The 967,500-nt window shown below is 47.3% G+C and overlaps 20 protein-coding genes, 1 long non-coding RNA gene and 1 other non-coding gene across 34 annotated transcripts in view; 11 read left to right on the forward strand and 11 right to left on the reverse strand.

The window, feature by feature from the left end:
• The first annotated feature begins 31,151 nt into the window (after window positions 1-31,151).
• On the forward strand, window positions 31,152-96,904 carry LOC135902904 (uncharacterized). The gene is made up of 3 exons (XR_010564641.2): window positions 31,152-31,206; window positions 52,724-52,788; window positions 96,764-96,904. It is a non-coding gene; the product is annotated as an uncharacterized lncRNA (long non-coding RNA).
• A 101,082-nt stretch (window positions 96,905-197,986) lies between these two features.
• GatB (glutamyl-tRNA(Gln) amidotransferase subunit B, mitochondrial) lies at window positions 197,987-212,289 on the forward strand. Its single transcript, XM_065433183.2, has 12 exons — window positions 197,987-198,252; window positions 198,331-198,484; window positions 198,545-198,658; window positions 203,248-203,443; window positions 203,810-203,932; window positions 204,789-204,902; window positions 204,972-205,056; window positions 205,982-206,201; window positions 207,536-207,669; window positions 210,355-210,478; window positions 210,794-210,883; window positions 212,133-212,289. The coding sequence occupies exons 1-12, from the start codon at window positions 198,164-198,166 to the stop codon at window positions 212,265-212,267; spliced, it is 1,578 nt and encodes a 525-aa protein (XP_065289255.2). The 5' UTR covers window positions 197,987-198,163; the 3' UTR covers window positions 212,268-212,289.
• Window positions 212,290-213,210: 921 nt separating this feature from the next.
• Window positions 213,211-223,733, forward strand: LOC135902892 (polyprenol dehydrogenase-like). Of its 3 annotated transcripts, none has more exons than XM_070535359.1 (7): window positions 213,211-213,655; window positions 213,733-213,841; window positions 216,496-216,560; window positions 217,085-217,186; window positions 217,284-217,488; window positions 217,597-217,789; window positions 220,098-223,733. In XM_070535359.1, the coding sequence occupies exons 1-7, from the start codon at window positions 213,517-213,519 to the stop codon at window positions 220,320-220,322; spliced, it is 1,038 nt and encodes a 345-aa protein (XP_070391460.1). In that variant the 5' UTR covers window positions 213,211-213,516; the 3' UTR covers window positions 220,323-223,733. The 3 variants fall into 3 exon arrangements, with proteins under 3 accessions (XP_070391460.1, XP_070391459.1, XP_070391461.1); XM_070535358.1 differs by having other exon boundaries at window positions 213,214-213,655; window positions 217,281-217,488; XM_070535360.1 differs by lacking the exons at window positions 213,211-213,655; window positions 213,733-213,841 and adding an exon at window positions 214,978-215,104 and having other exon boundaries at window positions 216,492-216,560; window positions 217,281-217,488.
• A 4,859-nt stretch (window positions 223,734-228,592) lies between these two features.
• LOC135902880 (E3 ubiquitin-protein ligase trul-1-like) lies at window positions 228,593-244,470 on the reverse strand. The gene is made up of 4 exons (XM_065433169.2): window positions 243,740-244,470; window positions 230,900-231,130; window positions 229,511-229,595; window positions 228,593-228,844 (listed from the first exon to the last, which is right to left on the reverse strand). Exons 1-4 carry the CDS (start codon window positions 244,270-244,272, stop codon window positions 228,644-228,646), a joined length of 1,050 nt encoding a protein of 349 aa, XP_065289241.2. The 5' UTR covers window positions 244,273-244,470; the 3' UTR covers window positions 228,593-228,643.
• Window positions 244,471-252,754: 8,284 nt separating this feature from the next.
• On the reverse strand, window positions 252,755-260,017 carry LOC135902042 (E3 ubiquitin-protein ligase TRAIP-like). The gene is made up of 5 exons (XM_065431929.2): window positions 259,395-260,017; window positions 259,176-259,289; window positions 255,917-256,147; window positions 253,855-253,939; window positions 252,755-253,199 (listed from the first exon to the last, which is right to left on the reverse strand). Exons 1-5 carry the CDS (start codon window positions 259,880-259,882, stop codon window positions 252,999-253,001), a joined length of 1,119 nt encoding a protein of 372 aa, XP_065288001.2. The 5' UTR covers window positions 259,883-260,017; the 3' UTR covers window positions 252,755-252,998.
• Window positions 260,018-260,522: 505 nt separating this feature from the next.
• Window positions 260,523-262,717, forward strand: COX7B (Cytochrome c oxidase subunit 7B). The gene is made up of 3 exons (XM_065431917.2): window positions 260,523-260,723; window positions 261,013-261,188; window positions 262,600-262,717. Exons 1-3 carry the CDS (start codon window positions 260,678-260,680, stop codon window positions 262,651-262,653), a joined length of 276 nt encoding a protein of 91 aa, XP_065287989.2. The 5' UTR covers window positions 260,523-260,677; the 3' UTR covers window positions 262,654-262,717.
• Window positions 262,718-268,780: 6,063 nt separating this feature from the next.
• AsnRS-m (asparagine--tRNA ligase, mitochondrial) lies at window positions 268,781-286,820 on the reverse strand. 2 transcript variants are annotated; one of them, XM_065433156.2, is made up of 12 exons: window positions 286,742-286,820; window positions 286,401-286,507; window positions 285,564-285,687; window positions 283,200-283,340; window positions 282,573-282,653; window positions 281,621-281,736; window positions 279,784-279,916; window positions 278,191-278,327; window positions 275,827-275,899; window positions 272,067-272,204; window positions 270,460-270,584; window positions 268,781-268,968 (listed from the first exon to the last, which is right to left on the reverse strand). In XM_065433156.2, exons 1-12 carry the CDS (start codon window positions 286,751-286,753, stop codon window positions 268,824-268,826), a joined length of 1,332 nt encoding a protein of 443 aa, XP_065289228.2. In that variant the 5' UTR covers window positions 286,754-286,820; the 3' UTR covers window positions 268,781-268,823. The 2 variants fall into 2 exon arrangements, with proteins under 2 accessions (XP_065289228.2, XP_065289219.2); XM_065433147.2 differs by having other exon boundaries at window positions 286,588-286,819.
• A 175-nt stretch (window positions 286,821-286,995) lies between these two features.
• Lamtor1 (Late endosomal/lysosomal adaptor, MAPK and MTOR activator 1) lies at window positions 286,996-312,506 on the forward strand. The gene is made up of 5 exons (XM_065431912.2): window positions 286,996-287,134; window positions 287,533-287,600; window positions 288,091-288,183; window positions 292,601-292,793; window positions 312,309-312,506. Exons 1-5 carry the CDS (start codon window positions 287,093-287,095, stop codon window positions 312,402-312,404), a joined length of 492 nt encoding a protein of 163 aa, XP_065287984.1. The 5' UTR covers window positions 286,996-287,092; the 3' UTR covers window positions 312,405-312,506.
• A 1,874-nt stretch (window positions 312,507-314,380) lies between these two features.
• Window positions 314,381-595,356, reverse strand: Eip74EF (Ecdysone-induced protein E74). Of its 4 annotated transcripts, XM_065433127.2 has the most exons (12): window positions 595,080-595,356; window positions 547,967-548,122; window positions 501,144-501,238; window positions 496,514-496,648; window positions 493,457-493,771; window positions 469,901-470,036; window positions 326,870-327,049; window positions 326,189-326,293; window positions 325,618-325,737; window positions 318,722-319,036; window positions 317,877-318,174; window positions 314,381-317,091 (listed from the first exon to the last, which is right to left on the reverse strand). In XM_065433127.2, the coding sequence occupies exons 4-12, from the start codon at window positions 496,583-496,585 to the stop codon at window positions 316,983-316,985; spliced, it is 1,650 nt and encodes a 549-aa protein (XP_065289199.1). In that variant the 5' UTR covers window positions 496,586-496,648; window positions 501,144-501,238; window positions 547,967-548,122; window positions 595,080-595,356; the 3' UTR covers window positions 314,381-316,982. The 4 variants fall into 4 exon arrangements, with proteins under 4 accessions (XP_065289199.1, XP_065289192.1, XP_065289200.1 ...); XM_065433120.2 differs by lacking the exons at window positions 547,967-548,122; window positions 595,080-595,356 and adding an exon at window positions 517,548-517,831; XM_065433128.2 differs by lacking the exons at window positions 547,967-548,122; window positions 595,080-595,356 and adding an exon at window positions 517,290-517,441.
• Window positions 462,051-462,972, forward strand: Ak6 (adenylate kinase isoenzyme 6). The gene has a single exon (XM_065433109.2). The coding sequence runs from the start codon at window positions 462,052-462,054 to the stop codon at window positions 462,751-462,753; it is 702 nt and encodes a 233-aa protein (XP_065289181.2). The 5' UTR covers window position 462,051; the 3' UTR covers window positions 462,754-462,972.
• Window positions 482,058-484,701, reverse strand: LOC139057349 (uncharacterized). Its single transcript, XM_070535361.1, has one exon. The coding sequence runs from the start codon at window positions 484,138-484,140 to the stop codon at window positions 482,086-482,088; it is 2,055 nt and encodes a 684-aa protein (XP_070391462.1). The 5' UTR covers window positions 484,141-484,701; the 3' UTR covers window positions 482,058-482,085.
• Window positions 521,554-533,134, forward strand: LOC135902822 (U7 snRNA-associated Sm-like protein LSm11). The gene is made up of 6 exons (XM_065433092.2): window positions 521,554-521,783; window positions 525,610-525,759; window positions 527,053-527,244; window positions 527,879-528,030; window positions 529,736-529,848; window positions 530,834-533,134. Exons 1-6 carry the CDS (start codon window positions 521,565-521,567, stop codon window positions 531,043-531,045), a joined length of 1,038 nt encoding a protein of 345 aa, XP_065289164.2. The 5' UTR covers window positions 521,554-521,564; the 3' UTR covers window positions 531,046-533,134.
• Window positions 595,357-595,642: 286 nt separating the features above from the next.
• TRNAQ-CUG (transfer RNA glutamine (anticodon CUG)) lies at window positions 595,643-595,714 on the forward strand. The gene has a single exon. It is a non-coding gene; the product is annotated as a tRNA-Gln (tRNA).
• Window positions 595,715-606,654: 10,940 nt separating this feature from the next.
• Fkbp14 (peptidyl-prolyl cis-trans isomerase Fkb14) lies at window positions 606,655-615,430 on the forward strand. Its single transcript, XM_065433069.2, has 3 exons — window positions 606,655-606,960; window positions 611,967-612,243; window positions 613,621-615,430. Exons 1-3 carry the CDS (start codon window positions 606,776-606,778, stop codon window positions 613,786-613,788), a joined length of 630 nt encoding a protein of 209 aa, XP_065289141.2. The 5' UTR covers window positions 606,655-606,775; the 3' UTR covers window positions 613,789-615,430.
• Window positions 615,431-625,746: 10,316 nt separating this feature from the next.
• Window positions 625,747-669,128, reverse strand: LOC135902788 (prolyl endopeptidase). Its single transcript, XM_065433035.2, has 19 exons — window positions 668,875-669,128; window positions 667,318-667,445; window positions 665,630-665,725; window positions 663,528-663,696; window positions 661,157-661,258; window positions 659,661-659,803; window positions 657,725-657,837; window positions 651,899-652,044; window positions 645,227-645,331; window positions 641,671-641,775; window positions 640,913-640,993; window positions 639,584-639,697; window positions 638,544-638,686; window positions 636,088-636,204; window positions 634,589-634,684; window positions 633,653-633,754; window positions 632,448-632,607; window positions 628,904-628,972; window positions 625,747-625,938 (listed from the first exon to the last, which is right to left on the reverse strand). Exons 1-19 carry the CDS (start codon window positions 668,938-668,940, stop codon window positions 625,873-625,875), a joined length of 2,121 nt encoding a protein of 706 aa, XP_065289107.2. The 5' UTR covers window positions 668,941-669,128; the 3' UTR covers window positions 625,747-625,872.
• Window positions 669,129-672,844: 3,716 nt separating this feature from the next.
• LOC135902792 (E3 ubiquitin-protein ligase RNF14-like) lies at window positions 672,845-705,011 on the reverse strand. Of its 2 annotated transcripts, none has more exons than XM_065433060.2 (9): window positions 704,870-705,011; window positions 704,175-704,360; window positions 699,166-699,293; window positions 695,246-695,417; window positions 693,104-693,211; window positions 690,716-690,942; window positions 684,819-685,047; window positions 679,837-680,009; window positions 672,845-673,627 (listed from the first exon to the last, which is right to left on the reverse strand). In XM_065433060.2, exons 2-9 carry the CDS (start codon window positions 704,344-704,346, stop codon window positions 673,430-673,432), a joined length of 1,407 nt encoding a protein of 468 aa, XP_065289132.2. In that variant the 5' UTR covers window positions 704,347-704,360; window positions 704,870-705,011; the 3' UTR covers window positions 672,845-673,429. The 2 variants fall into 2 exon arrangements, with proteins under 2 accessions (XP_065289132.2, XP_065289121.2); XM_065433049.2 differs by lacking the exon at window positions 704,870-705,011 and adding an exon at window positions 704,524-704,859.
• An 8,660-nt stretch (window positions 705,012-713,671) lies between these two features.
• Window positions 713,672-717,445, reverse strand: mRpL30 (mitochondrial ribosomal protein L30). 2 transcript variants are annotated; one of them, XM_065433006.2, is made up of 3 exons: window positions 717,232-717,445; window positions 715,279-715,575; window positions 713,672-714,125 (listed from the first exon to the last, which is right to left on the reverse strand). In XM_065433006.2, exons 1-3 carry the CDS (start codon window positions 717,274-717,276, stop codon window positions 713,844-713,846), a joined length of 624 nt encoding a protein of 207 aa, XP_065289078.2. In that variant the 5' UTR covers window positions 717,277-717,445; the 3' UTR covers window positions 713,672-713,843. The 2 variants fall into 2 exon arrangements, with proteins under 2 accessions (XP_065289078.2, XP_065289083.2); XM_065433011.2 differs by lacking the exon at window positions 717,232-717,445 and adding an exon at window positions 716,248-716,440.
• An 860-nt stretch (window positions 717,446-718,305) lies between these two features.
• LOC135902781 (UPF0547 protein C16orf87 homolog) lies at window positions 718,306-735,554 on the forward strand. Its single transcript, XM_065433024.2, has 3 exons — window positions 718,306-718,530; window positions 730,654-730,966; window positions 731,659-735,554. The coding sequence occupies exons 1-3, from the start codon at window positions 718,480-718,482 to the stop codon at window positions 731,793-731,795; spliced, it is 501 nt and encodes a 166-aa protein (XP_065289096.1). The 5' UTR covers window positions 718,306-718,479; the 3' UTR covers window positions 731,796-735,554.
• A 36,536-nt stretch (window positions 735,555-772,090) lies between these two features.
• Window positions 772,091-800,409, reverse strand: LOC135902758 (protein sprouty-like). Of its 3 annotated transcripts, none has more exons than XR_011512696.1 (2): window positions 799,879-800,409; window positions 772,091-772,251 (listed from the first exon to the last, which is right to left on the reverse strand). XR_011512696.1 is itself a non-coding variant. In XM_065432997.2 (2 exons), exon 1 carries the CDS (start codon window positions 783,163-783,165, stop codon window positions 782,554-782,556), a length of 612 nt encoding a protein of 203 aa, XP_065289069.1. In that variant the 5' UTR covers window positions 783,166-783,395; the 3' UTR covers window positions 772,091-772,247; window positions 782,458-782,553. The 3 variants fall into 3 exon arrangements, 2 of the variants coding, with proteins under 2 accessions (XP_065289069.1, XP_065289058.1); XM_065432997.2 differs by lacking the exon at window positions 799,879-800,409 and adding an exon at window positions 782,458-783,395 and having other exon boundaries at window positions 772,091-772,247; XM_065432986.2 differs by lacking the exon at window positions 799,879-800,409 and adding an exon at window positions 782,458-783,394.
• Window positions 800,410-802,979: 2,570 nt separating this feature from the next.
• Window positions 802,980-824,355, reverse strand: LOC135902745 (uncharacterized). Of its 2 annotated transcripts, none has more exons than XM_065432968.2 (10): window positions 821,609-821,745; window positions 815,890-815,981; window positions 814,993-815,074; window positions 814,009-814,188; window positions 812,094-812,234; window positions 811,719-811,818; window positions 809,487-809,606; window positions 807,371-807,553; window positions 806,415-806,532; window positions 802,980-804,888 (listed from the first exon to the last, which is right to left on the reverse strand). In XM_065432968.2, the coding sequence occupies exons 1-10, from the start codon at window positions 821,623-821,625 to the stop codon at window positions 804,746-804,748; spliced, it is 1,176 nt and encodes a 391-aa protein (XP_065289040.2). In that variant the 5' UTR covers window positions 821,626-821,745; the 3' UTR covers window positions 802,980-804,745. The 2 variants fall into 2 exon arrangements, with proteins under 2 accessions (XP_065289040.2, XP_065289045.2); XM_065432973.2 differs by lacking the exon at window positions 821,609-821,745 and adding an exon at window positions 823,880-824,355 and having other exon boundaries at window positions 802,981-804,888.
• A 13,549-nt stretch (window positions 824,356-837,904) lies between these two features.
• Window positions 837,905-870,593, reverse strand: Ctns (lysosomal cystine transporter cystinosin). Its single transcript, XM_065432938.2, has 10 exons — window positions 870,143-870,593; window positions 855,296-855,385; window positions 852,635-852,728; window positions 851,151-851,333; window positions 848,791-848,931; window positions 846,206-846,305; window positions 845,115-845,234; window positions 843,979-844,161; window positions 843,015-843,132; window positions 837,905-838,754 (listed from the first exon to the last, which is right to left on the reverse strand). The coding sequence occupies exons 2-10, from the start codon at window positions 855,366-855,368 to the stop codon at window positions 838,606-838,608; spliced, it is 1,161 nt and encodes a 386-aa protein (XP_065289010.2). The 5' UTR covers window positions 855,369-855,385; window positions 870,143-870,593; the 3' UTR covers window positions 837,905-838,605.
• A 20,913-nt stretch (window positions 870,594-891,506) lies between these two features.
• LOC135902729 (uncharacterized) overlaps window positions 891,507-967,500 on the forward strand; it is a 198,957-nt gene continuing 122,963 nt past the window's right edge. For both annotated transcript variants that reach the window (XM_065432951.2, XM_065432958.2), the window contains exon 1: window positions 891,507-891,644. In XM_065432951.2, coding sequence (XP_065289023.2) covers window positions 891,608-891,644 — 37 coding nt within the window. In that variant the 5' untranslated portion in view covers window positions 891,507-891,607. The remainder of the gene's footprint in view (window positions 891,645-967,500) is intronic.

The following is a 967,500-nucleotide window of genomic DNA, read 5'->3' on the forward strand; positions in this document are numbered from 1 at the left end:
GTGCAGACCGACTCACCACGTTAACCGGCAGCCATGAAACAGCCGTTATTGGGTCACTATAGTCATAAAAAGAGACGCTCCTTATGACTTAACAACACCCGCGACTTGCTGGCGAAATATGATTTTAGCTTTGATATCTCGCCAAGTTCAACTATTTCCCTCGCGTTCATGTTAGGGCTTAAAGAAAATTGCGTCAGCATGCCGTTGGTGCTGTTCATTGATAAGGAGCGAGTCTTTTTAGGCACAGTGACACACAATAACGGTTGTTTCAAGGCTGCCGGTTCACGTGGTGACTCGGTCTACAGAGTACGTTCGTAGTGCAATCTTGCTTTTTTTTTTGTACGTGACGTGGCTTTTATTCGCACGAGATTTTTCACCGCTGCGAGAAGTCGCTTTCACGTATCGTCTTGGCTTTTCTGCACGCGCGTATATGCGTCGAATTGCATATATACAAGCACTTCGCGTGGTAATAAATTGATTGCAGTCGGCGCTTTGCGGTGTCTTTGTTCTACCAGCCCCTGTCGACTTAATACGCGCTGCGATCAAATAGACATGCATAACCAACTAGCCCACCAGTTCGTCCCGGGCAAGCTCGCACTTCAAGCTGCGGCATAAGACACGCAGGGACGCAAGAAAGCAAAACGTAAAAGCGCACGGCATAGGCGAAAGGAACCGGGCGTTTAATTGAATTACAAAAGCGCAATTCTCTTCTCATATTTCGTTGCCCTAAAATTGTGCACGGTATTATGCTCGAGTTCCCGTTGTACGCGAGATTTTGCGGCACTCCGTGGTTAGCGCAGTAAAAGCTTACCCCGTGTGGGCCAGTGGGCTGTTTACATTGGCCCCAACTGCTGCTCTTATTTCCTTCCACAGCGGTCGTTCAATCCCTTCGGCGGTTTCGCCTCGGCGAGATATTTGCGGTCCAGGCCGAAGGCACTTATCTCTGCAGTGCGGCCGGAGCGATTTCTTTGCTCGCCCTCTCGGTTCGCTTCCAAATTGAACTAGAAGCGAGGATTCTGATTCTCCGTTTCTTTTTTGAAGTTTTCTATGAATTTATAATCTAGAAAAGTTCATCGTAAACTCACTCGTGCGAAAAAGCGTTGCAACGAGGCGTCACCCAACAAACCAAGAAGTGACGAAATGCACAAAGAACAAAAAAAAAGCTAGACACACACACGCGCGCGCGCACGCACGTACGATGATGTCCATTTTATTACGGAACTTCTTGTGTGCTCAGGTATTGCAAAACACCCTTAGCCAGAGCCCTTCCCGAGTTTACGGTGTATCCTGTGAACTGGAATTAAACATTGAGTAAATAAACCTTACTTGTTTAATATCGTATAAGTTAATGCGGTTGCGCGACGCCGATGTGGATAAATATTGCGCAAATGTGCTAATATGCAGCACGCCTTTACTTGGGTGTCTCATACATAATTAAACAATGAAGGAAATACAATAACGGACCAAAGGACTGTTGTAAAAGGTGACGGGGTCATATGTTCTCACGCAGTAATTTTGTTTAATGAGAGACATTTCCGAGGCATTAAACCGTAATTAAACGGGCACCCACGTAAAAGATATAAAAGCAGATTGTATCAGCACATTACAATTCTTTATAAGAAGTAGGCCCAACACAGGGCAGCAAGCACCATAAAAGTAAAAGGGGAAGTGGTGACGTCTTCTACCATTTTTTCGTTTCTTCTTCTAGGAATGCTTGAGACATTACAATGCGTGCAAACGGCAGATTGTGTCTAAGCAATTGTGGGTAGTTAAAAAGAAAGATTGCGGCTTGTTCGATGAAACAACCCTTAAAACCGTCTTTGTGTTTTTCCTTTACAACCCTTTTCCCTTTTCTCCCTCTTTCTCTCTCTCTCTCTCCTAAAGTAGACGTATTTGACTTTTTAAAGGAAAATTGTTTAAATATAATGAACAGTGACCATGATAATGGGTGTTTGCGAACACCATATATTATATATATATATATATATATATATATATATATATATATATATATATATATATATATATATATATATATATATGTATATATATATATATATATATATATATATATATATATATATATATATATATATATATATATATATATATATATATATATATATCTGTAGATTGCTATGAGGCATTGCCTAACGCCATTTTGCCAGCGTAAACCTAACGGAACAACGCCAGAGAGCACTAGAAATAGCGCAACCAAGCGTCTTTGCGTGCCCAAAGCTCTGCTTGCGTTCTTTTGTAAAACTCTACGCGCGTTCTCTTGCGCAACCGACAATTTGCGTCACCTAACTTTGTATGAGCAAAACCAGAAGCACCAAACTGTCACGATATGTTCAAGTTTCGGTTCTTCGTCTAAAGATTGTAAGGCTAGCTTTCTCGTGAGGCAGTTTGCCTGCCCAGCTAATGGCTATACTCTATTTTTCGGTCCGCGCACATACTACAACAGTTTGCTTGTCTAATGAGGTGGAAAATGTAGGCGCGGCTGCTAGGATGAAACCATGCGCAAGAGGCAAGCCTCAGCTGGTGCAGCTAGCAGTTTGTATTAATTTTTTCCATGATCGGAGCCGCCATTAGTTGGGCGAGCAGGCAATGCACTTGCAAATTGGGAAAATTGTCTATTTCAGCTTTCTGGCTATGAATTTGTCTTTTTCAGACGGGGAAGGGCATGAAGGAACACTGTACAAAGTTTTTTTTTCGTTCATACAGATCCTCTACGCACCCTCCACACCTCTCTAACCAATCCAGACGCCGTAACATACGGGCTGTCGTTCAATAACAACGTTATTGTAGCAGTTTCCTCGACTTCCGCGCGTTGCTATAATTGAAGCTTTTGCGAATAACTGTACTTTGTCAGGAGTGCGAAAGTTGACACAGCTTCAAGAGAGTAGCTAGAGTGGCTAGTCTATCAATCTAGCCAGAACCAGTCAGCCTGTATTTACTTATTTATTTATTTTAGACACTGCGACCTTTTACAAGATTTTAGCAGGGTGGTAACACACAAGCACACTCATACGAACACGCATTACAAGCAATCTTGCCGATGATTGAATTCAACATGGCAAAAAGGACAGGATACAAGCAAAAGGGAGCAAATAAATTTTGTGCGATAGAGTCAAGAATGCAGCTGTGCCTGAAAACGGGATAGATAATTTAGAGTAAGTACTTCATGAGGAAATTTATTATAATAAACTATTGTTCTTGTAGAATAAGAGTATTTAAAACAGTTCTTACGCATTGGTAACTGGGTTCCTGCTAGGGAGTGTTCATGACGAGTATAGCATAGCCTGGAAAGTCGTTGAGGAACTTAGAATCACATTCTCTTCTTCTTGTGTTCTGCCATAATCATGCTCCAATAAACACTTGTAACGCTGGCGATATTCCGATACATTAATTTACCGGCCCGCGAGTCTAGTTTGATACCAGTCCCCCAGAACAGCTTGCAAGAACAACGAAGCCATTTTTTTTTTCTTTCATGTTATACTGTTTTGCCGACAACACGGCCAGCGAAACTGTCACCACATCCGCACGACACTGCGTCTTTACTAAGCACAATCGAGCTGTCTTTTATGCGAAGCATACTAGCCGCACAACCACGCTCTTCCTTGCTGCGCCGCGCGCGGCCGCGTAGCCACCATATGACGTCATAACAGCTGCAAAAGCGGAGGCTCAACTCGTGCGCTCGCTTGCGGCCGCGTAGCTACATAGCCGGGTCTCATCTCGTGCGATCGCCTGCATGAGTTGTTTCTTCGTTATGCAAAATATAAGTGAGGCGTGCAGACAGGACACAAGAGTAGAGAAGGGGACAACACGAACGCCGTCGTTCGTGTTGTCCACTTCTCTACTCTTGTGTCCTGTCTGCACGCCTCACTTATATTTTGCATAATGAATCCTTACCAACTAGCTCAGCTTTCTGTCGTTCTTGTTTCTTCGTCTAGCCGAACCAAATATAGCCAAGCAACAGCAGTTCACCAGGCTAAACAGTGGTTCAACAACTAAAATAAAGGCTAGTATGCTTCGCATCCTAGGCTTAACCTTAGCTAAGCCACAGCCATGTTTATTCTCTGTCTCTCGCTTAAGCGAAGAATTAACGAAAGGCGCTGCATACTAGCTGCAGTGCTTCGAAGGCGTGCGCAGTTACCGGAGGCTGTTCTTTGTCGCTTCCACGGGAGGATCAGCCAGAGCCGCGTCCTTTTACCGCGAGGAGCAATCGGCCAGCTCCGAGCAACCGTGCTTGCAACCCACGGCCGCCGCATTACCGAGAGCCAACTTCGCGGAAACGGACTTTCGGGCCCAGCGTCCGCAGCACGGCCGCCTCCTCCCAGCAGCTGCTGCCGTGCCGGGGCTCGATTAAACAAGCCGGTCGCGAGTCACGTCTCCGCTGGGCCCGGCCGCCGCGCGTCTGTCGAGCCGCCGCTGCCGAAGGAGCGGCACGTGGCCCAGCCAGGGGCCGCAGCGCCGAGCACGTCGTCCTAAACGAACCCGCCGCGAGGCGGCCCGGTCACGCCACGTAACCGCTGGCTCACCCCGTTCCCTTTCCCATCGCCGTGCTCTTACCCTCCCACTCACCCATCTCACTCACTTGCTCACTACGAGTCGCCCTTTCCTCCTCCCCACCACCTCTTTCTTAGTTGTCTCTCTCTCTCCCCTCCCCCCAGCGTGACCCCATCGCTCGACAGATACAAACACCGGCCCGCACGCTGGCAGCGGGGACAGCGCGCTGATGGTCCGACGCCCGATTTCTTGAACTCTGGGACGTGCCCAGGCAGCGGGCGGGCTGCGCTATACAGAGCGAGATGGGTAGGGGTGGCATGTGGCCAGCCGAAAACGACCGCGAGCGCGGTCATGTCGTAGCGCACTTGCCGTGAATCCTGTTTTTAGAAACGCGCGTCGACTTCGTATTGATTGTTCCCAACGAGGCCGTTGTTCGGCGTGCTAACTTTGCTACTGCGCGGTACCGTGTGAACCTGTGTGGCTAATCGTCTCAGTCCACCGAGTAGATGAAAGGACTGTTTTTGCGCGTCAAAGCTATGTGCGGCAATGCGCCTGACGAACGCGTGGGAAGACGTGCATGGGTGTCTTGTGTCTCCCGCTTCACGCGTGGTAAGGAAGCGGCGTGCGTTTCCCATGAAGACGGAAAGCCGTATAGGCATTTACAGCGAAAGGAAGGTCAGCAGACTAGGGCCCTATACAGCTCCGGCTTTGAACTTTGTTTACTGCGACAGCAGCGGGTTCCCACGATGGACACCGCCATCTTCTCAAAAAAAAAAAAAAGTAGTTATTGCGGTGCACGCGACGTAGTCCTCGTTCGGACAAAATTGTTTTTCTTTGCTTCTTTCTGTGACGAGAGAGAGGATGAAGAGATGGCCCACCGATAAAGGACGACGTCGGCGTAGAGCTAAGGACGAATGGCAACAGCAAATCTAGTTGCGTGCTCTGCAAGAGCACGTCTGCAATTGCAGCAAGAAAACAAAAAAAGGAGCGATAGAGAGAGAGAAAGGACTGTAGCATCTCTTGAAAGAGACACCAGGTAATTCATTCATCATTACTACGCGTACCAGTAGACAGCGCGTGGTGGAGCGGTTGAATACAGAAGCACGGAAGATAAGAATCAACGGGCGCTTTTTCGTATCTAGGCACGCACCGTTTTGTACAAAGCAAACACTACGCATACAACTAGGCTGCATTCCCCTGCGTAGGCTAGTACACCAGCATTACTCCTCCGATTAACTATCCCAGCTTCCACCTGGCTTTGATCTCTCTCTCTCTCTCTCTCTCTCCCCCACACACGCACAAATGTAATTCGGTCAGTTGCAAGAATCAAGGGTCCGTATTCTTGGCTAATAACAACTGCGGACTGAAGACGAGTACGAAGGCGTAGACGATCAAGCAACCAAGCACTGTGTCCCGCGTGGGTATTTTTTGCTCATCCCGGAAACGTACGCTTTTGTGCAACGTCTCATTGGAGCGACGGGCACCTAGACACTTATTCGAGTACTGAAAGGAATATCCCAGGAGGCGATCGGTAGCAAACACGGCTTCAGCTTAAGCTAGACCACGTGTTGTTGCTCAATCTATGTAGCACACCGTGCTAATACATGAAGCGCGACAGGTATGGTTATTCCAGTAGATGCTCGATACGAGGGTCCAAAACTTCAGGGTAACCTGTGCTTCAAGATATCAAAAATAAAGTTTTTGAGCTTTAACGTCCAAATGCAAAGCCCTGCATATGTTATGACAAATGCGCCATGATGAAGGGCTCTGGAAGAATTTTGAATATTTGGAGTTATTTAATGCGCACCTAAATATACTACACACGAGTGCTTTTTTTCTTTCTTCAGTCCTCCTTGGAATGCGGCCGCAGCTGTTGCCGGGAATCAAAACCGCGACCTCGCACTCAGCAGGCGAACGCCATAGTGGTTGAGGGCAGGCCCGTGTGCCTCAAGATGAACAGTAAGTTTGCTGTCGCGAAGCCACTGCATGGTGCTATACCGAAACTTGCTTCCTATGGTACCGCCGTCAGAACGAGAAGTTTTCGCTGCTGGTTGCCCAGCGAGATGTCCGGGTGGGGCTTATTCAGGAAGAAACCCTCTTTCATGCAAGACCCGCCCCCGCATCTTTAACGTTATCACGGCCGCCGTCAATAGGAACCGGAGAAAGAAAAAAGAAAGAAGGCGAAACGGGTGGACGCGAACGAAATCACAGGTCAGCCGCCTAGGCGTCAGGAATACGTCCGTATACTCCGGTTGGGTACAGAGCGGCGAGGGCAGAGGCACTCGGCGGATGCGCGCTCAATGCCCCCCTCCCTCCCCCCCCCGCCTATAATGAACCCCCGCTATATACGTACCTCGAGGGACCGATTCCGGTGCGACGTAATCGCGCGAGCGCGCGCGCGTGGCCTTGTGTGTGCGTAGTGTACGCACGAACTGAGAGGCGTCCTCGCCGAGCGAAGCCCTGCAACCCCCCCCCCTCTCACTTCCACGAAGCTTCACTCGATGTTTCGCGAAATGCATCATTAACGACCCATCAATATTCAAACGACGTTTTCGACCCCGCTCAAACATTACCAACCAGCCAGAACGCGCAGCCCCGTCTCGTGGCGGCAAAAGGATCATGCACGTATTGACCCGCTCCTTCGACGTGCAACCCCTCACCTCTATCTCCCTCTCTCTCCCTGTCTCTCTCTCTCTTTATTTTGTTTCATTACTGTAGCTTCTACATTCATAAAGTCGACGACCGCGACGTGTACTTTCCTGATAAGAACACACACGGCATTGAAGACACAAAATATATACTCGGGAAGCTCCGTTTGATGAGCATGGATATCTTTTTTTCTTTATGTAATGGAATGGTTCAGCCATGAAATTGCCTCCTTATCTGTTCCTTGTAGCTTTTTCTTCGCCTTTTTTATTTTTATTTTTTATTTCCTAAAGGGATCTGGGCTCGAGCTTCTCCAGTCCGCTGGCGCGGCTATAGCTTTGATCGCTGCTCCTTAGTTGCATCAGCCAAGTCTCCAGCGAGATGAGAACGCTACCTTGAAGGCACAAGTGCGATAAAGTGTAACCTATAAGGGCCTAAGAACGGCTGTCATCCTTCCAGTTTCGAGCAGCTTGCATGTAATAACGGCCACCCAAGTAGCGAAAGGAGCTTTTTTTTTTTCTGTCAAACAGTATTATTAGGATACTTAAAGAAAGAAAAGTACCTCCACCTTTTCTTGCCGAGAATTCTCAACGTTGAAGTCTTTTTTTCTCTTGCTCTTCATTTCATGTAACACTGGCTTTTTCATTTAATAATTATGTTTATACATTCTTTTTTTCACTGTTCCTGTTTTTACCTTTATTTCGCATGAGGTTCTTTTTTTCACCAGCGGATTCATAGAAAAGAAGAAGGAAACGAAAAATTTGAGCTATTTTGCGAGCCCAGGAAGCCGCACGGGAGCAGCAGCTCCCAGTGGCCATCTAGGCGGCCCCAGGCCCGGGCCTCCCAATCGCCGGATTCCAAATAAAGTTATCACATCATCACATTTACGCTCGTTACTGATTGTGAATCACGCACACCCTGATTCGCCCTTTCTATGTCCCGGCTGTATTGCGCTGTCCAAAATCGTGAAAGCGATGCTGGGTAGATCACCCATAGTTTGTGGCCAATCACTGAAGTGGATGCGTATCGCCATATGCGAGCGTTATGAGCAACAAGCAGCAACATTTGTCGAAGCGAGTGCTACAGACACATGGGACCAGCTGTTCTCAAATTCAATAAAGTGTACTAAACAAGTAACAAGGCACGGCCAGCTTAATCACAGGTATTATTCGGGCCTCTGATCGGAAGACCGCTGTACGCAATCGGCATGCCTTAAAGACCGAAGAGCATGGATATCGTATATATGGCCATCCTCCGTGTTCTGGGCTTGCCAGCCATGGCTCCCGGCTCCGTCTGACTAATACCGTGCATTGTTGCGCAAGCCAGACTGGGCGTGAGGTCCTACAAGGAATGCTGTTCTGGGCCCGTGTTCACAAAAATCACTTAAGCTAGAACTTTTCCTAAGAGCAAACCCCGGTCAATCCGGGTGCTAAGCATATTATCATAAAAACTGCACGCGACTTGGCAGCGTGCAGCCGACAACGTCTACGAGTTGCCGGTCTCGTTAAAGCTAATTTTAATTAAACGCACTTGCACTTTCTTTCCGTTCGTATTTCGTTCATTCTCACGAAATTACAGGGATAAGCATACGTAATTACACGTGCTTGGACTTGTCTGACGCGGTTTGCGCGCACACTGCCATATTGGGATAATGTGCGCAAACGTTTTGTGCGCGCTCAGTTTGCGCAAACTGCAGGTAACAAAGAAGGTAGGACGGAAAGGTAAGGCGTGAAAAGAGAGGTGCCCCAAAGTAAGCGTCACGAAGAGACCTGCAGCACGAACGCTTCCACATCATGTCACGTGCGATCAAAAAAAAAAAAAACGTACTCGCGAAACGGCTACCCTCCTTTATCGAAGTAGCTCCGCCTACACTGACTGGATGATGCAGTTCCTCGTTCTGTGCCATATTTGGTGATATGGACTATGTGGTGCACTTCCTCCTGTTGTGCCCCTATGCTCAACGTGGGATTAAATGCATTGTTTCACAGACTAAAGAAGGAGGATCTTCCGCACGCAAGCTTTCAAGACGTATAGCGTTACCCAAAGGGCCCTGAGTAATCAGAAAAGGAGCACTACGCCTGTTGGTTGCCTTCCTTCGAGGCACTGAATTGATCAATGTTGATTAAACGCCCGTGCAACCAACGCAAGAAATGCTCAGGCAGAATAATTACCGGCCCAGCAGTCCAGGCTAACCGCGGCTGTGTGCAACACCCACCCCATAACTATAGCACCATGACAGGCGCCCATTGATATGGCGGGAGTGCTACTGTGCTGTCTCTTTTTTTTTCTTTTTTTTGCGTGCGTCCAGCTAGTGCTAAAGGCTAAAGTGTGCAAGAGAGAGACACACACAGGGAAATTTATTATAAGAAAGAGCCTGAGAGATCGACCTGACCTACCATGATATATAGCCTGCTGGTCAGCGCGTTGAGGTAGAGGGGAAGATGAATAAAGTGAAGAAGAATACGATGATGATGATGATGATGATGATGCTAAAGGAAATCGCATAAAAAAAAGAAGTTATCCGGAAACAACCCACAATTGTCTTCATGGCCCGACACAACCATTATCTTTTCCACGGTCCTAAACGAAGGCTTTCGGGAAGTGGCCGGTTATCCATACATGCCAAAGATCGCTTCATTGATCGGCTTTATGTACGCAGTACATCCAACCAGAAAGAACACTCGAGCGTCGCATTATAGACCGGCCACGCGTTGTCTCGCGGAAGCGTGACAATAGATTGCTGCCCTTACTTTTTTGTTACTAGACAAACACACCAACTGAAGGAAGCAGGGCGCCATATATCGCGCCGGCAAGCGAAATCACGCACGGAGCGCATGCGAAATTCGCAGGTTCCCCTGAGTGCAAAAGGCTGTCCGATGGATGGGGGCCGCGCAAAGTTTGTTGAAGCGCTTGCGCGCATTCGGGGCTGTCCCGTCCGACTGTCCGTCGTCCCAGTCTCGAATGTGGGTCAGCGGAGCTCCACTCTCGGCGCGTCGCCGCCGCCACCATCGCGTTCGCAACGCGACGAGTATATAGTGGGAAACGGGCGGGGGGGGGGGGGGGGGGAGAAGGGTTGGGGGAGGCTTCGAGTACGCCACCACCCCAGTGGCAAAGCGTGGGCGACCGCGACGGCCCGTAGCGCGTGACCGGCTTGCCAGCTATGCTCGCGGCTGCATCCGATTAATACCGTGCAATGTTGCGGAAGCCAGACTGGGCGTGAGTCCTACAGGGAATGCTGTTCTGGGCCCGTGTTCACAAAAAACACTTACACTGGAGCTTTTCCTAAGAGCGAATTCCGGCTAATCCGGGTGCTAAGCATATTATTAGCGAAGGCTGTCAGCCAATGGCAAAGAACGCTTAAGAACGAAGAGCTTTTGGGAATCCGCCCCTTGACACCATCAAACTATACCACATTCCGCAATTCGCCATTTGGTCTGCTCTGATTGGCTCGCAGGGATTCTACGGCCTCTCCGATTGGCTCGAAGTGCCAGCGTGGTGGAAGTCGACGATGCAGAATTTGACAAGTCTCTGGAATAACACCCCGCCGATCGACGACGAAGTCGCGTCCTCAGACCATCCTCAGTCGCGTCCAACACTCTTGAACTGCCGCGGCAAGCGGCAGCAGTTGAGATAGTTCCAAACAGGTGGCAGCAGTTCTCAACGCGAAATCATCATCAATATATGCGCTGCAGCGCTTTCCTCGATCAACCGGTCTCTATAAACACGTAAAAGAGAAATTGTGCTCACAAGAACGCAACAGCTGATCGAGTAATGGATTACCTGATTATGATCACTTGAATAATGGCTCTCATTAAGTTGATCGTAAACGAGGTGACAGATAATCGTGTTGCAGGACATATTAGCGAAGAAGGCTGGTCAATAAAAAACCGCACTTACGAACAAAAATATTCGTCAATACCGCCGGCTCCGTATTCACAAAGCTTTCGTTGTACAATTGTCCCCTGGGCTTTTTGACATCACTTAGGCGATCATGTCATTGTCCGTCCGTAAGCACTCCTGCAAGAGCAGTTTTGTGAGTACCAGTTGATCCCGATTCTTTTTTATTTTGTTTTCTCCAGTGCGTGTTATGTCTGCCTCATACTATAAAAGGGTGTCTCTCATCTTACTCCTATCTTCATTTTGCCATTTGCAGTTCCTTCTTTCGCCCCCCCCCCCTCCCCTATATCATAGTTATAGAGAGTAACGGCGACTGGCCATGTCACGCTGAATACACTACTCCTTCTCAGATAACTTAGGCTATAGGTGGCATTGGGTTCGTTCATTGGTTGGAAGGGAGACCATTTTCGACCGTAGAACACTGCTAACTCGAATGCTTCATCGAAACAGCTGAGTATGCGCTTTTGGCAACGCAGTTAGGATGTGTACGGAAGTAAATACCCATTCTAATCCACTTTCTATTTAGCAAACATTACTTCATATCCAATTATTATTTAGATCACACACCGTTTACTACTTCAAGAGAAGGAATATTCCACTGGATACTCATATCTGCTTGACTTCCGTTGTCTTGCCACTCATACTATATTATTATTTGTCCAGTAACTTTCTGTGAATTTATGCATGCCCCTCTCGGCCATGCATCGCGCGAAACGACTTGTGAAATTGTGACTCCCGATTGGCGGACTCCTCCGACTTTCTTCCACGGCACTGGACGGGATACATACAGTATATCAATGCGATATCCATCGGTAACGATCACCTTGTAAATCGAGCACTGTTCTTGCCTCCCGCATCCACGCCTTTTCGTGGATGCAAACGTTTCTCTCGCCTTTCCCCACTCCCGTATATTATACAAGCTCGCCCAACAACGCGCGTTCGCCAGTGCTGCATGGTTTTAATGGCCCGCGGTACACGCGTGGCGACGCCGCGCTGCTGAGGTCAAAAGTGTCGACCTTTCCCTTCCCCCTCCCCCCTCCGTCGTCGTCGTCATTTCCCTCAGGCTTGTAATCAAGCAAATGAGAGAGGCAACCCCCCCCCCCCCCGCCTCCTCCTCCCCTTCCTCCTTCGGGCGAACGTGACCGGCCCGACTAATGGGACCACACACCGGCACCCGCGGGGAACGGATTCATAATCAAAGTCGCGCGCTGGGCCGCCCCAAGGCATTCCGATTGCGGCTCACCGGTTGTCGCGTCCGAGGGCGCCATGGGGCGCGGCCGCGCGTCTCCATCGCACCCGCGTCACGGCCACTTAGGACAACAGGGCCCACCGCGGCGGCAGCGACAGAAAGCGCGCTGCCGCGGGAAAGTCCCGCACGTGCCGACGGGTTGGTCGCGTGGCCAACGGAGAGAACGAGTACGTACGCCTGCGAAGCAACAGGAACACTCTATGCGAATGAGTACAGTGCGAGCGAGGCTTCCATAATCGAACTCCTACACAGCAAGGGACTTGAATCGCGGCTTTGAAAGCCCATCTAAAACGCTACTCCTGCCTTTTTCGTCCCCATAGCCACCATCATGACTTCTTTCTCTAATCGCGGCACGGAGTAGCAGGCTACAGGAGTCAAGCTCAGGCTGAACTCTCTGTCATTTCTTTGATAAACTTCTCTCTCTCTCTCACTCTCTCTCCTTTTGCCCTTCTCTTTATCTCTCTTACTGTAGTCGGATACAACTTTATAAAAAACGGGAGGCCCCGCCCAGATGACCAAAGCGCGACAGCCGATCGCCTCCGCGACTAAAATAGTCCCGCTCAAAAAATCGTTTGTTTAGAATACGTAATTCTCGCTATAAATGAAGACGTTTGTATTTTGATTACTGGTTTGGTAGTGCTGTCGTGATTGGAATGCTACAGCACATGCCGGATAGCGGGAGAAAAATGACCCCGTGCCTTCTACAATGCTGCGCGTCGTCTGTTTTTAGCTTCATTGCAAGGGACAAAAGAAGGAGAGCAGCTCTGCATGGCTTTTGCGCAGGTTTACGTGTACACGGCACATTTACTATTCGTTTTTCGAGCTTAAACGATAGACCGCCACAAACAGTTTGGCAATTCACTCTGACGAGGAGAAGAGGCGAGCGACTGGCACGATTCGGCCCAGTTCGACGCGCGGGCGGCCATCTTCTCCATCGGCGGGGTCTAACCGGCCGTCCGGCTCGTGACGTCAGTCTAGAGTGCGCGCCCATTGGTGGAAGCTCGTGTGCATCCGCCCTGTAGGAATAAACGCCCCTTTTTTGTAAAGTTTTACCCGACTATTTACAGATGGGACAGTGGCATGGCGATCGTTCGACCACCATGTGTACGATAGGCAGCGAATGTATACGTCAAATGTTTGGGCTGGAGCTTTCAGAAAGGCCTGTGGCGCTACCTATTAAATTTTGCCTTACTAAATTTCGAACAGCCCATAGCCCGTATTGGGGCAGACGTTTTCGTTCGTTAGTGCTCCTTGCGGTCGGCCAGCAGCCTTCGCTGTAATATTCACAGCTTCAATATTGGCTGCAAGGTACTCTTACGAAGAGTTATAGCGTACAGAGGTCTCCTTGTGAACACGGGTCCATACTTTTCTATCCAAACGCATGAAAGCAATAATTTTCTACGCATACGCGTAGCGCGACGTTCTGCATTTACGACGCAACAATTTGTTGCGGGTAATCGATTCGCGATATCGCGATGCAGTTTGAAGCCAGAAGGACAAAGATTGCCCAAATACATGCACCCGCTATCGTTCCCATGCCGACCGAACCGAGTTTCCGTATGGACGCCAGCGCTCCAGTCCCCGCAAGCGATATATTTGTAGGGGGGAAAAATCCATGCGAGTCTGTGTCGTCATTACAGCGCAAAGGCAGGTGAAATGAGAATGACGCGACGAAAGCTTGATAAAACAAAGCTTGTTCTTTTTTTTTTTCGAATCCCCCTGAACTTTCGTGCCCATATATCTGCTGGCTGAGTCGGCGCTACTGTTGCAGCTTTGTAGTATACCTCGCACTTTAATAAAGCGAACATTTCTAACCTTTCCATGTCAGCTTTTCTAACCCCTAGGCTACAAGTACATGTACATCCATTGGGATATCTCCTTGGGATTATCGCCGCGTGGTGATGACGGCAGCATTTGATGATGATTATGAGAGATGATGAGCATTTCATTAACCGCTTCGTGAAAGCTTCGCTTCACACTGATTCCAAAATATGCGCTGGATCTACCCAAGTCTTCTTTTATCTTTCTAATTGTAGGTAAATGTTACGTTTGGTTAGGTTAGGTTAGGTTAGCGATGTCGTCTTAAGCAGTGATTTTCGACACTGATGAGCGACGATGTAAGCGATCTTCATCAGAAAATGAGGGCCGCGCAGCGGCGATACCCGTAATTCTTCACGCCGTTGACGTGTAAGCGTGGTGGTGCTGAGACCTCAAAGTTATTGACGGCTAGGTGTGGAGGACAACGTATCGAAGCGTGAGCACGAACTATGCAATGATACTGGGTTAGCCTACACTTGTGTAGATCATGGCCCCGTATTTTTCATCATTTAACAGACACAGCCCCACGCCTGTCGCTTGATTACTTAGGCAAGCTTCTCCAATGCGTATTGCCCGATCCCTCAGCCACCTCCCCCCTTCCCCCTACCCCATTTAAATAAAGTTTAGCACAACCACCACCAATGCGTATTAAAATATCTATCACATTTCTCTCAGGAACCATGTTGAAGCGCAAGGTGTTTTCCTTTCCTCACATTGGTTGTCTATCTTCACCGTCATGTGCCCTGCTGCTCAAACATTGCCTTAACAGGGAGCAAAATCGCTGCTACGCGCTCAAAAAACTGCTGCACTCGAACAACTTAGATTAATGATTCTTGCGCGTGGCAGTTAAAAGATTCCTTTCCGCTGCGCCACTAAAGAGCAGTGAACAGTATTCGCGTGGTCGTTGTCATGCATGCGTTACATTTGTACTCGGCGCCTCTTTGGGTGGACGCTTTTAATCTTCAGTTCGGTGCTTCTACAAGGGCTCCCCGTTTGCCGATTCTTTGGAGCCGCGAAGGCGGGACCATTATTCACGCAGCGGCGCACCGCGGTGCTCAATGTAGCCAGCGATGCAACAAAAGCGGCCGTTTTAACATAACTCTCGGCCTAATCTGCTGCAATGGCCACACTGCTTGTTCGCTTCGTTCATTTTTCGGCCGAGACTGATTGCACGACGGAGCCGGGCCACACCACGGTGTTTATGGAGAAATGCAATTTGTGTTCGTTCTTTTTTTGTTTTTTGTTTTTGTTTTTGTTTTTTGACCAATGACTGCAGACCTGCGGGGCGAATAAGCAGGACTGCGTTACTGCCGCTGCCGTTTACACGCACACACACAGCGTCGGAGCTCGTCTTTCGCGAGCGCGCAGCATTGATCGCTCCCGAATGACGAGAGAGCAGTGCGCGAGAGCATTGTTGCGGCTCAACGCGACCCTTTTATTTAGTCTGCAAACGATGGCGACAAGCCGTTTTCCGTCGCGTTGCTTCATTTGTCTACGGCTTCCTTTGTAGACGTGTCATGTCAAGGCGTAGAGTTCTCTTTGCTGATATGAGGCTAGATGAGCGTGCAGACACACAAGCTGCATGGTTCCTCTCTCTCTCTCTCTCTCTCTCTCTCTCTCTCTCTCTCTCTCTCTCTCTCTCTCTCTCTCTCTCTCTCTACCTTTTTTTTCTGTGATCGAAGTTGTATCTCGAGTTTGTTGTGCAGACTGCTTCTTGCACTCGGTTAACTTTGTCGCCTCCATGTCTGTCGGCTGTTTGTCGGCCGTCTTTGGTAATAATATGCCCCATAGCATGATTGACTTACATCTTCTTTTATGAACCCTTCTAAAGAGAAAAAAGTTTTGTGAAATAATACGAGCCCTCATAGCCCTTTACACTGTGGAGCTCTAATGTGGTTTCTCGAATATGCTCACCAGCGTGCAGTGAATATAGAGTAGAAAGCTCAGTCTTAAAAGCTGTGGCAAAGAAAGAGCTTAGACTGCGCCGAAAGACTGAAAAAAAAAAATGTTTTGAGCACAGATTCCGCGGCAAGGTTTGGTGTGTTTTCCGCGTTGTTTCACGCAATAGCATATAGAGTGACGATTCGTGATTAATTCATTAGTCGGGAACCTTTCATTTAGTTAAACACAAGAGAGAGAGAGAGAGAGAGAGAGAAGAATACAGGAAGGCAGGGATGTTAACCAGTCAATAGTCTGGTTGGCTACTCTACACTGGGGGATGGGAGAAGGGGAAACGAAAGAAGGGAGAGAGAAGGTGTAGGTACGTCTACAGACAGCACTACAGTTAAAGTCGCTCGAGCAAACCAGAAGTTCTGAGAAAACACAAAAGTGCCTTCACTGAGGTCTGAGCTAATGATTGGTCGGAAAAGTGCTCTAATGTTGTCTGTTCACGTTAAACACAAGAGGCGCTCACATTGCCTTCGCCCAAACACACACACACGCACACGCATACGCACGCACGCACACACACACACGCACGCACGCACACACAAACACACACACACACACGCACACACACACACACAAATTCAGCTCCAATTTTTGTAAGTGTGAGAGAGCTTGTTACAGTATATTTTACTAAACGCCTTTCCTGCGAATACTCCCGCTAACACGAATGTTTGCAGTTTTCCTTTTGAGCTTATGATTAAGAACAGCGAGGGTACCTTCCTCGATGAAGCTGCGCACAGGCCATTGTCAAATGAAAGCGCAGCGAGTTGTGTAGTTCTCCTTTGCCGTAATAAGGAGCGTTCGTAAAGCTAGCTTCATTCTATAATGAAGTTAGGTTAGGCTAGACCAGCGCTGAGCGAAGCACGCCAGCGGGCACAGTGGTTGTACGCGTAAACTTTGTGCGGCTGGCAAATTTTCCATTTTCTCAGTGCAGAAATTAGGCGCAAGACATGCATTAACTGCGCCTGTAATTGAGACCTCACAACAGAGGACACAACAAAAGAAAGGTGGTGCCTAATAAAGAACATAAATGTTTGCGGCTAAACCACTATCTTTTAAAACACATTACCTATCCAATCAAAGGTTTTCGTAGTGTAGGCGCGGCCATTATTGACTTAGCACGAATAATTGAGCGACAAAAAGTTCGTACAAGTATAACCGAACCTTAAATGAGTTACCGCTGCACGAACCGAAAAAATCAAAACTAACTAGGCCAATTACAATGCTAACATCAAGATGCCGTGATAATAGCACGGGACTTACGTCATGTAACGATAGATGACAGTGCGCACGACTATATAGTGCATGGAAGTGATCGCCGGTAGACCAACAACGGTTGAAAATTGCAGTAATACAGCAAGTTGGGCGAGATGGGTTCCATTAATAATCAAATTAAAGAGCGCAATGAAAGTGAAGCATAACCAAAGTAAAGAGTGTTGTCCTCGTTATGGTTTAGCGCTCTTTACTTTCATTACGAATGGTTGCGTAACACCACATTGCTACTGGAAATGCAAGTGACATTCAAGTTAGGATAGAAATTTGCATAAATAAGTTTACCAGCTCCTAGATGCCCAGCTCCAGAGGAAAGAAATCGCGCCAATTTTCGCAATGCATGCATAACGAGCTACATAACTTCCTACTGCAACCGCGGTTCGTTGTTACCGCCAGAACTGCGTTTCTGTGTATTGTCATAATTAGTCTGTAATTCTTTAGTGTCAGATGTGAGCTGTGCTTTAGGAAATACCCCAATGTTTTAAGCTTTCGAGGTATACCCGCCCTAGGGAGGTATTCCTAAGGTAACGCTACACGGTATGACCAGCCACATGTACAAAATACCGTTTCTACACTGGCTCTAGAACCGCTTCAAGAAAAACATCACTACTCGCATGCTGACAGCTGACAATACGTCGCAAATCATTTTATACTTCAACAAACGAGCTGCGCGAGGTGGTTGCGCATTGTCAGTGCCTGCGTAACGTCTTATCTTATCCGGACAAAACACAGAAAGCCCTCCTTTGCCAATAGACTATCAGTTTCCCAGCGCACTCCACATTTTCCTCGTAATGCTGCAGTGCTTCGTGCTAGCGCCATTTTTGTTTATTTTGCACATAAATGACATTACGAATCAGGTGCATGTATAGATACGTCTGGTTGCGGTCGTCTGCGTGCTATGTAAAAAAAAAATTCTCAGCAAATGCAAGTACGTCTAAATGCACCTTTGAGTAACGTCATACAAGGGCTTAATACCTGGCAAACGGGGATCAATCTAGAAAAAAAGAAGGGTAGCGAGGTCAGTCAGAAATAAGAAATCAAAGCTGAGCTTCTCCTATGGCTTTGGCAATGACATTCTTACAACAGTAACCAAAAAAGAAATACATTGGTGACATTATTTCTGTTGATCTAAGCTAAAAAAAATCCAAGTGCAAAACACAACCAAAAAAAGCAGTGAACACCTTATCATTTCCTGAGCGCGCCTTCCGCTTTGCAACATCAGATACCGAGTTACTCGCATGTAAGGTCCTCAGCCGCCCAATCTTAGAATACGCAAACATCGTCTGGCTTCCCTATCTATGTGCACATGCTCGAATCGACGCAACGAAAAGCGGTTCGCTTTATCTCCAACAGGTACTGGCGCACTGATTCCACTACGTTGCTGCCTTCCTGAATAGGCAGACGCATTATCAAGTCGCGTAACACTTCAGAGAGCGAAGTTCTTATATCAATTAATACGTAACGGATTCAACGTAGATCCTCCTACTTACATTAGTTTTAACCGCTCTAGGGAAACGTGTAACAAGCATGAATTTACGATGAATGAATACTCTTCTATGAACAACATACAGGGTGTTTCAGCGAACACCTTCAAGAACTCTTAAAGTTTGTCTGTGGCAGGTCGCCCAATTCTTGTTCGTGAGGTGGTCTACTCGAAGTGGCGTACACTACTTGCACACAAAAAATTAAATGCATAGTCGACTAATTAAGAAAAATTCACGAATTTAGTTTTAACTAATTACCTTATGGCCCATATTGCAATAAACGAATTCTAGCCGTGGTGTTCGCAAGGCGGATACATTTGGAACGAATTCTCAGAAAAACATCAGTTTCGTGATATTAATTCCCTAACTATGCGGACAAATGCATTGGCGTTCCAGTTACTTTTGTGCTGGAATGCACAAAACTGCGTTTTGTTAAGAAAGCAACTGGAACACCAATGCGTTTCTCCGCAAAGTTCGGGAATTAATATCGCGAAACTGCCTTCATCCTGAAAATTCATTCCAAGTGGATCCGCCTTGCGAACTCCACGGCTAGAATTTGTAAATTGCAAGATGGCCCATAAAGTCATTAGTTAAAAACTTAATAAGTGAATTTTTGTTAAGTAGTCGATTATGCATATCATGGTTTTTTTTTGCAAGTGATGTCCGCCTCTTCGAGTAGATCAACTCACGAACTAGAATTCAGCTATCTATGTTCAAGACTGGATATGCCCACTTATTAATGCTTTGATTTGTTGTCTTTCTATAACAGATTGCTATCTATCGTATTTTAGTATTGATTCTTTTTGTATTTCCTTGTACATAAATCCACTCCTGTAACAGTCCCAAGTGGGACTCACAGTATATTCAAATGGGTGCATAAATTAAATCACGCTAAAGCATTTTAACTATGTATGACTAAGCTTTACCATTATCTCTTCTTTCTTAGAGAAGGGGGTGACGGAGATTGCGTACAGTGCTGTCTCTCGTGGGGAATAAACCAAAAATCCATGCGCGGGTCAGATTTTCTTTGCTGTAAAGCATGTTCTTCGGGGTCGGGTAACTCTCCTAACATCTCCCGGTGTACGTGATTTCGATATCTTTTATATGTGATTATAATCCCTGCTAGTCACCAGCAAATCCTTTCTCAAAGTTGAACCGTAGCCTGCGACACCTTACTGGCGCAGCAAAGGTTCGCGCCACTGCAATATCGGAAACGATGGTTCGACATTCGAACTTCATTCCAAAGGGTTCTCCTAAGACCTTGGACAGACACTTGTCATATGCGAGATGTTCTTGAGGGGGTTAACCAATCCCTGCAGGAGACTTCTGGTCTCGATTTCGGGCTTCAGACTCGACTGTTCATATTCGTTCGAGCTATCACTTCGTCCGTGTTGCTCGTCAGGACTTTTCTCTCTTTCTTCTTTTACCCATTTTCTCCTTTCCCAATGTTGAGTAGCTGGTCAGAACCTTTATTCAGGCGAACTTGTGATCTTTTATGTCACTACAAATGTATATCGGTTTCTCTCTCTCTCTTTCCAGGAGTGTGCGTGTGGGAAAGAAAGTTTCTAAGCCTCCTATGTTGGCCCGGGCGCCAGGACCTTGTTGCCCTGGCCTGGGGTCACAAATTATCGAGCTTTTACTTTGACCACTCGTGACCAGCTCCTCGCCGAAGACGTAGTCTCGACTGGCTGGCCCGTGACCTATACTTGGTCACTGGCAGCGGGTCAACGGGGCTTAGCGTCCCAAAACAACAACAAGTTGTATAGAAAGGCGCTGCAGTGCTTAATTTTGACTTGAGAGAGAGAGAGAGAGAGAGAGAGAGAGACGATAAATGAAAGGCAGGTAGGTTCACCATGACTTAGCCCGGTTGGCTACTCTACACTGGGGACAGGGAAAAGGGGAAGGATAGCTGTGCGTTTGTAACGTACACTCAAAGGTCGGTACACGCGAGCGTTTTGTAAATTTGTGTGGACAGGGCTAGATTACCTTTTCGTCGAGACCATTATACAACTTACTCGCAACGTTTGCTCCACACATCCCGCGTTTGCAGTGTACAGAAGTATACCTATGAGCAGTAGTTAACCACTGCGCGTAATATCGCGCTAAACGCAGCTACGCCACCATGCACTCAGTGTCACCGTTCGTACGCTGCCTATCAGAGTAGGCCCTCCCTTGTAGGATCATAGTTCACCTCCAAGGTTCACAGTTCATAGATCTAAGATCATAGTTCATGCGCGGCTCGTGTTAGCACCCAGCCTTTTAATGTCTCGCCACAAGCTTCAGCGGAACAACAAGCGGGCGACATCGAGCTTTACGCGAGACCTCGTCCGAGCCACACCGCAGAGGTACGGGCGACTTAAGAATTAACTCGAGAAACACAAATTCTCCGGCTACCAGCCGCGAAACGATTTTTTTTCTCTTTCAAGGTGGCCAAGCTTGACAAGCTAAGTGTTAGCACTACCAACCATATTCTTCTTTCAAAAAGGTGAGGGTAAAAAAAAAAGAAAGATGCATCGTTGAAGAAACCAAAGTGCGCGTAATAGCGGCGGCAAACACATTTGCGGTGGGAAGCCATAAAAGAAAAGAAAACTGTTGCTTTTAGAGGACGCGGCCGAGCGGGCCCCAGCGCGTTGGCCGGCGCGTCCACGTCAACGCTCTCCCGCTTCCGGACAAAAACATAATCGCGTTGCCGCCAGCGACGAGGAACTGTTGACCCCCGCCTTATATACGTCTCACCGACTCGAAAGGATAACAACGCAATTTCCGCTCGACCGCGCGCTAAGGCTGCGACGCCGGGCGGAGGACGTAAAGAAAGTATACGGTGGAAGAGGAAAAAAAGAAGAGGGAGGAAGTGCGCGGGGAGGAAGGCTTCCGGTTTTGTTTTCAGTGTCGCCTTACCGATTCCTAACCCCCCCTTCCCCCTCCATCACGCCCTTTGCTCGCGATTCGCTCTCCCGGTATTTTGTTCTCGCGACGAAATAGGTGAAAAGGCGCTGCGCGATCACAAAGGAAGAAGCAGAAGAAAAGGGAACGCGATGGAACGAAGTCAAGTCGAAGCCAAAGCGCGAGCCCATTCGCGTCCAGCGCACCGAACCCCCCCCCCCCCCTCCTCCTTCCCTATTCCCCGTCTAGCCTCGTCCATCAGGCTAGCCGATGCTCGAAACAAAGCTACGAATAAACACCCTTGTGAGGAAACATAAACTTGGGACCTTTTCTGCGTGGTGTCAAAGGCGAATAGAAGAACGAGGCTGGTAAATGGAAGGTATGTGTGTGCCGGAGTGGTACGATGGGGTACGAAGGCTTGGCGAGGAGGGGTGTCAACCAAGTTCCCAAACTGCAGGAAAAACAGCGCGTGTCTCTGTAGCTGCGTGGCGCAGGTTGGCACCTCAGATTTTGCTGCGGCGAGAAAGTAAAAAAAAATGAAACATAGAAAAGCGTAAATCCGTAGTATACGCATGCACTTGCCAGAATGTGGCGGCTGCGTCGAGCTGCATGATGGAGGGCACTTTTAAAAGCTCCTACGCCCAAGACAAGCAGCGGGGCGTGTGAAAGGCCAACAAGGGAATGTCAAGACGGCGTGTGGGGATCTGCGGCTGTTATACGTTGCGAGAACACAAAAAATTACAATAATAGAAAACAGTCACGTCAATTGATGGAGCACTTATGGGAGAATTACTCGCCCGCTTTTTGATTACGACGCTATCTTTTTCTTTAGTATTCTTTTCTCTTTTCTTTTTCAGTTCCTTGCTCTTACTTCTGCTACTCCGCAATGCCCCGTGTGCTGCATGCGGGCCTGTATTTACAACAACGTGCTTGCGCTGAATCTCTTCCTAAAATAAGAAGTCTGCCAGTCGTCATGTTGGCCATATTATCACTCGAACGCAAAGCCTGTGCCAAGAAAGTGTTCGAGTTAAAAAGGGTGTTTTTAATTCGACCTAAACACAGCGAAGCTCTGTCGACAAAACTGTTAAGAAGAAAGTTTAGCTCGGCGACTCCTACCAGATTACACGGGGAAGAAGAAATCATTTTTTTTTTACCGGCAACCACTGCAGCAAAATTGATTAGTTTTGTTGCATAAAAACGAGAAGGTTAAAATCTAGTGACTGCTCGTAGCGAATTTTTTAATTAGGCTGTAAGGGCTGTAGTAAAGATTGTTGAAAATCAGAAAACGAAACTATCATGTTTATAGCACTGTAAGTCAGAAATTAGAAACGATAACGCATTTTCGTGAATTGCATCTAAGAGTACATCTGAAGTGGTCAGACTTGATCTGTTATACATGGCTCTCGAATAAACCACTAATATGTGACTGGGACTTTTACAAAACTCTTGTAAACAACAAAAATTCCCCGTAAAGTAAAAATTGATATATCACATTTTTCCGTTTTGGATACTCTAACGGATGCAGTTTACAGAAATGCGACATCTCTCCTTGAGGCAGAGCTACCAATCGGTACACATCGTGTACCAATTTGTTTTTTTTTTCAGGCTTACCAAATTTTGAAAGTAGCTTTTAAAACATCTCTACTTCAAATCAAGATTTCAAAATCAGAATTCTACTTCCAAGTGTCACTACAATTTAGCTTTCTCAATTGAATGCAACAAACTTTATTATGATCAGCCCGGTGGTTACCTCAAAGATGAGTTTTTGCGTTTTACTTGTATTTGAATTGGCGGCATCGGTGTTGGGCCTGAGCTAAAGCTTTGTCTTAAAGGGGCCCTGAACCAACCCTCGGGCTTCGTGAAAAAACGTAGTCTGCGAACAGCATACGCTTCTCCCGACACCTCCGCCAAGTTTCGCACTCGTGTGCGGAGCGTGGAGCTCGCAAGCGTAGCGCAAAGCCACCTTTCTCTCAAACGCGCTCTTCTCAACAGCAGCCTGCTCCTCGCTCATTTCTGGTCGCTTTATTTCGTAATACAGCAGATTCCGATACGCGGCTGCTATTGGCCAACAGCTGACATCAATCAAGAAGGGTGTTTGGATCAATGTGCTTCTTCCTGCTGTTACTGTGTACATTTATTGACAAAGTTTGGTAAACAGGCTGAAGCAAACGAAAACCTGCCTTCGAATTTTGATAATGCTCACGTGTTTCCGGAAGAAGCCGGCTGTCGTCTGCTCACGCGCAGCCGCAGCCGCGTGCGTAGGCCACCCCGCTTATCGGTATCGTAGCCGTTGGGTTTCGCAAATTTGGACAAGTTTCGTACGCTCAACTAGCCTCGTACCACGCGAAACTTAAGGTCATGACAACACGAACGCTTGCCTGCGTGCGCCCCCTCCTGGCCGCTCCTGATTAGTAGCCTTGGCAGACTTATTGATAGCACTTTAAAAAAAAGAACGCGCAAGGTTGATGTGGTTACAAGCCGTCGGTCAAGCTGACGAAGGAGAGAGCGGTCCGCACCCCGTGGCATGGTCATGCTGGCGCGTATGAGCGCGAGCACGCACTCAAGCCTTGTCGTGCGCAAAACAAACGCTGGGCATACCCTGTACCACTGCCCTGTACAGTTAGTTGCGTGTAGCTGCGGTCTGCTAGGAAACGTGAATACCGCGGTCGCCGCGGGGTGCCGCCATGAGTCCGCTGGCTAAGCGCACCGCGGATCACCGAGGACTACCACATTCACCTTACGTTTGGTGTCGTAGGACCAAAATCGGAAGTAGCGGCCTCTACGCTAACATCCGAAATCGAATTTGAACTGCTCACCGCGAGGTGACTTTCCGTAGGGTGAGCTTTGTGGGCACGCCCGCTCCGACGTAGCCTTCGCAGTGCAAGGCATTGAAGAAGGAGGCGGAAGCACCGCGAAGGCCGTGTTTCGGTGCCATAACTCCGCTTCCGTGTAACACACTGAAGTACTTTTTGCGTCAGTATGTGAATTCGCCCCATGGGGCCGAGTTCACGTACAGCAGGGTATGGAAAAAGCACTAACATAACTTTTTGTTCGTGCTTTTTTGCCGTTGGCCAGCCGCCTTCGCTAATAACCCGACATCGGGATTGGCTGGAACTAGCTCTTACGAACTATGCCAGCATAACTGATTTGTTATGCATACGAGCCCAAAGGTCGAAATCACGCAATTTCTCGTTCGTAAGTGCTCTCTGCCAATGGCCAGAGTGGCCTTTCCTCATCATATTTGTAGCACCAAGATTGCCTGTAACTCGCCGTTACGAGCCATTACAGGGTAACAGCTCTATCTGAATGCGAGCCCAGAACTTACGTCTTATCAGCTGGCAGTCAGCATAATCGCCACACTAGTCGCGCGGATATATTTTTCACTTTCTTATGCCAGGTATACACGTAGTGCCAATCCCATGTCGTCCTTACGCTAATCTTCTGCAAGTACAAAAGTTTACGTGGAAGTGTTATTAACTGGCGTTTTCGAACGTGTGTTTGCATGCATAATTTTTATGTTAGATCAACATTACCCTCGTTTCCACGAACAATAGGAGCCGCTTCAAAGGAGAAAAGGAGAAAAATGAAAATAAAATGGGGGAAAGCTTCACCACTGCGTTTCAGGCATTTCGGCTGCTTTTTTCGCCAGTCCCCTAGGCAACTGTCTCTTTGTTTTTAGGGCTGCCTGAGTAAACAGAGCAACAAAAGAAAATAAACGACAGCACATTTCCATAGTTATATTAGATTACCGGTTCGAAGTTAGATAAAATGACATTTTTGTGCATTCGCTTACTTATTCAGTTCTGATATTTGATGCCTGCGATGCCTTTATTTTTTATTGTAGTAAACAAACTTCTTTTTTTATTTTTTTGCCAACTTCTGAAAGCATTGCTACCTTCGAGCATGCTGCCGGTGGGCCACAGGCGACATAGCAGCAAATCACAAAGGCAAGAGCGCCAGCGGTGCAAGCAACAGAGCGTGTGATGAAAGACCTTTAGGCGGAAGTGCACCGAAAAAAGGACAAATGCAAACAATGAACACCAAACCTGCGCCATGTATACTGATGGATCGCCTCGAGCCATTTTTGCTCTTGCTATTAGCTTAATTCTTCCGCAATCATGTGCTGGTCCACCGGTGCTTGGCAAGCAAACACAGAAAAATGTATTTGAGAATTGCGCCGCAGGAAACAACGACGTGACCCCTTTTTGCATCGTTTCGCTTTCGTTTCTTTTGTTATCTTTCTTTGTTTGTTTCACAGCCAAACACTAGGGATGGCTCCCAACATTTACAATGGCCTTCCATTTACAAAGAGTCCTTCGGCGCTTTCGGGATTTTCATTTTGTTTGTCATGCGACGAGGAGCAGTTGGAGCTCCCTAAAGGTACCAGTCTCTTCTATAATATCATGTTATTAAAAAAAATAAGAAATAAGTGTGCTGCAGCGTCATCTTTGTCCATTCGTACGAGAGATAAAGAGAGAGAAGAGAAGGAAGGGCAAGGATGGTTGACCAGACATACATTCGGTTTGCTACCCTACGCAGCGGAAAAAGGTTCGGTAGGGGATGAAACGGAAGAACTAAAGGAGAGAAAGCACTGATGGTGTTGCTTGGTGCTAAGGTGCACGTCGAAACTGCAGTCACTCGATCAGGTCATGTCGTTTTCAGGAACTGCATCAATGCACGTATCGCTGTCTGGGCTTGCGAGGCATGTGGCCGCGGGTCCGAGTACTTTTGTCCCCGGCAACGACCTTGGATCCGGGAGATCTAACGCGGCGCCGAGTGGAAGACGCTAGCCGCCATAGTGGAAAGAGACACTGATGATATGTTTGATAGACACCCATCGCTGTCGCAGAAAGGTGTGTCAGCTTCCTGCGACAGCTTCAGAGCTATGCGTTCGTGATCATCACGAGGAACGCATAGCTATTTTGATCTACGAGAAACACTGCAGACCCCTTTTGAAGCTAGCCAAAAACGAGCACTCACGAAGAAAAAAAATTTGCTACATTACAACGGTTCGCAAGAACAGATGTCAGCCACTGGTAATGTTAAACATAATATGAAGTTTTATGTTTTATGCAGCCAAAGATAGGGAACCCAAAGAGCTGGCTGTAGAAAAGAAAACAAAAAAAGATACACAAGTGAACGCAAAAGCAGTACAAAAGAACGCAAGCTGTGCGTGAGGCTTGGTATAAGCAAGGACAGTTGAATGTGCTATTTTTCACAACTGCCTATTACTAGCGAAAGTAGTCCAATGGCCACTAAATGTTCCTTATTCGCAATGAAGAGGAGTGTAGGAGGCACGAATAACGCATGCAAAGCTCATAGTTGGTAGTCTACACTTAATGTGTGTCTTACACATACATGCATAAATATTTGGGCCCTTTCTGGCTCATCTTAACTGTAAGCAAATGGACCCATAGTTGCACTGAAATGCTTGTTTCTTTCGAATTTAGGGGAGTGCTCGTGTTACTTTAACCATTGTTACGGAAGGTCGTCTGCCGATGTCATACAGCTCTTACGAGCGAAAAGTTTGCCTACTTCGGCAAAGCGGTGTGGGTGAGCAGTAAAATCGCAATTGGCCGCAATCTAATGCGTGCATTTATTCGCATTTCTTATTTCGAGCACGAGATAGGCTCTTGGGAGGCAAACCGAAACTTTACAGCAAAGTTAGGCGCATAGTTTCGCAAGTGACGAGCCCACCACGTGTTGTGGCGTGTTAAACGACCGTCACAATGTCGTTGGGCCATAAGAATCGCGCGAGAGAAGAAAAAGAAAAGAGAAAAGGGGGTTAAGCACGAGGTCGCGGGATAAAACCCCGGCCACGGCGACCGTATTTCGATGGGGGCGAAATGCAAAAGCACCCGTGTACTTAGGTTTATGGGCACGTTAAAGAATGCCAGGTGGTCCGAATTTCCGGAGTCCCCCACTACGGCGTCTCTCATAATCAGATCGGGGTTTTGGCACGTAAAACGCCGATAATTTAATTTTGATTAATTAAGAAAAAGAAAATGAAGGAAGAGAGACGTTATGCCTGCTGCGCTCAACGACGCCACGTCCAACGTCAAAAATAACGTACAGCACGAAGTACAGCACTTCCAACAATATTGTTGGAAGTCAGCGCTGTGTATGTCGTCTATCGCTGTCCTTGTCCTTCGCGCTGTACGTTATTTTTGATCATGAATTACCAACTAGCCCAAGCAACCACCCTAGTTCACGTCCAACGTGTCAGGCATCTACTATTAATTATCAGCGTGGTGCTTCTGCCTTTCCCATATTCTCCTTTCCTGCCTCCCTTTGGCGTCCCCGTTTCCTTCTTTTCACCAAACAAAAACGAAAAAAAAAGTAGACGGAAAACTACGCAGTACCTTCCAACAAAAACAAAGTCATTTCCCATGATTATCTTTCCTTTGGTACTCAATATTCACCCTGGCTGCGATGTTTACGTACGAGATGACTGGTCTACGTCAACTCTGCGAGCATGCGACGCAAACGGGGAACAGCCTCTAGTCGAGCAGCTGCCTGCACCAAACAAAAAATGTCCACGTTTCCCGGAAACGAAGAGCCGGAATAATCAGCAGCAAAACGTTGGGCCCCCTACAGCGACTCCCTCTCCTAAATTCTTTTTGATCTGCACAGCTCGTCGAGAAGCTTTTCCCGAAAGTCTTTTTTCTTTTACCTTTTTTTTTCTTTTTCTCGCTCCCTCTCGGAAGCTTCCGGTTATTCCTAGCGATGTTTTCCAAGTGAGTGGACGCTTGCAGGGAGACCCGGTTTCGCCTAAGAAACTGCTCTCGGTTCGTGCTCGTGGGAAGACCCGGCGCTAATTAACAAAACGCCGAGCTACAAATGTCCCTGCTTAATTGGATTGCGACGTGCTCTCCCGTGTAACTGCTCCGCAGAACGTAACTCTTCCCAAGCTCAGCGCGCGAGTTCCGCAGAGAACCTTGCCCACTCGCTTCCCTTCTGCGCCGTTTTCGTTTCCTTGCTTCTCGCCAAGCTTGTCCTCCCAACAAATAAAACTCCCCTCGCTGCGAGAAGGTCGAGCAATTAAATGATAATCTGAGCACCAATTACTCCGACTTGCTTATTACCGCGTCAGTGCGAGTGGATGCTGATGTGAATATGATCGTCTTTTGCCTTTCTGTTTTCTTTCCTTTTCAAAAATTTATTCAGGAGCTTCATGTTTTGCCTTCGTTCCTGGAGGAAGCGTGTAGCGCAGTCAATTTCGTAGTCTATACTTTCAACCTGAATCACGGCGACGGCACGTGATCGCATTTTTATGCGAGAGAGAGGGGTATATAAGGAAGGCAGGGATGTTAACCAGCCAAGAGTCTGGTTGGCGACCCTACGCTGGGGAAAGCGAGAGGGGAGAAGGAGAGAGATACCAGTTAATAAAGCGACAGCCGCGGAAAGGTGTTGCTCGAATTAGAACCCCGGACCAGAACGAGTTCTGCGAAGTGCGAAGCTGTCTTGATGAGGAAGCCGTATTGGTTTCCCCTAGCAGCTTCGTGCTATTGTATGGGTGGATGATATCACAGCGAAGCTGCTATCCTCTAGTTGGTCGGAATTTTTCGTGGCGTGCTCACTCAAAAAAAAAGCGGTGGCTGGAAAAGGGGTTTGTGTTTGAGTTTCCGCGTAACAGAATTATGTTTTCTCGTATATTCGAATTACAATCCGATGCTATCATATCTCTAGGTTGTTTGTAAGTCGTACTTTTCGAATTTTGTGACAAAGCTTACTCTGAGCAAGTCAATTAGTTCAATAACGCACTTGCGCCAGGCGGAGGGCTTACAAGGAAGAGGATCCAGGCTACACTTCCGCAAACGTGCGTGCGCGTGTGACAAACGTTTGCGCATGTGTCAGTGGACTCGGGCTCTACATTGAAAACCTGCCATGTGTACGATGCTTCATTTTTTTTTATATGTTATCGACCCGGTTGAACTGTGCTGTGATTGTGACTCAGGTGTTCGTATCGTCTCTTACTGACATAAGCTTTTTTCTGAACACATCTGTCCTTGATGCGTGGGTGCTCCTCCCATTGCATCTGTCGCACACCGTGTGCCGGGACCGTAATCGACATTATGGCGAACACTGGCCAACAACATACCGCCACGCCCTCTAGACATATGGTTCGTGTTTGAGTTTCCGTGCGGCAGAATTTTCTTTTTCTCGTATATTCGAATTACAATCCGATGTTACTATAATAATAAATTGTGGGGTTTTACGTGCCAGAACTACGGTCCGATTATGAGGCACGCCGTAGTTGGGGACTCCGGTATAATTTGGACCAACTGGGGTTTTTTTAACACAAATCTAAGTACATGGGTGTTTCCGCATTTCGCCCCCATCGACCGCAGTGGCCAGGATCCAAACCCGTGTGCTTGGGCTTAGCAGCCCAGCATCATAGCCATTAAGCAACCACGCCGGGTGATGTTATCATGTCTGTAGGTTGCGTGTAAGTCACATTCTATGAACTTTGTGACACAGTTTACGTTGCGAAATTGAATTAGATCAATAACGCGTTTGCGTAAGGCAGAGTACCTACAATGAGGATGTACCTCAAACGGCATCTCGAAAAGGGCTTCGTCTTTTAAGTTTCCGCGTAACAGAATTATGTTTTCTCGTATATTCGTATTACAATCCGAAGCTATCACCTCTGTAGCTTGTGCGTGAGTCGAGCTTTCCGCATTTGCTTACACAATTTACTTTTACACCTTAATTTAGTTCAGTAAGACGCTTGGGCTTGGCGGACGGCCTAGCAGAATGAGCACGTATGCTGCACCAACGCCTTACACGTGCGCGCGAGCGTGACGCACATCGCTTGTGGTGGAAGTGCGTGACTACTTTGAAAACGTGGCGTGTTTAGAACGCTTCGTTTTGTGTATATGTTATCGTCCTGGTGGAATTGCGCCGTGATTGTCACTCAGTGTTCGTGTCGTCTCTTGTTGAAATACATTTCTTTCTAAACACACGGTGCGTAGGTTGGGTGGCGGCGCTTGTCTAACGTCCGCGCTAGCTTCGCTGTACATCCACTTTCACGGGGTAGAGTGCAGCTCCCAGGCGCCCGTTCCTGGGTTCAGCGTCGGCGTCCCTCGGCGTAACCGCGCGAACGCGCTCGTGCCACTGCTCGCGCGTTCGTCGTCGTCGTCTTCCACAATTGGCTCCGTTGCCGCTCATCGTTCCAGCGTTCCCATATTGCCCCACCATTTGCGAAGGCGTTGACGTCACTGGCCCACTGCCGGTCGGTGCGGTGATTTCGGCCGCAAATGCTTTGCCTCAACACATCGCGAAATGCAAACGCGTGTCGGGCTGCGCTCAATTTCGCATTACTAACCCCCGTATTCAGAAATGGATTATAACTTGAAGCCCGCGCTTGACTAAACTTAAATGACGCCTGTCGTGAACGCGCCAAAGGGAACGCGCATGAGCGTCTTCGGCGCGTTCACACCACCATTTGTATCAAGTCAAGCATGGGCTTCAAGTTAAGATGCATTTCTGCATACCGAGGTAAGTACTGTAATCGTCGATTACTTTTTTCCCCTTTAATAAACATTCCCCCACCTTGCCGCACTTTCCGCAGAACTGAACTGACACGTGTTCGGTAGCATATTCATAACTACCAGAAAAAATACATTTCAAAGATAAAACATAATGGCAAAAAGAAAACGTTTCGTACTTTGATGGTGATACGGTGTTTTGTTACGCAAAGGCCACCTATGGCTAAACAGTTCGTATTTTAGACTAAACCACAAAAAATAGTGTACTTCGTTTATATAGGTCGTCGATTATCTCCCAGTTCAAGTCCGATGACAGTGAGCCTGACTAGGCACTTAAGTTCGCTGCGCCTGTATTTGCTTGTCAACTTCATACAAAAAGAAAATGATATTAAAGAAAACTAGCCAGGAATTTGTGAAATTAATCATTGCTGCAGAATTGTAATAAAAGTGCGCGTAGCTGGCGAAGATAAGCGAGGTACATCAATAAGCTATAATGATAGTGCTCATTCATGACGATACGCATACCATGCTATATTAATTGTACCAACTAGTTAATAGCCAAGTGCAACGGTGAGAAAATATAGGACGAACTTTCAGGAAACCTACCAAGTTAAGGAGTCTCCATATTAACTACGACAGAGCTTAATAGTGAAGACCAGATCACGCACAACTTCTGGTTTACACAAATACCAGAACTCCTCACTATGTACCCTGACATATTAAACTTAATAAATTCTAGAATATCTCCAACGCAATTCAAGAAGCGAGTTAAAGCCCTATTTCTATTAAAGCAGGTGTGAGATTTTAACCCCTGAACTAATTCTCGGTATTGTTCTTGTGTATTACATTGTAATCTTCTTTTTTTCATTGTGTGTTATGTGAATTTCTTTCATTATGTGTATGCACTGTGTATTAGGTTTGATGTTCAGTGATTTTCATTCCGTGAAAAGAACTGCACATTTCACTGTATTTCACTGTATTTGCATTGCTGTATTGTATCTGTGCCATTATATTACGTGTAATCATCCGTAAATAAGATTTGCTGCCTACGCTGTCAGGGTGGCATAGCCTAGTTAGGCTCTATCCGGGCCTGTTGCTGCGCCTCCTGAGCCAATTTGTAAGAAATTGTCTCAAAAAGAAAGAAAGAAAGAAAGAAAGAAAGAAAGAAAGAAAGAAAGAAAGAAAGAAAGAAAGAAAGAAAGAAAGAAGAAAGAAAGAAAGAAAGAAAGAAAGAAAGAAAGAAAGAAAGAAAGAAAGAAAGAAGGAAAGAAAGAAAGAAAGAAAGAAAGAAAGAAGGAAAGAAATACCAAACGACACGAAATACGACAGCTCCGTGGCATAAAAAGATACTCTGTTTCACAGTGTCACACCGAATGATGCATCTGGAATGCGTCAGGAAATATATTGTTACTTTTTCTTACTTTTGATATCGTTTCCTGCTTGTCTTTCACGTGCCGTCTACACTGCCATCATCATTATCATAAATCTACTGCAGAAGGAAGGCTCATCTACGAGCAATCTCCGGTTGCTACTGACCAGCGTCTGCAGACTTAATGACTATACCTGCAAGTTTTCTGATCCTATCGACTCGTATAAACTGGGCCGCCTCCATTGCACTTCCCTTCCAGTGTCACTGATTTACGTTATTCAAGTACACCGGCTCCTATTTACTGTCGGTCATTACATTGCCTCCCACACTTCATTTATTCCTGTTAATATTGACTAGAATGCCCATTAGTCGTGTTTGCCGTCGAATCCATAACGCCGTCTTCCCATCTACTAAAATGAGCCGGAAAATATTCATGTAAACATAATCGTATATAAGCACAACAGAAAGAGAAAGAGAGAGAGAGAATCGGGCTAGATTTTTTTTAAATTTTTTTATGGAAGAGACACGATGCCTACCAATCGGAAGGGGAGAGAAAAAGAAATGCGATTAGGAAGTAGAAAAAAAAATAAAGAGAATAGGGAAGTACACCACACCATAACACACAGAGCATGATCACTACAGACGAGAGTCGAGACCCGTGGTTTACATCAATTCCAGCACAGTATTGTGAGCCTCGTATCGAGTTGCACGGCCGCTCAATGGAACGCACTTGGTTTCCATTGAGCGGCCGTGCGAGTTGAATCACAACCAAACGAAAATGACTGCAGACTTGTGCGATCTCGCAGAATCGCCAACTCAAGACGCAGCCATACAAACTCCTAGCTGACCTCCGCCGTGAAACCGGTATACCGCGACGTGAGAAACAAAAAATACGGCTTACTGATGGAAAAAGTCCGCGCATACAACTTAGTCTCTATTCGAATAGGATGTACGCGAGGTAACCTTTATCTAGTAATCATTGATCGCTATATTCCAACGAAGCTTACGTTGCACTTACGTTCTATATCGACCACGCCACCGCACGCCGACTTTTGTGATGAACGGTGTCTTGGTAAGCCCGAACAGGCAGAAAAGACAAAGCCGAGTACGCCGACGCCAGCTTGAAGTTCTTTCACTGGCCCTTCGTGACGTCAAGTACATTGGCAGCACTCTAGAGTATGCTCTCGACTGCTTCGTAGTTCACCGACCTACAAAATTGCAGTGCATTCTGTAGGAACTTTTCCTGCACAAACCGAGCCCGAATTCGCGAACATGCTTTCGAAAATCCATGACATCGCCTTCACGTAGCGGCGCTGCAGCATGGGCGCCAAACAGAAAGAACGGAGAGTTCGGGCTTTCATTTTTTTCGACAACGAGCAAATTTTTTACCCGTCAAACAAATGAAAATTGCTTGAACTATCTGAGAGCAACAACTCTCAGACCTTTGTTTGCCTTTTCTTTTAATTTATTGTTTGTTTGTTTATTTATTTGTTTGTTTGTTTGTTTGTTTGTTTGTTTCTTTGTTTGTTTCTTTGTTTTTTTGTTTCTTTGTTTCTTTGTTTGTTTGTTTGTTTGTTTGTTTGTTTGTTCCTTCCAAGGTTCCATATGGATAAACAAGCGACAATGAGCAGCCACCTGAATCATCCATGATGCCAAGCTCTCCTACGCACACATATAAGAACAATGAAGAAAATTCTAACTTCACCTAAACCAAACTCGAACCTCGATATAACACCGAGCCAGATTAAACTAATTTAACGTTTCTGTATAGTGCTCCGTTGAAACGTTACGCCTATCGTATTTCTCTTTTTTTTCATTCATTTATGTATTCTGTGCCTTTAGTGAGAATCTTTCCGACGACCATCGAAAGGTCTCTCTCTCTCTCTCTCTCTCTCTCTCTCTCTCTTCCCTAATAAGGCCGTTATCGCCGGCGCATTCAAACACCGACGCGCCGCCCTGAGCCGCGAGGGCGAGCTGCAGAATTCCGGCGTGGCGAATAAATGCGAGCGCAGAGCACCTGTGCCGAGCACTCAGCTTTGTCCCTGGAGGCGCCAAACGAGCGAGGAAATTCTGTTTCGGATGTACGATGCTGCGGCGGAGCTGAACATAAAATCGTCTCAGAAAGAAATCAGAACCAGTCGGTGGGGGAGCAGGGGTGGGAGGGAAGCTATTGCTAAAAGAATGTATTCTCACTGGAATAGAATCGCTACGACCATATAATACGCTTATTAAATGCTCTAGGAGGAGTGGTGGAGGCAGTTAGTGCTGGTTAATAGGCTATCTCGTTTTTTTTAGTTTTCTTTTAATAGTTGCGAGCCTCACAGTTACTGACAGCCGTGTCGGTTGCTAAACAGCCGAGCACGTTTACATCCAGGCAAACGTATAATCGTCCCGGTGCCGATTACGGCGCGATCATTAAAGCCTTCCCGCAATTAAGGCTCTTCCGTCGGTCGACGAGCAGGCGACACCGCCCGTCGCCTGATGTCGTCGCTCTGCTTTTACGACGTTTCCCCGGCAGCTCTTGCAAAAGGTAGTCGCTTGAGAAACGCCCCTTTTGTCCCGGTGCCTATACGCGTTGACAGTGAAAGCGCCCCAACGCAAGGTTGTAGCACAGAATCAACCTCGACGAGCGCAGGTGGTTGCACAGATGCTATATTTCAAATAAGGCACTGCGTCGCCTTTCATTATGTAAAGCCAAAAGGGTGCGTCAAGTTTGGACGAATTTCTCGTGGCAGCCCGTTCTCTCTGTGTGCCAGTCCACAGTGAGCAGGCCGAACAGCTTACGCCACAGTTAGGCAGTTCCACGGCATCGCGGTGAAATTCTAGCGATCGCTGAACGACTGGACGTAGATTATTCGGCTTCAGCCATTGGCGTCCCGAAATTCACACCCAAGTTTGTTTACCATGCAGGCATTCTCAAAACTTCTTTTACGTAAGAACTTATCCTCAATGGCCAACATTATGGTGTTCGGGGTGTTATCCTGGATACTATCAAATTCGACATCTTGTCAGTTCTCATTGGCTCATCGGGCTGTTACGGCTTCTCCGATTGGTTCACAAAAGCCAACATGGCGTAATATGAGTGTGTCCAGAAAAGCAACCCACCGGTCATGATGGCGCTAATCCCAGTGATGGCCAATCCCGGGTGGTACTTGCCTAACTGTTTATTAAATTGTGGGCTTTAACATCCCAAAACATGCACGATAGGTTTTGAGGGAGTACTTAGCGGAGGGCTCCCGGTTATTTTCGACCACTTAGGTTTCCTTAGCGGGCAGCCAAAGCACGGAAAAAGAAGGTATTTGCGTTCGGCCCCCATCGAAACGCGGATGCCCTGGCTGATAACCTAAGAACTTATCTTCGTAAATATGCGCCCTGGTTTTCCACGTAGTTTACGCCGCTAATCTGCAGGTATTGCGAAGTCTGAATCTGATACGGCCGTTTGCGCCTACCCTCTTACCATGCCCCCCCCCCCCCCCCCCCCCCCCCCCCCAGCTACGTCCTGGTCCCCTGCCGCCTTCTTTACAGTACATTTGTGGTCGCATTAGTAGCACAGAACCTGAAAGCTGGGAGCTGAGGCGTCGCGCTGTTAGGGACTCACATCCGCCACCCTCCTTCGGGTGAAATAGCCCCAGGGACGCTTATTGCTTTCATGCTCACGTCGCTGCGTGCTTTGCAATTCAAGCACAGTGCGAACGTCCTGACGTCATGGCTGTAAACTTCCGGGTGCTTTCCCTTTTCTTATCTAGGAAGTGACGCTGCAGGCATCTTGCGCCTCTTCATGCAATATTCAAATTTACCGGACGAGTCTTCCGCGCCTGCCTTTGAATGCTTTTCCTGCCGAAAGAAACCGGGAAGTTGGTTATAGGCGAGGAATGGCTGCTGTGCGCGCTAATGTATTTAAATTTATGGAATCTTCGCAGACGACGTAGTGCTTGCCGCATCAGGGTGACCGACCTTTATATGGTACGGCCCTTCTAACGTTTTTAACACATACACACAAACATACCATGGGGGCACCTGTACCTTTTCAAACACGTTTGTTTGAACAATACAATACCAAGTGGTAGTGCTATATACACTGCAAAGGTGAAGCGGGGCCTTTTCGATGTTTGCCATGCGAAAGCAAAGCCTTAAGTTCTCATAGCTTGATATTTTTTTGTTTTTGTTTTTGCCTGGAGAAGAAAGATGTTTGAATTGTTGTTCAAAATACTTTTAGGTGAAGGTAGAAAACGCAAAATTAGACTCGCAGAATTTCCTTCCTCTGGGTTAAATTTGTGGACTTGTTACGAAAAGTGAAAACGGGCGTTGGACCCGAAGGAGTTTTTCTCTATGTGCCCGCACGTTTTCGCACTGTGCAAGCGTTTACTTGCCAGGCGTACCGTCCCGCATGACATGTAAAAAACGCATAACAAAACAGTAAGAACGACAGAACGTACAGAAAGCTGAGCTAGCTGGTAAGGATTCATTATGCAAAGAAGAGGTGAGGCATGCAGACAGGACACAAGAGTAGAGAAGTTGACAACACGAGCGCCGACTACTTCCAATTTCGTCCACCTCTTCTTTGCATAACAAAACACTAAGTACTGTAAACTAATCAGTCTTGCAGAGGGGGTGAATGTGATTTCTTCAGCGGAATGGAAACAGCCCAGCGAGTGGCTAGGAATGTTCCCATGACCTCGTTGGAAGCTCTGTTTGCAGAGCATCATTTTTTCATTCGAAGATGACAGCACACCGACATTGCTTATATTTATAGGAGCACTACACATGATGCCAGTGTCAGGTGTACATATCGCTTAACCATCCCATTCGTATTTAACCACTCACATTTGCCATGTCGTTGGACTATGATTTGGGCAAGTGTGTTCATAGTCAACTGGTGAGAACGAAGTGCATAATTGACAAGGACAAGAACACGCAATAGACGGTACGAGCTCTTGCTTACAACTAAAATGCTACTGCATCAACAATGTCTTTACAAGCGCAAAGTGAGCAATATCACAATACCACTCACAATCTACCTCGCTGGAACCTTCGAAAACCATACCCACCCTAAGAGACAACAATTCCAAGCAGACTCTAACAATAACGGTATACTGTGTGTTCATTGTCCCTGTCACTTTCGGGAAGAGGCTTTACTGATACGTCCCGAAATCGCGAAAACAGGCTCGACGAACAGCGCGCGAAAGTTCATAGGTACGCAAGATGTGGAGTTTTGGTTACGTTAGTAAGCACGCTTGCATGCACTTAGCAGTTAGGCCGACTCACAACGTTCGCTCAGCTTCTTGCGACGCCCTGAAAGGCAGCGAGAGTGCAACATCCCAAGTTTCGCACCTTTTCCACTTCACGTCGAGCCCGCTGCATCATTTACTGGCCCTGTGCTTGCTTTCGACGGGCTCACCGTGATCACAAACGCAAAGAATGCAAACTATTTCGGCAGCGCTGTAGGCGTCTTTCCAACAATGGAGCGCAGAAAAAAAAGTTTTGTGAAAGTGGTATCCTAAATAAGAACGCAAGCTAGTCCAGAGCGACTAGAATGCACCTCCGCCTTCCTTGAATCACTTCAATTTGTAGGAACGCGTCAAGCAGGATTTGAAAATGTGCATTTGTCACTAAATCATGCTTGGAAACCGGCTGCGAAGCGATTGCACGTAGGACTCCCATGTAATTACGTGTACCAGGGACTGAATCCACAAATATTTCCATTCGTAAGTGCTCTTTTGTCTCCCCAGCCACCATCGCCAATAATACGTCTAACATCAGGATTTCCTGTAATTTTCTCTTGCGAAAAATTCTAGCGTAACAACCTTCTGTGACTACGGGCGCACATTTTTTTTTCTTTTCTGCTAGCTTCCGTGATCAATCAAACTAATTTTCCCATGTTGTTTATTTGTATGTCTTTTTATAGTGCCAAAATAATGAAGCAACTGCCCGGGTGAACCTTCTACATATATCGATGCAATGCCAACATTCTGCGCGCTACTTTTACTAAGCAGCGTATCCCAGCCGGTAAAAAAAAAAGAAAAAAAATAGAGTATGCCGGGAGAGAGTGGGGAGAGGGGAGGTGATGGGTACGCGAACATTGTACGGGCTTGGTCTCGCGGCTTCTCGTAAAAATCGCGCCTTCGATCGAGGCCCCGCCTCAGCACTCGGCGACATCAGCAACGAATAGAAAAGAAAAAAGACTGCTCTCTCTCCGAAGTCATCGCAGGGTAGAGTTAACGCCTTATTAAATTTCTACCTAAGCCAACGTCGCTTCTCCTATAGCCAACACCCACCTACCTCCTGATCTAATTTCGCTACACGCGTTCGCTTCCCCCCAATGCCTGCACTGCGAGCAGCGTAACGCGCGACACGAAGTGAGAACATGATTGGACACCGCCATCTATAGGCCGAACACGCTTCACCACACCCTACCATTCTCGTTAGCTGCGCTTCTCTTTCTCTCTGTCCAATTCCCCCCACCCCCTGCCCCACGTCTAATAAAGGTAAGCCAACATGCACAACGGTATGGAGACGTGCCGGACGTTGGCAACGAAGAGCCCGGAGCAGAAACAGCTGAGTACGCCGGAGCGCCCGTAGTGGAGGCAACGTCAGACGCGATAGTTTCGTATGTGCAGCTGATTATGTGACTCTAGTAACGGCGGGTGGCCGAAGCGCTTCGTGATTTTTAATCTCGGAGGCGTATCGGTAAACACGGCAATTGAGTGTGCTCCTCACCCTCCGCAGTACACAGGCACTATCGAGATTTAGGCACGCTGTCAGGCTGCGAAAAGTAAAAGAAGAAAGCGGAGGGCGCGCTTTTATCTGGTATGCTGTTCCGGCCGCGGTAGTCGGTGGCCGTGTGGGCAAGAACACGCGCCGCTCGTAAAATTCCGGCCGGCTGAGTCATTTTCTGTTAGATTACTCGTACTTTTCCAGAGCGGAGTGGTGCTTTGCCTTTTTTTCTCTGCATGGGTGCATTGCAATGAACGAAAAAGAAAGGGTAAACCAGACGAAAAAAAGGCCGTAATTTATATATAGTTATTTAACATTTATCTTATGATATAGTTTGAGTTAGTCGAACTGCTCAATTACGCACAATTTCTTCTTGACATTATTTCTTTCTCAAGAACTCTCCTTAGAGTATGTCTTTCTCTTACATTTCGGCCTCGCCACCCGATTCTTGACCTATACACATACCATTCTTACTATACCACATACCATATGGGGATTACCCCCCCACCCCCACCACCACCCCCACCTTCATCATCATCGTCGTCGTCGTCGTCATCATCATCGTTGTTGTTGCTATTGTCACCATTATCATTAACGTCATTGTCATGGTCTGGTTTCTGTGCAGATGTCAGGTTCGTTTTTTGTTGATATCGAAAAAGGTCCAGGTATGGTAATAATATTGAGGACTATGACTCCGGTTTCCTATGTAGCTTTGTGTTATTTTCGGGTGGGCGACAATACTTTTTTTTTGCCTTTCATGAATGATCTTCCTCCACCTTGCGTGCTTCCGCAGGGCTGAGACGGGCTATTGTAAACGTACGGCCACATTAGCGGTTAACTGATCGTGGAAAGCCGCTCGCGGCAGAATGTGCCAGGGCCGGTATTTTGTAGCGGTGCCTTTTCCGATTCTACGCTTTTTCACGCTTTTCGCGCTTGGCCAGTAGTCAGAGCGACGGTCTGCCCACATTATCAACGGGATCGGACGGCCGTGTGTGGTGGATGATAAGAATAGCATAGAATAAGGCATAAGGCATCGCTACAAAATAGCGGCCCAGGGCTCCCTTTGCAATATACAGTAGCAGGCGTCTCCGCCACAACGGAACTCACGTGACAGCCTCGCCCTCCTCTTGAATCATTGTTAGGCTGGCTGTTGCTGCATTACTGAAGCCGAGACCACTGATAATTCCTAGCGGAGCCAAAAGAGGGCGGAGCTCCCTCACGGGGCTTGCCCACGTGAATTAATCAGGCGCTTCTCATTGGTTTACCCAGCTGACGCCTCGCAGTACGCCGCAAGTGTACCGCCGGGAACCACCTCTTCGCGGCACGAGAATGCTGCCGCGCATCGCGCCGCTTGCGTTCTTACCCTCGTGTGGCCGTGACTTAGCGATTTTATTCTAATGCTGTTCCATGTCGTGATTCGTCAGCAACTCGTGATTCGTCACCAACTGGACCGGCCGTCTATGAACGGCGGACAATATTAAAAGAATAGAACGAAGTGAAAGGAATCGCTACATTATACCAACCCTGATTTGCCGTCGAGTTCCTGGTGTTCAATAGCATTTCACGGGAAAATTTCATCCTGTTTTCTGAGTGTACGTTCTGATTTGAATATGTCGTTTCAATAGGGCATCCTTAGATGTCCTGCAAACCCGAGCCCCAAACGAACCATTGCGCAGGTAAACCAGCACCGCTACGCAAGTGCTTCCTATCCAAACTCCTCGGCGCTAACGTAAACGACATTCTTCGTCATTTCCCTCTCCACGCCTCGGCTGTGAGAGAGGCCACCACACGTAGGTCTACTCGGCGAGACACCGACGCAAAGCCCTGAGAAAAGGCATAGAAATTAGGGCCACATGCTATACAGTTGAGTGACTGCATTGCGATAGTCATTATCAGGTTCGGCCCTTGCATGCCTTTGATTTCACAGCCTCCGGGATCGACTCGCGTTACAAATCACATTAAAAACCCTTGAGACATCGAATATCGCCCGCTGACGTCAGGATCGGCCCACCTTTGATTACACCTTTGATTACACCATTACTGCATGTTTGTGTTCTCTTTATTGTGCACAGTGCCCGTTTTGTATGGGGTACAGACCCCGTCAAGCCGAATTCATTTGGCTTTTTGTCTGTACTCCTGTCATCTGTACATGTATGGATGCAAATAAACTTGAAAAAAATACGCATCTCTGATAACCAGTTTTTATTACATAGCCTCCTGGACCAGCCCAGTTTCGATTACGTCATCTCTGGGATCGGCCGAGCACTGTTACACTGCCTCCGCGATCGGCCCAATTTACTCGGCGATACAGCCAGATGAAGGCACGCCAAACCCCGATGAGCTAGACAACGCACCTCGTACACAGACGCAAAGGAAGAACGAGACTCATGCACATCGCTGATGTGTGCGTGTGTGTGCGTGCGCCTGGTCCATCTAACATAGTTGCGCTACGCCGAAAAATCCTTCACAGTCACGTTCCGACGACCCCAAATCTCAACACTGATCGAGTTAGGCAGGGAAGGGAAGCTTCGCTTCGAAACAAAACACTGCGATAAAATCGTCACGTTATCGCCGACCCTGATCACCTTCGCATTGTTTCAGACCGATATACACCTCCGTTTCGGGGGAGGCGATAATAACACCGAGCGCACTCGGGACACTCGAAATGGCTCGCGCTGATCCAAAGCAAGGCGGCGGCCACTGCAATAACTCGCCGACGACCGCCATGCCACGGGGCATGCATGCCGTGCCAGCCGCGCGTGAAAGGGGGGGAGGGCCTCGCTTGGGAGGCGCGAGCACCCGAAGGCGCAGGTATCAACGCGTTTCGCGGGACGCCCCGCGGCTGGGCCGTTTCTGCGCTTTTTACGGCCTGCCGGGCCGCTTCGTCGGCGGCCCGCATCGTATATGGGCGCATTCGGCTTTGGAAACGCGTGTGCGCGCCGAACGGAGGAGGCTTCGGGCCGGCCGCTCCGACGGCTATGCGGCCGCGATTCGCGCTGCTCGTAAAAACGGGTCTCCCGGATGGAGCGCTGGCTGAGCTGCCCCGCGCGACCGCGGCTACGAGCCTCGGCACCAGCCTGTCATCGAAAGCGCGCGGCGTTTGTTTCTGTAATTTATTTTTTTGCTCGTTATTTTGCTTTCCCCGTGGTTAAGTGCTCCGACGTAACGTTTCTGCGTGCGACCGTCACGCTTTGCATCGCGACTCCGCGCTGTGTTCAGCTTTTTTTTTTTTTTTTTACCTTTCCGGCTCTGAACGCGTCTGCTCACGGTTTATTTGGACCTACCTTTACTCTTATTACTTACTTCTTTGTTTTTAGCGCTGCAGCTAGAAAGTTAATCAGTCTAACTCGTACGCTAAACTATCCTCTCGTCGGGCATGCTGCTGTCGCACTTAAAGGTGCGAAATTTCTCGTCACAGCAATATCGCACTAAATTCTGCGCCATGCTGGTATACTAAATTAATAACTGCAGTCGAACGCCTTTATAACGAAGTGCTTCAGACCTCCGAAAGTATTCGTTATGCAGGTCGCATGGTTGTAAAGGTCGCGCACCGCACCGCTCCCAGTAGAACCGGGACAGACTTAGTCCTTCGTTATACAAGTCATTTCCTTGTATAAATATATATAGTCCGTGTGTTTGGGTCTATTGAATGGTGACTAGACTGAGCTTATTGTAAGCGTTTACAAATAAAAACTGAGGAGGAGAGAAAGAAAGCAAGAACTAGAAGGACATGGATATCTTTAGGACGAACCTGTGGCTTGACTACGCTACACAAGGGAAAGAGAACAAATTGCAAACGAAATCACGGCCGCACATAGAGTTACGAACTTTAAGCATCCGGTGCACTCTACAGCCATCGCCATGCGCACCATCCATACACGCAATACGCGTATATTGTTCATGACGATAAACTATGCAGTACGTGTTTCTGTCTCTAATGACGCAGCTTGATATTTATCGCACGCTAGCCTCTGTTAACTAACATATTCTCAGGCTAAATGCCTTAGATGGCAGTCTCGTGGTGCGAATCGGTGTGCAACGCGAATTGTGCTGAATGAAATCGGTGCATAAAGCTCACGAAAGAGAACATGCTATAGCATGAAATAGGCATATAAATAACATCCAACTGTTTGAATGCATTCTAGAGCGTCACACAACGGTTTACGCACATCAGCAACAGCATAAGGCATTGCTGTGCATCATAATTAGGCAACGAAAATCAGCGCGGTCAACCGGGTATTGCACTGACTCCTGATTGACCCACGTATCTTGCAGTGGCGTCCTAGACAGATGCTGTTGCAGGCGGAAGCTTCGCGACACCGGGTGTAGGGGGCGTTGGGTGCCTTCACCTCGAAGCTGCTTTCGCGCGCGTAGAGGACGTGAAAGAGGTCGCGGATGAGAATAAAAGCAGGGCGTTGAACTGCTTCCCCATGCCAACTCCTCGTGTAGTGTATGGCGTCTTTGCGTGTTGTTCTTTACATGACAATGTACGTATAGTTTTGTATATGCCTGCATAACCTCCTAAATAGCTGCATAGCGTTGTATGTCATTGCACGGTGCTGTATATAGTCGCAGAGCTACCACTGGCGTCAAGAAGTAACGTGAGGACAGGGGCAGTTTCTTTTTCTTTCCTCTGCCTCGCAACCTTAACTCACTCTAACACCCGTCACGCAGGACTTCTCAGAGTGAACGATGTTCAATAGGAAAGAATGCTGTAGAACTTAACTTGGGCCTCATCAAAAGCGTGACATTGGCGTGGAACCGAAAGAGGGAGTTTTCGTTCTGATATTTTTAAACGTTTTTTCTTCTAAACATATTCAGAGACTTATATCTAGTAGTTTGGGCTATGTTGCTGATTGTCTTGCGTGTTCGTCCCAGGGGCCGAATTCGCAAAACTTCGTTCGTTAGTGTTATTTTGCAATTAGGTGGTCGCCTTCGCTGATAAGATGTCCACTTTCAGATTCGGCTGGAATTTTTTCTCACGAAGAATTCTACCATACGCGCATTTATTAATGCGGATCATGTTGCCGATTCAGACTTTTATCCAGCCCATGTAAAGGCTAAATGTCGCACGGTAATGCATGTGAACGCTGATAAGATAGCGTTCTTGCTCAAGATCATCAATATTCATTGCTGCAAGCAACGTGCATGTATACACTGTAACAGTGTAACCTCCAAGATTCTGATGCGTAATTTATACTTGATAGTGCGTTAGAGCGGCTATCTGAATGCAAACACTTCGATTCTATGTTGTTGGCTTGTTATCCAAACAAAGAGGCGCCTGTAAAGCGGGCATTTTTGCAATAATGATCGCACTGCAAAAAAAGCATCCGCTACGTTGAAAGAATGTAAGGAGCATAAAATGTTGGCCGCGGCAATCAATGCAGATCTCTTTCTAATGACGCCGGCCAATCACGCGAGTGTCGCAATGAATTGACCCACATAAGTTACCGTTGATCCATCAGGAACATTGATCAGCTGTTGCTCAAGTGGGGAGTGCGTACCTCGTACTATCAAGGTTCTTGGAACAAACAAAAAAGGGGTAGTTTTGTAAGAAAGCGACTGCTAAGGAAGCAACCGCTCATGCATTCAAGAAATCACCGGGGCTCAAGCTGCTAGCGTGTGCAAGCAAACAAAGCGTTGCGTATCTGACGGCAGTCTGTCACGCATATTCTGCAACAAAAGGACCCACAACAAATGTATCTGCTCGATCGTACAAATCGATGAGCTGTTACGTATGACGAGAGCCTTCAAAGTCTTAATGATCTCAATGCTGTACGCATTTTAAATGCCCGTACGAACTCATTAAAGTGTGGGTTCCTGTCCTTGACCCTTTCCATAAGTTGTCCTTTCGTGACCTCTGCAGCATTGACGCAAATGACTGTACTGGGGGTCAACTTTCAGTGGCTGAGCACACAATGCTGTAGAACCGAACCACAGGTGTAACAATTCTGCTGAATATAGTTCTTAAAAGAAAAAAATTTACTCGCCATCCTGGCCCTGCGAAAGTGGATGTTCAGTGAAGCTGTTGAAAACCATCACTACAACTGGTGAGGGGGGATACTCAATGCTTTATTGCGTTGTAGTACTAATTTTAGTGGCAGTAATGAGAGTAATTGTGATTTTAATGGCCTGCTGCTGCCCACAGCGGTGCTGCAACAACATCGAAATTAGTTGCTAGGCTGGTTCTTCTATATACGAAAGGCTAGTGACGTCACTCCCCACGTCGCAAGCTGCCGTCGGCGAGGAAGCTTGCGCAGTAGTAATCTTTACTGGGAAACGTATGCGGGGAGCGCTACGCGCTTCGAACTGTTATCAGGAACGCCTTGTTATCAATTATGTGGTACGGATGTCTGTTTTGCGCTCGTTCTTTATTGAAGCCTATGCTGTTCTGTATGTTGCATGCGCGATTCCTAAGTACGTATGCGCTGTTCGCTTCATTTTGCTGAATGATTGAAGTCTCTGCCTTACGGGGGTACGAGCCGCTCCTCCTGGCCCTGCACAGTCACCGCGACTGGTCCACATTTTTGCTGACATGTTGCGGTCCACATTTTTTCGTCTCCGCCTCGGACACAAAAAAATGCTGACCAACTAGAGGCTGACAGCTTCGCTGTAACGAAACTACAAGTTGCAACCTTTTATGATTTGTTTTAGTGTTTCAGAAACACTATACGCTAGTGTATGCGCTTCTTTCTGACGGGAACCGGCAAAAATGTTGAAACAACCTGCACACACAAAAAACGAATGTCTTTGCGAATACATGACCGCACCCATACACATCTCACTTTTAACCACGAATTCGTTGTCGTCCTTGGGTCTTGCATTAAGTTTACAATAAATAACTGACGCCACGGGTCTTCAGTCTCCCTTATCTAGCGTCGACTCCATCTTGTCTCACTATTCCTGCAGCGTACAGTCGGTGTCAAACGTTTATACATGGCGACGGGGACCGATAAAAGTTTCATATTTCAATACTGAGCCCGGAAACCAACATTTAAATTTTCAGATGCACTATCACAATGCAGCGTCCAAAATACTGCGGCTTATTTTCATACCTCAAAGCGCATTAGAACTGCCAGTTCAATAGAAGCTATACGGTTGAACGCAGTCGAGTTCTCCAAGCACGAGAGGTTTCTGTAAAGCAAGCATTTTTGCAATAACGGTCGTATTGCAGAGAAGCCATCGCTAGCCGTGAGGACTGCGGGAGTTGAGAAACGGAATTGTGCAGGAACCATCGACGATGACTGCCACTACAAACGAATGGCGGAGCGCTTCTATAACTATTCTCTATAAGAAATAGACGATGTGCCTGGATGCATATATTTGTTGTAGTGAGAATATTTAAGTAGCGTTCGTTCATTCGTAGCGCAATTTCGCCTAGAACGGGACCGGCATTCACAAAACGCTCTCCCGAGAGAACTGTTCGTTAAAGAATATTTCAACCCATCCTGAATCTGGGCACGTCATAAGCGAAGATCGCCGGAAGATTGGCAAGGAGGAGGAGGAAACAAAGGGGAGGAAAAATAGGGAGGTAAGCACCGGCTGGCTACCCTGTGCTGGGGAAAGGGGTTAAGGGAATAAATGGAGAATGGATAAGAATCGTAAAAAGTGTGGAAACCAGAAAGATCACACAGTAACGCGATACTACGCGTTACAACATTCAAAGGCGATCGCACAATTCGCATGTCCTTAAAGACTTCAGCAAAGTCCTTAAGGCCTTGAGCGCCGAAACCCGTCTGGACCAGTGTCCTAGAGCTTTTTCCTCTGTAAGAACACTTAGAAACGAAAAGCCTTATGAAATTCGGCCACAGAGTCGTTGACAGCGGTATAGTGTAGCGGTAGTGTAGGGGGCTATAGGTATGAGCCGATGCGCAAAATGTGTGTTGCCTCCAACAGCGTGAGCGCCGGTGGAGGGGGGGGGGAGCGACTACCACCCCCTCTCCTGCCACGAGAGCCCTCTCCCACAGCCGCCAACGGAGGAGAGGGCTCCGGGAAAACAATATCGGCTGTCCTTTCTGAGGGCTGCACCACAGAATCTGAACCTTCACACGCCACAAAGCTCTCGCGCAACAGCACATACATCTAAAGAAATACTTTAATAGTTGGTGTTCAGCGGCAACTTAGTTGCACGAGACCACACACCTATCACTGAACACGAATACGGGTGAAATAACCAAATAAAGCTATTCTCTTTAGAACGCTTAATATTTCTACAAACTGAGCAGGCATTCCGATATTCGGATTTTTATTGAGTACTAACATATGCGAAAAGGATGTCTTTGCACGGTTTTGCTGGCAGCAGTTAGCAAACTGCTCATTAATTCAACATTTTTCTCAAGTGCACGGTCCGTAAACACTTCAGCGGCGGCTGTGACTAGCCGGGTCACTTACCCGCTGCCAGTGTTTCTGTCCTGATGTAGTCGATTTCAGTGTGTTGTAACTTTCAGTCAGAATGTCAGAACGAAATGTTTTTCGTTCTGGTTTTAGTTTCTTTCCACTGAAGGAAGTGTTGTTCCGGTTTTGCTCCAGACAAACCAAAAAAAAAAAGAAAGATCCGTAACTGTTCATAACGGCTTTGGTTCGCATGCAAAAATTTTCGAAGCAAAGCAACAATAAAAACATACTATTCCGTTTTCTCAATAAGGGAATTATGAATTCTGAGATCATTCTCAGCACCTAGGCACTGAGGATGATCTCAGAAGCAGGAAGTCATCGACTGTACGCGCCGAAATGCGGGGCCGCTGTTCCGATAAAGTGAACTTAAACGAACATAAACGAACTCTAAAATTTCAGTAACAAAGCTTCATACACCTCGGAAAACGAAACGATCAGCTCTTCAGCGCGCAAGCCTTGGGTTTCGCTACGATGCCGATCTGCTAGTGAGTGTACCTAGCGGCACACTTAGATTAGTGGAGTGCTCGACGGGCTATCGCTAGCACTATCCATGCTTGAAATACGTGCTTATGCAGACCCCTTAGATACGCGTTGATTCTGACGTTGCCCTAACGTCGGTCGTTTCGGATTGCCGACTTCCCCCTTGAAGCGAAAACCGATCAAAAATATTTGGGTTTCACTCCGAAACAAAAAGAATAAATACTGTTTTGGTTACGTTTTTGTTCCGGTCAAAAGTATTGTTTCTTTTTTTTTAGCCCGTGTTCATTTTGTTCCATTCCTATACACTGCTTTTGGTACCCGCCGTGGTTGCTCAGTGGCTATGGTGTTGGGCTGCTGAGCACGAGGTCGCGGGATCGAATCCCGGCCACGCCGGCCGCATTTCGATGGGGACGAAATGCGAAAACACCCGTGTGCTTAGATTTAGGTGCACGTTAAAGAACCCCAGGTGGTCAAAATTTCCGGAGTCCTCCACTACGGCGTGCCTCATAATCAGAAAGTGGTTTTGGCACGTAAAACCCCAAATATTAATACACTGCTTTTGGTATATTTTTATTGCTTATCTTCGAATAGAGCTGTGGAACTATTGATCATTACAGAAAAGTGGAGGGATAGTCGCATCGGTAAAAAAAAAAACTTCTGCGCGGGAACTTGACAACACTAGCAGTGGGTGTTAAAAAACTGGTGCGCCGCTTCGGGCAGCGGCTGCCCGTCTGAAAGCCTAGACGTCGTCCGTTATCGAAGAGACGGCGTCGTGGTGGCTCGCTGCCACAAACACGTGCACGAGACGATGATAAAGCGACGTACGACACCGGATGCGTGGCTCGGCCCGCGCCGGCGTTCGTACGTCGCACTTCGGGGCTCGGTTCGACCGCAGCGAGGCTCCCGCCGATTGTGAGAAATATCTTTCGGAGAACGGCGCGTGTCATCTTCCAGAACGTCTGCGAGCACGCGCATGCCTGGGTGCGGCGTTCGCGTTTTCCGCCGCTGTCACCGTTTAACCGGGACGTTTTTCTTTTTTTTTATTAACGGTGTGTTTGAATAAACGCGAGCGTCCTTTCTCGCAGCGTTTTCCGTGCTTCAGAGACATTTGTGAGCCGACATTATATGATACTGTTTTATGTAGAAATTTAGTTATTTATTTATTTTTGTTACGCAGAACAAGCTGTGGAAAAGAAACGATGCCGAGCGACTAGCCACGCTGCACATTTCTTGTGTATCGTGAGCTTTCTTTCGGGCTTGGAAAGAAAGAGAGAGAGAGAGAGAGAGAAAGAAAGGCAAAGGAAAGACAGGAAGGTTAACCAGAGATTATCTCCGGTTGGCTACCCTGTACTGAGGGAGGGGCAGGTGGATGCAATAGGTGAGAAAGAAAGAAGGATAAAAGAAGCTTCTATGTACCACGTATTGGGTGACGGAAAGCTGGATCGGGGAATTTGTCAGGGTGGTGTACCATTTTCTCATCGACAGTTTAGCTCCGAATATAATATTTGAGCTGTTTATTGTCTCTAATAACCAATTATGCAACAAAGCGACGTAAACAATTGTCTGACTTGCCCCAAACCGCGGCAGACAACGTTACTTTTGTTCTGTCCAGCTACGTGGCACATGCATTTAATATTGTCACGTGGTAGTGACGGTGACGAAAGAAGCAGTACGGTGGAATACAAAACTAGCTAGCGGCGAAACGTGGTTGCGCGATAAAGATAAGTACACGTGTCATTATTGGCACAATTTACGTGGTACATGTGGTACAAGCCCGTTCGCAAGTGCCTGCGATGGTTACCAAGGTAACAACGAAGGTAACGAAGGTTACAAGTGCGTGCAAGCGTTCGCTGGCATGCGCATGTCTAACATCCGTATAGATTACCCACAAACACATCCGCCGAGATACTGACCAATCCAGCAGCCAGCAGCCATGCCAAAACGCGGGAGGATAATCAGAGAAAGCTTGGCCTTTAAAAAGCCACCGAGTCCTGGGCTTCGACTACATGACTCGTATGTGGCCGAATAAAAGCGTTACGACTGCAACTGATGTAAGTTTAGTAAAACTGACCCTCACTTAACCAGCGCGAACCGATTAAACCACGCCGCAATAACGTCTCCCAGTCACTCGTTTTCCGACCTCGCGAACAACCTAAAACGTGCCATAACAAAGCCTACACCGGGGGGCATGCGCGGTTTGTTATTGCTCAATTATTCATCGGAGAGTGAACCGCGCTGGTGGTGCCCGGCATCGAGAAAAAACTCGGAATCTGCGGTCATTCCTGCTTTGAATGCAGCCGTATATCGAGCCCGTATACGTTCCACGCAACCGCGTTGCCAGACACGTCCGTCTGGTCGCGTGGCTGTTTCTTCTCAGTTTCGGATATTGGAAACGGGCTGGTTCATGGTTTTACTCAGAAAGCGGGTGTATACACGCGGAACCCCACAGGAAATCCTGCGCGGCCGACATTTACGTCTCGATCGTTTGCCTCCGCTATTCGTCCGTTTGTACATTCCCATTTCTTGCTCCCCCCCTTTCTCGCGCGTCATTAATGTCTTCCCCTGAAATTGAAGTAAATACATAAAATGTAAAATAAGAGGGTTGTTTGTTTGTGCTGTCACCTTGTGTTTGACGTAGTAGTTCTGCGCAAACCTGCAAGGTGGAGAGAAGTAATGAACAAAGGAAAAAATCAGACATCCACCTGTTCGTAGCAATTGCTACAAAGGAAACCCATACGGGTTCCTCGAAACAAAAGCCTCATAGTTGAAGAAAAATTCCTCCTGGTCCGGACTTGCCTTTGCTTCGTGTTGTCGACAAATTCGACTTCGCCCTGCCATCTGCTAGCCGCCTGGTTAGCTCAGATGGTAGAGTGGCTGCCCCGGAAAGGCGGTGGTCCCGGGTTCGAGTCCCGGACCAGGACGAATTTTTCTTCAACTATGAGGCTTCTCTTTCGAAGGAACCCGTATGAGTTTCCTTTGTAGCAATTGCTACGAACAGGTGGATGTCTGATTTTCCTTTTGTTCATTGTCACCTTGTATTCGCCTTGTTGATTGTCGTTTTACGTTCACATTGTTGTTTCGAGAGGTTCTTTCTTTCGCGGGCGCTTGAGTTTTTCGTGCGCTCAGTCAACGGTTAGACGACGCTTCAAACTAAAGGTCACCCGTTTTCCTAGACCGCGACATTTCTGGTGGAGGTGTGGAGAGACCTCGACGTATGCAACAGACGCGTCCTGGAAGCGAGAACATCGGCGCCATACCCGGAGCTTTTACACCGGTGCCCCGTGGCAGCCGCATAATTCAGCAACTATCCCCTGAGATATATATACCTTTTTTTTCGACCCTTCGCTTTCGCTGAACCAAAATAGGAAAGAGGTAAACAAATCACTATTGACGTTCTTTTCTGCGACCTGAGTATCAATATGCCCGACATATATTTGGTGGAGGTTCACCGACGGTCAGCCTACAATGCAAAGGCCTCGACTCTGCGATCTCGTCTCAGTCAATAATGCGCCCTCTCCTCTCGTCTTCAGAAGACAATTACCGCTCTGTCTGCCTCGAAATAAAGTTTTGATGCGAGGTCGTGCGTGTTTTTTTTTCTGTAATTTGCGCGCGAACTCTTATTGCGTTTGCCTCCCAACCATACTTGCACTACACCCCGCCCTCAGCGAGAGAATATTCGCGTAAAATCAGAAAAAAAATGAATGGAAGACAACAAGACGCAGTTCGAGACCCGTATTCACAAAATACTTTTTTAAGGTGCTATGTAAACTGCCGACCAATTGGGTTAGCGAACGTAATATTTATTAATGTAACCAACCAATGAGAAAATTTCTTACGAAATGAAAAAATAAATGTCAATTCGACCCCCGATAGCGCATGATAGCCTTCCTTGATATTATTTTCTTTTAATTTCTGCATATCATATGTGCATGTTCATTTGACAGTCGAATGTTGCCAGAAAGCCACCGAATAATGTCGCCAAGATTTTGAATAACCATCACCTATATAAATCGATTAAGTGGGCTCCCATTTTTCTGGCTCGAAGAGTGAAACAAAAGATCCGCGAAATTTCCGAGTGGCCAATTTTCGCTCTGAACACTGATTAGCCCCATTGTTCTGTAGAAAAAAAAGAAAAAAAATGTTCTACTTGTACAGTAATTGATCTTGCAGTGCACAGCGAAATAGTGAAATGACTCAACATAGCTTTCCTTTTCTTTTTCTTGTTTAACCTTTTGCACCCTAACGACTTCTTGAAAAAGCTGGAATGCCTTTTCTGATAACATTAATTGCATAAGTTTATTTTCACTGCCATAAATGTACACAGTCGTGTTCTTGTTGTGTTTACCCGTATTTGCAAGGTTACGCAGAACCTCTCGGTTGCTTACGTCTCTTCAATCATGTCTGCAACCCCGTTGCTAATGCCAAGAAATCGGGTGGCTGTATGCATCGATAAGTACATAATAAAGAGCTAAAAGTTGTTATTTCACAAACTTCGCACATGAACTGTAATATCAGAATAACTCAGAAATGCCTTAATTTCTTCTTGTTTCTTTTTTTTTCATATGGTTAGTTTCCTCACCAAGGCCACCTTCACAAAAGTGCTTTTCATGACAGTGCTATCGTCGTCCTTTATCTGTAAGTAGTCTTTTTTATTAGAATTCACTCACAAAGCTCTGTGATATTATTTCTTACGGCTTAAACATTTTTGCTTAACAGATAGGGTTCTAAAACGGTAGATATTGGACAAAAGAGTACCACTCTGCTTGGTATTACAAAAAGGGTAAAAAAACGTTTTATATTATTTTTCAATTCTTTTTCCACACTTGCCTATTAAACTTCATCACACTAATGCAATGAAACGCGCATTCATAACGGGACATGCTATCTCGTCTCTCCAGGGACGTCTGCAATATGACTTTCCTCGCGTTTCCATCATGGCCACTTTTCAATAACTAAACTCACACAAACGTCTTCCTGTTTACTTCCCGCGAGTCGCACAATATATCTGGACGGTAATCACGTCGTCTGAAGACGCCACGGCCGAAACCGATCGATAGAGGCGATTGCGTGGCAAACGTAACGATTCGTTATGGAACACATCTCTGCCGAGTTTCAAGCGACAACACGATGAAAGGATGCGCCCGCTCCGTTTCTGTATAGTCCCATTTTCCTAAACTCTAACCCTAAACTTACGAACCTTCGAGTCTCAATACTGACGTATTTCGGTATAACTCCTGAAAAGTAGGAAAGCCTGTAACGTCTGTCGCCGTTACTATACTTTGGTTGTGTTTAAAGCGCCAAGGCTGACAGCGATTAGACGACCATTCAGGCTCTGTAAATAATAAAAAAAAATATCCAATTGCAAAGGTTTGCACCATTCATTACTCAAACAAAAGCCAAGCCCTACCAATAATTCATCTCGTGGTCAAAAAAGAAACAGGTTTGGAAAATTGAAGCTGCACATTTTTATTTCAATAGAACTGAAAATGAAAATGCGAAATCGTCACTATGATGCCTACATCGAAGTGCACCGCTTCACACGGTTTTCATAGCACACATAGTATACCCGACAGTTATTTCGCAAGGCGAGAGTGGGGTCAGCCATTCCGGTTCGCGTTCAAAGGATTTGCAACCGAGCCATCGTATTGTGTGCGCTACATGAACCAGAGGCAACCGCACGCCCATATTTGAACTGAAGAATGAGTTCCGAATCCCGTGAACGTCGCCTTGAAAGCTCGTCAGGGTAGTTCGTTTAGTGAAGGTTGGACGCGAATAAATGGACCTACGGTCACCCTTTCGGTCAGTCACCCTCACCAGCTGAATATCGAAGTGCGCAAAAGACCAGTCGTGTTCTACGTTCAGTAGTAGTCAAGAGCAAAGCGCTCAATGCCAGAATGTGTGCTGTGATGGTCGTAGCACAAACCTGTATGAGCGTCGCTTATTAAGAAAATATGTAAATTATGTTGCTTTTTAACGTTTGTGCGTGGGTAATTAGTTATAATAAATCCACGTGCCTTTTTCTTTACTTTTCATTGTGCAGTCATTGTATAACAGGACGCTGTGATTTTATTTACCAATTTGCTGACACGTAGTAGAACTTATTGTTATTATTGTGATTCTATTGGCGTTTTTCACATACGCAGTTATACCGTTAGTATTGTAGTGCACGTACCAATTCGCTGGAGCTATTTCTAAGCACCTTAAGAATTTTGCAGTATAATGATACGCAAAGAAGTGTTGCATCTGTGTCTGTCAAGGTCAACTGGACACAAATGGTTACTCCGAAAGAAAATTATTCCGAAAAGTCAAAGCCGGCCTGCTTGCAATTCATGGCTGATTTTCTACAGTGCAGACGACCAGCAGACTTGCAAGAAAGCAGAAAACACCGCACCACTCACGTCGTCTGTTTCTCTGCTCGTCCGTACGTCGTCTGCACGGTAGACAATCCCCTTAGAAGAGTAAGCGCGTATACTACCGAAAAGCCGATTCACCTTTTATTTCTATTCCCTTTCTCCGTCGAATGCGCAAAGAAAGAAACAGCGAGTCGAGCGATGTTTTGCAACCGGTGAAAAGAGCGCACCCGCAAGAATGACCCCGTCGGCGAGAAGTCGGCCCGGTGCTCTGCGCCTCCTTCTTTGCTCCCTTGCGACGGCCTGGCGCTCTCGTCAAACAAGCGCATCCGTCTCCATCAGGCGACGACACCGCGAAATCGGCGCGCATATTCCCGGACTCGCCCTCGTGCAGCCGGCGGGATCCAGGGCGAGTCCCCCCCCCCCCCCCCCCCCCCTCGCACGCAGGGCTGCAAATGCTTTGTGGCGAGTCGAGCGACGATTACGCCGCAGACTCAGCGGGCGTCGTCCCGCACGCTTAACCTGGGCAGCCACGCCGTGAGGCCTACATTTCGGCGCTCGCCGGTGTGCTCATTAACTGGTCCGGCCGATTGGTCCCTAAAGGAGCATTCTAATGAGCCGCCCTATCAGCTAGTTTGCGGGGCCTTCGGCCGTAATCATCATTTATCACGGTTTCCCCTGTAAAGCTGTCTCTGCCACGCTGTTTCACTCGCGTTGGAGCCGCGCCGCGCGTGCGGACGCTGTCGGCGCGCTTCCGTGGAAGGTGCGGAGTGTCTGCGTTTCACCGGCGTTAATTCTGAAATTCAGGAAGTTGGGCCAGAGTAGGGGCGGGCTACCTCAACATACTGGTCAATAAAAACTGCAACTATAAAGAGCACTCTCTGATTTGGTTGCAGTCTTTAAAAAAAAAACAAGGCGAAGTGTTTTCGCACTTAGCATATATATATATATATATATATATATATATATATATATATATATATATATATATATATATATATATATATATATATATATATGTATATATATATATATATATATATATATATATATATATATATGTATATATATATATATATATATATATATATATATATATATATATATATATATATATATTTGCACAGTATATTTGACTGACGTTTCGGCTGGTAGACTAGCCTTTGTCAAAGTCAACCATACTGTGCTTATTGAACGTACGTCGTACTCTTCTTCTTCATCATATATATATATATATATATATATATATATATATATATATATATATATATATATATATATATATATATATATATAAATTTTCTTCAATATATCGCAAACAACGAATGACGGAAATTAAAATGCTTCTCGCCGTGTCTTATTCCGGCATTCAGCTTCTGCCATCACAACCGTTGACTATGAGCTACCAAGACGACAACGCCGGTCTGTATTTCATTTCTTTTTTAACGCAAGTCGCCGAAGTCAGTTTGAGTCTTCTCAGCTGATGAGTTACCGAAATGAAAACAGTAGTCCCATTTCGTTTTTTCTGTACTTCATCTTTCGCGCTTCTACACGCGTCTGCACGGGTTCAGTGGCCGCCTAGTACAGGACACACTCTCCCTCGTAGCACCGCACCACATGTCAAATCCAAGCCTGTGTCGTGGCGCACAGAGCTCTAAAAAAAAAAAACTTACCTGCAGGAGCCGATCCGGGAGACTGTGCACCCGGCGGCATAGCTCGCCGCAGTTTCGAAAAGAGTTGTCCGCCCGTGTCTATCCGCAAATCAAACGTTCGCGGCGACTTCGCAGATGGTGGTTTGTCACCCACAACCGCGCGACGCCGCGCAGACGACGTCAAAAGCTTCGGAGCGTACGCAGTGGCGCAGCAGTTCACCAACCACGCGTCCGTGCACGACACCGGCCCGACAGGCTCTGCTGCTGGGCCGAAAGAGCGCGCCCGTGGAACGAACCGCGTGCTCCCCGCGCGCGCTCTCGCGGCGTCCACGAGAATGAGCGCGCGGGCGAGGTGCTTTCCTTTTTGTCTTCTTCTTTTTTTTTTCGCCCGTCATCCTTCCTCCGTGCATTGGGGGAGGCTGTGCGCACACACAGCCTCGTATGGTTTCGTGTTTGAGATTTCATTTCATACTCGGGGAGTTTCGTTGGATTGGACCGAATTCGAAGGACGACTGAGGTTGTTGTTTAACAAATTTGCCAAGCAAAGTTCACCCTCTGAAACGGTGGTAGCCAATGGCACGCAGCGACTACAAGTGCAAAGGCAAATGTGTAGACTAGAAGCTTTCTCCGTACTTTACAATACGAAACTGTCCCAGATCTATCACTATGTTTATTTTACCTTTAGCTAGCAGGCCCGACTCACGCGTCCAAGAAAACGGACAGCCGACCGACTGACCCCAACCACTCTATTTATTTATTTATTTATTTATTTATTTATTTATTTATTTATTTATTTATTTATTTATTTATTTTAATGCCCCAAAGCAACTCTGGGGTGCTATGATGGACGCCGTGGCCGAGGACTCCAGAATAATTTTGGCCCCCTGGGTTGTGAAATGTGCGCATAAACATAACTACACGAGGGTATTGTTGAGTATAACTGCTTTATTTTCCCCTGTATTGCCCACCCTGTTTGCACCTCAACTCCACTGTTTTCTTTTTTTTTACTTCTTTAGGGATTTCGCGGGGTGGTGTTAGGAAAGGTTCAATTTTGTTGAGCATTGGCCTCGTAGGGTTTCTTTAAAGCATCCAAGTGTTTTACGTTCGCAACTAACTTGCAATTTCTAAAGCATACATAAGTCCCGGATATAGCCTACTAACGGCGCGTTCTCTACGTGTCGTCGAATTTTTGTTAGTGTTTACACGTAATTACGAAACTGCAGTACTTCCACAGTCCGCCACACAAGTTTACAGGGTTTCAGATTTGCGAGAACATTCAAACCGGATATGCGTCTGGTTAACCTCCCTGCCTTTCCTTTCTTCCTCTCTCTCTCTCTTTCTCTCTCTCTCTCTTTCTCTCTCTCTCTCTCTCTTTCAGTTCTCGCGACGCATATAGGCACATAGCGTTGAATTCCAAGTCGCAGTCTGTGCTAGTTTTTGCGACATACACGGTCATCCGTTAAATTAGAAGCTCCATGCCATCGAAGAGCCGAAATTCCCATTCTCTTGTAGAATTTATGTCCCGTAAATGTCTGTGGTGAACTGCGCTATCTTTGTGTACATTCCTGTACTGTTTTCTGTGTCTTCCCAGACTTGTGAGCGCAACTTTACATGATTTCACAAGAGAGAGAGAGAGAGAGAGAAATGCAGAGGAAGGCAGGGAGGTTAACCAGAGGTAGTTCCGGTTCGCTACCCTGCAAGGGGGAAGGGTTAAGGGGTATAAAAAGAGAAACAGAGTGGAAGGGGGAGATGAAGAGAAAGAGAGACGAGCACGAACAAAGCGCATACAATACAAAGTGGTAGGGGGCGGCCTTCTTAATGTCTACCGTGAAGCCCCGTAGACCGCAGGAACCTTAATAACGCGAGTAAGGCCTTCAACGCGTATGTTCTTTCGGAGCACTGGCCTAAAGCTTTGAGTTCTGATAGTGGACGATTGTCCAACTGGTCCAGTACTCTGCACATCACTTGTCTCTGAACACTATATCGTGGGCAGACACAAATAATAAGTGCGAGCGTCTCATCCATGTTGCATGTGTCGCACGTGGGGCTATTGGCTATTCCAATGAGGAAAGCATATGAGTTCATAAAGGCAACGCCTAGCCACAAACGGTATAGCATGGTCTGTATTGTTAAACTGTTAGAACACAGAGGGAACAACCTAGTGCCTTTTCTGTAATCTCGCAAATAGCTCGTTAAAAAATTCGCAGAACACATATCCCTGACGTCTGTCCATGTAAGCGAGGCTTTCTTAGTATTGGAAAACGGTGCGTCGAAACACAAATCATGGCATGCACATTGTGCAGATCTTTTTATTTACAAATAACGGTGCGTTCGTGGTTGGGGATTCGTCATTTGTTTTCGTCTTGCTCCGCAGCTGCCTGGGTTTTCCGACAGAGCGCCATTCACAGATCAGAGAAAGGGTTTTCTGCAGTCGATTTTATATACGCCTGATGATGTCAACTACATCTTTCGGATTGGTTAATAGTTCAGAGAATCTTTTTCTAGCTCTTTGCGAAACATAACTGCATTTGTTACTGCATGACACCCCTTGCTATTCACCGTTTTATCTTCTCCACGAACGCGAACTTCCTCTGCTCGTCGACATTTTACTTCCCGCTGCTCTAAGCTCATCCACTACATACATTCGCGATGCCATAGCGCAAGCCGACATAGATCGTCATATCACTCACGAACGACGTCCAAGGCTTCCCGAAAAGCTCTTCATGATTGGGGCCACAGGGACGCTTGTTACTCCTCAGGTTCCCTGGTGCAGCTCCAGCCTCCGTCCCTCCGTATCGGTATCTCCGAAAACGTCTCGCCTCGCCACGATGGTCCCGACAGACTGTTACGCTAAGTTACCCACGCTGCTTGCCAAGTTGAACCAGTCGGCGATCCAGGGCGGCCCACGCGACCGCCGTCAACTATCGTGCACGTCGTGATGTCTTAAGACGAACGTCACGACCACCTCTGTTCCGTCCTGACAAGCTCCAGGTCAGTGCTCTTGCCCCAGGGGGGCAGCGTGGCGAGACAGTCGAGCGAATGGTACTGTCGGTCGGACGACGACGACAGCGACGAAGAGACCAGAGACACGGCCATAGAGCCTTGCATTGGTCGCGGCTACCTGTGGTTCTTGCAACCTTACAGATAACTGTAAAAATGCGCAATCACCGTGACAGCGTTAACGCGACACTTCCAGCGAATGAACGGATCACGACACGTCTGAGTATGTTTGATGCTATACCTGGATGACATTTGCACCGCGGCATTCCCAGTGGGTCACTTTGGTTCTCCATTCATATATGATTCCCCCTCCATTTTTTTTAAATTTTTGTAACCTTTTCGAAACAGTCAAATTGTAGCAGTTCGAGATCGTTGAACGAATTGGAAATGACAACTGCATTTAAGGTAGTTTTATAAGAAGCGACAAGCTCGTTCGAAGCGACGAAGGTTAGTAGAAGTGCAGGTGCTGCCCTTCATTACCACGGTGCCTTAACAGTCATAGTGGCTGTGCACGTCGACAGTATAGCTACGCTAGTATAGCCGCAGATTTGATTTTCGAACTGTAGGCTAAGTTCTCATCGAGCGAAGTGATTGATTCAACGATGTCATTTGACACTGACGCAATCGCCTGTACCCGCATCCTCCTCTCCTATGCCGTCGTCCTCATCACCCAGTGCTCTATTTGCTTCTTTCTCATCTAATTTCACCCCCCTTCCCCCTCTTCCTACATTTGCACAATTAGGTAGGATTACGATCCTTTTAAGGAATCATTTGCACACTAGTTCACCCCCCTCGCCTCATTGCTTCTTATCACTCTTTCTCCTGGCGATTTTCACTGAGCGTTCTTGAATGATCAGTATAATACTGTCGCATTAAGAAGTAGGGAAGATATTTTAGGCAAATCTCTTGCGCAATAAGAATAACGTTATCATTCACCGTGTGGACATTGTCGTAATCACGCGCCTATAATATTCATTTCTTTTCTTCGTCATTTTCCTGTCACCAATTATAGTTGCGTATTTCTTCTTTATTCTTTTTACCATTTTTTTGTTAGCAGATATTAAACCGTCTAGGGTCAATTTTCTCAATAGGATTTTTAACCTGCCCTCTGAAAGTTCAGTGCCTTGTATCTGATTGTTGGTGTCGTTTTCAAGTTAGCTTGCAAAAAGGGCTAACCGTCGCCAACATGCAGATACCCAAATTTCAAAGTTTATTTCCACTTCAATAAGTGAGACAGTTCTCATTTTCTCTTGGATAATTATTGTCGTGATGTATTGACGGTGAAAAACGACGCAGTGTGAGTACTGTGGGTTACAAATTTACCTCTTTATTGGACCAACTTGCGCCCAGCAAAACAAGTAACACAATCGCAACAATAGGGACGAGCCAAATCGGCCATCGTGGAAAATTTGATCTGCGGGTCAAGCGCGTCGGCTTTTATAGATGACTCGTCGAACGTTCCACCGTGATCGCTGGTGCCTGCGTGCCATCCAGAAAGTTTTACACAATTCTTTCCGCGCACACAATCTGATTACACAAGGTTCGGCGAGAACATACGCAACATACAGAATCTGCGAAAACGTTCGAGTAAGCTCCACTCATGCAGGCGCGACTTGAGCAGAGCGATAGCTTTACCTGGTTAGCAGGTGAAATCCAGTCCCTAAGGAAAGGAGAAATAAGTACATGTGTCAAGGTCCCCCTCTTAATACACAGCATCCCAATGCTGAAAAACGAAAGCAAGATACAAAATCACATGAAGTAAAAAAAGATAACAAAGAAACAAAGTCCGAGAGTTAGTTAGCGCGGGTACAAGTGCTTAAGGTGCAAAACGTAGACTATTTCAGGCCTTTAGCGGCGCCGCCGTGATTGCGAAATGCCGTCTGGCACGACCTCATAGTCCAGCGTGCCAATACGTTGGATGATCTTGTAGGGTACGAAATAGCGTCGAAAAAACTTCTCGCTAAGCCCTCGTCGGCGTATTGAGGTCCATACCCAAACACGGTCGCCGGGCTGGTATTCCGCGTAGGGTCGTCGAAGATTGGAGTGCCAGTTGTCGGTCCTCTGCTTGTTCGTGATGCACAGAAGGGCGAGCTGTCGGGCTCCTTCGGCACGCTGGATATAGGCGGCGACGCCTGTATTCTCTTCGTTGGTGACGTGCGGCAGCATGGCGTCGAGGGTCCTTGTCGGTTTGCTTCCGTAGATCAGCTTGAACGGCGTCATCTGCGTTGGCCCATATAGGATGAATCCAACAAGTAAGTTTCTCAGAGAAGTTTGTCCACCGAGCAACTTCTTCCAGTGCGCTGTTCGACGCTAGCTTGCCCATCTTCATCTAAGGATCTATGCTTCATTGTCGGTCGGGACGGTCGATACATCCCCTTACGAGGAAATGAGATGCCTCAGATAAACGTTAATAAGTAAGCGCACATGCATAGACCTCTTCGGTAACTTGTTTCCTTTTCTGTTTTTTTTTTAATCCAAAATGGCCTTAGTTCCAAATGTAGGTTATCAGTTCGACTTATGCGTCGAAATTAGTAACATTACTTTCTTCAAAAAACTTCCCTTAAAGAAAAGAAAAACCGGAGATTCTGTGCTAGTGTCATAGTGAAACTAATTAAAGTATTGCTATTAACGTCTACGACAACGAAACTAAAGTAAATGGTTTTCGGTTTAAGCACACTCGTTAGGTATGGAATTCCACCTCTAAAAAGAAGAAAGCCGGTAAGTTAGGTTCCTCTCGACATAGTTTGTTCTTAAGAGGCTTTTTAGTGAGTGGTTCAGACGTGCGAGCATCAGACATAAGGTACGTCCTCACTTTGGGAAATAAGCGCGCGCAAGGCGACGCGCTTATTTCGGCAGCGCTTGTGGTGCCGTCCTCTCGCATCATGTCCCTCCTACGTTTTGCGCTGTTAACAACAGGAGGGAAAGCCAACAAGCCCAAGCTGCTATTCTAGAGGATTCTTGCCGCGAAAGCGCCTTTCGCGGAGCGAGTTCTTAAGCTCGCCGCCTTGCGCGCGCTTATTTCCGCAAGTGAGGACGTACTTATAAGCGTTGTCGCCTGTAAATTGAAAAGAATATGTAAAGCACGCTTCTCCACGGAAACAGTTTTAATGCGAGTAAGCCAACTTCAAAAAGATCCTTTTTTTTTTCTTTTTCTAGAGCCTTAAAGGGCAACTGAGGCACTTTCTTCTTTTAAGTGAGCTTTCAGTGAATCATTAAAGTTTTTCACCCCCTGAATACGAAAATCATAGTTTAAGACGCCAGAACTCACCGCTACTCGCTTTATTTAACAAAAACAAAGACGCGCCAAGCACTTTGTCATAAAGGCCCAACCCCACGCAGCACGGGAAATGCGTCTCGCTACGCGAACACGTAAGCGTACGCGTCTCCTTAAACCACATCCTCTGGGGCTGCCCGGAAGACCCCCCGCCCGCCGACCTCGTCTCGCCACCCCCCACCGACGAACAATGGGAGGCTCTTCTCTCCAGCACCGACCGAGACATCCAAACACGGGTCCTGGCACGAGCTGAAGACTCCATCGTGAAGCACAACCTGGAAGCCTACGTAGCTTAGCCTCCCTTATCCCTTACCCCTTCTAATAATAAAGTTGACACTCACTCACTCACTCCGAGTGCGTACGTGGGTGACGAAGGAAAGAGCGGCCAGCCACACGACACGCGCACCCGTGAGCCATTCACTGCGCGTAGCACAGGGCTGACAGACCAGCGGACCAGCGATGGCGGAAACGTTCGTCTTTGGGTTTGAGAAAAGTTTTCCCTTAATTTCATTATGCCTAGCCTTTTCTGAACGCCGATGAGCGGTCCTTCGAGTTATGAACTTCTCGCCGGCAAGCGAGCGCGTTGAAACGCTCGGCGAGTTTTTATTTGGCCTTACCGAGGTGCAGTTTAGGCGAGAGCTTGCGAATGCAAGGAACGGTCAGAAAAACACATTTCACCGAAGGGATTATAACGCTTTCGCATTCCGACACGTATGCGCCCTTGGGTTGGGTTGTCTAATAATGTCTTTCCACTTAATGTGCCTTAGTTCTTTGTACCAAACTTCCTCTTCACAATCTCTCTCTCTCTCTCTCTCTCCCAAACTTCGCAGACAGACTTATGAGTGCTTACGTGTCGGAATGCGAAAGCGTTATAATCCCTTTGGTGAAATGTGTTTTCCTGACCGTTCCTTGCATTCGCAAGCTCTCGCCTAAACTGCGCCTCGGTAAGGCCAAATCAAAACGGGCCTAGCGTTTCAACGCGCTCGCTTGCCCGCGAGAAGTTCATAACTGGAAGGACCGCTCATAGCAGTGCAGGAGCCGCCGCGCTTGTTTCCGTGCTCACCCGCAACAGCAACGACAGTAGAGGGAGGAGGTGGAGAGAATGTTAGCGAGGGAATAGAGAAAGAAAAGAGGCAGTTTTGTGAGCTACAGCGCTGCAGCCCAGAATAGCGCCGAATCGTGCACTTAGTGCCGAGAAACGAATGCTGTGTCGTAGACGCCGTGCGTCGGTTGACGACATGGAGGAAAGAAACAAAATAGGAGAGGCCCTGAGGAGAGGCCCTGGGGGTGCGTTCTACTACGGGCTGCCCGGACGACCACACGCACCCTGCCAGGCCGCTGTATCTCGAAAGCCATCTGCGACGGGTACAGAGTTCGCGCTGCACTGTGTTTTCGCGGTTTAGTTCGCGTTAATGGGAGCGGCAGCACGATGGTCAATTAGCTCACTGTTGCTGCCGCGTTTCCTCGCTGCAGCGGTTTGATACCAAGTTTACGCAGTCATCGAGTTACATTTGTTCATGTTTGCTTGTGCGCGCGTGGTACCGTGCTTGTTAATTTAGTTAGCATGTCTGCGTTCACAGGTTTATACGGCGCACAAAACTGCTATCCTTACTTCGTATAACAGTCCACTAATTCGCTATCGCAATCGATGCTTTGCTTTTCACGAGAAACTGACTTTTTTCATATTCATGCGAGAACAGTTACTAGCAGTTCGAAATTAGGTTTGCCTTGTCTGTCCTTCCTGTCACAGTGACGAGGTGGCTACAATCGTGACGGCCATGATCAAAATATTATCGACAAAACGAAAAAATGGTAGCTCCTTCCCCTCTCCCCCCTCCGCAAAAAGAAGAGCGCTTAGAACAATACCTTGTCCACTAGTGCCACCAAGTACCAAACTTGGGTGCTACGGCTATCACGGAAGTCGGATGCTGTAACCACTCAGCTATCGTGCAACATTCACGCTTGATAAAAGTTTCTCCCTTCTCTCAGCAGGCCCTTGCGCTTCTGTATCTTCCATCCAAAGCTTCATGCCCCTTCAACATACATTCTTCTTTTCATTGCACACAGAATCCTTCATACACTTCACGAAGTTGTCTACTTTGCAAAAATCGTTCACTCACGAGTAACGCAGCATCAATCAGACAACATTTGAAGTGATGTAGAGCAAGAAGAAAAGCTCGTGAATATATATATATATATATATATATATATATATACATATATATATATATATATATATATATATATATATATATATATATATATATATATATATATATATATATATATATATATATATATATGCACGCACGCCATAATCTTTGTCGGCTACACTGTTGCATCGGTTTACTCAATTCCACTCTCTCGCGGCGGGTTCTACGTCAGCCAGGCGGAAAGGCGTTCAAATGATTGATTGCGCCAGCTCCGCATAGCAGCCGGACCGTCGGCAGGTGGTCATTTCTCTAAACATTACCATTGTTTTTCATGCACCACAGCGCACAATCGCTCACACGGCGATGCAGACATTCATGAGAGGAGGGGGGAGGGGGGTGCATTGAAAATGTGGAGCTGAGCATGCTGCGTCATACGGAGGGTGTCCTAAAAAGAAATCAGCCACTCTTGCACGGACTATGGAGCAAATCCAAGGAAAAGTACGGAAACGACGAGAACCCCCACCGAATCCGGATGTGATGTATACATCTACAAACCAAAAGCACCACGACACGGTGCAGCGCAGCGACACGACTTTGAAAAAGTCCTACGCCTCAGTCGTGAAAGAAAACCAGCAAAGGCCTTCAACTGCAACGAATCCATCAATGCCCTCAAGTGATATAACCTCAACCCCACGACAGCAACAAGTGTCCTCAAGGTCGCAGCAGAAGAACAGGAAGAACCAAGAAAGGTCGTTAGATGGTAGCACTGCAAATGAGATATCAAGTGTGCTGGTTCCCATGATGTTCGCCGCACTCAAGGCTATTCTCCGTGCCAGCCCATCGTTTAAGAGCATCCCTGAAGTAGAGGCCATCCTGGCTTTGGAACCGCTAGTGTCGTCTTCTTTCACGGCGCAAAGCCGTGATTCTTCGCAGTAGCAACGATGGCTTCGCCAACAATCGTCTCACAAGCGGTGTCCACCAACAAACACTTCCGCACATGTACTATATTCCAGTGGAACGCTCGCGGATTGCGCTCGAAGTTAGCAGACTTTAAGCATCTTACGCGAGTGTACCGATTCCCTTTTTTAGTCATTTCCGAGTCTCGCGTCGACGAGCACTTTAGGATAAAGGGGTATTATTTTCATCATTCAAGGCGACAAAATGGAATTAGCCGACTGCTCGTTGGATTTCGCAACGACATACCTGCCTCTGCGATTGACGTAACACCACATGACAAGAACGAATATATTTGCGCAACCACAGTGATTGCATCCAAAGTGTTTACCCTAATCGACGTCTACTTGGAACCAGGATCACCTTTCGACGTGACCAGATTGGAAAACTTGTTGACAAACACTCAGTCGCCACATATTATTTGTGGCGATTTCAACGCACATAACGAGATCTGGGGCAGTTCACATACATGTGGTCGGGGTGCCAAGCTGGCGAAACTTTTTGCAAAATACAATATAGAGCCCTTGAACGATGGCAGCATAACGTACCTGAAAAATCCGACGACTGTTAGCTGCATTGACATCACATTCGTATCAAGTCAAGTGGCCCCGATGTTCGGATGGTGTACAGATTTCGAGACTCGAGGTAGTGATCACTACCCGATCCTAATCTCTGCCCTTCATTTTCGGACGTCGCCCAGAAAAGTGAAACTGAAGTCGGTAGACTGGGAAGCTTACACAGCAGCCGTAGACAAAGGAATCACAGCCTCGACTACAAATACAGAAATAATACCGACAATAGCTCATTGCCTCAAACAAAGTACCCGCTCTGCCACTAAGCATTGTAATGTACCAACAAACGACGAGGAATTTGAAAGGTTATGTGCCATTCGAAGGCGTGCCGAAAGGAAGGCTCTACGTACTAAGAATATCGAAGACCTCAGAACTTGTCGACGGGCACAAAGGCATATACGACGCTACCTCACCAAACTGGACCGAAAAAGGTGGAGGGACTTTTGTGGGACACTGGACATACGACAACCGCTGAGCAAAATCTGGCGAGTCGTCAGAGGCATTCGCAAAGAGCCGCAACAGCTTTATCCTTTTATCGCCCTCTCATTACATGAGCGCGCATCCCTGAAAGAGGTGGCAGAGCAGTACTGCAGGCTCCTTTCCAACGGGGCACAACCTTTGCGGCAAATTGCAAGTCGTCAGCCTAGTCCACCTCGAGCTACCCTTCCTGACTTAGAATTACCATTCACCATCGAAGAGCTCACGGCAGCAATCAGCGACGTAAACAAGCGATCATCACCTGGCCATGACGGCGTGAGTTATGAAGCGCTCGCAAAACTATGCCACACATCTCGCCTACGCCTTCTGGAGTACTACAACGCCTCATGGATAACTGGGGAGGTTCCTACGGAATGGAAGCTTGCGAAAGTCATTCCTATATTGAAACCATCAAAGCAGCCAACGAATTACGCCTCCTTCAGACCCATATCTCTGCTTAGCTGCGTAGGGAAGCTATTCGAAAAAATGATCTACAAACGACTAAATTGGTTCCTGGAAGCTGCAAAAGTTTACCCGGAGGAAATGAATGGCTTCCGGCATCCCTATACAGAGTAGCATGCCAGCGGTTATATACGCGCCGGCAAAATTCTCTGTTTTTCTAATAAAGAGCCCTCTCTCTCTCTCTCTCTCTCTCTTTTGTAATAAAATAATCTTGGCCAAGTATCGTTTCAGCGCTTAAGCCTTAGCAGCAGACGTTAAAAGGCATCTTAGAAAGTAGAAAAACTTACTCTGAGACTTCACACCACACAGACTACATTCAAACTGAACCTGTGTTCTCGGCGCAATCCTCCTGCCTATACATTACAATTTGTGTCTCCATGAACTAATTCTTCTTCTTCTTCTTCTTCTTCTTCTTCTTCTTCTTCTTCTTCTTCTTCTTCTTCTTCTTCTTCTTCTTTCTTGTCCCATTCGACTGTATAAATCGAAGACTGTCCATAGCTGGCTCCAATTAATCCTGTCTTACGTCAGTGCACTCTATACTAAGCCTGCCAATCACATAGCATCAGCTACTCCTGTGCCGTACTCGGCTGCTTTACCCTTCTTTAGGCACCATTCTGATGTTCAATTCCCCAGCACAGCACGCATAGACAACGACACGCAGTAAACGCAATAATAACAGTAATACGAGCGCTGCCTAACTGATTGTTTATTCGGGGAACATTTAACACTATACGCACAACCATGCGCTAAACGCATACACCACGTAAAATCCGAGCATCTCATCTTGCAGACCCATCACTCGTGTAATAAAGGGGAATTTTCAGTATGTGGTAGTGTTAAGGAAGCTTGGCGTACGCATCTGTTACAATGCTGCTTCATCAAATACACTTCCATAATCTCTCGGTATACAATATATCTGTGTCTCAACAAAACTACAGCCACATGAAGCTATGTCCCAAGAGATTATGGAAGCATACTTTATAAATCATAGTGGCAATAAATGCGTGACCCAAGCTTCAAATAGCCAACGCACCACGTGAAAGCCTACTGGTCGATGGTATACGGAAAGATGATAAATGGTCGATCGTAACGTCTACTTAATACTTGGCGTTTGCTTTTTTTTTTTTTCAACCGACACAAATATTCAGTGTCCGTGCTGATGACGTACTTCAAGGAGAGGCATGCGCTATATAATAAAGGTGTCTTCTAGCGCATCACCAATGCCAACAATAAATCTGACAGCGAACTACTACACTGTGCGCATGACAAGGGAGAGTACCGACGCTTTCGACTAATGTTTTGTGAGCTACAAATTTCCTCATTTTCACTTATTTGCTTCCTCTAAACCTCATTCTCGAATGCGCGCCTCATACTGCAAATCATCGTTTGACCTCGAGGGAGCGCTGCTTCTGCTATGAGTGAAAGACAGACGCTTTCTATGTTCTTGTATGACACAGGCTTGTGGAGCTTCGTTCAGTCACATGACCGTGTTTGTACTGCGAGCATTATTTGTAATGGGTTTGTGTGTTTTCGAGTGTCTTACGTTTTTATTGTGCTCGTTTTCATGAACTTTCCTTTTCTTCTTTACATTTTGCGTCCGAGTAATGAGGGCGCAAGATCTATCTATCTATCTATCATCTATCTATCTATCTATCTATCTATCTATCTATCTATCTATCTATCTATCTATCTATCTATCTATCTATCTATCTATCTATCTATCTATCTATCTATCTATCTATCTATCTATGAGAGGGGGAGACAAAGAGAAGGAAAGACAGGTAGGTTAGCCAGTGTAAGTACCGGCTGGCTACCCTGTGCTGGGGAAAGGGTTAACGGGAATAAAAGGAGAAAGAAGAAGAAGAGGAAATAAAATTAAATCGGAAAATTCACGCAGTAAGGCGATACTACGCGCTACAACACTCAAAGGCGGTCGCACAATTCGCATGTCCTTAAAAGCTTCAGCAAAGCCCTTAAAGCTTTGAGTGCCGAAGCCCGTCTGGACCAGTGTCCTAGAGCTTTTTCCTTTGTAAAGCGGCGATTATGCAGTATCTATCTATGATGTTATTACAATAACATCATATCTATATGTGATGTTATTGTAAGCATGTAATGGCTATAAACAGGGCTAGCGGTCTTTCGGTCAAACTGTCGCAAGGAGTTTTACCCTCCTGCAGAAAACCCTTCTGCATCATGCCTGCGTCTAAACTACAGTTCAACTGCAGGATATTAAGCGCACCATTCTGAACTCTCAACGTTGCACCCGCGTCTTATAGTGTCTTTCCCGACAGTAAAGCGTCGGCTGAAGACTAGCGGTGCATCCTGAGTGGTTATATCTCTCATTTGTTGTTATCTGCGGCTCAACTATTCCCAATCATAAACCATCGATCTTCGCAATAGCGCTGATTTAGCTAGTTTAGGGCTTTGTGTACGCACACAGACCAAGACGGTTGTCTCGTACGCGCTCGTGATGGCCAAAGCAGCTGCCAGAGCATGAGTCGATTAGCAGGGTGAGATAAGAGGAGGTACCTGCATGGTATCGCACATGCTCACATGCAGCCGGTTTCGCACAAGGTGTCATCTCTATCGTTGCGCCAGCGCAGTTAAGAGCACGTGGCTCGGGTGCTCTAGACAATCCTCTGCCTCAACGTGCCTGGCACGCAGGCTCATAAACTGTGGGCGCTCACTGAGTGCTATATTGGCACTGTCTGCATCTACTCCGTCTGCTATAGCTTCAGAGCGAAGCGATTTGAAAGAACAGAAGTCCCTCTGGATCGCATCGGCGCCTCGCTCTCCCCGGCGCATATGGAAGGAGCCGTCCCGGACGCGGTGATCTCCGTTTAGTTTCTTTTATTTTGGCACCCGATCCCAATTTCCGCTCCCAATCGGAAGGGGCCACATCGCGCAAAGTGCCTCGCGCCCCATATCGACGCGCTCGGCAATTTACGCGCTGATAGATCTGCGCTTGACTGCGTTCCGAGGCAGGCCACGCGCGCAGTGCGCCCGCCTTTCGACTGGTTACTCTAACGCGCGCGCGCGAAAGCACGCCCAACCTACGCCACGCAAACAAACAAACAATAAAAGTGTACAGAAACGCAAGTAAAACTGCTTTGAACAACGAGAGAAAAACCACGCGCTGAATCGAATCACTCTGACCTCGCCTTCTTCCCATCCACCCCTCTTCATTTCCGCCCGCTCGCTGAGTAGGAGGTGCACTGAACGATGGGCTGAAAATGCGTCCGCGCACCCTCCCGCTCCCGTTCAGCCCACTACCCTTTTGGGCCGATGCGGCGGGCGAGCAACTGAGTGCGCCAACATTTGGCCGAGTGCCTGTGCCAGGCGTTCAGCGGCCGACGAGCGGATAGCGCGCATGCCAGCGTCGCAAAACAGATGCCCCACCGCTCCTAGAAGAGAAGCTGCAGGTGATGGAGAAAGAGGAAGGAGGGAGGGGGGGGGGGGAGAAGAGAACGGTGGCAGCGCAGAGACGTCCGGCAGACAGCCAGCCCGTCGTCGAAACGCGCAGTTCCTCCACCCGCTGCTGCGATGGCGACGCGAGCTCCCGCAAGGTGAGCGCGCGGAGCACAGAGGGAAACGAAGAGGAGGAGGGGATAAGGATGGGTCAGTATCCCAAAAATGCAAGCGCCACACGCCAGCCGCGACGCGGGCCGTTGCAAACGGCGCGCGTCGGCCGGAGCTATACCGTCCCGGATTCCCGACGTTCCTGAGTTTCGCGACAGTTCGGCGTCACCGTCTCTCTCTCTCTCTCGCTTTACGTATAGTTTCTTTTTCGGGGCCCTCGCCGTCCCGCGCGGTGCCTGCGTGCGTTATAGCGCGCGTCAGTCGCCGGCCCAATGGCGCCGTGAATCGCAACGTCCGCGGCCCGCGATGGCAGAACCCAGCGCCGAGCACTGCCGAAGGCGCGAGCCCGAGCAGCCGCTCGGCAGGGTCCTTCCGCGTCGGCTATCGTTTCGGCCGGCACTCCCAAGCACCTTCTCCTCCTCCTTCTACCGCTCCGATAGGAGCCGGCCGGCCAGGCCAGGGCCGTGCCGCGCTGCCGCCGTTGTTGCCTGTCCGTGGAGGATATGGCTCCCTTGCAGTCACTCGTATACGACTGCTGCGGTACATTTCGGCTCTGATATAGCGGCCGTAATCCTTTTTTATGCTGCCGCCGCTTGCACGCCGCCTCTTCTTCTCTCTCTCTCTCTCTCTCGCGTCACTCCTTCTTACAAGGCCGTGTTTTTCGGGGGGGATATCGCGGTGTTTCCATCGCTTTTAGTTTCTTCTCGCTCTCCGTAAAGGAAAAAAAATAAGGGATAAACATAGCCGGTGAGTCGCCGTGTATAGCGATCTGGGAATGTCCTTCTTTTTTTTTTTCATCCGTCGGTGTTGTATCGAGCTGGAAAAAAAGGCTCTTATGGCTGTCGGAGGCATGTAAGCGAATTGACGTAATCGCGGCGCATTTCTTGAGCGCCGAAAACTTGGAAATATTTTCGAATGAAGCGGAAGAAAAGAAAGCCAAGCACTCCTACCAATTCGCGAAAATAACGTCGCCGTATATGTGAACTGTCCTGCTCTGAAGTCATGTTCTGGTTCGGCGTCTTCGTCTGCTATTGCAGTCAACTAAATGTGTGGGCAATAATTCTTTTGTGTGAAGGCGCTCTTCCAAACGGCGTTGTCGAAAGCGCGAAGTGAGGCATGCTAGCACGATTTGTTTGTTTTATCGGACAAAGAGGATGATAGCATTGGGAATTGGCTGACCACTTTTTATTCTGTTATATCCCGTCTGCGGGCCTTCATATCTTAAATAATCCGCACTGAAATGCTAAGTACAATTTCTATGCACGTTTTGGCCGTATTCTGTATTGTTATCGTTCTTGTTAATCAAGGGACGCGCATCCACTCGCAGATAGCTTGCATATTTGTTGGTATGATTAAACTTGTCATATTATATTACCCTTACATTTTCGTTAGCTTATGTGCGTAGTCCATCCGACCACGCTTCAATAGAGAGTTGGAAGCCAAAGGCATGTTTGTCATGTGAACAAAGTCCCGTTGTCGCATTACTGTGTCACACGCTTGCTGAGTACGTACACCAGGCGGCCCCAGTAAGGCATTTAGTACTGTAGGGGTTGGAGGACGGGACTTCGCGGATGAAAACCAAAAACTTGGGAGTATTTATTCTACATTAAGTACAGGGAGGTGAGCGACAAGTAACATTCGTACAGTCATTACGGGCCGGCAGCAACTCGGACGCTGCGGCCCGCGGCAAGAAGTTCGAGAGAGGTGAATCAGGGAATCAGGGACTATCCCAGAATGCTCAGGTCTCTCTGGAAGGCTTCTTGTAAACCCTTCGAGCACTGTAAGTCACGTCATGTTTCACCAATGGGAGAGTCCGCTCCGATGACGCCACTTTCAGCCAATGGTAGGCGCCCGTGTCGCGGTGTCGCACCTGGCGGCTCTCTGCGGTCTTGCCTCGCAGACTGGCAATCCACTTCTTCTAGGCTGGAGAAGGAGGGGGGGCGCTCATGCTTCATTGCACAAGGGCCCACCTGCACCCGGTGGCTCGGCTCCGCAGCGGTAGCAGATGCCTTCTTCAAAGCCGAAGGGGGACGATTGAGCTCCATTGTACGAGGCCCCCTTCTAATCCCGGCGACGCACGAACTTGTTGGCACGTGAACTTGTTGCCTTAAACTTGTTTGCTCTTTCTGCTTTCCTGCATGCACTTGCATGCAGGAAAGCAGAAATGCACTTTCCTGCTTCTGCATTCCTCAATTAGCTGTGCTGCAATCCGGTGTGGTCTGGGGAACTCGAAGTAATCGCAGGAAACAGCTCCATATCTAACAGCTCGTCCCCGCCCCGGTTGTTCTGAATGGCCGGTGAACTCAATTCGCTGGCCATGAGGAACGCTGAAAGAAGCTGCAGGGTACTGGGGTCGAGCCTCGTTTGACAACCCTCGGGATCCTGGGCCCTGGAGAACATACGTCAAACAAACCAAACAACACAGCGCTGCACCACGCGTAAGCGCAGGCTCTTCACCCCTGACTCGCCAGGCTATTACTGAGTCAAAATCAACCCTGATCTTTTAGTTCCCCAATTTTGACAAAACAGTTCCAACCACCCCTCCAAACAGCTATCCATTTCTCCTCGATTGCCCACAAGACCAGACTATTATTGTTGTTGCAAAACAAAAGGGTCGTTGACGATGCAAACAACAAATGAAAACAGCCGACCATAACTTAAGTGGCCTAACAACACGAACAGCATGTTTCCAATCTATCGCAGTGGCGTACTTATCGCACGTATTGGTGCCACTGAACAATCTGGTCAACCTCACAAGTACGTAATCACAAGTGCACCAGCCTTGTGGTCACTAAACAGAACGCGTACTTGCGTCGTAGGCAAACTTTTCATTTACGCTTACTCACGTTTCTTCCCTGAAAGTCCTACAGGACACGTGACGTAAACGAACAATTAAACTTGCGGGACTTACACACTCCGCAGAACCCTTAAAATAATGCGTCTTTTAATAACTCGTTCCACGCGTACTTATCAGAGAAGTCAGAATACGGCTGCCCTCCTCACACACTAGCAACCCAGTCATAAATCTGCTTCCTTCCGTCCACACAGGACACGCGCTAATGGAACTAAAAACGCTTCTCAGTGCAAGTCATGCACTCACTGAAAATCTACGCGCTTAACCTTAGAAAATTCAACACTTAAAAAGAAAGAAGGTTAAATAACACACGCGCTTTACCATAGGCCTCTCAACAATAACCTTGACCCTCAGGTTACTCACACATAAAAAAAGCCTATCTACTTATTAATGAGCATCTCGCGAGACTACAGGTTTACCTAAAACGCATCTTTCAAATCTCGAGCTTCTCGAACGAAAACATAAACAAAGCTCAAAATAAAAAAAACAAGACACTCCATTTCTACGGAAGGGCTCTTCGCCTCTTTTTCCAAACGCTTATGTCTGACTCATACTCTGAGCCGTCCTCGCGGTGGTCGCGGCTTGAAAGCTACTCTGGCTGCCGAGAGACAACAAAAGGGCTGACTAACTATCAGCTCCCCCAAGACGTTACGGTCTCCTGCCAATTTGCGTCCTCGCGCCCCGCCTTCAACACAAACTCGATTGACCGCGTCGCTACTCCCCACCTGGTCTCGTCCTGCCACCTTGCGTTTCTTCGAACTGCACGCTGAGCTATGAAAAGAACTACGGAACGACGAGGAGTTTAACAGCCTCGTGCCCTCTGTCCGCGTCCGTGCAGAACATTCTTCGCGGTCCCCCTTTGACCGGTGGCTCGACCATTTTGGATGCGTCAACATCGTCCTAGACGACCGCACCTTCTTCCTCGCGCCCTGCCCTTTTGGGTTTCTCGCCATCTTTGGCGGCGCTACATTAATTACCGACTTTCGGTTTTTACCGCGCTTCTTTTTAAGGCGCTTCCTCTTTGCACTCGCTTTCATGTCGCCTTCTCGTGCCTCGTGCTGGCCGGTACACATTTCGTCGGCCCGGATCGGTCTCTTACCCGCACAGTCTGAGTGATTCTCACTTAAATCAACACTCGCTCTGCCTCGACTGGCGGACAGCTCAACCGACTCTGGAACAATGCAGCAGGCTTTACTCGAGTTAGACAACTCGCACTCTTGCGACCTGCCCTCTGCTACATTGCCCAGCGCACGCTGTGCATCGGCACACAGCCCGTCGGTATCGATCGCTGTCTCACGCGCACAGTCCGAATGATTATTAACTGAACCATCCCTCTTTAGGCTATCTAGACTGGCGGAGAGCCGCACCGATCCCTGAACAATGCAGTTGTTCTCTCGTGAGCTACGGAGCTCGCCACCCCGAGAACTATTCTCAACTGCATCGTCCAGCTCGCACTTCACTTCTGCACGCACCTCTGGCCTGACATGGGTGCTCGCTTCTGTCGGGTCAGAAGTACCCTTTTCTTCGCTAGCAACCTCGCTAACCTTACCTGCGACGCACACACGCGGTAACTGTGCCAATTTGTTCGCAGCTGGCCTAGCTGTCTCCACAGTCATCTGTTGGCACAGCACCTCGTCGCTCTCACTCTGGCCTTTAACGGCCTCTATTGGCACTAAGGCATCGTTAGCAGCTAGCCTTTTCCCTTTACTTATGAATCTGCAGCTAATCTCACAGGCACTACTCTTCTCGTCGGCTTCTGGCGAAAATCCGCTCGATGCTTCCGCATCCTTTCGCTCTGTACTACCTACAGAATTCTCAGACAGCCGTTGTCTCTGTGCCAATAACTGATCACAATACTGTATCTCTTTGATCAGTGCTGCCTTCTCTCTCTCATACTTTTCCTCTCGCTCAAGCTTACGTTGATTCTCACGTTCGCGTGCCTTCTCACGTTCGTGACGCTGACACCTAAGAGTAAGTTCTTGAAGCTCATGCTTCCGTTCCTTCTCGCGTTGTTCACGCTTACTCTCACTCCTAAGCTCACGACGCTCTCGCAAACGTACACGACGCACACGCTCCCGTGGCTCCTGTATCACTTCCCAAGCAAGCTCAATGCTTTTGTCATCGTTGCCACTATCTTCAATCACCTTTATGATAGCTGGCGTTTCCATCCGTTCGTCCGCCTCAACTCCCAAATCGTCGCACACCAACAACAAGTCTAACCTCGTCAACCTTCTAAGATCCATGGCAGCTGCCCCGACAGGTGGTTAAAACTGTTTTCCTTAATTAATTTGTGCAAACACACAATGCAACAAATTCCCGATTCCCAGAACTATCAAAATTGAACACACAACCTTTGAGTCTGGCGAATCATAAGGAAAAAAACCACGCGCTCACTTACGGTTGCAGCACCCTGCCATCCGGTTCATTTGTCCGCTGTTCCCGGTTCCTTCCGGACTCCCTGGGTCGAAGGCTCGCTCCTTCTTCGATACTCCCAGTCTCTTCGGACCTCTTTCGACGAAGGCTCTCTCTTCTTCGCTCTTCCCGGTTCCTTAGGATCTCTCTCGACGAAGGTTGATCCGTAGCGCTGCCACCAGCTGATGCATTCGGAGGCGATCCTACCGCTGCCAACCAGATGTAGGGGTTGGAGGACGGGACTTCGGGATGAAGACCCAAAACTTGGGAGGGTTTATTTACATATTATGTACAGGGAGGTGAGCGACAAGTAACATTCGTACAGTCATTACGGGCCGGCAGCAACTCGGACGCTGCGGCCCGCGGCAAGAAGTTCGAGAGAGGTGAATCAGGGAATCAGGGACTATCCCAGAATGCTCAGGTCTCTCTGGAAGGCTTCTTGTAAACCCTTCGAGCACTGTAAGTCACGTCATGTTTCACCAATGGGAGAGTCCGCTCCGATGACGCCACTTTCAGCCAATGGTAGGCGCCCGTGTCGCGGTGTCGCACCTGGCGGCTCTCTGCGGTCTTGCCTCGCAGACTGGCAATCCACTTCTTCTAGGCTGGAGAAGGAGGGGGGGCGCTCATGCTTCATTGCACAAGGGCCCACCTGCACCCGGTGGCTCGGCTCCGCAGCGGTAGCAGATGCCTTCTTCAAAGCCGAAGGGGGACGATTGAGCTCCATTGTACGAGGCCCCCTTCTAATCCCGGCGACGCACGAACTTGTTGGCACGTGAACTTGTTGCCTTAAACTTGTTTGCTCGGCCGCTTCTCTGGAATGCACTTTCCTGCTTCTGCATTCCTCAATTAGCTGTGCTGCAATCCGGTGTGGTCTGGGGAACTCGAAGTAATCGCAGGAAACAGCTCCATATCTAACAGTACATAACCTTCACATAAAAGGCTGCCCTGTGCTCTCAATAAACATAGAAAAGCTGTTATTTCTTTAAGATAACTTCAATTTTGCGCGGTGATCGGTCATACTAATTGTAGTATGTCTGTTTTTTTCGCAGTTATTATCTTGAATGTTCTTTTACTGACAAATAAATTGCGCGAGTTGTCCCTCTCGTAACGTTGCTTTCGATTATATGGGCGTTCTTTTTCTTTTTATTGTTCGTATACTTCTTCCAGAGCCCTCAGCCTTCCGCTGCTGGCATGAGTGTCTTGCGCACAAACACTAAGCGTTCCTGCTTGAGAAGTTGCGTACTACCACACACCGTGGGCCATGCAGTGGTCTGAGCGGAAACGGACAGTAAACTTGCAGCTACGAAACGCCGATGGCTTTCTTTCGCTCTCGATCATCTCGTGCACCATGAAGGTGTGATGCTCTGAAACGGCGCCTGCAGGGCGCCTCACTGTGCGTGCCTGCATTTTGAGACGCCTGGTAACTGCCAGGGCGCTGTTTCTGCTGCACAGCAGCGGTTGCCGCGCGTGCTTTGCCATACCAGTGTATCTCTCCCGCATATTGATAGAACACCGGTCGAGGTACTTCGCCGCAACGCTATATAAACATTGCTATCACTTTCACGTGCTTTCACTTGCTATCCCTTTCAGATGTGGCAAATCATTGCCACATTTCTATCTATCTATCTATCTATCTATCTATCTATCTATCTATCTATCTATCTATCTATCTATCTATCTATCTATCTATCTATCTATCTATCTATCTATCTATCTATCTATCTATCTATCTATCTATCTATCTATCTATCTATCTCTTTCTCTCTCTTCTTTTCCTTTCTTCTTCCTTTGTTTTGCTATCTTCAGCAGCAAAGGCGTACAGTGTGTAATCTTACTTATCAAGTGATATGCCGATCGTTTTCTATTCCTCATTTTGTTATCTTTCGTGACCTTTTCTCCGACTGCCTCCCAACAGCTAATTCTACGGCAAGTGTAGCGGTTCAAGACTTCCCCGAACATCGAATTGACAATTTTATAGGCATCCTCGCCCAAAATGAGGCCAGTCAAAGCGGATTTATCGAACTGAAGGATTAATCGAACTCAGTGCATTCCAAAACTAAGTACAAGTACGTACCGTGTGTCCCAGCTAATGTTAGACGAGCTGTTCAATGAAAAATAAAATACTAAAAAGACACGTTACAAGATACAATTACAGGACCTATGGTTTCAGGTCATCGTACCTGTGGCAACCGAACACCGTAGGTCTTAAAATCGAGCCTCGCACCGTGTTTTCCTAATCTTTCTTTAAATAATTAACTTCGCTAACATTAGCCTGTGGTACCCTACATACCTTTATTACTACATAGATGCCTTGGCCCTAAGAATATTGAACACCTCTAATCTAGAGCACCCCCTTCCTTTTTTTTTCTTTTCTTTCTTGCCCATATTACATCATAACAGACCACACTGATCGCTGTTGCAAGCGTATTTTAACGCCCAACGAGTGCCGAAGTAGTTCTCGTTAACCATATTGCGAACTTTTTGAAAACAACATGCGCCATACTTAATTATTCACTCCCCAATTTCAATTCACCCATATGTGACTGCGACATCCGCTACGCGACATTCGTGACTCACCCATTTCTTTTTTTCTTTGTCTATAGGTGTTAGCCCATCTTTTTTTTTTTTTTCTTTTTCAATGTATCGAGTGTGCAAATATTTCCCAAAGCGCGCTTGAGATCAAAAAACAGCTGCTGTGTTAAAGTTGAGAAGGTAGTAGAGGAAAGCAAACATCCGCCAGAGGGAATGAAGTGCCGAAAAAATATGCGCTGGGTTCCTGGCCTGCGCGGCGGTTCTTCAAAGCGCCGAGCCGAACCGAGCCGATCCAAGTCGACACCGGTTGTGTGCGCAGTTCTGTTTGCCTCTCCCTAATCTAAATAAGTGCGCCTTCCTTGGAACTGTTTTAGTGCACAAGCATAAACATCGACACAGTGAGACATACATGCACGTGCTGAAATTTCTCTGCAGTCGTTCCACTCTTAAAACGATGAGGGTATATTTAACTAGACCGCCATAATGTGGCTTTACCAGCACGAGCCATTACGTTACGGGTTTGAAATGAGACTGTTTGCAGCTTTACGGGCTCGACTTTCGTTTCAGGTTTGCGCTACTTCGACTTTGAACTTCGTGTAAAGTTTGTTGCAAAGTGGCGCACACAACGTAAACTGCAGATTTGTGAGATTCACATATGCGCGAGTGTAGTATTCGTGTGCCCCTAGAGATAGCCCTTTTGCTAGAGCAAGCAAACCGGTGACGTGCTTAGGGAACTGAGTTCGGCCGCGGGTTAGCGTGAACTCTTTCGATACCACGCCTATAAAAATCGACCTATTATCGGCAGTCATTCTACGCATTGTTAAACACTTCCGTGGGAACCTTCATGCGAGCAACATCATGCACCCTCTAAAATGACGATTGAACTTTAACTGTTTGTCAGATTTGATAATTTTTATGCCGCTTAGGGAGGTCTGGAAAAGTATAACTTCAACTGGAGGTATCGTCGAAACTTGCAATTCCTCAATAAAAAGACGTAAAATTTCCGCTTTGGTAAGCGCGGCAACATAACTTTTTTTTTTTTAATGAAAGCTGCAGGGAAAACACAGAAGCTCTGTGTTCTAGTTGTCAATTTTCCAACCCGACGAATATGTTATTAAACAATGTCTCAAACTACGGTAGTTGTACGTTAGTGCATCTTATTTTGTTTGTTTGTTTTTCATTTATTTCGTCTGTGAACGCCCCGGTCGCCCGAGGGCATTGCAGAGGGGAGTAGAAGAATTAAACAAAATTAATTCCTGGTTATACAATATCAACAAATTATTCGCGACTAACTCCCTCTATTTCCTCCTCCTCTTCCTCCTCCTCTTCCTCCTCCTCCTCAAGTGGCACAGTTAGTTCCGAGCAGCAGCCACCACGTGGCGGTAGTGACCTTCGCAGCATTCTCTGCATTTGCAGGTTTTCGTGTAGAAACGCAAAGCGTAATCGTGTATGTTACAACAAACCCTGTCGGGAGGACTTCAGCATTCGCACTTCGTACTAAGAAGAGACCTTCGCAACTACTGTTCATGTTCTCCAGTCTAAAATGTATGCAGAGATGATAGGACCACGAAAAACTTCCAGTAAGGCGGTATTTGGAATATAGAAATCTTGTTATAACGCTTGTTGACGGTATATTATTCTCTCTCTCAGTTTGTACCCTTGGAGCGTCTTTTACGGGTATTACTCAACGAGCAGTTGTAGGTGCCACCTGAAGACGACGGTATGCCCCCCATTTTCATGTAATCTATTTTATTTTCTTTAATTACGAGTACTGTCACAGGTAACAAACAATTTCTTGCTAATCCCATCTTTTAGTGTCGAGGTGGATTGTCAGATGAGAAGTTTCGGCCCCTTCGTCTATGAGAACCTTACGGTTTCGCGGACTCTCTACAGAACCATTTGGGCGGAAAGGACCAGCCAACGCCTGACTTCATCCCTTGATCGCTCTTTTCTTCGCCGTCTACAGGCGATAGCTTAGCTTTCCAATAAATGTTGCCGTCCGCGAATTAAAGAAGCTAAAAAAAAGCGGCTAGCAATTATGAGGCCCCTGCGTTCATTACGAAATCTGCGGCCGCCATCCGATTAGCTCACGCCTCCCAAGACCATGAGAGGGGGATATTCCTTGTTCGTTTCCCTTTTACGTTCTTTTTTTGTTTTTTTTTTGTAGTTTTTCTTTTTCGGTCCCACTTTGAGGATGCAGGGTGATAACTGCCATCGCGGCAGCATCCTCCCAAAGTCTACAAGGCGGCTTTATGCAGGTACGACGAACAACGTTGGCCTCTCGGTTGCGTCACAACACGCCCTCTGCCTAATGCGAGCGCTTCGACGTTAGACGGGACGCTGTCAACTTGTCAGGCTCAGGCGGCAGCTGACCTCCCGCCCCCCCTTCCCCGCTACTCCTCGGCGGTCGCAAAGGACGGCTGAGGTGCATGCGTCGCTTGGGAGGGAAGCGACAAGCTGCGGATGGAACCACTGGCTTGGATCGGATATATACGGCACAGTGAGGGGAAGGGAATGTGGAAAGAGGTTGAGACTAGGAGCCGGGCGGCAACGTGACGGGGAAACCGGGGATGGAGGGGCTGATGGAAGGAGGGGAAGGGAAGTACAGTGTGCGGCGCCGCACCGAGATTCGTTCACAGCTAACCCAATCAGGGCCCGCTCTCATTAAGGCGCTTTCCTAATGAGCTTCATTACGGGCCATGCGCTGGATGAAACGTCTTTCCTTTTTCGGCCGCCATCGCCCCTAAACCTCGCCCGCCAGCGCCGGGCAACCTTGGGCTGGCAAACAAGGTCCCATCGGTTCCGGCCGGTCTTCACCCCCACCCAGAGTTTTCGTACGCGGGCGCCAATCGAAGCGGCAATCAGCGGCGACGATGTAACCCTCAGCGCCATCGCTTGCTTCAAAAGAATCGAAGAAGAAGCGATGGTTCAAAAAAGAACCATCGCTTCTTTCTGCTCCAGCGCCTCCTCCATCTTGTCCCCCCCCCCCCACCCTCTTATATGTACTTCTTGCCGATTTGCTTGCTGACCACATCGGGAGAAAAAAAGGTAACCAAGGACGCATTGAAAACACTAGCGCGGTTTTGTAACTGTCACGCTACCAAGAACCTCCTAACAACATGGCGCCGGTAAACCTGAAATTGCTCCTTTGTAGAAGGCTACGAACAATGCTGCAGCCTCGCTCATAAAGTAAGACCTTGTCCAAACATCCTCAAAAACAGCATTTAAGCAGTATTGCGCATTTGAAAGAGCCCGGCAAGTTAGCATGAAGATTAAACACGTTCGCACTTACAGTACTCTTGAGGGTGATTTCGCCAAAATATTATTCCTCAAAACCGTGCGCCCTACACAGCGCTTCAGACAAAGTAGAAGAACGTGTGAATCTCATGCGAAGTGCGGAGGCAAACGTAGTGCGTCCCAAAGTGTGGAGCTCAACATCGTACGATGCACTGAAGCGAACGCAATTCGGCCGAAAATGGGAAGATGAATATCGCGTGAACTTAAACACAGTGAGTTGGAACACCGTACGAAGAAGCGCTAAGGCTAACGCAAGTATGCCTAAAGCACGAAGCTTGAATGTGGTGCGAAGTGATAGACAACATGTAGGGTTTCCAAAGTGTGAAACTGAGTCTAGTAAGAAGTGCTAAAACCAAACGCTGTTCTGCCCAAGGTGCGAAGCTGAAATTCCAACTTCCTAACCCTGTGACGATATTCTCGGAGATAAAGTTCCGAATACTTTCGCATACTCTCGTCTACAAACCATTATACATTGTTCCCAAAGAAAAAAAAAAGCTCTGAGTGCTTAAATAGGCGTGTGTTACGCACATTCATTCCATCACTTAAAAGAATTTGTGACGTCGATATAACCACAGGTCGAGGAAGTGACAGCCGAACCATCGCGCTCGATAGCCGCGGTCGTTTCGCTTATTTGTTTTGTCTTTGGGTTCCAATTAGTTCAAAACTCTGAGCACCTGATTTGAATATTGAACTCCGCTGCTCGATGTCTGTTGTCGTTGCGCATTATTAATGCACGAGCTGATGGCAAGTAGGCTCTGAAAGCTTGTCAACAGTAGAGCTATTTGACAATATCTTTTGCTTAGTAAGGTTGACTGTCTACGCTGCGACAGATATGGATAATTTGGTGTGAACGCGGCCAAAGCTAATTACCGCACGAGCCAAACAATTTCTGGCACACGATAGGCAACATGTAGGTTTGTTACAGAAATTCTCCTTTGATTGAGAGAGACGAAGTTCTGTGTGCTGCTGTGGCCATGAATTAAAAAAAGAAACGTTGATGACGTCGTTACTGGGGGCCAAAAGTATTCTGCGGAAAGAAGAACATTAGAGAATAAATCAGGAGCTCTGCAACAGCGCCCACTTTGCTATTAACAAAATACTTCGACCATTACCAGCAAGTCCCCTTCAGAAAAAGGTAAAATGCATTCTTAAAATGCATTTTTAGTGGACACAGAGTTATATCAGCGTTTGTGATAAGTGGGCTGTGTAACGATGCACTAAGTGGTACCTTTTATGTTCAGTATTGTTGGCTGAACTCGATATTATCTGTCGGTTTGGGACTTCCACTCATGCAAACCCACAAAGGACCCTTAGCTAAATACTAATTACTGTAAAGGATATCCCACATTTGTGTAGCGTCATGGACAGTGGTTAGACGTTGTTTGAACGCTCCGTCGTAGTAGCGTTATGTTATGTTCATCAGCGTATATATTCAGCTCTTGCATTAATTATCGACAAAACAAGAATGTGCAACTGACTCGTCCTTTCTTTATTTTTTTTTTATTTTTTTTCTTTTTATTTACTTTTTCGTGTGCGTGGAACACACATATATGCAGTATATGACGCACGTATTTCCTACCTCAATTCATCCCCAGCAACTCATTTCTAACAGAACAGAGAACGGAGCACGTCTGTAAAATCGCGACTAAAAAAATCCGTACGCATGTTTCTCCGCACAACGCGGATGACGCCACCAATTAGATATAAACTAGGAAACGTTGTGCGCACGCTTGTCGAACTTCACACTAATGGCGCATTCCACTGACAGAACAGAAGCGGATGCAAAGAGCAGGGCGGAGCAAAGCGGAGCAGAGCAGTAGCGCAGAGAGGATGCCACTGCTCTTCCCTCTTTGAAACGTTGCAGGTGAGGACGTTGCTTCAGTTGCTTACGTCTTTATGACAAGGAAGAACCACGAAGACTAAGAAGATCTGTTCAGGTCACTACGTGACCAGTGCGACCACTACATGACCAGGACTGACTTTGTATGCACATGTTGTTATGTGCGACTTTGGAAGGGCGACCATGCATGCTGTCAAGGCTGTCTTTGGGGAAGACGTCACGATACCGGCGTGCTTCTTCCATCTGTGCCAAAGCACCTGCGAAACATTGAAGAGAGCTCGGGTTGATCAACCTTTACAGGCAAGATCAAGAGTTTCGAACTTTCATGGGGATGTTGCACGCCCTCGCTTTCCTGCCGCTTGACGACGTGCAAGATGGAATGACCGCATTGAAAGGTTTAATGCCAGAAGTTGGCCGAGAAATACTAGAGTGTTTTGACGCAACATATGTTTCGGGTGCCTACAGGTGGGTAAACAGACCTGACAACATGGTTGGTCTGCGGCAATCAACTCACACTTATCCCCGTGCGATCGGGAAGGTCTACTAGGCCACTCTTGATGGAGGACACAGGACGAACAATTATGTGAAGGCCTGGAGCAGAAGGCTGGGAAGCATGGTGGGCCACAGCCGCCCAACAGTGTGGAAGGCCATTGACACCTTACGCTCGGAAGAAGCTACCGTGACAATGAAGATGGCCCAGTCTCGAGTCGGTACACCTCCAAAGAAAGGAACAAGTCATGTGAATCATGACGATATATATTGTAAATAGTATTTCGTGTTTAATCTTTGGTTCACGTAACGTTTTGGTGAAAGTCGATGTTCCCCGTCCTCGCCCCAGAACTCCGCTGCAGCCGCACCGTCACCGTCCAGCTTTCCCCCATGACTCCCGGTGACGACAACTCGTCTGCATCTATGCCTGCGGCTCTAACTACAACGTACGTCACGGTTACCAATCCCCTCGGTCCTGGCATATTCTCTGGCCAAGATAATGTTTACGTCGAGGACTCGCTCAAAATATATGCACGTGTTAGCCAGAGCAACCACTGCGACCCTACCACAATGCTAGAAAATGTGATACACTACTTGGGCTGAAGACCGCGTGTCTGGTTCTGCACGCACGAGTACGAACTACCTAGCTGGAATGCCTTCGAGAAGAAGCTCCGCGACATCTTTGAAAATCCGACCGGTTGCCAACTGAATGCAAGAAAAGACCGGGCTACTCGAGTGCAGCCTTAAACTTACTCGTATGTCTCGTACACACAAGAGTTGGCCGCTCTTTGCCGGAAAGTCGACGAGAAAATAGCCGAGGTTGACGAAGTAGGCCACGTCCTCAAAGGGATCGCGGACGACGCGTTCAACTTGTTTATATGCAACAACGTTTTCACCGTCGACGTCATTGTCAAGGAATGCCGCCGCTTCGAGGTAGCCAAAAGCTGCCGCGTCATTCCACGGTTCTCCCGTCTCCCTAATACGGCTGCTGCGACGACGTCTTGCGTCGGCCTTACCACTACACCGCCATTCAATCAGAACGTGACGCGCATGGTTCGCAGCGAGCTTGAGGCTTGCAAGTCCATGAATAAATGAAAAATTGCCGCGCGACTGGCCGCTCGAGGCACTTTGCGTGTATTCGCGGGCTTCGCTCACGCTTGGAAAAACACCTTTATGTAGGGGCTATTGAGGAAAGAGCTGTATCGGGAGTTTATTGAAGTTGCTCTAAAAATTTCTCATTGACACTTTTCATATAGATATAATATTTGAGAAGTTGATTAATTGGTTTATGCTAATCATGTAGCTAGGTGGAACGTAAAAGGTCCGAGTTTCTCCAAGTGACGGCAAACGGCATTACTTTGCTTCTGTCCAGTTAGGTGGCATTTGCATATATATAAAGTTTGTCGAATTATGTGGGACGTCCGGTGCGCACTTTATGCTATAGTGGCACCATGTGCCGCGACGATTCAAACTAGAGGAGTGCTTGGTTTCTTGTTTGTTTGTTCTTTGTGTGTGTTTTTACCACTCTGCCCTCGCCGCAAAGTACATGCATGTGTGATCCCGACGGTATACACATATATTACTAGGGCACAAAGCCACCTCTATAAACAGATAATGCATGAGCCGACATTCTCCGAAGAGCTCTGAGTTTGCGAACAATCTGCTTAGTTGTCCCTAACACCTCCTTCGTGCTTTTAATAAGGTACGCTTTATAATGTGCAGAGCAATGGACAAGAAACTTTCTGTTGTTGCGAATACCAGGATGTCAAACTTGCGTGACGTATTTCGTTAGAAGGCTGGGTGCATCATTCGCGAACTTTTCGAAGAATACTCGCTTCTGTTCTATTCGTATTCGATTCGCTTCTGGCACTATTCGATTCGTGTTTGAGTTGGTCTCGAAAGCTCCTATTCGCACACTCCTAACGTTTGGTGCGTACGTATCGATAAAATGAGCCCGGATTTTTTGAAAGCTATGCATGCAGTGGTACACGAAGTGTGCCATTCGTTCTTGCTTCTGATGCGAAAGCATCAAATGGCCCGTTGATCGAAAACGCCGGCGGCGTCCGTAGCAACGAGACGGCACCTGAAATCACTTTGGCTGCGACGCCCCGTCAGGAGCGCGCCTCGACCAAGCAGAGATGGCGACAATACAATACAATACAATACAATACAATACAATACAATACAATACAATACAATACAATACAATACAATACAATACAGTACAGTACAATACAATACAATACAATCTTTATTGTGCATAAAGGAAAACAAAGTACATATAGACAAGAACGGCACCGAGAGCGGCGCTGCTGCGCCGGCGTTGAGAGCGCCGCATGCGGAGCAAAATTCTATTAGCGGTGGTACCCCTCTCCCATCTCTCGTTCGCGCCGCCTTGATTGCCTCCTGCACTGCGCGTGTTTGGGCACGTTTCGCGCCGCGCGCGGTGTGTGCGCGTGGACATTTCCTTCGGAGGGCGGCGTACAGTCTCTCTCACATTTAGGGGAAAACTCGAAGCGCAGCAGCTCGCGCAGATGCTCGAGGGGCGGGATCTTGAACGGCGTCGTCTGCTACGGCGGCTCACGCTGGCCGCATTGTCGAGAAACGTTCTACTGTCAGGTGCAGGGCGCTGATCACATCGTTACTGCGTGAAAGGAGCCGGTATTCTTTGCTAAGCGTTGCGCGACGCCCACTGATACGCCTCGAATGTAAGTTCATCGCTGCATGGCAGTCATAGACCACGTACTGATTCCATACATTCTTGACGGCCCGTTTCTGGAAGGCGACTATATATTCTAACGCGATAGGACGCCGATCTACACTGCTCGTGCTGTGCAAGAACTGCTAGAAGAGCGCGCAGTCACTCTCTTGGAGCGGCCGCCTCAATCCCCGGGCGCCAACATCATTTAAAATGTCTGGGGCTCGTTGAAAGTATCGCTGGCGCAACATCCCCTCTATCAGTCGCCCGAGGATAGGCTTCGATCCACCATCGTCAGTGACTGAGACGTGCAGCGAATGAACACATCCCTGATCAAGTCATTCTACACTTCACTGCCTTCCAGGATGAGCGCTGTCATCGCTGCCGCTGGGGACATGACGAGATACTAACTGAAGTTCCGAGCGTGACGTGTCCAATTCCCCACCGGCGGGCAGGGTCTGTCTGGTGTAGCGAATGATTATCGAGAAAAATCACTTCCAGCTCATTGTCTGAACCTAAAACGTTCATTTAATCGTGTCGTTTGTTTCACCGTGTTCGACTCCCATTGTTGAGTGCTTTGTTTTCCTTTCGAGTCAAACAAAGACTGAGCACGTTGCGCGCACATCTTGGTGCGTTTTGTCGCTGCTCATTACGGTAGCACACACAGTGAAGAAATATACGTGCACACGCTCAGTACTCCGGCCTTTCGAAAGAACAAATGAACCATGTTGTCAAAAGAAGTTTGTGGAACTCCATTAGCGCCAATGAAGGATCAGAGTGTGGCGACGCACAACGTTTAGTAAAGAATATCAGCTCAGTTCCCGCAGTACCGATGAAATCGGTGCACTGCCCCTGACAGTACCACGCTTCCCGAAAATGCGGCCAGCGCGCGCCGCCGTAGCAGACGACGCAGATCACGACACCGCCCCTCAAGCGTGTGCGCCTGCTCGAGCTGCTGCCGCCGCACGACTCCATTGCTTGCCGCATCGCGATGCAATACGTTCCGAGTTTTCCCCTTAGTGCGAAACAAACTGCACACGCTATATTTGCCTTTAAGAAGATCGGTACGCTTGACGATTATTTTTATGGCTGCAATGCGGCGAAAGGGCAGCGTCTGCTTAACCATGTAAGGGACGCTGAGCAGGTAATTGGAAACGACATCGTATGTGCCGCCGGAAAAATCGTCAGCACATACGATGCGGCACATACATACGGCACCTATGAGCTAAAGTCATTTTTGCAGTTTCTCACATTATGTTTGCTACAAATCCGTGTTGTCTCTGATGGCGACAGCGGACTTCTATCGACACTGTGCGGAAATAAACAAGATATATCGCTGCATAGCACAAGTACGACATGCGCACACAACTTTAACTAGTACGTCCCCTACAATATGGAATAGAGGCAGCAATGTAGACAGCTTGGTCATTTTTTAACAGTACTCAAGAGACGGAAGTTGAAAGTATTATTAATCATTCCTGCTTCAGCAATGCCGGTGCGACCAAGACGCGGGTGTGTATCGTCCAGTAACCCGATTGATCGGTGCGGTGGTGAAGCGGGAATGAACTCCGGTCATGTTCAATGCATCATGCACATATTCAATTTCTCGGCACGCGTGAACTTCGGCCACTGCTAGCGCATACAACAGACGTGGTTTCCATTCTTAGACAGCGCACACACAAACGAAACACGAGAAAGAAGACAGGACAAGCACTCGTTGAACTTAAAGTTTTTGTATGAATAAAAGGATTATGTACCGAGTAATTAATTTCACGTGGGTTAGATATAGAAACCGTCATACACTCAGGAGTGATCAATAAACGATCTCGCTTCGTTTGCCAGATGTTTACTTCGCTCGGCGCACCGCAGTAATCCATGTCTGTCGTCTGCTTCTTTCGTACCATTTTCTTGTGAATCGGTATAATTTCACTGGTGGCATCAACCTTTTCATGTTTACATTGCTGTCGTGACAGTTAACAACACAATAATAATTTCCGGTCATCCGAAGAGGCGCCGTCGCAAACAAGAGACGTTTCGCGCGCAGCGCGAACTGAACGCGGGCGCGACCGCGAAGGGAAGCGGCGACGGAAACCTACACCTTCTCGCGTGCAGCGCGCGCGAGAAAGCCTTCTCGCGTGCAGCGCGCGCTCTGCCTGGCCTCCTCTGGCTCAGCGCGAGCGAAGGGAACCGGCGGAAGCAAACCCCCGGGGGATTGGAAACCGTGCCGCCAGGGGAGAAACGAGCGCTGGCGTCTCGGGCGAAACTTGGCGTGCGCTCGTCTATAGCAGGCCTACCAAAGCCTCAGAGGGCTTGATTGACGTGACACAGAACGTCTTCGACATGCAGCAAAGTATGACTCATAACGCGAGCGTTCTTTGCCTCGGGATACGCGAAGCGGGTGGCGTCGAACGGCGGCGGTGAGCCCCGAGGAACGTAGTGAACATTTAGCACAGAAGCGTGAAGTGTAGAAGCGTCGATCCGATGCAATGAGACGGGAGCGGACCTGCAAAACTCGGTAAAATACCCCTCAGCAAAACCCGAAAACATTGCTCCCAGCGCAAAACTCGGAAGGACGTACCGCTCAGTGGCGTTCAACTGGACATTAATGCTTTCGCACTCCCAACTCGTAAGCAGTGCTTAGATGCCCCCGGATGTTTTTTTTTTTTTTAGAGCGCAGCTCTTTGGCGTCCGTTCCTGGGTTTCGCGTCGTCGTCGGCGTTGTCGTCGTCGGCGTCGGCCTCGTAACCAGCTCGCCGACGAATCTGCTGCTCCGCCGCCGCGCATGCGCGCTGTCGGCTCTCCGGGCGAGGGAGGATGATGGAAGGGAGGAGGAGAGACTGTGGAGGATGGCTGGCTACACAAATGGCTCTTTGGCGTCCGTTCCTGGGTTTCGCGTCGTCGTCGGCGTCGGCGTCGGCGTTGTCGTCGGCCTCGTAACCAGCTCGCCGACGAATCTGCTCCGCCACCGCGCATGCGCGCTGTCGGCTCTCCGGGCGAGGGAGGATGATGGAAGGGAGGAGGAGAGACTGTGGAGGAGGGCTGGCTACACAAATGGCTCTTTGGCGTCCGTTCCTGGGTTTCGCGTCGTCGTCGGCGTTATCGTCGGCCTCGTAACCAGCTCCGCCCCCCTTTCATCCCCCCAGCGCTAGCAGCGACCGACTGATACCGCTTTCGTGAGTCCGCTACCGCACTCACGAAAGACGTCGTGCACTTCCTGCAACTCGCATTAACCGTCCATCGATCCACACCGATGTTAGTAGTGGGGGACTTTAATGTTGACATAAAGACAAACAGCAATTTCCTAACACTTATGCGGGAGAACATCCCGTTCCTCTCGCTCGTAACGCGTCCCACGGCTGTGACAACCTCGCGAGGCACTTGTATAGATCTCGTCTTTGAGAATCAAGCATTGGTGTACCAAGTCGAACATATATCAGTCTATTTCTCCGACCACAAAGCTTCCTTCATGACTGTCAAGAACTGTTAGTGGAGTCTTTGTTAAAGGAATACGTGTGAAAAATAAAAAAAAAATTCTGTGATAGCGCATACATGTGTTGCTCGATTTCTTTACCTCAATCTATCGAAAAGGTGAAACAGCTTATTTGCTGCGCTCAAATTTCGCATTAGGAAGTAACGTAATCGTCGGTAATTTTTTTTCAGAAGACTAGTCAACGGACAAGTATCATTTACGCAGCTGACCTTATTTGTAAGGTGATCATGAATTGCAAGGGAAATCGCGATGCAGGTTTGATTATCTGGCTAAAAGCATTGGTCATCTTTGCCGTTGTATTCAACTTGAACATCCAGGAACGGAGAGGTAGAGCGGGAATAATAGGCAGGTCAAAGAGAACAAGGTCACGTTGGCAGCCCATTATCGGAAATGGGATAAAGGAAGGAAAAATTCGAAGAGTGAAACGTAAAGAAAATAAACGCACCGACAACTATGGCAGTGTCACGCTTCTCATTCTTAACGTGGCAGCATGAGACACTGCCCGAAGATACTATACCCCGAAAGAACTCTACTACTGCTAGAACAACTCGCGAGAGCAGTTCACATGCCCGCGAAAAGTGTTTGAACGCCCTCAAAGATCTAACTACCACGCTCACAAAGTTCTGGGCCAGCGTTCCAGAATTATTTCCCTAAAACGAGAGGCGATTCAGGGGACAAGATCTGCGCATCGGAGATGGAAGCTAACTCCCATCTCTTGGCGATTCTCCTTCCCTGACACTTGTTTTGTCGTTGTCGTAGCCCATACGTGCTGGGGAATATAATTCGTTGTCCGAGGCCCACTTCCAATAAGCTTCATTTCGGAAACAGGCTCTCCATGTCCCGCCGAAGGCGTGTTGAAGCAAATTTGCATGCAAATTCACGCGAACCGGGGGCACAGCTGTAACGAGGCCCTCCGCATAGCTTAGAGCTCATCGGTGGGGCGGCTGCAAGTAAACGAAGCAGAATAAACGCGGGGGTAGCCCCTGATGCGCTAACGCGACGGCGGCCCCCAAGGTATGCAGGCACTTGGAAGTTCGGGACCTCTTGAACAATTCTTGAACTTTGGGACCACTCGCTGTATTAATAATACTGTTCTCTGTCTGTAATAGGCAATTTAAGAACTTCAACGCGAACTGGTTGTGGGTGTGGACAGAGAGAGAAACTCATTTTTAATTTTGAAGGGACGCGTGAGATCAGCCTTATGTGTTAAGTTGCAATATATATTCGCGTATATATATATAATCAGTGTTTAAGTAAGTTTATACTTAAAAACACACAAAAGAAAGACTTATTTCCACGTTTCGCCTGGGACAATCCATCCTCAAGAGTGACAAGTAAGACACGTCGCAGCTATATTATACCCTTCAGGCACACTTGCTCAACGAGAGAGAAAAAAAAAACAGGAGATTAAATGGAAAGAAGTTCAACTCATTAACGTCCCGGTCGACTGCTCTGCACTGCAGCACGGGAAAAGGGTGGAAATTATGAGAATGAAAGACTTGTACACACCTGAAATACTTCGCGCAAAAGAAATCAGTGGTGGTTTAGCGGTGAATGCGAGAGAAATGCTTTAGCATTACGTCGCACCTTTTTGAGTTCCCGGGTGTACGATTCAAGCCACGTCCACCACATTGCAAAGTGTTCTTCAGGAGCTCAGTCGACACACGTCCTATGAATGTTTTTTTTTTTTTAATAAAGAAAGAAAAGCTGCACCAAATTGCTAAAGATTGCCTGCAGCAGATGGCACAATTCCAACCATAGATTAAATTACTTGATGAAGCAGTCATTACTTCTACAAAAAATCAGAATGAGTAATTGAATAAATAGCATAATTACGCTAATTAACATCTAGCATTAATTACCTTACGGTACATATTTTCATCTACGAAATGTAGCCGGGGAGTTCGGAAGGCGTATCCACTTGGAACGAATTCTCAAGACTTCACCAGTTTCGGAATACTAATTTTTAGAGCTTCCGTCGAAATGCATTGGCGTTCCAGTTACTTTTTATTGGGAAACCTTTGTTTTATGTGTTGAAGCATAAAAGTAACTGGAACACCAATGCATTTCGTCGGACACGTTGAAAATTTTTATCTTGACACAGGTGCAGTCCAGAGAATTTGTTCCAAGTGGATAGACGAGACAACCTAAGGTTTGCCCGCGCGACACCAGCGCCGAATGCTCCCCTAGCGGACCGATGGAAGTTTCGAAGATCGTCGCTGCGCTAGCGCACGCCCGTGTTCTGTACGGCGGGAGCGCTCGTGCGCGCGGTTTCTGCGATGTCGAGTGCGACCTCATCAGCTAGGAAAGGTGGCACGCAATACTGCTGCGTTGTTGATTGCCACAGCAGCCTCGAAAACACGAAAGGCCGTACGCCGCCCGTGAAGTTCTACAGATTTCCGTGGAAGTGGTACTAGAAGGACAGACGACAAGCATGGATAACTGCAGTGTGCCGAGTCTCGTAAGTCTCATACTTTCGCATTCGCGTGCAATATCACGGCCGCTCGATGAAAGCGGAATAGCGATTTGCCTGTTTTTAGCGCACGGCCGTTTGTTTAGTCGTGTCGCGCAGTTGAATTGTGGTGACATGTGCCGTTTGTCAGCGGTAAATGCATGCGTGTTGCCCCGCTAAGGTCGACGATGCCAGCTCGATTCCCGGCCACGGCAGCCGCATTTCGATAGGGTCGAAATGCAAGAACACCCTTGTTACCATGTGCTTTGATTTTTGTGCAGGTCAAAGAACCCTCGGAGGTTAAAATTATTCACGAGACTCCCCATTACGGCGTGCCTCATAATGATGTCGTGGTTTTGGCATTGTTTTGGCACTTAGACCCCCCTAATGTATTTGCTTGCACTGTGCCTTCCCTCGCGATCGGCATGGATGAGCTCAAGAGAACTATTTCCATTTTCCAAACGCTGCAACTTAACTTACTAGTTGTGCAAGTAACGAAAGGGGCCGCGCGCTGCTCTTGTGTGATAGCAGACCGTATTTAATGCAAGCCGTGGTCGTCGCGTGCGTCAGTAAGCTGCAGATAGGAAAGCAGCCGCTCTAGACGTGCGCGTTATGTTTGTTGTTTGACCATGCTTTCTAAGTGCACAATATCCAAGCATGCTTTAAGGTAATTACCACCTTGCACATTCTTCCTGATTCACTCTTCCTGCCAAAAATCTTCGTTTCCTGTAGTAGCCGGCCATAGGCGCGAGCTTACTTTAGCTGCTCGCCCGACGAGGAACTTGATTTGCTTTGGTGAGGCATGCATCGCTAATGCGTGCCCTCGTGCTGCTGGTCCCAAGTTAATCCCTGGTTAACGTGGGACCGTATAACGTAAAAGTATTCCAATATGTTTTTATTCCAATCTCTTGACGTCAAATTTGCGCAACCGCCGACGCAAGCATCGGTGGTCACCCGCAGGGCTGTCTGAACAAAGCAATCAAATGCTTCCCTTCTTCAAAGGAGGTCACTTTTGTTTGCTTGAAAAACGACTAAAGTTGCCTGCACTGAGCGCCTTGTCTTATCTAATTGGCTCACAAGAGGCGAGGGCTATGCTCAAGTGAAGAGGGATTCGATGGGGCCGAGCCACTGCACTGAATATCGATAACCAGATGAAGAGGCTGGTGCTGGCGCCTGCGATTGGTCCGCTTTCTTTTACTTAGGCTGCGGTCTCGTCAACAATCGCGGCGGCATGCAACGGAAGCTTAAGAATGACGCTAAAACGGATCCGCAGCAAAGAAGAGTTGGCAGAACGATGTCGTAAACGTGCCAAAAGTTCTCGAAAACGTTACGTGGCCACGCAAGAAGTTTTGTTACACCCAAATAAACCCATGCTCTCTGGCAGGGGCGAGTAGCTAGTGCCGTAGCGATCGTCGGCAACCATCTTTTATTCCTTTCGGAACGGGGCAGCCAGCGGCTATTAAGAAAAAAATTCAGTTTTTTTCGGCATATTAATGCATCTTTAACGTATACGCGTCACTTTGACGCGGTAAGTTTTCGCTATTTTGTAATGTCGCGTGGGAGGCAGGTGAAATGGCTGCAGCCCGAAAACTTTTGACCAATAGCCCAGGGCTAATGGCGAAAAGGCGTCGAATGAGAAATAAATATTTTGTTTTGTTCGGTAAAATTATACATAATCAGTGTATACACGTCATATCAGATGGGGAGCTATCGCGGTTTTCGTGACGTCGCTTGACAGACAGGCGAAGTGGGGGTGGTCCAAAAAGTTTTGAGCAATCGCGGTGTGCTGATAGCAGAATTGGAATAGAAAAGTTTGGAATAGTTTTACGTTATAGCGCCCGTGGTCTCGGTTCATTTCGCGGAGCAGTCTGTAGGAGCCAATTCTCATGAGCAGTGAAAAGATACCTTGCTGACTAATGCAATTAGTTGCAATGACTCCAACATCTGCATTGAATAAGGCGTGATATACATTAAGTATTTATTGCAGCATGATATAAGGCAATATGCCCCTATGTAGTGCTTAAAATGTTGATGTGTGTTTTGGCTGTTGCGCTCTCGGATTTTGTGTACTCTGGGAAGGAAACTGCTTTAGTGTTCTGGTGAAGCAGCGCACTGACCAGGACAAGGCGGACAGACACAAGAATACATGACACTCGCTGTGCTTCTAACACTCGCTTTGTACTGGTGAGTGCACCGCTTCACCAACACGGTATGATTATTGATCTCCATTTCGCTCAACTTTTCACATTACTGCGTTAGCTTTATAATAATGCAGTTCCCTTCGTGCCATGCAGTGATGTTATGTGACAAGAAATAGGCAGTACAAGCTTCAGGCATCTCCGAATCACTATATATTAAAGGCGTGTACAGTTTGCCAAAAAGCATCTTAATTTGTGATTTGCTGAACCTAAGGCTTAGAGGGTATAAGGAGCTATAAGCTATGTCACGTTGCTGAAGATCTGAAGAGGGTCTTTCCCGTTAGTATAGTGCCATGATTATTGGTGCCTAATGCATGTGTTCTTTCTGGGGTCGCAGTGCTGATGGCACTCCCTGGGAGCCATCAAAAATCCCGCGAAATTGCAGCACCCATTTCGTTGGCAACTGCAAGAGGGATCTAAGTCAGCATCCATCATACATCCCTACCATCTACCCACCTGTATACAGAAAGAAAGCACCAGATCGAGAGAGGGCGAAAAGGCGTAACTGGCAGTGTTCAAGTACCATAACTTGTAGCGGTACTACAAGTTATATATAATATATGCACACAATCACAGGAACGTTACCCTTGCAAACATATTATTGGGAGTGATTAATTCCCACAACAAATAGGCACATATGCTGTCTCATTTCTGTGCGATGCAAATGGGAGGCGTCTAACAGACCGATGGCAACCGCAGTCTTCTCAGCAGTCAGCACCACCAGGACATGTGCTTTCGTACTGCAGAGGCACAGCTCTTGAGCAGCACTAAGACACATGTGAAACAGACTCCAGAACATGCCTTTCTGAGTGACGGAACCGTCAGCAGGCAGCCCAATGGATTTTCAATCATCGAGTAGTATGACGACAGAAGTTCCTACTGCCAGAGTGACTTATGTTGTAATTGAAATAAAAGTGGCTAAATTTCTTAGCTTTGTGCGTACCTCTAGCTCGACGTCGTATACGATCTTGTCTGACACCTGTGACACGCACTTGGCTTTCACTATCACATCATCGTCCACAATTTGTTCAACGCCGTATATACACGTGCGGGAGCAGACGCTCCCCTTTCGTGAGGTTACCGCCACGCAAAAAGCTATCGGCGTCGGCAACCTTCTTGAAACTGCACTGCAATCTGCATCGCTGTTGCGTAAGCAGGCGATCTGCCGCCGTCGAAAAGGGAGCACCGTGAGCACAAGCAGCGAAGAACAGCGCGGACGAAACAATGTAAACAAAGCGGAGACTGCGCCACGGTGCGACCGCGCTGCTTGACGTTTCCACATTGGGGGCGCTGTCAAGAGGCGCAGAAGCGCCGCCTGGCCATGGTTTTCTCGCGTATACGCCTTGCGAACTCATCGGCTATAATTCGTAGATTGAAATGTGCGCCGTAGAGAAATAAGCAAGAACCTGATTATCGTAATTATGTTAACTAGTCAATTAAGAATATTGGCACTTCACACACGCACACACACACTTTTTCCCCTTTGACATTCTTAATGCTCACGCATTAATATAATGCGCTAGCTAGAGGATACGATAAAGCTCTTTACTGGGGTGCTACTGCAGAGACGCAAGCGCCCTGCATTTTGCCGCAAAGTCCTCGTCCCCCCCCCCTCCCCCGTCCCGTCCACCCCTCCGTGACCGCAACAGCAATCGCTCTAAAACAACATCTTCTACGTGATGGCGTGCTCGCGTGCAGCATTTAGTCGGTCAAGCGCGCAAGTCAGGTGCGAGGGCGCGTGCCAAGGCGCTAACAACATGGCTCTCGCAAGGTACGCGGGCGAGTGCATGCGATGAGGGGGGGTTGGGGGGGAGGAGGTCTTCCCAGTGGAAGAGCCCTGCCTTTCTTTTCTTTTTTTCTTTCTTTTTTCTCCAGCCCCACGACTGGCGCAAGTGCAGCGGAAACGGGCGGCACCTTGAGACGGCAAAGACGGGCACTGTCGGAACCAGCGCTTCACAGCTCGCGGAGCAGAAGTGCGCCGTTTATTCTCGCGATGGGAGTGCGTGCTGAAAGAAGAAGAAAGAGAAATGAAAAAGGTGGGTCAAGGCACTGCCCGTCAGCTTGTGAAAGGAGGTCCATGTTTTTTATTGTCGTTTTTTTTTCTCTCTCTCCTCTTGCAAAAGTGGGGCCGCGGAGGCGACCACAATCACATTTATTCTACCAGTGCTCCCAAGGAACGTGTTCTTCTTTTCTTTTTCTTCATAGTAGGAGTGTAAAACTAGACGAGTTGGTAAGCGTTGAACATAGTGCAAATAGCGACACGAGTAACAGAAGACGAAACAAGGAACAGAATGAACTCTTAACTAACCACTGAAAGTTTATTCGAAAAAGAAAAATGGAATATGGAGGCAATGACGCACGCATTCGCCCGTGCAAACAAGGCCTAAGCAGACAGCTGTGGCGTAGAGTTACCTAAAAAAGAATTTACCACAGGCAACTGCGGTGCTACCGTCTACGCGAGCTGCAAGCATGACGGTTCAGTTAGCGCGGTAACGACTTGTAGTACAATGATTTGCCTAAACTTCGTCCTTGTGGCTTCAAACGGCTTTGTAAATTTGCAAGCTGGTAATTTTCGACAAAATGTTGCGTTACAAATGTCACAATCCTCAGCGACTATGCGCGTTTGCAGACTCGTACTGCCTTCTGCGTTTAAACAGGTGTTGCTTTGAAATTTAGGCCAATAAAGGCAGATAAAGCATAGTGTGTTTTAAAGCAGTGATGCATGCTTAGAAGAAGTGTTCAAGTCATTAGACCAGGAAGGCCTTATGAGCGAGTGTCAATGGCTAATATCTCAACAACCTTCGCTTTGCAGATGACGTTGTCCTGTTCAACCACGCTGAGGATGAGTTGCAACAAATGATTGAGCGCCTTAACCGAGGAAGTGCAAGAGTAGAGTTGAAGACTAACATGCAGAAGAGAAAGATAATGTTCAATAGCCTGGCAAGAGCACCGTAATTCACGGTCGCCAGTCAGCCTCTAGTATCTTTGCAGGAGTACGTTTATCTAGGTCAATTACTCACAGGAGACCCTGATAACGAGAAGGAAATTTAGAGAAGAACAAAAATGGGCCGTATTACATATACGGCAGGCAATACCGAATCCTCACGGGGTGCTTACCACCGTCGCTGAAAAGAAAATTGTAGAATCATTACATTGTACCGGTGCTAACTTATGGGGCAGAAACTTGGAGTCTAACAAAGAACCCCGAGAGCAACTTAAGGGCCGCACAAAGAGCGACGGAACGAAAAGTATCAGGCGAAACGTGAAGAGACGGCAAGAGAGCGGTGTGGACCAGAGAGAAAACGGGGATAGCCGATATTCTAGTTGACATTAAGAGAGAAAAAAAGAAACTGGGGCCGGTCAGGCGATGCGATGCGTAGGGTGGATAAGCGGTGGACCGTTAGAGTCACAGAATGGGTGCCAAACTGCAGGAAAGTGCAGTCGGGAACGGCAGGAAATTAGGTGGCGCGATGAAATTACGAAATTTGCAGGCACTAGTTGGAATCAGCTAGCGTGTAATTGGAGATCGCCCAGAGAGGCCTTCGTTATGGGCATAAGCATATGCGTCGGCGGCTGCTTCTGCTCCCAACACCACTTCGAGGGGAAATGTCCTGTAATCAGTGGTGATCACATAGGCTCGTAAATATGTTTTTTTAATGCGATAGCAACCCGAGAGTATTGCACCCCGCTGAACGGCGATGTGTGTTCTAGGATGTTGTCTGTAGACAAATAGGCTGTTCGCCCTATTGTGTTAATGCGTAGGAGTTAAATGCAAGAAGTACGCTAAAGATCAAAATTGAACCAATTTAAATGAGCCAAGTGGCCTTTCATCATCCTTCTTGCATTTATTTAGCCGAAATCGGTTAATGGACGCATTTTATTTATTTATTTATTTATTTATTTATTTATTTATTTATTTATTTATTTATTTATTTATTTATTTATTTATTTATTTATTTATTTATTTATTTATTTCTGCAGGCCCTGAACGGGCCCAAGCAGGGTAGGCAAGGAAAATAATTACGGCTATGAAGCAGCACAGGCAATACAAAGAACACATGCGCAATATTTCAAGCAGACTACTCAATGTGGACATTTGGTACATCTCTTAGTCTGTTCCACTCGGTTATAGTTCTAGGAAAAAACGAGTCATTAAACGTATTGGTTATTGCGAAGTATACGTTGTTAGGAAAGGCGGCTTGACATGCCGTGTTACTCTAGTTGTTAGTGGTGACATGTATCCGTTAGGGTCTACAGCAAGCTTTTCCGACACTACGAGGGATATAAATTTAATTTGCTTAGATTTTCTGCGTAATTAGAGGGTAGCGTTATCTTTCCTTAGTTCGGAAAGGGAATCATGCCGAGAGTAACTTGAATAAATGAATCTGCCGGCTCTTCTCTGCATTCGTTCAATTTTGTTGATACTGTCGTCAGTATACGGGTCCCAAACAACACATGCGTATTCAAGCGCGAGGCAGATCATAGCAGTGTAACTGATTAGTTAAGTGCATGAAGGGGCGCTTCGTAGCTTGTGTCTCAGTAAACATACTTTCAAAGACCCACGTGCATATTTTATCAATAAACATGCTCCAAGATATGGTATTTGTGATAGTAACTCCCAGGTATTTGTGGCCTGAAACTTCCTTTAAGAGGAAATAACCGAGACGGGAAGTGTTAAGATCTGGTAGTCTTTTTAGGACATTTTTTTTCCTGATTACTGGCCATTTCCCATGTTTTGCACCAACCGAGTATATTGTTAAGGCAAGTGTTAAGGACCAGCGTTGTCCTGTCTGTTTCTACTTCTTGTACTCGCGTCCGTACTTGCTGGAAACCATTATACGTTAAGTCCAACTTCATCATCGCTAGCACAGATCTCGCGGTATGTTTCTTTTCGTAGGTAATATTTACCACAAAAACACCCTTGCCGGTCAGGTGAACGTGAATCATTTCTACGTAACTAAAAGAGTTGGTCTTCAGTTTCCCTGAAGAAGCAAACATTAATGACACAAAGATTAGTTCCGTCGGCGCATCTGATTTCCCCGAGTTCAGAAAATTCCAAAACGACTTTGTTTTAGCTCTAATGCTGGTGCTATAAGCAGCCTACAAGTAGGTTTCATCGAGCTTTTAAAAAAAGAAGATGTCCCAAAAGTTTCTGCTGTGCTCATCAATTAGTGCTGGCGACATCTCCACACTCCTTTTTCTCCTCGATTCTGAACGCGGTAAATTCGAGCATAAAAAGCAACAAAATCACCCTCGGAAATTGAGGCGCTTGTTATTTAGGGTAACCATAGATCCTTGTTACATTTCATCGAACATAACCTACTATCCACGTATATTTATCATTTGAGCGCACCAAACGCTTTATGCCGCAGGGTAAACTTTAAAAAAAAGAAGAAAGTGTATTCTCAGCAATAAATACGCACTGAGTATATAATATTGGCGATATTTAGGCTTGCATCGACACCCAAGGCACGAAGTGTACGTCGCTTTGTATAAGCTCCAGCGATCAAAGGATAGGTTTCTTTTTTGCCCCCAACATTTGATGTACGCATTTCCAAGGTGAAGGCGGAAATATTTCCCAAACGCGTCGTAGTGTACGAAATAGCCGTCGCCGGGGCGCCACAACATCATTCCGCTTTCTACACGCAACAGCGGCTTGAATAGCGGACGCTTTCGGGAGATGAGAGACTTGCGTCCTCATTTTCCGGGAAGGGGGGCTTTCTCGCACGGCGCGTTGGGCTCGCACGTCATGCATATCACGTCGCCGAAGCCCTATGTGCTGCCACAGCAGCTCCGTAAAAAAAAAATAATGAACGAAAGAAAGAAAGAAAGAAAGAAAGAAAGAAAGAAAGAAAGAAAGAAAGCATCGTGGCGCCTGGCTGTCCGAAGCTCGGCGAGATTCGTGTATGACGTTAAAAGCGTACCAGGCAGACCGACGTATATTGCATATAGGGTCCGCATCACTCCGCTTATATAGAGCGCCATGATTTTACGAGCTTGGTGCTTGTGCGAGATGCGTGACTGAATTGTTTTAGTCCGTACCTGCCGACTTTGCCGACTTTTTTGTAATGATTTTGCGAATTTCGGCTCATTCTACAATTTCATGAAACCTTTACGAAAAATAAGATCTCGAAAGAAGGGTAGGGGAGCGAGGGTGGGCACGGCGTTGGGGAGGCGAATATTAGAAAAAAAAATGCAATACACAAGAAAAGACTCACTGTGACCCCTGTGTCGAACAGCGTTTGATATATTTTTTATTTCTTCTTTAATACCCACGTCAACGTTTACTGGCCGGAAGGTATGGTTATATACCGACCACACGCTCTTGTGTCTTCCTTAACCGATCTCTGCCCTGTGATCTACGTCCTTTCTCTCATGGTCAGCGAAAGTTTGTTCGACGGACATTTTGGGACGAGCGCCGGCGCAAGGCAGTGACGTCGTTCGAAGACTGGACCCGTTCACAGGCTCGAAAACGCACTTCAGTAACTCTGGAACTTAATACAGGTGCAAACTTCCATATTGTGCTGTACTCGGCCGCATTTTCCATCAGCTCACAAGATTCCCCAGGCAGGTCCCGAGCCATCGCTCGATTTATTCAGTACTGATCTGGTCTGTTCTAGACCAGGGCCAAAACTCACTAAAAGCTCTTTCGCTAACAGCGTTCGTAAGAACCAATTCCAGCCAGTACTGATGCTAGACGTATTATTAACGAAGGTCTCCGGTCAATGGCCAAGAGCACTTACGAGCAAAAAGCTTAGTTAGTTCACCCACAGATCAGTTCGCACTTGCAGCTACGAAGAAAATCGTGTTGACGGCAACTCGAGAAGACGGGACTCGAGCTACTTGGTAGGAAGCGGACAAAGTGTATAAGGCCGGTTTTGGGGCCGCAGCTCGAAGCGTCTGCCAAGGCCTGCGCACGAGAAGGCGGTGTTCAAGCTGCGCCGAGGAACTTTCAGCTCCCTCGTAAGATGCGATCCCATTGCACGTGGAAGTAGAACCGTGGAAAAACGAATATAATGGCTGCTGTGAGCCGTGCATTGGCCTTCTCATCGCAGTGCAACGTGTAAGGAAGCGATACGCGCAGGCACACCGCCTCTCCCAAGCGCACTTTTACACCTTCGTAAAACTCCGTCGGAGTACCGCAACGACTGCGGTTTAACATGGTCTTCGACAAAGCACCCCGTTGTTGTCCGCGTCGTCTGCACAGCGTGGGACGCAGCGCCATCTCGAAGGCCACAGTACCATCGTCGTCTGCACTTATCAGAGAAGCTGAGTGTATTGTTGAAGAGTTTAAATACATAAAGGAAGTGTCTGAACCAGCTGGGTCAGTAAATTTTACAGTCATGGCGGACAGCACAAACGGGATGCGAAGAGGGGGAAAGAAAAAGGTAAGATATATTCATATCCAATACACATGTTAGAATTGATGTAAAGCGAGGAGGAGGAGGAAGTAAACTTTATTGCTCTAGATAGAGTAATTCAGCGGTCGGTCCGGATGTCTTCATCTTCTATTGGTTGATGACGATCTCCGGCCTGCATGATTGGCGCCCCTATTCCAGGGCACCACTGAGCGTGGCTGCTCGTCGGGCATGATCCACCAGCCTCCGTTGGAGGCTAGGGTCGCCGCTGGAGAGCACACTCTCCCGCTGCTCCGCACTCGGATTTTCTATTTCGTGGAATGCCTTATTCGTATTGCACTCCCATGTGTTGTGATAAAGTGTGGGTATTGCACCACACCACGGGCATGTGTCCCTGTATTGACTTGGGAACATTTTGCATAGTATATGTAAATTTGGGAAAGTTCCTGTCTGCAGCTTTCGCCAGTAAACTGCCTTTTGTTGAGCGAGTGTATTGTGGAGCGGGAGATATATGATCCTCGTCCCTCTATGGTAATTTAGTATGTCAGAGTACGTTGGGATCACTGTCATGAAATCCTCAGGATCTCTGTTTAGGTCCGCTCGGTTTGTATGCTCGCGAGCGATCCTATCAACCCTTTGGTTGCCCTCAATCTCAGTGTGCCCCGGTACCCAAAAGATGGCGTGTCTAATGCGTTTATTCTGTTGGCCAGCGCGGAGGACGTTTTGGAGCGCTTTTTGACCGATTCTGCCGTTGATGTAGTTTCGGCATGTTTCCTTGGAATCTGTTAGAATTATAAGGGATCTATTTGTGCGGTAGCCCTCCACAGCTGCTAGAGCAACAGCCATTTCCTCTCCCTCGGTTACCGTACAATCCCGTGCAGATGCACAAGCGATTTCCCTATAGTCTGAGTCAATTCCTGCCGCGACGACTCTTTGTTCTGTTTCCCTTCGTTCTCCAGGATCTACTGCGGCGTCCGTGTATACCGTGTTCGCCTTGGTTGCTAGATATTTTTCTACATACTTCGCCCTAGCATTCCGCCCGGCTGTGTGTAAATTCGGGTCCATGTTCTTGGCAGGGACCCTACCTTGATGGTGCTGCGATACTCATCGGGTAGGTTTGCCGTTCTTTGTTCTTCTCTTTCAATTTCTTTGTGCCCCAGTTTTTTTAGGAGCTTTCTGCCCGTGGTAGTCTGCTGGAGTCTAAGTAGCTGCGACCTTAATTGTGCTTCTTTGAGCTCCTCGAACGTGTTGTGGAGTCCGAGGGCCAGCAGCTTCTCTGTCGAGGTGTTGGCCGGCAGGTGAAGCGCTGTTTTGAATGCTTTCCTTATGATGGCGTCGGCCTTGTCCCGTTCGCCTTTGCTTGTGTTGTAATATGGGAGGGCGTACGTAATCCGGCTGATTATGAGGCTCTTAAACAACTTGACTGTATCTTCCTCCTTCATGCCCTTCTTTTTTGCGAGACGCGGGTGATCATACGTGCCACCTGTGCCATCGCTTGCTTGAGTAGGTCTATGGTGCGTGTGCAGCGTTGATTGCTCTGCACCCACATTCCCAGAATCCTGACGGCTTCTTTTTCTGGTATCTTTTGTCCTTCTAGGGTGACGCTCATTTGTTCTTCCGAGCGTTTTCCTCTTCTGACTCTCAGGAGCTCTGACTTCTCCGTCGAGCAGGCGAGGCCTCTTTCCCTAACACATTTTTGCATGTTGCTGCGGCTTGTAGTGGTTCTTCTTTTTGGCTGAGCGAGCCTTGGTTAGTCCAGACGGTAATATCATCGGCATAAATGGCGTGATGTATGCCGTAGATCTCTTCCAGCTTCCGGGCTATCCCAATCATTGCAATGTTGAAAAGGATCGGTGAGATCAGGGATCCCTGCGGGGTTCCTTTGTTAGGCGTGTGGAACTTGTCTGTCCGCAGGTCTCCTAACCCCACGGTGGCTGTTCTGTTTGATAGGAACGCTGTCACGTAGCCGTGGATTCTTCGTCCGCTGTTGAGATCGTCCAGTCCCTTGAGGATGGTCGCGTGGCTGACGTTGTCGAACGCTCCTTTGACATCGAGTGCCATTATTATGTTTTCTCTGTTGTAGGGAATGTTGCTTAGAACCCCCTTTTTAATTTGTAGTAGAACGTCTTGGGTTGATAACTTGGTGCGAAAGCCGAACATACTGTGGGGATACAGATCTTCGTCTTCCATGTATTGTCGTAGCCTCCTTGTCACGATTCGCTCGTACAGCTTGCCAAGGCACGAAGTGAGTGATATCGGCCGTAGGTTTTCTACTAGTAGCTTTTTCCCTGGCTTGGGGACCATAACTACTTCCGCATGTTTCCATTCCTCTGGCAGTGCCCCCGCTTCCCAATGTGTGTTGAGGAAGTTCCTCAGCTGTGTGACCGCCTCATCACTTAGGTTGCGGATTAGTGCGTTCCTTCCTAATCGTGTCCGCGCCTGCTGCTGTGTTCCGGGTCAATGCCTTAACTGCTGCGAAAGCTTCCTCCCTGGTGACGGGTCTGTCTAGGTCGGGGTTTTCTTCGCCTCAGTATCTCTCCGTGTAAGCTTCGGGTTTTTCTTGCCCGTAGCACTTTACACGGACTTTTTCCAGTAGCTCTTCTGTCTCTTCAAATTGGTGTACTAGTCTTTGGATGACCTTGTTACTTTCTGACTTGGTCTTGGTTGGGTCCATTAGAGCCTTTAGGATACGCCAGGTCTTTGCGGTGCTGAGGGTTCTATTCAGCGAGTCGCTGAACTTTTGCCAACTTTGTCGTGTGAGTTGGGCTGCGTATTCCTCTGCCTCCTTGGTAACCTCTGCTATCTTCTTCTTTAGCTTCTTATTTAGTCGTTGTTTCTTCCACCTTTTGGTTAGTCCACGCCTTGCCGCCCATAGCCTGAGGAGTCGCGACTCCACCTCCGGTGTTTGCTCTGACCTTTCGACCTCCTGAGTGTATTGTTGTTGTATTTCCTTAAGTTGTTTGCACCATTCCTCTATGGAGGTTATCTGCCCCCCCCCCCCCCCCCCCACCGCTCGATGTGCTTGCATTCTTTTCGAAAAGCGTTCCAGTACGTTATTTTGGCTGTTCCTATCTTGCGCTTGATGTTCTCTGCTGACACTTGCGTTCTTATAATGTAATGTTCTCTGCTGACACTTGCGCTATTATAATGTAATGGTCGCTACCCAGGTTTTCCAGCAGATTCTCCCACGTGGCTTGCCTAGCTCCCCTGACGTATGTCAGGTCTGGGCATGTGTCGGGACTAAGGCTGTTGCCTAGGCGCGTTGGTTGGTTTGCGTCCGTTAAGAGGGTGCAGCTTGTGATTTCTGCTGCGTCGCTAACTTGCGTTCCCTTCTTAGTGTCTTTTTGATATCCCTAGCTCTGCCCCTCGGCATTAAAGTCGCCTAATATAAGCAGGGTGTTGGATTTCGCTAGCTTGCTAGCTCCTATGAAAAGTTTCTGAAAATCCCCGTCATTTTGTCGCGGTGGACTGCATGAGTTTATGATAAAAATGCTTTTTTGTTTTCTCTTTTTCTTTGGAATTATCTCGATGTGTCATGATGTGTCACAGTCACGATGTGTTCTATCCGCGTGTCCAGAATTTCATCGCGTGCTATGGCGACTAGTTTTTTACTAATTAAGGTGGCCGTGCGATCTTTTTCTTGGCACGTGTATTCCTTGAGCGTCGGCACGATGTTTGTCTCCTGCAGCGCGATTATGTCAGGAGGACTTAACTGTGAATTTATGAATTGCTGCAGCGGGCCTTGCTTTTTACAGTAGCCTCTGCAGTTCCACTGCCATATATCTAATGTGTTGTGTCTAGCCATGTTGGTTTATCGTTGGTTGTTGTTATACTTTGGTTTTTCGGTGCCAAATCTTTTTTCGTGATAGAGTCTATCTCTAGCCTAATTTGTTATCTTTTGCGTATGTTAATTTTTTATGTAGTTGCGAAAACTTTGATCTTGCATTGCGATCTTTTTTTGCATTAAATTCATTTGCTCCTGCATTTTTTGGATAAAGGATTGCATTTGCATTTCTACGGTTCCCTTTTCCGGCTGCTGTGGCTGTTGCTCCATAGCTAGAGGTGGAGTTTGCTGTCGCGGCAGGCTACCCATCCTTTGCTCTCGCAGTTCCCTGATTAGTTCTTTGATTCCCTCCTCTAGTTGTTCTGTTTTCTCCCTGCTCTGCTCTAGTTCTCAAGAGCCTTATCCTCTTCCCTTAGTTGTTTAAGTTCGTTGTCATTATTGTTATTGTTATTATCTGAGTGCGGAAACAGTGATTTGGGATGGCCTGCCCCCCAGCTTACCTTAACTCCGCCCTTCTTTTGTTGTTGTTGTTGTTGTTGTTGTTGTTGTTGTTGTTGTTGTTGTTGTTGTTGTTGTTGTTGTTGTTGTTGTTGCAGGCCATAGCCATCGCTGTATAGCAGCACGCGCGCGTATATACTTATGCCCATCACAGCTACGGCTTCATTACAACCACCTCCATTCAGCGCAATGTGATGTAGTGCGCGCGCCGCACACTCGCGCCGCCACCGCCGCTCATTCTGCCGTCACGTGCCTCCCAACGTCACACCACTCTGCTACTACCCCCCGCTTCATCGCAGCTCTCATCCTGTCAGCTGCTCCGCCGCGCACATACCTTTTTACATAGCCAAAGATCAAGTTATAACCTGCATAATTAAAAGCCTCGCGAGAGCTAGTATCAGACCCTGGTATCAGGATCGGTTCGATCCCGCCTTTCAATGCGCTACTACCTCCGAGATCGGCGCTCATCCACGTTACAAGACCCGGTACAAATTCAATAGCCCATTTTTAATGCCCATAACCTTACTGTACAAAAAGAGTGCTGTAATGACACGGTTCATAGCTACCGTTATGAATAGCAAAGTAGAGGCAGACCTCTTTAAATGAGATTTTATTGCGTCTGTGCTCTTGCGTCTTTCCCGCGCCGTCAAGCAATTCGAGCGTGACAGCCAAGCCTACAGAAGCCTAGTGTAACCTGGCAAGTGCACACGAGTTTCACGCCACTGCGTGTCTGTCTCGGTACGCGCCATCGCAGCGAACCGCGCGGCCAACCAGCAAGTGCGACAGCGGCGACGACCCGCGCTAATGACGTCTGGGGAGTAATTCGCTTTCGCGACGTGCTCCTTTTTCTTTCTTATTGCTATTTTTTTGGCGACGCGGTGTCGCACAGCGTCGGGCGGGACGCGTCGTTCGTCTGCGGCGCCCGCGTCTTGTCTCTGCTCCGGCGAGTTAGCGCGCGTGCAGGCGCGCGCGCGCGTACGCCACCATAGCGGGGGGCTTTCTTTCTGTGTGTGTGGCCATTCAGCGGTCACAATGGGAAACACACTGATCGATCGCACGGGCCCTCCGCCGGCTTGTCCCGCGCTTTCTTTTTTGCAGAGCGCCGCAAACTCTTCTCGCGTGCCTGGTTGCCGCGTGTGTTTGCGTGTCTGCCAGTCCTTTTCGGCCGCGCACTCGCAATACCGCGGGGCGAAGCTTCCGCAGCTTTCAGTTTTATAGTCGCCTTCTCTCGAACCCCTGCTCTCTCTCTCTCTCCTCGCGCACACACACAGACAGAGCCACAGACACGCAACTCCTGCGTCGTGCCAGCGTCCCCGCTTTCTTATACGCCGTCTCGTTGCGACGGCGCCTTCCCTTCGCGCACCTCCTCTCGTCGCTCCGTTTTGTTTCCATTCCTTCCGGCGCGCGCTGTTATCAACGCCAGGTGAAGTGCAAAAGACTCCTTAATGCCGCGCGGGCTCTTTTGTTCCCAGCTTGGCGGTCGAGACGCAGTCGGTCTTCCTTATTATTCTTATTCTCAACCTTGCCCTTTCGTTCTCTCTTTCGCTCACACTCTCTCTCTCTCTCTCTATCTCCCCCCCTGTCTTTTATTCTCTTTCGAGCGCACCTCCTTATGGCGACCCCGTACCTTCCAGCATGGCAACTCCGGATGTCTCTTCCCGCGGTTCTTTTTCTTCGTTAGCGCTTCCCGGGATTCAGCGTCTCGCGGGCAGGGCTACCTTCCTAGTAATTATGGCGCACCGGTTTTGCGGCGGCTAGTGCTGGCGTTGATGCGCCTTTTTGCTTGCTCCGCTCTCTTCTCGGTCGCGTTTGTTACGCGCTCGCTTCTGTTTGTGGCGCGCTTCGTAAAGCGGCCCGTGCTGTCTCAACGCAATCGATTAAGACGCACGGCGAGAAGCAAGCCAGCCCGAGCCTTGCTGGCTTTTGTGCGCGGCGGGCGCGCCTCTGAATGCTGCCACCCTCTCGTTCTTATGACTTGCGTGACCTGCAGCCTCGCTCTCTCTGATTGCGACATTGTGAATCGTTCGGCTTTTGTTTTATGTGTTTTTTTTTCAGCTTTCATCTTTCTGTGCTTTGTATCACTTTGTTAAGGGATGGCTCTCGTACACGGATGTAATCTAATTTAAATAGCGAATCCATTGTTAGCTGTCCCAGAGTCAAGGGCGAAAGAACACAATGGCAAAGGGGCATTCCTTGCTCGCGGCGAAAATGCTAGCTTTATGCGTCTTTTGTTGTTATGCTGCCCTCATCCGCCCCGCGTCTTCCTTTCCTATTATGACTTTCGGCACCTGAGGCTACCGCGAAATGAGCGGACCTATAACTTGTTCGACGACACGAATTTAGTTTCACTACCTCCTATTTCTTCATTTATTAGTTCTTTATTTGTGCTTGACATCGACAGCCGGTTTTCATGTTCACTAGATTCCGCAAGTTCCGCAATGGTATTGCAACAATTGCCTTCTTTTTTTGCTATCAGTTTCGTCTCACATTTCTGATCCCTGCGCATTCTCTGTACTTCCTTTGAAATGGTTAGGTTTGAATGTGCGTCTGTCTCGAACTTGTTTAATTATTCGATAACATTAAGCACTCATAATTTAAATTTACTGCATTAAAACGTTTTCGTGTTTGAATTTTCCTTAAAGGTTTCATAAAGCTTCTCGGGTCGTCTAAATATAGTTTTATGCTGCTTTCTGGCTTAACGCGGAAGCCGTTTAGAGGTTTAGCCCAAAATATATACAGCTAAAGGCGTCCACCGCAGAAAAAAAAGAAAGAAAATGAAGAGAGAGAATAACTTTATAAATGACACCTACATTTACTACATGCATTTTGCCTCGGAAATCGCCTTGCTTAGCATCTTCAGGAACCTAGTAGGACAATCGGTATTACGGTTGTTCATATGAGCAGTTTTTTCAGACGTCTCAGACAAGTCCATGAAAGAGAAGGCTGACAACGTGACTGTAGAGCAATAAGATACACAGGAAACTTACTGACTAGAGACCAGTCGACGCAGTGCACCGCAGTTTCTCTCTCTCTCTTTCTCAAGTAAGCGTTCATCAATCGGCCAAGCTATCTACGTCGCTACAAAAAAAAAAAGGAAACATGCGGGTTCTTGAGAAAGAAAGCTTCGCAGTTGAAGATTTAGTCCAAAAAAAAATTCGATTGCCCCGCTTTGAACAGGTTCGTGTGACCCCCCATTCAGCTACACGTCTACCAATTTCCATTGAACTTTATTTCATGAAGGAGAGACGACGTCGAAGTGTCTTTTGATACAGCGCTGTTCTTTCTAGCTCCGGTTTATTTCTGTGAAAAGCTAAGTTCATCCGCTGGCCCTCGCTCCCTGCTCGGCCGTGATGGAAGTGGACGACCCCGCACGTCTGCCGGCGACGGCGGCGTCAGCGGCGGCCGCCTGCAGGAAGCGGATCGGTCAGCAGAGCGACAGCAAGGACACCCATGTTTTCTTTCTCAGCAGTGAGGACACTTCCGATGACGACTTACGGCTTGTGCACAGTCGCAGAGCGAAGAGAAGGAATACCAGGACATCCTCATCGTCAAGCACACAAACAGTAAGACAGACGCAGAGGCCGAACACCAATACCATCATATTTGCGCCCCTACTTCCCACCGTCAGCATGAAGCTACTTAACAGGCAATCTGTGTCGATCTCACTGGAAGCCCTGGTGCCAAATGAAATATCGGACATTCGAGTGATCACCCGAAAAAATCTACTGGCGGTTGATGTCCAGCATACGGCTGCTATGACCACTCTACGCAGCGTAACGGACCTCGATGGCATTCAGGTGCGCTCTTGCACCCCTCTGGGATCTGACGTAGTCACCAGCGTTATCTACGACGTAGACGTTGCCATCTTTAATAACGACTTGCCGATTCTTATCAAGCCAGCCAATGATGAGGTCATTGTTAATGTTAAGCGGCTAGGCAGTTCACGCTGCGTGAAGATAGCATGCAAGGGTAAATATATACCCTCGCACGTTAAGCTGGGACACTTCAGACATGCAGTGCGGCCTTTCATTGCAAAACCTCTGCAGTGCCTCAAATGCATGAAACTGGGACACGTGAGCAGCGTCTGCGAAAATCAAGCAGCATGCCCCCGCTGCGGCGAGCCCCACGCTGCAGATAAATGTGGCGCGATTGTAATGAAGTGTTCAAACTGCGGAGGGTCACATGAAGCTTCACCGAAGAAATGCCCACAGATTAAGAAGGGAATGGCCATCTTGAAAGAGATGGCGAGAGATCATTCATCTCATCGAGAAGCCACCGATCAAATCAGTAAGCGACGTTCACGTCGCCGGCGCTCCTTAAGGAAGGCTGTTGCCTCTGCGACGCGCATGCCACTTCCTACAACACCACCTTCTCCTGTACCGCCCAGGCCAGACACTGTGGAAAGGACCACGAAGAGCAAGTCCACTGAGAAGACCACATCTGCCGAATCTTGGCCGGCTCTACCGAAACGACAGCATTCACCAACAGAATCACAGCAAACTTTTTCTGGACAACCCCCGACGTTTACTTTCGGCGATTTGTGCGACTAAGACAGGCAGATGGCTGATATGCTGCAATCGCTAATTAATACAACGCTCTTTATACCGAACAAGCTGAAAACACCAGCAGCTCGAAGTACTCTGCAAATACTGGACGCACTAAATCCAGTGCTTGCTAGCATCGTTTAAGCATCATGGCTCCACCAATAGTCCCCTTCCGCACTGAAGTTAAAAGTGCGTCGATCTTTCAGCGGAGTGCCAGCGGTCTAAGGACCCGTATAGCATACTTTGGCCAATTGCTTATTCGCCAGGTGATTATTCTTACAGACCGAAGACGGCCCAACTTCAGACCACTACATCTGCCGTGGTGTGCTGCAGGGTGGAGTGTTGAGCCCTATTTTGTTCAGCCTCGTCCTGGTAGGACTAGCGGATTACCTACCGCAGACAGTTCATGTCTCAATATACGCCGACGACATTTGCATCTGGGCCTCTGCTGTGACTCGCCCTCAGGTACGAGCCAGGCTTCAGCGGGCGGCAACCGTGACGGCGTCTTATCTCCGAGAAAAAGGCCTCATTGTGTCTACTGAAAAGTGTGCATTGGTCGGTTTTACGCGGAAACAAATGTTATTGTATCCTGTTTCAATCAATGGTCGAGCTGTATCCTATGTTAAAACGCATCGCTTTCTGGGCGTCATTTTTTTTTTTTGATATGATATAAGGAGATGTTGGCGCACAATTTAAGGCGCCGGCTACTCCTCATCTCTTGAGTGGTTCCGTCACACATCGTACAAGGTTCAAGGTTACATATCAAATAGTCTTTTCACACAAGCACCATGACTTATCACGCAGCGTTTCCACAGGAACACTATGACGTAAGGAACACATGGTACATACAAAATACAATGTATATGTCTCCACACTTATGTAGATGAAAGTCTCAAAAGTACAAAAGATATTTCCGCCTAATAACACATTGTCTAGTCAGCGGGTGGTACATACATTATGTAAATGCAATATCACATACAGTCACAACAGAACAGTCAACATAACATAATTCACAAACAGATGGATATACACATTGACAATGAAATGAAGAGAACAATGAAAGCGCTAATAACTTCCAGCAATGCCGCTGTCTTCAAGAAAACTCTTTAGTGCTTTTAAAGCACTCTTCTGCAAGGCCGTTGTTGGCCAAGGGCCCAAAATTTTCCTTAAACTGAAAGGTCTGCGGTCTAATTTAATTAGCGCTGATTTAAGTCGGCTTCTTGGTGTGTCGTGATGTGGGCAATCTAGAAGGAGGTGATATATATCTTCGTCTACAAATCCACAATCACATTCGGGGGTTTCCGCACGGCCAATTCTGTGTAATAAATGCTTTGTGTAGGCAGTGCCTAGCCTTAATCGATGAATAAGGGTTTCCATAGTTCTATCTAATGACAATGAAAATTTGAATTCAATAAATGGATCAATATGGTATAAGTCCGAGCTCTTAGAATTCTGGTCAAACCAAGTGTTTCTAGACATTTTGAGAGACGTTGTCCTTATAATGCAGCGCAATTCATCCTTTGATATTGGGAGCGGAGATGTATCATCTATGAGGTGTGCTTGTCGTGCTGCTTCATCGGCTGCTGTGTTGCCAGGAATGTCGCAATGCCCTGGTATCCACTGGAATGCTATTGCATGTTTCGCTTCGCTTGCCTTTGTGAGGTTTTTAAGTGTTTCATATATTATACTGTCACTGAATGTTTTCCCCTTTGTGTTGCAGAGTGATGTTAGAGCCGCCTGTGAATCACTGAAAATTACCCATTTTTGCGCATCTCTTACTGACAATATAAATTTTATCGCACCTAGGATTGCGAACAGTTCAGCCGTTGTAGACGAAGTCGCACGAGTTAACTTAAATGATTCTTGTTTGTTGAGGTGTGGTATAATGAATGATGAAGTTGAAGAGGTTGCTGTACTGGAGCCATCTGTATAGACGTGTGTGTATCCTGAATACCGCATATATATCTGGTACAGCGCTAGTTGTTGAGCAGCTCGAATGAACATGTCTCTTTTGCTGAATATCCCATCTACTGACAATTCGATTTTTGGAACTGTAAGCAGCCATGGAGGATATTCGATGTCTGAGTTCCAAAATTCATGTCTTGGCAATATGTGAAGATTTTCTTGAATTTCTATATGAGCATAACTTCTATCTCGTTTCATTATGTCTAGAGCCAATGGGTGGTTTTTATGCTGGGTTTGAAGACGGAAATAATGCCGGCATGTTTCTGTAGTTCGCATAACTGGAAATGGTGATTGGCGAGCCTCAGCTATTACAAGAGAACTAGAAGTCGCTCGTGGAACTCCTAGACATAGGCGTAGTCCTCTAGCTAAAAGTCTTTGAAGTCGCTCTTCTGAAGTGTGGGAAAGTCCGTGTAAGATGGGCGCGGAATACGCAATTTTTTGCCGTATTAATGCATTGTAAACAGTCAGCATGGACGATACTGATCCGCCCCATGATGTGCCTGCAAGTCTGCGAAGTACAGTCACTACGGCATTGACCTCGTTTTCGAGTTTCTTTATATGGGGTGCCCAGGATAGCTGCCTATCAAGTATTATGCCTAGAAATCGATGCTGTTTGACAATCATTAGAGGGTGTCCGTCCAGATTAAGAGTGAAATTTTTTAACTGCCTTCGAGTGAAGGGCAATACAGCTGTCTTTGCGTGTGATAGTACCATTCCTCTCTCTCTCAAAAATTTGTTGATTATATTTATGCCGTCTTGCAATGCCATTTGAAGTAGTTGAGCATTAGACCCAGATGTCCAAATACACACATCATCTGCATACAGTGAAAATTTTAATTGTGATGGCAGCCTTCTTGGTAAATCAGCCATGACGCAGTTAAAAAGGAAGGGGCTGAGTACGCTTCCCTGTGGTACTCCCTGTTTGACAACATGTTCAGCACTGTTTCCTTCACCCGTCTGAACAAAGATTTTGCGACCTGATAGAAATTCAGAAATCCATCGCAAGGACCTGCCAGACAGTCCAAGTTCCAACATGCTTCGCAAAACATGAACGTGACTAACAGTGTCAAAGGCCCTCTTTATGTCTAGGAATACCGCTATAGTCATGTTCCCACGTGCACGCTCGTGCTCCACACAGGTTACTATATCTAATATTGCATCCATTGTGCATCTATGTTTTCTAAAACCTACTAAGTAGTTGGACAGCACATTCGTTTCATTACACCACCATTGAAGTCGCGCGTCAATCATTTTCTCCATTACTTTGCATAAACAACTTGTCAAACTAACAGGGCGGAAGGATTCAAGGCACAAGGGCGTCTTACCAGGTTTTAAAATTGGTATGATTCGAGCGACTTTCCAAGAGTCAGGTACAGTTTCCTCTATCCATAAGTTATTATAGATGTCTAAGAGAGCATTTGTACCTGTCGGTCCGAGGTTTCTTAGCATATTGTACGTCATTGACCGCAACCTCTCGTGGAGCCCTCACTGCGTCTATCTGAAGAAGTTAGTTGGCATTGCTCAGGTTTTCACATTTCTATGCGGGAAGAACTGGGGTACACCAGTCCATTCTATGATGCAGCTGTACTGGGTACTGTTTCTCGGACTCTTACGTTACAGCCTACCAGTGTTGTCAAATGCATGCAAGACGAACTTTCGCGCTTTGGAGAGCATACAATGTCAAGCTCTACGCACGTGTTTAGGGCTGCCTCGGTGCACCTCAACAGTAGCAACAACTGCCATCGTGGGAGACCATATATTCTAGACACATGTAGCTATCGACTCTCTCAGAGCGCACATTCGCCATCTATCAAAGATCCCCGAACATCACTTGGCCTCCCTACCAGCCGAGAGACCTCAAGCGACCTTTTCACGAGTGATTAGCGCTCATCAAGAGTGCATACCGACATCTATTACACCGGCCGCGAAGCCTTTATCTCCCCTATGGTGCATGCAACAGCCTCAAGTGAGTTTCGCTATTCCTGGAATTACAAAAAAAAATGTAATCATCTATCGCCGGCTCTAAGGCAACTTACGCTACTATTACTGCACCAGACGTATCATGACCACATTCACATATATACCGGTGGTTCCACCTTACCTACCAGCTCAACTGCCGCATTCGTCGTTCCAGCTAGGCAGGTTACAGTTAGATTCAAGTTGTCACACATGACTACATCTACGTCGGCAGAACTTGAAGCTCTCCATGCCGCTATGACGTGCATCAGCGAAGAACCAACAGAGAAGTGGGTCGTATTTTGTGATTCTAAGGCAGCTCTTCACAGTATCAAGTCTGCATTACATCACAGAACTTACGAGCAGATGATATCAGACAACAGGGAAGTGCACCACCATGCTCTGGAAGGAGGGCACCACATTATATTTCAATGGATTCCTGCTCACTGTGGCATAGTCGGCAACAACCTAGCTGACAAGGCTGCCCGGTCTGCCCACGAAGATACCCAGACGCGTCCAACACCTTTGGCGAGGTAGGACGTTGCCAGGGAACTTCGCCTACTCGCACGCAAGAAGTCACACGATCTCTGGAGTTCAAGTGCCTTCAATTGCCGATTACATAAACTGGAACCCACGCTACGGCTACAACTGCCATCTAGCCTTTTCCGCGCTGAAACAACCTTGCTGTGCCACTTGTGGCTGGGAGTGGCGTTCACGAACGCATACTCCTATCGTTTTGGAATGGCTGAGAGCCCGATGTGCGACTCCGGTGGGTGCGAGGAAACCATCGTGCACCTATTGTGCACCTGCCCTCGCTACTATGTCCAACGCCTCTCTCTGTCGTCAATTGTTTCTACACATTTCTCTTCTTTTAGTTCGTTGTTGTTAGCTACAACGCAACTCTATGTTGGAGACACACACACCAAATTATCGCCAATCGAAGTTCTGCTGTTAAATTATTCTCTTATCGACAAGTAATATGCTCGACATCTTCGTGACAAGCATCTTCAAAAAAAGTGAATGAATTGGGGACGCAATGCGAGCCCACGAAGAGAAGTACTTTAGCAGCGCCATCGTTTACCACGTCCAGATGGTCTGAATATTAACCATCCTCGATGGCAGCTCATTATGCCTTCTGTGACGTTGAACATCCCAATACTCGAAAATAAATCGGCAGTACACTGCGCTAGAGGCACTGTTCCTCACACTCCACCAAACGAACCGGTTCCGAAGAGCGTTCGACATTCTTCTTCGCGGATGGGTTTGCACCGAATGCAGGCTAAAATATGGCTTTCAATTCAAAGGTACCGCATAGCAATTAGACAGAAGATGCCGACTATCCGGTACACGACACCATTTGCAGTGACAGAGCCGCTTGGGATATCACAAGCCGCGAGATTTATTGCCGACAGTGACCGCAATGGACACCAGATGGTATATGTCAACCCTAAATGAATCCTAAAGTGATAAATGAATTCTATTTTCATGTGGGGGACTCCAAGACTTACGAAACCACGAAAGGATTACCATTACTTCTCTCGATAGATATGAGGTCGATTTTCAGTGGCTACCGAGACACGTGGCAAAGAGCTTAGGCATCGCAACGTTGTCGATGTAGTCATCTCCTCCTCCTCCTTTTTTCCGCGTAAATCGTAGTAAACCGACCTCGTAGTGGTCGTCCGACGGGTACCTGACGCGCGTTGCATCTTGCTGGTCGTCGTCGTCGTCCATGGGCTTCGGCGACGGCGTCTGCAGGCCCCCGACAGCGCGAAAGGCAGGGCGAGCGGTTTCAGTACAATCAGAGTCGCAGCTCGCCGTGCTTGCTCCGCAGCCGCTCGCTCTGCCATCTGGTGACCCGCCCGCCAGGCGCAGGCTCGAAGATATTCATCACTGTCAACAGGGGCGCAATGCAACGGTGGCGCAGGGGTTAGCGAGATCGGCTGTGGGGTGGTGGCCGTGGGGCGGGGGATCGAATCCTCATCGGGCCCCTTTTCTCTTTAGCTGGATGTAGATGACGTAATTTGTGTGCCGTTTTTCTGCCACGACTTTTTCGATGACGGCGGTGTCGCACAATGAGCCCTGTAATGCTCTCGCACTGAAAAAATCCGAGGACACCTAAGCGTTTCTTGTGAGTTGTGAATGCGAAAGCATTAATGTCCAATTAAACGCTGAGCACTGAGCAGTCCTTCGGGTTAGGAACTCCTCGGCTTCTGTGCGTGTGGTCGTAGGTTTGAAACTCACTACCGCTAGTGTTTTTCCTTTCTAACTTATTCTATTTCTTTATTATGCATTAATTTCTTCGTAGCGATTACCGAGGCGAAATTAGAACGCAGGCCAGCGCTTGTGCGGTTAAGGAACGCGCGTATAACGCAGGATTCCGAGAGCGAGGCTGACGTGGCGTCGCGGCGATGCCCTCTCCCCTCACGCAACACCTGGTGCGCTACTGCGACAGCAGGTGTGTGCCCTTCTGCCCGCTCTGCTCCGTTGAGGAGCTCACGGGACCTGGCGTCGCAGCCAATGGGAATTTAGGCGCCGTTTCGCTGCTACAGACGCCGGCTTTCTCGCTCAATGGGCCATTTGATGCTTTCGCGCCAAAATTAATAAATAGATCGGCGCTCTTCGGGAGTTCTAGTGCGGCAAAAATAAAGGCATAATTCTCCGGTTTAACGTACCTCGCTGTTTGTGCGTCGGTTTCAAACTCTGCCCCCTTCGTGCGCGCTTTGTGACCTTGGGTAGCCAGTATGTGGGAGTTGGCCCTTTCGCAAGCGTAACTTTTCTTTTTGTTTTATTTTTGTGTTTATCGTATTAAGTTGCGGGGTGCGCACGGCATCCACGGGCACCTAATGGGGTTTGAAAGCACCGTGCATTCAAACCTCCATTAAGTATCGTAAAAACACCGTGGCCACTCGGCGCATTTCATGAGAGGAGAAACAAAACGCACGCTTATACTGTAATTGAAACCGCGATTACTTAAATCGACTTGCTCTGACGCAATACGCAGCAAGCACATTCGAGTGTACATTTGCGTTTCGAAAATGTAATGTAATTATAAGAGTAAGTGTCAGCAGCACGCTGCAGAAGAAGACTTACGAGAGTCACGAATGAGCTGGGCACGGCGTAAATGAACTATTAAGCAACGATACATTGTCCCATTAAGTATGAGCAAAAGGGTTGAAAATTGAGCCTTGAAATGGCGCTTGGCGTAAGACGCCGTCACCAAGTTTAATCAACAAAGAGCACAATTGTCTAACCAGATTGTTTGTCTGATCGAGTGGCAGGACTGTGCGCTCAAGATCTTCTATGCGTTGACCATTTGGCGTCGCAGTAAACGAATTTGTAGTAATCGAGCTTCTTATTTTAGTACATATGTTCTTTCAATTAAAAAGTCGTTGTTAGTCTGCGCTCCTTTGTAACCTTTCCCGGCCCGTCGTTTAGCGCTCCGCCAAATTAGTTTCAAAGAGCACGATGACATCGTGCGGTTACAATCTGTTACAACAGACTGGAAACACTGCCTGATACTGCAGGATTGTGTACGTGCTTTACGTGGCAACCTGTTCTTCTCTTTGCTCTTTCTCTTTGTCTACCTTCCAGACCTTGCACTTCCCTAGTGATCCCTGGATAATCTGCGTATCGCAGCATAGCACATATTGCCTCTGATTTGGCGCTTAGAAATCATGGTCATATGTAACTGAAAGCGTGATGTGCTTTACTACGGTTCGCACGACTCGATGATTATTTTTAAACCGAAATAAAGTTAGACTTCGTTGACAATCTTTCGCTCATTACGCTGCTGCTAAGTGCTGGCTCGCGTCGCATCGTGAACAGCAGTTTTAAGGAGAATAGGTGATACAGAGCGCAGACGCAGAAAGTTCCGGTGTTAGAACCCTTAAACTTTCCCTAAGTGAGCTAGACTTACTAAACTCTTCGCAGCCAAGCCCATCGTGGTAAGGGCTATTGCTTGCTCTCTATCAAATCTCTAACACGAAACAGGTTAAGCACTTACATGTGTGTGAAAGCAGTTAAGTTTGAAGCGATAACCGTTTCGGTAGCACTCACTTCTTCTTAAACACCGCAACGCCCTGTGACTTGTTACATCAGCTATAGAAACTAACGCACCCAGAATGAACTAGAACATCTTAGATCAAGTTGACCATTTGCTCGAAACGAGTGTTTTCAAGCGGCTTTGTTGGTGCGGCGGGCGAAAGAGCCAATCAAGGCGGTAATGTTATGGCGGGGGTGATACTTTTCAAGGGCGAAATGGTTACGGGCGGCTGCAACGAAGTTTCAGAAGGAGCTCTCGAAAAATATCGACCAAACCTGCCCTTTGAAAAACAGGTAAGAGAAAACTGGCAAAAAAAAGTCCGAACAAAGCCTGCCACCGAACGTAGATCGAACATGCAGCGCCGCTGTGTTCCCGCATGCACGGGCGCTTTTTAGTTTAGATTGGAGAAACTATAACTTGACTTACGAGAACGGCGCGGTGCAGCGGAAATTAGCGCTAGCGCCGTGCTATCTGGAGATCCCCCGATAATCATGCTTCTTGAAAGTGCCGTAGAACTTCGTACTGGTTCGCTGTGCATTAATCTAGCTAATGGCGCAATAACACGAAACAAAAAAGGAACACTGAGAAACGCCACAAAAACATTATACAGCCTTGTACGCATAGTCCAGTTCACTTGTCCATTTTGTTTCGCGCTATTAACTTGAGTTTGCTGTTAACCGACTCAGGTAAGTAAAATGCCAGTCTACCATTAACCAGCTCGGTAGAAAGAAAAAAAAACGCCATTCACCAGCGTCGTCGCTCCCGCATATCGTATTGTTTGCTAAATTAAAGCTCAGCCTTTGCAAGAGTCTGTGGAATCGAACCACGGACAAGTCGATGCCGATACTAACAGTAAACTTACATGGCCACGTGCTTCCTGTCGAGCGTGCTTTTTTTATATCGCTGAGATAACGCTCACCAGGGGGAGGGAGGGGTGGGGGAGCAACAACGTCCGGGAGGACAAAAGCACTCGTTGCTGGCTTACGTGAGCCTTTCGCTAGATATAGTGCAACCAACAAAGTTCCAAGAATGTACGCAGCAATAGTATATGCAAAGTACTCCCCTTGAAAGCTCCGTACAGAAGGTAAAGAAGACAGATAGCTACGCCACGCTTGCATGCGTCCTTTCAGATCGCGCTATAAGACTGCGCGAAACGCCTTAGGCACTATCGGGTAAAAAAGGACAGTGGAGAAAGTATGCTTTATATAACAGCAATTATGCTTACATGGACCGCGAAGCTTCCGTTACTGAGTGAAATAAAGTTGTCTCGTAAATACTCGATGAAGCGCAGTATAATTTACTTCTTAGACAATTCCCTTTTTTTTTACGTTCTTGTTCTTACTTCTTCAACTATTCGCATTTCAATCGCAACCCCTTTGTTGATATCGCTTACGATAGCCGACGTCTTGTGGTGTCGACATCAACCCTCTTGTTGATACCGCTTTTTCGTTTCAAGCTTCGGGACCGACGGGGAAGGACCTTGAAATACTTGCAAAATATTTACGCAAGAGACTTCTTGAAAGCGTGAGAGAATGCGATTATATTAAAGGAGTGTTTCTCAAACTTTTCTAGCAAGTCACCCCATTCAGCAGCGCCAAACATAATGTGAGCCCTCCCCTCCACCTTCCCCTTTATCAGCGTTTTGAAAATTTCCTTTTTTTTAATGACGGAGATACATTTACATGTTATATTTATTTTAAAAACATTAGCCAAAGCAGATAAAGCTAACAAAAAATTTTGTTCATGTGTTTTTAACCAGGATTGATTTAATCACGTATTTTAGTGAGAAGAATGTATTTGCTTTCTTGATACAGGCAACATCATTACGAATCAAAGGGATCGATTTGCTTCTGTGGCCAGCATTTCGCGAGCTTACAATCAAGGAAGAAGTTATGGGGGTTGGGAGAAAAAACGTCCGGGCAACCGCGTCGACATTTATTCCCGACTATATCTGCTGAACCCCGATACTACAGTTTCGATGAGATCAAATAGGCTGTGGTGGGCAGCCGTGTTCAGTGAAGTTGTTTCTTTTCTCTTTTTTTTCTTTTTTATGTTTTTTTTTATGTGGCGACCGAAGGTTTAGATCACCATTTGTCTTGTTTCGCTGTTCATCCTGTGGCTAAAGCTATTACTACAGCCTGCATAATAAATATTGTTCCAGGTTTTACACGCATATATAGTCTTATGTTACTCTTGAAGAAAGTAGCGTTGGCACAGCATGTTCACCGAGATTTAAAAAATCATCTCTCTTCGGGTGAGCACAATGTCCATATAGTTGAACCCTCCATGAACCTCCAAGAATGGGTCATGACCCATTTTTGATTCGTGACCCATAGTTGCAGGAACACTGTATTGAGGTATTCTGCTCACCCTAACCATAGAACTGATTCGCTGTCCATCTCTGTCTGCAACTGCATGTTCATCGTATTTTATCTGTTTAATTGATTCTCACAGTACGCGACATTTCATGATTGTCATGGCGCGGTAGCTAGGTGCAACGAAATACGCCTCACGTGTCTCCTAGCACCGTGGTAACACAGAGCACAGTCATGAGTACAGCCAAAGTGAGCGAGAGAGGTCACAAGGAAAAGGCAGACAGATTAACCAAACATTTCACATGGTCGATGGTAAGCCGTATTCGGCGCATAATAAAACGCCAAACAGCATAATCTAAAGTGCTGTTAACAAAACTGACTTTTCGAAATTATAAAAGAATGTACCAGTGAACTACTTCATATATACAAAATAGAGAGCAAAGAATGACATGTAATGTTACAAACAACCCATAAAACACAATCTTGATTGCGCCGTGAGTGTCCCCAGAGATGAAGTTTGTACTGTGCGGTCAATTAACGAATAATGAATGCTTAGCAAGTTAAGAACCTGCCATTTAATAGCCTGCATGCCTTAATGTGTTCTTGTCCGTACTTTAACGAAACGTCTGCTTCCCCAGGATATGTAGTTACACCGTTGCATGCCGAAAACAACATTCTCCCGATCCACTTCAAGCTTTAAGAAGGGGCTTTCTGAGAACCTTTGTTTATACAAAATATTGGTGTTTAATATACACCCGTGCTTAAAGTACGAAAGAGGGTGCCCACATAGTGATAACTTCACACATTCACAGATTGTTGAAGCGAATAATCTTTGTTTGTTTGTTTGTTTGTTTGTTTGTTTGTTTGTTTGTTTGTTTGTTTGTTTGTTTGTTTGTTTGTTTGTTTGTTTGTTTGTTCGTTCGTTCGCGTGTGTGTTTGTTTGTTTGTTTCTTTTTGCGCAGCTTATTACAAGCTCGCATCGCTGCATCAGCATGGAACCCAAAACCAAAGAGTGACCGCGTTTGTGAGAGAATCACGCTGTATGCTAAGCATTACATCGCCGCTTGTATTTACGGCCCAGTTCCCTTTCGTAGCGACACTCGTGTAAGTGCGTGCATGCGTGCGTGCGTGCGTGCGTGCGTGCGTGCGTGCGTGCGTGCGTGCGTGCGTGCGTGCGTGCGTGCGTGCGTGCGTGCGTGCGTGCGTCGACCCCACTTGCCACGGCAACACGTTCATTGGCACCATTTGCGATAATGCAATCATACTTTGCATTCTCAATACAGCCGACTGCAGCGCTGTTGTGTCGTGCCACCTCCGAGTATACGGTCCTGCTAGCCAGTTCGCCGCGCACTCAGCGCCAACGCCATTAAGTGAGCCAACAGATGTGTTCATACCGTATATGTATAATGGCTAATCTAGGGCTAATGCCAGTATAGTTATGAACTTATTGTCTGCAGAATATGGTTGATGGTCCTGTAAAAGCCATCGTACCCTTGCTAAGTAGAGTGTTCAGCAAACAACGGAAGAAAAAAGATCGTCTTCTTGGCTCATTTATTTCCGAAATAAAGAAGAAAAAGAAAGAGCCGCTAGCTCATCCAGCAGATGAAACTAGTCAAGCACATTAGCACTTTGACATACAACGTTAAGTGGTTTTATGCAGCGCTCCAAACATTTCTTCGCGATGTCGCTTTCTTTTGCTGTAAAACTGGCTTTTCTGCATAAAGGGTCTTACTGCTGAGAAGCGAGATACTGGCAAAGTGGAATGAGTGAGTCTGTAAACATTTTCATTCAGGTTGCATCCAAGTCATGAAGAACTGAAGTTTCAAAGTTTCAAAGCTTATTACTTCAAAATTTAATGCAAACTTTAAGCACCGAATAATATAAAACAGGGGCAGGTACACTAATACACAAACAAGAAAAGAACGTTACATCGCAATTAAAGAAAATTTGCTCGCGCTGCGGCAGGTTTGGAAACTACAAAATCACCACGGAAACGCTCCTTAAATGCCACGGCTAAAAGTAAAAGTTCGCCTTCTGTCATTCACCTGCTCTGTATTAACTGTCCAGCTGTCATAATAAATCCTGATCAAACCTGACTTCGTCTATATAGCTCATGCGCTTGGCCACGGCTACCGGTACCCCTACGTATGCAACCTCCGAGCTTCACAGACAGTATGTGTACTGGGAAGCCGTTATACATACCGTGTTATAAAGGTCGTGTCGTCCTTTCTGCAGTCACGAGCCCCCAGGACACAGGCAGAGCCCTCTGGCTGGCGGCGGGCTTATTTCCGTTGATCATGTGTTTAACCGGCGCACTCCCCAGCTGCGCTCGCACGTCGTCATCTATCGTCAGTATCTGCACGGCATCTGTAAATCTCAGGTCATGAAGTCTTATGAGCGTTCGCGTTGACTTTCGGAGTTTCACTGCAGTGTCCGCAAAAATAGCGCTCTAGCCATCTAGGTGCTCGATAAATGTCGTCTGCTTCACAAGGCATCGGAAAGCAAGCATTTCTGACGTGAAAATTGAGAAACCGGAGACGCGAAAGGGTAATTCCTGAGTGGTTAGCCGTGGCCTGTTTCCAACCACCATGGTCCCAAGTACCTGGCGCCACATTCGCAAAGCTGTTCTTGTTTGTAACAAATGTTTGTCATCCTCCAGCCATCTTCGTCAATGACGTTTGTATCTGAATTGTCCCTGGTCCTGTTAGTTAGTTAGCCTACAGAACCTTCACGTTTCACCACACAGCTCGACAAGTTGGACATTTGGCACGGCAGCTTGCTCTGCATGGCGAAACTCCGACCACTCTTCCTGATATACTTTCTTGTGCGGTTCACCAGAACTATTCGCCCTGATCAGCAATGAATGTATACCCTCTGACGAAATCAGACGCATCACTTTTCTGCAGGTGATTCTAAATTGTCAAATTGATACAGCTTTTTTACATATCTACGCAAAGCTTTACGCAACTACACATCTTAGACAGTCACTGGTCTCCTTCACACATTCCCTCTTCCGTACCTCGGCTTGCTCCCAATTCCTTACTTTTTCTAGAATTTCTAAATGTTCCTAAATTTCTCAAACTTACGGCGACTACGTCGGCATGAGTTCCTGTCTACTCGTCCGTCTGATAATATATGTAGCAACTAAGCGAGTATGACGCGCAGGTCCTAAACACAGACATCAGCCTCAGAAATCTCTGGCGTGGCGCAACGCGCTGCGCCGGAGATTTTGGAGGCGCTATATGCAAGTTGTGGGATAAGGTTCGAGATATACTGCAATGTAGTCGTCTCCTACGCAGCAAACTTCAGCCCTAACTTGCTGCCTCAATGATAAATTTCACATTGTGCGGCTGGCATCATGGGCTTAGCTACATTATACTACGGTTAAAAAAACAGACAGGGTAATGATGCGTGAACAGTTATCATTTTAGAACTAAAAAAGCTCTTAACGGACTACCTGCACAATACAGAGGTTACTCCGTATTGTGCAGGTAGTCCGCTAAAGAAATTGGTTTTATTTGTTTTGTTTTCTTCTATTATGCTGTAAAGCAGGCGTCCTAGAAATTAAAAGGAAAAGGAGAAAAGCTATTAAACATATTTACTTCGCAGGACTACAAGACTGGGAAAAAAGGCTAATGTGAAGGAGGGCAGATCAATCTCCGTTTCTCGGCTTCTTTCAAAAGCAGACTGATAGCTTAGCACAACCACTCTTTCTCTCTCTCTCACTCTCTCTCACGCTCTTTTTCTTTTTTTGAGCATGTGCAATTCAGCCGTATTGTGACTAGATATAGATATAAAAAAAGATACGCTACATGTGAAGAGCTATTAAGTTAACGCATGTTTCATTTCTAACAAGATAGAAAAAAAAGCCCACCCTCATCGGCTACTTAGCGTCGAAAATGTTGACATACGCCAAATATCGCCGCCGCAGTCGTAGTTAAACAAATATTCCGCCGATTTCCGCGCGCAAACACAATCTCCTGGCAACTATGTCTCTTAGAGAAAAACATTGCACAAGGTATACGAGGCTGAATTATGTCAATAGCGACGCTGAAGGACCAGCCGAAGCAGAATAACCTGTCTATAAAGAGAATGCAGCCTTATGCGTATTTGCTTTGCAATTTCGAGACAAAATGGAGCCCGCGAGCGGGGGGAGACCTGCTGCAGCGATCTTTAATGACAAGGAGGGGCTGCCAACGCATAGTGAAAAGTGGTTTTCGCGAAAGACCCTTCCTTCATATCCTAAATTGCACATGTTCGTGTGCTTCAAATTACACGTTTCTGTGCCTGGAATCACTGGCTGTCTTCGTTTTCTCCTTGTACTTTAGCGTGTACGCTAGTGTGTTAAGTTAAGGTAAATGTGCGCAATACAATTTGGCTTTCTTAAGCGACGTTACAATGATATTGGGAGATATTAAAAATCTGAGTTCTCTGAGGTTGTTCTCTTTCTAAACATACGACAAACCGCCGATCGCCAGATCGAGAGTGAGTTTGGAAAATTTGTATTCTCTACACACACACACAATAAAGACAGCAATTTAGCAAACTTTTCGATCTCTTTTACTTCCTGCTGCGCGTTAGTTTTCAGATTCACGAACGGCCTTTGAATTATCCTTGCATAAATTTGATGCAACGGTCAGGTCGCCACAAGGTTTACCCCATTAAATGTCGTTTCTTTTTTTTTATCGAAATGTCGGATTTTTACCTATTGTGTCGTTTTTTTCTTCTTCCTATACTGTAAAACGAACACGATGGTTTATTTCCAGTTATTCAGGAGGGACGAAATCAAACCGATAACGGGAAAGGTACTCCTAGTACGATCTTCTCTACAGAACGCAAGCGTACGTCGGTGGCATGGTGGGATAGAACCGCGAAAACGTACAGGTACGTCACTGACACTGAAAGGGCTAAATTGCTCGTACAGTGAAAGCTGGACAACGTGAACCAAATCGGTGACGTGCTTAACATGTCGCGAGAACCACAGAATGGTGACCAGGCCCGTTCGAGCCTCAATATAGATTACTCACTGTCCTCTCGTTCTTTCGAATACGCATCTCCAGGAAGAATCCTTGTTGTGTGCTATAAATTGGAATTAAATTGCATTCTGGGGTTTTGCAGGCCAAAAACCCTGATCTGATTATGAAGCACGTCATAGCGCAAGACTCCTGACTACATGCTTTTTTTAACGTGCACTTAAATGTAATAACACGAACGTTGTTTGTTTGTTTGTTTGTTTGTTTGTTTGTTTGTTTGTTTGTTTGTTTGTTTGTTTGTTTGTTTGTTTGTTTGTTTGTTTTTGTCCCTCATTGAAATGCTGCCGCCGCGGCGGGTGCCACACCCGCGACCTCGAATTTCGTGCTATTCGTTTCTCTCACAAGATTTCGAAAACGAGTGTAGCAGGAAATAGCGATTCTTGGCGCCAAAGTCGCCGGTGCAGGCCATGAGACCTCAACAAATAAATAACGAATAAACAAAACGGAAGGAAGTCCTTCGTTGCCCATTGAGCCGAAAAAAACTGATGATGCGCTATGGTACCACGGACTATCTTTTACCGACATCCACGATTACGTAAACGTCCGAAAGAGATGTAAAGCAATCGTCTCTGTTTTGTATATAAGGAGCAGCGGAAAAACAATTGTGCAGATCCAGCGCACACGTTGGAATCCATGTGACGCGGGCTCTGGGAAAGAGGTCAATTAATTGCTATACAGCTAAATGCGGTGCGTACAATTGCGTTTATTTTTCATTCTATGCGCAGCGTAATCTCACGCAATCTTTATCTACGAGCGCCGAGCAGGCCACAACCTTATTTACATGCGTCGTTCATTGCTTGTATTCATTGCTTGCTTGTATTCGTTGCATTGCTTGTATTCATTGCTTGTTCATTGCGTTCACGAGCTGTGCCGACAGGCAAGCACCAAATCAGGCGGATACGACGCTGCGATTTCCAGAGGATTAAGAGAGCGTGTGATGCCCGTCGAAGGAAGAATGGTGGTGAGAGGTTGCATGGCTGAAGCAGGAAAGTGCGACTCCTATCTAAATGCATTTAAGGACTGCACCTTTGCTGATAGGCTTACCCGTGGGCGCGTAACTCTTCGTACACAAGGACCGCATTGGAACCGAACTGACTTAGGATGCTCTTGCGAAATTGCGTGCCTAATACTAAGAAGAGTACGCGCACGCGACATACAAAGAAAACACCATATACGCCAAACATACAGCGAAACGTCGACAAAACCACAAGTGTTTTGCACGGCATGCGTCGCTGGCGTCAGCCCGACCTATGGGTCCCTATTGCCAGCATCACTTAAGAGCCCGCCGCTCAGACCCTCGTATGAGGTCGTTACAAGACTGCACGACACCCAACAAAGTCGCATGTGCGAAAAAAAAAGGCGTAACTCATTTTGTGAGAGTTTTCGCGTTTGGCTGGAAAGGACAACCGGATGTGAAGTGCGTGTGGTGGGCAGGGTGCTTTGGTGTGCGCGTGCGTGCGTGCGTGTGTTCCTTTCCTTAGTCCATCCGTCAAACTAATGTCAGCGTCATCCTTCTGTCTAATAAAGGGAATCGATCGAATACCCATTGCGTCACAGCGGCGCATGCCTCTTCTGAAGGATTGGCCAAGAGTGGGCGCATGCACATATCCACTGGCGCAGGCATGGCGCAGCCCAAACGTAAGAAATTCAACAAAGAAAAAAAAAGAAGCCGCTGAATCTAATGCGCTTTTTCGTTATATGTTATTGCGAGAGGCGATGTAGAGAGATTGCCGCCATAGCCGCGGAACACCACTGTGCTACTGCCCATCTTATGAAAATAAAAGGCAAGACCTCTGCACAGCTCTCAATCAGCTAGATGGAAAGCCGTTCACCTTGAACAAGATCTTGGGATCATGGCCTCGCATATCACAGCTACAAAAGGCCACAAAAGCGCTGCTGCGACATTTGAAAGCGACCGGATTGAGTCAGCGTCTGTGATCCGGACTGAGTGACCGACTGATATCGCCAGTGGACTTTCTCTTCTTTTAATCTTTCCGTCCCCCTTTCCCTTTCCCCAGTGTAGGGTAGCCAACCAGGCTCAGTCCTGGTTAACCTCCCTACCTTTCATTTATCATTCTCTCTCTCTCTCTCTCTCTCTCTCTCTCTCTCTCTCTCTCTCTCTCGGGAGCGGCCGACACCGCGGCCGCTCAGGTCGAGCACCTCAGCGTGTTCCTTGCTCGCGCTACGTGCACGTGAGCCGCCTTCCTCGCCGACTCCTGAGGTGATAGTCGCGGCGCTACAGTTATGCTTGCTGCCAATTATGACAGCAGTTCAAAGTACGACGAATGCTAGTCGCTAGCTCTGCGGCATACATGAAGTGTCGAGTTCAGTTTCACGTTATGCAGACATTGTATCGCGGCCCCTACGCTTTGTGAAGCACATTTCAGGTGCCCACCCCCCAGCCAAGTGCCAGAAATAAAGTTCTCCCATAATGGTCTGGCGTTGATGGTTGCCAGACGTTGCAGTGCTCTTTAATACAGTGCCCGCTTTGACCACGCGCACGTTCCTCTCCGCAGTCGCCGAGCGCGCTGGAGAACAATTGCCGTGCAGAAACCGTTAATACTGCGGCGCTTTCGACCGCATCGCCGCAGGCCATCTCCGCATGCGATATTAGCGGCGTCTGGCGTTCACTGACCTTGCGCCACGGCGGATCGTGCGCGCTAAAGGCTGGACCGCAAAACCAGACCGATCGGCTCATCTCGAATGCAGCGATCGAATTTGCGTGCCGTCGCATCGAACAGCTTTCGTTTCCTTTTCCTGCCAGCATCGATGAACGAGGAAGCCGAGCCGCTTGCCAAGTGGCGTGCTTTCGTTTCACCGACGCAGCCTGTACGGGCATTGCGCTTTCCGAGTCTGCGACCCTCAATTTGCCTGCTGAAAGAAAATGTGCTGTTTGCGGCGCCATGCACACCGTACCCAAAGAAAGGAAAAGAATACGACAGAAACAGTGGGCAGAAGTAATCGATGACGATAACCATTATAAGCGAATAGCTCGAACGAACGAGCGAACGATTGAACTGAGCGAGTGAACGTTCTTAATTTATGGGGTTTTACGTGCCAAAACCACTTTCTGATTATGAGGCACGCCGTAGTGGAGGATTCCGGAAATTTCCACTACCTGGAGTTCTTTAACGTGCACCTAAATCTAAGTACACGGGTGTTTTCGCATTTCGCCCCCATCGAAATGCGGCCGCCGTGGCCGGGATTCGATCCCGCGACCTCGTGCTCAGCAGCCCAACACCATAGCCACTGAGCAACCACGGCGGGTGAGTGAACGTTCTTCTTGCTGAGTCCGACCATCGACCAACCACGAAAGCTGCCGATAGAGCCAAAGAAAGCTCTTGGCTTCGTTAGGCGTCATTCCGTACTCCGCTACGCTAACGCATAGTAGCGCGAACCCTGAGTCACACGACTGCTTCAACCCAGCGCAATTACACGACCGCATACACTCGCTGCCGGACTTCAGTCGTAAAGCAGGAGTCCTCGCAAATACAGTTTTACCCGTTTTCTTTTTTTTAACTCTTCCCCTTTTTCTTTACGTTCGTAGGTTATCGCGTCATCGCAATTCATGATAACAAGGTTTTAGTGCCGTTCCCGGTCAGTGTTATAGGCTCATCCAACGTCTCAAATGGTGTTGCTCCTTTACAGGAACACTAACGAGAAAAAGTAAGTTCAGCTATATTTGTAAATTAAACTTTTACAATACAAAAACACTTATATGACAACTGGCCGATAAGACGACTCTATCGTTACGCCGAGTTTCATTTACTTTTCTTAATTTGGTAGTTCGCAGTGAAGTTGTAAAAGTTGTTGCATTCCCGTCTGCTGTCTATACATGCGCTCTACGGCAGGGAAGCGGACAGCTCCATGTTTCTCTGCTAGGATAATACTTCCAAGTTTATTTTTTTACGTAATTCCTTTCTTAGTAGGCCACCGCAGAGGGTAAATAGTGACGATTTTGCCATTTCACAGGCGTAACTTACTAGTGCAGCAAATCCTCGTTGTAAGGAAACTGCTTTATCCGAAAGATCACTCTCTTCAAAGGTGTTGTGTTTTTGTTTTCTCTTTCCTTTTTGTTTGGTTTTTGTCTTGTCCCGCCATACTTCGGCTCTCTTACAGCTCATCAGCTTTTAACAAAATGCTGCTTATAACGAGGTCAGCTTCCTGTCCCGGTGACTTCTTTGCAACTAGGGTTTGCTGTATACAGATTAATCTCATCCTTTAGTCTCCCTCTAGACTCAGCACAGGGTCGGTCGTTCACGTCGGCGCCCGCACTTTCGCATCCAGTCCGAGTGACGTACAGGCACGCGCACATACGATCGGCCTGCTTCACACGCAGCATGTACAACGCCCCGAACCTTTGTCCCGGCCCCGCTGTTTCCGCGCTGTCAGTCTAGGCTGGTCGCGGAAGCGCCTCTTCAAAACGCGGGCGAAAAAAAAATACAGAGAGAGAGAGAGAGAGGTACGTGAAGCGAGAAGTATAGAAAAAAAAACAGAGAGAGACAGAGAGAGAGAGAGGGGGGGGGGTACGTGAAGCGAGAAGTATAGCAATGGTAGTCGCCAGCACCGCACTGCATGCCACAACGGCGGGCTCTTGCTAATGACGGAGCCGTTAATGGACGCAGCCAATCGCCGGCACTTGTGGAGGAGCGCTACAAGCCATCACAAAGCGCTTTCCGCCGGAAGCACGAAACTGTAGGGGCGGCACAAACACAGCGCGGCCTACCAACAGCCATATAACTTCGCACGCCACTAGGCTTCCTTTCTCATCTTCTCCCTCTCTCTCCTCTTCTCTTGCCACTCATCTTTTTTTTCTTTTTCCACTTCTTTGTCTCTCTCTGTGCTCGCGACTCTTTCCGTGCACTTACAGGAGCACAGTGTATAGCAGAGCTTTGTCCGTTGTAATTTGAAGACGCTGACGTGGTTAGCTTGTCACGCGCGCACCGTACATATAACGACCGAATCACAGCACTGTGACTGCTCCTCTCCTTGTTTTCTTCGCCTGCTGCGAGAGGACGGGAAACTGATGTCCTCGGACGGCGTAGACGGTGGGGTAGTTCTTCGAGCGTGTATACGTCGGCAAAATATGTTCCTCTTAACGTGACTGATCGCGTGTTCAGTGCGCACGTCGGTGCTCACGAAATTGCTTTGCTCGTATTTATAGCCTTCAAGCCCGCTCTCGAGCGAGAAATGCTTCGAGTTGACGAAAAATCTTCAACTAACGAATGTCTATCGCTAAGGCCTTTTTTCTTCTTGCTTTTATTTTTCCAGCAAATGAGCTTGCGCGCTCTCGCGAAAAACGTTTTTGCGCTTTCTCGTTTTTTGTAGGCTTGCTGTAATGGGCTTTTCTGTTCAGTTGATCAAAGCCACTCTCATGACAGTTCAACATAGGGAGTACAATGCGCACGATTGACATTTGTTGTGGCTTCAAAACGTGCTGAATAAAACTACCAGTATTAATTTTGAACGGCATGCATGCACGGGTTCTAACTATACGGATTGATGGCACTGGAAAGGGTCTGTATTTACAAAGCTCCTCTAGCACAATAGCATTGTTTCAGTGGCCTGCATTCGGGCGCAGCCAGCCTGTCCTGCACTGCCCTGCCCTGCCCTGCCAGTCTGCCAGTCAGTCCGTCAGTCAGTCTGTCCAGCTAGAGATAAATAAATCAGTCAGACAGGTCACTCCGGCTTCAGTCAAGCAGTCAGTCAGACTAGCCTGTTTGTCAGACCAGTTAATCCAGGAAGCCCGTTAATCAGTCAGTCAGTGAAACGAACCATAAATAAAAAATAAAAAAAATAAACCAATACATCGAGCCAGCCAGCCAGCCAGCCAGCTGGCCAGTTGGCCCGGGAAGGGGCCACCCGCTAGTGGGTCAGACCAGCAGACATCCATTCTAGTTAAACCAGCATGTACAGCCAACCAGTGAAACAGTCAGTCATGTAAAATGACGCCTGGCGTCGTAGCTACGTAGAACAAATAGCTATTGTAAACTTTTACACTGATAGGATGTTATCCTTCAAACCGGACGAAAAAATAACCGTAGCCTCGACAACACCACGCGGCTGCCACCATCACTTAAGGTAAAAGCGCGGCTTCAACCTTTCAACGTAAGAACGCACACTTTCGTAAAGGTTGCTGCGACAAGAGAGCGTGGAACCTGCCTCAATTGCCATTTCCACCGCACTACAGCCTCCGCACTTATTTCTCCCGCGTCGTTATGCAGTAATGCGGTGGCCATCACCTTACGGGGGGGCACTCGTTCCCCAAAAGTTCGCAACGACCTCGCCAGGTCGCGAGTGGGTGTTCGTCGCGGGAAAACAACCAGGGCGTGTCGCGCAGCTGCTTTCGCGGGCAGTGCGGCTCGCGCGAGTGACGGGACACCGCGCCGCAGAGACCGCGCGCTCTGTGTCCCGAGCCGGGCCGGGCCCGAGCGGCAGCGGGCCGGGAACCGACATGTGTGCTCACTGGCCGGGGCACTATTTGCGCACGTGAGGCGAATCAATGGCGCAACCGGGCAGGCAGCGCGCGTTCGAGTCGGCTGCTTCTGTTTGCCGTGGAAAGCGGCGACCGAAGAGAGCGAAGCGCGCTTTTGTGTCGCAACGCGCTTCGAATGCTGGATAAGCGGGGGCAGCGGCGCGGTGCGAATAGAACGGCCCGCGTGATACGCTAACCACGCCTCCGCTTGCCCTGCTCACTCTGCCGCGGCTACCGGTTGCGATGCGTTTATGATTGAACTGCGCGGGGAGGTGAGGAAAGAGAGGAAGGCGTCCGTTTAATGAGAGCGCCGGAGTATACGAATGAAGGGCGCAATCAGAGAGCCTTTCGATGCGGCCATCGCGCGCTTGCTTCCTTTTCTCACACGCAAACCGAGCACGCGCCTGTGGATGGCGGTGGCGTGTGTATTTAGTTTGCAACGCCCGTGTATCTTCGTCTCGTATAACGAGCAAGACGCAAGAATCGCGAAAGTCGGCATACTTGAAGGTGGAAACGGCTTAATCGCATGGCCTGCTGACAGCGTGGTAACGCTGACGGCCCGACCGACGAGCTCTTGTTCGGCACCTCTGAGCACAAGGCGTTGCATAAATCAGCGCACCACAAAGCGCTGAACTTATTCGAGCATTTATTCGAAGAATGGTAGCGCACTCGACACCAGCTAATACACTTGCTGTAATACTGCGTGATGCGCATTGCGTGCGTTCGGTTAGCAACGTGTTGTGTTTTTTATAACTTCCCAACCGCACAAAGCACAAGTACTTTGCCAATCAACAAATATTTGAAAAATAGTCGCAGTTTCGCCTGAAAGCGAAGCATCGACTGCAATAGCAAATTATTGGATAGCTATACGAAGTAAGAATAGTAGTTTTATCGGCCGTATTAACTTGGAAACATTGGCATACTAACTAAATTATCAAGCATGGTGTCACGCGCGCACAAGCCAACACTGTCATCGAGTGAGATGTATTCATACATCTCACTCGATGACAGCGAAAACTCGCTGTCAAAACGCTGCAGTGAAGAAACACGGCAGCGGCAGCGAGCGAATTTACCTTCGTGCAGCCGCTCGCATCAACGCGAACTATGCCGCGAAAATCCAGCGCAGCGCGGACTCTATTCCCGTCGCAGATGGCTTTCAATATACAGCGGCCTGGCGGGGTGCGCGTGGTCTCGTGGCGCGTGCCCGGGGTAGAACGCACCGCCCCCCCCCCTCTTTACCCTCCCCCTCGAAGCCCTGTGCGCGACGGAAGACGGCGTGCTTCCTCCCCGCCTTCCTGCGTTACGTGGGCGAGATTGAGCCGCAAGCGCCGGCTCACCCTCGTACGCTTTCACTCGCACGTACATACGGCGCGCGGCCACTATTTCATCGTCCCTCACAACAGAACAGAACAGAACCTCACAACAACGCCGACGGCAGAAGTGCGCCTGGAGTGTCCATATAAGTGCTATAGCAATAAAAACGTGTTCACATTTATCTCTGGACATGAGGTATACGCTCGTACACAGAAAACAACTATGAAATATTACGTCAGTGAGGCTAATTAGTGCAATAATTATTCAGTTAGTAATTAGTTTGCTAAACTTACCATAACTGAAACTTGCTCTTACGTATCCGAAACGCTACTCTAGGTTTTGTGGGGATGATCACGATTTTTATTGCGCCAAGCATTTATGAGCTATAGGTATTTCGACACTCCTGAAACATCACGCTAGAAGCGGCGCACGCAGAAAGGAAGTTTTAAAAGAAGCTCAATAATTTACGCATTTTCGAACCAAGGCCCCCACTGCTCTGAAGCGGGTGCTCTGCGACTACGCCACTACCGCATTTTTTAACGCGATGCTTTGTTTGATTTGGCGGGGCGTTTCTATACATTTGTCTTGATGGCGTAATATACAGGGGCTTTAGGCGTATCACATGTGCTACGCCGTCAAACGAAGAGTGCATGAATGTATTAGCCGACTCCATTTCTTTCGAGATGCACGAAACGGCGCTGTAGGTTGCTCCCGCGCCCCCCTATACTCTCAAACAAATGTACTCTCTTTGGTCGTATCTTGCCACACAACGATAATCGCCATCTGCCCTACTTGCGTTTCATTTCTTGAAAACGCTGTGCTAGTTACTTTCCTGCCCAGAATGCTCTGTACGCGTATCTCGCGTGCCTCCTGAAGCCTACACACGCCGAAGGTTTTCATTCAAACCGAAGTCGCCTCACAAAAGATCCGCGGCCGTCACGGTCCTTCCTGCACGTTCCGTTACCAAGGTGTGCTATCGCGTTTAATATGAGCTGAAACTCGCGAGCCGTGGCTGTAGCGACGCTCTCGAAAGAAAAGTAGAGCGGGTGCGCCATCTGAGCAATTCGCATACCCGCTCCTTTCCGTCATCTGCTTTCTTTGCGAAGCGATAATACACTTGTCCGCCGAGCGGCTATCGCTCCAACGCGGATTTTAAAAAAACACGACCCATGTTCCACGAAGGGACCCCGTATCTCACGTAAGTGTACTTTTTCTCATTTCTGCCTTCATTGTTTATCTCATTGTTCTCTTATTGTTTGTCTGACTGTTTATCTTATTGTTTGTCTAATTATTTCTCTTATTTTCTAGCCCACTTTAAAACTGCACAATTACAAGACAGGGCCTTATTAAAGGACTTTTTTTTCCCATTTCATTCACTAGGATCCGCTGCTGCTGTTGCTTCTTCGTCTACTTTATCTTCCGACCGACACGCCTCCACCTCCTCCTCCTCCTCTTCCGATCCGTATCCTTCATCTGTCGACACATCATCTCGCGTGATCACGATAAGGACCCGCTCTGTTCATACTACTTCACAGCGAAGAAACACCGACTGGTCTTTCCACGCGCCGATACAGGGGTGGTATTCCGTAAGAGTCTACCTAGTGGACTGTCCATTTCGGCCGCTGCTGATTGGATGCAGTTGTACAAGAGAGCAGGGGACGATCGGCCCTCGCCAATCAGCAGCGGCCGAAATGGACAGTCAACTGCCCATTTCGGCCGCTCCTGATTGGCTCCTGATTAGAGTGCGAGGGTAAATGCCTCAGGGCATGCAGGGGTATGGGATGGGAGTGAATAAGGATGATTAAATGAATGAAAAAAGATTTGCTGACCTAATGAAGTCCAAGAGGGTTCGATAATGCGGTCCCTGCGTCCAAGCAGTGTAATCGCTCGGATTATGCGGCGAGAGTCCCGCTGCTAGCGAGGTGCCGGAGCTTCGTCGGTTTCAGTGCAAGGCAAACCCACAGCAGGTGGTGGATGTCGGCTTCAGCATTTCGCGACTGGCAGAGTGGGCACTCAGGACGAGGATATAACGGGCGAAAGTGCGGCCGCTTACGAGTCACGGCAGGAGTGAGGGAAACCCCGACCCGGATCCTCCGAAGCGCAACCTCCTCTGCAAGGGTAAGACCGCGGGGGAGGTTTACCGCACACGGAGGTATGAGAGCACGTGTGCGGCGCCGGAGGTGCTCCTTTCTTGTTAAAAGGAGGGTGGCACCATCTAGGTGAAGGAGCTGAGCCAGTGACTATGGAAAGGTCGCTAGACGGGTCTGTATCCCCTTTTACGTGTGTGATATGCGCAATGCAGCCATTCTCTTCTAGGCATCGGCATTCCGGACCATGCTTGCACTACCCGTCTCTAATTTCAGTTTTTTTTTTCTTTTGTATGCTCGCTTAACTTAATATTTTCGTTCCATGATCTCCAGATTCGCAGGTGAAACGCAGCAGCCGTTATGACTTGTGAGGTGACTACAGAGTCTCCTTTTGTTTTAATTACAATATAAAAATGCATCGCCCCATACGTGCTTACCGACAATTACCCGTTACGATTACCAATGCTCACTCACGGTGCAGCTCAAGTCTGCCAAGATGTCCATCAAGAAAGCAGCCAGAGCGTTCTTCAGGGACGCATACAACGCCAACGTCAGCTGTTTTTCCGCGAGGTTTGGCAACCGTGTGCCGACACCTTGCCTCACGCTGGGCCATACTGATACGTCGTCTCGTGCAACCACGAGTTTCACGAGGAGCGATAGTGCACAATAGCACACACGCCATGCAAATGATGTCTTGGAAGAACAACAGCCACGTATTTATCGCGTCACACTTCGAGCACGCCATAAGGAAGAAGCTACTACTTCCACCGCACTTTGAAAGGCATCGAATTATTGATTCCTATGCGTTGTGCTGGTGCCATGTACTCCTTTTGGTTTTCAACAGAGAAAGCTTTTGAATGCAGAGTGGACGAGACAGAAATAAAATCTGATCAAACGCCGCTCAAGGGAGCTATGACGAAGGCAATAGTGCGTGACTTTTCCACAAAGTTTCACCGATACGTCAAAAGCTAAAGCGACCATCGCGATGTTATCGAGGCCCTCAGTTGTGGTGCGGAGGTTCAGTTCGTTGGAAAGCGGGGCCTGGAGGGTGCATTGTTTGTTGCTTCAAATCTCCACTCCCGTGAGCCTTTTGTCACGTCTGGACCTAGTAATAGAGTCACGCAAAATATATTTGCTAGAGAAAATCAAAGCACCTTTTTCCTTTGTTTTTTTTTTTGTCCGTACGCACGCCCCAACAAGGTATCACAATTGTATGTCTATGCGGATATGAGCCACAAATGGCTTCACAGAGAGAGAACATAAGATAAAATATTGTACTGTGCGTCAGAGATATAATTCTACTGACAAAGAAAATCAGCCCAAGTTGCCACCTAAGAAATAGAGAAAGATGGGCTAGTTGGTGGTCGATATTTGAATGCATAATGTAACCGCCTAAACGTCAACGGACGAAGGAGGAAACACGCTGGACAAGCGCGAAAATTCAACTCAGATTTACTCCAGGAAAGCCACACATTTATACGTGTATCACAATCACACTTGATAATCATCGGACAACCATCACTCCACATTGGCATGCGGGTGTGAGTGACACAAATTTTCGCACTTGTCCAGTGTGTTTGCTTCTTCTTCCGTTGTCGTTTGCGCGGTTACGTAATTCATTCAAAAACTGCAAGCTCAGAACAGGTGCGATATCTGGAAAAGCGAGTTATTTTATATCCGTAAGCGAGACACCCTTCCACCATTTGTGTATAGGCATTTGAATTGTAGCTTACGCATTTTACTTGACGCTTTATTTATTTATTTATTCAAAATACTCAGAGGCTCCAAATAGGAGTATTGTGTGAGGGGGGCATATACAGAAAATGAAAGAGACAAAAAAGCAGCTCATGCATCGTTATACAATGGGTAACAGTTTCACAGGACGCAAAGAAATGAGAAGTATAAAGTTACAAATATAAGGCCAGAAAAATATTGCACAGTATACGAAATCTATGATGGAACATTGAAATGGCGGCTAAAAGGGTGACTAACGAAGTACAAGGCAGTGCATAAAACAGTTAAGAAAACCAGAGCAGTGCTTGGTCTTTGAAGGCTGCAGAGTCATGAAATGCAATGATGCGATCAGGAAGATCATTCCAGTAGCTTATGGCACGTGGAAGCGCTGATGAATTAAAAGCCGTAGTTCGGCCAAATATGCGCCTAAAGCTGTGGCTATTACAAAGACGACGGGATGTACGATGTGGTTGACACCATTTTGAATGTATGCATGCCTTCAATATGTGCAGGGGAGGTGGTCATTCTTTTTTCTTCGCACGTGCTCGAACACGAACAGGGTGGCGTGCTTCTCAGTCGAACACGGTGAGACAGCGGCCATGGAGAGGCGTTCGTTGTCTGCTTTCTCGCGTGTTCGCTTTAATGTATCACGTTAGGCGCACAGCAGTGCGAGTGTGGACCGATGCAAAAACGTGTCGAAGAAACGCACAGGTTTCAGCAATGCGTATAAGGACAACCAGGTCACGCACAAACTTGCCCTCAATTTTACAGCGCCACGCCCGCGCTAACACAACACTGTATTGACAAAGTTCAGAGTTAAATTGAACGTCACTTGACTTGTGGCCTACCGTTTAGTAACTATGCTCGGGTAACATGAAGACCTAAACTCGCAAATTGACCCAATGCACATGGAGTGTTTGTGCAGCAAATTCCTTTCCCTGACTTCGTTTATAGTGCAGTTACCTAAACCACATTAAAAAATAAGACTTAATTTACTCCATAACCATAATCGTATTTATCTATTTATTTATTTATTTATTTATTTATTTATTTATTTATTTATTTATTTATTTATTTATTATTCAGACAACTCAGTTGTTCAAGCAGGAAGTTTTGCACAAGGGGATAAAAAGTATATATCTAAAGCATCACATGCCTTTATCTGAGAAACATGGAGCTTCTTATATACGGTACCATGCGAAGATATCGGGTCCTCCTGGATAAGGGGCCTATGTGTTATCTTACTAACAGATAATTAATTAAATAAATGTGATTAGTTATTTCGCATAGATGCGCCTAACAGCGGCTTACTGAAACTAGTGAGGAGCTCAAACGCAGTTCGAGTACGCCTACGTAAAAGTGCACTACACCAAAAGGTCTGCTCGCGTTGAGCTGTAACGTGACGCCGGCAGGCCGACAGCCCGCGTATTTCAACGGACGTGGCGGGTCGATGCCCAGCGCGAGTATACGCTTACCTAAAGCGCGGTTTTCGATCAGGGCGTTTCCACGAACCCAACAAAAACCACTCGAGTCTGCTTGTAGGGCTGAGATTTGATTGTCGTACTAGTGTAAACACTAGATGGCCGTTCTCATGTAAACGGGCTGAGCGAGAGCCGAGTCGGACATGGTGAGCCAGACTGCACGGGGAAGGTTGAGCCAACCCGACAAATTCGAAGCGCACATGTAGACGCGGGCGGGTCGGGTAGGCGGCTCGCAGGCAACAGCGATTAACCGAACCCGTTTTTGAAGAGTCTTGTGGTACAATGCCTCTCCCTGCAGGAAACTTTGCACCGACTAGACTTACGACCTTTCACCGAGTCAAAGATACTCGGACCATGGCCACACCCGTCACTGGCACGAAAAGCGAATCGTGCATTACTGCAATACTTGAGGTACACCGGTTTAAGAGACCGTTTATAGTGTCCCTGTGCATAGTGTCCCGCCCACACGTACTCAGTGCTCACTCTCTCCCTTTCTCCTTTTTCTATTCCCCTTTCCCCCACCCCCAGTGTAGGGTAGCAGACCGGATACTCTTATGGTTGACTTCCCTGCCTTTCCTGTCCTTGCTCTCTCTCTCTCTCTCTCTCTCTCTCTCTTGTGGTTTTAGTTTGTCTTGGCTCTTGCACAGCAAGCATACTGGTCTGAACGAACCTCTCCCAAGCAGCGCACCCCTCGAAAGCCGGACACCTGGCCATGCGGATGGCTGCATTCGTCTCTTAAGTCGGTGGGCGTCCGGTGGTGGGGTTCTAGCCAATGCACCTTCCGCAGCCGATCCGGGCATCTTACTGGACAACAGCTGCGGTAGAGATCTGTGGTTATATCTCTGGCCCTTGACGCAGGCTTTCGCAACAAATCGACCCGTCAGTTTGGAGTTCATGTAAAGGCTGTCGGGTGGGACAGTCTGAGCCCGACTTCTGACTCGACCAGCTCCTCTCTGGTTCGCGTAAACGTAGACAATGAGAGCGCTGGTCTTCCTACAGATGACGTCACCGTCGGCGCGCAGCGCCTTCTGTTACCTAGGGAAAGGTGCTGGCTGTACAGCGACGCCGAAAAGCACGCTATCGCCAAGACGTGACTGGTCCTGCAACAGCATGCAAGTATGAGCTGTCTGCCGGTGTGTACCGACTCCGTTTTCACTGTTGCTTCGACAACGAACGACCAATCGATAGTGCCCAGCGCGGTCCCTGTTCTTCGCCTCCCGCATGTAAACGCAATCTCGCGGCACGCAATGAAAACACCACGCGCACTGCACAAACTTGTCCGCCCAGTTGTCCGCAGTCACGCAATTCGCGAGCCAGCAGCAGAACCTGGAGTGAGGACATAGCTTAGCCAAATAACTACACCGATTTCCCGTGCCGCTACTCCATGTTTTCCCTACAGGATAGGTTGCTCTCTATCCCTGCTCAGCTCATGGCAAACTTACCGTCTCGTTCACGTATATACGCTGCCAAAGGAAGCGAAAAAAAATGTTCTCGCGTTTGGCTACGTGGACACCGACGTAGCGCTCGCGTTGTATACACAGCCCCTGTGTATAGGACCTCCGGCGGTATATGAATACATGATTGCGTGCTGGTACGGGCATAACAGCGCACTGAAATGGAAATCCCGTTCTTTAATTAGGAGCTAGTTACCCTGCGTGAAAAATAATCCCGTTTTATTTCATATACACGACTCATGCTGGCGGAATGATAACGGATATTCGTACGGAACATCATCTCACTTTTTAGGAGCAACCATGTCAATTAATAAAGGCTCCTCTATGACGTAATGGCAGAGAGAGACAGAGAGAACAACCTTATAGTGTGCGCAGGATGTGGTCAAGGGAAGGGGAAGAGGTAGGAGATCCTCTTCTGTTTTCTTCCCCCTTTAGGCAGCAGCCAGGAGACCTTGAGCCCCGGCGGCGTCTTCAGCCATCCAGACGAGTCGGACTTGCACTTCCGGATCGGAGCTGAGCAGTGTGGTCTCCTACTGCTTCGCAGACCTGATTTCTAGAGGAGAGTGTTCTTTCTGTTGGACGTTACTACGTTTGAGGGGACACGACCAAACATGTGCTGAAGGTCTGCCCTGCCTTTGCAAATTTTGCATTCGGCTGTATGCAGTTCTGGGTAACAGCGGCTGTAGGCTACAGGGTCAGGGAAGGTGCTGGTCTAAAGCAAACGCCATGCCACCGATTGCCACTTAGCTAAAGTTCTGCGTGCTACAGGATACTTGGCCCTCACCCGTCTATAATGATCAAGGATGTCCTGACAGGACACCAGCCTGTCCCGCCCCGACCGGCGAAACGAGTGAGCATCAGCGGTGGAAAGGTCGGCGCCGACTCGGCTGGTTAGACCTCGAGCCGCGTTGTGCGCGTTCTCGTTCCCCAGGAGGCCGGAGTGGGCCGGCGCCTAGACGATTTGGACTCCCTTGACTCGGTTGCCACGAAAACCGGGCAGCAGGATGTTGAGTGCTCCGGACGACACACGCACCCTTGCGAAATTTAGGATGGCCGACTTGGAGTCGCTCACTATGAATTTGTATTTGGAGGATGCCGTCATTGCCAGGGCAATGCCCATCTCCTGCCCAACTAGTGGCGACGTTGTGAGGATCGTGCCGGAAGCGATTGAATCGCCCTGTCGATTTACTATTGCCATGGCCATGCCGTCGCGATCGTCATAGTCAGCGGCGTACACGTAGACCATGCCCTCAGACCTCTCGAATCTCTTCTGCGTTGTCTGTGCTCCCGCACACAACGCAGAAGGGCTACGACCGAGACGATCAGTTCTGGGCCGTCCAGCAGGTCCTCGAGGTGCGCGAAAGGCACGGACCCAGTGAGCCGGCAACGGTGAGCGGACACCCGCGCCGAGTAACGGCGACTTCGAGGATGATGTAGGCCTTCGTCGGGGCGCGTGAGCGCCCAACTGCAGGCATAAATAACGTTGCCTCCAATCCAATCCAATTGCCCGTCTCCATTCCGCGTTATATGCCGGGCGCGTGTGTTTGGGTAGTGGCGGAACGTGGATGTTGTCCTGGGGAGGTATTCCGTAAGAGTCCACCTAGTGGACTTGTCCATTTCATCTGTTTCATTTCGTCCACTTCAGCTGAAGTGCTGATTGGCTGTGGCGCCTCGCTGCTGCGCATGCGCAGCCAATAAGAACTTGAACAGCAGACGAAATGGACATGTCCACTAGGTGGACTCTTACGGAATACCTGCCCTTATCTCCGCTGGGATGTCCAATTTGGCTCCGCATCGGGATTCGTGATTAATGTTAAGGGATTGTAAAATGTGCCGCAATGTCCGGCTCTTGGAGAGCCTTTCCAGTTGAGTGGTCCTCTGAGCTTCGATCAGCTCGTCTAGGGTATTGTGCAGCCCAAGTGCTTCGAACCGTTCATTCAAGGCTGTGACGGGTATGCCTAGTGCCCGTTTGAAGGCCTTCCTGATCATGGCGTCTATGTTGTTCTTTTCGTCGATTCTGAGATGAAATGGCAGAGAAACTTGGGATAGTTGTTGAACGTTCTCGTACATGGCAAAACGCCGGTAAAAATAGACCAGGACAAACAAAGGGACGTACACGCACGCGTGCGCTAACTCACATTTACAAATGTAATAGTACTGAAAATTGACCGGGTTGGTAGCTATTCGTTATGATACTTCAGCGCGCACAAACGAGGACACACGGCACAGGTAACACACATGTGTGTGTTAAGGTAACACACATGGTAAACACACAGGTAACAGAGAGAGAGAAAGAGAGAGAAAAGAAAAAAAGGAAAGGTAGGTTAACCAAAAGATATCTCTGGTTGTCTAACCTTTATTGGGCAAGGATTGCTGAACGACTGAGTTACTTCCTCTTCGTTACGGTGGCACTTGTAAGGAAAAATTTTTCTTGAAGCACAGAGGTACGAAGGGCAGGCGCAAGAATTTGCCATCATCTCTTGCTTGGAAAACGAGTCTCTAATTGACTTCAACGACGGGGTTGCATGACCCAAACTGTGCATTGGGCTACGAGTCATGGCGTAGCTAGCGGAAGGCTCCTAATTAGTTTTGGCCACCTGGGGTTCTTTAACGCACACCCGAAGCACCGGGTACACGAGGGATGTGCTTTGCATTTCGCCCATATCGAACTGCAGCCGCCGTGGTCGGGAATCGAACCTCCTACCCCGTGCTCAGCAAAAATGACTCTACACAGGGAATTTCCGATGAGGTTGAACATTCTAAGAAACCTGCGCGGCAGCATTAAAGTGCACCAGTTGTGAATTTAACATCTCTGTAACGCCAGTTGTTTTGCAAGCTACCAGAACATGCGAGATGGTGCGCTTTTGAAGCGCCTAAAAACGAAAGAAGATGACGACGGGAAGTCGGGGGGGGGGGTCTTCAATTCCTTTCACTCGACACCTGATGCAGGGAATCACGCAAAGATAGCTCGGGGCTTTCTCGGAACGCTAATATATTCATCCGCAAATCAATTAGTTTTCCTTTTCCGACAAACAAAATAATAATTTGAACCATATACACCAGCGCGTCATTTGCAGGTTTTCCGATTCTCCTTAAGTTAGCACATTATATATAAGATACATCGCAAGCACTCTGTCGGGCGTTGATACAGATACCAGACAACTGAGTTGTCACAAGTGCTTTAATTTTTAATTCATCGCCGTATCGTGAGACCTGAACGGTACATCCTCTTGCTTTCTTTTTCTTTCTTTTTTGTCTGTGTTTTCTCCTATAAGTCCAAAAGCATCCTCTGCTTCCCTCCGACATTTCTTCTTGGCGATCACCCACTGTTGGCGCTTATCGTGCCAAATGATGGCACGATAAGCCATCACTTGGGCCAATCACTTTCTAGGCTACCACTCACTTTCCGATCACTTTCTGGGCTACCACTTTGGGCCAATCAGCGATGCGGACGCACAATGTTCATTCTCCTGCCCCCCCCCCCCCTCCCACACTCTATGGCTACGTGATCGATGAATGTACCAAATTTTATACCAGGCCTTCTGATAAATTTCAGTCATGCAAACCTTGTATTCGGCGTATCGCCACTTTATTTTGTTTGCATTTTTGTTCACAATACTTTACACCGAAAACACGATCCCTCACCATTTGCCCCCATTACATGCTCTCTTCTTTCTTTTTTTTCCTCGGCATAAGGTGGCGGCTGCAGTTTGCTCTACACCTGCGGTATCTTTTACTGCGGTCCCAAATTTTGTTGCACTCGGCCGTTAAGAAACTCTCCAACCCTCGCATGAGTCCGAGTAAACAATATATTAAACTATATAGTATACTAGTTACCTCATCTGCGAAACTTTCTTTTTTGATTAACGCGTACGGGTTTCCAATGTAGGTTTGAACTGCATTTGGGTAGTTGAGAATTTCACCTTTCATGAAGCTTCCTCCACCTTGCGGGATCACGCAGACCTGATTACCCATATATAGTATATACACTCACAAGCAGTGGTCGAACCACGAATGTCGCCGGAGCCAACGTTCTTCCGACAAGAGGTACTTGACTTCGTCAAGGCTCTTACTGCCCTGGCTAAAGACACGTCTCCTAGTCGAAACGTAGCACCCTCCTCGGGAACCCTTTCATATTACCATAAAGAAATCATCACTAGCAGGCAGGTTTTGGAGGACCAGCGCCTAACCAGACGGAAGTGGGCTCCTCCCCATCCCACCTTAAGCAGCCAACAAGCCAGGGACTGGCACCGACTTCAAACAAACACATAACCGCTCATATCGACACTGCACGCGATGTTTCCAGAGGTATACACAAGCACGATATGTACCTGGTGTAATGACCACCCAGCCACACTGACACACAGTACTTACCAGTGTACGGAGCGCCCAGCCCAGGCCGTATCCAGGCTGGTGAGCTCATCACAAACACTCACGACCTGGTCTTGGGAGGCACGGCTTTCCGAGCTGGCACTGGGAAGCCAACTGGCGACCCTGGACCAGGCCCGGGGAGCCGCTGCGGCCAGTGGGGCTCTACAAGAGGGCTCCACCCGAGATTAACCACGCGGAGTTCCTTCGTACAATAAAGTTTATTCTTCTCTTGGCCCCGGCGACATTTCGTCGTCCGACCACGGCTCATCGCGTCAAGCCTTCACCTTCCTGCGAACTTCTGTCTGTTGTCTGAGTTTAGTGCACTAAGCGACATGGTGACTTTCTTCGCATGCAGCGAGCGTTTGTAATTGGTTTCTCCGGTCGTCGCCCAGCCGCTTTATCGGACTTTCGACGCACGCTGCCACGTACTACGCTGCCCCGCTCGATTCACGACCGCGGCCCTCGTGGAAAGGCAACAGCGTGAAACCGCGCGAAACACTCGCACCGCGTGCGAGCATGTGTGCGTGTGCGACGTGCTTGCGCTGCGCGATGAGCTCGTATTTCTCATTCGCCGAGTGGGACGGCCGGACGACGCGTGGCCGGGATTCGTGAGAGAACGTTTTGTGAGAACGGAGGGGAGGGTGCAACAATCGTTGTATGCGAACGAGATTTAAGCGAAGGCGCCGCCGAATATGCGACGCGCAGTTCCTGGGAGGGAAACGAAAATAAAGGGACTGCGAATCCTGCAGGCATCAGACTGAGTGATATTCTCTCTGCTTCTCTTTCTCTCCTCGCGAGACGACTGGCAGGCCATCCACACGAGCGAAAGCTCCCTACGGGTTGCGCAAGAGAGCGCGTCGGCGCTGACCAGCCTGCAGCGTATACGCATTTCGGCGCGCTGCACGTGTGCCTGAGACACCCAGTATATATTGAAAGACAGAAACGGGTGTCCTCCCTGGCGGAAGCTGCAACCGGTGCCAATAACGCCCCGGTCCGAGCCGTTCATATCAGGACCGTGTTTCCTGGCGTTTCCTCATCTTCTTCGCGCGTTCGTCCCCTTTGCTGCGTGACCCGCTCTATACCGCGCACCCCATCCCCTCTACACCCTTCAGTCACACACCCACACGCACGCACGCGCGCTTCCTTCACTATCCTCGGCGCGCTGATGTGAGCCGTCGGATATCGACGAACGTGCGTGAACCCAAATGCAATAGCAGCCGGGCCCCGATCGACTTGGCCCAGTTCGGCCTTATCGGATCAGCGGTGGCGGCCCCCCCACCCCCCCACCCATCTGCCCTTGCCGTAGTCTCACGACGCCTTCGCCCGTGCTTGCCAGGGTGGGACACGCTTTCCACCGGCCGGTACGTATGACTCTGAGCAGTGAGCGATGCCCCGTGCTCGCGTTTGCCGATGCGGATTCGCGCCGTGGGAGGCGGGTGGAAGCGCGATCGTGACCTATCGCGAATTCTCCTTGGACACCGGGCGAGGTCCCAAAAACCCACCGGCGCGTATGCAAAGAGACGAGAGTCAAAGGTTCGGCTCGGCGTTTCCTTTTTTTCGCGCAGTCCGTGCGAACGGAGGAGGAGCGAGCTTACGCGTATACTAGAGACGAGGGCACGTATTTAATAAGTGCGTCAGCGGGGAGTCCCAGTGGCTCATAACGCGCGCACATTGTTTAAGCGCGCCGCTGGAACGCTGCAGGAGAAGATAAAAACCAACGTCGCTTTCTCCTTTTGTCGCCTTTATTTTCTCGCTTTCTCACATCTCGGTTCTCGCTTTTTTGATCGTCGCTCTGCGTCTTGTCGGAAAGTAAGTGAGCGAAGAGAGGAGGAAGAAGCCGAGTGACGATGACACAAAGAATGAATGCAACCGAAGTGAAAAAGAAAGGAACCGCAAACGCACAAACACAAATATTTCACTGTCGGAAAATTAAATATGGCGAAATGAGCCGCCGAGTCGCACGGAAGTTCACTATCCGGAAATCGGCCAGATTTTTTTTTTTCCGCCGTCTCTCTCTCCCTCTCGCCTTTTTCGGTGAACAGTCTCGGAATTCAATTTCCGAGCTATCAGTGCCTTCAAGGAACCCCCCTAAGAGCGAAAATAAGCACTTGTCCCGTTTTCTTGCTCATGTTGACTCTGTGAAGAGTTCTTTTTAAATAATAATAACGAAAAGGTAAGCGTGCGCTTTGCAAACATGACAGCGCCGTTCATCTCCGGTGTAAGGTATGTGTGCGTGTGTGTGTGTGCGCTATACTCTCTAAATCCCCCGTCCTTGACGGAAAAATAAATAAACTTATGACCCAGGAACGAAGATAGTGGATTCTTTTAATCTTATTCACTTCAGTAATCCGCGAAATAAAAAGAAAGTGGAGAAAAAGCTCAGACACTGGAGCAAAAGCTCGCGCTGCCCTTTATGTGATACCCCCAGTGTCATCACCGGCAGCGACTGTCCGTTATCTCGCGTCGCTGAAATAGCCTGAACATGTGTGTGTGTGTGTGTCTGTGTGCGTGCGTGTGTGTGTGTACGCGTGTGTGTGTGCATGTGTGTGTGTGTGTGCGTGTGTGTGTGTGTATGTGTGTGTGTGTGTGTGTGTGTGTGTGCCCACGCACACACAAGGAACGACTCAACCGGAATGCCAAAAAGAGAAAGAAAACTCATGCTTGATGCGTCTTGATGACAGCGTTAGACCTCCTTTACAAAAATTATAATAAAGGACGCAACGGACGTCCTCTCTTTATTGCGCTCTTGTTTTCTATTTTATATTTATTGTTTCTGTGAGAAACGTTTCCGGTGGCAGCTTTTTCCACCCTGCCCGCCTTCCTTATAATGACCGCCCCTAGAAGTCTGGGGCGCATAGTTTCTGAAAATTGTGCCTTCTTGGGAGATTACCTGGTTTTTTTATTATTTTTGTCTTTCTATCTCTCTTTCTTCTTCCTTCCTTCCTTCCTTCCTTCCTTTCTTCCTTCCTTTCTTTCTTTCTTTCTTTCTTTCTTTATTTTTTTGCCTGTGTTCCATTTGCGGATATTTTCAAATTTCCTTTGTTCCTTCCTTTTACTGTGCCCTCCAGCCGTTTTTGTTCACAGATATTCTGGAAATTCTGCTCGCGTACCTTTCTTTCTCGCACTTCTGCTTTGCCAGTGTTTCGTGCAGTGTTGTCACCGTCCTTTAAAAAAAAACTGAACACGTAGCAAAAATTAGGCGGCCGGCCACCAACGACAATACGCCAGTCCAGCATCCGTTTCTTATTTTTCCTCGTTTCCTCGTTCGTGTTGCTTCCTGGTTCGCTTTGAAGCTGCAGCTATCAGCTAGGGGCATCATATTTTCCAAAGTGCTTGTTCCTTTTGCCTTTCTAGAGTTCCCAACGCGGAAGTAAATGCCTCGCAGATAATCCGTGGTTTGGGTTGGCTGGTTGTGATTTGCTTTTGAGACACGCGAAAACGTTGTCAAAAAGCACCGAACAATGAAAGCCTCACTGACTCGACACAAGCGCTGAGCACAACTCGGAACTTGTTTCGAGCGCACTTTGTCTTTCATTTTTCGCACTGTCCTTTTCTTTGTGCCTCACGTGACCTCAAAGTATAATTTGCTGTCCTTGTAGTGTTTGTAAGACTCGTTCTGAAAAATGAACGTGGGCGTATCCTGCAAGCTGATTGTGTATATGTAAGTACGCGAGGTGTTCTCTCAGATGTTCTTAGAATAATCGGACGCTGCACACGGGACGCTGCACAATAACATTTGCTAAACTATTCCCTATACGCTTAATATCCGTCTATGAACTGCACTACGCTAGAAAATGTGCGCGATATCTATGCAATCAACTGCATCCATGTGAAAGTGAGATATGTCATGGACGGACGGGCCCCGCCGCGGTGGCTTAGCGGCTATGGTGTAGTGCTGCTAAGCACGAGGTCGCGGGATCGAAACCCGGCCGCGGCGGCCGCATTTCGAATGAGTGCGAAATGCAAAAACACCCGTGCATAGGGGGCATGCTAAAGATCCCGTGGTGGTCGAAATTAATTTGGAATCCCCGACTACGGCGTGCCTCACAGCCAAATCGCAAAACCCCAGCATTCATTCATTCATTCATTCATTCACGGACAGACAGACAGACAGACGGACAGACGGACAGACAGACGGATAGATAGATAACTGTCTTGATACAAAATTTGATTGGCCTTCGCCCGCACCTTCCGTTTGGCCCGTCCCCGGCACTGCTTCCCCTGTTTAGCCATAATATGTATAACATTCAGCTCATACAGTACATGAAGGCGACTGACTTGAGTACCCACCTGCACCGTATGTCGTAGCTTACGTAAACCAAGCTTTTAAACATTAAAGAAGGTATAAAAGGTCACGATGCAAGAGGCTATTATAAGACCTACAGTATTCGGTCGTCAGACCTCTGGCGCCCGAACAGCGAAGGTCTTATAATCGTATCTTGCACCCCGTTGCTTATATCGTTCTTTCTTTTAACACCTTGGCTTACGTTAGCTGGGACACCCTATAGATTACCCGGCACCTTGATTAAGTGCCTGAATGCAGCTAGACTGGTGTTTTGTTTTTGTTTTCCTCTTCCTTTTCGCTGCCCCATCACCCGTACCACGCACGCGTAAGGTAGCAAATTGGACAAAGTTTAGTTCACCTACCTGCACCTCTCTCTCTCTCTCTCTCTCTCTCTCTCTCTCTCTCTCTCTCTCTTTCTCTCTCGAATTAGTAATCTTGTGGAGCCACAAAAGTCTACATCTAACGCCAACCATCCTAAATGAATATTCTTCCGCTCTTCTCTCAGTTTGAAGAGCTCTATTCGTTGTTGGTGTGTTCGTTCGTTCGTTCGTTCGTTCGTTCGTTCGTTCGTTCGTTCGTTCGTTCGTTCGTTCGTTCGTTCGTTCGTTCGTTCGTTCGTTCGTTCGTTCGTTCGTTCGTTCGTTCGTTCGTTCGTTCGTTCGTTCGTTCGTTCGTTCGTTCGTTCGTTCGTTCGTTCGTTCGTTCGTTCGTTCGTTCGTTCGTTCGTTCGTTCGTTCGTTCGTTCGTTCGTTCGTTCGTTCGTTCGTTCGTTCGTTCGTTCGTTCGTTCGTTCGTTCGTTCGTTCGTTCGTTCGTTCGTTCGTTCGTTCGTTCGTTCGTTCGTTCGTTCGTTCGTTCGTTCGTTCGTTCGTTCGTTCGTTCGTTCGTTCGTTCGTTCGTTCGTTCGTTCGTTCGTTCGTTCGTTCGTTCGTTCGTTCGTTCGTTCGTTCGTTCGTTCGTTCGTTCGTTCGTTCGTTCGTTCGTTCGTTCGTTCGTTCGTTCGTTCGTTCGTTCGTTCGTTCGTTCGTTCGTTCGTTCGTTCGTTCGTTCGTTCGTTCGTTCGTTCGTTCGTTCGTTCGTTCGTTCGTTCGTTCGTTCGTTCGTTCGTTCGTTCGTTCGTTCGTTCGTTCGTTCGTTCGTTCGTTCGTTCGTTCGTTCGTTCGTTCGTTCGTTCGTTCGTTCGTTCGTTCGTTCGTTCGTTCGTTCGTTCGTTCGTTCGTTCGTTCGTTCGTTCGTTCGTTCGTTCGTTCGTTCGTTCGTTCGTTCGTTCGTTCGTTCGTTCGTTCTGTACTGAAGGCACTGGGCAGTGGGCATGGTGCTGGTGTGCAGGTGCGAAAAGAAGAAGACGACGAGAAGTGCTTGTTTCCGTGTTACGATACAGCGCCAACCTGTTTTAAGCCTAGCGCTACAATATATAACTAGTGACCCTTCTGCTCGGTGAACACCCCCGTTGCATTTGGTGGAGGTGCTGGGTTTCTCTTCTACATCCTGGAACTCCGCAGCCGAACGCTCCCACCAGCTGTTGCAATGGATGAACCAGGACCGTCCCAGGCTGCTGCTCCCGTGCCCCCCACCATCGTCTGTTCTGGCGTGATCCGGCAACGCGATCCGGCTATATTTAGCGGCACAGACGACCACGACGTGGAAGACTGGCTCGCCGAATATGACCGTGTAAGCGCGTATAATAAGTGGGACGACCGCGCCAAGCTCACGAATGTCATCTTTTACTTGACTGACGTGGCCAACCGACATCTCTGCTTTATTGCCATAAAACAGTTTATCCGTCAGGAAGTTGCCCGCCAACTCTCTCTGGCGAACAGCACACCCGAGCCGTCGACAACCTTGGCTCCTTCACTTCGCCACGTCATACAGACCCAAGTTGCCGCGGCGCTGCCATCTGCCCCTCCTCCGCAGCCTGCAGCTGGGCCGCTCACGTACGCTGACGTCGTCGCCCGGCCTTACGCTCCTCCGGCTTCTGATGCCTACCGGGCCACTGGCACCTTCCATGTGCCGCCGCCGCCACCTTCACGCCCGCTGGTCGTCCCTTACTCGGCCGCTGGAGCCCCTGTCGTCAACCCGTGGCGTACATCCGACAACCGGCCAATATGCTATTTCTGCCATTTTCCGGGCCACGTAGCACGATTTTGCCGCCGTCGCAGCCCCCGTTTACCTGACAGTGGCGGCGCCTCAAGCTACCGGCCTGCTCGACTTCCGCGTCAGGACCCATCTAGCCTTCCTCCGGACTCATCTTACAGTCGCCTCCCTTTCGATGCCCGTCGGTCACCTTCCCCACGTCGCCGATCCATTTCCCCGATGGTTCGCCGACCCAGCCCAGCCCGAGAGGAAAACTAACAGTCGCAGTTCCAGAGGCAAGAACTGCGTTTACGTCGAACATTTCAAGGCCTCATTCTAACCCGGCGAACGAAATTGAACTGTCCGTAGACGGCGTCACCGTACACGCGCTTATCGACACCGGAGCCGCCGTTTCTATTATTAGTGAGAAGCTTTGCCGCAATTTGAACAAAGTGACCATTCCCCTTACCTCTCTTTCTCTGCGTACGGCAACCTCGCATCGCATTCAGCCTTCAGCGTCGTGCACAGCACGGGTTGTCATTCGAAACGTTATGTATGTTATAGAATTTGTCATCCTATCTCGTTCGTCACACGACGTTATTCTTGGATGGAACTTCCTATCTGTCAATCAAGCACTTATCGACTGCGCTCGTGCCGAACTTACATTATCAGTGCCGTGCTTCGACCCTGACGACCATTCTTCTCCTAAAGTTGTTGCCGCCTCCGACATCGATATCGCACCTTTCTCCGCCGCTCTGGTTCCTGTGTCATGTAACTCTGCTGCAAACTCATCTGTTCTCTTTACACCGTCGGCCACTTGTGCGCGCCGCCGGAACTTTCTGCTTCCGTTTGCTGTCGTCACTTTTTGCGACGGTTCAGCTGCCCTTTACGTGTGCAATCCGTCCGCCTGCCCATCATCCCTACTCCGCGGCGAGTGCCTGGGTACCGCTGAAGCTTTCGACAGCGTTCTCCCGGCCACCACGTTTGGTGATTCAGCATCACTTCCGATTTGTTCCGTCACTCCTCCGGCCGCGACTGATGCCCCTGTAGACGTCTTCGCTCGTGCCGTCGACGCGGAACTCACACCTGCGCAGCACACAGAAATTATCAAGCTCCTCCAACGCTTTCGTTCCTCATTCGACATTGACCAACCATCCTTGGGCCGAGCGTCCGCAGTCGTTCACCGTATCGACACCGGTCCACAAACACCATTGCGCCAGCGTCCGTATCGTGTGTCGGCTGCTGAACGCCGTATCATCGACCAGCACGTTGAAGACATGCTGGAGCGTGGCATCATCCAGCCCTCTAACAGTCCCTGGGCATCTCCGGTTGTCCTCGTTAAAAAAAAAGATGGCTCCATTCGGTTCTGCGTCGACTATCGCCGCCTTAACAGAATAACGCGCAAAGATGTCTATCCTCTGCCGCGCATCGACGATGCCTTGGACTGTCTGCAGGGCGCGGAATTCTTTTCCTCGCTAGATTTGCGCTCCGGGTACTGGCAAGTGCCAATGGCAGAGGCCGATCGTCAAAAGACGGCCTTCGTAACGCCTGATGGGCTATATGAATTTACTGTCATGCCGTTCGGTCTCTGCAACGCGCCTGCCACTTTCGAGCGAATGATGGACACCATTCTTCGAGGGCTGAAGTGGAAAACGTGCCTCTGCTACTTGGATGACATTGCGGTTTTTTCCACCGACTTTGCGTCGCACCTCAACCGCCTCGAGCAAGTACTTGCGTGCCTCTCCACTGCAGGACTGCAACTAAATTTGAAGAAATGCCACTTCGGCGCTCGTACGCTTACTATTCTCGGCCATGTAGTGTCAAAAGACGGTATCCTTCCGGACCCCACAAAACTTAGCGCCGTATCCGAGTTCCCTCAACCAACCACCATGAAAGAGCTTCGCAGCTTCATTGGCCTGTGCTCATATTTCCGGCGCTTCATCCGTAACTTCGCCTCTATCATTGCCCCCTTGACGCAGCTTCTTACCGGCAGTTCTGACCTATCAGCCTGGTCCTCGGCATGCGACGACGCATTCCAAGAACTGCGACGCGTTCTCACCTCGCCTCCAGTACTGCGACACTTTGATCCCTCTGCTCCAACCGAGATCCATACGGACGCTAGTGGTGTCGGGCTCGGCGCTGTTCTTGCACAACGCAAGGATGGCTTCGAAGAGTACGTCGTCGCGTATGCCAGCCGCACCCTTACCAAAGCCGAGGCGAACTACTCGGTTACTGAAAAAGAATGTCTGGCCATCATTTGGGCTATCGGCAAATTCCGTCCTTATGTGTACGGGCGTCCATTTGACATCGTGACCGACCATCATGCCCTATGCTGGTTATCTTCTCTAAAAGATCCAACTGGTCGGCTTGCCCGTTGGGCATTGCGCCTACAAGAATACGACATCCGCGTTGTTTATCGCTCAGGCCGAAAGCATTCAGACGCAGACGCTCTATCCCGGTCACCCCTGCCCTCTGGTCCTGTCCGCACGCCTATTTATACCTGCGGTGCCTTCGCCCTCAACATTTCCGACATGCCATCAGAGCAGCGCAAAGACCCATGGATCTCTTCGCTTATCGACTTCCTGTCCAGCCACTCGCCAGCACCGACCTCTCGGACGCTTCGTCGCCAAGCCACGCACTTCATCATTCGAGATAACCTGCTGTACCGCCGCAACTACAATTCCAGCGGTCGTAAGTGGTTGCTTGTGATACCCCGACACCTCCGCTCCGACATCTGCGCCACGTTCCACGACGACCCACAATGCGGCCACGCTGGTGTATTAAAGACATACTCTCGCCTCCAGCTTCGGTACTACTGGCGCGGTATGTACCGTTTCGTTCGCCAGTATGTCCGGTCATGCCACCTATGCCAACGACGCAAGACGCCACCTCAACATGCCACCGGCCCCTTGCAACCTTTACCATGCCCCGCACGCGCGTTCGACCGCGTCGGCATTGACTTATACGGTCCGCTTCCCAACACTCCAAGCGGCAACCGCTGGGTTATTGTTGCTATCGACCACCTCACGCGGTATGCTGAAACTTCAGCCCTAGCATCTGCCACAGCAAAAGACGTCGCCAGTTTTATCCTTCAAAACCTGATTTTACGCCATGGAGCACCTCGCGAATTACTGAGCGACCGCGGTCGCGTTTTCCTCTCAGACGTCATTGCAGCATTGCTAAAGGAGTGTCGCATCATTCACCGCACTACCACAGCATATCATCCACAAACTAACGGGATGACAGAACGTTTCAACCGCACCCTTGGTGACATGATGGCCATGTATGCTTCATCTGACCACTCGAATTGGGATCGCATTCTCCCTTTCGTCACCTACGCTTACAACACCGCCACGCAAAGCACCACTGGGTTCTCCCCTTTCTTTCTCCTTTACGGACACGAACCTTCATGCACTATGGACACGATTCTACCTTACCGGCCAGATGCTTCGGAGTGGACGACTGTTTCTAGAGCGGCTGCTTACGCCGAAGAATGTCGCCAGCTCGCTCGTTCGTTCACATCCCAGGACCAGTGGCGCCAAAAGCTTCGCCACGATTCATCCACTCCGGCTACGTGCTTTGCGCCTGGCTCGCTGGTCTGGTTGTGGGTGCCCTCTACTCCTCCAGGCCTTTCCTCCAAGCTGCTCTCCAAGTACCACGGTCCTTATCGGGTACTGAAACAAACATCCGCGGTCAACTACCTCATCGAGCCAACGGAAGCGCCTTCCGACCAGCGTCGTCGGGGCCAGGAAATTGTCCACGTCTCCCGGCTCAAGCAGTGCCATGACCCCCCTGTGTTCCCCTGTCCTTAGGTCGCCAGGATGGCTACTCTTTCGGTGGCGAGTGATTGTACTGAAGGCACTGGGCAGTGGGCATGGTGCTGGTGTGCAGGTGCGAAAAGAAGAAGACGACGAGAAGTGCTTGTTTCCGTGTTACGATACAGCGCCAACCTGTTTTAAGCCTAGCGCTACAATATATAACTAGTGACCCTTCTGCTCGGTGAACACCCCCGTTGCAGTTCGTTCGTTCGTTCGTTCGTTCGTTCGTTCGTTCGTTCGTTCGTTCGTTCGTTCGTTCGTTCGTTCGTTCGTTCGTTCGTTCGTTCGTTCGTTCGTTCGTTCGTTCGTTCGTTCGTTCGTTCGTTCGTTCGTTCGTTCGTTCGTTCGTTCGTTCGTTCGTTCGTTCGTTCGTTCGTTCGTTCGTTCGTTCGTTCGTTCGTTCGTTCGTTCGTTCGTTCGTTCGTTCGTTCGTTCGTTCGTTCGTTCGTTCGTTCGTTCGTTCGTTCGTTCGTTCGTTCGTTCGTTCGTTCGTTCGTTCGTTCGTTCGTTCGTTCGTTCGTTCGTTCGTTCGTTCGTTCGTTCGTTCGTTCGTTCGTTCGTTCGTTCGTTCGTTCGTTCGTTCGTTCGTTCGTTCGTTCGTTCGTTCGTTCGTTCGTTCGTTCGTTCGTTCGTTCGTTCGTTCGTTCGTTCGTTCGTTCGTTCGTTCGTTCGTTCGTTCGTTCGTTCGTTCGTTCGTTCGTTCGTTCGTTCGTTCGTTCGTTCGTTCGTTCGTTCGTTCGTTCGTTCGTTCGTTCGTTCGTTCGTTCGTTCGTTCGTTCGTTCGTTCGTTCGTTCGTTCGTTCGTTCGTTCGTTCGTTCGTTCGTTCGTTCGTTCGTTCGTTCGTTCGTTCGTTCGTTCGTTCGTTCGTTCGTTCGTTCGTTCGTTCGTTCGTTCGTTCGTTCGTTCGTTCGTTCGTTCGTTCGTTCGTTCGTTCGTTCGTTCGTTCGTTCGTTCGTTCGTTCGTTCGTTCGTTCGTTCGTTCGTTCGTTCGTTCGTTCGTTCGTTCGTTCGTTCGTTCGTTCGTTCGTTCGTTCGTTCGTTCGTTCGTTCGTTCGTTCGTTCGTTCGTTCGTTCGTTCGTTCGTTCGTTCGTTCGTTCGTTCGTTCGTTCGTTCGTTCGTTCGTTCGTTCGTTCGTTCGTTCGTTCGTTCGTTCGTTCGTTCGTTCGTTCGTTCGTTCGTTCGTTCGTTCGTTCGTTCGTTCGTTCGTTCGTTCGTTCGTTCGTTCGTTCGTTCGTTCGTCCGTCCGTCCGTCCGTCCGTCCGTCCGTCCGTCCGTCCGTCCGTCCGTCCGTCCGTCCGTCCGTCCGTCCGTCCGTCCGTCCGTCCGTCTGTCTGTCTGTCTGTCTGTCTGTCTGTTTGTTTGTTTGTTTGTTTGTTTGTTTGTTTGTTTGTTTGTTTACTGTGTACTGCCTTTATTTCACTGTTTTCTGCCATCAATTCTTCAGCTTTGGCAACCCGCTACAGCTCCGTGGGGACAACCTGATAAGATTTAGCGTTTCTTTGAGTTGAGTGAAAGCGCAACTTCTTCCAACAGGTTTTGGACGTGTTGCGATCTCTTCTCGCCACCATTTGCACATTTTCTATCCAAGGCCGGACCATCATCAATCACACTGACGACCACCCAGAGACACTCGAGTATCGTGAACATCTGATGCTAGAAGATTTGCGACGCTGAACCCATCTCGAAGGAGAGACTCTGATGGAGACATCGACCAGGAGGCGTGATGAATGTGACGAAAAAAACAACTTAAAGAAAAAAATGCGATAGAACATGCCCTGGACGTCCTGAGAAGAAATGGCGCTCTCTAGAAAAACAAACAAACAAAGGATTGTATTAGACAGTTCTACAGAATGTTCCTGTTTACAAGCATGCAGATCTAGCTACATTCGCGAAACTTCTTACATGCGTATGGCACACTCCTCCTTTCTTCTTAGTTAGAAGGGTTTTTTTTTTTTTCGAGAAGCAAAAGCAAGTAGGGTGCAAAAACACTAGGTATACGGAAGCGCTATTGGGTTTTATTAGACATCGCCAGTGGCCACCTATGAATTGAGTGGAAAATGCACCGCTGTCAAAAGCTAACAGAATTTGTACAAATGCGTCAACCAATAACGTTCAGTCATTTACATGACGTCACGGTGGAGGCGAAATTCTTTCGGTATCGGTGTTATTGGGGGACTGTGTCTTGGAGGGCACTGGTGCACAGGGCAGGTGCAGTGCAGTTTTGTAGGCGAAGCTTGCACAAAATTCTATAGAAAGTCCTTGAGCGTGTTAGTAATAACCTCCAGAACACGTTCCTCCATGCTCTTTATTTTTGTGAATCACACACAAGGGAGTGCCGGCAACACCCTTTGCGAGTGTAGGTGTTCGCTCCACGTTTAGCTTGTTGTACGGGGAGTACTCAAACGACACACAACTAGGAAAACCAAGCACCCGCGCACCGAAAATTACCTCTGCTTGGGCACCAACACCGCGAACGCACTCCACCTATTCCAACTCAACAACTCCGTGCAGTGCAGTGAAACCTACACAGGTCGCGTCAATCAACCGGAAAGGAGCACCAAACGGAATCCTCCCTTGTCTGCCCTTAACTGCCGCTTGCTCGACGCCGTCACGGAAGAACTAGTAGGGCGCAATGGGCTTCTCCTCATCCTGCCTCCTCAGAAACAGACAGACGACTCTCGTTTACTGATTGGCTGACACGAGCCCCAACCTCCGCTGCACACAACTAGTGAGACGTTTTGTATAAGAGAACGAGAACCCTCACAAGTGAGGCCAAATATGATGCAAACAATCGTTCCCGCCTGAAGGAGGCCTCGGCCCCATCCTTTGTTCGTAGAGCGAGGTCACGCCATAACCTTCCCCTTGACATTCACGCACCGACCGCGGCCCAGAGCGATACGCCTCGTTAGCCTCCGGCGCTTATTTTTCGCAGTCATCGTTCACGTCGCCTTTCCGCTTCGTCCCAGCGCACCTCGCTGTTTCGCGTCACACTTCCACTTCCGCGACACTTGGGACCGGGCGGAAATAAACGCCAAGGAGAAGCTTCCATTAAACTGCTGCGAAGCGAAGGCAGGCGGCACGGGAGCGGATCCGGCTGGCTTCGGGCGTTGCAGTGCGAGTCGCAGCCGGTGGCCACGGGTCCGTCTCATTAACTACGCGCGCGCGCGCGCGCAATCCGGCCGTCCCTGCCGGGAGGGGGCGCCAGCGGCCGGAGGAGACGGGCTCCCCTTCCTTTGAGTGTCTGTGTCCCTCCCGCTCTGCTCGGCGCCTGACAAACATCCGCGCGCAAATCGAAGCCTCGAGCGCTGGGACAACAGCAGCGGTGACGATGCCGACGAAGAAGCAAGCGAGCGCACACAGACACCACCAGCCCACACTTCCAGCACGGACTTCGACTGATTTATAAATGATTCGTCGCACTAATTACCCTTATTAATGCCTCCGCCAGAGTGAACCGGTCGCCTCGGCTTAGCGCGCGCGCGCTTGTCTGCCTGGTGGGAGAGTATTTTTCTCCCCTTTCTTTCCTCTTCCTTCTTTATTATTCCTTTCTTTCTGGTCGAGAAGCATCTCTTTGTGTGTGGCCCCTTTCCTTTTTTTTTTTTGCTTCGCATTCACTTACCGTCACCAACGTTTTCTGATTTTTTTTTTTTTTTGCCCCTGTTTCGTATTTCAGCATAGCAACTCGGGCTCGGTTCTCGGCCCATCTCCAGCAACAAAGGCCATCTCTTTCTTTTCATTTCTCACGTATTTTTCAACTGAGGCACCTACCCTTGCACGCGAACTCCTAGCAGTATGCTCGCGCCTATCTCTGCATTTCCTCCCCCGTGATTCCTGCGAGAAGCAAGAGCCATAATCGGCAGTCATGCTCGACTATCTCCGCTCTTCAGTCGGCGGCGGCGTGCGCGCGCGACGCCCTCTAGGATGCCCGGCAAACCGGGCTGCCGTCGTTAAGGGCACGAACCGACCCCGCTGCATTAAGGATCCAAGTTTTGTTCCTCTCGCACGAACGCCCCTACACTGCATACGCGGTGCCGCGTACGGCGCAAACGATTTTACAGAAAGCAAAAAACGTTCCCCTATATTTGACCGTGCTACGCCGGTTTGTAGCGTCACTGCACCATAATCGATAGAGCGTTTGATAGTGCCCGTATAATGGATGTATTTAGCAAGTCGGTGTCTGCAAGCCAACGTGACGTAAACGTGAACTGATGATGATGATGATGGTGATGGTGGTGGTGGTGGTGGTGGTGGTGGTGGTGGTGGTGGTGGTGGTGGTGGTGGTGGTGGTGGTGGTGATAATGATGATGATGATGATTTATTTGAATCCCGTTTGAAACGGGGCAGTGACAAATTGTCACCTAGCCTATTTCATTTAATCAGATACGCTATACATGAGCGGACGGAATGGTAGCGCGACCTGGCGGTACAGAGCTCAGCCTGGGCCACCAGGTTCAGCTCTCAGACTCAACCCAACCGGGTAACCAAGTGTATTGTGCTCCACTGCTGGTGTAAATTTTCGGCAGCGACGTAACTGTGAATGCGTTCCCTTTGAAATGTTCTTTTTTTTTTCTTCGACAAAAACACTCACGGAGCACAAGAACGTCTCTATATGGCACAGTGGTTGGATTAAGCGTCACAAGCTGTCGATGCTTGCGTCCCAGTATTCTTTCAAAACTCCATGTGTGTTTATTTTACTGAGGAGGTTGACTACGAGCGCAGAAAATGAAGGCAGATCATCACTTTCTCGAATTTCGCACGCACGCCAATAGAACGTCATGGATTTCTAAATATATTCTTGTACTTGGGCCGTCTTTCGAAAAAAAAGTTTCGGGCTTTTCACGGTTGAGCATTTGGTAGAGACATCATGGAATGAAGCCTTTCTCTATTGGTACACATTTATCCGAACCTGAGCAAGGTGGTATGAAATTCTATGATTTCACCGGTAGTGGGAGCTTAAAAATAGTGACGACACCGGTCTTCTGTACTTACGCCATCAGTGGCTTTTTCAAGCCTCCGTTGTCGGTAATACTAACCATACCGGTATTCAAAAAGCGCAAATACCTTACTTCCATGCGTACAGTCTACAGCAAGAATTCAAAAAAATATGACCGTGAAGTCGGGATACGAGTTATACTATACGTTATGTAATAAGAAGCCAACAAACACTGACACCAAGTAAAACATAGGGGAAATTACTTGTGCTTAATAAAATTGAATAAAGAAACGATCAATTAATGAAAATGAAAGTGGATGAAAAAAACAACTTCCCGATGGTGGGGAACGATCCCACAACCTTCGCATTTCGTGTGCGATGCTCCACCAATTGAGCTAGCGTGGCGCCGTTTCCCCATCCACTTTCTTGGGAATTTATGTTTCCTAGTAGAACTCTGGGAGTGTTAGCCAGCGCCACCACTCACAGACCTTGGCGGCGGATAACATTTTTTCTGCCGCAGGCGTCACGAGAGCGTGATCTTTTTAGGTGAAGGCAACCGGTCAATAACCCACTCATGCTACCTGAAGGCATCAATGTTGCCGGATTCGAGACCCTCGTTATGTAATAAACGAAGGTTGTGGTATCGTTCCCCACCTGCGGCAAGTTGTTTTTTCATCCACCTTCATTTCCATTAATTTATCATTTCTTTATTCCATTTTATTAAGCACAAGTAATGTCGCTATGTTGTCCTTGGTGTCAGTGTTTGTTGGCTTCTTATTATATGACTAATATAAAGGGCACCCTCGATTAACCCCCTTTCTTCTCGTTTACTATATGTTATGCTAATTTCGCCATGAGGTGGTTACTTCACGGCAGTCGCGATTTCGCCTTGAGATGTAACTTTACCGCAGCGTGGTTCATGCTGCAGTGAAGCCACAGTTAAAGAGGCGAAACATTAAGTCATTTAATGTTTTATCTTCTTTCACTCCATAAATATTTTACCTCTATCTCTCTCCCCTATAGAACCCTACCCTCTTTACACCTCAATGTCTCTCTTCTCTGTTCGTGCCAACGCCAACTAGCGCTTTGACATGATCGCCGCGTGTCGTAGATTAGGATTTCCATATAATGGCACACACGCACAACGGGGGAATCGGCCAAGAAGCGTGTTCTACGTTTAAATGATGATGATGATGATGATGATAAAGATGGTGGTGGTGGTGGTGGTGGTGGTAATCTGCATACAATGGCACATACCGGTAACAGGGGAGCTGACAAAGAAGCGAGCGGTACAAACGCCCAAACTCACAAAAGGGGAATAGTCAAGAGGAGGGTGGTACAGGCGCCAACAAAAGTGGTATACTCCACGCAGCGGGAGCCGGAGCAACGGCAAACTGCATCGCAACGCCATCTACAGGCAGCATCTGGGATCGAGACAGCCAATGGGTGCCCTTTATTATCTGCAGGCATGTCGCTTGACTCGTGTCAATATAGATGGCGTCGCGATGCACTGTGCCGCTGCTCCGGCTCCCGCTGCGTGGAGTATACCACTATTGTCGGCGCCTGTACATGTCGGGGCAGCGCCAACTATTTTTTATACCTCTTTCAGAGGATCGCCGCGTGTTGATCACGATTATGATTTTCGTACTACGGCACACATCCACAACGTGGAATCGGCTAAAATCGGCTAAGAAGAGGTCGGTACGTTTAAAATAAATAATAGATGTAACGGTGAGAAGCACACAACAGGCCCGACTCTCCGAACGCCTTCTTTGTCGGCCTCTTGTGTGCTTCTCAGCATTACGATGACGCAGTCGGTGAGCAGCCAGGTTTGAGGTGGCCCAGGCTTAACCACAGCGATTCGGAAGCGTCTTCTTACTCTACCACCAGGACTTCAGGGACCGCAATGTAATTCCAGAAGGAAGTAGTTCCGATTGCCCTGGCCATGGACTCCCTGAAGTATGCTACTGCCCGGCTTGCGGACGTTGTCCGTGGCTCCTAGGCCGCATTTGCAAGTGTACGAATGCTGCGCTACTCGCACCCACCATCGCAGAAACTCGCCACAGTGCCAGGGGATGGCATCCAGGCCTCAACGGTGGCTTTCTGTTTGGGCAACGCTGGGGACGTTACCCAAGTGATCTCTGAGCAGACACAGCAGCTGCAAGATGTGGCCGGCTGTTTTACTGCAACCGTAGTCACCCAACTATCACAACCCCTGCAAATACAACTGTTACCGAATTCCACGGATTCCAGGACAACCCAGCTTTGTGGATATGGATTCCTTATATAGGCGAGCGTTATGCTTGGACGTCAAAATATTGGTTGCCGAACGGATACTCCGGGATGCCACCAAAGCCTGGCTTGTACGAGGGTAACGCCCAGTGTTCATGGGCAGAATGGAGTACAGCTCTCTCAAGCGTATACGGCGGCTTTCCTTCCAACTATGACGGTCACTTCACACGCATGCGATCTAGACATCAAGTCCCACAGGAGGACGTGACTACCTAGGTTTACGACAAACTGAGACTCCTTGACGAATGCAACCTAACATGACCCTCTCCAGCTGCTAGGCCACACGTTGTCGATGGATTGCTGGAGTCTGCTCTCGCTGTCATCTTGGCTTCACATCCTGTAGAAGCAAAATCAGACGCCTTTGTCACCTAATTACTCAATTAGTCCTAATTAGTTCATCAGCTTCTCAAATATTACAATTAGATGAAGAGCGTCAATGAGAAAAACGTAGAACAGGAAAAACTCCCGATACAGCTTTTCGTTGCTAAATACATGCTACATATAGGCGTTTTTCCGAGCATGAGAGAAGCCCGCGAATACCCACAAAACGTAAAAAAAACTTTCATTATAAGGTTTTACGTGCCAAAACCACTTTCTGATCATGAGGCAGGTCGTAGTGGGGGACTCCGAAAATTTGGACCACCTGGGGTTGTTTAACGTGCACCTAAATCTAAGTACACGGGTGTCTCTTTCATTTCGCCCCATCAATAACGCGGCCGCCGTGGCCAGGATTCGATCCCGCGACCTCGTACTTAGCAGCCCAACACCATAGCCACTAAGCAACCACGTCAGGTTCCACAAAACGTCTCGAGTGGCTACCGCGCGGCAATTTTTCCGTGAGTCCTTTCCACAAATTCGGGACCAAAACTCTGCTATCACGCACCACTGAGTGCCGGGTAAAGGCCGTAAATGAGCGCGTTACCAGACGGAAGTACTCTTTCGGAGTTGCTATATCTGCAATTTGTCGAGACTCGCCCGATCTTTCGACATATGATTTTTTTTTTGTAAATTCTGCCCATTGAGTTGCACTGGTGTAACGCAGTGAAGTTCACAAAGATTTACTGAAGGGGCAACGTCCAAAATTTCTGGTCATGTTAACGCATCTCCTCGCAAAAAAAAAAAAAAAGAACGGGCTGTGATTCTGTAGGTGGCACAAGTCTGCCGAGTTTTCTTGACGCAACTCTGAGGCCGTTCGCATGTAATAAGCGCAATCGTGCTAAATAGGCGATGACTAAGTGCACGGAGGGCGGAAGGGGGGGGGGGGAGGAAAAGATCACGAGACCTTTGCGTCTCGACAACCCTATCCAGCCTGCCTCGTGCGGCAGCGAGCGAGCGGCTCGTTCCCGTTGCTGCAGACATCAGATATCGCGCTCCTTCTCGTAAAATTGTGCAAAATATGTACGTACAGTAGTAAGCAGTGAGCCATTTTTAAGCGAGGCACGCTTCATTAAACGCGCAAAGCGCGCGGACGGACTCCGTTTATCGGCGGAGGGATACGGGAGAGAGAGAAAAAAGGGGGCCCGCTGCAGCAGCTTTGCGCGAGCGAGCGAGCGCGTGCGCGCGTGCGTGAATACGGTGGATCCCCCGGTGCCCGTGCGGGCCGGACCCGCCGCAGCGTTTGCTCGCGAAATCGCCCGAGCCGGGAGGTTGAGAGGGCGACGCCGATCGGACGCCGTCCTCGTCTCGTCTCGCGTGAACGCGTCATTTGCTTGCCGATATGCCGGGAACAAATAGGAGACGAGAGGCTTCGCGCGCTGTAAATTTTTTGGGGTAGCTCGATCGCCCCGCGCGCGGCGGGCCCGCTTCGGGTAATAAAGTAGGTCGGCTTTGCACTCGCGACGTTTGAACTAATAGGAGAAAGGAAGGCAACGCTGGGCTATATACTTCAAGGCCGTCGCGCGGACGGCGCAGCGAAGATCGAGTTCGAGAAATTCTTCTGAAAAGGTAACTTCGTAGTTGCGCAACGTTGGAAAATTGTGCACCTTGAACCGCCATTAGGTCAGTGTTATAACGTGACCTGCAGAGGCTTGGTTAGGTATAAAAGCCACGAATGTGGAACTGCAGCACAACTGATAGTTGGCCGAGTTGGTACGAATTCATAGCAAAATATTTAGCGCGCGCAATTGACAATCTTTCCGAAAATAATATAGTTGTGAGTAAGCGCTCGTGTGTCCCCCTTCACTGTGTCCTTGTCAATTGTGCGCGCTAAATATTTCACTATGAACACGAACGTGGAAGACTGGTGGCAAGGTCACATTAAAAATGAAAAGTGATTGCCACCTGAACCTGGCCTCCTCTTGCCTCTCTTCATGGGCATTTCTCGAAATGTCCAAATAAAAACGAAATAAAACTTAATATTACCTGATCTGTCACGGTGCATTATAGTGGCTAAAGGATCCAACTGCTCAGAAGGAGATGGCAGGTTCGAATCCTGATGACGGTGGTCATCCCATCAGGAGCGGAAATTTCGGAACGAAGAGCCATGACCTTTACTTTCTTTCGTCGATAACGAATCTTCCTACGCCGATGAAGTACGAATACCTTTTGATGAGATTATCCTAAACTAATATTTAAGTTCAACCAAGGCATGTAACAGCATTATCAGATCCTCACGACAGTTACGTCCCATATATTATAGTAAGTCAGACTCTGGCACGTTTAATAGTTGTATTTTAATTGGAACTGATTTCATACAATCAGGTAGTGCCTTTTAAATGCAGCTTTGTCTAGTCAGCGAAGTTTCAGTGCAGACTTCCTTCCTTCCTTCCTTCCTTCCTTCCTTCCTTCCTTCCTTCCTTCTTTCCTTCTTTCCTTCCTTCCTTCCTTCCTTCCTTCCTTCCTTCGTTCGTTCGTTCGTTCGTCCGTTCGTTCGTCCGTCCGTCCGTCCGTCCGTCCGTCCGTCCGTCGGTCGGTCGGTCGGTCGGTCGGTCGGTCGGTGGCGAGTTTGGCTAGTTGGATGACGTTCATATTTGAGTTTGCATTAAAGCGCATGGAAGACGCGGGCACAGAACGGAAGTAGACAGGACAGCGCTTGACTCTCAACTGTTTTTTTATTAGACAGCAAAAAACAATTATAAAGAAGACACAGTCTTCGCGCATGCATAGTAAGCAAGGTGTGACATCCATGATAGGAGCGCCAAAGCTTAAATCCCTCAGAAGCCTATCGCAATTGTTGTCTGTCTAGATACGCATATTCCCTATCATGCAGCGTAATCTTTGTTTGACTTACGCAATCGCTACCCCTTTTTCTAATATGGTACGCCTCGACTACTTCACGAGTTACCTGATCACTTCGTCGAAGAATAATCTGCGTGTCACTAAACTGTGGTTTACACCCAATATTCCCGCAGTTGCTGCAGTGCACGGCTAAATGAGTATAGCTTGTAGATGTTAACGCTTTACTGCACAATTTTTTGTTTCCTCAAAATATTATTCATGGAGTTGTAGGGAAGCATAATATTACCTGTACTCCTATGGAAACTTACTTCAGCGAATGTCTGTGGTTTCAATTTGCAGAATAAGGGTATGTTGCATATCTGCAACAATGTGCAAATAAAGAAGAAGTTGAAAGTAAATAATAGATTTAGCGCGATTCATACTCAGATGCTTATTTGGACGAGACAATCATTGGTGTACCTACGATTTAGTGTGGAACAAAAAGAAGCACTTGTACATGCTTGTGCAGCACAGGTGGTTCCCACACTTCGTGCAGTACGTCATGCAGATTCCCGTCCAGCCAGGAAACAATGCAGTGTTTTCGGGTTATTGTCAAAATGTAGAACATCGAAGCGCAGACGTAAAGCTGTGCCCGTGACGACGTGACACGGCAACGTGCGGAGGCATAGCGTACTTTTGAAAAGAAAAAAGGAAATTTTACCAGAGAACATCTTGTCCACATATTGAATCGAAACGCACTTACACTCGTGGCTGTCGTGACTAATTGAATAGTCACTGCCTTCACTATAAGGAGGAATTGCTGGGCCATACCAGCGTTTCGGAGCCATTTCACTATTACGAAGAAAATAAACCATGTACACGTTGTTGCATTTGTGCAACATAGCAACGCTCTGTCGCCAGGAACAAACTATTCCGAAATTACAATGTCTTTTTAAACCTACAGAGTTAGAAGGATGTGGAGCATAGCGTAACAATATTTTTTTGCGCTTTGTCTTACGGAGAAATACATTTACAATTTGTAAAACTTACCTACATCACTGCTCGTGGGCGCGCGCAGCCTCCGCCACGTTTGTTTTGGTAGAAGATGCGAAGAATTAGCACAGATTGCAGCACAAGGCGCCGCGTTTTACAGACCAATGTCGCGGATATGCAACAACGTGTACAGGAAGCTCCAAACTGACTTTGCTTCGGTTTTTATCGCCGTTCATCAGAATGTTGCGTAAATGCAACAAGGTGCAGTAAAGGGTTAACGATGCGCTGTGTTCCCTAAGGCGATCGTTTATGCATCTGCCGGATTGCCTCACACATACTTTGCCACTGGGGATTTGCCCCTAGGTATTGTTCTGTCAACCATCAAAACGAGTTTGTTTGTTTAAATGCAAACTGGGGCTAGTTTACCTTATCCCCTTCCCTTGCGGCAATGTGGGGCAATCCTGCAGATGCGTTAACTATCGACTTAGAGAACACAACGCATCGTTAAAAATATACCAGCTATACTCGTCTAGCCATGAACTGCAGACACTGCAGAAAAGGTGTGTGTAAATCACAATCTAGCGACACGCAGATTATTTTTCGACACGAAGATCGAGCAACTCGTGAAGTAGTTGAGGCGTACCATAATAAAAAAAGGGGAGCGATTGCGTCAGTCAAACATTGCGCTGCATGATAGGGGATACGCGCATCTAGACAAGTGCGACATACTTTTGAAGGGTTTAAGTCTTGGCGCTAGAATTATGGATGTCGCATCTTGCTTTGCTGTGCGTGCGCGAGGAAGAGTGTAGCTTTTTTTTACGAATGCTTTTTCTGTCCAAAAAAAAAAAGCAGTCGAGAGCCAAGCGCTGACCTGTCTGCTTCCTTTCTGTGTCCGCGTCTTCGATGCGCTTTAATTCTAACTCAAATATGAACTCAAACGAGAAAAGTACGTAGGAAAGTGAGTCATAAATAAAGCATTCGCGGTACAAAAGTTTCAAGCTTATAAAACTCAAGAAGCGTGTGGAAGGGTAGAACAGGTATAAGAAACAAAAGCAATCCAAACGCGAAAATTGCTAAACTTTCTGTATCATCCAGTAAATAACAAAAATACAGGACTACAGGGACTCAAGAACGAGAGAGCGTGATATCCTATTTCCCCCTAAATTGTAGCAACGAAACACTTGTGATGTTGTGTACTATGTAGAATTAGTTTCCTTTTTATCTATAACAGAATTTTTAAAAATGACCTGCGGCATGCAGCATACTTCTATTTCTTGAGCTAGATTACTCCAAAAAGCGGCACCATTTGCACAAGAAGTCTGAATGTATAATCAGCTGTCTACTATTTTTTAACGTTGATCTTTAAGTTAATTGCTCTAAGGCACATATTTTAATCTTGGAATTGTAGCCGGTTAGTTTGCAAGTCATATTCAGTTGGAACAAACTATGAGGATTACACTAGTTTCGAGATATCTGTTCCCATACTTCGCAACAAAATGCACTGGTGTCCTAGTTATTCTTTAGCTTCAATGGATAGAAAAGGCATTTCGTAAAAAAATAAGCGCAATCAACAGACCAATCTTACCGCGTTTGGCGATGCTTATCTTAAAACCAAGCCTAGCTTTAAGATATTCGTTCCAAATAAGTGAATCTTTATTGAAAACTTTCAACTCGTCAATTTCAATATCTGGTCTAAAGCAATTAATTAATTAGTTTATTAGTAAAATTATGTTTATGAGCCAATTGCGTATTTTGTGCAAGGAATGTCCGCCACTTCTAATAATCCAACTCATTAAGTAGATTTCTGCTATCACCGCAGGCATTTATTTTAATATGGCGGATCTCAATATTTGTGTGAATCAATGATAAACGAAACTTTCTTGATGTTTACTGTTGTTGTTGTTGTTGTTGTTGTTGTTGTTGTTGTTGTTGTTGTTGTTGTTGTTGTTGTTGTTGTTGTTGTTTCTTTTCTGCACTCGGCGTTTGTTGCCGGATTCACTGCCTGCCACTTTACTCTTGTCTTGCTTGTCTATTGGGACACCTACACCGTAGCACCTGCGTAGTCGCACATAACCAATGGCTTAAGTTGTCTATTAGAAAAAGTACGTAGTACCACATGCCCAGATGCATATACCTAGTGACCCAAACTGTCTAGTCAATACCCAGTGGCAAAAACTCAGTGACCCAAGTTCTTGTATAATCGGCACGACAGCATTTAGCAGCCAGCCCCTGCAAAGTGGGGTGAAGAGTAAAAAAAATGCTTCGCTTCAAATTTTTTTAGCGTCGCAAAAGAAGACACCCGTTATATTTTTTTTTATATCGGTCTTCCAAGGTGACCTGTCGGGTTGGTTGGCCCATAGCTCTGCGTGAAGAGCGCCTAAGAGCTGCAAGGTTTCTGCGCGTCTAACAATAACAAAACACCAATTTGGAAGGCGCCTTCGTCTGACTGCGGTTCATGTCCGTTTTTCGCCCTGCTCACTGAGATCTCTTGATCTAAAACGAACAGCGTTGCCAAACAGTGCCTCGGATACCGCGGTGAGCGAAGAAGGAAAGCAAACTGTCAAGGCAGTACATACTGAAGACAAACGGTCAAGAGAATGGAACGCGACGTGAGGCATAATAAATTTAAAGTTGTGCTTCTCCCTGCGGGTGAAGTCTAAACCAGCCGATTCAAGGTGATAAGTTATTCAATTGAAAGTGTCTAGACAGCGTACTGCTGTCGCAATTCTGAAAAGCAATACCCCTTTGCAGGCAATGACCTCAAAACGAGGTAACATTCGATAACGTCGTAACGTGGCTTGAAGTGCTAAAACGATAAATTTTTAGTTCCGTTCATCTCAATCTTTGTTCTTTTTTTTTATTGTTGTCATCAAAGGTGCAATGTTGCTGGAAGACAACGACCACAACATCGCTTTTGCGTAGTGGACTTCTGCACATAGACACGATGAAAACTTTGCTCAATCACAGGACCATTTGACATCCGAATCAAGAGAAATTACGACCTATATGTTTTGGAAAAGAGGCTCGATGATATCAATGCCTTACCTGAGCATTGCTGCTTCGTCGTTAAGAAATTCTTTGACAAGACAGTCCCCTCTACCCATGAAGGCCGCCAGACACTTCCAATTCCTTTTTGTGAAGACGAACGTTGCAAGACAACTTCGTTTACTTACTCGAACAGCTTTCTGGAGTTCTCCGAGGATCTCTAGGACTCGTACATGTGCCTTGGGGAGCTGTATTTGTGGTCTTTTCACGTTACAGCTTACCGGTCACTCAACGGTGGCCGCACGGCAGATGACGCTGGCGTTGTTAAACGAGGTGGATAGCAGGAGAAAGCACATTTACACTGACGGGATCGGTCTCGTCCACCAGCTCTGTTACGAGTTATACTGTCATCACGGCCTTACTAGTCACAATCAAGTTCAAGCTGTCCCATATGACGACGTCTACAGCAACAGAACTTGCTGCTCAACGTGCGCTCAATTAATTACATCGTAGAAGCACAACCACGAAAGTGGGTAGTACTCTGCGACTCTAAGGCAACCCCTTCAGAGTTTGCAGTCAGCATGACGACGAATGGACATGATGTCTTCTTCCGATGCTGCCGGTCACTGCGGCATCGTCAGTGACGACCTTGTTGATGATGTAGCCCGGTCGGTTCATAAAGAAAGCCAGAAACCCTTGTCGAGAACAGACACCGCGAGGGGTTTTTGTTTGCTTACTCGTACCAAGACGCAAACTTCTTAAAACATTGCAGGTATTTCTAACTGCCGCCTGCAAAGACTGAATCGGTCACTGAAGCTGCAAGTGCCATCGCACCATTCCCACAGTGATGCAACTTCACGGTGCTGCCTCTTTAAGGGTGGCTTAAAAGCCTGCTCATTTGTTATAGCATGGGTAGACTGTCCCATGTGTGACTCGTGCAAATACGAAAATACTATAGAACACGTATTGTGTTTTCGTCTTCGTTATAACATTGAAGGTGAGTCTTTGGGCAGTGTTCAATTGGGCGAGATCATAGACCACATTCCGAGGCAAGGGTTCTTGGACCATGGCCCCTTGGTTCGCGGGCTTCACTGGCCTCAGTGACCCACTGTAGACATGATGGGCAGCTCTATGTGTTCTCAGTGCAACTGTTTCCTTCTCTATCCTTCCTTCTCTCTCCGTTCTTTATTTTCATTCCTTAACCCCCTTCTCCCTTGCTAAGGTATCAAGCCGGACGCGCGTCTGCTTATTGACTTCCCTACGTTTTCTCTCTCCCCTTTTGCTCCAACAAGGCTGTCCCGCTCCGGCAAAGCCTAACTGCACCCTCTCGAGCAATATGAAAGGAAACAAAGCAAATGCTTTCAAAATGCTGTAGTGGCTAAACATACGTTTCCAGCACAAAAGTGCTCACTGCCACTAAACGTTAGAGGGAGCGCTACCTGGTGCATGTAAAATTATTACATTTGAATTCGCACATCACGAGTAATTGTGTCTTGAAAGAAAATTCGCTGTGTCCGCTCATATTCTCATGGCTGTACCTTTTACCTCTGGTAATGGCGTTTACAAACGCTTATTCTGTCCGTATTGTAATGACCGCCAGGTCATCGTGCAACGCCTGCGTATGCCAGAAAACCACTGAGCGTATGTTAACATATGTCCTCAGTGTGACTTCAAGTGCCTTCTCCATTTTCTGTCAATCTGGCTGGACTTCATTCTCAGAGTCGAATACTTTGTGCACCGTAACTACATCCCATTATCATCATCATTATCATCATCATCATCACCACCACCACCACTACCACCACCACCACTACCACGACTACCACCACCACCACCACCACCAGCAGCAGTCTATTTTATGTCCACTGCAGGACGAAGGCCTCTCCCTGCGATCTCCAATTACTCCTGTCCTGCGCCAACCGATTCCAACTAGCCCCGCAAATTTCCGAATTTCGTAGCACCACCTAGTCTTCTGCCGTCCTCTACTGCGCTTCCCTTCTCTTGGTACCCATTCTGTAACCCTAATGGTCCAACTTATCTAATCTGCGCATGACATGACCTCCCGAGCGCCATTTCTTTCTCCTAATGTAAATTAGAATATCGTATATACCCGTTTGCTCTGATCCAAACCGCTCTATTTCTGTCTCTTAAAGTTATGCCTAGCATTCTTTGTTCCATTGCTCTTTGCGCGGCCCTTAACTTGTTCTCAAGCTTCTTTGTCAGGCTCCAAGTCTCTGCCCCATATGTCAGCACCGGTAAAATTCACTGATTGTATACCTTCCTTTTCAATGATAACGGCAAGCTTCCTGTCAGACGCTGACAATGTCTGCCGTATGCGATCCAACCCATTTTTATTATTCGATTAGTTTCCTTCTCAGGATAAGGGTTCCCCGTGATTAATTGACCTAGGTAACCGTACTCCTTCACAGACTCTAAAGGCTGACTTGCGATCCTTAGACCTGGTTCCGTTGCCCGCGGCTAATCATCATTATCTTTGTCTTCTGCATATTAATCTTCAACCTCACTCTTACACTCTCTCTGTTAAGGTCCTCAATCATTTGTTGTAACTCATCGGCAGTGTTGCTGAATAGAACAATGTCATCGGCAAACCGAACTCTGCAGAGGTATACCCCGTCCATCCTTACTCCTAAGCCTTCCCAGTTTAATAGCTTGAATACTTCTTTTAAGAACGCAGTGAATAGCATTGGATAGATTGTGTCTCCTTGTCTGACCCTTTTCTTTATAGGTATCTTCCTATACTTTTCTAGTGTAGAATTAAGGTGGCCGTGGAATCTTTGTACATTTTTCCCAAGGCATTTACGTAAGCGGTCTGTACTCCTTGATTACGCAATGACTCTATGACTGCTGGTATCTCTGCTGAATGAAGTGCATTTTTTCGTAATCTATGAAAGCCATACAAAGAGGCTCATTGTACTCTGCGGATTTCTCCATTACCTGATTGATGATATGGATGTGATCCATTCTAGAGTTTTCCTTCCTGAAACATGCTTGTTCCCATGGTTGACCAAAGTCCAGTGTTGCCCTTATTCTATTGGGTATTATCTTGGTGAATATTTTATATAATGCTGGGATTAAGCTAATGGGCCTATAATTTTTCAATTATTTAACGTCTCCCTTTTTGTGGATTAGTATGATGTTTGCATTCTTCCAGTTTTCTGGGACCCTTGCAGTCGATAGACATTTTGTATAGAGAGCCACCAGTTTTCCAAGCAGTATGTCTCCTCCGACTGTTATTCCATCTTCTCCTGCCGCTTTTCCCCTTTTCATGTCTCGCAAGGCCCTTCTGACCATCATCGCTAGTTGTAGCAGCAGTTTCTGAATCCTGTTCATTACTGTTTTTTGTGGAGGTATCCTGACTCCTCTGAGTACTGTACAGATCAGTATAGAATTCTTCCGCTGCGTTTACTATACTTTCGAGATTGCTGATGATATTACCCTGCTCATCTTCCAGTGCATAAATCTTGGTTTGTCCTATGCCAAGTTTCTTTCTCACTGTTTTCAGGCTCCGTCCATTTTTTACGGCTTCTTCAGTCTTTCTCACATTACAGTTTCGAATGTCACTTATTTTCGCCTGGTTGATCAGTTTTGACAGTCCTGCAAATTTTATCTTATCTCTTGAGTTGGACACTTTCAGGGTGTCGTTTCTTTATTAGGCCTTTTGTTACTTGAAAGCGCTAGCCTGCTGGTTGTCTTGGTGCCTTGCCTCCCACTTCAATTGCTGCCTCTGAAGCCAGCCAAGTTACGGTTTTATTCATTACCTCTATGTCATCTCCGTTCTAAGGCTGGATATTTGCTTGAAAGTACCAGCCTGAATTCGTCTGCTTTTACCCTTACTGCCTCTAGGTTGCCCTGTTTCTTCTTGACCAATTTTACTCTTTCTCTATTCAAATAGAGATGAATCCTAGCGCTCACTAACCGATTATCACTGCACTTTACGCTAAAAGCTCTTCTTGTTGGACTAGTTGGTGGCTGTTCATATATAAAATATAAAGACGCCAAATAAATGGACACACATAAGAGAAGAAGAAGGCGCCTTGTCCCGTTCTCTTCTCTTGTGCGTGTCCGTTCATTTGGCGTCTTTATATTTTATAATGAACTTGACGCTACTTATTACTTCTACATCCTGCACTATGCTGGGATCGGCAGAAAGTATGAAATCAATTTCATGTGTTGTTTCACCATTTGGGCTTTTCCAGGTCCACTTTCTGTTGCTGCGCTTCCTGAATAAGGTGTTCATTATTCTCACATTATTCCTTTCTACGAATTATACCAGCATCTCTCCCCTAGCGTTTCTAGAATCGACGCCGTAGTCGCCAATTGCTTGTTCACCCGCCTTTTTTTTCCCCATTTTTGCATTGAAGTCACCCATTACTACATTATGCTGATTTTGCACTTTTTTTACCGCTTTTACCGCTAATTCAGCATCTTCATAAAACTGATCTACTTCCTCATCATCGTGACTGGATGTTGGAGCGTAGGCTTAAGTGTACTACCTCTAACCTATACCTCTTATTAAGTTTGATTACGATTACTGCTACCCTCTCATTAATGCTGTAGAATTCGTCAATGTTGCCCGCTATGTCATTATGGATTAGAAATCCTACCCCGTATCACTAATTATCTGGGAGACCTCTATAGCAGATGACGTGGCCGTTACTAAGCAATCTATAAGCCTCACTAGTTCTAATCTCACGAAGGCCGATAATATCCCAAACAATGTCTGATAGTTCCTTAAAGAGTCCTGCTAAGCTAGCCTCACTCGACAGAGTTCGGCTGTTAAAGGTTGACAGGGTCAGTTCCCATTGGTGGCCTGTCCAGACCCAGAAATTTTAGCACCCTCTGCTGCGTTACAGGTCTGACCACCACCTTGGTCAGATGCTCCGCAGCTGCTGGGGACTGAGGGCCGTAGGTTAGTTCTAGGAATCATCAGGGAGGTAGTGGCCGAGTACTGCACCAGGGAGGCCAATTCCTGTTCTGGTGAGGGAGTGTCTTTGTTCAAGCTTAGCGGGCTTTCCTAATTTGGTTGTACCTCGCTGGTGCAATCCCATGACTGGTGGTGCAAAATGTAGTTCGCTAGTTACTGCAGCTCTTGAAGTGCAGATGCTTGAGCGGCCGCCTATAGTCATCTCGCCTGCTCACAAGTTCGCACTCTCTCCCTTTGTTCTTACACTTTCTATCATTAGGCACTCCTGCAGGGCAGCGAGCCGAACGTTCGTCCGATTCATTTCCATAACTTTCCTCTCCATGCCCGAGCGCCTATTTTCCTCTCTTCTCCGTTAAAGAAACACCATGCGGCGTAGAAGAAATCATAAAACACTTCCTGTGCGACTGTCCAACATACGAAGATGAGAGGCTCGCCCTTCGGACAGATTTGGGCCACTGGAGATGACAGGCCTTTCGAAGAAGAGAAGATTTCGGGACCCGCCATGGTTGCTCAGTGGCTATGGTGTTGGGCTGCTGAGCACGAGGTCGCGGGATCGAATTCCGGCCACGGCGGCCGCATTTCGATGGGGGCGAAATGCGAAAACACCCGTGTACTTAGATTTAGGTGCAGGTTAAAGAACCCCAGGTGGTCGAAATTTCCGGAGTCCTCCACTACGGCGTGCCTCATAATCAGAAAGTGGTTTTGGCACGTAAAACCCGATAATTTAATTTTTAAGATTTCGGGACCGTGGCCTCGTGCGTCTCCGATGTGCAAAGCCACAAAAGCACAGCGGCGCTTGTTGAGGTGCACCAGCATGTGTGACCGCTTGTGATGAAATGAACAATGAACGCCTCATTCTGTGTGAGTCCTTGCTAAGTGGGAACTTGTCTCCTTCTCATCTTTCAGTCCCAGTTGCCCCTTTCCCAGTGCAGGACAGCCAACCAGTCTTAGCCTGCTTAACCTTCCAAACGTTTCTTTAATAATTCTTTTTTGCTTTTTCATCAACTTTCTTTTTTCTCACTTGCGTCATCTTTCCTTCTTTCTTCTAGTCTTTTCACTCTTTATATCTCCTTCTATTTTGGCTGATCTCACTAGCGTTTTCTCGCTCTCTGTCTTTCTTTGTCTCAACAACAGGTGCTGCTAACGAAAAATGAAAGCAAGAGTAGTTGATGAAATATAACTATTAAAAGAGGGGTGCTAATTAACACACACCTTCCTTTTTTAGTTAAGCTGTTCCCAACCAGGTAGATCTCTATCGAATGTTTACCTTTGACAGAGGAATTAGACAGGACGACTGCCTCCTCCTCCAGAGTGGCACCCATCCTGTCTACTTCGTATGTGTATGCGTTAATTTGCACACCTCTTTTAATAGCTAAAGAAAAAAGCGCGCGATACATGCCACATGCATCCGAGTTCGTCTTCAGTGGCTTGTGCTACACGTGCAAAGTGCCAGCTCTGCGTCAATAGAACTAAAGCTTCAGTTTCATTTACAACGGTAAGAAAGAAAGAAAAAAGGAAAGAAAGAAAGACAGAGAAAGAATGAATGAATGAATGAATAACACCAAGAGAACGACGTGCCAGGTTTGCTTTCTGTACTGAGAAGACAAAGCACCCGCCAGCTCAATGTACCGGTTCGCATTTATAGTAGAAACGAGAGAGGTCGCACAAAATGCTCGGGACAGAAGTCGACAGTACCATCGATCGCGCTGACAGTGGCGTTTCTTTTCCCTCCCCTGTAAAGAACAAACGAAGCGGTGAGGGTATTCAGTGGCGTGGTTGTCGCGTATATTACAAGCACTTGCAGTAGGCATTGCTCCTATACCACCCCGACCCCTTGACGGTGTTACGCGTTTAGATCGAGCGAGGCAGGACAGCGTTTTTCTTTTACGCCCCTAGCAGCGGCCGTCTTTTTTTTTTTTAACATTGTAATGTAGGCTTTTTTTCTTCTTTTTCGTAATACATGTCCCTTCCTGTGTGTTAGTGTCCTTATATACTGCCGAGGAATGTGTTAGTGACACAATCCTCGGCAGTATATCATACAGCTAATGTCGACCAGCGCCAGTACTGGCCTGGTGGGATCACCGCGAGTATTGCCTAAGTTACCAGAAATATGAATGAACTCAAATTGATTATTATTAGGAGTGTTCAAATAGCGAATTTTTTTAGCGAATCGCATACTAATCTTCGAGAAAGACTATCTCCGAATACCGAATGAAAATACCGAATATCTTCTCATTCGTAACCGATGGGAAATTGGTCCGTTTGGTAAAAACAAGTTTAGAAAAGTCCATTTGGTAAAAACAAGGAACTTATCTACGTTATTTGGTATACGTCCGTGAAATTCTCTTCACCCTGCACATCCGGTCAATAGAGGTTGGACATGATTCACTGCTTGCAGTTATGTAGCATTCACTACGACAACGTGAGCGACCAAACAAGGGATCTGTGCGTCATGGGGGTCGTCGTCGTCGTCGTTGTTGTTGTTGTTGTTGTTGTTGTTGTTGTTGTTGTTGTTGTCGTCGTCGTCGTCGTCGTCGTCGTCGTCGTCGTCGTCATAATCACACAACTTTTTTCAGCAACGTATAAGTTCTGTTCGAGTGGAATAAATTCAGCAGAACAAAGTCTGTTGTTTTTTCTCTTTCCTTATCGTTGTTCGCACTTAGCCCGAAAGTAGAATGTTTAGTAGCGGCGCTCTAAAGAACCCTGATTTCCTTGAATGCTCGAAGATAGATAAGGTCGGTTAGTGCTAATCAATAAAGTCATTCGTTATAAACCTGAAAAAGCCCTAATGCGCGGTTCACGTGCGAGAGTGGCTGGAAGTTGAACCCTGACTTTATTAAACCTCGCTGGTATGTTGCTGCTTCTTCTTTTACGTACAATGTGCAATTTTGCCGAATATATTCGATCGGGCTCAATGCTTTAGGGATGAAAAGCTCATTATAGATCGTTAATGGCGTTTCAGATTAACCTTTCTCCGAATCTTGTCGGTTTCCCCGATCTCCCCAAGTCTAGTCTATAGCACAGCTCGTCAACAAAGCGCAGTAGATAAGCAGGAAAAAATTTGCCGACGATGTTTTGAGCGAAGACACATAAAGCGAAAGTAAGCAGCCGCTAAAGTAGCGCTACATATATACATATAGCATGCCGCTTAGGCAACGGTCCTACTTTACGCAGTTAAGAGTGTCACAGTGGCAAGAACAAACACTTTACAAAGATAGGATAGCGCTCTGGGCGAAATTTAGTTGATCATATTCATGCTAAAGATGGAGAAGCAGTTGCATAAAAATGCATTACTGAATAAACTACTGCTTTGGCTTCGTTACTTAAGGCATACTTGTATAGAAATTATTGGCTGAAAAAAAAAAGAACCGAGTACAAAGAAACACACATATACTGCCGCCGTGTGTGTTTCTTAGTCGTCGTTTTCTTTATTTATTTTTGCACCATAATTCTTTTTTTAATGTGTTATTATAACTAGCTCAAGCGAGATCATTGTTTCTTTAAAAGTTCGTTGAAGCCCATCTAAAAACAAAGCGATCTCTCTGCAGCTTGTTAAACAACGTTCACCGATTTCGGGCACATCGCATGAGGAGCAATCATCGCACAAGGCCTCTGTTTCGCAAGAATGCGGCGTCTGGTGTGGAAGCTACATACTACTCTACGAAGCGTGCTCCTTGCGTTCTACAGTGATCTCCACGCATGCGTCCCACACTGAGCAGACGATGCTCTGACGCGCATGAAAAAGCGGCGTCGGAGCGCATGCAGCCGCGTTATCCCGCTGCTGATTGATGCTGGCACCAGCTGGCATCTTCCACATCACCGAATTACTGTGAAAGAGTCTCTCTGATCCCATCAGATATATCAGCATTCTTTCTGACGATGTACTTCTACTCACGCAATGCACCTCGCATTTCTGGGGAAGCAGTCCCGTCCAAAACAAAACGAAGGAGGGATGCGAGGCGACGGGTCATTTGTCATCGAACACGCGGGGTGAAGACAAAGACGGTGACAATCTGCGCACTTTCTACATACCGCAGCATACAGCGACGACATAAGGTTACACAAAGTCAAGGCTTTCAATGCCAACAAGACATTGCGAAACTTGCTGCTGCAATTAGTTTTATACACTCTAGTGGCATGTGTACGTTAACGTATCGAAGTGCGTGGAACACCGGATACGCTGATAGGACACATAAGCGATGATGACGATGGTGGTAGTGGTGGTTGTGGTGGTGGTGGTTTCTAATGGCGTCCTCTTTGAAACGGGCGGCGGCAAATAGTCGCCTGGCCTGCTCGAGCTAATCACGTTTCACTACACGCATACTGCTGCCTGGAATTCTTTTTTTTCTATGCCTTCCCGACATTCTTTGTCTTCATTAAAGCCTCTATCTCATATACACCTAGTATAATGTTATGTATACCTGCTCGTGACCCCGTCTCTGTCTGTTCCCTGCTTTTTCTCCTCGTATACTGTAAACAGCTGTTATCACAACGCTCCCATCAGCTTTACACCCCGTTCATTCTGGAAGATGGACTTTTCCTACACGGTCCTGGAGTGGCGAATATCTCGGCATTGCATCGCAATGCACCGAGTCACGGCCGAGTCACATCGGCATTTTTGCTTCAGCCGACGCATGTCTCACCTTGCTACGAATATTCGTTCCGTTTTGAATTCCGCCGTACGTTCGGTCCGATCGTCTGAACGAGTGTACGGCAGCAGCCAAACCTATTGCAACGACGTTCACGGCATGTTCCGCGGGAAAACACGGGAGTGACGCAAGGTATGTGTAGCTGCACATCGTCAAATTCTGCTATCGCCTCCCCTGCCCCGAAAATTCTTGGTCCGTTTGCCGGCTCTCCATCACTGTTAAGGCCAAGATATAGTCCGGCGTTCTCGGCGCGCCAGGCCGCGGCAGGCGAAGTCGGATACGCTGCGCTAGCCACGCCAGGGGTGCAAGAAATTTGCTTCCTCTAGAGTTCGGCGTGCGCGCGCAGCTCGAGGCTGGCGCCATCTGTGCGTCCGGGAGCGCAACTTCGCCGCGGCGAACAGCTGTTTACACGGCGCATGCGCGTCGTTCGGGTAGCGCGCGCGCTTCTCGTTCCGCGCGCTGTTTGTGCGCTAAAATGAAAACTTTTGCGGGATGGCGTTAACTTGTCCTGACAGCCAGAAAAAAAAAAACATAAGGTTTTACGTGCGAAAACCACTTTCGTTCTGACCTGGGCTTCTTTAACGTGTACCTAAATCTAAGCACACGGGTGTTTTTCGCATTTCGCCCCCATCGTAATGCGGCCGCCGTGCCTGACAGCCAGAACATCGCACTCATATTGCTAGTACTTCGGCTACGTCAAAAACGGAAGCGGACCATGTACGTACATGCGAAAGCTACTCGACAAGCGCCCTCAACTCGGCGACTACCACCAGCTAGTACAGGAGCTGCGAAATGCAGCTTACCTGTGGCGAGACCACACTGCTTTCGTATAGCTTCCCACGCGTTGTTCTTGCGCTCTGTGTCGCGGTGGTCCATGCGTTTCACATCGTATACACATGGAAGGTTGCAAATCGCTTCAAGCAGGCGTCCTCACTCGCGCTGTCATCCCACACGAATGTTCAAAAAACCACAGCCGCACTGTCAGTACGCGCACCGCAGGCCGCCATTCTGCCTTCTGCTCGCTGCCGCTGCAGCGCGCAGTGCATTCTGGTCTAGCGGCAGCCGCGTGAAATAGAACACGCTCTATCTCCGCGCCGGCGGCGTGTAGCTCGCCAAGCGCACCGGCGCACGCCGGCCACGCCGTGACGCCGGACTGTAGAGTGCGCGTTTTTCACCGACGTCGCTTAACCGCGACGCGCGTGGCCGCGCGCGCGCGTTACGCCGGACTATATAGGGCAAGATATAGTCCGGCGTTCTCGGCGCGCCAGGCCGCGGCAGGCGAAGTCGGATACGCTGGGCTAGCGACGCTAGGGGTGCAAGAAATTTGCTTCCTCTAGAGTTCGGCGCGCGCGCGCAGCTCGAGGCTGGCGCCATCTGTGCGTCCGGGAGCGCAACTTCGCCGCGGCGAACAGCTGTTTACATGGCGCATGCGCGTCTTGCATATACCCTCGCCGTTCGGGTAGCGCGCGCTTCTCGTTCCGCGCGCTGTTTGTGCGCTAAAATGAAAACTTCTGCGGGATGGCGTTAACTTGTCCTGACAGCCAGAAAAAAAACAACAAGGTTTTCCGTGCGAAAACCACTTTCTTTCTGACCTGGGCTTCTTTAACGTGTACCTAAATCTAAGCACACGGGTGTTTTTCGCATTTCGCCCCCATCGAAATGCGGCCGCCGTGCCTGACAGCCAGAACATCGCACTCATATTGCTAGTACTTCGGCTACGTCAAAAACGGAAGCGGACCATGTATGTACATGCGAAAGCTATTCGACAAGCGCCCTCAACTCGGCGACTACCACCAGCTAGTACAGGAGCTGCGAAATGCAGCTTACCTGTGGCGAGACCACACTGCTTTCGTATAGCTTCCTACGCGTGGTTCTTCCGCTCTGTGTCGCGGTGGTCCATGCGTTTCACATCGTATACACATGGATGGTTGCTAATTGCTTCAAGCAGGCGTCCTCACTCGCGCTGTCATCACACACAGATGTTGAAAAAACCACAGGCGCACTGTCAGGACGCGCATCGCAGGCCGCCATTCTGCCTTCTGCTCGCTGCCGCTACAGCGCGCAGTGCATTCTGGTCTAGCGTCAGCCGCGTGAAATAGAACACGCTCTATCTCCGCGCCGGCGGCGTTGTGCTCGCCAAGCGCGCCAGGCACGCCGGCTACGCCGTGACGCCGGACTGTAGAGTGCGCGTTTTTCACCGACGTCGCTTAACCGCGACGCGCGTGGCCGCGCGCGCGCGTTACGCCGGACTATATCTTGCCCTTATCTTGCCCTTTACGCGCCATCCGTCGACATTCGCGTTCTCTCCACACGTGAGTAGGCGGCTTTGATGACGTCACCGGTCGCAAGTTACGACACCATCGTCACGTCGTGATCGTCTGTGACGTATTCGTTGGCCGTCGCGCCCGCTGCTGTGTTACAAGCAGCGTACACGATTTCAGCGTTGCGTGAAGCACTGCAGCGGGACTATATAACGCTCGCTCACATTGGAACGTTCGTCAAGTGCGTAGCAGAGCATGGCTCGGTGGCGTGTACGGAGGGTAGTGGCGGCAGCTCTACATAGCCTTCGTTGTAATGCAACACATGAGCCGTCGGGGACGCCTAAATTCCTTCGTTGTAAAGCAACAAATGAGCCGTCGGGGACGCCTTAATTCCTTCGTTGTAAAGGCAAGTTGGTTGTAGTGATTTTCGTTGTGCAGGCGCTCACAATACTTGTGGAAGGAATTCTGCCGGGACATAACCAATATTTCATTATACTGATTACTTCGTTGTAGAGGAGTTCGTTGTAGAGGCGTTCCCCTATTTGATTCAAAAACCGAATCGAGCCGGACGCTATTCGATTCGTTATTTGAGTGTTTCGGATATTCGCGCACCCCTATTCTTAACCATATATAGTCGGAGTCTCCGACGAATTGTTGAGCTGTCAAATCCCTTGCTCTCCACGGAATCAAGCGGGACACTAGACGTCTTCAACATTGTGAAACGTTTCGAGGATTTTCGTGAGGTAGCCAGGGACGCGGCCGAACACGCCTGCGAAACAGCGAAAGCAAGCATACGGGCAGGTTGCAGCCAAGGTATGCATGGGCGGTAGTTATATGGTCTTTCGCGCTAAACGAGCTCTTTGTCTCAACGAAGTCACTTTCAGCAGCCGTCCACGGCGTTGAGGGCTTCGCACGAGGGCTTCGCTCCATCAGCTTCTATGTATCTCACTAGAGAGGTGCAGGGTCGCTCCGCTTATACTCTTTATTGCAGGAAGCCTGTCGTTCCCTGACAGGGCCTCATTCCGCCTTACCCTTTAACAAGCTCTTCCAATACCGTGCGCTTAGCTCCTGAACGGCTCCGTTTTAGGAGCGAAAAATGTCGCTGTCCAGCCTGACAAGGTCCGTCACGCTTCCCCGGAAGGAAAGAAAGAATAAGAAGAAGAAAGTAGTCGCCCTAAAGCGAGGGCGTCAGGGACAGATGTGGCAAGCTTCGACCGTCGCAGCATGTACGTACGTTCTCAGAGTCGCGCGAATGAGCGAGATCCGCCGATCACGTGGGTGGAAAACAAACAAATAGAAAGCATCGAACCAGCTATCTAGCGTGTTGTCAAAATGCTGCGAGGCACAATCTGTCTTTTGAGTGTCATGCGCGTGGCGGACGCACGTTTGAAAAGCGAGGCGTAAAAAAAATTTTAAAAAGCACGTCCGCTCCGCTAGCTGCGTCACAGAGTAAAGAATACAACGCTCTTTGGCCAGTTGTTTGCGAGTGTGTATATAGAGGATACTTTAGCGAAAAGCGTACAAGGCAGGCGTTACAACCATGCCCTTGGACTGATCTATTTGTTAGTTTTGTATTTTTGAAGATAGTATACGAAAGGGGTCGAACTAAGGGAGAGCGAATACCCTTCAAACCGATCTCTCTCTCTCTCTCTCTCTCTCTCCCTCTTTGTGTTTGCGTGCGCTACAGGAACATTTTCCTTCTTTCCTTCTTTCCCCTTTTTCTTTCTTTTTTCGTTCCTTCCGCAGAGCAGATGTCCGGCTGCCGGATTGTCTGTTCGTGTTATCGAATCGATGGCTCTGCGCTGGAAAATAAAGTTAGCTGTCGGACAGCCTTGATGTTTGCGCCAGGAATTCAATTTTCCCTCCAACGCGCAAACGCCCGGCGCAGGAGGCTGGACTCCGAAAGTGCCGCCAAGCGTGGCACACGCACCCCGGCAGAAGCATGGATCGACGCAGTGAGAAGGAGAAAAGAAAGAACGAAAAGAGAAGCAGGAAAGAAAGAAGCAAGGAAAGAAGAGGTCAGAACGTATGACGAAACTAATAAGATTGACAAATAATAAAAGCCTCAGGTCCCAGAGCTTCCTCTATACATAGATCTACCTTAAAACTTTTCTTATATATATTTTTTTCATTTTCCTCGAGTATGGCTCCTGCGTATACAGAGACAACAGCTCGCGACTGGTGGCCAATGCAAGAGTGCCTCCTGATGGATGCCGTATGCTCCGTTCTTTTTCATTCCTTTTTTTTTCTCTCTAACCCTTTCTTCATTCGAAAGAGAACCGTTTTTGCTCACCGCTCCAAAAAAAAAAAAAAAATGGAGGGATTGAGAGAAGATGCTCCTCCGCAACACTTCTGCATCGAAGCAGGCCACCTTACTTCTTTACCCTTGCACTCCTTTCTTTCCTGCATACGTTTTTTTGTTTGTTTGTTTTTTTACTGTTGTTCCTTCTCGGTGATGGGTTGCGTCCGAATGCATCGGGCACACGTGGTAAACACGCTTTTCGTCGCTCCATCGCTTTTTCAACCAAAGTGGACCGCGCTCCTCTTCTTCCCTGTAGCGTCGTACGCAGTTGTGTATTTTTCGCACCTTCGAATTGGATAAACAGCCCACCGTAATCGCGTCAGCTGTAGAAATGGGAAAGGTCCCTTTTGTTCTTTATTTTTATTTTTGTTTTCTCCTGCGACCTCTACACCCTTGCTTTCTCGGGCTCGTTTCGCCGAAAGGATCTCGGCCACGCCTGTCGGAGAACGTTGCGCGCAATACCGTGAGACGAGATTTTTAAGCGGCGCAAGCAAATCTCTTTTCCTTCTTTTTTTCCTTTTTGGTCTTTGAGATGTCATGTTCCCAGGCTCCGGACTTGTGCCGCGCATCGTCCATCGTGATTACGTATCTGCGTTCCATTCTCTGGAGCATTCTCTTTGAATAACTTTACGGTCACATGACGTAACGAGGTCATCATTAACTATAGTATTGGTAATATTCTTCATCTTCAAATACTTGCCTCGGTTTATGACCTTTGTTTAGATTCATTTCTTTCGTGTTTGGGGCTTTCGTTTTCGATAATACAGGCTCATTGGGCCGCACCTGTTACGCATTCACGTACGTTTGTGCTCATTTTCACTGTGATTGATTGATTGATTGATTGATTGATTGATTGATTGATTGATTGATTGATTGATTGATTGATTGATTGATTGATTGATTGATTGATTGATTGATTGATTGATTGATTGATTTAATGATACGCTAAGACTTTGATAGTCGCCTAGACGGCAGTGCTAACGTGCATTTAAATTAAGTACTTGAGCATCCTTTCCAACATAACGTAATCCTTCGGCGTGGCTTGGAGGCTCAGTATTAAAGTAAATGTAGAATATGTGGAAGGCATGGGCTTCATCTCCAGTTCATTGTCCTTTTCTCTTTTTGCGGGGCCTGGGTGGCATAAGCTCGTTCATAATGGTAACAGTTACTGCGCTGTACATCACCCTAAACTCATCTCCGCAAACAAGAAACTCTTCATTGATGGCATGAACGCCTTATTTATAGCGAAGACAATTGGGGTCTGGGGTCTGTACTGTGGTGACTTTTAAGAGGAGGACAGGAGCGCTGTTTAGAATACGGTATGCAATGCTGGCGATGTGTCCTTGGAGGCAACTTCGACAGGCCGTTTGCGAATAGAAGGTAATGACGGTGCTCTCTTGAACCGTTCTTGCAGCAATGGCTAAAGCGATTGGCCGATTCCTATGGTTTCGTGGTGGTTCGGATCTTTAGAAGTGCCGAGATGACCGCCCGGAAGGTGAGATCTCTACGTCTCTGGCTGCGTAGGCTTGATTGTGCGGGAGCATGACCGCATTCTCGTAAGTGGTGTACAGATAGTCTCCGTAATCTTGTTGTAGTGCTTTTACACGGGTCTTGTTGCAGTGCTTTTGCATGGGCGTATAGGAAATTATGACGCAGATAAGGCAGCTCGCACGTCGAACCAAGGAGACCCCTGCCTCCCCATTTCTCTCTAAAGGACAGACGCTGCAAGACAGCTTTGGGTTCTTGCACGCACACTCTCGTTAGCTGAGTGGAACACCGCACATACAAGGTGCACCAGACTGCACAGACTCAACCCTTCGCTGCAACTCATGCCTCCGGCCGGCCTGCACCGGCGCGAAGCGTCTCTTCTGTGTCGGCTGTCGCTGGGAGATGCCTTCACGAAAGTTTATTCCGCACTCGTTGGAATGGCTGACAGTCCTGCATGGGATGTCTGCGGCTGCGAGTAGAGCACCGACCACCTATTGTGCCACTGTCCTCAGTTTGAAGCACAAAGACAATCTACGACCAACGCATTCAGGAAACTGGATGATCATGAACTGAGTGAACAGATAATACCAGAATGCCGTCCCCACCAAACATCGCCTCAGAAGGCACTAAAGGCACTTCTGTGCTTTCTGAGAACGACTGGCCTGTGCGAGCGCCTTTGACTCTGTAGTGTCGTTCGTGGACGTCCCTCTACCCCCGTCTCTTTCTTTCTCTCCCTTCTTTCTATTTCCCTACTCCCTTCCTCTAGCACAGGGTAGCCAACCGGTCTCTTGGCTGGTTGACATCCCTGCCTTGCTGTTATCTCTCTCTCTCTCTCTCTCTCTCTCTCTCTCGGTGGAGGACGTGATGTTCAGTAAGAATTTGTTTCGGATTGCAGGGGCAAACCGAAGGCCTTTTCTAATACGAGAGCATACTCTGGGGAAAGTATCTAGGGGGTTCACGACAGGGCGTTTAAGACCTACTGAACCGGTGGGTAGAGGTCTAGGTGCTCGCACTGATGAATCAGGTGAGCCTAAACGATTTTCCTTGTAGTATAGTAAACTCCCAGCATCTGTGTGCGTGCGTGTGTGTGTGTGTGTGTGTGTGTGTGTGTGTGTGTGTGTGTGTGTGTGTGTGTGTGTGTGTGTGTGTGTGTGTGTGTGTGTGTGTGTGTGTGTGTGAGAGAGAGAGAGAGAGAAAACAGCTCGCGGACTCACGCTTTATTTATGGAAATCCGGACTAGTCGCCCTACCGTTCGAGCTAACCAGCAGGCAACAGTAGATGGCAGTGATAGGCCGAATAGAATAAACTCGTACATCATCAACTTCAATTTAGCGTAACTCCAATTTTCTACTACATGTTGTTCATTCTAAATATGAAAAATTGGCATCGTCATTCACGGCTTTATAATTCTGGAATGGTTTATCCAACACCACTGAATTTTCATTATCCTTTCGCCAGCCGCGGTGGTGTAGCGGCTATGGTGTTGGGCTGCTGCGCACGAGGTCGCGGGATGAAATCCCCGGCCGCGGCGGCCGCATTTCGATGAAAGCGAAAAGCAAAAGCACCCATGTCCCGTGCATTGGCGGAACGTTAAAGATTCCCTGGGGGTCCAAATTAATCTGGAGTCCCTCACTACACGGGCTTCATAATCAAATCGTGGCTTTGGCATGTAAAACTCCCGAATTCAATTCATCATCCTTTCATGTTTTTAAACATGCCCTTAAGGTTTTCGATATGTATATCTAAGTTTACAGCGTTCGTTATATTACTTTTGCAATTTGTATGTATTGACAGTATCTTTATGTACCAGGATTATATACTGACCATTGTTCTTCATTTGTTTGATTTTTCTTTGTTGTATTTTAAGTGATTGTGTTTGTATTACCTGCCTTATTGATCTTTCATACGTCTCTACATGTTATTATTAACCGTGGGTCCCTTTGCAGACTTTGACTTTGGGACCCTCGTCTGCATATTATCTCTCATTGTATTTAAAAAATAATAAACTAAATCTGAATCTGAAAAATAAGTTCTTCCATGTTCCGCAGAACTGATTCCTGCCCTTCGAGTTTATTTATTAACGGCGAGATGGCGTCTATCCGCTCGCGACATTAATTATGTAGTACATTGCATTATGAGGAGTTACTTAAGTAGCTACTAATCCTGGTTAAGTGTCTTCTAATCCGCTCTTTGACTGTGACTGAGCGGGCGCTCCTGTTTTTGTCCCCGTATCATTGAAGGTACTCTCGCCGCTGATCTCTCTCTCTCTCTCTCTCTCTCTCTCTCTATATATATATATATATATATATATATATATATATATATATATATATATATATATATATATATATATATATATATATATATATATATTGCGTATTAATTAAGTGAAAGACCATGGAAATGCGTCGGTCAGTCATTTCTGATATTTAACAAACATTTACGTATTTTTCCATCACACATGATGAACCATGGGAACCCGAAATTCATTTGAATTTGCATTTATTTCTTTAAACTATATAAAACCTTATGATGACGCCCGGACTAAAGGCAATGAGCACCAGAAAGAGGTCCCTGATGGGGCCCGATAGCAGCTGTACAGCGCACATCAAAGTGTACAGTTGCTACAAACAGTTTTAATAATCGAACAAAGAATTGTACTTGGTGTATAAGTCTACAGCACAGATGTACCGCTAGCTAAGGTAATAGGATTGCCGAGGTTGTAAACAGCAAAGTACGATCAGCATTGATGACTCGCGCTATTCAAAAGAAGAAAGAAAGACAGCGGTGTGCGACCTTGAAGAAATACAAACCAATTGCTGGCGAGGCTGGTTTCATTTGAGCAGTTGTAATAATAGTTTCAGTTCCCTATAATCATATCGCAGAGTTTAAAAATTTGCCCAGACATGACTATTCCCCGTTTGAAACATTGTCCGCATGTAGTATTTTGGAACACTTCTTGTTGGGAAATCTTAAAGAGCCATTAATTCAAGAACGCTCGTGTTACTTCGTCAGAACATTTACCATGGTGTCCTCCTTGCCTCCCCACCCAATTTTAGGAAGATTTTATATCGACTGGGTTCCCACTTCTTCCAGGGCAGCGAGGTCAATTCTAATTTGTTTTAAGACACATTCATTTGAGACACAAAGCTCCATTTCGCTAGCATGCGTAATTACCTGCAAATTTCATAGTTAGTACCTTGACTTTAAAGCTTACCTACATATTCCCCATAGCATGCCCTTTATTTTCGTCAAATATAAACAAGGTATCTTGTTTAGTTCACCGAGGATATCGCTGAAACCAACTATAAACATCTTATGACGCACGAAAATAGTTAAAAAGAACGACGGCTCAGTTATCATTTGCAACGCTTCTAACAGGATCGGAACGTAAAACGTTTCTCGTGCATTGCAATTTCCACCTTTCCACGAAATATAAACCTGCTGCAATCTACATCTACGTCGCGACACTGGGAAGCATAGCTGATAGCGACCACAGCACGCGCTCGAAAACTTGAATAATATCTTTTGCTGCGAAGGCTATGTTTGATCCAACCGCATTTAACTTCCCTCGAAGAGTTTGCATGGCGCACCACCAACATTCGGTAATATTGATCTTGGTGGCACTTTGCAGTTCTGCCAAGGCAGCGTGCTCTATTCTGCCCCACTCGTTAGGCACGCTCAAAACGCTCTAGAGCGCTTGCATACACGATTTATTGCGAAACCCACAATTACCCATCTATTGTGCAATTTATCTGCACATCAACCATTACCTGGTCTTTAGAGTCACTAAACATAAACAAGCTGCCTCCATTAGTTCAGTGAGGACACTAGGCTAACCTAATATATCACGCGTGCGAAAGTAACATGAAAAAGAAAGACGGTTCACTAATTAAGCGAGAAACATTAAAACTCCGTGACACATTGCACTTAGAATGCTGCCCATTCCTTCAAACTATAAAATCTCCGAAACGCAGATTTCTATTGGGACATTGGGAAACTCAGCCAATAACAATAGCGCGAATATTTCGAATACTCGCTTCCGATCTTTTTCAAGCTGTATTTGACCAACACACATTTGCCATCGCACATAAATTTGGCGTATCCTTCCCCCTATCTTCGCAAAATTTGAGCTAAGTGTAGGTGTAATTATATGACGGCGCAGCAGTAAGTTTTGCACCACTCGTAAATCACGTTGATAACGAACCACTTGCATACGTATTGTACTGGAAAAGGCCCATTTAACCGCAGATTTGGAACATTGCCTACACATTACCCATATACCAGGCCCCTAATTTTCCCCAAATATAATCAAGATGCCTTGTTTAGCTCACCGAGGACACCGGAGAAACAAACTACTAATCTCGTATGATGCACGAAAACACGTGGAAAAACGGGGGTTTAGTAATTATCTGCAACACTTGCATTTAAAGCAGGACAGTGAAAGTTTCGCAACGCATTACGTTTAAAATTACCTCTATTTTCACGGAATATCAACCGTATCTTGTGCTGTTGTTTTAGGAGTCTGGGAAACATTTAGATTAGCAGAAGTATGACACTCTGGAATGCTTTAATGAGTTACAGTCTACAAAGGTTGTAATGAACCTACACAAAATAAAAATATATCGCTCGACGCTCAGAACATTGCTTCGTGTTTCGAAATAATAAACACCGTGCCTCGCATATTTTACCGAGTATAACCGGGAAAAACAACTAAATGCCGTGTATAAACGCGCAATAATTGGGAGAAAGCGACTATTCAGTAACTTTTTTCAGAGCACGTAAGCAACCTACACTGTGCGAAGTTTCGGTACACGTTACCAAAAAGTGGCTCTCATTTTTTCGAAATATGAAATATATACATACTGTGTTTGCTCCTGCCGGGAAACAAGTAATAGTGCAGCTCTTATTTACAAACAGCCTGAAAATAATATTGTCAATGTCAGAAGTGACACATGCCTTTAGAAAAAAATTCAAGTCAGTGTTCTATTGGTATTGAAATGGCTCTGCACGTTCGACCAAGGTCGTTTTCACGAACATATCTACGATAAGTCGTGCTTACACGCTGAAATTTGACATTTACACCTATAAGACGTTTGATTACATTGTCTATGGTGATAAGATAGTGCGACTGCAGCGCTACGTTCGCAATTTCTAAACATAGATTAAATAGTTCAAGCATTTGATGATCCAACGATTTCATGCCGCAAGGCACACCAATCGTTGGGCGCGGCTGATTGTAGTCGTTTATCCGGAACTCCTCCTCGCCCGTAGTTTAAATGCACCAAGCTGGTTGTGTTTTAAAATACGGAAATAGCGGTCCCAAAAATCGGGAGTGATGCAAGTTGCGCAATCTGACAGTTGTTAGGGCAGGAACTGCCAAAACGTCAGGCGTTCTCCACAACGCGAATGCGTATGCCCGCTACACGGCGTCCCTAGAAGGACACAAAAGATAATCCTCGCTCTCCAAGCAGGGCATGCGTAGCGAAGAAAAACATTGCTTATGTGGCCACTCTATTAAGAAAAAAAATTTGCTTCAGCTGTAGATTTGTTAGGCTTTTCAGCGTGCAGTCGAAAGTACCCGCTTTCAGTATATAGGAGGGGGGGGGGGGGTCATACTTTGCCCCCTTGCCTCTGCAACCCCCCCCCCGCCCCCCCGGTATATACGCCTACGTACATAACCAACCGCGCGTCGATTTGTGTTTTGTGGACACAGCTCGTATTGAAGACGAGGTGCGTAGAACATTTAAAAAAAGAAAGTATATTTCTTGCCTTCGGATTACACTATACATGCCGAGAAAGATCGGTGATTGATCTGGCTGTACGGCGCGTGTCACCGCCAAACGTCATTTGCTTCCGTAGAAAACAAATGAACTACAGTAACTCAATTTATTCACTCTGGAAAGTAGCTTGCGCAGGCTTTGCGTCAGCTTTCATGCCTGTTCGCCGTGTGTAAACGCGTGCCCCCCCCCCCTCCCAAAAAAAGAAGTAATCAAAGACCTATACGCTCGAGTTTTACATAAATGGCGTGTTTGGATGATGGATAGCGCTGCTTAACACGAGTATAGCGGTGAAGTAACTGTAGAAGTGCAGAGCATATTTGTCTAAAAGTGTAACAGTGACAAAGTATGCTTCACGTACCCTCGCCTCCCCCCCCCCCTCCTTTTTCTTTTCTTTTTTGATCGGCTCTTTGCAGCGAACTGACAAACGTACGAAGCAGGCATGTCTCTGTCGGCGTGTAAGCGTACATTTACACGCGTGCACGGCATAAAACGAAACCATACAGCGCTCGATACTTCTGCGAGATTCACACCCAGAAGCCCCCGCGGTGGGGTTTAACGAATCTCTGTAGGTAATTGAGACGGCGGTCGCGCGCCTATGCCTCCTCCAGCCCTCTGCACCCGATTCCCCCATATTCCCCTGTATATGGCGTGCATATTAAACGACAGTTGGAGAAAGAGACTTCTTTTTTAATTACAATACATATACGCAACTTTTACACAGAAAAGCATTACGCGCCGCCTCAGCGCTCGTGGTACTCGTTATCTTCGAGCCGTTCCCACGGGATACAACACGGTACGACGATGAGAAAAAAAAAGAAAGAAAAAAGAGAGTGTGTGTGTGAGATCATAAAAATGGAAAGAGAGAAGCCAGAAAAAAAACATAAAAGGCAGAACAAACGGCTTCTTCGTCCCGACACAATCGCTAAAGTAAGGCACGAGAGAAGCGGCAGAAAGACAAAACTTTCGCGCTGCGACGGAACCGATTGAAATTAATAAGGGAAGCCTGTCTCGGCGTAAGCGGCGAGCGAGCGGAAGCAGCAGAAATTATTTTTTTGTCTTTATAAGTGTATAACACCCATTCGCGCCATTTCGCGGGCGAAATAATGTCTTAAATGGTCAGGAAAGATGTATAACTTGACGAAAAGAACAAAAGAAAAGAAAGAAAGACGCGCTCTCGGTGGTATAGGTGGCGGCGGTGCCGGTATTATAGGTACCCGCGGGAAGGCAAGCTAGGATACGGGGTGTCGGTGAGAAGCGAACGCGCTCGCGGAGAGGGTGGTTTGGTGGGGGGAGGGGGGGTTGAAAGAGGGGGGGGAACCGTCGCTTCCCTCGGCGCCTCGCGCGTCGCCTCAAATTATTGCGGCGCGACGCGGCACTGCAGGGCGGGATCTTAATCATCATTAACGGTCCCCTTATTGGACGGCATTTCCGGCGCTCGCGCAGTTTCGGCCGGAGGATAACGCGCGCTGTCTCGGTGGCGGCGGTGGCTCTCGCTCTGACCCCTGAGCTGGTCGTTCCTTTCTTTCTTGCTTTATTTATTTATTTATTTGTTTATTCCTTTCCTCATTTATTCTTGTTCGATTTATTTTTTCGAATCGCCATTGATATTGGGAAAGGGGAAAGGTATATAAGACACGGTCGAAAAGGTTCAAGAGCAGTGCCGACTTGTAGAGAATATATATATATATATATATATATATATATATATATATATATATATATATATATATATATATATATATATATATATCACAGAACGAATGTTTAGAGCAGTGTTCGGCAAGCAGAGTCGCTCTTGACGCAGTTGTAGACTTGTCGCGGCAAGTCATACATAAGTCATACATGTGTGTGTGTGTGTGTGTGTGTGTGTGTGTGTGTGTGTGTGTGTGTGTGTGTGTGTGTGTGAGTGAGAGAGAGATAGTATATGTAAAGACGAAAAAAAACAGAAAAAGGGAGGGTTCTAACTTTAAACGCAAGGAAGATCTGGATATGCCACAGCGCTTCATGCATACATGCAACATGCCCGCGGCGTATAGACAGAACGGGGCTGCTGTTTTGACGCAGAAAGAAAACAAAATGATAGCTCGCGCGAGTAGTCTCTCCCCCCCCCCCCTCCCCTTCCTTCTCGGTCTGCCTGCTCTTGCTTCGCGTACCTTCGCCCGCGCTTTGAGCCGCTTTCCGCGCAGCCCCGCGATTTTCTTTTTTCTTCTTTTCCTTTTTTGCTTGCGTATGATCGATGATGAAAAAAATTTATCCTGGAATACGAAATGCGCTCCTGACACTTATAAAGATGGACAATACGGAGCGTGTCCCTGCGCGTTAAGGGCTACCTACGTACAGGAGCCACGACGCCCGTTGAGTTGAGCCAAAAGAAAGTCATCTCTCCCGCCTCCGATCCGCGTCGCGCGGTTTCAAAATCGTGCGCGCGTGAATCCCAAGACGGCGGGGGAAAATAAAAAGAAAGGAAAGGCACACTACACCTTGTGCTTGCGCCGAACTTTAAATGTAGCGGGGGAAGAAAAAAAAAGGAAATTATACTGAGACCACTCCTGTGCGCAGGAATTCGAACGTATACACGACGAAGACGATCACCCGGAACTCCTTTTGGCGTGAGAGTATGTGAAAAGAAACAGATGTGATTAGCATTTACATGGGTTTGACGTCTACGTTGCTTTACCGTTTGTTCTCACTGTGTCATGCAGTCGTCGTATATCACACTTTTTTCTTTACGACGTGAAAAAGCATACTTCGTACTGGCCGGAAATGTGCGTTGTACTGTCGTTCGATTTACATAACTTTCCTTCGCGACACCTTCTTTCCATCTGTCTGTCATTTGTAAGCGCCCTCTTAGCTCTTCTCGGCCATTCGGTCTCGGAAAAGCTTGCATTACCCGCGCGAGAACATATGTGAAGCAGAGACACCCGGGGTGCTATCCCGGGTACGTTTAAAATTCCGCTATATTTAGAACGATAGAAAGCTGGACAAGTTGGTAGGAATTCATTGTACGAAAAGGCAGGCGTAGAAAACACGGACATAAGCGGGAAGAAACAGACTTCAAGGACATATACAGCGGCGCCCGGGAATGACTGGATAGACTACCTACGCATGCTTAATACTGCTGCATACTGATATATGACCTCGCGCTGCTGAGCTTGAGTTCGTGGATTTATCCCGGGCGCGGCAGCCGCATTCGATGGGGGCGAAATGCGAACACGCTCCTGTACTACGATTTCTGTTGCGCGCTAAACAACCGCAGGCGATCAAAATTATGTCGGTGTCCCCCGCATACCGCGTTCTTCATAATCAGGTCGGGGATTTGGCACGAAAAGACGCCAGAATCAAATTCAGTTTTCAAGAAAGCGACGAAACTCATCTGACGATGACCGCCGAGCGGCCATCAGGCGCCGCTGCCGCGAAGCCTCTACGTGGCCTCCGAAATGCCCGGCGCGTCGTTGCGTGCGAGCTATGGGAAACGCGTCATGCGGCAACAACCGGGCTCCTCTCGCGCGCCTGTATGGATGGATGGATGGATGGATGGATGTTATGAGCGTCCCCTTTGGAACGGGGCGGTGGGTTGCGCCGCCAAGCTCTTGCTATTATACTTCCTAATGTCCTACCTAGGTTAAAATGACGCGCGGCGCCATCAGGCGTCGCGGCCATGAAGCCTGTACGTGGCCTCCGAGACGAGGAGTGCGTCTCACCAGTGCCTGCGAACGCTGAGAATTGTTCCCTCGCTTGCCGCACACTCAGTGGCAAATACTCCGCGACCCGAGCTGGAGATCGAATGGTTCACAGAAAAGCGGCGCATATATCCAGTGCATTTGTGGCGAAGCCTGCTGATTCGTCATATACATATATATGCGTCATATATATAATGCGTAATATATATATATATATATATATATATATATATATATATATATATATATATATATATATATATATATATATATATATATATATATATCCTAATCTAGCAAGCATGTTAACAAATACAGTGTATAATATGAGAAAAATGTAATGCGCAAAATTCATTACAATGACATAGCAAGAGACACGTACCGGCGCTAACTTTCAACTAATTTTATTCCTCGTCGCTCGTCAATATATGCGCTTGATCGCACATGTGCGAAACCATGTGATCACATTGCCACAACCACACATAATAACAAGCCGCGCCAAAAACCCTCGCTATCCATGAGAGGAGAAATTGATGGGTCAGTTACGCATTCTTTCCCTCTCAGAGATATATAGAATGCTTCCATCAGCTTCTGGACAGTGGTATTTTAGTTTTTACCCAGAATCTTGATTTCTCGGAAATCTAGAACGCACATGCAAGCTTGACAGTGCGCAGGCAAATGCGCATTCCCTTTATTTCTGATTGAAAGCTCACGTTCCATTGCAGGATGGTTTACACACCGTCCAGTTTGCCCGACATATGACTTTCCACAAGGTATACATACATAGCGCAATCTCGGAAACAACTCCAACGGCGCATTTCACATATCCCCGAACCTGCTTTCTTTTCTTCGCAGCCTCCAGGTTCTTTCTTCTTTTCAGAAGCGATTCTGGGACAAAGCCCAGCCAACGTGCGCAGGGCGGAAAAAACGATTGGCACATTGTGCCTGCTCGCTTTTCTTTTTCTTTTTTTTTTCAGGTTGTGGGATAAGCGATGCATATACGGCAGCACTTCTGAGGTCACCAAACACCTTTGAAATCTTTGGTTCGGTAGCTTACCACAATCGAGAATATACGATTGGCATGCGGAAATCCGAGTCTATTGGCAATCGGACAAAATGAAGTTAACGAAACTTTTTTTTTCTTGTCGCAGTGATTACCGGTCCGCGAATTCACCACGCTGCCATTCTCGACGTGCACTGATGGGGCCTATATATGTACCAACAGTACCAGCTGGGTCAAGCTGGTGTAATATGTGTCACTGGTAACCGGCGGATTGGCCGATTCTCTCTGTTTTGTTTACAAATATCGGAAAGTCGTCATGTTTTCGCCTGTTTTAAACCAAGCCTGAAACGAATTTGTTTCGACCATACTGATAATTTCGTCACGTCAGGTAAGCATATAGATGTATGTTCGATTTATTCGGAAGTATCACCAAACAATTTTTTTCTTGATTCGGAGCGCAATCACTGCGCATTCTCCACCAAAAGTAGTGTTGCGTGTGTGTTCAAGAACTATGTAGAGCCTAAAAAAATAATGACATGATCAAGTACAAGCTTCTTTGCCCGGCTAGGGGCAAGGCATGGGCAAGAAAAAATGCCAGACAGATATTTTTTTCTTTCTCTCGAAATTATTGGGACTCTTGTGGCCTGCATCTCCTTCTGCAAGCCGGCCTCCACTACAATGCCACGTCTAGATATGATTGCTGGCTGCAAGGCAACAGGCACCACAGAACATTCCTTGATACTCTACATAGACCTCCCAGCTTCACATTTATGAGAGGTATTGCACGGCTTCACCTAAATTAAAGAGAGAAAAAATATCATTGAAATTTTTTAAAAATCAGTGGCTATTTAGCGATAAACGCGAGAAAAAAAAATGCTTCAGCATTATGCCGCACCTCTTTGAGGTCCCGGATCCATGATTTAAAGGGATGCTAAAGTGAAAAAATAAATAAGTTTGGACTAATAAAGCATTGTTTGAGAACCCTGCAGGCAGTCATTTCAACATAATAGTTTGATTATTAGACGAAACAATGAAGGTTGAAGTATCAGCATTTGAATTTCGCGGCGAAACCCTGACGTCGGTACGTCAGTGTGACGTCAGGGATTCCAAAATATGTTCGTTCGCATTTGGGCCGCGTTGGCGAAATAAAGGTTCCCGAAACTTGCCATGTTTAATATTTGCTTCGTTTAAAACACAATGTAGTCAATCTGTGCCGCTATATAGTTAAGTATGCGCTAGAAGATGCCATCAAAATCCAAGACGTCACAGTGACTAGGCGCTGGAATTTCAAGGCGGCGGCGTCGCCACCCGTCTTTCGTTCTTGAGCTTTTTCTGGCTTACCAAGCGTCTTATTGTGGTAAGAGGGGTGTTTTTGGTCTTTTAGAAAGGTAATTTACTGATGCAGAACCAATCGTTATTCTCTTTATTGCCCCCTTTAAACTGCGTTCATCACATTGCAAAGTGTTGTTCACGAACTCACTCGACACACATCCTGCCTCTTCGAAGAGCGAAATACAACTGAAAGTGGTCCGGAGCAGACCACTGTTAATTGCATTATATTGAATTATTTGGACCATAAAATTCGATCTTCTTGCAATATTTGAGCAAGAACAGAGCAGCGGTAAGTGCGAAATTTTTTTTCTACAGATTTAAGAGAAAAACGCACCTTTCTGTGCAGACTGAACTGCTATGCAAGCACTGGAAACGCGGTAATTTCATAGCGGGAACACCTACGGGGCGTAGTTGTTGTGTACGACATCAGGAGACAATCAGCAGCACCAGCAGCCGGCGCTCCGTTGCTCGACGCACAACAAACCGAAACCGAAAGCTCACTTATACATGTCAACAAAGAAGTCATAAACCTTTTCTTTTTTTTTTTGAACGTTCGCAGTGTCGAAATTATTGTTGAGAACTGCGACGCCAACACTACTTCTTATTTAAGTTACTGACACATAAAAAGCTTAATTATTATTATTTAATGTACTTTGTTTGTGGCCTCGATGGCTTGTGGTAACGTTTAGGAACAAAAGACAAGCACGGTTGGTGGTACGTTATAGTTCGTATCATGCGGTGCGCGCAGTGCGAGCTCTTCAGCACCCGATAAACTAAACCAACTAATTAAACGAGAGTTTGTTAACCGTTTACGTCTTACCATTTGCTTGATTACGCGACCGTACATGTACTTTGGAGGACACCGTTTTAGGACATGTGTGCGCCATGTCGGTGTTGCGGCGACCGCTTTTTGGCATGGTGCAAAGCTACCGGCGCTTCAGTTTGAGTACTTGCGCTGGTAATAAGCCCAATAGGTACGTTAATGGGGTTGCCTATAAACCATCGAATAGCAGCAGTAAACATTCATGGCTTTTCTTTTTTTCTTTCTCTAGCAAATTAAAGGAATGGGAAGCTGTCATTGGCATCGAAGTCCACGTTCAAATAGAATCTAATTCAAAGTTATTTTCTAATTCACCATACAAGTTCGGAGAGCCTCAAAACTCTCAAGTTTCACCTTTTGACGCGTCCATACCTGGAACATTACCGGTAAGGTGCATGCTTAAATCAAGGTGGGTGCTTAGATCAAATGCCTTGCGTCTGTTTCAGGTCCTGAATCGGAGATGCGTCGAGGCAGCTGTCCTGACTGCGCTTGCGCTAAACTGCAATATCAACACTGTGTCCCACTTTGACCGGAAGCATTACTTCTACGCAGATATGCCAGTAAGAGGAACAGTAATCTTGGTGATTTGTTTGACAATATTTAAGTCGAGGAACAGTAAACCTTGGTGATTCGCTACATGTTTTATGTCGGAGCCTTGTCATTGATGGCTAGCACGTTGGGCTTGGTAGCAGGATATGTCATACACAGCATTGTCGTAGCCAGAAGGCGCAGGTCTAAACGCTACCCCCCCCCCCCCCCCTCCTCGCCAAATTTTAGTAGGCGGGCTCAGAAAAAGCGACATGGATGAAAAGGAGTGTTGAATGTGAAAGCAAGTCGCGCCAAGAACAAATAGGCGAAAGGTTCAGGTTCAGCTTACTACGCGCCCGCGTCAGCTCGCGTCTGATTGCGGAAAAGGTATCCGACTTTGCCTTGGAGTCCCTCAACCAGCATCAAACAAGAAAGTGCTCTACGAAGCTGAGTCACGCCCTCTACGACTTCAGGCTTCTCAGGCTCTCATGATCCAGCTACTACGATTGAGTGAGTCTACGCCCAGTAGAGCCCTCTTACGACGTATAGGTAACAGGCCGCGCTCCCATTTTTATGCAGCATTGAACACGCTTCGCGTATTAGGATTGCACTGCTCGAGACAGAGGGACAGGATAGAACCACCCTAGACATTTGAGGACATCACATGCAACTTAAGTGTACCACGATTGCAATCAAAGAGCTGCATTCCATCTGCAGAAGCCAAGTCATTAGTCCTGGAACACCTGAACATGACTTACCCGAATCACCTACAAGTATACACAGATGGCTCTGTCAAGGCAGACGAAGACCGCTGCGCAGCTGCATTCTATATTCCCTCTCTAAGATATACGTGGTCTGGCCGTCTGAACTGTATAGCCTCATATACAGTTGTGGAAGGCGTAGCAATAGCTTCTGCTCTGCGCAAACTAAAGACTTTGCCTCCGCAGAATGTGGTTTTCCTTACGGACTCAAAGGCCGCATTACAACAAGTATACCATGGTTTGCCATCCCTCAAGTTCCCACGCATTTCCGAACCTCAATTCTCCGAACTGTACGGCATGCAACGAAACAGGAGATATTGAGCACTTTTTGTGGTCCTGCCAGCAATTCCAAGATGAAAGAGACACTCTCTTGAAGAATCTGCAACACAAGGACCTTCCGCATGCGCGCCTGCAACACCTTATATTTCCCGAGGGATCAGTTATAGCCCGCAAAGAAACTTCACGTCTCCTCATCGAATTCTTAAGAGAGACTGGTTTGATGGACATATGGTGAAACCCTTCAGCGGTATTGTGCGAGACGCTCGGGCGGAGCAATTGCCGGCCCTGATCGCCAGGCTAAACCCGCCTGTTGCTACAATTCACCACCACCACCACCACATGCGGAAAAAACGGCTGCATTTGTGCTTGTTAAAAGGAAGCAAAAGAATTTCGCTGGCTGCACTGTCAATTTCTGACACCTGAACATTGGCCAGAAAAAGGGATGGTGGAGTGAAGAGGGAACAGAGAATTGGAGAAAGCACAGAGTGGGGAGCAGAAAGTACAGAGCGCCTTTACTGAAATTAGGGCAATTTACTGAAACATTTTGCCTCCCGTGCAGGGGACACACCGGCTGGTGGGCATGAATAGTGCCAGCAGACAAAAGGGCCCATTTCAAGAAGCGCAAGTTGAGGGGCTATTGTAGCTAGTAAGATTCCAAAAATTTTCGGGGGCATAAGCTTCATCCATGGCCGGTGTCGGGGCGTTTTCGAAGTGTACACCCAAGTTCATTCACGTCCCTACTCCCCTTGGTGCGCATGCTTATGATAGGCGCATAGTGGTTGCAAAAAGCTGTCTGAAGCAACCATACATTTTTTTTTTTTGAAAAAATTATGACTTTATCATTTTCTGGAGAATGACCAGCCCTTGCTTTGTGCCTGTCACCGTTTGTACACACAAAGTGCACCACCGATGAGATTCTCCATGGACCTTGCTGCTTGCAGAAACATGTGCTGCTTGCAAGCATGTTTGTGCTGTGGACAGAGAGGCGACGTAATTTTTTTTTTTCTCAGCTGTAGCCCCCCCCCCCTCCCCTGAGCCCAATATTTAAGATCGCTATGTTTAGGGCCACACTCCTTGCATCAAATGGGCTCAAGGACTGCACCACTTTCGAAGAGAGAAGTAAGAGACAGATGTTGCCCAGTGCCTGTAGCAGGAAGAACATTGCAGCCAGCCCACCTACGGCGCACCTCTACCTGGACACACAAGAAAGACTTCAAGAACAAAGGTGGCAAAGAAATTATGGAGGAAGGAAGAGAGTCTTGTCACTGCCTGATCCCTCGACACCACACAGCTGAGGCCAGTCGCCTAGCTGAAACTCACGTACCCCATCGTAACACGTGCTGCTTGCTGCAGAGAGTCCATCCTAACAAAACATTTCTGCAGTCTTCAGAACACTCAGTTGTCAGGAGGCACAACACTTTAAAATCTCTTGGAGCTACTAGCCCTTATTTTATGCCGTAATTTTGACAAAGGCAAAGAAAGCAGCCTTACTTCAAACTGTCTGCCTCATTGATTCCTGAGGATGATCAAATGATATGGTTCGCACACATCACTTCAAACAAGTCAGACAGCAGGTCACAGAAAGTGAATGAAACTAGAGTTCTAGTTTCTAGTTCTAGTTTGAAGTTCTAAAACAAAGGTTCATTCTCGTATTTTAAATGTAGAAGAATGTAGCATGCCCACAGTTTCGGAACTGCCATTGCATAATAGGCAACTTGCAAAATAGTGCGCACCCTCTTCTATATGTAGCTGTGGCCTAACCACTCACTAGACAATCTGGTTGGAAAACAACACTTATCTCCGCTGTCACCTGAGCTGCAACAAGTCTCTTTTTGCGCTTTGCCTTTCTTTCAGGCGCCTCTCTTTCTTCTTTTTCTGCATCAAGTAATAACGATTAAAGGAAATGCCAATCCTTTTTCCATTCACGAAAAACAAATAGATGACATATTTTTATAGGCCATTTGCAAGAATCTAAGTTTACTGCTTTGCCCGGCTGTATGGCATTTTATTTATTTTATTAATTTCATACATACTGCCAATCCCAATGTTGATTTTAGTTCTTCTCTACAGACTCTATTCCCCCCTCTATTCCTCCCAGGGGAGGGGCACGAGCACAAAGGCTTTAGAATTTCCGGAAAAATTTGTTGTCTTCATGGTTCCCGACCCCGCACCTAGCTGCCGAGGAAATGCATTGATATGATTCAAGTGCTTTTTCTGTCCCCGAAGCCTAGAAGATTTGTGGGGTTTGGAGTGGTAAAGTCGAAGCTGTTCAATTATAAGAATACATTGTTCTGCTAGTCTGGGGACAAGAATATTAAAAAAAATACAATTATGGGGTTTTACGTGGCAAAACCACGATCTGATAATGAGGCATGCTGTAGTGGGAGACTCTGAATTAATATTGACCCCCTAGGTTTCTTTAAACATGTACCTAAATTTAAGTACATGGGTGTTTTTGCATTTCTCCTCCATCGAAATGCGGCCACTGTGGCAGGGATCTCATCCCGCGACCTCGTGCTTGGCAGCGCAACACCAAAATCACTAAGCAACTACAGCGGGTGACGAGAATATTGTGGTTGGAAAATACATCTCTCATGCATGCGCAGAATATATCTGCAGAGGGTGGACCACAAAGGGCTACATTGTTCACTATTTGTTTGTAGACATTGCTGCTTATTTAAATGTATGAAAAACAAACGCTGCTAAAATGTGTACTGATCAAGAAGGCACAAAACAGTCTTGTTTTTGTTTGGTCCCGCTCCTAGCCTTGTCCATTTTTCTCAGTCATGTACAAACTAGGCCCTCACATACGTTATATAAATGCATCAATTTGTAAACGACATGATATAGTCATTTTTTTAATATCATAATTTATAAAAATAGCATAAGGATGTTGGCATGATTTGATGTGAAGTGGCTGCACATCTTGGCAATGCAAAACTTTTGTCAGAAGTTAAGCAAAGGGTTGTTTAGGCAACATAAAAATGTGTGTCTTCGTTAAAGCATGCCTTTTTAGGGAATGCTATACATATATATAGAGAGAGAGAGGGAGGGAGGAATGGTAGTGCTTTTTTGCCGATGCCACATCAGAAAAGAGTCACTAATGCACCTGTAGAGTTATGATGAGCTCACACTGCAATCTGCAGCTGTTCTATATAAAACAGCACAGCTGAAAGATTTTAAGTTAAACTAGCAGTAAGGAGCAAAAGGCAGAATATAAAGAAAGGAAGACGCTATGTCACTCCACTTCTCCCTCACCAGGGAGTGCTACCTCCACAAACGAAGATGGCATAAACTAGTCAACATCAAAAAAATAAGTTTTCATTTTCTCAGGAACAGATTGCTCGTGCACTTCTCATAATGTTTAGTTCATCAATACCAAATGAAACAGTGCAGAACTTGCTGCACATAATATTGTGCCAGCTATTATGCCAGTGCTTCACGTTATGGGTGAAACTGCAGTCCCTTGGGGAAAGAAGTTGCAGTTTATATGCATGCAAAATATGTGGTGTTTGAACTTGCATGAGCAGGAAGTAAAATGATATCCTATAATTTGGCAAATGTTTCTTTTCATTCAATAGGCAGGGTACCAGATTACTCAACAAAGGTCACCTTTGGCCACCGGTGGCTACCTAGACTTTGTTGCGTTTGCACCTGGCTCTCAAGAGACATACTCCAAGCGAGCAACACTAATTCAACTTCAGCTTGAGCAAGACAGTGGCAAAAGCCTGCATGATGTCATACATGGTAGAAGCCTCATTGATCTTAACCGTGCAGGTAAGTCCTCACTTTCCTCTTCCTGACAGCTGCTTCCCATTTCTGCTGCCAAAAAAGCCGTTGCAACTTAGGTGTGTGTGCGTGCATGCGTGTGCATATACATGCACCATTAGAGTTACAGAATGGGTGCCGAGGGAAGGAAGGCTCAGGTCGAGGATAGCAGAAAACTAGGTGAAGTGATGAAATTACTGAATTTGCAGGTGTAAGGTTGGAATCAGCTAGCGCAAGACAGGGGTAATTGAAAATCATAGGGAGAGGCCTTCGTCCTATAGTGTACTTTAAAAAGTAGGTTTAATTATGATGCTGATGATAGATTAGCTGGTCTGCTAGGTACACTGTAATATTATTCATCGGTTATTTCGACAGGAGTTGGTCTCATGGAGTTGGTCTTTGACGCATGTCTTAAGGATGGTGAAGAGGCAGCTAGCCTTGTCAAAGAATTGCTCATCACGTTACGCACTCTTAATGTGTGTAGCGGCAAGATGGAAGGTGGGTTGCATTTCTGATAATATGCATGAGTAACGTGCCACGGGTATACCTTTTTGCAAGTGCCACAACTGCAAAGGCTACGTCTGTATAGTTGATTGATCAAGTTTACAGCGAACACAGATAAAAATATCTTAAGTAGTACTAGTAAGTCACCCTTCTCACTCTCACCGTGGGAAGAGGCTAAGCCAGGAAGGACACAAAAAGGAAAGATGGGAGGCAATGCCACAGTGAAGTTTTCACACCAATTTGCCATGATATCATGGATTTTTATGGTGTCCGCTCAGGCCTACTTGATTTGCTATCAGTTTAAATGGACTGCATTCTATTCTAAAAGATCCAGGGGCTGAACTTATAAAGTTTCGAGCGCTTTCGCTGAGCCACGCTGGCCTAATTATGAAAAAATACCTTTAAGATCTAACACATCACACTTGAGTACCAGCAATGTTTAAAAAGTAGTGTGTTGACTTTTATTTTCTCTTCCGATAAGCAACAGAGTGAAATAATGAAACTAGACTTTTCAAATGATGCTTCATCTGTCTAAACTGATCTAGGATTTCTAGCTAGTGTCTCCAAGATATCAAGACATGTTAGACGTACTACCTTAGGGCTTCAGATTAGTTCTATCTACATAGGGGGCTCTTTTGTGCACTGAAAGCACGGGGCATGTGCATTTTTCGTTATACACTCATGATAATGCAGATGGGAATCGAATCGGCAGTCTCATGCTCAGCAACAGACTGTCATAGCCACTGAGCCATTGTAACAAGTCGGCACATATTTATACTTTTGTGAGCATCTTATAACACAATTAACGTTCATCCCCCCTCCCCCCCATTTCGTCACATTACATTTGCAGAAGGCACTCTGCGTGTGGATGCAAATGTATCCGTGAATCGTCCAGGTGAACCATGGGGCACGCGAACTGAAGTGAAGAACTTGAACAGTGTGCGTGCTGTTGCCAATGCTGTAGGTAAGAGCACAAATTGCAAACGCCTTGTGCTTGCTACACATGAGCATTGTGTTTCTCTTTAATTTGCAGAATTTGAAATTGCAAGACAGATTGAAGTTCTTTCATCTGGTGGGAAAATTATCAACACAACTATGTCGTTTGACAGCTTGAAGAGGTAACATCTATTGCACAGATTGTGCGTATACTTCATTTGTTGTCTTTACTGCTGTAATGTAAGATAAATCTTTTAAGTTGAGATCATAATAATGAAAGGACATTCACTTCAATAACCATAAGACTAGATCAGATGCATGAGAAACTCTTAATACTGTTTGTACCAATCCAACCATGAATCTGTGGTTGTGATATTGCCTCATTTAATTTTAGCGAATATTAGCTAATGTTTTTCATTATTTGTTCAGTGTTATTTATTAAATTGTGAAATTTCTGTGCAGTAGTATGTACAATGTCAAAAAGAAGCGATTAATGGGGACAATTGTGGAAACTCGCCATCAGCAACACCTAATCTGCACATCATGTTCCTGATTGCATTGTTTGATGGAGACATTTATGCTGGGCGTCATAGGTAATGGTGAACTAGGCTATCAGGGTGCCCTGCAATAATTTTTAACAATGTTGCAAAACGAATTGGTGCAGACAGTGCTGAATAAGGTAAATAAGTGCAGTACTGCCGTTATACATGGTGCAAATGGATTAATCTCTTGGCTAACATGGTGGCCAGACTGCCTCCAAATTAATATTATTTTGCCTTTTTTGAGCGTGTCCACCATATTTGTGTTGGTGAGTTGCTCTGCGTGACATAGCAAACTGAATTAACACGGCGCAATTCCATTTGCAGGTTATTCATTGCTCTTGCAAAGTGTTGCCGAAATGTATGATCATCCTTCAGTCCGTGAAGGCCATCTCAGCATGCACTTTGCCATTATGAAAAAGCACAGACGACATACCAAAAGAAAGAAATGAGATGATGCAGTCAATTGTCTTTTCATTTGCACTATTTCAAGGCATCAGCTTTGAATTGACAGCCCAGCTTTGAAGGTTAATGGACCTTGCTTCACTTTGACAAAACTCTTCTTTAGGTGCACTGTTCCAATGAGAGACAAAGAAGTTGTCCAAGATTACAGGTTTATGCCGGAACCCAACTTGCCTCCTTTAGTGATTTCTGCACACGAGACTGATGACCTGGCCACAATCAGCATTGAGAAGCTACACAAAGAAATGCCCACTCTTCCATGGCAACACAAAGAACAACTTGTGGAAGATCACGACTTGACACCACATCAAGCTCAGACTATAATGGTAAGCTGCGCATTCATCTGAAACTCTGAGAATGCTGTGGTTCTAATATGGCATAAAATGTTCCTGTAGGATCTGCCTAAATCAAACAGAAATGACACTGAAAATTTTCTCTGCTGAAAAGAAGAATGCACTTATTGCTGAAGCTTTTTTTGTTTTTGCAAAAAGAATATGGCACAGTTGAGAAGAAGAGATAGGAGCACTTCTCATATGAAATCTCATTCTGAACTAAGTATGTGCTCACCTGGTAAGCTGGCAGAGAAGCACAGTCAATGCCAGCTATCACTGATTGGCAGACTTCAACTGTGTTGCAGACCTTGACTGTCTTTTATTGTGTCTGATGACTGATTTGAATATTTGATTTGGTTTTTCCACAATCAAGTGAAATGCTGTCGTAGCAACAATAGATCAAAGAAAAAATTTTTGTCATCAGCAGAACCTTATGAAAAATTTGTTGCATTGGCAGAGTGTTGCATAAACGATATGCAACCATCCAATTTTGCATGCACAGTTCTGTTTACCAGAAAGTTTTGCTTACCCGGAGACGGTTTACATGGAGTGAAGTGTATCCCGCCTGAATGATAATGTTCCTGTCCGAAACTGATGCCTTGGGAGTGGATGGCACAGTTATACACGTTGAAATTTCTAAAGCTAATAAGCTATTTTCTCCTTTTAATAGTATGTCGAGACTTTTCGCACTCAAGAAAAAAGTACAGTGTAATGCTTTTATAAGAATATGCACAAAAATTTGAAGGCACTTAGCACCAATGAGAGGACCACAGTGATAGGCTGTGTAGCGTGCACTCAGTGGATCATTGTGCATCACACTAGTTAGACCGTTATGCACACACTCAAGGATACAGCTGAACATGACACAGGAGAGACCACTGAGCATATCATGTACAGATGAAATGCAAATGCAAAAGTATAAAGTAGAACATCCCTTCGAAGTAACGATGTGAGAACACAACCTCACATTGCTACGTATCCAGCTGCTAAAGATAGTACAGGCCCCAAACAAAGCATACAAGTGGAAAAAGCAGTATCAAAAGAACACATTCTACTTAGCCTCTTCTCATTCACATTTCTTTTTTTTTTTTTTTTGTCCTTTAGTGTTAATGCACCAAACGAATATACGAGTCACCCCACTCCACGATTCACGAAGCGGTACCCCTCAATACTAGACACATTCTGCACCTTTCATGAAAGATTTTGCAAAGCTCATTAGGACTGAATCTTTTGTTGCAAAAACCCCCAAATTCTTCAAGTTGAAGTTCAGTCACATTAAAATTCAGCATGCTTCTAGCATGTGTCTCTCTCTCTCTGTTTCTTCGCAGAATGAAGATGGCTTCCTGGAACTCTTTCTTAAACTGGCCAGCTTTAACGATTGTGAAGTCAAGCACATTGTCAACTGGATGCTTCTTCACTTGCTCGCCCAGCTAAACAAAGCGGACATCACATTACCATCCAGGTACATCTTCATCATCATCATCGCCATTTTGTTACTCTTTACAGACCGCTAAGTATCTGCCCTATGCATTATATAGCCTTCCCAACTCCACTTCTTCCTTTTAATCTCCACTAGAATATCAATGCTACACCTGTTCGCTCTCTTATTCATACTGCTGCCTTCCTAGCTTTAACCTTATGCCTATCATTTTTTGTCCCATCACCCATCGTGCAGTTGCGGCACATGTGACACTTGAAAATAAAAACTGCAGAACTCTGCTACTGTTGCACTCGAAACAGTGCTGCTCTGTGGTGGAAGAACATCAGCATTTGTGCTGGGCTTGTAAATAAGCATCAGAATGGTTCTTCACCATCACTTCATAGTGAGAGAAGGATCAAACACTGCTAAAGGTGTGAATCAAGAATCTAGCCCTTTATTGGGTAAAATTATGACCAGGATGACAAGGAACACTTGAATCACAATAATAGTGGGTAGCACATTCGTCAGTCATAGACTCTGAACTTTCAGGTCAAATTTGTCTGCTATTTATACACGTACGTATCGCCGTATATTTCAGAGTAATGGCTGGCTGGTGCTCCTGTACATTCGATAATCATTAATGTTGTGTGCCCAAACTGATTAAACAAATCTCTTATGCTGTATAGCAGGCAGCAATGCTTGGGAAATTTTGGATATAGTAGGCACAAAACATTAACTTCATAATAATCTATTGAAAAATGGTCTTCAGAAAAAGAAAGTAAAGCTAAAACAACCTACTCATGACAATATGTCATGCAGTGATGATATCAGGTCACCCAATCTAGTGCTGTCTTATTCCTGCGTATTCACATCACTGAAAAAGATGGTGAGAGGAATTAAGTCCCATGACTGATAAAATTTCCCCAGTAGCACATGAATGGATTTGCACTGATAAGAAAAAAAAAAACACCCTTCTCCTTGTTTACTACAAGTGCCTAAGTTTGAATCCTGGTCACAGCACCATGTTTCAAGTGAGGACAATGTTAAATTATAACAATTAAATTTGTTTATTACAGTTATGAAAATGGCTGCCAGCAATGGCTCATCACATTCTTTGCTTATTTGGAACTACTCATTTTTTTCTGATTTCGACACTTGCCAAGCACAAATGTAAGAGATCAGTTGGCAGGCATGTATGGGACTCTACATGTCACGCAGAGCAAAACACATAAACAGTTGTGAGCAGTATTTTGCTAGTATTTTTTTCTTCTTTCATACTTTTAACCCTTTGTTGTTTGCTCTCATGCAGCTGCACTGCTTTTGCACAATGGATAACTATATATGAGTATAATTGATCAGTTAAACTAAAGTTCTGGGGTTTATGTGCTAGAACCATGATTTTATAATTAAAAGCAGCATAAGTGGTGGACTCCAGATTAATTTAGACCACGTGTGGATCTTTAACGTGCACCCAATGCATGGCACACATGTGTTCTTTCATTTCGCCCCCATTGAAATGTGGCCACCGTGGTCATGATTTGGTCCCACGACCTTGTGCTTAGTAACACAATGCCATAGCTGCTCAGCCACCATGACAGGAGAAAATAATAGTTGCAAAATACAGTGATAGGTGTGATGGCGTTAAGTCATGTGATATGCTGCTGTGCTCAGCTACAAAGCTACAAAAGTTATCACATTAATGTCACTGCTACTTTTGAACTATTTTCGTTCCTTGCACTTGCTCAAACATATTGCAGCATGATTCCACAAAGTACTCCCACCAATTGAAATTCTAATGTAACCTGGTAACTTAAGAGGCTGCAGATGTAAGAAAAAATGTGACCTCCTGTCTGCTACAGGTTTCCAAACTTTACAGAAGCACTTTGTAGAAAACAGATAGCTTAACTTGTAGGGAAAGTTTCTTAATATGTGTAACTCCTGCCAGACTAATGTAGATAAGAAAAAAAATAGCATTGGAACTGTCATCTTGCATAAGAGCAACTCTAAATATGGGTTCCTTTTACAGCGAAGCTGTTGATGCTTGGGCTTTTGTGCATTTTTGTTCTGTGTCAAAACAGATTATCATCATCAACAATATATCATAACTCCTAGGCAAGCAAAAAATACAATGGCTAATCCCTCTCATAATGCAGAGAATATATATATATATATATATATATATATATATATATATATATATATATATATATATATATATATATATATATATATATATATATATATATATATATATATATATATACACACATACACGGTTATGTGGATGGCTGCCAACAGTTGCTCGTCACTTTTGTTTCTTTCTTTTAGTATTCCTATTTTTTCTGATTTCAACACTTCCCCTTCTTCTCTTGTTTATATGTATTTATATGAGTATACAGTCGTCCATGCAAATGTATAGAAATAGATGTGTTCGTACCTTTCTTCAAAATTCTGTGTCGCCTCTGTGCCGTGTACTAAACAGCTTCGCTGGTCATCTACCTTCGCCGATTGGAATGGCTCATGATTTTTATAACAAAATCCTAGATTTTCTTTTCTTAGGTTTTCAGTTTTTTTATTCTCTTCTGGTTTGACACGCTGGTTCTCGTTAACATGTTGGCGTTTGGTGTAAATTAACTGCAATGACAAATTAAAACTTTCCCATTAAACTCGCCTTCAACTAATAAACTGCATATATTCACATACCTGTCCTCCTGTCTTTTTATTCAGTTCGTTAGATGCAGATAGGTTCCACGAGCTACTTGTTCTTATACAGAAGCAGCAGGTTAGCAACACAATCGCACAAGACGTTTTGGAGCTCTTGCTGAATGGCGATCCAAGGACACCGACAAAGGTGAAGTACTTCGGCACCAAGAAATATCCTTAGACAATAACTAGTTCTTTCATTTGGACTATTTGAACTGATGTTGCTAACAAAAGAAAGAGACTATTTTTTCACTGCACAAAAGAATATACTTCTTTTTCTTATCTTATGACTTAAAATTTTGTTGTCAAAGCAATGTTTTGTATAAAATATATATACTTGTAGATGTCATGAGCAAGCTGCATATTCATTAATTTTTCTGAACACAGTTACTAATTAGGCTAGCTAACTATATCAACAACAATAACAGATGTTTGCCCCCTGAACACGATTTGTTGTTTCCAGATTATTGAAGAGAATGACTGGTGGCAGATAACAGATGTTGAGCAGCTGAAGCAATTATGTCAGACTGTTATAGATGAGAATCCAAAAGATGTAAGTGTGAACTAATTTGTTTGCTTGTATTACTATACTTGCCTGCAGCTATTTGGAAATTGAGGCAAGCATGAGAGCTTAGTAATAGGAAAGATCTAAACTAGCAGTGGTTTGTACCTTTCAAACATTGTGCAACATAGCATATGTTGAAACATGTCTTGTTGTTTGCGTTAGGGTGCTGAAGAAGCCATGAAAGAATACTTGTAGGTAACCTCTATTTTGCTGCTGCATTACAAAAAGAAAACTAGGTGACCTCTTGAACGCTTCTTAATTAAAGGAGTGCATAAGCAGTGTTGTACAAACTACACCAGACTTCTGTTAATGTAATGTAGCTTGATTCAGCATGTCAGTGAGTTTGATGGCATTGAATAGTCAAGACAGGTACGAGTGCTATACTACTCCTCTATGGAATAAAAAGTTCATTATTTTGAGCTTAGTACATTGACTTAGACTATTCAGGCTAGTGGAAAATGCCAACAGGTGTATTACGAGTGCCACTGGTCGTGTTAAATGTGGCACTTGGGGGACCTCTACATCATGTTGTCAACACTGATGCTACAAGCATGCCTAGTGCCTCATGCATCCAGTGTTAAGGAGCATGTTCGAGGAGAACTGCACAAGCTTCAGCAGGGCCCGTTATCTTAGTCAAACACTTTTGGAGATACTTTCACTTTTGTGTGTTGTCTGGCATGACACCTCACAGGAGCAAGAGGTGTTCTGCCTGACAGAATGACAAGAACAGTGATAAACTCTAGCTACACACGACAGACAGCAAGCTACCCATATGTGTGGCCTCCCACAGGTAGTGCACCAGGTTAATCTCAACGGCTGTTATCTTCGTTATTTGAGTGTGGAGAACCTGTAAATTGTATAAAGGACACTCAGCAATCACACTTTGTAAAAAAAAATTTAATATTCCAAACTGGGTAGAGCCAGTATAATGTAGCAATTCCTTTCACTCGATTCTGTTCCTTTCTTACCATCCACCATTCACGACTGCTTAATGCTAGTGATGATCTGAGAAAAGTGCCGCTCGGAGTACTGATGTAGCCCGAAAAGAATTGGAATAGGATTGTTAAATTATCCTGACCAAGGCTTTTGTGCTCAGCTGCTTTACATAACGGCAGATGACGAGGTGTGACTGTAGCATGACTGCTCCATTGTGTATTTAGCTAATTGTTTTAATTACATCAGTGTTTACTTGTTATCTTACTTTCTCTTTTACTTCTTGCATAATGTGTTATTGCAGGCGAAGAAGACAGCCAAAGGAAAAGAGCGATTCCTCAACTCGATGATGACAAAAGTGAATGCATTGTCAAACAGCCGAGCCCAAATGAAACTTGCCAAGCAAATTATGTTAGAGCTTCTTGACAAAATGAAATAAAAGAGAATGTTTGTGCAGTGAAGCTGTTCGTGGAACTAGGGCACTTAAAAGCATTATATAGATGTTCTCTCTGTGTCCAGCTGGGAGAATGAAACGTCACACTGAGTTTCCAATTAGAGGAAACAGTCGGAGGGCATTTATGGGCAGTGTGGGCTCAAAGTTTAAAGTGATGTGCAATGAATATGACCTAGCTTTGGAAAAAATACTTAGAGGGGCACTCAAAAGTATTATAAAAGTGTTCTATCATGTTTTCCTTGTGTCCCATGAAAACCAAATGTTCCAACAAATTTATATTTAAGGTTATTGGCGGGCATATATATGCCATGTGTGATGTTCAGACGAAAGTGTCAAGTTGTGTAGGCTATTAGTTGTGAGCTTTGGAAAGAATTACTAATACGAGTTCCCAGAAATGGTGTGTGTGTGTGTGTGTGTGTGTGTGTGTGTGTGTGTGTGTATGCGTGCGTGCGTGCGTGTGTGTGCGTGTGTTGAGGGGCAGCAAGAGGTGGAAGTTAGAATGCCGTGTTTTTCATATGAAAGTTGCCAAAGGCATTGTCCAAGGATTTTCTTTGGTGCGCACAGTGAAAGAAAGGCCTATTTATCTGTGCATGATTTGATGCAACAGAGATCGCCACTTCATTTTTCTCCATCTTTCGATAAACTGGGCAGACTCGTAAACCTTGTGTCTCATTAGTCTCCTTTGGCACTTGAGGAAGTCTGTCACATTATTCACATTTGCCTCCGCCGCCCATTTCCTGCTGTAGCGCGGTCGTGCAGGAATATTTTGTCCGAGCCCTCGATCATGCGGTCATCTTTTGACATCTGGCACCCGATGTGCATAGGTAACGTCTCCGACCAATCGGAACGGTCGAAAACGTGCGGGCTTCGGACAAAATTTGTGCAACGAGCGCTCAGGGCGCCATGCGGTGGCGAAAGCCTGGCATGCGTGCATATGCTAGTCGGCTAGCCGGGAGTTGGTTTGCTACGTAGTTTCCTGGCTAGCGTTACGCTGGCCACTTAGCTGCTTTTATGCGGTCTGTAGTAGCTGCTGCGAAATGAAAGGAGTGTTGCACCAATGGATGTACCCACGTGGATTTGTTTCGCGCAGGTCTGCACGCGGCAAGCTGGCGACGCGCTGCCGATTTGGCATGCTGATTTATGGTGAAGGGCGCGCGCATTTGCTTCGTCGCTCTACACGGAAGTACTCGTGTCGGCAACAGCTGAGCTGAGGCGACTGGGAATAGCGGCAACGATGATTCTCCACTGGCTGGAGTGTGCGGCATTTCATATTGAAACTTGGTTCAAAATTCACCTCATTGCTGCGGAGTACTTCTTCAAAGAATGCGCGCAACGGTTCAAAAGTGTATATTCTCTGCCGGCACCAAAAACATGTGAGTACAGCTACTTAGCAAAATGTTTTAATCTAAAGCAGTTTAATTGATTGCTGCGCTCACGCGATTGCTTTCAGATTGCTCTGTGGACAAGAAAACTGCTGTCGTTACTGGCGGAACGCAGGGTTTGGGGTTGGAAACAGTCAGAGCCTTGCTAGCTCTAAACGCTCGAGTCATTGTCGGCAAGTTTCGCACTTTCACTTATATGAAGTAGCTCGCAGAACTCAAGACAACTGCCTCTGGGATAAATGTTGCCGCATTTGAGCTCGGGGAAACACTGACGCTTTCGAATTTCCTGCTATCTGTACGTGGCACTTGAATCACGTTTACTTGGAGTTACTTGATTGAGCATGACTGTCGGTCAAATAGCAAGTCGGTCTCTTTGTGCATGCACCCTTTTTGCATCAAATCTGTTTATAGGACCGTGTTTAAATAGTAAACTTAAAATTGCGATCACGCGTTGTACGGTGACTGCAATAGTCATCGTAATTTACATGGAAAGATTTCAGTACCGGAACGTGTGTGTGTGTCATCCCTACTCTCTTATCCTCAAGCACAATGGGCCACCCTTCTAATTTAGCGCTTATAACCAGGATTCCCAGGTCTTCGGGAGAAAAAGTAGCCGAAAAATTACTCAAAGTAACCAAAAAAGTCGCCAACTGTGGCAAAAGTTTTAATTGGCAGCCAAGAAAGTAGCCACGGCACGACAAACCAACAATTGTCCATTTTCGATGCTAAAGTCAAGAAAAAGGCGAAAAATACATGCAGTTTTCTGCTGCACTGATGGCAAACAAGAATAACAAAACACTCGTTATCACATATTACTGTATTCTTTATTTTCACCATACACTTGCGTGCTTTCATATAGCCAGAGTGGTGTCACCAGTTTCAGCACAATAAGCTCGCTGCATGCCATCGTTGCACCACTATGACTTCTCTTCAAACATTCCCATGCAAACTGTATAGTGTCGCACACATTCTACTCTCCCTGGTATGCGCCTTTAAAGAATGTACATAGACACTGCCACTTGTAGTGACATGGCTGCCATGATGCATTTGTGATTGTTGCAGTCACTTCTGGTGCCGAGGAGCAAGGTCTTCGAGATTCGCTATAGCGCTAACCATTGCTGGGATTAGGACACCACTTATTGCTTTCGTCTAACAAATTACACAAAATCGTAGCCTTTAAGACTCATTAATTCCTATTACTCAGAGAGAGGTGCTGTACGCCACCTGTAGAGAAACTTCAATGGGCCTCTTCGCTTGTCCGTCTCTGACAGTCCTGGACTGCCTGAGGCATTAATTTCAACCAATGAGCATTGCGTATGAAGCATCTTGGGCTATCCTGGACAGCCCGGGACTACAAGTCGAGGAGGCCTACTGGCCATATGTCGTCTACAACATGCTTTCAGCTCCTGGATTTGCTTCCGGAGCTTGCAAGAGACAAAGGTTTGACCTTCAGTATCTGGTGTTTGGGGCTGTTGCTTCGAGGGAGCGAGGGAGGGAATGCGATTTGGACACTACCAAAACCAATGACCACCGCCAAAAGTAGCCAGACAGTAGCCAAGTTGCCAGCCACAAATTTCAGTCACCAGGAGGCTCTAAAGTAGCCAATTTGGCGAGAAGTCGCTAAACCTGGCAACCCTGCTTATAAATTTGCTATGGCATTTGTAATAAGATATGCAAATTTCTGGGCTACTTTGTGCAGTGTAGGGAATTTTTGTTGAGTTGTGATTGGCAGTGGCACTGACTTCAACAACTGACAATGCTACAGTAAGATATAAATATATTTACAAATATATAATAGATATGGTTCACTGATTATTTGATCACTGCTGTGTTGTGTCAGTTGTGTCTGCTTGCTTATTACTTCTCTTTCCTCTTTTGTGGAATAGGAGCATCTATATACAGGGTCCTGCATATTTTGCTTAATGTGTTCTAAAAGATATTTTACATTTACCACTGCATTCTTCTTGACGAAATATTGCAAAAGGATCACATTTAGGAGTCCGCGCCATTCAGTAGTAACACTTGCCACATTTAATGGGCTAGCTTTTAAGAAAAAAGTGCAAATTTGCCTTCACTGATGAGGATGCGGTTGCTCTTGCAAAGGCGTGAGCATCAACTTGTGTCGCCGCTTCCTGGCAGCTACAGAAACCAGCGTTCCAGAAGTGGGCAACAAGTGGCAACCTTCCCTGACCGGCAGGCGATGACACAAATTAATGGTTGCGCCATTGCAGCAGCAGCTTGCATCCCCATAAGCAAAGGCAAATTTGCACTTTTCTTAAAAACCAGGCAATTAGCCACAAATGTTACACTGATCGACGTAGACCCCAAAGTGCATTCCTCCTGGAAAATTTCAGCAAGAACAGTGCAGCGGTAACTGCAAAATCTCTTTTGTACATTTTAAGTAAAACGTGCGGGACCCTGTGTATGTATATAAAGGCTGCAAGGGGTGGCACTGGTTCACATTGCCAAGGTTGGTTCTCACAGATAAACATAAGTACCCCAGAAAGTGGATAAGAAAACATTGCTGCGGTAGCCCGATTGGTGGGAGCATTGCACGCATAATGCGAAGACATGGGTTTGTACCCCACCTGTGGCTAGTTGTTTTTTCATCTGCTTTGAATGCCATTTATTTATCATTTCTACAATTCAATTAAAAACAGCAGGTAATTTCCCCTGTGTTGTCCTTGGTGTCACTGTTTGTTCACTTATGATATTTCTAATAAAAATTGGGGCCTTCACTTTCCTTACTTCTTGTTCATATATATATAAGCTTACTTTCACTTATGTGTATACACATATATTTTGCATGAATGCAAAACATTTTCAGGAAGTTCTTCACCAGTGCGATCTCTAAGCACCAAGAAATGCTTGGAAGAAGACATCCCTGGATGTGAAGGTGCGTTTTGCATGATTGTGCAACGCCAGATGATAAACACCGATGTGCAACATGAAAGAAAACTATGAATTTGCTTTTAGGTAACAATTGCTCTCTGTGCAAGTTCAAGTCATCATGTAGATGACGTTCACCGTAGATGTATCATATATCGAAATGTTAAGATATTGACATTTTATAGCCACAAGACCCATCTTGCTATGAGAGCCACTGCATGGGGGGGGGCTGCAGAATAATTGTGACTGGGTAGGCTTTATTGAAGCAAACACAAAGTTTTTCAAGCTTTGTGCTGCACGTGAGCTCGTTTGCATTTTGCCTTACATAAAAGAAGCCACATCGAATAGAAATAAAACCCACGTATCACACCATACTCAGCAGCAGAATGACATAGCCACTTAGCCCAAAGGCAAACAAGAGCTATTGTGGTAGAATACAAATTTGGACATTTTCTTTTGTGTTTCTCACAAGTGTTCATTGAAGGCTTTTAGTTTTTGCATGACCTTAAGGTGTCGCTTCATACTTTGCAGTGGAAATACTGCCACTTGACCTCAGGTCGATGTCGTCTGTTGACAATTTTGCACAGGAAATTCTCCGGCGCAATGTCGTCGTAGATATACTCATCTGTGGTGGTGAGTTTTTGCTTCACTTTACCTATGCATGCAACTCTAGTGTAATGTTCTAGTGAAGTGAGGACTTTGGAATATGTGTGTGCACATTTTACAGCAGGGGTCATGTTCAATCCATACCAAGAGACTGAAGATGGGTTCGAATCGCATATGAGTATCAACTACCTTGGCCACTGCCTTTTGACGGCTTTACTTCTTCCACGATTAATATCTGCCGGAACACCGAAGAGGATGGCTAGGATAGTTAATGTTTCCTCCTGTGTGCACAAAGTTGGCCGCATAAACTTCGATGACATGCACAGCAGGTACGTTGCCTAGTGTATTATCTATAGTGCAGTGGTTCATAACCAGCTGCCTTGCGCACTTATAATTATTTCTGCCATAATGCTGCATTTTGTTTTCTTTCCCCACAGAAAGCTCTATTCAAGTTACTTCGGCTATGCACAGTCTAAGCTAGCCCAAGTGATGTTCACTCAGTCACTAGCGCGTTACTGTCGTGTGGAACACATTCCTGTGACAGCAAACTGCCTGCATCCTGGAATTGTGGATACAAACCTGTACAAACGAGTCTTCTGGGCTCCTTTAGTTTCTGGAATTTTCTTCAAGGTATGCTTTCTTTTTAAATTTTATTTGTGTGTGTGTGTCCTCCTTCATGAGTGCTTTTGCACTAGAGCATTTAAAATAGTGGCTCAAGCAACATGTAAGTTGGTTGGTCAGCTGTCTGCATGGTAAAAAAGAAAGGACAAATGGCAACAGAAATGCATTGTGACATGGCAAAATGTTGTTTAGCATTTATAATTGTTTTTGGCCATCTACAGGGTGATCATATTAAATTTCCCGGAACCTTTAAAAACCACCTGTGGTGGATAGCATAGTTATTGTCTTTGAGCTGAATTATTCAAAGAGGCGGACATTACTATCATGAGAAATCAAAGCGCATATTAAACTAATGAAAAATATTTCCTAATTAACTTCTTAATTACTTTATGACCCATTGAAATTTACCACTTGTGGCTGGAGAGTTTGCTAGAGTATCCACTCGTGAATAAATGAATCCACTCGGAAATGAATCTCAAGGACGGCACCAGTTTTGAGATATTTCCTGAATGGATGAAAAACATGGGCGTTTCGATTCCATGCTTCAATGCATAAAAGCACATTTTATTATTAAAGTAAGTGGAACAATAGTGAATATTTATGCCAAGTTTCATGGTGCATATCTCCAAACTAATGTCATTCTGGAAGTTCATTCCAAGTGGATACCCTTGCAAACTGACTGGCTACAATTCGTAACTGCAATACACACCCAAAGGAGTACATTAAGAAGTTAATTTGTGATTTCTTTTAAAATTGGTTGAATATGTGTTTCGATTTCTCTTGAACTTAATGTATTCCTCATTGAATAATCCAGCTCAAGGAATAACATTATGTAATCTGCTACAGGCAGCCTTTAAAATTTACAGAAAACTTAAAAATTATCACCCCGCATCATGAGTGATGCACAACCTAACATATTTTGCAGATGGCTCATGGCCTGTAACGCAAGAAATTTGTGCCTGTTTTACGATACCATTCTCTCTGCTTCATACATTCTCCAGCCTTTCTGAGAGTGTATGGGCAGGTGCATCTCTGCACTGAAATTAAGTGCTTCTGTCCGAGCATGATACTGTGTCCGTACATTTAAGGGGACTCTAGAAGGTCAGAAAGATGTCAGTAAACTTAAAAGCCACAACATCGATAGGCTAAAGTTTAGGGCTTATACATTGAAACATAATTTTTACGCTTGACCGAGCCATTAATGAAACTTTGCAATTGCCATTGTGAATAAAATGCTCTACGGTAGAAGCTACTAGAATGCCTGATTTGTGCTGTTTCTGCAGTAAATTTGATCTTGTGCTGAGGATTGTGCTTTCATTATCAAAACTGCTGCCTCAGAACGAACTGTTTCTTCTTTCTCCCTCCTCTCCCATGTTATGGAACAATAAGCAACAGTGAAAGAGCAGTTTACTAGTATAGACAGGATGACGTTGCAGTATCTATTGCTGTGCTGACACTAAGGGACCTCTTTCTGTATACCTTTCTCCGTATGTAACCTCCCCCCCCCCCCATGTGACATTCAGTAAACTCAAACATGCTAGAGGCAACAAAGTGTACATATTGCTGAGCTTCGAACACTAGTGATAAGTTTCATACAGCACTCTTGAAGAAGCATTCAGTTTTCATTGCCTGCTCAAGTGTATGTGTACAACACTCCAAAACACGTCTTATTTTGGGTTCAGCTACTTTCTGGCATCACTGGAAATTATAGATAAAAATAAAAATTAAATTCTGGGGTTTTAGGTGCCAAAACCACAATATGATTATGAGGCACGCTGTAGTGGGGAACTTTAAATAGCTTTGACCACTCTTGTTTATTTACCGTGCAGCTAATAAGTAAACGAGTGTTTTTTCATTCCCCCCCATCGAAGTGCGGTCGGCCATTAAACCTGCAACTTCATGCTTAGCAGCGCAACTCCATAGCCGCTAAATCACCACAGTGGGTTGGAAATGATACATTAATATACGCGCTTTGTCTCTGGGAAACAAGGTAGGCATAAACTGGCAACTGTCATTACTGGCATTGTTAGCTCAACCTTTGATGAGAAGTATAGCTTTGGGGAGATAACTAAAAAGTGAATATTAGCACAACACTTTTTAGACTAGTCTAGACCCTTCACTGTTCTCATTATTCTGCCTTCACTGCACAACCAAGTAAGTTTACATCTTCTGTTGCCTTAGCCTTGCTAAACAGCCTAACCTGTTTTGCTGGTATTGTACTAGTCATTCTGTGCATTATTGCCAGTGGCACGCTTCAAACATAAAAGTTCAACTGTAATAAGATGCCGGCTTTTTCTTTCTCTGCTTCTTTCCACAGACACCCAACGAAGGTGCACAAACAAGCCTGTATGCTGCCTTGTCTTCAGACATGGAGGGTGTCAGTGGTGCCTACCTGGAGGAATGCACTGTTTCTGAGCCAGCACCGCTGTCAAAAGACCGTGCCTTGCAAGATAGGTTGTGGAAAGAAACATGGGCCTGCTTGCAGCCTTGGCTTCCTTCTGCAGCGTCGCCACTTGCTACTCAACCATTCCTTCGTGCCTAGGTCTCAAAATGCAGTCATAGATTGGGGGTCCAAGTAGGCTTCAGTACCTTAAACACCTCGCAAACGTAGTCGAGGCTATGGAAATTGGCAACATGAAATGCACACTTCTGGTACATTTGACTAGTAGCTTTCAACTATTTTCAGTATGGCGCTTTGCATTTGATAAACCCTGCCCAAGCCAAAAGTTCATCTGCATCCAGAGCGATTGGAGGATTGTGATGGATTAAAGGCGTGGCCAGATTCTGTTGGATCTCAGTTGCCCTCTCTGCTTAAGGGACACCAAAGGCAAATATTAAGTCAATAGGAACTGTTAAAATACCATTCCAGAAACGTTGCAGTGCTTTTTCCGTGTTCAGAAAAGACTTAGTTTAAGACAAAATTGTGCCTGAAGGGTCGGCATACCTTTAGAGCAGAGTAATTCAAATCAACCGCTCCCCGAGCAGGGAGTGGTGTCACGTTGCATATGCCATCAGTGCCCTTTACTGCCATCGCTGCGTAAACCGGCGCCAGATAGATGGTGCTATGGTTTATTGCATAAAACACGAACATACAGCCATGGAGAAACCAAGCCAAGACAGAGCGTTAGATTCGCTGCTATAGCTGTTCTTGGGTCAAGTGACATGGACCATTTGGGCATCCCGCGACATCACATGGACATGGAATTCTGTGCTACTTGCAGTTTTTGCGAGTTTCACGAGCCAGCAAAACCAGGGCAGCACTACATGATAACGAAACTACTGAAAAACGAAAGTATGAACAGTGCAGAGTCGAGCAAGAACGAAACCTTCTGACCGGCTGCATCGTTGTTAAGGGTAATGTCAAAAAGTAATTTTTTTTTTTTTGTTACTCAACTAGAAGCGGATTATTGCATGCAATGCAGTGATCTTTTTATTATAAGTGGTCGAGTACTAGTGACAATTGTAATGAGGAGTGCCTACGTCATCAAGCTAGTACTTGAATGTCACAGGGGAGTCTCAAATCGTGTTCTGCATTGACCTAAATTTCTTGATTACTAAAGCTCTGTTCACTGTAATGACACCATAGAAGTTCTCGAGCATTAATCCATTGCTTTAGCTTGACTTAATATGTGCCTTTAGTGTCTCTATAACGGTAAAAACACCTACAAGTTCTTTCTGCTGTAGCACAACACTCTGAATGAATCGGACTGATGGCTCCAATCTCTAGAGGACTGTGCATTGCAGCAAGCTGAATCAGGGCGCAGTTGAAAACATTTGAATGTAACATTAGTTGTTATATGAAGGGCAGAATGATCAAACATGCAAGGTACTACGAATTGCGTTGAAGTACGTTCCATATCCACATGGAAACATTTTGATGGTGTTTATGGCACAGACAATTTTGGCTGAAAGAAGTTACGTATGGTTACTGCTTAAACATTTCACTATTACCCCATCCAGCTTGTTCACCTACAATGCATGTCTAACTAAAGAATGTCTGGTTGCATCACTGTCATAATGTGAACCATGTTGTGCGTGTTATATCTGCATTACAATTGCATGGTGCCTCATTTTCATCTGTAAACTCGTTCACCAAGGATCCGTGTGCATGCCATATGTAGCAGCTCAAGCTGTATGCCGGCTATTGTGGCATTATGGCAGTAAAGAATTTCTATATTGAAACTGCACCTAGTCAAAACTACGTCTAGAAAACTTAATTCTGATGGCAGTCTAAACTTCTTCCTATAACTCTTCCTTTGTTTTCTCAGTCTGCTGCTGCTCATGCAGCCAAATGCCACGTAGGCCCAAATAATCTGGCTGCTGTTGTTTTTTGTTAGCATTGCTTGTACCGACAGTATTGGTAAAGAATTGGATGGGTAGTCAAAATCACAATAAGCTAGAGTTGCAAAATTGTAGAACTAATGAAAGTGCCATTAGAAAGCCTAAATTGTATGTTAATTTTAAGATCAACAAAAAGAGATCCATTCAGGGAGCATCAATTGAAAACTACAAAAAAAGAAAACAAAAAACACATGGAAACCGTTCAGCAAACTACTCAAGTGCTAATTTCACCTGTGAAAGAGCAAGACATTGTGGACAAGCTGCAAACCATTGCATGGTCCTTCTGTTGAAGCTTGTTGCTTTAGCATGTTGCTCTTTCTTTCAATGAAATATTCAGACTGTTAAGCAAGCATTAGAACACCTTCAAAGGATCTTATCTAAATAAGAATAGTCGTCTATCTTGCTTGCATTTCCGTACTGAAAACTCTACCCTTGCTACTTTCCTGTCAGGAATGCTGTGTCATGCTGATGTGCATGCTATTCGTGACCTTGAAGTACTGGGTATGCAGCATGAACAGAAAGGCATGAAAGATGGATTACAATTATTGTTTGAGGGCAAGACAAGCCCCAAGAGTGCAAACTTTTCTTATAATATAATCCTAGTAAAGTTTGAAATGTTCACTCCTATGAGTAAACATCAGCATATGTGATCGATTGGCCCAAAATGTTGTGAAATGCTTGGAGAACAAAATAGCCTCTATGCTGTCATTTATGCCACGCTTGCCATCTGTTACCGGAATCAGATGCTGCTAGAAGTTCAACTACTATATTATAGGGTCTTGGAACTTTTTGGCATGCTGAACTGGGCCTCACGCCAGAATAAATGTGCTGTGAGGCCTTATTTACATACTTCATTATTATTAATGCCATGTGTTTCTAAATAATAAAGCCATGCCAACGCCCTACACAATGTACTTCATTTTTCTCGTGAGAATCATCCAACGGGCGTCTGTAGCTAAACATTTCTGTGAATACACTGCAGACTTTGCGGATAGTTCATTTCTGCAAGAATTATATTTGCTTTCTTAAGTCAGCACCTGCTGTGGTCCTCCTGGATCCAGTACACATTGTCGACTGCAATTGAAGGAGACAAATCACAAATATGTTGAATCTCGTCAGCATGATGGACGACACATTTTTAATGTTCTGGTCTTGATAGCACCTGTAGGCTATATTACATTCTTTGTTAACCAGCCTGCAGTAAGGCCTATAACAGTGAGTGAGGTGACACATTAAAATTGCATTATTGTTCTCCAATACCGTTAGCTGGGTACATGGAACTAATATTTTAGCCAGGATGTGTTTGCCTATAAATACTGTATGTGACAGACACCAACTGTTCATTGTATGTAAAGCCCGGTTTGCATAGGCACCATTTCTTATACATCCTTGTTTAAAAAGTTTCCACATGCTGTCCTGTTGGTCCATGCATGTACAATATTCTCGTGAAGTCTTGGCAGTGTATGGTTGCGCAAGGTATTTGAGGACATAATAACGATTCCAGGAATATCAACAATATTTTAGACAAGGTTCAGTATGTTCGTTCCAAATATTTTACAGTTTCTTTTTCCACTTCTATAAGACTGAGGAATAAAACCATTTGCAGCCTCAATTAATCACTTAATTCAGCTTCGATAACGGCTACATACTTGGATTAACTAGTGCGTGTTGATGTTGGGCAGTGCTTCCACAAAAGTTGCTTTTAGTGAGTTTTTATCATTGTGTAGCTGTTTGTTAGTCTCCCTCCCAGTGATGCCCACCATACGTATTGGCGTACAGGTTTAGAAATTCGGAACTAGGACACTACTTTGGCCACAGCAGTTCACCACCAGATATTCCTGCGTTGTGCAGGTGCTGTGGGAGCAAGGAAATGCATTACTTAGGAGCGAAATTGTATACAAAAAGCTTGACTGTTGACTCTGCTGCCTGAAGTTGCTCAGCAATGACCGTAATCTACTTTTCAGCATTTTTACCCATCATGGCCTCCATCTGCTCGAGAAAGTCAACTGCTGGAATGGCATCTGACCAGTGTCGGTGCTTATTTATTTTTGTAACAGATGATAATTGGCCCTGAAACTTTGTCTCACCTCAAGAACAAGCGATCTCGTGACATTCAAGAAATGCCGATCTCCAAACCGATATGGTCAACGCGTAGGGTGACTTTGGGAATGTACAGCATCACCTCCAGTGTCAGGCCGAAAGCTAATAGCTTGAAATAAATGTAACTGATTGATTGGTGTGGACAAAGGTAAGCACCTAGACAGCTAGAACAAGAATTTTAATGTCCACGACGATTTCAAGTGATGTCTTTGAATACCTTGCACACACAGTAATTCAACCGAACCTTTTGTACAGCTATTAGTGTATGCTCCTATCCAAGCTTTCCTGTGCCCTAGTAGGTATGACAATAGACATTGTAGCTACAGTCAAACCTCATTATAACAAAGTCACATGAGCCAGGAAAATACCGTCATTATATCCAATATTTGTTATAAGCATACGCAGATATCGGCAAGAAAATCACTACCAAGTCTATGCAAAAGAAGTGCAAGCGGGGTGCCTCCGACAGGCCAGAGAGGGTCTGCAGATTTCTATGATCCGTCAACATCCTGCCATGCCAATGACGAGCCACGGGAGCTACAATAAATTACATACATGCACTCTCCACTGCCATGAATACACAACTGTGCAATCGGTGTTATCGCGCGAAATCGGCCCATTGGCTTGCCGACTCCACTCCAACCAAATTCACGTGCTGGCCAAAACACACTTGTCGCCGTCAGACTTTTTGTACACAGAGGGGACCACACATGAATCCATATTCCGCCACTACAGCCATTCCGCTCGTTCATATGCGTCACGCTCCATTGCCAGTAAGGTCTGCGAGTGTGAACATAGAAAGAAAGGGTCAGCCGAGTTTCAACGCTAGAGATCGTCATACATGGCAGTTCAAACGATTTTATGGTGAAATGCTATGGTTATGCTACGTTATGGTTATGTGTATCTTGTTTATAGCCTATTTCACGCTCAATTATGTCAATCTTGTCTTTAGCGACGATACTTGAGTGACCCCCCCCCCTTCTTTTTTTTTCCCCCCCATGAGGCCACGTGGGCCTATCGCGAAGGTTGTGCAGTTTCTGGTGGAATGTGAATAATTTTCCACTATACTCTGTTTCAGTAGTTTCATGCAGCACTCTGGAAGCTACAGGCTTCTTCTACCAATTAGGGGGCGAACACATCCTAAGGAACCCTTCCACGCCCTGTTATCTGCTAATGGTGAGCACTGCAGCACAGACGGCAGCAGCATCTACTAAGACTGCAAGTGCGCAGTGAGATCAGCTGTTGTGATAGCAGTGGTAGAAAATTCGTTCCATACTCGTTGTGATACCAACAAGGCGTGTTTCTTTAAAATTTGTGAACCCCTCTAAACCAGACAACATGATCTAATATTGCAATAACCAAGTGCATTTACTTGCTGCTGGAGTGAATTTTCGACAGAGGCGTAATCGCATTGCTGCCAAAAATTTACGCCAGCAGCGAAGTAGAATACACTTGAATACTGCAGTAGTTGAGTTCTCTGCCACCAAGTGGCTGCACTGTGCAGGCTGTTCACGTTCGTGCCTCCGCTCATCCGATAGCACACCCGGTCTGTTTGCATTTAGCAGAATGCCAGACACACTAAATCTATTGGTGCCCTTGTGAAGCCAGCTAAGAATACTTTAACTTCAAAAATGCGCACTCCGATGACAGACTTTTCGGACACGTAGGGGCAGCATGTGGATCCGTACTCCGCTACTATGGCCATCGGTCTAGCCCGTATGTCTAATCCTGTTCGATTGTCGACAAGGTCTACGAGTGCGAACATATTGGTTGCCGCACTTCCCGCGACACTTTGTCACCTGCACTCATTCCACCCTGCACTCATTCCACTGGTTAGGTCTAGCTGCCTAAGGCCGCAGCCTTAGGCAGCTAGACCTAACCAGTGCCTCTTCATCGGAAGCTGGCAACTAAAGTTGCTGTTCCATGCCAGTCAACATAACAGCAACCATGTTCATAGTCGCCATGTTTGCAACGTCACATGCGGGGTTCATGTGTGAAACACTGTGCGGCATCTGAAATTTTGGTTATTGCAGTTATACATAGGCGCTATGGATAGATGGTGGTGCTGCAGGAATCGTGCAGATATGGAGGATCTGTGTGCAACTGTACCTGCCTTTTTTGCTACCAGAATATATATTCTGAGGCATGTGTAAAAAATTTGCTTCGCTATAATTGACGCTGTGTTGGAGCCTGCATTTCAAATTTTGTTACAGCAGAGCTCTCGTAACAAAATCTGAAATGCAGGACCCCGATAATTTAGTGCAAGTGCTACCCACAAAACCGCATCTCTTCTGCCCTCTGTGGCTCCACACTCCGAAGCTTATGTTGAATTCCAATGGCGGAGTCGGAGCAGCCGACGGACTCCGCGAGCGAGCACTCGACTCTGGCGCAGAGCAACGCCTCCAGATCAGCGAGTGGAACACAACCTGCGCCGCCGGAGCCAGGCGGAAGCAGAAGTTCTAACACAGTTACCCAGGATACCTTGCGTATTGTCATTTCCTTCCGCTGTTTGCTCCCAGCACCGCCGCACCGGTCACTTGTCTCTTCAGCGCCATTTGCCTGTTGTGTTTTTTAAGTGCGGAATTGATATCTCGCCAAGTGTGCAGCAGCTTTTGCTTCCTCGCGAGTCGTGACCGGTGGCGCCTCCCAGCAGACAAACGTGGTGAAGGAAATACATCACGCAGAGTTCCGGTCCACTCCGCCGATTTTGGCGGAGCACCTTTTTTTTGCTCCACGGAGTAACTACCGCTCTGAATCCCCTCCGACTCTCTCCTTGGAACACCTTACTCCCGCCCTCACTCTGCCATTGGAACAAACTTGCTCCGAAACGAGCAGAAAAACTCGCTGTGACTCCGCCATTGGAATTCAACATTAGTCAAGTATAGTTCCAGAGGGATGCATCCTCTGTGATGTCACAGAAATCAGCATCCCTAATGGGCTGGTGTATCAAATTGTCAGAGTTGGGCAGCGCAGATTTTTACAGATTATGCTGGTATTCTGCTGATACAGTTACCCACAGTCTCCACGGTTAACCGATCTTAAGGAGCACACATATGCGCCAGCTCGGCATGAGGCAGCCTCTTCCTCGGTTCCGTGCAGCCATTACACACTCCGCTCAGCAGGGTCAGTTTCCATTGGCAGCCTGTACAGAGCCAGTCTTAGCACCCTCTGCTGCGTTACAGGTCTGACCACCGTCTTGGTCAGGTGCTCCGTAGTTGCTGGGGGTTGAGGGCGATGGGTTAATTGTAGAAATCATCCGAAAGGTGGCAGCCGAATACTGCACCAGGGGGGCGAATTCCTATTCTGGTGAGGGAGTGTGTTTAAGCTAAGTGGGCCTTTCCAATTTGGTTGTACTTAGATTAGCATAGCCCCACTCGCTCTGGGCATCTTTTGCCAGTGTCACTCCAAGCCTGCAGATGGTACAACTCAAAACCAGCTGGGATATTATTCATCAGGGAACCTGCATAGCTGGAAAAGTTTCCTGTGATTCTACCTGTATACCAGAAATAATAGGACGACTGGGGTTGTTTTTCTTTTGCAATTTCGGTAAAAGCGCAACTGTCAGTAGGACTTAGTGGAATGAAAGGATGGATCACATTGTGCAATAAGAAAATGCATCACATTGTCAGAATTTCTTTATTGAAGTATAGCAGGACTTTTAGGGAGACTTGTTCAGTGAAGTCTTAATGAAGGCATTCATAAAATGTTGGCGATACTGCGGGCCTCTGCGGTAAAACCAGACCTGTTCATTATGACAATGGTGCCGCTTTTATCAGCAGCATGGAGGAAAGAAATGTGATCAGCAAGCTCAATGGCTACACACATGCACACACATGGAAAGAAAAGGTGCTTTATGGAGATGTCTAAGGGTCGGCTAACCTCGGATGGGAAGTTATAACCTCCAAATCCTCGCATCCCACCGTGTCAGTGCCCAACTTCATCCTATAGTTCTTTATTTGCAACTCTCAATAGGTGTTTCAGGTGCTCTAAGGAGGTTAGCGACTTGCATGGAAGGGTGGTTGTTGATTCCTTTCGCTCACATCACAGAAACGTAATAATGGCAGTGGCCTGAATATGTGCATACTGAAACATCACAATCAAACATGGCAGGAAATTATTTGGGCTTCTTAAACAACTTTGTACCAAAATAAGAATGCCATATGTGCCACATTAAAACAACATACAAGCTAGAAATATACTTGCACAACACTTTTCACAGTGCAACAGTATTATTTGTGTGTGTGCGAAATAAGAGGTGTAAGTGGTCAGCAAAATTAAAGTACAAAAATGTGAAATTTGAGTGCATTTATGTTCTGGTATCCATAAAAGGGATGGTACGTTTGCTAGGATAAAGAAAATACTTACATGAAATGAAAGCAGCTAACAATGGCATATGCTAGCATCAATATATTAGAAAGCACCCTAGAATTTTTTCATATATGGATTCGATCCAACAACGTTATTGAAATGACCGCCTAGACCATTGTAGCCAGCCCTGGTGACTGAATTGAATGACTCTGTAGCAGCAGGTGGACGGGAAAAGCTTGTGTTCCATGGCGGCAGTGGTTCCCTCGTTGGTGTCACACCATCTGGAGCCATCGAGTGCCAAGCAGAGGTCACAGTCTGAAACAAAATTGGTGCAACAAGGATCACTAGAGATAAAAATGCAGGTCATATAAGAAAAAAGACTAGCACAATGACGAGCTGTCGTCATCAGAGTAAATTTAAGTACACTGTAGGGCAAAGACTTCTACCAGCTATCTCCAGCTACCTCTGTCTTATGTCAGCCGACTCCATACTACGGCTGCATATTTACTCATTTCATCACTCCATATCTAATCCAATGCCATTTTTGAGTCTGCTTCTGTTCCCTTGGTACCCGGACTGTGGTACTGTGGACTGTGGTACCCGGACAAAGCAACAGTTTTAGTTTAAAAGATATTCTGACTTGAATATCAGCTGCCTGCATTTTCCAGATTCATACTGCCATCTTCCTATCTCTTAAGGTGATGCCTTTCATTGTTGCATCCAACACTCGTTAAATGGTGCTTATCTTCCTTTCAAGTCTATCTGTTATCCTCCAAGTTTCCACCCCATAGTTAGAATGCATTGATAACATGAGTATGTATCCATAGGTTCTGTGTCAACATTTTTTTGACAGACTTTATGCACTTTCATAACAAAAAAGTGGCTTCCAAGATCATTACTATTGTAATGCTAAAGTGAGGCATGTGCAAATTACGACCACTTAAGTAAAACCCTACACCAATATGTGGTTCCCAAGCTTACGTGAAGAGCTGGAGAGGCAACACTTGGAGAAGGTGTTTCATCAGGGTTTGTCATACGTGGACGCTTCATTCGCTGAGGCGCTGGGCTGCATCAAAAACGAAAAATAAAAATTAAGGAATTGCTATGTCTAAGGCAGGCAACAGATATTATACATCCTTACTTACTGTGCTCAATGAGCGTGGGTGCTAAAATGACATTGCTGGCAAGCGTTCTGCATGCCATCATGTAATGACTGACATTTGTGCATCAAATTTCAGCTGTATCTTCTTTCTGGCGGCCCATTTCTCAGGTTTTCGTTATAGGTACAACAAACTTTGCCCTGCAGTAGTATATAGCGAGATAGTTCCGTATTTGCATGGCGAAGTAACAATTTTTTATTTCAGTGTTTCTAGCCTGAGAAAATACCTCTGGTTAAACAAAGAACCATGCTCCAAGTGTAACACATATTTTGCTGCCAAATTCACACCTGTATATAGAAAAATGTGGCCCCTACTCCGTCTTACCAACTTTGTGCAGCACAGTGAAAGGTACAGGCCACATCACTTGATGCCAACTGAATGGAAGCTTGTCGAAAAGCATTTTCAATGTACAGTGCGCCAGTCCTCCTCCCTTCTCAGAACACCCAATCGGCTCTCATTGCCGATTGGCTGACGAACCCTAGCCTTTGCTGTACTGCACAAAGTTGTCGAGCTGGAATTTAGGCACGGAGACTTTGTAAGAAAGCCAGCCTCCAGGCAGTTAGAGTTATGGGCCAGCAAGTGCACAAAGAAGGAAAACAAACTTTACTGGGGACTTTGTCAAGTGATCAGCAAGGATCTTATGTGTGCTCCAATGTGGGACATAGCAGTTAAGCATACTGATAATGTCAGGCATAAACCTGGCATCTAATTGCTCTCTGCCAATGACAAACTGAAGTTTTCGTAGTATGCCACGAAGCATTTTTTCAGTTCGGTCAACACCATGTGGCAGCCGTATAGTAGCAGATAAAGGCACATTATTGCAACCAGTTTGTTATTAGTATAAGAAATGAGTTCGACAGTATGCAAAGAGAAAGTAGGCAAGAGTAGAATGTTTCCTTTGCCAAAACAGCCCACATATAAAAAAAGGAACTGTGAAATTCATGATGTCACACTGGCAAAACTGGCTTTGTTGTTTTCTGTGTGAAATTAAGAAAAAAAGGTGAACTTTGGTATTTATTTTCACCCTGAAATCATCTTTCATGCCATATGAAAGAAACTGAGTTATGAAAGCACTCTTCATCTGTTTAAACTGATTTAGAGTTGAACTTTACTGTTTCTTTAATATTTCCCTTAGGTGTCTCTTTGTACTCGAAGTTGGTGCTGCAGATGAAAGAGCAATCTGTCGTATGAAATCAATACTGTTTCTCACCTTTCTGCAAATGGGCTATCATCGGCATTTGAGCTCGCAGAAGTGCTGCCTTTCCTCGCTTTGAGTTCAGCCCTGTGGAGCCTGTCCTTGAGGCGACTAACATCCCCTTCCAGCGCACGTATGCGGGCCATTCTCTCTCTCGTCAGAACTTCCAATTGGGCCACTGTTCTCCTTAAGTCGAGCGCCTCCTTGTTCAGCTGTGACCGGCTGTCCGTTATTGTCTGCAGTTGGCTGTTACATGAAAAGCAAGTAGCAGCATGACAAAAGCTTACAAGGATGTTTGAGGCTCTGGTGAGTGGGTGAAAATCAGTCAAGTGTATCTATGCACTGCTGTAACACCAGGGGAAAGACAAAGAAATTAATGTCATGCATGATGTTATGTCAACGTTCAGAAAAGCACGCACGAAAGTGCTGCAGTACAATCTGGTTTTAAAAGACTCGCCCCTCAAAATTACTCGACCTGTCAAAATATGATCTTCCTGCAGACATTTGTGAGCGCAAATTTTTTTAGCCTTCGAAGAACTATGGGGGCAAAATGTGAAAACACCAGTGTGCTTAGATTTAGGTGCATATTAAGGAAAGCCAGGCAATCCAAATTTCTGGAGTCCCCCACTGCGGCATGCCTCAAGATCAGATCATGGTTTTGGCACATAACACCCCATGATTTAGATTTGGCCTTCAAAGAACTGAATGAGGCTATCATTGTACCTTATTTAGCCAAATTTATGTGAAGAAACGGAGGTAAAGCTGAATAATTTAGAATTCCTTAAAATTGCATGATGACATTGCATGATGCATGATGCATGATGACATTGCATGATGTTCTCTTGAAACTAAATTACAATGGAATCGTCATGCAAAGAGCTTTAACATAGCATGATGTTCTCTTGAAACTAAATTACAATGGAATCGTCATGCAAAGAGCTTTAACTATGAAATTGTATGCATTGTCATTAGTGATACCAAGACTTCTGAGCTCGCTGAACTGACATCAAACCATGCGGCCAGTCAAAGGTGCAATAAATGTTTTTCAGGCTGCGATAAGTGTGTCAACACCATAAATCCATAAAGGCAAAAATATATGCAGATCCCACGCACTATAGGAACCTATGTAAGTGAAGCTTTTCGTGCTGGGTGCTTTCATTGACAATAATTAGCGGCAATGGCGAAGGCTAAAGCCTAATTTCTTAAACGTTCAGGCTAACACGAGAGTGGCGAGTTGATGTTAACCGTTACCTTGCGGATACCACTGCCGATTGTCTGCGTAGTACTTAGAACACACAGGGAGAGGCATTGTTGTGAGCCATATTTTATAACCTCCAAGAGCGCTGAGCATTGTCATTGCCTCACATGGCACATCGCATTGAAGCAGAAGTATTAAACTTGAATTAGATGGGGCTGCGAGTGCCAAAACCACATTTGGATTATGAGGCTTGCTGTGGAGGCAGACTCCGGATTAATTTTGACCTCGTGATGTTCTTTAACATGCCCCAAAATCTAAGTACACATGCGTTTTCTATTTCGCCACCATCGAAATGCGGCTGCCGCACTTGGGATCAAATCCGCGACCTCTAGCAATTCTTCACAAGTGGTTAGCAAGCAACAGCAGCGAAAGCGCGCGAACGGCTGGTTTGTCGAAAGCGCTGCAAGCGGCGCAAGCTCTCGGGGCGTTCGTGGAAGCGCGAGGCTCCGCGAGCGGCGGCGCGAGCGGCTAGGCCAGGCTGCTTGCTTTCTGCCGCTCCCCGCTTTCCCGCTTGGCCGGTGTGAATGCGCCCTCCCCCGCTAATCGGGAGATCGCGAGAGGCAGCGCATGGCAGACGCGTGTGCGCGATTCACAGCAGCCGCTGCACACGGACCTCCGTTCACGCAGCGCTTTGGTGGATAGACGACGCGTGGAGTGCTCAGCAGCTGCCGCTACGTTAGCAATAGGTCCCCGATTTCGCGCCGCTACATCTGACAAGAACAAATCTGAGAGGTCATACAAGCCAGCCGCCATTGTTCGCTGAAACGTCGGTAGTCCTAGCGCCAACGCATACCAGAAGACTCGCCGTGTTGCCAAATTCGATCCACGTTGGTAGCGCCAAATGCGGCTAGGGCTGAAGGCGAGCTCTGGATCTAGCCCCACACAGCATCCGTTCTCCCCAACCCGTAGCGCGGGAATCGCTGCCACGTCGGGTTCGAACGAACAAGGCAACCAGCGACGTCGACTGTAACTACGCTTATTGCTAGCAGCAAAAAAGAACACTGGCAGAGGAAAGCCCTCTCTGTAATAAGTAATAATAGGCTGGCCTCGTTGCCCGGGATAGTCAGGCGAGCCGAGGTCACTCACGGGTTCCGGCAAGTACTCCAGTGCAGCAGGTTAGGGGTCCCGCGCCCGAGAGAGTATCCCCCGGTGGCGCTGTTTTGTACCTTTTTATCCTTGCGAGTGGAATGTCCTCCTCGCCCGTCAGATACCTTCTCGCAAGTCGGGGAGGAAGGGTGCGCGAGAACGAGGGGGAAGCGGGAGAGGGCGTAGTGCGCCTCTCCCCAACTTAAGGCCTTCTGGCTGTGCTTTCTCCCTTTGAGTTACGTCACGTAAAAGAGGCCCACATAAAAGTTCCGTGCAGCGTGCAACGAAGGTACGAGCGGCGCACCTGTGTTGAAAATGAGACTCGGAAGGCCGAGTAGGCGACAACGGCGATAACCATTCGATCAGTTCCGGGAACCCTGCCGCTCGTTGGATAGTTTCGGGGTTAGAAAAGTCCTGGCATGCTGCGACATGTTTCCGAACGCAATTTTTTTTCTGGACATGAACCGTGCATGTAGTCCCTGTGCTTGTGCTGTCATTGCGGTTGTGTGTCCGGCAAGCCTTCATTGCCGCGGAATGTGGATTACGTTCATGCCAGGATATGCCTAATAAGTGCTGCGTGCCCGATTGCTGGAGCAGTTACAAATCGGGGCCGAAAAATCATGCGTTCATGTTTCCGCAGCATCAATGACAATATTGGGTGCCAATGCTAAGGCGAAGAAGAGAAAAGCTGGAATTCTGCGGAATAAGGCAGCTGTTTCTTTGTAAATAGTTGCACGAATGTTTCGTATCTCCATTGTTAAACTCATTTGCAGTGTTGTAAATATGTGGACTGCGGTACTGTATGTAATAATACCTCAAAAGCGAAATAATTCGTTTAGAGCCCACTCTATACTGGAATAAATACATGTGCCCCGAATGTGAAGAAGGGGACACCAGTGAAGTTGTCATGAGATATGTGTTATTGTGCAGTGTTAACATTTTGTTGAACTTTTGTGGATGCATGAACGGCAAACTCTTCGACGCCGACGATAAATCAAGGCAAAGAAGCTACTCTGAAGAAGATGGCAGCACTGTCACTTTTCAATATAAGCCATGCTCCCTGTCATCATTTACCCGAAATTCGTTCTCAATCCTAAGGTAGAACCATTTCATTTTTTATGTACGGGCTTTTTAATAATGCAGCGCGTAAATATTTTTGCATAAATAATCTTGGAACACCCTCTGTTCTCTGCGGGGCATCTGCTCAACTATGCCTAAAACAATAACTGCGCTCTGGTTAACGTTGCCCATAAGGTCGCGATCCCTTCAGTCAACCCGTATCCCCGAGCACGCCGCCGGCCTCTGTGACGTCACGCGCCGAGCACTCGGGCCTTCTCTTGTCTTAGTGGTCTAAGTGGCGTTGCTCTCCCGGGTCATTTCTCGACATTTTCTGGGCGAGGACTTACGGAGTCGCCATCTGTCGGAAGCGCCTCCGTTACGTAGTATGGGGGATAACGCGGCGCGATCCTCATAAGTTTGGTTTACGGCGCTCAATAAAAACACCACGCGGCAGCCCTCCTGGACATTTCTGTAAGTACTCTCAAAACGAGGGAAGTTTTTTACTGTCAAAATAATAATCGTGAGCAAACTGAAAGCATATAATCGTTTACAGACGCTATCTCTTTACCAAATATGTACTGTGAGCACCACTGCGCGCGGTCGCCGCGATGGAGTCTCCCGAACCGGCTTCTTGGGGGAAACGTCGGCAATCGCTGATCGCAAACTATGTGAAATACGTTCTTTAGTGGGCGGTCTGTATAACCGAATGGAGCATATCAGAATGAAGCCTCAACGCAGCAATTGCACGGGTTCGCAGCGACCGACTGCGCGTCTGCATGCATGTCCGCGCACAATGTTTTAAAGCGATAGCTTTACTGGCCGCGAACTGGCGATTTCGCCATGGCCATGCTCCGAGGAGGCACATGACGTCACACCGCGTTCCTCTTCGTTGCGCTCCCCTCCGCTTGCTTCGCCAGCTGTGTCGCATGCCTGATAACATGTCGGAGGACTGAAAAGGAGAGCTCGCGTGCGCCGCAACCACAGTTGAAGCGGCAGTACGGACGGCGACAATTCTGATAAGCAGGAGGAGGCCTGGAATCGACATCGGAACGAGATAAAGAGGAAACGAATCGCCCAGGAAACAGACGAACAGCGCGCCGAACGACTGGCTAAATGCCCTAACATAGCTAGACAGCCAGACTAACCTGGACTTGCAATCAAGATTAACCAAAGCTACTGCTATGCCTTAGCTTTCGCTACGTATATCCTAGCTGGCATAGCCGAGCTAAGCCACTGCCAATTTTTGCTTTCGCTGCGGGCGCGTTTTCGTGCCGTGCCGTGAACATAGGCCGCAGAATATGAGCATTTGACAGTACACAATCAACCATTGTTGCGTGGACGCTATCAGAGCTGTTCAAAAATAATTTCGTTGCAGAGACTTCGACGCCTACGGTGACTGTGATGTGCCGTCGCGACGATTCAATCTTTTTTTTTCTTGTAAATTCTTGGACGTTTCAGTATTCTCAAGTTGCGCCGCACTGCATGTTTATCGGTCTTCTCAGCGTGCGATTTCCCGCTGCTGCTTTTTCGTAATCCCGTACATTAATTCATAACATGACCATGTGTCATGCCTTTTTCTGATGTGCTTCTTACCGCTCCCTTTCCATTCCAGTGAACTTGGCAGAATCAAGCATCAGCAAGTTCGTAGAGCAAATAAAGCGTCATGACAGCCGGGCAGCGGGTGCGGACGAGCGTCTCAGTGCGCGTTTTCTGCCCTTACCTAGAACATCGCAGTCCCGACGCCGTAGCAGCAATCTTCCGCGCGTCTGTGCTTGCGGCATGCCCGAGTTCTAGCCGATGGCTGTTTGCGGTTCTAAGTTTCGCGAGCCAAGCTTCACGCAGCTTCTTGTCCTGCGGCTATGTGTGAATAAGGCTGACACCTGGCTCCGTTGGGTACGCCCGGCACTGAGCAGTTAGCCTACCATGCTGCACGCCTCAAAAAGCAGCCACTACCTATTATAGTTCTTTTAAATGCTGTCAAGCAGATACCCGAGGCGGGAAAACCTCACCACTTAATCAGAACCACAGCGCAGCTGGGACTTTAAACTTTCGTTTTCAGTTCGCTTCGGCGCTTCCGAAGAAGCCGACGCGGCCGGTGTGTCCACGTGATCCTTCATGCCACGTCACGCCGACGGTGGCGTCAGCTTTTCCCGTGGTGGAGCTCGCCCCAATTAAGTAGATGGGCGCGTGTGCTCCCCATAACCCAGTGATAAAACACCGGGGCCGCACGTTTCAGCTTCGCTGGTTAACCATCTGTACGGGTGGCTTGGGCGGTGATTTTTTTCTTTATTTTTATCACTTCGTTCTGGCTAACCCAGAAGGAGCCCGTTCAAGGGCGCTGCTTTGTGATGCGGGTGGGAGCGCAATCACGTGGTATTCGTCATATTTCGCAGGGCTTATTTATCAGTCGGAAAAAATTAGTACGTTGCTGAAAACACCGCAGTATGTCCGTTGGCTGTGCCTACAAATGCTTCATTGACACTTTGATAATTATGATAGTACATCTCGAGTTAGGTAATTACAATTCATTAAATCTCAGTAACGAAAAAAATTACGGGCAGCTGCTTACTAGAAACAATATGCACTAGGTCTGCTTTGAGTAACGCATATTTTTTTTTTTTAATCTTGGTGCATGATAGTTAATTGGGACACCCTGTATAAGTTTATGACCTCTGCATGCAAGCCATGTTTCCATCCTTAATTAATGTTGTAAATTATTAGAAGCTTTTTTTTTAATGAGTCCTTACATTTGCTTAGTGTAAAGAGAAGCGATACTGAGACACGTATCATTTACGTGCATTTCACACCCCGTTGATAAAAGACTGTGCCGAATAATATTTGGGGTTTTACGTGCCAAAACCACTTTCTGATTATGAGGCACGCCGTAGTGGAGGACTCCGGAAATTTTGACCACCTGGGGTTCTTTAACGTGCACCTAAATCTAAGTACACGGGTGTTTTCGCATTTCGCCGCCATCGAAATGCGGCCGCCGTGGCCGGGATTCGATCCCGCGACCTCGTGCGCAGCAGCCCAACACCATAGCCACTGAGCAACCACGGCGGGTAAAGACTGTGCCGAAGGGATCACTAAAGCCTAAAGGTCTTTTTTTTTTCAGGGCCAGAAAAGCACGCAAAGCATTTTGAAACGAGGTGAACATACAGCAACATATTCATTCTCTAGGAATTAGCTGTCTATTCCTTGTCAGGATTGGGGGCTCAATCCCTTCGTCCGTGGTCCTTTGCCAAGATTGGAGTACGGCATGAATTCGAAGGTAGCTGGCCCATGCCGTCGTCCAACTTATTTACGCTGAGATCGTTGATGAAGTGAAGAACTGCTTCTCATCGAGAACGAGGAAAAAGGGGTTTATTTACAGAAAATTAACTCAGTCTAACATGACTGTTTGAGAAAAATAGTATTAGTCCAACAGGACTGCATGAGAGAAGTGAACCAGTCTAACATGACTGCTCAAGAGAAGTGCGTCCAACAATCGCACAACCACAGTTTTTATACACTCGATCCGCTGGTCCTACGACGCGGCGGCTGTTCGTTTACACACCACCAACTCGCAGCTGCTCTCAAGACCAGTTTTCAGACACAAAGGCACACACATTCCGAAGCCCAAGCGACGGCGTTGAAGGTGGTGCCGTTCCGGAAAATCGACGCCGCTCGAGGGACGCTCGTTGTTTTGCAACATGCTGAACCGTGAGAGCGCAAAAATAAGACGTTCCCGCGGTAGCTTCTTCAGGCGTGTCAGATCAGCGCCGCGTTGAGGAACTCTGGAATCATTGTCCACACACCAAACTCGTCTTGTCACAATGTCGAAGCGGGCTGGAGGAAGGCGGCGGATTCCAGCGCAAAGGTCGCTTCTTTGAACGCCTCGCAGCTGCAGCGGCGGAGAGCGGGAGGTGCGCGTCTTGCACCCCTTGTCGTAATCGGGTGGCAAGGTGACAATCTTGTTGTGCAACCCGCCGTTCTTTACAGCGCCTCCATGGCCCCAAAAGTCTCGACTGTCTAGCGCTGACAACCGCTAGGCAGGAAGAGAACGGCTGCTGGTCAGGGGGGGATTGATGTCTTGGCTCGCAGCGACCACTTGTGCATTGATGTCACCGCCCCAAAACATCCAACAAGGACAGGCAACTGCAAAATGAACCCCACAACACGGCTCTGCGCCGAGATGACGTGCATTGGCTCTCACTTTAGACTCGCTAGGCTTCAAAAAAAACAACAACAACATAAGTGCAGAAACAAAAAAAAATGCTGCATTTCACTATGCCAATTTCTGAAGCGAATTCCTGCTGACAAATTCAGCAATCATGGAGGGAATCCTGCTAAATGAGAGGGGATCTTCTTCGCTTAATAAATTTAACACTAGTAACCCTAAAATTTAGGCGGGACCCTCAAACGCAGAATTCAAATTAGCCTGCTCAAACCATCCGCATTGCTATGCAACTTTCCCTTCTTATATCTAACGGAGAAGTTGTACTCTTGGAGAGTGAGGCTCCATCGGAGCAAGCGGCCGTTTTTGTGTGACATTTGATTGAGCCACGTCAGAGGACAGTGGTCGGTCTCGAAGATGAACTTCGCTCCGTACAAATAACACGACAACTTCTGGGCGGCCCAAACCAAACAAGCGCATTCCTTCTCTGAAGCGCTGTAGGCTTCCTCTCTTACATTTAGTTTACGGCTGGCGTAGAGGATAGGATGCTCCTCGTTATCGTCGCCGACTTGACTAAGTACCACGCCCATACCTCTGTCGCTTGCGTCGCATTGAACTATGAATTCCTTTGTGTAGTCTGGCGCGCGAAGCACAGGGCGAGAAACCAATAGCGTTTTCAAACTTTGGAAAGCGTTCTCTTTGTCCTTATCCCAGTGTACGTTACTCGGTGCTCCCTTTCGGAGGGCGTCTGTTAATGGACTTGCCAATTGCGAGTAATTCGGAATGTACCGTTGATAGTACCCCACAAGTCCCAAAAATGAACGAAGGTCTGTTTTCGGGCGGGGCTGAGAAAATTCTCCAATCGTAGCTATATTCAGCTCAGCCGGCCGTCTCATGTCCTGACCGACAACATGGCCCAGATAAGTAACCTGTGAACAACCGAACCTACACTTTTCCGCTTTCATCGTTAAGCCGGCTTCAAACGTACGAAGCCTCGCATTCTTGTCGTAATAGACTTTGGCATTCTTTTGAGCTATTGCCATGTTCTTTCCGACTAGTTCTTGGTTTGCGCTTAGCCGTTCCAGTAAATTTAGCACGTATTCAACCACGGTTGGACTCTCCCCTCTTTCCTCCCACATCTCTCTTAACATTCTCAGTGGAGAACGGAGTGTCCTCTCATACACTAGTTCTGTTGGTGAGAACCCTGTCGCCTCATGTGGAACCGTTCGCAAAGCAAACAACGTTGCCGGCAGACAGTTCTCCCAGTCCTCCTTGTGCTCGTAACAGAGCGCACGCAAAACTCGCTTAAGCACCGAATGCCACCTCTCTACACTGTTTGACTGAGGGTGATAGACAGAACTGTGTATTAACTTTACCCCGCACTTTTGCAAGAATGTGGAAGTCAGTGCGCTCGTGAATACTGACCCTTGATCTGCCTGAATTTCGGCTGGAAACCCAACTCGTGCAAACACTGTCAAAAGCGCGTCTACTACTTCGGTGGAGCTGAGCTCTTTCAAAGGGATTGCTTCTGGAAACTTGGTGGCCGGACACAGCATGGTAAACAAGTACCTGTAGCCTGATTTTGTTTTTGGAAGAGGCCCTACCGTGTCTATTACAAGTCGTCTGAAAGGCTCTGTTATTAAGGGCACTACCTTCAGTGGGGCTTTCCAAGTCTCTCCTGGTTTACCAGAACGCTGGCAGGCGTCGCATGATCTTACAAAGTTTTCTACATCTTTGAAACAGGCAGGCCAGTAGTATTCCATAAGCAATCTTTCCTTTGATTTGTTTATGCCTAGGTGGCCGGACCACCCATTTCCATGACAAAGACTCAAAAGGTCCTCCCTATACTTAGTAGGTATGACTAACTGATCTAAAATCCTACCCTTTCGATCTCTGTAATGCCGATACAACAATCCTCCTCTCTCATGTATCGTTACGTTGCGCCTAGCAATGCCTTCTTTAGCTGTGTCACGTAATTTAGCTAAACTCTCATCATTCTTTTGCTCAGCTGCCAGTGACTCTCTATCCACGCGTAAGAGTTGATCAAAGTTCTTTGAGGCCGGTGATAATAACGACCCTGTCTCGCTTGGGAGCGCGTCTGCATGCTCTTCCTGCAGGCTAGAACTCTGACACTCTAGGGCTACGCTCTCATTGAGCTGGTCAACTGGCAGGCTCTCCTCAACTGTTCTTTTGTCCGTCGGGCCTAGCTCGGATTCGGGTATTGAAGCTATCCCCTTTTCTGCTTCAGCTGGAGGAGCTTGAGCATTTTCAGCCGAAAGCGCCGCGATCTTACGAGCTTGGCCTCTGGTCAATGCCTGTACTATGCCCTCTCCCAGTTTGAGCCCTCTGTCACGCAGTAACTGATTCGAGCGATTCGAAAAGATGTAGGGATACTGCAGTGACAAAAATTTGGAAACTGCAGCCTCAGTCTCTAGCTCCCCGAATGGTCCACTGATTTTGACTTTGGCCATGGGCAGACACACGCTGTGTTCTTCTACAACCTGTTTTATCCATGCTACTTCTCCGGTGAAGTCCTCTACCATCACGTAAGACGGATGGACAATGTCCAGCGTGGCGGCACTGTCTCTTAGCACTCGGCATGGTTTTCCATTAACTTGCAGGTCGTGGAGATATGGACTTAAAAGTTCCATATTCTCATCCTTTTCCTCCACGTAGGAAAAAACTACGCTTGGCTTCTCGCAGTTTACAGCTATATGTCCCAGTTTGTGGCATTTGTAACAGCGAATTGGTCTGACAGATTCGAATTTTCTTTTCTGTTCTTTTTGTGCGGTTTCTCCGTTAACTTTCTCCTCGCTCTTTTCTGCGGGCTTTTCCGCCATGTCTACAGGCTCGGATCGTCTAGCTTGCGCACCCTTTTTGAACGGAAATGGCTTCCGCGGTCCATTTCGACCGTCCCAGTTTCCCTCCTCGGCGTTCAACTTTCTACGGGTTGCGTACTCTTCGGCTAATTCAGCCGCCCTTTCCACAGTGTTTACATTACCTCTATCTTGCACCCACAGTTTCACAGCTTGGGGAATGGTTTTGTAAAACTGCTCTAGACACATGCATTCAATGATCATGTCTCTGCTGTCGTACGCTTCCGCGCTTTTAAGCCACTCGACTAGGTTGGCCTTTAAGCTATATGCAAACTCCGGATAGCCCTCGCTATCTTTCTTGCCTGTGCTCCTAAACCTTTGCCGAAAAGCTTCGGCTGAAAGGCGGTATTTCTTCAGGAGACTAGCCTTAACTTTTGCATAATCATATGCATCCTGCACACTCAGTCTGGCGATTACTTCCGCCGCCTCACACGGCAACATAGACAGCAACCGCTGTGGCCATGTACTCGGGCCGAAGTTCATCTTCTCGCAAGTCCTTTCAAAATTGCTTAGGAACAAGCCTATGTCGGTCCCGACCTCAAATGGCTTTAATAGCCTGTCCATGCGGTACGATTCTGCCTCACTTGATCGACCCAGAGCTCCTTCACTTCCTTGAGACAACTCCAAACGTCTGTTTTCAAGTTCAAGTTGCATTTTTGTTATCTCGCGATCTTTATCGCGTTCCTCTCTCTCTCGTTTTTCTCTGTCTCGTTCTTCTCTTTCTTTTTCCCGTTTCTCTCTCTTTTTGAGAAGTTCCAATCCCATTTCAATATCTTGCTCACTGGCCTGATTGGAAATTAGCTCCAATAATTCCGATTTGAGCATTTCCTTGCGTACATCTAGGCCCAGTTCCTCACCAACAATCAACAACTCGTCTCTCAGCAGTGTCCTTAACTCCATGACTGCTGCTTTACTGCCTTGATTCTGCTCTCTAAATCTAGCTAGGAAAACACAACCTAGCTAACACACAACAATCTAGCTTCCCTACTGTTCTAAACAGAACAACCACAAAATGAAGCCTAGAGAGTCAAAGCAAAAACCAAGCACTCACCACAGATACAGCACCATGTCGCAAAGTCCATCTCACCGCTGTCAGCCAGTTGTCAGGATTGGGGGCTCAATCCCTTCGTCCGTGGTCCTTTGCCAAGATTGGAGTACGGCATGAATTCGAAGGTAGCTGGCCCATGCCGTCGTCCAACTTATTTACGCTGAGATCGTTGATGAAGTGAAGAACTGCTTCTCATCGAGAACGAGGAAAAAGGGGTTTATTTACAGAAAATTAACTCAGTCTAACATGACTGTTTGAGAAAAATAGTATTAGTCCAACAGGACTGCATGAGAGAAGTGAACCAGTCTAACATGACTGCTCAAGAGAAGTGCGTCCAACAATCGCACAACCACAGTTTTTATACACTCGATCCGCTGGTCCTACGACGCGGCGGCTGTTCGTTTACACACCACCAACTCGCAGCTGCTCTCAAGACCAGTTTTCAGACACAAAGGCACACACATTCCGAAGCCCAAGCGACGGCGTTGAAGGTGGTGCCGTTCCGGAAAATCGACGCCGCTCGAGGGACGCTCGTTGTTTTGCAACATGCTGAACCGTGAGAGCGCAAAAATAAGACGTTCCCGCGGTAGCTTCTTCAGGCGTGTCAGATCAGCGCCGCGTTGAGGAACTCTGGAATCATTGTCCACACACCAAACTCGTCTTGTCACAATGTCGAAGCGGGCTGGAGGAAGGCGGCGGATTCCAGCGCAAAGGTCGCTTCTTTGAACGCCTCGCAGCTGCAGCGGCGGAGAGCGGGAGGTGCGCGTCTTGCACCCCTTGTCGTAATCGGGTGGCAAGGTGACAATCTTGTTGTGCAACCCGCCGTTCTTTACATCCTTTAGAAATAATTGTTAATAGGCCCCCGCCTTCTCTTTAAAGATATAATAAATATTATTATATATAATATAATAATAAATATAATAAAAATTTAAATATATAATCCTGTGTATATAGTTAAATATATTGTGTATGTGCATGGTGTTTACAGTGGAAATTTAAAACGTGGTGTTGAAGGGAGAAAATACGGATGACGCAGCCGCCGCTGGTACTTCTAATGCGCTTGTTCTCCTATTGTCAGGATTTGTAGAAATAAAGCAATTAATTAAAATCCGCGCACGTCCCCGACAGCAATTATGCAGTAAGCTATTAGTCACAATAACATTTTTAAGTGAAAGGGTCGAGGCAAGCCAAAAGAAACGTCAAATGATGTGGGTGACAAAACTCTGGTGATGACAAGTTGGGTGAGGAGGGGGGGGGAGAGGAGTAGGCTTTTGGATCGCTTTTGGATCGACTCGAGCCCCGGAGCCCCCCCGTAGTCGGCGCCTATGCTGCCAGGTGTATAACAATGTCTATATATACATATATTGCGTACCGTTCTTTGGCGTGTAGGCGAGCCTGAAGCGCTATGTTCTCCCTGCGGAGGTGCCTCTTGTCCCTGACCTCTTCTCTCAGGCCCCTCAGCTGCGTCCTCAGGTGGCAGTTCTCGCGCAGCGAGTTGACGTACTTGGCGTTGTACGTTCGCGCGACGCCTTCGATCTGGCGCATGCTGCTGCGTAGCGCGACGGTCGCCTCCTGCTGCCTCCTCTCGGCGACAGCGGCCGCTTCCAGCTGTGACCTGGCCTCGCCTAGTTCACGCTGGAGCAGCTGCAGTGGACCGCCGTCGTTGCCAATGCAACCCCCGGGCAGCACGTCCGCTGCGTCCAGGAAGAGCTTCACAATCCCATGCGCACGGAGCGGCTTGCGACAGGTTGGGCAGCTCCTGGACGCTGCCAGCCAGCGCTGCAAGCAAGCCTCGTGGAAGACATGGCCGCACTCGGTCGCGCTCACGCTGTTACTGCCGCTACTCGAGTCGCTGCTGCTGCCGGCCTGAATGGTGTCCATGCAGATGCAGCAGGTCGTCCGCATAGCTGACCAGCGCGACACGCCTGGCGACGATCAGGTCGGCAGATCAGGTCGGTAGACCCGGCAGACCCACCGGGTCGGCAGACCCTCCAGTGCGGTCAGCAACGGCCGACTGGACGGTTGAGCGCCGAGCCTAGTGGGTCAGTTTGAAAGAAAGCGCGTTGTCACGTGCCCGATGTGCCGCACTCTCGTGCCTTCGTCGTCGTCCTCGCAAAGCTCGTGTGATGCGCTGCTCGATCGCGAGCTCGTAGTTCTGAGCTACGCCCCGACAGGCAGTTTGCAAGAGTAACAGTGAAAACTATAGGTGACAGTTGTCGTGCCCGTCGCATGGACAGGAAAAAGAGTTATTGACAATCGTCTTGATCACCAAGCATAATATACGCTGGAAATGTCGGTTCATCTGAAGGGTACACTTTGTGCTATCTGTCGATGTTTTGACCAAACATAGAATAAGCCGTTAGTTCTTGATGGAATTGACTTTCTGGACATCTGTGCCACAGTTCAGTGCAGAAGCGATGCAGGTAGCTCCGTCCTTGGTTTGGGTGAAAAAAATCTGAGTGCGATCGAGAGGTCAATGACCGAAGGTGGCGCCACCGGCGTTGTGATGAAAAACGCCACGTGGTCACGCAAGTTTATGGGTTTCACCGCAACTGCAAAGGTGTTGCGCAGAAAGATGTTTCTGAAATCGAATCGTATTTCGCTCGTGACGTCAAAGAAATCCCGCAAAACACAAGAAAGTGCCGCGCGACTAGTCACGTGGCATCTTTCGCTTGCGTTTGTGGGCTTCTTTCATGCTTGGAGTGAGTGAGTGAGTGAAAACTTTTATTGAGTCTTTTAAGAGTTTCGCGGTTACGAGGTCTCCGTCGACTTCATCTTCTTGGCGCTGGCGACTTGAGACTTCTCTTCAGCAAGGGTGGGCTCCTATTCTAAGGCTCCACTGAGTCGTGCTGCATCGCTCGCGTGCTGCACTAGGGCCCTTTGGGCCGTGTACTCGCTGCTGGTGAGCCGACTCTCCCATTGCTCCGCACTCGGGTGTTCGTGTTTGTGCTTGGAAAAAGTTTTTTCTGTAACGCGTCTATACAGCTACAGAAAGGTAGGTCGGGAATTTTTCATGATGGCCTACAATTTTCTGATTGACAATTTTGATCTGATTATATGAGAGAAGTTGATCAGCTAATAGTAAATAATTCTGTAATCGGGCGAATTACAAAGATAGCCTGACTTGCCCCAAGCAACGTGACAATCTCATATTTTTAAATTTTAGAACAAATTACGTGCAACATCCCTTATATGTGTGTGTGTGTAGTTCATTTTTACTGGGGTACAGGGGGCCCTCCATGGCGCTAGAGTGGTAAAGGGAGGGGGGAGGGGGGGATGCGGATGCAGTAGAAATTGCTGGGGGTCGGTCGTCCCCCTTTTAGCCACCCCTGGTGGCTTAGGTTGTACTGACATTTGCGTCTTCACATTAAGAATGAGGGCTACATTCCGTTTGAAATGTGTCAATGTGACATTAAACAGCATAGCTCACAAAATTTCAATCAACAGGTGTGTCTGCTAGTAAGTTGTACGAAGCTACATGGTGATCAGTGGTAACCAGTATTAAAATGGTATCAGCATCACACAATTACAAATGTTAATCACGTTTCCAACTCATGTAAAAAGATTTGCAATTCTTATTTCTGCTGAAACAAGTGCACACACTAATTGTTTCACGCAACATTGTACTTAATGTCATGGAAATTGGTGTAGACCCTCCAATTTTCTTATCATGTTCTCAGTGTCATGGGCTGTTGTTTTTTGCAGTAGCTTGCATGTGATAAACTCCACTTTTCTCCCAAATCTTGTGAATAATACAAGCAACTTAATCTTCAGAACTGTGCCACTAAATTTGTATTCACATATATACAAGCAGATTGTCACTAAATGTTTAGTGTCTGACTAAATGAAATTTCGCAGTTGCCACAATATTGCTATCCTACCATTATGCATTTTCAACACTCTTCACAAAACCATGCACTGCTTCACGTGCAGTTCACCATTGAGGTCACCAGTGCAGGCTCGCCATGCAGCACACCAAATAAATGAGCTTAGTTATAACAAGCCTACATGCCCCTGCTATCGTTTTATTATCATTTTCTTTGTTGAGTGGCCTTTATGCACTGCTGCCGTCATTTGTCCATAGGAGGTCAAGTGGGGATTCAGGTGTCCTCACTGCAGTGAATGACCACCAAGCCCTTGCAGCCTTTGACCTTGATGCGCAGTCCACACTAATACCCGTACTACAGTTAAATTTCGATATAAAGAAGTCGGTAAAACCTGCAATTTGCTTCGTTATATCGAAAAGGCGTTATAATATATTGAAATTCCATATTTTATGCCAATAAGTAAAGCCACCGATGAATTTTTCGTACACGCGCAAGGGGCCGCAAAATTTCCCGAGCTATCGGGCAATCGGAAAAAGCAAACTTTAATTAGAAAAGTTCACCGGCGATTACGATACTCCTTAAGCGAAATTTGAGCACAGCTCCGTGCGTGTTTTCATTTCGCGATATATTGGCTCGCGCGGACAATCTGGCTCATGCGGCACGTTTCAAATGGAGCGGAGTGTGGTGCAACCGTCTCGCTAACCGGGAGATCGCGAGAGGCAGCGCGTGGGTGACGCGTGGGCGCGATCCACAGCAACCGCCGCAGACAGACATCTGCTCATGCAGCACTTTGTTTCCATAGAGACGACACGCTACTCCGTCGTCGCAGAGCCCCGTCTTGCGCGGCACTGCGCTTTTCTGCTCACGCTTTCGCCATACCCTCCTCCTCCGGTTTCCTCCTCACGCGATCTCTTTGCTATCGCAGTCTTTCATGCCCCGCTGCGCTCCGCGTTCGCTCTTTAATCCTTCGCTGTGCTCGTTCCCTCGGTTACGAGGGCGCCGACGCTCGCCGCAGGATCAGATACCTGAGCTGCACTCTACAAAAAAAGTATTTTGTTGAGTTTGAGAGTTGGCGACGAGATACGGTTTCATGCCATGTCGACGATATCCACATCGGCGGTACGAAGCGAAGCCGGCAACGCTTTCGCAGGTGTACGCTCGGCGGCAGGTTTTGGCGTTTGTTTTTGCGGTCGTGCGGTCTGTTTAGTATGACGTGCGTCTTCGACGAGGTAAACAATTCTGTCAGACGTGCTGAAGTGGTTTAAGGCCTCATGGCCGGAATTTCTCCTGGCGTACAGGTGGATGGAACACGCAGCGCCATGTGTGCGCGCATATTTGAGCCTATAATCAGCCTCGGAGATCAATTGTGTATTTCTGAATGTTCCAATCACTAATGTGACCGTATTGCAGCATTATCCTCTATTCCTAAGTTGCGGTTTAGGAGCCATGAAACATACGCTACGATCGTAACAGCGTGGGTACCGTTCTGCTACGAGTTGTGCTGTTATACTTTGACAAGCGCTCAAACTGTTCGCTGCAGGTTACATTGCGTGACTACTTGGTTGGATGGATGGATGAGGTTTCCACCCCTGAATAAAATAGTTTTGACAAGCAATCGTAGCATACCCTACAGTCTGAATTAAGCTTGTCCAGCAAAGGCACTTTTTACGACCGTGCAGGCATCCTAAGCAGCGGTAGGTGCTGGATTACAGATATCTTTGTTCTGTATACCGCATGGTCCAATCATACGGCATCAGCGGTTATATATTTATAAACGTTGTGCGGCGTGACTATATGCGAGATCGTATTGCGGCGTTGGCCCGTTTTCTCTTGCTTTTTCGAGAAAGAGGATGATAAGAGAATTTTTTTTTCGGTTGTGTTCGTTCCGTTCTCTACGACGCAATCACACTTATTACGAAAATTCTGTCCTCAGAAATAGGTATCGCATTCTTTTTTATGTGATCCCTCTCATATATTACGGCTGTATACAGGCCAAAAAAGGCAGTGCCGAAGCGCACAGCTTAGATATGTATCGTGCTGGTTCACCAACCGCAGTGATCAGTTTGTTGAGCAGCGTCATCGGCTTCATGCAGGAAGGCTAGCGTAGACATGGTAATTTGAAATCTACTAGACTTGAAATGCGCGAGAACGATGCCGGTGTATCACAAATATTTGATAGCACCAGCCGCTTAGATGTATCGTGGTTGGCTTAGGTTGGCCGTGCACGAGCATGCGCTCTTATGCTTTATGTTTTACTCCCTACGCCAAGCGATCAAATAGTGAGCAGATTTACCATTTCATGCTGCTAATCGAGACACCGGTTTTCTTTGCTGAATTAAAACCGACATAAGCAAAATAGTTCACAACACATACACACACCACGACTGATAATGTGCGTACACCGCGGCTGATAAAGCGCGTCACATTTTTGCGCCCCCAAGAGATATTTCCGCCTACTGTAGTTACCTATGCACCGAAAAGCGTAAATTTCTCAAAGCACCATCTAAAACATCTCGAAATTGTTCCGTAGCACGCGACAGCAATACTTTCAAGCAGTGCCGCGCTGGATCGCCCAAGCCAGAGAGGAGGAAAGGCTCTCCGCGCGCCCTGTCCTCCTCGTCCGATGAAAAGGACACTTCATTTTGAGGTTCAATATGCGTGCTCTATAGGCAAAAATTATAAAGTGTTATGCCATCTCTTATCTCGAGTTTTCGTTTTCAAATTGGTTATATCAAGGTTTATCTGCGCAGCACAGTGTAACCACAATATAACGAACTTTAACATAACGAAATTCTCGATATAACAAAATATTTAACTTTTCATAACCTCTTGTCCATAGGACACCATGTATTTAGAACCACAATATAGCGAAGTGTGTTTGTATGCGATTTCAATAAATCGAAATTTCGCTTCCGCTGCAATGGAACGCCGAGACAATAAATTCCACGGACACAGATGGTCAAATGATTTAATTACACGCGGCTACTTGCAAACACACCTCTTAAATCGCACGCAGCGCAATAAGAGCGACTGCCGAAGTGCTGCATCATGTTCGGTATAATGTTCAAGTACGACAATATCATATCCCAGCCCGCGCACTTAATTTGTGCTTTGGGTGTGAGCGAAAATGTGCGAGGTTGAGACAAGATAGTGGCTTCACGAGTGCCGCCTTCACGCACGAGCAAAGGGAAAGAGGGGGAGGGGGTAAGTTGACGCGCGTCGTAAAGCCCCTTAAACTTCGTAAAGTAGTGCCACGCTTTGAAGAATGCCGCCTCCTCCTCGCGCTCTCTGGCCGAGGCCGCCGCGGCGTCGCTATTGGCCTAATAGCATCACGTGGGCCCTCGCGCCTTGCTTCAGCGCCATTTTTGCTCGAGAAGCCTCTACGGAGTGGCGAGGAGCGCATGTAGGCGCCGTTGCTGCGCTCGAGCAGTGTAGGTGGCGCCACGGTGGAGGAGGGAGCCTGAAATAGAGGAGAAACGAGGAGGACTGAAGGCGGAGGAGGAGAGTGTCACTACTTTACGAAGTTTAAGGGGTTTTAGCGCGTCGCGATTTCTGGCGCGCGTATCGGCCGTGGCTGCGCATGGCTGTAAGCGCGGCTGAACTCATATAGCCACGAGGGCTGCGCGCCCTGCTTCATAGGTAATCTGCCGCGTGTCTAAAGAGTGGGCGTGTCGAAACGCCGTGGCATCATGTAAGCTGTCTTCTCGCCCATTTAGTATTGTAGGCAGGGTGTCTGCCAAGTTGACATTTCCAAATGTCCCGAGTTTGCCAGGTTTTCCCTGATTGAATTTGCGATACTCCTTGAGTGATACAGAACTTTGTTTTACGTCAAGACGGGTTCCCTACATCAGGTCGCCCAATGGTGTCACTCTTTAGTAAGCATGTTAAAAAATTAAAAAGACAACTTAGTCCAGTTTTAATAGTAAGGGGTAGTGTTTATTTCATTAAAAAAGAAAACAGAAGGGAGGGGTTAGTAAAATGCACAGCGAATAAAATATCTTCGAAAGAAATAGTAAAACCCATTGCAAATCGAGTCGAACATTCTCGAATACGAATAAGATGCACGCAGAATATTTTCGAATATTAGCTATTTCTAGCAACTGATAGCAAGTTCATCGGTATGATGCCTGAACTTTGTCACGAGTGAGATTATCTCGCAACAGCTGGTAAGTCAACCTCAACTGTGCTGACACACTCTCAGCCCGCGCACAACACCTCAGTGTTCTGTTCCACTGTTTTAAAAGAGTTTTTTTTTTTTTGCTTGAATGAGGGACACCTGCATCTCGGCATCAGCCAACACTTTGCTTTTAATGTGCAAGCTCCTTCAAAAAAGTGGTCGCATCCTTCCTTCCTGCTCATTTCTGAATGCGTAGGTCCTTGTCTTTTTGTTGTCCTTCGGCTGCGCGTTCGCCACACGGACTATTTGAAACATCCTCTTGGACAACTCTAGTCAGCGTCCGATTTTTCGGACTCCCTAGGGGCCGCGAAAACGTCCGAAATAATGAATGCATGTCTTTTACAGCTGTTAAGGGTTCAAATCGCCACAGCCACGTCCGAAAAAGGTCTGAAGGCCGGCGAGTACACTTATTAGGCATATCGGTACTTGTACTGTGACAGGAGATGGCGGGTGCACGCGTGTATAATTATGGGATACATACTTTGTCCCGTGACAGTTGCCTGTTCCCACGCTTATGCTTCACAGCGCAACATTACTGTAACGAGGCGAAGCTGACTTTCGGGAACCTCATTAACCGGGAACCGGCTTCCGAACTTAGAAGCCATTCGCGATGACCACAACGGCAGTATCGATGCCATTGCTGGCAGCGGCGAATTCTTTCAATGAAAAACACTGCATAGAACGGCAATAAGCTTAATACCGAACCTCAAAGCAGCTAGGCTTAGCATTGCCGCGGTGGTGGCTACAGCTGCATGCAGGTGGATCTGCGTGCGAGTGCGCCGAGTCGAGGCGGCAAGGTTATCAATATGACGGCGGTGGTGGTTTTGATTAAAGCCGTTTCGGACCTGCGGTTACGGCAAAGAGTCCGGAAAATCGGACGGCGAAGCGTTCTTGTGTCCGAAATTTCAGACGTTCTTAACATTGACCCTATGGGGTACGTAGTTGTGCCGCGAAGCCGTCCGAAATATCTGGCGTCCGGAAAGTCAATCGTTGATTGTACTCTGGCAACTCCTCCAGCCGACGCGGCGTCAAAGACAATTAGTTACGATTCCTCCCTACTGCTCGAGCCAGCATTACCGCGACTTTCGTTCCCTTTCAATAAAACTACAGTTAATTTTCCCTGATAGAAGCATAAATTCCCTGAGTTTTTCCAGACTACTCAAAATCCCTGAGAATTCCCGGTTTTTCCGGTTGGTAGACACCCTGGTCCGAGGTTGCGTAATATTGAGTTTCGGTGACTGGTTGGAGCGACAGGCAGACGAAGCATTCGCTCTCCGCTGCCGGCGCTTTTAATAGAGAGCTTTAGTTTAGGGGGCACAAGCGGCTTGCGTCCCCTAAACTAAAAGTCTCTAATGGCAGCGTCGTCCCATTGCGGGCAACGCTATTAGCCGCACACGAAAGCGTGGCTGGCTTTGCTTAATTCGTACCGCCGATGCGAAGATATCGTCTGCGTAGCATGAAACCCCATCATTCGTCGCCAACTCTCAATTTCATCAAAATGAATTGTTTTCTCATTCAAATTTGCTTTTTTCGATTGCCAGATTATTTGGAAAATTCTGCGGCCCCTTTCCTTCTAAAAATCAATTGGTGACTACTATTTGCATAAAAGTTCGAATTTCAATACAACGAAGCAAATTGCTGACTTTATCTACTTCGTCATATGGAGGTTCAACTGTATATCATTCTCACGAAATGGGATTCTGCCACAGCAGCCATCCTCCTGGCTCGATTGCAATGTTTAAGCACAGCACAAGATGCTGTCTGGCCAAAAAATGTATCTCCTTTATTGCATCTATACATCAGACAGAACTTTTGTCAGAGGGCGCGGCAAAAATTTGGCAAATGATTTTCAAGTGCATGTATGCACACACACACCACAGCAGCCGCATCTGTATGGGGGTGCAATGTGAAAACACTTGTGTACTTAGATTTCGGTGCATGTTAAAGAACCCCACGTGGTCGAAATTTCCAGTCTCCCAATACAGCATGCCCCTTAGTTAGATTGTGGTTTTGGCACATAAAACTCCATAATTAATTTTTTTTAACACACACACAGAAAGAGCCTTTTGGAGAAGTCTGAGGACTGGCTGACCTCTGGTGGGAAGTTACAACCTCCAAATCTTTACCGCCACTCCCATCGGTGTGCAACTGCTTCCTGTAGTTCTTTATAGGTGTTTGAGCTCTCTCTGAGGAGGTTTGTGACTTGCAAAGAAGGGTGATTGTTGGTTCTTTTGGGTCACATCACAGAAACATACTAATGGCAGTGGCCTGAATATGTGCACACTTAAACATGCCAGAAAATTATTTATTTGCGCTTTTCAGTTAACTTTGCTTCAAAAGGAAAATGCTATATGTGCCACCTTAAAAATTAGAACATGCAGGCTAGAAATATGTAACACTTTTATTTTCACAGTGCTTCATTAATATATATATATTTGTGTGTGTATGTGTGAAATAAGAGGTCTGTGTGGTCAACGAAATTAAGGTAAAAAATGTGAACTTTGAATGCATTTATGTACTGGTATCCATACAAGGGGCAGTATGTTTGCTAGAATAAATAAAATATTTACACAAAACGAAAGCAGCTAGCAACGGCATATGCAAGCATCAACGTATAAGACAGGATCCTAGAATTTTTTAAGAGATGGCTTTGACCCAACAACATGCTTTGAATGACCACCTAGACCATTGTAGCCAGTCCTGATGACCGACTTGAATGAATCTGTAGCAGCAGCTGGACGGAAAAAGCTTGTTTTCCGTGGCAGCAGTGGTTCCCTCGTCGGTGTCGCAACATCTGGAGCTTTTGAGTGCCAAGCAGAGGTCACAATCTGAAACAAAATTGGTTTTATAACAACATACATGCACTGAGTGTGCCAAATGAGCAGTTAGAATCACTAGAGATAAAAATGCAGGTCCTGTAAGAAGACAGGCTAGCGCAATAACAAGAGCTGTTGTCATCATCAGAGTAAACTTAGATACACTGTAGGGCATAGACCATTATCAGCTATCTCCAGCTACCTCTGTCTTATGCCAGCTGACTCCATACTACGGCTGCATATTTACTAATTTCATCGCTCCATATCTAATCCAATGCCACCTTTGACTCTGCTTCTGTTCCTTTAGTACCCAGACTGGTGACAAAGCAACAGCTTTAGTTTTAAGGATATCTCATCTTGAATATCAGTTGCCTGCATTTTCCCGATTCATACTGCCATCTTCCTATCTCTTAAGGTTATGCGTATCATTTTTATATCCAACACTCGTTACATGGTGCTTATGTTCCTTTCAAGTCTATCCGTTAGAATGCGTTGATAATGTACGTATCCATAGGTGCTGCGACATATTTTTTTCAAGACATTATGCACTTTCTTTACAAAAGATGGCTACCAAGATCATTACTTTTGTAATGCTAAGGTGAGGCGTGCACAAATTGCGACCACTTAAGTGAAACCCTACACCAATTAAAGTGGTTCCCAAGCTTACACGAAGAGCTGGAGAGGCAACATTTGGAGAAGGTGTTTCTTCAGGGTTTGTCAAGCGCGGGCGTTTCATTCGTTCAGGTGCTGGGCTGCATGAAAAATGAAAAAGAAAAATATTAAGAAATTGCTGTCTTTGAAAATAACAGAAATTGTACTACATGTTTGCTGTGCTCAATGAGGACAGGTGCTAAAATGATATTGCTGGCAAATGTTCCACACACTCGCATGTAATGGCTGTGACATCTTGCACAGCACATTTGAGCTCCATGGTCTTTCTAGTGGTTCACGTCTCAGGTTTTTGATAAAGGCACAAAAAAAGAACCTTGCCCTGCGGTAGCGTTAGCGAGAGAGTTCCACTATTTGCACAGAATTAATGTTTTTTCCTTTCAATGTTGCTAGCCTGAGAAGGCACTTCTGGGTAAACACATAACCATGATCCAAGTATAACAGATATTGGTGCAATGTAGTGAATCCGGAACAAAAGGGCGGGGAATGTCTGCTGAGGCATCACAAGGGCTCAGGCGAGCCTGAATGGGGGCACAAGCTGTAATCGGAGAGAACAGTGGTTCCCCAAAAAGCAGCGAGCCCTTTATCATTCTGCTGTGCAGAGAGAATGCGTACTTTGCTGTACTGCACGAAATTGACAAGCTGGAATTTAGGCAAACAAGCTTTGCAAGAAAGCCAGCCTAAAGACAGTAAAAGGATGGGTCAGCAACTGCTCAAAGAAGGAAAACAGTCAATGACACAAAGGTGTTCAGCAGCAGCAGGAAAGCTTATCTAAGGACTTTATTAGGTTAAATGATCACCAAGGCTCTTACGTGTGCTCCGATGTGGAAGACATATCAGTGAAGCACACTGGTAATTTCAGGCACAAACCCGACATCTAAGCTTACTGCCAGCGACAAACAGAAGGTTGCATAGTCTGCCGCAAAGCATTTTTTCCAGTTCGGTAAACAGCATGTGGCAGCCGTATAGTAGCAGATAAAGGCAAACTGAAGTTCAGTGTTTGATGGAAGCCCGTCTGGTCGGAATGAAACATGGTGAAAAGGTAGACAAAAACCCGGGGCACTACGCCGACCAAGGTAAAATTTTAAAAGAAAAGAAAAGAAGACATTTCGGCTCCCACACGGGAGCCTTGTTCACAGGTAAAATAAACAAAGGTGTACGAACAACTCGTTCAAATAGTCTTGAACATGTGACGCAGGCAAGGCGCATACACTGACAGCAGATTGCCCCATCGCTCCTGTTCAGAATGTGTGGTGTAGTCTGAATCATAAGCGACTCAAGATAAAGGTGTCGAAAAAGCCCTTTTTCCCTGGCAAGGACACATGCCTTCCCCCAGTCGATTGCGTGGCCGCTTGAAGCGGCATGCTCGGCCAAAGCACTAGATTTCACTATTTCTTTTCTGACGCCATAATTGTGCTGTTTAAGACGCCTTTCAAAGTCACCAGTTTCGTCAATAGAAATGAGTTCAACAGCATGCAAAGAGAAAGTAGGCAACAGTAGAACATTTCCCTTACCCACTGCGGTAGCTCAGTGTCTATGGCATTGAGTTACTGAGCACGAGGTTGCGAAATCAAATCCCGGCCATGGCGGCCACATTTCGATGGGGGCGAAATGTGAAAACATCCGTGTACTTATATTTAGGTGCACGTTAAAGAACCCAAGGTAGTCTAAATTTCCGGAGTCCTCCATTACGACGTGCCTCATAATCAGAAAGTGGTTTTGGCACGCAAAACCTCATAATTTAGAACATTTCCCTTGCCAAAAGAGCCCAAATATGAACAAAAACATTGTGAAATTCATGATGTTGCACTGGCATAACTGTCACTGTCGTTTTTAATGCGAAATTAATTTTAAAAAGTGAACTTTCGTCTTTATTTTGCCCTATAATCATCTTTCCTGCCATATGAAAGAAACTGGAGTTGTGAAATAATTCACCAGTTTGAACTGATTTAGAGTTGAACTTTGCTGTTCCATTAATATTTCCTTTAGGTGTCTCTCCTCGAAGGTGGTGCTGTAGATGAAAGAGCAATCTATGGGATAAAATTAATACTGCTGCTCACCTTTCTGCAATCAGACCATCATCAGCATTTGTGCTCACAGAAGTGTTGTCCTTCTCCGCTTTGAGTTCCGCCCTGTGGAGCATGTCCTTGAGGTGACTAACATCCCCTTCCAATGCACGTATGCGGGCCACTCTCTCTTTCGCCAGAACTTCCAAGTAGGCCACCTTTTTTCTTAAGTCGAGCGCCTCCTTGTTCAGCTGTGACCGGCTCTCCGTTACTGTCTGCAGTTGGCTGTTACATGAAAAGCAAGTACCAGCATGACTGCAGCATACAAGGCTGTTTGAGGCTTTGGTGAGTGGGTGAAAATCAGTCAATCAAGTGTATCTGTGCACTGCTGTAACGCCAGGGGAAAAGACAAAGAAACCAAAATACCATGATGCTACGTCAACCTTGATAGAAGCATGCACGAAAGTGCTGCAGTACAAACTGGTTTTACAAAACTCACCCTTGCAAACTATCAGACTAGCGAAATATTATGCTTTTCCTGCAGACAGTTGCAAGCACAAGTGCCTTTTCTAGCCTTCAAAGAACTAAATGAAGCTACCTTTGTACTTTATTTAGCCAAATTTAGGCAAAGAAATAGAGGTAAAGCTGAATAACTTTGAGTATAGTAAAATTTACTGTCAGCTTCCGTGTCCAAACACGTATTGGAGTATATTGCATTATGTTCTCTTGAAACTACACAATGGAATTGGCATGCAGAGAGCTTTAACAATGAAATCATTGTATACAGTGTTAATATTAATGGTATCAAGACTTCTGAGCACACTGAGCTGACATCAAACCATATGGCAGTTGCTAATGGCTTCTGCAATTTAACTGTGTCTATAACATAGTCCAAGATGCACTAACTAATTTTGCAGGCTGCGATAATTGTGTCAACACTATGCAATCCATAAAGACAAAAATGACAGCCTTCTGGGTACGCCATAATTTTCTTCATTTGCGTCAGTCCTCGGCTCTAAAGTGTTTCTATTACTGACTTCATTAAAATGGCATCTAGCTCAATCTCTGCAGTATAACCAGTATGTTCTAGAGTACATCGGGGACATAAGGCAGCGTAGACCAAGGAAAAATACCTAAAATGTCCTGTAAACAGTGAGGCATTAGAGAAAAGAACATACATGGTAAATAGATATAGTATCAGTTCACTACAAAAGTAATGGAAAACACGAGCTATCAGGATCGTTTGGCAAGTCATAATGGAAAGTTATGGCTGACAAGGCATGTAACCATGTATTATTGAAATAATTCTACAGCTGCATACTTCAGTCATACTGCATTTCGAGCTACCACCTTTGTACATGCTTATCTAAATAAGTTGCAGGTGTTTGTATTCCATGGTCCTTTTTTGCACATGGTAATGCAGCTACAATGAGAGCAAATATACATGTGCAATATATGATAACATGTCTGTCATACCATAATTTAAATTCTTAAGTTCTATTTTAATAGCAGTCTGTTTATACAGTTAAACCTAGTTGTAACGGAATGGGATATAATAAAATAATGAATATAACAGTGTGAAATTCCCCTTGAAATCTCCATAGAGATTTCACAGTGCAGTACATGCCATAGTGAACATAACAAGGTATTTAATATAGCAAAGTGATTCTGGCTCCCCCTCCAGCTTCGTTATAGTGAGATTTTACTGTATGTGTACACAAACTGTTAAGCAACAATATTATTTTGATAGAGTGCTTCCTTAATTTCTTACAACCTAAGCACCAACAACACTTAATTAAGCAATGACACATTGCCGCTTTTTCTTGCCATGGCCATTGAAGGTAGGTCACAAGTGACCCATGAGCACCAAGCACCATTTTAAGGCTTGCAGCGCACGATTGAAATTGCTGCGCCATCCAAGAATCATTCTAAGGAGAAGGCTTTCAATGCCTGAGTAGTATTTTTTTCTTGTGTGGAAGCTACTTATAGCAGTGGTGTTCACCGAAAGATCGCAAAGATGGAAGGCACTGTGGTAGCCGGGCCCTTCTGGGAATGAGTCTCATGCTTATGCTGTGTATTCAGATGATTGTTTTGATATTACTTGTTGCAATAAGACAGAGGATGATGTCAATTCATGAGAGTTTAATTCAGATGATAGAGACCTGCAAATCAGCCCTGATTATTGTCAACTGTTCGGCAGTGAGTTTAATTTTCTGACTATTGACAATTGAATGATTTCTTGAGCTGACTGAGATGTCGTTCGTATGCTGCCAATAGTACAGATGTTGTATACAGTGACTCTACAGCCCATGGCAGAGATTTGCTGCTATGAGAGTGATGTTTTGCCCAATATTCTACCAGAAAGAGGCAGTTTATGTTTGGCAGAAAACATTTTTTTTTATTGCGATAGCAATTGTAGCAACACACAAGGTGCATTAGCGCTGCCACCATGCTGTCACAGTGAACTGTGTGCGGAGGGTTAGAAGGCCGCACATTTTGTTGCAAAAATGACAGAGCAAAGTGAATGCACCGCCACATTCTGTTCAATAGGCTCTGCTGGAGCCAGGGCAGTGTTCTGGCTTCCACTGAGTCGTGCGCATACACATTAGCATTCCTGAGCAGCTTGTTCGTACCACACCATGGAGCATGCACTGGCCTGAGCAGAATGGGCAGTAAAAGTCAAGCTAAATCTATCAAATCCTTTCATTTGGCACTGACAAATGCTATTTTCCAGCATTCTCAACTCATGCACTATCAATGTGCGACGCCTGTAACACTGCTTCTGGCATCCCTCATTGAGCCAGTCTTGAGAAGTGCCTCGTCCCTGCAAGAGCACTGTTCCTGCTGCACAACAGCAGTTGTTTCGCATGCTGTGTCATGTCATGTCACCTCCGCATACTGTTGGGAGTCAAGACACCGTGCAAGACACTCGAGTGCAACACTAGACTTTGCTATCGCTTCCAAGGCTTAGCCTTTGGGCAAAACCCATATTTGTTTCTGATATCTAGAACACTGAAATTTTCATGTGCTGAGGCAACTGAAATGTTTCTTTCTATATGTTATTAGTGTAACAATATAAACATTTCCTGTATCTTTCAGTAACGCCAGTATTTTACAAATTATATTAAATAGCACACTCAGATACGTTTCTTAGAAATGCAAATCTTTGTAAAGCACACCTAAAGCTTTCTTTTGCTATAAAGCATGTTATTGTAGTTATCATATTTTTTTTTTAATTCTAAAGCCTTCAAAATAGTCATTTGTTTTCCATGAAAAGGGTTAAAGTGGTAGGAAAAACGCCATCACATCTTACCGTTTCACAAGAACACAGTACGTCGCCAAATTCTTTAGCGTGCCAGGTCCGTCTGCATAAGACTTCAGAAGCTCATCTGCTTCCTTTGCGTTACCGTCTATAAGCTTTTTGAGACTAGAAGAAAGGGAAAAAATAAAGTCGGTTATATAATAATCTGTGCACCTGTTGCGTACATTCTCAAACAAGTTGCGGCTGCAGCAGCTCCAAGGGTGAGCCTACCTTTCATAGTGCGTTATACGAGACCGCAAAGTAATATTTTCGTCGTATAACTGCCGTTTTTCCGATACTTCCTTTCTCATAGACTGTATCTTAGCTTGCAACTGGGCCTTTTCGCCGAGCGCATCCATGTACTTGTCCTTGAATTTCTGAACTTCTTCCTCCCGTTGAATAAGGAAAGCCTTGAGCATGTCGGCTGCTTCTTGCTGTTTGATCTTTTCCACATTTGCTGCCCTTAGCTGTGCCTTCGCGTCGTCTAGCTTGTTCTGGAGGTCTCCGACATCGACTTCTTTCGTTTCAGACACGTTAAAATAGAGCTTGAACACTTGTTTCGGACGCAACGGCTTCCTGCAAGCCGGGCAAGTCTTGGACATTTCCGTCCAGTGGAGTAGGCACATTTCGTGAAAAACATGGCCGCAACCAGTGGCAGTTATGTTATCGATATTTTCGCTGCTGAAATTGTCCATGCATATGCTACAAGTAAACTTCATTTTAACAGAAAAACTGAAAAGAACTTGCTAACGTAAAAGGCGCGCAATGCTCGCGCTACATTGTACTTTCGTATTTCCCTGAGTACAATGTTACCAACCGAAACTGTTCCTCGCACCATATTCAGCACGAGGTTTTTGAGGCCACACCGGCTACACAATGCGGCGTGCGCTGCATCTATCAGGCCACACCAAAAACAATCAAAAAATGAATTTAATATATTTTGCTTATATGATTACTCATGTATCTTACTTATGTATCTTACTTACTCATTTATTACCCTAAAGATTCGCTTTGTTTTGCCTGATTACAGCTATAATTATTCAAGAATGACTGCTGAAGAACCTTCATTTCTGGTTTTATTGATAAGCTGAATATTTGCGTCGAACATAACAAACATTCTAACCAATCTAACTCGCGAAATATGCCTCATTGGTTACGGTTTCCGTCGCCACACACAGAATTTTTCTTTTCTTTTTATTTTTGCTAAGGCTGCTGAACTCTGAAGGATAGTTCTTTGCACAAGATTAATAAGGTTTATTTCTACTGGTTTTGCCTTTCTAAATAAAATCACCCTTTTCTGCCTAAATTCTATAAGAGTTGCAAATTCGTTACTGGCGGCTTGCTAGCGGGTTGCTCTAAAATCGATCTAGCAACTAAGGTGACCTTTTCGGCCGCTCGTCGAGTCGTGGTGGAGTTTCGTGATCGCCGCAATCCCTCGTTGCTGACTGCAGCGTGCCTGCTGAAGCAGCGTCTGCGCCAAGTTTTGAAATTCTACTGCATAAAACACAGTCAAGATGATCGCGCGACTCGCCTCCCAAAGGGCGCTGCAGTGTGTTTCGAGTAAGCTTGCTTTGCCTTTTCTATTCGAATGTACCCTTGTGTATACCACAACGCGTTAAATCGTTCCCTTTCGTCTTAAAAGTCGAATACTGAATCTGACCACACTTAAAGCCTTTGTAAATGCTGTATCACGTTTTCGGATATAACGATGCGGGGTCTCAACTTTCGTGTTGCTCCTAGTTTAACCAGCGACGCTAGTGTGTCCTGTCGAAAAGTTTTTCTTCGGTGCAGGCAGTGTGCATTGCAAAAAGCTTGTAAAGAGTGCGTGTGTTTGATCCTTTCTCTCTAGGGCAGTCCCGCAGCGGCGTGCGGTCGTACCACCCCCCTTCCCAGTACAAACAAGTTACCATGGCTGACATGCCCACCTTCATCGGGCCGTGGGAGGAGCACTTTAGCAAGAGGCAGGCCAAGTTCAACATTCATCTGGCCGTGGGCGTTGGTTTCTTCCTCCTGAGCCTCGTCACTGTAAGCATATCTTCTCCACTACTCGCGTATCATCCTCCACTGAGTGCGACGAGTAGTTGATTATTCGGTCCGACAGTTCGTTGCGAAAAAACAAAAAAAAAAGCTGCAGGGAGTGGAGGAGTTATATGGACACACTTCTGTTGTAGAGCACCAGGTTATGTTTAGCTTGTTCTAGCCACGGAGCTGAATAACCAGAGAGCAGTGCAAGCCCAGTGTGTGTTGTGGACGAGACCTCTTGCAAATGACATTGCTTTGCAGCACAGTGTGCTTTGCATGCATGTTATTTGTTCAAGTGTCACAAAAGAACAGCAGTCTGGTTTGCCTTCTACTCGAACGAGTTAATGTGCAGGCACTGCTCCTGGAATGTTAAAGAAATGACACGCTTCCACTCAGCGCGATATGCAACACACTAGGCATGTTAGCGCCCACCTAAAGGGGGATAAGCATGGCAAAACGCGTCTTATTCAAGAGAGAGTCACATAGCAGCTCTGGCCATGCCTATAATGCATAGCTTAACATGCAGAGCTTCTGCATAACTTCCCGCAGAACCTAAAACAAAGGTTATATAAGGGATGCAAAGTATGCCTGTGACACGTTTAGGAGATAAATGTGATATGATAAGCTAAGCAGATTAATGCGGTACTTCAGCGCCACACATTATTTCAAGGGATGGTGAAATTGGCCAAATATTAACTTGCTTTGCCTAAATCAAGACAACACTTTCATGTATGAGCTGCCTAAAAGTGAAGTATCCTTATTGAATGATTTAAAATATTGAGCAGAAGTTATCCGCCCCGTGCATTTGCTCGGAAACTCGTGCCTCTGGGCAACAACAGCAGCTCTCTTGCAACAGACTCTCCTCTCAGTTGCATGAGTCTGTGCTTTGATATTCCAAATAAACGAATATTCTACAGATTCATATAATGTAGTGTCATTGCGTATCAAATAGCAGGGACAACTCTATTTGAAATCTCAGATATTCGCACACCCCTAGTTATTGCTAAATGACATCTTTATATGGCAAATCAGTTCAGGCAAAGCCCGCAAAGTGGAGGAAAATGCATGAAAAGGAAAAATTGTCATCCACCCAAATTATAGCGCAAAGCTATAGAGGAAACCCATACGGGTTTCTTTGAAAGAAAGCCTCGACAGTTGAAGAAAAATTCATCCTGGTCTGGGATTTGAAACTGGGTCCAACGCCTTTCCAGAGCAGTCCCTTTACCATTCGAGCTGACCAGATGATTCAAGCTAGCAGACCACAAAGCGAGAACAAATTAATCGACAATATTTCCCTTTCATAAAATCCACCTGGTATAGAACTGCTTCATGTTTCCGTAGTACTTCTAGATTGTCAGAATAATCTTTGGCAAATGTTGCGTTGTTGTGACTTCTACTGATCTATTTTTTCCAGGCGAAGTCCCTGGGTACTTTGGACTATGTTGATGCCCCGCCTATGAAGAACTAGATGGCCTACACAAATGTAACTTCTTGCGGGTTCAAGTAATAAAGTTTGAATTGTAATTATAGAACATGATAATTTTTTTTTGCCCTCCTTTATTGTGAGCAGTCAAGTAAGCATGAAGAGTTTATAGAGGATCACACAAAATGCACATGCTTGAGTGTATAAATATGCCCTTGACCTTTGTCAAGTTTGCATAGCTGCCAACCTGTGAACATAGAATTTGCAAATATCATGCAGACACGATGGAAAAAAAAGTAGGTTGAGGGAGGGGGCATACTAGTTTTGCTCTGAGCACACATTTTCTGTTGAATACGTGCACACCTTATTAACAATTTGCCTTTAGACGCAGCACACAAACAGCAGAAGACTTAGAACAGCACCGATCGACAACATTGATTCCAGATCCATGACTTTATCAGTGACTCTGGTGCTGCCAATTTCGACTTCAGGAACTTGTTTTAGTACACTTACCCAAAGCATGTGCCCTCTTGTGTATGGCGTTTTGCACTTGCAAGAGAGCAGTGCAGTACCATTGAAACTTCTTTCATATGTGCACTTTGTTGCAATTATGCACCGCGCCATTTTTCAACAGCTTTAAATCATACTGTCAAACAGATTATATTTTTATTGAACTTGATGCAACTTTCGTAAAATCTTGGAACGAGCCAGAATTTGTAACACAATGAAAAATTTTGGGAGAGTTGGCAGGTACGGCCGTGGAAGCTAAAATTCTAGTATTCTTGGTATCTGTGATAGTTGACTAGAGTAACTGTTACAAATTTGTGTGGAATCAGCAGGAACATGACCATAATTGGGAAAAATCTTATCAGAACACCTGTTACACTTAATTACATGGGAATGTACCTATGTGCAACTGCTTCGCAGCTGATTTCTCAGCATGCTGTTGTACCAAGTCTACAAGAGGCATTATCAAAGTATCGAGGTGATCAAAAAGGAAGGTGTTCTGTCTTTTATACCATTATGTTTTCTAAAAATACTTGCCACAAGTTTCTCTGCACTTTTGCTTTCTTTTTCACTTTTTCTATTCACTTCCTCTTGCTGCAAGTTTGCTCTCCTGGGTGTGGATGGCTTCTTCAGGCCTTGAAAACATCTAACCACAGATGCCATGTATCACTGTAGTGAACAGGAAACAATGACAAAGGGTCATGTCAGTACTGTAAGGGAGCTAAGTTGTGTTTAACGTTCGTCTGCATTAGGAAACGAGTGATGTTGGGTGTGCACACAGGTGCCATGGTATGGTGATGCGAGATATCCTCTCAGTTCTGTCTTTGGCTGTTGTATTTGCAACTTGCTGAAAACTGGGTAGCATACCGTAGCGTAGCACTTGGCATTAATTGTTTTGTTCCGCATGAAAGAAAACAACCTTATACACCTGGTAACCACCTATGCCCTGAGCAGGATTACCTGTCACACCATACCTTAGCCTCAGTGCAACTGACAAGCTCAAACTCAATACCATGATCAAGAGGGCCTATAAAAAAGCCCTACATCTTCCCATTTCCACCTCTAACGAGAAACTGGATGCCCTTGGCATTCACAACACCGTAGACGCGCTTATTGAAGCTCAGCATTTTAGCCAATAGGAACGACTCGCCAATTTCACCACGGGCAGGCACATTCTAGGCATAACCTACACCACCCAATTCGGACCAAAAGTACCCGTCCCTCCGAACATTTGCACTCAGCTAGTTATCCCACCCATACCTCACAATACGCACCCTAAACACAATCAGGAGCGACGTGCAGACGGAGCTAAAGGACTACAAAAGTGCTACGACCAAGCCACTGACGTAGCCTACGTGAACACAGCGGAATACCCCAACCAGAACGCCATAGCAGTCATAGTAGTCATGGGCTCGCAGTACCACCTTGCTGCGAACGCATCAATAATCACTACTCAACCCGAAGAAGGAGAAGAAACTGCCATCGCTTTGGCCTACGCCTCTACCACTGCACACTGCACCATCAGCGATTCAAAAATGGCCATTTTCAACTACACAAGAGGACTGATAGTGCCCCAAGTGCAGAAGATACTCTCCGGCACTCCTTCCTCAAGGCAACGCCGCATCCAAATCATCTGTGCCCCTGGTTGCTCTGGTCTGGCTGGAAACGAAGCCGCCCACAATGCCGCCCGAGCTCACGCCCACTGGGTGCATCATCCTTCTCCTGTGTCTTCCAATCCTGACCAGCCCTCCATTCTGCATCGCGGTCACATTTAGAGAAATCCTCTTTCACTACTGCAGAAAGCGGTTACGCTACCCCCCAGCACACAAAACACTGAACCAATCTCAATCCGCGACTTCACGACTACTTGACCGTGCTAAACCCCGTGCTATACAACTGCATTTACCCCGATGCATACTCCCCAATCTGCAAAGTGTACGACACCTGCGCTGACCTCGATCACATTATCTGGCAGTGCACCAAAGCCTCACCCACTAACACCCACCGCACTAACACTACACGAATCTTAACTATGGCCGAGCAGTGGGAGACTTTGCTGCTCAGCTTGGACCCGGAAGAGCAGCTCTGGGCCATCCAGATGGCCGAAGACACCGCCAGAAAGCAAGGACTGGCCGCCGTGTGAGGAAGGGAGGAGACTGGGGGTTAGTCACCCAACCCCCGCCACCCCTGGACCCCATCAAGGACACAATAAAGTTTTGTCTCTCAATAAGAACATTTATGACATGGTCGCTTTTTCCTAAGAAAGTTGCCACCACTCTGCTGCTGATACTTTTGTGCCACTTCACTTTTGTTGGTGGATTTTCATTGCGAAATAGTGATCCTGTTGGCTGACAGCATCAAGTTTGCTATGTGATGCGAGCATCATCTGCTCGCATTGCCATATTGAACAGCCGTCGACGTATTTGATGTGCTACTCCTTGCACTGCTGATTGGTTTAGCAGCTTGACGACAGAGCTATTAAATTCAGCGTCAAGCAACCCAGAATGTCTGCTTTTCAACCATTTGCGACCAACTTGGTTGTGCGATCTCCGCAACTAATTGGTGTGGATCCACCTTTAGTCCTATTGCAATTGCATGTTTCTTAACGGCATGTGTCTCACATACGTTTTTCATGACTCCTACAAAGTGTAGCCATCACTATTTGTATAATGGATCAGTGTGCACGAGAACGCACCAGCAGGGAGCGGTTTGAAGCCCAGATCAGACAAATTTGAGGCAAATTTATTTTTGCTTTTCTCTTCAGCAGGAGTGACAGACAAGCTTTTGGCAAAAACTGGGGATCTGAAACCTATATTATGAACCACAGTGTGTAAACATAAGCTCTGCCTCTGCTGCCAAACACATTTCCCATATTCTTCGTAAGAACTGGCATCATGGTAAAATCTACTATAATCTAAACTATGGCATTGGAAACGGGCATTAATGTAAACATAGCAATAGATCAAATAGCAACAGAAAGTCTGTATTCGCTATCAAGTGATGGCGTGAGCAAGTGACTGCCGAGCAGTGTGTTAAAGGGGTACTGCAACACTTTTTGAACATAAGAAAACATTCCTAATCCGTCACCAATTTTGACGTGAACTTGAAAGTCAAATAATATCCCACTGCATGCAGTAGGGGATCTACAATCTTGCACAAGACATTGCTTGCTCTCTCTCCAGTGGCTTTAGAGGCCCCCCACTTTTTTTCAGCCTTACGCGCAATGTCAACTGATGTTACAGCTGGTGTGCAAGGGCTTGCATACACATCCATCCAGAAATATAAGTCAATTGAGAAGTATCAGTTGTTAAAAGCGAACTGCGATAAATTTTTGAACCATGTAGAAAGCCTAGTTTCAGATAGTGCAAGTATGGAGCAGCCTTTGTGCAATATTTTACGTTTGAAGTAGGAGTAGATGCATCTGGAAAGTCTTGCAAGGGTAGACACTTTTTATACTGAAAATTTAAAAAAGTGCTGCCATCACCACTTGCTGGAAGTGACCCATGACACAGTGCATGATCTCTGGCGTGACCTTTCAGAGCAGGCAACACACGCAGCACAATGAAGAATCTTGGAAGTGATATGCTGGAAGTGCTGCCAACCAGGTATATGTGTCGTCTTAGGAGTTATTTACATGGTTACTGACATGATATTGATGAAGGTCCTAGAGTTCTAAATCCTAGAAACAATAATGACAAGCCTCACAGCACTGTAAATAATTTAATATAACAGCTTTTCTACAGCCAGTTTCGGTTTCATGTCTCGAAAGGGTACTGTGTTGCGACATGACACGGCATGTGGTCACGTGGGAGCAGGCCATTGCGATACCTTAACACTCACTTTGGCACGCTTGGTCGCCTCATATGCTACTACTCGTTGCAAGAGCTGATGTAGCAGCATAGCGGATGACCGAGCGAGTGTCAAAATGTCGCAATGTCCTGCTGCCACACATTAGGTCATGACATCACGACACAGTATCCTCCTGGAAATGAAACTGAAAATGGCTGTAGAAAGTCTGTTAAATTATTAACAGAATTCCGAGGCTTATTACTATTTTTTCTACGGTTTAGAGGTTTAGGCTTTTCATTTAATACAAGAAATGAATAGTCAAAAATATCATGTCAGTAGCCATTCAGAGGCTGCTAATAACAAAATTTGACAATTACCAGCCCTGGAGCTCTTGCCCAGATTGCTTCAGCAGTGCGCACTACTCATTTATAACCAATTTAGCCTAAGTTAAATTTCATTTCCCCTTTGTCATTCACCAGCTTCAAAAAATTACCATTACTGCACCACAGAAAGAAAGGTACGATAGGCAGGGCGTTCCTATCGGCACCACCCCAGCTGAGAGAAACTGATGAGTTGAAGGGGGGAATGGAGAAGGTAAACATTCCATTCTTTGCACAGTCATTAATATTAGGCCCTCTTCAGAAATTTCTTCCACCTGCCATAGTACCTTAGTGGCTATGGCATTGTGCTGCCGAGCTTGAGGTCGCGAGTTCAATCACAGCTGTGGCAGCTGCACTTCAATAAGGGCGAAATGCAAGAATGCCAATGTACGCAGATTTAGGTGCACGTTAAATAACCTGTCAAAATCAACCCGAAGTTCCCTACTTTAGTGTGCCTCATAATCGGATTGTGGTTCTGACACATAAAACAGCAGATTATTATTAATTTCTACTTTCTTCTGGGACATATTTCGTGAAAGGCATTGTATTCATTCCAGCATGTTGCTTAGGTTTTAAGAAAAGGTGTTTCGGGGTCTCTTTAGCGCAAGCAGAAATTTACTGAGCTGATAACACTGAGCTGCCATCACCACTTGCATCACCACTCATCACACAGTGCATGACCTCTGGCATGACCACACCACCATGGTGAATGATGTGTTATGTACACTCTATCTTTTCTCCTCATCTTTCATCCCCCCCATCCCGCTCCCATGTGTAGGGTGACAAACCGGTTAGGCTAAACTGGTTAACCTCCCTGCCGACCTCCACTTTTTCCTTCCTTCCTTCCTTACTGAGCTGATGCTATTGCCTGCCACATTCGGCATAGCTTTGAGGTTTGTTTAATTGTTAGTTTCTACATAGGAGTACTGTATGTTCCTAGCAGTAATATGATCAGCATGAAAAGAAAAGGTGAGTATTTATATTTGGTAAGCTGTGGTAATTTACCCCAGGTACAACACTTTTGCTAACTCAATGAGGCGCACACGTTCACCTTAGAGCAGAGTAAGATCAAATTCTAAATCATGCCATGTCTGCCTTATCACTTATACCTGTGTCTCATGTTTTATAAAATGGTACGTAAATGCACTCGGGTGCCAGGTTTGTAGGTGCAGTTGCAATATTGCAGGGAATTTTACACGGATTTGGCTAGCATGGTACTTAGTAGTAAACAAGAAATATGCTTATTCTTAATCTTGCAGAGCGTTAAACAAAAAACAGAGACTTGGCAGGTTTCTCGAACAGTCCATGAAAATGATGAATTTTTCCAATAAAATTAAGGCCACATAATCTTTGGCCACACACTGATGTTGATAGGTGGTTTCTTCCTAACAACCAAATGCAACCAGGCGTCAATCAGTGCTCTGCAGAACAGTATGAAAATCTGAAATAAAGCTAAAACAGGCAAAGTTATAGATTCATATGAAATAAGAAGAATCTCTGAAAAAAAATGTTTATTTAACAATGCAGTGCTCGCACTGTCTACATAGAACAGTGGTTTGACCATCTTGGGAAGGTCACCACATCCCTAATATTTTTGACAGCGAAAAAATACTGCAGCATTCGATCAAAGCCCAGCCCGAACCCTCCATGGGGTGCAGATCCATACTTCCGAAGGTCCAAGTACCTGATGAAAGAACAAAACAGCTTGGTATAAGCATTGTACAAATGGCATGCGCCCACAAAGCCTATCCCTTGCAGACATTGAAAGCTATCGAAAGGAAGCGAAAAATCTGAAGTGTAACCTTATTGATGCCCCCACCCCTTATTTATTTTTTCAAAGGACAAATTTCTTTGCGGTGAGAGACCACATTGTTGTCCATTACTGTAATGCAATCAGTAACAACTGAAATGCAAATAAGAATTCTAACTAGAACATAAGAAAAAAGGTTTTCATTCATAGGTGCAAAGTAAGAACACCAGTTTTCCTCAGCACAGGTTGGCATACATTATGCTGAGCAAAATTTTGCAATTTTTTTTCTGTTCCGAATTGAATTTTCCCGCTCTGCTTGCATTTGCTGCTAGCTGGAGAATAAGAAACAATTATGAAAACGGACAATATTACATGTATAGAAGTTCACATAGCACTATTATCAAGCTAAAGTGACGATGGATGTATAGGCAGAGAGAGGAGGAAACCAGTGTGTGATAAAGGGAAGTTGCAGTTAATCCTTTGGCTGCCGACTTTTTTTTTTTTTTTGACGGCCCCTCAGTCCCTGTCATTTAATCAAAGATTATTCAAAGAATAAAAACATCAAATGATTTGATCAAATCAATTCGAAATAATGGAAGAAAAAAGCAACAAGATGCAGTATCAGGTATCATTTCTTTGATGATACACATATATGCACATAAATGGATGTTGAGTCAGCATTAAAGCACCATAGCATTAAAGGGCTTCTGAACTACCTCTGATGATTCAAAAAAACAATTGTGCGCTCCTTTCTAGGTGTTCCCAGTCCCTTCTTCACCCATCGTGCTGGCAGCAGGATCATACACGTGACATCATCATGGTAAAAGCTGTCGATTGATTTATGTGCTAGGGATATCATTTTCAATATGTCTATTATTAGCATGCTTTTGCCATACAGTCACACAACAGCTGTTCCTCATCTCACTTGCCTGTCGTGTGCATTCAAATTATTTCATTTGTTGCAGTGTGTTTCGCAATATGCGTGCGCCTGCAACAGCGGGTAGCCAGAAAGCACAGAGTGCTGATAAGTGGGAGTGTTTTCATACAAGAAGAAAAGCCTCAATGTGGTGTTTCGTACTGACCTACTGTGCATATGTCTTCTACAGAAATTCATGCCGAGGAGTAGAGAATGCTTGTGGGGAGAGTAGTAAAGGCAAGAGAGGCCACTTGCTCGCCTACAAGCTCAGAGTGGTTTGGGGCCCTTTAACATTGGTTGCACGCTAGCCAAATGTAAGTAGGAAGACGACAGAAAAGTGACTGCAACGCTACAAACATGCAAAGATGCAAAGCAGGGGGATTATGTAAGGCAGCATCTATGTGTGCGACTTCTGCGGGACATCTAGGCACAAAAAATATGGATTGCCATATGCTTGAGTCAGCACTCTTGTTCATGTCTTGTTCTGTGCTATATGTGCTCTGGCCTACCAGAGGAAAGCCTCGGCGATTCCCAGATTATGCAGACGTTCTTCGAGCACTGTGAGGTTGTCCTCCCTGAGACTCCCGCCACAGAGCTCGCCTCCAAAGGGTGCCAGCAGGTCAAAGCCTTCCACCTGCGGGAACAAAGGCAGTGGAAACCAGTATGAAAAGGAACACCTGATTTGCATTCAGTACTCTCAGTTGTCCTTGTCTCTGCAACCCATGTGCAAAGACACTGAAACCAATTATCACAGAGTTATTGTATATGATAGTTATTGTATATGCTCCCAATCTAGAAGACCATACCACAAATATCTCATGAAAGATAGTTCAGTTAATTTAAATTGAAAATGGTCAAATAAGACTTAAACTAGTGCTTATCCTTGCTAATGTACCCCTCATAACCCGTCACAGAGAAATCTGTGAATTATGTATAACATGAGACACACAACCAAGTAAGAATTGTGTGCAGCATCCTGTACTTCAGTCACTCCACTTGTACATGCTGGCCGATGAAAGTAACTGTCTTGTGCAAGAATCAGCTGATATAATTACTGCCTTTTATTTTATTTCCAAATATTGCGAGTCAATGATTTGGCCGAAGCAGGTGGGGCTACTATAGCAAATAATAAAGCAAATGACAGAAGAACAAAATATATATGCTTATATGTATATAATTGCTTATAAGCCATGCAATCACCCACAAACCATATATGTACAATACTTTAGGAAAGAAACCAAATTTAAATTTGTTTGTCTTTGCAAATATGGGAGTGAAGTGAGTGTTCATGGCTGTGATGTGTCCTTTGTGTGATGAAAAGGTGGACACAATTAGGCAGGTAAAGTTAAAATATTTCCTGACAAGAAGTTAAAAACATCAGCCAACAAATTTTCCTTCATGTTTTTAATTTTTGTGTACCATTTGCTTTCATCAGAATGTATGGCGAATCCTCCTTTTTATAATTGCCGAATACAAATTTCACTGTGTTTTGGGTAACAAGCTCTAGTTGCATGATGTCCTTTTTGACAGTATGGGGATGCCAGACAACTGCAGCATGTTCCTGCTTACATCTTAACAGGCGGTGTAAGCCATCAATTTAGCATACAGCAGCACCTGTGTAAGTTTTCTGTTAAGAAATCAGTTTCGGTAAAACCGATGCACGAATGTTAGATATGTAAAATGACCAATTAAGTTTACTGGTGAAAACGAAACCAAGATACTTGTATTCTTCCACCTCCATAACTGTAGTGCTGCCAAGTCAATAGGAGAAAATACTACAGGTTATCTTTTCTCTCTTTCTTTCTTTTTGTTTTTGTTACATGCATAAGTACAGCTTTTCTTTTTCTGCATTTCATTTCCTGCCCTATAGGTCACACCAAGCAAGAAAAAATAGCTGAAGTTGTGTCTTGTATATCTTTCAGGCACTCGAGTGACGAAATTTGCTTATAAGCCATGCAGTCATCCACAAACAACTTTATTGTCATTCCAGCTGGAATTGCACTTGCCAAGTCATTTGCATATAAAAGAAATAAAACAGGTCAGAGAACGTTCCCCTGCGAGAAGTGCCTTTGCAAACAGTGACCAACTTGTAATCCACATATACAAAACCACTCACTGTGTTAGGCTGAAGAGTAGAGTGCTTCATGTAGAAAGGCTTAAGAGCTGATGGAAAGTGCGTCACAAACAGTGGTCCACCATTGCCACAGTGCTTTACCAAATATTCCTCGTGCTCTGCTTTCAAGTCCTGGCCCCACTGCAAGAATGACCATCTCTACTATGAATGGAATTCTCGTCATGCAAAGGAGGCAAAGCAATGCCAGCACAACAAGACATTTCCCTTGATGGAATGTTTTACTTTGCTGATGCACTTAGAGAAGACAAAGAGTTTCATTGTATTATTTGCTGTAATTTTGTGTGCTCACAAAAGGTATCAGTTCAACATGCTCTTTGTAGTATTAAGCTCAAAGAGAAAAGTTCAGCAACCACAAGCCAATATAAAAGTGACATGACCAGAAATCTCTCAAGAGAGAACATGTAAGGATGAACAGTTTTAATTTTAATGTACTGGTAGCACTTGATAAAATAAAATGATTTTATTCACACAATAGAACCCACTAACAGCAAGACCAGTTTGAACCATATATCAGATATAACAACAAGCAGCCAATGCACAGTTGAATTTTGTATGAGTTCTATGGTTAGATAAGCCACTTACTACAGTGCTCTCATGCCGCATTATCAGTTATAACAATTAAATCTCACTACTGGGTGTGCGCGCCAAAAGAAGAAAGCAAAATCCTCAACACAAAATAAATGCGAGCCACTTTGCCATACCTCCCCACCTTGGTGCTGCACACCCCACGCATGCCTTCGTCACATTGCCTAAAAAAAAAAAAGAACCATGGCTTTGGCACACTGGCTTTGCCTTTGTGATGGGCACCCCATACGGCACGCCTTCATCGCATTGCATCACTGGCCTCGCACGCCCCTCACCCATCTACCTTCAACCCTCTCACCAGTGTTGCAGGAAAGAAAGGAGGTGGGCGACAACGCATGTGCCCTGCAGAGTGCACGACACAAAGGTGGGCGAGTGAAGCGGCCCCATTTTTTTCTTCTTCTTCTTCTTTTCTGGGATTTCACGTTCCTATTTCCTTTCACCGTAGCACCCAGCAGCCAGATTTAATTATTTATAGCCAATATCGCAGCATGAGAACATTGTATTAAGCGAGTTATTTTACCTTAAAACTAGGGTTGCGCACATATTTCAAAATTTCAATATTATCATATGTTATATTTTTAATATTCATATTCGATTTGAAAACTAGGTATTCAAATTTTTTTGAATATTCGATTGGACACGAATACTCAGATAAATCAAATATATAGTTGATGGCTGTGCGGGAGCAAACGTAGTTCTTAGCATTTACTTCTGTATAACCAAATCGTCATCATCATCTTCAAAAACATTTATTGGTCTCTGCAAGATCTTTTGTTGTAGCCCGTCAAGGTCTTCTTGGATGCTCTTGATTGGGTTTAAGCATGGGTGGGGGCCTTTGTCCAGAGCTCCAATGGCCTCAGGTGCCCTGCGTGCTCGCTGCATAAGACCAATTTGGTCCTCGCAGTGGTCACTGGCCAGCAGTGCCTTCCATTGTTCTGCACTTGGATTTATGATTTTGGGGACTGCTGTTATAAGTTGGCATTCCCATGTGGTGTGATACAAGGTGGGATTTTGACTGCACCTCGGGCATTTAGCTGCATATCTGGTGGGATATATTTTACTCAGTAGGTTTACGTTGGGGAAAGTTCCTGTCTGGAGCTGTCTCTAATCAGCGGCCTCTGCCTTCGTGAGTGATTTATGTGGGGGAGGATATTGTATCCTGGTTTCCCTGTAGTGTGCCAATAAAGCCCGAGTATTCATTTGGAACAGACAGTAGACTTTAGAGGGTGGATTTTTTGGGTGCTCGGATCGTAAACCCTCGAGGTACTCTGTCTGCCTCTTAATTACCCGCTATTCCTGCACATCCCGGCACCCACAGTAGCTTGTGTTGGATCGGCTGTGGTTGTGTGAGACGCCGCCTGTCGTCTCAAGGAATTTTGGTGTGTGCGGTAGCTTATTCTGCCATTCAGGAAATGCCGGCAGGTGTCTTGAAGATCAGTTAGAATTAGAGATTTGCCGGTTCTGAAGCCCTCCGCCACTGCTAAAGCGACGGCTAGCTCCTCAGCTTCAGTCACGGTGCTTTGGCTTACTGAGCTGCTTGTTGTTTCACGATGGTTTGTGTTGATGACCGGGGCTGCTCTGTGTCTTCATTTAGGATCTTGGGTGGCTGCGTCTACGCACACTATGTCTTTTTTGGTGGAGTACGTGTGCTGTATGTAATATGCACATGCTGCCCGCCTGCCTTTGTGCAAGTTCGGTTCGGTTTGTGCAAGTTCAGTATAGAGTTCACTCTGAGCTGCCTGCAGATTTCATCTGGTGTGTTAGCTGTTATTTCCATTCTCTTAATTTGTTCGGTATAGCCAAGGCGTTTGAGGAGTGCTCGGTCCTAGAAAGCATGTCTGATTTGGTGCCGTATTTTGCGATAAATTCGTGACGCTGGCGAAATTGCCCATGTAAAACACTCTTACCCACTGGACGTCTAAGCTTTACAGAAAAGCCAACCTCTTAGTAGCAAGGGGCACTTTTTTGCAGGTTTCATCACCCAATCCTGAGCTTATTGCTTCACAGTAAATACAATGAGTGACGACTGGTAGAGTCAAATGCCTCAGAGTTTACAGGAAATTTATGCGGTATAGTAAGGCACAGGATGGCGAGAACAAACTAGCAGAAATTATTCAATTTTCTAAAGCTAACATGGGCCAAATACACAATCCTTTAGCATAACGGCTTACTAGTTTAATTTTCTTTTTACTAATAACAGTGTTATTGCAATGTTCCAACATGTTAAAGTAAATTAACTTTCTAATAAATGCATGTGCACATCATTATTCGATTCGATCTTCAATGCTAAGCATTCGTCTTCGAAAATTTTGATATTCGCATACCCTTACTTAAAACACACAAAAGTTCTCAGTGTAGCAGATGCTCATTGCTACATGCAAGTATTGTCAAAACCAGTAATGCTATAAGTGGGTTCAACTGTAGATTTTTCTGCCTAATTAAATTGTTTGAATGTTTGTCCCCTCTGCTTTTTTTTTTGTGCAACCTGGTTATAACAATTATCAGTTATAACAATGGTACTTTTTTTCTTGGCACTTGATTATTGCTATAAGCGGGTTTGACTGTATTACCATTATCTGTCGTGGTCCACACCAGAGTTTATATGCTTTAGACTGGTTTATTCTAACAGTTTGCACACTCATGTCTATTCTGCATATCTCATTTCTAAACAATACACTTAACTTTAAAGAAGTCTAGTCTCTGCAACACTCACGGTTCACATGTTACATAGTGTGGCCATATACAGTCATCTAAGGGCTTCAATTTTTTTTTTTATTATCTTGATGAGTGGTGTGGCCCTTCAATGGGGGCATGCCATTGGCATGCCCCCATCATGGCATGCCCCCCATTGGCATGGCATGCCATCACACACTGCTGTCTTTCCACCACAATGACACACATAATGGGACACAGCAAAACTATCTCAACATAAATTTTTTTCTTCTTTGGGCTTGTGCACTGCGGCACGACAATGATTTCTGGTTCTCACTGCGGCACGACAATAGATCAGCTGGTTCTCAGCGCAGCCAATAGGGGGCGAGCATTTAGTTGGAGTCGTGAATAGGCAGCACACCTATGGATACAGTTGCTGAGCATGCAGCTCTTACACGAGTGCAGCCCCTGCTCAAGTGTGTACAGTAACTAAGCAACAATGTACCTCAATGTTCCGCAGGAAAGGTTTTCCATCTCTGGCAGACTGAAGAACACTGACGCACTCACTGTATGTCATCCTGCAAAAGATTTAGGTGGACCAATATTTTCAGAATGGTACAGAGTTTCAGGGCAACGGGCAACATGCAGGTGCCACACCAATACTAATTTTAACAGCCTAAACTTTGCCAGTAAGAATTTTGTTTAATTGAAACATAACTGCTACATAGCTTCAGCACAGAAAAATGCTCGTAGCTTCAGGATAAATTATTCCGAGTCAGCAAATGCTTTTAACACAGCTGGTTTCTCAGTATCGCACTTCAGACTTGCAGGCTATATGTGGGCTAGCCAGAGCATATTTATCAGTTTCTGGTCCTTAAAACAGGTTGAGCAACTATGGAGGACGTATATTCATCTTTTTTTTTTCATATTTGTTCTAGTGTTGTCGCAGCAACAATAAATCAGCCCTTCATGCATATGAGTCTTCCAGCAAATGAAACGTCCAACAGTGGCTCTTGGGCTCTGTTGTGACTGCTTTATTCAGATTTATTGCATAAGAATTTCGATAACAACATCTGAATTTCAACAACTTCCAAATGGAAAAAGCACAAACATTATAGCCAAAATAACAAGTTAGGAATGTACTGGCATGTAGTGCTCAGCAATTCAAACACGATAAGCAGACCACTTGGTGGCCCGCACTTCCTGCTCCACCATTGTGCTCCAGCACTGTGGCGGGCCAAACGCAGTCAGAATACATCACAAAGGCTCTCATTTTCATTGTATACCACAACACAGTGCAGTGTTCTCAACGCCCACTGGTGGCGCAAGAAACTACCGACAGCCATGCACATAGAGTATCGCATTTCAACCGCTGATCATTGTACATACATAGCTTAGTTTGGAGATATTTTGTTTCATTCAGAGATAGTGTTTCAAAACAGCAGAATGAAATTAAAGTACAGCCATAAAAAAAATCACACAAAATGAGAGCTTCACTGTGAACTTTCAGTGCATGCGGACCAGCAAAATTTATTTTGTCACTTCATATGAAATAAGCATGGAAAAGTTTCACTTCCTGATTTTCGGCCTTGTTAATGCTTCCATGAAAACTGCCAGCTAGCGTTTTTTTTTTTTTTCCGGTATTCAGTAAAACCTTGTTAATACTTCGTTGGCAGGGAACGTGGATCAGGTACGCATTAACAATGTACTAATTAACTAATAATGGCAGATGAGTGGCTATAGACTTACCAGCTAATAAAATATGTGTTAATTCTCACTCAAACACACACACAGACACGTTTTATTTGTGAGCAGGCAGCAAACTCTACATTCACTTGCTGCCATGGCGGCCTTGCAGCAATGACAGCATCCTGAAACTCAGAAAAGCCACGAGCCAGTTTTTCCATCAGGGTCCACTTATCTGCGAATGCCCCAATGACAGTCAATGCACTAGCTGCATTGGATATGGAAGGGCTATCATCCACATCGTCATCCATGAAAATGATGTGGACGTGCTAAAAGCTATATGTCATGGCTAATGCTAGAAACATGTCATGGCTAACATGCTTTGACGTCACTATTGGTGGCAACTGCAGTCCGGAAAAGGTCCGTGTGCCGCAATTTCAGTATGTATGGTTTGCGCGCACAACATTTCGCCGATGCCAAGCTTGTATGCACCAAGAAATGAAATAAATACTATGCACTAACCATTTGGCATGCATTAAGCGATTATGGTATAAGCGATCAGCCAATACATGAGGTTCAATGGTGACAGGGTGGGGGATTCATTGCGACTGTATTTAAACCATAATTACTTATTAAGCGGCTGCATATTAATGAGGTTTTTCTGTATAATGTAATGTCTGGCATGCTAAGTGACCAACTCCTTTGAAAAAGAAAAAAAAAAGCCACTCCATATTCCTCATGGCTAAATAACAGGAGTGTTTGACATATCAGACGATTATTCAGTAGTGTTGCCAAATTTTGCTACAAATAACCATACTTAACATCCTGATACCCCACTACTACCCCCAATAAATCAGCACACATATATGAAATTTGAGGCGTAAATAAATGAAAAAAAAAGTGCACACTGCTACAACAACTTTTGCAAGAACTGAAGTAATAAAGTGTAATGATTAGCACCATTGAATCTGATAGTCTAGTTTGGCGTCTTAAACCATGCCAAACAAGTCCATCAGATAGTCACGCAGCCACAGGTAGTTGACTGCAGACTTATTTTATACACCTCCAACATATGAAACACAGTGGACATTTTATGCCTTCCAAATGCTATCAGCAGCAGCATCAATTTGCCTCTGCAGTGGTTCACGAGACAAAGATTGTGGCACAATGTCGTCAGACCCACCTGACAAAAGGTTTGTCCAGTGCGGCTTTCACCATCTCAAGGTGACCAGAAGGGGCATCTCTCATAAGTACAGCTAGGTCTTGATTAGATGAACTGACCAGCCTAGTGAACACATTCTTCACAACATCTTCGGTCCTCTGTGTGGTTCAACAGAAGGCACTTGCTTAAACACATCAAACTGTACAACTCAGTTGTGACTATTTTCAACAAGCCAGAAACTTTGCTACCTACAGCCATACATCACCGTACACAGAATAATTTTATACATCTCTGATATGGAATGCACTGATCCAAATTCATCACTATAGCTAGCTATTGTTACAGGGATAACTCTAAGAATCCAGGAGCCAGTAGCTTCACCAGCAGCTTCTGCAAAAAGTTCCTGGCACAGACAGAAGATTATATTATTGTGATTATAACAGTATTACCAAAAATGAGAGGTACAGACAAAATATTCAGAGACACACAGGCTAGTGCCCCCAGAAGCGCCACAATACTCACTCACCTCAAATGAGAGAGAATGAGAAAAGCACAGGCAAGAAAATAGAGGAATTACAAAAATATAAAAATACTTCGCCTTAAGTAACACAGTGCAAACAAGACACACAGACTAGAATGAAAGGTGCAATGTGACATGTGCTGGACAAGCAATGGAACACCAGCGCCTGTCTTATTGCTTTTTTCATTCTAGTCAGTGTCTCCTGTTGCAATGTGTTGCTTAATCCTCTACAGACCAGACATATAAATACCCAGAAAAAAAAAATTTATCTAAGTGTGCAAAGCACATGAGGAATAGGCATAATCAACAAAAAGAAAAAAAAATATTTTGTGGAAATTTATTTAGCAATTGGGGGGAAATCTCCAGACAGGAAACTGAAAGTGGGCTTCACCCCAAGCCACCGAAGGCTTCGTTTCCAATTTGTATACACAGCTCTCATCAAGTGTGAACCATAAGTGCACATTTAATTTGCTTTACGTCACATGTGTGACACGACTGCTGCTGGATATCTTGCATGGGCCTGTCTCCTCTGATCCTGCTTTCAAAAGACAGTGAGTTGCATGCCAAACTTATTCCTTGTCCATGCAGTATTCCTGCTCTAAACCAACAAATGATGCTTGCTGCCAGTCATTCAGCGTTGGCCAAAGGCATTTAGCCAGAAACTTCGTACTCAATACAGAGACTCGGCAAGAAAAAAAAATGTTTCTGGTATGTTATCTGTAGGCGAGACTCGTAAACGAAGATTTAAGATAAAGCTACATCAACTCGCCCAAATGTCAGTTTTGTTAAGAAAAAGCAGTCAAGTTTTGAAAAAAAAAAAACAGGAAAGAAATTAAGAAAAAACGGTGCTCTAGAGGTTAATGCAGGAGAAATGCATTAGCATGACATTGCACTTCTTTGAGGTCCTGGATTTATGATTTAAACCTTGTTCACCACATTGCAAAGTGTTTTGTTCAGGAGACCGAATGTACTACCTATATGAGGAATGAAGTGCAATCGACGGTGGTCTGGAGCAGACCACCGGTTTCCCACACTTAATGTACACTTTTTTCGTTTTTTACACTCCTAATGCTAACGCATTAAAAAAAGCTCACCTGCAGCAAGGTAACCAAAGATGTGACAAAGGCCTCCTCAGCCTCCACCATGCAGAATTCACAGACGTGTCGCCGTGTGTTGCAGTTTTCAGCACGAAATGTGGGACCCACTGTGTAAACCCTCGACAGAGACCTGCAGAAGAAACCAGTGCTTATGCTGCTTTTTTGTGTGTTTCAAGTTCATCCTGAACAATGCCAAGCAGTGTAAACCTATGAGCTTTGGAGGGCAACATAACAACAGGGCTTGCATTTGTCTATGTATTTTTATTGCGTGACCCACCGTGGTAGCTTAGTGACTATGGCGTTGCTCTGCTAAGCTTGAGGTTGCGGGTTCAATCCCAACCACAGCGGCCACACATAAACGAGGGCAGAATACAACAACGCTCTTATACTGAGATTTAAGTGCACATTAAAGAACCCCAGTTGGTCAAAATTAATCCGAAATCCTCAGCTGCGGCCTGCCTCATAATCATGTTCTGGTTTACGCCTGTCAAACCCCAGAATTTACATATATTTCATTGTGTCCTTTTTGTTTAACCACTTACCCATAGAGGGGCTTTTTATTGATATTGAAGCATTATACCAAACCACAAGTTCCTGCGCTGCCATTATTGCAATATCAACCACTTGCATAAACAGTTCATGAGAATGAAATAGAACTGAAGTGAAAGAACAGGTCTGTCATCCTTATTTGCCCCCATATTTTGATAATTGAACATCATAGAGTAATTGATCACTTGTGATGCAGTTCACATGCTGTAGAGCAAGATCGTGCAGGAACGGTGCACAGAGGCCAAAATGGCGCAGCAGTTTCGCTCCAGTGGCAGTAATTCCCAGTTGACAATTCCATCATTTCTCAGGACAGAATACTTCTAGAATGATAAAATATATATATATATATATATATATATATATATATACATACATACACCTAGCTGTAACAATTTTAAACCACCAGATTCAGCACAGGTTGTAAGGTACCTTCTCGTCACTGAAGCAGGAATATGTTCTCCACTGCTTGCACATGTGGAGGGCAGAAAAGACATGAACTCACAAGTAGTTTCACCTATTTGAATTTAATATTGTATGGTACAGATTTAAGCAAATGTGCCCTTCATTATTTTGCACCCACTGAGCAAGACATATTCGACCCTTCTCCATTTTTCTCGCTAATATATCAGATGCACGTTAAATTTCTACTTTGTTAATGAACTTTAATGTCATTTCGGCATAGTTTTCTACTTTGGACACATATAAAGTGGGTGCGCTAGAAGTGGGAAAATACTGCCAAATGGCGTTCTGTGACTTGTACAATTCAACCCACCAGATAATTCAATCTATTTCATTGGTCGTGTCAGGGTTGAATTAACAGAAGTCGACTGGATGTGTATCAGCCATAAGGTTGCATCCACCAGGTGCAGGTGATTAGGAAAGCCTCAGCCCTAAGGGACCTTAGAACTTGTCAACGAAAAAAATTCTTAATCTTTTATTTCATTACTTTTAATTATTTTTTATTCATTTCAAATAATTTTAAGTTCATTAAACTAAACATTCCAAAATCATGATGTTCTTACGAGGCTCGCTGTAGTGGTAGATACTGGCCATGTGGGATTCTTTAATGTGCACATAAATCTAAGTACATGAGCATTTTTGCATTTCGCCCCCAATGAAATGCAGCTGCTGTGGCCACCTGCAACTTGTCAACAAAGACAAGCCCCTTGCTGAAACATTGGCTCTGGGATGAGGCTTCTCTTATTCACCCACTATTGATCAATTAAGGTCTCCCTATACCTGTGACCCCTTTGCCTTGCAAGGTTTTTCTCACAGTGATACTCACATGGCAATAGCCTCCAAGTGAAGCTGCGCTGATACGGTCAAGAAGACAGGCCTGCCAAAAAAGAGCTCCTTGGAGCCTTTACCAGATTCTTTCTCTGCTGCTTGTTGCTTCATGGGCTGTGCTTAAAGAAGAGCATGTAGAATGTTTTTACTGCATGTGTAAAGACAAGTGCAAGACATTACGCTTATTTTGACATGTATCATGAAGAACATGAGGCAATTTTCTATCTCAAGCTTGGCAATTTCCCCTAAATGTTACTGTTACTGTCTTTCTTATGGTAAAAAGTGGAAATGCATAATGTGCAACATATGTACAGAATGGGATGTGAATGTAGCGTCGTCAATTACACACGAAACTGTTACTAAACAAATGGCCACATATGACTATGTGCTCACGATACACGTGAAGTTATTAAACACTCTCAGCACTACTTCTTATTTTTTCTACTATCACTAACTGCATCTCCTGAGGGAGACACCACTGGGCCCTGTTTTTTTACATTGTGAAACTGGCGTATGTTGGTAACAGAGTGGTCACTACAACCACAGTTTAATATTGTCAATTTAACCATAGCTTTCTTACCAAATATGCATCTCCACCTACTAACTTTACCATTTGCAGAACATTACAATTGCTCAGACTGTCACGCTGCCACCGCACGCGGAAGTTATGTGCCGTTTCTTTACCAGTCTTCAAGCCACCAATTTATGATAGCCAGAACCTACCTGAAAGCATAACATCTATATATTTGCCTGTGCACAACAAAAATGCACAACATTTAAGAGAAAGGGTATGTGACTGATTTTAATGCTCAACACAGCATGCCTTATACTGAAAGCGTACAGAGGAAAGGCTAACGTTTGATACAAGCACAAGTCAAACTTTAAGATGTTACAGTGTTTCATTATAACTGTATGCTGCATGCACGAACAATAGTTGAGGAGAGGGGTACCTTGACAGTGAAAACATTGCCACCACCCTCGCAGTCATTGGATGTCAGGATGGGTGTGTGAACATGAAAGAAGCCCTCAGACTGTAAGTAAAACAGGACAAAATGTATCTTAATCATAACCATTACAATGGTGTTGCGAAGAATTAACAACTTTCAAAAGCTACACATAAACACTTGGTCAAAAATGTTCTACAGCTACACATCACATACAGCAAACAACTGCGATTATTACTTAAATTCTTTCACCACACTGGTGACTTACAACTGCCTTGTGCATTTCAGCACAGCATGACAACGGCTGTACCACACCTGGGGCTGTCTTCACAAAAGCTCTCGCGCTACAATTGTTCGCAAGAGCAAAATTCAGCCAATCCTGATGCTGGACATACTATTGGCGAAGGCAGCCGGCAAATGGTGAAGAACACTTACTAATGAAAAGCTTTGTGAATTTGGTCTCTGTGTTTTACTTTCAACAAGAAGGACGAGCACAGCAACTTGCAAGGAAATGGGCTTTGAGGCACAGAGAGGAAATGCGACAGAATCATCACTGTGTGGCAAAGGCAGCTGTGTGCTGAAAAAACAGTCACATGAAGAATGCTGGCTGTAAATAATGGAGCTGCCACATGCCTGGAATGCAGCATGCACTGCCATTAAAGCAGCACTATGAAGCCGCAGCATGGCGGCTTCTTTAGCCTGCCGTGGTCGAACATGAAGGAAGTTCCGTATGTACTCTGGGGCGTAAGTCTTCCGTGGTTGAAATGGATACGCCTGCACAGTGAGATCACTATTAGATTCACTTATCCACCATCTTTAGATTTGCAAGTGACATGTCAGTTAAACTTCAAGGCCTGTCATCCAACAAATGCACTGCAATAAATGTTTTATATTTATGCTTACTTTTGTGTAACACACACACACACACGCACACACACACAATATATATATATATATATATATATATATATATATATATATATATATATATATATATATATATATATATATATATATATATATATATACATATATATATATATATACATATATATATATATATATATATATATATATATTAGCATAAATACACACTAACACAATATTTTTTCAACAACTACACGTTTGGGCAATCATTTTTTCCACTTAAAATATGCTAATGGAATCGGTTAAATCCAGTTGTCATGGCCACCAAAACATTGTCTTCTTTCACCGAAAAGTTAGAAATTACACCTAACCTGTAGTACCATTGTCATTGCCACACACTCTACCTCATTTGAATGCTAGTTTTATTTTCTTAGGTTCTTGCATTTATAGCACAGATGTATTTCCTTATCCTAATAATTGTTGGTAGTGAACGTTCAATGGGCACCAGTTTTCTTGGTGAAAGAGATTGCTTATGCTACGGCACATCGCTTTGTTCTTGTGTAATCACTTGTTAGTTTCCTTGTTCCATTTTAATATTTGTACCTTATTGCAATATTGTGCATGGTTACTTTCAGTATTATTTTCTGGTGTTTGCGCATTGCACATGATACAGTGTTGGTTCTCTTTACTCGGCAAACTGGTTATAATCCTTCCTTGGTTGATGTGCTTTATTTCGTGTGCACAGAGCGCATGTTTATAAATTTTAATTTCTTTTTTTGTGATCTCTGCTTCAAATGCTCTGTCTAGAAGTTTCCTTTCTTTCCTTTTCCTCGAATTTTTTTTTTCTTGTGTTGTTTTCTGGTGTGTGTATCACGTGAATGATTGTACTCTGTTAAACTTTATTAATGGTGTTGATTTTCTTGATTACCTGATTGTTGTTGCTCACCACACATCTGGGATTACCTCACCGTATGTGCTTTGCTTTTCTTGTGCGTGTGTACCGTGCCGATGTTTTCAAATATTTTCTTTTTTCGTTAAAGCATGAGTATCTCTTTGTAATGCCCGCCTGCTATGCTCTCAACTGAAAGTGGCAGCATTTCAAATAAATAAAGGTAGTTCGTTCCAGCAGACATTTAGCAGCACAAGTAACAAGGACAAATGACTATATTTGCTTGATATTAGTGCACTTTCACTTTGCACCACCCTGTACTAGCAGTCAAAAATAATACAAAAGAAGAAAGACTGCACAGTACTCAAGTGGCCTCGGTCTGGTATGCTATTAACATTTCTAAGTAACCTGCTGCTTCAAAAGTTGTGCCCAAGATGCAGGCACAGGCAGGGTGCAGTGAATATAACTCATGCTTACAGCACAGTGTGCTGAGGGTACTGTGTACATTCAGCGACAACTGCAAATACAGTGGCAGCTTTCTTTCCATCAGCTATCTACATTTTAAGTGACCATTATTTGACAAATGTACTTCAATGTGCCAGCCACAGAACTACAAACAATCTTGCATCAGATTTTTCGCTGCAGTCTTTTTGCCATGGAGCACATCTCTGATTTTTAGTTTCTGCTTCAACAGTTGCTTGCTCTATTCTTCTTGTGGGCTACTGCTCATTACCAATACTGATGCATCCACTTTGACCACCAACCTTGGCGTCAATGTGGACTTTTGCTTCTGAATTTCTTGTTCGCCATGCAACTTGATTATGTTGCTCTGCAAGTCAGCAATTGGGCCATCACGTATTCTAGCATAAAATAAAGACATGCCCTACAACCTTTTCTTTCCAACATACTAGCAAGTGACCGACATTTACAACCCATAACTTTCATGTGAGATATACATTATGCCATAGTGTTGGTACAGTGGCTGTAGTGTAGGTTCGTGTAAGAACCCCAGCGGTCAAAAATTAATCCAGAGCCATCCGCTAACATGCCTCTAGTAGCCCTAGTGCCATTTCGGAACAAACTCCATGTGTCAATCAATCAATCAATCAAAGATATTGTCATCCCACCCTTACTTGAATGCAGCCAGAAACAAAATCTTCATTTTTCACTAGACCTAGACACACGATTGAAACACGCCACACATCACCACATCTAGGTTACAAACTGTCTGCAGGCCTTGCCTCCACATCACAAGGTCCCAACACTGTGATGTCTTCAGCGTGCACTTCAAAGTCCTGCCCCTTGTGCGAGCTGGCTACCAGTCTTCCAAGAACCTGGACAGCTGCCCCATATGAAAGGCCTGGCCTAAAATTGATACAAAAACAACGGCAAATCAAAGGGCGTGTATGAAAAGTAACCAGAGTGCCACATGCCACAGACTTTCTGCGTCCTCGGAACAAACGGGAAACAATATTAGGTGCAAAAAAAGGTTCCTGCATGTAACGCATAAATGTATTAGTGATTTCCCAATGCAGCAACAGGAAATTTTTTACTGCATTTATGAAATGTTTAGCTTAAAACTAACAATACAGTATTTACTTTTGAACAGTGGATGATTGCATACAAAGGACTACTAAAGGGAAAGCACACCTGCCAAGAAGATATACAATTAACTGTATTTATTTCATCTACGCACTCCAGAAAGGCAGGGCAAAGACGCATTACGATAGAGTTGAAGTCAAAACCTAAAGAGACACAATTTTTCTTTCACTTCATATTTTTTATCTTTCTTCAGATGCTTACAAGTACTACACGCGTCGGCAATTTGAGGAAACCTGTTTTGATAACTTTGAAAAAGAGTTTGCAATGCCAGTAAGGTTCACGCTATGCGGAAGAGAAACGCACACAAGACGCAATTACTTTCTTGAAAGTTGCCGTTTGCAGTCGTGTTTGTGTACACATTTATTTAACCAATGTAGCACCTAGCAAATGTGATTACAACAGGAATGTCTGGCTTTCATATGCAAGAAAATATATTTAAAAGCACGACAAATTGAGCATCATGAGAAACGGCGCACCTCGTGCAGTTTGCAGGAATGACGACCTGAACTTTAGATGCGGCTGACCCATCTGAAAGGTCCACGAACACCACGTCCTTGTGTTTTCGTAATGCTCTGACCCATCCCTGCATGAACAGTGAAGCGTTAATTGTAACAAGTTGCCTCGCTAACCGATTGTCATACCACCAACCGAGTCGCAACGTACCTTAATTTCAACTGCTTTGTTAACCTCTTTAAAGGCTAATATTTGTTTTACCGATTGACAACAACGCAAGCTTGACGTGCTCAATGCTCTCTGAAATAATTTTAGAGAAGCAACAGGTCGACAGGCTGCTAACCGCATGATCTAGCACACCCACCAATTTCACCATGCGACATTAACGAAGGTAGATAGGTCTACCGGTCTACCTCATGGAGAAGGGCCGAAGGGCATGGAGAAGGAGAAAAAAAGAGAGAGAGGATTTTGAGTGTTGCAAGGCTCGCAGCAAACTATTAAAGCTAGAAACAAAAATATAAATAAATACAATAGGTTAAGTTAGTCAAGTATACTATGCAAAAATTTATTTTGTGTTTTCTATTTTATTACGTTTATTTTATTGCTCAAGTGCGACCCTATTGTCATATGACTGTGCGTGGGGTCAAAGATGCTTGGTGTGGTGTAAAGTTTGTTTACTGTGTGTTGTGCGCTATTTTGATCCTACTTTTCACCAATGGGCTGCTGCTTCAGCTGCAACGAAGACAAGCGCTCACAGGTAGAGGTTACTTGTTGCTGGACAAAGCGATTGTGCTGTCGACCGTGCCAATTACATTCGTCCTGTCACGAGAGGTGACATAGGCTGCCGCTGATCGCTCACCGCTCCGCAACACCGGCACGCTCCACTAACGTTTTCGATATTGAAAATTTGTACCGGAGCAACTGCGGAAAAGGCCGCGGTTAGCTTCACTGATTTTCAGTGGTGCCCACTGTCATGTGCCTTGTATGCGCAGTGTGTTGATGTGAAGGTAACGCCCACTATCGTGACACGAACTCCGATCGCGCTAATTGGTCATTTCGCTTTCTTCTCTTTTTTTTTCCCCCTACGAGTTCGCTAAGCATCCTGCGTGCTGGTTGAAGTGTGTCCTTACATTTGATTTCTGTTTGCTGTCACAGGATGAACCCAGCGAGAATTCTCGACTGCTAGCAAACCCGGTAGGCAATGCATCACAGCACTCTTTCCAGTAAGTGTCGTGACGTTTGGAAACATGACGCGCTGCCTGCCCTATCTCCCTGAGCCCCCTGCCCTTTCTCCCTGCGGTTTTCTCGTGTAATCGTCAAGTAGATAAACTACAAACGAAAAGCGTGATATACCTATCTTGGACAGCTATTCATTCGTCAGAAGATAAACCGCTGGGGGACAAGAGGCAAGAAATAAAACACACAGTCACGTTGTTTTTTGTTGGTATAGCGTTTGCATTATTTGTGGCATGTATTTCTTATAATTTAAATCGTTAACATAGGTTAACAAATGTCTCATCAGAGAGCCATACAATGACGTCAAGCTATATGTTCCGAAGTCTTCTAGCCTTTTGCGCGGCATCGTTATTATGGTCAGTGCCTACGTTTGTTTCATAGAAAGTTAGTGATGTAGCCTTGTAAGATTTACTAAAACTTGTACAATTGTTCCATGTAGTCCGGCTAATTGTAGGATGAATTGCAACTCTTGTGCAGTGACAGTTACGGTGGCACGCAAAGTGGTTCGGCACAACTTGCCAAAGGGGATGACCAGAATGCTCTCAACAGGATCATTCATCAGACGGCGGCGTGAGTAGATTCAACCGTTATAGTTCTTGCTCTTTTTGTCCCAGGGTGCATACACAACACGGTAAATAATTCATGGCGCACACGCACACACACGCACGCACACACACACTCAATATTCAGGTGCTATGGTGATTTTTGTTAATGTCATATCAGGGCACATGACACATGTCTTGTTGCCTTGTTGGCATAAGTGACAGGGCAGCCATCCATTTTGTTACCGAAGTGAGCAAGGAATGTTCTTTGCAAATACCACTCTCTTTTGGATTCATAGGCTCAACTTGGAAAGCAGGCCACCATGTTACAAGGCAGAAACTGAATTGAAGAGTGGTGACTTGATATTTTAGGCCTTGAATACAGTTCACATGTTTCTTGAAGAACTACTGATACAAAATTTATGTTGCTGTCTTTTCTTAATGCATAGATGTTGATCCAGTTTCTCTGGCTCTATTATCTCTCTGGCTCTATTTTTATTGATCCAGATTCTTCGGCTCTATTAGAATACAATGTAGTCCTTCTTTAGCAATAAAACAAATTAAACAGGCCCGAGTAGAAGTTGTGTAGAGAGAGAGACAGAGGAAAGGGGTAAGGCAGGGAGGTTAACCAGAGGGGAAGATCCGGTTTGCTACCCTACGCTGGGGAGAGAGGGGAGGGTGAGGTAAAGTGGTAACAAAGTAGAGAAGTTGTGTAAATCCTAGACATCATGGAGAGCTGGTGCGGGAGCTTAAGGTGGGACACAGTCGCCCATCTCTCGTTTTTGTGTCTTTTGGGGCTTTCCAAGTGTGTTCTTGTAGTAAGAGTTGCTTTCTTGGTATTCTAGAAGAGTAATGTACTGGTACAGCTCAAGTAATTTGTTTAATTAGTGTCCCTTTACACAATGAATTTTATATTTGAATAAGCGCAGCAAGCTTCACAAAATGGTTTGAGGCGACACTGCAGTGGACAGTATTATTATCACTGCACACGTGCTCCTGCACATCAGCTGACCTTGCATCAACGTACAGTCCATTCTATAAGTCATTTTCAATTATCAAAAAGCAATTGTTTTTTGCTATCATTGATTCCTTTGCATGCGCCTTTTGTCATCTGATTATGTGTGCCAGAAAGTGACGTTGCCTTTGGTTAGGCGAGCAGTAAAGCACATTAACTCTCTGCCCTTTGGTACGCGCTACCAATGCCTAGTGTTCGCTGCTGAAGACTTAAGCCAGCACGTTTCCTCTATGCTCCCTTCCCTTTCTCCCTTTCATGTACCACAACGATTATTCTATCCACACACTTGTCTTACCCATACTTTTGAAACTCTTGTCGGTATAGTGCCTCTCACCTGCTGCTAAAATGTGATAACAAAAAAATTCGTCAGAAATGAAAAACGTGTACTGATTCAACAAAATGAAAGTTAAAAGGAAAACCTTTGTGGTTCACTTCTAGGGCATAGCAGTGGTAGCGATAATAAGGTATAGCATTTCACTCTAGCTCCTTGTGCAGTGTTCTAATGATATGAGGGGGGAAACACACGAGGCATACACAAAGACAATCTGCTGCTTTACAGCAGAAACAGCACCTGTCGTGATGAAGAGTGCCACCAGCACCATTTGTCTATCCACAATGAGAATATATCATAAGAAGCCAACAAATACTGACACCGAAGACAACATAGGGGAAATTACTTGTGCTTAATAGATGAAATAAAGAAACACTAAATTAATGGAGATGAAAGTGGATGAAAAAACAACTTGCCGCAGGTGGGGAAGGATCCCACAACCTTCGCATTTCGCGTGCGACGCTACCGCGGCGCCATTTCCCCATCCACTTTCTTGTGTATTTACGTTTCCTAGTAGAACCCAGGGAGTGTTAGCCAGCGCCACCACTCACAGATCTTGGCGGCGGACACGGAACATCCTCTCTGCCGCAGGCGTCGCAAGAATGCGATCTTTTTGGGTGAAGGCAACCGGTCAATAAACCCAATGAAAATGTGTTATATAGCTTTAGCTTGGTGTTTACTGTCCGTTATGCTCAGGCCAGTGTATGCACACAGCTGCTCAGCATAAATGTTAGTGCCATGCGCACAATGCTCATGCCAGCAGCAGAAGGCAGAATGCTGCACTGGCTCTCCTGTTGAGCCAATTGAGCAAAGCGTGACCGTGCACCCTCTTGGCTTCATTTTTACAGCAACATGCTCTGCAAGTCCCTCAGATCTCTGAAGACCTTTTAACCCTCTGCTTGCAGGCCATGTATGCACTGTCAAATAGCGGGACAGCATGGTGGTAATGTGAGTGAACGTGCCTTGAATGTTCATATGTCTGTTATCGCAATAAAACCTCAATGCATTACCACAGAAGTCATTGCAGCAGCCTTTCTCATGTTATTTTTCGTTGCTAAAGCCACAGCCGTGTCATTTAACAATAATTGCATTTTATGCTGATAACCACATTCATTTACAGCGGCCACAATTTTTGCAGTGTGTTCTGTCTCTGGATCTTGGGAGCTTCACACTTTCCACAAAAACTTCACACTTTCCACAGTGGTTGCTGCAGGACTCTTGTCACTTTTGATAAGATTCTTCATTTTATTTATTTATTTATTCACAATACTTTAAAGGCCCATTAAAGGACATTGAATAAGGAGGGCAACAGTAAATATTACATGACAGAAAGATAACAAAGTGCAACCTCGTTATACAATATTAACATGCAACGAATTCTGGTAATCGCGAAGTATTTCACGATTAGAGGTGGATGCAGTGTGATTCAGGAGATTGTTCCAATGTGCAGTAGCTCTAGGCAGTGGTGAGGAGTTAAATACCTGCGTTTGACCATGAATGCGCATGAACTAAGTGCATTGTGAATGCATCAAGATGTGCGCACAAGAGCATGAAGTGGCAAACAGTGAAAGTTGCTACGTAAATGTACCTGTGAAACAGACAAAAGAGCAATGACATGGCGATCTTCAAATGACAGAAATGCAAGGTCTTGTTTTATTCAGGTAATGTTCAAATGATACGAAACATGGTTCGTAATAGGGCTTTGTGATAAATGTGGATTGTGGAGGGAAAAGTGGTGCGAGTTGAGTGAGGTTGGCTGTTTTATTGGTGATTTCAGAATGAAGAAGCATACATAAAAACAAAATGAGAAAAGTAGACATAGTGCACACCTACTGTTTTCCTAATTTACCCACTTATTATTGTGATAGCAAGTATATGCGCAATCAACATGTGTTTGGGTTGTCTCGGTATTCGTGCTGTCTCAAGTGCGATGGTGCTTGCACAGCCCACACTACAAGCATATGAGTGTGACAGCAACGGCAAGCATTAAAATCAAGGAAGCTTGTACCTGGATGCACGCTGCCTTCATGTGTTTCCATCGTTTAAGACATGACCTGCAGGATTTGGAGGCATGGCCCAGTAATGTTGTAAAAGCAACGGCAACACAGGGTATTTGCTTTGGGACATGCACGCTGTCTGCACTGCCAGTGCTCGTCACACCAGCGTTGTGACCGAGAGCACTTGCAGTCATTAGGTGAACTGTGTTCATGTGTCTGTCTTTGGATGTGTGACATTGCACATGTTTATTTCACGAGTGTTGTTTACTGTAATTTATGCTGCCTATAGAACTGTGAGCCTCACTTTGTGTATTATTCTAACACTTTGCTGTTGTCATCAGTACTTTGCCCTTTCAGTGAAACTGCAACTTGTTTGTTTCCTTCATTTTAAGGTGTGTGTGAGGTGTTGTAGAACTAGCGTGGAAGACCACACAGTGGCTTAGATGTCTACTTTATCTTTTTGGTGATGACATCTTGACCTTCACATTTATTGTGTCAAAAGAGTACTAGGGGTAAAGTTCCAAAACAAGAGAGGTTCACAGGAAGATGGAGGCTTCAAGTGACTAACTATGGTAGTACAAGGAATGTCACTAAAACCAAAGTTTCAACAAGAGCATTTGCTTTCGTCTGGGTGCTTATTTGTGCCGTTACAAATTTTATGACTTGCCTTGGTGATTATTCTTGCATTTACGAGGCATCTTATTGTACCATAGTTTCCATTAGGAAGTAGCAAAACTTGTTGGAGCAAATTTGAGACACATAATCGCTATTATTTTTGTTTCATGCTACAAAGCAGATTTTCTTACCCATTGTGTGCATAACGAAATGTCTGTACATTCATTTGACATTTGCGCACTTTCTGTAGCACTGCACTTATGTGTAAGTAAGCCTGTGAAGTGAAAAGCTAACATTGAAACTGCTACCACATTCCTAATCTTTAGTCTGCCTTTAATGCTTTCTTTTACATGTCCAAGTTACATTCCCATCTCGCAGTGCTAGTGCTATTGAAAACTATGTACTGGAACGATGTTCATTACACACCAGAGCAGAATCACTGTCTCTGTGGTAGCTGCATATCTCATTTTGCTTTGTCCTCTTGCAGGAACGTGATCGACGTCTCTGCCCTAGACTCTCAGCTGGAGCAGCATGAGTATCTCAATCGGGGCCGGCAGTACGCACAACGAGTCTCCGTGCTCGCACTGCCTGCGGTCGGGCTTCCGTGCTTGCTTGGAGGAAGCAGTGCTCCACAGGAGGTTCTCTGTCGTCCTCCTGTGGCACCGCTCCAGTTGCAGAAGGTACGCCCTCTTCAGAGCAGAGCAGTGACGTTTTTTTTTCATTTCTTTCTTTCCACAGTCGAATCTCGTTATAGCCATCGCATCATTGCATCTGACACAAGGACACTTTCACTATACATCCAGTGGATGTATAATGGATGAGACTCCTGAACCAATTATGTTATTTTGATAAAAGCGCAGTTTCCAGTGCCCAAATATACACAGAAAGTTGACCGAAATTGCACCACGCTGTGCCAGAACAGCTTCAGCATGTGTACTCCAGCAGTGTCCACAAACAGCGAGCAGATTCGTTCTCCGAAAAAGAGTGCAGCTGTTCACATTCCGCACACCGTGCAACAACACCTCTCCTGCAGTTTCTCGTAGTTTTCGTGCTTATAACACTGGACTTTTCCACGCATCCAGCAAGTGGCCAGTGTGCATGTGGCCACTCTCTGCTGTTGTCACTGCTGTCTGAACAGGCAGGCCGGCCGTCTTGAGAGTGTACTAGAATGCAGTTGAGTGGGCCGAGTGCTGCAGCGATCCCTAGCTCAGGTGCAAAACAATGAAAAGTAGGCTGAGGGTGCTGCGAGCAACTAGATATTAAAAAGGCGTGCACTGCAACGGGTTCAGCAGGCGGGCACCTTTGTCTTCTAGGCCGGCATTATGTAAAACTATTCCAATCTGCTTTTATGCCCATATGGGTGAGGCCTGAGCTACTTTGACCTATCACGAAGGGCTGGTGGCGGATTTGCAATAAAATGTTGCAGTTTCACCTGAAAAGCAAAGCATCGATTGTGATAGCAAATTACTAAGCAGCTATACGAAGTAAGGATAGTAGTTTCATCAGCCATATAAACTTGTCAACATTCGCTTACTAATTAGTGGGTATGGTGTGACGCGTGCATAAGCAAACATGAACAAAACTCGTTCGGTGACCACGGAAGCTCGCTGTTAAAATACTAAAGTGAGGTAGCGCAGCTGCAGCAGCGAGTGAATTTACCTTTGTACTGCCTCGCTTCAACACGAACGAAGCGCTGAAAACACTGCACACATGAAGCTGTCAGCACTCACATTCTATCCCCATCACAGATCGGTTTCAAGATAGACCACACCATACGCAGCTACTCGCCGGAGTAGAACCCCTCCCTACCCTCCCCTGCTGTCTTGTGCGCGACAAAAGACGGCGCGCTTCCCCCCTCGCATGCGTGAGATTAAGCCGCTATCTGCGACTCACCCTCGCACGCTTTCGTTCTCACATAGAGCATATGGCGCACGGTGACTATGTTATCACCCTTGGACTTTATACAGAACATCGCGGCGACAAGGGCAGCAGAAACGCGTCTGGAGTGACCATATAATCACTATTGCAATACAGACAGATTACATTAGTTGTATGTTATACCAGCCCAGCATGAATTGCAGCTCTCTAGGTCTGTGGTGACATACAGTCACCCAGAAATTATGTTAGTGTTGATTGGAGCACTTAATTTCATGGCATTTTCCACTATCGTCTTGAGCATCAGCACGAGAATATATAGTTCAATCGTAGTTTCACCAATTTTTCCTGCTTTATAGGAAAGCATGCCCCGTGCTGCCGCTTGACCCACTCTTCTTTATTCTAGCGCACTATAACTACAAAGCATGCTTATACTTGCGCTTTGTGTTGGTTTATTCTGTGTTTTGTCATGATTTCGAAGTGCACTGTCATATTTTCTTATTCCACCAAAATTCAGATCGGCCTGCTCCAAATTTCTCCGAAATGAAATTTAGTCTACTTCAATGTGCAATTTTGTCACCTACAAACTGCTCCAAAATGCAATTTTATTTGCACCAAAAATTGCTCCAGAATGACTTTGGGCAGTCCCTCCCCTGTACATCTGGTATTCGTTATAAGCGTGCATGCTAATTTCAGTGGAAAGAAATCTTGGTTGGGTTTATGCAGAAAATACGCAAACGTGATTCTTCTAACGGGCCAGCAAAGGAGCTCCTGACAATTTTGAATGACTGCTAGCTGCTTGCTGTGTGAATACATGGCATGTAAATAATGCTAAATCACATATGCATTACACAATTGTTGATGTGCCCCATGCAATCGGTGTGCTCACACTGGATGAGCAGGTCAGCTTGCCAGCTGTGAGCCGATCAAGCCATTTCGCTAGGCAATGTTCAAGTTTATTGTTTCATTACAGGTACATATGTACAGAAGGTGTTATACAGAAAGAGGTCCCACACTTATAAAGTGCAGCAGGACCTCTTGTTCTTAGTTACATAATGATGTATAGCTAAAAAGGCGTCAGTTGCGGTTATGATCGAACAAATAATGGATTACACAATTTCTACAGTTTCTACACAATTTCTAGCCAAAGCATGCGTATTCATCTAGAATGTGGTGTTTCCGATTGCTCTCGCCTAATCTATGGCATTTTTGCTACCACAATAGTACATTCTTGAAGCTTCAAGCAAAAAAAAATTTTTTTGCTTTTACCATTATTGTCTCGTGTGTTGCATTTTTTGGTTTTATTGTAGCAGTAGAACACTCATTAAAATGAAGTGCAGCCAACCAAATTTTTATTTACTTGGGATTCGATAATTTTGTTATATCAAGACTTGACTACACTGGCTGAACCTTAGAGGCTTCTTTAAAGTAGTAATTTCACATTTTCACAGTAATTTCACAGACAAACAGCTCTGCTCACAAGTTGTCTGATGGTTTCTCTGGAAACTATGTGACATCAACAAAATGATACTACTGGCATTCTTCTTGCGTCTAGATGAAATACGAATATAAGTTCATTGTAGACGTGAAAGTTTGTCACTGCATCACTTGCACAGCCTGAATAGCGGCAAGGTTGTGCAATAGCAAGATAGAATTGGTTCACAATGCAAAGTCAAACAACATGACATTGCCATTCAATGCCAGGGAGACTGTGTGACTTGAACTTATTTCTGTAAAGACAAATGTTAATGTAACGGGGCCATTATCTGAGCTTGTTTGTGAATTTGTGTGAAAAGCAGTACAAGAAATGCACCATAGGCTATGCTTAAAGGGACCCTGAAACAATTTTGACGGTTTTGTACAAAGGTATTGAGTCCTTAGGGTTGGCCTGTCGGGTCATTAAGAAATGCATTGAAGCACTTTGCATAAAACGTGTACTTTATTATAAGGTTTTAAAAAGATACATCGCTGCCGATCGCAGCACGCCACTCGGCTCAGGTTTCAGCTGCCACTGACCAAGTGACGCGAGGTGACCATATGATGCCGGTAGGGCGAGTTATCCGATGGCTGCCCAGGGTGCGTCAATAATTTTTCCAACTTTATGGCCAACAAACATTGTTCGTAATAATTGGAATTTTAGTTGATTTGTTCCTCTAAACATAAAGTAGCAGTACAAGAATCCACAACGACAATTTATAACTACTCTCAAGCACTTCCAGCAAACAGCAAGTGTCATCTGCTTGTGTTACAATGTGCTCTGTGTCGATGCAAGATGCACAGTCTGTGCTGGCCTTGATCGGTCTTTTCGCAAGCACCATGGTTCACTTTTGCGTTGTGGGCTGCAAATGTAGCGATTGGTGACATGTCAAGCTGAGACATTGTGTCCAGTGGCGTAGCTAGGTCGTCTGGCACCCGGGGCCCATAGGTCTTCTGTCACCCCCCTCCCCGGGTGTAGCCTGCGGAAAGAGGGGTGTCTTAAGACGTATATGACACCCCCCCCCCCCCTCACTGGCCCCTTGCACCCGGGGCCCCCGGCCCCCCCTGTTGCTACGCCACTGATTGTGTCCCTCTGCAAGGCAAACATGCAAGCGGAGGGGTTGCGCCGCTGGTTGTCGGTATCCGATCAGCACCAGCATCTACGCGTTTGCGGCCGTCACTTCACGTCGGGGGATTACTGTATACCACAATTGTGTATCGTTGCTCCATCATTCGGGTAAACACAAGCACAAGTGGACTGGGCCTGGGCGTTTTACGGGATGAGTGGAAGTGCAAATGTGAACGGCCTGCGTGGTGCTGCTGTCTGGTGGCACAGAGTTCAACCAAACACAGAAATAGTATAGCTGTAACTTAATGTAGAGTACTTTGCTGCTGGTGTAAATTTTTGGCAGGAGAGTAACCGTGAACATGTCTTTCGAAATGTTTAAAATGTTTTACACTTAGTTACAGCAATATTAGCTCTTTGGCTGCTTAAGCTCTGCACAACCAGGTGGCTGGACCGTGCAGACCAGTCAGGCCGCTCAAGTATGTCTACGCTAAAGCTTCTTCAACACAGCAATAGAAGTATGGAGGGTCTTCACTTTACGCCTCGACCCATTTGTCAAAATCAGCAGCTCAACTGTGGTTAGCGGAATACCGGACACGCTCGACCCTGCGACAGAATGCTTGCAACATGCTGCTTCGATAGCTCTTGCTTGGGATCGACTGCCAGGTGGTTGGTGGAGAGGTTCGAGAGGCTTCGCATGCTGGCTCCAAGCTAACCGGGGAGTAGACGACACAATGTCCTATCATGACCCTTCGAAAACTGTTATTTGCAGCAACTGTCGAGAAAAATGCTACAAATTAAGACTCAAATGTTTTCTACGTAGTACAGAAGCTACAGGCTTGGGTTCAGGCTAGTGGTACTTTTGTTACCTGCGAACTGAACCGGCCAAGCTAAGCTGCAACTTCTTTCTGTCACACAAGCAGCAGCCTGCATACTACACACCTTGTCTGGAACTGATAATCATTTGCCGCACCTTAACTTCCTGCTCCCAGTACAGAACACACAGACAAGAATTCTTTAGCTTGTTCTGCGCATACTGAATACCATTCCGCCCTGCGCTATTGCTTTGGAACAAACACTTAGTTCCACTTAAAAGTAGTACCTACAAGGACACCTACAAGCAATTTTCTTTGTGAAGCGTAGCCAGCATAATGAATCAACAATATCTTACTGTGTTAGTACCGAAGCCAGCTTCCGCAGTGATTCAACACAGGATGTCAATTATCAATTGTTAAATATTGAAAGTTCTGTAAGGTATTGTTGATTCAACCCTTTCTACTCTTTCTTTTCTATGCCTATTTCCTTCTTCCAGCAATGAGGTTGAGGTGTCCACCAATGTGCGAAACAATCACCGCAGTTTTTCATCTGTATAGCCACTTCCTCCTCTCTCTCAGCCCTAATTAACCTTAAATATTGCATAATGCGGTCTCATAATCTAGCCCAGTGAGACATTTTTTCTATTTAGTGTAATCAAACACTTCTTATTTTGGGGGTATTTGGCCACATAGCAGTTAATTCAGACAAGCCCTGGTGCCCAGCTTGCAGAAATGCTGCATATGTGCGATACAAAAGCAGTTCTAGGATCCAACCATAATGCATTAGTGGTGTACACATCATTATAGCCATCACTCTGAAAGGATTGGTGGGAGCCATGCAAACCATGCAAAGGCACTTTGCACTTTATGTTGTCCTGTATTCATGTTTTGCACCTTGCATGATACTATGGCAGGCCAACTGCAATATTTGTTTCTATTTGGCTACATTTGTTATAAATAAATAGTACATATAGCACTATTGAAGCAATCTTGGCAAAGTTTCAGAGCTGGTAATTGTCAAATTTTCTTATTAACAGCCTTTGAACAGTACCTAAGCAGATGACACATGTACCTATCAGCCAGCTGATGAGATGTAAATCCCAGTAGGTCGCTTCCGAGACTTCCAGCGTGTTGCAAGAACCCTCTGAGCTCGAGGGCCACATGGAGAAACCATACTGGTTGCCAACATTATAGGTCCCACGTCATTTTCGCCAATCAATAGCAGAAAGGTGTAATAGTAACAGAAAGTATTGGTGTTGTATTGAGAAATTACGATTTGTAGTGTTTTCTGAGACACATCCGCTCGTATTTCAAACACAGTTTGGCGCTGAAGCTTCTGTGTATATGCATTATCTGAAACTGGGCTTTTTATGTGGTCCAAAATTTTATTGCCGTTGGCCTTTAAGAGGAAGCTATAGCTCTGGTACTGCTGTCTAAATACATGTATAAAAGGAGAATTCGTTTTTCTAGGCAACCACCGTACCAAACTTGATGAGGTTTGTTGCATTTAAAAGAAAAACTTAAAATCTAGTGACCGTTGGTTTCGAAATGTTGGTTTAGTCGTCAGTTTTCGCTAAAAAGTGGCTAATATTGCATATTTTCAGAAAATGAAACTATCACGTTTACAACTATAACTCATCAATGAAAAATGATATCACAATTCTGTGAGTACATCTAAAGTGGTCAAAATTAGTATGTTACACATGAATCTAGAAAATTTAGTAATATGGAAATACAGCTTTTGCAGAACCCTTGTACACACCGGAACAAATTTGCGTAATATATAAATTGATATGTTGAATTTGTCCGCTTTGAATTATCTAAGGGATGCCATTTACAGAACCACGCTATCTGTTCTTGATGGAGTGCTATATATTTATTTTTGAATTTTTAATTATTCTTTCAACAAAATTCAGGCCCTAAATCGAAAGTCCACTTCAATCACTAAAATTTAACTCTCTTTCTCTCTCTCTCACTCTCTCTCATATGCAAAAAATTTTATTAAAATCAGTCCAGTGGTTGTTTTAGAAAAGCATTTTTGTGTTTTACATGTATTTGAATAGGCTGTGTTGGGGTTGGACCCGATCTAAAGCTTCCTCTTAAAGTAAGAATGACAGTTGCCTGGATTTGTGCGCAGGAATTGCAAAAAAGAAATGCTGGAATTTTGAGATTTAGTAGGTGCTATCGCTACCATTGCAGCGGTCAAAGGTGAATTTTTGAGATAATGTGAAATAAAAATAATAGTGAGAGCTGTGATGGTTATTGAGCTTGTTCAAAGTGTTGCTTAGTGCTAATATGATGAAATACTAGGAAAGTGTCAAGACACAAGCAGTGATTTGTTCCACTGAGCACACAATGAGCTGGATTTGCTAGACATTGAGATAAGCTCTTGGCTTATCTTAGGCTTATCTTAAGATTAGGAGTGAAGTCGAGGTTTTTACGAAAGCCCGTCTGGTTGGGAGGCATCATGAAGAAGGGTAAAAAGGACGCCAACCGCTGAAAAAGTACAAAAGATGTTTCGTCTCCCCTGACGGGAGCCTTGTTCACAATCATGAAGAAAGGTAAAAAGAAGGACACCGACCACTGAAAGAATCTTCACAGCCGAAACGTCTTTTCTTGTATTCTTTCAGTGGTCGGTGTCCTTCTTTTTGCCCTTCTTCAAGATTAGGAGTATTCCTTAAGTCAAGTTGCAAGGTCCAGTGACAAGGGCAAGCCATTGGATCTTCAAATGGCAAAAGCCAGTAGAGGGTATGACTGCCACAATGGTGAAAGGTCTGCCATAGAGATAGGCAGTGAATTTATCAACTGCTGATAGGAAACGACGACAGTTGCGCTTGGTGAAAGATAAGTTGTTCTCAGGGGTTGAAAGAAGGCAGATGGCATACACACTCGCACAGTTCTGGCCTCACTTGAGTTGCTTCAAAACATCTGCTACGCTGTGGCTACTGATGTCAACGTAGATTGTCACAAGGGTAGAAACATGCATATAGTATGTGCTGAAATTGATATCAGAATTAGGTGTTTAATAAGTAAAGATAAGGCATAAACTTGTTGTAGATAGAGCATAAACCAAAGGCATTGTAAGAGTTGCAGACATCAATGCAGATAACTGGTGAAGGTAAGCAAACAATGTAATTGAAGCAGTACAAGCATGTGGACCATTTGGAACTGCTAAAAAAAAGTCCTGCACATTTTGAGTTTTCCCAGTGCATTGCAGGCTACGTGACATTATCGTAAATGGTTGGGGGGTAAAGCATTGCCCTGTGTTATCCTTTTTAGTAATGACCCTAACAAGCACCCAGTACCTAGTTAGTGCTTTTGTGTTTGGCTGCCAGCACTCCACCTGGATTGTGAGGTATTTAAGAATATTGCTTCCAATCAACATGTACATTAATGGGGCCCCGGAACACTTTTTGAACATAGTAAGAAAATGTTGCTCATCTGTTATCAAGGCTGCTGTGAACATGCGAGCCAAATATGCATGCAGCAGGGAATTTACAATCTCGTGTCAAAAGCAGTGAAAAATTGCTTGCCCTCGCCTCCACAATGTTCTCATGCAGTGTCATCTCAAGCAGTTAGACCCACATCTACTGGCTGATTTTGTTATTGTGAGAAGATTCTCAGTAGTACAGTTATTGCTTATTTGAGTTAAATCAAGAACATAAATGTCTGCGACCTCAAAAAGGCAAAATTCATTTCATCTTTGCTACTGCTGGTCTACACACGGAAGTTACGTGTGGCTGCTGCACATGGTCTCTGAGATTAAAAGCATAGTGTAGATATCGCAGCTGCCACGTGGTGCCACCACGAGTCATCTTGCCACCGAGACATTTGATCTTTAGCCTGGGCCATTGGGGCATTGCTTTCTTGTGCTCCCTTGCCATTTCCCCTATGTAGCATTCAGCATGCTAGTGGAAGTAAAATGAAAGAGAAAGCAGCACACCGGTCCTATAACTATGCTTGTGCTCTTTTTCAGCGGGAGATTCGTGAGACAGACCTAATAGTGGCGTCATTCTATGATTACCCAAATAGGTGCTTCAGGGCCCCTTTAATATTCTGTCTTTGTCTTCTTTAGCCCCTCTGTTCCAAAGTAGCAGCGTCGATTTTGGCACAGAAGATGAAAACATATGTAGTCTTAGTCAAATGCTGGCCACAGCAACATTGAGAGCGCCACTTTCCTGATTGCGACCAGGTTCTTTCTCTTCGTGATCAAACAGAAGCTTATGGCTTTCAGTAGGGAAGCATTATCATTGGCATAGAGAAAGTAGTACTGCCAGTGGTCAGGTACCATCTGGACAATGAGTTTGACCAGCTTGTGTATGCCATTGTAACCCTTGCAAGCCTTTAATGGCCATTGATAAGCAGCTCCAGGTGTCAAGGCTGAGGCTTCTTTGCATAATGAAAATAAGTACCAGTTCTCCCTGATGGATTTGCTTCCTGACACACAAATAGCTAGAGTTTCTACTACTACTTTACCTTTTCTGGGGCCATGGGATCAAATACTTGTCGCAGATGCCAAATTTCAATGAAAGAGAAATGCAAAAACACCAGTGTACCATGTATTAGGTGCACATTTAAAAGACCCAGGTGGTTAAAATTAATCTGGAGTCAACCACTATGGTGTGCCTCTTAATTGGAGCCTTGTTTTAGTACGTAAAACCCCATTTGGACCCTCAGTGTAATCTCTTAGCTGTCAACTATGTATGCCAGGAGCATCGCTAAGGAAGACAGTGTTGTTGGGGTGTCACTGAGGGATAGACAAGAGACTAACAAAAAGCCATACAATATTAAAAACACACTGAACGCTGCTGTTATGAAAGCAGTGGCAAACATGAATGTGTGATATCTGATCTGTGCATGCAACCCTTTTTGAATCCACTATGCAGTTTCGAAACTCAAAACAGTATAATTAAATTTTGACATTTTTGAAAACCCTTCTGAAGTAATGCTAATTGTAACTTATTGAAGCTCAGGGTAGTATTATAGAAAACAGCAGTAAAGGAAACAATATGTCATTTAGAGCAATTAGTATTGTAGCAGCGCGACTATTGTCTCCAGAGCTGGTGAAGAAAAACAGCTCACGTTGTTAGATATGGAGCTGGTTCCTGCGATTACTTCGAGTTCCCCAGACCACATCGGATTGCAGCACAGCTAATTGAGGAATGCAGAAGCAGGAAAGCGCATTCCAGAGAAGCGGCCGAGCAGACAAGTTTAAGGCAACGAGTTTACATGCCAACAAGTTCGTGCGCCGCCGGGATTAGCAGGTGGGCATCCGACAATGAAGCAGGTGCAGCCCTCCCCTTCTCTTTGTTCGAAGTGCATTGCCAGTCTGCGAAGCAAGACCGCAGCAAGCCGCCAGGTGTGACACCACGACACGGGCGCCTACCATTGGCTGAAAGTGGCGTCATCGGAGTGGACTCTCCTATTGGTCAAAAATGACGTGACTTACAGTGCTCGAAGGGTTTATAAGAAGCCTTCCAGAGAGACCTGAGCATTCTGGGACATTCCCTGATTCCCTGAATGACCTCTCTCGAACTTCTTGCCGCGGGCCGCAGCGTCCGAGTTGCTGCCGGCCCGTAATGACTGTACGAATGTTAATTGACGCTCACCTCCCTGTATAGAATGTAGAATAAATCACCCGCAAGTTTGTGGTTTTCATCCCCGAAGTCCCGTCCTCCAACCCCTACAACGTGCATGTAGCGCGAGAATAGAGAGTTTTAGAATAGGGGCCCCAAAGAAATAGCGTCGAAGCCACTGCGCATGCGCGAGACGCAAACTGCGTTTGGGTTTTGCGTTGGGAACGCTATTTCACCGATTTAGCGGGAGCCCAAATAGTGGTCCCAAAAGCTTTGCGTCAACAAACATGGCGGCACCCGTCGAAGCGATGGCTCTAACCTAGCACCAAACTGGGTTTGATTTGCGGTAACGCGTGAAGTACGCAAGCTAGGAGAAGTGACTGCAATTATCGCTTTCTCTCAACTAGCGTGTGTTATGAAGATTGATTCATTAGACGCCGCTGATTCTGAATTTGATTGTGGATTTTACGGCTCATAGGCCTAACACGGCTAAGCTTGGCTGGTGAAGGCACGTAAAGTTGGGTTTGTTGCTGAAAACTAAGCGCAACTAATTGTTTGCTGCTTGAAGAATAACCTCTAAATTGTAATTAAACGTGAATACATGCAAGTCAAAATTACTATTCCTATCATAAATGTTATATTTTATTTAATTATTTCTAATAGCCTTTCTTAGACGCTGTAGTGGCGCTGTCAGCGCAAGACGCTATCCGCAAACGCAAAGCCCTATTTTAATACTCTTCACTCCTGCGTGCCCCAACACCAACACCCGCAAAGCTCTTTGGGGCCCCAAAATATTGGGGCCCCTATTCTAAGACTCTAATCTATAACATGCTAGTGCGCTCAACCTGAGTGGCCGTGGTATTGGCCGCTCTAGAGATCCCACGGCACCATAGCTAATCCGCCTAAATAAACTGTGGCTACAGTAGCTACTTCTTTTTGCTGCCTCCCACAAATTGGCGACATTGGACGAACGATCCCAGAAATCGGTGACTCCGCACGACCGAGCCCAGCCATGCCAGCATGAACGCACAGACTCTACCAAGGCGAGAGTGACGTGGCCTCACACGAGGACCAGCAGACGTCCCACGGCTGTAGGGTGTCTGAGAATTCTACATCGACGTGCCTGACATCTGGTTCATCCAGCTGTATAACCACTTCCCGTATTAACAAGGTTCCAAGCACTGGCTGCGTTCCAGATTCTGGCTGCGTACCAGGCTCCAGCTGCCACCCCCAGCCCCAACTTCTACGAGGACTTGCGGGTAGTTGTGCTTGCTAACTATGCCACCTCGAGTGCTCAGTCACAACAGCTCCCGCCATTTGGACTGTTGCATCATTCCGTGTCTTGTAGTTGCACATCGCCTGAGCCCACCCGTGTCAATTGTCGGCACACACTGGTCCCAGCATCAAACCTCTACTTGGTCCGTGAGTCTCCTCCCCACTTCAAAGGCAACTGCACGACAACTGTTTCCAAGAAATTCACTGGGCTAAACGTAAGCACTTTCATCTACATGACTGCTGCTTGGACGCTCCGCAAGGTTTTTGTTCTGGGGCACCTCACACATCACCAATTCAGAGGCTCTCCCACTGGCTCTACTAGGTGCAAATTTCACTCTGGCAGGCACATCCACGCAGCAAGCACAACCTTGGCGATGCCTTCAGCAATCACTGCAACCCTGATGCTGCAACCCTGATGCTGCAACCCTGATGCTGCAACCCTGATGCTATCGGCATTTGGGATATCACTGCGAGTAGCAGCAGGCAAACCTTCCAATGTTCTGTGCTCATACCTTCCGCAGATGCATGGCCTGCTGAAGTTTTGCAGGAACAGCTCTGCCATCTGGCTTCTTCAGCTCGAGAATCACTTCTACATCGACAATGCGAGTGACCAACACTTATGCTATCTCCACACAAGTAGCGAGCTACCAGGTGGTCTTTTTTCGAAGCTCCGACTTTTACCAGGCCCGGGCATCTATGAGAACCTGCGGCAGGTTGTGATTTCGCAATACGGCATCGCTGTGGCTGCACCTTGCTCACAACCTATGCCAAGACAACGTGCCCTATGTCCAGACACTCAGCCACGGCCACCAGAGAACTATTTATGCGCTTCGCCGCAGCACAGACTTCAACTACTCTGGACTGACGCTACAGATTGCCACTCATGTATATAGGCTCGCAGTCTTTCTTCTTTCTATACATGCACCTTTTGCACATGTTCCAATAGTGCTTTACATTAGGAGGGAGACCCTGTAGTGGCGTAGCTATTGACACCAGATCCGGTGAAGAAGACGGCTCACATGTATGCGGCGCGAGAATATAACGTGCTAGCGCGCTCGACCTGAGTGGGTGCGGTATTGGCCCCTCCTGAGATCCTGCTGCACCATGACTGGCCAGCCTAAATAAACCAGGGTTACGGCAGCTGCCTTTTTGTGCCTCCTTCCACAACATATATTGCTTGTTTTTCTTAAGTCATAATTGCGTTTTCAAGTATTTCATGCACCCAGTATGTCTGTTAGTGAATCAAACTGGCATTGCAAGTGTCAATCTGATAGGTAATGATGGCTGTTTATCCTCATGGGCAGGCTTCAAATCAAGTACAAGGAAAAGGAGTGCTCAAAATACATAACTGTAGAGGTCATATCATGAGATGCCAAAAAACAGACACCAAGGAAAACATAGGGGAAACTACTTGTACTTACTAATTGAACTAAAGAAATGATAAATTGATGGCAATGAAAGTGGATAAAAAAAGCAACTTGCGCATCAACTTGCCGATCCCACGTCATTGCATTACGTGTGCGATCCTCTAACCAATCGAGCTACTGCGGCGCAGTTTCCCCTTTGACTTGGGTATTTATGTTGCTACTAGAACTGACCTTAGGAGTTTTAGCCAGTGCGAACCTTGGTGGCAGATGTGGAACATCCTTTCTGCCTCAGGCGTCACGAGTACGTGATCTTTTTGGGTGAAGGTAGCTGGTCAACGAACCCGCACATGCTACCTGAAGGCATCAATGTTGCCGGATTCGAGACCCTCGTTATGTAAGAACCAGAAGAAATGGCGTTAACCGAGAGGCCCAATTTTTATTGACCATATCATGAGAAGCCAACAAACAAAGAGACCAAGGAAAACATAGGGGAAATCACTTATACTTACTAATTGAAGTAAAGAAATAAATTAATGGCAATGATAGTGGATAAAGAAGCAACTGTGGAGGGCCATTCAAACGAGGGAGCATCCAGTACTACCCAAAATGACAGTAGCTCTTGTAGCACATCGCAGATCAATAATAGAGGTTTTAACCTTGAGTGTGAACTTGAGTGAATAGTACTTTAACCCATATCCTCAACTTTCCTCTGCTCATCACTAAAAACCTACTGTGGTAGTTTAGTCACTATAGCTTTGCGCTGCTGAGTTTGAGGTTGCAGGTGTGAACCCAGCTGCATTTCGATGGGAGTGAAATACAAAAACACTTGTGTTCTTAGATTGAGGTGCATGTTAATCTGGAGGCTCCCCCTACAGTGTGCCTCATAATCATATTGTGGTTTTGGCATGTAAAACCAAAGATTATTTTCATTTTTTTTTTTGTTATGTCACTTTAAGGCAGCATAGTAGCAACACCCTTCAGCTGAAATTGTCACTGCTCGTCTGTGACATTCCAAGGCGATTCCTGATTGAAAATTTTGTAATTGTGTGCTGTGTCAGTGTAAGCTGAAATGTAATGGAGTGAAGGGGTGTTTCTCAAGCAACTTCTCATTGCAGGAATCGCCAAGGAGCATTTTTTTTTTTTTTTTTAGTGTGATTAGTTGAGGCATAGCAGTGTCATACCTGCCAGCTTGTACAATTTTCTTGTGAAGTGCCTGATTACTTAGAGCTTGTTGACATTTGTCGTATTGCTGTTTTTTATTTGTACTGTTTTTTACTGTTATTTGTACTGTCTTACTGTTTTTTATTTATGTCGAGGTGAAGGCAGAGCTGATATTAAGAGAACATGTATATAGCCACTGACCAATTTTTCATACACATATGTCATTTGGACCTATTTGCAGCAGCAACACCAACCTATAGACGCTGAAATTTGTGACTGTTGCTGATGCTCTCTGCGGGCTGATGTGAACTGGGGCTGTATTTTTTCTTGTTTTCATTGCATGCTGTATTTTGGAGTGTTCCTGTTGAATCTGCAACTATCGGCAACACCCTTAGTGTGGCTTCACATTCCGCTAGTCAGGGTTGACCCAGAAATAAGGTTCCCATCAATTTTAGAAATAGACAAGATTGTTTATTCTCCCAGAAATTTACATCATTGGAAAGATGAAACTTTGCTCTATTTTTCTACATAATCGCCATCTTTTTCTGCGCATTTTTGTAGGCGGTGCTCCAATTTCTGTATCCCAATGTCGGAGAACTCTGCCGCCAACCCGTTGAGGAAGTGTTCCACCTCTTCTTTGACTTCATCGTTGCTCCAGAAGCATTGGCCACTCAAATGTTCCTATAACTTGGGGAACAAGTGATGATCACTAGGCGCGAGTTCTGCGCTGTACGGTGGGTGGGGCATGACAGCGCACCCAAAGTTTGTCAAAAGTTCGTGGGTTTGAAGGGAGACGTGAGGTCGGGCATTGTCATGAAGCAGCATTACATCGGCTGCCAGTTGTCCTTGCTGGCGGTTCTGGATAGCTCGCCTGAGTTTTCTTAGTGTTGCACAATAACCGTGCGAGTTGATTGTTGTCCCACGTTCCATGAAATCGATCAGCAGTGTCCCCTTACGATTCCAAAAAACACTGGCCATGACTTTGCCAACAGAAGAAGTTTGTTCGAACTTCTTTATGACTGGTGACTCTGGGTGATGCCACTGTTTGGGTTTTTGTTTCGTTTCCAGGGTGAAATGAACCACCCACATTCTGTCTCCCATAACAATGGAGTCCAGCAATCGTTCCTTATCTTCTTGACACTTTTGAAGAAACTGGCAAGCACAGTCGAAGCGTTTCTCCTTGTGGTCTGGTGTCAATAGCCGCGGTACCCACCGAGCACAACCCTTGTGATACCTCAATTTTTTAGTCAAAGCTCTTTCCACTGTACTGTAAGAACTCTCAGTAATCTGAGCTACAAGTTCACAAACAGTGACCCTCCTGTTTCGAAGCACTTCGCGTTGGACCATGTCAATAACCGTCTCCAAAACTGACGGTCTTCCACCCCGTTCTTCATCGTGGGCTTCCGTCCGACTGGCACCAAACTCACTGCACCACTTTCGGACGTGTTGAATGGACATGCACTTGTTGCCAAACACCTCTGTCAACTGATGTTCTGGCATTAATAATCAGTTCATGTGATTATTGTCACGAAGTCCATAAATTGAGGTCATTGCATGCACAAAATTGCTTATGATTTTAAACTGGCACTTTTTATATTTTTGCACTAAATAAGTGGCAGCTGTTCTTATTGTGGTCCTTACAAAGCACTGAAGTTATGATGGAAAATGTAAACTTCGTCTTGCAGTATGTGCATCCATGGAGACCATTTACCACAAGGAATAGTGAGCAAGTGTAAGCCTGTCGATCACAAATACGATAGGGCATGTTGCTCTGCATTGAAAAATCTGAAGGTACATACAAAGAAAGGACCGTGCATATAACCTTCCATGAAGTGTCTTTCTGTGTTTCCTCTTATTTATTTCAATGCCCTAACGCCACGAAGGGCATTACATTGGGAGAGTGGGTGATATGGAAAAAAAGAAGTCGTGCAACACTACAAAGAAATAAAGAGGGAAGTTCATGTCAGTAACTGGTAAGAAAGAAAGAAAAGCAAAAAATTTGTAGTTTCCCGTGCACTTTCCTTGTGTCTGTGGCTGTATGTGTTACAATCCATTTAATTTCCAAATTTTTCCGTTGCACCAAGTGTACCATACAGCTTGTATGAGTGAGAGTAAGCATTTTGTACTCATGTTCGATGAAACAGCGGACTGCACAACCGTGGAGCAGCTGGTTATCCACAGCAGGTACATTTTCAATGGGGAATTAAGTGTAAAATTCCTGCCCATGATTGATGTACTGGGCAGCCTCGAGCCACATCTTAGTGATGAAAGAGCATTAGCTCTCAATGGCACCAACATTGCTTGTGCTGTAGAGGATTTTATGACCAAGAAGGGTCTGCTCTTTGATGCCCTTCGTGGAATTGGAACTGAAGGTGTCCCTGTTTTGACTGGAAAGGAGGGTGAAGCTCGGAAGTTGTTGATTGAGAAGCAAAAAGCTCTAACACCATTAGAGCTGTTAAGGGAGCTGTTAGAGCTTAGGGGTTCATTGTGTTAGGTTGTAGGGATTCATTGTGCAGAACACAAGCTGAACCTAGCAGCATGCCAGACAGCCAGAGCAGTTCCGTACGTCAGTAAATTTCAAGAACTGTTGCAGCAGCTGTACAACTTTTATGCATCCACCTTGTTCGGCCTGGTGCGGAGGGAAGGTCACCAAGCCTTCTGCCACATGGTGGCAGGCTGTTGGTGGTTCATGCCCAGCCATCCGCAGTAATCTCTCGGCCATCATGGTCAGCCTGCCAGGAGAGGCAGAAGAACGCAGCGACATCGAGGAAGCAGGGCTGTTCAAGTTTGTAATGAATGTGAAGTTTGTGGGGACCCTGTTGGTGTGTGAGCTACTCCTGTTAGTTGATAGGCTTTTGAGAACATTTCAAACATCACTGCATGTGGACCTTGTGCAGGGACTCGTCAAATCATGCATAAGGACCTTGGAAACACATGGCACCATTGAGACAAAGGCTAGTGGTTTTTGTGTCAGTCATGCTGTACAGATGACAGTCGCAGAAGAACCTGAGGAATGGCGCCACAGCACCAAAAGGGCATTCAACAAGCTGGTAGAATATGTCAAGGATAGGTTTCAAGACCACACCCTATATTGGCCAGTTATTCTGTTGTGTTTGCCCGAGGCAGCTACAATGACGTGGTGCATTTCAATGGAATAGAAATTGCCAATACGCTGGAAAGGCTGTGCCCTACTCTTGGCAAGCCATATACTCGAGACATGCTTGCAAAAGCTGACAGCAGCAGACTTTTTGCTTCTTGTGGCACACAGTGTGAAAGAGCCGTTTCCCCTTATGGTGCACATAGCTGGATCATGCCTTGTGCACCTGCCGCACACGGTAGACTGAGAAAGACTTCTCAGCTATGAAAATTATCAAGACACAACTGAGAAATTGCCTCAAGGAGGAGTTATTGGACAGCCTCATTTGTATTGTGTGTGAAGGGCCTGACGTTGACAGCTGCCTTGGGTGATAGGGTAGTGGAAAAGTGGGCCAAGCTGAATAATCCTGAATGTGAAGTATGTAGTCTTTTGTATTGTTGATTGTGCATGAACGTCTATTGTAGTGTCATTATTCACCCCTCCCTCTAGTCCTCAAATGTCCACCTCTCAAAATTTTCTAGGGAGAACTCTGCATACAGGCTATAACCACAGGGTCTCAATGTGAAAGGTCACACCGAGTAGTAAAATAATTGGTATGTGAAGTGTACTGTTTCCACAACAGCCAACCAAATGGTTGGCTGTTGTCTCCATTTTTGGTTTGTAAATACATCTCACAGGTACAGCAAGCTCACTGCAGTTACTAAATAATGTCAACAAGTCATTGTTGGGTACCTGCAAGATATATGAAGCAACACATTGCATTCATAACCAGGCACTGCCACGCTTGTCATGGAAAAGCAGTATGCTTATATGTGGACTGAGCCATCTAAAAAAGTTGTCATTTACTTTATCATATGCTAAAGAGGATGAAGGCAAAAGCCTGTGCGTCCACGAGACATTAAATTACTTGACATTCTCATTCAAATGCATTGTTACTTCCTATTACTTGTTTTTCCCGCCTAAGGTCATGGATTCGAACGTCTTAACTCTATCTAAATTAACTTTAGCTTAACACCAAAGGTCACGAGTTTGGTCACCAGTGGTGGCATCATTAATTTTGATGCCATTGAATTTTGATCCCACCAAACTTCGAGCGTTCAACTCCCACCAAAGTTTGCGAGTTCAAGTGTCTTAAATAACTTTGCCTTAACACCAAAGGTCGTGGGTTCGAGTGCCTTAACTCTATCTTAATTATATCTTAATTAACTGTGCCTTAATTAACGTGAGTGTTCATGAGCTTGACTGCCATCAATCTTGGTGCCATAACACCGGACAGTGAATTTTTCGATAACGCAGAACAGCGAATTTTTCGACTCATGAGCCACTTAACGCCTTTGCTTTAATAATGGTTGCATCAGAAGTATGAGCACTTTCATGGAGTGCGTTTCCTTTGTGGACGCTGTCACCCAGAAATAATTTACTTTCAAGCAAAACGAACTCAAAATCGTAGGTTTGCGAGTGGTGGCGCTGGCTAATACTCCCAATGTTAGTTCTAACCATAAAGCATAAATACCCCAGAAAGTGGATGGGAAAATGGTGCCACGGTAGCTCAATTGGTAAGAGTATTGCATACTTAATGCGAAGACGTGGAACAGTTCCCCACCTGCAGCAAGTAGTTTTTTTTTCATCCAATTTCATTTTTCGGTAATTTATCATTTCTTCAATTAGTATGTACATGTAGTTTCTCTTATGTTGTTTTTGGTGCCTGTTTGTTGGCTTTTGTATGATATGATTAATAAACATTGGGTCCCTCAGTTCCCTCACACAGGCTAAGTGACTGTCGCCAGCCCAATTCAGAGAGGATGCCATTTGTGCTCATCATCATGATTAGTCTTTCTGTGGTTAGGTCTCTTTCTTTTTCCTCTCCAGAAGTTGCCTTCTCGACACACCGTAATCCATGTGGTTGAGAAAAGCTTGAATTAAGGGAAACTGCCCTTTAAACTGTGTGTCACAAAAGCACAGGGCTAAAGTGTTTATTCCTTCTTTTAAGTAAACGTGCCCGTCATCTGAATTTGAATTATTGCGAGCCAGTTATGCCTTATGTTAAACCAGTACGTATTAATTCGGACAGAGCACTTGAGACAGACTTAGAAGTCAGCTGCATCTTCCTGTCAGTTAATAACATGCTGGCTTACCATAGTGCTGAACCAACCCGGCCAAAGCTACACTTTACTATACCAGCTGTGCTGTTATCTTCTGTGATCACCTGCTTCGTGCACCCGCCATGGTTGCTCAGTGGCTATGGTGTTGGGCTGCTGAGCACGAGGTCGCAGGATTGAATCCCGGCCGCGGCGGCCGCATTTCGATGGGAGCGAAATGCGAAAACACCCGTGTACTTAGATTTAGGTGCACGTTAAAAAACCCCAGGTGGTCGAAATTTCCGGAGTCCTCCACTACGGCGTGCCTCATAATGAGAAAGTGGTTTTGGCACGTAAAACCCCAGAATTCTTTTTTGACCTGCTTCATGCATTTTGCTCCTTGTTGCAGATGGATGCCCTGATGGAGAAAGTCCAACAGGTACTAGCCGATGTCCAAGTTGAGCACAAGGAGGACTTGGTAGTCCAACTCTGCAGTCCGCCGTAGCAGTCCACCGTAGCCATGTCCAGCGCGGGGCACCTCCTCTGGCCTGCTTGAACTGTATTCTTGTACATATGCTGCCATAAAATGCCTTCACATACGTGGTCATTGTTGTCCTCTGTCATCCCAGTGTGACCCAGCCCTTGGAAGACAGATTTGATCCCTGGTTTGGCCAGTTACATTCGTACGAGGAGAGAATGTATCGAGACCTCTGTGATCACGTGCGAAGTTTGTATTGCAGCATGGGTGGTGACATTTCGAAGGGGGTCGACTTCCAAAACGCTGCAGGTGCATGGCAATGAAAGGCAAATGGTCAAAATTAATCTGGAGCCTTTCACTGTAGCATTGCACTTGCTGTGGAATATTGAATCCCATTAATCCCATTATTGCCCCAAATGCTAACTTTATGGGCAGAGAAAGAACGATTTCGTACCTCCTAACATACATGCCTAAAGTTCCCGTTTGGAAAATATACATGTGGTTTACCTTCTGTACTTATCTAAAACATCTAAGCAGGATATATGCTTCAACTAAAGGGGTATGCCACAACACACTATTCAAACAATCGTATTAAATCACTTGGGACTGGTATCCTTTCAGATATTTATTTTCATTCACAGGATGACGGTGGCCATGAAAGTTAGAATCTGCTAAAGAATCTGCAACAACTCGCTTGTTTGAACAACTAGCCCTGAAAAGAAAAACTTCCTGTGCTTGAATTTTGCACCATGACCCGATTGCTGGCCGAGCCTTTGTTTTAATATGCAATGCAAACCTCTCTTTCCGATAAAACAGTAAACTACAGCCACGTAGGCTCTCCTTTGTTTTGGTTCCAAGTCCTTTCTGGCTTGCAGGGTCTCTTGGTTAGAGTGCACATATTGATTGCTATTTCACAAGCTTAATTTGCTAATACGGCGTAACTTATTCCTGCATAGTGTCCCTTTAATATTTCACTTTACCTGCAAGTGCATAATAAATGAAAAGAATGTGAATCTTCAAGGAGGATGTGCTCCTATTCTATGCAGATTTGTGTGCTTGATCCTACTGCTCAACTTTCTTTTTCTTTTTTTTCCAGCTCTACACATTGGTGCTGTACACCCTTGTCTGCCATGCAAAAACGTTTTCTTGTTTTTTTTATGATACTGGTTGCCTTGTCAGTTATTTTATTTTCACATTTTCTCTAAAATGCCACATCTTACTCTGATAGACATTTAATGAAATTCCCTTTGTCAGCTTGCCCCCAAAGCTACCATTTCATTCAAAAAGCTCCTCCAAGAAGAGGCTAAACCTATTTTCAATCTAATAAACCTCTAAAATCTTATTGTCCACATCAAAATGCAACTAGTATATGCTTATCATGAATATTTTATGCAATTTTCATATTTTATATATATGTATATATATAGTCCTGCCAGATGTGACTAAGTTACATTGAGGTTCAATTCCATCATCTCTTAGCATTAAACAAACGTTTTGAGGTTCTTGACTGCCTGGCATTCTGGGTTGGGTTTGGCATCTCAGTTTTCACACCAGGATGTTGCCACACAACTAGAGACAGTACTGCACAGACTGTGTACTCTGTAGCCATTTTTTATTTAAGACTTTTTTTCATTCATTTCCCTTCATCTCAAGTCCATACTGTGCCGTTTTCTATTTCAGTCTCGTGCTACTGTCTCGGACAGAGCTGCATTCATTTCCCTGATCTAGTACAGCACATTGCATACAAGCATGGGCGGTTATTCTTAGGCGATCACTTTCAGAGATACTATCACTTATGCGAGATTGTGTGAGTTGACACTGGACGCATCGGAGTACATGGTGGAAAGCATCACTGACGCCTTCCAAAGATAATGAACGACGCATTTGGTACCGAGTCAAGCAAATTTTCGGGAAAATGTCATCTCCGAATGTGATGGCCTGGCAAAACTGCCGCTGGGTTAGTTTTCAGCGTCGTTCAATGCGTGACAAAAACAATAGCCATCTTTGTTCCCAAAGTAGTACATTAAATTTATTAGGACATAGGTATGTACAAAGCACAACACATGAAAATATATTTTAAAAGCATGGAATCTCACAAGTGTACTTCCATGTCTCTGCCCACTTGGGGGAGAGGTGACGTATGCCAAACTGATGTCGCATGTTTATACAATGCAAGGAGCAAAAGAAAAAACAAGGGGGGGGGGGGAGCCGAGAGAAACAGGACATAGATGAAGCAATGTTACCAAAACAGGAAAGACCCCCAAGATGTACAGGCATTTTATTTTTTGTGAAGATGAAGCTAAAAGAAAAACACATCCTTGTGAAGCACACACATATCTTAAGTGTCCCTCCCACTGCTTCTTTGTAGGACGACGTCTTTCATTTAAGTAAACCACAATGAAAATGCTTTTTTTTTTGTGACTTGAGATACATAGTGCACACAACTGTATAGTACAGCATTGGTTCACATTTTCTTATGTTCTGATGTCATTGGCTAATATGTACAATAATGTAAACTGGAAGGATCACTGTGTGTGTTCTGGCCACCCCTCAGCCGCCAAGAGGGTCCCAAATGCTTGAAGAGGACTCTGGCTTTTCTTAGAGGTCTACAGGTGAACTAACCAAGAATTTTTAGATTTGCAAGCTTCATTTCAATTGCATGCTGTCACGCAAGTTCAGAAATAATTGGAGCTTGCAACCGCAAAGACGAGGCAGAAATCCACTGAAAGCCGCTCGGAGAACACAGACACATGGAACTATGGTCTTCCCATAGCAATAAAGAATTTCCAGGAAAAAAATAAAAGCTCCTTTTTCAGCTCCAATAACGCCAGAGTCCTCTGCCATGTTGGGCCCAATACCGCCCTGTGCACTCATAAAAGAGGCATGTGCAAATAATTCTTCTGAGCTTATGTACAATGTGGTTTGTGTAAAGTGGTTGCTACTAGAATTTATTTGCTTTATGCATTCTTTATATAAACTCTGCAACAGACTCGTCCTCAAACTCAACAACATTCTCACACGGAGACTTTCACTTCAAAAAAAAAGTCTCAAGCACTTTCCTGTCGGCACTTCACTTCAAAGCACTTTCCACCTTTTCTTCCGAAGGCTGTGGATTGTATCCAGCAATCGGGGGACGGCATGTGATGGCATTTCCAAAACACTTGGGTCTGTACGCGGCACCTTCAACAAACATGCATGTCACAGCTATGCTACATGTTGCTCTTTGCCTAAATTAGACGATTCTGCCTTTTTTTTCTTACCCCTCCACTGCGTTCCTGAGTGAAGAGACACAGTGAAGTGGATACGTGGAGCTGATAATTGCGATTTTGATTCCCTTGAAACAACACCATACTGGTCAGCAAGTAGTGGCCAGGCACCTAGCACGACAACAAAGTGGAGCAGGAAACAAACAAAGGACACATCCAGAAACATCGGCACAAAGAGGGGATCACGAGACACAAATCTGTTCCAAGAGCAGACAGACGTGGTGAGCTCAGGCCTTCTGAGGAACAATAGCAACAAACATGCGACGATTCCTCTGGTGCCAAGTGCTTTTGTTCTGCCCAATGAATGCTAAGAGTGCTCCCATCAGCAGTGCCATCTGCTCTGATGTGCAAATGTGAGCCTCAAAACAATGCCATGGCTAGGGGTCGCTTCTGCTGCACTTGTAAAAACTGCAGGCACACTGTTCTTGCACTACTAGCATTGGAGCTGCCTCGTTTGGTCAGTGACACTATGAGCATACAGTATGAGCAGAATGTTGCTGGGTTTCCAATTGTGTCCTTTCATTCAAACTCAAACAAAGTAAAGGATTTCTAACTAGTCTGTGTTACATTTTGATTGTGTAGCGATTCAAATGTAATGCTGTGATAACACGTTTGTTGACTTCCTCTTGTCCAAGCAATGGACAATACCCGACTAAACTGACAGCTCCAATGACAAGGCAACCATGGCCCATCTGTATCTAAACCCTGGTAAAAGAAGCTCTTGCTGAGGTCTGCACCCACAAGGAAAACACCATTCTGTGTCCACATAAACTGTGATAGGTAGTATATCTCTTATATAGTATCTCTCTGTACCTCTCTCTGTCAATAATAGCTTTGTGATATCTCTGAAACATGGATTCCTGTCCACCAGTAGGCCACTACAGGCAGTGGATGTTGCATCCAAGAAGAAAAAAAGGAAAAAAAAAAGCACAGGTACTCCTTCCTCCGCAGGCAAAGCCAGCAGCCCCGACCAAGACCGCATATAGTGACTGCCAAGGCCAGCACAAAGTTCCAAGCAGCAGCTATCAGAAGGGCTTGCAGCACCATTTGGGACTTGTGGTCGTTGGGGCGGGTCCTGTAGGCCCGCAGTGCCGCGGAACCACTCTCACTAGTCACAATGTTATGTCCATTGTCTCTGTCATCGTGGAGTGGCCTCCGCATCTACACAGATGTCTTCTATTTTTGCACCGGAATCCCGCTCCAGCAGGTTTGGGCCAGGAAGGGAGGGGGAGGGATTGTTATCTTGTGGAGAGAGGGTTGCCGGCAGAGACTCTCCTCATCACAGACACATAGCATGGGGTCCCAGATTCTGCACTTGCAGGGTGTTGGCGCCACCCAGTCACGCCCCAGAGCAGTCGATCTCCACTATGTCTTTGGGTACATCGACAAACTGGTAGACCAAACGCTGTCCATCCACCTTGGCCAGGATGCCACGTTGGTAGTAGTACCTGTAGAAGAGCGGAAACGATATGGTCAGGACTATGCAGCATAACAATGCTGTGCAAGCACGTACAGCAGCTGAAATTCCTTGCATGACTGACGGCTCCCAAGTCTTCAGATAATGGAGTCGTGCAGAACTAGCACAAATGCACTGAATTGTGACATACTCAACTTTAGCAAAGCTTGTGATAATGTTGGTTGACAGCGCTCAAAACTAAACAACCTGATTACCACACTGATGAACCTACAAGACTACCAAGACCACAACAAAAAAATATAATGTACAGTGTCTCTGGCAACTTTACGCATGAAACTCCATCGTGTCTGGCACTGAAGCCAAGGGGAGCACCAGAACTACGAGTCCCGCTTGGAGAATTTGGTCACTACGTGGTACTTTCTTTAGCCATATGGTGAGTTAAAGGTCTTTCATGGCAACTATGATGTGATCACTTTTATACAGAATGTGTATAAACGCGAATTGTAGCCCACTGATACCATTTGTGGATGTAACACTCTACATTTGTGGATGTAGTACTTGCATATCAACCTTATTCTCACTTAAATGACAACAGTACATTTAAGCCAAAATCACTTTTCTGACAACACAAAAGATTTCAGTGATGTGATGTTCTAGACTTCAGATTCGGGTTGCAGATATAAGTCTGCACAATCTCCTTAGAATGGAGCTGCAAATCAGCACCTGCCTCCATGTTTCATGTTAGTGTTTCTGACTGGTGCGACAATTCAAAAGGTGAATGTCTGCCTCCCTAGCTACACTGCAGAAGCTACTGACCTGAGCGCCCGTCCCATGGTCTCGTAGTTCATGTCGGGCTTGTTCTTGTGCAGGCCCCAGAGGCGGGAGACAGCCTTGGAGTCGACCAGCTTGAAGACACCCTTCTCACGGTGGGTCCACTTGATGTAGCGGGGGCAGTATTCACGATCCTGCAGCAGCTTCAGCAGGAATTCCCACAGGTACGTGGTCGATCCCTCGCGGCTCTTGCGCTGCTGCTTCAGAGAAGATGAGGACGAGGAGGAAGCCAAGCCACTCAGGGGGCCCCCTGCATCGTGCAGCATTGCTTTTGGTTTCCTTCCTGCACCAAGGAAGCGCGAACTTGTCTCAGTCACTTCCGCCACAGACAAACCACGATTGAGCGTGCACCTAAGTACAGTTTGTTGAACACATACATGCTTAAACCTAGCAAGTTGAAACAGTCAGATCATTTGTAAGTTTTTGAGTAAAAGGTATTCGATTAATGTACAACACTGAAAGTGCATCTATAAAGTGCAAACAGTGTACATTAAGTCTTCAGCTGTCTCCATGAGTTTATTCATTGGTGACTGAGCCAAAAGAGTTGGAAGCGCAGGACTCCTGTCACTTTGCTCCTCAGTTACCTCTCGCTAAGTGTTTGGTAAGAAAAGTGCTTCTAAAAAAAAAAAAAAGCTCACTTCAACTGTGTGACCAAACATAGGAGCCATATTATCAATCTTCTTGCTGTCAGAATCACTGAGAATCAATTTGCCGAACCAGAAGAAGTAAATCTGGTTAAGCTGAATATATGCTCCCGCAATAGTAATCTAATCAGCATTCAGTAGAAAATGGGGAACAGGGGAGAGAGAAGGCTGCAAAAGTTCTATTACCTTTCTTTTTGGTGGGTGGCTGGAAAGAGAGGTCCTCAACAAAGTATCCCATGTCCTCGTTGGGTGTGTGGGCGGTGATAACTGAGGTGGGGATGCCTGACGGGTGGAGCAAGCCTGCACGCTGGGTCAGGGCCAAGGGCAGACCAGGGTGCTGAGCTACAGGTGTGGGGTACGCGAGGGTGTGGCTTGGGCTCTTGAGTGCTGCTGCCTCAAGGTAGCTGGCCTGGGTACTGCCCCCATGAGGCACTACTGAGCCGAGAGAACCTCCCGGCCGGTAGTGCGCTTGCGGGGGGTACAGGTGCTGCAGTTCGGCATCTGCAGGCACACACGAGAACAAACTTAATTTTTCTGATGAAACTGCACAGTAAGTATGAGGTTTGTACGTGAGCAGCGGTACAGAATAAGCAGCCATAATGTGTCTAGTGCCATCTACACAATTAGTCACAAAAGTCCTCATGTCTGTGATTTGCTACAGCCTATATGTACCATTTGGTGCAAATTGTGTGTCTCTTTCCATCATATGTTGGTGGTGCAGTGGCCATACTGTTGATGCTGAGTTCTTTAGTAGCTCTGTTTCACTTCCAATATATTTCTGGGTTTTGCGAGTCTCACATGCAGACAATTTTATTGTTGACTCGTTCAATGGTAGAAATATTCTAGCATGACAACTTTAGAACAGAGCATAAACAGAGAACAAAATAGAACGCAGTTGCGAAGCGTGTTAACTGTTGATCGGAACGACAGGCGCAAATTCGTCTGCTTTCGTTGCTGTGGCAGGACTTCGGAACATCTGGCTTTGTCATGATGCTGCTGCCTCTAGCGGATCAATTCGAGAACATAAATGTTAACTACCGAGAAACTCGGAGTACTTCTAGTGGCAGACACACTCCCCAGATCAAATCCTGGAGCTCGCGCATGAGCTAACCGCCGTCCAAAGAGGACCCCGGCGACACCGTCGCGGCAAGCAACTCCAAACACCGCCCCCGTTCTGGGGAGGAGGCGGGGGAAAAAAGGAAATAAAAAAGCGTAAGTAAAGCGACATGCGGCGGCCGCTTCCGGCGGAGTTGTCCCCGGGCTGCGTGGCTCTGTTGCCATAGTAACCCCGTTACGAATCGAGCGCGCAGGGTTCAAAGGCCCGGGTTGCCATGCAACGCTTTGGGCAACCAGACAGCCGGCCCAGAGAGGAAAGGAGGGAGACTGGGCTTCCTCCGCGAAAGCGTTGCCGGTCCCAAGAGCAGAATTCCGGCACGTCTTCAAAAGGAAATCAAAGAGTTTCCTGTGCACACACGCGGAGAACGTGCGAGACGGTTGAAAGCGAGAGCAAGAGCGAACGGGAGTTCACAAAAAAGGAAGGGGCGAGATGGGGGTGGGGGGATAAAAATGAAGAAAAGGAACGAATGAAACGGTGACTAACGTCATGGCAGCGACAGGAGCTCTGGAAACTAATATGAACTGGACTTCAGCCTCGTAGACTATGCTATCACTATGGACAGCTCACAACCGACTTCTACGCCGGAGATAATTTCGCACATCGCAAGAACGGTCAGTTTTCGCGGCAACGGGCTATACTGGACAGGATCTCGCGTTGAAAAGAGGTGAAATAGGAATTCGGGAACTTCAAATACCACACACGAGCGCTGCCCTGATTACCACGCTAGCCTCCACTTCGCGACACGAAACGTAGCAGACGACAGAAGACCGCCGACGGCAACTGCGTTTTCAAGCGGCTCCGCACGGCGGCGCTGTACGTCTGAAGCGCAGCAGCTCCGGTTAACCTTGAAAGGTGTGTTGACTCCGGCAGTGCAGGTGTAGAGGGGGAGAACGCCGATGACGTCAGCCCGCCGGAAGAGCTCGCACAATGGCAGACAGACACCCGGAGTGCCTTTCTCTCTCCCTCTCTTCTTTTCTTTTTGAAGCAGGCTCTGCCGCTAGCTGCTTCTCGGCCTACGCGGCTTCTGTCGTTGGCTCTCTTTCAAGAGTACCTCCTCCATAGCGTAGCGATTTGCCCTGTTTTCGAAACATGGCAGTGTTGCTACTGCCGTTCACGTGTTCCGGCTTCAGCTCCCTCGCCTCGAGAAAAGCAATACGCAATCACTTTGACAAACTGCTTTGGGACGAGGCGCTTCGCACATTAAACGCGTTGTCGAGGCTGAACGCTCAAGGCAGCTTCGTGACTTCCTTCTTTTTCGTAAATACTAAATACAGGCGGCAGTATCGCAAGAAACAATCACGCAGCGACTACGTGGCCGTATTCCTCAATTGGTTTCTTCAAACCACCAGGAAAAGATGCGCTCTAAGTCTGTTGAGAGCCGCTTCGCAAATCGAAAGGCTTGTTCTTATTTGCTTTTTATTTCTGCCTTAGGCACTTAGGCCATATAGTCAACTTCATGTTAATACATGCTGTGTTCATGAATTCATTTTCGGAACTGCCTGCCAGTGAGGAGCCGCACGTAATAATAATCGTAGCAGCGGACAACGTATGAGATCCTCTAAGTTATTGCGCGCCTGAATAACTTGAATACAGTCGATCATGATATCTTGCCCATTCTCATCGCGCGGCGTGCGTCACGGCCACAGCCACGACGACACCCCCACACACCGGGCGGAAGTGATGACCAGTTGCGAAGCAGACTCGTTACGCAACCCGTGCGTAGACAGGGGAACGGGTCACACAACAAGAAAAAAAAAATTTCTCCTTGCTCGAAGACTACTCCCTCCACTACGCTCCCTCCCCCCTCCCGAAGGCAGGAGATGCCGGCAGAAAGATCCTCTCCTTTCCCCGAAAGAGCGGCGATCGACGGAGGAACATGAAGCGTAGCGGACCCAGAGAAGGCGCCCCTTGTGTGCCTGCTGGCAAGGGGGGAAGGGAGGTGCGGAGGGGTAGGTGCGCTTTCCCCGTCTTCGCTTTTTCCTCCCTGGTGCCACTGACCCGCTAACCTTGAAGCCTGAGAAACGCCAGGCAGGGGGGCGAAAAATACCGCCGCCTCGCCAGTGCGCCTTTCAGAAAGAGGAAGCTGGCTGAGCTGGTCCTCCCGCTCGAGGGGACGGATCGCGGAGCTGGGGGGGAGCCGACACACCACTTCAATTTCCGCCCAGGCGGCTCCGGGAAGGCCCGATGTGACATGACTGCTTGGCTCGCCGAGAGGAGGATCGCGACCGGCAGCTCCAGCTAATGTTCAGCCATCTAGTAACAACGCCGTGCGCTGGCGCATGCGCGTAAGATATACATACCGGGGAAAAGGAAACGACTTCCTGCTTTCGCATCACTGACAATCGGCATCTTGTCGGGGCATAAAGAGCAGTTTATGAAACGTAGGGTAGAGATTCTGCTGATGGATTTCCGCAACCCGACGGCGTCGAAAGCGAGCACGCGGGACCGTGGCGCCATTGCGCAAAAAAAAAAAAAAGCCCACGCAGGGTACGTTAGCCAATGTGCTAGCGAAGCGGTGCAGTCAGCCGCAGAGAACGGGAGCACTTTCGCCCGCTCTTTTGCAGCGAAGCTCCGCTCTCGCGGCGGCGGCGGCTCAGGCGCGCGCACGTCGTCGTCGTAGTCGCCGGCGAGCGAGCGAGGCGACGGTGGAGGAGGAAAGGGGAGCCCAAAAAAAGGAAACGCGCCGCCGGTTCAACGACTCCGGCTCGCGCCAAGGTCAGCCCAAGAGCGCCACGCCCGACGAGCCATCTTCACCTGCGCGCTCGCGGCGCCCGTTGGTGGGCGACCGTTTCCGTCACGTGCTCTTCTGCCAATCGAGATGATCGCCGCTGCTGCGCCATGTAACAACGTCCGCTCTCGCCGCCTTGTCGCCGCCGGCAGGCACCCTTTCTCGCCGCCACCATCAGTTCTTTTCTCCATCCCCGCGTGGTGTCATCGCGACACTCTCCGCTCCGCGCCGTCATGGCTGACAGACAGATAGTGGGCGGCTCGAATGCGGTTGCTTTCGGACACCGCGAAGAGGGGGGCAAGCAAAAACAACAAAGAAAGCCAGTCAGAAACACACAACTCCATTCCAAGCGAAGCGAGCGCGAGTAGCGACGCCGGATACAGCCACAGTGGACTTCGCGCCCTGGGAGGAAGCCGGAAGGCAAACAGACGTTCGCCGCTATCAGCCACAATCTGCGACGCCCCGGACTGGCGACCCTTCTCGCGCTGTAGGCCCTCGAAAGCTAGCACAGCTAACACGCTCAGTTTACAGGAGACAATCGCGGAAGTAGCGAGCTTCCTGTTGACGAACGCAAGAACTTTGTAGGGCTCAAACCCAACGGCGCTCGAGAGAGCGCTGGTCGCTAGTGCTCGGGTTATAGTCTTTCGCGAAGCGGCCAGCAAAATCGTTCCAGAAAGGGCTTCACGTTTGTGCGCGTTCCTGGCGCAAACAGCTGTCAGAAGCAGCGCGCTCCCTCCCTGTGCTAGCACGTATAAACCGGCGAGCCGGACGTAGGCAGGTAGCTACGCATCCACAATCCGCTGGCTTCTTTGGCCAACGCGCAGGACGAAGACCGGTGTCTAAACATAGGCTAGTCGATCGGAACCGGCTATGTTCAATCGTTTCATAAGACAGGTGCCGGGCAAGCGACCCCACAAAGACGTCTGTTACGCAACAGCTAGCGCCCGCTCTAGTGAGCGAGTTTGCGCCAGTGGGTCACTTGGGGACGAGCGAGGCCGTTTTTCTTTGCCTGCTCTCACCGCCGGCGGTTGGCTTCCCATGAGCTAACAAAGGCTCGGTCGCATCGAAAAGGAAAGCTCGGAGAAATCCATCCTTCCTTCCCCTTTACGCAACGCTCTCAGTTCACAACTAACGACTCCCCTCTACCTCTCATTGTCGCGCACGAATTTTTTTTCTTGCGCACGGAGCGGCGGAAACGGCGGCCGCTCTCGGCCCAGTGGCAGAACCAATTACACAATGGCAGCGGCCCTCGTACCGCGTTTTTCATTTTTACCTTGCCTCCTCTTACGTATGCACACGTAATACAAGTTCCGTTCTCTTCAATGCATAGGCTTGCCGAAGACCGAGCGCGAGAGAAAGAGAGAGGAAGAAAAAAACATATACGAAAAGGGACGAAGAAGCAGTCAGTCAGAGTGCCGGTTCCCTGGACAGCTTTGGCTCTTTTCGTTTCTTTAAACCGCCGAGAAACCCCGACTGGGAAGAAGTGGGGAACGGTGGCAACCCGGATACACACACACTGGTTAGGCCTACTTTTCTTTCGCTCGCTCAGTAGGACGGGGTCCCTCTTCCTGCATAGCTTCTTGGGAGGGGCCCCCGCGGAGATCGGCTCCCCGAACCCTCCTGTGCACCCCCGTGCCCTCCAAATCGTAGCCCCGCTAGGGTGGAAACCGAGTTCCGCTTCCTCCCAGGCGCAACAGCTGAGCTTGACCTTGAAATGCGCCGGGGCCAAACAAGGGCGCGGGCAGGGACCGCAACCGCGTGGTTCCATGCCTTTTCCCGGTCGGGGGTCACCACAAAGCAGCGTCGACGTCCACGCCGAGAGGAACGGAACAGTGGCTTCGCGATTGTACGCTCTCTTTTCCCGTGCATTCTCCGTGAGCGGCACCATTTTTGCGCGTCTAGAAACGGTGCTTTCTTTCTCTCTCTCTCTCTCTTCCTCTTTTATTTAGATTGTGATACCGTCTGCGCACGGAACCAGAGAGAACGTTTCGGGACTTCTCCGGATTTAAAAGAAAACGACATGTTTCCACAGGGTTCTGTTCATTTCCAATAACAGTTTGTACGAAGTACTAAAGGTACAAGAGCAGGGAATGCATATTATCCGACGTACTGTAGGCTTTTCGCAGCCTGTGCTCGCCGCTACGCATTATGGCACTGTTATTTCCGTTGTAATGAATCGATATGCGGTTACCGACTGAAGCTGCAAGCCCCGTTTCACGAATTTCCGCCCTAAATATAGCTAGCTTTTAGCACGGTGTGCAAAATACACGCCGCAAATACGTCCAGCGTCGCTTCACGTGGCAACGTAAAGGTTCTCTTTTCTCTCTCTCTCTCTTTTCTCTCTCTCTCTCTCTCTCTCCCGGAGCGGCTATGTGGCGCCCGATCGTCCAAGGTTGTTTTAACAATCGAGTGCCACCATCGTTCCTTCGCCGATCGGCTTCCATTGAGGCCACGCCGTCTCTCTTAACTGACTGACAAGAGAAAACTTTGTGGAACTCGACATGTCCACAACAGCAACCCCAGGTGCTTAAAACCGGCGTTTACAAGGCGAATGCAACGTGACAACGTGCGAAGATTGGTGATATATACTATATAGGCGACAGCCAACGCAGTGCAGCTGTGCGTCGATGGCTCATGACGCCACGTTGCGAGCTGAAAGAAGCGCTCCAAGCAGTTTGGCCTTAGCATAACCAAGGCCGCCGCCGTTGCGGCTTCGTTTTCGGCTCGCCGGGGCTAGAAGATGCGGCCGCTCGAAAAAGGAAACCACGCCGTGACCCACTTGAATCGTCGGGTCGCCCCGTGACACACTTTCGAGAGTAGCAGTCCGCCGTACACGCCGGCTCTTACGCCCTGTTTCGTAACGGGAAACGCTCTCGGCACGGCTGGCGCGTCTTCCCTGTCTGGGCGCCTTCTAATTGGGTCAGCAGCAGCGTACGCCCCCGCTACATACTGACCGCCCGGCGACCACATGTAATATCCGAAACTGTCACATGCATCACACCTGCTTCTAGCGGACGAACAACTAGCGTACGGAGGGGATGCTTGCAGCATACGAAAAGCAGACGAGCAACTACGTCGAATGAGTGCTTGCAGCAGACGAGCAGGGACTGCTTCGAGCAGACAACACGTCGAATTCATTAAGCAGCTTATCTATACCGAAGGAGTGCTCCGAGAGGCGCTATATACGTTTGCTTTGAGGTGTTGTTTTGAAAATTCGGCAAGGCCAAGGTGACTTACATGTTGGAGGCCGGTTGCTGTAGTGCTGAGATGCGTGAGGTGTAACGCCGGTCTGGCAGTATGGGGGGATATAGCCCAGTCCGCTCGGGCTTGGAGATTCAGGAGTCAGCGGGGGTGGAACTGCAGATACAAAGCAAGCCGATCGCGGCCACTCAAATCTAGCTCCGCCCGCCGTACAATGACACCTGCCCAATTAAATAGAAGAAGCGCTACCAGCTAAGCATAGCCCTCGACCAGTCTACAGTGGCTCGACGCGAAATCAACTATCATGACGGCATAACCGCACGTTTTAGCACTACTCACTCAGACGTGAGACGGACATTACACTTTGATTGCGGCGAATGAATCCAGGGAATTGACTAGTAGATCTGGTCGTGTGATGGTCCCTTCATTCCTTACAAAGTCAGCTTAATAAAGGGAAAAATCAGACATCCACCCGTTCGTAGCTACGAACGGGTGGATGTCTGATTTTCCCCTTTATTAGGTACTTCTCTCTACCTTGCGGGTTTCCGCACAACTAACAAGTCAGCTACTGCGTCAAATACCCGATAACTAGGAGACGCCAACTCACCAGGGGTGCTTTGTAACCGCGCCTTGGACTCGTCATTGCTGAGCGTACCGCTGCTGCTGTCCACGTCCGACACTCCGCTGTCGGCAGGACTTGGGGGAAGGGAGCCTGTAAAGAGAGAAGAGGCGTACGTCAGCGATGAGCTCCGGGGTCTGTGTAAGGGCTCGTTGTTGCCTTCTCTCGGCGTTCGCATGACACGTCTACGATTTCGCACCATGCCTAACATGCGTTCACTGTCACTCAAGTACAACTTTCAGTTCGACTAACTAACTGAGCTAAGTGATTCAAAATCATACAGAGAAATGTATACGCGTTCAACACTTGAGAAATATCTTTGTCAAGGCGACTTCGAAAGCAATTCAAGTGCTCACAGAAGCTTAAACTTGAAACTAAGACCTGTAGGTTTTTCAATCTTCAATTGACAGATATCTCCGTTAGGCCTCAAATCTGACCAATATGTTTCCCCATACAGCAGTGGTGTAGAAGTTAAGTTGTGTTGAATACTATAACGAAACACACAGCTTTTGTCGCACCCTTTCATTTCTTTTGAGGAAAATCTCTGCATTTCGGATGAAAAAGACTTTACAGCATGAATGACCATGTTCAGCTAGCAATTCCCGATATAAACTGCCTCTCTCTCTCTCTCGATGCAAACGAAATTCAGCTGTACAGAAAGAAGCCCACCTGAGCTGCTGCATGAGACAGCCGGATTGCAAAGGGTGGACAGCGCCGAGTAAGTGGGCTGCTGATGCTGGAGAATGTTTTGCAGCAGCGTCTTGGAATCTCTTCCCGGGCTACACCGCTGGAGGGTACGTTCGCAGCGAGACAGCAGGCTTGGCCGAACATCCTGGGGGCTAGTGTCCACTGCGCACCACAAAGGAAGGGAGACTTCGCTCAGCGACAGATCTCTCACCTAGTACACCAGTGTGTGAGCAACAACAACAGTATGTTCACGAGTTTCTGCCATGACAAATCAGACTAAGTGTTTCAACAAGTATGCACCGCCAGTAAAGCGCTGTCAAAGAAAAAAAAAGGAGAGAGAAAGAAAAATCGTACACGCATAATCAAGCGAGTCTCAGCCGCATGCGGGCGCATGTGAGATTACCGAAACAATGAAACGAGGTTATATTAAACACGTGGTCTTACACTCGAGGCGAACGAGGAATGCAGAAAGAAGGAAAACACGCGATGAGGACTAAGGTAGGACTACAGCATTCGACCAGCCCGGGACGAAGTGTTTGCCGCTAACCCACCCAAGCAAACCCCGCCATGCTGAGGTGGATTGATGTTTAAGCATACCTCTGCAAGCATACATATGCACGCGCATATTAAGTGCCACATACGCGAGGCACGCACGTGCACGTGATCATGCCGGTACGACGGGTACGTGCGTGTGATATCCTTAGCTCTCGCTACGCCCCGCACCAGCGATTTCAGATCACAGAGCCGTGACCTTTACACGGGTCCACGTGGCGCGAGTGAAGCCCGCTTACTACTACTACTACTTCCGGCACGCGTTTTGCTAACCTGAAATTTGCATACAACTCAGCGCGGACCGGTTTTTCGTTCCAAACTGCGACCTCTAACAATGCGATCTTTGTTATAATTTTTTTTACACCCAGCGCTTTCTTTGCTTCTCCTCCAAAGTTAAGCGTTCGTCGTCGTTCCCTCGCATGGATTCCCCAGAATGGATGTGCCATTGTGACGTAGGCAGACATCGCCTTCGTCATCGTGACGCACACAGCTACAAGCGATGAGGCTGTGCACGTGTCTTCAGCAACTGCTGCTAGCTAACTAAAACAAGCTTCTCATCATTTAGATTGCAACGGCGCGTTGGATGAGCGTGTGCTTTTTGTTTTTCTTTCTCCCCCCCTTCCCGCCATTCCTTTTTTTTTGTGTGTGTGTGTATATATGTTCTATCTCGAGGTGTAGTAGGGCGCCGTGGCAGCATGCCGGGCCTCACGGAGCAACTGGACTATGTCTTCAATGGTTACATAACAGATGGCTCATTCAAAGTCCTGTCGAATGGGCCGCTTCCAATTAGGATTTCGATGGCTAGGGTGAAAAGTATGAACATTTCTTTGCAACTAGGATTGTGACTGGAGTGTGCTAGTCAAGATAATACGCTGAATTGTTTTATTCATTCACCGTCGGCAATTCTTTGCAATCAACGTAATAGGATAAATCGTGAATCAAAACCGCTCTTATCAATAAATCAGCCTTCGATACTTAGCTTCGCGACAAGGAAAAAGCACGCTCTCGGGCGGCCGTAAATATCCGACGTACTCTGGGAGGACAGCGGGACTTGTCACAGACGTGCCTTCCTACACTGCAGCCCTATCTCCCGGAAAAGCGAATAAAGAGAAGAAAAAAAAAGAATGAAAAGAATAGTGTCGACGTAGCGCTTAACTGCGCTTCGAACGCGCCGAAACACACGCGCAGCAGCAGGCAAGCCTTAGATGAGGCGTCGTAAATCAACGAGTTAGGCGTCTGCTCGCACGCCACTACGCAACTCGCATAAATCGATGGCAAACGACTCGCGCCAGTAAAAGGACTCATTATCTTGTCATCGTCACATTCCGGCTCGGTTAAAACTGCGGCTGTCTGGAAAGAAAGCGAGGCGGGGGTGGAGGTCGTCCCGTTTTTGCCGTTTGCCGCTCCGCGAGTCCAATATCTCGGACAAGGATCGGTACGTCGGCGCGATACGTAAGGGAAGCGTATGACGTTCGGCGATATCGCAGAACGCGGATGTTTGTTGTGTACGCGCCAGGGCGTACAGAGAAAGAGAGGGAGAGTTGTCGACGGCGAGTGAAATCATCGCGAACTGCCACGTCCATTCTGGCCGCTCATCAATAGAGTCGGCAAGAGGGCGCGCGCTCAATGACGGCTTCTTCCAAACGGGATTATTCCAGGTTTTGAAAACACACACTCTCGGGACAAACGGGGCGGACGGATGGGCGGTCGGTCTCTACTTGCGCAAGCAGTCGCCGGAGAAAGCAGCAGCTCTGCGCCCCAGCGCGCGTGCTCTGTGGCAGAGCGCGAGGGGAGGGGGAGAGAGAGCAGTGGGAGAGAGAGCAGTGGGAGAAGGGAGCGGGGAGGCGGCGACGTTAAGAGAAAGGAAAAGCGCGGATAAAGCGGTCGCCAAGTGGGGAGGGTGGAAGCGGCGCACTTCCGTGACGCAGAATCAAGGACAGCCGGGGTATTCTGGGCGCCGGGGTCTTCGAACTCGGCCAGCGAGACCTTGAAAAGCGCCGCCCCGCGGACGGCGCGCGAATCGAAGCCGCGCTCCGCTCCATCCCGGACGGGCGGCGGCGGCTGCTGCTGCTGCGCGAGCGGCGGCGCAGACTTCCGCCAGCAGCGCGCGCAACTCCGATAGCGGCGGCGACACCTGCTGACCCAGTGACGGGCCGCCGTTGCTGACGCTGCGACTTGCCGCAGGCGTTTGCAAACACCTCCGTAACCGCAGTCCCTCTAAATCGCAGCAGTTCCGAAAAAAATTAAACGCCGGTTTCTCGACATCCCGTTTGTTACGAATTTCTGGCAGCTAGCAGGAAGGAGTACGCGTCATCGCCCCGGAGCACGAAGCATGCCGGCAGTTGAAGTGTACATGAATCATTCGGTGGTCTTTATTTCACTTGCTCTACATAGCTGCCTGGCAGATCGCAGATAAATAATTAAAGCGAGGGTTAGTCGCGTGTATTTCGGGTGCAATCAAAGGAACACGATGCGCAGCAAAGCTGCCGCCAAATTGCTTGAGCACCGGACTAATGCTGCTGCTGCTACGTGTGCTGCAACGCAACTTTATCGCTCAGTAGCTCCCTCGCTGCTGTGTTGCATAAGCAGCACTGTCGACGCACTTGTGAAAGCAGCTGCAACAAAGCACGCGCTCCGCCCCGAAGTCTGTCTATTCATAAATTCGAAGCGGCGCAGCGCGTGATCCCAGGGAGACGGAGACCGCGCGGCTTCCGCGTTTCCTCGATTGCGCCTGCTACTGCGTGTAACGTACGTACACCGTCTGCGCGAAGCAGACTATCGCAAAGGCGCGATGTTGAAGGTACGTATGAATTCCGGAAGCACTTTCCTCGGAGAAACTCTACAGACCCTTTGCTTGGAGCAGTTTGCTCTATAGGAACCAGATGGCGCGCCGCACGTTGCCTCGGCGAAAGCGCACGAATACGACACCATTACCGCGTCTGCCCTGCTACCAGCTGCTACTGTGCGATCAGCAATCGGAAATGCAGCTGGGTGTTCGCTGGCGCACTGCCCTCCATTCATGCTGCAAAACTTGGAACGGCAGAGGGAAAACGTGTGCAGTAAGTAGTCGGCTGCAAAAATAGTGCCTGGTGTATGAAAGAACGGAATGAATCTGTGTGACCAAGTTCGTGGACTGCTATACATAAGGATGGTCTGTGTTTCCGGCTCTTCGTAATGCAAGGCTTTTTCCGAGGACGAAACATTTCACTCATTCGCCAGCGTTGAATCGCTAACCTCCAAAGAAAAGGCTTCAACCCCAGAACGTCAGCAGGACTGAGTACCGCTCGTTACACAGTGACACTAGGAGTAGCGCCGCTTTTTGGCATAGCAAGTTTATCGCTCGTTATATAAACACATCCACTCCAAGTGACACGGAAATTTACGCCCACTCTTATCTCCAATGTATCAATAATGAGCGGGCTCGCTGTTGAATCAATGCGCCGACGCACGGGAGACGGCGACTGCACCAACACACGAATGTTCGGAGCTGAATGTGACGGTTCCGCAGAGTAAGCGAGTGACCAGCGATAATACGTATTTGCTACAAGATTTTACAAAGTACAGAACATCTAAGTTCCGAACCCTTGTACGCAGCGAGAACGAAGACATCCCAACTGAGCACACGCGCGAGCGATTAAGCGAAGAATAAACAGATAGTAACCGCGTCATGGGACTTATCTGAGTCAGAATCATGACAAGATGCCCAGCTTCAAAGTGTTAGCCAAATAAGGAACGAAGAGAAAAACAACACTGGTCCTAATTTAATTTACACGCCGAATGTTTCGACAGCTTGGAATACATTTCCAGTCCCGTTTTTAGTACAAGCACCGTATACTACACCTCACCGTATACTGCTTGCGCCGCTTGGGTGAGGCGTAATTACCTCCGAAAGCGCTTACATGTATGTCCTCTTAAGCTGTGGCCAAAACTTCATGTCGTCCACCCAGTCACCGTCTACTGTTCGCGCCGAAACAGAGGTTTACTGAGCCGCACAAGCATCATGCACATCCATAGTAAACACGGAGGCAAGCAACGGACGCGTCATCACGTGATCAAACATGGCGGCGCCCACGGTATTGCCGCCAAAACCACCTATTGGCACTTACGCACTCGCATGTAACCCAGAGCGAATAAATCCACAGCTGCCGCTGAATGCGCAAGTAAGAGAATTCCTGTGCGAAGGATCAATCATTACAGGTGTGACAAGATGGCGCCAACCTTCTGCATCCATTAACTGCACGATACCTCCCTGCGCAAGAACGCCGACTCTGCTTGTCCAACACTAAAGCGGGTCGCGCGGTGCCAATGCAGGCAGCTAATACTACTACTACTACTACTACTACTACTAATAATAATAATAATAATAATAATAATAATAATAATAATAATAATAATAACAGCACGTTGTTGAGCGTGTTCTAAACGACCTGGTATAAACAGCAACAGCACCTTTAGCGGCAACGCCGTTTCGAGGTGTTTTTTTCGCAACACTCCGCTTCCGGTAGGATGCAAATGATTCACGACTCGTCGGTGTGCCAACCGTTTCGCGGGTGCGCGTACGTATACGCGTTACTCTCCGTTTCTATTACATGCCGTTACGGCGCGAAGTAAGGCAAAGCGTTATTCTCCGCATGGCTGGAAAGCGGCTTACGCTTCGCACGATACGCGACCAGCCTATTTCCTTACGCAATCCTAGCGCGTGCACAGGGAACATGTTTTGGTCGGGACGTGCAACGAAGTCAGGTGCTCAAAGGAAATGGCGCTAATGCTTGTCGCGTAAGCAACGAAACCGTCAACGTAGCGTGGCGCTCGGCTAAGCCGCGGTGCGGACGCTACCGTGCCGCGCGGCTCAGCAAGAACGAGGCCGTCGGCAGAGCGCGGAAGGAGAAACAAAAATGTGGCGCAACACGCGCGCTGCAGGAAAGACGAACGCGAAGATGCCTGGCCCGCCGCCGCCGCCGCCGAACTTGGCCCCAATTTCGAGCCGGAAACAAAAAAGGAGGCGGACGTTGGAGAGACAAGCAAGAGGGGGGGGGGGGGGGGCCTACTTTCGGGAAGCCGAACGAGGACCGCCGCCACCGCCGAGTTTGCGGCAGCGCCAACGAGCCATGACCTAGATGCGCTGCCGCCGAGGAGGCCTCCACCCCACCTTCCCACCCGGAGGCGACCGGGGGGGGGATGCAGGGGGGTCGCGGAGGGCGACAGGGAAAGTAGCCTGCGCCCCCTCTCTCATCTCCGTAGCCAGGCCTCCCTCGAGGCGCGCCACCTTCTCTGCCGTCGTTTCCACGGCCGCGCCGTAACGCTGAGGTAACGGCGGTCCCATTCCGACTGGACAATGCGCAAGGGCCTGACAGCCTCACTTTGCTCTTTTGCCGATAAGCCCAACTTCGAAATTCGACAGCAAATACGGGAAATCTGCTGTCACGCGACGATGATGGATTTAAGTGTGCCGATGGATTTGAGTGTGCGTACGTGTTGCACCAGTGGTCCAACATCTTGAAAGCAATAATGCAAGAAAGTTGGTCTCCTTCCGTCTACGGGCACTCTATGCCGCTATGCCCGCAGCTTCGGGCCACATATTTTCCAACTAAATTTTGTAACCGAACCAGCATTCGCCCTTGCTCGGTGTTAGTCGCTACCGCCCGACTGACAGTGGAAAATAAATCGCCCGTTCGGTGCGTGTTGCGAACATCGCGAACTAATAAGACAGGAGGAGCAGCGTGGCTCATAACTGGACGCGACAGAGCAGTTCTGACGGCGGCCGTCCCACATTTCTCTGTCGACGTGGGTGCTAAATACGAACAAAAAGCCCTGGGACTCTTCCGCGCCGGCGAGAGCAGACCCAGTTCCGCCGACAGGCGTGACCCAGATGCCTGGTCTAAGTGCCGCCGCCGTGGGCCGGCGGCGTATGCACCGCACAGAGCAGGGCGGTAGAAGTTGCCGCGCGCGGCACACTCCGTCGTCCGGCCTCGTTCCGAAAAAGACCGCTGCGGCGATGGAGTTAGTCGCCCGCGGCAACGGACACTGCGCGCAGCTCGAGGCGCGGCCGCATCACACATCAGTTACCGGGATATGAGGTGCGCGCGAGAAGAAACCATTTCCGGCGACGTGAGGCGGGCAGCGCATCAAACATTCCTCGACGAGTTGGCTACGTGACGAAACAAAAGCCCCCGTGTCACAGTGGCCGATGGAGAAAGGAAACCTACCGCGGAGGAAGGAGAGGAGGCAAGCCGCTGGCTGGGAAGAGAGAACGGTGCGCAACGCCGTTGGGAGGCGCGCAAGTGAGAGAGAGAGAATAAAAAAAAAAGCGCTGAGGCAGGGAGGCGTGCGGCTCTCCGGGCGCAAATCGAGGTCAAGGCGTGCGTCACGTGACCGGGTGAACGCTCGCGCCCAAGGTCCGCTCTTCCGCGCGGCGGAGGCAACCCCTGCGATGGCGCGCGCGCCTGCAGCGCTCTTCCGGCTCGCGGAGGGCCGCAACGATTTTTCCTGCGCCGATTTCGAACAGGAATGTTGGTTCTGCTCGCTGCCGCGCGCGCTACTTGCTGCTCGCTCTGTCTAGTTTCTGGCGAGTCATTCTTCAGTTAACTATAGCCACAAATTGTTCAAGTGAATTTACGTGCGCCTTACTGACTGCACCAAGCGTTGACACCAGCAGGCGCAATAGTTCGCCGCCTTCCCACTGTTCGGAATAAATGCAAACTTCAAACGGAACAAGGAACTGTAAACAACTTTAGAAGAAAGCGAGACGTAGAATTACTAACGCCACATATGCGTTCTTTCCGCAGTTTACTTATCATTCACTACGAACACAAATAATAAAATAACCAGGACTCGCCACGAGCGTCGAGTCTGTGAAACAACTTGTTTGTCCGCGCGAGCACAGCATACCACGGTGGAAACGCGACGGCAGCCTCAGGAAGAACGGGCGATTACACTGAATACCGGCAGATACCAGTAGAAGAAAGCGACACTGCGTGCAGGAGAGTATGGGACGAATGCAACGTCCCAAAGCGACGCGAGAAGCGAGCTCGCTTGCAAGCAAGCCAGCAAGCAAGCGAGACCCTGCGTAACGAGAAATGCGATGCGGTTTCCGCATGCGATAGCTCTCGCGAGTGCGGTGGCACTTGGCGGCGACAGACGTAGTATGTAGTATACGCCGCGTCCACTGTTCGCCCGGCGTCGACGCGTGTTTGCCCCCGCGTCGCGTCTAAATTTGGGCTTTTCCTATTTCCCGCTTACGCGCCGCGCGCGTGCGCTTTGCTTGGCGGAAAAACCTTGGGGTGTCCGGCGGGGCCACTCGAGGGCTGAGCGGCAGGCAGGACGCCGCCGCGGGTTCCGCGAAACGCGGGCGGCGACACGGTTCCTGTTTACGACAAAGCGCGCGCGCGCCCTTATCGTCGCCACCCGATTTCCAGTCGCCTCCTCGTCGGCGCTCAGCGTACCAACACTTGGGGAGGGGAGAGTGGGCGGAACGTTCTTGCGGCGTAGCGTCGCAACGACGGATTACGGGCACCTCGAAGCGAACCGGGGCACGCAATTCGGCACCCGCGGCCGACGCCCGTTTCTGCCGCCAGTTATCCGCTTGGCTGGCGAAAGCGATCGCGCTCAAACCTGCCGGAAGACGCAGCGCGAGATAGTGTTGTTATAGGATGAATACGCGGTCCTTGTGCTGCGTCTTTCGAGCGGTTCCGCGACGCCGTACACCAAAACTCGCCCGGGTGACTACAGTGAACACGTTGAAACATCGAAAGGCCTGTCTCCAGAGCCCGCACAGGGTAACGCGCAGACACAGCAGTAGTACCAGCCAGTCAAGCTTGTGGCCAAATTATTTTGATTACATTATGTTGACAGAATCACGGACAGCCTGCGGCTTGGCACCGTGCGCATGATAGGCGTCGTTGCTTTCCCGCACGGCAACTGTTGACACTCGACTACAGAAACGCCGCAGGGAGCAGAAGGGAAAGAGGGAGATGAATGTCAGGTTCGTGGATCGAGGGTGCACGCGTTCACCGTTTACCAAGTGTAATATAAAGCCGTTTCTTGGCCTTCCACATGCTCAAATCGGACAGCTAGAGCCGCGCCGCCGAGGCAGGAAATCTCGTGTTCTTGGGATCTGGTGGCACCATCAGGGCCCAATCCCGGACGGCGGCAGCAGCCCTGGCTCAGAGCCGCGGTCATCAGGGAAGCGCACGCTGCTGCCGCTGGCCTTGGAACACGCACGCTTCCCGGTGCGCCGACAACGAAAACAGCCGCTCAAAACTTCCTGTTTCGCCTGCCCCGATGAGTCGCGCGCCGCTGACGCAGCCGCCGCCGCGCGCACCTACGCTACGCCGCAGAGAGCGACTCTTTCCGCCGCTCCTCGGGTGCCGCCCTCCTCGCACGCGTGCCTTCGGGTTCCCTCTCCCCCACGCGAGAAGGCGGGCCAACGCGGCACGCCAAGTGGCAATGGTGCGAGAAACAGAAGCGTGCGCTCGGTGCCATTGCAGGTGCACGCAACTGAAGACGATCCTCTCATGCTCGGCAGCTTGCGCGCTATGAATCCCCCTTGCACGCGCTGCACCAAACAAGGCGCCAGTCGAGGCGAAGTCGAAACCAAGATGGGCGCCAGGCAGCCATTGCGAGTACCACGTCCCCAGTTTCAACCATTGGCCGAATGTCGGTACTGCTGCGCACAAGGCATTGATGTCTCTTCCGTTGCTTTGACATGTCAGCAAGGTTGCTGGACGCCCCGGAAGCCTAGTTCTCGCTATTCGTGAGCGAAGCGGCCAGCTGGCCTCAATACGGCCAGCACGACGCCGGAGAGGTTTTAAAACGCTATCGCGCTGCCCAACAGGAGTCCGCACAAACAGCGTGCCTGTCAAGCAAGCCTCGTCGCCTCGAGCGCTAAACGACCCGGAAAAGTATGCGTGGCCACAGACGCATCGTGGGGCCAGTACTAGAACAGCTTTGTTTCAGGTTTCCTTCGATGACGCATATTTGGCTGCAGTCAGTCAATCCGAAAGCAGCGTGGTTGTCGAGCAAATCGTGGAGATTTTTCGCTGTTCGCCGTATTGGACAATGAGCGGCGGACGAAACGGGCAGGGAGTGCAGGCTGCCCCTGGAAACAGCCAGCGTCGGTGGCAACGGGAAAGCCCTGGCAACCGGGGAACTCCCCCGATCGATATATGGGCATTGACACTTGGCCAGGGCGGCTGCGCGCATGCCCCGTCTACAGATTCCACGAATTCGCCCGCTCTTCCCTCCCTCCACGGCCGCTTGGGGAAGCGCCGCGCCCTTTTACCGCGGAAGAGCACCAGCGTCACCGGAAAAGCCTCCACGACCCAAGGCCAACGTTCAAGCGGCGCGCCGAATCCGACAATTTCGGGAGCATCTCGTCAACGTAGAGGGGCAAGAAGACGCGAACTCTTCGACACAAGCAAAAACGGACACGTCGGGGAAGGAAGGCCCCGCCAGATTTCTCGAGCACAAAGCCGGAAATGGAAGTCTCCAATCTCCGAAGGGGCGCATGGTTCCACGCAAGATAGCGGGTGACCGCCCCATGCCGGCCGTGCCGCGAGACGAAACGGCTTCCATTGCCCAGTTTCCGCCCAACTGAGATAGACACTGGCTTGCCGCTGGAAGGTAAAACAGTGGGTGGGCGAGCGGGAGCAGCACACTCTCCACGTGAATTATTTCTTGCTCCCGGCATTAAGCTCTCTCTCTCTCTCCAGAGAGGACTCGAGACCCGTCACAGCGGGCCCGCTGCACAGCCCGGAGCCGGCAACACTCGCGCGGTGGCAGCAGTGCGTGACACCGGAACCTGTACGCCGAGATCGGCGCGCGGTATATAAGCGTGGCTACGGCGTTCTCCGAAGCAGGAAATGGCGCTCCCCTTCCGGCGACGGCATTGCGGACTTCCGGCCAGTCGTCCGTCATGCGTGACCCGCCAGTCACGTCACTTAGACCAAAATAAGAACAACGGAATGAAACAATGTCGTTCGCTATCCTGCCGGTGCAACGGCACATCCTGAAACCGCCGAGTTGAATTGCCACAGCGCTGCGTTACCACTTCGCCATCGCTGCGATCGACATCGCGACAGACGCCGCTAGGAACCCAATCCACCGAGTTCCACAAGCGCTGTACGTGGCGCACATTCGACACTAAGAAAAAAAAAGAAAAGAACGAAAAGAAGATCACCATGTCCTGGAAAGCCCGTATGTATAGAAGGCCGTGCCTGTTCGTGAACAAGGGGCTGTTTACAAGGGCATCCCTCCGGTTCCACTTCGCGACCCGGGACGGAGAGGAGAAGGCTTAAACCTCGGCCTTGCCCGATTTTCGCCGTCGAAAAAAGAAGGAAGAAGGGAGGGGGCAGAGGCCTGCCTCTCTTCATTCAAGGTCCGACCTCTTTTACTTCGGCGAAGGTCGGGCGACGGAGAAAAGGATTGACCCAGAAAAAGGCGGCGGTCGGTTCTCTCCACCACCGCCGCGAGTGGCAGCGAATTTCCGACAACACGCGAAGGGCAAAAGGGGGAAGGGGGGGGAAGTGCTTCTTCCTTTCCGAGGTAGCGGCGCAGAAGCTTGGGAAAATGTGGCTCGACCTTGACAAAGCGCCGGGATCCCGAAAGGAGCAGAGGGGTGCCCGGGCGATGAAGGGGCACGACGCCGCCCGTTATGTCACGTTGATCAGAGCACCCCCCCCCCTCTCCCCCATCCCCGTCTCTCCGACAGACCTGCGGAAGCACGATCGGTGCACGCCGGCAGGATAAACGCCACGCACTCCGGTACTCCGAAGAACGCGTCACCTAATGGAACGCTCCCGAGCAAGCGGCACGGTTTTCCGGAACGGACGCGACTGCGTGGGCTTCCAGGCATGTCGCAAATAAAGACGGGCAGCCCTTTTCTACGCAACAGGCCCGGTTTCCGAGTGTATACGGCCAGAGACAAAAGTTTCGCAAGCGGTAGATAGCTGTTACGGGTTCTCCAGGAACTTTTCGATGTGTCCTTCCTTACGCCGTGCTAGAAGATTATCACAACCGTGGAGCCATGGTTATACGGCCGAAATATTGACTGTCTAGCTTCAGGGAGAGCTTTTCCCGCGAATGTCGTATTTGGGCCGGCTAGCGACCCTCTGGTTGGGGCTTGGAAAGATCCCGCTGGGTGGTCCTTTGTGTTCCAACAAGACTGGCAGTTTGGGCGGGGATACAAAACAAAGCAAATAAGCAAGGGCAATAGCGTAACGTGCTCTTGCGTCTTCTATCTTGTTTGACGGTGCTCCTTCCGATGTGTATAAGTTTAGTTTTCCTTCTGTTCTTGTTACTAGGGCAACCATGCTTGTCTCGACTCGTAGGACGGATGAGAAAGATGCTGCGCCTCCGGCCCGAAACAAGGCCACCAAACTGTAGTGACCTGCCGCTTACGTCACGTTCTTCTATAAATAGCCAGACATACGCAAGAACACAGGTTCCAAGAGTGCAGTGATATTCAAATGTGCACGTCATGTGGTAACATGCGACGCCGCTGAGCCAGTCGCGGAGCGTCCTGGCCTACCTTCGAGGCGGAAATCTGTACCAAGCGGGGTAGACACAGCGGCACTACTGCACCCCTCGCACAGCGAGCGGCCAGACGCGCCCCTTGGCTGCTCTAGCGAGGCAGGCATGGCCGACCCGGTTTCTTCGCTGGCTCGGCGACAAAGAGGCCCAAGTGGGTCAGTGAGGCCTCTTCCGATGGGAGGCCCAGCCAGCTCTCTCTCCGTCGTGGGGGCCGCCAAAGGGGCAGCGAGATCCGTACGCCGGGCTCCGAGAAAGCTGCAGCCATCCTCTTTTCAGGAGAGCTTCGCTGGCTTCCCGTAGCACAAGACGCGTATTCAGCCGGTGCGCGTTGTTTTTCGTCCTCGTTTCAGTGAGCAGGTATACCGGGCTTTTCTTTGTTGGCGCTTCGTGACGAGACGGCCTCGGTCGCGCGAATGACGGTAGACGAGCACATATATGCCTTTCTGCTTTTGTAAGGGACTTGAGAAAACAAGTGGGGCACACCTCAGTGAATACTTCTCGTCATGTTAAACAGTAGAACCTTGTCCCTTTGTTGCGGTGCTGAAAGTGACGCCGTTTAACAAGATGTCCCAACCAGCCCGAAAGAGTGGGAGAAAAACACTTTTTTGTAAAATTGATTTATCTCGACCACCGCTGACTTTGTTTCGTCTTCCCTTGGAACATGTTCCGTGACTCTAATAAACCGCTTTCTGCACGCACCTTCGTGAGCTGCCGAACTTCACGTCTTCCTCTTGACCTCGACTAGAGTATCGTCTGTCCGCGTTCTCGCACCTTTTCGTAGTACCCGTCTTATTCCCACAACATTAATCGCTCCCCGTTACATCGCTCGTTGAGTCGTCTCTAGCTTCCTCTAAATGTATTTCTTGTCTTCCATGTTTTGACCACGCAGACTAGTACTCGTAGATCATATAGTTTTTTTAAGGATCTCGCGAAGTCCGTTTGACCGGCCTTCGTCGCCGTGGTTCCCCAACCGTCACAAGGAGCACCTATACGTTTCCCTAGTTGTCCCCCACGTGGGGACTTTCTTGTCTTCCATGTTTCGACCACGTAGGCTAGTACTCATAGATTATATACTTTTTTTTAAGGATCTCGCGAAGTCCGTTTGACCGGCCTTCGTCGCCGTGGTTCCCCAACCGTCACAAGGAGCACCTATACGTTTCCCTAGTTGTCCCCCACGTGGGGACTTTCTTGTCTTCCATGTTTCGACCACGTAGGCTAGTACTCATAGATTATATACTTTTTTTAAGGATCTCGCGAAGTCCGTTTGACCGGCCTTCGTCGCCGTGGTTCCCCAACCGTCACAAGGAGCACCTATACGTTTCCCTAGTTGTCCCCCACGTGGGGACTTTCTTGTCTTCCATGTTTCGACCACGTAGGCTAGTACTCATAGATTATATACTTTTTTTAAGGATCTCGCGAAGTCCGTTTGACCGGCCTTCGTCGCCGTGGTTCCCCAACCGTCACAAGGAGCACCTATACGTTTCCCTAGTTGTCCCCCACGTGGGGACTTTCTTGTCTTCCATGTTTCGACCACGTAGGCTAGTACTCATAGATTATATACTTTTTTAAGGATCTCGCGAAGTCCGTTTGACCGGCCTTCGTCGCCGTGGTTCCCCAACCGTCACAAGGAGCACCTATACGTTTCCCTAGTTGTCCCCCACGTGGGGACTTGGAACTGTTTGCTGGCCTGGAGTCCAAAAGAGCTGACGCGGGATTTTTAAGGTCAGTTCGCGAGCTTTTTGGGATGCGGTGCGTGATGTGCTCGTTCCGGGCGTACACTGCGGAGGCGTTCTCGAGCGTGTTTTCCCCGCGCCGCGAGGCCACTGGAACCCGAGCCGACGACTCGCATGCCGCCACTGCAGCAGCGGAGACACGTCGGCGCACAGGCGCGGAGCCAAGACACGGGCGCGCGTGCTTGTGTGTTTCCGGCCAGTGGCCGCCGTGCCACTACGTTGTTGTCGTCGTCAGCCGAGCCAAGACCCAAAATAGTGTGCGCAGAGAAAAGGTTCCGTCAGATGAAAACAGCCCCGCCGAACAAACCGGCCGCCGGGCGGGGCGGGCCACATTCGAGGCAGCATCGCCTGCGTGCCAGCAGCTGCCGCTAGCGGAGAGTCTCCCGGCGAGGGAGTCGCAAAGATAGGAGCGCCCGGCGCATCCGCCCGCCGATACCCTCGCGCGCGCGGCTATCATTGCAGCCATTGTGCGCGCACGACAGGCGGTAAACAAGGAAGTGAAAGGCCCCGAGGCGGGGAATGGTATTATGGGCACGCCAAGTCCGCCCGCGTCGCATTTCCTCGTTCTCGTGCGTGTGGTGCCCCCCGCGGCGACGCTCCTCGAACGCGTGCTTTCCTCCCGAGAGTGGACGTCAGAGAGCGTCGTTAAGCGCTTCTCTACCAAGCTATTTGCGCCTTCTTTCGGCGCCAACTCTTTCTGTATTTCGAGCGCAGTCCTCCGTAATGCGCAGATTCGCTTGTGTAACTTAAAAGCCTTGTTCTCTGTGACCCCATAATGAGATGCGCGCTGAAAACAGGGAAGTAGTTTAGCGGCCGAGAGAAACGAAACAATACGACAGGTGCACGCACAGCTCGTTTCATGCGAACAGCAATGGCAGGTGTGTGGGGAAATTCAAAGGAGGGGCACGGGCGCGTGGCTGAAACAGCGACACGGGAGAAACCAAAACCACAAATGGTCTTGGAAGCCGGAACAGTGCCCAGGCCGAGCGGCGTCAGCAGCAGCAGCAGCGTTTCAGGGTAGCGGGGAGAAAGCGCGTCATAGGCGAGGGCGAAGCGCGCAAAAAGACACGCGATGATGCGAGAGGAGGGGAGGCGGTTGCGTAAGCGCAGCGCGCGCGCGAGCGGAAGCTCCAACGGGGGCGAGGGGGTGGCGCGCGCGACGGGGAACGGCGCGCGCGGGCGCATGCGCAGCGCGGCCTGTCCTTGAGCGCCGGAGCCGTGCCATTGACCTAGAGTAGGAGCAACATGGCGGCGGCCTTCAAACAAGCCCAACGCGCTCCTTCCTTGCGCGAATCCCGTTCGCCCGCCGCCGTTGGGTTGTGTGAGCCGATCAATGCTGCTCCGCGCGCGAGTTGAGCCCCCCGCCGCTACTCGGAACAGTGCGGGCTCCTCTCCGGGAAGTCTCGGTGCGCTGCTGCTGCTCCTGGTGCTAAGCTGCGCCGCTCTTTTATGGCTTTCCTGCGGTCGCGTTTTCGCCGCCCGCACAATATACAGCTGAATATGTAACCGAAGTCGTTAACGCGTATCTCTTTTTCCCCTTTAATAATCGACCATTTCGGTCTAATCGTTCGACAGAACCACAGAGAAATCAACTTAGTAAAAAAAAAAAAAGATCACCAGCACAGATACTGTTAGTTCAAATGTTAGAGGGTTCACGTCAAGATCGACCGCTGCCTTGAATCAAGAACGCGTTTTTTTTTTTTTCTAAGAATGCTGAAGTGGGCGGGGAGGGAAAAGCGGGAATTGCGAAAGGGGGAACCCGGTTCTACGCCTTATCGGGGTGCACCGCGGCTTCCCCCTTCTCCCCGCGTGAGGGGAGCACCTGTAGCTGTGCGAGGGCTCCGGTTTGGCAGTAGCCGCCTCGTGACCGCCTCCGCCGTTGCTGCGGATGAGCGTGCCGTGGTGCCAAATGGGCTCGTGTGCTGGTTGGTGGCGATCGGCCAGTTTCCTCGTCGTCGGCGCGAGAGGGAGGTGCCCTTCACACCAGCACGCACGGCTGCGGTCAAGACGGAGCGCGCACCAAAGCAACGCGGCAGCCGCCTGAGCGCGTGCAGAGCTCCCTTTCCTCCTCTCCCGTGGCCTTGCTAGGGCTACGACCCTTCAAGGCTAGCCTCCCGGTGCCAGCGGCGCTAGTGTCTCCTCCTCTCCGCTGTCCGCGCTTCCGTCAGCGGCCGGCGGAAACTTGCACGCTACCAAAGCAACAGCCGCCCCGCTGCTGGGACGTCGAGGAATTAAGTTAAAAGGGTACAACCACGGTCCGATAAACGAGGTGGGGGGAGCTTAACGTGCACAGAAGACACACACCTAAGCGGGACTATCCCGGATATGTCGAAATCGACTGCACCCGTCGGGTAAAAATAGAGAGGGACTCCCGCCCACACGACCGAATTCGCGGCAGTGCAATTTCTGGCACCAAACACATCGACAGAGGCGAAATTAGCTTATTATACGTGCACAAAATAAAACTCGACACTCGGAAGCAGCGGGTAATAGCATGCGTAGGCTCCCGAAAAGACGAGAATTGTGCAGAAAACGACCGAAGAGCACAGGATGCGTGCAGTATGCTACAAGAACGCTCTCGTATAACAAATATGAAGATTATATTTTTTTTTCCGTTGATGCACACGCGGTGCGAGAAACGGAACCCAGTTGTATAATGGCCAGCGGAAATCGGCTACAGCGCAACAGCGGGAGCGCGATGCGCACGACACAGAAAGCATAAAATAAAAGGTCGAACGACAGGTAACGACGCCTGCGATGAAACAGCTCGCTCTGGTTATAAGGTGTGCAGGCTTCAGGAAGCACGCGCTCCGAGAGCAGCCGCCACAACACACACGCGGCAGGTAGGCAGCCGCCGGTCCGAAGTAGGCCAGCGGTCCGCCGGGTGGCCTACATCGCTATCAGGACGCGGCTCGGAAGAAGGCTCACTTCCTCCAGCGGGGAGGAAGCATTGTTCGAAACGCGGCCAATGTCAGGCAGCCGCGGCCGCGCTAATTATGTAAGCCGGCCGGAGTCGCGTCACCGAAGCGGCGTGCCTCCGGGGAAGCACCACCGTGTTTGCACGAGTTGTGGTCGCCGAAAGGAGCACGTGCCCCGCTGGAAGACGAAGAAGGGGATGTGTTCAATCGCACTAGCCGCAACCGTGCATTATAGGTGTGCTTTACTTAAAAGTCTATTTTACTATCAACGCTGATTACGTTTAGTCTATTTCAGTATCCATTGTCATCTGATTACGTGGGAAGGAACAGCGCTCCACATTGCACAACAGCACAGCGAGATGGGAAGGTTACGCGCTCCTTGCTAAAGGAAGCTGTGTGCGTGGATGAGATTAAGAAATGTTAAGTAATCGCGGAGGGTATCGGATATGTGTGCGTGCGGTTTGTCCCTAACGGACAGTCGGGCCGTTCGCTGCAGGCAATGTGACACTCCCTGAAACAAAGTCGATGAAAAAACAACGAAGAAATCTCAGCAACGAAACTGGTCAACACTCACGGTATCGCTTCATGAGCGACTTCTTGAAGGTTGGGTACTTGGCTCCCCTCTCGTCATCCCGGCCTCCGGCACTCATATCCAACAGTTCGTCCCGCATCTCGAGGGTCCGGGACGCAACGCGCACAGCTCCCATACACCGGGCCGAAACCCGGCCTGCCACGGGCGACCGTCCGCGCGAACCACACCAGAGCAAGAGAAAAGTTTCCGAACGTCTCGCGCGAAACACCCGAAACCAAGAACGAGAGCCGCGCACACTGGTCAAGCGAGGGGACAAACAACGGCGGGTGAGACTCCGTTCCTCGGAAGCCACTGGGAGATGGTGACGCCGCGCGAAACAAGCCACAGCACGCTAGAAGATGCGCTGTGCGCTTTCCGCCGGGAGAGACGGCAGCGCCGTGCTTCCTCGGGCAAAGAGCGAGACGCGACTGCAACGGCGTGCGCTCGCCGCTCCTGCCTGCGCCAGCCGCACGCTCTTCGCTCCTCCTCTCCGACGCGCTTCCCTCCTCCTCACTGCGCGCGGGTTCCCTCCTCCTCCTCCTCCCTAGAGCGCGCGCGCGGGGCGTCAGGTCTAGCTGCTCCCGCGACCACTTTCTCCCTGGCCCAGTTGCCCGCTGCCCTTGACAACAGAGGGGCCGCCATTTTTGGGTCTAGGGAGAGGGAGAGTCCGATGACCGACGACTAATCCGCCGCATTTCCACCACACTAGTGGGTGCTCGCTGTACTGTTGCGGCTACCGCTTTGCTGGAGCCGCGCGGTCCGTACTTTTTTGTCCGTGCCGCCGGAGACAGGGACAAGCCCCGTCCTGTCACTTCCTCTCTCTCTCTCTCTCTCTCTCTCTCTTCTCTTTCTACTTGAGCGCCCGGTTCCGCTCCTGTCGTTAAAGCGGGGAAGTAACGATCAGTTCGCAGCGAGTGTCCGTCCATGTAGTGGTAACGGACATTCACACTTATTTGTTTTTATTTTCACAGGATTTCTTTGTGTCTTCTTATGGGTTACTGATGGGAAATGGGATATCCGCTGTCTTTCTTCGCGCAGTTCCGCACCGAGGAGCAAAAACAGCAGCTCGAAATCTTCAGCGCGCTGAGTCGTGAAATCAGTCGCTCGGGACAGGCACAACCCCAAATATTCCCTTTTTTCATATACGGCTTTCTTCTTGTTGCCTTATGGGCCACACATATTTGATCGAATGAAAGTTTATCCTTGGTAAGCTCTACCATCTTATATTCAGTTGAGGCACTGCTGGACCAGCTTCTGGTGAGATCATCGGTCGATTCGATTTAAAGTGGTGGAATTTAACGTCCCGAAACACGTAGACAGAAACGGCGAAGAGGAGTTTCTCTGGAAAATAAATTTTGACGACGTGAGGTTCTTTAACTTGCACCCAAAACTCGGTAGCATTCAGCCCCTTTCGAAATACAGGCGTCGCCGCCGAGAATACAGCCGACTACCTCATGCTGAGCGATAGAACACCACAGTCACCTTGGCGAGTACAGCGTTAATACGGTAAATACAGCATAGTTAAAAAAGATGACGTTCGTGACAAAAAGTGATTTAGGATTCAGGTCACAACAAAAGACCGTATAGTATATACATCCGTATGGCACAGTTATAGCAGGTTTATAAAACCGGCAATATAATTTTTATAGGTAATAAAGGTACGGATGTACTGCACGAGACGACTAGACTGGGCCGCTAATGACGGCTTCGAACAGCTGTGTTTTTTTTTTGTTTTTTTTTTTCAGCGAGACTCGCCCAGTAACCGAAATGCTAACATACCACACGTTAGCTCCAGGACACGATCGAACGCTTCTTCTGATTTGCAAGGGTTTCCATGAAATAATAATAAGGCACACAGGAGTGAGATGAACTAGCGATTATACTCCAGTTCTTATCCTTCTCGTGTTTCGTCAGTGGTCTGAGCCCCAACCACCAGGACTGACCGGTCGTGAGCAATGAATGATCGTAAAAGAATAGAATCTAACGAAAGGAATGCTTAAATGCACTGACATCATAGAGGCTGTCATATTTATGTGAACAGGACGAAAAAAATGTCGTTACGTGACGTCACGTAACACTCTGAAACGGGCGCTGCTGCGGCATTTCCGGCAGCGTGTCCCGCGTATTTCCATCAGGACGACGAACGTACCGGATTATTAAAGGTGTAGGATTCGAAAAGAATAGTAATTTGGCTGACCAATAGTTATATGTACGCAGCAGCGACGGACATAAGAGCTCTCGCGATGATTGCCAACACGATTATTGATTAACGAAGCTTCACAATAAATCGGCGTTTAAAATAATAAATTTTGGGTAAATTGCAGAATTTGAGACAGCCAGCACACGAAGGATGAACATTTCCTAGAAACTCTCTCACTTGCACAACCTTCGAGAACAAAGTAATCAAAACTTGTAGATAGGTGCATTGACGTTCCAGCCATCATGTTTCTGCGCTGTAGACAGCTGTAGTGCGGCAATATATTAACGGGAACAGCAATGGACTTCGCGGCACATTTTGAGCACGGCTTTGTCCAAAGTGATGCAAGGCAGACAGTTTCTAGTAAAATTGAATTCCTGGCTGACTTCAATTCTGCATTTCTCTTGAAGTCGTCAACTTAAAAAAAAAGAAAAGGAAGAATGTGTGGGTCCCACGCACTGTGGGAACCAATGTAAGCGCAGCTTTCTGTGCTATTTGCATTGACTGACGATAATTAGCGGTGGTGCAGACGGCGAATTTTTAATGTCTTCAACCTCTAGTCCAACGTGAGAGTGCCGAGTCAAAGTTAAACGTTACCTTGCGTGTACCACTGCTGTTTGTCTGCGTAGCGCACAGAACACACGGAGAGAGCTGTTTGATTCAGGCGTTGTTGTGCGCCGTATTTCATAAACTCGGAGAGGGTTGAACATTGTCATTGCCTCATATGGCACGTCGCATCCTGGCAGAAGTATTACACTTTAATTGAATTTACGGGGCTAGAAGTGACGAAACCACAAGTGGATTATGAGGCACGCCGTAGTGACGGACTCGAGATTAATTTTGACACCGTCGTGTTCTTTAACGTGTCCCAAAATCTAAGTGCAGGAGTGTTTTTTTTTTTTTTTTTATTATTTCGCCCCCGTCGGAATGCGGCTGCCGCGGTCGGAATCGAACCCACGTCCTCGAGCAGTGCCATAGCCGCAAAGCTACCGCGGAGGGCACAGAAGTGTTGATTTGACGTGCGACCGCTTTCCGTAGTGTCGCCTAGACTCTGCGGTGCGCTTTAATTAATGCGGCTCTGCTTCTGCACGCCCCGCGTAAGTTGTCCGCTCGACACATTTGCGTGGTGCTTATTTTTGAGAAACAGCAGAAACGTACCGTGCCACATCTTGAACTTAAATTTATCCACTTTCCCCGCAACCGCTGTCGCGTCTATAATAGTAGCGTTTCCTTGCCTGCGCACGTCACCTTTCCCCTACACCCCCCTCACCTGCATGGGAAAAGCGAGTGGGGCAAGGCTGCTGCTATTCACTGGTCTCGACTGCGTTGGTTCTGCCCGTTTTCTGCCCCCTCTCCCATTCTGTCCAGCTTCCTTCTGGACTTGGACGTTCGTAGAAAGCTAAGCACTGCAATTTCTGCAATGCTTTTGCAAGAGTCACGGATAATTACAGCTGTCAAGAGGCTAATGTGGCGAGGACCAGGAAGCTCCAGAGGGCATTGTGCAAATTCGACGCGGTGGAAAGGTCCAAATTACAGTTTCTCGCGTCTCCTTTCATCTCTGCCACGCTCCATCCATGTTCTTAACCATCCCCGACGCGGCGTGCAAAACAGCAGCAACAGCAGCGGGAAAGTAGAACGAATAGGCAAAGAAAGCTCCGCTTTAAAAGATAATGAACAATATAAACTAGTCAAATTCGAAGGTGAAATTAGTGCACTAATTTGTCAAGTTGAGGCACCAAGGTTGGCTGTAAATCTTCTGGAGGAGCAGAGCAGCTCTCTTGACAGTGAGGTGGGGGCATGACAGAGACAAAGGGGAGGGGGGAGGGGAATACATGAGTGTGAGAAACGCAAGAGATGCGACTTGTAGCGCAGGTTTCTGTGCAGTATAGGCATGCCTGTTGCTGCTGAGCTTTTTTTGTGTGTGCGTGCGTGCGTGATGGCATTTTTTTTCCTGCCAGAAGGAATCGTTCTATAACAGCGCTGACGGAAATGCCATTAATTCGTCGCATGTCGCTGTCTCATGGCCGCGTCCACTTCCGTCGGCTCAGCAACGAGGTGCGGCCACATCAAGCGGCATACCACACGCGATCCCATTCCTTGCAACCTCCGGCTCCCAGCTGTCTAACAAAGCGAAGCTGTTGCAGTTCCAAGTTCTGCGCCTGGGTAATATATTTCCACTGTTCGTCCTTGCCTAGAACAATGGCAATGGCGGCCTGTCGTCGCAAAGATTTTCGTTCGTAAGTATCTTTGCCATGGGCCAGTCACCTTGGCTAATAATACAATGTGTATATAGTTCGTTGCATTTTGCATCATCTCCGTCCATGTACCTTTCTATCTATCTATCTATCTATCTATCTATCTATCTATCTATCTATCTATCTATCTATCTATCTATCTATCTATCTATCTATCTATCTATCTATCTATCTATCTATCTATCTATGTTTATGGATCTAATATTACAGTATATCCTCTTTCGTGAATACGAGCCCTCCTTCGTGAGAAGCCGTCTGCTCTTGGCCATAAGCGCAAGGCGTTGGAACGCCGGCCCATGGCTAAATGTTCTTACGCAATAGAAGTTTTGTGAGCAAAGGTTTTTCTATGGTAAAGTGATGCGTGGTTTCGAGCCGGCTGCGTTCGCTAACGATATGTCTAGCACCATGATTGCCTTGCATCTATCCTTACAAACTTTTTCAGCGGTGGAATCGTTTTCTTTTCGTCTTTCTTCTTCGAAGGGGGGGGGGGGGGGGGGGCTCAGAACTTGAGAAAGGACCAGACAGCGCGACGAACCAAAAGAACGGAACGAAATAAAGTTGAAACTGAATTAGGTAGAAAGACAGGGTACGGTTCGGGCGCACAATCCGGCGTACACGGCTAGCCAGTTTCCCTAGCTTTACCGCAGCAAGCACATACTTCTTTTTCCTTCTTATATCTCGCTTTATAAGGGCGTGTTCTAAAGCATCCTGATCTCGCTTCGAAAACTAATGAGCTTCCCCTTGAGTTATATATTATTTTCTTTCCTGACTTCCTTTCTCTCCTCTTAAGTTCGAGACAGTTACTTAAGTTACTTAAGTTACTCACAGCAGGTTTCTTTTCCATTGCCACCACCCATGAGATTGTCTCAGCCTATCTGACTTTCCGCTTGACACCTAACCTTGGGAGTGTTAGCCAGCGCCACCACTTACAAGCCTTGGCGACGGATGTGGAACATCCTTTCTGTCGCAGGCGTCACGAGTACGTGATCCATTTGGGTGACGGTGACACACACATGCGCGCGCACACATAGAGTCGTGCGCATTTAACTGGTGCTGGAGCTGGAGCCTTCACGTGTTTTCTACCGTACTTGTACTAAAATACTGTGCAGTAATCCACAGTGTTTCGCAGTACTTTACAGTACGGAAGAAAGCCGTATAATCAGGCGGTGCTCAACAAGTAAGAGATTAGACAGCTAGATTAGACTGCTTCTGCTGAAGGTCAGTCTCAAATCGACTGCCTGCTCTTGCGCGAGTGAAAGCTCCACACTACAGGAAGGATTGCTCATAATAATTTACACATACACTGTCGAAACTCTTATACATGAAAGCAACCCACGTAGGATACAAAAAAAGTTGCACATAACATTAGTCGAACACAAGCATCAAAACAGCACGCACTACTGAGCATGTGAGAGATCGTTAAAGCAGCGCAGACATGGGATTAAAAAATTAGACAACCCGACAGAATATTTTTTTGTCTTCACTAGTGATGCCATTTAAAACATTGCCGAGTCGACCGAAGCGCATACCTAACGTTGCTTGACTGCGGAAGTGTTAAGAGCACTATCGACTAGTTCTGACGATGCCGAAGTTCTCATGATGACTAGTTCTCATGCCGAAGATTTCTTTTGTCATACTCCTCAATGTGGCGAAAACTGTCAAATTTGACCAATTATTAAACTGCAGTCGTCATTTCACTCGATGGATGGCGCTGTTTGAAGAATAATTCCATTGGTAATATTTAAAAACGTGACGAAAATCTGTCGATCAAATTGATCGATTTCTTTGGGTCCGGTAAGGAAACATTTAAACACACTGGCACCAGTGGTGTCGCTGTTCTGCGCAGACACGTTCGTGTTCTACGATAAACCACACGCTAAAGGAGACAAGCTTGCCATCCCCGTCCTACCCACCTTGCCTACACTAACGTGCTCACGGTGTTCGTATATACCGTACGAAAAATACACATGCGCTGCTCTATATACTTATACTCGGTGCGAATCTTAAGAATCCAGCGCAGGTTTAGCCCACAGAACTGCACTGCATCTGTCCTCTGTGTCGTAGTTCCCCGAGAGACGCCAGTATTGCAAGTTCGCATCGGCCGTGACGTCACCGAAACGAGCGAACGCATTCGGCCGGCGTAACCGTACACAAATTATCTCAATTCCGTGAATAATTACACGCGCGTCAAAACCACCCGTCGTGTTAGAAAGGCGCGGCCGGAAAGATGGCGGTTCCGACTGTTGGAACTTGTTGGCAGTCTGCTGGAAGATTCGTTGGATGCGATTCGCCGGTACTTAGCACTGAGGTGCGAGGGCGCGACGCGCCTCAACTTCCAGCGGCGTACGTACTACGGCAATGCACCGGCGCCGGAGCGCCGAGCTTTTTCTTTGTTTCCCCGATCGGCCCGAACAATGGCGGTGCTGTCGGAGGGGGTTCCACTGCGAGGAAAGTGGAAATGGAGAGTGGAGGGGTTCTGCGGCGCAAAGTTGAACGGCCCGCTGACGTAACGGCAAGACCAGCCAGCTCCGTTGCGGCGGGCCGGCGAAGAAGAACGCGTGAACGGCGGAAGCACGCCACTGCCCTCCTGCAGGCAGAAACAGCGAGCCCCTCCCCTCCCCCCCCCCCCCATTCTCCGCTCTCGTTTTTCGCGCTCCCAACCCGTTGAGCTTTCGGTGTAAAGCGCAAACTATATCAGCAGGGCTGTCGCGCATCGCATTAGGATCGGTTACTCAACGACACACTTTCCATTAAGGGCCTGTGAAAGGTGAAACGCACCTTCGTTGATTCCTGCGTCAAGTTGAAGGAGAACGTTGGTAGCTACCAGCAAAGCACGCGCGCGTTCGCGTCGCTTGTGTAAGCGCGCGCGCCTCTGTGCGTTTGTGGAGAGCCAGAGCAAGCGACCCGCATTTCCATATGTTCCCGTACGAGCTGTTGCTGTAATTAAAAGGATCGGCGTCAGCTTGATTTCAGTAACGATTGCTCATTTATATATCCCTACGACACCAGAACGCGCGCTGTTAAGCGCGACACGTGGCAATTCAACCGAAGAATGGGCGCAGCGTTCGGTTCTCTGTACAAGAAAGAAAAAAAAAACGCGAAGTAAAAATGTCGAGCCCGGCGCGAGGAAGACGCGGGGTACATGTCGCGACGAGGAAGTCACTGCTGCTCCAACTTTTTTTTTATATATATACATACGCTCCGGCGTTGCAGATAAAGGAACGAACGGCACGCCGGAAGCAAGTAATCTCCTCTGCTACACGCTCCATTGCTACAGTGTTATCTTCGAAAGTTGCGAAGCTTCCACGAACTGGGTGCGAAAGCTCAGGTTCCGGATTAATGCGCGTGGCCTGGCCTATGGGGCGCTCGAAGAGAGAGAGGTTCTTCGTGAGGCGGGGGGGGTGGGGTGGAGGAGGGTGAAAAGTGGGGCTAAGTGAAGCGCGGTAATTGTCTCTCAATAGAGGACACCTCAACCGCACTGCACATGGGGGAAGGGAGAAAAAGGTGGAGTGGCAGCGTAGCTGTGCACGTGTGAGAGCTTCCACAGCGAGTGCTACCTGGCGATCACCGTAACGCGTCTTGCGTGCACGTTCTCGAAAGCGCTAACGCGTCGCTCCACCCGTGCCCTTCAGTACAAACTTGTGATGCCCGCCTGAAGAAGTGATAAAAATTTAACGAGCTGGCATTCGCTCATCCCCTAGAGCAGCGCAACACAGCGGAACAAACAGGATCCGTGGTGGCAGATCACAGCGCCGTTCCGTCTGTCACCTTTATGTTTTCCAGGTCTCCACATTTTCATTCTTGCGAAATATCCTAATGACAAATGCAGAAGGCCGCTGGAAGGAAAAACAATAAATGCAACCAAAAACAGCGACGCCTTGCACGACGATGACGACGACGAAGAAGACAGCGACACACGACCGGCGCGTACGTGGCGGACCCGGGGTCCTAGCGGGCACTCTTCTGGCCAGTTTTCTTCAATTTCATAGTTTGCCCTGCGCCACGAAGCAGGCGGTGCATTTCTTATATAGTTCGCAATAGGGGGTCAGAAAATTTGGTTGTGAAAGTTCATAGCGTTTTTTTTTATTATTATTGTTTAACCTAGGTAGGACATTAGGCAGTACAATAGGAAGAACTTGGTGGCGCAACCCACCGCCCCGTTTCAAAGGGTACGCTCATAACATCCATCCATCCATCCATCCAGATAGCTGGTTTTGTTCGGTAAGGTGCAGCACGAATCCCGTGATGGCAGTTTAGTGTGCAGCACAGATGTATAGTCCCACTTAGGTCAGATGGTGAAGACCTCAAGGAAACGTGATGGTGGTGGTGGTGGTGGTGATGATGATGATGATGATGATGATGATGATGATGATGATGATGCCTGGGCTAGGCTCCACGATGGCAGCATAAGCTTAAGAGTCGCCACAGGGCAATCGGCCGGATCGCGAGACAAACCCGGTAAGCTAAAGTCAACAAAGATAGCATGCTTCGAACTCTCTTGTTTTGAAGCGATGGAGACGGCAGAAGCGTTCGCTGGAGCGTTTCTGGAGCCTCGACGCCACCCGTCCGACTGCACTGCCGATGTCGCGGGTTACTGCGGGCCCGATAACACCTTCAGAACAATCCTTGAACACTGCTGCTTCCTCTTTGCCGATAAAGTGCCGCGCCTACATGTGCCGCGATAATCTGCGCAAAAAAAACGAATAATTGAAAACAAAATAGATGTATCATTAGTACCATACCACCACTGGTTGTATTGTGAAGAAAGGGGGCAAATGGGGAGGTGTCCCGCTGGTAATGCTGCGACGGGGGGTATAGTTGGTAGGACATCAGCCATGATGAACCGCTTATCTCGAAGGCTACGCTTTTGCGCCCTGCTCGCGCCTGAAGTGATAGCGGTTTTACACACACACACACACACACACACACACACACACACACACACACACACACACACACACACACACACACACACACACACACACACACACACACACACTAGAATAATGAAAATAAACAAAGCTTTTACGCTAAAAGTGTTCGTAAGAGCAAGTGACAGTCAATCACGATTTGCGAATGTGTCATCTTTAACAACACATTGCGTTATAAATGCGACCACTCGCAGTGATTACGCACGCGTGATCAAATTGTTATGGCCTACATGCGTTTAGGAAAATACGCCGGCTTGAAAATTTAGTCCAGTGACGGCAGGCATATATATATATTCAGACTACTTGCGAGCGTTCCAGCGCACTTTGGTATACGCGCCGTGTTGAGAATATCAATTCGCAGCGGAGATTCCGGCGAGACTCCCCCTTTCGAACAGAGCCCTTGGTCGTAACCTGACAGTGATGTAAGTGTGACAAGGTTCGCCACACTTCGTCGTCGCCCGCCTCGTTACATCAGCCACGCCACCGAGAGTGGCGGAGAGGCGCTCCGGCGGTGCATCTTCCGGTGGGCCCGAGGCGCATGCCGGATGTTCGGCGCCGCAGAGCGGCGGCGGTTACGCGCTCGCGGTGCGTCCTGTCCCGTTTTCTTTCTTTCTTTTTTCTCTCTCTCTCTCTCTCTCTCCCTTAGGGATACGTGCGCGAATGCCGCGAATACTCCTGCCGCAGGCGCGTTTCGATGCAGTCACTGGTGCGGTATCGGTGCGGTCCACGACCATCTTACTGAATGACGACGCGCGAACTAAGGTGGAACTGTTTATACTACGGTCGCAAGCTGCGTGTGCGCGTATACAATAGCCTCGATCCTTGCTATCCGCTATACACGCCCTCTGTCTTGTCCCCCTTTACTGTCCTGTTCCTCCTCGCCCTCTGATTATCGCCGTTCAGATGGCAACAGCAATGAAGGACAGTTGCAGTGCAGCCAGCACATATATATATTTTTTTTCATTTCCGCTTTCCTTCGATAATATAACAAAACAACCAATCACAAGCACTGCATACACCACTTTCCGGCTATATCGTTTCCAGACGCGGCTAAGGCTGCGGAAACAGGAACACGTTTCCTTATGGTAACCGGTGTGCCGCGCTGAAACGTATCGTAAAGGGAGTACCACACTTACGCGATAGCAAGTTCGTTTCACGCAAGGGAGCGATCGAACAGATTTTGTGGACTGGAAGGCTTGAGTTGCACTATGTACAGAGGGCCGATTTCAGGTGCTGTGTTAAACCCGGCGTGCGACAGACACGACCGACATAGCACAAAGATAGCAGGGCAGGAAAAAAAAAAAAATCGGGGCCCAGTCTACCTGCTCACATCTATCTATCTATCTATCTATCTATCTATCTATCTATCTATCTATCTATCTATCTATCTATCTATCTATCTATCTATCTATCTATCTATCTGTCTGTCTGTCTGTCTGTCTGTCTGTCTGTCTGTCTATCTATCTATCTATCTATCTATCTATCTATCTATCTATCTATCTATCTATCTATCTATCTATCTATCTATCTATCTATCGCGGACCGATTCTTGGCCGATCCCCCACTGCAGGTATCTGGCACAGTTTCTGACATTATCGCTATCGAGTTACAGCTAAACATAGTGCTGACGTCTGACTGTATGGGACAGCAGCGGTATAGTGGTCCGCCCGAAGCGGTAATTAGCAATAATGATGCACAGCGCACTAGCGAACGAAGCGCTGACGATAGAGACAGGACAGAAACTTTGTAGCGATACGCTGAAGCTGATCTGTGGATGTCCCTACGTACGTGTGCGAACAAGCCCCGATAAACGGGCTCCTTCCGCCACACAGCCCCTGCACTGAGTAGCAAGTTTCCTCTGACACAACGGCAGGTTATCGCGCGGGCTCTCTTCATCTGGGTGCACACGCGCACTTAGAACTAGGGTGCTGCGCTGTGATACTGATCTCTCTTCTCTTTCTTTGATTCGCGTTTTCCCTTCTCTCAAGGAAAATTACTTCTTTCTTTCTTTTCTTTCACGCGCCAGCGTCTTGTGGCAAGGTCTCTCAACGAACTTCGCACCGATATATACCGTATATCCTCGAAATTATCTCCAGGTGTCTTCAAACCGTTTGTCGTCACGAAGCATATACGATCATTGCAAAGACGAGATACGCGTATACAGAACTGCACAGACGCGTTCATCGTAGTCCACAGCCTGACGTTCACAGCTTACGGACGCCGGCAGGAACATGGCCGACAGCCTTCGTCTGTTTCGCGATTGCGCGCATAAATCGATATTTACCAAGCCTCTATCGTGGTTGCGAAGAAGTGCAAATAAGTACACTAACACATGATATCAGGATAACATATTGGAATGATGGTTCGAGCCCCCTCAGTATTCGAGGAAGTGTGCGAAGGCAAGGAAGACAGGGTTAAGCACGGCTCATTTCGGAAGCCTCACATGCGATGCTCCACAATGAGTTACGTGTCATTCTTTATTGTTAGCCGGACGCTGTGCTCGAGGGACGTCACCGCCTCGGGTCAGTTATTCGTCCCGAAATGTCCTCGACATTGCGCATAACTACACGACGAGTGCGCAGCGTTCCGATGCTGCGCAGCGGGCCACGAGGGACGACGCAGTAGTGAGGGAGACTTCGGGTTAGGTTCGACCACCTGAGGCTCTTCAGTTACACGTACAGCTAAATCAAGGCGCACAAGCGTATTTAGATTCCGCCCCCGCCAGAATGCGACTGCCGCAACCGTGAGTCGAACGCGCGACCTCGTGCTCAGCGGCACAACGCCAAGCTACTGCGCGTGCGCGCAACGTCTCACTCGCAGCAATGACAGAAAATAATTTCAACTCCTTCTTCTTTCTTTCAGTAATGCTATATGGCCTTTCCGGTGGACTTGTGAAGCCGGGCGTACATTCGGGGATCTATGAAAGTTCCGCGGGCAGCGAGAGAGAGAAGGGGAGGGGGGGGCGCGCGGAGAGAGTCTCCTCGATGCAGCGGCATCGCAGCGAGCAGCGGAGGCGGAATATAACGGAGGGAGAAGCGGCGGGCCGGTCGGCAGCGGCGCGCGCGCTTCCCCGCAGGTTCAAGGGCGCTCCGGTCGCCGGCAAACACTGGGGCAACGGCCGAGGGTCCTTGGAGCTACGGCGCACGCGCGCCGCCACCGCCCGCCCGCCTTCGCTCTCGCCGCTCTCGTCCACGCGGGGCTCGAGCCGCGGCCCGTTGCGCAACGGCCGCCGGGAAAAGGAGGCGATAGGAACCGGCCGTCTCCTTTTTGCCGCTTCGCGAGGAATGCCCGAACGAGCTGAGACGGTCGAGCAGGGAGGACGGGACTCGGAGATCACGCGGCCCCTCCTCCTGCGCGCTCGCTGCATCGAGAGGTAGCCGCTTGAAGTACCGTCCGCAGGAAAAATAGATAAATAAATGATGACAAGACAAAGAAGGAAGAAGAAACGCACGTACAATTACCTCTACTGAAAAGACTTGGATGGGAGGAGTTTGATGGCGTCGTAACACACTCGACCTGACTACATGGCGCACGTTTCCGATAGAGAAATTTTTAAAAAAAGATAAAGAAAGAAGAAAGAACGTTATTGCAAACGCGGGAAACAGGGTAAATTTTGGTAATTCCACGCCTAGAATTATTCTCCTTTCGTCAGGTACGCAACAGGTTTTTGTAAATGGTGTCGGTCTCATAAGCCAGCAGCTCGCTTCTTCCTCGACTTCATGGCGTTGACAATGCGCCTTCCTCGATGTCGCCTTCTGACATCCTCGTAAGCCAAACTCGTTTCCACTTGACACCGGAGGCAGTCGTCACTGCTTTCCTGCCAGCATCGCTCTCCCCGATATCGCTTTCCCATTATCGTCGCGTGTCCATTTCGTGGCCTCTTGGAACACTCGAAACTTTGACTGTTTCCAGGGTGTTGTCGCTCCTAACTCAATTGTTCTTTGTCTTAGCGATGTATCTTTGTACATCCACAAAAAACAGAAAGGAACCCTTAAAACATGTGCGAAGCAGTAAAGAAGCCGAACTCACTCCGAGGCTAATTCTGCCTTGTGCACCGGTTTGCATGCACGTAAAACGGACGAGACAAGGCACTAGGCGGCGTCCCATACGATGTGAGGCGATTCCGAAAGACATGGCCGCTTCTCTCTCATGGAAACCTGTTGGGACCTTGTCGGATGCGGTTCTTCGTACTTTCAGCAGTGCGTGGGGTCGCGCACGCTTATATAACGCAATATAATGCACGCTTGAGTGTGCTGCTGTTAGCTTGATGGACGATGGCGGCTATTATTTCCATATATAAGGATGAAAATTATTCGCATCGTTCTCATGCACGTAATAAATAAAGAAAGCATCATTCGTGGTAAAATGCTACGTTCTTACGGCTACCGCGGAAAAAAAGAAAAGAACGCGCGTGAAGTCACATGGCGATCCTGTTACTTCTCTGTCAATCGTTGTGGCGTGATTTGTTTCAGTAAGCTTAGTAACCGTCTCGTATTCGACAGAAAATTGAAAAAAGAAGTAGAATGTAGTTATGCATGCGTACAAGCAAGCGGTGAAGTGGAGTCACAAGAACTAGCTAGTTTAAATTCATTGTACAGTAACACAGGCATCCTTATGACCACTGCGAAACTAGCAGGAAGTTGAGTTGTGCAACAGAAGCGCCAACAGAATGGGCGGAAGGCACGTCGAACACGAACAAAAAGTACCATGGATGGGTATACCTGAATAGAAACTTCGTTTCACGCTTCGTTCACGTATAGTAGGCACGTTCAGCGCGTTTCGTGCAAGAATGTGGTATCGGAGGGCAATGCGTTATCACTTCGCTGCTGTCAATGCGTTTTATTATCAAACAATCGGCCCAAATCGCCCAGAGCGAAACGCGCGCTGACCGCCCATCTACACTAACGCGCCGACGGTGCTGCCACGTATAGCTCGATCTCAATACCCAGTGGCGTAGCAACGGGAGGGGGAGTGACGGTAGAGTTATCGCCCCGTGTGCCAGACGACCTGGCTACGCCACTGCCAATACCGCAGGTTACTGGTTCGAGTCAGAAATCAGAAACAATTCTACTGAACGTGAGTGAGATGGGCTGGGTAATAATTTAACGACTACATTCAAATTCCTTTTCCGTTCCCCGCTTCGTCAAAGGTACAAGCGCGGGAGCTTGTACAGAAAGGAATCAATGAAGGAATGAAATCAGCGAAAGGAATCGTCACGCGCTAGTGCTTCACGCCATGCGATTGGCTTTTCACGGTTGGCTCTTATCAACGACTCCTCCCTGTGGCGCAGGCGCTGCAGCCTCGGCATTCGCCATACCGCAAAACGATAACGTGTTATGCCACTTCGTGCGGCCGGTTGCTCGCTGAGCCGTCTGCCCTCGCAGCACACAGGACAACGTGATTATAGCAGTGAACAGCCAATCTGAATCAGTAAACGCTTCCTCAGAAGCAACACCGTATACCGACCCAGCGGCCTAACGGCAGGTAGCGCAAGCGCATACTGCGGCGGTGAACTTGACAAATGTGGCGGGGGCGGGCACACGCAGCAACGTGGCTGTATGCAAGGTCCACGCATCCAGCCGCGGCTTTCTCGCAGCTCCAGCGCCAGCGAGTCGGCTTATCATTCCTACGGCCGAGTGGCGGCGAACACATGCAACGCGAGGGGGGCGCGATTTCGTGAGAGCCAATGGCGATGAAGAATGCGAAACCAAGGGAACGGTCACAAAACACGGTCCCTGGTATTCATCACAACCACCCGGAGGAGATAACTCGTACGGCGCCCCTGGACTCGCGCCTAACGCGTGTGACGTATGTTTACGCGCACTACGTGTGGGCGTCGCCGTTGCAATGCGGCGGTGCAGCGGAGACGTCGACGCGGCGACGGGCACGTGGGACACGCACTTCCGGCAAAGGCCCATTTCCGGTTCGTCTGCCCGGAACAGCCGCCGCCCCCTTCCCGCGACACTGTGCGCGCAAGGGGCCATGAGTGGGCCCACGATAAGCGGCCCTGACGCAAACCCGGCACACTTCCGCGTCGAGACGCCGCCTACTGCACCCCGCCACCGCCGGAAACAGAGGCAGCGCGGAAAAACAAAACGCGGATATCGTCGCGTTACTCAGACGCCTTATGTCGTTGGTTCGCAACGCTGCCGTAGGCGCGACGGTTCTTCGTGACGCACTGCGTATCCACAGTGACGCCGGGAATGAGCGCGTTCTACACGGAACGCGCCCCGATGTTTCCGATACACTGAAGGGTGTTGTCCTGGACACTAAGAATGCTAAGAACCACACAGATTCAGAACCGCCATCTTGTCTGCCCCGATTCGTTCATCGGGCGGCTACGGCCTTTCCTGATTGGCTCAGAAAAGCAAGCACGATGGAATTTGTCAGTGTAGGGAACAGCAGCTCAGGTTTATAGTCGACAGAAATGCGGAACCGAACACCAGTTACATTCAATGAGCAATTAGTTGCACCAGCAGCGCTCGTTCTTTCTTTCTTTCCTTCAGTTGCATTCGTTTTTCGTGCACAATGCCTTAGTAACATCGTAAGTCGCAACTTAGGCTTGAAGAAACGCGGTGGACAATACGTTCGGTCTCTTTCGGTAATACAACGACGCCACGTGTTGGGCGAGTGATCAGAAACGCATGCACAAGGTACAATGAGCACACAGGATACTCTCAAGTGTCCGAAACCATCCCATAAGTCTACCTTCTCTAGTATTTTAGAGCGATGACAACTTTTTAGATGAATATTCCTAATAAAGTATATGGTCTCGATTGGCGGTCTTCCTATACGGCGGGCGGGGGTGGCTCAACTGTCAACTTTTTTTTTCACAACAAGGAACGGAAGGAAATAAACGAAGAGTGCAGCATGGACTATATGCGTGCGAGTTAGGCGTGGTGCGGGATAGCGTGATGGCAACAGCCTACCTGCCCGCGCGACTTAAGGAAGGAAAAAGTGGAGAAGGAAGGCAGGGAGGTTAACTAGTTTGGCCTAACCGGTTTGCTACCCTACACATGGGAGCGGGATGGGGGGATGAAAGATGGGAGGAGAGAGAGAGAGAGCACATAACACAGCAAACACATCGTCAGTTACAGTCCGTCACTCTTGCGCGGTACGCGACATCACTGTCACAGCCGCTTGCCCAAGCCCGTCTCCTTCATAAACCGAAGTAGTCCCTTCCTCGCCCTCAGCTGCGATGTCTTCTGGCGGCGATATGTGAAAATGGTTGCAACTGACAATGGTCTATTGTCCAGGTGCGCTAGAACGGACGCCATGGACTGTCTCTGAACATTATATTCAGGACAGTCGCACAGAATGTGTTCCAGCGTCTCCTCGCAAAGACAGGCATTGCAAAGAGCGTTGTCGACCGTTCCAATGCGAAACGAGTAGGATTTCCGCACGACACGAGATCCCGACTTAGCCCTCAATGCCGCCGTCGCACATGCACTGCATTTCATGCTTGTGGTGCAACGCTACGGAAGGTAGGGCGACATCCCGCACAGCTCACGTCCGCAAGCGAAAAGGAGTCCGTCACGTATCCGAAGGAAATCAAAACATTAGATTACTTGAGTTGTACGTTAGAGCAGTTTTGCACCTAACGAATTATATAACTGGTGCCTAATTGTGCTGCATTAATTGTTTTGTTTGCGCTTGCTTTCCTGCCGCGATGTTCCTTCCCATATCGCTTCGCTACAGATTTCAATAGCGCCGGAGCTGGACGTCTCGGCAAGCGTTCCTCTTGCCTTCGCAGCTGGCGTCTGCAGCATCAGCATATAAAAGAATATCTATTCTACTCGACCTGTTCTACAAGGTACGTTCACTTAAATTGTCCATATATATGTACCGATAGAAGCTAGTTACAGTGTCGAACAAACGCCCTTTTTTACTTTTGAGTTGAATGTCCAAACCACTTGGCCACGGAACGCGCGGCGCGACACATTTCGATCGCCGAACGTCTCTCACTGCTTCCACACCATCGCACATTCAGTACTAATGAGTCAGTTTGAATAAATGCTGAGGTGTTATGTGCCAGAGGCACCATATGATTATGACGCACACTGTAGGGGGTGTACTCGTCGGAGTAATTTTGACCACTTAAGGTTCTTTAATTAAGGTGCACCAAGTATATAAGTACACGAGCGTTCTTGCATTTCGCCCCCCCCCATCGTAATGCAGCGGCCACGATCGCGAGCTGAGCCGCACGACGCCATAGCCACGAGCACCTTTGGTATTAAACAAACAAACAAACAAACAAACAAACAAACAAACAAACGTGGGGTTTAATGTAGAAATTGCACAGTGGATTATGAGGGACGCCGTAGTGAGTGGATTCGGATTAATTTCGATCGACTGGGCTTCCTTCCTTTCTGTAAGCGCACCCAAACCTGATCGAAATGCGGCCGCAGCGGCCAGCAGTCAATCCCGCGCCCTCTCGGTGAGGAGCAAAGCGTGAAACGAACTATGCCACTTCCTCTCTGGATTATTGCGCGTGGATGCAAAAGCACTGCAGCTTCGGTACGTGAGCACAAAGCTGCACACACGTGTACCCTTCAGCTATACTGCAGTGTTATTGGGTGGGCGCACGCAACGTGTTCACGAAAGCCCAGAGGACATTGTGGCGACCCCCAGGGTGGTCTCGCTGGAAAGGTCTGCATAGTGCGAATGCGGTGTTCACGCGCACGGCTTGGTGTCACAGCGCCGCGAGCAGTGCAGGCGCGGCGCCTGTTTTGCGTCCCAGGTTTTGGGGGGGGGGGGGTGCACTGCCGTCCCAGGTCTTAAGAGGGAGAGGCCTTTTATTTTTACGCCGCCATAAATAATGGCCGCGAGGTGAGCTCCGTAGGCACCACGCGATAAGAGGGAGGCGGAAGTAGGTCGCGCGCCCCGGAGGCGGACCCGAAGGACAGCGAGCGGCGCGCGCGACCGCTCGTCGCACTGGGCGAAGGGCACGTCGCCAGCACGTGGCAGTTCCTGGTGCGCGCCTCTCTCTCTCTGTTTGTGTGTGTGCGTGTGTGTGTGTGCGCGTGTGTGTGTGTGTGTGTGTGTGTGCGCGTGTGTTTGTGTGTGTGAGTGTGTGAGAGCGAGAGAGAGAACGCGGGCATTGACTCCGCATTGAAAGAAAGAAAAATTTTTTACGCTAGTACTGTTCGTAGACGCAGGTGTCACGAAATCGTGGCGAGCACGGCTTACCAACGGCAAACAACGCTTACGAACAGAAAGATTCGTAAATTTCGGCTTTTGGTTAGCACGCGAAGCCACCCGCAGAAAGATTCAAGCCATTTAGGTGACAGAAGAACCGAGCGATCACCCAAACCACGAAGAAGAAGAAGACAAGGAGCGTGACACTGTGATGGCGCTTCACCGCCTACAAAGCAAACAAAGAAACGAACAAAAAATAAACGGCGCCGCGCCACCGGTAGCAGCAATCGAAACCAAGGATAGATAGACTTTCTCCGAAACATATCAGCAAAAATAAGAGAAGGAAAAAAAGTTAATCAGTCTTGCCGCCCTCTAGCCCCTTCTCCTCTGGGGCAGAGTCGCTGGGCGCGCATCTTGAAGGCAGTGATACATCCATCGCGCAGTGGCGCGAACCGGAGAATCGCTAACAGCTTTTGGCGTAAAACGTGTGCCGATCTTCGCGCAGCTTTACTCGCTGCGAACGCAAGAAAGTTGAGAACACTACGTGAAGAAACGAAAAGAAGGGGAAAAAGAAGAGAAATAAAGAAAGAAAGCGTGGTACGCAGTCGCGACTGCGGTGATGCGTTGCGTAATACCTTTCGTCGCATTTGTGGAGGAATCGTTCGTTGTTACAATGAAACACCAACCAAATAATACATAGCCGCTTGGTTAAACCTTCTAGAAGCAGAACGGCAGGCTTGTCTGCACCGTGCCCGCCGCCTTGGAAAGTTGGACGGAAAGATGATATAGAAATGGTGCAAGAAAGAAAGAAAGAAAGAAAGAAAGAAAGAAAGAAAGAAAGAAAGAAAGAAAGAAAGAAAGAAAGAAAGGACAAACGGCGCATGTGCAAGTCGCAAACAGTTTAATCAGAAGCGGCGCTTGTGGCGGAGTACCAATGAAAAAGTAACCCAGAAAGCGTATAATTGAGCATGTATAAGTAAGATCCTACCGTGCGCTTTCCAGGTAAAACGTTTACAATGCTTCATTTGTGACTCAGCATATGCGTCTTACCGATTTAGGCGAGAGAAAACTATGGCTTTCATTTGTTTTCCAGCCAGTAACAATCAACCGCTTTCCTGCAAATGATTTCGTTGAAAGGTTTTTCAAAGGACATTTTCCCAGGCTAAAGTGATTTAGTGTCGCCCTTAAGTGCCCCTTATAACGACAATAATACTTTTTTTTTAAATACATATTTCACTTCTCGAAGCGGCAAAGCCTGTTGTCTGTCTGTCCCTCGTGTCAGCGGCTACTTTGAATCACCGGATAAAGCTCGACAACAGATCGTTTTCGTCTCGCTCTCCTCTGTTGTGAAGCTTCATTTAGAACTACGCTTGTCCTACAGACCGATATATACTAGGCGTTCTTTATAGCGCTGTTGGAAGTGTTACGACTTTGTGTCAGCGGCAGAGTGAGGGGGGGAAAGATCAAACTGGGACATCGCCTGAGCAAGGCACGCAGCAAGCGCAGCGCACGGCGTTGTGTGTTACCGCTCTTAATTGGCCATCGCGCCACAGCTTCGCCATAGACGAGGCCAGCTGAGGATGCGTAGCACAGCCGCGGCAGTAATAAGGGCCGATTTACGCTCGAGCCGCCCATCGCTGCAAGCCGCACCGCACGCTTGCGGTCGCGCGAAAAATTGCACGTATCCAGCACTTGTGCACAAATTACCATTTACACTGTGCGCGCAATGTATACCTTACACATTGTAAACCGAAATTTGTGCACAAGTGTTTGATACGTGCAATCTTTAGCGCGACCGCACGCGTGCGGTGCGGCTTGCGGCGATGGGCTGCTCGAGCGTAAATCGGCCCTTGGACGCAAGCCCCGTCAAGCCCCTCAAATAAGTGCAGTCATCAAAAGACGTCGTGCCGTCAGGATTCGTGACCGATGCGCGGGCTGCCGATGGATCTTCTGTGGTAGTCTCGGCAATAGAATACCTATAAACTTTCGTTGGACCGCCGAAATAAAATTACGTGAAAAAAATAAAGAAGACCACGGCACGAAGCGTGGATAATGGGTCGGTACAGGAAAAAGGTGGCCGTATGAAATTTGTTTTTTTATTCTGTTTCTTTTGTTTGCTCGCTCATTTGCTTACTGTTACAGTAGCAATTCTGTAATTCTTGTGTATATCGCACGTAAGGTAATATCAAATCGTGCCAGTATCATACAGAATGCCAAATACGTTCTTTACGAACGTATTTGGCAAATACGAACTTTAGCCAAGATATGTATTTAAAAGAGAGAGAGAGAGATGTAAAAGATACGGTGCAAGATGCGATTTTAAGACCTACGCTGTTCGGTCGTCAGAGGCCTAACGAACGAACGCCGTAAGTTTTATCATTCCAGCTTGCACTGTGCTTCCTTTTTCCTTTTTTTTTCGTTCAACAGCTTGAATAACGTTAGAGTTGCGACACAAGGTGTACGAACCACATTTCCGGCGTGCTATAGAGGCGTACCTTATGAAAAGTTGAAGCCCTCCTCTGCATGCGCACCCTTAGAACACCACGTGCTCAAAGCGGCAGTGCGAATCATTGAGAGATATGTTACTTGCCGTTGTCGCTCATTGCACATCCTAGAGTCCGTCTTCTCTTTTGTCAAAGAAAGTGTCAAATACCACGGACAGGCCAGTACCGCGGACGGACGGACGATTTCGACGTCCACTCATAAAGACCATCCTCAATATCGGACATCGGAAAACCTTGCTGATAATGCTCTTCCTGCCGCAATGCTGAAGCTACAGTGTGCTAAAGTGGAAGCACTTTAAAACACGGAATGCGGAGTGTAAAAGCATGTGTTCCCAGCTAAAGGGATTAGCGTATCTTAGAAAAGCATATCTTTTTTTGTCCCTATTATTTCGGACTAGTGAAGCCACGAATGTGGCACGTACGTGGCACGTACAAACGTAAGAATTCCCGGCAAAACTTCGCTGGCAGAATACGTTGTTTTGCCTGGCGTCTGCAGGGCCAAGCAGCTTTTATGGGATTGAGATGAAATATATCCGGAAGCGTATCCATGGCGCCAGACAACATTGACATATTTCTTTTTCTCTCACCTTTCCGATAATACAGCGCTTTTGTCATGACGTATCGTCGCAGATATTTCCGTCCGGCAATGTCGGGCAAATGCAGCGTATTACAGCCTTAGATGGTAAACACACGTGGGCAAAAGAAAAAGAAAAAGAGAGAAAGGAAACGATGGCAGTTCGGACTGTAGGAAACTTGTTGAACATTAAGCGTTGTGTCTTGTGTGCTTTTCGTTCTTGTCTTTCCCCTCTTCAGCGCCAGAAAGCTTTCGATAATAGTTCGTGTACCGAATAACCCAAGGTCTGCTTGGGTTTTGCTGGGAACCAACATGCTGTTTGTGTACGCAAATGGATCAAAGCCTATTGCGACTCCCAATCTAAAGTAAAAAAAAAAAAATCTGTGCCTCTACCCTGGAATACGCAATAACTAACCCAACGTACTTGATGTTCGAACCTGATGGAAGGTTCCTAGAACTTTCCAAGCCTCGTTGGGTGATCTCGTTGGCAAAGCTTTGACGCTCGTGTAAGTTTAGCGTTTTGACTGGTAAACACGCGCAAGTCAGGAACATCGGGAACCGAATACACAAGGATACTATACTCGTAATGACTGTTTTCCCATTGGCCGGCTTCCTTCGCTAATAATACGTGCACAAAATAACGATTGGCTGATATGTGCTTTTACGAGCAGTTATAGTCCGTCGGACGACGCGAGTGAAAGATCACCGCATACAATATACACAAAGAGTCACCGCATATACACTAACTCTAGGAAAGATGTCTTCTGGAACTATCGGAGCCTACCGAAGCCTGTTGGAAAGCTGATCGAAACGTGAAGGGCATTTGTTAGATGCCACGTTAGCATGTACAGCGGGTCGCGTGGCTTTGAAGCACACAGATTTCGTGTTTTACCCGTGCGGCAAAACGACAACGCGGGGACGGCCAAAACTCACAGCTCAAACGCAACTTACGTCAACGTGATTGCACATCGCTGAACGGAACAGACAGAATTCAAACAAAGTGCATCTAGAAATATAAATTTTATCCACCTGGTATCAGAGCCAGAAGCTAGAAAAAGACTCCAAACTGGTTTGTGCGTTCTCTGCTGCATGCCTTGCTCTAAAGCGCTTGGGTGACATTAGAGAGTTTTAGAATAGGGGCCCCAAACGTATTGGGGCCCCAAAGAAATAGCGTCGAAGCCACTGCGCATGCGCGAGACGCAAACTGCTTTTGGGTTTTGCGTTGGGAACGCTATTTCACCGATTTAGAGGGAGCCCAAATAGCGGCCCCAAAAGCTTTGCGTCAGCTAACATGGCGGCACCCATGGAAGCGACGCTCTAACCTAGCACAAAACGGTTCGATTCGTGGTAACTAGTGAAGTTCGCAAGCTATAGGAGAAGTGACTGCGATTATCGCTTTCTCTCAACTAGCGTGTGTTATGAAGACTGATTCATTGGACGCCGCTGATTCTGAATTCGATTGTGGATTTTATGGCTCGTAGGCCTAACACGGCTAAGCTTGGCTGGTGAATGCACGTAAAGTTGGTGTGCTCAAAACTAAGTGCAACTAATTGTTTGTTGCTTACAGGATAACCTCTAAATTGTAATTAAACACGAATACACGCAAGTCAAAATTTCAATTCCTATCATAAAATGGTATATTTTATTTAATTATTTCTAATAGTTTTTCTTTGACGCCGCAGTGGCGCTGTCAGCGCAAGACGCTATCCGCAAACGCAAATCCCTATTCTAAGACTCTCCACTCCTGCGTGCCCCAACGCTCACACCCGCAAAGCTCTTTGGGCCCACAGTTCTTTGGGCAAAGCTCTTTGGGCGACACAGCTTTGGGCACACAGCTTAAAGAACTGCGTCGCTTCTCACACACCATATTCTAGAACTCTCTATTTCCTTCTTTACCCGAGACCACCGCGGTCGAAGGGGAAAAAAAAAAAAGAACAGTCCGCCTGGCACGGACAACCTGGCGCCACCACCCCTCCCTTCCTCGGCCGTCAAAATCCGACCAGCGCCTTCATTCTCAGCAGGGTGTTATAATTCCTCCGGCCTTCGCGGCTTGTGAGATTAGGCAAAAGTTTTGCCACCTCGCACACCTCCATCCACTTTGTCTGCAGAGTTTCTGCAGACATGCCTCTTTCATGCTTCCAGGTACAGCACGTGCTCTGCCATTTCCCTTTCTTTGACGACGGAGGCTACGCTAACTGTTCTTGGAAGAAACGATCAAGTTCATCGAAGCCCCGACACAGCACCACCGAAAAGGAGGGCTGGGCTCCGTCAACGGATGCCAGTGGACATTCTTCGTGCGTCTGTGTGAGGAAGGCTCGGTTTCGGCAACGAGTCCCAGTGTACATTCGTGCGTCTGTGTGCCGAACGTCATGGTACGCTTCCTTGCTGCCTTCATGTCGCCTCTTTTCCCGACTTCTCGAGTGCCATTCTTCGTCTTTGTCCCCACGCTTCTTGTTCCCCTTCTTCAAGTCATCCGGCGTGACCGTAGTTAACCTTAAGTCGCCTTGTTCAAGTTAACTTCATGCCTCCACTCTCCTGGGCGAACAGTTCAACAAGAAGCGCAAAGCAGGCGTGTCGGCGAAGAGCTTAGCTTAAGACCTACGTCGCTTCTCACACACGCACGAGCACGCGTGCACGTACGCACGTACGCACGTGTACACAAAGGCACTTCCAGGAGGACGCGGCAGTGAAGGCATCCACCGGTATGCCCAGGCTGTGTGGTGCGTTTTCCGCGTGCGTGTTCCACTATCCAAACTTATTCGAAGCGCTTCAACGAAAACTGGTACCCGTTCCGCCGGCACATGGTCTTGCTCGAATGGAACAGCGCACAAGCAGCGGCTTTGTTGCATAGAGGGATCAGTGAACGGTTCACGCATATTTTGCATACTTGAGGGAACCAACCTTCCGCACGAGTGCGGTGCCGACGACTTTGACGGCGCCGCACTCGCAATGGAGTTCTTCGCCAATATAAAAGACATCTCGCACGTTCACTTGAACGGACGATGTATGCACCAAACTAGCTTTTAAAGCCACAGTGCCAAATCCCGAATTGCGGCGCCTGAAGTTAATTTGTTGTTTCTCCGTAGACAGCAGAACTGACCGTGCGACGCGAACATTTAGGCCCGTTGGTCACCCATGAATTGAACACAACAACACACAAGCCGACGATGAAGAAGGCTATCTTTAACGCTTATGTCCGCCACACCGTCCGCCACACCTTTTTGCGTTTTCATTTATGTGCGCACGCTTCAAAACTGCCAAAGACGCAAGTATTGCGGACGCGGCTTCGAGGTCATACCTCGCCGCCCCCCTTCCAATCTAAATATTATCTTCTACTTTCTGTTGCATTAGTCTTCTTATTAAAGTAAAGACGTTAAAACACTCAAGTAGAAACTACTCGGTACTCACTCCGTATCATGTATAGTCTGCCGACAAATTAGGCCCACTGAGGGAGGAGCCACGAGTTGAGGCCAAAAGAACGACAAGGTTGTTTTGGCCTTGTTGGCCTTGGGTCAGGTTGTTTTGGTCAAACAACTACTAGATATTTCCGATTACCGTACGTGTTGCGTGAACCGGGAAATTCACCGATAACCCAAATATTCCCTAAACTTCCCCGCCCAATCTCATGCTCTGCCGACGTTCGACTGCTTAACAATTCACATGGAAGCCATTCTGCCTTGTTACTAGTTCGCAAAGAACAACAAAGAAGAGAACAGAGAATCTGATGGCTCTCGTTTAAGCACGGTTGTCTCAGTGGCTACGACGTTGCTCTGCTGAGCACGAGGTCTCGGGTTCAATTCCCGATGGCGGAGCCCGCATTCCGATGGAGGCAGAACACTTGCAAAAAACGCTCGTGTACCATGCTTTGGCCACGCGTTAAAGAACCCCAGGTGGTCGATGTTAATCCTCATAAACCGCTGTGCATTTTCGCGACGTTTCACCCCACAATTAGCTGGTTAATTAATTGAATAAGCGTGTTTGCTAAGAGTAATTTATTGCCAAAACATCTTTATATAACCTCACGTAATCATAATTTGATCGCTGAACTACTTGATGTTTACGGAGATGCCGGCCGATTCGATAGCAGCCTCGATCCTGCGTCGAATCCAAACTAAATCGTTCCCCAGCCCACATTGGCTAGCCATAATTACCAACGGGCAATGGAACCCAATATGTCAAAATTGCACAAATCAAACATTGGCTACCCAAAATCACATTCTTTGGGGGTGCGAGGGCTTACCCCCTCCCAGGTCACTCCTGCCAGCTCCCTCACAACAGACGTGGGAAGAGCTGCTCAGAACGCCGGATGAAAAAGTACAAAAAGCCCTCGTTGCCTGGGCCGAAAGGGTCGCTCCTCGTGATGGGCCATCCTAGGACTCGGGCCTGCCAGAACATAACTGAGCAGAATCTCAATAAAGTTGTTACCACCACCACCTGTCCATATCTCCCATTTCACCCAAACAAATTCGTGCATCAAGAAAGCGCAAAAGCAGCAACAAGCGGAAGCGCCGCGTTATCGTCAAGGCGAGACCTCGCCGCGGAAGCACTCGGCTATACTGCACAGTCAGCAGTTCCGCGACCGAATTTCTCTCCCTGGCGTTCTTTCTTTAGGCCGGTATCGGACTGGGCGCAACAACGCAGGCTCTCGAAACCGGCCCGGGACGAGCGCGTGGACCGCTCGCTGCAGCGAGCCGGTCGATGCGCGGGGGGCGCCGAGGCCGAGAAAAAGCGGGTCGCGACCCAGAAACCAGGTGGCCCGAGCCCGGGTCGCCGCCGCCACCGCCGAGCCCAAGGTCGGGCCGTCACGGAAGAAGCCGGCCCTGGCCGCCGCCGGACGGGACGACGACGCCCGAATTAACCTGCTTGGCCCGCGGCCGCGCGCGAAAACAACACACACCGCGTGCAACAAGAGCGCGCGCGTCGCACGCGGATCGCGGAACAATCGATCGACCCCGCTACCACGCGGGCGCAACTCTTCTTTGCGCTCCCGCGAATCTGCCGGCGCGGAAAAAGGACAGAGGTCGCATTGTCCCGCGGGTTTCCGAGTAAAGACACCCTCGCGCGGCGAACATCTTTCGCGTGCTCCAAAACCGCGCTGGTTTGTGCATTCAGTAAAGTACACGGATTCCGGCAAGTCAAGAGTCGAGCCGATCGGCCGGAGCGAAGACTCTCGAAACGTTTTCAGGAGAACGTTCTCGGCATAGCCTAAAATGGCTGCCGCAACACCGTCACTTGGCATTCCTTGACGACTCGGTTATCTCCACGCTGCTGTCACGTTGTAGCGACGGTGAAGAACCAGTGAGCGCCGTAACTGCGGTTCGCGAATCAAAGAACTCTTTATTGGGCCGAACTTATGCCATAAAAATAAAATAATGATAAATAAAAAAGAGACCAGTAACACTCAAAGCACGCACAATCGTCGACGTCGCTCCGTCGAAATCTAGGGCAGAATAAAAAAAAAAACGTTCTTACGCTAAAGCTATTCGCAAAAGCAGGTGTTAGTCGGACGCGTTCTTAGCGAAAAGCAAAGGCGGCTGGCTAATGGCAAAACAGCACTTGCGAATGAAAAGCTTTGTGAATTATGTCCCTCATTTGTAAGCGCTCTTCGCCATTTGGCCAGCCACATTCTATAATAATATGTCGAGCATTTGAATTGGCTTGAATTTGCTCTTACGAACAACTATAGCCTATAAGATGATTTTTTTTTTCTTGAATACGGGCCTTGATCCACGGGTCAATTCCAAATGCCTCAAGCGAAACGGCAACCAGGAATCCTACATCAGAAATGCGAAACAACAAGACATTTGCACCATTCAGCGCTCCTAACGTCACCAGCGCGCACGGCTGTGCTGGAAATGCTGCCTTTTACAATCAACTGTGAATACTATGGAGGAGACAAGACTCAATGCGAGGCAAATCGGCGCCTCATTTAGCGGGCTTGGTTCGCAGAAAAGAAAAAAAAAGGAGGAAGATAAGGCCATTCTTTATAGCCTGCCCACAGGGTCTGCTTTCTCTTCGTCGCTGCTTCACGGGACAGGTCGTGCACCTGCTCACCGCTGTGCTCCAAGGTTGTTGGAGACATTGATCACATTCTGTTGACCCACCCGGTGTGTATGCTCAAAGCATATGACGATCCGATAGGTCACTTCAAGAGCCATCGTATAAACGTGTAACGATATGGAAGACCCGCTTTTCCTCCAGCGAATCGTCGAAAGCAAACGAAAAAAAAAAAAACCGTTTCGCCGATTACTACGTTTCCTTCAGTCACGGCCGCTCCGCCAAGCGGCAGTGCCTCAGCACGCGAACCTAAAATGGTGCGTCGGTACTGAGGTAACGTTGAATAGTTTTGTCAAATTAACGACAGCTCGTGATTGGTACGGTCAGTCGCTTGAAGCTGCAGTGTCAAGTCGTCACAAGAGACTCGGATCATGAGAAGGAAACTTCCTGACGAATAAATATGGGCCAGAGCGCACATGGTGAGCATCCCCTAGACGCGAACAACACTTTAATATTTCAGCGGTAGACAATCGGTGCATTACTAACGAGTGCCAGTACTATATATAACCCATGAATAGGAAACTCGAGGAGAAGCGACGGAGCGCGCATCGAACAGCGGAAAGAATTACGATGGGCGCAACATTATGAGACAGGGAGACAGAGTTATATAGTTGAGAGCAAATCGGCACAGCTATAGTTGATATTAAGATGAAGGGCTGGTCGAGTTGGGCAGTGGTGCAGTGAAATAACAGAAGGGCTGCCAAGGGAAAGAAAACGCAGCCGACGACAGCAGAGAATTTGGTGGTGTCATGAGATTGCGGAATTTGCAGGGGTTGGACGGGGGGTTGGCTGACGCCTTTGACCTGCGGAGGACGCCATGATGATCATGAGTACGATGATGATGATAGCAGCATCGTTGTGTGAGTGCATAGAAACACAGTTTGCGGGTCTTGCTTGCCACTGTACACAATGTTTACGTCTCAACACGGCCAAAGGCGTTAATTAGACGTTTGCCTCGAGGCAACCCCACCCATCCATCAGCGCCTACCAGGAAGTCAACGCAGCGTTGACACCGACTGCTGACGGGTCCACTAAACGGTATTGAAAGCGGACACTTTTCGTGCAGTGGTACCGACGTGTCCTGATGTGAATTTGGACGTTTAACATGCTCCTAGGAGCACGGAGTGGGCTCCCGTAACCGGAGCCGTGTAACTAACGCCAAATAAACCCTTCTTTCCTTCATTCCTACTACTAGACGTATTCGTCGATGCGCTTGGTGGATTCCTTGCCCTAATCCCACCTCGAGCCGCAACAACACATCTCCATCTTCATTCCCGGTTGTAAAAAAGACCGCAGACAGGCGGCGGTGGGTAGCGCGGTGAGGCTCTTTTCGCGTTCCGAAAGCTCTAAAGCGGCATCCGTACGAAACCGTGTCTTCCGGTGAATTTTTGGCACGGCGATATAGCACCATGCGAAGCATGCTGTGAAATGCAAGAAAGTTTACTTGTCTAAACATAAGCCACAGAGGTACATTACGTCTCCCACGGTAGTATAGCAACGGATGAAGACTGGTTATGCAAACATTACCGAGCAAAAGAAGGAACGAACGACAGAAACAAAACACAGGAAAGCTCGATTTTATGGCGAAATCATGTACAGCTGAAAGGAAGCATGCCGTACACAGAAACACCAGCAGGCAGCCCGAGCCGCAGTGCAGTTTTCGAAAGAGTCGTATATAGCTCAACGTCCCGCAGCTTTACGCGGCCATGAGACAGTTTTACGACCGACTTTCAAAAGACAGGCAATGGAACAGTTCCCGAGTTTAACGGGGTGAGCGTCGCCATTTAGGCGACATATAACAACACCTGCGCGCTCCACTCGCTGTTTGTGTCCCGTAGCGAAAACGAAATTCCTGTTTTTCAATTCGGACGGCGCGGAATCCCAGAAAGCTGCTGACTGGGTGACAAGCAGGATTTAAAAAAAAAAAAAAACCCGAAGCGGAAGCGCGCTACGTTCAGGCAGAGCGGAACATGGAAGGACTCCGGTTCGGAGCTGATTCGTGCACCGGAAAGATGGCGCGCGCGCTCCGTGTCTTACACCGGTGTCACACGAATATTTTTGATCGCGATCAAGCCCGATCCGGATCGTAATTATCGACTGCGATTGGCTCCCGCGCGTAGCTTGCGCAAAGGAGCCATACACAACCGGGGAATTCGATCCGGATCGGGTCTGATCGCGATCAAAAATGCGCCGTGTGTCGCCCGTATTATTTGTCAACACGCAATCCGCACTTGCGCGCTCATTATCGCCTAGATGACGGAACGGCTGCTACCAATACATTATCTACGTATGTTTTCATCTGTCAGGTCATCAGATACGAAATGACAGAAGGCCTTTTAGCAGTGACTTGCTTAAATTTCAGTTTTTTTTAGCATTATTTGTCACTCAATGGTATGTCAAAATACAGTGACCCAGTATTCATACACAATGACAGCGGTTACACACACACACACACACACACACACACACACACACACACACACACACACACACACACACACACACACACACACACACAAGAAAAATCAGAAATAGAATGAAACAGTAAAAAAGATGCAAGGAAAATAATCAAAGGCGGCTGAAGCAGCAACTTATCGGCATTCCTGACTCTGGCGGAATAACGGTAAGGACCGACTGAAAGCAGAAGTAAAAAAAAATGTCTATAAGACATTTTTTCATAAAACTCTTTTCAGAACCGAGGATTCCCCCGTTGCAGCCATTGACGTTGGGACCCTCGTCTGCATACTATTTTTTATCTACTCATTGTTTTTTGAATGAAGAATGAACTGAAACTGAAGAGAATGTCTAAATAGGTATCATCTCGCCCTTCTTATGTGACGGCACTACTGATCCCGATAGCAACGTGCACGCGCTATTCCCATTTATCTGCTCCCGGCCTTTTCGCTTGGGGGAAAGGACTTAAAAACGACAATCACGCAGTCGGGAAGAATTGTTGGACAGACCTTCTCATGCATCCTCTTGGTGAAGCGCTGCACGGCGCGTGAAACGTGGGCGGCAACGGACAACGTATCAGGAGAGAAAATGATAAATAAATAAATAAATAAATAAATAAATAAACAAATAAATAAATAAATAAATAAATAGTGACGATAGAAAGAAATACACGAAAGACTGCTGTCCGGTCAACCAGCGCAGTGGCTGCAACACATGGGGCTGAATTCATTAAACTTTTCGTTCGTGAGCGCATTTTGCGATTGGCGGACAGCCGTCTTCGCTTATATTATGTCCAACACAAAGACTAGTTGACACCTACTCTTAGAGCCTTAGCGTCAAAACTTTTTCGAATACAGGCCCAGAAGCACTCGTTATCCGGAATGAACGATCTGCAGGCTCTCGTCTCTCCCAATTTTCCATTTCTTCTCACATATACTCTCATCTTTCATACTTAGGTAGTCAGACTCATATATCTGCCTTCCTATAATTAAAGTCTGTTTAGCCCTCTATCTATCCTTCTTTGTCTAAAACTGGTGGACACACTAGGAAGTGAAGTATTTTCTTACAATACTTTTCTTTCAATTCTGTTCTCTTCTTTTCTTCCGTGTGGCAAATCCAAGCTAAAACGGTTGGCGGCGACATACAGGGTAGAAAGGCGAAAGAAGACGGAGGAGGGCAATGAAAGAAGGAAGGAAGGAATTCAGGAAGGAAGGAATCGGGACAAGGATGATCAATCGTAGAATATGGCACCGGATCCGGGTCTTTATTTCATCAAGAAGCAGACGGCAATAATGCTCCCGACACGTGCTCGATCTTCTGCTGGACTACGGCCAACTCCCCACAAATGAGCATACGCGATAGTCAGGAGGGAAACAACCAATCAACAACCAAGTGTCGTTACCAGGGGGCTGCACACCGGGCACGCGCTTCCACCCCCTTTTTCTCCGAAATTTCTGTGTTAGTATGCGGCCTGGTAAGTGCTCCCTCTCCCCCGGAAGAAGCTTCAGGCTACGCCACTGCAACCAACGAGAACTTCTGCGTTTTCTTCGCTGTGGCGAATCCGAAACTATGCGAATTCTTGCTGCGACATAAACTTTTGACCATACTCGCGAACAACTTTTTTGCGGCAACGAAGAGATAGCTACGGAGGCAGAGCACCCACAAGCCAGACCGCTTCTGAAGAAAGTCCCACGCTTACATTTGCGCTAGTTTCAGCTAAGGAACAGAAAAAAAAATGGCAGTGGCTTAGCTCTGCTATGCCAGGATATTCCAGGATAAGTCCAGGTTAGTCTGGTTGTCTAGTTATGTTGCGGCGTTTAGCCAGCCGTTCGGCGCGCTGTTCGTCTGTTTCCTGGGCGATTCGTTTCCTCTTCATCTCGATCTGATGTCGTTTCCAGGCCTCCTCCTTCTTATCAGAATTGTACCCGTCCATACTGCCGCTTCAACTGCGGTTGCGGCGCACGCGAGCTCTCCTTTTCAATCTTCCGACATGTTATCAGGCATGGGACGCAGCTTGCCGCGCGAGCGGAGGCGAGCGCAACGACGAGAAACGCGTGTGACGTCATACCAAACGGCGGCTGCGGAAAGGTGCGGCGCTGCGCAGCGGCGGAACACCTATGGCTCGGTGCTACTAGTGGCGCATGCGCAGTAGTGACTAAGGAGCGAGAGAGAGAGAAATATCCGCGGCGAGGCGCGCGTTCTGACGTCATGTGCTTCCTCGGAGCACCGCCACCGCGAAATCGCAAGTTCGCGGCCAGCAAAGCTTTCGCATTAACATCCTAGTGCCTCGCCGGAAAGCTATTGATTTCGCGTCTCTTCCTCACAATGTCACGTGGCAATCCGCACTCGCAAACTTCTTCGGCGTACTGGCGGAACAGGTTAACATCAACTCGTCAACAGCACAAACCCTTGGCCAGCGGTATATATTTGTCACTTCATTCCTAGGTTGTCGGTAACTACAGGACATCTTAAGCGCAGCATTACTGTTCTGCGGTTACCTCTTTCTCCAAAATTCGCATACTCATACCACAGAACGCACGCGCGATCGGCGGCAAGCAGTATCTATGACGGCGGAGGTAACGTTATGCTAAAAAAAAAGTAATTTGCTGCCAAAAATTACTTCAGGGACCGCCCAACGCTTCTCAAATGACAAACGAGCCTGCGAACTCGAAACCATGATGTCACGCCAAAAGGAAAACTGCTTTATTTATTTTTTTTCCCTCCTGGGTAGCGCGCAACGGCGAACGCGTATACGCCCGGTGAGGATCGCTGCTCGCTCGCAAAAACGTCGTCCCCCTTTGAACGCACGCGCGCTGTCGGTCTGTTATTGATACTAGCGCGTGACGCCACGGCTTTCGAACTTCGAAGGCATTATCAAATTGTGCCGTCTAAAGAAAGGGCATTGCGAAGGCCCGCGTCTCGGCTATCTCCGCAGCAGCCGTTCGGTGACACGCAACGCGGTGACATGCTCAGTTCTTCCGGGAAGCCAGGACAAGGCGCGCACGGAGAGCTGCTACGCGCAGCTGCACACGCACGGCTGCATGCGAGTTAAGAACAAAGGGCTGGCAGTTCCTCTGGGTGGCAGTAATTCATCGTCCCATATTTAATTAGCTCCCTTTTGGAGGGTTCTCGACGCCCGCTCGCCTTTTAAATGGAGTATACGTACGTTCACTCTGGTGATCGGGCAAACGCTATATACAAGACCTATCACGAACGCTAGCTCCCTATAGCAGACGCGCAGAGTCGAAGTACTCTCGAAATGAGGGACGAGCACTATCTGAAGTGGAGTTAAATTTGGGGAAAAGCGTGTTACTCCCGCCTTTGGAAGAATGCCGACATTTTCTATACTAGTCATGTTCTGGGCTATACATGAAGGCCGAAACCCCCTGAAATCTATGAGAAAAAAAAATGGCGGATTCCACGCATATGTGGGAAGCTGTGATGAGCGAATATTTCGTTTCCGTTTACTGAATAATTTTCACTTCTCCGTTTTCTATTTTATGTAACTCAACGCTTGTCGCCCAATGAGCACGCTGGTTTCATTTTTGTTCCTCCTTACACTGGTCAATCTTCACATTCGGCTGTTTAAGCTGCCACCTTCTTGACTGCTCCGCAGATCATTGGTCAATGCACATCATCATCATCATCATCATCATCATCATCATCATCTCATCATCTCTTTAAGTCCACTGCAGGACGACAGCCTTCCCCAGCGACCTCCAGTTACCCCTGTCTTGAGCTAGCGGATTCCAAGTGGCACCTGCAAATTTACTAATTTCATCATCCCACCTAATATGCCGTCCTCGACTGGCGCTTCTCTTCCCTTGCCGCCCATTGTGTAGCTCCAATGGTCCAACGGTTATCAATGCATTACATGGCCTGTCCCGCTCCATGTATATTTTCATCTTAATGTCAACCAGAATATCAGCTATCCCCGTGTAGTCACTGATCCACACCGATCTCTTCCTGTCTCTTCACGGTACGGCTAACATTTTTCGTTCCACCGCTCATTGTGCGGTCCTTAACTTATTGTCGAGCTTCTTTGTCAACACCCAAATTTCTGCCCTATATTATATATTTCTGCCTATATATATATCTTTTCCCCTGTTCCTTCAATTCTTGTTCTGCTAGTCTACTCGGGCACCTACACAGTGGCACCTACCGGTTCTGGAACATCGGCAAAGGGTGTTTGCACGAGCAGTGCGACATTCCAAGTTGCATACATACACTGTGACTCAAGTTGGCTATTCGGAAACATGCCCAGCGGCACGTATCCATGTGGTACAAGTTGTTGTATAAGCGGCCAGACAGCAGCAGCCAGCAGCAGCAAAGGCGTAGCCAGGGGTGGCACACCAAGCGCCTGCTTACCCCCCCCCCCCCCAAGATACCCTCCCAACCAGCCGCCCACTCCCTCACCCGCTTCGCCCTCACCGTTCCCGGTCAAGTGCGAGAATTAAAATATCTCGTAAGTGTTTCTTCAATCCTCACGCTTGCGACCGAAGCAGCCTGCGGTAGCGTTCTGCAACTCGAAAAATATATTTCACTCGTTTCCAGTATTGCGAATCTTGCCTTCTCTGAAAATTCGCGCCAGTAGTATTAGCAATTTTGTTTCTTTCTTTTTTCTCTCTCCGTCTCTTTTTGTTTTCCTTTACGATGTGACGGCAGCACAGCCGCACCTCCCACGACGTCACGCTTTGGGACTCGTCCAGCGCGTGACTTATCCTAGCAACGAAGATTGTCTGAAAAAAAAAAAAACCCTTAACCACTCGGGTACAATTCATTATACAACCCTACAATGCTGCCTGCCGCAGCCACGGCTGCTATGTTAAAAACGTCCAAAGGACATTACTTCCATTCTCTGCACGCGCTCGAACGCGGAGAGGGAGTTAAGCACCTGCGAAGCGAGACTCGGGGCTACAATCCCGCGGAGACACTTCTAGTTGACATTGAATCTAGGCGGCCGACAGCGGCAACGAAATAAAGCGCTCGGTTTTGCGAAGAAGAAGAAGACCGATGATGAGGAGGCACAGAACGGATGAAGAAAAATATACGTTATGCAAAAAACAAAGAGTGCGGGAAGCGAAAGAGACAGACAAGGACATTGTTGCAGAACTACGCGGAAACCCTTCCGACGGCACAAAAGAACGGCAGACGTAAGCTGGCTCGCGCAAGGTACGTTTTTTACGCGAAACCGACAACGTCGGGTCGTGTCGGCCTGGCAGGTCGAAATCCGGTCGTCGGATTTACGTTAGCGCTAGTGGGTCGGGCCCAAACAAGCGTCGAGGAGAGTTACCCACGTTATACCACATCACGTGGGAATGCAAGCGTAATTTCGCATTCCATAAAGTAAATAACCCAAGTGCGGAAAAATGGGAGGGTCTGCTCACCAGCAGCGAGCTCGCAGCCCAACGGGCAATTGTGCAGCACGCCTGCGAGGCAGCAAGACTCAGCGGTGCCCTGGAATAGGGGCGCCGACCTTGTGAAGCGGCCAGGACTCAAAACATGAAGACACTGGCCCACCGCCAATCTCTCTGAGATATAGAGAAATAAAGTTTTTCCATTCCATTCCATGGGTCGGAGGAGTCGCCCGACCCGCTCGGCAAGACACACGCAAACGCAGACGAGCAAAGAAAAAAAAAAGGGTAATAATAAAGTTCACATTTATTAACACTTAGTGGTGTATTCTTGGTCGCATTTTAATACACGTCCTGTAGTGAGTATAAGACGTCTATATGAATAAACGGAAAATGAGAGATCCACCCAATCGTAGCAATCGCTACAAAGGAAACCCATACGGGTTCCCCGAAAGAAAAGCCTCGCCGTTGAAGAAAAATTCGTCCTTGCACGGGACCCGAACCAGGGACCACCGCCTTTCCGGGACAGCCGCTCTATCTGAGCTAACCAGGCGGCTTGCAGATGGAAGGACAAAGTCGAATTTATCGACAACTCGAAGCGAGAGTTTGGCGTAATAGAGATCGAACTATCACGTCAAAGACGTCTACATGTTGCAGAGCGCTGTGACGCATGCGCTTCGCCTCCGCGGCTTTCCCTTCGTTGCTACGGAAAGCTGACAGCGAGGACACACATTGTGTACGGGCTATGACACTATTCGGACAGAGATCGAACGTGGGCGCGGTAACAGACGTCCCCGCACGTAGCACGCGCGACAAACGCTATAGGCTCAAAGCACCTTCGCGTCGTCGCTCGGTTGGTCAGGTCAAAGCCAAGCAGCACCTGCCATGTGATGCACACAAGGCTTGTTGCGCGTTCGCAACTGTGGATCCGTGCAAGCACTGAAATAATAGGAGCGCGCAGTTGAAGCTGAGCTCGGTCATCCTTCATAGGGCATGGACCTTCGAGGGGAGTGTCGGCCTCGACTGTAAGCGACGTCACAATCGTAGCTCCCTGATGACACTGCGCAGGCTTTATATCATGCAGTTGCGCTCAAGGCGGAACTAAAAGTGCAATATAAAAGTGGAGAGAATGGAAATAAGGCGCGCGATCGAGTCGTTACGATAAAAGAAGAAGGAAAAAAAAAAGATCCACCGCGCTTGATTGGCATTAATGTTTAGCTAAGGTTTCGCAAAACAGCGTCTCAGCGCAAATATACTCTTGATGCGTGCAATTATACTTTCTGCCCAAGTACGGGCAAGAAACTGTTCGCGTTCACATGGTGCCTATGACGCGGTTCCGACCCCGCAATAGCTTCCGGCACATAAAATCAGCAAAAGCGTAGCAATTCAGATTGGTCCCAGTAACCCAGAGAGAGCCGTCGGATTTATATTAAAATCCGGGGCTCTACGTGCCAAAACTACAATATGCTCATGAAGCACGCCGTAGTGGGAGACCTCGGATTAATTTTGATCACCTGAGGTTCTTTAACGTGCGCCCAATGCACGGTACACGGGAGCCTTTTACACTTCGCCTCCGTAGAAATGCGGCCACCGCGGACCGGATTTGATCCGTTGCGCCCTCGGGCTTAGCATCGCAACGCCAAAGCCATTACACCACCGCGGCGGGTCGGGGCGTGGATATATATATACATATATATATATATATATATATATATATATATATATATATATATATATATATATATATATATATATATATATATATATATATATTTGTTGCAGCAAGGATATTCAATAATACTTTTGTTGATGTAGAGAAGAAAGCCTTTCACCTGTACAGATGGCTATGAACTATTCGGCAAGACGACGGCGGCAGCCACGGCCAGAAAAGTCCGGGCGAGTCTTTCTATGCGAAGGTAAAGTTAAATGCCATTCTCAGGCGAGCCCGCAAAAGGCAGAATAATGAGTAGACAAGCCTGGCGCAGGAGTGAACCAGCGCGGCGATTGGAACAGCCGGAGAACTAACTACACGGCCCACTCGCCCTGCGTGACCACGCTGGCCGTTCCATGCCGGTATATAGTGTACGACGATATACAGTTTTAGTTACACGTACGTAGAGGCTTTGCGTACGTAGAGGTTCTACGTGTGAGCAGTGCGCATGCGTAGAACGTAGCGGGCGCGCGCGCGTCTCACGGACGTACGTGAGATTGAATTCTTTGCTTGCGTTTCTTGCGTACGTAGACAGCTTCGCGCGGGAGTTCCCCAAGATCACGAACAAGCGATAGCGGGCTGCGCGCGCGCAGACGGCTCGCATCGAAACACGGCGACAGGATTGAAGTGGCTACCGCCGTGTTCACATTTCACGATAGATGGGGCTACGGGGTCCCTATTGGCTTGCGTCGCGTACGTGTAGCTAAAAGCGTTTCAGATGGCGTGCACGTAAGGTACGTAGGCTTTAAACGTTTGCGTACGTGAAGCCTCTACGTACGTGTAACTAAAACTGACTGATGAGAGGATGCGGTTGTCGGCGCGGCCGGAACCGCTTCGACGTATAGGGTTCCCGAAGGGCGGCAACGATTCCGCAATCGTCATCTAGAGTTCCGTCTTTGCCCAGATGACGCGCGCGATCGAACGTCAACGCGAACGAACAGCAGCGGCACTGTTTTGTCGGAGGAAGAGAGCAGCGTGCCAACCTGCGCGCGCAGTTGACAACTACGTGGGCGAAATGTCGAGCCAGGCTGGAGCGATGGGCGACACGCGGAAACGCGAATCGACGAGTGACTGACCTAGTGTCAGCATGACCTGACTGATTAACTTACCTGCCACCACCCGACCAACGTATTTATGATAGATAGATAGATAGATAGATAGATAGATAGATAGATAGATAGATAGATAGATAGATAGATAGATAGATAGATAGATAGATAGATAGATAGATAGTAAGTACCGAGCCTGTTCGAAAGCTCATCTGCAACCAGCTCTTATGTAAGTAGGCGGAAACTAAACACCAAATGAGAGTGCCCATGGGCCAATGAAGAGGAAGCGGATACGACGACTAAACAACAAAGACTCGTGGACGTGGAGGGATACATTTCCCTTTGTACTTACCCTTACACCCCCCCCCCCCCCCCACACACACACACACATTTCCGTGTCTTTTATAGGTACGCTACCCGAACGTTACTTTTTATCGATCGGTTGAATGAATGGTAAGCTAGACTGCGAATAACTACCAAACACATCGGAGGAAGCAGCAGGACCTTAAGGAGAGCAGTTGCTGCCAACAACTACAGGCTCCAGTGGCCCTCATGCGAAAGAGCGAAACAGTTTCGTTCGGCTGCAATGACACATCTGGGGATAAATTGCGAAATAAGGAAAAAAAATGGCGAACACGTGATAATGCAGACACAAGGAGCTGGATTCGTTGGTCGGTTTTCGCGTCCCATGTCTGCGCAGCTGGGCTATGAAGGACAGGGACGCCGAAAGGCACCCTGCGCTCAAGCTTTCCCCGGCTGACACTGAACGGCGAGCTTTCGGAAGCGAAATGGGAAGGACGTAATACACACTCGTCGTGACACCTCCGATCGCGAGACAAGAGTGTCTAGAGATCTGAAGGTGCCCCGAGGTAGCATGGTCCGCATACTCGGTATCCCTGCCGTGGAGATTAGGCGCGTGGACACTCACCGAGTTTCGGCTCGGCAAAGCTCGGTGCACAACATTCAGGCAAACAAACGATGAAGGGTTGCCTCTTATTGTCTTTAATATCGTCTAATTTCCTTCGCATCCCCAGTGGCCGGTCTCGGCAACGCTGGTGCTACAAGGGAAAGCGCTGTAGCGTCTTCCTCCGGCCAGTGCAAGGTGCCTACAGTGACAGACTACCGGCAAGCTTGGACTGCCCGGGCCACGCGAATATTATATCAGTATATTAGCGTGTTTTTCAAGCAGGAGCGCAGCCGCGGAAACAATACTCGCTACCTCGTGATCGGCAGAACAAAGCAGCCGCTGAGCCGTCCGGAGCGGATGCAAATCGTTACAGCCTTGCAGTAGTACGCGAACGCCGACTAGTTAATGACGCCATGAGCACGAAGAGCCACAACACTATCTATCTATCTATCTATCTATCTATCTATCTATCTATCTATCTATCTATCTATCTATCTATCTATCTATCTATCTATCTATCTATCTATCTATCTATCTATCTATCCTCTGTCATTCTATCCACCTATTTGATCGCCTATCTAGCTCTCCGTCAGTGTTTCTACATTTATATTAATCCGTCCATTTATCAACCTAACGATCCAGATAGATAGATAGATAGATAGATAGATAGATAGATAGATAGATAGATAGATAGATAGATAGATAGATAGATAGATAGATAGATAGCGCTAGCAATCGCAGCTGCGGTCGGTGCTTCGATCGCGGCCATCCGAGTGGCCCGACGGTGATGCCGCCTGCGGGCTGGGCGGCGGCCCCTGGCGGCCGCGGCTCGCGACAAGCGGCTGACCCTGAGCGCGAACGTTGACAGCGGCCAGGCTGACCCCCCCCCCCCCCCCTCCACTCCAGGGACACGGAGCAGCCAGCTCGTCGTCGTGCACCCGGACAGCTAGCAGACCGGGAAAAGAACGTGGCGCGCTTTTCCTCGCCACGGGAAAAAGCAGAGAGACGCTCACAGGCGGGCGGACGCCCACCCCCCACGCACAGCCGCTCACAACAATTCCAGGTAGGTGCTCGCTGCTGCTGACCGAGGAAATAATAACGCAGCGAGCATACTAAATGCAAAACAAGAGAAAGAAATAAGCACCGCTTGCGCCACTAATTGACATCGCCTGCCAGCGCAGAGGAAAGTGAAGCTCACCTATCTGGAGGATCGAGAGAGAGACGTCCTGTACCTGTCTTGGGACGGCAAGACATTTGTCTGTGGCGGGTGCACCCATCAGCAACGGCAAGACATCGCAATGTCACTGCTTGCCTCGCCTAAAATACTGACCGGTCTCGTTCACGAAGGGAAAGAAACAGAAGTAGGTCGAGGGGTATCTCATCAGTGCGGCTTGATTTTGTCACCTGCAAATCTTGATCTACGTGGTTTATTTATGAAAAGAAATAAATGAAGAGGACATCTTCGAGACCAATTTTGAAGTCGTGTGGCGTCGTCTAGGAAAAGGGGATCTCTCTCGTAAGCAACGATTTTAATAATGATAATCACCGTAATATTAATACGAGTGCGATGACGGTCACCATCATTCTCGCACTGAAATGCACGGACCCTCGGCCTTCCCGTGTGACATCAGTGCTCAAAGCGAGCAGGCCTTTTGTTATCCACGAACCGGTGTTCAGTCAATACCGTTTTTGTTCGCCTCCCTTATAGATATTGATTTCCGTGGCTTATTAGGAAAACAAACAAACAAAAAAGAAGTGTGCGTGCGTGCGTGTGTGTGCTCGCACATATATGACGAGTGATACCACAAACGGTCGCCCCGCCCGGCGAACAGACAGACGGCAGCAAAAGCGGAGTAGTCGGCTAGCAGAAGCTAGTTCGCTATCGAGAAGCGAGGCATAACACAAACGTTGTTGCGTTGCGTAGAACAACGTACGCACCCGCTCGCTCTGGAGGAGAGACAATGGGTGCTGGTGCAGGTCTTACGGTCGCGCTGCGACGCCTGGTGGATGAGGATGGGGGTGTTCTGAATCTTCCTTATATTTTCATTTTTTATTTTTATTTTTATTTTATTTTTTGCAGGAGTCTGAAGGAGAGGCAGACAGGTTTGTGCATCAAGAGCTTGCTGGCTACGTTCGGCGACTGCTCCGCAGGTCGGGCATGGTAAAGGTTAAGGATTTGCGCATGGCATGCAAAATCAAGAGATGGCAATTTCGAAACGCAAATAATAATAATAATAATAATAATAATAATAATAATAATAATAATAATAATAATAATAATACAGTAGAAAGGAACTAGCAGTCGGCTTCGCTTCTTCTCGAACCTAGTGGCGTCTCACAGTCTCCCCCGTCTGTCGCAGCAATGAATCGAGAAAACCTGCAGACACCGTCGTGCCTACGCTCGGGAACGCGCAAGACCAGAGAGAGAGAAAGAGAGAGAGGGAGGGACAACAGGTGTCCCCGTTTGAAAAGGCGCGCTCGCCGCACTGTCTGCTTTTATTTCGAGCTCCTCGAAGCCTTTGGCCTTTCTTTTGCACGGCTGTCCTCCCATTCTAACGTATACCGTAGACGAGCATACAAAAAAAAAAAAGCAATAGACTAAATATTGCCGACGTGTCACACAGTGGGGACCTTATGAGAAAGCAATTTGTCGTGAAGAGTCGACGCTATCGAAACACGAGGCTAAAACGAACAAGGGCTATTATGCCATTATGAAACAAGAGTTCTGTAGGTTAGCGGTTCTTTAACGCGCACCTACGTCACGGAGCACACGTACGCTGGCGCTATCTGCGTTGCACCTCCGCTACAATGCGCGGCGCCGCCGCCGAGGCCGGAAATCTAACCCTCGACCTTGTCCTTCGCAGTGGAACTCCACAGCCGCTAAGCTGCCGCTGCGCGTCCATAAGAGAGAGAGAGAGAGAGAGAGACGGATACCTTTTAGAAAGCATAGCGTTTTTACGATGACAACCACTCCCTTGGTTTTCAAACCGACAAAAAAAAGAAAGAAACATACCACGGCAGCTCGACTCTTGCCCAGTGAGACTGCGGGCATTAGCAATGCGTCGGCGTGCATCTCCGATGGCATGGAAAGGCGCCCACTGAAAGCACAATCGCGCCACTAGGCTCTCTACAGGGAATAGGCCGTGATCAGCAGTCGGGGAAGACGCCTGTGCAGCAGCAGCAGGCCGCCGTACAATGCTTATCGCACTGATGCAATGCTCGCGGATAGCGGCCCAAGTACGCCGCGACCATCGCCGCACAAAGGAGGAAGGCGTCACTCTATTTCTTTTTTTTTATTTTGTTATATGTAGCGCCGCGCTTAGTAGGCGGCGCTGCGCGGTGTGTACCACAACACGCGGAACGACCGACAGCGGTCGAGCGGCGCTGGCGAGACGTCCGAGCTCATTAGCGCCGTATCGCGCGACAATCTTTAAAGAAGTTCGCACGATTATCCGCGATCTCTCGGTTTCGCAGCTTATCACCGCGGGGCCGCCGCCAGAAAGTAAACGAAAGCCTTCGAATGACGTCATCAACGATGAGACAGTTATGCCATGCTCTGCCGGAGCTGCTGCTGTTTGTGGCCGTTAGTGGGGCTATGTTCCCTGTGGATCACTTCGGATGATAGACATCAGATTCCGAGGGACACCGAATAAATGTTATTTTAATCTTTCGAACGCCTCTCCGGCGTTCCTGCGGTTGATTATTATCGGTGAAAATGAAGGTAAAACTCCCCTCCCTTTTTATTCTTTTAATTTCGCGCGCAAACCGCACAGCCGGTGGCGACATATGCGACGTTGCGGATTTCACTATTTATTTATATCGCGTCTGGGCACCGTTTTTACGTCTGGAAAAAGCTTTCGAAAGTTGTCAGGTTCAGTCTCTGTTCTCTTTCTTCATAGACGATCGCTCACGTACAGCCCCAAGGAAGTTAGCGCTGTCGAAATCCGTGACGTCAAACGGATCAGTAAGATGCGCAAATCTTCTGAGACAGCCGTGTATCCACCTGTCTTCCGCATTCGCGTCTTTGCTCACTCACCGAGGGTCTACTGATAGAGTCTGACGTATTAGGCGTTCCAGGAATCTCGTATACGGACCTACTTTGACCTGGTAACCATCGCCCTCTCTCTCTCTCCCTAGTAATATTTTCAGTGTGCGCTGTCCGACCAAGCCATTCACACGATGTTCTTCGCGCCAGTGAGGCGTGGCGCTGCACATCGTGCCTATGCCACGCACAGGCATCCCAAAATGTGGTCGGCCAGAACTATGCACGTAGTTTGTTCCCAGAAGGTTCGTATAGGGATCAACAGCGACAGATGTTGTTGTCGTTATTCTTGCCCTTTAAATATGGCAAGGTTCACCGTGGAAACCGTTAAAGCACAAACACACTCGATTTCCTCTGCTTGCGGTGAGCAACCGACATCGTCACTTTCGCGATCTGCCCAGCTAGATATGTCATTGCTGGAGCGCATGGGACCAAAGGCATCACCATCATAGATAGCACTAAATATAAAAAAAAGGTAAAAGGATGACCGCAGCAATGAAAAAACATAACCCACATAGAAACAAAGAATACCACGGAGGTAAGGAACGAAACACCAGTACGTTGCAGGGGAGGAGGTGCGCACTGAGGCACCCTAGGACGCGCTAACCCCTGGGCAGCTCGCTCGAAAGTGTTTTAGTTGAGCGTCTTTGCGGTACGCTCCATCTTGGGGAACGCCACGTGTTAGCCAGCGCGCTTGCTTTCTGCATCCAATCCAATCCGTTCTGACGCCAACGCTAGCCAAAGTGCTGCGCGGCACGCTCCGCTCAGGCCGCTTCTAAGCGGACCGTGTTCCTCGCTCCGCTATCCCGCTTACGGCTAAGCGGACGGCGCATGCGCATTGGCGCTTCCGCTCCGCTTAACTGTTTAGCGGAGCGTAAACACGCTCAACTAAAACACTCTATTGTGCGCCCAGCAGACTTGTCAGCGGTGGCTAGCGTCTGCGACAAATCTATTTTGAAGGCCACGACAGGCAATAAATACTGTAACGTACGAAGACGACGCTTCGCGAGGAAGCTGTTTTTGAGATGATGGCGGTGCCCACTGCACACGTGACATCCCGCTGCTGTCGAAGCAAACGAGTTCAAGGCCGGAAGAACCACTGCGGTTCGCTCACTTCCCCACTCCCCTTTCTGCACGACGATATTAAATAGTACTGGAATTTTGTCGAAACGACAACATGCGTAATTCTGGTTCACTCGTTCAGCGAGAGTTCACGAACCGCGCACTTTCCTTCCTTCGCGTCGGCGCGCTCGCGACGAGACATTGCTCAATGAGCGGGTGTCGTGTGACATTTTCCGCGTGTCACTCACTCGGCGGCGGAACAATGGCGGGCGCTTTGCGCGTAGCCGACGCGCATGTGTTCTGGCCGGAGACGTCGAGCACATGCGGTTCCTGATCCGGCGAGACCAGGAGAGCCAGCGTGGCTGCTCCTCGCTGCCCCGTACGGAACCACGTGCGTGCGTCATAGATACAAGGGCGATTCCAGCAAAGGGATGGGAACGAGCCGGCCAGCGTCCGGTATGCTGCCCAACAACACTTTGTGCAAAGGGCAGTGGCCAAGCCAGAATCCTCGCCTTTGTTTTCTTGAGGGGGGGGGGGGGGGGGAGGAGTGACTGACACTTGACCGGGAAAGGTAGGGGTGCTAGGCAGGTCACATACTAACGTAGAAATTCCGAAGGGGAACGGAGGGGGGTGAGGCCCCACGTGCCCGGTTTGCCACTCCCTGGCAACTCCACTGGCGAACGAGGAATATAACCGGTGTTTGTCCAAAGGACACCCGTTTTCTGCACGTTTTCTGCGAACAACAGAAACGCATATCGAAAACTGTGCTTTTGCAAGCGTCAATACACTGGAAGTGATTGCAGAGACGTAGTAGTTCTGCGGAAACCCGCAAGGTGGAGAGAAGTAATTAATAAAGGGAATCGATTGCAGAGACGAACACGCGTCATGGCCGCCATGTTTTAGACACCATGTCTAAAATGTATTTCTGCGTGCGCACTGAGAACGCAGAATTTTGCGGCGACGCCAGCTCTGGCTCAGGATAATACATAGAGTCCGACCAGTTTACGCTGTTAAACGCGTCACTTTACAGTAAATATTTCTATCTGGCCTAAGCGCAACAAGTGCAAGACAAGGGATTACCGATTTATGGCAGCGTGGACACGGAAACGCTGCAGCAAAACTATGTTTAGCGCTGTACATTTGGGATAACCGCCCAAGCATCCACTTCAGCAGTATTTATTTCCGTATACCAACTACTATAATACAGCAGTCCTCTGTCTTGCGCTCGCTCCCTTTTACTACATGGGAAAACTTATCCCAAGGCAAGGTGCCTATTCGCACGGTAGGACGGCACAGCTAATGCTCTCCACAGCCTCGCCGTACGGCAAGTCTACGCTAATCATCTGCCTAGTACGCGCTGCGCTACTTCCGTTTTGTTCCCTGACGGAAAGATACGGTCAGACACTTCTCCGTACGCTAACACACGGCATGGTTACAACTCCCCTGAATAGGGAGAGGCTGGGGCTCTCTTATTTGCCCAGGTTTTACGGTAACGTGGTATCCGCAATACGAGCGCATCTCGCTAACGCTATCTGATATTGCAGCGCCCAGCTGCGCGCCTTTAGCGATACGCGCGTGGACTGTCGCGGCGTCGACATCGACAGAGCTGCGTGTTCGGCACACGTGCTTGCACACCGAGCTGCAAGGTCGAGAGCTAGGCCAGTTCTGTCGTCTTCTCGCTCGTGTACGTTGTGTTTCTCGCTGGTTCTCACCTCCAGTCTTGCGCTGAGCTGTTGTAGTGGTCTAGCGTGTAAGGCTGCCGAGCCAGTCGGCCCCAAAGGAGGCCTTCGGAACTCAGTCGGGGCAAGTGTGTACGCGAAGCCACCGTGCATAGCCCTGTATACTTTGCGTTTCATTATGATATCCCTGTTCGTCCCCCTTACTAAATGCCCTCTGGGCCCTGTAAGGTACTTTAAAGAAAGAAACAAACAAACAGCATTGTGTGTTTCGTGCGCTGTACCGGCAAGCCAGGAATGCAGCGAGAGATCGCTGCAGCGAAACTGGTACAGCGAAGTAACAGGATGACGAAATCGACGCGATCGACATAACAATAAAATTATGGGGATTTACCGTCTCGAATCTGCACTGTGGGTTATCACGGGGGGCGCCGTAGTGGGGGAATCTGGATTAATGTTGACCACGTGTTTGCCGACGTGTACCAGAACCAGAAACAACGGTACATGAGCGTTATTGCATCAGAATGCGGCCGTCGCAGCCGGCATTCGAACCCGCAACCTCGTGCTCAGCTGCAGCGCACAGTGCCATAGCCACTGATCCACCGCAGTTCCCTTTAAGGAAATCGTACGGGCGTGAATACGTGTAGCGATACGACACGAGCGATAGAAAAAAAAGAAGTCGACGTTCGAACGTTATTACACGGTTCAATTTTGTGGGAGAAGAGGTATGCGCGTACCTTAAGGTTTCACAAATGCACGTGCTCAGTCCACTCACGGCACGTGCTACGCACGTGGCGCGTGACGTACACTCGTGGCATGTACTTTGAGTTTCCCGTATAGCAGACTCGAACAATGCGCCCACCTTACGGCACATACAGTGCCCGTTCCTGTGAGAACTACGGTCGACGGTCACCTTGGTTTTGACAAGCATTTCACTCTTTAATTTCTTTTTCCCCCAATGCACGTTCAGGAAGCCTACTCTAAGCTAACAACTCACTAAATCAAATCAAACTGCAGCACCTGTTTCGTTTCATAACTTCCGGACGCAGCAGAGAAAAGTAGTTGGAGGACGTTGTGTCTTTTTTTTTCTTTTTTTTTTTTCGCGCAAATGACGAAACACATTGCGACACGCGTGTAGCAGGTCGAACGCGTGTGCGTCAATTACGCCATCCGTTCTTATTTTGCTTTTCGTTTTCTTTCTTTTTTTATGTCGTAGCCAAGCGGTGAGTTAATCGCCGCCATACTAGCAAGAACGATGACAATGAGCGTTCCGCGACAATTGATAGCAGAGTCCGCAAAATACTTGCCAAGCATCATCAGCCTCACAAAGTAATCACTCGCGGTACTCGCTAGCACACATTTTCGGTGCTTCGTGTTTGACAAGAATAGCCACTGACTAAAATGATGTGCCTACTGATGGATGATGATGACGACGACGATAATAATAATAATAATAATAATAATAATAATAATAATAATAATAATAATAATAATAATAATTTATGTCCAGCGCAAGACGAAGGCCCAATCTCCCAGTAATCTACAATGACTATCTATCGATCTTGCGTCAGCTGAGTCAACGGTACGACTGCAAGTTTCCCAATTCACCACCTAATCCCAGGTGTTTTGAGAGCGCTGGTGGTACTGGCAGTCTTTAGAAAGCGGCGTGCGAAGCGTTTAATCACGTATTGCTGTTATTGCTTTCGTTGTTCGGCTCGAGAGCTAGAAGACCAAACTGCGGTAACTGCACATAGTTTCCCACACAATGGCTAGAGGAGCCTCCAATGTCTACGGGGGTCAGCATGGTAACGATGGGTATAGTACATGGGCTTGCCTAAGCTTCATCCTTATGGCTTCGACCGGCTTGGTGACTGTGCGAAATTGATCATTTTTTTCAACAAAATATGCCGTTACAAATGCGACAATTCGCAATGATGAAGCGAAAACGTCTTCTCATTTCGATTTGTTTTATCGTCTACGTCCAACTTTCAAACTACTAAAGTAGGAGTATAATGCGTAATAATAATAATAATAATAATAATAATAATAATAATAATAATAACTCCAAACAGGCGGCTGAAGCCACAGCTACGAAGATTTCGCAAACCATCATTCTAATAGTATATCAACAATCGCGGCGCCAGATGTGGTTCTAAGATTTTTTTTTCTTTAAGGAAACGCTATGGGTGATAATTTTTAAAAATTCAAAAAAATATATAAATCAGAGCAGGAGGCGTTGCTTTCGCGTTGTTGTTGTCATCGTGTTTCTGTGTGTCTCCCCCTGTGGGAGCTAGAAAGTTCTCTCAGCTGGGCGGGCGGGGTGGCGAAAAATGCCTCCACCACGGAGCCCACAGTACGTGGGCGCCCCATCGGCAGGCAAGGCAGCGGACGCGCCCTGCTGCAGGCGAGGCGCGCTCTTGGGAGCAGCGAGTGTGTGTCTGTACAGCGCTCGTGTCGCAAGGCCAAGAGCGGGGACGACGACTGGCAGCGGCCGCGTCCCTGGGCGCGTTCGTTCACACGCCAGACGAGGTAGCGGTAGAGCATCGCCGCCCGCCCGCACGCCTGACGACGGGCGCTTCTCGTATGCTGCTACAGCAGCAGCAGCTAGCTGGCTCGGGGCTCCCTGGGCCTGGCCGAGCGGAGGCCGCGCGCGGCGGCTGCGCGTAGCGGCCGCAGCGCCTCCCCGCGACCACCTGAGGCACTTCCGCCGGCGGCAGTGGTAGGGGTGTGTGGGAAATTCCCCCACCGCCCCCTCCCTCCCTCCCTCCCCCCACAACACACACACACACACACACACATCCCGCCGCCGTCTGCTCTGTCGCTGCTAGGTTTACTTCTCTCCCCCCCCCCTCCATATTTTTTAAATTCTGTCCGCTTATTTATACACCAGCATTTTTCACTTCGACGTGCGCTCGGCGAAGGCGCCCAGAAAAAGCTTCACGTACCGCTGGCAGGAAAGAAACAAAACACAATAGCGTTCCGCATTAAACCAGAGGCCTTGAACTTCGATCCGTACCTGTTCTAACGATGCGTATCGGCGCTCACGAATTTTGCGACGACAGAAGCTAAAAGACTGCCGTCTGCGAGTACACACACACATATAACGGAACAGACGTCATTTAAACGGGAGTAAGTAGAGGATGCAGCGAGGACGACGCTTTTCTTTTGTGCCACCATAAGATGTGCGAACATAACCTGGTGGCGGCAGGAGAGGCGATTGGCGGGGCAAGCGTGGCTGCAGCAATACCGCTGGGCGAATTTGAACTGGCTCGGCTTGCCGCTGCAAAATAAACAAAGTTTAAGAAAAGAGAAGTGAGAACCGCACGGTCTACTGTTGCTTTTTGATCTCTCGTGGACCTAATTTCACGACATTTCTATAGGAGACGCGAATGAAGTTCTGTCATTCTGTCTATCGTTCTTCATGGAAAATGTGTTGGAGAACGCCGAGAGGCTTCGCCAAAGCATCAGACAAACAGGTCCCGAGTCGCCGCTTACAGTTGAAGAGCAGTACTACACTGTCTGCATCACAGCTCCCGCCTTATTAAAATAAGGCGGGAGCGTTTTGTTCCTTTTGTTCTAGCTCTTCTGAAACGTGATTGTGATTCCGTTCAATCATCCCGCACGTTTGGAATCTCCCAAGGTGATCTCCCACATTCAGCATAGCAACAGTGCCTAGGATATTGCATAACCGTTCATATTACTGTACAATGGCGTCCGTACAAAATAAAGCGGAATGTCTCGGCGTCCGTCCACGCCACGATCGTGCTAGGAATTAACGCGCCTTTCTGTCAGTCCAATCGCCAGTTCGTAACCTACACGACACATGCGCAAACTTCACCAGTAACCCCTCCCCCCCTCATTCCCATTCTGTTATGATCTTAAATAGTTGTCTATATAGTGCAATGCGAGACAACAGCAAGAGGCAGCCATGACAACTATACACACCAGAGCGTGCGCCTCTTAGCCTATCCTGATTTTTATGCCATTGTGCCTCCTGATTTATTCCGTCGAACTATACGGCGCCGGCTCGCCGAACCTTCGCTTCGTTCTCATTTTTGTAGCACCGACGTGATAGAAAGAACGCAAACAACGGCTGCAGGAGACGTTGGCGAGATGCGGGCGAACAACGCCACGGTGGCTCTGAGAATCGACCCTCTGTTAAAAAAAAAAAAAAAAAAAGAAAGGCGGGCGGGCGGGCGGGGGGGGGGGGGCACTCATTAATATGGCCGCCGCGTTGTGGAAAGCATGCGTGACCGCGGGCCGCACCCACTTCGTAGCGCTGCGAGCGCGTTTATGCCAACTTTGGCTGCAGCAACTTTGTTTCTGTATGCCCCGACGGCGACGATAGCCAGCAGCCCTTTCCGTAGCTATTGTTGTTGTCGCTGTTGTTGCTGTCGCCCTGATAGCGCATTGCGCAATGTCACATTGGCCTATGCGGAGGGGGCTTGGCGCAGAAGTGGTTTTTCACGAAGGAGACAGATAATAAAACTTTAATGAATATTGATCATAAAAAATAAAACCAAAGACCGAGCAGACGGCGACTTCCGCTGCGAGAGCCTCCTGTTATCGCCCATAATGAGTTCGGCACCAGAAGTATCGCTGATGTCTGTTGATTTTTTTTTTTTGTCCTGTTAACTTGGGCTGGTTGGCTATGTGTGATCCACGCCACGGCATGTACAGCGCGAGATCTGAGGTCACGTGTCTAGGCGAGTCGTCTATCGATTCCGTGCGCGCGTCTGGGGCGAAATACAGGAGCGCCCGTGCACTAGGGGCACTTGGTGCACGTTAATGAAACCCCAGGTGGCCAAAATGAATCCAAAGATCCCCACCCCACTACGCCATGCCTCGCCTCGCGTGGTTTTTGGCCCGTAAAACGCCAGAAATTAATGTAATTAATCCTGTACGAAACACCTTCCAAGGGATTTCAATGACAAAGAATGTTCCAAGCAAGATGGCTGACTGGGCAAGTTGGTGATTCATGATCGTAAGTGCACAGCGCGAAGGTTAAACGTGGATGAGACAAGTGACAAGGACTAGCACGGACTACCAACTGAATTTTTATCATCAAGGCGCCGAATTTCGACAAGGAAGTGAAAGATTCCAAGGATTATAGGGCAAGACTACGTTTGGCAGGTTGAAAACAAAAAGTTGCCGTCTACAATAAAAAAAAAATATTTTCTAAAAAAGAAAGAACAAGATTATTGCGCATGATAGAAAGGGCATGTAAGAAAGAGGCCGCCTTCTTGACTGCTTATCCACCATGCGCAAACATACCGCAAACCTGGCAATTCCGCCATGTTGGCGTTGTGAGTTAACCGAAGAGGCCGTAGGCCAGCCAATGCATAGTAGCTTTGTGAGCCAATCAGAGATGACAGCATGACGAATCTGACAGCGTCCGGGGGCGCGATCTTACAACGGCTCGGAAAGTGAACAGTTCCTTTTCCTAAAGGGTGATTGGTCAGAATGACACTTTCGCCAGCAAACTAAGCGCGATTCCGACCAACCACGTGAGGGCAAGCAACGGTTTGCTTTCCCAATCACGGAGGACGCAAATAATTGCATTGGACAACAGGACCCAAACCGAAACCTGTCAACCGAACACGTGATCGTCACGTCAGAGCGCACGGTTTTGTTACTCCCTCCCTGTAGGCAGAGCTATCAGCAGGGCGGCCGAACAAGTGCGCACTGATTAACAGGTACCGCGAATCATGCATTCCAGGACAACACGCCGAGTCTCAGAGGACACGTGTTGGTCCGAAATTACCAGGGACTGGCTTCACGGAGAGAGTTCACTTGCCAAGGCTGGCGGCATGATGACGTAATGCTCCCTCCTACAGTTTACTTCCTAACTCCATGTTCCAAACCGTTATAGGATCGCGTCCCAGAAAGCACCTCGGTTCATAGGACTGCACTGGCTTGACTTTTGGATCGCACTGGCTTTGTGGTCAGGCGTCCAAGTTAAATCCGCTAGGCTTAGCCAAACTTGAAAGTGAATGCATGGAGCGTATAAACGGTGGTCTGATAGAGTGACAAAATGAGAGCCAAACGCACTGGAGGACGGCGCAGGATTAGGCGGCGCAATGAGATGAGGAAATTCGCAGGTAGGCATCGTGGAGTTCAAGGTAAGCTTTCGCATCAAGTACGTTGTGGCGCAGTGAATGATCTTGAAACTTCCTAAGTTCAGTCCCTGGCTCTTTCATGACAGAATGTAGTCCATCTTAACCGATGAATAATTAACAAGGCCAGAGAAGGTACCTTCAAAACAGATGACGTCACGGGAAGATTGTTTTTCTCTCTCTTTCTTGTGTCTGTGTCTTTTATTGCGCTAATTTACTAGTTCAGTCACGGGGAGAGGGTGCAGGAACTTGAAGGCGGCGTCGCCACCCGTCTTTCGGGTTTAACCATGCATATAGCTTCACGGAAAGTGTGAACCTTTTTCCTTTTCTATTAGTTTTTGAAGAGAGAGAGAGAGAGATTATGTAGCAGAGACAAGGAGGCATACCTTGCACTGGGGAAGGGGGAAACGGGACTGAAAGAAAAAAGATGAGGAAGAAGGGAGAAGTTCACACTTTGCACAGGTATACGCACGCAACGAAGCGTTTATCGTTCCGCTCATCATCAGCGGTTATACGGGTTGGTGCTCCTCAAGGAGCGCAGCAGCTCTTTTGCGCGACGCCATGGTCCGTCATCTACAGGTGCTCTGAAGCTGTCCGAAGGACATCTTCGTATGTTGGGCTGCAGTCACAGGCTGCACAAAGGTAATTTACTAATGCAGTTCCAAGTAACTTTTGTCTTTACTGTCCGTTTGCGTATGCGCATGCGTGCACGCACCACCAGAGAGGGACGACAGTGAACATCCGATACGCCGTGAACCGATGGCTCGGTTCGATACGCCGTGAACCGATTACAAGGGCGCTACAGCCGCCAAAACGGCGTCGATCTGCGCGTTATTCCGGGGGGAGGGACGCGGACCCACGGCGTACCGTACACACAGCGCATGACGCACTCCGTCGACCGAGCAAGCGAGGATCGGTCTCGTCGCAGGTGCGGGCGCCCACTGGGGGACGACGTATACGCATGCGACCGAGAAAACAACGCGGCGGCGCGCGGGTTGACGTCAGCCGGATCGCTTGCAAACAAGGAAGGGCACGCCGTCTCTCAATGACAAGGCAACGCGTAGATAGAGAAATAAAGCACGTGCTCGGGCAAGATGGAGGGGCATAAAACATATTTTGTTTATGTGCGCGTACAACTGATCAAAAACCGCGAAGTCCATATTTTCGGAAGGCGAAGGACACACTGGCGTAGAGAGCAAGGTACGTGACGACGCCAAACGCTCTCGTATAAAATTGAGCATTCAATCTCGGAAGAGAACGTACGAATGTGCAGTCGACCACAAGATGTTTACGGGACACGGGTTTCACGAAAAAAATGTGAATTTCTGCGTAGGCCGCCAAAACTACTACTTACCGAAACTTTGAATTGCGTGGCAGAAAATTCTACTTTCTTTGCCAAATCACGTGCCCTGTAAACTTTAGCGGCCGGCTGTGCAATCAACCAAATAAAACTCTGGTGTGCGCGCATCTGTGTTATCCGTGTGACTCGACATTCACCAACCGGGTACGCATGGATCAGGGAGAGCATCTCCAACAGCGATACGGCTCATGATTTGGCTTACACGCTGTCGTTCCCGGCGGCCGTTCAGAGGGGGGGGGGGGGGGGGGGGGAGAGGGGAGGGTGATGCCACCCCTTCGACATGCAGTCACACTTCACACTACGATTCTTCACACCTGTAAGCAGCCCAAAATTGGCCTGTCCACGCCGGAGTGAAGGTCCGTGCAAGGCTACGGTTCTTGTCACCTGCCAGCCGCACAAACTGGCATGACCACGCCGGGGATCGGAGTCGGCGTGCGTTTCCCCTTTTCCCTGTTTGTGCCCAGTGATGTGCGTGCGTTTTCGATCAGGCTTACCGAAAGGGGCACCAGCTCACCGATACCATCGGCACACCGAAAGGGGCAACCAGCTCACTGACGTTGGGATTGGTCTCCTGATGCCGGAATGGTGGAAACCATGAACAATGACGACGCAGGCATAAAAAGCGGATCCAAAAGTCATAAAAAGTGGATCCGGAGGAGGAGAAGGACGCTCGGAAACAGTGTGACTCGGACATGCTAAGACGCTACCATAGTGTGCTCCGATAGTTGGAGCCGTTTTGTAAACCTCGACAATGTACCTCTTTGAACATATTCCTTTTTCTTCATTCTCTTAAACGTCGCTCGGAACCTTTTCTCCCGGCACCTTGCACGGCACCGTCGATGGAAACTTCATTGGCCGCACGGACCCCCGACTTCACAACAGTGGTAGGCAGCGGTGAGATTGACCTCACGGAACTTGGAACGTGCGGATTTCACAACGACGCATATACCATCGCGCGAGTAACGAAGGGGAAAGCGAAGCGAGACCACGGAGTCCTTGTTTCGGCATCAACAGCAATTGTGGCTGCATAATAACTCCAGCGCGTACATGTCGGCGAATAAACACCTTCACAATAAAACAGGCACATGCAACATCCCGCGCGAGCCGGTCATGTAATGACCGTAAATCACTTTGTTGCCGCAAATTCCGCGTTGCAGTCGCAGCCGCGGTAATGGCCGGAAAAATTTGATGTATAGATATAGCATCTTTCAAAGAACTCGTGTGCTCTCTGAGCCGATCATGAAGACAACAGCCCATACGCCTGGTATATCGGCGGCCATAGTTTATCTTGTAGAAGCCGTATTGAAAAGAAGAAGAAGAAACCCATTACAAGGAAAACACAAGTCCCATAACGTCAACCAAATTTACCCAAATGATTGATCATACGGAGCCACACGGCATCTTATGCGAGAATTTACGAGTGCGCATATAATATTCCGTGTGTACCTTATCGCTTTATAGCAACGAGGCTAGGCGCTTACTTCAGCTTTGGCGCTAATCCGATACAGCTTCAAGTGAGGGATGTCTAACTGGGATTTATTTTAAGCGAAGGAACGCATCTGTGCGAGGGTCGTCGTGTAACCTGGAAATTAAGGTTCGGGACTGCACAGGAAGCTCTCTCAGACCAGCGCAAACGTTCAGAAATATGTTACATTACACACACAGCGAGCAGCCTCTTGCGTCGAATTCCAACGGCAGAGTCGGAGTGGGCGACCGACTCCGTGACCGAGCACGCCACTAAAGCGTAGAGCGACGCCTCTAGATGTTGGAACAGAAGCCCTGCCGCCAGAGCAAGGATAAGCTCGTGCACACCGTGGCAACCAAGCATACCGCTAACCAGTTCGTGCAACCGGGCATACGTGCCAGTTCGTATTCTTCTTCCGTATGGTCCCTATAGAATAGTCTCCGCTCGCCAGCGGCGGCGGCTTCTCCGTAATGCACGAACAGGCGGGAGCACAAGCACTGACCAGCATCGAAATACTTGTTTCCTAAAGATGGGCAGGAGAAAACGTACAAACAAAAATATACAGAGAAAAAAAAATATTTTTAGAACTGCCGACGTCCTCGTCGCGTCTTTGCACATACGGCTGTCGGCGTCTGCGAAGATAAAGAGACATTCTGAAAGAGAACACCTAGATGTACGATCGAAGCTCTATACGACTCGCACAAAGCCTAATGAAATGCACAAGGGTACGGGGCAAGCGCGGACATGCCCACGGAGTAGAACGGGAGACGAAGCTAATGGGACGCACATGACGGGGGCGGCACCGGCGTGCACAGTGACGAGTACCACGATTCTGGAAAGCTGCAGGGCACTGTTCGGACTCGAACGTCGTTACGACGCGAAACCGGCCTCTCTAGTGCAGAAAGCATGGCCGGCAAAGCGCGGACACGGCTTAGCAGATGAAGCGCGCGGAGAGAGAAGGCTTACTCCGTAGTCGGAGCTAAGCCCTCCGCCTGCTTCCGTTTTGCCGACGGCGCCGACAAGAGAGACATGTGCCGCGTTTTCCTGACACACGTGCGCAGAAGAGACGCGCGAGAGAAATAAAACAAATGTAGGAACTGCGGGGGCCTAGGTATACCGCGGACACGCTTTCCCCCGTTTATCCCTAGCCGAGATGCACCCGGCGACCCGCGGATGACAAGTACTCCGAATTAAGCTTTCTCTCCGTTCGGCTACATGTTACTGTGATAAATACCACGAAAGAAAAAGAGAAAGGCTTTCGCGGTCTAGCAATCACAGCGCCGCGCTCGTGATGGGGTGGTCAGTCGTTCGAACGCGCCATAAGATGTCGAAGCATTCTTTGCCTCTTCTCCCGAACTTCCCGGCACTGCTGCTGCTGTGCTGCTGCTGCTGTGGTCTTGCCGCGCCTGCATGCCGCTAGGTTTCTCGCAACACCACCAGATAGCGCTCGCCTTTTCGCATGCCTGCCGGCGCTACCGCGCCAACGTTTCACGGTTCGCGCGCGTATTGCACGTGCTGTGCTTGATTTCCTATGCGACAAAAAATGTAGGCGCTGGGCAGTCGAGGTCGGGTTCTGCGCTATGACAGCGTGAACATTACGATCGTCCATAGCCTGAAGAGAGCGCTTTGAGCTGGCGTCGCAACAGCGTGCTGCAGCCACGTATGCAGAAGGAGAACGTAAACACGCGCCAGCGAAATGGCTACTAATGTATGTATACAATGTATGCATGCAATTATAATAATTATTCGAATTACGCACAGCCCCATAATTGGGTTAAAGTTTAACACTTCTTCCACGATGCGGTGTGCCATGTGAGACAAAGATAACGCTCAACCCCCTCACAGATTATAAGCAATGACGCACAACAACGTCTCAATAAACGCGTCTCCCTGTGTGTTCTGTGGACTACGCAGACAAACGGAAGTGGTGCTCGCAAGGTAACGTTTAACATCAACTCGCCACTCTCGTGTTGGACTAAGCGCTGAAGAAGTTAAACATTCGCCGCCATGACCACCGCTAATTATCGTCAATTAAAGCAAACAGCATACAAAGCATCACCTACATCAACTTCCACAATGCTTTCAAATTAGATTCACTACCGTTCACTACTGGAGTAGTAGTTTTTTGCCTGACATGGAGGGTTCCTGCCAAGGGGAACGAAAAGCGGGGGTGGGGACTCAGGTAGATGCCGCTCTAGCGGCCGCAGACAAATGCATATAATGACACGTTGTTATTGCGTATTTCTTGTTTTGAATGCTTCAGAAAAAGGATATTCTAGAACAGACCATATCTATGTCATCAGTCAAGTAATTGAGAAATCTGCGGAGTACAATCAACCTCTCTATATATGGATTTCATAGACTATGAAAAGGTATTTGATTCAGTAGAGATAGCACCAGTCATATAGGCGTTGCATAATCAAAGAGTACAGGAGACAAACGTGAATATCTTGGGAAGTGTCTATAAAAATTCCACAGCTACCTTGGTTCTCACGGCAAGGAAAGTAGAAAATTACCTATCGAGAAAGGAGGCAGGCAAGGAGACACAATATCTCCAATGCTATACTGCATGCTTTGAAGTATTCAAGCTATTAGACAGGGAAGGCCTGGGAATGACGATCAACGGCTAATATCTCATCAACCTTCGGTTTGCAGATGACATTGTCATGTTCAGCAAAACTGGGAACGAATTACAACAAATAATTGAAGACCTTAACCAAGAAAGTGTAAGAATATGGTTGAAGATTAATATGTAAAAGACAAAGGTAATGTTCAAAAGCCTGGCAAGGATACAAGAATTCAGGATCGCCAGCCAATCTCTGGCGATCCTTAGCGTTTTCTGCTTAGCGTTTAGTCAGTTACTCGGAGGGGACGCAAGAAGGAAATATACAGAATAAACATGTGTTGGAGTGCATACGGCAGGCATTACCAAATTCTCACTGGGAGCTTACCCCTGTCGTTGAAAATAAAAGTGTAGAATCATTGCATTATACCGGTGCTAACAATGGGGAGGAACTTGAAGGTTAACAAAGAAGCTCGAGTACAAGTTAAGGACCCTGCAAAGCGCGATGGAACGAAATATGTTAGGCGTAACGTTAAGAGACAGGAAGAGTGCGGTGTGGATCAGAGAGCAAACGGGGATAGCCGATATTTTAGTTGACATTAGCAGAAAAAAAAAATATTGAGCTGGGCATGACATGTAATGCGTAGGGTAGGTAACTGGTGGACCATTCGAGTTACAGAATGGGTGCCAAGAGAATGGAAGTGCAGTCGAGGACGGCAGAAAATTAAGTGGGGTGATGAAATCAGGAAAACTGTAGGCGCAAGTTGGAATCAGCTATAGCGCAAGACAGGGCTAATTGGAGATTGCAGGGAGAGGCCTTCGTACTGGGCAGTGGACATAAACATCGGCTGCTGCTGCTGATGATGGTGATGTTTCTCAGTTTCTGACTCTGTATTGGCCGTTGTGATCCCGTTCGAACGGAAGTTAAGCGCCGGTTCTCGCGTAATGCGCATTGACATCGGCTAGGGACGAACGGAGCAAAGCAGGTGCTCCTCCGTAGAAAGCAGTCCCCAAATCGCATCGACGACAGCGAGTTGCGGTTCGAGCGCTTTTCGCCTAGGTTACCTCACGTGCAGCCTCGTGCACCGCCTATAGAGGCGCCACTGAAAGCCACCTAGCGGACGCCTCCAACAGTACAAGCGGGAGCAGTGGCAGACGACAACCCTTTGCAGCAAGGATGGCTGAAGTTCGCGGCTGCGATTTCTCCTTTGTTCGGGTTCCAAGCTGCTTCTTCTGCGGTGAAAGCTGTAGAGAAGATGCTGACCTCTGTGCGAGCGGGTATGAACACGATGTTACCGGGGTTTGGGACAACATGGTCCACATACGTGCAGGGTGCGTCCCGCAGACGAACGCCATGAACCCCATTTACATGACGTGGAGCTCATGTTCACTAGCCGATAAATTTTGTTGAGTGATGCGATCTCTCGATGGTATTTTTTATTCTACCCTTGCCGCAATGCTGCTTCTGTACCTGAATAATAAGCACCCGTCGTTAGTGCAGACTTATATCAAACAAATCCGCACGGTCTAATCTGCATATGCCGTTGTGATTTTTCTGCCGATGAATACATGTAACATCGCCGAATAAGTGCAGTCGAAGTCGCCTAGGAAGAGTAATTGGCAATTTATTGATGGAAACGCGTACACTAGCCAACAAAGTCACTAAACACACGGGTTAATAAAAGCGCGTGTTAGTGTTGTACCGCAGATGCAATTCTGCAGCATCCGCCGACAAACTACCGTTTCCGCTGCAGTTTGTGCAATTTTAAATTCCCCAAGGGAGCTGCTTGGAAACGTACAAAGATAAAGACTGACCAACTTATCAGTACTTCTTTATATTACTAGAGAGAGGTGCCACATGGTATATTTAAAGGCAGAGCAGCGCCAGTCAAAGTAGATGAGAGCTGGTGGCAAGGCCCGGTTTAGTCGTCTGCAGCGTAAGTATAAGAAACAATTCAGTTGAGTACAAAACTCGCATGCAAGAAGGGACTACTTTGTGAAACAAACAAATCACCCGGCGTGTTAAGTTTGCTCAGGCAGCATCGAGGTGTGTTGACTTCCCAGACGGGACGCGAACTTTTCAGCGAGAAATGGAACAAAAATACCATATGCAGCAGCTATTAGGCATTCTCGCCCTGAACTACCTAATTTCTAAACACATTTCCAAAAATGCAAACAATTTCTAAGATGCCCTCGGGCGAAAAGAATAAAGCTGTTAAAGAAGCACTTCCTTGGTATCATTCCGATAAGACACAGCGTAATTTATACCCTTTACAAACAAGGCAGGGTGAAAACTTCGCGGCTCAAAAGAATCGACAAGAGTTATGCATGGGGCAACTAGCAACAGTTAAACATGTGCAAAGCTACGCATAATATAGGTGTAAAAACACGAAGTGCGCGACAGCTGGTGCGAGAATTTACCGCGCCACAAGAAACCAACAATTTCAGTTCTTGCAAACTTCAGTAGCTTTAACATACAACGCAATGCGCTCGTGCACTCGTTCAGCCTAGCTAGCGCAACGCGGTAACGAAGCGGAAAACAATATAAGCGGCAAACAGCATTCCGAACTTTAGCGAAATGCCTTTAAACCTCATGATGCACTGAGACGAACTTCGTTGCTCACGCGTCTATGATCGAGTGGAAAAAAACACCGACGAGACAAAGGAAAGGATGAGAACAAGAAATTTCCCTTCGAAGCGACGATCCATTGTTGCTACCGTTGCTCCTGCTGATGAGGCTTTGCCGGGAATGATTAGAACCGTATCGCCGGCACGTTTTCGCCGGTATTTGAGCCCCCCACCGTGCAACAATTCTTCTTCGACATTCCCTGAAGCTTTGGCCACCCCACACGTGCGAATGGTGTTGCCTATCTTACTCTGAAAACATGAATAAGACAGAGAAGCACGATCAACGACACAACAAACTACGGCGCACGCCAGGCTCCTCTCCCGCGTGTTCTGCGCAAGGCCGCCACCAGTGGCGCGTCCGTCGGCGTGCACGGCGCCTGTACTGGTGACGTCTAGACAGCGCGGCTCCACGCGTAAGCTCAGGCGCGGGCCTTCGAGATCTGAGCAACCCGCCACACCGGGTATTTCGGAGGCCATATTGCAGTTTGCTGCACTAATTTATGTGGTTTTATGAGCCACGCGATTAATTCCACAACAGAGTCACATATATAGTCTCCAACACTCTGGGCTCTGCATGCTCGTGCTCTAGCCAGGATTTTCTTCAACGCACGGCTCTCCTTAAATCACTCGCCTTACGACGATGGTTTCCGCACAACACACACACACACACACACACACACACACACACACACACACAAACAGGGGCGCGCGCGCGCGCAATAGAAAAAAGGAAAAGAGTTGAACTGCGAAGTTGTTGGTAGGTCCTTTTTGGTGTCTTTTGCGCGCGAACCAACCCAGTAAAACGAATGACGCCCTACCAACTATAACCAGTTCTGATGAGTGAACAGTGATGAGTGAACAGTGTCGTAGGCTACAAAAGCAGGGCAAGAACGTTGATAACTATGACGCAAGTGGCGTGTGGATACGGGCAGCGCGATTGCATTGTCATCGATAAAGAAAGAAAACACCACAGGCGAAATACAATTAGGCGGGAATTGGTAGCGATATGAACGGAAACACTGCGTAAGAAAAAGAAAAGAAAGGCGAAATAAAAATGTCCAAGACAAGAAAAATCAGCGGGAAGTGTGAGTGCCGCGTATCTCACTCGTTATTGTTCTTCACCACCACATGCATTAATCCCATCACAGCGCCCTTGATGCCGCGTCCTCGGCTCGAAAGTCTATTCTTGCCCTCGCTAAGCTCCAGATGTAAGCGAATGTTCAGCGGACGCCTATAGATGTTTCTCTCAGCTGTATTTCAGATGCAGCCGGAGCACCCGTGTGCATCTATCTATAGAGTTTGTTACTCATTCGGCGTCGGTGAATATCAAGCCCCTGCAGCTTCTAGGCCTTTACTTCGAACTCGACAACACTTGGAATGAAACATAAGGGTCAGTCTCACGTTGTAAGGAACACTAAAGTTAAGATGGATTAGTAAGTTAGGCTTCTGCAACCGGAAAATGGCCTTTAAGCTCTCTTATTGTGAACAAATGCCTTGTAAGCCAGGCCAAAGAAAGAAAAGGAAAGGTCACCCACGATTACGATACTCCCTAACGCGAATTTTGAGAGTAGCTATTTAGGTGTTGCGAATTCGCGATAAATAGTGTGGCAAAGAATTTGATTCTGAACGACCGGGCCCTCTCGGCCGCGGTGCTGAGCCTCTCCTCGAGCAGCTCGTTTAGCAGCAGCGGCAGACGAAGCATTCCCACCGGTTGCGTCACTCATTGTTCAGAAAGAAAGCGTGAACAAGGGGACGCGTGGCTCGCGCGGAGCGCATTCTCCACCGCTGGTGGTGCAGGAGAAATAGCGCATGTTCAGTGGACCCGAAGCCCACGCCACCACTTTGTTGCCATATGTAGTATCGGTGGACGCGTCCGCCGCCGTTGAGCAGGTCTCATGCGTAAAGCCCTTTGAGCTTCGTAAAGTAGCGCCACGCTTTGAAGAATGCCGCTTCCTCCTCGCGCGCTCTGACCGAGGCCGACGCCGCGTCGCTATTGGCCTAATAGCATCACGTGGGCCCTCGCGCCGTGCTTCAGCGCCATTTTCGCTCGCAGAGCGTCTGCGGAGTGGCGAGGAGCGCATGTTGGCGCCGTTGCTACGCTCGAACGGTGTAGGCGGCGCAACGGTCGAGGAGGGAGCGTGAAAGAGAGGAGAAACGAGGAGGAGTGAAAACAGTGGAGAGTGTTGCTACTTTACCAAGTTCAAGGGGCTTTACTCGTGCGGCCCTCCGCTTTCCTCCTCACGCTTCCGCCGCACCCTCTTATCCTCGCGCTCTCTTCACTATCGCCGTCTTTCACCCCCCGCTGCGCTCCGCGTTCGCTCTTTCATACCTCACTGTGCTCGTTCGCTCGGTTACGCCGAGAGACGCCGACGCTTAACGCAGCAACATGCACCTAAGAGCTCCGCTCTAATGAAAAAGAAATAAATAAAAATAAAATATCAAGTTGGGCGGGAGGGGGCGGGGCGTTAAGGGTTCCTGCATCAGCTCGTCACATGGCGCGGTGGAATTCTAGCCACCATAGTTAAGGGATATACAGTGGACTTTCTTTAAACGGAACCTCAAGGGACCAGGGAAATTGGTTCCATTTATCAGGAGATAATGCTTTTTAGCATTGCGTGATTAGAAAACCAGCCATCCAAGAGGTTGGTGTTCCGTCTAAGCGATATCTGTTTATCGAGATTCTACTGTGTGTGTGTGTGTGTGTGTGTGTGTGTGTGTGTGTGCGTGTGTCTGTGTGTGTTTGATCAGAACAGAACTGCCTGTGGCCCCGGCAATAAAATCCTCGTTCCCGCACGGGCAACGCAAAATAGTGGTTTCGATTTGCATCTCAGGCACATTTCCTGCAGTTACGTTTGTCACTATAGTTAAAAGCCTTGAAAGCCACACCGCGTGCGGGCTTTAGCAAAAGATACATTTTCATCCGCTGTTACAAAACAAACCGACCGCAGATGCTCACGACGCAGTATTCGTGCGCCCGCAGGCAGCATGGCGCGCAGGTATACAGACACATCCATCTGCTGCGCCTTGACCTCGAGCAGTGAAGCCTCGTTTATCATCCTGCACTCGAAAAAAGGCGCCGGGCCGAGACAAGCGCTCCAAGTATAAACCCGAGTTTGCAAAACATGATCCGAGGGCACGAAATAAATAGCGTGTGGCATTGTTGTCCCGACCTTGAGTCAAATTCTGCCGTTTCCGAGTTTGGAAAATACTGGGACTATTGGCGGCGAGGAGTTACGGAGTCGCCCTCTATCGGAAGCGCCTCGCTGGCGTAGTATGAGGGATCACGTGGCGCGCTCCTCATAGGTTTTGCTGTCAGCGCTCACTGAAAACACCACGCGCGAGCTTTCCCGGACATTTCTGTAAGTACTTTCGAAACGAGAGAAGTTTCTTACTGTCTAAATAATAATCTTGGGCCAACTGAAAGCACACAATCGTTTACAGTCGCTATCTCTTTACCGAATACGTACAGTGAACGCCACTGCGCGCGGTCGCCGCGATGGAGTCTGCCGAACCGGCTACTTAATTGCTTGAAAGGTAGGTAAACGCTGAGAGCAAACTATGTGAAATATGTTCTTATAGTGTTTGTATAACTAAATGGAGCGTAATAGAATGAAGCCTCAATGCAGCGATCGCGTAGACTCGCAGCGACCGACTGCGCGTCTGCATGCTTGTCCGCGCACTGTTTCGCTTTCTCCGCGCGCGCGTTTTCGCACCGTGTCATGAGCTTTAGGCCGCAGAATATGAGCATTTGACAGTATACAAGCAACCATTGTTGCGTGGGCGCTATCAGAGCTGTTCAAAAATAATTTCATTGTGGGGACTTCGACACCTACGGGGACTGTGATGTGCCGTCGCGACGATTCAATCTTTTTTTTCTTCAAAATTCTTTGAGCTTTCGATACTATTTCTCGAGTTGCGTCGCACTGTATGTTTATCGGCGTTCTCAGCGCGCAATTTCCCGCTGCTCCTTTTTTGTAATCCAGTGCATTAATTCATAACACAAACATGACCATATGACATGCTTTCTTTAAATGTGCTTCTTACCGCTGCCTTTCCACTCCACTGAACTTGCCAGTATCTATAGTATCGACAAGTTCATAGACCAAACCGTCATGACATTAGTCGGGCAGCGGACTCGGGCGTGCGTCTCAGTGCGCGTTTTCAGAACATCGCAGACCGGGCGCCATAGCAGAAATCTTCCTCGCCTCTGTGCTTGCTGCATACCCGAGTTGTAGCCGATGACTGTTTGCCGGTTTTATGTTTCGCGAGCCAAGCTTCACACAGCTTCTTGTCCTGCGGCTATGTGTGAATAAGGCTGACACCGGCCTCCGTTACGTGCGTCCGGCCCTGCGGCACCGAGCAGTAGCCTACCATGTCGCGCGCCTTCAAAGGCAGCCACTACATATTGTAGTGCTTTCAAGCGTTGTAAAGGAGACACTCGAAGCGGGAAAATTTCGCCACTAAATGAAAACCGCAGCGTACGAGGGAATTTAAACTCGTTTTCAGCTCGCTTCGGCGCGCCCGAAGCAGCCGACGCGGCCGCTATGTCCACGTGATCCCTCCTAGCACGTCACGCCGACGGTGGCGCCAGCTTTTCCAGTGGTGGAGCTCGAGGCCAATATTCGAGCGGGTTCACCGTATATACGGCTAGGACTGCCCCCGATCACAAATCGCGTAGAATGTCAAAGAAAGTACAAAGTGTGCGCAGCAAGTGTTGGCCACAATGCAGAAAGGAAGTAGTAGTAATGGAGACGTTCTTATAGAATGTTCTTCGTAGAATATAGGACGCTGAAGTCCAAGACTACCAGTTGACTTTTAGTGCGAGAGCAGTGTGAATTGAACTGAAATTGTATTTGCAGTCTCCGTACATCCTCACAGTTGAAATTAGGCAACTTAAACAATCAACAACCAAGAAGATTGATAAGAATTAGCCCAACGCTTCGGGAGTAATTCCGACTCCTTCATCAGGGATGGCTTCCACAAGTCGCAGCGGCGTTTTATCGCTGTTGTTTCCTCAGTAGGCAATGAGGTGACTGTCCCGGCAGCAGCCCGAACGAGTCACAACTTAAGGTTGTTGCTGCTATGTATGGCTGCTGTTACAACAGGCACCATTGCATGCTTCCACTTGCTTCGCGTTACGAGAATGACGAGCGTTTTCTTTGAAATCGAAACAATGCGCCGCACCTAAAAAAACAGCGCCATTTGTCAATATTTTAAACATACTCAAATACCAGTTTCCGCCCCTTCCCCCTTTCCCTCCCTCATCTACAAGCTTCCAATTATTCCCTCCGGTCGCTACATAGAATCTCCTGTTCTATGCAATGTACCAATCCTGTTCAAAATTCCATTCGTAATCTTTCGAACTCCTTCTTTTTTTTTTAATGCTGTACAAACCTTTTTAAGACTCCTTGAAATCCATTACATTTACCTCCATGCAATGCTTACAGTTCCGGGCAGCCTCGATCCTTCACCCCAATCCTGCTCAATATAGAGAACTTCTCTCCACCGGCTTCTTTCTGCGCATGCAGCTTATAGATTCGCGATCGGGCAACCTTTCTACGTGCCTTATGCATAGCTGCTTCCGTTAAACGTGTGACAGGCCTTATGCAGCTCGAGCTAAATCATAAGCAAGACGCTCATCCGCTGATGCCCTTCAACCTACATTTGCATGCCAGAAAACCAAGAGGTCTAGACTCTGCGCGCTTGTCTCCCGGGTCGGGCCCTTGGTTAGGGAGGCACCGACAGCGCGAAACCGGGGCTCTGCAACGCGTGGAAGGGACGGCACATCTTGGGACCGTGAGTTTCGCTTCTCGGCCGCTCGATCGGCACCCGTTCGAATGCGTCGCAGTCGTTTCGACTGCGCACGCCGATGAGACTAACGTCAGTAGCAAGACGTGCGCCGATCTTTCCCAAACGGGCAACTGATACTGTTTTAGAAAGAACTTAAGCACTACGATCAGACAGAATCAATCAATCAATCCGCTGCTTCCCATTTGCACTACAGCCACTTACCGCGCGCGCACTCAGCAGGCCTGGCTTCATGCGCTCACCAGAGGAAAGGGAACAGAAAGTCAAGGTTGTTCCTCTATAGCGTATTTTTAACCCAGTTTGCGAACAATAAAAGAAACAACCCGAACCAGCAACACCAGGCGACACGAAGTGTGAGCTCGTCCCTCTCGACGTGAAACCGGCAAAATAACGACGCCCCACGCGCGCCATAGGAATAAAATCTGGACCACAGCGGTATTCGGTACCTAATAGGTTCCCTCTCTAAACTGGGGCACAACCCCGACTGTTCGAGTGTGTGCCATCGCCGCCGGCATCTTTCTTCGCATCTTTTGCTTCCGTCGCCCCCTTTCCGCCGAAAAAAATGTCGCACTTTTCAGCAGCGGCAGATGCTTCGGAAAGCGCTCACACATAACAGTTCTCGGCCGACACATCTTGACGGAAAAAGAGGGAGGACCACGCGCCGGGATTCCGCGAGGCGCGTGCACGCCGCGTGCACTGCCGGACGCGAAAGTTTGCGAGAGAAAGCCCCGCTACACACACACACACACACACTCGCACCGGCGGCCCGGCAAAGCACAAAGCGCACGGCGACCTAGGTCGGCTACAAACTACACAGCGCTTACGGGCCGCGCAAGTGAAAGAGGACGGAGAGAGAGATAAAAGAAAAAGTAATCCGCCGTCAACGCGCGCCATCGCACCCGTAGGACTCGATCAAGGGTGGCCCCTTGTTTGTGCCGGAAGAATGGCACGCGACTCCCGACCGCGGCTAAACAACGACTCGTCGCGCGACCGGCGCGAGCCGGCACTGGGGCAGGCAGGGTGAAAATCTAGGTCCCGTCCCACAAACAGCGCCAGGTGAAAACGGCGCGAGTCCTGATGGACGCGCTTCAGCTGCGTCCGTAACGGAACGCGGCTTGCTTCTTCCTGGGCGCCCCGCGCGGAATGCCCGAATGTGCGCGCGCGGCGAAACATCTGACATCATCCCGCGCACCTTGACCCCGATTCTTTGGGGCGCCGCCACGAAAGGAGGGAAGGAACGAGCCGCGCACGCAATCTCTCTTTCGCCGCCCGATCCCGTTTGGCGTAACCAACTTTTTCTCGCGCTCCCCCCCCCCCACCCTCCTTGCCGCCTCCACAATAAAAAAAGCGGTGCGCGCTCTTCTTCCCTGCCCGAAAACGGGGTCAAGGGTCCGCCGCAATGTAGAGCACACCTGCGGCGCGCCGCCGTCGATGGCGCTCCCTTCGCCCCCCTCCGTTCCCCTTTCCTAGCCGGCCTCGCGCGTTCATCCTGCAATCCCGAAACTGGAAAGGGAGGGGGGGAGGCTGTCAAGGGGGAATGAGGCACGTGCCGAAACCATTGCATGCACGTCGCGCGCGCGCTACTCACTTTACCCACCCGGCGGCGGCGCCCTGCGGCGAACCCGAGGGAGACGCAACACAACGCCGCGTCATACAGGGGGACGCTCACGTAACCACAAGCGGCGACGCGAGAAGCGCACGAGCCGGAATGTCGCGCGTGTGAAGACGGATCGCGCGTGGCGCAGCGCGCGCAGCTGAACCGTCGTGGGGGCGGGAAAAAGAGATACGACGCGTTCGTTCTCTAAAACCGTGCGTCATAGTTTCTACGCAGAGCTGGCACGATTATATAGTGGCGGATGCCCATAGACTCACCCTCCCTGCTCCTTACGTTCTCGGCACGTGCACAAATGTTGCGCGCAGTTGCGTGTGAATAATGCCGGCATTAAAAGGTGCACTTCGCGTTTCCGCTGTTCGTTCTCTCGTGTTGTTTCTGTTTCTGTTTGTTTGTTTTTCTTTTTATGCGCACGACACACAGTGCAACCGGACGAACGAACCATCGGCTTACACTCTGTCAACGAGGCACGTGCGTGCCGTCGCGGGCTGCCTTTATTATTGTTCCAATTACCTTAACAAAAAAAATACAACAAACAAACAAGCAAAGCGTACGCAGAAAGCAAGGACTTCGTCGACGTTGTCCGTCTCCCTCTTGCGGCTACGTAGGGTGCGCGTAGTCTCCATTCGCGTAGTCCCAGCCCACAGGTAGTGCGGACTTGGCCTCGAAAGCTCGGCACCAAAGAGGGAGCGACGGTGGTGAAAATGTATTTATTTACGCGGACGACCTCGAGGCATATAAGCGGATGGGGCAATGCACGGCACGTCTCATACGCACGGAGCCTAAGTTGACTTCCTGTATGCATAGCGAGGAGCGTGCGATATGATGGACCATTCAGCCACTTTTTGCAGACCATTTTCGTCGCGAGTGCTGATACCGGCTTAGGCGGCTTGTCGACGGAGGGACAAGCAACACGTCGCGAGGAAAGCCGTGCGCATAACAGCCGCAAGGACGAGCTGAGAAGCCGCCGCAATCGTCACGCGACAATAAAGGGAACCTTATCAAAGCCGGAAAAACAAAAGGGTGCGTGCAGACAGCAAGAAACGGGGACAAGTTACACCAACAAAACAATAGCAGACTGCTCCAGCTTAATGCTTGCGGAGGCCTTGCCCGCGTGCATCTGTTTATATAGGGTAGGAACTGCGCAGGCTCAAAACACGAGTGCCAGTTCTGAATCTTACGAACGTAGTGAGGTTCTTAAGGCTTGCCCTGAATGCTCTATGCCATGGCGTGCTCCGCAGGGGCAATTTCACGCGTCACTCTTGCCGAATCTGATCTCGCACGGTCGCGGTTTACACTACTACTGTCATTTCGCGCTCCGCGACACCGAGTATATACGCTCTTTCAAAATCATTCGGCACTATACCGGGAGCTTTGGAAGCTATACAGTGTGTTAGTCAATCAGGAGCACGCGACCGTACAAGCATGCGCGTGGCGCTATACACCACGTGTTCCTCTGCATGTGAACATCGTCGACAGAACCTTGAGCGCCAGAACCTATCTTGTCGCATTTCTGCTACAGTGTCGAATAACAAGGGCTAACTCTGCGCTGTTCGATTCGGGCCCGCAGTGGGCTATATTACGGGTCAAAACTCTGAAAACACCGGGGCAGATTCGGGCGGCCGGGCCAGCGATTCGCGCTTCATATAGGGCTCGTGCCGGGCCCAAGCCGGACAAAAAAGGCTGGTGCAGTGCTCTGCAGCGAAGATATCTCAAATCCGCGGCTCGCTCAGCTCCTGTATACGTGGCCCGCGAAGCTCTCCTGGCTCATCATTCTCGACGAGACCCAGCAAGGCCAACACCATGCCTTGCGGTAGACAATAACCTCAACATCAATTAACTCTTGATTGTCCACTATCACCTCCACAAGGTTGCCTAAATCTTAGAGATGTTCTTCCTCAGCAATCCCAAATTCAAGCTTCCCTTCCCTCTGGATTGGAAGAAAGATGAAATAGAAAAGAATAAAATAACATCACTTTATTTATTTCAGTGTATGCAGTCTAGAAATGGATGCCAGGGCAGAAAGCTGGTTTAAGCAGCATGATTAGGCACTAGCGTCCGGCCTCAGTAAAGTAAAGCAGAGTGATGAGCGCACACGTACCTACAAATCCTCAACATGAAAAATAAATAAATAAATAAATAAAGAAAGAAAGAAAGAAAGAAAGAAAGAAAGAAAGAAAGAAAGACTAAATTGCAGGGTTTGATACACCAACCCTGCACAGCGAGTTATGAGAGGCGCCACATAGTGGAAGGCTCCGGATTAATTTGGACCACCCAGGGTTCTTTAACGCGCAGCACCTAACCTAAGCTTACGAACGTTTTTTTTTTTTTGCATTTTTCCTTTATCGAAATGCGGCCGCCGCGGCCCCAGATAACAACTAAACAAATATGGATAGAGGCTTCCGAAGGGTCCTATACCTACCGCAACGACCCGTCGACGAGATCTGCGTACTGTGCGTAACGCAAAATGCCTGACGTGGGATCGAGACCTCCTGCTCTAAGAACGCGACTGGGAGCGGAAGGGGTATTGGCAAGAGCTTGGGCGCCGGTTCGTCTTAGCCGCTCCACGCACGTGGCGGGCACCGCGGGGAAGCGAGAGGTCACATTATGCGGTTTGACAAACGTCACACACACACACAAACACACACAAACACACACACACACACACACACACACAAACACGCGCTACGTTCGTTCGTTCGTTCGTTCGTTCGTTCGTTCGTTCGTCCGTCCGTCCGTTCGTTCGTTCGTTCGTTCGTTCGTGTTCGTTCGTTCGTTCGTTCGTTCGTTCGTCCGTCCGTTCGTTCGTTCGTTCGTTCGTTCGTGTTCGTTCGTTCGTTCGTTCGTTCGTTCGTTCGTTCGTTCGTTCGTTCGTTCGTTCGTTCGTCCGTCCGTTCGTTCGTTCGTTCGTTCGTTCGTGTTCGTTCGTTCGTTCGTTCGTTCGTTCGTCCGTCCGTTCGTTCGTTCGTTCGTTCGTTCGTGTTCGTTCGTTCGTTCGTTCGTTCGTTCGTTCGTTCGTTCGTTCGTTCGTTCGTTCGTTCGCTCGCTCGTTCGCTCACTCGCTCGCTCGTTCGTTCGTTCGTTCGTTCGCTCACTCGTTCGTTCGTTCGTTCGTTCGTTCGTTCGTTCGTCCGTCCGTTCGTTCGTTCGTTCGTTCGTGTTCGTTCGTTCGTTCGTTCGTTCGTTCGTTCGTTCGTTCGTCCGTTCGTTCGTTCGTTCGTGTTCGTTCGTTCGTTCGTTCGTTCGTTCGTTCGTCCGTCCGTTCGTTCGTTCGTTCGTTCGTTCGTGTTCGTTCGTTCGTTCGTTCGTTCGTTCGTTCGTTCGTTCGTTCGTTCGCTCGCTCGTTCGCTCACTCGCTCGCTCGTTCGTTCGTTCGTTCGTTCGCTCACTCGTTCGTTCGTTCGTTCGTTCGCTCGCTCACTCACTCGCTCGCTCGCTCGTTCGTTCGTTCGTTCGCTCTTTCGTTCGTTCGCTCACTCGTTCGTTCGTTCGCTCGCTCGCTCGCTCGTTCGTTCGTTCGTTCGCTCACTCGTTCGTTCGTTCGTTCGTTCGTTCGTTCGTTCGTTCGTTCGTTCGTTCGTTCGTTCGTTCGTTCGTTCGTTCGTTCGTTCTACAGTGCTCTGTGGGCTATGCAGGTTCCACGGTGCTGCACACATTTCGTGAGACGAGAGCGTTCAAAAGCTGCCGAGTTCCTCGTCGTCACGCTGATGAGTGACAGCGCTGAGGCCAGCGGGGTCCTTCCGCAATCTCTTGCAAGAGGCGACAAAAGCGGCGACGAGCCGGCGCACGCGCTGAGGGAGCCCCGTGAGGGCTCTCCGTTTCGGCACCCGTTGAGGAGGGCGCGGCCTCAAGGTGGCCTACACTCTAAGTGCTGGGTTCGTCTCAGGGAAACAAGCGCTACGGGAGAGGGTGCGAAAAACGGAACGGCACCACGCGAGCGCCTACTAAATAGCTGACACCCGCCGTGGTTGGTCAGTGGCTATGGTGTTGGGCTGCTGAGCACGAGGTCGCGGGATCGAATCCCGGCCGCGGCGGCCGCATTTCGATGGGGGCGAAATGCGAAAGCACCCGTGTACTTGGATTTAGGTGCACGTTAAAGAAACCCAGGTGGTCGAAATTTCCGGAGTCCTCCACTACGGCGTGCCTCATAATCAGCAAGTGGTTTTGTCACGCAAAACCCCATAATTTAAACAGCCGACGTTTTTTGTTTCGCCCAGGGGCTCCGTGCCCAGGGGCTCCGTGCCCAGGGGGATCGCGTATCGCGGAAACGTTGAAAAATTAAAATGGCAGAACGATATCGGAGTTACTGAACACCGCTTCGCGATAATTCGAAACTGCCATGATGTAACCGATGGACGAGGTGAGAGAATTTGCACCCTTTTCTGGTTTGCTTTGCGCATGCGCGCCCCTACAATAATCGTCATGTATCTCGCATGTGTTTCCTTCTGCGCTGCGCTCCCGGTGCTTGCAGGTCGCGAGCGGCACACGCGCACACATCGTGAAGAAGCGTTCCCGACAACAAAGTAACGCGCGCAGAGTGGTAAATAAAGAAAGTGCAAAAGAGACTGATGACCACTGTTGTTGGAGGGCAAGCCCCAAAGGACAAAAGAAAGATTCGTTACAAAAATGAATTGGCACACTCTTCTGTCTGCGTACTCTGTATTCGAGCGAGCAGCCCTCGGTTTCTATGTAAGTCACGTGTAAGTATCAATTTCACAGACAGATGCCTGTCACATAAAGCACTAAAACGGGCTGCCCCACTGGTCTTGGAGACAACCCTAACGCAAAACTTAACCAAGAAGATTTTTTTAAAATCCGACCTTTCTATCCTACGCAGACGATGCAGTCAACAGATAGCTACCTAGATAACAACTTCGCAACAGTGCCGGTACCTGAACGTTTTTACAATTATCTCGCTGGCGGAGGTGAAACCGATAGGGCATGCAGTGTCACGGGGAGAAATAAACGCAGACTCAGAATGGAAACTCGGGAGGGAAGCGTCGCGTAGAAAACAGAAGAGAGGATAGTGATATCAACGCCGTATAGCGGGGCCTGTGACTACACTCTTAAAACGGTTGCACCCTTTGGGGTGTATATTTGTCCCACAACAATAATCGTCATCTGCCTTGCTTGCGTTTCCTTTCCTGAAAACTCGGCGCTCGCTACTTTCCTGTCGAGAATGCTGCGTCACACTGATAAGGCGCATGCCGTTCGTGACTGGAAAGTACCGGGCTCGCAGCGTTAAAGAAAGGAAACGCGGGCAGCACGGATGACGATTATTGTTGTGGGACAAGATACGCTCCAAAGGGTGTAAATTTTTCTAAGAGTGTACAATCGGGAATCACTAACTGACCCGTCGAAATGGCGCGATGTCGATGATCTTGCGCTGCTGAGTACGAGGTCAGGGGTTCGATTGCCGGCTGCGACGACCGCGTTCCGATGGCGGCGGAGCGTAAAAATCGCCCGCGTTCCGAGCTTTAAGCGCACGTTAAAAAAAAAGCCTGGCGTTCAAAACTACTAAAGTAAATTCACGCTTAAAAAAAAATCAAGAGCAAGGGAGAAAAAAAACTATGCAAGCCCTTCCGCAGCCTTTCAATGTGCTCGCTCGCGCGCTAATTCGCCCCAGCAATTTTGCATAACTCGCACAGCAGTTGGTCCTCGGTCAACGTTAAACGGGGAACCCATTACAGCTTCTCTCAAAGCCGTAATGTAACAGTGGAGCTTAAACCTTCGCAATTTGATTGACGCCGCGACTCGAATGCTGCAAGGCTCCCGCCAGAAGCCTTGGGAAGGTGGCTCGAACCGCGCGCGCCATGGCGCCTTATCGGGCGCCGCCCCATGCATGTGCCCTACCCTCCTCCATGTCTCTCCCAACCCCTCCCCTTCTCAAAAATAAAAAAAAGGAAAGAAAATTCATTCATTCATGTGCCGCGCTAGCCGTCGTCCAGTGTACGTGGTTCTGACGTGTCGCCCTCAACGCACTACGGCGTAAGTTGGCCTTACGGCACAGTGCGCAGAACCGCACGCACTATTATGGACCAGAACACGCTAGTCTCGCGCCCAGACTAACCGAACGCATACTCTCGCACCCGGGTTGCCCGGTCGACCGGCGCCGTTTTGTACTGGGCTGCCAAAGTGTGTTCGCCGGCGACCAGTAGACATGGCAAGCGCCAGCTCTAGGGTTCCAAAGTGCGGAAATGTGCCCGTTCACACGGATCCAAAGTAGAAGAAGTCATCTGGGCATCATTGCGTCGTGTTTGGATGCCAAAACAACCAGCGGAAAAGGAGCAGGTCGCTTAGCGCTGTTTGCGAAGAGCACAACACACGTAGGGAATCGTGCCGGTGCGGTGTTTTCAGCCTGCGCCGATTTCCATCCGCAACGAAGAATGCCAAGCTGCGCCACCGGTGGATAGCTGCAGTGAATAGGAAGAACTACCAACCCAGTGAAAATGCACGAGTGAGTATTCGATCTGTGTATATTTTGGTGCCACGTTCAACTTTGCGCCCTACGAACGTAATACGTGTAACACGCAGGTTTGCTCCGAGCACTTTCTGGGCAACAAGCCTACAGAGCAGAATCCCGCGCCGGTGCTTCGCCTTGGCTATAACAAAAAGGCAAGCCTTTTCGTGTTTTCATTCAGGCAGAGCTCCCGACGGTTAAGCGGAACAGTTGAGTTTGCGGTTAGCGATACCTGCAGCTGGTGCACGGAATGACCATTAAGCGTGAACGACAAGTTGTAGGCCTTGCTGGTGAGCGTTATTGCTAGTGAAAGTAAACCGAAGTCTGCTCGTCACATAGCATGCGTCCACAAAAACGTAAACGACGACTACTCGTCGCCGAAGGTGTTCTTGCAGCGCACCTACCTTTACGAGCTGGTGTTGCAGGTGTCATTCGTAACGAATTCATTTGAGCCTCCTGAGCTCTAAACTGCGTGCGGGCTGTTATGCGGGGCAAAGCGCAAAATATTTCCGTTCATATGGCGAGGAAAATAAAGTGCTTAATTATTCTTGTATTTTGTAACAAAATTTTGATCGTTCTCACTAGTTTTTTTTACTGTTTTCTTTTCTAAGGGAGCGCCAACAATCCGATGGCCTCGCACAAGCGAAACAGGTCTGGTACCAGGTAGCTGCAGTTGGTGGGGCTAATTTCTTGGAATGCAGGTGCGGTTGTTGTCTTGTACCAAAGGGGTCCTGATGATGCAGCTTTAAGTAGGCATGGTAATTTTACGTGCCCTGTCATGGTTTGTGCAACTGTACAACACCTGCATCTGTCATGCTCGCCCTGTTATACGGGCTTTTAATGCACATGTAGTTGAACATTATAACTACTGTAGTACCTCATTTTCCAATGAGTGCAGGTTCAGCTTCATATGCTGCTTGTTCGGGTGCTGTAGGCTTTTATTATGAATGTTGTACTCTTAAGTGGTTGCAGGATACAATTGGCCTGGTGTATTTTCTATTTCATTTTGAGAGGACTTTATATCTTCGCAACAGTGATGGCATGGGAAAGAACTACAGCCCTTCTTACTATAACATCTATTTTGTTTTCAATGTGCAGGTGGTGAAGGGCAGGCGTCTGCTAACCAAGCAGTCAAACGACCTCGCCAGTTGGTTGCCAAGCGCGGCCAACCCAGTAGAGACCATTACAAACAAGACCAAACTGAAAGTGCAGATGACAGTGTTCTGCGTGCTTTAATAATATATGGCACCAACACAGTGCTGTAAATTCCTTCACAGGTTACGTGCCAAAAAGCTCACAGGTGTTCTAGCATATAGCGCGCGGTTTGTACAAACGTAATAGCGTACCTACCCGATGTATTCGCTTCTGCAGTCTGCACAGCACTCAGTGTGTCCATTGTGGACTTGCACGAGGTCTTGAAGTTTGATTGAATCCAGACAGCGAAAATGACAGGTTAGAAAAAACGTGAAACACGCCTTCCGCCCAGCTAAAAAGCCCAAGTTTCGCTTTCGCGCCGGGTCGTATCTCCCGGCGTGGCAGCCCAGGCCTGCTACTTCGCGGCGCTTGGGATAGATGGCGCGACCGGCGCTCATCAATATGGCGGCGCCCTTTGAATTCACGGTGTTCTGGTGTATACCACGCGTTCACACGGCATCAATAATGCTTACGGGCGGGCGCAACGCGCCACCTGTTGGCGATGCCGGAATCCGCCGCGCTATACATATACCGTACTATGTACGTATACGCTTCGCAATCGACGTCGCGATGAACGTGACTCATGCCCGGCGCCAGGCGCGCGTCCGTATACAGCGGCAGAGAAGAGCAGAGGTGATTCAACTCGGCGCTTTTGCTGCCGCGACGGAAACGCTGCTGTGGCGCAGCTATGGTAGCGCAGCTGTCGCACCTCTGCGACACGCTAGCCCACATTCGCCTATCGGCGCTGCCTCAGAGACAGCTTCGCGTTTTGTCATTTTTGTTTGCCCCTTTCTGTATTTACATTAAACTGTTTTTTTTTAAGCTCTAGTGCGTTTAAAAGGTAGAGGAAAGGAAGAAGACATGGCGCGCGTCGGCTGGATATAGGGCTTCGCGCCCCCGTCGCGTACGACGGGATTAACTACGACGCGTCCGGCCAACAGAAAAGAAGAAAGTGCGCGTAACGCCGCACGGCGAGAAATCGATGTAAGGGGAGTTTCGGTAAAAGCGGGTGGCGAGCGACAGAAGGAGGGGGACAAACGAAACGCGAAAGAACGGAAGGGAGCATTCGGTTCAGTGCTACGCTCTTAAATGTACACCCTTTGGGGTGTATATTTGCCACACAACGATAATCGTCATCTGCCTTTTGGTTGCGTTTCCTTCCTTGAGGACTCGGCGCTCGCTACTTTCCTGTCGAGAATGCTGTGTCGCGCTGATAACGCGCAAGCCGTCCGTGACTCGCAGGCAATGCGGGCAAGACAGATTACTCTTGTGGGACAAGATAAGCCCCAAAGAGTGTAATTGTTTTAAGAGCGAACACTCTTAAAGAAAATTACACCCTTTGGGTCGTATCTTGCCACACAACAACAATCGTCATCTGTCTTGCCCGCATTTCCTTTCTTTAATGCTGCGAGCCCGGTACTTCCAAGTCACGAACGCCATGCGAGTTATCAGCATGACACAGCATTCTCGACAGGAAAGTACCGAGCGCAGCGTTTTCAGGAAAGGAAACGCAAGCAAGACAGATAACGATTATAAGTTGTGCGGCAAATATACAACCCAAAAGGTGTACACCTTTTTCAGAGTGCAGTATTCATGTGTTGGTCACATACGCCATATTGATTTCCCATTCATAGCTTCCACTGTGCTGCATGGAGATAGGCGAATTGAGACAGCGCGTAGCCTTTCACCGTGCAGGCTCGACAACAGTACGGCAGCCTCGATGACGTCAGTGCATATCCTGTACGTCCTATAATGTAATAAATAAAGATGCAAAGAGAAAGAGCTGAGAAAAGGCGAGCACTAAAAACATCTGCATCGCCTGCATCGTCTCCATTCCTGAACCTGGAGCTTTCAAATCAGCGCTTCTCCCCCTTTTCTTTTATTGATATGCATGTATATTTACCACTCCTATCTGAAACGCCTCAAGGGCGCTGATAGTAACCTAATAAATAAATAAATAAATAAATAAATAAATAAATAAATAAATAAATAAATAAATAAATAAATAACAAGGCGTAGTCGAACTTGCGTTTTGAGAGGCGATTATTGCCTCTGCTCCGTTTCACGAGCTCCTACATATGCTCCGCGAACAGGGGGTCCCGAGCTCCATTAAAACCACCTCCACCGCCGGAAGTGTCTATCTGGCTCTGTCGTGACCTACGGGTAGCAGGATGATCCACTGTCGGGGTCCACCAGAAGGCGTCATCTAGCAAAGCGATCTCGAAACATCAGGCATCAGCAATGGCGGCAACTGAGGCGGGAAAACGCGCTTCCGTTGGACACTGGTTCTTGGCACGAATGGCTAGTTATACCAGGAGGGGGGTATTCTGTGTGTGTCTCTTTCGTCTGCTGCTGAAGTGCTGACGGGCTGAGTTGATGTTCGCCTCGATGTCAGTGAGGGAAACTTGAAGATATTATGGATGTCGCGAAGTCACGTTACAGTAGGCAAGCCAGTGACGCTGATTGCAATGGGGTTAACTGTTTATTAAGATAGAATATGCAAGCGATAGAAAGGAAAGTATTTACACGGACATCACTACGAGTAACATGTTAGAATTTTGGTCTTCTTTCTCAGCCGAATCTCCACCGAATCCCCACCAACGGCCCCGCACGCACCTAAAAGCATTCCCAGCAACCCCCTCGCCCCATCGTTCGTCCAATCACACTGCGGTGCGCGCAGTGTGCACACAACGGGGCTCCAAGGTGACACTATCGGGAGTTCCAATACGTCCAGGTCGTTGCCACAAATCCCTTGCAGTGCAACGAGTCCCCTTTTGTCTCACAACCTCGCAAAAAAACACACTTCCCGAAGAAAGCACTTCCGCGTTCTGTTCGGGCATCTGGACAGCTTGCGAATGTCTCGGCACAGTGCGGTTAAGCGACGAGGGGCTGACTTCAAGGCCAGGGCATTGCTTCCGCGAACCGGGTGGCGGAAGCCCGACACACAGTCACCCCTCCTACGCGCTCTTCGTAGCCCGAGGGTCCCCCACCCACGATGCTATAAGTCGCCGCCGTCTTGGTGTCGAACCACTCGTCTCCTTTGACCACCCCGCGCGACAATTGCATGCAGCTGTCCGCACAAACGACGCCGACTTCACTGGCTGGAACGCCTGTCTCGATCTCATGCGTCAGCCAATCAGAACTACAGCAGCAGACGTAATGAATATGTCCACTAGCTGGGCACTTACTGAACCCCCAGTATTTTATTTATTTCTTATTCTTATTTGTGCGTGTGTGTTTGGAATACTTAAAAAAAATATGTCATTCATATCTAAGCCCCTGTCGTTAGTGCTTATGTATGCTACGGTTCATTTTGCTATAGGCTTAGTTTTTATTTCTTTCAATGATTTATGTTATTTGTTTTCTTGCAACTTGAAAAGACGAAGTGCACAGCCAAGAAAAATCATTGAGAAGTTGAGCAAGTCATCTGTCAGACCTTCAGTAGATCACGCCTACACCACTTTTCCTATTTCGTTTTGCGCGAACAGGAGATTGTTGAACAGGTTTTCAACAGCTCCTCGAAGAAACCCGATTCACCAGAGTACTTAATTAATTGACCAGAACAATCTATCACCAATCCATCAGTATTCATTAACTGACGTAGTCACAACGTTTTATACAACATGGTCATCCTCGTGATTTTTTTTGTCTTATTCCTACCCCTTATGAAATGCGCCAAGTATGGGACCCTTAAGGAAGTAAAGTGATAGGTGAAGCGAAAGTTGGCATGTGCGATCTGATTTTGACAAGCTGAAGCCGCAATTGCTTATGGACATTTCATCAAAGACTCTACCTCCACCCCCACCCCCCACTTTCCTTCCCACCCTTCTTCATTTTCCCAACGAATTTCGACCACGATGAGAGAGGGGCGCAGACACATGTCTGAATTGTTGCGTCACTGGCCACTTGGCATCGGACCGGTTGCGCCAAGTGATGAGCGCCGCATCTCAAGGCGTCGTCTCGTTCTGCCTGCAGCGTCACAGTATAGTGGCGGCCAAGGCGGGATCCTGTTCACGGACAGGATGCGCGCACTGGCAGTGGAAAGATGCGCTAAACTCGTCCCTACCCCGGGCGCGCGCGTCCACTGACCTACTCTCCTCGCTTCATCGGTATTCTCGGGGCGCCCAAAGCGGCTCAACGAGCGCGCGCCGGGGAAGCCGCGGTCTTCGCCTAATGCCGCACGCCAGAAGCGGTGACGCCGGCGCCGGCGCGTCAACCGGGAGGCGACAGAGAACGCGGCACCTGCAACCCCCCCCCCCCCCCTTTCTTGTCTGCTAGCGCAGCACAGCAGCTAGGCTCGCCGATCCTGCGCCAGAGAAGGGCAAAACGGGGCCACGACGGCGGCAGAGCCTGACCGCACTGCAGCACAGCCTCCGGGAGGAGGAGGGCAGCCCGGGGCGAGCGGGCGGACCCGGGGTTGATGGCCCCGGGATTGCGGCACGAGGCCTAACTTAGTCGAAGGTTGTCCGGCCATGCACCCGCGCCTCTCCTGCCCACGCATAGCAACACTGTTGCAAGACGCCCCCGCGAGCGCACCTCTCGGGACGACGGCAGGAGAAGGGGCTGCTCCGACGCTCGCTCACTTGCCCCCCCCCCCCCCCGTCCGCACCCTTCTTCGCCTTCCCATTTTTTTCCTTCCCGTTGCCGTCCATTCGCGCTCCGATGTCTCCCCCTCCTCCTCCTTCCTATCTCCACCATGCCACCGCAAGCGTGACGTCACACGCATGCGCAAGTGCCTCGGGAAGTCGGACGCCCCCAGAATGGACGTTTCCCCAGATACCCTTCGCTCCTGCGACGTGACGCAACCCGTGACGTCACTTGCCCCGGAATGGAGGAGGGCAAACGATGGCGAGGGCAGCGGCTACCAAAGTGGAACCGGCTTCTTCCTCGGGCCCAGGGTGTTCCCGATTGCACCGGTTTGCCAGTACCCTTTCCCCAGCCCCCTCCCCTGCTCTCAGTACGGCGAGAGCTCTTCCCTCACGCGGTGCGCATGCGCGGAGTGGACCAGAAAAAGTCCGAGTCGGACTAGTAAGAAAGAAACTGAGCGATGACTCCCTCCCCCCCCCCTCCCTTGCCACCACCAAGAACCGCTAGACACGGGTAGCGGGTCAACGTTCGTCCTTGCAGAGTTCTCACGCAGGGCGAGGGACCTGAATCCCAGGCCCGGGTTCCTCGGGAAGGGGTGGGCGGCAGGGCGAAGCGGAGGGACGCCGCCGAGATCCACTGCGCTGCGAAATTGGGCCGGCGCGATCGAAGCGGCCACATGGCGAAATCCCAGGCCCTTGACCCCCTGTCTGGCCGACCTTGTCTCGACACCGCGGAGACCCGATTGCGTTGCTAGGTGCGCCAACGTTAGGTCGCTAGTGCCCGAGTCGGCCTGCGAAAGCGCTTCTCGGCTACCACCGAGTGTTGTAGATGCCGCGCTTTGCGCGAACAATGCAGTCTGAAACGAACAGCCGCCTTTGCATTTTTCTTCGCTTGCTAACGTCCGAAGCTGTTGAGGAAGCACATGACACGCTGGCCGAGATATTTTCTTGGGGCACTATTGCAACATCGAAGGAAAAGCGAAATGCGTTCAGAGAAACCAAATACGTCTACGACGTGCGCCGAGTCTCTGATGATGCAACCGGTGTCTTTGCTCCGAACATCCGCACAATAATTCTCCTTTATTTTCTGTTTCTCAATTCCATGAAAACGACAGACCCGTCGGTACTGTGCCGCCATATGTTTTGCGTATTATCATTAAGAAAAAGACGCTGTCCTGTGTACCCTTTCCTTTCACCTACATCTTCTGAACATCTTTTCCTACATGTGCTAAATACGCAATATTCGCAGTAGGGCATGCAACCTGACGCTACTGTCTCCATCGCAAATAGATGCGCGGCTAGAGGAGTTGTTTCTTCCCTCGGTTAAAGAAACGTTAGTTCTCGCACTGTTCCAGACATCACGCTTGTTTATACCTCCGCGATAATCTCGCCGGTTCTCAGTAGCCACAAAACAAAACCAACGTCCGCATTCACTGACAAGCGCCTTTCCCGCAAGCACAGAAACTCGGCGGGAAGGCCCACCACTCAGGGGCGCTGCCCTCCGCTACTCCGGCCGCCACACCGAGACGCTGGGCATCTCTGCCTCTAACTTTCCTACGAATAAGCGTTCTCCATCCTGTGTATTATAGCTATATTCTCAGATTCAGCGTGAATTTTGCTGAAGCCAGACTTAGCCGTGCTCTGATTTGAATAGTGATTATCCAGCTGCTTCCTCACAGACGCGTTGGCAGCACGCCACTAACGGAATCGCGGCCGCTTTGACGTCAGAAAGCCCACGCACCTTTGCAAGCTGCTCTTTTTCGCGGCACTCTGACGCAGCTCAGCGGTGTGCATTCCACCGCAGGTTACTTTGCAAAGCGAACGACACGGACTTTGAGTATATTTTTTATAAGTTTAATGTCAACGAACATACGTACACCATAGGTTCCGAAGAAAGTTCAGCGCCACGAGAATCGTGGATCGCGTGCCGTGCTCATCAAAAAGCGACTGCGACCGCGACCCGAGGTGTTGAACTCGGGATCTCGCTCTGGGCAGCACGATGGCTACTGCGCCCTCCAAGGCCAGCGCTGAGAGCAACGGCTCAGACCTCGACATACAGGAATGGGAAATAAAACATGTCTAACAAATCGTGAGGCACGTCAGTCGGCGGAGCACATTAGAATCGGAGACGACGGTGAGGATCGTTCCCCGTTTGCTGACTTCCTCGGAATTTGCGTTGAAGACGCACAAGGATATAATTTTTTTTTTTCTTTTCTTTAAAGGCGGTCACGTCGACGATCCCGAATCGAGACTGAACTTCGTTCCCAGACTTGACGCTCAGCCGAGTGAGTTGAGGTTCGCGTTACTCGGAGTCCCAGCTAGTGACCCGAAGTTGCGGCGGTGCGGGCGGGGCGCCAAAGAAAGACGGCGTCACCGACCGGCCGAACTTTTCGGCACTCGGTCACGCCGTCTTTTCTCGGCCTTGGCTTGTCGCGTGCGTAACAAATGCGCTCTCTATACCCGACCCGCGGCCACGTAAGGATCGCGTTCCTAACCGACAACTTTCGGCGGCGGTCTGGCGTGAGGACGAACGGTGCCTGTACGTATCGCGCAAGGAAGAGCCTCCTTGCAGCTACAGAAACTGTGCCGACGCTCCAGAGCTGCACAGTCCAGCACAGACCGCGCAACGTGGACATTTGTCTGACCTTCCCCTAATGCTACACGTTTGATGGTCTCCCACCAACGATTGAATTACGTCTTGAAGGCGACTGGCTAATATCTATGCAGATATTTCATAATCCACGTTGCAAAGTGATATGTGGCGATATCTCTCGACTTTCAGCAATTTAGTGGCATCACTGTTTTTTGGGGTAAGGTACTGTGTGCCCTTGGTAGAGGGTGATGGGTATACGTGTCCATTCCGGTAAGCTTCTTCATACAATTTTAAGTCTCTTTTAAATGGCATCACTGTATGTTATGTTAATGGCACAACAAGGCTAATAGTTAATGGTTGTCCCTTGTCCCCTCGGTTATTCGCTTTGTGCTTAGAACCGCTTTGCGCACGAATTCTGAAGGATCATACCTTTCACGGGTTCAAACTGTCATCCTATGAGATCCATGTACTTGCCTATGCAGATGCCATAGCCTTCTTCTGTGCCCACAAGAAAAGTGTAGAGAATACGCTTGACACTACGCAACAGTTTTGCTCAGCTTCTAGTGCAGCAGTAAATTTGAGAATAGTTCAGGGTTTTGGTTCGATCTATGGTGCACGATGCCAATACACTTCGCAAGTATTCAGTGGAGCACTCTCTCAATATCGCTATAGTAATACGAACTGGTCAGCGGAAATTTCAGAAGTACAACGTAAGGTTAACGATTGGCAGGGACGGCAGTTGTCCATATTTAGCCGATCTGAAGCTTGCAATGTGTCCCTAGCAGCTCGACTTATGCATGTCCTACAGCTATTACACTGCTCACGGCTTAGGCTGCAAGCTTTCCATAGTATGTTTGCTACCTATATATGGAGCTCACGTGTTGAGGCCATGCGACGTGATAACCTCTTTTTTTTTTTTCCTCTTGAGAGTGGGGGTCTTGGCCTAGTTCACCTTTTTGTTAGGCAGGTTGTGCCCCGGATATTCTTATTTCGAGATGTAAACAGTCCGTTTCTCATAGAGATGTTACAACTTCGATTAATCAATTACCTTCCAGAAATAGATGTGTCGTCGTCTGTCAGAGGTGCACCACGTGATCCTTGGGGCTTTTTGAAGGAGGCTGTCGAAGGCCTTCACTTCTTAAGGCTCGCTTTAGTACGGATTATATTTTCACTGCCTCCCGCAAAGACATTTCTGCTGTACTCATAGACAGACTGTTTCCTGTTCCCCCTTATCGAGAGCCTTATTTGGAATGTCATTGCTTAGATGTACTTAAGCGCGTCCGTCGAATGATCATTCCTCCAGGGTTCAAAACATCTTTTTTTTTTCGTTAAGTTAAATTCGGCAGCCCTTTTTGTCAAAATGTGGTTAGAAAAAAGAGGCAGTTTTTGCCGTGGTTGACAAACTGCCGCTTGTGCCCACATGCTAAAACGATTGATCACTGTTTTGTAGATTGTAGGGATGCCGTGTTCTTGTGGGACATCTCCAAAGAACACTTAAAAAGGATTTAGATGTCACGCCATACACAGTTCGTTTCCTACCTTTTAAAGATCCCTACCATTTGACATGTACATGGTACTTGGTCTACACAGCCTTTGGCGCAGTAGAACGTGTGACAGGCACGCTGAACTACCACGAAGCAATCGGTCGTTTTTTTTTTTTTTCAGGAATCTGTTACCTACGTTCGTAGTGTGTACGCTGCACAAGGAACAGAGCCGGACTGGATGCCTTTATTGGACGCTTGCACGTGCTTGCCTGACTTTTGAATGTGTTTTTAATCACCGTAAATTTCTGCAGCGCTTTGCTTTTATTTTTATTTTGCTGAAGATTCAGCTGCCATATAATAAAGAAGAAAAAAATGCATCGTAGCCTAATGGTTAGAACACCCGGCTGTACTGTGCTCGACGGCAGAGGCTCGATTCACACATCGGGCGCACACTGTTTTTCGTAAAACGAGGCGAGACCGGAGCCTACCCACCTACCTACCTACAGCAATGCACCACGAATGAGGCAAAGAATACTTCGCGTTAAAAAGCTAACGCGAGCCCTCTAATAAACCAGTTTTACGATAATTAAGCCGCCGTCGGTTACAAGGAGCCGCACGCTGCGCCTAAGACTAAAGTCGCATCGAATCAGCGCCCCAACGGGTGTAATCGTACGTACGCGTGCGCGTACACTTCACGCAGTGCAAGCACACACGACGGAATGCACGGCGCCGCCCAGTTCCGGAAGTTTAGCGTACACGCTCAACCGCGACCGGTTTCACGAACGTCCGCGGTAGCGCGCGCAGCGTCTACGCTGCAGGATGCCTCGCGCTGCACTGAGCACGGGTTCACGGACACCACCAGCGTACGAGGCGCGCATCAGCGGCCGGCACGACACGTGTCTCAAAGTCGTTTATTACGCGGGCCACTGCGCAGTTAAACGAGCGGGTCTTCTCGTCCGTCTGGCTCCGATCGACGTGGACGGCGCACCGTTGCCAGCTTCCCCGTATAGCGGCGACTAAGAAGCTACTGGAAGATATACGCGTGCCGATTGCGTTATCCGGTGACTACAAAGGCTGGCTCAACGCGTACTTCCTCGCACGTTCACTCCGCTCCCTCACGGGCATGTCAAGGCTGAATATTCTGTGCTCTCTACTAAGGTTGTAATCTTAAGTCCACAACTATTTAAGCGTGATGGTTGCCTCGGAGAGAAGCGATACGGCAAATTAATGCCTGACAACGGGCCTTAAAAATCAATGCCTGACGATAATACCCTTACCCCTAACGCCTTCACCTAACGGAACCTAATGTTTTAATTCAGTACAGGTTGACGACTTTCCTGCTCGTTCTGCCTTTTGGCGATTGACTGACTCACTGAGTGACTGACTGAAAGATAAGATTAGATAGATAGATAGATAGATAGATAGATAGATAGATAGATAGATAGATAGATAGATAGATAGATAGATAGATAGATAGATAGATAGATAGATAGATAGATAGATAGATAGATAGATAGATAGATAGATAGATAGATTTGGCAGAGTAACATTAGCAGCTTTTAACAACTGAAGTGACACGATTATTCCGCGTCCACTTTCGTCCTCAAGGAACCATTTCCAGAATCTACCAAACTATTCCGATTGCATTCGAGGATGAAACGAGCACACGGGCGCAGGGACTTCGACCGCAGATTCACCGTCTCGTCACTCGGGCACGTTTAATTTTAGTTTAGCCATCTCTCTGGGAGAGTAAAGGTCGGTACTCAAACTCACCCTGCATCCCTCCCCTAACCTTTCCTTTCATTTGGCCAGGAGAGAGCAACGCACTATCTCAAAAGGTCGCGAGCGAAGCGGTCGGAAAACAACTAAACGAGAGAGAGAGAGAGAGAGAGAAAGTCGGTAAGGTTCCATCGACCCCCCAGAAGTCGCCTAGAACTTTCCCGCTAATTCCCGTACGGCATGACGAGGCGTGAAGACACACAGGCGCGCGTGCGGGCGCCGCACCACACCACAGAAATACATATACACACACAGACGCTTTGGCCTGCACATCAAAATGCATTTCAAGAGTGCGCCAATACGACAAACGGCTCCGGGACCGCTGCTGCCGTGTAAAGGAAGGAAGGAAATGAAACAAGGAAAACACACACGCACTCGTACAACACCCCCCTCCGTACCCCTCCATCCACATCACCGACGAAGAAGCGTATAGAGACATGGCCAGGGGGAGGGCGGGGGGGGCGGCGATGTCCCGCTCGCCAACGGTCTCCGGCCAGGCGACAAAGGAATGGGACCGGATGCGAGCACGCGTCTTGCGCCCCCCCAGCCCGAAGCGGGTCATCGGCTCTACCGCCGCCGGCTGACACCGGGCGCGTGGCGCGCGCGACCGGGTTCCGTTTCCCGTGGGCCGCAGCCGTGACACGACCCCGTCCCGCCGTGACCCCGAGAACCAAGGGGCTGAACCCGGGAGCTCTCCGGCCTGGCCTCCGCCTCATCTCATACCCCTCCCCTCCCCCCCCCTCTACACTTTTCACGACATCATCCCACCCCGGACTCCCCCGAACGCAACACGGCCGATGTAAGAGCGCGTGCAGCGAGGAATAAAAGCAAGGACTCTGTAAAGTATGTATCTACAAAGCCGCCACAGACGGCCGGAGAAAGTTCGGCAATCCCAGCCGCTAGATGATACGGGCATGAAAAGCGCATTCCAAGCTAGCAAAGCACACACACACACACACACACACACACACACACACACACACACACACACACACACACACACACACACACACACACACACGCTAGGCGACCAAGTAATCTAGCTTGGAGTCATAGCGACAGCAATGAACAGGTCAAATATTTCGGACATGCAAATGATCGTAACTGAGATGCATGCGTTGGGGGGGAAGATATTTTTAAAAAGAAAGTATGAGTACATTCGAGTGCTGGTCAGCGTTGCGGACATGACAGTGAAGGTTCACGAAGGAACACCGGTGTAGTTTTACCACCCAGCGGCTGCAGGAACGAGAACTATATCAGCAAGCTGACGATGATGACTGACTGCGGTAGCAGCAAGCAGTGGCGTAGCCAGGGTTCCCCTCCTCGGGTTCCCCTCCTCGAACCCGATCAAGCGGTGACCCCCCTCCCCCCCCCCCTCCTCCCCGCGAAAAAAAAAATTCCGACTGCACCACTGGCTGAAGGCACGCACTAAAGGTGGGTATACGCAATATTGAAAATGGTTCTGACACGGAGAAACCGGGGAGGAAGTAGAAGACTGACAGGGAGAAATGCGGGGAGCACACTTGAAACCGCCGGCTTCTTGGCCAATCCCCCGCAGTGGGTATGCGCCAGTATTTGGAGACAAGACAAGACAAGAACTGATCAGAGCTGACGCCAAAGCGTGTCTGCCAAGAGGAAGCGAGATCAGCTGTACGAAAGGCATGCAAGTTGCGGATAACTATACCGACGAACAGGAATGCGACTCATCCAGGCGTTTCTCTAACTGCTCGCAGTGTTGGCAAGCCGTTCCACACAGCGTCCAAGAAAAGAACACACACACACAAAAAGGAACATTCGAAAAGGAGCTATTGTTATGCGTGCTGGACTTGGCACACTCAAGACACAGGGAACAGTTGTCTAAAAGGAGAACATCAGCCACATAAAGCCAGCCACTTTGCTTCGCACGCTCAAAATCGGCGAGCTTAAATTAAATCACGTGGTTTAACGTCCCGCAACTGTACAGTGCGTTTCTTTTTCTGGTTTTTATGAGAGGGCTCCGTGTTAATTAGACCCACTGGGGTTCTTTATAGCGTGCACACAAAGTACAACACACGAGCGTTTTTCGCATGTATGCCATCGGAGTGCATCCGCCGCAGTCGAGATTCAAACCTGCGACCTCGTGCTCGGCAGTAGGACGCCATAGCCACCGCGGCGGGTGACCCGCGAGTTTGTGGATGGTGTCAAGCAAAGCCGGCTTGTCCGGTGCTTCCAGGTTTGTCAAGGTCGGACGGTTTATTTATTTTTTATTTTATTTTTCTAAGTTAGACAGCTGCTCGACAAACAAATACGCTTCGCTCCGCTCATTTCGTCTCGCTGTGCGTGCTCACAAATGTGCCGTTAACAGGAAGGCCTCGGTGTAACGGTGAGCTTATAGCACTGCGGCTCTGGGACCACGTATTGGTCGCGTGACGTTCTTACCATCTCGTAGTAAGCCTGGCCACCGGTTCAAAAGTCGGCGGCAGAAACGGACCTGCAGAGGAGACTGTGTGCCCCGCAGGGGACGTCATCAATCGGCGGACGGTCGAGGACGAGGTTGCCGGTATATCTTGGACAAGTGCGTTGCATTCGTAAACTTCGTAAACTTCGTTTGTTAGCCTGTTTCTGTTCTTGCTGTGTATATCACTTTATGTAAAAAAAAAAAAGAAAGAGCGTTTCGTTATAAGCGACAACGGCTCCGCCACTGCCTACTGCTGGTGAAAGCTGCTCGTGGATCCTGCCACCAAGCCAAGACGCTCCAATCTTCGTGAATGGCGCACAAGACAGAGCTCAAGGCGAAGGGCTCTTACTATACTATAAGCCTTCGGTATAACACTTTGCTCACGAAATTCGTAGTTGCATTTTGCCGGCTATCTCGTTCGTTACAGATCCCGACGCGGCACGGCGCCACTGCATATAAGCCTACGGAGGATGCCGAATACCATGGACCGGGGCCAATGCCATCACCACCTACCTACGCAACACCAGGCTTTCGTGCTCCCTACCCCTCCTCGCTATCGCTCTAGGTCGGGACGTAACACAAGTGAGCCGACATTCCGTACGCAGTCAAATCAGGACGTCGGGACAGTTACAGTAGAGGAGCTTATCGAACTCCTGGTTCCATTACGTCATGCCTTCCTGCGGAAACGACGCTTCGTTTGCGCGATGTTCCGGCTCTCAGCCTGTGGCTTTGGCGCCAAAGAATTTAGCAGAATTAGCTTCACGCGGCTGGAAACCAACCAATCAATCGTGATGATCAACGAGACGACAGCGACGGTATTGGCCATTGGCCGTTTTCGGCAAGTAAAAAGCTTTGTGAATACAGCACCACATTCCTATCTCCTATTACCACTCTCTAGCCATTAAAACACCTTGAGGCATACCGAACTCCCGCGGTTGAGTGACTGTTTGTCTAAAGTGAAAATATCACGTCGAGAAGCGAGGTTAATGTTGGAATTGTGTTGCACCGAAACACACATTTATTGAATTGAATTGAATGGAAATTTAGCCCGAAGAAAAAACATGTTGCGAGGACAGTCCTGACCTCCCAGCATACAGAGAGATAGAGAAGGATGCATGGAAAGGCAGGGAGGTTAACCAGAGGCAGTTCCGGTTGGCTACCCTACACGGGGGGAAAGGTGAAGGGGGATAAAAAGAGAAAGAGAGCGGAAGGGGGAGATAGAAGGAAATAGAGACGAGCACGACCAAACCGCGTACGCTACAGAGCGGTAGGGGGCGGGGTTCTTACAGTCTATCGTAGAAAAAAGGTATATTATTAGACAAACATGGTACGCAATCGCATTGATGAAATTGTGGATATGTCGTTATTTGTTTCCATAAAAATGTGATTTGGAACCGTCGGCAATGAATATTTTAACATTTGTTTCCCCTAGTTTGTTCGTCATTTGGTGACGCACCAGGGTTCCAAATAACGTACGTTATAGGTGGTGGTGTTTTTCTGCACTAGGGCTAGGTTAGTTAACACATCTTTATTTTTTAACATTCCTAGTTTATAAAGTTTATATAACCTCTGTTAAAAGGTTTGAAGCCACTGTGCGCGTGACCGGACGTGCCCCTAGCATATGTTAAAACGCGAGCAAAAATAAAGAAAGAAAGAAACTGACCAAAACGTATGTTAAGTGCACAATTTCTGACCATAGGGTAGTCCCGATTGTGTACTTAAAAGCCTGAATTAGGTGTCTCTTGCTAATGCAGGCGAAGTGGGAAACGCCAGGACGCATTACAGACACTTTCGAATTGTTCGCGTTTGAATTCACGCTCATATACATACACGTCGTCGGGCCTCCTCTGTAGAACTTTCCTCGCTACAAAAGGGGTCTAAAAAGATCGGCAGGGAACATGCTGTTCACTGTTCCGAGCATCTCGCATCTCCAGTCGTCCCGCAGGAGCCCCGACAAAGGGCCCGACCGGAGGTCTTGTCTATACCGCCGAGCGGCTCCCAAAACTATTAACAAAGAGACTGCGCGCGAACTCGGAATGGAACGGTGCATACGCACACACACTAAAGCGGGTCGTTGGCTTGTCCCTCATCGGCGGCCGACACCGGTCGCGTGCCCGACCGGGTTCCGTTTCCTGCCGGCGTGTCGCGACCCCGAACCGCGGTGCCGAACCCCGGCGACGGTGCCGGCGTCGTCGACCGCCGGCACCGCCCCGCCATTCAGACGCGCGCGCGCAATGCCGCCTCGCGTCAAGGAGGCAGCTGGCTGTCGGGGACGGCAAACTCTCGCTTTCCGCTGAAGGGCAACGCCGCTTCTTACGCTTTGCTGAACGGGCGCAGAAACGTACATCGGTAATTACAAAGGATGAGAAGAAGGGCCCGCGATCACGAAATGTACTTGCACTAGAACTGTTTGCAAGGGTAGGTGCGAGCAGTCTATCGTGACGTTGGTGTCAATGGAAAATAGCTATAACAAACGAAAAACCTTTGTGAATTCAACCTCGGTTACTGTTGCTGTAGTTGTTGTCGTAGTAGTAGTAGTAGTAGTAGTAGTAGTAGTAGTAGTAGTAGTAGTAGTAGTAGTAGTAGTAGTAGTAGTAGTTGTTGTTGTTGTTGTTGTAGTTGTTGTTGCTGTTAGTGGTGGTGGTGGTGGTGGTGGTGGTGGTGGTGAGCCTTCTTAGGGAGACTGCTGGATCGTACTGTCAATGGAAAATAACTATAACAAACGAAAAACCTTTGTGAATTCAACCTCGGTTATTGTTGCTGTAGTTGTTGTCTTCGTCGTCGTCATCGTCGTCGTCGTCGTCGTCGTCGTAGTAGTAGTAGTAGTAGTAGTAGTAGTAGTAGTAGTAGTAGTAGTAGTAGTTGTTGTTGTTGTTGTTGTTGTTGCTATTAGGAGTGGTGGTGGTGGTAGTGGTGTGCCTTCAGAGGGAGACTGCTGGATCGTACTCACTATGGGGAATGCGCCAAGAATCGGGTGGTTGTACGAGAAGTTGATGAATTCGCATTGCATGTCTTCTACTTCTTTTTCTGTCATCAGTCAAACCTCATTTCGTTAGACAAGACCGCTGATTTCGACGGAGCTTCATCCAGCAGAAGAGTTACACATCATTCTAAGTGCACTTGGGTTTGTTATCTCTGCCTGGCGGCTAATCAGATTTTTGAACAATGCAAGTCATATATAACGCCTCGTTTCCGAAGCGATATCCTTTTGTCCAGTCGAATTCATCTGTGCTCTCTGTATTAACATTAAAAAAAAAACGTTATTACGCTATAGAACAGTTCGTAACAGCATGGTGTAAGCCAATCGTGATGTTGTACATATAAGCGAAGGCGGCCGGCCAATGGCAAATATCACGAACGAACAAAAAGCTTTGTGTATTCGGTGCCCATGTCACCATTTAGTCGTTCATCCCTTCCTAATGCTCTTGCGGTGCTGGCAACTCTTTTTCGACATTGTCTAATCACCTAGCATCTTAATTTCAGGCACTGCTTGCTATAAAATGTCGGACTTCGCCGAAATCCTTTGGAATCCAAGTAACACTGCTGGTCGTATAACAGTGTTTCGCAAGCCCGTTATATGATTTGACGTCATGTCAACATCAACTAGTAGCGCCTTCTACGTTAGACCATAGAGTTGTGAACTCATTCTTCGCTGAAATGCTTGCCGATGACCTGCGTTTGTAATACTATAGGCAAACTTCGAGCTTCAGTCAGATATGTGCCACTTGTGTGTGACGGGACTGTTTTATATGATTTTTCTGGTCCAGCTTAGTCACCGACTATGTAGTTCCAAGCTTCTTCCTTGACACTTCCTTCCCGCCCCACTTAGGCCTAACACGCGTCCTCTTGGCACCAGAGTCGATCGGGATTGCCTCCGTCTCCAAACCACCTGGGCCTTCCGTCTTAAACCTGTACGAGGAACGCGTGGCTCTTCCTCGAATGCATAATTGTGCGGAACAACTCTGTCTCTCCTTGTCACTTCACACATCCTTCTAAGAATATCTTAATGCGTTTAAGCGTTTGCACCTGCAGAAAGTAAAGAGCTTATCTTTGACAAAACAGCACTTCAGCAGCTCGGAAGCGGGCGTCATGCTCCCTAGTATGCGAGTTCGTACGTTCGACGCCCTCGCGTCGTAGGCCCACATCGATGGTGATTCGTCTCACCATCGTGTGACAAAACGCCTTTGTGAAGAGATTGAGCAGTGCGTAAAGAAAAAAAAGACATGGTGTGTGCGCGCACACACACGCACAAACACAAATCAGTGAAAACTGGTCAGGAGACCGGCGCAACGCTGACCCTCAGTCCAGATGTATACAGCTCTCGTGCAGAAAAAGAAATACAACATAGACGTAATGCCGTCCCTTATCTATAATATCATGTTCACTTTCATTCAGGGTAAACTGTGCCCACGGCTGTCGACCATCGCCAACTTCACTCGGAAAGAAGCCAACCTATAAAAAGCAGGCTTCAGTCCAGGTTTCGTAATATGACCGCGACATGCGAAATCCCACTATTTACTCGCTACAGGCCAAGTGCAGCTGAAAGTCTACCGAAAGCTTTCTTTGTCGTGATCCTGAACATGTAGACACACTACCTATACATAACTGAATTGCTTGACATATTACAGTTTTCTCTCGTATACGAAAAAAAAACTGTGAGGAAATTGAGACAAAGCGTAACGCCTTGGCTCACAAGCCAATACGTTATGTTTCCACACGTGTCGTTCGTTATACCCATGACGTGCGGTGCATGTACACTGAATTACCATCAACCCGTTCATCTTAGCATCTACCTTCGCCTTGCCGTTACATAGTACTGCGGCGCTTACCCGCCGTGGTTGCTCAGTCGCTATGGTGTTGGGCTGCAGAGCACGAGGTCGCGGGATCGAATCCCGGCCACGGCGGCCGCATTTCGATGGGGACGAAAACACCCGTGTACTTAGATTTAGGTGCACGTTAAACAACCCCAGGTGGTCGAAATTTCCGGAGTCCTCCAGTACGGCGTGCCTCATAATCAAGAAGTGGTTCTGGCGCGTAAAACCCCATAATTTAATTTTTGTACTCTGGCGCTTCAAATCTAAGCAATAACCCGTAAATAGGATTCGTCGTGTACTTGCATGACAAGGTAGCATATTTGTTTCGATGCATGGAATCGCGCTTCCTTGCTTGCTGTACCTGCGGATTTTCTAGCACGCAAAAGAGTGCCACCCTGCTCACCAGTTTGCGGCCTCTCAATTAACGCCGCGTTTGAGAAGCCCCTAAAAGTCAAGAACGAACCGTACTTATAACAACGTATTTAACAGGGATAAGCGGGCTAGTTGGTGGTCGTTATTGGAATGCATCATGTAACCGCACAAAAACAAGGGACAAAGAAGGAACACACAAGACAGGCGCGGACAAGACAGGCGCCTGTCTTGTGTGTTCCTTCTTTGTCCCTTGTTTTTGTGCGATTACATGATGCATTCTTATAACAACGTGCTAGATGTCCTTTGTTGTGATGCACAGAAATATTTCAGAACAAAACGCTTGCGAATCATCCGACAAGGTGAACTGAATACGTGAACCGAACAGGTTCCCAGGCCCCGTACGCTCTTTCTTCCTTTGCTTTTCTTCTTTCATCCCCCCCTCTTCTTTTATGGCTGCTCTACATACCGCGACATCTTTCCGTACAATCCCGCTCCTACAATTCAGCGAGAAGAAACATCAGAAATTTTCTTTCTGTGACCATACGCGCAAGCAGAGCAAGTGGGACTGGCGATTCTGTTGCAATAAGGAAACGACGGAAATACGGCCAAATCGTAAAACGTCGCCAGGTGCGCGGTTACATTTCCAGCGAACTTGCGTCCGCGCACTTTTTCAGGCGCTAGCGGCACAGAGGAATGAATGGCTCTCCCGGACTGCCCCCCACCAGAAGGAAAGAGTTAACCGCCATAATTTAGGCGCCTTGGATAGACTGGTTGGAAACGAAAGGGGGAGGGGGGGGGGAAGGGTTGGAGGCGTCGCGCGGCAAGGTGTTTTCATCAAACAATGCAAACGGACAGCGGGGGAGGCGCCTCAGAGTTGGGGGGGGGGGCGAAAACGTTAAGGACAAGAATGAGTAATCGGCTTCCCAGAATGACGCGGTCTGCGGCATGGCGGTGCATCGTCCGGCAGGCAGGCGAAGCGCACCGCCGTCGCCTTCGCCGCACAGCAGCGGCGGCGGCGGCCGCCGCCGGAGCGGGAGAGCGCGCGCGCGCCGTCGCTTCCGAGAAAAGCGCTCCCGAAAGGAAGCCAAGAGGTTGACCATGGAGCCGTGCAAAGCCTCCGAGCCGAGTTGAAGGTCGGCCACGCCGGCCGCCCCAGCAGTCGATACGCGGAGACGCGCGCACGCGCACGCCAGCCAGCCAGGCGCAGCGCATCTCGCGCAGTCGTGCAGCGCACGCTGCCGCCACCTGCCGGCCAGCGAGACAAGCGCAGCGCGCCTACTAGCGCGGCAGGTGCCTCCTATCCTCCTACCCCGCCCCACTTCCTCCCCCTCCCCCCCAGATACCCGCATCAAGTCCAACCTCAACTCGGCGCGGCGGAACGAACCGCTTTTTTACCTGCCCGCTTCTGCTCTGCGGCTCTAGCTGCACCTGACACCCGTTGTCCCCGTCAACGTTCATCCCCGCGCAGCAGAGACAGCTGCGCAACACGAATGTGCCGAGTGCGCGCCTTTCATCAGCTCGTCTTGCCGCAACCGAAAGATGCGGAAGTTGGCGTCAGCAGAGGTTGACAAGTGGGTCACTCGGCCCAAGGGGGGGATGCCTCCGCGTAGCCTCCTGCGGTGTAGCCGAGTGTGCGCAGCCTCCCTGTATCGTGCAGGTTACCCATCGCAATTACACATCGCTGTTAGAGCTGTTGGCAATCGAAAGGTCCGTGTAATGCAGCTTCCCAAGAACGTCTGCACTCTTAAACAAATGCACACCCTTTGGGGCTTATCTTGCCACACAGCGATAATCGTCACCTGTCTTGTCCGCATTTCCTTTCTTTAAAAACGCTGCGAGTCCGGTACTTCCAAGTCACGAACGGCATGCGCGTTATCAGCACGGCAGAGCATTCCCGACAGGAAAGTAGCCTGCGCAGCGTTTTCAAGGAAGGAAACGCAAGCAAGACAGACGACGATTATCGTTGTGTGGCAAGAAGCCCCGAAGGGTGTGAACTTGTTTAAGAGCGTAGATAATAATGACGAGAACACATCAGCGCTGCAACGAAGCGGAGCTGTCGCCAGTGAACCGAACAATTTCGGTGAAGTTTCCCATATGCGCACTAACGCCGCCCAGAGTGAGGTCAGATGCGTAGGCTGCCAACTCTTATATGAATTTGAAAGGAGGAACACACGGAATACGTACAATGCGATCGTCTTTACTCCAAAGCATGGTTTGTGGGGGCGTCAGCCTCACAGTCAATGTCACAGTCAGAGCACGTATAGCCTTCCGTTATCAGGTGGCACTGCGCTCACCCCCCGTGACGACGACGATGCGGCGAAAGAAATTAAGCAGGCGGGCATCGAGGGCGCCCACCCACTTGTTGCTATTATAACTATTTCGTCGCGTTCGCTGTAAAAGATCCAGCCAATCGGCGCGCAGAGAAAGTATTTTTTGTCATTGCAAAACGAGAGCTGCTGGCGCGCTTGGCACGGCGCGGAGTCGCGAATCAGGCACCCGCGGCATTCACAAACGCTGCCAACGGGCTCTGCCACGTCAGGGTATAGCGTTCGCTGGCAGTCACACGCTGTTGCACACTTCACCAGCGCATTCCCCTATCATTCACACCCACCGTTCATCTGTCAACGCCAGCAAGTTGGCTAATTCCACTGAGCAAAACAGGAACAGTTCTGATGGCACACTTCAGTGCGCCAGCAGGATCCCATATGTTTAAAGCAGTTTCTGGTCGCTGCTGTCCGCCCACTGTCATTCATTCATTCATTCATTCATTCATTCATTCATTCATTCATTCATTCATTCATTCATTTAATTCATACCTCAAATACCCCATTTGGGGTTTTATATGAGTGGTGAGCATATCTTGGTCATATCGTTAATGGATGCCTTGAACGATGAATAACTGGAGTGGTGCATCGCTTCAGCAGGTCCGCGATTCCTGCCTTTCGCTGTTTGTTTAGGGGGATGGTAAGAAAATGCTCACGGGAAGTTTCGCATCGGCCTCGTTGGGAGACACGTCCAAGTTCATTGCCCCTACCCCAAATGATCCACTCATTGGAGGCGTGGGAGTAGTGGCGTAGCTAGGTCATCTGGCACCCGGAGACCTTAGGTCTTCTGTCACCCCTCCCCTCCCTCCGTGTGTAGTCAGGAAGGCGAGGATATCGAAAACTTCCGGGGAGTGTGTGTGTGTGTGTGTGTGGGGGGGGGGGTGATGTTTCAGCACCAGCACAGCCGCCCTGGACCCCCCTTCGCTTTCTTTCCCAGAGATCGCTAATGCAGCAGGTGTACAGGCCGTTTTATTTTCTGCACCAAATAACACAAGGTGCTGCACTGATAACTTGTGATAGGCGCATTTGCACATCTGCTGTCAGGCTGTAAGGCTTGGCAGCCAATACAGATGAAGTTTTAATTAGCGATTTTAGAGGCAATATCGCATTTGCAAAATTGAAGCCCGACAGTCATATGTTGCCCAACAACAACTACGGCGTACGGTATTACGGTACGGTATTACGGCGTGCGGTATTTAGGCTGTCGCTAGCCCTGAACACAAGCGAAAATTAAATACCTTGCCAGTGACGCTGATCTCCTCATCCCATTAGAAAATACCACCTGCTTCCTTGCTGCGCGGGCGCTAATGCTATGACAATTAAGAGTTCTCTTTATTCTGATTCATAAATCCATTTTTTATCTGCTGCTATTGGCAAACGTTATCATCCGAGCTGCGCTACCGCCACAAGATTGCAAACGGAATAGGACACGCTCCGCGTCGATTCCTGGCGTCGCCCTGCAAAAAACGAGAAGGCCGCGACGAAGCCCGTGCCAGCGAAAGCATGCGCTGTTGGTCTGCAAACGCACTGGAGGGGCTAGAGAGATCGACGTCACTGGTTCACTATTTCATATTTCTTTCAGTCTGCCATACTGGGCCGCCCGCAGTGTCAAAGTAGTGCAGGCTCTAGCACCCGAGAAGATCTTGTTTAGAGAAGTTTTTGTTGAGTTAATGACTTTGGGTCCTCAATTCCCGAATTGCAATGTTTCGTCTATAATTACTAATTGCTAAATACTGACGACACACAAACCATGGTGGGCCACGAGCGCACCGCACATGAAACCTTCTGCTAAGGCGAGTAGTTTAGCGACCACTTGGCGAATTGAACTTGTTAGCCCGCACATTCGTGCAATTATTACGTAGGATGTTGATAAAGCTGCAGCCGACAATTCTGCGGCACTATACACCTGGTACATGAGCTCGTGCTGCTGGTTACCGGATCATTCTTTGCCATTTACGGCCAGTCAAGCCGGCGGAAAGGGGGGGGGGGGGAGGTGAGGTCTTCAGACGACATATATGTCATCAACGCTCGCCCCTCTCGATCTCGGATTTCATGTCTTAACTCACAAATGTGCACCGTAGGCTACGAAGGACGTCGTAGTGGAAGCTTCTTTATGAATGTTGTACGCTATAGGGAACTCCCTTTAACGCGCATTTAAGTGTTTTGACCATGAGTGCTATCTCATCACGGTTCAGAAAGCGAACTCTTTGCATGCCCTCGCGTGATCGGCAAGATTCGTGCTTTCGTCATCAAAAGCGCCATTCTGACCAATGACGCGAGGCTAAGCGAACGGTTCCCATTCCGAACCGTTATAAGACGCCATGCACCCCAGGGCTGCTTACATTTAGGATACGCACCTCACTTATATTGAGTCTGATATGACCTTTTCATTCCTTCTACGTCATGCGAGGAAAAAAAAAGCTCCGTATGACGCTGACGCAGGTTAGCGAAATACCGATCAGTGAAAGATGTAGCCTGTGGCACTCCAATCTAAACAAAAGCTGATATGAGCTCTTGAATAGCAACGAAGTGTTCTCTAACGACACAAGGACGAACCTATACAAGATCGTTCTTGCATCCCCACTTCCACGCCTCGCACTGAAAGCGGCCACCTTAGCCGAGATTCGAACCTGCGACCAGGTTCGTGTTCCGCAGCAGAACGTCGGCCACTTCTGAAAAATCTTTCAAGACTGCATTGAGCTCACTACCGTTTCGTTGGAAGGTAAACGTATGTGAATTTAGTCCACAAGCAGCTGTATGACTTCGATTCGTGCTATTTTAGAATGCCTCTTCATTGATAAATTGGAATATGTATTCCAATTACGTAAATCGACTTGATAGAGCGTTTAAAGCGGTAATGATTACTGAAGCCCATTTTCAACGTAAATTTGGTGGCTTGAAACGTCTTGAAATTAAAAAAAAAATATTCATAGTTGGCTTCTCATAATACGACTAATAAAAATTGGGCCTCTCGGTTTCCTTTCTTCTCGTTCAAAGAAAATTATGTAAGACGACGACGACGACGACGGCCTAAATAAATAAAAAAAAACATCCAGCTTACATCAGCCGATAGCTTCTGACGCTTTCCACTGAAATCCGTTCATCAGTTGCCTATAAAAAACCATTCCTGCATTTCACATAGAGTTTAGCATGCATGGATATCGCAATTCAGGCCGACGAATCCGGACAGTGAACAGACGTCTAAGCTTTCCGGAAATCGAATGCCTTTATATAAGAGGCGCTTTTGTAGAAGTCTTTATGTAAGAGGTACCGCTTTTTCGCGTCCTACAATCGGGCGAGCCGTTGCCACATATTTTTGCGAAGTACACAGTATAAAGGGCCGAAATCGCTAATATTTACGTTGGTAATAGCCGTTTGCCCACTGGCCGGCCGCATTCACTAGTGATATGTCGTACTCTTCAAAGAGCCTACAGATCAAACACACCCTGACACATCCCCTTGTACTGCCTCCCAGACTATACGCCTCCTATAGCCCGCAAAAACTGCCTCCATCTTTAGACATGTGCTCCAATTGCTCCGTGCCCTGTGTCCATTCCTCGTGGCTTGGCCAGGAAAGATGAGGTGATCCTACGCAGGCTTCATCCATAAGTGTCCCACTAAACGTCACTGAAAAGTGGAAGCGAAACAGCAGGGCCGGTGAACCCAATAAATCGGCAATTAGCTACCTCCTCTGCCGTTGGTGAGTCCGTGGACACGTCACACCTGCTGTGGACTTGCCTATAGCTATAGTGCAAGTGTCAGCCGTCGTCATGCCGTCCAAGAAGCCTCCGTTAGCGTGGGAGACGAAAACAACCTACAGACATGGCTGAACTTACAATTCACGCGCTCCTCTCTTACACCTGCCACGAGAGGACGTTTTGGACTCCCTGCTGGGAATAAATGAGCTTGACGATATCTTGATCCCGCACCGTCACGTGCCCCGAGTCTCTTCCCTCAGTAAATACGTTTTTACTACCGCTACATATGTGGAACGTCACGAATATGGTCGGGACCTGCCCTTACTAACAGTTCGGCGTAAGAACTTTCTCGTGAATATACGCACCCAGATGTACAGCCGATCGTTCATCTAGCCGTTGTCTTCTGCAGTAATTCATCGAGAAACATCTTCACCATCCCTTCCTCTTTTACAAACGGTACGTTACACGAGGCTTCGACTACACCTTCGTTAACTTCCTTAAGTCGGGACAAGACGGCGGCAACGTGCACTGCGCCAAGCGAGAATAGCAGGCCACGAAGGCCGTATGATGAGAAGCTTCTCCGGCGGCTGCACCGGCGCCCGCCCGCTCTGTAACGATCCATCGTAACATTGGTAATTCATTCATTCATCATCGTAATCACCACCAGCATATATTAATGTCCAATGCAAAACGAAGGCCTCTCCCAGTAATTGCAAGAGTCAAGACGGAGGCAGTGGCCAAATACTGCACCGGGGAGGCCGATTCCTGTTCTGGCGAGAGACTGCCTTGGCGAACCTCAGAGGAACTTCCCATTGTTTCCTACAATAATTGCTGGAGGGAACTCTGGCATTGGGATCGTTCAGCCACTATGGGAAGGACGGTTAAATCGTGAATTTGTCTTGTCTTCGTACTAGTGGATTTGTTTATTACGCTTTACCTGCCTTCATTGGCCCAAATTTCAAAGCCACCTATACTTTCTTTATTATTATTTTTTTAATGCAGAAGGCAATAAGACTTGCGAACAAGCCCAATCGTTGCTAATTTCAATGGTTCAGCTTGATTATGCCTCCGTGGAGTATGGGGCTTCTGTGCAGGTCCTGCGCTCCAAACCTGCCGTCAAACAATTTTAATAACGTATAATTATTTATTCATAATGCAGTACTCTTGTGAGAATGATAAGTTTGCGAAGGTCGTTTAAAGCCAGAAGGACGAAGCTTAAGCAAATCCATAATCATGCTGGTTGAGCTACTGTCCTTGCAGCACCCGTAGACACCAGCGCCACAGTTCCCTCCGGTAACTGCATGAAACTCTATGAGCCTTTCTAATTTGTTTGCACCTGGACTGGTATAGCCCTACTGGCTCTCCGCAGCCTTTTTAAGGCGCCACTCGAAGCTTGACAATGCAGTGGCCTGGACGAGGATTCAAACTTCGGACCTTGAGCATAGAAACCCTATACCTCTACTCCACGCCATCAGCTGTTAATTAACTACGAGAGTTTAAAATTTTGCCACACACAATTTAGGGATCTCACCAGTATCTACACAAAGGCTAATCGGTTCCAGCAAAGTTCCGGCGCGGTGCATTTTCTCATCTGACAGCAGCGGTTGTTTGGAGACAGTCCACAACCCACGGAATAAGTACTGGCAGACCCACGGAAGGTGGAGCGCAGGCACGAACGTGCATGAGTCACAGTGCGTACAGGCCACGGTGGCAAGAAACACACGAGCTCAGCAAACCCGAGGTCTGAAGCCTTTTGTCGCCAACCGGGGTCGACAACTCGGGACCGGGATGCTGCGGCGCGCACCATGCATGCATGACAATCTGGGCGACAATCGTCGGCGGGTCCACTTTCCCCGGGCGCAACTCGTCCGTGTCCCGGAAAAAAGGGGGGCGACGACGCTCGAGGCCGACGACCGCCGGACGCTCGGGTTCGACACCTGGAGACGAGTCCGCGCGCCCAACAATTAAGCGGGCCCGGGACAGATGCGAGCTCGGGGAAAGAAGGCGGCGCCGGGCAAGACGGACGGACGCGTGGCGGGAGCGTGCCGGCCGCCGACCCGCAAACGCGGGGTCGCGCGCGGCGCACGGATCCGCGCAGATCTCAAAAGAGTCAATCAGCGCGCGACGGAAGAGCAGGCAAACACAGATACGCGCGCAGAAGCTGCTGGAAGGAAGGAAGAGTACTCCCCCGTCCCCCCTCCGCGCGCTTCTATGTTGAACATCGCCAAACGGGCGGCGACGGTCAGAGAAGGATCAACCGCTAGCGAAAGCGGCTTTCACAAAAGTTGAGCGAGCAGCGAAAGCAAACGGCCGGCAAGCGGCGGCGGCGACCGGCGCGTCGCGTAGAAGAAAAGGGAAACAGACGCGTACGGTTCTGGGACCCTGGTTCCCGTTAGAATGGAAACGCGATCAAACGAGGGGGAAAGCTACCTCTCAAGGTCACGGACCCCCGCCACCCCTCGGCCCCGTGCGCTGCAGCCGGCGGCGGGGAGGTCACTGGCACAGCCGGCCACCAGAGTACGGCCGGGCCGCACGGGGGAGGGAGCATTCCTCCCCGAAACGGGACGGACGCTCCCCCCCCCCCCCCCCCCGCCGCCTCCCCACCGCAACTTTCGCGGGACCCCCTAACGGGACGGGGGACCGCCCGGGGCAGCTGAACTGGCTGAGTGGAGCAGCCGGCACGACGTCCTCCCTGCGGTCCGCGAGGCTGTGTCCAGGGTTCGACGTACCCCCCTCCTCGTCCTCCTGTCTATGCGCCACCTCCAACAACGACACCACCGGCGACGATGGACCCCTCAGGACGCGGGCCGCACCGTGACGACGAAAACGGTGACTGAGTGATTCCGTTGCTGTTGTGGGACGGGGCCAAGGACCCCGAAGCCGACTCTCTTTGCGACAGTGCAGCTTTCAGTGCAGCGATCACTGTGGACGCCAGCAGAGCGGACGTCGACAAATACGCAACTGGTACGCCTATCGTTACAGCTGTGTGCTTCTATGCGCGTCTTGGTCGCGCTTCGTGAGTAATAAAAACAGTGGCGAGTAATCACACATAAGATGACTGAAATGTAACGAGCAATAGCACGGAGCTAAGTTCATTAGGGACGCAGTTGCGAAAAAATAAAATAAAAATAATGATAGAAAGAATGAAACAACGAGCACAGGAGAGTTGAAAAAAGAAACAGTGGCTCCGTGAATTATATGTACAGTGCATCACGTCGTATCAGCTGCTTCTTCATTTACTCCAGAGAAAAACAAAAATTATTTTGTCGCCGAGAAAATTTTCAAATTGAAAACACGAGGCAAAATCTTTCTGGTTAAAACACGCCTGCAAGAGTTTTCTGGGACCATTTAAGTGACCAAAACAGGATTACATGAATGCATTATATGCATAAAGAATGATTAAATGGTAATGAGAAGTTTTGTTATTACGTTCCCAGGGTGCGACAGTATATGAAATGTTTGTTGTTGATATAGTTGATAACGGTAGCTACAGTTAGTTTTCATCAACGGCTAAACTACATGCCAGATAAAAGTGGTGGTTCGTAAGCGCCCTTCTACGACCAGATATACGCTTGAAACATTGCATTTCTAAGGTGGCCCAACAAAACAACAACATCAGGAGTTGGAAAATCAAATATGGGGGACTAAATCCTCATGGCCCTACGCACCCTAGTTACTGCACGCAAGAACAAGGGGTGGGGAATTGAGGCCCGAAGACATCAGGCTGCACTTGACCGGCCAGAGCATTGCGGACATCGCAAAACCAAAGGATGCGTTGCAGGAGAATGAGAAAAGAGAAACTCACAGGGCCTGCAGCGATGTTGACTGATAACAATTCGAAAGGCGCTAAGGCACCTTTGGCCGAAAAGCACCATGGCTACCTTTCTTTTTTTGTATATAAGCCTATAGAAAAATGCAGTGGAAATCCTATGTTAAAGAGTGATATTCCAACGTTTGTGCTGTACAGGAGCCTCAGTGCAATATTGCGGCAGATCACACGAGTTGGAATCCATGCACAGCGAAGCTTTGTGCGAGTGTATAAAGAGTCGAAACACGAGTTTGTGTTTATTGAGTGCCCGCTCAAAGTGACACGGAAGGCTTTATTCAGGCATTGTAGAGAGGCTAATGCAATGGCGCTGCCGCAGATGCGAGAAGGCGAGCTTTCTGGCTATTTTTTTTCTTTACCCCGCCGGAGCCGCCGGCGATGCGATTGCCATCTGGTGGTTTTGCAAGGAACTCAGTGCCGCACGTCCTATAGCGTCCTCCACTGTGACTGGTTGGCCTATTCGGCTAGAGAACAGCCAGGCAGCACCCACGGCAACGAAAACCCGGCGACGTTCGAAAAGAACTTTTAAAACAAAAAGTGGCTGCAGACTGTCAAAATGAAAGGGTGTGGAAGATACCAGTGCGCACGCGAAGCTTCGGATGACATCTATACTTATGTTAAGACATACTTACAACCAACCATGCAGATGATTCACAACTACAGTCGGATACAACTTTAGAAAAAAGGGGAGGCCCCGCCCAGATGACCGAAGCGGCGAAGTCACCGGCCGTCCGGCGCATGACGTCGGTCCAGAGTGCGCGCCCATTGGTGGATGCTCGTGTGCACCCGCCTCGGAGGAATAAACGCCCCATTTTTTCTAAAGTTGTATCCGACTATAGAGAATTATTGACTGCAATATAGAATTGTCGTTCCCTAACAGTTATTAAGCACCAAAGAATGTTGCACTGGCAGAATTATGTACGAAAAGAAGAGTAAGAGCGAAAGTCGTTAGTTAACACGCCGAAACAATAAACCTAATTTTACGGTACATATGTCTCCGTAAACCACCACGCTCTGTTGATCACCCTTACCACTTGGAACAGTCATATATAGCTGAGCCAATTGGAAGGAAGCGATGGCCTAAATAACTAGCTCTGAAAGAATGCATGCTTCCCTCGTTTATTTCTTTTCTCTTTAATTGCTTTTCAAAACTGAATCCGGGAAAAGAAACGTTTTCGTCGTTCAGCCTTCTTTGCCGGTGGGAATTATTGACAATATATTTCGGCCTCTTCAAAATTATGAAATATATTGCAGCGGACTTCGTACTCAATATCGCATTAGCAAGACAAATGAAACGAGAAGTAAGACGAACAAAGCACAAAACGCAGTAAAAGAACGATGAAAGGTAACAAGAGGCGGACGCTGTGAACACTTTATAGGTTATCGCAGTGAATGAGGCCCAAGAGATGAGCGAATCGCAGAAGCAAGATTCCTTCCATTTCTCCCATTTCGCTATCGTACGGCGAAATACCAGGACAATGTTCACAAAAGAATTGCAAGCAGGATATACAAGCACAGATATACAAAGCCTCACATGCTTGTCTTGTCCAGAGCGATAACTTCTGCGAATCCAAGGACACTGTATTGATGAAGTATATACGATGAAGTAACAAAGGAAACTTTAGGACAGACATTGTTATAACTGCTGCAGCTGCTTTGCAACGGGGGCAGTTGCAACGGGGGCAGCTGCTGCTTTGCAACGGGGGCAACAAACAAACAAACTACGACTTCAATAACCCTAAATAAGGGCAAATACTGCAGTTTGTAATGTGATCTAATCACTTCATGAGAAAAAGAAATCGCTAATATAATAATTACACTGGGAAAGTAACTTTACTATGTGTGCTGTAATTCTTGAAAACATGTCAACGCTGCGCGCACTCTGCTAAATTTTACCCAACTTTCTTTTTCTTCGTTCTGAAATCCACAATAATATTTTCCGTTCAGCTCGCCTTCATCATGCATAGTTAATCTATCATGGACATCATGCTCCAACGAAATTAAAAGAAAGAAAGAAAGAATACATATCGTGCGCGGCAATTATATGTCACGTGGTACCGATGCGAAGCCGACCTCCAAAGGTGCCGAGGGTCCGAAATCATCCGCGTCCCAGCTCACAGGAATCACGCAGAAAGCCAAATGCAGGGGGCGATCGTGGAAACGACAAGACGTGTTGGAGTCTACCCAGCCACTTTCGTGCTCCAAACTGTAACGGCAGCACATCCCCTTGGGCTTTCGTACAGCGAAGCTGTTAGCCTCTAGTTGGTCGGGCTTTTCCGTGGACTCGTACTCACCCAAAAACATTACTGCCAGCTAGCGACCACGGCCACTCAGACAGACCTCAAATGGCAGCTGGAAAAGGGCTTTGTTTTTCAGTTTCCATGTAAAAGAATTACGTTTTCTCGTACACATTCGAATTGCAATCCGATGCTATCATGTCTGCAGCTTGTCTGTAGGCCGTACTTTGCGAATTTTCTGACGCAACCTGAAAAAAATTCCATGAAGTTCAATAAGGCACTTGTGCTTGGCGGAGAGCCAGGAATGGGCAGACATGCTGCACTTCCGCACACCTGCGCGCGCGCGTGATGTAGTACGTGGGCACACAATGTGTCTATCTGTCCCAGATGCGTGGGCGTTCTGATCGTTGCAGCGGTCGCGCAGCGTGTGCTGCGACTGTAATCGACATTATGGCAAATGCTGCCCAAAAACAGTGCCGCCAAATAGCGGTCGCGGCCACTCAGACAGAGCTCTAACGACAGCTGGAAAGCGGCTTCTTCTTCGAGTTGCCGCGTACCTGAAGTTTTTTTTTTCTTTTTTTTTCGTATATTCGAATAACAGTCCGATGCTATCATGTCTGCAGCTCGTGTGCAAGCCATACTTTACGAATTTCCTGACGCAATTTACTTTGAAAAATTCTATTCAATAAGACACTTGCGCTTGGTGGAGGGTGGTGGAGGGCCTATACAAGAATGAGGATTTATGCTGCACTTGCACACACGTGCGTGGATGTGCGTGGGCGCGTGACGTACACACGAGCGAGCAAAAGTAGACGGAGCAGGGATTGCGCGATAAAACTCATTTTATCCTCTGTCTTTGAATGCAACTTGAAATTAGAGACTGCAGACCAAACTTGGCATTACTAATTTTCTGCTGCACTCGTCAGTTTCCGTTTATGCGTGTTAATTACGAAGAAATCCTGTTTTCTTAGCGACCCCGTGGTCCGTATACTTTTGCTCACGGGTATACGTCGCTTGTGGCGGTAGTGCTTGTCTAACGTCGTCTAACGTCGGTTGTGCTTGTCGAGTATCGGCAACAGCTTCGGTGTACAGATCCGCTTTCAAAAGGTGGAATGAAGGCGGATTTTTGCTCTTTCTTCTTTTTTTTTTAAACCTGCTTTTCGGTAAAAGCGGCAGTTTTACTAGTGTAGAAGACTAATTACTAATACAGCTTAACTTGATTACACTCTTCCCATGTCCCGTGCATAGGATTTTGACCCAGGTGGTCAAAATTATGGCGTGCTTCACAATCGGCCCATTTACGGCCCACTACGGCGTGCTTAATAATCACATCGTTGTTTTGACACGGAAAACCCTAGAATAATAAAAAGAAAATATGCTACTCAGTGTCCCCGTAATTAAGCTGGATTCAAACGACGAGAGGAATCACAGGTTGCAAACGAGCGCTGACAAAGCTGAACGCCTTTCGCTAGCAGCTCGCCTGCGGCCTATGAATGAATGAATGAATGAATGAATGAATGAATGAATGAATGAATGAATGAATGAATGAATGAATGGTCTTTGCGTGCGGCGCTATTCGCTGGCGCTCGTCGTGACGTCACACTCGTCACCGCGAAGTGAATCGGCGATATTGCCTGTCGCGTGCAACAAGCCTTCTTTTTAAAGGGACACCAAAGAGCAACACTATGAATAAGTTTAGACTTCTAAAAGTATTTCTTTATAGAAACGTCACTTTCATGCATCTGACACAAGACGGTCGGTTATACTGCCGGACAAAATGAAGGAAACAGTTACGTTTCTTGAATGTCGCGCCCAGATCTCACCGCAGGTAGACGTAACTGCGACGCCACGCATTTAACCATAATTTCCCTGATTTTACGCCGTTATGGCGTTGCAGAAGCTCTTGAAACTACCGCATTTATTCGAACATAGATCGACCTTCTTTGATCTTCTTTTCTTTTTTGTCGGAAATGTGACTCAAAATGAGCTATCCAACCTATATTCATTACCAAAATATATACCTATATTCGTGAAAAAAAAGCTAGCAAAGTACCGAGCTTACAGAACATCTTCGTCGAGCCCGCCTTAATGCCAGTCTGTCGATTATCCAGACTGGTGTAAAAAAAGAAAAAAAAAAGAAGGAAGAAAGAAAAAAAAGAAAGGAAGAAAGGGAAAGAAATGTTGCGTATCCAGCGCACTCGACGGTACCGAGGACGACGTCCTGCCGCATAGGACAGCATAGGACGAGGTTGACTTATCGGCAGTTCCAAATAGGATGCCACTTGTGGCATCGACTAGCCAAGTTGAGCAGCCGAGCTCATGGCAAATAAAGGCGTGTCACGTGCCAAGATTTTCGTTTTCTTTTTTTTAATCTGTGCGTCGATATTACGTATGTGAATTGATATTTTTTTATTTATTTCTCGACGAGCTTGATATGTAGGGGTCGGCCTATTTCGCGTTCGACCTATATTCGAGTGAACACGGTAGTTAGGGTTGCCTCGATATGCTACGCAATCACTGTTCACAGACAAACAATTAACGAGACCCGAGTTAACGATACGCGGCATCGAGGAGGCGTCGAGCCTGGTGTTTCGCTTCCAGCTCTTTATTTTTTTTTTTCTTCTTTTCTTTTCTTTTTTTTTTTTTTTGCACGTACACCGCGAGCACCCTCTGACGTTGACGGTGTCTGTTTTGTGATCCCAGGAGAGTAATTTACTATTACACCTTAGGTTAAATGTACCCCTATAAGCGACCGGAGCTTAAGAGATACACAAAGTCAATTCAGACTGTGAAAGTACTCTTTTAAAACCTCGACTGCTCTTAATTCCGCCACAATACGTTGATTACGAGAAGGGAAAAAATTAAAGTCAGACTCACCCACCCCCTTTTTTTAACGCGCTGAAATTTCAGCGCCAACGCTTCAGTGTGCACGTCAAAGATTTGTAGTGTTTATTATTATTATTATTATTATTATTATTATTATTATTATTATTATTATTATTATTATTATTATTATTATTATATTTGCAATTGATCGAGCAGATCTTGAAACATGCAAAGTTTTTGGCGCTTTTAGAATACAGTTTAATTCGGTCAAGGATTAACTTGGTCCCAGCAGTCGCCGTCAAAAACCATTACGTCACGGCGAGTTAATACGAGAACTCCCGAGAACTTCATCGCGACGTTGCCAACCGCGTTTCGCTTGCGCGTGCGTGTGTTTCTTGTTAACCCTCCTCTCACGGTAAGAGTGGTCTTTTCTTTTTTTTTTTTGGTCGCATTGTCAAAGCGTAATTTACCACTATGAAACAAATGATTCTTTTTTTTTCCCCTTTAACCGCTGCATCTACACAGACGTCAGTGGAAGGCGTTAACAAAACACACACACGAGCAGACGCACACAAGAAACGCAGCAAGCGGAGAGTGGGCGCGAACAGAAGAGAAAGAAAAGCAACCCGGAAATTCAAAAGATAAGCCTTGTCGAGCACAAACGCGGGTCGTTCTCACGACAAACAACCTTTCCAAGAACTTAAAAAAAGAATAATAACAGTAGGAGGTGGAGGAGCGATAAAGCAGGCGCTTCGGACGTTCCAGCTGGTGCAACAATATATACGCACTATCCCAGATGTTTCATGAAGCACTGTTCGCTTACGCCGCTTGCCGTTGCTTACGTCGCTTACGTCGCTTACGCCGTTGCAGAACACCTCCTCCAGAAGGAGGAGGTGTTCTGCAACGGCGCTCTCCAAGATACATAACGGTGAGGCGCACTGCGCGGCAGTGCATGATGGGAACGGTTCACTGGGAGTAAAATAACACTGACGGAGAGAGGCGTCCGTAAAACGATTTCTCCGATTCAGTGTATCTGACTTTCATTTACTACACCTGGACACTAACAAGTCGTAATCATACGCTTATCTACCGGGGGGGGGGGCACCTGCCCCCCCCCCTCTCTATGGTAAAAGAAGGGGGGGGGGGGGGGCAGATGTCCAAAAACAACTTAGTCTCTGTGGTACAGACCAAGTTGTTTTTCAGAATGCCACTCCCGCGAGTATGATCCTTTACAACGTATCCCCTGCTCTGTCAGCGAGGATTGTCTTTCGGGCGTCGCCGACGGCGCCTGGCCGGCCGCACTAAGCAGAGTGCGGTGATTCGCGGTGCGATGCCGTCTGAGCGACGCGCCTTTCACTCCGGCATTGCCTAGACCTGGGCGCGGTTGAGCTCGTTCACGCCAACATGAACACATCGCTTGCGTTTCTCACGGCTTGCCGACCTATCAAGACTTCGCGGCTGCTTTTAGGCAGCTTAAGGGCGGAAGGGTATAGTATTTGACCTTTGTAAAGCTTGGGTCGTTGTCGTCGCCGTGTTAACAACGTGCGGTGAAGAATTTAGTTGTCCTATGACGAATGTCGAGAACCGGAAACATTTATAGGGACAATGTAGGCTGAGCGACTTCTCGTGCAAGCAAATCTAGGTTATTTGCGATCTTTCAACCTGAAAGTAAACACACAATCTAAACTGTCGTCATCCGTCATGTAGATATATTAGTACTACATCAACACGGGTTTATTAGAGGTTTCTATACATCTACTCGGCTAAATGAATCCGCTCATGATTTCCCAGTTCTAATGAATAATGGTAATCAAACTGACGCATATTTTAATGGATTTCAACAAAGCATTCGACAATGTTTTCCACAAAAAGTTACTTTACAAACTAACAATTGATGGTTATCAGTCTACCTAAGAAACTGGCCGCAATATATTATTTACAAATGCCACTCTTCAGAACGACTTTCAATATACCCTCGCGTTCCACAGGTATCCGTGATTTGACAGCTTTTATTTCTCATATTCATTAATGACAAAGTGCTGTTCAAATTCAGCGAAAATATATCGTATATCTAGGCGCGTTCAAGACCGCGTGCATGCGAGATTCGGGAAACAAGAGGTTAGGAACACGAAGAATTCACACCATATCGTGCAACACGAAATCTTTACGAAAAGGGCTTTGTAAGCACACTACCGACATACCTTGCACATGCTTTCTAGTGACAACACTAGAAAATATAACGCAGACAAATTCTAAACATCTGCACCTACCGCGATTCCCTCTCTATAAGCCCACAATACATAGAAGCTAGCTTATACAGATCTTGAAAATGTATTCGGGGAACCTAATACGCGAGTAACAGATATTTCAGTTAAAATTAAATTTTATGTTGATGATCGTGTTGTAGCTCGCATTTTTTTCTGACGAGAAAAGCTGAATCGGGACTTGCATAAGATTATTGAATGATGTCAATTCTGGCAAACGGAAAGGAATTTCGAAAAGATTTTTGTGACTATTACTCTGAAACGAAAACCTTTAAAATTTAGGCTTTGTGTAATGAACTGCTTCTTGATAAAGGAACTCACTTTAAATATTTAAGACATTGGATGAATAATACCCTTCACTGGTCTAAGCACATTGACCACGTTAAAGCAAACCCAAACTGAAACCCGTTCTTTCTTCGAAGAGCTTTAAAATCATCAAACCATGCTTTTGGGTTGCGAGCCTATAAAACAGTTGTCTTTCCACTAGTAGTTCATGCCTTTACAATCCGCAACTCTTTGACTAAAGCTGATATTGACAAAACAGAGCAAATGCAAGAAAAATATGATGTCCAATTTAGATTTAACAGTTTGAGACGCTCTTCAATAACAGCACTTTTGGAGGACAATTTACCTGCTCTGTCCTACAGAACCAAATCTCAACAACACGACACGCACGGCGGAAGAGGCACGGCGGAAGAGGCTGCTATCGCTCTAGCCATAGTACACGCTTCAACCATGCCGGCACGGGATGGACCCATCACAGTGGTCACTGATTCACAGACCACCTGCAGGACTTTGGCACAAGGGAGAGTGACACAACAACACACACCGCATCCTTACATCATTACACCCCACAGCGTTACACAGGGTGCGTATCGTCTGGACACCTGGACACGCCTCTCTCCATGGTAATGAACGCGCTAATGCGGTGGCCCGAGAGCTCGCTAAACGGGCGCCATTGGAAGAGCTCTCCAACCCAGACGACACACCGACAGAACCACTGAACTACACTGAAACTCTACAGTATTACAGAGATACCAGGAGACACTTCCCTCCATCACATAATTCCCTTAATCGTAAAGATGACGTCGCGTGGCGACAGCTTCAAACTAATTTATTTCCCTGCCTCTTTTATCTTCGCCTCTTCCACCCCACACAATATCCCTCATACTGCCCCTACTGTGGAGCAAAGCCAACAGTATATCATTGCACCTGGGAGTGCCCACACCCTCCGGGCTACTCCCCTATTCCTTCATCTTCTTCCTGGGGAGACTGCGCTGACCAGCTCAGACCCGCAAGAGCAGCGATGGCTGATCCGGCGGGCACGCGGAGTGGCGCCAGCCAATGGGGCCCTCATGACCAATCGCTCTCTCTCTCTCTCTCTCAGAGGAATCTCTGTTACCGTATTAATATTTACCGGCTAATTTATGGGCTACACCACTGATACATCAAAAGCACTCTATTTGTTATCCGGATATGCCACCAGGCGAAGGCATAATTTTAACAGTCACTCGCTTTAGCGTTAAATGGTCCAGGTATCCTTCTCTTCGAGAGTTAACGATTGGCACAGTCTAACTAATGATAAAGGTCTTCAACCAATTGTTGACTCTTTTGTTTCGAAACTAGTGTGCTGAAATCGTGTTCTTTCTTTTTCACGCCGTAGTCTGTGCCTGCATTTCATACCTGCCAGCTTTTACACCGTCGTCGTAAAATGCTCGATTTCGAGAGCTTGGTTACGATTTTCGTATAGATGCCAATAATTTTATGACTTCTCATTTGCGTATAATGTAAGGTTGAACTAACGGGATGCGAGTATATAGTCGTCGAGCGATGTTGCAGAGCCTTACTTTTTGTACCTGCTTGATTATTTTCACCTACCGGCGGCGGCGCCAGGTCTAAAACGGCAAGCGAAATTCTGGCTCATTCCACGGATAGTTAACGAATAAACATTATAGACATCTCCGTTTTTCTGTGATGCAAATAATTTTTATGCGAAGTTTTATGCATTTTTGAAGCGCCCCTAAAGGTCACTTTTAAAACAGACTGTGTGCGTCTTGACTAACGAAGCAATTAGTGTACTTTACAAAATTTTGGTAATTTTGGCTTCGGCGGAAGTACATTTTGCATTTTAAGGTTTGCTAGTATGGTAATTGTTACATTTTTGCTAATTTTGTTATTAGTTTTGTTTCATAACGCGCTCTACCAAAATTCCCATTGAATATTGCAGTATAAATAAATAAATAAATAAATAAATAAATAAATAAATAAATAAATACCATGTACACTCTTTGGCAGCTTCACTGTTCATCAGTCACTTGCACGAACATTACATAAACCTGAAACGTCTAGGTAACCGATTTACTTCGCGTTAGATTATAATATAGTTCTACAAAACGCCTGCGTTATTTAAAATTCGATCAAGTTCACTAGTGTTCATTAAAACGTAATGGGAATTTTAGCATCCTTTCTGTCTCACTTCAGCGACACGCTTCCAAAATTTTTTGCACCACTGGATCGTAATGGCTCGTTATGTGTCTGATGACCAGGCCTGTACAGATATATATATATATATATATATATATATATATATATATATATATATATATATATATATATATATATATATATATAGTCATATAATGAGAAGCCAACAAACACTGACACCAAGTACAACATAGTGGAAATTGCATGTGCTTAATAAATGAAATAAAGTAATGATAAATTAATGGAAATTAAAGTGGATGAAAAAGGTTGTGGGTTCGGTTCCCACCTGCGGCAAGTTGTTTTTTCATCCACTTTAATTTCCATTAATTTATCATTACTTTATTTCATTTATTAAGCACATGCAATTTCCACTATGTTGTACTTGGTGTCAGTGTTTGTTGGCTTCTCATTATATGACTAATAAATATCGGGTCCCTCGGTTAACCCCCTTTCTTCTCGTTTATATATATATATATATATATATATATATATATATATATATATATATATATATATATATAGAGAGAGAGAGAGAGAGGGCTAAAGAAAGAAAGAAAGAAAGAAAAAAATGAAGAAAGAAATGCCGTAGGCACCGTAACTGTCTCACCTCTCGGTATATACACGTGGGCGGTATACGCATCTGAGCTGCCAGCCAATAGCGATGTTGGACATATCATTAGAGAAGGCGGCCGGCCAATAGCAAACAGCAGTTACGGACATAAAGAAAAAAGAAGAAAAAAGAACGTAAATTCGGGCTCTCAACTTTCCCGGGGCCAAGGAGAGGACAGAGAGCGCCAATAGACAGTGCAGGCTATAGGGAAGCAGTTACACAAAAAAACAAAATAGGTCTGGAGATGAAAACAGGTGCTTTCTAAGTGCCGCCGCGAGCGACCTCTATATCCAGGTCTCTTAATTGCTGGCCCCCAGCGTCGTTAACCTTCCCTCTCCACCCTGTAACGTTGCGCCGTGCCGGTTTTCCGAGAGGAACGGGCGAGAGAAGTGGAAGGACACGGGCCACCACCGGCCACGTAGCCCGCAAACTCGCACCACGCTAAAGTGATTTCCCGCTAGTTTTCCTCCTTCCGTCGGACATCAGGTGCACTGCTTCCTTGCGCCAACATATTGTTCGTTACATAAAAAAACAGGGTACCGTACGCACGTAAGCGAACAAAAACCGGGCGGGAGCTGAGAGAGTTCGCTACTTGGAGGCACGGCTGCGTGTTCCTCCTCGCTTGATTTTGGAAAAGGCGCGTAGTACGAGGGACATGGCAAATATGGAAGACAGGGCACAGTATTTTTTTTTTTTTTCGTGTCTAGCAAGCGGGTAAGTTGTGCGCCGTCCTTTGTAGTCGTAGTAATTGGTTGCTTATTCGACTTTGAAATGAAGGAAAAGTAGGTTACTGTTGATCGCACTGTAACCGAATAGCTCCATCTGCGGTCAGCAGTGGGGGCGGGGTTAAGAGGGGAGAAAGAGAGAGATAAAAATTTACTGTCGCTCAGGAGATTAATGAGCAGTTGGCCTCGGTCCAGGCTATCTCCGTGCTATGCTGCCCGGTACACTCGTTCCTGGAGTGTGGTGGCCGTAGACGCCCACCCAGGATTGCGGATAGGGGCAGGAAGGTGGGATAATGTTGCGTAGGTGGCGGAAGGCCGCACATCCGCAGGATATGAGAGGTGCTCGGACGGTCGCCGCAGTGTATGCCGGGAGAGGGATCGTCAGCGAGGAAAGAGACACGGAGACATAATACGAAGAGAGCATAATGAAGTGCGTTTGAGCTATTCCTCACGTGTAAAATTAACTGGTTTTAGTTACGTTTCGCAATTTTTATCCATCTGCTAAGGTAGAAGGGGGAGTGATGACTGGGCGGCGCATGCGAGCCCTCTGTGTTCCAATAAACGCACAGCTGTAGTCGCACGCGTGCTGTCTTCATTATTCTTTCCTCGCCGTGTCCGCCGCACTCTGCGCCGTTTCCAGTATGACTCGCCCATCTCGCAGTATACTACTACTCCCCGAGCTTGCCTGCAGAGTAAATAAGTACTGCGCCTACTCTTGTTTCAAGCCGCGTGGAGCACAAAAGGAAGTGGTGTTAAATACATTACCGAGGCTACCGCGCACCCAATCTAAGAATCCGCATTAAATCGTGAAGGAATCAAGAAATGAAAAAAAGAAAAAAGGCCTAGTGGAGAGAGCGAGAATGGCTAAAGCGAACAGCATTGAGACCTGGGAGAGAAGCACGGGAATCAGAAGGCGCTGCAAAAGTATTTTCGTGTTCGTAACACGAACCATATATGTTTCCGAAACCCTCATGCACCAAGACACTCAGCAACGCGACTCGTAACAACCGCAGCATCATGCCCTTAGCGCAGACTACCTTCCTCTTCCTGGCGTCGCAATCTATGTGGTAGTAAAACTGTTGACGTCACGTGCCGGCCGCCCACTGACGCTGCGTCCGGAGCTACGCACAGGAGGAGAGCGAGATGCCCAATCAGATGGCGTCATCGGGAAGTGAGTCATCCCGTGTTTATACGCGATATCTTGTCGGAACCTCCGGATTCACCAAGCAGACATGTGCCTCGTTTCCGGGACGGAAAGGTGGGAGGCGGGCACGAACGGCAACTGCCAATTCGTCCGAGAACTGTCATTTAGTGCCGTTTTCATCCGTGTACGCATGGGACACGTCATGTTCGCACTGACGGCAACCGCTTGGAACGCAACAGAAATGTCAACAGGAAAGCGAAAAAGAGAAACAAAGGCCGGCAGCGGCTGGGAGCGTAATCCCCTCTCGCCAGTAAATCCCAGCCCACACCAATTTGCGAGCTCTTATTGCGCTCATTCTCAAATGATCCGCTTCAACTGACATCATAGCTCCTCCGCCGCTTGTCTGCGAAGACAGTCGAGGACCGACAGCCAGTGCGCACATGTGGTGCAATACGCTTTGCGCCCCGAGCACTGTGCGAGCCGTGCGTTCTCAGGTTATCATCACACTCGCGCTCTTGGAACTGGTTCAATTAGGATGACGTCCGCGGCCCGAAAACAAGCTGCGCCTTCACACCAGCGGCTGGAGGAAAAAGAACAAGAAAAACGCAGGCGAGCTTGCGAGAGCGTGCAAGCCCTTGAGATAGCGATAGGAAGGAAAACGGGGGAAAAAAAAAGATAGAGAAATAAAAGCTAGATTGGAGAGGCGACGACGACCTCGTACGGCCTTCGGCACTCGAGCTCCCACTGGTGCCGCCATCTGGGAGTCATATTTGAAAGGAGCCCAGAAAGGAACAACGTAGCGCGCGCTTTTAAATGATGCGTCTACAGTGTTTGAGCAATAATCGGCCAACGCAAGCTCCGAAACACGGAGCCCAGGACTAGAGGGCCGGCAGAAGTCGCTATAAATTGCGGGAACCAAACCGCCAATTTTAGTGCTATTTCCATCTGCAAGAACCTAGAGTCCAATGTTAAAGTGTTGTCATTATGCAGTTATTTAGATCATGTGTGAAAACGCACTACAATCGAACGCCTTTATAACGAAGTGCTTGGGACAGTGCTTAAGGTTAAGAAGGGTGAGGTACTGAAGTACTGAGAAGGGCGTACTGAACGAGTCATGCCAATGCGTAACCGCACCGCGAGAGCGCTTGAAAGCGACCAGTCGAATGTACCCACCAGTGTGTGGCCGTTCAGGGTTTACGACAGTATGCGCATAGCTCAAGTGGGCTCTCAACCATCACCGAACCTCACAATAGGAAGCCATGCTATTGCCACGAGTGCAATATAGGCCCCAAGTCGGGCAATGACTAAGCCGATACCAAAGCACGGGGCTTCGATCGACAAGGTGCGCATCGTGACCAGTGTGAATACAGGCACGACGCGACTGACTGCTTTGACTTAACACGAGGGAAGGAGGTGTACAAGTCAGTCAACTGAACTGCCATAACAAACATTACATACGCTAAACACTATATGCATTAAACTTTCTCCTGCCAAAGTTTACTACAAATTGAGGGAAACAAACCGCCAATCTAGAAGAGCCCCATTTTAAAACATTGTCGTCAAGCGGTTTTAGATCATACTTGGAGACGTACTTATGACGAAGTGCTTGGGGCCTCCAAAATTATTGTTATGCGGGCCACATCGTTGTAAATGTGGCGCACCGCGCACCTCCCAATATAAATGGGGTATAACTATTCTTTCGTTATACAGGTCATTTCGCTGTAGAGCACCTGCTTTTATTTCTGTACTGTAAATATAATTTTTAGCTTCTTGAAGGACCTGTGTTACACTTAATGTTCCTGCCTATATATGTACTTTTTAACTATATGTGTTATTTTTCTAACCTATATTCATTGCTGTACTCCCCAAAAATTTGCTTCATCTAATTTTGACAGAAGGCCCTCTCACAGTTTTTTCGTCTCGGTCTCCTTCTAATAATGCATCATCTTTGTTTTATAGTATTGTAAATGCACCTATGCTACATAAACTTAAAATTAAGTGCCAATTACGAATTTAGATAAGCGCTGTCGATGCGTCTTATGTGGGCGCAACACGCATATGCGATGCTGAATGCGGGGTTGGGAATAACTGCTGGCACGATTGCACAGCGGACAAGCGACCATATTCAGGTTGCCGCAGATCCTCCTCACGCCCCACTCGCACCGCCATTTAAACACCTTCAACGAACCAGCGGCAGAGAAAATTCATATTGTGAGAATGAAATGGATGAACTCCTTGTTAGAGAGCACGATTTTCTCTCTTATATAAAGGTCCCAACAGGCTGCCTTTCAAAAGGCGTCAACGCTCATTCACAAGCGTACAGCGAAGCTGGCGCGACGTACGCGTCAAGTCACGCAGTCGCGTACGGCAAACAGCAGCGCTGGAGAGCAGCGCAGGCAGCGCGCGCACTCTACCGACGCCAACTCCGACCAACCCCGCGATCAGGCGCACGCTATGCGCACGCGGTGGTGGCGCCATCTTTGGAGTAAGCGGGCAGGCAAGGCCGTGGGAAAGGAAAGACGACCGCAGCGCCCCGAAGCAATGCGGAAGCGAAATGAGGGCGGCGCGTGGCAGGACGGACACGCATTTTCGTACGAGCGAGCCCTTCTCCAAGATGGAGTAGAGCACGTGGTGGTGATTGTAGCGATATCGGTGATATCCTGTTCTGCGCCTTCAGTGTGTGACACATATACCAGTGACCAGCGACCAGCCATGGCACGTCGCTACGTCCCGAACATCCTCGTCACCGGCACGCCGGGCACAGGAAAGTCTACTTTGGCGTCCGAAGTGGCGAATCGCACGGGCATGGACTGGCTCAACGTGGGTGAAATCGCCCGCGAAAACGACCTCTACGACGGCTACGACGACAAGTACGACTGCGCAGTGCTCGACGAAGACCGCGTAGTTGACGAGCTCGACGAGAAGCTCTCCCAACAGGCCGGCGGCAGCATCGTCGAATACCACGGCTGCGACTTCTTCCCCAAGCGCTGGTTTGACGTGGTCTTCGTGCTGCGCACTGATAACACGCTCCTCTACGACAGACTGCGCGCTCGGGGCTACACAGGCAAGAAACTGGAAGACAACGTCCAGTGCGAGATATTCCAGACGATTCTGGACGAGGCGCGCGAAGCCTACGACAACGGCATCGTGTTCGAGTTGCCCAGCAACACGCCCGACGACATGGAGGATAATGTGGACAAAATATGCTGCTGGATAGAACAGTGGCGCAATGCAAGCCGGTAGCCCGTGGTCAAAAATGACTGCCTTGGACCTTCTAGCGTGTGCTTCGTCCGTGGGACAGCAGCTAGTGCAGCCGAACTAGTGTTCATTCGTCTCCTCGAGACGTTCGAGATGTGCTGCGCCACTTCTCAGATGCTGATGCAACAACCGCGACAGCCAAATGAACTGGGAGCTAGAGCTCGCTGTTGTTTCTTTCATTTGATATAAATTCGTTCCTTTGAATGGTTGTGTCACTAATTTAGTGGTCTAGGCTACCATGCCAAGACGCTGGCTGGCGCAATATTGAGCTTCCGGATCGACCGAAACTCGATTAGCGCAATAGACAATACTGCCATGGGCAACTGTGTAAACGGAAGTAGTGCTACCAGGATACCCTATTTAAGATAACCGAAATCGCAAGAGTCAAGTATCTGCTGCTGTTACAGCGGAATCAACATGGGTCCTTTTGTCATTGCTTCTGCGACAGATCTCGCGAAATGTTCACTCACTCGTCTTTAGAAGGTCTGTGGAATTCTTCGCATGCGTCGTATCGTGCGTAGTACAACTGTGCTCTCTATAGCAGCAGTTCTTTATGCACCGTATGCAATCACTAAAGCGCAAGATAACAGTTCACAGTTAGGATTCTCGCAAGTGGTCATAAAGCTTGGGAGCCTGCAGTTTCGACCAGTGAATCACTTGGCATTCACTTTGCTTTCGGCACAGAAGCTGGGTCATTAAAGCTCTGTTATAGGGTTGGTGCGTGTGACCTCAGTTGCCGTCGGTTGAAGGATAAAGTAGCTTGACTGCTGTTTTAGTTGCAATGACAGTGCACAAATGCGTGAGTTTCCACACCTCTCCCTTATACGAGCCCATTATCTGTCGCAGTAAAACAATGAATTCAAAAACAGCTTTTCATAGTGCTAGTTTCATTAAGGGGTACTTTCATGTGCAACATCCGCATCTCTGGGCAAGGACTTGCCATTTGGGCAGTGCTACGAGCTCGTCTTGCTCTATACTTAGCGATAACCACTGTCTTCTCCATAGTCATTTAGCCATCCTTGCTGAAGCAGAAATGAAAACGCAGCAATTTAGCCATTCAGCTTAGGCAGCCGAGTGCTGCTCGTGTAGCCCCAATTGAAGTTTTGAGCAAATGCCAAGTGCTACACAGTAGGAAAATCAGTGCTGCACACAGATGATGTTCTACAGAGGGCCCCTAACTACTTAAGTTGTATTTTAAAATGAGTTGGACTTTGTAATTACCCCTGAAGCTAGCAAGTGCTGCAATTCTATGTAGAGTATGCAAGAAATGACGTCACACATCTGAAAACACGCAGAAATTACAACTACACTTTCTTTGCAGTGCCCTCAATTCTCAAAAAAGAGATCATCACACAAAGATTGGGGAGCTGCAACGATCTTGCAAAAAGAAAGAAAAAAATGTATGCAAATTCATCACTACATATTTTCAGGTAGACACGAACTGCCATTCATTTGTTCAAATAATCGCCCTTCTTTCCTGTTGCCAGAGGGTGCGCGATCCAATGTGGCCACAGTGGCTGCAATTTGATGGGGATGAAATGCAAAAACACTTGTGTGTTGTGCACAGGGTGCATGTAAAAAAACCCCAGGTGGTCAAAATTAATCCAGAGTCTCCCAGTACACAATGCCTTATAATCATATATATATGGTTTTGGCACACAAAACCCCATAACTTAATTCTAATTTTTTTTCCCTTCTTTTCAGTGTACGTCACACTTTGGCACACCAATGTGCACATTACATCAGACCAATTTCGCCTGTGCACTGTTCCAGAATTGCATTATTCCCTTGATAGCCTCAACAAAAATATCTTAGTTGCTATAGGTATCCTTTGTCACTCAAAGAACAATCTCAAGAAACGAAATTGGGCATGTAAGCTAGGGCACAGGATCTTAGTCTTCCTTGTTGTTATTATATAGTTAAACCTTGGTACAACGAAAATAGATATAGCAAATGATTGGATTAATGAAATAAATCAAAGATTTTTCTCCAATACTTGCTTGACGAAATTATGCCTATAACAAATATAGAACACGATGTCGGATGCGGTTTTATTGTAATGAGATTCGACTAATGCACTATGCGCTGCAAATGTTGGGGCACAAACCTGCATCAGTATTTTAAGCAAGAACTGTGAGCACAATTTCTGGAAATTATGTTGATGCAGCTGACTATATAACATGTGAGCTTAATACTGCTGTCGCATCCCGTGGCAAATTATGTTGAGCCAACAGTCAAACACCCGGGATTGATGTCCAGGCATATTCGTGTTCACCTACCAATCCATAGGCTTTCCTTGTGACAATGCAGGCATCTCAGTCCTGTGAAGTTCATGAGATGTCACTCCTTCCAGTGATGGATGTAGAACGGCCGATCACTAATGTTTGATGAAGCAAGTGACTGCAGTAACTCCCACCTTGCGGATCATGCCATTCCAATAGTCTATATGACCTGTTGCAGAGCATTGGCACGGTCTATAGCATCTTCCGTGCAGGTGAGTTCCAAAATGCCTGGTGTTTGTTTCTGGTTAATGTAGTAAATTTGCCCCTGCTTATAACGCATATCTGCATGTTGACATTAAAGCTTTAGAGCAGTTGGTGGGAAATGTGCATCCCATTTTCTCTTTCCTGCATCTGAGCTTAAAGGAGGCGTGTCCACCATGGGTGCATGTCAACATTACCAGAAAAGTAAACAAACCTGAGGAAAGAAAACATTTAGTCTGATCTTCAAAAAATATCTGGTGTTTAGGTGAATCAAGCAGTAGTAACATGTTCTGCATGATGTGCCCACATCAGAGATGCACCTTTTTGAGCAGTTTCTGTCTTTGTGGACCATGTTTTGCATAACACACCAAATTAAGTACCAGTGGTTAAAAGTATCCTTCATGCATGTGTTGCCATGCAACCGTGCCCTGCGCCACTGTCTGGTCGTGCGTTAACCTACCTCAGTAGGCCTCTATTGCTCAAGTTACACATTGGGTGCATTAATGTAGCGCATCACCTCCACCAACAAAGTCATGCACCGAGCCCTTTGTGCCTTTTTTGTGTGCTCCTTTTCAAGCAGGTGGGCATGGTGTCCCTTTTAGGGGACAATTGCTAGCTCATCTCTCTTTCTTTATAGCATGAGGTCGCGGGATCGAATCCCGGCCACGGCGGCCGCATTTCGATGGGGGCGAAATGCGAAAACACCCGTGTACTTAGGTTTAGGTGCACGTTAAAGAACCCCAGGTAGTCGAAATTTCCGGAGTCCTCCACTACGGCGTGCCTCATAATCAGAAAGTGGTTTTGGCATGTAAAACCCCATAATCTAAAAATCTCTTTCTTTATGGTACGTGTTTTGCATATGTTTGCATTATCAATAATAATAATAAGAAGCCAATAATTCGTTGTGTATGTATACAGTGAAAATTGGCTCTCTGATTGCAACTTAGCATTCTCAAATTTTCCTTCTGAAGCTCATAAAACTTATTTTTTGACCACATTTGTTTGTGCACTTACAATTGTCTCACTGTGCACATGTCTCACATACTAATTTCACAACGTGGAAAAAAAAACAAAACACCATTGCAAAGTTCATATTGCAGTGCATTGATCCATGCTTTAGGGAGTGTAATGGAAAGGAAAATAATCACTCTTATTTTTGATGCACCATGTGCATAGGGACTTTCGAAACATGTAAGCTTTAAGCTCATCCTTCTCAATTTCAGAAAGTTGAATGTTCCCCACTCATACCTAGATTAACCCCCACATGAGATGCTTTGGTCTAAAATACCTTTCTGACTTTATTTTCTTTCAATTCTTTTTTTAAGGGAATATTTCAATGCCTACCTTTCATATAGCCTTAAAATAATTCAGACACATCAGGTGCAATCCACCATCAATGATGTGACAACTTCAGCAAAATTAAATAATTTTGGAACTAGAAGCTAATGAATTCCATCTGCTGCAACCTAGGTAGGATCAGCATGCAGATGCTAATGCATTGCACAACAAATCCCTAAACAGCATTGCTGGTGGTCATCTCACATGAGTAGCAGTATAAAATTAGCCAGTTAATTGCTATTAACAAATAGGTTATCATTAATGAGTACCAATTATCATGTTTAGCTGTGCCAATGCAGCTCAATGGCAGCCCAACATCGGTGTAACAAACACTGGCACATAGAATTATTGGACACAATGAAGCTGGACATCAGTCAGCATCAGTTATTGTGATAATGACATAGTTATCACTTACGCCTAGACTTTTGTGTTTTTAGTGTTAACTTCTGGCATATCTTGTGAAATGTCAGTTGCCTTTGGGATGTTAAACCACATAACTTATTCTTTCTTGTTAAATTGTTTAAATGTTCAGAGGACGTTGCTTAGTATTCATTCTTATCAAAAAAGTCATGCTGATGCTAGTGATGCCACGGTGAATCATAATACACTACAAATGTTTTACAGCGGTCGTTCTGATGGCATGTTTCAGCTCTCAATAAATTTAAGAGTTCATACGTCCACCTGGGCCATGCCACAAAAATAGCTACCTTACACAACCTCTGTAGTTGCTTTAGCTAACTGCATGGAGGTTGTCTAAATGTTTCTTCAACACAGACACCAGTTGTAAAGTTTTGCCAGCAGGGATGCAGAATACAGCTGGCAATTACATTGAGAGTTCTGTAAAATTTATATAAACACAGTGTCACGAAATGTCACTACTAGAACTGCCATTCACTTCTGCACCTCTTGGGGAGTTGCCATGCATGTGCTGTTCAACATTCAAATGTTGCAACTTTTCTTTCCAGTGTGTGCTTGGACGAAACTTTATGAGAATGTTTTTTATATAACGTAATTACTAGGTGCTTAGTGTAACACACTAGAGCCACCTATAAACACTTCTTCCTGTATGTCCACTTAAGATGACTACTGACTGATGAGCAGTAACTATTCATTTTGGTTAATAACAAAATGAAAGTACTACTTACATGAGATGGCCTCGAATGATGCTGCCTTAGTTCCAGCTTTGCAGAAGACAGGAACCCTTCCGTCTTTTCTTTCGTCTAACCACAAATGCCCACGGAAGTTTTTGGAACACAGATACTGGCGCAGGACAGATTATTTTTTCAGGCCTGCGCATGCGGGACATGTAAGGGCTTTGGTAGGTGCTCTTTGTATGTTACGATCGCAGACATAAAATGTGCACCTTTATTCCTGGCTTTTATAAGATTCAGTAGTTTGTAACGGCATGTTCCAAAAACTTCTGTGGCTGCCTGTGCACTCAGCTGACGAATCACAGGCAGATATTTTGTTTATACAAAAACGACCTCACCTTGACTGCATCATCCCAACAAAAGGCAGTAACAACCACCAACCGCTGCATGACCACCACAAAATATTTTAACTCCGCCCCGGATGCGGAATCAGACGAAAAATGTCAACGCTCTTTTTATTCGATAGCCGCGAAAGCGCACATATTCTTTTATGTCACCTTTTGCACAGTGACTATCATGCTTTAGATCAGCAAGATATCAGCGTAGAGCATATGTTATCATTCACAAAGCTGCCACTGCAGCAGAAAGCATCCTGCAGGACAGTCATCATGTGTATCACGTACGACAGCATATCCAATCCCAATATCGTCTAAACTGGAGTCATCATGATGTTACAGGAACGCAGGAGGCCTTGCTGTGCACAGCTGCTCAATCCCAGTTGATGTCACCGGTCTCCCGACGAACTTCTCTTCATTCTAACATCAATATTTTCATTGCCGGGGCAGTAACGTAGGAAGCACTCTTCTTTATATCATCCTTCTTCTTTTGCATTTTCATCAATGGCAACACTATTTCATGACAGATAAAATACCCAGAATGTTGCCAGCGTGAGGTAGATGCAGGCACGGCAATTGTTTGTCAGGCTATGTCCTGCATACCCAACACAATGGATGGCTTGTGTTTTCTTCCACTGGATACCATTCACTTGCCATGGATTCCCAATAGTTTTTCTTGAATTGCATATTCTCTCTTTAGCGATGCTTACAATGAATGAAAAAGCATTTCATGCTCTAAACACGCAGACTGACCCCTTGAAGAGCCTTGATGAATTTTAGTAACAACCATAACATGTCAGAAAGCACTGGTAGTTCCCAGGCCACCTAGCAATGTGTATGCGTAGCCCTCTCCACCGATTACTCAGGCAGCTCAAAGCAAAAGCAACAAACTTTTGAAATTCATTCACTGATTCATTAGCACACTATCTTCTACAGCTTTTAATTATAATGCCTTCCTGCCTTTAGTATTTAGCTTACTAGACATATGTCAACATATGTTTACGCTTATATATTTATGTTTATACTAGACATGGTTATGCCAAGAGATAGTGTTTAAAAATATCTAACCTAATTGATTTGGTAGAAAAATATTTATTATTATTGAAGATAATGAAGGCCAAGTTTTCTCTATTATTTTTTAAACATCTTGCACCGCAACCTGAGTGCCTGTACTAACTTTTGGCAATGTGACATCATGGATTTAAAATTGCTTTCTTGTGTTTTACCCATTACAGTACAGGAAAAATTCTGCAGACATGCTAGGTTGAGACTTTGGCTCCTTTATAATGCAATGCTATTCTTCTTTACTGATAAACGGTGATCCTACTATATGCTGTCAAAGTCAATGACATCATGGCAAGCTGGTGTGAGAACTTTAGCACAGAATTGCCACCCATGTGGGTGGCAATTCAGTCAGTCAATTTAGTCAAATCTGGAAATGCAACGATACAGTGTAGTCATTTCTGAATTGTCTGCGCTTGAATTTATGCTGAAAGCACATCTTGTGCGGTAGTGTACAGTGAGGACCAATATGAAAGGGAACACCCGATTTGTATTCAGGATCACGAATTTTGCTCACTTTTACACTGAAAAGTATAAGTATGGAGGGGTGGGTTCTTTGAGAGGAGAGCTGCTCAGCAAGTATTGGAAAGTAAGGTCTGAAGTCAAACTACTGCAGTAATCATTGCTTGAGTACTGATCACGTGTTTCTGTTCATATTGGCACACCCTGCACAGTTCGCAGTGCTTTCCAAGGGTGTGTTGTTTCTTCAGCCAACATTGCAAGCAAGAAATGTTCAGTCCAGCCAGAAGGTTAGCCAACTTACATGGGCTGAGTTGAGTCAAGCTTGGGCTGCCGATGTCCTGTGTGCTGTCAGGAAGGTGGATAGTAGTGCTTGAATTTTGGCGCTCACTTTTCACGCACGACACAAGACTTGTACCGGGCTCTATTTTCACGGTCACCTGCAAACCACCAACATCGAATTGCCACGAATGAGTCCATTCGCTACATCTTGATCCCAGAAAGTGGATGTTAAAGAGACTATAATGTGGATTTAAATTTTAGCTGTGCAGTATACTGCATCCTATATTGACTATAAATTAAGTGACTATAAGTTATATATAGGTATAAGTGACTATAAATTGAAGGCTTAATGTTTTTATAAGTGAGGTTTATACTTTTCATAAGACACAGAAAAAGAAGAAATGGTTGGCGACTCAATCACTGCTCATATGAGTTGCTGTGAGCTGCGAGTCAATACCACAGGTGGGGTACTTTTGTTGACCATGCCGAAATTCAATGAAATCATACTTCCTTCCATTTTGCTATAATATGTACTTATATCCATACGTGGCACTTTGAAAAGATCAACAAGCAAACAATTCGGGGTACCGCTACCTCTCAAGCAGTTCCCTGATCAAGGACTTCATGCGAAACTTGGTCCGCGTCCCTTTCAGTATGGCCTCTAGTGATGTGCAGTGCACGTGCTAGATGGCACCTCAAATTTGCACCAGGTAGACTTATTGCATATGGTTCTCTTTAGGAAGCCAGAGTTGCACATCTGTTTTCCATTCGCTGCTCGCATCCCCATTTATCAATCAAAGTCATGTGGTTCCGAAAGCAACCATGGAATGCAGAGAAGCCACCACTAAGGCACAGATAAACAAAGTTGGCAATGGCAGCACAAACTGCTTCACCATGCTTTGGCGCTTTCTTCGATAACCAACACTCAGACAACCACTTCCAAAATTAGTATTTGGTTCTTTTTTTGTGTGTGCAAAAATCACTTGATAAACACCTTTTCTTTATTTATTTTTTGTATTTTGAACACGTACAGGGTTGCTGGTTAGCATGTGTTTTAACAGATGGTGCCACGTAACGAAAGATCCAGTACTACATGACACCTCAGTACATGCAATGGCATATTTGTATTCATTCAGAATAATTTGAACAATTACCATAGCTCACATGTGCAAGCTTGCAATCAAGTGGTCCACCAGGGCCCCCGATAAAGCACGCAGTTCATGGGGGTAGCACTGGTCGATCACAAGTGTTCCTGTTGTGATGAGCTTGGCTCGCGATGTGTCCCTTTCTCTAAAAACTTGGTCCGTTTTACACACTAGATGGCAGACCTTTGTGTAACTCTGCTATCCTCGAGAACATATGCAGTAACTCTAGCACCACGTAAAGTCCTTAGAATAAAGCTAAGCTAGTACCATCTCCCCCTTTCCACCTTTTCCCTCTCTCCAAACAGCACCAGCAGTGCTGTCCTTGCGCTTCTTCATATTGGACATAGGATAAGCCTGGTCCCCTATTGCTGCTTCCCTTACAAGGTAGAGCATCCCTTTCACCTCCCTCTTATCCCGTTGAATGCTTAATGCACCCTAGTTTTAGTGAGACGGCCACAGTGTGCTTTGCAAACACTGCACAGGCCTGACCTCAGCACCAATCAACGAGTACAAAGGATGCATAGACATTAAACCTGATGCTCATTGTCAAATGACTGCAACCATCAAGGAAACATACAAGAGAGAAGAATGCTGAGGTCAACAATTAATGGTGTTACTTTAGCTATTGTAGGGCCTTTAGCACAAGGAATTTTGAACCATGTGACAAGCCCTGGCATGAAAAACATGCGTAGAAGCCTGCATTTGTATGCTCTATAATGAAATGGTTCATCAGCAGACGTCTTCATTGTCATGCAGAAATATCACTCCATCTCCATCATTGGCCTCCTAAGTGCACTTAAGAGAGACTTTGCTGAAGGAAAGAGCCATGTATCCAGTGGTATGTGGTGCAGACACCTCCTTGCTTGTCCGTCTCTATTCTAGGTGGCACTAGCTAGCTGGTCAACACGATGAAGCCAAGTCAAACTAAAGGCCGCTGTGCGACTACAGGAGCACCTGCTGTAATATAAATATAACCAGCAGCTTGCTCCTGGCTGGCGTGTGTCCTCACCAAGAGCAAGAGAAGTACAAACAGCGTTTAGCTCCCAAGGTGACATACTACATGATGCTTGCAGTTTAATCAGTGTTCCGCATCAGCCTACATGGCGACAGGTGGCTCTGGCTCCCAAGAGTTAGGTCATAAATACATGTACACTCGCCGACAAAATATTGCGGGGTGTGCGAGCGCGAGGCGAAACGACCCTCCTTCCCTACTAGCGGGGAACCCCTGATGTCGAGACCAATGCCTGCACGCATGTGCATCCTTCCGAGACTGCAAGCGTGCATGTTTTCACACTTCCTCCTTGCGCGTCGGCGATATACGAATGCAGCCAGGAGGTGACCCTCTTGCGATTAGCGCCGTGGCGGCTTCGACGTTGCTGCCGATGTTGCCGACGCCGACATGCCGATGTTGCTGGTATGGCCCTTAATTCATTGGCAGCAAATTTGTCTTTTGTTTCACTTTCATTTTCCTTTTCCTTCGATAATAATATGAAGTTTATTGCAAATTTAATCTAAATCTCTAATCAGTTGTACGGTAAATTTTTCTGATGCTTTCCTTGGCTTCATAGTATGGTGGACTCCTAAGCTATAAATTTTCTAAGTGTGTTCAGAGCATTTGAAATGCCGTTTTAGACAGTCAGTTCAAATTTAGAATTATTGATGTAAGCATACAGCTCAACATTTCTGCTTAAAGCTTTATCCACGTAGATGGGAGACCTCATTATAAACTTAGGATCCAGGGCTGAACAAAGATACATTGAAATTGTACCGTGAAAAAATATATTACACTGAGGCCACAGGTATTTGAAATACAGATACAAGATTTTAAAAGATTAAGTGCATCCAATATGATACTTGCCATTTGTATGTCAAAGATATTTCGATACATTTGTGCATGCTCATTATGGCATCACGGTAGGAGCTGTTGAAAATTTATAACATAATTGGCTTGTAAATTTATTAACTACTGCCAACAAGCCTCATACATTTTGAATTTCCTCCGTTCAGATGCAAGATTTTTTATCAATACTCTAACTGAAACTATTGCATTGCCATTCAACAGCAGTCTATGGGGCTCGCAGTACTTGCATGTAAAATCAGCACAGGTATGTTGCACAATCAGCTATCTTTCCATGCCACCTTTACAACTGACAGCAGACAGTTAAAGATTTGTGGGCCTATCCAAAAGTGGGTCAGTGTCTAATTTTATACATGTTTAGATAGGAGGCAACTGCATTTCTCGAGTTTGTCTATGTAGTTTTGTAATCGCTCTCCATCAAGCTTCAGATTAAACCCTAAATATATAACAGCAATGTTTATAAACAGTATGTAATGCCATAGACGTTTCGTTTTTAGGCAAGAGTAAATGGGCCTGAATAAAAATATGGCATAGAAGTGTTTAAAATGCACATATATTCAATATTTCATTTATGATTAAGCGTAAAGTTGGAGGTGGAGCTGTATGTGCTACTACTGAGGGTGTTGCAAAATGCGCATCTTTTATTGAGCCTGTCCTTGTCAGACGAAGAAATAGCAATATATTTGGTACCTAAAAGATCATGCGAGCTCTTATTGGCCAAGTTCAGCTCTTCGGTGGAAATTTCAAGTAAATGTGTTTGCAAGTGCTGGGGATATCTTGCCGATCACCCACACTTGGGAAATGCCACTTTCCTTACAAATGAACCCTGTTCAAGCAAAAAGTTGAGTAATATGACTGGGATCTTTGTCGCTCCAGTCTCTCATTTGTTGATGAAACATATGAGCGACAACTGCAGGCAACTCAATAAGGGGGCCTGGTCGTGTACTTCGGCACTTTTTGTTAGTAAACATCTCTGCTGATGGTGAGCTTGCACTTTTCTCACCAACTTGCCTGTGACTGTATCAACTACTGCAGACAATTGTGCCACAGCACCTTTTGTGCTCATTGCTTTGCCAGCACAATAATAGGGATCGAGCGGCCGTACATAGCAGGCAAAATGTCGCACCTTTGCACATCTAAGCACACAGTCTTGTTATGTTGGTGCTTCCCACGGTACCAAATTGAAAACGTTTTTCTAACATTTCAACCATGCATTCAACCCATGCAAACAGTAGCAGTGTTTGTTCTATGTTGTCTCAAGTTGCACAAGTGTCACCAGCAATCCCCATGCAAAACACCCCGAGCTCTGCCGACCAAAGAAGTGAAAAGCCAGGCAGCGTACTCAGGCAACGGGTGTACCATCGGCTAGTCGCTCGAGGCACTTCAGGGCAAAGAGTGACAGATTCTAAAATTCGAGAACCAAGCGATCGAGCAACTAGATTGAGTGTACCGGTCACATAATTGCCTAACTTGTTCTTCATTACTGTTTGTGTAGTCATGTAACATGCAAAATCACTCAAACAGAGTTTGAGCTTTACTGTAGAGCTTCTTTTACATTCTCATGCAGAGGCACTGCATCACTGTGGCATACTATAAGTGCATTTGTATCTTCATTTCGAATTCAGTGTGGAAGGCACCCTCAACAAAGTGTCTTGAGGCAAATGAGGCGCCCCAAATCGACAATAACGCTCATAAGATAGTACCATAACACGTCATTCTCGAACTTGAGCCATGCACTCCTTTGATGAATTATGACGATTGCTTTAGCTTTACCCCATTCCTGGCTTTTGGTATGTGCACGCTGCACAACATCTCATTACCTCAGGAAACGGAGCCAGTCATTAAAGTTGCAAAGTGGGCACTTTTTATGTGGATATATACACACACAGGCAATATGTTTATGCATTGTTCATATTCCTGGTCGTGTTCAGTTTTTGGAAACTGCAGGTGGGGAACGATCCCACAACTTTTGCAAAGGTTGTGGGATTGTTCCCCTCCTGCGGCAAGTTGTTTTTTCATCCACTTTCATTTCCATTAATTTATCGTTTCTTTATTTTCATTTATTAAGCACAAATAATTTCCCATATGTTGTCCTTGGTGTCAGTATTTGTTGGCTTCTTACGATATGACTAATAAAAATCGGACCCCTCGGTTAACCCCCTTTCTTCTCGTATATAACATGCATGTGTCTTTGATACTAGCCAACCATGCTTATGATAAACTTTTGAAGGCCTCTTTCTAGGTTCAGAACTATTAATTTGAAAGTCTTAATCGTAAGTGGTCATTAGTTCAAGGGACAGTAAAGTGAAACAGTGAATCAGTTTACACTGGTAAAATAGTTTCTTGAAACTTTACTTTTGCTAACTTCATGATAAGAGTTTTATTACTAGAAGAGGAAGGGAATGCCAAACTTCAAGTTTCTGCATGTTGTGCCGAAACCTCAGCATCAGTACGCCAGTGTGATGTCAAGTGTTTCTAAGAATTTTCTCGTATTTGCACCTTCATGGTGCAGTAAAATTCTGCAAAACTCTCAAAGTTCAGTCTTTTACATCTTTAGAATACAATGTATTTCTCATTCGCCAATAAAAAATTAACAATGCCTGAGCAGACATCATCAGATTTCACAACATTATGGCAAGCTGGTATGGAAACTGTGCGTGACCAAAAATCTTGCTCGTGCATCTTTTCTGGCTCACCAAGCTGCTTTTAATGGTAAGAGTGGCTATTTTGGTATCTTATGAAGGTATAATTTATTATTATAGTTCAAATTATTTTTTCTTTGGCGCCCCTTTATGTGCTGCTGGCACTGACGTAACAGCTGTGGCTCCGCATAAAATACAAAGGCAATGAGGAGCATGCAAAAGTACTGGGAAGAAGTTCTAGAGAAACCGAAAATGTTTCTTCCTTGAGAAAACACTCAGAGGCTATAAGAACGAACATAATGGACGCCGTCTCCAAAACTCTGCTACGCTACTCTTTGATCGCAATTTTGCAACTTGGCATATGTCTGTCAGGTTTTCTTCTTTTCTTTTCTATGTCATTTTTATTTTGATATCGCTTCAGTTGTCCACTCAGTGACAACGATAACAAAGCCCGACTTGACCAGTGTGCAAAAGATAATTATATCATCGCTAAAATCAAACCTTTCTAAATGTGCGAAAAGCGGCATGTCTTTCTGTCAAAGGTTGTGTTATGGAAAATGGACACAGTAACTGTGCAGTATCACAAGCTACTGACACATGCACCAACAACCTGGTGTATTAGTCTCAAATCACACCGTGCTGCCAAAATTCATGCAGCCACCCTCAACTGAGGCTTGCCTTCCGCCTTGCCCAGTGTTTCTCTGCAATTCACCCTCGGCTAGAGCATACTGTGCATGTAAGTGCTAAAATATGCAAACAATAGAGGTCCACAGAGAGATATATATATTTATTTATAGAAAGGCAGAGAGGTCGACCTGAGCAATAAACTTGCTCTGGCCTGCTACTCTACACTGGGGAAAAGGGACGGGGAGGAATAGGGTTGATGAATGATGATGATGGTATGAGGAAGAGATGCATATATACAAGTTCACAGAGTTGTAGCATCTCTAAAGCCATGCGTCCAGCCGAGTGGCTTGGAGAAAGGCTATAGTGGCACTTGTTGTCAGGGCTGCGCTGTTTGCATTAGGCCAAGGAACTAAACGAAACTCCTCTGATAGCGACCTCCTATTGATCTTTGCAATAGAAGAGACCAGTTGCTGTCGTTTTTGTGCGTATGCGGGACACACGCAAAATATATGATCAAGTGTTTCTGGTACCTCACAGTATTCACAGTTTGAGCTAGTATCACTGCCGCCTATCAGATGTCTATAACGGTTGGTGAATGCGACACCAGAGCGAATACGGTGCACCATGCTAGTTTGGCTTCTTTTGAGCTTGTGAGGCACATGAAATTTCATTTCTTGGTCCCATTTGTGTACTCGCTTGTGTTGTCGATCTGGTTGGGTCCAGTGTTCCAACGTAGAGTTGCGTATTACGCGACGAAGTAGGGCATTTGTGTCTGTTTGTGAGAACGGAATGCATACTTCAGAAGCATTATTTAAAGCAGTTTTCACTTCAACGTCTGCCTGTTCATTCCCTATCATGCCACAGTGTAAAGGTATCCACTGAAAGGTGACAGTGTGGCCATCTCTATTTGCGTGGTCGAGATGCTCTGTAATTTCTACAGCCATGGAATAATACGGGTCCCATCCGAGGACACAGTCAATCGTTTAAAGAGCTGGCTTGGAATCACAGAACCTCGTCCATGCGTGACGAGTGCCTCCCGGGCACTCGTCGAAGTGCCTCCCGAAGTGCCTCGAAGTGCCTCCCATCGAAGTGCCTCCCGGGTAGCAACAAGTTCTGCGGCAGTTGATGTTGAGCTATGGTCTAGTTTAAACCACCGAGCGATGATCATATGTGGGATGACGAAGGCTGCAGTGGAGGCATGTGGTGTGACAGAGCCATCAGTATACACATGTACAGTATCTCCGTACTCTGCATAAATGTGAAACAGGGTAAGTTGCTTGAGGCCAATAGATGCAACGGATGACTTTTTTGTAATTCCAGGGATCAGCAATGTAACGAAAGGTTTAGGCAGAACCCACAGGGCTATTCTTGGAATACAGGCAGGAGAAAATCTCAACAGTAGAACTCTTTGATAAAGTGATAGAGTCCTTGAAAAGCTGGAATCAGGGTGGGTGGCAGGGAGCGATGAGAGAGGATGGTGCCTGTGTCGGGTCAACACGCGAAGGTACATTCGAAGAGGCTCGCAGAGCAGGCATACACCAATAGGACAAGCACGAGCTTCCACTATTGTTCCATTGGTTGACATGCATCGTGGGAAGCCCAAACATGTGCGTGATGCTTGAGCTTGAAAGGTCTCCAGTACACGCACACAGCTAAGTCCCATGCTTGAGAGCGCCGGCATGCTGTACCGTATATACCCTACGAATAGTCCTTGGTACAATTGGAGTAATGACGACTCCAAGGGGCCCCATCTTGTTCCTGCAATGACGCGAAGGATGTGAACAAAACCCTTCAGCTTTGACTTCAGTGTGGCGACGTGTCTTGACCAAGATAATCCCCGATCTATGACTAAGCCAAGGAATCTGTGATGTGTAACCATAGGTATCATCACTCCGTTAAGGATTATCGGATACTGTAAAGAACGGCGGGTTGCACGACAAGATTGTCACCTTGCCACCCGATTACGACAAGGGGTGCAAGACGCGCACCTCCCGCTCCCCGCCGCTGCAGCTGCAAGGCGAACAAAGAAGCGGCCTCTGCACTGGAATCCGCCGCCTTCCTCCAGCCCGCTTCGACATGGTGACGGGACGAATTCGGAGTGTGGACAATGATTCCAGAGTTCCTCAACGCGGGGCTGATTTGACACGCCTGGAGAAGCTACCGCGGGAAGACTTATTTTTGTGCTTCTCAAGGTTTGGAGTGGCTCGGAACAATGAGCGACGCGCGATCGACAACGTCGATTTTCCGGAACGGCACCACCTTCAACACCGTCGCTTGGGCTTCGGAATGTGTGTGCCTTTGTGTCTGTAAACTGGTCTTCAGAGCAGCTGCGAGTTGGTGGTGTGTAAACGAACAGCCGCCGCGTCGTAGGACCAGCGGATCGAGTGTATAAAAACTGTGGTTGTGCGATTGTTGGACGCACTTCTCTTGAGCAGTCATGTTAGACTGGTTCACTTCTCTCATGCAGTCCTGTTGGACTAATACTATTTTTCTCAAACAGTCATGTTAGACTGAGTTAATTTTATGTAAATAAACCCCTTTTTCCTCGTTCTCGATGAGAAGCAGTTCTTCACTTCATCAACGATCTCAGCGTAAATAAGTTGGGCGACGGCATGGGCCAGCTACCTTCGAATTCATGCCGTACTCCAATCTTGGCAAAGGACCACGGACGAAGGGATTGAGCCCCCAATCCTGACAACTGGCTGACAGCGGTAGGATGGACTTTGCGACATGGTGCTGTATCTGCGGTGAGTGCTTGGTTTTTGCTTTGACTCTCTAGGCTTCATTTTGTGGTTGTTCTGTTTAGAACAGTAGGGAAGCTAGATTGTTGTGTGTTAGCTAGGTTGTGTTTTCCTAGCTAGATTTAGAGAGCAGAATCAAGGCAGTAAAGCAGCAGTCATGGAGTTAAGGACACTGCTGAGAGACGAGTTGTTGATTGTTGGTGAGGAACTGGGCCTAGATGTACGCAAGGAAATGCTCAAATCGGAATTATTGGAGCTAATTTCCAATCAGGCCAGTGAGCAAGATATTGAAATGGGATTGGAACTTCTCAAAAAGAGAGAGAAACGGGAAAAAGAAAGAGAAGAACGGGACAGAGAAAAACGAGAGAGAGAGGAACGGGATAGAGAGAGAGAGGAACGCGATAAAGATCGCGAGATAACAAAAATGCAACTTGAACTTGAAAACAGACGTTTGGAGTTGTCTCAAGGAAGTGAAGGAGCTCTGGGTCGATCAAGTGAGGCAGAATCGTACCGCATGGACAGGCTATTAAAGCCATATGAGGTCGGGACCGACATAGGCTTGTTCCTAAGCAATTTTGAAAGGACTTGCGAAAAGATGAACTTCGGTCCGAGTACATGGCCACAGCGGTTGCTGTCTATGTTGCCGTGTGAGGCGGCGGAAGTAATCGCCAGATTGAGTGTGCAGGATGCATATGATTATGCGAAAGTTAAGGCTAGTCTCCTGAAGAAATACCGCCTTTCAGCCGAAGCTTTTCGGCAAAGGTTTAGGAGCACAGGCAAGAAAGATAGCGAGGGCTATCCGGAGTTTGCGTATAGCTTAAAGGCCAACCTAGTCGAGTGGCTTAAAAGCGCGGAAGCGTACGACAGCAGAGACATGATCATTGAATGCATGTGTCTAGAGCAGTTTTACAAAACCATCCCCCAAGCTGTGAAACTGTGGGTGCAAGACAGAGGTAATGTAAACACTGTGGAAAGGGCGGCTGAATTAGCCGAAGAGTACGCAACCCGTAGAAAATTGAACGCCGAGGAGGGAAACTGGGACGGTCGAAATGGACCGCGGAAACCATTTCCGTTCAAAAAGGGTGCGCAAACTAGACGATCCGAGCCTGTAGACATGGCGGAAAAGCACGCAGAAAAGAGCGAGGAGAAACTTAACGGAGAAACCGCACAAGAACAGAAAAGAAAGTTTGGATCTTTTAGACCAATTCGCTGTTACAAATGCCACAAACTGGGACATATAGCTGTAAACTGCGAGAAGTCTAGCGTAGTTTTTTCCTACGTGGAGGAAAAAGATGAGAATATGGAACTTTTAAGTCCATATCTCCACGACCTGCAAGTTAATGGAAAACCATGCCGAGTGCTAAGAGACAGTGCCGCCACGCTGGACATTGTCCATCCGTCTTACGTGATGGTAGGTGTCTTCACCGGAGAAGTAGCGTGGATAAAACAGGTTGTAGAAGAACGCAGCGTGTGTCTGCCCATGGCCAAAGTCAAAATCAGTGGACCATTCGGGGAGCTAGAGACTGAGGCTGCAGTTTCCAAATTTTTGTCACTGCAGTATCCCTACATCTTTTCGAATCGTTCGAATCAGTTACTGCGTGACAGAGGGCTCAAACTGGGAGAGGGCATAGTACAGGCATTGACCCGAGGCCAAGCTCGTAAGATCGCGGCGCTTTCGGCTGAAAATGCTCAAGCTCCTCCAGCTGAAGCAGAAAAGGGGATAGCTTCAATACCCGAATCCGAGCTAGGCCCGAGGGACAAAAGAACAGTTGAGGAGAGCCTGCCAGTTGACCAGCTCAATGAGAGCGTAGCACTAGAGTGTCAGAGTTCTAGCCTGCAGGAAGAGCATGCAGACGCGCTCCCAAGCGAGACAGGGTCGTTGTTATCACCGGCCTCAAAGAACTTTGATCAACTCTTACGCGTGGATAGAGAGTCACTGGCAGCTGAGCAAAAGAATGATGAGAGCTTAGCTAAATTACGTGACACAGCTAAAGAAGGCATTGCTAGGCGCAACGTAACGATACATGAGAGAGGAGGATTGTTGTATCGGCATTACAGAGATCGAAAGGGTAAGATTTTAGATCAGTTAGTCATACCTACTAAGTATAGGGAGGACCTTTTGAGTCTTTGTCATGGAAATGGGTGGTCCGGCCACCTAGGCATAAACAAATCAAAGGAAAGATTGCTTATGGAATACTACTGGCCTGGCTGTTTCAAAGATGTAGAAAACTTTGTAAGATCATGCGACGCCTGCCAGCGTTCTGGTAAACCAGGAGAGACTTGGAAAGCTCCACTGAAGGTAGTGCCCTTAATAACAGAGCCTTTCAGACGACTTGTAATAGACACGGTAGGGCCTCTTCCAAAAACAAAATCAGGCTACAGGTACTTGTTTACCATGCTGTGTCCGGCCACCAAGTTTCCAGAAGCAATCCCTTTGAAAGAGCTCAGCTCCACTGAAGTAGTAGACGCGCTTTTGACAGTGTTTGCACGAGTTGGGTTTCCAGCCGAAATTCAGGCAGATCAAGGGTCAGTATTCACGAGCGCACTGACTTCCACATTCTTGCAAAAGTGCGGGGTAAAGTTAATACACAGTTCTGTCTATCACCCTCAGTCAAACAGTGTAGAGAGGTGGCATTCGGTGCTTAAGGGGGGATGTGGGGATGAAAACTAACTTTTTTATTTATAAGCCGATTCTGATGAAATTTTGCACAGGTGTTACTACTATCACATAAACAAAACTGTGAAAATATGGCTGCAATATCTCAAGTACTTTTTTGTTTACAAAAATTTCTGTTTACAAAAGCTGTTAATTTTTGCAAAATGCCTGCACACCTGTATATTGATGCTAGGAGTTCAAGCAAACATTGATAGCACTCCTACATGTATTCTCCACACAATGACATTCCTGTAATTTTTTTAACCTAACAGAATGTTTTTATATTCTTATTCTTTGGCAGCTACTCCAGCTGCATGAAAATCTCGACTGTGAAAACAAAAGATAACAAATTATTGAAGCAACTATTTTGAAAACAAGACATGTCATTGTGTGCAGTGATGCACAATGAGCGTAACAAAACAAACGGTGTAAAAATATTCATAATAGTGGCTGAGATATTGGCTTTGCAAGTTGACCTTGGTGGTAGAAAAAAGTTTTGAGAAAAAGGTGTTTGAAGTTTTAGGCCATGTTTATTCGACTAAAAACCACCGGCCTTGTAGTTGCAGGTGTCAGGTTCATCTCTCGGCTTCTTGAATCTTGTATGCTTTCCTTCATGGGCTTTCTGTGCCCTCTTCCTGCGCAAGGCATCTTTTTCGGCCGCTCGACGGAGTCCATGTCCAGCAGGTTTCACGCCAAGCGAGGTGCAAAACTCCGTATAAGCTCGAAGGGTGCCACTGTTGAAGCGACACACTGCCTCACTTACGGCCGTCTCTACAGCAATCAGGGAAGCATTTTTATCCTTTGGCATGATTGACCAAATCACGGAGTGCAGGCTTTCTGCTGCATTTTGAGTTTTTTTTCCTTTGCAACGTTCCAGCAACTGAGGCTCAGAGAGACGCTGGAAAACTGGCAACATGGCCTCAGCTACATGCGGTTTCAACCTGTACTTGTGAGCAGGCTGCGGTTCCTCTTTTGCTTCTGCTGCTCGATGCCTACACCAACTTGTCGGGCCCGCAGGACAGAGCTCGTGGTGCGGTTCTTCATCTGTAGAAGTGACGTGATGAAACGTTGCCATGACTGCTCTCTCCATGTCCTTCACATCCTCGCTCCCTCTCAAGGCCATTCCGTAATAGCTTGTCAGCCTCTTTATGAGGTCTTGTGTCAGGCCCCCTCGGCCACCAAGTGGTTGGTCTCTACTGCTCTTAGTGACCAAAGTGCGCAAGCTTGTCCCCATCCTTTTTTCAACGTGATTTACACAGTCCTCTTTAGAGAACTGGATAAACCCGTAGGTTTGGTCCTCACAAAGCGCCAAGTATGTCCGGCTGTCCCCATCGCACACAATATTGGTGTAACGCAGATCATTCTTTGTCAAGGAGCGACGAAAGAGCTCAAGTGCCGCCTCCACCTCCATCCTGCCGGATTTCACGTCCGTGTTCTTCTGGCATTGATGCGCCTGCCTCCACACATCATAGTCACTGTCACCTGGCTTTGGCCCCAACATGCACCCATGGCAGTAGTTCGAGAGGACTACAAAGTCCAGCACCAAGCCACTGTAAAATTCAATCACAGCCCCTACACCAATGTGGCTACTATGACCCCGGGTCATCCACGTGCCATCATAAATGACTGTGATGTTCTTATGGAATGTTGGGTCCATTTCGTTGTAGACTCTCTTGACAGCTGTTACAGCATCAGCGCACACGTTTGTTGCAGTTTTGCTTGCAGCAGACCTGAATTTAGCTTTCAGGTGCCCCTGAAATGTCTTTTGATGAAGCCCCCTGTACGAAACGTTCATCACAGACCAAAAGTCTGTAAGGGCAGTGGCACCTTTCCCTATGCTCTTGATTGCTTGCATGGACCTCAGGTTCACCTCAAAGGCCCGGCTTCCTTCTTCTCTTGGTGACGACCACTGTGTTTCCGAAGCACCGCAAGCTGAGCAACGTAAAACCATCTTCACGGCAAGGCCAAGCCTGGTTTCCGGCACTACCGCTATCCCCGGCTCGAAGCACTGATGGCACAGTGTTTTGCTGAGAAGCGCATTCACAGCGGCAACTTGCACAAGTAAAAACTCGCTCGAGTCCGTCGCCACCGAGCATGCTCCTCCAGCCGTCAACCCCATCTTCCGTTCGGTTGCCGGCACAGAACCAAGTGACGCGCGAACAGTGGCAGCGGTCATATTCAACTCCTCCGACAAGATGAATTGTGGCTCAAGATGTGACTGTATGGTGCGGCCGTTGCTGATGCACGGTTCGTCTTCACGGCCGGCAGACGCACGCGCTTGGGCCGCACTTTCGTCGTCCATCTCGGTGACGGCGGCGGCACAATCGGGGTACGTCGCGGAGCATTCACAGGACGTCGAAGGCACGAAAGCATCGGGAAAGGTCGTTATCAGTTCGGTATTGCCACCACTGGAACACAAGGCTGTAACAGCCCGCGAACTGCGCGGCAATGCGTCGACAGTCTCTGTTGCAAGCTCGTGCGCGGACGCATCACCGCTAGGCCTACTTATCGTTCGGCTGTTCGCTGGCTTGCGCTTGCGGCTGCCGAAGCGGTGCTTGGTAGCGAATTTCGTCGTCCACGTCCGCCCAGTCATGGTCGAAGCCAGAAAATGAAATAAAAACTCAAATCCGAATAAAGCGATGAAGCGGCGGCGTGCCCCGAGTATCCAACGCGTATACAAAGAGGCAGCGGCCAGCGCGCGAAGAAACGGGAGAAGCAGACGCCGCAGCAGCTCCCTTCCAGATTCGGCCAATGGGGCGCCTCGTAGAACGCACGTGACGAAGCAAGCCAATCGGCGGCCGCGACAAGCAACTCCGCGACCTTCAGACTTTTTGCTTTTTTATGCTTGCCCTTCTCTCTCTCAGGAAATGAAAGAGAGGAGTCAAAAGGCGAAGAGGCGCGCTTTTCAACGGTACCAGCATGGCCGCGCCGCGTACTGCCGTTCCGGAGCTAGGGACGCTCGAAAACCGCGACTTTTCCACCGATTTTCACGAAATTTTCGCTGTATTGCCTTACGTATATATTTATTTATGGTACTTAGCAGTCGTTTTCAGCGGAAATACTTGAAAATATTATAGAAAAGGGGTCTAAGATTCGAAATCTGCAACTTTCTAAAAAGTGGTTTTTTGGTCGTTTTTCCCGAGTTGATCCCCGCGTCCCCCCTTAAGCGAGTTTTGCGTGCGCTCTGTTACGAGCACAAGGAGGACTGGGAGAACTGTCTGCCGGCAACTTTGTTTGCTTTGCGAACGGTTCCACATGAAGCGACAGGGTTCTCACCAGCAGAACTAGTGTATGGGAGGACACTCCGGTCTCCACTGAGAATGTTAAGAGAGATGTGGGAGGAAAGAGGGGAGAGTCCAACCGTGGTTGAATACGTGCTAAATTTACTGGAGCGGCTAAGCGCAACCCAAGAACTAGTCGGAAAGAACATGGCAATAGCTCAAAGGAACGCCAAATTCTATTACGACAAGAATGCGAGGCTTCGTACGTTTAAAGTTGACTTAACGATGAAAGCGGAAAAGTGTAGGTTTGGATGTTCGCAGGTTACTTATCTGGGCCATGTTGTCGGTCAGGACATGAGACGGCCGGCTGAGCTGAAAATAGCTACGATTGGAGATTTTTCTCAGCCGCGCACGAAAACGGACGTTCGTTCATTTTTGGGACTTGTGGGGTACTATCAACGGTACATTCCGAATTACTCACAATTGGCAAGTCCATTAACAGACGCCCTCCGAAAGGGAGCACCGAGTAACGTACACTGGGATAAGGACAAAGAGAACGCTTTTCAAAGTTTGAAAACGCTATTGGTTTCTCGCCCTGTGCTTCGCGCGCCAGACTACACAAAGGAATTCATAGTTCAATGCGACGCAAGCGATAGAGGTATGGGCGTGGTACTTAGTCAAGTCGGCGACGATAACGAGGAGCATCCTATCCTCTACGCCAGCCGTAAACTAAATGTAAGAGAGGAGGCCTACAGCGCTTCAGAGAAGGAATGCGCTTGTTTGGTTTGGGCCGCCCAGAAGTTGTCGTGTTATTTGTACGGAGCGAAGTTCATCTTCGAGACCGACCACTGTCCTCTGACGTGGCTCAATCAAATGTCACACAAAAACGGCCGCTTGCTCCGATGGAGCCTCACTCTCCAAGAGTACAACTTCTCCGTTAGATATAAGAAGGGAAAGTTGCATAGCAATGCGGATGGTTTGAGCAGGCTAATTTGAATTCTGCGTTTGAGGGTCCCGCCTAAATTTTAGGGTTACTAGTGTTAATTTTATTAAGCGAAGAAGATCCCCTCTCATTTAGCAGGATTCCTTCCATGATTGCTGAATTTGTCAGCAGGAATTTGCTTCAGAAATTGGCATAGTGAAATGCAGCATTTTTTTTGTTTCTGCACTTATGTTGTTGTTGTTTTTTTTTGAAGCCTAGCGAGTCTAAAGTGAGAGCCAATGCACGTCATCTCGGCGCAGAGCCGTGTTGTGGGGTTCATTTTGCAGTTGCCTGTCCTTGTTGGATGTTTTGGGGCGGTGACATCAAGGCACAAGTTGTCGCTGCGAGCCAAGACATCAATCCCCCCCTGACCAGCAGCCGTTCTCTTCCTGCCTAGCGGTTGTCAGCGCTAGACAGTCGAGACTTTTGGGGCCATGGAGGCGCTGTAAAGAACGGCGAGTTGCACGACAAGATTGTCACCTTGCCACCCGATTACGACAAGGGGTGCAAGACGCGCACCTCCCGCTCCCCGCCGCTGCAGCTGCAAGGCGAACAAAGAAGCGGCCTCTGCACTGGAATCCGCCGCCTTCCTCCAGCCCGCTTCGACATGGTGACGGGACGAATTCGGAGTGTGGACAATGATTCCAGAGTTCCTCAACGCGGGGCTGATTTGACACGCCTGGAGAAGCTACCGCGGGAAGACTTATTTTTGTGCTTCTCAAGGTTTGGAGTGGCTCGGAACAATGAGCGACGCGCGATCGACAACGTCGATTTTCCGGAACGGCACCACCTTCAACACCGTCGCTTGGGCTTCGGAATGTGTGTGCCTTTGTGTCTGTAAACTGGTCTTCAGAGCAGCTGCGAGTTGGTGGTGTGTAAACGAACAGCCGCCGCGTCGTAGGACCAGCGGATCGAGTGTATAAAAACTGTGGTTGTGCGATTGTTGGACGCACTTCTCTTGAGCAGTCATGTTAGACTGGTTCACTTCTCTCATGCAGTCCTGTTGGACTAATACTATTTTTCTCAAACAGTCATGTTAGACTGAGTTAATTTTATGTAAATAAACCCCTTTTTCCTCGTTCTCGATGAGAAGCAGTTCTTCACTTCATCAACGATCTCAGCGTAAATAAGTTGGGCGACGGCATGGGCCAGCTACCTTCGAATTCATGCCGTACTCCAATCTTGGCAAAGGACCACGGACGAAGGGATTGAGCCCCCAATCCTGACAATACCTGGTCATTCTTTCTCGCGTGAATGCAATCGCGGAACATTTTTCTGTTGAGAGCTGGAGGCCTTGACGCAGCAGATACTTAGCTGTGATTGTCACTGCACATTGAAGCCTAGCATACATTTGGGGATGGGTGGCTCCAGATGCCCATATGCACATGTCGTCCGTATATGTGCTAATCTTCACCATGTTAGCAGGTTCAGATGCAAGGCCAATCAATGCAACATTGAAAAGAGTTGGACTGAGAACTCCCCCTTGTGGAACACCTCAATGGATATTGTACTGTCCGGCGTCACCACCACTTGTCGACATATACACCGTGCGGTCACTCCGGTAGCTAACAATCCGTGCATATAGCTGGCTACCGACATCTAAATCTTCCAGTGCATCAAAGATTGCATAATGGAGTACACTGACGCATGCATTCTTAATGTCCAGAAAAACAGCTCCAACAAACCAACAGCGACTTCTTTCCTGTTCAACAGTGGAGACCAAGTCGACAACACCGTCAATGGAAGGACAACCTCTTCTGAATAAAGGTCCAGCCAGCTACAAAAGTTTACAGAAGACAGGCTCCAGGGCAAATGTGAATTTCTGCTCTGTTAAGGCATGACACTTCCAATCTAAAAGCTCCCTGTGTAAGTCGCAAGGGCTGCTACATAATGAAATATAGAACGTAATGCTGTGTGGCCCAGCTGCATGGGAATTAAGCTGTTTTGCAATTCCCAGGTCCTGCAAAATTTGGTGGCCAACTGTACACACAAAGGTGCACAGAAACACTGCTTGCGAATAGCAGTGTTTGCACTCATGGTGCTTGTTTATTGACTAGCCAAAGAATCTGCACTCTTGGTTTATGCAGTCCTCTTCTGTCGCTTCTCCAGGTTATGCATAGCGTCTTTGTAACCTTTTATGGCTTTCTGGTGGTTCACATCATCCCCTGGTAAATGAATTGTATGCTTTCAGTTAAACAACCACAGCAATATACCCTGCATCCACTACACTGAGCTGACAGGTGTCAGTGGTTTGTGCATGTTGCCATGCAATTTCACATTCGATCGACATAATGTGCCCTCTGGTATGAATCCAGCTGCACTCATTTGAACTGGTAGATTCAAAAGGGTACTGACACAACGTTTTTCCTTCTTTTGCTTTTTAGATAGCTGCCAACTCTGTAATCACGGCATAAAGACTAAATTCTTCAGATGCAAAACAAATCATGAGTTATATAATCTTTTATAGCCACCAATTCTAAATGGCTACAAAAATATAGCGCTACTTTGAGCGTGTTGAGCAAGATGCCTCTACAAATCTCTCTCTCTCTCTTCCAAAAAAGAAGGAAAGAAAGACAGAGGAAGAAAATTACATTAGGCTTCAGCAATTTCCCTAGCACTTAACTCATTTACTGAAGCCGCAGCAGGCTCTCACAACTGACACTGTCATCTTTTGCAGAACAACTTCCTTGCGATGCGCACAACATTGTCCATATTATGATGGCAGCACAAAAAAGATGGCAACATAGAAGAAAAGAGCCACATGGGACAAAGCTCCAAATTAACTCAAAGTATTAATGCAGTGAAGCAAAGGAGAAATACAAAAGCAAGATTAAAAAGCCAATTAAAATAGTTGGAATTTTCTATGTGCAATGCTCTACGATTCAAACACAATAATCGGCCTGCATGGGCAGTCGGCACTTTCTTCCCTGCTGATGGGCACTGGGGACACCGAGCTGATGCATTGTGCTATATAGCAACGAAAGTGAGGACCTCTGTGATGCATTGTGACTGCATATAGCACCCCCAGCAATCACCCAGAGCTCACTGGTAGCACGAAAAGCGTAGACCGCAATGCGGGCCCAATATCATGTTTGCATCACTGATCACCGTACATGGTTTTTCACATAGGTTTAAAAAGACTCCAAAGAAATTCAATTTGCATGTTGTTTTTTCTGCTTTGGGAAAAGTCAGATAGGCCTGCGCCAGCCACTGAAAAAAAAGAAGAGACAAGAAAGGCAGGTCAGCAGGAAAAGGCCAGTGCACTATCAACCACTGGAACCGTTTTGTTCCACTGTCATTGTGGCATGGTGCACATTTCACTGTCCCAGGGAAAAATGTGCATTGGGCAGACTGATGATTGCCTTAATGAGAGGTTAAGCCAGCACTAGAACAATCTAAAGAGCATGCCTTCATCACATCTTTTGACACATTGTCGTTCATGTGAATGCGAGCCTCTCCTCGAAGGACCGCAACTCATAATCGGGCACAGGGATCATGAGGCGTGCAAAATGAGAGGCTCTTCACACAAATACAAAAAAATAAAACAGGATTTGTGCATTTCAGTTCTTTCTCTTACTTTGTTTAACTGCAAAATTAGTCTATTCAAAAGATTTCGTCCATATACATTATTTAGTGGCGTGAGCATGGAAGATGGCCTTTTGTATTTCTTCTTTGCTTCAGTGTATTAAACTTTCAATTGCTAGTTTAGTTTCCCGTCCTGTGTGTCGCCACTTTCTTTGTGCTGCCATCATACACAATAAACATCAAACAACTCGCCCAAGTATACACTTTATTGTAATACTGTCCTCGTATGCTTCCAAAAATAAATGCACTAACACCAACTCTCAAAGTCTGTAAGGGGAGCTCGACACACCAAGCAAGAATGTTGTGCGACAGTGCGGCAGTTAGCATGTCCGACTCTAAACTATATGTTCCTTTTTGCATACGCATTTTAATCCCAGTGTTGTTCGTAGGCAAACTTTCATTTTAAGTGTGCAAGCACTCATTGCATGCTCATTCATGCATTCTGTCCATGTTCACATGTAACGTCGGATGAACTGAAATATAATGAAACATTTCAATATCATGCACTCTTCTATTAGCAAGTGTGTGCTCACAACATACTGCCTGTGTGTGTATGTATGTATATATATATATATAGGTATATAAAAATATCATATCGCTACGGGTCAGTGTTTACAATGACGAAGAGGCGAGCAGTGAGAAGACGACAACGACGATTAGAGGCTAGCGCAAGCTGTTGCCTCTTGGCCAAGTGCGGCGTCTTTTCTTGTAAATATACTTGTATATAGCTTTTCGTCTGCGTCTTCCTACGTAACATATCTGGTGGAGGTGCGGGATGAAGCCGGGTGGTTATCAGGGCGTTGGGCCGAGCAGATGGTGTGAAGACCCATGTTTGCGAAATCCTGGCGGACAAGTGCCTGGATTAGGGAAACCGTGACTGCAGGTGCGTTGGAGAGGCTGGAGTCGAAGGCAGCCGGATAGGTGGCCTCGATCTCACGCCGGACGATCCGGGTAACATCGCTAGTGTTGGTGGGACAAGGAGCGTTGGCACAGGAAGAAGTCGTTGGGGTGTTGGGCAAATGGGCAAACTGCTGGTCGATGCAGCGGCTTTTAGCGAGTTCCAGGCGGCGGCACTCTTTTATAACTGCATTCACCGTTGCCACGTTGTTGAAAACGAGCAAGTTGAAGGCGTCATCGGCAATGCCTTTCCGTTCACCGATATGTCCTTCAGGGTGGCATTCTGTACCGAAGGAACTTCCTCCCTGACGGATCTGATCTTCTTCTTGTCGTGCCAAAACATCTACGACAGACTGTGCTTTTTGAGATGCATGACGCACCCACTGCAAGACATCTTGGGGTAACCCGCACGTACGACCGCATCTGCCGCCGCTTCTATTTGCCTGGTCTCGCTCGCTCCGTTCGACGCTATGTTGCTGCCTGTGATCCCTGCCAGCATTGGAAAACATCTCAGGTGCTACCTGCCGGTCATCTCCAGCCGATCACCGTCCCTGTGGAACCATTCTCTCGTGTTGGATTAGACCTCCTCGGCCCCTTTCCCACATCATCCTCTGGGAACAAATGGGTAGCTGTCGCAACTGATTACGCCACCCGATATGCTATCATGTGGGCTCTCCCTACCAGTTGCGCCACTGACGTCGCGGACTTTCTTTTGCGTGACATTATCTTACTTCATGGCGCCCCGCGACAGCTGCTCACTGACCATGGTCGTAACTTCCTCTCGAAAGTTGTCGCCGACATTGTACGTTCCTGCTCCACTCAACACAAGCTGACTACCTCATACCATCCTCAAACCAATGGCCTGACAGAGCGGTTAAACCATACTCTTACCGATATGCTGTCCAAATACGTTTCCAAGGACCACCATGACTGGGACATTGCCCTTCCTTACGTCACATTTGCGTACAATTTTTCCCGACACGAAACCACCGGATTTTCTCCATTTTACCTACTGTGCGGTACCTTGCCCCTTGACACGGCACTTTCTCCTGCTGCAATCTCAACAAGCGAGTATGCGCGCGACACCATCGCCCTCGCCGACCATGCACATCAGCTCGCCTGTGCTCGACTGACCGCCTCGCAAACCACTCAGCAACGTCAGTACAACGCCCGCCACCGTGACGTACAGTTTTCGCCTGGTGCACTCATGCTCCTGTGGTCGCCCTCTCGTCACGTCGGTCTTTCAGAAAAGCTCTTTTCTCGATACACAGGGCCCTACCGTGTGCTGCGCCAGGTGACGCCTGTGACGTATGAAATTGCTTCTGTGTGTTCAACCTCATCCTCTACTCTGGCATCTAGTGATGTCATGCACGTCAGTAGGCTCAAGGCCTACTACACTGCTTCCGATTCCGTCTTTTAGTCGCTCCAGGACAGCGCTTTTGCCGCCGGGGGTAGTGCTACAGATCAGGGTTTACAATGACGAAGAGGTGAGCAGTGAGAAGACGACGATGACGATTAGAGGCTAGCGCGGGCTGTTGCCTCTTGGACAAGTGCAGCGTATTTCCTTGTAAATATACTTGTATATGGCTTTTCGTCTGCGTCTTCCTACGTAACAATATCATAAGAAGCCATTGTTGACATTGATGTCATTGTTTGTTGGATTCTTATGATATGACTGTTTGATTGATTGCCTCGGTTGCCTTTCTTCTCATTCATATATATGTGTGTGCATGCGTGTATATTGTTAGAATGTGTTGTGACCTTTTGTTTGATTATAGAAAACAGATGCGCTCACTATGACTACTTCGCGACTCAGACTGCCATACCATATAAACCGGTTTGCTGGGGCTTTGACAGTCTGCAGCGCAAGTAATGCAACAGTGATAGTGGGCAGAGTTTTCTTCTTCACCCTATGACGAAGATGAGAAGGTGGCCTGACATGTTAACGACAACTTGACAGCGACATGACAATTTCAGTGGTCGTTGTTATAGAAAGAACCTACGGACAAACAGACGGGCAGATACAGCAAACCGAACTTCGAACTTTTAACTGCTGCTGCAGCAAAATCGCACATGGTGGTCACATGATCTTGCTGACTCACGGGCCGGCCAGCCCGGTGCAGTGGTAGCAAGCTAAAGCATGGGTGTCTTACCGAAATCTGGTGGAATAATTGGGGAGAGAAGGTCAGAAGGCCACTTTGCATTACGAGAGAAGCAGCATCAGAGGACCATGCTTATCGCCGCGTCAGGTACAGAGTGAAGGAGGTAACAATGGCCGACGTGGTGCGGGCCTAGCTTTTGGCAACGCAGTCATGGTGTAGCATGGCACAACTGTGCCAGGCTTACTGGCGTGCGCGAACAGCTTGTGATAAATACGTGACCACTACCTATGATTTTTGTGATGTATAGAGGAATTCAGCTCAACACATCCTGTGACATGTAGCTGCATTGCAATTGACGTGCATTTTGAACAAGTCACATCAGAAGATGACATAATTAATGATTCAGGACGTGCTTTAGGAACTGAGGCAGCATGCAACTGTTAAAGAGTCCGCATGTGTTTAACAAAGCAAAAAAAGGGGAAACAAAACTTCTGTGTTGGTACTCCTCTAAAGGAAAACAATAGTATTTTGCACATTGAACGAATCAAGGCTTCAGTGGGTCAACAGCTATCTATTAGAAAAAGAAAAGGCGGAAAAAGCATTGTGTCAGTGCACTTTTAAAACGTCCAAAGGGAAGCAGGATACCACTGACTATAACTGCTTTACAGGTACAGATGCATTTATTGATGGCATGACAACATCTCCATTCAATAGACAGGGCTGCAACAGTCCTCTAGCTGTAGAGTGATATTTCAATGGAACGTGGCCATTTTTAGTTTTCACTTACCCTCCATAATGCCCTCATTACCTACTCAAATAAGATTTGTACGTGCACTTTACTATATACTACTGTTCAACTGCAATTCTTACTTGCACAGTGTCGTTGCAAGCATTGCGCTCTAAAAATTTACCACTGCTGTGCTCTCTGGCATAACAAGTTCAGAACCTAATTCTGGTAAGCAGGTAGCATTATGAGCCAGCCTATACTATGTGCATGCTGGCAAATTAAACAGCAACAAGTGAAAAGGAAACAAACTGGCTCTGTATTGCCTGAATTTGTTTCAAATTTCGCTAACACAAACAATAATTTTTAAGGGAAAAAGCTAAAATCAAAATGCCCACCGGGTGGAATGAAGGCTGTAGGCCACTGCATTCCGGAGCACCATCATCACTGCGGCGGCGGCGGCGCCTTCGGATGATGCTGTTGAGATCATCCTGTGGCTGGAGCAATGGGGGTGGGGGTGCCACGGCAACAGCAGTCGGTGCACCCTGGGGCTCGTGCAAATCAGCAAAGATGGCGTCAATCTCGAAATTGGGGTCAGCCAGCTGCTGCAGAATTTCCTCTTCCTCGTCGATACCCAACCCATGAAGGTCTGTGTGCGTTAGTTCCTGTAGAACGTCCCCCTGTGGCTCCACCAGCACATTGGGCCCACTGTCCTGTGGGTGGATAAACACAGGAAAGGTGTCAGATTCAAGCTGCCTGGCTGGTGCACACTCAAAGTATGCTCAGCCAAATATGAAAGTCAATTACAAAAGTACATGAAAATGAAAATATATAGGCATATAAGTTGATCTACATAGCTGGGCTACGAGAGAAAAATTACGGCAGAAACCATCCTTGATGATTATTCTAAGTCAACTTAAAGCATTTCTCCCCTGCACGTGGTGCAAAGCCAGAACAAACTTGCGTCCTCCTTGCGTCCTCCTGCTGTTCTTTACAAGCATGTACAGCTGTGACACCCTGAATTACGTACGATTGCAACCAGAGGCGGTCGCAGACACTACAATGCAGATGGCAATGTAAATCACAGCAGCAAAGAACAATTTACTGTGAAGCTGCAGCTGTTGCCATATTCCTAACGTTGGCTACGGCTTTCACCTTGTTCTCGTTTTGCTCATCGTCATATCCTATACTTTGTACTACATAAATTTACCAAATTATTGGCACACATTACAAGCGGGAAAGTACGGTAGTATGGAGGCCTAAGTAGGCTGGCATATTCGAGTGCATTAGAGATACCTGCTGCCTTTTAAACGACCAAGTGACAAATATTTGTTGGCAAAATATCCAAATCTCTGCTTGCTTGGAGATGAAAAGAACATATATAGGAGTGTTGTATTTCAGATATATGTTGAAACACATTCTAAAGATATTGTAACTGATCTTTATTATTTGGTATGAACATAGGTTCTGCTAACGTAAATAAAGGCATCTGGGAACTAAACTCAGAAAACAGTCAATTGAATAAAGCCTTTCTACTTATTGTTAGGCCTGTACTCTTAAGCTCAGATGTCACATGTGCCTCATTTATGCATGCTTGTGATGCTACCAGGAAGGTGTAGTTGACAAATACAGAAAGGCAGCCCCCATTGTTCCGTGTTCCTAAATATCAGGCCCTCATATCCCTGAAAGCCAATTACTTCTCCAGTCCTCTACCGCTTACTAGCGGTGGGGAAATGCCTTTGAGTATAGAAAATGCTTCAAAGTGAAGCTGCAGAGCTACAGCTCTCTGAAACAGTCAGGACAAAATTCATTAAACAATCCGAAAGAGAGTTGGCAAAACCAATGAATTGCAGATGTAGCATAGCCATTTTACTTGAGGTTTATGCAGAATTAAGCCAAAGAACAGTATGTGTCATCTCCCAAGTTTAGGTGTCTGTCACAAGCAACTTGGCTGAGGCTAAACTTGCCGATTCCACCATAGTTTGAAAGAGTCGAGAGGCCAAGTCTTGGAAGTGTGCAGGGTGAACAAAAAAAGCATGAAGCAGGTTGAAGTACAAAGAGTGTAGAAATTCAGTGGCACTTACGTTGAGTTCATGTGACAGAAAAAGAAATGAAACATATTTGAGCACCCTGACTGTTCATTTTTACTGTGTGAAAAGAATATTGTCACATAGGCTAGAGAAGAACTGGTGACATTTATTACGCTGCCCATATGCTATCTAGCTGCCTAGGTAACAGCTAGGTAGCTTATGGTAATTGTTTTTGTTAAAAAGCTGAAGAAGTGCACTATTCAATGCGGTCTAAACTTCCTTGTATGACTGACAAGATGGCATTGTCGTGTGTTTATGAAGTCTCTTGTTCCCTGGACAAGTTCCAATGAATATTCCGTAGACTGACCATGGGATGAATGTTACATTTGGTTGTTGGCCAGGGGTCATAAATTTGAGTGGTCACTTTCAGGGATGCCTTCAGTTTTATTGGCAACATCCATAGTAGCGCTTCAGTGGAGTGACAGCTATCCTACCCGTAGGCTACCCCTATAAAGGCACACATAATGTGATGGACTGAGAATGTGGTCCCTGAACTAGCATGCTGAAGAAAGACGGCTAGGTGCTTGCACTCGAACATGTCACTCAGGCATGGTACACCACTGTGCTATGGGGGTACATGCTCGAGACCTTAATGAGCTGGCAAAAGACACTCCACGAGAGCTTCACTGGGGACCACATCTGGGCAAGAGCATGTAGGTCACCATATGCATCGGTGCTAGTCATATGGATAGACTGTTGGATCTAGTTGGTTCATGATTACAAAGTTGAAGTGCACAAAAACAGGAAAAAGGGAGACACATGTAAGCATCTGCTGTGTGCAAAAGTAACAGACCTACCTTCTGATTTCTACTTCTACTGTTGCATCAGTTAGCAAAGAGGTTGTTGTCATCTCAACTTGAAGACATTTTTTCAGGCACCTAACTATGGCCCTATAGAAGAATTAACAGTAACCACTCTGTCGAGTGATGCCCAATCATGGTTTGGAAAATGCTAGGAAGGGGGTGTTTCTTCTGCACACGTGCATACTCATGCAACTCCAGTTGCCCTGTTTTCGTGCACTGCAATATTGTAGCTTATAGCAGGCTGGTGAACTTGTTAGGATTACAGACGTTAAAATAGTTTGCAGTTTAGTTATGTATCTGCTGTGTTTGTGCTGTACTCCTTAAATAAAACAAACAGGGGTACATTAATTCTTCAAGATAGATACCAGCAAACAGGAGGCCTCAAACGAGGTAAGATAGAAACCTACCCAGATAACTACCTACCAAAAAGTGCTTGGTAAGATGCAAAAAGAGCTTTGCATTAAATAAAAAAATAAGAAAAACATGGACACATGGTACAGTGATCATGTTGACAGCAAATATAGGGCCACACTGGGCAACACAAAGCAACGTGTATGGTTACCAGGCACGAGAGGTCGACCATCTTCCCATCAGTGTTGGGGCACCAGAGCAGGTCGTCCTCTATGAAAGGCATCGCAGGCGGCTCCTCCCAGGCAGCCACGATCACACGCTCTTGCTCCCCAGCACGCCAGCCACCCTGCGCCATTGGATAAATGAAGTGTTTGGAATGCTTGTAAAGAACAGCAGGAGCAATGCAGATGAAATAGGGCTATGGCTACATTCCACCGGTGTTTTTTCATAGTGAATCTGTGCTGCCTCATTGCACATGTGTGGCAATATGATTACATTGGCGACTTTGAATGAAATAAAATTTAGTTGAAAATTTGAGCTTGCGCTTGTCTCTGCCCTAATGTGCTTGTATCTTTTTTCTAAGCATTATGAACCAACAAACTCAACAAGTTTTACTGAGGACAATATTGTGGGCATAGCAACAAAGTTGTACTTGAGAAGGCGGTGTACTTTGAGAGGCGCTACTGCTGTTGCAGCTTGAGTTCAGAGCTGGAGAAATTACTGGTCTGCCAGTTTTCTCTCTCTTTTTTTTTAGAATGCCAATTTCTGCTAATTCTCAATAAAGAAAGCGATGGCCTAAGTTAAAATTCTGCTCCCAACAGTCAATAAAATTCGTATTTGTCTCGTGAATGCAATAAATTTCATTCAAGTCAATTCAGCAGATGTCTAATAAGAGCATTTCTGTGTTTCAAGAGTGCTTTAATGAAGACATCGAAGCTGGTCCTGAGCACGGAGTAAAATAGACCGGAGTGCCAACTCGCCTGATAAGGCGTTCCATGTAGCATCCAGTGCAAGTGTGACTTCATGATGAGGATCACTGATGGCACTCAGTTTAATTGCCCTCATCTGGAGCAGTGCTGGCAGCTTGTCTCGTGGTCAGGATAAGTCAGCTGTATGTTCGATCAACAGATTGCAAATGGAACTGTGTGTGCGCTTGCCGCTGTGATACGCTCGGCGCTCTGTGCACTTGTGTCATCCGCCGCCATGCTAGCGCACAGAACTACAAAAAAAAAACTCGGTGGAACATGTTGCCTGAAAAGTAATCTTGATCACCTTTCCTTAATAAATATAGCTTATTCATGAACCAAAGGAAGAGAAAAAGAGAGAAAGAAAGGCGCTGAGATTACGCACTAGAATTTTACTAGTAGTAAATGGTGGAAGATTCCTGGCAGCTTGTTCATGATTTGCAGTTTAAACAAACCCTTGACATTTAAAAACACGAAGCTGTTTTCTTACAAAAGAGAATACCATCATCTTGCTCTACTATCATCTATCTTACTCCATGCATGGAACTAATACTCACATAGAATTCAGCAAGAGAATATTTATTGCGCATTTGACATCATGAGTTGCTATAAGAGCACATTGTGTATGATTTTTTTTCTGTGTGTTCACCTCAAAGAATCATCCAAGCACAAAGCAATTCATTTTGATTTCAATGCATCAGGTTGCCATCATCCGATAACTTTTATGGCTAATGCTACTTCTCTGCTCATATGGTAGACTTTTTTCCTTCTTCACTTCCCTGCATGCCTTCCTGCAATAATGTTCACATTTCACCGATTTGCCGATAGCATCCATGGTGGGGTATTTTCCATTAGTATCTGGAAGCGAATAGCACATTGCGATAACATTGCATTTCACGAGGCGCCACGGCCAAGGAAGCTCGGTGTGCCTGACTCATTTTTTGCTGCTTATGAGGTTTTTGACATGATCAATTCATGACTTGACTGCAAGGCAGCGTGAAATTTTATTACCCGTACCCAGGGAAGAGATAAAAGGACAAGAGTGCCTCGTAAAGCGAAGGATAATAGAGGAGGCAAGCGGAGGTAGAGAGCACAGTGGAATGCTGGGTGCATATTACCACTTGGACACTAGTTGCCCACAGCAAATGCATTTGACGATAGGAAAGCTGGTGCTCTGAGCACCAGCTTTCTGGTGCTCAGATCGTCCTGAGCTAAAGCTTCCTCATAATGTAGAAATCATCTTTCACATGTCAGCTGACACATGCTGCAGGTTCTCCGGGTTTTAATAGTAAGCACCACTAGTTGAAATGAGCAGGCATCATTTTTATTTTGTTTTTGACAAAGCAATATTTAAATTTTAATCCAGTTAGTCTGTTATTTTAAGTGCAAAAACAATGATCAGATTATGAAGCCATTGCAGTTGGGATTGAACCTCGAATCTCGAGCTCAACAGTGCAACGCCATAGCTACTAAGCTACTGTGGAGGGTCATTAACGTTTGCCACCTTAACACACTCGTTGTGGTGGCACTTCTTGAGGCCCTAAGCAAACCAAGTGGAACAACTTACTTAGTCGTGATATGCATATAACTATGTATAGTACTCTTCTATCTACTGTCTGTCCTCACTGCCTGTCCTTCAGTCCAATTCCACCTCCCCTCTGCAGCCACAAAGCTAGTCATTGACAGGTCAGGTATGCAGTGGCAAGTGTCCCTCAATGGGAACATGCATATACATGCCAGGGAATCACCTGGTCTATAGTTGCCCTTCCTTCCTTACTTTGGAATAGTAAATGAAAGAAATTAAATTTTTTTCATTTGCACTAATTTTTGGCAAAAACCTAGCTTCAACACTGTTGGAAACACTTGCATTTTCACAAAAAGCATGCAGTCTATAAATTAATATTAATGCCACAAGAAGGGTAAAGCAAGCACTCGGTCAGGACATTCCTTCACATGCTCAACTCTGCATTCAGCCAAAAGAATGTACAGCGAGGTCAAGTTACTATGGACAATGTAATAAAAACAATATATCTATGGGATGATTTCAAAATAAAATGGTTAGCCATCTTCAAGACTATATAGCACACATATGCTGGTAAGTTTCAAAAGCATACAGCTGCTCACTGCAACACAGAGAAGCAACATTGTTTGCAGACTGATGAAGTGCTGCAAGAATGCAGTACATTGCGTAGTAGCATTGCATGACAGTAAGCTTTCGCTGAATTTGGACAATCATCCTCAATGGTTTCTGCTGGTTTTTTTTTTTTTTTTTTGCTGCCTCTGTAATGAAAATATTGAAACAAGCTTCAGCAAAACTCAAAAATGCATTGCTACTATCGTGTGCTGCTGGCCACTCAGACATGCAGCTTTGTAAAAGTAAGAGGTGAAGACAATGGAACAACAGAATAGATGTATCTATGTATTGACACTAAGGTAATATAACTGTGAGAGATCCTAGAGATCAAGTTTTCTTTTTTTTTCACGATAGCCACATGATCACAAAATATCTGGCATGTTTTTATAAATTTCGACCGTATAAGTATCAATGCTTGTGCTGATCTCGTGTTGTACATAACCTGCAGTGGCCATTGCACATCTGTAACAAGTTAATCATTTCACAGTGTAATTTCCTTTGTATATTCCATGTGTGTGCTCAAATATGAAAATGTGTTGCCAATATTGTCTTCTTTTTGTTCTTTGGTTTGATATTCTAAGATCGTTACTTTGTTTATTTGGAGACGCCTTTTCTGATAGTCAATTCATGCTTAAGGCTTTGAAATAATGTCGGCAGACACCGTAAATAAATTACGTAACAAAAACCTGTACTTTCTTCAAACATTACTTCAGCTCGTATATGCATTTTTCCACCTTTTTGAGAGCGAAAAAATAAAAAAACGTGGTTGTATATTACTACTTGAATATAACACGTGGATACTGGCTCTAAATATAAATTTTCTTTCACTTATTGGCTCTCAAGCGGCGTTATTCCAAACGCGACCCGGAAGCCCTACTTCTCGCTTCACCACCTAGCCGGATTCAGCTTCTTTGCAAGACACGCACGTTTTGCAGTGAAGAAAGCCTAGTTGTATTCCGGGACTAGCATGCATACGTCAGTAACGGTTACGTATTCATCAAACGACGTCCCACGAGTGCGCAAAATGGGAACATTTCGTTCTCTTTGAAATAATGGTACGCACTGAGAGCGCTCATAAATAGATTGGACAATTAATAAACACTGTTAGAGAGGATTGCTAGACATAACTCATTTTACCGCAAATGGATAAGCGTAGCAAGGCTGAAACACTGTTTTTGATATGTATCCAAGAACACGAAAAAAAAAAAAAAAGGAAGATCAGTGTCATTCCAATACCCCACTTTTGTGTGTCAGCCGCGAAGCGAAACGGCGCGGGAGACGGATATGATGATCGCCATCAGGGCCTGTGCAGTGAGGAGGACTCGCTCAAATCGCCGGCGTGTTTACAAGTGCCGGGTGTGCGGACGCACGTGGCCTTCAAACTACGCGCGCGGCCAGCAGAAGCCTTCATGTATCGCGACCGTGAAAGGACACGGTGCTCACAGATAGGCTCTATAAGAACGCCGAGCGATTTCGCTGACTAGCAGGAAAGGGCCCGTGATCACTTCGGCTAAGGTTATGCAATCGCTTACCGCGAAGGAGCGGGAGGGAAAAGAGGGAACGGCACGCGGCGTTAGGAAAGGTCGCGGTCGATTCCGTCAACACGATTTCAACACACCGCGCCCATGGCCGGGTGCGCGCGTTCGCGCCATGCATCGATCCCCGGTGGCTGCACGTCCCGATAAGGACGGCGCTCATCATCCGCTGGGCCTGCGGAAGCAAACGCTCGTGCATCCACATACCCGCTACGAGCTCGCCGCCGTTCAGACGCAGTCGGTCGTCAGCAGTATGTCCCACCACCTCGGAATACTGCCATCACAAACCGAAGAGGTGTCGGCTGCGAAAACAGAAAAAAAAAAGAGGAACAAATCGCTTCAGTTTCAATGAGCATATATCATTAGCGAGTTCGACGACAAGGACAGGCAAACACAGGGACGCTCGGGTGGTAGAACACCCGAATGCCATTCATAAAAAACGCGGACACGACGTAGTGCGGGAATATTTCGATGTCGAAACAGCGCGCGAGAGAGCCGAGCCCCGCGGTGCGATATAGCGGTGCGCGCCTTACCACGAGCCATCGTCGGTGTACGGAAAGCTTTGGAGCCGGAGACACGCGTTGACACGGCACATTTGCAAGCGCGGCAGAAAGCCATCGTTAAAGGGCGCCGGGTGATGGGCAGAGACGCGGCCCTGCCACAAGTGTCTGCGGGCGCGTCGACGCTGCAGCCGCCGCCAGCTGATCTTCGAGGAGATGGAAAGGCAGCCTCCATGCCTTGCCGCGCTTCCTGCCTCGCGGAAGCGGACATAGAGGCCCGCCGCTTGTTGTTTCAGCGCTGGTTGTTTTGGTCGCGCAGCCACCTGGCGGCAGTGCGGCAAAGCTAGCCTCCTCAGTGGCGCGAGCTTCGATTCGTGGAGCGATTGACAAATCAGCGTCCACTAGTAGCCGCGTTAGAAACAGTGTGGCAAGGCCAGTGGGTCAGTGTGGCCGTGGCCTACGGGCGTTGCGGAATGGCATCTGGATAGCGCAGCAAAGCACGGACACAAAAAGAAACGAAGAGAAGCGTTTCTTCTTTTGTCTGTGTTTTGCTGCGTTATCCAGATCCAGGCATTGTGGGAATCAGTGGACTGGGAGCGTCCTTAATATAGTGTCAGTTGTGTTACTGTATAGTGTTAATTAGCGAATTACGTCGTAGTGCTTATTGTGTTAATACTAAATGTTAACGCATCTCGCATTAACACAATAAGGGCTATGAAATGATTCGTTAATTAAATCGGTTAACAGTGTACAGTCACACAATTGACGCTATATATACATATATATATATATATATATATATATATATATATATATATATATATATATATATATATATATATATATATATATATCTGCATAAGTGTAGATATTAAGTTACGTTAGCTAGATTGATTGATTTAAAACTCTATTATTCCACCGAACTGGGGTGCCCGCCTCTTAACCTACACGCAGGTAGTGGGGAAGGACGAAGCAGTCCCCGCGCGTAGAAAAAAGTAAGTCTTAACGGCCTTTGCGGCCAGGCGGTTTGCTCGATGTTGGTTGTCTTCAGCCTCGCTCTGGAGCAAGGCTCCCATTTCTTTACATTATGTAAATGCTATGTTGATCTCATGCATGTGATGACATTACTTGCGCTGAAGCAATACACAAGAATGAATTAGGTTGACTTTATTGATCGATGCGCATGTCTCATGCCAGGAATCGAACGCGTACAGTACTCGATGTAGAAACCAGTGGTCATCAGCCCCTTAGTCCGCATTTACGATGCGTTACATTTTCACCGACGATTACGACACTCGCTAATGCGAAATTTGAGCGCAGCTCTGTTCTGTGTTTTCATGCATCGCAATATACTGGCTCGCGCGCGGACAACCTGTACCGTGCGGCAGACTGCAAACAGAGCGAAGTGTGGCGCGACTGCATCGCTAATCGGGAGATCGCAAGAGGCAGCGCGTGGGTGACGCGTGGGCTAGGGTGCCTCGATGCCAGCGGCGGCGCTGGCATCGAGGCACCCTAGCGTGGGCGCGATTCACAGGAGCAGCCGCAGACAGACCTCCGCTCATGCAGCGCTTTGTTTTCATACAGGGTATCGGTGGATGCGCTTGCCGCATGTCATCGGTGAGTAGGGCGACGGCGCGCTACTCCGGCGCCATCGCCTCCTTTCAGTCGTCGCCGCAGAGCCCGTCTTGCGTGGCACTACACTTTTCCTCTCACACTTTTCCCATGCCCTCCTCCTCCGCTTTCCGCCTCATGGTTCCGCTTCACCCTTTCCCCCCGCTTTCCTCCTCGCTCTCTCTTCGCTGTCGCCGTATTTCATTCCCAGCTGCGCTCCGCATCCGCTCTTTCATCCCCCGCTTTGCTCGATCCCTCGGTTACGCCGAGGGAAGCCGACGCTAAACGCAGGAACGGGCGCCGCTCGAAAAAAAAAAAAAGAGAGAAATAAAGACGCATTTAAGCCTGCGTGCAGACCTTTAGCGTAATTGCAACAGGACGCGGCCGATGTCACAGGATGTATCAGGGTTACATCCTGTGACATCGTTACCGAAAAAAAAAACGTATTGACGAAAAACGCGCCCTCTATTAGAGATTTCTTTCTTTTTAACCTCTATACTCAAACACTCCGTGCGTTGTGGCCACAAGGGCGGTAATAATGAACTACAAAAGAAAGCCGCGGGAGTCGTGAATAAAGCTTTTACAGGCTGTTATCAAATTCCAATACAAAACCAATACATAATGAAATGCCATCTAAATCGATAGTTATCGGCTTCAAATCCGCAACATAGACTGTTCGGCATACAGTCGCTGTACTGATATAGCCAGCAGGCCGTATACTGCAACCGTTGTCGCCTTGCTCTAGCCGCGATATTGCTGCGAATGTCTTGTAGCGCGGGGGACTCGCATCCTCAGCTATAGCTCCCTGCTCGTTGCGACGAGAAGAAACCGTTGAAGTCTTTAGCAGTTAACGTTTGCGCGAGATCACAACGCAGCGGCGAACACAACTCGTGGGGAAAGCACTCTATGCACAAGCGTCGGCGCCTATCAATCTTTGCTCGTTCCCTCTCTCCTTTGCATACGCAGGTTTGCGTTCACTTGTAGACACATAGACAAGTCGCTTTTCCTCCTTATAGCCTGTTTATGCAGCATTTTCACGGCGTAAGAACCTGCGCCACGTGATCTATATATACGCACACAGCACGGGTGCTCGACAGATCCATCCGCGCTTCCCTCTGCACATTCACTGAAGTACATTTCGAACACGAACGTAATAATAATAATAATAATAATAATAATAATAATAATAATAATAATAATAATAATAATAATAATAATAATAATAATAACAGAGAACACTGTCTGGTGGGGCCCTTCCACCTGAACGGCATCTGCGCATCTAAGGCCCAACTCGCAAACCTTTCTGTTCGCAAAAGCTCTTGGCCAATGAGTGGCCGCCTTCACTAATGATATGTCCAGCATCAGGAGTGGCTAGAATTTTCGCTTACGAACAATCCCAGCGTAAGAGCATTCTGTGAATACGGGCCCAGGAGCCAAATTTCCTAAGCTTTTTATTCGTAAGAGCTGCTTGTGATTGGTAGCCCGTCTTCGCTAATGATATATGTCCAGCATCAGGATTGCCTTTAGAACATGCTCTTTCGAACAGTTCTTAAGCAGTAAGAATGTGTGCGCGCGTGTGTGTGCGTGTGAACACTGGCCCAGGACCCGTACATCAACAAACCCTATTGCGCAGGAATTATTCGCAAGATAAGGTTTTAGCCAATCCTGATGGAGAGAATATTATTAGCGAAGGCGGGTGGCCAATGGCAAAGAACGCTTTTGCGAATGAAAATCATCGTGAATTCGGCCCCGCAAGATGGCATAATAATATAGTAGCAATGTGGCTCATGTAAATTCGGCTAGAAAATCAAACAGGTAGCGCATAACGATTACCCTAGGCAATTCTCAGAAATCACGCGAATGTTACCAGTAAAAATTACATATTAGGCAAATGCTATTGTGACACGCGCCTATGATAACGCAAATGTGTTACCACTAAAATTACGAAATGCATATAAAGAAACAGCACGATCAAAGCTATGTACATTCTCAAGAACTGAATGCACTGCGAGCTGTCTCGAAAAAAAGCTGTATAGAAGGCATTTCCATAGTTGAAATATTATTTATGTGTTAAGTCTTGTTTAAACATGTCTTTACGATTACGCTTTCTAACAAGCTACTCAACACGTTTTGTTATTTGAATGATTTATTGTCTGATACCTTAGCGTCTGCTGCTTCTGTAGCGTTAATGTTGGTTGCCTCTGCAAATAAAGTGCCTCAGAAAATACGAGGAATCGCATAAAGGACCAGTTCACTACAGACATGGCTTTATTTAGGTGTGTTCTTTGAATAATTGAAAAGGAAAAGAAAAGGCATTAAAAAAAGCTCTTGAGGCTCTGGTGCTCAGTTCTACGTACCCTTCTATGCGCGTTTGCAATGTTGCGGAGAAACATTTGTCATGCGTCATCGTTGCCACCGACGTGGCCACATAATTTCTTTCTGGAGAAAACAAGGTTCGGAAGATGGGGGAGATGGGTGGAGTTTCGAGTCGGGGGCCGAATTTTGGCAAAAATTTTCGTTCGTGTAAGGGTCTTTTGCCATTGGTCAGCCACCTTCGTTTATAATATGCCCAGCATCACAATTGCCTAAAATTTTCTCAAACGAAAATTCTGTAAAACGTAAAAGCGTGTTGTGAATACGGGTCCTGAGTCAGAATGAACTTGCGGCTAAGTCTGATTGTGGTAGGTCTTCACCAATCAGCGGCCTTCCTCCTCGCCGTCATTAAAGCCTTTTCGTTTTCATCACGACAAAAAAAAAAAAAAAAATCGTGGGGCCGCAACAATCATATGGGGACGGATTACCAGCCAAGCTGTTTAGGCTGCATACCTGGTCTGCATACATTATGAAATCATTGATTTTTTTTAAAATAACGCACCACACTGCGCCGACACAAGCGCTGCCGGGGTCACCGCACCTGCTTCCATGCATCTGCCGCAACCGCTGCCGCAGCCGCGCCGGCACCTCCGACGTGCGTGACGTTATGACCACCGAAGCGCATAGGCAACGTGGACAGGCGCTGTCGCCACACTGTTTCCCCCTCTCATTATTCTTCAAACAGGATTTAAAACAAATAAAGCGCCTGAAGGCCAACTTGCTACACTAAGTGCACTTTCTAATGTATACATAGTGTCTCTCTTACAACGCCGAATTCATGTGGTTCTGTTCGGACCCAAGATATTGAACTTATTCTTGGAGTTTAGCGGAGTGCTTGAAGCCTGCTTCACCCCTGCGGCGGGTCCGGCACGGTATTTCACTGTCTCCGGGATCGGCCCACGTATTCTCGTCCACTCGCTGTGATAAACGAGTAAGCCAGCCAGCTAGGGTACCCCCGCCTCCCTCCCGGAGCGCATGCCCTGTATTGCACCATCTCCGAGATCGGCGCACAGATTCCTGTCGCCTATGCGGACGTAAGACAACCAGGAGTGGCTAGGATCGTGTGCCTGGCATTTCACTTTCTCCGGGATTGGCGCACACATTCCCGTCGCCCATACAGACGTAAGCCGGCCAGGGTGCCCCCGCTGGGAACACATGCGGGGGTTGCATGCAGAGGCCAGAGGTAAGCAGCTTCGCTATAAATATGTTCGCAAAAGGCCGGTTTCACTTCCCGTGTTCAGGCTACACTTGACATGCCAGTCGCAAGCAAGTGTTTAAACGCGCATGTTTCCTGCCAGCGTTGAGCACGGCTGGGAACACCAAAATGTAGGCATAAGTTACCAGGCGTATAAGTCAGCCTTCCGCTTTATATATATATATATATATATATATATATATATATATATATATATATATATATATATATATAAAAGGTAGGAAGAATAATAATAAAGCTTTGTTGATCGCACGTGTTCCTGTAATGTCAGATATGGCTTGATTTACGCTTGTACATGCGCTTCCCTCATAAACAGCTTATATTTAGTACAGGGTAACTTTATCTGCGGCATCGGGTGCAGATGGTAGTAGAGCTTGCTTGCTGCTGCTCCAGCTCACGTCTGAATGGACTCCAAAAAACACAGCTCCTAACAAGAATACACTACATATACAGTGTCTAAAGAAAGTGTGCAATCATAACCAGTGCAGCCCTTAAAGTCGGGAGTGGGAGGGGATCTCCATTTCTTCAGGAGGGGCTCGTCCTCTCCCCCCCCCCCTCCCCCTCGTCAGGTCAACTGTAGCATTGCGGTCACCATTCATTCAACAAGCGCTGGAAATGATTTTCTTACTAGTAGTATCCGGTGCGAGGCAATTCGAACTCTTTAATTTTTCGATTAATAATTTAATCGCGATGAATCGGTTGATGTGGCATGAACAAAAACAGGAAAGCAGGAGGCACTGCACGTGACGGTCACCAGCCTTGTTCGACTAAGATTCTTGACGTAGCGTATTGTCTCATGAGCCACCTGAGCGTGAAGCCACCTGCTCGGGCAGCCTAAGGAAACCAAGGTTCACCTTAGCTCCTTTAGGCTACCAGTTAATTTTCATTCGTTTAGTTGTGCGTCATGAATGATGCGTTATACCAAAGACGCGTGCATTTTGTCCACTTTTGTAGATAAGTAGGTGTGAAACCATAAAACAAATTGTTGTAGTGTCTGAAAGTGTAAATGAAGCAAGGCATCTACTGTTCTGCGTAATTGCAGCTAGAATTACGTGCTTTGAGTTCACACATCTTCAACCTTTTACATCCCGAATCAGTTATGAAAAAAAAAAAAAAAAACGTGCCCAAACTGCCAATTTTTTCTAAGATCTTGAATGATTGGCAGACTAAGTAAATGTCCGAAATACACCCAGAATAATATATTTACTTGAAGCACACCCATAAAAATGTGTTTCAATCTAGAGGAGAAAGTTCGCTTCACGATACTGCTTGAAGTTGGCTTTTCCAGCGTCAATAACGTAAACAAAAAGTGAACGTCCCAAACACAATTCTGAGGCCTGCGAGAGTTTGTGACGAAACCGACGTGTACTGCCACGTAGAATCACATTTAGTCATGTAGGACGACCCTTCAGTCCGGCGGAGGGCCTCCGTCGGAGTGAAGGTAGGAGCTCGGCCGAACCGTTAGTAAAATCCTGGTATTTTTCCTCCGTGTTTATCATGTCTGACCTGTTTCGCTACCGGATCTTGTGAATCAATATATATATATATATATATATATATATATATATATATATATATATATATATATATATATATATATATATATATATATATATATATATATAGTGAGCCGAAAGATGTATATCCGTTGCCTCGAATCGATGATGCGTTAGATTCATTACGAGACGCGGAGTATTTCTCTAGCCGTGATATACGCTCCAATTACTGGCAGATCCCCATGCACGAAGTCGACAAAGATCTAGCGATCATCTGATCTAGCGCAATAATTGCTTCGAGAATATTGGCTCGGATGAAAACGGCACTGTCAAATTCCCACAATGGCCGCCACAGCGGACCTTTTGTTACCGGGGTCGTCGTATCATACGCGTCACCACGTCTTGCAATGCATCCAAAGCATATAGCAACCTCTCTTTCTTCTCGCGCAACTTACAGAGCCTCGTCATACGTTCTGCAGCCATCAGTCCAGCATCATTAGGCGGACTGTGGCACAGACGACCATGACAAAGCGTGCACATCGTCATCTTGGTGGCACTCCTATCCCGCAGCGAGCGCAGAAACATGCTTGCAACACATAATAATGTGCTTCTTCGATAGCTGCACCAGAGAAAGTTTTCCGCTCGCTGAGGCCGCCATCGCGCCACTGAGCAACGCTGAGCAGATTTAATCGATGCCGAGTTACTAAGGACTGCCCCGATAGCGTCTCGTCCGGACCGAAAATAGAATGCCACGGGGGTAGCAATTAGCACTCTCCTTCCGCGAAGCGCAATGGGAGTTGAATTAATCTGGGAGTCGGCTGAAACTTTCGACAGTATATGGATAAGCACTCAGTAACAGCGCTTCCTGGCGCTTGGCCAAGGCGCGCACTTCGATGATATATTGGAGGAAGGTCTCTCAATACCCACTCCTATCGTCTGCGTCTGCAAGACTACAAGTACGCTTCGATCCCCCGCAAAAAGAAAGAAAGAAAGAAAGAAAGAAAGAAAGAAAGAAAGAAAGAAAGAAAGAAAGAAAGAAAGTGTTCTTCGCGACGGATTCTCTGGATAGATAGGTGCAGTGAAACAGCTATAGGTGAAAGACGTTGGTTGGATGTACGAGACTTGGAAAGACTTGGAAAGAGCAAGTGTCTAGCACGTGCTGGTCTTTCTAGGCGAAATCTGTATGGGTGAGGCTGCACGTAACAGCTAGGTAATGAAACATGTGCACCATCATTAAGGCGCTTGAGCATACACTCAAGCTTTCAAACTAAAAGGCTCGCAAAAGTTAGCAAATCTCGTCTTTGTATTCCGGAGAGAAGAGCAGCCATATTCGATAACATTAAAGTTAAATTTTTTTAGAACTTCGAAAAAAGTCGACACCTTGGCTTATCACGCGCTATGGAAACCAACTGTTTCGTGCGTACGGCTTCTGCACTCATGTGCCGCTCCCCATTTGTACTGGACAACATCGTCAGGGCAAGCACAAGCATAAAGTGCACATCTGCTCTACATATAATTTATAAGAATTATGCACAGGCGCAACTGGCCTAATAGTTAAGATTTAAAACGTAAAAAAAAATGCACATGAACGGGACGACACGGAAAAGGACACGGCTTTAATGACCACGTGTCAACAAGCCAACAACAAGCTCTCCCGAGACTGAGAGTTCAGACACATGTGAAATGCATGAATGCTTTTATGAGACAACTGCCGAACCGAGTTGAATGAAATGTGTTGCATTTGAGATATAGAGCTACGTCTTAGCAACTGGCTGAAGACGCCGCCATGGCCGAAGGGCTCCTGGCTGCCGCCTGAAGGGGGAAGAAGACAGAAGCGGATCTCCTACCTCTTCCCCTTCCCTTGACCCCATCCCGCGCAAACAATAAAGCTCTCCCTCTCTCTCTCTCTTTTAACAACTATAGGAAGCAGTTTCAAGTTAATATCTCGTAGGATTTACAAAAATTGTCGAAAATTACTAAGTTAAATATAGTATTAATAAGATCAAAAACACGAAGTTTATAATATCCGCAACATTGAGTAAAAAAATAAAGCAGATATCGTCATCCTGTAAACTGCATCTCTTAGAGCATCTCAGGAAGGCAGTAGAGACATATGAATTTACAGCTCACATGAAGTTGTTGCAATGTTTGCAAGCGTTCTGTAAAACATCCATTCACCAATTAGTGGCATATCTCTGAGCGGTGTATAATACACAAATCCTGTCCGCTTTAGACTTATAGTTGGGTACGTACAGTTTACAGAATTGTGATACAGTTTTTTTTTTTGTTGATTTACAGAGTTGTAAACTTGACATTTGACGTTTTTGAAATTATGTAATATTCAAGAATGTATCTAAAACATATTGCATAAATTAAATATTCACTTCCCGAAAGGAAGGAAGGAAGGAAGGAAGGAAAACAAGAGGTGAAAGGCAGAGAGGTTAACCAGGTTAATCGTCCCTTCGGCTACTCTGCACAAAGGAATGGGGTAAGGGCAGAAAAAATAATAAAACAAGAGAATATATAAAAAAAGGAACGCGTCAATTCGCACACTCTGTAGTTTTTCAACGAGTCCAGTTCCTTTTAAAAAGCACTTCCCGGAGTTACCAGGTTACAAATTCTCATTTTCAATGCAAGAAGAAACTTTATCAAAATTGGTGCTGTGGTTGCCGACAAAAACGATTTCGTCGTTCTCGTGTATGTAGATACAGCTACGAGCTTTAGATACGAGCTTCCGAGCTCGTACAGTAGGGGGACGGATCTTCTTTCAACACGCTAAAAACGACGTCCTTTCTTTCTTTCTTTTTTTCTTTCTTTCTTTCTTTTCCGTAGATATATCTTTACATCGTCTAATGAACTTGCCCTGCGCGCGATATGAGAATCTCGGAATCTCGCGACAGCAGACACGCGATTTTCCTCAAGCAAGCTTCTCCGCACAGTTGGAACGCCGCCAGTTCGCACGTCAGCGAGTGCTGGACTCATTCTTCGTCAGCGGCACGGCCAGGAATCGGGGAAGGTGTTGGCATGACAGAACAGCCGCCAAAATTTTAATGGTCCTTATCTCAGCTGGCGCCTTACTCGCCTCGCTGCGCGAGCGCTTGGTCTTTCAGGAGCAGGTATAGTCGCTCGAGGCAAGCCGACATCCAACGGGTTCTTTAGGAGCGCACCTCTCTCTCTCTCTCTCTCTCTATCTCTCTCTCTGTGCGTGTGCGTGCGTGTGTGTGTACTGGGAGCCTGTTACATTTCAAACCCGAATATGTCATAATGTCACGTTTGGTACGCATTCCACTTTAAATGCTGCAAATCCCTAGCTCCGTACCGGTGAATACTGTCTCCCCCTCTCCTCTCCATCGATAATCCATCTATTCCCTCTCGATTAATTTCGCCATCTGAACAGCCTTCTGGTACAGTGGGACTATTGGCTGGTCTCGGCAAGTGTCCACTCGGAAGGCACTCGAGTGCAGATTTCACCGCTCGTCGGTACACAGCGTATACTGAAAGCAGTAGTTCTGTACATTTTGAGGACGACCGGCCCGCATTCTGGCGCAGCAAATCAAAAATGTATATAGCCGGCCACAAAAGTGTACGAGACACGGATGTTCCACGACAAATGCGAATATTCGCCTCGTTAAAGAGTGGTGCATCGAATTCACATAACGGATCACTCTGCAAGTCGCGAAAACATTGAATTCGAGCCCACATGCCCAGGCTTCGCAGTAATTTCGCTTTCTCGGAAATTTAATGAGCCGTAACCTTTCGTGGCCGGCTCTCCTGGGCAAGGAGGCCTACATAAGCGTACTCTGCAGGGAGTCCTGGAATGCATGGCCTTAGTTCCACTGGAACTAATAAATGATATTTCCTCCTGCTCCACCTATTCATCCTATATATGCTCATCTATTTCCCTGCCCCATAGCCGACAATGCGCACTCCAGGTCGGCACTCCGCCTGCCCTTTCACGCTTCCAGACGCGCACACGTGACGCGTGCAGCAAGAAGCGTCTCTCACAGCCACGCCGATTCTACGGAGCGCACTATAGAGCGAGAATGCAGCTAGGTGCCCGTGCTCATCGTTTCGGTTTCCAGCACTGCCACTTCCAAGAGCATCACGCATGCCCGAACTGTCCTCAGGTACACACTATGTTCAGGTGCCACACGGCCGGCCATCGAAGTCGTTCATTCGCGTATTCTAGCGACCGGCAAGGGTGCACTGTGCTGCGTCGCAACTTGCCTCATTTAACTGACCCATACTAACTATAGCACCCATTACATAATGGGTGCCAAGGGAAAGAAAGCGCAGTCGAGGACGGCAGGAAACTAGGCGGGGTGATGAAATTGGGGAAATGTGCAGGCGCAAGTTGGAATCGGCTGGCGCAAGACGAAGGTAATTGGTGACCGCTGGGGGAGGCCTTCGTCCTGCGTGTGGCCACAAATATAGGCTGATGACGATGAAGCAGAACGCGTAGCAACCACTCGCAATGACTGTACACGCACAGTCTGCGTGTATATATACGTGACACTATATCCGTACGGTAAGCAACCGAGACAATTCACAGTGCTCCGGTATTTTAATGAGAAGTCGGCAGCGATGTACACTGAGTCCGAACGCACAGCGCTATTCCCGAACGAGCAATAATGTGTACCACCTTAAATCACGGGAACAGCTATCTTTATGATACAGCGCTGGGTTAGCTATTCTATATACAGCTCCTTTGACGGCGAATGTTACACTTATACACACAGACCCGAGAGAATAACGAAAAATAAAAATTGTGAAAATTCAGTGGCGATTTAGCGGTACATACGAGAGGAATGCGTTAGTACCAACCTCTTCGAGCACCCGTATCCAAGTTTAAATCGCGTTTCCCACATTGCAAAGTGTCGTTCAGGAGCTCACTCGACACAAGACCCAACTCTTCGATTCGAGGAGCGAAGTGCTAATAACGGTGGTCCAGTTGCACCACACACACACACACACACACACACACACACACACACACACACACACACGAGCTCTTCTACGCTCCCCCAACCCTTATCTACCTCCACCACGCGACCGGCTTACCACACTTCACACGCATACTTTTTCCCCCTGTGACACTCCGAACGACTATGCACTGAAAAAAAAGGGGGGGTATGATGTCTGGCTTTTTGCACAAAGCTTGCGATATGGTCTGCAGCCTCTGACATCGGACATATGACATGTGACACTCTTACGACGCGGAACGTGTCATGCGCCTACATGCGGCAGCGCAGAGGCACGCGCCGCGCGGGCAAGCGGCACGACAGGCAGCCCGCGAGCGCGCCGGCAAGAAACCGCCGCCTTTCTGCAGGCGTAATAAAATAAACGTCTGCAGGGAAACGCCGCGGGTGCATTGGGATCGCTTTGACCGTGAGTGGCCTGTTATTGCATGCTAGCGGAGCCAGCCGACATACAGCCCACAGGCGGACAGTAGTGGAGACCAGCCCGATATGGTCCATGCAGGCAAAACGCATCCGCGCGCGCATCCGTGGCTCTGCACACCGCTCGCAAAGGCAGGATACAAAGTGCGATGACGTAACCAACTCATATTGTACGTACGTGCGTGGGCGTGCGTATGTGTTTCGTGGGATCCCAGCATGCAGTGTAGTGAAAGCTGGTGATCGCGACGTCAGCCAATGAAGAACGAGAGCAAGGAAAAGGGCTTGTCCGCCGGAAGGATTACGGATGACTTAAAGTCGCTAAAACAATTCCGTTGCTGTATTGTGAGAGTTTTGCGCCGCGCACTACTGCCACAACGTAGCAACGGAAAATCCTTCTCTTTGCGGCTTTTCCTCCATTGTTAAATGGGAAATGAAGATTCATTGATTGTATAGTGGATAAAGAAATCCAAGGACACCTAAGCACTTCTGAATAGATGTGAATGCGAAAACATTAATGTCCAACTGAACGCCGCTGGGCAGTCCTTCGAGTTATGAACTTCTCGCGGGCAAGCGAGCGCGTTGAGACGCTCGGCGTAGCACAAGGCCGGTGCACTTCGATCCGTGACGTCATGCTACCATGCCCGACCGCAACGGAATCTAATGGGGACGCCCCCGAGTAGGCCGCGGTGATTTTGACGTCACCGTTTCGTCACGCCGGGCTTGGCAATGGAAATTTCGGCCCAAGTAGCATGATGCCATAAAGCCGAGTGCACAGGCCTGCGATCTAGGAGGCGCTGCTTTAGCCCAGTGGGTGAGACACTCGGCTTCAGAGCGTGGGCTCGTAGGGCTCGAAACTCACAATCGCGAACGCTTTTCCTTGCGAATGTGTTCTGGTTTATATTTTTATACGTTAACTTCTTTATAGCGATTACCGAGGCGAAGCAGAAAGCAGGCGAGAGCTTGCGCATACAAGCAACGCACGGATAACGCAGGCTTCCGAGAGAGAGGGCGACGTGACGTCACGGCGATGCCCTTTTCCCCTGAGGCGTCCAGCAGGTGTTTCCGTTCGCCCGCTCTGCCCGGTCTAGGCGCGCACGTGACATGACGTGGCGTCGCAGCAAATGGCTAATTTAGGTGCCGTTTCACTGCTACAGACGGCGGCTTTTTCGCTAAATTGGCCATCTGATGCTTTCGCATCGATAAGGTCCTATATTTGGCTGCATTGCACGGATTCAATGACACAGAGTGCATGGCACGGGCCGAATTTGCAAAAGTTCTAGCTCGAGAGGGCTGTCATTGGCCATTGGCCTTCGCTAATCATATATTCACAATCACGATTGGCTCGCGCTCGTTCGTACGAACCGTTCTATAGCTTACGAGCTTTGGGGATACAGGCCCAGCCTACCGAGCTTGCAATCAGCGCATTCCTACACGCACGTCACTTTCCCACTAACGTGCATGGGGCCGAATTCATAAAACTTTTCGGTCGTAAGTGCTCTTTGCCACTGAATGGCCTCTTTCACTGATAATATGCCTAGTACCAGGATTGGCTGGCAAATGCTGTTACAGGCAATTATAGCGTAAGTGCATTTTGAGAATGCGTGCCCTCGAGCCCAATTCACATAGCTGGTCATTGGCCGGCCGCCTTCGGTAACTGTGCTTCCAACATCACGATTGGCTGGCTTGTGCTAGTGTAAGGACGTTATTGTAAATACGGGCCTTGAGTATTTATAAATAATGGCGGGAGAGTACTTGTGTGGGAGTAACCAACCCATTGCAAGCGCGCCGCTTGGCTTCTCGCTCGCCGTCACGGACAACGAGAAATAAACCGTCAGCCTTTGCACTAAAAGATGGGTCACGCGCTACACGGTGTGTGTTACCTTGTGCACTAACCGAATTGGAATAAGCAGCGTTTCATGCTTCAGAAATCGTTACATTCTGAAAGCCGAATGCCCAGCGCTAACAATTCGCGGTCTCGGTGCTCACAGTCGTCCCGGAGGCGTCCCAAGCGCGACCGCGTGCTAGGACGCTCGTTGCAGAACGTCCTACGGCACGCGGACCTCTGCACTACTAACCACAGAACCTGCCCCCTCGGTTCTACGCCGGCCCGCACCTATAGTTACGCTCTTGGCGGAGTAACGACGACAACTGCCGGCTCTCTTGCATCAAAACAGCGGGCAAAAATGAGGCGCGCTGCTAGGCCTGCCGGGGGCCGCGATGGGTGAAAGCGCGGCCACGTGGGCGCTACCAGGGACGCCCCCGCGAGCGCTGCTGTGCTGGTTAGGCCCGAACCGCGCGTCTCCGAGAGCTGCAAAGGAAAAAAAAAAGAAAAAAGAAACCTGCTCTCGCTCGGGTTGCGAGGCGCCCTCGCCCTGTCCGCTGAACGACGCGGCCGCCCCAGTGCGTTATTTTACCCCACGGCTGGACAGCGGCCAAGAAAGCGGCATGGCCACGCTCATTCCGACACGGCTGTATTTCCGCGAAACGGGGAAGCCACTATGTGCCGCTGCCATGCGAGCGCGTATAGTGTACATATTATACGCCGGCAATGGACGCAGCGCGTCGCCTGTGAGACTCGAGCGAACGTCAAACCATACTAAACGCGGGATTATAGCGGGGGGACCCAAAATCAATAACGGCACACACAGCTCTCCGAGGCGGCACCTGCCGGCGAAACAGCCTGTAGCGATTCAGATTGGTTAGGGTTTTTTTTTTTATGTATATATACCTGCTCTCTCTTTTGAATCAATGCGAAGCCCGTTGTGAATGTGCGGAAGACCGTTAAGTGCTGAAACGGTATCGCAAGCGCGACGAAAGCCGGAGGCAAAAAGCGGAGGCGGGCTGTTCGACACCACAATGAGTCGCCGCACTTTTGCAACGCTCGGCGAACATTGTGAAACGCGGATCATTCCTCATCCTAATATCTGCATAATACACGATCTACAACAAAGATAAGCTTGTTCCGCGCTACCACGTACATCCAAGCCTTCCAACATTTCCACCCCGGAGAAAAAATCCAAGTCGGATTCTTTCTCGAACAGGAGGGTTTGCCAACTGCTCGGAACGGTTATAGTAAGCCTTACACACGCTGGTACAATTTATGGTATCTTCTACTTTTAGCGCGTCATCTGAGCTCCATGGGGCAGAATCCACGTTAAGCACTGAATTGTCAGTCGGCCGAGATAAGCCCACTTTTGACCGATGACAAACATCCAGCTCCACAATGAATGGAAACGCAGCCAGACCGTCGGTTCAGCCCACATGCTTATCTTTCGCGTCGTGTTCAGCCACGCTTCCGTGCAAAACAAAAGCGCGATTTCCCCAAAAGCAACCTGCTCCTATATATACTCGTAATTATGGCTACATTGATGTACGCCTCCACTTGCTGCGAAGCGCGATGCTGAGCGGAAAGTGCCATTCGCCGGTGTGACAGCGTCTGTTACCGTGAGCTATATCACATACATCGCGCAAGCAGTCCGGGCAATCAGAAGGCGGGATGTCATGTCTGCGACTTGTGTCCCGCCACCACTCCAACGTCCGAGAAATGTGGTAACGCCCCGCATGTTATTGCTGAAAAAAAAAAAAGTGCTGCTCCGCCGGATCAATCGCCAGTGCGCGTCCACGTCGTACGCCGTATACATACACAGTAGCGTCACAGCTCTCCTCCCCTTTTCTCCTCCATGGATGTAGCACACTGTAAGCTTTATACAGGCTAAGTATACTATATACACTTGTAAAGGAAAGAAACGAAATCATACCATGGCGATTCGCGGCGGCGAACGGAAAGAGCGGGCTCTTGAGATGCGGGCGTGCGCGGCACAACTTGTTGAGGGAAGCGCGGCGGGGCCGGTTGCGCAACACGTGGTTTCGCGCACTGCTTGTGAGCGCCGGCGTTGCCGCAAGCGACAACTGCACGCGCTCGCGTCCCCAGACTACAATCACCAAGCGACCTTGGCCGTGTGACTTTGCGAGCGCAGAGGGGCGCCCAGCTCGGCCTGACGAGCCGCTCTACATACCTCGCATCATATGTCCCTCGCCGCGAGACCGGGAAACCAGCCAGAGCTGTTTCAGTGTCCGTAGCGGCGGTCGCGTAATAATCCGAGCTGCGGCGAGCACATGGCTTCTCCCGTTGTCCGGAGGGGGTAGTCCCCTCCCCGACGCTCTCGACGGTGATGAAGCTGGCAGGGCACTGCAGCAGTTGGCGACACGCGACGCAGCTGATGCTCGCACACGGCGAGAGAGCGGCCGCCGCCAGGCGAAAGCACATGCATCCACCGCCGGCCTTCAAAAGCCCACACGCGCACGCGGCGCTGGAGGAGCCGACGGCACGGGGAAACCCGGAAGTCGCGGAGCACACGGCGGCGATCTTGACGTCACCCGCGAGCACTTCCGGCAACGGACCCCCTCCGCCCCCCACAAACCCCCACCTCGCTCCTTCCCTTTCGTGCCCGCTGCTTCCCTTTCCGCGGCGTCGTCGCCGTCGTCGCTGCTCGAGGCCACGGGCGGCAGCAGACGACGCGATCGCCGGCGTCGAGGTCCCGCCGTCGTCTGCTCGCTTCCTTTTTAAGCGGCTCTGATGGCCGGCAGTGCGGCTCTCCAATTAGGAGGCCCGGCCACCACACCGTTGCTGGAACATCGCGAAACGTCCACGACCCTCGATGCCGGTACAGACACGGCGTTGCGTGTTTCGCCACCGGGGTCTCGGCGCGAGGTCTCGTGATGGGGCACCTTTCGAGCAACGGTCCCTCCTCAGCCCAGTCGTTTTGCGCATAACATTCACATTGGGAAGTGGCCGCGGTAGAGAAGCGATGTTTCTCTTACTCGCGAACCGCCCGGACATTGCGTTTTCTCTCCCGCTAGCCTCGTTCTGAGCACGCGCAACGTAGCGCTGCCTCTGCAGCGCGCGGCCGTCCTTGAGAAAGGCGATCCTTCTCTCGAAGCTTCTTTCCTCTCTTGCTGCTGAACCCGCGCAAGCATGCTTCGCCTTCCGCCCGTGCTGGGTGGGATTGCCGTTTGGCGCCAGCTCCGCGCAGCGAGCTCCCGCCGGGGCGTGTTTCAACCAATTCCGGACGGCGTGCATTTTTCAAACACCCTCTGCCACATGTCTCGCTCCGCTCGAAAAAGCGTCGTTCGTAGCTCGGCAGCTGAACTGCCCGCGTCAGGTACACTCCCGCAGCACGCGCGCCAAATGTTTGATGAACCGGTCAGCTTAAATTGATGGTCACGGGAGAGCTATTCTGTTGGACTTCAACGCATTACTACCTTCCCTCCACTGACTGGAGGGGAACGGGCTCGCCGCTGCCTGTCGTTACAAGTGGCCTTGGCCCTGGCAGCGAACGCAACGACGGACAGGCGGCGTACCAGTACGGCTCGCGGAGGTCTGGCAGAAGAGCGAACTTGAGCGCGAACGTGACGTCACGCGGCGGAAGAGCTTATTTACATAGTGAAAGCGAGAAGACTGCACGAGCCGCGACGAAAAGGGGGCGCTCGTCGTAATGAGATCCTCTGCGCGCCCAGGCGGTTTATATACGCCGTTCGCTCGGACATGCTTTCACGCAGTAACTCCGAGCACTCCGCTAGAGCCGAAAACTTGCTACTCAAGACGAGAAGCGTTTGGATAACGCTGCAACTGCCCTGCTTCCGACCCTATGGAGAGAGGTCCAAGCCGCAGGCTGGCGATAACAGACATGTTCGACTGTACAAGTGTTCTGAAGGGGACGCCGCGTTATCGTGCCTCCAACAAAGCGATAAACTGGACGGCGACGCTATAATCGGATTTGGAAATTCACAAGCAGTATACATGCGTATGCAGATGTCTCGTAGGCGACGATGCGTCTTGCCCCCAGCCCATTTTCAATCCCCCTTCTTCTACTGCCGCGAAAGCTTATCCGTCCTGCCAACCTTGAAATGATAAAATTGCGTCGCGAAGCCAGAGGATTCTAACATTCGGCGAAAATAGATTTTACGACGAGTTTCACTAGGCCACTGCTGCCGCAAAGCATGCCGGCAGTAGCAGCTCCGGCTGAAGGCAACTATCGGAAGAAGGGTTTCATGTCTGCACCATTACAAACCCACTCTTCCCTCGAGATCAAAAGGCAATAAATCGATAATAGAAAGGTTATACGATTAGGGTTGCACTGAGAAAACTAACCCCCGTCCTCTCCCTGTTTCCCAGTGAGATTCACTAGAAAAATTCAGAATGTCAATGTCCTCGGCATAATTCTCTTGAATACCCCAAAGCACTAAAGTCTGGGGTTGCACGTGCCAAAACCGCGATCTGATTGTGAGGCACGCCGTAGTGGGGGAGGACTCTATATTAATTTCGACCACCTCATTTCTTTAAGAACGTGTACCTAAATACAAGTACGCGATCGTCCCTGCACTTCGACCCCATCGAAATGCGACTGCAGCGGCTGTGATCGCACCCGCGAGGCCTCAAGCACCATGGCGGCCGGCAGGGCCGCGGCGAATGAGCTCTGATCGTGGTGCGATTGACAATATTAGAGAATGCGCCGCCTTTTGTAAAATTGAAAAGTGGCCATCTTCGTTAAACGTCGTACACAGACGGCTGTAGTCGGCACTGTTCAAGCTGGTTCTTTCAAGCAGATGCGTTTGCATCTGCAAAAGCGTATTTCCCAGATTACCTAATTATGAATTGAAATTACAAAAGATAAAAAAAAAAACGATTTTGGTTCTGAAGAAGCCTTCTTTTTTATATAATCGATACCAAATTTGCCTGCAGCATTATTCAAGCCGATTGTGCATTCAAGTTTGTTGGGATGTATAGGCTTTGTAAAAATATGCAGGCTGGTATGTTAGGAGTGCGAACGGAGGTCTTGCTCGGTTGAATTTGGGTTTAGCGTTGAAAGCATTGGAAGACGAGGGAAAGATTCACGACTGACCATAAGCACTGTGATCACTCACTCACTCACTCACTCACTCACTCACTCACTCACTCACTCACTCACTCACTCACTCACTCACTCACTCACTCACTCACTCACTCAATGAATGAATCTATCTATCAATCAATGGTTGATTTTGACCTCCAAAACTACAGGCGGACGTGCTTACGATGACAGCAAAATTGACCATGAAACCTGAGAATTGATTGATTGATTGATTGATTGATTGAGTGATTTATTTATTTATTTATTTATTTATTTATTTATTTATTTATTTATTGAAGAGTTAGACAGGCCAAATAGTGATCACTACAGTGATCCGAGGACGATTATATATGAATAATGATATGTTAATCGTGACTTAACGCAATAAACCAGCGTTGTGGTGATAAAAGTGAAAGAAGGAAAAAGAAAACACAAATCAGATTCCGAATGAGTGGAACAAATTATCCAGCACGAGAATTTCGCGAGAGAGAGTGCTCGCGATAAGACGCCCTGAAGCAAATTAAACACTCGGTACAGCCTGAACGCGGGCGTCTCGATGAGTGCAAAACGATTGACAGGCGTATGACTACGTCGTAATCGACGAGAACCTAGAAAATTATGTGTAGGACACCTGATCGCAGTTTTATCTTTGCCACTCATCGTCACCCTCCTATAGTACAGCTCCCGTCTCCAGTTGCGACATGCCACCTTGAGTATAGAATTTAATATAAATACACTTCTGTCTATCAATCTATCTCGTAAGTGTTGAAGAGCTTTTTAAATGAAGGCACCCGAATTTACATCAACTTCATCCTCAGAAGTAGCACGATTAGACCGTGCTCGCAACCGATAGCGAAGAATTTCGGATATTTTTATATTTTGCAACAGTTGTCTGGCCCCGATCAGGTGGATGAGCCATCCTTGCATATCGGTCGACTGATGTAATTATCTTTTTGAGCGTTGTAATTATTTTCAGGAGGCTACTTATCCCAACGCCACTATTGCAAGCGCGACACTCAAGCAAACGAAACCGAAACTGCGCGCTTCAGATACGAAACTGACACCATGAACAAGCGGAAACTCTCCGCTGTACTTCGCGATGCGAATACGAAGCTGCGCCTCCCTCGAATTCAGTCCGCCAATATGGCGGCGCCCAGCAAAGGTGATCGTCGCGGCGCGGACGCTATAGAATTGACGAAAGAATTGCGTGATCCTTACGTCGTTTTCTATGACGAAGATGTGCTCACGCCTTTCCCGGATGCCCAGCCTCTCTCCAGTCTTGAGGAGTTTGCTGACAAGTACCTGCGCGATAAAAAGGCGATGGTCGAAGCGGAGACAGCGCCGGAAGTTCAGGAGGTTCAGGTAAACAAACGGACGCGCCGTTTTGAAAACACTCATTGCAACAGCGATCTTGTGAAACGGATTATTTCATTACCGTCGCAATTTTGCGTCTGCTCGCCAGACGGTTCTTCTTTTTTTTTTTGTATCCGTCTGTCGAAGTGATTGTGCGCTTATGTAAACCTTGCGGCAACCGTGCGAACACTGGCGGGAGATCGCTTCTGTTTGGCTCGACTGAAGCCGTCTGACAAACTTGTGTGACGAACGTGGTTAATGCGAGCTTGCTTACAAATGTGAAAACACCTGTTCTTATGCACTTCGCGTTTTCCTCTAACGCATGCTTGGTGTTTGTTGTAGCCTGATTCATGTGTAGAATGATGCAGATTCATGTTGCAATATCTACCCAAATAGCCGCTGTCCGCTTCTCTTCCCCTACGAGAGTGAAGAAAGTTCCATCTTGTGGTACAGTCGAACGTGATGTAGCAACCGACAATAGGTACATTTGCTTTAAATAGATTATTAAATGTATCAACACAGGTACATTTGTTTGGAAGGCAGAATCATTCTTCCGTAGGCTGCTTTCTGTACAGTACCTGTATCACTTCATTCTATATTTTGCGACGGGAATATACCCCCCCCCCCCCCCCATGCTTGTGTTCATACGCTAAACCTCTTGGTAAGAGCAGATGCCAGCTAATCGCGATTTCGGACACGTTATTTTCGAAAGTAACAGGGCGGTGGCAAACTGCACTTACCAACAAACAGCTTTGTCACTGCAGCCCCTGTTTTGTTGAATCATAACTTGGGGATAAAAACCAATACTCCCATACTTTTCTTTGAACGTCTTGGCATTAAGAGCGACGTTTCCCTTCATCTTCTTGCCTATATTTGTGACTATCCATTGTGACAAAAAACAAAGATCATAACAGTTTTTGTTGCTGGCTGGCCTTGTTTCGCGTCCGAAGGTTGTCCTTCGCCTACGAAGGACGTAGTACTGCAATGACCCCAAGTTGACTACCTAGGATACTCTAACGCGTGCTGAAATTAGCTCGTGAGTGCGGCGGTCGCCGGTAATCTAGCCCACGCTGCCACCATAGTGCCTGGCGGCAAATTTCCTTTTCTTTTCTTCTTTATTTATATATATATATATATATATATATATATATATATATATATATATATATATATATATATATATATATATATATATATATATATATATATATATATATATATATATATATATATGCCTGAAGCGGCAGGTGGTGTACAGGAATGCACCATGTCTGCGACACTTTGCTGAGACCTTTCACTTACATGTACAAGATACTTATACAGAATGTCCGAGAAAGAATTTAGATTGATTGATGCCGCCCGTCAGGTCAACACTTTTCTAAGTTGTCTGCCCCTCAGGGGCCAACGTACGGCCCCATGCTACAAGTTCAGCCTGTAGCAAAAGAAGTGATTTGCGCAGTGCTTGATAGACTACGTAAACGTCCGCGGTCAGAATAAAAGGGGCTAGGCCAGTACTCTCAAAGGAACTGCGCGCATAAGGTTGCACCTGCGTTGCGGCTTTTCCCGAGATCCACGGGCATGCCCGTTTTAATAACCTATCCTAACAATAACATATTTAAAAAAAACAATGTGTACTCGCGGGACGCTAGTCAGAATACGAACGCGGTTCTTGTCAGCATATTTTTCTTCTTTTTTTCTTTCGAGTTTCGGTAACCGCACCAGTTCAACGCACAGTAGTTGGTTAGAAATTATATGTAGACCAGGGTCGCAAAGACTGCAACGGAGTGTCAGTATTCGATTTGCTTCTCCCGCAATTTTGCCAGTCAGAAGTTGTTCATCAATTTCGCAGCCTACAACGGCGCACGGTGCCGATAACGTACCGCCGATCCTCCGGTGATGGCGAATCCCCCTTGCGCACAAGTGGCACAGCACACGTCTGATAGGCGGTCGGGGGGAATATGCGGGGGCCTGCACAGGCGCCAGCGGGTCGACCGCGCGCCCGTGCCCGAGTCGGACGTCCCGTCGGCCGCAGAAGCACGCGAGGTCGCCGCTGGTCAGCGACCCCCACCGCCGCCGCCGCCGCCGCAGATGCTGCTGCTACGGCGGTCGTGTCACCGAGCGCCGGCGACCGGTCGCGCGGTGCCGGTGGGTGTCGGCGATGCGACCGTCCGTATACGAACCGTTTTCGCGCTTGATCCGTGTGTGTACACGCGCCATCGTTTCGAAAACGCTGCAGCTGCTGATACGTGAACGCATACGCGCCCGTCTAGTGATTGTTCCTAAGAGCAGATGTTATAGCCAGTCGTGGTCGGCCAGTGGCAAACAGCACTTACGAACGAAACAGTTTTTTTACAAATATTTTTTTCGAGAACTAGAACACTCAGTTAGCAGCAGTCATATTGTAGGAAAAAGAAAAAAAGAAAGGTATGGAGGGGATTCACATACCTTTGCGTTCGTAAATGATGTTTTCCATTGGCCGAATGACTTCTCATTATAATACGTCAGACATCACGATGGCTGTGTGTGTGTGTGTGTGTGTGTGTGTGTGTGTGTGTGTGTGCGTGTGTGTGTATGTGTGTGTGTGAGAGAGAGAGAGAGAGAAAACGAGCTAGTCGAAACATAATTCTAGGGTCCTTCTTTCTTTCTCACCTTTAATTGCTGCAAATGCATAAACCTGAGGATTGCATAGACAATCGTTATCGTCTGCCTAAAACGATCGTCAAGCGCCACAAAGCTGCCGACTATAGATCGCATATAGTTGACTTCTTCGATTGCACCAATCGCACCTAATGTGGGCAGATGTCCAAACAAAAAGCCGATAAGCACTTCAGCCTAAAATGAACTTCAAGGATTCTTGAGCACCTCGTGAAAAAAAACGTCCTTTCAGGGTCTCGAAAACGAAAAAAAAATGTGGTAGGTGGGCGTTTTTAAGGGTTTGCCGTCATCCTTGCGAACATTAGCTCATTTCTTGCGCGCGCGGTCGCGTTAAGGGAACCAACGGTAGGCTTTAACGCCCTACGTGCAAGTGCGCGGCTACAGCAGACGACACGCAAAATTCGGAAGTGCGCTTGGATTCCCCGCACATATTTGTCTGACCTAACCGAAATGGCAGACCTAACCGAAGGCTATAGAATCGTAAATAACGCGTCGGGCGGTGTGGAGTGGTACCACCATCCCTGCTTAGGGAACTTCACGTGCTCTGCTGTTCGCTATCCGGCCTTGACACCATACATTTCGAGTTTCCTCATAAGCCACATGATTCGCAGACACTGCGCCAAGGAATCCCGCCTCTCCGTGCATACTACGGCATACAAGTGCAAACGCCTCGTGCAACTGTTTCTTGTTCGAGTACAACCAAGCCGCCAATGTCCACCCTCGAACAAGGCGGCACCAAAATGGCTTTTTCATGAAGCCGTGTACATACAACTTTAAAGACGCGAATAAACGCTTCCATCTTTTGCTGTAAGAGAAGAAGCGTGCTATAGCGCGTTTTGTCAACGGTAAAGACGCACAATCGTTAACAAATTGACATAGTGCAATCATAAAGACCAGACGACTACGTTAAGCGCACTTCTGGCCTTGCCTGTTCGTCGCTGTTAACAGTAACCTTTGCTAGCTAAGTAACTTTTGAAAACGTGACTTGTCTGTTAACCTTGCCCTCCGAATATTCGCGCAAGTGAAATTTAATATTATAGTTAATGTCATTACCATTTGCCCGCGGGGAATGCGTCGGCAGCGCCACCGCATGTTTGTGACGTCACGCTAGCCGTCGCGTGGGTGTTTTAAGTTCGTTTCTTTGACGTCGCACACGGTGCGTCGACGCGGCAACATGCAGCCGGAGGAGCCCGAGGAACGCAGCGGCCGCCTTCGGCGTGGACCGCGCACCATGGCCAGCGTGGTGGAGCGCAGCATGATGGGAGGCATGCACACCAAGGGGCCCCTGAGCATCCTCTACCGAGCAGTGCGGGACCGGCTACGCGTCAAGGTAAGGCGCAGAACCTTTGAACCCTTTCTCTCTATCTCTCACTCACTCACTTCCTTCCTCGCTGCCTGGAGGCGCGCTGTGAAGCGGAACGGTGCGAGGTCGCCATATTGAGAAACGACGGAAGCATGGCGCGTAAGCAAGCAAAGTAAGCACGTAAGGATGCAAGGGAAGCTATAAGACAGAGAAGGAAACAAGGTTGGTGTAAACCGTTGGCGTAGACAGCGTCCAGGACATGATACTGGACTGGACACTTCGTCGACAGTTTCCGGCGCTTGCCGTTGCCTATCCTTGCCCCGAGAAAGCGATAAAGTTACGGGCGTCTGAGGAGTTCGCTCTTGTCCAGCCAGCCTCGCCTTTTACTATATGAATGTAACGCAGCAGAACGAGTTCGGTTCTTGCAGTGCATTGCAGCTCGCGCGCTGCACGTTGCGCTTATTGTCTGACGACAAACGGTGACGCATATTGAAGCAATGGAATTTGAGATTCTGACATGCTGGACTGCTTCAACAGCAAAATGCGGCGGTCTCGTATGCCAGGTAAAACTGTTGCGTATGCAGAAATTATGCACGTACATATGCAAAGCATGTGAACTAACGCGTACAAACGAACGGACGGCTTTCACATGAGATGAAAATGGAAGTGTTTGATGTGGACGCCCTGTCTCTGCACGCGCGACGAACACCTGAACCACCTGAACTGCACGCGGAACTGTAGGCAGACAGATTATGGCTGCCATGACGTCATCGGTCGCTTGCAGTGCGGCAAAACGTGGCCTTCCCGATTTGTTTATATTATTGTTAGGGGGACCGTTGCTGAGGCGCGCGATGTCGACAACGATTCCGCGGCAGAAGGTTTAGAAACAATCAATACATGATGTGACTGCAGGTCCGTATCCCTAGTACTGTGCTAACTAAGCACAGTGAAGCTCACCTTCGATGATCTTACAAGGACCTTCGTATTCGGCATGAAATAGCCGATAGCCACGGAGAACCGTCAACATTGTTTAGTTTTTGTTCTGTTATCTCTTACATCAATTTTTCCCAATTGTACATAAATATTCAATATGAAATAACTCTCGTCTCAATGTTACCAACCACTCTGTATTTACATCTTGTTTAGTGTTGGTTTTATGCGCTGAATGTCTTGTGCTCTCGAATGGGAGCAAGGGCACAGACTCCTTGTCAGGCAATCACTTGCCTTTTGGTCTGCGCCCTAGGCAACTGTACCACGTTGTCTGAATAAACTCGTTGACTTTGACATTGCATGTCATGAGGGCGACGCTTCTCGGCGCAGGTTTGGACGCGTAGCCACACGCGGGTTCGCAGCATCCTGATGGGCTTCGTGCACGCTTACGACCGGCACGTCAACCTTGCGCTGGCCGACGTCGACGAGGTGCTGCTGCTGCCGCCGCCGCCATCTCTACCCACGGCGACAGCGCAGGCAACAGCGGCGACCAGCAGTGCGCCTGCACCGGTGCCGACCCAGGTGCGCGACTTATTTCCTTCTGGCAAGGGACTCCCCGTTCGGGACTCGCCGTTGAATGCGTTCTTTTGGACACGCTGGCGGTCGCCTCAGTTTTGAAGCGATGTTCCGCCACAAGACGCCGCAGATAAAGAACAGCGGTGTCCGGTTAACAGGGACGACAACCGTAGCGGCCTGGGCGAGTTGGCGCTGCATGAACTAGTGTGCATGGGTACGCTGGAAAAAGCGAGGACAAAAGCGAGGGACTAGGAAAGCGCTACGTGTTCCCGTCTTCCCCTTGTGCCCTCATTTTTCATGCGCTGCCTATACCAAACCGCAGGTGAAGTCATAGCACAGAGTGCCGAGATAATTTATACACAGCTTTTGCGATAAGCAGCGCAGAGACAACGTCAAGAGCGAGAGGGCGAAAAAACAAAGTGCAGGGACGTTAACCAGGCGCACATCCGGTCTGCTACCTTACGCTGAAGGAAACGGATAGAGGGATGATGCGGTCAAAGCGGAGACCCAGACGGGACCAGAGCATCTGTCCCGTCTGCTTCTTCCCCTTATCCGTGTCTTTCCTCGCGTTATACTTTTCAGAAAGCATTCATAGCCGCGTATTGTTTTCGTCTGGTAACCCGTTCTGGCATCGTCGTAGCTGGCGCAGCAAGAAGAGGAGGAGGCGGCCAAGCCGAGCGCCCTCGCTGCCACGCCTACCATGCTCCCGCTTCCAGCGTGGGCGACTACGTCGAGCAGCACAGACACGGTGCCTGAGGAGGAAGAACCTTCATCTGGCTGCCCTACTCCGACGTGGGTCCCTCGCTCGCTTATTTGTGCACGTTCTGGGTGTCTAAAAGACAACAACGAGCGATAGTTACCGGGCCTTGCATCTCTCGCCTGGGACGTTCGTGCATTGTGTTGAGCGATTGAAACAACCGGAGGGTGCGCCGGGTACTGTGAGAGACGCCGTATTGGTGGGCTCCGTGTTGGGTTCTGCTAGAGGCAGTGTTTGTGTTTATGCCAGTGTTGAAGTACAAGGTCCATTATGAAAGTAATGCGCATTTTCTGGGGGAAAAAATATTTATTGACCGTACCTGTACAAATGGTTAAAATTCTTCAAAATGCTCTCCCCCTGCATCAACAAACTTTCGGAGACGTGTCTGCCACGCCTGGAAAGCAGCCTGAAAGTCCTCGACGGGAATGTCTCTCAGTAAGGCTGTAACATGCTTTTGGATGTTTTCCACTGTCTCACAATGTTTTCCTTTCAGTGCTCTATTCAGTCGGAGAAACAAAAACAAAAAAATTGTCGCACGGAGTCAAGTCGGGACTGTGAGGGGAGCGGGATGGGGGACCACCGGGGTGTTGCTCCGGCCAGGAAGTTGGTAACGATTAAGAACGTGTGGCTGGGGTCATTGTTATGGTAGAGCTTGACCGTGTCTTTCATGTCAGTCCTCGCGCGTCAGACCCGGCGTTCCAATCTATTGAGAACCTCCGGGTGAAAGGCTGAGTTTACAGTTTTTTCTTGCGGTACAAACTCAAAATGGACGATTCCTCGGGCGTCAAAGAAGACAATGAGCATCGTTTTGATGCGAGACTTGCTCATTCGCACTTTCTTGGAGCGGGGGGATGATTTTGTATGCCACTCGCTGCTCTGCCTTTTCGATTCTGAGTCGTACTTGAACGTCCAAGATTCGTCTCCGGTTACGACAGAGTTAAGAAAATTCGGCGCATATTGAATCAAACCCAACAATTCTTGACAGCTCAAAACTCTTCTGATCCCTCGCTCTGATCTTCCGTCCACACTTTCGGCACAAGCTTCACGCAGACCTTGCGCATTTGCAGATCCTCGGTCATTATACCATGTACCGCAAACATGGACAATGTATAGGGTATCAGCAATTTGCTGGACGCTCAACCAACGGTCGGAACGCAAAACTTCGCGCACACGAACCACGTTTTCGTCGTGTTCCGGTGGTTGTTGGACGTCCAGAACGGGGTTCGTCGGCGACGTCCTTGTGCCACCTCCCGGGCTGTGACCTTGAAATGTAGTCGTCCGTGAAGGGCTCTTGAAGCATCTAGAATGTTCCGGATGTATTCTTTCCAAGTTCCACGCAAAACTTGATAGCGTATCGCTGTTCAAGCGAACGCTCCATCGCGCTGTGTTATCCGCTCACACTGCTCGGAGTAAACTGGCGACCGGCTGTGTTGGCAGGGCTCAACCCTCGACACGTTTCCCGACCGGTTTTACCGCGCTGCCATGGATAGTCGCGTCATAATAAAATCGTGCGCATTAATTACTTTCATAATGGGCCCTGTATACGCTTTGTGTGGCTGACTTCGCATGGCGCGTAGCCAGGTTCCTAGAAAAGTCATGCAAGTAACGTAGCAATAAACGGCCCATTTGATGTAAAGTGAGGTCATTCTTACGCCAGTTGCCTTATGATATGCGGAACAGCTAGCGAGCGAAACTTGGGCGTCCGAGCCCTTACCTCTGTCCCTGGCTGTCTGTTTTCAGCGCAACGACCAGCGGCGACACTTCGTCGTCCGAGTTGCGGCCGAGGAGGGGGAGTCCGCGCCGCAAGGCCGCCTGCATCCCGTTGGACTCGCTTGATGCTCAGCCGGAGACCGGTGAGCGCGTCTGACATCATAGTTGAAATCAAGAAAAAGAAATGGGCATGGGCAGGGCATGTAACGAGGAGAGAAGATAACCGATGGTCATTAAGGGTTACGGACTGGATTCCAAGAGAAGGGAAGCGTAGCAGGGGGCGAGAGAGAGAGAGAGAGAGAGAACTCCGTCTCACAAATTCGGGTCTCTTCCAGTCAAGCACGGACGAGAATCGGCTGCATGCCTGCCACGTCTCGTCAGCGATGTCTGTAAGCCGGCTAAAATCTCTGCAATTCATTAAAGGGCTCTCTCTCTCTCTCTCTCTCTCTCTCTCAAACAAGGGCGACTATGTGTGCGTGTCTGTACGTGTTGATTCTCCGTTCCTGTCTAGTTCGCGCTGCAATTTACAGCCGCCAATTCGTCGTCGGTAATCCTTCTGTCCGGCGTCTGTTGCGCACAGGAAGGCTAGCGACGGGCAACGGACAAAAAAAAACAAAGAAAAGAAAGTCGGTAGAGACACTTAAGACTGCTTACGTGTGGGAGAAAGCATGATGCTTTCGCCTTGATTATTTTTTTTTTTTCTGCGCGTTCCTTGTCCGAGCAAGCTCTCCCCTGCGTTTTTTTTTTTTTTTTTTTCTAATGCGCCTCGGTAAGGCCAAATGAAAACGCGCCAAACGTCTCAACGCGCTCCCTTGCCCGCGAGGAGTTCACAACTTGAAGGACCGCTCAGCGGCGTTCAATTGGACATTAATGCTTTCTATGTTTTGTGCACTCAGTTTATGCGCGCATGACGGCGCGACACCTGAGGTCTGATTGGCTCACAGGGCTGCTGCGACCTCCACGATTGGCTCAAAAAGACCAACTGTAGGAATTTGACTATGTTTAAAATAACGCCCCACTTCCGCACGGCACGCGGCAAATACATTGTATTATTATTATTATTATTATTATTATTATTATTATTATTATTATTATTATTATTATTATTATTATTATTATTATTTGCAGAGAAAGATGAGCCGGCCGAACGACCGACCGACCCGAGACCCCCCGCGGCAGAGCCGACGACGACGCCCGCGGCTCAGAGGAAGCGGCCCGCGAGGACCGGTCGGGCCCGACGTCGCGCCGCCGCCCCGACCCTGGCGCCGCGGACGAGGCACGTCAACCAGCTGTTCGTGCGGGGCGAGAACGTCGTCTCCGTCGCCCTGATGCCCGTCTGACTGCGCGGGTCGGAACTCTCGCCCCCGTCCTAGGGCGTTTTTTTCCCCCAAAGATGGCACATCGTACTAGTCCTTCGTACGGGCAGATCGTGTCCAGGTGCATGCAACCCGGCGGATCTGCGGAGTTGGCCAGCACGTTTGACGGCGAGACAACTACCGTCGTTTCCTGCGCCTGGCGGTCCCGTTAAGTACAAAGAAGAGCCCAGAAGCGTATCGACTTCGGCCGGTTGGTAGATTGCGAAGCGTGAAGGAAACAGCACAAAAGGCCACGGACCAAGTCGAGAATAGACAAGCACAGAGTTGACTAACAAGTTACCTCTACTGTGTCTTGACGACGGTATTGTAGAGCGCTATCAATAATACATGGAAGCAAAACGAAAACCGTCAAACAGTTACAAATGCCATCGATCGTGACACCGCACCGTTCTCGTGTTCCGTTGCATGCAGTGATCTTGCTGCCTATATATCAGGGCGTAATAAAGGTTGGTTCAGTCAGCGCCGGATTTACTTACTCTCGACTTCGTCGAGGTATTTTGAGCTGTTTTATTCACGTTCCACCAAGAACCGGCCGTTATGTCGTTACGTGTACGAACGCGACGACAAAAAAAGAAAAAAAAATAGCTCTCTGCTTGTTCTCGACCACAGCGGCCACGACGGGCGCTGGCTGCATCCCCATCACTGCCGGCAACAAACGACCGCGCGGTTTCCCCGTGTGACACCGGTGCCCGAATTCCGACACCCTTCGTGGACCGCATCGCGCTCTCGCACTTGGGAAACGCTCCCTGAAGAAGAGGACCCGCGGTGGCCCGCAGTGCGCCTGTGCTTTCGGTCACCACCGTTCGCCCTCCTGGTGGCCGGCCGTGGGACGCGAACGAAGCCGGCGAAACCGGAGGTCGTCTCGCCCTTCGAATTCCGCAGGGCCACCGTGGCGGCATCCGTGCTATAACTACGGACTTCGTTCTGTATTTGTTGACGCAGCGCAGTGCCAAATACACCGCTGCAGCCCACCTCAAGATGATTTGCACTGATGCACCATCCAATTATACGTATTTATTTGACGCCGTGGTGGAGACGAACTTCTTTCACTACATCGGCGTCTTTCGGAAACAAAGTCTTGGAGCGCCGAGCCTTAGAAGACGTGCGCAGTGCGGGTTGTGCGGTTTTGTGTTTGTGGGAGGAGCTTGTGCAGATTTCTCAGCTTGTCACTGAGTGCAGACACCTTCGTATGGAACTCTGTGCCGTAGAAACGCATTGCTTTTCAGACTTGGGAGCCGACTTGCAAACGCTGCGTGGTGATAGTGATGATTGTGTTGTGAAGGTACTATAATTTTGTGCACGTGACGGCTTGCTGCAAGGTAGAGAAGCTTGCCTGCAGTAAGGACTTCACGCTCGCGAATTGTACGGAGCGTCCCCTCTCCGGTTATGCCCGATGGTTGTGGAAATTTCAGTCCAGAGCTCCCGAAGCATGGAAATATAGTTTCTTCAAAGCTAACTGCAAAAGGTTAACGTCACGGGAAACACGCAGAGCTATCTCACAAGCCTCCTGAGGAGGACAACTTCAGTCGCCAATATGGAAGCACGAGAAGTAAGTGCGTGCCATTGTCACGCCTTTCTTGTTGCGTGCGCCTAGACTGAAGCGATCTTCTGCAAAAAAGTTCCTCGCAAAAATGCAGATCGTCGTCTGTGCATATGCAGAAACATTTAAAACTTGAAACAGCACGCGACGTCGGAGATGTAGTCGCAGTCGAGTCTTCACTTGAAGTTTCTTCAAGATTCTGACCGCTACAGTGCGCGACTCGGGGCGCAATTACGATGTCTGGAATATACGCACGCCCCCACGCGTTTTTTTTTTTTTTTTTTTCACAAAAGCTATGTATAGCCGCGCTGCAGCAGTGTCAATAAATAAACGCAGACGAAACGTGAATTGTTTTTTGTGTTTTTCGGAAACCGGTTGTTTTCAGTTCGCAAACACTTTCGACTCTGAGGGCGCTTGGCATTTTCCTATTGGACATCCGTAATATATGCAGCTATACCTTCAAGAACGAGTACGGAAAAGCAGTGGCGAAATAAATAAAAGAACGTCTAGAGCTAGCTGTCTTTGACTTGTGATTCAGCCCTGCGTCAACAACGTACTGCATCACCAAATAGACGCCGCAGCAGGTGCTGACATACATATAAGTGAAGTAGCGGCTCTTTCTTACGTTTCTCCGTTTGCATTTAAATCGACAGTGATGCGAAAGAAGCTTATGTGCAGGTATCATTGCCCGAATGATCTGTTTGATTAATTTTATAGCCTCTATACTTGCTTTATAAATATTGCTTGTCGCAGTGACTCGTGTTTTCTGCTGCGATGCCATCGATTCATACCTGCCAACCTTTACGATTTTGTCGTAAAAACGCCCCGATTTTTTCAGTTCTTTATGATTATTGTATTGACACCAATAATCTTACGATATTTAGCTTGCGCCAATTTTCGGGCAAGACTTATCCAGAAAGGACATACTAATACAATTGTTGACCAATTTTTCGTAGCCTGATTCTTGGGGCGATTATATAGACTGTTACGTCTCGCACGACCAAGGGCCTTAATTAGAGGATTACCACGAGGCAACCCCACCCATTCATCGGCGCTTATCCCGAAGTCAACGTCGTATGACACGGCAGAGCGCGGCGCTAAGGCGACGCAAAGTGGTCATACCAAGCAGTGAATTCGAAGTGCAATGCCCAAGAGGCAGGTTGACAGTACGTAAGGTATCGGGGGATCTGTAGCGACGGGAATGGGGGGGTGGAGGAGGGGGGCTACGTGCCCTTTGTATTCCCTGGTTGACAAGCGCCACGAGAGCTAGCTTTCAGACCGCGCCCGCCTCGAGTACGGCTTAAAGAGGTGATACAACCGTCGGCTGTTCGGAATGAATAACTGCGATAGAGGTTTTGTGGGAAGAACAGTTTGTTTGTTCCTTTATTTGTAGAGTCTGGTTAAACGTTTTGAGACTAGAACTCGTTTCGATAAGCAAGTTTTGAGCTTTGTTTGGATTGTTTGTTTTGGAAGCTCTCTGATATACTGAAAGAGATGGTTTTCCTGCGCATAGGTTATTGAAACTGTTTTTTCGGTATGTCAGTCTTTCTTTAAGCAGATAGGCTTCTTTTTGGGGGGGGGGGAGGGGGGAGATACGCTTGCACCGCCAAGTCTAAGTTATTTGCTAGAAGCCTGTAGTGGCGCGCTTGAGTGTCAGTTTACTTTCCGGAAAGTTCGCGAGATTTTTCTTTGAAAATAAAACGCGTTATTTAAAGAAGCCTTTGTTCAAACGCAAAATTTTAGAAGGTGTTTGTGACGTTCCTATAAAGCGTGTCTTGCTCGGGCGCAGAGAAGCAATTGAAAGTGTTGGTGCGTGTCTCGTAGGGGTATTCACAAGACGGCAGCGTTTTCAGTATCGCTTAGAGCGTGCGTGAAAGTATTTAGAAGTAAGCTCGAACTCGAATCCTCGTGTAGCTTCGGGCACGTAATTTACGCAAGATTTTTTTTTTCTTTAGTGCCGGTCCTTCGTGGACAAGAGAAACTCTGAGTGCGTGAGTCGCACAAAAGTGGAAGATTTGCAGAGCCTTATTCGGAATATGTGGATTGTTTCGAGAGGAAAGCTGTGTCTTCACTGCATGTGCCTGTCTCGCCAGACCTTTGCAGAGAATTCATTCTCTAGCGTGACGCCAGCAACCGTGGTCTAGGTGTCGCCCTTGCCCGCCTTAACGAAAGCGGTAGAGAGCATCCCGTGCTGTACCTCAGTCGAAAACTGACACCACGATAAGAGGCGTTTAGCGCCTCGGATAAACTGTGTTTTGCGCATAGTATGGACCATTCAAAAGCTAGGACGCTATATTCAAGGCAGGAAACTCAAAGGTCGAGAGTGACCGTTTCCCTCTTGCATGGCTGAAGCAAATGGGGGGGGGGGGGGAGAGGCTGCTGAGATAGTCTCATTTGGCAAGAATACAATTTCGAGGTCAAGTATAGGGAACGGAGCCAGAATAAGAATGCAGACGGGGCTAAGTCGGGGATATTAGGCATCAAACTCGGAGTATCTTTCAAGAACGTGCTTTGTACGTAACACTATCGATGTTATTGAGATAGGCACCTTATTTATGTTTTGCCGAGAGCTTACCACGACAAGAGAGAGAGAGAGAGAGATTTGTAAAGCGATGCGTGGATCATAGCGTCCGGTAGGCGTGTCGCCCGGGAACGCCGAAAAGTGTGTGTGTACGCCTGCGTATTCCCAGGGAGAAACCCACAACGAAGCGAGGGCTGGGCCCTTGAGCTGTTGTGTGACACCAGCTGTCACTTCTAGAACAATCCCCCGATGTAGCGACCGAACATCGACGCTTCGGGCAACCTGACAGCTGGTCACCCTCGGGGCGAATCTCCTGGCGGCGGCGGTGTCTGTTACGTCTCACGACCAAGGGTCTTAATTAGACGACTACCACAAGACAATCCCACCCACTCATCGGCGCCTATACCGAAGTCAAAGCTGCGTTGACACCGACGGTTGACGGGTCCACAAAAGGCCCCTCTGACAGCTTGAACTATTGATGAAAAGGGCCAACGACGAATGCTACAGTGGGAACGTCTTCGAGCTCGGATTCCCAGATTGCTTCGCGCTTGCTAAATATGCGGGGGCATATTCAGCACCATCGGAGGCGTAGTTCGGCGGAGCGGTGCGATATCACGGGCAGGATATTGCGACCGATTCGACGATTGTGACTAGTCGCGATATAGGCATACGATTCCCTAGTCTAGTCGCCCAGCGAAGACGACGGTAGTAAAAGCGTAGACCTTTCATTCAAGTAAGAGTGCTGTCGAGTCCTGATGTGAACTCGGACGTTTAACACGCTCCTAAACGGAGTGCGCTTCCGTATCTGGAGCCAGTGTAACTAATGTAAAATAAACCCTTTTTCTTTCATTCCTACTACCGGACGTATTCGTCGATGGGCTTGATGGATTCTTGGCCCAAACGCCACCTCGAGCCGCAACAGGCCTTGCCAGCTCAGAAGCGACTAATTGCTATAAAGATGCACTGTTGCTCCGTTTATATTTTCTTTTTAACGAGAACGCCGTTTAATGCATCGAAACAAACTTAAATCGAGCACCAATGTATTTCGTCACATATTCTGGGAATTAATACGTCGAAACCTGAGTAATCACTTGCATAGCTTATCCACGTTTGTTGCTTCTTTATGTCTTGTCGATATACGTATTTACGTTATATTTACTTACCTTGTGCGAGAGTGCATTTGCCTTACTGAGCATAAAGAAGAAAACAAAAATTGTGACATGATAATCTGAACACCCGCTGTTATCCGTGTGTACAAAAAAAAAAAAAGAATGGAGGACGCTTAAGCTTCGCCTTTAAGCGTGGAACATGATAGCATTCAAAGATCCTTGAGTGCTTCTCATGTTTCCCGGCAACTGCAGCTTTTGTAAGCTTTATGTTCATTGGGAAGCTCTGGCGGCGAACGCTATGCACGAAGGCGAGCTTTGTGGTTTTTTCTTTGATGGTGTGCAAGGGACCGAGGCTGCCGTGAGACAGACCTCAAACGGCATCTGGAAAACGCTATCGCGTTAAAATGGGTTTGAATTTGAGTTCCCACGCAATAGAACTATGTTTTCTCGTATATTCAGATTACAATCCGACGCTGTCATGTCTGTAAGTTGTGTGTAAGTCGTACTTTACAATATTTCTGACGCATTTTACTTTGAGAAATTCACATAGTTCAATAACTCCTTTGTGCTACACGGAGGGCCTGCATTGATTGGGTACGTCGTGGTTGGTTCGAAATGTCTGTTATCGAAACGACGGTCGCTGCGGGACCCCGACGCCGAATTTTCTGCGACAAGGGGGCCCTTAAACGGCCCCTCACCAAGCCCCATAGCAAATTTTGGTTATACGCTGGAAGTTGCTACGTGTCCTCTAGGGAGCGTTCTGCCGCAAAAAGTTTTCAAGTCGGCTGGTTAATAGCCGAGATAGAAATATTTCAGTGCCGCGAACCCATGATTTCAGCAGGCGGGCTACACTGCATAGCGAGACTCCCTCTCCACTCGCCCCGTCTAGCCTTCGCAAGCGAAATTCCTTCCCTGCGTTCTCCCATACCGGACCTCGAGGATCGCGTGCGCATACGTCACAGGCCCCGCCTTCTTTTTTTTTTCTCCTCGCTTTTTTTTTTCGGCGCTACGCGCTTCCGCTGACAGCGTCGCGCGCGAGCTGTTGTCTCGTTCGCGCAGCGCACGATTTTGCGCGCTGTGCACAAGGACACGTGACTACCGGTATAATTCAGTGCTACACGAATACTGAGGCAGAACAAGCGGATCGCAGAGCATGATCACGCGCTGGAACACGGTAGAAAATGGCATAGTTTCGGTACCTGCGCACGTGACTGCACCACCGTGGGAACAAGCAGATGAAGCGGAAGTACATCTCGCTTGCTTCGGTGCGAAGTAAAACAAAAAAACACGCAGACATTCCATTTGTATGTTTTATTATTTCTCCAAACTTCAATTCGTCAATTCAAGCAACAGATATCACACAAATAATAGATGGTGCCTTGAATAATTATCGAATTCACGTGTCACCACGAGCGACGTCACACTGCGGACTCGAGTACGTAGGCGCAGGGATGCGAGTACGTCACCGTCCGGTTTGGAGCGCAGCGGCCGCGAGGAGAAGGGAAAACGGCGTTCGGATTGAAATTTCAAGCCTTTCCGCGGCGCGTAGCGATGCAATACTTTGCAAACCTGTTGGCGCACATTGTATGCTCTGCGCTTGTCAGCCCAAAACGGCCAGACCAGGTGAGGGGGCCCTTTAAGGAAAATAAAGTGATGAGTGATGTGATGATGAGTCAATGTCAATGTGCTTCTCGAAATTAAGATTTTAGTTTGTCTCAAAGTCTCCAAGCACTTGTGTCCGTCTCTCTCGCCAGTCTTTCGTCTGCTGGCGCGCTAATGAACGTGGGTGATCGGTACCGCGTCCTTTAACCTCCGGACACGTCTTCGTCGTCTACGTGTAACGTTGGCATTCCAAGACGAAGCAGGGTGAGGAATCCGACGATATGGCGGAATCAGAGTGTCCTGGTCGTGGTCTCAACAAACCACTTCGTGTATACAGTCGTCTCTGATGGAGTCACCCGCAGGATGGCGGACCGCGGAGAAGCTATGCGCTGTTGCCGTTTTCCGCATCGATACGACTGTCACGCTGAAGCAACATGGCGCAACAAGGAGACAGATATACGCTCTCCTTTTTTTTTTTTTAATTCATAGACAGCTGCGTGCTGCGTGTCTTTTTGCCCCCTCCCGCGTCATTCTCTTCCTGGCTGACAGAACATGGACTACATTTGTCACGTTTTCCGCATATGCAGCGAGGACCCTGTATTAAATGTAGAGAAAACGCTTACCTGACATAACTTCGTGAAGTCAGCTGTGTGGCAATACTGAGTCATGCCACTGTTACCGTGAATTCCTTCCGCATTTTCACTCTAGGCGGGATGTTCTTATTACTTTTTTTTTCCTCGCCCAGCGAGTGCGAGGCGACAAATGAGAACGCCTAATTGTTCGATTAATATAGAGTTTCTGATACCTGTAACGTGGTACAGATACCGCATCAGTCAAGAGGCACTGCCGTCATGCGTGTTTTGGTATTACCATTTCGGTGGATAAGAACTCCACCAATTGCTTTAAAGGTTAAGGAGGTTATGTCATGGGAAACGTGTCACCTATATGGCGACGTAAAAGCGTGTTTCTGCCACTCTGCGTCGCTGTTTTCATTTGCTACACTTAATTTAGGTCGTCGAGTAACCAGCTATTAAATGCCGGCTGCGTAGTTCACCAGAACAGATGTACAGCTATGAAAAGCCGAGAGCAAAGACTGAGTTCAGTCAGTCTATATCAATCAATCGGTCATCATTCAACATCTCACAGAGTTCGTTTGCAATCAACGATGATTTGCGATGCGTGGATTAATTTCGAACTTGTACCACAAAGAAGAGTTCCTGCCGGATATTTCTCTTCTGATACACTCCTGTTTGGCATATATCTTTTGCCGAGCCCATTGAATGCAGGTTTAGCCGTTCCCTGTTTGATTCAACCATTTGATTCAGCTTAGCTGAACGCGTGCCTAGCAAAACTTTGCGCATTCCAAGAGCTTTTCCTGCTGCTCTAAAACGGCCCAAATGCTAGAGGATTCCTTGAAATCTGTGTCGTCACACTGACGTAACGAGGCATAGTTTTCCGGCGCGAAATTTCGAGAAAGGGCTACTTCGGCCTTCATTTCCTCCACTACTAACCAACCTTATTCTGTGAAATGGATGAAAATTAGATTTTCAAATACTTTAAAAGTCTGTAATCATTTAATTATAGTTTATATTTGGTGTCTTTCTGATGCGTTTGGAAGAACACAAGCGGTGAAGGATGACCACCCCGAGCAAGGAGTTTCTTCCAGCCTGGACGATTTCTCCACTTCCATCAAATCCAACAATATATTGCAGCTTCCGCTAAATATATCCGGGACACGTGCAGACGCCATAAAGCGAATCTTTTTCACCGTGCGAGTTCATTCGTCTGTTCTTGCGAGCTTTTCATGACGCATCCGCTCGCATTACAGACGTAAAATTTTCTCATGAAGACTCCTTTGTGTCCACACTCATCTGAAACTAGGCTTCTTACGCGGTTCAACATATTGTCGAAGTCGGCCTTTAACGCTTCACAGCCGCCTTCGTTGTTGCCAGCAAGAATTTGCTTCCCTTCTCCTTCTATTTGTTTATTATGCGAAGCATATTACTAGAGCTCAACCCAGCTCCTCAGGCGCGGCGGTGTCGCCTTCAATACCACGTGACACCGTGACGTCACGACAGAGGAGAAACGGGGCTCCAACTCGCGCCGTCGCTCGCCGCGTCGCCTTCAAGGCTGACCACGTGACACCGTGACGTCACGACAGAGGAGAAACGGGGCTCCAACTCGCGCCGTCGCTCGCGGCGTCGCGGCGGTATATAAGCAGCTGCGCTTGCCTCTGCTAGACACTCACGAGGTAAGATGCCTCCTGGAGACAGAGCTGCTCGTTGGAATGAGAAGCGAAGGTTGCGGCGTGCTACAAAGACTGTTTCTAGGTGGCTTTGCTACGGCGCAGCGACTACGCGCCCCGCATCGGACGCGGTGAGGGTCGAGCAACGCAGCGTTCGGCACGACAACGAAATGTGCGCCTGAGCAGCGCCGCACGCCTGAGCCGACGCCGACGACAGCGGCTTTTCTGCGACACGAGCTCCTTAACGCTGTCGCGTTAAAATAAAGGCTAGTATGCTTCGCATCCTGGGCTTAACCTTAGCTAAGCCACAGCCAGTTTCTTTTTAATGAACAAACAATTACTGCTCCTATCGGCTGCCGAAAGCGAAGCGCATTGCGGTTGCACGCGACTGACGCGGTCAATCCTTCCTTACGCTTCAACTCACTCTTCGGTTTCAGCGCGCGCCGCCCGCGTCGCGCATCGTGACGCATAAATCGCGCCGTCGGCGAGTCCAAAGTGGCAAAAACACGAACGCCGGACTTCACACTTCCGCGCCAGGGCCGTTCCGGTCTGTCGAACAGCGACGGCGCGCTCCCTTGCTGCACACTACACAACCTGCGCTCTATATTGACTCTCGCTAGAGTGTATAATTTAGTCTTTCTTTCTTTCTTAAGAGCTAACCAGCTTGTTACATGCTTGCCAAGCGTTATTACGTGAAGCTAACCTCACGCCGCGCTAGCGGTTTGTAGTCGTATAACTTATACACGTCCTTAAGAACGCAGCGTTTCGCAGGCCGCACCGTGCACCGTTCCATCAGGCTTTTTTTTTTCTGCGCGTGCACACCGTGATAAACGAGTCTAGTAGTTGTGTAATCGGTCGCATTTGCACAGTGTCATGATGTGCATCGATTTACGCTCTCTCTCTTCGTATCAGGACAACAGCGAACAGTTTCCAACCGTTGGCTTCCGAATCGCGTAATCATATTACTTTGGTGTTGTTGTTTTGTTCGTTGCCCAGTTTCACGGCAACAAAGAGTATTGAAATTTGAAAGCCCCGCTTGAGGTGTCAATGTATATTTAAAAGAACGACGACAGAGCTTACAAGTTGCGAATCCGTCTGAAGCTCTCCAGAGCGTGTATTGCGTTCAGAGAGTCGATTACGCAGGATTGATTGATTGATTGATTTCTCCCCGCAGTGGCTTAGTGTCGAGTACGTTGTGCTGATGAGTGAGCAAGGGATCGTGGCTTCCGCTCTCAGCTGTGGTGGTGCTTTCCGCCGAGGGCAGTACAAAGAAATTTCCTAATGCTCATATTTAGGCGATCATTAATTAACTACACGCGGTCGAAATTAGTCAATAGCCCTCCGCTACGTGTGTGTGCAGTGCCCAGTATGCAGTTTCAGGAGCAGTAAACCCCGCCAGTTGAAATTACTCTACAGCGGTGGAGTTAATGCTCAAGCGCTGCAGTTACTGCTTCTGTTTAGCGCACGTTCTTATCACCCACATCACTACCAGGACTGCCAGTGAAGTACTTGAACATGGAGGAAAAGAAATCATCGACCGCAGTAGTGTGGCTACCCTCACAAAAATTACAATAGTTTAAGTACAAAGTTCACGGAAGCTTTTCCGTGAGTTCTATAAATTGCCTGCGAACTTATAGCCCGACACTTTCTAAACTAATGTCATACAAGATACTCATATACGAGCTTGAGAAGCTCGTGGATCACAGCAGACCCAAGCAAATAGACTCGCCAGCGACTTCTGTCTAGAGATACCGCAGTGTATTGATTTATCCAAAAAGAACAAAATCTGTGAGAAGGCGAATCTGTTCGTAATAGACCTGCAGGCAATCTATATAGCTTAAAGCAGGATAGCAACGCCAGACGCAACCCGACCAATCTATAGACTGTCTAATGTTTGTTCGTTTTTATTGCGATAGAAATTATATGGCCACTCCAAGCGCACTTCCACCGTCGGCGTCGCCGTGAGGCTCCGTATAAAGTCCAAGGGCGATAACACCGTCGCCGCGCCTCCTGCGCTGTACAGTGCTCGCGGAATGAAACGGGACACGGAGTATTTAGTAGAACCCTGCATATATGCGAAGTACGCGAGAACACCATGCCATGTTGCAAGGAATTCGGTCGCCAAGGGTAACGAGGGCTCCGGTGTAGGTGTACGCGCCGAAATTGCGTCGATGTGACACGAACTGCAGCCGGTGGAAACGAAAGTATGCGCATTACTTAGCCCTAAATTGACGCGTTTCATTCCGTGAGCACTGTACGTGCGAGTGAAGGCGCGCGAGGGGAGCCGACGATCGCGTCTCAATTTCGCCCGCGCGATCGGGACGACAGCGGGCAAGAAGCGCGACGTCTGCCGTCGTGCGCGGGGCACCCAACGCTGCGAGGCGCCGGGGCGAGGAGAGAGAGAGAGGGGGGCGCGGCGTTCTACTCCGGTTGCAACTGCGCATGTGGCGCGGCTGCGCGCGGTCGCCCGGCCGTACTTTGAGAGCGAACTGCGTTGGGGGCAGAGTCGAGGCGCGTCGGCGGCTCGTAGCTTTGTGCGTGCTGTGTGTTCTCGGCGCTCACTTTTCGTTGAAGCTACAGACAGCGCGAACGTCACTTCGCTCGCTGCTGCTGCCGCGTTTCCTCACCCCAGCGTTTTGACAGCCAGTTCCCGCGCTCATCGAGTCAGATGTGTCCGTGTTTGCTTGTGCGCGCGTGACACCATGCTTGTTAATTTAGTTAGTGTGCCTATGTTTACAAGTTTATACGGTGGATAAAACTACTATCCTTACTTCGTATAGATGGCCACTAATTTGCTAGCGCAATCGATGCTTCGCCTTTCGGGCGAAACTGTGACTTCTTTTTTTCTTTTAACTACGACAGAAGTGCCCCAAGCTGGGTTTACTGCGACCGTCCATCCCACTCACCCATGTAGGAGAAAAAGAACTACGATGGACTATTGCGCGACACGATGGCAGCCAAACAAGTTGGCCCAACAAGTTATCGTCACGTCAGAGACCGTGACAGGTTTTAGTGCACCCTATCTACAGGTAGAGCTGCGATATGGCAGCCGAACAAGTGCACATCGAATAAAAACTGCCGGAAACCAAAATATTCTTTGCCAACACATTCCGAGTCGCAGGCGTCACGTGCTGGGCCGATTTTTCGAGGCAACAATACGAAGGAAATGGTCTCACGGAAACTTGACTTGCTAAGGCTTGCTGCGTGACCCCATCTTGCCTCCTAGATTATTTACTTCCTCCATGCGTCCACCTATATAACGGCCGTCGACGTCATGTATGCCGTTGCCGTGTCGTCAGGCTCCCGCTCTCATCCTCAGCTTCGACCTCAAAACATGGCATATAATTCGAAACTTTGATCACCACCGCCACAGGGCATCAAAATTCGGAGCCCCCGGGCTACGTGAAATTCGGAGCCCGACGTGCCAACTACTCAGCTATATGGCGCGACATTTGCACCTCTTGGTAAATTGTGCGACACACATACTCCGAGAGTGGTGCGTCTGTGCGTGTATTTCGGAGGCGAAAGGAGGAAAAACTGTGACGGACGAAGACGACTGTGGGCGCATGGCCAGAGAGTTTGTTCTTGGTAGGAGGAGAATATTTCGTAGTATAGGCAGAGAGGTCGCTCTGAGCTAGGGTGCTCCGGCCTTCTACCCAGCAAAGTGGAAAGGAGGAAAGGGGGACAAAAAAGTGATAGAAAATTATGAGGAGGAGGAGGCGGAGGAGGAGGTCAGGAAGGAGAGGATCGTGCATACAATAACCACGAAACGCAGTGGTTTCCCCGGTAAGATGACAGTAACCGCGGCAAAAACCTGCTGCCGTCGCATAAAAGGAGTTAACGGGAATCGCTGAAGTCGGCTGGCTTAAAGTAGTAGGCAAGCACCGCAACCGAGGGGCTTGCATACGGCAGCGTCGCCGTCGAACAGTGCGCGGGGCTGCTTTGCGCGGCTTCGCCGCGCGCTGCAGACCTCCGGGCGTTGTTAGTCGGCTAGCTCGACCGTCCGCGACGACGAGTGGTGAACTTGGCGGCCCGCAGCGGTGGTAGTGTGGTGGGCTGTCCCGTCCTTCTCGGCCTCCTCGCCCGTCCGGCCGGCCCGATCTGGGTCAGTTTCGGCCAGTGACCCCCACCCCGCGCTCCACTCTCCCCTCATCACACCGGAGAGGCAGGCCATCGCCACGCTCTCCGGAGCAGCGGCAGTAGTATGCCGAGCCGAGCTGAGCAGCGCGAAAGTCCCGCGGCCGCAGCGGCACTTCCTAGAAGGAGCTCTGCCGCAATTGGATGCGTCCTTTTCCGAAGGGAAAGGGCGCCGCGCCGCGCATGAGCACACTCCTGTCTCGCTCGGTGACGCCGTCGTGCCACCCTCGTTTCGCTTTTGACGCCATTTTTTGTTCCTTTCTTTACGTTTCGATGTCGTGGCACTTCTAGGGCCAGTCCGAGTTCCTTTCGCGTCTCGCCCTCGCAGCGTTCTCGATGGAGAATAGAGAAGAGGCGAGACTTGACGAAAGCGGCGACGGAGAGATAATCGTTCACCTCAAAAAAGAAATTCGGCAGACACTTAAGACTGCTTACGTGTGGGGAACGCGGAAGAATTGTGCCGTTTGTAGACCTCGGAACGTCATGAACGCGCTCATTTTATACACTCATGACGTGGCGCCACCTCCTCCCGATTGGCTGCGCCGTCACGTGCCCAATGACGCGCGCACTAGGCCACCCGTTTAGTCAGGCAGATAACTGCGACGTGACGCGTGCGATGACGCACGCACTAGGCACACACAGTCAGCCAGAACCGTGGAGACGCCGTTGCGTCGGCGAACCGTGCTCGTCTAGCACCCCAGAGATCCAGGTTCGATACCCACTGAAACCGAAATTTACCAAATTTTATTTTCGAGTACATTAATTTATTTTGTTTACAGGAACCTCCCTGAAAATTTTGACGTCAATACGAGCACTTCTCGACGTGTTTTTACTCTTTGCCCTGTCGGACATTTTTGGTACTATCTTTCGGTGACGCCGACTACGACAGATTTTCGCTCAATGGGGCATACAATGCTTTCATATTATGATTTTTTTAAATATGAAACTCTTCACTTCTATTTCTTCAGAGCGATCGCTCTGAAGAAATAGAAGTGAAGAGGCATTATCTAAGGTCTCTCTTTCTCTCTTTTCAATTCGCAGTCATCAGAACAAATCACGCGTATGCATTATTTTCCTGCGAGTGCTCATTCGCCGCGAACACATGTAATGGCAAATCATCCCGGTTGGGAAGCAAAACATCAGGCTGGTGGAGAATTCCATTGCGATCGCACCGCAGTCTCTACGGCGTCTCCGACAGCGGCGTGAGCAGCAGACTTCGTGCACATAAATGCACTCCTTGGTTGGCCATCGGCACTCGCTATAGCAAATCCCAGCACTTACGCCTCTAATCGAACCGGCCACCGTGCGCTCTTGGGCCCTGCAGCGTTTCAACTACGCTGCGGCCGCTTTCCGCATGCGAACAGGGCACTGACAGACGTCGACGGCTTTCCGTCGGGCTCACCTCGGGCCCCATGCCATGACCTGGCCCCGTATGCGCCGTGCCTGCAAAGACAGTGCACGTGCACTACGGCGCGCTCTTCCTTCGATACAGCCGTGTACACCACGCAGGTGTTGCCCGCGAGTTATTTATTGACGGCGTAGAACCCCGTATTCATGAACGCGCCACAACTCTCTCTCTCTCTCTCTCTCTCTCTCTCTCTCTCTCTCTCTCTCACCTTTGTTTCGTCCGCAGGGACACCTTGGGGAATCTGGGGATGTAACGGTGTTATTTAAGCAGCTCGCAGCTGCTGTGTTACTTTCTCGTTGTAACCATCACAATTAACATGTACTATTGTCTTAAGAATTCGCCGAGAAATTTCTCCTCGTCCTTGACTAAGTGAAGTGGGGTCCAGACCTCCTGCAGGCCACGCATACCTCAGCATTCGCAACAATGGGTGGTGATGCGCACGTGTCATCTTACCTATAAAACCTAATTACGCTTCTTTCAGGTTGATGACAGGTGTATTCTGCCATCCTTCACCGCCAATCCTCCAGTCTTCTTTCGTTTCCTTTGTTTACCTTTTGCATATTAATCCTAAGACTCGTGGGTGCTTCTAAATCCCGATGCTGCTGGATCTCTGCACTCACCTCGTTTATCTTTGACTGAAAGGCATTACGCCTTAATTAAGAAATGCTCACTCCTTTCTCTGGTTTCTGTGCTGCTAGTGATGATGATGATTTCTATTGCACTCCCCTTCGAAACGGGGAGGGCCGACAAATAACCGCCCGGACTGGTTGAGACAATCTCGTATTATAAGCATGCGTAGCAGTCTATCATTTTGCCTATCGTTCCTTCGTCTCTTCTCTCATGATTAAAACCTCCATCTTTATATTGTTGTACAGTTGTCTATGCCTGTAACGACTCCGGTTCTATCAATCTCTCCCCTGCTGTTCTTTCTCTTTCTTTTTTCCTTTTTGCTTTTACCCCACCAATACCCTAAACGTATCTCATCTCGACTGCCGACCGGTTAATGCTCCTACACGCTACGAGTGTAATTTTGTCCTCAGGCAGCCAGATCGGGCCTCAAATAGCAAGGCACTGCTCTTTCTGTTATTGCACAGATTTTCCCTCCTGATTTCTTTCTTCACGTATTGTAAATCTCTACAGTCAACCCCTCCTCCCACCCTCCCCCCACAATTTGCATCCAATTTACCGTTTCTGTTTCTCTCACTTACTTTTTGATGACTCCGGGCCGTCTGTTTGCACTTTCAATGACCCAGTACTTGGTTGCCAACTTTATTGATCGCTTTTTCCATTCAGTGTCCACGCTTTTGAGGTGCAGATACTTGTGCGTTTTAGCCGCCCTTCTTTCTTTTTCGTCTATGTTCTCGAGTCTTACTTCAAAACTAATTTTGCTCCGTGCAGGCTCGCACTTCAAAAGAGATCCAATCCATGTCAACCGTGCACTGCCTCATCTGCGGTTTTACCGTGAGCCTCCAATGCCAATCGGCCCACCGATCTTTGCTTAACTTACAACCACGCGTACATCAGCGCTGGGCAGCGCCGACCGAGTGGAGTAGTCACTACTCCTTAATTACTCTTCTCTACGATTCCTGCGCTGTAATCAGGCAACTTCAGCGTATACTCGAGGTTCACCGAAAGGGATGTGTGTTTCTCAAAGCAATTCCTTAATCGCGCGAATCGCAGGGGAGCGTTGCCGAAACGAAGTGACTATATATTTATAGTTCTGTCGTCGGGCGGCGTTGAACTCGGTGGAGAGAGAGAGAGAGAACTTGTACATAAGAAAGGGCATAGAGGTCAACACGAGGCGAATTCATCTGAGGTCCACTCGTTTAATTTGCATTCCGCGATCTATGGATAAAGAGATGCTGCGCTTTGCGAAATTCGTTTCACTGCCATTTCAACGTGGCGGCCTCTTAAAGGTCGCCACGTGTTTCGCCCAGCCAATGCTCCGCGATAGACGAGTCCGCAGCATTCCCTGCACTCACCACCGAGACTGTGCAGGGCTTGTCCAGGGCGGTTCTGCACGACCAAGAAATGACACTGAACTAACACGAAACAGTTCTGCGAAGCATAGGGCGAATCGAATGCACTAATACCGCTCTGCGCGCTGAGGGAAAGCGGAAAGAAAGGGGATAATGACGCGTTTGGGTGAAGCCAGAAAGAAGAGGCGAAGTACACGACGAGAGAGTTCTCAGTCGAGGCGTGTTTCGTGAACCTGGGAATAAGAGCGCGAACTTTTCACAGGACTGGCTTCGCGCCACGAAATTCTGGCGCTCGTGTAGCACTCGACACAACGGAACGCGGCGGCGTCGCAAAGGGGGCTCACCGTGCGCGGTACAAGATGGGGTGGGTAGACGACGGCCAGGTGGCTCAGCGATGACCGGTACTCGGGTCTCTGAGCGAGCAGCCGCTCCGGAAGGTCCCGCTGGACGTCCGCAGGCGACGGCCACTGCTATGCAGCACGCCGACCGGGGCAGGAACCCTGCAGGAGGAGGAGGGGCGCCACACTCGTGTCAGCGCGCTACCAGTGTTAAGGGCGAAGACATTCCACGCTCCGAAGAGCGAGGGGTACGGGACCGAAAACACAATAAGAGAAGGTGCACACGGCGCTGACGATTGCGCCGTCAAATAAGTGAATCTTCATCAACGAGCCCACACGGCTTGGCCCTTTCCGCAGAGAAATTCGGCACAACACGCGTGCAAGTCTGAACCCGTCCTCAACGCGGCAAAGAGCACAACAACGGGGAGGTGCGAGAAGCCTAGATAGAATCAACCCATAGGTTCCTATTACGTGTCCTTCCCATCGTCCACGGAAGAAATACGCCAGCTCCAACTCCTTGTACAGGTTCCGATGCCGGTGCCACAGCTTTTATCATTATTTTCAGGAATGAAACGTTTCACAAAGCAACCGTAAGCGAAGTTCCGCAAGTGCGCTTCTCCACACATCGTGGGTGCACGAAGTGGTGCCGTCATTCCCTTTCCATTCTCTTCGGTATTTGCAAGCGACCCCCAGCGTGAAGTCGGGCACCTTGCCTAAGATACCATAAACTGTGGGAAATCACGCTTGTAATATTTCGCATATAATTTATTTTATTTTCGCGGACTATACGCCAGAAAAACGCGAGTCATTGCAGCCATCTCCCGAGGCGAGCGTCTGTGAAGCCATCTGCAGCAAAATAACGTCGCTGTGAGTGGTTTGTGCAAATGTATCTAATCTCCAAGAGATCTGAGACGACTTAATGACTCTAGCTGAAGCGCTGCACATCAAATTGAAGCAAATCGCCGTCAGCGTGCCGACTCGCTGCGGTTCAAGTAATCACACCGACAACGATTGCAGTTTCAAGCAAGCTAGGAGTGCGAGAGAAAAAACACGATAGATAGGTATAAAACAGATAGTTTCATTTTCTCGCTTCTTATCGCGTCAGCTAGGAAAGCTGATGAATGGCTGATAACAGTGAATAACTCCGTGCTTAGTTTGGACCAAGCGGGGTTGCTAGACCAGCTTAAAGATAGTTTGCGTATATGGCAACTGTAAGTTCGCTTTACCACCGGACAATGCATCAATCATCGTCTTGGCAGTCAGCAGACCACCGCTCCTTTTCAGCGAAACAGTCGGTGTGCATTTGATTCATCCGAAGTATGCTCGATTCATCGATTGCGTTCTGTATATATATACTCGTACCGCTAACCTTGCGCGCAGTGTGCCGGAATGGAACGAAAACAAAAACGAAAAAAGAGAAAAAGCTATGTTTCTTATCGGAACGCAAACGTGACTGAAACGTTAATTATTATCTTGTTTCCGAGTGAAACCGAAATATTTTTGATCAGTTTCCGGTCCAAGGAGAAAGTCGGCAATCCGAAACAATCAACGTTAGGTAACTTCAGAATTAACTCGTATCTCAGGGGTCTGCATAAGCGCGTACCTCAGGAAGGGATAGTGCGAGTGATAGTTGCTCGGGCGATTCATTAATCTAAGCCTACCACTCGGTGCACTACGAGATCGGCATCGTAGCAAAACCCAGGGCTTGCGCGCTGAAGAGCTTGTCGTTTTATATTCTACGGGCACAACGCCTTGTTACCGAAGTTTTATCGTTCGTTTCTGTTCGTTTTTAGTTCATTTTATCGGAACAGCGATCTCGCATTTCGGCGAGTACACTCAATGACGAGCTGCTTCTAAAATCATGCTGACTTACTTAACTCAAGGCGCTGAGCATGGTCTCAGAATGCGTAATTCACTTATTGAGAAAAATTAATAGTATGTTTTTATCGTCACGTTGCCTCGAAAATTTTTGAATGCGAACAAAAACCAATATAAACCGTTACGGATAATTTTTTTTCTTTTCTTTTTTTTCCGTTCTGGAGCAGAACCGGAACGGAACGTTATTCAGTGGAACGAAACTAAAACCAGAACGAAAAACATTTCGTTCCGGCACCCTGCTTGCGCATATACCCAGGCCTGAGCGCACTGTCAATCAATCAATCAATCAATCAATCAATCAATCAATCAATCAATCAATCAATCAATCAATCAATCAATCAAATCAAAGCACCGACACCGTCGAAGCAAACTCGCGTTTCACGCGCAGAGCGCCTTCTTGGCCGTTGAGTCGCCACGGCCCCCTGTCAAGGTTCGACGCTGGAGCCTCCAGTTCACATAAGCGTTTCCCTGTAGCCCAAGGCAAATTCAATCGCGCTGCCTCGCCGCTCTCGAAACTGAGAGACGAACGGAACAAAAGAAAAGAGGAAGTCTAGTTGCGGCATCGAAGCCGCACTCTTTCTTCCTCAACCTTCACCATTCTCCCTGCCTTCTACGTTTGCCCCGTAATCGCAGAGGTAACGGGACCGTCAGGAAAGCGGCCTTTGTGCGGAAGTTTTCCGACGCTTCCTTAACGTGCTCGCGATGTAGTTACGACATTGACGCGCGCTCTTCCTTGCGCGAGGACGCATTGCGACAGTTTCCCCGTAATCGTATATATGGACGAGTAACGGGACCGCCGGGAACGCGGCGAGTTTTGTTGCGGAAGTTTCCGACGTTTCCTTAGCGCGCTTTCCTGCCTGTCCTCGTACTTTCCTTTGTTTTCTTCCTTCTTTACCTTTCCTTAATTCTTTCTCTTGCCCCGTTCTTTTCTCTGCATACAAGAATGTAACACAATATCTACGTTATTGTTATGTTGCCCTGTCGTAAGATGATGTGCAAGAAAGAGAAACGCGGCTAAAGTGGAAGGCACCTGTCAAGTATTTTTGGCTTGCCATTCCCTTTTAATCTTATTGTTATAATTTTTTTATGTATTTTCTTGCTAAATCCTAGCCAAATCTGCAGGGCCATGTCCCACAAGCCCTTGTTGGCTTACAAAGGCCTGATAATAACTGAGTGTATCTGTTATGGCACAAAAGATATCATCATCATAATCATCATCATCATAATTTTGAATGAAGCTGAATGCACTTCGCTGCTTTTTATTTATTTTTTATTTTCGTCGCTGTTGTAGTCTGGGATTTCCGGGCGCCAAAACAGTTATCTTGCGCCAAACGCAGAATGTAAGCTAAAACCAAATTCAAAGGGATTAAAAAAAAAAGTATCGTTTGACTCATTCCCGTGGGAGAGCATTACGATCCTAAGGCTTATTTGGTATTTCAGCCGTATTCAATATCTTGATTACATCTTCCACCTACGATATTTTTGCAGGACAAAGGAAATAGGTCCCAGGAAAGTTTCGGTGCCCGTAACATCAGATGCTCGCGTCCTGGGCGCCTAGGGCGGACATTCATCACCTTCTGCGGCTTCGTCCTCGTTGATGCACGTTCAGCACCCGCCGTGGTTGCTCAGTGGCTATGGCGTTGGGCTGCTGAGCACGAGGTCGCGGGATCGAATCCCGGCCACGGCGGCCGCATTTCGATGGGGGCGAAATGCGAAAACACCCGTGTACTTAGATTTAGGTGCACGTTAAAGAACCCCAGGTGGTCAAAATTTCCGGAGTCCTCCACTACGGCATGCCTCATAATCAGAAAGTGGTTTTGGCACGTAAAACCCCAAATATTAAAAAAAATGCACGTTCAGCCTACAGCCATGTGCGGTATGACGAAGCACGTGAACATTAGCACCGCACGAGCAAACGGGTAATCAGCCAGAACTGCGTCGTCGACACGACTCTTCAACGTGCCCATAACTAGCTTGCCAGATTCCCTAGCGAGGACCTTTGCTGGCAGCATCTGAGGTGTAACCTCAGGCACCCGTGCGCCGGACATGAGAGATTGATACTGCACCTCACTTGCCAGCCTGTGCACGCCGTCCAGGTCAATCTACTCAATGTTGCATAGACGGATGGCGCCCAAAACATTATGTTTATGACGTGTTTCTGGTTCCATAATCACTTTCGGCGCATGCGATCAGCGAAAGCGTGGCCGTTGAGATCTTGCTCGAAGAGAGCCGTCGCCTGGACACTTCTGGCCAAACCACTGACTTTAATTCTGAAACCACTGATTTTGCACAAACGTAGCACGTTGCAGTGGCTTCTGTTTAATAGCGCTTTTACTATCTTTACTTGCCGCCCCCACCCACCCTCCTCCTCTGGTTTTTCCCTCCACAGAATAAACCCGAAATTCGTGTCCTCTACAGCGACGCCACTCCAAAGATGTCGATACCACTGCGACGGAACGATTGGGCCATATGTCACAGACACGATGAACGCACGGTGTTTATAAGATAGTTTTAGATTAGAAGAGGCAAGCGTTCCCTAACCTAAAGCTTTCCATTGTCTTGCCTTTCCATCCATTCACTGGTCATGCGCGTCTCTTGACGCATAGCCTCCGAGATCCGGCAGTGTGCGCTGCCAGATCTCGGAGGCCATGCTCGTATTACTTGCGCATCCGCCGCCATAGCCGTGAGTGGCGCTGGCCATCACTACGCGGGCTAATTTTATGCACATACATATGTGCCCAAAAAACATAACGGGACGACGGCCGCCGCAGGAGCTTAATGGTGACGAACCATACGCGTAATACGGAAGAATGTGGGTTTGGTTCCCATCTGCGGCAAGCTTTATTTTCGTCAATTTCCCTTTTCTTCACTATTCTTCCATTTCAGTTAAAGATAGCAGTTAATTTACGCAGTACTTCCTCTAGCTTCATTGTCTGTTTGCTTCCTACGATTGAAAAAAAAAAAAATCGAGGCCTTCGGTTTCTCCGTTTCCTCTCTCTCCTCTTACAACTAAACAAGTTCCCTTTTCGTGGTGGCTGAAGGTAAAATGTTATTTCTACATACGAAGCTTCAAAGGTCGCTGAACCTTAGAGATTATTCGGTTTCTATATTCGCTACGCTATTCTTTACCACCTGCCACTTTTGGGCATGCATACGCTCCTGCACGTTTAGCCATTTTACGGTATACATATGGCGATCATCGACCATGTCGTGCAGAATACGTCGGTTCCCGTCAGATCACCGAAGCGAAGCGGCACGGGGCTCGACAGTGCTAGGAAGGCAAGACCGCCCGGGATAACACAGTGCTGATGGATCGCGTTATTTCACGGAATACTTCAGATGTCTGCCTTGAGCGAGAACGCTTCTTTAGCAAAGGATACACGTTCGGCTACACTGCGCGACACGGTTCAGGACAACGAGTTCCTTGTCAGTGTCCTAATTATAGGCGCGGTCAATTTCTCCCCAAGACTGCACCCGATCCTGGTCCAGTTCATACGCGAATTTCTTTCACGCATAACCAGTAGAGCGGATCAGTCATGGCACGGTCCCGGACTTTTATTAATTGTCGGCCGAACGAATCCGGATTTATATCCTCATTCGGCGGGCTGCGCTCTGTTTTCGATAGGTCCTTTGGTAACTGCATCAAGGCCCTTGCCCTCCCGGTTCCTGTCTCTGACACAGTCCACCGTCGATATATGCATAGGCCTTGCTCACGCAGCTATGGAAACAGACGCTCGTTCAACAATTTACATATCAGGCGCCTTTGACAACCATAGCCATTCGTGTATCTACGTTATACTTGTTCTTCAAGTGAATAAGAGTAGGAAGCTTAGCTGCGCAACGCTGTTGTCGACTACTCCTGAGGTTATACTGCGCAATGGCACACTGCAAGACCGCGAGCCGATTCGCCAACTACGCGCGCGGTAATTCCGCGCTCTGTCGTGGCCTGTCTTTGAGTGTCACGGCACGTTCGCTTTTTTTCTTTTTCTCTTTTTTGCCCCCTCAGACCCAGCCTTCGCCCAGGTATTTCGAAGCACAGGCCGGGAATATTCGGGACGCCCACTTCTCGGAGCCCCCTCTTGACACGTGGCGATTCATTCTCGACGGAAAGGGCCTCCGCGTCGCCTCTCGCATACAGATGACAGCCTAATCACCCCCGATGGGCAGCGCTATATTCGCGTCCTTTGCAAACTGGTCCGCGCACGGGTTCACTCGGCACAGCCGGGCACTGCAGTAGGGCTCGAGCGTCAAGAGCGCGCGTCCCAACCGCTTCCAAGGGTTGGTGGCGCAGCCTCCTCGCCAGCAGCTGTGCGTCGCATCGCGTGCACTGCAGCGGCAGGCATGCCAGCAGGGACGCCTGATTACGCGGCTCCTTCGCCAGGCTCTGGCCACAGGTAACAGGTCGCGGACCAAGACGGGCCCGGCTATTTTCGTCCAGCGCTCGCTTGCGTGCGAGAGTGTGTGTGTGCAAGGTGCGCGAGTTTCTTTTCGCCGTCCTGCGACGCAGTGCGGGCAGGCAGGGGCGCGCGCGCGCGCAATCCTGAGGTGGTGGTCAGCCAGCCGGGCGAAGGGGGGGGGGGCTCGCGCGACCAAAATAGCGGCGCCCCACCAGCCTGCCGCGCGCGGGGGCCACGGGGGGACGTTGTCCCAGTTCCCGCGCGCTCTTCCTGGTTCGCCCGCTCAGGGCAACCGGCTGACTGCATCTGACGTCACGCGGCCTCCTCCAGTGACGTCACGCGGGGAGCGCTTCTGCGGCTAGCCACCGTGGGCCCAGCACTGTTGCGGGGACCGCTTGCGGGGAGCGGTGTCAGTGAATTCTCCCTGCGGCTGCTCCGCCAGCTCAGTGGGAAGAAAGTTTTGCGCAGATGACAGCTTCTCTATTTTGTTGCTACAAGTGGCGCCTTCAAACGGCATAGCGCCAGGCTCTAGAATGATGTTAGCGCCAAGATGCACATTAAGTGCTTGTCGGCCCGAAAGGTACTAACGATATTCCGTTCTCTCATCAACGACGTACGGACCCGTACTGATCAGCACAGAGCTCTTTTGCAATGTCAAGAAGCTTGTGCCTACAAGCTGGAACCGCGCTTGTCCGGGAGGCAAGGCGTACATCTTCATACTTATACAGTGCATCTCTGTTAGTTCGAGAGATGCCTTTTACACGTAGTTCGAGCAAGCCGTCACCTGTAGGAAGCAGAAAGGCTCTCACTATCCGGCATACATATGTCTTGTATTGTTTGTATCTAATTTTATTACGCACTGTATCCCCATCGAATATATCACACGGACTCTTATGAACTCAATCAACTGAGTTGATGTTCTTTGACAAATCCCAAATATAATTTGCGATGATACGGGACAAGATCAGAACAAAGGCAGCTTACTGAGCTGTACCACGAATACAAAACAAGGACGACTGCTTGCTTATACTGCACTGTATGGCCCCTTGAAAATCATACTTGCAGTACATGTGCGATCACTTTGGTAATTAAGCCCGCTGCAGTGACACCCGTAAGGATGAATATATAGGTTAAAATGGCTGTCATCACATCATAGATAAAAATTCACGATGTTAGACGTCCCGAAGCTACACCCAGCTATGGATTCACTTTGAAAACACATAGGCTTGTTTAAACCGTGCACCAAGATTGCAACACACGGCTATAGCCCTCGTTGGAATGAGGAAGCCGCTTGGTTGGTGATCGAACCTTCGACATCGAGCTCGGCGATAGGCACCACGGTGAGTGACAGCAATGCACGCAATAGTGGAGGACACGTATAGAAAGGCCCTCAAAGGGAATTCACCGAGAAACAGGGGTAGCTGCCTGAACGAGAACGACGGCTCACACGCAATCGGCCCAGGGCCGAACCCTTGCTGAAGACAAAAACGGAAACAAAGAATTCCTGGTGGCTTCTTCTGTCATAGGATCATGCCTGTGATTCGTATACGGCACTTACAGACAGACACCACAAAAGTTAGACTAAGTACTTTCAACAGCTGCCGCTGTAACACTGCAACAAGCCCTAGCAGATTCAATTGTTGGGGCGCGACAGTTGGGGAGCAATTCGCTATGTATTGAGCCTCCACTTGCCCAGCGTTGTCCGATGTAATGTCAATATGATCCTATCTTGAGCGAACATTTCCGCCTCTTTTCCCTGCTTCTTGGGCATGAACTCCATTTCACCGCGGACCAGCAGTGGTGAGGCGCAAGGACGAGTCATCCGTGGCCAACGTCGGCCATTCTTGCGCTATTTCCAGCGCAAAGGTAGCACAACGCATCGACTAACACGAGACAGAGCCTCTGACTATCAACTGAATAGTACCGTGGCCATGGAACTGACTAGCACTGCTGCCATGGAAGGTCACCGCATTCTTTCAGTCGAAGAAAAATACTATACCAACGAGCTTTTGTCCGAACGGCGCGAGTTCCGTTATGTCGCGTAACGGTGCTTCCTTTTCTCTTCACGCACACCGGTCGTTACGTGGTGCTGGAAGAGGAAACGTCCCATGGCTGCCCGGCGCTGCTCTTCTTCCTTCCCTTCGGCGGTGCTGCAGAGAGGCGGAAGTGCGGTCGCCATCCGCGCACAAATGGCCATTCACGGCGCAGAGAAAGGCTGACGCAATCTCTCTGTCACCGCGGCCGCTATTTCGGGACCACGAGCGCGGCTGGCCCGCGCTGATCGCAAGCCGCGATGCCTCCGCGGCTGGCGACCACAGCTGCGGCGTCCACTCCCGCAGCTGCTTGCAGCACCCACTCCCGCTGCTTGCCTCGTATTGTGCCTTCCCGGCGAAGAGATGCCATCCCGCGGGACACTTTTCTCGTCTTATCGCGCAGCCATACATTGCAACGGTGCACTGCGCAGAGCGTCGAGCTAAGCAGCGCCTGCCGCATCCGGCTCGGTACGAGAAGGTGCTCGGACGCGATTGCAGGAGACGATACGGAGTCCACGCGTTTGCACAGCCATTTCATTCTCACAGAAACGATAAAGAGGCACCGCAACAGTTTCTCGAACATTTTAAGGAAACGTTCGCGATCTGTAGGCGATGCTGCCACGAACTTGCGAACCAAATATTATTTGCGGAATGCAGCAAGGAGCCCACAATATCGCATTGAATATCGCTGGCTCTCTCCAGCGGTTTTCGAGGCCCTCTCCTATATTGTACTCGTCAATGACGTCGTAGGCAGCGCGACAGCCCATAGGCGCCAGCCGTTGTGTGATTGTTCATGACCATGAGTTACTACGGAGGGAAAGCTCGCGCACGCATCCACACCCCTTCTATCAAACGGAGAAGTGGCGGTTGTTAACGCGTCCCGCCCGACCTGTCACCGCTCCTTTGGCGCCCCTTTGTCACACGCCAACCTTGAAGGGTTGCCGTAAGTGCATCGCGGAAAGAAGGTAAAAAGAAAAGAAAAGCTAGTAATTAGTAATGCAGCGATAGGCAGGGCATTGTTATCGACACCAACCCAGCTGAGTAGAAACTTTCACTTGAAGACTCGCATTCACTCCAGTGTGTCCTCATGTTTAAGGAAAATGTATTGCTGGGCCCACACACACACACACACACACACACACACACACACACACACACACACACACACACACACACACACACACACACACACACACACACAAACACACACACACACAAACAAACACACGGGGGGGGGCATGCCACGCTGCAACCACGTAAACAAATATATCAATATTTGGCACTGTCAATTACATTTGTTGTTCCTGTTGTTGTTGTCCTGCGAAAATGTGACTCTTTCCTCATATTCATCTTTGTGCACCATTGCCCATTACCCATCACCATAGGGCGCATTGTCTTCATTTATCTCGAAGGTCTGATAATAAAAGGGTCTATCTCACAAGTGATGGAGGTTTCACAATATAACATAAATAAGCCTGTTATCTTGCCAAGGAGGAGGTTACACGCGTGAAAACCAGCAGCTTTCTTTTTTTACACAGCGACGCTGACTATGGCTAGGATCTGCAAAGAACTGTGTCCCAGATGTTGCCAAAAACAAATCATCATGTGGGCCAATCTTGGTGACAGTGCAGAAAGCGTACATGCTCAATGGCACATGCTCCTGTGGGCTCGGGGACCTGTAACGCGCGCTTGAGCTATTCTTGTCACACGTGGGGCCAAGGAGGTCCCAGGTACAAGGGTAAGAACAGATGTTTTTGGAGAAACGTTTTGTGCAACTCTTTCAAAAAGGAATATTAAAAAATTCTCGGCGCCAACCGCGCAAGCCCCAATGCTCGCCGGTTCGTTGTCGTCGTTTTTTTCCCCAGCTGGCTACGTTGTGCAAAAAGTTATCATCATCAGCAATGGCTCGAGCGTCATGGTCTTCCACAGCTGACTCCGTTGTCGCTCATCACTCATGCATAGAATGTCACCTCCGTCATCGCCGCGTTTACGGAGGTCTTAGTGACGTACACATTTAATAACAGACGTGATACGCGAATGTATGTGCGTACCTACATCGCCACAATGACCACAGGTTAGGACAATTCATATGTTTGTACCTTGGTTCAATATCCTGGGTCACCTATGTGTCGTGCGTAAATAGTTTCGCAGGTCATCCACCTTCATAGAGTGGAATGGCTTATGAACTTTCCTTCTCTTTTTTAAGCGTAAGGTCGAGATGCAGGAAGCCCAGGACTGAGATAACGATTGTTGTTAATACGAGTCTCACAATCGCTTTCCTGATGGAGGAAAAATGCCTAAAGGGAGCGTCGGAATAGACATCTGTGCCTTAGAACGTTGCCCCCTCTTCTCCCACCTCAGCCGTCCCGCCAACACGCCGCCTGTTGAACGCATTTATTAATGTCTCAGCTCTAGTCTCTGCTACACCCGAATCGAAAAGCAATTCATTTCTACACCTCTGCCCACATAAACAAAACTCCGCGCGGCCAAGAAGCCACGTACGCGTACAAACAGAGAGGAGACACACCTCGTTGTAAAACGCATACGCCGGGTATTTACACAAGCGTTGCGGCTGGCGTTTAAGTGTAGCGCCTGGTGGCTCGCCAAACAAGAACCGAGTTGCGAGGAACGGCGCTCCTGCTTAGTAAGTCTGACGGAGAACGCGGAAGAGAGCGGAGGCGAAATGCGGCGGCGACGCGTCGCGCCCTCTGGTGGCGCACCGGCGAGCCACTGGACGGTTCAGGGCCCCGGCTCCAGTGCGCGACCCCGGCTCGAACCAAGCGCGCGTGCACGCGGCTCGCCCGGCGGGTGCTCCTCTTCAGCTAGCGTTGTGCGGATACGTGTCGTGCGCCTTGCCTGCGTGCATCTTGCCCGAGGAATACACGCGGCCACCCAAGTTGCACTGCGTCGCCGTACGTACTACAAGCCCTGGAAGCGCGCGCGCGCGGCGCTACATCTGTAATGTAGCCTCACGGTCCGCGAGTTGTTTTTTTTAAAAAGCGAGAGGCCAAATTCACAAATTTTTCTGACCATTGAAGCTGTTTTCCACTGGCCGGCCGTCTTCGCTAGCAATGTGTATCGCCGTCAGACTTGACCCGAGTAATTGAGAGACATCTACAGCGGTTTAGTAATAAGTAAAAATTAAATGATTTTAAAGGAAGACGCGTTGAACTATAGCACCGTTCAAGGTACCCCAACCAGACGCCCCCAGCATCCACCGTCGGAGAAGCAAATGTGCCCTCGAGGCGTGTTTGGGTTAGGTACGACGGCGATATGTACGATATCCCGATTGGCTGACGCCTGCTCTTCCGAACAGCCTTAGCGTTAAGAACTCTCGAGAGTACGGGCGGAGGTGTTTCCGGTGCTCTCACTGTGCGCGCTCTCGTTCGATATCGTGGTTTTTCTAATCGGGTGTCATATTCGTTTCTTTATGGGTTATATATTCTATCACTCGAAGAAGGGCGGGTTGTGCTAGTTTTGAAACTAACACGGAACGGAAAGGAATCGCGTGAAGACACAAACCGGCACAGACTTGCAGTAAAAATGAAACTCTGCGCCGATACTTGTCGCACATGTTTCCTTCTCTGTACGTGAGCTAGTTTTCTTTATTTATTTATTTATTTATTTATTTATTTATTTATTTATTTATTTATTGGCACTATTCTGTAGTTCTCGCGCGTGTATGCGTTAGGGCTAACGCACGAATGCAAACCGCGCATACCATTTTCGTCTACCTCGCTATAGTCACACAGACAAACGGTTTAGTTAGTTGGTGCGAGAATTGCGAATGAAATATGTTATGGCACGTTATGTCTATACTCTGACCCGTCCATCATCCGCCATTTGCTAGTTCTCGATATATATATATATATATATATATATATATATATATATGTATGTATATCCGTGAGTGGAACTTTTGCAAAAGCCATGCATAAATGATAAAAATTTCCCAAAATTGAGTAATACTTGTTGGGGGGCTAGTTGGTGCATGTTTCCAGAAGAGCGCCTGTCCCGTCTCGCTTGCTGTGTGTTGTGTTTTTTCGGCGCTATAAACCTCTTCTGGTTCCCAAAATTTGTAGATTCGCATATTACATTTGTCCGCTTCCGATGCTCTAACACGCTGCTGACTGCCCCGCCCCCCTCCCCTTTATTTTTATATCTTATATTTTGCCATAAGAGTCAACAGCTTGAATGTAATCTTGCATTGATGCTGAAAATGCAAAAAAAAGTAGAAAGAAAGAAGGAGAAGAAGAAACAAAAGGAAAGGAAAGGAAAGGAAAGGAAAAGAGCTAGAGAACAATACGAAGTATACATTCGGTAGCCTATCGAAGAACGTACGAAAGCATACTTACAAAATACCGACCACAAATGTTTGGGGTCAGTGTCTCGTTTCATTTCACTTTCTTTGACGCAGTGGTGCTCGTCACTTACACGGGTGAATGTACTGCGGTTGAATGTACTTCGTAAAACGGGTGAACGTACTTTCTCGGCGTCCAAAGAGGACAACAAAAAACGAACCAACAATAACGAAAGCATCCGCCACGCCATGCTGACGACGCTGCGCTTCGTCAGATCACCGGCGAAGCATATATGCAGCCTTGTGCTTGGCGCCAGTACTTGGCACAGATGGCACCTCGAGGCCATCGTGCACTGGTGGCTCCCTTCTTGTGTCGGGAAGTTGTGATAGACCTGAGGTGTCTGCTTTGAGTGTCGCAGTAACGGTGTCCACGGCAGGGAACTCGCTGCAACCACAGCAATGCTTCGTATCCTTCCCCCTTCTTTGCTCTCCCACCGCGGCGGCTAAGGTGTCTCAGCAGTGCGCGAGGCAGTTACCGCGGTTTTTCCATGTTTTTTTTTTCCTTTTCCACTTGCCCACAACTCTCCTAGTATTTCGCCACCATCACCTACCGCCACCGCCAATGTTCATGTCCACTGGGGGACGATGGTTCTCGTAGCGATCTCCCACTGCCCTTGTCCTGCGTAAGCCGAATACAGATCCGAAGTCAACCAATTTACTCCCATCGCATCTCGAGTGTGCTCACAGCTTATCCTTTTTGGCATACACGGCATCAAAGGAAGGCGGAACGAACGGGACAAGCGCTTGTCCTGCCCGTCTCGCCTTCCTTTGGTCCCGTGTTTTGCACTTCATCGTTGTCAAATATGCCTCACCAACTAACCCCCCAAAAATACCCTTCTAAATGTTATCCCTTCTGTTACTCTAAAGAATGCTGGTAATCTTTTCTGCGTATTAAATCATCTGCCCAATTCCCAATTCTGCTTCTTAATCTCAACCGAGAACAGCCGTATACCCGTCTGCTCTCTAATTCAAACGCCCCTCTTCCTGCTTCTTAAACGCTACACGTCCCTTCTCGTTTTCTCTCGTTCAATCGCTCTTCGTGCCCTCCTTAGTGTTTCTTCTGCGCTTTCTTAGTTATATCCTCCAGGTTTCAGCCTACTTCAGCTAATACGAAGCGCCAGAAAGCTACCAAATTGGTTTCTAAGTCCCACAGCGTTAGTTCTTATACGCGACAGTATGCAAGTCTCTGCGGGGAGACGTCAAGAAGTTCTTCGCATTAAAAAAACAACAACGAAAGAAAATCATTCGACTGGCAACGCCATACACACAGGCCACAACTGTTCCGACTTGATAGGTGCGTGCTATTTCCTCGATCGCGTGCATCCCAGACGCACACACACACATAAACCGTCGCACGAGCAAAATCTGGTTTCGCGTGAGCGCAGCCCTCCTTTCGACGGGGGCCGCGCAGCGCTCTCCCGTCTCTCGCGTGCGTGCAAACGCGTCCCGAAAGTGACGTAAAAACGCACACACAAAAGCGCAGCCACGCGAGAAACAAAGGAAGAATTCAGGTAGACAGAGCCGGTTTGTTGCGCCTGCGCCCATTACTTAAAAATAGCATTCGCTCGCTCGCTCGCTCGTTCGCTTGTCGAGCTAGAAGACTGCGGTGTAATACCGTGGGGGGGTTGTCTGCCTCTTTTGCCTTTCTTTTTTTTTCTTGCCGTAGCTCTTTCTCCCTGATGTAGCCTACCCATTTTAGACAGCCCACCTAGTATTTTTAAACGCAACGAGATCGTCCAGTGTAAGTGCGTCCGACACTGCGAATGAACGGTAAACAATGGGCACAAAGGAAGACTCGGGAACACATTGGGCAGAGTCGCGTAGCCCAGTTCTGGCTAGGATAAGCCACCGAGCATTCTTTTCTCACGTGAAAGTGTATGCATATATGCGCCGTAGAGTGGGTCAGTGGCTATATAGATTCGCGCTGCATCATGCCACGGAGGATTAGTAAAGAAACCGGCGGCCGACTGAAAGGGACGATAAAGAGAAACGAATAAATCATGTTTATGCTGCTAAAGTAAAGAACTCCTTTCGTTAAACTCCATTTTCGTTAACTTTGAGATAGTACAGGAACTGATAGTGTAACTAATGTACAGATAGCACTGGAATAAAAAGTTGTAGGTCAAAATTCCTCCCCCCCCTTTTTTTTTCGCGCCGAAATCATTGCAGCGCCGATACTTGAAGTGTGACGTCACTGATCTCATATTCCCTATGGGGACCGTTGTGGCTAAGTAAATGTTCCTGAAACTTGCCCAGTACAGTCTGTCTCCTTCAGAATGCAATGCAGACCGTCCATGGCGATAAAAGATTAACTGGGCCCGAGCAAGTGCCATCACAATCCGGGATGTCGCTTCGAAGTGGGGTGCTGACTAATTGAGAAAATCCGCCATATTGTAGAATCAACCATCTCGTCAGCTCTCACTGGCCAGAGCAGGGCAAGAGGGCAGCTACGGCCTCTCTGAAGGTTCAAAATGACGTCATTACCACAGTTGACAACGTGGCGGAATTCGACAATGTTCAGAATAGCCACCCTGCCCCACCCCCCCTGGGTGTGAAGGCTTCAAGGCGGCGTCGACCACCCGTCTATCGTTCTTTGCATTTTTTTCTGGCTACAGTGTAGGCTCAATTTTACTTTAACTCCATTTCTGGCCTATCCAAGCCTCCTCTGCCGGTAGAAGTGGCCTTTTATAGCGATAACAATTATACGGGTGCCGCGAGGCGCAGAAACGCGGCGTTTCGTCACCGTGAGTGCTGCGGCCCGGCTGCTCTCTAATCGAATAGGCCGACCAATCACGGCGGAGAGCGCGCGCCGCTGAGTTCCTTGCACCACCACCAGATGGCGCTCGCCTCAGCGCATACGCGGCAGCGCCGGCGCCATTGCATTAACCTCCCTACAATGCCTGAACAAAGTGTTCCGTGTCACTTTGGGCGGACATTCAATAAACACAAAACTCGTGTTTCGGCTCTTTATGCACACACACATAAAGCTTCGCTATATATGATTCCAACTCATTGGATAAGCTGCATTATTTTTTTGATATTGTAGAAGGATAACTGACGAATACAGCTAAAATTGTTTCTCTTTGGTGACCCTTGAAGAAACCTTTTACCTGTTCGGTATTGACCAGCCGCATTCATTAAAATGCTTGCTGTCACGATTGGCCGGTGCTTATCCTCACGCAGTGCTTTAACTAGGCAAACTGCTTCACGAATTCTGGCCTCCGGATCAAATTCACAAGGTCTCTTATCGTTAGCGAAAAGTATGCTTGATCGACCAACCACCTTGGTCAGAAAGTGATGCACAGTGGGCGAACAAAGGAAGCCCCAGCCTGGAGTCAACGTTTCGACAAGTGAGACTTATCTTCGTCATGCGTTCCCTTACTTGGCCTGTTGATCGCTTCAAGTCTCCGTCTTCCAGTGGTCCGATAAACGAGAAAGAAAAAATACAAATACAGGGAGGGAGGGAAGGAGTTCACGTGACAATCTTGAAGCCTGTCATAAAGAAATAGAAAAAGGAGGAATCATGGGAAAAGCACAAGAGCATGTGATATCACTTCTATAGTCCCCCTATGCACTATAGGGTTCGTCGCCTGCTTGCCTGCTGTGCCTCTCGGAAGCGTTAACGTCCACCTAATCGTGCGGATGCTCTAGAGCAAGTGTTGCCGTTGCAATGGCGACGATGTATCCAGGTATCGAGGCCAACAACGAAAGGCATCAACTGCGCCGAGCAGAAGGCGAGCGGCACGGACTGGTGAGAGCGGCGGCGACCAGCGGCGCTCAAATCTATACCACCACAAACCAAGCCAACCAAGCTTCGTGGTATCATTCTCACGGACTGTAGACATTCATACAGGCAAAGAAGCAAATGATTAGAGCCTTGCAGCAGCTACTCGCCGGGTTGAACACGCCCGTGGCTAAAACAGCCGTGCAAATAATGCAGGCTGCGGAGACGATGGTGGCTGTTCTCCATTAGCCTAAAGCATGTTTACCGCACCTGTGTGTCATCGTTATGTTTGATCATCAGCTTCGCCCCTTGACATCAGCTACTTCTTCTGCCCCGATCTGTCCTGTTTTGCCCTTCCCTTCATGTGGTGTGGAAAGTCACAAGCATGTCCTTCAGGTTGACTTCACCGCCTTTCCAACATTAAATCTCTCTCTTTCGCTCCCTCGACTTAAGCTATTTCGGTTGCATTATCTCCGCAGCTAACATAACCTTAGGTTTCCTAAAACAAAATCTACGGAACGTCCCACTAGATGTAAAATTACTAGCATATAAATCACTTGTCAGGCAGAAACTAGAATACGCGTCAGCCATCTGGAACCCGCATAAAGCATATCTCGCCAACGCATTAGAATCAGTTCAAAATCGTGCTGTTAGATTCATTCATACTCGTACGACGTCAGCGTTTCATCTCTGAAATCAGAATCAGGCTTGTCAATGCTTTCATGTCGACGTCACATTTCCAGTCTTTTCCTGTACCATAAGTTCTTCTTTTCTTCCGTTAACCAAGAGCCTTACATCACAGCAGCAGCACGCATATCTCATCTCACCAGCATATCCACTTTAAGTATAACGCGCCCGCGTGCTCGGACAGCCGCCTTCACCGCCTCCTTTTTCCTTCCGAACCGCCACAGACTGGAACGGTCTTCGCTCCAACACCGCTACTACCACTTGTCCACCTTCGTTTACAGAACTTGTAACCGATCATTTTGTTAATTGATTATTTCTCACTTTTTTTTTGGTATTTCATAAAAACCCACCCCTTAGGTGATGCCCCTGCGGGGGACTCCTAAGGTAATTAAACTAAACATTAGCTGGACTTGAGGTACTGCAATAACGCTTTCGTGGCTTTCAGAGCCATCGATGCGCACGGTCGTAGTCCAAGGATCTTCATTTCCGAAAACGGTCTATAGAGTCCAGCCGGTTCAATACTGTTCGGAGAGGTTCGCGCTCGACGTCGTACCGGGGACAGAGACATGTGTTCAATCGTTTCTGTCGACAGGCCTCGGCGACCGTTTGTAGACTCAGTGCGTACCTTCAAATGTGCGTGGAACGGTGCACTCTCTCCCTCTCCTCTCTCTTTCATTTCATCCCTTTATCCCCTTACCCCAGTGCAGGGTAGCAAACTAGACGTGCGTCTGGCTAACCTCCCCGCCTTTCCTCCCTTCTACTTCTCTATCTCTCTCTATCTCTCCATGTAGTTTCTACAATCAAATAACTTCCGGGTGGAAGTGAGCCTCCGAAATAACGGCAAGTGTGCTGTCCGCTGAATTAAATACACTAAATGTAACGGTAATAGAGCAATAATAAAATAAAGAGGCTGAAAGAAAGAGGCATTAAAAAACGATAAATGACCGTACAACACGGAGTGCAAAATAAACGAAAAGAAAAAGAGAGGGTAGTTACAAGCGTATGACCGTCCTACATTGAGAGGGAGAAAGGCTGAAGCATAAGAAGAGCTGACCGTATAATGAGACTGGCAGCTTAGGTGTAACGGGGGAAGGCTGCAATGTATAATAACGCGGACTAGCAATCCATTATGCTCGTAGTTTTCCGGACGCTTGAGGTCGATGGCGTTGCGCGTGGTTACCAGATCTGGAGCAAGTCGAATTGCAGTTATAGAAGCTATACGCTCGATGACCTGTGCCAATCACGGACAGTGCAAGGAATGCAGGAATGTGAAGTATCCTATCTGACCTCTTGACAGATGGCCGAAAGTTTGCAGGTGGCAAGGCTTCTTTTCAAGGAAAGGGGGGGAAGGGAGGAATGATTGACTGTTGAGAATCGTACACTCGTTTGCAGGAATTTAATTACGCAACCCAGGTATGCGATTGCATCGCAGAACCAAGTATTTGTGCCTCGCAAAAGTGTGGTTTATTAAAGTGATCCAGTGTATTTTTCTTTTATAGATTACGTTTTATTTCCATATACATAGGAGGAGGCCAAGGAGATAGACCTCAGAAGCGGCTTGAAGGACATTTAGCCTTCTTAATTTTTGTCGGTTACCCTTATTGAAGAAGAATCCCAAACAGATGGAAAGGTAGACTCCTGAAAGAATACTCCACCAGTTTAAATTAATTTTGTGAGGCTCTTCAGTGTCTCCAACTTGATGTCTCTTCCACTTGCATGATTGCCTTAGCGAATAAAAATGAGGAGTCTCGGCTGCACCCGTTCTTGTCCGAAAGCACAAATGCTGGTTGCTAACAGCGCTTCCCCACCACGGCACGCCGTTGTAACGCCAACGTACAGAGTGCAGTCACAAGGCGCCATTGGAGACAGGTTATGTCATTCGGTCCACTTCCGATTCTTGCCTCAGATACAGCGAACGAGACGTCGCTGGTATAGACTGCCCCAATCGCAAACGTTTTTGTTTTTCTCGTTCTGTGTAGCTGCGCAGGTGTATCCATCCTCTCTGTACGAGGCAGATGCGCTACCAAGTGGCGGTATACAGCAGAGCGGGCCGCAACCACCGCGCAGGCCGTGGTGGTTGGTCACCACCATCGCGGGGCGCTCTTCGTTCCTCGGCTTCTTCGCCGAGAGCGCCAGACGTGATCGTCGTCGTCTGCGGCAGGGGCCGCGCGAGAGGAAGGAAGGAAGGAAGGAAGGAAGTGCAGTTCCGGGTTCTTCCGCTTCCCCTGGGGCGCCGTCGGAGAAAGTCGGCAACAGTTACGCAACAAGGCGAGCGCGCGCGTCCGAGTTTTCCTCGTGGGCGAAATGCAGCCGCCACCACCAACACGATGGCGGGCGGCGGCAATTTGCCGCCGCCGTCGGGAGCTGCACCTTATCCACCCCCCACCCCCCCCTTCCCTGCCGCCCGCCTCCTCCATTCAATTCTGGCACATCGCGTCGACGAAGCGGCTTCGCGGAGCGTTCGCGGACGCGCCGTTATTTCGCGCCTCACTAGTGTTTCCGATCGACAGCGAGTGATGTCCCACGTGACGTTCTATAGAGTGCAAGATGATGGGTTGTTGACGTCTCCCTCTATAGAGCAGTCCGAGCACTCCTGCTGTCGGCTGGCATTCTTAGTAGTTTCGCTCTTTGTAATAGCTTTAATGACTGCGCCTGGGCTGAAGGGTCGTTGGCCCGCGCAGCACCTTTGAGCCGAGAGAAGAATGGGGGCCAAGCAGAGAGGCTCTGGACACGGGCTATTCCGGCGGAATTCACGCCCCCATAACTCCGTCCTCGCTCAGCACTGTGGTTGAATCCGGACCAAGCCGGACGTAAAGACGCAGCTAAAGCCCGCGGTGCTTTGAATCCATTAAGGTTAACAGGGTACATGTCACGGGATGCGATATAGGGGCCCTATTCCGGACATTTTGGTCACGGATTTGGACGCTACATGTTGAATTTATTAACTGTGCCCATTCTGGCTGGCTCATGGGGCCATCACGTCCTCTCGGACTTTTGTAGAACGCACTTCCGTAGAAGGCCGACGGGGACGTAATGGACTCGACGAAGCGCAATATTGCACAGTGCGACCGGCTGTGTCTCTGCTTTTTTGTCGGTCTAAAGTAATTATGCGCAAACAAGCTGATCTAGCAGTCACAAACGAGTAGCAATAGTATCATCAGCCAGCAACACATGCAAAGTTTTAAGTCCAACGACAACCTCAAGCACAGTTCAACTTCCTTGATTCAAACAGGCTCGTGATCAGGTTTCTTTCGGCGCGCTTTCTCCGAACTCCGTATATGGATGAAGCAGCTGGTGCCTCTTCAAATCTCCGAAGCTAAGTGAACTAAGGGACGTCATAGCCGCACTTGGGCAGTGCTATGCAGGTTCTTGTGCACTCTCACGAAAGCAGAAGGCGCCGTTTCGTTCATTCACCGGCTATTATAGCTGACGGTTGCGTGAGCACAAGCACTGCAAGCGGGAGGAGGAAGAGATGTATTGCCCTAAGACTTCCTGCATCGAGATGAGACGTTCGGTGTATGCAAATGGCTGCGCGGGATATTTTGAGTCGCTGTTAGGCAATGGCCTTGTGATAGTTACAGGTTGCGTTACTGGGACGAAGATTGTCACGCATCGGTTGTCACTCTCATATGTCGTTAGTATGTAACTATGAAGTGAGAGAGAGAGAGAGAGAGAGAAGCTGCAGGAAAATAAGCTTGACTTTGAGGTAGCTATACAGGATAGTGAAAGCATTTCTAAAAAAATAAACATCGAATTGAGTTGCAGAGCTCAATTTCGCGCTGTGTAGATTCACAAACACTCGGCTTCATCTTTAACCTATAAATGCGCAGGGCGCCTTGAAGCAGCGCCTCGTATGTGACAGAAGCCCATATCTAGCTGCTCGTGAGGGCATTTCTTCAGGCTTGTTTTAACACGTCGTTTCGATCGAGTTGCGGCGGCGGTGGCCTACAGTCGAACCGGCGACCTCGCCAGTGGGCGGCGAAGCGATTTCTCTCCGCTGCCCAGGGACGAGATTAATTTGGACCGGCCCCGCCAGCGAGCCCCGAAACCAAGGCGCGCGGTCGTGCTGCTGCCGCGGCCATTGACCTCGCGACCTCGTCGGGGATCGCCGGCGTTGGCTCAGCCGCTGCTGCAGCGACACCGCCCAGGGCACTTTCGCCTTCTGCCGACCAGTGGCTGAACTTGGCAGCGCTATCTCCGCTATCAATCGTCTGTCTTGCTTTGTTTTTCTTTATCTTTTTTTTTGTCGCCTCTATTTACAGAAGCGCAGAGCGCTCGCTGTCTGTTCTCAATATTGCCTAATATTGAAAGCCGCCAAACGCCAGAAACGGGCCGCTTATCGTGGTGTCCCACAAGTGGGCGAATGCGCCACGATGGTCGCAGAGGAAAACGAGGGGGGCGCTTATCTGGCGACCGATTAGCGCGGTTCCTCGCTATGCTTTTGTCCTTGAACCACGCACGTCGAGCATCCATACCGCGACGCTATACTTATCGGCGCCATCTTCGCCTTCGTGCACCCTCGATATGCAGCCAATCCCATGCGCAGAGTGAGAGAGTCGATGGTGCGAAGGCTATTCACGGAGGACGCAGCTTCTGCCACAGACCAGCACTTGGTTGCGCATTGATTGAACATCAGCATCAAAGCCTAGCTTTAAAGAGGCACCGCAGGTGGTTGCGGATTATATGTAGCGGCACCTACGCAGCTGTTGACGCCGGCCTTATATACGACGGAGACGTCGCATTCGAGCGCCACATACGGCCGCGCTGGCGGAGGGTACAGCATCCACTAACACCACTTTAGGTTCTCATATTCTAGGGCTACTGAGTGAAGATACTGAGTCGGCTTACAGAGATGTTCGGGCCTCGTCGGCGACTCCCTTTAACTGACGGCGACGCCACCTTACACCAGCTGAATCTCAGCAGTCGCCAAGTTGTAAGCCGAAGGCAAGCTTTACCACGCACCGGCCACTGAAGCGGCCGCCTTGGCTGTTCAGAGGACAGACAGCATACGACTATAGCAGTAACGTCAGATAAAACAGCGACCTCCAGTAGACGCCGCTGACTTGCCACGTATGGTAAAGCGTTACTCCGTTCAAGATGTATGTGTGATGCGGCGGCTGGAAACTGTTAAGAATAATTGTTTTAGTATCTCTGTGGATCTGGGACCCTGGTTTCAGGCCCCTGGGTTTGAGGGAGCTGCACGTAGAGACACGTTCTCACGAACGCGGTTACTCGCACTGCGAAGAACAAGGAGGCGGTCGGGACTCAAGTGAAGGCGCCATTTCCCTGTCAGGCACTTAACTGGTCCTGGTCGCTTGCTGGCACAAGATCCAGCGTTCCACCGCCGACCCTTCTGCGTATAGCTTTGCGGGAGCAAAGATCCCGCGGTTCAACTCGTCGAGATTAAGAGGCTCGTGGCAGAAATAAGAAAATGACGGGGGTGTGTGTGCATGTGTGCGGGGGGGGGGGGCATAAAGGGGCACTCGGAAAAAGGCGGCTCTCGCCGCCCGACTTTGCGCTGCACGCAGATCTCTCCCTCGCGAAAGTGCGGCGGCCACGTAAAAGGGCCATTCCGCGCGGACTGTGTACTGGATGGTCTTTAGCGCCGGCCAACCTCCTTCCAGCACCGTGTGCGTCCGTGTGTGTGTGTGCCTGCATTTCTCGCGAAGAAGGGGCCGTCCTCGTTTCGGGCGAAAGGGCCGCCGGCACCTGTTGAGCGGAGAAAGTGGTGTGTGTGTGCGTGTGTGTGCGCTCGCGCTAAGTTTAGCCCGGGCCACCGAGAGGACATTGTCCCACTTTCGTGAACCAGGAACGAAGAACCAACCTCCTCGCGCGCCTGCCGGTGTGGTCACGTGGCACGGCACACGACGACGTCGTCTTCTCCCCGCTCACTGGGAAGTCGATGGCTGCATGCCTTGCCGTGGAAAGCTGCCTCAGGATGTGTTAATAGTGCGACGCTATGCAGCCGCCGCGATCAAGCTTGAGAAGGGGGTCGCCGGTTCGACTGCCAGCTTCAACCCCCCTGGCGAGTCGTCGCACGTTGGCGCCAGGTCAATGAACCCGCGCGCCCCTGATGTCTCGGAGGACGTGCGCTCTACATATATTTTGCGCAGATTTATCTTCTCTAGTTGGCGAAATTGCGCAGGTAATTTCACCGAGTACTTAAGACACACGTTAGGCAATTTCCTCTTTTTCTTACTATATATATATATATATATATATATATATATATATATATATATATATATATATATATATATATGAACATAAATGTGGGGTTTTACGTGCCAAAACCACTTTCTGACTATGAGGCACGCCGTAGTGGGGGACTAGTGGCACTAGTGCGAATTTCGACCACCTGGGGTTCTTTAACGCGCACCTAAATCTAGGTACCACGGATGTTTTCGCACTTCGCCCCCATCGAAATGCGGCCGCCGGGGCCGGGATATATATATATATATATATATATATAAGGAAGGAGTACCACTTCGGATCTGTGAAGAGAACCAACTATATATTCTTCGGCTTTTATTTTTTTTTTTTAGTGTAGCCCATAATTTCGTCCTTGTGCTCTCTGTGGAAGCTTTCGCGCTGCATAGAAAAGATAATACAAAACAGTGAAGAAGAAAGAATGGCAAATACGGTTGGAGAGCTTTCTTCCGCGACATGTCTTCCAAAAGCCTGAAGACCACCAACATTGAAAACTGCTAAAAAACCCACGCATCACCGTATACACGCCCGCCAATTACGTGGTTCACCGTTGTGCACCCATTGGAGAAGCGCCGCGAATCACTGCTGTCGCACTGACAGCGTTTCACTGGTGCGCTAACGATAGACAAACGACAGGTGTCTACCGCAGCGCGGAGGCGATGAAGTTGGCGGGCACGGTGCGTGGTCGCCTTGTAACTGACGAGGACAAAAGACGCGGAGCGGCGCTCTGCGGCAAGGGAAAACAAACGCAAGGATGTCACTGCGGGCGTGACGGCTAAACACACGACTTATAAGCATAACCTTACCAGACTCGTTATAGGCCCTAGTGTATGAACTTGGTCTAGTTGGCTCGAAGCCAACACCTTCAGACGGAGGCCTGTCTCTTCTCAGCCCGTTCCCCTTGTCCAATTTTCTAAAATGTCTCAGGAACTATCTCAGGGGCGCTCGTGTTTGTTGTATAGAAGGCTCCACAGCACGATATTTCAGAACATGGGAAACACGAAAATGCCCGTTGACGAGACGACAAACCGTCGCACCGACTGCTATCTTGACGAGGAGTATACCCGTCCCTCTCTTAGCCATCATCGTCATCGCCAGCACCAACAGCAGCCGAACTGAGGCCCCTGCAGGGCAAGATGCTCCAACCACGTTTACAATTACCCGTGCCCTGCGCCACCCGCCTACCTGAATATTTCCTAGTGCCATCACTCTGGCTGATTTCCTGGTCTGATACCATGCACTGTTAACCTTAATAATACATTCTTGGTTAACGGCTCTGCGCATCCCATAATCTGGAGCAGTTGACTGTTTCCTTTTAATTTCGGCAGTGAAGTCTGAATTCTGAAAGCGTCGCGCGAATAACAATCCCTAATAAAGGCGATGAGCAATACGAGAACAAGGTAAAAGCGGGAGCCAACGTTTCGACAGGTAGATTTGTCTTTGTCTTGTTCAAGGCGACATATCTCCGCCATATGTCGCCTTGAAAAGACGAGTCCGCTTGTCGAAACGTTGGCTCCCGCGTTTACCTTGTTCTCGTATTGCTCATCGTCTTGAATTTCCATGTCCCGCCTAATCCGTAACAAAGGAATTCCAAATACATCGTAGCGAAAAATGTTGCAAATTAGGAGGACAATGTTGCAAAGGAGCTTGTAACACTTGCCTACAAATCGGCACTGTCCTCAAAGATTTGTGAGTGGTCATGTGACGGAAGAGAGGCCTTTCTTCTGCAGTGGACATAAATAGGCGGACGATGATGAAAACACGACAGTAAGATGTATCTTAACCGTTGCATCGGTACGATACGGCTGCCTACAAAGCTTCGTTTATGTGTTGGGCAATGTACGCGCTGTTGTGGCAGGGCCTAAGTATGAGTATGGAAACACGCTACCGCCGTGTATACACAGACGTTACGACGGGGTACATACGACGCGCGGCGTGGCAGAAAGATGGCTGCTCCCGTTGTTGGAACGTGTTAGAACTCGATGAAACATTTTAGGATAAGCCTGTTGGTACGACTGGTACGCAGAATCGTATATGCCGCGTCTCCCGTTTAGAGTCGGAAACATGTGCGCGCAGAAACCATACCATCTAACGTATGACCAGTCGCGCCCCAATAACTACGAGTTTCCAACAAGCTAACAAACCCGGCAGCCATCATTCCGACACGCCTTACGACAGAGCGGACGGCTTCGGACGCACACGTTTCCCACCAAACGGAGTTTGTTGCGTTGCCGTTACCACAGGGACAGGAACCAATTGCGATGTGTCTGCTAACGTCGTTGGGGCATGTTGAAATCTGTTGACCTCTCGGTGAAAATTTATTGAAACGACTACAGTCCTCAAAGCGTTGGACGACGCGCCGGAAATGTGGCTGTTCAGGCTATTTTGGAACTATTGTGCAACGTGTTTCAAAATTTTAAAGCTTGGTTGTGGGTACGCCTCGTCGCACAATGAATCGAATGATATATATATATATATGTGTGTGTGTGTGTGTGTGTGTGTGTGTGTGTGTGTATGTATGTATGTATGTATGTATGTATGTATGTATGTATGTATGTATGTATGTATGTATGTATGTATGTATGTAGTACACGCATGCGTTTTGCACTAATGCCTCTCTCAAGTCGGGTGATCTATTTATCGCACGGCAGAAGCGCGGCGACCGACGCCATTGCGAGGACGCCGCCACAGCCCCATTGGCGGATGCAGAGCCCGGCCGGTCGGCCGTCCGGTTACGGCCACAGCTTGCGTCAGCGCGGCGCAGGAAGGGCGCTCGCGGCGAGCAGGCACACCGAGGAAGGAAGTGCCGCGCCGCGAGCGAGCGGACTCGGCGGCAAAACGGAAGTTTCCGGCCCACCACCGGCCGAGGAAAGCGCGGCCATTGTGGCCGGCCGGCCGCTTTCGGCTGCGCGCGAGGAAGGGAGGCCGTGACGCAACGGGCGCGTATACATACGACCTGTGCGCGTAACGGCTGCAGAAGTGCGGCAGCCGGACGAAGCGGAGACAATTAAAACGAGGAGTGGCGTTTTAACGCTAATAAGACGGCCCCGCCGCGGAGAACAGGGCCTTTGCAGGGAACGTATACGCACGTACATACGTACGTACGTACGTACGTATGATAGATAGATAGATAGATAGATAGATAGATAGATAGATAGATAGATAGATAGATAGATAGATAGATAGATAGATAGATAGATAGATAGATAGATAGATAGATAGATAGATGTTGTGGACCGCTCCAAATGAAACCGTATATAAGTACCACCCTATATAAACAACGTAGCTAGAACGATGCCAACGGTACAATGGAGACGGTTTAAAGGACAACGACGGCAACTCCAAAGACGATACGACGTCGTGGACAAGAGTTTGAACCATAGACGATGAGACGAAACGGATATTTCTTTTCCCACGTCCTCATGTCTGCCAAGGAAAGAAGGTGATGAGGGCATCATTCGGGCTAGTTGGAACGCCGTATACTGGGATCCTAAGTGAGATCTTAAGTAGCGCCCTGTGTTCTTATGTCTGTACTTACTTCTTATTTTAGCGCTAGTTAGGAATCATTGTATAAAGGTCATGATAAACATAATGATGATACTTGCGACGCACACCTTACTTAAAGGTACTTGAGATGAGGCTAAAGTATCTTTAGCAGCTGCCCTTGTAATAGAGACAGTGAGAAGCAAGATTTGGTTTTCAAATCCTCCGACTTACGTGAAGAGAGAGAGAGAAAGAGAGAGCTGCTTTGATTGCCCAGCGTTTGCAGAGCTCGTTTACGTGAATGGGGATGCCGCGTTGACAGCGCTGTTCCACTTGATTATTATTATTATTATTATTATTATTATTATTATTATTATTATTATTATTATTATTATTATTATTATTATTATTATTAATGGAAACATACACAATTGACAGGGAGAAGAAGGGAAGAAGCAGGCTGACAACTGCCACCCGAAGGGGCACAATGGTTGCCTATCTTCAGAAATTGTGGGATACAAACAAGTTTAAGACAGGAAGGCAAGAGGAAAGAAAGAACAAGATGTCATATAACAAAGACTAAAGTAGAACTATGGAAAAGAAACAGATGATATGGGCATCCAATGAAAATGCATCCATTTGAAAACAATGCAGTGAGTTCATTAGTACATTCCTATAGTCCGTAAACACTTATTAACCACATACTGTACTAGAATAGTTTCTCTTACTAATTGCTGTGAGTGTTGCTACCATTTTCTTTATGCTTATTTAGTTATTTTGGTCTTCGAACTTTCTGTTGGATCCCGGAAGATGTTTTCGTGAAGTATGCATCAAACCTGAAATAAATTTCAAATTTGAAAAGGCAACACGAAAAGCAAATTCGCATGACTTTCGATGCATGATACAACATGGCGCTCAAGACAAAGTAAGGGCAATGATGTGATGATGCCCGTGTTTGTTACCGCCTAACAACCTCCCTCCCCCCTCTCTATCCACAACCCTTCTTGTATGAAGAAGACGTTGTCCTCCTCGTGGCTATTTGAATACTTCTGCCTGGTCGACAGCTAATGTACTATAGCTGGTTCAGTACGCCGGCGCAATACAATATATCGACGCAACCGTATTGACCAGCCAAAAAAGGACGCGGCGACGATTTTTGAGCAGCGCCGACACGGACACGCGCCACGCGGGTTAGAGCTCTCCAAGTGTCAAATACGAGGTCCTCGCGATCACCGTCACAGCCGTGCATGTGGCTAGAGGGGCAGATGACACGACTCCCCGTCTCCCACGCCCCCTCAGAGCGGCACGGAGCCGACGAGCGGCGGCCTCTTCAAGGCAGAGAACATGTGAAAGGTCTCGCGCTTTCTCCGAAGAACGAGTTCCCAGAAGCGTCGGTCTGAACGAAGCCACCCAGGCGGTTTCCCCCTCACTTAATAAAGCCGCGCTGCCCTGTGGGAAGTGCCGGCCTGGCGTCCTTGCATACATGCCTCGGTTAATCGCGGGCAAGGAAACGCTTCCCGACGGGCCACCACCAATGAAAGTAATTCGTGCCGGGCAAAGATTTCATAAGTACGACCACATTTATTGCAACTTTGTTGTCTCCATCGTCTCTGTGTTACTTCTGTTATTCTGTGTCTCGTACGTGGCCGCGGGTCAGTCAGTTCAAGAATCGAATTCACGAACAATGTCGTTCGTAAGTGTTCATTGTCAATGGCAGGCCAACTTCACTAATTGTAAGTTTGACATCACGAATGACGCCTGTTCTTACGAACAGTTCTCGCGTTAGAACTGTCACGTCGCAGTGGCTATGACGTTCGACTCCCGACCAGTGGCGGCTGCATTCGGATGGGGGGCAGAAAAGAAAAGAACGCCCGTGTACTGACATATGGAAGCACGTTAAATAACCCTAGTAGGTCAAAGTTAGCGTCCCTCATAAACCCGCTGCGCAGTTTCGGCATATCATCCCCCACAAATTTATTTTTTTAGTCAATAAACTATTATCACCATCCGGCTTACCACGATATTTCAGACAAAAGACGTCGACGAGGAAAAGGACAAACATTGTGATTGTCTCTTGCGCGAAACACCAGCGCAGTAAACCGAACGCTGTCGTACCAACACAAGCCCATGCTGAAGCCTCAGTGAACTATTATTGTTGTGATAACAATTGTATGGACACTCCAGGCACATTACTGCCGTCACCGTCGCCATGAGGTTCCATATGAGTGAAAGCGTTTGAGGGTGAGCGGGCGAACGCGGTGGAATCTCGCGTGCGCGAGCGAGGAACGCCGCCCAGATGCGTGCCCTCTCCTGTGGCGCGCGAGACAGGGGGGTCAGGCGAGGGAGGAGGGGCGTTCTTCTCCGACGGCTGCTAGGATGCATCGATGTCCTCCTCGCCCGCCGCTCCGTACAGAGTGGAGACAACCGCGGCGTTTACTGCGGCGTTGGCCACGCGAAACGCGGACGCCGTAGGGGACACCCTTGGCGGACGCCGTAGGGACGCTTTGCCGGCACTCGTGTGCCTTGAAAGAGATCTGCGACGAGACCAATCAGAATCAAGCGTCTTTCCTTTCTTTAGATCACCGTCATCGTCACGAGGCCAAAGTGCGCGCCCGCGCGAGCCTCATCTTCAAAGCGATCTGCGATGTTTGCAGAGTACGCGTGGTGCCGGTAGCTTCGTATGCGCTGTGCTTTCGGCGTTTCATTCGCGTTGAAGCGACAGATGCACGGAGGTCAATTGGCTCGTGGCTGCTGCCGCGATTCCTAATTCTAGCGTTTTCGCAGACAGTTTCCGCTGTCATCGAGCGAGATGTGTTCGTGTTTACCTATGTGCGCGTGACACCCTGCTGGTTAATTTAATTAATACACGTTGACGGGCTAGTTGGTTTGAATCCATGATAGAATGCGTAAGCGCAACTTAACAAGGACGCAGAAAGAAACAGACACACAAAGACAGCGCTGTCTCTGTGTGCCTGTTTCTTTCTACGTCCTCGTTGAGTCACGCTTGCACATTCTATCATTGTTAATTTAGTTAGTAAGCGAATGTTTACACGTTTATACAGCCGATAAAACTACTATTCTCACTTCGTACAGCTATCTACTAATTTGCTGTCGCAATCGGTGCTTCGCCTTTCGGGCCTAAGTGCGAATTTTTAGAGTGCTTTAGATTAGGGGCCCCAAGCGCTAGGGGGCCCCAAACGCTTACGTCCCCCTAATCTAAAACTCTCTACTAACAAGCCCTATCTACCGTTCTCCTCAGCGTTCCTCTTCCACTCGGAGCGCACGTCTGCCACGAGGAGGGAGTCGCATAAACTCCGAAACGGGGCCTTCCCCACCAGCACACTGTGTACCCTCTCCGTGTATCGCCAACGCCGCTCGCTGGCATGCTACGGGAGCGGGCGAAAGTGCCCCGAGCAACAGGTGGCTCGGAGAAAGTGGCCGCGCATGCGAGAGAGGACGGCCGCTCAGAAATCCAGGTCGGGTCGCTGCTATTTTAAAACAGCCCCTGTGTCGAAAGCTCCGCCGCGGCAGCGATGGCGGTGGTGCAGCTTCGGCCCGGCGCTCGCAAAACGCGCGGGGGGAGGAATAATAGCGGGCGCTGTGGTGCGTGCGACGCCGCGCCGAAGCGTCCCACTTCGGGGACCTCGAGAGAAGAGAACCGCGCCACCGGTTGCTGCACGCAATCAACGTCACAGGGCGGACAACTGCCGTAACGCTCGCGGATGGGGGCGGGGACCCGATATAGATTCGGCCGCAACGCGGTGTGGACGACTGGTGCGAGGCTGGCAACGCGCGGCGTCCGCTCGCGAAGATGGTTATCACGGCCGTCGCACGGGCACGAGTGGGCGATGCAACGTTGAGATACGAGAAAAACTTTCGCAGATCCGCGCAAACATATGGCAAAGCTCGCAAAGAGAGAAGGAGATTCTTGATGGGAAGGAAAGGTTGGGGGTAAAGTGCAGCGCAGTAACTGTCTCTCAGCAGAGGACACCTCAACCGCGCAACATATGGCAAAGCTCGCAAAGAGTGTTAAAAAAAAAAAAGAAAGAGAGAAAGAAAGACCGGACGAGAAGGACAGGACGGCGCGTGTGGGCATGCTCAATATATGTACGCGCATAGCTCGCTGCAGGTTCCTGCAATAAATTCAGTTGGAGGATAGCGCCCTGTCGTGTCCTTCTTGCTCGTGTCTTTCCGGTGCTATTTTTAAGCTTGAATCGCGAATCAACTGTATAGCCCGGCAACGTGTTTTAGCAAAGTACGTGCGCATTAAACAGCGAAAGTCACTTCTTGCCAATTCGTTGTGCGTTAATTGACTTCTTTCCCGACTCCCCAAAACGCTATCGCTGAAATCGCAGCGAGTTCAAACACGCGTTCGCGCACTTACTAACACAGAATTATAAATAATAATAATAATGATAATCATCATCATCATCATCTTTATGTACGCTGCAAGACGAAGGCCTCTCCTAGCGATCTCTAATCATACGTGTAATCTAACGACTCTCGAGGGACCGGCCCGTCCGTTTCAGATGTCCACGCGAAAGAACATCCTGTCTTCATCTACACCCACCAGTTACTCGTTGTACAGTACGGTACACGGTTAATTGAACACCTAACTAGCAGTGCATCCAATATATAACAGAAACATTTGGTTACCTTTACCTGAAAGAAGTGCATGGCTGATATGACCCATCGAACGTTCATTTGCACATAAAATACTAATCTGTGGCTTCGTATGTCGCATCTCAGTGCACAATCGAAAGCAAAGTCTACACTAAGTACGTGTTGCCTTTACCAGTGTGCCATACTGCACACCAGCACCGTAAATCATGTGCAGGGAAGTAGGCCTTACATGGTTGCCGGACATGTTAAGGCATCGCTTGGTTCTTGTTATCGCTTAGATCTATGCCCTCGCTATGATTGGGCCTTGATAACCACCCGTTCTATCGCTCCACTCAACGCCACACTTCGCGCGCTCGGCAAATAGAAATTACGGGTCCTATCACGTGCTGAAGGCCGATTGCACATGATCCTTCGATCTTTTTCATGTTTGTTACGACTAGGAACCATAATTGACACGTGGCACTCCCTCATAGTCTTTTCCCTGCCTCACTGGCTCTACTTCAGCCTTCCCTTTAGTAACGATGTCGATTATGCTGTTCGGTGCGGGGGCTCAGTCAGAGATGAGTGTACACGGTTGTCGCAGTTTATCGGCAGCTCCGGATGCGAAAATGATGTCAGAGGTAAGTAGATGTGTTTTAGAAACAAGCCGACAATAAGTATGATTGGAAGACATTTATCCGCATTAGCGATGCACACGATCGATTCCAACGATATAGCTTTGCTATAGTAACCGCCGTTTGTACACCCAGAATATAAAGAAATACAAGCTTTAATGATATGCTGGAGATAAACACACAAACAAGATCCACACGAAGCATCGCCGTAAGATTTTCGCCCAGTGGTTAACAGCAACTTCTAACATTACGCGTTGCTAGCTCCCGCCGAAACACACACGACTCAGTCGTGCGCATTTAAGGTCGCTCTTGAATTTTAACTGCCCAGATTTGCAATCTGGAAGAGCGCATTCACCTCCGCGAAATTTTTATCACGCTCTTCTCTCGGCTGCATAGCGTCCGGTGTCGGCCTTTACGTCAACTCTGTTTCTCTTAAGCGCATTACAACTTGTTGTCTTTCTTTGTTTTCTTGTGCCTTTCTTGGTAGCTGTCGACTGTAATTTTGCGACCGTGGTCGAATGTGTCAACATATTTTGGCACAACGTGCGAACGCTCAGCGAGTTAACAAAAACGGGTTGTTTATTCTGTAAAAAATGTTACCTGCATTTCTTCCGAAGGAAAACGGTCTCTTCTATTATTATTATTATTATTATTATTATTATTATTATTATTATTATTATCGAAGGAACTAAAGCCAAGCTTCTATTTCTAAAGTTCTATTTCTAAACGTCAATGCGACGCAGCAGATTTCATGCCAATTCCGCGGATTTATGCGTTTTGGTCCAGAAATACTCTACGAAGTCTGCTATAGGCTAAGTTTCTTGGAATGCAATAAAAGAAAGCATTTTTTTTTTCTGCCACCGAGCCACAAGGCCCGAGAATATGCTATCAATATCTATGACGTCACGGGTGGCGGTTGCGGAAACTTCAGGGTGGTGTCGCCACTTGGCTTTCATATTTAGGGCGTTTTTTTTTCCCGGCTCACAAAAAGGCTGACCCGTTTCCAGCTGCACAAGCATAACCTACCCTACTAAAAAAAAATAAAACCGCATTCCCCACAACTCCTATATCCAGAGAGAGAGATAAAATAATGCCGAGAAAGGCAAGGAGGTTAACCAGAGGTAGTTCCGGTTGGCTACCCTGCGCAGGGGGAAGGGTTAAGAGGTATAAAAAGAGAAACAGAGTGGAAAGGGGAGATAGAAAGAAAGGGAGACAAGCACGAACAAAGCGCGTACACTACATAGCGGTAGGGGGCGGCATTCTTAGAGTCTGTCGTGAAGCCCCGTAGACCGCAAGAACCTTAATAGCGCGAGTAAGGCCTTCAACGCGGATGTTCTTTGGGAGAATTGGCCTAAAGCTTTTAGTTCTGAACATATAGGAGAAACAGGGTTTTGTATGGGATCACATATGTTTATTTCGAATTATTTTTTATAGGAATTATGGGTCATATGGATTTTTCAGTAGGGTATACCTTCATATCTTAATATATTTTCTCTCGTGTTTCTGTAACAGTTGTAATAGTTGTAATTTTTCCTGTTGCTTTACCAGCTGTTACGTAGCACCGCACATGAAAATGCGCGTATATTTAATTTCTCGGATGCGGAAGCAGAGCGATTCTCCTTAGTAAGCACTCTTTGACGCTGGCCGGCCGCCAGCAGTGGCAAAGCATCAGAATTGCCTCATATTTTTCTCTTACAATCAATTCTAGCGTAAGATCTCTTCTTTGCTTTTTCCCTTTTCTGTGAGTACGGGTCATGGACCCGCATTCAGAAAAAAAAAAAAGATTCTTACGCAAGAACTGTTCGTAAGAGCAGACACCAACCAATCGTGGTGTTGGACGCATCATTAACGAACGTATCGCTGGCCAATAGCAAGCAGCACTTAAGAACGTCAGTTCTGCCCATGATTTTCTCTGTCGTCGTCGCGTGCCCATAGTGCACGTAACTCGAGCTTTATCCGCGCGTTCTATTCAGCTCCCGGAACGAAGAACATCGTTCCAGTCCGCGTTTAGCTTGTTGACAGGTGGCGCGAGCACGGCCGTCCAGCTGACGACGCATCGGGGCCACGCCATTTTCCCTTCGCGTGAGAGCCTCCGCTCGCGTCTACCTTGCTGCTCGTCCTGACAAGGGAGTCCATCATGCGAGTGTTCCCTGACACCTCTGAAATGTACCGAGCATGCACTTCGAGGAACAGCGGAAAGCTGTTCGCTTCTCTGGACGCGGTGTAAAAGAGGTCACTCGAGACGCCAGAGAAAACATTTCCGCGCATGCGCACGAGCGTGCACGGGAACAAGGGCTGAGAGGGGGAGGGGCTGGCTGTTTGTCGAGAAATGCGCAAAGGACGGGGACTGCGGCCTTTCTTTTAGAAGAGCGTATGTTGTGACTAAGCGGGACCGCGCAGCGTATATACGGCGGCACGAACGGATGCCGTCGGCCAATCGGGGCACGCATTCACAATGCAGTTCTTACGCTAAAGAAACTGGCGCCACCCAATAGGGCACATTGGACGCATAAAATTAGCGAAGGCGGCCGGCAGTTCTTCTTACGAACGAGGAACTTTATGAATTCGGCCCTGAGTCACTCGCTGTACACACGCGCGGTGATAGACCCTAAACGAGCGCGCTCCCATTGGCTGAAGCAGCGGAGGCGGATGAGCCGGTAGAATGACGGCGACCGGCGTGGGGATCAAGCACCCGTCAACGGCCATCTGTCAGCGACGGGTTAAGCGCCTCCGTGATCGGTCGATGGACTGCGGTTGGCCAAAAGTCAAGGTCGCTCGAAAGCCGAACTTGTGCAACTTTCGCACGGACTTCTGCAAACTTCTACGACGAAACGTGGCGCCGATAAGCGGATCGACTCTCCACGACTGTGTAAGAGCTGTACACATGTTGTATATTGTTTTGCAAAAGTCAGCAGAAGGAAAGCAGACGACGCAGACGGCGACAAAGGTAACGGAACTCAAGAGCAATTTTAACGCGCAGCTTCTAGAGCGACAATAGGTGATCCATACTGGGCAAGATGTGCGTTACAAGACAAGTACATTCTAAAGCGACAGCTAATAAAATTTATTTCATGCAGTTTTCGTGTCGTCATGTTGACTTGTCTAAACAGCCGCAAGAACATTCGACCTACCTAAATACATTCTAAAGGACAGCTAAAGTACATTCTAAAGCGACAGCTAATAAAAGTTATTTCATGCAGTTTTCATGTCGTCATGTTGACTTGTCTCAACAGCCGCAAAAAACATTCGACCTACCCCCTTGTTGGCCATATGTAACTAGCCAAACACCCATAATGGCGCTAAAATGTACACTATGCAAGCGCAGGCGGGTCCGCGAACTGCGCTACCGATTACGTGGCGCCTGCTTTACAGCTTCCCTGACAATGCACGCATTTGGAGCGACGGCCGGCGTCACATCCGCGCGTGTTAGAGGATGTTGGCGATACCCCGCCACTCCCGCGCCCACTCTGTGCACGGACGCATCCCGCGTTCCCAGGATGCGGCGGCCGTGAGTGGCATCAATGTCGCTGTATCAATCCAGAAGTAAATGAACTCACCGTGCGAGGTCCTGGCCTTTAAGTATAGTAGAACATGTAGTAGACAATGTACATTAACAGGCGGTGACGTAAAGGTATACAAAGAAAAGAAAGAATTAAAATTTAGTTGTGGGGTTTCTCGTGACAAAACCGCGGTCTGATTATGAGGCATGCCGTAGTGAGGGACTCCGGAATAATTTGGACCGCCGGGAGTTCTTTAACGTGAACCTAAATCTAAGTACACGGGTGTTTTGGCATTTCGCCCTCATCGAAGTGCGTCCGCCGCGGCCGGGATTTGATCCCACGACCTCGTGCTTAGCAGGCCAACACCCTAGAAAACACAGGATGACGACGGATCTCGATGTCCGATAATAGACGTTTGTAACCAACAGGTCAGAGCGCAGATAAAGAGAGCAGACGACAACGTTTGAGCAACAACTTTCGCCAGGTAAATCTGGCCGCGACTATCAACATACGGCGTTCTAAGAAAAATAAGTTCATTCTATGCCTGCAGGAAGTGTGCGACAGCAGTTCTGCGGCACCTTCTGTGACGTCACACGCTGTAGTTCCGTCTATAGACCCCACCAGATTGTAACCGCTAGAGGACGGGGCTTGCATTAACAAAAATGTTTTAACACTAGAAATGTTCGTAAGAGCAGGGTCCAGCCAATTGTGGAACGTTGGACATCTATCTATCTATCTATCTATCTATCTATCTATCTATCTATCTATCTATCTATCTATCTATCTATCTGTCTGTCTGTCTGTCTGTCTGTCTGTCTGTCTGTCTGTCTGTCTGTCTATCTATCTATCTATCTATCTATCTATCTATCTATCTATCTATCTATCTATCTATCTATCTATCTATCTATATATCTATCTATCTATCTATCCGAAATAACTTGGTGACACGAGTTTCAAAGGGGTGCCCAGAACATCCATTCACGCATCCTAATACACCCATCCTGCCGCGCGCGCAGTCCGAAGGTAACGCATCATCCCTGGCCGCTGAAGCACAGCAGCATCGCCTTGGAGAGGACGAGGCCGCTATCACTCGCTCTCCGCCGAGAGAGCGGCGACGGAGCGGAGGCCAGCGGCGCTCGGTTCATCGACCTCGCCCGATCAGCGCCGCCCGGCCGCGCTGCTGCTGCTGCTGCACCCGCCGCTTCTCCCGCTGGCTGCTCAGAGGAGGAGGAGGAAGGGGAACTTCTCATTTTTGCACCACGCTGCCACCGCAGCACCGATCTGCTGCTCGTCGAGAAAAAGCAGTGAAGAGGGCCGCGAAGGGTGAGGGCATAAAACAAAATCAAGAGGCGGACAGACAGAATATATGAAGACAAAACTTTTTGCCAACAGGCAAAATATGTATAGATAAAACTTTCAGCTACGGCGTTCTTCCGTCTCCCGCAGGAGTCACAAAACGTCCCCAAGGGGGCTTTCCCGACGCCTTCCCGTAAAAACCGCCCAGAGGCGGTGCGAAGAATGTCCACGGAGCAGTTGGCCGCCATATATATATATATATATATATATATATATATATATATATATATATATATATATATATATATATACGCCCAGTGGGCGGGCGAAACGAAGGACAACTTTGCGACCGCCATAAACAGGGAGGAGGGGAAAGGGGGAAATATGAACGGAAAGTGCGGAGGACGGCGAACGGATGGGGTTAAGACAGATTCGGGGTCCCAGCAAATGCAACACGAAATCCGAAAGTTTGCTTTTGACACCTCTCTTCCCGGGAGAATGTCGTTTAGAAGCGCTGACATTCCGCTCGCATTTCCTGTTTGTATAAGGCGATATATACACGGGCCAGAAACGAGACCCAAAAAAACATCGCGCTTAACGATTTCTTCGTGATCCACTCCGGATGAACGCATTCCCGACATAACTGGCCTTACCGGCAAAGGCTTCTGAATCTGTTCGATAGGATGACAAGGTGACGGTAGAATGCGTTAACCCTGATTAATCTGTGCGCAAACAAACTGTCGTCCGAGGTTCTCTCTCTCACCCCCCTCCATCTTAGCAAGCGAGCAACGTTAGAGAGATAGAGAAAAGGAACGGCAGACTCACAGTAAATAAACAAATAATTTTGTTGAAATCGCGGAAGGTGATTGTCAACGTATGCGAATAGCCCAAACTAACGAACGAACGAACGATTGAGCGAATGAACGACAAAGCGAGCGAGAGAAGGAACAAACGTATTCCAAGTCGAGTCCAACTACGGACCGCTAACCACAGACCAACCACCAAAGAAAGATATTCGCCTTAATAAATAAATAAATAAATATGGTGTAATAAATAAGTGTCGTGCTCAGTGGCTAAGTACCGTGGGCGCAGCACGGGCTTCATAATTTCTGACGTCAGCAAAATGTTTTGTAAAACACCTTTAAAGTGACCCTGTATATAGAGCAGTAAATCAGTTCTTTTCTGAACTCGTTCGGCACTCTGCTCCATACTGAACGCCTGTCAATTACCAAAACAAAAAACAAAAATTTCCTCTCTGGACTTTCGGGCATAAACCGCAGCCTCGATGACGTCATTGCAACCTCGATGACGTCACTGCAGCCTCGGTGACAATTGCTGAGCCCCGGCCAGACGTCACCGCGACACACGCCGTCATGGTATACGCATGAAAATAAATTCGAAGTTGACGTCAACGGCGTCGCCACTTGCCTTCATGGCCTCTGCATCGTTTGCTGGAGCATGCTAAATATACACCCTATATGTCATCGTTTTGCATTCCAGAATAACTCGATATTTTCCTTCAAGTGCCATCAATTGGTTGACTGGCATTTGTTGAAGAAACAGGCATGAAACGCTTGAAAAGACCACGGACGAATAAAGAGAACACAGCAGGTACCCTTCTTAATTCGTTCTCGTCTTTTCAAGCGCGTTATGCCTGTTAGTTTACCGTCGATCGTAAAGCCTTTTTTGAAAAACCCGTCAGTTGCTACACAGTACGCGTGACTCGAGAATCTACAGACTCGAGCCTGCAATGGACTAAAAATGCAGAGTAAACAAATAAGAGGGTCCTGGGGAAACCTGGCAGGTATTACCCGGCCCGTTGGCTCAGTCGGGCGTTCCGTTCACTGCCATGGCGATTGTGCACCGACGGGGACGGGACGTAAAAACCATACAAACAAAATAAAGATAACAAAAGGAGAGAGAAAGAGGCGGTCAAAATTAAACCGGAGCGCTCCACTAGGGAACTTCTCTCATAGCATCTGTGTCGTCTTGGTACATTAAACTTAATGAATCGATTAGGGAACATATCGACAATGCGAAAAAAAAATCACGCAGAAACTCCTCTGGGCGTTGCCTAAGTACGCGTAAGCATTCTGCCACTTGCTCACGTCCACACAGCACGGTGTCATTATACATGTTATGAAACTTGATCCGACATGCATAAACGACAGCGCTGCGGTGACACGAACTGCTGCGGACGGCGGCGCAAGGTGAATTGTTGAGGCAAGCAAGCTACTGCAGGTGGTGGCGCCAGGTGTGTTGATGACGCTCCAATCATTATAAGCCGTTATCGCTCTTTAGCGTCTTATCCATCCGAGTCAAACCATTATCAACCGTGATCAACCGTGCTCCGGCGGCGGCTGCGCATGCGCGAGCACAGTCTTGAAAGCGATCTGCGATAGGGACAGAGTTCGCCGAGCGCTGATAGCTTCGTGTGCGCTGTGTTCTCGCCGCTTAGTTTAGGTTGAAGCGAGAGGCAGCACAAAGGTCAATTCGCTCGCTGATGCGGGCATATTTTGAAAGCGATATCGTCTTACGTTTACTCTTTGGGTAGGCATAGAGGTGCGTACGCATTTACTACCGCCCTGCTGTCGAGTCCAGCCATGTTGCTGTTCTTCTTTTTCCTTTTTTTTAACGGAGCAGACACAGTTTGTTCAAGAATCCAAAACGACGTGTGCAAAACACTGCTTGGACAGATACCGTAAAAGCTAGCAGCCGGTCTAACATCTACTATGCATACAGGTCACGCGTAAAGGAGGCGTATTTCGAGCCAGTGACAGACATCGTAGCCGCCCTGTGAGCCAGCCAGAGATGACAAGATTGCGAGTATGATGACGTCTATAATAGCACCGAAGGCCCGACGCCCGCTCCCATCGAATAAAGATTTTCGGCTACCCCAGGTGCACAAAGAGTGCTTCCGAAGCTACCGGAATCTATACGCATTGACGAGCCATCGACGCAGGGCTGACTATTCTGTAGTGCTGATATGCGAGACCGACTCGGGAGAGGGCTTCCAACGTGTTTCGCGTGGAAGGTCACGGAGTAAACCACCTACAGACAAAAACCGACGCCACTCGAACGAAATAATAGAGTTTGTTAAGCAAAGGGAGACGGGGACATTTTGCGTGGAGAACACGATCCATTCAGCGGCAGCAGAGTAGCCACAAGCAGTGGGTCTTCCCAGGTGGTCGGTCTTCCGGGTCAGGAATATCAGGAACCCCCTCAGCAGCACCACCGAAAGCGGTGACGTTCCTTGTCACAGCTGCCCGGGTAAAGCATCTTCTCGCGAGGGCTTGCACTGAGCTCAACGACGTCGCGCGGTCACGTCGGCCCTCCTCATGAGCATCATGAACACTCCTGTCGGAACAGGATCGAGCGCTTTGAACTCTCCGTGCTGCTCTGTTAACCCACTGGGAAGCGCTACGCGAGACTCGTGCAGACGATCAGCGCGAGTTTCCGTATCGAATACGATTCCCGCGGGCACCGAGTGGGAGCGCGCCACGCCCGCGACTCGGTGCCTGCCTCGTTGCGGAGCAGGCGTGGCCGCGCCCTTCTTCGATTCCCTCGGCTCGACCTGCGTCCATTCGAAAGAGCGCGCGCGCGCGCGCGTAATAATCATTTTGCGGGGTGGGCTCGCGTATATATATACACGCTGCAAGGCCGACCACAGTAGCGGAACCGTCATTCTCGCGGTGGTCCCGCCGTTCTAGAACGGCAGATACAGAAATCCAGCCGGAATCCCATTACGGACCCCGAATTACCACAGCACGATGCGTGACGCCACAATAGTGCGCTTAGGCCGTCCCGCGGTACGCGATATTAAGTCGAAGAAGCACGGAAGTGCACTGGGAAACCTCTCTCTCTCTCTCTCTCTCTCTGCGCCACCTCCGCCTTTCATGAAGCGACCGCTGATGACCCAGCAGCGGGGACACGGGTTCGATACCCGGTCGTGGCGGCCTTGACGAGGCAGTAGTGATACTGACAGTTACACTTTTCAGTATATCAATCAATTCAAACCATATCTTTCATGTCAATAGGACACCTCACCAGATATTGTAATTATTTTAACACCTATATACTTTACCCACGTTAGAGAGACAGTTTTCAGGCCTCTATACAGCCACGCTACATCTATACATTTGTCATTGACCACATCATCGACTACATTATACCATTGATTGGCGCACTTTGACCATCATTGGACTTTGCGCCACAAAACTTCAGACATCATCATCATCATCATCATCATCATCATCATCGTCGTCGTCGTCGTCGTCGCCGTCATCGTCATCGTCGTCGTGCTATGCCTAGCGCTATGAAAGGATTGAGAACGTGTGCGGTTGCAAGAGAGCCGAGTATTGTGCAGGGTAGCCGCCCTGTATCGTGTAAGGCAAATAAATTTTTACTTGTTCCAGCAGGCAGCTGTCGCTAAGCGGACGCAACCGTCAAAGCAGGCGCGGTCGTAAATATCAGAGACATGGGGCAACACACGTCGGGCTGCGAAGGTCGAAAAATTTCTGCACAGCAAGTGCCCTGCCTTTTGACACGTGGGTAAACATTAAAGTGCACACTGCGCCCCATAGAGCAGCCTTTCTCTCTCCTATCGCAAATCTGCACTTTCTGAATGTGCGCATAGACAACCTTTACAACATAGACAACATAGAGACGTGGACAACGTTTAATTATTAGGCGCGCGCGAGTATGTGTGTTTGCGAACGAAATGGAGAAGGGGGGGGGATGTACGGGAAGTGGGGCGGAGGTGCTGTTTCTACATGTCCTCCGGGGAACACGGGCCTCAACCCTTAGCATTCGGGAACGGGGGCCCTGCGTTTTTCGGAATGCTAGATGTTTCCACGAACGGTGAGAAGGGAACAGAGTCGTTCGTATTTACCACTGAAGACACTTGAAAGGCTAGAGCAATGCCAGCTGTGGCAGTTCTAGCAAATGAATTCTCGCAGTCCTTAAAGGGATTCGTGGGAATACATCGCCATCGTTGTATAGCGTCCATGGAGTATAACAAGGGGCGGGCAGTAGAATGAGTTCGCTAAACTCTCGCCCTCGCCACCAACTCCTCGTCGTGGGAGTCAACAGTGGTGTTCTGAGTGTCAGAGCACTTTTCCGAATATTTGCTAGTGGAAAGCACATTTGATAATGCCACACAAAAGAGTAACGAACAGAGAGGGCTAGGCAGCGCAAACGCGATTTCCAGTAGCAAGTATGCCACATACAAACTCAACCACACTTCAACTTTAGCATATATTCGAAATTTTATCGATCCCCTTTAAACGCTTTACTCCACATAAAGTGATAAATAAATGGAAAGGGAACTGGGACGAGTCCACAATGCTTTTCTTTCGCAATAGCTTCAAAAAATAAGTCGATCGTCATCGATAATATTACGCTGTGAATACGTAGGCTTTGAAGGAAGCGTTCGTTCAAATAATGTCCATAGCCCAATATTACTATTATTAGTAGTATTTGCGTGGGAGCCTATAAACGCCGCACAAAAGAGAAGGAAATAAGGCAGGCTAGCAAGTGTCTTTTGAAAGAGAGTGATTGTGGAAAGGAAGAGGCGCTATTTTATGCGACCCTTTAGGGAGCACGGCTTCTGAAAGGAACACCGTGCCCATCCGCTGGGAGAGGAGAAGGCGAAGGAGGGCAACGGGAGGAAATCAAAGTAAAGCACAAAGTATCACAGTCCCCCAAAGCGGTACGTGCCAACTACGGACATACGGGAATATACTAAAACTACTACTACTCGTAATTACAGGCACTACTACCACCACAAACAATAATATGACTGCTAACACTATTATGACTGGGGGATGCAAAGAAAAGAAAAAAATAAGGTGAAGAGTGCCTCGAGGACCCCCCCCCCCCCCTCCTCTTCCCGAGACATGCCGGTACTTCAGCGCTGACAAAATTGAGAGCGCAGTAAAGTACATTCCCCCTCTCTCCTTTTTCCTTCCCAGCGGTCTTGGTGTCGTATGTTTAAATGAGACACCCCCCTTGAGGTTGCTCTGGATCTGCCCCAAGCTAGCACCACCACCACTGATACTGTTGTTACTACACCAGATCCCACACGGTCTGAAGGGGATCAGTACGCTACAGTGGTGATAAACACAACTATGGCGCCTTACTCCACACAGAACGCATACCCCTCGTTCACCAAGACAGTCAGGCAGGTAGCCACGGCTCGGTAGGAGCTCGTCAGCCCGCCGATAACGCAGGCGCGATCTCATTCAGAGATAAGGTTCAGAGCCACCCGCGGAGCCTTCCGAAGGGCGCGCGCTGTCTGTTGAAACTGCTGCAAACCGACGTCATCGGATTACTTACTGTCCTGGATGTCCTTGCTTTCTCTCTCTCTCTCTGGATGTATAACAATCCCGCACGACGAAAGGCGCCCAGGCTGCGTTGCATTCCCGAGAGTGTATAGTGCTTACAGCTGTGCCAGGGAAATTACGCTTCTGTTGTAACAAAGAGGCCACAAACAAAAGCCAGATAAGAGGCAGGAACCAAAAGACGGCTGGCGACGTCGCCTCGTAGTTCCCGCACCGGCTCGCCATGACATAATCGATTTTGGCAGCCTCTGTTCGGGTCTAGTTAGTTGTTTACCGGTAAAGAAGGAATGCCCACTGCGTTCTAAAGGAAACAAAGACTCCACCTACAGAGCTCCGACAACTCTTATCTTGCGCGATAACGGCCAAAACAGGAGAATGTAGTTTCAAATCCGCGGTGTCACACTGACGTAACAGAGCTGAGGTTTGGGCGCCAAACTGAAAGAAGGGAAATTCGGCCTCCGTTTTCTCCGATGATATAAGACCTCATTTTCTTTTTTCACCCCTAGCTAAAGGAATTGAAATAGTGTTCCTAAAGAATGCCTTACGCTAGCCGCTTGGCTACGCTCACTTACGTGTGTAGTGCGCAGAACTGCCAGGGTCGCTTTGCCTTTGACGTTGACAACTGCACGGAGCGCGGTCGTACGGTTGAATTTCGGCGAATGCACGTAAATCATACTTAATTAAGAAAAGGGCCTGGTACCAAGGGCTGCAGAGTCTTCATGGCGACCTCTACCAGCCCACCTTGCTTTACCAGCAGTGCAGGAACTCTAAGACCCCCACCCCAAACCACCCTCCCTTCTTGCACGCTTCCAAGTCTAAAGTTTCGGAATAAACGCGCTCGTCATTCCATCACTGTAGGTGGTGCCACTAGATGAGACTCGAACACGAATTTAGGTCCCAGCAGTGGTACAGACGCTACACGCACGAGTTCGCGAGGTCACGGGTTCGTTTATTTATTTATTTATTGACCAACGCAATCTGTGGTCAGGCAAAGCCAGAGCTGGGATGCTGTAGTGAAGGCGACCGGGTTAATTACCTCAGCTTCCTTAATGTATCCTCACGAACAATACGAGAGGGACCTCCAGTTTGTTAACCAGCACCAATTACTCGTGATGTCCAATTTCCTACGTGACAGCTAAATATGTACCAAATGGCTTCCTGGTTGAGCATCTCGCGGAACACTTATATCCAGCATAGACGTTGGGGCCGTCTAAAGCCTTCCCAATGCAAATTTGGATCTTCCCTATAGCACGCGGAGTCAAAATCCCAGCACTCCGCGCGCACGTTCTTTTTTTTTAAATTTCTTCCGAGGTCACTGGCCTCCTGACACGGTCCTAGCAATACGGATCTGTCGGAATGCGACGGTCGGGAGTCGAACCCGCGAGCCGGTCGGCATCAAAACGGTACGGCCACAGCGCCCGGCGGGGCGGCAGGCGCTCAACATGGCCCGTCATGACACGATGGCGCCCCCCGGCACCCAGCACTGCGTGTCACGGCGACGTCGTTGGCGCGCTCGGCTGGCGTGCAGCGGCCGCGAACGGCGCCCGCGAGCGCTGGGGTGAGTGAACTCAGTCGACCCAGCGACGACGGAGTCGCCGGCCGCCGCGTCCGCCGCGCGAAGCCCAAGGCGGCGCCCCTCACCCCTTGCACCCTATCGTTTCGGTTTCTTTGTTGTTATTATTTTCTTTTCTTTTACTTTCTGGCCTCTGCGCCACCGGTGAAGATGGGCCACGCAAGGGTCAGCTAGATTGCCGGCTGTCCCCCCGGAATCGCTCAGTACGAAACCGACCGCTCGAGTTACTGGCTACAGAAATCGCGCAGCGCTCCCTCGTGCAGAAGTTCATCCAGCAGGCCTATGCGAACCACAAGCGTCTTCGCGGCCGCAGTTAAACATCTCTCGTCTCGTGTAACCCGGCTCCTTCAAACAATCGGGCGAACCAGTGTCGTTTAGATAACAGCTGCCTTTCTAATTTAAAGAATACAGAAAGAAGTTCAATCGCAAGTTAAACAGTGGTTCTTAAATGTTAAATGTTATCAAGAAGAAGAGATCATGCCTCACCTGACTATGGCATTGTCTTCGGTTCCCGTTCAAGGGCGACGCCATATGCTATGAAATACCGAGCGCTGACATCTGCGTGCTTTCCGAGAACGCAGCACCCGGGTGTCGGGTAAGCGACCGGTCGTAAATCTCGCTTGCAGCTAGCGTTCCTTCCTAGCAGGACTAATAAAAGGTGGGATGCTACACGTTCCATAGCAACCACGAACAGTGCGAAGAGCGCCCGGCCCACAGCTGTACGCAAGCAATGAACTTCAATATGCACCCTGCGCCCCGTCCAAATGCCATCGTATTCGCGATGCCCCAACGAGAAACCCCAAGAGTCTCGCACCGCACTATCCAATCAAGAGTCTGTGAACTGCCGGTTCCTTTAACGGTGAACGCCCGCCTAGGTAACGATTGCTTCATCAAAAAAAAGCCGGTGTGCGACGACTCTCCCTGCCTGACCCCGCAACCAGCTGCGGCGCGCAGAAGACATAATGTCCTCTCATATCAGTCAAATGGGCAAAGTCACGCTGCCTTCCGCGGCGGAATGACCAGAACGGGAGCACGGCCGTGTCTGCATCAGCAGGCCGAGAGATCCCAGTGAGCGACACCGCACCACGGGATGCGCCATTCTCTACGCGCGCGCGGCCCGAAATGCGGCCGACTGCCTCACCGGGGTCAACGACATCGCCGCGCGCGCCACACAGCCGCCAAGAGCGCAGCGGCAGCGGAGAGAGCAGCAGCGCGCCTATGGATTCCGACGCGGGACCCGAAGCCAGCGCCGATACGAGCGGCTCTTCTCAAAAAACTTCGGCGCTCGCCGCCGCCCGAGGATCCTTCGGGGGAGAGGCTACGCGCGCGATGCGCGCTGTTAATGCCTGACAACAGGTTGACGTATGCCTTCGAGTCGTGAGCCGAGCCTCGGGCGAACGGCAGCTTCAACGAGCCACGAGCATTTAGCCGAGTTCCCCAGAGCGTCGGCTGTCGCGGAGGAGGAGGAGGCTGCGGCCGTCTTGAAAATATATGTGCATTTTTGCCCCTGCCACCGCCCTTGCACCGTAAGACACGCGAATACACTATAAACATATTCCAAGGAATGTTCTAACGCTTACAACTCGTAGTGTTAAAGCTAAACAGCCACATATTATGTAATTCCCCTGACGCACAGCACACTATTTCACTCCCCCCCCCCTTTTTTTTTCTTTCGTTTTCTATTAGAGGGCCAGCTTTTATATGCCAGGATAAGGTTCATGTTTATTAACTTTGCATTAAACAAATGCTTCAGCAAGCTAAACAAACTCCAGATTAACTTAAAATAATGTAACACCAAGCTTGGAGTGAGCCTTCGAATGTACGAATAGCTTCCCAGCTGCATTTTCATCAAGTTTAGTTTTTCATTTTCTTATCTTTCTGGAAGAAAACCTTCAATGTTCTGAAGGCACACGTCCAGTAGAAGTATAAGATCCAACTTTATAACAAGCGAATTTTTTTATCCCTCCTCCTCCTTTTTTTCGTTCTTTTTTTCACGAAAGTGCACACGCGAGAACGTGGAAACTAGGAGAGGCTTGGAGGCGTCATCGACCTCTCCGGCACACGTTGCATCGTCACGGAGAATACGCGAAATGAAGCGTTATATTAAAAGATTTGCACGTTCAGAGAGGATCGTGAAAGGAAATTATTCTCTGTACAAACTGTCAAAAATGAAGCGACAGTAAAGCATAGGACCCATAGCGGGACAGCGCGCACTATGTTCCGTCGCAATGGCCGATCGGCCAGCGCTCCCGTCGTGTCAACGGCCCCGAGAACGTCCTCGACCATCAAGTTCGCGTCAAGTCACTAAAATGCCACCGAAACGCCAAAACGTAACTTAGAACCTGCTTCAAAACACGTTTGTTGTCAATATCATTGCTTATGGTGCATGCAAACACTCACATTTTGCAGTACGGCGACAGTGCTCAATCCAAGGTCATTGACACGAAGTCACTGCACTCTGAACGAACGGCCCCAACTCCGGCGCTGGTCCCGGGCGAGTGTTTAATCCGGCGTAGCTGCCACTGCATCCACGGTCACTAAACGGTTGACAACAGCAGGTGTATTCTGTATCCCAGGGTTTAAAATCCAGGGCACAGAGGACGACGTCTCTGCTCGGGCACTGGCGAAAACACGGTCCCGCGGCCAACCCCACACACTTCACTCCGCGCACACTGTGAGCGGACATAGGCACATGGAGGCGGCTTCATTCCAGCGACTACAGGTGGCGTCAAGACCGCGTGACGTCACATCCTTGTCGTCTGCTACTTCCTTCGCGTCCGCTCTGCGCCTAGGCACGTCGCCTTCCAAACGCTCTCATTTCGTCACACATTTGTTTGCGAGGTCGCCAAAAACATTCTAAAAGAGCACAAAGAAAATGTCAATAAAATGTTGTACTGTGTTGGCCTTTGTTGAAATATTTTGCATAGCATTCATAAAGCGTACATTTAGTGCCTGGCCAACGGGGTCCCATGGTGTAATGGTTAGCACTCTGGACTCTGAATCCAGCGATCCGAGTTCAAATCTCGGTGGGACCTATACTTTTTTTTTTCTTTGCAACACTTTTTTTTTTATTGTGAAGTGTCATAGCAGTACAATTTATGCACGCACACGTTCCGTTTCTGCACAGCTGCTAACATATTTTAGCGTTCTCGGAGCTTTGACCGAACGCAAACTTTGCAGACCGGCACGCAAAGGTATAAAAGAGCAAAATATTTTGGCTGATTGTCATTATAACATGGCGTGGCCGAACTTTTGGAATTCACAGGTCTCTTGCGGATAATTAGACTGTATTTGTATGGAAAAAGAGTTTGTTCACGTGTGATCATCGACAGAATCGGTTCGCACTCGCCGATCGAGCAAATGGCTTTCAATTGTCTTCGTGCTGCTCATTTCTAATTGCACAACCATGACTACTGTTGGATTAGTTAAATCCACGCCCGACTGCTGTTAAACTCTCTCACATTCATTCACTGCCATTTCACTGCCCTTAGTGGGCGAACTTCGAGTATGTCCGTCGCTTGCCACGCTTTCACAGCTCGAGACGTGCAAGAGAAACGCTATCACGATTTATATTTAGCCTAGTGATAAGAAATAAAAAAAAGAAAGCAAAAGAGCGTTTGCAAATGACCAAGGTTGTCCTTGCGCCCAGCCCGAGCGGTTGAGCAACGTAGCTACGGTAGGGTGACGCGTTAAAACGAGGAAATTCTTTCAACTACACGACAACCCCGCAACGCAAAAAAAGAATACGAATTACCGCAGGAGCAGCAGCAGCTGCTTGCGAGAAAGGCGCCATCTGTTATCATACAGCCTTACTCTACGTCTTATGGCATGGCCTCCGAGATTACCAGTGAGATTAACGGTCCTAAGGTAAACGCAGTGAAGATTGCCATTTGATAAATAAATTGCTACTGCTAACGTGAACCAAACATAGTTAAGTTGCTGCACAGCGCGCATGTACGTAACGTGATAAAGGATAACTTCGGTAATTGAGGCGGTCGTATTGTCGGTAGTTAGTACTAGTAGTAACGTAGCTGCAGCAGTAGTACAGTAGTAGTGGTGGCAGACTGGCAGTAGCAGCAGTAGTAGCAGCAGTAGTAGCTATAGTAGCTGTAGTAGGAGCAGTAGCAGTAGTAGGAGCAGTAGCAGCAGTAGTAGCAGCAGTAGTAGCTATAGTAGCTGTAGTAGGAGCAGTAGCAGTAGTAGGAGCAGTAGCAGTAGTAGTAGTGGTGGTGGTGGTGGCGGTCGTGATACAAAATTTTAGTTCTACAATAACGATCGCATCTGAACAAAAGCTTTTCTTTGACATACAGTAATGTGTCGTATTTTTGCGCGTATCACATAGCGCATCACATACAACGAAGGGTTGCGAAACCCGACTGGGGCGTATCCAGCAACTACACACAGGGCTTGAAAAGTGGAAGCGACGCGCAAATATTTGCAACACTGTCTTCCCCAGTACAGAGTAGCAGACTAGAGCGCACTAGCTCAGGTCGACCTCTCTGTCTTTCCTATCAGTAAATTCTATTCATTGTGTCATTCATTATGCTCACAGTGCTCCCAGATGCATCAGCCTATCGCCTAGTTAACGCCGTTGCGCTGTGCTGCGCCACTTGACAAATAAGGTAGGTGGAAAAGCCCACCCTAAAACAGTGTCGCACAAGGTTTAGGGTTGGCTTTTCCAATACAATACTGTGACGGTGAAATGAAAGGAACATGTTGGTACATATTTTGGATGTTGTAGAAACTGCATCACGTAGGCTTCTCGCACTTAAGAACCCGGATTCATCAAAATAATTCGCTGACATGAATAGCTAGGCTAGATATAGTTATGGTGTTAATAATAATAATAATAATAATAATAATAATAATAATAATAATAATAATAATAATAATAATAATAATAATAATAATAAGCTAGGCTGTTGCTTGCATTTCTTCTGTGCTGCAGTGATCACATCAACGGAGCGAGTCAGTTCCCTGGAACCTCCTGTGAAACGATACCGAAACTGGTTCGTAGAACCAAGTGTAATAGGGAACTATTTATGGCGCTTACTATTAATTGTTTAATAGTAAGGGTTTCGAACCTTCATAGGGTTTCGAACCTTCATAGGGTTTCGAACATTCATTTAAAGCGAAAAAAAAAGAGAAGTCAGAAATGTCGTGCCAGTGCCCTTTGAAGAAGAACGACGACGAAAAACAATTAACCCAACCTGTTCCATCTTGGTCAGAACTGCGTCTCTTGCATAACTACATCGTGCAAAAAAGTGTTTCATCTCCCTAAGCAGTTTGATGGAAGCACTTCTGCGATTTATCGTTCGTATATGCATTTGCCCATGGATTTCTTTCTTCCTTCTTCTTTTTTTTTTCTTTAAAAGCGTTTGCATCCATTTGAAGTGTACAGAATCATGATGCTCGCTCAGCCTCTCTTCATTTTCGTCACTAGACGGATGAGTCTTGAGCAGGTAACAGTTTCCTATACTTAACTTCTGGAATGGAGGTGTTTCTCCAAGATGTGAAGCCGGTCTCCGACCAGAACACGCTAGTCTCGCACCCAGACTAACCGAACGCATACTCTCGCACCCGGGTTGCCCGGTCGACCGGCGCCGTTTTGTACTGGGTTGCCAAAGTGTTCGCCGGCGACCAGTAGACATGGCAAGCGCCAGCTCTAGGGCTCCAAAGTGCGGAAATGTGCCCGTTCACACGGATCCAAAGTAGAAGAAGTCATCTGGGCATCATTGCGTCGTGTTTGGATGCCAAAACAACCAGCGGAAAAGGAGCAGGTTGCTTAGCGCTGTTTGCGAAGAGCACAACACACGTAGGGAATCGTGCCGGTGCGGTGTTTTCAGCCTGCGCCGATTTCCATCCGCAACGAAGAATGCCAAGCTGCGCCACCGGTGGATAGCTGCAGTGAATAGGAAGAACTACCAACCCAGTGAAAATGCACGAGTGAGTATTCGATCTGTCTATATTTTGGTGCCACGTTCAACTTTGCGCCCTACAAACGTAATACGCAGGTTTGCTCCGAGCACTTTCTGGGCAACAAGCCTACAGAGCAGAATCCCGCGCCGGTGCTTCGCCTTGGCTATAACAAAAAGGCAACCCTTTCCGTGTTTTCATTCAGGCAGAGCTCCCGACGGTTAAGCGGAACAGTTGAGTTTGCGGTTAGCGATACTTGCAGCCGGTGCACGGAATGACCATTAAGCGTCAACGACAAGTTGTAGGCCTTGCTGGTGAGCGTTATTGCTAATGAAAGTAAACCGAAGTCTGCTCGTCACGTAGCATGCGTCCACAAAAACGTAAACGACGACTACTCGTCGCCGAAGGTGTTCTTGCAGCGCACCTACCTTTACGAGCTGGTGTTGCAGGTGTCATTCGTAACGAATTCATTTGAGCCTCCTGAGCTCTAAACTGCGTGCGGGCTGTTATGCGGGGCAAAGCGCAAAATATTTCCGTTCATATGGCGAGGAAAATAAGGTGCTTAATTATTCTTGTATTTTGTAACAAAATTTTAATCGTTCTCACTAGTTTTTTTTACTGTTTTCTTTTCTAAGGGAGCGCCAACAATCCGATGGCCTCGCACAAGCGAAACAGGTCTGGTACCAGGTAGCTGCAGTTGGTGAGGCTAATTTCTTGGAATGCAGGTGCGGTTGTTGTCTTGTACCAAAGGGGTCCTGATGATGCAGCTTTAAGTAGGCATGGTAATTTTACGTGCCCTGTCATGGTTTGTGCAACTGTACAACACCTGCATCTGTCATGCTCGCCCTGTTATATGGGCTTTGACTGCACATGTAGTTGAACATTATAACTACTGTAGTACCTCATTTTCCAATGAGTGCAGGTTTAGCATCATATGCTGCTTGTTCGAGTGCTGTAGGCTTTTGTTCTGAATGTTGTACTCTTAAGTGGTTGCACGATACAATTGGCCTGGTGTATTTTCTATTTCATTTTGAGAGGACTTTATATCTTCGCAAAAGTGATGGCATGGGAAAGAACTACAGCCCTTCTTACTATAACATCTATTTTGTTTTCAGTGTGCAGGTGGTGAAGGGCAGGCGTCTGCTAACCAGGCAGTCAAACGACCTCGCCAGTTGGTTGTCAAGCGCGGCCAACCCAGTAGAGACCATTACAAACAAGACCAAACTGAAAGTGCAGATGACAGTGTTCTGCGTGCTTTAATAATATATGGCACCAACACAGTGCTGTAAATTCCTTCACAGGTTACGTGCCAAAAAGCTCACAGGTGTTCTACCATATAGCGCGCGGTTTGTACAAACGTAATAGCGTACCTACCCGATGTATTCGCTTCTGCAGTCTGCGCAGCACTCAGTGTGTCCATTGTGGACTTGCACGAGGTCTTGAAGTTTGAATCCAGACAGCGAAAATGACAGGTTAGAAAAAACGTGAAACACGCCTTCCGCCCAGCTAAAAAGCCCAAGTTTCGCTTTCGCGCCGGGTCGCATCTCCCGGCGTGGCAGCCCAGGCACGGGCCCAGGCCTGCTACTTCGCGGCGCTTGGGATAGATGGCGCGACCGGCGCTCATCAATATGGCGGCGCCCTTTGAATTCACGGTGTTCTGGTGTATAGAGGCAAGAAGCCCCGACTGCTGTAGCCGCTGTCGCAAAACCTTTGCTTCAGTTGGGTAGGCGTGAGTTTGTTGGGTAGTTTGTTGGGCAGCTGTGTTGGGTAGGCGTGAATTTCTATGGCTGTCTAACCAGGCTGATGATGATGATGATGATGGGTAGGCGCTCGTGTGTATGCCGCATGCCAATATTAAATTTAAGCTTCAAATGCCCATTGGCAAGTCATTGCGCGCGGTTTTCATGTAGTCCATGCGCGGGCTCCATGTTAGAAGGAGAGGTTGGGGTTTCGCCACTGGCTTGTATCGGGTTCGTTGTGTTCTAAAACATAGTCATAAGTCCAGCGCTAGTCACGCGCGCATGTTCCTTTGTCTACGGCGCGTCTGCATGTTTCGTTGGTTTCCTGGTCATTCACAAGTATATAACAATTAACTCGCCCAGGAAGAAATTACGTTATAATGTACTTGAACACAAGAGCGCTTGTGCTCTACCCCTATTACAAAGAAAAAAAAAGATTGCAGACTGCTATGCTATAACTAAGGTTTCAGATACACCACATCACTTCGAAAACTAATCAAAAGAATTGTGAAGAAAAAGCGTGAACACTGCTTTCAAGACTTGCAATATCTAAAATTTAGTGGGCACCGAACGTGAGTTCCTGACTGAGCTTGTAGTGAACCTATATGCATTTAGAAAATTTCAGGCGTTAACCGGAAGCGTTTTCTACTGTTCGTATATATGGCTGTCTAGCATTCCTGTTACAATAACAATAGTTATGTTCTAACAATAACGTCCTGCTTGTCTGGTAGCTTTTCTCGTAGTGTTAAACCTCAATTGAATTATGACGTTTTTAATTCCGCCCCCTTCGAAATGCGGCTGCCGCGGCCGGGATCAGATCCGCGACCTCGAAATGTGACAGTGCCGCACAGCTTTCGCGGCGGGCACTGAAGCGTTTGAAGTAGTAAAGGCAAGGTGCAGAAGACCAGGACTCAAGAAGAAGAACACAAACGACAGCGCCGGTCCTGTCGTTCGTGTTCTTCTTCTTGAGTCCTGGTCTTTTGCGCCTTGCCTTTACTACTTCAAGCATGAACCAACTAGCCCAAGCAAGAGTTTAAAGGGACACTAAAGGGAAACAATAAATCGGTGTAGACTAATAAAGCATTGTTTGAGAACCCTGCAGGCAGTCATTTCAAGAAAATAGTTTGAATATTAGATGAGAAAATGAAGGTCCAAGTATCAGTATTTGAATTTCGCGCCGAAACGCCAGCGCCGGTACGTCAGCGTGACGTCAGGGATTCCAAAGTTTGTTTTCGCATTTGGGCCGCGTTGGCTGAATAAAGGTTCCCGAAACTTGGCATGTTTAATATTTGGTTCCTTTAGAACACAATGTAGTCAATCTGTATACCGCTATATATAATTAGTAGGCCCTAGAAGATGCCATCAAAATCCATGACGTCACAGCCCCCAGGTGCGGAAACTTAAGTAGGCGTCGCCACCCGTATTTCGTTCTTGCGCTTTTTGTCGCTCACCAAACGTCCTATCGTTGTAAGGGTGGTGTTTTTTGTGTTGTAGAACGGTGATTTACTGATGCAGAAGAAATCACTTTTCACTTAAGTGTCCCTTTAACTGAAGTGTTGATTTGACGTGCCGACGCTTCCGCGGTGTCGCCTAGACCCTGCGGTGTGCTTTAATTGATGCGGCCCTTTTCCGGACGCCCTGCGTAAGTTGTCCGCTTGACATATTAGCATGGTGTTTATTTTTCAGAAATAGCAAGGACGTATACCTTACCGTACCTTGGACTTAAATTTATCCCGTTTCCCCGCAACCACAGCCGTGTCTATAGCATGGTAGCGTTTCGTTGCCTTCTCGGGTTATCTTTTCTCTTTATCCTTATCTTTCTCATTTATCTTTTCTCACGCTGCGGCGCAGCCGTTGCGCTCATCGCACTGACTCCTCCTAGTTTTCTAGCTCACTGCATCGGTGGCACCGGCCACCCCAGCCAGTTCGTTTGCTCGCTCGCAAGCAGTGCTCGTGTCGCGGGAGGAAACTCCAGCCCATCTCGCCACCGGAAGAGGCTCCAACGTGTGGTCAAAGCTACAGGACCTTTGGGTTGCCTCAGGATGTCGCAGAAAAGGTCCATTGCCGACTTTTTTCGACTTCAAGCAAGCGGGCCAAGCAAAAATGCGTCCACACCGAGCTTTCTGCGTCAACAATGGGAGATTTGGAGACGCTCCATGAAAAAATGGCTGTGGCTTAGCTAAGGTTAAGCCCAGGATGCGAAGCATAGTAGCCTTTATTTTAGTTGTTGAACCACTGTTTAGCCTGGTGAACTGCTGTTGCTTGGCTATATTTGGTTCGGCTAGACGAAGAAACAACTCATGCAGGCGAGCGCACGAGCTGAGACCCGGCTATGTAGCTACGCGGCCGCAAGCGAGCGCACGAGTTGAGCCTCCGCTTTTGCAGCTGTTATGACGTCATGTGGTAGCTACGCGGCCGCGCGCGGCGCAGCAAGGAAGAGCGTGGTTGTGCGGCTAGTATGCTTCGCATAACAAGAAAATCCTCGTTGCTCCGTTTTGATTCCGCTCGTAGAGTCTGTGAACAGCATCACTTCCGACGACACTTGTCCGTCCTCGTCGGTGCAAATGGACAGTGAGTGCGACGAGCTTTCCGCATCGTGTGCACCGACGGATCAACCTGATTCCGCGACCGAATTCACCGCCTCGGATGTGGATGTCGAACATGCAGGCCAGTTGGAGATTTCGAAATTTAAGACAGAGTCTCACACACACACACACAGCCAATACTGAACCCATTTCCATCTAAGAAGTACGGCAAACTGAGCAGAGGTGCGGAAAAAAGGGAAGACGGGAAAAGTGCCGGCTGCTGTTGGCACGGGCCGCGAACGGGTAACACTGGGAATTTCTGTTGTCTTTGAGACGAAAGGCGCAAAGATCGACACTCGCACGTACTTCATAAAGTCATTCTAGAGCCTAATTAGCTGCCCTCATCCCTGTCCCACTTCGGCGAGCAGTGGTGGAATTCGCCGCAGGACGGCGCCCCGGCGCAACAATCGAAGAATCAACACCAGAGCAGTGGCGTCACGCTCTCACGCCAGACTTCAAACCAGCTGAAGAGTGGCCGGCCGGCGAACTACCCTGAGCTAAACCCAGTGGACTTAAGTGCACACCAGCGTGGTCGACCTGAAAGCATCGCTGGAGCGAGCGTGGAGACAAGTTCTGTTGGGGATACCTTGTGCGGACCGTGACTGAAGCGTATGGGGCTCTTGCATTGCCCAGGGGGCGCTGCGAAAAAGGTGCTAAAAAGCGCCCTCTGCGCTAAAATGGGTCGTACCAAGCTCGGTCGTCTGCTTCGGAGAGCACGTTTACACTATGGACCCGCCACTTTCGGTTGTGTTGTTTCACGGCCTGCAGCGAATATCGGGCGCCGAAGATTTTTTTCAGGGGTGGCACGCTGCGTAAAGGCAAGAAAGAATGCAGTGCCGAATACGTGTGGGCCGTTCAAGAATTGGGCGGCGAAGCTTTAGCACCGTGTCAATCGCAAGCGAAGCGAGTCGCGTACGAAGTGGAACTTCAGGTAAGGTTTGCACGCTAGCTGCTAGATTCAGGCGCACAAACGCGAGGAAATGCTTGCTATAAATGAATCCACAGCGGCGATAAGCAGACATCATGTGTACGGAACTGCTCGAGCACACGACGGCACGCGCCGCGATGTACGAACTGCTCGAGCGCACGATCGTACGCGCCGCGACGGCAGCGGTCTTTCGACATGCCGCGAAACGGCGGGCCTCCTGCAATCTTTGTTGACTGCATGCCGGTAAACAAGTAGTTATGCCTGCGTTGTAGTAGCGGCCATCTGTCCTTTTTAGTAACTGGTAATAACTGATGCAATGCATATGAGCTCGCTCGTACGCCGCTCGCTTGATGTCGGTTTTAATGACAGCGCTCGAACATCGATGTGCTGCAATCAATACTGCCTGGCTGCGTTGCCTCAACGTGCTGGCTTGAGATCAAGGTTGAGCGCATTTAACTCTCTTAACCTGTGCTGCTCGTAGTGGAGTAGTGAATTGTCATCGAATGAGCCCGACCATTTGTACTCATTTTCACACACCTGGTCCCTGCACCAGTTCACATCGGTCGAATTGTTAATTGTCGCTGTGGCCGGTTCTCGAATCGTGAATTACCAGCCATGCCTGCTGCTATGTCGGTCTGCTGTCGGGACGGTAGGTGCAAAAGACCGAACATTAGAACGCAGATAATCAAGCAAGCTACAAGACAGGCGAAGCAGTCAGCATGGCGCGAAGTTTCGCTTACTCAGCGCGACGAACTGCAGCTATGCAGCGCGCCCTACGCTCCACTTCGTGAGGCCTTGAAGGAAAACGGCAGAATATGATGTTGGGATTCAGGCCTTCTTGTTCATGGCAGCCCACGACGCAGAAGTAATGACGGTGACGCCTTCTCGAGGCTGGGCTAGGTCTCTCCGGATCGGCGCCACCGATTCCATCTGCTCCCAGCATTGCGTCCCACGGCACACGGAGAGCCCGTTTTCGTTAAACTATAGGCTGCGGCGAGCTCGCAGCGTGGTCGGAATGGTCTGCGAGAAGTGACGAGCCTTTTCGCACTCGCAACAGGGCAGAAAAAAGTGCGAATCGACGCAAAACTCGGCCTAGAAACGTGCTTCGCCACAGCCAGGGCTCAATACGACCCAAGCTGGTACGACCCAGATGTCGTTTCCCGCGCTGCCACCAGGCGCCGCTACTATACCTCAAACTCCAGCGCAAGACGCCCATACCCAAACGTTTAAAGGCCGCGATCGAGGCTAGAAGCTGAGACACTGAATAAATGTTTTGTGCGGCATTCCTTGTAGGGTTAATGCCCTACAAAAGCTTCCTCAGATTTTTTTTTTATTCTTTACCAAAATATTAGGCGCAAATATTGTGACAGTACTTGTGGCGCAGCTTATATGTAGCACAAAACTTGTCAGCAATGTCGCGCGCCTATTCAGTTTTTTTTTGTCCTTACTTCGAGCGGTGCTGCTTTACACGTATCCGACTGAATGCTAATAAAGTTTGGTTGATTGATCGATCGATCGATTGGGTCCCAACTTGCCCAATTTATCACACTGTATATAGCTTTGCAGTTCCGCAAACACAGGAAAGCTTGCTTTGGTTGAACGACCCCATTGCCTATCGCAAGTTGCAACATCCCCATAAAAGTGTGTGGTGCACGAACTCGTGGATTTTTTCGGTCAACGCAACACCCAGGCCATAGTGTGAGGAGCAGTACATGACGGTACTGCTCAGTTCGGACCACATAGCAATTCGGACCACATAGGGCTGTTTAACGTGTACGTGAGTGTAAGCACACAAATGCGCTTGCAATTGACGCGAGAAGACGTATGAATGAGTGGACGAATGAAATTTCATTTAAAACGGCTCTTTGTTCTTGAGTCAACTACGATGCTTGGAGCGTCTTGCAAGTTCTCACCGACACGATGAGGTGAGTTACAGGCCATAGAACATGGTCACTTTATATATTGTGCTGGACGCTAGGATTTCCTTCGTGAATATAACTATTCTACTACAATCATACCACGCGCCTTTCTCCGCTGTGCTGCAAACTATCTCACAGTTCCAGCTGCTACATGACGATGTCGAAAGTGCGATCGCTGTTAGACGCACAATGTACATGAATATTTATGCTGTGCTGGTTTAATCGGACGTTAAAAAAAAACAGAAAAAAAAGGGTGGCATATATATGTACGCTGACGCCGCCTCTTTCAGCAATCTTCCATCTCCACGTGCACATATCTTTCTTTGAAGCATATATTCAAATTCCAGTGACCTTCCCCGCTCACTCATAAAGCTCTTTTTCCTACGTCATATATCTACATATATATTGGCGTTGAAATGTTAACACCGATTTCACCCTTCTACACCAAAAAACAAAGGAAGGAAGGAAAATTTTATATGTTTGTCAATTAAAACAGAACTGAGAAAAAGTAGTAACCAAGTGATCTTTAAATACACACAAATTCCAGTAGACATCCAACATGAGAAAGGACGAGGCTTTATTGAAGCGAAAGGATGAGAGGTCATCGGGAGAGCGATGATTTGCTCTCTAGCCTGCTACTCCATACCGATGTGGGACATTTGTAAAAACACACGTAGTCTATGGTGCAGTTAGCGTCAAGTGGTAAATATAACTCCGGTACGTTCCGTAAAGCGCGACGACTCTTGGTCCGCAAGTCACTCGCGCCTAGTTGTATAACACGTACAGATTGAGCAAAAACGTTTCTTCCTTCCTGGGCGATATAACTCATCCACAGCGATTTCTCCACATGTAGCACGGAAAGCCCGCGGAGGTCTGGCCACCATGGCGTTGTAGCAGACGTGGCTTTTTCGCTGTCCGCCGTCCGGTGCAGCGTGGCCGGCTCCAAAAAAGTTTGCGTCTGCAGCTGCGTGATCGATCTCGCGTCGCTCACTTTTCAAAGAGGAGCACGATGAGGTGCCTCGCGGTTCTGATCGCTGTCGCCGTCTGCGCGCAACCCGCGCTGAGCGGCGAAGAGGAACTCAAAGTCGAAGTTGTAAAAAGTTCCGAGAGCTGCAGCCGCAAGAGCAAAAAGGGAGACATCCTGTCGATGCACTACACCGGCACTCTACTGGACGGCAAGGAGTTTGACTCCAGGTGCGTACTCGTCGCCCCTGTGCGCAGATGCCGCCAATTATGAACGCGACACGCGGAGGCGTGTACTCCGCGCATCTTTTCTCAGGTAAAAAAAAAGATGGCGAGAAACGTTGCGGTCTCTGCGTTACTGCATCTTTTGAACATCGCTGGGTTAAGTCGAGATTATGCGGAGCCCCGTTTGGTTGATTGGTGTTTCCCTGTTTTCTACACATAGCTGTTCATGGAAAGTGCGGGGACGTATACTGTAATTTATTACCGTGGTTTCCGGCACACCACACCCTGACGTGTACATACATGAATGGTGAGTTGTGCACTGCATACTCAACGGTCAACACGTATACGTGCCACGTAACTGCACGATAGTTGCTGATACAAGCGCATTTTCACAGCGGTTCGGGCGAACCACTCGAAAAGTGATACGGCTTTTTGTAAAACACAAGCTTCCGATACTATAACAAACTGGAACTCTTATTTTTCTTTTTGTTGATCTCCTCGCGTTAGTTAGGATGTGTATATTCCATACAATTCAGCCTCATTACTGTGCGTATACGTGTTAGTAAATGCATACGGACCACGGGTTCGCCTACAAAAAAAAAAAAAAAACCCTGCACATATAAATTTCCTCGTAATTCAGACGCAGACTGAATGCACAAGTGCACTGAAAAGTTCGCAATGCCAAGTTTGGACTACCGTCATCAATCTCAAGTTACATTCATATGAGGAGAAGCCAGTTGGTTTTATCGCGAAATCCGTTGCCTAGCTGTACACGTTTTCTCATGGGAACATATGCCAGATCTCTTTGCAGATATCAGCCAACTTCAAGAATTCCAATCGGTCATTGAAAAAAAAAATCACCCTGTCGTGGTGATAAAAGCAGTTTGCTCCTGGACCCACAGAGCGACCCGAAATCGCGATCCAAGTGCTTGCGCTTCCCCAAGCTGCAAATTTAAAATGCACCTGGCGGCGACCAGGGACGGACAGCTCGACAGCGGATCACACGTCGCGATTTCTGAAAGTATCCTGTTTCTGTTTTTCTTCTTGTTGCGTCTCTCAGCTCTGGATGAACAGTGCCGATTGTTCGACACGCTTTTCTTCGAAGCAAGCGAAACATGGCGCCTGGAGCCCCCTATCTGCAGTCTCTGATAAGTTTCCGTTTCACGCATGGAATGGCCTTGTCGGATAGCGCCGCCGACACTCTATAGGAGTTAGGTTAGGATAGTAATCGGACACTTTAACAAAAGCACTATTGATCGAGTCGCTCGAAGAGCTGACAAGGAAAGGTCAGACGAGAATTTGTAAATTTCGCCAGTGACATCATAGTGTGTGCAAGTGTATGTTGTTAGATACAGCGTAATTTTTTTTTACCTCGAAAAAAAAAAAGTCTACAAAGTTTACTCGAATCACGTCACTACAGATCATAATTATCTGCCCTGGCGGACATACTCTGCAAGAAAAAACCAAAGCATTCCACTCAATAATTAGCTAATTACTTCAACTAAATTCGTATAGTAACAAATCTTACGGCGCAAGTTTGTATTGTCAAGTTGAAGGGAATCATCATACGAGTCGAGTTCCATGTTTCTACAATTCAAATCGCCCAGTAAACCGAAATAACTGGCGTCAAATTAATTATCTGATTTCACACGCCGCACTACGAAGCGTGGGGGTCGCAGAAAAAAAAAGAGAGAGAGAGAGAAACATTACCTATGTTTTTGTGCTGTCACGTGCCTTTTGTTCAAATTAACATAACGCCGAGCAGGATGTGCGTTGCTGCTGCCTAGGGAACAGAAATGTGATGATATCTCCGACTTCCACTTGGTTCATTTCGTGTAAGGCACCTCGGCAGGGTAGAACATTCCCCTGCGAGAGCACGTGAGTTACAATTTATCCTGGTTAATGTGGACTGCTCGCAGGCCACATACTTGCGCAAGAAGAATAGCGCGTTAACGCAGTCGTTGCAACGTTGCTCGACATTTACAGGTCCTTAACTTGCTAGGAAGTTCTCGAAAAAAAAAAAAAGAGGAACAGTCGAAAGTTTGATCCTTGCAATGAAAACCTGCGGATGGGATGAACTTCCTGGATGAACCTAAACCGCAACATAAATTAAGTGCAGAGAGCGCATTGGAAGGAAACGCACCACTAATAGCGGCGACTATATATCGTCGAGGAGAAAAACACAGTGAATACCGCTGAAGACACTTTTTGTGTGAATTAAACGCATTCTTATGGTTTAGTATTCCTAGGTTATATCGTTCACTGTGTCGGAGACGTGGCGTATAAAATGGTCCTGTGTGTTCGTGCCTTCTGTCTTCGTCATATTGAGCTGTCCCTTCAATATGTTCACGTGTACTTTCCGCGATAGAGCAGAACCCTCCAGTACAGCTGACGAGACAGATCTGCGCGCAAACGCCCCATGACATCTATAATGCTGACAGTGAAGCTGCTCAGTGGGCCACTTATAAACATTAATCTATTGGGGGCGAGCTCCACCACTGTAAAAGCTGGCGCCACCGTCGGCGTGACGTGGCATGAGGGATCACGTGGACACAGCGGCCGCGTCGGCTGCTTCCGAAGCGCCGAAGCGAGATGCAAACGAAATTTTAAAGTCCCACCTGCGCTGCGGTTCTGATTAGGTGGTGAGGCTTTCCCGCCTTGGGTGTCTGCTTGACAACACTTGAAATCACTATAATAGGTAGCGGCTGCCTTTGGAGGCGTGCAGTATGGTAGGCTACTGCTCGGTGCCGCAGTGTCGGACGTACGCAACGGAGCCCGGTGTCAGCCTTATTCACACGTAGCCGCAGGACAAGAAGCTGCGTGAAGCTTGGCTCGCGAAACTTAGAACCGGCAAACAGCCATCGGCTACAACTCGGGTCTGCAGCAAGCACGGACGCGAGGAATATTTCTGCTACGGAGCCGGGACTGCGATGTTTGGTGATTAGCAGAAAATGCGCACTAAGACCTTCGCCCGTGCTCCCTGCCCGGCTAATGCCACGATGGTTTGGTCTATGAACTTGCTGATGCTAGACACTGGCAAGTTCACTGGAATGGAAAGGGAGTGCTAACAGGCACATTAAATAAAGGCATGACATATGGTCATGTTTGTGTTATGAATTAACGCACTGGATTACAAAAAAGCAGCAGCGCGAAATCACCCGCTGATTGCATACAGTGCGACGCAACTATAGAAATATTGAAACCTCCAAGAATTTAGAAATAAAGATTGAATCGTCGCCACGGCACATCACAGTCGCCGTAGGCGTCGAAGTCCCTTGTTAAAACGAAATTATCTTTGAACAGCTGATAACGTCCACGAAACGGTGGTTGCTTGTGGACTGACAAATGCTCATATGCTGCCTAAAGCTCACAGCACGGTGCGAAAACGCTCTCAGTGAAAGCGAAACATTGTGCGCGGACATGCATGCAGACACGCAGTCGGTCGCCGCGAACCCGTGCGATCGCTGCATGCATTGAGGCTTCGTTCTGTTATGCGCCATCTGGTTATACAGACCGCCCACTATAACAACATATTTCACATAGTTTGCGCTCAGCGATTGCCGACCTTTCCTCCAAGAAGCCGGTTCGCGAGACCATCGCGGCGACCGCGCGCAGTGGTTTTCACTGTACATATTCGGTAAAGAGAGAGGGGCGTCTGTAAACGATTATGTGCTTTCAGTCTGCCCAAGATTACTATTTCGACAGTACCAAAGTTCCATCGTTTTGAGAGCACTTAAATGTACAGGAAGGCTGCCGCGTGGCGTTTTTATTAAGCGCCGTAAGCCAAACCTATGAGGAGCGCGCCGCGTGATCCCTCATACTACGCAAGGGAGGCGCTTCCGACAGATGGCGACTCCGTAAGTCCTTGCCCCCAATACGGAGTCATCGTTTTGCGTAATTCTAGTCCTTGGGCTGCACTATTCGAAGAGGCGGGCATCAAGTATACTTGCACGAGAAATCGAAACACTCATTCGACTAGTTAAGAAAATCACGAATTAACTTAATTACACTACGACGCATATTACGATTTACTCATTGTAGCCAGTGAGTTTGCCACAGCGTGTCAACTTCGAACCATCTTCAGGATGACACCAGTTTGGAGGTATGCGTCATCAAACTCGCCGTAAAAATGCACTGTTATTTCACACATTTTAACAAAATGCTCTTTTACGCATTGAAGCACAAAAGTAACAGGAACGCCCATTTATTTCGTTCCACACTTTAGGAAATATCTCGAAACTAGTGTCGTGATGAATATTGATTTCGAGTAAATGCGTCTTGCAAACAATTCGTAAATTTCAATATATGCCGTAATTTATTTAGGACTAGTGATTTTTTGTTAATTAGTCGGATGTGTGTTTCGATTTCTCGAGCTTGTAATGTCCGCCTCTTCGAATAATTAAACTCAACGACAAGAATTATGCTATCTGCTACAGGCGTTCTTTAAAAATTCTGGAAAACTTAAAAATGACCACCCCGTACAACAAATCTTTTCACGGCGCTGCGGAAAGTGCTGCTTTTTGAACTTCCGCATGCATACACGAGCACCATGCAGGTGCTATTTGCTATTCAAGTGCAGAACGCGACGTTACGAAGATGCGCCAGCACTGCTGTCGGATTTGTGCTGGTAAAAGTTCCAGGAAACTTCTCCGAGGTCAATTTGCACAAAGGCGAGAAAACAAAAGTTTGCAGAAGTTCCTAAGATTATATACAGGGTGTAATTTGTCTTTTTTTTTTAGACCATGCAAACTTTTTATGGTTTTTGCAGAGGAGTTCCTAGGCGATTTGGGCATACTTTGCAGCTTCAAACGTGAGCTTCAGAAGAAGTAATTAACAAAATTACGTAATTAAATTTCTTTGCTTATGCCTTAGAGGCAGTTGTTTAAATGCTAATTTGAAGACAGTCACATTGTAATGCACCCTCAGTTTTAAAAAGAAGATCTTGAAAGTCGAACCTAATTTGAGACACACGACTCGTCTAATCTGAAACGTTTCGTGCGCTGCTGCCACAGCCGGCAACGGGGCGAGCCGTTCCGCTTCCAGATCGGCTTGGGCCAGGTGATCAAGGGCTGGGACCAGGGCTTGCTCGACATGTGCGTGGGCGACAAGCGCAAGCTGATCGTGCCCCCGTCGCTGGGCTACGGCGAGGCGGGCGCCGGAGACCGCATCCCGCCTGGCTCGACGCTCGTCTTCGAGACCGAGCTCACCAAGATCGAGGACGGCCCGCCGCCCGTCAACGTCTTCAAGCAGATCGACAGCGATCAAGACGAGCACCTGACGCGTGAAGAGGCGAGTGAACGTTGGTCGGTGTATCACGAGCAGCGAAGAGTCGCCGATGCGCGCAGTGCTTGAAGAATGAAAGGAATAGTCGTACAGGGTGTTCAGTCACGGTTGTGAAAGGACACGCTGCGTGAGCTGGAGAGCGGTATTCTCGCTGGATCATCTTTCGGGGACGCACTATATCAATTTCGCGCGACTCGGCACCGAATACGTCGGCGTCCCTGGCGCCGCGTCTTGACCACGTGGTCTTCTCGACACCGTGCCAGTTAGTGAGTGCTACAATCTGAACGCTGTCACGTTCCGCCATCTTGTCAACTCTGATTGGCTCGCAGGGCTGCTACGGCATTTCCGATTTGCTCAAAACACCGACTTGGCGGAATTCGACATGGCGAAATTTTGAGCTTCCGAATAGCGCACACGAACGCTGCCGCCCGCAAACGCCGACGTGTCCGGTACCGCGGGTTACACAAAACCTTGCGAGAGTGATGGTATCCCGGAAAGGGATTTAGCGATCCCCCGGAGGTCGCTCGTGGCTTTTCGCGATTCCGGGATGTTATTCCGGAACATTCAAATTCGCTATACCGTTGAATTCCGTTATGTTGGCTCGTTGAGCCAATAAGAGGAGCCGTAGCAGCCGTGTGAACCTATTATATCGGACGATTAAAACGCCGAATTCGACAATATAGGGGAGTTTGACATCCAAATTAGCACCACCGGAGACGCTTCCCATGCACAGGGTAGGGACGTAGCGATTTCACACCCTGTACTGCAGACAGCATGCGAGCACGCGTTGGCGGCGGCATGACTCAGCACGTCGGCATGCGTCGCCGCCGACTTTCGCACAACCACTGTGTCAAGATGCGAAGACGCTACCGGTGCGGAGTTACACGTCGTCGCGCGTTTCCTTTTGCATTTTCAGTGACAGTAGCTGACGCCGAATGATGTTAAAATGCTAGGCGTTTTCAACGCTGTTTTGAACAGAGTTTCATACAATAATTGCTTATTATTGTAGGAAACTCTGTGGTTATTCGAAGGCCAAAACAGCTGTCGTTAGCCGCAAAACGCATTCCAGTGTTCTAGGTAATCGACTACACGGTGCTGCTATTCATGCACATTGCCGTCGTTCTGATGAACTATTTTCTTGCCGTCTTTGCTTACGCGGTGCTCCGAGGTGGCGGCTCCGTATCAGTCATATGTCTCCACGTTTCTTTATGGAGCGCCTTTGGGCGTTGTGCACGGGTAAATGCAAAACGTGCGGGCATAAATACGGAGGTCTAAATTTTAGTCACACAATAAAGGCGCCGAACGAAAACCGCGACACGGTTAATGCTACCACCTCTACCAACCGCAACTCATGGACTGGACATATATTGTGCTTCCTTGCAGATCAGCAAATACCTGAAAGAGCAGCTCCCAGCCGCACAGGCTGCTGGACTCAAGGACCTGCCAGACACGGACAAGATGGTCGAGGAGATCTTCCAGCACGAGGACAAGGATCGCGACGGCGTCATCTCCAAAGAGGAGTTTAGCGGCCCCAAACACGATGAGCTCTAATCGTGTCTTTCTTGCAAAACCCGTCTTTACATTGTGCGATCACGGGACACGACAAGAGCATGCAGTGTCCATTTATGGGGTGCCCATTTGTCACACTGCACTTGCACTTCAAATAGGGTGTTTATGTTAAACTTCTCGCTAAGCTTCACTAGTGCCTCACTCACCACTCTACACGCCAACCAAAAACGCATCTTCGAGGGAAAAGAAGAAGGGAACAAATCATGTGGCAGCTACAGCCGCATCCATTGCTCAGTTTTGTACTCATGTGAAAAAGAAAAAAAGAAAAAAGAAAAGAAAACAACACCTCCTCCTCATATTTGAACACCGTTTCACCTTCCAACATGTTGCTTTAGTGGTGACAGGAAAGTTCTAGTATAACGGAGGCATACTCATATAGGCATAATTGAAGGTGCAGAGGCATGCGACAATGCTAGTTGCGACACCATGCGGTAGTGTGTTCCAACCAAAGCATGCAATTTTTCTTGAAATAACGACTTTTACATGTATCCTAAGACACAAACGTGCCAAAGCGACTTAATCATCAAGGCATTCTTGTACGTTTTCAGAAGTCTTGAACGAGAAGATTGTCATCAAAGGGAGACAAGCGGTGCAATATTGATGAGGACTAAATTGGCAGGACATATGCCAATTACCAACTGAAATATATTCACAGAATACATTCTCTTTTAAGCACACTGTGCTATCATAGATGAGTGTCTTGATTTAAGTTCATTGCATCATTGCTAGTGCCAAATGGCAGTGACAGAATGTGCAAAACTCTGACATGAATGACCAGCTAGCTCAAAACAAGATTCTGCTTGAATATTATGTATCACACTATAAGTTGACCACACAGCGACACAATGTGTTGCCGCCATTGCTATCGAATACACTTTACAGTATTCTGGCAAAATGCCTGTGCTAGTAAGTCTCCGTTGTGCTAAATTAAGGGAAAAGGATTTTATAAATATTTGTACTCGAGATACAAAATGCATTCAATTTTAGAGTTTTCCAATCAGACTTCAAGCATGTCATTAATTTTTGTGTAGCAGCTATAGATCTTGAGTTATGTCCTACACAACTACAAAATTATAGTGACTTTGTGGGCACTTTACTGTGTATTAAATTTTAGCGAAAAGCATTGCGCTGTAGCTTATTTAGCTCTTTGTAGACCACGAAGTGCCGATATCTGAATCCAACGTGGGCCAAAGTTATACAATATTGTGAAATGTTGAACCTCCTTCCCCTTAGGTGTATGCACTGTCTTTTTTACACTACAGGTAACAGATTGAAAACCTGGTGAAATTTTTGTTTGGTGTTGTTTCACACACTGCAGCAACAATGTTAAAGTATAAGTATATAAATTATTTATTAATCTGTTTAGTTCTCTACAAGTCAATTTTTAGAACACATATTGTGGCTGTTTAACAAATAGACAGGACAAATTACAATGCTGACCTTTTACATGGAATGAATATCTGTAGATCAAATGTGCATTATATACATATTTTCTTGTCTAGCACGTATTTATTGCTGCTTATGACACATGTTTTCATATGTATATCGCAAGATTGTATGTTCACAACCTTGTTAGATTTCTCAAATGGCCTTTGTTTTTGTCAATAAACTATTCTGAACAAAAGTTGCTTAAAGATGTTATTAATTACTATGCTTGTAGTAGTGCTTATGTCATCACAACTGTAATGCTGGTTACTTTAGGAACATGTACCACGAAAACTTTAGCATTCTGCCTCATTCGCACACTCTACAGGAGCCTCGATGAAAGCTATGAAAGGTGCATGAATTTGTGCTTGCAACGTTGGGTCACTAAGAACGATCGCAAAAATGAAAGGGCCTGCATACAGCAATCTCAAGTACTGTATTTATCATTTGCATTAGCAGCCAGCAGTGATGCCCTTGATTCGTGGCTCCAAAGCTGCAGAATATATAAGCAGGGTATCTAAACTTAAAGGTGCAGCGGTGGCGTAGAAGTAGAGAATCCGCCTCAAGTGCAAGAGGACATTCGAATCTCGGTGCCGCGCAATTTTCCACCGGATTAGAAAAAATAGAAATATATGCGTTGATAACATTGCTCAAACAAGCCTGGAGTGCGGCCTGATCCTGCTGACCAGAACTGGTAATGCACTCCCTCACCAGAGCAGGATTGGCCATGCTGGTGCTGTACATGGCCACAACATCCTGTATGAATACAACAATCAAACCCCGGCCCTCAGTCCGCAGCAGCTGCGAAGCAACTGACCACAGCGGCGGTCAGACCTGTGACGCAGCAGAGGGTGCCAAGAATCCCTGGGTTCGGACAGGCCGCCATTGGAATCTGAACCTGGCAACGTTTGATGGATATTGTTTCTTGGTGCAAGGGCCAGAAATGGCCAAAGAGCGCCATGACACTTGGTGATGAATGGCAATGAGTATAGTTGAACATGGTGGAAATCAAGTGGCTGTATATTGGCCTAAAATATTCGCTGCAAATAGTGTAAAATATGTACCTATTAAAATAATGTCAATGAAAAGCAAGTCCTATGGTTTTAAAAGTATGTTGTGAAGGATTATGTACTAAAACGTGTTAATTTATAGCAGCACCAGTGACTCTGCAGAGCCCTTCAGCGCGAGGGCTGCGAGGAATGTGCTCTGTAAGTGACTTCATTGCAGCTAAAGCCTCTAAGCAGAGGCTGTGCTACAGATAGCCTGGCCAAATGATTTCTATGGTATTCGTTTCTTCTAAGAACTTGAGTACTGATTTAAAATCAAATATAGGATCATTGGCTAAAAAGAAGACTGAGTGCAAAGGTGTATTATGACAGTATAAGGAAGGGAAGAACTTTTTTCTCTCCTTTTCTAATAATGGGCACTGAACGAGAACATGAAGGACCTTCCACACCTAGTGCATGTCGGAGGATTAATTCCAGTTAGAATATACGAGCGAGCGCTATAGGTGTGCCCAATTCTTAATCTACAGAGCAGTACTTCCTGGTGTCGTGTTGTTTTCTCAGAGATCCAGTTCCCTATTTTTGGTTTGATTAGGTGCAGTTTGTTGGATACCCGAGTGTCCCATAGCCTTTGCCAATGTTTCCGTAGTTTATACTGTAAAAATGGCTTAATGTTTGCGTAGGGTACAGGTATATGAATGTTTGCATCACAGAAAGGTACAGATGTAGCCCTTTCGTCAGCAGCTACATTGCCCTCTAGGCCTCTATGGCCAGGCACCCAACAAAGAACAATCATTTGGTTTGACATGTATGCTGAGCATATAAGGTTATACGGTTATTATAAGGTTATATATAAGTATATATACTTCATTAAGGATAGAGTTTTTGTGTTTTCGCAGACTTGATATGCGACTAACAATGCTTAATGAATCTGTTAACATGACAGCCTTTATTATACCTGTTTGTTTAACGCTACGTTTAATGCTAGAACGTTACCTAGTGAGGCAAGTCTAGCAGTGCTATTGGAGAAATTAGAGGGCAGTAAATGGGACGTAACAGGGCTCAGTGAAGTTCGGAGGACAAAAGAAGCATATACAGTGCTAAAAAGCGAGCACGTCCTGTGCTACCGGGGCTTAGCAGAGAGACGAGAACTAGGAGTTGGATTCCTGATTAATAAGGAAATAGCTGGAAACATACAGGAATTCTATAGCATTAACAAGTGGGCAGCAGGCCTTGTTGCGAAACTTAATAAGAGGTGCAAATTGAAGGTCATACAGGTCTACGCCCCTACATCCAGTCATGATAACCAGGAAGTTGAAAGATTCTATGAAGATGTGGAATCGGCGATGTATAAAGTCAAAACAAAATACACTATACTGATGGGCCACTTCAATGCCAGGGTAGGCAAGAAGCAGGCTGGAGACAAGTCAGTGGGGGAACATGGCATAGGCTCTAGGAACAGTAGGGGAGAGTTATTAGTAGAGTTTGCAGAACAGAATAATATGCGGTTAATGAATACCTTCTTTCGCAAGTGGGATAGCCAAAAGTAGACATGGAGGATCCCGAATGGAGAGACTAGAAATGAAATAGACTTTATGCTCTGCGCTAACCCTGGCATCATACAAGATGTGGACGTGCTTGGCAAGGTGAGCTGCAGTGACCATAGGATGGTAAGAACTCGAATTAGCCTAGACTTGAGGAGGGAACGCAAGAAACTGGTACATATGAAGTTCGTCAAGGAGTTAGCGGTAAGAGGGAAAATAGAGGAATTCCAGATCAAGCTACATAACAAGTATTCAGCTTTAACTCGGGAAGAGGACCTTAGTGTTGAAGCAATGAACGACAATCTTGTGGGCATCATTAAGGAGTGTGCAATGGAAGTCGGTGGTAACTCCGTTAGACAAGATACCAGTAAGCTATCGCAAGAGACGAAAGATCTGATCAAGAAATGCCAATGTATGAAAGCCTATAACCCAACAGCTAGAATAGAACTGGCAGAACTTTCCAAGTTAATCAACAAGCGCAAGACAGCTGACATAAGGAAGTATAATATGGATAGAATTGAACATGCTCTCAGGAATGGAGGATGCCTAAAAGCACTGAAGAAACTAGGAATAGGCAAGAATCAGATGTACGCATTAAGAGACAAAGCTGGCAATATTATTACTAATATGGATGAGATAGTTCAAGTGGCTGAGGAGTTCTGTAGAGATTTATACAGTACCAGTGGCACCCACGGCGATAATGTGAGAGAATAGTCTAGAGGAATTTGAAATCGCACAAGTAACGACGAAAGAAGTAAAGAACGCCTTAGGAGCTATGCAAAGGAGGAAGGAAGCTGGGGAGAATCAGGTAACAGCAGATTTGTTGAAGGGTGGCGGGCAGATTGTTCTAGACACCCTCTATACGCAATGCCTCATGACCTCGAGCGTACCGGAATCTTGGAAGAACGCTAACATAATCCTAACCCATAAGAAAGGGGACGCCAAAGACTTGAAAAACTATAGACTGATCAGCTTACTGTTCGTTGCCTACAAAGTATTTACTAAGGTAATCGCAAATAGAATCAGGAACACCTTAGACTTCCCTCAACCAAAGGACCAGGCAGGATTCCATAAAGGCTACTCGACAATAGACCATATTCACACTATCAATCAGGTGATAGAGAAATGTGCGGAATATAACCAACCCTTATATATAGCTTTCATTGATTACGAGAAAGCATTTGATTCAGTCGAAACATCAGCAGTCATGGGGGCATTACGGAATCGGGGTGTAGACGAGCCGTATGTAAAAATACTGAAAGATATCTATAGCGGCTCAACAGCCACTGTAGTCCCCCATAAAGAAAGCAACAAAATCCCAATAAAGAAAGGCGTCAGGCAGGGAGATAAGATCTCTCCAATGCTATTCACAGCGTATTTACATGAGGTATTCAGAGACCTGGATTGGGAAGAATTGGGGATAAGAGTTAATGGAGAATACCTCAGTAACTTGTGATTAGCAGATGATATTGCCTTGCTTAGTAACTCATGGGACCCATTGCAATGCATGCTCACTGACTTGGAGAGGCAAAGCAGAAGGGTGGGTCTAAAAATTAATCTGCAGAAAACTAAAGTAATGTTTAACAGTCTCGGAAGAGAACAGCAGTTTACGATAGGTAGTGAGGCACTGGAAGTGGTAAGGGAATACATCTACTTAGGGCAGGTAGTGACCACGAATCCGGATCATGAGACTGAAATAATCAGAAAAATAAGAATGGGCTGAGGTGCGTTTGGCAGGCATTCCCAAATCATGAACAGCAGGTTAACATTATCCCTCAAGAGAAAAGTGTATAACAGCTTTGTCTTACCAATACTCGCGTACGGGGCAGAAACCTGGAGGCTTACGAAAGGGGTTCTACTTAAATTGAGGACGATGCAACGAGCTATGAAAAGAAGAATGATGGGTGTAACGTCAAGGGATAAGAAAAGAGCAGATTGGGTTAGGGAACAAACGCGAGTCAATGACATCTTAGTTGAAATGAAGAAAAAGAAATGGGCATGGACAGGACATGTAATGAGGAGGGAAGATAACCGATTGTCATTAAGGGTTATAGACAGGATTCCAAAGGAAGGGAAGCACAGCAGGGGGTGACAGGAAGTTTGGTGGGCGGATGAGATTAAGAAGTTTGCAGGGACAATATGGCCACAATTAGTGCATGACCGGGGTAGTTGGAGAAGTATGGGAGAGGCCTTTGCCCTGCAGTGGGCGTAACTAGGCTGATGATGATGATGATCTAAACTTAATGGATGCTGTCAGTTTTCGTATATGAGCATGCACAGCGTTGCCACCACTTTTGAAAGAGCTTTAGAGATTTTAGAAGCGGGACCCAAAATTGAAAGGTGCCACCAGCCGTTTGTACAAAAGATTGCAGAATGAGTGCAAAAGAACCCAAACAGAGTTTGGAAATTGTGCATTCGCCTTCTGGGCTTTCTATGAAGCTAGAAATGGGGGACCCAAAATTAAGGGATGCTATGAGATGTATGCTACGAAGAAACGCAAGCAGAATCCATAGCAGTGGCTACGCTCCACTATGTCCCTCACAGCTTACCGCATGCGCTGGTTTGAAATGCTGAAGGCCAACTGTAATGAAATTTTGGATGCCTAACACCCATAGTTACAGATAGAATATATACTTAGCATCCTCCATGTAAAATATTACATCTGAAATACGGGTGTATGCATAGCGGAAAGGTAGCAAAAATAGTCTTTTTTTTATTAGGATGGAAAAAGTTACGTTTCCACTGCCTCTCATCGGAAATGATGTAACATCCAGAAGCAGCGTGCAGTTCCTCGGCATATGTTTTCCAAGATTTGGTGACGCCTATGGTGGCAGTAGTGTGCTGAAAATGCGCAGTGCCAATGACATTACTTCTGGTTCAGATAAGAAGCATGGGTATGGTATTTTCTTTAGAACCTCTATTTACTTCATTATGCTATGGTTTGTTTAGTGTTAGCGAGCCGCCCGCCAAAGATACGTCTACTTATATTGAAGCATAGTTTACATAGTGCCAGCGACCTTTGGAGGAGCCTTATTACAAGATCTGGTGGGTGTACAAGCACAACCGAATATTGTGAAATCCAGTATATATCAAGCAAAGCCTCGTCCCAGATTTTAGCATGTGAATTTGGTTTGCTTTGTATATTGCATCTCCTCGAGACACGGTGCGCACAATTGGGTGCGCCAAGACTGCATCACAAACAAAGCTCACTGATGCAAATAAGTACAGTGGAATCTTGATAAATGGAAATCGCTTAAATGGAACTGCCTCTTAAACAGAACGCCATCTTCATGGTTGGTTGGTTTTGTATTCATGAAATTGTATTCAGCTTTGTCTCTCAGCAAATGGAACTCCTGATAAATGCAACCGATTTCCACTGTCTCTTGAGGTTCCACTTAAACAGAGTCCACTGTATGTTTAAAATGTGTTGCATACATCTTGAAACACTTCTTATTGTAGCTGTGCTTGAACAGTTTGCGTAAAGTGCGTTAGTGAAACAAGTTGGAAGGCAGACAGTTGAGTGTTTGTTCTTGGTCTCAGTATGTTGTAATGTAGTGGGTTCACTTCTTTCATTGCTTTCTGCACTATTTTACATCAAGCAGTTTTTCCAAATGGCTGGATGGATGCTTTACAAGTAGGTTAGACATGAAATAATTGATTTTCTCATATCTTATGTTCTGCTAGAGAGTTCCCGCACCGAGTTCACATTCCGTAAGCTTGATAAAACTCGCCTAAAAATTGAAAATTCCTAATCTGTTCTGCATTTGTATGCTTTTCATGATTCTCACAAGATGCGAGAAATGGAGTGAAACTAATTTTTTAATGGGACAAAATAATCGTACTTAAAGGGGATATTCGGATATCAACTGTCTTAGTGGTTCGTGTGTATGTGTGCCCTTACGTGCATACATCATAAACATACTTCTCATATGAACGAAAAGTTTAGCCTCTATGTCATGCCAAATCACTCATTGTGCTCTTCACTTCAACATTTGTCATTGGCTTGGCGACTGCTGTGCCGGTGTTACTGACAGGATCAGTCACTCAGCATGATGCATGACAAAAGAATAACAAATGAAACGGAATGTTAGAAATTCGGTGCCCCAAGACTGCGAAACGCCTAGCCGAGGTGTTAGATGCCAGATGAACGAACATGCATGGCATTTCCCACATATTGCATACATGCAGATGGTGGTAAAGTAAACCCCATGCAAGCGATCATGCGTGCGACAACGATAAGTGACGCGATGGAAATGGCTGCTGCGTTTGCTCGTCGCCCACAAATCGTACCCCATGCGAGTGACAACTTCGAGCGATGTCTCCCCGGTATTGCCGGTATGAGGGCAGCAATATAGGCGCCAAAACTAACGTGATGCGTGCTTTTACTTAAGTTGAAGTGTTTTACTGTAAAAAGGAGCATAAAATATTTCTGAAGGTCTTCCAGTGGGTTCTTATCCTTGCACTATAAAAATTCAATCGTTTGCTTGTTCTGTGCCACAGTTGGTAGTACTTGAGTGATGTACATCCAATTCCAGCTTTGCGCTGTTGGCTCGTCGCTCGTAGCACTTCTGGGCGATGAGCAACGAATTCTAGATTTGCAGAACCAAGCGATCGCACGACAAGACTGAGCGATTTGTTCAAGCGATGGCCCGATCCGTCGCTTGTCGCCGTCGCACACAAAATCACGCCCATGGGGTTTAGTCTTTAATGCACTAGGAACCAAACGCAGTGCTGGCACTGCTCTGCACTGCTACTTGCAAACGGCAGCTGTGGCGTTGTGAGGACGTTTCCCCAATTAAAGTATGTTCAAAGACCCGACATGTTTAGGATGGACACAGTAATGCTTGAAGTGCAAATTATAATGTATGTCAACAAGGACTTGCAAGATAACGAAAAGCACCACACCTCTTGCAAAGCAAGCTCATGTGGTAGCCATTTGTGTCCAGACATATGTCCAGACAACAAAGAAAACCAGAAATCGTGAAGCACACCCCTATACAGTCAACGAACTATTTTTTGGATGCCCAATTTTTGGACATGCCTGGTAATTTGGACACCTTTACAGTGCTGGCAACATACCCCCCCCCCCCCCCCCACCTTCCCCATAGAGCCAATGTGTAGGGACGTCAGAAATTTTGGACAATGAAACCCTTCGCCGACCAATATTTCCGACTTTTTGCCGTGACCGCAGGCTCGAAATGGCATTAATTTAAGCGACCACTGTCGCCATTCTGATTATCTTGCAGCCCCAAACCAGCGCTCTTGCCCGCAGATCCACTGGCAACTGTAGTACTATGAAGCTTCCTTCTGTTAGGTGCGGTGTTTTTCACATAAAGTATTCGCCACTGTCAGCAAAAGCGCTGACTTCGCCTTTGGCATTCTTGCTGATGGCATTGAAGTGCGGAAAGGGTATGAACCGTTGAATTTCAGTTACAGAAAGTCAGCTTCGCCGCAATACAGCTGTGTTACGCTGTCAAGCATACACACTGCATTGCCGTGAAGCATATCCAGAGTGAACAGAGGCCACTGTCGCATGACGTAAAACTTTGTTACACACACATGCACACACTCCATCTCCTGTTCCAATCAAGCATCGAGACACTAATAATTGTACTGGCAGATCGTTAAAGCTATTTCAGAGGTGGCTGTGGTGATTTGAGCCCTTGAGGGCATTAAAGGCATGCATTCATTTTTTGTTGTTGACATTTTTGCAGTCCCTAGGGTGTCCGATAAATCGGACACTGACTTATTTTTGTGCATTTGGTTTCTTTAAAAAGTAAATAATGAGTGCCAACGAAAATTTGTGAATTTGTGTAGATTAGTTTGTAACATGACTTGCAAGCAGCTTTCTCTCATTATATGCTATAGTGATTTGACTTGTTTTTGACTGAAATATTTGTGTCCAAAAGGAGACCATTGCCTGCCTTAAATGTTTGTGAATGTTACGAGGAAAATCTTGAATTCAGGCTGCCAGACAACAAAATGCCCACTTTCTCCGCGGTTTTTCTCTAGCAAGGAAATACCCGATTTGTAATACCAAACTTGAAGAAAAATATATAAAACCAGAAAACAAAGGGCCGCACATATGGATATATACATAAAAATTTCTGTGGGCCTCTATGCCATATCTCAGTAATAATCACTGGCAGAATATGGAGTCAGTGTCCCCTTTAACAGAGGACCACACTGTCGTGATTTGCCAGCTTGAACAGCATTCACAAGCCAAATTGCAACTTATCACACTAGAACTACAGTCTTTCCCATTTTTACATGTTGGACAGGCCCTTCGCACCTATATGCAACACAATGCTCACAGGTGGCAACATAAAGCCACTACGTCATGCTAAAATTACCTTGCAAATTATTCTACAGACATGGCATGCTGCTGACATCTGTGATAAGTGCATCATAGAGATAAGCCAGAGCCTACATGTCTGCAAAAACTAAAAAGCATGCATAACTGTAATGGTTGAAACTTACACTGACCAAGTTGAACTCGGCCTAAACACAGAAGCAGTTAAGAGGAAGCTTTAGCTCAGAGCCACCTCCGATTTCCCTATTCAAGTACACGTAAAATGCAGAAATGCATGCATATAGAGAAAAGCAATCGGCCCAGTTGAATTAAATTTGTTGCATTTTAAGAGAGTAAGATAATTTCCATCAATTCTAGGAAGCACAGATTTAATTTCGGGCTTTGAATTTTTTATAAATATTGATGTAAATCGGCAAGCCAGAAACAAAATACTAGAAGCCTGAAGTTTAAAAATGCAGAATTCTGCACCAAAAATAAATATTACAGTTCTGTGAACTGCATCTCTTACATAAACCTACAACTTACGTGAATTCGTTATAATGCTTATGAGGGCTTTTGCAAAGTTGTACTTTCAACTTAAGGGATAAATTTTACAGCACGTCAATACATCAATTTTGCCTGCCTTAGATGCAACATTAGATCAGTGTACAGAATTGTGACATCACTATTCAGCTGAGTTACTGCGTTGTACTATAGCCCATCCTTCTTTGCGTTTTTGCCATATTCAGAAATTTTTCTTTTAAAAAATGACAGATGATTATGATACTCCCCAATGCAAAATTTCAGTGCAGCTCTATGCGTGTTTTCATTTCACGATATATTGGCTGACGCAAACAATCTGTCTTGTGCGACACATTGCAAGTGGAGCGATTGTGGCACGACAGTCTCGCTAATCTGGAGATCGCAAGAAGCAGTGCGTGGGTGACATGTGGGTGAAGCGTGCGCGCTATTCACAGCAGCCGCTACAGACAGACCTCCCAGACAACATGCGCTACTCTGGCACCATCTCGTAGCCATCGTCACCGCACTATGCTTTAATCTCACGCTTTTGCCATTCCCTCCTCCTCCACTTTACTCCTTGCATCTTTCATACCCCATTGCACTCTGCATTTACTATTTCATCGTTCGCTGTGCCCGTTCACTGAGTTAAGCTGGTGCTCCCCGCAGGAATGGCTGCCCAAGTGCTGCAGTCTAAAACTGATGGCCTGAATGCTTTCTACAGTCACTTAGGTTTTAACTTTCTTCTTTAAATGCAATAGACCTCATCAAACTCGGTGCAGAAGTTGCCAAAAGAAAATGTTTCTGTACCCATGTATTTAGAACTTTCTTTTTTAAATGTAATAGACCTCATCAAAATCGGTGCAGAAGTTCCCAAAAGAAAATGTTTCTGTACCCATGCATTTAGTTGGGAGCTCCCGAGCTAAAGCTACACACATGACAGAAATAAGGCCTGTTTCCGAAAGAAATAAGATGGCACGCATGCTTGCTCGCCAATGTATTTTATGAACATTCAGTAGCACTGCTCTAGCCAATTAGCATGCACTGAAGACGATATGCTTAAAAATGACTAAATTTGAACGCAGCTCCCGGTCCACTGCGGGTGTCAAAATAGTGCTTGAAATTAAAACATCAACCATTCGCGAAAGCACACAGGTTGACAAAACCTTGAGCAACTCTATAATTTCTCACAGCAAGAAGAAGCTGTTGGCGACTTGACACCAGTAAAAAACAAAGAAAAAATAAAATGCGCTTGGAAGGAAGACCAGCTTGTCCATGGCACCTACTCCTTGAATTCCAAGTTGAGGCAATTCACCACAAAGCTGTACGTGTCTGTCAGTTCATCAATCTGAAGAAATGAAAAATAAGACAATTATGCATAATCTTGTTGAAAAAATACCCTAAGCAAATTACATATATGTGTTTACTTAGCAAAGACACCATGGGGGGCATTGTGCAAGTGTCCACCTTACAGAATGTAAGTGGACTGTCTATTTTGGCTGCTGCTGGTTGCCTGGACAAGTACAAGCGAGGAGGACTGGCCAGGGGCGTCTGCCTCATTCTCGCTCGTACCCCAGCCCAGCTAACCAGCACTTCACCAGCAGCCAAAATGGACAGTCTACTAGGCGGACACTCACAGAATATTACTCCAGGAGGCATTCAATATATGACATCAAGTAATCAAGAGTGTCACAAAGCTCCGTATGGGCACAAGACGTGCAATGTAGTTATAAATATAAGCAAATGGATTTGCCAATGGCAGGAAAGAAGTCTTAACACAAGAAGCAAGTGTGGTTTTCAGTGGTGCAGTGCATCAGGTGCTTTGCAATGCAACCTCACACAGGTAATTTTCTTTTGGACAAGATCACTACGCTGCAGGCCAAAATGCTAAATTTTTTAGCAAGAAGCCACTAAGAGATGATTATTACTTTCCGAAATTCTGTTTCTTTCATGTTTCAATAGTTCCAAAATATCTTTCTTTTTATTTTTTAAACCCCAGCATTAACTTACCGCCTCCTGCGGTGAGAGTCAGATGTTGCAATGTGAAAAGCAAAAACTTCAGATTTTCTATCAGATCTCAAAATTGACTTTGCCTAGGAAAGCAACTTTGATACATCTGTATGACTCACTAATAAGCACTTCGGTATGTCAGTGAAGGGGCCCTGAAATACTTTTTATGATGGATTTGAAGTTAAACTAGACTATTTCAGAAATACTTCGCAGCAGAATGCAGAAGCAGTTACTGGCAATCAAAGATCACCTTTGATTTCTTTTGCAGTGCTCCTGCTCCTTCTTCAATGCCTTGTACTGCGAAGGCTGTGATAGAGTGTGGTGTGCACTACTTAATGTTGCTGTGGTATGTAGTTTGAATTTATTTTGGATGTTCACGTAGACGGTATTTCCGATTTTGGCATCTACTATGCACCAAATGCAGTTGTCTCAGCGAGCCACTGTGCACTCAGCAAGTGGGCTCGTCACAGCATCCCGTGAAGCACTGTCATCAACATGAAGCGATGCCTGCCAAGGCATCTAGCCAGAAGTGGCCAGGAGTGAGCACGCACTTGCAAGCGTATGTGTGGGTCTGACCTTGAATTTGACGTGGTTTGAATCTAGCTCGGTGTCTAAAGCTAATCAGAAATAATTAGTTTAATTCTGATGCAAGCTTGCATGGCAAGCGTAAGCAGACGATAGTCTGCTTATGCTCTTATGATGGTAGAGATGCAATGGGGTGTAAAGAGTCACTGAGTAATGTTTGTTACACTTATTACAGATACACATCATCAATGCAGACTATTTGAAGGCAAGATAAGCACACAAAAGTCGGTAAAGATTCTCCATATACAATAGAATCTCGATGACACGAACCTTTCGGAACGGCACAGAAATTCATACTACCTGAAATTTGTCTAATTCACGAACGTAAAATAATTAGGAAATGAAGGGGGGACGCGGAAATGAGATGGCCAACCTGCTCAACATTTCAGATTTTTGTCCCCTGCAATAACACCTTCCTTTATGTCATGATGAAATATTTGGAAATATGCAGCAGAATTTGAAAAATTTTCACTTTTTAGTGTGCCGTCTTTGAAATCGGGAAGAAACTCTCGCTTCGGGAAGTGCTATGCACCAATGATTGAGTGGCCGCGGCTTTCCATTGACACTGTGCCGTCATTATGGTATAACTGTAAAAAGAGATTGGAGGTTTAGATAGCCACAGCTTTGTAGTTCTTCATGCAGAAATAAAAGCAAAGGCGAGCGCGAGAAGGGAGAAATTCCACCGCAATTCGTTACTGTAGCTACGTGGCTTGCAGGGAGTGCACTCTTATTGGATGATGCAAATTTGAATCACTGGCACACTTGTTTTGCACACATTTTAGCAGTAATTAGCTGCACACTTCATGTTCCGAGGCTGACATATCAAGATCTGCCGGGTTATCTCAAGTTTCTTTAGTTGCTGCATCCTAGCTGGTGGTGATCTGTTTACTCTGTTTTGCGGCGGTGAAGCTACTTCGTACTGTGTCATCTGACGGATGCAAAGGTAGAAAAGTTTTGAATCGTCACCAGGTGCCGAAGACGGTGGAAGGTGTGAAACGCAAAGATAAGGCTACTCATGGAAGCAAATGCTGCTGATCTGGCTGACACAGCAAAACTGGGTTGCCTGTTATTGTAAACTCCTGATACAGTTGTAAGGTGTTTGAAAATGGCTGACAAGTTGCATGATATACTGCACAAAGCGAAAGTATTTCTTTTTGATGGAGGGGGAACGCATGGGGGTTAAGTCAAGGTGGAGTGATGCAAGTTGTCCTGGCAACAGGAATGTGACCGATACATTGGTGTGGCTGCTCTGCTGGCCCGACTACAGCCAGTGCCTGGTGTTACCGGTGCAGCTGGGGCCTTGTCGGCTCGACCGAGGATCACACGGTCACTCAATTGTTCTTATCCGCTGCGCTGCGAAGAGTGCTTTGGAACATTAGAAACGTAACATGTAAGCATGACCTGACCCAATGGACTTGGGTCAGGTCATCTGAAAAATGAGTTCTATCATTTTGAAATTCATATCCGGCGCGATCGTATCACCGTGATTCCACTCTAGGTGAGACTAGTGGATTGTTATGGCTTCTCACTGCAGAGGAATCAAAAACTTTGCTGTGGTAGAACTGCTGAAATGATGTTTTGCTGTAGCAGAATTCGTTCTTATTCAAATACGGTACAATGTGAACATGTTCCAATTGGCACTGCAAAGCTGTTGTCTAACAGCCTGTCATGCCACTTCACAAGACCCCTGCAGCTGTTTCAAAGATTCCAATGCTTACCACTTTGGAAATGGGCTTGCCATGCCCATGTCCAGCCTTGGTGTCGATATGGATCAACAGAGGATTTGTCTGCGCAGAGAGGAGCAAAACAAAGATGCAAGGAAGATCTACTACGAATTCAGTGGACCACATTAAAATTTTACGTTCACAAGAAGACAGAAGTTTGATCCCACTCAAATGGCAAAAATAAATCTCGATGAACATACATAAGTACTCTTTCTTACTGAAGAACACTTGCATAGCTAGCACACAATGCAAGAGTTGCAAATAATGTCGCAAAGTTTCTGGGAAAACATGGTGCTATCACTGACGCTGTCAAAGCAGCTTGGAAGTCCTCGCAGCAGCTCCAACTGTAAAAAACACACTGTCAACACTGCTGGGTCCGGGCCATATCTGTTCATACAGCTGCCGATCTGGCATTGTAAAGTGTGCTGACCCCTCGTGGATGTCTTGAAAGTTGTTAGAACTTCAGATTGCCCTTCCCCGACTCTGTATAAGCACCACATTCAGTTGTCTGTACATGTGACATTGTCTAATGCTTTAGGGGACAGTGATGGCACTGCCCTTTGCACATTTGGACAGGTACCATCTCCACTGACACTGTGCAGCTACCATATTTACATGACTGTAAGTCGACTCGAATGTCAGTCGACCCCCCCATATCGCGTGACAGGAAAAAAAAAAAGGAGCATACCTGAGGGTGCATTTGATAACGCGAATTTATTAGTAGCTGACACGGTCACTGGACTACTCGTCTTAACTAGTGCTATCATCGTCAGCACTGCTACAGTCACACAGCGTGTTGTCGTCCAGCGAAATTCCACATTTGCCAAACGACCGCACCACATCTTGTGGAACAGCACCCCACGCCGAATGCACCCAACCACACGCAGCCGTCAGGGAAGCTCTTTTGACAGGTCCGGTTAGCGTAAGCTCGCGGTCTTCTGCCGCCAGCCACTCATTGTACTCGCGGCGGAGCAGGTCCTTAAAAGGCGAAGATCCGTGCTTGTTTCATGACCATGTCACACTTCACTGGCAGGAACCGATCAAGCATTTCAGCGACGTACACCGCAAGCTTGGCCTACAGCTCTGGAAAGCGTCCAGCCTTCGGTATGTGGGAAATTCCTCACTTGCTGTCACAAGTGAAAATTTCACTTCGCTGCAGTCGCCACTCTCGCACCACCTGTTCAGAAACATAGAACTTGCGGCCTGCTGCACAGTGATTTGTTTCTTCAGCGTAAAGGATGGAAGCTCTCTTGAACGCTGCTGTGAACGAGTGCCAAATGATTAGTGGGCCTGGAGCACTCGTGATGACTGAAGAAGCATGCAAGTAGCACGTAGCCGGCATTCAAGTCGAACGTGTCAAACCAATGCTTTTGGTCAAACTATAGAGAAAAACCCGTGAGTGGTGTCTGCTCTTCCATGAACTACCGATACTCCCCACAAGCGCCGCCGTTCTGACGGTGCCGCCGCGAATAGAACAGCAGTGCTTCCATCAACTATCAACCCCCGATGCAGTGTTGCAGTGTATTGATGCAGTGTTGCATGCACTGTAAAACTCTCAAAAATGTTGAAAAACCCCTCCGAAAGCAACAAACACACGGGATAGCGAAAAGCTACGGGTAGGGCCATAGAGCAAGCATAAAATTGCAACTACGGTGTAGCTCCTGTTGGTCTCGCTTTTTTGGCGGTGCCACGTTTTGGTTTCGATTGTAAGTCGACCCCCCCACTTCAGATTTTCAAATTTAGAAAGATGGGTCGACTTACAATCGTGTAAGTACGATACATTGTGGGTGTGTCAGGCTGTTCGCTCCTCTTCTATCCTCATGTCGCAGTGTTCGTGCTGCGCTTTCCTTCAAGCTCCTTTTCAGCTCTTCCAGAGATAGCAATGCCTTAACACCCCCCTCTTGGGAATCTTGGGTGCTCCTTGAGGCAGTGCACTTAGGAGTTTGAGTCAATTCTGAAACCAGTGCACTACTTTGCATAGCCTGTCATACTGACTCACGCATACATCATTTTCGCTCCCCACTGATTTCACAGATGTGGGATAAAGAGTGAGTGAGTGCCGATGAGTCTGAGTGAATGCGAGTAGAAACAGGAGCGAGTGCCGCTTAATGTGAGTACGAACGAAAGTCAGTGACAGTGATCTTGAGTGGATGCGAGCAAGAATGTGAGTAACTGTCGGAGAGTGGGAGTAGATGCGAGTATGGGTATGAATAGGTGCCAGTAAGTGTGAATGGAAGTGAATATGAATGCAAGGGAATGTTGGTGAGCATGAGTGGGTGTGAGTAAGAACGTGAGTGCTTATGAGTGTAAGCGCACATGAGTGCAACTGTTTATGAGCGAATATCGGCTTTCCTGCCAACCCATGCTATTTTGTGCTGTGAGCAACAATAACTGACTTTTCTGTGCCTGCAGCCCCATAAAACTTTCTGTCCCATTTATTTGCACTGGACTCTGTCAAGAAAAAGAAAAGCATGTCCATTTCTGCACTCACTTCATAGGTGGTCTTTTATTCAGCACTAAAACAAAGGAAATGCTCCTCACACCTCAAACATATGCAAGCAGAATTAGCTCTGCACTGCATTTATATAAAAACTTATTTGATACATCGAACAGAAGGAGAGCAAGAGTGCTGAAAAATAAGGATGTCTCACATTTGGCATGCTACTTCGACCTGCCACTGCCTTTTGTTTTTTCCGCTAAATCTAGCTGTCAATTCCAAAGGGCAAAACAGGAAGTCATCCAAAGCCTTTTTCCATGTGCAGCAAAACCATCTATCATAGCTGCTGCCAGTAAACACATGGTGTATTGACCTGATTGCAGTGTGCACCCGTTCTTTACGGTCAGAAATGGAAAGTGCAATGCCCTCGGCTGTAGCACACACCCAGACTGAAAAACGCAATACCCTCCCCTAACCAGATTTTCATAGTAAGAGAGAGAAATTACTTGTTCTCACTTGGAAAAAAGAAAATTTGATACATCCATGCCACTGTAGACCAGAATCATTTGTCGTCATTGTCCGAGGCTTTTACACCATCATCAGCTGCCCAAAGCGTAATGCCTGGTACCCACAGTACAGCAAAGCACAGCTTCTAAACTTAGAAGGTGAGATTAAAATAACTGACAGCTGGGCAAGATGAGATCGATTCAAGCTGTGGGTTGCGCAGAAAATAGACAGATGATAACAAAGGAATGGATGACAGGAGCGCTCATGCTGTCCATTCATTCCTTCTCGTCTGCGTGTTTCGTGTGTAACCCACAGTATGTTGGATCAGAGATTGGGGTGTAGGATTTGGTCACACATCTAGTGTAATTTTTCTTTTGTTCTCAACTCTAACGTGCATACTCTGGAAAAATCATGCATAGTACTCAACTGCTTCTCAACAGAAAGTCCACCAAGGTAACCACAACATGATTTCTATAATGACTTTTCTAAGAAATGTAACATATTAGAGAATGTTTGTCTGTAAGCAAAATTGTGCGTTGGAATCGAGTAAACACAGTAATACGTGTGGCAGTATGCACCCCTCCATGCCTGTACCTGCTTGTTGGAATTCCCATGAGTGTGTTGCAGCTGAGCAATGAACTTGAGCGAATGGCATGGCACGACACGATCATCATGGTCGGCCGTCAGCAGCAGTATGCAGGGGTACTGGACGTCATCACCCATCACGGCCGGTATGTTATGCAGAGGCGAGTACCTGGCACCAGGGCAAGAAAAGTTGAAAGATGATTTCTTAGGCTTTACCACACAAAGACAAGCAGTTGAAGACAACAACTTCAGTTTGTTTTCTCACTACCAAAGCATGGGGTGAAGGATGAATAAGGGTGTTAAATGCATGAATAATTAAATATGAGCAAATCACGTGAAGGCACTAAGACTTTCCAGAGAACCTAGCAAGTTCCTTTACTTTTTTGTGAAACCAACGTCTATGCATAAGCAATATGCTGTGTGCCAGAAAGTCACTCCAGTGACCTTGAAACGCTGCAACAACTAGGTTGATGAATTACTAATTTTCGAGTTCATATCACATGTAAACTCAGTAAGAAGAGATTTCAAAAGCGAAGCTTTTCTTTGGGAACCTCGCTGAGCTTTTGTGACCGTGGGTGCTGTGTGGCTTTTTTCTTGCCAAATAGGCCAACCAATTAGAGCGGAGGACACGGGAGACATCACCGCCGCTGGGTTCCTTCAGCTGCCATCAGATGGCGATTGCCTCCACGCATGCACGGCACCGACCGTGCAAAAAACGAAAAAAAGAGAAAAATAATTAAAATAAAATAAAAGACAGATAGCTCGCTTCTACATGGAAGTGGCAGCAGCATTGCATTAGCCTCGCTATGATGCCCGACTAAAGCCTTCCGTGTCGCTCTGTTCGGGCATTCAATAAACACAAACTCTTGTTTTGTCTCTTTATGCACTTGCAGAAAGCTTCACTGTATATTGAGTCCAACTTGTTGAATCCACTGAATTTTTTTTAAAGCTGAGAATCATTTGGCAACAAATATTACGTTCACCAACACTGGTATCACAAAACTGTCATAAAATGATGCCATCTGTTCACAGCATGACACAAATGTCATGCTACATGTGCTCCGATTATATTCAGCCCACTTGTACCAATAAATAAACGTATAAGGAGGTTAAGTCACTTTGAGTTGATGCAGAAAGCAACATCCGAATGTGCGTATTTTGGCAGGTGCAATGGGCAATCTAACAGACAAAAGACTGTAAAGGATTTCACTGACCTGTACAGGTAACTGAACATTTTTTCATCATCTGAGCTTCCATAGTCTGATGTCCACGCATAACCAATGGTAAACTTGTGGAAACGTAGCATGTCCAGCACACTGCACAGAAAAAGGTAAGGGAGTGAGGCACAAGCCCGTGTATCAGCTGTGGCAAATTCTGTTTAGCAGCCAAAAGGCATATAGTGGGAGAGCATGAGAGTATAAGTGCATATTTCTGCACAAGAAGCACAATTCGATCTTTGGCAAGGCCCTGGGGGATGCAAATGGTTCCAAAATTAATTTTGAAGTCTCACTGCACATACAGACACGGTACACCGTTCAAGGCCAACTGAAAATTTTACTTTGGCTAAATTTGTTGTAAATTATTAGTGAATATATACTACAGAAGCAACCTTGGCAACGTTGCAGGGCCGCTAATCATCAAATTTATTTATTACCTGTTTTTAAGCACTGGCACCTTTGCAGATGACAAGGGCACCAGTTGGTTAAGAGATATGGTGCAGATCTCAGAACATGGCCTCTGAGATTTCAAGCACGCAACGGGCATCACCTTATCTAAAAGGTCTTCTCCAGGTGCCGTATTGGTCCTCAACATTCCAGGTCTTTTCATTTTCAGCAAGCATTAACGGCAGTGCATTTTTTTACTTTTGTATGGAAAATGCCCATTCTTGCAAGCTTTTTGTAATGCACCTAGTTGAATTTCAACACAAACAAACTTTGGCTGCTCTATATCTACACTGTCTGAAATTAGGCTTTTACATAATCAAAAATTTTATTGCAGTTGACTTTATGGGCAAAAATTTTTTTTTTCACATACAACTTTCAATTTGTACAAAGATAAGCTAGAAGTGCCCTGCAAATTTTATCATCTAGTAGCTTGAGGATCACTATAGGATTAACTTGGCCAACTCAATAACCTAAAGAGACACTTACCCTACTTGGCAGATGACGCACTTGAACAGGTCTGGCCGCTGATTGGCACATGCTGCCACCACCAGGCCTCCATTGGAACCACCCTGCACCACAAGCCTGTGCAGGCCACACAAAGACTGCTCAAGGCAATAATAAGCACATGCCTAATGGTTGCAACGCTAGCACAGAAGGTATCTTGGCTGCGTGATCAGTAAGAGATCAAAATGTAACCAGCGACCAATCAAGCATGCTGTGAAACGTGCTATGAAATGTGGTGCGCGCTGTGCAGCGCGTTGACACCAGAAAGGGTTGGATTGGATACAAAATGCAAGCTCACAGACTATCACGTGGCATTCTCTAAATCGAAATTTTATTTTCAACTCAATAAAATGGACCGGTAATTGATTACAAGCACACGTCTAGATACTTCATGGGCAAATAAGCTATATTTTACTTTATAAAAGTGTCCAAAGTTTTTAAATTTGATTTCACTACCCTGAATTTGGCCAGAGGGCTCTGCAACTAGGAAATATTCCTTCCGCTACGCTAAATGCATAACTTAAGGGTGAAAATCGGCCGCCACTCCGACGTGGCTGAATGAGGCAACTAGGAACAGAGCGCAACATAGAGACGTTCAACTAAAACACACTAGTAGCGATCCCTTTAGTGGCAGTGTCTCTCTCGGCAGTGCTTAGAAGATAATGAATGCATTGAACACACATCATCTCTTGTAGAAAGAGCCTATTTCCAGTCTGCCGTAGCTCACAATGTCCGACTACCATATTTACCTGATTCTAACATGCGGCACTTTTTTCTTTGAAAAAAATTGGGCCATAAATTGTCCTGATGGTGCAATCAGACACAATACTAAGACCACTTTTGTGGCATTTGTGTGCTATATCGCCCAACAAAAATGTATTGCAGCAAACCTAAATTTAAGAACTGTCTAGCAGAGATGATTTTAAGAAATTGGTTGCCATTGTGAAACCCATATTGCCGTGCCCTTGCCCACCTTTGCCTATTTTTCTTGCTAAAAAATTGGCTGCGCTTCTGCTTTCTACTTTGCTTAGGAGATTTAATGTCATTTCTACATTAGTTGTCTACTTTGCACCTGTAGAAACTGGCGCGTGTTTGATTTGAGGGCATGTTAGAATTAGGAAAATACTGATATATGAATCATCTTTGTGTTTTGACATTTTTTCTCTGTTTTGTTTAATGTGACCTGTGGGACAATTCAACGAATTTAGCCAGACCCGTCATGGTCGAATTAACAGAAGTCAACTGTAGCAAGTATATGCAGGCTAATGCTGCCATTATGCATGCATTATGCCTATACAGTATTACGAAGGAAAGCTTGTCTAGAATAGCACCAGTGAATATGATTGGGAAGTTTAACATAGTTTCTAACACTGGCTAACTATACTACTAAGCTCACAACTTCAGCCTCTTTTACAGAACTTCTCATTCCCCTTTTCGTTGTTTGCAAATGCACTACAGTGAGCCACTTTGCAAGCACTTACTTCTCCTTGGTGGTGTAGTTGTTCTCGACGAGGTACTCAGCGGCTGACTGAAGATCGTCAAACGTGTTTTGTTTGTGGAAAAGGCGACCTGCATTGTGCCATGCCTCGCCATACTCCCTGTTTAGAAGACAAAAAGCATGTCACATTTCAGGACTACTTGGGGCTACTACCGAGGTATAGCACTACAACATTACCACAGCAAAGACTCACTTCTTTAGGCAAAGATAACTCTGTGCAGCAAGGTTGCACATACAACTAATGAACAATGGTTAGGGCACTAAAAGGTAGCCTGGGATGCAAAGTTTTCCCTATTTCTGAACACTGCTTTAGTACCAAACAGCCATTCGCACATGAGGTACCAGCTACCAAAGCTCGTACTTGAAGTAAACACAAACTGGACCGTACAAAACATATTAGGAAGTGTTAGAATGACATCTTTTCAGACATACCAGGCTGTAGTTTGGTATGACAAAGCTAACCAGCGCATGTAGTGTATATTCAAACGATTTATTTTTACATATAGCCTACAGCAACAATCAGCAGTCAACAGAAAAGAGGACAAATCAGCATATACAACCTATGCGAATAACCACATAAAATATCATTAAAATCTTTATGAAGCAATTCGTATGTTTGGTTATCACAGCTCTGACTACTCCTTTTTGGTCAACCAAGGTGTGGCTTCATTGCACTGTGCAGTGCATAGCTGTGAAGCCACTATGAAGACACTTGTAAGCAAAAAATGTAAGCAAAACTTACATTTTATAATACCTGGAGTGGGTCATACAAGCACAAATACAGTATATCTATCATCAGGTTAAATGGCAGCCAGTAAATAATCTGCAGCCACAGCACTATGTTAATAAACGATGCAGTGAGTGCTCAACAATGTTGTTATAAAGACCAAAGTAAGCAGTTATATTTCTGTCAGCCATGATATGAATGATGCAATCATATAAGAACAAATTAATTTTGGTTGGAAAATCATGATACTACAGTGCAAATAAATTGGAAGTACAAGATCCTCAGTTTCACTGCACATGAACAAGCATCAACAAGCAGAGCATATTACTGTGATGAAATTATTTACAAAAAGCATCCTTAAAAACTAGTTCCACACTAAAGTACAGAGGGGTCACAGGCTCCCCTGCCTGCATTCTGTGTAGCAGATAAAAAATAAAGAAGGCTGATTGACTGACCGATTGATTGTTTTCACATGACAGCTTGTTGGTAAGAGAGAGAACAATAAGGGGAACTGGGGGCTATGTTTCGCCTGGCTTGAAGTTGAAGTTGAAGCAAAAAAGAAAAATCATGAAAGACATGCGAGTTTGGCTCCCACCTGCGGGAAGTTATATTCTTATTCACTTTTATTATTAAAGCGAATAGCTTTCTTTGTCTCTTTTGGCCATTTTCATGGTGGTTGGACTTTTACCGCTGCTACAACGGGGCCTATGCAAAAAATGCTCTCATGCAACTGCATGGCATAATGTGTTCATCATTGGACGCCAACTATTGTAGCTTTGTGAGACGCATGTGCTATTGTGCGAGAGCTTTTGGGCATCTGAAGGTTTAGAGGTGGCAGTCACCTTGCTCGGTGGTGCTTGCCCCACTTTAGACAACTCACATATGACGGATTGGCTTATATGTCTAGCCACATATACAATTGTTTGGCCACGACCCTACTCTACCTTTCAACACCCTTCTGCCTGCTAGTCTGAATTTCACATCCGAGTACGCCCGTGAAGCCATACCCAAAGCACAAGAAGTGCGCCCTATTGCCCAACATCGACTTGTGGAGTCACAGGAAAATCAGTGGCGCTTATATGACGCCTGCCATCGTGACGTCCACTACTCACCGGGCGCCCTGGCTCTTCTTTGGTCACCGTCTCGACGCGCTGGCCTCTCGGCGAAGTTATTTTCACGCTGCTCTGGCCCTTATCGTGTCTTGCATCAAGTAACTGACGTCACATACGAAATCGCCCCTCTTGACTCACCCGTGGCTCAGCATCGCTCCGACATGGTCTACACTGAGGGTCTTAAGTAGCATCACTTAACTGCCTCCCAACCAGCACCATGCCAGTGCTTCAGCCGCCGGGGGTCATACAACACCGTTGACGAAGAAGACGTTTTAAGCTTGGTCCGAAGAAGACGACGCTCTGAACATCGCGCGCTGTCTACCATCTTGTCAGCTGCTACAGTTACTGTAAATATCCTGTAAATATATTTCCGACTTCTTTTAACCCCATAAAAATATCCTCACTACAACAAATATTCAGGTGAATCATTCATTTACATTAAGAATCATCAATGGCTTCATTATTAATTTTATTCAAGAAGAGCAGTTAATTTCCCCAATACTTTTCCAGACTTAATTGTTTGTTGCCTTCATGTGGTTGCAACAAAGCTTACTGGTATGACAAACGCACAAAGGGAGCCTGAAATAGAAGATCACGCACCCTCCTCCACGCACGTTGGCAATGGCATACACAAAGCCCAAATGCTGCATGAGCAGCAGGCACGACACGCTGAAGTAAGGCTGCAGGCTCCGGTTGAAGCCTCCATAGGCATACAGCAGGCACGGCGATTTGACAGGCAGTCCCTGAATGAAGAACCAGAACTCATTCTTGTAATTCAGAGAAAAGCACATGTCCTACATTTCGCCATGCTGCTGATGTCCTGCATTTGTTACTTTGGCCAGAGAAACAATGACCCCTTCTGCATGCTGCAGAAGAAATGCAAGTTGTGCAAGTGGTTATATCATCCAGAAAGCGGACACAGCACAACAAAGGATGAGCATTGAAAGAAAGGGACGAAAATGTGCCTCTTTGGAGAAGTGCCTTTACACCCACTTCTTATGAGACGCCACTTGGAGCTACGTCACGCATGTCACATGTATTGAAAGCATGACATTATTAAGACCAATGACAATGAGCAACAGTAACCAATTTGTGTTAGAAGGCATAGAGGCATTAAAAGACAACACGTGCATGCAAAATAGTCCCCTTAGAAGTCCATGCAGGGTGTCCCAGTTAACATGAATCAAGTAAAGGGGCCCTGAACCACTTTTCATCGAAGTTGAGAAATATATCTGAAGTTAAATTAGACTACCACAGGAATACTTTGCTGCAGAAAAGTTCTTCAATGCATTCAGCAGAAGCAGAGTTATTGGCAATCAAACACACCATTCGCGGTGCTTCAGCTCCTCCTTCAATGATTTTCACTGTGAAGGCTATGGCGGAGTGGGTGCACCCACAATGCTCCGCCTACTGAACGTCATCGTGGCATGCAGTTCAAATTTTACTTTGGATGTCCATGCAGACGCTAATGGCAGGACGACAGGACGATCATTTTATGCTGAGAAGTTTTCCTGCATTCTTTAATTGTCACTGATTCTAGTGCATGAATCTCGATATGAAGCATGAATCAGCATGAAGTTCAATAGTTGTATGAAACACCAATATGAGGCAAGACACAGAATTTAAGAATACTAAACCACCTTTTGTTGAACAATGAACATGGGGACCTTGGTTCCATCCTTGCTTGTATAGAACACCTGCTTGGTCTCGAACTTGCTGGCATCAAATCCAGGAGGACTAATTTTCTTGTAAACCTGCAAGTGGAAGAAAAGGAATTTTCTGGCACTGACACACTACACATCAAGCTAGGCAGGTCTGCACAAAAGGATAACTATTATTTTAATGATGCTGAAGCTGAAATTCGAGGGAGGCAAATTTAGGCTTTATTTACACCCTTGGATTCAGGAAAATTTCGGTAAATTTTTTTTAAGCTGCCCTTCTTTTGACACACTGAGACTACTACTGCCCATATTTTATTGGCCACTCATAAAAGGCTATTTGCCTTGCCTAGCTTCAGCATCAGTATAATAGCTGTCTGTGTGTTCTACAGTGCCTGTGGTGAAGGAAGTATGGCCTTCACCACCATGGGTATCTTTTGAAGAGGAGTTAAATGGCCGATTGATTTGTCATTCAGGAGCACAGGACTGAGATGTAGTTAAGGGCTCTGGATTAATTTTCTGGGTAGTATCTTTAATTGACGACCTAAAACTCAATCCACAAGTGCTTTTGCATTCCACTCTATCTGAAATGTAACCACTGCAGCCAAGAATCAAACTTGTGCGCTTGTGTTCGGCAGCAGAAAACCAGAGCCACTGAACTACTGCAGGGGGCGTTTTTAAGAAATTAAGAAAGGCAGATGGCCCATAATTCTCTCCCAGCCATTTCTCGCAAGCTGTGATGCGTAGGTATCCTAATGACAAATTATTATTATTTAACTGACGAGCGAACCATTGAATGAAGAAGAATCTGCTATGTGAATGTTTCTTTTTTTAGATTATTTCACTACAGCTTGTTCCAGTACTTGCACAATAGGTAAATGCTATTCATACATTTGTAACTTATTTCTCTTGCGCTACTGTCGTTTCCTTTGCGATGTGCCTTCGGGGTCTTTAAGGCTACAATAAATTAAATGAAATGTTAGTGGCCACACTAGATTCACAAATATTGGCTCTGTTCTCATTGCGGCCCTGTTTACTACTCCTGTGGTGGAACACTCGAGCAAGCAAGTGCACACAGCACTTTAAAAGAAGGGGGGGGAGGACCTAGGACGGACCTTGCTCATGGGTGATACAAAAGCCAACAGACAGATTAGGAGGGCGAAAAGCAACAACACATTTCAACAACACATTGTTCAAGAAGTTGAAAGACCAGAAAGAAGTTCAGTATGTCATGCAAGACAAAGAAAACTAATAGATTTTTCCATTAAAAGAGTCTTCATTGGTGAAAGAATAGACGCACTTAACACTGACCTTGGGACTGATGGGCTCTTTGCTGAGGTCGCAGTAGTAGATGGTGCCAGGCGTCAAGAAGGATGTGAAAAAGTAAAAAATCTGCACAGAAAAGATAGCACGACGGTTTATAACAGTACACGTCACAGCACAAGCGCAAACCAAGAAAATGGAGCATACCAGGTTCTCAGCACATTAGGTGGCCCAACTGCTACACTGTGCCCCTTTTGTCTGCTTGTTTAACCAACATAGACATGCTTCTGTAGACACATTTCTCCTCTGTAACCTTTCCTCCAAGGTTAATATATGTCCCTAAGTTTTGTTTGCTAGATTACATCACTGAGCAAATATTAATGTCAAATGTAAGGTTGTAACTGTCCCTATAGCCTTCACCAGCTGCTGTCTGAAAGTTAGCATTTAACTCCTAGACTTGATGTCAACTTCGCAAGTACAGTGAGGTAACACAAGTTCTTCACACAGTCATGCCAAACATTGGCCGCTGCTGTATTTATTTGCAAACTAAACACTAACGAAGCACATCAATATTGCAACAATAATAACAGATAACACACAGAACTGAAATTGCTACCTTCTGTGGGTAATGCATTTGGCAAACGTTACATTTAACAAGAAACCACCAGAGGAAACCGCTTACGGACGTAGATGAAGACCAGTAATTATCTGACTGTGGTAGTGGATACGTAGCCGTACTCTTAGTGAAGCATTTTGTACTATTCCTGGCTTCGACTTAAAAGCCATAAAAGTAGAGAGACAATTACCTCATGGTCTTTCTTTTCACCAGCAAAACCAGTGATAGTGCCAACTTCTAGGGGGAAGTCCATGATTTTTTCTCCAGTAGAGAGAGCATGCAATTGAAGCACATTCTGCAATTAAAGAAAAAGGAAAACTTCGTTCAGCACTTCAAAATTGAAATCTTATCATGTAGCTAACGCAAAGATATAAATAACGGATGTTTGTCTCCAACATCATGAATCTGCATCGTTACCTTATATGCAGGTACCAACGCAACACCTATTTTGCCTTTGCCATTGGTATTTCTGTTGCCATTTTCTCCTGCAAAGACTTTGCAAAAGCAAATTAGTATTGCTCGTGAACCTATTGAATACCATAGAGAATGTGCTAAAACACACTAAATTAAATTTTTTACCAAATCAGCTTAAAATACACTTAAACCACATTTTTATTTACTTATTAATTCACTAAACAGAATAACTATGTCAACTTGAAGGCATTAGATAAGAGGAATAAATGCAGCAAACATAATTGACTACAATTTTTCTGCCCATTACAAAAGTTCAACCAATAACTCTTCCAAGAAAACCATGTACAATATACTCTCATGGCGCAGCAATGATGAAGAACCAGTGAGAGCCAAAACTGTGAGTCACAAATTTAACTATTCCTTTAGTATGAAGACTTGTGCCCAGAAAAACAAGTCACACTCAAAGCACAATGATAGCAACGAGCACAATCGTCGATCATCGAGATGTGTGTCAATACAATTGTTGCCTCTAAACAAGGTGAAAGCCACCAGATCATAGCATAAGATCCCCAAGAATGGCAACACTGCTTTTTAAACAGTATAGATCACACAAGTGTCTGTGAAAGTACACAGACACTCAAAAATTCACATACCCGTAAAATTAAATGAGGAGACGGCAGCCACATCGTAGCTCAATTGTTACAACACCATGTGGGACATTCAAAGGTCGAGTGTCCAGAGTCCAGACAAAAAATGGCCAGCTGTCCTTTCTTTCACTTCTCCAACCTAACCAACATGTGAAATCAACAGCCCCCAACAATAGGGATTAACTTCCACTGTTCAGTGATGCCACTGGCACATGCCATTATGGAGCGGCTTTCAGAGCAGCTAAATGTGCATTCTGAAGCAGCAAAATGGACCTTCGGAGCTGGAGCGCTACATCGTTACCTACACAACATGGTGGGTTTGTCTGTGTTGGGACTTTTACATCAGAATGTTAAGTTAGCAAACTGAAGAGTTGCTGACTGAACTTGAACTTGAAGCTGAACTTGAAACTGAACTTCTTGCAACAATGTCCAAATAATTTTGCAAGTGGTCCAAAAACTGCAACTCATGTGGGAAAAATATATTTAATTGCAGTTGTTATAAATTTTGTCCTGTGTTGCACTTGACCCTGTGTTGCGCTTGACTGTGTGTTTGAAATACTGCAATGGGCGACACCGCGAGGGTGGCTTGCTTTTGCTTGTCTCGCAGCTCGATGTGTGCAGTGCGCCATACCAAAGTGCAGATATGTGTACACATGACCTTTGACTAAGCAATGCTGTCTGATTAGGCTGTAATGCGCAAATCCAGCTTGGTGAAAGCGCTCGCTGTAGGTGCCCACATGTTGACCCCGGGGGCAACATGCCTGATCTCATCCTCCAGCCACCAGTGTAGCGCATGATCTCACACCCAATAACCAAGGCAGTTTACTGGCCCGACCACACTGGAAGCTACCTTGCTGCAACAACCTGCTACGTGGCCACCACCATGTCAGCTGGCAATGGATTTTTGTTACGGACACATGATGCAGTTAGGCTTAACTAACGGCGCTTCATCTGTATCCAGCGGTAAAAGTTGCTGTTTGGTGCAGAGTCAACCAATACCTTTGTAGCCACCGTAGATCCTTTTTCAAGCCATCCAATCGGCTTGCCAACAAAAGGGACAAATAGGTGACAAATGGAACAGCGGAAAAATTGTTCACGGCCTCTGTGTCCGCGACATTGTGCGGGTTATGTTCTAAAAATCAAATGAGACACCACATAGTGTTCAAAACTTTGAACACTATTTTACATTGGTCCTACAAGAGAGGAACACGGGGTCCAGCTCGGTGCCAGTACCATCACTTGCTGCTCCCTGAAAAGAGATGCTGTTCCATTCCCTAAGCAACTCGAACATGGTGGGGTGGAAAGTATTCGAAATAGACAACAGCCCAAGGATGAAGCAGTGGTAAGGTCCAGGCCTAATTGGGGGAGACTTGACTCGGTCCACTACGAAGTTAACACACCTGCTGGTCCACGCCATGCCACTTTTGATTGCACGGAGAAACAGCACTTGAGGACTAAGTTCTGTTTTTGAAAACCTGAGCAACTCTTTCGGCACACAGTAAGCGCAGATTTGTATGTGTCACTTCATCACATGATCCCGTTCTCTGTATATTTAATCACTTGCTTGGAAAAAATAAACCAGTTGTTAGTCGGCGCTCGTATAGTTCACTTCCTTTTGTCCTTCGCCTGGTTCGCACTGCCCACCCCTAGGGATATATTCAGTCAACGACTCGCCTAGCTTGCTGTGTTAATGCAGATTTCTCATATTTTGCTGAAATGTAGCAGGGTCCACCTCTCGGCATAATTCGGCGCAATTGGTGCAGCGGTAGCATCACTGACTGTACTATGCTTCACTAAGCTTTAGTGGTCATTGGAGTGTTCAATGCTTTGTTTTACTAGTAAGCCCTGTAACTCCAAAGTCGACAAAATAACCGTCATCAGCTGTTTCTTGTGTCCCTATCCCAACATCATCCACTTCTTCCTTACCAAACTGCTCCGAGCACAAGCATTAGAAATAGTAGACATACTATCCAGAACATCATGCTACACTACTTTGACGGTTGCTCTCAGTCGTGCGGCGTGCAATTTGAGAGGTACATTCACATGCAGCCACATGTAATTCAATCATTTGACAATCTGACACACATTTGGCAATCCTACACAGCAGCAGTGAAACTTCCTTATATTGAAATTGTGTATCAACACACTTCGTTATATTGAGGTTCAAAATACCAGGTGTTCTATGGACAAGAAGTTATAAAAAGGGAATTGGTTTGTTACAGCAAGAATTCCATTATATCGAGGTTTAATTGTATAACGAAATTCTCTATATAACGAAGTAGTTTTACAGAAATAAACGCTGAATTACAGGCAAAAAATGGGAGCATTTCAATTGTTACACATTCACTCCTGTACAAAATGGGCGTTAAGAAATAGAAGAAAGAGGCCAGAGAAAGAGAAGCGGGGTAGGGGTTACACAGTGAGTAACTGCACTGGACACTGGGAAGCTGAGTGGTGTTTCAAGTACATTTTCGATAAATACAAACGCTGCAAGGGTCACTATATTACCTGACCACTTACAGCTGCACCTGACTGGTCTGAACTGTACTGTCATTGCAAGCAAAAGTATTGAAAACTGCCCTACATTCTACCGCACTCTTGGCACATTGTTTTGTACAATAATCACATTGTTTGGCCTGATCTCATTTGGTGTCTCATTGACTTATTATAAGTGGCAATCTTCACCTTGACATCACGCAGGTAGCAGACCACTAGCTTGTTCTTGTGCACACAAGCTGCCCAGTCCAGGACATCTTTTTCATCCTGGAGTATTAGGTCCTTCCAGGATTCCTGCAGTAAAACAATTCGAGTTAATCATTTTGCTACAGGTAAAACCAGAAGTGTACCCACGTAGAGACAGCATTTTTGTTCATTGTATCCTCCCGTGGTACGATAAAGAGGCCAAGCTAGATGACACCAGGTAAAGGTTTAAAATTATGGGTATGCCATGCACTGTGAGACAGATTAAGCAGACCTTTCTTTCGTGATTACAAAAAAACTTTCGTTTAGTAACCATTTACAAGTATATAGAGTACACTATAAAGTCAATGCAAAACGCTTTTCTCAACATAAACTTAGGGTGCTCCAACAGCGCAGAGAGGTCATACCAGAACCGGAGTCTATGACTCCTGCTACACACCAAACCAAATTCACTCTGCACATAGTGTTTTTCAAAGTAGTCACACAGACACGGCCTGGGGGAGTATTCTGTAAATGTCCACCTACTGAACATATCCATTTCGTCTGCTACTTAAGTTCCGATTGACTGGGCTGGGGTACGTGTCAGAAAGAGAAAGGCGCACCCAGCCAATCAGCACTTCAACAGCAGACGAATCTAGGTAGACGCTTACAACTCCCCTCCCGTTCTCACTGCCGTCTTGTCCCTGCATATTGATGCCTATTGAGGCTTCGCATTTGCGGGCAAAGTGCGTACTTTAGTTCCAAGCTATTCTTCGCTGCGCATCGACGCTGCTTCGTTATACTTTTCTGGGCAAAGTGTTCACCGCACTCCTTGGTGATTATTGCCACCACTCAAAACGCTCCACCTCACCTTCACAAAAAAGAATCATGGGGTTTTATGTGCCAAAACCACTTTCCGATTATGAGGCACGCCGTAGTGGAGGACTCCGGAAATTTCGACCACCTGGGGTTCTTAACGTGCACCTAAATCTAAGTACGCGGGTGTTTTCGCATTTTGCCCCCATCGAAATGCAGCCGCCGTGGCCGGGATTCGATCCCGCGACCTCGTGCTCAGCAGCCCAACACCATAGCCACTGAGTAACCAAGGCGTGTCTCACCTTTACAAGCCAGCATGCACTCGCATTCTAAACCAGGCTTTATTGCTTACCAGAGACGTTAACACTCCACTTGAAATTCTTCCAAGCACATCTCCTCTGTATTCAGTACATGCTTCAGCCCCATTTTGTTTGTGTTGGTACTCGAGTCTGCGCTTAGTGTGTAATGCCACTGGTTACTAGCGACGCAACAACTTTTGAACATGTGCAGCTGAAATATTCCCACGCTCCCCACGCAGCATGTACCCTCGACCATGCTTGGCTGACAGTGCTTTACCTCTCCCATGCTATATTCACACACGTCGCTCCCACCTCAAACAGGGAATGTTTGAAACATGGCTGTCATTGTACAGAAGAACGCAGCCACGAACTCGTATCTTAAAAGGCACTTTGAAAGAAATAAAACATACACTAACCTAAATCTACGAGCTAATGATAAGAATGCACACTTTAGCACTTGAATCTTGTATTAGTACTGGGTCTTTAATGTGCCAGTACTGATACTGTTCACCGTCTCCAGTAAAAAAAGCAGGATTTCGTTGTCAAATTTACTTTCTTCAGTTATGCATTTAAAAAAAAATAAGAAAAAAAATGAATGCACTTCTCTTATATTTTCCAGTGCTAGGGTTAATACTCACATGTACCGCTCTTCGAGGAGAAAAGATCTATGTTCAACAAGAAACAACAGCTTGTGTTATGACTAATTGTTCTTTTGCAATGTACCCCTTACGAAGATGCGTTACACTATACGAAGCACATTTCAAAAAGGTCCACATATTCAGCAGCACTAAGATGAGTCCCGCCTTACAGAATTTGATGAGAATTCGTTTAACTATTTAAGATAAAAGATACAAATACCCGAAAAAAAATATATATATATTTTCTATCTAACTATGCAAAACACAAAGAATAAGCATAATCAACAAAAAGAAAATTGTGAGAACTTATTCAGCAATAGGAGGAGCCACCAGGTAGAAAACTGGGAAAGGACTTCACCCCAAGCCACCTATGACTTCATTTTGAATTTACACAGACAGCTTTCATTATATGTGACCCATAGGCATACATTTCACTTTCTCTACATTACATGGGCGATACCACTGCAGGCGAAGATCTCACATCAGTCTGTCTTCTCTGATCGTGCTTTCATAAGAAAGTAAGTCACAAGCCAAGTTCTTCTTCGTCCTGTGTTCCTGCTCTAAATCAGCAATTGACTCTTACTGCCAGCCATTCAGTGTTGACCAAAGGCATTTAGCGAGAAACTTCGTACTCAATGCCAAAACTCAACAAGAAATTCTTTTTTTTCGTATGTTGCCTGTAGGCAACACTGGTCCATAAAGGGTTAAAAGGACACTGAAAGCAAATATTAAGTCACACTAAAATGATACATTAACGCTCCAGAACATCTAAGGTGTCAATATTATTGGGAACAAATATTGCCGCTGACTTCCGATACATTCAAGTACCAGCCCGATGACGAAGGCACTCCTCATTTTAATACTGTGACTGGTATGCAACCTCACATAATAAAAAGACAATAAAAAGACCACTCTCCCGCTCGGGAGTGGGCGATTTGTATTGCGTTAAAGATATACGGGTCCTTCAGACATGTTTTTCTCCTAAATGAAGTCTTTTTTTGTCGCAAACCAAGCACTGCGGTGTTTTTGAAATGGTATTTTAACAGTCCACGAACATAATATTTGCTTTTAGTGTCCCTTTAGGTTGTTAACTGCGGCCGAGTACAAGGCTGCAACTTTATTCCTGACCACAGCAGCTGTATTCTGACAAGTGCAGAGTGCAAGCACAACTGGTATGTACTTATTTATATGTAGGTAAGCATTAAAGAATCCCAGGTGGTCAAAATTAAACCAGAACTCTTCACCGCATTCATGTGCTCCTGAATTTAATAAACGCATGAGCATTTCTCTCTTCGATGAAAATGTAGCCATGGTGGCCTTGTGATCAAACTCGGGAGCTCATGTCCATCGTCATCAGTCGTGGCTACAGCAGCATTCCAAAGCTGCTGAGCACAACTTTGGGTATAATAATGTGAACAGTAAAAATTCAGTAGTTGTCACGGCTGACATAAATGCAATATTATGGTACTCTGCATTTAAAAACCAGCAACTTGGCTTAAAAAAATGTCAAAGAATGGTGTTTTGGATTAATTCCGACCCACTGGGTACAATGCACACCAATGTCTCGACACACAAATTTTTATTCTGAAATGCAAATTTGCTATGCCATTGTTTAAAAGCTATGTTGTGTTACATAAAGCAGCTACGTATGTGGACGTACATAAGACGGAGAAAGTTGCATAGGCTGTGAAGAAGAAAAACACGGTATTAAGTACATTTATGAAGGAATGAAACAATGATGAAGGCAACTGTTACCCTTGTGTGGATACAAAGTTCACAAATGTGAAGTGAGTCACCGTGAACTGTGGCAGCAATTAAGTAAACATAGGCAACAAGAGCAGTGGCACAAAAGCAGACATTGAAGAAGCATGGGAGACATCAAACAAGTCAAGAATATCCCAAAGCAGAGCAAATAATGGCTTCTAAAATTGGAGACCTCAAATGAACTGTCAGCTTCCCCCCATTTTTGCCAGTCTTCATAAGCTGCGGCCTTTACACAGAGGCAGGCCATTTCGCTCCAATTTTTCTGGCTGTGTGTAATACCCATGATCCACTTCTACCAAAAGAGCATAGAGCATTGTTTTCATACTGCATTTTATTTGTTCATGCATGCAAACCCTACATCTGCTGCCCATATTGTTTTTTAACGCTGCCACTGTCGTTGCTGCTAAGGCTTACTGGTATGGATAGTGTTTCTAAGACACTGACACAGTGAGGCGCACAGAAAAACAAACGGGACTGCTAGAGAGAAACAAACAGAGGATTTGGGATCTAGATTATTGATTATATTCCATTACGAGTGCACGGCTTGGGTGTCGCCTCGGTAGGCAATGATGTATGATCAATAATCCAAATATTGAACGTTCTCTGACGCAAGCGCTGGGGCTATACTACGAATAGTGAATATGAGCTTTCTAGCATAAGTTTAGTTGGAAGCAGTGCTCCGTATGTCTTCCTCGTTGTCGCTGTCCATGTTTTATTTATGCTTCACCTGCCTTCAGATGTTGCCATACCAAATAGCTCAGATCCCTATTGCAAAAACCAGCGCCACTGGGACCCAGTGCGCCGGATTATGGGCCCAGTGCAGCGCGCTGGACGCTGGGGCGCTGGGAAGGCGCTGGGAAGGCGCGGCACTGGCTACTCGTGCGAAAAACAGCTCTAGCGCGTTAAATATGCGGTGCCTGGACACCGTATATATTTTTTTGAATACAGAAAGCAAGGAAGAGCGCTTTAGTGCAATAAAAAAAGAAAAAAAAACCTAAAAAATAATATTGCTCCGACAAGGATTCGAACGACCAACCTACAGATCACAAGCCCGTCACTTTACCACTACGCCACGCCACCACACGAAAATTCGCGGATAATTTGCCATGTCAAAGTCGAGAATCAGTTTGTTTCGCAAAGCTACGTCTCGTACAGACATGGTGTATGCGCTATCACCCAGCAACTAAAACTCACGCCTGTACCAGAAATAAAAAGTGGCTGTCCGTATTCAGCAGCATGCTTGGAAGTGCCACACCATCGATTTTCACTTGCGATTGCTATTTTAACTACCCGCACCGAGATCGCTCCCCACCGAAGCTTAGACCTAGCGTATCCGCCGAGTCCATCCTCTGGGAGTGTCTAGGCGCAGGAATCAAGGAATCTAACAAGGATAAATCACTCTATATGTCAGCTTTCGCATCGATGTTCTTAAATAAACATTTTTTTCATGTCTACAGTGCCAGCATAAGAAGCGATGACCGCAGATGTGACGCGTCATAAACACAGGCATGTGTGCTATCGCCGAAGGCTCCCAGCACTAGTCCGCGCTTCTCTGACGAAGATTTATGACTAGCCAGGCGTCTTGACTGAAAGGCATCACTGTACTAAGGAAACGGTGCATATCCTTTGCGTGAAGAACCAGAAATGGCTATCGAAATCGGCAGTAACAGGCCATACACCTTCCCGGGTCGGCAGTTCATTTAGGACTTTTTTTCGAAGTTAAAACAGCAATCGCAAGTGAAAATCGATGGTGTGGCACTTTCAAGGATATTGCTGAATACGGACAGCAACCTTTTCTTTCTGGTACAGGCGTGAGTTTTAGTTGCTGGGCGATAGCGCATCAACCATGTCTGTACGAGACGTAGCTCTGCGAAACAAACTGCTTCTCGGCTTTGACATGGCAAATTATCCGTGAATTTCTGTGTGGTGGCGTGGCGTAGTGGTAAAGTGACGGGCTTGGGATCTGTAGGTCGGTCGTTCGAATCCTTGTCGGAGCAATTTTATTTTTCACGTTTTTTTTTCTTTTTTTATTGCACTAAAGCGCTCTTCCTTGCTTTCTGTACTCAAGAAAATGTATACGATGTCCAGGCACCGCTTATTTAACGCGCTAGAGCTGTTTTTCGCACGAGTAGCCAGTGCCGCGCCTTCCCAGCGCCTTGCCAGCGCCCCAGCGTCCAGCGCGCTGCACTGGGCCCATAATCCGGTGCACTGGGTCCCGGTGGCGCTGGTTTTTGCAATAGGGATACAGACCCTTGTTCAGTATACCTCTTAAAACCATCACCAACTTCATCAGTCATATTGGACTAGTGGATGCATCCCTAGTTGACAAGACTCATGCAAACTTTATTCTGTTTTATGTCCACTTTCTTACTCAAAGAAAACTACTTTCACTTCTTCGCTGTAGGAAGAGTTCAATTCATGGCAACATGAAAACTGGAATGCATTTTCAACACAAGAGCAAGAAGAAAAACAAGATGGAGATGACTGATACCGCTGACAGCACGTATACAACTGAGAAAGAAAACAGGCAAGAAAAACGTGACGCATTGTCACGCTGCAAAAGTCCCCTGTTTTACAAGGCGTCTGATCTTTACACTGTGTCGACTGCTAGCTTACAGCTCCAACTGCTGTGACAGATGCACTGAAATCTAAGAATCCCTGCATTTCCGCATACGAGCTCGCAGTGCTGAGGTGTTGTTAACATGACATGGAAATTAAATAACGATCAGTGTTCTGAAAAGTACCGCATGCCGAAGTTTTTATTACAGAAGTTGTTATACACTGAAACTACAAGCACTCGGCACGAGATTTCTAAGAAGTTTGTTGATCTGAAATGTTTGTTGTAATGAGGTTTGACTGTAATAGTTCCTGATGGTGTATTCTGATATAGCTTGAACCCTTGTTTTAAATTCAAGCTCTAAAAAGAAAAAAAAGGAATAGAGAGAAAAAAAGAAGGAACTTGGACATGTTTATTACAGAGACCCCTACAACCTTTGGCTCTAGGATCTCACCTTTATATGCCTCTTTGTGGACTATATGGTACAGAAGATTTACAGACTGACCATTGATTACTGAGTAGTTTGCATGGTGGCTATTTTTCCAAGAGCAGAAGTAAACTACCGCATCTGAAATCTGACAGTGAAGGCATAGTACAATCTCACCTCTGCACAGTCAGCCAGGTCGATGTTGACCAGGCCATAACGCGGCCGGTTCTTGTTGGTACGGAAGGTGAACACACTGCCTTCATTGGTGATGTAGTCATACTCTGCTTCGAACTTGCCAACCAGGCACTTCAGTTCCAGCTTGTCTGCAGAAGCACCACACAGGGCACATTTAAATGCAACGAAAAGTACAAAATTTATGGAATTAAATGAAAATATTGGTGTTCACATCTCTCATGGCCTAAAGGAACCTAGCCATCCCTTCTCCAAATGCAGAGAAACCTTCCTGCCCTGGCCACTAAGTACGTAGAGTCTAATAAATATTCATTTAGACACTCGCGGAACAAAGGAGAACCATGTGTGTGGGCCCCTTCTTGTCTCGTCCTGTGTGGCAACACCGTTTTCATTTAATCATGAAACCACTAGTCCAAAAGTCACCTCCAGAACTCCTGGGATCTATGGCAGTTTATGAAGAACATAAGCAAAACAGGCACCCCATCGCATCTGGCCTCGACGTCCTGTGCTCAAGTGCACTGAACACTGCAGCGTGTTCAGCGGAGCTGAACATGCTGCAGTGTTCAGCTTTAGCGGAGCTGTTTTAGCGGAGCTGCCCAGAAGCTTTAGCAGAGCTACCCAAAAGTTTTAGCGCAGCTGCCCAGAATTGGACCACTGCATTTGGCCCAGGCTCGGCCCAAATCCAGCACTTGCAAAACGTCACCCACACGGGCCCGACCCGGTGCCTCAAAGCAAGATCCAGGCCAGGCCTGAGCCTGAAAAAATAAATTCACCGACCTGACTCAGCCCAACCCGAGATAAGGACCGACTGAGGCCTAAACGTGCCATTAAGAGCAAGGTGTTTCCAATAGCAATAACTATTCTTTTGTTGGCACATGCTTTGCTAACAACTACTTTAACCAACAGTCATTTATTTTCCAAAAGGGCCTCCTGGTGGACAAAGAAGACAAGACATACAGAGAATAAGGATGGTTTATTCAACTACAGCATATTGTACTTATTTTTCTTCAATTACAGCGGCAAGAATGGTAAAGAGTGCATTGCAGCAGATTTTTTAGCAAGCAAAATGATTTCTAGCACCTGTCTTCACTTCAGTAGCAATTTGCCAAACAAAGAGCTACAGAGGATGAAAGCCAAATTCACTGGTTTTGTTGCAGATCCAGTCGAACTTCGATATAAGGAACCACAATTTTCTTGAAACACAATCTATGATCAATGTTCATTTAAGCTCATGAAGATGCAATTGTTTATTTCTGCCCTAACACAGCTTCACGCACAAAGATGCATGACAAACGAAGAGAGCCTGCATAGTGATCAAATAGTTTCACAGTTGTATGTGCTGTTAAGAACGGCCCGATGACGTGCAAGTTTTGCCTGCCAGTTGCGACAGCAGCGGCAACCTTGTCTCGGAACGCCACCGTTATGCTCTAGCCTTGTCGCCATTGCGACTATATGGGCTCGGCAGACCAACTATTGTTACTGAACCCGCGGAATGTCTACTGAGACCCCTTCCCACGCGCCGACCAAGACGCCAGACAATGGGCAGCCGGCGGGCGCGCTGCAGCTCAGGGAATAAAATGCCCCTACGATGCCTGGTCGTCTCCCCTACGGTGCCTCGTCAACTCGCCTACGGTGTCTGGACGGCCGTTTCCATCACCTGGGTATCGGGGGAGGACCATTTGTTTATAAACCGCTGTTGTGCGGCTGCTCAGGACACTCTCTCTCAAGCAGTCATCTTACACTGATGTACTTTCTCAAGCAGTCATGTTAGACTTATGTACTTTCTCTCGCAGTCATGCTAGACTGATGTAGATACTGTAAATAAACCCATATTCCTCATTCTCGATGAGAAGCACTCCTTCCCTTCATAAATGCCCTCAGCGTGGATAAGTTGGACGGCGGCATGGGCCAGCTACCTTCTAATTCATGCCGGACTCCAATCTTGACAACGGGTTACGAGCGATGGGATTGAGCCCGCAATCCTAACAGTGCACTCGCGTTGGCAAGTACATGTTCGAAGCAAGGAAATTTTGCGGAGCGCTTATTTAATTCGTACCCCACACATGCTACCTCAAGGCATCAATGCTGCTGGATTAAAGGCGTCACTATGTAATGAATGAGAGGAAAGGAAACCGAGGGCCCGTTCTTTATTAGTCCCATCATAAGAAGCCAAGAAACAAAGACAGCAAGGACATAATGGGGGAAATTACATGCACTTATTAATTTAATTAGAGATATGATAAACTAATGGAAATGAAGTGGATGAAGAAACAACCGGCTGCAGGGGGGATATGAATCCACGTTTTTGCTTTACACGTGCGATGCTCTTGCCGGTTGAGTTACTGTGGCACTCTAAGGTTTAGTTCTAGTAGATAAACATAAACACCGTAGAAAGTGGATGGAAAATCAGCACCGCAGTAGCTCAATGTGTAGTACTCGGGCATGTGCAGTGCTCTACGCAGAACTGCACAGACGTTTTTCAACGACTGCACAGACGTTTCTCAACGGAAGTGAATAATTTCCAGGGTAAATAATTCTATGACAGCAGTGTACCAGTTGTGGGGCTTTAGGTGTGCTATTGTGGACAAATGAAATGTAAACAAGTTAGGGCTAACTACAATGCATTGTTTTGTTTCCACTTTAACCAATTTGTGTTATGTTGCCATGATTCACGCTTGTATGCTTAGTGTGACACCTGTACCCGCTTTAGTCACCGGATAAATAGCAGTGCGAGATCATGCTCTCGAGTAGTCACTTGTTAAAGGTGTTCTACTTTGTATTTTATTGTGTTTCTTTTGTCCACAATGGTGCATTAACATCTATTAATATCTACATTGTACACTACCACATTTCCTGTTAACAAATCTGCAATTACATTGCAAGTGTCAATTTACAAAACTTTAAAGGGTTCCTGAACCACACTTTATAGAATTCAAGAAATGCGTTGGATGGCAAAACAGACCAGTTTATAGATACTTCAATGCAAAAAGTACTTCAATGTGTTCAGCAGAAGCAGAGTTATTGGCAATCAAAGAGAGCTGTTGATAGACTTTGCAGTGTGCCCAGTACTTCAATGCCTTGCACGGCCAAGACTACGGCAGAGTGGGGTGGTGCCCACAATGCTCCGCCTACTGAATGTTACTGAGGTGCACTTTTCAAATTTTATTTTGGATGTTCACACAGATGCCACTTGAACCGACTTTGGTGCCTAAAACACGCCCAGCTCAAAGGCTATCCCTCAGCTTACAGTTGAGCTCATGGTGTCTCATTCTTTGCTGTGCTACAGTGTACTACATAGCCTCACATGGCTATTTTCGCACCAAGTGACATGAGTATCATATTTCGTATCATACTTATCTCTACGACAATCCCACAATATCTGAGGGTCAAACAAACAATCTACATGTTTGCTTGTGCGAGTACGTCGACAGCGTGCACATTAGCTAAGCAATGGATGCCGTACTCCAGACTTGCATTAAAATTATTCTTAACATGATGAGCTTCAACCACGATGGTGACACACCTCGAGGTGTGCAAGACGTTGGCACTTGGACCTTGAGTCCCGTCAACCACAGATACGCTGTTAAGAGCACGCTGTTGTCCTCAGCAAGCTGCAGGAGCTTGACAAGTGAGCGTCTTTCATCACCCTGCGGCAGCTGCAATAGCTACACTAGGCTGCAGACGCAGCTACTTGCAACCACAGTGGCTAACTATGTGAATGACAGGGCTGGAGTGCACACTCACGCCCCATGCTTCAGGCTGGCTGTGCGTTGTGGTGTGGAGCAGCTTTGTCCGTCACTACCTTCACCAATGGATAGTAGCCACATCCAAATTACATGTGTTGCGCAATAGCTCAATTTGAAGCGAAGTCTGCTAAGACGTTTAACCAGGAGCAGCCAGGAGTGAGCGTGCGCTGGCAAGTGTATGTCAGGTCTGACCTTAAGTATTGTGTAATTTGAGGCTAGTAGAGTGTTAAAAACTAACAGAAATTAGTGAGACCAGACGGCTACGACACTGATAAGTAGCACGGCCAAAGTTTCATTCCTACGGGAGTGGGTGCAGCCGAGCATTAGCAGATGGTAGTTGGCAATTGTATGATGGTCGTACTTCCGGAAGTAGATATGTGATTCCTATCAATATTCGTAACAGATTTTTGCTTACTTCAGCCTGTTTACTAAACTACGTCAATAAATACACACAGTAACAGTAGTGAGAGGCACAGTGATCCAAACACCCCTCTAAATTGATGTGAGCTATTGGTAAATAGCAGAAATGTATGAGAATCTGCTATACGAGTCAATACGACAGCCCGAAAATAGTAAGGAGAAGGCATCTGTTGAAAAAAGTGAGAAAAGGGTATCTTAGTGCAACCCTTGAGAGCTCCACACATCGCACACACCTGCTGAATTTGGCTAAGATGTTCACAGCAGCGTATGCTATCTGCGAAATGTTTTTTCACCAAGCCCAAAGGGGTGATTCAGGACCCCTTTTAAATGATCGAGTTCATGAATTACCGTATTTACACGATTGCAAGTCGACCTCTTCTTTTAAATTTTGAAATCTGAAGTGTGTGTGTGGGGGGGGGGGGGGTTGACTTACAATCGAAACCAAAACATGGCACTGAAAAAGAAAAAGCAAGACCAACGGGATATCAGGGAAGTTACAATGTAGTTCCAATTTTGTTTGCTCTACAGCCCCACCAGTAGCTTTCCGCTATCCCCCAGGGTTGTTCGCTTTTCGGAAGGGTTTTTCAACATTTTTGAGAGTTTTACAGCACACAGAGCCCTCATGTGGGGGTGTCAATAGTTCATCAAAGTGCCGCTGTTCCATTTGCGGCGGCACCCTCAGAACAGTGGCGCTTGCAGGGACTACCCATAGTTAATGAAAGAGCAGACACCGCTTGCGGCTCGCGTGTTTCTCTTTCCCTGTAGCTCTTTAGTTTCATGCGTTCAATTTGACTGCCGGGCTCATGCTACTTCCATGCTTCCTCAGTCATCATGAGTGCTCCGAATCCACTAAACATTCGGTGCTCATTCACAGCGTCGTTGAAGAGGGCTGCCATCCTTTGCGCTGAAGAAACATAACTGTGTATCGGGCCGCAAGTTTGATGTTTCTTAATGGGTGGTGCGAGAGTGGTGACGGCAGCGAAGCAAAATTTTCACCTGTGACGGCAAGCGAAGAGGTTTCCGCGGGCCAAAGTCGGGACACTTTCTGGAGCTGAAGGTCAAGCTTGCGATGTATGTCGCCGAAATGAGTGATCAGTCCCTGCCAGTGACGTGCGACATGGTCATGAGACAAGCCTGGATCTTCGCCTTTTAAGGACTTGCTCCGCTGTGAGTATGAGTGGCTGGCGGCAGAAGACCGTGAACTTAAGCCAACTGGACATGTCAGAAGAGCCTCCCTGACGGCTGTGTGGTTGGGTGCTTTTGCCGTGGACTTATGTATGTATGCAAATGCGAAATTTCGCTGGACGGCGATGTGCTTCGGGGCCGTAGCAGCAATGACGATGGCAGCACTATTGAGGAGTAGTAGTTCAGTGTCCATGCCAGCTACTAATAAATTTTTGTCATGGAATACGCCCGCGGGTATGCTCTTTTTGTTTTTCTCCTGTCACATGCAATATGGGGGGTCAACTTACATTCGAGTCGACTTACAATCGTGTAAATACAGTATGCTTGGAGTTCAGAAAATTCACCAACCTAAAGGAAAAGTATACTGTCTAGTAATTTTTGTGATCATGGTCCCAGCCACAATCATGCGAATAAAACACGGAGAACCTGGCACCAGAGAGCATGCTTACGTTGTGCTTACCTTTGATGCCATCGGAGAGTTTGGAAAGGTCAGCAACATAGAGCTGGTTGTCCTTGCATCCTTCTTCCACAGTCACAATGACATATTTGCCACAGTCGCTGACCTGGCCACCCCTTAGGGAAGAAGATGAATTGGTAAGCCAACCTTGCTCACCAACCTGTGAGCTTTAAAATTTGTGACAATTTTGCAGACAACAAACGAGGGGGATAGCACAAATTTTTATGAAGTTTATCCTAAGCACACATCTTTTGTGGGATACATACACACTTTATTAACTATGATTGAACTTTAGACACAGCACATCATCAGCAGCAGACTTGGAACAGAGACTCAAGAGAAACAGATTGTTTTTAGATCACAGACTTTTTCAATGACTTCACTGTTGCCGATATCACCTGCTTCAAGGAAGTTGTCTAAATAAGCTTTCTCTAATGTATTAAGTATTCCTCTTATCTTTCGCCGACATCAAAGGGTATGGTCTGAGACTGGCAAGCAGAACAGTTTAGTGAAAAGAATTAATTTTTCATGAAACAGCACAGTATTAGTAAAATTGGTCAATGAGCCAATATTTTTAGACATTAGAAGAAAATTTGGGAGGGTTGGTAATTATGCATACCTTATACCACTAACAATACCATATATATATATATATATATATATATATATACCATATAACCTGTTGTCGCAGTTTCATGACAATGAATCCGTGCCTCCAAATTTTAAACAATTAAACTCTTACGAGCCAAAACGACGATCTGAATACGAGGCACGCCGTAATGGAAAACTCCAGACAAAAGCCTGTCAGCACCATGCAGCATTGCAGTACACGAGCACTAGTGCACACTCCAGTTCTGCCATGCACATAGCAAACATTGTGTTGTATGCATTACAGTTGTGCGCAGCTGCAAAGCACAGATACCACAGCAACCATGGAACGTGGAGACACTCGGACAACCATGCACTTTGGTTGTCGTGTACAGGCGACGTGGCTCCAGGCATGTGGCGACGCGAGCCAGCCGGAGTGCCCACATCTGACTGGAACAGGTCGTCAGCTTTTCGAGTTGGACACATTCAAGGTGCGTTGCCATCTTGGTCAAAGCTCGTTACTGTCAGGAATCCTTTGAAAGCGAGTACCGAGTGCTGCACCCATCACTTAACCGATGTGCATGTTGCCGACATACTCATACGACTGAACATAAGGAAGGTATTTTGCTCAAACCTTGGAAACTGTGTCATTGTCGTAGAGATAAGTGTGAAAGGGACTGTGACAATCATGCCACTTTATAAGAGAAAGAACATCTGCACGTAGCCATCTTAACGCACTGTAGCACAGCAAAGTGATGAGACCAGCATCACTATAATAACAGCAACCGGGAGTAGCTCCTCAATTTCCGGTGAAAGAAGAAACATGGCATTGAAGCCTGATGACGTAACACCACACCAGCGCTGCCTCGCTGCTTTAGAATGGTGGACATTGAGGAGACGTGAGAAAGGGAAATACAGTAGAACCTCGTTAATACATTGCTGTTAAGTACGTTTTCCCGGCTCCAACGTTCGCAATTGAGAACACAAAAAATGACCCAACAGTTGACCCAATGACCCAAACTGACCCAATGATCAAATGACCCAATGACCCAAACTAGGCTCCCCATGCATATTCTATCATTTTCACTGCACGTAACATTGAAGTAGAAAGCAAACCTTCATCTCTGACTTGAGTTTGTCTGAACAGCAACCATGGGAGTTTAAGTTCTTGTTCGAAATAACTGTTGTGCTGTTTTCGGAATCTAAATTAATGGTAGTTTTTCTCTATTCAAATACACAGGATTTTGCCGGGACCAGTATAGCAGTTCGAATTAACCGTCAATTCCAATTCGGAGATTTTGAATTATTGGGATTTCACTGTATGCAACTTAATGCCTTCGGCGTGACTTACACCCTCCACTGAGGTTTCTCTGGGAACTCTGCACAAAGGACGTCCTCTGTCTGTGGTGTGCCCACACGGTGGTAGTAGAGCTTCTGATCTTGCGCCTTGTCTGTTCCAGTGCCATCGGCCTTCTGGAGATTTTCGGGGTATTTCTGCAAGCAGAGAACACCAACACTATAAGGCTTTGCATTCATACTATTCTGTGCAAGTGTCATTACAAGGAGGTAATCCTGCTCAAGCTATCACCTTAAACAAAGACTGCAGTAAAGGACACGCTGCCTCTAGGTAATTTCTACCAAGTGCGGAAGTGAAATATTTGGTTCAATTGTCTATTACAATGTCATGACATGGTTCCATGAGTGGCTATATCTCTTTATCACGGCAAAAGAATTGTGAAGTGCTGTGTAATGACCCCAAACACACGCACACATTTAGCAACCATTATTCTATGATCGGCAGCATTTACTGGTGTCACCAATTTACATGGAGTCATCATTCTTAACCCTTTGAAGGTTTTTGCCGTACATGTACGTCGGCGGTTTTCTGTCCCGCAAGGTCTTTGCCGTACGGGTACGGTTCCAACCCTCCATCTCAAATTTCGCGCCATAATGACGATGCATGCTCACTGAGAGGTGCTGCCACCTCTTGGGACTTATAAGAAGCGTTTGAAATTTGTGCTACCTTCTTGGGGAGATAAACAGAACTGATTGCTAGCTTCAGCGCGTTGCTCAGACTGCAGCAACGCCCCTTTGGCGGTTTCGATTTCGCCGCGTGATCGCAAAGGAGGCGCGCGAAACTCATTTCCTTTGTTGGCACTCTCTTGCAGGGCAATGGAAGTTCATTTCTATCTTGATTGGCGCTGCTCTTAGCTTGTTTATCAGTGCAGTTCGCGAGGTAGTCTCGCTCTCAGTGGAAATGCGCTTTCGCGGTTTCGGTTCTGCCGCGCGATCGCAACGGAGGCGCGCGAAACGTGGTTTTTATCTTTGTCTGCACGCTCTCGCAGGGGCGGCAGAAGTTGATTTCTATCTTGATTGGCACTGCTCTTAGCTTGTTTATCACCACCGCTCACGAGGTATTCTTGCTCTCTGCGGCAACGCGCTTACGCGAAAGGGTGCATCAGACCTCTGCCCAAGGCAGCCGCACGCAGAGATGTCATGTGTGCGCCAACACAACTCCTCGCTCCATGAGTACAGACACGCATTTTAGGTGTGCAGACTGCGATAAGGCGCTGTGCGTAGACCTGTGTTTCAAGAAGTACCATGCTCGGAAATACTATTGAACATTTTGCAGTTCTGAGCGATGCCGACACCAAAATACTGTTCGTAATTATTTTTTAGTATTTATTCTCGACTTTATAGATTTTGTACATTCAAGATCCGCAATAAAGTAATTTGACCACCTGGGAAAGTTCTTTCAAAAATAATTCGACCCTCAAAGGGTTAATGAAGTGCACTTTATAGAGAAATTCTAATTAATTTTCAAGTACATATTGAGAATATTCTTACACCGTAGAAGAACCCCTTGTTGTCATGTGTCCAGGACATATCCGTGTACCGCACCCGTTCCAGAGTCTCTGGAAAGTTCTCACCCGTAGCCACTCGCTTGATCTGCGTGAGAAATTCACACGAGTGGGATGAGCTTGAACCCTGGCACAAACATTGTGCAATAAATTAATGCCAGAAATAAAGCTGCGCATTAAATATGAATGCAGGTTGACAAAGACTACAAACACCATTTCCTGGAGCTCTAAGTTGCAATCTTTAAAGCGACACTAAAGGCAAATATTAAGTCAAGCTGAAATGATAGATTAGTGCTTGAGAATGTCATAGGCACCAATATTACCACCAACAGAGCTCTAGTATTCAATAAATTGAGGTAAATGCAGGACATGATTAGAGACTATCCCAAGACATTGAAGTATTAGCGCGATGATGACGGCACTCCTTATTATAATTCTGTCACTAGTACTCAACCACTTGTAACAAAGAAGATCATTGTATTGCATTATCAGTCGAAAGAAAATGCTGCTCTTCTGGTTTTATCTGATATTTAGAAAAAAAAAAAAAAGAGCTCATTGACGTTAACCTTGAGAACGACGCAGGCAATTGAAAGGTTTAGTGTTCTCCACTCTGTGCCAACTGCTCTTTCGCGTTTCAGTAGTTCTGTCATTGCGTAGTCCTGTGCTGGCTTTCCTCGCTCGCAAAACTCACACAAACTGCAAGCAGCAGAGAATTCCACGTCCATGTGATGTCATGGAATTCCTGAGCTGCCACACCACTTGACCAAGAGCAGCTGTGGCGACGAATAGAATGCTCTGTCTTGGCTTGGTTTCTCTATGGCCGCACATTTGGGTTTTGCACAGGAAACCGCTGCGCCATCTGTTGAGTGTCGTTTTACTCACCGACAAAAGCAAAGGGTGGTGATGGCATATGGAACGCCACCATGTCCCGCTTGGGGTCAGCTGGTTTGAATTGCGCTAAAGGTATGAGCACCTTTCGGATGCAATTTTCTTAAACTAAGACTTTTCTTTACATAAAATAAGTGCCGAGAGGTTTCTGGAACGGTATTTTAACAGTTCACATCGACTTAGCATTTGCCTTCACCATACCTAAAAAGCATTTTTTTGTTTTATGCTTTCCCACTTCCATTCTATTTTGGCTAATGCCAGTCGTTTTTATCAAGGCGAAAGCCTTATATGTCGCATCGGTCAGTCTACCTTGATCGAAAACGCATCGGCAACACGAAAGGTATAAAAGGGCTACGAACCCTTGACCTTTTAGTGGGAGTCGAGCCCACAACCTTTGGTGTTAATTATGGCTACAAACCCCTTGACCTTTGGTGGGAATTGAACCACAACTATTTGTGGGAGTCAAACCTATGACCTTCGGTGTTAATGAAGGCAAAAATAATTCAGGCACAGTTAATTAGGATAGAGTTAAGGCACGCGAACCCAAGAACTTTGGTGGGAGTCGAACGCATAGCCTTTGGTCAGAGTCAAAACCCCACCTTTGGTAGTAATTAAGGCAAACTTAAGGCACTCAAACCCACGACCTTGGGTAGGAGTCGAACACTCGACCTTTGGAATTCAGAAGGATGACTAGGCAAAGTACACTAAGTGAATCCAGGAGGATGACTAAATGAATTAAAAGGATGAGTAAGAAAATTAAGAGGGATGACTAAGCAAAGTAGACTAAGCAAATTAAGGGGGATGTGTACGTCATATGTACGTCCTTAAAGGGACCCTGAAACAATCTTGATTTTAAAAAACAGCTCAGTTGTTAGGGTAGGTCCTTCTGATCATTAATTGTCGCATCCAAATGTTCTATGTAAAGCGTGTAATTTTAATGGTTTAAAGGTGTACATTGCTACCAATCGTAATACGCCACTCGGCTGAGTTTTCAGCCGCCTCTGACCAGGTGATGCGAGGTGACCAAATGACGCCAGTACGGTGAGCTATCCGAGTGGCTGCCTAGGGCGCGTCATCGATAATTTTTCCAACTTTATAGCAAACAAATGTTGTTCATAATAGTTGGAATATTAGTTAATTTGTTTCTATAAAAAAGAATATAACAAAAAGAATGCACAAGTACAATTTATCACTACACTCAAGACTTCTGGCAGACAGCAAGTGTCGTCTGCTTGTATGTGCTCCGTGTTGAGAGCTCTGCTGTCAGGGCTGGTCTCGGGCTTTCTTTTCGCGAGCACTATGGTTTGCTCTGTTACGTTGTGGGCTGCCCAATAAAAAGTTGTTTCATAATTCACAGTTTTGCTACTGCGTTCTTCACAGTCGCTGCAATGTAAAATTATAAACTGCTCTGGTACAAAACATATGCAGAACATGCTGCACGCTGGTGTATATAAGCAATTGCCACTCACGAAGATCTTAATCCAGTCAGACCCACTGTAGCTGAGGCCATATGCAAAAAGTTCCCCATCTTCAGAAAAACTCGTGGAGCTGACAGACACTGTTCCATCCTCAGACAGCTCATTAGGATCAAAGAACACTCTTGGCTCAGCTTCGAGAGAGTCCTGGACATAGAGGACACTGAAAAGACGGCAAGAAAGCACAGATTGTAAAGACACTTTCTGTTAAAAGGGCACTAAAGTCAGTTGAGGGTAACAGATGACTCGTTGAAGAGTATCTGCCATTTTGTTAGTGGAATAAAGTTGACCCAACTTGACTGATCTTTTGTATCATTAAAGTACGCAACCATTGCTCAGGTAGAGAAACACGTAAAGGACATGTTGCATGAAGACGCGACAATAGGTGACACTTTTAAACATGTTAACATACAATGAGATCTGCTAGTGTGAAGGCCATATGCGTTTTTGTGACAATCTTGTGTTAAGCCCAGAAAACATGACACATCAACACTGACCCTTAAAAATTTTCTCACAAAGCTGCCACCCTAAATTGAGGAAGTTCTGCACATTTCTTCCAAATAGAACACGGGAGCTTAATGAGTAAATTCTCTGACATCAAGCTCACTTTGTACAATGCGCTGAAATCTACCTAAGTCAATATACTGCACTTGTTTAGTGATGCTAGCTTTACCTACATTTCAGTTATGTCTGTTGCACTGTTCTTCCCCTCTTTCACAAAGTAATACCATACTGAAGCTAAGTATAGAGATAAGTTCCCACATGTGATCTAGGAACAATACGAGTGCCAAGGGAAGAAAAATGTAGACGAGGATGACAGAGGATAAGGTGGCGTGATGAGATTACAAAATTTGCAGGCATAAAACGGCATCAGCTAACGCAAGATGGAAGTTATAGGACAGGCCTTCCTCCTGCAGTGAACCTAAAACAGGGTGATAATGATCAGCATCATCATTCCTGAATCTTCTCTATCAAGAATAGTCATGAGAAATGTCCATGTAAAGCACTGACAAGAAGGGCAATTGCCTGGGCAGGTTGTAAGGTGTCAGTGAGAAAACAAAACAGAGGGACAGAGAAGGGGGCAGGAACCATCGGATGATGATAGTAAAAGTCAAGCACTATCTTCCTGGTCGACCTACTAAGATATGCTGTAGGATAAGCTAACTAGTTAGCTCTATTGGCTAATGCAGTGAGGCGTGTGAACACTGTGACGCTGCAGTGCTGAAGGATCGGTCTGTGTTAATAAACACATTAACACTTTATCGACGAGTGTTGCCTACAAGCAACATACCAGATTTTTTTTTTTGAGAAGTTTTAGCACAGAGTACAATGTTTCTGGCTAAATGTCTTCGGCCAACAATGAATGAACAGCAGTAAGTGTCATTTGTTGTTTTAGAGCAGGAACACTGGACAAGGAAGAATTTTGTCACGCGACTCACTGTCTTTTGAAAGCAAGGTCAGAGGTGACAGGCCGATGCAAGGTATCCAGCTGCAGTGGTGATGCACAAGTGATATATAGCAAATGAAATGTACACTTATGGTTCACATATGAAGACAGCTGTCTATACAAACTGAAAACGAAGCCTTAGGTGGCTTGGGGTGAAGCCCACTTCCAGTTTCCTGCCTGTTTTTCCCCCTATTTCTAGGGATTTTTCCTTATTTCCCTATATCCATTTTCTTCTTGATTATGCTTATTTTTGATACGTTTTTGCACATTTAGATAGAAAATGTACATATTTTTCTGGGTATTTATATGTCTTGTCCTAAAAGGGATAATGCCCTTGCGAGAACACGTATTGTGCAGTGGTAGTATCAGGATTGACCGACCAAGCCACTACCTTTGATTACATTTCGTCAAGGCTCAGCCCAGCTTTGATTAACTTTTCTCCGTTATCGACCTAGCTTACTTGGCCAGATGGCCATCAATGCAAAGTGAAGGGGAAGAGCCAAGGAAAAGCCAACTTTGACGAAAGAAAGGCAAAAGTGCCTGCTCATCAGTGCCCTAACAAGCACGAGATGCTGGTGTCACCACCAGTATGGCAGTGTGTGCAGTAAAAGCATACAGAAAAACATCACCTGCCAAGAGCTTTTCGTACCTTTGGTTCTGAAGCCCTGTGTTCATGTAGCAGAAGTAACGCTTTCCGTGCTTCTTGAGGCAGCCAAAGCGAGGATAGTCATACAACTGCCGTAGCCTGGTAAAGGGTGGGGGTAAAAAAAAACACATGACAATGCAGTGTCCTGAAACTGTTTCTGCCTTACATGAAATATGATCATTACATAAGCTGACAGTCACTGAAGACTAGACTGGCATACTCACATTATGAGAGCATTCCAAAGAGTAAAGAAAAATTTTTAGACAGGTTTCACACAGACGTACCAACTGATACGCTATATTTTATTTTATACATTCTACAGCCTATAAGCTCTGGAAAGTATCCTAAATTGTTAACAACTGTTAAATAAAGAATTGAAAAAAAAAAATCAATTTTCGGCTATATTATTGAACAAGTCCATACCACTCCGACATCATAGTCGCCAATGAATCATTCTTCACCAAAGGTCTAGTTCAAAAGTCTTACTGCTTCCGGGTTAAAGTTAACACGGCCAGGATACATCGCCATTACACTACACACATGGTAAAACATCTCCTGCTTCATTATTATGCTCTGCCAAAGATGATTCAGATGTGTGCACATAACTGCACAACACCAACCTAAGCACCGGAGGTAAAGACCATTTGCAAGAGATAAATACCATGCTGACAGTAGATTGTGTGTTTGTGAATCGAATTTCTTGGCAGGTGCCTTAAGAAATGTGTGCTGTGCTTGTTTTCACAATGAAGCGTAATGCCATATGCCCTTTTACCAGCTGTTGGTATGCTGGTGCAGTCAAAGCACTGCGTCAACTGATGACTAATTTAGGTGCACCTCTGCAGTTCTGCCCTGCCCCATTTATACATCTCCATAGGAATGCACCATCTCTTACAAAATTTTGTTGAACATGCTGTCATCAAAATTTACAGCTGCGGTGGCCCAATTTTTGTAAATGCAGAATTTAAGAAAGCCAATGTACTAAGATATCAATTGATATTAAAGAATCCCTAGGCAGTTAAAATTAATTTGAAACCCTCTACTACTTTGCTTCTCACGGCCGCTACATAGCTTTACGATCAAAACCTCAACTAAGCAACAAATCAATTTTGCAGGACATCCTGCTCTTGATATCTAAAAATTATACTAGCAATTGCCAGTTCTTGATGATGCAAGAAGGAAATTTCACATGATGCTCCTCCAACTAACCAGGCCTTAAATTTCAAAACTGCAAAATAAATTGCAACATTTTCTCTCTCTCTCTCACACACACACACACACACACACACACACACACACACACACACACACACACACACACACACACACACACATGCACACACAGGGCATCCAGCTAACTATAGCCTGAGTTTAAAAATATGCGAATGCCACGTAGTTGGACAGAACCAAGGTAATGTTGTTTGCCATCGCTTGAAGAGACTTTGATCTTTTTTTCATTATACATAATTAGATAATTAGTTAATTAACCAATTTCTCAAAGATTATAGTTAGTTTCTGTTGCTCAATACATGCTACAAAAAAGTATTTTTCCGAGCGTGAAAAAAGCCCGCAAATTCACGCAAAACTGTCGCGGGACTGGCCACTCGAGGCAATTAGCTGGGACAACCTGTATAAAAAGCCTGCAGGAAAGAACAATAATAGTTGAATCTTCGTGCTCACAGCTACACTCTCACCGTTCTTTAATCTTCTGACGCTCCTTGCACTGTTCCAAGAAGGGTGTTGTGACGGCATTCTGAGCATCAACGAAGGCCTTTGTTTCCTCACTATCGGGATCCTCCATCCACCTGTAGGGGTCTGCAACCTGTAATGGAAATGTTTCGTGCTGTTTATAAGGTCTGCATCATACCTTTAGGAAGAGTACTTCAGATAACTTCCCACCAAACTGTCTAAATTATAAAACAAAAATAACAATATTTATTTATTGTTATTTATTTATGATACACCGATTTATTATGATTTATTATGATTTATTTATGTACACTGTCAATGACATGTGAACCGTTTGTCGTGTGCTTCTCACGGTTCCTGCGAGACATTTGAGCACTTGATACTGGAGTGTCCTAATCTTGCGCAGTGCACATTACTACTAAGGGATTATTGTCTTCTTGGCCAGCGGTGCATGACCTCTAATGAGTGCCTAGCTGCACCCCTGCAGTTACTTAAACATAATGCAATCAGGCATGTTGTGCCTTCCTTACTTTTCTAGAATTGACTTGGCTTACTAGTGCAGCACATTGTTGTTCACTTGTGAGTGATGAGACGTCATACTTTCTCTATTTTTCTGTCATCTGTTAATTACCACGACTTGCAGTGACTTTTCTGTTCCTACTGCTGTATTCTTTGTCATTGCTTTAGTTTAGTCTTCGTGATCTGTCCTCATGTTTTATTTTTCTGTTTTCCTTCCCTTCTTCCTATCTTTCACTTCTATTTGCATTTGTAAAGAGTAGGCTTGAGTTACTTAACTCTAGTAACAGTAACTCTAGAGTAGGCAGGCGTGGTGCGCCTTCTGGTGACAGCCCACGCCCCTCCCCCTTAAATCAAATAAAATAGAATTTGGCTTCAACGTAGCTGGTTTCGTTTGTTCGAATTACCCAAATGTCACAGTTTTTTAGCTTTCTTCTGGGAAAACGGTTACAAATACGAGCAATATTATTCAACGAATTCTTCCAGCCCATTGCCATTCTCCCACTCCTGAGACAACAAATCACACTTGCGTTAACTTCAGCCGCGTGAGATCAGCGGGCTTTTTCTGCTGTTGAACGTTCGTCGTGCATTCTACGCAAAGAATAACCTAACAGCACTCTATCAAAGTCAACCGATAGTACATGCTTGTCGGACATGACACAGCTGTTCGGATGAGCTTGGGCGAGCAACAATGCTCTTCTGTAGTTCTTCCCAGTATTAACAATGGCATGTAAACAGTAACACAAAAAGATAACTGATCTCTGCAGCACTAAGCTACAGCTATAAACCTCAACTATTCTCTTTTATTTTTTTTTTCTTCTGTATTTCAAAATATTACCAGGTACACATTTCAAGCAAAGCACGATCCTGACACCGCGGTGGCAGCGATCGGTGGGATTTTTGCACGCAAGTTTTTAGCACCGGCGTACCTAGCACCACACGCAACAAAACAATATGCTTCCACTCGTAGCTCTAAGAAAGCTCCTAGCCCGTTATCAAAGAGTCGATATAGATATGTTGCACTCAAAAGGTGCGAGACAACTTGCCTTCACGCCGTGGTAAATGTCCACGACAGTTTCATCCCGCCGCGGCGTCGGATAAGTGAACTTCATGGCTTCAAAATGCTTGCTAGAAAAACTTAGATAACGAAAATAGTTGAACTTTGGCTGCACAGGGGTCTGAGCTCCACGTCGAAAGAACAATGAACCGACTCCGATCGCTCGAGCCGGCGCCAGGTTCTTCAGCGTTGCCAGGTGTTACCTGCTGCACGCTGCACCGCACTACGCCCCTGAGAAAGATGGCGTTCCATTTTTCGCAGCACATTTCGTCACTGATAGTTTCGGTTTAGATCCTTAAAATTATAGAATGAGAAAATTTTCACGTATAATTAGAAGTTTATTACTTGATAAGTACAAAAGAAAAATTACATTACAATTTACTTTTACAAGCAAAATATACTGGACTGATATTTGCACATGAGAGAGACGATACAAATGAGAAAGGCATTAGTGTTTTACATTTGACTCATTATTTTGCTAACGCATTAGAGTTTTGGCCAGTCCCCTATAATGGATATGAGCCACTTATAAAGGCAATTCGATAAACCAGAATGGCAGAGAGGTCAACCAGAACTATCAAAACAAAACAATGTGCATAGAATCATTCCAGGTACGTGTACTCATGTACATGCACAGGAAACATGTGTCATAATGTTCACTCGCAAGCAAAAGTTAGATCACTAGTGCCGTGGAAATACTTTTTTTCTTTGCAGCATGAGCATGCATGCTGATTAAGGGTGGTACAGGCTACATGCACATGTTCAAGCAATGCATTAAAAAAAAAAAAACCCTAGTACCAATTGCGGAGCTGTGCTAGAATAAATTTTAATTTTATCCTGATGCTGTGGTCTCCAGATTTCTTATAATTTTGCTCCCGAGGGTGGCAATTCGCTCATCTGCTTGACATCCCCAGAGAATTAGGGAAGCCATGTTTTCATAATAATTGCAATAGTAGAATTTGCAGAACTCCTTCAAGTCTTTGAGTCGGCCAAAGCTATCAGAGTTGGACACAAAGCAGAGGAGAAAACAGCAGCACCTTAAACGGAGCTGTGCTGCCTGAAGAGGGACAGTCAATGCTTGGCCAGGCCCAACCGCTTGCCACAGAACCACAGAGGCTGACCGTTTTGCTGATGGTAAACTTGCAGCTTGCCAGAGCACCCCAGAACCTTAACTTGCAAATTGAAATTTTCACAGAGGCTCTTATTATCAATTGACCGTCCTAATTTGGACTAAATCATTCGAAAGCTGCGTTGTGTCTTCCTTAAGTTCACCCGTAGTTTTTGAATTCAAATTGAATTTTATAGTTTTATGTGCCAAAGCCATGATCTGATTATGAGGCACAGTGTAGTGCTGTAGTGGGGGACTTCGGAATAATTTCAACCACCTGGGGTTCTTTAACATGCATCCAATGCATGGTACACAAGCGTCTAGGCATTTCAGCCCCAGCGAAGTGCAGCTGAGGACTCGTGCTTAGCAGCACCACGCCAAAGCCATTAAGCAACCATGGCATGTTACCTGTAGTGGGAAATTACACTTCTGCAATGGCAAAAATGGTGACGTTTACAATGAGAGGCAGTCTGCTCAAGTCTGATTAAAAATTTGTTGCTAAAGAAAGACTAATACTTCACATTTGAAAGAAACTGAAGACTGAAGTTGGCCAGTTTTGAGAAATGTTATGAGAGAGAGGAACTTATTTACAGAAAGGCAGGGAGGTTGGCTTGAGCTGTAGCTTGCTCTGGTCTGCTACTCTACATTGGGGAAAGAGGACGATGAGGAAAAGGAATAATGGATGATGATGAGGTGAAGGAAGTGTTAATATACCAGTCCACTATGTGTGGCATCACAGTTTCTCTAAGAGCATTAATCAAGGAGTCCCTCAGAGTGTGATCCTAGGCCCGCTGCTCTTTCTACTGTTCATTAATGGGCTACCTAATGTTCCGACCTTTACTGACTGTATCTTATACAAAGATGACATAACTATATTTACTTGTGCTAATAACATCAACGAGCAACAACAGAAAGTTAATGTTGATCTGCATAAAGGAAGTTCTCCGTGTCAAAACAATATGTTGAGCATAAACATTCATCCTATTCATTAGTTCTTTCAGCTTAATGTTATCAATTGTGTATATAAAGTATTTCGCAACATTGTACATATAGACCGCAGTGCCATCGAATCTTTTGTACTAATATTACTAGGTTCTCTGAAGTTGATAATCATCAGAAGAATTGCATATCATAATGACCGCAAATAAAGACGGACACAGGGAAAGAGACCAGAAACAACACAAAAACGATAATCATCTTTTGCCTAAAGTGTACACGTACTACAGAACATTCATCACCACATCTGTCAGAATGTGGAATCCAGGTCATCATCAAAACTCTGTCATATATTCAGCCGCACACCATCCGGTCATCACCCACAAAGCATTCTATTAAGAATTACTTTATGTAACAACACACAAATTAACACTTTAGCAATTTCAAGAATGCTACATGTTTTATTGCATATCCATTTAACGTACCATCTGGTATACCTTGTTTATTAACCATTTGTAACTAAACAGCTTTGCATTTTGTTGTTTAATGTAGTGATATTCCTTGCATTTAGTACAGGAAATGTATAATACGTTACTGTAACCACTGTTCGATGCAATTTGTTGGCCAGTTCTTACATGGGAGTCCCACTTTAAGTTCCCACCTTTGGCACTCCCTGTGTAATAATAACGATGAATGTACTTCTATATAAAGCTGACCTCACTGGTAAGTAAAGTTTAACTTTGAACTCTAAAGCCGCAGGTCTAGTCCATCGGCTTGTAAAAAGGCTATAGCTGCCCTGTGTCAAAGTGACATAAATAAGACAAAAGAGAATGTATGCACTGTCATAGAGGCTGCCGTATTGTTGTACAGCGCTTTATCTCGATCTGTTTATGTACATAAATACAATGGAACAGTGAATATAACAAAATGGCATACATACATACATCACGTGAACACTTTATATACTTTCACACTCGTGAGACCACACAGTCATGTGTGTGTTGAGGTTTCAACGTAAAATTAAAGAAAAGGGAAGCTTAGTTTTCATTTCCAAAAACAATATTTTATCGACTTTTCGCCAAATGAGTGGAAAGAATACTTCATTAGTCAAAAATTATTCATTGCTAGTTTTTGTGCCCCTTCAATACAGCCATTAGGTTTCTGCAAAAGTAACGTAGGAAACCAGGCGCTTATGGGAACATTTACGTTCTATGCTACTTCAAAATGAGTATGCTTATGTATGCATGTGTCCCAGGATTAAATCGACATAGGCATATAAAAATGGACAATGAACTGGAGAGATTTGCTTCTTAAAGGGCCCCTCACCAGGCCACCTAGCAAATTTTGGTTATATGCTGAAAGTCATTACGTGCCCCATTAGGAGCATTCTACTGGAATAATTTTTCATTAACAGCAGAACTAGTACTATTTGAAGTGCTGCAAACTCATGATTTCAGAAGGAAAGCTCCACCGCTAACATAGACACTTTCTCTACTTGGCCCCGTCTAGCCTCCGCAAGCGAAAGTTCTTCTATGCATTCTCACATACCAAAGCCAGGGGATCACATAACGCATACGTCACAGGCTGCCCCTTTTCCCCCCCTCTTGTATTCCTGCTGTGTGGCGCACTTCAGGTGATGGTTCCATGTGCGAGCTGCTGCACTTGTCATTTCACGCAGCACACAATTTTGTGTGCTATGCATGACAACACCTGACTAGAGATCTAAGTCAGTGCCATACAAGCGCTGAGGCAGACACAAGTAGATCGAAGAGCATGATCGCGTGCTGGAACCGCGTAGAAGATTGCAGATAGTTTTGTTTTCTGCACGTGTGACTGCATGACGTGGGAACAAGCAAACAAAAGAGAAGTACATCTCTCTTGCTAAGGCAAGGAGTAAAACAAAAATGTGCTGATGTTCGGTTTGTAGGTTTTATTATTTCTCTAAACATTTAATCGTCTAATGAAGCAGCAGATCAAACAAAATAATCGCTGTAGCCTTGAATTATTCTTGAAGTCACATGGCATCACTGTGAGCGACATTTCAGCAATACGAATTATGTAGGTGCACTTGTACGTCTGATCTCGACTCTCCGGATGGGAAAGCGGTTCCCTTGAGAACGACGCACGGCATTTGGTTTGCAATTCCAGCTGTCATCGCAGCGTGCAGCGGTGCGATATTTTGCAGATGTGATCATCAGCACGCATTGTATACACTGCGCTTGTCTGTTTGAAATGGCCAAGCCTGGGGAGGGGACCTTCGAAATCTCATTTGCAAAAGGTGAAAAAAAAAAGAAAAGAATTTATTACAGAACTTAGATTGAAGTGCGGATACATGTTGCTTTCCATGGTGCACATCCAGTTTTTCATGCCACCGTCATGTCTTCCATGTCATCTACGGTGATCCAATCAGCTGCAGTGTTGTGAGCCAAACACAGCCTGAATGAGGCTCGGAAAAAAACTAGGCACTGTCTTGGACAGGAACTGTAGAGGTAACGAATGTTCACAAAAACTCTCCAAATTCGTGGTCGTCCTCTTCGGCAATATCATCTGCCCCTTCAAACAGCTTGTTAAAGCAGCCGGACCTGGGATCACTGAAATGCTGGTATGGGTTCCCGGACGCCTTCAGGGCCACCACACAGATCCAACAGAAATAGGTTCCACAGCGCCAGCAAGTCATCTTGTTGCAGCCATCTTGCTTCTGCAAAAGTAGAAATGGACAATAATTAATAGTAATGCTTTATTTGCACATACAGTTGAACCTGGTTGATAAGGTTCCATTTATTATGATTTCTTGGCACCAGTGTTTATAATCCAGAACACAAAAACTGACCTAATACAGTTACTCTTCTTTTTTACCAGTTGATATGTTCCCAGAAAACACAATTTTTCGGCACCAACGTTCAGTACATCGCAAAACTGCAATCGTACGATATATTTTTTGGCTGCTAGATCCCCTCAGAACAAGAAGAGGTGCGAGGCACGCAAGGTCGAGAGTAGTAGGCACCCACCATGGCTGGTTCACGGCTGGCTTCCTGCAGTACTCACCCGCCCTTGTCATGTGAAAATGCTGGTACACAAGTTTCTTCTTCCGGTACCAGCAAGTCTCTTCGCAGGGCGTTGCACATACCATTCACAGCTATTCCCATCAACCCCACAGCGATAAGCATCTTCACCTATCTTGTGCCAAGCCTAGCTAATGCTATGCGGACGACTCTTCAAGACAAACCAAGCGGTCTGCATGCACCAAACATTCTTAAGCAGATGCCGATTTCATTCCTTATATCACTTTCCGCAATTCCACGAAATAAGAAGCTGCAACCAAACTTGCCTTTATTATGTGCAGGCTTTATAATGGTTATAATAGTGCGTGTGGCATAGGGCCATCAAACACATACTACGGGCTTTTTTAATAGGCAATAACATAATCGCTCCGCCGCTCCGTGCAGCAGGTGGTACAAAGTGAGTGTCATGTTTTGCTCTGGCAGCATTGTACTCTGGCGTCGCCCACCAGTTTGGTTTGGTTTCAGTTTCCCATCGTCTTGATGCATTGCGCAACATGAAAACAACAAAGTGTGGCTCGGGCCGCATAGGAGTTGGCTTTCACCATGTAGCTTGAGGAGTATTGACGTCTCGTGTCGATTCGATTCTCGGTGAGTGAGCACGTGAAAACTTCCCACCAAAATGATCCGCCTGAAGAAGCTACTGACCCAGGCCAAACTTGAGAAGTGCAAATGTCAGCTTCCTGAAACTGCAAGAATGACAATACGTCTTGGGCCGCTCAGGTAACACCAGCTTGGCAAACGACTCGTCATGCACTGATTCGCCCAATGCTTCCCATTGTGCAAATGTCATCCACAGTTGAGTTTGCCAAGTTTTTTGGTGACTTTGGCTTGTGCATCCATCCAATTCGTATGTTTCCTCTCGTTTTTTTTTCCAGAATGTATGAATGAAGTTCTACAGTATACAGTCGAACCTCGGTATAGCTTACATGGATATAGTATATCTGATAGAATTTGTGTGCAGTGGCGTAAACTGTTTACCTGTGAATGTTTAAACAAGAGTCACCTAGAGTGAATAAACTCGGCCAGACAGCACTCAGTGAGTGTGTATACTTGTTGCTTGTACAGTCTCCAGCGCTATTCCCCATAAATATGTTCCACATCTGACATGACAAGATGGGGCGAGCTCAATTATCATGCAACTACCGTATTTACTCGCGTAATGATCGCACCCCTGAATTTTGTCATCAAAATTAGATTTTTTACATGTAATGATCGCACTTCGAACTTGCCGCAGCGATGGTGCCTTTCGATTCTTCTCATCTGCACTCGTGGGCACGCAACAAATCGCGAGCAGGTGTTTACACTGATACGTTAGAAGTGTACCTTATTCATACGCCGATGCTTGTAACACAGTTAAGATATACGCCCACCCTTCGCGGAAATGTGCCGTATTAGGATAGTAGTGAAAACAAATGCCGCAGTTTCCGCAGCATGCCCGCCGTGTGTTTCTATGTCACTGGCAGCTAAGCGCGCCCATCTGTTTCTGTCCCCTCAAAGTGGACATGGCTATGTTATTGCCACAAACTTGCCAATATTAACAATATTATTCATTACTGATATGGAAGAAACGGTTTCAATGCACGTAATGTACTCATGAGAAGAAAAAAAAAATCGCGTTTGGTTTGCTCCGCCGGCCACCATTGTTGTTTTGGTGTCCCGCACTGTTACAGCAGCAGCTGGCTGTTTGTTGACTTGTCATACCGCAGCAAACACGGGATGAAAAAAAATTTCTCTTTTCACGGGGAATTTAACCCGCGCAATGATCGCACCCGTGAATTTACATCAATTTTTTTTACAATAAAGTGCTATCATTATGCGAGTAAATATGGTAAGCTCTGCTGGAAAGCCAACCTCTTTATTTTGCAGGCAAAATACAAATGCTCAAGCGTAGGCCACCGAGAGAGTGCATGCAATGAACAAGACGTAGGTCACAGAACAATGCCATACAATGGCCTTATCTGCTGCTATGACACATACCTGTGCACTCTCACGACATTGCTACTCTCGTGCATGCACAAGTGCACACACACTTCCTTCAGGCAGCACATCATGAACGTGTGAGAATATGTTAGTGCAATGCAACAAGTGATAGACCGTTACTATGAAGTCCAGAAGCCACAAACAGTGTCAACTTTAAAGAAGCTTGTTTCTGAGGCAAGTTGGTATGGTTTGCTGTATATATTTTCAAGTTACGCAAGCGAGACATACACAACATATCCTTTTCTCGTTTGTCTCCCTCACACCTATCAAAGAACAACGTGCTTGCTTCATACTTGCAGTGGGTATTGCGAACGAACAGCATGACAAAGCCAAACAACACAGCAAGGGAAACATGAGAATATGCGTGATTTGTCTTTACTGCACAGTTCATTTGCAACGTACACCAACAAACCTGGTTTTCCCTACTCTATGAGCCTGTTGCTGAAACTGCAGACTTCATAGAATCTTGCGCTTAGTTCTTGTGTGAACTGGCCATAAATATGTTTTGCTGTTCTGTGTTATACTGCTTAAGAATGCCTTCAGTAGACCAAAGAAAAAGTTACATACACAGCTTGTATTACAACTGAAAGCACAGATGGAATTCGATCACTTAAATGCACAGAACAACCTTTTATGTACAGCTGCTGACTGATTTTTCGGACTCCTAAAATTTGGACATGCTCGATTATTTAATCTGCTTCGCTGCACCGCCATTCTCTCCTCATAGACCATAATGTGTAACAACTGTCGAAAGTTCAGATACCTTGAAACCTCTTGTCTGATTTTTTGGACACTCCTTGAGCCAATTCAATCGAGGGCATCATGCACCAACTCTGACTGGTGCATGGTTCGACTTGCTGAACACCATTTTTGTTTTGAACGGAGCCTTCTTTCTGTTCCACGAAGTGATGCTACTGAAAATCTCCGCTCATCATCATCGTTTCTGCCTGGCTTGTGGCTACAGCAATTTCGGTCTCACCTTGTAAGCCATGTCAAGACAATCCAGCAGCTAATTTGTTTGTTTTTTCGTGCACGATGCTGCGAGTAGGCCACGTTTTTCGTTTGTGCGACTGACATCGGCGTGATGGCGTGGTGATGTTTGCTTTGTGTGCTGTGTCAAGGTTGCGGTGATGCAACGTGGCATATGAAAACATAGCGTCAAGTGTCTAATGGCACGGACAGTGCCCGCGCAGACCGCGCTGGGCAATGCCGGCAAGTGGGTGCCGGGAGCCTAGAATTTGTCGCGTTCCAATGTGCACCCTACTGATGCCGAAGGTGTTCTGCCGAGATCTGTGCAGTGGTTTCGGACACCGTCTCATTTGACAGTTTCACAGGTGCTCACGCTGCTGTACTGACATGCGCAGAACTCGATGACGGCGAGATCATTCGTCAGGTTTCTGCTGCACTGCTGGATGATGACTTCTAGTCGGAAGATGACGCACCATGTGCTACACTCCCGTCGCAGGCAGAGCGTGCACAAGCAGTGACTGTGCTTTCAGCCGCCTATAGTGACTGTACGACCCTCTCCGAGATTCAGGCTTATCTGATTGCGCGTGAACGGAACAGCATGCAACGGAGCATTCACAATTTCTTCAAACCTACTGCCGAGCCCAAATAAGTGCGCGGAAATAAAGGATTTCTTTTTTTTTTTTTCTTATTCTGCTTTTTCGGACACCTGTTTATTCGGACATTTCCGCAGTCCCCGTGAGGTCCAAATAAACGGTCGGCGACTGTACATGAAATTGATGGTGTGATGTAATCCCGTTGGGTCAGGATGAAACATTGTGAAATAACACGAAGCACCAACCAGGATAGATTTAGTGACATTGTGGGGATTGAGGTATGCCCCAGTGCCTTTGCGCAGGCATCCACCTGTTCTGTCATCCTTATGCCTCTCCCCTTTCCACTCACGACGATTGTTAGCAGTGATGCTCCACTCGCAATGGTTTTTGGTGGGGGCGCTTCCCCTCTGCAGGGAGAGCATTCGGTACATACACGCTTTCCTCTCATCCGCTGGCCCCTTTGTGTCTTGGGACTTGATCTTGCATAGAGTGCCTTTGTACGTACGGTGAGTGCGTACCTTGTGTTGATGCTTTGCGTGTGCTAAGTCGAAGAGCAGTGCCTAGTGCTTGCACATGGTCGAACTGCACCGAGCCGTACTTATTGGAGGCCCAAGCCGAAGGAGATTGCCCAAGCTCCCATGAGTGGGCCAACTGGTTATCGTGAGGGCAAGCTGTGTAGCTGCAGGGACTTTTCCCAAAGGTGTGCCATGCGGAGCTTTAGCTCTCACACCTTCTGTCTATATTTTTGCCCTTGGTGCCTGGCCCTTTGGCTCCCATGGACCCCAGAGCTGGGCGCTTGTGCAGTTGGTGTTGGGTGCCGCCAGAGACAATAAACGGTTTCTGCCAAATCAGGGCAATACAGTGTTCTCTTGCATACACAATGCTCGGTAGCCCCCTTTGCGGTCTGAGTGCGTGCGCAGCAGCGCGCTTGAATACGAGAGGCGACGGGTGACGCGGCCCTGTGGCTCACTAAGCTTGAACCCGCGATGGTCAGTACTCCTGTGAGACCCTAGACACCCACAACATTTAACGTTACAGCTCCCACACAGGAGCCTTGTTCACAAAACCTATCCACCATGTCTTGAAGAGAAAGAAGTCACTGGTTGCTCGAGACATAAAGCTAGAGGATCAAAGCGGAAGGAATGTAAAGGATCAGGCTTTGGCAAAACATGTAATGCCACTGCCAAATAAATGCTACCATGTTAAGTGTAAGTGCTGCAAGTGACATTTACACCAACGGGTCAAGTTGAAAAAAAAAAAAGACATGCAATCAACGAGTGACAAAAGCGTCAAAGAGAAGCCCATATAATATGAAATGCTCACTATTAACAATGCCTCTACAATCAGGAATTTGGACGCATTGGCACATGCCAGGGCCAGATGTTTGCTGGAGCCTCATCCCACTAAACGAGCGCAAGCCATGTGAAAGGCAAACTCCTTGAACGCAAAGCCTTTCAATAATGGGACACCACAAATAAAGCAAAGTGCAAGAAGGCAACTGTGCTATAAGCCAGGGGACCTCTGAAGCACCAAGCCACGAGTTCACGACACACTGTATGAACAACCATTTTGCACAGTGCATGACCAATTGCGATGCTGCTTGTGCAGCATTCATGCACATGTAATCTGCAGTGTATTCAAGAAATGCATCCCAGATGAACGCCATTCAAATGTGCAGCAACTGACACGAACCCTCTTAGCAATCATGGGTGCCTGCAATGTCATCCTTTGAGAGCTTGACACATTATAGGTGAATCCGGGTGTATCAGCGGTGAAGGTTGGCATGCTGATGATGCTAAAGTAGGTAACATAGCAGAAGGTATACTTGTACCAACTAGCACAAGTAACTCACAATAGTGATGCACTCACCAGAGGCCATCACAACAATGGTCAGTGGTGCACAAAAGACCATTTCAATTATGATGCAATGTCAGACAACAATGGTTTCCACACATATGTATAGAATTTGTGAATAAGCAACAAAAGATGCACCAGTGAAAAGAATGCACAGTATGTTTTGCTGTTAAAGGGAACAGGAAATGAGTAATTCAGGACTATTACAACCCAGTTTTAACCTGAAGGCCTTGGCAATAAACTTTCATCAATTTAAGTCTACCTAACATGTCACATAATGCACTTCGTTCCAATGGAGTTGATATGTTGATGTTAGGTTGGTACGAATACCAATTACTTGTTCCTTTAAGTAGTGGACTGTACATTTATTCCCTACCAAGAATTATCTACCAACGTGGCAAAATACCTCATGCAAGTAAAGCAAAGCGAGAGCAACAAAATTTACAGACCTCGATGGAAATGCCACAGTGCGGGCACTTCTTGCTGTTCTCTTGCATCCAGTCCTGGGTGAGTGATTCGTCCACCAGAAGCTGCAGCGTGCGCCTCCCGTACCGCTTCTCCATTGCTTGTTTTGCCGCTGGAGTTGCTGACAGGTATTCATCTCGGATAGCCCTCTGTTCCCCTGCATTTGGCACCATCATGCTCATCTTTAGGATGAGCAAACTACAGAGTACTACTAAAGTTCTAGTAGTAGTACTACTAACGTACTACTAAAGTAACTAGAGGGAACTCTGGCACTGCAATCCTACTATACCATGGAGCAACGGGTATGACACAAATTTGTCTAATATTTCTGCTTGCCATTCAGACATTCTCATCAAATTATTTGTTACCCTTCATTGCCAGAGAAGTGGTTTTTCTTCAAGACTCTTACAGCATTCCAGAGATTACATCACTGCCCAACATGGTGGCTCCCAAGCCAGCCTCTCGTGCCGAATGGGTAGCTATTCCAGACCCCTTTGTCCCCTTCACAGGAAGTGAATGAAGTCGTAGACTCTTGCAACAATTATTCTCACCTTGGCAGCAAATTTCGCGCATTATTTTGGTAGTATCTGTGACATTAGTTCTCGATATTTGGGCATAAATGCCCAGTTTATGTTACCACACATGTGCGTGATTGCCGTGTCACTGGCTTGGATTGCCAATTGCTTCAGGCCATATACACTCTTCTTAGTTTGTGGTAGCTTGCACATTGAAATGATTCAACACCCCTTGGTGATTGGTCCTGATCTGATGGGAGCTACAGAAAAACCTTACAGTTTCAGTTCAATTTCTGATTTCTAAGCTGCATGGAGGCGCCTGGTTTAACTGTGTTTCAAGCAACCTGGCATAGATCCATCATGAGAAAACTGCATCAACGGCAGAGAGATACACGGATCGTGTTAGGCAACACACACACACACACAAAGAAAAGCATAACGGTGGAAGGATTTTGAAACAAGCTAGAAATGCTGTGAGCACACTAGTTGCACAGAATGGGATAACAGCCAACCACACGCTACTTGCACACCATTTATTGATTACTTTCATCCTTGCTGCAGGGCTCGCCAACATCCACTTCTGCAGTGACACAGAATGGTTTAGAAATCTAATAGCTCTAACTATTTTTTTTTTCTAGGTGTATATAGCGATTTTATTTCTCTAAGTGAACGAAGGCAATACATCCCCACATACCCCCTGAACGCGCAGTTATATCACCGCCCAAGTGTAAAAAAATAACTTTGTGCCAATTCTACCGCGCAGATCAAGCAACGAAACCTGAGTCAATGAGCACCGCGTTGAAACAACTTTATAGAACACACAATGGACAGTCGCTATCAGAGTCCGGTGACATCTCCTTTTCATTGTTTACTGACCACCGAAAGTCATCTTCAGTTCCATCTCTTGCATTACAAATGCTGCACATACAGCAAACTCGAAAATGGAGACCGCAAACCAAGGCATAAAGAAATAATGTTTGTTCGATGAAGTACGGCTAGTAACTTGTATTTTCTTTTTTTTAAGAAACATCTTTTTTTTCTTGAGTAGACACAGCTACGATTGTAACATGCATGCAAATATGAATGCGCATTTTTTTCAAAAAAGGTATGTGTTAGAATCTTGCAAATACTGTGACTTCTCACTGCAAATTGTTGCATTTATAACTATTTTGTTGAAAATGTTAATTTGCAGAGTGTGGGGAGCACCCGCCTCCATTTCCTCCCGCGTACCTGCGGCGACCCGTTCGCATGTGGCGACGGGTCGGGCCGGCGTAGACAGGGGAGAGAGGCACTACATGCCCTCCCTTTCTCCATTGCTCTGATGACGTGCGTACCCCTCTTCCCCTACGCGGCTCACGGGAAAGGGAAACGTATCCGGCGGGCGAGGAGGACTTCCCCTCGCAAAAAGGTAAAAAGGCATAAAAGCGCGCTACCGGGAGGGACTCGCTCCCTTGGGACGCCGACACCTTGGACCGCCTGGACGACAGCACCTGCCGCATCCCGTGAGTGATCTCGTTTGTCTGACCCACCCAGACAACGAGGCAAGCCTTTTACTACTTTTACTGAGAGGATGTCCCTCTGCGAGTGTTCGATATTGCTAATAACAATAAACGTTGTTACTGTTGACACGCTGGTTGCCTTATTCGTCCGAACTCGGCGTAGCCGCGATTCCCGCGCTACGGGTTGGGAGTACCACGAAGCGACTGCGTGAGGCTAGATCCAGAGCTCGCCTTCAGCTCTAGCCGCACGCAGAGTGGAACCCCCACAAGAGCCATAAGGTCGTTTGAAGCCAAACGGAAGAAACTTAAATCGATGTACTGCTCATGATCTATGCCAGTTGAACCTACTATTCCTACGCTCACTGAACCACCATGCTTGCCGCTCCTGTAGACACTGGGCAACCAGACTTCGCTCCAGAAATTTAAGTAGGAAACTGTATCACGAAAACCAAGTACAAAAAGCAAAACAGGGAAAGAGATAAACAGATACAGCGATTGGTTTGTGTGTCTGTTCTGAGCAGCTCCAAAATTTCAGCAGAACCGATCTCGCGATGACCATCGACTATAATGTGTTTCGCATTGAATCAATGTAGCAATACAACATATGAGGTTACATATGCCTCATATGAGGTTACATATGCCTCATATGTAACATCAAAGCATGTTACATAGGAGGCTTGTACTGCAGCGACACTCCTCTCTCTGGCTTGGATGGATGGATACTATGAGCGTCCTCTTTAGAACAGGGCAGTGGGTTACACCACCAAGCTCTTGTTATTACATTGCCAAATGTCCTACCTATGTTAGAAAAGGGAAAAAAAGGAAAAAAAGGAAAGGGAAAACACACACACACGCACAGACACACCTCCATTGTGCCTCCATTGTTTGTTGTTTCCCTACTTTATTTCCACCATTCTTCCAATAGTCTCTTACTAATCTCTATTGCAGACATATTTAATTTCCCCCTGCTCTCGCCGAACCTAAGGGGTTCAAGGAGGCCAAAAATGCCTAAATGGACCGCTGGGCAGATATTTTCACAGTCTAAAACATGCTCAATCGTTTCCCTAGCCTCACCAGAGCAAGCACACGTTTCTTCTTTCTCGTTGGGCTTCCCCATGGGGTTTCCTATGAACATTCTGTGCCATCTAGTGGCACTGCTGAGAAGCCTGCGCATGGCCTCTGAAATACATGACGCACCAATGCGTGCGAACGCTGAGAAAAGTGCAGCAAGCATTCTCCTCTCGCACTTCTTTCTGGACAGGTTCAGCCATCAAGTGGCGCTGCCAAGAAGTCCGCGCATGGGACGCTGGTGCCTGTGAACACTGGCAATTATTCCCACGCTTGCCACACACCCAATGGCACATATTTAGTGACCCAAAGTGGCGAGAGGTTCATTGAAGAGCGGCACATGCCCAGTGCATTCATGGCCCAGCTCGCTTAAGCGTTGGCGTGAAAGGAATTCATTGAAAAGCTGTGCATACCTAGTGCATTTGTGGTGCTGCCTGCTAAAGCGTAGGGTTGCTCTCCATGAGGAAATTTTGTGACGTGGGTTCCATTCTGCCCAGTATAGCGGAAGCTTAAAGAATCTTTTTCGTCATTGTGGAACGCCACATACCTAGCTAGCCAAGTTGGCATCAAAGTTGCTAATTGAAGAGTGGCACACACCAAATGGCACATACCAAGTGACCCATGTTGGCATCAAAGGTTCGCCGAAGACCAGCACAGACTGAGCGGCACACATCCAGTGCTCCAAGTTGGCGTCAAAGAATTTATTCAAATAGCAGTACCTACCCAGTTCTTTGCCTGCGGTAACCCATGTCCGCATGAAGTAGGTTCATTGAAGAGTGGCACATTTGTACACATTGCCACATACTCAGTGACCCAAGTTGGTTCGAGGGTGGGTTTCGGGCCCCGTTTCCTCAGAAAAGCGGCCCGATGCGCTACCCATTCGACCACGAACTACCCAGTGACCCAGATCGGCGGGAAATCGGTTAGATAAAAACATACATGGACAGTTAGCCCCTGGAAAGTGCTGGAAGTACACTAATGTTGAATTCCAATGGCGGAGTCGGAGCAGCCGACGGACTCCGCGAGCGAGCACTCGACTCTGGCGCAGAGCAACGCCTCCAGATCCGCGTGTGGAACACAACCTGCGCCGCCGGAGCAAGGCGGAAGCGGAAGTTTTATCACAGAGTTACCCAGGATACCTTGCGTGTTGTCATTTCCTTCCGCTGTTTGCTCCCAGCACCGCTGCACCGGTCACTTGTCTCTTCAGCGCCGTTCACCTGTTGTTCTTTTAAAAGTGCGGAATGGTTATCTCGCCAAGCGAAGCAGCTTCTGCTTCCTCGGGAGTCGTGACCGGTGGCGCCTCCCAGCAGACAAACGTGGTAAAGGAAATACGTCACGCAGAGTTCCGGTCCACTCCGCCGATTTTGGCGGAGCATCTTTTTCTGCTCCACGGAGTGACTCCCGCTCTGAATCCCCTCCGACTCTCTCATTGGAACACCTTACTCCCACCCTCACTCTGCCATTGGAACAAACTTGCTCGGAAACGAGCAGAAAAACTTGCTCCGACTCCACCATTGGAATTCCACATAAGAATGCTAGCGTATTAGGAAAACAGCCCTTGTTGTTACATCTTAACACATCCTGTGTGCTGACCTAAAGAAAGTATGTGGCTTACTAGAAATGCAAAAGAAAGTGTGACTATGCTTTCTTGTGCAGAGTTGAAGTTTCCAGGTAGGTTGCCCATCTTCCATGTTGTTTGAAAAGCAAAGTAGCCTGCGTCATTCTTGACTTCAGTGCTGTCTTGCGAAGCTATCTTTTTTTGCCAGCCTTGTAGAATTGGAACGAGACTTCTAGATGGCTGCTGTTCACATGTCCGTCTACTTACTAGCCGTCTATGGCGAATATTGAAACACACACAAAGCAAGCCATGCTCAAGTGACTAACCAGGCTTGAGACGGCAGGGCTGGACCCCGTGGTACACCATGCGGCAGTAGAGGCAGAAAACAAAATGGCAACTGGCACACTGTGCCATGGGCAGACCCGGGTCTAACACCACTGGCCGCTGGCACTGCAGCCGGGGGCAGTAGGTCAGGTCCTCCTGGGAGTCCAGGTAGGCACTGAGCAGGCTCTCCTCGTAGCGTGAGCCAAGAGCATCGCCAACGAGCGCCTTCACCTGCATATCACAAGAAGCATGGTTGGGTGAGGCCATTCTATGCATGTTCATAGCAGATTGGACTGGCCGCTTTTGAGTGTTCTAGAACACTTTGGCGACAGCCTTTACATTCACCCGGTCTAAATCGACTGTTCAGAACATATTCACTCGGTTAATTCAGAGTGTCACGCTCCATCTACAGTGGGACCAAAATCTGACAGAATTTATGTCACGCAACTCATCTAGTTGCTCTAAGAGCAATTAACATCCAATTCTAGCAGGCTTTCTCAGCCTCCTATCTCAAGAGGGCTCCACATCGCTGCAAACAGAGTCAGAGTGTGGTAGGAATCAGTCGAATGTACCATCAGAGTAAATATGCTTTCACAAGAAAAGCTTGAGGATTGGCACTACGTTTGACACTGGGCCACGGGAGCTACATTGAGATCTGCAGTAGAACCTCTTTGAGATGATCCCATTTTGTGCAATATCCTGGTGCCAATGTACGCAACCAAGAACATAAAAAATTACCCAATACAGTTTCGCCTATTTCTTACTAGTCGACATCTTTAAGAAAAACATGATCCTTTCGCACCAACATTCAATATGTCGCCAAATAGCGACCATACATTACATTTCCCAGCCAACAAATGCGTCTCGGGTTGCTAGAGCCCCACCAGCTCGACGTGTGCCAGGCATCTTGGGCGGCAACAATTCTCACCGAGTCAAACGGGCACATCAAAACTTCCCAACAAAATGCCCAGTCAAAAGAAGCTACTTGACCCAGACTGAATACCAGGAGTGCAAACATAACCTTGTTGAAGCCTCAAAAACGACAGTGTGCATCTCAGGCTGCTCCAGCCCCACCAGCTTGGCACGCGTTGGTGTCTCGTAGTGCAACAATTCCCACAATACTTTGCATTACATAAACATAAACTACAGTTGAGTCTGCCCAATTTTTTGTGATTTTGGGTTGTACATTTTCCCTGTTAGTACGTCCTCTCACGGTTTTTCACCCCAAAATGTATAAAGAGGTTGAAAGGTACACTGCAATGGACTTTCATCTTGGCTATATTGGGCTATATATGGGTAGCACATATAGTACTACTAAAGCAACCTTGGCAAAGCTGAGGGGCTCTTAATTGCCCATTTTTTTTTTAACAGCCCTTATATAGCAGACTAAAACAGACAAAGCAGGCACATGGAGGTTAGTGGATATGACAACTTCCAGCAAATGGCCTCCGAAATTTCCAGTGTGGAGTGGAGGTATTCTGTAAGAGTCCAAGTAGTGGACTGTCCACTTCGGCCACTGCTGATTGGCTAGGGCCGCTTGTCTCCTCCTCATTCATGCAGCTGCATCCAATCAGCAGCGGCTGAAATGGACAGTCCACTAGGTAGACTCTTACAGAATATATAGTAGGGGGTTGCAGAGCGGCACCATTAAATCATCCGAACCCTTACCCCACTAACGAGCTTTGGGAGAGAGCCTTGGCCAGCTCCGACCTCGAGGATCAGCAACAGCTGATTGCGAGGGGCCAGGACGCGGCCCGAGCTCAAGGCATTCTGGAATGAGGACGCCTCTCCCTAGCTGCATTTACCTAATAAAAATGTTTATTCTCTCTCTCTCTTACAAAATACCCCCCCCCCCCTTTTATCTCAGAGGTCATGCCCAGGCATAGAGCTAGTTCTCGACGTTCTGGGTTCGGTGACATTTCTAGTGAGCTGCAATGATGGCATATTTTATTACTTTTGGTATATAAGACGTATATTTATGCAGGAATTTTGAGATGCATCCACTTGTATCTGGTTATAAAATTTTGCATGGAGGCTGCTATGCATATCTACACTGTCTTAAACTAGGCTATTCACAGGGTCCGTAATGTTCTTCAAGTTGGTCCTTAAAGGGAGCATCCATTTTGTACTTGGCTACTAACTACAATCCAAATATGGCATGCAGGGGAGTTCATTTACGAGCATCTCACACATGGCAGCCACAGTGTAAGAGCAGCATGCTTCCATTTTGTTCAGTAAGTGCTGAAAAGGCACCACCAAAACTAGATGACAGATGCCACATAGTATCTGCAACATACAGTCTTTCTTTATTTATACCAGAATAGGTGCCGACTACATAGGGGGGGGGGGAGCCCCCTCCGGACTTATCCGGGGAGGGGGGTGGGGCAGGGACCCCCCTTCCCTCTCTAACCTCCACACACCTAAAGTGTCATTACTAGAGCTTTTTTCACCAATATCATTAGAGGTTTCTTTTGACTTGCCTCAACCTTCTCACTTAAAATTTCATTGAGGCTGGTAGCTTATACTACATAATTGTTGGCGCAAACATGCATACCTTTTAATTCATACTTTCGCTATTTTTTTTGCAAATCCTGACAACTGGAGGACAAGTTGCATTAGAAGAACCAGTGACGGCTGCTTCATCCATACTTTCTCACTTCAACATTGCTTTAAATTTACACTGTAAACACTGTGCACGTACACAATATATTGAAATATATACACAGGACAAATGTCATTATATTTTTAAAAGAGAACGAGGTAGCCAACTATCAATTATTTCTGAAGGTATGGATAGCCTATGTCCAGAGAATTAATATATTGTTGTATGCTCACCTCGCTTCAAATTGCTTTGCGTGCCTTTCTGACTCTCTCATCAAAGGCGTGTGAAATGCATGTGACTGATATGTGTCTCAGTATTGCTTCTCTTTCCAGTAAACAATGCTAATGACTCATGAAAAAAAAAAAAACATTTCTAATAATTTGCAACATGTAATAGGGATGGAAACATTGTCACTTGCATGCAGAGGTCATAAATATACACAGGGTGTCCGAATTAACTATAATTCATCAAGATTTAAAAAAGAGCAATGCATTCCTCAAAGTTGATCTAGTGCATATTGTTTCCAGTACAGTGGAGTAGCTGCCAGTATTTCTTTTTTGCTACTGAGATTTAATTAGGTCATTGTAATTAATTATCTATCTTGAGGCATACTATCCTAATTATCAAAGTGTCAAAGAGGCATTTGTAGGCACAGCCAAGGGAAATCTAACTGTGGTATTTTCAGCAATGTACTAATTGCGGACTAATTTTTTTACGATCGATAAATCCTGCAAAATATGAAGAATACCAAGGCACCACATTCCCACACGCATCATAAAGCAGCGCCCTCGAACGTGCTCCCTCTGAGTTAGCCAGGATGAAATAAAGAAAATAAAGAAAAAAGCATTGCGACCGAGCTAGTGCCTTATCTGCTGCACCCCGGCCGAAGTAATACGCCGTGTTGCAAACAAGCTGTGATAGCTGTTGTCTTAACGTAGATAAAGTGCATGGATGTTTTTTTTTTTTTCTCCCCACAAGACCTATGTTTACACAAATATGTTTTTCTGGATAACACATTTTATTTTATTTTCCCAGCCAATGTCTCATAGGAGCAATGTATTTTCATACGGTTATTGCAATCACATTTTCCCCTTAGATCAGATGGCACGACGGCAGTAGTGGGCTTTTATTGGTATTTCTAAAGGTCACAGCTTTATGTTCCGGTGTACTAGCTTAAATAACATTCCAATGACTCATGGACAACATGTTAAGCCCCAACCACACTGAAGGAAAAACACATGCAGCACACCACCGGCAGTAAAGCGTTGCTGCGGCAGTGCGGCCTAACTACATGGCAATGCAGCGAGGAAACTTTCTTTTTTTGACTACCAGGGAAACTTCTTTACAGACAATGAAAAGAAGGAAGTTTAGTGCAAACTGGCGGGATACTTGAATGTTGCCGAATAAAATCGTGTTGGCTGCGGTTCGTGTGGCGCCAAGTGATGCTGCTCCGCACAACACATTATGCGGAACACTATCACTTGATGCCACACGAACCTTTGCTGTTGAGTCTGACACCGATTACGCCTATTTTCATGCTTTTTGAAGCTTGCTTTGGCTAATACAATTTTTGGATGATGCGCTTTCTTTTGTGGTTTCTGTGAAGATTATATCAACGAGATTCCACTGAACATGGAGATGCTCTATCTTTTTAGCACTCAAGGCAAAGCAGGTGCATACGCATGTAGGAGTGAGCCTGCACACCTCAATGAGCGTACTTCAAGTCCTGATTTAGGACTCATGATGTGCCCATCATGCTGCCAATCGTGCCACTGCTTGCAACACTCACATTCTGCAGCAGCATATCACTCTAGTTTACCGGCCGCATGAGGAACATAGTCATATGCTGCCATGGCAGTAAAATGTGCCCCCTTAGCTGCAGTGTGAAGTTTACATTCAGTAGAAGACATTTTAGCTCTGTGGCTATCAAGAGCTTTTCATTCTTATAGGGTTAACCTCCCTGCCTTTCCCTCTTCGTTTCTCTCTCTCTCACTCTTATAGAATGCTATCATCATATTGGCAGACAAAAGCTTATCACTGATTAGCTTGTGCTATATTGTTACAATCGACAGCGAATGCACTGATCATGCCAAGGTCCTGCTATATGCACAGTTGCAGTCAGTGCGACTGATTTCTGGTTGTGGTGATTTGAATGTTCACGCTTAATTCATCTTCCTTCCAAAGTTTTCAATGCCTGTTTCTTACAACGTGTGTTTGTTAAAGTGGAGGCCCTGCGAATGCGCCTTTGTTCTTCCAACTAATTCTGACGGTGGAAGTGCACTCCAACAATTCTACCCCCACCAAAGTGCAGCCCCCTATAAAGACTTACTATAGGACACATTATTATGAGTTAAAAAAATCCCCGCCCCTTCCAGTCCGTGAAGGTGGTTGAACAGCCAAGCTGTGCTAGTTACGCTGAGTGTTACACCATGCAAGTCAAACTTTGCAAGAAGCCTATATTGTAAATCTTTTGTTTCACCATTCTTTCACTTGCCGGCGCTGCTGATGTGTTTCCGCGTCTCGGGCGCGCACTTCGGGGTCAACCCCTAGCGCTGCCGTTAAAACTCGGGGGCGCACAGCTCGGGGTCGGCCCTATAATGATAAGCCCATTCATGAGCCAGCTATCGCTGACGCTCACGGTAAGCAGCTTCTTCCACAGTAGTACACAATACTTGTGGTCTTCCCATAGTTGTAGATGGAATGTAATGTGTGGAACCACTAATCCAAAGCTCCGTATATTGGGTGCAAATCCTACCACTGGAGATGCGGGCGTTGCAATCATATTTAAGATTGGTTGGATTGGCTTGACGACTGATGTGGCTGCTGCTAATTCTTGCTGGCACAAGAAGTGCCCGCAGCCATGCACTTCTAGTATCGCGTTTCAATCGCTGGGCACTGTTTGTTGGCCACAAACCACTACCAGCATAACATTTGTTCCTTTCACGGCTGAGTGGAATCAATCGTCTATAAATTTGATGCCAATCTTGCTCAACTGCCGAAAATGCACCGTGCGACAACTGTACTAGATTCGCATATAAGACAGCATTCTCACAAGGGAAAAGGGGTCATTCCAACCCATTTCCCCCGTTGAGCTCTTCTTTCTCTCTCCCGCTAGGTTACGTCGCCCCTTTTAAGGGGGGACGCGGGGATCAACTCGGGAAAAACGACCAAAAAACCACTTTTTAGAAAGTTGCAGATTTCGAATCTTAGACCCCTTTTCTATAATATTTCTGACAAAGACGGCACAGGGTCCGCATAAACAGCTTCGCTGTAAAAGAAACACAAAATGTTCGGTACCTGTGTGGGCACCACCTGCGTGGTGCATTTCTCCTGCGGACAGCGGAGCTGGTTGGCACAGCCACTCTCGATTTGGATGCGAAAATGCTCGCGGAGGCAGCTCCGGCAGAACGGGTGGTCGCAGCCAATAACCAGTTCAAACTCCGAGCCCAACTTGGATGTCAGACACACCTGGCAGGTCAGCCACTGTAGGTCAAACAGCCGCCGCTTTTCTCGGCTGTTATACTCTGCACGAGAGTGAAAACTGGTTTGGGCTCACTTATAGCAGGCACCCACGAGTCGCAAACGGCACATGAATAGCATAATTGAGAAGAAAAGTATGCCATTATATGCCATTACAAATGTGTCGGGTTAAATCAAAAGCCCAGAGGCAACATGAAAACTTGACTTGAAATTAAGTTACGAAACACGTAATGAGCAGTGGGAAGAAAAACTACAAAAATTATACAAGTTTATACTGGTATACAAGTTTTAGTTCAACTGTAACTAAATGTCACTTTTGATGAATTGGTGAAAAATGAGTGTGTAGACGCCAATGGACTTTTTGGACTCCAAAAATTCGGACTTCATGGATATTCTGAACTTCATAAATGCATTGTCAGGGTTCTCATGGAGCTAATGCACTTTCACAATCTATTTTTCGGACAAATTTAGGCCCCAACATTTGATTTTCCATACTAAACCGCTCATTCCGAGCCATACAACCCGATCTTGGGGGGCTGCTATACTAAATTTTCTGCTGGCTTGGCTTTCAGTGGTCCACTCTATAGCCTCCAAGATTGGGACGCACACACTTTCAATAGAGAGCGCGCGACATCCTCCAGTCATAGAGGCCATGCCTGCTGTTTCTTGGCTGACAAAACGCTCTAGGGGACGGCACTCTTTCTTGTTTATTTCTTTTTTCGGTCAGCACTATTGTCACAATCACTTAATGTGAGTTCCATTTTTATTCATTTATTTATTTAAAGTTTCGGTTGCTCTTTGCACATGGTGTGTCCACAGAGCAGGGGTGACGTCGTATTTTTGTGTATGTTTATGCTGCTTCAAATTTGTGTGTTGGCCCCACCTCATATGCCTTCGCAAGAACCAAGTGATGCGAAGAAACGTGGCTGGTTTCTTCGATCTCCATGGCGATCTACGGCAACGAAGATCGCCAATGTGGTGACACTCTTGTCAGACTGTATACGAAGATGACATCGCTCTTGCGCAAATCCAAGCAAATCTGATCGCCTCGAAGTGTAGTATGAGGTACGGCATTATTAGAGAGTTTTTTAAAGCCGCTCTAAGTGTCATAATTTTTCTTTTCTTTTTTGGCTGAACGAGTTTTTTCGACTGTGATTTTTCGGACCAGTTCTCAGTCCCCGCGAGGTCAGGAAAATCAGTTGGCGACTGTATACAATATTCACGCCATCTTGGCAAAGTAACATAGCTGGTAATTGTCTGATTCCTGAAGCCACAGCCCTTGTATAGCACCTTAGCAGATGATGCAGGCACCTCGTGGTTAGGGAATATGATGTAAATTCCAAACCGTGGCATCTCAGATTTTCAGTCTTAGAGTTCAGGCCCCAGTGCCACAATGGTTCTCAATATTTTAGGTTCTGCGCTATTTCCTACAAGTAGTAATGGTAAATGTTTTTTTCAGTTAGAGCATCAAAAACATCTACTTCTGCTAGCTGTCCATGATGCATCCACTAATATTTATTTCAAATGTTAAATTCTGCATGAAGGCTGCTTTACATCTGCACTATATGTAACTAGCGGCTCTTTATGTGATAAAAAATTTCACTACAGTTTGCCATTAAACATAGAACGACAGCAGTGCAGATTAGGCATCAAATGCAGCTACATGGCACTCTCAGTAAAATAAGGTGCCTCGTTGCCCATAAGGGTAACAGGATGAGTGCTAATTTGAGGGTGGTGGAGTCAGATGGAGTGATCTGATAAAGAGAAAGAGGGCAGAGATAGGGATAGGTTTTTTTTTTTTTTGTAATGGCAGTGAGGTCATTGCTGTAGAGGACTATGCCCACATCTGACATTCGAACCCCTTTGAGATTTCAGCCTAGTTCTGTGCAGCTCTGCTGGCTCAATGGTTGCTGAAGCTGCCCATTTAGCAGCACTCACTTAACCGTTGACTCAGTAGACTACTGGTCTGAGGGCCTTTGAAATGCCCATGTGACACTGATACTTATTACTTCCAAAGTGATGTTACCTGTATGGCTGTCAATCTGGAAGTGGTGCAACTGTGATAAAACTGCCCAGTGACAAGAATGTCTGCATGCTTCTTCTCTCGTGTGATGTCACGCCAGAAGGCCAACAAGAATATCTATAGCCCTTATGATTTTTCAGCGCAGTATATGATTTCAGTTAAAAAGCAAGTGAAGAACTCACCAGTGAGAAGAGTGGTCAATGTTAGCGGGTCTACTGCCTCCTTAAAGACACGCACATCAGTGCGTCCATTGCCACGGTATGTGTAGCACTTTTTCCACTTTGTTCTCCCTGCAAAGTTAAGAAAAAAAAAAAAACATTTCATATTGAAGCAACATTGACACATCCAGGACAACTCTGGAGCATAGGCTTACAACAAACAGACACATAGCAGTTTGTTAAAAGAGTACCAACACATATTTTCACTGTTGCATAAACTCTACCCCATATTTCTTGCCTGTAAAAGGATAACATTTGGCAAGTGGTATGAAAGTTGGTATGTACTTATAACATACATAATTTCACACTAAAGTTGGCCTTGAATTGCCAGACCTGGCATCATTGTCATTACCGTGTCAGCATGACACTAAACAAAATTTGCCAATGTTGCGGAGTAATAAAGCTAGGTATGATGCTGCTCATAAAAAAATAAAAAAGAGTTGGCAGTTTCATAAAAAGAAACAGCAAAGTCTAGGGCTATGCTTGAACTCCTCAGATGGTGTTCTCACTATATGCATGCTGGCGCATCACATGTTGGCGCAACGCAACATGCAAGGCAACTATTTTTGGCCACAAAGAATAGTGTCCAGGCAGCTGCCAGGTGTCACACAATGCTGGCGTGCTGAGATGCGCCGTCAGTGGTACACTTAAACCTTGATACTATAACCAAGTCAGTAAAATTTGCTTCATTATAGCGAAATTTCGTTACATTGAAATTGCAACTTTTATGCAAACAAGTGCTGTCGCTGATGTAATTTTTCTTACATGGAAGGGGCTGCTAAATATTCCGAATTATTGGGTGATCAGAAAAAGCAAACTTGAGTGAGAAAAAAATTCACTGTATTGAAATTCAGAGTTGGCTATGAAGGGTACAGTTTCATGCTCTGTCAACGATATTTTCACATCGGCGATACAATGCGAAGCCAACTACACTGTTGCGTCCGCTCCGCCACAGTGGTTGACAGTGTCAACCGCAGTGTAACGTTGCCGCCATGAAAAGCACCGAAAGCGCAGGGAAGTGAATGCTTCGTCTGCATCCGAGTTCAACGTGTGTCCAAAGCTCCTCCTTGCACAACCTCCAGCATTAAACCCGCAAAAAGACAGTACACGATGCCATGCCATCTCAGTTTGCCCAGTAGCATGCGTAGTATTAGTAACATGCAGCAGATTACCTCTAAAAACAAGCTGCGCAGGATGTGTATGCACTCAGCCATGTTGACAGCTACGCACAGCCGAGGCTGCCCTAAAAAAGGAGATGTGCTGTGGAACGTCTCCTTTTCAGCAGAGAGGTTACATGACAAAAAATAAATACGAAAGATAACATCCCCTCAAAGTGCACCCCCTCATCATCCCAAATGTTAAAACACAATGCCGAATGTTCCTTTCTGCATACTCGTACATTGCTGCAGATGCATGTTAAGCCACACTTGAGATGTTCACCGCTGTTTCAGTATGAAATCAGACTACTCTATCCTAGGGACGAAATGGTCACACAATGCTCGAATAAACTCATGAAGATATAAAAAAGATAACAATCAGTGCCATCAAATCCACGTAAGTTCGCAGTGACAGATGCAGCTAATAGCTTAAATGCTTGTTCTCATTGTTTAACTGAACTGCACTAAAGTTGCCTTCCAATTGGGAAGAACTTGGCCATTAGCCAGAAGACTTCCCGTCACTGGCCGAAGACAGGTGTGGTCAACCTTCATGTAAGCAGGACAGAGATATCAGAAATGACAAGACGGCGAGTTCGACATGGTTGTGTCCAGAATAGCACCCCCGCAGAGACGTGTGGATTGCATTGTATTATAGAAATTTTGAATGTCAATGATGATAGATTATCTCTATTGGAGTTTTGGTTTCATATTCCAATATAATGCGCATGTCATTATTTAGTCAACTTTTACAGAAAAGGTAGGTACGCATTAGAATTGAGCAAATAAGGTAGATGGAGTAATGAGGTAAGGAATTATGTGGGGGTAGAATGGAGTTATCCAAGTCTTGGTGCAAGCAAATAGATACCATTGGGAAAGCCTTATGGTGGAAGTTGAGATAAATGGACAGACAACAATGGCATGTGATAAAATATGGCTACAGTTTGCTTACTATATGCACGCAGCCTGGTCAGTTCCTCGAAGAGAGGCACCAAGGTGTGGCTAGATGACAGTCGCAGAATGTCTGCTGCTTCAGTGTCCAGCAGTGTCATCCAGCGGTACAGCACCACAGTGTTTTGGTCCTGCTGCCAGCTGCGATCTAACGCATGGCTTAACTTCTCCAGCTACACACACACAGAAAAAAATATGAAAAAAAAGCAGAGACCATTATTTTTACATCAACTACTGCAGCAACAACAAGAACAAAAGCAACAATGGCGATAGACTTTAAAGGGACACTAAAGAAAAATATGATTTCTTCTGTATCTGTAAACTACCCTTCTACAATATAAAAAAACACTCTTACCACGATAGGACGTTTGGCAAGCCAGAAAAAGTGCAATAACAAAAGAGGGGTGGTGACGTCTCCTTGAAGTTCCCGCACCAGTTCACTGCAACGTCACAGATTTTGACAGTCTTCTAGGGCCTAGTCACCTCTAACGATAAAGATAGACTACATTGTGGTGTAAAAGAGCCAAAGACTAAACATGGCGAGATTCAGGAACTTTTACTGAGCCAATACAGCCTAAACATGAAACAATACTTGGCGACGTCACAGTGACATACTAGCATTGGGAATTCGGCGTGAAATTCAAAAACTAAAACTTTGACCTTCATTTTCTCTTTTAATAATCAGCCAATTATTTCAAAATTAACGACAACAGAGTTTTCAATTAATGCGTTATCCATCTAAACTGAGTTAATGTGTTACTTTAGTGTCCCTTCAACGTGGAGCTTAAAGAGTTCGCAGCTGAAAAACTGTGGCCTTGAAAGTATTTGAAGCATGCATTCTGCAAGTCATGTGGTTTCGCTGAAAGTGTGAGGCACCCAGGAGAGACAATGAACACACTGACCGTAGCAGCGACAGCTAGTGCAAGATAACTTAAGATTACTCATTGCTGGGCTAGTTCGTTCATGTTGTACTGATAAAGATGAATGTGTGCAAAATGAAGACCGAGGCAGAAACTAGTAAACAGGACACATGCTCTCTTCCAACTATGAAAGTGAGCACTATTTCTGTATTCCAACTATGCCGCACAGTTGGAAGTGGGCATTTCCACGTTTCTACCCTAGTCCTCATCTTCATGTTGCACTCATTAAGTGTGACTGATCAAGAGTAACTGCAGCTGACTGTCACAGTTGGCACAATTTATTCTCCACTTCCTGCAATACTGTTTCTGAGAAGTGAAGCATCTCATTTAAGGTTAACTGGCATATGGCCAAAATGTTTTACTGCCATTGGACCACACAAGCCTACAACTGTTGACATCGAAAACATTTTGCTGCCAATATAAAAAAAAAAAATGCATATGAGTTATATGCCTCAGTATTAACCCGGAAACAGTAGACGAATCGCTGCATCTGTGGGGTTAGGTGGTCAGCTGCATGTACGGCAATGCACAGGGCAGTGCTTCACTGTGAACAGTTTGGGCTGGTTATCTAGTAATGAAACATACTGAAAGCACTGAACTGGTAACATGGTGTCCGCCATCATCAAATTGTTGCCTGATAGGTGCTGTACCTCATCATCTCTCATGAAAGAGATGCAGATCGTCACACAACAGAGAACTTGCTCACTAAACTACAGAATTTCTGTTTTTCTCCTTTCCTAGATCTTTCGTGCACATTCGGCTTGCATCCTACCTACTGAAACTGAAACAAAATGTCATTTTGACTATATTGGTTATAAATGAGTAAATGTACACTAACAAATCAATGTTGGCAAAGCTGCAGGGCTCTTAATCGTCCATTTTTTTTCATTGTCAGATATTAAACAGCAGTTTGGCAGATGAAATGTGAACCGGTAGTTGAATTAAAGCTTTTCACTCGTAAGAGCAATTTGCCAATGGCCAGCTGCTTCACTGTTAATATGTCCAACACTATGATTGGGTGGGCACCTGATGCAACAAACTGTTCTAGTGTGAGAACGTTTTTGTGAATACAGGCCCTGCTAATTAGTGGATATGATGGATATAGTGGATATGATCTTTTAACATGGCCTGAGATGTTGGTGCACCATGGGTGTGTCGCCACAATGCTTTATATACAATTTTCAGAGAACAAAGACACCTTTATTGCACTAACAGTAAGACAAGCAACTTTCTAAAGTAAGCCCATTCATACACAGTTATGCGCATCATAGTTATCTGAAAAAGGCCTTCTCTATGGGCTGAAATGAGTAGGTTATCTATTTATGAAGTTAAATGAAGTGGAGGGCAGCACACTGCTATGCCACCTGTTGAGCTGGTACAAAAACTGCACTGGGCATGCTCCATTCATACTTGTGGTCTTGCAGATGTGCTCTCAACCAAGCCAGTTACGAGACAGAACCGAAAAATGACAATTGGAAGTGATTTTATTAGTGCCCTGGAAGCAATGACACAACAACCAATGTTGTCTTGGTGTTGTTGCACCTCGTCATTATAAGGAATGAATGTTTTTTTTTTTTTGTATGTGTGTGTGTGTTTGTTTGTTCGATTGTTCACTTATTTACTGCATACCCGCTTCACCCTAGCGGGCATTAAAGCAGGGTGGTTACATAACAAAAAAGAAATACAAGCCAATCATCACGCACGTAAACTTTGGTAAAAATTACCATCATTTGCAGTGCTAATAATATGAGGCAAAAGACCATTCTTTTCACTTATGGGTCACAAAAAAAAAGAATATTGCAAGACATCACTCCTAAAAGGAAATTCCCGGATATTTAATGCATAAGCATTTCTCTTCGAGATATGCTATGGTGACAATGTAACTTTTCTCTGTTAATACTTGTTTTAGAATATTAGACATTGTATAAACTTAGGATGTTGTCGACGGTCTTTTAATGCTTGTCATATAATTTATTTTTGCCTTTTGTCATACTTAATTTCCTGTTATTTATTAAGTACGAACCACACTGCCTTATTTTGTAGTTTTTGATGTTTTCCCATGAATATGGCTGTGTATGGAATTGAACAGATGCAACCGTACTTAAGTAAACTGTGAACATGAGAGAAATACAATTGTTCTTTTAGCGTGTCTGGTAAGTGATTGAAATTAATGATGCAAAAAACTCAATCAACCCATTACCTTATTTCTGAAGTGCATAATGTGCCTATTTCACCTTAACCCTTTGACTGCCGGGTCTTTCTCGCGTGCTAGCAGATATTTCATGCGACATGTCCACAGACACTGCTTTGCTTTTGTTGCTTTCTTTCGACGCAAAATTCTGTGAATTCTGTGTCTGTGAAAGCGCAGACAGCCCTGCCACACTGGTTTGCCATGGCTGTCCTATTGAGGCAGCGAGACAGAGCACCAAGACAACTGTTCCACTGGCTATTACAAGTTTAGCTTAAAAGCTTTCCTTGTTACCTCTATAGATGGTACAATAGGTACGCAATGTTAATTTCTGCACGTGTTGTTTCATGAGAGGCCTAGATGCACTAAAAAGACGAAACGAGCATACTCAAGAGCGGCAGTCAAAGGTTTAAGTCGGGTATTATAAAAATTCTCAGATATTTATATCCATCAGCCTTCTTTGAGGCCATATTACTTAAAGTTTAAGTACAGAATTTGACTATATGAATATTGTTAATTACATATGGTGATCGTCATGAACAATGGCGCCATTTGTCATCGATGTGGCGAAAATGCAGCAGTGACCAAGGGCACCACTGCACACTTTGGATTTATTGTGGAGAAAATAGGCAAGTAACACAGGCAAATGCAATATTTAAGTGAATCCACCGCAAAATGCTATCTTAGTGGATATAAGTCAGTGGTTTAGCTGGAGTGGTCATTTATACCTGGAGTGCCTCTTTATGTTACGCTCAGTAAAAAAGCAATTATTTCAAGTACTACGTGCATGAGAAAATAAGTGGAAAATGTCACCTCTTTCAATGTAAGCCACGGGCAGCTCAGGCAGAAACGTGGTGCCGATTTAGAGGGGTAGTTGGCAGGCAATTGAAAGTCCAAAACAATTGGAGGCAAATGTTCCAGCGAAATCTCCTGTATTTCTTCTGAAAAATAAAACAGAATACGACATCACCACAAGAAGCTGAAGGAGGGCACGGTTGAGACCGATGGCGTTGCACAACACAATACACATGCTCCACCACACTCACAAACTCAAGCGCACTATACGTACCACTGAATGGATTTGTCTAAAAACAATATTGCCAGTTTCGTCCGAAGGCAAAGCAATGAAAGCAACAGCAAAGTCTAGTGTTGCCACTCAAGCTCCTCACGTAGTGCTCTGACAATATTGTCATGGTTCACTGACAACGGGAGTTTTAATTGAGAGAGGTCATCCTGTCACACTCTATCGGTGCACCCAAAAATAGGGAACGCAGCCTTCTTCTACTGAGGCTGGATGAATTCTCGAGCAAATTGTCTTTGTTGTCACAATTGGGGCTCCATGTAGATTGGGGCGCGGCAATATGCAGAGGCAACATGGTGCAACACAGCAGGCAAGACAACTATTGCCGCTCAGCAGGAGCAGCACCTTGGCATATACCAGGTGTCTCACAACGCTGGCACAATGAGCAACACCAGCAGCAGTTTTATGGGCATCACACCTCAATGATGTGCAAGGTGAGATCAAAGGAAAGCAGTCTGCAGTTGTCAGCGCCCAAGGATTAGGTAGATTTAGCTTAATATTCACCATCCTTTCCACTCAGGCTAGTGTATGCGGTATGCACACAGCTGCTCAAGAGCACTATTGAGTGCACACACTGTGCTTGAGCCAGCAGCAGAAGCCAGAACACTGCTCTCGCTCCGGCACCATCGAATGAGCAGCGTGATGGTGTGTCCACTTCGTCATTTTTGCAGCCAAACACAGTGTGTGTTTCTGAAGGCCTTCTAACCACTCTTGTACACATTACAGGAAAAAAAAAGTAACCTATTACAATTACATAATTTAAAAATGTAATTAATTAGTGACCAATGGCTGCCCACGAAAGTAACTGAGCAATTACTGAAAAGTAATCAATTACTTTTAAAGGGGCCTTGAAACCAGAGTTTCTAAATAAATACCTTAGAGGGAAATGTGGCGCTAGTGTTCACGGCGGCTCTCCTGAGAGTTGCCTCAACCTATGTGGGAATGATGGGAAGCACAGGCTTTGGATTGGCTTTGAGCTTTAGACTAGTGGCGTTTGCTTGCATCACAGTAAACGAAGCTGTATTAAAATATTTTCACATAAAATCCAATTTTATTCATGCAGTATTATATATAATGCACAACACATTACATAAAGTTTGTATGACTGAGATCGAAGCACTGTTTACCACCAGGGCGCACTAGGGTATACATTGTTCTGCAATTCTGTTACTGATTTAGCGCCAGTGAATAATTACTTATTTACTTCTACAACAGCAATAACAACCTTGCATGTGCTTATATAAAAATACTAATTAAGTATTTATGGAAATATAAATTTTGTTTTGTGAGAAAGCGTTGCACCTTTAAGAAGAATGCTACAAGTGTCGTTTGCTACAACGCATGCTCGCTGCTAACACAAGACTTTTCTCGCAGACGATAAGCACTTGCGAACTTTCTCGTTCTGAAAGGCTGCGTTGATTGTCACGATTGCTAAACATCTCCAAGCACTTTTAAGCAAATCTCTGCAGAGCTAGCTGAGACGCTTGTGGCCTCCTACAAGTATGCTTCATTATATGTTATGTTGACGCGCCGCTTCTTCTGAAGCGTGTGCCAGCAGCTCTTATGTCGTGGCTTTGTGCTTACCCGTTTTGAGACAGCATACTACAGCCAGGAAGCAGGAACCTTTCCTACCACAAGTAAGTTCGTGTTCTCAAATGTCCTGAGACATGCATTTCAATGAGAACATAATCAAGCAATACATAATAAAGCCCTCAATCAAAGCCACAAGAAGTACAACTGTCTATGTAGTAAAAGAAATGTGTTACACAAGCAGTCAGCCATCTTCCTATTGCACTCTGCATCACTATTAGAAAAATGTTACTGGCAGGCTATAAAAAACCCAGCACATGTGTGCAGCTAAACTTCGCAGCTTTAAGTCTCACACTGCCAATATAAGCATGTACAAGAAGCCAAACAGCTGTAGCAAAGCAGCAAGTTGCATCTGCATACTGGCCAGACAATCAGCGACTGGATGAAAGACGTTACATGCAATGGCAAGAGACAGGAATAGAGCAGTGTGGATCAGACAGCGAATGGGGAAAGCCAGTTCTATTTGACATAAAGAGAAAATAATCGAGCTGAGCAGGCCACGTAATGCATAGGGCATATAACCGATGGAAGGGTAAATGCCGGCCCGATCAGTCATCCCAGAAGAAAGCACAAGCAGATGCACAATCGCGACACATTTTAATGAAAGCCCCACTTAAGCTTATTAGTAGGCACACCATGCCTTCTAAGTGCTTTTAAGGTTTTAAACATAGAACATGTACACAGTACTGTGCTTGTATCAGTAGCACCTTCTGTTTGCTCTTCTGAAGTTTGATAAAGCACGCAATGCTGCAGCGTCAACCTAACACACCTAACAAACCAAGGTCAAAATGGTCAAAACACGTTCTTTCAACATTTGCGACGCTGTCGCTTTCTTGTCAGGGCTTCAGCACTACACCTCAACACAAACATAGGCCCAGCCGCTGGCCCAGCACGCTATCGTCACTTTGAGCAACAAAGGCAGAGAGCCTTGCGTCGCACTGCCCCAGTGCGGGTTATAGCAACTGAGCTTGGAGCAAAATCACAAGAGCCCAAAAAATACCTTTACACTAGTTCGCCAATCAACAGAATACCAATACTTAAGATCTGTTAAGACAAGGTATCTCCAGCTTGGGTGGCTAAGCAAATAATGCGTACAAGGATACAAACTACAGTTTAACAAGAACGCCCTGGGCTTCTCTATAATGCCCTCTAGACTGTGCTAATTGTGTGTGAACCAGTGCCCAAAAGCATTGCAGAAAGTACCATGTGTGCCTTTATACACCCACAGCAGTCTAGGGAGGAGGCTCTTGCTCTCCCAGATGAAAAAGTCCATACTCAAGACTAAATATATCCCTCACTCCCCTTCTTTCGTTTTTTTTCTTCTAAAGAACAGAAAAACCAATCTGTTGAAAAATTTGTTATTCTGAAAATACATACTAGGTAATCAAACAAAAAGGACTCACATTTTTTACGTGCTATTAACCTTTAATAGATTAACTGTGGATTTGGCACTAACTGCTATAAAAACAATTAAGGGTGGGGGGGGGGGGATGCGAGGCTAAAATCTCGATTTTTGACAGAAAAATGCATTTTCTAATTTCGTTTATTTTTCATTTCTAAACGTGCAAAGCTCATCGGCAAGTTTGGCTGCAATCTGCACCGTAGAAAAGAAGAAAATGAATTTTCGCGGCAGTGGCACACGCTCACTGCCATGTCACGCTTGTCTGCGAGTGCTGACAAGGGCGCATAATTGCTCTAAAGCTGAAAGAAAAAGCAAGGACGGCTTGAACCAATTGCTGCAGAGCAGATTCGAAATGAAAAGGAGGGTCCAAACTACGGAGCAGGGCAGTTTGTTTCGTCATTCTTGGTCGTAAAATAAGACAGCGTGTTCTGAAATCTCTGAACTCATCTTTCTCAGTTCACACTTTTTCCCCAAACAATACCTTTAGGAAAAGTATTATTTACAAAGTGCTTTGCCAAAGCCTACTCTGAAAGTAATTTCTGGGCTGAAATTTTGTCAGGAACAAGATGAGGTACTTTTTATGCTTCTAAATATATACTAAAACAAAAAAATTATATATCTGACATATAATGACAACAAAAGAAATTGAACTTAGCCTCAAAGTGATGACACTGCTACAGAAATGTAATGAAAAACATGCAATTGGCCTTATCCAGCACTGTAACCCCTCTACAAGGTATCTAACAAAAACAAACGGCGCCTTATTTTTCAAATTATAATTTTCCTAAGGTGACATGGTTAATTGGTCCGTGTGACAGCCATAGCTTCTTCTCTATTAGATCTGCATTAATGAAATTTAAAATATGTGCTCAAAGCAAGACGATACATACACCTATAAATTTTTATGGATATCTGTGCAATGGTTAACACACATAACATTTAAGATAAATTTGCAAACGCGGGGCAAAATAATATGGGGTCTGCGAGTGTTTGTCAAACTGCATTCTTGAGCCCTTTAAAATGAAGCACATGCTTTCTGTTGGGACATGGCAATCTGCATGCCCATCCTATTGTGCTCACATACCTGCATGTACGACTGCTTTTTTGCCAGTCTGCTGTCGGACTCGCAATGACAGCAGATGACTGCGCTAGGAGAGTGCTGTCCTTTCAGTTGGCGGAGTGTGCAGTGCATTGTCACCGCATCACAACAGCCGAAACAGACACTGCTCTTGTAGCGTAACCTTCTGCAATCATCGCAATTCCGACAGCAGGCTGGCGAAAAGTGGACGTATGAGCAAGCACACGAGCATGAAAGGAATGAGCATGCACAATGCCGTGTCTCGACAGAGAAGGCACTTGCTTCATTAAGGTGTGCAAGAATGCAAGCTCGGCATGCGCTCACAGATCCCATATTTTGTCTCTGCCTGTACCTTGCCTTCGACACTATCTTTTCTATAACTGTTTTTACGCATAGTCTTGCCCTGTTGTATACGTTTATTTGGTAATTTTCTTTTCTTCTCCCTGATTGACACATCTGAAACTATTCAGATGTTTTAAGGCTCGTGTATTGTGTTTGTGTGACACTTTGTACTGCCCAGCCATGCATGCAAACACTTTGCGCTTATGCGGGCTGACTTTGTGGGCTGACTTTGCCCAAATGCGAAAAGATAAATGTACATGCGAAGAAAAAAAAAAAAGAAAACAGGAGGCAGGGGCAACACTAGAAGCGGCACTTTTAGGCGGGCGCACCTGGGGCATTCACTCTAGGCACCAGCACGCGGAACGGCTTGGGAACTTCAACGCGAGCGAGGAAATGTCCTTCGGGGTAGTGGCCTTGCTTCTTGCTCACTCCGAAGACCGAGGCGTCGTAAATGCTCTCCAGAACAAGCAGCTCGTTCTCTTGCTCCTCCTCGTCTGCCATGCCAACAAGCGCCCCTAGGGAAAAAAAAAATGAGGATAACAATATCGCAGCCGAATCTGACACAAAAACAATGGCACAATCGACGTGCGGCGTCTCGAGCAAGAGACGACTGGAAGGACGACTTGAGAAGCGATTCACGGCAGCGCCGCCCTTAAGATCGCGGAGCGCCGCACTCACTCTGAATGCTTGCTCGAGAAGATCATCTGTGATGTGGTCCAGCGTGTATCGCCCACGTCTATTCGAAAAGTCGCGCAGCAAGCACTGCACACGCACACATTGCTGAACCTTGCAGCACAGCAAACACAGAGTTCACACAGAATGGGCGCGTCCGTCGTGTTACTGGTGGTGTTAAGGAGAGGAAACAACAGCGTTGATGGCGTTAACTACAGGGTTTCAAGAAAAGCGATTAAGTAGTCAAGGACAAATATTCATGGAGCGTTTCCGAGTATTTCCGTGTTTCTTATCGGCTGTCTGGATTGGATTGACTACCGGCAGTACTGTACGCTTTGGACGGTAAGTTTACCTTTTGCCTAGTTATTCTTATTCAAGCTGCAGTCAGCAGTAAAATCCCCCTTCTGGCTCGCGTTGAAACAATAAATTTACAGTTGTAAACGTATGTCACCTTTTTAAAGCACCGTTGTGTTCTCTGACCGGCGCATGCGCAAATCTGAATATCAACAAACGTCAACGCACGTGTGTCAATGGCGGAAGATGCTGCGATTAGAAACGTAAGTTAGTTAAAAACGTTCAATCACGATCAGCAGCTCTCCAACTTTACTTAAGCAATAGCGATGCCTTAACTGGCTCCACACATCTTGAGCACACTTATTCCGCGCTCGTCAAGCGTGATTTTTTTGTTCCCCTGTAGCAGACCGCATTTCGGTGGGTCTCTGAATTAAAAGTTCGTTTGTACATGTCTTGTTCTTTTTTTTTTCAGTTTCGAGATTTCCTTCTAATATACAACAGGATGACCGAGACGTGCTTCCGACACTGCGTAAACAACCTTAATTATCGGGACCTAACGCCGGACGAGGTTGGTTCGAGCCTCCAAAAACAGCTAGCGCTGTAATCTATGTGCGAATTGCCCGCCTGCACCACACCGCTAGAAGTTAAACTTCCTTTTTCTTTGTCTCTGACTGTGAGGAATCAAGCTGGTCCGTGTAAAGGGCTCCATGGAGTGATAGCTTTCCAGTAACGCCACGCATAACTGAGAGTGATCGAACCTTGCAAGGTGTCTACCAGTTATTGTAGGACGGAATGAGCTATCTATGGGTAAAAGAAAAATGAAGCATTGCTCTGGCTCGACCAGCCAAGCGCGCGATACTCTTGGAACCTCCCAGTCAGATTACCCCAAGAGGGGCATAAAAATGCATGCGTGAGTGGGGCTGGGGTAGTCTGTGAATCATACAGCATAAGTCCATGTGAGAAGTTCACCGCAACCCAAACATACGTCGCTGAAGTGAAGCCCCACCAATTGGCCCCTTTCATTGGTTTGATGGGCTCTTCTCAGGCATGTTAACGTTGTTGAAAACATGATGAATCTGCGCTGTTTAGTGGTGGTGGGAAGCAGCACTGACGCATTAGTGAAGCGATGCAGAAATGATTTCTAATTTAATGCAGTGACTTATTTAGGATGGTATGTGATCTAGTGAAATAATTCAAATGGCTTGGTTCCTCACTTGTCACCACAATGCACAGCACATCTGTCGTAGTGATGCTTGCGCAGCAAGCATCAGAGTGAAAGTACTAGGAAGTGTATCTCAAGCAGTAGAATTCTGTTGTTTGCCACAGGCGGTATTACAAAATTCGGTTCTGATTTTTAAAAAAAAGCACCTGGTATGCGTGAGCTTTCTGAGCAACACCATCCAGTGCAGCAAAATTCTGCGAGTCATGGCAGCCACTAAAGTGTGAGAACCAGAAATGGGACTTGTCCATTGTCTGCCTCTAATCTTACCGTTAGACCCATTGCAATAACTCGGCAGGTATGGCATTCCACTGCTGGGGAAATGGTCATGAATCAGCTACCAGGTGCAGTGGCCACATTTTGATGGGGTGTGTGCAGAGTTTCAGGTCGTTAAAAAGTTCAGGCCCATCAACTGATAATTTAGTCTTAGTGTGTGCAACAATCGGAGAATCGAAAGATCACAGATGCAAAGCCAGTTCTTTCCTGATTGGCAGACTCTCCCCTGTTGCAGTTTTTGCTGGATTGCGCACATTTGATGCAATGGAGATAGTCACTTACGCCAAAGGAAAATTGGGAGCTGTAGGCGGTGTTGTAATTATGCTGGTGTTTGCCTCTATTTCAGAGCGAGTGTGTGGATCGCTGTGCCGGCAAGGCAATAAGTGTCAACCACAGAATGATGTCCATCTACATGGAAGTCCAGCCAGAAATGATGAAGCGCTCTATAGAAGCACAGCAACAGCTAAATGCACAACAAAGTGTAGAAAGCCCAAGTTAGTACTACGTAATGTTATTTTACGGGGAACTACAGTCACAACTGCAGCAGTTTGTGGAATGCTGGGCAGTGTAGTAATCCTATTTCATATGGATTTCTGTACAGTGTATGGGTGTCACCAGAGGGCCCACGTGGCTACTGGTGTCATTGCTAGTGGTGTTTAACTTTCTTGTAATAAATGTTAATGGCTCTTGATTTGTGGCTTCTTTTTATATAACAGTGTTATCTGTTGTTCTTAACCCTGCACATTTCGAGACATTAGAGTGTGCCCTAGCGTCTTGTCACACAGAAAATTCATACATTTCTCAATGTAATGTGGTCAGGAAAAGCAAAGAAGTGAGACAACATAATCTTCACAAGCAAATTGGAAGGAAAATTGCACATTGCTTTGGAAAATAAATTTAGAACATAAGGAAAAGCAGAGCAACACAGCTACTCCTGAATGTGTCTGCTGTAGTTGCTGTTAAGGCGCTGGTGCCATAACATAACTGACAAAAAGAAAGAATGGATGAATGTGTATGTGTGAATTGGGGGACAGGCAGGAAGACGTACAGAGTGAGAAAACATTTTATGTCCCAATTTATCCACCGGTCATCATACCAATAAATTCTGTCAGTGTTATCTTAAATGTGTTCTCATTTGGATTGACAGCATGGGTAGAAGAAATGTCATGGTGTCAAAAGATGCCTTTCTTCACAGGAATCCTTTCATGTCATGGGAAAGAAGTACTACAGACAGTGCAGGGGAATTCAGTACCTAGCCAGTGGCATCAAAAAGGCACTATATCTAGGGTTCAGCATTTTCTGTTTTTATTTTCCCGAAATTTGGTGTACTACTTTAAGTGTCTATTCCCACTCATTTTCTTTTTTTTTCAGTGAACATATTTCTCTAGATAAACTTTCACTGGCTTTTCTTAATGGATAATATTTCGCCTGTATTTTGCCCATTTGTTTCGTTGAATATCTGGTTCGCTAATGTTGTTGATGCTAATACATGGTGTATACCTGCACTTCCTACCCTGCGTCGTCTTCATTAATTTTCTAGCGCTTGGCTTCTTCTGATGTTAGTGGATGGCGGTGACGTCGTCTTGTTTTTCCAAAACTAGCGCGAGGCCTGTTAATGGGGTGGCCCAAATTTAAGTTTAAAAAAGCACCTACAAATCCAGCATTAAGAAAAAGGGTTGTTTTTGTGGTCAGTGGCTAAGCTCGGACTGGTTAGTAGAAAAAGAGATGCCAAGTTTTCCCACTCTACCGCTGGGAGGTAAAACTTCCATAGGTACGACTCAAACTTCTTTTACATCTTGAAAGGAGATTGCTCACTTGCACTTGTAAATGTGCACTCCAATGAACAACGCACAAGTCTAAAGCTTATTGCGCATTATATTTCGCTAGCTATCACATCACTGCTTCACATTACAGGTGAAACTAATTTCTTTAGCACTACAGTTTTGAAACAGTGATGTCGAAGGCCCTGTGGTTTGGAACTAAGTTAAAGAAGGTGAAGTTTGGCCTTCAGTTTTCCCCACTAGTATTTGTCCTTCTGCCAAGAAAATTCAGATACAGTCGAACCCATAAATAATGAATTATCAGATCTGATAGAGTAAATCTAAAATTTGGTTGGCCATGCTTTGCTTCAGTGAGCGATCTACTGCTATAATGAGAATGAAATTGTGGGTGCAACATGGTACCGGTTAGTATAGCGAAGCAAATTTTTGTAGGCATGTGGCTCAAAATATTATGCAAGTCAGCAGCAAAATGCGCACCAAAGGTCGCCTTTAAATGATGTGTCCTCTATGCATGGTTTTGAATAAAACGGATTGCAGACATGATAAACATTTTATGGTCTCAGATGGCCTCGTGTTGCAATCCATGTTTCTTAATTCTAAGTTTGGGTGCAAAGTAAGGCCACGTTTTTTTTTTTATCAAGGCAAGAGTTTTGACATTGTGCATTCTTTAAACGAAAATTTGGATATGATATGCAAGATGTTGCTTCAAATGCCACTTCATTACATTGAGGTTTGAATATATGTATAGCCTCGGAAGAATATCAGCACCAACTCACTTGTTTTTTTTTGTGTGTCTGTACGTTTCTTTTTTTAATCAGCCATGCAGTTTGCGACACGTATGGTTAAATAAATGTGTGCATTCCTTTGTGACGAAGCTGCATAAGTGGCCTGTGGTACTTGCCATTCATATGAACCATTCATAGTCAGCGGGCTGATCTGTCCATGTCCCAGCACCTCCAAGAACTTTCTCTTTTGCTGCCTTTGTCCCTCGACACAGCCACAGCACATGACAAGCATCTGCTGTAGATGTATGGGTAGAGCATGGAGGGCACTTTGCGGGGTCTTCAGGCATGGTCTCCAGGTCCAAGTTATGGAAAGGGTAATGGCTGAGGCGGCCCTTACAAACTGACTTTGTGTTCATCCTTAGCCTTCAATGGAATCGTTGATGGCGACACCAGGCAACTGTGATCGACTCTTTAAAATTGCATCCCTTAGTCAATTTTGCCATTTTTTACAAAATAATGGCTTAGATTTGAGTAAAAGTTTATGCATTTGTGTTGACGGTTGAGACAATTAGCCAATTTTAAAGATTTAAAAAGTATGCACCAGCAATTGAGTGCCTAACTGCACCATTATCAGTCAATGAATCTGTCTGAAAGCTAGGTCCTCTTTGGGAAATATAAAGTAATATACTCATTTTGTTAACTATATGACAAACCACCCCTAACTCACATTTTCCACCACACAGTGCAATAAAAATCGTTAATAAAAAAAACTCGTAGGCCCTCATGCTACACCTAAGTGACTGAATTGTGACATCTGAGGTTCCTCATTCAATCACTGGCTACCGGCATAACCACAATTCAGATCTGATGACGTGCTGCCACCACTAACCTAAGTGCTAGCAAAAGAATGCTTTGGCTTAACAGTGCTGACGAATATCTTCTAGAAGTCCAGACACCAACCCATATTTTGATGGTATGTTGTTCTACAGTTCATAACATGTGGTGAAAGATGTGGTTGATTATATTAACAGAGAAGTAGCTGATTGCTCGTAACAGCACTTCCACAGCATCGCATTAAACTCAGAGCACAACTTGCTGCCTTCCATGACAAATAACATGATCGAGCTGAAATTCTGAGCATAATTTGAATCATACAGATCTCTATAAGCAAGTCGAACCTTATAAGGGAACTGCAGTAAGCATTCAAAGAAACAAATTCAAAGAAGCCGGAGGTACCAGGTGAAATAAAACAGATAGATTAGTAATTCGAACTTTATTTGTTTATTTCTAGCCTTTTTCTTTCTTTTTGCTTTTTGTTTTTTTTCGTCTTCTGTACTCTTTTCCTCTTCATTTTATCTCAAACACTTCCCACGAAATAGCAAGCCCTGCATATGGCTGGGCTCACATCTTCAGCTTCCATTAAACTTTTTTCTCTCTCTCATAATGAATGAAATGCAAAGCCAGGGCCCCACAGATAGCACTCAGAATGCTGGCCAGTTAGTTTGCCTTTTTAATGAGCAGAGCAACTTCAAACAGTCTGGTGTGTGGAAATTAAAAACACATGTAATTTTGGGCGAAATTAGGTCATCTCGTCATGCTATGCAGGTTGTACCACCTCGGTCGAATGGATTTAAAGTGGTACAACCTGTGTGGCTAAATCTATTACATTGTTCTTTGCTGTCACCTTGCACAAGGTGGGGTACATTTATTTTGAATTAAGCATTTGAATGTTTGCCTTAAAGCCTACCTTCACAGCACTATGAGAAAGTTGTGTCACCACTGAAAAAACCAAGTATACGCATCACACTTTTCACATAACCTTTTTTCTTGCCTCATGTTCAACAGCATGTCTCAAAAAGAATAAAATCCTTCACAGATGTAAGCCAATCTCAGCAACTAACACATCAAAGACAGCGAAGCTGTATAAGTGAGTTCGCACACCCTCCGGAAGCAGCAGGGTTTTTTTTGCTGGCTGTTCTTAGTCATGATTCGTCACCGCTGTCTGAGTGTTCTTATAGACGCCTTAGTCACATGGCTGCTTTGGCATCCCCATGCAGGTTGCACTGCTGGCTGCTGTTTACCACCACAGTTGTACAAACTCCCAACTGATCTCCAACATAGAGCTGGCAAAACATGATGTGAGAAACAAAATTTGTGTATCATCACTGGCTACAAAAGAACATGCAAAGAAGGTGTATATTCGCGTGTGGTGTATGCAGCGTTAACTCTTAGTTTATAATCACTGACAACTATGTGTCCAAGCAAAAGTTCCGGGCTTCGATGCAAGTTGCGTTGCCGATTGATACTGAGCCTGCTGCTGCCTGCCAGCATTCAGCACATGAAAACAGCTTCACTGTAAAACTGCGCTGGTGCAGCTGGCTCATGCGAGGCCGCTGCAATGCTCTCAAATGCAGCATGAACAAATGAACCTGAATCTGGCAGTAGTTTGGTAACACAGTCAAACTGAACAGCATTGATTGCGAGCATGGCAGCTACACTCCTGTCAGAAACTTGCTCTCGCAAGGTGCTACAATTCGTAATTGCATGCACACTCTGACTTGTAATAGCAATTCTTGCTCAACTTGCACAGCTGAACTCGACTTCTTCAACTGGCACAATTAGTAGTACACTTGCATCTCATTATAATGAAGTCACATCTGATATTCATTATGTACTATATTCGTTATAAGCATATATTTGTTACATGTTGATATCGCTTATAAACATTTTAGATTTGCTTCATTATACAGAACCTCGTTCATACGTCTTGGAAAAAAAAAAAGCGAGAAAAAGCGTACTAACCAGGAACACGCCCGATCTGAAGTAACTAAAAATTTGACACTCAACTATTGTTAATATCTACGCAATGCGAAGCGTCGCACGGATCATTGCAGCACAAGAAGCCGGCGCGTGTCGTGCTGGTAGTGCTTTGGCGGCCCGAGACAAGGTTTATTTTCCTATCCCGCCACCAAATTTCAGGCTCGCCCAAGTTGCGTGGGGTTTTAAGAGGGCGACGAGAAATTGAAACGAAATTGAGCTGGTGGGCGACGCTAGTTGCCGCCAAAGCGAAACGTGATGCCCACATCACGCCGCCTGCAGAAGGGATCGGCGGTGCGTTTGGATTATCGCCTACTAAAAGCATGTAGTACGTTACTAATGGCACTACACACCGCGCTCTGTAAAACAGATACGTGAAGGTACTTATCACAATAGTTTTGTGGCAATAGCAGTGAATCCAGCGCATACGACTATCCGGGCTGAGATTTGCAGGTACGGAAATAAGAAACTGTGGGTGCCGTCGTTTTCACAGGAGACGGGCAGCAATATACTGTTCTCGGTCGTGTGTGCCTTGCACCTTGTTCAAATGAGATCTAGCGGTCGGAAAAACGTATGCGATCGCAGCCTGCAACAGGGTATGGCAGCGCGTTTCGGTTATCGCCTATTGAAAGCGTGCACTAGGCTTCCGACGGCACGACGCACTGTGAAGCAGATAGGCGAAGATGCTTATCGCAATAGGATTGGTGGTGATAGCTGCCAATGCCACATGCGACGACTCCGGAGAAGATTTGCTGGTACTGAAATGAGAAAATGAGAGCGCACCGGCATTTTCGTGCGAGACGGGCGATTTAGTATTGCGGTGAAGCTGCCTTGGCAGGTAGCTATATACTGTTCTTGATGGCGCGCACCTCATGCATTTTCTTGTTTATATGGGCGCTAGCTGCCGGAAAACGTATTGTACGATCGCACTTTGGCGACGTTGGTGCCAAAAATCATGTTTTTCGGGAACGTACGAACTGGTAAAAAAACGAGTGCAACTCTATTGGGTCATTTCTTGTGTTCTCAATTGCGAACGTTGGCGCTGGGGAAACGTACATAACAGGAACGTATCGACGAGGTTCTACTGTATTAAAAAATTTTTTATATCTGTGTTCATTATATAGATCTTCAAGTGTACTATTGTGGCCAAATGAAACATGAACAGGGAAGTACAAAGAATAACATCACTTTAAAAAACCCCTACCAGGTTTGAGCATTGCAAACAGTCAAGTGCAACGTACAGATCATGTGGTGGTAATTGTGTCTGCGAAGTATCAAACAGCTGCACTGCATAAGACTGGTTGAAATTTCAGACAGAAAAAATGCATGACCTTCCTATCGAGGGAGCCCTGCTTCTAGCCAGAGAGAAAAGGTCACACCCACAAACACCTCTACGCAAGACGCACTGCTGGCAAGGTCACCAATTACGGCACATGACCTCAGTATGATGCCAATAAAGACTGTTCTATGCCACCAATGGGAGAGCATTGCAGAGCAAAAAGGGAAGAGTTAAATAAAAAAGGGAGGTAGGGGTTGCAACTGAAACGTGACACAGTTCCTTGGCTATGGTAGGAGAGAAGGCAGGGAAGGAATGTCATTTGCAGATGCTAGTCAAGGCAAAGGAGAGAGTGTGTACATTGGCAGTGAAGCTGACCTCCTGGCAGTGAAGCTGACCTCCTGGCAGCGTAGCAATGCGACATTTCAACTTCTCTTATTTCCTTTCATCAAGAATCAACATGAACACATGTTGCCATAAAGCTCTTCCTAGACAGTGCCCTGCAACTTTTTAGTTTGTAACCAAAATTTGCAATGGGGCCTGGTAAGGGTCTCGTAAGAGCAATAACTTGAGAGTGACTTTGCAGTGCTCCTTGCCCTGTTAGCAAAAATGTAAGCCTCACGTTAAGTGTACATATTCGAAACCATGTTGGCACCACATGGAGTGGCAAAGAAGAATGAGCCATAGTTAACCCTAACTTGCTCGCATTTAATTTGTCTATGACAGTACATACATGTGAATAACAGAAGCAAGGGAAAGGTCACAATGAAAACCAGGAAAAGCTTTATTCTTAAATTCCAGAGCAGGCAGAATTTTTTCCTTTTCTATGAGTACCTTTAATGCACTAACCCCATCAATTGAGGTCACTACTAAACAGCTCTATGCTCAGTGATGCCAAAATGCATGTACTTCTGATCTCCAATATCACTTTATTCTATTCAGCTCAAACCATTGTTCCACTTCCGGTGCAGCACTTTGGCTAGTTCTCTGCCATCAAACTTCCTTTTTGCATGTCTGGCTGGCTCGAACAGCTGTTGCTCTGGCACCTGTAGGTTGTGCACGATGCGGAAGACACCGTCGCGACTCAAGTGGGTGCCCGTGATTGCCTCCGTAGGTTCTCCATCCGGAAATGTAATGGGGCTCACTTTCACCAGGTGCTTCACTTGCCACAGCATCTTGCACATGAACGGTGTGTTCTTCACTATGGTTCTGCTGCCAAGCTTCACAGCAGGACAAATGCAACAAAATTTGAATTAAGTTTTGCTGCATGGAACATATCAGTTGCATGATCGAACACTTGGCAATAACACCTTCTACCCATGCAGGATCAAATAAAACAGCTAAACTTGAATGAGCACTACCAACAATTTCTTTTTGCTGCATTAGAAGGAAGGTTCGAACCCTCCAATGGTAGAGTGACCACCCTGGGAAGGTGTTGGTTGTGGGTTTAATAGTCAAACCAGGATAGATTTTTTTCAATTGTGTATCTTTATTTATGAGGCCCGTATAGTTTACTGTGTAGCTTTGTGCTATGGTCAGGCAAGTGGCAATATTCTTTTTTCCCATTTTCATGAAACTTTCTCTACCTGAAGTACCAGGGGCCCAATTTTTGTTAGTTACTATCATATGAAGTCAAAAGACAATAAAAGCAAGAAATGCATAGAGTAAATTTCTTTGTTCTTTGAGTTGAAGCCTAGAAATTATAACGTATAGGGAAATGAAAGTGAACGACAAAGCAACTTGCTCTTACCAATTGAGCTACCGCATCGCTGGTTGCCCATCTACTTTCTTAGGTATTTGTGTGTGTGTACTACAGCTAGCCTTGGGAGTGTCAACCAGTGCCACCACTCGTGGCCGTGAGCCAGCATCACCCGTCAACTCACGATAAATACGGTGCAAGAGAGGAAAAGTGTGGATGGACAGCTGACCTCCACTTTGACTTCCCACAGACCCCCTTCTTTCTCAATGAAATACAAACTACACCTTGGCAGTGTTGCAAATTTTTGGCAACTACTCTGCTGCCTCTGAGAAAGGCTGAACAGTAGTGGTGGGTACGTGTGATACATTGTTTTGGTTGCTGTTGTGTTATATAGTAAAATGGCATGGCAGTAGCTCAATTGGTAAGAGCACCGCACGCATAATGCGACAAAGTAGGTTTGGTTCGCACCTGCAAGAACTTGTTTTGTTTTGTCCACTTTCATTTTCCTTTACTATACCACTTCTAGAGATCAAAATACGAAGATAAAAATAAAATTCAAGTAAATTAACCTAATCTTTCCTTGGTTTCACCGTCTGTTGGCTTCACATGATTGTTCCTCCAACTTGAACAATTCTGCACAAGTTGCTGCCAGAACGACCACACAAGAAACTCACCGGCCTCCTGATGCGGGCCTTTTTGTCCTCTTTGGACTGAGCCAGTTTGAGCAGCTTGAGAATGCCCCGCTCCCAGTGTGGTACGCCATGCAAGCTCATTACCCGCTCCACCAGGAACAGCTTGGGCACTTCCCAGTCTGCTGTGGCTGCCTTTTGCCTTGTCTCGAGAACTTCCTTGAAGATTTTCTCGGCTGTCCGTTCATAGCCATTGATAGGCCGCAACTGTGCCCGGGACATGCTGGTGCTGGCAGTATCACTGCTGCTGCTGCTAGATGCCACGAAAGCCACAGACCAGACCTGCAAGATGTGCACAAAAACCACTTTTATTTCTGGTGTTGTTCTTTTATACTCTGTTCAGTGCAGAATACCGCCTCTTCTTTTTATCCAAATTAATTGAAATTCACTCAAGGAGCCAAGGAGTGACCACAATAACATTATTTACATTATTGAATGTGCAAATTACAAGAGATAGATGTATCACTGGTTGTGCAAGCACACTTGATTGACAGGCCTAGGCAGTGTTTTGTGGATGGCAGGGAATCGGACTGAAGTACGGATAGGTTTCCTCTATGGAACATTGGGATGTGAGCACATATTCTTAAGTTTGTTTTGAGTCATGATTAATGTAAGATGCTTTTGCCAGGAATGAGCCTGCAATGCTGTGCATCATGACCGAAATGCTGGCAGCTGCAACGTCACAATGTGTTGGAAGGAGCCACTGTTGAGAACATGAAAAAGAAGCAGCTTAATCCTACAACATACCATGTATCCTTTTTTTTTTATTACGCGTTCTACCTGCGAATTTCTATTAAAGCATGGGAGACTTAGCATTAAGCCTATAGCTACAGTGTTCTTTATACATTAGGGCGATACTTCAGTCAAGGGTAGTTGAGGAAACCAATGACTAATTATTTATAGTCCCATCTAATAACTAAATTAACACTTATTTAAAAAAAAAATTGTACGTACCTACTCCGCGTAGCTAGCTATAAAAGTTAACAAGTTAAAAACTTCCTTCACGTGGAATAATGTTTCGGCCGTATGGAAGATTCAAGGAGTGGGAGAAACGAAGAGGTAAAGGTAGGGATGCTAATACGGGTGTCACACGGCGCACTTTCGATCGCGACCGGGATTGGCTCCTTTGCTCAAACTACGGTGGGGAGCCAATCGCAGTTCGGGCTGGATCGCAATCGAAAGCGACCGTGTGACTCCGGTATAACCAAGGCCTTGCCCAGCTGGCTGCCCTACGCTTGGGGAGGGGTACGGGGCAAAGATAGATTAGGAAAAGCGAACAGATAAAGATAAAAGATAAAGAGGCCGTCATGGTGAACACACTCGCAAACGAACGCAAATACTGAGGAAAGGACATGGTCGGCAGCGACATTGTGAGGCGTTTCATCGTGCTCAATCGTCCGAGGCGACAGCGCAGCTTCGGCGCAGCAGATACAGGATGTAGAAGCAAGCCTGTGCAGCGCTTAACATTAAAACATTCCACTACTGAGCACATGGCGATTACTCTGCCAACACCGAGAAATTAAGGTCACTTTCGTCAATATAGCAACTAAACTATGTAGCATAAACTAATGTCGGTTTCTACTGACGATAGCAAAAATTCGCACATTTGCAGGCTACGCATTTACGGCTATGTGCAGCTTAGCAAGCCTACATAATTGCTTCACAGCGTCGAACAGAATGGTCGCTCCTCACGGAACTATGACTGTAGTTCGTACAACATAATCAATAATCCCTACACACGTTACTTGGCGTGATCATTGTAGTTTATATCGTTTTTGCCCGTTGGCGTTTGGCTTACTAGGGTGTAGCAATAGTGGATAAAATGTTTCAATGTTGGATGATGCGAGTCAAACAATCCCCAGATATAAGAATGATCTGATACCTTTCTTTATGGTGAATTAGAAACTAAGACTTTGGGACCAAACTGTGTGTTCTCACCTTAGATACGGACAGCAACGCTGGACGGAACAGCGTTACGCTCATCTTTCCTTTTCCAACCCGCACTTGCACACAGCGAAATAATGGTAAAGTAGATATCCTAGAACACGTCTACACCGTCTCTCATCGTCACATATTACTCCTAAACAATGGCAACACAACTAAAGAATATCAGTTCCAATCGGTCTCACGGTTTGTCGCGCACGCCGACGGAACGATGGATGGATGGATGGCGGCTATACCCTTTGTAACGGGCGGCGGCTGGCGCCACCTAGCCTTTTGTCCCCCCCTCCTATTTTATTATTATTCTTTTTTTTGCCCAACCTAGTTTTTACTCCCCCCCCCCCCAAGATAACTATCTAAAACAGTAGAGGAAACATTTTGTCCCCGATTTATGTTATTATCTATCCCTTGACTTCCTCCACCAATCCTCTAGCCTCCCCTTCGTTACTGCCACTCTTTTCTCGTCTATTTGCCCTCGTTCCCCGGGAAAACCTAATGCCCCTTCCATATCTGCCACTGTTCCCTCTGCCTGGGTCGGGCGAAGGGCTGTGCATCTCAGCACTATATGTTCAGTGGTCTCCATTTCTGCTCCGCAAGCTGCGCACCGAAGGTCCACGTCTTCAAATTTATCCGTGTATGTTTTCGTCCTCAAAACCCCCGTCCTAGCCTCGAATAATAGTGAGCTGCCCCGCGAGTTATCAAATAAGACAGGCATGCCGACAGGCAAATACGAGCAGGCATGCCAGCGCAATGTTGCCTATGTTGTAAAAAGCGCTAAAATTGGCGCAATGTGCGCAAGTGTTGGCTAAAAGTTGTTGTCCATGGCTCTTGCACAGCCGTGGTTCTTGCTTAAAAAAAAAAACTAGAGTTTATGAGGTGCAACGTATTTTGCTTGTCGTATGAAACGACCTAATTCTAGCTCTGGGTGTTGTTTCACCTGCTTTAGTGTGTTGCTCACACTTCGAAATCTATGCTTCAAAAAATGAAGAAAACAAATTCTTGGCCGTTGCTAACGTTCATTTTCGTCTTTTATTTTTTTTTTTACGATTTTTTGTGCCACCTAGTGGCAAAGGCATCAAGCTTCGCCTCGCCCTCGCACACCTCCCGTGTTTCTGCTACACCCCGCGTTGTTGTCAATCGACGGCGCGCAAGAGTTTTTGTTTTCGTGTTTGCGCGTTGCCGTGTCCGGCAAAGCCATGAAGATTCGTTTACGTTGCTACTAGGTTGCACCAGGATCTTCTGAGCATGGCAAAAAACAGGATGGTTACGAAACACTGCCCCAAATGCGAACAACAGGTCAGCATTTCTCAAGTGTGCACAGCAATCCCCCTTTTGCACTTCCCCTCCCAAGTGCACCCTCTTTCTCAACGCTATACACAGCCTACACCTCGGCCTGTTTTGCTAATTTTTGGCAGATGCTCTTTGTTGCCTCTGAAAAGCAATCAGTTGTAGCGGTGGCTACCTATGTTACAAATTGTTTTTGTTGTGTTATATGAACTTGTCGTAGGCGCTGTCGTGTCTTTATCTTGTGACAGTGGAAGGGTCTGATTGCAATCTCGATGTATTATAAATATTCTGTGTTTAAATTTGCATTATTTGTAAGCGTCGTCCTCTTTTCGTTGCGTGCGTGTCTGTGTGCTGATTATTGGCAGGCGCATTTTGAAGCCGCATTACGAAACGGTTTTCGTTCACTGTCGCAGCTGTTGGCTGAAGTGGCTCGTAGGGGTAGTTCGTCTCGCGCAGAGGCGATTGGTTCGCCTGAATGGATGACCTTCGCACTATCTCCAGTTCTTTGATCGTAATGACGCACGTTTGCGCGGCGCACCAAGCGAGGAAGCTGGAACTCGCGAACAAGCTAATTAAGCACAAAAAATATGCGGGTCATCAGGCGTATTAAGTGTGCTCGTCCATCTTGGGCAAATTATCTGCAGCGCCACACACCTCCCCACTGATGTGCAGGCGCAAAGGCTGCGTCGCTTACGCGTTCGTGTAGATCGTGATGTGTTGTACGTTTGTTAGCGTTGCACGACGCTGAAATCAAAATTAAATTCTGGGGCTTTGCGTGCTACAACCAGAGGGACGCCGTAGTTAGGAAGTCCGTATTAATTTTGACTACTCAAGGATGTTTAACGTGCAGTGCACGGCACACGGGCGTTCTTGTATTTCGCCCCCATTGAAATTCGGCCGCCGCAGCCGGGGTCGATTTGATCCCGCGGTCGTATGTAGCATCCCAACGCTGTAGCCACTAATTAAGCCACCACCGCGGGTGAGGCAGAAATTGACGATTGGCAAAGTACGGGTCGGGCTGCCCCCATGGAGAGATGCCTTCCGACTAAAGACTCTCGTCCAGCGACCCAGTTTTATAGCTATTTCGACAGTGAAAGGCAAATGCCACCTGGTCTCAGAGAAATGGAAAAAAATTAAAAAATCGCTATGGTTTCCATAAACCGACTCCCCCCTTGCCTGGGATTGGATGTGCATGGGAACAATACTTTCAGCGGAAAACAAACAGGTGGGGATGACGACGTCAAACTGCCGAGTTCCAAGTCCTCGGAAAAGGAGAGAGAGAGAAAAAAAAAGGAAGCAAAAGCGAGATAGATACATTGTTGCTATGCGACAGACCACAGCACATTTCCTGCTGGCACTTTCCTTCTGACATGCCAGAGCTTAGGAATGTAGTCTGTCGGAGAGAGTTTCGGCTGACAATCAGCTTCGGTTGGTAACCGCTGTGGTAAACGGTGAAAGCGTTGCGTTGAGCGGATTGGCATGCATGGGGTCTGGGAACTCGACGGCCAGCATGTAAAGTCATGATCGAAGTACCGTTAAACACCGCGTATAACGCCGCTGTTCCGTCCCGGGTTTCCGAACATCGAATTTCGCTTCTCGTGCTGCATTCGCCACTGTACTTTCGGGTAGGCGGGAAAGGAATTATATATATATATATATATATATATATATATATGTGTGTGTGTGTGGGGGGGGGGGGGGTTGACGACGTCAAACTGCCGAGTTTGACGGAAGCAAAGCGATATAGATACATTGTTGCTATGCGACAGACCACAGCACATTTCCTGCTGGCACTTTCCTTCCTTCTATATATATATATATATATATTATGCACCGAACCTTAAAAATATGCGAATGCTACGTACCTGGACAGAACCATGACAATGTTGTTTGCCCTCGCTTGGAGATACTCAGATTATTTTTTGCATTGCGCTTCATTACTTAATTAGTCTTCATTAGTTAACCAACTTTTCAAATATTACAGTTAGATGAATGGTGTAAATAAGAAAGTTATAGAGCAACATGAAAAACTCCCGATACAGCTTTCTGTTGCTCAATACGCGCTACGTAAATGTGTTTAAATTTATATATTACAGGGTGTTTCAGCTAACTTTAGCCAGAGTGTAGATATGTGCCGATGCACTCTAAGACGACGCGACCAAATGCATGTTGCTCACTTTAGTATGTAGTGTGTAATGCTATATTTAGTATTTTGCTTAATTAGATAATTAGTCATTATTAATTTACGAACTTCTGCAGCAACGAAGTTAGGTAAAAAAATTTCATTTAGAAAGTTGTAGAGCGCTTTGCAAAACGTCCGATTAGACAGTAGACAGTTTCTAACATTCTATACAATAAGTGTTAGTGTTTTCAGCTTACTGTACATGCTCGCGAAATATATATATATATATATATATATATATATATATATATATATATATATATATACACACCACGTGACGTAGCCGCTTGCGCGCCGTGATTGCAGCGTCTACACACCCGGCTAAATGCTATGTTCGTTTGTACGCGGAGCTTTTGGGAGCAGTGCAATCACGACGCCCAAGCGGGCATGCCACGTGAGTTTTTTTTTCTTTTTTTTATGTATTTCGCGGGCATCCCCGGTAAGCTGAAGAATACTTACGATAGAAAGACATGAACTGTTTATTCGGATGTGTTGCAAACCGCTCTTCAATTTTCTGATTGCATGTTTCTTTTCCAAGCTTCGTTGCTTCAAAATTTGGTTAATTAATCTGGACTAATTATCATATTAAGTAAAATACAAAAAATGGCGTGACACACTACAACGTACATTTGGTCGCGTCATCAGAGTGCACCGGGGCATATTTTGAAACTCTGGCTGAAGTTAGCTGAAACACTATATATATATATCCGTCACACATCCTTCCCGTTCCACATCTTTCAGCAAGTGAAAAAAAAAAACTATAGACGAAGTAAGAATCCCTCCTTGTTTTTGTTGACGTTCAATGTGCTCAATGTTGTGCTCAATGTGCTCACACGCACACACATAAACGAGAGAAGTGAAACCGGGGGCTCGATTTTTTATAATCATGGACTGTTGACTTTATATGGTCATGATATATATATATATATATATATATATATATATATATATATATATATATATATATATATATATATATATATATATATATATATGGTCAACCGGACGCTTGCAGCCCGCCGACAACGTCACGCTATAGAAGGATCGACATTTGGGCGAGTTGGTACTGGTTGAACATCTTGAAGGGGCAGCGCAATACGATTTCTACTGCGAAACTTGCATGGTTATATATATATATATATATATATATATATATATATATATATATATATATATATATATATATATATATATATATATATATATATATATATATATATATAGATATATCATGACCATCTAAAGTCAACAGTCCATGATTATAAAAAATCGAGCCCCCGGTTTCACTTCTCTCGTTTATGTGTGTGCGTGTGAGCACATTGAGCACAACATTGAGCACATTGAACGTCAACAAAAACAAGGAGGGATTCTTACTTCGTCTATAGTTTTTTTTTTTCACTTGCTGAAAGATGTGGAACGGGAAGGATGTGACGGGACAGAAATATCAGCCCGGATCGATATTCGCGATGCGCCACGGGTGTTGGTGGCACCTGTTGCGGCTCCATTTTAGATTATTTGACATGTTGCCTGGAGGCCGTTAGGGCGGGTGTGTTACACGAACTCCGTGAGAAAGAAGAAAAAAACTCTCAGGGTCGACGAAAAATCATAGGCAACGTGTTAAAATCGCAACAAATTAGTCAAGAACGATATCCTGCACTCGACTTTGTCGCTTTATCATGACCTAATTTTGGCGCACGCAGAAAGCCTAACAATAAACATTTTGTCTAGTGAGCAACCGGGCTTGTGGACTTCTTGCGCATATTTACCTGGTGATATTCCATATCGCGCCCTAAGTTACAAGGACGTTAAATGGGAGTGCGACTGGGCTAAACTGCACCAGTAAATCGTTCTTTTGCAATAGCAAAGTGGTCCCTCTTTGCCTTGAGCCAAAGCTCGCTACGTTCGAAAAAGACGCAAGACCACTCAGATCTAGCGCAACGACGCAGTTTAAATGACGCGAAGCTTGATTCGATTTCCGTGAGCCAGCAGCAGTGTAGTGGATTACACGAGCACAGCCTCGTCGCGCATGCGTGCCTGCCCGTGTCGCGAGGATGAAGGCCATGTGCGATGCTTGTTGAGGCAAGCATGTCGATTAGCGGGGTACGCAAAGAGAGGAGTACGACACACACCTAAACAGGTTTAAGGCTTTGGGAGGGAAGCATGTCGATTAGAGGGGCATGCACAGAAAGGAGTACGACACACACCTAAACAGGTATAAGGCTTTGGGAGGGAAGCATGTCGATTAGAGGGGTATGCACAGAGAGGAGTACGACACACACACCTAACAGGTTTAAGGCTTTGTGGGTGAAGCATGTCGATTAGAGGGGTATGCACGGAGAGGAGTACGACACGCACCTAAACAGGTTTAAGGCTTTGTGGGTGAAGCATGTCGATTAGAGGGGCATGCACAGAGAGGAGTACGACACACACCTAAACAGGTTCAAGGCTTTGGGAGGGAAGCATGTCGATTAGAGGGGTATGCACGGAGAGGAGTACGACACGCACCTAAACAGGTTTAAGGCTTTGTGCGTGAAGCATGTCGATTAGAGGGGTATGCACAGAGAGGTGTACGACACACACCTAAACAGGTTTAAGGCTTTGTGGGTGAAGCATGTCGATCATGGATGGAAACAACTTTATTCTGAATCCGGCAAGTTTGACGACCCGGGCTCAGGTCTCCCATGAGGGGACTTCGAGGCCTTGCCTCGTCGCCGCCTCTCGGGCTTGCTGGACAGCCCACTCTTGTGTCTTGAGGTTGGAGCTGCGCAGAGCGGCGGCCCACTTCGACGCAAGAGCCTCCGGAGCTACTGCCATTGTAGCTGATGTAACCCGACACTCCCACAACATGTGTGACAGCGTCGCTCTAGTTGCCTGACATAATTTGCAAAGAGCAGTCGGGTATTGCGCGGGGAAAATGTGCTGCAATCGTACCGGACTGGGGAAGGTTTGTGTTTGCAATTGTTGCCAGATGACTGCCTGGCGACGTTTCAGCATGGGGTGAGGTGGGGGCAGCAACCGCCTGCCTAGCTGGTAGTGCTTGGTGATGTCATTGTACCTGACCAGGCGTTCTCGCGTGTTTTGAGCCAGCAGTTCTGAACTCGAAGAGGCGGTCTCCGATTCTGCGCGGCGGGTCAGTTCTCGCGCAGAGCGGTGTGCTACCTCGTTCAAGTTAATGAGGCCCTCATCGGTGGGGGTGGCGACGTGCGCTGGAAACCATATGATGGCGGTGTTATCTAAGTGCTGTCGACCAGCTTTCCTTAGAATCTGGAGAGCTTCAGAGGAAATGTGCCCCCGCGCGTAGTTGCGAACTGCGGATTGTGAGTCGCTAAAAACTACCTCGCAGAGGGGGTCGGTAAGCGCAAGCGCAATTGCTACCTCTTCTGCTGTTTCGGGGTATTCTGTTGCGACACTACACGCGTGCGTAAGCCGGGAGCTAACGTCTACGACTACCGCCGTGAACCGGTGTTCTCGTGTGTATTCTGCGGCGTCTACAAAGCGCGTAGTCCTCTTTCCACTCAAGGAGCGCAGCAGTGCCTTGGCACGGGCCTGGCGTCGGCCCCGATTAAATTCGGGGTGCATGTTTCGAGGTATAGGGGCGACAATCAGCGTGTCGCTGAGGTCAGGTGGAATGACCTGTTTCTGACCGTGTTGGACGTGGTAGTTGAAGCCGAGTTTCTGCAGGATGTAGCGGCCCGTGGCTGTCAGAGACATGCGTTCGAGTTGAGAGGTTCTTTGCGCATCCACAATTTCCTCAAGCGTGTTGTATATCCCCAGCTGTAGCAGACGAGCAGTGCTTGTGGACTCCGGTAGGCCAAGGGCGATCTTGTAAGTCTTGCGTATAAGGGTGTTGATTTTCTCCCTTTCAGTGACATTCCAGTTGTGGAAGGCAGCCACATAAGTGATGTGACTGATTGCGAACGAGTGTATGAGGCGCATGACACTGTCCTCCTTCATGCCCGTGTGCTTGTTTGTAATGCGTTTGATCAGGCGGGTAGCCGCTGTAACCTTGCCTTCGATTTTGCGAATAGCTTCTATGTTTGACCCGTTGGCTGTTATATGCATGCCTAGGATGCGTATCTTCGGGACTCGGGGAATGCAGGAGCCGTCTTGCGTATAGAGGATTATGTCGTCACATTGGCGCGATTCGGCTGTAGGCTTGGGCCGGCGGCGCGAGCGGTAGACGAGCAGCTCCGATTTCAGTGGAGATAGTCGGAGACCTGTGTCTTGGAGGTAGGTTTCGACTGCAGAGACCGCTGCTTGTAAGGTGCATTCTATCTGACCATCACTGCCCTTGTTGACCCACAGGGTGATGTCATCTGCGTACAAGGCGTGATGGAGGCCATCGATCTGGTCGAGGTAGGCCGGGAGACCCAGCATAACGAGGTTGAAAAGGAGCGGGGATATGACCGATCCTTGAGGAGTGCCGGTGCTTCCTAGTGTATGTTCGTCGGATGTCATGCTGCCGACCGCGAGGGTGACTGTGCGGCGCGACAGGAAGTCTCTGACGTAGTTGTAGCTTCGCTCACCCAAGTTGAGCTTGTTTATGCGGCTCAGGATGGCTGCATGTGCTACATTGTCAAATGCCTTTTCCAAATCTAGACCGAGGATGGCCCGGTTGCCACTAGTTGGGTCATTGATAATCTGGTGGTAGAGCTGGAGCATGACGTCTTGAGTGGAGAGGTGTGACCGGAAGCCCACCATAGTGGGTGGGTAGGCTCCAGTGTCCTCGAGGTGGTGGTTGATGCGGGAGAGGAACGCGTGCTCCATCACCTTGCCAACGCAGGATGTGAGGGAAATGGGCCGCAAGTGATCGAGGCTGGACGGCTTGCCTGGCTTCGGTATCAGGACTGCTTTAGAGCGTTTCCACGCCTCTGGGATGCAACCTGCTCGCCAGCATTTGTTGATGTATGCCGTAAGAGCGGTTATCGAGGCATCATCGAGGTTTCTTAGAGTCTTGTTCGTAACCTTGTCGGGACCAGGTGCTGATTTGCCATTAAGGTCGTGGAGAGCTGCGCGGATCTCTGACTCGTGAAATTCTTCATCGAGTTTCACATTTGTCTCTCCAGTGTAATCTCCGTGTTGAACATCGGGCCGTTGAGGGAAGTACTTGGCTAGCAGGCGTGTCACGAGCTGGTGATCACTCGTGGTAGCCTGTTCCTTGTGCAAAAGGCGTTGCAGGTTTGCTTGCTGAGAAGACTTGCTCTGCGTTTCCCCCAAGAGGTGACGAAGGAGGCGCCACGTACTGCCATTGTGGAGCTGCCCATCGACCGCGTTGCAGATGTCATACCACTGTTGGCGGCTTAAGGTCCGGCAATGTTCTTCCAGCTGGCGATTGATATGTGCGATCTTCTTACGAAGCTTTCGGTTGTGCCTTTGCTTTTTCCATCTTGCGTTTAGTGACGTCTTGGCTTCCCAGAGGTGGGCTAGTCGGCTGTCGATCTTGTCAACCTGGACTTCGGGTGCGAGCGTCTGCGTCGCCTTGTTCATGTCGTCGTTGAGCGTCTCCATCCATGCATCGATGTCATCGATGTTCTCTTCACCTCTCTGTTCAGCTCGCTGCTTTCGGAATTTGTCCCAATCCGTCCATTTGAATAGCTTAGGAAAAGGGGGTGTACCCGCTTGAGGAATTCGTGTTTCTATGATCATGTGGTCACTACCCAGATCTTCAAAGGTATTGCGCCACATTGCTTGAGGGATGTTACGGACCGCCGTCAGGTCTGGTGTCGTGTCCCGTGCCGTAGAGGTGCCCGTGCGGGTCGGCGCCGTGGGATCGGTAATAAGAGTTAACTCGGCATCATGTAGGTCCTGCCACAGGCGTCGACCTTTGGCGGTAGTGTAGCCATAGCCCCAGGCCTCGTTCGGGGCGTTAAAATCTCCCCCGACCAGAAACGGGTTTGCGCCCGCCAAGGCAAGCGCCCCTCGGAACAGAGAGAGGAAACGAGCCCGTGAGTGAGCCGGATTACTATATACGTTGAGGAGAAATACACTGTGGTTGCGTGTTCTATTGGGAAGGAGCTCTACAAGCATGTTTTCCGCATGTGTGCCGCTTACGCTGTGTTCTTGCGCTACTCTCCCTTTCCGAATTAAAATTGCAAGTCCGCGATCAACGGGAATCGGCGAGGCATGCGCAGTGTAACCTGGAAGCTTTGGTACGGTACCTACTGTTTCTTGTATCATTATGATGTCGGGTTTGGGTTGCGCGTGTCGGACGTATTGTTGCAGCAGTGGTTGCTTCTTAGTGAAGCCCCGACAGTTCCACTGCCACACCACGAGCTCGTTAGTGGGGCTGGCCATCGTGGTGCTGTACTTGTGCGTTACCTGAAATAGGGCTAGGGTGAATGACTGTAGGGCCCATGGTGGGCATCATTTCCACGCCTGGGCGAAGGCCTATGTGAGTCTCGATTTTGTCTATATGGACTTCAACCCTGTCTGTTCGAGCAGTGAGGTTATTGACCGCAACGCCGATGTTGCGGATCCCGGTTTGAATTTCTGAAAGCAGCTTCCTCATTTCTTCTTGTTCTTTCCGCCAGTCATTTATCGTGACATGTGCTTTGCGCCAATCACTTACTGCTGATTCGAGGTTCTCGAGCTGTTGAGACTCGGAACTGGCCGCCGCGCGTTTCTTTGTGGGCGGCGCCGCACTGTCGTTACCGTTCGTGACGGGAGTCGGGACTAAAGGAGGTTTAGGTATAGATGGCTGCGCCATGGACTGTTTAATCTCTCGAATTTCTTGGGTTAATTGTAGCACGACCGTACGTAATTGTGCGTTTTCGCGCTGCATTTCTTCTAAGGCCACATCCCTGGGGTCCCTCTTATTATTGGGTTCTGAGGCAGTAGGCACTATTGGAGTCGAGGCAGTAGCTCCCTGAGCCTTGCGTCTCAGCGAGCCCTTAACCGCATCTGCCCAGCTCACCTTGTCAGGTAGGTCCGAATCTTGCTGGCCGGCTTGCTTCGGACGCCGAGAGCTCGAACGGCTACGGCTCGCCCTGGGAGTTTTGCTGCGCGCCCGGCTCCGAGACCTGCTCTGCCGGCGGGATGGAGACCCCGCAACCGAGAGAGACCCGGCCCGGCCTCGAGAGCGGGAGCGGGAGGCAGGTGGGAAATCTTGGTCGTAGGTCTGTTGCTGTAGCTCGAGGGCGGCCTCCGCAGCTGCCCTCTGTCGGTCGCCGCGTCGTTTCTTAACGAGATAGGGGGTCTTGAATCGAGCCTTGCAGGCCTTGTCCGCAGTGGGATGCGCTCCCCCACAAAGGTGACACTTTGGCGTGCATGTGTGATTGGGGTCTGGGTTCGAGGCTCCGCAGCCTCTACACACACGGTCTTGGGGGTTCGGGCAGACGTCCATGCGATGGCCGACGCGTCCGCACTGGTGGCACATGTCAATCTGCTTTCTGTACAAGGTACACCTGAGCATAGCACCCCCGTAGTACACCCACGTTGGTACTCGGCCACCATCGAAGGCGATGATGACCGACGTGGTCTTGCTGAGTCTTTTGGCCGCTAAGGCACTGGGGTTCCTCTTGTTGACGATATTGAGGTGAATGTCTTTCGCGTCTTCTTCGAGAGGAATGCCTCGGACGACTCCCTTGACTGTATAGTCGGGCGCAGTTTCATATGCCCGTATCTCGAACTTGTGTCCGTCGACCTCAAAGCTGTCGAGTCGGCGGTACCGTTCTGCATTAGGAGAGTGAGGAGTACTCACAACGATGATATTTTGCTGAATATTTGGGCAGACAATGTCTTCCGTGGCGTCTTGTGGAGATACGTTTGCCGCCCTATATAGGGCCGAAGCGAGGCGGACGACCCCGACTTTTGCAACGTTCAAGCCGCCCCGTGGCCTGATAACTACTTTGTGGTGATCACGTGGAAGAGTGGGCATCTTCCCTGCCTTCAGAACTTGCTGCTTGTGAGCGCGCGGGCCTCGCTGCGCCTTGTTCGTGTCTCCAACGCCGGTTTGGGAGGCTGATGCAATGTTAGGGTTAGCGCGCTTGCCCCAAGGAGAAAGTCGTTCACGCGGGCCAATGGTGCACCATCCTGCTTCTTCGGAAATCTCGGTGGGTGAGATGTCAGTTCCTGCAACTTGTATTTCCATGGCGGCTTGAAGAAATTTGACGCGCAGCCGTAACTGCGGCTCACGTAGCGGCCGGAGCCCTAAGCTTAGCAGTAAGCTTAGCTCGGCGGTGCAGCTGCTCGGCAGAAATGGTCCAATAAAGCGGTGAAAATGCAGGTCCCACCTTGAAGATGAATATCGGTAGAGTCAGGATAACTTGCGGGAGATGATGGTGCAAAATTACAGAGATATATTGCATAAACACTGCGAAATCATTTACGAAAGACAGAGCCGGCGTGAAGGGCATCCGCTCCCTTCGGCTTCTTCTTCCTTGGTCGCATGTCGATCAGAGGGGTATGCGCAGGGAGGTACGACACACACCTAAACAGGTTTAAGGCTTTGGGAGGGAAGCATGTCGATTAGAGGGGTATGCACAGAGAGGAGTACGACACACACACCTAACAGGTTTAAGGCTTCGTGGGTGAAGCATGTCGATTAGAAGGGTATGCACGGAGAGGAGTACGACACGCACACCTAACAGATTTAAGGCTTTGTGGGTGAAGCATGTCGATTAGAGGGGTATGCACGGAGAGGAGTACGACACACACCTAAACAGGTTTAAGGCTTTGGGAGGGAAGCATGTCGATTAGAGGGGCATGCACAGAGAGGAGTAGGACACACACCTAAACAGGTTTAAGGCTTTGGGAGGGAAGCATGTCGATTAGAAGGGTATGCACAGAGAGGAGTACGACACACACACCTAAACAGGTTTAAGGCTTTGTGGGTGAAGCATGTCGATTAGAGGGGTATGCACGGAGAGGAGTACGACACGCACCTAAACAGGTTTAAGGCTTTGTGGGTGAAGCATGTCGATTAGAGGGGTATGCACAGGGAGGTGTACGACACACACCTAAACAGGTTTAAGGCTTTGTGGGTGAAGCATGTCGATCAGAGGGGTATGCACAGGTAGGTACGACACACACCTAAACAGGTTTAAGGCTTTGGGAGGGAAGCATGTCGATTAGAGGGGTATGCACAGAGAGGAGTACGACACACACACACCTAACAGGTTTAAGGCTTTGTGGGTGAAGCATGTCGATTAGAAGGGTATGCACAGAGAGGAGTATGACGCACACACCTAACAGGTTTAAGGCTTTGTGGGTGAAGCATGTCGATTAGAGGGGTATGCACGGAGAGGAGTACGACACACACACCTAACAGATTTAAGGCTTTGTGGGTGAAGCATGTCGATTAGAGGGGTACGCACAGAGAGGTGTACGACACACACCTAAACAGGTTTAAGGCTTTGTGGGTGAAGCATGTCGATTAGAGGGGTATGCACGGAGAGGTGTACGACACGCACTTAAACAGGTTTAAGGCTTTGTGGGGGAAGCATGTCGATTAGAGGGGTATGCACAGAGAGGTGTACGACACACACCTAAACAGGTTTAAGGCTTTGGCAGGGAAGCATGTCGATTAGAGTGGTATGCACAGAGAGGAGTACGACACACACACCTAACAGATTTAAGGCTTTGTGGGTGAAGCATGTCGATTAGAGGGGTATGCACAGAGAGGTGTACGACACACACCTAAAAAGGTTTAATACTTTGGGAGGGAAGCATGTCGATTAGAGGGGTATGCACAGAGAGGAGTACGACACACACACCTAACAGATTTAAGGCTTTGTGGGTGAAGCATGTCGATTAGAGGGGTATGCACATAGAGGTGTACGACACACACCTAAACAGGTTTAAGGCTTTGTGGGTGAAGCATGTCGATTAGAGTGGTATGCACGGAGAGGTGTACGACACGCACTTAAACAGGTTTAAGGCTTTGTGGGGGAAGCATGTCGATTAGAGGGGCATGCACAGAGAGGAGTACGACGAGTGACGCGCCTGCGCAGGTGCCCGTGGCGTGCAAGAGCTGCCCGTGCGGCCACGAGTTCTTCGCGAACCGCAAGTCGCGCGGCGTGTCCGAGCAGAGCAGCCAGCGGCCCCGGCGACGCACCGAGCGGGTGCGCAAGGAGCGCCAGAGCTACCTGACCGCGCTGGTGCTCGAGCAGCGCGCCGCCGCAGCCCGGGCCAAGCGGGCGCGGCGCAACGGCAGCCGGCGCGGACGGCCGCCCGCCAACCGCAGCTCGTCGCACGACTCCGGCGACGAGGCCCGCAAGCTGAACCGGCCGAGGTGCGGGCCCGCCAAGCCGGCCAAGCCCGTCGGTGAGTCTCTGTCCGACCGGGGTCGCCTCGAAATAATTAAGTGAATCGCGGGGCTTCACGTCCCGCGACGCTACGCTCGGGCTGTGAACAAACGTGATCTCCACCACTTGTCTCTCATCGCGATGACCGATGGCGTCACCACAGGCACGGCGCTCTTTGGCCATGCCTGGCCTTCGCGCCACTGAACAACACATTCATTCAGATGGTGTCAGCACGATGTCACCGTTCCATTGCAGCGAAATCGATATTTTTTTTAAAGATCGAATCGCGGAATCGCGAGCTTAAACTTTATTGTAAACGGAACAAGCAAGTATTCCCAAAAGTGGTGGAAATAAGCTGAACCCACTGCAGAATGCTAGCTCTACGCAAAACTTTAGCGCGAACGAGCATTATAGGGAGCAGATATACGATGACGTAACAGCGCGTGTTGGCAGCCGGAAGTAATGTTTAGGTACGCGGAGGTAGGGGCTAGAGATCGAGGAAGGAGAGTAGGATATGGTGCCTGAGCAATGTTGTGAAGGTTTGCGCCTCCTAAGTTCTTTTTCGCAATAATACGTCACTATACACAATTAGACTAGTAAGTCGCCGTGGATGTCTCATGATTACGGAAGGCGAGGTGTCCCTGCTGCTGCTGCCTTTCTGTCGTTCGCGTTCGGCTCTTTATTATTCTCGGTGATTTCCCATTCGTGCAGAACCTGAAATGCCCGACGAGGAAGAAGAAGACGTGTTCGCCAGCTGCACCCAGGAACGCCTCGAGCTCTACGCCACCATCCTGGCCGACATCAACCGCAAGCTCAACTCGCAGCTCTTCCATCAGCAGCTTTTATGATGGCCGGAAACCGCAGGACTTTCGCAGTTTACCCTTACCTTTACTTCGCTATTTGACACCGCCGTGGTGTTTCCGTGCCGTTCAGTGGTCTGCGCCGCGGGACCCGGTGGCGTCAGCACGTGGTTGCCCACCTTTGATTGGTGCCGCGCTTTGGCCGGAGCGACGCACGCAGTGGTGCGCTGTGAGATGCTGCGCGCGTTATAAATAAGCGTATGATGTGTGTGCGGGCAGGGTGAGGCCCGCCGCGGTGCCGCAAATCCCATACTTCCGAGTCACCGCTATACCGTGGACCACGGCCAAAGAAAGCTACGTGGCGCGCTGGTGAGCGTATAGTTGACCTCAAAATCAGCACCGTCCTAAAGATTCGCGACAGCCTCGGTCGGGACCACGGCCCAGATAATGTAACGGTTCTGTTGCAGTCCTTTTTCGCGTTTCGTCAAAGGTCCGAGCGGTGCACCACCTACGTTACCAAGACCGGTCATTCACAACCAGTGGATGATATGAATAGATTCAGCCAAAGGGGAACCGTCAACGTTATACCAACCCCGAACCAGCGCCGCCTCGCTGCCATATGGGGTTGAAATAGAGAGGGTATGCAGATTCTGTTAACTCGGTTGTTCGGCTCAAAATGAGCGGTTGAGTATATGTAATCTAGGATGAGAAAGCCTGTCGACGACGCACGGGCAGCCATCAGCAACGATATCTTTCGCTTTCAACAACTGCAAGGTCACGAACGTCCCGCGATGTCGGGTCAAATTGCCGATGCCTGTCACCACCGTTTACGAAGAGACTGTATTGAGGTTGCTCATGACTGGTGTCGCTCCAAGTTCAAACTTCTGTGAACAAATGACATGGGCGGACGAGCAACGACCACGGGATTCTTCTCACGGAATGCGGTGCTCCTGATTGCGACTCGTTGCTACAGTGAGCACATTTTGCGTTCGTCGTCGTTGTTGGTGAACGCTTGTGAACGTGGGCTAGCGCGCCGAGTCAACGTGCTGTACGTGGGTGCGTTAGAATCTATGGTTGGATGTACGGCGTGTCTAAACGGTGTGGTTCGGTGACGCCTCTGTGAACGACGCAGCTTCTTTGGCGTTCTCTATTGCATGGTCGCCCTGATGCTATATTTTCACGTCATATGTTTCACGTCATATGTTTCACGTCATTGCATTGTCTATGTTTTGTTATCCCACCCTGGTCACATTCTAGGGTTACGTATATTGTTGCAGCCAATATTTTGAGTTTTCGCTTTCTTTTTGTAATCTAGCTACTTGGTACTTCAAACGGCTTTTTGTCAAGCATGAGCGGTTTGATTTGCCAAACATGTTGCTGCTGTTTTCTGTACATCTAATTAACCAAGCACTATAGTGATTATCGGCACTATAACAGAAAAATTCCAACAGAAAAAAAAAAATGAAAGGGATCTATAGCCTCGCATGTTGCCATTGTCGTTTGGGTAAACTGAAGAAACACTATAGCTACATGTCCTTGAGCTGGAAGTGCGGAAACAGTGTGCAAACCTACATTCACTACTGTCAAATGGGAAAACAAGGTGTATGAGATGACATCTGGGGCAACAAATTGATGTGCTTGCTTCCATCGCATAGCCTCCGAGATCGGGTGACGCGCACGGTCGCGACCCGCCCGATATCGGAGACCATGTTTGGCTTCTGACCCAACATACCCACCCGCGAGCCTTATCACTCATATTGCGCACTTTCTGTTGTAGCTTAGGCCAGATTAGCTGGGATGGAAGACGCTGGTGCCTTTTCTCCGAAAATACTAATAATTAAACAATCGAGGACCAGACTGGTTGAAGAGCAGTGGCGTCTATATATACTGATCTTCCGCCGTCACGGACGGACAAATGTACAAAACAAAGCGAGGCATTGTTAAACGTTGAGGTCGTTTGCTGCAATCACAGTTTGAAATGCATGTTAGCCTTCGTTGTTTTTGTTATAATTCTTTTAGAATACCTTGGCTTCAGAAACTTCCTTGCAATATCCTGCGTGGACAGCGTTAGGGATTTTCATCAATTTTGATCACTGTTTTATATTAAAAAATGGTGGCGGGACGTCAGTGATAGACTCGAGCCAATGTGTGTACGAAAAGTTAAATGAACCGAGTGGCACTTATGCCAGGTCTCAGTGTTGTTCCCGCGCACTGCTGTGGAAGCTGCCGGTCTAGTCGGTGCGTAGACCGAGCCCCAAGTGACGCAGCCGCTGTTGTGAGCGTTCTCACAAATACTCTCTAAGATTTCCATTCGGAATGCATCATGTGTATGCGGAGTCGTAGTTATCGCAAGTTAAAATCAATTTGTCGATCCGCTTCTAGCAGCAGTGAAGTTCGGTTTGGCTTGGTTTATTTCTTCTAATGGTGTGTAAGCCGTAAAATAGTTTACACCCTTAAAAGCGGACGAGGGTGTAAATATGTCCAACTAGCACTTTCACACAAAAGGGGTGTAACGCTGTGAGTTGGACAGATTTACACCCTTATTCACATGTAAGGGTGTAAATCTCACTAACTCACACCGTTGCACCATTTTTGTGTAAAGGTGCTAGTCTGTCAAAATTACACCCTTATTCACTTTTAAGGGTGTAAATTAATTTACAGTGTACCGACTATGGGGGATTGGCCAAGGCTCGGATGGAATTAAAGTCGTTTAAGTCTGAGGCTGGCGCTTCGTTTCTTTTAAATCGCGCCCAGCTTCCACAGCGGTGAACGCCACTAGCCAAATGCTGCAAAGTGTACGAATGTAAAGTGTATGAGTCTGAAGCGGCACACTGTGCAATACAGGGGCGGTTATTACGATTCTGTTCCTTCATTCGAGCGGGATGTACAGCGTTCAGTGGGAGCGGATGACCGGGGCTAAACGTCACGCTCGCCGTGTTTAACTGTTTTGTAATCTGCGCGTTGGAGAAGGATTGTGAGAGTCTGTTGCTTGCTTGGACACCTCGGATCGTGGTTTAAAATTGAACCGCTCTGGAGAGGAACAGCCTCGTAGTACGGCCCCGTGGTATACGTCGCCTTGTTGTCTAGGAGCCGCACTTTTTCCCTCGCGGGAAGTCCTTTTTATTTCCCTTTCTGTATCTACCGTGCACGACCCTTTCCCTCAGTGATGAAGCTGGCCGTGACGCAGACTTGTGGCCACTTGCAGGTAATTGACCAGTAGAGCACACTCAAATACATGTGCAGTGAAGTACAGATATTGGGTTTAATAGAGTGATAATAGAGCATCTCTGGAACCGCATTAGTTCACGAAATACCAGTACACCAAATAGACACGTGCGCAGTGGTAGCGCCGGTGTCGCCATCTTGTGGCTGACGTCACAGAAATATAATTGCAGTAGTACCTATTCACTGGTGCGAAGGCTTTGGTAGCAGCAATCATTAGCCTATAGGGGATATCTTTTTCTAAAAAAAAAAAAACTTTCTGCGAGAACCATGACGAAGCAGAAAAACATGAGAGCATCACCAGGTGGCGCTACCAGCTCTGTTGGTGCAAGGAGCCTTACGCTGGTGCCGTCGACGTCTGTGGTGTTCTCGTATTGCTGACATGATAGCATCTAACAACGCCGAACAGAGACAGGAAGTCCTGCGCTGTGTTGTACTTTTCTCCCATTCTGTGCTTGTATGTGCTGAATGCTGGTCGCATTTCTGCGACATACCATTTGACAGAACTGTCCACTTTGCTGTGTGTGGCCAAGAGGGGGTGTTTGACTTGATCGATCATTAAACGCTGACTGGTGACACCTGTAATTGCGTGCATTCCTCGACAACTCTCGGTTGGCCTTTTTGGCCGGTCCTGCGCCTGCGGCTGCTAGCGCCTTGCAACTCTACGATATAACCTGTCTATAGGTGTTGGCGCTGTGTAGCAGTGACTTCGATTGGGTACCGTACTTTCGAAATTATGTTTCTCGCTTTTTGTTAAAATCGAGAGGCGCTGCTTTTGCTAGCCGCACCGCACCATCGACAATGAATGATTAATGACACTAGAAAAGAAAGTCAAATTTTTACTGACCGATTCAGTGAAAACATTATTTGCATTTCTTCGGCAGAACAGCCAAGACAAAAATTAAGGTCATTAAATTTTTTATCCAGAATCGCGATGCGGTTGACATTACTGATGTCACGCATTCCGGCCGTTCTATTTTTAGGCAGAAGAGATTCCGGAAAGTTGCCGACTTAAGTGTGTGCTTGCTTTATAATGCACTGTTATGCCCCCCTATCGTTAAAGAAATGTCCGTGGGCAGACGCTGTCGTAATCTGTGACGTCAGTGGATGCGTGAACTTCAAGGGGGCGTCGCCACCCGTACTTCTTTCATATATTTTTTTTTGCGTTCTTTCTGGCTCATCAAGCGTGAGACCACGGTAGAGATTGCTCCTGCGCAATCTGCCAATCCACTAAATAGCAACTGAAAGCCAGGTTCGAGTCCTAGCACCCCAGTCACACAGCTAGGGCACTTTCTATCGCGGTTGGCTCGCTTACACAAGTTGCAAAAGAAGGAGCCAATTGCAGTCGAGGAATTCCATCTCGGATGGGCTCGATCGCGACCGAAAGTTCCGAGTCTGGCTGGAGTATAAACTATACTTTCACAACTCATCGTTTAGTGGGACAACCCGCCGTGGTTGCTCAGTGGCTATGGTGTTAGGCTGCTGAGCACGAAGCCGCGGGATCGAATCCCGGCCACGGCGGCCGCATTTCGATGGGGGCGAAATGCGAAAACACCCGTGTACTTAGATTTAGGTGCACGTTAAAGAACCCCAGGTGGTCAAAATTTCCGGAGTCCCCCATTACGGCGTGCCTCATAATCAGAAAGTGGTTTTGGCACGTAAAACCCCATATATTAGTTTAGTGGGACAAGGTTGATTGTAACTGAATAAAAATTAAAGGCATACATTTTTTAAACATTTCATATTGAAGCCACAGCGCCGGTACGCCAGTGTAACGTCATCGATTTCAAGTTATATTAAAGCAAAGCATTCTTTGCTTCTTGTGAGCTGCGTTTCATGCTTATAGCAGGCAACGTTGTGGAAGCTACCATATAAAGCCTCACTGCACCCGTTTCGCAGTGCAGTGTTTGTTTTGCGACGTTTTCTACAGAATTGATGCTCCATACCGTGTGCCCCAGGTAACGCTAGCCAAGCGGTTCAACGCAAAAAAAAAAAGGAAAGACGTATTAAAGAAAAACAAAAACACGGTTCAAGATAAATTTATAAGAGCTGCGGTGTTAGGTCGTCAAATGTCTGACAATCAAACGCCGTAGGTTTTACAATCGCATCTTGCACCGTGTTTTTTCATCGACGAGCTTGGCCAACGTTAGCTGGGACATACTACGTAATACAACTATTACTTGCGGGTGGTAAAGGTACGTCAAGTTACGATTTGTTTATGCACCTCTGCACTTCCAGTATGCAAAATTAAGTATACGACGCGAGCACAAAACAGTGCTGGCTGTGGCCGCTGGTTGCAGAAACGTGCAGCTCCATCGATGATAAATCGTTCGATATGATAAATATAATCATATCTGATAAAGATATGATCGAATATGATTGATATTCGATGATAAGTAGTATCTGCAACGCCTTGCACGTTATGAAGGGACACCGAAGTGAGAGAAACAATTTTAGCTGCATTATTAAATTGCACGTCTAAAACACCAGGGAAGCCACTTTCACCGTGAAAGGATGATTGCTATAAGCCACATAAGACAGAAAAACGAAAGACGGGCGGCCAAGCCACCTCGATGTTTACGCCCCAGTGCGCGGTGACGTCATGAATTTTGACCGCGCCTGCTCATGGCTTGGTCGTTCTTTTTTTTTTTTTATCGATGAAGGTGGATTACATTGTATCCTAAAAGAGCCGAGAGTCGAACTTAGCAAGCTTCAAGAAAATATCCTGAGCCACCGTAGTCCAAATACGTGAGAAATACTTTCCAATCCATGGCGTCACACAGACGTACCGGCGCTATTGTTTCGGTATGAAATTCGAATAATGGATCTTTGAAGTTCATTTACTGTTTGAATAATTAGCACTATACCGCGAAGTTAACGAAAGTAGAGTTTCGAAATAATATTTTATCAGTAAAGACGGACTTATCATTTCTATTTCTTGTCCCTTTAAATACGCCGGATTTTGCGACATAAAACGTATGGTAGTGAATCCACTTACGCGACACATACCTATATCGTTCAAATGTGACGCACTATTTATTCTCTATTTTTTAGAATGTGAGTCGCGAGAGGAAAGCCAGAGCGATGTCAAATGAGCAAGGGACGTGGGCACCTGACCTCGCTCCGTGCGACTTTTTTGTTTCCTCGAATGAAGAAGCACATGAAAGGAGTGCGATTTCGTGACGTAGAAGAGGTGAAGTAAAAAAAAAAAAAACGAGAGAGGCGCTATCAGGCCACCAAAACAGACGAGTTTGAAATATTTTTCGAAGAATGGAATCGCAGATAGATGTATTAAGTGTAATGGAGAGTACTTCGAAGGTGATAAAGTTGCTTTGTAAAAATTAAATCAATAACTTTTTAAAAAGAATTCTGATTACTTTTGGGTGGAACCCCCTCTTATAATTGCTCTCTGCTTTCGTCAGAGTAAACGTGCTTGCGCAACGACGTGTTGGCGTCCGTCGTGAAACTAGACGAGCACAGCGCCAGCGCCCACGCCACTTGCATCAGTACGCAGTTCCGTGAGCGCCTCCGGGTGGAAATGGCGAAGTTGCCTAGAGGTGAGCAAAAAACTTCAGCTGCTAGAAAGCAGCCTCGTAAGGTCTTTCACAATCTTCGGCTGCTTAAACTTGCGAACAGCTGAACTGTTTCGTGGGTCTGGCCGTATACCGTCCTTGTCGAGAAGTTATCTCAGCACAAGGGCTTTAGACTCACCGAAGTGGCACTTCTTGGTGTTTAAAATGAGACCGCTTGTGGAAAGCTCGGCTGAGATTAGTCACATCTTCTGGCTCGGATTATACCAAGTGTCCCATTTGAAACCTCGGAGGATATAAATCGCTCGAAGGTTGCTGGGGCATTACATAACCGAAACGGCATGACGGTAAACTCAAAGTGTGCGTCAGGCGTTAGCAAATCGCTCTTTTCTCGGTCAGACGGGTGCACCGGCACCTGCCAATACCTGAACTGGTTAGGTCAACCGGCGAAAAGTACCAGGCGTAGTGAAGCCTGTCAGCATGGATCGTCAATGTGAGGTAAATGATATACATATTTCTTTGCGAAGGCATTGAGGCGGCGGTAGTCGCCACAGTATTTCCGTAAGTTGTCTTTTTGACTATTACAACAGGAGCAGCCCAAGGACTGCAAGACATCTGCATAATGCTTTGATACACATGTCGTCGACTTGCTCGGCGATCATTCTTTCCGTGGGAGATACATGATAGGACTTCTGACGTATCGGAGTCGCTTCGGTGGTGCATGCGGGATTCCGGCAACATCCGAGGACGCTCGCCTTGAGCTATATAAAAGACTGAGGCGTAGCAGGCAAGCACTTCCTAAAGCGCAGATCTTGCGCGGAAAACGACAACGACTTGTTTATCATACGTCGCAAATCAGCCGAATAGTTAGGCATTGGTCGACTGATGTCCGAAGACGCTGCAACTGGTCGTACATCAATTGTGGCTTGCTCCTCAAATGGTCCCGATTTAAGCCCGGCAGGCAGACCAACCGGCTCCGTAGAAGCGTTCACTGTCGAGATGAAAGAGCGCCCGTCAATGCTTTGAACAATAGATCGAGGGACCAACACATTCTTCTTAATCGCGTTATGATCTGGCTCGACAAGAGCGCTGCATGAAGAACTCAAGGGACCAAACATGGCCGTCCGACCAGGCAGTAACATATCTTCAGACAGCGAGAACACGTTGGCTTGATCGGTCTGCAAATCATCAAGTAAGGCGATTGGCAACGTGCTTCTCAGTAAAATCTCTCCAGTCCCGCAGTCAAGTGTAGCGCTGCATTCACGTAGGGAAATCTATGCCTAAAATAGCATCACGAGATGCGTGGACGAATGCAGTGAACTCGGCTCTAAAGGTTTGCTCTCCATTCGCAACCAAAACCGAACAAAGACCAACAGTGCGCAACGTTTTACCTCCAACTTCACGAAAAGTTTTTTTGCGATCCCACGCGAACATGACTTTGTCCTAAGCGATCTTCGAAGCGAAGGCTCATAACCGAAACAGCGGCACCAGTTGACAGGAGCAGCAGCATTTACACCGTCTGTACACACGCACACCTTATTCTTCATCATAACATCAGCCGGAGGAATCGCCGAATCGGGTCGGCTGCAGGTTGCGCTCGGACACGGGATTGGTACGACCACTTTGGCCGGAGCGTTAATTAGGGGGACGCTAGCGTTAGGGCTCGCTAATCTAAAACTCCCTATTGACAGGGCTGGGCAAAGATACTTTGCAGTTGCATTATATTACGATGCAAGATACTCGGGCAACAAGTATTTGAGATAGAGATACAAGACACTACCGCAAATATTGTATTCGATACGACGCTTTCCATTTGTGTCTGACGATGCTTCGATACACTCACAAATTTCTTATTATAGATCTATATAATGAATATAGCAGCAAACGCGTACACACAAAAATTTTTGCTTGGAAATTTCGTGACACCGACCAACCTTGTTTCATTTGAATGAAATGTTTGTTAGTATCTCAAAATCTTTCTTTCTTGCTCTAGGTATAATGTATTCATTTCGAAACAATTTATCGGGGTTGCTTTAGCTGCTTAACATGATAGCTCTTCATAAGCTGCGTTGTCAGCGTTTTTTGCTGCTCGCTTTTGCAAGTGATGGGAGTCGCTGCTCTGCTTGCTGACCAGCTATAGCGCGCCGCCATCCAACTACGAGAACATCAATAAGAAACCTCTGCACGATGTCACAAATACGGCTGTGGAGTTTTACCTCGTCCATAAACATTACCGTTTACGCAATACCGTATCACGGGAAGGGTGTACAGCAGAAACAACGCTGGTGGCGACATTTATTGTGACGCGTCGTGCATACAGAGAGCACATAAGTAGAATATGAGAGGTAATTTCAGCTTTATCTGCTGGCGTAAAGCGGTCGTTAGCGACATATTCATTTATTCAGGTGGCTTAGTGGCATCATTATCACCTTGAGAAGCGGAGTTCAGCCAACGTTTATGATGATGCGAACGTTTGTGATGTGATAGCCAGTATCTTGTACCTTAAGGTACACGATACATTCTTTCGTGTACCGAAAGTACGGATACTGATACACGTATGGCCGGATGTATCATGATACAGATACAAGATACTCAAAGCGTATCTAAGATAGTATCTAAGCTACATGTATCTTCAATACTACCCAGCACTATCTATTGACTCCAAACGGCGAGGGCGCGTCTTCGTGTGCATGAGCCGGGTACGCCGAAAACCGTGGCGCTGGCCGCGGTCGGCGGGGACAATAGCGTGCGATATGTTCTCGGAAACCGCAGGCGTAGCAGACAAGTTGGCCGTGGTTGAAACTAAATGGAGCAGGTGTACGTTGAGTAGCGCAGAATTCCGCAGAAACATGACGTGGCGTCGGGTAGAACTCCGCTGGAACGCGTCGTGGCATTGGATAGCACAGTATCGCGTCGCAGTGGTGAGGGCCGGCGGCAACCAAAAGCTCGAAATTGTAATTGTACATACAACTTATTTATGTTAAATAAACTTTCAAGGGACCGAATGCTCGTGTTGTTGAAGCGTGTCTCTTCACATGGCGGTTGGCGCACGATGTGCCGTTCTCGCGACCAGGAGAGCGGTGGTTTGGGAATGCACTCGTCTAACGCACACTGGTAACCAGAGCCTGCTCCGTGAAGTCGGCCTGGTTCATCTTGAACCACTCGACGCACGATCGAGGCGATGTCATCGCAGGCGGCGACGCCGTTACTTGCAACTGTGTTGACGTCGTCCAAGCGCCCGAACTTCGGTAAGATCCTTTGGGTCTGCAGAGCCTCGAACGCGCGACATTGCTGCCTAAATACGGAAGGAGCGTTCAGGATTTATTTCGTTATTGCAAAATTGTAAGCGTATTCAGCGATGCCTCTTAAAAGCTGTCCTGCTTTGTCTTCGTCGGACATATTCGCGTTTACAAGGAACAGTTTCAACATTTCGTCAATATGCGTTGTACATGTTTCGCCAGACAACTGGGCTCTGCGCTAGAGCGTATGTACCGCTTTCTTCTATTCAGTGCTTTCAATTCCTGTACAAAGTTTTCTTAGGTGGCCAGCACGGGTTCATGATTATCAAGCCAAAGTAGAGCGGTACCGCCGAGACAAAAAATGCAACGTTCACAAACTGCGCTAATGTACTACATCCGTTATGGTGGCTTACTCATTCGTATAGTGTCTCAGCCAGTCGCCCGCGTCTTTTGTTTTACCTAAGAATATGCGCGGTTGCGGTGTCTAGTAGCTAGGTTGCCCTGGTACCTGGCTGACTTTATCGAAAAAGACTTCTGCGGTGTTCGTTGACCTGCCTGTTTGGGCGTTGACCGCGACTGTTCGTTCTGCTGAGTCCTACCAGGAGTCTGCTTCTAAGATCTTGTAGGACTGGTTTGTCCAAGGCGCCCAGTATGCAGCGCATCCACCACAGCTAGGTTACGGATTTGTTTACTGTGCGAAGGGTTAAAAGGGTAAAGAAGACATGAGACGATCCGAAACAGTCGACACTAAAGCGGCGTCGCCACTCGTCTTCCATTTCTGCGTGCGGGCGCGCGCGCTCGCGCTCGTGTCTGTGTGTTTCTAGCCTTCCAGGAAGACTGGCCGCCTTTGCAATTGGAGAGGAATGATTCGCTAATACAGTATGAGAACTCCGGCATCGGAGCCAGCAGTCGAGGGAGTGGAGGACAAAGTGACTCGGGAGTGCGAGTGGTGGTTCGAGGCTCGGCTGGGCGCTCTTGGGCGTGGCCGGCCAGGACTGGGGCCTGCTGGCGTAGATTGAGGGACTGTGCCGTTCCCACATTGGCGCCCGTAACGTGGGGCCCCGGCTGCGTTCCGGAACGGACCATGATCGTGGCGAAGGCAGGCGGTGCCCGTTCCACAGCCAGTAGCAACGCCTGCCTGGCCTGGTGCGTGACCATCTCCGCGGTGCGAGCTGCAGCTCCGGCGTTCTCTGAGAAGCGTTTCCGCTGGCTTCTCTTCTGTCACCGTCATCGAGTCTGGCATGGGACTTGAGGGCGTTGTGGTCTGCTGCAGCTCTCGGCGCCGTTATTGGAGAAGGACGCTACCTGCGTGTGTGACATCAACGCGATGGCGTCGACATCACCTCCGTGTGTGGCTGCGTCCCTCGGCGATGTAGTGTGAGGACTTCCACACAGTAGGCTCGAGAGGACCAGGTGAGTGGTGCCCGGTGTTCCAGTGAAATCGCGGGCTCTCGAGGCCAGTTGTCAACTGTAGTGGAAGCAGCTAGCACTCTTCGAGCAACGATCATGATAGCCTGCGATCTTCCCATCCTGTTACCTGCGCACCTGTGGTGGCTGGCGCTGGTCTCTGCGCGGTGAGAGAGAAGTGGGTCTTGTGGGGAAGGAGGAAAGCCTAGCACTATCTTCTGCAATCCATGCGGGAGCACGGCTTAGCGCCAGCAGGGTGGGGGAGGAGTGATTAAAAGAGAGAGAGGGTAGGTGGGAGAAAGGTACAGGGTCGTCCTAGCAGCATCAGAGCAGCCCGGCCGGAAGGGTCCAGTGGGTTCGACCGGAGGAGTAGGCTGGAGGTAGACCGTATAGGAGGTGGCCCAGCAGAAGCGAAGTAGTGGCGGATCAGGAAGCCCGAGGTGGTGGGATGGCCGTTAGGCTATCGGTCTTTGTAGCAATTTCCTATTGTCTCGCCGAGAGCCCCGACGAGTCGAGGTACTCGACGACACTTAGGAAGGGTGGTAGCTGATTACGACAGGGGAAGAGGATATCTTCCTGTCGTGAACATGAGAGCCCCAGGCGGTGGAACTCTATGCAGAAGTAGGCCGCGGTGCTGCAGGTGAGCAGGGCAGGCCAGCAGGAGGTGCTCCAGAGGGTCTGGTTCACCACAGAAGGCACAGGCTGGCGAGGTGGCTTTCCCAAAGCGGTGTCGGCGGGCTGCCGTTCAGTAGCAGCCAACTCGCAGTCGGAGCAGCAACGAGGCATTCCTTCGTGGCAGGCCGTGCTGTGGAAGAGGCCGTGGAGGGCCCAGGACAAGCAAGCATGCGGCTGCACCTTCAGGCTACCTGCTGCGTGCACTCCCCAGAACGAGGTCGGGGAAGAAGACCGGACCATGTGTGCTTCCGGGAACGGTTTAGGGCCTTCTGGTTCCTGCAAGACCTCGACAACTCAGGGGCTGCACCACCTGGTCTGCTGCATCTTCGCGAAGCGTACGTCCTGGAAGCCAGCCAGGTTTAGGGCCTTCAAGTTTCTGGAAGACCTTGGTGACTCAGACGTTGCCTGCTCCGCCGATCCTCGTTCGGTGCAGCAGTCTGCAAGGTTTTCCCGCCGCCGGGCATGCGGTGCCGTCGCTGCAAGCCGCCGTGGTCTAGTGGCATCATCGCCTTCGCAGAGGGAGGGGCAGTATGGGAACTCCGGCATCGGAGCCAGCAGTCGAGGAGTGACTCGGGAGCGCGAGCGGTGGTTCGAGGCTCGGATGGGCGCTCTAGGGCGCGGCCGGCCAGGACTGGGGCCAGCGCCCGTAGACTGAGTTACCACGCCGTTCCCACAACAAATAAACTTCATACTGTCCTGTTTCGTGATACTCTAATGAGACACTTATATTTAGTACCCCTTTTAAGAAGACTTCATAAACGTGCGGCGTGAGTAGTGGGACGCCGCCGAGACGCTGATGACCGCGGCCGCGGCTGCCCTAGCCATCGCCTGTCACGAATTATGATTCTTTGTCAATAAATTTGTGAAACTTACATAATTTTATGTCAGGGCACTGCAGATTTCACTGAAATAAACTCAAGATGGTTTGACGGCCCTTTGTGCACTTTCTGGGCAGTCCCTGCGGTTGCAGAGTGATTAAATTTCGACTTGGTGTACAGTCAGTTGTGCCGCATTCATAAACAATTCACACGGCGGTTACGAATATTTAAACGTTAGCTCTGGTGCGGGCTAGGCATTTTCAATGCGTGTATGCTCTGTTACTACATTTGCGCACTCTTTTTTCTTGTCGTTTAGTATTTTTAGCTCTTGCTGTTTATTTCTTCTTTACTTCCCTTCTTACCATCAACTTCCTTTTCTATTCCCTCCTTCCTAAAGAGTAGGCACACTTTGTGCCCCTCTAGGTTGCAGGTGCCAGCCTGCTCCTTCTTTATTTCCCTCTCATGTGCGTTGTATGTGTGTTTTCATAGCAAATAATAATAATAATAATAATAATCTCGAGTTTTCCGAATCGCTTGGAGGTCCTAAGTTCCTGCTTCCTACATGGCATTTCAATGTAGAGATTGTTTTGTAGTTGTAGCATTCTAGCTTAAGCTACTACACTCCCCTCCGATGCCCGGGTGCTAGCCGGCATTTTAAGCTTACATTAAAGCGACAAAAGAAAAAGATTGTAATTTTTTCTTCTGGGTCACAGCAACGTTATAGTTATTAGACATTTTGGTGCTGGTACTCTGACCGTACACGGCGCGTGCGCGCGTGTATAATTAAGGAGCACGTACTACTCTTATGTCCCGCCGCAGGAGACCCTTTCCACTTTTAATATCCTTCACCGAAATATTTTGCGTATGCTTCACCGCATAATCGCCCTGTACTACGGCGAAGTAGACGTAAGAGAACTGGTCATTACGCAACGCATATTAGATCCTTGCGTCACGCGCGCTCTTCCACACAATTCTCGAGCTGAGGTGTGTAGGCCTACACTGGCTACACATCATGGATACACACAAATGGCTTGTGTTTAAATGTGACCTTGGCTAGCTACCTAGCGCATAATGGCAATTGCGATGCGGCTGTGCTGAATGGCGCGTTTCTTTTTTATCCTGTTTTGTTTTGCGGTGGGGGTTGGGGCAGTTTTTCGGGTGAATTATGGCCGTGCTGGTACAATCGGGAGGATAGGTCGAAATTCGGTAGTCTCCCGGACAAATTGGGAAAATTGGCTGGTGTGCATCTAGTAAAGGGGTCGTTTGTGTAGCAGTATACTCTGAAGTGAACTGGAATCACGCTGGATAAACAGAGTGGTTAGTCGAACCGGAGCTCAATTTCCGTGTTTTGACGCGAAACTTTGTTTGACTCATCCCATGTACGTTGCGACAGGTAGATGATTCTGTCTCACCTCGTCTCAGACCTATTCAATAAACAACAACAAAAATCACCGCCCAAGCACTCCGTACAGATGGTTAACCACTTAAGCTGAAACGTGCAGCTCCGTTATTTATCACTGGGTTAATCCCGATGGTTCATTAAAAGACGGCTTGGTAGGCTGCCTGATCCTCGGTACGCAGTTGGTACTTGCGCTCTGCTGCGCGAGCCTGTTCTTGTGCCCGGGCTTCAGCATCGGCACTGCGTAGACGAGCTGGTTCCCGGTTCTGCTCGCGGCGTTGCTGATCGAAAGCTGCCTGCTCCTTTCCATTCCGGAGCGGGAGGGAAACTGCTGCGAGCGCGCTCGGCTGCGACCGAGAGCGCAACGACGCGACTACTCGCGCAGCCAATCGCGCACCTCTCTTTCTCTCTCTGTCTCTCTCTTTCTCGCGCTTGAGCATGGGGTTGCGCCGGAGGAGTTTTCTGCGTACAGGCGACAGACGGACGGACGAATCGGCTAGCCATATACGGCTTCGCTATTAAAGTTATGCAGAACCTACGCACGGTGAGAATCGATGCTATTCGAAGTATTTGGAGCCAGATGGCTATACAGCATATGTTGGGGTTCAGCAGGGCGTTGTCGCATGGACCATTGTGTTTCTGTAAGGCGAACAATTGTGAGTATGATGCGAACGCGTGTGTGACAACAGCAGGAAGACGGAGACGACAATATTGTGGCGGTGACGGCATGGCTACTGAATTAAAAATTTTTTCTTTTACTCTGCGAAGAAAAGTTACGAGATGTGCCGATCCCAAAGACAGTACAATGTCGCACACACAATCTCTACAGATTGTGTGCGCGACATTGACACGTGGCTTCCCCGTTCGCCTGATTGAACAGCAATCTTCGGACAGCAATTACTTTTGGAAGCTTGACCCCATGACCCCATGGCATGGTCGCCTCCTGTGTGAGACGTCAACGCTTTGCGGCCTGTCTATAGCACCGCGGTGATGTGCGAACACAGTGAAACGACCGCGTTCCCCGCTGCGCGCTCACTCGGCGGAGTTCCAAGTTGCTGCAGGCTTGGGCGAATTGCACGCTGTGCGAGCCATCGTCGCGCGCTGCTCTTGGCGAGGCACTTTCTGCACGCTGCGGGGGCCACTCGTTTGCGTTTGCCTCGGCTGACACAGTCTCTCGTCACGACGTTGGACTTGAGGGGTCGTTGCGGGGCTGCGCCTTTTCCACATTGCGCCTCCTCTGAAGGAGATTGGCACGGCGCGCGACGTTAAGGTACCGTCACCAGAGTATAGAGTACCAAAAAAAAAAAAGAAGAATCGGCATGCCTCGGCGATTTCTCCGACTTTTGAACACATTTACTGCAGGAGCAGCAGCAGGCTGTCGATCACAGTGGACACTGTCCTTTTCGCAAGGACAACTTATTCACGATGCTCACCTCATCATCCTATTTCTTTATGTCCACTGCAAGACGAAGGCCTCTCTCAGCGATCTCCAATTACCCCTGTATTGCGCTAGTTGATTGCAACTTGCACCTGCAAATTTCCTAATTTCATCACCCTACCTAGCTTTCTGCCGTCCTCAACTGCGTTTCCATTCCCTTAGCACCCATTCTGTAACTCTAATGGTACACCGGTTACCTATCCCTACGCATTATATGGCCTGTCCAGCTCCATTCTTTTTTGTCTTAATGTCAACTAGAATATCGCTTATCGCCGTTTGCTCTCTGATCCACGCCGATCTCTAACTGTATCTTAACTTTATATCTAACATTTTTCTTTCCGTCGTTCTTTGCGCAGTCCTTAACTTGCTCTCGAGCTTCTTTAATTGTTAACCTCCAAGATTATGCCACATGTTTTAGCACCGGTAGAATGCAATGATTGTACACTTTTCTTTTCATCGACAGTGGTAAGCTCCCAGTCAGGATTTGGTAACGCTTGCGGTATGCAACTCATTTTTAATCATCTGTAAATTTCCTTCTCTTGATCAGGGTTCTCTGTGAGTAATTGACCTAGATAATCCTGTACAAACCTTAGAGCCTGACTGGAGATCCTGCATTCTTGTTCCCTTGTCAGGCTATCGAACATTGTCTTCTGCAGGTTAATCTTCAACCCCATCCTTACACTTTCTCGGTTAAGGTCTTGCATAATTTGTTGTAATTCGCCCCCAGTGCTGCTGAACAGGACAATATCATCTGCAAGCCGAAGGTCGCTGAAATATTCGCCGTTGATCATCACTCCTAAGGCTTCCTATTCCAATAGCTTGAATACTTCTAAGCACGTAGAGAATAGCATTAGGGAGAATGTGTCTCCTTGCCTGACCCCTTTCTTGATAAATAACTTTCTACTTTTCTTGTAGAGAATCAAGGTAAGTGTGCAATCTTTGTAGATATTTCCCAAGATATTCACGTATGCCTCCTGTACTCTTTGATTCCGCGATGCGCCTCTGATTACTCTTGATTACGCAATACTGCTGGTATCTCAACTGAATCAAATACCTTTTCGTAATTTATGAAAGCCGAATAGAGAGGTTGATTGCAGTCCGCAGATTTCTCGATTACCTGGCTGATGCCATGCATGTGAGCCATTGTAGTATATCCCTTCCTGAAACCAGCCTGTGGCAGCGGATGCTGCAAAGTGAAGTGCTGGCGGACCAACTCAGGGCTGTCCAGAGGGCCCGTGTGACGGCAGAGGGGCTCGGCCTCTCTGTACCGACGTGGGAACGGCCCGCATCAGTCCCAGACTGATCCATCAGGACCTAAATAAAGTTCTTCATACCATACCAGCCTGTTCATTCGGTTGATTGAAGTCAAGTGTCGCCCTGATTCTATTGCAAATTATCTTGGTGAATATCTTGTACAATACTGAAAGCAAACTAATGGGCCTATGATTCTTCAACTCAGTGACGTATGCGCACATGTGGCTTCCGAAATGCATGTACCAAGGATGGCGCCACAGCGCCAACGATGACATTACGCTGGCTGGCATCTAAGGCAGTGAGGAGCTATCTTTAAAATGAAATCAAGATTTTTAATTTCAGTCGAATAGCTTCATACATGTTGGTATATAGATGAGGTTTCAAAAGGTCGAAGACTGAAGCGAGGCCCGACTGACTGATTGATTATTGACAAACCGCGTCAATAAAACTATTACACGATGGCAAAAGAAGAGATATTGGCGTAGTCGCAACGTCACTTTCAGTCACCTAATGCCAAATGAATGCTTGTTTTGGCACTGTCTTTCCATTCTGAAGCAGTTTCAGCAATTTATTTCTTTAGTAACAATCATTCGGAGAACAGAAGCAAGAGTTTGCCGAATAACTTTTCGTGGTCCTTCTGATTTTAACGGAAGTCTGCTATATATATACTTTCATTTATTCGCAGGCTGTTTCTTATGTTAATTTTTGTTAATGACCAGGACAAATTTTGCATTCTAAGCTTTCGATAGCTTCATTCAGAGCCACGAGTATTATATAGGACATCGGAGCGAACACTTCGCACAATCGCGACAGCACTACATAAGCAGTTATGAACGTAACCCATTAGTACGCACTCTCTAAGCAATCGAGCACGCATGCGACTTGTAGCGCATGCACAGGCAAGTGAGTTTCGCTTTCGATATAATGCATTGTGCAATAGCGTATTATGCTAAGAATGCCGAAAGAAAGGAACATTGGGAGATGGGAGAAATTCCGTAAGTAGGATTTCCCACATAGCTAACTCGCCCTAACCAAGATGACCGCGTTCCAGCTAGTAGCACTCTTAAACTCGCGACACGCGTTTTCACAGCTTGTATGGTGGGAGGGAGGGAAGACGGCAGGAATGGTGTCAGCAGCCTGCATGTTGACACCTTAATTGCGATTCTAACCCAAGGTCTGCCGTCGTGTTGACGACTAGGTGTGTGGGAAAGCCTGCTTACGGAATTTCGCATATCCCGTATTTTTCTCGCTCTTTTTTTTTTATCGTTTAACATGCCAGGACAGCTAGCAGGTTAGAAATGTCATTGCTCGACCGAATTGCTTCATCATCCTAAGACAATTGCTTGACAGATTAAGATGCGCATGTACGTGATTTTTGGAAGAGCCACTAGTAAAAGAAGAAGAGTATTATATAAAGGTCTACGCCGACATGCAGGTGGCAGGTGTAATTAAAAAAAAAAAGAAACAAGTGCGTACATTTATACAAACAACAGCAAAGTTATCTACTAATGGGAGAATATTTATCGCAGAGATGTGTCGCCATATCACAGACGGAGCATATCAAAGCGACCGAGCCCTGCGTTTCGCGGGAGATCATTGTCAGAGAAACCGTTAATGATACGAGGCCTGTTATTGGGCCAAGACAACCGACGCCGCCTGGCTGACGCACTATACTACTTCTATACTACTTTCTATACTTTGTTGGCATTCCACAGCCTTCTTTGGTACTAGGATTCGATCTTGCCGACATGCGGCGCCACAGTACTACGACAAAGTATCGCCAACATCCGGTAAAGCGCCTTGCTTGAAATACGCGAACATATACGAGTGTTTTTTTCACATAAACCCTCCATTTGCTTGTCGTTGTTGTCACATTGCAGAAATGTATTTATTTATTGATCACAATACTCACAGCGCCCGCCCCCAGGAGGAGGGAGGGGGAGAAAACAAAGAACCAATAAATAGCGCAGGTAAAGCAAAACATGTACCTGGCACACTTTCATACTCGCACATGTACAAACACACGCTCACAAAAACACACACACAAAAGCACTATTTAACTTCGGTAGGCTAATTGGATTTGAAAATACCTCGTTTGAGGGAATCGTTGCGACATCAGATGGTAACTTGTTCCACTGGCTTATAGTTCTGGGGAAAAAAATGACATTTTAAACGCGTCAATTTTACAGGCTATTTCTTTAAGCTTATTTTAATGGGCCAGCCGCTGTAAAACGCAATCATGCTTGGAAAAATATTTCCCGGGGTCTATAGCTGTTCGAGAGTGGAATATGTTGTGAAAAAGTTTCATTCTGAGATACTCCCTGCGTTGCTGTAGTGGTTCCCAACCGTGGCTTTCTTTTGCTCTTGAAAACTGAAATAATTGGTATAATGTGAACAAACAAAACGAATGGCTATGCTTTGAATTCTTTCTAAACTGTTCCCGTCACGTGCCGGCCACGGAACCCACGCAGCACAAGCGTAATACAGAACGGATCGGACATTTGAATTGTACAATGATACCTTTGTCTCAAGTGGCAACTTTTTTGCATTTCTACGCAGGAAACTAAGAACGCGCCACGCTTTAGTTGTGATATGATCAATGTGACGGCTACAAGAAAGAACAGGTGTGAAATAAGCTCCGAGGTGTTTATGCGCCTGAACTGAGAATAGCTTGGTTGAATTTAGAGAGTGACGGAAGTCATGAGTTGTTCTTTTCCTCAAAAAACGCATACGAACAGGTTCTTTTTTTTGTCAAGTTAATGAGCATGTGCCACTTGTTTCGCGACTCATTTACTTTGTACAGGTCATTCTGTAAAACACTGCAGTCGTTGGTAGTATGAATAACCCTATACAAGACACAATCACGCGCAAATAGCCTGATTTGCGATGAAATGCCGGAGCAGATATCATTTATATAGGTAAGGAACAAAAGTGGCCCCATGATTGATCCTTAGGGCATGCAAGAAGACACATCAACTTCACGAGATGTCATGCCGTTAAGCACAACTTTCTGTCTTCTTAAATTTAGGTATTCTTTTATCCAGTTAACAACCGTACTGTTTATATTATACAATTCATATTTTTCTATAAGTAAACAGTGAGGCACAACATCGAACACCTTCTCGAAATCTAGAAAGAGAACAGTCAACAGAGAAACGCTTATCCAGAGCTCCTGCTAAATCATGCGTCAACTCAAGCAGCTGCATTGTACAGGAAAATCCACTACGAAATCCATGCTGCTGAGGGCTGAGCAAGGAGTGCACGTTCATATGGCTTATAACATCACTGCAAAGCACATGCTCAAGTACCTTACATGGAACGCTTGTAAATGAGATAGGCCGGTAATTCATAACAGTATCTCGTGGTCCACCCCTACGCGCAGGGACGACATTGGCAAGTTTCCAATCATCTGGTAAAGATGGATCTCGCAAATATTTGGTGAAGATTACGCACAGATATTTGAATACTTCCCGTGGGCAAAAAAAAAACAAAAACAAAAAGAACAGTGCAGGTGATAAAGCATCAGGCCCAGTTGCTTTAGACGCATTCAAATTTTTGAGAGCGGCTTCAATCCCTCGTTGGTTTATCGTGATATCGCTCATGGGCTCACCTAATCAATTCAAGGAGACTCTGGATTATTTGCGAACCTTTTGCAGACTGACTTGCTTTATATTGTCTTGTACTTCCGGCTGTAGAGAGTACGAATATTATCTGCAGGCAAATATCATTAGCATGTCTATTTTCTTTGTCCTACTGCGGTAAACAGAATTCTGATTTAGATGGTATGCCGAAAGGCTGCAGACAGTAACCGACAATCAATTATTTAATAATTAATTATTTTTGTTATAACTATCAGTTATAATTTGGCTATCTATAGATGATCTGTATAGAAGCCTCTGAAAGATTTTATCTATATAAAGACTATCAATAGACTATACTGGAATATGTAGTTTTCTGTACCGTCTGTAAAGTGTGTATATACATATTATGTAGACGTCTTTCAGTGAAGTGTGCTGCCTATACGGGTAGTACACATTGGGCTTTCCGTAAGAATGCCGAAATGAGCGTTTACTAGGATGATCACCTTGTTCTCAGTTCCGGCTTTGTTTTTTTTTTTGTCTTGCTTTAAGGCCATGATGGATGCCCGGGGCTTTCGGTCGTGGTGCATACGTGACCGCCTTGTTGACCGCGCCCGCGGGTCGTCGCGAAATGTGCCGACGAGCGCGTGCACCGTAAACGGTCGCAGCAGCAAGCTGATGCCGGCGCCGCCGAGATTACGAGGTCGCGTCGTCGCCGTCTCGCCGGCGCGGCTCCCTTCCGTGCGGTCCCTGCAACGGCCGCCTCACCTGCTGTGAGCGTACGGCAGCGCGTCCCGTTGGCGCCGAGCTCCGTCGTCCGGGGCGCCTGGTGTAAGAGTTGGGGTCGGGCATGTAAAAAAAGGGGGTAGCCGGCCGACGCCGTCGTCAGACTCATCCATGCTAAGGACGTTGGTAAATGAGATAGGCCGATAATTCAAAACACTATTTCGCGGTCCACCCTTATGCACAGGAACGACATTGGCAAGTTTCCAATCATCTGGTAATGAGATATCTCGTAAAGATTTGGTGAAGATATTTGGATACTTCCCGTGGGCATAAAGAAAGCAGTGCAGGTGATAAAGCACCAGGTACAGTTGCTTTAGACGCATTCACACCGTGTTCACACCGAGAACGAGGAGTATGCTGGATTTATTTACAATATCTACATGAAAAGTGGAGGACGTTACATTTCATCAGTCTATTGCATGATTGAAACGAAGCAGCCGAAAACGGCTGCCTAAAATCCCCTTCGTCCTCCCTAAATCCCAAGGCCAGGGAAAGTGCCGTCCAACCTTCGCCCAATCGAAGCGTCCAATGTTGTCGAAGGACCCACGTTGGGAGCGAGGGTTCACACGCTCACTCCTGCACCTTTGTTTCCCTGAACACACAGAAAGGAGGGGTGCTTCGTAGACAGAGGTTGTCACGCTTGACTCGAGCTGGCGCGTCTTGGTTCCTGAAACAAACCGCAGTTAGCTGTAGCGTCTGTCAAACGACCGTGGCGATTACCGGGGTCCGTGAGGAAACGCCTTAGAGCACCCTTTTCCAGGAGTTTTCTTGTTCCCATTGGTCCGTGAAGGCGACAGTGAACCAAGAAACAATACTCGGTCCGCCAACCGTGTGTCGCCTTGGTGGCGCCGCAAGTCTGTCTGAGGGGAGCGCATTGTTGGCTTCACTAAGCGATGCGTCTCAACAGGCTAGGAGAGGCTAGAAGGTCACCATCTCTGCGGGCCGATCGTAACACTGGCTACGCCGGTCGCCACACTTTCGGCTAGGGCGGGTAGCAGAAGCACTGGCTGCCACAGTGGCGACATTCGCAGCTTACCTCTGCGTGTTCTTGGGCTTACGTTTTGCCACGTAGATTCGTTTCCTTCGCCCATAATGATTCTATAGGGCATGTAACAGTCTGTAACACAAGAGACATTTTCGCATGCGACCACAGTAGTGAATTCTGGTGGGGTGATGCACAGAAAAGTTTACAGTCTCATATTATATTCGCCATACCATACCCCATACCAGCGCCGCCATATTCGGCCACGTGACAGCGCCCGCCATTGAGCGCCTTTTTTTCGGCATTCTTGTTTACAATGGCCACGGCAGCCGTAGGCAAGCCTTATATCGCCGTTATTTTGGCCACCACGGTGAGGAACGGGTGGGTAGACTACATAATATACTTTGGTGGCCAAAAGTGCAGAGGGAGATACTATGAAATCTTATCGTGTGCAAGCATACCTGCTGAAGACGGCGAATGTGGCGGTCTGATGTTTGCTTTTACCCTCTGTATTCTAGTCTTTACAGCGGTAGATTTGCAAGGCTGTTACGGCCGTGCGCCCGTTGTCGTTAAATGTGCGTCCGGGAATAGGCGTGTGTGCGCTCGCAGTAAATGCCTGCTCGCGACCTGCTCCGATCACGCTGGTTGGTCCCGACCGCGTCATTCTTGTCGCCAGCGCTGATCAGATAACCTGGGAATAATTTTCGGCTTATACTGACAGGGCGCAATAAAATGTATTCCTCTACGCGTGCACTAAGATGTTGCAAGTGGACGAGTTATCGCTTGCCTGCCGTTGCGATTCCAAGGCGCGGAAAGCAAACTCGTAGTGCCCGCCTATTATTCCACGTTTGACTGTACGCTGCTGTGCAAAGTGGAAGTTACTCAACTAGCTCAGTCGTGTCTGCGTGGGGAGGACGTAGCGCTGACTTGCTTGCTTATCGAAGTTCAACATTCTGTGATATTTTGTGCCCACGGTGGCAGTAGCGCCGTGGTGTTACCGCAGGGGGTGTTATGTTAGCCTGGAAGTTATTACCGGTTATCGGTCCACCTGCGCTCAGCTGACGAGAGCACAGAAAGATCGACCATGCAATGGCCCATCAGGTGAAAGTCGCGTAAAGGAAATCTCAAGACCATTTTGCCTCTGTGATGCCGCAATAGCTGTTTCCATATAGTTATGCTGTTTATTGTTACACTGTGTAGCACGACTTGCACACTTGTTGTTTCCACTGTACAACTGGTTACTCCTTAAACACTTCTCTTATGCCTCTTTACATTTGTATACTCCAATGCGTTCTCTTTTCTGACCTGTCACATCTGTATGACAGCGCACAAACGGAAAGTCCTGTCTGGAAACAGTAATCCACTGCGCATGCTCAACCAAATGATCGTCACAATGTCTGAGTGAATGAAGTATTCCTTTGTGCAATCATTTTAACTATTTCAGCTTTCCAAGAAATGGTGTATTAATTTCTATTGATCACGGTGAAAATGTCCTTGCCTTTGATATCCGAATGGTGCTCAAGTTCCACATTGTGACTGATATGTCTAGTAAACTTGTATTCATCTGTGGAGGGTTGTGCATTTTGCTGATAAGAAAGACTGTATCAGCCTCTGTGCTATTTTCCAGGCTATCTTTCAGGTTCTTTCCAGGCCCAAATGTTTTCTCTATGGGTTGACTATCCAGCACTGGCTGTTGAGCTTGTTGCGCTTGTCTAGAGAAAATGTATGCACGACGAACGGAATGGTAAACAAGGGCACTGTGCAACTGAAGCGGATACAGCCAACGCCACCTAGACAGCACAAGACCTGTGTGCTCCGCGTTATGACGTCATGCTACTATGCCCGAAATTTCCATTGCCAAGACTGGCGTCACGAAAGGAATGACGTCAAAATCACCGCTGCTTGCTCGGGAGCACACCCATTAGATTCTATGGCATTCGGGCCAGGTGGCATGACGTCATGGATCGGAGTGCAAATGACTTGTGCTATCTAGGTCGGGTTGGCAAAGATCGCAGTCTCATCCCACACCTTCAAGTTTCTGTCGCAGTTCTTGCAGTTAACGACTGAGCAGTTCTTCCCTCTGCTCTTCCACGTTTTAAATAAATAATAGTAAGTGATCCCCGGCCTCTCGGTAGAATGCTGCCGGGGCGGCCGTCGGCGGCTGATGCCTGCTTGCTCCCACTTCAGAAGGCGTCCAATGGCGGCGCGCCTGTGGCGGCCCCTGGCGTGCGGTGTGCAGGCTGTTCGATGCAAAAGGTCCGTACGGAGCCAAAGCGTGCAGAAGACCCACACAGTCATTAACGTTAGCTTAAGCTGGGGAAGAGACAATGTAAATATCTTATTTGAATCAGCAAAATAATACAAATTGCACCAGTGAGCTTTAAATATGACTTATTTTTCTTCTTTTCTCTTCCACGCTTGTGAAAATGCGAAACCGTCGCATGTGGAAGCTAGAGTGATTCAATAATCTTTTGCAAGAAAGAAAGAGCGCTGTCAAGCTGTACCGGACTAAGTGGCACAGTAATTAACACGCGTGCAGAAGCTCCGCCTCCGCAGTTGTCTCTTCATTGCCGCAGAAAGTTGTTCGCGAGTAGAATATCGCACTTGCTTCCACGAATCAGTTTCGGAAGCCCAGAAATGCCCTCGACACGCTAGAAACGAAGTGCGGCGCACCACCAACAACAACGCGAAACCACCACCAACGCGAAACCACCACCCACAGCTGCAGCTGTAAAGGGTACGGCTCCAAAACGCATGGGCCAATCCCGGATTCAGTGCAATACCGGGATGACCTCTCTGCGATTTCCGTAGCTTGATTACGATGTACAGTAATGTGTTATGGTGATGTTGATGTGCATAAACGGTTAAGTGGTGCTTTAAGATGCATTCCAGCTGTTTATTGTTTCTTTCAATCATTCATATTTCATTCATATGATATTGTTTCTTTCATTGTGTATTTGGTGCTGAAACAGGATCATGGGTGAATTCCGGAGCCAGCGCAGCTTGTTCCACGTACGAATTGCACCACAATTTTTCCATGAACGTTGTTTTTATTGGCTCTGCCAATAAAGTTATAACATTTGATGATACACAAAGGGAAACGGCGATTCGGACATTGCGTGGTACATCCTGTGTTACGAGATGAGTGGGGACCGTTTGTTTGCTTTCCTGAACAAGAACTAGTCGCGAGTGTCTGTATCGATTGCGTGCCTTCTCATCATCTGTCTGTGGTCGGTGTAACCCGAAGGTGATGTGTCGTCGCTTCCTTGTACAACTGACAGTGGCTGCGTCGCTAGCACGTCCATACGCCTTCGCATTCCATGCATGCCGTTGTTGTTCGTTGATTGATCGTCTATAAATCAACTCGGCTTATCGAGTCAGAAACCAACCTCTCCAGATGATTTCCAGAATTGCGGCTGCGGACCTCCTGCTCCCACATTTTATTAGCTATAAAGGCAGCCGCCCTTCGCCGCTGGATATTTCCAATAAAAATAGCACCAGGGCGTTTGTTTATAGACCCTTTGGTTATTTACAAACAAACGCCCCGGTCCGCCCTCTGAAATAGCCCTCTAAATTTAGCAGGAAACGCAGAGAAAAACAGGTCGCAGTAGTTCGCGAAATAGGACCCCTCAACTGCCAAGATTTACTCTGCCTTTAATGACAGTCTTTCAAAACATCTCTACTGTAAAATATTAAGGAGATGCACATGAGCTGTATGCATGGAGTGTGATTCTGATGACTGAGCACGTCAAAAGCACACACCCTACAATTTAACAAAAGCGCTAGCATCAATACGTACTTTGCGTGTGCGTGTGTGTGCGTGCGCCTTTCCACGCGGAGGAATCGGTGCACGTATGCCGAAACAGTATCCTTGGGCCCTGCACGTCACCAAGGTTTCAGTGGCCTTGAATGAAACTAGTTGTTCCACGAAGGATGTCTGAATGTCCTTACTTCCATCATCGCTGCTGTTTATGCTTCTGTTGTATCGCTCTCAATCAATCAATCAATCAATCAATCAATCAATCAATCAATCAATCAATCAATCAATCAATCAATCAATCAACTTGTTAGGTTTGCTTAACCCTTTGTTGCATGGTGTCCACTGTAGTGGACAAATTTCTGCGATTTTTAGAGCAAGTTCAGTGTACGCCAGGTGCTCCTGTGCATGCTGGTCACTACAGTGGACAAAAAAGGTGCGTTTTCGATGCGCTAGATGGCGCCACCATACTGCGGCTGCCTCGAAATTTTGCTACGAAGATGGCTGCCCCCTGCTTGAGCGGGTAAGTGACGTTTGTCTTCACTTTTTGGCTTACCATTCGCACATTTCCCTAATTTGCGATGTTTAATTATGCGGAAACAAGAAAAGAGATACTGTTAGGTACGCGCCATTGATATTACGACTGAGTAAAACATAGGTCAGTTTTACGAACAACTTCTTTCAAATGTCCACTGTGGTGGACACCATGCATGGCGGGAAAACGACATGCCCATGTGAGGCTTTTCGTAAGGGTTTACTGCTGCTGCTCAGATTTGAGTGCATTATTTATTATGTTCTATATAGTTTTTAACGCAGCTTTACTTTGTTCTCATTAGGAGGATTCCGGCTTCAAAGAAGAAATTAACCGATGCGGAAATCGATAAACTATTGGATGTACCGTTGCCACGGGACCAGGTGAATGCGCTACTTGGAGAAGACTTGCCATCTGGTAGTGACGATGATCGCCTTGACAGTGAAGATGATAGCCAGAACGAAGTAGAAGTGGACAGATGGAGTGATATAACCGATAGCAGTGCGAGTGAGGAGGAAGACGTTGACAGCGATGCTGAAGGCGAGGGCGCACCAAAACAGCGTCGCATTCAGAAGGAAAAGCCGAAGGTATGGCGTTGGGATAAGAGAGATATTCCTAATTGCACCAAAGTGCACAACGAGCTGAAGCCTAACGCTGCAGCTGCTGAAGGCAAAACTGCACTGAAAATGTTCAAGCTCATGTATGGTGAGGATCTCATTGAGCTGCTAACATTTGAATCTAACAGGCACAGAATATCTAATCGTCCAAAAATGAAGGTGATAACAAAGAATGAAATGGAGGTTTTTTTGGGCATATGCATGTACATGTCAATAGTCGACATCTCCTTTAGGCGTTCGTACTGGTCCTCAAACACTAGGCAGGACATGGTTGCTGACGCAATGACGGTGAACAGATGGGAGGAAATATTATCAGTTCTTCACCTCAACGATGCTGCTTTAGAAAAGAAGAGTTCTGAGGAAGGCTTCGATCGCCTCCAGAAAGTTCGTCCAATGATCGACCAACTGAATGCTTCATTCAAGAATTTGGCTGAACCAGAGTCTTGCCAGGCAATAGATGAGCAGATCATCCCCTTCAAAGGAAGGCACTCGCTAAAGGTTTACATGGCAAACAAGCCAAAAAAATGGGGATACAAAGTCTGGGTAAGGGCCGGTCAGTCCGGGTATGTTCACGAAATAGAGTTTCACGGAGACAACCTGAAGTCCGACCCGCCTGACGCACCCCAGACTATTGGCCCGTCAGGACGCGTAGTGCTGCGCCTTGCCAGAGCTGTACCTCCAAGTACGTTCCTTTTTTTTTGACAATTTCTTTGCGTCCCCAGAGCTCCTGGCACACCTAAAGGATAAGGGACTGCATGCGACATGCACCCTGCGCAGAAACAGGGCAGCTAAATGCCCGTTGATGCCTGAAAAAGAGCTGAGAAAACAAGGCAGGGGCTCGTTCGACTACAAAGTCGATAGAGAGCATGGCATCATTGTTTGTGAGTGGTACGATAACAGGCTTGTAATGGTGGCCTCAAATGTGCATGGTGTCAACCCACTTGTAAAAGTGAGGCGGTTTGACCGAAAACAAAAAAAACACGTTGAGGTCGAAAGCCCTGCACTAATCGCAAGGTACAATGAAAATATGGGCGGCGTCGACAAGTGTGACATGCTGCTTTCTATGTACCGGACCCATCTCAAGGCAAAAAAATGGTACAAAAGAGTAATTTTTCACCTGACCGATTTGGCTGTCGTAAACGCATGGCTGCTATACCGCTGTGTTGCAGCAGAGTGTAAGATGCAGCTAAGCCACTTCAAGTTATCGGTGGCGATAGCACTGATCAAGACAGAATCAAGGACCACTGTTGATGAAACTGATTTTTTTAATGCACTAGCATGCTCAGCCGCAGCGAAACGAAGGCCGCCTGCGAAAGCAAGCTCGGTGTCCGCAGACGTGCGGTACGACAGCGTAAGCCACTTCCCCCGCCAGCAAACGTGTGCAGCACAAAGGTGCAAAATGAATGGCTGCAAGCGGAAGACAACATACCTCTGCGGGAAGTGCAAAGTGTTCTTGTGCATTGACGGCAAAAGTGACTGTTTTTTTTATTTCATAATGAAGAGTAAAGTGCCCTTTTGTTATTGGAAGAATTTTGCCTGGTGGAAAAGGCAAACATAAACATTCTTACTTTCCCCTACCGGAGCCGGTATTCATGTTGTCCACTGTAGTGGACATTCTGTATCTTCCAAAATAAACATTTGAAAGAGATGAAAAAATTTTTCCCGTTTTTTCTGATGCAGAAAGACACGAAACAAGAAAAAAATCACAGTTCGCGCACGTAATTATTCCGCATGCAACAAAGGGTTAAGTGTGGAAGGGAGCGGCAGTGGCGTAAAGGAAGAAAGGCACAGTAAAAGGGAAGGTGAATATGGTCGGGGCAAAAAGGGAGGGTACCGTCAATGCGATGTAAAAATCTTTGTTTACCTGATGTGTTTCGCGAACTTGTAGAGGCTCAGGAGACGTTCCAGGGTCAGATTACTTGCGGGTTATCCATTTGTCCGGCGTCGGTATTGTCGCTTCGAAAGGTTATGGCGATTTTTGCGCAACGCAGGGAAGTATGTGACGTTACATATCTGCGTTGCGCACCATCGTCGTATTACCGGTCGCCTACGGTCGCATTGTAGAAAACCGGGGCCCGCCAAGCTCCTCAGCGTTTTCTCTGGTTTCCTTGTACAGCGTATGTCTGTGCATTATACAGAAATCAAGTGTTGCATTGTACAGCTATGCAGGAGTCGCCGCGGAGGAAGATAGTGACCAGCACCTTCATGAAGTCGCTAGTATGAGCCTATAGCGTTTCAGCATAGCGTTACCGTTTTGCCACTACTGTGACCGCTTTCCCGAACTGCGCATGCGCGCAAGCTTTGCACATGCGCAGTCAGCCGGAGGCGGCATCAGTAACAGTACTACGGCAACGCTAAGCCAATGTGCTCTATTTTCTCCCAAATTTCTGGTGCCCTAGAAAGACAAACTTGAGGCACCAAAACCCCTTTAGGTTGCGACTATATATATGCTGCCTTGCAGACGTACAAGCACTACACGCTTTTGTTGGCCAGCAAGTTCTGTTTGCACACCAAAGAAATAGGCTTGGTCACAACTAGGCTTGGTCACAACTAGGCTTGGTCAGTTCATACTGGCAGTTCAAGCGCATACGTAAGAGAAGGCTTGCGCTGCCTCCACTTCCGCGAACGGGAGGGCTTTTTTGCTGTGGCGGAAGTGCAATCACTAATACAGCTAAAGTTTTATCAGCGCACTTTCTTGCTCGGTGGCCATAAAATGTCCGCGCATTTCGCATGCGTTCAATCGATATCTCGTTCGAAGCTAGGCCGTGAATTCGTCCGTACGGCAGCGACACATTACAGAGGTTGTCAAAAGCCTGAGAAGGCCCCCGCATACAGAAGTTCCATTATGCTCCGCACCTTTGGAGGAAGAACTCGCCTTCGCGCGCTGCCAAAAAAATAAAGCCCGATAATGCCCCAAGAGTGCGTATGCACTGTCGTGCACACAATGTGATGGCACAGCGCGACTCTTTCGCAAGAGCGCACACGCTCCTCCGCCTCTTCAATTTAAACAAACGTCAGGATGCGTTGCGCAACAGGTGCGCATATGCTCGGACGCCGAATTTAGTGGGGGAGAAAAGGAAGTCAACAAAGAAAGCGAGAAAAAAAAAAAAAAGCAGACAGGCAGGCGTCGACGGGCGCTTCGCCGGTGGCTGGCCGAGTTTCGTGGGACGCGGCAGGCGACGCCGCGCGTCGAGGGCGGAAATGGCGCGCTCGCTTCTCGGAAGAGCGCGCCGCGGGAGGAACACCTTGTTGCGCGCCCAGTCGCGCATCCGGCGAACGAGGCTCAGCCCCGGCTGGGCCGCCTCGCTCGCACCGCCTGCTGCTGCCTCGCACGGCTGCTGCTTCCGCTGGATCGAGGAACGCGAGCACAGCGTCCGACACGTCCGCATGGACTACACAACTGAAAGTTGGACGGTTCGGTGAATCGAAACTGATTAACGCCATTTCTGATCAGTGTAAGCTCGAGTAACGCCATTTCCCAATTCTTTACGAGAATCCCAAGCACAAAGCATAGTTTCTTCTATAAAAATTACTAGAGCGAAATCTTGCGCTATATATAGTGTCAAAAGGAGCCGACAAGCATGGCCGAACAGCCACGGGGTACCTATTTTTAGATATTGTGAAATTCCGTCGCATCGTCGAATTCGCCATCCTGTCAGCGCTGATTGGCCTAGAGGAATGCTATGGACTCTCTGATTGGCTGGAAATGCCGCCATTACAAAACTCAACAATGTGGCGGAATTGGACGATGTCCAGAGAATCGCACCCCGCCCGGCATGGGATTGGTGGGTAGTACATGAATTTGCTAAGCTTCGTCCTTTTGGCTTCAAAAGACTTCGTGGCTTGGCAAAATCGTTCCTTTTCGACAAAATGGTAGGTTATATAAGCGCAACAATTTGCAATGATTATCAATGTGCGCAGATATATTGCCTTCACGAGTTCTAAATATGTGATCGCTTGGAAGTGTAGAAACATGAATATATAACGTCAAAACAATTTCAAGAGCCACAAGCCTAAGTACTATACAAATTCGTGTACAGTCAACGACAAAGTTTTACGGAACACGTAATCTGAGAAAAAGCTGAATATCTGCGCAGCCACAATACGCATCCTGGTATTCGCATTCGAAGCCTCTACCAAGTATATGTGAACGACATTGTGACGTTCGTTTTTACTGACTGCTGTTGCAGGCTAGGCTGCTCGGAAATTGAACGTTTTCCCGAGATCTAGTGGTCCGTAAACTTTTGTGGTTGACTGTGTTACCAATTATGTTCCCATGGTATACGGCTGAACAATCATGGCACCGGGGTTCCCTCGCGTAATTTTTGTAGGAAACTTCGTGGTGCAGCGCGACATTTGGCGTTTGTTGTAGTTGAACAAGATGTTCCAGTGTGCCGCCACCGACATACCTGTTCCAGGTCTACATGCCCGCGGCCTAGCCTTCAAGCAGCACAAGGCTGGCCTGTCCAGTTTCGTCCAAGGAGGTTAAAAAGAATTGCTGTCCAGTGGAAGCTCCCGCAGCTTCTCATAGCAGCAGAGGTGAAGCCAGCGTTCGCCTCCATAAACTTCACCTCTGAAATAGAGCCTCGTCGGGTGGTGTCCGGTTACAAAAAAAAAAAAAAAAATGCTTTGGCTTTGGTTAATGCAAGTGCTAGGCTAAACAGAAAAGAAAAAAAAAACTCGTTGTTCCCGACGAGAGCATTATCTTCGGCTAAGTTTTGAAGCCGTTGTCTCTCATGATGTTTAACAAGACAGGCTTTATTCTAAAAGCAGTAATACAAAGATACCCGTCGACCGTTATCTGTACGGCAAAATCAGCTACATTAAATCAGTGGGGAGTGTGACAAAGGCGCTTCGTTACCTTCTCCATTTACCGCGCCCCTCCTTAAATGAAGGCGATGCGTCGTCATTTCCACCATAAAGAACGCCCTACGAAAAGGAGTTTGAGTGTCATGGACAGCGCAAGATTTAAATCGCTCTCATGGGCAGGTCTAAAAGGGAGATATATGGGGGGGTTCAGATTAGGTGTTAGATTCAAAGCACTGACGACGAGACGAGCAACATTTGCTCAAGAGACATTTGCTAAAAGTACAGAGCATTAGGCGCCTTCGCATCTTTATAATGTGGCTAGAGGAAGCGTTACGATGAGCTCCGTGCAAAACGAAGTCTTTATGCGATAGCAACTGCACCCTCAAGCTACGCTCTATCGACTCTGCAGCGGAGCCAGGCCAACATTCTGCCTTCCGCTGCTGGCACGAGTGTTGGGCGCACACGCTTTATATATAGCGTCCCTGTTTCAGAGGCTGTGTGCATATGTCACACCGCGGTGCATACAGTATATCCTCGGACGGTCGCTTTCGGCAATATCACTTCCAGTGCGCCCTTACTGACCGATTGAGCAGAACCGGATGGGCCGATTGAGCACCACCACGCGAAGGCGATAGTAAAGTACATAGCCGAAAGTGAGCGTCCGAGAATACGTCCCCAGGGCTCCGAGCGGATAGAATGTGCAGCGTACGCTTCAAGTTACAAACGCTGACAGTTGTCGTTCGGTCTCATTTCGTGCGCCACCGAGGTGCTACGCATAAGGTTTGCATAAGGTATGCTACGCACCGAGGTGCTACGCATAAGGTCATAAGGTTTGCGTTGTGAGGCGCCTAATAGCTGCCAGGGCACCGTACACCTGCGGTGTTGGTAGCAGTTGCCTCGCGTGCCTTCGCGTCATGCCTTACCGCTTGTTTTTCTTCTCTTTTTTTTTCTCTTTATTTTTGTTGTCCCCCACTCAGTTTTTACTCTTGCTCTATACCTCCCTCACCCCTTCCCGTACAGCGCTCTTGAGGCGCCCTCTCACTAGAGGCGGACACGGCGCTGTACTTTTCACTTCCTTTTTAACAGTCACTCGCACACTGCGCCCCACCAACGCGTCGCCTCCGTGTGTTCCCAAAACACCGTCTGAGGAGCTTCAGCGCAAAGCCAAACCTTGCTGTTGATTTCAATGCTTCGCCTTGCGGGCGAAACTGCAACGTCTTTATTCGGTGACAAACAATGGCAAGTACTACTCCCGAAGAACTTACTTACTCGGTGCAATGGCCCCTGTAGTTAAAGGGTGCTACTACGGCTTCACCCTGGGCAGCATCCACGTGGCCAAACATTAAAGAAATGAATGCCTCACTCAGCTGCCATTGTGTCCGTTATCCGTGTTGTTTCCTGAAACGTGCAGAGCTTTCATATCTTCGATAGTCAACGCACGCACGCACGCACGATCTTTGTGCCCGAATGTACGCTTTCAATTTCATCAAAATAAATTGATGGATCAGTTGGAGAGTTGTCAAACATGCGCGATGTCGCTAAAGGGAGTGTTCTATCGCGTTATGTAGCACACATTGCTTCACTCACAGTGAATGTTTCCTTAAAGTAGAGAGAGCTGTGACAGGGACTAACAAGCAAACATTGCGATCTCGTTCGCGTAAACTGAAAGTTTCGTTATTCTCGTATAGCTGGGGCGCTATATTGTAAAATAACACCATAATGTCGAAGTCGCCATCTTGTGAGCTCTAATTGGCGCAGGGGGGTTGCTACGGCCTCTCTCAATGGCGGCGTTCTGATCCAATCAGCAGAGAGGCCGTAGCGACCCTTCGGACCAATCAGAGCTGGAAAGGTGGCTGGTATACAATATAGTGGAATCTGTCAAGGTCCAGAACAGGCACCCAAGGACGCAGCCACCATTCTTTGCAGAAGCAGCGGTGTATAGTGAAACTCGTCTTGAAATAGATCTTTTTGACAGTGTCCAGAATGGCACCCCCTGGTCACCGTGTGCCATGCTGTTTTTTTTTTTCTTCTTTTTTTCGAACACACGCCCAGCCCGAAGGGAGGGGGCGTCACGCGAAATGTGACGGGGCAGGAAGGCCCGCGGTACGAAACATCGTCGTCGTCGTCGTCGCCGCTGTCAGCGGCCAAGCGTGTCGTCATTTCCGGTCCTCCACTTCTCGGTTCATCGCGCACCCTTATCGGCGGCGGCCGCGGCTTCCGCTCTCTCGTATCCGTGCCGCCGTTTTTTCCCACCAAGGCGGGCGTCAAAGTGAGCCGCAGCCACGCGTGTAGTTAATACTCCGCTGGTGGTGCACTGCAGGAAGTGTCATCACTTTCAAATGTGTTGTCTTCGTTCTTCACATTTCGCGCACCTCGCTGCACACTCAGCTCTCCTCCGCGCTTTTCTCTCTCTCTTCCCCAAACATTGCGGTTGATGTGTCCACCATAAAGTGAGGCAGTTACCACCGCTTGACTCTTCCGATAGGCACTTTCTACCCCTATTACTCACCGTCTATCTATCCGTCGCATGTCCTTGTATCTATCCTAGTGCCGGGCCAGCAATGTATTTTACTCTCGAAAACTAATAAAGAAAAGCTTTCTTTGCCACCCGCCACCCACCTCATTTTGTGAGTGCTGGACGCTGCCGTCCTTCCGCACAGACAGTAGTTCGTCACTCACCGCCGACTATGACACGGCTCACAAGGCCACTGCCACAGAGTGTACACATGGTACGCCAAAATGGTACACACCGCACTTCCCTCTTCTCACGATCTTACTCCCAGTGGCGATGTGAGAAACTACCGATTGGTCGCACAGTCGATTCAGCATCGGGGGCGAGAAGGATCACGCAGCTTCATGTTACGCCATTCCTGCTACGTCAAAGGAGGTTTGCACCGCGAGCCGCGTTTCGTAGTGCTGGGTGCGTAATTAGGTAAATTTAACAAATAATTTGAGGAGAAATATTTCGGCTTACATGGCCGTCTTGAAAATTTGAAACACGAAACTATAAATTTACGACAATTTCCTTCAACTTTTTTTATATAAACATGTTATGTGAAGTTTGTAACTAAGAACTTAATTGTAATTGATTTATTTAGTGAATGAATTGCATTTTTTGTTTCAAGTGATGTTCGCCTGGACACATATTTAGCCTGTTGCGACGTAATTCGAGTAATATATTTGTGGCCTTCTTTCTTTAAGTGTCCGAAGTAAAAAAAGAAAGGAACTGTAAATGTGTTGTCCCATTGCATTATACCGAACCTAAAGAAATAAAGAAAACTAAATACATGCTAGGGCGAAGCCATTCGGAGCGGCTTACCATGAATAAATGGCCGCACTCATTAGGACTAGGCATTTGGGCCTGTTTTGGGAATGGGTAATGATAAAATCGTGCCCCCTTTTCGTCCGAAAACTCCCAAAAGTGACTATGCATAGCAGCTATCTACAATTTACAATATAGCCGACAATGCTCTTTTTTTTTTTCGGCACGCACGGCATTCATAATGTTTCCATTGGCTTGCTCCGCAGTAGTAATTTCTCTCCTTATGGTGCTAACACTATAGCTACGCCAAATGGATGCAGTGCAGACGAAAGGAGCACGGAGGCTTCATTTCAAGCTTGAAAGCTCCTCAAGCAAGAAAAGACGTTCCCGTTGAGACTTCCTTTTTTTTTTTTTCGCTGTTCACCGGTTCGATCAATACGTGTCTCACTAGAGTTCGCCGAAATCTACCTCTCTTTCGTAAAGGCCTTCGCATTTTTTGATGTATGGCTTTTAATGCCGCAAGGGCCAGCTATGGCCAAAGAGCGCCATGACATATGGTAATGAATGGGGTAAGTAATGAAATGATCAAATTGAGCTGCAAATGTAGATGTTATGCGGCTTTAAGGAAGCCTAAATACGGGTCGCTATAAACTGCGTAAAATATATAAGGATCAAAATTATGACAATGACTCGTAATAAAAAGGGCATAAAAGTTTCGTTATGAAAAGGTCATATAAATGACAGGATGCATGCAAGCACTTCTGCCTTCACAGGGCTCTTGAAGTAAAGAAAGCGTTGAGAGGCACGTGCACTAAAGAGTTATGTCCGTTTAGCTATAGCCTTAAAGGCTAGGCTGTGCTACACATTACCCGGCCAAATTATTTCTAAGATATTAACTTCATCTAAAAAATTTAAACTGTTTCCAGGTTAAAAAGCGGTCCATTACTAAGGAAAGATACTGGGTGAAGCGGAATATACTGACGATACGCAGAATGAAAGTACTTTCTACGCTGATTTTCTATTTCCCTGCACTGCATTAGGACATGGAGAACTGTAAGGCTGTCGCCACACCTTGGACATGAGGGAGGGTCGCTTCCAGTCGGTAGATAAGAGTGTGGGTACCGAAGGTATTACATATTTTTAATCGACAAAGGAGCACTTCATTGTATCGTGTTGCTTTCTGCGATATCCAATGCCCTTACTTTGGTTTGATCAATTGCAGTTTAATGGATACCTGAAAACCTCACTGTTTCTGCCAGTGCTTCGTCAGCTTGTGACGTAAGTATGGTTTAAGGTCCGTGGCTGGAATGGCTATGTTTGTGTCGATGTCGCTAAAAGCTGCTGAGGTAGCGTTCTCGTCGGCAGCTTCGTTGTACAGGCGTTCGCATAACCGAGCCGATGAGTGAGGTACACTGCAAAATAATTTGCACCCTAAAAAATGAAGAAGGGTGCAAATGTGTCCAACTCACACCCTTAGGGTGTCCATCATATAGATAACACCCTTAGGGTGTGAGTTATAGACCCATTTACACCCTTTTCACTCTTTAGGGTGTAAATTATTTTACAGTGTATGGCTATAGCAGTAGTCTCCATGTTTCACTCGCTAACCGGTTTAGGAAAATTTCCCTTGGGTTGCTGCACGAGTGTAGGCGCAAGGTAGCCGTCCTTTCGCTAGCGATATCGTAGTAATGCCTCCAAAGCACGTCAGGACAGTAGAGCTCCGGGAGAGACAGCTGATAGAGCAACGCCTAGAAGTTTATTTATTAGAGCCAGTGGCGTAGCAATGGGGGGGGCCGGGGGGCCGTGGGACCCGGGTGCAAGGGGCCTGTGGAAGGGGGGGGGGGTGTCATATACGTCTGAAGACACCCCTCTTTCCGCCGGCTACACCCGCGGGAGGGGGGGGGGGGGTGACAGAAGACCTATGGGCCCCGGGTGCCAGACGACCTAGCTACGCCACTGATTAGAGCGCTAGCTTTCTTTGGCTCTTTCTTGAGATTTGCTGGCCGTTAGTCTTCTAACGACATACGCAAGACCTTTACTCGATGAGAGACGTGCAAAAGCGGACAGAATGCGAAGAGGACGTCGCGGAGCGGTGAGGAGTGAGAGGCGGAAAGCATTTAGAACGGAACTTTTCTTTGCACTGATCCAGAGACCGAATATCGTTCGCTTACAAGCATGTGTGTTAACCACAACTGGGAACCGCCTATGAAACGGCGCGCATTTCAATTGTCGTGTCTCAACTTTCGTAACTGCGCATAGTTCCACACTTCAGTGCAACTTTGGTCTCGTTCTTTCTGTGCCTCGGCTAAATTGTTTCCCAATAACGGGATTTCGTGCGTATTCGAATTTATAATATGCATACATTAAGGTGCACTAAAGGAGGACTATTAAGTTGTGATGTACTCGTAAATTAATTATCTGCAGTGGCAATTGATCGGCCACTCCCACCGCGAGAGGAGGCTTGGCCACCCTTACCGCGAGAGAAGACAGATGGCGACGACACCCTGAGGTTTCCGCACTATCTGGTCGTGATGTCATGGACTGTGACAGCGTCTGCTCGTTTCCAGCTAATTGTTCATCGCCAAAAAGAAGGAATACATCGCTTAAGAAAATCAAGCACTCAACCAATACGAAATTTCCAGGAGTATTCCCGAGCCAAAAACGGCCCAAGTACGAGAATATACTTTGTAATCGTGACGTCACACTGACGCTCAGGGGCCAGGTTTTCGGCGCGAAATTCAAGAAAGGAAAGCGTGGTTTTAAATTTCCTCCGCAAGTAACCATCTCCTTTCACCAAACTGAACGAAAACGCGAGTCTTGAAAGAACACTTGCGCAACTTGAGCCGATTTATTAGACGGAGTACCGCTTCGCTTTCACGTCTGAGAATGTTCCTAGCAGAGCCGGCTATGTCTTGTTCAAAGTGAGAAGATATTGATCAGAGTTTAGTACCTTACGCAAATAAATCGCGAAGCAGAGTGTTAGACTTGCCTGCAACTTTTTTTACATACTAACTTACACGTCTAGTTTATTACTCTATTAGGGAAAACATTACATCAGTCTTATGAGAACGACCGTGCCAGAGATAGACGATCCTCTCGTGCACCATTTTCTAAAATAAAATTGTTTCTATCTCTATATTGTTACAGTGGCATGAAATGAACCATGTAGGCTGTATAAAACATGATGTGCATATCACACGTTGAGCTTTTGATATTCCGTGCAATGTCTTATGTGATTTAATTCTGGTGCACTGCTGGATCACCGCTCGATATAGTAATAATTATATAAGAAGGAGCAAATAGCGTCTGGTCACGCTTCCAGGGCAGCGTCGCCGTCCACAACTAAATTTCTGCACAGTACCGATTAGAACAAAACAGCATTAACTATGCATCGTCCACCCATCACTGTCGCTCTGTGCTATCTGCTGGCCACACGGGGTTTGCCGAGATCGCCGAGGGATGGCGCCACCGGCGTTCCTCCACTCCACTTCCCTCTCTCTGAGCAGCAGCAGCAGCAGCAGGCGCACGCCCTCCAAGAAACAAGCGTCGGTCGCTGCACGTGGCCACCGAGCAGCCGTCGCTGGCAGTTCAGCCAGAGAAGCGGGGTTGGAAGGAGGGGGCGGCCACGACGCTTTGGTATACGGCCCCCGGCGCAGGAAGTGGGCGCCCATTGAAGAAGAGCGGCCCGTTTCCTGCTCCCCGCCGCAGGAAGTCCCTCTCCTTCCGCTGTCTCACCCGAAGGACGTTCGCCCGCAGCAGCAGCAGATGAAGGAAAAGAAGAGGGGGGGGGGGGGGGGGCAGGCACCACGGTCGGCCACCGACACCACCGCCCGCCGCCGCCGCCCAGGCTCGGCCATCGAGGCACTAGCCCAGAAAAGGAGCGCCCGAAGAGAGAACCAAACACACACACACACGCACGCACGCACACTCGCTGCTGATGCTGGTCGGGGTGTGCGCGTGCGCCTGCCGCCCGAATGGTCGTCTCTCTACGCTCGCCTCGCTCGATAATGGATGCGCCACACCACCACCACCGCCGGCGAGCAGCCGAACACAGTTTGGTCCCTCTCTCCGAGTCTCACTCACGAGCGCGCGGGGACTGGCTTCGCACTCGGCCGAAAGAAATTGCACGCGGGTGTGTTTCCAAGAACTTACACCAGCGGAACCGATGCGACAAAACACGATACGGAGAGCGCACCACGACGTCGCATCTTGTGTGTCGCGTCGGTTTCGCTGGTTCAACCTGGCCGAGATGTTCCGATTAGGCCAAAATTTTGACCTTGCTGCGCGCGGCGCACACGTGCGCGCGTGTGTGCGTTACGTTTTTTCGAACGCAAACAAAAAAATACGGAGTGGCAATTTCAGCATGTCAGTTCCGTGTTCCAGGAGACACACCGACCACACACCATTACCAGATCCGTGACAAAAGAAGAATGCTGCTTCTTTACTCTATTTTCTTTTTTTTTTCTCAGCGCTCACAAACAGCAGATGGGTGTGAATAAATGTGTGTCAGACACCAGATTAGCCACCGATGCCAGCCCATTGTTCAACTTGTTTGATACAGTAACGACCATTATGAAACGGAACACATTGGTTGACATTCAAGGACGTCAGTTGTTCTTGTCCTTATTGCTCTGAAATCGGGGAATTACAACGGGGCAGATTCTTCGACAGCAATGGTTACTTCGCTTCAGCTTCTCGTCGAGTTAGGTCACACTCTTGCAGCGATCGTTGCTACGGCGTCGGCTAGCAGTTCGCTTATACACAGAACTACCCAGCATGAAGAATTAAGAGATCCTGTTCTGCCAAATGCACATTCGTCTTCCCACCATTACCGCAGACATCAAACGCGGACTTCGATGCAGAAATCGATAACTTTTGCCAGGGCCGAAAATCCTGCCTCATAACGCGAAAAATACATTCCGAGCTTCACCGGCCACCGTGCGATGTTGCATGGAGGAGCCAGGAATGTGGAATAAGAGACGTCGAATTTCGATTTCGAAGATTCACAGACTCATAGACGGTAAGACTGAGGGCAGCGTCGCGTCGTCAAATGCGCCTTTATTATTCACAGGCCAACAACAGTGGCCGTCTGTATGGTACACAAGCTCGTGTAGCAGCGGCAGTCACGACAATGCCAGCGGGACGGCGGCGTTCGCACTTGAGCCATCGAGACCGGCCCGCACATCCTTCCGCTGCTGTCTAAAGAAAAGAAAAAAAATCATCGCAGCACTAGAGTCGAGCAACCGTCGAGACTTAAAAAAAAAAAACGCCTCAACTGCGAACACACCCGAGCGCCGTTGGCCCGCGGCGACCGAAAAACTACTACTCTATTAATCCTCGCTCGGTTCGAGATTGGGTGGTGCGCATCGCCCGATCTCGGAGGCCATGTTTACACGTAGGTGTTTCGTACTACGAGCGCTAGACAGAAATCTGGCGCTAGTGTCCGCACCGCACTGCCATCAATATATGGCTGCTCCTAGTGGGTAGTGTGTCAACCTTCTTGCAGCTTGCTTTTCTGGCAAGAAATTTGCATGCCAATAATTTGCCCCCTTTCTACAATTTGATAGTGCTCCAGAAAGATAAATATATTTAAGCGTGATCGTCATTTGGATTACGCATACTCGTAAAGTATCGTCATTGTGCGCTACAAATCACGGAATAAACCAGTCTACTTTTGAACGTTTAACGCTTCACTGCTCTAAAGAAAGGAACATCACGCAACGCAACGGAACCGCAAAGAACAATGAATGAAGCTGCAATGTTGCTTTCTCAACAAATTCATGCCAAATAGCATACTAATTATACCTGAGCTCTACCCACTATTCGCACGGTAGCCGACCGGTTTCAGCGGCAGATTTCCCCCTAGCGGTCTTAATATGAAACTCTGTGGTCTCACAGGCTGCACTCGGGTTCTGCAGCACAGTGACATAAAAGAAAACAAAATTGATAAAAGAAACCAAGAAGAAAGAAAGGTTGTTGTGGAACCTTCGCACGGATCGGTATACATAAATATCTTTGTAATATGTCTCTTGCTCGATATGCCCCCGCCAGCCTCTCGTTCAGGCGGGGGTGCTCTAGCAGCAGTAACGTTGTCGACACGGGGAAATAAATACACCACTTGCAAGGAAGGGGACACATTCTGTGTGGAGCTCTATACAAAGAGACAGGAAGCGTCATCTCCGACGAAAGTTTCAAAGAACCGGCGTGCTTTGCGCCAAGTTTCATGCCGGAGTCCTGGTACATTTTTGGTTCTCTCCCTTTACGTTCCTCGTCGAATGTGCTGAAATACTTCATCGTAATTGCCAATAGATAAGCGGCTACGTTTTGCTTTAGCCGGCAATTTGCAACTTGGACGAGGCTACATGAAGCCAAATTTAGCTTCTCTGGGCAATTTCGTACTGCGCCACAGACAAACAAAACGCATAGTATACGACTCTGCGTCGGTGAAAATTATAATTTTGCTTCAAAAAGCCTTTCAATGTCATGGGTCTCGGGTAAATACCTTTCTCTCTAGCGTTACTGATCTGCGATGAGTTTTACGACTAGCACGTCGGTCAAGTGGGCAGTTACGTTTCTCGGGGAAGCGAAAGTGCATCGAACCTTGTTTCGAGCGGCATCGAGGCCCGAAGTTTGCGTGAATTCAGCAGGGTCGAAGTCGACGTGTATGCCGGCGCTCGATGCACGTAGACTCGAGTACGCTCCAAAGTGTACCACGTGGAACGGGTGGTATATTAAAAAAAAAAGCTTACAAGGCGGTTACCGAGACCCGTGGCAAATCGGGGCCAATGTTTCGAACCATGTCTTTCTAAGAATTGACTGCCCAGTCCAAGTTCGGCATGAGACACAGGAGCGGACGCTTCTTTGAGAGCTTTGGCCGGAGACGATGTGCGCTTTCGTACAAGCTATACAGTCACTGAAACTCGTCATTTCTCTTGCTTTCGTCGCTGGAAAGCGATCAGTACAGGAAGGAGATCGGGCAGTAAACAGCCCCATCCCAACCTTCTTCGGCGCCACGCTTCCGCCGGCATCCACCACGCCAGTCGCCGCGATGCCCTTCTGCGCCGCTAACGCCTTCGTCAGGTGACGGGAAACGGAATAAAATTACCACTAGAAATCGCGACGGGCCTGCTCGCGCTACGACGGCTGAACGCGTTTCATGCGAGCGAATCGTCCGAGCTCCCATAGGACTTGCTGGAAGAAGAAAAAAAAAAAGTACACTCGCTCGAACCAGCTAATCATGTTGGGAGCTGAATAAATTGTATAAAGACGTAACGTGAAATGTCCGCCAGAAGCCAATTTTCTGGGTGCTTTTGAAAGCCGAAATGTCAGTCGCGACTCTGCCAACTGTATTTTGCTTGTTCTCTGACCGATTCGTGACGTTCTTTAACTTCTCAAAGCAACGATGGAGGCTGTGAGACGCGGTAGCATAGATAGTTGGTTCCATTTTGACCAGCTGGAGCGCTGGCTGAAACGCGCATCTGTGTTTTGCCATCTGGAAGACACTTAATAAAAACATGACCGACCACAACCTGACCCCTAGCCTGACATACAGCTATAGATTGCCCACAGTGTCGGAACTTGGCTTTACAACAGCCCCACACTGAATAGCTCGTGATCATGTCTGATTTTCATCATTTCTTTCTCTGTCTCGCTCGTGCTTATTTCGTACCGCCGAGGCCATCTTAAGTGATAGCAATCGATGACCCCGCGTTCTCTGCGTCCTCCGAGTTCTTTATTACTGACTAGCAATATTGACAAGGTACGCACAACCTTGACTGATTTCCCTGACAGTAAGTGGTACTATACTTACTTCGCGCTTGAACCTAGGTATAATGATTACGGCCATGTGACCCAAGCGAACTGATTGACGAGTTGTTACTACCGAATCGGTTTAGATACCATTTTGCGACCTCCGTACACAGGAGAATCGCGTAAAATTTTGTCGGAACTCCGAAGTCATACCGCGTGGTGCGGATGCGCTGCCTTTTTTCTCAGCCCCACGAACCGAAACACTTCTATGTTTAGAAAGTTTTTTTTAGCAACCTGTGTGAAGTGAGCGAGCCACTACACATACAGGGGGAAAGGCACGGGAGCCTCGAAGTGATAAACGAGAATGCTTCGGCGTGCTCAGAGCACCTGTAACGCGACGCCAGAGCCGAAAACGCCGATAGCAAACAGCAGACGTCAGCCGTTTACGCAGCATTTGGCAAAACGAAGTGCACGCGAACTGATTTCACTGAAAGTGACTCGTAATCGCTAAGGAACTTAAGGTCTTATATTGCGTCTCGCGCCAGCGCTACCTTGAAATAAACAGTATAACTATGTCCTGCGAGACCTTCATTACCCCGTGCCAACGGGAGTATGCAAAGACGTCATTGCAGCCACCATAATTTTGTACAGCCGGTGAAAAGCTGCGCGCAATCTCCGTCCCCTTATCTACAGCAGCCTTGTAGAAGCTACGAAATAAAGGGCAATATGACGTCACTTGCGACTCGTGAACGCTCGTTGTACCCACAAAGTTCCTATCATCACCTGCAGCCACCTTGACCAAAGGTCAATTAAGGTCTCTCTCCCTGACTGTCACCAATTTATCAAATTCGTGGGGACTTCTTGTTGCGACATCACCTGCTGAAACCTTGACCAAAGGTCAATTAAAGTTTCTCTCTCTCTCTGTCACCACCTTATCAAATTCTTGGGGACTTCGCGATTCCAAAGGAACGCTGTTTCTCTGCCCTTATCAGCCGCGTAGGAAATCGGCCACTGGTCCAAACCTCTTGACAGCTCTATGTCAATTTCAAAAAGCAATGAAGTGGCATTTTCAACCCTCTCTCTCTCTCTCTCAATTTTGCGTTCATTTAAGATCCCAACCCTCTAAACGCTTAAAGAAGAGTAGTAGCAAGCGTCTAATTTACTATATAATAATACTTGGTTTCAACTTTCGGCTTCGGTAATCGGGACGTGCATGCGTGATGACTTCACGATACACCGGCTCGCTCTGCTCCTGCGATTGCTGCGACTGCCATAAGCGTACGCAGCCGGAAACAAGATACGCGTAGCAGTCTCGTTTATGCGTGTACCTCACACCTTCATGCTGTGCTGCTGTGCGGTGTTGGAAAAACTTGCTCCGTGTCATGACGTTCCAATAGCCTTTACGGAACCGTCTTTCGCATTAAATTAAGATGAATGTGTTTCCCGACCTTCATACATTCCAAGTGACATACTCTTGCGTGAGAGAAGCGCGTGTTAAAGCTTCTGTAACTTTGACAGTATGCGTCAGCGAGCCTCAAAACATTTAAAACGGACACTTGGCGACAATTTGAGCGCCAGAAGACAGAGACAAGAGGGATACGTTTTGTCCCCTCGTCTGCTGGCGATAATGGGCTCTCCAAATATACTGAACTAAGGAAGTAACTCAGCTCACATGCGGCACTTCAGAGATCGACCTTCTGCTCGCATGTTCTCGTTTTTTCCCATTTCCAAGAGAGAGAGAGAGAGAGAGGTGCTTTCGCGTGCAGTATGCGAGAGAAAGCACAACGCATTCGCACGCTTCATTCACGACGGCAGCACGAATGTTTTGACGTTTTCACATTGCCGACGAGAAGAAGGAAGACTTGCCCAGCTGTCGTGTACCGCACGTCACGCACTCTCGACTACATTCTCCCATGCCTTTCTATCGCACATCTCTCACACTCTTCTGTTCCTTTCTGCGTCAGCTCAGCCGCGAAGGAATGTACCACATTTAAAACACTCTATATAGGGTGCTTCAGTCTACCGCTCTTCGTACCACTCACTGCTGCTAAAGCGCCCTCCTTAAACAGGCTTTCGCTATCTCGTCGCCGAAGTATACGAGATTGCCGAAGCTTGAAGCGGCTCGAGCATACCAGCATTTGACAATGGTAGCAGCATGAGCACGCCCACCATTATAAGGATTCGATTTCCTAATGACGTTCGACGTCCGAAGACGACATCTCGCTGGCCATTGATGAGAGCGGAGTGCTTTGGATTAGAATAATTTGGACCACCTCGAATCACTTAAACGTCGCCCCTGTATGCAATTATATAGACGACCGTTTTCCAGTCCTCCCTCACCAGATGTGGCCGCCGTAGCCGGGAAATGGAACCCACGTGTAGTAGCTTCATGTTTGAAAGTGGGAAGGAGGCTGCAGCCACTGAACTGACCGCGGCGGGAATTTTAGTGACCAGATGTTACCGAAACACTACGACAAGTCGTAGTTGATGCCACATCGGCTGCAAATTTCTGTTTGCACAATGTTTCCGCCTGAAACCGGCTGTTGCGTTACCTTCAATCGGTGCAAAAAAAAGTACTGTACCTAAATTTGATAATATTGTGATGCTAAAACTACGCTTCGGGTCACAATGACTGACATTAAGTACAACAAAAATAAAGTAGCAGCGTGCAGCGCCACATTTAGCCTACAGCCAGAGTATCGGAGGGCTCCTAATGCAGCTTACAGTGGCTATTGACTTTGTATCGTCTACGTCATTTTCCTTAAACTTTCTTCCGAGGAATAATTTCTAACTAAGATAACATACTGGCATTACCTAATATGGTCAAGCAAGCAGACGAAGATAGAGGGGTCGTGGAGCTAACGCTTTTTCCAGCTGATGCATCGAAGCTATTTAAACGCATGACTTTTTGTGATAGGAAGTTGTGGTAACCGCTAACGGCATTTGCGATTATTCGTTTAACGACGCAGCTCCAGTCATTCGTGGGCTTCTGCATGGCCCTAAGGGACGAATGCCGATTCGTATTCACAGCGTAATACATCGCAGAAAGTCTGAAAGACAACTGGCAAGTTTGTGGGCAAACATAGCCTAAATGGGAAGAACTACAAAATCAAGATCTAAAGATAATAATAATAACCACACTGCGAAAGGCACACAGCGCAGCGGTCACTTACTGAACGGCTTCTTTTAAAAAGTTCGCACTAGGCAGTTCGCACTTTACAATTACTCGGAAGACATGCACGTTAAGGCGGATTCACAAGGTAAGTGGGCAGCGATACAAGATCGCGATGTCCTTTCTTTATGTTTAATGAATGGCACGCAGTCCAGTTCTCCTTCTGGTTCGCACTGAGAAGCATGATCTCTGCGCTTTGCGAAAATCAATGCTTAGAAAACCAGAAAACCTTAGAAAACTGGTCAGCTCAGTAGAGCAGATTAGCGAGAATGTGAGCATGACACCAAACAGTCTGCTTGTTATCGTTTTTTTTTTTCTTTTTGAAAATAAGGCAGTCAGGTGATCTTCCAGATGCAGTCAAAACACATGGTGGCAGAGTGACTGAAGCAGCCTCCTGGAGTTATTTTAACATAATATCAGTAAAGAGAAAACTATCTGCCGCCTATAGTTTCACGTAAAATTTTGTTTCTCGGCTTAGAACTGGGAATCTCTTTTACGAATTAAGGCGACAAAAGTTTCACGAAACGAACAATTGCAGTACCGAATCGCAGAGCATGCCAAGGCAAAACTTTACATTTAAACGTGCTCACGCAGTAACTCAAGTACCAGCTATCCTGTGCGAAATTCGGTGTCAGGTTTTGTTGTTGTTGCTGGTACTCGATTTGAAGCGACAAACTTATTTTCAAAGCTCCTTCCTGTGCGCAAGAATCACCTCCAGGGGCATTTCGGGATTCTCTCTCCTGCATCTCGCATGATTGTGAAAAGCGTAAAGCTGTGGTAAACGTGCGCCTCGTCCACTTCTCGGGAAAGTGATGGTGACGTCAATGAGGAGGAACAAAACAAAGGATCAAGGTAGGAAATGACGTCACGGCGCATGGAGCGTAGCCACCCTTTCTTCTTCGAGCGCCGACAAACGAACGGACTGGTACAGCAAGGTAATTTATTTCCGTCAGCGAGACATGCACTATGTTCGCGTACGAAAGGGAAACGCTATAGAGAAATACTAAGCTAAGCTAGACTGGTAGTCTACGCTTTCGCAGCGAAGCTTTTGGAGACAGTAACGGTCTGCAAAAGGTACACCGCGAAATCCGCGGCGTCACCGACATCGTGATTTCAGCGAAAAAGGAAAAATTAAGGGGGGGAGGGGGGCAAGATATAAAGCGCACATTGATGTCTGTCCTTCATGTTCTGTCCTTTTATCTAGCGTTTGAATGTACAGTGCTCACGGAATGAAACGCGACAGCGAGTATTTGGTAGAACCCAGCATATGTGCAGAGAACTCGAGAGTACCATGTCATGTCGCTATGAATCTGGTCACTAAAGGTGACTCTGACTCCGCTCTAAGTGTACACACCAAACTTACGTCGATGTGACACGAACTGCAGCCGGTACAAACGAAAGTCTGGGCATTAGTTAGCCCTAAATTGACGCGTTTCATTCCGTGAGCACTGTACGCGTCTGTTATTCCTGCAGAACTATAGCCGAGCAGCACGGGTGGCCTTTGGTTTGACCGCGGCACTCTGCTCTGTGCCTCGAGCAGACCTAAGTTAAGGTTCTGGGAGCCTGGCCTCACCGCTCATCAACCCAGAGGGCCACACGAGCGATTTGAGTGCACGACTAAAGAGACGCTGCGCTTTGTCTAGCGCGCGTGATTAATCCGAACCCCCTTGTCTGTTCTGTCTACAGCCCAACCTGTAGGTTAGCAAATTAAGATAAAAGAAATAGAACGTTAACCTCCTCGCAGTTAGCCTTTCCTTCGCGCACACAGACAAAAAAGATGCCCTACCAGTCGAGACTGACTCGGTGTTTCTCTTTATAAGTCGCTCGAAGGGCTCGCGACGCTTGGAGCGACTGTCGCCGTCGGCGCGTGATCCACCCACGCTCGGAGCCCGGTCGCCGGCTAGCCTCGCGCCAGGCATGGAAGCACACGAACGTCGCCTCCCACCCCCTTGATACCCAACCCCTTTTTGGCAGCGAGGGCTCGAAAGCGTGCGTGGCGTGTACGGACAGTGAACTTCTCGCTTTCCAGCGACGAGCCGGAGCGTGTCCACAAGCTTGGATCGGCCAGGGCTGTGCAAAACAATGGAAGTCTTCGATCGCGCAACTGAACACGGCTCACCAAGGCCGCCGACAGGACAAGCACGCGACGCCAATGAGCGTGGCGTTTTTGTTAACAGCCCGAGTCGGCTCGCGGTCGCGTACCACGAGCTGCCGCCGCCGCTCGGAGAACATTCGAGTGACCTTTTCTTCCGAACTTCTCTCTGCTGCGCGATGAACGCAGAAGAGCAGCCCGTAAGCGGTGGGCGTATGAGAAATGTTTTGATCGGATTAGCCCGTCCTGGAGAAGTCGGGCAGTACGTTATTAAACTACTGAGAATAACCGTAGAGTTTGGCTGCTTTCTCGTGGGGTACAGGCGGTTCTTAAAGAGCAGATGATGTTTTACGATATAGGAAGCTCTCAACTAACAGGAAAGCGAAATGATTTAGTGATGCAGCAAAACGAGACGGCAAAGATGCTCCGTAATCGGCAGTGATTGGGGACTGAGAGACGCATCGATAATCTTTTGCTATGGGAGCAGTGTCGAGCTCCTTGTAGTTAATGCGGGGGCGTCGTTTTTGTCACTCCAAAATGGCTGCCGGCGCTGAACATCGATCGAGGGAACGAGGAGGGAACATCGTGCCTGTTCAAAATATAGAACGCCGCCTGGCTCTTTAACCGATTATCCAGAGCGCGTTGTTCATCGACCAGATGGCTGGTTGGCGTATTCGCAACTCTTTCAAGAAAGCCGCATTGGTCCAACATGGGTCATTCTATGTCCTGTCTACGCCCATTACTGGAGAAACACATAGAGAAAAACAAAACAAATAAAAAGCAGGAAGAGAAGCTGTAATCCATTCGACCTTTGGATTCAAACGCTCCCTGGACTTCGCGTTTAGTTACGAAGACCACAGTGATTGCACAGCCCTGGCTCCTATATACAGTTTGACATGTTGAAATGCAGGCCCGACGCAATATCTGACCTAACGCGAGAAGGGCGTGCCAGCCGGATCTCTTTTTGTTTTCTCTCTGTCCTTTGAACAGCACACAGTCGAAACAACATCGTACACCTGAGAAGAAACAACGGGACTCGTTGACTGCTGCCATCTACAATGTAAATTAGACAAACGTAACTGCAAAAATAAAATAAAAATGTAAAACAAGCTTTGTTAAATACATTTGTACAAGGGAACAGGTTTCCATCATCATCGCTCAGAAAAGAAAAAGGAGGGGAGGAAACAATGGAGGAGGGGAGGGAAAAGGAGCGCGCGGCGAGCGTCGGAGCAAAAAACTGTCAGCCGAAGTTGTGCGCGCGCGACAACGAACGGGGCGCTGTAAGGGCCGCCTACTCCGTGACCCGCCACGTCACGGCCCAACCTCGGTGCGTGGGGCCGAGCACAGGGGAGAAATGCCATCAAAAAGCACGCTGGTTACACACGGGGCCCATCAGAGTTGACGACTTGGCTAGACTGCCGCTGTGATCTCCTTTCGCACTTGCAAGGGAGCGACAGGATTTTTTTTTTTTTTTTTTTCGGTGGAGGGGAAACTCACCGGCTCGAACATTTTGCGGGCCGCGAATTTACAGCAAGCACAGCTCATGGAATCACGTCGAAGACGAAGCTCGTCGCGTTCACGGACAGGAAGACATTAGTGACGGTTTAGGATCGCAGCGACGCGCCTGTTTGCCGCAGCTTCTCACAGGTGGTACCCCCGCGGGTGCTTCAGGCATAGGGCGGGAAAAAGGTGGCTGGGCTAACCGATCTCAAAACATGGCGGCCGTCGGCCCCGGTGTGTGGGTCGAACGGGGCTGAATTCCGCGCCCCGCCTCGATAAATGCGTTATTTTGGCGGCTCGGAACTGACAGTTATGCCCGACGAGGACCCTTGTGGGTAGGTTTAAATGCATGGGATCGACGAAGGGGCGAGCTACAGGGGGCAGGCGTGCTCGAACGCCTCGGGTCCTCGCCGAAATAAAAAATGTATATAGTAAAGCTGCCTGATGTATTAGGAAGACAAACGGAGTGCTCCGAAATTTTACCCGTAACAGAGACACACAGAGTAGACGCAAATCGTCTCGCTTCGCCGCGCACGGGGGATGAACATGGGGGAAGAAAAAATAATAATAAAAGAACAACTAGAGTAAGAACAACTAGAGGATGAGAGGCGAAATTGGCGAAACTCGCGTCGTCTTGCACGCATAAACTCTTCTACGAGGGGGGAGTTCCTACTGTACAAAATGGACACAAGGTTGAGACAGGGAAGGTTGTTCCACGGCACGCAGCACTCCACAGACGAGCGGCCGAGAGCGCCAGCGCCGAGCAGCATCGTCTGCTCGCTCCGCCAGGCAGTCGAAGCGGTGGCGCCGACGGTATTTTTGTTAGCACTGGCGGACTGATTGGTGGGGGGGCGCCTTATCTGCGCGAGATTTTGCGGCGGCGAACACTCACGCTTGTTCCAGCGGGGCACGTCGACGCTCGCACAACAGCGACGGCAGCCAGCAGCAGCAGCACACACACACACGCACAACGCCTCGCCCGCGAGGCCTAACGGCGTAATAATTCCTGCGGCTGAAGCAGCGTCCGGGAACCGGCGGCCTCCTCGGCGAGTTGTCGCTCGCAGCGACAGCCTGAGCGCGCGCAGGCCGCGTAGCCCAGTTCGCAAAGCTTGACGCACCCACGCAAGGGCCAGTAGAGGCAGAGGCAGGGCAGCAGCAGGCTGAGGAGGCCGAGGCAAGCCCATCGCGCGCAGCGCCGGTGCGGCGCGCACGAGCAGGGCTGATCGGCGCACGACACGTCCGTGTCCAGGTCGTAGTCCTTGGCCCAGTGGTAGAAGAGGCCCTTGGCGCAACACACGCACGAGCAACAGTCGACCAGCGCCCCGGCCGAGCAGTGAACCTTATCGCCGCACACCCAGCGAGAGGGCAGCGGCCGCGGGCCCTGGCACGCGTCGCAGCGGCATCGGCCGCAGCGGCCGCAGATGATGGAGTCCTCGTGGCCGGCAGCCGCCTTCTTGGCCGCCGCCGGCTGCTGCGCCACCACCGCCGCCGCCGCATCCTTGCTCCTCAGTGGGGTCTCGATGTAGTCGTTCTGGCGCCGGGCGACGCCCGGCCGCGGCTGTCCCAGCGAGATGAGCTCGCGCGATCCCGAGCGGGCCATGGCCGAGCGCTAGCGGCCCGGCCCGGGCTGCGCATGGGTTCCCGTTGAAGCCTAGGCCCAGCCCCGGCGGCGGAATCGTCGTCGAGGCCGCATCGCCGCCGGCCCACACACAAACACTGCTGCGCTAGGCCTAACGCCACCACCACGGTCCGACGGGGCATCCGAGAATGGTCGTCTCTCCCCTCCTCCATCCACGCACACACGCTCACCCGTCCTTCTCCTGGCGCCGCAGTCGCGCGCTCGGGCCAATCGGCGAGCGCGACCCACGTGACGTAGAGGTGACGCGCTATTTTTTCAATGGGACTGCTTTCCGAGCGTCCGGAGAAGAGGCAGCGAACGCTTTTCTTCAATGAAACCCTCTCGATGCGAGCAAAAACGAGCCACGCACGCGCGCGCGCGCGCGTGCGCCGCCGCGACTTTACCTGCGTTTCTCTGATGGGAGGCTCTTCCGCCCGACGCGCACACCACGCCTCTCCGCACGCCCGCGTTCTGCCGTGCGCTGGCCTTTCATGCGGCTAGCAGGCGGGCAGCGCGATTAAGGGGGGGATGACGGAACCACGAACGATAAATCCTCGCCGCGACTCGCCTCCGCGCTTAATCTTTAGTTTGCGCAGCGTTAAATCTAAAATAAAACACGCCCATCGCGCATTTAACCAATAGAGACGTACAAATGTGCACGCAGGTGCTGCGAATTAGCACCAGACATCCTAGTCGGATTCTCCGGGCTGGTTTTGTGCACGCGGTGCGCACTGCCCGGCAAATTCCGGCACACAACCGAAAGGAGCTCGGCGCATCAGAGGGGCCGAATGCGGAGGACGTGCACCACCTGGGCGTGTGCGCTAGCGGCGGTGACCGACAACACAGGACATGCGCTGATGATCGCTGCCTGGATGCGGAGGCCGAATCGATCAGCTTCCACCGCCGTCCGGCCTCCGCCCCAGCCTGCAGCGTCGGCCACTGTCGACGTGGGGCTACTGCCGGCTTCGACGCACACGTGCAGGATCTGATTATTGATGTGCCTCAAAACAGCAAAAGTACGTGCCTTCTAGTTGGTTGCACAGCTATTAAAAGAACGGTGCCTGTATTCGCAAAAGAAACAAAATGAAAAAAAAAAACCTTCCGCTAAAATTGTTTGTGAGAAAAAAATTCCAGCCAATACTCTGATGTTGGACCTGTTACTACCGAATGTGACTGGCCAATGACAAATAGCACTAGAGGACAAAGCGTTTTGCGAATTCGGTCCCTGGGTTTAATTTTAATCCTGTAGGCGAAACAGCCTCGTCCCTCGTCTCGCTACACTAGAGCCCGTTTCTTCACCAGCGGGCCACAGACAGCGTTGGATTGCGTTCATTGGTTCCACGTTGGATGCGAATTGGATTTCATCTTGCATTTCTGTTCATCACGTTTTATGAAATTGTAGACGGAACAATAAACTGATGCCCGGAAATATATAGGTCCCAACTTTTGATTGTTATTGCTATATAATGAGCGCCTCACAAGGCGACACCTAAAATTTTCAGTATGATACGCCTAAATTTGGCGCCAGAGTGGAGAGAGGAGCGGTAATTTTACTTTCCTGGCGCCACAAAGTAGATGAAACGCTACTGACGTCACACTTTTGAATCGCATTTGGTTCCCGTGAGAATCTGGCTGCCTCTAAACCGACGCTCGGACCCTAGAACTGGTTCCTCAACAGCGGAAAGCCATATATAGCCATGCTGAGCCAAGTTGTCCGATTCCAGCACATGTGAACTCTTAATCGAGAACACATCGGGAACAATGCATGTCGGATGAGAGCGAACCGTTAAAAGCACCGCAAGGAGTTTCAAAGACAGTCGAATGTTAATTATGACTCGGTAAATTGGTAATCCTTCGCTAATTATACGCTTCAGGAATTTGCCCGACAATCTTTATTAATGTCGGTGGTATACCTCCTGTTGCTGTTCGAAGTGGCGTTAGGGCAACGAATCCACCAAGCCCATCGACGAATACGTCCAGTAGTAGGAATGAAAGAAAAACAAGGGGTTTATTCGACATTAGCTGCACGGCTCCGGTTACACGGAAGCCCACTCCGTGCAGGAGCATGTTAAACGTTCGAGTTCACACCAGGACACGTCGGCCCAACTGCAAGAAAAGCCTCCGCTTTTAATAGCGTCGTCTTCCCTAGGCGTCTCGGCTAGGGAATCTGATGACTGTATCGCTGCCAACCACAATCGTCGAATCCGTTGCGACACCACGCCCATGCTATCGCGACGCTTCGCAGCATCCCCACCTCCGACGGTATGGAAGATGTGTAATCCAAGGTCGACGCCGGGTTTCGGTAGCATTTGAAGTTGGCCCTTTTCATCATTAGTTCAGGCTGTCAGGTAGTGGCGGTGGTGGTGGGGGGAAGGAGGATTCAGGGTGCCTTTTGTGTACCCGTCAGCAGTCGGTGTCAACGCTGCGTTGACTTCTTGGTAGGCGCTGATGGAAGGGCGGGGGTTGCCTTGTGGCAAGCGTCTAATTGACGTGACACTGCGCTGGATATGTAGTCACCAGCTACTTCTTTAGGCTTGTAGCGCAGCTCAGAACGAGCAAGAAAGGAAGGTGGAAGGGGTAATGAATAGGAAAGGTGAACAGGGCGAGGGCTCACCCTGTTCTCCGTTCCGATTCATTACCCCTTCCACCTTCCTTTCTTGCTCGTTCTGAGCTGCGCTACAAGCTTAAAAATGTCATGACATACCAACTCGCCCTAATTGCTGCGCTTTTCACCAGCTACGAAATTTAACCTCTATTCCTCTGTCCGGGAGGATTCGTTAATTACCACCTGACTTTATTTTATCTTTATTTAGTCACCTTCATTTTCTTTCTTTCTTTTTCTTTCCTGTTTAGTTCCAACAATGCTTTTTTTTTTTAATCGTTTTTTACAGATACCGCAATGCAGTCGTCTGTTCAGGTCGATTGCCCGAGAAAGGCGGACGGTATACTTGCACGACAAATCGTAATGTTCATGTGGCTAATTCAAAATATTAATTAATCTTGTTTATATTTCCTTTAGGGCACACGCAAAACCGAGCAGCAATGCAGTCATGCTGGCCTAGCAGAAATCGTAAGATTGGCACCCCTTCCGAGATAACCGCGGCCTAAAAGCGTGTTGCGAAATACATTAATAAAGCCCATTAACATTTAATAACGTCCGTTAACCTTTAACTTTTAACCATTAACATGTCCGTTAACAGGGGCCGAGTCCACCAAACTTTTCGTTTAGACACCTCGCCGGAAAAACCACTTGTGTTGCCTTTTATTACAAGTGAATTTTCTTTAATTTAAAAAACCTCTCTCTCTCTCTCTATCTTTTGCCAGTGGATGGCCACCTTCGTTATAATATGCCTAAAATCGGGATTGTCTGGAATTTTCTCTTACGAACAATTTTAGCGTAATAGCTTTTCGCGAACACGGCCGCAGTTTACCGAAAGCTTGCGTCAGGCACTTACCATAATTATGATACGCTCGGGCGGAGCGATTTCCGGCCTTGATCGCTAGGCTAAACCCGCCCGCTGCTACAACTCACCACCACCACTTCCACATGACCTGTGCCCTTATTCACAAAAAGTTCCTATACGCTAGAATTGTTGTTCGTAAGAGAAAATTCAGGCCAATCCCGATGCTGGACATATTATTAACGAAGGCGACCAATCAACGGCAAGCAGCACTTACCAACGAAGGGCCGAATTCCCAAAGCTCTTTGTTCGCAACTGGTCTTTGCCACTGACTGGCCGCTTTCGCTAATAATGTGTCCAGCATCGAGATTGGCTGGAATTTTTGTATTACGAATAATTCTAAGCGTAGGATCTTTTTGAGATGAAGATGACGTGTGGTGCTTAATGGCGCAAGGGCAAGTTCTGACCAAAGAGCGCCAAGAAAACTTTTTTTTCTTTAATACGGGAGCCAAAAAGCTTTGCGAATTTGGCTCCCGAACTGCAAGTGTAATTTTTTATTTATTTATTTATTTATTTATTTATTTATTTATTTATTTTTGCAGACTTTGGCCATGATTATCTCGAATGGGACACAAGTCTTGGGATTTCTGCTGAGCAGACATGGCTTCACCATTTGCTTGGCTTCAATATCGCAATTCTAACGCGTGCCCTAAAGTTATTGATTAAGATTTTAATTAGTACATATCTTTCATTAGGTGACGATTTGTCGCGCAAGTAACATCTGCATCCTCACCAGAAGAGGGTTAACCGAGGGGCCCGATTTTTATTAGTCATATCATAAGAAGCCAACAAACACTGACACCAAGGACAACATAGGGGAAATTACTTGTGCTTAATAAATGAAATAAAGAAACAATAAATTATTGGAAATTAAAGTGGATGAAAAAACAACTTGCTGCAGGTGGGAACCGAACCTACAACCTTCGCATTTCGCGTGCGATATTCTACCAATTGAGCTACCGCGGCGCCGTTTCCCCATGCACTTTCTTGGGTATTTATGTCCTAGTAGAACCCTGGGAGTGTTAGCCAGCGCCACCACTCACCTACCTTGGCGGCGGACGTGGAATGTCCTTTTTGCCGCAGGCGTCACGCGAACGTGATCTTTTTGGGTGAAGGCAACCGGTCAATAAACCCACACATACTACCTGAAGGCATCAATGTTGCCGGATTCGAGACCCTCGTAATGTAATAAGCGAGAAGAAAGGGGGTTAACCGCGGGGCCCGATTTTTATTAGTCATATCACAAGAAGCCAACAAACACTGACACCAAGGACAACATAGGGGAAATTACTTGTGCTTAATGAATGAAATAAAAATGAAATGAACCGAACCAACAACCTTCGGTTGTGGGTTCGGTTTAATTTAATACTGCGGCCACGGTGACATGTACAAGTACCCGTGGTGCCCCGTGTGTTTAACTGTTATAAAAAGAACACACGCGTTTTATACTTCATTTTATTTTAACGAAGTTGAAGCCTCCCACTAATATAGTATCTCTTTCTGAAGACCAGATCTTTTCTTTTTTTTTAATTCATGTGGTAAAGAGGTACAATCTGAAGAGGTAAAGAGGTACAACCTGAACGCGCGAGCATCGACCGGCCAGTCGATAAGCGCCGTATAACGGAGTACAGCGGCGAAGTGTGCGAGAATACGCCTGGCAGAGGGAAGCTGCATTGGACTGTGCATTGCGCGCACGCGCGTATTCTCGCACACTTCGCCGCTGTACTCCGTTATACGGCGCTTATCGACTGGCCGGTCGATGCTCGCGCGTTCAGGTTAAAAAATTGGGCGATTGTACATCGGCTGTAAGAGGTTCATTTTTTTTTCATTATATGTATTTATTGTATTCTCTTATATGAAGTGCGCATGCTGCTATAAACGTGCAGGTGCTTACTTAGCCATCATGTCTTCCTTTTACCTTATGCTTTGCTTAAGAGTAATTTCGCGGCTGGAGGGTAACATATTCTTTTGAGACTGTCCAGCCCCGCACACAAGCCTCTGGCTTATGTGGGCTGATTGTTTATACGTGTATATATATTTAATATATTACTATAATAATAATAATAATAATAATAATAATAATAATAATAATAATAATAATAATAATAATAATAATAATAATAATAATAATAATAATAATAATAATTATTATTATTATTATTATTATTATTATTATTATTATTATTATTATTATTATTATTATTATTATTAATTACTGGGAATGGGAAGTATTTCAATGCCCGATACCCACTCCCATGGTGGCGGTTGTATAGTTCCAAAGGGTGCAGGTGACGATTGCCGTATCTGAGCCGTTCGTGGATGTTTCAACCCTAGTCGACGTTGTAATAGAGACAGTGCCGTACGTTGAACCAACTTGAAAATTTGCGTTTTTCTTTCTTTCTTTTTCCTTCGGCGTAGTGTAGAGACAGAACACGGGACCGCAAGTTTCCCGGGGCCGCAGGCAGTCATGTCCTTTTTTCCCGATATGCTAACTCAGTTAAATCTATCGAGTATTTTTATCTCCACCGTACTGCACGCTGCAAGATAAAAGCAAAAAAAAAATAGAGAGAGAGAGCGAGCGAGAGAAAAAGAAAGAAAAAGAGAGGACAGGTGGCCGAAAGAAAAATATTCTTCCTCCGTAAGTGTGCACAGCCTTGAAGGCGCTTTGCACCATTTTAATTGCCGCTCAAGGTCACTTTACATCTTTTGTTCGAATATTAAGTGAGGAATTCCGCACTTCGCCTGGTACCTTCACCCTGCGGGAAATCGAATCGGACATTTCCTTGGTGCGCCAAGGGCCTCGATGGAGGGCATACAGCTAGTACACGCTGAAAATGTTAGATTTGAGTCTATGTCGGTTTCGTTTCCTCGCTATTCCGTGTTATCTGAATAGTGGTAGATCACCAACTAACTGAACAAGTGGAAGGCTTCGTCGCATTCGCTCTTACCGAACAATATGGCGCCTTTCCTGTGCCTGCAATGCCAAAGCACACCGATGCAGCACGGCGACTTCGTTCGGCCTTTGTCCATTACGTGGTCACACTATGAAGCCTCATTGGATCAAAGTAATCGAGACAGGAGACACACTTCACTATAAGGAATATCGCGTTAAACGTGGATGCACTCTGAAGTACATTAAACGGACAAGGCTGGACGCGCAATCGCGCCTCACTACCAAGAAACAGAGAGAGAGAGATTTATTTACAGTAAGGCAGAGAGGGCGGCCTGAGCTATAATTTGCTCTGGCCTGCTATTCTACACTGGGGAAAAGGGAGGACGAAAAGGGCTGATGTATGATGATGTATGGTGATTATGATGATGACGACGACGACGATTATGATGATGATGATGATGATGATGATGATGTTGTGCGTATATACAAGTTCACGGCGTTGTGGCACCTCTAAAGCCATGCGTGCAACCCAGTGGCTCGGCGAAAGGCTATAGCGGCACTTGTTATCAGGGCTGCGCTGCTTGCATTAGGCCAAGGACCTAAAACGAACTAGTACGGTAGCGGCCTCTTATCGACGTTCGCAACGGAAGAGACCAGTTGCTGTCGTTCTTGCGCGTACGCGGGACAAACGCCTCATTACCAAAACGTATATTGAAACAAAAGCGAACTCTACATAACGGCGACATGACAATGGCGAAATTATGCTGACACCCGTGAGCAGGCTGCCTCGACTCGGTTATCATCACATGGTCCAGTTAGTAACAAGGAGCTGCCGCAAGGTGGTGTGGTGTATTTCTTAGTGTATAAATTACATCCGAAAAATAACAACCGAATCTTTCCAAGGCAATGACGAGGTTGTATTTGAAGAAAAAATGAGCACGAAAGAGACCCGGGTAGAAAAAGGGCTGGTGCTGACAAATTTCAACTGGAAGAAAGCCAAAGAGAAAATTCCTAAGCGCACAGCCACAGGGCTAGACGAGGTTCTCGTTAGGCTGATTAATGAACTAGGACCAAAAAGTAAGGACGCTCTGGAGAACGCAGTGGAAAAAACTTTTTTAAAAGATAGACGAATACCATACAGTTGGCGACAAAGTAGAGTGAATTTAATTTATAAAGGTAAGGGGGAGAAAGATAGAATACACTCGTATAGACCGTTAATAATTACGTCGGTAAAGCTGCACGGTGCAGGTTTTCCCGCTTCGCACTTCTTTCATTGCTATGCGCTAGTGTTTGCGCGGGTTGATATAACGTATCCTTTTTATCATCATTTTTAGATTCACTTTTTAAAGCAGGCTTATTATTTTTCGCATATAAGTGACACGGTGTTGCCGAAGGCGTATACCGCTTCCAAGCTCTCCAGTTAGACCCCATTTAACATTACCTTACCTCCCATCTGCTTCGCACTTCGTATAAAGGGGAGTCCGGCGCCCTTGCACTTCGTACAATCTTGTCTAAAACGCATGAGTTGCGATCAAAGCCCTCAAAAAGCTTCAAAAAAACGCAATATTCCCAACAATATGATTTCGTTACACCGTATAGGGTAGCTGTATATTAAACGTAAAGCAGCACGGCAACACCTTCCCTCAATTTCGCAATTCAATTCACTTCATTATATTTATTGTATATCTCACTATCGTTCACTGGATACAGTCATAAGTATAAGCAAAGAAGAGAAAAAAAAAGAAACGTGATTAATTTTACAACAGGTGATTACATTCAGCGCACGGGTGTGGCGCAGTTGCAAATGTGCATTCGCCCGACAACTTCCGCTGACGGTCTCCCGCTTTCATGTTTTACGTTTACCGAAGAACGAAAATAGAAGCAAAAGTCGCGACATGGAAGAGAAGGTTGTTGACTGCAAGCCACCAACGCTTGCAAGGACATTGCAAGAACGTATAGCTGCGCTGTTTCAACGGCGGGAAAAAATTCGTACGAGGCTCCGAAGCTTTTCGCACAGTGTTGTTCTTAGTGGTCTCTTCACAATTATTCAACGGTGCTCGCACTGATCCGTAAGCTTCGTTACGATATTGACGGAAAAGGGGGGGGGGGTGCGACACGTAGAAAAACAGATACAGGAAGGGCTAATTTACAGCATATTGAGTATACTACCATTACATGCTACATGCTTCAGCACAAATTGACTTTAATGTTGTACCGCAAACTCGATCAAATTATAATGCTGCTGTTGCAATTATATGGACACTCTAGGCGAATCTGCGCCGTCGTCGTCGTCGCCGCCGTGACGTTCCGTATAAAGTCAAAGTGCGACAACATCGCGGCCGCGCGCCGTAGGCCGTGTAGACTGTAGGTGTAGGTGTAGGCGCCGTATATATAGGCTGTAGGTGGAGGTGCGAGCTAGAGCGTATTCTAGTACTCTAGTGCAAGCGAAAGCTTGCGGGGCTGAGCCGAGAAGGACGGTGGTTTGACGCGGCGATGTCTTCTCGCGCTCGCAAGGGAGGAAGGCGCGGAGGGTGCGCGTCGTCTTCTAACGCGCGCAAGGCGGGGAGCGGCGAGAGAGAGAGAGATAGAGAGAAGGAGATTCTTGATGGGAAGGAAAGGTTGAGGTATAGTGCAGCGCAGTAACTGTCTCTCAGCAGAGGACACCTCAACCGCGCTGCACAGGGGGTAGGGAATGAAAGTAGGGGGAGAGAAAGAGGAGCGGCGAGATTTTCGTGCGCTTGGTAGGGGACGGGAAAGGGGGAAGGTCAGTGCGCACCTCTTCTCCGGCAGGCTGCGGCGGCTGAGCCAACACCTGGCTGAGCGCGGCAGTCATCGCTGTCGCCTTCACCGACCAATGGGAGCAAGAAAACTCCTGCAAAAGGGTGTTCTGAGGCGTTTCCTCACGGACCCCGGTATAATCGCCACGGTCGCTTGACAGACGCTGCAGCTAACTGCGGTTTGTTTCAGGAACCAAGACGCGCCATCTTGAGTCAAGCGTGACAATCCCTCTCTACGGAGCTCCCCTCCTTTCTGTGTGCTAAGTGAACAAAGGTGCGGTAGTGATTGTGTGAGCCCTCGCCCTCAACGCGGATCCTTCGACGTCGTTGGACACTCCGACTGGACGAAATGAGGGACGGGCGGACGGCAGGTTTCCCTGGCCTAGGGATCTAGGGAGGAGACAGGGGATTCAAGCGAGCTTTTTCGGCTCCTCGGTGTGCTTCATTTAAGTCATGCTACATTGATGAGATGTAATGTTCTCCACTCTTTATGTACATACTGTAAATAAACCCAGTACTCCTCGTTGTCGGTGAGAACACGTTTCTCCCTTCAACAACGACCTTAACGTGGATGAGTCGGACGACGGCATGGGCCAGCTACCTCCTTTGACATGCCCGACCCCAATTCTTACGCGGTGAATATAGCTTAGAACATATTTAAAAGCAATATTAAAGTAGGTGCGCGCAGCCAACCGCAAAACGCAGCACCTCGCGACATCGAACAAAGATTGTAAACAGCCTAGAAAACGCTACGTCACGAATTTTCGTTGGCTGCCATGTTGCTTGCATGTGCTTTTCTCGGTTATTGCTTGTAGTTGGACGCTCTCCGTGTTGCTGCAACTGCAGAATTAAGCGGCAGTTTTTGTCGTTCGACTCCGATTTCTCGTGTCTTACCATTGAACGTGGCCGATGTGAGGGTCTTGAGGTTCGTCCTTGGTGCCTCCGGCCGCAACATCCAAGTCGCTGCTTTCTAGTGGGTCGAATCGAAAGTGATTGGCCACATCCAATACGGCGGCGACTCCCGCCTGCAGGAAATCGTCGCCGCTGGGCGACGAAAACGAGGACGACGACGAAAACGACGACGACGACAGTGGCGAGGACATCGCAAAGCACGTGCAGGCGTATAGCAGACGAACTAACAACACGATTCTGAACTTAAACTTACAGCGCAAACACCTAAGACGGACCACAAAATGAAGATACGACACACTTAGGTGTTTGCGCTGCAAGTTTAAGTTCAGAATTATGCACCAACTAGGCCCAAATGAAGTTTTACTGTAATAACACGAAGCTCGCGTGCCAGTGTGCGTGCTGGCGTGAAGGGAGAGGAGTGGAATTGTGAACAAGGAGCAATGAAATATGCAGTGGGCTGAAATCCATCTTTCCGTGACTCTTGTACCTCGTTTTGGCTTAGAGCCAAGAAACGCGCTTCTTGAAACTGCTTCAACCATAAGGAAAGGTGCCGCGTTTTCCCTCCTATAAGCACTATCTCGCAACAGTCACTATACTACATTCAGCATGACCTTTTACAACTTCTGATGCGTAGTTCTTTTTTAGCGGCACGCCACAGAGACGGCACTGACCTTTAATAGTCTGCAGCGCAGGTTAATTCAACAACGCTTTTATACGATTATTGCAGTAATAAATTTTGGATGTTATGCAACGACCACTCTCATTAATATGCACTATATTAATTTAAGTTATTCCATGCGTTACAGAATCTCAACTGCACATTAATGCATACGGCAATTCTTTTTTTCCCCAGCACAACAATAAATGAATGGAACAGACTACCAACAACCATTATTCAAAGTGACACCGTAACACAATTTGAAAACAAGCTCAAGCAAATCATGTCCTAAACAAACTTTTGTACGTTATGTTAGATATAATACATACTGCGTTCATTGTTTCTGCATATTACTGTTGTTTTGTACTGTTACTAATTTCCCGGCGTTTTATGAATGTATACTCAAAAAGACTATATGATGTATAAATTATACATCAAATAGCGTTTCTTGTATGTATAACGTTTCTTATGCAGAATTAAGGTACCTGTGGAATCGCTGTAGATATTTACGAAGATATTAACGTAAGCGGCCTGTACTCCTTGATTACGTAATGCCTTTATGACTGCTGCTATCGTTACTGAATCGAATGTATTTTCGTAATCTATGAAAGCCATATAGAGGGGCTGATTGTACTCTGCGAATTTCTCGATTACCTGATTGACATCATGGATGTGATCCATTGTAGAATATTCCTGTATAAAAATGACAATTGGAAACACCGAACTCTCCCGGCGTTAGCGTAGCGGGCACACAAGTTCAAAACTCGCGCTAAACGACATAGTGTTTGAGCAGTCTATAAGATTACCCACAGATGGCGCAGCCTGTCCGTTTTGCGGCACGCGCCTCTTTTTTGAGTAGCCGAATGCATCAGGTGGCATGCGAAAGTGACCACGCAATATATTCGTTTGTTTTGTGGCATTCGGCAACTGTAACTAAACGTGGAAGTTCTGGCTTCCAAAACAGAGTGTTTAGCTGACTAAATTTATCAACGTTTTAATTCAGGAAGCGGCTCGTAATTTCTAGTCGGTCGTCGAAGACACTTTCCATGGCCGACTAAAATTACTGACCGACCATGTTATGTTTAGGCTGAAAGAAATGTTCTGTTGTAACATCGTGCATGACATGTTTTGCGATTTCTTTTTACGGTCGAATTTCTATGGCACGCGGTTAATACTTGTCTCTTGTTATCTACCTTTGGCTGTGATGTGCCATCTTTTTATATTTTCAAGGATGACTTTGTACGCATTTGAGATGCGTTCGCGCGTACAATACCGAAATAGATGCTCTTATCACGAAAGGAGGCCAGAAAAGACGCGAATCCGAAAGCCGGGTGGAGACAGCGCCTTCAAGTTCCCGCACAGTCATCCCCCCGGATACATTACGTTTTTTTCGTCATTTATCTAAGACAACGCAAACGTCCGAAAGAAGGGCCGGAATAGAAGCTCCTACTCTAGAAAACGTCGTATATATGATGCCCAGCTTGAATCCATTTTCATACACGGTCTAAATCTGGTTTTAAAACGGCGCAAAAAATCCCGTCTAGAAATGAGATTTCCGATGGCCTAAAGAATATCGCCATAACCGCTGTCAAAATTCCGTTTTAAGACGTTTTCAAAACGTCTTGAATAGTTCGGTTTAGCGTATTGCTCTTGTTTTTGCAGCTTCGTTTTACATTTTTGTTCAGTGGCAACGGAAAAAGAGTAGCGCGACTAACCGACGACTGGAGCAGCGAAATTACGATACGTGGCGCTGCAGTTAAACAGCAAGCGTAGCGGGCCGTTTCCCCTCTTAAGATTCAATGGTAGGTCATTCTACTATTTGTGGCTTGGAAGTAATTATTCGCTTTCATCGCTGGTTAACGTACGGACCAGAACTGAACAGATCACGATAAGCATTAATGATGGCGTAGCCACCGTTGCAGATAAATGCTGACTTCGCCACGTAACAAACATGAGAAAGAGTCCAGCACTCTCGTTATCTGCATCTGCCTGCACAAAGGTGCCACGTGTCGCAATTTCGCTGCCCCGGTCGGCGGTAATTTCCTTTACCGTTCACACAGCACTCGCAAAAGGAAGCTCTTGCACCGTGATAAGTAGATGCTCAAACAGATATTGAAGAAGTGTGATTTTATTTTTAAATGTACAACACTTACGGTACGCCATTATAATAAATATTGCACCCCCGACATGTAAAAATGAACGCAGTCTTTCACGAACACAGCAGAACGGAAATGTAGGACGAAGCACAAAGGCGCCAAAATAATCACAATAGCAGAAACTTATTGTTATGCGGTGCGGTAAACTACAGTCACGTAAAAAATGCCTCGATGTTTTCATAGAGCACCTGAAAGGTTTATCAGTAACAAATAACAAAAAGAAGATTTGATAGCTTTTCAAGAGTCTTCGTCAGCACTAGTACATAACAGGTAGCAGCAACCTGTAATCAGTGGCAAAAGCACGCACAGGTTATCTAAAGATATAGCTTTTTGAAGACATGAAGACACGCACTTTGAAGCATACATTTCTAGACGATAGCAATATTACAGGTAACGAAAGCCGACTCCCCACTTGCAATAAAAAGTTTGCCTCTGCAAAGAGCACTACCAACACTGATCTTGTAATGCCTTCAATTGTCTAGAACCTGAGGGCACGTGTCAACCTGTTTGTAATCAGGAAAATTGAAGTAAGGCAGAAACGTGGTCAAGGCACCGTCCGCTTACGGTGATAATAAAAACAAAGTATTTATTGTTTGTTATCATATAAGTAACTTCCTACCTTATGAAACCGAGAGAAGCCCATAAAAGCTTAGGGGAATTTATTTGCAGTTCTTAATCTGCGATGAATAAACTTTAGTTGTAACTCAGTACCCTGGTTGTATCTTTCTTCGTCACGTCTTCCAGTGTATTGCGTTGTTTTAAAATCCCCCCCCAAGAATACATCTGGTCAGAATACCAGACATATGTTCATGTGTACACAGACGGCTCCGTTTCACCTAAGGCATCGACAGCAGCTGTGGTGATACCAGCCCAACAGATGACTCGAGGTTTCATACTAGACCATAATTCAACATCAACCGCTGCAGAGCTTGTGGCTATTCGAGAAGCGATTCGCCACATCTGCGGGGAAAGACCTCAAGAGTGGTGCATTTTCACGGACTCAAAACCCGCGCTGCAAATTTTGGGATGCTTCCTGCGCCACACCGCATATCAGGTTCTGGCCCTGCAGATCACCGAGCTACTTTCATACGCTCAAGAAAAACACCACCGCATAGTGTTCCAATGGATCCCGGGACACTGTGGGCTCAACGGTAATGAGATGGCCGATGCTGCAGCAAGGCGCGCCCTCAGCAATGGCATGCGAACTGTAGTGCCATTCTCTAGACCGGACATCACATGCCTCCTGTCGGAATTAATGAGGAGTGCGGCGAGAACATACTGGGCCCAGCCAGACGCTCGTCACGTCCGCCTTAAAAGCCTGGATCCCGATAGGAAATTTCCTATTCTGCGTGGAATTCCACGCCCTCATACATGCCTGATACACAGACTGCGATTAGGCGTCGCCTTCACGCGCAAATATTTGCACATTATTGGACGGACAGACTCCCCGGACTGTTCAGTGTGTGGCGCTGTAGAGACTATAGAACATGTGCTCGTGGTGTGCCCTGAGTATGCGCGAGAAAGACTGACATTGGCAGATACATTGAGACATTTCCACAATGGACCACTGTCGGAGGACCTCTTGCTAGGCGCGTGGCCACAGAGTTGGCAGACGACAGAGACAATGCGTGCACTTTCACGTTTCCTAGGTGACACTGGCCTGGACTCACGCCTGTGATACCAGTTGTGTAATGTGTCATTCACCTCGTTCCTCCCATTATCGTCCATCATTGTGACCCCTTTTCTTCCCCTCTTCCCCCTCCCTTACGTAGAGTAGCAGGCCAGATGCTCCATTATCCGGCCGACCTCTCTACATTTTCCAATCATTAAAATACTTCCTTCCTTCCCCCCCAAGAACGATCACATAAAAGCGGACGAGACAACAACTTGCCGCTGGTGGAACCCGAACCCACAGCCTTCGCGCATTATGCGTGCGTTTCATTTCCAAGTTTTCTACGCTTGCGGCTGTTCCCACCTTCACATTGCTAATTCATTCTCGTTCATTGCACAGCGAAGGTCCCGACTCCGACATGTTTGCTGCCGTCAGATAGCATACGAGGGTTCAGCTGCCTGCCCAAAGTGTTCGCGTTCTAATGACGCCATTGGTGAAAAAGGGTGTTCCACATCCGCCACCACGGCCTTGAGTGGTGCTGCCTCACACTAGCAGGGCCAAGTCCTATGCACGTACAAAAATATTCGAGACACAGCAAACACTGCATCAAAATGAAACTTTCGATAGATACTGTGATTAGACGCAAAATAACAGGGAACAAGCAGACGTTGAAGAATATAAAAATAATTGGTAAGTCGAAGTCAATTAGACGAAACAGTCACATTAAGTTGGCGAAAGCGTCGCCAGGTCAAGTCAAACCGTTTCTTAAGATAAAAACAATACCCACACGTGATATTTAAATAAGAAAGCACGCAGAGTTTCCACCAACACATAGTACAATATCACTATCATATCATTTATAAGGGTTAGGTGTTTCAGAGGTTATCTCTGTACTGACGGGTTATTCAATAAACCGAACTGATCAATAACGAAAGCATGGTCATCAAAGAAATTTATTGTTAACATCAAATCACACCTCTCCGGATCAAACACCGACAGCTCATGTGGACATGTCGAACAGGTATGCTGATCAAAAAAACTTTTTTTCGTTTGCAGGGAAAGAAAAGAAGAACGTCACTGACAGTTATCGTTCAGGTGTGGGAATTTCGAATAGTCGAGCGTATTTAACGTTCACCAAATGCGCGATACACGAGCATTCCCGCGTTTTGCCTCAATGGGAATGCAGTGGCAGGGAATCGAACCAAAGACCTGAGCATGAAGAAAGCCATATTTATCCCCGGTGGAAAATACCTCGCAGAATCGCAACCCAATATATACCAAAGCTTTTAGTGAGACCATGCACTCAAAGCACTGAGGGAAGAAGCACCCAGTCGCCAAAGACAATTTACGAACTGATAAGTTAATCAACGTTTAATGGAAAATGAATAACATATCCAGCGTCTCTGTTTGCGCGAATAGGGTTCACGATTCTTATATATATTTTTTTCAAGTCAGTAAACTTATCAAAATAGTCGCTCACTACCGTAGCCTTTCTCCCGAGCCTATAATGAAGAAGCATGCCTTAGAAGTGCCGTTCAAAATGAAATAAGTACGTATGACTTCAACTTCTACCTAGTGTGAGGAAAGGAAAACTTCTAAAACGGCCACGTAACGTACAACATACGCAAGCGCATTTCACAAACATAAAACGCGAGATGCAGACCCAGAATCTCAGCTATCTCTTACCAATTGTTTTAGATTAGGGGGACGCAAGCGTTGGGGCGCCCCAAGGCTTGCGTCCCCTGATCTAAAATTCTCTAATGCTGAAATAGTCGTCAAGCGCAATATACAAGAGACGTCAGCAACTTTCGTTAAAATTTAGCGAGTGACAAGAGAGAAAGTTCATGCTTACGCCGTCGCGGCAGCAGCTCGCAATCCCATAAGTGCAAGCAAATGTGCACTTTTTTTTTTCTTAAAAACCAGGCAATTGACTGTTAATTGGTTAATTGTTACTCTAAACGATCTAGACACCAAAGTGCGATCTTTCTGCAAAATTTGAGCCATAACTACGCAGTAGTGAGCGCAATATATATTTTTTTTTCGAACAGGCGCAGCCATATATGCAGGGCCCTGTATACGTGAAGCACGAACTGGGCGCGGATTCAGGGAGATGACAAAACCGCGAAACCTCTTTTCTTTCTTTCTAAGTGCTCACAATTATGCGCTTTATAACTCGGAGTGGCAATGAGTAGGGCAATGTACATATATAGATTCGTATGTACTCACACTTAGAAGCCCTGCTGTGCTTTCTCAAGGTTCGTAGAAGCGAATCGTGTTCCTTCTTTCCCCTGGCATCCGTCTCAACTGTCCGCACAACATACCCTCAAAATTTCGTCGACGAACACCACACGGAACCCAGAGTTGTGGCACACCGATATGCAGGCTGCCGAAGAACAAGCAGCAGCTTGTATTGTCGAAATACCCAATCGGTCCACAGCCACAGAACATGACGCAGCAGTTCCGCAGGAAATTCAATACGCTTTCGCCCAAGAAACCATAGTCACACAAGGTGGGCGTAACCATCAAACCCGCCGTCTTCACCGCTACTGCAAGCACTAGGTGTGCGCCAAGTCATCGGCCTGGCTCTTGAGTGCCGTGTGCAGGTGTTGTATTATTGGTTAAATTGAGTCACGAGATCTGCCGGTTTGATAGTCGGGCGAAGACATGGGGGAGGAAGGCACTGCTTGCGGCAGCGCTGCGCGTGTCCTTGAACTCGTTCACCGCGCCGGCTGTATCGGTCTTGGCGGGAAAAGGCAGACTCCACGCTTTTTCGTTCCGGCGGGAAAAGGTGATTTTGGCGCGAAGACGCAGAAGTAGATGATGACATTGAGCGCTGTTTCATTGGTGAATATTTCCGCTACATCGGTGTTTCTTTCTCTTTCTTTTTTTTCCGAAAATAAACGAAAAAGATGTAGTCACCCTACACTGATGACGCCTACTCATTTTAGTTACGACTGGCCCGTCCAGTTACCTGCACTTAATGCGTGACTAGTCGCAGTGTTCCTTCTAGTGAGCGCGATACAAAAGAAAGCTTTTTTGTTTGTACTGGAGAAAGCCTAATCGGCAATACGCACTACAAAACAACTTTTAATTGCTCTGTTGTGTGCTCGTGTCTTCGAACAGGCAACGCTCAGTGTGAGCGACTGCGTGACCGCTTCCTTTGGTTTTATTCCGTCGTATTAGTTTATTTTTGTTTGTTTTGGGTATATTTGTGTGTGTGCGCGCGTACATTTCCGACAAGCAGTACACTCACCTGACGTTTTCTACGAATTGCGCAATAACTTTTGGCCTGCTGGTGATCCACCGATGCTCTAAACGTCTCTTACTTATATTGACTGCTGACCGGTTAACGCTTCCATCCGCTGTGGCTCCGAGCGCTTCTGAAAGGTGAACGTTTCATACGGTTCTCACTGGGCGAATACCTTTGCATTCCATTACAACGTGCTGAGTCAACTACAGACTTAAAGCGTGCACGTGCCTTCATCCAGTTGCGAATATTTGCTCAGGTATGTTTCTTTTCCTGAGGCACCAAGTTCGGGCCTAGAAAAACCAAGACAGTGCCTTTTGAGTTATAGTACAATTTTTTCTCTTGATTACTTTTTTGCCGTATCTGTAAGTCTACATGCCCCCCCCCCCTCCCTTTTTTTTTTCTCCGTCCCTAGCATGAGATTTAGTGTCTCTGTTTCTCGATCCTACTTTCGTTTCCATGACCTCCGGGTGTCTATTTATACTTTCAATTACCATGTAATTCGTTGCCTACTTTCTTGACTTATTCCTCCATTTCGTGTCCACGCCAGGTCCACGCTTTTAGACAGATACATATATTTGTTCACTCTAGCTGCCCATTTCTTTTCATTCGTCTTTCTTAGCATTTCTTCAAAACCAATTTTGCTGTGTGCTTATAGGGCTTCAAAAGAGACCCAGAACATGTCACCCTCCACTGCTTCGTTCGTGGTATTACCGTGACCCCCAATGCCAATCGACCTACCGACTTTTGTTAACTTCCAACCTCGAAGGGATCTTAGAAATTAAGCACGGAATTACATTTGCGAACGCTTGCGCCGACACCACTACTCCTTTTCAAAATACTCGTACCGCCTCAGGTTTATAGTAGCTCCAAAGGGCTATGTGTTTCATTATTGCCGAATTCCGCTTCCCCTTCATCCACAGATTATCTTGATTTGAGTGACAGATTGAGTTGCCCCAAGAAGCTTGAGTGGCGCTCTCTCACGTGCGACGTCAGCTGGGGAACTACGCGGTCGGTTGATCTCCTTTTGTCGAGCGTAAAACACGCTGCGTGTGCAAGCGTTAGAAAACTTCTTGCTGGGCAAGTTGATATTGATTCATTATACCTATTTTTAAGGCGCAAAAAAAACGAAAAAACAAAACAACAACACAAAGAGCACAAGAGAGGACGACGGGACACGCGCTCTGTCCCATTCTCCTTTCTTTGCGCTGTGTGTTGTTTTTTGGCCCTTTAAATATAGGTATAAGGATTGTGCAAGCTTGTGGAATAGTGTACGCAACATTCTAGAGCACTGTTTGCCGGGAGATCGATCGGTGTCGCCGCCTGGCGGAGCAATGGAAATGCAGAATGGAACATTGGCCCAATCTCTTGGGCCAGATGGTGCATGATGAACTTGAAAAAGGGGCTTCCCGTGAAACCCAAATGATGAGCACACAAGGAAAGGGCGTTAGACATGGACGGTGTGTCTAACGCTTTTTCCTTGCGAGCGCGTCCTTTGTGTTTCGCGGGAACCCCCTTTTTCAAGTACAGAATGGAAGCCTAGGGAAGGAACAATGGATAACGGTAGAAGGAATGGGTAGCGCGATGAGATTATGATTTTTTTTCAGGTATAAGACGGAGTCGACAGACAAGCCTTCGTTCCGCAATGGGAATAAGCAATTATGACATTCAAGATGTAGTTATGGCAGATGAGGTAACCTTGAGCAAAAGAAAAGAGAGAGAGAGAGAGAGAGAGAGAGAGAGAGAGAGAGAGAGAGAGAGAATTTAACCATTATATGTAAAGCGTACTGTCAAGCGTGCGTGGTGTGTTCGGCGGTGGCTCTGCTGTATTAGTACGATTGCCTGGTAGTGTCAAAGGGGTAGGCCTACTCTTCTATTTGTGTGAACGTGAACATATAGAGCGGTATGAAAACTAGACAGAAATCACTATCGATGGCAAATAATTATAGTGGTAGATGTCACAAGCCGTCGCACCGAAAGCGTACACGTTTCTGTTCAGTTATTGTAGCATGCAATGCACACCATTTTTTAGCAATGGAAGTAAAGGAAACCGCCAATTTGGCGGTTACGCAGCACGACACAGGTTGGTGACAAGGGTTTTCTGTGTGCATACATAGTCATCTTTATTTTACCAGCACGCAGCCACTCTCAAGTGAACCTTGATTGAGGGCAGCTAATAATAAACGTTAGTCGGCGGGCTCGCGACTTAAGCTTAAGTCAAAGCAATTCGCGAAGTGCAAACGAACTGCTGAACATTGCCGCGCGCTGGCAGGCGCTGAAGTCACGCAACAGGCAGCCATGATTCAGTTTCTCTTTTCCCTCGTTGCAAAGTCACCACTCCGTTGAGACATGCATCATTCCAGCTCGAATCACAGTAATGACACGCACAAAGTGAGAGACATGCATCACATGGCAGTATACCTGTTCAAAACATCGGGAACGTGACCGCTACATTACAGCGCTCCCAAGATTTGAAACAATGCTTGGATATATTAAAAGAAGAAAGGTTTCGGCGGAGAGCCTCCGTACACTATGTACATGAATATACAGCACATGCTAACTTGTGCCATGCGCACACTAAGGGGAAGGACGGATGTGATCACAGAACGACATTTGCGAACTGTTTATAACAGCTAACAGCTTATGAAAGCTATAACAGAATAACCGAATGGGCGGTTTTCTAACTCTGGAAGAATTTGGCACACTGAAGATTTGGTCCCGGGTCTGCACGAGCGGTACGGGCGCAGCGCCCTGTGACCAAGCGCTGACTAGTGGAAACAGGTTGGCATGGCGGCGCGTCCGTAATGCGAACGGCACCGAGCCATAAAAACGCACGCTAATCCCGCTTTGGCGAAGTAGCGCCAGACTTTGATGAGTGCCAGCCGCCATTCGTTCCATGCTTCGTCGCTCGTACCGGTTCCGCTTTACGCTAACGCTCGTTGTGGCTCGACCGCGTCAATGTTCGCACAAATATATTATTCTGTAGCTAAAACCTCCACATAGCGCTTACGGCTGACAACCTGAAAAGTACACTGAAACTATTTCGAAAGTAACGCACAAATGCATCAATTTCGTAGGGCGGAGGCCCTTGTTAACATTATGAAAAGAATCGAACCCGTGTAAGCCTTCAGGAATACAAGTCCTGATGTCGTAACGTTGGTTCCAGATCTCTTCGTCTCATTTTCCCTTGAGAACTCTCTATCTTCTGCATAAACCCTGTAATTTATTATAAACTGATTTTAAGGATTCCGTACACCCATAGATCAAAGCAACGACTTTTGGCTATTGATACCCTCTGTCCCCACCTATTCTTCGCATAATGGGTTTAGTGGTGCCATTCGGGCGAGCGATCTCTATTGCTGCTTTCGCGTTCCTCATTAGCCGGTTTTGGGGCATCTGCCTCTCATGACAGCAATAGGAATAATAAAAATATGATTGATGCGGCGATCCATAACCAATCACGGATGGTACTTAAGTAATATAAGTTTCCGAACACGGCCCAGAAGCTGAGCCGTCGTATAAGCAACTTTCCATTGACACACTGAAAATTTGAATCAGCGAGCGAGCGATAAGCGTTGTGGAGGAGGATACATATAGGTTGGCGCTGCTATTCCAGCCGACGAAAACGTGTACGGTTGGACTTTAACCGAAACATACTTTATCGGTACCGCTATACCTAATTCACTAGGACTAGTACGCCTCCGCGGAGTCCTCCCTCATGGTCAAAATCTGAGCGTGCGCTATCCAGACGCGCTGCGGCGCCTGCGCGCACTTCGCGGCTGAAGGTATCGGTAGCACGGCAACGCCGTGATAATTAAGCAGCCTCGCGGATACACTGCGGCTGCGTTAGCTCTCTCCTTGATCTGTAATCTCGACCCGGCCGTTCCGGTAGAGGGCGTAGTGCTGGACGAGGAAGAGCACGTCGAACGCCATGCTGATGAAGCTCAGTCCCACTTTGACCACGTTGCCGAACAGCGACGTCCAGTCGTCTGCGCGCGGAAAGCGTACGCCACCGAAGATTAGCAACATGCTCCCCAATGCCACCTACACGTACAAGCACTTATGTCACTGCATGAGAGATGAGGTGAGGTGACCGTTCTAACTGTGCCCGCGACAACCGCATATCCGTGAAAAAAAAAAAAAATAGATAGATAGATAGATAGATAGATAGATAGATAGATAGATAGATAGATAGATAGATAGATAGATAGATAGATAGATAGATAGATAGATAGATAGATAGATTTGTTCATGGACTTGATGACTGCTGGAAATGAGAACGCATCAACTTATTCACCACAGAAAATTAGGAACGCACAGGGCACATCCATTTAACCCAATTTGCCATCCAAAAGGGCGCGCCTATTTTTACACGTTTTTACATGTGGAGGTAGTTCTTCATAGTCACGACTTGCGATTATATATCGCACGTGTGCGCGATTGTTTGCGTAACAAATTGCTCTGCACCTCGAGCCAGGAGGCGCGCACTGCAAGGGCTTGGGAATCTCTCTCTCTCTTTTTTTTTTTTTGCTTGTGCAACCGCGTATCTTTAGTGTTTCCTTAACGAGGCTCTACAATGACCCAAGAAAGACAGCCATACAAACAAACAAAAAAGGTGCCAAGCAGAAACCTGCGTGCAGGAGCGAACAGCAAGCTCCTAAACGAGCCACACACATAAAACTGCTCTCGACTCTGCTGAAGCAAGTATGGAACCAATGCGCAAGAAAATGTCCCGCCGTTTACCGCGCGCTGCGCCGCCAGTGCCAACTTGATGAACTTCAAAGAAAAGAGCAACAGCAAAAAAAAAATCGCAACTTCCGGTTGTAGAGGGACCTTTGTGCTATCTGCTTGTTTTACATGTTTACTGACGTCGATAACACCACGAAACCACTAAAACAAAACCGGCCTCCACAAAAATGCATCACGAACAACCACACCTCCGATAATACTGCAAACCTGGGAAGAGCCGTAGACGCCACACACATGCGGTGCACGAAGGAGCTCGTATGTGGGAGAAATAGAACTATCGCCATCGTGCAGCTGGTAGTCGATTTTGGCGGTTTATTAGGCGAAGTACAATGTTCTTGTCTGAAACGTTTTCATGGTGTGAACACCCGGGCGCTGGAACCTGGACAATAGTTAGATCTCTCGTTTTTCCGTTTCAGGTGCGATGCGCCGGTAATGAACTTCCGAGAGCTATGGGCACCACGTCGTTCGACTTGTTTTTTTTTTTTTACGCTCATCTAAACAACTGACAGTATAACACATAACATGGTTTAGGAATGGTTAAACAAGTTTAGACAGATTTGCGGATGATGATGATGATGATACTACTACTACTATTTCTAATAATAATAATAATAATAATAATAATAATAATAATAATAATAATAATAATAATAATAATAATAATAATAATAATTTTACTCGGGAAGGATAGTGAGGGAAAACTGCTCGAAGCTACATCCATTAATTACTAGAAGTTGTTCGACGGGCCATTGTAATGGAGACTCACCGTAGTTGTAGGCGATTATTAACATTTGCACCAGGCTCAAGCTTCCTCCAGTGAAGTCAAGCAGGATGTTGCCTATGCTCCAGCCTGCTGTGGACTTCCTCTTGTAGTTGAGGTAGGCCTGGATCAGGTTACAATTGCACGATTAGAACGACGGCACCGAAGCATTTTCGTTGTCGGGACAAAATTGGAAGTTTGGCTGCAGAGGACCATGTCTGTGCCGAAATCATAGCTTTACTGCATCAAACTCTAACACGTTTAAAAAAAAAGAATGAAAAAGGTGGCCAGGCACAAAACTGCCTGCTAAGAACAAAACAAACAAAAGTTCGAAACATGTATACAAATTGCGCACAATGTAGAAACATCACATCTGACACGCATGAATAGCCGCACTAACGCTCACATAGTTGAGCTGACAAAGCGCATCTTTGCGGAAGAGATTTAACGCTTCTAAGAGATCTAAAGCACCCTTGCATGAGAGTTATCATATTTTCTCTCGTTTTTTTTTGTTTTTGTTATCTCGGTCCCTTTCAGTACCGAAAGCCTTACGTGTAGCAAGGCTTGCTACGGGCAAGAGTAATATAGAGCCTGTGTGACAAACGCCAAGAGCTTGAAGCGTGTTGCGTAGCGTTTATGTGCACACTTTCTTTTCCCCTCTCTCTCTTTTTATCTCTTCTTTCATTCTATCCACTTTTATATCGTTCACTCTTTTCCCCAGCACAGACTAGCTAGCGTGTGCTTACACTGAACTACCCTCCCTTTTTTTTTACGTTTCACTGTACTTCCCTCTAATTTTGTTCCTCCCTCTTCGCACGTAGCAGGGTTACCATCTCAAGCTTTCACTACTCTCTCCCTCTCCCCCTCTCTCTCTCTCTGCATGGCAGTACTCCACAATGAGCTGAGCGCAGCGTTAATCCGTGACCGGATCGACGTGCCTTAGCCGTGACGGCCGTGCGTACCTGCGGCATGTACTTGGTGAGCGTGATGATGAGCTTGCAATAGGAGAAGTAGTAGAGGTAGAAGAGCCACGGAGTCCTCCAGTGACTGCCCGCGGAGAGTGTCACCACTCCGAAGACGGCGGCCCCCGTCCACACCGCGGCCAAAAGCAGCCGCGCCAGTAACGAGACCCGTTGACCACGGCGCTGCGATCACACAAGGGCAGAACACGTCCGCTATCAGAGCGATATTGCAGACACATCTCGCCTCAGATTGGCCTACTGCCGGGGGATTAGTCGTTTTCGCGGTTCGCGGGACCGTATGTAGCCTTACGTCGACATCGTTTACTCGGCAGTTAGGCGCATGCACTCATTCGGCCGCTTTGGATGTATTGTCACGGGTGGTGCTCGACGCTGGCAATCACGCAAGACGCGTGTGCCGCAAGACAAACGTTTACCGAGGCCAACTTGCGCCCCGCATAGCCAACGAGAACTCGCCCGTTAACGGCAACAGGTGATTGCACGGACGGTGGTCCACGTAAAGAGAACCATCGCTTATGTGTCGGCGTGTATTTGAAGGCCGGCAAAGAACGTGCGCAGAACTACGGTGAGATACCGCGCCATTTGCGCTGCCCGACTCGATGGTTAACCACCGAAAGTACGATGCCGGTATCGAAGTAGTTTTGTGCGGTAGCATAAACTCGACAGTTACTCGAAGGTCAGAGATTGCAAAGCTGGGAAAGTCCGAAAGTTACGTGGCATTGTGAGGGAAAGTACTGCACGCTCCTATAGTGAGCGTAGCAGTGCGCGACCAGATGGAAACGTAAGATTTCGTTGTGATGCAGCATTCATGGAGACCGGCCTGCTATGGTATAGTAGGAAGTCCACATGTGTCATAGATGAACAGCTGGTGTACAAAAGGACGAAGACTCATGGTTCACGCGAGGACGAAGTGGTGTATACATGCACATGCCGGAGCGTTTCTCTTGCGCAAGGTTTCACCAGTAGAGCCGCGTCTGACATTTTTAATGTCACAAGACGTTCAAACTGGGTTCGTAGGCGTCGTTTCCGGAAGGGACTACACGGCCATTAGTTTGTTCAATCGCCTCGCAGGAAAGCTAGCTTTAGAGTTTCGAAAAGGGTATACATTGTCGATACGTTCGCTCGGTGACTCCGAAAGCGCTGGAAAAGGGCTTGCTAAGGGAAAAACACGACGCTGCAATTACGACCGGTTACTGTAGGCAATATTGTTCCATGTATTCCGTCTGTACTGCAGCCACGCAGAGGGTGGCGCCATCGATCGCTGTTCGTATATCAAGGTTTCTCGCTGACAGATTAAATTTAAACGCAGGAAGCTTAACACATAGAAGCCGGAGTTGTAAAAGCGATTCCATTAATTTGGCGTGTCTACGAAATAAATCAGCACAGAAACAAAGAAAAAGAGAAATATCACGGAACAAAAAATTTTGCAGTTTCTTCCGAACAGCGACAGCGAGGTTTGGAGTTGAGTGCATATTGTTCGAAGCACTATATATATATATATATATATATATATATATATATATATATATATATATATATATATATATATATATATATATATATATATACACGTGTGTGTGTGTGTGTGTGTGTGTGGTGTTTCAGGCGTCGCACCTCAATGGCGCATGAGCATGGCGTGAAGTGCGCCTCCTCGAGCACCCGCATAAATACTATCGCAATAAAAGAACGTCTAGTTCCTGTCAGTTATTAGTAGGAGATGAAAGGCTCATTATAGGCACGCCCTGTCTTGAGAGTTAGTGACGGCGAATTATTTCGGAGAATAATGATACAAGGGGTCATCTTCCTGCGTAAGGTAACTTTGAGAATTCCCAGAGTGAGTTTTCCCGAATACAAGCGCGGAGCATACAAGCGGGAATAATTAGACAAAGTAAAACCCGCGGTACAGTCGCGTAGCTTAACATATATCTGATTAATAAAGGACCCTTGATTCGGATCCCACAGCGACAGATGGGCGTTCAAGCTTACGTGTATACACGTAGACCCTGCAAGTGTTTTAAGTGAGCTTTAGCGATGACGGTGCCTCAAATAGTCTGCATACTGAGCCGGGAGAACGCGTAAAATATTCAAGCAGGATCACCTCGTAGATGCAGCACTGTACGACGGTGACGAAGGTGGCAAACGCCGCGTGCAGCCCGAACACGATGTCGTTCAGCTCCACGGGGATGACGCCGGTCGGGTGCAGCTCATGGTACTCCTCCTGTTGGCAGACGTCGGAAATGCAAGCAGAGCATAAGAAGGGTCAAGGCGGACTCAAGGCTTATTCGCTACATCAGTGTTGGGCTGTTTGTTGTACTATATAACGATGGGCTTTGCTGCGGTTGAAAAATCAGGTCTAATGAGGGAGACAAGCATCCATAAAAATACGCTGCTTTCTTTTAAAGGGGCTCGGAACCACTTTTTTTTATCGAAGTGGAGAAATGCAGTTGAAGTTAGGCTATTTCAGAAGTACTTTGCCGCAAAAATTGCGGCAGAAAGCGGAGTTATTGGCAATCAAACGTTCCGTTCGCGGTGCTTCCGCTCCTTCTTCAATGCCTTGCGCTGAGAAAGGTATGGCGGAGCGGTGCGTGTCCAGAACACTTAGCCTACTGAACGTGACCGTGACGCGCAGTTCAAATTTGACTTTGGATGATCACGCAGACGCCACTATTCCAATTTTGGCGCCTATGGCGCACGAAACACCGTTGTCCTCGGCGAGCCGCAGTGCGCTCAGCCAGCGGACTCGTCGAGGCACCCCGCGGCGGTCCCGGTAACTACGCTACGTAGCAGACCGCAGCAGCCATGCAACTGTAGTGCGTATTGTTACGATCGGTATGCGCACAGTATGCGCCCCGTTTCTTTGTGCACGACGGGGATTGAGCGCACGCTGGCACTCATTTGCCCCACTGTGGCCTTGCTACGTGGTGCGGACAGACTTTGTCCTGCACCAGCCTGAGCCACGGATAGCAGCTGTATCCAACTTGCGCATTTAGAAGCGCTATAAATAGCTCAATACGAAGCGAAGTCTGCCAAGGTGCCTAACTAGGAGCGGCCAGGAGCGAGCGCGCGCTGGCAAGCGTGCGTGTGGTTTCGCTTTAAGTTTCGTGTGGTGTTTGAGGCTTGTTGAATGTTCGAAACTAGTCGAAATTAACCAGACCCGACGGCTACGACACCGATAAGCAGGGTCGCCAAAGTTAAATTCCTACGCGGACGGCCGCGGCCGAGCGTAAGCAGACGACAGTTAGCTTCTTCCGGAAGTACGTAATTATTATCGAAATTCGGAAGCAGATTTTCGCGTACTTGAACCTGTTTATTAAACTTCGTCAATAAATATACACGGTAACAGTAGGAAGAAGCACGTTGATCCAAACACCCTTCTTGATTGATGTCAGCCGTTGGCCAACAGCAGCCGCGTATGGGAATCCGGTATATTACGAAATAAAGCGTTCAGAAAATAGTGAGGAGCAGGCTTCGGTTGAAAAGAGAGTGTTTGAGAAAAGCATGACTTCGCGCTCCGCTTGCAAGCTCCACGCGCAGCGCACGAATGCAAAACATGGCTGAGGCGTTGGCAGGAGCGTGTGCTATTCGCGGACTATGTTTTTTGAAGGAACCCGGCGCCTTTAAAACGGCTGTCTTACGAAGCAAATCGACTCTTGCTCAGGGTTTCGATTTCCCCTGAGCCATGCACAAGATAAAACACATCACTCTCTCTGAATGCTGCTTCTACTTCTCAAATATGGTGATACAAAATAATGGAGTGTTCCCTTCTATGTCTTGTCTGCTGCAACCTTATTCGTTGAAGTCCCGCCTATCGCTGCCGCTGACACAGTATGACCGCGGGCAAAGCCCGCGCAGGACGAGTGGACATTATATTTTAGCACGGTTCACCATAGTATTCTTGCAACCAAAGGGTAGCTTTCTTTTTCTTTCAGCTTGCACGGTTTCTTTGTAAAACTTCCCTATATAATTATTATGCATGAATATGTTACGAAACATGCGCCACGGTGCTATACTACTCGTCGAAGCCAGAGGATATGACGGTCACGTTACGCTAGGTGCGTTCGCAGAATCTGCCAACTACTGTGCATCACGATACTGCTCATCACGGATGCCAGGGGACGTCGCAGCAACGGTATGCAAGAAGGTCGCACCACATCAGCATTCTCTTGGTCATAAAACTCACGCGTATTGCAAATGTTGAATGTTAACAGCCAGTCGGCTAACCAAGCCTAGGTTAATCTCATTAGCCACGCTCCTGCAGTGGCGATGGCGTTTCCAAGACCTGCAGTAACGAGAGGTTATTAACGGACGTCCGCACGAAGGCGGCGCTTACCTGAACGACGGGGCTGAAGTACATGCCCAGGTTGAAGAACGAGTACGCCAGGAATCCAGTCAGGTTCAGCCCAACGAAGTCGAAGCTCAGTCCTTCAACGCTGCGAAAGATTCACGCAAGACAGAGTCCGTTAATTGTGAAAAAACGAGAGCGCTGGTCATTCGCTAAACTCAGGGGAGAAAGGAAATCTGCAATGAGGCATAATTGAAAATGAGGATGAAAACAGCAATGCGCGTGCTGTAAGGTTGATCCTTTTAGGCTTTGCGGGATTGACATTCGGTTGCTTTTGTAACTCTGAATTTGCGCGGAAATAGCTGAGACAATTGAAGTACGGAAGAAGCGGAAAGAAACAGAGAAAGCAGAAAGTGCGCTCACCACTTTCGCTTCCAGTTGAGGTATATCTGAGGATAGAAGGAGACGGACCACGCCACGAAGTAGATCCAGCCAACAACTTCACTCAAGGTCACCAGCCAGCCCAGCTTGAAGACTTCCACGTGGACGAAGGCGTTGGCCAAGCTGCAATTCCAAGGCGTCAGACAATTCGCGCTCGAAAGTAAAGGCACACACACGACCAAGCAAGTAAGACTGGCACACACTTGGAGGTGTAAGAGGGTAGGCGGATTACACACAGGTGTTTCTGCAAATACTGCCCAACATTTTTTTAAAGATCACCAGCGGCACGTAGCACAATTTGAGTCCTCAAGCTGGATTACTCAAAGAGGTGGACATTTTTTTTTTGTATAAGAAATCGAAATTAATAATTGAATAATTACTAAAGTCCGCTAAGTATTGAAGTAACTACCTCACGGCAAATATTGCAATTTACAAATTGCCGTCTGTTACACGCCTAGACATATTGGAAATAATTCTTCGGATGCATCATTTTCCAAATCCCGAATTTTGGGAAGATATACATTGGCGGTCCAGTCACTTTTGTGCTTGAATGCGTAGAATGGCATCTTGCGCATTGTTTTATGCATTACGCGGCATTTTGTTTAACCGCAAGTTTAGCGACCGTAAACAGTATAACCGCTGCCGCCGTGTCTTTAAATGTAAAAGCGTTAATTCCTTTGCCTACCCATACCTAGTTGGCTGAATCTAGACTTGTGGCCTCTTTGTGACACAGGACCCCCTTAGATGATTCCGCAAACGTTGCGTATGTCGGAGCAACGACATCACGTGATGACGGTGATGCCCAAGAGAATGACTGTGATGATGACGATCATGATTATTTAGATTGGCAGTAATTCTGCCAGAATTTTTCATTACACCTTCGGTATAGGTCTCTTCAAACATCGTTCGGCACCGGACATCTGTTACAAGTTACGTCGCAAGAGAAAGTTTCGAGAAGAGCAGAACGAACCGTTTAAAATGTATATATCCAGTTTATAAAGCAATGCACGTTACTCATGTTTACTGCTTATTTCGTGACCAACCGACCGAGTGGGTGAAGATATGTGTGTAACAGCGTACGCTTGTACATTTTTACGAAGATACAACTGCAACAGTATATATATTGACCCTTTTCGCGGCGATCCCGTGGCGCGCATGTATTCAGGTGTGCGCCCATTCACTTATTCTTGACATCTTGGTAATAGAACGGGCAGAAGTCTCCGTCCCAGTTGGGCTAAATGTGTGTAAAAACTGTGCGCGAAACATACTATGATAGGAAGCGGCGGTACTCCCTTTATTCAATGTTTAAAGAGCGGTACTCACTCTTGCCGACGTTCCGGCGCTGACGCCCATTCTTTGAAGGTTAGCGCTACAACGCTGGCGGCCGAGCAAATTTCTGTATCCTCGAAGAAAGCCGTACATCTCAAAGTGCCAGTACCACCTACGGACACTAGCTTGCACCAGCGGTCCGCGAACTTGGCTACACAGATTTATTACATTCCATAGCATGCCAGTCACTATTTTTGCAGCCAACTACTGCACATATCTTCAATCCACTTGAGTCAATCCAGCAAGATTGGAGCACAGCGCGTTAGCGAAAGCTCAGTTGCATTTCCGACAGCTGATCGCACAGAAGAAAGGTAGAAGCGGTAATGGCTTCGCATTCACGCACTACATGTCGCTGAGGCTACGTGCGGCGCACCGCCGAAAGCGCCGTCTCGTTTCTCTAGAACAAACTGCTCCGCGAAAAGGGTCATTATTACACCATGTCGCCTGCAACCAGAAAGACAGACGTCATCGAGCGTACATTTTTTTTTTTTCGCTTCGACTCTTGGTCCGCACCCCTATCGTGCGGGCACACTATGACGTCACGTGCAGGAGAGAAAAGGAATCGAACCTGACGAAAGGCAGCGACGCGTTGAGCTCGACCGTGGCGTGGCCGGCTCCGACGGCCGAGACGTTGATCCAGGCCGGTTCGATCCCCTGCAAGGGTATCCAGGCTGGCCCTGGCAGGGTGACCGCGCTGCAGCCCTCCTTCACTGCAGCGTGCACCTGGACGCTCTCGTTCGGGGCACGACTGCGAGCGAGCACGGCCACAACGGTTTCACGGTGCCGCCGCCGAAGCTATCGGCAGCCGCGTGTTCCCATTTTTCCATTTAAGCGAGGACTTCGCCGTTGAAATTTTATACGCTTCAAAACAGCGGGAGGTATTAAATTTATATAGTTCACTGACCTCTCTATGAATTTTGTCATTCGCGGAAAACTGTAAATAAAGATCGCTATGAAACGACCTGAATTTTTTCGCCATCGTCCCACCAGTAAATATCATCGTGAGTTACACCCGCTAAATTTTCTTCATTTTGTCCTTTTCTTTTCTCTAACTCTCTAAAATCTTTCGATCTAATTGAATCTAATTGAATTAATTGAAGAATGGCCGCGCTCATACGCATGCCAACAAAAAAAATCTCTGCCTTTCAGAAAGAAACTTGTCCGTCGCCCTTGTGCACTGCCTTGGACTTTTCTTCTGCATAATATTGACAAACTGCTGAGGGAGAAGTTCTTAGAAGCCCATGTGCGTTTGAGGTTCTAAACACGGTCTCCACAGAAATTCTACACTAAGTAAGACTTTACAAAAGGTGTCAATCCGTAAGTCCGTTGTCTGTCTATATTTAGCCTACGAAGTTTACGGGCTTAAAATTTGCAAACGAGTATGCTAAACAAAGGTAATTATGCCCACTTAAAGCCCTGCTGCAGCCTAAATATAAATTAATATAAAGTTTAAACAAATGACATGTTTTATTGGAAAGACAGAAAAAGAAACTGCGCGAGCTGTACCACGAAATAAAGAATGTCTTAATGGACTTCGGGCCGAGGTACTCACTCAAGCTGGACGAAGAATCCTGACTCACTCCCGAGAGGGATCAGCATGTCCAGCGTCGACACTAGCAACTCCCAAGCGTTGCCTGAAACGACAGCGAACAACATGTCGAGGGTACGCCTTCGCCACCATACGCACTCTTCACTCTTCACAGCGTCGCGTGCTGCCAGTCTCTATTGTGTGTAAAAAAAAAAAAAGAAGAAGACGCCGTGCATAATAGTCTATTGCCTCTCTACAGGAAGCCAATTGAAATCAATAAAAAGTCTGCAAGAACAAATTTTTTTTTTGTCTTGACATTTGTGAATTTTCATAACAGGCGAATGAATGACCGCCGTATCTCGCTCCTCCCCTCTCCCTCCCCTCCCCCGACACTCCCCACCCAAGTAGACGCTCCGAAAATAAACACTCAGCTTCAGCAAAGCCACCACAGTTCAGGAATCCTCCCAAAAGAGTTTTACGTTGTGCACTACCGACTCCCCAAACTCTCGACCTCGTCGTGAAAGGAATAAAAAGCATCTCGGAGTTGCGATCCTTCAGGAAACCTTCCAAAACATCGTGCAGTCAGACGCGACGAATGAAAGACGTAAGTTGCAGTCAGCGACAAGGTCAGATAGCGGTGAGGGAGTTTCGATACGTTAAGGTTCAACGTTTCAGAAACATGACACATTCGCTAAGCACTGACGTTTCAGAATCGTTGGGGTCCCGTTGCAACAAGACATGACTAAGAGTTCCGAAATGTCAGTAATTACCAAACAGCCGTAGGGGTTGCCAAACGTCAATAGCTATAACGTTTCGACCACCCCTCTCTATAAGTAACGGCCAGTAACCCCAATTTTGTGCATCTGACATTGCTGGTTCTGCTATATTTGCAATTCACTTCACTCCAGGGGTCGTTCTCACCTGGTGTTGCTATGAGCAAGCAGAGGCACAACAGCTTGAACGTCGTCATCGCGTCGGTGGACAGAAACAGGTTTAGCCGTGTTCCTACCACTCTGGAAAAAAAAAAGAAAAGAAGTGCAAACGCGTAAGTGCTGACACAACGAGTCAGCTCTAGAAAGAAACACATACAGTGCCTCCGGATACGCATCTATTCAGCATACGGGATGATCAATTTTAAGTTTTACGCAGTTTTTTAATGTTGCCTGCTGGATTATTCGAAGAGTTTGACATTAATAGCGCGAGATATCGAAACACATATTAAACAAATTAAAGAAAGTTTGCTAATTAACTTCACTATTAATTATTTTACGGCACATATTGCAATTCGTAAATTGTAGCCGGTCAGCTTGCAAGACGTATCCACTTCAAATAAATTTTCAGGCGGACACCAGTTTCGAGATCTTATTTCCCGAAATGTGGGACGAAATACATGGGCGTTCGGTTACTTTTGAGTTTGAATGCATAAAACTGCGCTTTTTTTTTAAAAAAGCGAGTTGAACAACAGTGAATTTTTACGGCGAGTTTATTGGCACATAGCTCCAAACTGCAGTCATCCTGGAGATTAACGCCAAGTAGATACGCCTCGCAATACCACCGGCTAGAATTCGTAAATTGCAGTGTGTCTGGTAAAGTAAACAACTAGGAAGAAATAACCGATTTTTCGTTAATTAGTTGAATATGTGTTTTGATTTCTCGTGAAATTAATGTCCGCCCCGTGAATAATCCATCTCAATGAGTAAAATTATGTTATCTGAAACAAGAAATTTTTGTAAAATTCCGTAATCTTAAAAAATGATCAACTCGCAGTTGTATACGCAAGCACATTTTGACACGCACCTTTTTTTTTTCGGTTACTTGCAGTGGGCAAATGTGCATGATAATGTAAATATTTTTTTTCCTCATATCTCCTCATCGCCTCAATCAGCAGAGGAGGCATTTTCGACTGATCACTTTCGGGCCTACTTTCACTTCTGAGTGACGCGTGGCGTCTCGCGCGATTCGCATCGACGGGCGACGGGCATTCTGTCTCCTCGATAAGCCAATCAGCGTCCCCTCAAAGTGAGATAAGCGGGATTGACCGACGCCGAATAACGCCCCTTATTATAAGAGAGAAGCAGAAAGGTCAAGATGCCGAAAGAAAGAAAAGTTGTTCACAGTTGCCGTACTCCAAAAAACCGCTGCAGTCGGCTTACATACACAGCATACACACAACGTATACGCCTTTGGAGGGTACTATTCCGTAAAACATATCTTCTCTGACTAGAAATTTAACTTGGCAACGTTTAAAGCGTGAACCCTCTCGATTGAGGCTACCTTAGCAGGGCTCTTTTAGAAATTATCGGGCATCGCCTAGTATTATTATTAGCCCTATAGTGAGGTTAGGATAACTGGTGGGGCTTGTGCTACAGAGGCCTTCCAAACAAGAAAGAATGCGGAGTAGGCTTACCAAAAGTACGATGACTTCTAACCAACTCGCCCACCTTGCTATCTTTCTAATTCATCAGTTGATTCACCTTAAAGACCCCCTGGGGGGTATTCGTGGGTTAATATATTCAACAAATAAAAAATGGCTGTGGCTTAGGTAAGGTTAAGCCCAGGATGCGAAGCATACTAGCCTCTATTTTAGTTGTTGAACCACTGTTTAGCCAGGTGAACTGCTGTTGCTTGGCTATATTTGGTTCGGCTAGACGAAGAAACAACTCATGCATTACTGCTTCGCCTTCAAGAGTGGAACGCGACAGCGTTCCCGTCGACCCGCCAAGGGGTGTAAGACAATGGGCTACAGGGCAGCGACTACGCGCCCCGCATTGGACGCGGTGAGCGTCGAGCAAAGCAGCGTTCGGCACGGCGCGTTCGGCGCGTACATTGGTGCAGGAAACTGCGTACATTGGTGTAGATTATGGAAAAAGAAAGATTAACTCGGTGGTTAGTCCACGGCTGCTTGTGCGTGATCCGACGATGAAACGATTCCTAGGCGATTAATAATGACATAACGGCGCAGCATTGATGAATTCTGCTTCATTAATACGATGGTAACAGTCATCGAAATAAAGTTAAATGGGAGATAAATATTAAATGTAGTACAAGCCTACCTCGAGTCATGATGACGAAGAAACAGAATAATTTTATGATAATGTTGGATTAGCAATGAGAAAGGCGCAAGCTCAGTATACAGCTGGTAGCCATGGGGGACTTCAATGCAAAAGTGGAGAAAAAGCAGGCTGGGGAACAAGCAATTGGCAATTACGGCATCGATTCTACGAACGTTAGAGGAGGGACGTTGGTGGAAATCGCGGAAAACAATATACCCTGAATTATGAATACTTTCTCCAGGAAGCTCAATGACAGGAAGTGGACCTGGAATAGCCTTAATGGAGCAAAAAGAAATGACAGATTTCACGCTTTCTGCCGATCCCAGCAAAGTGCAGGATGTAGAAGTGTTAGATAGAGTAAAGGGCAGTGATCATATATAGGTTAGCGAGATTTAGGATTGTTCTCAATTTGAACAGAGAAAGAGCGAAATTAGTCAAGGAGAAACAGGACAATATAGACGCAGTAAGGGTAAACGCAAATGAATTCAGGCTAGTGCTCGCAAACAAATATGCAGCTTTAGAACAGGAAGATAAAAACAACATGGATGTAATTAACTAAACCATAACTAGGCTGATTTGAGAATCAGTAATTGAAGTGAGAGGTAAGACACCGAGGCAACAAGTAGGTAAGTTCTCGAAAGTATACAAAGAATCTAAAGCATGAAAGTGTCTAACTCAAGAGATCAGATAGAATTTACTGAACTGTTAAAGCTGATAAACAAGAATAGGTCAAGCGATATCCGAAATTATAACGTCGGAAAGATTGAAGAAGCAGTAATAAAATAGCTGCACCATGAAATCAGTGAGAAGAAAACTTGGCATAGGACAGGGCAAGATATATGCATTGAAAGTTAAGTAGCAATTCAGATGATATAGTAGTATCAGGAAAATAATTCTACCTGTACAGTACCAAGAGCAGTTACGCAACCTCGATCCATTGGAAGTAGTGGTGAACAGGATAGAGGTTCCTTCTATAACTAGCGATCAAGTTAGAAGTGCCTTGCAAGACATGTCCCGGGGACAAGCGGCAGAAGATGGAATAGCAGTTGATTTAATCAAATATGGAGGGGATATTAATGTTTCAAAAGCTTGCGGCTCTTTATAGGCAATGCCTTACGACTTACAATTTCAAGTACACCAGAGAACTGGAAGAATGCCAATATTATGCTACTACATGAGAAGCTACACGTTAGAGAATGGAATAATTATAGGCCCATTAGCTAGCTTTCAGTATTGTATAAAATAATGAAAAAGATAATCTTCAATAAAATCAGGGCAACACTACTTCAAAAGAACAGGCTGGCTTCAGGAAGAAATATTCTACAATAAACCACGTCCATGTCATCAATCGGGTAATTGAGAAAACTGCGGAACAATCAGCCTCTCTATGCTACTTTCAAAGATTGTGAAAAAGGCATTTGATTCAGTGGAGATACCAGCAGACACGAACGTATTGTGTAATCAAGGACTACTAGAGACATAGGCGGATATTTTGGAAATATCTACAAATATTCCACAGCTACCTTGTTTCTCCACAAGAAAATAAGAAAATTACCTAGTACGTTTGTCTAGGTACAAAGGGAACCCTGATCATGAGAAGGAAATTCACAGAATAAAAATGGGTTGCAGCACATACAACAGGCAATACCAAATCCTGACTGGGGGCTTCCACTGTCGCCGAAAAGAAAAGTGTAAAATCATTACGTTCTACCAGTGCCAACATATAGGGCAAAAACTTGGAGGTTAACAAAGAAACTCGAGAACAACTTACGGGCCATGCAAAGAGCGACGGAAGGGAAAATGTTAGCGTGACGTTAAGAGAAAGGAAGAGAGCGGTGTGAATTAGAGAGCAAACTGGGATAGCCGATATCCTAATTGACAATATGAGAAAAAAAAAGAAAGGGAGCTGGACAGCCTATGTAATGCGTAGAGTAGATAACCGGTGGACCATTAGAGTTACAGATTGGGTGCCAAGGGAAGGGAAGCGCAGTCGAGTGCGGCAGAAAATTATGGTGGGGTGATGAAATTACGAAATTTGCTTGTGCAAGGCGGAACCAGCTTTTGCAACACAAGTGTAATTGGAAATCGCTGGTAGGGGCCTTCCTCCCGGCAGTGGACAATTAAAGAAATAAGACGATGATGATAATCCTCGATAATCATCATCGTCATCTCTAACATCCCAGTTGGGACTATAAGAGAAAGCCTATTTCTAAACGCCTCTAGCCGCCCCTTAAATTTAAATCTCATGAGTGAATCTAATTCTTTGCAGCTGAAATGTTTCTCTTCCAATGAAAGGACAAAGGCTCGTATACCACCGGTGGCCTGTTCTACGCATTACAGAAGTTTTTACCGAACTTCGCGTCTTCCTTTTAATACATATGTTAGATTATCATCGACTCACGTTCGATATACTTTCTGTTGCCTCTTTTATCTAAGCAGTACCCTTACGAATTCGTCTTCGATATCTCACTGCGCAGTTCTCACCTTCCTTTAGACATTCTTTACTGCACATTTTCTAGTTTAAATTTATTTTTAAGCTCCGTTCAAAATATTCCGTTAATGAAGTCAGTGGACTGAAACTTAACTGATGTCACAGCGCAAGTTTTTATGCTAACAAGACAGCCTCCTGCTTGAAGCCATATTCATAGATGAAGAAGTCAACGCACGTATGTATACTTTATGGCTGCCCAAAGTTGTTTTGCAACCAGACCAAAGTGCCAAGATTACACGGGACTTTTTTCGAATTGTAAGGGTGACGGGCGCCCGACCACCCTTACAGAATGTAACAATGTCAAAACAGTGTGCAACTTCCCGACACTAATGTCTACATGTGAATACATCTTTTAATGCCGTGTATTGACGCAGCAAAACCACAGATACACAGCTAATTTTTTTATCTTTCCTCTAAAGCAAAACTCGCCCGAGCACATAACTGAGACGAATGGGACTCTTGTTAAGGCAACTCCGGCTATGGACATTTCCAGATAAATTTTACCATAGGCGCCCGTAGACGGCTGTTATTTACCACCACGACCGCGTTGTCGGTCTGGGTATAATGCGTCCGCCGCATACGCCCAGATTTGCCCGTGACCCGTTGTTTGCTGTTCCAGCACACGTTTTTTTTGCGCCGGTCACGGATAGATATTTCATTCAGAGTGTACAGACATCGACAGCACTTCGTAGCAGCACTTCGGGAAAGGGCACATGGCCTCCACACACTGTTGTTCCCTGAGAAAATGCGTTCGCTGAGCTACTGTACTATCAAAAGTCATAGGTCGCACGCTAATACGAAGATAATTTGCATATAACTGAAATCAAAACGCCCCATCGCGTTGGTAGTTTCACCGTTTTAATGCCATGTCGCAAAAATGTCCCTCGATTTGGACAGTTTTCCTTATTTGACTAAACAATGACCAACATCCCCATATCTATATGAAAGCTTTCCGGGAGTTGGAAGCACTGCTTCCGCATTACATGGCCATGGCACCAATTCCTTTTCTTCCCTCTTAATCTCGGCTAAAATATTGGCTACCGCCGTTCGCTCTCTACTCCACACTGCTGTCTTCATGCCTCTTAACGTTACTCACATCATTTTTGGCTTCATCGCTCGTTACGTGGTCCTTAACCTCCCATGTTTCGCAAGCTGACCTTCAAATATTTCCGGCGGCTCCAGAGGAAGATTTCCGCCTCCGTCGAGGCGCAGCAAGTCCGCGCACCATGGCAGTTGCCAGCTGCGCTTAGTACGCCGAGGGACGCACTACCGTGCGGCCGTAAGAAGAAGAAAAGGAGGGGGTTGTAACTACTGTAGGTCACGCAGCAGCTGCTATGAAAGCTCGCGCAGAACGGAATCAGCTGCGCGTTATGGGGCTTGAACGGGGGGGGGGGGGAGGCGCTTAAGTACCAGTTCATTGTCTGTATAGCACTCTTTCAGGCACGACAGCGAGCCGCGTTGGCATAAGAGTTGGGGATATGTAATACAGCGCCCTCTATTAATCGATTCTGTTTTCAGTGCGTATCGTGCGGTTATAATAGAGCGGGGAAAAAGAAGCGTAACATCACGTGCTTATACAGTTTTTCCCGGAGCGCAGACTATTATGCCTATGCTCTCCACCGTAATAGCGATAGCTGTATAGCTATTAGTCACCTGGGACCATCATTTAAACACACTGCGTGGGAGAAAGATAACAGACGCCGATGAAACGGGGACGCCTCGTGATTTATATGTCGTTGCCTGTCGTGCTCCTCTCAATTTAAATGAGGCGTTTAAATGAGCGCAGTCAGAAAACTCAGTTAGATGCTGCTATACACAGCCCAAACTGCGGATAACGGCGGTAGAGCTCGCCTACTCAGCAAAGTGCACGATTGGCTAACTGTCGTACTCAGTAATTACGCGGCGACCAAACAAGGGAAGCGTCAGGTTGATAGGCAACATTTAGACAATTAAACTTGTCTTCGTTAGGGCATGAGAGTTGTTGCACTTGTTGCCTCGAAGAAGACAAGTGTTGTCTAACAATTACCTCCCATGCCTGACGCTTCATCGCTTCAAGTTTCAATCTTCCTTTGAGCCTCTGTGTTGTCCCGATAAATAACATTGTGTGCGATACTCTATTCGTGGTTTTTGTTGTTGTTCTGTTTCTTTTTTTTGTAAAGGGTTCGCTGTTAGCCATTTTATGTTTCATCACTTCTTACAGCTTGGCACTGTTCACTCTAAGAGGATAGGTACACCTGCAGACCCATATTGAAGGAGTAACTGCTTGTATTCCATTTCACTCTTATTCCAGACAAAACCAGGCAAACAAGGCGACATCGGACGTTCGCAGACAGCGCTGAGGGCGGAGCAGCGAGAGATACAAACGAAAGATTAATGGTACCACGGTAAGATGAGAAAGGAGTAACGCCGATTAGATAAGCGCGGACAGACTATCGCACAAGCTGGAACTGAAACGGAGAAAGGGGAAAGTCTTGTACAGGTGTTTTAAAGTGCGACAAAATGCGTGTGAGAAAAAAGCGTGACAAAAAAGTGTGACAAAACAGGGTTGGGTGCTGCCAGCAGAGAGAGATCTGCAGTCATGTACGCGCGCGGTTGAGAACGGCACAATCCAGAGAGCACAGATAGACAGCCACGGAAACACGCGCCTCGAGTATGACTCACTGCTTTGAGCATGTGAAACCCGAGCACAGCTGTCCGCACCTGTGCGCTGTTTATTCTTTACCGGGTAAGAATGACTCCTTAATTCTAGCAGTATATAAAAAAAATTAAATTACGGGGTTTTGCATACCAAAACCACGATTTTATTATGAGGTACGCCATAGTGGGGGAGTGCCATATTTGGACCACCCATGGTTCTTTAACGTGCAGATGAAGTACACGGGTGTTTTCGCCCCGACCGAAATGTGGTCGCCATGGCCGGAATTCGATCGTGCGACCTCGTGCTTAGCAGCCCAACATCATAGCCACTAAGCAACCACGGGTGTATTAAATGGCAGCAGCAAAGGCAGTATCGCACAGCCAGCGTCGAATGTTTAGTGTGCTACCGGCGGAGTGAACTCGGCTAAAAGCTGCATCGTGCAGCCGCAGCGAGCTTAGCGTGGCCATAAGCGAATATATCCATCCAGTCGATCACGTTTCTGAATCGCCGTTATTGTTGGATACACGAACGTTGTACGTTACGTCTTATCAACTTGTAAGGTTACCAACGAATGACAGCAGCTTGTGCAAAATGACCTCATAAAAATCTCACTGGCGTCAAAGGCGACGTGAAAGCAACGACGAGGAGGGCCGAGTTATTTAGCGCAGCTACGCCGAGCACGCCCCCAGGATGTGCGCGCAGCGCGCCAGCCGAACGGAGAAAACGAACCTTTCCGTCGCCGCAGGGCCTCAGCTCCTGGCGCCGAGCAGGCCGAGCCGCCCGGCAGGAAGGGACGGCAGCGCACGTGATCAGCCGTGTCAGCTGACTCCACCGATGCGCGCGAGATCGTCCGCCGATGTCGCCGCCTGGGAAGCGAGTGGCGGCGGTCGCGTGACGCCTCGCGGCAGACCGGGGCTGCCCCTTGTTCGCTGCGTGCACGCCGACGCACAGCAGTTCGGTGCAGCGTTGCAAAGGCTGCTGCTACTGCGCAGTTACACGCGACAGGCAAGAACGAGCGTATTCGAGCGCTTACACCACTTATAAGCCTGCGTCGACACCGTTCGGCGTCGCTTGAAGCGGCCCCGTCTCGGAGCGAGAGTCAGCGGGCTGACAAATGAGTGAGTGAGTGTCGCGTGACTCCCATCGGCCGCGCTTTGCGAGCTCTGTACGCCGTGCGCTCTCGGCAACGTAGCGTTTGCGTCTCTCTGTGCGGATTGCGCGGCGCTTATCCGAACTGTGTAGCCGGAGTGGGATAAAAGATAGAAGATGCCAGCCTATTGGGCCTTATCGCGTAGACAAAGCGACGAAGCGAAGATCGGAAAAATTTGCAGAGTGGGCGTGCGCCCGGAAAGCTCTGCTGTGCTTATCGTTGGCATTCTTTCGCAAGGTCCAGCCAGCGTTATCCGTAGGCGTTACCACGGATCTGATTTAGTGAGCAGTGCGCACATTCTCACGATGCTTCAGAGACCAGCGGCGAGACGCTGTCCTCGAAGTGTTTGTCTGCTTTTACCAAATGAAAACGTGTCGAAAAGAATGATGATTCCGCCGACCACACACATTGCTATGCATACGGACACCATCGCGTACCGGAGCCGTGTTCATAATTAACAAGGCCTTGCACCACTACGGTATCAACAGGATTTTGCCGGGCGGTGGTTTCATTCATTCCGATCTGTCTCCGACCACACAAACTGTGTCATACTCTCATTCCGATCACATGTCGCGCGAACAGCGTTCGTCGGCGGCGAAAGGGAAGAGAGAGGGCAACCTTGTACCCGAGTGTCGTCGTGTCCCTGACTGCGCGAATAAAAACGCCAGCCAACCTTGAATGAAGGCGTCACGTTGACACAAGCGACACCGCTAACGAGTCCACGCCGCGAAGCCCGCCGCGACACGCAATTGGCAAAACAATTAGGAGGAACGCCTCGCTCCCACCTCGTGCAAAATGCTGCGTCTGCGTCGAGCGCCTTTCACGGGGCGTCGGATGTGGCTGTGGTACGGTGGCGGAAAGGGAAAGTCGGCTTGCGTCAGTGTGAAATAAAACGAATCAAGAAGGGATAAACATTGCCAGTGCGAACTAGCGAAGCTTGACTGAGCTGTACTTATTCTGTGCCACCAAAGCAACTAGACTAAGCAGATCAGTTGATCAATGGGCGCGAAATTCAAGAACACTCGTGTTCCGAGATTTAGGCGCATGTCGAATAATTCCAGGCCGTCAAAAATTTAGTTAGGGGTTCCACTATGCGGCATCTCTGCTAGCTCCTCTGTTCCTCTGGGACACCCGCTTGCTTGTTCAATCAATCAATCAATCAATCAATCAATCAATCAATCAATCAATCAATCAATCAATCAATCAATCAATCAATCAATCAATCAATCAATCAATCAATCAATCAATCAATCAATCAATCAATTTGTTTTGGACATGCATAAATTCTTATGTCCGCAAAAGATACGAGTAAAAGTAAAAGCAGTAGCTCCGGCAACAGTAACCAGCTGCAATGACAAAGAGATAAAGAAACGGATACCATTAGTATTGCCACAAGTAGACCACAGCGGTCAATGAATATTCTCTTGAAGGACCGACAATAACGTTTGGGAGACCGCTGGCAGAGGTTCTCATAAAATGTTTGGAACAAGAATCGACCCGAATTACTTCCTTGGAAGAATTGAAGAATTGAATTGAAGTCCACTTGTCGAAACGTTGGCTCTTGCCTTCATCTTGCTCTCGTTTTGCTCATCGTCTTGAATTTCCATCTCCCGCCCTCTCCATGTTTTCTTTCGAAGAAGTCACTCAATGCTCGGAGATTTCCTCGTCCACAACTGTGGCTTGAGGCAAACACAAAAAAGAATGGAAGAAATCGCCAAGTGCTTTCATTTGCGAATAACTCACGCGTTTTACGTGTTTGCTCGCTCGTGCGCGCATGCGTGATAACGCACACGCTGCCCCACGCTCAGATCCAGACGGGGGCGTTTCTGTGGTGCGCCCTCTGTTGTGGCGCTGGTTCGAAGCCCTTCGCCAAGATGATATCGGGGGGAGGACGTTGTCCCCCGCCAGGCCACCCGGCCTTGGTCGTATCCGGAGAAGGCAGGCGTCGTTGGCCGAGAACAGACGCCGCCCTTGAACGTGCACCCGCTTTCACGCTCTCTGGTTGCTACACTCGCTCTTTCTCGGTATAACCGATGATATGTATGCGTGTAACATACATAGTTTGAAGCGCTGCCACTGGCCTGAGTAGGCAAAATAGGGAGCTTTCATTTTAATTAATGATTCCTGGTAAGTGTGCATGTCTAAGTGGACATGACGTTAGCTTCAGTTCCGCAACTGCTACATGCACCCTGAAGGAAATAATTAGGTAGGTAAATCTAAGACATTAGATAATTAAATTATTTGGCAGCAGTTAATTATAGAACATTCAGATACATCCGCCGCCGCTAAAATACGTTAATAAACAAAAAAAAAACTTACTATCTCTACGTTGTACTGGGTCATCGTTGTTAACGCCACACAAAGGCCAAACATCGTTCCACATAAAGAAATATTAGAACAGCTTGCTCGGCCTTATTTCTGGCCCCGGAGTCGTACTGTCCGTGGCCAGAAAGCATGATATTTAAGTTACAGCGTAATCAGCACAGTGATTAGTACATTAATTAATTCGTTCTAATTTGTTTTCTGAACAATCCGTAACTAAAACTTAATTCCAATAGATCATAAACGCTATTATGAACGCTCCGGGTTTTTTCCGCGCTTAAATCAGCAATCGTGAAGTAACAGACAAGCGGATCAGTGCATGCCATAGGAGCAGCGATGGTGCACACGGTTGATTGCATAATTGATGGGGTTTTATAAGACTGCGTCCATAAAAAACGCCTTAGTGGGGAGCTCCGGATTAAGCTTGACCGCCGCGGAGATCAACGTGAGCCAAAATATAAGTGCTGGAGCGTCTTAGCGTTCCAACCCACATCACAGTGGGGCCGACACGGTGGGGAACCGAACCTGTGACCTCATGCTCAGCACTATAACACCATGACCGCTGAACCATTGCGGCAGGTACTGCACATGCAACTTAGCGTATACGCTAGTATACACAATATGAACTGCAGAAGGGCAGCGGATTGGGCGAGTTGGTGTTGCATGGTAACAATGATATTCAAACAGCGCTAAACGACAGGACCAGAATGAGGAGGAGACATTTCTAAGTTTTCTTATATTGTCACCGACACCACACTGCACACAAACAATCGACTTTCTTTCCAATTATCCTAATCTTTTTCTCTCCTTTCCCCTTTTCCTCATTGCAGAGCGGCCAACCGGGAACAGTACTCGCAAACTTCCCTGCATTTCATTTACCCTTTTTTCCTATATATTTCTCTCTATTGTGCGTGGGTACTCTTTCGATATCTTACTTTCCTTTAACCTAATTCCGGTCCATAAGAGTCGGTCGGTCGGTCGGCCGACTCTAGAAGGCTTTGCGAAGTTTGAGTCACAAAGCTGCAGGCCGGTGCCTGCTGCCCTTGTTGCTTGGCTACGGTGCCTCAGGGTGAGGCATGCAGTGACACGTACCGCTACGGGGACACAACATGGCATCGATATTGCATGGCGCCCAGAAATGCCACAAAGAAACGCAGTTGCGCCGAGGTACGTCCAGGTTTTCTTCGAGTTGCGGCATACGCGCGCCGACGTTTCGTCACTCATCTTGCATTTTTTATCCATAACGGAGGCGTGGGGGCGCTATGCCAGTGAAGGGCTGTCAGTTACCGTTCGTTACGATGACGTGATGACGTCGAAGTACTCTTATATCGCACTGCACACAGCGCTCTCGCTTCGGCGTCTGAATCAGGCTACGGTCCAACAACTGTATACCGTGACAGATCATATATACTTTGCGTTACTAGATCCTACTAGATACTAGATATTAGGCTATCCCAGATCCTTTTTTCTTTATTCGAAGGTTTTCCCTGTAGCATAGAACGTTTGGTGCGTGCAAGTTATATGCACACGTATAGTTGGTCAAGTCCGATCAAATCTAACAAGGATCTACGGTGCGGACCATAGATCCACATATGGTCGTCAGGTGGGCAGCTTGGGTGAGGTCCTACTTTTGAAAGTTAGTGGCACCTTGATCAGTAGAGTCCTGGACAATTCCACAAGAGGTGCGCTAAATCTGCGAGGGCAGCTCGGCGAGGGCAGAAGGGACAGGTCGCTCCGAACGCAGGCCTACGGTCCGGAGCTCTTAGAGAGGTTGCAGTTGGCATCAATGCAGCATCCACGCGTATCCTTCTTAACGCAACCTCCTCGCGGCGGGAGAGAAAGAGCGGGTGGTCTGATCCACATGGACTTATCAATGCTCGTGTGGAGAGCCGAAGGTCCTCCTTCTTTGATAGCCATATGAGCGTGAGGTGTTTGCGCGAAGAGCAGCAGGGGCTACTTCAATGGAGGTTGGTGACTGGCTGCGTCTGCCTGGATGTATCGTGGTGAAGATGAAAGGGGTATGCAAACAATTCACACCGTGCACGGAAACGTCAACACTTCACGATGCACTTTTTCGGCGAAAGGCGATCTGTTCAATATCTTGCGAAGGTCTTTCACCGCTTGGGCCGAATCAGCATATATAACTAGCTTTGATGGTTCTTGTGGTAGTTTCGATCGCGAGATGGTTACTGCTATATATACAGCCTGTAGCTGTAGGCGAATATAGCTCGCGTACAACAAAGTGACAAAGAGAAAGCACACCCAGGGATTTCAACTTGGTTAATATCAACGTTCGTAGCCTGGCAAACAAGACCGTCGAATGTGAACACCTTCTTAAGCTGTACAAGCCAGATGTCGTTGTTGTCACAGAAACTTGGTTACACCCCCTAATAAAAGACTGCGAATCAATCCCCCCCTCCCCTGGTTATATCATCATCCGCAAGGACCGCGGAAAGCGTGGTGGAGTTGTTTGTAAAGTAGACATAGAGCTGATCATTTCGGATGAATGCCCTAATACTGAAAGTATTTGGTTTAGAACAGTGTTTCTAGGCATTCCTTTTATTATTGCAGCTGCCTATCGACCTCCGGATGCTCCTATTTCATTTTTAGAATGCCTTCAAGATTATATGTGCAACAATGTTCCTCTTAACACCCGTGTCATTATTGCAGGAGATTTCAATTTACCGAGAATAGATAGGGCTGACCTTGCAGTGGGCACAACAGATGCTGCCCATTGTGAAACTTTGTTATACTTCACTTTCAGTTACGACCTCAGGCAAATAGTTCCTGAAAGTACTAGAGTTATACAGACCTCGGAATCCTTACTTAATCTTGTGCTCATTTCAAGCAATGTACCAGATTGTGGTGTTTCCGTCAAAGGTGGAATTTCTGATCATAAACTGGTTTTGCTTTGTGTAAAGGAAGCCCTCCCGACGAAGAATTCAAAGAGACCAACTATCTGTATAAGAGATAATAGTAATGCCGACAGTGTTAGAATCTTGGACTGTCTTGAAATGTCACTGTACTCGTTCGATGGGGCGACTGACATCAACATCATGTGGAATAGGTTTAGGAATACGGTGAACTACTGTCTGGAAAAGTTCGTGCCAAAACGAATCAAGGCAGTGAAAAAGCGCAATCCTTGTATTACCCGCAATATAGTACAGTTTAAACGAAGAATAAGACGCAGAAGTAGGAATAAAGAGAGGAACAAAATGGATATTTCGCAGCTTTCCCAAACCCTTAAGCACATGCTCGTGACGGCAAAGGAATACTTCTACTCGCAGACGTTACCCAATTTCATGAGAGATTCACCGCAACGTTTTTGGCGTCACTTTGCCCTGTCGCACGAACAAACACAATATGTCTGTATTGGTGGCAATATAATTAACGACTGTGCACAAATTGCTGAAAAATATAATGAATATTTTCATTCTGTGTTCGCTCCACCGGAGCCATCTTCCACTGACCTTGACAAGAACCGCACGGAGGTTATGTTGCTTATGCCAGACATTGTTTTAGCTGAGGAGGGAATATTTGCACTACTTCTTAACATAGACGTACAAAAATCAGCCGGTCCTGGTGGCATCCCAAATGAATTTTTAAAACGATATGCGGAATGTATATCTAGGTACCTCTGTTTCATATTGAAGGCGTCCCTAGAGCAGCACCAATTGCCATTTGACTGGCTCATAGCTAGAGTTGTCCCTATTATAAATCCGGCGACCGGCACTGCATCGAAAATTATAGGCCCATTTCAATTTTGCCTCGATTTTCAAAAGCGTTCGACCGCGTTCTACACCCAGAACTTCTTGATAAACTGCTTAGTCTCTGCGTTAACATTAACATTGTCAAATGGATTCAATCATATTTAGTAAGAACACAGTTTGTGGAATTGAATGGCGCGAAATCCGGAGTGTTGCCTGTAACGTCAGGAGACCTTCAGGGATCGGTGCTAGGCCCTGTCATTTTTCTCAGTTATATAAATGGCATTGCAGACCAGATTAACCCCGTTATCAAAGTTCGACTCCTTGCGGACGACTGCTTAATGTATACCATAGACTCCAGCCGCAATGACCAGATCGCCTTAAATTCCGCATTAAAAAGTATTAGTGACTAGTGCAATAAGTGGAAAATGAAACTAAACTACAGCAAGACTATGTATATGAGGTTAACCAACAAGATAAAAATATACACTCCTTCGATTATGAGATAGATGGTAAGGTCATAAGACGGAAAAATCACATTAAGTACCTTGGAATTACTATATTGTGTGACCTCAACTGGAAAGCACACATAAACAACATATGCTCATCAGCTGGGAAAAAGCTCTGGTACTTGAGGCGAAAGTTAAAACTTGCTTTTCAACAAACTAAATTAGCTGCATATTTAACGCTTGTTCGTCCCACATTTGAGTACGCGAGCGTCGTGTGGGATATGTTAAAAAAACATTGTAGACAGAATTGAAAAACTTCAAAGAAGATTGGCAAGATTCGATTTGTCAAAATATGGTTTAACCGACTCCGTAACTGAAATGCTCAGGAAGCTCAACCTACCTCTACTTTCAGAACGCAGAAGGATAGCTAGACTGAAATTTCTTTATCTGATTCGCCACAACTGGTTTAACCTTAATACACAGCAGTACATAAAACAGCGTCTGTCTCGAACAGTACGAAGCAGCAACCTAGAGCAAATTCAACCCATTTCAGCAAGAATAGATGCACATAAGTACTCGTTTTCCCCCAGAACAATAGAGGAATGGAACGCGCTGCCACATGAATTACTAACGGTAGAAAGTCTAAGTAGATTTGAAATCACACTAACAAAACTTCTTACCTCGGCTAGAAGTACATAGCTGCTACTTTAAAAATGGTAGTTTGTCTAACTTATGTTCCTGGTTAAAACGAGAACAAGGTGAAAGCAGGAGTTCTCATTTTGCTCATCGTCTCGAATTTCCATCTACCGCCTTCCCCGTGTTATCCCTTATGTTCCTGGTTGTAACACACATGATTAATCCAGCGGCTGTGGTATATTTAATACCACCCTATTGTAATTTGTATTTTGCCTCTTTTTGCTCAGGAAGCTCAACCTACCTCTGCTTTCAGAACGCAGCTAGACTAAAATTTGCGCCTTTTCCTGTGTATATGCCTTATTTGGTCTGTTCTAGACGGCGGCAGCACTGCTATCTTGTTTCGTTTGTCTTGCAACCACCCTGTAACGGCCTTCGGCCAACAGTGTTGATAAATGAAATATAGACGGCGGCGCAAGTGGGACATGATAGAGGCATGTTTTAGACAGGACTAAGGCAGGACAGGTTAGCGCAATAGCAACTACTTGACCAGTGGAACTGGCGTCGGCAAAAGCCCAGACAACACTGGCAGATGACAGCTGTTGAGTTGGTCGTGGGTTTGGGCTACCGATGCGACCTAGAGGCTTGTAGTTTCTTAGTTGTTTGCGCCACCACGGTGATAGGTCGACATGGCCCCACAACGGAGGATTGGCGTGTTTTCCCATGTAATGGGTGTAGGGCTTGAACTGCTGGACGAGTTGAAAGCATGAGACGATGGGACGAGTGCCGCTGATGAACTAATTGATCTAACGTGTTGAGGCCCGCTTTCGCTTGCAGAATAGAAATAGGAATGAGGCGCGGAAGACAGCTGATGGGTTCGTATCGCATCTCTGTTTTCCATCTCTTACCGGTTCCAGTGTGTTGAAACTGTGCTTGTTAAACAAGTATTGGCATGCCATATACTGCGGACGAGTAATCCGGCTATCCCAGCTCTAGCGTCGCCAGCCTTTGAAGAGATGCGCCTAACGAGATGCAGCAGCTGGGCTGAGCGACGGCGTGCTTCTCTCATCCATTATGCAGCCGAGCAGGAGGCCGCAATAGCGAGGCCTAAAACGCGGAAAGACTCCGTGTAGGGAACAGGACAACAGTTAAGGTTAAGAGAAAGGGGTCTTCTTTGTGGCCGGCGACGGTCCCGACGATTAGTAACTGAGATCAGGGCTGTCTTTTCCAGCGAGAGCACCAGGGCCGATAGCTTTGCACCTATATTAGCAGTCACACCGAGAAAATCTTGTAAAGCACGTCCCTGGATATCCAAATCTCGGTGGGAGTACTATACGGAAATATCATCAGCCTATTTCAGGTAGCGTATCTTTGATGGTCGCTCTAGGGTCCAGGTGAATGGAATCCGTGTAAGGTTGAATAATAACGGATCCAGCACAGAGTCACGTCGCGATCCTCGAAGTGACGAGAAACGACCAAACATCTGGCCGGATATACACGGATACTACATGTGCGGTTATGAAGAAATGCCTCTACAAAGTTGTGCACCTGCTCTGGGCAATGAATCCAACGGAGTGCCTCAAGGATAGCTGAATGACTGACATTATCGTACGCGTTTTTTATGTCGAGTAACAGCAATGAGCGGATGGATGAGGTGCGGCCGATGCATAACATACGTGTAGATAGTGCCTCGAGACCATTTTCAGTTCCTAAGTTTGGACGAAAGCATACCTGAGCCGGATGGTACCCGCCCAGGGTTTCGAGCCACCAGCTTAAGCGAGATGCCAGCATTCGCTCTATTAGCTTGAAAAAGAAACGTTGATGTCAGCGCGATTGGCCATAGGCTTTTAATGTTGTCCAGATGTTTGTCAGCTCTTGAGTATTACAGGCTAATAGTCTATAAGTTGGTCCATGCATGAGCAGGGGGAGGTCTTATTACCTAGCGTACCTCATAAGCTTATTTTCACAGAATTGCGATAGCATCTTTGCAAGGACAAAGAGAACAAAGCTCAGTTACTGAAATATTTATGCTGGATTTCAACACGATCTCCCTGCAGCCTGACTGGGTGCCGCTTTCGCAACATGGCGGCTCCCGCCTCGGGACAGCCCACGAATAGTGCGCAATGCGTCTCTTCGCGCGAAAAATATCTTGTCCCGAGGCGAACATGCATTCGCCAATGCGTACAGGCACCACCTACTTTGCCAATGTCCCGCGTTTATCCCCTGCCAGAGATTCGGGTGCGAGGCATGGGCTTTCAAAAGACACGATGCGCGCACGCTGTACTGTGAAATTGAAAATCCAATTTCACTTCCCGCAAAATCCTGCTGCATGCACACTGCTGCATTGTACGTTGTCGCCTTCGCGCCACACAATGCAACCATAAGTGACGTGCGTCTTTCGCAAGGAGCAGGGACAAATGCGTGCAATCAATATCGAAGCTATACGGTCTCTCATTTCATTTCTTTCTTTTTAATAGCCTCACAAATCTTTTGATGCTCCGGTCGCGGGGCACTGCGAGGGAAAGCGTAGCCAGAGGTTCATTGTCTGCCACCTTGAAATTTCCCGGATGGTCGGTGGCCTGTCGACGGTTACGACGCGATTCCCGACGGTGTGGCGATGACATCCTGGCTCGGACGATCAGCTTCGCGCTTTTTTCCCCGAAACCTCGTCGGCCCCAGCTTCGCGCTGTTTCTCCCACTTTTTTTTTTCCGAACCTGTCGCCGTTACCGAGGCAACGAATGATGAGATTTCCTTTGTACCGCGGGGTTATTACTCGATTTTCTTTCCCTCTTTTCTTCTTTTTGTCTGGGCGCGATGTATCACCCGTTGCCTGCGCAGCTCAGTTGGATTTGCGTTGCTTCTCAGCGCTACGGAGTTGCCGCAGTGCAGCAAATGAGCCGACGAGTGGTTCACGGTGACCGTGACCTATACAAACAAACAAACAAACAAACAAACAAACAAACAAACAAACAAACAAACAAACAAACAAACAAACAAACAAACAAACAAACAAACAAACAAACAAACAAACAAACAAACAAAGCAAACAAACAAAGCAAACCAAACAAACAAAGCAAGCAGACCCAGCAAACAAACGAAGAACGTCTTACAAGAGGAGCATTTATTTCTGTGTGCATCTCATTCCCTCTATAACCGCTGAAGTATAGGCAAGATTGCCACTTAGCCTCTTGTGCTCAACGAGAGTGTTGCACATTTACTGCACACACTTGGGTCTCCTGTATCGGATGAATGTTTCAGCTTTAGAGCGCAGCTCTTGATCGTCCGTTCTTGCGTTGAGCGTCGACGTAACCGAGAGAAGTCGGAGCGCAGGGGGGTGAAAGAAGGCGATAGCGAAGAGAGCGCGAGGAGGGAAGCGGAGGAAGCCCGCTTGAAACACCACTAGATGGCGCTCACGTCCGCGGCAGCGGCGGCGCCGGCCGTCCGGAGGAAAGAAAGAAAAAGAACCCGAAAGCTAAAAAATAAATGATGAGGTTTTGCGTGCCAAAACCACGGTCTGATTATGAGGACACAAATGACATGAAATGTTTTCTGTATTATGAGTGCGGATACGATACGGTGTTCCGTAATATTGCTTATTATAATCACAAGAACAGGTGGAACGGACCATTTGGAAAAGTGCCAAGCCGGCTATATCGTAAAGCACATTGCCCAGTACACGGCGGCAGATGCACTGTTGAAACCCTTATTATTTCTTGGCTTCAGTGCGCTGTTCTGACCCGCGCGAAGTCCTTCCTTTAATCCTTTATATCACAAGAGAAGGAACAATGTGCTAGCTGCCCAATAATGATCATTTTAACACTGAGTTAGCCGCAACGCTTTGGAAACTATTGCAAAGCCAGCTCGGGATACTTCTTTAAATGGCCCATCATGGTAATGGTAATGTACAGTACTCACGGATTGAAATAGGACATTCGGAGCGCGTGGCCGTCGTTACATGCAGCGCCGCTCGTGGGTGCCCATAGAACCAAAGTGCTGCATTGTGGTATAGCGCGAGGGGGAGAACATATACGGAGCAGAATTACTCCTTCCGGTCGCCGACGAGCCGGCCTGTGGTTTAACATAGTGCCAGTGTGGCGCTGCAAGGCTTGCGCGCCTTCGTGTGCCGATTGAAATGGCTCGACGGTGCACACCTGCGCGAGCAGACGACGCTCTCATTGCACGCGCTTTGGCGATGCGAAGCAAGACACGGGATTCAGCTGCGAGATTGCGCCTTGTGTGCGTTCGTAGATGTGATAAACATCTGTACAAAAGAATAGCTTATTTCGTGCGAACACCTGTGGAGTAGCCGACGAGAAACTGCCTTCTTTATTGAGCCCCGAAATGAAAACACCCGGCATCGTTGATCGCACTGACGTCAGCAGAAGCCGCGCCACAGGTAGTTATATATCGTGAACACAAGACGCGCCTCCGTTTCAGACACGACCAGCAATGCCAGGCATACCCATCTCGGAACGGATGCAGATTGTGACTTTCTGCAACAGGTTTACCGCAGCAACAAATCGCCGATATGACTGTACGCCCCCGCTCGTCGGTGAGCAGGATTAGGCGGGCTTTCAGGACGGATACTTGCTTGACAAATCTGCCCAGAGGACACCGACCAAAGGTCACGACCGACTCTGACGACGAGCGTATAGTTGAAGCAGCGAGACGAAACCCGAAGATGACGGCGAAAGAAATACGAAACGACCTGGGGCTAGCAGCCAGCACACAAGTAGTATGCGAGAACTTTCACACAAGTGGCCTTCGTAGTTGTGTGGCGGCGATTAAGCCCTTCATCTCTTCAGAAAACAGGATCAAAAGACTGCTGTTTGCACAGGAGCATCAGTCCTGGACAGCGGAAGTGTGGCAGAATGTCCTTTTACGGACGAGAGCACGTTTACATAAAAATGGGACCAGCAGCAGCGAGCGTCGAGGACACGAAGCACGATGCAGGTGGACTCCTTCACAAATCGGGGGTTACACAGCTTCACTAAAAAAAATCCGCCAATGTTTATCTTTCTTTGCATTCCCGTAGCGCATGATAGATGGGATAGATGGTATGTAGCGGCTAGGCATGCGTTTTCATCAAAAACTAGGTTTTATATTCCGTGCACTCCGCTACCACGAGGAGAGAGCGCACGCCAAAAAACTTTTCACCAGCGCCTTGTTTCGTGGGTTGGACACAAGCAGTTCGTAGAAATGGTCACTAAAGGCAGTGCATTCTGCCAACATTCAAGAGGCAGACCCCTGTCGTCGCGGTTATCAATCGCAGTGAAGTAAAATAATGTCTTGTGTTCTTTCCGCTTCCTTCAGCCAGGTTCGACACCCCAAATCTGCATCGTGTTGCAAGCAGCGGTCGATGTAGCGTCAACGTGTGGGGGTGTATTTACAAAGAAGGCTTGGGTCTGCTTGTACGCCTGGACGGCCGCTTTAATGCCGCAGCACACTTAGACCTCCTCGACACCGTCCTTATGCCGTACGCCCTGGTTGACCCATTTAAAGACGGCTTGTTTATTACTTCAGGCACGACCGGAGCCCAGTTCACACCGCAGCATCCGTGACTCGCCTGCTGGAAGACAAGTGTGTGATGGTGTTGAACAGGCCTCCGCAAGGTGCGGAAATTAATATTATTGAGAATGTATGGGCTGAAATAAAGAAGCCCCTGTCTCGTCAGCCGCTCCACAGGTGTTCTTCGGACAACCTGTGGTCGGCTCTTCAAGAAGAATGGGAGAAGCTAGCGCCTTCTTCCTTGGGCGATAGCCTCTACGAAAGCTTGCCACGCAGAATGGCCGCCGTATTCGCTGCTAGGGGCGAACTAACAAAATACTGAGACTTCGTTTAAATGTTGCACGAGGACAGGCATGTGACTGCTTCTTTTCTTTTTTGTCGTTACAAAACGGACGAAATAAACTTTATTTTCTTTTGTACAAGTGTTGATCATGTCAACAAAGGCACGTACGGCGCTATCACGTAGCTGAATCCTGTGTCTTAATTGCACAGCATGCATGCCGCATCGCCCAAAACGCGCAAGCAAGATGCGCAAGCAGACGCCGCCGCAAAACGGGCAATGCGCACCGCCGAACCATTTCGGTCGGCAGACGAACGCGCAAGCCTTGCAGCGCCACGCAGGCAGTGTGATAAACCACAGGCCGGCCCCTTGGCGACCGGAAGGAGCAATTCTGCTTTGTAGATGTTCTCCCCCTCGCGCTATACCACAATGCAGCACCTTGGTTCCATGAGCATCCACGGGGGGCGCTGCATGTAGCGACGGCCACGCGCTCCGAATGTCCTATTTCAATCCGTGAGCACTGTACACGCGTGAACAGGGTAGACGTGTTACTGAGTTCAAGCAGCAGCGCAGAGCCGGCGTCTATGCGGTAACAGTCGTAGGCGTTGTATATGACCGAGCGTATACATTAGGGGCACCGGTACGCGCGTGCGTGACGAGTCCGACGCGCACTTAAAATATTCAGCAAGATAGCGCCACACGTATACGCTGTTCTCGAAACCGTGTTATATTCACCAACGGCGCGTACAGTAGATAACGTACACAAGATTTACACGAATAGTAAAGGAACATTCGCGAGACATGGCGTGTCCGCACTTTCGCAATCGACGGCACAAATACATAATTGAGCTCGAGATCTCTGCTGTTGTGCGGGAGAAGAGTCGTACGTCAATGAGGAAAAATGAAAACAACGATAACATGTTCTTGTGGGACAGCGCGGAAAAAAAAAGCACATCCACTCTTCGGAATTGAGTAGAGAGCTGCGAAAGGTTCCATGTTATCACACTTTTGTTACGAATATTCGTTGTTTCTTGCGCAGGTTCAGTTACCTGCAGGTTTGTCTTGAAATACGAAAAAAGAAAAGAATTGAGAGGGGCTCTTCGAAAACGAGCACCACATGAGCCGGGCTCCGTATGACGTTTATGACTGCAAAAATTTAAAACCCAAGTATCACAACTTCGTTTAAACTTCTCACCTGATAGGATATAACACGAGAGGGATAGAAAGTAAAAAAAAAACATGTTTTAGCAATCGGTCTCATATACAGCACAAGACAGTTGAAACAAACGTACAACAGTCCTTATTTTTCTTTTTCTACGGAAGGGAGGGCACATGTAAGTAAAGCGACGCAATGTACGTATGCATATGTAATGAAGGGCGGAAGGCTGGCAGTCGCGGGCTGTGCCTAAAGTTCGTCGTGGGGCACTTTCTTGAGCGCACTGTTGCCATTGGGGTAGAAGACGTAGTGCTGCAGCATGAACAGCACGTCGAACATGATGCTGATCAGGCCAAGGCCAAACTTGGTGAAGTTCCCGAACAGCGACGACCAGTCATCTGCGAGGTGGGAAATCAAGAGCGACGCTGATGGCGGATGACACAGAAAGCGGATGAAGGGTACGGTGTTCCCCAAACAGGTATGCCACGGAGTTCCCTACAAACAAAAAGTTACTGTAGAGGAAACTATGATGCTAGTGTATAGGGGAGCTGCACGCATGGCGACTCGACCAATATGGGAACAATGCACGTGTTCCTCATGCATTTGCCTAAACTTCATCCTTCTGGCTTCAGACGGCACAAATTTATCAACTTCAACGACAGAATATTGCGTTGCAGGTGCAAAAATTCTCAATTACTATGCGCACAGAATTGTTGCCTTGCAGTGTTAAGCGAAAATGTTTGCTTCCAAATTTGGAAAGACAAATGACAAAAAATGACACCACAAGAGCGCCTGAGGCCACGAGCACGAAGACTAAAACAAATCCATGTATTTTACTCATGCTTCCCGTGGCAGCTGAACGATCGCAGTGCCAGAGTGCCATCTAGTAGTAGTAGTTGGAAACTATGCCATATGCCACCCAGCACTATAGTTCCATATTGATGAAAGCCATATTGGTAAACTGCGTTTTTGTAATAGCGGAACGGGCACTCTTACAGTCAGGAGGAGGCCTGGCAAGAAAAAAAGAAAGATGCAAGAACGAAAGACATGCGGCGACGCCAACGTGAAGTTCTCGCACTAGCTTACCGTGTGACGTCATGGATTTCGAGAGCGTCCGCCATGTCCAATTGTTTAGCAGCAAAATACTGGGCATTGTGAAGAAACTAGACTCAACCTATTTATCTTTTCATTACATGCGCCAGAACGGCTGAAATGCCAGAAAATACTTCTTGAAATCTGTGGCGTCACAGGGGCTGAGCTATCAGCGCGACATTAAAAACTCAGTCTCCATTTCCTCCAGTGACAAACCTTTTGCGTCAAATGAACGAAAAAAGAAGGCGTTTCGGAAAAGTGCCTTCCAAGTTTAAAGTTACTCGGCATTGCTCTTCAACGTCTCTTTTTCTAGTTTCTGGTGACTGTTGGAAGAAAACTTTTGATTTAGGGCCTAAATTTAACATAAAGAACTGCTGAAAGTTGCCGTTTCAAAAAAAAAAAAATAGAGAAGCACAAAGTTTACAAATCCGTATCTCTTCATCAAGAAGAAATCTTGTAGTTCTGTAAACTGCATCCGTTAGAAAATGCAAAGCGGACAAATTCGATATATTAATTTCTGTCTTACGTGAGCTTGTTGCAATGTTTACAAGAATTTTGCAAAAGTCCTACCTACATATTAGTTGTGTATTTAGAAGCCATGTATAAAACATCAGTTTTGTCCGCTTTAGATGGACTATTACATGTAAGTGACAGAATTGTGATATCATTTTTCATTGCTGAGTTACAGAGTTGTAAACTTAATAGTGTCGTTTTCCTGCAAATTTGCAATTTTTAACATTCCTTATAAAGCAATTCCCAGCCTAGATCAAAAACCCGCTTCCAACCATCACTAGATTTTAACTTTTTCGTTGACCCGAAACAAACCTCGTCAAATTTGGTGCGATTTCACCTTTCCCGTGTGTTCCACTACGGCGCGCCTCATTAGGTCGTGGTTCTGACACGTTAAAGCCCCATAATTTTTAACACCGCTGTCATGGCTATGTCATGTCATTTGCTATACGCTTTAATAGATAACGGGAGTGAGAAGGTTTTGGCTAGGGTTGTCACGCTATCGCAGCGTAATGCAAAAATGGACGCAACACGCCGACGCCCGTCGACGCGACGCGAGAAATACGCGCCATGTGGTTGCATGCAGCACGTCCAAGCCTCCCTCGGGAACTGGACAGGCTCGGTGTCACGCGCGTAACAAGCTTTGTGAACGCAACGGACTGCTGAGAAAATGTGCCTAAGGACTCTCTGCTGGTCTCGGGGGCAACATCGTGACCTAAGGGCCGGCACTAGAGCGAGCACTTTTGTTGCATTTCACGAAACCTTTTGTTAGCCAACTGATACAGTGTTCAGTAGAACTGCACTCGCACTTTCTCTTCGCCAACATGAAAGCACCACTGCATGAGAGCGCGCCAAAGCAGGCACGTAGACGGACGTGCGCAAGTGCCCGTTTTGTGCAAGTCCTCCGCGCTCTTGAGTGGCACCAAGGAGCGGGGCGTTTAGCATCGCGCTTCAGTGCTCTGTCGAGCGATGCGGAGCCCGCCTCGCGTGAACCGGCGCGGAGTGAGAACGTCGGGCCAACGTTTTTAAGCGGAGGCAGGTGTCGGAGCCAGACGTTGGCCACTTGGCACGGCAAATGCGTGAGGCGAGAACGCTACTGCAGCTAAGGTCGCCCTGCAGTCTAAGCGAAGCGCTACTCACGCGTAATAACCGTCGCAAACGCTCATAGGCGAAAACTGCCGCGAGAAGACCGTAGTAAAGACGTGTGGAGTTGTCGCAATCCACAGCCCATGTATGCTCTAACAGTGCACAGCGACAAGGAAGGATGTTCCGCGCGCATCGTAGCAGCAGTCAGCCTGCGCACCCACGAAACTTCCGGTTGTGTGTCTTATCAGGCAACTACGAAAAAAGGAATACTGTGTTCTTAAGTTTGTCATAAGTACGGGACGTTTCATACACTCGAAATGCGTCCCAGGCATCAAGCATAGATGCCTGGGACGGAAGTATAATTTCTCGTGTAACTTACGGGGAAATTTGATTTTTCAAAATTGCGATTAGCTCCAAAGTGCGGAAAATCTCCGGGCTTCTGTTTCGACGAACTATTACGACTCGAACTGTATATATCTTGCCCGCGAACTTTAACGGGCTATTTCACTGCGGGCAAGGATCATCGAGCACCTGTTCGTAACCAACAAAAGCCGGCACACAACAACCGCGAGCGCTGAAGCCGCACTGCTTTCGCAATAGATGCTCGTTGATCGAAAACACAGTGACCTCACGTATGCGAAGCTAACACGCAGCGTTACGAATGACCAAAGCGAAAAATCACGTTATAAGAGTAATAAGAAGCGAGAAGCTCGTAGGCGATCTGACTGAAGCCGGATTTTCGTTTTTTTTTCAGCGGTGTGAAATAAAGTGAAAGAAAACGAACAGACGGCCTGTCGCTGGGCGCAGAACCCGCGAACCCAGCACGTTGTTTGCTGTGCATGTATGTAATTTTGCTAAGCGAGGAACCGCTGGAGCAGGATATCTGCGGGTCTAATTCTCCGCGGTCCATTGCGAGTATATATGTATAGCAGATTTTGTCAAGCAGGATCCTGAATACCATGCTCTTACAGAACGGAAGGCGAGCTTGCAATGTATCGCCGTTTCAACCGCATCCGGTGAGGACTGTCGCAGTCACGCTGCACCGTTCGGTGGGAACAGGAAGTCGTGTGCGTCGCGCGCCCCACACAATGTGCACTTACGAAGACTTGGCTCATCATGTCCTACAAACAGACAAGCAAGGTCTCGAGCTTTTGTTGCGCTGCATTCCTCATCTCGCGGTATTGTTCTTCAAATCGTCGGGGCCAATTCGACTATCGAAAGAAAGACAGCTGGCACGAGAGACGCTGGGAATCTGTCCAAGCGGCCGCCTCGAGGGACAGATGGCACCTGCACGCACCTCGTGATCTACCGTATGCTCCTGCCGTTTCTGGCAGCCGCAATTTGGCAGCCACCTACCACTGTTACAGTTTATTGCCCCTCGTTGTTCGAGGAAACAACGAACGCACAAATAACGTGAACGGATCCGGTTTCGAGAAATGGCAGCGCATGACAAGTTGGGTATCTCATCTTGGGAGACGATTATTAACCGCGCTTCGTTCGTGTAAGAAGTGTCGCTCACTAAGCAACCCGCTTAGAAAGTGATGGCACGTGTGGTGTCGCCGCTGGCCAGCGCCTGCTTTTCTGAGCCGCTCTTGCGTACGACCTGCTTCTGCGATTACGGGCTCTCTAAATTCAGGCGTCCGACTAACCAACGATCATTTAAGCAAGCAAGCAGTCGCCGTCATTTTTCCTGATATGATACAAATGGCCTTCAATCACGCGCGAGAAACCGGGACACACGACAAGCGAAAATACCAGGTCTTACGTCAAAAAAAAAAAAAAAAGGAGTTGTTAGGCTCGGGCCGCCAATAAGAACATACACTGGCGGATCGTTAACGCAAACATTCAAATAGGCGGCGGCTAATGACAAATGCATGAGCGAACAGCACCGTGCATTTGGTGTTTGATATCTATGTTCAACATACTGGTGTACTAAGTTCATTACCGCCACCAATATACTGTGTTATTACCGTAATTATAGGCGATGATAAACATCTGCAGCATGCTCAGGGTTCCACCGGTGAAGTCGAGGAGTATGTTCCCGATGCTCCAGCCAATCGTAGATTTTCTCCTGAAGTTGAGAATGGCCTGCAAAGGGAGACGGAATTGATGTTAGCGACGCCAGTAACGTGCTTATAGAGCATACAGTGCGATATGGGAGGTTCCGGAGTTGCTTTAAGATTTACGATAAGGTTTCGTGCGTATCGCGATGCCAGTCTAATGCTCGCAACATACACATCGTATTTTACAGTTACCCGCTTTGTAAGCTGTCAGATGCGAACATCGTTGAAACGGGACGACACTTCAAGACAGAACAGCGAGCTCCCTTCCTCTTTCAGCGTTATTTATCTTTGTTGTAACAAAATAACCCAGCCCATTATACTAGTTGGTATGGCAAATAAGTTCTGCAGAAGCCCGCAAGGTAGAGGAAAGTAAACATGATAGGGAAAGATTGTCATCCACCCACATTGTAGCACGAAGCTACAAAGGAAACCCATACGGGTTTCTCGAAAAGAAAGCCTCACAGCTGAAACAAAATTCCTCCTGGTCCGGGATTTGAACCCGAGACCAAAACCTTTCCGAGGCGTTCGCTCTACCATCCGAGCTAACCAGGAGGCCAGCAGACCGCCGAGGGAGGGTGAATTAATGGACAATTGGAGACACTGGGACGTTCTGGGGAAGCTCACAGGAAGGAGGAAACCCTTCGAGTTTTCTGAGAAACTCGAATGGGTTTCCTTTGTAGCTACGTGCGGGCGGACGACAATTTTTTCCCTTGAAAATTATTTAGTATATACGTTGAAGTCTTAATTAATATGGTTCAATAAGGTTAAAATATGGTTCGGGTCTGAGCTAGTTGGTGGTTAATGGCTCAGCTAGTAATGCCGGATTGCATGGTGTGGTAATCGCTAGCCTACAGCTGGTCGGGTACTTTACCTGCGGGATGTACTTCACCAGCGTGATGATGAGCTTGCAGTAGGAGAAGTAGTAGAGGTAGAAGAGCCACGGGCTGGACCAGTGGCGGCCCGCCGCAAGCGTTATCACGCCGTAGAGCGCCGCGCCGACCCACACGATGCCCATAAGCGCCCGAGCCGCCAGGGACATGCGCTGGTCCTTCCTCTGCGCAGGCCACACAGCGAGACTCAATCCACGGCGACCACACGTCCACCGTTATTCCAATTACTGCCGTCTCCACGACCACCGGCAGTCATCAAGCAAGCTCTCAGACGTGAACTAATGAGTCAAAATTTTGAACGCTGACTCTAGAGGCGTACTGTCTCTACCTTAAGCGTATGAAAAATTCTGCAAGATGTAATAATGAGAAGAAAACAAAAACAAAATAAAACTTTGCCAGGAACATACATGCGTTGGGGCGCTGGCGCTGCAATTTTGTTTCTTTGGGTCGCCACCCTTGCGCGTGAAATTAAATTTTGGGGTTTAATGTGCACAAGCTGCAAAATGGGCGACGAGGGACACCACAGTGGAGGGATCTTTCTTTTTCCTTCCTTTTTTCAACCACATTTTTACTACGTTGGGTATTAATTTACGTGCACCCGAAGAGCACGATGGACGAGCGTTTTTTTGCATTCCGTCGCCAGCGCAATGAGAGAATTAACCGCGGTCGGGAATTACACCCGCGACCCTGTCCACGGCAGCACAATTGAACAGCCGCCGAGACAGCGTGACCCTGACACTTCCATGCGCTTGGCGCAGACTACTACGGCCTACAGGAATGGTTAAGGCAGGGGCAGGACACATGGGCGAAATCATCGGCGACAGGACGAACCAGCCGCTGGACGCAGTAAGGAACATTGTGTAGCACTTTCCCAATTAGTGACTCTTATCGTTGCAGTTAGCCACCAGAATTACTGCGAATATATGCTCCTTTTTGTTTCTTTCAAGCGACGTAGTTTTCGTTTTTTTGTTTACTCTTCCCATGTGATGCAGTTATTGCAGTTCGCACAAGAAAGACGAAGGCGAGAGAAGTCTTCACTTTACGAAAGCACGATTGCGGGCGTCGTTCAGTCAGGAACGTGCACATTACATCTTGCGCTGGCAACGGGGCGACTCACCTCGTAGAAGAAGCACTGGAGCACCGTGATCAGTGTGGCCAGCGAGGCGTGCAGGCCGAACACGATGTCGTTCACCTCGACTGGCAGCACTCCCGTAGGGTGGCGCGAGTAGTACTCGCTCTGCAGCGAGTGCAGTTGACGGTCTTAAGAATGCTGTAGAATTTTTCAGGATGCAATTTCATATCACAAGTACAATCGTTATTTATACCGCAGTGAAAATTTTCTTCCTGTAACAGGAGTTTGCACAGTACCTTCCAGCTATAGAAGCGCTACAGATGTGTATAGCACATTCTTGTTGAGATAGAAAAAAAAAAAAGAGTGAATGGCAAAGCAAGCAATGACAACTGACGGTATGAGACCGAATTTCATAGCAAAAGGCGTGACGTTTCCACGTGTGAACCTCGATGCGAGATAAATGACACATAAACAAAAACGAATATGTTCATTTTTCGGGGCTGCCTTTCGTCGTGAATTTTTTGATCGGGAGTGAGCTGATCTACGGGATTTTACTATCAGCGTTTACAGATTGCCCGAGGAGGGTCTGAGAAAAGATGAAGTTTATTCAGATACGGCCAGTTGCATAAGTTAGGTTATAATACATATTTTAATACTTTGTATATGAGGGAAAAAGCAGACTGATCGAGTGTGCCATGACTTTTACGCGAGGACTTTAATTAGGTAAGGTTTGGCAATCTTCGATTTGGGAGGTTATGCTAGGCGAAGTTGCATTAGGTCCCTTGAGATCACTATTGACACCAGCCGTCCCAACAAAGGTTACCTTCCGTTCGGCTGTGTTATAATGGCCAATTCAGAGACTACTACAATTATCACTTTAGATGAATTGAACAATGACGAAATGAAGTTAGCGCACGCTTCTGGCCTCGAATCTAACGCAGTAATTAAGGAAGGCACTCGGTGTGCGTCTCTGACAAGCGACGTAAATAAACTGCAGTTGGTTGATTCACAAACATTAAGGTGTCCTTGACTTCGCATCATGACTGCAAGCAAACATTCAAGTTCATGTCGTCTCAGGACAGCGTATTTCATGAAGGATGAGCAGTGCTTGGAAATTTATTTCACGCTGCGCCTACCTGAACGACGGGACTGCAGTAGACGCCAAGGTTGAAGAAGGAGTACGCCAAGAAACCCGTCAGGTTGAGGCCGATGAAGTCGAAGCTCAAGCCAACCACACTGAAACGAGAGCGCCAGGTCGGCTTATACGACAAACCGTTTTTTGCCCTGGCTCAAAGGTAATTACGCTCAACGGAGCGAACACATGTGCAATCTTCTTGCACGAATCGAAAGCATTTAAACACTATCGTAATGTTTTGGTAATGCGTTGAAATGGCAACGCTCGGTGACAGATTGTACATAAAAATGAATTAAGTGGCCTTCCTCTTTAAATGTGCATACGTGAGGGTCATAGACGCGAACTAAAGGCGTTATAAATGCCTGTCGAGCAGTGTACGCTTTGAAATTTATTGTTCAAACGCTCGAAATTTGGCTGGTGCGATGAAATGTGTGCATAAACATTAATTCATTTAGTAAAGAAAAAAAGATAACAGCGAAAGTGCACCACAATTCTGTGAAGGACTACTTGCCTCCTAGGTGCCTGCGTGTGACTACGGTGGAAAGCTGTTTATTCGTGAAAATTCTTAAAGCAGCATGTTTTTCGCAATAAGTATGGCTTCTGTAAAGTGATTGCTAAGTCTCGCCTTCGCAAGAACTGACTGCGTTTTTTTTTTTTGCTGCAAAATCGCTACATAGCCTTACTGAGTCCTTGTTTGGACAGCCGTTGCTGGAAACCTGAGATATATATATATTCACCCACAAGTGCTTGAGGCCAGCAGTGTGTTTTACAATTTGATGGACTCGCACTGGTAAGTAAAGCTCGTCTTGGAATATCGTTGTTTTATTTAAGTTCTTAGAGCCCTCTCGACATATAAAGACACTAAATTACGATAACATCCGAAGTATAACGATATACCTAAGTGTTGTTCGAGGAAGTGAAGAAATAAACGCCGGCGAACTACGGTTCTCGATGTCTATTGGTGCAGGGCGTTACCTGACCGCACTGGGAAAAGTGGCATGAATTTTGCTTCAACCAGAAGTTACTGGGATGAGCTTTGGCCAAATAATCAAGAACGATCGAGTACGTAGCAGGTTTGACAAAATTTAAACTACGAAGCTGGGTTGCTAATGCGAAAGTTCGAAATTTGCCTCGGCACTGGCTAGGAATGCGCGTACATTTTTTTGCCCAGAAAAATGCCCGAGAAGCGACGGCGATAACTTGCAACTATACCGCTTCCTCAGCTCCGTGGTCCATACTCCTATCTCTCGTCTTCACGAGCAGCACTGTGAGCTTGCTCATCTTTCGCTCCGCCCCCCCCCCCCCCCCCCCACGCACACACAAAGAAGGTAGACAAAAAAAGAACGAATGGGCAAACTATAAAGCAAAAATAAAAAGACAGAAACGCAAGCTCAGTTTGGACCCGTCTCGTAGAAATAGCGCACGATGGGAAATGAAAGGCTGCGTTTAACAACAGTTCCCATCGATGACCGAACTCTGCATTCTTTCAGCTACGAGACATTGCAAGAATCCGTGGACTGCGCAGAGAGCCTGCCACTGCCTTAGCATTCAAGCAAGTGGTAGCCGTCATTCATCGCGTCGTTTTCTTTCGCAAGCCATGGGTCATCGAGCGTCATAATCCGAAACGGTGGGATCACACGCGAACAAGTGCGTAGAGATTCTATACAGAAACGGCGGTCTGGTACGTGCTGTATACAAGCGTGCTGTATCAAGCGCAAGAAAACGTGCTGCTTGTGCGATTTTTGTTGTTGCGTCTTGGTAGACAGAGCTGCTCCTGTTGGCGAGCATGACCCATTGGTCACGCACGTTCGGGGGAACGCGAAAAAAAAAGAGAAAAATAGTAGATGTTGGCGGAGGCCACCATCAAGCCCCTCGCCCACACAGTTCAGTTAACGTGGAACATACGATAAGTGTAAGGCAACGTTCTCTGCAGATGCGCGTACTGAAACTTTCAATCGTTTACTTGGCATTAAACTTCAGGAACAACGCTGGTTCTTGCAATTCTCTTTGTTGGAGCCACTGGTTGCATCGTATTTACTTCAATTCTGAGAGTATACACGGAGACTCTGGCACCTTCACTTTCCCGGGACGCAAGCAGAATCGACTACCAGACAAGACAAAAGGTTCACAGGAACACAGACAATTGATCAGCAGCGGACGAACAAAGAAAGCCTCAAGACGGAGGAAATAGTTTCGCCAAGAGAATGTGTCTTTGACAGGGGAACACAGCGAACAAGCGAAGCCTTAGTGCGGGGCCAACGCTTTAGAGAAGAGAAAGGATAAGCCTCGTTTTCGAAACGTTGGCTCCCGCCTTAGTCTTCCCGAGGTTGTTCCGTCATTGTTCATCACTCAAAGGAGAGCCATCCTAGTTCATGGGGAAGTAGGAAAAAAAATTAGACAGTTGAAAACGGGAGAAACGCGGTGCGTTGCTCACGGCAAAGTAATCCTCAACGAGCGCCCATTTTGTGCCTCGATAGCGAGACTCACACTTTTTGCTCCCGACGGAACAGACAACGTGATGTGCAGAACATCTGCATTTACCACGAAGTAACGTAGCAGGCGTACAAGTAAACGATTTAGACCCACCTTCTACGCTTCCAGTTGAGGTATATCTGCGGATAGAACGAGATCGACCAGGCGATGAAGTAGAACCAGCCGAACACTGCGCTCAGCACGTTGAGCCAGCCCAGACGGAGGACGCTGATGCGCACGAAGGCGTCGCTGGAACTGCGCATACCCAGAAACACCAGGCAGGTATAGCGTGCAAGACATCGCAGAAATTCGAAACAATGCTCGGCGCATGAACTGTACGTTTTTTTCATAATACTTGATATAGTACGTACGGTTAGCAAAATGAATGTACTCGAGGTTATGACCATTCGCGGCACGTTCCTGGGGGCGCATCCGTTTAATACGTGCCGAACGCCAGTTATTCCTCGAAAAGCAATAACTATGGAAGGCTATACGTACGAATTTGAGTACTGGCGGAACAGTTGTCCGATCTCTACAGTTTAATCACAACAAGTGGAAATCCTTCAGACCACGTACGGTTTTAGTGTGAAGCGCGAATGGGCTGTATTATTTCAAATATATACTGAGATGTGGCCCAAGAAGGAAACGGATATTACCACATCGACAAATACACGAACGAAGCCTACTTTTATTTTTCGCTTACAGAACGCGTGTGACGCTTAGAATTCAGAACTCTTCTTTCAAAGTACTTCTTTGCAATTACCCGTTTTGTCAAAACACCAGATGTTTGATTAGAAAATTTCCTACGCGAGCTGCACAGAACTCCGTAACCGTCGTTTCTTGAGCTGGTTTTGGTTATTTGGTTACACAGCGCTGCCCCAACAGACATGAAGTTTGCATTTACCATCCGGCTTCCTAGCCGTAATCAAGCGGTTTCAAAATGCGTAAGGAAATTTCGAGAACGGTGCAGCCGAGCCATTAATTACGGTGAGATGATCGTGTGGGTGATGTTCGGGGCCTCCGCGGATATACTCGCTTAGGTTTGGTTCGTGCATGCAATTTCTGACTGCAAGCGTAGAAGACTGCGCCTCAGAACACGGCGCCTGTAAGTGGAGGCTGCGACGCTGATTGATAACTCATGTTTAAGTGCACTGACGCTGCGCAGATTGTGTTCAACTCGGAGCGCACGGGGTGACGCTTATTTTAAGCGGTTCGCTCCTATGCAATCAATCTTGCACGGTCTAACGAAACGACAGAGACACTCGGGAGACATCAGAACACTAGTGCAAACATTTAAGTCCTGCACGGTAAAACACAGTAGCAAAAAGGTGCCTTCGTAATCAGCGCGAGCAGGTAGGTGTACAGTGCTTCATAATGCTCGGCGAGGTAGAAAGCTTCTCCTACCGCTTTCATTGAATGATTAACGAGCAGGCCGCATCCGAACACACTTCTCACTTTGACAGCTGTTCTAGCGTACCCCCCATGGGGTATTTAGCCTTTACGTTGTATTTTCTCCATGACTACAAATGGGTTCAGAAGAGAGTTGGTTAAGTAAGCTTCAGTGTTAGTTTACTGCTAGTGTAGGAATCGTTCATATCCTCTTGGGTGCACTTACCCGAACGCGGTCGATTACTCTAAGCACTGAATACACTGTTCTAAGCGGCTGACGTGACATAGCCTGCGCTGCTAGAAGGCATACAATATATCGTATATTCTTTGACGCTCTCGGTTAAACTGTATGTTTTTTTGCTGTTGTCGTACACATTGTTTAACGCCACTGTCTCTCAGTAGAATAGCAAAATTCTTTTTTGAGAGTGGCATTGCTTCAAGTGCGAGTGCTTTACGATGTTGCGTTCATACGGCGGTGTCCGCCAGTTGCACTTTCGCCGTCGTAGGAGCTGGCCGCCTTTAACGCACTTCCACGTCAGTTCTTACCGTGTTCTCTTGTCTCGCATTTTCGTTTTCAATTTGTTGACTTGTTGGTGCAGGTTGGGTTACGTAAAGGAACAACTGGTTAGTGTTGTAAGGTGACGTCAGCCGCAATCAGACTGCCTTGCAAGCGCTGACGGCACGTGCGTTTATCGTTTGATATCCTTCCCTTGTTCTCCCTTTCCCCCTCTCTGTTTCGTATATATACGCTCCGAGACGGAAGCAATAAAGATTCATGTTCCAACCTTCGAACGGCGTGCTGTCGTATACAGTAAGACACGGCACGTGTGTCGTGACTATGTAACGGTGGCGACGAAGATGCAACAGTTTACGTAACAATTTATTTATTTCTTTATAATTACTGCAAGCCAATTCTTTGGCCCGCATCGACTAATTTGGTCATGCCAAAGCGGCCTTCGTAATTACTTTTTCTCCAAGGAAGTGCAAAGAGGATTCTATATGTGATCAAAAAGGTGTCCGCGCGTGTTCTTGTGGGCGTATTACGCACGTGACAGGCAAGTTCGCGTGAGAGCGTGCACACTCACTCGACGTCAGGCAGCGACGCGTTGAGGTGGATTATGGCGTAGCCGGCCTTCCGCGCAGTCAGGTTGAGCCGGAGGCCACCCCCCGATCCCGGTGTGATCACGTGACGACCCGGAGAGTCGGCCAGCAGGTCCTCGCCCTTGGACGCGACCAGGCTCACAAACAGCGTCTCGTTCAGCGGTGGGCTGCGCAGACATGGCAAGTATAGGGACGCAGCTGGCAACCTCCTTTTGGCTTTCGCGTAGAGTTTCCTACAAAAACTGTCACTGGTAAATGTGGCGCTAGTGTCTACAGGAGCTGCAAGCGTGGTGGTTCAGCCAGCAGGGAAACGATGGGTAGCGCATGTTATTTGCCTAAACTTCATAGTTCTGGCTTCAAACGGCTTTGCAACTTTTCAACTTGATAATAATAAAAAAAGCATATATATTGCGTTATAGATGCAAGAATTCACAGTGATTATGCATATGCGAGGACATTCGTTGCCTTGCTGTGTTTAGAGAAGTATGGCTGCAAATTCTGAAAGAAAGAGTGTATAATAAATAACGACACTAGAAGGTCTGAACCACAAGCACGGAGATTAGCCAAATCCCCCTACTACCAATTATTCCCATGGTCGCCGAATAATCGCCTGCGCACGGGTTCCCTCCAGTAATGGCTGTAGGAAATTCTGCGGGCTCCCGTGCCTATGCTTACCCCGTCACACCGGCGCTTTCTTTTAAAGTTGCTGGGGCCAGCGCAGGTTGAGCTCCCGCAAAGCAGATTCGGCGTCGCCACAAGAACATTCCCACGCACGCACTGGCTTGAATCTAGATATAGTCGGTTGTGCTCGATCGCGCAAGTAAAATGCAGACCGGCGTCGATCAGAATCTAAGCTGCTCACACGACAAAAAGATCAAGCACCGAATCTTGGCGTACATATTACAATATGGTGGCGGTTGAACAGTTAACATCGGTAACGGTTCGAACCGTTTTGCAGCCTCCACGAGTTAAAGCGTGCTATTTCATCGGCTGACTGAAGCAAGCAAGCCGAAAGAGTGTTAACGTTGACTCGCTAGCAGACAACGACACCTGGCGGCAGCCCAAGACGCCGAAATCACCACCCGCTTTAGCATTCTGCCACTATGCGAGGTCAGTAAACTGGCTCTCACGACCGATGGTCTGGGATGAGTGTAGATGACAGAGCCTATAGAACTGGGCAGCATGCCTTGCGTTGACTTGCTTTAGTAAACTGGAGATGTAGGCTGAAGCAGTGCGGAGACGTGTAGCGTACGTTTCGTTTGTACACGAGCTTCAAAACTGAGCTTCAAATTTTAACGTGAACTTTGAACCATACGTGTGCGCTATACATGTTTCGTTCCTGAATCAGAACGGTACTCGGGAAGTAACATTGTTGAACAGCACATGTACTGTACATCTTATTGCGAACTTATGAAATTTTCGAAACATTTTACGGGTGCTAGCTGCGCTAAGGCGTTGATTAACTCACTCGAGAAATACTTGAAAGCTCGACGAATCTCCAAGTTTCCATTCCAGGTCGTGAGTAGAGACTCGAATCCGGCTTCCGCTGGCGGTAGCAAGCGCTGAGAACAAGAGTAGACAAGTTTCAGGGAAAAATAAAAAAAGAATAAAGAGAATGGACACATCACTACGATTTCGGCATCACCCAAATGATTTGAATGCAAGAACATTTTTTTTTCGCACAGTTAATTACCTATTTTGCTTCTTGACACTGATGACATGCCCAGTCATCAGCACGATTAAAGGCGGCAAAACTCACATGTGTTACACTGCAGTTACTCGCACACTTTTCGAGAGCGTTCACACTGAAGACAATTGAAATCTGCGAGCCTCATCGGCTCCCTTCCGGGAGCTTGAGCAGGAGAGCTTATAGGGCTATTGAAATTCAATATTGCTTTGTTTAAATTCTTTTTGTAAGTGAGCGCGTGACAGGAGAATAATAAAGGCACCGAAGATAAGCGTTGAATTAGGTCAAGTGGTTGGATAGTACTTTTAGGATACCGTAGTGAGCTGAGGTTTTATACGTCGGTGACAACAACACCAAAATCTGCCTTCGGTTGTAAAAGGAAAACATAACACGTTTTGTCTTTTCCTTACTACTAGTATGTCTTCCTTATATCTGCCGAGGAACATGGAGAGCGGAGCCCCATGCTCTTTAGAGATTAACTTAATAATGGCAGCGCATTTTCTACTGCATTGAAAATTACAACTGCGCGAATTCATCTCGCGCGTTCGTTATAATTTTTTTACTCGGCGGTGAAACTGACTGAGATAACTTGGATAAAGCTCACTGGCTTCGCCGCCGCTGCAAATGAAGCGATGCTCGAACATTATATCCTCGCGGCATACAGTCTTGAGCAAGTCATTATCACGAGTGGCGTGGAATCAAGCGTCAAGTCCTGCAGCGCATGCACAAGGCGACATATGGGTGTGCGCTATAAATGCTCTGGCATGTAGCCATGACCAGTCGGCAGAACGACTATTAAAAGAAAAGTCTCTGGGAGTAGTCCAAAATTCTCAACTTGGCAGTTTTATAATGGATCACTTATCCACTTAGCTGGCACTAGCCGTCTTCGTTGGCGAGAACTTAGTTTTATTTCCTACATTTCGAAACTGTGGCAAAAGGCTCAGTGACAACGATCCGAGTTCGCGGCGTAAATCAAGCGCGGTATTTTGCAGCTTGACTATTATTTCTGTTCTTTCATATCACATATAACTTCCGGAGTCTTGCTTCATAGCGGTATTAAACCGAATCAAGGCGCGTCCTGTATTTTGACGAAGCTGCTTTACGGTACTTAGCCACGTAAAAGTTCGCGTCATGTCTTTCCTTGTTATCGTACGCATACGCACGCATGCACGCACGCACGCACGCCCCAGCCGAACAGCAGTTCTAGCAATATACTGGCGAAAGTTGTGACAAATGATGAACACTCTAGACTCCAAAGTTTTGACGTAAGGCAAAAAAATATGAAGCACACTAGCAGCAGTTTTGTTATTTCGCGCTACAGCTTTCCTTTTTGCCTTTCGGTATGCACGAAACATGTCCAAGAAAACGTTTTGGTACGGGAGAGAAGCGCCCAGAACGAGCTTCCTGTGGCGTTCGGCGGTCAGGCTAACTGGACCCTGCTGCCGAAACTCCGTGTAGGCTGAACCGGTTAAACTCGCATCTGGAACGTGTTTACCCTTCCCATTTGCTTCGCCGGCGCCGAGAGCGTCAGCCGTAAAAGGAAGCGGGCAGTACAGAAACGCCGGCTCGTACACCCTTGAGACCGGAAGCAACCCAGCTGTTTCCTCTTTGCATGCCTTGCGGCGTTAAGCGGGCACATATGGACGGCCGCGCGGGCTCCGAAAGGCGCGACAACTCGCGTTGGTTAGCACAGTTAGCACCCTCACAGGATGCAACGGTACCCTGGGCTGGACGGGTTGCTTCATCGCGCTTGCGGCATTTTAACAGCGCAAATAACGAAGACCAGGGAATTAAAAAAGAAAAAAATAAATCTGCGAAATAGAGATTCTTCGTAATCTTCCTAAGTGCGTCAGCGGCTGCCAGCGGATAGCTCACGATCTTCGTGAAGTGTGTCAGCTATCCGCAATTTGGCGTTGCAAAAGAAAGAAGTCGCTCATTTTGCAAGGTAGCTACACACAAGGCAGCTGCGCTTGAATTCTGCAATATTTTGATGCGATTCTTGACAAGCAAACTAGGGGGGGGGGGGTATGCATTTCCGTCATCGAGGACGCCATAGTGCTGCACAGCCGGAAATGTGAAATGCTGACTGTTATCTCGACCAGCTTTTCTAACAGCAGCGCTGTGGAAGCTACCGATGAGACAACAATGTGGCGTGCGTCATATCACGTGGACTTCCAACTGTCGGCAATTTCAAACGAATGCCCTCGGGAAGCTCACCGCCGGCCCTGTCATCTTTGTTCCTTTTTCGAATTCGTCTTTTGCGCTGTCAGAATGTTGTCACAGATTGTGTGGCAGATATATGACATGTATGAGATATGACATGTATGACATCTGACAGGTCTCTCGCTCTAGCGAAAATTGCTCCCTATGAGGGCAAGGTGACGTTAGGTAGGTAGTCCATAGGATGGTGTCAGCGCGCAGATAGGTAGGTACGCGTCTCACCTGCGATGCCGGCCAAGAGAAAGGGGAGAACCGAACTCGGGAAGTTACCCCGTCTCGTCAGCACGTAGCACATGGCTCCGACGTGTCAAGCTGCAATAACGGGACAGAGACACAGTGACACAGTCGTTAGAAAAACACCATACGCGCCTTATTCCTACGTTCCTAAAGGAAAAAAAAAATCATCTGCCCCCGTTATAGCACGGAGAGGCATGTTGCTATGTACCCCGTTAGAGACACTGGACAGCCGGCCACTGTCAGAGCAGGTTCTACTAGGCCTGTGGTCACAACGGACATGCACGCTACAGGTAGCCAACGTGCAAGTTCACTTCCTGTAGTCTACGGGCCTGCGAGATAGACTGTGACAGCGACGTGTGCAGCTTCAATTTTGTGCGCCGATTCCCCATTTCTCTCTACTCGCCTTTCTCTTTTCCTATCGCTCAGAGTCCCCTTTGCCTTTTCTCCCGCGCAGGGTAGCAAACCGGATTTTTTTCTAGTTAACCTCCCTGCGTTTCCGTTATTTTTGTTTCTCTCTCTTTCCGGAAAGGATAGATTGAACATTTTCTCAACTCCTCCATGCTACGGGATGCTTTAACCTGTAGCTTGATGACCATCCACGAGCGCCCCGCGACTGCGACTTCTCTTTCGAGAGCTCAGTTGCACATAGGAACCGATTCTGGTTGACAACATCATGAACACTAAAAAAAAAATTATGATCGTTCTGCAAAAAAAAAAAGACGATAGTGCTTAGCGTACCTAAATGCTGCAATCACGTTTCATTTGCAAAGCTGCCTTGCACGCTGGCCGTGGACGTACTTTTCAGTGTGCTTTAGTATGCCATTTGCACAGACTGAACACTTGATTTAGCCGTTGAATATTCACAGCCAGCTATATCAACTTTACTCCTAGCGCATGACAGATATAGTTTAGTGCGCCTGTTTGCTGTGCGGTAGATCTCGCTTCTTTTCTGTTATGTCATGACAGCGCTGTCTCTGTGCCTCTGCTTCCTTCTACATCCTCATTGGGTCACGCTTATACGTTCTATCATAAGTTCCATTTTGTCCAGACTGCGTGTCTTGGGTGTGCAGCCACGACCAAGGAGGTTGAAATCGACAACACAGTGGTGAATACCATGGTGGAAAAATATATAAAACAAACATTTATGCACTTTGTGCCATGAAACGTACTCAACATCTATTTCAAGGACCAGTATAAGGATACACTATTCTATTTTACACAATTGATTAAATAAAGTACATGTAAATTATCGCATTTGTAATTTGTATGCTGTACAACTAGCTTTCGTAATAGTAATACATATGATACATTAGACAGAAAACTGATGCTTGCTTTGTAGGGACAATGAAGGAGGCCTCACAAATATAAGCAACCCTCAAGAGAGTAAAAGAAAAAAAAAACTCCCTAATTAACATCAGTATGGCTTTGCGACAGGGTAGCCTAACAGACGATCATGTAGGTATGTCTCTCCCTTGAAATTATTCATGTATATACTCACACTACAGTTTCAACTAAAATTCATACATCTTGGCAGTGCTAGCGAAATTTTCCCTACTTTCTTTTTCAGTACATTTTGTTCCCAAATTTCAGCATATCTAGTTCATCTCATTTTTACTCATTGTCAAAATGAATGAATGTGGGGTGTTTAGTAGCGCAAGGGCCAGGTATGGCAAAAGAGCACCAAGCCAGATTTTTTTTCAAAAAATGTCAAATCATGTCAAAATCAAAACATCATATTTTAAAAAAACAGATGTCTGTGTTCAACCTCCTCTGTAAATTTTGAATAGCACAGCAGTGCTCAACCGTTGCTCGCATTCACAATGTAATTAAACTTGGTAAAAATATTATGTCAGCGACAAGCCTCTGATATGAAGCGTCTTGTTAAGACTTGCCTTGCCAGGTACTACGTACGTTTGAGCTTCCTTTTTATGAGATCGCAGTGCGTTGCTTGGAGGATGCAGGAAACAAGATTGTACATATTTACTGCAGATGTCTTGTGATACTTCGAACAATTGAAGCATAGCAAAAGAATATTGCGCACTTTCACTAAACGGTACATACCAGAAGTTTGTGGTAGCCTTTGATGGATGAATTAGGGCATTAACTTAAGCTGCTGTGCTCCTTCACTAGAAGTTACAATAAGGAGACGACGTTGCCTTCATTTTAGAAGCTAAAAAAATGAAAATGGGTATCTTTAACAAAGGCTTCGGTACCCTTTAACAAAGGCTTTAACAAAGCAGTCAGGGATCTTTGAATGCTATATCGCGCTCTACTCTTAAAGGAAAAGCATAAGCGTCCTCCAATTTTTCTGTTTTTCTCCTAAAATAATTGTTGATATGTATGCCTGCAAACGATTTATTAGCTAGACGCGACATTCAGGACCATGAATCATCGTTAAAAAAGAAAAGGCTGGTGTCACCTGCGTAAATTACGTACTTTCCGCATGCATAGATATCAATGTATAATAGTACTCGTGCTGGTAGCCATGTTAGTCAGTCTACTGAACAACGCGGTTATCATACTGCATTGTTCTTGTAAAGCCCGACACGTTAGGACGAAAGAGAACTGTTTACTTTTGTTGCGTGTACAGATAGGCGACTCCCGGTACTGAAAAGGTCGGTCGCCATCAGCCACCTCCCTTTCCCTCTACGACTCTCTCCCCTTCGCCCACTCTAGAGTTGGCAACCTTGCATTAAACTATCCCACAATGCCTCACCGCTGAATTCTACTTTCCACCTGCGCTCATCGGAGACGGTCCACTGCTCCTAGGACGATCTCGCGATATGCAAAATTATGTTCCCCTTCCCCCCTCCTGACGGCCGCGCTATCTTAAGAAATGGACCGAGCCCTTCTTATCAAGAAAGTACGATGCGCAGTGACGTAGTGCACTTGCGTAATTGTGGGAGACAAGGCACATGCCGTGAATAAGATAGATGCTCAGAAAAAGAGCTACGAGGTTCCGGCTGTGCGCAAATGTTGCGACCCGCGGACTGTGTGTTTTCTCACTGCTGGTTCCAGATGACGCGCGAGAAAATCGGCAAATACGCCACATCCGGTCGAGCACTGCGCACGGAAGCCCCACTCCCAGACTTTATTATTATTATTCTTTATTTTAAAGCGGCACTGCCGCAACATTTAAGGTTTCAAATGTGTAATAATGCGATAGCCTTATATGCGGACCTCACACGCGTTGTAGGTACCCGCCTGACGAAGAAAAAAAGTGTGGGTCGATCCTGAGAAGGCAGTGAAGTCTAAGAAAGCGTCTCGAAGTGCAGGCTGTCACGAGGCAAGAAAGCGAGAAAGGGACATGTGACGCACGCGCCAGACGTTTCCAAGAGGAACCTTGGCACGAGAGAGAGAGAGAGAGAGAGAGAGAGAGAGAAACTTTATTGATTCTATCAAGGGGTTTAGCGGTGAGCCGTCTTGCGCTTGCTGCCTGGCTCTTCAGCACGGGTGCGCCCCTATTCCAGGGCTCCACTGAGCCTGGCCACTTCGCACGCGTGCTGCACCATTGCCCTTTGGGCGGTGAGCTCGCTGCTGGTGAGCAGGCCCTCCCATTGCTCCGCACTCGGGTTTTTATGTTTATGGAATGTGTAGTTATGCTTACATTCCCATGTTATGTGGTAAAGGGTTGGTATTTCTCCGCACCATGGGCAGGAGTTTCTGTATTGTGTCGGGTACATTTTACTTAGTATGAGAGAAGCGTGCCCGCAAGTGCGTGGACTAATGGTGAGAGCCCCGGGCTGCTGTGCTAGAAGACAAAGGTTAAATCTCACGATCGTTCACGCATTTCTTTATAAGACTACAGGCAGACCTCAGCCTGCTTTGGAGGTATTTAAAAGAAAGATTAACGTGTGTTGGAGCTTAAGCGATCGCCGCCGTCACAGTCCCAGAGATAGAAACACCAGCAAAACTTTTTGTTGGGCTAGTTGATGCATTACTTAAGTACTATAGCGCTCGTCCGTGTCTCTTCTTCCTGTGTCGTCTGTTTGGCGCTATAGTACTTCAATAGAAACACCACTCTGATAAACGAGTGTGGAAGGTTTGCCCCCTTGTCGCGCGCAGATGTGGAGACGTAACGATCTCAGCATGCGGCAGCATACCTAGATAGCTAGCGGTGCAAACTCTGGCCTACATTTCGAGCGATGCCTACTTTTCCGGGCTTGGCGAGGCTGCCTGGCTGTTGGGTCGGTCTCTATCTCGGCGGATATTTTTGCGTGCAGATGAAAGGTCGTATGAGAGTACCTGCGGAGTGTCTTGTATAACCAGTTTCAGTTTATTTCTTTCATACGTGGATACATGCTTACATAAGTATACAGAAGGAGGACACAGTGCATGTGGTTGAAAGGGGACCTCCTTTCAGAAAATATATACATTTGTGCAAATAACAGCATAAAACAGCAATATAGTAGTCACTAAGTGAAAGATTATGCAATGTAAATGTAGTACCAACTTAATATAAAGTCAATAACTAGTCGTAGAATTAAAACAGTAGTTCAGGCATTCACAACAAAACAAAACAAAAATATTTATAAACGCTACAAATGAAAAAAACACAAAAAAAGAGGAGTGAAGTGAATAGCTTAGACAGGTGGATTATGTTGGCGATCTAGTGGTAAAGTGAATAATGTCTTTTGAAGGAACCGCCGAAGAGCGCTTGACATCTAGTTGAAGGCTGTTTATAAGTAGATAATGCTGCGAAATATCCAGATTGTTTTCCATAATTAGTATGTTTAGTGGATATATGTATACCCCTGTATGCTAAGCGCACCTCTGTTCTGCGTAACAAAAAAGTAACTTGCGACATAAAACCAGGACATATAACATCGGCTTTTAGGCAGACTTAAATCACACCAAGCCGTAAATAGAATGGCGATTTCACAGATTCTTTGATTTAGGAATTTGATATGCGCAATTGGGTGTGTACCCGTGCTTGGCCAATTCTCCAGAGTGGGCATGTCCCATTGTAACACAAGAGGCACAGAATCTCTAAATGTTGCTTGACACATGTTGTACTTTTTATGTCGATGCACATGGCACCATCATTTCCTCGACAGGAATCATACGTACGTCGCCTTCGTCCATGTGACATGACTGTTTAAAAGTGACCCATTGCGTATCCGCCAGATTTAGAGTTTGCATGACATAAAGTGTGAGGTGTTAGAAGTAGCCTCTTTCTGCACCACACAATAAAGTTGTGCCCTTTGTGACGGATAAACACTCCGTGATATTGCAGGTTGCATAGGATAAGAGTAAACAAAAGTGTACACATCACCGTTAGCTCTAAAGCTTTGAATTGGCGAATTAAGGTTTGCTGCAGATATATTGCAACATGTATTGGGTCTCCATTTCTTTTTTTGTAAGAGTCAAGTCCTTTAATACCTAGCACAAATGCTTGGCAAACGTCAGCGCGCCTGGAATAGTTTATATGATAATTTGTTTTTACGAGCGAGTTTCCGTCATGACCACATGATGCATTGGCTCAATCTATTTCTGCGATCACTGCAGCTGCCATGCGGAAGGGAAAAAAAAAAAGGTGCGCGCAGCTCTCTGATAGGAAGGTCCTTACAGCTATACGTCAGGATATTTTTTTTTCTGTCTCATGACGTCACAATGACGTCAGGTCTGACATTTCAAGACCAACTTGAGTATCAAATTAGAACATAAGTGTGTTGCAAGCGTCGTACTTGCTAAGTGTAACTCTCCTGCGTGAGAGAAGCGTGTGGTACACTTTCTATAAGATCAAAAATATGTGTCAGTATTCCTTTTCTTGCAACTCGCTCATTATACAACTTCACACGGAATGCTAATTGAAAAGGAGGCACTCCTAACTTATTTATGACCGCGGCGTCGCGGCTAAAATAGTTAAAGATGAAACCGGCGGCGGTAACTACGCGTTCGTCGAAAAGTGCCCAGAACGGAATCGAGCAACGTAGCTCGGTCAGAAAACCGGGTACGCACTCACAAAAGAAGCTCTTACGTTACAACTTATCGTAGGAGCATACGGTAACCACCAATCGCGATGCTGAGCGTATTACTAGCGGCACTATCTAGAGCCGCCGCCGCCGCCGCGAAGCCTAGGGTGGCCTCCGAAATTCGCGGCGCGCCGGTGCATGCGAATGCCGAGAAACGCGTCACACAGCGACAGTTCTCTCGCGCTTCTTTTCTGGGCAGAAGAGGCCGCTATAGCGCTAGCACTCGCGCAGCCCAAGGTGGGAAGAATTATCACCGACTCGCAAAAGGCGTATAACAACTACAGGAAGGGGTGGGTGTCTCTTGCGGCACTCGATATTCTCCAAAGTAAACGCGACGTACCTGAAAGGACAGTTGAGTTAATATGGACACCGGCTCACTCTGGGCTGGAGGGCAACGAACTTGCCCACCAGTTCGCCCGAGAGATGGAACACCGGGTTGAGGAAGATGAGCCACAGTCCATATTTACTTACAGAGACATTACGAACCATTATAAGACGGAGAGGCGCCGTTACCCCGATCCTCACAAATCGCTTAGCAGAGAACAGCAAGCGATCTACAGGCAAATACAGGCAGGATCCTTCCCGCACCCTTACCTTCAAAACAAGATGTACCCGGAAAGGTACGAGAAGTATTGTACCTTCTGCAAAACTCATTTAGGCACGCTCCAACACGTCATTGGAGTATGCAATTTCATCAAGGCGATCCCCCCACCTCTTAACTGCCCCACTACCCTACCCCATGCCTCATCCACCCTTACCGAGCGATGGGAGACCTTGCTAACCAGCACCGCCCTGGAAGACCAGCTCGTCCTGATCTCCAGGGGCCAGACGGCTAGGGAAGCATATGGGTCCCGTGAAGAGGGAACCACTTCCATCGACGGCGTCTAAGAAGATGTCGAGCTCGGCTCAATAAAGTTGTTTCTCTCTCTCTCTCTTCTTTTCTGGGCACGCTGCACCATCTGGCGGCACTGCCCGGAAGACCGCACGTGGCCTCCGAGACTAGAAGCGTGGCGCGCCGGTGTCTGTCAACGCTGGGAATTTGTTCCCTCGCTTGCCGCACACCCAGCGGCACTCATTCAGTGACCCGCGAGAGGTTCATTGAGGAGCGGCACATACCCAGTGAATTCATAGCGCAGCTCGCTAAAGCATTGGCGTGAAAGCGTTCATTGAAAAGCGCCACATACACGTTTAAGCAAATGTACACCCTTTGGAGTGTATCTCTGCCATACAACGATAATGGTAATCTGCCTTGCTTGCGTTTCCTTTCTTGAAAACGCCGCGCCCGCTACTTTCCTGTCGGCAAAGCTATGTCATGCTGATAACGCGCATGCCGTTCGTCACTGGGAACTACTGGGCTCGCCGCGTTAAGGAAAGGAAATGCGGAAAAGACAGATGACTATCGTTGCGTGAGAAAAGGGTGGAATTTTGCTTAAGAGTGTACACAGTGCATTTTTGGCTGCGCCTGCTAATGCGTCGGGTTGCCATCCTTGAGGAACCCTTGCGACTTGGGCTTGTTTCCGCTCAGGATCGGAGAAATTCAAGGGACTTTTTTCGTCATTGTAGAGTGGCACACACCTACTGGCACGTACCCAGTGACTTAAGTTGGCATCAAAGAGTTTCACTGGATACTAGCACAGACAGAGCGGCACATACCCGCTACTACAAGTTGGCGTCAAAGAGTTTCTTCGAACGGCGGCACCTATCCAATCCCGCGTCTACAGTGACCCACGTGGGCGTGAAAAAGGTTCGCTGAACAGCGGCACGTATGAACACAGTGCCTACAGTCACTGCTATTCCTACAGATCAATGACCCAAGTTGACCCTTAGCAGAGCAGCCGCTTGCGCTATACATTCGACCACTGACAACCCAGTGCCCGAGGCAGACGGGAAAACGGTCAGACAGACAGACAGACAGACAGCCAGCCAGCCAGCCAGCCAGCCAGCCAGACAGACAGACAGACAGATAGACAGATAGATAGATAGATAGATAGATAGATAGATAGATAGATAGATAGATAGATAGATAGACAGACAGACAGACAGACAGACAGACAGACAGACAGACAGACAGACAGACAGACAGACAGACAGACAGAGACAGATAGACAGACAGAGACAGACAGACAGATAGACAGACAGACAGACAGACAGACAGACAGACGGACGGACGGACGGACAGACAGACAGACAGACAGACAGACAGACAGACAGACAGACAGACAGACAGACAGACAGACAGACAGATAGATAGATAGATAGATAGATAGATAGATAGATAGATAGATAGATATAGACAGACAAACAGATAGATAGATAGATAGATAGATAGATAGATAGATAGATAGATAGATAGATAGATAGATAGATAGATCACATGCTGCGAAAGTGTTAACCATACATGACGAAAACGGCGGCAGCTGCTATAGCAAAGATGGCCGTACCAGGCGCTCTCCTTCAAATTCTAGGTTGGAGAGAGCGTTGGTGTATCAGCAGCGAAACGACGCAGCGGCGTTGGCTTATGCCCGCAGTACACGTAGCGACATTGCGCGCAGGCATCGGCAACGATATTTCAAGTACGCCCGAGTCCGCGAAATGTGCAACGTCCCCCTTAGTGGTGCCCGCTTTGATGCTAGCGCATTAAAATGATGCTAGCGTATTAAAAGGTCTGCACAGAACACCAGAGGGCGTGCCGGGGGGCCATATTCACGGTGTGATCACTTTGTGACACAGACGGCTCTCCACAATTTCACTTTCCTCTTTCTGGTAACAGAGAAATCGATATCACCATAAACGATTCATTAATTCGCTCGATGGTCGTTCGAAAGAAAAAAAAGAAGAACATGCTTCCTATAGCAGACTTCGATTTCAGCTCAACACAAAGCTTTTCTTGTTTTAGATTTCATCTGTACCAACGAAGAAAACGCGGCTTAAACAAACGGAAATAACTCCGACGTGGGAGTATAACGCTTGTCCTCTAGCGACCCCCCGGTTCGGAGTTTATTATGCTCCGTATGATCGGAGTAGAATTTTTACTCCGTGTGAGCGGAATTTTCGCGTGGAATTATGGGAGGTATTTTTTTTATCTTTTCTTTCTTTTTTGCTTTGCAACGGACGGAGTTTTTTTGAGGTGCAACGAGAGTATAAAAAGAGGCATCGCGTCAGTCTGCGCGAACATCTTTACATACAGAGGCTGCTGGTCAAATTTCGAAATATGCACACGAGACCGCGTCAAATTCGACGAAACAAGTCAATGAAAGCACATATATCATGACATACATAAACATTTCAGAAACGCCCAATGCAGAAACTTGAAAGACATCCCACGTACACGCGATACCCAAGAAGCAACGGTGCCAGTATATATAGCCACGATACTGTGTGCCTCTAAACCACCTAGGGAGCAGCTGTGCTTCTTTCAGAATTACGACTCCCATGCTCGTTCATACGAGATGTGCCTCTCTGATATTAACAGAATACCTTAATCAACACAAAACTGTTAATTCAGAATAGTGAGAGAAAAGAGTTAATGGCGTGCATTTTCACAATTACCATGCCATTCTGAGTGCTGGAGCGACTTCGCACACTGCCAGCGTTCGCGGCCAAAAAGTAGTGCGTTAGGTACAGTAAGCAAGAAAAATGTAAGTGCGTGCGCTTCATAGCAAAATTAAATTTTTGCGATATAGTGGTAGCGTAGCAACAAATTATTACGTGTGAGCATGACCCGCAGCAGCCGACGTAACACCGAAAAATGCGCAGTCATACATATTATACACCGCACTACTTGCTCCGCGTCCAAGCAATATCTCTCGGTTGTGAAAAGGAGCTACATAGCTGATCCGTCGAGTGAATGCTTAAACTCGGAGCGAGCAGGCATGCGTCTAAATCAGTGTCTCGGATAGAGCGTAATGTTAATGCAATATCGGAAGCAATGACGTGACCAAAACCTATATGCGCGATAACAATTCGATGCACATCGCTCAATAAGAAGCTTTATTTACAGTACGCATACTTATGTCCTACCGTTTTTCTTCGGGTGAAAATATCCGTTCGCAGATACATAAAAACAGTTGCTTGCACTCCGATCTTTCTCACTGGCAACACAGCACCGCAACGAACTTGGGGTACGCCATACATGTGCGACTAGCACGGACGTCGTCGCTTGAACAGTGGCTGCTGTTGCCATTGCTACGCGGTCCTTTCAAACATTACACCAGACGTTGTCAGCATGTACCCAAAAGGACATAAAAGTCGCATTTCACGTACTGAACAACACAAGCCAGGGTCACGCAGCACGAAAACACAGTCAGAACCTGAGCCGACATCACGAGCCAGTGAGCAGCTTCGAGGTATACCTAAGCCTTTTTCCGCACTTGAAAACGTTGCTCTTGCATTCATCGTTGTCAGCAAAGTGATCAGAGCAAACGTACTTGAAGCTGAGAAACAGCGAGCTTTAGGCATGCCTATAACACTTTCTGGAAGGAAATACGGGAAACAAATTGACGAAACGCTGTCACGGAACGACACTTCACAAATGTAAACAAACCGTCAGCCATGAGCACTGCCGACTCCGCCGAATGCGCCCGGTCGCTGGCGAGGCGCACAGCCTCATGGGAAGCGCCACGTGACCAAGCTCTTTCGGCGGAGGGGAGTTTTTAAAACTCCCTGTCGGAGTTTCACGGGAGAACAAGATTTTTAAGCGGAGTAAAATCGCGTCATGTCGCCCTAATACTCCCGCAGCAAGCCAGCGGAGTGAAACGAGGGAATGGCGCTGTTTTGCTCCCATACATCGGAGTAAATACTTGAGGAGGGGAGGTTTTAGGGTACATCACCTGTTAAAAACTCCCAGGTGGGTTTATTTTCGTTTACAGTGTAGGACGTCGCAGAAGCAACGTCACACATTCCGCTCACTCTTTCGGTAGTGGTGCTCGTCTATGGAGCTGTTTGCACTTCCTCAGGGACCTATGGAGGTCTGCGGACAGTAGTTTGAAGAATAATGTTTGCAGTAAGTCGAAGGCATACACCCCGATCAACACACCTTGTATGTGCGAAAGAGATAGAGGTAGCTGGCTATTACAGGCCTCATGTTTACACATTTCGAGGAATAGTTCAGGCTACGAATTTCTCTGTGTCCTGTAGCGGGCATTGTGCTAGGCAGGCCATCGACGAACAAGAGAGTTCGGGAGGTGCTGTCGTGCGAACTGTCTTAAGGGCCTCGGCGACGCGCGGCTCATTACTAGCTGCTAACTCATTGAACACCTTGCGCCCTGGACCTGCTATTCCTACAGTCCCTTTCAATCGCAGGCAGCCGTCGAAGGTTTATGTGAAGCTTGAAAACACACAGACCTCAATCATTCGTGTGCATTTACGAGTCTCGAGTACCTTTGCGTACTTGTGGCAGTGCGCCCGGGCGAGTAGAGAGGCTAATGTCGTGCTGGAACAGCCGTACACGCTTCCAACAAAAACTAATTCAACAAACCTTGGGACACCGGCTGACGGACTCTACCTCCGACAAGAGAGCAGTCAGAATTATCCCTATCATGAAGCCGGACATGATCAACGCGTTTAAAGACATATAGCAGCATCGATTATGCACCATTAAGTTCACCCTCTCTCACGACCACGTTCGCCAAACACTATAGCTCGGCACGCGCAGCTTCTTAAACCATTAGCAAGTAACCGAATACGCACGCACAATGTAGCGAAATACCACTTTAGAAACTTATCAACACCCTGTACAGAATGATGCAAGGATGGCGCTGACGATACAAGGAGCGAGGCAAATCCAGCTGTTGCGATGATCTACTACCTCTGGACGCGTTGTTACTTCACGAAGTACCATAGGCTCTCGTGCGAGTGCCCCTCTCAAGGCGCCTTTATAGTCCGACATTATCTGCGCGCGGCAAAAAAATATTTGCGCGCGGGCGAGCGTCGCTCGACGCCGGGCGCGTCGGAGCGCGTTGGCCGCGTCCGGTTACGTCGGCTGCGCCAGCGCGTCGAACCATCGGTCGAACTGTAGACCACGGTGTAAGAATACACCGTGCTGTAAACGCTGTTCTCGCCAACGTGACGTAGCGTGCCCGCGCGCTCACATTACATCGGACTAAGCCCTCCAGTGTAACTGATCGCTGGCGCTACCTCCGGCGCCTTCTCTGCGCCAACGCTACACCAGGCCATTGACCAGGCCCGGGCGAGGTCCGAGCTCGTACGCTCTCTCTCTCTCTCTCGTTCCCACCGCCGGCGCGGACGGACATGTCTCGGTTGAGCGACGCAACAAATGTGTTCTGTTCATGAAGTTGCGTCGGCGGGACTTGTCACGCCACGTTTACGTCCCTGGCCTTCACGTCCAGCCCTCACGTTCGGCGACTCACTCGACGGGAATTGCGTCAGCTATAACAGGGACATCGGGAGCGCTGGGGAGGCGAACGAACAGGCACACTTGCCCAGAACTGTGTCAGCGGGCCGCGACGCCGGCAAGCTAAACCACATTTCGAGCCCCGAAGTAATTGTATGCAGGCGAGAAAAACCTTTCCCCGCTCCACGCATGAAAATTCATCAGCCCTCCCACTCTGTGAAGGACGAGCAGTGAAGCTGTGGTATGTTACCTCAATCGGCAAATCTATGTATACATTATTATTATTATTATTATTTATTATTATTATTATTATTATTATTATTATTATTATTATTATTATTATTATTATTATTATTATTATTATTATTACTATTATAAGGTCGCCTATAGGCGACTATGACGTGGATGAATGGATGGATGTTATGAGCGTCCCCTTTCGAATGGAACGACACATAACGCCCATTGGCGGTAACAGCCAAAGGAGTACACGAAACAAAACACGTTTGTAATTTGCGATTGAGCATATCTCCTAGCTAATTAGCTGAATGAAACTTCGAGGGACTGTTATATTCTAGTGGACAAACGTGGAGCTGTCTGTTTCCCTTCCGTGGAAGCCCATGTATTGACAACAGATGGGAATTCCACAATATTTAAAGCTTCACTGTTAACTACGCAATTAAGAAAAGTAGATGAAACCAGGCGTAATGTTAGAGTTGTCTTAGCGGATAATTGTCATATAATTTGTTTTGGGATAGTTGTGATAAAACAATAGTTACAGCCGTTTTCTGTAAGCATACTCCCTCCGTAGACAGTCACGTATTAACAGCAGATGGGAATTCTGTAACGTTTACAATTTCAGTGTGAAGTAATTATGACAAGTAAATGAAACTCGGCGTAATTATAGAGTCGTCTTAGCGATCAAATTCAGTATAAATTTTTCCAACGTATCTATGTTAGATTGAATGCTACAATGCATTCGTGAGAAACTGGAGACGAACATATTTTCGTGTCGACACGACACGTATAGACCGACGGACATCGACCACCGCGCCGCAGAGCTCCGCTGTTAATGTTTGATTTGCGTACTTGCAACTTTTGAGTGTCTTATCGCATATATTGTACGAGTACTTCGACTGTATAACGCATTTTTCTGTTCACGTCGCGGTTGATCCAGTTATCCTTGTCTGTGCGAGATATTTTGCTCAACTTGTACAGCATTTGTGTCTTGCTATACAATAGTCGATATCGTCGTCCGAAAAAAAAAAAAAAAAGACAGACAATATCCTTGTATCTCTGTAACCCCACCTGCAAGTCTTTCTTTGACCGCAGTAAGTAAGTAAATAAATAAATAAATAAATAAATAAATAAATAAATAAATAAATAACCTGCTAACACTTTATTGCGGTGCATCGGAGCCAGGTGCTTCAGGAGAGGCACGGTGTTCTCGGTATGGACACAGTGTATTCAACGCGCTTATACACACGTGGCAGCAGAAATGTCAACGCGCGGCAGTGGCATGCTCGAGTTCAGAGAGCTGCAGGTGCCAGCAGATCGGGGGCAGGTGAAGCTCACTCGCATGCAAGGACCTTTTGCAGGACGGCACTTGAGTGATGGGTATACACGGCAGAGACGAATTGTGGCTTCAAGGCCGTGACGACGTTATCTTAAGGGTAGTGCAAGAACAGTGAACAAATTGCCGCATTACGCACGCGCGGGAGATAAAACACTTGCTCGCTGCTCTTAACGCTTCCTATCGCATCGGTGGCGTAGCGCGTTACGTTCGTTTTGTGAAAGCATTATAGGGGCCACTGCATCGCATTCCTGTTCTGTCTCGACCGACACTTGGGACTGCGATGATGCAGCTCTATACTATACGGCGCTGGATTAGTTCGTGCTATCCGGGCCACTTTAACGCGGGCCAAAAGCCACCGCGATGACCAGCGGCCGTGGTGTTCTGCTGCCAAGCCCTAGGTCGCAGGTGCGATTGCCGGCCGCGTGCCTATGAGGGCATTATGCAAAAAGGCGCTCGTTCGTGGAGCTTTTAATGCAATGGTAAAGAATCATGAGCGATAAAAATGAATCCGGAGCCCACCGTAACATCTCTGGCAGCTTATGACATTTAGCCTTATGAGGCTAAATATCATAAGCTGCCAGAGATGAAGCTAAATGTCATAAGCTGATATTAGGAACGTTAAACGGCGTCTGTCAATCGGTGATTGGCGGGAAAAAGCATTGCATACGGACGTTATCGTTTTCAGCCTCAGTCCGACACTCCGGCAATCGAACCGGCGACGTCGTGCTGAACAGCTGATCGCCACAGACACCGCAGAGGGCCGTGGAGGATCCAAGGGGGAGAGTGACACGTTCCCTTCGATGGCCGTTCAAGGCGGCCGGATTAGCGTTAAGCGGGAGCGGCGGCTTTAGAGCGGGGCTCCTTCAAGCCAGAATGGATGGCGACAGGAAAGGGTTGGCGGCGGCGGCGGCGGTAGCGGATTAGGCACTCACCGGCGGCCAGCTAGGCGACTCGAGACGCGTGTCCTCCTCCTCCTAATGCACACACTAGTGGCCGCGTTGGGTTAGTCGGGCCGATGCGACGGGCGTCCAAGTCTGGCGGCGGCTGGCGCAGCTGGCGCTCCCGGTGTCGAACGGAGCCGTTTTCCCCGCAGGCCACGCGCCGCACGTCCACGACGTCGGCCTCGCAGCGACGAACGACGCTTCGAACACACGACGCGGAGCCGAGGTTTTACGGGCGCGCCCCCTCTCGCTCCCCGGGCACGGGCAGAACTGCTGCTGAGCCGGCGGCGTCGCGCTGGAAACGGCAGCCGCGGTTGGCGGCAGCTTCTTTTTCTTCACCACGTGTCGGCACACCGCGCGCGTGTCTTCTTCCTGCTGCACGCGGAACGGCGCGCCCCTCTCTTGGGTGTGCATTATGCTCGCAAACGGCACGGGTTCGAACGCGGGCGACGGCTGCCGCCGGCGCTTATGCAACGGGCGCTCCTGTGGCAAAGATAAACAAAAAAGAAGAGCGGAGGGGGGGGGGGAGGAGGAGGAAGGCGGGAAAGGGGCGAACGCAGCTGCAGCAGCGGCAGCGGTTCCCGACCGAGCGTAGAGCGGGCACGCGCCGTGTTTCATTTTCCGTTCCAAAGCAGGAAGAAGAGCGTTTTGTGGGACGGAAATTAAATCACCTGCTCGCCGCTTTTACTGCTTCTCGCCCCCCGGGCGCGGTGTTTCTTGAGGAGAAACGGCTCCGCACAGATGGCACGTACGTCTCTCCAAAAAGAAAGAGCCCCGCCCGGCGCAATTAAACGTGCGCGGCCAGAACTGTTTCTTTCAGAAGCCGAGCTCGTTATTCATCGGCAGCGGCTGTTACGCGACGCGTGTACAAAGCACGTTTCGCGGTCAGCTTTGATTTCACGGCTCAGTTTGTTAGTCTGGACCTTCTGTTGAGTGCCTCGTTTCATATCCTGTATAGGAACGGTAGTATATGGTACTTTAAAAGCTTGCATTTGTAAGTCCGCGAATTTCAGCGCGCCTAATGAACTTCGGCGCGCGACCCGCAGAGTGGGAGGTATAGACAACATTAGGAGTGCGATGCTGAATAGTACCGTAGTGCTCCTACATCCCTATAAAAAGAAAGAAAAAAGAAAGCAGAAGAAACTGCGGTGCCTGCGCACAAGTGCTAATGAATAATAAGCGAAACTCTCTTTGGTGTTTGTTTGTTCGTTTGTCCTCTGTCACTGGCTCACACCCACTATTGGTGATTGGCCAAGATGCGAAAGGAATTAGAAGGCTATTAGTAATTCCGACAAAACGACATAGATAAGTGGGAAGGAACCAAAGGAATACAAAATAACAAATAAATATAAATTTATTTAAAGAATCTTTTTTTTTTTTGAAACCACTATAAACTCTTCAAAAGCTGAAGAAGCACCCTTGGGACGTTGCCCAAGAGAGGAGACTCAGACAGAAAGAATTTGAGGAATTGCAAAATTCACTCGGATTTTTCTAAACGTTGCTTCTAGAATGCTTTTCCTGGCACGTGTAAATCGTCAACAGAATTAAGAAAAAGAAAATGGTTAATTGTCTCATCTTCACCGCAGAACGGACACCGCGGGGAGAGAGCCAGACCAACCCTGAATTGATAAAATTTTAAGCAAGGTGATTCGACACCGTAATCGAGTGAAAGTTACTCTAGCTTTACGAGTTTGAAAGAAATGTCTGCGCCGAGAAAATAGAAGGTGTCGATACTCTGCAAAACTAGTTATAGCTTGTTTTCGTAGCTGCTCGTACTTCTTTGCTTCTCCGTAACTCAACGCTCCTCTCTCAATGCGCGTTCTGGTTACGTTTTGGTCCCCTTCCCTTCTTTCTTCACACTCGGCTGCTTTTGTTGCCGCCTCCTTAATTTCTTGCCTCTTGTTCTTCTAGACTATTCGGTCCCCTTGCCCGTGGCGCATATTCGTTCTAAAGAATTGGCCAAGAATGTTCACATGCCTATATTGTGACATGCACAGTTGCTTACACCTATTGTCCCAAGTTGTATGTTGTATAGATTGCGTAGCATACCCAGTGGCCCGAACCTCGCGACCAAAGTTATATACCCGGTAATACAGCGGCCAGACCGCCAAGAGGTGGGAACACGCAAACTGTCGCCTTAATACAACGCACACATATATACTGGAGTTTAACGCACACATATGTGCTGGAGTCTATCTGAAGAGACGCTTTGGCTCAGTGGAAGAATGGCTCCGCGAACTGAACCCAAACCTCACGAAAAGCCAGGAAACCGTACCCAGATTAATACTGACCAGCACATTTCCCCATCCAATCGGAACAAATTCCGCAATCAGCCAGTCACTGTCAGACACATCATATGGGAGTGTGTAAACTACCCAGACCCTACCAACACCTTCCTCTGAGCAGTGGGAGATACTGCTGTTCAGTTTCCTACCTCAAGATCAATTCCTTCTGGTCAAGAGGGTCGGTGGAGCCAAGGCTGCACACGGCTACCTGAAATAATGATCCATCCCATAAACTAAACAACTCAGTAAATATGTTTTGCCTCTCTCTCTTTCGTGAAACGGTGAACTAAATGTTATTCAACTAAATGCCATGTTACAGTTGTCTTTACGTTCATACTTCGCAAAACTGTAACCTGATGCAATATGTTTACTTTTAAGCGCCACACAGGTCCCAAATATAATTTAATGCAATGGATTTAACGTAAGCTATGTAATTCTTGTAATGTAAACAAGCAAGCTTGTAATGCGTTTACCGTAAGCGGTGTTCCCGACGCACTACACCGTTCTCAAGCTACGTCGAAATGCAAGCACCCGTTAGTGCGGCGCACGCTGTGGCGCGTCGACGCAGCGATGTCACGAGAAAGGCGGTGTTTGATGCTCCTCAAGGGAACAACAGTGAGGCGAGGTCTATGCACATGTAAATGCATTTAGGTGCACCTGTACACGCCCATTCTAGGATACTGGCCAACAATCGGCGCGTATGTCCATTGGCACATATATAGTGGTTCAAGATACGGGTAAGCGATATATATATATATATATATATATATATATATATATATATATATATATATATATATATATATTGCGATGATATATATTGCGATTGCGATATATATATAATATATATATATTATATTCGATTTCGCCCCTGCGTCGTCGAGTTCCCACTGAAGAGGGAAACTGACTGCTGCAGTTCCTGAGGCAAGAACTGCAAATACGTCGATTTTCTCAAGACCTCAATCTTCGCCGCAAAATGTAATTACCGTTTTTGTAGAGGGAGTACCAGTAGTGGCACTAGTCGATACCGGAGCAGCCGTTTCCGTCATTCACGAGGGCCTTTGCCGCAAGCTACGAAAAGTGACTACAGCTCGCTCTGGCCTGGTGCTCGCCACTGCCAGCGCGCAGCGAATCCACCCTTCAGCTGTATGCACGGCCCGTGTCGTCATCAACGACGTTCTGTACATAATCGAGTGTTTCGTCCTACCATCGTGCTCTCACGACCTCATCATTGGTTGGGATTTCCTGTCACGTCATCATGCTGTCATTGACTGTTCACGTGCAGAAGTGTCGCTTTTACCACTATGTGAATCACTGCCGACCAGCTCTCCTCACTTTGCCGACAAACTCACTGTTGATGCCGACACAACCGTACCTCCTGAGTCGTCGATGGCTGTTGTCTTGTCGTCTGATTCCGCATCTGACGCCACCGTAGTGTTCACGCCGTCCGATGTGTTTGCTCAACGCAAGGGCATTGTTCTTCCGTTTGCCGTGCTTACTGTAACCTCTGGCTCAACTGTGATGCTGGTCACCAACTACTACCAGTACCCGATCAGCCTACTGCGTGGAGAGACGGTAGGATACTTTCAAGCGGTCGACTACGTCGACGACTTCGATGTTCCTGCCGCCTCCCTCCGTCACCTTGACGCCATCGCTTCGGTCTCCGGCTCATCACCTTCAGTGGGTTTTGACAAAGCCATCGACCCTGCACTTTCCCCATCTCATCGCCGCCAACTTCTCGCTCTCCTTCACAAGTTTGTCTCTTCTTTCGACTGTCATCAGACGTCACTGGGCCGTGCCACCGGTGTTTCTCACAACATCGACACTGGTTCCCACTCCCCCTTGCGACAGCGCCCGTATCGTGTCTCTGCCGAAGAGCGCCGAATCATCACGGAGCACGTGGACGACATGCTCCAACGTAAAGTCATCCGTCCCTCTCAAAGTCCTTGGTCTTCACCTGTCGTATTGGTGAGGAAAAAAGATGGCTCCATTCGCTTTTGTGTCGACTACAGACGCCTAAACAAGATAACGAGGAAAGACGTTTATCCTCTGCCTCGAATCGATGACGCTCTCGACTGTTTACAAGGCGCAGAATACTTCAGTTCCTTGGATCTGCGCTCCGGGTACTGGCAAGCTCCCATGGCCAAGCCTGACCGTCCGAAAACCGCATTCGTTACACCCGATGGCCTCTACGAATTTAACGTCATGCCCTTCGGGTTGTGCAACGCGTCTGCTTCATTACAATATATATATATATATATATATATATATATATATATATATATATATATATATATATATATATATATAATTCATATGAGCCGTTGAATAGCATGCGTTATTTCAATAGGGAATCTGTTTGCTTTGCAGAGACCTCTGAATTGGTACCGGATGTCGATATTTATTGTTTGTTAACGCGGAGCACAGTTGCGCTCACTGGTACTGTTATGTCGATCGAAATTAAACCGTACTACCAAACCGGGCGTATGAAAAAAAAAAGAAAAGCAGGGAATCTGTCCCAATATTGCTTCGCATTAAAAAATAAGATTGCATCGTCATCGTGACTTGCTGGCTTTGGCTGGCCTGCATTATTTTATTTGTAATAATTGAAAAGAATGATATCTCTTTCTCTCTGTTTATATCTGATGGCCACTTTTCCATGCATCTGTTTCCATTTCTACGAGTGAACGAACGAACGAACAAACGTATTGAGTATTCGATCTGATATTTGAGGGCCGCATTTTTCGAGAATTCGAATTCGTTTCGCAACATTCAGCGTTAGGAGAGCGCTACTTTTCAAGCACTTAAACTGCTTCATCGCATACACATAAAAGAGCTGCGCAGATAATTACACGTTTTATCTTGTTGCCCTCGGAAGAGATAGATAAAGGAGGCGCGCTGTGATGCGCTGTACGATTCGAGATGTAGCCATCATTAATATGCCGCCGCCGCCGCCGTGCAATGCGCATGCGTGCGCTCATCAAGGAATGACAAAAGCATAGAGTTTCTTGCAATCACCGACAGGGTGCAAAGTGGTGCTGTGGCATTTTTTGCATGTACGGTAATGACGGCAAGTGTAAAGCTTCGGACTGACTTCGTGGAGAATCAGCACACTGTGAACACGCAGTTCGTGAAAAAAAAAATAATACTGCGCATGTTATAACATTTTACAAAAGCGTTTGCCGTCCTAACATCAGCACTTGGATTAGGGTACGCAGTTATATAGAACGTTAGCAGCAAGCGAGCCGCTAAATTTGTAGAAAAGAGCAGAATCTCTGCACTCACTGCACTCCGGTTTCTGTTGGATATTTACATAACCTCTGTCCACTTCCAACACTAAATCTAAAGAAAGAAAGAATGAATGTAACCGCGAGATGTCATGGCGTAAAAAAATAAAGAAGCCTAGCTGCGATGATTGCAAACAATGCTTTATCGGCGCAGCGATGATTTTTCAGGCCAAGTTGCGTTCATTTATAAGACAAGGCGAGCTACATGGCGCGACAGCGCATTTTTATACACTTGCAGACACACAACAAACATATGTTTACAGATGTAGGACAATCGAGAGCTGGGCGAGTGAGTGCTATACATTTTGGTAGCCTAGTAGCAGCGAACAAGGGACAAATAAACGTGCATGACACAACACAGCGACGGCGTTGCGTTTTGCAGCGTCCTTCGTACGCTGCGTACGCTGCTGCTAATTTATTTACAAGACCCGTGTTCCGCGTGTGTGGTCCACAGGGGAGGGTCGTGAGTGTTCTCCCGTGATGACGATTACGTAGCGGATGAGAGTGGTCCACGAAAAAGTCGTTTAATCCAAGTTGGCAAACCGGGCCGCCCATATGTAGGTGCGTTAAAGGAATGCTATGGGACAGTGCCAGCAGTCGTGAGTAGTTGCGGGTGCGGATACGCCCAATTGGCAACAAGGTGCATTTGGGGCGTTTCGTGCTAGGGTATTCGATAAGCAGTATGTTTGGTGCCTACTTATGAAGCACCGTGTGCCTGGTAAAGATAGATATTGCGCGGTGATGTTAAAGAGGTCAACTTTTATGACTAAGAACGCCGACATCCGGACGTGGCACGAGCGAGGATGACAGCATGCTAAAGACATTCTTGCAACAGCTGCGCGGTTAACGTGGAACGCTTTGCTATGTAGCACGTGTATGTATCACCTTGTCTGCGCGTTAAATCTGATGCAACAAAGTGAAATCACTATGCGCTAGTTCCCGTTCTCGTTTTGTCCTGTCTGTGTATGACCGCCTGTTTAGCCGTTTTTATTCACAGCCGCTGAGCCTCCAAGGAACGTTGAAGAGAAATTTTAAGCTAACTTGGATTGGTGGGCCACACCTCAAAACTTACATATGGTACACCTTGGAAGTGGCGTATGACTGGCGACGTCACGTTAGAATTCCCACACCGTGCACTTCGTGGCGTCACAGAAATTGTTAACGCCTTGCCGAGGCGAGTTAACTATAAATAATAATAAAAAGATACCCCTACATGACACTTTAGAATAAAAATAAGGCTCGGCCTCACAATGTTTTGTGCTTGTGCTCGACGTATTTTATCGCCGGATAATAGAACTGCGCGAGCGTCTGGCGATAGGTCATTACAGTCATAACGGCGGCGACAAATACGACGAGAAGCGCCGAATGATAGCAGGCAGCCCACGCGAAAACTTCCGGCGGAAGGGGCAATGTCCCTGATAGCGCGAGAGTTGGAGAGCGAGGGAGAGAGAGAGAGATTCGGAGAGGCTGACAAAAATGCAATGCGCCGTGCGCTGTGCTACCCCGAAGTTTCTCTTGCGGTATGCACATACACGGGGCTTCGGACTATACAGACAAGGTCTAAGGAGACGCGTAGCTCTGCCAACTACGCAGCGAACAAAGGGGCGCCGCCGGGGGGGGGGGGGAGGTGAGGGGGTGTTCGATGAATGTTCGGCAGGGCTTATAGACACGACTCCAGCAGTGGCACAAACGAATAGGTGTTTATTTCCAAGTTATGCACAAATTGGCGTACAATACCGGGATTCGGCACTATAGAGTGGTAGTCGCCTTCTCCGGGTGAGAGATCCCGGGAAGTCACATGGCTTAGCTTAGCTTAGCCTAGCTTAGTCACATGGAGGGGGACCGCCTTGTTCAGCAGCTATGCCTCCTACGTTTGTGAGGCTAACAAGCGAAAAGCGGCTGTCTAGCTGCAGCTATTCTAGACAATCAATGCTGCCTACCCGTGTTAACATGAGGGGTAAAAACTTGGAGATTAAGAAAGAAGCCCGAGAACACGTTAAGGACCGCGCAAAGAGAGAACGAAAGATGTTAGGCGTAACGTTAAGAGACAGCATGGGAGCGGTGGTGAATGAGAAAGCAAATAGGGATAGCCGATATTATAGCAGACAGAAAGAAAATGGAGCTGGGCAGGCCATGTAATGCGTAGGGTAGATAACCGGTGGACTGTTCGAGTTACAGAATGGTTGCCAATGGAAGAGAAACGCAGTCGAGGACGGCAGAAGATAATTAAGGTGGGGTTATGAAATTAGGAAATTTCCAGACACAAGCAGGAATCAGTTAGCGCAAGCCAGGGGTAATTGGCGATCGTTAGGAGAGGCCTTCGTCCTGCAGTGGACATAAAAATAGGCTGATGATGGTGATGATTCAGAACAAACTAAAAACATGCGCTTGAGTCTCTAAACAGCAAAATTTGGTTGTTGTGGCCCGAAACAAGGTTTGCTTCGTGAACTGTGGTGGATGTGGTCACTCCTATAGCCATACTATGGTTCAATAAAAAAATCTCTAGAACAAAGATAGATGAAGCTAACTCTCGTCATTTCAGTGTAGCAAGGAAAGCCCGGTTAGAGGAGAAAGCTAGCAAGGGTCCCGAGTATCACCTACGCAGCAGGAGAATTCTGAAGTTTGACACTTCTGCAAAAAAAAAAAATTATTTGCATTCTGGCCAATATTCGTGCAAATTTCATGCAAACTGACTACCTGCAATAGACATTTCTCTAATCTGACGCAAATGGCAGTACACAGCGAAGGAAGGCATCGTTTGTTAAGCCGTAACCGTAGCAACACACATGCACAAAAGTTGCCATAAACCTTATTTTCAGATAATCAATATATCTTACGTAACCATGCACACATACAAATCAACAGCACGGCTTACAAAAAAGCCAACGCCACGACTTTCACGGATACGTTGCCCAAATATTGCTCACCGCAATGCTTGCAGCAGACTACTGACGAGTGACCAAGAGGAGAATTGACTTGCCTCCGCGAAACAAAAGCGCGCAAACACAGGAATAGAGGCGGTACTTATACAGGGTCACATCGAAGATACTATCGTTCATTAACGTATATGTAGCTGCGACGCCGTGTGCAAGGCCACAGCTCGAAGAACATCAAGCGGTTACATTACCAGCGAGAACCTGTGCCCGAAGATATTATAAACGAATAAGTGACGCAGACTGAGGAATGCGACAAAATCGCAAGATCGGTGGGTGTCCTGTGGGCGAGCCACTGCCTATACATGCCGCCGCACTCGAAATGCGTTATCGTGCATCGCTGAAGCCGATAGAATTGTTATCCGAAAAAAGCTCCAGAAAATGGTGCACAGGCATCGCGGGGAGATGCAAGCTCGAGTGCAATTGTGAGTGGAATCGAGCGGAATGATGACGCAGCCAAGGCTCCGCGGTAAAAGGATAGAATGTCCAAGATAACGGCGACGAGCTCGAAATGAATCGTCTTCACTGTTAATCTCACCCGCCAGTTGTTTTTTCACTAATCGTGTCTTTTGTTGAATGACTGTTCAAGGATATATCTCTGCATCCGACTAGCTCTCGCTTATTTATTGTAAATATGTCGGGTTGGGCTCTCCCAGAAGCTTCTCTCTCGTTACACAGGGCCTTATGAAGTCCTATACGCCAAATGAAAGACGTCAATTACGTGATTTCGCCGCTACACTTTGATGCGTCCTCAAATCAGACGCCTGTCGACGTCGTGCACGTTTCGCGGCTGAAGCCACACTTCGCTCGCAATTCTTCGCCTGCCATGCGCCGAGACGGCGCTTCGGCATCCGGGGCGTCCTGTTGATGATGATGATGATGTCCTGGATGAGTTTGGCGCTTACCCACTCGCGGGGATTGGCCAAGAGTCGGGCAGACTTTGCTTATGTGTTCAGAAAAGGAGGTAAAAATCTAAAATTTTGTTACATGAATTTAGGCGAGGGAAAATCGAAACAGTTCAGTAGATTGTCATGCTACGTAGAGGAGAAAAAAAATTATCTTTAATATATCAATGAGGCAATAGAGGAGGAATGAATAGAATAATATGGTCATCAATGAAATAGGGAACGATGAGAGAAGAGAGAGGAAGAAGAAGATTGGAGACGCTGGCTGCTGCATGTTGCTGTTGGTCAGCCATCTTAGCTATTCTGACTCATCCTCTGTATATATTGTAAATATAGTTTTTATATACTCGCAACATCCCCGTAACAATATTTTAAAACATAATACCTCTAACGAATTTCTGAAATCCGCCCGATTCGTGGCCGATGCCCCAGATCTGGTAGGTGCCACTACCTTTAAGATCGTCTTCGTCATCGTCATCATCATCATCATAATCTTCATTGATCAGTTTTGAATCTAGAGAAATCAGTGCCTACGATGATGGTGTATGGGGTTTTATGGTGCAAGGGCTAGATATGGCCAAAGAGCGCCAAGTCGCTACGAGGGACAGCGCAGTGGAATATGAGAGACGCTTGTAGTGCCCGGAAATAGGACCCGAGTCCTCGTGCTCAGAAGGACACTTCCGCAGTCACTGAGAGTGCATCGGTAAAGACATTCATCAGAGATGGTGAATGCCACGTGCGTATACGTTACGTACCGAGGGCCTCGCACTGAATACTACTCATGCAAAGACTGTACTGCGACCAGCACCATGCACTATAATAATGGGATTTATTATTCGCCGCGAAAGCCGTACAGCACCTGTGTGTTGCGCCAAACGAATCGGCGGGTTGTCGGTGTTGTTGGACATCATCTTTTATGCCCAGAGAAGTGTCTGATAGTTGTCAAATAGTTACGGTTGTAGTTATTAGTTCGTTCTTAGTGTAGACATTACTTATCATTACCGTGTTGCTGTTGTTCTCTCTAAGTATATTAAGTTTAGGCGGATACTTCTTTTAACTCGAGTGTACTTGTTGATAGTGAACGTGCTGTTGATTGGAAGCTTTTGCTCGAGACGCGTTGCTCGAATAAGAGCTATAATAGCTTTGTTGAATTATTTTCCTATGCAGTAGCTTCCGCATCAACGCCTTTGTTTTCTGACTTCCGAGTATAATGTTTCTCGAAACCCACAGATAACGCACTTACTTTTAAGCTATAATAAAACACAGCACAAAATGTACATAAAGCTAAAGAAACACCAATTTAACTCTTCAGTGAGTGTTCGATACGCTATTGTCACGTGGTGGTGACGTTGAATAACACAGTAGCAATACTGTGAACCACAAATCTAACCTTTATTGGGCGAACCTGTGCCCACAAAACAGGCTACACTTATAGCACAACGATAGCGGCGAACACGCTCGGCGATCGTCGAAAAACTGATCAGCGGGTCAAGCGCGTCGGCTTTTATAGATCAGTCGTCGAATGTTCCAGATTAACTGATGGGACCCGCGTGTCTTCCACAAAGTTCTACACCATTCGTGTCACGCGATGAAATCTGATAACACAAGATTCGGCGACAACAGACACGCGGATAGAAGCGTCGATAACTTTCCAGAAACGTCGGATACATGCAGGCGCGTCCCTCGCTCTGCGATTACAGTTGTTAAGCGGCGAAACGTGGTTGCCCGATAAAGATAAGTACACGTGTCACTATAAACTCTTACGCTTTGAATGAAACCATATACGCTGCAAAGAAGGAGTACTTCAGCGATCAAACCGCTCGCAATGGAAAGGATTCGAGAGAGAATTGGTATCTTCTAAATAAATATCTTGCCAGAGAAGTCAGAGACACCCAAAAAAGAGGATATATACCAATGTTTCGCATGAATCATTAGATTATATCAGTAAAGCTTTTAGCAATTATTTTTCTTCACACGCGATACCAACAGAAACAAAGTACGATGCATCTTATATGTCACGTTCTTAAACCTCATTTTTCTCTCTTTAGCCCGCGGATGAATTTGAGGTACGTGATGTTATCTCCAGATTAAGCAACACTGATTGTGGCGTCGACAATATGTCAGCTTATTCTGTCACATTTCTTGATGACATTATTTTCGCCAGTGCTAGCTCACATGGTAAACAATCTACTTTTGATTGGTATATTCGCCACTAAAATGAAAGTTGCCAAAGTAACGCCATATTGCATAACAAAAGGAAAAGAGAAAATAGAAATTTATTGACCTGTCTCGGTGCGCCCATTCTTCAGTAAGATTTTCTAAAAAACACAATTTCTATCCGCCTAACAAGTTACTTTGGAAAGATACAAAATCCTTTCCCCTCAGCAGTCCGGCTTCAAAAAAAAATTATTTGACGACAACAGTGAATTCAACATTTGTTGAGACCATTAGGAAATCCATCGACTCCGGCTTAATAGTAGTACGGGCATTTATCGACTTCGCAAAAGCCGTCTGACTCCCTAAATCATAATATCTTTAAGTGCAAACTAGATTGATGCGGAATTACTGGTAGATCTTCAGCGCGAATCAGCAGTTACTTGAGAGACAGGGTAAATTTTTTTCATTTTGGGAGATCACAATAATCCATGAGATTAATTGATGTCGGTGTACCACAAGATCGCATTCTTGGACCATTACTTTTTATTTTGTATATTAATGATTTTCTTACTCAGCTGGTTATGCTACTGCGATCGTACGTGCGGATGACACTAATCAACTATTATCAGATATATAGGAAAAAAAAGTTCCATAATTAGCAAACTTAAAGGTAAACTCCAAAATTTGCATTGCTGGTTAACAATAACGTCGTCACACTTATTCACAAAAATACAGTCTTTATTATTTTTCCCTCTGAAAGACGGCTAACGTTAGAGAATAATGACGTAATGTACTGCAAGTGATTAATGAAGCGTCGTCAATGATAAAAATTTTACTATAAGTAGCTATATATTCCAGACTAAAGTTTAAATGCCGGCACGCATTGCTGCTTAAAAAGTACGTACGGATTATACGTTCTTTCAAGATGCCGACACATTTTCCCCACAGCATTACTCATTAATCTTTGCTATGCGTTTTATTTAAGCAGGGCCACACATAGAAAACCCATATCGCATCTGTGCTAACGCTCCATAAAAGGGCTCTCCGCGTTATAAAGCCTAGTAAACAAATACGAGAGGTGAGGATTCATTTAAATACTGCAGTATATTGAACGTGCTCAGTCTGATTACTTATAATATTGTTTCCATATTATGCAGAATAATTAAAGGTAATCTGAACATAATGACATTGTCCCTTCGTCATCAGACCACACTAACGAGTGCACCTCACGTCAACGCTTTTTGATACCTAAACTAAACACTAATCACGGTAGACGAACTTTAAAATTCACAAGTACAACAATCTAACAAAGCCTCATTAATAATACAAACTTTTCTCCGACTGTTTCCCTTATTCCTGAAGAGCATAAAGAATTCAATCCACAATAATTTGTAGTTAGCTTACTTTTTCTAATGCCATGACACGGTACCCAGACACCCAGACACCCAGACACCCAATTATCATTTATCATTACTTTTATCATTTATTACGATTATCATTTATCGTTACTTATTCAGTATTTGATGTTTTGCTGCATTACATATTCGTGCATGTCCACAGTCTTGGTTTTATGAATAGTTGTTAAAAAAATTTTTCTTTTTTCACATACTCGTGGTGTAACCTTTGTCCGTGCTATTAGAATTGTTCGGGAGCATTTAACAATTTTGTTTGGATCCCCAAGAGGGTATTGATTCGAGGAAGCCTATAATAAATTTCAAACTTCAAACTTTAAAGATGGCAGTTAGCTATACTGCGAACTGAGTGCGGGAGGCCACAAGGCATTGCCATTCGGGATAATACTTGGTCCGATACGTGACTTGAAAGGACAGCTTTCGCTACCGTGGAATACTTCTTTATTAGACGGGGCACGCGCTGGACGCATTGGAAACTCGTATTAACGCGATAGCGTTAAGGAGCTCGTGTCGCAGAAAAGCCGGTGTCGTCGGCGTCGGCGTCGGCGGCGTTGACCGTGAGCGATAAATCACGGCAGGCGCTTCATAAATAAAAAGCAACTTCCAAGATTCGCCCGGTAGGAATCGAACCCAGGTCTCCGGAGTGTGAGACGGAGACGCTACCACTCAGCCACGAGTTCGATGCTTCCAAGCGGTGCAAACGCGCCTCTAGTGAATGCGGTGTTGCCTTCGAAACGAGCCGTGGAAAGTTATACTGCGGTGTATATCGGTAATTATGAACATGTAACGTACAGAAGTCACAATTACACGAGTTGCGAAGTGCGTTTCCGCTGCATTTCTTCTGCGCTTTCCGCACACGGAGAGCCATCTTGCGGCAAACACAGAAGACCCCCTCCTCTCAATGTACGGCGCTGCCCCGACAGGAGGCGCGCCGCGCGCGCATTGGGACCGCTGCCAGGCGCGTCGCGGGACTCCCTCTCCCCTGACGACGCTTCGCCGTGCTGCCGGTTTAGATTACTATCTATCTCTCTGCCCGTGCCGATCACGACGTTTGGCGGCTGGCGGCTGACGGCTGGCGTAGATCGTTTCCCCTCCGAGACACCGAGTTCTTTGGTTCGTTTCTTTCGCTCAGGCGCACGTTTCGTTGCCGCGGCGAACGCTGCGTTGCTCGACGCTCACCGCGTGATAGGTGGGCGCTAAGTCCGATGCGGGGCGCATCGTAAGTGATCGCTGTGCCGTAGCGCATTGTCTTATACCCCTTGGCGGGTCGACGGGAACGCTGTCGCGTCCCACTCTTGAAGGCGAAGCTTAAGCGTCCTCCAATTTTTTGTGCAGTTACTCGCGTTTGCTGTCGATAACGATAACAATTATGTCGCGGATGACAATTTGTTAATGTCTTTTTTTTTCGTCGTATAGTTTGTTTGTTGACTGCTTCTTTCCTTCCTTCATACAATAATTTTTGGACTCGCAGCTATAGGTTAGCGCTAGAAGTTGCCAAAGTGTCATTTTAGGTTTACACCTTTCTATCTATTGCTTTTAACGCACATTTCTATTTCCTCATAAGTGAGCGCAATAACAGAAAACATGCTGCTTCTCAGCCTCACCAGTTCGACTTCAGTAAACCCTACATACATACCTAGTCTACTTGTTATGTATTAGTGTAGACGCCTGACTGCTTGCTTTGCTACTCAGCTGTTTTTACTGGTTAGCACTGATTGACGGATTCTTTCGTTATCGCATTTAATCAGTTTCGTGATGATTAGTAAAAGTAACGAAAGCTGAAATTTTGACTGCACTAAAGTGTTAGATAGCTGAAAAACTGTATCACACAGCTGTATAAGGGGAACCATTGCTGCTGAGGCGCAACACTGTAGCAACCTTGTTTTTGCTCAAAAGGCTGACGTGAGGCCGGATACGGCAGGTGCTTTCAAAAGCGAAAAGTAAGAAGTAGTTCGTTGGCCTTATGTTATTCTTTTATTTTTTTTAGTCCGTTTATATATTTTATGACTCTGTAACCATCTGCGAAACGAACGTCAAACAACTTGCCCTGCTTCGAGTACCATTGGGATTATGCTTCTTGAGTGATTGATTTGTGGTGGTATTAAACATCTTAGCAACAAATATGTCGCTGGATGAAGGCGGACAAAGCCGAATAAACAAAGCCGCAAGAACGTCCGAATACACAAGCATGAAGGTCAGACAAATCCATGCACTACCCATCATTCTAATGGTTGCTGAACCATTGAAGCGCCAGAGTTCCCTCTATTATTTATTGTAGGAAACTCTATGCATGAAGCAGTCACTTTTCAACAGGGCAAGGGAAAAAAATCGCAGTTTCGCACTAAGGACACATCGCTGATAACGATAGCAAAATATATGGGCTCGCAGTTCTATGGGCACCATAAGCTGCATTAAACATTCGCTTACTAACTGCTTATTGCGATCTACCGGCCTGTGTGAACGACTTTAACTGTAACGCCTTTTGTGTGTGTGTCTCCATGTGTGCGTGTTTCTTTCTTTTTTTGCTTTTTTAGCTTTTTCCTCTCTGTCATCTTTCTAACCCCTATCCCCCATCCCCAGTGTAGGGTAGCAAACCGGATACTCATATCTGGTTAACCTCCATGCCTTTCCTCTTCATTCTCTCTCTCTCTCGCTTACTAACTAAACTTGCACCCAAAGATACACATGAATAACATTTACTTGATGACCACGAGCGTTTGCCGTCACAATGCTGGTGTGAGAGTCGACGGCAGTGGGAAGCACGCGGGCGTGTCCCAAAGCGAACGTTCCGTGCTGCCGCTCCCTTCACCATTTCAACGGTTCCGCGTCTGAAAAACTCGGCAGATCACGTGACCCGCGACACGGTACAGGAAGGCAGCGCGTGTTAAGTCGCCTGCCTTCTCGGATCGCCCTTGCATGCTCACCCTTCGCCCTGGCATCCGCGGCATATCACGTGACCTCCTCCAACACGTGGCGCGCGGGCTGAGCGGGCTGGAACGCGCATGCGCATCGCAGTCGGGACAGAAGGCGGCGCCGACGAAAGCTTGTCTCACGTAAAAAAAAGGAAAAAAAAGATAAAAAATATTAGTGCTAATATTTCTCTTCATAAAGAACCGCTTCTATCCGTATTGTTATCACGAAAAAAATAAGAAAAGGGAAATAGTCAAGAAAAACAAAGCGCTTTGCGTATGGAACGGCGACGGAAGGGACTTGAGATGGCAAGCTCAGGAAAGAAGGAAAACAAGAGGTGAAAGGCAGAGAGGTTAACCTGATTAAGTGTCCGGTTGGCTACTCTGCACAGGGGCAAGGGGTAGGGCGCAGAAAAGATAACAAAACAAGAGAAGAATAAAGAAGGAAAGCATTTGTTTTTCAATGAGTTCTGTTTCCAAGGGTCCTGCCCCCCAGCAAGGGTACGGTTGTCAATCCTGTCGAGCGGGGAGCTGTGGACTTGTCTTCGAGCACTGAAACGACGACAATCCCACAGAATGTGCGCTATCGTCTCTTTGCACTCGCAAACTTCACAATCTGGATTTGTGGCCATTCCTATGAAGTAAAAGTACGCATTGGTAAAAGCTACTCCAAGCCAAGCCTAGTTTGCAGTGCACACGCCGCGGCTGACATGCGTGCTCTCGTTTATGAATTTCCGCTTTTACGCGCATTGAAGAACTTGAGTTTGCAATGCAAAGCGGAAATGCTGAATGAGAGCAGCATTCCGGGCAAGTTGGTAATCCGTTACTACAATGATATTGCGCAACAGAAAACGACACGGACGTAAGAGAAGACGACATATCAAGCGCAATACTGAGCACTTTGGCACCTTTGCGAACTCTTGGTGCTTATTGTGGCACGGTATGTCGACAGCACCTAGCATGCATTCGGCGAATTACAACTGTTATACTTCAGAGATCTCAGTGATCTCGGGCATTGCGTCCTTTTGGATTTTTCACTCTTTCTTTCTCTTGGCATTTAGGCAGGACGCAAAAGATTAGTCACACAATATGAAAATGTTTCCTGATTACACATCTCGGAAACATATAGGACATAGACAAAATGTCAGACCACGTGAACATTTTCCGCCGTTGCACACCTAGCTCGGAGGTACGTATGACAAAAGGCTTCGGACATCAAAGCTTTACGTGATCATATATATCGGAGGCATATATGACGCACAAAAGGCTTCAGCGAACGGACGTCATGAACCAGTGCAAGCATTAAGTATAACTTTATAATGCAAGTAAAAAAAAGTCAGAGCAAGAAAGGAACAGTTACATAAAAAAGTATCTGGAATAGAGTTTTGGCGACGTGACGCCATCTATAGGCTCGCGTCGTTCCGTCTATATTGGAGAGATAAAGAACAAAGCGCTTGCGGAGCACAAAAAAATCCAGACACGCAGTCCACGCAGGAGTTATCTACAGAGACAGCGCTATGTCCCGAGGGCGGTGGAAGACAGCCGGACCTTGGCGGTGGCCGAAGCTCTTTGCACGCCGCCGAGCGCGGTCCACAGCTGTGCTCGCAGAGTGGCGCCACAGTTTCCGACAGCATGTACGCGTGGCGCTCCCCAAGGCACCGACGTGAGAGTGGACACAACGCTCAACGCACTCTGCACTTTAGCGCCAGTCGCCGCGCAACCACGCTTCACCCTTCACTGAAATCTACTGGTTTAACAAAAAAAAAAAAAGGAAAGAAAAGAAAACGAGACGGCGCTAGTGCAGCGTTAGGCAAGCAGCCAATCTGACAACCCGCGCTCCGTGGAAGCTATTTTTCTAGTATGTTTTTTTTTTTCGTGGCAACTGACCCGACCGCGATACTTAGTCGTGCTGTTCTGCTGCGGAATCCTTATGTGGAGGGTATATCTGCGCACAAGAGGTTTCACGTCATTTCGCCAAATTATGACTTATGAAGGTCCGAGAGCGTAAGATGATGACTTGTGACCTTTATTTGTGCTTCTTTGGTACTTTTAACACTGATTGTAACGAAGCCAAGAGATAACTTCTCATAAGAAGCGAAAAGAACGAGACGGCTCGTAAATGTCTTTTTTGACACGCCGCTATCATGCTTCAGCGGAAAGCATCGTCGTTAACCATGGTTAACCTCGACAGCTCTTGACCGACCGAAGCCGCTACTTTCTATTCAAAGTTGCCGATAACCTCCTACACTCTTGGGTGACTAAGCACAATCTTACCCCTGCTTACTAGCCACGAAAAAACGGCCTGACCGAGCGTTTCAACCGAGCCCTTAGTGACGTGTTCTCCGTGTACGTTTTTCCACACCGTAGCGACTGGGTCTGTGTGATGTGATTCGTGACCTTTGCGTATACTTATTCTAGCCATGACACCGCTGGTTTATCTCCATTTTTCCTATCATTCGGCCGTGACCCCGCGCTACCTTTCGACACCCTCCTTCTTGCCAGCACCATTTCCACATCGGAGTACATTCGTGACGCCATATTGAAGGTCCAAGAGGCGCTCCACATCGCCCGACTTCGACTCACGGATTCACAGGAATATCAGCAGTGTGTTTTTGCGCCCTTCTCGACGACCGCTACGCATCGGGTGTCCTGGTCATTCTTTGGCCCCCGTTGCTTCGCGTTGGTCTCGCGGAAAAGTTGTTTTCGCGATACTTTGGCCATAGCCGTGTGTTGGGTCAAGTGGCTGACGTCGGGCACGAAAGTGCCCCTCTTGACTACACAATGGTTCAGCCTGGATCTGGTGTAATACGCGTCGAGCGCCTTGTCAGCCTTTAAGGTTAATGAAAATATTCCTGTAAATATGCTTTGTGCTTCTCTCCTCACCGCAAAACTATGTTGGTGCATTTGCGATTTTGCGAAATGCTTTGACATCAGTCTCGACTTACAGAAGTAGCTGAAACTTCCTGCAGGCGGTAGTCTCTCGCCGCTGAAGGTATAACAGCACTATGTGGCATGCCACGCCTGCTGTTTGCGTGCTTCCTGCATTGCTCACGTCCGATTAGGTCGAACAGAGGGTCAAGAGACCGCATGACATAATATAATCAAACTCAGAGAACCTCGTGCCTCAACTATAAGCTCCTGAACGAACTCTGACAGTATAAGCGGTGACATATACGACCAATTAAAAGGAAATTTTGAACATTCATTCACTGATATCATGTTATACCGGCAAGAAGTGCATATAATGATTCTAGGACTACAGAAGAAGTCAGGTCTACTGGCCCCTGCTTTAAAACAATTGAGCTTACACCTCTTGCATCAGAAGTACAGCAACCACGTGCACATATATACCGATGGATTGACTACATCGTCGAGTTCTGGTGGTGCGATGGTTATATCAACGCGAGGAATAACACTGCGGTTCGTGACATCCTATGTCACGACCTCAGCGGCGGCAGAACTACCGACTCTGCGTCATGCACCGGAATTCATTGATTCTGAAAGACCTAGAAAATGGGCTGTGTTTTCCGACTCAAAACCGGCATTACAGTGCACGCAGTGAGTCCTCCGACGTGGATGTCATGAACAGCTGGCATACGAAATCGTGCAACTTCATCATCACTCCCCCCCCCCCCCCCTAAAAAAAAAAGAGGTCACGAGGTTGTCTTTCAATGGGTACCTGGCCATTGTGGAATCAGTGGCAATGATTCCGCTGATAACGCTGCTCGCACATCACATCAAGAAGAGCACAGCGTTCCAATTCCACTTTCGGGGACAGACGCGGCAAGGCAGCTTCGACACTTGGCACGCAGTCTCTTACTGACCGAGTGGAACTCGCCAAAGTTGAGATTTGCACGACTGCATCGATTAAACCCCTCACTGCAACTCCGACCTCCATTCGGACTTCTTCGACGTGAAGCTACGCTTCTCTGTCGCCTTTGGTTAGGAGTTGCCTACACAAAGGCATACTCTACATTAATTGGAGTGACTGACAGTGCAGCATGCGAGGTCTGCGGCACCGACGAAAACATCGACCACCTGCTGTGCCACTGTGCACGATATGCCCCAGAAAGACAAGAACTTGCTAACGCTCTCCAAAAACTGGACAATCGATAACTTTCCGTGCAGGTGCTGCTGGAAAACCGCCTCCATAGCTCGTCGGCCCATCAAGCGGTGAAGGCACTTCTGTGCTTCTTGAGGACGACGGGCTTGTGTGAACGTCTGTGACTATTAGTGCAATTACTATTAGACCGCACGCGTCAGTGAACTCACCGCTAATTTCCTTCTTTCATTCCCTCTTCTCTCTCCCTGACATCTTTGTTTTCCCCTTTCCCATTCCCCGGTGTAGGGTAGCCAACCGGACGTTATTCTGGTTAACCTCCCTGCCTTCTGCTTTTCTCTTTCCTCCTCCTACTATGAAGTGTGTGACTCACGGTTATCGTCGCGTTTACAGGCTCAGAGCTCGCGAGTTGTTTTAAACGTCCAAACCTTCCCGCGTATGACAATTTGTGTTCTCAAGCGAAATAGAAGAGCGAGAATTCCTTCGACGATTCGGAGCCTTCCGGTATCATGGGAAACAGTAGAAATCCTGCACGATGCACATTCGGCAGAAAAATTTTTGACAAAGACCGAACATGAATGAATTAACTTTGGGATTCTACGTTCCAAAACTACGATTTAATTATGAGGCACGCCGTAGTGGGGGACTATGGAATAATTTTGACAACCAGGATATCTTTAACGTGCCCCTAATGCACAAGACACGGGCGTTTTTGCATTTCGCCCCCATTGAAAAGCGGTCACCGCCGCCGGGATTCGATCCAGCGACCACGTGCTCAGCAGCACAACACCATAGCCGCTAAGCCACCGCGGCGGGTAAAGACGGAACACATTGGAAACAAAAGTATCGCAGACAGCCGCATGTATATTGCTGACACAACAAGGGCATTTTAGTTCACCCTTCTTGTAACTTACAACACGTAAAGTTAGTCGAAAGTTTGGATGCAACTCTTGCAGCAGCGATATTTGCCGCTGGGGACCTGTTGCATAGCTCGCGCGACAAGCAGGACGCTCCAAAGCTCGATAGAGTGAGGCACACCATCCTCAACCACTCCAACTCTTAGCACTCTGGCACTTGTACCAGGACCACATACAGGTTCGGCCATTTGCTCAGTGGATTCGGAGCTGCTCATTACGACCACACGTTCTCATCTCTTCCTTCAGCGGCCGCTCTCCGCAGCATTCCTTTCTTTTTGGACCGAACCGAATCTTTCGAAAACGACCACGGGAGGGCACTGGGAGACGGGCTCCACCGCACAACCCATCGATTCGGCAGAGAAGCCTCCTCGAGCACGCTAGTTCGGCGCGGGCGGCGCAAGAAACGCAGAGAGAGAGCCGGAAACGGCCGGTGCCTTCCTCCGTTCCGCATCCCGTTTGAAAGTGAGCCGGCGGTCACATCCGGTCCCGCCTCGGGACACGTGAGGAGCGCCAAGCAGACGAGCGCCGCCGGTGGCGCAGGCCATGTGAGCGTCGGACGCCGGGCGCGCGCATGTGGCGCTCCCGGGGAGTATGCGCGCCTGGCCACGGCTCCTACTCGCCGCGCTGGGTGAGTGACAGGCACCGGCGACTTTGCCCACTGTACCAGTTAGCTCGTTTTTTTTAAAAAATACACTGCGCACACCGTCAGGGCTGGCTGCGCGCGAGCGCGCGAGAAGTCGTGTTCGCCCACGCGCGGACGGTGATGTCACGTGACTACCTGCCCTTGTCCACGCACTAGTTCTCACGCTCCGAAGACGCTCGACAAAGGCCGTAGTGGCGAAACAAGGTACGTCTCATAGATAGAGAGAGAGAAGAAATACAGAGAGGCTAACCGGAGTAACTGTCCGGTTGGCTAATTTGCTCTGGGTAGTCAGGAAAAGGTCAGAAATAGAAGGAGAAAGTAAAGAAAAGATATCAAGAGAGTCTGCTCGCACTACCATTACGATGGAGACTGCAGTTTTTCATGGGATCTCAAGGCTTTTCTTTTCAAAAATAGAACACTAATGCTTTTAGAGGAACCAGGGCTCATGTCTGCTGGAACCAAGGTCCAGAAGTTCTGTTTTTCCAGTGGAGGATTTTTGTAAATCTTGCCGAGCGTGGGTACAGATCGCGTTTCTGTGCGCGCCGAAACGAGGACTATCACACAAAAGGTGCGCATTCGTCTCTTTGCACCCACAAGTTTCACATTCGGGGCTTGTGGCCACTCCCACGAGGAAGGAGTGGGTATTTCCAAATGCTACTCCAAGCCATAAAAGACATGCGAGAATTACGCCACGTCGTGGAGAGCCATGCGCACCTGAGACATCCGTCCACTCTATGACCCCTGCAGAATTGTTCCGCCATTACTTCGTCACCAACTCTCTTTGAGCATTGTCTTGTTTCGTCAAGGACGGGTTCAGGTCAGCGCACAAACTCTGCAGAAAATGTTCGTGCTCAAAGGTGAGCGGTTTGACTATAGCAGAAGCTGAGCGAGTTCGTAAGGAATAATGCTTTGGAATGTTAGGTGCAGAATACATCTAAAGAAACGAACTCAAGAGGTGTTTCTGTCGCCTTTTTTTATTGCTGTTTTGCCCACGTTTGTCACTCCTACCCTTTCAGACCATGAATACAGGAGAGCTTTGTTGGCATGTTGTTTCGGAATGCATAGTCGACTTGACGCCAAGATACTAGACACAATACAACTTAAAGTTTGGCTAGTTGGTAAATGTGCAATGCTAAACTTCAGCGCGCACAACAGACGAGTGACTCAGGTAAGTTGCAAACAGCCACAGCAGTTTAACAATATCTTAGAAACAACTTCTTATTTGTTTTGAATATTATGTTTCTCATTTTCCGCTTCATTTATTAACTTATTCTTGCTTCTTCATGCGTATTTTCCCTTATGTATGTTTTGTCCTCAGGCACACATTTCTTGGTTGGTAGCGAATATCTTTCAACGCATTTCTACTTCTGCAATTTCTTTTCGTATGCTCCGCCGTTTTATATACGTGTATATGTGTTTTGTTTTTATATTTTCCTATGTTTTTTTTATTGTGTTTCTTGTTCAATAAATGTGGGGAAGCCTGCCATGGAGGTTGTCGACATTTCCGATATCATCAAACATCGATTAATCAAGTGCAAACATAGCAGTCGCCGGTTGATAAGGATGACGAAAAGTCCAATTAACCCCACACAGAAAGCAATGTAGAACTTGCAAAAGAAAAGTGTTAGAAAGTAGCAACAACCAGCGCTTGTTGTGCCTACATTGTTTTAGCGCTGAGTCTACTCCGCATCCAAATCATGCTGGAGAAGTGCCGCTACAGACTGTTTCTAACATAACTGAAAGGGTGATTTACGTCACAACGTCTTCTAAGCAGTCTCCGTAATAAAGATATTGTTCTTCAAGGTACTACTGAAAAAAAATTTGTTACAATACCTTCTTCTCTTGGGCATCTAACTTTGTCTGCAAAAAAGTCAATCTACTCTGACTATTCTTTTCTCAGTAATAAAATAGTTTCGCGTGGGTCTAATCTCGTGGATGTCCGCACGATATTTCAGTTACTGCCTTTTCTTTTTATAGTGTAGGATTATGCGCGTTCATTCAATTTTAATAAGAATATATGAATACTATAAATCTCTCTCTCTTTTTTTATGAAAGTTGGCAAACGCCAACTCTCCCAAGAAGAAGTTATCCTGAGTAGCATTGTTCTTTCAGTACAGTAAGAAATCACCTCGAATGCACCGAAGCTTGTTGGTGTTGCTAAACACGTATCAAGCCGAATCCAAATGGTGCTGAAAACTCCCGACTATATTCGACAGACCGTCACCTGCAAATAACTATGCCTATGGAAACCACCCGCTCCATAGAAACAATTCATGGGGTTTGGATTGGCATCGCCTGTACTAAATGTCTCTTGTACGTGACAGGAAAAAAAAAACTGACATTGCTGTGTGCTCTAGCGAGAAGGCTTGTGATGACATAGAATATCAGCTACTATATCGCAGTAACCATAATACTCTCCGTAAGAGGCCTTTGGCGAAGATATGCGCTCTGTATAGGAGGTCATTATTACTAGACAAAATCCTGGGTGCATGGCCATCAGAACAGTTGCAACACAGTGCAGCACGTGCATTACAAATAGTTTCTTGAAGAATAGGGAATACTTAAAAAAGTTACTAAACTTTATTAATGTAACTTTGATCAAGAAAGTGTATTTGTCGAAGTGACTCAATTTTTCATCGTTCTCATATTTATGCGTGTTTCCCGTATTCGCTCCGATTATCGTGTTCCTGCGTTTCTTCTTTGCGTGTTTCTGTTCGCTGCGTTTTCCACCAACGAGGACTTCCATGCATGCATTAATAAATGAATGAATGAATGAATGAATGAATGAATGAATGAATGAATGAATGAATGAATGAATGAATGAATGAACGAGCGAACGAACGAACGAACAAACGAACGAATGAATGAACGAATGAATGAATGAATTCGAGGAATGAATGAACGGATTAACCACAAAATTAACGGGAGAGCGCCTATGTGAAATTTCACAAGTGCGCTTTTTCATATAGCTTGTCTCAGTCCCACCATATTGGGCACATTGCATTAGAAGTGGACGTTAAATCGCGAGAGCTCGACCCGGTGTTTCCATCCTCGCGATCTCCAATTCCGTCCTCGCTGCTTGCATCGACGTGACATTAAAATTCGATAGTGGTGTGAGCATGGTGAGATTGAGGTATCCCACATGAACTAACACACACGTACGGGCAAATCTGCTTACAATATTTCTTCCCACATCACGTATTTTGCGCATGTTAGCATACACGGACGCAGTCCAAGGCGAAGGAAACACACGTCACAGGTTAATATCGGAGAACGTAGATGCAAGCCATCTTTCCGGTATTGCGACAAATTGTTTCGCAACGCAAATAAATAAGGAAAGAAAGAAGTCACGTGGCGTACTCGCACCGACAGGTCGGACTTTCACGGCAGAATATATCTGGTTCTTTCTCTGCAACGCAACGCCCTACGCGCTCAAAAGCATTCGCCGCTTACCAAGTTTGGTACTGGATATATATATATATATATATATATATACATATATATATATATATATATATATATATATATATATATATATATATATATATATATATATATATATATATATATATATATTTATATATATATATATATAAATATAAACTGATTTTCATGTTTCGCGGCGCTAATCCCGACGGTCGCGTGGTGTAAACTATCATTGTAAACAAGAGGGTATGTACATGGGATTAGACCCGGATTAAAAGACTTTCTGACACCGAGCAACTTTTCAGGATGGATTGAAGTTAATGTTCGCTGGCGGGCTGCGCAAAGCTTAAACTTGTCATTCTTTCACGGACACGGTATATAGCTCCAGAGCTAGATACTCCCACAAAGGACGATGAGAGATTGACTTCAGACAGGGACTGAACATTGAAGCAGAGCGAAGGTTATATATTGGTATTGCATGCAGAGAAAGACAGAGAAGAGAGAGAGAGAGAGAGCTCTTTACTGAAATGCAGGTAATTCTGCCAGCGTATATGTATGTATACGTATACGTATGTATGCTACTCGGCATATGGAAGGGGATAGGGAACAGAAAGGTCCTAGGAAGAAAGGGGCAGGAAAGGAAAAAAACTGAAGAAAAAGACAAGAAAATATATGATCAACGTATGCACAGGTGCTACAAATGTGATGGTGTCGATAGGCTAGAGCTTGTCTATTAAGGCAATGTCTTCACGGACTATGAAAAGAAATATTAGTTTGCTGTTGCCTTGAAGGAGAAGGCGCAGGACCGAGCATTCTTCCTAGATGTAGTGCTTATTGGGCAGCCGATCCCATTTTACTGAAATAGAGAGACCTTTCGTTTCCGTAACCTGAACATTCGAACAAAACGGGTTCCACAGTATCTAACGCACCTCAGTTATCACAGTGCGGATTAGGGGTCAGTTCAAGGCGGTGCATCTAGGGAGCTATTGGTGAAGGCGACGTTCAGACGAAGTCGATGATATATGTTATCCTATGTTTTTTTTTCTATTCTTGAATGTGCACTACTTGTCACCTTCCTAGTTCGACATTTGCCGCTTTACCGTGCTTGCTACGTTTCCTTCAATCGCGGCCGTGGCGGCCGCATTTCGATGGGGGCGCAACACACAAACTCTCGTATACTTAGTTTAGGTGCACGTTAAAGAACATCAGGTGCTCGAAATTATTCGGAAGTCCCCCACTACGGTGTGCCTCATAATCAGATTGTGGTTTCGGCACGTGAATCCCCGTTTTTATTTATTTTGTGTGAGTTCGTGCGTACACAGAAATGGCATTAATGTATGTATGTATGTATGTATGTATGTATGTATGTATGTATGTATGTATGTATGTATGTATGTATGTATGTATGTATGTATGTATGTATGTATGTATGTATGTATGTATGTATGTATGTATGTATGTATGTATGTATGTATGTATGTATGTATGTATGTATGTATGTATGTATGTATGTATGTATGTATGTATGTATGTATGTGTGTGTGTATGTATGTATGTGTTTGCGTGTGTGCGCGTGTGGACAACTATCCTCTGTCTTTTTCCCCAGCTGGCTGATCGACAGGCCTTCCGCTCCTGCTCTCCTTTTTCTGCGGCGCTGTCTCAATTCTGTACCTAAATTGGCAGGCTTGCCGCACCTTGGGGAGAGCATGTCAGGCCGCTGCACGCTTAGCACAGGAACGTTACGCGCACAGGGCTCTATTGTTCGGTATTGATCTTGCATGTGTCTTCGCTGGGCCTCGTGGGTCTCCTCGTTCGAAGTCGAAGAGTTCCGGGCGCTCAGAGACGCTTTGCTCAGAGGCCATCGGTGACCGAAGAGGAGCGAGGGTTCTTCTTGCTGCGGTAAGGCTGTTCCAGATATAGCCAGCTACTCCGTTATTCTTGGAGAGAAAGAGAGAAAAAAAAGAAGACACATGCGCAAGGAGTAATGAGAAATAAAAGAACAGCACGCTTGTTTTCGTCCGAGCCCCGGCCCTTGTAGTATACTTCCAGATGGGCTGCAACAGCTCTGAACCAATTATGTGGACAGCGCTTCTTGCAATCTTGCTCGCGTGTGTGCACGTGCACTTGTTTGCCGCTGCGTGCGTCCGTCTGCCACTGTGTTTGTCTAGCGTTCGGGTGCGCCGTCTTCTCTGCTTTTCTTGCTGTTCCTACCGCCGGCTAGGGAGACTACGGGACTCAAAGTGAGGCTCGGGAACAGTAAGTGTGTCTTCATCAGTTAGGCATTGTACGAATTGCGCACGGTACTTTAAACATACGGAAGGAAATAGAGACTCAGTGACATAGCCGATTTACAAAATCGGCCAAGGCACTGTGTACGGTGCTAATACTGTAGACTTTAGCATTACCGTGTTTATTTCTACAATATTTCATTTTCTCGATTAAAATAACGTGGATCGTGTTACTGTGTTTTCTTTCGCTGAGCAAATTGCTGACTGTGAGTCTCCCCGGTCATGCACGTTACTTTCTCTCGTGTGATAACAATTTGGCTTCTTAAACGGGGCATCAATATTCGGCTTGTGAAGTTGCGATGTGTGGGAACATGATTTCAACGCGAAATACGGAAACTCCATTTTGAGCATGCAGAGCCAAACGTCATATTGTCATGAGGTCTCGATGGTGCAAAGGCGGGAACACTAATCCGAAGGATGAATACGAACACTTGGACAAACCGGTGCTCAGAAATAAGCATAGCGATACTTAGGTGGCCACCATAGCGGCGATAACGGTCAGTGACCGTCGAATCGAATCACGATGTTGGAGTAGGCCCATTGTTGATGCATCCATTCATCGTACATACGTTCCAGAACAGTCGGCGGTGCTCGTGTCGGTTCGAGAATGTATTGATTTGTTCTTGTGGGTGTTTGCGACGGGAGCGTGTACAACTCCATAATGATATGGCCGATCTCATTACTGAAGCGACGACAACGTTCGCTAACTTTTGATAGAGAAAGCGCGCATCGGTCGACAGTGATAACGTGGTAAGAATGACTTCAGCGAAAGCGATAATCCTGCCAAGTGTCGAACAACGAACTGGTGGTAATTCTTATCATACCAGATACAGACAGGCAACAAAGGCATTCCTTGTAAGTTAAACGCTGTAGTATGGCACTCAAGTGTCTCTTCATATGCTGAAGGGACTGACAACTGAGCAGAATGTGTTGCGAGGCGTTGATGGAAATGAAGCGGCCGTGATTTATAGCGAAAGAATAGAGAACACTGTTCGCGAGTTAAGTAGGAATCAAAATTTTAAATTGGCAAAGAAAGTCTGAAAAGCAGTAAGTGGTGAGGCCTGGCGGTGAAAACTTGGTACTTTGGATGTATTCTATGAGATTAGTGTACGCGTACGTAAGCCGATTGTTATTAAGTACAGCATAATTATTGTTTGAAATTGCAGTTGGTTTATTAGACACTCGCGCTTTATTCTATGCTTCCGAAATAAAAAGCGCTCGCATGGATATGTCAACACGCTCAACTGCGTATCACGTTTAAAAGCACAGTTCCGTTTTCGATCTGATTGGTTTAGTTTTGACTGGTAAAATACCATTGAACAGGAAACCACGAAAACACGCAGGTTTTATCGCAGAAATACTTTGACACTTCGGAAGATAGATAGATAGATAAACTTTATAAAAAGAATAATCAGAAAACCGCTAATGGTCGGGGCCCTTAGTCCAGGGCTCCGCTGGCTCTTGCCATCTTCTCCGCTCTCTTTATCAGCTTGAGCTGGTCGTCGAGGGCCGAGCTGGACAGCAGTGCCTCCGATTGCTCCCTCGTGGTGTTCGTGTCTAGGTGTTCTATGTTTTGTAGTGTGCACTCCCACGTAATGTGGTATAGGGTTGGCGTGGCCCCACACCATGGGCATTCGTCTGTGTAGGCTGTGGGGTGTATCCGATGTAATATGTGTAGGTTTGTGTAAGTGCCTGTCTGGAGCCTACGCCAGGCAGCGGCATCTTCTGTCTTTAGATTTCGATGGGGTGGTGGATATCGCAAGCAACGCCCTCTGTAGTAGTTAACGATGGCTGAATACTCGAGGTCGACAGGGTCCGGGTCTTCTGCAGCCGGCGTGATGAGTGCTCGGTTATGTACGAATCCTCGAGCTGCTCTGTCGGCCTGCAGGTTGCCCGTGATGCCAGTGTGGCCCGGTATCCAGATGATGGTTTGGGTGGTGAAGTCCTCAGGGTCCTCCTTAAGTATTCGTGCTAGGATTTGTGCTGCAGGTCTTCCAATTCTTCCCTGTAGGAAGTTGCGGCAGGCCTGCTGGGAATCCGTAAGGATCGTCAGTGGTTGGTTTGCGCGTAGGCCCTCGCGGATGGCTAACGCGATGGCCATCTCTTCGGCTTCCGTGATCGTGCAGGGGCGGGTCGATGCAGCGGAGGTAACGTTGCCTCGGTGGTCGCATGCCACTGCCACTGCGCCCTTGTTGTTCGTCCCATACATGGCGGCGTCCGTAAAACGGGCCGTGGTATTGAACCTGAACGCTTTCTCCATGTACTGGGCCCTTGCTCTCCTCCTGCCGGAGTGTAGGTTAGGGTCCATGTTGCGTGGTATCGGGGCAACGTGAAACCTGTCCTGGACGTGACGAGGTATTAAGCAGGTTTCTTGGGTTCGTGTTGTTATTGCTGGGAACCCCAAGGTTTGTAGGACCTGCCGGCCCGTGTGAGTCCGCGCTAGTCTCTGTTGTTGCGAGACGTAATGGGCTTCTGTCAGTTCGCTGAGGGTGTTGTGCAACCCTAGCGCCAATAATTTTTCAGTCGATGTACTCATCGGCAGGCGGAGAGCGGTCTTGAATGCCATCCTCAAAAGTGTGTCGGCCTGCTTCGTCTCGGACTGTGTGAGGTGGTAGTAAGGCAGGCTGTATGTCATTCTGCTCACCACCAGACTACTGACCAGTCGGAGGGTGTCCCTCTCCTTCATTCCTCTGTTCTTGGATGTTACGCGGAAGATCATGCGTGATATCGCCTTGACACTGGTTTTGAGGAGTGTAAGGGTGTGTGTAGCGCGCTGGTTGGACTGCAACCACATGCCCAGCACCCTCAGCAATGGCTTCTCTGGTATGAGGCCCCCGTTTAGGCGTACCTCGAGTCTTCTTGTTGGGTCTGTGGGGACTGCGTGGTTACCCCGGCCTCGCCAGACTCGTAGGAGCGCAGATTTTTCGGGCGAGCATTGTAGTCCCCGCTGGCTGACGTATTCTTGGATTAGATTTGCTGCAGTTTGCAGGCGTTCTTCTTTTTCAGCGAGGGACCCTCTTGTGGTCCAGAGTGTTATATCGTCTGCGTAGATTGCGTGCCGCAGACCCGCTACGTCCTGCAGTTTGCTTGCGAGGCCGATCATGGCGACGTTGAACAGCGTGGGAGAGATGACAGCACCTTGTGGTGTTCCCTTGTTGGGAGGGTGGTACACTGGGGTCTGGATCTCTCCCATCTTCAGCTCCGCCGTGCGGTGGCTCAGGAAGCTCTGAACATACTTGTACGTTCGCACGCCGCAGTTGGTGTTGGCCAGCCCTTCTAGGATTCCTTGGTGGCTGACGTTGTCGAAAGCCCCTTTGATGTCGATTGCTAGGAGGACGTGTTCGCCGCAGCGGGAAACGTTGCTGAGGACTTCTTCCTTGATTTGGAGTAGCACATCTTGTGTGGACAGGCCTGCGCGGAAACCGAACATGGTGTCCGGCAGGTGTTTGTTATCTTCCAAGTGTCTCTGTAGTCTCGTGTTTATAATTTTTTCGTACACCTTGCCGAGGCAGGAGGTGAGCGATATGGGTCTGAGGTTTTCAATTGCCAATTTCTTGCCCGGTTTGGGGATCATAATTATTCGTGCATGTTTCCACATCGCCGGTACCGTACCTTGTTCCCAGTGTTTGTTGAGATAGGCTGTGAGCGCGGAGATAGACTTGTCGCTCAGGTTTCTGATCATCGAATTTGTGATCTGGTCCGTACCCGCCGCTGTGTTACGGGTGGTGGCTGCGATAACCGCTCTCATTTCATTTTCGGTGATAGGTTCGTCCATTAGCGGGTTGGGTTGTCCTGTGTAGGGTGTTCTACATGGTTGTGTGGGAGTGGGATCTCCATAGCACTTGGTCTTGATGGCATCGATGAGGTCTTGTTGGCTGCCTGGGTAGGTGTGTAGTAACCGTTCCAGAGCCCTGTGTCCTTCTCCTTTGGTTTTGGTGGGGTCCAGGATTGCTTTGAGGATGTGCCACGTCTTCGCCGTGTCCAGCGTGCCACCGAAGGAGTCACAGAATCTATACCAGTTCGCGGAAGCGAGTTGCATGGCATATTCCTCTGCTTCCGCTGTTATTTGTGCTATGCGCGTCTTCAATTTCCTGTTATGTTTCTGTTTTTTCCACCGGCGGGTAAGGCCCCGTTTCGCATCCCACAGGTGTAGTAAGTGGGGATCCACCTCTGGGGTCTCTTCCGTTCTGGCGATTTCCTTTGTGTGGCGTTGTTTATGTCGACGGAGGTTGTCGCACCAATCTTCCAGATTCGTGATTGTGTCGGCGTCCTGTTCTTGGGCTTCCCTGATTTTTCGCCAGTCAGTGAGTTTAGCTGTGCCGATCTGCCTGCGTAGGCGTCCAGTCTGTAGTGTTATGTTTAATATGAAGTGATCGCTGCCTAGGTTTTCGAGTGTGTTGAGCCATTCGGCTCGAGTGGTTTGAGTGATGAAGACGAGGTCGGGAGTGGTGTCGCGTGTTACGCTGTTCCCTTCCCTCGTCGGTATGTTCGGGTCTGTGATGAGTGTAAGGTGACACTGTTCAATTAGTGTTTGTAGCTGGAGACCCTTCCAATCCTGCCTCTGGTACCCCCACAGGGTGTTCTGAGCGTTGAAGTCGCCCATGATTACCAGGGGACTGTCTTTAGCGAGGCGGAGGGTGTCCCCAAAGAGTTTTCCTATGTTTTCCCGCCTTTGGCTAGGGGGGCAATAAATGTTGAGTACGAAGGCGCTCTGTTTCTGGTTGCCTTTGTATATTATTTCGAGAAGTACATGTAGTACGTCCACGTCGTCTATGGGTTTGTGTTGTATGGTTGTGATGTTTCTGTCTACTAGTGTGGCTACCTTCCACTTGTCGTCTTGACTTGTGTGATATTCTTCGTAGCCATGTAGTGTTGGTCGGTTACCGGGCTCTTGTAGGGCTATGACCCCTGGTGGTTTTGAGGAATGAGCGATCAATTGTGCCAGCAGCCCTTTCTTCCTGCGGTACCCACGACAGTTCCATTGCCAAATTTCTAAGTTTTCTTTGACTTGCCTGTATGGTCTAGGCATTGTTGGACGTTGTGGTCGGTGATGTTACGATTTGGTTTGGTGCTGCTACAGGTGTGACCTTGTAAAGGTTCTGTCGTAGTGTCTTTCGTAGTTTTACGGAGTGAAGCTGGCTCTTAAGCTTGCTGTCTACAGTGGCTTCCATATGTTTTATTGCTGCATCTGTCCGTTGTATTGCAGTCTGTGTTATTTGTTCCAACTGGGCGCGTGTAGCGTCCATAAAGGCTTGCATCTGGGTGCGGATGGCATCGACATGGGTTTGGAGGTCAATGATGTCCTTGTGTGGAGCCGCCTCTTGTGGTATTTGTGTGAGCTGTGTCACTTGTTGTTTGAGTTGTCTGTTTTCTTGTGTGAGTGTCTGTATCTGCGCGCATGGTGGCGAGTTCCTGTTCCAATTTCACCGATGGTGGCGTCTGTGGTTTTTTATACGAGGGGGAGGCTACTGCTGCCCAGCTTACCTCGTGTTCTTCACTGGTATTCCTCTTGACTGAGGCTTCCTTGGTCTTTCGGTGGTGTCGCTGGGGCCCCTTGTCTTTGAGTACCGCGATGGCTGGTGCTGCCTGCTGTCCTTGCTTGGGCGTAGACCGAGATCGCCGTCTGGGCGACCGAAAGTGAGACCGTGGGCGAGAACAGGAGCGGGACCTGGACCTGGACCTCGGGTTGGAACCGGACCGAGATCCGTAGATGCTCGGAGACTCCGAGTAGTCGAAGTCGGAGCCTTCCCGCTCGGAGCTGAACCATCGCGGGCGAAGGTCAGCCGCCTTGGTCGAGTGAGTGACCGGGCGGGGCTGTCGTTGGGTTTTGGGTGTGGTGGTGGAGGCAGGCTTCCATCTGGGTGGAATGCGTTTGAGCTTGTTGTTGCACTCTGTTGCGGCGGTGAGATGGGCCCCTCCGCACAGGGCGCACTTCGGAACACAAGTGTGTCCGGCGTCTGGGTTAATGTAGTTGCAAACGTTGCACGCACGAACCGTTGGGTTGGGGCAGACGTCTGGTCGGTGTCCGGTGATTCTACAGATGGAGCAGAACTGCCTTGTCGGCTGGTAGTCTCGGCAGGGCATCTCCCCTCCATAGTAGTACACAAATCTAGGCACCTGTGGTCCCTCGAAGTGGAGTAGGGCTGTCTGGGACTTTCCGAGCATACGGGCCCGCACGATGCGGACTCCATGTGTGCGGACCCGAAGATTCGCCATAAGCTCTTCTTCGCCGGTGCCTGCGTCGATGCCGTGTACGACACCTTTAAGCAGGCCCTCGGGTGTTGAAAGATACACCTTCACAGGGTGTGATCGTCCGTGAAAGGTGAGGCTTATAATTTGCATGAGGGTGGCCGCCGTGGCCTCGTGAATTGTGCTCACGATGATGATGTTCGAGCCGTGTCGCAGGCGGACGATGAAGTCGTCCCCCTTGCAGGTCGGCGCACCTCCGGTGGCTTGGACGATCGCCTTGGCCACTTGGTGGGTCTGTAGTTTTCGAACGATGAGGCCCGGGGTCGGTCGGATACTTCGGACACTTCGGAAAACATGAATCGCAGGAACATCGACTTGATCACCGACCAAGGAATCCGTAGAGATGGTTAACCAACGAAGCTGAAACGTGCAGCCCCGGTGTTTATCACTTGGTTAATCCAGACGGTTCATTAAACGACGGCTTGATAGGCTGCTGGATCTTTGGTACGCAGTTGCTGCTTGCGCTCGGCTGTACGAGCCTGTTCTTATGCCCGGGCTGCAACAGCGGCACGGCGGTAGACGAGCTCGTTCCCGGTTCTGCTGGCGGCGTTGCTGATAGAAAGCTGCCTGCTCCTCAGGAGCATGTATGACGCGTGGCCTATCCATTTCGGAGACGGAGAGAAACTGCTGCGCGCACGCTCGGCTGCGGCGGAGGGCAACGACGTCACTACTAGCGCATCCAATCGCGTGCCTCTTTTTCTTGTTTCTTTTTTTCGCGCATGCGCATGGGTACAGGCGACAGACGGACGGACGGACCAATCGGCTAACCATACACAGCTTTGCTATAATACTACGTTCTCAGAGATACGGCCGCTCTTGTCATATGCCTCCCACTAATGCCTGCGGATAATCGCTATCGCGCTCACCTGTCACAATTTTCTGCATGCTTCCAGTGAACGACTAAATCCTTACTGCTGATCGAAGAATTCTGATAAAAAAATGTACCACGGCGTTTTCCCTGTTACCGCTTACCATAAGACCCTCTGACTTGTGAGCTTTCCATTGCACACACAAAAAAGTAAGTACCTTGAAAATTGGCTGTCAGTCCCTTTAAGCATATTTTCTGTTAAACAAGGTGAACGACAGACAGTTTATACAGGGTGTTTTCTTTTTTTTTTAGCTGCTAAATTTTAAAAATTGCCTGTGACAGATAACACTTTTCTGACTTTGGATCTAAATTGCTCGATGAGGCGAGTATTACATTCACGAAAACTCAAAATGCGTAGTTCAATAATTACCATAATTACGTTAGTTGACTTCTTTATTAATTACGTTACAGTACATATTTCAATCTGCGAATGCAAGGCACATCCACTTAGAACGAATTCCGAGTATGGCAACGGTTTCGAAATATTCGCCGTGAAACTTGACGTAAAAATGCACTGTTGTTCCATGTACTTTTTTAAAGAAAACGTTATTTCATGCTTTGAAGTAAAAAAGTAACTAGAACACCAATGCATATTGTCGGACACAATGAAAATTAATATCTCGAAACTAGTGTAGCCCTAAGAATTTGTTCCAAGTTGATATTTCTTGCGTACTCACTAGCTACAATTCGCAGATTGAAATATGTGCGTTAAATTAATTTTGTTAAAAGGCAACATTGCGTAATTATGCTATTTATTCAATTAAGCGTTTCGACTTCTCATAGAAGTACTGGCCGCCTCATGAGTAATTTAGATCAACTATTAGAATTGCGCTATCCGGAACAGGCAATCTTTAAAAGCCTCCCTAAAAAAATTCACCGACGATTATGATAGTTTCTCTTGAGAAACTTGAGCGCAGCTCTATATGTGTTTTCATTTCGCGATATACTGAGGGAAAGAGTTTGAGGAGAGACACGTAGCAGAGTCGGCGATCGTTGAAAATCTGATTTGCGGGTCAAGCGCGTCAGCTTTCATTTTTTTTTTCGGTGCAATCGCTGGTGCCGCGTGGCTTCCAGGAAGTAGTACACAATTCGCATCACGCATACAATCATATTACAAAACAAACGCGAACCATGACAATCGAAACAAGCGCGAACGGGACCAAACCAAGCAACCCTAACAAGCGCGAGCGAGAGCTAACGCAAGCAGACGATACTACGAAACAAGCGGTCCGGCTGGGACAAGATACGAGTACGCATTGAGCGGTCGGATGAGTCCACACATAGAGTTTCTCATTACATTACCTAGAGGGAAATCTGGCGCTGCTGAGCTGTGGTATGCATGGGAATGCCGGTACCTTGTGGATTCGGATTGGCATCCTTGAAGACGCGCTTGGCAAGTACCGTTCCGTCTGTCACAATGATTCATTTTCTACTAGAACAGCACGTGAAAAGCTGTTTTAGCTTTATTATTACGCGAAAACATGTTTTGTTTAACTATGAGAACTTGTTAATTTGTGTACGACTACATGTTACGTAAAAAGTATCAGCGGGCTGCTAAAGTTGGAGGACAGACGACAAGGTTCGCGCTCGCTTTGAAACAGTTGGTCGTCTGTTCTTGCTTTTCTTCGCTTGGTCATGCATCGTTGGTGAGTAAAGATGTAGTATGCGTGAATGGAAACATTTTATGAAGATTTTACTTTAAGAACGCGTTATTTGCGTAGCCATATCCACGTTTTAGACGAAGCCTCTTACAACACCAGCCAACACGAGCCTCGGAGACACATCTACCGTCATTCCCATGACGGCACGGTGCCCCCTTAAGAAACTCCCTTGACGGTGGCGCCAGATTACCCTCTAGGTGTTATAGTGAGAAACTCTATGAGTCCACATGACACTAGTTTCCCGCGCGCATGTCACTGAAGGAGCCGCGCTCATTGATCTCCGCCGTTCGCAGCTAGCGTCTCTGAGCTCCCTCTCCGAGTTCGCTCTTTCGCCGTGCTCGTTCGCTCCGTTACGCCACCGCCATCGCCGACGCCGACGCTCGTCGCAGGAAAGAACGTCTAAGAGCTGTGCTCTGAAGAAGAAGACACCCTGTAGAACAGAACATATCGGAGCACTGGGGCCTCTAGTATCACACAGACAACTGCTGGGGACCTGCTATGCTTCCTGAAGACAGGTATAGCTTGCTTAATCAACTTACGTTTCCATTTCCTCTCACTCAGTGTAAGGTGGCAAAACGGAATAAATTTTCTTAGCCTGTTTCCCTTTTCCTTTATCTCTCTTTCTCACTTGATAAAGACGGAAGGCGTTGCTATCCTCTCTCTCTTCATTCATACAATTTAACGTTGACGAGAAGCTGGCGATATGTTGTACTTGTTGCCAGCACAATAAATAAATAAATAAATAAATAAATAAATAAATAAATAAATAAATAAATAAATAAATAAATAAATAAATAAATAAATAAGACTGGTCACTAAAGGTGCAGGTTTTATGCGAAATATCTATAGCTGGGATCAATAAAGAGCCAATAAATACCAAGCAATTTAGACCAACAGAGATCATACAATGTATCGGTGATCAGGCTCATGATGAAAGAACCTCCCCTTCTTGAAGTTTGTTCTCGTGTTTGACATCATCACATACCCTCCGCCTTTCCCCTGGACTCTCGAAGAAAACAGAAACTCGCAGTTTCGCCCGAAAGGCAACGCATCAATTGCGATAGCAAATTAGTGAACAGTCATACGAAGTAAGGATAGTACTTTTATCGGCCGTAAAAAACTTGATACTAACTAAATTAACAAACATAGTGTCACGTGCGCACAAGGAGACATGAACACGTCTTACTCGATGACCGCGGAAACTTCCTGTCAAAACGCTTCGGTAAGGAAACGCGGCAGCAGCAACGAGCGAATTCACCTTCGTGATGCCGCTCGCATAAACGCTCGCGAAAGCGCAGTGCAGCGCGGAACCTTCGCAGGTGGCTTTCAAGGTACAGTAACCCGGCCGGGCGCGCGTGACCGCCAGAGCTGCCCGAGTAACTCCCCCACCCCGCAACCCCGCTTCCCTATTCTACTCCCGAAGTCTTGCGCGTGACGGAAGGCGACGGGATTCCCCCGGGCTCTCCTCCGTTGCGTGCGCGAGATTTAGACGCCATCAGCGTCTCACACTCTTACGCTTACACACACTTACGCGAGTGCAAGTGGCCTTTGCACTCGCCATGCAAGACGGTCGGAGAGACAGGGTGTATAGCGATTCGAAAACCGCCATAAAGGCCGGGTAGCCCGGCAGATAGTTCAAATTCTGAAAGGCGCCAAACACGGCAACACCTCCATGCACTCGATCCTTTGGTTCCCTGCACACGTCGGGGCGATTGAGGGGGTTCCTCTGAACCTCAACGAGTCTGTCCACGAGGCTGCGCGTGGCTTTATCGACTGCGCTGCCCTCAGGTCGGGCGACTCTCTCCCCGGACACCGAAATGCTCCTCTCACACACAATGAAATAACTAAATTCTTCTACTTAGAGAGAAGGGTTTTCCCCTCGCCTCACTCCAAGTTAAGCAGGCCGCAGGAGATCACACTAAGACTTCTGCAAACGAACTCGTACCCAAATCCGGCGTCCCTTAATATCATATATCTGGAGATCTATCCGAATTGTTCTTGCGTGGCCTGTGGTGAGGTAGCTACGTTGCCTCACATGCTCTGGGAGTGCGCGTCGCTGGGCCCGAAGTTCACCAAGGAAGAGTGGGACGCCCTCCTGCGAAGTCCCGTCTTTGAGGATCAAATCCTGGCCGTCCAGCGCGCCCGCGATTGGGCCGGCAGACTAGATCTGTCAGTCCCGTCGTGGGATTAGCCAGGTGCGCGTTTTATCGTGCTTTGCTGGACCAAATAAAAGTTTATTCACTCAGTCACTGACTCAGACGATTTCATCGCCATTGAACATTGTGCGGAACCTCGTGGCGACGCCGACGGCAGAAATGTGTCTGGAGTGTCAATTTAATTGATATCGCAATGAAAGAAGGAACCGAAGTTCCGGAATAAATGCCATAGACGTCGCCTATTTTCCTGGCGGTACATAAATCATAGCTCCTCCTCCTCCTCCTCCTCCTCCTCCTCCTCCTCCTCCTCCTCAATGAACACCAATGCGAACGATGGCAAAGCAGCAGCTCGCAATAATCCTAGAAATTCACACGTTAAGGTCTTAGTAGGGCTGCGTGCAGAGATACAGATAAACTGCAGAGTAAGAAGAAGAAAACAAAACAGTGGTGTAGTCTTGGCGCACTATACTTTCCTTGGATCCGGGAGCATCAACTTCTAACATGATTATGGAAGGGTTTGTTTACTTACCTCGTGAAAACGCTCGCGCGAGGCTGCCTTCACCTTCCAGGAGAAAGAGAAAATAATAATAAGAAGAATAAAAAACGACAACTCCCTGACCTTCGGCATATAGGACTCGGCAAGAGACTCACGTGTTGCTTTTCAAATCGTCACGGTTCGGAAGCGCACCGCGTGCACTTCAGCGGCGGAAACACGATTGCACCGCCCCCGCTACGGTGCTTCGTTAAGGAGCGCTGCTCCAGCTTGGTGAGAGGCGACTGCGCTGCGCTTCTGTGTTGTTTCTGCACACTTCAACAACGCTGTGCTCTGCTTGAATCGCGTTCACTTCATAGTCGCACTTTTAGCCGCGCCGCACGGTCAGCCGTGCGTTGCGTGTTTGCGTCGCTGTGTTTACTATGCGAAGAACCGAGCGCCCGCGAAACATTCGTGGAAGCGTGTGTTTCCCAAATGCGCTGCGTCGCTGTGGCGCAGTGGGAAATGTGCCAGACGAGTCGTTCACAAGTTTCCCAGGCTTTGTCATCACGCGTTATGGCTCGAAGTTTGAGCCGATTATTCTGCGTTATTATTTACTGTTGCATGAGCGCGCGATCAGAGCTAGGTTACGCTGAGTTTTGCGTCAGATCAAATTTTACGGCAAAGCTGTCACAGGACTTCCGCGCCCTTTCTGGTGCGGCGTCGTGCGATGGTGCGCTAGGTATCAATCAGAGAAGAGGCAGCAACGCAGTCTCATCGATTTCGCTCCGAAACATCATTATGAAGATTTGTACCACATAGAACATTTCTTGCGTATGTAGAACTAGAATAGCGAAAAACTTCATTGCGTGTTTACACTAGCCAGCAATTAGTAATTTTTGTTTATCACGTCACGTTTAACCCGCTCCACTTTGGAGGTCGGCTAGGAGGGGGTGCAAGTCTACAAACAATGTTTTTATTTCTCTTTTGTTCTTGCGGGTATCGCAACTGGGACTTCTTCATGAATTTTAATTCGAAGGTTGGGGTTACACTACCTACGCGTCAGCCATCATCACGCTGGGGAGCTGTTCCAAGCGACCACTGCCACAAGCGAGACAGAAAGGCGGCGGCACATCGCGCCATCTTTCAGTGCTCAGTATATAGCCAAGGCAGTCTCGCACTTGGTACAGCGTCTCTTTGGCATCCGTGCTTCCCGTGTGGAAAGAGAGCGAGGGCTCTGTTTTTTTCACAATTGTTAATGACGGTAACCTTGCATGTGTCGTGGCATCGCCGCTGTTCAGCGGGAGTCCGCCGCCAACCTCAACGAGCGGTGCACATCCCGCACTCCAGAGAGCGCGGCTGATGGCGTGGAATTACCTCGAATGGAACACGGCGAGAAAGCTCCTTTTGTGAGGGTGACACACGCGTTTCTCTAAACACAAGGAAGAGGCAGCCAAAGTTCCCAGTATTTCCGTACCAAGGTTCTTGCAGGCGTGGCTCACGCCATGAAGTCCACAACTGAATATTTGCAGTTTAAGCTAGCTGGTGCTCTTATGTGTAGAAAATGTTTTCGTGTACAACCTCCACGACCCCTAACCTGTCCCTGTGTACACGTGTGACCATCTTCAGTATGTAAATCAATCCGCTCTGGTTTCTATAATGTCTTTATCAATTTTGTGCGCTTATATGGGTACGCAGCGTTATACCACAGTGTCTTAGTGTCTGTTTTTGACACGTACGTTGTGTTTTTCTTTTGTTGACTTCTGCACCAGCTACGCTTATAAACTTCCCTTTTAGATTTCCAGCGGCATGACAAGCACGCCTGCTTCCTGTATCCGGAGCACTGTATTCGGAGCAGTATCTTGCGTTCGAAGGGTGCGAGAACACCCGTATGCAGCTTCATATTTGCGAAAATTTTCAATTTCTTTATTTTATTTTGCGATGTTTTTGTGTCGGTGGTAAGTTACATGACTCCACAGCAACTTTAGCGCTTCGCCTATATATACATATTATATATATATATATATATATATATATATATATATATATATATATATATATATATATATATATATATATATATATATATATATATATATACAACGTCTATAAAAGGCCTAACTTTGCAATTACCGTCTCTTGTTTGGAATGTTGCTTTACGTTGTTCTCATTTATTTATTTATTTTTACTGCAGCCTAATATAGGGCTATAGCAGGAGTGGGAATATTATACATTACTATGTATTACCCTTTAAAAACACAGATATACACAACAAGATGGATGATCAACAAGAAGCGCTTTACATGTTAGCGAGGTGGTTACCAGTGATAGCTATAAAATATTTTAGTGATAGTGAACGAATGTTACCGTGTAGGGAATTCCAAAGCTCCATCGTACGCGGGAAAAAAACTGTACTTGCATGTGTTAGTATAGGCATATATAAATAGGTGTTATGATTCAATGCGCAGGAGTACGGGCATGACTTGCGTTACTGAATGTGATATAGCTACAATCAGAAATACCACAGGTAGGGTTATTAATCGCATGCAAAAGTTTTAAGGCTGCAATGTGATAAGGCGGAAGTAATGGCTCAATGTTCAAAGATTGTTCAGCCTGTGTTGGTGAGGAACTGCGGCTGTAATTTTGGCAAATGAAACGGATGGATTTTCATTGAACGTTATTGAGCAAGCTCATTGCACATTGTTTTTAGGGGAACCAAACGACAGATGCATATTCTAGAGCGATGCGAATTAATGTTTTATATAGTAGCAGTTTAGTATCGCGAGGGGTCTTAGTTAAACGGCGGCGCAAATAACCTAATTTTTTCAGGGCTTTCCCGTTTACATATTCAATATGTTTAGACCATGAAAGATGTTCTGTTAGAATGACACCTAAGTATTTATAACGAGACACTCTTTTAAGTTGGATGCCATCCAGTGAATAATCGATCGAGAGGGGGCTGTGTCTATTGGTAGATGACATCACGACTGTTTTACTACAGCTGACGTTCATTTGCCACGTCTTGCTCCAATCGCAGAAAGACATAAGGGATTGGGCAATATGGTGATGGTCATCAATGGAGTTAATAGATTCGTATAATACGCAGTTATCTGCATAAAGTATAATTTTAGTTGAGGTACGTGCTACGAGCTAAATCATTGATGTATATTAGAAATAACAACAGGACCTAATACGGATCCCTGACGAACGCCTGACGTAACTTAGACAAGAGTTTTCACTGATTTAACTGAGTTAAAAGAAACAAATTGTGAGCGATAACGAAGAAAAACTGGCTATCCAAGCAACAAGACAGGGATTATGGAATATGGCGTTCAATTTTACCGGTAGCTTAGAATGAGTCACATAGCCAAAGCGTTAGAGAAGTCAATGAAGATGGCATCCATTTGATTACCTATGTCTATAGGTTAGAAGCGATATCGTGAACAAAATCTACCAATTGTGTTACAGGACTATGACCACGACGGAAACCATGCTGGGCAGATGTTAGAACATCATTAGAGTTAAGGAATTCGATTATATGTTTGTGAATAATGTGCTGTTACAGCACATTATTTTACAGCTAGATGAATGTCTTGTGCTTTCTGTATTTATTCTGTCAAACATCTAACAAGCACCGTTACTTTTTTTTTTCGTCCACAGAAGTATTCAGCGACAGGTGCGTTGGACGAGTTCATTTGCGATGCATTCGTAGTGGAAGATTGTTGCGACACCCATTGTGCAATCATCGAACTCTGCAAATACAGTACGCGCAGTCTGAGAGGTCGCTGTTCGTGACAATGGTACAGCGAACATAAAGCTAACGTACCACAAGCGTAGAACTTTCCTAAACCCTCATGACCTACTGTTTTCCGTTTTGACAAGGTCATCTCATTTCTCTATTATTTCGACCGCTTCTCTAGTTCGTCTCCGTCGTTCTTTTTATTCCTTCATCATTCCATCCACTCCTTTGTTCTCATACTATTATTTGTACTTTTCTTGTTCTAATGTACATTCTTTCTCATTTCTTTTTTCAACTTCTCTTTTCATTTTTCTTCTACCTTGAGGTGACGGATTTGCCCCATAGGTGAAACTTAAACGAGTGTCGAAGCACAGCGTGCTGTCAGCTATGACGCAAGCGTACCGTAGGAAGTACGTCTCCGCCGTCCAACACAGTGCAGAGGCGCCAAAGTCAAAGGCAGAAGTGTAGATACCATAAGTGCTATCGAATTCTACCGTTCAAGTGACATGACCACCGGGGCAGAGCTATTTCTTTCCTGCTTCAAACTAAAAGCCGGAAAGGTCGCACGCCGATGTCCAGACGATGTCCAGACGATGCCCAAACGGAAATGCCGTATAGGCTGACACGGCTCGAATGATCCCTTTCTTTTTTTCGATCCGTCTGCATGCCTTCGGGTGTCGTCTGTTTGAGTACAGAGGATCGACTTCCAGGCCTTAGGTTGTGGCGTCACTGCTCGGCGCCGAAAAAGCAAAACGGCTTCCCTACTCACTGCTTGCCACTAGGCGTTAACGAATCGATCGGTCCCATCGCATTCTCCCTCTCTCTCTTTCTGTCTTTGGCGAATGCCACACGACATTTAGGACAACTTACAGCTGTTATTTGGGCAGCTAACGCAGATCGAAGAGCTTCTAAGGTACCGACCTGGCGGTAAAGCTGGCTAAGATGTGGTGGCATCTTTCGTGATATGTCAGAGAGTGCTTTTTTACACAACAAACATGGGTCGCCTCACAATCAATCATGCTATAAATATGTCGTTGTTTTAGTTCGCTAGAAGCGTGTGAACGAGAAATACAAGAAAGAGTAACAGAAGGCCGGGATGAGAAAAGAAAGCTATTACTTTAAGATTACAAAAATAATAAAAAATATCAGTGGCGGTTTAGCGGTAAATGCGAGAGAAATGCGTTAGCACTACCTTGCAGTTCTTTGAGGTCCCGGACCTATAATTTAAACTGCGTTCACCACATTGATAAGTGTTGTTCAGGAGTCGGGAGCTCACTCGGCACACGTAATTACTCTTTGGGGGGCGAAGTGCAATTGACGGTTGTGTGTGTGTGTGTGTGCAGGGCGTCCCAGCTAACTTGAACCAAAATTTTAAACATACCCAAAACCTCTAGAGAAATCGTACCGACTGCATAGTAGCCGTAGTCGTACGTACTTACGGCAAGCATTTTGTTTTTCATCACGAGGTATTACTTAATCAATTACGTTTAATTAATGAACTTATAATTATTGCTTGAATCGCAAACTTATCAATTACAAAGTTGTAGGGTATATTTAAAATCTTGGTCCAAGTTAGCTGGGACAACCTACATATAGTAACCGGTTCGGAAACCGGTCCGGCGCAGTCCATCTTATCCTGCTCAATGGCCATATCCCGTAAGCACTATCGACTTGGCAGCATGCGTACGATTCATCAAGTGAAGGTAGAAATTTAGAAATTGCACAGATCAAGTGGATTTTCGTTACACATATTAAAGACAGAGGTAATTAGTGAGAATCCCTGCGTCAGCGTAAAGTGTGCGTTGTTTCCACACTCGTTACTTTGGGAACAGCAGAGTCAGTTAATTTTCGTTTAGCTTCTGGTTTTCACTAAAGGTGAGCGCGCTGTCGTATGCCATCTATGGTGCCGAAGAAAGCGCGAAATTACATTGTGTTACATAAATTACAACTTCGAAATTCAAGTCAATAGCAGGGAAAGAAGCCAGCGCTTGACATTTCACTGTATTTGTAGCTTTCTTTAGAATCAGGTGAGGACAACTGATTCGTCTCAACGATGAACAAGGACTGTTTGTGCTGAACCATGGATCGATATTTCTTGCGATATTTCTTTGACGCTCCTAATGCTAATGCATTAAAAGAAAAAAACTTTTGACGAATGAAGACAACAGACGACGACGTGCATCTGTCATCTCTTTTTGTGCCCCGCAGCCAACCTCGGCGGAAACAAACACGATTTGTCAGCTGAATGGCAGCACTTTTGGAAAGCCAGAGATCTGCACGGAGCCAACAGCTGCCGTCTCGTTATGCTATTTCCTTTTTTTTTTCCCCGAAGAGCGGCAAATGTGACAGCTGCTCTCGCTTCCGCGAAGCAGGTTTTCTCTGATCTCACGCAGCACACTGATCACTCTCGCCCCCAGTTCTATATAGCAGCCTGCGGATATCAGACATATGTCGAATTGCAGCCCGTTCCCTCGGCGTGTCTCGCGGTGTTCATTTTTCCCTTAGATAAGAAATGGACGACATCAATATCGGACGTCAGTTTCGATACCATCTCGCGCCTTCGAGTCGAGGTTCCGGGATTCCTATTGTGTACACACACGCACAGACGAATATTGAGAGAGAGAAAGGGAGGGAGAGAGGTGGAGGAAGAGGAGGAGGAGGAGGAGGAGGAGGAGGAGAATCGTGATTCATCGAGCAGGATAATTTGATCGCTTCGCAGCGACGCCTTCTCGCGCGGCCATTACCGCCCGCCTCAGCAAGCGCCGAAAGATCAGCTTTTTTTTTTTTTCGCGACGTTGGCCACACACGATGCACGTCGCATTAAACGTCGCGGCGCCCGGCACAAAATCACGGAAAACGAAGCGTCGCTGCCGAAAGATTGCGGGAGACGAGCGGACGGTCGGCCTCCAGGCCGCGGTCAGGCCGAGCTTTCCCTGATATATGTCGCCCGCGAGGAGCCGCCGTTGTACGACAGAGGAGGCGCTTGTTTCCGCGAGCCGACGACGCGTGGTCCTAATCTCTGAGCCGTGAAATGAAACACGCGACGCTCCCCTGGGTCTCGGAAGCCCTCCGTATTCCGCGCGGGCCCCTTCGCCGGATGCGCCGCCGAGCGCCAGCGCACGCTTGCGCATCCCGATAAGGGTGCGCGACTTCCCCTTTCCCGCAACGTCCCCCCCCCCGTTCATTTCCTCCTCGCATTACACGGTTGAAGAACGCTGCCGTTTTAACCCGCAACATACAATGGTACACACCGAGGGAAATCTTTACTTGCTCCTAGTTGTAGCAGAACGCTGCCCCACAAAGGAACTGAATTCGCTTCTTCCAAGCGCTAGCTAGCATCGCGTGACTACAACAGAGATTTGCCCTGGTCTGGAGATCGAAACGTGATACGACACTCATGGCCTGGGAAAATCGTTCTATTGAAGCTGCGTTAACACGAGCTACACCACCGTTTTGGGCTTCTATACTAGTGAACTAAAGGTTCCATTTTTCTTTTTCTAAACTGTACGAAAGGTTGCTTTTCGAGAAGACGAGTTCGTTGCCGTTTTAGCATTCTTCTAACGTCAATCAAACAACAAATTTCTCTCAATGAAAATTTCTCCACTTCGCAGATTTCCGCAGAAGGCAGTTGAGTAAAGCGCTGACGTCATTGAGACCGTGTACATAAACCTCATTTGGGCTGTGTATACAAAGAACTCATCCAAAACCTAATTACGAATTCCGTCTTGAAACGGGATCAATGTTTTCCTTAACTATACGTTTGTTAGCCTTTCGGGAAAGCGAGTTACCTTTTCTAAGATGGTTATGAAAATTATGTTGCCTTTCTATCGACTTATTCTTGCCTTCAATAAGGTTTCTGTTAAAATACAGCTGAATAGCATCGATGGTTTTTGTAAGAGTGGTTCGGAACGTAATATTCTCGTGCATTTCGGTGAAAGATAAAATTTTCCTTCAATGTAACTCTCTCCACCTCGTAGATTTCCACATAACTGTTCTGGACACGGTATACAGAGACATAGGTCGGCAAAACAAACGAAACTTACTGGGACTTTCAGAAAATATACATTTAGCTTTGGGGCCACTAGGACGCAGACTGGCCATCGTCAGACTTAACCGGGCTCGATGAGACCTTGACTAACAGTTAATAAGGCTCATCGGGGCTCAGTCGCACTCAGCTTCGCGCTCAATCCGCCTCGCCTCAACTCACTCGGCCTCAAACTCAGTCAGAATCCCCTCTACTGACTCATACTCGCACTCACGCCCACTCGACTCCGTTCTATTCATTCTGACTGAAACTCCCGCCCACTCAGACTCACCTCGATTCACTAAGACTCAAAATAACACCCTATCACTCACTCACGCTCACTCAGACTCATAGGTGAGCGTGAACTTGAGGCAGTCGACTCATCAGTGAGTTTGCCAACCTAGTTGCAGAGGTTTCAATCAAGAAAACGAGGGCCGTTCAAATGTTAGTGTACACGGGCTATGCATGGTGTTTTTTTTGTTTAGTTGCACCAATTTTTTAATATTTCCTGTGGCAGATAGCACAATTATAACCTTCCATCTAAATTACTCGGAACGCCTTTTGAGTGTGTGTCTCCATGTGTGCGCGTTCCTTTTTTTTGCGTTTTCCTCTCTGTGATCTTTCTAACCCCTATCCCCCATCCCCAGTGTAGGGTAGCAAACCGGAGACTCATATCTGGTTAACCTCCCTGCCTTTCCACTTCACTCTCTCTCTCTCTACTCGGTGAGGCGGCCATTACTTCTACGAGAAATCAAAATGCTTAAATAAAATGTGAGGAATAGACAACCCGGGCTGCTGGACATGTGCCTCTGGATCTTTAACGCCTACACGTCGCTTTCACTTGGCGAGTTTTCGCGGTTTTGTGACGTCGCGTGACAAGCAGGTGAAGTGGGTGCATCCCGAAAACATTTTGCCAATAGCAGAGTGCTAATGGCGAAGAGGCGTCGAATCAAAAGTAACTATTTTTCTTTTGTTCAGTTCAATCATGCATAATCAGTGCGTACACGTCATTTCAGATGGGAAGCTATCGAGGTTTTCGTGACATCGCGTGACAGACAGGCGAAGTGCGGGTGGCCATTAAAGTTTTTGACCAACTGCGGAAGGCTGAATGCAGAATTGGAATAGAAAAGTTTGGAATAGCTTTACGTTATAGCAGTCTTGATTGGGATAGCTTTACGTTATAGGGCCCAGCAACAATAACTTTAGTGCATGTTGAAAACATAATTTGAATACATTTCAGCAAAGGGACTCTAATGCTTTCGCATCCCCACACGTAAGCAGTGTTAAGTGTCTCTGCCGAATTTGTCTGGCCTCTGTTAGCCACCTGAGAAAGAAAAACCGAGCTTTGAAATGAGCAAAGGAGTCCCTCGATGAGTCGCTGATGCGCCTTCATTGTGACAAAAGTCTCAAGCGTAAAGCTCGTAGCTTGGTTGCAAGACTCGCAGCATAGAGGGACTCGCGCTATCTGTCCATTACTTCTTTTGGCTGGGTCCCGTTCTGAAGAGACGGCCAATTAAGGGCCAAGGTCGGCGGCGAGCAGGAGAGCCCTCAGGGGAGTCGCTGGTATGCCTCCGCTGTGCTAAAGCTCTCTCACACAACGCTCATAGCCGGCCGGCAAGATTCGTCGCCTTCAGTCACTCGCACTATCTGCCCGTTCCTTCCTCTTGCCTACTATCCATGCGAGGTGCCCGAATACAAAAAAAAAAGAAAAAGAAACCCAAGTTCAGCTTTGAGCAAAAGAGACCCCCGAGACGCGCACTCTGCGGAGCGAGCGGTGCCTGATTGAAAACCCGTGCTCCCGAGCCTCCCTGCGCCAGACAAGAGCGGTCCCCCTGCGCTTAAGTTTCACCCCCGTCCTACCTCGCCGTAGGAGAAGCGTGCTCGCTGGATGGAAAAATCGCGCGGCGTTCGCGTCGGCTCCCCTTCCGACTTTACGGGGGTGTGCGTTTGTTTGGCAGCCAAATGGCGCGAGCATGTCGGCATGCTAATGAGCTGCAAACAAAGGGTCGCTCGACCGTGGAGACGGACGCAGCCTTTCATGGGGAACGCTCGCCCGGCGCTGCGCGCGGCGGTCGCGCGGACCCGGAGCGGGCGCGATTCTTCAGTCGAGCGCGAGGAATGTCCACCGAATGGAGCGTGCACCGAGATAGAGGCGACTAACGACAACAGAAAAAAAAAAACATCAACGAAGGAACAAATGTCGACCGAAGAATCGCGGAGTCCGAAATTGAATAGAAATTTGGGGAACCGTCCATTGCGAAGTTTATGCGGCGCGACCTTTTGCACGACCGGGTTCGTTTCTCATTTTTCGTGTGAACCGCTCCCGGCTGCGCCTGCCTCCGTTCTCGGTGTGTATTTTGTTCGCGATGTCGGTTCACAAATCTTTGTGCCCCATTTAAACTTATTCATTTATCATGCTCATTGTGCGGCGTAGTTGGTTGCTAGGTGGACATTACATTGTGTTCCCACAATGAAATTGTGGTTATTACGGCGCAGTTTTCTCTTTCGTTTCGTGTGCCAAGAAAAAGGAACCAACGAACCGTTAGTTGCTTTTTTTTCTAGGCACCCGCGCAATGCCAGTCTTTTCGAGTTTTAAGTATGATCAGGCAGAGGCAACCTTGTATTTTCTCCCTTCCGTACAAATTTCGCTACAGTTCAGCGGTTAGGCTGTCTTTAAGCAGGTAAAGAAAGAATAACTACCTTAACTCCCCTCTCCTCACCCTCCCCCTCCTTACAGACAGCTTCCGTTTCACATCCACATCGTCAAACATACAGCGTACACTCTTCCTTTATGCTTCAGAAATATCGTAAACAGAACTTTTGCTACCATGTGAAGAATAACCAGTACTGCTACAATCAAAAGTTGGGATCAAAGTTTATAGTTCTTACATATCTTTTTTAAATCTTATCGTACAGTTACTCATCAGGAAATGGAATTCCCTGCGGTTTTTGAGGCATCTGTGTTCACGCGAAACCCTTCTCGTGCACTATCACACGTACGCAATCGAAAATCAGCGAAGCGCCTTGTGGGCGCTGTGTCATTATTTATTATTTTCTGTTTTAAAAAACAGAGTCGAATTTGCGTTGCTACAACCTACAGGCATACGTTATGACCATTGTTGTCATAAAAAAAAGAACATTCGTGCCAAACGAGTTCAACGAAAATCCGCAAAGATACGTACAAACAGAATCATGAAAGGGGACGTTTTATTGTAAGGGAACGTTGCTTTCCGATGCGTGCTCCTCCAGAACTTAAGGTGAACATCTACGCTTTCTAGCTTTGCCTAGGAACGAGAGATACACGGGAGAAAGTTTGAAGAGCTGCCAAGCGAGCGAACTGGTCAGACAGACACGCTACCCATCGACAATAAGTGCTTTAAGCCACTGCTACAATTGTTACACGAGCCGGGCCTCCACGCTTTCATTACATACCCGAATCCAAATCTATCGCCGAGAAAGCTGTGAGAATTAAAAGCGAAGATAATTTGCATCCAGCGTGTTGTATTTGTAAACTCTCTTCGTTAACAATGTATGGCTGCGCTTCGGGTTTGTGATTAATCTGTCATCGCGATGCCAACTGGCAGCCGTTAGTTAGCTCAGTTGGCGGCGTGACTGTACCAGCAAGGCGATGGGCCCAGTGTTCGAACACAAGGCGCTGCTCCAAGGTCCAAGAACATGGCGGAAGCTCGAAGCCGCTTCCGCGCAAATGTAAAGCAAATTTGAGGACTGCTAGCGCTGCTTCAAATCACGCGCAGACGCACAAGACACGATGCACAGCCATTGCACACATTGCGCACACAACACCGGCAGTGCTGATTGCGCCGCCCAGTGGGTACACGTACACTGAAAAGAATAATGATGAAATTCTGGTGTTTCACAGGAAAGGATTCCAAGAGGGTTGGGGGTCGGAGCCCCCACTCCCCGCGTCCAGCAGGGCCCCACTGACCTCTACCGCCTGCCTGATCTGGCTAGTTAAGGACTTTTGTCCTGCCAAGTCGGAACGGGCGAGCTGTGCCTCCCACTGGTCCGTTGTGCGGTTGCTAGTGCTATGCTATCTGGCCTATTCGCGCTTTCCAGATACGCTAGCGCCGCCGCGCGGATTTTTTCGGAACCCGGGAGGCGGTGATGGATCTCCCGCCCACGCGGTTTCTGCAGCTGTGTTGGCGTTTTGGTACTGTTTGATATGGGGAAAAAAAAAAAAACAGTCGACGAGCGAAGAGCAACCGCATGTGCAGTGTGCCACAATGCACAAATCGTGCAATATTGGGAAAAGTATTGGGAAAAGCACCACTTTCCAAAAAAAAAAAAAGACAGGAAGTTGTGGGTGATCAAGCTCCGCATCGGGAAGCAAGTGAGCGAAGAAATAGTCATATGTAGCGAGAATTTCAACAAAAACTTCTTTTGGGGCCACTTTGGTGAGTGTACTTGACTGTTGCTCAATGATTTCATTTTATTTTTGTGGCGAGCTCTTACGAAAGCGGCTGAAGAGAAACGCTGTGCCTTCGCAAAAGATCCCGCTGCGTTCCCACGAAGCAAGACTGAGACCATGGTGTAACTGAGACCTAGCGTTGGCCGAAGAAGGCCCTCTACAGATTCCCGAAGTAAATTTAAGTACACAAGTGTCACCGTTTATTAAGTTTTCTGCCTGCACTCGCGCTGTTTCGGCAAATACCCTGCGACGGTGCCTGACGCTGCGTCGCGAGCATTGCAAACTAGAGAACCTATTCCGCAACTGTTCGTAGTCGTTTTGTGTGAGAACGAAACAGGCGGTCTATGCACAAGGCGTTCGTTGATTTTTTTTTCTTTTGCTGTATTCAAAGGTGTGTACTGATCGGGGGTCGAGCGCACGTGTTTCTGATTTTGTAGTTTTGTTTGGTCTTAAAGTATCTGTTCTATAACAATGTTGCAAGAAACAAGGGCCAGGACTACGTACCTGAAGCGGTCATTGATAAAGAATGCGCATGCGAGCTTCCCTACAGCACGCGAAAACATTAATCGTGCTGTAAAACGGGGCGCGCTGGCACACGTCATAGTGTCACTCATATATTGTAAATCGGCACTACTGAAATGTTTACGTATTATGTGGCATCATTAACAAGCATTCCGTATATAAGCCGGTGCGTCGAGCCATTTATCTCATCGTGAATGCACCCAAAGTTTACATTATGCAGCGGCATAAAGCGCATACTGCGCTTTGTTTACATCTGAGCGCTACCGATTAACTGCTTGGTGTCAATTCTTGTACATCGCGTATAGGTTACGAAGCGTAAGGATGCATAGTGACCTTTACGGCGCCGGTTACACTGCAGACTTGAACTTTTGTAGTATGCGGCGGGCCTCTCACGGCGCTTGTCTGCAGGCAGAGAGAGAGAGAGAGAGAAACAACTTTATTGACCAAGAGGTTCGGGCACGTAGGTCCCAGGGTCCCCGCACGACCCCACTGCGCTATATGTTTGTGAGTTCATGGAGTTCCATGACGTGGGCGGTCCGGTCAGTGGCGATCTTCTGCCTGGCCGGGTCCGTCGAGCGCAGAAAGGTCTCCCATTCCTCCCATGTAGTCAGGAGCTCCGGGCCCCGCGGGGGAGGGTCCGCCGGGCATTCAAGGAGAATGTGGGTAAGCGTAGCATGGGGGTGAGTGCATTGAGCACACGAGGGGGTGTATGCTCCCGGGCGGATGCGGGAGAGGAAATAGGGGGAGGGAAGGGTGCGGGTCTGGAGGCGGCGCCATAGTATTTGGTGATAGTTGCCAAGGGATTGGTGGGGCGGGGGGTATAGCTGACGTTCGGCGCGATATGCCTGGGTCAGCTCGCTGAAAGAGTGCATGCGCTCCCGGGAAGAGCTCGACTCCGATTCCGCCGCCGTCCGGTTGATGAGACCTCGGGCGTGGTCATTGGCGGCTTCGTTGCCGGGGTTCCCAGAGTGCGCAGGCACCCAGATCAGTTCCACCTGGCGGGGCGGGTTTGCGGAGGGCGAGCTGAGAATGCGAAAGGCGGTCTCGTGGACTCGTCCTCGTGCAAAATTTAGGAGTGCGGTTTTTGAGTCGGAAAGGACGTACCGAGCATTAGTGTGTGTAAGGGCAAGCGCGATCGCCGCTTCTTCCGAGGATTCCGGGGTGGATGCGCCAGGAAGGTGGAGAGTTGCGATGGGTTGGAGAGTATTGTCGACGGCTACAGCTACCGCGTCGTCGCCAGTGCAGGCCGCATCCACCCATACGGCGTCAGCTTCGTTACCGTAGTATTTGTGTAGAGCTTTTGCGCGGGCTTTGCGGCGGGCCGAATGATAGGTGGCGTGGGTGTTCCGAGGGAGAGGTTTTGCTGTGAGCTGAGTGTGTATGGGGCGGGGAACTGATAGGAGTGTGGGGTCGGCTGCTGGTATGTGAATTCGGAGAGCGTCTAGTATGTAACGTCCTGTGATAGATTGAGCTAAACGAGTGTATTGTGCTTGCCTGTGGGCCTCTATGAGTTCGTGTGTGGTGTTGTGGAGCCCAAGCTGGAGAAGTTTGGTGGTTTGCGTGTTAGGGGGGAGGTGTAGGGCCACCTTGTAGGCTTTGCGAAGCATAGCATCTAGGGTGGCGATTTCTTCTTGTCTAAGTCGAAGATATGGTATTGTGTAGAGGAAACGGCTAAGTATGAAGGCATGAATGAGACGACACAAATCGCGCTCCTTCATGCCATAGTGTTTGCCGGAAACTCTTCGGATGAGGTGCGACAGCGCTTCCGTCACCCGCTTGAGTTTCCGGATAGTGAAAGTGTTCCGGCCGTTGCTCTGGATGTGTAGGCCCAAGATCCGCAGTGTGTCGACCTCCGGGATGGAGTGTCCGGCCAGAGTAACGGTGATTGGGGCTGTGGGAAGAGTACGTGGTGAGGGACGCATGAAAATTATCTGAGACTTTTCCGGGGAACAGGATAGACCAATGCTTTGTGCGTGCTGTTGTGTGATGTTTGCAGCGGTTTGTAAGGTTTCCTCTATGTCACCATCACTGCCGTGGGTGGTCCACAGAGTGATGTCATCTGCATAGAGGGTGTGGTGAAGGTGAGGGATATCTTCAAGAGCATGGGCTAAGGGAATGAGTGTGGAATTGAAGAGAAAAGGGGAAAGGACAGAACCTTGCGGAGTACCCACTCCGCTGAGGGTGTACGGAGGGGACGCATGGGAGCCCATATGAACCTCGGCCGTGCGTCCCGAGAGGAACGCTTGTATGTACGCGTACATGCGGACGCCTACATCGAGGGGGGAGAGAGCCGCCATGATCGCTTGGTGTTCTACGCGATCAAAGGCCTTGGACAAGTCCAGGGCCAAGACGGCTTTAGTATGAGCGGGGATGAGAGGGTCAAAGATGTCGTGCGTCAATTGAAGCATTGCATCTTGGGCGGAGAGACCTGGGCGGAAGCCCACCATGCTGTGCGGATATAGGTTGTGGTCGTGCATATGCTGATTGAGTCTGTTTAAAGCAACATGCTCCAGAAGCTTCCCGAGACATGATGTTAGTGATATGGGGCGGAGGTTTGATATGGTGTGGGGTTTGTTCTGTTTCGCGATGAAGATAATTTTGGCATGGCGCCAGGACTGTGGCAGGGTGCCCTCTCTCCAGCATTGATTAAAATATTCTGTAATCTGTGTGATAGATCGATCGTCCAGGTTACGGAGCATAGAGTTTGTTATTCTGTCCTTTCCCGGTGCAGAGCTTGTGCGGATGTTTTGCAGGGCCATGCGGACCTCTTGTTCCGAAATATCGGTGTCAAGGGCCTCATTCGCGGCTCCTGTGTAGGGTGGTAGAGGGGGGGAGGTGCCGGGTGCCGTGTGTTCTGTCCGGAGTTGGTCCAGAAGGGTGTCGGGGGAGAGCGTGGAGTTGTGGATGAGGCGTGTGATGTGATGTTGTGATGCTGTGCGCGAGTGTGTGGGGTCAACAAGATGCCGTAGGAGTTGCCATGCGTTCTTGGTAGAGAGGTTGCCAGATATACTGTTGCACACCTGACCCCAGTTGGAACGGCACAGCTCCTCGGCGTGTGCAGCGATTTGTGTCTGTAGCGTGGCCAGTCTTCGTTTTAGCTTTCTGTTATGTTTTTGGCTTTTCCATCTCTCTAGGATGCTGTGGTGTGCCTCCCAGAGGTGGGCTAGGCGCGTGTCCAGTGTTGGGGTGTCGGGTGACGTGGTAATGTGTTGTGTGTGTGCGGTTATATCGTTTAGGAGAGATGCGACCCACTGATCAATGTCTTGTATCGGGGTGTCTGGGTGTTCTTGTCGTGCGGACCGGATTGCATCCCATTTGATAAGATTGTGGGTGAGGAGTCGAGGGCTGTGTTGTGTGTGAGGGATTTGGATGGCTATCATGTAATGGTCGCTTCCGAGTGTGTGTTGCGTTCGTGACCACGAGATACCTTTGAGGCAACGGCTAAGTGTAAGGTCCGGACTAGTATCCATGGTTACACTGTTGCCAATTCGGGTTGGTGTGTGAAAGTTGTTATGTGTAGTAAGGCGCAGGTCTTGGACAGTAGTCCAAAGCCTGCGACCCCGTGCTGTGGTGTACCGATAACCCCAGTCTGTATGCTGAGAGTTAAGGTCGCCTCCTATGAGTAGGGGATTTCGGCCCGCGATGCTATGAATTTTATGGAGTAGAGTATCGAGAGTGGTCATAGCTTGGCGCGGGGTGTGGTATATGTTGGCAATAAAGATCGGAGGTGTATTACGTTTCGTGGGGATGATTTCAATGAGGACACACGGAGTGGTGGAGGTGATTGTGTGTTCTTGGTAGGTAATAGTGCGATGTATCAGTGTGGATACCCGAGGGTTGGCGGTGGTGTCTGAGTGTACTGCGTGGTAACTGGGAAGTTTGGCTTGGTGTTGTGTGTCCTGAAACAAAAGGATCTTAGGTATGGCAGGGAGGGTAGGTATTAAGAGCTGCAGCGGCGCTTGCTTGCCCCGAAAGCCGCGGCAGTTCCATTGAATTAGTGATAGGTGGGTAGAATTATCCCGGCCCGCCATATTGGAGCGTGGGTGGGGCGAGGATAGGTTCTCGTGGTGGTAGTGGAATAGGAGGAGTAGGTAGGTGCAGGATGGAGGAAGGGGAAACCTCCTGTGAAGAGCTGGTGTTTGTCTCTAGCCTCTGAAGGCGCGTCTCAAATTGTGCAAAAGTACGTTCGAGAGTTAGGCTTAAGCGTGTGAAAAGTGTGTCCATCTGTTGCTCAAGGCGAGAAGATAGCTGTTCGGCGAGTGTTGTGAACTTGGTTTCGAGGCGCGTCTCCAGAGCTACCAATTTGGCGTCAAATTTGGATTCCAAGTCTTTGAGATCAGCCTGATAATCGGCATGCGAGTCCGATGTGCGTTTCTTTTTATGGGGGGGTGAGGCGGGTATGGCAGGTGCGGTGGGTGATTCTGCAGTGGGTGGGAGGGTGCGCTCTGGGGAGGGATGCTGGGGTGTGGAGGGGGGAACGGGGTTCTGTGTTAAAAGTGTGGTGAGGCGGCTTACCTCCACACGCAGAGCCCGAAGCTCCTGGTCGCGGGGGTCCGGGGTATGCGGGGTGTTGCTTGCCAGTTTTTTGTTCACGTTGGGCGTCTTCAGCTTGTCCGCCCATGTCGGTCGGTCCGAGCTCTTAGAGCGCCCTGTTTGTTGGCCGGCAGATGGTTCCGAGCGTTGGAATCCTGAACTGCGCGGTGAGTTGTGGTCGTCTTGTCGCCGGGATCGTGCTTCGCGTTCGGGGGTAGGCTTCGTTGTCCTGTGGAGGTGGCGGTGCTCGCATTCCCGGGTTCCGGACAAGTGCGGGCCTTGGCAGATGATGCAAACGGGAGTGCATGTTGGATTTGGTTCCTTCGGGTGTGACTCGCCGCATCTGGGGCACTTGTGTGTCCTAGGTTGGATACAAACATCTGTGCGGTGGCCTATGGTCCGGCAGTTGCTACAGGTCTCGATCCTTGGTGTGTAAGGCGTGCACATATGCAGCCCTCCGCCATAAACAATTTTTCGGGGGACGATGGCTTGACCGAAGGTGATAAGTATCGAGCGTGTAAGACCCATCCGTCGAGCATCTAGTATAGTAGCGTAGGGGTTGCGGGCGATCAGGTCTGCTAGAAGCTCTTGCGGCGATTCTTTCCAGTAGGCATTCGTGATAACTCCCCTAACTGAGCCATCAGGGGGTGCGATATATGCCGCCATGGCATACTCACGTTGGTCGTAGATGATGTGCTGGAGTTGCACAAGCTTGAGAGCGTCATCTTGATTCGCCGCAGACACTATGCAAGTGTTATTGACCGGGTGAATTCGAAGTGTCAGCGTGGAGGGGTCGGTAAGTGCAGCGGCCTGCATGAGAGCGGTGAGGAGGTAGCGTGGCTGGAGCATCGTCAGGTCAAGGCCTCCCTGGGAGCGGAAGACGACTTTATATTCGTCTGGCGGAAGAGCCGGCAGCTGCTTGATCTTTTGTGCAGCTGTACGGAGCACGCGTAGCTGCGTCGAGGAGCTGTGTGGTGCGGGAGTTGTGGCGGTATCCCGCGTTTCCCGCGGCTGACTCTGCGATTCCCGACCGGTAGGATCGGCGCTTGGATCTTGGGTCGCTTTTCTGGTTTTCCGGTGATTCGCCTGTGTTCTCAGGACTTGGGTCCAGTCCCGAGGGTCATACTGGCTCGGGTCCATGTCGGTACCTTGCACCTGAACCTCCATGCTGTATGAAAGCGTTGGTGTAGTCGTGCGCACTCGAGATAGCAGCGGCCGGCAGTTTTCGCCGTCGCGGCGGCCGAGCGTCTCGCCGGAGCTGGGAAGCCGGAGTCCTGCAGGCAGAGTTACTCGACCTGAACAGCCGCGCTTGTCGTCTTTCGTATTTCACACCATATTATATGGCCAGCGTTAAACGTAGCCTCTCCCTCTACAACACCTCTCTGCATTTCCTTAGCAATGTTAAGGATCGCGCTTAGAGATACCAGAGGCCCGTAAACCGCCTGCTTCTGCAGATGCGCACGCTTTCGTATCGCCTCCATCACCTCTATCCCCGCCATATTGCAACGTTCTCCGCGCCACCTATAGGCGCTGGAAAGTGCGAATAGGGGCGCTTAGTGCACTCCCAGGCTACATGTATGAGGGTGGGTATGCCACCGCACCAAGGCCAGTTGGCCCTATAGTGAGTGGGTTACATTGCGTTAAGCATTTTCAGATGCGGGAATACCCCCATTCTCTATTGTGCGCCAATCGGCGGACTCTTTACCGCTAACTTGTGAGTGTATTTTCGGTGGACTTCGCACTGACGAGCAATTGTTGACCACCTGGGTTTCTTTAACTTACACCCAATGCTTGGCACACATGCGTTTTTGCATTTCGCCTCCCCCCGCCCACCCCAATGCGGCCGGTGCGGCCGGGACTCGATCCCGCGATCTCGGGCTTAGCTACGTAAAGTTAACCGCGCGAGTAAATCATGTGAGCAAATCACGTGAGCGATTTAACTCGCAGTACGCACACGGTGCCAAGATCTGTGCGACTGACGGCAATGTGGATACAGTGAAAATGATGTCTATTTGTCCGATAAAGGTGTGCAACCACGAGCACCTGCGCACACTGCAAACGAAAGAACTAATGAAGAGAGAGAGAGAGATGCAAATGAAAGGAAGGCAGGGAGGTTAACCAGACTTAAAACGTCCGGTTTGCTACCCTGCACTAGGGGAAGGGAAAGGGGAAATAAAGACGGAAAGAAGAGCGTGACAAAAATGAAAGCATGAGAAAAAAAATATGAGAAGGGACGAAATGGGGTCATTAGAGTCTTTCTAATAGGCCACTGTCACGTAGAAAAGTCAACAGAGCCTTGACCGACTTTTGCTGCGACGACAGGTCACGTCGGCATTCCAAAACTGACTGTTCTGAAAGTGGCCTGTCGTCAAGGCGCGCCAACGCGGTCGCTAGTGACAGCCGGTGCGCGCTGTATCGAGGGCAGTGGCAAAGCACGTGTTCGATAGTCTCTTCGCCGCCGCAGTGTCTGCAAGCCGCGCTGTCATCCATACCGACCCGGAAGGCGAAGGATCTTGTGTAGGCGGCACCAAGCCACAGTCGGCAAAGTACTGCTGTTTCTAGTCGAGAGAGTCCAGGCGGGGGTCGAAGTCGAAGGGATGGGTCCAGTCGGTGTAGACGCGTATGCTTTAAGCTGGGTGTGTTCCATAAAGTTTTGATGGCTTCATTTGCAAGCACACGAATTTTCGTTGCAGCGTCTGTTCTTGAGAATGGAATGGAGTCTTGTAAGCCCTCCTCGTGTGCAGATCGTGCTGCTGCGTCGGCAAGTTCATTGCCCATTATGCCACAGTGGCTTGGAATCCACTGCAACGTGATGTCGTGTCCTTGCTCGACGAGGTGGTGAAGCAGCAGTCTGATTTCCATAACTAGTTGTTCGTGGGGTCCTCGGCGTAGGGCAGAAACCAAACAATGAAGAGCAGCCTTGGAGTCAGTGAACACGCTCCATTTCCTGGGTAGTTCTTCAGAAATTACACGAAGTGCACAACGAATAGCAGCAAGCTCCGCGGCAGTCGATGTAGTCTGGTGAGATAGTCGAATCTTAATTGTGGAAGGTTTTGCAGGAAAGATCACCGATCCTGCAGACCCATTCACCGTGGTTGAAGCGTCAGTATAAAGATGATGATGCTCGTTGTAAGTCTCATACAGCAAGAGCAGTGAAAGCTGCTTGAGTGCTTGAGTGCTTGAAAATTAATGAGCGCACCAGTGGCAGAGACCTACCGGATGGAAAGCCCTTTATTTGGGTCTCCACCGCAACGCAGCTCGCTGCTTTATGCATTTCGCCGATCATCAACAAAAAAACTTGTAAGAAGCGGATTTTTTTCTTCTTGTTTAGGTAACATAATGCGTCCCGGTGACTGGCCTCTAATGAACGCAGTTCAGTATTTCCCGTTCACGGATAGTAATTACGTCTTTAGGTTATTTCTTAATTACCGCGCTGAGATTACCATACATATTCTTGGTTGGTTTTTCTTTGCTTGAATGAACGTGTGATGTTTAGTGGTGCAAGGGCCAGGTATGGTCGGTTTTCTTTGCTTCTTTCCCTTACCGAAGCGGAAGATTAAAAGTGAGGGTGGCTTGATTTTATTAATCTCTTTGCGGCTAAGGCCTCTAACGAGCATTATATTTACAAAAAAAAAGAAAGAAAGAAAGAAAGAAAGAAAGAAAGAAAGAAAGAAAGAAAGAAAGAGGGAAAAGTAAAGAAAGTCAGACGTCGAGCTGTTAAGAGGCTTTAGTTCCACCACATTAAATGAGTTCTTAATTGAATTAATCTTCATTAGTTACATCAAAGCACGCGGATATCAACACAACTTATGCATTAGTGCTGAAAAATATGGTGCAGTGACATATTTTATTTTATTTTCGGGAAAACCAACACGCCATGTAAACTTGGTACGGTAGTGCGACTTAGTGAACATCTTTGAATGGATCCTCGCTAAATGAGAATCCATACGCAGACATTTTCAACTTATGATTGCTCTTAAAAAAAAAACAAAAAAAAACATGGAAAGTAAAAAAAAAGTGCTACGGCGACCTAACGTTCATGATTCATACAAACTGATCGAAAACTGCTTTGTCGGGCAAACGAATGCAAAGGCAGCTAAAAAAATAACTATAATAAGGAGCAAGAAACGAAAGTCCAAAATAAAGAAACCGAAGTTCACAGCGAGAGAGAGAGAGAGAGAGTGCGTAGTAACTTTATTACCGAACAAAACAGCAAGTCATCACTTATAGTTGTTTTCATCGTTCGCTGGTCCAGACGGGTTTCGGCACTCAAGGCCTTACCGAACAAAACAGCATGTCATCACTTATAGTTGTTTTCCTCGTTATCTGGTTCTGACGGGTTTCGGCACTCAAGGCCTTAAGGGTTTTGCTCAAGTTCTTAAGGACATGTGAATTGTGCGAACGCCTTTGACTATTGTTGCGCGTCTGTGTGAATTTTTCTTGTTTTTTTTTTCTCTCTTCCTTCTCTCTTTATTCCCTTTACCACTTTCCCCAGCACAGGGTAGCCAGCCGGTATTTACACTGGCTAACCTCCCTGTCTTTCCTTCCCTTTTGTCTCTCTCTCTTCATCGTTCGCATAGTCAAGAGCACTGTTTGAACTTAACAGTGGACCTAAACCAGTTATGGAGACTGCAGCTAGAGAACGAGATTTGCTTTTGCGTCTTTTGCAACTTGACTTATGGCTCGAGCCCAGATCGCCACTCGCTTTTTCTCCAAACGTCATGGGACAACTTTTTTATCCCCTTCGTTCTGCGGGCGGAAACAAGAGAAAGAGACTCGCTGCCGCGGGGGATAATTTCCAGCCCGACTTTTGGTCCCCGCGAGGAACTAACTGCGTGCTCCCTTCGCGGCACTACAGTGCAGCACGACGGAGGACAGAGCCACGTGTCGTCTAAAACAGCGGCGCCGAACATCGCTGCGGGACTGTATGTACCTGATAGCTGCACCTGACAGCCGCACAAGTAGTCGACGTTATTGGACGGCTTCCTCGCCACTGAAAAAGCAGACACTTTTCCCTCCTCCTCCCGACTCCACTATTTCTTGCTGCTCATATTCGTACTACAACTACAACTACTACTACTACTACTACTACTACTACTACTACTACTACTACTACTACTACTAATAATAATAATAATAATAATAGCAATAATACTGTTACTACTGCTACTAGTGTCAGCCACACTGCAACGAAGACGAAGCATGGTAATGGTAATGGTGGTGGTGGTAGTGGTAACGGCAGCAGTAGTATAGTAGTAGTACCAAGAGGAGTAACAAGAAATAGAGGGATCGGGGCAACACGTGATTGCCTTGTACCAACGACGCATTCACGAAGCCCGGTGCGCTGCCTCCCTCGAAACATACGCCAGCCCTAGTTTCCCCATGTTGTTCAGTACCACCGTTACCAGTGTTTGTGCCAGTAACGGACACGAGAGTAACAGTCGCACACCTATCGGCGTTAGTAGTGTACGGAAAGCACTGGCAGCAGCTTTAGTAGCCGGCAGTAATTCATAATAGTGCGGCGCCCACGGGGTTTATTGACGGCGTTTGACGTCACAAAGAAACAGAGCAGCTACGACGAAAGCCATATTTGAAAGACTCGGATTGATTTTTACCAGCTTAGGTTCTCCACGGTGTGCCGAAAGCACGGGTGTGCACGAGCTTTTTTCCAGTCCCCGTGGAAATGCGGCCGCTGCGGCCGGTAACGAACCCGTGACCTCCGCGCTCAGCGGCCGACTTCCGTAGCCACTGAGCCCCCTCGACGATACCAATCTCGACAGCCAGCGGTAGGGCAATCATCACGCCGGCTTTGGCTTGCGGCACACTGCACGATATTTGCGAGTGTGCTGGACAGACGGTACATATGCCAGCTGTGGCTTCGGCCGGCGGGGGCGTAGGGGAGGCATTGTTGGAAGGGGGGGGGAGGCACAGTCAAGGCCGCCACCATTCTTTTGTGCTCCCGAGCACCAGAGCGGAAGCCTGCCAGTGGCGGTCGACCCACCACTGGCGGCTTTTGTGCAGCCGCCGCTATCTTCCTCGCAACGCTCACGCTTTCGCCCGCCGAGCGGAAGCTCGACCGAGGAGAACGAGAACGGAAGGAAGAAAACCTAGCGAAAGGAGCGGAGAGGAAGGGAGCGCTTCGTGAAAGCCATTGTGCCCGCAAATCACTCACGTCACGGGAGAAAGTGGACGCTCCGAAAAAAAGACACGTCCAGGGCGAGGTCTAGTGTAACGGTCAACAAGAAGGCAGAACCGAGTTAGTGGCAACAAAGCAACTATACGTAGACGACAAAGAAGCCCTTCGCCGCGGGCCTCCTGTTTGCTTAATACATTTCCAGACGCCGCGCAAAGCCTCCGAAGGAAAGCAGCGCAACGTGAAGGTGGACTGCACTAAGTTGCGCGGGAGAAAACGGTCCACGTGAACGGACCCGCGGACTGGAAGACAAACAATCGGGAGCGTTCTCGGACGAAGGATTCTTTTTGCTTTTTTTTTCTTCTCCGGTTTAGGCAACGCGATTAGGGCGCGCGCAACTTTCCGTGAATCGTTAAATCAATAGACCGAGCGAAGGAGAAAACGCCAGGAGGAGGCGGTCACGGCCGTAAGTGAAAGTTTTGAAAACTTCCCGCTGTCTGTCCGGAAACGGATCGATTCATCACCCACCCCCAACCCCTCCGTCGTCCCCTTTCACTTTTTCTTCACGGTAGCAATAGAAATGAAACACGCGGGAAGGGGAGATGTGGTGAAGAAAGCGAACTCCGAGCATAACAGTGCGACAAGTTCATGAGCCTGCGAAAAATGATTAGTGGCTTCGAAAGAGTCGTTAGCTTTTTGTCGACGCACAGAGTGCGGCTTTCATCGTGTTCTCTGTCTTCGATTCTTTGCTGTTGTTCTTCTTCTTTTGTTATGTTTTTTCTCGGAAGATTGTCAGCAAAGGTTGCGTAATGTTCGCCACAGCAGCGCGAGTGGTTTCACGGAAGCACATAATGAAACAGGGGTCCCGCATGCACGATTGAGCGCAACGCTTGAAGAACATGAAAGCTTCGCTTTTCGAGCCATCGCTGCATTGCAGCGCGCCGACGCTGTCCTGCCGTCAGACAAATAACAAATGAAATACGCGAACTGGTGTCGTAACATGAAGCACGGATCGAGGCCCGCATTCACAGCAAACACATACGCAAGAAGTGTTCGCAAGAGCAAAGGCCACCCACTCATGATGCTGGACGTATTACCAGCGAAGGTGGTCGGCCAATGACAAAGAAAAACTTACGAACAAAAAGCTTTAAAAGCTCGGCCCCAGTTTCGTGCTGTAGTTCGTTGCCCTAATTAGGGAGCTTTAGCGCTGCGTACGTTGCGCACGCAGTGACGATGCGTATACGTGCCAGCGCGACGTTATTCGCAATGCGCATGTGCAGAACGCAACAAGAATGGAATGGCAAGCGAGCGTGGCAGGCGCGTACCGACGTGTCTCAATACTTGCGCGCGCGGGGGAGAAGTCTCGAGCGCCGCATTCGTCTTTCCGGCGTTGTTCAGGAAAGCGCTCGCTCCACTGCCGGAGCCGCAACTCGAGCGGAATTATAAGAACGCGTTGTGTGACTTCCGCTTGCACGCGAGAACGAGTTCGTTTTTTAGCTCCTTATGTAAACATCTGGGAGTGGCATTGTGCTTTCTTTGTACGAGGCACGTTCCGAAAGTAAGTTTCATCATTTATTTTCGCGCGGAAGCTTTATTGCCAAGAAAAAAAAAAGGGGGGGGGGTGCACCATGGCACCATGCACTGTTCTCCCACATAGTCGCCACCGACATTGAGACATTTGTCGTAGCGTGCCATCAGTTTGAAGAGACGACTCTGGTAAAACTAGGTGCCCTGCGATGCAATGAATTGTCGCACAGCCTGCTCCACCTCAGCCGTGTTTTGGAAATGACGCCCCGAGAGTGCGGCTTTCAGTGCAGGGAACAGGTGCCCATTCATACTGTATACCAGAACGCACTTCTATTGGCGACCACGTTGTCAGCACACGTCTGTCTGCCATCGTGACTTGTACTCGAATAAACTCGGACGACGCCGGGCTGCTGCGACTCTATTCTTCGGTGCTCTGCGCATGCGTCCTTCCTCCTCCGCTGACGCTCCCTCCGTCGTTGAACCAGTAGCGGGCGTGGATTCTTATGGCTATTGTTTGTTTCCCCTAGTGTACCATCTTCTCTTTAAAAAAAAAAAAAGATGACGAAACTTACTTTCGGAACATCTCTCGTATGTTGGCAACTTCTGCTGCCGTGTGCCTCGGTTAGCGTTTGGGATACTACAGACGCTAGGAAGTATCCAAACTGGAGTTACTCTCTCTCACACGCTGTTTAGCATAGAAACACAAATTAGGGTGAAGTTTCACGCTGCTTTCCGGAAATAGCCGCACCTCTCGACTCTCATGGCTTACCGGGACGGATAGTTTATATTTTACTTGTTGATATTTAGTTGGGGAGTGCCGAGCACTTTCTATAACATGCAGGTGGCTGCTTTAGGTCTTAGCAGTGCAACTCAAAATTATTCTTGCGCTCACTTCGAAATGAATCATCATCGGATATTCTCAAATAGGTAGATGAATCTAAAGATTCAGAAACTGTCGCAGATTTAGGGTCGTGTAAAGTGGCGAAACTGTTGTCGTGAGGGGAGTTAGCAACGGTGAACAGCGTCGGAGCTTCGCTGTGCCATAAGGGAAGAGGTTCCACGTGGAAAAACTTGCCGACGTCACTTCAATTTCGTTGCAGCCGAAGCAAATTTATTAAGTCGCTGCAGCCACAATCCTCAGCCCTGTCACTCGTCCATTCTGGTATCAAAAGCTATCCCGCCGACAGAACTGGAACGAAGCCCTTGAATAATATGCAGGACCAAGGCGATGTCGTCAAGGTCAGCGCTGCAATATTCCTCGGCCATGCCTTTCGCGAGGCGTACACATATTGATTTCACCCGTCCGTCGGCTTTATTCGGTTTTTCATGCCTCAGCTTCATGCCTTATGCTTTCTCTGTCCCCAAGGCGTCGGCTGTTTGCGTTCTTTCTTTTTCTTTATTTTTTCGATGGGGGGGGGGAGAATTTGCGGTGACTTTTGCCGACGTGCCTTTCCAGTGATCTACAGCGTGCCTTGGTCACTGATTCTATATATATAGGAGTGCATCCTACTGTTGATAGAGGTATACTGCCCACATGAACCAGCCTTTGCTCCGGTTCGAGGATGATGATTATAATGATGATGATGACGATCATGAGGAGCAGGAGGACGAGGAGCAAAACGACAATGTCGACCACAATAACTGCTGCACAGACCTTGTTGTATCCGGTCAAGAGGCAGACGGCGTGTCCAAAGGTCAAAAAAAAAAATATATGAATGCGACCATTCTTGCATCCTTCATCTCTTTACATGACTACCCATACTCAGCGTGTATCCAAGAATTTTGCGAGCGTCTTAGGATACGTGTAACGAGATTTTGTGAGGCTCTATAAGATCAACGACTCTAGTAGAATCTGCGAGAGAAACTCCGGTGCAATTCCGCGAGACCACATGATAACTCTATGAGACGCATGTTTAAAAAAAAATGCTACCTTTTCTTTTGTTTTTTTGATTGCGTTGCAAGACTCAAGTACGTGTCCAGGACTTGAATGTTACGAATCAGCTTTGTAGCTTGTTTCGTGTGCAATAACCGTGCGCCCAATAAGCGAAGCAAAATCGGCAAAAGCCTGTGTAATGAGGAGTATGCTTTGCCACAGTCTGGGTGTAAATGAGAGGAAGCCCACCTCACAAAAGAGAAAAAAATGGTCATCGAAAATCGGAGAGCTATAGTGGGGCGATAAACATCGATGTGTTGAACAGTCACTGTTGCTTGCATTTACTGATAACGAAGGTCTGCGCCTTGAAGTTCCTCTGGGGAACCTGCAGCTTTGTATTGCTTATTTATATATATATATATATATATATATATATATATATATATATATATATATATATATATATATATATATATATATATATATATATATGTATATATGTATACCAGACGGGCATTCGATTTTGTACCCTACGTAGAGGGACGTAGATGTATGAATAAATTGAACAGAAGTTAACATGGTCGGCCATAGCTTATATTTAAACGCACTCAGATTTTATCCATGACGAAAAATTCAAGTAGCCTCGACCAAAGGTTGTCACACACTATATGATTTCGAGGAGCTCGTTTAGACGTTGGCATCCATGTTGTGCTTCAGTGTTGCTTTCTTTTTTCTTGCATGCCGATGTTCTGTTTATGGCATAAAATGCCACCTGGCTGGTGCACCAGAAGCGCACTTTAACATTATAAATTACCTTGCGTGTCCGTTAAGCGTCTCTTTTATCGAACTCGCCAGGAACTTTACCGCAAGTCTCCGAGCTCAGAGGCGATCGAACCTTCTCTTCCGGATACCTGCCCTTCATCTGCCGCCCTAATAAATAAATAAATAAATAAATAAATAAATAAATAAATAAATAAATAAATAAATAAATAAATAAATAAATAAATAAATAAATAAATAAATAAATAATAACGATCTGTAGTCTGCAAGAAGCAGTATGTTCAGTTTTTCTACAATAAAAGTTTTACGATCAATAAGCAATCTTCTTGCCGAATTTCGGGCGCCGAGGCCGCTGCGCCACAATATACCCAAACTTGCTAACTCAATAATCGGTCTTCCCTTACATACAACGTTGCAGCTGTCGGTCGACGCATTGTTGCGCCAGATTTTCCGCGTCCGCCATCGGCTGCAGGAGCATCGACTAATCTCTTTGCAAATGCCTGAAAATGCGAAAAAAAAGGTTGCATCTTCATTAATGCTTGCGTTTCATAACCGTGAGGTGGCCCGCGCAATGAACGCGCGCCATTAATCTTCCCGTCATCACCATCTGAATACGCCTTAGAAAAAAAGCTGGAAATTGCCAGTTTCACAAAAGACCCTGAAGACTTACTCTTGAGCAAATGAGGGGAAAGAAATATAAAAAGATTAGTCAAGTCTCTTAAAACGTTGCGAAACGATTCCGGCCCCTCAAGGCTTTCGACAAAACTCGCGCAACACCGCCTTTTCGTGGCACAGAAGAATTGCGCAGTGGCTGAAGGAGAATAATAACTATCGCTCCATTGTGCTAACCCCTTTTTGTGCCGTACCACGCGTTTGCGCGGAAAAAACATATTTTTAACGACCTTACTGCCACGTGCGCAAGGTGTTCGAGCGAGGCAGCAGCTTGGAGGATTCGCGAATGAAAACGGCTTTCTCATCGCGCAATCAGTTCCGAAGAAGCACTTCCATTTTTTGCTGTAGTCGCGATGGCCAAAGGATGGCATCTGCACTTCCCAATTTCGCCGAGAGAACACCCGAATGGAATTAGCCGTTTCGTAAGGAAGCCCCAGCGTCGAGAGAACGAACCTTCGACATTCGGAAAACTATGCCTTTTACGCGACCTTCACTGCATACCTTCCGAAGTTCTCTTTGAATGTTCATTTCCTCGTGTTCAAAGGAACGAACCACGTTATGAAAACAAAAATAGAATGTGTAACCGGAAATAACAGAGCCCTTCCTGGAATTTTGCCCTGAAGAATTCCTTCTGACTAACCAGGCGGTCTAACATAGTAAGTACTATATTACATATTTTAAGATCGCGTAGCATACGTTCGCTTAGGCAAATCGAGCTTTAGAAAATTTCAAAGGCAGGTGGCTAAAAAAATGGCAGACAGCCAATAAAATTAGTATACATATCTCGAATGAGAAACTGTTGAAAGAGAGGGAAAGAGAGAGCGCGAGAGATAAAAATTTAATGAATAGCGTTAAGACCACTGATATTAGCATCCGGTCGGCTAACCTCCACTGGTGTAAAGAAAAAAAGAATAGAAAGAGGAACAGATAGAGAAAGGCAGCACTGCGAGCACTAGAGAGGACGCATAGGAGGACTGCAATATGTGAAAACGAAATCTGGTGCAAATCCGGGCAAATGTGGGTGCCGGTGGCAGTTTTCGTGGTGGTAATGTTGTCTGATGTTGTCTTTTCTTCAATCTTTGACATTAAATGTAAATAAACGATAAGTTTTCCCAATGAAAACGTCTGTCCAAATTCTTGCCCGGCATCGACCCAGGACAGCGAGGAATACTGGCGACCGGCCCCCCCGGCAGAGGCAGAGACAGGTCGAAATATAGTCGCTCTGGTTTGTCCCAACCACTTCAACTCTCAACAATTCGATGAGGCGGCTGTAGACTACAAGCAGCTTTCGGAGTTTGGTGCACCAAATCTGAACTAACCAATCAGCAAGCTAACGTCAACCCCCGGAAAATTAATAAGACTTCCACCACTCACAACGAAACTCAGCATGTTCAAGTGAAGCAAGGAGTAAACATTGCGTCCTCGAGTATGCTCTTAGGTTGCGTAACCTTTTTAGGTCAGACAAACAAGGTTTATTGCCTTGCGCGTGGTTTTTTATGCGTGACGTCGCTCTCGAAGGGCGGCTTGCACGCAAACTAGCAGGCTTTCTTTGAAGCAACGTTGAAAGCGCACTAGACGACTCGAGAGAGGAGAGCCAGGGAACCTGCTTCCCTGCCAGCGGCAGGACGTTATGGGAGCGATCGACACGCCAGCTTTTGTACGAGAACGTTGTTCGGACTTGTTTAGAGCAGCACACCGTTGCGAAATGTGCGAAGTACATGCATCGAGGGTTGTCTTCCTTTAATGTTTGGCTAATGAAAGAAGGGGTGCAGAGGACACATGAGTCGCTTCTACAGCGCATCGAAAATGAAGAAGCAAACAAACAAATCAATTAATAATCAGCAGGCCCTTGCCGAAATCGTTGTCTGGGTTTCACTGTTTGACGTATGGTGTACTTTGGAAACTTGAGCCTCTTTGTCCTCGGTGCTGTACTGCGTTGTCAAAGCTCTTTCTCTCTCTCTCTCTCTGTGAATAATCTATATGCGAAGAAAGCAGCCGGCTAATGTTTTGTGGGCTAGACAGATATATGAAAAAAAAAATGCATTTGCATAAACCGTTCTACGTCCTTGGAAGTCTAGAATAAATTCCAGAGGTTACGATCTACTCTACTTCAATCTTATCGCTGTGGTTTCAGTGTATACAAGATCGACGTGCGACGCGACAGCGTTCTCCTGTATTGAGTTTTCTAAGTATGTCTCGTACTGGCTTTTCTCGTAAAGTAGTCGCTTAAGCCACATGGATCGGTAGTTTGACATCGCGAACATTAAACTTGTGTTCTGTTGGCTTTGTCATTGTACAAGAAAGGTTTTGAACATTCTGCCATTGAGAGTGCTTCCTTAGTTCATCAGCCATTTTGTTATTCTACCTTTCCCTTTCGGGTGCCGCAGACCCAAGCACGAAGCGTAATGGTGCTGCGAGAACTAGAGTAAATAACTACAGCATAAGTACGCCGCATGTTCGTATTAAAGTGATGTTTTGACAGTCTCGCGTGACAGCGTAGAAACTCAGGTTACTTCGCAAGACGGACAAACCGTTGTAGAGAAAGTTATTTCGACTCGCGGTACTGTCAACATCGCGTTCATTGATCGCCTGAACTGACTGTGACACAAAAAACTGTTTACGAAGAGAAGTGGTCTCCAGACTGGAATCGCTTTTATGAAACGAGGCCAAGCGCACACACTCTTTTTTTTTTCAACTCCGTGTACGATTTTTATGTGTCATGGTGGCAGCTCTACTCCTATACGGACCCGGCGACTGATTAAGGTTTGAAGGATCTCGACGGTCGTCGAGGTACCTGTATAGCGCTGCTCCATGCCTATTCACGGAGCATTTAATAAAGAAAAAATCATAATGTAATTAAAGACTTAAAATGATTATGAACCATGAGTAGTTAAAAGCTATAACTATAGCTATAAAAGCCTAGCATTGAGCCTAGCAGTGAGTGAGTGAGTGAGTGAGCGAGTGAGTGAGTGAGTGAGTGAGTGAGTGAGTGAGTGAGTGAGTGAGTGAGTGAGTGAGTGAGTGAGTGAGTGAGTGAGTGAGTGAGTGAGTGAGTGAGTGAGTGAGTGAGTGAGTGAGTGAGTGAGTGAGTGATCGATTTATCTATCAATGAGGTCAACTTCCCAAGGGAGCACCAGGCCTATGAGAGGCAACCTACGGGTTTAAATTTATCAAACAGGGATTCCTAAAAAGCCTAAGTGCACATTGTTTTGGTCTTCAGTTCCCATCGAAAAGGCGCCTCCATGGCCGGGAGTGCAACTCGCCATCTCGTGCTCAGACGCAGAGCACCATATTCATGAAGCCAGAAAAGGCAAAAGTGAAGCGCTGAGCGCGATAATTATGAGTATATGGGAATGGCGATTTACATTTGCGAATCGGCGAGGGTAGCACGGACTCGCATGACAACTGCCCAAACTTCGGCACGCTGAGCGTTCTACTATGTGGGTTTGCTTTCTCCTTCTCTATGCTTTGCCTTTATTACGTACCGAAGCGCTGCTCTCTTTTTTTCCACGAGCACTCGAATATCAGGCATGAAGACGGACAGACGTTCCAGGTAAGCAGGACATCACTCCATATCTCAGCAACTCCGCGCACTGCAGAAAAAGGGACGGGTCCCATCAGCCAACCACAAGAGGGAACCAAGAGAAGGGCTTCCCCATTGTAGGCCTCTGATCGCCCTTCGAAGCGGCGCCGACAAAATGAAAGCTTCAGGGAGGACTAGCAGCGACTCTTGCAGACGCAGTCGACTCTCGTTGCTGATCGGCTGTCACGAGCCGTACAGGTCAAGGAATTTCGGACATTGCCCCTTCGGCTACTTAATTAACTTCACCGCAGTGCACTGTCGTAACTCAATAGGCAGCAGTTAAAAAAAAAATGAAATTTCTGGAGGCCACCATAATTTCAACAACTTTCATTTATCATCGTCAAGAGGGTATGCCCTTTTATCAACATGATTATTTACGGAACTTAGTCGTAAAGTATTTGCTGCGTTAAAGAAGCATTTACGTCAAGATTAAAACACTGCTATAACGCTGTAACAAAATTCGAGTCAGTACCGTAAATGAGCATGCCAATAGAAGGGGCCTACTCTCGACGTTGCAAACCGAAAGTTGCGGAAATTCGGGAGACCTTTTGAAATATTATTTTTTGAAGTCCAGCTCATTAAGTTACGCTCGTGCATTGGGGTGAAGTTAAAGAGCACGCCGCAGGGTCAATGCCCGAAATTCCTGGGTATGGCCGTCGGTGCACTGCGTCAGGACAAATAAGGAAGCGTGCCTTGTGATCATATCGAAAGAATGCGCGTGAACGAATACGCCATACTTGTTGGTAACGTGGTGGGTTCTCGCAGCTACACATACTCGTCGAATCAGTGACCGGAAAAGTGCAGGCACATGCGTGGGCCTCTTGCAGGGTATGCATCCGCGCGCGTGATTCGTACGAATTCCTTCCGAGGAGTGCCCGGCGGTGTCCTTCCTGCTCGGAACACGGTACACAGCCTGACAGAAATGTCTCTCGTCCTGTCCCGCCTCCCTGTTCCCCGAATTCAATATCTCCCGCGATGGAGCAGACCGCGGACAGTCGATGTGGCACGGGGCCCTCCGCGGAGGAAGGCCACTATATAGGGCGTTTCCTCCCTCTGGAGACCCGGCCTCGAGCGGAATAAGGCTGGCCTCGATTGAGAAGAGGCTGTTTGCGCACCCATATACTGTTACACGCATTTCTGACGATTCTCTTCTCAATAAAGGGCTCCGCGAATTGCACCGGCGGGAGGCCTTCCAGCTCGCTGCTCGATGCAGGCTTAGGCCACTGTTGTCGTGATTGCCACCTTGTCGCGCTGGCCATAGTAAGGTTACGCGAATTATTGCTACCCGATGGCATGAATGGATAACGAAGAATAAACCGACAAAGCCACAAATGGGGCATCTGAATTTGTTTTTGCGTAAGTGTAAAAACGAGCCTTTGAGTTTAGTTAGTTGGTTAGTTAGCTAGACCGACATACACAGAGAGACAGACAGACAGACAGACAGACAGACAGACAGACAGACAGACAGACAGACAGACAGACAGACAGATAGATAGATAGATAGATAGATAGATAGATAGATAGATAGATAGATAGATAGATAGATAGATAGATAGATAGATAGATAGATAGATAGATAGATAGATAGATAGATAGATAGATAGATAGATAGATAGATAGATGAGCGGGTGAATAAGTGAGTGAGTGAGTGAGTGAGTGAGTGAGTGAGTGAGTGAGTGAGTGAGTGAGTGAGTGAGTGAGTGAGTGAGTGAGTGAGTGAGTGAGTGAGTGAGTGAGTGAGTGAGTGAGTGAGTGACGCGGTAAATCGGGCGCACTCAAGCAGGTCTTGCACAATGATAAATGAAATTGCGCACCCAGGACATGCTAGGCACTTCAGAGAGGCGCACTGTAAATACCGCGGGCGCGTGACACGCCGTGTAACGCCCCTAAGAGACACGCTGGCGTGCGTAATTTGGCGCAACATTACTTCCCCAAAAGATATACCAAACTCATGATAATGTCAAGAAAAAAAAGCACAACTGCGTTGTGGTCATTTACTTGTTGGTGTTGGTGGTGATGCCGGTGGCAACATGCAATTTTTCGCCGCGCGATCGAGGCCCGTGATTTGGAATTGTTTCTTTTTGTGTGTGTGCGTGTGTGTGTGTGTGTGTGCGTGTGTGTGTGTGTTTGTGTTTGTGTGTGTGTGTATGTGTTTGTGTGTTTGTGTGTGTGGGTGTGTGGGTGGGTGGGAGTGTGTGTGTGGCTACCTTGTCGTGTCCTTTGCGTGCTTTTTTTCCGGAAACAATCTAGACCAACTCGCCTAGTTCCTCGCTCTATTCTAAACTTCATAGTATAAAAGATGATCTGGAGCACGATGTGCCCGGTGAAGATTCGCGAAAGTGGCATTGTCAAGATGAGCGACTCTGACTACGCTATGGTGCTCTGGCATTTATATTATAGCTAAAATTTAATCATACCTGCCCAGGAGATTTTCATTGTGCACATGGTAATTCAAACCCATTGTTTCGGGAGAATGCGTATATGGACGCAGACTTTGTCTTTCCTGGCGGCTTAAGCCTCTTAGCCCAGCCTTCAGACAGCCCTCGAATTTTGCTAGCCTAGTACCTTTCATCGAGAATAATAATCTAAATCAGTGCCTAGGCACGTTTCCCAAAACATTTCAACCTAGCAAGCAAGCAAAAATAAATAAATAAAAATAAGCAAGAGCAATGACACAACAGCCGATCAACGAGGAATAAAAACAACTAGCAGTGGATTAACGACTAACGACAAACAAACGACCAACAATAATAAACAAATTAAGGAACAAGAATTGTTTATCGACCATTTAGTAAGAGAAGATCATTTCGTAAATCTGAACAATATGGCTAAACAAGATCATACATCATGGCACTTCTAACGCCAGACGAAGGGCAATGGCCAAGGTGTATTTTGCGTCCGCATTCAAGGAACACGGGAGGCGGTAAGTAATCAGGACCACTTGTACGTTCCCGTTAACACAGTTAATCAGCAGAATCTCAATCAGCCTAAACTTTATCTTTCTGCCTGCACTGTTTTCTGCATCTTTCGTTCTTTCTCCGCTGCCTTGCCTTGCCGAATAAAAGACAACGAACACCACAATATCGGCATTGTTCACTTTGTTACCCGAAGTGAAAAAAGAAAAGGCAGGTTGGAAATTCCCCATTCCTAAAGGACTCAAGCTTGTGGAAATGTAAATGAAGCAAAACACAGCTTCTATCAATGTGGCGTTGGTAAGCATGAACGGACTGAATAATGTGGATAGTTTTGGAAAAATTCTGAATAACTCTGCACAGTTCTGGTTAGTTCCCAAGGAAAAAAAAAGGAAGGAATGATATTTAAACAAAGGTGCGCACAACACAGCTTTCACTCTTCCTTGTCCGTCGTTTCTTTCTTTCATTTCTTTCGTCTTATTTTATTCTTTGCGCTGTCTACGGTGGTTAGCATATGAATACGAAGAACCACATATAGACCGCACTGCCGTTAGATTTTACTACCATTGCGGCTGGACAGAGATTGAAGGTTAGAACCTGAACTTTTGTCATAGTTAGCGCACCGCCGAAACTTTTGAAGGGTCGCTTGGAAATGCGTTGCTCTGTCATAGCGCGCCATGTAGGAGACTCAACTTGTGGCTTTACAAAAGAAATTAGAAAAAAATTCTCGCCGGAAAAGCTTCCGGAAACAGACCGGCAAGTTGGTAGCGATCAATAGGGAACAGTACTTGGCTGTGTAGTAAAGATGGCGTCCCAACCCCAAAAGATATCGTTATACACGATATTGCATGTATGTATGTATGTATGTATGTATGTATGTATGTATGTATGTATGTATGTATGTATGTATGTATGTATGTATGTATGTATGTATGTATGTATGTATGTATGTATGTATGTATGTATGTATGTATGTATGTATGTATGTATGTATGTATGTATGTATGTATGTATGTATGTACGTACTTCAAAGTGTTGTTTACACTGGCTTTACTCAACAAAGTATAGGATGTATTTCTCATTTGTTGCCATTGTGTACTGACGATGCCACCCGCATAGGTGGCGAAACGTCTATGTTTTTGTTATACTTTGTTGAGTAAAGCCAGTGTAAACAACACTTTGAAGCATGAGTTCCCCTGGCTTTTGGAACATTTTCTCACGTATGTACGTACGTACGTACGTACGTACGTATGTATGTATGTATGTATGTATGTATGTATGTATGTATGTATGTATGTATGTATGTATGTATGTATGTATGTATGTATGTATGTATGTATGTATGTATGTATGGATGTATGCATGTATGCATGCATGCATGCATGCATGCATGCATGTATGTATGTATGTATGTATGTATGTATGTATGTATGTATGTATGTATGTATGTATGTATGTATGTATGTATGTATGTATGTATGTATGTATGCTTAAATGGCTGTAATGACGCCGACGCTCGCTTGTCGTCAGTTCATCGCTAGTTCGTTGTGCTTAATCCTCCTTGATTGGCTTCAGGTCAAAGCAGACCTTTTTTTTTCCGCTCATCTGGTCTGCCGTAATATTGCAAATGATAAAAGCCGATGTCCACGCGAATGGACACGGCATCTGAGGAGCCGCCTGAGGACGGACCCAGGTGTCGCAATAAGACGTGAAACCAAGTCCTTCGATAAGCAGGTGCTTCTTGACATTGTTGCAGTCGCATTCAACCCCAAATCGCCGTAGAACGACGGATGCCACGGCAGCATTGCCGTCGAAACGGCCTCGCCCGGATTTCTCGCTTTCGTTATAATTTATTATTACGCTGTTTATCTCGAGAGGACAGCTTTATCACCAGACTTTCTCCCCAGAAGATGGCTCGGCTACCCTATAGCTCGCGTGTGACTTCGGTTAATGCACTTCGGCTATTTTTTTTTAAACCTCGTCGTTTATCCGGGGCATCTCCTGCACGTGACCCTTTCTCTACCCACTCCCGTTTTTAGCCTTGGATGCCCAACATTCTCGCGTTGGGTCTCTCTCTACCTGCCTGAGTGCGTCCACCTGCCTCCCCATTTCCAATGAGTGCATTAAGTACTAAATGAATTATTGAACGGGGCCAGGGACTTCGGAGAAGCGGACAAAAGTGCAGCGCGGGGAGGCAGGCCCGGCAGCTGGACTACCGATAAGATAGGACCTACTTTTCTTTCTCTTTTCTTTTTATTCTTTCCCGCTGCCCATGCGCGGGTGCGTTCGTTCAACGTGCGAGCGGGTGAGCAGAAAAACAGCGGCTGGCGCCTCTTTATTCATGACGGCTGACCAGTGTACCTCGGTCGCGCGCCATTAATGAGTAAATATTTGGCCGGCAGCAGGGGGCTAAGGGCCGACGCGATCGAAGCTCGACCCTCTTCTGCTGCGCAGCCGTTGTAACTAAGGCAGCCTCGCCCGAGGCTGCCGTTGGCCTCACCGCTGAGGACCTGTCGCGCAGTCCGAAGACGAGCGTTGGGTTTCGGTTTTTTTTCACGCTAGTTTTAGCGCGGACACGCCAGTGTTTGTACAGTGGTGACGGCGAGAAAGAGATCGAAGAGGCCGCGCATCAAACAAAGCACGATTAGTGCGAGTTGTCTTCGCTTCTGGAGCGCAGCTACCGAACAACCACCCCCGTCCAAACGGGACGTTAATGACGTCGAGCTGTATAAAAAAAAAGAAAAGAAAAGAAAAGCTTTTTCGTCCGAGTTGAGAATTTGGTTGTTGCGGAGGGTTCAGTTTTTTTGGACGTGGGCCCATACAAGACTGCAGAGACAATGAAGACAAGAACACCAAATTCGCACACCAATTATACGATAGTTCAGTACACGGCTTGCGCACGTTTCTTGCTGTATCTGTAAGTGTACACACTGCAAATGTACAGCACTGCTTATCACAAACGCCGATCTAAACTTCTGTTTTCTATAAAAGAAGTATTTTAGGAATATCTTCGCCTTTTGCTGCAGGTGACTCGCCGGCTACGGTCAAAGTAATATCTGTATCTAAAGCGGCACTTATCTAATCTTTCTAATTTTTCTTTATTTTTAGCTAGGTACAACAAGGCAGAGTCTTCACTTCACTTCACTTCACTTAATTTCCTTAAAGACCCTCATGTGAGGGTATTACATAAGGGGTGGGACACATATAGGTTAACAACAGTAAACAGAAAAATGTTGAACGAGTTATACAAACAAAAATGATTATTGTGATGCAAGCGCACGCGTAATTTGGTTAAGGAACATAGATGGGCATGTGATGGCAGCAAGGTCTTGGGGAAGGCCGTTCCAGTCGCAAGCAGTCCGGGGGAAGAATGACGAAGCAAAAGTTTTTGTGTGTGCTCGTGGTCGAGACACCTGCTGCTGATGCCCGGTGCGAAGAGAGAAACGTGGTGGGGGAGGGCAGATGTAGGGTTCCTGTGATAGCTCGGAATAAAAGAATTTATGAAATAAGCTCAAACTAGAAATGTGGCGACGAAGTGCAGGAGTAGGTAGGTTGGACTGCGAGTCAGAATGTTTCACATCGAAGCATAAAAATTAGTGGACATAGCACACTACAAAGCGTATAGAGCGTCTGGGCATGTCGAAGGAGCTCTCCATTGAGGAATCTTCATCTTTATTATGATTACCTTCACGGACAGTGCTTCATTTATTTATTTAATCTTTTTCTTAGTTCATTTTCTTACTCGTTTTGCCTAGAAGATAAAGAAATTAAATAAGCTCGGTACTTGTTAGTTCAGTCTCTCCACAGCAACCGATGTATAATGGAACTGAACAGAGACAAGATAAAAGAAGGACGGTGAATGCTTAACAACTGAATGCCAGTAAGCGCAATTCCAAGCCGGGACAGATTTATTATTTATTTATTCAAAATACCCCCAAAGGCCCTCATTACGAGGGTATTACATGGGGGGGGGGGGGGTCAATCACAAGCACTGGTTGTAGTTTGTACATACTAAAAACAAGAGAGGTTAACAGAAGTAATAATACAGTGAAACATAGTTAACATACAAGATAATTAGGTCACAATTATTACAGAGAAAACATTAGTACATATTAGGAGAACATAAGGCAACTGCACTAAAAACACCAACAAATAACGAAAAACACTGTAAAAGTCCCAAAAAAGAATAATAATACGATTAGTCGACAAGTCGTGAGCGAATTAAATGTTGAAACTTAGTCAAGTCTGGTTCCGTGGCAATGACTGATGGTAAGGCGTTCCATTCAGTTATTGTGCGTGGTAAGAACGAAGATGCATAATGGGATGACTGGCAGTTAATGCGTTTGACTTTGTATGGATGGTCACGGCGTGGAAAAATAACTGTTGGTGACTGAAAGAAATCATCGTGAAGTGATGGATGGTGATAAAGCTTATGGAAAAGTGTTAGGCGAGAAATTTTACGGCGAAGTGCTAAGTTGTCCAAGTCAGCTTTATTCTTTAACGCGGTGACGCTGGTGTAACGTGAATAATCTGAAAATATAAATCGCGCAGCACGGTTCTGCAAGGCTTCGATGTTACTTATGATATACGTTTGTTCGGGATCCCAGATGGCAGACGCGTATTCTAGTTTAGGACGGATTAATGTTGTGTATGCTAGTTTTTTAACATGCATTGGGGCTTCTTTTAAGTTATGTTTAATAAGTCCGAGAGTACGATTTGAAGAGGCAAGGGTAAGGTTAATATGATTATTCCATGATAAGTTTGATTGAAGATTGATGCCAAGGTACTTGTAAGTAGTTGCGAGTTCCACAGGGTTGTTATCAAGGGAGTAGGTGGTTAGAATGCGTGGCCTATTGGTGAAAGACATGAGTTTAGTTTTGGAAATATTTAATGGCATTAACCAATTAGAACACCATGCACTTATTGCGTCCAGGTCAGTTTGTAGTAAGTGGCTATCGGTGTTACTTGTTACACATCGGTAAACTACACAATCGTCTGCAAATAGTCTGATTTTAGATGAAACGCAACTGGGTAAATCATTAATATAAATTAGAAAGAGTAAAGGACCAAGTACGCTGCCTTGTGGAACTCCAGACGAAACATCAGCATAACATGAGTTAGAATTGTTAACTGATGTAAACTGAATTCTAGATGAGAGAAAATCGGTGATCCATGCAATTATAGTAGGGTGAATGTTAAGCTGTGAAAGTTTAAGTACCAACCTATGGTGTGGAACACGGTCGAATGCCTTAGAAAAATCTAAAAATATTGCGTCAACTTGGAACCCGGCGTCTATTAGTGCGTGTATGTCGTTAATAAATCCGGCAAGTTGTGTGTCACATGAGTAGCCCTTGCGAAAACCGTGCTGATGCTTAAAAATAATGTTATGGTCTTCAAGGAAGTTGATTACTTGACTGTGTATGATATGTTCGAGTAATTTACAAATAGTGCTGGTTAAGGAGATGGGACGATAATTAAGGGGAGAAGCGCGATCACCTGATTTGAAAATGGGTATTATTTTAGCAATGCGCCAGTCATTAGGAATACCACCAGTTGATAGTGACTGGGAAAATAGAGCTGTTAACAGAGGACAAATACTATGCGATGTATTCTTTAAAATTTTATTGTTGAAACCTAGATGGTCGGCACTAGATGACATTTTAAGATTGGTTAGTAGAGATAAAACACCAGCCTCACTGATGTCTACCTCATGCATTGTGATTCCCACTAATGTCTTTAAAGTTGGCAATGAGTTAATGTTTTCATGAGTAAAAATTGTTACAAACGTATCATTAAGAAGTTGAGCGCAATCTGAATCGCTGATGGGAACACCAAAAGAATCAGTAAGAATGATGTCAGTGCGAATTGCAGGGTTCACCACACGCCAAAAGTGACGAGTATTAGTTTTTAGCATGGATGGTAAATCATGAGAAAAAAAGTTTTTGCGAGTGGATTTTAGTAATGCCTTATAAGCCTTTTCACATGCTTTGTGTTTATCATGAGCACTCGCTACACCAGTCAGCTTAGCCTGCCTGTAAAGTCTTTTCTTTTTGTTATTAAGCCGCCGAAGCTTGTTAGTAAACCATGGAGAACTGCTTTTGTAGGAAATGGATAACACAGGAATGTAGGTGTCAATGAGTGAACTGAGGGTGGCCTTAAACAGGACCCAGTTCTGTTCAATGGAACGGGAATGAAAATCATGCAGAAATTGACCTGAAAATGTGGTTAATTCATTGTTAATTGCGTCGAAATTGGCTTTACCGTAACACCTTATTTTCTTTTTGGTAATTATTCTTTTGCTCACGCAAAAGTTAATGCATCCAGTTATGACATCATGGTCAGCGATGCCTGCTTCATGAGTTATGTCAGATAATATATCCGGATTATTAGTTAAGATTAAGTCTAGTATATTGGCAGAAGTTTCAGTGGATCGTGTTGGTTGACTAATAAGTTGGGTTAATGAAAAGTCAAGACAAGTGCCGAGAAAGGTATGCGCGGCCGCATCCGTGGCCGATACGGAGAGCGTCGACCAATCTATATTAGGAAAGTTGAAATCGCCAAATATGATAATCACCGACCTCGGAAAATGCGCGCACACCTCGCTCAACACTCGATGATACTCTTCAGATGATCTGGAGTTTTAGCTATGCTCAACTTTTGCTCCTTTTGACAACGATGTGTATATCCAGCGAAAGGGCATTTGTATTGGATCGTGTGTTCTCCCTGTTCTTTGCAATATTGTTTTAGCTCCCATTGACCGCGACTTGAATAACCTTTTCGACACCGAGAAGATACTACGAGTTTTTAGAAATGTAGATGACTTTCTCGTGATTTTAAACACTAATACCTTCCAGACGAGTACTTGCGTTATTGATGAAATTTTAAGCCTCATTAGACTACATGGAAGAGGCCTAGTCTTTACTCATGAACTTCCCGACAATGACACTTTGCAGTTTTTAGATGTTTTTTTAGTGCGCTGCACGTTTGTTGGAAATACTCTCCGCGAGCTCGTAGAGAACCCTTGCCGCTTGATTCAGCACAAAGTAAGGTGATAAAAAGAGCGATCGCAACACAATGTCTTGAGTCGGTGCTGGTGAAGTCTTGTGCCCACTTGGCTCAGGATATATCGTCTACTGCCAGATTGAGTGCCTGCAGGCGGCTGGCTTCCCTCGTTCGATTTTGACAGCTGTGTCCAAGACTCTACTTCAGAAAGTGAAGGGTAGAAAAATGCCTCGGGCAGGTTATACGAACAAGAAAGCCGGGAGTGGTGCCCTATGTTCACAGGGTTGCGCACAATCTGAAGAATGCGGCAAAAAGGTACGACGTGCCTGTTGTGTTTTCTGCTTCACGAAAACTTGCTGGGTAGTGCCCATGCATTCTGGGACCACTGAGGTAATCTGCCTGTGGAAAGAAGCGCACCATGACATACGTCACAAGCGCCGTTGCCATTGTGTACGAGATCCTGCTTAAGTACGGGAAAGTATACATCGGACAAACCGGCCGATGCGTCAACGATCGGACGCGGGAACAAGAGCGCTCTGTAGCTAACAAAGCTGCCTTTCATTTGCCTATGCACCGTAGGTACTGTCCCTGTGAGCCAATTCTTTCCGGTATTCTAATTCTAGGCAGGATTGGCAATGCTTTGGCCAGAAAAATCATGGAGGCAAATCATATTAGAAGGAAAGTGCCTGTATTAGCGATACGTCGGTTGTTTTGCGTAGCAAAGAAAAGCAGTTTTTAGAAATGATGCTGTAATCTATACGCTTGTTGATATGATGCATTGGTTGGCTTGATTGGCAGCGCGCTTGTGCGATCCTGGTATGATGCGTACTTAAGTAGGCGATGTCTTCAGAATAAAATTTAGTTGCGAGTTACCGCTTGTCCTGTGCTTCTGTGTCAATATCTCCTTTCTCGTCTTGGAATTGCGCTTACCAGTATAGAGCTTTAAGCATGAACCAACTGGCCCAGCAACAAATATTGTTAAGGGCGGCAGAGGCTATTGCCAGGCGAGGCGCAATGCCTGCGTGTTTCGGGTGGGGATGGGCATGTATTTGAACATGACAGCTGGGACCAATAAAAAAAGCGGGTTTTACATGCCTATGCAAAATAATACGACAGCATTGGACATGGAAATATTGGGCATGCATACAAACGGGTACAAAGAAAGGAAGAGGGAAACACCAGTGGAATCGCAAGCGAGCGCACGCAACACGAATAGAAAGCAGTTGCCTGTCAACTTCAAAGACGGAAACTTCGTTCGAGTTACTTCCTCCACTTGCGACAAATGTGAACCCTATCCGTGGACGCTTGTCTCCGGAAACGTTTACGAGCTCAGCCTGATTACCGAGGTCCAGCATGTCACATTCTCGACGCTCTCGTCAAACCCGACACAGAAAGGAGTGTCAGCCGTTCCGACGAGGAAAGAGTAAACTTTTGCGAAAGGCATTCCCAGCTAGCAGCACAGAAACGTTACCCGGCAGCAGGAAGGGCGCAGTTAGGTTTTCAACTCTTAAGATTGGTTACGGGCTTGTTACGCGACTGGTAGAGGGCTTGGTCAAAAGACTATGTAATACAGAATGCCCACTTGCTCGGGACAAAGAAAGTCCATAAAAAATGCACGTACGAACTTGGAGTTATACGAACGGTCCAGCCTGACAACTGTGAGCGATGCCCCTCCCTCCTCCTTCAGTAGCGATACGTTTCATTAGTACATTTCAATACGTTTCAAGTCTCCGTTGCAGCGTCCGCTTGAAATACGCCTCCGCGCTTACATATGATTTCGTTCTTACATATGCATCGCAGTCGTGGACTCAGAGTTGGTGGGTCGGTGCGTTTTTGTCAGCAAAGCGCACGATGAGAAAATGACGCCACGAATACCGCAGGAATAAAGCATAATTGATGATAAATGTTATCACTGCCGCCGCATTTTTCATGATACAGTGTGACATCCTTGGGCAGCGTATCACTAACGCCACATCAGGCGGCTCTTTGACAGTCTTACCAGTCCAGGCACGAGGGAAGCCTGGGACTCGGTTCCTTCTATTTCTATCTTCCGCCGGCCACCTGCGCTGCCTGACGCCCTTGAACTCGGTTCGTTTAGTATTTGAAATATCGTTACACTTCTGAATCTTGTCTCCTGGCCTCGTCGTGCCCCGCTAATACATCTAACCTTCACATGCATTCCACGCAGCAGAAGCATTTAGCGCAGAGGGCGAATAAATGGTCAAAGCAGTCACTTAAAGAAAAGCATCCAGCTGACATGTTCGCATGAGTATGCTGCGTTAAGGCAATATTTAACGAGAGATTGGACTGCTCCGTACATGTCATCTCCGTATAGACGAGTGGCGCAGTCTGGAAGCCGTCTTATTTTTCAGGAAACAGGAAAATTTGCCGTTCGTGCATTTGGTGGTCGAAAACGTGGTCACTGAAACCTTTACAACCAGCCTTAGGCGACGGAAGAGAATTGTCATAAGCGGAACTCTGCGCTACACATCAGCCAACCAAGCGAGACAAGCATCAACCAACCGAGAGCAAGCAGGTAATAGAGGTAGAATAACAAGTCCCCCAAGGCAAGTCGTCTACTTATGTGTGAACGTTGAGACACGAGGAAATTGGCTTCGACACGTTTTTCTCGAGAAGTTCTCTTGTCGAAAGGCTGACGCTGGAGAGGCTCCACCCCTCCCTTGTTCTAACTTCGTTCGCTTTGTCACAAGTCTTTCACACAGAATACGAGGCTGTGATAAAAAGCTCCATTTGACTCGACTGCCGGTCCGCGAATTCTCGCTTTTCCTCTCATCAATTCAGGCAAGCTGAACGGTTAAAATGCAGGACCCATTGTAGCCCCGTCATATGCCACCATTCTTCGCCAGCTAAGCGTAACGGTTCTGGCTGTTCTTCCATTGTGAAGCTTGTGAACATAGCTTGTTTTGCTGCACAAACAAAGGGAACCAATGGTGCATTTGATCCACAGTGCCAAAACAGAAAATGGAACAAAAGTGACGAAAGCTTACGAAGGGAGAGTAGGAAAAATAAGAGACACTGAGCTTAATCAGAGCGAATTTCCGGTTGCCTAGGCCGCTCTGGGTCATTATGAAAATAGCAAAAAAGGAAGAAAAAAAGGAGAATGTTGAACGTGAAATGGCTGTCGCAGCCTTATCACAATCCACTTTCTGATTACGAAGAGAGTGCGAGAGAGAGAGAGAGAGAGAGAGAAAGAGGGAGGGAGGGAGTGTGTTTTTTGGGTGTGCATGCGTGCGTGTGTGCGCGTGTACGTGTTTTATACTAATGCCGTCTCCGGCGACCCAGATACAGAACGTTGTCGATGAATCGAAACATTTTTTTCTCAGCTTCGCTACGAACGCCCTAGTTTTAGTAAGCAGCAGTGCTATGAGCGATGGCTAACGGACCACACATTTAATATGTAACTACGGCGTTATCTGTAAGAAACGGGCCTCCATTCTTTCATGTAACAATATTTCTCACATTATGCCTCGTGGCAAACCATCCTTAAAATGAAAGAAAATAAAGATACAGCGCTGTTCCTCACGTTCGTCAGGCACTCGTGCGATTGTTCTTTTTTTTTCCCCACACGCAAAAATTTTACTTTTTAAGCTCCAACGTTCAAATTGTTAATTCCATTGTTTTTATACACCTAACTTAAACACCCAATTCATGGCCAATTCCCAACTGTGGACATGTACCACAGCCACTCAGGACAACAACAACAACGACGACGACGATGATGACGACGACCATGCGAGCTCTCAGAACAGAGATTACGAGAGACTGAAGCACCTGAACCGGGACACATCAGGACGGCTTACTTTATTAGCGATCGTAATCCGCTGCTAGAGCACCCTATTACGACTAGAGGCGCTGCAATATCCTGAAGCGACAAACTAATCAGGGTGCCATTTAAATATTAATGGCAGATTAGGCACCAGGACGGTGCCCTCGGCTGCCGAATCAGCCTTTCTAGTTGCAAACTCCAACAGGTCTAAATAGCAGGAATGGCGCTAAAGCGGACCGCGGATACCACCTTTTCAATTTTGAGTTGGCGGATTAGGTGTAAGCTACTGCAAAGGCGCAACATAGAGTATGCGCATGCATACGAGTTAATTAGATGCCTGTTCGTGAGCAACACACACACACACACACACACACACACACACACACACACACACACACGCACACACACACACACACACACGCACGCACGCACTCACGCACGCACGCACGCACGCACGCACTCACGCACGCACGCACGCACGCACGCACGCACTGCCATATTTGATCGCAGGGCGTGTAAGGCCAGCTTTACGTAACCCGTTCCTTTGATGGCGGCAAAAGGATCGACTCCCCTGCTTCGGCTCGGAAGACGCCGACGGACGGGCGAAACTAACGCGGAACTTCCGATCTAACGATCCGCGCGCAGCGGCTGTCGTTAACGGTGGCCCCCGCCTCGCGGGCCAGCGCCAGGAAAACAGCCCCATTGGTGGCACGGGCGCAATTTTCCCTCCCGCGCGGCAGCATTCGATTGAGCAGCGAAAGCAACGATGCTTTTCGCCGCTCACTAACCACGATCTTCTCGTCATTACTACAGCGCGAAAAAGAAGATTGCGTATACCACGGCAAGGTGGCGTTGCCTGCAACGACTGCCGCCTATCGAGAAATCGGCGGTCTCACAGGGCAACTTAGGAGCCACGTAAAATTCACGTCGGGACGCTATCAAGTGACGTGCTTTGCTGTCGTAAATCGCAGCTTCGGTAGGTGGAAAGCTTTAAGAGGATATGGCGAAAAACCGCCAGTGTTCTCGCAACACGAATCTCCTGTAAGCATCTGACGTCTGCGTCTGGTGCACGAAGCGGAACTATAGGAAATGACTAGTCGTATCTATCCTTCGAATGCCGCGTGAGAACCTGTTCCAATAGAATAATTTCTCTAGAGGGACTCGGTGCGATATAGAACGGAGCTTTAAACATCGTTTTGGAACCACGGATCTCTCGAGAGTTAAATCGAATACCGATGGAACATCCATAAACATGCGATTCGATCTCGAAACACATTCGTTCACGGAAATATTTTCCGCTTTTGGAATATAAAAAAGTAGAAAAGATAATTGCTGTGGTTATAGTATCGTCCTCTCTTTATGCATCGATCGTTCTCTTCCACATACATACATCCCTCGAGATTGATCGACGATTCGGACAAGAACTTGTTCAAAATATAAATCCTTTTTTATTTTGCACGTCAGTTTCAATATTCAAACGTAAATTTGATCGAAACTTTCGCGTGCAACTTTGTGAAACAGAAGTATAAGAGAGGGAGAGAGAGAGAAAGGCAAACGGAGGTTAACCAGAAATTATCTGAGAAGTATATAAGTTGCGGCCCGCTTGCTAGGTTACCGTCCACTGTATATAGTCCGAAATACCCCCAAAGCTGTCAGGAACCGACTGAACTGAAGGCTCATGGTGAAATTATGTCGGCTTTGCCCATATTTTGTTCATTTATAAAAGAAAAGTTCAGGACTCCAACCAAAAACACAGGATTTAAAATTGTTGTTAACGTTTCGACTCCTCCACGGGAGCCTTGTTCGCAATCTATCTTCGATATATCTTCTGCGCTTGAAATTTTAAAGCACGATCAAACTTTCTTCATACTTGTGGAGATCGTACACAGGAGTGATAATTGGAGACGCAGCGGGTGACTCGCACGAGAGGCCGTGGTTGTCAGCTTACTGAAGCTAAAGGCGTAGACGAGAGCGTAGAGATCTGCTATCGGGAACTATATGACGCGGGATAGCTTGAAAACCGCCTGTTCTATTCTAACGGGTGTTTAGCAGGTGAACGTGAAACCTCCATTTTGCCACTTAGGAATTTCATAGCTGAGTGTGATCTCTGGAATTAAACACGACGGAGTCAATGGGCTAGCGGGAATTTTTGGTGAACCACTTCTACGAGAACTGACCCGTACTTTAGTTGTCACCTCGGAATAGAGAGGTATTGAAGCTTCTACCTTCGAGTAGCTTGTTCAAGAGACTTTGATTTTGCCGGAAGTTCGCCACTACCTCTATTTCTTTCGCGCGTTTGGTTTCTTTCTGCTCTATTTTTTTCGTCTTTGTTTACCCTTTGTCTTACCTACTACGAACTATGAATTTCTGCTCAGATTAACCTGCTTGCCTTTCCCATTTCTCTCTCTCTCTCTTCCTCTCTCTCTCTCATACTGTATACTCGAGTGTTGCAGACTCAGGCTCCGTGACATCGGTTGGCTCCGTGACTATCGAGGCCGGGAGACTTCCCGGCCTCGATAGGGATAGAGGGATAGAGGGAGAAGTAAAGATGAAACAAGTGCCCAGGCAGGCATGTTAACGAGACGAACATGACAGTGTCGCTAATGAAAGAAGAATGATTATTGTACGTTGTAAGACAAGGGGAATAGAGTAACTGGATATACTTCATGCCCGATGGCATAGCATGCATGAGGCGCGATGACTTTTGTAGCTCCCTTTTAGCACATCGGCAAGGCTGTTTTCTCTTTCCTTCTCCCTTTCTTTCTTTCTTTCTTTCTTTAGAAGTGAATTTCGCAGCCGGTGTGATAAAAGGGCCTCCGGCCAAAGAGTCGAGGAGGCGTCCGCTTTTCGTGCCGCCACATCCTTGAGGCAGCCGCCGCTGCCACCCGCTCTCGGTGCGCGCTGTACTATACGCAGGCCGGCCCCGTCACACCGAAAATTGGCGCCGTTTCGATTTACCTCTCGCGCCGCGGCGGCGAACGGGCACGCCACGTGCAGCGGTGTCCCCGCGCACCGCAAGCGAAGCCCGCGGCGGGCCCGCCTCTTGAGCGCGCCTGCTCCGAACAGCGCGTCAGCACCCGGGGTTTGAACCGCAGCGCGCAACGAAAAATAAACGAGCGCCTTCGGCCACGCGTCGGCGTATAAAAATAGGCCGGCGAGTTGGAGCCCATCGACGCCGATATGCTCGTTATACGCGGAGAGCGCGGGGTTTACTTTTTACGAGCCTTTAACGCCGTTTGGCCAGCAACTTAATGGCCCCGCGGCGAGAATCTCGCTCGAGGGAACGGTAAAGGGTAAAGCTCCAGCGTTCGGTATCCACCTTTCTCGCTTCCCATTTCTCTTCCCAGCGTACTTTATATTATTTCGCTCGTTTCGCTTCCAGATGAATTCGGCGCGCCGCCCGCCCCGGCGTTGCGAATTTGACGGCGCACACTTCGCCAGTCTGAACTCCTCGACTACTATATAGTTGCCCGATGGGTGCCCCTTGTGCCGATGTATCGGTGTTCATTCCAGGCCCCCGGCTAAAGTACGAATCAGAAAGGATATGCAGGTATTTTGGGCTAGCTATAGGGTTACTTAAGAAGTTGCTCTCTTTATATATATATATTTTTATTCCTTCGATCACGTTTTACTCCATTAACCCCTTTCGTCAGCACAAGGTAGCCCAGCCGGTACTTACACTGGCGAAAGTCCCTGCCGTTCCACCTTTTTTTTCCTCCGGCTCTACTTAGAGAGGAAGCCGAAATGTGTGTGAAAAATAGAGCCATCGACGCGAGCGAAAATTAGGACTACCATACACTTGCTATTGAAGAAAATAAATAATGGTAAAGGAAAATAGGGAACACGAACAAACCTGACATCTGTTGTCACCTGCGCCTTGCAAATGGCAACCTTACAACGTGTTCTAAGTCTCCGGCACTTGTATCTATGGCGCAGATTCGTGAACTTTTGTGGCTATGGAGTGGTACTCAGGACGTTATGCACGAGAATGTAGGGAGGCCAAACTAAACCTCAATTTTCCAGATGACTTTACTGGTTGTATCACAGACAACCAATGGGCTAATTCATTGCTGCAGCACCTGCACCAAACAGGGCTACATGCTTTTTTCATGCTTTTGATCTGGTGCTCTATTTTAGCTTTTCCTTCGAGGGGGAAGGGGAATCAGGTGGAGGGAGAAGGTACGTATGCCATGTGGCAAATCCTTAGAGTTAAAGAAGAAAACGAAATAAAAAAAACCCAAAACTTGAGCTGATTCATATGTACAGGCTGCGTCCGAAATGTAGTGCAATTACATCCGCAAAAGAGTTTCCCCATGATATCGTCACAGACGTTTAAAATTCTTTGAAGCAGTTCCCTTTGGCATCTACACATTTTCGCCAGCAATTCTCCCATGCACTGTACGCATCCTGGAAGGCGTCGGCGGGAACCTCGTTTAGAGCGTTTGTCACGGCGGCTTGAATCGGTTCGATTGTGCCAAAAGGGAGTGCTTTCACGCCGATCTTGATTCTCAGGAACAGAAAGAAGTCTGCCGGAGCCAGGTCAGGCCTGCAGGTGGGCTGATGCGGCATTGCCAAGTTGTGCTTGGACAGGAACTCCCAGATGTGCAGAGAGGTGTGGCTGGGAGTGTTGTCGTGGTGCAAGTGCCAGGTATCGGCGATCGCCTTTTGTGTTCGGACGACAATTTTTTCTTCATCTCTTTATCTTTTATCTTGGGCTAAAGTCACAAAGGTTTTTGTTCGTAAGTGTTGGCCCCATTGGTGTGCTGCATTTGCTATTATGTCCTGCATCATGATTGGCTGGAATTTTTTCTCACGAACATTTCTAGCGTAAGAAATTTTCTGTGGATACGGGTCCCGGTGAGCTTACATTTCTCGTTAACTTTCCTTTCCTTGCGTTCACTCTTTTCTTTTGCTTCATTATTTTCCTTACATCTATGTTTCTCTTTCATATCTTTCTATGGGGTTGAAGATGAAAAGAAACTTCGATTAAAATTTTTCTCTGTGTGGTCCGATATAAATTATGCCGTTCGTAAATAGAACGTTTTCCGGAAGAAAGCTTTACAGTATGTGTCATTCGCTCGCTTTTCTTCTTAAGTCCATACTACATCGCTGGATATTTTATTCGCCTAATTAGTTCCAACCAGCCCAAATTGCTACTACTCATAGAATCATTTTGGGTGTGTGCGACACGCGTGTGTGTTCAGAAAGTTAAAGAAAAAAAATGTGAGGTGATGTACGCATTTAAGAAACGTACACACAGAGACAGGACACAAATCGAGGTCACTGCAGCAGGCGTGTTCCGTTATCAAACGACGACGTACAATCGCGTGCAAAGCCACGACACAAAATCACAGCGCCCACCCGCAATATTTCGGCTCCCTTTCACGCGCATTGGCTTTGCACACACGTGTCTCAGTCGATGACGGATGAACGCTTCGCCCAAGATCCGAGGAAGTTTCACTGCGGAGCCGCCGAGCGGAGGAAAATAGATGAGCTTCCAGATCAGGGCATTGGCTTACCTCGCTTCGCAAACAAATGCAGCACGCGTAGGCACGCCCACGCGCCTGCGAAAACAACCGTATGGGAACCCGCCAGATCATGTGGCAGCACGTGTTCATTTAATCCTCTTAGTGCGAAGGAAAACCTGAACACACATGCAAGGCCATCATCGTCCTGCTTTATATTCACCCATGCGAGGCTCGTGTTCGCGATAAAATTTTACCGTTGGGCATTTGTTTAGCCGTTACGGTTGCTGCTCTTATTCAGCGAGTGTGGGCTTCACTGCGCAGTTTTCTTTCTTTTTGCCAATAAATACTTGAGCACACCTTGTCGAAGACAAAGACTAATGCCTGTTTCACAACATGTAAACACAATACTTTTGGAGCTGTCGGGTACTTAGAAGTCACCTTGTGCGAGCTAGAATCTTCGTCGGCGCAGTCGTCGGATTCATATCAGCTCTACGAGCTGGAGAGAAATAGTACTCTTGAATATTGAAGAGTTTGGTCTCCAGAATAGGAACTAGGTATTCGAAGTTCGCAAATAAAGATAAAGTAGAGAGAGAAAGAGAGAAGTAAACTTATTTTTTGAAACGGTAATCCGAGTCGGAACTCGATTCACACTAAGTGGGAGGATTCCTTATTCCACGAACCCTTTGGCTTGGGCTGCCTCCTTAGCCCGGGCGACGAGACTGCGTTGGTCGTCCAGGTCATCGGGGAAAAGCTTCGCCTCTCACGTTTCAGTTGTCGTATGAATCTGCGGCGAGTTGGGGCGCTCTTCTTGTGCTTCTATGGGGCAGCCCTCTTTGGAGTCGTCTTGTGGAGCTTGTGAGGTAGGGTCAACGGATGTGTCACGCAGTAGGCAATCCTAGACCATGTGTTGCAGGGTGTCTGGGACAACGCAATGGGGGCATATGTACGAGTACTGCGTAGGATACAGTCTGTGCATGATTATTCCGTGTACGTAGGCGTTGGTCTGCAGGCGGCGCAGGATGACTTCTTCCTCTTTGCTCAGATTCTTGTGTAGTGAAGCGTACGTTCTTCTGCTGAGTCGGTGGTGTTGCAGAACGTCTGAGTACTTTAGGGCGACGTCATCAACGTTGGTGGCCGGCCTAGTGTGGGATGGTAAAGTGTAGCAAAAAAAAATACTTCTCGCAGATATACGCTAACCTGAACAGCGGGTACATCAAATACAGCGAAACTGAAAAAGCAATTTTCTCAGTTACGGCCCCAACGCAGGCATAGAGAAAGATTGAACAAGAGCACACACTCCCATAGAGCCCTGCGGTCGAATCGACTGCAGCGCACCAAGCGGATGATATGAACACTTATGGTTTTGGTTCTGGCGCGCGCGTTTTGAACGCCAGTTGGTACACGCCACGCCTGCTCCTCTGATCGGCGCGGCATTTATTTTTTTTCGCTTCTACTGCTGAAACACGCGCGGCCTTGGAGCTGAATCGTTTTATTATTTAGTAAAAATGATTGCGAACGATCTTTACAAGCCTCCACCGAATCTGTGTCACGTGCAATTTCATAAGGAAAACTCAAGACGTCTTCTGAAATGATGAAATGTTTATTTTGCTCTATATAAATGCTCGTTCCGGGACTCTTGTGCATTCATCCAAAGTTGTGGCACCAGGTAAGCAGCAGTCGTTGCCGTACTTCTAATACCGTTGCCCACCGGATGCCATCAGCTGCAAAAGAAGTAAATTACAAGCATGTGTCATTTTCGTATATTGACCTAACAGGAATATTGCGTGTAGAGGCGAAACGTGCGTAAGTGGTGAATGAGCGGCATTACAGATAAATTCACTTTTACATACATTTCGTAGCAAATAGACTCCTCCCAACCAATGCCATAAAATCTGAAGAAAACATCCGATTTTCAAGCGTCCCTCTCTTCCCGGGCATTATTTCCTGCACTTTAAAAGCACAAATACACGGGTGACTGCGCGTTTCCAAAACAACTTGGGCCTCAGTCGATGCGATGGTACGCAAAGTACACAGAGGTGTCTACAACGCAGGCTCTCAGCCAGACCATGTTACACTCTCGCAGAATGCCTTCTAATCGCACTCAAGACAGATTCGCGGGTGCAAAGCCTGTTTTCAGTAGCTCAGAAGATAGAAATGTCAAGTTACTGAGCTCCTCGGTGTTATCTTTTACGCGTCCTGCCGGCACAAGCAACACACTCCTGTGTTATCACTCTCGGCAATCGCTCGTCGTGTTTCCGACAAGCGTCAGTACCGAAATAAGGTATATGTTGTTGCAGGGCCATAAAAAGCGTCACAAACTTGTCCCGCTAAAATTCAGTACACGCAAAACTCACCACAGCCGGCTTGCTTTGTTGCTAACAGCTTCACAACCCCAGGCCCGGCGAGCATGCCTCAAATGTATCCCAAAGAGTTACGAAAATAATCACAATAATTTTGGGGGTCAGAGAATGCGTCACGAACTTGTCCCAGCAAGATTGACCACACGCGAAACTGCGGCACACAGCTCGAGCTGCTTTTGGCTAACTGTGGCATAACGCCAGGCGTGGCGCGCGTACCTCAGTACGTATCCCAAAAAGTAGCGAAATACAATAATGTTGGGGGTCAAGGAAAGCGTCGCGAACTTGTTCCAGTAAGATTCAGTACACCCGAAACCGTCACCACGTTCGAGCTGCATTTCCCTAACTGCGTCACATAGCCGGGTGCGGCAAGCGTGCCCAAAAACTACCTAAATAAGTTAAAGTAACACTGGGGCTCATAGAAAGCATCGCAAACATTTCCCAGTACGAGTCATTAACTCAAATTAACTGCGCCAGAACCGCCGAACTGTTTTTCGCTAACTGCGTCACTGGTTTATAAGTTTTGCGCCGTAAGCCTAAATTTGCTTGAAATGCGTCGCAGACATGCCAAACAAAATTCCTCACCTTGCCGTAGTCGAATAGTGTAGTGGTGCTGTGTCGAAATGCAGAAGGAACGCAAGAAAACGCCGGGAGCCCAACAAACGGGCTACACCCAAAAGAGACGGGTCGCCGAACAGACGAACTTCACATGCGCAGCCAGCCTCGCCCGCTTCGGTGGCACGTCTGGCGCATGACGCATATGGAGCGTCTGGCGTGCCGCTTGCTTGTTGCTAGGTAACGCAAGAAAAATAGGTCGCGAAGTGTAAGTTCATCTGTACGCAAAACTTTTTAGCTTTAGCGGGAAAGAATAATAAAAAAAGAAAAGTTGTTTGTAAGTTCATTTCACATTCTTTTTTTCCGATGCTCGCGTAAACTAACGAATGGGATTAACACCAGGCGTGACGCGTTTCCTGTTGCCAATTTTAGCCGAGTGTCCGCTCTTGTTGAATTTCTTTCTCTATGACGCAGGCTTCGTTGCAGCAGCCGAACGTCAGCTTTCGACGCTGCAGCCGTACAAACTCCAATCTGACCTCGAACGTGTAGCCGGTGAAACGCGACGGGAGAAAGAAAAATTCTGGTTACTGGAATAAGAAACCATGCAAATAAGCTGTTTTCTATTTGAATAAGGTATATTCAAAATAATCTTTATTTCAATATAATTCATAATTACGTTTCAAAGCAATAACACGGGGATTGATTGATTGATTGATTGATTGATTGATTGATTGATTGATTGATTGATTGATTGATTGATTGATTGATTGATTGATTGGGTTTGACGAGACGGAAACCTAAATACGACGTTAAATTGTATTGGAACATAACACCTTCGGGATACCAAGTTGACAAGGATCACTGCTGGAGAGTGGCAGCTTTGAAAAGCCATAAATTGCGGTAGACGGAAAGACATGCGCCGACGTCAGCTTGAAGCTTCCGTGCTAGCTCCGTGCGACATCATGTACTATAACATCGTCTGTTCGTGGCTAGTTTGCTGTTTGTCAATAGAGAAATACTGTATTATTGCACTGCACTCGAAAGTAAGACATAATTCGACCTAGAACTTCTACAACTTTCAGGAACGTGTAGTTGCACTAGAACGGGCCCGAGTATGCGCGTCGTAAATACCACAATATGCGCGACGTCACAGTGACGTCAATGGCGTGCCGCAAGTTGGCCACGAAATACAAGTAGCTTAAACTTAGACTGCGCGTTTTTCGTAAGTAATAAAGCTTAATATCACAAGAGAGTAAGTTTTGAAAGGGTACTCCACCATTTCATACTGATACCGCGCCAAAGTTGAGTTGAGTGCCAAAGTAGCTCCTGAGGGGGATGCCGTAGCGGTGGGCTTTGAATTAAGCTTTCAGCCCATGTGGTTCTTTAATGCAAACCTAAATCTGAGTACATGATTTTTCTTTTTTCATTCTCCCTCCACCGTAATGTGAGGCAATGTAAGGCAAGCGGCCATTTTGCGCAATTGTGCCTTTATGCGAGCGGCGTTTGAGTTCCGATTTACCGAGAAGAGAGAAACAACTTTATTTTGCCACTGCAGGGTAGGAAGTTAGGGCAGGTAGGCCTAGTGTGGCTCCCAGGTGGGGGCGACGTCTTGGGCCCACGAAACGAGTGCGAGTTGCGTTTTCTTGTCTTGCCTTGTCAGCAGCTGGTTCCAACCCTCTTCGGAGGGAACTGGCAGTAATGATCGTGGGGGAGGGTTACCCTCGCATCCCCAGAGAATGTGTGCCCGAGTGGCGAACACTCCATGGTCGCACTTAGTGCAGACGGGGTCATAATCCCCTCCAGTGATTAAATAAAGTCTAGAATGACTGAGTATTGAATCGGTCTGCAGTCTGCGAAGCATGGTGGCTTGCGCTCGTTCGAGGTCGGGGTGGGGAGGCGGGTACACGCGTCTCGTCTCCTTATAGAAGTTTGTAATTTCAGCGTAGGATTTGGGGGCCTCTGCGAGCGCATCTGGGTTCGAGGGGCCGGCCGCCCGGTTAGTTAGGCCTCGGGCTAAACGGTCGACCCCTTCGTTCCCAGAGTTCCCCGCGTGAGCAGGTACCCACACTAAGTTTATAGTTCTGTCGAGAGTGCAACCGCGGAGGATGTGTGCGGCGGGGAGACAGAGTGAGTTTTTTGAGAAATTTTGGATGGCTTGTTTAGAGTCACTGAGAACCGTGCTTGTGCGGGGATCCGCGATGGCTAGCGCGATCGCAACCTCTTCGGCAGCGGTGGAGGAGTGTGTGCGCACTGTAGCGGCACTGATGAGAGTGGTGGTTGGCGTCGCTACGCAGGCTACGTATGTGTTACAGTCGCATTTCGCCGCGTCCACGTACATGGCATGTTCGTCGGCGGAGTAGGTGACGTCTAAGGCTTGTGCCTTCAGTTGGCGGCGCCTATCGTGACGGCCGGGTAGCATGTTCTTGGCCATGGGTCTGATGACTAGCCGACTGAAGACTCCAGTCGGGAGGGGAGCAGTGGGGTGGATGTCACCTGTAGGGTTGATATTAAGACGATTAAGAATGTAACGACCGTGTTCGGCGCGAGAAAGACGGTGTACCTGTGCAGTCTTGTGTGCCTCTATCAGCTCTGTGAGTGTGTTGTATACTCCAAGCTGAAGGAGACGCTGTGTGCTGGCGGACTGGGGCAGTCCCATTGCCGCCTTGTACGCCGAGCGGATGATGCTATTTACTGCCTCTTCGTCTTTGCGGCGGAGGTGGTAATAAGGGTATGTGTAGACAATCCTACTAATGAGGTAGGCTTGTGTGAGGCGGCGGAGGTCGGTCTCCCGCATTCCCCTGCGGCGAGTGGCAATGCGGCGGATTAGGCCGTTGATTTGGTGGGCTGTGGTTCGGAGGCGTTGGATGGCTTCCGAGTTCTGCGTGTTGTTCTGAACCAGCATGCCTAACACGCGGATGGTCTGTACGGGGTCTATGGGGTGGGTGGCAATGTGAAGCGTGATTGGCTCTTGAGGGTCGGGGACGGGTCGGCGAACACGTCTGTCTCGTATAACTAACAGTTCAGACTTGGTGGGCGAACAAACGAGACCGTTTGCCTGTACGTAAGTGTGGACGGTGTCGATTGCCTGTTGAAGTGAATCTTGTATCTCCCCGTCCGAGCCAGTGTTTGTCCAGAGGGTAATATCGTCGGCGTATATTGAGTGCTTAATGTGGGGTATGGTGTCGAGAAGTGTGGGAAGGCCCCGCATAGTAATGTTGAATAGGAACGGGGACAAAACAGCTCCCTGTGGTGTTCCCCGGGTGCCCATGGTGACTTTGTCACTGCAGAGGTCTCCAATGTGGAGTTCAGCAGTGCGGTTGTAAAGAAAGTTGGCAATGTAGTTGTAGGTGCGAGTGCCTACATTCATCTGTGAGAGGTTGGTCAGTATAGAAGCGTGCGACACGTTGTCGAACGCTTTACTGACGTCGAGGCCGAGAATGGTGCGTGTCGCCCGGATGGGACCCGGGTCGAGTATGTCGTGTTGTATCTGCCACATGATGTCTTGGGCAGAGAGTCCAGCCCGGAACCCAAACATCGTGGGGGGGAGGAGATTCTCCTTGTCTGCGTGAGTGTGGAGTCTGTTCAGAACTACGTGCTCCATAACCTTCCCCAGGCAAGACGTGAGCGAGATGGGCCGCAGGTTGCCCATATCGAGTCGTTTGCCTGGTTTGGGTATGAAGATTACCTTGGCATGCTTCCAGGAGTCTGGAAGGCGACCTTCATGCCAGTGGTGGTTGAAAAGGTCCGCAAGTGCTGCGACCGACTGGTCGTCCAGGTTGCGGAGCATTTTGTTGGTAATATGGTCATCGCCGGCGGCCGCAGTGGTCTTGATGCGGTTGAGAGCGGCGCGGACTTCCGACGCCGTGATGTCTCTGTCCATGTCTGGGTTCTGGGAGCCTTTGTAATTTAAGGGGGTGGGAATGTCGGTGGAGGTGTTTATGTATTTGTCTTTCAAGGTAGCGAGGAGTTCCTGGTTCGTGCCTGGAAACGCGTGTATGACGCGGTTGAGATTCTTTTGTGATGCTGACTTGGTGTGGGTCGGATCAAGCAAGTGCTTGAGCAGAAACCATGTGTTCTTGCATCCCAACTGCCCATCGAGTCGGTCGCAAGTCTGATACCACTGTTCCTGACTAAGTTTGGTGGAGTAGGCTTCGATCTCTCGTTCTAGGCGAGCGAGGCGAAGCTTGAGAGGGCGGTTGTGTTTGCGTCGGAGCCAGCGAGCGTGGAGGCTGCGCTGGGCCTCCCACATATGCATGAGTTTAGCATCTGGGGTGGGGCCACCCTCCTCCTGGGTGACTGTGGAGGTGGCGTTGGCTGCGTCGCGGAGCAGAGTATCTGTCCATGTGTTGAGGTCGTCTATGGGGCTTTGCGGACGCTGAGTTCGTACGTACCGGAAAGCATCCCAGTTGGTGTGTTTGAATGTGCGGCGAGGGCCCTTGCTGTGTGTGGCTGTGAACGTAGTGCTGAGAACATAGTGATCGCTACCTATGTTCATACCGAGATTGTCCCAGCGCGCATCTGGGATGTTGCGGGCGAAAGTGAGGTCGGGGCAGCTGTCTTTCGTGATGCTGTTACCGATACGGGTGGGCCGTTCGGGGTCGAGGAGGAGCGTCAGAGCCAGTGTCTGGGCAGTGTCCCAAACCTTGGCTCCTTTACGACCGCAGGCTCTGCTGGGGTAGCCCCACTCGGCGTGTGGTGCGTTAAAGTCACCCACTATAAGTAGCATCTCGTTCCGCGCCATCGCACACGCCTTGCGGAGGAGAGTGGCTACATTAGTGCTCTTGTCACTTGGGGGGCTGTACACGTTTAAGATGTTGAGTGGGGA

The sequence above is a fragment of the Dermacentor albipictus genome, chromosome 3, assembly GCF_038994185.2.
Source record: "Dermacentor albipictus isolate Rhodes 1998 colony chromosome 3, USDA_Dalb.pri_finalv2, whole genome shotgun sequence".
Taxonomy (NCBI): Eukaryota; Metazoa; Arthropoda; class Arachnida; order Ixodida; family Ixodidae; genus Dermacentor; species Dermacentor albipictus.

Coding starts and splice junctions, on each gene's coding strand:
- GatB (XM_065433183.2), top strand. CDS start 198,164: ATGTCGGTGTTGCGGCGACCGCTTTTTGGCATGGTGCAAAGCTACCGG. Junction 198,485..198,544: donor CCATACCTGGAACATTACCG/GTAAGGTGCATG, acceptor CGTCTGTTTCAG/GTCCTGAATCGGAGATGCGT. Junction 204,903..204,971: donor TGCTGTTGCCAATGCTGTAG/GTAAGAGCACAA, acceptor TTTAATTTGCAG/AATTTGAAATTGCAAGACAG.
- LOC135902892 (XM_070535358.1), top strand. CDS start 213,517: ATGATTCTCCACTGGCTGGAGTGTGCGGCATTTCATATTGAAACTTGG. Junction 217,489..217,596: donor TTCGATGACATGCACAGCAG/GTACGTTGCCTA, acceptor CTTTCCCCACAG/AAAGCTCTATTCAAGTTACT. Junction 217,790..220,097: donor TTTCTGGAATTTTCTTCAAG/GTATGCTTTCTT, acceptor TTCTTTCCACAG/ACACCCAACGAAGGTGCACA.
- LOC135902880 (XM_065433169.2), bottom strand. CDS start 244,272: ATGCGGACGACCTGCTGCATCTGCATGGACACCATTCAGGCCGGCAGC. Junction 231,131..243,739: donor CGCCTACACGCCAAAGAACG/GTACGCAATATA, acceptor TTCATGTAACAG/CCAACTGCAGACAATAACGG. Junction 229,596..230,899: donor GATAGCCCATTTGCAGAAAG/GTGAGAAACAGT, acceptor TTTTTGATGCAG/CCCAGCGCCTCAGCGAATGA.
- LOC135902042 (XM_065431929.2), bottom strand. CDS start 259,882: ATGAAGTTTACTTGTAGCATATGCATGGACAATTTCAGCAGCGAAAAT. Junction 259,290..259,394: donor CGTATAACGCACTATGAAAG/GTAGGCTCACCC, acceptor CCTTTCTTCTAG/TCTCAAAAAGCTTATAGACG. Junction 253,940..255,916: donor GATGGTCTGATTGCAGAAAG/GTGAGCAGCAGT, acceptor TTTTTCATGCAG/CCCAGCACCTGAACGAATGA.
- COX7B (XM_065431917.2), top strand. CDS start 260,678: ATGATCGCGCGACTCGCCTCCCAAAGGGCGCTGCAGTGTGTTTCGA. Junction 260,724..261,012: donor GGCGCTGCAGTGTGTTTCGA/GTAAGCTTGCTT, acceptor CTTTCTCTCTAG/GGCAGTCCCGCAGCGGCGTG. Junction 261,189..262,599: donor TCCTCCTGAGCCTCGTCACT/GTAAGCATATCT, acceptor TATTTTTTCCAG/GCGAAGTCCCTGGGTACTTT.
- AsnRS-m (XM_065433147.2), bottom strand. CDS start 286,725: ATGCGGTTAGCAGCCTGTCGACCTGTTGCTTCTCTAAAATTATTTCAG. Junction 286,508..286,587: donor ACAAAGCAGTTGAAATTAAG/GTACGTTGCGAC, acceptor CTGTTCATGCAG/GGATGGGTCAGAGCATTACG. Junction 278,328..279,783: donor CTTTGGTTACCTTGCTGCAG/GTGAGCTTTTTT, acceptor TGAACCACACAG/AGGACCGAAGATGTTGTGAA.
- Lamtor1 (XM_065431912.2), top strand. CDS start 287,093: ATGGGCTGCTGCTTCAGCTGCAACGAAGACAAGCGCTCACAG. Junction 287,601..288,090: donor GCATCACAGCACTCTTTCCA/GTAAGTGTCGTG, acceptor ACTCTTGTGCAG/TGACAGTTACGGTGGCACGC. Junction 288,184..292,600: donor ATCATTCATCAGACGGCGGC/GTGAGTAGATTC, acceptor GTCCTCTTGCAG/GAACGTGATCGACGTCTCTG.
- Ak6 (XM_065433109.2), top strand. CDS start 462,052: ATGCGGAAGCGAAATGAGGGCGGCGCGTGGCAGGACGGACACGCATTT.
- LOC139057349 (XM_070535361.1), bottom strand. CDS start 484,140: ATGACTGGGCGGACGTGGACGACGAAATTCGCTACCAAGCACCGCTTC.
- Eip74EF (XM_065433127.2), bottom strand. CDS start 496,585: ATGCCTTTCATAGAGGACGACCTGCTCTGGTGCCCCAACACTGATGGG. Junction 325,738..326,188: donor GCGGTTACAAAGCACCCCTG/GTGAGTTGGCGT, acceptor TTGTATCTGCAG/TTCCACCCCCGCTGACTCCT. Junction 317,092..317,876: donor ACCATGGGACGGGCGCTCAG/GTCAGTAGCTTC, acceptor GCTCTTCTACAG/GTACTACTACCAACGTGGCA.
- LOC135902822 (XM_065433092.2), top strand. CDS start 521,565: ATGGCGGCGCCCAGCAAAGGTGATCGTCGCGGCGCGGACGCTATAGAA. Junction 527,245..527,878: donor CTGCACCGGTGCCGACCCAG/GTGCGCGACTTA, acceptor GCATCGTCGTAG/CTGGCGCAGCAAGAAGAGGA. Junction 529,849..530,833: donor TGATGCTCAGCCGGAGACCG/GTGAGCGCGTCT, acceptor TATTATTTGCAG/AGAAAGATGAGCCGGCCGAA.
- Fkbp14 (XM_065433069.2), top strand. CDS start 606,776: ATGAGGTGCCTCGCGGTTCTGATCGCTGTCGCCGTCTGCGCGCAACCC. Junction 606,961..611,966: donor GGCAAGGAGTTTGACTCCAG/GTGCGTACTCGT, acceptor CTGCTGCCACAG/CCGGCAACGGGGCGAGCCGT. Junction 612,244..613,620: donor AGCACCTGACGCGTGAAGAG/GCGAGTGAACGT, acceptor GCTTCCTTGCAG/ATCAGCAAATACCTGAAAGA.
- LOC135902788 (XM_065433035.2), bottom strand. CDS start 668,940: ATGAAGTTCACTTATCCGACGCCGCGGCGGGATGAAACTGTCGTGGAC. Junction 636,205..638,543: donor GCCAACGTGCGTGGAGGAGG/GTGCGTGATCTT, acceptor TCTTCTAAACAG/GGAGTATGGCGAGGCATGGC. Junction 634,685..636,087: donor AACTACACCACCAAGGAGAA/GTAAGTGCTTGC, acceptor TGGCCTGCACAG/GCTTGTGGTGCAGGGTGGTT.
- LOC135902792 (XM_065433060.2), bottom strand. CDS start 704,346: ATGGCAGACGAGGAGGAGCAAGAGAACGAGCTGCTTGTTCTGGAGAGC. Junction 690,943..693,103: donor ATTGACCACTCTTCTCACTG/GTGAGTTCTTCA, acceptor ACTCTCGTGCAG/AGTATAACAGCCGAGAAAAG. Junction 673,628..679,836: donor ACTGTGGCATTTCCATCGAG/GTCTGTAAATTT, acceptor CTACTTTTGCAG/AAGCAAGATGGCTGCAACAA.
- mRpL30 (XM_065433006.2), bottom strand. CDS start 717,276: ATGAGCGTAACGCTGTTCCGTCCAGCGTTGCTGTCCGTATCTAAG. Junction 715,576..717,231: donor CGTTGCTGTCCGTATCTAAG/GTGAGAACACAC, acceptor CACATCTTGCAG/GTCTGGTCTGTGGCTTTCGT. Junction 714,126..715,278: donor AGGCCCGCATCAGGAGGCCG/GTGAGTTTCTTG, acceptor CCTGCTGTGAAG/CTTGGCAGCAGAACCATAGT.
- LOC135902781 (XM_065433024.2), top strand. CDS start 718,480: ATGGCAAAAAACAGGATGGTTACGAAACACTGCCCCAAATGCGAACAA. Junction 718,531..730,653: donor GCCCCAAATGCGAACAACAG/GTCAGCATTTCT, acceptor GCGCCTGCGCAG/GTGCCCGTGGCGTGCAAGAG. Junction 730,967..731,658: donor CAAGCCGGCCAAGCCCGTCG/GTGAGTCTCTGT, acceptor CCATTCGTGCAG/AACCTGAAATGCCCGACGAG.
- LOC135902758 (XM_065432997.2), bottom strand. CDS start 783,165: ATGGCCCGCTCGGGATCGCGCGAGCTCATCTCGCTGGGACAGCCGCGG.
- LOC135902745 (XM_065432968.2), bottom strand. Junction 814,189..814,992: donor GGATTCTTCGTCCAGCTTGA/GTGAGTACCTCG, acceptor GCTCGCTCGCAG/TCGTGCCCCGAACGAGAGCG. Junction 806,533..807,370: donor TCACCAAGTACATGCCGCAG/GTACGCACGGCC, acceptor AACCTGATCCAG/GCCTACCTCAACTACAAGAG.
- Ctns (XM_065432938.2), bottom strand. CDS start 855,368: ATGTGCTACGTGCTGACGAGACGGGGTAACTTCCCGAGTTCGGTTCTC. Junction 844,162..845,114: donor TCCAGTGCTTCTTCTACGAG/GTGAGTCGCCCC, acceptor TGGCCTGCGCAG/AGGAAGGACCAGCGCATGTC. Junction 843,133..843,978: donor TGGTGAAGTACATCCCGCAG/GTAAAGTACCCG, acceptor CTCCCTTTGCAG/GCCATTCTCAACTTCAGGAG.